This window comes from Triturus cristatus, chromosome 10 (assembly GCF_964204655.1).
Source record: "Triturus cristatus chromosome 10, aTriCri1.1, whole genome shotgun sequence".
Classification (NCBI taxonomy): Eukaryota; Metazoa; Chordata; class Amphibia; order Caudata; family Salamandridae; genus Triturus; species Triturus cristatus.
The window spans coordinates 257,438,022-258,591,454 of NC_140593.1; the positions used below are offsets into that span (position 1 = coordinate 257,438,022).

General features: G+C 43.6%; 1 protein-coding gene across 1 annotated transcript; it reads left to right on the top strand.

Moving 5' to 3' along the window:
* The first annotated feature begins 52,540 nt into the window (after nucleotides 1–52,540).
* ABCB5 (ATP binding cassette subfamily B member 5) lies at nucleotides 52,541–890,217 on the top strand. The gene is made up of 29 exons (XM_085630938.1): nucleotides 52,541–52,658; nucleotides 231,260–231,336; nucleotides 278,227–278,317; nucleotides 278,399–278,456; nucleotides 279,530–279,680; nucleotides 342,581–342,647; nucleotides 411,737–411,928; nucleotides 425,749–425,920; nucleotides 434,104–434,228; nucleotides 445,259–445,436; nucleotides 448,994–449,107; nucleotides 453,806–453,916; nucleotides 510,566–510,691; nucleotides 519,008–519,211; nucleotides 585,698–585,868; nucleotides 604,780–604,941; nucleotides 653,170–653,385; nucleotides 666,414–666,557; nucleotides 668,010–668,114; nucleotides 702,431–702,508; nucleotides 727,232–727,315; nucleotides 727,401–727,604; nucleotides 742,495–742,595; nucleotides 790,380–790,520; nucleotides 816,708–816,864; nucleotides 842,587–842,784; nucleotides 855,516–855,722; nucleotides 881,573–881,719; nucleotides 887,494–890,217. Exons 1-29 carry the CDS (start codon nucleotides 52,642–52,644, stop codon nucleotides 887,689–887,691), a joined length of 3,996 nt encoding a protein of 1,331 aa, XP_085487064.1. The 5' UTR covers nucleotides 52,541–52,641; the 3' UTR covers nucleotides 887,692–890,217.
* Nucleotides 890,218–1,153,433: the final 263,216 nt, after the last annotated feature.

The window sequence follows — 1,153,433 nt, forward strand, 5'->3', positions numbered from 1 at the left end:
ATACAGTCATAGCATTTTGATCCGGTCTCAACCTCTGTCCCATTCTGAAGGGACAACAGTATGTCTCTATCGAGTACATGAAACTTAATTACTTTGTGTGCCAGATAACTCAGAGGCCACTAGAAACTCCTTGAATAAACAAGAAGGGAGTAGTTTCTGGCAACCGCATAAACATGACAACTTTGTTTCCCTTAGAATCGGAACATGTGTCAGAATCGTGGAAACAACAGATATCAGTTTCACTCAGTCAATCATGCATGCTTAGTTTCTTCAGAGATTACACAGAAATAGATAGACGGGTGTTTCAATAAAAGGATTTATTGAACAGTCTTGTTTCTCGTGTAAGAGATATGAGCTGTTACAATAGCATGACAGTATGCGAGATATAATACGTACAGCGTAAGCTGTAAGAAGAAACAGCATTGTCCTCTAACTATGACATATATTCATATACACATACATAAATAACATAGGCTAAAAAGTGGATACTCATTTGATGCTTCCAAATAGTTCTACCCCAGTGTACCTAACCTAAGTGTAGTACAAGGTAAGAAGTAGGTGCCGTATTCTATAGTATGGTAAGCTATAGTTTTGCATATGCCAAGAGTCCCTCTAGGTTCTAGTCAGCTCCATACCTTAGAATGAGAGAAGTGGGAATCTCTTTCCGGGTCTCAAACTCTAACACCCTGCGAAGGGAGTCAGAACACTGGAGGCTGGATTCTCTGCGAGCAGGGATGACACCGTCTGGTCAGTGCGTCAGGCGGGGACTCGAATACTTCCGAACTTGCCGTGACGAGCCGTATCGAGCTGTGCAGCCGAGCCATGGTTTGCCATGGTAAGGGAAGGTATATTTATACCTGGAAGGTGCTTAGGAATGTTAGCATTGACCTAAAGTCGGGCAGAGGAAGACGTCATGAATGAGCCCCTAAGGAATAGTAGTTCATGCATAATAGATGAGTTCTTGGAGAAATCAATAATTCTAGCTAAGGAAAGCCCCAATGGCTTAAGGGTCTGGTTTCTAAGAACTCGTTGTGACGTGGGGATGGACGGATGTAGGTGACCATGCCTGTATTTGGATAGCATGGCTAATGCCTAAATAAGGACTGGGATTCTATGCCTAAATAAGGGCAATGCGAATTGTGCCTATATAAGGACATTATTTAGGAACACCTATGTACGGACATCTAAATCGAAACACAACACCAGGTAATGAACTACTTGTTCAACGCAAAGAGCTGATAAACCTCTACAGAAACATGACACATTTCGTCTTGAGGACACTCGCAGTCCAACCTATAGTAATTACACCAACTGCAGCTCCTACACAGAGCTCACGGACTAAAATTGCTCCACAAACATAACACCCAGTGATGGGCAAAGTGCCCACAAAACTTGAACAAATTCCTTTCTGGGTAGCTCAAAAAGTAACCCAGTTAGAAGCAGTTCTTCCAAATACAACACCATTTGAAAAACACAGAATGTTAACACTCTGTTTCCCCATGGGGATTACCCCACAGTTAGAGGATTGCACCTCTTGGAGTACAGTCTTTGCTGACATATATACCAGACCTTATGGTATTCCTTCATTAGCAGTAGCACCAGATGTATTGGGACAAATACAAAATAACTATGGAGCAGATCCTGCCCTGAACTTAGGGATGAATTTATTAAACAACTATGATCAGGTATCAGCCATAATACTAGCTAACATTAAAGGGGAAGCATCATCGGTGTAAATCCGCCAATGCCTAAGGGAGTTCTCTCCATTAGAACAGGAAAATGAACTACCCAAAATAATTGAAACTGCATACGCAGAATATTGCCAATTGGGGGGCCGTAGGAATTGAACCCCCAATTGGAGTTCCTTGGACAGATCACTTTGTGGTTCCCTTTAGCGCTCTGGTACCCCTTACCTCCACTCCTAAGACGTCAGGCACTGGGAAAGTGGGCTAGGTTTTCAGCAGCAAGCTTTAATCTCTCCCTCCTGCAGGGCGGACCACCTGGTGGTAATGATATCGACTCAGCCTGCAGCGCACCAGAGAAGCGGATTAAGGAGACATTAGATAGAATTGCTCCATGGTCCTCGAGTGTGCCTGGGAGACACCTTGGTTTAATAACGAACTCAGGATAGCTAAGTCCGCCTGCAAGCGTTTAGAAAAGACATGGAAGAAAGACCTGAAGACTGAATACAAAACCAGCTTTAAACAATATCACTCCCTTATAAGAAAAACCCGGGCCGCCTTCTATAGATATTTTCAAAGAGATCTCGTCACTAGCAAGAACTACAGCTTCTAATATCAGTTCTGTGGACTCCTGCAACTTGGTGGCAGACTTCTTTGCGAAGAGGGTAGAAAGGATCTATTCTACCTTCCCAGGTGAAGCACGTAATGGGTGCTCTGATAGAGATGGGACGTCCAACATAGCGGAGGCAGACTGCCTTTGTGGTTTTGTTCTCCCCTCCTGTGACAACCTCAAAGGCATAGCCTCAAGCATCAAATCCGGCTCACCTAGGGACCCCACTCCTCTTAAAGTGTTAAGAGAGAGCCTAGAGGTTCTAGCACCCTACATCAGCCACCTCCTTGGACTCTCTTTCACTTCGGGAACGGTCCCAAAAAGGTGGAAAGAGGCGATTGTCCTCCCCATAAAAAAGAAGCTGAACATAAGCATGAGTCAATTGGAGAACCTGCGTCCGATCTCACTTCTGCCATATTTTGCAAAAATTGCAGAAAAAGTCATCAACACTCAACTGATAGCCCATAGTAATCAACATAACCTATTTCACCCTACACAATCGGGCTTTCGAGTGACCTACTCTACTGAATCAGCAGTGCTCCTATCCACTGAAACCAACCACAAACATGTAGATGAGGGCCAGATGGTCGCCCTAGTCCTCTTAAGCCTCAGTGCCGCATTCAACATTGTAGCCCACCCAATACATCTACAGCGTCTCAGGAAAGGAGGACTGGCGGAACAAGCCCTAGACTGGCTGAGGTCCTTCTTACATGACCGCAGCTTCCAGGTGTCTCAGCAACCTTACTATTCTAAGAGCATTGCGCTGGCCGAAGGGGTCCCTCAGGGCTCCATACTCAGCTACACTCTCTTTAATCTCAATATCACCCCATTGGCAGAGATTATTGGGAAGTATGGCATCAGTTTTGTGTCATATGCGGATGACACACAACTGGTGGTGTCATTAGCACAAACCCATGATGAGGCAGCCATCAACTTCTCTACTTGCCTTCAAGACCTGCCATCTTGGATGTCGAACAACTGTTTAAAACGTAATGGCAATAAGACAGAGGTTCTAGTGGTAGGCAAAGCCCCCTCGATTTGGTCCTCATCATGGTGGCCTGAGACTTTGGACCCTACTCCATCCCCCAGCGAACACGTTAAGAACCTATGGATGTGGCTGGACACCAAGCTCTCCTTTGAGAGCCACACCAGACTGGTGACAGGGAAATGTTTTGGGGTAATGAGAGGACTTCGGAAGACCCTTGATGTACTTCCCATGAAAGCTAGAAAAACCATGGTCAATGCTTTGGTAACCTCCCACTTGGACTATGGTAATGCCCTTTATTTGGGGGCAAGTAGCAAATGCATGAAAAGACTTCAATGCATTCAGAACGCGGCAGCCTGCCTCGTTCTGATGCTGCCCAGGAGAGCTTCCTCTAACCAGGCCCTGGCATCCCTACACTGGCTTCCGGTGAGGGAGAGCATTCTCTTCAAAGCCCTGTGTGTTAGTCACCACATCTTACAGAGAAAAGGTCCAACCTATCTACATGATCACTTACCACCTACACTCTGACCCACCTTCTTATGTGGGACGGGAAAGGTCAGAGCTCCGACCATCAAAAGAGTGAGAATGGGGGGTCAATCCTTCTGCTTCCTGGCGGCCAAGCATTGGAATAACCTCCCCCTTGGTCTCCGAATGGACCCATCGGAGACACTCTTTCGGAAAAGACTCAAAACTTGGCTTTTTCCGTCCTTAGGCCTTCCCTTCTATCTGTTTCACAGTACTGCTACTGACGAGTTTTTTGATGCCGCAGCGCGGGGACACACTAGTGAGTGTAGCCATATGCTTTATAAATTTGTTTATTATTATTGTTATAGTTTGGGGGGAAAAGCTTTAAAACCTCAACTACAGGGTAGTCCTGAAAAGGACACTTTTAAACAGACACCTACTTCTTCTAAAAAGAAGTGGGATAACAAAAAAGACAACTCTAAAAAGAAAAGATCTCAGTCCCGAGGTAGGTCTCCTCGACAGGAGCTCTCTGAAAAGAGGTACAACCTTAGGAACAGAGATAATGTTAGAAAACCTGACAGGTATCAGGATACTGATACACGTTCCTCTCGTTCCTTTCAGGGCTCGAAAAAAGGCTCCGAAAGAGAAGGACAGTCAGAACACAGAGAGGAGTGCACACAGTCCAGAGACAAGCAGCGCGCTCAAGACTTTAATTCTAAAAAAGAAGAGAAGCAAAATCCAAAACCTCAATTCAGGAAAAAGAAAGTTGCTGGTCAGAAAATCAGACATGCCCAGAATTCTGAGGACACAACTTACTGAATTAGGAATGCGCTCTGACGATGCTAGACAACGCAGCATAAGTAACAATAGGTCGCCTGAATCTGAAGAAATTTCTGGTGACAGCGGAGTTGTATGATTACATCACAGTGGTAACACCAGACACCAGGGTGAGCATCCCACATAGGTTCTATGAAGTAACACTCCGGCTGGAGGGGGACAAGCCCAGGAAAGTAAAAGCTCTTTTTTGGAAAAACTTATTATCTGATTATGACATCCTGTTATCAGAACAAGATTGGCTGTCTGCATTCGTTACGGAGTGCCCCAGGGGAGAAAGTGTAATTTTTCCTGAATTTTCCAACTATTTTCCCGTTCACTTAAAACATGCTTATGCACAGGAGTGGGCAGTATCCCAAGCTCCAGTACTATACAAAAATCACGCAGGTTGGGATGAGAACTCAACCTACCATGTGATCCCGTTAAAAGTTTTATCTACCAGACAATACCCAATAAAGCAAGAAGCTAAAAAAACAGGTCAGGGAAATCTTAGATCAACTTGAATACCAGGGGGTAATTGAAAAATGTACCTCTCCAATGAACAATCCTTTGTTTCCCGTCTCTAAATCCGACAATACATATAGTCTACTTTTAGATTACAGACATCTAAACTCATGCACAAAGACATTTGCTGTCCAAAATGCACACAGTGCCACATTAATGAATAACATTGTGCGCAAAAAATACAAAACCACACATATCTCAAATGGATTTTTCTGCCAAAATATAACACCTGAAAGCAGGTATCTGACCGCCTTCAGTGCGTTAGGGTCCCAGCAACAATTTTGTCATATGCCACAAGGGTATAAAAACAGCCCAGGTGTAGTTTCAGCAAGTTTCACAAATTTGATGAAGAAGCGTTGTCCTATGTGGATGATATTTATCTGACCGACGATGATTTGATGAGGCACTTGACCAGGGATTTTTATGGGATTTGCCACAGAAGGCTATAAGTTCAACTTTAAAAAGTCGAAAATAGCCCACTTCAATGTCCTATTTTTGGGATATGAGCTGTCAAGTGAAAGCAAAAGTCTGGCAGCTAACTTTTTGTCCACATTGGGCGCCATGTAGTGTAGTCCCAATAGTACCCTGTCATGCAGGACCTACGATGTTTACGGATAACATATACTGTGGGTCTGGTGGCAGACTGACTCTGTACACCCCCGTAGCACATATAACCAGTACTAGAAGAGCGGTGTCATCTGCCACCATGTAGTGTAGTCCCAATAGTAACCTGTCATGCAGGACCTACGACATTTACGGATAACATATACTGTGGACTGTGGGTCTGGAGACTCTGTACACCCCGCCGCATATATTAGCCTATGGTTCGCATTAGCTAGCTTGCAGTGCCAATAGAATCTCCTGCTATCAGAGAGACTAGTTTTTGTCAACCTTAGAACACAATAACCTCAGACTGGTGCAAACAATATATTACTTTTCACCTAGTCACTCGTGCTTGCTTGTTTTTGCTCTCAGAGAGATACAGAGAAGAAACAGTTGAACGTGTTTACAATAGAATTTATTGTACAGTAGTTCTTCTAATGTAGAATATGTTCGCTATTACAACTGTAACACAGTAGCAGTGATATAGAACCAGCAGTAGAGTGAATACAATGAAATAGTATTGATCTACCATTTTTCAATAGTCATGAACATATACATGAATAAGAAAATGCATTTATAAAATGAAGTGAGTACTCCTGAGTAGGGGTGGGCGGAATTTGCGAAATCCACTTTCGCAATTTATCGCGAAAATGTTTAAAATTATCGCAAACAAGCGGAAATATCGCGAAGATGCGGAATTTTTTTTCCCGCATGTCTGCGAGATTTTCTGCATGGTTGCGGGTCGCCAACTTACCCATGTGGTTGCTCGCGGGCGCGGCCATCTTGTTTTGAGTTGTCTCGCGGTGCATGACCGCGAGAAGAAAGACGTGATCGCGCGACGCATGACGTCACTGCGGGCGCGAGCTGTCGCGAGACAGCGCAAATGGCTAAAAACAATCCAACATCTCATGGAGAACGCGACCGGATCAAGAAAACTTGTCGGCGAACGCAGGGATTCAGGTAAGGCGATCGCGCGCGCGCGAGAATGTATTATTTTACAGCGCGAGCAAGAAACAAATTATCGCCAAGCTGCGGAAAGCGGAAATTTTGACATTTTCGCGCTCTCCGCGGAACGCGAAAATGTCAAATTATCGCAATTTCCGCAAACGGAACGAAATTTTTGCCCAGGCCTACTCCTGAGATGCCTGACTAGATGTACCTAAGTGTACCTAGCATGTGAGTAGGTGCTATATAGCCTATGCCTAAGAGCCCAAGAGCCAAGAATCCCACTAGGCTTTAGTCAAACCCCCGTACCTGAATAGTGAGAGTGTGGGACTTTGTCCAGGACTTGAGCTGGACACCCCACAAGGGATCTTCAGACCACTGTCAGCTGGAGTGATGGCATGCCGGAGCTGCCGTCTCTGGTCAGTGTGTCGGCCATGAAGTCTTGGGTCCCTCCTGCTTTCTGATAGCAAGAGGTGCTGTATTTATACAGTCTATGTACGTGTGTTACCCATTGTTCAGTATGAGAATGACGTTGGGGATTAAACCTTGTGCGTCGATGGGAGAGGTGAAGTATACCTCCTGGAGAGTGTACTCATCAATTATTCATATACGCTAAGGATGACGTCTTAGCAATATCGATTGGGAAAAACCCACCCTCGGCATGGAACTACGTGAAATGTTTAGTCCATAAAACGCTGCAGTCCTTATAAGGCGTGATGTCCCTATAAGGCGTTCTGTCCTTATTTGGAGTTATGTCCTTATAAGGATCGTTCATATGAAATAATGGGAGCTGATGGAGGGAAAGTGTACAATGTTCCCTGGACCTATATTAGGGTACACCCACTCCTCCTTATACTTAACAATAATAACACACATTTATGAGATACACATTTATAACAGTGTCAGTGCATAAAATTATCAAGCAGACATTTTAAAAAGTTTCTAAAAACGTTTAACATTTTTAAAAACTGTTTAAAGTTTGTAGCCAAGAAACCCCTAGGGATGAACCAGCCTCCCCCACCTGATGGTTTAGAATGAAGGACCCAGTCTTTGCGTTGAGGATGACAACCCACAAGGGATTTCAAACCAATGTGTGTCAAAGATTCGGCATGCAGGACCCCTGTCTCAGCCTGAAGGAAATACTCCACTAATTTGACTCCACTAATTTTTAGGGGGGAGTGAGAGTCTTTTATAATAAAGTGGTCACTCCAGGGTTTTTACTAGAATCAATATGTTTTTAAAACAACCATGGATGTTTTGAAAACAACCATAAATGTTTTGAAAACACTCGCCAATGCTTTTCTAAACAAGTGTGATGATGCACAGCTGGCTGTTGGCCAAGGATGAAAAATGTGGCGACCCTTATACAGAATAAATCTGGGGACATGTGTGTGTACGTCAGGCACAGGGATTATGATAGAATACTTAGAGCCAGGTGTCAACGAGACAGGAGCAAGCTACTAGGTAAAAGGTCACCTGTTTAGAATCTTTATTGTCGTGTGGATGGGACAAAGTATGTAAAAATGGGGTATACATCAATGGGACTATCCTAAAAGACTTGACATGGTGCTCCACTCCACACCATTCTATGCTATTCTACTCTACATGACTGGACTCTATGCCATTTTATAGCGTTCCACTCTACACCACTCTACTGTACAGCACTCTATTCTGTCACTCCATTGTATGCCACACCACTGCATTCCATTCTGAGCCACTCCATGTTACACTGTTACACTCTATGCCACTCCTCTCTACACCACTCATCTCTATGCTATTCCTCTCTACACCACTCCACTCTGGGCTACGTCACACCACTCTACGTTATTCCAGTGTAGGCCATACACTCTATAATACTCCACTCTATGCCACTCCACTTGACATTTGACTGTACGCTACTCCACTCCACTCTATGCTACTTTGTTGTACAAATACTCCACTCCACTAAACGCAATTCTACTGTATGCAACTCCACTCTGCACCACTCCATCCTAACCCATTCTTCTCTTCTCTACCCCACTCCATTCTTCTCTGTTTGACTCCATGCCACTTCACTCTATGCTACTCCACTCTACGCTACTCCACTTTACATTATTCAATGCTATGCTACCCCACTCTAAGCAACTCCACTGTTCTATACCCCACTCTACGCCACTTCACTGTTCTCCACTCGATTCTATTCCACTCAACTTTATGCCACTACGCTCTACGCCACTGCACTCAATGACACTCCAGTCCACACCACTTCACCTTATGCCACTGCACTCAGTACACCAGTTCCCTACCACACTCTACTCTACCGCACTCTACTGTATGCCATTTTACACCACGCCACATCAAACCACTATATAAGAAGAAAAACAATAATGGATTTACTTTGCGATGTTTAACAAAAATGGTGGAAAAAAGTTCAAATCTTAATTATAGTTGGGAAAAGATGTTTTATTCTTTGTATAGAAAAAAAATTAAACTACAAAAATATTAGACATTCAAAAGTTAGTTACACCTTCAATTTCTGATTTATGCACCATCTTTAAATTACTATAAATCACACACCTCTGCACACAGTTTTGTGAACTCACTAATAACACAGTACATGAACTATGACATGCCCTGCTGCCATGCACAGTGCTCTCATAATAGGATGGAATTGGAAAAGTGATGAGTGTTATAAATGATATAATTCAACAAAGTATAAGTGATGTAATATGAAAGTGTATAAGGTGTGCATAGAGAAGGTGCAAGTTATAGTCTATGTACTGTGCAATTTTTGAGTTCACAACTCTGTGTACAGAGGTGCGTGCATTATAGTAATTAGAAGGTGGTGCGTAAAAAGATTGAGGGTACTCAATGCAACATACACTTTGAACGGGGTTAGAACACTGGCACTGAGCACAGGTTGGCAGGCCTCCGTGCACTCTCAGGGGCTTATTTACAAGCCCATTGTGCCACTGGTGTGTCACTTTTATTGGCGCACCCGCAGCGCAATGGGCTTCTCCGTATTTGCAAGGCCATATAAAGTCACAATGTGTGACTTTTCTTGCCCGTGAAAATATGTTTCCCTTTCACGAATAACTCTGGATGAAAGGGGCGTTCCAAGGGTGTTCCTGTGGGTGTTCCCAACCAACATCCATGGAACTTGACACATTCCCAAATTAACGTTTTGTAAACCCAATGTGTCAGAATCCTGCGCCTCCTCAGGGGAGTCGTAAGTAGGGGCAATGAGGAGAAATACTTTTATTTCTCCTTGTTTTTTCCTCTCTCTATGTGTGCTGCACTCAATGAGGAAAATGCCTTTAACGATTTTGTGTAAGAAGGTGTCCCTTCTTGTGCAAAAACAATCATCCCCTCAGTGCAGGCACCGTTGCAAAATGAAGCAAACATGGCGCACTGCTGCTGTTTGTGCATGTGCGCAGAGAGGGACAACAATGCACCATATCTTCTAGATACGGTGCAATCCTGGCCTTTTATTTTGACACGCAGCAGGAAGGCTTGCTGTGCTGCCATGTATCAAAATATTGTAAATGGACCCTCAGAGGTGAAGACCAGCATCATCAGTTCCGTGCTTTGAGGGTGATTATGCAAAAATCAGCTTTTTCTTCCTTTTAGAAATTGTGCTGTATTGTATTACATCTGTCGCGTGAGGTCATACCTTGCATAATTAAAAGTCACAAGAGACCGCAGAAAGAGATTGGTTTGAGAAGACAATGTTTTCTTGTAAGACAGTTAATGTGCAAATCTTTCTCCCACAAAAAACCCATATCTGAAATTGTGTAATTTTAAAATTTTATAAATTTCGCATTATTTAAATATCAGGAATTTCTCAAACATATCCTCAATTTTACCTAGGTCAAGTAAGTTAGTTAATGTTGCAAAACCGGGGTGAACCCGCTCTTTTAGCTGATAGGCCAATTTGTACCTATAAGCAAAAGGCGATTCAAGTAAAAGAGTGATGAAATGTAGCCTACACATTTGCATTTAGAACTCATCTAAAATGATATAAATGATTTTGAAATGTTCAGTGAAAAATAAATTCTAGATTCCCAAAAATGTAATTTATAGTTTTTTTTTAATTATGAAAATATAGCAAATGTTGCTTTAAACTGTCTGCACTTGTGCAGGAGAACCGGATGTTCTGTTACGACAGATAAATATGATTTGAATGAGTGCGGCGCCCACATTCACCTCTGAGGATGACTTGACCTTTGTCACTCTTTTCTTCGCAATATTTATCAGTGGTAGAAATGAAAAATGCTGCCCTGCATATGCTTCGCTTTGCATCGCGTTTTTGTTATTTGGAGCGCAATAGGCAGTCTTAAGTTGTCAACCACATTGTAATATCGTGGGTCGCGAGGCCCACGAGATCAATAAACACGCAGTACACAGGTGTAGTGGTAACATTTAGTCAGGAACTAACTCCCGCCCAGAGCCCTGGGCTTTGTATTGCTTTTAATCACGTGGTCTCGACCTTCGTTGAGCCCACTTACACTAAACTATATGGGGGGGGGGGGGTTCTCCCAAACCTTCCCCCTATTGTAGCGTGAGGCGTGGGCTGCCCCATCGTCTCTCGCGATATTACACACATTACCACTGAAGTTTCAGGCCGGGCAAACCTACTGCTGTTTGCTGGCGCTCTGTCTGCTCCCTTCACAAGGTGTGTGCATTCTGCTGCATGTCGCCCATCCCCCAGTCTGTGACAGTCGCTGACTGAAGGTGGTTTCCCAGAGCTGGTTAACCGGATCATTGCTATGCAAGAATGTGCCGACCTTGGACAGTGCCTTGAATACCCTTCATTCTCCCTTCAGGAACAGGGGGCAGAGTCTTTGAGCTCCTTCTAAGAATAAGCCTAAGAAAAAGTTAATGTTAAAACGTAGTGACATCTTAGAAGTTACATTGTAAATTAATAAAAGAGAAAGTACACAGAGCAATAAACCGACTTCACACAAGAAAATTCACATGGAGGTCAGTTGTGGGTCAGACATACAGGTGTAATTGCATGTTGAAAGTTGAAATGAAGCAAGCTTCCATTTAATTGTATTCCTTCCATTTGAGGAGGTATTTGTGGCCTTTATTTTTTAAATATAAAGTTGAATAGTCAGCTCAAGTTTTAGCTTTGCTAAGTCAGATGCAAAGCTTTGATGTTAGGATTGGACTTTGCTGAAATGAAGGAATGAAATGAACCATTTACAATAGATATGTAATGCTAGCTACGAATACTTGGCAGTTGAGGTAATTATCTTGTGGCACAAGTATCAGTGATTCACTTTTTACTTCTCTAGAATGGGAGGAAATCATTATTCTGTGTTGAAGTTTGTATTTTTTAAAAAGGCTTTTAACTAATGCAAGTAAAAGTTTTCTATTATGCTCAATTGTAATTCTTACATATTTTGGTCATTGTTTTATGAAACCTTTATTACATTTTGTATGTGGTTTTATACAAGTGTGCCTACAAGACCCATAGTTTCATTGCCACACGCGAAATTTAAAAGTGGTCATTTTTCTTTAAGCTTATTTGTTAAATGCTGAACGATGCCCTCTATCACTGCAACTGTATGTTTTTCAGTGCTTTATCAAGGGGTTTGTGTATCATTTTGTGCTGGCTCTTCTTTTAAACGGGAACAAAAATACATTAGGAGAGGGAGAAAATTAGCCAAGGGGTGAAATTATTTATGTGTGACATGGGCACTCTGGCTACATACCCTTTTCCCCCTTTTCCAAATGTACAATTATAAGCATTTAAGGCCTGAAATGATATTGACCACAAGAGAAAAACCCACCAATTAATTAATAAAGTGGTAAAGAGGCCAGGATGAAATGCAATTAAGTTGGTGATTTTCAATTAATTTCAACATTTCTGCTTTCTTCTCCTTAATGCGAAATTCATGAAATGAAATCATTATGTCTTAAAATTTTACCTGAAAGACCCAGGAACAACCTAATGTGAATTGCTGCTGCAATGTGTTGTTTTTTGCACTTTTTGTTTAGATTGAAATGAGTCATTGAGTCACAAAATGACACAAATATGCAGTTTGCGGTAACATTTAGTGCTAAATGATGAATTTCCCTTGATGATGCAGAATTTTCCCAAAATTTCCTATAATTAAGGAAAAGCAAGTGACACAAATTTCACACACCCTTAGTGGCAATTTCTTTGTTAGATATAGGTGTATCAGTAAAAATAACCAGCCTGTGAGATTACCTTCGGTTTAGGATACTATTGTAAAGTAATTTCACTATGGGACTTGCCACCAAATGAGACTTCTCCAATGGTTCATTTATAAATTCCTGCATGTCCACTCCTCTACATGTGCCCTTCAGTCTTCCAACACTGCGGATGTTAATAGCTGCATGCAAACGGAGTGTGAATTGCCTAGTTTGCTTAAATGCCTCTGGTTGCTGAAAACCCCATTATTTGTGGAGGAGGTGATAAAACTGGTGGAAAAACCACCAACAGAATATTCTCCAAGGTATAGATAATATGGAGGAGCTAATGAAAATTCTGATAATTACACATTAGCCCTATGGTAGAATTTCCATACTCTGCTAAGGAGGTGAAAACTCCACCTGTAGGTTATCCTCTTTGTTAGCCCTTACACCACAAACTGAAGAATTTCTACTATCACTGAAGGTTCCAGTCGGCTGATTTTGAGTGAATTTGTAACATTACATTTGTCTATGTAAGGAGAAGGTGGCAATTCCTTCCATAGAAGAGTCTCTACCAGTGGAGAGTATGTCAGCAGATTACATGTTTTATGCTAGACCTATGATCAGGGCAACAGGAATTGGGTGACCGAATTATGCAGCAGGTTTTGCTAAATTATGAGGCAAAAGCCAAGTTAGGTGGTGTTTTGCGACATATTTGGTTACAGTTTTACTCCCATTATGTGTCTGTTTCATATGTCAACACTGTTGGGCACAGGTTCCACCCATTTAGGAACATTTTAAGACTCTCATATAGCGAAAGGAAATCTAAAGGTGACCAGTCAGCTTTTGAGAAGGGCCTTACACTGCCTGGCAACACATTTCCCTGCATTTGTAGTAACTTTTGATCTATTTGAGCTATTTGACAATTAAAAAAAAATAATAATCTGCAAATTATGTCGCAGATGACAGATTAAACTGCAAATGTGTCAAGTCCCTAACTAGGCAGAAAACACTATGGCTGCAGGATTGTAAAACTCCAGGCGTCCAGCCTATGATGGTTACTATCTGCAGCCAGAGAACTGGAGGATTCTGTTACAACCCAACTCTAATTAAAGCAGTTTATCTACATGTGTCTCAGCTCCATTACCTGCCAATAGTGAGGATATTAACATTTGCCTACAAATATCTGCAATTTGCCTAAAAAAAAAGTCTGGAATGTCTGAATAAGGCCTGATTTAGAGTTGGGTGGGAATAGAAGAGTCTGTGATTCTGTGAATTGTGGAGCCCGAGCCACATTTGTAAAATAATACACCACTGGAATTTTCTCCAATATATGCATAATAGAAGGGAGGAAATTGCAATTCAGGATGCTTTATTAAACGTGTGGGGGATTATCCATTCAATGGCTATGCAGATGGAATATTCATATGTGGATTTTTTCTCTTTTTTTAGCATTTGATCCTCAAATTGAAGGATTTTCCTTTATCAACTACTTCTATATGAGGCTCTATAAACTGATTTAGACAGCAGTAGCATCAATACTAGTAGGTCAGTCTATATTATAGAGGGTGTCACATTGAATATTAGGCACTAAGAGGAGTTACTAAGAGGAGTTACAGCTGACTTTAGAGAAAACAGAAATAACATGACGTTGGTAAGAAGGCGACAAATATAAGCAGGAAATAGGGTTTGTGGTGAGGGATGAGGTTAAGGGAGCATTGTTGGTGGGAAGAGGAGGGCTATGAGGAGGATATATATAGGGAGCTTTGCTACAGAACAGAGAGGATAAGTGAGAAGCAGAAAGTTAAGAGCGGTGAGGAGGCAAAGGGGAGGTAGGTGAGGAGAGAAAAATTAGGCAGTATCTGCATTATGAGGAAGTAGTGAGTAGTGGAGAGAGCTGGGGAAGAAAGGGGGGAGAACGTATAGAAAGAGGGGCGAGTAGCCAGAAGGGAAATATATGTCTGGGATGTGAACCTGAAGGTGGGAACTTTGTGACTGTAGGAGAGCAGGATCTGCTTCACATGTTTACCCCCTCTTTTTGCTGGTGTTTCGCTGTTTTTTGACTTTACTCTAGCTGGGACCCTGCTAACGAGGGCCCCAGCCTAGCTGCTTCCTCTGTAAAATGATTCCATGTACTTTAGATACATTTCAGATTGGAACTGAGGTACCCTTGTAAGCCCCTAGTATGTGGTATACTATGTAGCCAGTACATAGGTACCCCAAAGGCCTACCAGGGGTTGAAGCTTGTATTATGCCACCCCTAGACAGCCACCCAAAATGACACCACAGGTCTGCTACTGCAGCCTAGGTAAGGTGGTGCATGCAACCAATTACTGTGATATAGGTTACCTATATCACTATATATATATATAAACACATATAAACCTATAAGTCACTCCTATGACAGGCCTTATGAATCCTGAAGGCAGAGTGCTTGGTTCTTATGTGAGAGGGTGCATGAGCAGAGCCCCTCTGCAGCATTCGGGGACCCTTCTCTGATGCTGTTTGTAGTGCAGCCTGACCATATACTCTAAAGTGCATTATAACCAAACGGTAAATGCTAACTTTGGACTGACTGCACAGAAACATGTCTTGTTTGGTGTTAAACACCTTGGAATCATACCCCCACACCAGTAACTGGTGTGGGAGTATGATCCCACACTTCTAGAAGGAGAGATATGACAGCATTGGTATACCCGGTAGAAACTTAATGGAGCCCTGGCATCACAAAATGGATGCTGCAGACACAGACACGGGTCTGGCCTCCTGCTGCTGACCGAAACTCCGGCAGGGGAGGCCTGGACAATAGAATTCCTGTCACAGGTATGTGTAAGCACCTCCCAGACAGGCTGATGTGTATTGGGGCTGGGTGGGAGCGCTCTCTGAGTGCTTTGAAGTCCTGCACTGGGGGCAAATGTGGTGTCCCTGTGCATAGTCCAGCTCAAACTGGTTCAGGGACTTCCAGGCCCTGCTCTGGAGTGAAACTGGACAAAGGAAATGGGTGCAGCCACCCCTCTTTCCAAACCCTCCTATAGGTGGGTCCCCAGAGTATGTCCAACCCCCTACCTTAGTATAAGTATGGGACCCCTGTCCTTAGGACTTTAGATTACCCTGGATGAAACTCTGATGCCTAATCCTGGACCTTCGACGCTCTGCTCAAGACCAGAGGACTGAAGAAATCTCCCTTGGGGTCAAGGAGTGACTCCCCTGCTTGGCAGGCACCAATGAAGCAATTTACTGGTCTGCATCATCAAAGCTCCCGCCGGGCTTTGAAGTATTTGCAGCCCAGGAAGAGGAATTCCAGACAACTCAGAGCCCAACCCGAGTCCTGAGCATAGCTGAGACCCCCAGCCCTGTGAGTAGCATGGAACCGGAACTCCTGGTCACTGTGCATTTCTGCAAGTGTATTGACTTCTCGACGGTTCTTGAAGTTGTGCTTGGGCTAACTTGTAGCCCCCACCTCGAGCACAGAATCCACTGAAGATTGTTGGCCTGGTCATTCCGAGTGACCCGTGGGCCGCCATTTTGTGTTTCATCACAAGGTCCCTTTCGCGATCCCTGGTCCGTTGACTGGTGGGTCCCTGAGGGGGTAACACTGCCTTTCCCTGGGCTTTCCTGGTTTCTGCAGATGTGCCCTGACTCCCATCTAAGTGGTGATGAGTCCCACAGACCTTGCTGGTCTGCACCGAAGCATCTTTCTCGTTTCTGCGTGGATTGCTGTTGCCAAGGCTTGTAGTGTCTAATCCGTGCACCAACGCTGCAGCACCCGACATCCTTCGTGGGACAGCTCAAATCCAGCTCCTGGTTGTCCTCGACACCTCCTGGACCTCGTGGCTGAAGAGTCAATCTTCACCTCTTTCACCTGAAATCATCCGACATCGGTGGGCATCTGCTCATCGCCTTCCAGGTCACTGGCAAGTGACCCAGACTCTGTCCCCTCTGCTTTCAGGTTCTTCTCATCTTCAATCCAGGATTGGATTTCTTCGGACACTTCGCATCTTCACGGCCGCACTTCGCCTGCTCCAAATGAAATCGATGACACGACCCAACACCAAAAGACACCTATGCACCCGGCTTCCCTGGGTGAGGTAACACGAGTACTCCGGTGCTCCCATGGGTGCTAGCCCTAGAACTTACTAAGTCAAAAAGGGTTTGGTCCTGACTCATTTCTAAGTGTCCCTAATCTTTAAAAATCTAACTGTGACTTTCCCCATAGAAGCTAGCGGGAGCTCGCGGCTGTGTTCACACACTGCACACGGCCCTCGTGGTCCCCTGTGATACTACCTTGGGTGTTTCCCTGGGGTCCCAGCGATTCTACAGGCTCTAGGCCTTGTGTCTAGTTAAGTCGTGGTTCTTATACCAGTATTTTAGTATATGGTTTGGCTCGCCCCTAGGGCCTGACGTGTATTTGTGCTATTTTACTGTGATTATTGAAGTGTAACTTATGTGTTTTGACCTCTAGTCTCATAAAGAGACTAGGAGGGTGTGTTTAGTAATAAATACATATATTTTATATATATACCTGGTGTGGATATCTTTCATTTAGTGACTCAAGAGATTATAGACTGGTAAAACAAGCTACTTTACATTCCTTCAAGACTTAGCCTGAAGGCTGCTCTCCAGAGCTAGCACTAGGAAAGCTTTCAATAAAGGTTGTCTTTAACCTATAACCAATAAGGGGTTGTTTGGACTGATACAAGGTGCCCACTATAACTAGTGGACAGCATATATCAGGCCAACTTCTCACAGTGACCACATGGAAAACTCTCAACTGGTGCTAGACATCAGTGGGCTGTATCCAGCTGCAGCAGTATAGATCGTTAACAAGTCAATGATCAATAGTTCTCTGGGTACTTTTGAAATCTAAGTAGCATCAGATTACCAGATACAACCGATAATTAATCTATAGGGCCCACCTGGGAGTGATGCAGGTGTGACCCACTGAAAAATAAATCTTCCTAAAGCCAGCTGACATGTTAAGAACCTATCCAAGATGCAGCTTGCCAAACCAATAAATAAGTAAAAAATCTACTGGATATGCCGAGGACCTCCTGATTAGTTATAGGTCACTGGTGCCCACCTATTAGCATCATAGGCATGATCCCATAAGACACATCTTTTCAAAATGACCAGTTAATTTAGAATATTTGGTGTCCTACTAGAAGCAGCATAGATGTTGGCCTAGTCAAAAGACAGATTATCGGGGTGCAGGGCATTATCCTGATCTGTGTTAATAACAAGCATTGGCAATCCCACATTTGTGAGAGTTAGAGCTATTGCTGTTGTAAATGTCAATGTCTTTTACCGATGTTTTATGGAGTGGAGTGGATGTGTGTGGAGTGGAATTATGAGGGTTAGAATAGAATTGTTAGTTGTGGAATTGTGTGGTGTGGAACAGATGTATGGAGTGAAAATATGTGGCACGACTTGCAGTGGAATAATGTGGATAGTAATTATGAGGGTTTGAGTGTACTGGAATTATGTGGAGTGGGATTGTGTCATGTAGTGTAATTATGTAGAATGCTATTTTGTGTTGTGTAGTGGTATGTTGTGGAGTTTAACTATGTGGTGTGCTGTTGAATTATGTGGCATGATGTGGTATTCTGTGGTGTTGATTGGATGTATGTGGAGTGTTGTGCAAATGTGTTGAGTTGAATTATGGTTTTTTTTGCTCAATTATGTGGTGTGGATTGGAAATGTGTGGAGTGGAATTGTGCTCCTTGGAACTGTGTGGCGTTGAGTGAAATTATGCTGATTAGAATCATGTGATATGATGTGGAGTGTATTTATGTGGATTGTTACTCTGTGAGTTTAGATAGAGAGCAGCTCCTGTAGGAGGACCTGGCTTGGCAGTTCGGGCTGGACTGTTCCCATGAGGCACAGGGTCAAGACTGATTTGCATATGGCTGGGTTCAAACTGGAATGGCATGGTGAGCAAAAAAACTATGGATTTAGGCCCAGATCTCTGTAATGGGGTGAATGTATGACATTGTTCTGCATTCTGTCCATCAACTGTTGTTTTTGCTTTTATCACTTCAGGCACAATATTATAGCTTTGGATTGGTAAAATAGAATGCTTGCCAACCCGAGATGAATACAACAACCCCTAACACAAGTTTTGTTATCATTATAGCTCTTCAGGGCGGTTTATCTTTGTGCAGACACAAGGGAGCACTGCTTTGATGTTCCCCCAAACTTTGCCAATAACAGAAGTGGGAGTAATTAACTCAATTTTGTCCGCAGCTAGAGTAAACCAGGAAACATATCAATAAGGCAGCAGGCACAGGAAACCAGGTGTTTTTCAACAGCTTAGAATACTGCATCCTATTCTGTGTGTAAGTATCAGCTACACACCATGAACACTTTTGCTTTTTTCAGAGATACCCTTTTCCAAAACACAGGCTCATTTTGTTTTGAAATCCTTCTTTTCTAATTTTCCACTTGGATCTGTGGATCCTCAGCCAAATAAGGGATCTGCTGGCTATGTTGCAGGAGGATCTGTGATGGATTTTCAGATTCATCCTCAACCAAATGCACCCCATAGATACAAAACAACACATTTAATACAAACATATCCAATTACAATTTATATAACTGTATTACTGCCTGTGTGGGCGTGTGTGAGTACCTGTGTAAGTAACTGTGTGGTGTGTGAGGGGATAAATGTGTGTGTGTGTTAGTGGCTGTGTGGGTGTGTAACTGGATGTGAGAGTGACTTTGTGGGTGTGTGAGAAGCTGTCTAGTGCCTGAGTGGGAGTGGGAGTGGTTTTCTGGATCTGAGAATGGGTGTGTAAGTGGCTGTATGGGTGTGTGAGTGGTTGTGTGGATTTGTAAGCGGTTTTGTGAGTCTGGAGTGGGTTTGTGATTGGCTATACGTCTGGCTGTGTAGGTATTGTAAGTGGCTGTATGGATGAGAGTGGTTGTGTAAGTGGGCAAGTGAATGTGTAGTAGGTTGCTGTATGAGTGGGTATATAGGTGGCTGTGTAGGTCTCTGGGTGGTGTGTGAATGATGTTGTGAGTGTGTTAGTGTGTGTGTCAGTGGTTTTACTAGATGCGTGGGTGGATTACTGAGTGGATGTATGAATGGCTATATGTGTGTGTATGTGGGTGTTTGAGTGCCTGTGTGGGTCTGTGATAGTTTGTGTGCGTGTGGGGGGTGCTTGAGTTGGTGTATGGATATGTTAGTGGGTGTGTGAGTGGTTGTGAGGGTTTGAAACAGTTTGTGAGTAGGCCTGTGAGTGGTTGTATGTCTTTTTGAAGTGAGGTCTGGATCTGCAGATCTGATGCAGATTCACACGGGGCCGCTTTGAGCACTGGGGTAGATCCTCACCTGTGCAAAAAAAGCCTTTTTCCCACAATTTCTTCACCATGAGGTGTCCCTCACAGATCCCTTCATCAGCCTCATGAGGTATGAATACCTCTTTCCGGACCCCTTATATCCTATTTATACTTTATTGCCACACCCAGGGACCAATGTCCTGATTCACAAAATGGAAGCCACAAATTTTCCCTCAGATTGTGTCCAACCACTCACAGCATTATCCACGGTGGTGTAGTGAATCAGCCACTTTTGTGGTCTGACACCCTATGATGACCCTCAACCACCACCATTCTGTACTGACTTAAGTGTGTTATGTTACCTTAGCCTTAATGTAGGATGGGTTTGCATATGTCTGCTTTTCTTCTGTCTTTTAGTGGAATAGTCTTTCCAAGAATAGAAGGTATGGGATGTTGAGGTGCAGTCTTGTGGGTGGTGGTGCACACATGTGCTCAATGTTGTATACTGAGGGATTAAGTGTATAATGTTATTTGGGTTAGGTGAATTATGACTTTGACCTATTGGCTTTGACGTAGTCTAATGTCATTCTGCCTTCTGACTTTACCTTGCTTCAAACTTTTCTGTGTGCACAGTGGTGCTTGTAAGTTGTGTGGATGAGAATTATAGGTGCGGACTATTGCCTTTGACAGGGCCTCATGTCTGACTCTGCCTTGCTGCTGCGTGCACAGCCGTACTTGCAAGTTGTTTGGGTTATTCACATTCAAGGTCTTGGTGTTTTCCTGAGCGATTGTTTTTGTTTAGTGTACTGTGGAAGGCCTTGTGAGAGCTTCGTCAAGACAAAGGCTGGAAGAAATGCGAATGGAGGAAGAGACTTGAGAGCTCCTTACTGCCATGGAGATGCTTGCTTGGAACTTGGCCAGTTCTGGTAAAATTCCTCTGGCGGTTGGAGGAGGTCTTTCACGAATCTTCTAGTGTGTTTATAGCTGAGGGTTGCAGGCTGAGAAACTGGGAGTTTGGATTCCGAGCGAGGGCAGACGTGTCTATCTCGGATTGAACCCTGGCTTGCTGAGCTCTGATCCCCGGCTGTAATTCCCCCAGTCAGAAGTGGGCAGTGTATGCACCAGGTGATGTATTGAGTTGTGTGGTTCTTTGATCATTGGAGGTGTTTTCTTTGTGGTGTGGGAGGTGCACATACAGAGTACTCCTCTGCTCTCTATATATGTATATCTTTCTGATCTCTTGCAGGACGTCCAGTGTACCTTATCTTATATCAGTTATTGCTTGTTTATTAATCAGTATTATAGTTTGCTCAGTTATTGATTCGTGCCTTTAGATTATAAGTTTGCTACATATATTTGAATATGTTCAATCATATTATTGATATGTTAGAGTCTGCTATGTTAGGTGCATTTGGCTTACTGTGTGATGCTATTTACTAATAAATACATCCCAGATATACCAATTCGTCTTTTCCTTGTAGCAGGAGGTGTGGACTCTTCTTGGCCAAGTATTCTGTTGTAGAAGGATGGGTGAATTCCCTTCTAGCAGGTAATTGTGTTATAGGAAGTTGGCGCTACTCCTCAAAAGTGATGCGCAAATTATTGTTTTCTTGCCTTGCCTTTGGGGGAGTGTTGAAAGTTTGCCCACCTTAGGAAGTGCAAAGGTGTAGTATATTTGCCTCCCAGGTGGGAGTGCAGGGATTGGGTGTGGCTTATTGGTGAGAAGCCACATTCAAAACATTTTGGCGTAGTCGGTTGCAGGATCTGAACATTGATTTAAAAGGGGAAGAAATATGTTTTTTAGAAATTGAAAGCAGACTCTTAGATATCAATTGATTTATTTGCATGGGGGTAGCCCATATGATGTGCTGGCTCGTGAAGTGAGCTAATTGTGCTGAGTTAGAATTGGTGTGTGTGTGTTTAAGTGTGTTTTGTAAAAAGTGCTTATAAATAGCTTGCTACGTGAAGCAGAAAGGGCTGGATCCCTTTCAAGTGTTTGTTAAGGAATGCATATCAAATGTTTTCAGTTGCAAAGTGAATGTAAGATATCAGAGCATAACTCTGAAACGTGGGACTCCGAGATTACAGACTCCAGAGTTGCGATGAAGGGTGTTAATCAGCAGAAGTTTAATGACATTTTAGACAGAGACAGCGGTGTTATTTTAAATGTGTTGGTTAATATGCATCAAACATGTGAGCATTTGCTAAAAGAACGTAGTGAGTTGAAAACAGAGCTAGTTGATGCCCAGTTTGAAAATATATCTTTGAAGACAGAATTAAACGTGTACCAGGCTGTGAAGCTGTTTACTTTGACCTGCCAGAATGATTCAGATGTGCAGCCAGTAAGGAATGTGCAGGAAAGTAACCAGACTAATGTTTTAGGCTTAACGATCACCGGTTGCGGACATAATTTAGACATTACAGTGAATGATACATTTTGCTTCGAAAGAGAAATGCAACAATATGATTTTGAATGTGAACAGCAGATTGTGTACAATGATTACAGGAAAGTGCAGGGACATGAAAGGTTACTTTTAAATTCAGATGCTGGACAAATGCAGATGATTTTGTGCGTTTGCGCACCACAAGATACTGGTAGAGAAAATGTGGTTTGCCTATGGGAGATTGCAATGGTTATTAAGTGGCATGTACAGACAGAAAAACAGTTTGCACAGGATATGATAGAAAGTCCTGAAGTGGAGTTTGAAACACAAGATTTCCCAGTGAAGGTGCCCTATGTTACAAAGGAAATTAATTTGAAACAGTACAGAATGCCAGATGGGCGTGAAGGGATCAGTGAGATCATTCAGGGCTTGACAGATTGAGGTGGTGACAATTCTTGGCGCATGACAGTTGATTATTGCGAATTGGACAAATATATACCTTCTCTGACTGATGCTGTCCCAGATATTGTTACAGAAGTAGCATGGGACTTGATAAGTGACTTTTGATATTGCCAATGCTTTTTTCTTTTTGATATGTCAAGAGCAGTTTAGTTATTTTTTCATGAGGCGATAGACTAATGTCAGTTAAGAATTTGCTAGAATTAGTTGGACAGAATGGAGGAGCATTTTCAGAGTAAAGAATGTGAAGTCTTGCTGGAGGTAAGGAGAGGTTAAAGCTGTTTTTCCTCTCAGACATGTAAAGAGTTGTTCTGGGAGTGGGTCATTTGAAAGCGTCTTTGAGACTGATGTTTGCGAGGCTTGCAGTGAGATCATCCAGCAACGCTGAGAAGAGCTCAGGCTTTCTGTGATGACTTAGGAGGCCTAAGGGAGGGGTCATCCCAGCTCCTCTCCCCAGTAGAGAGAGTCATAGAGCAGATAGGTTCAGAGGAAAGTTGGCAGCAGGAGTTCAGAGCACGTTGACCTTGAAGAGATAAGGTGCGAGCTAGAGACAGCCGGAGAAGTCTCTGCTTGTTATGTTTGGCAAGGGGCCATTTAGTGTCCGCAGAGATTTGTGAAGGGGGGCAGCACCTGTGAGGGGTGCAGTGAGAGAAGTAAGAGAAGGAGACTGCCCCAGCCCTTCTTGCTGTGTAAAGAAGAAGAGAGATTTTACCAAGAATTCAGAGGCTAAAGCATTGGTAGTATTCTTAGACAATTCCCCAGAGTTGGAGGAGACCTATGTAGACAGAAATTAAAATATTGGATTTTTAGAAATGCAAGACGGAAGAAGTGTACTTTTGAAAAAATGTTTTTTGCAAGAAGAGTGATGCTTGTTTCTTTTTTCAGATTCGCCCAGTTCTCCGCGTGTGAGTGGGACTCCCTTCTCCCGTGTGAGTGGGGCCCTCCCTCTCCCCCCCTCCCCCTTCCCTTCCCTCCCCTTCCCCCCCCCCCCAAGCCTGGAGTGATCGCCAGACCAGACGGTGGCGGCTGATGCCTGTGGCTATCCAGACTGGATGGGTCCTCCCTTGTCAAGGAGATACGGATGCAGATATATACCGGAGAACATGATGGACCGCTTCTTTTCAAGCAAAGAGGGATCAGCGGAGTGTGGAACTGTTTCTTTCACGTGAGGCCAACTTTATATGCATGAAGGCTGTGTGTCTTTCACACAGGGTGACTGCTTGTGTGACGGTGAAGACAAAACAAAAGAAGGAACTACAGGATGTGCTTTGCCAGAACTGTTTTATCAACGTGAAGGTGATTGCTGTGTGTTTTTTCGCACAGAAGGACTGTTTTTGTTTTTAGGGATGGAGACCAATAGAGACGCTTTGCAGCGATCAGAGTAGATATTTTCTAAGTTAGTGAACAGTAATAACCTGTAGCTATTGCTACAATATATGAGTTGGGCAGTAGAGTTTCCAGTTTCACCATTAGAGGCATTAGGAGCATTCAAAAGCTTGATTCATTTATTTTGTGTATTCATTTAAACATGTATCCAGATATCTATTTCTAGATGCACCTGAGTTATTGCTTCTACATGTATTTAGAGAATGCAGACTATGTGCTCTAAAGTGATTCTCATACTTTTGATGAGTTTTTCAGTTTTGCAATGGAGCATTTCGATCATAGTGGCTTTTTAGTCATGATTTGTTTTGAATTATGTATTTTTGTGTGCCACTTCAACACATGAGTTGCTGTTTTAACATGTGCTTTTTAGTAGTTGTGCCTTTCAATTTGGACATGTGGTTTTAAATGGTTTTGCTTTCAATTGAGATATGCAGTGATTTAATGATAGTTTTGTTTTTCAGTTATGTATTTGCTAGATTTTGTTTTTGACATATGTGAATGGTGATGATCAAGGGTCATGGGGTGCAATGTAGTGAATCAGCCACTTTTGTGGTCTGACACCCTATGATGACCCTCAACCACCACCATTCTGTACTGACTTAAGTGTGTTATGTTACCTTAGCCTTAATGTAGGATGGGTTTGCATATGTCTGCTTTTCTTTAGGCCTGGGCAAAAATTTCGTTCCGTTCGCGGAAATTGCGATAATTTGACATTTTTGCGTTCCGCGGAGAGCGCGAAAATGTCAAAAATTCCGGTTTCCGCAGCTTGGCGATAATTTGTTTCTTGCTCGCGCTGTAAAATGATACATTCTCGCGCGCGCGCGATCGCCTTACCTGAATCCCTGCGTTCGCCGACAAGTTTTCTTGATCCGGTCGCGTTCTCCATGAGATGTTGTATTGTTTTTAGCCATTTGCGCTGTCTCGCGACAGTTCGCGCCCGCAGTGACGTCATGCGTCGCGCGATCACGTCTTTCTTCTCGCGATCATGCACCGCGAGAACAACTCAAAACAAGATGGCCGCGCCCGCAAGCAACCACATGGGTAAGTTGGCGACCCGCAACCATGCAGAAAATCTCGCGAACATGCCGGAAAAAAACTTCCGCATCTTCGCGATATTTCTGCTTGTTTGCGATAATTTTAAACATTCTCGCGATAATTTGCGAAGGTTAATTCCGCAAATTCCGCCCACCCCTACTTTTCTTCTGCCTTTTGGTGGAATAGTCTTTCCAAGAATAGAAGGTATGGGATGTTGAGGCGCAGTCTTGTGGGTGGTGGTGCACACATGTGCTCAATGTTGTATACTGAGGGATTAAGTGTATAATGTTATTTGGGTTAGGTGAATTCTGACTTTGACCTATTGGCTTTGACGTAGTCTAATGTCATTCTGCCTTCTGACTTTACCTTGCTTCAAACTTTTCTGTGTGCACAGTGGTGCTTGTAAGTTGTGTGGATGAGAATTATAGGTGCGGACTATTGCCTTTGACAGGGCCTCATGTCTGACTCTGCCTTGCTGCTGCGTGCACATCCGTGCTTGCAAGTTGTTTGGGTTATTCACATTCAAGGTCTTGGTGTTTTCCTGAGCGATTGTTTTTGTTTAGTGTACTGTGGAAGGCCTTGTGAGAGCTTCGTCAAGACAGAGGCTGGAAGAAATGCGAATGGAGGAAGAGACTTGAGAGCTCCTTACTGCCATGGAGATGCTTGCTTGGAACTTGGCCAGTTCTGGTAAAATTCCTCTGGCGGTGGGAGGAGGTCTTTCACGAATCTTCTAGTGTGTTTATAGCTGAGGGTTGCAGGCTGAGAAACTGGGAGTTTGGATTCCGAGCGAGGGCAGACGTGTCTATCTCGGATTGAACCCTGGCTTGCTGAGCTCTGATCCCCGGCTGTAATTCCCCCAGTCAGAAGTGGGCAGTGTATGCACCAGGTGATGTATTGAGTTGTGTGGTTCTTTGATCATTGGAGGTGTTTTCTTTGTGGTGTGGGAGGTGCACATCCAGAGTACTCCTCTGCTCTCTATATATGTATATCTTTCTGATCTCTTGAAGGACGTCCAGTGTACCTTATCTTATATCAGTTATTGCTTGTTTATTAATCAGTATTATAGTTTGCTCAGTTATTGATTCGTGCCTTTAGATTATAAGTTTGCTACATATATTTGAATATGTTCAATCATATTATTGATACGTTAGAGTCTGCTATGTTAGGTGCATTTGGCTTACTGTGTGATGCTATTTACTAATAAATACATCCCAGATATACCAATTCGTCTTTTCCTTGTAGCAGGAGGTGTGGACTCTTCTTGGCCAAGTATTCTGTTGTAGAAGGATGGGTGAATTCCCTTCTAGCAGGTAATTGTGTTATAGGAAGTTGGTGCTACTCCTCAAAAGTGATGCGCAAATTATTGTTTTCTTGCCTTGCCTTTGGGGGAGTGTTGAAAGTTTGCCCACCTTAGGAAGTGCAAAGGTGTAGTATATTTGCCTCCCAGGTGGGAGTGCAGGGATTGGGTTTGGCTTATTGGTGAGAAGCCACATTCAAAACAGGTGGGTCCACATCTGAGATACATTTAGCTTTTTTTTTAATTACTCAGAACCTGTCAAACAGATTTTTATCAAATTCCAAAAAGCCCTCTTTCTGCACCAAGATCATGCCGTTCAGGTTCGGGCTGCAATTGTGCCATTTTGGGATCCCCATTTTCTCAAGTCCCCTTGATGAAGCATCCCAAAGCGTTCAAGAAGGCAGCTGAAGTGATTAGCAAAACTTGTTTTGAAAATTTTGTGAACGTTCATTAAAGGGCAGCAAATTTATTCACAAAACCAAAAATGCTTTTCCTATAGAAACTAGGCCCTAACCATTCTACCTACTGGCGGCCACCATACTTACATTCTGAGGTCTGGATTTCCACCATGTCAGATTTCGCAGCCATTTTTCAAATGCATTTTTTCAGATAGCAGTGCCATCTGTTTCCAGATACCTCAGACACTGCAACCCCATCACGTCGCTTTAGACCTGAAGGGCATTGTGCTAAATGTGCACCTTTTTAAGGCAGCACAGACCTCTTTTCTGTCTTCATTAGGCCTTATTTCTATAAAGCCATCACTTACCTGATCTCAAGACAGTGACTGGTAATCAGATGTTGGCAGAGCCACCCATTTACAACCCTTATCTTAAAATGTCTAGTGCTCTGACCAACATTTCTAGTAAGCAATCATTAGTAAGTATTTACAACTAGATGTTCTTTACTCACATTTTCCTATATTTTTCCTGAGCAGTGTTTTTTATTTTTTTATTTATAACAGTATCATGGCTAGTAGTTACACAGCAGCTGCCTTCTCTATTGACAAGGGTTTTTGTGAGTTTGGCTCTCCTTGTTGATACAGCACTGCTTGCACTTTTGAATTTAGTCAATTCTGCATACATAATAGAGCCATTTTGATTTTTTAATTTATACTGGGTGTAGCCAGACAACTTCCTTATTTTTCTGAGGAGACTCACTGACATAAGTATATAGGGTCAAACATTGACATGGGTAAATTTAAACTTGATATTAGCACATATTCAGCACAGAGGAATAATTGCCTCTCACATTCATTTAAATTATTTTCAACTTGGTCATTTTTGCATCCGTTTTTACTAAGGACAGTGCCCTCCACAGCTCTACATTTATTACGTTTGCAATTGATTTTATGATGTGAATGTAATGAATTGCATACATTTGCACATAGTTTGGCCCTTACCATTTGTTTTTCAATTTACTGCCCGAACATATTTAGTAGAATCAAATACTACATATATTAAGATATTGAGGAAACCTTGCAAGCCATTGTTTCCTTCTTTCACAACATGCCTAGGTTTCTTGTAGTTATGGGCCTGTCCTGTTGTTCATATTAAGGACCTCTAGCCCAATATGATTATGGCACCCCCAAATTAGTGGGGGTGCAAATGCTATATGCCTCCTACCCATGCATGGGCTGTCTGCTGGGAAGCAATGCCCGGCAGGCGATATGTAGACCAATCGCAGGCTAAGACCACACATATGACATGCATGGTACCGCCCACTTGAGTGTGTGAGCTGTTGCAGTGTAACCCCACTGCTTCAGAATATGTCTGCTTGGACCACACACTAATAGGTTTTAGTACCCACAGGGGGTAAGAAAATGCATCCTATTTGTCTCTGCCCCTGCAGTATCCACCTTTCTGTGTCCTATAGCCAGCAGAATTTGAAATCCCAAATGGGTGGTGGGCTATTGCCATATTCCCTTCAATCCCTGCATTGTCTGCTTGCAAGGAAATCGAGTATGGCAGGCAATAGAGCCTAGTAATATTTATCTGCTTGGACCCCTTGCCCAACAGGCAGTATGTCCAAAAAGGGGTTTGGGGAGTACATTCTGGATTGTCCCCACCCTTGTAATGCTTGCCTGAAGAGGCTCCCAAAACCAGTTGGTAGTATAATCCCCCTTCATGGACTTATATCCTCTGGATCACAAGCTGAGCAGGCATAATGCTATACCCAACTCATTATGCAATACCTGTCTGATGGAACCATAAGCCCAGAGGCATCATTGCTCCAAAGAAGCTGGAAAAATTGCATGCTGAATAACCTTTCCACCCCCTCAATGTCTGCCTGCCAATAACTTCAAACGAGGCAGGAGAATCACTGCTTTTACGAGCACCTGCCAATCCCTAAACAAATTCTGGCATATCCTGCCAGAGCAACCTGATGTACAAAACCTTGGCACCACAGCATTGACTGGCCGCAAGTTATATCCATCCTCTCCTTCTAACTATCTTCTTCCGATATCAGCCGGCTGCTACAGTGCTGGCAAACTTGAAAAAATATCCTTCACTAACTGCTAAGTTAATTAATTTACTAAGAGGCCCATTAGGATGGCGGGCGGGCGGACGCCCTTGCGGTGCTGAGACTGGCCGCCAGTGGTGCAGTGGTCCCACACCGACGATTAGGATGCCACCGTCACTGTGACGGTGGCATCCTCCATTCCCAGCATTGTGGCGGCGGGGTTCACAGCACCGCCCGCCACAATGCTGGGAATGCACTGGGTGCATTGTCATGCACAAGGTGACAGACACCGTGAGGTGCTTGCAACCATGTCCATGACAATACAGGGGGTGCCATAGGTACCCCCCATGAGCACCTCCCAACCCCCAATACCCTGGGGGCCCGCAACGGGCCCCTGGAAGAGAATTCCGCATTCCTTTCTGTGGCGGCAACGCCACCACGGAAAGGCATGTTTCCGCCCCCTTGCTAATATGGATGCCTGTGTCTAGCAGACACCGCCACCATATTAAACCCTTTTCCTCCCAGTCGACTTGTCGACCGGGCGGGAAAGCGGCGGACGGTCTTCCCATCCACCGCGGTACCCCCGCCATACTAATATGGCAGGGGGTAAATGGGTGGCAGGCCATGCGGGCGGTGGCGATCCACCCTACATCCTAATGGGCCTCTTAGTATCATAAAGATTAGAAAAAAACAGTTTGCACCTACCCTAGAGGAAACTTGCTACTGCTTTGCATTCTCATTCACTCATAAGGGCAAAGATTTTTTAAGTCATGAGTAAAGTACATCTTGCAAGGGGCCCCCTTGGAAAGTGTACCTTCTCTCCATTAGACATCTGTCTAGTCAAATTGTCTATCTAACCTCTATCCTTCTCTACCTGCATTTGTCTGACTGCCTGTCTACCCAGTGCCATCGTAAGAATATATGGGGTCCGGCAATACATATTTAAACAGTTTTTTTCTGACACGTTGAAGTTTAACACATAATTTTGTATTTTTTGGCATTATGCAAGATTAAATTATATGAATAAACGAGAAATAAAATGTACATTTGTTCCCCATTAAAAAGCCCCCAAAATATATCTTGTCTGGGCCCCAAAACCATTCAGATGACACTGCATAAAGGAACAGTTCTTGCATTTCTTAGGGTATGAACACAGAGAATAAGTAACTTTAGATCAGCCACAACACAAGCTGATGGAACTACTTCTTGATGATATTGCGTAATCATTCGTGTCCCTCCTAAAGGGAGATTTAGACCAACAAATCACAAGTCAAAAACATTAACATGTATTCAAATGCAATACTTGAGCAAAACTGAGGGTGAATGATCTTAATACTGGCAATAAAGCGTGCAAACATTGATAATGAATGGCTGTCAGCCTCATTATCTCAGACAAGCATTTCATCTTAGAAGTTAGGGAATTGGGTAAACACAACCATGACTGAGAGCACTTAATACTGGCAATGAAGCATGCAAACTTTGATCAGGAATAATTATCAACATCATTATTTCACAAACTGGAGCAAGTAAAATGTATAGGTATGTCTGGATGATTTGTACTATTAACATAACTTCTAGCATAAATACACAATTTAAACATAGCTCCTAAAAGCAATTATGTTGAGCATTACACAAATGTACAACTAGAGAGTATCTGCCAACATGAAAACTCAGACCACTTGAGGCCACAAGGATTGCAGCCATAGTCCTTGCCTCTAGAGGGTGCAGCACTCCCAGCTGTAGAATGAAAGCTCCAGCCTGAGGAGTGCTTACGGACACCTTGGAACCCTTGAGGGGTCTTTGCAGAGTCCCAGCCATCTTAGAGTGGGAACATTTTAGACCCTGTTGCGGAGAGTCTGCACTGCTTCTGCAGCTCCCACACACTTATGCTAAATTTTGGTTGTGACCCGAACTTCCTGGGGCCACAATGAGGTGAAAATGAGAGTTTCAAATTATCAATTGCAGCCAGGTCCTGCAGGGAATTATGGGAAGCTCCTCGAGCTGTTGGTGAATTTGTGAACCGCGGTTTTCCCAACTTGTCGGGGAAAGCTGCATCACTTTCCATCAGTTTTCCTTTCATTCTTAGCAGCCTCGCGCTACATCATTTTCATTTAGGTCACTCGGTTCCACTCGGGTGCCCTAAGTGCAGCCTTCCAGGATGTTGGACAGCTCGGGGAACCCACCCCCGGCTGCCCATGCTGGCTTCCCATGCCAGCAGCATTCCATTGTGCTGCCATAGGCACTGTCAGCACTTCTCTAGGCTGTGGGTAGACTTGTCAATTGTGGTTGGCCTTCCCACTAACCCAGTCATATGCCAGGGAGCAGGAAAGGCAAGCCATGCGGAGGGAGTGCGGAAGCACTCCCCACACCCCTCCTCCTTAGTCCATGGGGCCCAAGGATGAGGTCCTGGCTACCCTTCCTGCAATTGAGCTTTGGCACTCTTGCAATTTTCACTTCGGTGAGACCAGGGATGGGGTCCTGGGCCTCTTCTCTCCTTGGTGGGGAGTGCAGCAGTGCTCCCTTATACCAGACATCTTTGCGGGGCCCAGGGGGCCCTTCTTCTTATTGCATGGGAGTGGGGTAGCATCCCCTTGCCTTGTATGCTTGATGGGGTCCTTGGCCCCTTCTCCTTCTTTGGGGAAAGCACAACCGCACTTCCCAGTAGTGTCTCCATTCACGGGGCCGCCTCTTGGCCCTGGCCCACCCCAGGGGCCCAAACCAGCCACGCAGTAGAGCTCCATGCATTCTTGGCCGGTAAAAGGTCAATGGTCACCCCAAACTCAGAATTGTCATGTCTCAGGCCCAATGGGCCTTTTTTGATGATGTTGGTCTTGATTTTCTCAGGGTGGCGATCCCTAGACACATGGACCACTTTCTTTAGGCCTCCTGGCCTCCAAGGTGACCACATTTGCAGAGAGCTGGTTTCGCTGGCTACCTGCGCCAGCCTTTCACTTTACTTTTCATCTGGGCTTCTCTCCTTCATGGAGCGGGTGCCTAATGTTTTCTCAAACTGGTCCTCAGGGGGCATAAGGGGACCAGCATCCCTTGTTCTGAGTGCCCACTAATCCTAGGGTAAATCAGATGTCAGCAAGGGGGTTCTTCCTTCCAATTGACCATCGCATCAGCCTCCAGTAGCAGTGTCCACCCGAAAATCACAACCAAAATACCACTTCCCTTTGAGCAGCACCTTTTAAGTGGGGTTGGGGGGTTCCAGCAGGGATACACTGCTAGCCTATCCTGATGTGCTAACACACCTCTCCACCTCTGTCACAACCTCCCTGCGTGGTCAGCCTTGGATATTACCCAGCAGTAAATTGCCTCATTTGCTCCACCTCTCGTTAACATCACTCCCAGGCCCTGCGACAGTAAAACTTTGAAGGAGCCTTCCTCCTGGTTTGCCTCCGGGGTCCCTCCAATTGTTTGGTGGGCGTGTGCCAGTCCTCTTCCTGGCACAGGATGACAGCTGGCTGTTTGATGCAGAACAGGTCACCCCACACCTTCCTCCTGAGGAGCTGACCTACAAAGGGACTTTAATTGGTCCCTTTGTGGGAGGAGGCCTTTGTTCCTGCTGCTGGATAGAAAGGTAGATAACCCAGCCGAGGAGGGTGACAAAAGTCCTGGACTCTGATCTAAGCAGAGCCAGAGAAAGATGACATTCCTGGATGACCCATAAGCTTTGAAAATATGATTTTGGAATTTACTGCATTGTTCTTTTCTGACAGGCTACACTGTCCATTAGCCTGACCCTGGATCTTTAGACCAAGGGAAAGCGGAGCTTCACTCTATGGTGGTCTTCTTTGTAGTATTTAATGGAGGGTCACTGCAGACCAGACAGTTAACCACACTGACTTTCAATATCTGTGTACACCAACATTATAAGGCTTATCCAAATTCAATACTCGACCCTGCAGATGCCCTTCTGCACCAGGCTACCTGTACAGTTCCTCTGCTTCACACAACAGGAGTCTCCCATGCACTGCTCTCACACATGTAACCAGCCATGTGCCTTTTATTCTTACTGCGTCTCGGCAGCCTCATCTTAAAAGGCAGACACTGGCAGTAAACACGCACAGTCCACTTTACCATGAGTTTACTGTGCTTGAGTCACAGGTTATGAGGCTCCCTCAGAGTCAAATGTAAAAAACTAGGGGGCAGATTATCAAGGACGGCATTAGAATTATCGCTGCTTTAGCGGCAGGAAACTGCTGCAAAGAATTCCAATAGAAGCCCATGTTCTGGTGTGAACCTGGGCTTCTATTGGAATTCTCTGCGGCATATTATCAAGCCCATTATCGCCGCTTTAGCGGCAGTTTCCTGCTGCTAAAGCGGCGATAATTCTAACGCCGTCCTTGATAATATGCCCCTAGGTGATTAAAAAGCAAAAAATCTGGGTGGATTACATGGTCAGAACCACCTTTTTATAGTGCTGTTTTCACTACAAAATTCAATATCTCCTGTTCTACTAATTAGATTTTTGTCATTTTGGTTTTGTTTTATTAAAAATGACACTCTTTTTAAAAATCTATTGTGGGATCCGTTGGTGGTGTGTTTTCATTGATTTACTGTTTGAATTGTGGCATAAGTGCTTCACACATTTTCTCTAAATTAAGCCTAACTGCTCTATGCCAAGCTACCAAGAACTGAGTGCAGGTTAATTTGGGGTTTGCTTGTGCCTTACCCTGATAAGAATTGAGGTCGCTGCAGGACCATTGCTTACATCCCATGCAACCAACTGTTTCTTTCTCCAACTAGGTCGCAATCATGTTGATCATTAAACAAAATTATACAGAGGAATGCCCCTTTAATTGCATTCAGCAATCGCGTGACCGACGAAATAGGTCTGTGAGAAAGAGCACTGTAAATACGGGCTGTCAAGATGCACTGCAAGGTAAGCGCTATTATTAGAAACCGGTAAAATATGTGAACCTGACACTCCAAGAGCTCTTGGGTCAGCCACGCCCAGACGCCACAGGGCTATGTTGAAATCGTTGTTGCCCAAAACCTAATGATTCCGCCTGCTTTACAGCAATGTTCCCACCTAGGATTTATTCTGCATTAATTAAACTGAATCGACAAATTCGTTATGCAATGTCATGCAACCGTGAGTAATAAAAGCTTCCCAAGCATAACGATGACGTACCTGTTCCGCCATGCGTTCGATGTCCACAGGGAGGCGCAATGAAAAACTTGGGTTGAAATGCATGTCGCGGCACTTTAAACTGTCCCTTGGGCGGGCAAGACGGGCCTGCTGGAGCAAACTCTCTGCAGACGAGGAGGGACTCGGACGGTCCAGCCTGCGGGTAAGAGAGCATGATTTTCAGCAACTGCGTCTCCCTGTTTATTTATTTGCTGCCGAATGGTGATGACCTGGCATTGTTATTTGGCGATTCTCTGGGGGATGATCATAGTTTAAAGGACATTATCTGCAAATCTACATTTTTTTATCAGGCTACAAGCTACATTACTGAAAATCCACATTGCTCACTGTCAGCGTGCAAATTCAGAAGGCAAACGAAGAATTCAATCACTTTGGAAAATAGTTACACGGTGCCTCCGGCAGACCCATTGAGGACAGTTGTGCTATTTTAAAGAATCCAGATAAAACAGATTGAAAAAGGGAAGAAAATATTCAACCCACATTTGGTGGATTCATGCATTTAAAATGCTGATATTGCTTATGGTTCGATTCCAAGAACTGTCCTTATTATAAAGCATTTAAGATGTTTCTTAAAGCTACAAGATATTAACAAAACGTATGAGTGCATCACTTACAGGACATGGATTAAACACCGACCAACACTCTTTTCTATGTAATAATTTCAAAGTCTACCCTAGCCTTAAAAAAACCCTTCATATTTATACAATTTATTGTGCATGGATTAAAATATCGCATAATTTTAGCAACTAGAAAGTGGCATGCACACTTCGAATATAGTACCTACATTTTTTTTGGGCTTGCATCATTAGGCCAATGTATAAAGTAGTGTGGGTTGTGTCACTTATATAATGCATTGTATATAATAATTTACTGTAGCCTATGTCATTTTCTAAGTAAATTTGAAAGGGATAGTTTATCAAGGACGTTATTAAATGTAAAAAGTTATTTAAGGAAGTTGACACCAGAATGTTTAGGGTAATGTCAGAAATAAAATCACATTGATGAAACAGCTGAACTCTGTGCTAATATTGGGTTATGACTCTGATGGGTAGAATATACCATGATCTGATTGTTCTGCTGATGAAGATTAGTTCTAAGGCACTGGAGAACTATCAGTCCTCTTCCCTCCCTAGTTAGTCCCTGGTGAGGGCGGAAATTGGGATATTTAATAGCAAAATTAGCAGAGAAAGCAAGGCTGTCACAAAAAAGAATGAACCACATCCCCAGGTCAATTAAATACGTTGTGCCTGAATCACAAAGGCAATATGGATGTGCAAATTTACTCACATGTAGATCTGCTCCTAAACTTAAGTGTAACTCTCCACTTTTTTGCTGTTTAGCATTTCTGAGTGGAGATTCATACATAGTTGTAAACATGCATGTCTGTACCCCCTTTTATATAGAGGGGAGGCTACTACAAAAGAATTTACAAGGATTCAGTTGCTACAAGTAACTTTTCCCTTTGGTGGATATCCCCACAACTGGTGTGGAGATCTAACTATGGCAAAGTATAGGGGAATTTAATACATTTTATTTAAAAGATTATTTCTATAGTTTAAAGAAAAATGTAAATACATTTAAAACCATTTATATTACGTTGAAACAAAAACGAAAATCATTACAGCAAATTAAGTAGCAAAATCACATTTGTATTCAATTATAAATTAATATTAATATAAATTTTGGAGCATATCAACAAAGAATAGCGATAAACATCGCTGAGCGGGTTTAGCATAACGCCGGCTATCGCCGGATTTAATCGCCGAGATATCGCGTTATTTACAACGCATATCTCCACGGCGATATCAAATCCGGCGATAGCGGTGAAATCCGCGCACATCGCTGGAAATCCAGCGATACAACGGAAGCGATAAGGCAAGCCTTGCTAATAGGGAGATGTGGATTCAGCCATAGAATCCACCTCCCATAATATGTATAGCTAAGTCTGCTTTTTAGCAGACGTTAGCTATCGGCGTTATCCGCGGTTAGCGCTGATTCTAACATAGGTATTGCCAGCTTGTTGATAGGGAGTAGTGCTGTAACTCCTTGATTCCCGTGTTGTGTTAGTAGGAAACGCCCACTTTGCATCTCATTAGAGATGCAAAGTGAGGCGTGGGTAAAAAGGTTGCTAACATGCGCTAATGCATGTTAGCACTGCCTTGTAAATAGGGCGAATACATTATCTCCGCTTCTTTGGCTTTTTAAGCCAAAAAAGCGGAGATAAGGCCCTTGATAATATGCCCCTTCATTTGTAAATGGTTAGATTTAAGCAATAAAGTCAAAATAAATTGACCTACCCTCATTTACTGTTGGACCTGTCATCTTTTGGCGTCATTCCCTGTTTTGCTTCTGACCTCCTGGTTTTTGTGGTACTCTGGATCTTGTTTTTCTTTGTGTTTCTCACCTTAATTCTGTTGAACTTAACTAAAGTGCAAGTGCTCCTACTGTACATTATGTTTATTAAATGGGGTTTCCATGATTGGCCTATTCGATTTTCTCCTAACTCCCAAGTACAGTGCACTGTCTGTGCCCAGGGCCTGTAAACCGAATGCTGCTAGTGCGACTGCAGCACTGAGTGTGTCACCCACACCAGCAGTCTTTCAAAGGGTACTCAGACCTGCCACTACAGTGTCTGCGCGCAGTTTCTACTGGATAGTCCACCTGACAAGTGCACCCAATTCCCAGTCCCTGACCATCCCTTTTCTCACATATGAAACCCATAGGTAGGCCCGAGGCACCCCTGTGGACAAGTTGCAGTGTGAGGGAATGGTAGGACATGTACTGATGTTTTTACATGTCCTAATGGTTAAATACTGGGCATTTTGTTTTCACTGCGGAAAGGCAATCTTTCCAGTGGATTAAAATTGGAGCTGTTTTGTAACACATTTACACATGCAGCTTGCCAGTGGAAGCAGATAGAAAAGTGGTGCGTAGTATGCCTGAACTTTTAGTAAAGAGGATTTCTATATTGTGTGTTTGGAAATACCACTTTTTAGAAAGTGGATATTTCCTGTAAAACCATCCACATGCCTCTGCCTGTTTATGTATTAGCTGTCTGGGTTTCAGACTGACAGAGGCTGGTTTGTGCATTCATACTAGATAGAGAAACAAAGGGGGCTGAGGGGTGTCCTGCCTTTCCTGGATGACTCATAGCCAGACTGATGGGTCTGTCTTGCATCTAGGGCGGGTCGGAGGAGGTGCAACATGCACCTGAATGGACTGTGTCTGCCTTCCACAATGCTGTCTCTACCTCCTGTATTGTCCCTGGCCTGAGCAGGACAGAACTGGATTGTGTGCCTGGAGAATTTTTTTTATGCCAACACCACAGAACTCCAAAGGGAAATGTGGTATAAATATTGGAGCTCAGATCCCAGGATTTTAGAACTCTTTTGGACAAACAAACCAACCGAGAAGAAGAGCTGGAGAAGCTGTCAGGAGAGACTACCACTTTGCTGTGTTTTTTGCTGTTTTGGCTAGCAGTGGCTGCTTCTATCCTGCAAACACCATGACTAGCACTATCCCACTTCCCAGAGCAGCCCTGGTCTCACCGACGCCGCTGGACAACTGTCACTGAGCTGCTGTCTTGCCACTGCACTTCGTGTCGCAGCCACATCGCCCACCGGCGTTCCTGACTTTAACCGCATGGAGTTTGATCTGAAACTCTTGGGACTTCAAGGGCCCAGCGACTCCTGCACTGACGTCCGGAACAGACGCCTGCCAACACCGGCGCTTCGGAGCTCATTGTGTGGCCCCCCACGCCCTGCATTTCTAAAGGTACTGTTTGCAGGTCGTCCCTATGCCGTAGTTGGCCCACGACGCCAGAACTGTTGGACTTGTTTGTAAACAATGCTGTGATAGCCCTGGAAAGAACTATTGACTTCAAGGAACTGTTTTTCAAAGTCTATCTTTGCTTTGAGTATTTTGAATAGCTGTATGTTGAATTCTTGTCGTTTGGGTCTTGTTCACAGGTAGATATTGGCTATTTTTCTAAAGCTGGTGTGGTGTCCTTTTGTAGTGTTTTTCACTGTGTTACCATTTGTTTTGTGTAAATGCTTTACACACTGCCTCAGATGATCCTGACTGCTCATGCCAAGCTACCAAGGGGGTGAGCAGGGCTAGTTTCAAAAGTGTAACTCCCTTATCCTGACTAGGAAGAAAGGTCTCTACTTCGACAGGGTACCAACTTAACAACTTGCCATCTAGAGAACACCATTTCTAACATTAACACTTAATTAAGATTAAATGTCTTCTTTTTAAAACTATAAAAGATTATAACTATAGATTATAAATGTTTAGATCCCAAAACAATGTTTCTCGTCGAAGAACAACGTTGGCACTCCACAGTGAAACTTCAAGAATTTTATTTTCAAGCTCAGGAAATTACACGTCTATGCATTTCAGTTGCATCCCGCAACCTTGTTCAAGATGGCGATATTATACTACGACTATATTAATTAAATACCTTAGTAGAAAACATAGCAGAAGGACTACAGAGTGAAAGATGCAACTAGCTGGTCAGTGCCATCTTTCAGCATGCAAAGTTTGTATTATAAAGTGAGTTTATTAGTGCTCACTTGATATGCACAGTTGACTCATTAAACTCCCTCAAATATCTAATCCATAATATTGAGAAAAACTCAGAAGTTCCATCATTTGTAACTCTATCATATTTCGCCATAAACTGTAAATTACTAACATAGTTACCTTTGCCCTCACCAACTCAAAATGTTTAAAGACAAAGTGAGCACATAAACAATTGTAATACAATCGCAGTCATTTGTAATGACCTAATGTTTTATTCTTAAATTAATATTCCATTGCTATTCTATAAGTCTTAATGGCAAGTGTCGTTGCTAACACCCCATAATGCATCTTCAAACAAACCCTTATAGTGCTTTGTGCAAATTCTAACATTAAAATATAAGGTTCCCTAAATATCATGTTTTATGCAAAATACTGTCTGCTTCTATAGAACAATATCATCAAAAATACCTACATATCTAACATTTCACAAGTATGATTCAATGATCAAAAAATTATAAAGAAGAAACAGAACAAACACGTTTCTCTTATTGTGGATGCATTACTCATAAAGATATAACCTGATAATCAAACTATTGTACACAAGTGTGTTACTTATACAGTATAATTAAACCTCAACAGATATATCAAAGCAAAATACATCCTACACGAATATTTGCATTAGAATTAAACACTACTGATGAAACAAAAAGAATAATGTTAAAATCTAGAGAACTTATAAAACCTATGTGATTGAGTGAATTATTCCTATTTTCTTCCCCCTAAAATGTGTAATCTTAACTCCAGTTAACTGCTGAAAGTGGCCTATAGGAAGTGCTGCCTGGAGGATTACTGGGTAATAGAGGCAAGTATACAGATCTTCATCAATGTATAAGTCGTAGGGTTCCTATGCTATCCAATTCCAAAATGAAGAATGTTTCTAATTTGCATAGCTCTTTTCCTATCTCCACCCTGTTCCTCTTAAGGACTTGTAAAATACAACTATATCTAAGCTGTGTGGGATCACTCTGATACTTTCTAAAATGTCAAGCTACAAGATAGCTGCGACCCCATGTACAATTTTTGACACAAGCAGTTAAGAGTGTATACCACAAAGCTTGATTTGCATGTCAGAATGCCGCTTACCTTGATATTAATTTTAAAGCAGTTTGTAGTGTAGTCGGGTTATCACGATTCTTGCACGCTTTGCACTTCTAAAGTCATTCCTGGGACTGAGCCACATTCTATTGGTGGCATCAGTAGTGAATTTGCTCGAACCAGGTAATCTCTCAGGGATTTAGATTTCCTATAGGTAATCTGAAGATCTTAAGTAACTAAGGTGCCTATAATAGGATCATCCCTAACCAAATGCCAGTTCCTATGTAAAATCTGACCAACCTTGACATGACTGGTATTATAAGTTGATATAAATGTGCGTGATGCATCTTTGTTTACATTTTTCTTCAACAAAGATTGGGAAGCATTAAATAGGGCCTTTTCTCTGTTCAGTGCCCTGGCTTTCCTTGAGACTGCTTCTGGTATTGGTTGTGAGTAACCTCTCTGTAAGAAATGATTCCTCATCTCGGTTTCAACCTTATCATCCTCATCCGTACTGAAAGCCCGCCTAGTTCAAAAACATCACCAAAAGGTATGCTCTTTATCGAAGGGGTGGGGCTGGAGATTCAAGCGTGGAGAATAATGTTCCCCTCTTTAGGATTTCCACCTACTCCACCCCCACACTAATCAGAACCATTAGAATGTCAATGGATGTCTTACTTATTCTTCCTGTCAATCTTAGGTTGAGAGCATTATTGTTTAATTCTGACATGAATAGATCCACCTCTTTTTCAGTACTCTGCCACAGTACAAACAGGTTGTCGAAGAAACTCTACCACATTATGGTGTTCCTCAGACTAGTGCTCCATTTTCAGCCCTCTGATCACATCCTCTTCCCACCAGCACATAGCTGGGGGAGAAGTAGGTGCCCATAGCTCTAACTTGTTGTTATAGAAATAGCTCCTTGTCGAAAAGATAATCTTGTATAAATGCCATTCCATCATTTTTAAAAAGCATAGCATTATGCGCAGCATAGCCTATTTGCCTCATTCGCAGAAAATGCTTGGCTGCCCTTAGACCGTCCTGATGTCTAATGCTGGTGTATAGTTGACTCACTGGGTGTCTTTAAAAGCATATCTTGTTCCCACTTAACATCATAAATGTGTCTTAAAAAATAAGCCTAATCTTGTATGTGGGATGGAAGGGTAGCCACAATCTGGTTTTAAAAATAATCATTGGATTTCAACATCTTCTTAAATATACTGTTTTGTGCGACAATCTTAGGTCTTCCTGTTGGCCTATTAAGATGTTTGTGTATTTTGGGTATCATATAAATTACAGGTATCATAGGATGATCTTGTTTAAGAAAACAATATTCATCCCAACTCAAGAGTTCCTGATCTCTCCATGATTCCAGCTTATAGATAAACTACTCCTTTACACTTATGTATCCATCCATCTTATTAGTTTGTAACATTCCGGATCATTCAGGTGAATCAATGCCTCTGTCTGATACAACAGTTTGCCCCACAAGACAATGTTCCCCCTTTATCTGAGGGCTTCACTATCACATCATCTGAATTTTTAATTTTCTAATCAAGAAATGTGTCCTGTCCCTTTTATCGTGTTGTTTTTCCTTACTCATGATCATACAATAAACATGACGCAGATCTTCAATAAAAGTTTCCGACAAGATATCCAGATTATCCCTTTTTGTCTGAGGGATATATCTGGACTTTGGACGAAAGGGGGTAAATCCTTTGATGGCATTCTTAGACTAGCCAGTTCTTGGGTCATATTATCAGTGGATTTTTGTGGACTCTGTTTCGAATCACTTTCTTCTTGTAATGCCCATTGATCATCCATAACATCCAAATCTGATACCAATAGATTGGGACACGTACTTCTTTTAAACGTTTCTACAATGGGAGTCACTTGTGAGGTCATCCCCCTGATTTTATGAACTTTAGTCAACTTCAGTTCTCGTGTGTATTTATATTAGTCAATTCTACTCTGAGCATAATCAAATTTGTCTTTATGACAATATTAAAGACCCAGTTATAGAGTAGAGCTCTCTTCAGATAACTGTACTTGGCTCGAATTCAAAATAGTTTTTGTTGGAATCGTTACTTGGTTAATTGTTTCAGATTAAGCCGGGTTGTGCTCCCTGTTGTTTCTCCTTGAGCTCCTCCTTCATTCTTGTCACCCCCTCCTTTGTTTCCTCTTCCTTGTGGCCTTCCTTGCCCTCTTACCACTCTGTAGTCTGTTCTCTGATCCTGCTGTAAAAAACATTGTTCATCTGAGACTGTGAAGTACGTCACTCTTCCTTCACCCCATCAGGGTCTTCCTGTTTCTCCTCATACCCCATGTTGGGGCTAACAATACTACAAAAATATTCTTGCTGTTTTTTGTTAGTGTCTTGAATTCTCTGTCTCCTTATGATATCAAGGTGCTTTGCAAATGTATAGATCTTGCCCTTTTGACAATCTAGGCGATCACACAAGAATTTGTTAGATTTTCTCTCCTTGATTCTTTGCTTGTATTTCAGCAAACAACCTTTCTATTTGTACTTGAATTTCAAAATTCTCCCTTGGTTTGAATCATTGTCCAGGTTATTCTTAAATATGTAATTTTTTTATCACTTTCTATATCTCTGCATATTTAATCAAAATGTGGATAAATCTAATAGAGCTTATGTTCGGCCCACTCCTTCAAGAGCTCTGGGTGGTGCTTCTCCTAAATCGGAATGATCGTAATCAGTAATTCTCTCGGAATATGGCTCATTGGTACCTATTGTTTTAAAGATGCATCCTCCTATCAATGAGAGTTCTATCTCTTTTTTAATCTTTCAAACAGTTAAATTTTTCTAAATATCATTGCTGTTTCCAGCTACCACAGGCCTCTCTCCTGTTACTTCATTCACAGAGCTTGTTTCCGGAAACAGTTTCAATGCCTCTTGGTCCCTTGCAGCACCTTCCTCATCACTCATTTCTTTTATGATATGAGCTCAATAGTATGTTCCACTTTGCTCTGTGCAATTTCCTTTACATTTTCGCTGCACCAGTGAGAAGTGAATGTGCCGATCCCAGCTTCCGCCCTCACTCAATTTGCCACTTATCCGGTTGTTGCAATGAAATAAAAAATGTAGGATTTTCCAACAGGTCACTATTACCATAACAATTATAGTTCAAAATGTAACATTTTTAAAATATAACAGAGACTCCATTGCCTAAGCCCAAGGGGGATTCATCAAATCTAAAGAGTTGTACAATTACGAGCGAAATCCGGGCAAAATAGCGCCTGGATTTGCCAGCATAATGCACTGCATTAAATGTATTGAGTTCTCATTCACTGTTTAATGTTTGTGTACAAGTGGAATAAATGATGCCTGCGATGTCTGCTTCCTGACCTATGAGCAGTGAGATGGCTGTCTCTGAAACATGTAAGTAGCCTTAACTTGTTGCAAAAATTCCAGTAAACTGTTGAAATTTGACGAACCTGCGGATTGTTTGTGTGTTGTGCTGCACTGATTGTTTTGATGAATGTTATCGGACCCACACTCCGAACCACGAGGCACCTTTGCATGTGGCAGAGGCATCTAGTGTGACTTGGCAAGGTCAAGTGGACATATATATATATATATTCACTGAAAAAACCATAGGTTTCACACATGTTATAGTTAGCGGAAATTTTACTGATAAAAAACCAATGAAATTCCCCCGTTATAGTTAGTGCAGGCAACTATAACTCACGCGACATCAATCCTCTGCTGATGCTAATACTGTATTTAGACACTTATTTGCCCATGTCTTCTTCCATAAATTTTTAGCTATACATATATTACAAATATTTTTTTTTCATAAAGACACATATGTCATCAGCAGAAGATCGCGGTCGCGTGAGTTATAGTTGCCTGCACTAACTATAACGGGGGAATTTCATTGGTTTTTTATCAGTAAAATTTCCGCTAACTATAACATGTGTGAAACCTATGGTTTTTTCAGTGAATTTGCAAGGTTTTTTAAATGCTAATTCCTAACTATAACGTGTGTGAAACCTATGGTTTTTTCAGTGAATTTGTACGGTTTTTTAAATGCTAAGTTACTTTACGCCATTCGTGGCGTGCGCGCCCACTTAACGCAGTTCGTTCCGTGCGCGCACGGTGCGCTTCGCGCACTGTGCGCACACAGTGAGCACACGGTGCGCTTCGCGCACCGCGCGCCCACTTTACGCAGTTAGTGCCGTGCACGCACGGTGGGCACGCGGTGCGCTACGCGCACCGCGTGCCCACGTTACGCTAGATGGGCCATGTACACACGATGCGCTTTGCGGCGTGCGCGCCCATTCGTGGCGTGCGCGCCCACTTAACGCAGTTCGTTCCGTGTGCGCACGGTGCGCTTTGCGCACCGCGCGCCCACTTTACGCAGTTAGTGCCGTGCACGCACGGTGGGCACGCGGTGCGCTATGCGCACCGCGTGCCCACGTTACGCTAGATGGGCCATGTACGCACGATGCGCTTCGCGCACCGTGCGCACATGGAGGACATATGATGCGCTTCGTTGTAAAAGGTAATATTTTAATTTTTCACATAGGTGATATGCCATGCACATGGGGTGGGGAGAGTATGGATAATTTTTTTTTTTTTAATTTTTTTTACCGTACACGTACGGTAAACGTAATCGGCGAAATTATCGAAAATATTAAAATTCCGTTTTTTGGCCTTGGGGGATCTTTGGGGACTCCACCAACATGGCTAGGTGCTTAGGAGCTGTCTAAACAGCCCCTTTACATGTTTTGGTCCTTTGTTTTTTAATCCCCACTCAGAGTACGAGAGAGAAAATGGCGGCCGCCGCTTCCTGGTTTCGACCGATTCGAATGTTTACTAAGATCTAACAGCCAATCAGAATCGCGCTCGCGCACGTCACCGTACGCGTACGGTAAGCACACCGTAAGCGCACCGTAAGCTGGCTCAGATATATATCTTGATTTAAAGGCTATTTTCTCAGAATCTACTGAACAGATTTACACCAAACCTACAAAAGGCACTTCCTTGACCTGTAGACTACCTCTCTGCCAAATTTCAAGGAACTCTGTTCAGCCGTTCGGGCTGTAGCTGTGTCTAAAGGTCCTATGGAAAAATGCATGGGAAAAACGCGTTTTGGGACCCCCCTTTTATCTCAGCCCCCGCTTGACGAATCCCCCCGAGACTTTCAGGGTAGGAGCGGAGCACAGCGCCCCACCTATTTTGAAAATTTCGCGAGGATTCGTCGACCAGCGCCAAAGTTATTCAAAATAGAATGTTGCGGTTTTCCTATGGAAACAGGGTCCTAACTATAACTACCTACTGGCGACCGCCAGTAGGTAATATATATATATGTGTGTGTGTGTGTGTTTGTGTACACATACATATATATGTGTGTATATATGTATATATATGCACTGAAAAAAATGAAGATTACAAGGGACGTTACAATTTGGGCCAGATTTTACTCATACAAAGCCAGAGAAATTCAGCAGTTATATTTACCTGAGTTAACTATAACTTGTGCCCCCACTGCACTGCTTGTGACCTTACATATTACATCACTCATGACATTGTTAGTGATATCTGATGACATTTCAGACATCTTAAATTACATTACTGATGACATCATCCAGTGGGTGTTTTTAACATTTTTGAGTGTTAAGTGTTTATACTAAGGTGTATTGGTAAATCAGTGGGTGTATGGGTGTCTGTATGGATGACTCAGTGGGCATATGACTGACTGCAAGTGAGTGATTGGGTTTCTCAGTTAATGTATGGGTGTGTGACTGGTTGTGTAAATGAGTGTATCTGTCAGTAGAAGTCTAAGTGGGTGTATGAGTGTGTTAGTCAATACATGAATGGCTATGTGGGTGATTGATTGTCTGAATACCTTTATTGTTGTCTGGGTGTCTGTCTGTGTGGTGGGTGAGTAGGTTTGTGACTGCCTGTATAGATGAGTGAGTGGGTGAGACAGTGGCTGTATGGGGTTCGGTGTTTGAGAAGCTGTATGGGTGAGAGAATGTCTGTGTGTCTGTGTCGGTGATTGAGTGCATGTGTAAGTATGGGTGAGTAACTGTGTATGTGAAAAACAGTATAGGTGAGTGATGGGGTATATGAGTCACTTTATGAGTGAGTGAATATAAGAGTAGCTAAATGGATGACTGTGTGCTTCTGTCACTAACTGTATAGGTGAGTGAATATGTGTTACTATTTGTATGAGTGTGTGTAACTATTTGGGTAAGTAAGTGGCTGTGTGAATGTATGGGTGAGTGTCTAGGTATGTGAGTAGGCCACTGAGTGTGTGAGTGCCTGCATGGGTGTATGAGTGGATATGTCAATGGCTGTATTAGTGTGTGAGGGGGTGTATAAGTGGCACTATGGGTGTGCGAGTAGATATGTGTTTAGATCTATGAATCAGTGAGTGGGTGTGTAAGTACTGATATGGCTCTGTGGATGGGTTTGTGATGGTTGTGTGGGAGTGGCAGTGGGTGTATAAAAGATTCTATAGGGGTGTGAGTGCATCAGAGATGCTGTGGGTGATGTCATCACTGATGTCATCAGTGATGTTATTTGAGATGTCATCAGTGATATCACTGGCCATGTCATGAGTGATGTAATATGTGAGGTCATAAGCAGTGCATTGCGGGGCACGAGTTATAGTTAACTAAAGTAACTATAATGGCGGAATTTCTCTGCTTTTGTATGAGTAAAATCTGACCCTAACTATAACGTCCCTGTAACCATTTTTAACCAGCAGTCATGTTTGCATAGTGGTGGAGAAAGGGGTCTGTGCCTTCGACCAGCTCTCGGGAATTCAGCCGTGTAGGACTTACAGGAGGTACCAGGAGAACTGCTTGGCCCCCAAAGTCCCTCTGGAGCCAAGGGAACTTTCTCCCAACCAGTAGTGCACCGGGAGGCCCTTTTGCAGAGTGGTGGAGAAAGAGGGTGTGGCCTATGACAACTTATGCACAATCCTGATGTGTAGGACTTACTGGAGGAAACATGATTCGTAGTTGCCCCCAGGAAGTCCTTGGGTGCCAACTACCCCTCCTATTACCTCCAGTAAGTCCGAAACAGGAGGATGTCTGAGATCTCATAGCAGGTCACGTACCCTTTTTCCGCCACTCTGCAATTGCACCAACTGCCACACTACTTGTAGGTTGATGATCTCCCCTTAGCTATTGAGGGTTCTTGGGGGCCAACTACCCCTCATCTTACCTCTAGCCAGTCCATCACAGTGGGCTTGCTAAGAGATTTTCTGTGGCCACATTATTTCTCCTCCATTCTGGAAACACACCCCTCCCTTCTTCTGCAGAGTACCAGGGAGGGGGCATCCCTGGGGCCACATGAGGGTGCTGGAGCCACCCAACATATTATAATTTGATATAGTCCCAGAGAGGTGGCGGTCCCTGGGGCAGCAGTGGGGCGCATGCCTCCCTTATTGTAATATATTATCCCTGGGGAGGTGGTAGTCCCCAGGGCTGAGTGCCCCCCAATGCACTATAATTCTATTTAGCCTTGGGAGGTGGTGGTCTACATTTCAGTAAATCAGCCCCAGGGAGGTGGCAATCCCCGGGGTTGTGGGCCCCCATAATTAATTTTGTATTGCTCTCAGGACCTGACACACCGGGCAGCCTAAATTCATTGAAGCACAGGAGCCAGGGCTTCGTTTTTTTGAAAAAGACTTCAGCCGGATTTGCCGTAAATCTGGCCCAAACCTTTTTCTTTTTTTTTTTGTAATGCCTTTTATTGGCCTTGTGGGACCCCCTGAACAGGCCTAGTGGGTTAGGATGCTTCTACTCTGCCCCCTTTTCTTTTTCTAAACTTTTTTCTTGTGACTCAGTTCAACCGAGTCACATGGCAGCAAACACTTCCTAATTTGAAGTATTAGCAGCCAATTAGATCTCTGGTATGAGATCGGGATGGTTCGCAGATCCACCGCGGCCACAGTTGTATATCTGAGAAATCTTAAAATTTCTAAGGAACTACTGAAGGGATTTACACCATATAACAAAGAGTGCTTTCTGAACCACTAGCTACCTTCCTGCCAGATTTGGTGTAATTCAATTAAGTAGTTCAGGCTGCAGCCCCATCCAGCCGCGGTCGGTAGTAGGAGTAACTGCAGGGCGGTGACGTGGGGAGGGGGAGGGGCAGGGTGGGGGGTAGTAAACTATGGATTCCGGAGGTTTACAGGTAAGTTAACATATAAATTAATAACACGAATTTCGTTGCGTGCACTGCATCACCAAATGCGATGCTGTGCACGCAACAAAATTTGTTTTATTAATTTATATGTTAACTTACCTGTAAACCTCCGGAATTCATAGTTTACTACCCCCCACCCTGCCCCTCCCCCTCCCCACGTCACCGCCCTGCAGTTACTCCTACTACCGACCGCGGCTGGCCCCATCAAATGTTTGCTATGGAAATTAAGTTGGAGAAAATGTTTTGGGACCCCCCTTTTTCTCAGCCCCAGCTTGACAGATCACTTCAAAGTTTTAAATACAGTAGCTGACGTGACAGCCCCATTAGTATTGAAAATTTCGCGAAGATTCGTCAAACTGCACCAAAGGTATTAGCAAATCAAAAAATGCTTTTTCTATGGAAACCAGGTCCTAACTATAACTACGGTAATATATATGTATGTGTATATGTGTGTGTATATATTTGTATATATATGAGTTACATGCACTTAGCCCCTATAACGCATTTCAGCCAATGGCCTTGGTCACACTTGAAGGGTCATAGTTATACTGACTCCATATATACCAAACCCAAACATCAGGTTATACAAATGCATAAATATAAACAGACCATATTGGAGGGCAAATGTCTTAACATAGAGCCCAGTGGTTTTCCATTGATGTGTAGTATATATACATTGTGACTCTCATGCCTGAAGTTGCAAAATAAAATATACACCTAAGTAAAATACAAAATGAAAAAACGGTGTCACCATACTTATCTGTAACAATGTGCACCAACATGTTATACAACCACATTCGTCTGCATGACAATTGTGGCAGCTGACATTATTATGTCATAAAATCTTCATGGCGGTTCAAAAACACATGTCAAATTAAAGTAAATGCAAGGTGTTACCGTCAAATCAACTGGTACTGTTTTGTCTGCTGCCTATTAGAGCCATCATGCAACTATTGAACATAAGTAAATTTAAAATAGTTTTACATTTAAATTGGTGCATTGGCAAAGACCACAGTATGGCCCAAAATATAAGGCAAGTACATTTTGAATGTTGGAAAATTCTACAATTGGGGCTGCCTGTGCAAACGGCATTGTGCAACCATAATGTGCAGTGTCAACCAAGGACAGATGAAATCCTTGTCACATTGGCACTGGATCTCCTGTAAGGGCCCTGTGGATACTGCACGTTCCACTTAACTGTCATATCTTGGTAATAGTTGAAAATAATGAAGATTATAGGGAAATGGGCTAGATAAAGAACATAAAACTATACAGCTCATGTGGTCAGCGAGTAAGGTTGAAACCAATCTCTAAGCCCTGAATGATCCAAATGCCAAGAGGTGTTGGGTGATGGCAACGACTTTGGAGTTTTCACCCCATAATGATAAAGTCTCTCATGTGCTGTGGCCTATAAAGGAGACTTAAAGTGTTGGAGAGGGTAATGTGGGGAAACAGTTGTGGTGTGTGCAAGCAATGGACATCCAGGCTGGTAAGGATGGACAACCTGCCCGGTATGACTAAAGGAGTAGGGCCCAAGTGGGCCCATAACTGGTTGCCACCATAAGCATAACAGTCATCGAAATACCACCTTAAGGCCATAGCTTAGATGCAATATCAATCTAGATGACTATGAAGGGGAGGCCCCCAACATCTAAAGCCATCTCCAATCTTTCCGCCATTCAATTAAATGACAAAAGTGAAACTTGGATGGTGCAAAATGAAACCATAACACCCAGTGACTCTGCAGTGTCCTGGAAGAGTAGTGTACAGCGCTCCAGCTGGGGGTCCTCTATCAGAACCTAGCACCTTAGGTCCGAGTCCCTTCCTGCAAATGAAACAGAAAAAATAGGGTATTGCATGTTGCTGAAGATAGTAAAACATCACAGCACAAATAGAACACAAGAATATACAGAAATGCATTATTCCAGATTCACATATAACTAATCACCAGAGTTCAAACCAAAATGACATGCCACTGGGTAACACTGGTCATAGTTTGTAATGGCTCAAGTGTGTTCCAGGAATTTTAAGTACCGGATGTATCATGCTGCCAACATATCTGAGGTCACATAGACACTGTAGTACATTGAGAACGTGTGTAATGCTTCAAGTGATAAAATGTCTGATGCGTTTGTGTTCAATTGTATCTGTGATACAAAGATTTTATAGATTGTTCACAAGCAGTACACTTGCCGTGTGTATGAACCCAGGTGAGCTGGTATAAGAGTGTGGTATTTGTTTTCACTGGTGATTGTATATCTGCCTTAACCAGCATGTCTCTCAGGGATCTGTTTTTGTGATAAGTAATGCTCAGTGGTTTACCCATGGACATACCTAAATTAGAGTAATGTTTGAGCAGGTCCCAATTGTTAGCTATGATCCAATGTACAGCACTCGATTCACTGTTAAATTTGTTGATACATCTGGTGGATTTGCCATTGCAGACTTTGTTCATACCTCTGTGTCCAAACATGATCTCATTCCTGGACTGTGTGCAGGCCTGCTTAATGGCTATGTCAAGGACCCACTTGAGGTAACCTCTTTAGGAAAATCGTTCTGACATGGTACCCTGTTCCCTAAGAAATGAGGTTTCATTACAACAGTTTTGCTTGGCACATAACTTCCCATAGGGGATGATCCACTTTAACTAGCTTGGTTGACTGCTAAGTGTGTGGAGAATGCTATTCCCTGCTGTGGGTTCACAATGTAATGTGGTAGTTGACCTTGTTGTGTAGTATGTAGACCTCTGTCTAAGAATATTATCTGATCCCTGCTCATATTCCCGATTAGGAGTATGGTCATTCAGATGTTTCACAAAATCCTTGGCATCTGTTTCACTGCCCTGTCAAATCAAAAACAGGTCCTCTATGAACCTCACCCAAAGTATGACCTTGTCCAATTCAGTGTGGTGGATACTTGTTCCTCCCACCAGCCTATGATGAGATCCACATAGCTGGGCGTGAAGCAAGTGCTCATCACAATCCCTTGTAAATGTCTGTAAAGAGTGCTGTTGAATGTGATAATGTTATTAGTGAGTCAAAACTCCATGTCTAGGAGCATCAGTATGTGAACAAAGTTGCTGACACGTCTGGTCCTTAGAAAAGTATTTGCATTACCTTAATCAGTCCTTATGTAAGATACTCGTATTGAGTGATTACACATCAAGAGTGAGAAGGAGAAAATTGGGTTTCCAGGCAATGCATTCAATCCTTTTAAGAAAGTCTTTAGTGATCTCTTTGTGGAAGGCAACATCTGCCACCAGAGGTAGCAGAAAGTGGTCTATGTACCACACAGTGTTTTCCAAGGAACTATTTCTGGGTGAAACCATTGATTTGCCAGAGGGTTGGTAGGGCATGTATGTACATTTTGGGAGTGGGTACAAGGTCAGTAACCTAGATTGTAGGTTCTTGAGTAATTGATATTCCCCCATTCCTCTGAGGCCTTTGCTTTTCCACATGTTGAGTTTATTCCAGAATTGGGTGATGTTGCTTTTGTAGTTAGCCTGACTAATAGTGGTGTAACAGTTGCTGTCACTGATTTGTCTTTTAGCTTCAGCGGGGTACATGTCAGTAGGTATGACAACAATGTTTCCCCCTTTTATCAGCAGAACATATTACAATGTCACTGTCATTGGCTAGTGACTCAATAGTCTTCCTTTCACACCATGTGTTGTTTCTCCTGGTTCTTTTACACTTAGACATCAGTCTTTTGAGGTCTTTGACTACCTTCTTGTGGAAGGCATTGATCAGATAAATTTGGACTTGGATTTACATTTTGTCTGTACATTGTGGTCAAAACTTATGCTCTGATCATGCAACAACTGTTCCGCATCACCAGTATCAACATCCTCATCTTGTATCTGGCACGGCTATGTTTTACAGAGCTGGAAGCCTGCCATGGTTCTTCCATTCCTAACAAAGCCTAATCGTGATCCTGTTGCCCAGGTTCTCGAAAATCTTGGCAAAACGTGACAGACTGCTTCTAACTTATGTGGAGGCCCAAAAATGTTTACATCCTTCTCATTAGGGCTTTAGGGCTAGACATAGTACTGAATTCCCCCTCTTTGGAGTCACTGATAACCTTAGACAACTTCTGGATGGGTGGGGGACCAGCCGCGCTTATTATATTAAACCTTAGCACAGCCTTTGACATGGTGTCCCATTCCACCTTGATCGATAGATTGGCAGCATTTGGTCTGGAAGGAACAGCATCAGCCTGGTTAACCTCATTCCTAAAGGATCGGACATTTGAAGTCTTTTTGGCAAATGTTAGGTTAAAGACACAAGCTCTAACTTCTGGATTCCCTCCGGGTTCAGTGCTAAGCCCAATGTTTGAGATCTAAGTCCACCCACTGCCCACTGGCAGATGTAGTGGATAGTTGTGGTCTGACCTTATTCTCTTATGTAGATGACACACAAATCATCTTTTCTTTGTCATCTGCACAGGATCATGGACCGTCCGATCTTAATATGGGCTTGAGCCAAATCGTCTCTTTGAAGAATAACTCCCTCAAGCTCAATGGTGAGAAGACGGAGGTTATGATCCTGGGTAAGAAACCTCAACTCTGTGGTACACATCATTGACCGGAATCCCTAGGAACTCTTCATGACCTGTCCCCAAAGGTACAAATTTGAGTTTTATATTGGATGAGAATCTCTCCATGAAACCTCAGGTGTACAAAGTTTATCGCCATCTGTTTCGCTATACTCAAGTGGTTGAAAAAGATCATCTGGATGATTCTCCAATCTGCCCAAAGGATAGTAAGCAAAGCTCTAATCTTATCTAGATTGGACTATGGCAGCATTCTGTACTTTGGATCAGATCAAGCATCTATCCGACATTTACAGATAGTTCAGAACTGAGAGGCTAGATTTTTATATTGGCTCCTGAAGCATGCTTCGAACTCACCTTTTCCAAGAGCTTCATTGGCTTTGGTTACAAGCTGTATTCAGTTTGAAGCTCTGTTCTATATGTTCAAACCGATAGCTGGAGTAGGTCCATGCTACATTCAGGATCTGATGGTTCCTCATCAGCCAACACGTATGCTGAGATCATTGAACCTCTACAATATATAAAGGCAAACAGTATGGAGGGATCAATCACTAATTTAGTTTTGCACAAGGGACCACATATTACCTTGGCATTTTAGTGTTTTTGTTGAAACAATTATTCATAGTTTTTGTAAGGCACATATATCAATCGGCGAGACTCAAAGACATACATATTCACATTAATTAAACACAAGACATAATATAAATGAACTGATCAAACATAAATTACGACAAACATACATATATACAATATATATAAAATATACATAACATATACATTCCCCTAACTATTTCGTATCCATGTACACTTCTAAATCTGAGTGTTACATTCAGAGGTAGTCCTCTTAGCGCCAGAGGTATCACACCTCTCTCTCATTGACTTGTGTGCGCATATTAACTAACATCTGATTTAAACAAATAGTTGGGCTCCTCCTTTATCTGTCAACGCGGTCGTGTTTCAGCCCCCAATTTCTTATCAGCTTCCTCAGGACAAGGGTACACACTATCTGTAGTCTTATCCAGACTATCAGAGACAAACAACTCCTTTTTCAACGTGGGTTTATACTCTTCCCCTATTCAATGGTCGGTGTTTCCCCTAGGAACCTTCACTACTGTCAGTCTTATTCACTGTGGGGGACCCCGGCTCTCTTCTAATCACTCGCCGTGCCAACAACTGTCATATGGAAACGCCACGAGTTAATCCAGTCCTTCCTGCTTCCGCCTCATTACGAGATCATTGAACCTTGCTTTGTGCACTGTGCAGTCATCTGGCCCACATGGGAGGGTGGTGCTCCTCAGTTCTGGGCCTGAAACTGTGAACTCCCTCCCAGAGCCTCTACTAAATTGCACCTCTCTACTTGATTTCCATGAAGGCATTAAGAACAGGCTGCTTTAAGCTGTTATCTGACATCTTTCCCTTTCATCAGGACCGGCAGACACTTTTTGGTAGCTGCACACTTTAAATAAAATCAATAAATATATATAGTGGGTGGGTGCATGAGCAGTTGTATTGGTGAGTAACTGCTTCTGAGGATGATGTCATCAGTGATGTCACTGCCTATGTCATAAGTGATGCAATATGTGCGGTCAAAAGCAGCGCATTGTGGGGCATAACTTGTAGTTAGCTCAGCTAACTATAACTGCTGAATTTCATTGATTTTGTAGGAGTAAAATATGAGCCTAACTATAAAGTTCTTGTAACCGTTGTTTTTTCAGCGAACATCTAAGATTTTTTATAATTTATTTCCTAAATGTAACTACTAACCTTTGACAGTGAGTGTGTGAGTGAGTGCATGAGTGTCTCAGTAAGTCTGAGTTGGTGTGTGAGTGCGTTTTTGAATGAGTACACGAGCCTCTGAGTTTGTCTGTGAGTAAGTGCATGAGTCTCTGAGTGGGTCTGTGTCTGGATGAGTGAGTGTCTGAGTGGGTCCGTGAGTGGGTACATACATGTCTGAGTAGGCCTGTGGGTTGGTGTGTGTCTCTGATGGTCTGTGCATGGTTCTGCGGGTCTTTGATTGGGTCTGTGAATGGGAACACAAGTGTCTGAGTGAGTCTGTGAGTAGATGCATGAGTGTGTGTGAGTGTGTGTGATTCTCTCAGTGGGTCTGAGAGTGGGTGAATGAGTGCTTGAATGGGTCTGCGAGTGGGCGGATAAGTTTTTGAGTGGGCCTGTGAGAGCACGTGAGATTCTCTGAGTCAGTGAGTGGCTACATTAGTGTGAGTGGGTCTGTGAGTCGGTGCATGAGTATCTCAGTGGGTCTGTGAGTGGGTACATGAGTACTTGAATGGATCTTTGAGTGGGTGCATGAGTGTGTGATTGGGTGCATGAATGTATGAGTAGATCTGTCAGTGGGTACATGGTAAACAAGCATTTGCAATGGAATAGATCTCACATTAGTGAAATGTTGAGCCATTGGCGTTGCAAATGCTAATGTTTGTTTTATTTTGTTAAACAATATCCCATGTAGGAGCATGAGTAATAGTAAATGAAATTCTACGAAGGAAGGAAATGGTGCTATCAGACCATGCTATCAGGTGTCCCTGTGGAGTTGTAAAGGGACTTTTATTAGCCAATTAAAGGACTGCACCCTTAAGTGAATTATAAAGAGAAAGATTGCTGCTGAGCATACATTTTTATTTGTTTTTATTGGAAATGCGATTTCTTCTAGCTTGCGTTTTAAAAGTGCACCATTGTTGTTTATTCATTTTTGTTTGTGAAATAAACCTTAATAAACAACAATGATGCATTTTTAAACATAAGCTATCAAAAATTTCACTTCCAATAAAAACAAATGGAAATGTATTCTTTGTTAGGCGAGGCCTAAAAAGAATATGAATCCAGGCAGCTCCTCTGGGTTTGGAAGAGCATGGGCAGACCTGTGTGAGGTGAGTTAGTCTAGGGGATGGAAGTGCATGGACTCATTACCGACTTAAAGGCTAACGTGTATGCTAACCCTGACTCTAGATTAGGCAGGATGAAGCGGCCGAAAGGGTGAAGGCTGATTTATTTTCCTTACTGAAGTCTCAGCTTTTTTTTAAAACTTGGATTGGACGTTTGCATTATTTATATGAACAATCTACACATCGTTTACTACCCTAGAAATAAATAACCTATTACTGATTGGTAGGCCTAGGTTAACCTTGGCCATACAACAATGCATAAAGGCAAAGCAGCCTAATTGAAAAAGCACAATAACATTTGAAAATAAAGTTAAATATTTAGCAAGGTTGGTAGTAGCAGAGTTCCAAATCCCGACAAGCAGCCAGAAGAACTTCTTTTCTGGCTAACCTGACCACATTCTGAACATCGATCAACATTTGGAGCAAGTGTCTGGTTTACTGGGCTAAGCATTAAGTGATGATATATGTGGAGACATAGTACAGGCTATGACTTAAAATTCCAGCAGGAACAGTATTTGCATTCTGGAGACGGGACATTCTATAAATAAGTGGTTAATAATGGTAATAACTATTTGCAGGGTTAAAGTGGCAGAGGTACAGGATAAAACAATAAAACAAAGGGGCATATCAGCAACACCCGGCGATAATTATCGCTAAGCGCAATTAGCGCTAGGATAATTATCGCCGGCTAGCATGGATTTTTATCACTGAGATAGTGTGCTATTAGCAACGCCTATCTCAAAAGCGATAAAAATCCTAGCGCTAACTGCCTAACGTGAGATTATCGCTGGAAACCCAGCGATAATCTCACGCAATGTGGCATTAGCTTGATGATAGGGACTCACAAACTTAGCCTTGATATCCACCTTCCATAGGATATCATGGCTAAGTCAATCCTGAAGCAGGCGTAAGGAAAGTAGCGATAACAGGGGTTATTGCTACTTTTCTTGCCACTATGCTTCATAGCGTGGGGCTTGATGATAGGAGAAATGTCGCTTAGCAACATTTCTCCTATCATGTCAGGTCAGGAACGCCCACTTTGCATCTCATTAGAGATGCAAAGCTGGGCGTTAGGAATTCCTACGCTAACGCAAGTTTCACGCGTTAGCGTGAGCTTGCTAATTAGGCGGTAAAATTATCGCCGCTTTTCGGCCCAAAATGGCCGCAAAAGCGGCGATAACTTTTTATCGCCATCTTGTAAATATGCCACAAAGTTACTTATATTATGAGGAGTGTTGAGAAGGCAAAACCACGACCATTACGCTGTGCATCCTGAAATAGCTGAAATAAATAATGAAGTGTCCGGGGTCCGATTCCAGTCGGGTTGAGTCAGCCGTTTTTCCTTTTGTAACCAACAAAGTCAGTTTCAAATGAACAGATCTTGTCATAGTTCAGTTCCGTCGTGACTTTACTCCTAACACCGGAAGAATTGAAACCTCACAATAAGGAGACTCCAAAGGACTACTTTGAAGAATTAGCTTGCAGGCCACATGCGAGCAGACTATAGAGGACCTTGCTCAAGCCCGATGCAGTTATGATTTAAGACAACAGCAATCAGCTGCATAAACTGCTTCAGATGAGGGCCCTGGAAATGAGATCTGAAGTGATACTACATTCAAAATAATTTACCAGCACGAAACAACCTCCTTCAGTCTCTGCTCCTAATCCCGCAGGGATGCAACCACACCACTGTAGCCCAACATCAGCCATAAATCACACAGACGGGCAAAGCAGGGCGTGATAAAGTATTTCTGCTTGTCTGCTTAACAGCATAGATAGTATATGTGAATGGCTCAAATGCCGTGCGGCCACCATTAGAAATGTTCACGCATCAACCGGACTAGTGCATAGGTAAGGGCACGTCATGTTTACTCGAAAGTTAAAAAAAAATAAGAAAAAGCCCACATCAAAGAAAACAAGGCGCTATCACTGGGGGAGCTGGACACGTTGCTGCTAGATGACAGTCTGGCGGCGGTGGCAGTGGAAGGGGGATAGCAACGCTACGGCAGCCCGAGTCTGCACGGCACGCCCAGCAGCTGCAGTGCTGGTGGTGGTCTGACAATTAAAAGTAAACCGTGCATTGCACACAGGAAATAAACACAGTAAAAGTAAAAGCGCGCATTGCGCACAGGAAATAAACACAAAAAGCGCCCGCCATTGCCGTAGGTCACAATTCATAAAAAAAAAGAGTTCTTAAAGACAACAGCTAAACAAGGGAAGTCCACAAAAGCGGACAAAAACTGTAGTTAGGCAGTGCCGCTTCCGGAATAAACGGAAGTGATGCATCGCATCTACAGCCAATAAAAATCCTAATAAGAAAAGCTATGTCAACGTTTAACAAATGGCAAGCGGCAGGAGAATTTAACCGGCAATAGGCGGAGTTTCTCTCAATATACAGATTACTTGATTCCTCGGAGTGCGAAACCTAACAAGCCGATCCTGAAGCAGAGATAGCTTATCGGTAACAGCTTATCAACACAGCTGCCCCGGTTTTTCGCATCCTGTTTCAGAGTGTCACATTGCATGTGAAACCGAACAAACAAAAACCAGAGTCAGTCAGGGGCAGCTGCGAGGAGCTAGAAAGTCACAGACAGCAGTGCCCCCTCTCCATCCACCTGAGCAGAGAAAGTAGACCGAGGAGCCAGGAAATACACAACACAAAAGAAACTAGTGCAGCGCTTGTGAAATGGTAGCAGCACTGATGCGACAATTATTAACAAGAAACCCAGGAGGAGGCAGGGCAGGGGAGGCAGCTGTAACACAACTGTGGTGTTAACAGGGGTAGGAGAAGGAATGCTATATATATATATTTAAATGTAGGAAGCTAGGGTGCTAAAGTTGAGCACAGACAAACAGTAAAAGAGCAGGAAACCAAGAAAGAAAAGAGTCCTCCAAACAAGAGATAAAGAACCATAGAGGAATAAGACATTACTAAGCCCCTGCTCTGTGGGAGGAACAGAAGAGAGAAATGAGGGACAAAGAGGCTGGACTGACCACTAGTAAGCAAGGATTTTTAAAGGACACTGAAATAGACAAATGAAAAGGAATGGCTAAAAAGGGGATTAACTTGATTCACAAAGACTGATTACAGCAGGTCTCGAAGAGACAGCTGCATTGTTTTGTTCGACCTAAAAAGTAGAGGGCACAGGTCCTCTCGCCAGCTCCCCCTGTGTCTAACTTTCCTGCAGTCTGCTATCCTCTGATGCCTTGTATTTTGTTACTCCTTGTTTCTGCCTCTTCTCTCCTGCCGTATATTTTGCCTCTTTTTACCCCTTATTTTGGCAATTTCTGCTCACTCCTGACCTTTATTCTGCTACTAGCTTTTGCCCTCTATTTTGCCTCTTGCTCGTCTATGACTGCTATTTTGTTTCTTGCTGCTCATTTATGACTTTTATTCTACCTCGTTGTTCTCTTTTCTGAACCTTATTCTGCCTCTTTCTTCTAATTGCTGGCCTATATGCCTCTTGCTGTTAGTTTTTGACCTTTATTCTGCCTCTTTCTGCTCCCTTCCAACCTTTATTCTGTCTCCTTCTGCTCCCTTTTGACCTTTATTTTGCCTCTTTCTTCTTGTTGCTGCTCTTTATTCTGCCTCTTTCTGCTGTTTTCCCCTCAAGACCCCTATGGTCCCAAACAACTGCTCATCTCCTGCAGGAGCGAGAATTGCTGCTGCACTGAGGATGCTGCTGTGAAGGCAGCTCCCTCTGTGAATGATCAATTATTTCATCTAGCTAAAACCTCTGCTTTCAGTGGGTGGGAGAACTTAGACCTCTCCCTCTGGCTGGAGCTGTAATGTTTGCTTTTGCATGGTGGGAGATGTCAAAGCTTACACCATGCAAAAGCAAACAACTATGTCTGGAGAAGAGTTTCCCAGGACATTACAGGAGCCAGTCCTTGGGGGTGTCAGTACCCAGGGCCATGTATGACTCCAGGAGGCGGGCAGTGCAGCCCCCCTCCTTCTGGTTGCTTGGGGCGACCCTGGTGAGCTGGTGGTACCATGGGCCGAGTACAGCCCGGGGGTGCGTGCCCTCCTCCATTTTTTTCAAATAAAGACAGCCCCTGGGAGTTGGTGGTCCCCAGGGCTCAGGGGGGTCCGTGCAGGCCCCCACCAGTCCATTTATTTATAACCTCATGGTCTACAGGCTGTGGCGGTCCAAGAGCCCCCTTCCACATTATTAAAACTAAGCCCCAGGGAGGTGGTGGTCCCTGTGGCATGATTAAGATTAAGAAGAGGAGCTCATGGCCCCTAGACCTGACTCACTCAGGGGCTATAATGTAAACAAGTACAAGAGACTGCACTTGTTATTTTTTTTCTTCAATTTTGCAACAGATGTGTGACTGTCAGATTCCTGTGGATTTTTTTTTTAAAGTGTTTTTGTCCCAGTCAGGGTCCCAGAACCACTGTTAGAGGGGTCTTCCTACCCTGCCCCCTTTTTCTTTTTATCCTTTGTGACAACCTAGTGATCCAACAACTTTCCCACACAGAAATGTGGGAAAAATTTGAATATTTTTTTCCAGCTACATTTGAAGTTTCAGGGGAGTCTGGGTGGCAAAACATAGGGGGATCAATGCTAGCCACAACTCCCTGGACTCAGACATGTGTCTAGTTTTCAGAAATGTGTGGGTTTGGTAGGTTTCCCCATGGCTGTTGAGCACGATCCAAAAAAGCAAGCACCCCCCTTGCAAAACCAGGTTGAGAGCACAAAAAATAGCAAAAATAGGCCCAGTAAAATGCCAAAACTGTGTACAAAATGTTGTTTTCTTGCAAAAGTCTGTCAGTCCCTGAAAGCTGGGAAGATGGTGACTGCAGCACCACAAACCCTTTGATGATACCATTTGTAGGGGAAAAAAAGATGCTTTCATGTGCAGCACTTTTTTCCCATTTTTCTACAAAAAACAAAATGTTGCTAAATTTTGGCTAATTTCTGGGTCCCCTCCAGGGAAATCAACAAACCCTGGGTACTTTTAAAATCCCTATGATGTTGGAAGAAAAGGCCGCACATTTGACGAGGATACCTTATGTGGTCAAAAAGTTACAGGGGCCTAAGCTTGAACTAACCTACATATTTAAAAAAAAATGCTTAGTACGGGGGGTGAAGCCCTAGCAACGAAGGGGTTAAACATTTTTTTTTCTAGGAGTCAGCGGAAGCCAAGTCTCAAGATGGCTGTCAACAATTCATGGTGAATTCTTGGCAGCCCATCAGATTTCAGCACAGGGACTGTCGAAACCTCTGAGAATCCCCTTCCCTATATATACAAATTTGTTTTTTTCATTATCTCCAAAATTACTGAACGTATTTATACCAAATAACAAAGGGTTCTTTCTGGACCAAGAGCTACCTTTCTGCAAAATTTGGTGTAATGCCATCCAGCGGTTTGGGCTGTAGTAGTTTTATAGAAATGAAAATTGGAAAGACAATTTTTTTACCCCCTCTTTTCCTTGGCCTCCACATTGATGAACTGCCCCGATACTTTGCATACACAACAAGAATCACTGGCACACTTTGTTTGGAAGATTTTGTGAAGATTTGTCAAATGGCGCCAAAAATATAGAAAAGTCGTGAAACGTTTTTCCTCTGGAAACACAGCCCTAACTATATACATTTTAAGGTAGGTGCTCCGATCATGAAGTTGGACTCGTGTATAGATTCATTTTACTCCTCCAAAGATAGCAGGAAGTGCACTCTTGTGGTCTGAACTACAATTTATTTTATAAATAAGCAGACACGTTTTCAGCTACCAAGCCTTTCTCAATTCTCAAAACAGAAATGCACCATTATCACAGATCCATGTAAATGTATCAAACTGCGCTCCCATTGGAGAACGTAATGTCGGCAAGGGGGAAGAGCTTGCCATCTAAGTAAATACTTGTTAGCATGGCCGCCATATTTTTATGCTGAATATTAATTGAAACCAAATGGCAAAAGTCTTCTCTCCTGGATAATGTCCGGAAATCTAGAAATGCCCAGGCTTGCCAAAAGTCAGTGTTTAATATCAGAAAACACCAGTTGCATTTAAGTACATAGCATGTCAATATTTTGCGGCACTTCTGGCAGTTCTCATGTACTACACTGATCTATGATCAAGAATTATTTATTATGAGGAAGATTGATCATTGGACTGTATTTATGTGTGTGCATGCGTGACTAAGGGACAGCAATATTTGCAGCAGGCAAGGGGCAACTTTTCTATTTTAAAAAAAATATTTTTATTATTGAGAGTTCATTACACAATTACATAAACGTATATTGCACAACTTCCCCTTAAAAACTTGTCTAATCTACTGACTAGTTTCCTATGGACTTCCAGCATTTCTCAAACTTTGTGTACAAGCCCGACCTTAGAGCATATCGTCTCTCCAGCTCTCTAAATTTATACAATTTAGACTGCCAAATTTGAAAAGTTGGTATGATCTCACTTCGCCAATTATGGAGAGTAAGTGATCTCACCACTGAGGCCAGCATATGTAGCCCTTCCTCTTGTGAGTTGTTTAACATTATACTTGGGGAACATCCAAGGGTTGCAATATATCTATTGATCACCATTGCATTGCCTAGCTTCATTCTGCAGTATTTCTCAATTTCTTCCCAAAATTGCTTAATCTTTGGGCAATCCCAAACAAAATGAGTCCATGTGCCTCCCTCTTCTGCTAAACACTGGAAACATCTGTCCTCTATCTGAGGATATACTCTATGCAGAAAAGGAGTCCTATATATCTGTCATTTAGTGTAGAATTGCATTCTCCTGAAATTGGCGCCTCTCAATGTAGTGTAGAATTTATTTGTTAATTTTATTCCAGACCATCCTTGAAATCTGTAGACCTTCTTTCTCATACCATTTATCTCGAGCTTTTTCGTACAGCTTTATAGTCTTCTGTTTTTTTTTAACTTGAAACAACTAGACAGAGACCAATGAGTAGTTGGGTAAAGTAAAGTCTCACTAAGTTCTAGTCTTGCACTTAGTGCGGACAGGTCACATTTTTCTAAAAGATACCTTATTTGAATAAAATACCATTTTAGGATATCTTTAGAATGACTAGGGCCACATTTTATCTCTGCCCACCTTTTCCAAATATCAGACCTAAGGAAATCTTCCACATAAATATATCAGTTCTCCTCCTATTTCTTTAGTATATTAGATTGGATCAATTCTCCCCAGCCTGCAGGTCGGTCAAACATGTTGAGCCATTTCTCTTAGGTATTCAAAATATTTGAACAGTTAGGTTTTTTGCTTTAAAAACCACTGGAAGACCTTGTAACATACTTTTTTGGGGTTCATCTCCAGCCTCATAGGATCTAGAATTTTATATTCTTACAGTATTCTTATTAAAATTTTTTTATCCATGCTTGGAGAATTAAGATAGTTAGAAAGTCCATGTGCGTTATGTGCATGATAGTATTCCCTCAGGTTGGGAAGGTCTAACCCTCTCTCCTCATTTGGGTTACTTAATGTGACTGGTGCTAACCTCAGTACCTTGTTAGCCCATAAAAAGGAAGAGAATAACCCATCTATTTCTTTATATAATGACATTTGTAGTGCACAGGGATTGCAGTGAATAGAATATTAATGGTAAAATGGACATTCATATTAGTGCTACCCGTCCAACTATTGAGATTGGGAGTTGATTCCATTTTGCATATAGCCACTTGACTTTCTGCACTAGTGGGACATAATTCAGTGTATATATTTCAATCACATTTTCTGACACTAGTATACCTAGATATATCTTAGGCCTCAAATTATGTAATGGCTGGAGATCAGGTTTTGTTTGTTTGATATCTTGAGAGGAAATATATCAATTATTAAATGGCATGCAGGATGGTAGCCGTGCCTAGAATACCAGGGTGAACTGCTCCTGTGAGAGGGTGCGGCAGCCCATACAGGGAAAATTCAATCGCATAACTGACAATCCAAAAGCCATGCTTCTAACACAAGGATTGATGCAAACTCAAGCTTTTGCTCAATAGTGATTTTTATTGCCATGCACAACCTCGCCTTAACACATTCCAGCTGGCACATAAGGCCTTGATCACACACTTACTGCGCCACCATTTTGGTACATTTGTATATGCCCATGCGTCATCATGGACATTGACAACAGAACCCAGACATTTTTCCACCCCAATGTGCTTTCACCAAGGAATGTGAAAAGAAATAAAATCACCATTCAAAGAAAAAATGAATGAAACTCGAAACTCTTTCATCACTTAATAATATTCTACAAAAGGACAATCATTAAGCGATACCTTTATCTTTACACCGTTATTCAGGTTCACATGTGAATGAAATTCAGTGCATCAGTATAATCCACCAGAGTTCATATCTTTACAAGTTCATCATAGTGACAGCATTAATTTCTTAACATAATTGATCACAGTTTAGTCCCAAGTTGGCAAACATTGTAAACCTCAAATGTGCCCAACTGTGTATTGTACTTTAACCCAAGTGGTTGGCAGACTTTAAACACTATTTTTCCCACGATTTTATATTGATCAATTCATTATGCTCTGTGAGGAAAGCTTTGATACTTATATGTGCACTTTCCATTGGATGAAATGACATTTTGAAATTTTGAATTAGACAAACATGACAAGACCTTCACACATTATGTGCCTATAATTCATTATCATACTACAGCCATGTTTGCAGCTCTTCATCTGCATTAGGCCCACTGGGAAACTTGAATCCAGGTCAAGGATATATCGAGTCTCTAACCACCTTAGAACTGTATCTCGATCCCACCCATCTGTTTGGTGGCACAGAGTCAATGATAAAATATTTTGTGTGTTGTAAATCACGTTTGAGGTATTCTGAGTTGTATCTCGCCACTGGATATGTCTGGTCCTCATTGAAATTTTCCCACAAGTGTTGGAATATGCAGTTGTGGAGTTGTAGGACATTGTGCCCTAAAGTGTACGGATTGCAGTGGCATGTGACTATATACATCACAAAATCAGGTTTCCAATTAAAAGTACCAATGAGGTTTCACATGGAAGGGGATTTGATATTCTGTGCAGTTCATCCCAATTGTGATTGCTCTGCAGGTAGCACATTTAAAGAATTTGTTCTTGGGCATCAGCCACCTCTGTGGTCTAAATGCTACAGGGCTGTTTCTCACCCCAGCATCTCTTATTGAGTAGGATCTGCAGTATGTCATGCAAGGATTTTTTAATACCAGTGGACCAATAACTGGATCAGATCAAATGATATGCCTGATTTTCCATACTAATGAATGCAGTGTCTCATCCTGCAAACTGTAAGGCACAATCATTCTAGCTTGTGTTTCTTGCTTGTTTGTTTTTCTAGTAAATAAAATGGTATCCCTGATCATTTTGTTTACTACCTCCTGTGTTCTTGTTAACAATTTTCAGCTGTATCCCCTCTGCCAGAATCTGCTAAACATCTCCTTCTGACATCAGGGCTCACACTACAATTGTGCTTAGCAAGTAACATTTCACGATATAGGATACTAGCTATGAGGTGTGAGGAATTAAATTTTGAGGCATGCAAAGCAGTATTTCCAGCAGTTTGTTTTCAGTATAACTTAGCTTCCAATTTGTTGTTTTCAAAGAAAACCTCCAAATCCATAAAATATTAAACCTTGGATTTGCTAACGTCACTTGTAAAATACAGGTTCAGATCATTCTTATTGATATCATCCACAAAGTTAGTTGCAGTCTGGACAGACACTCTCCGCACCACATATAAATCATTGATAAAGTGAAGGCAGACGACTACATGGTCATCCATGCTGTTTTGTGACAGATGTGGAGAACCTGTTCCTCCCACCAGCCCGTGTAAATGTTTGCGTACCAGGGGGAGAAACAGTAGCCCATCGCTAAGCAGTGCAATTGGTGGATCAATTGACTGCCAAAAAGAAAATAATTATGCTCCAAGCACCACCTTATCCCTAACAGCATCTGATTTTGCCTGTACGGCTTTAGTGGCTCGCTTCACAAAAAATGTTCTACCGCCCTTAACCCATCATAATGACTAATACTAGTATAAAGAGCTATAGTATCAAGAGACATAAGTACATAGTTCTCATCCCATGGCATGTTATATATCCTTTTTTAGAAAATCCCCAGTGTCCTTAAAAAATTTACAATAATGAATTCTTATCTCAGACCTGGTAGAATAGAATATAGTAGTCAGGCTTTACTAGAGGATCATGGGTTAAGCAATTGACATGACTAAAAAGAAATCCAACACCAATTTATAACAAGCATTAGCATAGCCAATAGGTCTCGCCTTTGGGACCTTATAAGTGTTTAGCCATGCAACAGTTGATGTTGTTGCACCAAGCATATGGTGCTGGATAACTAAACACTTATAAGGTCCCAAAAGTGAGACCTATTGACTATGCCAATGCTTGTTATTTCTGTGCCTTATACGTAAAATAGAAATGAAAAAATGATTCATTACCCCAGTCTGCTAAGGCCAGACCTAATGACTTTGACAATGTATGTTATTTATTCTATTTGTTAAGTTGTTTCTAAAATAAAACATAGTATTTTTCAAATGTTAAAGAGAAAATATTCCTCCTCGGGGATTGCCCAAATATATGCTCTGTTGTCATGTTGATTAATTGTTGCTGTGCTGTTTGTCTTGTTAGGTACACACCCATTCCATTGTTTTCATCACCCCATAGCTGTCAGTGGCTTCTTCCCCCAGTGGCTTTAATCTGTTTAATTTATAGACGTTTTTGGCCCATGTGTATATTGTTGAATTGCAAGCAAAAATCCATGGAAATGTGCTACTTCGGCTTGTGTTTTTGTTCTGTCTTGTGGATGGTCAGTCTCTTTTAGTTGCATAGAAATCATTAGTTTATTGGGCGTAGTGGCTCCAGTGCACAATGCTTTAAGGGGCCCACTGCATCCCAATTATGATTGTCTTTTATTTCCACGGGTGGTGAGGACCCATTTCTTGCATTTGGACCCGTGGCTCCATAGCCACACTACGGGCCTCTTTTAAAAAAATGTTTTTTTAAACAACAAAATCGCACCTACATACCGAATCACAAAATATTTTATATACCCATGGTACATTTAGGTGTGCTAACGGCTGATCCTGAACCACAGAATCAGGTTTTGTGGATATTTATTGGGGCAGATGCAAGTAGAATTGCAGAAAAGATGGTCAGATTCTACACATTAGTAAGTGTGAGGTGAGGAAATAGATGTTCTTCTGGGAGATCGCATTGTAACTATCGCAAACGCCCACAAAATCAGAAGGCTGTGAATGTTTAAAACATTTGCAAAATTAATCACAAATGAACTGCGCACGTAAATGTGCATCTTCAAAAAGTTGGCATAAGTGGTGCAATTATGAGGAGAGGGCATGAAATACCACCATATTCTGAAGGGCAATAGGGAGAGTGATTGCTACATAAACAAGCGCACGCGCCTCGCGTGGCAGCAGAGGGTGGGGGCCTGAGCGATTCACTTGCAGGAGCGAGCGGCTGGCGCTGCGATAATTGATAACATATGGCACCAGCCGCTTGCTCCCGCAAGTGAATCTCCAGACGTGCACACGTTGCCTTTGAAGGCAATGGAACGCATGCACGTTTTTGGCTGAAAAGCCAAAGCGATCGCTAAAGGTCTTTTTGCCTACGCAGCGCATGTGCGCTGCGTAGGCAAGATCTAAAAATAAAGCAGAATTTCATATAACTTTAGACCCCAAAATGAAGTAAATCAGAAAAGTATAACCAGAGGTATGAATTTTAGAAGCAATACTAATTGAGTGCAAAACAGTACTGCAAATCATTGCAGTCAATGGGAAAAAGCACTAGTGACAATTGGTCCCTTGCATTCCGAGTTGAGTTTATCCCAAGGAAGGTAAAGGTTATGCGGGTCTCAGGACCAAGTCGCCACAGTAAGTTCAAACTTACCTGGCTCGAGAGGGCTAGGTGCAGAGTTGTGCTGGGTGTCCTTGGTGCCGAAGAGGGAGCTGTTGGAAAGCTGGTTTTACCACTTACACAGTGTTGATGTGGAACATGGTGCAAAACATGGACAACAAGGTCAAAGCTGATGTTGGATGAAGGTTTTGCGGAGTTCCCTTGAGGTGCAACCTGGAGTAAAGGGGTTGGTTGCCAAATTGGCAACCAGGAAGCCTTTGCAGTGGTAAGCACAGCAGAAAGGTAATTCAACATCCGGGGTAACATTGTAACTCCCTGAAACTTTGTAAAGGTCAGGAAGGTGTTTCCCACAATGCACTGGATCATCTACTTCAGCGGTTTCTCAGAGTGCTTGATGGTTCCACGATTATTTAGTTCTGGTGTGTTGATTTACATGAGGTTGCAGGGGACTAGTGCCTTTAGTCGAGGGAAGTCTGATGATGCCCCTGGCTCACAAAGGGGTGCCTCTGTCCGGGTGAACCGAGCTTTGCTCCAAGACTAATCATATTCTTGCCATTCCAGGCAGATTGCCACTGGAGCAAAGTATCACGCCTTTGGTTAGGACTCAGTCACCTTTTCTACCCAGAAATCACCATTCTACCACTTGTAAAAACGACAGATGTATTCCTTAGCTAAAGACTTGGTAGCCCACCCTAGAGGTGTGTCTTGCCTTCTGGGCATACACACCTGTGCCTGGGGGTGGGCTGTTTCCTCTAATGGGGGGCAGCCTGGTTGCATATCACAGGCACTGAAGCCTTTTACCTCGTCACCTTGATATGCTACTTCACTAACCATCCTGTCAAGGAAGGAGGTGTGACCTCCTTCCTGTCCAGGCCTTTGTTTCTGTCTCCTGGTTGAGTTCACACTTCCTGGCAGGGTTCAATTCCTGTGTTGGCAGCAGCAGTCGCAGGCTGCCAGTCCGAGCACAGGAAAGGCTGGGGAAAACAGGTGGGACATCTCTAAGGTAGCCACCTGGGTGCCTGCCACATTGCCCTCTACACAAGATTCATCTAATTGGTGATGAGGCATGTTGTTTGATATCAAATGCAACATATTTAGGTGGTATCATATTGGAGCTGGCAACCGCAGGTTTGCCCGGGTGCTAGCCAATGTTATCCTGTGGACTGTCCTTTAACGGTAAAGACCACTATAGGTACAGATAGACCTTAACTTATATGTACACACCTTTTATATAATGCACCCTGCCACCTGGGCTCAGGAGGCCTTCCGGTGACTGGCATACATTAAAAATAGTGCATTGACTTTGCAACGCATGGTGAGAGTAAAGTTGTGTTAGAGCAGTTTGAACTCCTCCTGCAGTCTGCAATGGCAGGACTGATGTCAGTATTTTACTTGGGTCATTCAGAGTAGCACAAACAGTGCCTCTCTGAATGACCCTTTAACACCCATGCCCTGTTTCCCACTGGTACCATATATTAGGGTCTTATAAGAAGGTTAAAGTCCTTGCCAATTAGGGTTACCATGTTTAGGGAGAGAGCACTGGCAGTTTAACCTGGGCAGCAGACTCCAGGTCACCTTCAAAGTCCTCACCATCAGCATTCGAGCAAAAAGCGGGAGGGAGACCACACAAAAAGGGCTCTTTTCTATACTGGTCCTGCAGCCTGACATACATGGCTGAAGGAATTGTATGGCAGGGGGCTCACTGTATAGATTTAGGGCTGGGCCTGGTGATAAGCCAGGCCCTTTAGCCAACCCTATGCTACGCATTGTCTAAAGTTATGCTCAATGAGGGGCTTGGGTAAATAAGTTTAAAACATCGGAAATGTACTGAAACAAAATGGTTAAAGTAACTGTATAATTAGGTAGAGTATTACGATTTTACTTAGTGGTAAAAAAACTCACAAATTTACTGGAAAAAAACTAAACTAAAATTAAAATGAAGTTTTACTTTGCTAAAGTAATACGATTTTAGCTTATATTTAAAAAAAAATCATAAATAAGTGACAACCATAAATGTTAATGTGACTTTAGAGTTAAGTCTTGTAATAAAATGAAAACTCAGAGGTCAATAACTGAAATGTACTAGTTACTTTACTCGTCTAAGCCTAACTTACATCCTTACCATGAATTGCTTATGATCTTGCATTATAATTCACTCGTAACATGTTAAATAACATCAGTGAAGACATCACTAATGAAATCTCAAATGACCTCATTGATGACATCACTGATCACATCACTGATGCCTAGGTGCTTGCTGGTATATTAATGTGTCATGCAGGTTTTGGGAGGGTTGCTCAAAGGTGGTCAGTATTGTACTCCAAGGGCCAGATGTACAAAGGCCTTTTGCCTTTCTAAATGGCCCGAATCGCTATTTCAGCCCATTAAGAAATGCAAAACTGCCTTTTCCTATGTTCAAAGGCCTTTAGAGAATCGCAAAATGGGATTTCTACCCAGTTGAAATCGCATCTAGCAATTCTCTAATAGGAAATTGCAAATAGGGAATTCCTATTTGTGATTTCTTAGCACATGTACAAAGCATCCTGAATGCAAAATGAGCATTATGAAATGCATTTACATTAAACTCTGTCGATGGTAACCATGTGCAATTTCTTTTTTTTAAAAGCACCCCAAGATGCTTTTAGTACAGTGCAATACAGCACACACATGCACATAGGACATATGCGTGCTCTAAATATGAACTACAATTTTTGTGGGGTGCATTATGCACATAGCCATCCTTGGTTTAGCATTTCCAAAATAGCAATTTCCTTATAGAAAATCGCTAATTTGGAAATGCAAAAGTAGCCCATTGTAGAGCGATTCCAACTCAGTAGGACTTCCTATTAGGAAATCGGTAATTTCACACATATCATTTTGCATTTCTTAAATAGGGATTCCTATGGAGTCGCTATTTCGGAAAGCAAAATTGCATTTTCGTACATCCCGCCCCAAGTCTCTGCTATGGGGTATTGTCTAAAACCATCCAGACTTCATGTAGTATTAACCTATATTCACTCTTGGCCCATTTATGGACATCATGCTTCCACCGTGCCAATGATGGCAGTTTATCTAATTTCCAGTTCTTGGTGATTCATCTTTTGGCCAATATAAATGCCAAGTTAATGAACCTATCACCAATTCTGCTTGCTTTAGGCCTAGGAAATATCCCCAAGAGGCTCTCCTCTGGGGTGCAGCTGTGTTCCCTTTGGACCACTGTGTTAAATGTTTGGACCCTTTGTTCCTAGCTATATCCATACCATGTGTCAAAAGTATGCATCTATGCTGCCACATCTCAGTTACTTTTAGTTTCAGACCCAGATGTAGGGTTGATCCACGTAGGTGTCCAGTATGTGGCATGTAGGTAGTCAAACTGGATATTTTTGAGTCTAGCATTGATAGACACTCTTTGAATGCAGCCTTTTGTCCCTTCTCATTCGTTAACCGAGAGGACCATCTCCATGCAAGTCTCACATCTGGTTTTGAAGACTACCATGTTGATTTTGCTCATGTCTATAAAGGATTTATTAAACCAGGTAATCAGTTTGTTGCCATTACCCATTTTGAATAAGATCACTAGTGCTTCATGTGTTGGGGGCTCTGTGTCTCTACAACCTCAATGCTCCTTCTTTCACTAAGCTTCTAAGACTATCCAGGAATCCTACTGGAGAGAACCACAAGTCTTCCACAATTGCCTTCATAGTTAACAGGTTTGATTCCTTAAAACAGTCACCTATCTACCTATCGGGGTCACCATTCTGAAGTTTGTATATAGTCCACCTGTCCATTTGTCTAGGCCTGTAACAAGTCATCCAGTAGGATAATGGATGTAGATAAGGATTTTTATTTAGTTTTAGAAAGTCTGAGAAGCCAGGGCTTTTTGCAGTGTCCCCGTACTTTTTGTATACTAGATGTTAGTTTTCTGACTGAATGTGCCCTTGGCTCTGCTAACCAGACCCAGTGCCAGTGCTCTGTGCAAAAAGGTACATGGTAATTGGGTATAATTAAAATTGGTACTGACAACCTTCCTGTAAGTCCCTTGTATATGGGAAGGCATCTAGGTTTAGAGGTCCATTAGATTTAATGCATTTAAATGTGTACTGCTGGGTTGCCTGCTGTCATTTTAAATGTCAACCCTGCTTTGAAGGCTGCTTTTAAAATAAAACTTTGGAAAAGTACTTTCAATGTCCTAATCTACCTTATTTTTACATACGTCACCCCTAAGGTCTGCCCTCGGTGCCCCAAAGGGCTATGTTAAAATAAGCAGGGATATTATAAAAGATGTTTCGTATTCTTTGGTGATGGGAAAAACTGCCAATTTCATTTTTGCCCATTGTAGTATATTGGCTTCACCGGCTAACATGGGACTGCTTTGTTAAACTTTTTTAAAGTCCAACCATTGATAGAAGTGAGCTATAATAATAATTAAAAGTGTCAAAATTATAGTTTGAATAACATCAACAACTTGCAAAGGTGGGATTTATAATAACTATGACAGACAAGAAGTTGTAGTACTTGTTTTTCTGATCTGCCTGAATCCAGCTCTAGAGCAGCCTCCCCTTATTGGTCAGCCTATGCTCTGAGGTGTGAAGTGGCCTGAAAAGAAACAAAGACAGTTGCTGGGAGGAGATCTGCAGTGGCAGAGCAAAAGGCAGGAAGAGGACCGGGTAGCCAAACTGGTGTTCAAAGAGGGCTAAACACTTAGGGGCAGATTTATAACGGACTTGCGCCACTTTTACGCCGCCGTTGCGTCACTTTTGTGACCCTGCGCCATGTTGCGCCCCATTTACAACGTGACGCATCTAGGGAGATGCGTCACGTTGTAAAGCCTGCGACACATGTGGGCGTACCTGCACAGGGGGGGGCGTTCCGGCGCAGGAACGCCTCCGAAAAGTGGCTGAGTGAAATCTACAAGATTTCACTCAGTCACTTTTCCGGCCATGCCGCGTCAAAACCCTGCACCTGCTTGAAGCAGGCGTAAGGATTGACGCAGCATTGTAACAATAGGGCACCCCTGACCCTTGCTGGAGCTGCGTCACGCTTGCGACGCAACTCCAACAATGCGTCAACCTTCCGCCATCAGATGCGTCATGCATCTGTTAATCCTTGCGCCACGATGCGCTGCATTGTAAATGCGGCGCATCTATTGTGGCGCAAGGGTAAACTTTCGTGATGCATCTTCCCTGGAGCATCCATGCTGATTTGCAGGGATGTGCCAGGGAACATAAATCTGCCCCTTAGAATGTAGGACCTAGGCCTACCCCAACTTCCTGCACCCCCAGCCAGATGTGAGCTCTTATATTTTAAATATCAGAGGGACTGGAAGGGGAGTGTTAGGGAAAGTTAGCCACACCTGATGGTTGGGTTATCCATATTTTAACTCCAGGAGAGATGTCATTTCAGATTTTATGGAACAGTGCTTTCTTGGAAAAGAATATGCCACTCTTCAGAGGAAATGTCCATCACTGAGGGTGGCACTATACATCCCATTGGCCAGTGGTGCCCCCTCGCCAGCCCAGAAGCCTGTAAAAATATGGCAGACCTGTCCAGAAACTTGGATCCCTACCTGGAAGAAACAAGAAGAACGACCACCCTGCTGAACCCCTGGCCTGCACCAAGAGGACTGAAATCATAAAGACTGCACCTGCTGCACACTTTGGGCTTTAGCAAAAGAAGGACGTTGCCTGACTCGAAGTTGACAGACCCATTTTCTAGAGTCAAACCGGCGATGTCAAACCTGAGCTTTTTCTTCATCGACCAGACTTCAAGGAGTTGACTGAGGCATATGCGCCAGTCTTAACATTCTGGACCACAGCTGTTTTTTTGTGGTATGTAATGGTAATAGTAGTGGGTGGTAAGCTCCACTCCCCTAATAATATTATTATTATTATTATTATTATTATTATTATTATTAATAATAATAATTAAATTTATAGGGTGCATCAGCTACCCAAAAAGGGTTTCCCGGCACCAGGCAGTCCACGGAATGTAAAACTGCTTAAATAATTATTGGTTAAAAAGTCACGTTTTCAATGATTTGCAGAATTGGACATATACTGTTTCATTCTGAATAGATGTGGGAAGGGAATTCCAGAGTGAAGGACAGAGGTATGCACACTATCTGACACCCATCTGAGATACTCTGACTCTGGGCACAGAGAATTTCCCTTGAGTAGATGAACGTAGGCATCTAAGAGGCACATAGGGGCAAACCAGAGACTGTAGGTACTGAGGGGCTACACCTGTTTTGATTTTGAACATGTAGCTCAGGGCTTTGAACTTAATTCGGTTCTCAACCCTGAGCCAGTGCAGCTCCTGCAGGTGACTGGAAACAGAAGAGGCTCTGAGAATCCGGCAGAGTAGCCTTGCTACGGAGTTCTGAACCATTTGCAGCCTGCGAGTGACCTCCTTATTGGACCCTAGGTAAAGAACGTTACCGTAGTCCAGTCTTGAGGTGATTAGCGCCTGGACTACTGTTCTCTTGGTGGACTCTAGCAGCATCCAAATGATCTTTTTTAGCCACTTCAGAATGATGAAGCATGTGGCGCCCACCTTGGTAGCATGATGTTGCATAGTTAGTGAGTCATCAATGGTGACCCCCAAATTACGGACTTGACGGGAAGGTTGGGGAAGTGCACCCATCCCGCTAGGCCAATGTTGTGGGCCCTAGAGATCTTTGTTTTTTCCCAATATCAAGATCTCAGTCTTCTCTTCGTTGAGCTTAAGGTAATTTACCTGCATCCAAGATGCTATTATTCCCAAGCCTAACTGAAGGGGGAAGATTCAGCCGTATTCTCTATAGAAATAGAAAAGATAATTCTCAGAGTCATCCGCGTATGAGAACAGGGACAGCCTGGCATTTTCAGAGACATCAGCCGGAGATCTAACATAAAGATTGAATAGTAAAGGGCTAAGGATGGAGCCCTGAGGTACCCCATAAGGGGAAGAATGGGTATCGGAGAAGGCTGTTGGGGAGAAGACTAGAAACGTGCGGTTGGCAAGGATTGAAATGAGCCATCAAGGCTGGGCCACAGATGCCTAATAATCTTAATGTTTTTTTTAACACGGTGTGAGACACCGTGTCGAATGCTGCGCTTACGTCCAACAGAATAAGGGCCACCGTGTCTCCAGCATCCAGGTGAAGCCGCAGTCTTTCCGTTACCCCAAGTAGAGTTGTTTCCGTGAAGAAACCGGCTCTGAAGCCTGATTGGGATGGGTGAAGGAACTTTTGTGATTCCACAAAGTTGGAAATCTGACCATGAATGTATTTCTCTAAAGTTTTTGAGAAAGCCAGCAGCAAAGAGATGGGCCGATAGTTGGGGGGCATGTCGGGATCCGCATTGGCCTTCTTCAAAAGGGGGAGCACCATAGCATGCTTCCACTCTGATGGAACTGTGGCTTCTTGTAATGGGGCATTTAAAAGATCCATAATTACAAGCAGAGATAGCGGCTCAAGCTGCTTAAGCACAGAAATAGGGAGAGGGTCCCTAGGCGATCCTGATTTGATGCTTTCAAGAAGACCTTTAAAGGAAGCTGTGATAAGTAGGGGCCATGTATCCAGTTTATTAGAAGGTGCATGACACACCCTGTCCTGGTCGGGGTGAGTATTTTCAGCTGAAGGCAATGTCATTTCAGGTTGGGGTGAGTTAGTGGGCTGCTGTGGAGAGGGGCTATCACACTGCAAGCCAGCTATTTCTGAATATATTTTTTCTTCTTTCTGGACAAAGAAAGCAGCCAGTCCCTCACATTGCCGATTGTTAAGTGAGGGGGGCCTAGATTGGGTTTCGGAGCCAGCGAGTTCCTTGACCATGTTAAATAATGTTTTGGAGCAGTTTTGGGCATTTTTGTAAGCAGTTTTAGAGTTGGAGGCATAATTTTTTTTCCACCATCTTTCTAGCACCTTACATTTGCCTTACTCTATTTTCAGTTTTTCAGTGAACCAGGGTGCTGAAGGGCGATGATTATTTAGCCTTTTTTGGGAAAGAGGGAGACAGGTGTCAATGGCATTGAGAAGCCAGTTTTGTACAGTGTCCGATAAATTATCCAACATTTGTTTGGAAATGGACATGTTGGAGGACAGGATATTATTTAAAGCATGCATATCTAATGTTTTCCTATTTCTTGTTAATTTTTTGAGAGAGAGGATCGCAGACGCAGAGTTTTCTGGAGATACCAGACGGATATCAGTGATAAAGTGATCGGACCAGCATAGAGGGAGTGCTGGCGAGCAATGATTACTAGTTAAATTTGAAAAAATAGGAACCAGTAGATGGCCCGCCACATGTGTGACACCTGAATTGCGTAAATTAATATTTGTGGCTGCTAAATCAGATATAAGGGAAGTGCTGATATTGAATGTTGTGTCCTCCAAATGCAGGTTAAGATCCCCCAGAATAGAGAAATTGGCAGTATCCATAAGCAGAGGGGTAAGCAGACCAGAAAAAGATGAGGCCCAAGGACCAGACGGTTCGGGAGAGGGGTACACCAGTATGCCTGAAAAGTTACATTTCGGAGTCAGGGCCAGCTTGAATAATGCTGCCTCACAACTCTTGAATGGTAAATCTTCAAATTTACATTGGTAGACTTTTTAAAAAATAATAGCAATACCCCCACCTAATTTGAAGACCCTATCTTTCCTCACTATAGCATAATTAGGCGGTAAGGCAGCCGCAACGTCAGGGCCAAAACTTTCATGCAGCCATGTCTCCGTAAAAAATACGGCATCTGGCTGTTCGTTGACCAAAAGTTCAAAAATGTCCGCTTTATGCTTCTGGAGAGAGTGGCAGTTTGTGCTAAGGAAGGTAAATTCCTTGCCTGTTAAAGTGGCGTGGATTCGGGAAGGAGTTTTGTGTTTGTTGCCATTAAAAATAGGGTTACGGCCCAAGGTTGTATCAAAGGAGAAGCCACAGCATGCACATTTATCCCCCCGTTCTCAAGATGTAACAGGGTACAATCGGCGAGTGGTGGATTTTGGTAAGCCATTGGTTGGCTAGTGGAATAGACAAGCCTAAGAGCCCTATTTGGGCCAGGGGTCATGGCCCCTGGTCCCGGACGGGCGCAGACGGGCTTGCCTTTGGTGGGGTTCGCAGAGTTTTGCTATTGCGTTCTCCGCTTGGAGAGCGCAGTTTGTCAAAAAGTCTACCAACTGGCAGCATAGCAGGGTTTTGGCAGCCACCTCAAAATTCAACTGAGAGAAACATCGTGGAGCTTTTTTACGCTCAACTATACATTGTTGTACGGCCATGGGCTCAATTTAGTGGCAGCAGATCAGAGACTCACATTCTTGCATCAAGTGATTGTTGTTCTGACTTATTATTCTATGCAAAGTCAGCAATCGATACAGTGGATCTCCATCAGAATGGAAGTGGCATCTTTTGACTGGTAGTGACTTCCCCGGTCAACAGTCAACACAGAATTTTGGCAGCTCCATGCATCTGGGCAGGCTGTGGGATGCCGGCAGATCCCCCATGCACCAATCTCGTTTCTACATTCTCCCACTTGCACACAACATGTGTACATCACTAGACAGTTACTGATAAAAAGTTCCCTGTCTACCCAAGCCACTGTTTATTTGGATGGTTCCCTCACACCTCTAAAAATAAGGTCACTAGTGAATTTCAAGGCTTAGCATTCATAGTGGCTAAAGAGGAAGTTGCAAGGAACTGGAATTTCTGGGAGGCCCCCGTAGGGAGATGGAGAAATTGGCAAGCTTCAAGGGAAGGTTGTGACAGGCAAGAGTCAAACAAGGTATGGGCAAAATAGATACAGTCCATGGCTTGGACACCCTGGTGGATAGCTTTCCATCCCCTGACTCCAAAACCACTATGCCCTCACCAGTGGGAATGCAAGCATAACCCTTCCACCATGGATCTCCATATAGCACTGCTGACTGTAACCAAGCCTGATTGACGGAGAGGAGATATGAGTGCAGCCGGCTGTATGCCCTCCACTAGTAACTGTTTCAAAATAGCACACTTAGGTAACGCATATACCACACATACTTTCACTCCTAAGGACTGTCTCATGGGGGGAGGATTTTTTGGGTAAATGAAGATATTACTACCAGCTTATGATATTGAAAGTACCCCATCTACTAATTATATAACCCAAGAAGTTTGTTGTCTCTGGAGCATCTTGGAAAAAGAGTCCAGTGACTGAACCAGAGAAAAAAGGCATGCCTGACATGTTCCTCTGAATATCTTGTAGGCTTGAGTTTATCTATTTTCACACGTGTTGTTGCATAAACAGACTCAGGCTCACCTCTACAAGATGTGTTTTCACACCAACGGTTGAAACAAGTGAACTTAGTTGAATGTCAAAGGCGGGTTTTTGTAGCACTGCAGAACCTCACCCAATACACAGTTGAAGTGGCATCAGTGCTTTGATTTACTAACAGTCTCTAAGCAGGGATCCAGGGACACCATAGTGGTCGAAAAATGTTCATTCTTTTCAATATGACACACATAAACTGCCCTAATAAAAATCCACTTGAACTATAAAATGTGTTTATTGCAATAGGTGCACCCTGTTGCTTAGCACATTGACACAACCACTCAAATTATAATTAAAACAGCACAAAAAATAAAGGGAATATTTCAAGAATGGTTAAAAGATTTCATCAAAAAATCTAACACCCTAAAAACCTACTTCTATACATAACGCTAGGAGAGCATGGAGTACTATGACTTGCATTTAGAGCAAACACATTGTATAAGCATTTACTTCTCCTGGACTTAAGCTTGATATCAGCTTTGAGTAGAAAGTGCAATACAGCAGTACTGCTGTCCATCATAATCTTCTCTGGAAGTTTCCTGCATGACAATCTGGGGCAAAGGACCTCTCCTGACTAGTGTTCAAGTGGCCGAACCTTTATATTATATGTTATATGAGATGTAACTTGTTGGTATAACCAATGAGCATCAAGATGCTAGTTCAAGATGCATTCTTGTAAACAAATATGGTAAAAATAATATGTCAATTCAGACTACACTTTTGGCTATTCTTGTTTGACCTGCAAATAGAGCTAACAAGGTGCTTGTTTCACCCTGATGTCATATCAGGTGTCTTGTTGATGTTATATCTCAGTGACTTGACACTTTAACAGGTTCTTGCTAAAATACGGACAGGCAGCATCTGTGTCAAAGGAAGACATGTTGTTAATTCTGCAGAAATACAGAAATTGGAGCCTATGCCTACAAAAAAATAAGTCGGGCCCTAAAGACTTTGTCAGTGTATCATTTTAAAAATCAAGCTAATCCAATTGATCCAACTACTCAAGGATCTGAGTGTGATTTGCAGTAATTGCCAGCTGAGGTGTTCTAGTTCAATAGACTGAATAAAGGATGTTGCCCTGTCTTCCCACCTTGTCTCTTCTTAGGCACAAAATAACTGTCTAATGTTAGCAGTGGTGCTCCTGCCAGATATAAATCCATGCTGATCTGGGTCTATCAAACGGATCATTAGGAGCAGCAGCTGGTTAGCTAGCACTTTATTCAGGATTTTGTAATCATAGTTAAGTGATAATGGTCTAAATGCTGATCCAACTAACAAGTCCCTGTGTGGTTAGGGAAGCGACACAATAAGGACCTCACTCATCAACATAAGTAGCATGTCCTAATTGTTTGCAGCTGTATACTCCCTCGCCAGGTGCTTAGTCAAGACATACAAATAAGTAAGAAAAAACTCTATCAGGAAGCAGTTTGTCCCTGCTTTTTTGCCCAATGTCCTTTCCTTGAAGACTATTCTTATTTTGGTTTGAGTGATGGGAGCACCCAACTGTGTACTGGCACATACAGTGTGCTATATTGACAAGGAACATCATATTTATTTCAGTTTGAGAGCATTATATAAATCCCTTGCTGTCTTTATACTGGGTAATAGTGGTGTCTGCATAGTGTAGTGTCGCAGGCCATGCCATCCTGCTTTGTTCCTCTCCCCTTGCTGCCTGGTAAGCTATTCTGTATAGTTCATACATCTGTCTGTCCACTAGGGTCATGCAACGTTCCCTTTCAGGATGCCATGTTGAGCGGGATCAGCTACTATTGTGTATGGGCACCGCTTGACAACATCAAAAACAGACCCAAAAAACTATTTGAAATCATCAAACATCAAACTAACGACTCTTCCAATTAACTCTCTGCACCCATGATCTCTTGCCCCGTGAGGAGGACTTCTGAACACACTTCACTGAAAAGGCAAGAAAAATTTTACTTGAACTGCAACGCTCCTCACCTAATTTTCTGCATCTGACCTCCCTCTCACACTCATTTGAGCCAATGGAAGCAAGAGTACCTACTTCCTACCCCAGAGTTTACCCTTCTAAAAACAATGCATTCAGATGATGCGGAGCTGCTCCAATCTATGGCTTCTTTAAAACCTTCCAATCACTTCAACGATCCTCAAGCCGCCAAGTTTTTCAAAGAACTCAAATTAGACATTCTTCCACTTTGGTCCCTGATTATTCATGAATCTCTTGTGCAGAGTAGGGTTACTGATTGCCTCAAGATGTGTCAATTCGCCATCCCAAAAACGCCAAATGCAGACTTAGCTGATCCTAACATTTTCCGTCCAATTACTAATATCATGATTTTAGCCAAATTGCTTTGAGAAATGCGTTCACACACAGCTCTGCAACCACATTGAGACGTTTTAGCTCCTTGACCTTTACCAGTGAGGTTTCAGAGGGGGTCACAGTACTGAAACAGCCCTAATTCACATAGTTGATGACTCCTTGAGATCGCTTGACCAGAATGTAACTTGTCTACTGATCCTTCTTGATTTCTCCTCAGCATTTGACACGGTCAAACGTGAAAACCTGATTGTTCTTCTTCACAAAAGGATGGGGCTATCAGGCCCTGTCTTAAGTTGGTTTGCCACGTTCCTACAAAACATCACGCAAAGAATCAAAGTTAAACACTCCCTTGCAACCAGTACCCAGGTCACAATTGGAGTGCCTCAATGTTCCACTCTCTCGCCCACGCTTTTCAACCTTTTCATGGAACCACTGTCTGAAATTCTGCACCGCTCTAACATTCAAAACAATATGTATGCTGATGACACTCAATTGTATTTGAAAATCTCTTTTCCAGATTACATAAAAAAACTAAACTGTGCGCTGCTGAAAACTCAACAATGGTTAATTCATAATCAGCTTTTGCTAAATACCCTCAAAACAGAATTCCTCCTGATTGCCCCCTACCATCCCTTTGCACCCACTCAAGACTGACTCAAACAACTTACAGCGCTCAACTGCACCCCTCATGTTGTTGACTCTGTGAGATCTTTAGGTATAACTATGGACACATACCTGAATATGCAAGATCACATCATTGCAACAATAAGGGGAGCCAATCATCAGCTCAACACATTATGGAAATCAAGCCATTCTTGCCTTCTGAGGACATTCAGTCTGCAGTCCAATCCCTTGTTATCTCATGCTTGGAATATGGATTGACGACCCTAGCTGGGTTACCTAAAGCTAGATTGGCACTTCTTAGAGCCACTCTGAATTCTTCGGTGGATTCATCACTGGCTCCAGAAAATATGACATCACACTAGACTTAATTCAACTAAATTGGCTGTCTATCAAAGCAAGGATCCATTTCAGCATAGGTTACCTGATGCACAAAGCTATTCACTACCACATCCCCTTTTACCTGGCAAAAAAACTTGTACTATCAAGTTCGAGTTGGAACCTAAGAATCTCTAAAACCCTACTGTTGAAACCTTACAAATTCAATAAGAAAAGAACATACAATCATGCTTTCTCGGGTCTTGCACTAAGAATATGGAACGCGTTTCCTCCCGAGATCAGATCAAACCCCTCTACCTCCTCATTCAAGAAACATGTCAAATGGTTACTCCTGAATGACCATCTACAGCAATAGACACATAGCCATCTTAACTTACTTCTTTCTATCTCCGGTTAACAATCTTTGATACTTTTGTTCAAAAGTTCTAATTCTGTCTCTTCATGTGCCCTATGAGGTTTATTGCTCTTCTGGAACTTTACATATCCCACAAGATGGTATGTTACCTCTGTTCAGCATTTTATTTTTGTTTTTTAAATGCTCTTTATGACTTAGTGGCTTTCCTTGTACCTCACATGTCCCTTTATGGTGTTGTATTCATTCTTTCACCTCCTTCCACTTCTGCTCCTTTGTACAGCGGTCTGATACCCATTTAGATCCTGTTCGCGCTACACCAAATTTTTCAAATAAATAACTTGTTTTTTCTAGCTCCCGCATTGACTTGCCCAGTCCATTCAATTCTCTCTCTAATGACCTGTGGCTCACTATTTTTTCCCCCTAATTAGTGTCCCCTCACAACTGCCTTAAATGCCTTTGATTCAGTTGAAGGTGATGATGCAGTGCCCTAATTGTCACTAAAGTAACTGCTGATGACTTCCCTTAGCTAATTGCTAAATACGATATCTTGCAACATCAAGCCCTGCAGACTCCAAGTAAGTATTGGTATGAATGGGTGGCCCCTTTTACCAGCATTAATAAAGGATTATTGTTGGATATAGTGAGTCCCAGCTACTTTGAACTCAGAAAAATGTGAGTGATATCCTGGGAGGCAAAAAATCTGTCAAGCCTGAGATATAAATTGCATGGTTTTAAATGAAAGGAATACTCCCTCTCCCTGGGATACCCACTGCACCACACATCTATGAGGAACTAGTTCTGCATCCACCTTGTCAGCACCAGAGCTGTTTTGTCATCATACACATGTGGCAAAGGTGGATAGGAGTGGTGAAGTGCTTTTTATTGTACAGTTAGTGTCACCTCCCAAGATGAGTAGCATATACATAGTGGTCGCTAATTTGGATGAAAGTGAATAAAAAAAAAATTGGTCTGTACTCGGAGCATACACCCTTCTGATGGTGATATCTTTGCAATCTAGTATACCTGCACCAATCACAAATCTCCTTTTGCTATTTATATCTATAGTATTAGGTATGAATGGTATCCCTGCTAGTATCCAAAGAAATACGCCCTTCTCAGTGAGTTATGTGTATCTGTTGTTAGTGACCATATTCTGGTAAAACAATAATTTCCCCCCAGGTGGCCTCCCCAGGTCTGAAGGCAAACAGCCACCATCCCAAAATTACAAAAACAAAAGCTGCATGCATATCACACCCCCACAGTTTTTCCATATGAAAAGTTTGGGTTAGTGATCAGGCCTCTGGTGCTTACCCTGGTGCCTGCCCAGTCAGCACTATATGATAATGACCATTAGTCAAGCAGTGCCATATGTTTAGGTTGGTTTTACATGCTTACTGCCAGAATGCAGCAGCCTTTGTCATTAGTTACCTTGTACTATGTTCGGCAATGCCATTCCCCACCTACTTACAAGCCAATTTGGCTGGAGGTTAATCACCACCTGGCATGTACGACCCTGCCACTTTATGGCCTGATTCACAAGGGTAAACTTAAGCTTTTGGTCTGACTTTACTAGTAGTAAAGGTAGGCTTTTGGTATAATAGTGGACCAAAAGTCTAACTTTACTACTATTAAAACTAGGTCTGAATCGGGCCCTTAGTTTGATAGTCATCTGCTGTACGTGGGATCATGTTCAGGAGGGCTTCTCCCTTAGGTAACTCTATCTGCATTAGAATTTTTGCCCAAATCTTCAGGTGTTTTACTCCAAATCTCATTGTTTTTCACGTAATCCACTAATCCCGCTGCAGCCTCAAGTACTGTCACTTTACTCTGTTTCCTAAGCCTTTGTTGGCTTCTTTGTGTTCCTCCGTTGAGACCTAATGACGTGCTTCTGATGGGGCAAAGGCCCTTAAATGCTTTGTTCTCCGTCTCATTCTGAATTTCACTACTTCACCTAGTTCTAGGCTTCACAAGAATCAGTGAAAAGGGTGGTCATATCCTCTATAATCACTCTCAGTTTTGCTGGGTATAAAAGTATGTATGTGAATACCTTCCTCTTTGAATGATTTTTTAACTTCAATGACAGATGTTCACATCCTCGGCACTGCTAACCTTTTAGTCTAGGAAGATAGTCACCTTATGATTCCCAACCATGAAGCTGCCAGCTTGCCTGACTTTCTGTAAGAGAATGTCACAATCTTTATAATGCAGCAGCCATGCTATGACTGGTCTAGGAGGTGCTCCTGGTTGGGGTTTCCTAGCGGGCACTCTTCCCAGTGCAAAGGATTTGGTCAGCACCTGTGGTGCCACAGCTGTAGTCACCCATTGTTTTAAGTACGCTACCATTGTCATAAGGTTCCTACTTTGACAGTAAGACTGTGTTTGGCCAACAAAAGTGTCATTCCACACATACCATGAGAATATGTTGACCTGATTCCTGGCTAGCTCACAGGGCACCATCCGGACTCATAAGCCTACACGGGTACCTGATGGTGTCTGCAACCTCAAAACAGGACCACCCTAATTCCCCCTTAGAAATCGTGGAAACAAATCTTACCCTTTTGTTTGAAACTCAGCAATGCTCAAAGAGGTACACAAGAAATGCTCAAGTGGCATTTAAAGTCAATTGAGGCAACTGTAATCTTGTATAAAATATATGCACTACAATGATCAATAGAAAGAAGAAAACCAATGTCACAAGCATGCCGTGAATGGTTGCCTCACCCACGCACACAAAGCCCTACACGACCAAGGCCCGAGCTACCTCAACAACCGAATCAACTTCTACGCTCCCAAACGCCACCTCCGCTCAGCCAACCACGCCCTCGCCGCCGTCCCCCGCATCCGAAGAGCGACAACAGGAGGAAGGTCCTTCTCCTACCTGGCCGCCAAGACCTGGAACTCCCGACCGACCGACCTGCGCCTTACCCAAGACCACCTCTCCTTCAGGAAGAAGCTGAAGACCTGGCTGTTCGAGCAGTAACGGCACCCCCCTCCCCCCAGCGCCTTGAGACCCTATGGGTAGGTAGTGCGCTCTATAAATGTCCTTGATTGATTGATTGATTGAACAGGATAAATAATTTAACCATTGTAAAATTGCATTAGATTATATGAACACATGTATTTATACTCCTGCCTAGCTTTACATATCCTAATAAACATAGGTGTGATAATCTGCCAGTCCCCCCAGAGCAGTCTAACTTTGTGTGTATATATATATCTATATATATCGATCTATATATCTATCTATCTATCTATATATATTATCTACTGGCAGTCGCCAGTAGATAGTTATAGTTAGGACCGTGTTTCCATAGGAAATCTGAAAATTCAATTTTGAATAACTTTGGCGCCGGTTGACGAATCCTCGCGAATTTTTCAAACTAGGTGGGGCGCTCCGCTCAGCTCCTACCCTGAAAGTCTCGGGGGGATTCGTCAAGCGGGGGCCGAGAAAAAAAGGGGGTCCCAAAACACGTTTTCCCCATGCATTTTCCCATAGGACCTTTAGTTGAAGGTACAGCCCGAACGGCTGAACAGAATTACTTGAAATTTGGCAAAGAGGTAGTCCTCAGGTCAGGCATGTGCCTTTTGCATATATGGTTTACAACAAACAAATGATGGACGGAATGCTGACAATGCAGACATTCTCCCCCAGTCAAGAGATCTGGGTTAAATCCATCGTTCTTTTGCCCACTACGCCACCCCAGTTTAGACATGGCCATATGCAAATCAGTCTTGACCCTGTGCCTCATGGGAACAGTCCAGCCCGAACTGCCAAGCCATGTCTTCCCTGGACAGGAATCTAGCATCCTAGGACCGGTTTCTGGCTATCAGCCGTCATCAGCCAGGATAGCTTGACTCCAGTGGCGAAGTGAGCACGGGTCCCACGTCTGGGAATACCCATCCCACTTAGGGCGATAAGCGTTACAACAAACAAATGATGGACGGAATGCTGACAATGCAGACATTCTCCCCCAGTCAAGAGATCTGGGTTAAATCCATCGTTCTTTTGCCCACTACGCCACCCCAGTTTAGACATGGCCATATGCAAATCAGTCTTGACCCTGTGCCTCATGGGAACAGTCCAGCCCGAACTGCCAAGCCATGTCTTCCCTGGACAGGAATCTAGCATCCTAGGACCGGTTTCTGGCTATCAGCCGTCATCAGCCAGGATAGCTTGACTCCAGTGGCGAAGTGAGCACGGGTCCCACGTCTGGGAATACCCATCCCACTTAGGGCGATAAGCGTTACAACAAACAAATGATGGACGGAATGCTGACAATGCAGACATTCTCCCCCAGTCAAGAGATCTGGGTTAAATCCATCGTTCTTTTGCCCACTACGCCACCCCAGTTTAGACATGGCCATATGCAAATCAGTCTTGACCCTGTGCCTCATGGGAACAGTCCAGCCCGAACTGCCAAGCCATGTCTTCCCTGGACAGGAATCTAGCATCCTAGGACCGGTTTCTGGCTATCAGCCGTCATCAGCCAGGATAGCTTGACTCCAGTGGCGAAGTGAGCACGGGTCCCACGTCTGGGAATACCCATCCCACTTAGGGCGATAAGCGTTACAACAAACAAATGATGGACGGAATGCTGACAATGCAGACATTCTCCCCCAGTCAAGAGATCTGGGTTAAATCCATCGTTCTTTTGCCCACTACGCCACCCCAGTTTAGACATGGCCATATGCAAATCAGTCTTGACCCTGTGCCTCATGGGAACAGTCCAGCCCGAACTGCCAAGCCATGTCTTCCCTGGACAGGAATCTAGCATCCTAGGACCGGTTTCTGGCTATCAGCCGTCATCAGCCAGGATAGCTTGACTCCAGTGGCGAAGTGAGCACGGGTCCCACGTCTGGGAATACCCATCCCACTTAGGGCGATAAGCGTTACAACAAACAAATGATGGACGGAATGCTGACAATGCAGACATTCTCCCCCAGTCAAGAGATCTGGGTTAAATCCATCGTTCTTTTGCCCACTACGCCACCCCAGTTTAGACATGGCCATATGCAAATCAGTCTTGACCCTGTGCCTCATGGGAACAGTCCAGCCCGAACTGCCAAGCCATGTCTTCCCTGGACAGGAATCTAGCATCCTAGGACCGGTTTCTGGCTATCAGCCGTCATCAGCCAGGATAGCTTGACTCCAGTGGCGAAGTGAGCACGGGTCCCACGTCTGGGAATACCCATCCCACTTAGGGCGATAAGCGTTACAACAAACAAATGATGGACGGAATGCTGACAATGCAGACATTCTCCCCCAGTCAAGAGATCTGGGTTAAATCCATCGTTCTTTTGCCCACTACGCCACCCCAGTTTAGACATGGCCATATGCAAATCAGTCTTGACCCTGTGCCTCATGGGAACAGTCCAGCCCGAACTGCCAAGCCATGTCTTCCCTGGACAGGAATCTAGCATCCTAGGACCGGTTTCTGGCTATCAGCCGTCATCAGCCAGGATAGCTTGACTCCAGTGGCGAAGTGAGCACGGGTCCCACGTCTGGGAATACCCATCCCACTTAGGGCGATAAGCGTTACAACAAACAAATGATGGACGGAATGCTGACAATGCAGACATTCTCCCCCAGTCAAGAGATCTGGGTTAAATCCATCGTTCTTTTGCCCACTACGCCACCCCAGTTTAGACATGGCCATATGCAAATCAGTCTTGACCCTGTGCCTCATGGGAACAGTCCAGCCCGAACTGCCAAGCCATGTCTTCCCTGGACAGGAATCTAGCATCCTAGGACCGGTTTCTGGCTATCAGCCGTCATCAGCCAGGATAGCTTGACTCCAGTGGCGAAGTGAGCACGGGTCCCACGTCTGGGAATACCCATCCCACTTAGGGCGATAAGCGTTACAACAAACAAATGATGGACGGAATGCTGACAATGCAGACATTCTCCCCCAGTCAAGAGATCTGGGTTAAATCCATCGTTCTTTTGCCCACTACGCCACCCCAGTTTAGACATGGCCATATGCAAATCAGTCTTGACCCTGTGCCTCATGGGAACAGTCCAGCCCGAACTGCCAAGCCATGTCTTCCCTGGACAGGAATCTAGCATCCTAGGACCGGTTTCTGGCTATCAGCCGTCATCAGCCAGGATAGCTTGACTCCAGTGGCGAAGTGAGCACGGGTCCCACGTCTGGGAATACCCATCCCACTTAGGGCGATAAGCGTTACAACAAACAAATGATGGACGGAATGCTGACAATGCAGACATTCTCCCCCAGTTTGTTGTAACGCGTTTTGCATATATGGTGTCAATCTGTTCAGTAGTTCCTGAGAAAATTGCATTTAAAAGCACATACATATCTATAGCCGCGCACCGTGCGCGCACCGTGCGCGGACGGTGTGCGCACCCTAACGTGTGCGAGCGTAATTCTGATTGGTGGTTACATGTCAGTCAACGTTCGAATCGGTCGAAATCAGGAAGTGTCTGCCGCCATTTTGTTTGTTGTGGGTGCAAGAGTGAAAAAGAGAGGTGGCGAACGTGAAAAGGGGGCAGGGTAGAGAGTTCCTGCCCCCCTAGCCTTTGTCAGGGGGTCCCTAAAGGACCCGAAGGGTGAAAACCTTTTTTTTTTTAATCGCATGGTGAAAAACCATAAAAAATAAATAAAAATGTTTAAAAAAAATTAGCATTTAAAAAACCGTACAAATTCACTTAAAAAAACATAGGTTTCACACACGTTATAGTTAGGAATTAGCATTTAAAAAACCTTGCAAATTCACTTAAAAAACCATAGGTTTCACACATGTTATAGTTAGGTGGACATTTTACTCGTAAAAAACCAATGAAGTTCCACCGTTATAGTTAGTTAAGATAACTATAACTCGCGCGACTGCCACTCTATCACAAGGATGATGTCATCAGTGATGTCATGAGTGATGCCACTGACCATGTCATGAGAGATGAAATATGTGACGTCATGAGCACTGGATTGCGGGCGCGCGAGTTATAGTTATCTCAACTAACTATAACGGTGGAATTTCATTGGTTTTTTACGAGTGAAATGTCCACCTAACTATAACATGTGTGAAACCCATGTTTTTTTCTGTGAATTTTATATATATATTCACTGAAAAAACCATAGGTTTCATGCACGCTATAGTTAGGAATTGGCATTTAAAAAACCTTTGAAATTCACTGAAAAAACCAAAGGTTTCAGGGGCGTTATAGTTAGGAATTGGCATTTAAAAAACCTTAGAAATTCACTGAAAAAACCATAGGTTTCAGGGGCGTTATAGTTAGCTGAACATTTCCCTCATACAAAGCCCTAGAAATTCCCCTGTTATAGTTAGTTCAGCTAACTATAACTCGCGCCCCCGCAATGCACTGCTGATGACGTCACATATTACATCACTCATGACATGGTCAGTGACATCACTGATGACATCCCTGATGACATCTCAAATGACATCACTGATGACATCACTGATGACGTCATCCATGTGATAAATTACTGCATCTTCTCACACCCTAATTTAACCGTTGATACATGAAGTCAAAATTTCAGACGTCCATTCTCAAAACCATAGATACTCCAATACCAATAACTACATACCCACTTATTAACCCCTTCCCTGCTCATGACGGAACCGTTCCGTCATGAGCCACGGTTGCGCTGTGCTCATGACGGAACGGTTCCGTCATGACAATCCTGTCGGCGGCCGCTCCGCCTGCGCGGCGCTGTTTCCCCGCCTGTGCGGGGCGACAACGCAAATGGGCGGAGTCATGACGGAACCGTTCCGTCATGAGCACAGCTCAACTGTGGCTCATGACGGAGCGGCTCCGTCATGAGCACAGGCCCACCGCGCTGCCCCCCTGCCCCCCCCAGCGCTGCAGCGGAATGTCCGCAGCAGCGAAGGGGTTAACTCTTAGGTCTACATACACCTCCACTCATTCACATGTACAGTCACTCATACTTACAGTCACTCCGTACAAGACTATCATATGCATTTATACACCTACATAGACACTCACACACCACCAATCATCCATGCAAATAATTAATCACACTCCCATTTACTCACCTATGCAGTTATACACACTCAAGTTCACTTACTCATAAAAATAGTACCACATTCTTACGCTCTTATGCAATCATTGATACAAGCACACACTCATCCATACAGCCACTCTCACAATCACACACTCTCACATATACCCACTTATATACTCTTACACGCATATATACTGCCTTTTACATATGTAGTTAGTCACAAATGTACCACTGAGATATACATTCAATCCCTAACACACCCATACATACACTCAACCATACAGTTCATCACAGATGCATTCTTAAAACCATGAACCCCTAGAATCACCCACTCACACATCTATGCACAGAGTCACACACAGCCTACCCACACAAACACCCAGGCACCCATACAGATACTCAGACAACCAATCGATAACCCATATAGACACTCATATAGCTATTCACAAAACCATGCAGCCACTTATACACCAACAGACAGAAACATACAGACATTCACACAGTTTAGTCAATAGTCTGCAGTACGATACATTTAATGACTCACTTATAGAGTCAGTTACGCACCTAGAAAATCATCCATTTACACACTTGTACAGCCACTCATTCTTCCACAGGCCTTTCACTATAAATATATAAAACATATTTAAAATTTACAGAAACACACAGTCACTGGATGATGTCATCAGTGATGTCATCAGTGATGTCATTTGAGATGTCATCAGTGATGTCATCAGTGATGTCACTGACCATGTCATGAGTGATGTAATATGTGACGTCATCAGCAGTGTATTGTGGGGGCGCGAGTTATAGTTAGCTGAACTAACTATAACAGGGGAATTTCTAGGGTTTTGTACGACGGAAATGTCCAGCTAACTATAACGCCCCTGAAACCTATGTTTTTTTCAGTGAATTTCTAAGGTTTTTTAAATGCCATTTCCTAACTATAACGCCCCTGAAACCTTTGGTTTTTTCAGTGAATTTCAAAGCTTTTTTAAATGCCAATTCCTAACTATAGCGTGCAGGAAACCTATGGTTTTTTCAGTGAATTTCAAAGGTTTTTTAAATGCTAATTCCTATCTATAACTTATCTCTGAAGATATCATGAAAAGCATTCTTTTTTAAAAATAGGGTGCACATTAGTTTTGTGGAAAAGCATCTTTGTGATTGGTTAAGAAAAAGCAGTTTCAACGTGGAGTACATATCATAGGTTAAAATTTGCTCAGCTCAACCACACCTGCTACTTGCATTTAGAAGGCACTGTTCGAACTTAAACCAATCGTCAAATTTTAACCTGCACATGTCATTAAATGTTCAAGAAAATGTTACAAAAAAATATCATAAAGTTTTAAAAAATTGATGAACTTTTAAAATGCACGTGTTGTAGAATGTTCTAGAAAGTGTGTTGATAGAATATGTTGCACTTCTGACTTCTATGTGTTGTTGAATATTTAAAAAACGGTTCATATGGAAAATTAAAAAGAAACCAATAGGGAAGTTTTGAAACCTAAAAGAATCAAGGAACTATTCTAATGTATTCTTTACATGTATTTATGTGTGCAGCAACAAAATTATAGACACACCAGCACCAGGAAGAGGAAGAAGCAGGGAGTGGGGGGATGAGGGGAGATGGGCAGAATGGCACATATGCACAATTAAGTACAGCACAAGTATAGACAAACAATGGCCAAAATGAAACACACCAACAAGGAGCACAAGTCACACAACCCGCCAAAATCACACCACTGAACGAGCATAGAAGTGAAAACCACGCTGCATTCATACAGGATGTGTACAAAGGCCAGTCGTTGGTGTTATGGGATGTCTGCGACTGTGGTCATCATGGATGAGATGCCCAGCATGTGGCACATGGTCGAGTTTACTGTGTGTTATGTTGCCAAACGGCTGCTCTTCCCTCCCACGAGCCCCCACACTTTTGTATGGTGAGCTGTTGTATCTAGTGCACTCGTACGGCATGCCATTGTAATGCCTATTTGTGCATGTCCAGCTACATTCCAACAACAACATCACAGTGCCGTTTGGAGGTGGTACATGCCACTTTACAACATCGACTGCTGCGGCTCTTGTAACAGGCCACACCAGAACACAGAGACACACTTACCGCACTGCCTGTACACGGACATGCCCGTGACACCCCGTTCCCCTTGCCGGATAGGCACACCACTCCACTGACCTCTACACCCCAGACCAGCACACACCAGTTGTGCATGCAGGAGGATGCGTATGTAGCTACACATCCAGGCTCACTGCCAACGCTGAGGTGACAGCACACTGTGATGTTGCAGGGCTCGTGCCTATCATGCTAAGACCATGACCACAGGGACACACTTACTAAGATATGGGTTTGGGGGCATTGGCGGTCCTGGAGTTGTTGAGATGAGTCTTCTGGCCCTCATGGGTATCCCTGTATCATGCTCATTGACTTTATGGCACCTGTGGGTGTTCTGGTGTGGCTCTTGGCTGTGTTCCCTTTCATGGTGCAGGTAGTTGTCCTGCTTAACACCAGCAGAAAGCAGGTGTAAAATCCCTGGTGCTAACGTGTCTTATCGCCAGAATTTGTTTCGCATTGCAATTGGTGTGAAAGTTGTGATGTGATTTTTTTCGTATGCAGAACAATATACGAACTGAGCAGTGTATCTCATCAAGATCCAGCACCTGACGCACTATTCCCAATCAATATAAATACAATGAGATTTCTTAATAGATTTCGTGTGTACACTGTAAGTGCAGCCAATACCTCAGTGCAATACAATACAGGATTTTAGTATTTAGAATAAATCGCAAAGGTGCACCTCATGTCTTTTTGCACGGGAACGGCTACTCTCCATTTCATTATCAGCATTTAACGGAAGTAAAGTTGCGATAAATCTAACACACTATTCAGAAGTTGGTGCAAACTACAGATATCACTAGTATTCCAGCGATAAGTGCCCCAAAATTTAACACCATGGTGGACTCCATCAAATAACAGTAATAAGAACAAGAAAGAGTCACACAGCAGTTAAGAGAACAACCAAAAACATTATAAAAAATGTTTTCAAAATTTATTTTTTATAATAATAAATATATAAACGATAAACTATTTTCAAACTTTATATTTTTATTAACATAAATATAAACAATAAACTAATAAACAAAATGTAACAACAATAATACAAAACAACAAAGCAGAACACTCCTGTGGGAACCACGGATGTCGACGACAGACCTGGAAAATCAAAAAGACTGTTAAAAAAAAAACAACATGGTATTCTTAACAAAATACCACAAGATACAAATCACAGATATATAAAATGTATACAGCTAATAACATTTTATAAGTTTAACTTACAAAAACTGTAAATGTTGCTGCTTTAAAATATTTACCGAATCTGAGGAATTTTTTTTGCAGAAGGCACCACGCCCACAATGTTTTTTATCAGTGGTGAAGAAATTTTTAATTTTTAAAATTTTTTAATTTTTAATTTTTAACAAAGACCAATGCCACCTTCTTCATTCGCAAGATTTGCCAAAGAAAACTGTTACGAGGGGATCCTAACAAAAAATACTCGTGCGGCACAGCAAGTATGATGAAACACCTAAGGACCCTTCATCCAAACAATCTTGCACGAGAAGAGTGCAAACAGATGAGAATCACTCCTGTTCTGTATCTGTAAAAAAGAATTACAAATAAATGTATATTAATAACTTTCAAATTTATACTATTCCATTTATGTACAAACACATTTTATATAAAAACTGACTAAGAAACTGTAGCCCTGAACCACAAGTGTGACGATCGTTAAAACACTACATGCATAGTGCATACTACTTTGAAGCAGTTCATGCCCTAAAGCCTACCTCACTAAAAGACTACATGCTAACTGACTAAATGATCACAGTACTATAAGGAGACACACTGGGTGAGTGACAGGGTGTTTGCTAGAAGAGTATGAATACTAACTAGAGAACTGAAGGTGTGAAAGACAACTGTGTAGGTGATTAGAGGACTGCATCCATACTGCATAGGCATTTAACGCAGTCAATGTGCTAAGGCCTGGCTCACCGGATGAGTACTTGTGTACTGACTGAAAGATTAGAGTACTGCAAGGAGAGTGCCTGGGTGAATTTATTAGGGTTTGGCGCAGTGAATGGATTAGTACATGATGCTGAATGGGTCACTATAGGAGAGCAAATGGAGTGACAGGGTGTTTGCTGGAAGTGAACGGATACTGACTGGGGAATTGAAGGTGTGAAAGACAAGTCTGTAGGTGCTTAGAGGACTGCATGCATAGTGGATAGGGGTTTGAAGAAGTCCATATGCTAAGACCTGGCTCTGTGCATGAATACTTAGGCAGTGACTGAATCATTAGAGTACTGGAAAGAGAGTGTCTTGGTGAATTTATAAGTGTTTGGGTTTTGGCACAGTGAATGGATTAGTACATGCTGTTGAATGGGTCTCTAGAGGAATGCAAAGTAAGTGACAGGATATTTCCTGGAAGTGTATGGATACTAACTAGGGAATTGAAGGTGTAAAAGACAAGTGTATAGTATGTTAGAACACTACATGCACAATGCATAGACATTTGAAGCAGTCTATTTGGTACTTAGAAACTGACTAAATAATCAGACTACTTCTAGGACAGTGCTTAGATAAAACTTTAACATTTTCAGTTCTGCCACAGTGAACAGAATAGTACATGGTATTGCACCTTAGTGTCAAACCCTGACTCATTTTATCAATGCATAAGCAAAGACTAGCTTCTAATGCTACTAAAACTTGACAACATGAGAGGTTTTAAAACAGTTTTCGGTCAGCAAATACACGATGTTACCAAACGCTTCTTTCACAGTGGTTCTCAAATGCACACAGACTCACAGTGTGATTCTAGACAAGCACCACTATCCCTAGGAGTTTACCAAAACTCATTCACTACAGTGGAAGTGGTAAGCGAACTGCACACAATCTTCATATTTCAGGACTGCACTTTTATGTCAAAGCCTGACTCATATAATCAAAGCATAAGCAAAGACTGGCTTCTAATGCTACTAAAACTTCACAACATGACCGGTTTTAAAACAGGTATATGTCAGCAAATACACGATGTTACCAAATGCTTCTCTCACAATCCTTACCCACATGCACACAGACTCACAGTGTGATTTTAGACAAGCAACACTATCCTAGGAGTTTACCAAAACTCATTCACTACTCTGGAAGAGTTAATGGTACTGCACACAGTCTACATATTTCAGTACACCACATCAGTGTCAAAGCATGACTCATTTAATCAACGCAAAAGCAAAGACTGGATTATAATCCTACTAAAACTTCACAACATGACAGGTTTTAAAACAGTTATCTGTCAGCAAATACATGGTGTTACCAAATGCTTCTCTCACAGTGATCTCAAATACACACTAACTCACAGTGTGATTCTAGACAAGCACCACTATCCCTATGAGTTTACCAAAACTCATTCACTACAGTGCAAGTGGTAAGGGAACTGCACACTATCTACATATTTCACAACTGCAATTTACTGTCAATGCCGGACTCATATAATGAAAGCATAAGCCATAACTGTCTTCTAATGCTACTAAAACTTGACAACGTGACAGGTTTTAAAACAGTTATCTGTCAGTAAATACACGATGTTACCAAATGCTTCTCTCACAATCCTTACCCAAATGCACACAGACTCACAGTGTGATTTTAGACAAACAACACTATCCTAGGACTTTACCAAAACGCATTCACTACTGTGGAAGGGGTAAGGGGACTGCACACAATCTACATATTTAAGTACAGCACATCAGTGTCAAGGCATGACTCATTTAATCAACATATAAGCAAAGACTGGATTCTAATACTACTAAAACTTCACAACATGACAGATTTTAAAACAGTTATCTGTCAACAAATACATGATGTTACCAAATGATTCTCTCACACTGATCCCAAATAGACACTAACTCACAGTGTGATTCTAGACAAGCACCACTATCCCTATGAGTTTACCAAAACTAATTCACTACTCTGGAAGAGTTAATGGTACTGCACACAATCTACATATTTAAGTACACCACATCAGTGTCAAAGCATGACTCATTTAATCAACGCATAAGCAAAGACTGGATACTAATGCTACTAAAACTTGACAACATGACAAGTTTTAAAACAGTTTTCTGTCAGCAAATACACAATGTTACCAAACGCTTCTTTCACAGTGGTTCCCAAATGCACAAAGACTCACAGTGTGATTCTAGACAAGCACCACTATCCCTAGGAGTTTACCAAAACTCATTCACTACAGTGGAAGAGGTAAGGGAACTGCACACAATCTACATATTTCACGACTGCACTTTAATGTCAACGCCTGACTAATTTAATCAACACATAAGCAAACACTGGATTCTAATGGTACTAAAACTTGACAACATGACAGGTTTCAAAACAGTTTTCTCTCAGCAAATACACAATGTTACCAAACACTTCTCTCACAGTGGTTCCCAAATGCACACAGACTCACAGTGTGATTCTAGACAAGCACCACTATCCCTAGGAGTTTACCAAAACTCATTCACTACACTGGAAGTGATAAGGGAACTGCACACAATCTACATATTTCACGACTGCACTTTAGTGTCAATGCCTGACTCATTTAATCAACACATAAGCAAAGACTGGCTTCTAATGCTACTAAAACTTGACAACATGACCGGTTTTAAAAGAGCTCTCTGTCAGAAAATACACGATGTTACCAAACACTTCTCTCACAGTGGTTCCCAAATACACACAGACTCACAGTGTGATTCTAGACAAACAACACTATCCCTAGGAGTTTACCAAAACTCATTCACTACAGTGGAAGTGGTAAAGGAACTGCATACAATCTACATATTTCACAACTACACTTTAATGTCAATGCCTGACTAATTTAATCAACGCATAAGCAAAGACTGGCTTCTAATGCTACTAAAACTTGACAACATGACAGGTTTTAAAACAGTTATCTGTCAGTAAATACACAATGTTACCAAATGCTTCTCTCACAATCCTTACCCAAATGCACACAGACTCACAGTGTGATTTTAGACAATCAACACTATCCTCGGACTTTACCAAAACTCATTCACTACTGTGGAAGGGGTAAGGGGACTGCACACAATCTACATATTTAAGTACAGCACATCAGTGTCAAGGCATGACTCATTTAATCAACATATAAGCAAAGACTAGATTTTAATGCTACTAAAACTTCACAACATGACAGATTTTAAAACAGTTATCTGTCAACAAATACATGATGTTACCAAATGATTCTCTCACACTGATCCCAAATACACACTAACTCACAGTGTGATTCTAGACAAGCACCAGTATCCCTATGAGTTTACTAAAACTCATTCACTACTCTGGAAGAGTTAATGGTACTGCACACAATCTACATATTTAAGTACACCACATCAGTGTCAAAGCATGACTCATTTAATCAACGCATGAGCAAAGACTGGATTCTAATGCTACTAAAACTTGACAACATGACAACAGTTTTAAAACAGTTTTCTGTCAGCAAATACACGATGTTACCAAACGCTTCTTTCACAGTGGTTCCAAATGCACAAAGACTGACAGTGTGATTCTAGACAAGCACCACTATCCCTAGGAGTTTACCAAAACTCATTCACTACAGTGGAAGAGGTAAGGGAACTGCACACAATCTACATATTTCACGACTGCACTTTAATGTCAACGCCTGACTAATTTAATCAACACATAAGCAAACACTGGATTCTAATGGTACTAAAACTTGACAACATGACAGGTTTCAAAACAGTTTTCTCTCAGCAAATACATGATGTTACCAAACACTTCTCTCACAGTGGTTCACAAATGCACACAGACTGACAGTGTGATTCTAGACAAGCACCACTATCCCTAGGAGTTTACCAAAACTCATTCACTACACTGAAGTGATAAGGGAACTGCACACAAGCTACATATTTCACGACTGCACTTTAGTGTCAATGCCTGACTCATTTAATCAACACATAAGCAAAGACTGGATTCTAATGCTACTAAACCTTGACAACATGACCGGTTTTAAAAGAGCTCTCTGTCAGAAAATACACGATGTTACCCAATCCTTCTCTCACAGTGGTTCCCAAATGCACACACACTCACAGTGTGATTCTAGACAACAACCACTATACCTAAGAGTTTACCAAAAACCATTCCCTACTGTGGAAGAGGTAAGGGAACTGCACACAATCTACATATTTAGGGACTGCACTTTTGTGTCAAAGCCTCACTCATTTAATCAACGCATAAGCAAAGACTGGATTCTAATGTTACTAAAACTTGACAACATGACAGGGTTCAGAACAGTCAGAAAATACACGATGTTACCAAACACTTCTCTCACAGTGGTTCCCAAATGCACACAGACTCCCAGTGTGATTCTAGACAAGCACCACTATCCCTAGGAGTTTACCAAAACTCATTCACTACACTGAAAGTGATTAGGGAACTGCACACAATCTACAAATTTCACGACTGCACTTTAGTGTCAATGCATGACTCATTTAATCAACACATAAGCAAAGACTAGCTTCTAATGCAACTAAAAGTTGACAACATGACCGGTTTTAAAAGAGCTCTCTGTCAGAAAATACACGATGTTACCCAATCCTTCTCTCACAGTGGTTCCCAAATGCACACACACTCACAGTGTGATTCAAGACAAGCACCACTATCCCTTGCAATATACCAAAACACATTTCTTCATCTACAAGGAGTACTACATTTTACTGCAGAAGCATAACTCATTTCACAAATTCATAAACAGTGACTGGTTTCTAATTCTACCAAAATATAAAAACTGCATAGTTATCTGTCTACAAACACATGAAAAAAACAAATCCTTATCACAAAATGGTTTCCACATGCACACACACTGTCAATAAGATTGTAGAGAAAAAAAAGTACTCCCTACACTTTAGCAGGAAAAATACGTTAGTCTGATTAAAATCAAAATAGTCTACATACATCCCCTCACAATTAAATAACTCATCTTTCAGTTCAGTTCAGTTCAAAAATGCTTTATTCGGCATGTATATACAGCCATATAGCAGACATAAAATAAAACATACAACATTCATACGATAAAACTGTAAAAGGGCAGAGTATAGACCAGTAGCAAGGGTATAAACAGGGCAAATTAATTGTGATACTATCCCCACAAAATAATTATGATACCATCCCCATAAAAGAACCAATGCATGATGAGATGAACAATATAAAAATAGATAAAATAATTCTGATAAGCTTTAAAATTTGTATATCCTAAAAACCAACGTACCGGTTAATGTGCAAAATATGCAAAGTAAAGTGCCATACACAGTTCTGAACATGTTTTTGTAGTAGTGAGTCAGATACCCTCTCTCTTGTAATAGACCATATTCAGGCTTTTGGTAGAAACAGAGAGTTCTTTTTATTCGTGATTTGAATGAACAAAAAAAAAAAATCAAGTGAACATGGACAGCCAACACGTGTTTCGCCCCCTAGGCTCAGTTGAGGCCGGGGCTTTCTCAAGGCTGTACGAGGATAAGGGAAGAAAGTACAAAAAGGAATTAATCCTAGAAAAAGTCAATGAGTGAGCTAAGAGAAGTTAGTGTGACCACTCCCTGTGAGTAGAGGTTGTATTTAGAGAAGAGGAGAGTGAAGGCGTGATGTTGAGCAAAGCCCGTGTCTATGGGTGAGTCTGAATGTGACAAGTTGCTTCGAAGATATAGTGAGCAGGTTAGTTTTATTAACTATTATTCATCGAGTTAATCAAATAGGACTTGATAGTGCTTAACCTGTGTCAGGGTTAGTTCAATTCTTATCCGAGGTCGCGTTTAAATTGACTCAGTAACCTATGTAAGGAGAGAAACGCTGTGCTAGAAAAAGTTAGTTGAAGTTGGTGAGGTATAGGGTCCAATACCCAAGGACTGTGAATAGGGCAGAAGAGTGCGAGCATATTTTTACCTGGGGATGTGCTTTCAAATTATTTTCGATTTAAAACATCTCAAAAAGGTCATGATATCTTCATTATCTTGTCATTCTTTTCACAGGTTACGTGTAAAATACAGGTATACCAGCCTCTGCATAAAACAATATATATGTATACAGAAACGAAAATTGCAACAGGCGAATCATTCATTGATATTCGGAGGTAGTCAGGACAAGTAGTTATTTGTACAATTTGCATTAATTTATACAGAGGACCATCCGGTAATGCGAATTCTAGTTTTTTAGCCAAGCCTTAACATTATTATAAACATTGTAGTCTTATTATCCTTGTTTGTCCCCTCTGTTATGTATTCTATGAGAATAAGAAAGTTCTGGGGGCCCAATGGTTGATTTTATGCAGGAAGAGGTTAGTTGGTCGGTTAGAACGGTTATAAGGAGTAAAATAACCCGTTACAAGAACAGCGTAATGGCCGATGATGGGGGGAAAAAAGGATTGATATTAATAAAGGACTAAAACGCCAGCTGGGTTCTGTTACCGAAACATTGCCTACAAAGAGTCTACTTACTTTCAGGCATGAGAACAGAATCACGGCGAGAATGCCGTCTCTGGTGTTCTTCCGTGCGGTGTGTTCGCGTTCTGGTCCACGGCCATCTTAAAGAGGGTTAATGCGACCTGTCGCGTGTTATTCACGTCAGATGGGCTCGTTTTGTCGCGCCATCTTGGAGTGTGGTTATGTTAGTTTTACGGGATGGTTAGTGTCTCTGATCGTATTTATTTATTGTCGATTGTTGGAGAGTCGACTTTCTTCCTTGTTCGTTATGTTTAAATTCACTCTGTTACCTAATTGGTATAATTTGGAGGAGTATTTAATTTTAATTTTATTTGGTATTATTTTGCGCGATCGACTATACGCAGTTATTTGAATAGTCCGCGCCACCTTGAGGTATAATCTTAGGGACTGCATGATCTCCATTCAATTCAATTGAATTAATCAATGTGGGCTCGGGATTTGTTAGGACCGCCGTCGCCAACTTCGAAGTTGCCTGGGGGCAATGTAAAGTTTAGGTTAGTTCACTGCTTTAATCTGTATTTATTATAAACAGTGATCACGGGTACGTAGGGTTTGTTTTACTCCTTTAGTTTTATTTTGCGAATCTTTTCTTGGAATTATGTTTACAATGTTATTTTGGATGTTAATTTCCGCGATGTTTAGGTGAGAAGGAAAACTCAAGAAGGGGAATATTTTGTTATAATATTTTCCATTTATGGCGCTAAATGCTCTTTGTATTCAATGGAATGTAGTAGGGCCAGTAAGGGGAAACGCGGGAGATGATTATGACTTACAGATCAGGGAACAGTTTGGTAGACAGAAAGCAGGAAAGCAACAGTTCATTGAAAAACCGAATATACATGTATACACATAAATGTCCTCATCAATGTGTCTAAGAATATTTCGACATCCATTTCAGTCTTTTCATTGGCTTTCGGATGTGGCCAGTGTCTTTTTACAGCCAGTGATGCCACTCATGATCTTTGTTGAGACCAAATTCTACAGTTCCACAACGGATTATGTAAGAGCTTTCTTTCTGTCTCATGCGTTGTTCCAGGTTTCCTCCTCTGTCAGTTTGTCGCAACCTTTCTAAGCCACAGAAAACAAAGTTCCGATTGTGATCATGGTACAGATTGTAGTGCTCAACTAAAGGTTGTCTATCATCTGTTTTGTGGATATTGCGATAGTGTTCCTGTATCCGCTTTTTGAGTGGGCGTGTTGTGCTCCCAATGTAATGTTGACCACATGGACATGTGATGAGGTAGATCACATTAGTACTCTCACAGTTGATGAAATCTTGGATGGTAATTGTGTGTCCATTTATTGTTGTTTGTTGTAGTTTTGATTGGCCTAGTTTACATATTGAGCAGTTGGAGCATGTGTAGAATCCATGTGGTTTCTGTAGAAATGTTGTCGTTTTTTGTTTGGCTTCGAAAAATGATGGACATAGTGAGTCTCTCAGATTTTTACTTCTCTTAAAGCTGAGTTGTGGTTGGTCTTTTATTGCAGATCTGATGGTTGGGTTTAATGTTAATAGATTCCAGTGTTTTTTGAGCACTTTTCGTATGTGGTGGTGACCGTTGTGAAACGGGGTAAGGAAACGTATGGTAGATTCCGTCTCCTTCTTTTTCCTGTTTTGTAGAAGAATGTTTCTGTCCAGAGTGGAGACTTGTTGTTGAGTGTTTGTAAGGGAACTGGTGTTATATCCTCGTTGGGCGAGTCGTGATGTAATGTCCCTAGAATGTATTTCAAATCCTTGGTCTGAGCTGCAATTGATTCTGGCCCTGCGAAATTCTCCTGATGGTATGTTTTTGATGGTATGCTGTGGATGGCTGCTGGTCGCGTGTAGGATGGAGTTAGCGGCTGTGGTTTTGCGATGAAACTGTGTTAGTAGGGAGTTGTCTTCGACAGATATTTTTACGTCCAGGAATTCTATTTCGTTTTTAGATATGGTATAGGTGATATTGATATCCCATTTGTTTGGTGTCAGGGTTCTGAGGAAGTTGAGTAGATGTTCTTCAGATCCTTGCCATATTAGCAGCACGTCATCGATGTATCTTCCCCACATAACTATGTTCTCGGAGTAGTTTGGGTCGTGATCCTTCCAAATCCAGTGCGCTCTACCTCCCCCATAAAGATGCAGGCGTATGGAGGAGCAAATTTTGCCCCCATCGCCGTACCTTGGGTCTGTAGGTAATAGGTGCCATTGAATAGAAAAAAGTTGTTATATAGGCAAAATTCCAGGAATTCTAGAATCATATTGTTTCTCGCTGTAAAGTGTACTGATCTTCCTAGTAGACATTTCCTTACTGCCGCTATACCATCAGGGTGTCGAATTGATGTATATAGACTGACGACATCAATGCTTGAGAGGAGGTAGTCCGGTTGCCATGTGATGTTATTCAGCTTCTGTAGTATATCCTTAGTGTCCCGGATGAAAGAGGGAAGGTCTCTCATGAACGGCTGTAGTTCTTCATCAATGTATGCCCCAATCCTGGAGCATATGGAGTCGATACCTGCAATGATAGGTCTTCCTTTGGGAGGTGTACCTGGTTTATGGACTTTTGGCAGAAGGTATAGAGTCGGAGTTACTGGCGTATCTATGAAGAGGAGTTGTTTTTCTGCCAATGTGAGAAGGCCTTTTTCATACCATTTATTCAGTAAGCACTGCAGTTTGTTTTGTATGTCTTTAGTTGGATTGTTAGTCAGTTTGCTGTAGCAGATGGGGTCTTGCAATTGGCGTTCGGCTTCTTGAAGATAATCCGATGTGTTAAGGATGACAATATTGCCCCCTTTGTCTGCTTCCTTAATTGTTAATGAGGAGTCATTTTTAAGTTCCAATAGTGCATGTTCTTCTTCTCGTGTTATGTTATGTGTAAAGTATTTTCGTTTGGACAGATATTTGCGATGTTCAGATATCAGATCATTACTCACTGCCGAGAAGAAGGTGTCTATTGGGTTACCAGTTGGTAAAATTGGCGTAAACTTAGATTTGCCCCTAAGTGTTGTGTTTTTACAGTAAAAGATGTCGATATCCAATTCTTCTGCCGTGCTTGTAAGGGATTCCAGGTCATCTGTTGGAACATCCGTAGACAGGTGGGTTAATAGGTTAATGTCTTCTAGGTCTTTGGCTGAAAGATGGCTAGTGATGTTGGGGTGACCTGGTTGTCTCTGTTGTTGGGTTCCGTCAAAGAAGAAGGAGTGTAGTTTCAATTTCCGAGTGAATTTGTATAGATCCACTTGGGTCTGTACCAAGTTCCAACTAGATGTGGGGCAGAACGATAGGCCCTTATTTAGTATTTGGTGGTGAACAGGGGTCAGGGTCTTATCCGAGAGATTGACCACAAGGTTGCATGGTGTTACTTCTGTACTGGTGGTCCCGACTTTGTCAGCTCTTTGCTTCGTGCCCGTGTTTGCACTCCCAATGTACTTGGTTTTGTTGTTTGTATATTTGGAGGTCGGCTTCGGTTGTCTTGTATATTTCCTAGACGATGTCGGCGTACTTCCTCCTGAAAATTTACATGTGGTCTTGTGTTTCTCACTTCCTCTGGTTGTTCTATAGATTCTACATCGGATGATGGTATCATTTCAGAAGAGCTGCTTGCATGATTTGTGGTGGTGGTGGGAGTGATGTTATCATACTTTTTTGCAAAAGTGTAGACCCTGCCTTGTTGGTAATCAGTCATGTCACGTCGAAATTTTCGATTCTTCCTTTGGATGATATCTTCCTCAAAGTCATCTAGGACTTTGTTCAGAATAGCATAGTTTTTGATTGTAATGTCACCCCAGTTGGCTTCCTCAATAGTTTTGGACAATGTGTCCACTTCCAGTTTGTATTTATCATATTCTTCCTGGGCAATATCTATTAGTTGTCTCAACATGTTGTTGGATGCCGTTCTGAGATTGTCTTCCCAAAGTTGTAGTTTTTCAGGTAATGTGGTTTCAATTGGTGGAAATATCAGGATTCTCAGGCCTCTCGGTATCAAGTTGTGTTCTAAGTATTTCTTGAGTGAAGCTCCTTCCCACCATTTTGAAGTTTCTTTTTTAACTGATTTTTCCAAAGCCTGGAAGGTACTTTTTGCAGATTGTGTGTTGAGTGCATTCGTTGATCTTGATATATTAGTTCCTAATGGGTCAAAGATTTCCTCAAGTCTGATGTTCCTTCTTTCTCTCCTATTGTCATAGGTTGCCATTTTTCCTTCAAATTTTCCTTGTTTTGGTGCAAAGTAGTGAGTATTTTTGATTTGTAACAAGGTCTCTGTTTATTGGAAGATTTGGTTATCCAGATATTTATAGCGCTCCAGGGATGAGGAATCCTTATTGAGTAGAATTTAAAGTTCTGAGGCCCTAGGATCCCGGGTCCTGGAGAGTATTGCTCAATTCCATTAAAATGAATTCTCGAGGGAGTAGACTCAAGGCACTGGACCTCTATGGCCTTAAAAATTCATAAGTTTTTGTAGTAGTGAGTCAGATACCCTCTCTCTTGTAATAGACCATATTCAGGCTTTTGGTAGAAACAGAGAGTTCTTTTTATTCGTGATTTGAATGAACAAAAAAAAAATCAAGTGAACATGGACAGCCAACACGTGTTTCGCCCCCTAGGCTCAGTTGAGGCCGGGGCTTTCTCAAGGCTGTACGAGGATAAGGGAAGAAAGTACAAAAAGGAATTAATCCTAGAAAAAGTCAATGAGTGAGCTAAGAGAAGTTAGTGTGACCACTCCCTGTGAGTAGAGGTTGTATTTAGAGAAGAGGAGAGTGAAGGCGTGATGTTGAGCAAAGCCCGTGTCTATGGGTGAGTCTGAATGTGACAAGTTGCTTCGAAGATATAGTGAGCAGGTTAGTTTTATTAACTATTATTCATCGAGTTAATCAAATAGGACTTGATAGTGCTTAACCTGTGTCAGGGTTAGTTCAATTCTTATCCGAGGTCGCGTTTAAATTGACTCAGTAACCTATGTAAGGAGAGAAACGCTGTGCTAGAAAAAGTTAGTTGAAGTTGGTGAGGTATAGGGTCCAATACCCAAGGACTGTGAATAGGGCAGAAGAGTGCGAGCATATTTTTACCTGGGGATGTGCTTTCAAATTATTTTCGATTTAAAACATCTCAAAAAGGTCATGATATCTTCCTTATCTTGTCATTCTTTTCACAGGTTACGTGTAAAATACAGGTATACCAGCCTCTGCATAAAACAATATATATATATACAGAAACGAAAATTGCAACAGGCGAATCATTCATTGATATTCGGAGGTAGTCAGGACAAGTAGTTATTTGTACAATTTGCATTAATTTATACAGAGGACCATCCGGTAATGCGAATTCTAGTTTTTTAGCCAAGCCTTAACATTATTATAAACATTGTAGTCTTATTATCCTTGTTTGTCCCCTCTGTTATGTATTCTATGAGAATAAGAAAGTTCTGGGGGCCCAATGGTTGATTTTATGCAGGAAGAGGTTAGTTGGTCGGTTAGAACGGTTATAAGGAGTAAAATAACCCGTTACAAGAACAGCGTAATGGCCCATGATGGGGGGAAAAAAGGATTGATATTAATAAAGGACTAAAACGCCAGCTGGGTTCTGTTACCGAAACATTGCCTACAAAGAGTCTACTACTTACTTTCAGGCATGAGAACAGAATCACGGCGAGAATGCCGTCTCTGGTGTTCTTCCGAGTGGTGTGTTCGCGTTCTGGTCCGCGGCCATCTTAAAGAGGGATAATGCGACCTGTCGCGTGTTATTCACGTCAGATGGGCTCGTTTTGTCGCGCCATCTTGGAGTGTGGTTATGTTAGTTTTACGGGATGGTTAGTGTCTCTGATCGTATTTATTTATTGTCGATTGTTGGAGAGTCGACTTTCTTCCTTGTTCGTTATGTTTAAATTCACTCTGTTACCTAATTGGTATAATTTGGAGGAGTATTTAATTTTAATTTTATTTGTTATTATTTTGCGCGATCGACTATACGCAGTTATTTGAATAGTCCGCGCCACCTTGAGGTATAATCTTAGGGACTGCATGATCTCCATTCAATTCAATTGAATTAATCAATGTGGGCTCGGGATTTGTTAGGACCGCCGTCGCCAACTTCGAAGTTGCCTGGGGGCAATGTAAAGTTTAGGTTAGTTCACTGCTTTAATCTGTATTTATTATAAACAGTGATCACGGGTACGTAGGGTTTGTTTTACTCCTTTAGTTTTATTTTGCGAATCTTTTCTTGGAATTATGTTTACAATGTTATTTTGGATGTTAATTTCCGCGATGTTTAGGTGAGAAGGAAAACTCAAGAAGGGGAATATTTTGTTATTATATTTTCCATTTATGGCGCTAAATGCTCTTTGTATTCAATGGAATGTAGTAGGGCCAGTAAGGGGAAACGCGGGAGATGATTATGACTTACAGATCAGGGAACAGTTTGGTAGACAGAAAGCAGGAAAGCAACAGTTCATTGAAAAACCGAATATACATGTATACACATAAATGTCCTCATCAATGTGTCTAAGAATATTTCGACATCCATTTCAGTCTTTTCATTGGCTTTCGGATGTGGCCAGTGTCTTTTTACAGCCAGTGATGCCACTCATGATCTTTGTTGAGACCAAATTCTACAGTTCCACAACGGATTATGTAAGAGCTTTCTTTCTGTCTCAGGCGTTGTTCCAGGTTTCCTCCTCTGTCAGTTTGTCGCAACCTTTCTAAGCCACAGAAAACAAAGTTCCGATTGTGATCATGGTACAGATTGTAGTGCTCAACTAAAGGTTGTCTATCATCTGTTTTGTGGATATTGCGATAGTGTTCCTGTATCCGCTTTTTGAGTGGGCGGGTTGTGCTCCCAATGTAATGTTGACCACATGGACATGTGATGAGGTAGATCACATTAGTACTCTCACAGTTGATGAAATCTTGGATGGTAATTGTGTGTCCATTTATTGTTGTTTGTTGTAGTTTTGATTGGCCTAGTTTACATATTGAGCAGTTGGAGCATGTGTAGAATCCATGTGGTTTCTGTAGAAATGTTGTCGTTTTTTGTTTGGCTTCGAAAAATGATGGACATGGTGAGTCTCTCAGATTTTTACTTCTCTTAAAGCTGAGTTGTGGTTGGTCTTTTATTGCAGATCTGATGGTTGGGTTTAATGTTAATAGATTCCAGTGTTTTTTGAGCACTTTTCGTATGTGGTGGTGACCGTTGTGAAACGGGGTAAGGAAACGTATGGTAGATTCCGTCTCCTTCTTTTTCCTGTTTTGTAGAAGAATGTTTCTGTCCAGAGTGGAGACTTGTTGTTGAGTGTTTGTAAGGGAACTGGTGTTATATCCTCGTTGGGCGAGTCGTGATGTAATGTCCCTAGAATGTATTTCAAATCCTTTGTCTGAGCTGCAATTGATTCTGGCCCTGCGAAATTCTCCTGATGGTATGTTTTTGATGGTATGCTGTGGATGGCTGCTGGTCGCGTGTAGGATGGAGTTAGCGGCTGTGGTTTTGCGATGAAACTGTGTTAGTAGGGAGTTGTCTTCGACAGATATTTTTACGTCCAGGAATTCTATTTCGTTTTTAGATATGGTATAGGTGATATTGATATCCCATTGGTTTGGTGTCAGGGTTCTGAGGAAGTTGAGTAGATGTTCTTCAGATCCTTGCCATATTAGCAGCACGTCATCGATGTATCTTCCCCACATAACTATGTTCTCGGAGTAGTTTGGGTCGTGATCCTTCCAAATCCAGTGACGCTCTACTTCCCCCATAAAGATGCAGGCGTATGGAGGAGCAAATTTTGCCCCCATCGCCGTACCTTGGGTCTGTAGGTAATAGGTGCCATTGAATAGAAAAAAGTTGTTATATAGGCAAAATTCCAGGAATTCTAGAATCATATTGTTTCTCGCTGTAAAGTGTACTGATCTTCCTAGTAGACATTTCCTTACTGCCGCTATACCATCAGGGTGTCGAATTGATGTATATAGACTGACGACATCAATGCTTGAGAGGAGGTAGTCCGGTTGCCATGTGATGTTATTCAGCTTCTGTAGTATATCCTTAGTGTCCCGGATGAAAGAGGGAAGGTCTCTCATGAACGGCTGTAGTTCTTCATCAATGTATGCCCCAATCCTGGAGCATATGGAGTCGATACCTGCAATGATAGGTCTTCCTTTGGGAGGTGTACCTGGTTTATGGACTTTTGGCAGAAGGTATAGAGTCGGAGTTACTGGCGTATCTATGAAGAGGAGTTGTTTTTCTGCCAATGTGAGAAGGCCTTTTTCATACCATTTATTCAGTAAGCACTGCAGTTTGTTTTGTATGTCTTTAGTTGGATTGTTAGTCAGTTTGCTGTAGCAGATGGGGTCTTGCAATTGGCGTTCGGCTTCTTGAAGATAATCAGATGTGTTAAGGATGACAATATTGCCCCCTTTGTCTGCTTCCTTAATTGTTAATGAGGAGTCATTTTTAAGTTCCAATAGTGCATGTTCTTCTTCTCGTGTTATGTTATGTGTAAAGTATTTTCGTTTGGACAGATATTTGCGATGTTCAGATATCAGATCATTACTCACTGCCGAGAAGAAGGTGTCTATTGGGTTACCAGTTGGTAAAATTGGCGTAAACTTAGATTTGCCCCTAAGTGTTGTGTTTTTACAGTAAAAGATGTCGATATCCAATTCTTCTGCCGTGCTTGTAAGGGATTCCAGGTCATCTGTTGGAACATCCGTAGACAGGTGGGTTAATAGGTTAATGTCTTCTAGGTCTTTGGCTGAAAGATGGCTAGTGATGTTGGGGTGACCTGGTTGTCTCTGTTGTTGGGTTCCGTCAAAGAAGAAGGAGTGTAGTTTCAATTTCCGAGTGAATTTGTATAGATCCACTTGGGTCTGTACCAAGTTCCAACTAGATGTGGGGCAGAACGATAGGCCCTTATTTAGTATTTGGTGGTGAACAGGGGTCAGGGTCTTATCCGAGAGATTGACCACAAGGTTGCATGGTGTTACTTCTGTACTGGTGGTCCCGACTTTGTCAGCTCTTTGCTTCGTGCCCGTGTTTGCACTCCCAATGTACTTGGTTTTGTTGTTTGTATATTTGGAGGTCGGCTTCGGTTGTCTTGTATATTTCCTAGACGATGTCGGCGTACTTCCTCCTGAAAATTTACATGTGGTCTTGTGTTTCTCACTTCCTCTGGTTGTTCTATAGATTCTACATCGGATGATGGTATCATTTCAGAAGAGCTGCTTGCATGATTTGTGGTGGTGGTGGGAGTGATGTTATCATACTTTTTTGCAAAAGTGTAGACCCTGCCTTGTTGGTAATCAGTCATGTCACGTCGAAATTTTCGATTCTTCCTTTGGATGATATCTTCCTCAAAGTCATCTAGGACTTTGTTCAGAATAGCATAGTTTTTGATTGTAATGTCACCCCAGTTGGCTTCCTCAATAGTTTTGGACAATGTGTCCACTTCCAGTTTGTATTTATCATATTCTTCCTGGGCAATATCTATTAGTTGTCTCAACATGTTGTTGGATGCCGTTCTGAGATTGTCTTCCCAAAGTTGTAGTTTTTCAGGTAATGTGGTTTCAATTGGTGGAAATATCAGGATTCTCAGGCCTCTCGGTATCAAGTTGTGTTCTAAGTATTTCTTGAGTGAAGCTCCTTCCCACCATTTTGAAGTTTCTTTTTTAACTGATTTTTCCAAAGCCTGGAAGGTACTTTTTGCAGATTGTGTGTTGAGTGCATTCGTTGATCTTGATATATTAGTTCCTAATGGGTCAAAGATTTCCTCAAGTCTGATGTTCCTTCTTTCTCTCCTATTGTCATAGGTTGCCATTTTTCCTTCAAATTTTCCTTGTTTTGGTGCAAAGTAGTGAGTATTTTTGATTTGTAACAAGGTCTCTGTTTATTGGAAGATTTGGTTATCCAGATATTTATAGCGCTCCAGGGATGAGGAATCCTTATTGAGTAGAATTTAAAGTTCTGAGGCCCTAGGATCCCGGGTCCTGGAGAGTATTGCTCAATTCCATTAAAATGAATTCTCGAGGGAGTAGACTCAAGGCACTGGACCTCTATGGCCTTAAAAATTCATAAGTTTTTGTAGTAGTGAGTCAGATACCCTCTCTCTTGTAATAGACCATATTCAGGCTTTTGGTAGAAACAGAGAGTTCTTTTTATTCGTGATTTGAATGAACAAAAAAAAAATCAAGTGAACATGGACAGCCAACACGTGTTTCGCCCCCTAGGCTCAGTTGAGGCCGGGGCTTTCTCAAGGCTGTACGAGGATAAGGGAAGAAAGTACAAAAAGGAATTAATCCTAGAAAAAGTCAATGAGTGAGCTAAGAGAAGTTAGTGTGACCACTCCCTGTGAGTAGAGGTTGTATTTAGAGAAGAGGAGAGTGAAGGCGTGATGTTGAGCAAAGCCCGTGTCTATGGGTGAGTCTGAATGTGACAAGTTGCTTCGAAGATAGAGTGAGCAGGTTAGTTTTATTAACTATTATTCATCGAGTTAATCAAATAGGACTTGATAGTGCTTAACCTGTGTCAGGGTTAGTTCAATTCTTATCCGAGGTCGCGTTTAAATTGACTCAGTAACCTATGTAAGGAGAGAAACGCTGTGCTAGAAAAAGTTAGTTGAAGTTGGTGAGGTATAGGGTCCAATACCCAAGGACTGTGAATAGGGCAGAAGAGTGCGAGCATATTTTTACCTGGGGATGTGCTTTCAAATTATTTTCGATTTAAAACATCTCAAAAAGGTCATGATATCTTCCTTATCTTGTCATTCTTTTCACAGGTTACGTGTAAAATACAGGTATACCAGCCTCTGCATAAAACAATATATATGTATACAGAAACGAAAATTGCAACAGGCGAATCATTCATTGATATTCGGAGGTAGTCAGGACAAGTAGTTATTTGTACAATTTGCATTAATTTATACAGAGGACCATCCGGTAATGCGAATTCTAGTTTTTTAGCCAAGCCTTAACATTATTATAAACATTGTAGTCTTATTATCCTTGTTTGTCCCCTCTGTTATGTATTCTATGAGAATAAGAAAGTTCTGGGGGCCCAATGGTTGATTTTATGCAGGAAGAGGTTAGTTGGTCGGTTAGAACGGTTATAAGGAGTAAAATAACCCGTTACAAGAACAGCGTAATGGCCCATGATGGGGGGAAAAAAGGATTGATATTAATAAAGGACTAAAACGCCAGCTGGGTTCTGTTACCGAAACATTGCCTACAAAGAGTCTACTACTTACTTTCAGGCATGAGAACAGAATCACGGCGAGAATGCCGTCTCTGGTGTTCTTCCGAGTGGTGTGTTCGCGTTCTGGTCCGCGGCCATCTTAAAGAGGGTTAATGCGACCTGTCGCGTGTTATTCACGTCAGATGGGCTCGTTTTGTCGCGCCATCTTGGAGTGTGGTTATGTTAGTTTTACGGGATGGTTAGTGTCTCTGATCGTATTTATTTATTGTCGATTGTTGGAGAGTCGACTTTCTTCCTTGTTCGTTATGTTTAAATTCACTCTGTTACCTAATTGGTATAATTTGGAGGAGTATTTAATTTTAATTTTATTTGTTATTATTTTGCGCGATCGACTATACGCAGTTATTTGAATAGTCCGCGCCACCTTGAGGTATAATCTTAGGGACTGCATGATCTCCATTCAATTCAATTGAATTAATCAATGTGGGCTCGGGATTTGTTAGGACCGCCGTCGCCAACTTCGAAGTTGCCTGGGGGCAATGTAAAGTTTAGGTTAGTTCACTGCTTTAATCTGTATTTATTATAAACAGTGATCACGGGTACGTAGGGTTTGTTTTACTCCTTTAGTTTTATTTTGCGAATCTTTTCTTGGAATTATGTTTACAATGTTATTTTGGATGTTAATTTCCGCGATGTTTAGGTGAGAAGGAAAACTCAAGAAGGGGAATATTTTGTTATTATATTTTCCATTTATGGCGCTAAATGCTCTTTGTATTCAATGGAATGTAGTAGGGCCAGTAAGGGGAAACGCGGGAGATGATTATGACTTACAGATCAGGGAACAGTTTGGTAGACAGAAAGCAGGAAAGCAACAGTTCATTGAAAAACCGAATATACATGTATACACATAAATGTCCTCATCAATGTGTCTAAGAATATTTCGACATCCATTTCAGTCTTTTCATTGGCTTTCGGATGTGGCCAGTGTCTTTTTACAGCCAGTGATGCCACTCATGATCTTTGTTGAGACCAAATTCTACAGTTCCACAACGGATTATGTAAGAGCTTTCTTTCTGTCTCAGGCGTTGTTCCAGGTTTCCTCCTCTGTCAGTTTGTCGCAACCTTTCTAAGCCACAGAAAACAAAGTTCCGATTGTGATCATGGTACAGATTGTAGTGCTCAACTAAAGGTTGTCTATCATCTGTTTTGTGGATATTGCGATAGTGTTCCTGTATCCGCTTTTTGAGTGGGCGGGTTGTGCTCCCAATGTAATGTTGACCACATGGACATGTGATGAGGTAGATCACATTAGTACTCTCACAGTTGATGAAATCTTGGATGGTAATTGTGTGTCCATTTATTGTTGTTTGTTGTAGTTTTGATTGGCCTAGTTTACATATTGAGCAGTTGGAGCATGTGTAGAATCCATGTGGTTTCTGTAGAAATGTTGTCGTTTTTTGTTTGGCTTCGAAAAATGATGGACATGGTGAGTCTCTCAGATTTTTACTTCTCTTAAAGCTGAGTTGTGGTTGGTCTTTTATTGCAGATCTGATGGTTGGGTTTAATGTTAATAGATTCCAGTGTTTTTGAGCACTTTTCGTATGTGGTGGTGACCGTTGTGAAACGGGGTAAGGAAACGTATGGTAGATTCCGTCTCCTTCTTTTTCCTGTTTTGTAGAAGAATGTTTCTGTCCAGAGTGGAGACTTGTTGTTGAGTGTTTGTAAGGGAACTGGTGTTATATCCTCGTTGGGCGAGTCGTGATGTAATGTCCCTAGAATGTATTTCAAATCCTTTGTCTGAGCTGCAATTGATTCTGGCCCTGCGAAATTCTCCTGATGGTATGTTTTTGATGGTATGCTGTGGATGGCTGCTGGTCGCGTGTAGGATGGAGTTAGCGGCTGTGGTTTTGCGATGAAACTGTGTTAGTAGGGAGTTGTCTTCGACAGATATTTTTACGTCCAGGAATTCTATTTCGTTTTTAGATATGGTATAGGTGATATTGATATCCCATTGGTTTGGTGTCAGGGTTCTGAGGAAGTTGAGTAGATGTTCTTCAGATCCTTGCCATATTAGCAGCACGTCATCGATGTATCTTCCCCACATAACTATGTTCTCGGAGTAGTTTGGGTCGTGATCCTTCCAAATCCAGTGACGCTCTACTTCCCCCATAAAGATGCAGGCGTATGGAGGAGCAAATTTTGCCCCCATCGCCGTACCTTGGGTCTGTAGGTAATAGGTGCCATTGAATAGAAAAAAGTTGTTATATAGGCAAAATTCCAGGAATTCTAGAATCATATTGTTTCTCGCTGTAAAGTGTACTGATCTTCCTAGTAGACATTTCCTTACTGCCGCTATACCATCAGGGTGTCGAATTGATGTATATAGACTGACGACATCAATGCTTGAGAGGAGGTAGTCCGGTTGCCATGTGATGTTATTCAGCTTCTGTAGTATATCCTTAGTGTCCCGGATGAAAGAGGGAAGGTCTCTCATGAACGGCTGTAGTTCTTCATCAATGTATGCCCCAATCCTGGAGCATATGGAGTCGATACCTGCAATGATAGGTCTTCCTTTGGGAGGTGTACCTGGTTTATGGACTTTTGGCAGAAGGTATAGAGTCGGAGTTACTGGCGTATCTATGAAGAGGAGTTGTTTTTCTGCCAATGTGAGAAGGCCTTTTTCATACCATTTATTCAGTAAGCACTGCAGTTTGTTTTGTATGTCTTTAGTTGGATTGTTAGTCAGTTTGCTGTAGCAGATGGGGTCTTGCAATTGGCGTTCGGCTTCTTGAAGATAATCAGATGTGTTAAGGATGACAATATTGCCCCCTTTGTCTGCTTCCTTAATTGTTAATGAGGAGTCATTTTTAAGTTCCAATAGTGCATGTTCTTCTTCTCGTGTTATGTTATGTGTAAAGTATTTTCGTTTGGACAGATATTTGCGATGTTCAGATATCAGATCATTACTCACTGCCGAGAAGAAGGTGTCTATTGGGTTACCAGTTGGTAAAATTGGCGTAAACTTAGATTTGCCCCTAAGTGTTGTGTTTTTACAGTAAAAGATGTCGATATCCAATTCTTCTGCCGTGCTTGTAAGGGATTCCAGGTCATCTGTTGGAACATCCGTAGACAGGTGGGTTAATAGGTTAATGTCTTCTAGGTCTTTGGCTGAAAGATGGCTAGTGATGTTGGGGTGACCTGGTTGTCTCTGTTGTTGGGTTCCGTCAAAGAAGAAGGAGTGTAGTTTCAATTTCCGAGTGAATTTGTATAGATCCACTTGGGTCTGTACCAAGTTCCAACTAGATGTGGGGCAGAACGATAGGCCCTTATTTAGTATTTGGTGGTGAACAGGGGTCAGGGTCTTATCCGAGAGATTGACCACAAGGTTGCATGGTGTTACTTCTGTACTGGTGGTCCCGACTTTGTCAGCTCTTTGCTTCGTGCCCGTGTTTGCACTCCCAATGTACTTGGTTTTGTTGTTTGTATATTTGGAGGTCGGCTTCGGTTGTCTTGTATATTTCCTAGACGATGTCGGCGTACTTCCTCCTGAAAATTTACATGTGGTCTTGTGTTTCTCACTTCCTCTGGTTGTTCTATAGATTCTACATCGGATGATGGTATCATTTCAGAAGAGCTGCTTGCATGATTTGTGGTGGTGGTGGGAGTGATGTTATCATACTTTTTTGCAAAAGTGTAGACCCTGCCTTGTTGGTAATCAGTCATGTCACGTCGAAATTTTCGATTCTTCCTTTGGATGATATCTTCCTCAAAGTCATCTAGGACTTTGTTCAGAATAGCATAGTTTTTGATTGTAATGTCACCCCAGTTGGCTTCCTCAATAGTTTTGGACAATGTGTCCACTTCCAGTTTGTATTTATCATATTCTTCCTGGGCAATATCTATTAGTTGTCTCAACATGTTGTTGGATGCCGTTCTGAGATTGTCTTCCCAAAGTTGTAGTTTTTCAGGTAATGTGGTTTCAATTGGTGGAAATATCAGGATTCTCAGGCCTCTCGGTATCAAGTTGTGTTCTAAGTATTTCTTGAGTGAAGCTCCTTCCCACCATTTTGAAGTTTCTTTTTTAACTGATTTTTCCAAAGCCTGGAAGGTACTTTTTGCAGATTGTGTGTTGAGTGCATTCGTTGATCTTGATATATTAGTTCCTAATGGGTCAAAGATTTCCTCAAGTCTGATGTTCCTTCTTTCTCTCCTATTGTCATAGGTTGCCATTTTTCCTTCAAATTTTCCTTGTTTTGGTGCAAAGTAGTGAGTATTTTTGATTTGTAACAAGGTCTCTGTTTATTGGAAGATTTGGTTATCCAGATATTTATAGCGCTCCAGGGATGAGGAATCCTTATTGAGTAGAATTTAAAGTTCTGAGGCCCTAGGATCCCGGGTCCTGGAGAGTATTGCTCAATTCCATTAAAATGAATTCTCGAGGGAGTAGACTCAAGGCACTGGACCTCTATGGCCTTAAAAATTCATAAGTTTTTGTAGTAGTGAGTCAGATACCCTCTCTCTTGTAATAGACCATATTCAGGCTTTTGGTAGAAACAGAGAGTTCTTTTTATTCGTGATTTGAATGAACAAAAAAAAAATCAAGTGAACATGGACAGCCAACACGTGTTTAGCCCCCTAGGCTCAGTTGAGGCCGGGGCTTTCTCAAGGCTGTACGAGGATAAGGGAAGAAAGTACAAAAAGGAATTAATCCTAGAAAAAGTCAATGAGTGAGCTAAGAGAAGTTAGTGTGACCACTCCCTGTGAGTAGAGGTTGTATTTAGAGAAGAGGAGAGTGAAGGCGTGATGTTGAGCAAAGCCCGTGTCTATGGGTGAGTCTGAATGTGACAAGTTGCTTCGAAGATATAGTGAGCAGGTTAGTTTTATTAACTATTATTCATCGAGTTAATCAAATAGGACTTGATAGTGCTTAACCTGTGTCAGGGTTAGTTCAATTCTTATCCGAGGTCGCGTTTAAATTGACTCAGTAACCTATGTAAGGAGAGAAACGCTGTGCTAGAAAAAGTTAGTTGAAGTTGGTGAGGTATAGGGTCCAATACCCAAGGACTGTGAATAGGGCAGAAGAGTGCGAGCATATTTTTACCTGGGGATGTGCTTTCAAATTATTTTCGATTTAAAACATCTCAAAAAGGTCATGATATCTTCCTTATCTTGTCATTCTTTTCACAGGTTACGTGTAAAATACAGGTATACCAGCCTCTGCATAAAACAATATATATGTATACAGAAACGAAAATTGCAACAGGCGAATCATTCATTGATATTCGGAGGTAGTCAGGACAAGTAGTTATTTGTACAATTTGCATTAATTTATACAGAGGACCATCCGGTAATGCGAATTCTAGTTTTTTAGCCAAGCCTTAACATTATTATAAACATTGTAGTCTTATTATCCTTGTTTGTCCCCTCTGTTATGTATTCTATGAGAATAAGAAAGTTCTGGGGGCCCAATGGTTGATTTTATGCAGGAAGAGGTTAGTTGGTCGGTTAGAACGGTTATAAGGAGTAAAATAACCCGTTACAAGAACAGCGTAATGGCCCATGATGGGGGGAAAAAAGGATTGATATTAATAAAGGACTAAAACGCCAGCTGGGTTCTGTTACCGAAACATTGCCTACAAAGAGTCTACTACTTACTTTCAGGCATGAGAACAGAATCACGGCGAGAATGCCGTCTCTGGTGTTCTTCCGTGTGGTGTGTTCGCGTTCTGGTCCGCGGCCATCTTAAAGAGGGTTAATGCGACCTGTCGCGTGTTATTCACGTCAGATGGGCTCGTTTTGTCGCGCCATCTTGGAGTGTGGTTATGTTAGTTTTACGGGATGGTTAGTGTCTCTGATCGTATTTATTTATTGTCGATTGTTGGAGAGTCGACTTTCTTCCTTGTTCGTTATGTTTAAATTCACTCTGTTACCTAATTGGTATAATTTGGAGGAGTATTTAATTTTAATTTTATTTGTTATTATTTTGCGCGATCGACTATACGCAGTTATTTGAATAGTCCGCGCCACCTTGAGGTATAATCTTAGGGACTGCATGATCTCCATTCAATTCAATTGAATTAATCAATGTGGGCTCGGGATTTGTTAGGACCGCCGTCGCCAACTTCGAAGTTGCCTGGGGGCAATGTAAAGTTTAGGTTAGTTCACTGCTTTAATCTGTATTTATTATAAACAGTGATCACGGGTACGTAGGGTTTGTTTTACTCCTTTAGTTTTATTTTGCGAATCTTTTCTTGGAATTATGTTTACAATGTTATTTTGGATGTTAATTTCCGCGATGTTTAGGTGAGAAGGAAAACTCAAGAAGGGGAATATTTTGTTATTATATTTTCCATTTATGGCGCTAAATGCTCTTTGTATTCAATGGAATGTAGTAGGGCCAGTAAGGGGAAACGCGGGAGATGATTATGACTTACAGATCAGGGAACAGTTTGGTAGACAGAAAGCAGGAAAGCAACAGTTCATTGAAAAACCGAATATACATGTATACACATAAATGTCCTCATCAATGTGTCTAAGAATATTTCGACATCCATTTCAGTCTTTTCATTGGCTTTCGGATGTGGCCAGTGTCTTTTTACAGCCAGTGATGCCACTCATGATCTTTGTTGAGACCAAATTCTACAGTTCCACAACGGATTATGTAAGAGCTTTCTTTCTGTCTCAGGCGTTGTTCCAGGTTTCCTCCTCTGTCAGTTTGTCGCAACCTTTCTAAGCCACAGAAAACAAAGTTCCGATTGTGATCATGGTACAGATTGTAGTGCTCAACTAAAGGTTGTCTATCATCTGTTTTGTGGATATTGCGATAGTGTTCCTGTATCCGCTTTTTGAGTGGGCGGGTTGTGCTCCCAATGTAATGTTGACCACATGGACATGTGATGAGGTAGATCACATTAGTACTCTCACAGTTGATGAAATCTTGGATGGTAATTGTGTGTCCATTTATTGTTGTTTGTTGTAGTTTTGATTGGCCTAGTTTACATATTGAGCAGTTGGAGCATGTGTAGAATCCATGTGGTTTCTGTAGAAATGTTGTCGTTTTTTGTTTGGCTTCGAAAAATGATGGACATGGTGAGTCTCTCAGATTTTTACTTCTCTTAAAGCTGAGTTGTGGTTGGTCTTTTATTGCAGATCTGATGGTTGGGTTTAATGTTAATAGATTCCAGTGTTTTTTGAGCACTTTTCGTATGTGGTGGTGACCGTTGTGAAACGGGGTAAGGAAACGTATGGTAGATTCCGTCTCCTTCTTTTTCCTGTTTTGTAGAAGAATGTTTCTGTCCAGAGTGGAGACTTGTTGTTGAGTGTTTGTAAGGGAACTGGTGTTATATCCTCGTTGGGCGAGTCGTGATGTAATGTCCCTAGAATGTATTTCAAATCCTTGGTCTGAGCTGCAATTGATTCTGGCCCTGCGAAATTCTCCTGATGGTATGTTTTTGATGGTATGCTGTGGATGGCTGCTGGTCGCGTGTAGGATGGAGTTAGCGGCTGTGGTTTTGCGATGAAACTGTGTTAGTAGGGAGTTGTCTTCGACAGATATTTTTACGTCCAGGAATTCTATTTCGTTTTTAGATATGGTATAGGTGATATTGATATCCCATTGGTTTGGTGTCAGGGTTCTGAGGAAGTTGAGTAGATGTTCTTCAGATCCTTGCCATATTAGCAGCACGTCATCGATGTATCTTCCCCACATAACTATGTTCTCGGAGTAGTTTGGGTCGTGATCCTTCCAAATCCAGTGACGCTCTACTTCCCCCATAAAGATGCAGGCGTATGGAGGAGCAAATTTTGCCCCCATCGCCGTACCTTGGGTCTGTAGGTAATAGGTGCCATTGAATAGAAAAAAGTTGTTATATAGGCAAAATTCCAGGAATTCTAGAATCATATTGTTTCTCGCTGTAAAGTGTACTGATCTTCCTAGTAGACATTTCCTTACTGCCGCTATACCATCAGGGTGTCGAATTGATGTATATAGACTGACGACATCAATGCTTGAGAGGAGGTAGTCCGGTTGCCATGTGATGTTATTCAGCTTCTGTAGTATATCCTTAGTGTCCCGGATGAAAGAGGGAAGGTCTCTCATGAACGGCTGTAGTTCTTCATCAATGTATGCCCCAATCCTGGAGCATATGGAGTCGATACCTGCAATGATAGGTCTTCCTTTGGGAGGTGTACCTGGTTTATGGACTTTTGGCAGAAGGTATAGAGTCGGAGTTACTGGCGTATCTATGAAGAGGAGTTGTTTTTCTGCCAATGTGAGAAGGCCTTTTTCATACCATTTATTCAGTAAGCACTGCAGTTTGTTTTGTATGTCTTTAGTTGGATTGTTAGTCAGTTTGCTGTAGCAGATGGGGTCTTGCAATTGGCGTTCGGCTTCTTGAAGATAATCCGATGTGTTAAGGATGACAATATTGCCCCCTTTGTCTGCTTCCTTAATTGTTAATGAGGAGTCATTTTTAAGTTCCAATAGTGCATGTTCTTCTTCTCGTGTTATGTTATGTGTAAAGTATTTTCGTTTGGACAGATATTTGCGATGTTCAGATATCAGATCATTACTCACTGCAGAGAAGAAGGTGTCTATTGGGTTACCAGTTGGTAAAATTGGCGTAAACTTAGATTTGCCCCTAAGTGTTGTGTTTTTACAGTAAAAGATGTCGATATCCAATTCTTCTGCCGTGCTTGTAAGGGATTCCAGGTCATCTGTTGGAACATCCGTAGACAGGTGGGTTAATAGGTTAATGTCTTCTAGGTCTTTGGCTGAAAGATGGCTAGTGATGTTGGGGTGACCTGGTTGTCTCTGTTGTTGGGTTCCGTCAAAGAAGAAGGAGTGTAGTTTCAATTTCCGAGTGAATTTGTATAGATCCACTTGGGTCTGTACCAAGTTCCAACTAGATGTGGGGCAGAACGATAGGCCCTTATTTAGTATTTGGTGGTGAACAGGGGTCAGGGTCTTATCCGAGAGATTGACCACAAGGTTGCATGGTGTTACTTCTGTACTGGTGGTCCCGACTTTGTCAGCTCTTTGCTTCGTGCCCGTGTTTGCACTCCCAATGTACTTGGTTTTGTTGTTTGTATATTTGGAGGTCGGCTTCGGTTGTCTTGTATATTTCCTAGACGATGTCGGCGTACTTCCTCGTGAAAATTTACATGTGGTCCTGTGTTTCTCACTTCCTCTGGTTGTTCTATAGATTCTACATCGGATGATGGTATCATTTCAGAAGAGCTGCTTGCATGATTTGTGGTGGTGGTGGGAGTGATGTTATCATACTTTTTTGCAAAAGAGTAGACCCTGCCTTGTTGGTAATCAGTCATGTCACGTCGAAATTTTCGATTCTTCCTTTGGATGATATCTTCCTCAAAGTCATCTAGGACTTTGTTCAGAATAGCATAGTTTTTGATTGTAATGTCACCCCAGTTGGCTTCCTCAATAGTTTTGGACAATGTGTCCACTTCCAGTTTGTATTTATCATATTCTTCCTGGGCAATATCTATTAGTTGTCTCAACATGTTGTTGGATGCCGTTCTGAGATTGTCTTCCCAAAGTTGTAGTTTTTCAGGTAATGTGGTTTCAGTTGGTGGAAATATCAGGATTCTCAGGCCTCTCGGTATCAAGTTGTGTTCTAAGTATTTCTTGAGTGAAGCTCCTTCCCACCATTTTGAAGTTTCTTTTTTAACTGATTTTTCCAAAGCCTGGAAGGTACTTTTTGCAGATTGTGTGTTGAGTGCATTCGTTGATCTTGATATATTAGTTCCTAATGGGTCAAAGATTTCCTCAAGTCTGATGTTCCTTCTTTCTCTCCTATTGTCATAGGTTGCCATTTTTCCTTCAAATTTTCCTTGTTTTGGTGCAAAGTAGTGAGTATTTTTGATTTGTAACAAGGTCTCTGTTTATTGGAAGATTTGGTTATCCAGATATTTATAGCGCTCCAGGGATGAGGAATCCTTATTGAGTAGAATTTAAAGTTCTGAGGCCCTAGGATCCCGGGTCCTGGAGAGTATTGCTCAATTCCATTAAAATGAATTCTCGAGGGAGTAGACTCAAGGCACTGGACCTCTATGGCCTTAAAAATTCATAAGTTTTTGTAGTAGTGAGTCAGATACCCTCTCTCTTGTAATAGACCATATTCAGGCTTTTGGTAGAAACAGAGAGTTCTTTTTATTCGTGATTTGAATGAACAAAAAAAAATCAAGTGAACATGGACAGCCAACACGTGTTTCGCCCCCTAGGCTCAGTTGAGGCCGGGGCTTTCTCAAGGCTGTACGAGGATAAGGGAAGAAAGTACAAAAAGGAATTAATCCTAGAAAAAGTCAATGAGTGAGCTAAGAGAAGTTAGTGTGACCACTCCCTGTGAGTAGAGGTTGTATTTAGAGCAGAGGAGAGTGAAGGCGTGATGTTGAGCAAAGCCCGTGTCTATGGGTGAGTCTGAATGTGACAAGTTGCTTCGAAGATATAGTGAGCAGGTTAGTTTTATTAACTATTATTCATCGAGTTAATCAGTTCTGAACATGTACAGAGCATCACGGGAAAAAACCATTACGGTGCTTGACAAAGTGACAGTGCAACTTGCTGAGATCCTAATCAATTACATAACAATGGATTTTCTGGCGCTCATACATTTTAAGATATAAGTAGCTATATAAAAACATATATCTGCACTTTCCAGGTTAAACATTAGCTGCATTGCACTCCTATTAGACTGTACATTGTATTTTAAAAAGATGGGTTTTAAAAAATATCGTCTTAAAAACATATAAAATTTACAAAACAGCATAAAATGACAACAACTCTGTTTGGATAAATCATCACAGGGGCATAAAGTGTTACTGTGCTGCCTGGTGATGGGGAAGGACACAAGATGGTGTACTGTACCAAGCCTTAGGCGAGTGAGAACAAAACGGTGAGATCTTCTTGTAACTTCTGTCAGATATAGCTGGAAACCTTCACTTAAGTTAATTTCGCAGTACAAAACAGAGTTACATTGTTTGACACAGACAAGATCTCTGGATTGTCTTAAATGGCGTAAAAGAGACACCTTGAGATCTAGTTTGGATATACTGGAAGCTTCCTCCGGGATTAAAAAAGGATCCAAATTAAATAGGAGCTTATACCAGTAATGAATATGTCTGAGCCAAGGAATATGCAAACAATGGTCCAGCCTTAGACAATCTCTAATTACTTTTTGGGTAAATATGGTTTCGGTTTTAGACCAGATGGATCGCCATAAAGCCAGAGGACGAAGGACTACAAGATCTTTAATGTAATCTAAGCCCACCTCTCTGTGAATTAGCTCTATGGAAGCTGATGCAGGAGCACTCAATAGACGCCTCAAAAATGAGTTTTCGTCAAGTTGGATGCGGTTACCACAAGGGGTATGGTGCCCCCACACACCAGCGCCATATAAAGCAGATGATATACATCTAGCTTTATAAATCGAAATCATATCCTTAATTCTACTATTCCCAAGCTTAGAGGCAAATCTAAATACACCATTAGTATTCTTTACCATTTTAAGGCGCACATTTTCACATTCATTGTCCCATCTCCCGTCACCAGAGAATGTGACACCAAGATAACAAAAACTAGTCACGGATAGGATTTTGGTCTCATCCAGGAAGAAGGTCCTTTTAACCCCTTTCTTCTTCCCGCAAGTCATTACATATGTTTTTTCTTTGTTAATTAGCAGTTTCCTATTATCAATAAACCTGCAGAAACTGCTAATTAGGCGTTGGAGGCCGATTTGGGTACGTGACAGGAGGACGGCGTCATCCGCATATAGCAGTATTGGGATGGGGTCGCCATCTACTCGGGGGGGCATCAGCAGGAACTTGCCTAAGGGTTGTATCAATTTGATTGACAAATAAAGAAAAAAGCAGGGGGGCTAAGACACAACCCTGCCTGATGCCTCTAGTAACTCTAAAAAAGGGGGTGGATTCCCCATTGGGCCCAAAACGCACTTTACAGGAGAGCCTTTCATATAGTCTGGCCAAGAAATGTACAATATCTTTTGGTGCGCCCTTTTCCAAAAGTATTGGCCATAAAGTAGAATGTTCGACCAGATCGAAGGCACTACTGAGGTCGGCGAAACATAAAAACAAGTTCCCTTTTTTGACCGTAACATATTTATTTATAATGAGGTCGAGGTTCAGGCACTGCTCCATCGTACCCATTCCCCTCCTGAACCCATACTGGACTGGTGATAAAATAGTATTTTCTTCTGCCCATATCTCCAGTCTGTTAAGGAGTATTCTACTCAGAATTTTAATTGATGAGTCCAGGAGGGAGATGGGGCGATAGTTCCGTGCCTCGGACCTGGACCCCTTCTTGAATAGGGGGAAAATAATAGATTGTCCCCAGGTCAAAGGAAGATTGCCTTCAATAGCGGCATTGAAAATACGGGTTAAGATAGGTGCCCATAAATTCATCTCCTGTTTATACAGATCCACGGGAACACCATCCGGGCCCAGGGCTTTACCCCCGCTACTTTTTGTCAGCCCCAAATAAACCTCGTCCAGACTAACGGATAAAGGTGACGATAACCATACAGAGTTGTGATTTGCTAAAAAGTCTAAAACCAACCTATCAGGATTAAAAATATTAGTAAAATGATCAATCCAATCATTGCAATTTACATAAGACGTTAGTTCGGGAATGGTATCATTCTTAAGAAAAGGGCAGTTAATTGTCTCCCAAAATAAACCATTATTGTTTGTGTTAGCAGCTAAATTGAGTTTATGCCATAACTCCTCCTGTATTTCTTTTTTCCGGGCTTCCAAAGAAATCTTATAATTATGACGTTCGGCTTTAATAAGAGTATTATCCCTGGGTTTAGTAACCAGGGCAGTTTTTAATCTCGACAAGGCCTGTATACAATTTTTGTCAAACCAGCCGACTGACCTGGTTTTTGATGGCCTACTCCTACCTGTCAATAAGCCTTCAATAACAGTATTAATTTTATAAAATTTAGAAAGCAGTATGGCAGGTACTATCTCATTGCTTAGGCAGTAGTCAATTTCAGTTATACATTTAGTTATAACTTCTCCCAGGAGTTTAGCAGAATTGACATTGGCCCACTTAATTCTTTTTTCTTTTTTTTTTTGTTCCTCATTTACTGCCATGGTTCCAGACTACTGAGAGCCAACTGTATGGGTAGTGAGAGTTGCGAGAGTACCGTTGCGCTGTCACAGCCAATGCTGGAAGGGCAGTAGATGACAAATCAAATACAGGAGCCCTACAGCTGCCGTGGCCACCTCAGCAGCTCAACCCTTACTAGTCAACCGACAGAAGTTAACCAACTTTAAGGTTATGTATGCCGTTGCCGTTAAAACCAGCGAACCTGGACGATAGAGAAATGAACCATCGGAAAAGTAAAAAACAGCAAGATAGTACTATGGCAGAATAATCATCGGAGCTGGGAAAAAAACAAACCCCAGCTAGCTCAACAAGTTCAAACCGGGCCATCCAGCAATTTCCAAAAGTTTCTCCTGTCACGATTACCAGCCCTGGCTATATCTAATATAGAGAACTGGAGCAGAGATCTACGCCACTCATGGAGAGATGGTACAGTGGGTTCTTTCCAGCGTTTGCAGATTTCTCTGCGAGCCACCAACATTGCGTAGAATAGAAGATTACCAGCCATTGATCGTGTGCAGTCTGCTGTTCCAAAAATTACTAGCTTCAGATCTGTTAATATCGGACGCCCCAGCCAGGCCGAGAGTTTGTTACTAATTGCGTCCCAAAATGGAGTTAAGTGAGGACATTCGAAAAACATGTGTGCATCAGTAGCCTCCATAAGTCCACATCTCGGACAAGCCACAGGACCACCAGCCGCAAATTTCGAAAGTCTTTGTGGGGAATAGTAAGCCCTGTGTAGTGTAAACAAGTGATTCCTGCCTAACCTAGCTGGTTTCACTAATTCCCACAGCAGTTTACAGGAAAACAACCAAAGATCTACGATATTAGGGGTCGGTACCAAGGAACTCCACAGCTGTTCCGGGAGAAGAAAATCGCCATCCATTTCATCCATTATTAGGGAATACCATAGCGAGACCTCCTTTTTTACAACAGGCTGATCAACTAAGAGGGTTTCCAAGTGACTTCCTCCCCCTAGAATGAACTTATTAGGTCGTGTGGGTCGCAATGTTACTGCTTGGGCCCAACTTACTATTTGTACATATTTAAATCTTGATAGATTGGGCACTACTTTACGAACTAAGTCCTCCCAGGGGAGCAAAGTCCCTTCCACAAAAAGATCCCCCCAAACAGCCAACCCAGATTCCCTGAGTGGTGAAGCCAGTGCGTCATTTAGCCAGGTTGGCGCCTCTGGAAGATCCCATAAAGGAGCTCTGCTAAAGTAATACCCCAATTTAGTGCAGGATTTTATTTTTGCCCATGTTCTTGCCAGGCCCTGTAGGATCTTCAACTTGACCTTTTTGAAGAATTTGGGGTCTCCAAATTTAAACAGAAAACCAGACTGCCCAGCTCCTTCGCACTTCAACAGAGTGGCAAACAAATTGCCAATCCCCACGCCAGAAGGTGTTTTTAAAAGCATACGTGAGTGAGAAAGCTGGAATGCCCAGAGATAAGCCTGTAGGTTGGGCCCTGCCAAGCCCCCCTTCTCTCTCTGATGCCTTATCTTTTTCCAGGCTATCCTTGGGTTTTTGTTACACCAAATAAAAGAGCTTATCTCGCTCTGGAGTTTAGCCAATAAAACGGGTTCAAAGTAAAGAGGAATTGTATTAAACAAGAAAGAAACCCTAGGGAGAATAGACATTTTCACCAGGTTAACTCTACCAATTACAGTAAGGGGAAGGTGTAGCCAAGCTCTCATCAATTTGCGGCATTCTTTTGCAATTCTAGCAAAATTAGTAGGGCCGATCAGAGAGATATCTTTAGTAATGTTTAAGCCCAAATAACGAAGACTCTTATTTGAGCCATTACTAAAGCTGCTGCCGACATCGTTCCACACCAATGTTTCTGTTTTGGCTGCGTTTACCTCATATCCAGAAACATTTCCAAATTCCACAGCCAGCCCAATGACAGCCGGGAAGGCAGAGTCGATGTCAGAGGTCATAACCATGAGATCATCCGCATATAACGCAACCTTCTTCTCCCATCCCCTACATACGAAGGGTATAATGGAGTGTTCTTCGCGTATTTTTTGAGCCAAAGGCTCAATGTAGAGATCAAATAGGAGGGGGGAAAGAGGACAACCCTGACGGGTCCCTCTGGAGATAACAAATGCATCAGAAAGACCACCGTTAACAAGTATCCGAGCTGTGGGGTGATTATATAGCAGCCGTACAGCCCCTCGAAAATTTCCTCCCACACCAAACTTAGTCAAGGCCCCCGACAAGTACGACCAATTGACCCTGTCGAAGGCCTTGGTTGCATCCAGTGTTAAAATAGCCAACGGAGCTGCGTTCAAAGTAGCCATATCGATGGCCCCTATTAGATCGTATGTTGGCTCGAAGAGCTGGCGGCCTCCAATAAAACACTTTTGGTTAGGATGTACTAATGTTGGGATGACTCGACCCAGCCTTCTTGCCAGCAGAGAGGCAAAGATTTTATAATCTGCATTTAATATAGATATAGGGCGGTAGGAGCCACAATCGGTAGGGGGTTTGCCAGGTTTTAATATAAGAGTAATGGAAGCGTCATTCCAAGTTGCTGGTGGTGTGACACCTCCTACTAAGATTTGATTGAACAACGATGTAAGAAAAGGAGAAATTTCTTCAACTAGGATCTTGTATAGCTCTGCCGGTAAACCATCCGGACCAGCAGCTTTCCCTGCCTTAGAGGCTCGCACAGCCCCCTCTACCTCTTCCCTAGTTACCTCCCTTTCCAAAATTTCAGATTGCAGATCCGACAGTCTTGGAAGAGAAATACCCGATAACCAACTCTCAATAGCTGATGAGTCAATGTTGTTGTCCTCCTGATAGATGTTCTGGAAGAAGTTTTTAAAAGTGGTTCTAATCTCCAAATCCGAGAAGACAGTGCCCTGGGAAGATGTTACAGCAGTAATTATATTACGCGCCCTATCAGATTTAGCCTTCCAGGCCAACAGCTTGCCTGCCCCTTCTCCATATTCAAAGTGCGATAATTTACTCGCTTCCCATTTTTGCAAAATTCGTTGATTTAATACGGAGGCCAGGTTCGCTTTGAGGGAAGCAAGTTTCTCTTGGAGAGCAAGATATCTATCTGTAGGGTCTTGACTACTAAGATTAAGATTAATTTCAACTTGCACTTGAAGAAGCGCAACTTCAATGGATGATATCTCCTGCGCGTATTGCCTCCTTCGAAATACTACCTTATTTTTTATTAATCCACGAAGACAACACTTGAATGCGTCCCAAACGACCCGAGGGTCTGAGGAACCAATATTGATATGCATAAACTCAAGAGTGTCAGCTCTGATAGACAGGACATCTTGGGGACAAGAGAGTAAAGATCTATCAAATGACCAGGGGGTAGTAAGAGGATTAGTAACCCCAGCTATCTCGAGAAGAACAGCAGAGTGGTCTGAAAGGTGTGGAGGATAGTAAGAAATATATTTAACAGAATCGACCAAAGCGTGACTTATCAAGAAATAATCAATTCTGGATTGATGGTGATACTTGTGATTGTGAAATGAAAAACCTGGTTTTGTACCTGCTCTTGCCCGCCAAATGTCAATAAACCCATATTGCTTCATGGAACTCAATAAAAAGGCTCTAGCTTTAGACGGGGTCAACTGTCTACTGCGGGGGGTCTTATCTAATATTGGATCCAGCACTATATTAAAGTCCCCTGTAAGAATTATAGGATCTGGAAAGTGCAACAGACTTGAGAAGAGAGACTCTAAGGGAGATGAGTCGTCCAGGTTAGGACCATAAAAACCTGCCAATGTTAGTTTTACCCCACCAATAACCACCAAGGTGATCGCCCACCTACCTCCCTGGTCGACCTGCTGAGTTATAATTCTTGTATTGATGGATTTTTTAAACAAGATAGACACACCCCTCGTGTTGAGTGGCTGGGAGGTGGATACCGAGAGATCGATCCACCTATTCCTTTTCACCAAATCGAGCATCTCCTCCTCAATGAGATGTGTCTCCTGGAGTACAATGATCTGCGCATCAATATCACGAAGATACTGTATAATTCTATTAGCCCTTGGTTTGGTGCGCAGACCATTGACATTCCAAGAGAGAATCCTAAGATTACTCATAGGTCAAATACACACTCGAGAGAGTAAAGTGAAATTTAAACTCAAAAACAAGGAACCTAAACATGCTCCTAAAGTAACCATGCTGCCAGACATAAAAAGAAAAAACGTGACTACATGTAAATTTACGCCACTGAATCTGAGACCAGACTGAAAATGAGGAAATTTTTCCAATAACACCAACCCGCACCCCTAACCTTGCGCCTACACCCCTGTGACCTAACCTCACCCCCCCACCCCCTGAGGAACCCTTGTAAGGACCAACCGGAGACCGGTTTGAGGTAAAAATTACCCAACCCCACCCCCGGAGTGAGTGCACAATCGTGGTTCCGTACGTGTGACTTGTGATATAACTTTTATAAAGGAAAAACTTTTTTTATTTTAATTTAAACCCTTTATTTTCCCGCTTTTTTTTTTTTTTCCTTCCTTTTTTCCTTTTTTCTCTCACCTCCCTTCCGTTTTTTTTTGCTCCCCTTTTTTACCTTCCATCTCTTTTAATCTCTTTCTTCTTTTTTTTAAAAAAATGTTTTCCTTTTTTTTTTCTTTCCTTCCTTTTCCCTTTTTCCCCCTCCACCTTCTATCTTATTTCTCCTAACTTTTCCATTCTAATGCTAGGTTATATTGTATTACGAATTACTTTTTTACATTCACCACCTTACCTGTAGCTCCCTTTTACTCATGTACTCGTGTACCTAGCCTATACATATGCAAAGATATATATAAATAAAAAATTAGCAAAAGGTGGAGAGTAATTTGAGAAGGAGATCAGCTATAGGTAAGTGCTGAGGGAGGGCCACCCGTTGCGCCCCTGTCACTTTGGAGGGTAGATAAATCATCAGCAGCCTGCACAGTACGGATATTGTACATTTTGTTATTCGGCATGATCTTCAGTAATGCAGGAAAACTTAACTGGACGGTGGCACCAATTTTCCGAAATGCATCCATCCTTTTACCCAACTCCCACTGCTTTTCAAGTGTTGCTCTAGATAAGTCAGACCGTACCTGAAATGTGAAGCCTTTATAGACCAGGGACTTCAGCTTTAAAGCTGCATTAAGAATCTTCTCCTTTATGGTGTAAGTGTGAAAATTCACAAGGATCCTCCTCGGTTTTGATCTTTGGGAATTTCGTCTAAAAGGGTCCCTGTGTACCCGTTGAATATCGTTAGCTATTTCTTCTTCAGACAGCCCCAACGATAAAGAAGAAGCTAGCAAGGGAACGATGAATCCTTTGACATCAGAACCCTCAATTCCCTCAGGAATATTCAAAACCCGGATGTTGTTACGCCTGGCATGGTTTTCCAAAGTCTCCATCCTCTCAGCGATTGAAACGTCTTCCTTCTTGAGATTCACTATCTCATCCGTCACATTATCTAGATGCAAAGATAACCCGCCAACCGCTTCTTCTAACGCATTGGTTCTCGTGACGAGCCCATCAACTTTGCTAGCCAATGCCTCACAATAGTTTTTGATCTCTCTCTGAATTGCAGCTGATTCTTCAAAGCCACGTTTAATGTCGGCTGAGAGAGACCGAAACATTTGCTCCAGAGAGGGAGCAGGTGGAAGAGGTAGAGATGCTGCAAGGACAACTGGGGTCTCTTGCGGTAGCCCGGCTCCCAAAACATGCGAAGTCTGTTGGTGGCTGCCATTCAGTATCACTTCTAGCCCCCCCCCGAGGCGGGCTCTGCACCTGAGCCTGTTGAACTGTATGTACTGTATGTACTTGACGCAGGGGCTGACCATCGCCCACTACCCCAGGAGGTACTTGAAGCTCGCCGTCTGGTCTTCCGTACTCTGACAGTGAGGGGGGGATGGGAACTAAGACGGATCCAATATTATCAGATGAGGTGACAGACAGTGATGAGGGAGCTCCCAAGCTGATTAAATCAACAGACGGAGTCTGCAATTCAGAGGCAAAGGTCCTCATAAGCTTAGGGGAAAGCGCAGGGGCGAGAACAGGGACAGAAGGCAAAGGACCAGGGCAAGAAGTATAGACCAAATCGCCCATTATAGCCTGGGGGGAGGAAGATTGCAAGAGATTTGAAGGAGAGACGGGAGTAGAATTGGTCTGGTGATTGGAGGGCGGAGGAGAGAGGTCGGAGACAGAAACGGAAATGGGCTCTGGTGACGGTGCTGAAGTGTGATCTCGGCTACCCTCATGGATGTCCTCACCATCAGATAGGAGGGTAGTGGCTAATAGTGCATTAGGGCTTTTCCCAATGTTAAGCAGTTGGGGGACAGCTTTGAAGTACGAGCGCAAAGAGGGTGATATCTTAGAATTCGAGTCTAAGACAGACTTTCCTGACCTTACAGCCCTATCAGCCTTGTAAGCTCTCTTACCCTTCACCCCGTTAGCTAAAAAAGATGAAGCTTTTATTGTGGATTGTGACCTTAGTGGCAAACTTTTTGTAGACTGATAAGACTTTGGGGTCTTTTGTATCTTCGCACCCCTGTTAACCGCTTTACTAACATGGAGCGGGTGGCCCTTTACACACTTGTCCTCCCTGCCCTCCTTTTCTCGATACTTGAAGGTGCACGGTCTAAGATGAGACTGCAGGGCACTATTTCCAGCTATGCAACTACTCTCCGAAAACAAAACCTCCGAGGCTCCAGGCTGACTCCCCGGCACTCCACCCAGCTCCTCTCGGTCAGGCAAATTGTTTGAGCTTCCCCCCGACTCGCTCCCCTTCACCTTGGGTCTCTGCTTCTCTAACGCGGATTTTGATCTCGTTGCAACTCCCGAAGCAGCCGTTGAGCTGACTTCACCGTCAGCCGCCGCCCCCACTGATGCTGTAAGGGCTACGGGAGCCGCCACCTCCGCGCCGGAGAAGATTAATCCAACACTGGAGCCAGCTGGAAAGGCTGGCGGCCACTGACTTCGCCTTCCCCGCCACTGACTTCGCTTTCCAAGCCGCAGCTCCAGAGCCGCTTCACTCCAGCGCCGCACTCCAAGCGCGATGCTCCGCTTCTGCCAACTTGAGAACGCCGGCTCAGATTCCTCGGCGCCCACAAGCGGAACACACATGGAGGGAGAGGAAAGAGCAAGACCAGGAAAGAAAGATCAGGGAAGACTATACTTTCCACGAAATGGTCTCTACACTATTACCACGGAGGAACCATAAGGAAACGCCGCTACTGCACTCCTCACTCCGGAGGTTAGGGGCGGAGTACCGCGGCAGCTAGTCTACTGCCGCCATGTTCCTGGCCCACTTAATTCTTACCCCATTTGGTCTCTCTGCAACTATATCTCTAACAGAACTGGTGGGGTCTGAATGTACATTTCCCCACGTCAGTAGTGTTACAGAGATGCTATTATGGTCGCTTACTGCTTGCTCTGTTTTCCATAGGTCGGTATAAGCAGTGTTGCAGGAGACAAGAATGTGGTCAATGTTGGAGTGGGCACCCCTACCTTTAAAGGTTGGACATATAATATTGCCCTTTTTCAGGGAGCAGTTGAGTAACTCTAAGTCCAATTTAGCTATCAAGTTGTTAAGAGAGGTTCCGTAATCGTCGTGGGGGAAATGGATATGTGGAGGACTAACATTATCGTCTATTTCCCCCAGGAAACCGCATGTCCTTTGGTTTGCATATGGACAGGCTTGTATATTAAAATCTCCTGCCCAAAATAAAATCGATGGGTTCCTAGAACCAGCCAGCAACTTATCTATTTCTTTACCTATTTCATGCACAATGGGACCCCTGCGTGCGTCAAAGGTATTGTTGTAATAATTAATAATAATTAAGTCCTTGCCTGTGGCATGCTCCAATCGTAATAACTGAGCGTAAGGGGCCACCTCATAATAAGTATTAGGCTTAAACTGAATTAATTTAGTTGATACTAAAATTAGAAGACCAGCTTTTGCCCTTCCTACTGCCGAATTCACAGCCAATACCCAGTGTGACGTATAACCTTCCACATAAATGGCTTCTTTATACCAAGTCTCTTGGAGACATATAATGTCAAACCCTTGTGCAATGAAATCGTTCCAGAAAGGGGTATTTAACTTTGTACTTCGGCCAGCTATATTCCAGGTCATGAAGTTAAGTCCTGCCTCTGGTAATATAGCGTTTTTAGATGTTATTTGACTAGTTGTTAATTTAACAGCACCTTCCTCAGAAATACTTCTTACTTCTACTAAAGTTCTCGGGAGTACTACAGTTGACTTCTCCACATATGGCTTACCAAATATGACACTTGATCTAGCCCCCGATGGTGCTTCCTTATTAGTATTACAACCGTTATGGGCATCTATTACCTTCAAAGGGGTGGATGTATTGTCGGATAAACAGCAACCTGGGGAGAGCAGGGAATTACCTAATGTAATTCCACCGCCCCTCAGTCAGTCAACAGTCTCCAGGCTGCTGAACCGGTTTTGCAAGGAAATAGGATCTGGGGAAAAGGGGGGTCTATGCCAGTGCCCTTGATGTGGGCCCCTCCCATTTCTATTCACAGTTTTCAATCCATCGAATTTAGTGGCAAAATGGCCAGGGGGGTAGAAATAAGTCAAAGGAAAGGCCTTAATTGATACACCTATTTTGGATTCATTCCATTTACAGATATAATCGACTATAGTGGGGTCATCAAAGTTGATTAGGATACAATCCCCCCCTATATTTTTTGCCAAGTGGCCAACCCATGGCACCCTCCTGACCATGATTATCTTACAGGCTTTGTGCAATGGGAGTGGTCTATTTTTATTTAGCCAGTGCACAACCCTGTTTCTCAAGGTTGTGGGGGATTCGACCTCATATTTGCCCAGTACGGGAACCCCTGTTAAAATAACAACAAATGGGGCGGCTTCTGGAGGTGAATTTGGAATATTTTCTCCCCTTGGTATCTCGAGAGTAGAAGGCCTAGCATCATGTTTATGTTGGGGTACTTTGCATTGAGCGGATTGCTCATTGTCGAGCACAACTATGGACTTGTTAATTGCGGTTAGGTCTTGGCGAATAGGGGGTAATCCTGGCAGGTTTTGGGAAGCAGCCAATGCAATTTCTACTTGGGTACTATCCAACGATTTGCAAACCCCAGGTTGGTCAATTATAATTCTGGAATCAATAAAACCCCGGAGCCCTTGTTCAATCCTGGATAGATGATCCTCAATCTTATTTAATCTATCCTCTATGGAGCAGAGGAGAAATCTAATTGTGTCATAAATGTTAGACAAATCGGGGCACATTCCCTCGTCCCTGGGTATGATGTTTGTACCCCCGCTTGCATCCTGCATAACAGATGATGGAAGAACTAAAGGTGCATTTTTGTTTATGGGTGCAGCCAATATATGCTGCTCCAGATGGGCATTAGGCGTTCTGGAACTTCTCGAATGGTTCACAGGCTTTATTTTTTTACTTCCTTTCTTGGCCTTTCCACCATTTGTGAGAGTATACCCTTGTTTAGTTTTAGGGACAGCCCCAAGGTGCCTATCTCGTAGTTGTCTAGTACATGGCTCTGGGATTGCAACATGTGTGGATGGTAATGGGCGAGGTGAGCTCAACAATGATTCAGAGACCATGGACTGTTCACCCATTGATACTGCAACTGTTCCACTGGGTAACAAGTCCAAAGTCGAAACATCAGTGTCAAGCATGGGGTTACAAGGCTTGTAGTGGTATGTTGAACAGGGGTACAAACAGTGGCTATATGGCCCATCGAAGACCTCCTGGCCGCCGCGAGATCCTGCGATACGCGGCGTTCCAGCAGCGTAATTTCCTGATCAATGACGCAATTGACCTTAGTGATGAATTGGTCCATAGTTCCAGAAAATTGGACGTTGGACACTTTCCCTTTCGTATCTTTGGCTGGCATGGTAATTGCAAAAAGACACGATAACAAATTAGACATTATGGGCTTCACTGGTCAAGCGAGATTATACAGGAAGTATGAGGTCAATATATTGTTTAATTATCACTCTGTATCCCTATCACTACACTCTCCAACAAGCAGGAAAAATAGGCAATTTCAATAGTACCTGAAGGCATCTACTAGGGATACGTCCTTAGGGGGGTTGCCCAGTCCAGTCTGTTCCTGTCAGTGACGGGCAAGGACGGGCCCGCCCCTGGCCCGGGCTTCGCCCGCGCGCGTCCCGCGCCGCGTTGAGCCTGTGTGGGTTTTAAACAGGCTGGGCGCAGGCTGATCTCGTCACAGCCGGGCGCACAGCAGCAGGGCCTCTGGGTAATGTAGTTCGCTTGGCCCCCCTCACGGCGTTTCCTCGGCAATAGCAAGCACAGATTTCCTCCGCACTAGCCGTTCCCCTCACGGCAATAGCGACAGCAAGTTGGCCAGGTCACAAGTAAGTTCCTCAAAGAGCGCGTCATCTTTCAAGTTCTTTTGTAGATTAAGGAGTATATCAGTCACTCACCATATTTTCTTTTACAGAATCTCTGCACTGTGCACCTCTCAGCAAAAGCAAAGAATGAAAAAGTTTCCCTTTCATTTTCCACACATATACATGTAAACATCAAATCACAATCCTTCGCACATAAACTCAAAAGCAAACACACATTTCTATTGGTTAAACATTTCAACCCTTTCCAACTGAAATACATTTCAATCCTTCCCCCAATCTGCCTTCTGCCTGTTACCATAGAAACAGGTCATGGAACACTGCACTGAGCTCACAGGTCACAAGTTCAGCACACGATGTTCCTACACAAGGCAGGAAGTGTGCTTGACTTTTCAACATATCAGCTTATCATATATAATGTTCCTTACAATATGTTTTTGTTAACCAATAACAATCATACCTTTAAAAAACAAAAATATACACCCTACCTTTCAGTGTAGAAAGTTGTTATACAACCAATGATTTCTTGTCGTTTTTCAAAAAACGTACCCACCGCGAGAGAATCCGTGCATCCAACGCGATAGGATGCGCGCATTTCGCCGCTTTTTTTTTTTTAAAAGGGGGACCACAGGGGGTCCTTCTGGGACCCCCTAAGCAGATCTAGAGGGTCAGAGTATTTCCACTCTGCCCCCTTTTCTTTTACACACTTATTCCCCTTCCATCTTCAGCCTCGCTTCTACCGAGGCAGAAAATGGCCGCCAACAGTTCCTGGTTTAGAATGTGAAGAGACGCTCGACAGCCAATTAGCATTCAGCGCGCGATCGGGAGGGTGCGCGCTCGGTTCGGGGAGGGTGCGCTTACGGTGCGGGTAGGGTCCGCGGATCCTCCACGGCCATAAATATCACTAACTTTTTTACCCTAATTTTCTCAGGAACTACTGAACAGATTCACACCAAATATGCAAAAGGCACGAGTCCGAACTGAGGACTACCTCTTTGCCAAATTTGGTGTCATTCCGTTCAGCGGTTCGGGCTGTAGTTGCGACAACAGATCCTATGGAAAATTGCATGGGGAAAATGTGTTTTGGGACCCCCTTTTTTCTCGGCCCCCGCTTCACGGATCACTGCAAAACTTTCAGGGTAGGAGCGGAGCGGAGCTGGCCAAAAGTTTGGAGAATTTTGCGAAGATTCGTCAATCGGCGCCAAAGATATTCCCAATAGAATGTTGCAGATTTCCTATGGAAAATAGGTCCTAACTATAACTATCTACTGGCGACCGCCAGTAGATAATGTATAGATATGTATATATAATATACCAGCCAGGTCTGATGTTAAGCAGGCTGTAGTCCTACTCAGGGTAGGGATGAAATCTAGCTGGGCAGGAATTCAGGCACAGAGTGGCCACGGCAACCCTGCGGAAATGCTTCTCCACCTGAGCAAGGGCTCATGCAGTTTATATTTTAAACTAAACCCATGCATTCAGTGCTTGACCTCTGGTCCAGACATATCTTATTTATTTTACTCGCCCAGGGCTGTTACCTAACAGTCACCTAACAGACAACAATCCATAACACAGTTTGCGCAGAGTATGGGTGACCTTGTACAGAGTGTTCTATGTGACAATAATGTGCCTACGAAGAAAAGTACATGTAAGCAACTATTTTCTGAGAATGCTGATGTGCAAAGAAAATGCATTACAAAGGTCACTGTTTAAACATTTTTAACTTTAAATGTGAACATGTAAAATGGAAGTACTTGTGACCAGTGCCTACACAGCTACATGACACCATGTCTGTTCCTTCTTTGCCTTCTAGTTGTCCAATGATGTGCACATTATTCCTCCTATTGCAGACTTCAGCACCGTCAGCCCTGCTTTTCAACAATCACAATTTGCCACTGAAGTCATTAACATTTTTGTTAAGGCCATCAACTTTTAGGGTTATTTAATCCAACAAAAATTCAGTCATTCACACTTTTTCTGCCAGTTTTTTGTGATCACTGCATAAGACAATGGCGTCAGTTTCAACTAGATTCAAACATAGAGTAAATGGGTATACACCAGGGAGGACCCAGGGCATCACTGCCAGCATGGTCCAATGTCTTGTTTTCTGTCCCAAGCAACCCATTCACCCAATGAGGTGGATGCAGTATGCCAGCGCCGGCGTAGTAGTTGGAGCTATTGATTTTCCTTATGCTAAATTTCGGGGGTTATGCATTTCCGGGGCATGTTACAATCTGTGAGGTACTCTCAAGTCTCCTTGTGTTATCAACTTACATTTTAAGGTCCCCCCCTCTGCACTGAAGTTCCAACAAAGTTATGGTGTTCCCCAGTGTTCAGTATTCACTTCAGTTCTCACATTTATCGATCCCAGAGTGCCCTACTCTACAGCAGGTGCCCTATAGTCCCTCCCCCGGCCACCGGCTATTGATCCGCCAACAGCGTCTGCATATACGGTCTTCAGTAGGTCTCTCTACCCACCTGTTTGCTGCTCTGTGGGCTAAGGCTTCTCTCAACCCACTCTCCACACTCAATCAGGCAGGGTGCAACACTGCCACACCTGCAATGTACATTGAGGTATCTCGGTGCGTCACTTGTCACTCCTCCCTATGTACTGGATGAAGCGATCTCTATGGGTGGCACCATCTTGTTAAGGTGCCGTCACTCCAGTTACCCGGCAATCACGCTGGCTACCTGTCCTTGTGGGAGCTCCTGATACCCCAGCACTTCACTGTGTGCAACAGAACTTCTTACACTTGGCTCCAGCAGTGCTAACTGTGCAGAGCCGCTACAATCATAGAATCATGCAGCCTCTTCATGCATGTCTAGGCACACACCCTCAAAATACTATGATATTTCTAAAATTATTTCCTATATTTTATATCCCTGCTTCTATTGCTTTCTATGGGAGTGAGTTGCAATATCAGTGGTTGGCCATGTGTGGTGCTTGGTTTACTCTAAGGCTGGTCGGCAGCACATTCATTCCTGTTTTGACACCTTTAAACTTTAGTAAATTTCAATCAATCAGTTTTGTGTAAAGTGCTGCTCTTCACCACTGAGGGTATCCAGGCACTGAGGTTGTGCTGGTCTCATTTGAAAAGCCAGGTCCTAAGTCCCCTACTGAAGTCCACTAGGGAAGATAATGCTTGTAGATGGAGTGGCAGGCTGTTCCAGGACTTGGCGGCAAGGTAAGGAGAAGAAATTACCTCCACTGTGGCAGTGATGGGTGTGCTGAGGGCCAGAGAGGTGGAGTGCAGATGTTTGGCTTATTGGTGGAAGTGCACATGGTGATTGATGTATGATGTTCCTTGGTCATGTAGGGCTCTGTAGGCATGTGTCAGGGGCTTGAACTGGCATCTCTTTTGGATGGGGAGCTAGTGGAGGTTCTGGAGGAGGGGGTGATGTGGGTTTGTTTGGGGAGGTTGAGGATGAGCCTGGCTGCTGTGTTCTGTATGATTTGGAGTCTCTTGAGGAGTTGAGTGGTGATACTGGATTAGAGCGCATTTCCATCGTCAAGCCAGCTGGTGATGAGGACCTGGGTGACAGTTTTTTCTGGTGTTGAAGGGGATCCATCTGAATATTTTTCGTTGCATGCAGAGGGTTTGGCAGCAGGAGGAGGCAACTGCATTGATTTGGCACCTCATGGCAGGTTTACTGTCTAGGATGATATTGAGGCTGTGGGCATGCACTGTTGGTGTGGGTCTGAGCTGAGAGGGCCACCAGCTGTTGTTCCATGGGGTGGCGTACTTCCTGAAGATCAGCACTTCTGTTTTGTCCTTCTTAAGCTTCAGGCTCACAGGGCTTTAGAATTTTAGTTTGTGACTAGTAATGGTTTTACATATTTGTTGGTTTGTATTTGTATTTGCATGTCCAACCCTAGATCCTCCTTAAATTTCCATGACACACTTCAATTTTTAGTAAGTATTCCCCATTTTTCAGCCACTTTCCCTTGCCCCTCTGACACTTTTACTACTGAGCCATATACCTACATGTGCAGAAATGTTGGCCACAATAGCGGAGACCAGTGCAAAAGAAAGACTGGAGAGTTCTCCTCCTGTATGCTTGTGGAGAGCATTTTGTAGCTCAAATAGTACTTCTTTAGTACTGCTTTGCCTACTGCAACATGCAGTTTGTGTTTAGGTCCAATAATGTTTGTTCCATTCTCATGCAAACCATTCTAATAACAGCCTTTGGCAGGTGCTTACCAGAAAAGAGTTGAAAGTGGGGTAAGAGTGTTCTGTGCATCTTTACTCTCAAGCTGTATAGGATTGATAATCAAATATTACATTGTTTTTAAAGCAGAAGTCTAAGATTTATGATTTATTTTGGGGCTCTGGGATAGAGGCTTAGATCCAAGAAACGTTTAACCATATTATGGAGTAAGAAGATGCAACCATCACTGTTCTTATACTTACCAGGTTGTTTATCGCAGACCGTTTCATTATCTGATTGACTGTGAAGGATTCTCTATGAAGAAGTTCTTCTTTCCTAAATTTCCCAGTGCTACATTATTGAATATTTATGGACCGTTGGTTTTCCTTATACTTGTGGTCGTTAAGCTTGGGATATTTTTGCTGAAATACTTCTTGTTATAGGAGTTATAGAATAACAATCTGAGGGTTAAAAAAGAACTTTGAGGACTTTGGAGGATGAAAGCTCTTTCACATAGGATCTGATGTATTTAGAGAGAATGTCCCCGAGTCTTACAGCTTGTACAGAGAATGGTTTGCTTCCTTTTCTGTCTTGTTAAGTGGTGATGATAATAAATGGTACTTTGTTTGATATATTTATATTTGATCAAAGGAACAGCAGACTGTTTCTTATGAATTGTCTTGTGAGCTGCATACACTCTACGGAAATAATTTAACTGAGGGACTGGAAAAGGTTGTTCAGAGCTGGACTGATGTATTCATAGGACTTCATGTTACGAATCACCCTGTCTGTGTCGCTTTCAACAGATTGGATTATGTATGCGAGTTGTACAATGAACAAGTCTCTTGCATAATCTATTGATGATGGTACCATTGATAATGTAGACAGGACCCTTGGACTGCAAGGTTAGGAATTGTATAAGTCTTCTTAGTCTTACTGATGCTCATTTTGGTTTGCAGATGCTTTTTAACCCATGCTGATGCTCAATGTATGCTGCTTACATTAGTGATGTTCCTTGTCCCTTTCATGTTCTCTGTCTGCCCACTAATATCTGTTATTAGGCCTATTGATGCATGCAATTTTTCAGACAAATATCGATAGACAGAAATTTGTACCAAAAATCACACATGTCCTCATGGCAGCCGTAATGAGGAGAAACGTTTGCATTTTTCTACGTTTTTCAAACTGTGCATGTGTGCTGCATTGTACAGCACACACTCGAACCGGAAGAACCTTAGAGCATAGTTTTGTACTGGAATGGAACCCCCCCCCTTTTAGTACAAAACCTATGCTTCAGAGATGCACACACCATTACACTATGGCGCAAAAGTGTGTGCTTTGGCACATTTTTTGCTCTTTGACTCAGAGCAGGGCAGGAACTTTGGTGAAGTGTTGCCTTGCATCACAGACTTCTAAATCTGGGCCTCAATCTCACACAATCTCACTCCCTACTTGTCACTGACTCTTGCTTACTTTCACTCACGCACACATTCTTGCACATATACACATGCTCACCAGGGCACTGGGCAATCCCCCGGTGCGCCGCAAGGGTGGGGGCCGGTTTTGGTCCCTGGGGGCTGTTTTTCTTACAGGGCCGTTTTTGCAGCATAGCTGCAAAATCGGCCCTGTAACAAAATCGTCCGAAAACCGGCCCTGGCAAAGAACTCGGCTACACCCCCAAGCCCGGGCGGGGGGGGGAGCACTTTCCCAGGGCCGGTTTTGGTTCACAGTCCGGCCCTGATACTCACACATACAGTATCTCACATAAACACCACTTTCACTCACAAGTATGCATACAACATACAATTAAAACCATTTTTACTTACCACAGCTGCCCCCAAAGAACCCATTCCTACTAAGTGTGCTCTATCTTTTATTATGCTGATATTTCATTTCGTTAGTCTTTATTATCAATAGATTTCATCAAAAAAGACAATTACAGAGTAAAAAATACAAACAGAATACATGTTAAGAACAAGTCCAAAGTAACACAATTAGAATAAAATCATGAGTAAACACAGCTCAAAAATCTAGTGCCTCCTATTTCTGATAATCCAGACCCAACCCAAAAATTTGGCCACTGCGACTACGACACATTCACCAGTATCAAATCTCAGAATTCTTAGGGCTTCAAACCCCTGTCTAGTTCCCAATGTGCTACATATAGGTTTAAGCCATTTGGCCCGGGGGGCAGCATAGGCCGGGCAGACAAAGAATATGTGACCTACTGAATCAGCACAGTCAGTACACCAGCTACAGGAATCACAGGTCACATCCTTCCATTTTTTTGTAAATGATTTAGTTGGTAAGGTGCCAACCCTAAATTGATGGTAAAGTTTCCTGTCGCTGGGCCTGGTAATAATGTCCCAGTAGGCTTCTAAAAGAGGGACTTTTTTATGCTCGAGAAACCTGCCTGACAAGGACTCAGCTGAAACTAAGGATAGATGTTTTCGTAGCACCATTGACCAATAAAGGCTTTTAAAATGTTTTTGGGGGGGAAAAGGGTTGGTAGCCGGGTCGGTCCAAAGAATTCCCAGTCCCATAGATTCCAAAAGTTGACTAACTTGCCTGAACCAGATGATGTTACCAGCTCCCAAGATGGAACGGACGTCCAGAAATGCCTTTGCATAGGGGCCTAATTCCGGGACCGTCCATAATTTCCTCCAGAAGGCCAATGGTTTAAACCTAGCAATGTCATCAAAAGAATGACAGCCAAGATCCAGCAGGAGCGGTTTCACTGGGGTGGAACAGGGGAGACCCGTAAGCTTCCTGAGAAATTTGTGTTGCGCCTTAACCAGGGGGGAAAGATCGGCAAAACCCCAGAGTTCAGCGCCGTAAAGGATCGCTGAGTTAATCCTTGCATTGTAAATTTTAATGGGAGGGCCTATCAATTTCGACTGGGATTGCTTTTGTTCTTTAACCAAGCACCCGAAGAGCTGGGCAAATTTAAGAGATAGGACATCTATTTGTGGCCTCCAATTCAGCTTATTTTCGAAGACTACCCCCAGGTAAGTCATAACATTGGTTCGTTCAAGTAAATCATTAGTCATAGACACATGGCCTTTCACACATCTCCCTTTGTTAAAGACCATGTATTTGGTTTTGGAAACATTAACTAACAGGTCAAAGTCAGAGCAAAAGTTGGCAAATACATTCAAAGCCACCTGTAGCCCAGACAAAGTCTGGGATAGGAGTAGGGTGTCATCGGCAAACATGAGGAGTGGGATTTTGGTACCACCCAGCATAGGGGCGTGGATGTAGAAGAAAAATACTGCACAACTCTATTTATGAATAACAGAAATAGAGTGGGCGCAAGGACGCACCCTTGCCTGACGCCCCTACTAACTTTGAATCTATCAGTGACCTGCCCTTGATTCCCCCATCAAACTTGTGCAAAGTTATTTTCATGCAACCTGATGACGATGTTCAAAAGATCAGCAGGCATCCCCAGCTCCGCTAATGCCCCCCACAGTTTAGTCCTATTGACTAGGTCAAATGCTGACCGAAGATCGACAAAAGCAGCATATAGAGTACCACCACAAAGATAAACCGTTTTCCAGACGATCAGTTGAAACTTGAACACCTGGTCGATGGTACTAGTGCAGGGTCTGAAACCGGCCTGCAGGGGCGAGATGATATCCTCCTGCTCGATCCAAGACTGGATTCTTGCAAGGATCATTCTTGCAATAATGTTTTGAACAGAATCAATTAAACTAATCGGGCGATAGTTCCCCGGGCAGGAGCGATCACCTTTCTTAAAGATGGGCAGAATCTCAGCGCCCTTCCAAGATTCAGGAATGGCAGCCCCTTTGGCTATAGCAGTTGCCATGAGTGCAATGTAAGGCACCCAATTGCCAAGATCGAATTTGAAGAGATCCGCGGGAACACAGTCTATACCCGGTGCCTTGCCACTAGGCACCTTGGTTAGAGCCATCTCAACCTCTTCACAATCGAATTTTAAATTCAGAGAAGTGGAAAAATCCCGAATAGAGGAAGAGGCGATCGCTTTGACCAGATTGGTATCCGAGAACTGAGACTCAAAGTGCGACACACAGATATCTGGGAGTACATGATTAGAAGGGACCTGCGTACTCGGGGAGTTGCCCCACTTCACGATATGCCAGAACAAAGTTAAATTCCTTTGTTTACTAGCAGCCAAAAGGTCATTCCAGTGATCATTATCCCAATCTTGTTTGGCCAGAACTTTAGCCTTGCTATAGTCTTTCCTGGCTAGTCTAATAATAGCCTGGTTTTTAGTTTTAATAGCAGATTTCAGTTTGCTATAAGACTCACGGCAAGCTTTATTATACCAAGAATTTGGCTTTGGAGTGAATGATTTCTTGACCTTGCAAGGTTTGGAAAAAAGAGACTTAAGGCCAAAAAATAGATTTTCATGTATGTGAGTAGACTCACCAACGACATCCTCAGGGCTCCGAAGAGACTGTAAGTCTTCCAATGCACAAGAGACTTTGGAGCTGATCTCAGAGAGTACTACACTATCAATGGCAACCTTTTCCCAGCGCACTCTCCGTTGGTTGTTAGTTAGGAGGGCATCGGCAGTCGCTATCTCTGACGGTTTGTTTCTATGGGCTGGACAAAACAAGAAACTCAGAACTAAGGGATTATGATCGCTCTTGGGGCGGTCTAGAACCACCATCTCGCATAATGTGGACCAAAACTCCACTTTGATTAGGGCATAATTGATTCTACTACTACGACGACGACCATCAGAAAAGGTCTCCTTGCCATTTTTATCGGATGGGGTCCCTCCGTTGGCAGCCCTGAAACCACGCTCCATACATAAGCTCATCCACTGGATAGCAGATTCGGTCCACCTCTTGATAGGGGGGAGATCAAGAGGTGGGATGTTCAAAATTGCATCCACTTCCAATGTGAGTGAATCCCAAGCAATATGCAGAGGCTCAAAACAACAATTTAAATCACCCACTATTACCACATTAGTACATGTATTGACGGTGTCCAAAAACCCATCCAGTTGTAAAAAGGTGTTTGTGCCACGCCCACCTGGAAGGCCCCTGTTATATACATTTATAATCAGGATGTCAGGGTCGTCATTGAGTTGCAATGTGCTGATCAATATGTCGGGGCTATCAATGGCCAATTCAGTGAGTCTGTACTTGAGAGTTTGCCTTACCCATATGCAGAGACCGCCCGAAGGACGGCCCCTTGTTCCACTGGAAGCCCCCTTATGAAAGTTTACATACCCAGAAAAATAAATAGGGTCCACAGCCCACGTTTCCTGAAATACAAGGATATCGTGGATAGTTGCCCAAGCAGACCAATCTTCCGTTATTATTTTACTACGGAGACCAGCAATATTCCATGAGGCCAAAGTGAGAGGGGGGAGCTACTAGAGTCAACCAGCAGGGGGGCAGGTAGGGAACCCAGAATGGCTGGGTGGGTTACGGTAATACCAGGTCCCATACACTCAATCTCAAGGACACAAGGATCAGTGTGTATAGTTGATGGTCTGTCGATATGCGACAAACGGGTACGGGGTACCGTCTCGATTCTCGATGGATTGGAGTTAACAGGGCTAGTGCCCTGAGGATTATCTAGACACTCCAAAACTGGTAATAAGGAATCAGAATTTCTAAGGGGGATATTTTGTAAAACACGAGCATAGTTGGGATACAAGACACCCGAACCCAAGTAAACCCCCCTTGACCCACCCCAACTTACAAACCCGGAACATTCAGGCCCAGCAGGGGCCTTACTCGCACAACCCAAATTGAGTAGGTTTGATGACGGTCAATCAACCCCTTCTAAAGTATTCAAGGGGGCAAAGAAATTAGACAGTGGGAGATGGAAATCAAATCCGGGCTGACGACGAAAGCCCCTGTTAACCCTTTCCCAACCAGTAGACATGTCACAGGGAATAACACATGGGACAAGAGGGTAGAAGTATGACAAATCCAGAGTACTTATTCCAGTGACACTCGCGGTGTTGGGATGGGAACATATATGACTCACCACCCTTGGGTCCCGAAAGTTAATAATCACACAATCTCCCTCCACTTTCTTAACCCCATTGCCCAACCAGCTCACCCTACGTACAGTCAGGATCTCGGCACATAATCTAGCCGGCAGTGGCCTATTTCCATTTAGCCAGTGAATTACTTTGTTCTTCAGCTCGCTATGGGACTCAATCTTTGCCTGGGGGAGCCTTGGATCACCTACCATGATGACAGTATATGGCAGCGACTCTGGAGGAAGATTAATACATGGGAGTTTTAAGAAAGGACCATCACCCTCAGTAATGGGCTGTCTGGTTGTGATTATACTCTTATTAATAACGGCATTTCTAGCTGGTTCATTGGGCGTAACAGTACTAACAGGTGTGTGGGATACGTCCACGACATGATCTTTATGAGCATGGGAATGGGAAGGTACACTAACCAAAGGAGTAATACCATTAGGAACAATCCCCGTTTTATCAGCTATATCAGAGGTTGGGAAAATCTTAGAGCCAGATGGAGTCACTATAATCTTCTCCAGTAAGGACGTGTTAGTGAGCACCATACTCTCTATTTTCCCAATGGAAGTAGAGAGTCGATTGACTCTCTTGTATAACGGTAGAAAGAAAGATTTAAGTAGTTGCTCCACAAGCTCGGAAAAGCCAGAGGGCAGGGAGTTGACATTAGGCAGAGTAGTGGGAGAATGAGATGACATAAGACTCCCAACAACAGGAGGAGTGCTACAAAGCAAATGGGAATGGGGAGCATTACGTGGGTTGGCAGGTTTGGACAATTTAGACACTTTTGACACTTTTGCACGTCTACCCTTGAAGGGCACTCCCACACGTTTTCTTTTCCCAAGGATAGACTGGGACTTTCTACCCAAGGTCGGGGTGTCTATGCATGACTGCTCAATAGTGGGCTGTGAGAGAATAACACTAGTATTTGTGGGTAAGCCACTGGGTTCAGAAATATTTATGATATCGGGGATGTTTTCCAGAGAACTCAGTGCTGATATATCCAGCGACCCTTGCACGTTACTAGGTAGCAAGTCGGAAACGGGTTGGGGCTGCCTACATTCGGGGGAAATGGCTGCCATGATGTTACCAAGGGACGATCTCTTAGCTGAGATTTGTAAAGACAGTCTTTTTTCTGTTAAAATAATTTCTTGTTCAAGGACCCGAGCTGCTCTTGTAATAAAGTTATCAAGAGTCCCTGTTACACGACCCCCAATACTACCCTGCACAATCTTCCTACCAGACCTTAAGGAAGTCATCCTCAAGGATAAAGAGCAAGAAATAGGGAGGGTAGCCAGAGGAAGTGACAATGGACCTAGGAATACAAGATGATGCAGGTACCAGAAATCACGTTAGGGTAAAACACTAGAATAACATAGCAGCTACTGCGAACGGCTATCAACCGGATAATGATAAAACATAAACTCACAGTTGCACAAGTATTTGTATCACATAAATAAATAAAAGTCAAACTTGGAGGGGTGGCCCGTCTCGTCCATGGCCGTCCACGAACGGCCTCAAACGGCCCGCTCTTTGCCCGGTCTTCGCCCCGAGCTACGTCCCGCGCGCGTTCCGCTAGCGCGTTTGGGAGGGGCCTTGTTAATGAGTGGGAGGGCAAGATGGGGCGGGATCGGGAAGAGGAGCCAGGTGTGGGGAATGAATTAGGCGCTAAGCACCGTGGTCCTCGCTGTCCCAAAGGTGAGGGATTCAACAGCCTTCCCCTTGGTACAGCGTAGCGTCCTTGCAGGTCCTCTCAAATCGTAGGTCACAAGCAGAATGAAAACCCAGCCGGTAATGTGCACTGTCGAAGCCTGCGAGCGGCCCCCGCGCAGCGGGGGCCGCGAGGCGTTGTATGGGTGATGGAGGCGGGATCGGGAAGAGGAGCCAGGTGTGGCGAATGAATTAGGCGCTGAGCACCGTGGTCCTCGCAGTCCCGAAAGTGAGGGATTCAACAGCCTTCCCCCTTGGTACAGCGTAGCATGCTTGCAGGTCCTCTCAAATCGTAGGTCACAAGCAGAATGAAAACCCAGCCGGTAATGTGCACTGTCGAAGCCTGCGAGCGACACCCACGAAGCGGGGGCCGCGAGGCGTTGTATGGGTGATGGAGGCGGGATCGGGAAGAGGAGCCAGGTGTGGCGAATGAATTAGGCGCTGAGCACCGTGGTCCTCACAGTCCCGAAGATGAGGGATTTAACAGCCTTCCCCCTTGGTACAGCGTAGCGTCCTTGCAGGTCCTCTCAAATCGTAGGTCACAAGCAGAATGAAAACCCAGCCGGTAATGTGCACTGTCGAAGCCTGCGAGCGGCTCCCGCGAAGCAGGGGCCGCGAGGCGTTGTATGGGTGATGGAGGCGGGATCGGGAAGAGGAGCCAGGTGTGGCGAATGAATTAGGCGCTGAGCACCGTGGTCCTCACAGTCCCGAAGGTGAGGGATTCAACAGCCTTCCCCCTTGGTACAGCGTAGCGTCCTTGCAGGTCCTCTCAAATCGTAGGTCACAAGCAGAATGAAAACCCAGCCGGTAATGTGCACTGTCGAAGCCTGCGAGCGGCACCAGAATATTTTTTATTATGACATAATTAAAAACATGCAGCAAATCAGGAATGCAGAGCTACCCTTGTGTTCCTGTCACTGATTTTGAAACCTCTGAGGGCAGGGTTCATTTGAAGGAAGTCAGGGGTCACAGATGTCACCCCCAGGTGACCCCAAAATGATGTACATGGTTAGGTTTAAATAATTTGTTATAAATACTAGACATGAAATGGCAGCATGACATAAACAATAAATGCAGATTCACTGCACATATGTTATTTATTACCTAATTGGAAGAAGGGGAGGGACATAATCCAGTTGAAGCTTGACATATACTGAATAACGGGTCCTTACCATGCTGAACAATAGTAATAAATAGCATATCATACTTTGCATATACTAATACACTATATATATATATATATATATATATATATATATATATATATATATATATATATATATATATATATATATATATATATATATATATATATATTATCTACTGGCGGTCGCCAGTAGATAGTTATAGTTAGGACCCTGTTTCCATAGGAAATCCGCAACATTCTATTTGGAATAACTTTGGCGCCGGTCGATGAATCCTCGCAAAATTTTCAAAATAGGTGGGGCGCTACGCTCCGCTCCTACCCTGAAAGTCTCGGGGGGATTCGTCAAGCGGGGGCTGAGAAAAAAGGGGGGTCCCAAAACGCGTTTTTCCCATGCATTTTTCCATAGGACCTTTAGACACAGCTACAGCCCGAACGGCTGAACAGAGTTACTTGAAATTTGGCAGAGAGGTAGTCCTCAGGTCAAGGAAGTGCCTTTTGTAGGTCTGGTGTAAATCTGTTCAGTAGTTCCTGAGAAAATAGCATTTAAATCAATATATATATGTGGGCGGAGCCTAACCACACATCTCATCCTGAGATCTGATTGGCTGTCAGCACTTCATCCAAGAAGTGTTGGCAGCCATCTTGGGACCAATATACATGATAGCACCTCATTAAAAAGCATTGCAGTTAATAGAAGATTTTAAGACTTTAGTTACATTATAAATCATTTGTTGATGGTACCATACTCATTTTAGGAATTGTGGTATGTTCTAAGGTGATTTCACCATGTGAAAAAGCCTTCTGCTGGGATATCATGATTGAGAGAAAAATATTTTCTCATGCTTTTACCACAGAGGTTTGGAAGGTGATCTATAAGCTAAACTGAGAGCTTATTTTCTGTAAATTCACATTATCTTTCTCAGTCATGTGAGAATGAAGTCTGACATTCTCAGTAAAACATGTACATCCAACAAGGGCAGAGACTGTCAGTTGATTCCTTTGTGTTCTACTGCAGCTTTCCAGAGTGTTCCAAAGAACTACTAGAGCGCTAACCGTCCTACTTATGATAAATGTATGGCACACCTGAAGCCATCTTGCTTGGATTAAAGTGGTAACTCTTAAAACATTTAATTTAAAAAGGAACAAAATGAGGTGGTTCATTTTTCCATAAAAAGTATGATTAGTGCTGCATAAAGAAAAATTAGGGCCCATTTTGAGTGACTTCTCAAATCCTGGCATGCAGACTGAAACATGCACTTTCAATACCAGCAGCAGTTTTCCCTGGTGAGCAGTAGCTTTACTACAATGATCTAATGAGCAAAAAGAGTGCTAACATTCTGATTTTATGGCAAATGTGTGACACATTTGAATGCCTTCTTGATGGAATCAAAGTAAAAAACTGAAAGTATTTCCTACTGAGGAGACTGCAGTAAATGAGGAAATTAGGAAACTTCATAACAAATAAGTCTCCCAAGATGGCCACCAGAGACAAAAGAGCCCAAATGTAGCCCAAATATCACCCAGATGTAGCCCAAGTATAGCCCAATGACAGAATGTCCAAGAATGTTCTTAAAAACAACTAGAGCACTTACTGTCTTCATTATGACAAAAGTATGGCACACCTGAAGCCATCTTGATTGGAATAAACTGGTAACACTTAAAACATTTAATTTAAAAAGGAACACAATGAGGGGGTTCATTTTGCCATAGAAATTATGATTAATGCTGAAGAAAGAAAATGAGGGCACATTTTGAGTGACTTCTCAAATCCTCTTCTATTTCATTAAAAAATTCTGACATGCAGACTGAAACATGCACTTTTAATACCAGGAGCAGACTTCCATGGTGAGCAGTAGTTTTACTACAGTGATCTAATGAGCAACTAGAGTGCTAACATTCAGAATTCATGGCAAATGTGTGACATATCTGAATACCTTCATGATGGAATCAAAGTAAAAAACTGAAAGCATTTCTGACTGAGGAGACTGCAGTACATGAGGAAATTAGGAAACTTCATAACAAATAAATCTCCCAAGATGGCCACCGGAGACAAAAGAGCCCAAATGTAGCCCAAAATCACCCAGATATAGCCCAAATATAGCCCAATGACAGAAGTGTGCAAAACACTTATTATTTTGTGTTTTTGCAGTGTTATATAGTGCAGACTTGTCAGGTATTGGAGTGCTTTACATGAGCATTGGTTACATCACACAAGAACAAATTCATTTTGGTTGTAGACATGGGGAGACTAAGTGATTTGACCAGAATCACAGAATGTCGAGCTGAAGCAGAAACTTCAACCTGGTTCCCCAGTTGCAAAGTCTGCAGTTCTGGAAGTAACACCACATCCTCTCCCCTAAGTGCAACATTTAATCAAGTTGTCAACTAGATAAAAAAACATAAAGATAACAAATAATTTAAAAGTGCTTTGTCGCTATTTGAAAACTCAGAAAATATGTCCTTATTTTAGTCTTTTAGAGCACTAACCATAATTTTGATGCCAATAAGACCCTCTCATATATGTAATTTCTAAAGGAATGCTCTAGGTATTACAGTTTTGATTACATCAAGATGATGTCAGGCGCTCCACACTTTTGTAATAAATATAGAATGTTAGCAATCTAGTTGTTCATTAGGATACTGTTGAGAGGCAGAGGCCAGGGGCACGGACTCTGAAAATTGAAGGCAGGTAGGAGGGTGCAAAGGCAACAATTTAACCACACTGAGCAGGCAGGAAGGGCCGTGGAAGCACAACAGACTATGGAGGGCAGTGGAAAGGGGGGCAGGGGCAACAAACCAACAATACAGGACTTGCAAGAGAGGCTGTTGGAGGGAAGATCTATTACGGGTCAAGGAAGCTAGGGGCGGTCCCCAGAGCCCCGGGAGCCACCACAGAACTGAGCAGGAGAGTGAGTCAGGGACAAAAGGGGCACCTTAATTTGAGCCGGGGTGCCTAGGAACGCTTGCTCCAAAAATGAAGAAAACAGACATATGAGACATGGAATTGGAGGCAGAATACAATGGCAGTTTAATGAGAAGATGCAACTTCAAAGAAACCGCAGAATAGAGACCTAAAGTACAAAATACAGAATCCAGATAATCATACAGCTGTCATGATATTCTCTGTATCTCAATTAATGGACTGACAGAGAGAGAGAGAAAACACATCTATAAATGCATCATGAGAAACAAGTTACACCAAGGAAAATGTTACCTAGGGACACTCACATTTACTCTTAGAGCAAGCATTCCTGCAATTACAATACAACATCTTTTAAATGCAAAAGTAAAGAGAACAATGGTTAAACATAACATGACATTTCATATAGGTAAAATAGAATAAGATACTTCAAGCAAAGCCGAGCAAGACATTTTAAGCAAAGGAAGACAAGAGCTCCCAGTTCTTGGGGAAAACCTGCACAGCCTGTTAACCTACATACAGACGACGAGGTTGTCCGTCGATATCTGTGGGTGCTCCCTTTTTATATCATTTTGTGGGCTCCTTTGCACGCTACATCTACCTACGTATGCTACCCAAAAGCTTCGTCTGCAGATTTTACCAGACATTTCGTCATTTACCCACTTAATGCTGACAATGGACTGGGTGAAAAGGTCAGTCTCTCAGGCCAATCGCTTATCGTAAGTTCCATAGAGCAAGCAGAAAATAATGGGTATTGTACAGGAATTCAATATATTCATGTATAAAATCTCCTCAGTTCTCCTAACTTGACGCTCTGCGGTTGCCACTTCCTTAAAACCTGCCCAGGAAGCAAGTACCAGTCCAGGATGCAGCCTACTGTATGTCGACAGCTTCAGGGGGATGTTGAACTTTGATACCGAGCACGGAGCACTCGGGTAGGGTGGGGGCTACTAGTTTGGAGCAGAAGGCCTCGCAGACCTGCCTTCAGACTGCTATACACTAAAATTGCAGAGCTATGGTCAATTTAACAAAGAGGCCTACATATTGAACAGAAGGGCCTACACAGGGGTTTTATGCTGGCTGAGTGGTAAGGATGTCTCAGGATAATTATATAGCAACACAGGACCCGCTGGTCAATTTAATACGGCCTACAAATGCGGCTGGCAGGGCAAGGACAAGGGTCTCATACTTCAGGTGTGGACAGAACGGGCCAGGGGCCCCCTGTGATACAAAATCTACCCTCCTTCAAGGCTGTGGCAATGTAATAGACCATTGTGGGCAGAAGGAAGAGGCAATGGTAGTACAACCATACATGCCAACAGACCCGATTCAGCCAGGAAACGTCCAATGTTTTTAAGCTCAAATGGGCTTTATTTGATCTGTCTCCTGTCTACAATATCCTCTTTTTCAATGTAACTCAAAGGGGAAAATCAATACCCCAGTTTTTTTTCAAAATCTCCCTCTTACCAAGTTCAAAATGTTCGCAAGTATGGTACATTGGATCATGGAAGGAAATGGGATAGGGACATGGACTTGGATAACAGAGGACAGGAGAGACATGGAGAGGTGCACCAAACTGACCCTGCAGGGCAGGCATCAGGGTTTGCAGCAGCACAATACACCACACAGGGCATGCAGGACGGGAGTGCAGCACAACAATCCATAGAAAGCAAGAGGGAGGGGACAGGACCATGCACATGGACAACAGAGAACAGAGGGGCAAGAGGCAATGGTAGCTAGCTGACCATAATGGACAGACAGGAGAGAAAGCTGCAGCATAACAGACCATAAAGGGCAGGAGGGACGGATCAGGGGCATTACAATGGAACAGACAAGCCAGGAGGGAGGGAGTAGGGGTCTGCACATGTAAACAGAGGGCTGGGGGCAAGGGGGCAGGGCAGGAGCAGCAAGATGGCCATGGAGGTCAGGCAGGATGGGCACTAGAAGCAAGACACAACATGAAGAGCAACAGTGAGACTGTGATGGCATACACACAGACCATGGAGGGAAGGTGGGAGGGGGTCAGGGGCAGCTAACTGACCACACAGGGAAGGTGGGAGGGGCCATGGCAGCACAGAAGACCATGCATGGCAAGTGGGAGGGTTAGTGGCAGCACAATGGCTATGATGGGCAAGAAGGAGGGTGCAGGGGCATGCACAAAGGACGATGGAGGATAGAAGGGAGGGTCAGGACCTGTGCACAGACAAGAAAGTTCAGGGGAAGGGGCCTCACAACAGACCACACGGGGCAGGCAGGAGGAGCAGTTGCAGCACAACAGACCAGGGAGGGCAGAAGGGTGTGGCAGTACAATGGACCATGTAGGACAGGAGGAAGAGGATAGAGGCATGGCATGTGGACAGGCAGGGTGGAGGTGGCAGGGACAGGTTACAGTCATCTGACAATGCTAGGCAGGTGGGAGGGGAGTGGCAGCTCAACAGAACACTCAGAGTAGATAGGAGTGGCAGGTCCATGGGACATGGTGGGCAAAAAGGATGGAGCAGGGGCATGCACAAAGACATCGGAGGGCAGGGGGAAGGAGAATAGGGGCAGCAAGCTAAGCACAGAGTTTAAGCAGGAGGTCAATGATGGGGCATAGAATTGGGCAATGGAGGGCAGGAGGAGTGGACTGGTACATCATACTAAATTGAGGGCAGTGGCAGCACATCAGACCATGCATGGCAGGAGGGAGGAGGCTAGTCCATGGATTCACACAACAGAGGATAGGGTGGAGGGGGATGGGGCAGCAAGCTAACTGTTCAGAGAAGGCGGGTATTAGAAACTTTATTGTTTTTAAAACATTTTGTCTGTGCAAACTACTTAAAATATGAACAAGTATGCAGCATAATCTCACTTTTATTCAGGAAGAAGAAGACGTTAGTGACTGTGACTCCGGGCTCACTTGGCAAAAACACCCCCTGACCCTCCACCCCCTATCGCAAAATGTAATGCCTGTGAAAAGGGTAGGTGAACACAGTGTTATATAGAACATAGTCCTGAGAGCACGATTGAAAATGAAAACTAGATATAGTGTATGGTATAAACTATGCACCAAAAAGTGTGATATAAGATGAACCAGGCGTGAAATATAATATGCAATACATTGTGCGCAATGACAGATTCATTGGAGAGCGCGAGATAGCACAGGCACTAGCGTGTGCTATGCGATATGCGCCTTGGAGTGTAATATGCACAGGGCAGTGTTGTGTAACCTAACTAGTCTCTAAAGTTGTAATATAAAATATGTGCTGGGGAGTGTAACGTTGCATATGCACTGTGACAAAGATATGGATCCCAAATTGTAATATGTATGGCATAGCACTGTGCGTTATAACATAGGCATCGAGGAAGGCACGTTAGATGGGGCAATATAACCCGTGCGAAGACAAGTGTGGCATGACATTTTCACGGGGTGGTGTTACAGTGCACATTGGCTAGAGAGTGTCATAGCATATGCACTAGCTAGTGGAATACAATACAGAGGTGTGTGGCACTCGGCAGGCAATGGTGGGTGTAACACAGCATTGGGCTCTGTCAGGAGCGGGCTGTGACTCGCAAGTGATGTTCGTCCCCTTTCCAGAGAGTAAAATAAAAAGTATTACACATCCGGCAGTGGATGTGTGTTTTATTAACTGTGAGGGGGGTTTCTTGCATAGTTTTGGTCGAATTTTTGTCGAATCCCCTTTGAATGGCTTGGTGTGCATGTGTATTAAATGTGCCCGTCAATAGCTACCCATGTTTGTATAAATAAATGACAAGGGTGTCTACCGGGATTAGGCACGGTAGAGCATCAGACATGTCAGAGCTTCACTAGTGGTGTAAATACATTCCACGTGGATTAATTGCATGCATAGTCGCCTTTTAATGAATATCACGCAAATCGTCATGGTGATAGGTACGTACGGTTTGTCCAGCATGTCCTAGGTGTGTCTATAAATATATATTTTTTAAAAATAATAAAAAACAGTGGCCGGCCCTGGGGATTGGGGTCAAAAAAATATAATTAGGAGACAGGCCCTGGGGGATGGGGTCATCAGGGACAATAAATTAGAATAAGAAGGGGAACCACACAGCCCCCCTTCTTAAAAAAATAAAATAAATAAAAGACTGGCATCGTGCCGGAGGCCATGCCCCCTCCAAGCAGCACTCTGCAAACGCGCCCCCAACAGGCATCTCCAGTATGCGCCAGGGAGCTGCGCTGCAGACAGGTGTTCTGAGGCCAAGCCCCTTTTTACACCTCTCTGCAACGCAGCTCTGTGGCGCTTACTGGAGGTACCTAGTGGTCTAGTGTGACCCTAGGGACCCTTAGGATTCAAGGGGACTTAATCTCTCAACTTAGAACAGCCACAGGGCGCGTTTACACAGTGGTGAAGGGAGGGGACGGGGCCTGAGGTGACGTGTGCAAACACGCACCATGGCACGTTTTAAATTGGGGATATAATTTCCCTTCAATACTGAGGGCCCCTGGGGGCTAACTAGCCCACCAAGTGCTTCCAGTAAGCGCCACTGAGCTGCATTGCAGAGAGGTGGTCCAGGCCGTGCCACTTTTTACACCTCTCTGCAACGCAGCTCTGTGGCACTTACTGGAGGTACCTAGTGGGCTAGTTGGACCCTAGGGACCCTCAGGACTCAAATGAACTTAATCTCCCAACTAAAAACAGACACAGGGCGTGTTTACACAATGGTGAAAGGAGGGGACGGGGCCTGAGTTAACGTGTGCAAAAACGCCCTGTGGCCTGTTTTAAGAGGTAGTTTTAATCCCCATGCCCTATTATATACTAGGGGCTTATAGAGGAGGTAAGGCTAATCACAGGGGGACCCCAACGCATAATGTTCCCTAGTGTATGTAGGTGTTTTCACTGTATTCTAAGTGTCTTTTAACATAGCACTGGCTCTAGGACTGGTTAGTCAGACTCAGTTACCACCAGTATCCGTCTGAAAAAGTTGAGGGTACAGGATGATTTTGCAACAAGGCTTCTTTCTGCTCTTCTTTTTGTTCTTTCTGCACGTTATCCTTCTTCCTGCACTTATCTTCGTATTTGAGGACTTCTGTTGCTTCTTTCTGCACTTCTTTTGTTTCTTTCTGTGCATTTTTTCTTCTTTCTTCACATGTCCTATCTCTGTAGGCATAGTTAGAAATTAGCATTTAAAAAACCTTTGAAATTAACAGAAAAAACCATAGGTTTCAGGCACGTTATAGTTAGGAATTAGCATTTAAAAAACCTCAGAAATTCACTGAAAAAACCATAGGTTTCAGGGGTGTTATAGTTAGCTGGACTTTTCACTTGTACAAAACCATTGAAATTCCCCCGTTATAGTTAGTTCAGCTAACTATAACTCGCGCGCCCGCAATGCACTGCTGATGACGTCACATATTACATCACTCATGACATGGTCAGTGACATCACTCATGATATCACTGATGACATCTCAAATGACATCACTGATGACATCACTGATGACATCATCCTTGTGACAGAGTGGTAGACCTCCTCTCACCCTAATATAACCTTTGATACACACATTCAAAAATAGAGACTAAAATTTTCAAAACAATGGACATACCAATACCAGTTACAACAACCTCTTCAGTAATTCTAAGATCCACATACACATCCACTCATTCACCAACAGTCCAATACAGTCACTCATACATGTACTCACTCATCATATGTACTCATACACCTATACATCCTGTTACACAATGCCACTCATCCATAGTTACTCACACACATAGTCACTCATGCTAATAAAGAATCAAACATACATTTACTTGCATATACAGTTATACACACACCACCACACTTACTTCTACGGAAACTTACACATACTTAGTCTTTTAAACAATCACTTATAGAAACACATACTTATTCATACAGGAACTCTTTCAATCTCTCACTCTCACATATACTCACATATATACACCAATAGTCACATATACTAGTTTAAAACATATGTAGTTACTCATAAAGACACTATTGAGACAGTCATTCACTCACTAACACACCCATACACACACTCATCCACCCATACAGTCCTGCACACATACTGTGTTCAACACATACAAACAGTGAGTCACTCATTCATGCACCTATGCACTACGTAATACCCCCCACCGAACCATGCAGACACTCAGACTGATACTCAAAAAACCAACTAATAACCTATATAGACACCCATGTAGCTACTCACCAACCCATGCAGCCACTTATACACAAAGTGAGAGACTGATACAGATATTTACATATTTAAACATTACTCACTAAGCCATGTATTCACTATGATACACTTAATCAGTCAGTTACACAATCAATTTTTCAAAAACAAATCATCCATTGAGACACTTATATACCCATTTATTCTTCCATCGACCTTGAGATATACATATATAAAACATATTTAATTTTCAGAATAACACACATTCACTGGATGATGTCATCAGTGATGTCATCAGTGATGTCATTTGAGATGTCATCAGTGATGTCATGAGTGATGTCACTGACCATGTCATGAGTGATGTAATATGTGACGTCATCAGCAGTGCATTGCGGGCGCGCGAGTTATAGTTAGCTGAACTAACTATAACGGGGGAATTTCAATGGTTCTGTACAAGTGAAAAGTCCAGCTAACTATAACACCCCTGAAACCTATGGTTTTTTCAGTGAATATATATATATGTATGTATGTATATATATATATATATAATATATATATATATATATATATATATATATATATATATATATATAATATACCAAGGTGCATCTAAGAATGATGGGGTGCATGAGTGTCTGAATAGAAGATTTATTGGGTGCATGACTGACTGTATAAGTGAGTGATTAAACGTGTCTTAGTGAATGCATGGGTGAATGATTCATCTGTGTAAATGTCTGTATCAGTCAATCAGTTGGTGTGTAAGTGGTTGCATGGGTTAGTGAGTAGGTACATCAGTATCTATATGGGTTAATGATTGGTTGTCTGGGTACCTCTATGGGTGCCTAAGTGTCTGTGTGGGTGGGTGGGGGGATGTGTGACTCCCTACACAGATGTGTGAGTGGGTGATTCACTGGGTGTATGGGTTTATGAGTATGTGGGTTAGGGACTGTATGGGTGAGTGAGTGTACGTATAACTCGGTTGGTGAGTGAATGGATGTCTTAGTGGTATATGTGTCGGTAGCGACATATGTGAAAGGCAGTAGATGTGAGTGTTAGAGTATATAAGCGAGTATATGTTACAGTGAGTGATTGTGACAGTGGCTGCATGGATAAGTGTGTTAAGAGTATGATTATGTTTGTAATTGTTGAAGACAGTACCAACATAGTACTATCTGTATGAATAAGTGAGGTGGTGTGTATATAGCTGTATAGGTGAGTAAATAGCAGTGTAATTAATTATTTGGGGGACTGACTAGGTGTTTGAGTAACTCTTTGGGTGAGTGGCAGTGTGTTAGTGTCTATATGGGTGTATGAGTGGATATATCAGTGGCTGTATTGATGAATGACTGTGTATGACTGACTGTAGGGGTTAGTGAGTAGATGTGTGTGTAGACGTATGAATCACTGAGCGGGAATGTACTAACTGCTATTGGTCTGTCTATGGTTTCGATATTGGTAGTCTATACTTTAGAGTGGATGTACCAAAGGTTTTATTGGGGTGTGAGGCGGTGCATTAGATGATCATGTGGATGATGTCATCAGTGATGTCATCAGTGATATAACTTGAGATGTCATCAGTGATGTCAGTGACCATGTCATCAGTGATGTAATATGTGATGTCATAAGCAGTGCAATGCGGGGGCGCTATAATGGCCGAATTTCTCTGGTTTTATATGAGTGAAATGTCCAAATAACTATAACGTCCCTGAAACCAGTGTTTTTTCTAGTGAATATATATATATATATATATTATCTACTGGCGGTCGCCAGTTATAGTTATAGTTACAACCTAGTTTCCATAGGAAATCTAAAAATTCTATTTTGAATAACTTTGGCGCCGGTTGACGAATCCTCACGAAATTTTAAAAACTAATGAGGCGCTCCGTTCAGCTCCTACCCTGAAAGTCTTGGGGTGATTCGTCAAGCGGGGGCCAAGAAAAAGGGGGGGACCCCAAAACGTGTTTTCCCCATGCATTTTTCCATAGGACCTTTAGTCGCAGCTACAGCCCGAACGGCTGAATAGAATTACGTGAAATTTGGCAGAGAGGTAGCCATAAGGTTCAAGTAAATCATTATTCATAGACACATGGCCTTTCACACATCTCCCTTTGTTAAAGACCATGTATTTGGTTTTGGAAACATTAACTAACAGGTCAAAGTCAGAGCAAAAGTTGGCAAATACATTCAAAGCCACCTGTAGCCCAGACAAAGTCTGGGATAGGAGTAGGGTGTCATCGGCAAACATGAGGAGTGGAATTTTGGTACCACCCAGCATAGGGGCGTGGATGTAGAAGAAAAATACTGCACAACTCTATTTATGAATAACAGAAATAGAGTGGGCGCAAGGACGCACCCTTGCCTGACGCCCCTACTAACTTTGAATCTATCAGTGACCTGCCCTTGATTCCCCCATCAAACTTGTGCAAAGTTATTTTCATGCAACCTGATGACGATGTTCAAAAGATCAGCAGGCATCCCCAGCTCCGCTAATGCCCCCCACAGTTTAGTCCTATTGACTAGGTCAAATGCTGACCGAAGATCGACAAAAGCAGCATATAGAGTACCACCACAAAGATAAACCGTTTTCCAGACGATCAGTTGAAACTTGAACGCCTGGTCGATGGTACTAGTGCAGGGTCTGAAACCGGCCTGCAGGGGCGAGATGATATCCTCCTGCTCGATCCAAGACTGGATTCTTGCTAGGATCATTCTTGCAATAATTTTTTGAACAGAATCAATTAAACTAATCGGGCGATAGTTCCCCGGGCAGGAGCGATCACCTTTCTTAAAGATGGGCAGAATCTCAGCGCCCTTCCAAGATTCAGGAATGGCAGCCCCCTTGGCTATAGCAGTTGCCATGAGTGCAATGTAAGGCACCCAATTGCCACGATCGAATTTGAAGAGATCCGCGGGAACACAGTCTATACCCGGTGCCTTGCCACTAGGCACCTTGGTTAGAGCCATCTCAACCTCTTCACAATCGAATTTAAAATTCAGGGAAGTGGAAAAATCCCGAATAGAGGAAGAGGCGATCGCTTCGACCAGATTGGTATCCGAGAACTGAGACTCAAAGTGCGACACACAGATATCTGGGAATACATGATTAGAAGGGACCTGCGTACTCGGGGAGTTGCCCCACTTCACGATATGCCAGAACAAAGTTAAATTCCTTTGTTTACTAGCAGCCAAAAGGTCATTCCAGTGATCATTATCCCAATCTTGTTTGGCCAGAACTTTAGCCTTGCTATAGTCTTTCCTGGCTAGTCTAATAATAGCCTGGTTTTTAGTTTTAATAGCAGATTTCAGTTTGCTATAAGACTCACGGCAAGCTTTATTATACCAAGAATTTGGCTTTGGAGTGAATGATTTGTTGACCTTGCAAGGTTTGGAAAAAAGAGACTTAAGGCCAAAAAATAGATTTTCATGTATGTGAGTAGACTCACCAATGACATCCTCAGGGCTCCGAAGAGACTGTAAGTCTTCCAATGCACAAGAGACTTTTGAGCTGATCTCAGAGAGTACTACACTATCAATGGCAACCTTTTCCCAGCGCACTCTCCGTTGGTTGTTAGTTAGGAGGGCATCGGCAGTCGCTATCTCTGACGGTTTGTTTCTATGGGCTGGACAAAACAAGAAACTCAGAACTAAGTGATTATGGTCGCTCTCGGGGGCGGTCTAGAACCACCATATCGCATAATGTGGACCAAAACTCCACTTTGATTAGGGCATAATCGATTCTACTACTACGACGACGACCATCAGAAAAGGTCTCCTTGCGATTTTTATCGGATGGGGTCCCTCCGTTGGCAGCCCTGAAACCACGCTCCATACATAAACTCATCCACTGGATAGCAGATTCGGTCCACCTCTTGATAGGGGGGAGATCAAGAGGTGGGATGTTCAAAATTGCATCCACTTCCAATGTGAGTGAATCCCAAGCAATATGCAGAGGCTCAAAACAACAATTTAAATCACCCACTATTACCACATTAGTACATGTATTGACGGTGTCCAAAAACCCATCCAGTTGTAAAAAGGTGTTTGTGCCACGCCCACCTGGAAGGCCCCTGTTATATACATTTATAATCAGGATGTCAGGGTCGTCATTGAGTTGCAATGTGCTGATCAATATGTCGGGGCTATCAATGGCCAATTCAGTGAGTCTGTACTTGAGAGTTTGCCTTACCCATATGCAGAGACCGCCCGAAGGACGGCCCCTTGTTCCACTGGAAGCCCCCTTATGAAAGTTTACATACCCAGAAAAATAAATAGGGTCCACAGCCCACGTTTCCTGAAATACAAGGATATCGTGGATAGTTGCCCAAGCAGACCAATCTTCCGTTATTATTTTACTACGGAGACCAGCAATATTCCATGAGGCCAAAGTGAGAGGGGGGAGCTAGTAGAGTCAACCAGCAGGGGGGCAGGTAGGGAACCCAGAATGGCTGGGTGGGTTACGGTAATACCAGGTCCCATACACTCAATCTCAAGGACACAAGGATCAGTGTGTATAGTTGATGGTCTGTCGATATGCGACAAACGGGTACGGGTACCGTCTCGATGGATTGGAGTTAACAGGGCTAGTGCCCTGAGGATTATCTAGACACTCCAAAACTGGTAATAAGGAATCAGAATTTCTAAGGGGGACATTTTGTAAAACACAAGCATAGTTGGGATACAAGATACCCGAACCCAAGTGTACCCCCTTGGCCCACCCCAACTTACAATCCCGGAACATTCAGGGCCAGCAGGGGCCTTACTCGCACAACCCAAATTGAGTAGGTTTGATGACGGTCAATCAACCCTTTCTAAAGTATTCAAGGGGGCAAAGAAATTAGACAGTGGGAGATGGAAATAAAATCCGGGCTGAAGACGAAAGCCCCTGTTAACCCTTTCCCAACCAGTAGACATGTCACAGGGAATAACACATGGGACAAGAGGGTAGAAGTATGACAAATCCAGAGTACTTATTCCAGTGACACTCGCGGTTTTGGGATGGGAACATATATGACTCACCACCCTTGGGTCCCGAAAGTTAATAATCACACAATCTCCCTCCACTTTCTTAACCCCATTGCCCAACCAGCTCACCCTACGTACAGTCAGGATCTCGGCACATAATCTAGCCGGCAGTGGCCTATTTCCATTTAGCCAGTGAATTACTTTGTTCTTCAGCTCGCTATGGGACTCAATCTTTGCCTGGGGGAGCCTTGGAACACCTACCATGATGACAGTATATGGCAGCGACTCTGGAGGAAGATTAATACATGGGAGTTTTAAGAAAGGACCATCACCCTCAGTAATGGGCTGTCTGGTTGTGATATTACTCTTATTAATAACGGCATTTCTAGCTGGTTCATTGGGCGTAACAGTACTAACAGGTGTGTGGGATACTTCCACGACATGATCTTTATGAGCATGGGAATGGGAAGGTACACTAACCAAAGGAGTAATACCATTAGGAACAATCCCCGTTTTATCAGCTATATCAGAGGTTGGGAAAATCTTAGAGCCAGATGGAGTCACTATAATCTTCTCCAGTAAGGACGTGTTAGTGAGCACCATACTCTCTATTTTCCCAATGGAAGTAGAGAGTCGATTGACTCTCTCGTATAACGGTAGAAAGAAAGATTTAAGTAGTTGCTCCACAAGCTCGGAAAAGCCAGAGGGCAGGGAGTTGACATTAGGCAGAGTAGTGGGAGAATGAGATGACATAAGACTCCCAACAACAGGAGGAGTGCTACAAAGCAAATGGGAATGGGGAGCATGACGTGGGTTGGCAGGTTTGGACAATTTAGACACTTTTGACACTTTTGCACGTCTACCCTTGAAGGGCACTCCCACACGTTTTCTTTTCCCAAGGATAGACTGGGACTTTCTACCCAAGGTCGGGGTGTCTATGCATGACTGCTCAATAGTGGGCTGTGAGAGAATAACACTAGTATTTGTGGGTAAGCCACTAGGTTCAGAAATATTTATGATATCGGGGATGTTTTCCAGAGAACTCAGTGCTGATATATCCAGCGACCCTTGCACGTTACTAGGTAGCAAGTCGGAAACAGGTTGGGGCTGCCTACATTCGGGGGAAGTGGCTGCCATGATGTTACCAAGGGACGATCTCTTAGCTGAGATTTGTAAAGACAGTCTTTTTTCTGTTAAAATAATTTCTTGTTCAAGGACCCGAGCTGCTCTTGTAATAAAGTTATCAAGAGTCCCTGTTACACGACCCCCAATACTACCCTGCACAATCTTCTTACCAGACCTTAAGGAAGTCATCCTCAAGGATAAAGAGCAAGCAATAGGGAGGGTAGCCAGAGGAAGTGACAATGGACCTAGGAATACAAGATGATGCAGGTACCAGAAATCACGTTAGGGTAAAACACTAGAATAACATAGCAGCTACTGCGAACGGCTATCAACCGGATAATGATAAAACATAAACTCACAGTTGCACAAGTATTTGTATCACATAAATAAATAAAAGTCAAACTTGGAGGGGTGGCCCGTCTCGTCCACGGCTGTCTACGAATGGCCTCAAACGGCCCGCTCTTTGCCCGATCTTCGCCCCGAGCTACGTCCCGCGCGCGTTCCGCTAGCGCGTTTGGGAGGGGCCTTGTTAATGAGTGGGAGGGCAAGATGGGGCGGGATCGGGAAGAGGAGCCAGGTGTGGCGAATGAATTAGGCGCTAAGCACCGTGGTCCTCCCAGTCCCAAAGGTGAGGGATTCAACAGCCTTCCCCCTTGGTACAGCGTAGCGTCCTTGCAGGTCCTCTCAAATCGTAGGTCACAAGCAGAATGAAAACCCAGCCGGTAATGTGCACTGTCGAAGCCTGCGAGCGGCCCCCGCACAGCGGGGGCCGCGAGGCGTTGTATGGGTGATGGAGGCGGGATCGGGAACAGGAGCCAGGTGTGGCGAATGAATTAGGCGCTGAGCACCGTGGTCCTCGCAGTCCCGAAAGTGAGGGATTCAACAGCCTTCCCCCTTGGTACAGCGTAGCATCCTTGCAGGTCCTCTCAAATCGTAGGTCACAAGCAGAATGAAAACCCAGACGGTAATGTGCACTGTCGAAGCCTGCGAGCGGCTCCCGCGAAGCGGGGGCCGCCAGGCGTTGTATGGGTGATGGAGGCGGAATCGGGAAGAGGAGCCAGGTGTGGCGAATGGATTAGGCGCTGAGCACCGTGGTCCTCGCAGTCCCGAAGGTGAGGGATTCAACAGCCTTCCCCCTTGGTACAGCGTAGCGTCCTTGCAGGTCCCCTCAAATCGTAGGTCACAAGCAGAATGAAAACCCAGCCGGTAATGTGCACTGTCGAAGCCTGCGAGCGACACCCACGAAGCGGGGGCCGCGAGGCGTTGTATGGGTGATGGAGGCGGGATCGGGAAGAGGAGCCAGGTGTGGCGAATGAATTAGGCGCTGAGCACCGTGGTCCTCGCAGTCCCGAAGGTGAGGGATTTAACAGCCTTCCCCCTTGGTACAGCGTAGCGTCCTTGCAGGTCCTCTCAAATCGTAGGTCACAAGCAGAATGAAAACCCAGCCGGTAATGTGCTCTGTCGAAGCCTGCGAGCTGCTCCCGCGAAGCAGGGGCCGCGAGGCGTTGTATGGGTGATGGAGGCGGGATCGGGAAGAGGAGCCAGGTGTGGCGAATGAATTAGGCGCTGAGCACCGCGGTCCTCGCAGTCCCGAAGGTGAGGGATTCAACAGCCTTCCCCCTTGGTACAGCGTAGCATCCTTGCAGGTCCTCTCAAATCGTAGGTCACAAGCAGAATGAAAACCCAGCCGGTAATGTGCACTGTCGAAGCCTGCGAGCGGCACCAGAATATTTTTTATTATGACATAATTAAAAACATGCAGCAAATCAGGAATGCAGAGCTACCCTTGTGTTCCTGTCACTGATTTTGAAACCTCTGAGGGCAGGGTTCATTTGAAGGAAGTCAGGGGTCACAGCTGTCACCCCCAGGTGACCCCAAAATGATGTACATGGTTAGGTTTAAATAATTTGTTATAATTACTAGACATGAAATGGCAGCATGACATAAAGAATAAATGCAGATTCACTGCACATATGTTATTTATTAACTAATTGGAAGAAGGGGAGGGACATAATCCAGTTGAAGCTTGACATATACTGAATAACGGGTCCTTACCATGCTGAACAATAATAATAAATAGCATATTATACTTTGCATATCCTAATACACTATATATATATATATATATATATATATGTTCCACGTTTTCCGTCGATTATCCTGCTCTCAGCACAGCGGGTGCTCCAGCCGCGAGGGCGGAACTCGCGAATCCATTTCAGCCACAGTTTCAAAGATTGCTGCGCACTCTGGTCAATATGCAATTCAGTTATTTATTGAAATTCGTTGCAAACACGATCTGTACACGATCTGCTGACAAACGCGTTTCAGCCTCCTGGCCTTCGTCAATGTCAATAATACTAAGTTCCCATTTTCTATTTAAGCATTCAATTGGTTATTGAAATCACACAAAAAAAATGGAAATGAAAAGCGGACTTCATGTATACAGATATTCAATGTGGGAAGAAGTTTGTCGGCCATATTGACACTGTGTCATACCGCAATACTCAATACTCGATTAGTGCATCAAGCCTATGGGTTCCACGTTATAATTCACTAATATGTAAACAAAATACTTTGCGTGTTGCTTGCAAATTGTAAAAACATAATGTTTGTTAATCAAAAATGTATTCGTGCATTGCAATTCACAATTGTATAAACAAAATTCTTTACATCTTGCTTTCAAATTTATAAAAACATAATGTTTGTTAAACATAAACGTATTCATTTATGCCCCCGGCTAATTATAACCCAATTGGGGTATCTATACCTCATTGCTTCTTACTCGAGTTTTAACACAAATAACGCCCTGAATGGGCTTCCTTCAGTTATTTAATCATGGTTATCTGAGCGGTTAAATACCATCCTTCCCCATTGTGTTGGTGTTTCTAAGGGACAGCGTTTAAATTTTCATTGTTTCATCCAATAAAGGACCAGAGTTCCTCCTCCTGGTTAAGCCCTCCTGGGCTCTTGGTGCGTAGCTCCACTATGAGTATTGCCTCAAGCTGTCTCAGTGACCTGACTCTGTCCCCTCCTCTTTCTCCTGCTGGGACTTGATCTATGCAATAATATGTCAGCTTGTCACTTTTAGCACCATGCAACCCAGCAAAGTGCCTCGCCACTGGGTACGTTTTATCCCTGTTGGTTATGGCTCTTTTATGTTCCAGGATACGCTTCTTTGCTGGGTGTATGGTGCTTCCAATGTATTGCAGTCCACAAGGACAAACCAGGCAGTATATTACAAAACTGGAATTACAGTTGAGAAGTTTGTCAATAGGTCTTTTAAACTTTTTGCCTGGTACTGCATAGTCTTTGACCTTCTTGCAGTTTTTACACGCCTTGCAACTCATGCAAGGAAAGAAACCGGTTATAGTCGGTTTGGTCCTTGTTTTTTCCTCAAAGTGACTACGCACCAGAATGTCTTTTAATGAGGAACTTTTCCTGAAAGTAATGTCTGGATTGGGAGAGATCAATTTCCCCAGGACCCCATCAGTTTGGAGAATTCCCCAATTTTTCTGAATGAGGCCCCTAATTTTGTGAGCCTCTGCCGATAAGGTCATAATTAATCTGACCTTTGATTGGTCTTCCTCCATTTCGCTATCATTGACCTGTTTCTTGGTGAGTAGCTCTTGTCTACTTCTACCACCTGCCTTTTCAACTGCTTCCTGCAGCACTTTGCTCTTATAGCCTCTATCTTTGAATCTCAATAGGGACTCATCGGCTGCTTCTTGAAAATCCTCAGAACGGGAGCAGTTCCTCTTGAGCCTTAAAAGCTCCCCGTACGGAATGCTATTGATCAAATTCCGGGGATGCTGGCTCCAAGAGTGCAGGACAGTGTTGCCTGCTGTCGGCTTTCGGTACAATTTTGTGCACAGCTTATTATCTGCCACAAAGACCAGGAGATCCAAAAAGGCTACCTCCTTTCCACTGATGTTACTCGTGAACTTGAGGTTATAGTCATTTTCATTTAAAGCCCTCACATATTCCTCTGCCTCTGTGTGTGTACCTCTCCAAACTATGAAGAGGTCGTCAATGTACCTAGTCCATAAGGCTATTTTGTCAAGCCAGATCTCATTGTCACCCGCCCAGGCCACGTGCTTCTCCCACCAGCCCACGAAAAGATTCGCGTAGCTGGGGGCAAAGCACGTGCCCATCGCGGTACCTTGTGTCTGTAAGTAGAGTTCTCCTGCAAATAGAAAAATATTGTTATGCAGACAAAATGAGACTATTTGTGATAGCATTTTGTTATGTTCCTGGAACTTCAGGGCTCGGGTTTTCAGGAAAAATTCAAGGGCTTCTAGTCCCTGTGAATGTCTGATACTTGTATATAAACTAGTTATATCAAGAGATATTAACAGTAATTCATCATCCCAGGAGATCCCTTGAATCTGGCGGATGAAGTCTGTTGTGTCCAGGATAAACGAACTCAGGTCCTTGACCATGGGGAACAAAAAGGAGTCTACATAGATAGAAGCCTTTTCCAATAGACTACCCAGTGAGGAAACTATCGGACGTCCTGGAGGCTCCTTCGGGATCCTATCCACATCCAAGTAGCGTTGTAGGGAAGTGGCCTCCCACCACTTCCTTATTTCTTTCTCATAGGTTCTTTCCAATCTAGTGAACCACCCTCGTAGGTTACTAGGTGTTGTGTTGGGTTGCTGTTCCCCTTCTCTTCTCTGCCCATGCGCTGTCCCTTTAAAAACAGTCTCTGCCGCTTCTAGCCGTTCAGCGTCGCTGAACATGATCGTGTTTGCATGGAATATTAAAAGTCAATGTCTGTTCCTGTTTTATGACCAAAAACGCCGTTGCTGCCGCAATTACAAGAATATAAACGCCAAGGGCAGAGGGAACTCACCAGGGCGATCTCCGCACAGCCGCTCGCGCTCGTCTGCGCGTCTCTCGCGTCTCGGCGCGTCTCTCTATCTACACCCTCCTCGTGTAAGGACGGTACCTCCAGAGGTGCTGCCACCAGTCTCCGGCTCTCTCGTCCTTTGAAGGGGTTCCTCGGTATCCGTTGGGCGCTTCCAAACGAGGCTGTTTTCACGAAGCCTCGGAAATGTTGGTCGCGTATTCCGTTGCGGTAGCGGAGCGGGAAATTCAATTGCTATGTTCCACGTTTTCCGTCGATTATCCTGCTGTCAGCACAGCGGGTGCTCCAGCCGCGAGGGCGGAACTCGCGAATCCATTTCAGCCACAGTTTCAAAGATTGCTGCGCACTCTGGTCAATATGCAATTCAGTTATTTATTGAAATTCGTTGCAAACACGATCTGTACACGATCTGCTGACAAACGCGTTTCAGCCTCCTGGCCTTCGTCAATGTCAATAATACTAAGTTCCCATTTTCTATTTAAGCATTCAATTGGTTATTGAAATCACAAAAAAAAAATGGAAATGAAAAGCGGACTTCATGTATACAGATATTCAATGTGGGAAGAAGTTTGTCGGCCATATTGACACTGTGTCATACCGCAATACTCAATACTCGATTAGTGCATCAAGCCTATGGGTTCCACGTTATAATTCACTAATATGTAAACAAAATACTTTGCGTGTTGCTTGCAAATTGTAAAAACATAATGTTTGTTAATCAAAAATGTATTTGTGCATTGCAATTCACAATTGTATAAACAAAATTCTTTACATCTTGCTTTCAAATTTATAAAAACATAATGTTTGTTAAACATAAACGTATTCATTTATGCCCCCGGCTAATTATAACCCAATTGGGGTATCTATACCTCATTGCTTCTTACTCGAGTTTTAACACAAATAACGCCCTGAATGGGCTTCCTTCAGTTATTTAATCATGGTTATCTGAGCGGTTAAATACCATCCTTCCCCATTGTGTTGGTGTTTCTAAGGGACAGCGTTTAAATTTTCATTGTTTCATCCAATAAAGGACCAGAGTTCCTCCTCCTGGTTAAGCCCTCCTGGGGTCTTGGTGCGTAGCTCCACTATGAGTTTTGCCTCAAGCTGTCTCAGTGACCTGACTCTGTCCCCTCCTCTTTCTCCTGCTGGGACTTGATCTATGCAATAATATGTCAGCTTGTCACTTTTAGCACCATGCAACCCAGCAAAGTGCCTCGCCACTGGGTACGTTTTATCCCTGTTGGTTATGGCTCTTTTATGTTCCAGGATACGCTTCTTTGCTGGGTGTATGGTGCTTCCAATGTATTGCAGTCCACAAGGACAAACCAGGCAGTATATTACAAAACTGGAATTACAGTTGAGAAGTTTGTCAATAGGTCTTTTAAACTTTTTGCCTGGTACTGCATAGTCTTTGACCTTCTTGCAGTTTTTACACGCCTTGCAACTCATGCAAGGAAAGAAACCGGTTATAGTCGGTTTGGTCCTTGTTTTTTCCTCAAAGTGACTACGCACCAGAATGTCTTTTAATGAGGAACTTTTCCTGAAAGTAATGTCTGGATTGGGAGAGATCAATTTCCCCAGGACCCCATCAGTTTGGAGAATTCCCCAATTTTTATGAATGAGGCCCCTAATTTTGTGAGCCTCTGCCGAGAAGGTCATAATTAATCTGACCTTTGATTGTTCTTCCTCCATTTCGCTATCATTGACCTGTTTCTTGGTGAGTAGCTGTTGTCTACTTCTACCACCTGCCTTTTCAACTGCTTCCTGCAGCACTTTGCTCTTATAGCCTCTATCTTTGAATCTCAATAGGGACTCATCGGCTGCTTCTTGAAAATCCTCAGAACGGGAGCAGTTCCTCTTGAGCCTACGCGCACGGTGAAAAACCTGAAAAAAAACAAAATTAATAAATACATAACTTAGCATTTAAAAAACCGTACAAATTCACTGAAAAACCCATAGGTTTCACACACGTTATAGTTAGAAATTAGCATTTAAAACACCTTGCAAATTCACTTAAAAAACCCATAGGTTTCACACATGTTATAGTTAGCTGGACATTTCACTCATAAAAAACCAATGAAATTCCCCCGTTATAGTTACTGCAGGCAACTATAACTCACGCGACCGCAATCATCTGCAGATGACGTCAGATATTACATCATTGATGACATATGTGTCTTTATGAAAAATAAATATTTGTAATAAGTGGGGAGGTGTGGCTCACTGGTTAGAGGTGGCAGACCCGTAAGCAGAGAATCGGCCAGGGACCAGGGTTCAATTCCCGACGCAGCAGGGTCGTGGACCAGTGTCAAAACGGACTCGATAATTCTCGCCTCGGTATCTACTCTAACCAGTAACACACTCGGCAACTCTGGGCATTAAGCTTGCCTCATCTCTACAACGGCCCCCCACAGACACCGGGGATGCCTGGTTTCACCTTGGAGATACCCAGAAAGGGACCATCTCACAGGGATAGCCAGGACGGGTTCCCCAGCGGTCTACAGTGCTGGGACGCCCCGTTGCTGGGGCAGCTGTACGCTTTACAAGTCTACAACATGTATAGCTAAAGATTAATGGAAGAAGACATGGGTAAATAAGTGTCTAAATACAGTGATGTAATATCTGACGTCATCAGCAGAGGATTGTGGTCGCGTGAGTTATGGTTGCCTGCACTAACTATAACGGGGGAATTTCATTGGTTTTTTACGAGTGAAATGTCCAGCTAACTATAACATGTGTGAAACCTATGGTTTTTTAAGTGAATTATATATATATATATATATGTATGTATACAAATATGTCAAACTTGCAATGTCTCACATTGCAACATAAAATAACAACTATGCTTAGAAGACAGCCATGGTTTCTCTGCCCTTAGGATTTTGAGGGCAATAAGACTATTTGGTGTTTTAGTGTAAGCTCATATGATGCTACTGGCCCTTCCAACAGTAGGTGTTTTATTTCTCATCCAGCCCATGTCCTACATAGACAGTTAAATTGTATTTGTTGTTCTTTTTCATTTTTTTGGTTTTTATATGTATGTATATCCTTCTAAACTGAAGCATACACCCATATACATACACATAAATGATCTCTAGGAGGGAGAAATATGGAAATACCCAGGAGCAGAACAGTTAGATGGGGAGATCAGATCTTCTCAGTGGCAGCAACAAGGCTCTGGGATTCTCTCCCTGAAAAACATAAGGAGCACAATGTCCTATTTAGTGTTCAGGAGACAGGTCAAATTAGTATTAGGATAGCAGCTTTATTTGCGGTAGGTACTCTTCTCACATCTGTCTTTTCCGGCTCAGCGTTTCGATGCCTGTGGGTTTTATGTGCATTACAAACACCTCAAATTCAAGTATATAGACCACCTCATATACAGATCCATCCATCCATATGTTGTGTACTTTTGAATTTGAATTTACAAATTTATATGGTATATTTAAATATATTGTTATGCCCTTATGGAAAGCATACATAACTATACACAAAGGTAGAGGTACCTAAAAGACAATCCTATTTACACACATAGATACACACAAATATGTACATATATTTTTCATATATACGTAGACATACACAGGTATGCAGATGCATCCCTGCACTAAACCCACATTGATATACAAATATGCACACATATTTATTTGATTGGTAAATATTCATAAATGTACATTTACATATGAGAAAAAAGTTAAAAGTCCTTGAAGAAAAAGTAATTGTGCATTTCTTAGGCTATTCAATATATTACTGTTTAACCTCACTAGTCTGCACACATTGTGACGAAAGATAATGAATATTTGGTTGCATCACAATTTCCCTCAACATCACCTTCCCCAACCTACAAAGGCTGACACCGCCTACTTTATAGCACACTAACATGTGCCTAAGGTCCTCATCCTTTGCGCTGAATTTTACAAAATAGCAAGGCAAGAGGCAATGAGTAGTGTTTGAACACTGGCAGTAACAAGGTAGGTACTTCAGCCTTAATGACATCTGTATTATTGCCAAGACAGTAGCTCAGTCTAAGAGTATGACACTTTAATCTGCACCAATATATATATTTTTTTTATAATTTTTATTTTTTAGGGTTTGCAAAGATTTATAAAAATGCAATAAACATGGCAGGCAGAGCAAAGCAACCTAACCACAGCCCCCATAGCCGAATGTCATCACAAGGATCATCAGAACAGTCCCTGGAGTCCAAAATAGTCTACCAAATGCCCTATTTCTAGTGGTGTTTGTAGTCAGCCTCACACTTCATACACTGGTTCTTCCATTTTAGCATACCAGACCATAGCCCGTTGCCATGATTCCAATCCCGGGCTGAATGAGAGGTCTAGTTCTGGGTTCATTTAGCAAGTAGAGTACCTAGACCCAGAAGATACTTCTCAAATCAACTCCCACCAATATCATCCGGTAGTCCCAAAAGGGCAATACGGGGTGAACAGTCCACTGATATCCCCAAAACCTTGGACAGAACTCCAATGACTTGCGACCAGTCCAACTCCCATAACTCCGGAACCAGTACCCGTATACAAAAGGGCATATAGACTGCATGGTCTTCACAGTCGACTTTGCAGCAATGTAAGTGTACCTGTCTTCTAAAGCCCCAGTGGTGTTATGAATATAGCATGTAAGAAATTAATTTGGTTTAGCCGGAGTCTAGTGAATATGGACATATCTCACAGGGCCATGAGTGCCTCCCTCCATTCTCTGTTCTCTAGAATGCCCACACAGGATTCCCAACAGGTACGAATTGTGGTAAGCGAATCCATGGAATTGAGGACCAATTGAGACCCCTCCCTGGCCCAGGGGATCCAGGAGAACCTTACCTCCATGAGACTGAATTCAAGAACTTCCCCGAGAGAAGGCCGGGGGGACAGCAGGGCATGTTGGAGCTGTAAGAATTTGAAAGTTTTAGAGCAGTGTAACTGGAATTCAGCCTGTAACTCTGAAAAGCACTGCATGGTTGATTCCTGACACCCAACCTTAGAATGCCAATCAGGTCCCACTTACAAACCCCCACCAAGCTGGCCACCTGGTGTAGCCATGTACCTCTCCAAAGGGGAGTTTGGAGAGTAACCCTGCCCCCATCCAGTCCACCTCATGGCTGCCTGCCATTTCCTGAATAATCAGGGTAGGAAGAGAGTAAGTAGTAGACAACCTATACCTGTGGCCTAAGCTGTCTCTCATGACATAGGCAACAGTCCCACACAGTACGCTGCGTCATCTCTGTCACCATGGAGAAATCATTCAAAACCACAAGTTGTTATGCCTGGTAGTAAAGCTGCAAGTCTCCTGTCGCCATCGAAGGTGGACTTTGCACACTTGCAGAAGGTGATGCATGGAACCCAATGAGCCCACAAAAAGGGGCACACTAGCGTCTGTATGGCACTCAACCACAATTGGGAGAGGGTTTAAGGGAAGTTTTGCAGAACATATAAAACACACAGTAGCTCCATAATTTTAAACGGGGTGATAATGTTGAGTGGTAGTAGGGACCACAGCTTTAGGTCTCTTTATGCAAGCAGCCAGGGACATCAGGTTAAAATATTTTGTTTGTTGTAAAGCAATCCCAGACATGGTCGTCTGCTGACCCCAGCAGGCAACCATACGTGTGATTTTAGCGATTCCCAATGGGTAGCAAACCGAGACCTACTTCATTGTTATTATGTGCGACCCACTGGGAATCGCAGACTGTGTCAAAGACCCATTAGTGTTTGCCAATACCAATTAGCGAATTACAAACATTTTCTATTCGGTAATTGCAAAGCCAAACGTATGTACAGCTGGCCCTTAGAGTGATTAACCAGCAAGCCGGAGGCCTGACCATATAGCTCTTGCATGGGGAGTACTCTGGGGCCCACCACTTTTGGGTCGCACAGAAAGAGCAACACATCAGCGTACAGAGTGATGCAGTCTTCCCCAATGCCCTAACCAGAACCCCTGTAATTGTGCATTGCGACAAAGCCACACAAATAGAGTTTTGATCGCAAGAGAGAAAAGTAGAGGAGATGAGAGGCACCTTGCCCGGTTCCCGACTGAATCTTAAATGCCTGCAAAAGCAACCCTTTCATTCGAATTTGACCATGGGGCAGTAAAATTGTCTGCACTTAAATTGGGGACTGAAGCACAGGTGATCAAGTGTGTCCCACTGGAAATCCAAATCGAGGGAGTCAAAAGTCTTTTCAAAGTCTATGAGGACAAAGCTGTTAGACCCCAGCAGCAGGTGAAGTTATACCACCGTCGCCTGTACTCTACGTGTCCCAACACCTGAATGACCCTGAGGAGTTGATTGGATAACACCATGGCATATATCTTAGGCTCAGAATTAAAAAGGAAGATCAAGCAATAAGACACGTAGTTCACTGGAGAACGCACGCCTTGTGGAGGACCACTGTAGTCACCTCATTCAACTCCGCCGGAAAGTGGACTTTGTCAATTGCCTCATTGTAAAGGGGAAGTAAATGGGGCAGTAACGATCTCTGGAAATTCCGGTAATACTCTACTGGGAAGCCGTCAGGTCCTGGTGTCTAGCCGGGATTTGTATCTGAAAGGGCTGTGTCGATTTCTTCAAGGGTGAGTGGTTCATCAAGATCTTCACATTTACATACTTGCACCTGCATACCCTCATGGTGGCAATCAATGGGGAGGAGTACTCGCGTAGTGGTCACGGGCAATGCACATATAAAGTGCACTTTGTTCGCCCAAGCAGCTTGTTGCCAGCCATTACAGAACTGTAACTCTACTGTGAGAGGGCACCCATTATAAACTTGCTTAGTCGAGGCGGAGCTGTTAGTGAGAGCCCATCCAGTGCCAGTTAAGGCGGTTCAGCTACATATGAAGCTGAACGTTCTTCCGCCAGCGATATGTAGGCTGCCAGCTCCTCAATCTGCAATAACTTCTGCTGATCTCAAGTGCAAATATTTGTGCAATGAATCGTTTGCATGTATGCTTTGTCTGCAGCCCAAAGTAATACTAGGGAGCCCACTGAATCTACATTCAGTGCCAGCAAGGCGTCTAACTCCTGCAGCAGCAAGAACCCTGCGTCATTGTCCTCAGGGTGTATGGAGTTAAGGCGCCAGACCAGACACTCTCCTCATGCACCCCGCCCAGTTAAATAGTGATCAGGGCATGATCCAAGATATCCTTGGGGAGGATGTATGACCCCATGGTGTGTAGTAAGTCTGTGGCAAGCAGAACTGCATACTCAATATGTGATCTGGTCTTTTGTGCAGCTGATCTGTCAGTATAAGCCTGCACGTGGCCGTTACAGGTACACCAGACATCACACATGTCAAGGCCAGATGCCCAATCCAAAGCCTTTGAGCCATCTTTGTCTGATGACATAGTCGTATTGAAATCCCAATCCACCACAGTGACACCCCTAGGAAAGCGGTTAAATACCTCTTGTAGCGAGTCCAACATCTCGGGAGGAACCTAAACACTCAGCATATTGTTAGCCTGCCCAGCGTTCTCCCCCTCCACTGTGATATAACTGTCTTGTGCAGGGCCGGACTGGGAACCAAAACCGGCCCTGGCAAAGTGCTCGGCCGGCCCCCCCAGGACTTGGGGGTGCCGCCGAGCTCTTTGTCAGGGCCGGTTTTCGGCTGATTTTGTTACAGGGCCGATTTTGCAGCCATGCTGCAAAAACGGCCCTGTAACAAAAACGGCCCCCATGGGCCCAAAACCGGCCCAAAACCGGCCCCCACCCGTGCGGCGCACCGGGGGATTGCCCGGTGCCCGCTACGGCCAGTCCGGCCATGGTCTTGTGGGTCTGCCACACTAAGGGTAATCACCATTGGTAAGCATTTGTGGATCAGGATAGCTACTCCATGGCAGCAGCGGCTGCTGCATGAGTGTTGAAGCCACACCCACCCACTTTGAGGCCCCTTTACATAATGTATTCTATTATAAATAAAGTTAAACATCCTCATGTCTGATTGCTTCACTCTGAGACAGTGAGACACAGTCAAGCACTTTTTGATAGCTGCACTGCCCATCTCATGAAGTTCCAGATGATGTGTGGTAGCGTAAGTAAGGCTTATGTACATACAGCCCTTGTGTTGACTCCTGTGGAAAGGAAAGAGTTAAGAAAAGTGTGAACTACTGCTACTCCTTGTTCTCTGGTGCCAGATCATGGCCACTTTCAGTTTTTCAATTAAGAATACCTTTTTTCTCCCAGTTATGTTGTTTCTTGTTCTGCTACATCAATTTGGTAAGCCAATCTGCTTTTTTCTCCTACTTGAGTGGATGTTTGGAAAGACAGCCAGCAGGCATTGCATTCAAAATGTGGATGCTATTTGTGTTTACAATAAGAAATGCTTGGCTATGGATGTATTGTACACTGAGTTGTCACACTGCTTTATATGTTGGGACACCATTTCCAGCCCTTGAGTTTCCTAAAACAATATTTATCATTAGTGTAAGTAGAAGAATGTGTAGACTACAAGTCCCAGCATGCAGTATTTCATTAACTCAAAGCCTACGTTGTGTCCTGTTTTCACGTGGGTGCTGATAAGCCTGAAATTGTGCAGCACTCATGTTTTTCAGGCTCATGTATGGGAGTTCATCCAGTGCATGTTATTTTGTGTTTGTATTCTGCCACTTATAATTATGTTTTTATAAGGAGACAGCATGGACTGCAAGTCACAGAGTGCAAAGTAGGTAAAACAAGTGCTTTGCTGGCCTGTTAATGAATGAAAATTGAAATTGTACATTGTGTGTCCTGTGGAAACCCTATTTTGCGGAACACCTGCTCAGAGATTTGAATGGTGCAGTCATAGGATTGTTTGTTTTGTAGTCTACTGTGCAGGGTCATGCAGAGTGTCTGCAATGATAACTTGTTGTTTACATGGTTTAATTCCATGTATGGACTTAGGCCCAATAACTTTTTCACTGCTCCGCGGGAGCCCCTAGTGCAACCAGCGTGGTAGACCAGATCATATTTATAAAGGGACAAGAAGGGGCATCGGGTACCATGGAGGTCCATCTCCTGCAGTATGAGCACATTGGGGTGTGTCATTTCGCATAAACCAACACTGCTCTCCACTTATTACAATCGTTCAGACCACTGACATTCCATGTCATTATTTTCAGGGCCATTGGGTCGCTGGTGGCATCACAAGTGGAATGCTGCCATAATAACATGGTACAATCGTTTGTCAACCACATCAAAAACCTATTGAATGAGGGGGGTGGGTGGACCATAGCTGAAGTATCAGCATTGTTAAAGGCGTGCTGCTCAGACCTGAACACACTTACTACTGGTGCAGCAACACTAATATCATGGCAGCGGTGTTGCCAGTCACCTGCATGGTTCAAATTAGGCTCAATGATTCTTCAGTCTGATCTTCCCTGTTACTTCAGACAGAAGGTCCTAAAGTGAAAGGGACTGCAAAAACCTCATAGTAAGCAGCACAGAGCATTGTCCTGTGTGATTCTTAAAATGTTTTCTGCTGCAGTCTCTTAAACTATCACCCTCAACTGTGCTTAAAGAACATGTCTAGGAAACTCCAAGCTGACATCGGAGAAAATGGAGGAAGCATATCACTGATGGAGAAATAAAAAGCTTTGCTTCAAACATAATTTCTGGTAAGACCGCCACTGCAGTTAAACTGTTACAGATTTATCCTGAAGAAAGCCCCAAAATGTCCCTGTCTTGAGACTGTTGACTTGCTCAGCAGACATGCTGCACATATTTGCCGCACTGCTTGGTTAGGCTACATGCTACAATTTTTCCACTGGTGACACTGGAATGTAAATGAATGGGGTGAGAATGAGATGCACACATACCTGCCGTAACATGCCCAGTGTAATTGTATGTGGTTCCTGAATTATTGGAAAGAGATCGAACAAAAAATGACTTGATTATCAATGGTGTTCACTTATTTGTATAGAAACCTGCACAATGGACGTTTTTCCTCATCACCGGTTTTCCCAATTCACGAGCATACGATGTAAAGCAGACTGGCTCACTGCAAGTAGAATGAAACGTATATTTGATTTTTCTAACAAGTATATGCAAGATTGGAAAGCAGCACATGTGTAAGGGCAATAGGAAAGTAACACCATCACTGGGTGACAGGGGAAGGTGATGTGCATGTTTAAGACAATTGGCTTTGCAGAGAGGGAGGAGGTAAACTCCGAATTTCGCAGGAGTCTTGCCCACAAGAAGCATGATCTCCAAGAACAAATGTAATTTTATACGACAACAACACATGCATATTTTTAGATTGCCCACAATTGTGCATCATCAAACCTGAACATTCTCCACAGAGGGAGGTCCTGATGAATATCCTAATGTATTTATTGTGTTTAGCACATGAGTAAGAATCACATGACTTAAACAAGAATCAGGATACAGGGTAAAGGTGAAACAATTGAATTATTTGGGTGATGTGTGGCATCCAGATAGTTGAAAACTGTGAGATCAACCACTAAATTGTGTATACCTATTCATTCTTTTATACCCCACAATGGCAGCAGTACTTACTGTTAATAAGAACGTTAGCACTTAAGGGCCATATCACCTTTCTAGGATTATCACTCCATGCCTCTTCACATGCTCATAAATAGCCTCCTTCTCCTTGTATGCAAGAAGCTTGTGACTAGACAGAGACAAGAAAAACAAGTTACTTATATTCTGTTGGAAGTTAGTTAATTGGTAGGGGTAGGTAGGTACATACCACTAGTAATAAGGCCATAATCACAATATAAGGTCAAGTCAAGTTTTCAATAAATGTTTACCTTGCTCAACCTTTGGTAGAGGGCAGATTAAAACGACACCAGAACAACAAGAAAAGAATATAGGGAACCAGAGATAAGAATGTGTAAAGATTAGAAGTAAAACTAATGCTTAGAAGCAAACAGTGCTCAAAAGGTTAAGAAAGGTTGCGCTGGACGACTACAAAGTCCACAGTTCAAGCCTCCCATGATGTAATACTTTTACACTTACTTCAAGCAGTGTTTTTTGATGCAGGAAAGGGGTTCACAGCATCAGCCAAGGGTTCAGATGCTCTGGTTGGTCTCCTGGGGTCTGGGACTAAAACTCCCACATTGTACCGGTTCAATCCCAGTAAAACCCAGGTGCAGCTTAACAGCTAGATTTGTCCTCATTGCTGATATTGCAGGGAAGCTCTTCCAGCAATTTTCTACTTGTTTCTGATCAGGGAGTCCACTCCTTGCCCTTTTGGACAGGCAAAACCCTTTTGTTGTGCCTTGTGAGTGCAGCAGGTGCAGTCCTTATGAGTGCAGACCTCTCATGTGCAGTCTAAGGGTCCAGCAAAAGGGCTTTGCCTGCCTTAAAGAACAAGGAGGGGACTCACTTCTAAGCACCAGGTAGAAAAGTGCTGAAAGGGCTACATCTAACATCAACAATGAAGACAACTCCAGTTGAGAAGCGTCACCATTGTGGCTGTTGTGCTGTTTGCTGCAGGCCCCTACATACTGTGTACCTATGGACCGCTGCCATTTTGGGAAATGGTAAGCCTGTCTGCGCCCATCCCTACCTGGACAACGCCAGATGCTTGGACCCCTGCCTCTTTTTTTTCTCTAACCCAGAATGTTATAGGTAACTTAGCCACACCAGCGGAATGGCTTATCCAGATTTTAACCTTCAGGAGAAAGTTTCTTTTGTGTTGTATTTTGGAAGAATGGGGCTTTCTACGTCAAGAATATGCCACACTTTGGAGGAAGTGGTCAGACCTGAGGGTTGCACCCTGCACCCTATTTGTCAGGGGTGCCCTCCTGCTTGTCACCCAAGAACACTGGATAAAATTGTAAGAGCTCCCTAGCCAAATCAGATCCCTGCCTGGAAAAATCAAGAGAATGATTGCCTTGCTGGAACCCCTGGTCTGCACCACAAGAGGACTGCACTCATAAGGACTGCACCTGCTGACCACTTTGAAACGACAGCCCTAAGAACTTTGCCTTGTTTGAAAAGAATTAACAGGTACCAAAAAGCTACAAAAGATCCCTGCCTGTAACTGAAAGGAGAAGGACTGACCTGATGGAACCCTGGTCTGCAACCCAAAGGATTGCACTCTGGACGGCGGCACCTGCTGCACACTTGGAGCTACAGCCCTAAAAGACTTTGCCTTGCTTAATAAGTGGAAGGAGTGGACTTCCTGGAAGCAACAGGTTAATAGAGCTCCACATGCATCATCTCCACCTAGAAGAACCCATCCTAACCTTTAAGGATTTTGTCACGTGCATTCTGGGATGCATAGTCCCAAATTCCGAAGGACCATCTCAGAACTTCTAGGCCCTTGAAGTGGTGTTGTGGACACTTCAAAGACCCAAAATAAACAAGAAGAAGGACTGCCGTGCTGAACCCCTGGTCTGCACTAGAGAAGACTACACTCATAAGGACTGCACCTACTGCACACTCTGGGCTTCAGAAAAGAGGACTTTGTCTTGCTTTAAAGTTTAAGGAGTGGACTCCTAGAAAGCAACAGATGCAAAAAAGCTTCAAGAAGTCACCTACATCAACTCCACTAAGAATAACCCAGCTGAATAACATCCAGTGGACTTTTAAATAATTTGAGCAGTTGCATTGTGTTAATTGTAGTCTCAAAACACCAAGCAGCAAATCAACAGTTCTGGATCCTTGGTTGGAGTTGTGGACCCTTTTCTGCATCAAGAACAACATTTGGAAGTACGTGTAAAAGGGTTACATTGTGGTGACATTGTCCCAGTCCAGCTTAACCTTTTTCAAATGCTTGTGCACTATTTGCTTCTTAGCACTAGTTTTCTTTAAATGTTTCCAAATGTAGATCTCTGGCTCCCTACATTGAATATTTGTTGTTGTGCTGTCATTTTAATCATACAAATATTTCTAATTTTTATAAATTGGTGTTGGATTTTTATTGTGTTTTGTGTCTTGTTTATTGTAATTGTTTTTAAATGCTTTACACACCTGTCTCCTAAGTTACGCCTGCCTGCTCGCAGTCAGCTACCAAGGGTTAAGCAAGGGACTAATTTATTGAGACCTTGACTGAACCTTTTATTGTGTTTGTGGCCTTATAACTAGTGGTAGGTCCCTACTTATCACTACAAATAAACCATTTTCCAATACAATCAGTAACACTCTTTCTGGTAGATACTCAATGTAGCCGCAGATCTCCCCCAGATTCCAGTATGGACCCGAAAACGCTCAGCAGCTGCTCCCATGTGTCAATAGAAGGAGCCATCAGACTTCAAATATTGGAGCTCAAAAAGTTATCCCCAGCAAAAATAATTGCATTTGTAATAGAAAATGCAAAAGCCAGTCAATCCTTTGGCACCACTTCATAAGCAAAGATTTTCTCCTCACAAAATATGTCCCACCTCTGAACTCACAATTGTAAATTAGAAGGTTCTACAAATCTCAACAACATAAGTTGCTTCTTACATGATAGCTGCCACATAAAATGTAATGATATTTGCTTGTTCAAGTTACCAGGGAGTTTGTTGACATCACAGAGGACAATACCAAGACTTTGGGACTATACAAAACTATTTAAACAATAAATGTTTTAGTGCTGACAAGATTGTGCTGTGAAACTGTGAATTAATTGTTGTTACTGACCCTCGTCTCCTTTATTTTTTGCCTAAGATGATATCAATCCATTCCTTGTTACTGTATATTGATGAACTCAAAATTGTTTCTTGGGATGAAATATTTCCCTAGTCGAAAGTGATCATGCTTGGGAATATTGAATAAGCCTGGGCAAAGCACTACGCTACGTTTGCGTAGTTTGCGAAGTTTGCGCTACTTCTCTCTATGCGAATTGCACGTAGCACAGTGCAAACACAGTGCAAACACGCGTAGCGTAGTGTAGTGCAGCGGTCATTTTTGCAGCAAGCAAAATGACATCCCGGCAAGACTTTTCCTCGTTCGCGATCAGCAAGATCAAGTTACCGATCACGAGCGTGGAAAATAAACCTCCCGGCGAGCTTCCCAACGCGAGGAGGTCAGGTTTCTCATTGCAAGTGGTCGAGTATGCTCATGACTGCTCACGATGAGAAACTACCAGTCCGCGTTGAGAAAGCTGCCGTTCAATTAGAAATCTACTCGAGCAGCAGAAAACGACCGCTTGCACTGTGCAAGATGCAGTTTGCACTGATTGCACAGTGCGAACAGCATCTTGCACAGTGCACTATGCACTTTGCGAAGCTACGCGTAGCTCGCGTAGTGCGAAGTGCACTTTGCGTAGCTACGCGTAGCGCTACTTCGCAAACTACACCATTGGTTAATATTGAAGGCCTGCCCATTAACCTTCCTGGGATGTTTTTGTAATAGTCATAAGAAACCATGTGAACTCTTAAATGCCATGTACAGCAAGATCTATCACCATTTTGTCAGTGATGGAACAGATTTCAAATTTTCTCTATGGTAGTTGCAATTTCGGATAGTGGCTCAAAGAGGCATAGGAAGAGCAAGATATGAAGGTCAGTTTGCAAATGGACATCCTGTCAGAAAGACCCACATCTCTCCACACTCAAGAGCCCCACTGCTTACTGTCAATACACATCACACCGCAGGAAAGCCATTAACAGTCAGGTGACCTTTGACACTGGCAAGAAGGCATTTTTGCCTTTGCCAGGAAAATGCCAACTTTGTAAAAGTATTTTGCCAAGTAAGTAGACAAGATTTGATTTTACCAATAAATTGGATTTTAAATGTGGATCAAAATGAGTCCTTGAAATATTTCTCTACCTGCTACCAATCTGAAATTTGCATTTAATAAATGTAACAATGTATCCAAATGATTCCCTATGGCAGCAGCCAGCCTTGCTACATTGAAAATCTTTTGGGGGGACATTTCACTTTAAGGACACATTTAGTATTAATCTGTACATGTTCTACTTTTAAACACTGTAAACCCATCCTTTATGAGCATTAAAGCTTATATATGGGTGTCTTAATAATATTCATAAGGAATGTTTAGGCCTATCAAAATGGGTATTTTGACAGGTCGAAATTGCAGTTTGAAATTGCCACAGGCAAGATGCCACAGCCAAGTAACCTGTGTGAAGCTATGAGACTGCACACAACTGCAGTCATTGTTGTGCAGTACACACATTTATGCACACATGTGCATACTGGTTTGTGTAACCATTCCAATACCTCTTACCCTAACTGTGCTACAGCATGCTTATCTTAAAAGGAGGACACTGGCGATAAACGTGCAGAGTCCAATTACTGCCCACAATGCAGGTCCAAAAAACAGGTGGTCAAAAAGCAAAAAATCCTGGCGTACTAAATGTGTGGCACCCATTTGGTTCAGCGCCCTGGTCACGTTACATTTTTACATGTGCAATTTTTAATTACTATACATCCTGCCTTTTGGTCTACAAGACCTACATTGGGAGGCTTATTAGTATTTCAAAGGGAGGTTTGGACCTGTCAAGCAGATGATTTTAGTAGGTCGAACTGCAGGTCTAAACTGCAGCAGCCAGCTATGTTGGCAGGCCTGAAGTCATGTTCTCCTTGTCACACTAGTGGAAGGCACAAGAAGTGCTGCAGTACACAGGCAATATTTAACTTTCCATATCATGGGAATAGTTTCTACACTATATACTGTGCCATGACTTGGAAACTGAATTTGGACATAATGTACATTTCCAAAGATTGATAAGATGATGCTTGTAGAGAAAATGTGTGCAGTTTTAGAATACTTTAATGACCATGTTTAATGATAATATCTGCACAGTTGGTGGCGCGTATTGCTGAAGTTATTTACTTGAGGTTAGAAGGTACATACACGTTGTAATGGTTGTCATTTTCTGACTAAAGAGTCATTTCATACTACCAACAATGCTTGCTTTACTTTACCTATTACAGCTGCGGTAAGAGGTCTTAGTTCACACTGAGCATTACTAAATTCAATTAAAAAAAGGCATAGCCTTTACAAATTCTAAGTGGTTTAACCAAATGAATACCACCACTGCTAGACTCTGTAGGCTTTCTGACACCAGAGCAAACATTTTACTGGCTGAATATGTTAAATACATGCAACCTGAAGTCAGTTTTATTAATTTAAAAAAATAAAAAATATTGATCCGAAGGAGCAGTATTCTTCCATTGCAAATCTCTATAAGAGTAATAAAAACCTGTCAATTAAACAAACAACAAGAAAAAATAAAGTATCATAGATCTTTCATTGTTGAACCAGGGGTGGGGATACTTCTGCCACCTTTAGATTTTGGTCCACTATTCAATTTGGTGAATTGTCAGTTTGCAGGGAATTAAAGCAGGCTAGAACTGGTTGGGTGCATGAGCAAATGCTCCTGATGTTACATGGCATTCTTAGGAGAACCCTCTTTTCAGTTAAAAGTGTGGGGCAAAACATAAAATGTGGTTGAATTGTTTGATGCCTATCCTGCATAGTCAACAGGAGTTTGTTGCCTGTTGCCAAAACCAAGCTAAAGTGTGCAACACTGCAGGTAGATGGCCAAAGCCCCTCAGATACAAACCCACCCTCAGATGCAAGACTACAAAGTCAGCCTACAAGCGCGTCCACCCAGCCTTCTGTGACAGTGTGGACCTCATCCATTAGTGTTTTGTTTCTTTCCTTACAGGCACTAGAGTGCCGGGGAATTGCCTGGCTCCTGACTGTAACTGCCATCTTGGAAATGCGGATTTTGATCTTTTCATGCTTTTATTTACCCACCTTTCTTTTAACTTGTTTATAATTCACAGTAGCTACGTCTCACAAGGGAGCTTGTGAGTGTAGCCGGAGTAGCTGGACCCCAGTTGGACATTTTCTTTGCCCTCATGGTTTGTTTTGCCCTGGTGCTTCTGGCCACACCCCATTATGACCTTCTAACCCAACCTCAGATGCCAGGCTACAAAGCCGCCCAACAAGTGCATCCGTGCAGCCTTCTGTGACAGCGTGGGCCCACCTTCAGAATTCAGGCAACAAAGCCAGCCCACAAGCGCATCCACGCAGCTTCTGTGACAGCGTGGACCTCATCCATTAGTGTTTTGTTTCTTTCCTTGCAGGCACTAGAGTGCCAGGGAGTTGCCTGGCTCCCGTCTGTGACCACCATTTTAGAAATGCAGATTTTGATTGTTTTATGAACTCACAATTGTAAATTAGAAGGTTCTACAAATCTCAACAACATAAGTTGCTTCTTACATGATAGCTACCACATAAAATGTAATGATATTTGCTTGTTCAAGTTACCAGGGAGTTTGTTGACATCACAGAGGACAATACCAATACTTTGGGACTATACAACACTATTTAAACAATAAATGTTTTAGTGCAGACAAGATTGTGCTGTGAAACTGTGAATTAATTGTTGTTACTGACCCTCGTCTCCATTATTCTTTGCCTAAGATGATATCAATCCATTCCTTGTTACTGTATATTGATGAACTCAAAATTGTTTCTTGGGATGAAATATTTCCCTAGTCGAAAGTGATCATGCTTGGGAATATTGAATAAGCCTGGGCAAAGCACTACGCTACGTTTGTGTAGTTTGCTAAGTTTGCGCTACTTCTCTCTACGCGAATTGCACGTAGCACAGTGCAAACACAGTGCAAACACGCGTAGCGTAGTGTAGTGCAGCGGTCATTTTTGCAGCAAGCAAAATGACATCCCGGCAAGACTTTTTCCTTGTTCGCAATCAGCAAGATCAAGTTGCCGATCACGAGCATGGAAAATAAACCTCCCGGCGAGCTTCCCAACGCGAGGAGGTCAGGTTTCTCATTGCGAGTGGTCGAGTATGCTCATGACTGCTCACGATGAGAAACTACCAGTCCGCGTTAAGAAAGCTGCCGCTCGATTAGAAATCTACTCGAGCAGCAGAAAACGACCGCTTGCACTGTGCAAGATGCAGTTTGCACTGATTGCACAGTGGGAACAGCATCTTGCACAGTGCACTATGCACTTTGCGAAGCTACGCGTAGCTCGCGTAGTGCGAAGTGCACTTCGCGTAGCTACGCGTAGCGCTACTTCGCAAACTACGCCATTGGTTAATATTGAAGGCCTGCCCATTAACCTTCCTGGGATGTTTTTGTAATAGTCATAAGAAACCATGTGAACTCTTAAATGCCATATACAGCAAGATCTATCACCATTTTGTCAGTGATGGAACAGATTTCAAATTTTCTCTATGGTAGTTGCAATTTCGGATAGTGGCTCAAAGAGGCATAGGAAGAGCAAGATATGAAGGTCAGTTTGCAAATGGACATCCTGTCAGAAAGACCCACATCTCCCCACACTCAAGAGCCCCACTGCTTACTGTCAATACACATCACACCGCAGGAAAGCCATTAACAGTCAGGTGACCTTTGACACTGGCAAGAAGGCATTTTTGTCTTTGGCAGGAAAATGCCAACTTTGTAAAAGTATTTTGCCAAGTAAGTAGACAAGATTTGATTTAACCAATAAATTGGATTTTAAATGTGGATCAAAATGAGTCCTTGAAATATTTCTCTACCTGCTACCAATCTGAAGTTTGCATTTAATAAATGTAACAATGTATCCAAATGATTCCCTATAGCAGCAGCCAGCCTAGCTACATTGAAAATCATTTTGGGGGGACATTTCACTTTAAGGACACATTTAGTATTAATCTGTACATGTTCTACTTTTAAACACTGTAAACCCATCCTTTATGAGCATTAAAGCTTATATATGGGTGTCTTAATACTATTCATAAGGAATGTTTAGGCCTACCAAATGGGTATTTTGACAGGTCGAAATTGCAGTTTGAAATTGCCACAGGCAAGATACCACAGCCAAGTAACCTGTGTGAAGCTATGAGACTGCACACAACTGCAGTCATTGTTGTGCAGTACACACATTTATGCATACATGTGCATACTGGTTTGTGTAACCATTCCAATACCTCTTACCCTAACTGTGCTACAGCATGCTTATCTTTAAAGGAGGACACTGGCGATAAACGTGCAGAGTCCAATTACTGCCCACAATGCAGGTCCAAAAAACAGGTGGTCAAAAAGCAAAACAATCCTGGCGTACTAAATGTGTGGCACCCATTTGGTTCAGCGCCCTGGTCACGTTACATTTTTACATGTGCAATTTTTAATTACTATACATCCTGCCTTTTGGTCTACAAGACCTACATTGGGAAGGCTTATTAGTATTTCAAAGGGAGGTTTGGACCTGTCAAGCAGAGGATTTTAGTAGGTCGAACTGCAGGTCTAAACTGCAGCAGCCAGCTATGTTGGCAGGCCTGAAGTCATGTTCTCCTTGTCACACTAGTGGAAGGCACAAGAAGTGCTGCAGTACACAGGCAATATTTAACTTTCCATATCATGGGAATAGTTTCTACACTATATACTGTGCCATGACTTGGAAACTGAATTTGGACATAATGTACATTTCTAAAGATTGATAAGATGATGCTTGTAGAGAAAATGTGTGCAGTTTTAGAATATTTTAATGACCATGTTTAATGATAATATCTGCACAGTTGGTGGCGCGTATTGCTGAAGGTTTTTACTTGAGGTTAGAAGGTACATACACGTTGTAATGGTTGTCATTTTCTGACTAAAGAGTCATTTCATACTACCAACAATGCTTGCTTTACTTGACCTATTACAGCTGCGGTAAGAGGTCTTGGTTCACACTGAGCATTAATAAATTCAACTAAAAAAAGGCATAGCCTTTACAAATTCTAAGTGGTTTAACCAAATGAATACCACCACTGCTAGACTCTGTAGGCTTTCTGACACCAGAGCAAACATTTTACTGGCTGAATATGTTAAATACATGCAACCTGAAATCAGTTTCATTAATTTAAAAAAATAAAAAATATTGATCCGAAGGAGCAGTATTCTTCCATTGCAAATCTCTATAAGAGTAATAAAAACCTGTCAATTAAACAAACCACAAGAAAAAATAAAGTATCATAGATCTTTCATTGTTGAACCAGGGGTGGGGATACTTCTGCCACCTTTAGATTTTGGTCCACTATTCAATTTGGTGAATTGTCAGTTTGCAGGGAATTAAAGCAGGCTAGAACTGGTTGGGTGCATGAGCAAATGCTCCTGATGTTACATGGCATTCTTAGGAGAACCCTCTTTTCAGTTAAAAGTGTGGGGCAAAACATAAAATGTGGTTGAATTGTTTGATGCCTATCCTGCAAAGTCAACAGGAGTTTGTTGCCTGTTGCCAAATCCAAGCTAAAGTGTGCAACACTGCAGGTCGATGGCCAAAGCCCCTCAGATACAAACCCACCCTCAGATACAAGACTACAAAGTCAGCCTACAAGCGCGTCCACCCAGCCTTCTGTGACAGTGTGGACCTCATCCATTAGTGTTTTGTTTCTTTCCTTACAGGCACTAGAGTGCCGGAGAATTGCCTGGCTCCTGACTGTAACTGCCATCTTGGAAATGCGGATTTTGATCTTTTCATGCTTTTATTTACCCACCTTTCTTTTAACTTGTTTATAATTCACAGTAGCTACGTCTCACAAGGGAGCTTGTGAGTGTAGCCGGAGTAGCTGGACCCCAGTTGGACATTTTCTTTGCCCTCATGGTTTGTTTTGCCCTGGTGCTTCTGGCCACACCCCATTATGACCTTCTAACCCAACCTCAGATGCCAGGCTACAAAGCCGCCCAACAAGTGCATCCATGCAGCCTTCTGTGACAGCGTGGGCCCACCCTCAGAATTCAGGCAACAAAGCCAGCCCACAAGAGCATCCACGCAGCTTCTGTGACAGCGTGGACCTCATCCATTAGTGTTTTGTTTCTTTCCTTGCAGGCACTAGAGTGCCAGGGAGTTGCCTGGCTCCCGTCTGTGACCACCATTTTAGAAATGCAGATTTTGATTGTTTTACGCTTTTACTTTCCCACCGTTCTTTTAACTTGTTTTATTTCATAGTAGCTATGACTCCTAAGGATGCTTGTGAGTGTAGCCGGTGTAGCTGGACCCCAGTTTGACATTTTCTTTGCCCTCATTGTTTGTTTTGCCCTCCCACTTAGTAGTGCCTGTGGCCACGCCCCCTCACACACCTAACCCACCCTCAGATGCCATTCTATAAAGCCGGCCCACAAGCACATCTGTGCCGCTGGCACACCGAAAGGTGCACCGAAGGCAAGCCCATCTGCGACTGTCCGCGGTGGGACCGCTCTCAGCACTAGCCAACCTGCCGGTTTGTATTCAGATCCACTACAACCGTCGCCCAATGGCAAATACTCAAGGAACTCTTTTATGAGGCTCCTTCAATGGAATATTGCTCTATCGCCCGCCGAGAACCAAAGCCACTTCCATTGATAATATTTGCCACCTTCTGGAACACAGAGCCCAGTCCCCCAATTTTTCGATTCTAGGAGACTTAAATTTTCATTTGGACAACACTAGGGACTCTGATACAGAAATTCTCCTAGATCAGATGACCAGTGTTGGAGGACTCCAGATAGTAAAGGGCACCACACACAAAGCAGGACACTGTTTGGATTCGATTTTGTCTGATAATCCCAATTTAAATTGGATCAGTTCTCTCTCTTTAACGTGGTGTGACCATAATGCAATTATGTTTAAAATCTCAGGACTACTTAAATCTTCTCTGAAGCACCCCGAGAACACAGCCTCCAGCCGTCCTTTGAATGAGATAAAAGCTAACAAACTCAATGCTTTACTCAAGCAACTAGTGCATGATACCCCTCTTAATCTCGACCAAGTGGTCACAAATTACCACTCTTGGCTAGGATCAGCAACAGTTCAATGAACTCCCCAGAACAATCATCGGCCATCCAAGACTTCCCCACCGGAACCCTGGCTCAACAATGTACTAAGATCAACAATCGTGCTGGAGACTCAAAAGAAAATGGAGATCAGACTACAATACACATGATAAAATTAAATATAAAACTTCTATTGAAACCTACAAGAGATTAATAATGAAAGAAAAAGCCTCCTATAATACAGAGAGAATCAGAGCTGCTAAAAGTTGCTCTAAGGTATTATTCGCCACTGTGAAAAAACTTTCTAAATTTGCTGAACCAAAAATTCCTCTAAAAGGTCAGCAATTCTGCAACTCCCTGACCACCTCCTTTCAGGATAAGGTAAAGCCTGAATGTGACACCTTTTTGCTTTATGATAAGCATTCTGCCCAGATACCCATCCATCTACAGAAAAACAACAACATTGTCTGCCTCTACACTCAGGCCCTTTAATGCCTACCACAAACACCATCTCGACTTTTACTATACTCAGACTCTCAATATACTAACTTCCATCAAGTCAGGATCCTCTAGGAACCCGTGTCTGCAGAGAATTCTACATCTGTCCCCTAAGACTATAGCCACCTACATTGCCACCAGGTTGTTCACTCTGGTACTCTTTCTCAATGAGTGAAAGAAGGCCTCAATACTCCCACTCCTGAAAAAGCCGAATTTGGATATTAGTGATTCCCTTAGTTACAGACCAATCTCAAGACTCCCTTTCCCTTCAAAGGTAGAAGAGAAAGCTATTAATATGGAACAAACGACTTTTATCATGAACAACTCTACCCTTGATTCACCCCAATTTGGCTTTCAAGGTCAACATAGTACAGAGCTAGCCCTAATCACCACCACTGAAGAGCTCAGACAATACCTGGACAATGGCTGCAGCACAGCCTTGATGTTATTAGATCTATCAGCCACCTTTGATACGGTCAACCATAAACTCCTGGTTGACCATTTAGCCTCACTTGGGATCAAGGAAAAAGAGTATCCCTTCTAGATTCCTTCCTTTTGGAGCAAACTCAATCTATTGCCTTTGGGGACTATGTCTCACCCTCTTTCTCTCTTCCCTGCAGAGTCCCCCAAGGATCATCGTTGAGTCTTAGTTTATTCAATGTTTATTTAGGTCTAAACCATATTCAATTGTTAGATAATTAGTATCAATTACATGAATCAAACAAAAATGTGCTCTATAGGCAATGGGTGAAAAATGTGTTTATGCATTGCATGAAGAAAAAATAATCAATCACCCACACACAACACAAATCCTCAATTACATTCAGTGGGAGCAGTTCATTCTGAAAAGCTATATGATTTGGGATGCAAGGTAACTATTCAGCACACTATCCTTTATGCACCTTGGGTTTAAGAGGATATGCCAAAGGAGCATTTTATGCCTTCTTTTTGAAAACAGTGAGGAACTGTCTACCTGAATACACGAGGGAACATATTTCAAGGGAGGTAAGGTCACACACAGTCATTATAGGATCCCAGGTTGTACCATCCATATTCAGTGTTGATGAAGACCTGCAAGGATTTAAAGAAAGCACATGCTTCCTCGGAGGGTCAAAATGTTGCCTGCCTTACTTCCAGTCTATACTAATTAATTGCAGGTTGACGGCAAACTATGGACTGATGTACTTAGCCCACTAACGTGTGAAAGCAGATTTGTACATAGTGGACAAGCCTCCTGAATATTTGAATTGCTATGTATGCCCGATAACTTTCTTTCTTTTTTTAAAAATGTCTTCATTAATTTTCAATAGCTATAACTTCCTCCCAACATAGCCCCACAAAGCAACTGCACAGTCTCCCAGTACATGTTGCATACAATATAAGGCAGCACTTTCATGTCCATTCATTTTGCATATTACAGTGACATTTAACCTTTCTGTCATCTTCACTACTTTATATCCATGATATCTAATCTGACAATCAGCAGTTCAGACTCTATTGGTTGGCATAGCCTGGCTCCAGCAGACTTTTATGTGATGGGTGTGCCTGGGCCCAGTGTGGTCATCCCGTCAGTGTCAGCCCTCCTGAGAAAAGCCACAGACAGTTCCCAGATATCTTTAGGTCATGTTGCCAGGGGCATCATGTCCCAATATGCTTTTGGCAGCTCCTGGCAATGTGAAATGTCTGCAATCCAAGCCTGCGTTGCCGGGGCTGGCTGTCTCCCCGTGTATCGCCTTCTATGCTTAGCTAGCAGCAGCAGCATCGCAGTGAGCTGTCGACATCCCATGGGACCTCCCCCACAAAGCGTTAGTGTACTGTAAGTTCTGTGCAAGTAGTTAAAGTGTATCAGTCGCAATCTGGAATTGGGAGACAATTTCTCAATTTGGGCACAGCAATACTGCCATTGTGTCTCTGATATTACAGAATGCAGGTCCCTTTCCCAGGCCATCCAAGCCTCCAAGGTGTTAATAGCAGATGCTATCGTTGTGACAATATGTATAGCCGGGTTATAAGTGTGCTCAGTGAAGCAGCTGCAAACACAGGAGGGGGCGGGGAATGAGTTGTATACCTCACTACAGTGTGCTCTGATTTAATAGTATAACAGTGTGTCCTGGAATGTCAGCAGTCCTATGGCCATGCTGGCAAAGCTGGGTGAAAACTCGTCCTCTGGGTATGAGTCTGCAAAATTGTTACTGCTGTGTGCCTCCATGCATCTGGCTGTTCCTTTGTCCTGCAATGGTGGGAGTAAAGGGTTGTCTATTACAAAGGCAGTAGGTGTGTATAGCACTGGTAGGGTGGCCCGTTTGGACAGACTGTCCCATGCCCAACGCGCACACTCCACAGTGCTAATCTCATTTTTGGGGGCGTTATAACATTGGAACACTGCAGTTTTCAGTGGCGGAGGCATTGTTTGATTGTGCTTGACCACTGGGTGTGGCTGGAATGAGGTAGGATGGAGCCAGCAATGACAAAATTGCACTTGAACGCATAGTGCTCCCACACCACCAGGCCTGAGTGGCAGTGTCAGCCTTTCATGGGATACTCATGCTGCTTGCCCGCCTATGTGAGCTTAATCAGGTTAGATTGCAATTGTTTTAAAAATTGGCCCATAAGGGGGATCAGTATGTTTACAAAGAGGTACAAAAACTTTGTCAGTAGCACTATCCTAGCAATGGATATGTGGCCCACCAGCGAAAGTGGAAGCTTGATCCACAGTTGAATTTGGGTTTCCAACCAGTCCATAGCACAGCCGTAGTTTGCTTCCCAGACTTCTTCAGAGTCTCTTAGCCATATGCCCAGACACTTGACAGGTTCCATTGCCCATTTCAGGGGATGATCAGTTGCATAGGTTTTTGCGGCATCCGTCAATGGAAATAGGATCGACTTGGAAAGATTGATTTGGATACCCGAGTATCCGCCATAGCGGGTCTCCTCAAGTATCATTGGTTCCTAGTTCGTTTTTGGGTCATGCACCTATAGCGCCACATCATCGGTGTACACGGATACAATGAGACCAAGGGTGGTGAAGCCAATGCCCCGATCTGCGTAATGCTGCCTCAGTCTGGCTGCCAGTGGCTCCCTAGCTCTGGCAAATAGGAGCGGGGACAAAGGGCACCGCTGTCTGGTGCCACAAGTAATGTTTATCGATTCAGAGACACCATAATTTGTGCAGTTGGGAGGGTCAAATTTTTCAGATAAATTCATAGGTTAGCCCTAACCTGCCAAGCAGCGAAAAGAGAAAGGACCACTCCGGAGTGTCAAAAACGTTGGTGGCATCCAATAATGCAGCCACTGCCGGTATATCGGGGTGTATATGATGCATACTCGCAAAAATAGTATGGAGGTTGTGCGATGTGGCACGCCCAGGGATGAAGCCCGACCTGTCCTGGCAGACAATCAGTGGCAAAAGGAGCAACTGGCATTTCGTCAGCACTTTTGCATAAATCTTATTGTCGATATTGATGACTGACAGGGGGCAGTATGCATCTCATAGTTCAGCAAGTTTGTCTGGCTTTATGATGGTCACTATCATCACCTCCCTTCGCGAGGGTGGAAGTTGCCTCACTGTCAGTGACTCATTGTCCATTTCTATAAGGTGGGGTATGAGTAAGGAAGCATTTTCCTTATAGAAAGCTGGTGTTAATCCATTTAGTCCTAGAAACTTGTCCGCCAGCAGTCCTGCGATCACCTGGGCAATCTCTTCTTGTGTGATCGGAGCATCTAGGTAACCTCTCTGCCAAAACTCCCGCAGTGACTTTGGTTCATCTTTTATTAGTTTGGCAACCCATGTTGAAGCATGGGGTTTGCACAGCATTCCCACTAGCGTCCTCCCCGGGTGGTCCCCCTCCCCATATCGTCATGCTCAAGCCTCTCTGTCAAGGTAGTGCATTTCCCAATCTGCCTCCTATCCATTGATTTTGAGTTTCTCTCTAATGTCAGCTAATATGGTGGGATCAGGGTTTCTGAAATAGTTCCTTTCTAAATTCTGGATTTCATCTTCCAGCCTGCACAGAGTGCCTTGCAGTGACCGTAGCACTCCAGATTGCTGTGCGATGCAGACGGCATGAGTGAGCTCCTTGAATGCCTCCCACACATAGAGGGGGACTCAACTGACCCAGTGTTCCGCGTGATATAGTCAATGATTACTGTTGAAAACTGAGATCAATGCATTGGCCCAAAAAATAGAGTTAACTTTGTATGATGGACCCATCACGTCAACCATCCTATATCTCTTTAGGGCTCGCTTTTCAGTGAAAGACAGCCTGTTGTCCAAAATGGCACGTTGCGAAGCTTAAGAATCCAGAAGAAACCCCTGCAATCACTTGCCTTTCTGTTGCCAGCAGTGGGTTATCTGTTGTAGGACAAAAATGGTCTGTAAGTAATGTGCCCGGCTGCTTTCTGAAATAGTTGAGTTGTTTGTGATATTTGGTGATCTGTTAAGCACATTTATCATTCTCCAGAAGTGCCTAGAATTTGTTTTCCTGCTGGGGAAAAGGGCTTTTTCTTGCCCGTTCTGAAGAGCATCTTTCCTCCTACAAAAATGTTTTTATACATCATTTTTAAGCATCACATGTTTTCCAGGCTAGCTTGATCATTTGGAGCTTGTCTCAATATGTGCAGGGCTCTGTTCAGCTTCTTTTAAATATCCCTGGCAGTCAGGGAGAGGCAATACATGTTTTTGTAGGCTATAGATAAGACTACAGTCCAATATTGTTTGCAGTATCTGCGCGACTAATACAATTGTTGAATAGTGGTCAGAAAAGGTTCCGAGATAGTAATTGGAGATCAAATCTGTTTGACCATTGAAAGATTTGTACCGGAGTTCTATCAATTGTACTCTCGGACATTCGGGTCCTCTTGCGATTGATTGACTCCAAATTGCCAGGCAGATTATTTATGAACTTGTGCATGGAGCAACTAATTGTGAGCTCAATAACCTGTGGACGATGGTGGCCTTCCAATTTATCTTCAATTCAAAATGTGTTTATTAAGGCAAAGAGGGACATGGATTCCATTGTAAAGTCAATAATGGAACATGTAGTTAATGAGTTGAAGGTCCATGTCAAGGGTTGGTCAGAAAGGAATTACTTGTTTAAAATTCTCAGGCCAACTGGTTCAAATCCTTTCGTTAATAATTCCCCCATCATGTCTCTGCACCTTGTGTTGTATTTTGCCTGGGTTGGAATACATCAGGGAACATCCTGTTGAATTAAGATGACTTCACGTTCCATGCTCGGCACCAGAGTCTTATTGAAGTCCACAGATACGATGAAGTTGAACTGTGCGTAATCCTATAGCATTTTTGTGAGAGAGTTGATTAGATTTGCTGAGAACACGTCCCTTGACTTAGTTTGGGGGAATGCATCCATTGATAAGTGAAATGGATTGTGAACTTCTAGATGCCAGTATTTCAGTAAAACCACCAGCATTTCTCTGTCTTTGTTATCAACTTGTTCAATTTCTTTACATCATGAAGTTGCTTCTTTCCGTATGATGATGTACTCTTATGTTCAAGAAAGCAACCAATAAAAACTTTTGAACTCAAAAAACATATAGGCCCTACTGTGAAAGTAAGTATTTCAAGCAAACCTAAAAATATTTATCTTTTTCCTTGTATAACAATATGCGACAACTAATGATGTTAAGACTGGACTTTTTAACACTAAATGATTTTGTGAAACATTGGTATGGTTTAGAATATTTGTCTGGAATTTGTGATCTTTACAATAGAGGGTGCTAGACCTAAAGTATGCACTTCGTCTGTGTCTGCATGCAACGGTGGTGGATACCAGAAATCGTTTTTTGAAACCCCAGTATTTTAAGTATAAAATCTTTCCATTTAATGAATTGATATCCATGTTTTGTGGCTCAGTGGACTAATGTGTCCACTGTAGGTGCCTGTGTTTGACCTTATGGTCACAGGTTCAAATCCAGATGGGTTCACTCAGTCTTTCATCCTTCTAAGGTCGTTATGATTATCATTGAGTTGGGTAACAATAAACATCTGATTTTCCTCTCCAGGATACCGGTCAGAGTGAGCACACATTTTACAAATTCACGTTATTTTTTTATGTTATTGGTAAAGACTCTTCCTTACGAAGTCGTATACTATAACCGTTTTCATTTCTTTCAAACTCTTTTTAAATCTAACAATTGTTTATGACGTAACTTGTAAATTGTAGATGTCTAATTACTTCGTAAATATTGTTGATCTCAGTTAAGATCTAAATCAATAAATATGTTTTTTGCTTACTAAGCTTTCCTTTATCTAGATAACTGAGAATAGCTTTACTGTCCCCAAATTGGCTTCCTCATATTTGTCCTGTCGTGAAGTTGCTTTGCGCTTCACTGAAGACACAAAGTCTGTTGTTGTTATCGCATAGTGTTTGGAACTGGGATGAAGTGACGTTAAACAGATATATTTTTATATTGCCTCTCACTTGATAACACCTCTAACATTGCATGGTTGAGGCATGTACAATTGATTTGTGAATAGACTGGAAGACCTGATTTATTCAAGGACTACAGAAATTCCATGAAAGTAGAGGAGAGACAATCCGAAAAATGTAGATGAACCACTTTTGAGGATGTCAGGTTAAAGGATTAACTTAAGAATTCGCTAGAGAATGGGTGATTTTATTAATGTATGAAGGAATAGGATGGTTGGCTATACCCATTCCTTGGAAGGTCTCAATAATTAAAATCATTTATGATATAATTACAAATTTCTCATTCCTTTTATTTTCTCTTATTTAATTTTATATGTATATTTTTATGGTATCTTCTATGATTACTCAATGAATTTAATTGAATTGAAACTGGGGACATTCTTTACAGACCAAGGGACTCATTTAAAAGAGGCCTGCACCGCAGGAGCATCACTTTTTATGACCGCCGGTGGCACAGGCCTATCAATCATATCTATGAGGTGATGCAGAGCCACCCTGTCTGGCTTTGCATGGCCTCATAGATCTTGAGTAAGGCAAGGCAGCACAAAGCACTGCCTTGCCTTACTCTGCATCAAGGAGGTGTTCCATGGGCGTTGTGGTGGGTTTAACTATGCAACACCCATGGGTTTTGACACATTCCCAGATTTACGAAGATCTGTAAACAAGGGAATGTGTCAAAACTGTCCACCTCCAAGGGGAGGCGTAATGAGGATAAACAACATAATTTCTTCTTGCATTCTGCAGAACACATTGAAAGAGGAAAATGCTTCATTTATTGTTTTTTGTGCAGGAAGGTGTCTCTTCCTGCACAAAACCTATTGTGCCAATAACCCAGAAGCCCTCCTATTAAATGTTGACATGAGGGAGGGGGAGCAGATAAAAGTTTATTTTGCAGGCATCTATATTTTCGGTACTGTTTCTTCTTGGTTGGATCATTCTAGAGCCGCCATTTTGGTTTGTGCGCACACTAGCATTTTTGTCCACATGCACTTAAATAGAGGCACTGCACGGAGGCTTCGGTAACTCTGTGTTGACCAGTGTAAAGACTGAACACTATTGATAATTTGCTTTTGTGAGGGGAACTTTTTAACTGTTGAAAGAAGGGAGGGAAAGCAGCAAAAATGTTCTTTTGCGGACATCTGAATGATCTGTATTGTTACTTCCGGGTTGGGATATTTTAGAGGTGTGTGTGTGTGTTCTTATATGTGTGTGTGTTCTTATATAGCGCTCGACTTACCCTTGGGCATCTCGGCGCTTGCATTGGGAACCCGTCCTGGCTTTTTCCCTGTGAGATAACCCGTACTGGGCATCCCCAAGGTGAAAGCCAGGCATCCCGCCGCGGGGGGGGCGTAGTGGAAATTAAGCAAGCTATTGCCCAGAGTTGCAAAGTGTGAACCCATGATTTGAGTAGGCACCGAAGTGAGAATTATCGAGTCCGTGGACACTTGGGCTCAGACCCTGCCGCGTCGGGAATTGAACCCTGGTCCCGGGTCTGACCTCTGCTTCAGGGTATGCCTCCTCTAACCAGTGAGCCACACTTCTCCACTGCCAGGTGCCATTTTGGTACATGCACACTCTAGCCATTTTGCCCACATGCTGTTAAAAGGAGGCGCGAATGCGCAGCAGACTGTGCTGATGCACCTTCAGCACACCTAAGGCAAGCCTATCTGTCCCCAAAGCATCCAGCACCATCCTCAATGTCCATTTCTCATTAGAAGGTAAGCCCCCCTATTTCCTATGAAAGCTCGGTTCTGCACAGTTTAGCCCCTAAATCTCATTGGGTACCTCATTGTTCACCCAGTATCGTACTGGAAGATTTTGTTTGTCGACACTCTGCAATGTCCCACAATGTGTTAATTAAAGGCGCAGCTTCTACTAATACTCAAAGTTCTAATCTATTATTAGCACAGTATTCTGTTGTACTATTGAATGTGCACTCATTACAAAAACATGAATTGTAGGTTTTTGATTTTTAGAATCAATCATTTTTATTACGTGGCCGCAAGGGAGCAAATACACAGCTTAGCTGCCTACATCATAGCGCCGGCAGAGCCAAAACTACTGAGAATGACACAGCGTGTAGGTCTACATCCCTGAGGATGACCTCACGTTGAGTTCAAGCCACAGTCAGTAAGGCACCAAGCGATAGTACCACTTTTATAAGAAACATTAACATAAAGAAACAACCCCCCTCCCTCAACCCAACCCCCTCCCTCCCTCCGCATCAGTTTGAATCTGGTGAAGCCAGCTCACTCTTGTATCTAATCAATGGTCAGTCATCTAGTAAGTCAATCTGTGGATGCACCAGGCAGTTCTAAAGGTATGAGACAAAGAATTTGCAGATATTTCGGGCACGTGGCTTCTCTCATATCTTTGGTAAGAATCTGCAAGAAAGGAGCCCACAGTTCTGCAAAGTCCTTGCCTTTCCCATCTACACTCAGCGATAACCGCTCCATTGCTAAGAGTTGCCAAAGTTTCTGAGTCCAATCTCGAGAGTCTGGAATCATCAGAGACCCCCAATGTGCTAGAAACACCTGCCACGCTGCCAGCGTCAGTGAATGAAATGAATGAATGAATGAAAAGAATATTTATAGAGCGCGATGGCTACCCTGAGGCATCCCAGCGCTAGAGGCCTAAGTATGCATGAGTGGATGAGGGGACCTATTCTGTGGTGGTAAATAGCAACGTTTTTAGCCCCTTTCGGAAAGAAAGATGATTGGGTTCAGAGCGTAAATGAAAGGGGAGAGAGTTCCAGAGTTTTGAGGAGTTATAGGAGAACAATCGTCCGCCCGCTCTAGTTTTCTTAATTTTAGGGACTGTGGTCAAGAACAAGGATGCTGACCTGAGATGTCTGGTAGGAATGTAGGGGGAAATCAGTGAGTGGTTTATGGTGGCGCCAGTCTTCCAGAAAGCACGATGGGCAATGCATAGGCTCTTAAAGATGATTCTTTCTCTAATTGGGAGCCAGTGCAGTTTCTTTAAACCAGATTTTATTGAGACGAAGCGAGGGGCTTGCAAGAGCATTCGTGCTGCACAATTTTGGATGACCTGAAGTTTATTGGTGGTAGACTGAGGGGCCCCCAGATAGAGGGCGTTTCCATAGTCCAGGCGAGAGAGAACCAAGCCTTGTGTCATAATCTGTCTGGCTTTAAAGGGAAGTCTAGAAAGGATTTTTTTGATAAGCCTAAGTATGCCTACACAGGCGGCTGATAACTTCGCCACCTGGTATGAGAAGTTAAGGGACTTATCCAGCCAGATTCCCAGACTCTTAATAGAGTACTTGGGAGTAGGAGTAGGGCCAAGGCAGGATGGCCAGAAGGAGTTATTAATGGTGTATGATGCATTGCCCAAGAGCATCATCTCTGTCTTATCTCCATTTAATTTAAGACAGGAGGAGGTCATCCAAGAAGCAACTGCTTCTAAGCAGTCCCTCAGATTGTTGTTAGTCTGTGTCTGGGTTTGATTTTGATTTAGCGCGACTACTGCGTATCGTCTGCATAGGTTAGAATTTTGATCCCGAAGGGGCGGACGATCGCAGCCAGCAGGGTCATGTAAATATTGAAAAGCGTCGGACTCAATGAAGAGCCCTGTGGTACTCCGCATCCTAAAGGTTTACGAGAGGAGATGGCATCATTCTCGAAAACCTGGAAGGAGCGACTGGACAGGAAAGATTTAAACCAGTTGAGAACATGGGTGGAGACTCCCAGATTGGAGAGTCTCTGGAGAAGGATGCCGTGGTTCACAGTGTCAAAGGCAGCGCTAAGATCAAGGAGGAAGATGGCATCAGTACCTCCTTGATCAATAATCCTCCTAGCCTCTTCCGTCACTGCGACCAGAGCAGTCTCAGTCCCATGCAGGGGCCGGAACCCAGTCTGGGAAGGATCTAGCAGATGATGGGTTTCGAGAAACTCTGTCAAAGACTTATTGACATGTTTCTCCAAAATCTTACTGATCCAAGGCAGAAGAGAAACAGGACGATAGTTAGCTGGATTGTTACTATCTAAGTTGTTTTTTTTTAGCAGGGCTTTTACCATGGCCTGTTTCCAAGGAAGCGGAACTATACCAGTGGTTAAGGAGGCATTAAGCAGATACATGATAGTCGGCAGAATGAGAGGGCTAACCGAGATCAGAGATCGCGGGGGCGCGGGGTCATTGGGCGAGCCCGACTTGATCTGGAGCATCAGAGATTGTAGGATGAACAGATTTAGAGAAGGGAGCTTTTCCAGAGTAGCACAAGGCGGCACCTCTGGCCGAGTATCTTCAATAAGTGTTGAAACAATCTGGGTGGTAGAGAAAGTGGTATAAATCGCTTGGATTTTTTCATGGAAAACTCCGCCAGATCGTTGCAATGAAGTTGTGCGTTGGCAGGGTTGGACATTTTTTCTGGTAGTTTAAGGAGAGATTTTGCAATGTTATAAATTTCTTTGGGCTTGGAGGCAGCTGCATTAATTTTAGTTTCATAGAAGGCAGCTTGCCCTGCTATAATTTTTTCCTTATAGGATTTTATGGCAGCTCTATAAGCCTTTTTCCTAGAGGGTGAGAAATCTAGACGCCATTTCCTCTCCAGTTTTTTGCAGTAGCGCTTATTTTCTCGCAAGTCTTGGGAATACCAAGGGGCAGTTTTTGTGCCACGTTTAGGCTTGCTGCTTTCTAAAGGAAGTATAGCGTCTAGGGAGTTCCGAATCCAGTTGTTAAAATTAAGATTGGCCAGGGTGGGGTTAGAGGTAAAGGGGGGCCTAGAAGACTCAAGGGCCAGGGTCCAGTCTGCTCGGGATAGTTTAGACCAATTCCGTTCTATCCGAATTGCGGTAGGCGGGGGAGGGGGACTGTGTACGATAGATAGCTTAAAAGGGACCAGGAGGTGATCTGTCCAGGGTAGTGGCACGGGGTTTTCCACCAGAAGATCAGAGCAATTACTGAAAATAGGATCCAACAAATGACCCTTACAGTGAGTAGGTTTTGTTACTAACTGTAAAAGTTGTAATGCAGCAAGGTTCTCGGACAGATCTAGGGCATTATGGTCATTAGGATTATCAAAATGAATATTGAAATCTCCTAGAAGAGTATAATTTGCCGAATTACATACTGAGTCGGCTAACAAGGGGGGGGAGGGCGTGGAGAAATTGTCCTATGGGTCCCGGTGGGCGGTAAATGAGTGTCCCTGAGAAGGTGTTAGTGGCAGAAAGATCTAGAGCGAAGGTTAAGCTTTCACAATTAGGTAGAGAGTTGGGCAGGCTCCGACAGTTATAGCAATCCTTGAAGATAATAGCCAGTCCGCCTCCTCTCCTGGTGGGACGATCTACCCGCAAGATCGAATAGCCCTCGGGAAGGGCATTAATAACATCAGGGTCGGACTCAGAGTGGAGCCAAGTTTCTGTCAAAAATAAAACATCAGGTTTACTTGCCTCTAGGAATATTGAAATCTCAGTGCAGTGTTTAGAGAGTGATCTGCAGATCTCCGATCCAATCAGTGATTTCAGCGGAAAGAACTTAGGATGGGGGAGACCCAACAAGGTATACTCGGGAGTACGTGGCAAAGTAATCTGAAATGCTGCATCAATGTCATCAATTATTGCTGTCCAATAGTGCACGACTTTGGGGCAGTGCCAAAGTAAATGCACCAGAGTGCCAACAAGACCACACCCCTGCCAGTAGAGGTCTGACTTGGACCTTTCCCAACTCTTAATGCGCACTGGAGTATATTACCAGTGAGTAACCACTTTATATGCAGATTCCGCCCCCGCCGTATTGGAGGCAGTATGGTGCGCTCTGTAAAAAATGTGTTCCCACTCTGTGCGACAAGGGCCTCCCCAGGTCAGTTTCCCATCTGATTTGCGCTTTTGCGCAGTGTCTCTTCGCTTGTGTAGTGATCATGGCATAAAGTTCAGAGATGATTTACGGTCGTCCTTTTTACACCCCAGCCATTTTCCGAAGGATGTCAGGGGGCGAGACATTAGAGTGAAGTTCTATGGCCGCGTAACCCAGTGTACAACCTGCGAATAGTGGAAGGCATCTGACTCAGGCAAATCATAATCCCTACGTAGCTGATGAAAGGGAATCACACCCTCGAGATCGAACAGGGCACCCACCCTTTTGCAACCCTCCTCCCTCCAGCGTTGGAAGATCTGGGATGCACATCCTGGCTGAAAGTCAGGATTGTCTACTATGAGGGACAGAGGGGAAGGAAAAGTGGTCCACCCTTTCGGGCCTGCTAATCGATCCCAAACTTTGAGAGTCGGGGAGGTAACCGGAGAGGAGTATAGCCCCCATGCTCTATGCCAGCGCGGAAGCCACAGTTCCCGCCATATGTTCCGACCGGCTACCGTTTGGTCCATAAAATTCCAGTGCTTGCTGGATAGAGGCCTGGTCCATTCCGTTATGAAACGGAGACATTTTGCCTAGTAATAGACACTCACCATCGGGAAGCCGAGCCCTCCCTGTGCCTTCGAGGAGGTCACATGCGCAAATGCGAGACGTGGTTTCTTATTGTCCCATAAGAACTTCTTAAAAAGTCTCTGTAGTTTGCGAAGCGCACCTGGCGGCGGGCTCAAAGAAAGCACTTGGAAGATGTAGAGGATGCGCAGTAACACTGTCATCTTCACCGCCGCCAACCTGTCGTACCACGCCAGTTTGAGACGCGACCAGGCAGCCAGTGCCTCGGTCGTCTGCTCAAGCAACAGGGAGTAATTAAGAGCGACTGACCGAGCAATGGAGGAGGTGAGATGAATGCCCAGGTATGTGATATCCATGAACACCCACTGGAATTCAAAATCTCGTTGGAGATCCTGTACCTCAGTCTCCGGGATAGAGATATTGAGGATTTGCCATTTTGTAAAGTTAAACCCTGCTACATTTCAAAGGTAGTAAGCTCCTTAGTCAAATACTGCAGAGTCGTTCGGCGTTGTGTGAGTGAAAGGATGGCATCATCAGCATACATAATGATTTTATGAATATCAGCTCCAAACTTCAGGCCCGCAATGTCAGGGTTGGAACAGACGCGTTGAGCGAAATAATAACTATAATAATCCACATTTGTAAAGCGCGAACAATCACCCGTAAGGGTCTCTAGGCGCTGGGGGCCATCGGGAAGATTAAGCAAGCTATTGCCAAGAGTCACATGGTGCTGGGCTAATCTGCCGCTGGCGCCGGGGCTTGAACCATGATCCCCAGATTCCGGCGTCAGTCGCCCTGGCCACGGCGCCACACCAGGCTCCATGTAGAGCGCAAATAAGAGGGGGGACAAGGGGCAGCCCTGACGTGTGCCCCGGGCAAAGGTTTTTGATTTTTAAAATGATGAAAAGCCGGACTTTTTGCTACTCACTGAAAAATGAGCTTCACAGTGGGCCAATCCAACTTTAGAAATTGCTATTCCACCTAGTTATAAAATGTTAGCAAAATACAGTGAAAAGGGTAAAGGTGGTGAGGTAGCAATAGCTAGTAAAAGTGGGTATGAATGTATACCATTCCCTCTCGAGGGACTTGAAAATGCTGAAACACAGGGCTTCTGCCTAACCAATGTAGCCATGTCCACACAGCAGTTTATGGTAAGTGCTCTTATTTATAAATCTCCTGGTCATGCTGGTCAATTTATAAAGTTATTAGGAAGCACGCTAGACTCTTGGGCTCTTAGGTGTGCCAAAATTCAACTCCTGGGGACTTTAACGCCCATGTGGATGAACCTTCAGACTGTGAAGTCTCCCTACTTTCAGATACTATGTCATCTCTTGTCCATGAGCAACAGCTACATGGCCCAACTTACCAACCTGATCACACATTAAATGAGGTTTTTTCCAACTTGAGTCTGGACGTGCCCGAGCCTGTTCCTCTTGTGTGGTCTTATCACTTAATTCAATTTAATTGTCCAAGAACGTTGAAAGTGCATTCCACCATGTAGAAAACCTGTGCTCACTCTCATGCTCTCCATAAAGTCCATTCAACTAATCCGATCTACGCGCTAGAAGCAAATATTCCACTCCTATTTTGTTCCTTTGAATCGGATGCCGTGTGTTTTGATGATTGGATTTGAGGTACTATTAATGGGTTAGCTCAAATTTCCACACATCATTTGCACAGGACTAAACCAACAGCTCCTTTGTATAATGAGGACCCTAGATTAAGTAAAAAAAAAACAATGTAAACACCTTGAAACTAAATGGAGGCACATCTTCAGTTTAAATGGCAAAATTGCTTACAAGCTAGCACTGAATAACTATTACACAGAGGTGCATCTTGCCCCCCCAAAATTCTTTGAAAATAAGATTGCTGAAGCCAGTAATAAATCCAAAGCGATCTTTAAAATTGTGAAAACCTTTTTGAGCCCCAAGGCCATCTCTAGTGATTGCCAATCTTCGATAGAATGGAGTGATGCGCTGGAATTACTTTCAGGGAAAAATCATCATGGTTCAGGCAAATTTACTCGTGGATGCAGGAATCCATCTTGACACATCAAAGGTTTCCACACCTATCAAGTGGTGTCCAACCCCTGCTAATTGTAGCCATTGCCTCTAGAGGACTCCTCGCTTGCAATCAAGAGTCTGAAGTCGGGATCCCTTCTCCGATCCATGCCCTCCCTCAATGTTGGCTAAAGTAACCCAGGTTATTAATCTGATTGTAAAAGGAGTTTTGAAAGCCTCTTTGAAATCTGGCAAGATTCAAGCCCATTGGAAAAGCGCAAAAATCATACCATTACTTAACCCACAGCAGACCCCAAAGTACCAGCTAATTATAGACCTTTCTCCCTGCTTTCCCTAAAATATTTGAAAAATCTGTCAACTCGCAACTCTCACAATTTTTGTTGGAGAATAGTCTACTACAGCATAGAAAGTCTGGCTTTATGCCCCACTTCAGCACTGTAAAACTGCTGTACTAGAAGTTGTGGAATACGTAAGAGGTGCCCCGGACATAGGAGGCAAGGCCATCTTGAGCATGCCGGACTTATCGGCAGCCTTTGATACTGTTATTCATCCAAGGCTCCTCGATCAATTCCGTGCAATCAGGATTAAAAATATTGCTCTGAATTGGATGGAAGAAGCCAATAGGTTTGGATGCCTCTTTCTCTTCCAAAGCATGCAAATTTACAGTTAGTGAACCTCAAGGCACTGCTCTAAGCTCTAGTTTGTTCAATGTTTATCTTACACTATTAGCGGCATTGATGGAGTATGTAGGGGCTAAAGTTATCTTTTATACAGGTGACATCCAGCTTCTCTTCTCCTGCGGAAAAAGAGAGGAGGTCGCTGGGGAGGCTATTAAAAACTGCCTTTCTGCAGTGGCTGGCAATTAATCAGTTACAATGCAACCCGACTAAGACTGCTGTTATGATCTTTGGTTCATCTTCACCAGACTTTTAAAGAGATTTATTTTACTTATTTATTTATAAATTTTTATATAGGGCGAACAAGATCCCGAAGGAAATCAGCCGCTTCACAATATGATGGGATGAAGAACATAAATTCAATATCAACATCCGGTAGATAGAGAGAGAAAAAAAAAAGACTGGAATGGTAGCAAAGTGCGGGACAATTGCACCCAGGAGGGTAATACAATAAGCAGGTGTACACGGGCAATGAACGGGGGGGGGCACAGTGTTAATTAAAGAAGAGCCATTTCAAACGGAGGTACCATGATAGTGGGAACAATGTCAATGAGCAAGTGAGCCTATCCCTCTTAGGGTAAGAATTTGTTCATAAGGAATCGCTTAGCTTCCAATTTGAAAGCCTTCGTTGAAGAGATTTTGCGTACCTCCGGTGGAAGAGAGTTCCATATCTTTGGGACAGCGCCGGAGAAAGCTCAGTGACAAGTTCTTTTTTTGTTAAGAATGAGTGGTTTCAAGAGGAAGGTAGTGGTGCTTCTTGAGGCTCTTAAACCACAGGATATTTCAAGTTTTTGCGCAAGGTACCTGGGAGTATTGAAGGAAAGGGCTTTGTGCGCCAGAATGGCAATCTTTAACTAAATTCATGCTTCGTAGGGCAGCCATTTGAGAGATTTTAGGACTGGGGATATATGTTTGTATCGTTTGGTGCCTGTGACCAGTCTAGCCGCCACTTTCAGTGATGAACTTAGTGGAGCCAGGGCATATTTGGGAAGGCCACAGAGGGTAGCACTGCCGTAGTCTAGCCTCGGCAAGACAAGCGCTTGGACCACCTGCTTGAAATCATTTAGTGGAAGGAAAAGTTTTATATTTCTGAGTGACCTCAACAAGTGGTTTGCTCCCTTACATACTTTGCTGATATGATTTTTCATATTCAGGTGCTGTCCATGGTGACTCCGAGAGATTTGGCTGAGTCTATGATGAGCGGAGTGCAATTGAAAGCAGTGAGGTGACCGAGCCATAGGTCTAGTTTGGGAATGTGGTTCGGAGGGGAGATGAGCAGGAATTCCATTTTGGAAGTGTTAAGCAGGAGATGGTTCTCTGTTAACTAGTTTTGAGTAGACGTCAGGGCAGTGTTGAGAGAGATGATGTTTTCCAGGGATGAGATTTTCAAATAGAGTTGCGTGTCGTCCGCTTACATGTTCATGGAGTTTAATGAGTTAGCAAGAGGTTCCAGGAAATGTTTGAAGAGGATAGGAGATAGAGAGGACCATTGGGGGACCCCCATGAGTACAGGAGAGGGCTGGGGGTGAGTGGTTTGCCATGACTCTTTGTGATCTGTGATGTAGGAAAGACGAGAACCATTGTAGCAGCTGATCAGCAAAACCCATTCTGTTTAGCAGGATTGATAGGAGGTTGTCATGATTAACCGTGTTGAATGTGGAGGAAAGGTCAAGGAGAATCAGGAGGCAAGATTCGTTTTTGTCAAGCATTTTTAAAATGTCATCTATAACATGAGTGAGATACGATTCGGTGCTGTGTCCCTTCTTAAAACCAGATTGATGCTGGTCTAGGAGTTGCTAATTCTCTATATGAGCACAAAGTTGAGATTGTACACATTTTTCTAGAGGTTTCGCTAAGGTGGGGATGTTGGAAATGGGGCGGATATTATTGAGATCAGATTTGTCAGTGTTAGTTTTTTTAGAATAGGTGATACCTGAGCTGCTTTTAGGCAATTGGGCATCGTGCCTTGTGAAAGAGAGGTGTTTACAATCCTTGTCCAGGTGGGGATGAGTGCATTCTTGATTTCTTTGAAGATGGCCAGGGGGCAACGGGTCACTGAAGGGGTTGGAAGGGTTGATATTCTGAAGAACCTTGTGGATGTAATTTTCACCAAATGGGGTAAAGGTGTCCCATGACGCATTGTTCTTGGTGTTCTGGTTGGTCGATTTGCCCTTTTCAAAGGGGTCAAGGGGAGGCCGCACTTGAGGAAGGCAATAGAGCCTTCTTAGAGGCGAGGTCAGCAGAGATGAGGCTTGATTTCTCCAAGAAAGCGGCAAGTTCGTCGCAAGAGGGTGGACTGCCACCAGGTTCAGTGTGGTTTGGACCAACAACTGATTTTTTTTGAGGCATCTTTATGTTGGAGTGGAGCAATGTCATCCATGATGTCGGTGATTGTCGAATTTTAGGTGTTGGTGAGTGATTGCACCTCGACCAAGTCAGCTTGGGAGGAGAGGACAGATTTACATTGGACAGCTAGTTCGTCAGAGGTAATTCATCTGAGGTCTCTTTTCCATATCTTTGATTTCAGTGGTTGAGCCTTCCTCATCAGCACCTCCCTGTTAATGTAAAAGAGTGTGCTATGGTGGTTGGGCCAATCACAAGGGGTAGTGGAATCTAGGGTGATGGTCTGCCCTTTAGAGATGATGAGGTCTAGATCTTCTCCTTTAATATGAGTTGGTTGTTCACAGTGCTGAGTCAGATCTTGATCTTTTAAGAATGATTTAAGGCAAGATACAGCGGATTCATTGGGGTTAGACTAGTGAAGGTTGAACTCACCAAGGAAGATTTGAGCCACCGCTGAGTCGACATTGCTAGTGAGGATTTCCATTAGTTGCTCAATGAAGGGGAGAATGTCACCTGGGGGTGGCAAAAGGTGTGAAGTTTGCAAACCTGTATGTTCTTACTTGAGATGCTGAGACACAGGTATTCAATGTAGGAAGGCGCAGAGGACTCCAACTGAGGAATCGAGAGTATGTTTCTGTGAAAACAGGCTAGGCCACCACCCAACCTTTATTGCTTTTACCTTATCCTATTCTCTCTCTGGTGCACCCTATTCCATTTTTTAGACTGCTGCGCTTCCTATCTTATGAAACATGAATCGGGTACCCTCCTTGGGCTGACCTTTGCTATACTAATTTTCTAATGAACCTCTCTGCATTGGATAATGCCCATGTTGTCTGTGAGTGTTAAATCTTGGAAATGTACATGCTGATGATATATTCTCCTGTAATTTTAGGTTTGATTGTGTGTCCCACACCTCTTATCTATCTCCGCCCTGATGAAGGTGTTGCCCTGTCCTGGGCTGTACACCGAAACGCACGTTGGCGTTTAATTTTTCTCGTGTTATTGGACCTTGCCTCCATTCACCATTGGGAGGACACACGAAAACTTTCCACTCTGACATCATGTGGCTGTTTTACCACCTAGATTGATTTTTGATGTTCTAGGAATGTTACTGTTGAATGAATGTGTATGCTACTATGAGTGAATGTGAGCATGACTGATGGTTATGAATGTTATGTGTGGGACCTGTACATATTATTGACTATACTTTATGTATTTATGTATTTACTGTGTGAAGTCTGGTAACAATGCTTGAAATAATGATAATAAAAGAAAAATAAATGTGCCAATTAATTTAAACCCTGAATTCTTTGAATAGATGCGTTTATCAGCCCTAGCTGTTGTTGTATAATATTGTGACCCTTTTTTTGGGCCTATTGAAAGCCTTTTATATAGGTAGGTGTTTTTTGTTAGTGTTGGTAGGCCACCGCACAACTTCAGAGCTCTGTCTATCCTAATAAAGTCATGAGTGGGAGGTACTAGGAGGTCTAAGATAGGAGTGGAAGTGGGATTTAGCCAAGTTTCAGTGAGGATGATGTCTATATCATTGTATTGGATGAGGTTGAAGATATCGGAGGCGTGTTTACTGGCTGATCTGCAATTAAGTAGTATACATTTAAGTCGTAGTGGATTAGGAGGGAGGAGTCTGGGTGATGTTCACAGGGGCGAGGTTGTCGGAATTGCTGCATCTAGGATTGCGAAGAGGTTCTTTGTTCAGGTTAGAAAGGATGGACTGTATTTGTCTCAGCTGGACCAAGAAGAGCAAGAGTTTTGACTGTCCAGGAGATCAATGGACACCGGGTGTGACTCACATCCTCTGGGGTTGGTGGAGGCATTGGGTAGGGGAATGGATTTTGAGATGGAGGGGGCTGGAGGCTGATCCATGTGGTCGCTATCCCTAGTGGACCCTCTGTGCCAATTTGCAGAGATGAGGAGAGAGAGCTGAACATGGGGAAAAAAACATTTGAGAGGGCTTTCAGGTCATGTAGATCAGAAGTGAGAAGGTGAAACTGTCGAGATATCTCGTCAAGGTGCGTAGCCAAGTCTGAGTGTTGGTATAGGGGTGGAGGGCGTGAGGGAAAAACGAGCGGTGACGGGGGGCATCAGTGTAAGCCAAATGAGGCCTGTGTGGAGGATAGTTGTCCAGATTCTGGCATAGCACGTGGCAAAGTTATAGGGATGGGGGAAGGGGCATCGTCTAATCATTGAGAAGACTGTAGATTTTGAGGGAACCTCTCAGCTCGAGAGCAACCCTGTGACGGACTGACAGATGGTGAAGAACTTGAGCCCATAGATCAGCCAACCACCTGAGAGGGTGTTCTAGCGGGTTGACATAATTCAACCGGAGACAAGGTGGTATCAGCTAAAGGAGATGTGGGGTTAAGGCAGAGTGGGGTACTCACAACTGTTAAGGGGGGAGTACTGATTAGGCCCAGTGGAGAAGTAGTGGTTGAGTAGCGGTCAGTGGAGTTGCCATATACCGCTTTTCTGAAAGTGGAGTCAAAATTGGCCATCTTTACTAAATTGATATTAGAGGCGTGGATTAGGATGATACCATTATTATAGAGGGTGATAGTCGTGGAGGCTTTGAGGGTGGATGAGGGAGACATTAGTTTGAGGCCATGTGGGGTTTTCTTAGATCCTGTTATTCGAAGCAAGAATTAGAGCACAGCACGCCAGCAAGCCAGTTTTCTGATATAGAAGATGAGGTCATTAACCAGAGTACCTTTGTTGGTGCAGAAGTAGGGTTCTGAGAATAGAATTTCAGGTCTAGCTTTGAGTGTGCGATTTTTGTATTTTTTTGCTGCATTTTTTGAGAGGTCAGTTGGGTAATTGATGATGAAGGCATTGGAACCATTGTGGTCGGGGCTTTTCTCCATTGTTAAGTAGAATCCTAGCAAGGATGGGAGCCAAGAGAAGAGAATAAGGAGGTGAGAGAACACGACAACAATCCTGGGTCTCTGAGGAAAGGTGAGGGGTGGAATGGCAGCATGTTGGGAGGTGCAGAGATCTTGCTGTGCAGAGTTAGTGACGATGGCCCCCTAAGTCGCTGCAGTTGTGGGATCCCGTAATTCGTCTCGGGTCCATAGATTGGCACTAGACCGTACACAGGGCGATAGAAGGCCCATTTAGGAAGAAATAAGCGGGGAGCAGAAGGATGTCTGCTCTACAGCCTGGGCACAAGACTGTGAACTAAGTGAGTAAAGTGCCTGACAGACGCCGTTTTAAGACATGCCGTAGGGTGCAAGGGCTTCTGTAGTCGTTGTAGGCCATTGTTTATACCTAAGCATATTCCTGAAGGCGCCCGACCAAAGCCATTATCAAGTCCGGCAGTCGGTTCCTAGGGCTTCAGCAACCAATGAGGGCTTGACACAGGCAGCCCATAGCAAAGAAATCAGATGTGTAGTGGGGCGATTCCACCTGAAATGTAGGAGATGCAACAATACAATTAATTACAAGCCTGGATCTCCACTCTCAATATAACTAGAGAGGGTACATTATTCACAATGTCTTTGTAGTGCAGCCATTTTAAAGTCAGGCAGTGTTCAGCATGTGACAACTATGGGAGCTGTAAATGCCCCGGTTAAATGAGCTCAGTCACCAAGGCTGAAAAGAAATGCCTAACAGGATCGCCTGCATATCGCCTTGTGGGAAGTACAGAACAACACAAGACCAGTGCAGTGAGCCCCGCATTGCCTATGGCGCCGTAATCATAAGTGCAAGCAATCCTAAGACCACGATTGTCTGTAGACAATTACCGGACCAAGGCGGTGAAATACCTGGCAATCGTCATGCGTGAATCAAACGAAGGCGAAGGGGAGGGACTCCGAGGACGGAGATCGCTGCCGGGATCCGGGCAGGTCAGAGGGGCAGCAGCATCGGAGGCAAGAAAATGGCGTCAGAGCCACAAGGAGCCGATGCCCCCTACCCCCGCGTTGTCATCAGGTGAGCTGTCGGTCCTCCAGAAGCGGAGGAGAAGGACCCAACGACCAGTCAGATTCCCATGGGCGGAGATAGCCGGCCGCAAGCAGGAACACTTGCCCGATCATTCAGTCATCGGGAGATGAACTGCGAATGGCGCCTGCCTGGAAAGTCACCCACAGGCACCAGGAGATCTCGGGTCTCTGGAAGCAGGCGGTGCGGGAACTGAGGAGCCAGCAGCCGCAAAAACCAAGGACTCGCTGCCATGAAAGTCTGTCCCATAGCAACAGACTCGTCCTGGAGCCAGAGCTACCTCGAGCTGGAGTGCTGGAGTCCAGGCAGTATCACACAGACCTGGGCAGCTGCGGCAGTCGACCCAACGAGTAAGTCAGATTCTGCTTCCACAAAGTGCTTCAGTAGGGGAGTTCAGTCCGGTCCAGGGGCAGGCGGGATGGAAGGCCGGTGGGACGGTTTATACGGGGGTAACTACCTAATAGGTAACCCCCAAACAGGGAGATCCTCATGGCCAAAGGACTCTCCTCTCCAAAACCCTCAACAGGGTTCAACAAATAACTTGGACATCAAATTCAATAAGGCTCTCTCATTTCAACCACAGATCCAGGCTCTGACAGCTCCTTGCTTTGAAATGCTTTGGATGTTGAAAAACTTCCTGCCTCTTTTGTCAGTGCTCCAAGAGAATGGTAATCCAAGCAGTAATAACTTTTAAATTATGAAAAAGCTCTTCACCTAAGGCTTGCAGAGTACCTCCTGGGCAGACTTCAGGTGGTACAGAACTCAGCCGCAGGGTTGCGTCTTAATTTTCCTCTGAGAACACATATGTCCTCCCATCTGGAGGCCCTCCACTGGCTTCCCAAGAAAAAGAATTCTGTTCAAATCCATGGTCCTGGTTCATAAAGCTCTGCATGGCTCAGGTGCCGGCTATCTGGGGGAGATCATCCATGACTACATTCATTCCAGGACTTTATGTTCTTCTTCTGAACACTGGGCTAGCTTTCCAAAAATCTGCTGGCTCAGAGCATGCAGTAAATCCTTCTCCTATCTGGAGCTGATTGCCCAGAACAAACTCCCTCAGGAGCTACAAACTATGCCTGATTTCTCCACCTTCAAGAAAAAACTAAAGACTTTGGGCCCGATTATTAGTTTGGCGGGCCTGGAGTGGGCTGTCAAACCACCACCTCACCCCAGGACCGCCAAACAGGACCGCCACCAGATGAAGAGTTTTTTGTGGTCTGGCGGGCGGTGAGGCAGTCCTGCAGTAGTGCCTTTCAAAGGCACCTATGTATGCCTTAGAAAGGCATTGCTGCAGGATCGCCACATCCCGTTCCAGCACGGCATTGATGTGAAGCATGTGCACAGGGTGAGCACAACATGTGCTGCCCTGTATGCAGCCTCATGCATGTGGCATGACGCAGCCAATTTCATGACTGCCAGCAGTTTCATGGAGGAAGAACCTCCATGACACCGCTGGCGGTCCTAATATGCATGGTGGTGCTGCAACAGCACCGCCAGCATATTGTGAGCCCCTTGCCTTCATGGGCAGTGCAACTACGGTCCAACCACCAAAGTTGTAATACAGTGGTCAGACCCCTGGTGCAGCGGTGGCTGGACAGCCACTGCGGCGTCTCTGCGAGTCTGGCGATCCTCATACCACCAGAATCATAATCAGGTCCATGGCTCTTTCAAAAATCTGCATAGATCATCGCTGCAGGTGCCGTTATGTCTGTTTAGCACTGGTCCCTCTTTTAGTAGATGTGGGCTGTATGAATCTCAATACCATTACCCCTGCATCATGGTGCAAGGGTGCCAGTGTTGGCCCTGGGAAAAAGTTTTTTCCCCGGTGAAGGCAGAAAGGACCGAAATGAGGCATATTTCAGTAATGTCTAATTCCTGCCCTTTCCTATTGACACAGGCAAGCACTGCAAGAAGCCCTGTGCCAAAAAGTTGTAAATGAGGCCCTTATATTCTGGGGAGTAAACACCTTTTGACCATCTTCCAGGAGAACATTCTTTTTGTTACGATGATTCACCTAACAGACAAAATTTGTCTTGGGTGGCTGCCTCTTTAGGAATTCAAAGATAGAAACTGTACCTTTGAAGCACACACAACAACACCTGTTCTATTTTATCTTGGACCAGGGCTGGGTTTTTATGTTTTTTAGATGACCATATATAGGTCTTTCTCTAAGATATAGATATAGTCTGTTTAATAGAGACCAAGTTATGTAATGACAACAGTTTTTCAGAAAATTATGTATTTTCTAACCCTGCAATGAAGTCAACCTATGGCTCTGTTATATTGTTTTTTTTTTGGTCACACTGTTGAGTTCACTCACAATAGACTTCATATTTATTTCTTATATAGCTCTTAAAATATATTTAAGTTTAGAATGCTTTATTAAGATAATAAACAAAGTAAAACATCATTACAAAGTCATGTAGAAAGAGGATAAATATAAAACATATGTATGAAATGGAGATGAAAAAACAGGACTATATCCTCAATGGATAAAATCTGTACCAAGAGTAAATGCATTTTTAAAAATTTTGAATGAAAGAAAAGAGAAGGAAAATGAAAATGAAGAGAGAGAGAGAGAAGAAGGGAGGAAGAAGAAAAGAAGAGTCCAATGAGTGAGGCAAACAGAATCAATTAGCAAAAGATAAAATCAAAGGCAAAAACTCCGTAACAAATGCCTAAGCAGAATCAAAAATGCAATCTGGAAAGAAAAGATGTTAGTGGCAACCATAACAAATCTTTTTTAATCAACAAAGCGGTAGAGGTAGCATACGCACGGTCTAATCTATGATGATGACACAATAAATTCCACCAGGCTTGGAACGAAATTTTTGAGGTATCCTTCCAATTTGTCGTAATAATCTGAAATGAAATGGCTAAAAATAAATCAATAAAGTTACCTACATTACTGTAAGCATGCCAAACAAAAGAAGAACTGCCTAAAAAAACATGTGTAGTGTCAAAGGGGACATTAGTCGATAGAATGTCATTCAGTTTCAACCAAATACGAGACCAAAAAGATTTAACTAAAGGACAATGGAAAAACATATGAAGGAAATCACCCTTCTCATTGTGACATGACCAACACTTTGGGGAATCTATTAATTTAAATCTATGCAGGTCATTAGGAGTAAAAAAAAGTCTGTTGTAAAAATAGTATAAATTCTGTGTTGTGCTAGCAGAGCGTGAAGAAGTATGGATTTTTGACCAGAGGGAGTCCCACGTTTGAAATGAAAGATCAAGGGCCAGGTCCTTTTCCCATAGGAGCTCCAAACTGGATTTGTTTCTATCCTTAGTGGGATGGGACAATATCTTATAGATAGTGGCAGCTTTAAATTGAGTGGAGAAGTCAATAGAGGGAGGGATTGTTTGATCAATTGTAACCATAGGGCTTCCTTGGAGGGAGAGACGAGTAAGAGAGTCCTTAAGTAGAGGATAGTGAAAGGCGTGTGAAGAAGAGAGACCATAGGAGGATTGGAGTTCCGAAAAATCCATAAAGGACCCATCCTTCATCAAATGTTGAGGTGTGGTAATGCCTTTGTCGATCCATTCTTTCCAAAATAAAGCACGATTATTGAACTTTATATGTTTGTTGTACCAGATTGGAATGCGTAGGGACAGATCTGCAGGAGGAAAGAGAGAGCTAAGCAAGAAAGTGGTTAGTGCTTTGAAATGCATAAGAATAGGAGAAGGGAAACGTTTCGGGGGTTGGGAAATGCGAGTGGCTGAGATAAATGAAAAAGGAGAATATTGGGCCTGTTCCAAAGGGCTCCATGCTGTTGTCAGTGAAACTGTGGATTCAGAGAAGGAGGTCCATATCTGTTTCACGGTAAATGCTGAATGATAACGTCTAAGATTAGGAAAGTTAACACCACCCAGTCCCTTAGAGAGTTGGAGACGGGCCAGTGTTATCCTAGGCTTGCGACCGTTCCATAGAAATTTGGATAAAGAACTATTAATGGTTAAAAAAAAGTGTTAGGAAGAGAAACAGGAAGCATAGAGAGATAAAAAATTATAATTGGGAGAAGCATCATTTTAATTGTGGCTAATCGCCCCAACCAAGAAAGGAAAATTGGAGACCAGCTTTCAGTGAGAGTGGAGAGTTTTTTATGTATATCAGCATGATTAATTTTAACAGTCTCCCTAATGCTGTTGGAGTAAAGGATACCAAGACATTTGATATGTTTGGAGTTCCATTCAAAGCCTCTATCCGGAAACATAGAAGGGAGGCAGCACTTATTTAGAGGCAGAATTTCAGATTTATCTATATTCAATTTATAACCGGAAACAGTAGAGTAATCTTGTAAAACAGAAAAGAAGGCCAGTAAGGAGGTAGATGGGTTGGAAATATATAACAAAATATCATCAGCGTATGCAGTAAATTTGATATCAAGATTATGGAATTGGAAACCTGTATAATGTGTTGAACATCTGAGTGTTTCTAGGAAGGGCTCTAAGGCGAGGATAAATAGAAGGGGGGAAAGGGGGCATCCCTGTCTAGTCCCCCTACGGAGGGGGAAAAATCGAGATTGACAGCCATTTACCCAGACAGAAGTAGTGGTAGTGGAAAATAAGAGTTGGATATATTTAAAAATAGGAGGACTAAAACCATGCCATCGTAAGGCACCAAAAATAAATTCCCAATTAACCCTGTCACAAACGCTTTTTCAGCATCTAAGGTAATAGCGGCTACAGGCGAATCAAGTTTGGAGGCCAGATGAATGATATTAAGAAAGGTGCATGAATTATCTGTAATACAGCGTCCCTTGACGAAGCCGGATTGGTAAATATTAACTAGATCAGGAATAACTTTATTGATACGGAGGGCAAGTAATTTAGCGTACATTTTGCAGTCCGTGTTTATCAAGGAGATGGGCCTATAATTCTTACAGAGAGAGGAATCCTCATCTTTTTGGGTATTAAACAGAGCATTGCCTGAGTAAAAGCACCTTGCAATGCACCCGTGGCGAGAAAATGATTGATCAATGAAAGAAGGTGAGGGATCAAAAGTGATTTGAAGTGAAGGAAAAAACGAACAGTAAAGCCATCAGGGCCTGGTGTTTTATCCTTAGGCAAAAGGGTAGTGGCCTCAATGATTTCCTGCTCAGAAATAGGAACATTCAAGGATGTGAGATCCACATGGCTCTCAGGGGATTTGGGAATATTTTGAAAAAAGGAGTCAATAAGATCGGTAGAAGAGGGGTTTCCGGGGTGTAAAGGGAAGTGTAATAGTCAGTGAAACAATCAAGGATCTTGGCATCTGAAAGATGTAGTACTCCAGAATTAGCCCTAATGGCTGCAATTTTAGACCTTTGCTTTTTGATTTTAAGATAAGTTGCTAAGGGTCTTCCTGCCTTGTTTTAACCACCAGACATTTTCGCATTGAAATTGAGAAGATTATTACAAGCCGAATCCCTAGATATTTTGTTATATTGCATTTTTGCTTTAATGAGAAATTATAATGTATCTGGACAATTGGTAGTGAAGTATTTATGTTCTAAAGTTTTAATTTGCTTTAAAAGCGATATTGAGCTCGAGAGAGCTTTCTTTTTTTCTGGGACACAAAATCTATTATAAAGCCTCTGGCAGACGCTTTGAAGGCGCCCCAAATAAAATGATACTGAGAGACAGAAGAAAGATTATGATGAAAAAATTCTTGAGCAAAAAGGATGAATTGTTCAACAAAGTGAGAGTCCAATAGAAGAGAATTATTGAAGCGCCAACGTCGGGATGTAGGTGTAGAAGAAGGATACTCCATATGTAAAATGACAGGGGCGTGATCGGGGATAAGAATGGAGCCAATCTCAACATTGTTCATGAGTTGCAGGGTAGGTTGTGTGAGAAAGATATAGTCAATACGAGAGTGAGATCTGTGGACAGGTGACAAGAAAGAGCATTCTAAAACATCTTGATGGGATGTTCTCCATGCGTCAACCAGTCCTCTTGCATTAATGGCCTTATGAAATATTTTTTGCATCTTATTGGGGACATATTTGATTTGAGATTTCCAATCAAGGAAGGGGTCCATAAGTTTGTTACAGTCTCCTCCCACAACCAGATTTTCAGCGGCATGGGAGGAAAAAAGTGCAGAAAAATCACTCCAAAAAGATAAATCAATGCCATTTGGGACATAAACATTGCAAAAAGAGAGTTGAGTATTGTTAACTTTGACATCTAAATATAACCATCTACCATTTGCATCTGTAAATTCATTTTTTAGACCTCACAGCTCTGAGAACGGTAAACATGTAAGAGTAATCTTAACATTACGAGTCCAATTAGCTGAAATGTTAATCTACCTCAGGGGAACTATAACTATTATAGGAAAAAAGAAATAAAATGGAATAGAACATTGAAATTCAACAATAGGGAAAGAAAGTAGTACATGACTTACAGAGTGTGGCCATTTCAGTCTTGATCCAACTTCCTTTTGAACAAAGAATTGAATCAATTTCCCTTTTGTACAAATCTCGAGCCTAGTCCTTAATTAATAAATAAACAAAAATCTTTTCTTCATGTTAACAGGGGCATAGCTGCGGGGGGTGGGGAGTGTTTGCTAGATTACACCCCCCTAATAAATGTATTTTCCGATTAATAGTTGGGTACAGGGGGTTTCAGTCGGATATAGTGAGGTGCCTGTTGGATTTCACCTGGAATTTTTGCATAAACGCAGACAAAAATGCGCACACACTCTCTATCATCTGTGTTTTGAAAGACCCAAAAAATGTTATTTTACAAAATATTGTGTTTCTCTTATTTAGTGCTTCTATTAATCAGTATTCCTCTCCCTTTCCACTGCCTCGTACACCCCTCTCATGTGTCCTTCTTGTCATATAATGTATTTTAACATGTAATGCCTACTTGATGGTCGGGAAATCTCATTCTTCCCCCACCACCACCCACTCTTACTGACCAAGCTACACCCCTGTAGATTAAAAACAATTTTCGAAGTTCATACCCGTAGGGAATGGGGGGGTTTGAAGCTCACTAGTGGTGCAATAATTGTACACATTTGTCAAAAGGCAATTTGTGGCAATTCTGGGTGTCAGTTGCTACAATATTGGGCTCAACAACTTCTAAGAAATCACTATCTATGGGTGAGGCTGTTTAGGATGATTATTTTTCATCTTTCAATGTCACTAGTTCTTACCCTGTAGTCAGTGGACCCCAGGGCCGGACTGACTACCGGGCGTTTTGGAATTCTGCCGAGCAGGGCAGATTTCACTGCGGTGGGGGCTGATTTCGTTCATGGAGACCTGCGTGTACTTCGAAATAATTAAAGCAAAACTAATTTTGTTCAGTACACACAGGTCCCCATCAACGAAATCAGTCCCCAGCTCAGCAGCATTCCAAAACGCCCGGTAGCCAGTCCGGCCCTGGTGGACCCTTGGGGTCCTCAGGGCCTGCTCAGGTGGTCTGCAACTGTTTGCAAAATTAAATATTATTAGGAAGTTAGGGAAGTGTATATATACACATAAGAAAGAAATATTTAAAAGTAAAATGTTAAAACAGTCTGTGAATGTGAAAGAGGCTGAATCAGATGGTAAAAGTTCATTATCTGGCATCCTTAGTTTGATTTGTGGTAGCAGCGCAGGTACAGCAAATAGGATGGGGTGTGGCCATTTGGTGGTCTCAACTGAAGTACTTGGAGCTAGTTGACAAAAAAGTGGAGCATACATTTAGAGCAAAAACAATTTTACATTCTAGAATCAAGCATGTCTCTTCATCTTTTAGAAATAGAATACATTTTTAATAGCTACAAATTTACCAGTGAAATTAAATGTTCAATTTTGTATATTTTGTGAATATTAATAAATAAATCGTGTATTCGTATGATCCTATTTGTCTATTTCTGTGTAGTAATGTGTGGTTCAAAATGGCGACATTTCTGAGGCTGTAGTCCTCGGCTTCCAGTAGAAATTCAGTGGTATTCTCAGAAGTCAAAAGTTTATGATCCTCTGACAAGTTAGATAATAATGACAGAAGAAAAGGCAGGGATTCCAATAAAATGTTATCAATCCTCCCACACCCAGAGCTCGGAGGATATCCACATAAATAGACATTTTCTAATATTCTGTAACAGTATGGACAAAATATTTGACATTTTTAACATTTGTTTAAAGAGCAAACATTTCTGCCTCCTCGTGTGACAGTTCTATTAGCCATCTAGGTAAGAAAGGCCCAAGATCCAGATCATTGTCAGATGAAAGTACTTGAACTTAAAACTATAGTGCAGCAAATAATTCTGTCATTTTCAGATAGTCGATTGTGTTGACGACTTCATCTTAAGACAAAAAGGGGGAGCCCGGAGGCACCTACTCATTTGTTAAATATGATTAATGAACTGCATAAATACAGATAACTGGGTGAAAGGTATGATAGGATTTGCAAATAAAGTAACCAAGGCAATATCACATACTCAGGCTTAAAGCAAGGTAGTGTTTTTCCATCCATACTATTTTTGCTGAACACATCTGATTTGCCAGCCATATTGAGGAGAACTAGGTCATTCCCACCATCTTTGGGCGGTGCCCTGAATCCGCTGATAACCTGTCCTGAGAACATAATACTTCAAATATGCTGTCAATCACATTGTAATTACTCACCTTAAAATGTTAGAAGTAATTATTCTGGAACAAAAGAAACAATTTCCACACCCAGGGATTGCTTATTGAAAGTTTAGAAACCTGAATCAGATTCTGAGTATCAATGCCATCAATTCACTTTTAGCAATATCTATTAACGCCTTTCACACTTAATTACAACCTGTACTCATGCTAATTCTTCCTGGCTTGTTTTTTTGTTTTATAATCCCTTTTATTACATGGGAAGCACATTTTTAAAGATTTAGAGCAGGTTTATAGATCTAATTAACACAATAGTCAACTAGAGGTTGAACGGGATCTATTGAGAACAACATTCCTAAGCTTTTTTACTTTTATCAAAACAGTTCCCATACTTTTTGGAAAAGAATAGCCATTCATGCACTGTATTATATAAAAGTTTTGAAGCTGATCAATTACATGTATATGGTTTTGTTCCGTGAAAGTTTGCCCAAATGAAATAAATACATCTGTTTTCCAATTTGTGTCTTAGGCAAATGCGGAGTACAAAAACGGACAAATAGTGGGACCGGCTTGTATTTTGAGTTGCATGCTAGACCTATTGGCCTTAGAGCTTGCGCCAAATATTTCTGATTTCCATAGAATAGTGTTAAACGTTTGCGTTCCTGACTAACATCACATCTGAAATTTTTCATTTTTCTGACATTTTTGCAATTAAATGCATACAGTTTTCATTTCAATGTTTGCTCTATATTTGATTAACTGTATTGTTGTTTTGAGGTTTGCCACACTCAGCACTTCTAGTATTTCCTCTATGTTTTCCGAGCTGTTTAGAACTCACTGCGTAACGTCAAACCCGGTTTCCCTTAGTAAAACCTGCTTGCTTCCTGGTTCCTTACGCTAAAGCAGTGTGGGAGGTAGAGCTCACAGGATGATGGTGCCCTTACTGCCACATAGGCTGTCAGTCAGATTAGCCACAGTTGTGTTTTTGCATAGTCCTTTTTTAAGAAATGAAACACCTGTTTGGAATATTAGAAAACCTACATACAGCTTTAATTTGAGATGCTAAATATATAGGAAACTAAAAAAAAAAGGCAGGCTTATAAATCTGGCCCAGTTACTATTTTCTATTTTTTACGTCTCTCCTCGGAACTCATATGTTTTTGGCGCATCCCCAGGTTTAAAGCTTCTTGTAAATCTGGTAATGCGTCAAAAAGGTGTATGGGAACACCCACGCAACACCCATGAAAACGCCTCCCTGGTGCAGAGTAATGCAACACATTGATTTGCGCTGCGTTACATTACCCGAGATGTATGAAGCCACACAGGGCCATGCAAGGTGTCTTTGCGTGACTTCATAAATCTCAAATTACATTTACGTTGCTCTTGCACCCTGTTGTGTGGTGCAGGAATGGCACGAAGAGGCTCATAAATATGCCCCTTAATGTGCAGATTACATAAAAACATAGGAGCATATTTTGAACCCCTTGTGTCACCAAAGTGTCATTTTTTCTGATGATCCAGTGGCGCAAATCACAAAATTATATCTATGAGGCCACGCAAAGCCACTATGCGTGGATTTGAATGGCCTCATAGGTATAATGGAGTAAGGCAAGATAGCGCAAATCACTGCATTGCCTTACTCTGCATTTGGGCGCCATGAGGGGTTTTCCCATGCAACACCCATTGATTTTGACACCTCTGCAGATTAACAAGAGCATGTAAACCTGGGAATCGCCAAAACGTACTCCTTCCAAGCTGGGGCGCAATGAAAAGTGACTTTTATTCTCCTCGTCTTACCTCTTTCAAAGTGTACTGCATTCTGCAGCACACATAGGAAGAGGAAAATACCTTAGGATGGTTTCTGTGCAGGAAGGTACCCCTTTCTGTACAAAACCAATCCTGCTGACAACACAGTCACCCTTGCACCATTGCGTGCATTGGCGCTACACTGCCGAAACAGCGCCAGTGCAGGGGGGAAGGGCAGGAATGCACTGTACTGCAGAAATATGGTGAATTCCTGCCCTTTCACTTTGGCGTAGGGCAGCACAGCAAGCATACTGCGCTGCCCTGCCCTATGCCAAATCCCCATAAATGAGGGCCATATTTTGCAGATTATAACATCACTTTATGAAGATGCAACTGTTCTATGGGTTCTGCATGTATTCAAATAACAACTGTGCCAATTCACAAAGGATAGGAGCAATATATGTGTAAGGAGCAGGAGTTGATGTGGGGCTGGTATAGAACCTTTTGCATCCCCCATTCACAATGAGATGCACCAGGCTCTCATATGTCTCTGGCAGTATGTAAATAGTGCACAGGGGGAGGATTAATGTACCCTGAAGAGAAATATTTTCATTGTGTTTACTGTACCACTGTTTTACAGATTGCCATTCTTATCCCTCAAAAATACTTCAACACTAAGTTAATTAGGATATTTTAGGGATTCTAGGATATATACACCCTAATTCACATGTGTCGAGTATCCAGTTCATTGAGTGATGGGCTACACTACTCTTTGCAGAAGTTGAATTTAAAGCCCATCTGTCATGACCGTAGGTCCCGTTTGTGAATTGGGCCTTTATTTAGGCAAACTGCAAATACTTTACAGTGGAACAACTATTCCTCTCAAATGTACATGATCGTTATGGTGAAACTGGCCCATCAAGGAGATTTGGGGATCTGCAAGACAGCTTTACAATAAAGAAACACAATTCTCTCAAATTATATTGATATTCTTTATATGTAGGCTGAGCCATTTAATTAGTTTCAAGTAGAGGGTTCATTGAAAAAGACTTAGGATTGCAACTTTAGTGCAGTTACGCTGGCTTTCCTCTAGTGCGGCTTAGCCAAAGATGTGCAAAGACCGCCTGCCTGATTATGAGTTGAACTTGTGCAGGCGGATGGTCTTTTCCATTCCCACAGCGGTGCCAGAAAAAAGTCCCCGCAAAAGGGAACGGCAAAAATGTTCCCGAATGGCATGAACTGTCAAGGCTATGCTGTGCTGGAACATGGGGTACAAGCAGACAGTGGGGCACATGTTGTGCCCTCCAAAATGTATCCCCATGGATACATGTATCTCCTTTGTTACCCTACCACCATCCTTTTCATGCCATGAAAAGGCTGGGAGTGGAGGCAGTCTCACTCTGCATATTATATTGGCCCTCTTCTGCACTAGCGCAAGTGAACAAAGTTTCCCTTACACAGACGGTGGTCCACCGCCGGTATGACTGAGAAAGTCGTGATCCAGCAGACAGTGAACCGCCGCCATGAGTGCGACAGTCAGAACACCGCCACACTCTTAATCAGGCCCTTAGTTAGGCGTGTGGGTGTTGATAAATGGGATAAAGAACCCCACAGTACCTTTTAAGAATATTGAAAGTTACCAAGGAGTTCTTTACCCATATAGTGCAATGAGGTGGAAGGCTGAGTTTCTACAATCAACTTAAGTCATTAGTGTGGTGCTCTTTCCTATGTATAAGATAGGAAGTTTTTAAATATGAAGAAGAAATCATTAGAATCTCTAGTGCAAAATTAAACACACTAAAAGCAATTAGATATTTCCTGCCAAAACAAATTAGTTTCAGTTTAATTCAAGTCAGATAAAAAAACACACTGTCGCTCAGAATGTGTATGAACATATCTTTGTTTTTTTTTTTTTAAACTTATTTTTATTGCCATTTTCACATTTCATACATTGTACATCATTCATATTCTTCAAGTGGTCGTGTTCGATCATACATCCTGTAAGGATACTTAACAATTGTATTGATTGATGATTCGTTACCAAGAGGCATAAACAGTGTATACAGTTATCGTGACGTTCACATCCTACGATCTCGGGTTCCATATATGGCAAAGGAACTGGGGTTTAACAGAGGTATAAACTAGGGAATGAATATGGAAGAATATATCCAATTGCACTAGGGGGGGAATGCAGCGTCGTGATGGTGAGGCACCTCTGATACTCATGTTTGCCTATCCTAGTCGTTACGACCGAAAATCGTAATAGTGTGCCTGGAGCTAGGGTTTGTCAAGACCTCGCGCGGCTGGGAGCCTACATATCTTTGTTATACTTATTTAAAGCCTGATAAAGCATAAATATGTTCATATATGTATCTCCTTTCTGCTTGTCACTTTTCAGCTAGAAAAACAGAGCAGGAGGTGGAAAAGCCATGTTTCCTTTTTGTTTCTTTAAAATGCAGCTTTAATTATGCTCCATGACTTGCCTTTATCCTCGGCTACCAGCTCAGAAAGTAGGCATTGGGGCGTCAAAACTCAAATGTAATATGTTATTACAGTTTAGCAGCAATGCCACTTATTTAGTACAGGTGATTAGGGACATCACAATTCACCTATAATAACAAAATTAGGTTTTTATACATGGATTGTGTGACACCATATATTATTAATAAGTGTTAACAATTTTTGCTTTAATTGCAGAATTTTGCATGCATGTCCAAAATGTCTGTAGTGACTTCAAAATTGAAATTGCACTCAGCAATGCAAAATAACATGGTGTATCACTCAGTTGCCACCAATTCAGTCTCAAAGGGACAGGGTTAAACTTGCCTGTAACTAGGTAAGTCAGATGTTTGTGTAGCCCTTTCTGATATATAGATTGCACTGGTGCACAATTCACACATATAATAATCCACATTTGTAAAGCGCGAACAATCACCCATAAGGGTCTCTAGGTGCTGGGGGCTGTCTGGAAGATTAAGCAAGCAATTGCCCAGAGTCACATGGTGCTGGACTAATCTGCCGCCGGCGATCGAACCGTGATCCCCAGATTCCAGAGTCAGTCACCCTGGCCGCGGCGCCACACCTCTGCCCTGCACTGTAGCCATCATGTGGAAGAGTGTCCTCATTTCCATGGGGTGTGGCTCGCTTGCAAAAAAGGAAACACTCTGGGCCTAATTCACAAACGTGAAATTACACTTTTGTGCAAGCCTATTTCTTCTCAGTATTCACAAAGTTAAACTTAGACCAAAACTCAATCTTTGCTACCTTTCGGTATTCACAAAGGTAAGCTACTACTAGTAAAGTCAGATGTTTGGTCTAAGTTTACCTTTGTGAATACTGAAAAGTAATAAAATTAGACTTTTGGTCTAAGTTTACCTTTGTGAATACCGAAAAGTAGTACAGTTAGATATTTGGCAGGTGAAGTGAAGGCAGGGTAGGAAATGTAAAGTCCTCTGCCATCCTCACTTCATTTACTCTATCCGTCAACCTCCAAATCAGGCCCAAAAACGCCATGTTATCTCTCTTGTGCCTTAACAAGTGAAACCGGTGGAAAAACACAGATATTCCTTCAATCTCCAAGAGGTAAACACTTGGCTAACCTCAGCATAATATTAATTGAAAAGTGAAGACGAAGGCAGAGAGAAATGTCCTAATTTCCTAGATTCCAATTTATTATGTTTGCTTGTCCTACCTATCAAAAGCGTTTATTAATTTGGGATTGTGTGTGGCTATGAACATGCCTGAACATGCAATTGATAAAAATTAATAAAATTACACTTGCAGTACTGGGAAAGTAGAGCTGCTGGCTGTCACTATACCTTTTACTCTTTGTCTGCTAATTTACTAATGACATGCTAAATAAAAAGCATCTCCTTTGGAGGACTGCTTCAAAAGCTCAGTATGTTTGAAAATGAAATTATGTTAGTGATAATGGCACACTCCAATCAATTTTATAATTTCCTAATCTTAAAATTTCCTAAGGTTATTGAATTTCTTCTATATGCTGGATTCAATTTTGTGTGTTTGTAATGTTAATAAACACATAAATTCAAAGAAGTTTGTGAGATCCTCTATTGTTTCTACTGGATGCGATATTGGATTTCCCTTGTTGTCTGGAATTACTGAGATTGCTGAGAGCTTCTCATTTTCATAGATGAACAACTACTATGTGCACAACTTTACTTCAAGTGTTCTTTCTTCTTAATCTATGCAGAACAAATTCTGCTTTTTGTAAATAAGGTATCAAGATTGAATTTTCCTCATTGTAGGTCTTCCAAAAGAATGGAGGGAGGGGTTTGTTATATTTAATTCTGAGGTCTCTAATATCTTTTGCTAATTGTTATTGTGCCATTTTAGTTTTCAGTAGGTATATTGATAATTCTGTCTTCATTCGACCCCTAATGTATGCCTTCTCTGCCACTCAAAGTGTTTCATTAGATGTTACTCAGCACTCATTATGTTAAAATAAAAAACACAAAAAGCATTGCCTGTGAATGCTTTTTCTCTTTAGGAATTTTTAAGATAAAGATGGTCATATGCAATTGGGTGTTTGAAGAGCAGTTTACACATCTTGATGCTTAAAAGGATAGTGGCCAGTTATTCATTCTCAAGAATGAATTTTTGTGACCCACAGAAAAGCATTTGCTGATATTCCAAAATGTGTGTCTATGCACTGTGCATGCAATATGTCAAAGTAATCTTTCTTTCTCCTGGATTCTATCATTTCCATATGTCAAGTACTTGACTGTCTTTAAGTAAATCTTGTAGGTATCCCTGGTTTCTACTGTTGCCTGCATCTGGTGTACCTGATCTATCAATGAATGAGTCTGCTATAATATTCCAGTAGTCCGATTTGTGCATACATTGATCCTTTTACCAGAACTTAGCTCTGTATGGACACATTTGCCAACACATAGGTGCCACCTGTGTCTGTTCAAAGCTTTACAATTGATACCAGTAAAACATTTATGACTTGAATTGCCACCGTTGCCTTTTCAAACTGTGGTGACATGGGAATTTGATTCAAGTATGTTGCATGCTAACAGTACTTTACCTACCTACTCTTGTTTCAGTTTTGTACCTCTGAGGGTGACAATCTCTTGGGTCAGTGATATACTATGTGATTTGATGCCTTGGTAAGAGAGATTGTTTTCTTCTTCTGATGTAGTGGAATCATTTGGTCTCATTTAGTTATAAAATATTGGGATTAGATTATTAGTGCTATTTATGTTACTGACCAATCTGACTGGGCTTTGTTATATTGTAAATGCAGAACATTTTGCCTTAGTAGTAATAAGGTTATTGTGTTTTTAATATTTGAAATGTATGAGTTTGTGTCTGTTTCTGTTGTGTTGGAAATATAACCCAATATTCTCTTTCCTTTCCTCAACATTTTTATTGCTATCAATATGCATGAAAATGTGTGTCTAGCAGTATAGTTTGCTGTTTGTGTCTTGGTAATCATTTTTTAATGTTCTTAAAACTACTGTACAGAATTTGTTTAGAAGAATCAATTATTTTAACTTTGAACTTTGGGGTCTCGATACATGGGTCCCATGCAAGTAATATTAAACAGGTGAGCTAAACACTTATTTCATGCCACCCTGCCCCTTTTATATTAGAAGTTATGTTATGTTATGTTATGTTAATAGTATTTATAAGGCGCACAGCTGCCCCAGCCAAGGGGCGTCCCGGAAGTATTTCTGCCAAGGGGGATGGGGCCCTTGGGGCCTGTTATGGCTCGGGAGGGGGGGTGCATACTCCCTCTCCTTTAAACATATGTCCGCCCTGGTGGAGAGAGTCTGCAGGCCAGTGTTAGCATGCCCCATTCCCTTAAAAGAAAAACAATTTGCTAATGGGGATGGGATCCGAGGTCACAACCGTCCACAATATTGAATACAAAGTGGAAAGTAGTATCAAATGACTGGCAAGAGCTGCTCATTTATTTTTCACTGTCCCTAGCAAGAAACACCCCATAATGCCCTGGGGAATTGTCATCCAACATATTATATAGCTGGTGGTGCCCCTAGAAGAAGTAGTGGTACCACCAAACATTCTTTTTTAATGTGGTTGGGCTGCAGGGAGTGCAGCAGTTCCCCAGCATCATTAAAAAAAAAGTAGTATCCTGTATCATTAAATCCATGACCCCAGGAGAAATTTCCATATTTTTTCAAAGCTATCCAAGCTGGAGCTGTATGCTCTTCATTTGGAGTGAGGAGACCTCTGGTTCTTGGTTCAATGGCTGCTCTTTCACAACACTGTTCGAATACAATTTTAACCTCTGCTCCTTCATGGAAAGTTTCATGCTGATCCCAACAGTGAGACTCAGAAGAAAGAGGCAAGGAGTGCCAAAAAGTTGTTTCCCCATGTCAATTTTCATAGGAAACTTTGCTCTGCAACACAGAAAAAACAGATAAACTGAATTTCCCAAATTTGACACAAAGTTACAACTTTTTCAGAAAGCTTGTTTTTTGTGATTTGGCTTATTCTAGACAGCATTTTTAAATAAATTTAGATGGTATGCATTTGCCACTGAAAAGCCATATATTTCCAGGCCCTTCGGTCAACCAGCTGCAGTTTGGTAGAATACACTAAACACATTCTTGAGGTGGGCACAATTGCCTGTAGAACTGGATTCACATGTTATGTTATGTGAAATAAAACATCTCTATGTGGTCACCCCTATTTATACATTATTCAATGATCGGACAACGTTCTGAAAGTAAACATTCACACCTTATAAACATCCCCATTATATCGTGTGTCTCTATACTACTGTCTTACAACTGTTTAATAAAGACATGGGCCGAGAAATGCCCTGGTCAATAATCTAGTCTAAACTGAAGCTTTGGGCGCACACATTTTTTTTGCAATAAGCTTTGATGTTCAGGAATAATCTACTTTTAAACACTATTCTGAAACCTACATCATGTGCGGCCAGTTTTTACCAGAGCACTAATTGCACTGCAAACTTTAGTGATTTACAAACTATTTATCATATAGCTTTGAACATGTGCAACCACACATGCCTCAAGGATTTATGCTGCATCATTGCTATGCAACCACACATGTTCTCACAATAACTCTGTGCTGTATCAGACTATAGAGTTAGGAGTGTCATAAATGATGCTATTTGAGATGTCATCAGACACGTCATCAATTTTGTGATTCACCATTTCATATAATGTAATATGGGTGGTCATAAACAGTGCATAGGGGAGACACAAGTTATAATTAGCTTAGTAAACTGTAAATAGTGACTGGCAGTGTTTTGTTTTTTAAACATTAACTTGTATCTTATTTCAACACCTACTTATGACACCACTTTTATCTTTGTTTTTTTCAGTTTTTTCATACTAAGCTGTTTTTTAAAACGCACTAAGATCGTATTATCATACCTAACTATGTTATTCTCAGTATGTCTAACAACTGAATGTAATGTAAACTTGTAAGTCTTGTTCAGTGCTAGAATTGTAAATGTCTCACTCAGTGCAACTAAATGTGAAGTTCAGATTATTTATTAGGATAAAAAGTGCAGAGATTATTTGAGAGTGGCTTGAATATACCCATAAACAGAGTAGCTGTGTCAGGCTGTGCATTCCAACAAAACACGATGTAGATAACTGCAAAGAAATTGACATTTCAAATTTAACATAATAAAGAATTCACATGGTATTGCTAACATAACACTTATTGACAATGCTGGTTTCACCTACATCAAGGCTAACTTAAGTATCAAAATTAACCTCTTTGTGATGGGAGAACTTTGGAAATCATGTCCACATGGTATTCAGAAGGGCACATTTAGAGGAGCGTTGTTACCAAAGTAATGCATTATGATTTACAACTAATGCATTAAATGCATTTTACAAATCTAGACCAATGGCATTTTTTAAATTCTTGCATTAGTGATATAATTCATTTAAATTTACTGTGATTTTGTGTGTTCCCTGTTCACTTCACCTACATGCAACTATTAATTTGTGGCATATCTGAGAAAAATTGTTATTCTGCACATTGTTGTGCTTTCAATTAAAACCTTGCATGGATTCAGGTGACTGCAGTTAGTATCCTCTGTGAATTTTCACAACCAGCTTTAAAAGGAGAGGGAGCAGTACCTTAGACAAATGATGCTTACTAATAACATACTTGTCTGTGTATAATGTCTGCCTGATTTTCCTAATTAAACATATTGAATTATCAGGACACACCTAGTATTATGTGTTCGGTATTTTGCTTTAAAATAGAATGTCAAATGTGATATCTAGCAGGAAGGTTTGATCCCATGCCCAGACCCAATAGTAATAAATGAAACCCATTGTTCTGACTCTTGGTGCCAATATCTCTGACTCCCCAAATAAAGTTTGTGTAACAATCGTTTTAAAGTCTAAAACCATTGTACGTATTTTGCTTTGTCCATCAAACAGAAATAGTAAACAGGATCCACTAGACTGTTGCGTAAAAGGCTCCTCCTAAACCAGTTGAGCATTATTCTACTTATAGACTAAGGAATCCGTAGCCACAGAAGTTAACTAATTTTTTTTAAACTTATTTTTATTGCCATTTTCACATTTCTTATAATTTATTGGTGGATATGTACAATAACAAAATTACATTGCTTACTGTACAGAGGGCCAATAGCTGAAGTGGCCTAATTAACTGTCCAATTCTGTTGGCTGCAGTAGAAAAGAAAGCTGGGAATGAGACTTGAATAAAAAAACATAGGAAGAGAGCTGTCCAAAATATCCTCAGTGTTAATATATAACCTTCCAAACACTTTTATGTGTTTAATTAAAGAAAACCGCAATCCCTTACATACACCTTCTTTCCTAGAGGCCATCTCATTGGTATACATGGTGGTCAATTCACTTTTACAAAAAGTTAGATATTAGAGGGGACCAAATAGTTTGTTTACAGTCAACTGCCATGATTATTGGCATCTGATTCTATTGATGAAAATTCATTGACCACAACTAAGAGTAGCACAGTGTTAGAGTTTCTAACACAGTCTTTTACCTTATGAGGATCATTTACTGATTGACAGAATGTTTATGGCCATCATGCATTCTGGAAATGTGCAAACAAAAAAACACACAAACATTTCTGAGCAATTAGATGATTGTCAGGTGAAAATACACATTTGTACATTAACAACCCCTTCATTTCTTATAGACAAACATTATTACAATGCTTGGTTTTACACAAAACAGTGTGTTTTTAAGTGTATCAAATAATTGTACCTATTTTAAAAAAAAATAATAATAAATTGGCTGTCCGTCTTCAATGGTTGTTGATGTAGTAGGATTGAATGGAGTTAATCTACTAAACTGTCTCTAATATGATGCATTTGCGGAACTAAAGAAAACATATAGAAACAATAAGTCAATGCCTGGAGAAAAATATGGCTGATGAATACATACACTCAAATATTTTAACACTATTTCAAATTATTTCTGTTTGCAGCAAACACCATTTCACTGGCTGTGCATTCCTCAATTATAAGAAAATGGAAGAGGCATCTGTGAATATAAAGGAACTAGGTATGAATTTCCTTAAAATTATTAATTTTCTGTGTTTTTGCAGATTTGGCATTGTTGCTTGAATTCAGTATGTTATCTATCAATGCCCCTCTTTTAGGTCTTGAGCTCAGTGGATTTTTTGGTGGAGATACTTTGGGCCAGAACTCTAAATTTCCACCCATATTACTTCACAAAAATCCATCCTTCCTTGTCTTCTGGAGTTTCCAGTGCTTACGGAGTTCATCCCTTGTTCAGGTGTTTAAACTTGGGTGTGCAGGTGTAACAATGTGCTTATTGCTATGTATGTATCTGCCTTTATGTAGTTCTCAGCTTCATTTAGGTGTCTCTGCTTATTTCCATTTGAGTAGCACCATGGTGATAGAATGTGTGTTAGGATGGAGAGTCAGTTGCATCTGGCTCAAGCTGTTGGATGGATGAGACCTTTTACTTTCTACAATAAACTTTCTTCAAGCTTGTCCAGAGTCCTCCAGTGCCTCATTTTCTAAATTTTACTCTGGGGACGAGTGAAGGAAACCTTCTCTGCGTACTTAGAAGCGGGAAGTATGGTCTCAACATCTTTAGGAAATAAGAAGAAGTGATTCATCTTCAGAATTCCTTTTAAAGCACAGCTATTCCTGCTTCTTGGCTCTACATACCACGTAAGTTACTACTTGAACTATTTTTGAGAGATTTAGAGCATTCGCCACATGCCTCACCTTATTTATTGAAAAATTTTTTGGTTGGGAGGCCTCGATGTGGGCTCTTTCAAGTTACTCCTTTCCTTCTTGTTGGAAGCATTTGCCACTTTCCTCACCTTTTTGTGTAAGACGAGAGGTTGGGAGGTACGGCGCAGGCTCACAAGCTAGGAGTTAACTATCTCTCTGACTTCATTTGTGTCTCACGAGCCATAAGCCTCTTACATTTAAGGGCTAAGCTTTTTCCAGTTATTGACCAGCTGAGTGTAACTGTGCAGTGTTCTCAGCGTTTGGTTTAAGAAGCTTGCATGTTGGGTCTATACACCTCTGTACTACAGTGGACTTGATTTCGTACTTTTGAACTGTCAGTGATTTAAATGGTTCGAAGTGTGGAGGAAAATTCGTCCTGTTTCTGTTTTTAATTTTCGGCACTCTTTCTGATGACCTTTAGGAGTACCAGGAATAATATGGATAAGCTTGACAGGTTTTATTTTGTCACGTTATTGAAGTTTTGGTCTCAAGCGCTGTGGAAACTTTTTAACTATCTCCAGTTTTAAACGTCTCTTTTGAAATCTCACTAAGATGTTCCAGCGTTTACATGTATACATGTTTTGTTTTAAAACATTCAAACACACTTGCCTGGAACTTTGATCTGCCTTTGTTCTTGACTTGTGGGATCCTATTTTCTCAAACGCTGCTGTTTGAACACTCTAATCTCTGTGTTTGACATCATGACGTCACATTATGTCTCTACTTGACGTACGTGACGTGGCGGCCATCTTTAATACATTTCATGTCTGGAGTTCGAGACTTTCACACCGGAACGTCGTTATTAGAGTAGCATTTGTGAGTTACGAACTGCTTTATCAGCCTTTTTTATTTTTTATTCTATCTCTCGTTGACTGCATTTACACATATAGCACGAATATATGCTTTTATATGTTTGATTGTGTACCTCTAACCAATTTTGTGGTGGTTTCTTTCATTGATGGTATTTGCACACCGTACTACACTATGTTCTGAACAGTCCTTTCAAGTAATTATTTGCTGTGGTGTTGTGGTGATGCTTCTTGTTTAACCACCATCCCATTTTCCTTTCAAGGTATTTCCTTACCAGGAAATAGTTTTTTTTTTAGATTGTTGTTTATTATTATTGCCATACATTTATCAACGGTGGGCATCAGGGCACTAAGAATCTCCTTTAGAATGTGTTGTTTATATGAATCTTGCCTACTTTAAATCACTCTTTTACACTTTTAACATTATTTTGTTCCTATTTGGTGCATACAACAATGCAGAATGTAACTACTCCATCGTTTTTCCTATTGTCGCAGAAATGGAAAAAAGTATTTGAAAGATACTCCAAGGTGTGTGGAACTAATCTTAGTGCAGAAAGGAGAACGGCACTTCTTTTGCATTGTCTCGGTTCAGAGGGACAAGAAGTATTTGATAATTTACCGGAAATTGTTGATGAGTATGAAATGTGTATTTTGAAACTTGAAAGGCATTACTTGCCTAAGGTAAGCACAATCCTGGAGCGGTACCATTTTGGTCGCAGAAGCCAAAATGTTGGTGACTCTGTTGAGAATTATATTACTGCCCTAAGAAAATTAGGCTCCTCATGCAAGTTTGGTGCTTTGTTAGAAGAGAGTATAAGAGACCAATTTATGTTAGGTTGTAATGTACAAAAAAGTTAGGGATGATATTTGGCAAAAAGATGATCCTTCGTTAGAAGAAATGATAACCATTGCCAAACAAATTGAACATTTACAAAATTGTGTTGAAATCATCAGCAAACATGAAACAAAGAGTGATGTTGTGCATGAGGTAAAGACATCCTCAAAAGAAAAGCATGTAAAGTAAAATCAGAAATTAATGCGTCTCAAAGTTTTTAAAAATCACATTTTCAACCTAAGTGTTACAGATGTGGTAATCCAGGTCATCTCACTAAAGATATTAAATGTCCTGCATTGAAAGCTACATGTGCAAATTGTAAAAAAATCGAGCATTTCACTGCAGTTTGCAAAGCCAAGAAAAGTAAGACAAAAGTACATCAAATCTTTCTCCACATGTAGAATGATAGTGACTCTGATTCTGATTTAGACTGTGGACAAATAGTATCACAGGTTTCTGATAACAATAAGAAGGGTCCGTTTGATGAAGTGTTAGTTGAAGGTAGTGGAACTCGTGTGTTGTTTGATTCGGGGGCGAAAATTACCATTGTCTCTAGACATTTCTACATGCACTTCTTGAAAGAAAAGGAAAAATGTCAAGTGCTGACATCAAACCTTTTGCTTACGGTGGAAAACCCATAAAGCTTTTGGGATATTTTCATGGTTTGATTGAGTACAAAGGGAGGTACATCTCTGGGAAGGTCTACATTTCTCGTAAAGGTGATAGCATTCTAAACTGGTTTCACCAGAGGGATTTAGGTGTTATGTTAGATCCCAACAGTGATCCTCCCATATTATTGATTTTTTTTTTCGAGTAAATGAAATTGACACTCAAGACAGTGATGATCCTTATACTACAAATCTGGGAAGGACATTTCCCAATGTGTTCAGGAGTGAACTAGGATGCTTTCGTGACTATGTGCATAAAATTAAGCTAGTGTCTGGGGCTGTACCGGTAGCTAGTAAAATTTGTGGTGTTCCTTTATCTGTGAGAGATGAAATCTCAACTTGAAAAACTTAAGCCTGAAGGCATAATTGAGGAGGTAGAAGGGACACAATGGTTGGCGCCAATCGTCGCTGCACGGAAATCTGATGGTAGTCTTCGTTTATGCATAGATTTGAGGGAGCTCAATAAACAGGTTGTTGTGGATAGGTATCCACTTTTCAAAATATCTGATATGCTCATGCTTTTACAAGGAGCTGAGGTATTTTCAACAGTAGACCTAAAGTCTGTATATCATCAAATAAAATTAGATGAAGATTCTAAAGATTATAGGGGCATATTATCAAGGACAGCGTTAAAATTATCACCGGTTTAGCGGCAGAAAACTGCAGCTAAAGCGGCGAACATGGGCTTGATAATATGCCCTTGTGAATTCCAATAGAAGTCCATGTTAACACCAGAACATGGATTTCTATTGGAATTCTCAAGGGCATATTATCAAGCCCATTATCGCCGCTTTAGCTGCAGTTTTCTAACGCTGAACCGGCGAAAATTTTTAACGCCGTCCTTTATAATATGCCCCATAGTGCTCTTGTCACTCCATTCAGAACCTTCAGATTCATAAGGTTACCGTTTGGGTTGGTATCGGCAGCCTCAGTATTCCAAAGGGCTATAGAAAAGGTTTTAAAAGGACAACTTGGTGTCAAAATTTACCAAGATGACATTCTGATTTATGGGAAAGATGAGGAAGAACGTGGGGGCATATTATCAAGACAGGCGTTAAAATTATCGCCGCCTTAGCGGCAGTTTTCCAATTGAAGCCCATGTTAGATGTGAAGGACATCTAACCTGTGCTTCAATTGGAATTCCATGGAGCATATTATCAAGCCGATTATTGCCGTTTTAGCGGCAGTTTTCTGCCGCTAAAGCAGTGATAATTTTATCGCCTGTCTTGATAATATGCCCCATGATCTTAGACTTAAACAGGTGTTAGAAAAGTTTAATCAACACAATCTCACAGTCAGGATAGACAAGTGTAAATTTAGGAAATCCTATGTTGACTATCTTGATCACACCATGGGCCTCATGTAGGTAGCGAAATACCGGTCGGTAACGGCCGATTTTCGGTAAATATGCCGTTACCGACCGGTATTCAGACAAGTGAGATGTAGGAGTCCAAAAACCACTTTTCGGTAAATATGAGGCGGTAAATACCGATTCATAGTTACCGAATTCCAAAATACCGAATCAGAGTTACCGAATACATAATTAACGAATCGGTAAATATGAAGTGGTAAATATGAAGTGGTAAAAATTTAAAATGACATGTAGGAGCAGGCGGTAATTAAGAAATCCAGGAAAATCGGTAAATAAGAGTCGGTAATTAACACGGATTGAAAGCAGGTGGTAACCATCAACAATGCACATAAGCAATCCCAAAATGCAACAGCGTGGACAACATGGCCGCCATGTACGTCATTGCAAGGCGCCTACGTCTACAGGCAGCAGGACTGAGGGTGTGGCGACGGGAGGAACAAATCTACAGACAGCGCATCACACTATTACAGCTGACTGATGCAGAGATACATGAGAGGTACAGGCTACACCCCGAAACCATCATGGACCTGATAAGGGACCTGCACCCACTCCTGGACCAGCCAACAAGAAGGGCGCACGCCATACCACCACATGTGCAGGTGCTCTGCAGCCTACATCTACTGGCATCCGGCAGTTATCAGGTGGTGATAGCTGCGGTGGGTGGTGTATCCCAGAGTTGCCTGTCCCGTTTCTTCAGGAAGTTCCTGGATGCCATGATGCAGAGAATGCACCACTACATAAGCTTCCCAAACACACAGGCTGCACTGCAGAAAACAAAAACAGACTTTTATCACATGGCACAGTTCCCCCATGTCATCGGCTGTATTGATGGTACACACATCCCAATCTGTCCACCAGCTGATACAGAGCACATCTACAGGAACAGGAAGTCCACCCACTCCATCAATGTGCAGGTGATCTGTGATGCAGGGAACATCATCACAGATATTGTTGCAAAGTTTCCTGGGAGCACCCACGACTCTTACATCTTCCAGAATAGTGGGATCTACACACGACTGAGTGCCGGCGAATTCGGAGAGGGATACCTGCTGGGTAAGTAACAGTGACGCCCCTTGAAACCTGCAAATCAGAGTGTATAGAGGCATGTAACTGATGGTTCCCTCTTACTCATCCAGGCGACAGTGCATATGCATGCCGTTCATTCATCCTCACTCCCTACCTACACCCAGCAACCCAGAGTGAGAGACGATACAACGTGGCCCACAAAACAACACGCAATGTGGTGGAGCGCACGTTTGGACTACTGAAGAGCAGGTTCCGCTGCCTCCACAAGAGCGGAGGCGCACGCCAGTACAAACCCATCACCTGCTGCAAGATTATTGCCACTTGTGCAATGCTGCACAACCTTGCCACGAAAAAAGGTACAGATGTGGAACTAACATATTTTGAGGACAACGAGGATGAGTCAGGCCAGCCAGAGGGCAGCGCAGCTAGAGTGCCAACTGCAATCGATGGGAGAGAGAGACGGGCAGAGATCACATGCAACTATTTCTGAGTAAGTGAGGGGACACAGCGAGTTGTGAGAAGTCATGACGTAGTTTAATGTGGCACCACGCCATGAACACATGAACAGGCCAATCTGGCAATATACCATCTATACAAGGAGTATGTCCAGGGTTACGTCACCCAATGGGAAGTGGCTAAGCAGGGCCACATCAATGTTTGCGCATACACGCTGCAGTGGTGGATTGCACGGCCTGTGCATCCTCACTAGAGCCAACCCCAAGCCGCCTGCTGCTCCTGCGTGCTTCTGGGACGGGGGGTGTGATGCTGCTGCTGGTGTCGATGCGCTCCGCAGCATCCCCTGCAGCAGTTGTCGACGCCTGACTAGTCAATAGCACCCCTAGTGCACTTGTCACCTGCACCATCCCCCGAGACAGGTCGCTGCAGCACTGTGTTAGGCCCTCCTGCATCGTCACAGAGCGCCGGCAAAGTAGGGAAGTCGCAGTTGCCAGACGGTTGAGTGCCCTGCTGGTAGTGTCCCTTTTTTGGCGTTCCCGGCGCCGTGCTTCGATGTCAGCATCTAATTTGCTGCACAACTGCTGGATTGACTGGGACATGTCCCGAATGCCCGCAGCCATGCCGCCAATGTTTGTGTCCATGTTGACTAAGCTTGTCTTCATCACCCGCATGTGCCTCTGGACTGACATAACTGCCTTTGATTGCAGGCGCTGTTGCTTCAACATTTGGCCCTCGAGCCCCAAGAAGACACCATGGCCGTCAGTGGGTGCTGGTGGACTCTGGACACGCGACCTGCGGCGCCCTCTTGCTCCCGTCTGTGCTGCCTGTGAGGTGTGGGGCACAGTGGGATGGCTCCCTTCCTGGTGCCCGGTGCGGTCTTCTGGGCCCATGCTGTCGTCTGACGAGGTGTCGAAGGCTCGTAGCCTGGCTGCTGGACGCCTCCTCATTCTCACACCTGCAAGCGGAGATGTGGCCGGTGATTCGAACATGAGTGGCGATGCTGGCTGTGGTTGTGGTGATGCTGGCTCTCGGTGAGGTGATGCTGGCTCTGTGTGCGGCGAGGCTGGCTGTGTTGGTGGTGCGGCTGCCAGTGGGCCTGCTCCCTGGTCTGAACTCGTGCTGGCTAGAGGTGATTTTTGTGGCAGGTGTGCCGTCTCCCCTGCAGCATGCCCTGTACTGCATGATGTCACATCTGTGGACAGAAAAACAACATTGGCTCAGTGTCCCCGAAGGGCTGCATTGCAAGCGTCACAATAAATCATTTCACATTCCAATCTGTCCTCTGTCTCCTTGTGCCTCGAGTGCGTGACATGCCCTGTTGCCCTGTGACATTTACGTCATGGTTAGTGTTGCCCTGACTGCATCTCCCGGAATGCATTGCCTGTCTGCACTGACACGTGTGGACTGCAGTGTGATTCTCGTTTCACAATGGGGGATGTGGGATAGGGGTAGGGGGGGCTACATTGCTGTGCTTTCGTCTTACCTTGGTGTGTTGCGGCTCTGGCAGAGCTGTCGGCGTCCCCAAGACCCACGACGCTCTCTTGCTCGATTGTGGCCGCCACCAGCTCCTCCAGTTCGGTGAGGGCAGGTGCCCTGTTGGTTCCACCTCCGGTCTGGCTGGCCTCCTTCTGGATGTCGCCCATCTTCCTCTTGGTCACAATCCTCAGGTCATACCAGCGCTTTTTGAGGACCTCAATGTCCCTGTGGGTCACTCCCACAGCATTGACCTGCGCCTGGATGGCCAGCCATATGTTGCGCTTTTCGGCCTCAGGCACTTGCAGGGATTGCCTCCCAAACAGCTTCTGGTGCTGCTTCACCACCTCCTCCACCAGCACCTGGAGTTCCTTGGGGCTGAATTTGAGCTTCCTCCTCCTTTCCCCTCCGTCTTTCTGTGTTCTCTGGCTGGACATGCTGTTCGTTTCCCGCTCGCACATGCAACTGCTCCCTGCCTCTCCTCTGCACTCCAAGCCTCTCCAGGGTCGGCTAATTATGTACACCTGCCTGGGTGTGGCCACGTCGGCTAATTATGTACACCTGCCTGGGTGTGGGCAGTTCCTGGTTGGGTGGGCTGTCGTTGCACAGGATTAGCTGTTTCGTCAAGTCATGTGATGTTATTTACCGAATCCGTACATACCGATTCGGTATTTTCCGATTCGGTGGATACCACCTCGGTCTTTTCCGAATCGGTAGATACCACCTCGGTATTTTCCGATTCGGTAATTATCACCTCGGTATTTTCCGATTCGGTGAATTCCGATTCGTATTTACCGAATGTTACCGAATCGGTAACTGTTACCGAATTTTTACCTACATATAACTTACCGATTCTAATTTACCGATTCGGTACGGCTCGGTATTTAAGAACCGGTAAAATTTATTTACCTACATGAGGCCCCATATCTGGTAAGGGTGTAGAACCTAAGTGTGATTTGATTGAGACCATACAAAAATTAGTCTCACCAACAGATAAAGAGGAGCTTATGAAATTTCTTGGTATGGCTGAGTATTACAGCAAACTTGTCAAGGGTTTTGCGGGAAAGAGCGTTAGTATGCGGACCTTGCTGTGAAAAGGTGTAGAGTTCATCTGGTCAGAAGAATGTGAAGCTGAATTTAATGAAGTGAAACAATTACTTAAGAAATCCCCCATGTTGAGGAGTTTTGATCCCTCTTTGAAGTCTGTACTTATCACTGATGCCAGCATGAAGGGGCTTGGGGCCGTTTTGCAGCAAGAGAATGGTAACACCGTTAATGTTATTCTGTTCCTCTCTAGGAGTCTCAGAGGGGCAGAATTACAGTATTCAGAAACTCAAAAATCTCCTTTGTTGTACCAAGTTTATTGTGCATACAGACCACAAACCTCTGTGAGAAGTATTTAATAAAAAAGGAATCAATGCAATATCGAGCAGAATTTCCAGATGGGTCGTGGCTCTTCATGTTATAATTTTAATGTTGAGTGTTTGCCTGGAGCATGCAACTGCATTGCTGACGCACTTTCTAGACTTGTACCTTCCATTGAGGACAATTTGGGGTATGAGGAACAAGAACTGAGTAAATGGGTGTGTAACATTGAAAATGATGGCATGAAAGAAAGCAGGTGTCGTGAGGAGTGTGGATCTCATGAAGAATTATTAGAACTTTCTTCTGTGATCGAGGAAGGGTGAAATAAGAAAATCCAAGGCAACTCCGAAAAGTATTGGAATGTAAGACATGAGTTGTCGGAGTCTCGTGGTTTGATGTTTCGAGGAACTAGACTGATTCCCTCATCCTACTTCGCAGTGAGTTGCTTGAGTTAGCCCATCAAGGGCATCAAGGGGTGTCAAAAACTAAAGAAAGGTTAAGACTCAATTACTGGTGGGCAGGGATGGATTTACAAGTTGAACGTTTAGTTAGAGAATGCATACCATGTACGTTGAGTGAAAAATGTCTTTAATCCAGGGTACAACCCATGGTCATCAGAGAATGCCCCAAAGGACCTCGGGAGGAGTTAGCATTAGAAATGTTGGGTCCCATACAAAGTAAGGATTGTGAGTGTTATGTACTTGTCCTCATAGACATGTACTCCAGGTGGTCAGAAATAAAGATCACAAGGAGCATTGACACTAAACATGTCATTACTTTTCTTAAAGAGGTTTTTTACATGAGAAGGTCTACCTGGTTTCCTATTAACGGATAATGGGGTTCAATTTGTTTCTAATGACATAGAAGCATTCTTTCAAGGGTATTCCATCAATCGGAAATGCTGTTCACTTTATCATCCCGAGACGAATGGTATGGTGGAACACTTTAACCGCGTCCTTAAAGAGACTATTGCCATGGCCAAACAAAACAATTTAGACTGGAAAGAAGAGATTAATAAAAAGGTGGAGATGGAGAATTTCTCCTCATGCAACTACTGGTTGTACACCCTTTGAATTGTTCAAAGAAAGACATCCCAACACTCTCATAGCACCTTATTGGGTACATTATGTTGAATCAAAGAAAGGAGGATGTCATCACCTGGTGAATGGAAGGAGAAAGAGGCAGAAAAAAGTGGTGCACGGAAACAAAGTTATGATGCAAGGAAAGCAGTCAAGACCACTCTTGTGAATGTAGAGGATTTCGTCATGATCAGGGCACCCTTTGGGCGTAAAGCTTCAGGTTTGTTCCAAAGACCACACAGAGCTGTCAAGCTTTTAACTAATGCAATAAAAACTGAAGATTCTAGTGTTTGGAATTTCAATAGAGTGGTAGTTGTCAAGAACAGTTCCTTTTTCAGCAATGGGCATACCAGGCAATCAACTGATTCAACCTCTTGTCCCACTACATGTCCAACTGCTCTACAAGGTGGAAGAAGAGCAAGAAAACAACCTTCAAGGTTCAAATGCTTTGTCATGAAATGATAATGGTATGTTCTACTCTTGTATACCTGTATTGGTTTTCATTGTTTCTTTTAGGTACTCAGTTTTGTTTAGTTATCTCACTGTTTTCCTCTGTGTTATATAGAGGGAAGGTGTATAACAATGTGCTTATTGCTATGTATGTATCTCCCTTTATGTAGCTCTCAGCATCATTTAGGTGTGTCTGCTTATTTCCATTTGAGTAGCACCATGGTGATAGAATGTAGTGTTAGGTATGAGAGTCAGTTGCATCTGGCTCAAGCTGTTGGTTGGATGAGACCTTTACTCTCTATAATAAACTTTGTTCAAGCTTATCCAGAGTCCTCCAGTGCCTCATTTACTTAATTTTACTGAAAGTTTTAGGAGATGGACATCTGTGCCAACTCCATCACCCCTGATCCACCATGTAGTAGCATACTTAGCCATTCGCTGCTTATGGAAACCTGGCATTGTGCTGTGAGGGTTCCACATGCAGGGCTGTGTGGAACAGCAGTTGGAGATGGATGGCACTGCTACCTGCAGCTCACTGTGATAAGCTATTAAACAGCTTAATTGTCCTTACCTTCAGTCTCCATCATTGAAGCACCACAGGTTTTGTTGCCGACGAGTTGTGGGTGAGCTGCTGACACATACCCACTGCTCATTGAAGAAGTGTTTCCTGTACATGTAATATGCCTTGGGGGTGGCTAAACCTAAGGTACTGTACATGGATATGTGTGTAGTTGTGCATGGGGGATGGATGAGTTGTTAATAACAGCACTCTCCCTGCTTTTTAAGTCATGTGTGGGCACTTATGCGTGGTGCAGACTTGGAACGCAACCATCAATCTCTGAAATGCAGAGCAGGTCAAGCAGATGAGACTCATGCATAAGCTTGAAATGTAGCGTCAAGAAGCATAGACGTGGAGTGGCCATTTTGTAAAAACAATCAGAGAGAACGGAGGAACACAACGATGCTGAGTGCAAGAGGCATGCACTTAGTTGAGACACAGCATCACTTAGTCGCAGAGTATCCTACATTTTGTAAGGTATATCACAGCCTGTGTTAGATGTTTTGAATGTCAGTGTGTCCTGGGAGGCGGAGGGGAGAGCCCCCAAGATGAGAGTGGTATCACTGATGCACACAGCTTAGTCTTGTACTGGGGTGTTGGCTGATTTTCCACTTGCTGACATGAATACCATGCAGGAACTCCAGTATTCTAGCAGCTAATATTAAAAAGGGGAATGGCATCGTTGACAAGCACAGTGCATCTCACTTAATTTCAGGCACAGGTTTACTGCATGCTCAGCATATTTCAAGAAATTGTTTTGTTGCAGATAGGCTCAGCACAATTCATGTTACCATTGGAGATGGTGTGCTTTGCCATCTGGAATTAACAAAATATAGCCCTGTAACTTTCTTTCATAACACGTTGGAACACTTTTCCTGTTGTGTTTAATACGTCCAAATGCTGACGTGCAGTCCAATCCCCACATTTGTTTTCCATTTTATTACTACCATTGGGAACATCCTTATATTTTTCACCGATTCCATTAGCAGTGCAAATGTTAGCTTATGTCTGCACTACACCACTGAGTCAATATGTGTGTTTGACCAGCAGATATTTAATTACTTACAATACAGTGCGTAACTTGTCTCTAAGAGAAGGGTTTGGGGTGATCTAGTGCATATTTATTTGATTGAGAATTGCACAATATTTTTTGCTGTTGGTAATTAACTCAGTTTGAAAATCCAGTGCTTAGGAAAATGCTAGCTCTATGCCCTACCCCATTTCCTAAAACATCAGGTGATCCACATTAGGCATATATTGGTGCAATTGATACTCTACACTTTTGGCCAGAAAGAAAAAAAAACCTTTTGCTCCACACAGTAGGCTTTGAGGGCATGGCTATTTTGAAACTTTTACCCAATGTTGAAGTACTGGAAGGGGAAGAAGAATTGGATGAATACCGGGAGATGGGGAAGAAATTACAGGATAGCTTTAAAGTCCGATCAACCTTAGTGGTTGTTAAGCATAAATTCTTGAAAAGAGTCCAGCAGGCAGGAGAAGATTCAGATACGTACATAACAGCACTCAGTAGGCTGGTGGCTGAATGCCAATTTGAAAATGTTGCTGATCAGCTGGTGCAGGATCAATTTATTGGTCACTGCAGTGATGAAACCATAAAATAAAAATTCTTGTTCATGGGAAATTCGTCTTGAGAAGCAACAATCAAAATGGCTAAAAGTATATACACCTGGGGGCGTGGCTGAGAGCGCGAACATAGCAGATGCTTGAAGTGGGAGCTCCGTACCGGCCTAAAAGATATCCTGCCTTTCTCTGGGAGTTGGCTGACCTCGCAGCTCCGAGGGAGAGTATTACGGCTGGCACAACCACAGTGAAAAGAATGGGGTAAAGCTTGACCCCTTCCGAGATAGGTGAGATAGGAAGAATCAGCGTGGACGCCCTAGGCTGGGTGCTCAAGGAAGGACCTGTGCATCCTGCTGAGGGTAGTCCGTGGCTGCGGTGACAGCTGTGGGCCCTGTAAAATTGGAACTTGACCCACGAGGCCCCGTTGTTAAAGGGACCGAGGCAGACGCAGTTGCGGGCCCAAACAGAGATGAACGGCTTCTGAGGTTGGGCAGCATTGGTGCCAGAGTGGTGCATCGGCAGTGAGTGCACCAAGCCCGGAGCCAGGGAGGAGTGCTCAGAGGAGCCATTATCCTGAATTGCCGGACTGCCGACCTGGTGCTCAAATCAGCCTGGGAGGTGAGAAGAGATTCAAAGCCTGGGGCACAGAGGAAATAGAAAAAGGAACACCTCTGGGCCAGGGAGAATTGGGCTGGAGACGAGATCTGCACAGGGAGTTGCGTTCATTGTCGGGCACAGGACTAACTGAGAAACACACCTTAGCCCGGAGGAAATTAAAACGTGGGACTGTAGTGCCTAGCTGTGGGCAAGAATCCGGTGGGACCAATTGCACGGGTGATGGCAGAGCTGGCGTAGAAGCACTGTGGAGGCCATTTGAACCTCCTTGACTGCACTAGGGTCCGAAGGGCAGGAGATCTGCTCCACAGGAGAATTCGCTGGGCCTCAGTTGGCAGCAAGCAAAAAGGGCCCAGAATTAAGGGTGCAACCAAGAGACAGCTGCAGCCTGGCGAGGAGGTGGGGTCTAATTCCACCTGTGGTGGTGGATGCGGACTCAGTTGAATTAAAGTACATGCCAAACCAGCCCTATTGAAACCGGTAGCCCGGACAGAGCTAGGAGTAAATCGAACACGGAGACCTGCTTGCAGGCTCCCCTAGAGACTATTGGCGCGAAAGGCACTAATGGAGCTGTTGATCAGTTACCCGGGGCCAAGTCCACTTTGCAGCACGGCCCTGTCCTCCAGAATGCCAAGACGCACAGACAGAAAGCTAAATCAGGGGGTATGCAGCCCAACATGAGAGAGTCCTCCCCACTGCCCACAGAGAAAGACAGGGGTGAGCCTACCAATACAGAGGCCTCGCTCCATTTACACCTGGACAAAGTATTGGTGGCAATAGCTGACACTAAAGCAGCCCTGCAGCAGGATATCAGAACAGTTTCAGTGGGCTTGGGGCTCCTACAGGCTGAACACCATAAACTTTCAGACAGAGTGAAAGAGGTGGAGGAAGTAGTGGCAGAGCTCCACCCGGAGCACAAGCAAGTAGCTGCACGACTGGAAGAACTCTCATCTAGGGTAACAGTACAAGAGCAATGAGTGCAGGAAGCTGAAGGGCATAATAGACTCAGCAATATAAGAGTGATAGGGATCTCGGAGCGCACGGGAGGGTTGGACATGCTGGCATTCCTGGAAGACTGGCTAAGAACCAAAACGGGCCCAGAATGCCTCTCCAAATTCTTCACGCTGGAATGGGCACATCCAGTCCCTGCACGCCTCCCAGCACCGGGGAGGCCTCTCTGACCAGTGGTGGCCAGACTTCTCCACTACCGGGATCAGGATACCATCCTACAGCAGGCCAGGGCGCACGGCCCCCTATGCCTTGAACAATAGCAAAATGTTGGTGTTACTTGATTTTGCAGCTAAGGTGCAGGCACAGTGTGAATCTTTCATAGAGGCCAAGAGTGCCCTCCGGGAGGCAGGGCTGCAATACTTGTATCTTTCCAGTGGAACTCTGAATCATCCTGGATGGAGCCACCCATTTCTACAACTCCCAAGAAGACACTTGGACCTGGCTAGAGGCATAGAACAAATCCTTAATCTGGTCCCCGCAGGATGAAATGAGCCGCCAGGAAAAGACAGCATCGAGCGAAGAAAACCACCCATCTGCAGAGACCTACAATATCTCAAACACAGCAGGACAGGAAAGCAGCCCTGCAAGCCATAAAACAGATCATGTCACCACAAAAATCTGACAGACTGGAAGATACGTCTTCTGAGCCAAGGGACCTAACGGACTCAATCACAACACAGGAAATGAAGCTGGGATGCTGAAAGTAACCCCCCTCACAGTGGATGACATTATATGAAGGCTCAGAATTTGGGTGGACACACAGAAGGGTGGGCCAAATGGAGGGGAGCACAGGATCTCATCTTCCAGAGTTCATTGGTCAACCCTTCAATTCACATCCTAGGCTGGGATGAATCCAATGTCCTAGAGCTAACTTGACTCACCCCCCACCAGAGTGGTGCTGGAGAAGCTGAGGGTGATGTTCTCACTGTAATGAGGTTGTTTTATCACAGGTTTCGATGGCCGGCCGTTGCCAGGCTGCTCTTGGGATGTGGAGTTAATTTTGATGATAACGACCATGGGGTCCTCTACATATAATCTTGAAGCGTGGTCGGGTCACGTCAGAAGATGGAGAGGGGTGGGTGAAGTAGCAATGTAGGTCTCTTACAGCTACGATTACCAAGAAGGCCACAATAGAAGAGGTCCAACTATTATCTTGGAATATTCAGGGTATGGGCTCCCCCGCCAAACGCTATAATATTTTTAATTGTATATGGCAAAGAGGACCTTAGATAGTAATGCTGTAGGAAACACATCTAACGGCTGAGGAAGCCTCCAGATTCTGCCACAGATGGCGGGATCTATTGTTTGCTATCACATACTCAGGATTTTCACGTGGGGCCCTAGTGTGGATAACGCAAAGTACTCCCTTTCCTACAACCCATACAATTATTGACTCTGAAGGGCGATATGTTATGGTGAAGGGATTGATGGGCAGGGAGGTGACACTAGGAAGCATCTCTATGCCCCGAACCAGGACCAGATGCAATTCCTACAATAACTCTCCAAGCCCATATCAGAAGTGGTGGCAGGTGATTTAGTCCTGGGGTTGATTACAACTGCCTTGCAGATATAGACCTGGATAGAGCTAGCTCCCTATTATCTGGTACTGCAGCAGCCATGACATCTAAAGTTTTCTGAGATGGGATGAATGGGTGGGAATTATTAGACATTTGGCGACTACATAATGAACACAACGGGAATGCTTATTTTTCTTCCCGCTATATGGTCTACATACTAGACTTGACAACACAACACAACACAAATTCACTAGATAGCTGGCTAGGAACGGACGATGAGGCCTAGAGACAATTATCAAACACCAAGAACAAACATAATGAAGCCTTGGAACACTTGCGGCTATTAGATCTCGGAACTTATCAGGAGAGACAACACGTGGAATGGGGAAGCAGTGGGAGATTACAAGCATGGTTGATCAAGCCGGAAGAAAGAGGCACCCCCATCTCCAGCATTCGGGCAAATGATGGTCAAACGGTCTTCTCATGAACAACACGTTTAGGGAATACTATGCAACCCTGTATGGGAAGCCTGAGGAAGTACCCAAACAATTGCTGAGCGAGTACTTATAGGACTTACAGCTTAATGGGGTAGACCAGTTTGTATGGAAATGCTTGCGGGAGGCAATCTTTACTCAGGAAAAAGCCTGGTGATTAAAGAGATGACCAGAAGGAAGACTTCAGAACCAGATGGTCTCCCGGCAGTGTTTCACTCCACAATCGCAATGTTGTTAATTTCACATCTAGGGAAAATGTATGCCAACTCACTATGACTGGGCCATCTTCGGACCGCCAAGAGGTTCCCCTACCAAAAACTAAGTATAGCCCAGCTGGCACAGCAGATTTCTGTCCACTATCCATGTTGAATTTAGACTTCAAATTGCTAAGCAAAGGGTTAGCTGCGAGGCTACTCCCACAAATGTCAATATTGGTCCATACAGACCAGAATGGGTTTGTTCCAACTAGGTTGACCTCTGGGAACCTGAGGAGACTGTATCATGTCTTGTTCCACTGGGGCCTTTCTGCATACCCTGAAGCAGTGGTGAAGGCAGTCGACCTCGAAAAGGCATTTGATTCCCTAAGATGGGACTTTGTTCTGCAAGTCATGATGTGCATGGGTCTGGGGGAAGGATGGCTGAGGTGGGTACGCCAACTTTACAAGGACCCCACTGCTACAGTGCATGTAGGTGGAGAGGGTTCCAGTCCCTATACACAGAGTAACGAGACAGGGCTGTCCACTGTCGCCCCTGCTTTTTGCTCTGCCGATTGAACCACTTACAACGCTCAGACAGGAGGGGGTCAGACATTGGCTGCTCTTGGATGGAAGGACGCATGTGATTTCCTTATTTGTGGATGACCTATTGTTATATATCAGGGATTGCTCCAGTGGTATATCGCACACCATGAACATTTTTTAGGAATTTGCTTGACTGTCCAAACTTCGAGTCAACGCTCTAAAAAACCCCATATTTCCACTAGTACCCTGCATATCCAGACCAAGAGACCCTTAGTTGGGCCTTAACTTGGCCCCAAGCTCCTTTTGGTATCTGGCCGTATGGATATTTCACAAACAAGCAGACCTTATGGAAGGAAACCTTAATCAAGCGTGCACTCCCTGAAGTCAAATGTGACATTCTGGGGCTCCCTTAAACTATTGGTTATGGCTAGGGTAGCGCTCTCCAAAATGGTTATCCTCCCGAGGTTACTATACAACTTTGTCAATCTCCCAGTGGTGATTCCCTTGAGGTGGTTTAAGGACTTGGATGGATTGTTAAGGGAACTAATCTAGGACAGAGATCAGAATAGGGTATCCCTGGAGGTTCTGCGGCGATCTCTGTTGATGGGAGGCCTGGGGGCACCAGACTTTCAGGCCTAATATTTGGCAACACAGCTTCAATGGCTGGCCCAATGGTTGGATGGGAGAGGAATGGAGACACTGGGGGTATCAGGACCACACACTCTTAAGAGACTCCTCACCAAGCTCCTGCATTCCAAGCACCAAGTACAAGACATGGGGCTTTGCTATAAGTGGCTTTGAAATGTTGAAACAGATGTATTCATTGAGCAGCCAGGACTGCCCTTTACGTACCTGACCTACCCCTGATCGGATAGCCACAGGGTGGATATTGCTTCCCCTTCACACAGGGTAAACTGAGGGAATGGACAGGAGCTGGAGTGACCATAGATCGTGACTGCTACCAAGACGGAGAGAGGTTCCCCCCTTGTCAATTTCCTTTAGCACTATGACTTATCCCCTAGGCAGTTCCTAAATAACTACACCATGATGAGTACCTTTACCACACTATGGGGAGTGGACTCCTCCGAACCTAACATGCACGTAGTCCTACAAGCAGTAGTGACACTTGTGTCGGCTTGACATCCGGTAAAATGGTTAGATACCGCACCAATGAGCTTGACGGAGCAACCCTTGGCCCACCTACATGTGAAATGGGTGGAGAGGAGTCTGTCGGATGAGGAATGAAAGAGTGCCTTGGAAAAGACCAAAGAAAATCTCCAGGAACTCCAACTTCAAATTTACACAGTTTAACATACAACATATGTCCTACCTTACACCACATAGACTTAATATTATGTATGGGGAAGATAACTGACAATGCCAGAGATGTGGGGCACTGGATGCAAGATTCGCACACATGGCGTGGGAGTGCCCAATTATACAAAAGTACTGGCTTACGTTTGTTGAGTCTCAATAAGTCTTGGCGTAAACTTTTCCATGCAGTGCGGAGATTTGCTTGTTAGGCCTATTCCCGAGGCCCAAACCGAAAAAAGTGTGACATAAATTTATAGATCTCGCACCAATTTTGGCCAAAAGGTGTATTGCCCCCAGATGGTAGGTAACAATAGGCCCTAGGGTCCCTGATTGGGAGAGGGCAGTGTCACTCTGGGCCACAGCTGAGGAAAGAGCCTTGCCACAGAAGACCAAACCATTAAAAGACGTAGACCACTGGCAGAGCCCTGGGCTGAAATTGTGCGAGCTTGGGAGGCCAGAGGAGAGAAGGATAGAGAGAGTGTTAGGGGGGACCCTGCCCCTGAGAAATAATAGAGAGGGTGAAGCCCACCTCCTAACACCACCCCTGAGATCCAATAATAAAGGAGCACACAAAATGAGACACATTATAAGACCGGGTGCCCTGAGCAATCCTTATCTTTATGACTTCACAGCGCACTATAGATCACTATCTGATAGGTAACAAAGATAATGGAAGACCGACACAGAACATTACCCCAGGAGGAATTAGTTGTTTTGGGTTTAATATGTTAAAAGAATACATTTTGCTTATTAGAAAATAAGGAATCATTTGTCATTAGCAAGCCTGGAGGACTCCCCAATAAGAGGTATTTCTAAATGAAGCAAAGCATTGGTAAATAACAGCTGTCAAGTTTACTGTTGTGCAAATAAGAGTTATAACTGTACTGTAAAGTGCTTGCAACTTTGTTTCTTCTTGACTGTATTGGTTAAAATGTATTCACTAGGCTTTGCCTTGTAACACATTTTTGGACATATTATCGGAAAAATTCTAATAAAAAGATTTTTTTTAAAGTATAGAGAGCTCCCAAGTGTCTGCAAAGGAACTGGACTGCATGAGTACTGAACAGGTGAGGGCTGTGAATACTAGAGTGAACAAACTCCGAAAAGATGCTAAGCAACCAGACAAATCTAAATCATTTTTCACCCAGCAAGTTGTGTTTCAGCTGTGGTAATCGAATGCATGCCAAAGAAGCAAGACAATTTCTTGTGAAAAACATTGCATGTAAGATATGCAACAAAAGTGGGCATTTTGCCAAGGTGTGCTAGATGCAAAGACCAATGATTGCGTCTTAAGTCAAATGTATTACTGATCAGGGCATAGTCGATGAAGCAGACCATATCGAAAGAGATTTGAGGGACATGGTCCTAGTGGTTATGTCAGAGGACATAAAGACTATGCCTGGGTGGAAAATTCTGTTTTGCTCATGGAATTCTCAGAATTTGGGTAATTTCGCGTTCTGCAGAGAACGCAGAATTTCCAAAATTGATGTGATCCGTGGCTTTGTGAAATTTATTGCTTCTTCGTGCTTTCAAAATGCGTGTTCGCAAGATATTTCTCCCCGAGCACCCAAACAGTGTTTGCGAACAAGAAAAAAGCATTGCGAACGGGTGAAACAAGCAATTCTGCATGTTCGCAGAACTTTTGCATGCTCGCAGAGATTTTTTGCCATTTCTTGGAGCTTTGCGTAGCGCGACTGCGCAAATTCCGCGCAACCCTAATAAAGAATGGGGATGCCAATTCATGCATTGACCCTTATGTTGACATTGTAGTAGGAAGTAAAACAATAAAATTGCTGCTGGATTCTGGAGCACATAACTTTGGTTACCAGAGAGCTTTTTGATAGGGTCTGGCCAGACAAGACATTAGTACCTCCTGATTGGAAGGCTGTGTCCTATGAAGGGTGCAGCATTGACCTGGATGGATACATTGATGACATACTAGAATTTAAAGGGTGTAGAATAGCAGGAAGAATATATGTAGCCAACAAGGGTCTTACTATTCTAGGGTGGTTTCACCATTGACTCTTTGGCATGATTGTCAAACCTGGAAATGAGGAGCAGGTATTAGCCATTAAAGATGATCCAGAATTAAAAAACATCATGAATCGGGTGAGTTACGCAGCATTTTGTTGTTCAAACACAAAATCATTGTAAAGGAGGAAGCCAGGCCAGTGAAGCATAAGCTCAAAAGTGTACATTTTAGCATTTCCAAAGATTTAGAGCAGGAGCTAGACATGCTATGCAAAAGAGGTATAATTGACCCAGTAGAGTTCTCTCTGAGGTTGTCACCCTTGGTAGTGACTCGCAAGCAGAGTGGGGAGTTGAGCATGTGTGTTGACCTTTGCTGTTTAAATAGAGAGATATTGGTGGACTCTCATCCATTGCCCAACATCTTATTGCACGTCTCTCAATTAGGTTGTTGCAATTTGACTTTGAACCAGAATACATTCCTGGTGTGAAGGATGGGTGTGCAGATTTCCTATCACAAACATCAGATTGGGTAGAAGAAAAGGGATTGAGTGGTGAAGACAACAAAAAGAATTCCGCTTTAGGCTTCGTCATTAAATATATTGAGACTGGTTAGACAAATGAGAAAAGTCTTGATTATGACCTTAAGTCTTTTGTCAAGGAAGCAGAAGAGCTATCTGTGGATGATTGTCCACTATTGAGGACTAACAAGTTTGTACCTCCCACTGCTTTGAGAAATACCATCATTGTAGGTGGCCATGAAGGTCACCTAGGAGCCACTATGAGAAAGACATGTAAGGTTGTCTCTCTGGTGGCCTGCTATTGATCACAAAATAGATTGTGATGAAGTAATGTGTGCTCTGTTCCAGCTGTGACAAGTCAATGAAATTAGGAACTCCTCCCATATGTCTCATTTAATTACCAGTTTATTTCCAAAGAATTTAAAACGTTCCTAGATGTGAGTGGTATAAAGCATCTTAGGAGTTCTTTATAATATCCCCAAATTAATGCTCTAGTTGAAAGAATGAACAAGGTGCTGGGGGAATACATTCAATGGCAATTGCTAACAAGTGTGTAGTTGCTAATGCTATGAAAAGTATGCTTTGGTTATCGTGCCACCCACATGTTGCAACATGAGTGTTTCCATTTGAATTGTTATGAGGGAGAAGTGCTACTGCCTGTTTTTGCTCTGCATAGATGAATAATTGGGTGAGGTCTGGACAAGGTAAAAAGTCAGATGAAAACATCAGGGAAAGAGTTTCCAGAATGCAACAAAAACAAAAAGTATTTTGATTATAGAAACAGAGTAATGATGCCAAATTTAATGGCTGGTGATATGGTTTGTGTGTGTAAACCTGTTCATGTCTCCAAGGTGGGGTACCAGGTTTAATGCTCCTGCTAAAGTCATGAAAGTAAATGGGAGTAGTGTGAAGGTGGAAGATGGCCAGTGGGGGAACAGTAAAAGTGTGGGGAGAGTGATTAATGGTAAAAACAAAATTGTACGAGAAAGGAGAGATCCCATGGTTATTGAATCTAAGTTAGTGAAGTCTACAGGTGATGCTGGTTCTCCTAGCCTAAATCTGCTCTTGCCGGAGCCAGACCAAGATTGTGGTCTGCGATGCAGCGTTAGATAAAGAGAAGTACCTGTGAGGTTCACAGAATGTGTCTAGTTCAGAACACTCTTTTAGGTTGTCCTCAGATTTTATTATTTATTTAAATAGTGTGAATCAGCAATACAATAGTTAATATTTTTCCTTTTAGAAGTGTGCATAGATATATGGTATAAGTAAAGGTTGAATTTATTTGTATTACTTTACCTACTTAGGATATATTTATTTATATTTCTTTCTGTATATGAATTGTTGTTGAAAGTATATCAAATGAAAACTTTGTTGCAAAAAGAAAGAGCCATGTAGTTGCCTATGTACTGGTAGTCAGCTACACGCTTCTTGTGCAACCCTTGCATTGTGATGTGAGGGTTCTAAGCGCAGGTCTGTGTAGAACGGGAGATGGATGGCGCAGCTACCAGCAGCTTGCTGTGATAAGCTGTTGAACATCTTAATTCTCCTTACCTTCAATTTCCTTTGTCATTGAAGCACCACACTCCTGCACAGGCTTTTGGGATTTTTATTATGAATAATTTAGACTGTGGTCAATAACGGCTCTTCTTGTATTGGAATGCCATGTTTTGTTTCAGAATGTATTTCTTATTCTATATTGCCCCGTCCTTGGAGTGTTCACGATTGGTGGGTTCGATCTGCAGTGACAGTTGCTGATTGACCTCTCGGCCTGTGACATGCTCCTTGTAGTGGATGAAGATTACTCTAAAACTTACTTCAAAAAGATCTTCAGAACTTCAAGTAGATCGACTTCCGAGTGATACATTTCCAATTACCACATTTGGCGACAATTAGGTATGGCTTCATCTACTGAAGAACTCCATGCTGCGGGGTCAGCTCTTCGGTACTGTTTGATGAAGATAAGGATCTGCGGTCAGGTGTTCAATGTTGGAAGCAGAGCTCTGCAGGGACGTCGGAGCCTTTCACTTCGATGTTCGCTGGTCAAGGTGCCTGGTAGGACCTCTTTCTTTTGTTTTTGCCAGATTGGCCCTGATTTTGCGCATTCCCCATGCGCTGGTGACTGTTGGAGGCTCGCTCTGTTCTCACACAGCCTCTGAGGCATCACTCACTTTGTGCACGCTAGGAACTGTGGAACTCACTTGGTTGCCATCAATGCGTTAGGGTATTCACATGCTCCCAAATTTGCTTTGCTTTTTGGAAGCTTGGGACAGGCAGCACAGCCTATTTTCGAAGGCTTTCCCCCAATTCCTCCGCTGCCGGGTCAGTCTGGAGGCAGACAGTGGAATGTTTATTTAGAGGCAATAGCTAGATTAAAGAAGCAATTTCCAGACCCTCCAAATATAATGTTGGAAAGGCATCATTTTTATAAGCGCAAACAAAGGGAAGAAGAAAAAGTAGAGGAGTACATTTCAGCGCTAAGGTTTCTGCCAACTTCCTGTGGATTCAGACCATTGTTAAATGATTACATCAGGGATCAATTTGTGTTTAATTGAGCCTCACATAAAATCAAAAAGATGCGTCAGAATTTCTGACGCATCTGTCAATCCTTGCGCCATGGTGCACCGTATTGTAAATACGGCGCATCCATGGTGACGCAAGGATTTGGCATGTTGGCGCAAGGAAAGTGACGCATCTCTACAGATGCGTTTCTTGTAAATCTGCCCCTTTGTGTCTACTGTGTAAATCTTGCACTTTCAAATGAAATCGATCTGGTATGGACGCTGTTTGGTCAAGGTTTGTTTCCTCAGCCTTTCACTTTATCTCAAAGTCTACAGACCGCAAAATGCAAATGCAGACTCCTGCAAGCTATTTTATCTTAAAGTATACAGTTTGCTTTCAAGATGAAGGTGCACATTTTCAGGGGTGGGTCTATTTTTGTTTTTATTTGTGTCCCTGCTGCCTTTTGGACATATGACAGTTCAACTGCCATTTTAAAGTTGCCACGGGCTATGCACACAGAGCGCGCCAGCTTACCTTGCTTCAGCTGTCCAGTGATGTCTCCTCACACTCCTCTGTGACGTTGTCAGTCCACGAGGATTACTGCGGTTAGGCGTTGTGGAGCACGATGATGCAGAGAGTCATCCGGCGTGGTGTCACCAGTGCGTACCACCATCTTATGTTTGTCATGCCTCATCAGGTCTTCTGCAGCTTCCTGCGTACTTCATTGCTCTTCCTACCACGTTGTTTGTTTTTATGAAGTTTTATTTCAACGTCCTTGGGTTGCTTCTCTTCTCAAGCTGTCCACTGCTTTAAAAGTCACCATTGCAGCTTTTGCTGTTCCTTCACTACAGGTACTGTTTTTACTTAATCATTCTGTGACTGCTACGTCCCACCATCTATCGGTTGCTGCACGTTTACTCTCATCTCTGCAAACCACGTACTCCTGAAATTAGCAAAACTCGATTGAGACACTTATCAGAGCGGCGGTGACTTCACTACATGAACAAGTGACTCAGTGTTTTCTCTAATGCGGCATGGTAATGTTCAGCTGTGAGATGAGATTTTGTTTTTATGCAGCTACTATTTTCAATATTCTCTGCCCAGAGTTATGCTGCCATCTAGTGTTAAATTGTATGTTGACTGGTTGTTCTTTTCTAAGTTTTCTTTCTCACAAAATATTGTGTTGTCAATCTGGGTGTCACATATTGCACATCGAGCCTATCAGTTTATCAACATTCAAATGTTTTACGAATGCATTGTTCATTGGTACCATTTCACGTGCTTTTTCTTTATTACCAGTCACGATAATTGACGTTTGATTCTTCACAATTAGCTAAGCATTCATTTGTGGAATGCCTTGCTCATCTACAGAGCTCATTAACTGCACTTTTCCTTTTACACATTGCCCCACACAGGGTGCACAGTCTGGGTTATAGTCCCGTCAGTGAAGTGCTAAACATTTCTTTATGCTAGGTTCACTCTTAGATTCTAATTTGTACTCTTTTGGGTATCTAATTTGGGTTCTAGTCCAATTTCTACAGTGCATGGGTTACGCCACACTTGGTGCATACGTTACATGTGCACAACTTTACTCTGTCTTCCTTCTGGAAGCTATGCGAGGGTTTTAGTCCCTTTCGCATTATCATATATGTCCCTACCCGTATCTGTTTTAATCATATGGGTTCTCACCCATATCTGTTTTTTAACATCTCTCAACCTCTTTCTTTGTTTTCACAATGTCAACTTTACAAGGACTATGGTTCCTATGGGTCTTAGTCCCATCTGTTACTGCTATATTGCCTTATCTTTCAAGGGTTTGTTTTTGAGTTATAGTCTTCCAGAACCTCACATATAGTTATGAATTATTAATATGCACTTTTGTCTTTTCTTTATATTTTAATGTTGTATTGATGGTGTTTCTTATGGGTGAGGATTATCCTTATGCTTTTCCTCCTTGTTTTCTTTCTTCATTTCTGTTCTCTTGGTGATGTCTTCGTCTGGTGTCTTGTGTGGATTCTGAGCTTTCCTCTGCTTTTCTGTCGTGTTTTCTTGCTCTGTTGGTTTTTCATTTTTCAGCCTCCTTACATTCCTGTTATGGTCAGTGGGAATGTTCTAGGGCAGTCATTTGTGCTGTTTCTTCTCTTCTCTGACTATGTTAATTTCTTGCCTTTTCTTTTGTGTATAGAAGGGAGGATGCTTCTTATGTTCTTGTTTTCCTCTCTTCTTTGCTTTTCTTATCCTTTTTAGTTGCTCTCTTCTTTCTTTGGTTCGTGGTTCTTATGTCCTTGCTGTTTGTCCTCTTAATCTTTCTTTTTCTCTCTTCATTGGTCTTTTGTATATTTGGGAAAAAGGAGGATATGTTATATCCTTAGTTGTTGTTCTTTTGTATATTTGGGAGAAAGGGGGATATTTTATATCCTGAGTTGTTGTTCTTTTGTATATTTGGGAGAAAGAGGGATATGTTATATCCTGAGTTCAATGCTATTCATGCCCTGCCTGTAGAATCTTACTGTGATGACATGTTATGGAATGTTGTGGATCAAATAGTCACAGTTGGCTGGGCTGAGCAGCATGCTGGCTGCTCCTGGTGGGGTCTTGAGTCTTTTGTATCATCTTGAATAAAACTACCTGAAACTCATCACTTGTACCTGATTCAATCACTACAAAATAATATTCACATGTTGGGGTTTTTCACGGGTAAAGTGAAAGTTATGGACAGGGGAATTTGCACAAAAATGTTTGTGGCCATCAAAGGAAAAAACATGGTGGGATGGAAGGTCCTTGCAGGAACTGGGCTGTACTTAGTGACGGGGATGACAACCCTGTTAGGGTGAGGGACGTTTTGGTGTGTAATGTGATGGAGCCGGAATTGATACTAAGAGATTATTGACTGAATTTCAATCTGTGTTTAGTGATCAGGTGGGTTGTGTGAAAGGTGTGGAACACAAAGTTAGGCTAATTCCTGGAACTCAGCCTGTAGTACATTATGTTCAGCCAGTGTCGTTGAGCGTGAGAGAGGAATTAAGGGTGATGCAATATAGATTATGCACTCAAGGTATAATACATCCGACTGAGTCTTCTCAATGGGTCGCCCCTATTGTGGTAGCTGGCAAGAAGACCAGCGAGATTAGATTGTGTGCAGATCTCAGAGATCAAACAAAAAAAAATTATGGTGGACTGCCATCCCCTTCCTAAGATACATGAACTTTTGTAGAATTTGGGAGGCTCCAAGTTGTTCTCCCTAATTGACCTGAAGTCAGCCTATCACCAACTGCTGTTGGCTAGGGAGTCTCAGGATTTGACTACGTTTGTAACACCTTTTGGAGCATACAAGTTCCTGAGACTTGCCTTTGGTCTGGCCGCAGCAGCCAGCTTATTTCAGAGGCTGATGGATACTCTGTTCTGAAACAAGAAATTGGTGCAGGCTTATTTGGATGATATCTTGATTTTTTCAAAAAGCTTGGAGGAACATTTTAAACTACTGATGTTGTCTATTTTGGGGGAGCATGGTATGACTGTAAGAATGGATAAATGCAAGTTTGGTGTGAGAGAGTTGGAATACCTGGGCCACAGTGTCTGTGGAAGGTATCAAACCTAAGTTCTCAGTGATTGGAGCACTGAAAGAGGCAAGGGCTCCCAATGATAAGGAAACACTCTGCTCTTTCTTAGGTCTGGTGGAGTATTATACCAGATTTGTGGGTAACTATGCTCAGATAGTGGAGCCTCTACGCACATTGCTTAAAAAGGGCCAGAAGTTTGTGTGGTCGAAAGAACTGGATGGAGTATTTACAAAGGTGAAAGAGCTAATTGTTTTAGCTCAAGCTATTCACACTATTCGGGATGATGGTACTTCAGTCATAACCGTGGATACTAGGATGAGAGGTTTGGGGCAGTGCTCAGTCAGAAGGTAAATGGCAGGGAGCAAACAGTGGCATTTGTCTCTAGATCAATTAAGCAGTTTGAGAGACAATACAGTACTATTGAGCGTGAGGCTTTGTCTTTTGTCTGGGCGGCACAAAAATTTCAAATGTATATTTGTGGCCGCAAAATTGAAATTTATACAGATCACAAGCCTCTTTCATTCTTAGCAAGATTAAAGGTAACAACATGTCTGCCAGGTTGACCAGACTGGTATCTAAGCTACAAGAGTATAATTCTGAAATGAAGCACATCCCAGGAGGTAAAAGTCATCAGGCTGATTGTTTATCTAGAATGTTGATGGAGAAGGATGATGAGGAAGATTTGGTGGAGGGAGAGGTGGAGTGTGTCACTGTGGTGGGTGCTATTGACGAACGGGGTTTGGTCATGTCAGAGAATGATTTGAAGGAGGCTAATGGAAAGGATGCTCTGTTAGCTAAGGGGATGGAGTATTCTTCTCATAAATGGCCAGAGGTGAGGAGTTTGATGGGTGATTTAAATAGTTTTGCTTAAGTGGCAGATGAGCTTTCTGTGAAAGATGACTTTGTGAGGGGTGACAAGTTGATTCCTCCTGCAGAATTACAAGATTCCATAATTAGGGTAGCTCACAAAGGTCACTTGGGAGTTACTAAAATTAGCACGAAGATAAAACAGCACTATTGGTGGCCCGCCTTGGATGCTCAAGTCAGGAGATTAGTGGAAGGTTGTGGGGAATGTCTGTTATCAGGCAAGCACTGGAAGTTGGTTCCCATTCATTTGCATCCAACAAAATCTCCTAGGACAGCTTGGGAAAAGGTTGGTTTGGATTTCTCGGGCATATAATGTGTTGCCGTAGAAATGAGGTATCTGATTTTGGCTCTAGAATATCATTCAAAGTGGATGTATTATAAATTCATGTAATCTCCGGATATGGATCATGCAATTGGATTTTTGAAAAAGTGTTTTTGTTGGAAGGGGCTCCTAGAGCATTGGTTAAAGATAACGGGATGCATTTTGTGTCTGAAAATATTTGCACATTTTTGGAAATTCAGGATATAAAGCACTTGTGGAACCTGCTATTCACGGGTGAGTAGCGCACTTACAATTCCCCGGTTTAATTGATAAGGTCCTAAATGAAGGAACTCAAACGGCTTTTTCTTGTGGGTTAGATGTAGGAAATTATTAAGAGGAGAAGGTGTGGAATTATAACACCTCACCGCACTGTACCACTGAAACTACTCCGTTTGAGTTACTTAAAGGTCGAAAGGCAAACACAACTTTCTTTCCTTCCTGGCTGGAGGGCAAAAAGAAAGTGGCTGGGGAGAAAGGGGTGGGTGCAGGTTGTGTTGCTGACAGAGAAGCAGTGATGAATGAAAGACAATTTTGACAAAAAAGGACATCTGGGAGACATAGAAATATCTGTTGGTTATTGGATTATGTTATAAAAACTTATTGAGGTAAAGAAATGGGACTCTGTTTTCTGATCCTGTGCAGGTTGGCAAGGTGAGCAAGGGAGCAGCATTCTTGGATAGAAAAGGATGGTGGAACAAAAGGTGGTTGATGAAGGGGACACAGGATCAGGCTACATTAATTAGCCATCAAAGGAAGGGTTCTATGAAGGAACAGGATATTGGCTGCAGGTTGGAGAGGGGGCTGAATCAGCTGGTGAGAGTGTGGACCAGAGAAATTGTGAGTCTAGAGGGCGTACTTTGGCCTTTACCTTGCCTGGCTCTGAATCTGGGGGTTGGTTTAGGAGGGATGTATGACGTTACAACGCATGCTTTTACACCGCATGCCGTTACAACGCATTTTTTACACCGCAAGATCTGTTACAACGCCAGCCTTTACAACGCATGCTTTTACAACGACGTACACTAGATGGAGTGCTGACATTAGAAAAGTATAATTTACTATTCTAACTCCAGTCCACGTTGCAGTAGGGAAGGTGTTTGGATAGTAAAACTACACTATTTCTAATGTTAGCACGCCATCTAGTGCATTTCGTTGTAATAGCATGCGTTGTAATGGCATGCGTTGTAACAGATTTCGCGTTGTAATAGTTTCGTTGTAATGGTAGTGCGGTGTAAAAGTTGCGTTGTAAAGGTTGTTCACCGTTTAGGAGACCTCCGATTAGGTTCAAAGATTGTTAGATATTAATTTTAGGTCAGTTATTGTGAGTTGGATTTTGTGAATTTGGGTTTTGTTAAAAGAGGGAGGTGATGTAGTGGGTTTGTGTTGGAATGCCATATTTTGTTTCAGGATGTATTTGTGATTCTATGTTTATCCATGCTTGGAGTGTTCACGGTCGGTGGGTTCGATCTGCAGTGACAGTTGCTGGTCGACCTCTTGGCCTGTGCCACGCTCCTTTACATGGATGAAGCTTACTCTAAATAAACTTACTTACTTCAAGAAGATCAAGTTCTGAGTGGTACAGTTCTAATTACCACACTTTAGCTCCTCTCCCAAATAATACAGCAAACTGATATTTTGCTTCCAAAGCAGTAAAGGGAACCTTTCTTGTAAATACTGCCATTTGTCTGTTTGCCTCCCTTTCTTTCTGTGAAAAAGGGCATGGCCAGACTTGCCAAAAGGTGTGAGATAATGAGACCATGCAGATTGGCTCCCCACCTTCTTCCTCTCCCAGGATCCGGCTAGTTCTCAGGAAATGGGCAAATTTCACAGGGAAAATTTATTTGATGGCGAGCACAGTAATTATCTTGTCCATTTAGGATAGTTCAAAGCTCAAATTCCATTAGGCTTTGACTCAGGAAACCATTCCAACACCCCATATGTAAGAAGTGAATATGGCCAGATTAATAATGTATTTGCGCTCAGAATTTTTTTATACTAGTAGGTGAGACTTTCATCTTCTCTCTAAGTTGAGAAATTGAAAAGGTGATTTTGTAGTTTAGCTTTCACCTATGGTATGAATATAGTAAATTATTACAGAATTGCACTATAGAAAAAAAATTAAGACTTTTTTTTATGTTTCACTAAATTATATAGCCTGTACAGTCATCATCAATTAAATACAAGTCTTCTTTGCATCAGGCTACCTGTGCATAGAGAGTGGGCTAAGTTACACAAACTGCACACCTGTAACCAGCACAATGCCTCTTACCACAACTGTACCGAAGTGGGCCTTATTTAAAAAGGTAGGCAGTGCCGGTAAGCACTGAAAATCCATTATAGCAGAGTATTAAGTGAGAGACTGCATTGGTGAGACTGGCGTACAACAGAGTTTCAAACACTAGGAAATACACAATCAAAAATTCTAAAGTGATTCAGAATCTACATTCTCACAATTATAAAACATATTGCTTGTTTTATTCAAAATAACTCTGGCTGTGCATTCCATTTTTAATTGGGGAAATATTGTTATACTGTATTTCGTTTCAACTGTCACACTACACCATTTGAGCTAGTTCCTGACTCCCTGACCAAGTTACCACATAGTTTCTTTTATTTTTTTTGAGCTCTAAATGCCCAATGTCCTGTTTTGTAAAAATGCTTGATATTTCCTCTTTGATGTTGGCAATAAAAAATTAATCAAACATGCAAACTTTAACAATTCATTATCACCCTTATGCATCAAGCCAAAATCCAGTCGGTAAAATACCGATTCGGTAATAGCTCCCGGTATTGTGTTAAAAATACCCAATCCCAATGCATCAACCCAAAACCCGAGCAAATAACGAATCGCTAAATAAATAACCTCGAACATACCGAATCGCTAATACCAAAAATGCTAATTTACCGAATCGCTAAATACCGAATCCGCAATTACCGAAATCACTATTAGCTCCCGGAAATTGCCAATAGCAAATAAAGAATCGCACCCCAATGCAAGAAAACTCGCTAATTCCGAAAATCCCAAAAATCGCTATTTTGCCAGAGCTAAATAAGGGGAATCAAAACCTGGAGGTAAAGTAAAAAAAAAAAAAAAAAAAAAAAAAACCTACATGTGCAAATGATTGAGGCAATCACTAAACCCTTAAATTTGGCCCAGGAGACCCTGTTGGCTCCCCCAAAATGGCTGCCCTCTACGTGCTTGCAAGGAGGATGCGGATCAATGCAGCAGGACAGCGCAGGAGAAGGGTACAGGAGAGAGTGTTCAGACTGCGCATAACCCTGCTCGGCCAGAATGAGGACGAGGTGTACCAGAAATATCGCCTCAATCGCGCTATGATCATGTGCCTGATTGCAGACCTGGAACCATTACTGCAGCACCAGACCCACCGGACAAATGCTATCCCTGCGCACGTTCAGGTACTATGCAGCCTGCACCTACTGGCCTCTGGGAGTTTCCAGGGGGTAATTGCGGTTGCTGGAGGTGTTTCGCAAAGCGCACTGTCACGCTTCTTCCAAAAATTCCAAGATGCCATGCTGACAATGCTCCACAGACACATCAGCTTCCCCACAACCCCACAGCAGTTGGACCGCACTAAACAGGCATTCTACCAGGTGGCACAATTTCCACATGTGATTGGATGCATCGACTGCACGCATATCCCCATATGCCCTCCGTCAGCAAATGAGTACCTTTTCAGGAACCGCAAGTCATACCACTCGATCAACGTGCAGGTTGTGTGCGATGCCAACAACATCATAACGGACCTAGTGGCACAATTCCCAGGGAGCACACACGACTCATACATCTTCCGCAACAGTGGAATGCACAGGCGACTACTCAATGGCGAATTTGGAGAGGGACTCCTGTTAGGTAAGTAGAACTACGCTTCCCCACACCAACACCACACATGTATGTACATCACCAATGCTAAGTCTATGCTTCTATCTTCTAGGTGACAGTGCTTACGCCCTGCGGGAATACATACTAACCCCATACCGAAATCCAGCAACCCCGCAGGAACATCGCTACAACGCTGCACACATCAGCACGAGGAATGTGATAGAGCGGACTTTTGGGATTCTCAAGAGCCGCTTCCGTATCCTCCACAAGACTGGCGGCGCAATGCTATACCAACCAGACACATGCTGTCGAATAATTGCTGTATGTGCAATGCTGCACAACATTGCCACCAGAAGGGGGATACCCATGGAGGTGGACAGGGATGACGACCCCCAGGCTGACCAACCACCCGCCCAACGACGACCGGCACACATCCCAAACACAGCAGAGGGCCATAGGAGGCGGACAGACATAACGCAAAATCATTTTTGACCCTGGGTAAAATGAGACATTACAAGTTGGTGTTGGGTGCAACTGTTTAATGCACAGTAGCACTGAGGATTGTGCAACAGAACTAGCATTGTGAATCATGCTCCGATTGCATAAATGTAAATAAAAGGTTCCTTAAAGTCAGGCCTGTGCAAACAGAATAATTGGATGGCCATGGTTGCTCCACCATGGACCTGCAGCATGTACAACTTTCTAGTGCCGCTTGCCACGTACACCAAGCCTCCGCTCAGGTGCATCCATACCCTCACCACGGCCTGTCCCCGTGGAGGCACGCGAACTTCGGCGCCTGGTGCTGGCCTCTGCCAGTGACACGCTGCTGACACTGGAGGCAGCCTCACTGGTGTCATCCCCTCCCAATGCTGCAGCACTGCATGTGCTGCTCTGAAGTTGTTCCACAGCAGTGGTGATGTGTCTCAGTGACTTGGCAACATCACCGCAGAAGTGCCCAAGGTCCACCTGCAGGGAGACTGTGCGGCGTGCCAACACAGCGGTGCAGTTGCTGTGCCGTTGTATGGCCTTGGTAGCGGCGGCAGAACGCAACATTAGCTGCCGGTTACTCCTCCTCTGGGACTCATGGCCCTCCCTGATGGCACGGGTGAGCTCACGTACCTCCTCCCTGAGCTGAGCATTGCCATCAGCAACCGCAGTGGTCTGGTCCCTGACCGCCGTGCCCATGTCCCTGACCGCGGAGCCCATGTCGGTGACTGCTGCAGTCATGGCGCGCATCTCCCTCGCTAGGCGCACGATGTTGCAGCTGATGCTAGCCACATGTCTTCCCTGCAGGTTCTGTGTGCGCAGCATCCTCTCCTCAATTGCAGAGGTTGTTGGGACATCCTGGTCAGCTGAGGAGACGGAACTGCGACGGGCCCTGTGACGCCGTGCGTATCTTGAGCCTCCATGTGGTGCAGCAGGTGGTGTGGATGTGCGCTGCGTGGGTGCCAATTGAGGGGGGGGGGTTGCCATCTCCTGCAAGGGCGCAACTTGGTGCCTGTGCCTCTGCGGTATTGTGGCTGCACTGGCTGCAGGCTGGCTTGCTGGTGCCGTTGCTTGTGGCGCAGGTGGTGGTGCCTTGGCTTGTGGCGCAGGTGCCTTGGCTTGTGGCACTGGTGCTGGTGCCGATGATTGTGGCGCTGGTGGAGGTGGTGCTGGTGGGGTGGCAGGTGTTGGCGGTGCGTGCGCATCCTGCACAGTCTCCTGGTCTGACTCCACGGGTGTCTCAGAGATGATCAGCTGGTCGCTGTCGTCAGAGTCCCCAGGTGATGCATCTGTGTGTGAAACAGTGCATGATTAGTGGGATGATTACACCTACATAGTGTTGTACCCATCAATGTCCCTCTGTGGTCCAACAAATGAACAGTCTACAGCCATGTACAACATATGTGTTGTGTGAGGATTTACGCCTGTGCCTGCACTCTGGGCTGACTAGACTACAACTCCCAAGATGCAGTAGTGTCATGTGTGGAACTGTCTGTGCCAGAGCTGCAGACACAGTGAGATTGGGCTGGGGGCATGGGTATGGATTTACGCTATGCTGGGTGTGGCACAGGCATGCATCTTACCTTGGGCACTTGTGGCTGAGCCGGACGTGTCCATCTGGATCACCCCCACGACGGCTTCCCGCTCTATCGTCCCTTCCACAAGGTCCTCCAGGGCTGTGTTGGATGGTGCAGTGCTTGTTCCGCCTCCAGTCCTTCTTGCCTCCCGGAGCCTCTCAGCAATCCTCTCTTTTGCGCGCTTCCGGAGGTCATACCACCGTTTTTTGAGATCGTCGATGCTGCGGCTAGTGACGCCAACCGCATTGATCCTCTCACGGATGCGCTGCCAGATGCGCCGCTTCTCAGTCTCAGGCACCTTGAGGGACAGCTTGCCAAAGAGGCGGTCGTGTTTGCTGGCCACTCCCTCGATGAGGTACTCCAGCTCCCTGTCTGAAAACTTCTTCTTGCGCTTGCGTGCAGATTCAGCGCTGGATGGCACTTCCTGCGACATGATGGATGTGTGCTGTGACTGGCAGAATCTGTGTGGCCTCACTCTGCACAGCCTGTCCTTCTTTCCAGCTCCTGTCTGCTCCTCTGTCGAGGCTATGTGGGTGGGGCAGCAGTATTTCCTGGTTGGTGATGTCATCAGCCTGTTCCCGGTGCGACGCGGCAATTTGCGATTTCGCTATTACCGATTCGGTAATTGCTAATTCGGTATTACCGAACTCGCTATTAGCCAAATCGGTATTACCGAACTCGCTATTTGCTAGTGGGGCCGTTTGCGTGCCCCGCTATTAAGGAATCGGTAAATTTAGCGATTTTTAAGGAATCGCTAAATTTTACCGAATCTGTTGATGCATGCCAATTACCGATTCCTTAATGGCGATTCCTTATTTTTCGCTATTAAGGAATCGGTATTAGTTTGGTTGATGCATATGCCCCTTTATTCCTAATAGTTGTGGATAATAGAAGAACACAGGTGTCTTTTTTTGTCAAAATAGTGTGTTGTCATGGGTTACCTAGAAATAATTACTTATTTCTCTGTCTATTCCTCTGATACATTGATCTTGACAGAATTAATGAAATCAGTGAAATAGCATTTCTTGTTCTTGCCTCAACACCTACTGATGCCCGTCCCTTGCTGGCTCCAAGGTCCTAATTCTCATGTTTGTGGACGATACCATTATTTCTAAGACCCCGAGTGGACTACAGCATTCGTTGTCCCTGTTTGAAAATTTCTGCAAACTTAGAGGGCTTAAGATCAATGCAGACAAAAGAAAACTTAGGATTTTTAATAAACATCGACCATACAGGGGGAAAATTACCATGGAGGGTGTGGCACTAGAGGAAGTAGATGTATTTACGTACCTAGGTGTCACCATGGAGAAAAGGATGAAATGGAGATCCCATATCGAAAAAATGGCATTAAAACACAGACAGCTAGCGGGTGCCTCCAGCAGAGAATTCAGCTCATCCCTGACTAAACCAGTTAGTCCTGTAATACAGATATATAATGCCTTGGTAATCAGCTCAGTTCTTTATGGCTCGGAACTATGGGGTATGGAAATCTTACACAGCTGACCATTGCTGAAAATAAGATTTTTGTGCAATTTCTAGTCTCCCCAAGAGTACTCCCTCACTCCCATTGCTTACTGACATGGAAAGGCATCTTCTAGCAGATATAGCAAGGCTCCACCCCTGCTATATTGGCACCAAATTTGGGTCCCACCCGAGTTAACCACCTTTGCAAGTGGACTCAGGGATGTCCTTGCTGCTGATCGCTAACATAAAATAGGGTGGCTGAGTGATATCAAGGGAACACTGGCTTCAATGGGTTTGAAAAATTTATGGGAGAACCAGAGTAACTAATTGCCTGTGCCTAAAGCCGTACTGAGGAGAAAATACTGGGACATGGTGGGTCAAAATACCAGCAGGCTGAGTGATAGTACAACGCTGATTGGTAGGTTCGTGTTAGCTAAACCTCGTACCGACCTTGAACCATATTGGGATACTATCTCCAAACCCCTTGTCTGAAAACTGTATTTCCAATTTAGAGTCGGCTCCTTACCGTTAAAATCCTTTACTTAAAATTGGTCAGATTTGGGAGATAACAAGTGCCCATATTGTGCTGAACATATATAGAAACCTATCAAAATGTTCTTTTTTTATGTCGTGCTTATGCCATCCCACGGAAGACCTGGCTAGTGCCTTTATGTAAGAACTTGGGCACTAGGCAAAGCAGCAAAGTTTTAAGAATTTTGAGGACTGATCCCTCGCTTCGCTATGCTATTCCCCTAGTGAGCTTGGTGCATCAGATCAAAAACTGCATCAATATAGAATGATCATGGTTCTTTGCTACCAGATTTCCACTCTGTTGCAGAATTAATTTGATTTTTATAGGCTATTAACTGAATTCCACTGTGTGAAAAGTTTACTATTTGCATTTTATATCGTGTTAATAACTTTTTAACCTTTTTTCCTATTCATTTATGACTGAGTTTTACTACATGCCTGATTTTATTGGTCTGATATTTATAATGGCTACCCACCATTTGATTAATCCTTTGTTGTATGGTTTGTTATGCGGTTTGTGACATTTTGTGCGGTGCTAATTATCATATTATATACCACGTTACCACTGTACATAGTGTATGTTATATGATTCCATGGAGGTACCAACGACGAGACCGCTTTTAGGATGAAACGATTAACAGCTGTTTTTTTATTTGTACACACTGAAACAGTTTGACTTGTAAGATCTATTCAGTAGTTAAATTATGAATGCTTTGTTGTACCTGCTTTTATTACTCTACTGTCAAAATAAAGCTTTTTTTTTCAGTTTAAAGAAGATTTTATTGAAGAACAAAAAAGTTCCAGTACAGTAGTAATATACATTTTGTAGGTAAGAATAAATTGCAAGACATTTCAGAAAAGTAAAAAAGGAGTAGAGAGAAAAAGAGAGAGAAGAAAAGAAGAAAAGAAAAAGAGATATCATCAAAAACATATTACAACAATATATAATAAATAAACGGCAGAATAAAAAAAAAATGCAACTTCATAATACAAGAATTAATAATTCAACAAGAGTTAGAACAAAATTGGCAAACTTCATACATTAATAATATCAGAATCATTAATAATAACAAGAAGATCAAGGAGGTTTAGATACTTCTTCCCTGCAAGGATTATGTAAAGGAAGGGGTTGGGCAGACAAGTTCAAAAAGGAGGTAATGGGTAACCATAGTAAGTCCCTTTTAATTGCAAGGGAAATAGGGTGAACATAAGCTCTATCTAGTCTATGATTATAGCAAACCCCATACCACCAGGCTTGATAAGAAATAAGGGAGGTATCCTTCCAAGCTTTCGTGATATGTTGAAACGCCACAGCAAGAAGGAGATCAACAATGGAGGTGTTAGCACTGGAGGAGGACCATATTTGTGAAAGACTACCAAGAAAAATATGAGAAAGAGAAAAGGGGAAATTGGTGGAGAAAATGGAATTAATTTGTTGCCATACTTTGCTCCAGAAAAGGTGAACAGCAGGACAAGTAAACAACATATGTTTAAGATCAGCCACCAAAGCCGAACAGGACCAACAGATAGACGGGATAGAAGAGTCAATGTGATGTAGTTTGCTTGGGGTAATTAAAAGTCTATTGTATATAAAAAATAGAGTTTGGGTTGTATTTGCCGCTCTAGATGATTTCCTTATTTTGATCCAAATGTTATCCCAGGTAGAAAGAAGAAAACAGTCATCTAAATCTGATTCCCAAGCACACTCCACAGCAGACTTCACTCGATGAGCAGACGAATCTCGCAGTTTTTTGTAAATTTGAGAAGCAGATGGGGAAGAGTGTAAAAATGGTAAGGAAATGCGAGAAGAATTATATTGAATGGAAGTACCCGTAGGAGCATCAAAAGTAGCTTGAGCCGCCGTTCTTAATAGAGTATATTTGGGATAAGAAGAGAGGGGGAGAGAGAAACGTTCTTGAAGAACAGAAAAGGGGATAAAAGAACCATCATGAAAAAGCTGATGAGTCCATTTAAGACCAAGAGATAACCAGTCACTCCAAAAAATAGATCTATTTTTAATTTTGATAAGAGAGTTATACCAAATAGGAGATTGTAAAAAACGAGCACGATCATCCAAGTTATGCAAAATAATAGGTTGAAAGGTCTTGCGAACATGTTGAAGGATGGGAAGAGAAAATTTCTTTGGAGCTTGCGACAATGAAACAGACTCTTCAAACGCAAAGGGATGAAAAAAGGAAGTTTCAACCTCTACCCACAAAGGACGGGAAGAAGAATCAGGAATATGATCAGAAAGGAAAGAGGTAGAGTGAGTGAGAAAAAAGGAAGTATGATATGAGGAAAAGTCAGGAAAATTAACACCACCTAAATGTTTAGGAGATTTAAGTTTAGAAAAAGACATTCTGGCAGTTTTGTTTTGCCATAAAAATTTAGATAATATGGAATAAATATTCTTGTAATAAAATTTGGGGATGTTAACTGGAAGATTCGATAAGAGAAATAAGACTACCGGAACCAACATCATTTTGATAGAATCTAATCTACCCCACCAAGATAAGAACAAGGGATGCCATTGTTTCGTAGAGGCAGTAAGAGCTGTTAGTAAATTTTTAAGGTTCAAAGCCACAGTATCCTTAATAGAAGGTGTAAACCAAAGACCAAGATATTTGATTTTATTTGGGCTCCAGTGGAAGGAAGAAGCTAAGAAATCAGCATGAAAACCGAATTTATTGAGAGGAAGGATTTCGCATTTGTCTACATTAAGCTTATAGCCAGACACTGATGCATAGTTTGAAACCTCTAATAAAAATGATGGCAGAGACGTATGAGGGTTCGAAAGAAATAACAGAATATCATCTGCGTACGCAGAGATCTTTAACTGTGTAGAACCATAAGGGAAGCCAGAAATATCAACGTTCATACGAATCTTAGTTAAGAAAGGTTCTAATGCTAAAATAAATAGGAGCGGAGAAAGCGGACAACCCTGCCGGACACCACGAAGAAGAGGAAAGGAGGAAGAGACAAGGCCATTGGCCAAAATAAAGGACCTAGGAGAAGAGTAGAGCATAGAGACATATAAAAGAAACTTAGGGCCAAAACCGAACCAAGAAAGGGAAGAAAAAATAAATTGCCAGTTGACTCTGTCAAAAGCTTTCTCAGCGTCCAGTGCAATAGCTGCCAATGACGTCTTATGAGAATGAGACTTGCTTAAGACATTAAAGAAAAGACGGGTATTATCAGATAGATGACGCCCTTTGATAAAACCACATTGTTCTTTGGCGATTAATTGTGGAAGAATTTTTTCTAAACGAAGTGCAAGGATCTTGGCAAAAATTTTGTAATCTAGATTAATTAAGGAAATGGGCCTATAATTCTTACAAAAAGTGTGATCTTTACCATCCTTAGGGAGAAGACAAATAAGGGCTTCCTGAAAGGTGCCCTCAGTTTGTTGAGACGCAATAAAGGATGAAAATAATTGATGAATTCTTGGAAGAAGTAGGGAGGAAAAATGGGAATAAAATTCTATAGTAAACCCATCGGGGCCAGGGGCCTTACCCCTCTTTAGAACTTGAATAGCCTCCAAAATATCTTTACGCGTGATATCAGCTTCTAAAGAGGAGAAGTCAACCTCTGAAGAGGAAGGTGGAGAAATGGAGGATAAATATCGAGTAATTTCAGACAAGACAGGAGAGGATTCAGGAGTATATAAACGTTGATAAAAATCCGTGAATTCAGCTAAAATATCCTCGTCTTTATGAACCACAACATTAGAGGAAGTAACAATGGATTCAATTTTAGTACGCTCTTTCTTAACTTTGAGGTATCTAGCTAAAAGATTACCGGCTTTATTTTGTGCGGTGTAGTATTTAGCACTAGACTTAAGTAAAAACAAATTGGCAGAGTCAGTAGAAATTTTATTAAAGGAAAGTTTAGCCTTAATAAGATCATCTAGGTCAGATTGTTTCTTAGAGAGATAAAAGGAGTTTCTAATTGTTTCATTTGTGCGTTAAGCAAATGAATAGATTGAGAGGCTTTACGATGCTTACGGGCAACAAATGTAATAATGAAATCTCTAGAAGCGGCTTTAAATGTATCCCATATAAGGGAAGGGGTTAACTGAGACGAGTCATTGTCCTCAAAAAATGAAGAAGCAAAATCCATAAAAGCTGGTGTAAACTGTGGGTCCAATAAAAGAGAGTTATTAACCCTCCATCTCCTAGTGCCTCTCATGGGGGGGAGTAAATCTAGACTTAAAGAGACTGGGGCGTGATCAGAAAGTAAAATAGAACCTATGTCAGAGTGAGTAATGAGTTGAGTGAGGGCTTTGGAAATGAAAATATAATCTAATCGAGATTGGGAAGAGTGAGGAGGTGAATAAAAAGTGTATTCTCGAAGAGTAGGGTGACAAAGCCTCCAAGAATCAACAAGAGCTCTTTGGGAAATAGTGGAGGTAAACAAAGAATGCATGTGGGAGGGGGACAACCTAGAATCAGATCTTCTGTCCAAAAAGGGGTCTATAACCATATTACAGTCACCACCCAAAATCAGATAATCATCAGTGTGTTGCATGAGCAGGGAAAGAATATGGGGCCAAAAGACTTTATCCGGAACAGTGGGAGCATAAATATTAATAATAGTCAGAGGGATTTTATTAATCAACAAAGAGACTGCTACCCACCTACCATCTGAATCATTATCTTGTTTGACAAGATGAACATCTAACCTCTTATGACATAAAATAGCGACTCCATTACGCTTCCCAGACCCAGGAGAGGCAAAAACATGACCAACCCAATGACGACGTAATTTAGGGATTTCAGTATCTTTAACATGAATTTCTTGTAATAACACAATATCCCCTTTTAAATTTGCTACATGAGACAAAACTCTTTGACGTTTAATAGATGAACCAAGACCTTTAACATTCCAAGATAAAATATTCAAAGACATCTACAGATAAGGGAGAAAATGCAAATAGAAAGAAAACAGAAAAGCATGAATAATTAAAAACTGGGTAATAATCATTACATTTGTAGGAGAAGAAAAAACAGAACATTGCAGGAAGAAGAAATAGTACCAAATACAAAAAAGAAAGAAGATACATAACCAAGTAAATACAACTGAAGAACCGCCATAAACACATTGTATTGAAAAGGCAAGGAAATCAGAGAATAAAGAAAGATTCGAAATTGAAGCAGGTGAAGAGAATGGGAATAAACGGATGAAAAGAAGAAGCAAAACATAGATTGAAGTACATGGTTAAAAAGAAAGAGATAAAGAAAAAGAAAAGAACAAGAAGTAAGAATAAAGAGAAAAGAAGTGAAACAACGGTAACAAAAGAAGGTATGATAAGCAAAAGAAGACAATAGAATAAAGAGAAGAGAACAACAAAGCAAAATAAACCAACTCCATAAACATAAGAACACATTAGCAAAAGACATACCACACGAGAACAAGAAAGAATGAGGGTGTTGGAACCACATCAGGGAAATGGGACGCCGAACGGGAAACCGCAGGACAACAACGACAGGGAGGACGTCATCCAGGAAGACTGAAGAAGATAACATACAGAGGCCCAAATATCCAAAACTAAAGAGAAAAAGACAAAATACATATATTAACAGTGTAGAACATTAGATCCAAAACCAGCAAAACAGCAAGCAATCTACATGAGGAAAACAACACAATTACAATCTGGATACATCCATAGAATCATGACGACATGTGTTCAAAAATTGTTGGAGAACAGCCGGGTCTTCATAAGATGTAGTCTTGTTGTTATACGTCACTTTAAAAAGGCAAGGATGAAAAAGGCCATATCTAGCATTGAGACTTCGAAGAGCAGGCCTCATTTCCAGGAACCTTTTCCGACGATCTGCAGTCACTTTGGCATAATCCTGAGTAAAAAATAGATTGGAGCCATGCCAAGAAATCTTTCCTTTTTGTTTGGCAGCTTGGAGTACCTTGAGCAAGTCAGTATATTCCAGAAAATATAAGATGCCACCTCTAGGTCTCGTTGAAGAGGAGGAAGAGACAGACATCCGGCCCAAACGATGAGCGCGTTGAATGTTCAAAGGAGGAGATTCAGGAAGACCAAGAAGAGAAGGTAAAAATGACTGGAAAAATGAGAGTGGATTAGAACCTTCAAGACCTTCAACCAAACCATAAATACGCAGGTTATTGCGCCTGTTGCGGTTTTCCAATTGTTCAACTTGTTGTTTAAGATGATCAATCTCTGTATGTAAAATGGGGACTTGATGCATGGTCTCCTCTGACGCATCAACCCTTTGTTCAAGGACCACAACTCTCTGGATGGTGTGAGACCAATTGTCTTCAAGGCTTTGTAAGCGCAAATTAGTTTCCTCCATATAGGGCTTCAGAGCACGAATTTCATCAAGGAGAAGCTCCATAGAGATTGAAGAGGGTGGATTAGTAGGAGAAGGAGGATTAGTTTTTACCCTTTTGCCGGAAGTAGAAGCCGCTGGTAACTTGGAAAGTTGTTTGGGGCGAGTGCCCGCCGAAGAGGGGGCTTTAGAGTCAGAGGACTCCGGGGGAGCTTCATCCATATTATCACGTAGGACATTAAAAGGATTATTATCAGCCAATGGAGGGGAGATAGTTTGGTGAGCCCCACTACGAGCACCACGCGGCATTGCCATGAAGAGAAGGAAAACAAAGTCCCTTTTGGTAATGGTATAGAGGGTCACAAGGAAAGAAGGTTCGGATAGCAATAATTGTCAAAGTTAGAGGAATTCCACAAAGAAGCGTTGAAGGAAGGATAAAATAAAAATGAGGAAAAAGGAGGCTGCAGAAGGTACTCCAATAACCATTACAAAGAAGTCCAGAGAATTTGTAACCCAATTGAGGAAAAAACCTTTGTGCATATGTTAATAGCAGAAATCCTGAAGAGAATGGCACTGATAATAAGGCAACGAGTGCGTCAGGAAAATAACATAACAGAAAACAAAATGGCGGCCGCTGCTCTGACTGACTGCATTTGACGATATAAAATCACCTTAACGGCATGGAAATTCTCCGCGACTCATCCCAGCGGTGGCTGAGGTATTCCGACGCTTGAAATGCCGTTTTCCGCGGTCCGATACCGAGAAAAAGAAGCCTGGAGACTCCCTGCTGCCTACGTTGCTGCGGAGCTCCCGAAAACGGCGGCCATCTCCAACGGCTCCGAAGCCACGCCCCCCAAAATAAAGCTTTTTGAAGTTAAGCTTTTCTTGTTCTGTAGCAGTGCTATTTCTGAATCAATTAAATCGAAACCTATTATGTGTTATAAATGTGCCTTCCTCATTGTTGGATCAGACTGAATTGACATAGAGAAAAAACACTGTCCTGCTATACTGACCCTTATTTTCGGTGATAGTTGGAATGATAGCTCAGCTGGGACATAGAATTTAGATTTTAGGTAACAGTTCTTCTTTAAAACAGAGGGTTTTGCTGCTAATAATTGAACATCTCCCCTTCAAGTATGGCCTTAACATAGTCCACATGTTTTTGCATGTTAAACATTCTAAGAACTGCAGGAGTTACCTGCCCGTGAGAGGTACGCTTTTATGTGCAAGGCTACTGGTGGATGTTGGACTTAGCCCTCTCTGCAGAGTCAGTTTTACCTTCACACCTCCTATGTTTGCTGAATTCATTTTGTGTTGGCTTTAGAACTCTGTGCACTTCACCACTGCTAACCAGTGCTGAAGTGCTTGTACTCACTTCCTAAAGCATGGTAGCATTGGCTTACACTTGATTGGCGTATTTAATTTACTCAAGTCCACGCTAAAATGGTTCACCTCATACACAGGGCATGTAAATTAAATGCTACTAATCGGCCTGCAGCACGAAATGTGCCAATCAATTAAGTAGCCCTTAAAACATGCCCCAGACCTGCCATTGTAGCCTGAATGCAGTTTTAAACTAATAATGCAACTTCACCATATACCCCCTTGCCAAGCCTTAAACTCCCCTTTTATTGCATATACGTAACCACTTAGATAGGCCCAAGTCAGCCCATAGGTCACAGTGCATTGTAATTGAAAGGTCAGACATTTACTTTTAAGTTTTACATATTCTGGTAGTGAAAAACGCCTACATTCGTTTTTCACTAATGTGAGGCCTACCCCTTCCAGAGGAACATTACATTTAATAAGTGTTAACGTTATATTGGGAACAGGTAAACCTTTCATGTTTGGTGTCTGCAAAATTATAATTTAAAACATTCTTTAATGAAAATGCCAGTATTTGACAGTTGCCTGGTCACATGACTGGTTGTAGGTGGCAGTTGGACTTAGTTTATTCCTTCCAGACAGTCACATAATAGAGGGATTAGGAGTGCCTGGATGAGCCATCAATTGGCAGGATGGGGGTTGGAGCTGTGCACAGCCCCACTGACTAGGCTGTGCCCTGCCTCAAAGAAAAGGACCTGTTCCCACTGCATAATTATGCAAACAGTCAGGGCAAGGGAGACAGGAAACTTCATGAACCTCAAAGGGAATTATCTAGAAAGTTCACCGACTTTAGAGAACAAACTGGGTAAATAAATAGGACCCTCAGACTCACTCTTCTGTTTACTTTCTGGACCTTCAGTAGGACTCTGAGGATGGCCTGCTGCTATGGCCTGGTTTGTACTTCAGAGGACTGCTTTTCTGCTTCTGACACAACTGCTTTGCTGCCTAAAGCCTGCCTTGAACCCTCAGGAGACTGTCCTGCTGTTTTAAGCCCTATTCTACTGCTGAACCCAGGTCTATCAGAGTGACCCCAAGGTGTAGTTGTCTGGTCTCTTAATCAGAGTCTCAGGGACAGAATGGGCTCCAACCATGTTGAGCCCACATCTAAACCCAGTCTCCTAAACTTCCAAGTGGTGCCCCTTCAGTTCTGGACTCTCGGTGGCAGTTATCCAAAATCCAAAATGTGGGAATTTTTGGCTAAAATCAGTTCTGAGAACCAAGAGGAGACCATAAACAACCTGCTTGTCTATCCACCCAATGTGCATCTCCAGTCAGCCTGACTTTGTGGCAGCGCTCGCCACTTTCTTCTACAGCCTAATGGAACACTTGTCAGCTACAGCTTCAAGCTTCATCCTGCTGGAGAATTTCAACTTCAAAAAAGAGACGGAGTCTGAATGTAGAAATCATTGCTGTGACTTCATCCCGCAGCTCCCTGACAATGGTGCCTCCACTTCGGACACAGTCTGCATCGTTGCCTCACTGAACATTACCTTCTCAGAACAGTCTGAAAGTAAGCGACGGATCGGCCCAATCCACTTTTTGGATCCGACCCGTGCCCTAACACAGTCTGCCACATCTTGTTTACTTTGACCCGGTCTTCCACAACTAGATATCTGTGGTTGGTGCCGTGATATTTTAGGCACTCGTTCTTCCATTATATTTCAAAAATTGATAACTCCAATTCTACTGATTAGATTTTTGTCATATTGGTGTCAAATGTATTACAACTTACTCTATTTTACCAAATTGGAGTGGGATTTTTTTTGAGTTGTGTTTTCACTTTATTGCTGTTTTCTTTCTGCATGAATACTTTAAATGTTACTTTTAAGTTAAGCCTGACTGCTTTGTGTCCAAACACTAAATGGTTAAGTAAAGGTTAATTTTGTGACTTTTGTGGTTCAACCTGATGAGGATTGTTGCTGTTGCTTGAGCATGGGTAATACCTCACTCAACCACCAACCCAATTTATCATTGTGGATATTTGCATATTTAGGGGCATGTTCATCAATCAGTGGCATCACTCTTGCGCCACTCAAGGGCGGTGCAATAACTAAGACAGAATATCAAGCAATGCAAGGCTACCTTGCCTGGCCTTGTGTGGCTTGATAAATCGAATTACTCTGCCCCAGGGAGGAATTCCATGGGTGGAGCATGGGTGTTCCCATGCAGCCACCCAATTATTTTGGTGCAATCCCATACTTACCATTGCTGACAGACCTGGGAATGTGTCAATTGCTATGCCTCCCCAGGTGGGACTTACAGAGTATATATACTTTTATATCTCCTTGTCTGTTTACATTTCCTTGTGTGCTGATAGAGGAAAATGCCCCAGAGGATTGTTTGTGTAGGAAACTGCCCCTTTTTGCCCAAAAACAAACCTGTCTGCAGAGCAAGCCTTCTTGCACCATGGTGCAAGGGAGCTTGTGTTGGCACAAGGCAGCACATTGTATACCAATGCAAGGAAAGGACCGGAATGTGCTGTATAATGTTAAATACAGCGCATTCCTGCCCTTTCCCTTTTATGCAGCATGGTGCAGCAAGTAGTCTTGCTGTGTTGTGTGAAATGATGGTAAAAATGCCCAGTAGGTTGCTGATTTAATGGTGGATGTGTGAGGAGTGCACACATATCAATGATGATGAAAAGGACTAGCACAAGTTCTCTGTTGACCTAATCTACTGTTTTTTCAATCAAGGATTTATTGTAGCTACTACTAACGGTCTCTGAATGGTTTAGATCAAGCATTAGATTTTATCTGAGCATTTTCATTCGATGATCGAGTAGTTATGATCTGTTAGTTAGTGAAATGGGAGTTGTTTCAAGGCTTCTGAAGATTTGCATATTTTATATTGCATTAGCCTCAAGCAGAGGTTTGAATTTCATGGAAAATATACTCTCAATGGATTGGCATCCTGTCCACATGCTCTCAGTAAACCATTTTCCATGACTCAGTTCAATCTTTGCAAATTCTCAGGCAATTTCTAAACTATTTAGGCTATTATTAAGAGCAATGCAATCATGATGAACTAAATTAAAATAATAACTACATTTAAATTTGCATCCATGCTATAATATAAAACCATTACAATAAACAGAGATATGACATATTGCTAAGTGATTAAAGTATATTAAAAAACCTTTGCTAATAAAGTATGGTATGAATTAAAAGCAAAGTTTGTTCTGACTATATTGATAAATCACGTATGTTAACATCTTCATGCTGCTATATGGATGGCAATATAGGTTGTTCAAAAAAAGCAAATCAATCAATCAAGTAATCAATCAGATTTGTAGAGCTTGGCTGATCACCCGTGAAGGTATCCAGTTATCCATTTAAATCCATCAAAATAGTGGCAAATTGTTCAAAGCATCTTTTCCATTCTTTGGGTCTCAGGATATTTTACAAACTTTGGTTAGACTTGTATAATTGAATGTGTTTATTTCAAATGTGTGTGAAGATTTTAAAAAACATCAATCTCTTATGTATTTTGTTTCCACAGACACATTTCCAAGAAAAGGTTATGAGAACCCAGACTTCAACAATGATGAAAATTGTATGGAAAATGTAAAAGTGACGAGAAGCAAGAACAGGTTTAAGTATTTTAATTCTGCATGCTGATCAGAATGTGGAATCAAAAGCAAGGGTTTCAGTTTATGTATTTTTTATTCTAGTGATGAAAATGGCAATACCATAGAGTCAAAGAAAAACATGGTTGGATTTCTGGAGCTAGTAAGTTTAATGCTTGAGGAATTTTTAAATAATAATTTACTTATGTGAGGAAATTAATTAAATACATATATTTAAGTAACACAAAATCTAGGAAGAAGTTCAGACTAATCACATTAATATATCCTCAATAAATGTAACAATGGCAGAAACTCCATTTCACAGGACCGTTTAGTTTAATCTTTTTAAATAATTAATCTTTATCTATGTCAACAATAATATACGCATAAATTATATATTGCACTCCACACAGCACTACAACAAAAAACAGATATTTACAAAGGGGAAGAAAGAAATAGAAAGAAAACCAGGTTGTCTTGTATCTCAAATCTAAATGTATGTGTAAGGTTCTTTTAGAGGTGGGAGCCAGGGCGTGCAGGTCCCACTGTGGCATAAGAAACACCTCCAGCACAACAATAGAAGGTGGTCCTGTCACATTTAAATTTCCCTGCCATTGCTTTATCCTCTGTACTTGTTCTTGATTTTATGGTAGGCCATTCTTTTTGAAAAAAACTCTTCCATTATTGCAGTTCTACCATTCTGGTCCTGCAGGGTGTAAAATCCATCACCAGTATGGTGACTAGAAATGCACTCCAGCATGGGTCTCTATTCCCACTACTCATATTATATGTGTCCCTGACATGATCGGAGTTTACTCACAGTAAGAATTGAAAAAGTAGCATTGCTTACTTGTAGGCCTAAAAAGAATAGGAACTACCACAATGCATGGCAATCCACCAACCCTAAACAGGATGGCTGGATCAACACCAAATTCAGAGTTCCCTTTATTGTGGATATAAAAAAGAAGCCTGGGGTGGCTCTGCCAAAGAGAAGGCAGCCTTTTGCCATACTCCATGTTGGACAGGGGAATGCAGAGGTGGTGGGATGTTTGCTGTTTTAGTTTAGTCCATTGCTGCCCTCTCCACAATCAATGTTGAAGATTGAAGAAGTGTCTGTGTAGAAACGTCAACATTAGAATAAAAGCAGAAATGTTCAAGTATATGTATGATGTTGTATCATTTATTACCATGAAAATAGACATCAATAACTACTTAAATTTGTATTTATTTTTTTAGTTTAGGTTCGCCGATGCCTTTGATATTGTCCTAATGATTGTGGGCTTAATTTGTGCACTCATCAATGGCCTTGGACTGCCCATTAGATTTATCATCTTTGGCCAGATGATGGATATTTTTATCAAGAACAGTATTACAAATTCATCTGAAGGTAAATATCTATCTGAGGACACTGAACTATTCATTATACATATTTACTGCTATTGAGTTATTTCAATGTAATCAACAAGCTGATAAAGTGGTCAAATGTAGCCCATCAACGTAGTACACAGTCATTCTTTGTAATGTACTTTGAATTATTTCAAGGTTTAAAGTTAATTTAAATGCAAACCACAATTCTATTATGTAAAACTACTAAGAAGCACCCACAAATATATAGGAAAAAGTATGTCATGTATGCTTTGCAGATATTAAATTCATGAAGTAAAGCAAAAAAGTGCCTCTTCTTGTGTTTTCACCTTAATTGTTTTTTTTACTCTGCACTAGGATAATCTACTAACCAGGCCTCAATGCATGTGCATTGTATATAGTTTCCCAAAAATATATTAAATATTAATTCTTCTATCTCATGCTAGGGACCAGCTAGAAAAATTACTAAACAAATATTGTTGATAATTATTAGAAGCCTGAAATGAAAGTAAAGTTTGATATTTCAGAAATTTGAAAAGTGACTTTTAAAAAGTTACATTTCCCCTGCCTGAATATCCTGGAAGCTAATATGCATTAACCCTCAACTGTCACTCAGCTGATGAATAGCGTTAATGAGGTTTGTTTCCCAGGCAGGAAGAGCAGTTGGGCTGTGCCACGAAATGCAATGTACTTCAAAGGGGCCTCCCTTGTTACAATCAGATATCAAATGACACCTGAACAAGCCCTTCCTTTGTCTTGTTAATCAAACGGACACCACACCACCCAGTGGGGAGGGTGGAGATGCCCCAGAACTTATCTGGAGTGACCACAGAGGAAGGGCTGCCCACTACCCTGATAACATTTCTGGGTGGGTACACAGGCTTTATACAATAAAAGTTTCTCCATATTGTATTTTGTGAATGAGGGGCACTGTGGGATTGTTTGCAGTTGTGCATACAAGAACTGTTGCAAAAGTGGAGAGTGTTACCCTAGGATCTTTTACCCTGTTTGGTAGGCCAGTAGACACCCACTCACAAAAATGTGGCACACCAAGATGCCTTCTTCAGAACACTCTGGACCTGTGGAGGAACTGAAAAAAGATTGTACCTGCTGTTTGAGACCTGTGAGGAGACATGAAGTACTGGACCTGTTCCCAATTGTACCTAGAATAAAGAAATAGACTTCAAGGGTCAATTGTCTGACCTCCAGTCTGGCTACAGGGACATAACAATCTGCATGAGTCCTTTTTCCCTGAAGTGCCCCGATGACAAGTACCAACTAAGCTTGACATAGATCCTGCTAGTGGCAGGACATCAAGATCTCTGAAGGACTGAGACAAACCTGCTACGCTGATGCATCCAAACTGTGACCTCCCAGGGTTGAAGAAACAGGTTTCCCCCACTATGAGCTGCTCAGCAGCAGCTGGTCAGTTTCAGCGGTACCTCAGTGAAAAGGTATCCAGCCTCATGGAGACTTCATCAGACACATCCTGCATGTTTGCCCCACTGGAGGTTTCAGAGCTCAAAAAGGAGACTATGGACTCAGCACAGCAAGCAAAGTTGCTTCACTGTGTAAAGAGAGCAGAATTGTGCCATATCTAGTAAGATGTAATGCTGTTCTGCCCTTTTCCAGCCCTGGTGTACTTTATGCTGCCACTTGCAGCATTTAGTGCAAGAGGTTTGTGTTGTTCCAATTGTACTCTTTGTACAGGATGAGGTCACTCCCTGTTCAAAAACTATGCTTTAATGTGTTTGCCTCTTTGGATGAGTGCTGGAGAATGCAGGACACAAGAAAAAAGAGAAAAATGAGGAGAAATCAAAATATTTCTCCTTGTTATGCATGCCTTTAAGGTGGTGCAGGATTTTGTCACAAATACCTGTCCATATTTCTTTGTGGATTTGGATATGCATTAAAACCCATGGGTGATTACATAGGAATGCCCATATACTAATCATGAATGCCTCCTCAACCTGAAGTAATGCAAGGCAGCACATTGTAAAGCTTTGGGTTACTTTTGGTTACAATCCTATACAAATCAAGATTTGCTTTGGTTTGGTAATATCAACAGAACTCTGTGTGGGGGGGTTTGCTTTAAAATTCCAAAGTAAAATCTGGCCGAAGGTAAACATTTTGAATCGGCAAAGGAATAAAAAGTATCTGGCTGGTGAAAGGAATCGCTAGGGCGTGGAAATTAAAATTTTCACACTCTGAGCTTTTCCAGCCAAAACCAACGGTATCACTGGGACCTCATCCAACACCTATCCAACATTGTAGATCCCTCCTCAGATATATAGCCTGCTATCTTGTCCACCTGAAGGATTTCAAATTCCATTTCCAAGACCAAGTCACTTACTGCTTGTTATGCTGATTGGCATGAAGGACAGCGACAAAGGACCTCCCCTTCTCTTTTCCTTGGGCAAGTTTCTGAATGGTGTCCCACCTGCAGTTCAGGATCTTCATTTTTCTTTCCACAGTTGCCTTCATGCGTTCTTTGGCCTGCCTCTCTCCTGTTTGATCTATCGGGTCCAATGGAGAGCTGTTCTAGTAATGCAGTCCTGTTTTTTTCAGATGGCATGTCCTATCTATCTCCATCTATTTCTCATAATGATGGTGTCCATGCTCTCTTGTTTGCATCTAGTGAGCAGTTTCTGATTGGAAATGGTTTGTGGCCAGAAAATACACAATATTCTTCCCAGGTTACTGGTGTGGAAGCCTGACAGTTTGGTGAGGTGGCTTTCATCATCAACCAGCATTCTGATCTATAAAAGAGTGTGGACAGAATGCAGCTCTGGTAAAGCTTCAGCTTGGTGTTGGTGCTGTACTGAGTTGACCTCCACACATTGCTCAGCATCCTAAAGGCATTCCTGCCCTTGTTCAGTCTGCACTTGATGTCACTGTCTGCCCCTCCATAATTTCTGATAGTACTGTCTAGGTAGGTGAACTATTCAGTCATCGCTAGGTCTTTCTTGATTGGTGAAGGTTTGGCAACATTGAATGACATGACTTCAGATTTCTTCATGTTGAACTTCAGGCCCAATTGCTGTGCATTGATGTTGAGGTTAGATGTGTTTTCCTACATATCCTGGTGTATGTGAGAGAGTAACCCCATTTCTCTGCATAGTTAAATACCTCTTCTGTAGATAAATAAGGTGCATCTGATGCCTCTGGCTTGGTATTCAATTGTGTGTTAGATCAACTAGCTGCTGACTGATTTGAAGAGCAGCGCTGACATCAAGCATCCTTGCCCCCTCAAGTCTTTACTTTTAAGCTAAACTCTTTATCTTCCACCTTGCAGGCAACATTTTCAAAGAAGCTCTTGATGGGGAGAACAATTTGCTGTGATATGCCATAAGCTCTGTGTTTGCCAGAGGATGTCACAATGGATACTCTCAAATTCTTCTCAAAAGAAAAAAGAAAACAATGCACAGTTATATGATGTTGTGTAGAGTAAGAATCTGATTAATGCACTATCTGCCCTTTTTTATTTTTTTTTATAATTTTTTATTGAGCAGAGGAGAGCAGGATAAAAAACAATCTTTAAACACTATTACGATTTCTTTCTGATACATGCATGAGTCTGAAACAACAAATCCTAGCATACCAAACTAAAATCAAAGATATAGACTTGTAAAACAACCCCACATAAAAATAGCATAATGCTTTCTTATAATACAAGCCATAAAAATAACCTAAAACAAAGTGTAGGGCTACTAAAGTGCAGTGTGCAGCACTATAGGACTTTCTACAGAACTTCAATTTTATATTGATAACAATTTATCTAATGGCCTCCAATCCCCAGTAAGAAAAGCATCTGCTTTCCCCAACCTTCTATCCCGCCACATTTTAATCTGTTTCATCGGATCAACAATAAATTGCGCAAAAATACAAATTTTCTTAAAGTGCCGTATATTAAAGTGCTAAGTGCTAAAGTGCTAAACCACTATCTGCCCTTGTGGAGCCCATCCTGTTATTTTCCTAAATTCAAGTCCACGAGCTCAGAATTGTGCTGTATAATGATTTTTACCAGGATTTTATTCAGGATTGACAGAAAGGTGATTCCTCATTAGTTGTTACAGTTGGGTAATGCACCTTTCTTTAAAATCTTGATGATAATGCCTTTATTCCAGCCATCTGTTACTTTTTTCCCTCCCATATCTATATAAACAGTGGTTGGAGGATCTTGGATGATGTTTCAGGGTCTGCCTTGAACATTTATGCATTGCAATTGTCTTAGCCAGGAGTTTTGACATTCTTGAGAGATTGGAGGGCAGGGACAATTTAGTCTTTCTGTGATGAGGTGTTTTGCATATCCAAGTATTTCTCTGCTTCTTGGATAACCACTTCACTTGTTGGCACTAATCTGTTCAAGACGTCTTTGAAGTGCTCAACCCAGCTTCCTTCCTGCTCTCTCTGCATTGTGATTAGTTTGCTTTGCTTGTCAAGGAGAGGGGTGTTGCATTTTGCACAAGGTTTTTCACTGCCTGTCTTTGATATCTTGAAGACCTTCCCCGTTCTCTACTGGGTGCCTCCTCTGCATGGCTGGGAAGGTTATCAGTGTATGCCCGTTTGTCTGTTCTTGTGATTCTTATTACTGCTCTGTTTGCTTCTAAGTATGGTTGCTTGTACTTCTCCCGCAACTTCTCAGATGTCATGTCCATGAGATTCTTTTTCCTGCCCTCCTGTGTTCAATATCTTGCCATGTGTCTTGTCTTATCCATTCTTTTCTCTTCCTTGTCTTGGTCCTCAGGTATGTTTCATTGCTCTTCACATATATTGTAGAGACCTGTTCCCATTTCTAGTTGACTGCATCTGCTATGGCTTGCCTGATCTTCCGTGTGTTCCAGGAGTTGAAACCTGCTTTTGATTTATAAGATTAATGCCTTCTTGGTCTTGGGAAAATCCGAAAGATCAATGTCACCTGACAAAAGGGAAAGATGGTGTTTCACAGAAGCTAATGTGGAATGTTCCAACCACTATTGACATAATTTTCCAACAGAATAAGTGATAACTGTATCTAAATGTGGGTCACGAGGATCAGGTCTAATTTGGGTAAAACCCTTAGTAAGATTCAAAAAACATAAATGACCAGCATCACTGTTTGTAGGCCACAATACTCAGCCCACCCGATTTATCATAGATGAGTTAAAAGAGCCATTCTGTATTAGCCAAGTCAGGTCATCAATAGTATAATTTGTGTGTGTATGCTTCACAACTCATATTGAGCTAACAATGGAAAAGAAGGAACATTCAAATTGTTTGCAGTGGCCAAACCGAAGCAGGTAATTTGTTGCACTGTCTGATTTAATAATGTTTGAGATGGTATTAAACATGCACGTTGCACAGATTCACTCCCCTGCACTTGGTAAACTTTGGTTCCCCAAATAGACTTTAAATCAACAGTGTCTTTCCACAAATTGGAAACCTTCAGTGACAGATCATCTATAACAAATTAGGAATAAATTAGTTTAGTGTGTGTAAGCATATATTTCTTCAATTTAAAATAATATGATGCTTGTTCAAATGGATTGTAACCCGTAAAATAAGAACATTTCTTTTTCTGTGCATAATTGAATGTGGGTCTTTGAGTATTTGATTTGTGAATAAAGTGATGGCCATAATGTTGGTAACAAAATAGATCTGCATAATCTGCTGAACTCAAATATAGGCAAAAAGAAACATTGATGGACAGAATGCAGAACAATGTCATACATTCACCCCAGTACAGACATCTGAGCCTAAATCCGTCATTTTTTTGCTCACCATGGGAACAGTCCAGCCCGAACTGCCAAGCCAGGTCCTCCCTGGACTGGAAACAAGCATCCCAGGACCGGTTTCCGGCTTTCAGCCCTCATCAGCCAGGATAGCTTGACTCCAGTGGCATGGAGAGCACGGGACCCACGTTAGGGCATGCCCATCCCACTCTGAGTGACAAGTGGAAAAAGAACAATTGATGGACAGAATGCAAAACAATGTCATACATTCACCCCAGTACAAAGATCTGGGCCTAAAACCATCGTTTTTTGCTCACCATGCCATTCCAGTTCAGACCCAGACATATGCAAATCAGTCTTGACCCTGCACTCAATGGGAACAGTCCAGCCCAAACTGCCAGGCCAGGCCCTCCCTGGACTGGAAACAAGCATCCTAAGACTGGTTTCAGGTTTTCAGCCCTCATCAGCCAGGATAACTTGACTCTAGTGGCATGGAGAGTACAAGACCCATGTCTGGGCATGCCCGTCCTACTCGGGGTGACAAAAGCAAAAAGAACAATTGATGGAAAGAATGCAGAACAATGTCATACATTCACCGCAGTACAGAGATCTGGGCCTAAATCCATTGTTTTTTGCTTGCCATGCCATTCTAGTTCAGACCCAGCCATATGCAAATCAGTCTTGACCCTGTGCCCAATCGGAACAGTCTAGCCTGAACTGCCAGGCCAGGTCCTCCCTGGAATGGAAACAAGAATCCTAGTACTGGTTTGGGGATTTCAGCCCTCATCAACCAGGATAGCTTGACTCCAGTGGCAATGAGAGCACAGGACCCACGTCTGGGCATGCCTGTCCTACTCGAGGTGAGAAATACAAAAAGAACAATTGATGGACACAATGCAGTTCAGGCTGACCTGTTCCCATGAGGCACAGGGTCAAGACTGATGTGCATATGGCCAGGTCTAAACTAGGGGTGGGTGGAATTTGCGAAATCCACTTTCGCAAATTATCGCGAAAATGTTAAAAATTATCGCAAACATGCGGAAATATCGCGAAGATGCGGAAGTTTTTTTCCTGCATGTTCGCGAGATTTTCTGCGTGGTTGCGGCTCGCCAACTTACCCATGTGGTTGCTCGCGGGCGCGGCCATCTTGCTTTCAGTTGTCTCGCGGTGCATGATCGCGAGAAGAAAGACGTGAACGCGCGACGCATGACGTCACTGCGTCGCGAGACAGCGCAAATGGCTAAAAACAATACAACATCTCATGGAGAACATGACCGGATCAAGAAAACTTGTCGGCGAACGCAGGGATTCAGGTGAGGCGATCGCGCGCACGCGAGAATGTATTATTTTACAGCGCGAGCAAGAAACAAATTATCGCCAAGCTGCGGAATGCGGAAATTTTGACATTTTCGCGCTTTCCGCGGAACGCGAAAATGTCAAATTATCGCAATTTCCGAGAACGGAACGAAATTTTAGCCCAGGCCTAGTCTAAATTGGGGTGGCATGGTGAGCAAAAGAATGATGGATTTAACCCAGATCTTTTGACTGGGGTGAATGTTTTGATTTGTTCTACATTCCATCCATCAATTGTATGTCTTTTGCTTTCTCGCCCTTAGTGCACCAGGTATGCCCAGACGTGGGTCCCGGGCTCACTGTGCCTCTGGAATTAAGCTATCCAAGCTGATGACGGGTGAAACCCTGAAACAGGTCCTAGGATGCTTGTTTCCGGTCCAGGGAGGACCTGGCTTGGCAGTTCAGGCTGAACTGTTCCCATGAGGCAGATTTGTTCTGCATTCCGTCCATCAATTGCGTGTCTTTTGAATTCAAATATAGATCTTTCCACATCAAAAACAGTATAATATAATAAATTAGAAAACAAAGAATTAACAGGACTGACATCCCAATCATCTGAATGCATTCCAGGCAAAACAACATCTCCCAAAGAAACATGGAAGACGTATGTAATTTGGAGGGTCTCCGTCGGACCATATACATCAAAAGCCACTTTGTCTCAAACAATGCCATCAGCGATCAGGTCTGCTGAAAAATTAGCTGTTTGGTTTCTTTTCAATTTATGTGAAGAAGAATGTGGGACCAGTACCCCATCACCCAGTTCCACAGCAGAGCGTTCAGGCAAGTAGTGGCCATTGATCAAAAGGAAAAAGACAACCACGAATCTAATCCACATAAAGAGAAACACCATCGACAACATGATCCATATGTAAGTCCATGGTGGGACTAGGTATGTGCTCTTTAACCACGAGATGAGATGAAGACACAATTCCGATTCGGAGGCACAGCAATAGACAAAGACAATGAAGAGGTATCTAAAAAAAAGTTATCCTGGTCAAGATAGAAACCGCTGGAGCCGAGCTGAAACAGTGGTGTTTCGTCTCCATTAGAAGCTGAATGTATTACAGGTTTAGGGATATCAACCATAAGATCAACTGGCGAGGGAGATTACTCATTTTCCACAATTGCAAGCGTTGAAGGCAAAACAGGCAATAAATCAATTGAAGACTCCATCGGCCCTATGATGTAGTTTGACTTGTTCAACGTAAATTAATTGGTTATCTTTGCATCCAGGCAGCAGAGGTAAAATGACAGTTCGGGTGCCCTTTATACTAAGTACTGGGACCGGAGCATGGTAGAAGGGTCCACATTTTGTGTTCGCCACTTTTTCCCAGATCAGATCTCCAACTTTCGGAAGCAGGTCAATAACAGGACTAAGATTGCTGTATCCATCGGCGAGGGTAAATGCGATTTTGCTAGAGCATCTCTTTTGTAGATTCTGTAACATAGCACAATAGTTATCTATGTCAAATGTCGCGGCAGCCACCACAACGTCTAGACCATCAAGGTCAGGCACAAACATCTTAATGCCAAAGAGCATTTTGTACGGGGTCCGCCCACCCAGAGATCCTCTAGGGAGATTGAGTGCATGTTGAACCCCATATAGTTGAGTTCACCAGCCCCTGCCTGTACCCTTGCTGTTAAAGATTGCTTTAGGTCATGGTTCATCTGCTCCACAACTGAATTGCCCTCAGGCTGATATGGAGATGAAAAATGCACCTGCACCCCCATCGACTTCATCAAATCCTGGTAATCCTTAGAGGCAAAAGCCGGACCTTGGTCTGAATGGAAGGTGCCACAGTCATATGTCCTTATAAAGACATGCAAATCTTTTATAACAGTACGAGCGCCAGTACAGTGCTGCGCCCAAACCCAGAAGAATCTAGTGCATGAATCTGCTGCAACTGAAATGTATTTGAAAGCATTGTTAGAGTTCAAGGGACGACATAACTCTCTAGTTATGTCGAATTATCAGGTAATTTAGATCCCTCTCAGTCAGGTTTTTTGCCTAAATATAGCACCAAATCAGCCTTACTAGCGGTAACTGATAACATCAAAATGACCCTGGATAAAGGCCATTCTATGATTCTGGTGCTATTAGACCTATCAGCTGCTTTCGACACTGTTTCCCATCAAATACTACTCAGAAGGCTGAAGGAGATAGGACTAAGAGACTCTGCCTTTCGCTGGATGGCTAGTTTTCTCTCTGGTCAGACTCAGATGGTTAACCTAGGCCCATATCGTTCAGCACCCATAGAACTTACCAAGGGAGTTCCACAGGGCTCCTGTTTGAGCCCTTCTCTATTTAATATCTATGTAGCTCCATTGGCTAATGTTCTGAGGAAGCATGGTTTTGTTCCGATATCTTACTCTGACGATACGCAGCTACTATTTCCCTTCAGTGAAATAGCCCTGTCTATTCAGGAAACCTTCTCTTTGGGCATGAATGCTATTTCACAATGGATGAGGAACAACTTTCTTCAGTGAAATGTTGGGAAGACCGAGCTCTTACTTTTTGGTGAAGCCCCATTATTATGGTCTCCCAACTGGTGGCCCTCTAATCTTGGAAAGTCTCCTATTCCCAAAACTTCTGTTAAGAACTTGGGGGTTTGGCTAGATCAGGCTCTCACTTTTAAAAGACATGTTGGCCAGACAGTTGGTGCATGCTTCTACACCTTGGGCCTTCTCCGACGAGTCTTCCCATTACTTCCAGATTCAGGCTCTTATACTAAGTCGTTCAGACTACTGTAATGGTCTGCTGCTGTCTGCAACTGAAGTGTCAATCAATAAATTACAGGTGGTGAAAACCCTACAGAAGAGGGAGAAACGAGTGGGTTCCGCCCCCTGGTTCACGGATGAGCTCCGCCTGCTTAAGAAAGGATGTAAGAAACTGGAAAGGGCCTGGAGGAAGAAATTTGATGCGGCCAGGCGTAAGGATTACTGGACAGCTATGAGAGCCTATAAAGCGGCCCTCCGCCTGGCAAAAACACAATTTTTTGAAGAGCGAATACAACTTGCCTCAAACTCCTCCAGGGAGACCTTTAAAGTGGTGCAAGAACTGCTAAAAGTTCCTGAGCCAGCAGTCTCCCATGACCCCGAGAGGTGTAAGGAGTTGGCTAATTTTTTCCACACTAAAATAGCAAAAATATTAGACTCGTTACCCCAGGTGGCTACATTCCATGGGATTCAAGAAGACCCCCTCCCTGCGGGGATAAAAGAGTGTCCCTTCTCCCTTGACATGTTCGGCCCAGTTTCAGAAAGTGAAACATTAAAAGCCATAGTGTCTATAAAAAGCGGTTCCCCCATGGACCCTGTCCCCTTTAAAATTCTAAAACAAGCGGCAATTGCTGTGGTCGGGCCCATTACGAACTTGATCAATGCCTCCTTCTCTCGTGGTTTGGTGCCACCCACCTGGAAAAAAGCCGTGGTCAAGGCTCTTCTAAAAAAATCTAACCTCGACGCGACTGAGCTGGCCAATTTCAGGCCCATTTCTCTGTTGCCAGGTCTCAGCAAAATTGCTGAGAAACTTGCTAATCATCGACTGTCCAACTTTCTTGAGTCAAATGGTCTGCTCCGAGACTCGCAGACCGGCTTCCGTCCCGGCCATGGTACCGACACGGCCCTCTTGGCGGTCGTTGAGGAATCAAGGCGCATCTTAGATTCGGGAGGATCAGTGGCAGTGATCCTCCTGGATCTGAGTGCGGCATTCGACACCGTTGACCATCAGGTGTTGACCCAACGGCTGTCAAAGGTGGGTGTGGCAGGTATCGCCCTGAAATGGCTCTGCTCATTTCTGGAAGACCGTTCCTATCAGGTCTGGGAAGGAAGCAACAAGTCTCCATCTATTTCTCTCCAGTGGGGGGTGCCGCAGGGCTCGTCCCTGAGCCCGACATTATTTAATGTCTACATGGCCCCCCTGGAGGATGTGGTGACCCCTTATAACATCAAAATCATCAGCTATGCTGATGATACCCAGCTGGTGGTCGCCCTTCCTCAACTGGTGGAGAACCCTGACTTGTTGCACTCATGTCTGGCGGACGTCCACACCTGGATGAGCAGTTCAGCCCTGAAGCTGAACGGCTCTAAAACAGAGATCATGCTGCTTGGAAACAAAGCGCCATCATTGCCACCTTCATGTTGGCCAAGCTGTATGGGTGACTTTCCAACCATGAAAGAGGAGATCAAGAGCTTAGGAGTCTGGCTAGAGCAAGATCTTTCCCTTAGAACTCACGCCAAAAGAACTGCGGGAGTCTGCTTTGCCCTGCTGCGGGCTGCGCGGAAAATTCTTCCGCTTCTTCCTTTTCCATCAAGGAAGTTGTTGATTCAGGGTTTGATAACATCTCGCCTTGATTACAGCAATAGTCTGTTTCTGGGCGCCCCTGAATCGACTTTTAACAAGCTCCAGCAGGTGCAAAACGCGGCAGCTAGACTCCTTATGGGTATCCCCCGAACAGAATCCGCCAGACCCGCTCTCAAGGCACTGCACTGGTTACCGGTGCGGGAGAGAGTACAGTTCAAGGCACTGTCCATCGCCCATAAAACATTCCAGGGCGGTGGGCCCCCTCTTTTAGGGAGCCTGGTAGTGCCTTACAAAGCTAATAGAGCACTGAGGTCTGACCAGAGGTATCTGCTCCAGGTCCCGAGAGTAAAAAGATCACGCACGGGAGGGAGGAGATTCTCTGTGCATACAGCAATGCTCTGGAACTCCCTCCCACTAAAACTCCGCGCCGAGACCTGTACCCTGCGTTTTCGCAGAGACTTGAAAACACATTTGTTTCCCCGGTGAGTCGCCATCCTTACTCCATGGTCCCACGGTTGATGCACTGTTCATAGCGCCGGGATGCCCGAGGGTAGCTGCGCGCTATATAAGTTTTAATAATAATAATAATAATAATACGGCGGCGCAACTGGTTTTGAATATGCCACCCAGATCTGCTTCCCGCCCTCTTTTATTAAAACTTCATTGGCTCCCAATACGACATCGGATTAAATTTATGGTTTGTTGTACCATTCACAAAGCATTATTTAATCTTGGTCCTAGCTAACTGGCAGAAAAATTCAGCCCCTATCTTCCCCCGAGATCTCTGCGTTCCAGCACCAAACATCTACTGATAGTTCCTAGAATCAGGAGAGCGAGACCAGTAGGTAAATCTTTATCATACCTTGGACCGAAATATTGGAATGAACTTCCTTCTTCTTTGAAAGAATGCTCAAATCACTTAGCTTTCAGGAAATCACTTAAAACTAGTTTGTTTTGCTTCTAATAAAAATAAATAGAATCAACCTTATAGCCTTCTTTATACAACTGATACGCCTCCACAAAAGCACAGAGATACTCCTTGGAGTCGATTCTGGCGCTATAGAAACGCCCAAATAAATAAATAAAGTGATCAAGATGAATACAACGGTTGATTAGAAATGAAAAGTTGAGTGTGTGGTGGACGCAAGACAGTAGAAGGTTTAATCTGTTGACAAATGTCACAGGAAAGTACATATTTGCTTGCTTGTTGATCTAATCCGCACTACCAATAATGTTGCTGTAAAAGAGTAATGGTGGCTGTCACTCCTGCATGTGCAGAAGCCATTCCTTCATGCGCTGGCATAATAAGCGAAAGTCTGCGGTGGTCGTTGGCACTCAAGCGATCACCAATAGAGGGAATATTCACAAACAGAACTTGGTCAGTGGTCAAGTGATAAGTATAACGAGCGGTCAGGTGCAGTAAAGGTAGCAATTCCTTTTTGTTAAATAACCCTTACACACTCTTGTAGTGTCATGCTTCATCATTAGGTTCACCCTGACTCATCAAGGTCAGGGTGGGCTCGACCATGTTCCAGGGAGCACTTAAGAGATCGTGGCCAGAGGGTTTAAAGATTAAAACTCCTCCTACGGTTTCCAGGTATTCCTTTATTAGCAGAACCATAGGGGATATGAACGTTTGAAAAATGGGGGGTCGCAAGGAGGTAATGGTCCTATGACCCTAGTGCCAACATGTTTCATTCCTCAAAAAATGGTCCATAGGGGTGATGTAGACAGTAGAAAGCTGCATTCATACGAAAAAGGAAAACAGATCACTTATCTCTCATCCTTTTCCGCAATGTTTCAAATCCATCTGTAAAAGAAACATATACAAATTGTTAGGCGCATACTTTTCCCATCCGCGCTACACCTCCGTCACTCATAATTGCCATTTGTGATGGGTGCTACAGTGCAAGTGAATTCTAAGGATATCGCATCTTAACCGTGCTTTAAAGGTATCACACTCACTTAAAGCATTAATCCGTATGGGGTGGCAATGTCAGTTACATCCAACCACCCGACCCATGACTCCAGTGTAATTACACACACCTTTGCATCATATTTACCACACACCTCACCACTCACCAAATTTCTGCTCTCATACGCGCCTGAGTGGTTGGCACCCTGGGAGTTTTCTGACTTTTTTCCAACTGTCTCTAATATAAGTGAGGTACTTATGTTGGTATTGTACTAAACTTTGGAGGACGTACCCCACTAGGAGCCCATCTCCCCCTTCCAGTCCTGGAGAAGTTTCTTCTCCTAGTGGCCATAGTTCGTGAGGGATAAGGTGTACCCTCCTTCGTTGCAGCAATTGCAGCCAAAATATCATAATCAATTTTAGTCATGGATCTTGTAACAGCTGCTACCGTGCATGTAGCTACTGCAGATTTGGCGGCTTCATCATCCATAGCATTACCAACAGTTTGTACTCCCACATGATGATTACCCAATGAATGGATTGCATGTGTGAGTGGCAAAAGTTCCTTAAGAGCAGCCACCCGGACCCAAAGCATTTTATGTTTTATTGTGCTACCTTTAGAATCACAGAAATCATTCTGTTTTCAAAAGATTAAGTGTCATTAAAGGATTGTACACAGTAAAAGGAATTTCACACTACAAGTGTAGACACTTCAGGATCAGCAAACTCAAGGGCTAATAGTAAAGAGCATAACTCGGCCTATTGCGACTTACAATCCCCAAGGGATTGTGTGCGAACCGGGGAGGATTTAAAATCACCGCCCACTATTGTCCCTGCCAAATAAGCGCAGGCTGCAGAATAAGCATGTTGAGAACCAAAAGCTGGCTGTGCAGACCCATCAGTGTAAATGATACATTTATAGTGAATAAGAGGGAGTAGGGATAAAGGAAGAGGTTGAACATGTTCATATTGTAAAAACTCTTGAGTCTGCAAAGAAGGATCAAAATTGAAATTGACATAAGCAATGTCAACAAACTAGCCCATTGTATCCAATGAAGATGCAGAGCTTTAGAATTGGGCACACTTGCCTTGGTGACAGCTTCCAAAGCCGGCACAGGCGAGACCATGAAAATGCATTTGCCCTGAGCCAGAGAGCGTTCTTTTAGAAGCGCCATCTGTTCTGGCATTGAAGAAATAGCGGTAGAAGAAAAACGCATTTCAGCAGGAGTATATAAATGCAATTTGTATGCTATCTGTTGCCGAGGGCGATGAATGCATTCAAGTCACGGTTCTCAGAAGCCAAAGCGTGACTGAAAAATCCTTTGGAAATATTTAGCGTAGTTTTGAACTTTTTATGAACTTTACTAACGCAGAACTGTATGTGTTCTGTACTGCAAAGTACGAACAGGACTGTTCAAATGTCAGTAGTCTAAAGCTATACGATATGAACCATCCAGCTTCAATATAGGAAAAAGAGGATTATTCATTGATGAAGCACAGGGCTCAATAACGCCCAGATATTCCATTTCAACAAACAAATGATGGACGGAATGCTGACAATGCAGACATTCTCCCCCAGTCAAGAGATCTGGGTTAAATCCATCGTTCTTTTGCCCACTACGCCACCCCAGTTCAGACATGGCCATATGCAAATCAGTCTTGACCCTGTGCCTCATGGGAACAGTCCAGCCCGAACTGCCAAGCCATGTCTTCCCTGGACCGGAATCAAGCATCCTAGGACCGGTTTCTGGCTATCAGCCGTCATCAGCCAGGATAGCTTGACTCCAGTGGCGTAGTGAGCACGGGTCCCACGTCTGGGAATACCCATCCCACTTAGGGCGAAAAGCGTTACAACAAACAAATGATGGACGGAATGCTGACAATGCAGACATTCTCCCCCAGTCAAGAGATCTGGGTTAAATCCATCGTTCTTTTGCCCACTACGCCACCCCAGTTCAGACATGGCCATATGCAAATCAGTCTTGACCCTGTGCCTCATGGGAACAGTCCAGCCCGAACTGCCAAGCCATGTCTTCCCTGGACCGGAATCAAGCATCCTAGGACCGGTTTCTGGCTATCAGCCGTCATCAGCCAGGATAGCTTGACTCCAGTGGCGTAGTGAGCACGGGTCCCACGTCTGGGAATACCCATCCCACTTAGGGCGAAAAGCGTTACAACAAACAAATGATGGACGGAATGCTGACAATGCAGACATTCTCCCCCAGTCAAGAGATCTGGGTTAAATCCATCGTTCTTTTGCCCACTACGCCACCCCAGTTCAGACATGGCCATATGCAAATCAGTCTTGACCCTGTGCCTCATGGGAACAGTCCAGCCCGAACTGCCAAGCCATGTCTTCCCTGGACCGGAATCAAGCATCCTAGGACCGGTTTCTGGCTATCAGCCGTCATCAGCCAGGATAGCTTGACTCCAGTGGCGTAGTGAGCACGGGTCCCACGTCTGGGAATACCCATCCCACTTAGGGCGAAAAGCGTTACAACAAACAAATGATGGACGGAATGCTGACAATGCAGACATTCTCCCCCAGTCAAGAGATCTGGGTTAAATCCATCGTTCTTTTGCCCACTACGCCACCCCAGTTCAGACATGGCCATATGCAAATCAGTCTTGACCCTGTGCCTCATGGGAACAGTCCAGCCCGAACTGCCAAGCCATGTCTTCCCTGGACCGGAATCAAGCATCCTAGGACCGGTTTCTGGCTATCAGCCGTCATCAGCCAGGATAGCTTGACTCCAGTGGCGTAGTGAGCACGGGTCCCACGTCTGGGAATACCCATCCCACTTAGGGCGAAAAGCGTTACAACAAACAAATGATGGACGGAATGCTGACAATGCAGACATTCTCCCCCAGTCAAGAGATCTGGGTTAAATCCATCGTTCTTTTGCCCACTACGCCACCCCAGTTCAGACATGGCCATATGCAAATCAGTCTTGACCCTGTGCCTCATGGGAACAGTCCAGCCCGAACTGCCAAGCCATGTCTTCCCTGGACCGGAATCAAGCATCCTAGGACCGGTTTCTGGCTATCAGCCGTCATCAGCCAGGATAGCTTGACTCCAGTGGCGTAGTGAGCACGGGTCCCACGTCTGGGAATACCCATCCCACTTAGGGCGAAAAGCGTTACAACAAACAAATGATGGACGGAATGCTGACAATGCAGACATTCTCCCCCAGTCAAGAGATCTGGGTTAAATCCATCGTTCTTTTGCCCACTACGCCACCCCAGTTCAGACATGGCCATATGCAAATCAGTCTTGACCCTGTGCCTCATGGGAACAGTCCAGCCCGAACTGCCAAGCCATGTCTTCCCTGGACCGGAATCAAGCATCCTAGGACCGGTTTCTGGCTATCAGCCGTCATCAGCCAGGATAGCTTGACTCCAGTGGCGTAGTGAGCACGGGTCCCACGTCTGGGAATACCCATCCCACTTAGGGCGAAAAGCGTTACAACAAACAAATGATGGACGGAATGCTGACAATGCAGACATTCTCCCCCAGTCAAGAGATCTGGGTTAAATCCATCGTTCTTTTGCCCACTACGCCACCCCAGTTCAGACATGGCCATATGCAAATCAGTCTTGACCCTGTGCCTCATGGGAACAGTCCAGCCCGAACTGCCAAGCCATGTCTTCCCTGGACCGGAATCAAGCATCCTAGGACCGGTTTCTGGCTATCAGCCGTCATCAGCCAGGATAGCTTGACTCCAGTGGCGTAGTGAGCACGGGTCCCACGTCTGGGAATACCCATCCCACTTAGGGCGAAAAGCGTTACAACAAACAAATGATGGACGGAATGCTGACAATGCAGACATTCTCCCCCAGTCAAGAGATCTGGGTTAAATCCATCGTCCATTTGTCAGAATGTCCCTAACGGAGGCTTTAGTATCACGTTTAATGGGATATTGCGGTTGAGGCTGAGATGTAGATCACAAAGGAATTACATGCGAAGGTAAATCCCTATCCCAACTGCCTAAGTGTGATACAAAGCAGGAGCGAAGGCCAAAACCCACTCCGAAGCATAAGCTTGTTTAGTCTCCTCTGAGACATACTGAGGAAAATATATCCTTGCCGATAGAGGAAGCGAGTACAAAAGGGGGAGGCCAATCAACCTCTGCGAGCAAAATGTCATAAGAAGAAGTGAAATTGTCCCAAAAGACAGCATTTATGGTGCATCTAATATCTCCTCAAATTTGAAGTTCAATATGGTGAAGTTTATCGGGGGGCTACACGGTTGTCCACGGTTTCAACAGTAATAAAATTGACGGTTGCTTTTGCCTCCAGGTGCTGGTGGAGTGTCTGCCGAACTATGGTAACTTCTGCTGCGCTGTCGAGGGGAGTTACCTCTCAACTCCTGTCCAGGAGGAGGGTTCTCACCATCTGGGGTATTGTTTGCAGTCAAAGTGGCAACTTTTTTCTTCTGAAACTGAGCACGATACCGAGGTGGTTCCTCCTATTTGACTTTTACGTCAAACTGGTGCTGCGGGTCTCACCTTTGTTGCGTGGACTCGCCCTGTCTCTGATCCTGTCATCCCCGTCCACCAAATTGTTGATCCGATGATTCCTGAGAACAGAGATCAGGAACCTGTAACCTCTCAGGTGTCTTAATTTTACAGCGGTCACATAAATCATATCTACGCTCAGAAGCGTCCGATGGAGGCAAATCAGCACGAGACTTAGGCTTCTGTTGCTGCCAATTTTTGTTCCAGCCCTTCTTAGGAAAGACTGGACGACCCTCCTTGTCTGGAGGGAGTTTACTTTGTACTTGTGCAAATGGCCTGACTCCCAAAATTATTGCGACCAAGGAATGTTTAGACATCCAGAGTAAAAATCAGCAACTGTTGCTCCCAATCAGCATCCGGCACTGCTGCGAGGCATTGGTGCACCTGCAAGAAGACCGCTTCACCTTTAATGTTAGCCAGAATCATATCGGAGAAAATAGGGAACATTCCCACTAATCTCATCCCCAGATCCAGGGCTGGGCCCGCCCAGTATTCATCCTGTACTCTTTTTAGAACAATCGGGAGAATGCTCATGGAGGGGGTGCCAAAGCAGTGTATACACTGAGGCAATCACCATCCCCCAGGTATTGCAATCCGCTAGAGGGAGAATCAGACCACTCGGCAAACACATGGTACGGATCCTGTGTTTCTCCACAGGACTCGTGTGTGGGAAAACAGCTTCAATCTGTTTAATATTTTGTGCTTTCCAAAGGGAAGATACTCACAATTTTGAGGATGTTAACCTATCACCGAATTAATCATGATGGGACGCATCACAAGACCCCTACCCTGTGCAGGTGCCAAAGGCCCAGCTCCAGGTGGAGCTAATTGAATGGTATGAGAAATGTATTGTATGACCTGTCTATACAGTTGGGTCACCTGTGCATAGAGTTGATGAAGCTCCACTATAGTAACATATACATAATTTGGATTTGGTGTAAAACCAGCCAAAACCGGCCAAGCAGACCCATCTATACTTAAGGAGCCCATACGAACAAAAGAGATAGGGTGAAGAAGGGCGTCATTAAACCAAATCGTATGCTCCAGGAAGTCAACGGAACTTCAATCATCGTGTAAGGACGATACGCAGCCAGAAGAGCAGCAACTGTGTATGCATGAAAAAAATCATCATTTTCATCAACTGCAGGAAATGTAACCCAGGAATAAAAAACCTCGAAGCGGTATGCTGAATCCGCCTCGACCACCATGATAACGTTATCGCCCATATTGGAGACTCCATGCAGTGTCAAATGTTGTGTAACCCCTGCCCGGCTATTTGCCGGAATCGCGACCAGTTGTGCCATATATTATGGAAAGTCAAAGAAAACGGTAGCGCAAACTGGGTTAAAGAAACCTTTTAGAATTCAAGCTTAAAAAACCTACAGAAATAGTTGTATCCAACAACTGCAGGAGTCTAATCCCTCCCACCTCGGGCGTCCCTGGGAAACAGCCAGTGGTTATTGTGGACGAGCACAAACGCTACTCAGGGGTCCCGCGAATAGGTGCCAGATCAAATGTTGGCAGCGCCATGTTGCATGGATTCTTTGCAAACACTGAACTATGCGTAAGATTATGGGACCTTAGTATATAGGGACTGAGTCATCCTACCAACTTAGTACCCATGAGCCCAGGACCGACTAGCTATAGTGTCTCATTTGCCCTCCTACTCACTCAGAGGAACAAGTAATTAGACACTGCAGAACATAACACTCCCGACTCTCCCAGGAATTGCGGTTACAAGACACACCCTTTCACTCAAACTCTGTACTTGTCCACAATAAGATCTGACAGAGACACAAAAAAGTTTAAAATATTTATTTTAACTAATGTGCTCTAATATGCAGTATACGTGCCACAATATGCAGAGAAATGCATAACACAAATACAGTCAGCAGAGCAAGTCGTCTGGAAATCATAAAAGGAGATGTCACAATGAGACAGCATAGCCTAACCTCCCTCCCCTTGTATAGAAGCAAGATGATTATATAACGGAAGATCTCTGGGTGTTTTCTGCAGACCCGTACCTCAGTCTATAGATGGTAGTTCTATATCATAGGTGCTGTCATGCTCTTTTCCCTGGAAAGGTCCCTCTCCAGGCGTGTGCTACCTATCCGTGTATTCCCATAGGAACAAAATGTACATATTCCCAAACAGCTGCAGCTGTATATTTTGTCTAGGTGTTTAGGCCTAACCATAACAGAATAACAAGGGGCTTTGTTGTTCGACCTTGCTCACAATGTTCAGACTAAATCCCAGGAACCTGAAAAGCCTGCACACAACAGTAGGTTCTCAAGAAAATATCAAAAGGGCATTTGCAAAATAAACTCATGTAGTAACGTGTGCAAAGCAGCTGTCAGTCTGCAGCGTGCTCGTGCAACTTAGGGAAGATGACAATGTCCCTATGGACCATGTGATAGTATGTTCCAGGAGTGGAAACCTGCTTTTGATTTTGATTTTGCTTTTGATTTGTAAGATTAATGCCTTCTTGGTCTTGGGTCCTGTAATTTTGCCAAATCAAAGTGCTGTCTTCCTGATATTTGCGTTCTATTTTTAAAGTGGTAGGCAGCACAGGTAAGAGCGGTAGGGCGGGTGGGGTCGGGTCAGGGGGGGGAGTCAACAGCCGACAGCATAGGTAAAATTAAATAAAACCACTTAACTTGCGCTTGCCCCTTCGCCGAGTTGGTGATGAGGCGAGCACTATGTAAGTATTTTTCTTTATTTTACAGTTGTCTTTGTACTTCAATACCATGCCCCGCCCGCCCTGCCACTCTTATCTGTGCCGGCTGCCACTGTGTTTTTTTGAGCTTCACAAAAGCAGTCACCAGACCGTGATTGCTAATGTCTGCTCACATTGAAATTTTGCTGGGAGTGTCCCCAGGTGCTGCTTATTATCAGGTGACATACGTGGTCTCTATCTCTCATGTTTTATGTTGTCATTCCCCATGTTAGTATTCAGATCTCCCATCTCAATCTTATTTTCGGGTTTTTTCATTGTATTAAGCTCAGCTTGCATCTATTGGTAGAATATGTCCTTGAATGTTTCCTCTGCATCATTTGTTGGAGCATAGCACTCAATAAAGGTGGTGTTGCTTTGTCTGTCGTTTAACCTGGCTGACATGTATCTGCTGTTGACTGGCTTCCACTGAGTTAGTCATTTCTCTGTGCTCTTGTTCAAGATGATAGCTACTCGTTCGTTATGTTGGTCATTGTCCGTTTCTGAGTATAGTACCCACTCCCAAGTGATGTTTTGTTTCCTGCCAGATTGGGTGCACCAACATTTGCTGATCATCTTGGATGTGTAGGTTGTAATGTCTCATCTCAGATGTTATTTAGGACAGCTTTACTGTGTCATACGTAGTCCCTGCATTCCCAAATCCATTAATGGTCTTGCACTTGTCACTCCAACATCCGTCATCCTGTCAGTAGCTACCTTGTGGCTTTGACTACTGTCTATCTTGCATGGCTCATATGGAGACTCTGAAAGTCCCTTGTGCCAAGAGGCTTTTGTGGTTTTTCAGCTTTTTTGTAAAAAATGCTTTTTATGGGAAATGTTGTTAGCCTTATGCTTAACCCCCAAACTGGAGGATCATTGGATGGTGCTTTGTCTGGTCTCTAACCCTTTGACTTGTCCAGCTTAGGCGACCCTGCCAAGAAACAAAGCACCTGTCGGCAGAGCTCTCCAGGTCACTGAGACATACAAGCTACTTGACCACTTCATGGTGCTGTTCAACCGAGGAGACTAGATCCCTCAATAAAATGTCTGACTGAGTTGAACCTGGTTGATGAATCTAACCCTTGTGCCATTGCGCTCAGACTGACATTGTGCCTAGTCCTGGTCCACCACAAGCAGTTGACCTGCACTGGTGACTAGTGCTTTTTGACCCTTGTAAGGAAACAGACTTTTTGCAGGTTTCTCCTTCTCTTTTTGTCCCCATGTGGACTACTAGCTGCTGGTTTTTCAACTCTGATAGTGCACTGAGGCCTGCTAACCAGACCTGAGTGCCAGTGTTCTGGCCCATTACAAAAGTATATGTGAATTGGATTTACCCAATTGGCAAGTACTGACTTACTTATAATTCCCTAGTATATGATACCCAGGGCATGTAGGGTAAAGTTTCCAACCAGGGCTGCTGCACTGTTCATGGCTGTGACCAAGGACAAAATTGCTCAGGACCTGCCACTTCCGACTGGAAGGGCAGTGTTTGCATTGCTAGTTCGACTTTGCCAGTTAGCTAAAGGCAAGACCACCACTCCCTTAATTAGCATATGTGAGTCTGCCCTAAGGAAGAACTATGGAGCCCTATGGCAGGGAGCTATATATTATAAGTAAGACATATATTTCTTCTCACATGCCTTGACAGCAACACATCCAAATTGTTTGCTGTGGAAAGGTTAATAGTCCCCCATGGCTAACACAGGGTTACCGTCTGGCACCCCAGTCTGGCTAACGTTTGAATGAGACTACCTAACTGGTTACTGTAAGGTATCAAATTAATTGTAACATTAATTTTGACTTAATTCCCAAGTCAAGATTAATGCCACTATTAAAGTTAAGAAACATTTAACAAGTTGCCACTCTGTGCTCAAGCTGGTCCAGTGGCCTCACACAGGCCCTGGCACTCAGACAGCTATCTGCCCACCTGGTGAGATGTCTGAATGACTTCCAGGCTTAAGAACAAAGGTAGTTGCCACAGAGGGAGGTGGGACCATCTCTCCCAGGAAGGCCACTCAGGTGTTAGCCCACATGGCAAGCTTCAAAAGGCAAGCTGCTTTTTAAGGGCCGCCAAAAATAACTCTCCAGAGCAGGCTGCCTTTTGTTCACATGGACAAGTTGGAGACAGAGAAGGAAAAGCTATGCCCAAATGTTTTTTTTCATGTGGGCGTGAAGCCCTTAGGTTGCCATGCTTCTGGTGGGCGCTTCTAAGCTCCTCACAGCTGAGGTAAGGTCCCAACATTTTGAGAGTGGCAAGAATATTGCACTCTGAGAATGTCGCCAAATAGGTGGGGACTTACAAGTCCACTGGCTTATAAGCATGTGGTTCCCTTGGGCCACTTTTAAGGGATACATTTGGAACCCCTTGCACCCTAAACCACAGACCACACTGGAATCAAAGAAAGGACCAACAAAGGATTGATCTGATGCCCCTAACCTGCACAAAGAAAGGCTGCACATCTGAGAGGACTGCACTTGATGCACTTTTGGACTAGTGAGATTTGGACTGTGCCTGTGGCTCCTGGCTCAGGTAAAAGTAGATTCCCAGCATTCACCTACAGCAGAGTCCAGCTCCAGGGACACAAGAGTTGAAGGAGCCAAAACCGACAAGTAGGTAGCCACCCCAGAGTTTTTACCACTACCATTCGCCGGTCATCCAAGACAACCAATCGGAGATAGCCAAAAGATGCATCTGTTTCTACAAGGCTTGGGAGTGTTATCAGAATTAGGTCTCATTACACCCAAGGGACAACAGCCCCCACCAAGGATCTTTGCCTTAACTGCTATGCTGTGATAATGGTAGGCCAGCCACAGCTGGCCTTTTACCATCCCAAAGTTGATGTTGTGGAACCCCGAGTTCTTTGGACGAAGTAGCCCCACCTCACCGTGTGCCAAGTACTTGACTACAACTTACCCCCATCGACCGGACAGCACCAGGAGCATCCTTTGAGCATCTAATGCCTATATCTTCATCATCAGGACCACTCCATTGATGTCTATGGTGGGTGTTTTGTAAAGTTTGGAACTTGTCTTAAAAACTCTCTCTGGTGGCCAGGTAACTGTCAAAAGTTTCCTTTCTGGACCCCAAGACCTTTTTCCTGCCAGATTTGGTCGCCTAACCCGGGCCAGAATATTCACATTAACGCTTTCAAACTTTTTAAATGTTTGCAAACTTTCTATTGAGCAATACTTATTTGCTGTTACATCTAAAAATGATAAACAGTTCTAAAACCTGTATCTCTGGAACCCTTCAGTGGATTTTGTTGATCACAAAAATACACACTCTACACACACAATGCTTTACCTGAATTCCTTTGCCAAACATTTACTGCCAACAGCCACAGCTACCCAGGGGTGAGTTAAGGTTAAGTAAACAAGACTAACTGAAGAGTTAAGGTTAAGTAAACAGGAATAACTGGACCCAGGATGGTATTTGCGAGTGTACTCCATGATAAGTCCCCATAGCCATATCATATAGCACACCCAAATTCTTACAGTGCTATTTTCACTGAAATCCTCTGAAATTCTCATCTCCAGTTCGCGTGTGTTTTTTGTAATTTTGTCAATTGTAGTGGTATTTTTATTGCATTGTGTTTTTTGGCTTTCTAATTGTTCTTGTAATTCTCTTATCTTTTCTCTGAGTAAAGCCTGTTTGTTTTGTGCCATAGCTACTCGGGGTCGAGTTCACATTTAAATTACTTAAGCCTTAAACTGGACCTAACAAGATAGTTAATTTTTTACTTGTGTTGGACCTCAACCCATCTCAACTAATAAACCACATTCACACATACACAAACAATATATGTTTGCTCACATTGTTCCTGTGCTTTTATACTCCTGTGATAGTATTTTTTACCCAAATAGAAGCAACATTATGCAATATGGTGTAATGGCATACTTTGGTGCATTCTGTGTAACTAGCATAATAGAGATTGCTGGAAATTATGTAAGATTATGAAAGCGTTAACGAAATTTCACGGCCGACTTTAGCTACTTTTACTTCTACTTCACAAAGAGAAAGTTAATGGCAAATAGTTAATAATTCAGCATTGTGAGATGTGACAGGTCACATTGTGCCTATATGTATACCTACTTTAATTAGCATAACAGTAAAGGTCCGTGCTTAATATATTTTTGAATGGACTGTGAGGCAGAAAAATGCTGTAGGTGTATTTCACCATGTAACCACAAACCTCATCGTATGTATAACTTCATTATCCAGTCTGTAATAATCATCCTTTGATAATGATTTCTTCTTTGAATTGAAAAGAGCGGCATTGATAAAAAAAGAATTGAAAATGTGAATGAGTATGTCATCTTGTGCCTTTGCATATATCATTAAAACTTAAATACCAACTTTTAATCTCAAGTTTGAGACAGCGGATGTTCTCTGCTGAGCTCGAGTCGAGTCAGGGCATTGCCTCTGCAATGGAACATGTGGCCTGTGTGTGTACCAACTCTACTAACTGACACCAGCATAGAAAGTTATCAATATGCTGCCAACTCACAGCTCTAAATTAAAGTCCCCTTCAGTCAACCCATCCAATGCCTCAAACATTGCCTGCACATTATTCAAACCTGGATGTCCAGCATCAAAATGAAGTTCAAGCCCACCAAGACAGAACTATTTACCACAAAAAAGAAGCAACAACTAGCCCATAGCGATAACTGAGAAAAAGAACAGCCAAAAAGGCAATATGGGATTTCGCAACATTGAATTTGTAACCTAAAGCTGAAAAATGTGTAATTATGCGGTCGCATGAGAAGCTGATTTAATTCATCATCCAACAAGTAAATATCATAGACTTAAGAAAATGCATCTGGGTCAATTTCATGTAAAAGTGACACTATGTGTGCAGCAAAAACCCTGGGGCTATTCTTAAACCCCATAAGCAATCTCGCATAGCATCTCTGATTGCCAAAAGCGCTGAATGCAGTCAAGTCACAGCTCTCAGTAACTAAAGCGTGACTGAAAAATCCATTGGAAATATCTAGCAAAATTTTGAACTTTTTACAAACTATTATTTACTAACGCAGAGCTGTGTGTGTTCTGTACTGCAAAGATACGAACATGACTGTTCAAATGTCTGTAGTCTAAAAGTATACAATATGAACCATCCGGCTTCAATATAGGAAAAAGATGATTATTCATTGATGAAACACAGGGCTCAATAACATACTCATATTCCAATTGTGTCAGAATGTCACTAATGGAGTCTTTAGCATCATGTTTAATTGGATATTGCAGTTGAGGCTGAGGTGTAGACCACAAAGGAATTACATGCGAAGGTGAATCCCTATCCCAACCCGCCTGAGGGTGATACAAAGCAGGAACGAAGGACAGAACTCACTCCGAAGAATAAGCTTGTTTAGACTGTAAAATTATATCCTTGCCCCTAGAGGAAGCGAGGACAAAAGGGGTAGGACAATCAACCTCCGCCAACAAAATGTCATAAGAAGAATTCAAATTGTCCCAAAAGATGACATTTATGGTGCGTTTAATATCTCCTTCAATTTGAAAAGTTTAACATGATAAAGTCTATCAGGTGGGGCTATACGGGGGTCCGCGGTTTCAACAGTAATAAAAGTGTCAGTTGCTTTTGCCTCCAGATGCTGGTGTAGTGTCTGCTGAACTATGGTAACTTCTGCCGCGCTGTTGAGGAGAGTTACCACCCAACTTCTTTCCAGGAGGAGAGTTCTCACTGTCTGGGGCATACTTTGCAGTCAAAGCAGCAACTTTTTTCTTCTGAAACGGAGCACAATACTGAGGTCGTTCCTCGCGTTTGTCTTTTGTGTCAAACTGTTACTGCTGGTCTCACCTTTGTTGCGTGGACTCGCCCTGTCTCCGATCCTGTCATCCCCCTCCACCAAATTGTTGATCCATCGATTCCTGAAAGGAACAAGGAGAATGGGAATCAGGAACCTGGAACTTGTAGGTGTCTTAATTTTATAGCTGTCACGTAACTCATATATTTTCACCAATTGTGAAGTTATTCTGATTTACCTTTGACAATGACTGCAAGCCCTATCCCTCCCAGATCTTGCTGACCTACCTAACTCCCTCATAGCTACTTTTTATGAAGATGTCTTACCACCATTGTTCATCAAAGCTCTCCTTGAGCATGCTCTCTTACCCCTACTTACCATTGTCAATACCTCCCTCACTCAAGACACTCCAGAAGCTCTCAGGAGAGGCCAGATACTCCTTCTACTAAGATAAACCTTTACTACGTCCTCACTAACTCCCGGGGCCTCCTAGCTACCATTCGTAGACAAGATCATTGAAAAAGCAGTCTAGTCAACTTCAAGATCACATCAGTGCTAATATTCTCCTGCTCCGTCACACATCATACACAATGTCTTCTTGACTGCAGAGGAAAGTGACCCCTGCCGCATGACATTTCTGGACCTTTCAGCTGCCTTCTACACAGTTGACCATCCCACTGTCAAATACAAACTGGAGTCCCTAATGGGATTCTCCCTGGACAACAATCTCACCCTCAGGGAACACAAAAAGGGCATGGTATCAGCAACTTTAGAACTGCTTTCCAAGTCCTCATGCTATTGTATCTGGATAGTGGCAATAGCCTACCCCATGGCCTAGCAGACTGCACACAGGCACCCATAAGGGACATCATAGACACCACAACATGTCTCATCCAGTATCTAAAGAAATATAATCAAATCAACCCCATTTGCTTCATTTGTCAGTCTACACCATCTTCAAGATCAGCTACATCAAGTGCGAAGCTATCATGGCCACCACCTCTGCTTATCTTGCCATCTCTGATGGTTCTCAACAAGCCTGAATTCATGACAACATCAGACTACAGACTAAGAAGTGTAAAAAAGCACAAAAAAAGACAGCAGTCCTTTTCTATCTAGGCACCTAGGATCTGGAATAACATCTATGTTCCCATCAGCATTGCTCCAATGCTACTCCACTTTAGGAAAGAGTTGAAGGCTCACCTCTTTAAAGAACATTACATCATAATGAATAATGAATAACCATCCATAAACCAAGCTTCCTCTAGTATTACTTTTTGACTTTGCTTGTCTTTTTCCTATGTACAATGATATTCTGCCTTTGGCTAGGTTTGCGCTATATAAAAATATTGTATACATACATACATGCACACTAGAGAATAAGAAATGCAAAAAACAGAAACAAGTAGGCACCAGTTCTTCTGTACTTATTCACTGACGATCTGGATCAATATCCGTGTATCCATCATGAAAATCCAACAGTGCTGTATTTTTAAGAGTTGATGACACCTCTTCAAATAATGTGTCCAACTCTATGCTCACAACTCAGCTTCCCCTTCAGTTACCCATTAACTGCATCCTTACCTCTTACTGCGTGGCTAAGTTAGTGGTATATAAATACCACACATATACTATATATGTACGTATCTACATACAACATAAACATTTAAAAATACATACATACACATACTCTAGACAGACACATATACATGCACTTTCCACTTTTTTTAGTACATAGTTCATTTCTTACACCCTTTATTACCATGCAATCATCGTCCCATGGTCCTTCTGGCAGTGCCTACATTCTGCTGTTATCAACAATGAAGACGTGGATATTTTGTAATGACCTGTACTATAACAAAGGGACCTAGCTGATATCTGAGATATGGGTTTGGGCCTTTTTAGAAAACCAGAACTATTGCCTGCAGAGTTTATGAATTATTAAAATGTATTTTAGTCTATTCGCATCAGTTGTTTAACTCTTTAGTTGGTAGGTGTAATGAGGTAGTTCTTCTTGAGCCTAGAACATTAATATAGATATTTTAAAAGTAAAATAAATTGCATATTATGCAAGAGTTTGTGTTTTGCTTAGTCATCTTATTGAAAATGTAAACACACTTGAATTATGCATAGTAATGTTCTTTGAGCCCAACAAAAGCTTTATGCTCATAAGGATTTTGTTTTTATTTGTAATAGTGAATATGTGTAAATGTGTTATATGCTCAAGAAGACACTGGTGGTATCCGTTTATCATATGCGCCTGCGTGCATGCATAAACAGAAGACTTGGGCATCTCTTGCAGGTAGACTACAATTGGAGGTAATTCGTAACTATCGGGTGCTATGCATTATTGAGCAACAAGATGGCTTTAGCTAACGCCCTGTTAGAAAATGTCTCACTTTTACAAACTACTTAGAGGGCATATTATCATGAAACAGCATTAAAATTATCGCCGCTTTAGCGGCAGAAAACTGCAACTAAAGAGGCGATAATGGGCTTGATAATATGCCGCAGAGAATTCCTATAGAAGACCATGTTCTGGTGTTTACACCAGAACATGGGCTTCTATGGGAATTCTCTGCGGCATATTATCAAGCCCATTATCACTGCTTTAGCAACAGTTTACTGTCGCTAAAGTGGCGATAATTTTAACGCCGTTTCTTGATAATATGCCCCTATATTAGGTAACGTAGGAAAGCATTCAAAGAGAAGAGCACACAGTTGCTCACAGCAGCTCACCGGTTTGCGTAAGACGTTGTCAAAATAGGATTAGCTATGCTGACAGTGCAGCTATGCATAGTTTTACTAAAATACATATGGGCACTGAGGGCAGTAGGGTTTTCGCGGGGTGACTTGTCATTTGTCAACCACCTAGCCCTTCTCCAGCTGGAAGGCCCTGGCAAATTAACAGAATCGGTCCCTGCCCAAAACCTGCAGAACCTGCTCAATAATTCAAGAAATTACCTGCAGGCCACTGTACCGAGAGCCATGCTGCAACCTCCTAGCCCATCCCTAAGATCTTCAAATCTCTTATCAACCACGTTAACCCCATGACACTTACCTTCTAGGGCTATCTTTTTTGCTCTACCTGACACTTGCCAGGGAATGTTGGAAGATACGACATTCACCTTTCCACTTCCTGCCCCAGGGTGTCCCTCCATAGAAAATACTGTAGCAGAAAATCAAAAGGATTTTGCCTTCAAATAAATAAGAATTGTAATTGGGACAAAGTTTTATCTACTTCGTTTTCTGATAATTGTCTAATTTATGGCAGGTGACTGATTATGTGAAGGTGGAGACTAAATGCAATACAACACTGACATTAAAGATAATAAAAAGAGAGACTATGCAACCAGGCTTATCATTTTGATAATGGAATATTGCAAAGAATCAGAAGGAGGAAAATGAATGAAACAAGAAAAATTACAAAATTACAGACGATGAAATTGGGGTAATCTCCTTAATTCTTAATTTAGGCCCACATGCATCAAAGCAAAAGCCAGTCGCAAATGGGCAGATTCTCAGAATCTGCCCCTTTGCGACTGGGATTTTTGCATTTGGGATGCATCATCCCAAATGCAAAAATCGCAATTTAAGGAATCTCTAAATTGCAATTCCTTAAACTGCTATTGCATTTAAGGAATCCCAAATTGAGATTCCTGAAATGCAATGCATGAAAGTTTAAAAATTAGCGATTTCGCTAATAGGGGGAGCAAATTACCATGAAGTTGAACTTCATGGTAATTTGCAAAAACTTTGAAAAATGCACTAAAGTGCATTTTTCAAAGTTCCATTTTACACACACACATGCCCTTGGGGCATGTGTGTGTGCAAGATGTATTCATATGCAGATTTCAGGGGTGCAACAGGGTGTCTTTTTGACGCCCTGGCACCCTTGAAATAGCATGAGCAATTTGCGATACTCTAATTGAGATTAGCAAATTGAGAAAGTCTTCCCATTCATTCCTATGGGCCTCTAGGCCCATAGGAATCAATGGGGAGGTATTCCTTAATTGCGACTCGCAATTTGCGAGTAGCAATTAAGGAATGTTTAGAAATCGCTATTTTTTAAGCGATTTCTACATGCATAGCCTTTTGCTATTCCTTATTAGCGACTCCTTATTTTTCGCTATTAAGGAATCGCAAATGGCATTGTTTATGCATGTGCCAGATAGTGTTTGCAAATGCTCTGTGGTTCGTGATCACTTTACTACTCACAAACACTTGTCACGGCATATAGTTACTACAAATCTCTCGCTTGGCAAAGAATGCAACAAGCTTAGCCTATGTAATTTCTGCCGAATGTATCGATGTTCAGCTGGCCTGAGTGCTTATACATTTCACTGTGTGGGTCAATGGACTTGCCAAGAAGATACATTGCTGTTATATTAACTTTGTAGGGGAACCTTCAACTCAACCTCCCATGAAAATTGATGATTCTCTGTGATAACGTCTGTGACCAGAGGAAAAATTCAAAACAAAGGCACACTGAATTGTAACTTAATGATACTATACTATGAACCTTTATATGTTCACAATATCTCCAGTCAGTTTTGTATGGGTATTATTGGGGTAACAGAGCTTCTGATGTTTCTATCTGATAACATCTGGTGTCCACAGAGATTCTCCTGTTATTCACCTGACCATATTTAATAGTAAAAATGTTTAAATATCTACATCTCCTTAACCATTTGTCACTGTCAACTATTCAATGGTTATGTCTTTAAGGATAATTGGTTTTATCTGCTGGTGCAATGACAGGGTATTTTTAGGGTTAAAATCTGAATACGTGTCTGTAAGGACTGGAAGCAGCAGTTCACAGTTGTGTGTCCAGGAGAAATAGACCATTGTACCAGATAGGAGGAGCTATAGTGAGCTCTTAACCCTGAATCTAAATTCCTAAGGTAGACCACGAGGACAAAGGGCATTCAAAGGACTTCACAGGACAAATGTTGCTGAAAAAGCAATCACATTTTCTGGAGCCTGATGGCCCGGCCAAGTGTGCTGCCACACCTGAAGGGACCAGTGTGGCAGCGAGGAGCGCCGTGGTGGCTACTGTTGCTGTCGGGGGAGTGGAGAGATAACCTGCCCTCCCCCTTCCCTGCATTCATATCATTCTCTGGCATTTCGCACCCCCCTGGACACTCGAGGCTTAGAGCCCAACAGGGCCTTCCACGGAGGCATATGCCATGCAATGCTCACATTTGCCAAATACAGACTGCAGCACAATGCAGTCCCTGGCCCATTTCACTTTGCCTAGGGGGCTGCCCATTGGGACCGGATGGTCTACTTCACAAATTGGTCATCAAATGTGGCCGTTTTGTACCCACACAGATGTGGATCATGAGGAATGGCAGATCCAAGGACTTCTATGACCCAGGAGAACTGTGCACCATTCTGGAAAATATTCATGACCAGCACCTTCAGGACCTGCTTCCAATCTGGACTCCCCACCCCCTTGGGCACTGAGGACCTCAACCCTTGAGGGGACCGTCCTTTGGACAGACTTCATGATCACTTGCGCAGATCCGAGAGTGGCAGGGACAATGCTCACCAGGCAATGGCAGAGCTCACTCCGGACCGAGATTGGGGCAAGTCCTGCTCCCCACTGAAGCCTTGGACATCTATGGACTGAGAGTCCCCCTTTTCCTGCCATCCATTTATTGTTTGGCCCACTGTTGGAGCCTCCCCAGACTGATTGTAGAATTAGTATCTGCTTCTGTATTTGGTGGGAGGGGGCTTTGCTTGCTCTTGTTTTCCTCATAATCTTTCGTGAATGGCTGCTGTTTTTAATGTTTCTCAGTCTGTGGGCTGCTTGTTTGATAGTCACTGTTTGTGTTTAGTTGCACCCCCAATTTCTCAGGGGGTTGCCCCCCAATCCCTTCTTCCCAACCCCCCTGCCCCACTCATTACATCTGGGTCAAGCCTGTTCACTTGCATCCTGGTTATTCTTCACCTAGCTCCATCTCCTTGATTTGCAGCCTGCATGTCTGTTTCCCCAGCTGCCGTACATATGCCTCCCTGCAGCCTTTTTTTCTGCCCCTCAGAGTCTCAGCCTTAGAGGCCTACCTTTTCCCCTCATTTTCCCCCTCCCCTCCCCCATGACGCTCTTGATCTATGGACACTCCGGTGATCCCTGTCCACTCCTATTTGTTTTCTTATTTTTTTAGGGCCTCACTCTGCATTATCTATGGTTTTGAAGTGCCACTTGGTGTAGTAACTCCTGGAATGCGCATGGCCTGACACACCTAATTAAAGTAAGAAAATCCTGACATATCTTCAGTCCAAGCTTGTGGATGTGGCCTTCTTCCAAGTGACCCACATTTCATCAGCGGAGGTGGATCTGCTTGTTGAGACTGGGTAGGGAGGGTAATCCATAGTAGCCACCAACTTTTATTGCCCGAGAGCACCGCTCTTGGCAATCCTCATGGGGGAATCTCTGCACTTACGATGCTCAAGATGTGGACCAGCGATGAGCGCCGATATGTCTTCGTGAAACTTCACCTTAAAAACACTCTGTGTGTGCCCTGTCTATCCTCCAATGGGGCCCAAACTACAATTCTTCCTTCAGTTGAAGTCTGTCCTCACAGACATTGACAATAACCACTGGATCATGGGACGGGGAACAGAATCTGGCCCGGGTTTTGGATCTCACTGGCCTGCTTGATGTAGGCAGTAATGCTGCCCGGGCCCTCCTGGAGGACATCATGGCTGATCATGGCCTTGTGGACATCTGGAGTCTCCCTCATCCACCTTTCGCTAGTACACAGCTCACTGTCTCAGTTAGACTACTTCCTGGTTTTGCACCCTGTGGTTGCCTTATCCCGAGAAGCTCTGATTCTTTAGAGCCCGCTCTCTGGCAATTCCTCGGCACTGCTCTCCCTGGAAATGGGGCTGACCAGCCCAGGTCATAAGCCTTGCTACCTTAACATCTCTCAGTATTGCCCCCATTCGGGCAAGGCGCAGCTTTAGTCTCCCATCAAGGGATACCTGGAGCACAACCAGGGTACGGTGGCCTCCCTATACCCTGTATGGGTGGCTGCTAAAGCGACCATTTGAGTTCATTTGATGAGGGATATGACCCTCCTGAACAAACAGCAAGCAGACCATCAAAAAGCCCTGGAGGCTGACATCAAATCCCTCACCCACCTCTACATGGAGTCCCCATCGGAGAAGCCTCGCATGGACCTTAATGTGCAGTTTAATTATAAGGCGTGATATGCATATCAACACCTGTGGGGTCACCACTATGAGCAAGGGGAGAAGGCTGGGTTAATTAAATTAACAAGAGGTGGTGTTGGCCATTCCGGCCTTTTGGTCCACCACAGGAGAGATCCTCACCTGGCCACATGACATTATAAATGAATTTGCAGCTTACTACTGGGACCTATGTACCCCGTAGGCCGTGGCAGATCCAGCAGGGTTGATACCTTCTTCGACAAGGTGCGCCTCTCCTACCTCAATGACTCAGGTAAAGAGCTCCTCAAGGGTGAGATCACTAAGGCTGAGATCCTGCTATCCATCTCCAATCTCCCATACCACAAGGCTCCCTGGGAGGATAGCTTCCTGACAGAGTTCTACAAGTGGACAAGGGAGAAGGTGATGAACTCCCTCTACAAGGCCTTCCAGAAGACTGGACAGACGGGCTTCGTTGGCCTTCTCTCCAACAGGGCCCTGATTGCAGTTCTCCCCTAGCCAGGGAAGGACCTCCTTCTCTGTAGCAGTTATAGGACTATCTCCCTCCTCAATGGGGACGTGAAGATCTTGGCTGTGGTTCTGGCGGTGCCCCTCCAGATGGTGATCCTAACCCTTATCCATCATTCACAGGTGTTTGTCACCGGGTGCTCCTCATACAACCAACTTAACATGCTGTCCCATGCCTTCTGTTCAGCAAAGGACCTCCCTGAAGTGGTCTTTGCCCTCTCCCTGGATACTGAGAAGGTATTCGACAGGATCAAGTGGATTTTCTTCTTTGTGACGCTCCAACGGTACAGCCTTACAGGTCCGTGAAGGGCTACGACAAGGCTGTCCGTTATAGTCCCTTATCTTCCTGCTGGCCATGGAGCTCTGTACATGGATTTAGGCCCAGATCTCTGTACTGGGGTGAATGTATGACATTGTTCTGCATTCTGTCCATCAATTGTTGTTTTTGCATTTGTCACCCCGAGTGGGAAGGGTATGCTCAGACGTGAGTCCCTTGCTCTCCATGCCACTGGAATCAAGCTATCCTGGCTGACGAGGGCTGAAAGCCCGAAACCGGTCCTAGGATGCTTGTTTCCAGTCCAGGGAGGACCTGGCTTGGCAGTTCGGGCTGGACTGTTCCCATGGGGCACAGGGTCAAGACTGATTTGCATATGGCTGGGTTCAAACTGGAATGGCATGGTGAGCAAAAAAACTATGGATTTAGGCCCAGATCTCTGTACTGGGGTGAATGTATGACATTGTTCTGCATTCTGTCCATCAATTGTTGTTTTTGCACTTGTCACCCCGAGTGGGAAGGGTATGCTCAGACGTGAGTCCCTTGCTCTCCATGCCTCTGGAATCAAGCTATCCTGGCTGACGAGGGCTGAAAGCCCGAAACCGGTCCTAGGATGCTTGTTTCCAGTCCAGGGAGGACCTGGCTTGGCAGTTCGGGCTGGACTGTTCCCATGGGGCACAGGGTCAAGACTGATTTGCATATGGCTGGGTTCAAACTGGAATGGCATGGTGAGCAAAAAAACGATGGATTTAGGCCCAGATCTCTGTACTGGGGTGAATGTATGACATTCTTCTGCATTCTGTCCATCTATTGTTGTTTTTGCATTTGTCACCCCGAGTGGGAAGGGTATGCTCAGACGTGAGTCCCTTGCTCTCCATGCCACTGGAATCAAGCTACCCTGGCTGACGAGGGCTGAAAGCCTGAAACCGGTCCTAGGATGCTTGTTTCCAGTCCACGGAGTACCTGGCTTGGCAGTTTGAGCTGGACTGTTCCCATGGGGCACAGGGTCAAGACTGATTTGCATATGGCTGGGTTCAAACTGGAATGGCATGGTGAGCAAAAAAACGATGGATTTAGGCCCAGATCTCTGTACTGGGGTGAATGTATGACATTGTTCTGCATTCTGTCCATCAATTGTTGTTTTTGCATTTGTCACCCCGAGTGGGAAAGGTATGCTCAGACGTGAGTCCCTTGCTCTCCATGCCACTGGAATCAAGCTATCCTGGCTGACGAGGGCTGAAAGCCCGAAACCGGTCCTAGGATAATTGTTTCCAGTCCAGGGAGGACCTGGCTTGGCAGTTCGGGCTGGACTGTTCCCATGGGGCACAGGGTCAAGACTGATTTGCATATGGCTGGGTTCAAACTGGAATGGCATGTGAGCAAAAAAACGATGGATTTAGGCCCAGATCTCTGTACTGGGGTGAATGTATGACATTGTTCTGCATTCTGTCCATCAATTGTTGTTTTTGCATTTGTCACCCCGAGTGGGAAGGGTATGCTCAGACGTGAGTCCCTTGCTCACCATGCCACTGGAATCAAGCTATCCTGGCTGACGAGGGCTGAAAGCCTGAAACCGGTCCTAGGATGCTTGTTTCCAGTCCAGGGAGTACCTGGCTTGGCAGTTCGAGCTGGACTGTTCCCATGGGGCACAGGGTCAAGACTGATTTGCATATGGCTGGGTTCAAACTGGAATGGCATGGTGAGCAAAAAAACGATGGATTTAGGCCCAGATCTCTGTACTGGGGTGAATGTATGACATTGTTCTGCATTCTGTCCATCAATTGTTGTTTTTGCATTTGTCACCCCGAGTGGGAAAGGTATGCTCAGACGTGAGTCCCTTGCTCTCCATGCCACTGGAATCAAGCTATCCTGGCTGACGAGGGCTGAAAGCCCGAAACCGGTCCTAAGATGCTTGTTTCCAGTCCAGGGAGGACCTGGCTTGGCAGTTCGGGCTGGACTGTTCCCATGGGGCACAGGGTCAAGACTGATTTGCATATGGCTGGGTTCAAACTGGAATGGCATGGTGAGCAAAAAAACGATGGATTTAGGCCCAGATCTCTGTACTGGGGTGAATGTATGACATTGTTCTGCATTCTGTCCATCAATTGTTGTTTTTGCATTTGTCACCCCGAGTGGGAAGGGTATGCTCAGACGTGAGTCCCTTGCTCTCCATGCCACTGGAATCAAGCTATCCTGGCTGACGAGGGCTGAAAGCCCGAAACCGGTCCTAGGATGCTTGTTTCCAATCCAGGGAGGACCTGGCTTGGCAGTTCGGGCTGGACTGTTCCCATGGGGCACAGGGTCAAGACTGATTTGCATATGGCTGGGTTCAAACTGGAATGGCATGGTGAGCAAAAAAACGATGGATTTAGGCCCAGATCTCTGTACTGGGGTGAATGTATGACATTGTTCTGCGTTCTGTCCATCAATTGTTGTTTTTGCATTTGTCACCCCGAGTGGGAAGGGTATGCTCAGACGTGAGTCCCTTGCTCTCCATGCCACTGGAATCAAGCTATCCTGGCTGACGAGGGCTGAAAGCCCGAAACCGGTCCTAGGATGCTTGTTTCCAGTCCAGGGAGGACCTGGCTTGGCAGTTCGGGCTGGACTGTTCCCATGGGGCACAGGGTCAAGACTGATTTGCATATGGCTGGGTTCAAACTGGAATGGCATGGTGAGCAAAAAAACGATGGATTTAGGCCCAGATCTCTGTACTGGGGTGAATGTATGACATTGTTATGCATTCTGTCCATCAATTGTTGTTTTTGCATTTGTCACCCCGAGTGGGAAGGGTATGCTCAGACGTGAGTCCCTTGCTCTCCATGCCACTGGAATCAAGCTATCCTGGCTGACGAGGGCTGAAAGCCCGAAACCGGTCCTAGGATGCATGTTTCCAGTCCAGGGAGGACCTGGCTTGGCAGTTCGGGCTGGACTGTTCCCATGGGGCACAGGGTCAAGACTGATTTGCATATGGCTGGGTTCAAACTGGAATGGCATGGTGAGCAAAAAAACGATGGATTTAGGCCCAGATCTCTGTACTGGGGTGAATGTATGACATTGTTCTGCATTCTGTCCATCAATTGTTGTTTTTGCATTTGTCACCCCGAGTGGGAAGGGTATGCTCAGACTTGAGTCCCTTGCTCTCCATGCCACTGGAATCAAGCTATCCTGGCTGACGAGGGCTGAAAGCCCGAAACCGGTCCTAGGATGCTTGTTTCCAGTCCAGGGAGGACCTGGCTTGGCAGTTCGGGCTGGACTGTTCCCATGGGGCACAGGGTCAAGACTGATTTGCATATGGCTGGGTTCAAACTGGAATGGCATGGTGAGCAAAAAAACGATGGATTTAGGCCCAGATCTCTGTACTGGGGTGAATGTATAAAAGTTGTTCTGCGTTCTGTCCATCAATTGTTGTTTTTGCATTTGTCACCCCGAGTGGGAAGGGTATGCTCAGACGTGAGTCCCTTGCTCTCCATGCCACTGGAATCAAGCTATCCTGGCTGACGAGGGCTGAAAGCCCGAAACCGGTCCTAGGATGCTTGTTTCCAGTCCAGGGAGGACCTGGCTTGGCAGTTCGGGCTGGACTGTTCCCATGGGGCACAGGGTCAAGACTGATTTGCATATGGCTGGGTTCAAACTGGAATGGCATGGTGAGCAAATAAACGATGGATTTAGGCCCAGATCTCTGTACTGGGGTGAATGTATGACATTGTTATGCATTCTGTCCATCAATTGTTGTTTTTGCATTTGTCACCCCGAGTGGGAAGGGTATGCTGAGACGTGAGTCCCTTGCTCTCCATGCCACTGGAATCAAGCTATCCTGGCTGACGAGGGCTGAAAGCCCGAAACCGGTCCTAAGATGCTTGTTCCCAGTCCAGGGAGGACCTGGCTTGGCAGTTCGGGCTGGACTGTTCTCATGGGGCACAGGGTCAAGACTGATTTGCATATGGCTGGGTTCAAACTGGAATGGCATGGTGAGCAAAAAAACGATGGATTTAGGCCCAGATCTCTGTACTGGGGTGAATGTATGACATTGTTCTGCATTCTGTCCATCAATTGTTGTTTTTGCATTTGTCACCCCGAGTGGGATGGGTATGCTGAGACGTGAGTCCCTTGCTCTCCATGCCACTGGAATCATGCTATCCTGGCTGACGAGGGCTGAAAGCCCGAAACCGGTCCTAGGATGCTTGTTTCCAGTCCAGGGAGGACCTGGCTTGGCAGTTCGGGCTGGACTGTTCCCATGGGGCACAGGGTCAAGACTGATTTGCATATGGCTGGGTTCAAACTGGAATGGCATGGTGAGCAAAAAAACGATGGATTTAGGCCCAGATCTCTGTACTGGGGTGAATATATGACATTGTTCTGCATTCTGTCCATCAATTGTTGTTTTTGCATTTGTCACCCCGAGTGGGAAGGGTATGCTCAGACGTGAGTCCCTTGCTCTCCATGCCACTGGAATCAAGCTATCCTGGCTGACGAGGGCTGAAAGCCCGAAACCGGTCCTAGGATGCTTGTTTCCAGTCCAGGAAGGACCTGGCTTGGCAGTTCGGGCTGGACTGTTCCCATGGGGCACAGGGTCAAGACTGATTTGCATATGGCTGGGTTCAAACTGGAATGGCATGGTGAGCAAAAAAACGATGGATTTAGGCCCAGATCTCTGTACTGGGGTGAATGTATGACATTGTTCTGCATTCTGTCCATCAATTGTTGTTTTTGCATTTGTCACCCCGAGTGGGAAGGGTATGCTCAGACGTGAGTCCCTTGCTCTCCATGCCACTGGAATCAAGCTATCCTGGCTGACGAGGGCTGAAAGCCCGAAACCGGTCCTAGGATGCTTGTTTCCAGTCCAGGGAGGACCTGGCTTGGCAGTTCGGGCTGGACTGTTCCCATGGGGCACAGGGTCAAGACTGATTTGCATATGGCTGGGTTCAAACTGGAATGGCATGGTGAGTAAAAAAACGATGGATTTAGGCCCAGATCTCTGTACTGGGGTGAATGTATAAAAGTTGTTCTGCGTTCTGTCCATCAATTGTTGTTTTTGCATTTGTCACCCCGAGTGGGAAGGGTATGCTCAGACGTGAGTCCCTTGCTCTCCATGCCACTGGAATCAAGCTATCCTGGCTGACGAGGGCTGAAAGCCCGAAACCGGTCCTAGGATGCTTGTTTCCAGTCCAGGGAGGACCTGGCTTGGCAGTTTGGGCTGGACTGTTCCCATGGGGCACAGGGTCAAGACTGATTTGCATATGGCTGGGTTCAAACTGGAATGGCATGGTGAGCAAATAAACGATGGATTTAGGCCCAGATCTCTGTACTGGGGTGAATGTATGACATTGTTCTGCATTCTGTCCATCAATTGTTGTTTTTGAATTTGTCACCCCGAGTGGGAAGGGTATGCTCAGACGTGAGTCCCTTGCTCTCCATGCCACTGGAATCAAGCTATCCTGGCTGACGAGGGCTGAAAGCCCGAAACCGGTCCTAGGATGCTTGTTTCCAGTCCAGGGAGGACCTGGCTTGGCAGTTCGGGCTGGACTGTTCCCATGGGGCACAGGGTCAAGACTGATTTGCATATGGCTGGGTTCAAACTGGAATGGCATGGTGAGCAAAAAAACGATGGATTTAGGCCCAGATCTCTGTACTGGGGTGAATGTATTACATTGTTCTGCGTTCTGTCCATCAATTGTTGTTTTTGCATTTGTCACCCCGAGTGGGAAGGGTATGCTCAGACGTGAGTCCCTTGCTCTCCATGCCACTGGAATCAAGCTATCCTGGCTGACGAGGGCTGAAAGCCCGAAACCGGTCCTAGGATGCTTGTTTCCAGTCCAGGGAGGACCTGGCTTGGCAGTTCGGGCTGGACTGTTCCCATGGGGCACAGGGTCAAGACTGATTTGCATATGGCTGGGTTCAAACTGGAATGGCATGGTGAGCAAAAAAACGATGGATTTAGGCCCAGATCTCTGTACTGGGGTGAATGTATGACATTGTTCTGCGTTCTGTCCATCAATTGTTGTTTTTGCATTTGTCACCCCGAGTGGGAAGGGTATGCTCAGACGTGAGTCCCTTGCTCTCCATGCCACTGGAATCAAGCTATCCTGGCTGACGAGGGCTGAAAGCCCGAAACCGGTCCTAGGATGCTTGTTTCCAGTCCAGGGAGGACCTGGCTTGGCAGTTCGGGCTGGACTGTTCCCATGGGGCACAGGGTCAAGACTGATTTGCATATGGCTGGGTTCAAACTGGAATGGCATGGTGAGCAAAAAAACGATGGATTTAGGCCCAGATCTCTGTACTGGGGTGAATGTATGACATTGTTCTGCATTCTGTCCATCAATTGTTGTTTTTGCATTTGTCACCCCGAGTGGGAAGGGTATGCTCAGACGTGAGTCCCTTGCTCTCCATGCGACTGGAATCAAGCTATCCTGGCTGACGAGGGCTGAAAGCCCGAAACCGGTCCTAGGATTCTTGTTTCCAGTCCAGGGAGGACCTGGCTTGGCAGTTCGGGCTGGACTGTTCCCATGGGGCACAGGGTCAAGACTGATTTGCATATGGCTGGGTTCAAACTGGAATGGCATGGTGAGCAAAAAAACGATGGATTTAGGCCCAGATCTCTGTACTGGGGTGAATGTATGACATTGTTCTGCGTTCTGTCCATCAATTGTTGTTTTTGCATTTGTCACCCCGAGTGGGAAGGGTATGCTCAGACGTGAGTCCCTTGCTCTCCATGCCACTGGAATCAAGCTATCCTGGCTGACGAGGGCTGAAAGCCCGAAACCGGTCCTAGGATGCTTGTTTCCAGTCCAGGGAGGACCTGGCTTGGCAGTTCGGGCTGGACTGTTCCCATGGGGCACAGGGTCAAGACTGATTTGCATATGGCTGGGTTCAAACTGGAATGGCATGGTGAGCAAATAAACGATGGATTTAGGCCCAGATCTCTGTACTGGGGTGAATGTATGACATTGTTATGCATTCTGTCCATCAATTGTTGTTTTTGCATTTGTCACCCCGAGTGGGAAGGGTATGCTCAGACGTGAGTCCCTTGCTCTCCATGCCACTGGAATCAAGATATCCTGGCTGACGAGGGCTGAAAGCCCGAAACCGGTCCTAGGATGCTTGTTTCCAGTCCAGGGAGGACCTGGCTTGGCAGTTCGGGCTGGACTGTTCCCATGGGGCACAGGGTCAAGACTGATTTGCATATGGCTGGGTTCAAACTGGAATGGAATGGTGAGCAAAAAAACGATGGATTTAGGCCCAGATCTCTGTACTGGGGTGAATGTATGACATTGTTCTGCATTCTGTCCATCAATTGTTGTTTTTGCATTTGTCACCCCGAGTGGGAAGGGTATGCTCAGACGTGAGTCCCTTGCTCTCCATGCCACTGGAATCAAGCTATCCTGGCTGACGAGGGCTGAAAGCCCGAAACCGGTCCTAGGATGCTAGTTTCCAGTCCAGGGAGGACCTGGCTTGGCAGTTCGGGCTGGACTGTTCCCATGGGGCACAGGGTCAAGACTGATTTGCATATGGCTGGGTTCAAACTGGAATGGCATGGTGAGCAAAAAAACGATGGATTTAGGCCCAGATCTCTGTACTGGGGTGAATGTATGACATTGTTCTGCATTCTGTCCTTCAATTGTTGTTTTTGCATTTGTCACCCCGAGTGGGAAGGGTATGCTCAGACGTGAGTCCCTTGCTCTCCATGCCACTGGAATCAAGCTATCCTGGCTGACGAGGGCTGAAAGCCCGAAACCGGTCCTAGGATGCTTGTTTCCAGTCCAGGGAGGACCTGGCTTGGCAGTTCGGGCTGGACTGTTCCCATGGGGCACAGGGTCAAGACTGATTTGCATATGGCTGGGTTCAAACTGGAATGGCATGGTGAGCAAAAAAACAATGGATTTAGGCCCAGATCTCTGTACTGGGGTGAATGTATGACATTGTTCTGCATTCTGTCCATCAATTGTTGTTTTTGCATTTGTCACCCCGAGTGGGAAGGGTATGCTCAGACGTGAGTCCCTTGCTCTCCATGCCACTGGAATCAAGCTATCCTGGCTGACGAGGGCTGAAAGCCCGAAACCGGTCCTAGGATGCTTGTTTCCAGTCCAGGGAGGACCTGGCTTGGCAGTTCGGGCTGGACTGTTCCCATGGGGCACAGGGTCAAGACTGATTTGCATATGGCTGGGTTCAAACTGGAATGGCATGGTGAGCAAAAAAACGATGGATTTAGGCCCAGATCTCTGTACTGGGGTGAATGTATGACATTGTTCTGCATTCTGTCCATCAATTGTTGTTTTTGCATTTGTCACCCCGAGTGGGAAGGGTATGCTCAGACGTGAGTCCCTTGCTCTCCATGCCACTGGAATCAAGCTATCCTGGCTGACGAGGGCTGAAAGCCCGAAACCGGTCCTAGGATGCTTGTTTCCAGTCCAGGGAGGACCTGGCTTGGCAGTTCGGGCTGGACTGTTCCCATGGGGCACAGGGTCAAGACTGATTTGCATATGGCTGGGTTCAAACTGGAATGGCATGGTGAGCAAAAAAACGATGGATTTAGGCCCAGATCTCTGTACTGGGGTGAATGTATGACATTGTTCTGCATTCTGTCCATCAATTGTTGTTTTTGCATTTGTCACCCCGAGTGGGAAGGGTATGCTCAGACGTGAGTCCCTTGCTCTCCATGCCACTGGAATCAAGCTATCCTGGCTGACGAGGGCTGAAAGCCCGAAACCGGTCCTAGGATGCTTGCTTCCAGTCCAGGGAGGACCTGGCTTGGCAGTTCGGGCTGGACTGTTCCCATGGGGCACAGGGTCAAGACTGATTTGCATATGGCTGGGTTCAAACTGGAATGGCATGGTGAGCAAAAAAACGATGGATTTAGGCCCAGATCTCTGTACTGGGGTGAATGTATGACATTGTTCTGCATTCTGTCCATCAATTGTTGTTTTTGCATGGAGCCTCTGGCAGAGACTCTTTCCCTGTCCCCATCATTGGTGGGCATCCCCACTTCTGTAGGAATGTCGGCCCTTTATCTTTAAGCCGACAATCTTCAGCTCATGCGCTCACACCTCCCCAGTCCCTTCCAGCACACATATCCATCATCTCTGTCTTTACTGTGATTTCAGGCTACAGAGATAATTATGGTAAGCGTGAGATATTCCACCCTCATGAGTGACTATCCACACAGACATCCAACCAGGGCCTGGAAGCATGGTGGCGGATAACCTTGAACCACTCCTAGACTGCATGTGGTTAAATTTTTCAATGTCGTCCCACTTCAGTCTCTCGCTATTGGGCAGAGTGTAGGTGGTCAAGATGGTGGCTCTACTGTGCTTTACCTATGTCCTGGGCATGCTACTCCTCCTAGGCACCCTTTTGCTGTTACGCTCCTTGACCAAGACCATTAGAGCCTTGTGGGGTTACTTCCAACCCAGGCTGGCCAGTAGGCATCTGGTTGCCCACCATTTGTATGGCGCCTGGGTTTTTAGTTTACGCCATGACTTGGCCCTAAACCTAGCGCAGCTTGTTTACATACTACCACAGACCCCGACCTCCTGATATGGGTCTTGATAGACTGTAATATCCTAGCTGGCCCCAGGGATTGCATCGTCTCTACCATTACAGGACTTCTGCACCCAGCTCCGGGAACCCAATGATCCAACACGTGCCCATGGCTTGGTTGCGCACCCACTGCCTTTTCCCCATGAACATCCTCCTCCATGGCCAGGCTTAAGTTTTTACCTTTTCTAAAAGCGAGGAACGGTTGGTGTGTGTGACCACCTTTAACACCAAAAGCAACGCAATTAAGAAGCTCATCGACCAACACTGGCATCTAGTGGCGGATGAACTGGGCAATATGCCTCCACCTTTACATGCTTTTAGAAAAGGTAAAAACGTAAGAGACCATGTGGTTAAATCCCTGTTACCCACACCACGGATTTCTGGCCAAACAACTCTGTGGGGGATCCCACCAGTTAGAGGTCACCACAAATGTGGCTCATGTAAAGCGTGCCCTATGACGGAAGAAATCACTGAGTTTACACATAATGATCAGACGCATACACTACAGGAACACACTAATTGTAACACCACCGGAGTAATTTACGTGATCACATGTCTGTGCGGCTTCATGTATGTAGGACAGACCATCCAGAGAGTAAAATGCCAGATCCTACAGCACTGCAGCTGCATAAGATGTAAGGTACAAGGCGCACCTTTAGTCGAACATTTCAGCACATTTGAACACACAGCTGAAAGTCTAAAATGGTGGGTCATTGAAAAGGTCAAACCCAATCCCTGGGGTGGTGATTTTGCCAACATTCTTAATATACGTGAGTGCAGATGGATACATTCTTTAGACACGATTAAACAAGGCCTGAACAAATTTGAGGAAATCAATAGACAGGTCTCTGTATTAAGTAATGGATGAATTTGCTGATGTACACAATGTGCGTTACAACCTGTTTGGGTAGCAAAATGTGTACCACTAGGTAGCTAGTACTTCCACATTTTGCAATAGGTATTGGCCTCATGTGGCACATATGTAATTGTCTTATTGCATTGCTAATTCTGCCTACACCATCACTGCCTTTATAAATATGCATACAGCCATGGTTGCTTTTAACATCTTATCTGCCCAATCACTATTGTGTAACTATGTTGACATGCTCTCCACGCTTGCCTGAATGCATTTGAGGAAATCATTCGACAGGTCTCTATATTTGGCGATGTATACACTATGGCATTAATGTGCATTACAAACTGATTGGATAGTTAAATGCTTATGATTAAGAAACTAGTACCTCTACTATGTACATAAGGCGGGTTTGCAATATGCTCATCCCATATTCCTCCAAATATGTATACTGCCTTGTTTGTTTTTAACATTTTATCTGCCTAAATTACTTTTTTGTAACTATGTTGAGATGCTACCCGCACTTGCCTCCCTCGAACACCTGCCGTTAACGGGACCCGTATTTTGAGTCAATATTAATATCTCTGTATTTTCCAACATGACGCGCACAATGATAGTTTAGCTGTTCATCATGCATCCCAATCAAATTACCATTTTGCATTAATTTCCTAAATTGTACAATGCTCCTAAAAATATGACTCATGTGCACAGGGGAACAGGTTAGTCTTTCATCCCTCTCTGAACATACTGGCGGCGTCACCAGACGCGCGCGCGGTACTTTCCGTTAAATACGTCCTCGAGGTGGCCGCTCTTTCAGAACCAAGCAGACTGAGGCCTAGATGAGAGACGGAATACTGCGCACAAGGTAAACGATACCCATCGGGGCTGTAGATACCGCAAATGACATTAGGATCACCCGTTATCCTTCATTAAAATGCCCTTTTGATTTCTATTTCACTCCTTTCAGTTCTACAATTGACCGAGCATTCATTGCTGCAAATAATTAAAATTGCACGGACCGTTTCCCCTTGAATTTTGGAGCTATTCTGGCACAGCTAAATTAAGGTAATTTGAGCGCCCATGCGCGATTTTATACAATAGATACCTCAGGAATCAGTGGGGATGCTTACTCGCCCTTTCTCTTGTTTCAGCTTCTGTCGCTTTTAATATTACAACAAGCGATCCTAATCCACGCGGCCACAGTAATTACGTGGCCCACCACCGCCGACATCCTGCAAATGATGGCGGGTAGGCCTTATCCTCAGTGATTGACGCACATAGTTAAACTGTTACCCTCCAGTGCAACATCCTAAACCCTACCTTTCTATTCACCCTTAGCGATGTCACTTAGCCCATACCTACCCAGGTTGCCCCACCTAGTCCTGAAGAAGACCCGCATGGCCGAGGTCCGAAATTGCCCTATGGCCCTAAGACGTGTCGAAACGCCGACACCCCCATGATTATCCTGGATCCCGCACTCATCCTTTAACGTGCCACTCAAGAAATATATTTCTATGTAAATTACAATTGTAACCAACCTCTTGGTCTTGGTTAGCGGGCCCTGGTCTTCTCCTTCTCCTTCTTCTCCTTCATATTCTCCTGCTCTATTTCTCCCTTTTCTTTTGCCTCGAGCCTCATTTGGGACTCCTCCTCCTCCACGACCTCATCCATGATTGTGTCTCCATCTACATTCACCCACGATTCTTCTACACTCTTGCTGTTACTCCTTTCCTGCTCCACTCCCATGGTCTGGTCCCACCACAATTTCTCAGCATTCTCTTTCTTCTCTGTCCTTTCCTTTTATTTTAATTTCTTCTCTATTTCTCTTTTTACCTCCTCTATCGTCTTCCCCTACTATTTCCTAATCTTTTCTTTTCCTCTTTCCCTTCCCCTCTCTTCCTTTCCTTTCATTTCCATTCCTTTCCCTTCCTTTCCTTACCTCTTTCTTTTCTCTTTTCTTTTTTCTCTCCTCTTTTCTCTTCTCTCCTATCTTCCCTCTTTCCTCTTTTCTTCTCTTTTCTCTCCTCTTTCTTTCCCCTTTTCCTTTTTTTCTTCACCCTTTCTTTCCCCATTTCTTTTCTCTTCTCTCATCACTTCTCTCCTCTTTTCTCCTCTCTTCTTCTCTCTTCTCTCCTCTCTTCTCTCCTCTGCACTCTCCTCTCCCCTCCGCTTTTGTTTTCACTTCTCTCTTCTATCTTCTCCCCTCCCTCTTTCATTCCCATTTGCCTTTATTTTCTCTTCTCTCTTCTCTCCTGCCTCGCTCCCCTTTTATTTTCTCTTCTCTCTTCTCCCCTTCCTCTTTCTTTCCCCTTTTCCCATGTTTCTTCTACCCTCTCTCTTTCTTCTTCGTTTCCTTTCTTTTCTCTTGTTTCTTCTACCCTCCCTCTTTCTTTTCCCTTTTCTTTTCTCTTTTCTCTTTTCTCTTCTCCCCTCCATGTCGCCTCCTGCCCCCTCTTCTCTTCCATCCTCTGCCCCTTCTCTTCCCACAGTACCCCTCCTCCCGGCTTGCCCGCCCTTCCTCAACTATCCCAAGTCCGCCCCACCTATTTGATTTATTTATTATTTATTTGAAGGTTTTATATAGTGCAAACCAGACGCTTACAGGTATAAGAGTGCTTACACATATTAAACAGAGACATAATATAAATATTATAACAGTAGAGAAACAGTAAAAGATAAAGCAGATCTCCAATGAGGGTGGGATCTGTTGTATTTGACACTGTCTATTTACAACTTGAGGCCTTGCATTCTCTGACTGCCTTGGTCTGCCAGTTTGTAGCATTGTACTGCTTGTTGTATCAAGTTGCTGCCCCCCCTTCACCTTGTATCTTGGAATAAGTCAACTGACTCTTGGAGTCTCTTCTTATACCTGGCACACGAGGATGACTTCCTCGAGCAGGGTGCCGCAGTCACAGTCCTCTCTTTGCTAGTCCAGGGAGCAGCAGGGACAGTCCAACGTCGATGTGGCCTCTTTTTGCCAGGTCCAAGGTCAGCAGGGCAGACCTTCTTCAGTCCTCTCCTTCAGTGCAGATCTGTAGTCTGGGTGTGAAGTTGGAATCTTGCTATCCTAGAATGCTGTGTTCTGCCTACTCTTAATGTAGCAGAACCCCTCTCTTGGCTTGTGGAGCTTGGTAGCCCACCCCAGGATGTGACTATCCAAGGGTTTTACACCTGTCGAAAATCATTTTAACTACTGTTTCTCCCCTCTGTCCCCGATGCCATCTTGTTTACATGGACAAAAGAGCAACACCTTTGGTGTGTGCTTGTCATTTACCCACCAATGGCAATTACCCTTTGAAGCTCTCTTTTTAGTCTCCCAGCCCATGTGGCTATTCCTGCCAGGGGGACATAAGACCTTCTCCTATGGCAGACCCTACGTGTCCCTTCCTGGGGGTCATTAACACACTTCCCCACTGAGCCAGAAGGCTATCTATATAGACATGGTTTGTGTGCAACTGTAAATGGGCACTGGAAACCCTTGGCAATAAAGTGGCAACGTACTAAATTTGCACTTTCCCTACTAGTGAGTTCGTGATTGAACCACAAAATTTTATTCAATGCACTGATCAGTTTGACACCTTGAGGTATCAACCTTGCTGAAGTGTAAGCATGTAGCCTCACTTGTCAATGGGGCTATTAGCCTTTCAACAATAAAAAGTAAAAGTGACAATGTGAGATTTTTACTAGTAGGACCTTTAAACATGAAACTTGAGGTCCAACCTTTTAATATAATGCACCCTGGCTTTTGGGCCGAGTAGGCCATTTTGAGAGGCAACCTCCAAACATTTAAAAGGACTTTGCCATGGCTTGAAATACCAATGTTGAGTTAGCAGTTTAAAACTGTTCTACCAGCCAGCAATGACAGGATAAGAGTCATGCTTTTGCTTTATCACACCCATGCTGTCACAACTAGTGCTACAGTCCATGAGTGACACTAACTTACAGGCCCCAGGTACCACAATACCAAATACTATGGATTAACAAGTGAGCTAAGCTACGAAAATTGGGGATATTACACTTTTAAACGGGTCTGAGCACATACCCGGAGTCCTGATTAGCATGGATCAGGGAATTTCAGAGTTATTAGAATAGTGCCTAGTAGGCCACATGGGGCAAAAATTGTGAGTGAACCTGCAAAAAGCCTTTTTCCTCACAAGCATCCATCCACCTGAGCTCTACCCCTCTGGGAGTTATGACACAGAGCAGCCAGGTTTAATGTAAAGGCAAAGGCTGAAGTATTTATGCAGTACCAAAACAGTAATAAGGTCAAAACACAACAAAAGAATAATCCCAAACCAATTTAGCAAATAGAGCACACTTTGATCAAATTCATAACAACAAAATAATAAATTCCAAAAAGGGATACTGGAGATATGAATTTTTAAAGTTGAAATCATAAATAGTACCAAAAAAACGGTATGAAGATTTACTTTTGGATTTAGGGCCAGGTTTAGATCTTAGCGAACGGGTTACTCTCCCACAATGGTGATGGATATCCTGGCCACAGAAATATAAGTCCCATTAGCTATAATGGATTTATATTTCGGCGGATGGCATATCCATCACCGTTGTGATGAAGTAGCTCGTCCGACGAGCTCTCAATCAGGTCCTTAGTCTCTGAAATGTCAAAAATCTTCAGCAGTGAAAGGCAGCAGGCTCTGGCTGAAGAGTGTTTCATGACGTCAGAAGCATTTGACATTGGCTTGAAAGTTCAGAGTAGGAGAAATTTGAAATTCGTGCCCAGAGAGGGACCCTCACCAGTCTTTACTTTTGGCCCCTGGGCCCAGTGAAGATGTCTATGCTCAGGCTTAGTCACTTTTTTATGTTTGTCTTTTTCCAGCTAAGCAAGGCTGCAGGTAGTAGCCCAAGAGGGCTCCACGTGACCAGATACCTTTTCCATGAGGACACACTCAATAAGATTTGCTGCTTTTGAAAAGCTCCAAATCATTGAAAACTGAATCTTCACCCCAGCCACAACTCACTTTCGTCCAGTCTGATGGGAGATGTCTGGGCTGTACTCCTGAATGAGTGCTTTGCTGACCTGGAGAGTTTTTTGGACTTAATGAAAGAGTTGTGATGTCTTATTCTTAACACTCAACACACAGCCAACAAATTGTCTATGGGTGTCTTTGAGAACACAGATAACTATCTTGGTATTCAATTCAAAGAGTGGAGCAGAATGTGAGCAATCATCTCTGATTCATCACCTCATCCTTATCAGCACCATAAAATAAGGAAAATTAAAATTAGGGATCTCAGATAGGATTCTACTGCCCCTTCAAAAGTGTGAAAGCTGCTTTCTCTTTCATTGTTGCAGTAATCAAACTATAGCAGGCATCTTAGATTAACCTTGTCCACACCTCTGCTTATAGAACTGAATAAAAGTTAGCCACTATTTTAGTCTACTCGAGGCCTTTCTTTTCTTCAACTCATCCCCAACAATACATTATTTTGAGCACGTGAATATGTGAGCAGTCCTGGTCTCCATCGCTTTGGTTACTGCCCTTCAAAAGTGCAAATCTGCTTACTCTTTCCTTGTTTCTGAAATCAAACTGTAGTAGATATCCATGATTAGAATTGTCCACATCTCTGCCCATGGAACTGAATGAAAATTAGCCAATATTTTAGTCTATTTTTAGGGTCTTTCTTTTATTCCTGTCCCCAACAATACATTACTTTAGGCATGTGAATATTTGAGCAGCCTTGGTCTTTATCAGTTTATCTAGGGCTGGAGAAGACAGCTTCCTTGAACTATTGCCTCCTCCTTACCTGTACCTCAGGCTGGACATTCAAAATAGGCTATTGCCTCCCTTCATGAAGCTCCAAACCCTCTTATACTCATTTTATTGCTGCACCCAAATTATAGCATTAATCTTAGATTCATTTTAGATTTGATCTTAGACACATCTCCTTAATAAACCTGAAGAGGGGATATCCTGTTTGGTAAGGCCTTTCTTCTTCAAACTCAACTGTTTTAGAGCTCACCTCAGAAGATTTTCATTTAAGTCAACCGAATTAAAGGTAGTCTTGATCTTTAGTAATTTGTTGAGGGTGAGACCGATGAGCTCCTATGGTCCATAACTTACTTTTGGCCAGCGGCACTTAAGAAGGAGAAATTAAAATGGATTATTTGAGTTAGGCTTCTTCTGCATTTCTGTCACCACAATGGACATTTACTGTTCATTTTACTGCTCTAGACCTTTGTATTTGTATTTGTAAGTTGATTTATATAGCGCGTGTATACCAGCAGGTCTCTTAGCCCTGCTTTGACAGCTAACCTACAGAACCAGCTCCTATATAACTGAATGAACAGTGACCACTATTGAGGGCAGAGTGGCTTTCTTTCAGTCGCTCTTTTTTAAACCTACCCTCTTTAAAACAGCTCTTTTTATGACATTATTGACAGGATGGAAATTTAAGGGCGGTTCAAAGCACAAGAGCACTAAAGAGCTAGTCTCCATTTCCATGCTTAAATCACCGCCTCAGTACCCAATTCTCTGTAGTATGCTCTTTATGACTTTTTGTATGGAATTGGTACATTTCTATTTATCTTGATTTTCCTTAGTCATGCTTTTTCCACCTGCAGTGTACCTATCCCACACACATCATCTTAGTATTATTTTCTTCTGTGCTTCATAAAAAAGTTACAGAAATGTGGCTATGTAGTGGAAATATCAGCGTTGTGATGACTATTTAGTGATGAATTTAAATGTAACGGGCTTGCTAATATTAGTATTACAGGTTGTAGACATTATTTTTACAGAAACCTTTGTCCCAAATCCCCAGGTATACGAGTGAAGATGTCCTAAAAACCTAAATTATATATTTATAAGAGTATGATTATGTTCAAACCAAATTACAATTTAAATAATTTTTGATAGGGAATCAATATACAGCTCCACCTAAAATACTTTCTAAATCTCCTACAGGTTTAAGTGGATCATGCATGCTTCGGCCACTTTGGTTCATCAGTATGTGCTGTACTGATTACACTTTGACTGAAAATATTCATTAATGGGTCCTATTTCAGTTTTTTAACGTTAAGCCATGAAACCTTATTCACCTCCTTAAGCTACACAACAACCACCTTCTCTCTTGTGTGCTATCCCTCTACTCTTCAGTTGGTACTGTGGAATTGACTCTTTCCTTTCAAATGGAACTAGACTTCCACCGATCACCTGAATCTTTTCAAAAACATTCCAAGCTGTTAGGAGAACGCAAGAAGGAAGAGGCAGATCCTCATTTTGGTAGATAAACAAAATAGACACCCGCACTTATCTGCTTAAAGTTGTTGTAGAAAGTATGTGACTGCTATCTGATGGGACAGAAGCAAAACAAAGCAAATTAAACTAACAAAGCTCTGCAGTTCAAACTAAATAAATAGAGCTCTATGCAGATCAGATGTATGTTGAATATGCTCCTGCGTACAATAGAAAGAAGGAAAAAGATTGTAGGATAAGAAATTCAGATTTGGTTTCAACACTCCTTTCTCAATAAAAGTACAAGTTTTTCAAAACTTTTAACCAGAACAAATAGCAACAAGAAAATCTTTAAGTGTCAAAATTCTTAATGAAATACATACATATTAAATGTTTCCAAAGAATCTTTCTGCAGAACATGTAAAAGTAAATCCCAAGATGAAATAGGAATCTGCGCCACTAATCACATCAGAAAACAGCTCTTTAGGGGATATAATGCAAGGGTGTCAAAAGAAGGACCCATTATTGTTCTAATTGGCTGCCCAATGGCTATTCAATGTGGGGAATGGAAATCATAAGGAGAAAATCAACCAGCAAAAACACATAAGAATTGTTCCTCCTCCACAAGAAAGAACCTAAAAGCTCTTACTGAGCCACTAAGAATCACAATGTTCACACTGTCTTACATAATTCTTTAGTGCACTTGGTCATCTGATATATTTGGGCCAAGTACCCCATTGTTGCCACAAGTAAGTCCACCACAGTGGGATTTCTGAGACTTCGTCGGAGGCCCGCCTCCTCTCTTAACCACTCTGTAAACTGGGCCTCCTGGCAAACTACTGGTTGGGGGATGAAGTTCCCTTGGCTGCTGATGGTAATTGCTCCTAAGAACCCTTTTTGTTGCCACAAGTAAGTCCCCCCATAGCAGCATTGCTGAGACCTCATCGGAGGCCGCGCCGCGATTCTCAACAACTCTGCAAACTCACCTCCTGGCCCACTACTGGTTGGGGGATGAAGTCTAGGGGTGAGTGTGTTGGTAAACTCCACTCCACCAACATTGGGGGAGTTTTTGCCAAATTCTGCATTCCGAGCAGAGTGGAAAAACTCTGAAAACACTGCGATCAGAGCAGAGCTAATAGCCCACCCCAAGTTTTCTGCCTTTTTTCTGTCAACTTCTGACCTTTATTTTGCTTCTTTTTGCTTGTTGCTGACATTTATTGTTCCTGTTTCTGTTCATTGTTGACCTGTACTTGGCCTCTTTCTGCTCGGTTCTGATCTCTATTTTGCTTCTTTCTGCTTGTTTCTGACATTTAGCTTGCCTCTTTCTGCCTGTTGCTGACCTTTATTCTGCCTCTTTCTGCTTGTTTCTGTCCTTTATTTTGTCTTTTTCTCATTTTTTCCATCTGGGTCCACAAGGGGAGCCTCAAGGCCACGCGATCCCAGCCAACTCCCTGCCTCCAGTAGGAGCAGGCATTGCTTTCACAAAGTGGAAGCTGCTAAACATTTAGTTCCCTTTCTGTCAGAGCAACCTTTTATCTGTTTCGTTGCCTGCTTGACAGTGGGCAGAGAAACATATGAAAACTCGTCTCTCAGCACATGGAAGCTGTTTCACAGCTATAGCTTGCTGAGATCGGAGTTCGTGTTTGCTCTGACTTGGCGAGAGTAAGAGCAAACAGCTATGTCTCAGGGGTGGGAACCTCGGGTGGTGGTGTCCAGGGCCATTATTGGCTCCTTTGATATGCATGGGCCAGACACAGTGAGGTGGTGGTCCCCTAGGCTGTATATGGCCCTAGAAGGGGGCCATATAGCCCCCTCAGTTTTTCAAACATTTGGCCTCATAGAGGTGGTGGGCCCTGGGATCAGGGGGTGCACATGCCCCCAATCTATCTTTCTTTAATTTCAGGGAGGTTGTTGTCCCCAGGACTTATAAATCCCATGGAAGGGTGTTCAGTGTGCCCCCTCCTTTTTATCAATAAAGCCCCAGTAAGGGGTAGGTCCCCAGGTCTCAAAGAGCCTTAGGAGGGGGGCCCTGTGTGCTCCCTCCTTTATTTAAAAAAATGGCCTGTGCATTTTTTTTATTGCAGCAGATTCGCAACTCTTGTTTTTGCAGCAAACATTTCTGAAAAAAGAGATTCTTTTGCTCTGTCGGGGTTCACAGGAGGACCCCACCACCTAGGGGTCAGAATATTCCTAATTGGCTCAAGACGAGTACCAAGATGGCTGCCGACATTTCCTTGTTTAAGTGGCCACAGACAATCCGAACTCACAATGAGAGCTGTGCTTAGGCTCTGCCCAGGTATCCTTTTTTGCTTTTGCTGAACAGGTTAGCACCGGATAACAAAGTGTGATCTGTGAACCAAAATTTGCCTTACTGCCAAATTTTGTATAATTATATCCAGCGGTTCGGACTGTATTTGTGTTCAAAGTTCCTATGGGAAATCGTATTTTTTGTTGGCCCTCATCCCATGCTTGACGGTTCACCCCCAAACTTTTCATGCACAACAAGACTCACGATGACATTTTTTAGGGAAATTTTGTGAAGATTTTGCCAAATAATAAACACCACTTTATGTGTGTCTAAATATGCATGTGTATATATATATATATATATATATATATATATATATATATATATATCACCTCCAACTCGTGACACTTTCCCTCTGCTTTATGCAGAAATGACGAGCGCAGACCATCAATGGTGCAATGTTCTTTATTTCAGCAGTTTGTCTTGACGCGTTTCGCCGGTTCAGGCGGCCTTGATCACAACGATATATATATGTGTGTGTTAAACATAAGTAGAACATCAATAATTTATACATTATTTAAAAATATTTATGAAAATATTTAACATTTACTACTTTGATCTCTATTTATATTAACAAATCATTATTTTGTCTATTTATGGATGATATTAGTGTCAAACATTTTTTTGCTGATATTTTTGTACGTACCACTGAATGTATAAGATCACGATTTTATGGTGAACAATAGTTTTTTTCTCACATTTTTGACAACGATCGGCCATATTATCAAGGAACGGCGATAACATTATCGCCGCTTTAGTGGCAGAAAACTGCCGCTAAAGCGGCAATAATGGGCTTGATAATATGCCCTTGTGAATTCCCATAGAAGTCCAGGTTCTGGTATGAACCTGGGCTTCAATGGGAATTCACAAGGTCATATTATCAAGCCCATTTTCGCCGCTTTAGCTGCAGTTTCCTGCCGCAAAAGCGGCGATAATATTATCGCCCTTCCTTGATAATATGGCATGATGTTCTATAGTTTCAGAGATCTGTTAGTGGTGAATATCTGCATTGACCCTCCCCTGGAATCTGGAATTCCTCAATCTGGATTTTCAGGTGGAATGCCAGTCAGCAATGATGGATCCAAACAGTTTTTTCTGTTTCCAAGGGCTCTGTCCTATAATTGCAGAAATTCTAGGTGGAGATGCTGACCAATATCAGAATCTTTCAATAGAATTCCTCCCAACTCATAATTTTGCAGATGGGGCATCCATCACTTTTTGCTGGATGTCCTACATCCACCAAATTCTCAGTCATCACCTTAGTTTACTAGACAAAAGTCTGAGTTTCATCTGAGACATCCGATAACCAACATCTGAAAGAAAGAAAGCAAGGGGCATATTATCAAGGATGGCGTTAAAATTATCGCTGCTTTAGCGGCAGAAAACTGCCACTAAAGCGGCGATAATGGGCTTGATAATATGCCACAGAGAATTCCAATAGAAGCCCATGTTGACACCAGAACATGGGCTTCTATGGGAATTCTCAAGGGCATATTATCAATTTTAACGCCGTTTCTTGATAATAAGCCCCCAAGTTGTAGTGTTTGGCCAAGTGCACCCGACCACTGCCACGGGGGTCCCTGGCCATAGTGAAAGTAATTCCCCCCTGAGCGTGCCTACCGTGGACGTGCCTGACGTCCACACGGGAGGCACGTGATGTGTAAGAATAAATAGCCCGGAGTGCTGGGCATGGGAAGCAGTGTTCTAGCCACCACTCAGGAACACGTGTGGCGTAATAACTTATTCCTAGGCCCCAGGCTACAACGCTACACTGGCGACGAGGTGGTCTAGCCACCCCATCGCGTGCATTGCCGCCTCTCGCTCTTGCCCAAGGAGCGGATCGATTCCCCTCCTCGTGAGGCCGTGCACCGCCCCCTGTGTGGCCCCAGCCGGCTCCAGGCAGCCTACCCCGTGCCCAGTCATGCTGTGTGCATTTCCCCGCCTGGCCAGGCCCACCGCTGCCCCCTTGGCCTCCAGCGACCGCCTCCTGCCTGTCCGGGAAGCTTCTGTGCCTGCGGAGCCTGCACCCCCGGAACAACGCGACCCGCCTGCCATTTCTCACGCATCTCGCGTGCAACGCGTCGTCCGGACTTGCCGTTTCTCACGCATCTCGCGTGAGATGCGAATCTAGCCATTCTGAGGCCCTGGGTCACCCCTCCTGCTTCCCTGGATGCCCCTGGACACCGAGGCGGCCCCTCAGGACCAGCGCACGACGCCTGGAAGAATAGTGCACCGCCCCCAGGAGAGTGAAGGTGAGCCCGCCCCTGCTGCTGCGCCCATCCCCAATGCCCATGGCCAACGTACCCCCTTTGGAGCCATTTGCTGTCACCGGCACCCCCCCATCGCAGGCGGCACGGTGGAAGAAGTGGGTGGAACGGCTCGAGAACTACTTTGTGGTGGCAGAGATCGCGGCTGAGCGGCGGCGCGCCATGCTTCTACACTTAGGCGGAGAAGCCATCCATGACATATCGAAGGACGTAACGGAGGCTGGCCCGCCCAGGACATATGACACGCTGCGCGATGCCATCACAGCGTGCTCCAGGCAGCCTACCCCGTGCCCAGCCGTGCTGTGTGCATTTCCCCGCCTGGCCAGGCCCACCGCTGCCCCCTTGGCCTCCAGCGACCGCCTCCTGCCTGTCCGGGAAGCTTCTGTGCCTGCGGAGCCTGCACCCCCGGAACAACGCGACCCGCCTGCCATTTCTCACGCATCTCGCGTGCAACGCGTCGTCCGGACTTGCCGTTTCTCACGCATCTCGCGTGAGATGCGAATCTAGCCATTCTGAGGCCCTGGGTCACCCCTCCTGCTTCCCTGGATGCCCCTGGACACCGAGGCGGCCCCTCAGGACCAGCGCACGACGCCTGGAAGAATAGTGCACCGCCCCCAGGAGAGTGAAGGTGAGCCCGCCCCTGCTGCTGCGCCCATCCCCAATGCCCATGGCCAACGTACCCCCTTTGGAGCCATTTGCTGTCACCGGCACCCCCCCATCGCAGGCGGCACGGTGGAAGAAGTGGGTGTAACGGCTCGAGAACTACTTTGTGGTGGCAGAGATCGCGGCTGAGCGGCGGCGCGCCATGCTTCTACACTTAGGCGGAGAAGCCATCCATGACATATCGAAGGACGTAACGGAGGCTGGCCCGCCCAGGACATATGACACGCTGCGCGATGCCATCACAGCGTACTTTGAACCTTTCGCTAGCACCGACGATGAGAGATTCCTACTCTGCCAAGCCCGCCAACTCCCGGAGGAGTCAGTAGACGTCTTTTACGCAAGACTAAAGAAGCTAGCCAGCACGTGCACCCTGCCCGACGTGGACGACGAAATCCGCGCCCAATTCATCCAGGGCTGTACGTCGTCGAAGTTGCCCGAGAGGGTGTTGGAAGCGGACAACATGCCCATGCGCGACATCCTCGTACTCGGGCGGTCAAAGGAGTTGTCTAAAGCCAGCACATGAAGCCAAAGCCGGTGGTCGCAATCAAGACAGAGCCAGTGTGCGCCCTCAGGACCGACGCCGCCGAGAATCACACGAAACAATCCCGGTGGAGAAACCCAAGACCGGCGCAAGCCCCTCCCGGCCGCGCCTGCGCGTGGTTTGGCGGCGCGACACCCCACAGAGGAGCGTGCCCGGCACAAGGCAAAGTATGTAGCGCGTGTGGAAAGGCCAACCATTTCGCGAGTGTATGTCTGTCGGCACCCAAGTAGAAACAGAGTGGCCCACCCAGGAGGGTAAGACAGGTAGAGCCGCTACCCTGTACATCCACCAGCAGCGACACGGATGACGATGAAGCGGACGTGGCCTCCGTACATGTCGTGAGAGTGCTCCACACGTTGGTGGCTACACCATCCGCAGAACCCATGTGCACAGTCAACGTGCGAGACCAAGCAGTGGCGGCCTTGATCGACACAGGCGCATCAATGAACCTGATGGCTGCCAGCGTACACCGGACGCTAGAAAATGCCCCGGCACTACATCCCACGAGGGTACAAGTATACGCCTACGGCACCAGTCGCCCACTCCGCCTGTGAGGGATGTTCCGAACAGATCTGTCCCACGACACCACTCGCCTGCAAACCAAGATCTATGTGTCGCAAGAGGTATCGGGATTCTTGCTTGGTTACCGAACAGCCCAAGATCTCGGGCTGATCCATTTCGCGCTCACAGTCTAAGCCCACAGCCACGACCATCTGGTTCAAAAACACACATCTCTGTTCGAAGGGATCGGCTGTTTGAAGGGACCCGCCATCCACCTCCACATAGACAAGTCGGTCTCCCCGGTAGCCCTCCGTCACCGACGCATTGCGTTACACCTACGACCCAAAGTTGAAGCAGAGCTGAGGGTACTCGAGCGGGCTGGAATCATTGAGAGGGTAAGCGGGCCCACCCCGTGGGTGTCACCCATCGTAGTGGCCAAGAAGCCGAAACAGCCGGACGCCGTGCGAATCTGCGTGGATATGCGCATTCCCAACCTCGCTATCAAGCGCGAGCGCCACCTGACGCCAACCATAGACGAAATAGTCGGAGAGCTGTCTGGCTCGAGGTGGTTCTCCAAGATGGACCTGAGGTCGGGATACCACCAAATTCCCCTGCACCCGGATTTGCGCCCAATTACCACTTTCTCCACGCATGTGAGCCTCTGGCGCTACACCCGGCTCAACTTTGGAATATCGAGTGCGGCGGAGGTGTTTCAAAACATCATTCAGAACGTACTACAAGGGCTCGAGGGAGTTTTAAATGTCAGTGATGACATTCTGGTTCACGCACCAACCTTGGACGAGCACATCCAACGCCTCCAGGCAGTGTTCACCCGGCTTCAAGAGCAAGGGCTGACCCTCCACCGAGAAAAATGCGATTTCCTACGCAAGGACATCAGTTTTTTCGGCTACCGGTTTTCAGACCAAGGAATTGGCCCGGACCCAGAAAAGGTCAAGGATATTCACGCGGCCCCCGCCCCCACGTCGGTGACAGCAGTCCGCAGCTTCCTCGGGATGGTCACCTACTGCGGGAGGTTCATCAAGAATCTGTCTGACCTCACCGGCCCCCTCCGGGACCTCACAAAGGCGGCTGCCACCTGGGAGTGGGGTCCGGCACAGCAAGAGGCATTCCAGAGGACAAAAGCGGCACTATCGGCCGACACAACCTTTGCCTATTTCGATCCCCGCAACGAATCACAACGTGTGGTGGACGCCAGCCCGACAGGCCTGGGGGCCGTGCTAACCCAACAACAAGCATGCGGAGAATGGGCCCCCATCACATACGCGAGCAGAACCCTCACACCGACAGAACAGCGGTACTCGCAGATAGAACGAGAGGCCATCGCCATCCTGTGGAGGTGCTGGCATTTCCACATTTACCTGTATGGGCACCCTTTTGTAGTCATCACAGACCACAAACCTCTAGTCCCGCTGTTCCAAGGTTCCTCCACGCGCCCCCCTCCTCGGATCGAAAAATGGGTGCTCCAACACCAGCAATTCCAGCTCACGGTGGAGTATCGGCCGGGCACCCGGAACCCTGCCGACTTTTTGTCGAAGCACGCACGCCCTGCCACTGACTCGGAAGCCGCAGAAGCCACGGAGGAATACGTCAGGATGATCGTGGAGAGGTCACGGCCGCTACCGATCTCTTTGGAGGAAGTGGCGCGAGCCACCAAAGATGACGACTGCCTACAGATTGCCATCCAAGCCGTCACGTCGGGCAACTGGAAGGCCCTCCAAAGCCCATCGTCGTTCCGCACACCGGATGCCCAAGCGACGCTTAAGGCCCTCCATCAAGTCCGGAACGAACTGTCCGTGTCTCCGGAAGGATGCCTCCTGAGAGGGCCCCGTCTGGTGCTACCTCACTGCCTCACCCAACAGGCGGCCCTCCTGGCGTATGGCACGCACCAAGGCATTGTGAAGTCGAAGAACCGCCTTGGGAGCAAGCTCTGGTTCCCTGGCCTCGACAAGATGGTGGAGACAATCGTCCAGCGATGTCCAGTGTGCTTAGCGACCAGCCTACCCAACCCTCCAGCGCCAATAATCACCGAAGAAGGACCAACGTCTCCATGGGTGCGAGCCAGCGCAGACTTCGGCAGTCTCCCCGGGGGAAAGTACATGCTGGTGGTGGTGGACGATTTCTCGCGATACCCCAAAGTGGAGTTCCTGTCCTCGACAGCCGCATCTGAAGTAATTCCCAAGTTGGAAAAGATAATCGCCACCCACGGCCTCCTTGGGGAGCTGCGCACGGACAATGTTCCCTCGTTCAATGGCACCGAGCTAGCAGAATACCTGCAGTCCCACAGTATTAAGCACAAACTCAGAACCCCGAGGTGGCCTCAAGCTAACGGTGAAGTCGCGAGACTAATGAGAACTCTAAACAAAACCATTCAGATCGCACTGGCAGACGGCCAGGGCATAGAGTTAGCCCTCTATCAGTTTCTACGGGAGTACAGGTTGACACCCCACTGCACCACGGGGGTTTCTCCAAGCCGCCTCTGCTTTGGCAGGACAGTCACCGATACTATCCCACACCATCCCAGGTGGGCGTCAGCGCCGACCCCGCCTAACCGGTCCATGGAACACAGGACAAAAACCAATCGCAAAGCATCCCAGAAGAGGAGAGCTGCCGACAGCCCCATCCAAGTGGGTGACCGAGTGCTTGTGAAAGACCGCCACCCAGGGGGAAAGTTCCGCCTGCCCTTCGAGCTAGACCCCTGGACGGTCACGAGAGTCAGCGGAACACTGATCACGGCGGTCAGGAATGGAGAAGAGGTCACAAGGAATGTGTCATTCTTTAAGAGAGTCTCAGGTGAAGGAGAGGAAGGGTTTCCCGAGCGAGAAGACTACCGGCCAGTGGCACCCTCGGGTCCCAGAGAGGACACGGAAGAGGAGACAGCCGCGGCAGGAGAGACTCCCCGCAGAACCAAAGACGCGGAGAGTGCCTCGACCACACCAACCCAAGGAGATCGGGAATTGCAAGGGACACCGAGCCGCCCCAGCGTGGCGGGTACAGACTGTTCTGAGGACATGTTTCCAACCCCTCCAGAAGGGCGCAGCCAGAGCAGGTACCACCTACGCCCATGCCCGCAGCCATCCCAGAGGTACCGAGACTTTGTGGCCCGCTGTCAACTCCCGAAGTGGGAGTGAGCTGCACCAAGACCAAGTAAGACTGTTCTTTTTTGCTTGGTCAGGAAATCTGCAGAGACTGAGTTTGAGACTGTAAGAACGTTTGTCGCTAAGCCTAATGTTTGTTTAGTTTTTGCATTTGTGGGTAAAGGAGGAATGTAGTGTTTGGCCAAGTGGACCCTACCACTGCCACAGGGGTCCCTGGCCATAGTGAAAGTTATTCCCCCCCCTGAGCGTGCCCACCGTGGACGTGCCTGACGTCCACACGGGAGGCACGTGATGTGTAAGAATAAATAGCCTGGAGAGCTGGGCATGGGAAGCAGTGTTCTAGCCACCACTCAACAACACATGTGGCGTAATAACTTATTCCTAGGCCCCAGGCTACAACGCTACACAAGTGAGTCTAAGCTCAGAATACTATCAATCCTTAAATACAGATCTGTATTTTATGTATGTTGATGATGCGCTATATGTGATTTTGTGAATGGCTCAGCAAAAAGATTGAAATGTAAGTTAAATAGAACTGAAGCTGAAACAGGCAGATCATTTCAAACTTGTGTCCTCACTCTGCAATAAGTCATCGTTTTCCATGTATGCCCTTTCATCCAAAAGCGTTTTGAATGCTGTGAAATTTAAGCATTTGCTTGCAACACACAAATACAAAATGTATATGTCCAGGAATGCATAGTGCTATAAACTTTAAGCAAGGAATGGGTGAAAATGTTGCAAAAGCTATGAGGTTACATATAACTGCTGTATTTCTTTCTGAGCCGAATGGCCCCTCTGCCCGTCCCCGCTTTCCACTGCTTATCCTTCCCAAATCCCTTTTGTTTGTACCACGAGGGAGCAGCGGGGTGTGGTGTAAGGTGAGCTGAAGCGGACTTCAGGAAGAGCTGCAGCCTTCTCTTGGAGTGCGTCAGGATTTCTTTGGGTTCAGGAAAACTATCCCTGTTGTCCAGAATAAGGAGAAGAATATTTCTATCACATAATACTGCTTGTGGCATTCAAAAAACGTTTATGGTGACTGCATACTTGAATCCGCCGAAGCTTCTAAGGGGTGAACATCCCTGCAAGAAGAACCATTCTTCTCTCTAGCGAGTAGTGACATGGCGTTCTTATTACAGGGGCACTCTGACGTCAAATCTCGCCTACAGTGACCAAATAGTTTACAGCAGTTGATAATATTATTGGGTGAGAGTGGCTAGGAGGTTCTAGCCTGGCTCATTGAGTCAGTTATGCCTGCTTGCTGCTTGGCTGGGACATGCGAGGCAGAAGTAAGATGCGAGTTGGAGCTACAGCACAGAATAGCATGCCGGCATCTACTTCCTGTCTTATTACAACATGGTAAGGACACTCAGAAGGTAATGCAATTGTAATGGCTTGTGTCACCTATGGGAACAGATCAACCATGTGCAAATTGCATAAAATACACTCCCTTTATAAACGACCTCCCTATTAGCGTCTGATATTTTCAACACTTATCCATGAAGCTCCATTTTCTTAGTCACCTCCTGATCTCATCATCACTCAAGGAGACTCGTTCAAATCTCTAGTGTGACATGATAGAGTCATAGAAGACCTTGAGACTACAAAGAAAACATGTATCTAAGCTTTTAATTTCTTTGCTACATAAATGGCGTATGTTACTGCTATTAAACTTTTCGTTTCTTTCCAGCCCTAGCTACAAGCAGTAATGAATGCGATGGTTCTTCAGGAGTAGACATTGAAGCTGAGATGTCGAAGTAAGTAAAATTTCTGTTCACAGAAGTTGCAACACTCTATGTGTGCGTTTCAAACTAAGGCCTACTTTTTTTATTGAGATTTCATTCACATAGGTAGATAACCAAGGTGAGAAATTTGGCACTTATTTAAAAGTCATGTTGAAATGTTGCGCCTATAATTAATCTGTACTAATGAGCTTTCATTTGCTTTTTTCTTACTCTTCCAGTAAGCAATTTGCGAGGTGCTATTTTGCATGTACAACAGTGTGTTTAACACTGTTTGCAATTCCCAATGGGGTCGCAAATTGCGGGGCTCATGAATATTAATGAGCCTCTCGCAATTTACGAGCCCATTGGGAATGACAGGCCCTCCCAGGGATGGTGGCCAGCTGGGCTCAGCAGACCACCATGTCTAGGACTGCTTTTTTAATAAAATTTAATAGATCTCATAATTCTAAGTATTTCAATGGGGCCAGTAACTGCTGTTATCGGACCCAACAGGATTAAATGAGCACTCAGAATGAGGGCTTAATGCCACTTATTTTATTAGTCTCAGAAGTATGATGAAAAATTTCGGCTCTTGATAATATCACACCTACCCTAAAATATCAGATGGACATTTGTTTTAGGAGAGAACCTGTGGAAATGATCAGCAGAAACAATGGGGCACATATGCATTTTGGAGTACAGGCAGTAGTACTCATAAAGTACTCGTTTATGTACACTTACATGCCTTTCTGAATTGACCCCAAAACATTGAAATAGCAATACAATGGGAATACCCTGAATATATTATATGAATAAGTATAACTAGGAAGGACCATGCAATTTTTTCTAATACTTTCCCCAATTTGTGCTCAACTAAACTTCAAATAGCAAATATGATCCCTTCTATTCATGGGATTTATCAACTATAATTATATTTGTTTGTTTGTTTGTAGGATTGCAATTAATAAATTGTATTGTTTAATAGTTTTACTCTCTTTTGTTTGGAGTTTGGAATTTAAAATTGTTATAAATATTAACTAAAAATCAAAATCCAATCAATGTTTATTGTCTCAGTTAATTAAAACTGTAACAATTGTCCCCTATGTAAAAAGGTTCGACAATAAAATATTTGCTATTTTCCTTAAAACCACAAAAACCTTTTGTTATCAATTAATAATATTCAAGTATGTACAAGAATATGTAGTAAACAATTAATGGGTCCTAAGCATTAGTTAGTCCATGTTCCACCGTAAAATTAAAAAGGATACATTACGGACATAATTCTAAATTGACCGACAATCTCTCTCAAGTTCCTGCCAACCTTTTTTCTGGATTACTGCGCAATGGCTAGATGTTCTGTTTTTAATGCCTGCTCATGTGAGGTAAGGAACTTTATTAGTTTACAGTTCATTAAGGTGTCAGTCGGATCCAACCCAGCTATAATAGCAGATTTGCAGGTCCTCATTCTTCCGGTGTTCATTGCATTCCTTAATCAAGTGACTCGTGCTTTTAAAAGTTTGGGAAATACACAGACTAAGTGGATGAAATCTAATTTGTCGCTGCCGCATAGTCTGCATTCTTTCGGCCCTTTGTGGACCCATGTTGGCTGGTCCGCGATGGAAGGTAGTTTGCCGAAGTGCAGGGCCATCAGTTGTTGCTTTCAATAGACCAAGCTAGTGATGTTTAGGTATGGAGCTGGGACGAGGATCTTATAATTGTTGATTACCATCCAAGCATGCTTCCTCTTGCTGAAGATGTTTTTGTCCATTAGCAAAGAGTGGAATTTAGCAGTTTTGTTTATGGCTTGTTTGGAGGATGGGTAGGACAGGTTGGTGTTCCAGAGCTCACCTGCACAAGTTGCCAATAAAGCTTTTTGTAGATATTGGTTGTAGGGAGATTGTTTTTCCTTTTCTTGTTCCGCCCACAGAGCTTTGTTCAATTCTGAATCTGCTATGTTTTGTTTCAGTCTGTACCATTGCTTAATGGTTGCATACATCCTCCCTAGTGTTTCGTTAGCTACCCCAAATTCTAGTCTCACCTGGGCTGGAGATGCAGATTGGTGAATCTGAAAGACCCTTTTATATGTTGAAACTTGCAATTTGTTTAGAAGGTCGAATTCTTTCCCATGAAGCGCAATACTGCCATATGTTAACGTTGGTAGCATTTTGGCCATTACTACTGCTAACAAGGATTTGTACGATGGCCCCTTCAGTTTTTTTTGCTAGGGTCCTGAAGGCAAACAATATGGCATTTGTTCACTGCTGCATATATGCTTTTTGCTCTTGATGGTTCAGCCTGTTGTCTATATAAAAACCCAGGTACTTATAGTTAGAGACTTCCTCTAGCTGGTTGCCCTCTAGTTGTAAATTCTGTTTGGCCGTTGGGTAGCTGCAAATTAGCATTGTCTTGCTTTTCAATGTAGGCTCATCAGGACTATGTCGTCTGCATATGATAGGTGCAATAATGTAAAGTGTCCAGTTGTGGTGGATGGGAATTGATCTTGTTGAGCTTGTTTGCCAGGTCCGCTATAAAGAGACTAAAATTGTGCAGTGCCTGCACGCACCCTTGTTTCATCCCTTTTGTGGTGGTCACCTTCCTTGGTAATCTTGAACCATCTCCCAACTTTACTTTCATCCATGTGTTGGAGTAAAGGAGCAATATTCCTCTCAGTATTTTCTCAGGAATGTTCCAAGCTTGCAGCTTTACCCACAGGATGTGATGATCCACGCTGTTGAATGCCGCCTTAAGGTCGATAAAACAGAGGTGCAGCTTTTTCCTCCATTTGTATTTGTCGGCAATCAACAAAAGTGATTAGATATTTGTAATTTTCCAGATTCCTTTTCTGAAACCTGTCTGGTTGACCGGTATCAGTTTGAACTTGTTTGACCAGGTAATCAGGTCTTCCAGTATCAGTGAAGCATAGTACTTTGTGTCTACATCCAGTAGTGCGATTAACCTGTAATTTGACGGGCATGTTCTATCGTCCCCTTTATAGATCGATGTAATTATTGATCCTTGCCAGCTCAATGGAATTTGCTTTATATTCTCAAAGTCTTCGAACAGATTCTTTAATCTGCTACACCACACATCTGGTGCAAGTTTGAAGATTACTTGGGGGATGACATTTAGTCCTGGTGCCCGGTTTCCTCGTTGATTTAGGATTGTTCTCTTTACATCAACCAATTGATAGGCAAGGCTTTCAGATCTAGCCAATAAGATACAGGCACTGGTCCCAGCTCCATTCCTTTGTACTTCGTCCACTAGCAGCACAGTAGTTGGGTATCGAGGCGTGGTGCTGTTAGTTTTCTGTCTGGGAGCAATGTCCTTGTTCTTTAGTTCAACTTGGTCCTCATTGTTTACATACTCCTTCTCCTTGTCTGATGGGAGATCTAGAAGCTTTGTGTTTGTAAATCATTTTGTAAGAAAGGTTGCCAATTCTTGTTCTTGTACACTTGCTGCTAAAGAATTGATGGGCCGATTCAGGTTGTTTGTTTGCCAACATGTACTTGAATTGTTTTTCTTCTTCTTTTGTGTGCCCATATCTTCTTTTTATATTCCTTCCTAAGGTTGCATATGGCTTTCCAATCTGTGGGGCTCAGCTCCGTTCTTTTTAGTCTCCTAAGAGTTTTTTTCAGTTCTCGTTTAAGTTTGAGGACGTCAATCGGTAATGGCATGTTGTTTTTGTGTCTAGGCGCCTGTTTTGATTTGCCAGTCATGAGTGTTGTTACTTTATCTATAAAGTTTACCCAATCTTGTATCTTGTTTAGACTTCTATTTTCACTTTCCATTTTGAGCCTCAGTAGTTTGGCTTGGAGTTTTCGATGTTCTCTTTTGTCCATTTCAACCGTTTCAAGTCGACTGAGAATATGCATTCCGCAGTTGCCTGGCTGAACTGGTGCTTTGACAGGTTTAAACTAAAGTAAATATTAACTAAGTAAGCATTTTACAAAGACATCATTTTTATTAGAAATGTTGAGAACTTCATTGAAGATAAGGGACAAGATCAAAGCTAATAATGACTATGATAGGCTTTCTCCTCCACCATTCCAATGCTTGTCTTTGTGTTTTTCCCTTTTCAATTTATAAGATTCTATCCTCTGTGGGTGGAATGGTCTAATAGCCTTATAGCCCTTCAGCCTTGTGCTGTAACAGCTATTAAAGTCCCCCTTCCTCGTTACAGGTTTACTTGGATTCGGGAAAAATAAGCAGCGATCCATCAAACATGGGAAAGAAAAAGGGGAGGACCCAAAAAAGTTTACCAATGTTAATTCCTATTAGAAACTTCTTTTCTTTCAGCTGCAGAAAAAAAACTACGTGTATGGATTTACACAATAGTTAGCTAAAGTTAGAATTTTACTCAGAAAGCTTGCTTTTTGTTATTTTTTATGCTGTATAGGGTTTTGGGTTAAGAATGACATGATTAAGATTGTATGTGTATCTGGACTGCTGATTTCCAGATATGATTTGTTTATCCACTTTAAAGGGGACTAACCAATTCTGATTGTTTGGCCATAACCTGAGCAATATGTTGCGGCAGCCATTACAGGACTCCTGGTCTGCGTGTCATGAAAAGTAATTGAAAACAAAATAATGGGTGGGGGTGCACAGTTAGCACACCCTAACTATAAGAGGCATACAAGAGGATTCCTAAGCTTCACTACCCTTGATTTTCTAGCCACAATATGGACAACATGTTGCGGTAGCCATTACAGGGTTTTGGGACACTCCCACAGTGGATTTAAAGAACAACATCACTTCACCAAAACAGCAATCTATGATTAGAACTCCCATAAATAATCCCTACACAGAATGTTCATCCTCTTTTAATCAATAGGTTTGATTTAATTATGAGGATAATATCTGTTGTGTGAGAGTTTAAACTTTGAGTAGCAACTGAAAGCACAGCCATTAAGACACAATTTGTTGTATGGTCATGAAATAATTTTGGACCAGGAGGCAAAGGAAGAGTTATTATGGTGGTTGGAGAATCTGGAGGCATGGAGTGGGTAAGCCATTTTTAGTTCCATGTTGGGCTTTGTATCAGAGACAGACCCCAGTCTGGAAAAATGGAGCACATGATTAGGATACCAGGAGACTGGTGGCTTATGGACTGGAATGGAAAGAAAACAGCATATAAATTGTTTGCAGTTGACATCAAGATTGAAGTTTCAAGAATGTTTTCAATGGGAAATGTGGTGCTGATGAGAACGGACAATGGATCTGCAGTAACACATATAAATCAACTGGGGGAAGCAGGTCCCAATGTTTATCATATTTGGTGAAGGAACTGTGGATTTTTTGTTTGGAGCACAAGATTAATCTGAGGTTGGTGTATTTTTCTGGATAACCAAATGTTACCACGCGTTGGAATTCAAGAAGATTGAGAGATTTCAATGATTAGATGATAAAGCAGAATTGCTTCAAGAGGATAGCCATGGGATGGGGTACACTGGAAGTTGATCATTTTGCAGGGTAACTTTTCAAATAGAGAGATTACAGCTGGATTTCAGATCCGGATGCCACATCAGTGGATTACTTTCAACAGAGTTTGTTGGGAAATCTAACCTTTTCATTTCCCCCATTTGCAATTATTCAGAGGTTTCTGTTGAAGGTGGGGAGATAGAAGTGTCAATTGGTGTTGGGGACTCCTTTGGGGTGTCCCGACGATTCATTTTCTAATTCCAGCAAGAGAAGGTTCATTAAGGAATGGGAATGGAGATGGTCATTCTTTGGTACTCTTGAAGGTATTGAACCACCTTGTTTGGCGAGTATCAGGAGGTCTGCTTGCTTTACAGAACCTTAGAACAGAGTCATAAGTACCAGGCTCAAAATGTAGATGTAGGGGAATTCAGAAAGTGTGGTTGTGTGTGCTTGAAGAAGGGTCTGGATGCTGTGGGTGCTCTGGAAGTAGAGACAGTAAGTTTTGTAGTGGAACAGTGCGAAACAGGCCTTACAGGATGCTAAAGTGAGAAAATGTAATGGTAAGATTTCATACTATGTGCAAAACGTATGGATCATGATGACATCACATTAGTTGGGAGTACATTGATAAGCAAAATCATTGGTGGTGCAATATCAATATGAGGGTGGGGTGAAAAAGTTTTAGGAACTCAAATCACATTTTTGAGGTATGGTAATATTATGTGCAAAATAATCCTTGTTAGAAACATCACATTTTGTTACAAAATCAAATGCAACTTAAAAAATGACACCTTCTTCAATATTAGAAGGAGTGTGAAAACATAATTAGGAACACAAAAAGCATTTAGAAGAAAGAAAATTGCTGATGGAGTTCCAATAGTAGCCAACAGAATTATGGAAACACTTTACAGAACATCTATTGCAATGCATATATGCTTCACTTCGTCATCCATGTACAGCACTGGGAGGCATTCTCGAGGCAGGTCAATAACCCACCTAATAGCCAAAGTCTAATGGGAATTACACTTTTTTCTAACAATGACTTAAATGGATTGATTCGAACTTACCAATGACTGAATGAGGATGGCCCAAATCCAACAGGGTTTCCAAGTCGGGAAAAAGCCAGCATGGAAACTCTGCCAGAAACCGAGCATCGTAATCCGGACGGCATAAACCGCCATCCATTTGGATTACGGGCCTGTTCCGACTGACCAATGGGCTCCTTGGGTCCGTAGAAAGCCAGCCGGAATGACCAGCCTATTTCAGTTAAGACTGGCTGAATCAGAATCAGACAGTTTGAAATGAAACAGACTATGTTGGTCGTAAGGCCTCCGACCTGAGGCTGGAGGATATACGACCAACATCGTAATAGGCCCCTCAATGTTTTACTGTTTTTTTGCATGATCCTCCTATCCATTCTTTCTTCAGACTTGGAGCAGGGAAGTGCATAGGAACATGCAATGCATAACCCTTTCCTATGGAAGCCAATGGTCCACTTATTTATTTCTTGCAAAAAATTGATTTTGCAGTAGACAAATTATTCTTTTCATTATGGAAAAGCACTAGACAGAAAACGAATTCTTATAAATACCACAGGTGCCTTTCCTTGTCATTGCTCAACTTATGAATACCCCAGACAGCAGACTAGATTCAGAAGTATTTCTCAACATTGATTCAACATGCCAGTATGTGGTGTTGTGTGACTCTACCTTGACTCCGTCCTACCCTGGACGATATGCTGGAGCCACATATATGCACCATTCCTGCATGCTGATGTTAGATTGTTTCATTCCATGCATTCGGACGAGAATCTGAAACTTGCTGACAAAAACAAAAATGTATTTGTCTTTTGACAAATTTTCGTCAAAGATTTTTCTTAAATGGTGTTCAAGGAAACATTCGCTTCCTGAAGACTACAGGCTTTGAACCTTGTGAAGACTGTCACAAGCAGAAGTCTGTGACTGATGCCCACACTATATATCTCTGGTGTCTGCGATCCTCATACGAGTCCAAGGCTTGCTGGGGCAGCACCAGGGTAAAGCCCAAGATGATCTGAAAGAATGAAGCCATGCTATACACTGCCAACCACCATCAAAAGACATGTTATTGCTGTTCTCAGCTAAAGTCGAGGACGCAGACCCATTCCCGTTCTCTGTGCCATTTTGGCAAAAGATCGTCATCTCATTTCAAGTAGTCAGATAAATCCAAGTGTAAAAAGAAACACAAGCAGTCAAAGCAGGGTTCTCCCTCTTCTGGTCACTTTCAACCGGAGAAGGTGCAGGGACATCAAGGTGCCTCAACCCCCAGCCGTGGTCTCTCACTGAGGAACTGATCCCACAGCTTATCACAAAGCACCCTGAATTTCCAGGTTTAAAGGCAACATAATGAGGATACTACTGGGTGCCTCCCATTACTATGACAATGACAAATTTTATATTGAATTTCAGGAGGACAGCGTGCTAGACACCTCACTGGGTTGAATTCCCCCTAGTCCTCCTACAGAGGAATCATCCTGTGTTGCAGAGATTATCCCAAGTGGTATTCCTGCAGCTTCCACCATTGAGGTAAAGAATGATCAATGCCATTGCGGGGAGAATCTTGACTCATCTCGCCCACTGGTTAGCTTGACACAGACGCATCACTTTGGCTGCACCTCCCATGTTCTTCGACATTGATGCAAGCCCAGATCGCGGTACTGTTGTTCAGCGGGTCTAAGAGGATCTGTGTATCTGGCGCACGCTACATCACAGTCAGCCTGAACATTTGACTTTCCCCCAGTCCAGCACAACCAGATATACCATTTAAGTGCTTGTTGCCTGTAAACGCTATTTTACATTTGTTAATTGAAAATTCATATCTGGACTTATAATTGGATTTTTCTCATTTTGGTCTTTTATTAATAAGGTTAAGCTCTATATTTCTAACCAGGTATGGAGTCTTTTTGTGCTGTTTTCACTGTGTTGTTATTAGAAGTGTTGCACAAATACTTTAAACATGACCTATTAGGTTAATCCCAACTGCTCTGTGCCAAGAGTGTGACTACAGGATAATTTTGTGTGTTGTGACTTACCCCAACTAGGATTGTGGTTCCTGCTAGGACAGGGAGCATACCTCTGCCAAATAGAAACTAAATTTCTGCCACTGCCTCCTCCCTCTCCCTTAACATTGTCCAGGGTTTCTTCTCTTATGGGACATGCACAGGCTGCGCTAACAGCAATAAAGTGCTGACATATGCCATACCAGGTCTGGATGCACCAAAAACGATTACCGAATTTAGAAAACTGTAATACGAGCTATACAGTATACTGCCTGGTATGTCCCTGTGTGTTGAGATACATTGGGAGCACAATATACCCCACTCAAATATGGATCCTTGAGCATCTCAGAGCTATTACCAACAGGGAAGTCACATATCCGGTGGAAAGGCACTTTGAATCCTTTCACGGGAGCAACAGGAATCTATTAATTTTCTTTTGTTTGGACCATGTACCAAGAGATATTCAAGGACGAGATGGAGTTAAGACTTCACAGGCTTGAGTTGAGGTACATTATTGATGTACAAACCAAAGTATCGGCAGGGTTAAACAGTGGAGAAGAATTGGCAGTGCACCTATAAAGTAGTCGTGAATCATAGTTCTACCAAGTTTAGGTGGGTTGGACTTTATAGAGAGCATGTGAGATCAGAATATGCTGGATAAGCTGGCTATAAATTATTTAGAGACTAAGACACATTTTCTTATTTTCCTGTTTCTTATTTTTTTTGTTTTGATGGATTGAGGGGGTTCATGGTTGGTGAAATGATTGATAATGTTGGAAATATTTGGATTGGCAAGGTGAAGGGAGATCCGATGTATGACCATTTTCATCATGATAATTATAAGAAGGGTTGTGTTTGCTGAGGATAGCTACATGACCTGATATGAAAACAATGAATTAATGAATTGCTGAACTGTAATTTTATTTTATTTCCAGCCTGCATTGCTGCTCGATGTATTTTTTGCGATACACAGTATGTCACATGGAAAATGTAGGATTCCTGGCCCATACAGGGCAGTATAGCATTGATCCATTGAATCAATGCATTAGGCGAGAAGTGCCCAGACAGGGCATAATAGTGATTTTTTCACTGTAATTTAATGTTGTTCTCTTCTTGTTTTTCTATGTTGACAAGTACTGAATTGTCGGCAGGAATTGATTTGATGCAGTGTTGGTAATTGTTATTGTACTGCAATCTTATAAGATGGCAGTGCTAAAAATACATGTGAACGATGTTACTCGCGTGTCCTCTGTATATGTAAATGCGCCGTGAGAGCAAACAATGAAGTGTATGTTATTTAATGATGCCGTGTAACGCCGCCCACCATCATTGAGATCGGCGGTTGGTGAAACAAGTCTAAGTGTAATTTTTAGCCCAATAAATTTAGGATTATTCTCTCCTGTGAGTGCTGTCTGTTATAGAAAAGAGCGTCCAAATAGATTGCGATTCACCCTTGCGAGCACCCACCTGTTTTGGAGTGTTTTATATATATATATTATATATATATATATATATATATATATATATATATATATATATATATATACATGTAGTGAAATGGATAACGTATATTGATGACTTATTTGTAATATGGCGGAGCACGAAAGAAAGCGCCATGAGTTTTATAGTACAAATCAATGTCAATAATATTAACTTACATTTTACAGCCAACCTCAGCCAAGAATCAGTCTGCTTTTTAGATGTAGAGTGATATAAATTGAACAAGAAAATTGAAACCAAACTACATCAAAAACCTACTGCGGGCAACTCAGTCTTACATGCCAGGAGTTTCCATCCCAAAAATCTCATACACAGTGTGAGAAGGTGGACTGATATATGCTGTCTAGTAGTTCTAGTGGGCACCTTGTATCAGCCCAAACAGCCCCTTATGGTGGAAGGTTAAATGCAACGTTTATTGAAAGCTATCCTAGTGGTAGCTATGAAGAGCAGCCTTCAGGCTAAGTCTTGAAGGAATGTAAAGCAGCTTGTTTTACCAGTCTATAATCTCTTGAATGATCAAATGAAAGGACAACCACACCAGGTATATATTTCAAATATATGTATTTAGGTTAACACACGCCCCTCTAGTCTCTTTATGAGACTGGAGTTCGAAGTACTTAAGTTACAAGTGAGCAATCATCAGTAATAGCACAAATATACGTTTGGGCCCTAGGGGTGTACCAAACCATATACCAAAAAAGTGGTATAAGAACCACAACTGAAGTAGACACAAGGCCTAGAGCCTGTAGAATCGCTGGGACCCCAAGGAACCACCCAAGGTAGTGACACAGGGGACCCACGAGGACTGTATGCAGTGTGTGAACACAACCGAGGGTTCCCGTTATCTTCTATGGGCAATGTCGCGGTTCGAAATGTAAAGATTAGGTACACTTAGAATTGAGTCAGGACCAAACCCTTTTGGACTTAAGAAGTGCTAGGGCTAGCACCCACGGGAGCACCAGAGTACTCGAGTTACCTCACCCAGGGAAGCTGGGTGCATAGGTGTCTTTTGGTGTTGGGTCGCGGCGTCGATTGCAATGGAAGCCTGCAAAGAACTGCTGCTGAGGAGAAGTGTCCGAAGAGATCCAAGCCTGGATCTAGGATGGAAGGAACCTGAAAGCAGAGGGGACAGAGTCTGGGTCAGTAGCCAGTGACCGAGGGCAGGATGGACCAATGCCCACAGATGTCGGGTGCTTCAGGTGAGTTGATGGGTGTCTTGACTCTTCAGCCACGAGGTCCAGGAGGCGTCGACGAAGTCCACGAGCTGGATTCGAGCTGTCGCACAAAGTCTGTCGAGTGCTGCGGTGTTGGCGACCAGAATGGACCCAACAAGCCTTATTTATTTATTTTATTTATTTAACAGATTTATAGAGCGCATGGCTGCCCATGGGCGTCCCAGCGCTGATAGACAAGAACCTGGTGGGAGATGTTTTTATGGGAACAGCCATGTTGTAAGTGCTCTACGGAATGAAAGAAGGTTAGGTTGGGCTCTGAGATAAGGGGGGAGCGAGTTCCACAGTTTGGCAGCGTTGAGTGAGAACAGTCGGCCGCCTGAGCGGGCTTTTCTGATCCTTGGAACGGAGGCTAAATTGCAGTTGGAAGAGCGGAGAGTTCTAGAAGTGGTGTGGGGTGAGATAAGGTTTTGAAGTATTGGAGGGGCTTTGCCATGCATAATCTTGTGGGTCGTGCAGAGAGCCTTGAATTGGATTCTCTCTTGTATAGGGAGCCAGTGCATGGTCTTCAAGGACGGTTTGGCTGAGCAGCGACGATGGGTACCTGTGAGGATGCGGGCTGCCGCGTTTTGGGCCGTTTGGAGTTTTGCTAAAACTTTTTTGGGAGCCCCTAGGTATAGGGCGTTGCCATAGTCTAAACGAGATAGTACAAGGCCGTGAATGAGGAGTTTGCGGGATTGAGTCGGAAGTAAGGGTAGAATTTTTCTTGCCGATCTTAGCAGACCGTGACAGGTTCCAGCGGTTTTCCGTGCTTGGGCTGAGAAGTTGAGTTTTTCGTCTAACCAGATGCCCAGGCTCTTAATTTCTGGTTTGGGTACAGGGGGGGGGGGGGCCCATGGATGACGGCCATATGGAGATGGAACTGTATAAAGATTTGTTGCCTAGAAACATGATCTCAGTTTTTTCGTTGTTCAGCTTGAGATGGGAGCTACTCATCCATTTTGTTATCTCGATCAAGCAGGTATGCAGGTTGGGAATGGAGTGGTCTTGCTGGTTAAGGGAGACCACAAGTTGGGTGTCGTCGGCGTAAGTCAGGAGTTTGATGCCATAGGGGGCGACGACCTTCTCAAGGGGGGACATATAGACATTAAAAAGGGTTGGGCTCAGGGACGAGCCCTGTGGTACCCCGCAGTTGATGGCTGTGGGTCTGGACGTGAAGGTGCCGTCTCTCACCTGAAAGAGTCGGTTGTTGAGGAAGGATTCTAACCAGGCCAGAGCCGTTCCTGTGACTCCAAGGTGTTTGAGTCTTTGGATCAGGATCAAGTGGTTGACGGTGCGGCGCTAAGATCCAGGAGGATCACTGCCACTGATCCCCCTGAGTCTATGATCTTCCTTGCCTCTTCGACTACCGCCAGTATTGCGGTCTCGGTGCTCTGGCCTGGCCTGAATCCCGTTTGGGAGGGTTTCAGTAGTTTGTTGGACTCGAGGAATTGGGAGAGATTTTGGTTGACATGTTTCTCAGCTATTTTACTGGTACCAGGGAGTAAGGAAATTGGCCTGTAATTGCCGAGTTCTAGCGGATCGAGGTGGGGTTTTTTGAGCAATGTTTCTACCATGGCCTTGGCAATGGAAAGTCACTGGAATTCAGAGAAAGGACTGCGGTGCAGACTAGAAAGGTCTGAGGGACTCACCCAGTGACGGTAAGTCAGGGCACGTCTGGAGCAACCAGGAAAGCCCAAGTAGAAGAGGAGTTGCCTTCGTGGGGACCTGCTGGCCAATGGGCTAGTGATCATGAAGGAGCCTCGTGCGTTCTCTCTTGAAACTGGCCCACGGGTCACTCGTGGAGTGGAGGCCAGCAATCTTCGTTGCAGAAGGTGATCAAGGTTGGGGCTACTCGGAGCCCAAAGCACAACTTCGAGGAGGACCAGGAAGATAGTATTGCTGCAAACGTTCACAGTGTCCAGGGGTCGCATTTCCACGTCACCCACGATAGCCACGGGTCTCAGCTTTGCTGTGGACTCAGGGTAGCCTCGGGGAAGTCTGGAAATCCACCTCTGGTGATGCAAAGACTTTGGCGTCTGGCGGGAGCTTCAGCGATGCAGACCGGTCAGTTGCTTCTTTGGTGCCTGCCAAGCAGGGGAGTCACTCCTTGACCCCAAGGGAGATTTCTTCCGTTATCTAGTCAAAATAGAAAGTCGAAGGTCCAGGATATATGTTGCAGAGTTTCGTCCAGGGTAATCTAAAGTTCTAGGGACTGTATTCCTATACTTATACTAAGTTTAGGGGATGGACTAACTCTAAGGTCCCACCTATGGGTGGGTTTGGAAAGAGGGGTGTTTACACCCATTTCCTTTGTCCAGTTCCGCGCCAGAGCAGGGGCAGGTAGCCCCTGCAACCGGTTTGAACTGGACTATGCACAGGGACAGCAAACGTGCCCCCAGTGCAGGACTTCAAAGCACCAGAGAGTGCTCCCGCCCCGCCCCAATACATATCTGCCTGTCTGGGGAGGTGGTTACACCTCCCTTCGACAGGAAACCTATTGTCCAGGCCTCCCCTGCTGGAGTTTCGGTCAACAGCAGGAGGCCAGACCCGTGTCTGTGGCAGAGGCATCCATTTTGTGATGCCAGGGCTCAGGAAAGTCCTACCGGGTTTGACCAGTGTGAACATGTCTTTCCCTCTAGAAAGGTGGAATGCTACCCCCGCTGCCAGAACTGGCGGGGGGAGTAGTATTCCAAAGTGTTTGACACCAAACACAACATGTTTTGATGCAGCCATTCCAAAGTTAGCATTTACCGCGAGCTTATAATGCATTTAAGAGTATATGGTATGACTGTATCACAGAACAGCCATAAGGAAGTATTTCCGAAAGCTGAAGAGGGGCTCAGCTCATGCTTGGTCACACTCTCACACAAAACCAAGCACTCTGCCTTTAGGATTGTCAAGGCCTGCCATAGGAGTGACTTATATGTTTCTATGTGTCTGTATATATATGTGGATATAGGTAGCCTATACCACTGTAAGGGGTGCAAACACACAATTACCCAGGCTGCCATAGCAGACCTGTGGTGTAATTTTGGAGTGCTTCCCAGGGGTGGCATAATACATGCTTCAGCCCCTGGTAGGCCTCTGAGGTACCTATGCCCTAGGTACATAGTATACCATATACTAGGGGCTTATAAGGCACTCCAGAATCCAATTAGATATGTACCTAATGTACATGCAAACCATTTTAGAGAGGAAGCAGCTAGGCTGTGGTCCTGATTAGCAGGGCTACAGCCAGACTAAGGTTGAAAAACAGTGAAACACCAGCAAAAAGTGGGGGAACCCATGTGAAGCAGATCCTACTCTCCTACACAATCCCCCCCCCAAACGTAGGGACATTAAACTGACCTTGACCAGTTGAGTCTTCATGTTCTAAGTGGAAATACCTAGAGAGTCCATCTTTATTGGCATGGTTACTCCCAGGTCTATGTTCCACTGTAAAGTCCATCCCCTGTAAGGAATTGGACCACCTAAGCAGTTTGAGGTTTTCACCCTTCATTTGCTTTAGGCATAAGAGGGGCTTATGGTCTGTATGAACAAGGAAGTGAGTACCAAACAAGAATGGCCTCAACTTCTTCAGAGCCCAAACCACAGCAAAGGCCTCCCTCTCAAAGGCTGACCAACGTTTCTCTCTAGGGGTCAGCCTTCTGCTTATGAAAGCTACTGGCTGATCCTGACCTTTATCATTCAATTGTGACAGTAAAGCCCCTACCCCCAATTCAGATGCATCTGCTTGGACAATGAACTTCTTGGAGTAGTCAGGACTCTGCAGAATGGGAGCAGTGCACATGGCCTGCTTCAGGTCATCAAATGCTTTTTGACAACTAGCTGTCCACATAACTGTTTTGGGCATCTTTTTAGAAGTTAAGTCATTCAAGGGTGTCACTATTGATCCATACCCTTTGACAAATCTCCTATAGTACCCAGTCAGGCCTAAGAAGGCTCTCACCTGAGTCTGGGTAGTTGGAGCAACCCAGTCAATTATGGTCTGGATTTTGCTCTGTAATGGTTGAACCTGGCCTCCACCTACAAGGTGGCCCAGGTACACAACCTGACTCTGCCCTATCTGGCACTTAGTAGCCTTGATAGTGAGGCCTGCCCTTTGCAGGGTCTCCAAAACATTCCTCAGGTGGACCAGGTGATCCTCCCAGGGGGAGCTAAAGACACCAATATCATCTAGATATGCTGCACTAAAGTCTTCCAGGCCTATAAGGACTTGATTCACCAACCTTTGGAAAGTGGCAGGTGCATTCTTCAAACCAAAAGGCATTACCACAAATTGATAGTGCCCCCTAGGTGTAGAAAATGCTGTCTTTGGCTTTGCATCATCAGCTAGTCTGATCTGCCAGTAGCCAGCTATCAGGTCAAATGTGCTTAGAAACTTGGCTGAGGCCAAAGTGTCTATTAGATCAGCTGCCAAGGGGATGGGATGGGCATCAGTCCTAGTGACTGCATTGAGACCCCTGTAGTCTACACAAAACCTAATCTTTCTTTTCCCACCACTGGTGTGATGTTTAGGTACCAGGACTACTGGGCTAGCCCAAGGGCTAACTGAGGGTGCAATCACACCCAGATCCAACATCTTTTGGACTTCTGTCCTTATACAGTCCCTGACATGGTCAGGTTGCCTGTAGATCTTATTCTTCACAAGTAGACTGTCCCCAGTGTCCACCTCATGAGTGCACCAGGTGGTCTGACTTGGAGTCAGAGAAAACATATGTCTAAACTGGCTGAGAAAGTTTCTGCAGTCAGTTTGTTGCTGGGCGGTGAGGCTGCCTGCCAAGGCTAATCCATCAACTGACCCATCATCAGGGTTCTGAGAAAGCAGGTCAGGGAGTGGGTCACTCTCTTCTCCCTGTCCTTCATCAGTAGCCATGAGCAAGCCCATGTCTGCCCTGTCAACATATGGTTTAAGTCTGTTGACATGAAGTACCCTATGGGGACTCCTAGGGGTTCCAAGGTCTACCAAGTGGGTAACCTCCCCTTTCTGCTAAACAGTTGTATGGAGGGCACTCCATTTGTCCCGGAGGGCTGCTGGGGTCACGTGCTCCAACACCCATACCTTCTGTCCTGGCTGGTAAACAGTCAGTACAGCCTTTTGGTCATGCCAGGCTTTTTGCAGTTCCTGGCTAGCCTCAAGGTTTTTGTTTGCCTTTTTCATGTACTCAGCCATCCTGGAGCGGAGACCAAGTACATACTCCACTATGTCTTGCTTTGGGGGCTTAAGAGGTAACTCCCATCCTTCCTTCACCAAACACAATGGACCCCTGACAGGGTGTCCAAACAAAAGTTCAAATGGGCTGTAGCCAACCCGCCTTTGAGGCACCTCCCTGTATGCACATAAAAGGCAGGGCAAGAGCTGGTCTCATTTTCGCCTAAACTTCTCTGGGGGTCCTTTGATCATGCCCTTTAATGTTTTGTTGAATCTCTCAACTAAACCATTGCATTGTGGTTGATAGGGTGTGGTGAACTTGAAGTTCACTCCACACTCCTTCCACATAGCAGTCAAGTAACTATACATGAAGTTTGTATCCCTGTTAGATACTACCTCCTTCGGAAAGCCTACTCTTGAGAACACAATCAAGAGAGCTCTTGCCACTACAGGTTCTGTAGTGGTCCTTAGGGGAATTGCCTCTGGGTACCTGGTGGCATGATCCACCACCACCAGTTTAAATCTGTGCCCAGATGCTGTTTGAGGATCCATGGAACCAACAATGTAAATCCCAACCATCTCAAAGGGAACCCCCACCACAGGTAGTGGTATCAGGGGGGCCTTTGTAGTGCACCTGCTTTGCCACTGGCTTGGCAGGTTACACAGGAGCGACAAAACTCCTTTGTATCTTCAGACATGTGGGGGCAGTGAAAGTGAGGGACAATTCTGTCCCAAGTCTTGTTCTGGCCCAGGTGCCCTGCTAGGGGAATATCATGGGCTAGTGTCTGTCGCCTGCTATAGCCCCAATCCACAGGAACGACGATAATACCCCCACTCTCTTGAGGCCTGTCCACGAAGGCGTGAACCTATATACACACTGACCGAAAACAGGCCCCGAGAGATGTGGGGACAAGGTATGGAAGCGCTCCCTTTATTCCCCCAGTGGGTGTTTTCTTGATGGGCACCGCAGAGAACAACCTGGAGCAAAAGACAACACAAAAATATGATAGTGATTAATCCTTCTATACAGCAGTAACCTACAATCAGGTGCTACTGCTCAGAGCGCCCCCGCTTTCCTTTTCCCTCTTACCCACTGGACATCTCGGTAGCCTTTAAGAAGTGACACAGCAGGATCTCAATGGGATTCGTTGAGCAGGAAAATACTCGTAGACAACAGGAGCAGGGAAGGAGAAACAGGAAACACTACTTGACTAATGAGTGGGTACAGAAGAGGGCTAAAAGTAGTAGTTCTAGAAATATCCTAGGAGATTATATTCAGAAGGGATATCCAAGTGCTTAGAATAGGAAAATCACCCCTACGCACTCCTAGGGGTCTAGAAATTAAATTGAGGATCCTCAAAAGATTTTCAACAGCGCACACGGCGCATGAACAAAAATATATGTGATCGCCCTATAAGCGCGGCATGCGCGAATAATTGTAATAAGGAATTCGCCCGCACTCTTGCTCACGCTATGACTCTAGGGCTGGGATCGCTCTACCAGAGCATCGAAGACAAAGCAACAAAGTTGCACCCAGACGACGTGGTCGTGTACTTAAGCTTACACGCGACCGCGAGAAAATAGAGCTGAAGGTGCACAGCAACTATGTTGCAATCAGTCGCGTTCTACAGGAAACTAACACGCGACCGCGATTCGTTAAACAACAAAAGAAGAGAGCGGGAGCTAAATCAACAAATGGCAAACAAACGCGGTAGCGTTACAATTACACGAGACCGCGCTACAACTCCCAAAACAAAGAATAAATAGGTGTAAACAGATACTGCCTAGATTCGGGCTGTACTAGAAACAGGGCAGAGAGTGGTTCAGGATCAAGCAACTCAACAGGGCGCAGCTCAGGGACCAACGAAGAAACCAGTATCTCGAACAGGAAGGGCGTGGACTTTTGGACTCAAAGACTCAGAAAGCCAAGCACCGGTTTCCTGTCAATGGGAACTATTTAAGGAAGGGATACACTCCTCCTACTTAAGCACACTAAGGGAGCGTCTAAAAAGTGCAGATCCTGGCTATCTGTGGTTCCCGAATCCCAGCCAGTACACAAGAGGCATGTCTAGTAACAGTTCTCCCACCCAAAGGCCGCTGTACCGGGCGAGGTTTGTCAGGATGCAGGGCGTGAAATCTGCGAATCAGAACAGGGGCATGCACATTTTCGGCAGGTTCCCAAGACCGATCCTCGGGAGCAAAACCAACCCAATCAATTAAGTATTGCAATTTCCCTCGATATCTACGGGAATCTAGAATTCTCTTGACTTCATATTCTAAATCTTTCTCAACCAGGATAGGAGGTGGGGGAATATCAGAATTCAGGGAAGTCTGACACTCTGTTAAGAGAGACACATGGAAAACTGAATGGACCTGCATTTCGTCAGGTAACTCTAGTTTCATGGATACAGGAGTGATTATCTTGATTATTTTATAAGGTCCTATGTAACGGGGTTGTAATTTACGTGGACCTGGCAGTTTTAGATTTCTAGTGGATAACCAAACTTGATCACCAACTTTATAATCTGGAGCGGGTCTTCGATGTTTATCTGCTTGTCTCTTCATATCTTCTTGTGTCTTTCTTAACTCCTTCGAGGCAGCTTTCCAAGTGTCTAAAATGGTCGCATGATGCTGGTGTACTGCAGGTATATGATCTAGATGCAGAGTTACTGGTAAAGGCAGGAACCTAGGATGATGAGCTTGAGCAAAAAAGAATGGGGAAACCCCAGTGGATGAATGCATGGAATTGTTATAAGCGAATTCCGCTAAAGATAATGCATGCACCCAGTTAGATGTAACGGTTGACAATAAACATCTTAGATACTGTTCTAAGGTCTGATTGGTTCTCTCAGTCTGACCATCAGTTTGAGGATGATAAGCTGTGGATAATCTATGATCCATTCCCAATGCTGTGCATAAACCCTGCCAAAACCGAGAAATGAAGTGGGCACCTCTGTCAGTGATGATTACTGAGGGCACGCCATGCAATCTAATAATTTGATCTATGAACACTTGTGCCAAGGCTCTAGCAGTGGGCAGATTTTTTAGAGGAATGAAATGAGCCATCTTTGTGAACAGATCTACCACCACTAAAATAGTGTTGTACCCTTGAACCAGTGGCAAATCAGTGATAAAATCCATACTGATTGTATGCCAAGGAATAGTTGGTGTTGATAAAGGGCGCAGCAACCCTGCCGGGGCAGTATGTGAAGATTTCTGTCTTGCGCATACCTGACATTTCGAAACATAAGACAAGATGTCCTTACTCATACCTTTCCACCAAAACCATCTTTGACATAACTGAATGGTCTTTTCCCCACCCGGATGAGCTGTTAAGGACGAGTCATGACACCATTTAATGATCTGTTGTTGGAGAATTGGGAGTGGAATGTAGATTTTATCATTGTGAAGGTATAACCCTTCCTTGAGGGTTTGTTGTGGATCTGTGGTCCACTCTAATGGAGATATCTCTTCATATGCTTTCTTAAGCTGATCCACAAAGGGTGCAGATTGATCCGAAGTAGTAACCCCAATTATTTTATGGCAAGGAATGAGAGGAGTGGGTTCGTTTATGTGTATTCTATGATCTGCACCTAATCGTGATAATGCATCCGCTTTTCCTTGTTGAGCCCCAGGCCGATAGGTAATGATAAAATCGTATTCACTATAGAATAACACCCATCTTAATTGTCTAGGGGTTAAGGCCTTAGCTGATTTAAAAAATTGCAGATTACGATGATCGGTGTAAATCGTGATGGTATGTGGTGATCCCAATAAATAATGCCTCCACTCCTGAAAGGCAAGTTTGATGGCCAGAAGTTCTCTTTCCCCTATGGTATAGTTCTGTTCAGCAGGTAGGAGCTTTTTTGAGAAATATGCTACCGGATGTAAGCACCCCGTAATGGAATTACGTTGTGATAACACACCACCTACCGCATATTGTGAGGCGTCTGCTTCCACATAATATGGTTGTGAATTGTCTGCATGACACATGATAGGGGCTGTCGTGAATCTTTTCTTTAGTTGTACAAACGCCCTTTCTGCCTCTTCTGACCAGACAAATTGACTACCTTTACGCAACAACTTCGTAATGGGGGCGATGAGATCAGAAAAATGATCGATGAAGCGCCTATAAAAATTTGCAAAGCCGATGAATGATTGCACCTCTTTCACTGAGGAGGGACTAGGCCATTTGACTAGGGCGTCTATCTTCTTTGGATCCATAAGAATACCTTCAGGGGAGATGATGAACCCTAAGAAATCCACTTTATCGGTGTGTAACAAACTTTTGTCTAATTTAGCAAAAAGATGATTGGCCATTAGTTTTTTCAGAATCTTTTTTACATGATCTACATGTTCTTCTTCAGATTTGGAAAAAATCAGAATATCGTCAATGTATACAATGACGAAGAGGTCAAGATATTCACGTAAGATGTCATTAATGAAATACTGAAAGGCAGCAGGAGCATTGCAAAGACCGAATGGCATGACACAGTATTCGAATAAGCCAAATTTGGTACGAAAGGCCGTCTTCCACTCGTCTCCTTGTTTAACCCTGATCAAATGATATGCTCCTCGAAGATCTAACTTGGTGAATATCTTGGCGCCTCGCACTTGATCCAGAAGTACCGATATGAGAGGCAATGGGTACTTGTTCTTGATGGTTGCCTTATTTAAAGCACGGTAATCCAAACAGGCTCGTAGACCCCCTTCAAGTTTGGGAATGAAGAAGAGAGGAGAGGACACTGGGGATGTAGAATGCCGTATGAATCCCTTGTCTAACATTTCCTCAAGGTAGTGTTGAAGGTACTCAGTTTCCGGTTCTGTTAAGGCATAGACACGACTCACAGGCAGTTCAACTCCTGGTATAAGATCTATTCTACAGTCATAACTCCTATGTGGAGGTAAGGCCGATGCCTTTTCTTCATCGAAGACTGCTGCATATTCGCTGTACATGGGCGGGAGAGATGTTTCCAACTTCTCCACCGCTCCACATAAAGGTGTTTCCCACTCATGAGCCTCATTATAACAATGGAGCACACAATACGCAGATTTAAGAGTGATCTTGCGCGATATCCAGTCAATATGAGGATTGTGTATCTGTAACCAGGGTATCCCGAGAATGGCCCCGAAATTAGGTGTGTCTATAAGATCAAACACGACTTGTTCTGAATGCCCGTTACTACACACCATCGTCAATTCAGGTGTATGATATGTGACCAACCCGGAGGATAAATCCTTTCCGTCCACTGCTCTAATGGGTTCGGGTTTGGCCTTGGGCAAAAAGGGTATTTTCAAGGTCTGAGCCAAGTGTATATCTAGGAACTTACCCGTCGCCCCTGAATCTAACAGGATGGTTAGGTTTTTCCGGCTTTGCACTGACACAATGAGAGTAACTGATAAGGTGAAATGACGAGCCAACGGTGTGTGTATACTAGCTACCTCTACAGAGACCATCTTAACTATTTCACTTGAAGAACCGGTCTCCTCTTTCTTCAAGTTCTGTAGTTTTCCGCCATGGCCCCATATTCTTGACAAATTGCTGCTGTTGTTTTAGGGATAGTTCCCTTTTTACTCGGACAACCTCTTGCATAGTGTCCCCCTTTTCGGCAATAAAGACAGAGATTTTGTTTCCTTCGTCTGTCCTTTTCTTCAGTGGTCAAAGGACTTCTTATGCTTCCAATTTGCATTGGTTCACTGGTATCTTTAAGTTCCTTGTTTTCTCTTTTATCCCCTCTAACTATGACTAAACGAGCTAGATTGCCACGGGATTTTTCACCTTTTCTTTCTGTTAAGCGGTGGTTGAGTTTCACCACTAAGTCAATAAAAGAGGAACAATCCTCTGGAGGGTCCACAATATGAGACAAAAGATCTTTCAAATCGTCGTTTAAACCTCTATAGAAGAGAGAGGTTCTTTTTTCTTCCGGCCATTGCGTTTCTATGATTAACCTATTGTATTCCGTTACATAAGACAATAGATCTTTACTACCTTGTTTCAATCTCAATAATTCAGTATCACTAGCTTGTACATAGGTATGCTTTGCGGACAGACTCTTCAGTTTCTCTTTAAAAAGTGTAAAATTATAGAGGAGAGGATCATTACTTTCTACTAAAGGGACAGCCCAATTTGCTGCATTACCCCCTAAGTATGAAATAACAAAAGCCACTTTAGCCGCGTCATCAGGAAAGGCCGCAGCCATACAAAGAAAATGTAACTGACATTGATTGAGGAACACATTAAATTTGGCACTATCTCCATAAAAGCGTTCTGGGACCGCTAAAGGGACGGGGTTATGAGTATGCACCTCTACCTGGACTGCTTGTGAAGTAGATGGACTAATAGGCTCACCCCTAGAAGAAGGAACTTGAAAACGGGCAGGTTGTATGTATGTCCTCTTAGTAGTCTGTGAAGGTTCCGCCCCAGTAACTATGTCTAGTTGATGTTGTCTTTCTACTTCTAAGTGTAATTGTTGATTTTCTGTCCTCAATCTCCCTACTTCTCTTTGTAGATCTAACAGAGCTGCTGCTAGCTCTTCTACCGTAGGACGGGGACGGGGGTTCTCGGTTACCAAACTATATCCTTCCATATTCATCGTCGCTCGGGTGGACTTAAATTCGTGGGCTTGGCTTTCTGTCGCCTGCTATAGCCCCAATCCACAGGAACGACGATAATACCCCCACTCTCTTGAGGCCTGTCCACGAAGGCGTGAACCTTTATACACACTGACCGAAAACAGGCCCCGAGAGATGTGGGAACAAGGTATGGAAGCGCTCCCTTGATTCCCCCAGTGGGTGTTTTCTTGATGGGCACCGCAGAGAACAACCTGGAGCAAAAGACAACACAAAAATATGATAGTGATTAATCCTTCTATACAGCAGTAACCTACAATCAGGTGCTAGTGCTCAGAGCGCCCCCGCTTTCCTTTTCCCTCTTACCCACTGGACATCTCGGTAGCCTTTAAGAAGTGACACAGCAGGATCTCAATGGGATTCGTTGAGCAGGTAAATACTCGTAGACAACAGGAGCAGGGAAGGAGAAACAGGAAACACTACTTGACTAATGAGTGGGTACAGGAGAGGGCTACAAGTAGTAGTTCTAGAAATATCCTAGGAGATTATATACAGAAGGGATATCCCAGTGCTTAGAATAGGAAAATCACCCCTACGCACTCCTAAGGGTCTAGAAATTAAATTGAGGATCCTCAAAAGAATTTCAACAGCGCACACGGCGCATGAACAAAAATATATGTGATCGCCCTATAAGCGCGGCATGCGCGAATAATTGTAATAAGGAATTCGCCCGCACTCTTGCTCACGCTATGACTCTAGGGCTGGGATCGCTCTACCAGAGCATCGAAGACAAAGCAACAAAGTTGCACCCAGACGACGTGGTCGCGTACTTAAGCTTACACGCGACCGCGAGAAAATAGAGCTGAAGGTGCACAGCAACTATGTTGCAATCAGACGCGGTCGCGTTCTACAGGAAACTAACACGCGACCGCGATTCGTTAAACAACAAAAGAAGAGAGCGGGAGCTAAATCAACAAATGGCAAACAAACGCGGTCGCGTTACAATTACACGAGACCGCGATACAACTCCCAAAACAAAGAATAAATAGGTGTAAACAGATACTGCCTAGATTCGGGCTGTACTAGAAACAGGGCAGAGAGTGGTTCAGGATCAAGCAACTCAACAGGGCGCAGCTCAGGGACCAACGAAGAAACCAGTATCTCGAACAGGAAGGGCGTGGACTTTTGGACTCAAAGACTCAGAAAGCCAAGGACCGGTTTCCTGTCAATGGGAACTATTTAAGGAAGGGATACACTCCTCCTACTTAAGCACACTAAGGGAGCGTCTAAAAAGTGCAGATCCTGGCTATCTGTGGTTCCTAAGCACACTAAGGGAGCGTCTAAAAAGTGCAGATCCTGGCTATCTGTGGTTCCCGAATCCCAGCCAGTACACAAGAGGCATGTCTAGTAACAGTGTCAATAGGAAACCCTAAACTTCAGAGGTATAACCAACCTCCTGGATGCACCAGGCTTGGGGTCTCTACTCTCTGAGTAAAGGAGTCCATCATCCCAATAAACTTTATGGGTGCCACTAGCATTCCCAGCAGCCTCATCAGCAGCTTGCTGTCTGATGGGTTCAAGAGAGGGGCAGGTTTTCTGCTCCTGGCTCAGATCAGACCTGGAAGGGCCCCCTGTCCCCAAGAAATCAACCTGGTCAGGTTCAAGCTCCTCTGGGACAGTTCCTTCTTCAGGCTCAAGATCATCTCCCTGAGGAGACTGATCAGCATTCTGAGTCAGGTGGGAAGGCTCTGCCTTAACCCTACTGCTCCTCCTCTTGTGAGGCACCTGGTCCATTATTCCAGAATACAGGGCCTGTCCAGTTTTAGACATTTTAGCCTGTGGCCTGGTCACAGTAAAGACATGTGCAGGGATCCCTAACATTTCTGCATGTGTCCTGAGCTCCACTTCAGCCCAAGCTGAAGTCTCTAGATCATTGCCAAGCAAGCACTGTACTGGTAGGTCTGCACTTACCACAACCTTCTTAAGGCCAGTTACCCCTCCCCAGGAGAAGCTAACAACTGCCAGAGAATGGTCTGTTCTGACATTGCTAGCATTGGTCACTTGGTACATTTCACCAATTATAATCTGCCCAGGATCCACAAGATCTTTTGTCACCATTGTTACACTTGCTCCTGTGTCCCTGAATGCCCAAGCTTCAACTCCATTTATCAAAGGCTGCTGTCTGCATTTGCCCAAGTTACTGGGACTCACAAAGGGGGACATATCCATTCCCCCCTCACTGACAAGCACATCCTGAGTTGGTACTCTGACGAGGCCAGAGTCCATCTCAGAACCCAGGGTCAACCCTACTACACCCTTATTCTGTGTATTCCCACCACCAATTGTAACTGCACTAGGGGGAGCAGGTGCCTTAAGGGTATTGGTGGTAGTTGGAGTATTTTCTTTGGCTTTGTTGCAGTCACTGGTCCAGTGAGTATTCTGCTTACATATTTTGCACCAATGTTTCTTTTGGCCTTTCCCTTTGTTAGCCTGTGAATCCCCACCTGAAGAAGATTTTTGGGGCCCTTGAGAAGACTTCTGGTCTTTACCCTTGTCCCCACCCTTGTCAGAGTTCTTGGAATCTTGCTTCTTTGGGTCACCACCTTGGTTCTGTACCTTCTGCCTCACCCTGGTTCTGAACCATTTGTCTCCCTTCTTTCCCAATTCTTGGGGAGAGGTCAGATCAGAGTCTACCAGGTACTGGTGCAACAGCTGATTTTGACAGTTATTAAGAATCTGCTCCCTCATTATCAGATTGTACAATCCTTTGAAGTCACACACTTTACTGCCCAATAACCAACCTTCCAGAGCCTTAGCAGCACAGTCAACAAAGTCAACCCAGTTTTGATTTTGTGCTTTTTGGGTGTCCCTGAACGTTTACCTGTATTGTACAGTGGTTAGGCCAAACCCATCTATTAGTGCACTTTTCAAGACTTTGTAATCATCAGCATCCTCTTCTCTTACAGTGAGGAGCTTATCTCTACCTTTGTCTGAAAAGGAGAGCCATAAGATTGCTGCCCACTGACCTTGAGGGACCTTCTGTACTTTACAGGCCCTCTCCAAGGCAGTTATCCATTTGTGGATGTCATCCCCACTCTGGTAGGGAGGGACAATCTTACTTAGGTTTATATGGTCATTAGACCTCTCCCTATCTCTAGGGAAATTGCTGCCGCCAAGGGACTCTAGTCCCTCCTTTTTATTATCTCTGTAGAGCTCTAGGGCTTCCATATCTAAGGCCATCTGCTGCTTTCTGAGGTTGAACTTGTCTTGCTCATACTTCAGCAGTGTCTCTCTCCTCTCCTGGGAGGTTTCCCTCCCTCTGTGAGGAGAGACAGAGGTCCCTATCGAGGAGTTAGACTGTATAGATCCCCTTGACAGAGATCTATCCCTTCTAGCCCTGTTGTCAGGTCTACCTGGAGGAATAAAGGAAGGAGCATTATTGTCATCCTCCTCATCCTCATCCAGGAGATCTGGGTTCACCAGAATCTGGTCATTGTCACCAGTCTGGTCAGCATTAGAGGTAGGGTCAGGGGAATTGTTACCCCTAGGCCCACCCTCACCTGCTGTCCCACCCACACTGTCTACCTCATCAGGCCCACTAGGCACTGTGATATCATCCAGCTTAAGTATCTTTATGAGATGCCAGGTGGATGGCAAACATCCATTACAACAACGGTCTTTTCACACGGTGCCATCGCAACGCGACTTTCACATCGCAAAAGGCTTTACATTGCATGTTTTTAGAACGCATGCTACAGCTGCGCATTGACATTTAAATTGCTAGCAATGTCATCGTGTGCTGCAATGACATGACAGACACTGGCACTATAGATCACACGGGTGTTAACATTGATTTTGTGCTGCTATGACATGACAGATGCGGTGCAAGATGACGGTACGTTTTAAAACACATATGCGGTGCAAGATGACGGTACGTTTTAAAACACAAATGAGGTGCAAGATGACGTTAAGTTTGAAAACACAAATGCGGTGCAAGATGACGCTACGTTAGAAAACACAAATGCGGTGCAAGATGACGGTACGTTTTAAAACACAAGATGACTGATTATGACAGATGCAAAAAGATAATAGCATGACAGGTGCGCACACACGATGACAGATGCATGCACAGATGACAGGTGCAATATGACGGATTATGCTAAACCTGCTGACTACTGTACCGGTTTCATAGCAGATGGAAATCAGCTGCTGTAGCCTATACCAGTGTCACAACCTAACCTGCACAAGATGAAACTTACACCGATGATAGCATGTCAGGTGCGTGCACAGGATGACACATGCGTGCACAGATGACAGGTGCAAGATGACGGATTATGCTAAACCTGCTGACTACGGGGTGTGAACATTGAATTTGTGCTGCAATGACATGACAGATGCGGTACAAGATGACGGTACATTTTAAAACACATAAGTGGTGCAAGATAACGGTACGTTTGAAAACCCAAAATGACGGATTATGACAGATGCAAAAAGATGATAGTATGACAGGTGCGTGCACAAGATGACAGATGCCTGCACAGATGATCGGTGCAAGATGACGGATTATGCTAAACCTGCTGACCACTGTACCGGTTTCATAGCAGATGGAAATCAGGTGCTGTAGCCTATACCAGTGTCATAACCTAACCTGCACAAGATGAAACTTACATCGATGATAGCATGACAGGTGCGTACACAAGATGACAGATGCGTGCACAGATGACAGGTGCAAGATGACGGATTATGCTAAACCTGCTGACTACTGTACCGGTTTCATAGCAGATGGAAATCAGGTGCTGTAGCCTATACCAGTGTCATAACCTAACCTGCACAAGATGAAACTTACATCGATGATAGCATGACAGGTGCGTGCACAAGATGACAGATGCGTGCACAGATGACAGGTGCAAGATGACGGATTATGCTAAACCTGCTGACTACTGTACCGGTTTCATAGCAGATGGAAATCAGGTGCTGTAGCCTATACCAGTGTCATAACCTAACCTGCACAAGATGAAACTTACATCGATGATAGCATGACAGGTGCGTGCACAAGATGACAGATGCGTGCACAGATGACAGGTGCAAGATGACGGATTATGCTAAACCTGCTGACTACTGTACCGGTTTCATAGCAGATGGAAATCAGGTGCTGTAGCCTATACCAGTGTAAATCAGGTGCTGTAGCCTATACCAGTGTCACAACCTAAGCTGCATAAGAGGAAACTTACATCGATGATGAAAGTGTGGTAGGACTTTTGTTGTAGCGCTTGTATAAAAAGTGTCTCAGTAAACCAATTTTTATTCATACTTTGCAAATGTACAGAATTCTGTGTTAATAATCAATAAAAAGGACTTCAGCTTCATATAACAATTGACAGGCTTTAATTGTAATAATGGAGAACAATTTTGAAGTGAACGCTTGTTGAGGGTATGTTGACATTTATTATTACACTAAAGAAACATAAAACACCAGAATGAAAAACAACACGGCACAGAAACTGAATTAACTCAGTGAAAAAAACGATGTAACAGCAGGTGATTAAGTGAACTGCGTTGTAATGACCCAAAGCAGCAGAGACACTACGGGGCATATTATCAAGGACAGCCTTAAAAATTATCGCCGGTTTAGCGGCAGAAAAATGCCGCTAAAGCGGCGATAATGGACTTGATAATATGCCCTTGAGAATTCCAATAGAAGTCCATGTTCTGGTGTGAACATGGGCTTCTATTGGAATTCTCCAGGGTATATTATCAAGCCCATTATTGCCACTTTAGCGGCAGTTTTCTGCCGCTAAACCGGCGATAATTTTAACGCCGTCCTTGATAATATGCCCCAATAATCGTGTGGCAACAGCATGTGCAGTAAATGCGTGCGATGTAATGCCTTTAACGATTTTAAAACAGCGTGATAATTGCTTGCGATGTGACGGTTGGCGATGTATCATCATACATCCGGGTGGATGGACTTTTGCCTGTCTTCAGCTTCCTAATGGAACATAAGGCCCTAAGCTGAGCAAAGGAGAGATCCTCATATTTATAGGGAAGGAACTCACTGGTTCCTGGTAGGGACCCACTAGTTCCTGGCTGGTTAAACATTACTAATGTGGTGTGGTGTATTACACTACCTACCCTAGTGTGGCCTACTAAACTCTCTTGAGTTGTAGAAAGGGTATGCTATCCCTTGACACACAACCTTAAGTTCAGTAGAACTTACTGTAGCTAAACTTGATATTATATGTACCTCAATTAAATTGAGATTATCTGGTAAAAAAATAGCACGCTGGAATCCCACACGCTGCACACCAATATGAGAAGGTGGCCTGATATATGCTTTCCACTAGTTCTAGTGGGCACCTTGTATCAGTCCAAACAACCCCTTATGGTGGTAGGTTAAAGACAACCTTTATTGAAAGCTATCCTAGTGGTAGCTATGGAGAGCAGCCTTCAGGCTAAGTCTTGAAGGAATGTAAAGCAGCTTGTTTTACCATTCTTTAATCTCTTGACTGATCAAATGAAAGGACAACCACACCAGGTATATATTTAAAATATATGTATTTAGGTTAACACACACCCCTCTAGTCTCTTTATGAGACTGGAGTTCGAAGTACTTAAGTTACAAGTGAGCAATCATCAGTAATAGCACAAATATACGTTTGGGCCATAGGGGCGTACCAAACCATATACCAAAAAAGTGGTATAAGAACCACGAGTGAACTAGACACAAGGCCTAGAGCCTGTAGAATCGCTGGGACCCCAAGGAACCACCCAAGGTAGTGAGACAGGGGACCCACGGGGACTGTATGCAGTGTGTGAACACAACCGAGGGTTCCCGTTATCTTATATGGGCAATGTCGCGGTTCGAAATGTAAAGATTAGGGACTCTTAGAATCAGTGAGGGCCAAACCCTTTTGGACTTAAGCAGTTCTAGGGCTAGCACCCATGGGAGCACCGGAGTACTCGAGTTACCTCACCCAGGGAAGCTGGGTGCATAGGTGTCCTTTGGTGTCGGGTCGGGTCGTCGATTGCAATAAAAGCCTGCAAAGAACTGCTGCTGCCGTGAAGAGGAGAAGTGTCCGAAGAGATCCAAGCCTTGATCTAGGATGGAAGGAACCTGAAAGCAGAGGGGACAGAGTCTGGGTCACTAGCCAGTGACCGATGGCAGGATGGACCAATGCCCACAGATGTTGGGTGCTTCAGGTGAGTTGATGGGTGTCTTGACTCTTCAGCCATGAGGTCCAGGAGGTGTCGATGAAGTCCACGAGCTGGATTTGAGCTGTCTCACAAAGTCTGTCGAGTACTGCGGTGTCGGTGACCAGAATGGACCCAACAAGCCTTGGCAACGGCAAGTCACTGGAATTCAGAGAAAGGACTGTGGTGCAGACCGGCAAGGTCTGAGGGACTCACCCAGCAAGGATATGTTAGGGCACGTCTAGAGCAACCAGGAAAGCCCAAGTAGAAGAGGATTTGCTTTCGTGGGGACCTGCTAGCCAACGGGATAGTGATCGCAAAGGAGCCTCAAGTGGTCACACTTGAAACTGGCCCATGGGTCACTCGTGGAGTGGAGGCCAGCAATCTTTGGTGCAGAAGGTGCTAAAGGCTGGGGCTACTCGGAGCCCAAAGCACAACTTTGAGAAGGCCCAGGAAGATAGTGTTGCAGCAAAAGTTCATGGTGTCCAGGGGTCATGGTTCCACGTTACCCACGGTAGCCACGGGCCTCAGATTTGCTGTGGACTCAGGGTAGCCTCGGGGAAGTCTGGAAATTCACCTCTGGTGATGCAAAGACTTCAGCGTCCGGCGGGAGCTTCAGCGATGCAGACTGGTCAGTTGCTTCTTTGGTGCCTGCCAAGCATGGGAGTCACCCCTTGACCCCAAGGGAGATTTCTTCTGTCTTCTAGTCGAAATAGAAAGTCGAAGGTTCAGGATATATGTTGCAGAGTTTCGTCCAGGGTAATCCAAAGTCCTAGGGACTGGATTCCTATACTTATACTAAGTTTAGGGGATGGACTAACTCTAAGCCCCACCTATGGGTGAGTTTGGAAAGAGGGGTGGTTACACCCATTTCCTTTGTCCAGTTTCAAGCCAGAGCAGGGGCAGGTAGCCCCTGCAACCAGTTTGAACTGGACTATGCACAGAGACAGCAAACGTGCCCCCAGTGCAGGTCTTCAAAGCACCAGAGAGTGCTCCTGCCCAGCCCCAATACACATCTGCATGTCTGGGGAGGTGGTTACACCTCCCTTCGACAGGAAGTCTATTGTCCAGGCCTCCCCTGCCGGAGTTTTGGTCAGCAGCAGGAGGCCAGACCCGTGTCTGTGGCAGAGGCATCCATTTTGTGATGCCAGGGCTCAGGAAAGTCCTACCGAGTTTGACCAGTGTGAACATGTCTTTCCCTCTAGAAGGGTGGAATGCTACCCCCATCACCAGAAGTGGCGGAGTGGTAGTATTCCAAAGCGTTTGACACCATACACGACATGTTTTGATGCAGCCATTCCAAAGTTAGCATTTTACCGCAAGGTTATATTGCACTTAAGAGTATATGGTATGGCTGTATCACAGAACAGCCATAAGGAAGTATTTCCGAAAGCTGAAGAGGGGCTCAGCTCATGCTTGGGCACCCTGTCACACAAAACGAAGCACTCTGCCTTCAGAATTGTCAAGGCCTGCCATAGGAGTGACTTATAGCTTTCTATGTGTCTGTATATATATATGTGGATATAGGTAGCCTATACCACTGTAAGGGTTGCAAGCACACCCTTACCCAGGCTGCCATAGCAAACCAGTGGTGCCATTTTGGAGTGCTTGCCAGGGGTGGCATAATACATGCTTCAGCCCCTGGTAGGCCTCTGATTACCTATGCCCTAGGTACATAGTATACCATATACTTTGGGCTTATAAGACACTCCAGAATCCAATTAGATATGTACCTAATGTACATTCAAACCATTTTAGAGAGGAAGCAGCTAGGCTGTGGTCCTGATTAGTAGGGCCACAGCCAGACTAAGGTCGAAAAACAGTGAAACACCAGCAAAAAGTGGGGGTACCCATGTGAAGCAGATCCTACTCTCCTACACACAGCATTCCTTTTGGTGAGATGCTTAGAATTAGAAGTATATGCAGTAGTGTCATAGACCTAGAAATAGCGCAAAGGGAAAGTAAACTCAGATTTCTGGCATGAGCTTACTCAGAAAATGCGATCAATCCTGCCATAACCAAAACCCAATCTCTAAGCAGATCTGAATTGCTGTTTAAAACTGTAGGCAATGAGATAACACCTCTACACAACAAACACAAAGTGTAGACGAATTAGAGAAGACGATTAATTTTGACTTTCAATAAACCGAAGAATAGATTATGCAATATAATCATGAAGAACTGGCCAATTGTCCTGAGTGATACAGTAATAGGCGACATACTACCTAAAAGGCCAGCCATCACTTTTAGGAAAGCCAAATCTATGAGCAACATTCTAGTTAGCAGCAGTCTATGTTATGTAGTTAGCACAAAGCTACAGGTCCACAAGAGGATTCTCCAACACATCAGAGCTATCACATACTCTGATCCCACGTACCCAGTGGCACGTCATTTCAGAGGAGTCCACGAGCTAGACCACCTCAAGTACTATGTATTAGACTCAGTTTTGCACTCAAGACGTGGAGGTAATTGGGAGGCAACTTTAAGAAAACTAGAAACACGCCACATCATAGAGCTCGACACCAAAAGCCCACATGGGCTAAATGCCAGTGAATATCTTTTCACCTGTTTATAACATCATTAAGCGGTGGTAAACAATGATAAACCATCCTTCATGTCCATTTGTAAATATTCATATGTGCTAACACACACAATCCCTGCTTCTTCTCTGCATACAACTTTTTAATCTTCTATTTTATATTTTTACTCTTTTTGGGGCACAAGGAGAAATGTTATCAGCACCAGCACTTTATCAATACACTTTCTGATGAAAACATACAGCAATTCAGGCCCACTGGGGCTACACTATGTCAGCCTAACAATGAGCATAGAGGATGTTTAAATGATAGATGGTTGAAGGGTGCAAATTGGCTACATACACACAGACATGACAAAAAAACATGGTCATAGAAAATGTGTTACAGTTAGTGCCAAAGGTATTTTTAGACATTTTAATGTTTTAAATGGTTTTAAACAAGCCATTTATTCATCTATTAACTTACCTGCCTATTTATCTTTGAATTTGTATATTCATATTCAATGTATCTAATATAAAAAAATGAATATTTATTTATTTATTCATTTATCATATTGCTCAATTGACTTGCAATGCATCTGTCATTTGCTAAGACCATGTGAAGTTGAACGTGAGTCTGTTTTCTATATTTATTCTGCACTTGTCACTTTATATATGAGCACTGTAATGTAGCCGTGTCATGTGATCAAGCCTGCATAGGCCGAAGCGCGTCATGGTGGAGCACTAAGCAAATAAAATAATATTGCACCAGGACAAGTGGAGTCAATTGCTGTTCTTTTCCAGCAGTGTGAAGGGAAAGCAAGCGAACAAGAGATTGATGTTGTATATATATATATCTATATCTATCTATATATATATATATATATATTACCTACTGGCGGTTGCCAGTAGGTAGTTATAGTTAGGACCCTGTTTCCATAGGAAAACCGCAACATTCTATTTTGAATAACTTTGGCGCCGGTCGACGAATCCTCGCGAAATTTTCAAAACTAATGGGGCGCTACGCTCCGCTCCTACCCTGAAAGTCTCGGGGGGATTCGTCAAGCAGGGGCTGAGAAAAAAGGGGGGTCCCAAAACGCGTTTTCCCCATGCATTTTTCCATAGGACCTTTAGACACAGCTACAGCCCGAACGGCTGAACAGAGTTACTTGAAATTTGGCAGAGAGGTAGTCTACAGGTCAAGGAAGTGCCTTTTGTAGGTCTGGTGTAAATCTGTTCAGTAGTTCCTGAGAAAATAGCATTTAAATCAATATATATATCTGTGGCAGCTTACCGTGCGCTTACCGTGCGCTTACGGTAAGCTTACCGTACGCGTACGTTGCCGTGCGCGAGCTCAAATCTGATTGGTTGTCACATGACTGTAAACATTCGAATCGGACGAAATCAGGAAGTGTCGGCCGCCATTTTGTGTGTTTCACACAGAAAAAAAAAGGGAGATAACTTGAAAAGGGGGCAAGGAAGAGAGTTACAGACCCCCTAACATTTGAAAGGGGGTCAAAGAAGGACAGAAAAGTACAAAAAAAACATTTATTAATTTAAAAAAAAAATCGCGGGTACGCGTACGGTAATCTTACCGTACGCGTACGGTAGAAAAAAAATAAAAAAAGAAATAAAATTCAGATTTAAGTGTTTAGACATTAGGGGGCTCTAAAAAGAGCCGTTGTGTTTATGAAGTGATTTTTTAGTGGTACCTACAAGTAAGTACCGATGCAGAGTCTAAGGTTCAAGAGGAAGACTCTGTTCCCTTCATCAGTGAAGTGTACACCATCTCCTCTATAAATGTCTTGCATGTCGTAACGCAAGTTGTTGTGGTAAATGGAACCCATACCATAGTCTCGGAGGAAAGCAGAAACAGATTTGTTGACGTGCTTTCTTGCTTTGTCAATCTGCGGACAAAAATGATTGGACCAGTTCCATTTTTGCTTTTGGCATAAAAGGCAGTTTTAGGGACAAGTGAAAACAGTTGTGCAAAGGTCTCCTTCATAAGCATTTCCAGACCTACCCCAGTCAAAGTGCCTAGGTCATTGCCACCACAGTGCACTATTATGAGGTCAGGGTGTTGGATTTGCATGAAGGATTTCACCAATGACATCAATTGGTGCCACTTTAACCCTCTCTGACCAATCCATTTAATGTCTACATTTGGCAAAGCAAGGTCTCTCACCATACCTGTTTTCTCTGCATACTTTTCACTCCAGAAGACAAAGCTGTGCCCTACAATCCACACTGTGAACATCTTCAAAGGAGATCTGGATGCACTCAGGAGGTGTATTTCAGTAGAATGGGAAAAAGAAATGAAACACAGTTTGGAAATGGAGGCATACATATTTTTTTAAAATAAAAATAACTCATTGGCTGTTTCATACCATTCTACACTAAAAACTAGGCTGTATGTGTCAATTTATAGAAGCATGTTTTGTATTGGTACAGAAAAATGTGTTACCAAAGAACAGTACTATGGATTTGCTGTTAGGTTTGAAAAGTCAAGCACTCTTGCTCTTTGGAAATGAAACATTGTGTGGTGAACTTCTGACCTAACTCCACACAGCAGTGTTCCGTGAGCTGTTGCTATGGTAGCAGGCAGAAGTCAAGTTGGGGGAAGGGTACTAGGCAGAAGTCAAGTTGGGGGAAGGGTACTTTTGGAAAAGGGTTGGTTTTCAACCAATAGAAATGTGTGATTACATTTGAAAAAAAGGGGGAAGCACTGAGATTTGAAATTAACATGTATATGTGTGGAAAAAGAGAGGGAAACATTGCCATTATCTGGTTCTGCTGAGAGGAGAGAGGTGTACAGAACAGAGATACTGGCTCTGATAATCTGCTGTTTGAGTGCCACATTTCTTTCACAACTAACTAATTTTAAAGGTGAGTTATGAGTTTGAGAGGGGATGTATATGGTAAATTAAGAAATGAATAATAGAATTGGAATTCCTTTTGTTGAAGTTGTGTTTATCATTTTGTGTTTTGGGAGAAATTTAAATGTAAGGAACATGTAAAATAATATGGACTATGTTTTCACCATAAATTAAGGTGTACTGGTATAAATGAGGAATACTTTTAGGGTTTGAGGTTGCAGTCAGTAATGCAAATACATTCAGCATCACTAAGGCTGGGTGCCCTTGCTGGAGTGTAGTCAGTCACCCACGTTACACATGTTGCTGGTCTCAAAAAGCTGTTTGGACATGTGCTGTTTTCAGAATCTGAAAAGTGGATTCAAAATGTGTCAGACTGTAAAAGTACTTATCACTTGCCAAAAAAAGAGTAGTAAGTGTGCTTTCAAATTGGCAAACAAATTTCGTTTTCTGACTAATTTCAAACCATGACTCTGTGTGCAAAGAGGAATTATAGACAGAGATTTATTGCGTATTACTCTGGTAATTTTACATTTGCATTAGTAGGAAAGGGGGAGCTATTTTTTCTGCAGAAGCTGACTCTTAGCACACACCCAGCTGCTTATCCTGTAGAATCATGCATAGTATTCACAACCGAGTGGGGTTTGAGGTTGCAGTCAGTAATGCAAATACATTCAGCATCACTAAGGCTGGTTGCCATTGCTGGAGTGTAGTCAGTCACCCAGGTTACACATGTTGCTGGTCTCAAAAACCTCTTTGGACATGTGCTGTTTTCAGAATCTGAAAAGTGGATTCAAAATGTGTCAGACTGTAAAAGTACTTATCACTTGCCAAAAAAAGAGTAGTAAGTGTGCTTTCCAATTGGCAAACAAATTTCGTTTTCTGACTAATATCAAACCATGACTCTGTGTGCACACAGGAATTGTTTTTAGATATTTAATTTGTGATGGTGTTATTGTGATTTTCACTTGTAGGAAAGGGGTACATAGTATTTTAAGATTTGAAAAGATCATAAAAAATGTAGTAATATATTTAAATAAAATAAAGGAATTTTTTTTTAGTTTTTTTCAGATATTGCTGAAGAGCAGTGAACAAAATTTAAGATGCCTACAAAATCCAGACTAAGGAAAAACCACAAAAAAAATCTATATTTGAAGACAACTGGAGGACCTAAGTTAGTTGGAGATGCTCATGTTGGGAAAAAGAGAAAGTCTTCTGGTAAGCAGACAAAAGATTTTTTAAACAATATCTTCAAAAAACGGAAAAATGTACAAAATGTCTGTACTGGAAAGAATGTTTTAAATAGAAAACAACAGGAAAAAATTGAGCATTTAGTTAATGCAAATATACCTTCAGAAACAATAAAGATTAACTTAAAAAGAAAAACAGCGTTTAAAGAGATTCGTAGAAAAATGTTTCAGAGAAGAGTTATGTCCAATTTGATAAAGGATGTGAAGAAATATAAGAAAAAAGCTAAATTTTATAAGAGAAAAAAAGAAATTGAGGCCATTGCAGCAAAGGCTTTAGAATTACAAAGGAAACTATTCATTTTAATTTTGAACAGGATGCGTACATTAGATAAAATGGTCAATGTACTGAAATCACAAAGCAAAAGGAAAAGACTAGTGAAAAGAACAAACTTTTGTAAAGTGTTTTTAGGAGAATGGATGCATAGTTCAAGTAGTGAACCTTTTTTTAATGAAGAGAGTTATTTTCAAAGTAACAGTTTGCTGCATGCAGTTGACACCAGAGGTCGTGCTTATGAAGTGAAAAATGGTTGTATAATGGAGAAGGAGAAAATGGTTCCAAGAGATGAGGAACAAGTGATGGCCGATGAGGCTATGGGGAGACGTCCTAAAGCCCCAGTGTACACTTGGAATTGTAGTAGTATTTGCACTGTGCGTCAGGAATCTATTGATACATTTCGTGAGTTTCTAAGAGAATATAGTAAAAAAAAGTGTTAAACAGAAGATTAAGGTGCTTCAAAGTCTAGATCCATGCAGAGTGAGAGAGAATACTGGTTTGCAGGGACATTCTCTGGCTTGTCTATCTAGAAAAGTGTGTAAAAGTGTTTTTCATCATTTTAGGATGCTGGCTGTTCATCATACTGAAATGAGAAAGTTTGTGGGACGATTGTATTTTGCTAAAAGTCCAGCAATAAAGTTAGATGAATTGAATAGGGCTCTGTTCCGTGGATCGGTATCAGATGTAGAGAAGGTTACTGATGAAATTCAGTTTTGTTACTTTGGTCCAGAACAAGAAAGTGCAGAAAAGGACACAGTAAATGAGGAAGAAGTGGAAGAGAATGTAGAACCCTCTGTAAGTAAGAAATTTAATGATCACATAACAAAATTTGCAATAATCTCTAATGAAAGACCAAATATTACTTGTATTTGTTGCCGCAGAATTCATTATAGAAAACAAACCAGGAATGTTGATCTCTACAGAAAAAGTGAAAATGAAGATAATTATAAGTGGAAGGATTTTGCCACATATATATTTCTTGAAAATTGTTTTGAATTGGGTGAAGATCAGCGTATTTGTAAATACTGTTACAACAAGTTAGAAGAAAATAGAATGCCGACCAGAGCTGTACATAATAATTTAGAATTGGATGCTATTCCTGCCGAACTTTCTGAATTAAATACATATGAGTCTATACTTATTCAATGTGTTCATCCGTTCCAGACCATAGTACGTATGGAGCCCAAAACTGGTAAATTACCTCCTTCAGATTTACTGAGAGGTTTAAAAGGTAGAGTGGTGTATTTGCCCTTGGATTTGAAAAAAAATATGGAAACTATTGATGCAGATACTTTGGAAACTGAACCATTAGTTATTCTGGTTAATGGTGTACCTACAAAGAATAAGAAGATTTGGCAGGAGCTGGTAGATGTACGGAAAGTACAAAGAGCAAATTTGTATTTGAAAAGGAATAACAAATGGTATGAATCAATTTATATAGAAGAAGAAGAAGAAGAGAAGAAGAAGAAGAAGATTTACAAGAAGACACAGAAACACCAACTGGACAAATTGAAAAAGTGGACAAGTCAAAGGAAGAAGAAATTTATGAACATTTTAGCATACATCCTCTTCATTCAAAAGAAGTTATGGGAGACAATATTGATCTGTTTCAGATGAAGAAAGCAAAAGGAACTCCTGTGAGTGTATGGGAGGAGAGCTTGGAAGCTCGATGTTTTCCCCAGCTGTTTCCTACAGGAAAAGGAGGACGATACGATGAACGTCCAGAACAGATTCCAGCTTCTGAGTATCGAACTACAAGACTATATGCAGAAGATCCAAGATTTCGACAAAGTATTCCTTATTTGTTCCATCTTTTATTTGAAAGCGACTTGTCTGCATTATCATATGCAGTAAATCACATTTTAAAAAGTGGAGTACATTTACAAAATGCGTCTGCTAAGGATTTTATGGAGAAAGTGCAGCACCGAGATGATCATTTGGAAACACAACTGATCAATCTGATGGCTTGTCAGCGTGGGACAAATGAATATTGGTACCGACGCCATGGTGAATTAAAATGCATGTTACGGAATTTAGGAACACCAACATGGTTCCTTACCCTAAGCTGTGCTGAGTACGCTTGGGATGATTTACTGGATTTTCTACGAGAGGCAAATTCAAACATTAAAAACATCGAATACAAGACAGCAGGAGAACTGTGCTCATTGGATCCGGTTAATGTTTGCAGATATTTCAATCATAGATTTGAGGCTATGATGTCCTTCATCTGCAATAAAAAAAATCCACCTCTTGGAGAAGTAGTGGATTTCTTTTGGAGAAAAGAGTACCAGGCAAGAGGTGCTCCTCATATTCATATACTGTTGTGGATCAAGGATGCCCCAAAGTTTGGAACAGACACTGATGAAGCAGTGTTATCTTTCATTGAAGAATATGCAACATGTGCTATACCAAAAAGCACAGAAGAGAAAAAGTTAAAGGAGCAAGTTTTACGTTTCCAAAGTCATCGGTGTGGAAAATACTGTCGACGGAAATACAAGAGCAAAGATAAATACTACACTAAATGTCGATTTGGATTTCCTAGACCTGTTCTTTCAAATGGAAGAGTAAACAGTTTTATGTCATCTGTGAGACATACTATTACAAGAAAATCACCTAAGAATACCTACAACCTTAAAAGAAAAGAAGAATCAAAAAATATAAATGACTACAACCCAGTCATTTTATCCATGTGGAATGCTAACATGGATATACAGTATGTAGCTGACAATTCCATTGCTGTTGCTCGATATGTAACGTCTTACATTACTAAATCAGAAAAAACTGAATTGAAAGAAATGTGGGAAGAGATTTCTCACGAGAAGACTGTCAGTAAGAAGCTGTACAGTTTCAGTTTAAAGATGTTATCGCATCGAGAAATTGGATCCTACGAATGTTCAGATAGGTTATCTTCTGCAAGTCTCTACTCGAAATCAAGAAGAATAATTTGGGCAAGTTTAGGCCTTGCAGCAATGAGAAATCGGGTACTGAAATCTGTTGGAGAAATTGAATATTTGGCCGAGAATGACCCAGAAAGTACAGATATTTTGAAATCAAACATGTTGGACACATATTATCCCAAGAGAAGTCTTCATCTAGAGAACATGTGTCTCTATGAAGTGCTGCAGAACTACATTTATTCACGGAAAGCCACAGAAGACATCAACAATGGAAAATATAAAGTCATTGGTGAGGAAGGATGTTTGGTGAAGCAAACAAAAGGAAGTTTGATAAATCACAGGAAGCTGAGTTGCGACTAGGGGTGGGCGGAATTCGCGTAATCGCGTTACGCAAATCTCCGCGAAATGGTAAAAAATCTCCGCGAACACGCAGAAATTCCGCGAACACGCGGAATTGCTTGTTCGCGATACTTTTTTCCTGTTCGCGATCTCTGTTTGCGTGCTCGGGGTGAAATATCTCGCGATATTGAGAACGCGAACAAGCAAAAAATTTCGCAAAGTCGCGGAACGCAGATTTTTGGGCAATTTCACGTTCTCCGCGGAACGCGAAATTACGCAAATTACGCAAATTACGCAAATTCCGCGAACGGAACGGAATTTACCGCCCAGGCCTAGTTGCGACACTACTGACAAAAAGGAATTTTACTACTTGGCTCTTTTACAGCTGTTTAAACCATGGCGTACAGAGGACGAATTACTGGGAGAATTTCAAAGCTATGAAGATTCCTTTAATGCTTGCAAAGACAGCATAGAATGCAGTACTTTCACAAATTATGTGCAAATGTTAAATGAAGAAATTGAACAGGAAACTACAATTGCAGCTGAAGTAGCTAGAGACAGTTCTCAAGACAGCCAAAGTTCAGGAACACTCAGTCAAAATCCTCTAGGACAACCAATCGTTGAAAATGAAGCTGCAATAGCTATGACTGAAGTGGAAACGGCTATGAATCAAGCTCAAGAAGAATTTATAGACTTACCAAATTTGGAAAGACAACTGAATGAAGAGCAGCAACAAATTTATGAAGAGATCAGAAACAAAATTGATCACGGATTACTACATGAAAAAAAGAGTGCTCATGCACATCATTTCAAACAATCAGGATGTATGTAAGCGGACAAGCTGGAACTGGAAAAAGTTTCTTAATAAAAGTCATCAGAAGCTACCTACATCAAAAAATGGATTCAACTTTGTCTTGTGTGGTTACTGCTCCAACTGGGTTAGCAGCATATAACATAAAAGGAATCACCTTACATCGTTTGCTAATGTTACCAGTGGAGCATGAGAACAAAATACAATACCACAAGCTAACTGGAGAACCATGCTTGGAAGTTTCAAGAGTATTGAAGAAGATGCAAGTTCTCATTATTGATGAGGTGAGCATGGTATCAAACTTAATGCTTGCCTTTGTGCATTTAAGAATGCAGCAAATTCTAAGGACAGACTATGACGTGTTATTTGGTGGAAAACATGTCATAGTTTTTGGGGATCTTCTACAGCTTACTCCAGTTAAAGGACAACCAGTGTTTAATACTGTGACACATGAAGACACAAAGAAGTCATTGGGAAGCATTGGTAATGCAAATATTTGGTCCTTCTTTGAGTACAAGGAACTTACTACTAATATGAGGCAAGGAAACGATGAAGAATATGGAAGTATTCTGAAAGATATCAGAATTGGACTACTCACTGAAGCTGGCACGAAAGCATTACAGAGTCGGTTGCTACATAATTTATTTCCAAAGGAAGAAATAGTTGCATAGAAGATATACAAGAACATTGCAGAAAAGAAAAGTGTCATCTGCTTAATGCCAACTCTACGTGAATGCTCAATATTCAATGAGGAGCTTTTGAAATTGGAAAAGGAAGAGATTAGGAAATTGGAAGCAGTGGACAAAATTCAGCATGAAAGAATTACTATTACATTAACAGGCAAACTGAAAAATAAATTGGATTCACTAGAGAAGAACATTTCAAAAACTGCTGGATTAGAAAAAAATCCATATGTTTGCATGAACTGTAGAGTATTTTTAAGGAGAAATTTGGATGTTGAAAAAGGTTTGGTAAATGGAGCTATGGGAAGAGTTGTGGGTTTTATTAATTATCAGAAAAAAGATGGAATTGAATGTTTAAAAATAAAATTTGATCAGATAGAAGAAGTTATAGACATTTGTCGTTGTACAGTTCGTTTCATGCTTGTGAAAGACTTATATGTACGTAGGAAACAGTTTCCGTTTTCTCTAGCATATGCTGTAACTATTCACAAGTCTCAAGGATTGACTGTAGATTGTGCATTTGTAAACATTGGTTCAACTGTGTTTAAAGAAGGTATGGCTTATGTAGCTTTGTCACAAGTGAAAACATTATCTGGTTTATTCATGATAGACTTTGATGATTCAAAAGTTAGTGCTGATACAAACTGTGTAAAGGAGTATAATAGATTAAGAAGAACCTATGCTCCTCATTTAGGTCAGTATCCTGTGTTGGAGAAACGTGTAGTTTCTCGAAAAAGGAGAATTGAGAATATCTGTAATGAGGATGTAGAGAGGAGAAACAAAAAGAGGAGTGATGTAATTGCAAGCAAAAAGAAAAAGGAAAATGTTGAAGAGGTTGTAGGTTGTCATTTTGAAAATAGCTCTGGTGTCAACTGCTACGCTAATGTAGTGCTGAATGTTGCATTTTATCTGGAAAGTTTGCAAGAGCAGATAATAGTAAATCAGAGAAAAAGATTCTGTTCTGAGTTGAGTCTCCTTTTTCAAAAGCTGAGTAATGATAAAACTCAAATAGAAAGTGCTACTGAAATTAGAAAACTTTTAGATGTATGTTCAGGACGAACACAGTTTTCTCAAAATGTACAGCAAGACGCACAGGAATTCTTGATGTATTTTCTTCAGGTACTGGAAGAAGAAGGGGTACAAATTGAAAATATGTTTGGTGTCTCTTATAAATGGGAACATAGTTGTGAAAACTGTTTCAATACATGTGGCTCTAATGTTGATTCTGAAAGGTTTATTTATTTAACATTGCCAGACAGTAAAACAGTCACTTTTGCTAAATTAGTTAAAGATGCTAATCATAGCATGGAATGCGGTGAGTGTAAATCTGACATGTTTTCAACGTTAATTTTAAAGGAATACGGACAGTATGTAATTTTAATGATGCAACGATGTAGAGCTGATGGTTCAAAATTGGATACTTTAATAAAGAAGTTTATAGGACAGCAATTATCAATTTCAGGAAAAACTTTTGTAACAGTTGCAATAATTTTCCATGAAGGACCTACTGTAACTTCTGGACATTACACAGTTTATCTTAAATGTGAAAAAGGCTGGACACTGTGTAATGATTCCCAATTGATTTTCAAGCAACGTTTGCCTTTTGATTTAGGATATTCCTATCTAATCTTCCTGAAACCTAAATTTTAGAGAGAATTGGCAAGATCTGTACAAAACAATTTTACCATTTTATTGGATTACCATTGGAATTTTCAAATAAAAAGATTTTTCAAATTACCATTTGGCCTAAAGGAAAGGTAACCAATTGTATTGTGGACTTATTTAATTCCTAATGAATCTTTCAGAAACCAAAAATTTGGAGAGAATCGGTAACATCTGTACAATTTAAATTTTGGAATTTTATTGGATTACCATTGGAAATTTAATCAAAAAAGATTTTTAAAATTACCATTTGGCCATAAGGAAAGGTAACCAATTGTATTGTGGACTTATTTAATTACTAATTAATCTTTTGGAAACCAAAATTTTAGAGAGAATCGGTAACATCTGTACAATTTAAATTTTGGAATTTTATTAGATTACCATTGGAAATTTAATCAAAAAAGAATTTTAAAATTACCATTTGGCCTAAAGGAAATGTAACCAGATGTATTGTGGAGTTATTTGAGATATATTATTTTTGTGATTATGCTTCTGTAACAAAATTGTCAGACGGTATTTTAAAGAAATAGTTATTGTTATTAGATGATTTTTTTTTAATATTTTGCATTTCTATAATGTTATGTTTAAGTAAAAAGAGATTCTGGGCTTTTTTAAAACAATCTTTGAGATTGTTATTTTTTTTTTGCCCGCTGTTAAGTGATGAATGCAATTGCTTTCACGATTTATAGTGAGATGCAATATATTCTGAAAACAGCAAAAAAATGGCAAAAAATAGTTTTTGGAAAATATGTAAATACGTGTACTGTATTATATAATGATTTATTAAATATTAATACTTTTTTCTTTTTTTTCAGATTGTGAAAGAAAATTTTCGAAAAAAAACCCCATTTTTACAAGTAATTTCAATTAAATTTTAATTAAAAATTAAATTGTTGGGTGGGTCAGGTAAGTCAGAAATTAGATGGTCCCTTTCTTCCACTTCTCCTCAAACAGATTTTCAGTATTTAGTTATTAATCCCTCAAGGACCTTGTAATGTGGTAATTATTTTTTAGTGTTTTAAAAAAAAAAAAAAAAAAATACGCTTACGGCGTACGGTAAAAAAAAAAAAAAAGTTAAGGTTGGCTCTTAAAAGAGCCGTTGTGTTCATGCAGGGACAGAGGAAAGGAAGAATGGGAACATTAGCTGGTAGGACAAATGTGCTGGTCTATTTTGTTGTTAATGAGGGGAAGACTGGTCTTCCTATGAACAATTAGACCATGGCAAAATGAGCACCGCATTGTAACCCTCGCAAACTGATGGTTAGTTTCCACAGGACCAGAAAAAGGTGAATCTGCCCCCACAGATGAAGGGCTCAGCTGAGCTTCCGAAGATGGACTCGGCTGAGCTGCTGTGGATGTGCTTGCTCGACTTACTGAAGGGTTTCCTCTAGTATGTCGTGCATGTGTCCTAGGGTGTACATCCTCAAGGTGTCGTAACATAGTGTGATTCCCGAAGGAATACTTCTTGTTATGATTACCTCTAGAAAGTACACGCTGGCACAGCTTACAAGTCACCAAAGCAGCATTGACTTTTTTCTCGCCCTCAGGAAAAGTAAAATACTCCCATATAAAAGAGCTCTTCTGTTTCCTCTTTCTCTGCCTGATGGTGGTGCTGCTAGCCTCACTCTCAGCAGAGGAGTGCTGGTCTGCCATCGTATCCCAAAGACAACTCAGCTCCTTCTCCTAAGGGATCACAAGCAGAAATGAGGGGAATGGGTGTGATGTAGGAGAGTTCTAGAACTGAAACTACTTTGAACCAATCAAAAGTTTTGTTTCTTGATCACATGACCCACCGTGCACGTACGTTACGCTTACGGTGCGCTTACGGAGCGCTTACGGTAAAAGTACGCATGTGCGTAAAAAAGACACGCGCTCGCGCGCATGCGCATAACAGGCACGCCCCAACACTTCCCCGTAACGTGCGCGTGTAGCGTACACGCTTACGCGCCGCGTACGCAGTACGCACGGCTACGTAAATTGCGTAACCATACGCAAAAAGAGTAGAAATATTACGAACATTACGCAAACCGTACGCTTACCGTAAGCTTACCGTACGCGCACTTAAAAAAAAAAAAAAAAAAGGAAAAAAAAAATCACTATGTTATACTAATATATCTTACCTGTTTGGTAAAAAAAAAATGAGAAAAAATAATATATTGCAGAATTTTTAAAAATTAAGCATAGTGTTTTAAGAGAATATAAAGTAAAAAAAAAAAGCTTGCAAATAAAAAAATAAAAAAAACACGTTCAATATAAGAATTTGTATTAAAAAAACCATACAAAATCAATGAAAAAAAACATGGGAATCACACATGTTATAGGTAAGAATTAGCATTTAAAAAACCATACAAATTCACTGAAAAAACCATGGGTTTCACACACGTTATAGTTAGGAATTAGCATTTAAAAAACCTTGCAAATTCAGTGAAAAAACCATAGGTTTCACACACGTTATAGTTAGCGGACATTTCACTCATAAAAAACCAATGAAATTCCCCCGTTATAGTTAGTTAAGCTAACTATAACTTGCGCACCCGCAATCCACTGCTGATGACGTAACATATTACATCACTCATGACATGGTCAGTGACATCACTCATGACATCACTGATGACATCTCAAATGACATCACTGATGACATCATCCTTGTGACAGAGTGGTAGACCTCCTCTCATCCTAATATAACCTTTGATGCAAACATTCAAAAATAGAGACTGAAATTTTCAAAAAAATGGACATACCAATACCAGTTACAACAACCTCTTCAGTAATTCTAAGATCCACATACACATCCACTCATTCACCAACAGTCCTGTACAGTCACTCATACATGTACTCACTCATCATATGTACTCATACACCTATACATCCTGTTACACAATGCCACTCATCCATAGAGTTACTCACACACATAGTCACTCATGCTAATAAAGAATCAAACATACATTTACTTGCATATACAGTTATACACACACCACCACACTTACTTCTACGGAAACTTACACATACTTACTCTTTTAAATAATCACTTATAAAAACACATACTTATTCATCCAGGAACTGTTTCAATCTCTCACTCTCACATATACTCACTTATATACACCAATAGTCAAATATTCTTCTTTAAAACATATTTAGTAACTCATAAAGACACTATTGAGACAGTCATTCACTCACTAACACACCCATACACACACTCATCCAACCATACAGTCATGCACACATGCTGTCTTCAACACATACAACCAGAGAGTCAATCATTCATGCACCTATGCACTACGTAAAACCCCCACCGAACCATGCAGACACTCAGACTGATACTAAAAAAAACAACTAATAACCTTTATAGACACCCATGTAGCTACTCACCAACCCATGCAGCCACTTATACACAAAGTGAGAGACTAATACAGATATTTACATATTTAAACATTACTCACTAAGCCATGTATTCACTAAGATACACTTAATCAGTCAGTTACACAATCAATTTTTCAAAAACAAATCATCCTTTTAGACACTTATATACCCATTTATTCTTCCATCGACCTTGAGATATACATATATAAAACATATTTAATTTTCAGAAAAACACACATTCACTGGATGATGTCATCAGTGATGTCATTTGAGATGTCATCAGTGATGTCATGAGTGATGTCACTGACCATGTCATGAGTGATGTAATATGTTACGTCATCAGCAGTGGATTGCGGGTGCGCGAGTTATAGTTAGCTTAACTAACTATAACGGGGGAATTTCATTGGTTTTTTATGAGTGAAATGTCCGCTAACTATAACGTGTGTGAAACGTATGGTTTTTTCACTGAATATATATATAGATAGATATAGATATATCAAGCTCAATCCCCGCCTTGACTCCCTTGCACTCTCGATCGGGTGCTTTAATAGTGCGGTGACGGAAACTGCACGGATCAGCAATCCACAGCTCACGGCACAGAAAAATGGACCAAGCACTCTCAGGAATGGATAACCCAGGTTTATTAATGGGTTCTTCACACGACCAGACGCGTTTCAGCTATCGCCTTTGTCAATGGTAGCCGGCGCCGGTCTGAGACACACTTAAATCAATATCCACTGTTAAACATAAACAAAGGACACCAACCATACTTTGGTCATTGGTGTCGGCCATTACTGAACATGTTGTATGTTACAACAAAACAAAATAGATGAATCAAAACGTAAATTTGTTTCAACATACTTATAGCCCTGGATGGGCTTGATTGTGCAAACCACTATTTGTTTAAATAGACACAAGTTTCTACATGCATAACAATCTTAATTTCCGCCCTGGATGGGCTTGGATTCATTATGCTTTTCAGTATATTAATTAACAGTGATAATCAATGGTCACATGTATCTATGTTGAAAGATTGATTCTACCCTAGTAAGATACTAGTGACATTGATACAATGAAGACATATTTACATAAAGAACAAGCAGCATAGGTAAGTATAAACATATTTAACATTACAGATGCACTGCCATTTCCTCACCACTGTTGAGACCTCCCGGTTTTTTAGTCTGATTGTCAATAATATGTCTTGACTCTAACCTACGTAATGACAGCTTCCTGTTTCCCCCTCTAACATTCAGAGGTACTTGATCAATACAGAAGAAACTTAACTGGTCCCTGTTGCTATTGTGGCACTCCTCAAAGTGTCTGGCCACAGGATAGGTGGGATCCCTGTTCTGTATTGCCCTAAGGTGTTCCAGAATTCTTATCTTAGTGGGATGGATCGTACTGCCGATGTAACGTAGGCCGCACGGACATACCAAACAGTACACCGTGTGGCTAGTGTTACAGTTCATCAGGCTCTTGATTTTAATGGGTTCTTTCACTCCTGGTATTGAGTATTCTAGCATCTTTTTGCTGTTTTTGCATGCCCTACATTTAAGGCATGGAAAGAAACCCACCACACCCCCAAAATGTGGAATTCTACTCTCATTCCCACAGTGACTCTGGACTAGGGTATTTCTTAGGGATCTTGCTCTCCTGAATGTAATTAAGGGTACTCTTGAAAGATCCTTCCCTATTGTAGGATCTGACCTCAAGACATGCCAATTTGTTGCAAAGATTTTTCTTATAGCAGAGGCATCTTCTGAGTAGTCAGTGATCATCCTAAGATTGTTAGTTGCAACAGCCTTAGGTATATTGCGATCACCACTCGCTATGAGATCTTTTCTAGATTTTTTGTCTGCTTTGGATTTAGCTTCCACCAGTATATCTTTGCAATAGCCTTGGGCCTTTAGTCTATTCATGCTTTCTACTGCAGCCTTTTCAAAATCGCATTCGTGTGTGCAGTTCCTTTTTATCCTGAGCAGTTCGCCATACGGGATACTGCTGATAGTTTTCCCTGAATGGCAACTGCTAGCTTGTAGAATAGAATTTCCTGCAGCTGGTTTCCTGTGCAGAGATGTGCACAGTCTTCCATCTGCAGCAAAGACTTTGAGGTCTAAGAAATTGACAGTTTCCTTGCTGACTTCGCCTGTAAATCTGAGATATAGATATATATCTAGATATATTACCTACTGGCGGTCACCAGTAGGTAGTTATAGTTAGGACCTATTATCCATAGGAGAAGCGTTTATTGATTTGCCAATATCTTTGGCGCCGTTTGATGAATTCTCACGAAATGTTTTAAAAAAAGGTTCATTCAGGTCAGCTCCTGTCTTTAACCCCTTGTGTGCCACGCCCTTTCCCCGCCCTGTGCCGGGCGTTCCATTAGCAGGCGGGGTTCATGACGAGCTGGACTCGTCATGGGCACAGCGCAACCGCGGCCCATGACGAGTCCAGCTCGTCATGGGCACAAAAGGGGTTAAAGTTTTTGTGTGATTTGTCAAGCGGGGGCTGAGAAAAAAGGGGGGTCCCAAAATGTGTTATCTCCATGTTAATTTCCATAGGAAAATTTAGCCAAGACTACAGCCCGAACTGCTGAACGGAATTACACCAAATTTGGCAAAAAGGTAGCGCTTGGTTCAGAAAGCTACCTTTTTTTAAATGGTGTGAATCCGTTCAGTAGTTCCCGAGAAATTAAAAAAAGAAAAGTTTGGATATTTGAGCACAGAGTAGTCATGAACCCTCCCGAGCATGAGTTCAATTCGAATTGGCTGGCAACATTCCAAACTAAAATGTGTTGGCAGCCATCTTGTGACTCTGTAACCCTGGAGCCCTCGATGGCCCTGGGGACCGCCACACCCCAGGGCTGACTCCTACAATGTCCTTGGGTGCCCACCCCCGGGACATTGCCATTTGCTATGACAGGGCGGGAGCACAGCTCCCGCCCCATCAGAGCAAACTTGCTTTGACTGTGTGGGTCTAGCAGTGGGTTTGGTAGTTGCTGTCTGGGTCAGTAAAAAGTTGTTTGAGTCACTGTATTGTCAGTGACTCGGTGTGTGAGTGCCTGTGTGGGTCTGTGAGTAGATGTTTGAGTGGCTATGTGGGTGTGTGAGTTGGTGTGTGAGTGGATTTGTGGATGTGTGAGTGCCTGTGTGGGTCAGTAAATCGGTATGTGAGTCATTGTATAGGTTGGTGACTGGGTCTGTGAGTGGGTGTGTGAATGGCTGTGAGGTTCTGTGAGTGGGTGTGACAGTGTCTGAGTTATTGTCTGAGTGGGTCTGTGAGTGGATGTGAGAATATCTGAGTGGGTCTCTGAGTGGGTGTATAGGTGTGTGAGTGGGTCTGTAAGTGGGTCTAAGAGTGTCTCAGTGGGTCTTTGAGTGGCCGTGAGAAGGTCTAAGTGAATCTACCAGTGGGTCTGTGTGTGTCTCACTGGGTCAGTGAGTAGGTTTAAGGGTTTCTCAGTTGGTCTGAGAATGAGTGTGACAGTAACTGAGTGGGTCTGTGAGTGGCTGCATGACTGAGTGGGTCAGGGAATGGGTGTGAGAATGTATGAGTGTGTTTGTTAGTGGGTGTGTGTATGTGAGTGAGTATGAGATTGTCTCCAGGGCTGTGAGTGGGTGTTAGAGGGTCTAATTGAGTCTACCAGTGCGAGTGCTGAGTGGGTTAGTGAGTGGGTGTGAGTGTGTCTCAGTGGGTCTGTGTGCAGGAGTAAGTGTCTCAGTGGGTAAATATATATATATATACACACACTCCTTTCTCAGCGCTCGAAAGAAAACATGCACACTCTAGGTTTGCTTGCTGTTGGCACAATCCAAAATATGTTATTCGTGCCAGTGGATGAACAAACAAACCAATGTTTTTCGGCGAACACAGAACACATCGACTTGATCACAGGTGGAAGCTTTCCCTTACACTATAGGTTAAATTCAATTTCAAATCATATGTCATCTTAGTGGTAACAAGAAGGACATCCATCATCTTGGAAATCACCATTGAAATGAACAAAGGACATGCATTTTTGACAAGTCCTGAATAGACCAGCCATCTTGAAATGTGTGCTTCATATAATCCTACCAATGTTTTTATAAAATATATCTTATCCAAATATTTTGTACAATGTTACTTTGCATGTTCTCATATATGCCTGTGATTTACTATCCTAGAGACAATTGTTTCCCATTATAGCCCGTGGGCAAATAAATTATTCAATGCAGGTATTTTATAATATCTAGTTCAAATACTTTGTACTGTATATAAAATTATAATCCAAGGAAAATACCAGACAAAATTACATACTGTTTTCAGCTAATGCAGTAAATCCATGCTCACAATTCTGCACGAGTGGCCTAAATTATATTCTGGACTCAGCTGATACAGTAAATCCAAACTAACAATTCTGTGGGCCTACTCAAATAGTAGTATCTCACCAACCTGATGTACAGTTCATCTACATTTGTTTTTTAAATAAATTCAAAATTAATATGGTTTGTCGTAGAGGGACACCCTGTCGGTTTTCAGACGATTATTACTACGCCCATTCTGCAACTGTCACAGAAGCTTACTGACTCATTTGTAGTTTCTCACTAGCAAGATAAATAATTTACTGTTTAGACCAAGAATAATACAGAAATTAATGAAACATATACGTATGAAAGAAAATTACATACTAAAATAAAAAAGAGAAACATAAGTGCATGAAAGAAAATGCATCAAGAGCAAACCCTACATTTAAAAGCATCCATGTGAAAGTTCGAAGTGCAAGAACAAAAGAAAAGAAAAAAGAAAAGAAAGAAAAGAAAAAAACAAGGAGAAAAAAAGAAAAGAAAAAAATTGAAAAAGAAAGAAAAAGCACAACATGAATGAATTAAAAACATTAAAACCATCAAATAGTGGATAATTTACATTTTCTTTATCATTCTGTACAACAAGAAAGTCCTAAACGATTTAAATATTTTAAATATTCTGAATCTGCATGAGACACAGGTAGTCTAGATGTACATTTAATTCCTCATCTGTGTTGAGACCTAGCAGTAACTTGATGTTTAAACCAATAATGTGTCTAGACTCCAATCTAATAAGTGCAGTTTCTCTATTACCACCTCTTATCTGCAGTTCGATTATGTCTATTGCAAAGAATATCAGATGATTACAAGATTTCTCATGAACTGCTGCAAAGTGTCTTGCAACAGCATAGATGTTATCCTCATGTTTAACAGCCCTCATATGTTCCAATATACTCAATTTTTACAGGATTGATCGTACTTCCTATGTACCACCGGTTACATGAACACACTAGTACATAAATAGTGTAATCCGAATTGCATGATAATGCCTTATCAAAGTTTTTCTCTTGTCCCGTACGCTGTGATATGTATTTGTTAATGGGCTCACTGTTCCTACATGCTTTGCATTTTCTGCAGGATGTAAAGCCTTTTCAAGGATTTGTGAGCCAATTTCTATGGTTCTCCACAACATTGTTGGACAGTTTATCTCTCAAATTGGTATCTTGTCTATATGTATTCTGGGGACACAGTATGAAATGTGTTTTGACCAATATACTACGTATCCAAATATATGGGTAGTCTGTTCTCAGTGTTTACGTGAATATTGTAGCACTTGTCGCTTTAAATAGTCAAGTCCCACATTGCACTGCCATCATGTGATCAAGACCTATTGAGGCCGAAACGCGCCATGGCAGATTGTTTGCAATAAACACTTTTTCCCCAGCTGATCCAGGTCCGTGCCCATCTGGTACATGACAGGGAAAAGAAGTAAGTGGAGAACCTTGATATATGAGGCTGAGACGACTTTCTCTGCCATACATGGACCCCCTCTCACTTAAGGGCTGAGAGGAGAAGAAGTCATATCCGACAAACTGCCTCTACGGAGAGTCAGAAGTGAAGCACTTTCCATAAGGATTGATGCCTTAGCCCCCTGACAGCACCAGCTTTCTCCTTTTTGTGTATCGGTGTGGCTTGAGTCGGAGGACTAAGGGACGCGGGCAACACAGAAAACAGGTAGGATTGTACACACAATCAGGTTGAGAGGTGTGTGTAGGGTTGGGAGTCCTTATCAACTGCCCCCCCCAAATATGCATCAATAACAAGAATGTCCGCCGACTTGCTGCAAGACCGGGAGGCAGCAACTGATGAAATGTTCAGTAATTCCCCCACAGAGGACCTTTTTGCATAAGCAGAGCCACACAAGGGGACTCCACCATCATTAGGGACTTGCTAAGGGAATTCGAATCATTTATGAAACAGGAACAAATGAAATGGTGGAAGCACAAATCCCTACAACGTTATTTGGATGTGGACAGAATACCTAGGGGTAGAAGGATAATGATAGCCCCAAGCTACGAGAACCCCAATCCCAATATATTAAAAGATGGGCAGAATGCAACCTGGAATCTTCTAGAAGATTGGTTAAAATCCTGGTAAAATATGCCGAATCTGATCGAACAGAGCTTCAGCGACAAATAGATTAACTGAATGAGGAAATAAATAAAATGGGTTCAACGGATATGCTAACTAAAATGAGAGAAGAAATTATGGCAAGATTACACAAAGAAGAGGATAAAATTAAAAACAGAATAGCTTTTAAATTCTAGCGGAATAAAGCGGACTGCGAAAAAAGCAATTTCACACTTTCCAAAAGATACGATTCACTTAAATCCCTAAAATCGAGTAGGATGAATGACAAAATACAGGTTTCTTTTGCCAATACAGAATTACAAGGCACTATATCAGCCTCTGATATGAGGTCTGCCCTAGAGAGCGAGTCAGAATCAGAAACAAATAGATCAAAGATTGACCAAACGGTGCAAAAACTCTCCCTGGCAGAAGACCTGGATTTTTTACGCCAGGACAGACTGCAAACACTGCGTCCGAGAATACCAAATACCAGAACAGGAAAAGGAGAAACAAAAAGCAGTGTGAAAGGAAAAAATCATGCCGACAAAGAAAAAAACAAGACGCAAACAACAGGCAGATGGAGACGCAAATGAACCAAGCTCCTTATGATGCCAAAACAATAATCATCTTGAGACAAATCGATCTGAATCAGGCAGAAACACAACTACTATCTCTTGGCTTATCTTACTGTCCAGAAAGAAGTTTCAAATATGCACAGATGAGGATGGATATTTTCAAGTTTGTACGTAAACTTAAACTTAAAAAGTATCATCTTGTACGAAAAGCCAGTAACAACACAAAAACTCTCCACTCTGAAATCTCTTCCCCAAATGCAACCAATTTGACGGTTTCATACATGCACTTCTTAAGGGAGCTACAAGAACTACAGGATGAGAATGAAAGTGCAGTCTCTTCATGTGAAGTCTCTATGCAATCTGCAAAGGCTAAACACCTTTGCAAAAGTGTCCACACCTTTTAAACCAAAACCACATTTCATCCAATTATGCCCCAGGATGCTATTGACATATTCAATGAACCAGTGACATTACAAATCAAATACTTGAATCATTAAATAGAAAGAACACAATCAAAACTCGACAATCAGGACTTTCAAGATCGTCAATTGATTGACAAATTACAGAAAAACAACCAAATTGTCATTCTAAATGCAGACAAAAGGCGGAAATATTGTCATATGGCCCAAAATAGATTATTTGGAGGAAGCATTAATACAGTTAAATAATAGGGACTGGTATAAAGAAGCAATGTCCAGGCAGCCCGTGCTACAAACAATGAATTTTACTCAAGGCTACTAGCATAGAATAGTGCAGGTTTCTTGAGCTTGGATAAATATAAAAATACCTCGCAAATGATAGTCTGGTCATACCAGTAATCTACTTTATACCAAACATTCATAAAAATCCCGCCAAGTCTCCTGGTAGGCCTGGTAGGTTGGATCACTATCTCCTGAGCTTTAAATTTCCGAAGTTTGCAGCTCAATCTCAACACAGGGAGATGCTCCATCCTGCTATTTTTAGACCTTTTAATCAGGTTACGTCTGACAGCCTAGAGTGTGCCCTGGGGAAGCACCCTATTCCCGTCAGTGGAAATCAAGAAATTGATGCTCCTGGTCTAGAGCAATAGCTTGAAGATCAGGTGAGGGTATTGGCCCCTCATAAAACGCGGAAAGTCACAAGCAACCGTGCTTCCGCACCGTGGTTTACAGTGACACTTAGGGAAAGGAGAAGTGCCTGCAAACGCCTAGAGACAGTCTGGCATACCAAGTATAATTCCACGGACTGAGTTATTTACAAGCAAGCTTTGAAAGCCTATTATAACGATGTCCGAGTTGAAAAGAAAATATTATTTACCTTAAATATAAAAGGGGCGGCGAATAAAAGTGAAGAAATATTTAAAATTGTTAAAGATTTTACATCTCCCAGTGCTGTAAGCAAGGTCTTTACTCCTACCATTAGTTGGGTCCATCAGATGGCATGATTTTTCCATGACAAGATCCATCTCATCCAACAATCGTTTGCCCCTACGGGTACACTTGAAGTGGATACGTCACTGGGTATCCGGCCACCGAGGTCGAGCTGTGCACTCTCCCTATTTCCTCCCATCTCCCTAGAAAAATCTTTGGATATTATGACCACCCTGAAGTCGGGCTCTCCGTCCGACCCTCCGACCCTTGCCCAGCAAAGATTCTGAAGAAGATTGCGGAACCTCTAAACCCGGCAATCAATTCAGTGCTTAATTCTTCCCTTGGACATGGAACAGTACACTGTTGTTGGAAAAGGGCCAACATTATTCCTCTGTTGAAAAAACCCTCAGCCGATCCTGCGGTTGCATCCAACTACAGGCCCATTTCCTTGCTGCCTTTCTATTCGAAGGTCTTGGAGAAGTACGTCAACTCCGCGCTAACAGAATTTATATAAGGTAACCATGTGCTTCATGACAGCCAGTCAGGCTTCAGAGCCACTCTTAGTACAGAAATAGCCCTATTGGAGGTCTCTGAAATTATTAAAGCTCAAATGGACAAAGGGGGTAGCGCTGTCTTAATATTGCTGGATCTGTCCGCGGCCTTTGACACCGTGCCCCATGACCGGCTTCTGCATAGGTTGGCAGAGTGTGGTGTTGGGGGCACGGTGTACAATTGGTTTGCTTCCTTCCTTTCGGAGTGGCAACAGGAAATCTGGTCATTTTCAGCTACTATCACCTCAATGCAAGTAGGGGTCCCGCAGGGCTCCGTCTTGAGCCCCACCCGTTTTAATATATATATGGCCCCTCTTGCTCATTTGGCAGAGCAGCATGGAGCAAAGATTATTTCCTATGCCGACGATACGCAGCTCCTGTTCACCTGCGATAAAGGAGTGAGCTTTCGCGGGTGGGAGATAAAAGAATGTCTAACTGAGATCTTCGTTTGGCTGCGACGGAACCAGCTCAAATGTAATTCAGAAAAATCCGAAATCATTTTTTTCGGCTGCTCCCCTAATGAGGATTGGAATGAATGGTGGCCCAACGATATGTCCCCTCCTTCGGCTCCAGTCAGTATGGTTAGAAGTCTAGGAGTCAAGCTGGACTCGAGTCTTGCGATGAAGTCCCAAATTCAAGCGGTCGCCGGCACCTGCTTCGGCTTGATAAGAATGGTAAAGAATTTTCTTCCTCTCCTCCCGATGGAATCCCGTAAGATCGTTGTGCAAGCCTTGATCACATCTAGGCTGGTCTACGTGAACACCTTGGATCTGGAGCTGCCTGAGTATTTGCTCAATCGGCTGCAGGTTGTGCAGAACGCTGCGGCCAGAGCTATTCTTATGGTAAACACCAGAACACGTATGTCACCTAACCTGAAGGCTCTACATTGGCTCCCGGTGAGAAAGAGGGGTTCAGTTTAAGGCCTTAGTTCTTGCTTATCGGGCTTTCCATGATACGGGTGCAGTATACCTGAGGAACAGGATCCAATGTTACCAGCCTCAACGGGTCCTTAGATCCTCTAAGCAATCTCTCATGGTGAATCGTAAGATCAGAAAATCCCGGATTGGAGGAAGGTCATTCCAGGTGCATGCGGCGCGTTTGTGGAATATATTACCTCTATATCTGAGGCAAGCTCAGAACGTGGCTGTTCCAACACGAACTACTGGTGGAGTGAGTCTACATGAGGTTTCTGTTGTGAGATCAGCGTCGGGACACTCCTTCTGAGTGTCTGTGCACTTTATAAATATTTAATTTCATTTCATTTCATAATCTCTGAGCGACAAAGTCTATCGGAGAACACCTCCTGATACATAGACTATTTTCTGCAAGAACATGTCCAGGGATTACCGTATTATATAAAGGACACCAGTTATTCAGCAGTTGGTAAAACACAACTGCTGAACCGATCTGAGCTGCTATTTGGCAAGAACAGTGAGGATACACTCTCCAAAGCTATATTAAAACAGGTTGACATTCAACAAACCAGGCTAATTATTACGTACAATAAACAAGAAAGACAATTGAGGAACATCATTAGGAGAAATAGGCCAGTAGTACTAGACGATCCGATCATAGGTCACCTTCTACCTAAGTCACCTGCTATCACATGTAGAAAAACCTTCAGCCAAAAGCAGTCCTCAGATAACAAAGGGGGGAATCTGGTTGTCACAGAGAAAATGTTTTGTTAAATGCACCGCCTGCCGAACCTGCACATTTGGGGTGAACAAAACATCATATTCAACTCCATTTAGTGATAATTCTGTCATAATCCAGAAGTTCCTTACATGTAAAACGGACTATGTGGTTTATGTGTTACAGTGTCCCTGTGGACTGCGCTATGTTGGCAATACTAAGTTATAAGCACACAAGCGGATACTCCAACACATCCGGGCAATTACCAATTCTGGCCCAACTTACCCTGTAGCCCACCATTTTAAAGGAGTTCATGGCAACAACCTGGAACAATTTAGATACTATCTACTGGACACAGTTCTAAACTCAAGACGGTGAGGCAACAGGGAAGTTACACTAAGAAGGTTGGAGACCCTATATATCTTGGAATTAGAAACCACTATACCTGGGGACCTTAATGCCAGTGAAGAACTTTTTACTTGTCTATAGTACCAACAGGGGCATGTGTATTGTACAATTTGCACTGAACACTGTATTAGCCCTACCTGTTTTCCACCAACCACCCTGACGTCCACATCCCCAAAAAAACAGTGCGAAGACCAGGCTAGGCTAGGGAACTATCAGATAAGATACAGCCAATCAATTGAAAGTACATACCACACACTTTTTTGGGGTTCTTAATAAATTATTGTATGCATGAACAATAATTTATAACGGTCCATAGAATCAACATGGGAGAAATGAACTGACATTTAAGACATTAAGGTCAAAATTTATCATATAATGTTGGTGCTAACCTGTTATCGTATTGCACTGTTGCACTTTAATGAAACCAAAGAGAGGGCAACTATGTACATAAAGCACTTTATATTCAGCACTTTTTGAACTTAAAACAAACCACTTACGGTAATGACAGAGTAGTATTCGATCTAAGATGGTTATATTATTCAACGGTAAAAGAATACATTGAGAAATTACTGTCGGTATGTACCCACCAATAATCAAAAGAAGCATATACAAGTAAGGCAAGAAGATCAAACATAAGGGGTTTTTAATGACACAGCAGCTGATAGGGTCAGTGAATATGAAGAATGTTTACAGACACAATGCATTGATGCATGTATTCTAATTGCACTATGTGTCATTTACAATACTCACACTAATTAATGCCTTTATAATCATGTTTACAACCATGTTTATAATCATGTTGATATTAGCGGTTGCACAATATGAAATTTGGTATTTTACCAAAATTTGTAAACAACACAGTATGAAATGTGTTTTAACTAATGTACTACGTATCCAAATATATGGGTAGTCTGTTCTCAGTGATTACGGTAATATCTGAAGGACTTGTAAGTTTAAAGTCTGTTCTCAGTGTTTAACAGGAATATTGTAGCACTTGTCACTTTAAATAGCCAAGTCCCACATTGCAGTGATGTCATGTGATCAAGGCCTGTCGAGGCCAAAACTCGTCATGGTGGATTGTTTGCAATAAACACTTTTGCACCAGCTGATCGAGGTCCGTGCCTGTCTGTTTCCAGGACATTTAAAATAAATAAATGGAGAAACTTTATAATATATTTTACCTACTGGCGGTTGCCAGTAGATAGTTGTAGTTATGTCTATAGGAAGAGCATTTTTTGATTTTGGCGCGTTTGATGAATCTTCACAAAATGTGTAGAACTGATATGACACTCATGTTAGCTGCTATCTTGAAAGTTTTGGGGTGATCCTTCAAGTGGAGTTGAGAACCAGGGGGTGCTTAAGTGAGTTCTCCCCATGTTAATTCCCATAGGACCTTTAGACACAGCTTCAGCACGAACTACTGAACGTAATTACACCACATTTGGGAGGAGGGTAGATGTTGGTCCAAGGAAGTGTCTTTTGTTATTTTATGTAAATTTGTTAAGTAGTTTCAGAAATATTTTTTAAAAAAACAAATATGGATAAATAGGGATGTAGATCCTCCAAAGATCCAGCAGTCCATCTCCTGCAAAGTGGTTGGCTGCTAACACCAAGAAGTGTTGACAGCCATTCTTGGGACTCGGCTTGAAGCCGAGTCCCAGAAAAAACATCAAAATAAAGAAAGGGAGCTGGGTAGAATTACCCTTACCCTGTAGGAATGCTGTTGGGGACCCTGCTGGGCATTGAAACATTTTGTTTCATTATTTTTGGTGGGAGTCGCACAGGATCTGTGCCTCTGTGAATTGTTTTTTAAAAAGCAGCTGGGGCTCCCGCACTTCTTCCTTAATTAGCCCCCATGGTGTGCCAGGTCCCAGGGGCATTGTGTAAACATAGGAGGGGGACACATGGGCCCCCCTCCTAAGGCTATTCTAAACCCAGGGGACAGCCACCTCCCTAGGGCAAATTACTGGCAGGGGAGCCGCATGACTCCCCCACTGCCCTGGGAACTCCACCTTCCTGTGGCACCCAGATTTCTTTTTACAGGGCTGTTGCGCAGTCCTAGGGACTGCCACCTCCCCGGGGCAGTAATAATATTTGGGGGAGCCACATGGCTCCCCATATGCCCTGGGAACCGCTAGCTCCCTGAGGCATGTACATGATTTTAATGCATGGGAGGACCTATGACTTCCACTGCAGCCTCAGGTACCACCACCTCCCCGGGGCAGAAATAATATATTTGCGGGGGAGCCACTTGGCTCCCCCACTGCCACTGGGACTGCCATCTCCCCAGGGCACAAACAGAATAATTAAGGGGGTCTGTTGCAGACTCCAGACCCTTGGGACCTCCACCTCTCCAGGGCTAAATACTTGAAAGAGGGGGGCCGTGCAGACCCCCTCATGGAGCCGTAGATATCCCTGGATGACTGCCACCCCCTAGTGCAAGCTCCAGCAATTTCCCAGGGTGCCCAGCACTGGGTACATATGGAAGATCCCTATATGAAACTACAAAAAGCAATTTCCCAGGGTGCCCAGCACTGGGTACATATGGAAGATCCCTATATGAAACTACAAAAAGTACTGCCCTGCTAGACCCCTGGCCTGCACCAAGCGGACTGCACTCTTAAAGACTGGATATGCTGCACATTTTGATCTTCAGCCCACTGAGGTGAAGGAGTGAACTTCCTGACAGAAACAGGTTGAAAGATCTCCAGCTGCATCATGTGCAGCAAGAAGAAACCAGCTGGCTACTTTTAGCCGGACTTTAAAGGATTTGGCCAGGTGTATTGTGGGAGTTGTAGTCCCAACATCCCAAGACGCAACTCTGAGCATCTGGAACCTTGTATTGGTGTTGTGACACTTTGGAACCTCAAAAGGACCTTCCGGAATTAGTTCCAGAAATTTGGAGAGCTGTGGAGAAGTTTTTATAAAAAGCTCCATAAGTGGACCTACCCGTCGTCGAGTGAAGACGTCGAACCATGACCCAGCCTGGATTTCAGGTTATTTCCACTGCAAGCTCCAGAGCTCAAGACTTCCAGGATTTCACCGAGGCTTCACACTGAACCAAGCTTCTGTCGTTGACTCCAAACCTGGCCTAACGAGGTGCCTCGCTTGGTGACAAAAAAAAAACTACAGAAAAGTGACTACGTTCGAAGGGAAAAACTTGGCCGGATGCTGCCGCTCAGTGTATCCCACCGCGCTCCATTGCCATCGACCTCAAACTTTGACTTTGTTCCAGTCAAACGCATCCAGATGTCTCAAGTTGGTGCCATTTGTTTTTAGGCACTATAAAGTATGACATCTTTAAAAATTCATCTCTCCAGTTCCCTATATGGGATTTTTGCTGTTTTGGTGTAATTTTATTCATACAAATGTATCCAATTTTTATAAATTCGAGTTGGATTGTTATTGTGTTGTGTCTTACTTATTTAATGTATTGGTGTTTTTAAATACTTTACAAACCTTTCTCCCAAGCTACCAAGTGTGAACAAAGGGAATAATGTATTGAGACCTTGACTGGGCCATATTTTGTGATTGCTGCCCTATTTCTAGCGGTAGCCTACACTTACTAATAAACCACATTACAATAGGGAAAGTAGGGGGCACATCTTGAGTTGTCTTAGCAGATAAGTGACCAACAGTCCTACCGCCTAATAACCTCAAACATTCATAAGCACCTGCATGTCATGACTAATGGTTATTAAGATGGAGTCCCTTGAATGTACACATTGCAAAGCTGTCAGTAGTTAGATAAATGTGTTGTAAAGATAGCATTTAGCGCAGCTGCCCAGCAGGAGCCCATCTCATTGAGGGAAAGAAGCATGCATTGTTTAAGCTACAGGAGACATGAAGACAACTGGCTGTAAAAGAGGTGGCTGGAAGAAAAATAGTAGGAAGTGAGACAGCAAAAGGAATGGAACATGGAAGCAGCTGGATCAGGGAAACAGTGGGGCACATGAATGGTGTGGGTAGAGGATGGTTAAACACTTGGAGAGTAGTGGGGAGAAGGAGATGGGATAGGGATAAGTGACATGGAGCCTGATAATCCTTGCAAGGGGCAGGCAAAGGAGAAAAGCGGTAACAGAAAGAAATGTTAATTGGTGTTCCAACTGCCTCTCTCAATACCACACTGTTTACCAAGACGGCCTTCCTAAAACCTTTCAAATTGGATTTTCCTAAGAATTCATGTTTTGGGGGAAAAGATGCTGCAAACAGAATGTTAGCAGAATGTTGTCTCCATTGCCTCCGTGTTTCCCTGCTCAAGAGCAGCATTGCAGCTGCTGTCTTCGAAGCACACCTGCCCCCCTCTGCACAGTGGGCGCTTCTGGAGCTGAATGGAGTCGAGCAACTCATAAACTACTGAGACTAGCTGCTGCATCCCCAATGGAAATGGCTCGGGCTGACGTGCAGGCTTATTAACACTAAAACCTGCCGTCCAATCCTCCAGCTCCTTGTGGGTTTGCCTTCCCCTCTTATAAATGTCCAGTAGCAGCAGTCAGGGTGATTGTACTGTGGTACATGGATGATTCACTTTACTGCAATGCGCAGCAGGGCGAAGCATAGCATGTCAACAGGGATAACACATTATTGTGAACATTCTCATTTTAAAAGCTAAGCCTGTGCCTTTATTCATCATATCCCAGTTTGGCTGCTATATGTGACAAGAATAGTCTGCCTTTTGACACTGGAGCGCTCCACAGAACCTGCTCTTATTTACCACCATGTGTGATGTGGTGGTGAGTGAAAACCCTGTCCACTAGACCGCCCTTATACAGAAGCCTGGCAGCTTCACTGTGGGCTACTGTAAGGGGTACCTGTGCACAGCAAATCCATGCAGTAACATCAACAGTCAGGTAGTACCGCCCATTAGGGTATTCTGGAAACATTGAAGAAGTAACACAATGCAAACATAATCACATGCATCATGACATACAGACCGGGCAAGTGGCACGTGGAGCCAGGGGAGGGGGTGTACAACTGACATTGCTCCGGTCTCTGTGCAGGGTCAGTGCTATGCCTCCCATCATCTTCTGTGTGCTGGGGCCATGGCATGCCTCCTGTGTTAGTATCACATAGTACTCACATATTGTCCTTATAGCTGCACGGTGAACTGATGTGCAGAGTTTATGCCAGAGTCTGGAGGAGGACTCCTGTTGTGGGTTACTATTTCACCTTCTCTTTTTCCTTTTGGTCCTACTTTGCTTTTCCCTCTTGGGTCTGGAATGTGTGTGTACATTCTGGGCGTCATGGAGTGGAATTGTGTGTGGGGGTTCTGGAAGGGTGAGAGCTTGGGGCAGTTGGAAGCTGAGTCTGTTGGATGCTGTGCCACTTTTGTATCAGTGGTCCTATTTTGTTGAACCTGAATTAAATCTACAAGAAGACTATCACGCCTCCTTCGTCTTCTTTACACTGGCGACGAGTTGAACCTGTGTGGGGAACAGGTGTCAGGACCACTGGTTTCCCCATCAAACCCAGACGCGTGAGATGAAAATTGCTTCTTCTAAGGGAATTGACGATTCGCAGTAGGAAACCTGCTATTTCTACTAAATTCCGGAAGGATTAATATGGTCTATGCCTCGGTAAACGAACGATTGACAACGGATGTACTCTGCCTACCTTGGTTGCCTTGACGACGTGAGCTGCCGTTGGTCACCGGATCCCTTGTGTGAAGATTTCCTGTTCTTCTGTTGCGAGTGGAGGTGACGCTGTCGGCAAGGAGGTGACGCTGTCGGCAAGCCTTGGACCGAGAGGCTGGGCTCCGGTGGGACTGGGAGTGCTTTTAGTGTTGCGGCAAGATTTGGAGTTTGCGCATGCGCGTTGGACGCAGTAGGGAAACAGCGATCTTGGAGCTGACCTTTCCGACATGCGCGTTGATGTGCGAAGCTTCTGTTCATGCGCGGTAAAGCGCACACCACTCTTTCATTAGCGTGAAGCTTTCTGTGCGTCATATGCACGTTGGGGAGTGAACTTTTCATGCGCTGAGGGTTGAGTCTTTCCCTGTGTATGCGCGGTGACGCGCACACCTTTATTTTGTTGAAGGAGCTTTGTTGTTGCCCTGCACATGCGCGGTGATGCGCACACCTCCGTTTCTTAAAGGATCTTTGTTTCTGTCCAGCACGTGCGCACACTGATGCGTACATTTCTTCATATCTGTTCATGATCAACGTTGCTGGTGGAAGTACTGTTCTTTATTTATTCTGGAAGTGAACAATTCTTCGTGTGGAGTTATGGGACATTTCTTCATGATCTCTTCGTGATCAACACCGACATTCCTACCGAAGTACTGTTTCTTGTGGCTGTGGGTGATATTCTCTTTATCAATTGTGGGACATCATTGTGCATTTGTTATCCTAACTTTAAGTTTTCTTGTGCTTTTACACCATGGCTACTGGTATGTCACAACCCCCACAGTTTCTTTCAGAATCAGGTGACCCAATCTTACCGTGGAAGAGATGGAAGCCTTCGTTTGATTCGTATTTATTAGCTATTGGGGGAGAAAAGTTCTCAGCAGTGCGCAAGCAAGCCACTTTGTTACATAATTTAGGGGTTGAAGGTAGACATGTGTATGATGGATTGGATGAGATTGTTCTTGGGCGTGGGGAAGGTGAGCCTGAGAACATTTACGATATGTCTATCATGATGCTTGAGAGGCATTTTGGATCTAAAATTAATGTGGTTTTGGAACGCCATAAGTTTTTTAGTAGGGTCCAGGGTAAGCATGAGAGAATCACTAGTTATGTGGCTGCTTTGAAGACGTTAGCTCGCACCTGTGAGTTTGAGCAACTGGCTGACTCTTTGATCAGAGATCAAGTTGTGAGATGCACAAATGATGTGAAAGTGCAGCAAAAGCTTCTTGCCAAGAATCCTGATCTTAAAGAAACTCTAGCCATTGTTGAGGGCATGGAAAATACTAATATGTGGGTGCGAGAAATGAGACCTGAGAAAGTTATTGATGCTTCTGTTGATGAAAAAGCTGTTCATGAGGTAAAAAAATGTGATGTGAAGAAAGATGATTCTAGGGAAGGTAAGGTGGGGTTCAAGGGAAGTGTTGGTGACAAGGATAAAAAGATTCAAGACTCTGAACAACCCACTTTTAATTACAAGATTCCAAATTCTGAACAGAGTGGGTTCAAGAATACCAGACCTGGTTTTAAGTGTTTTAGGTGTGGTAGTGACAGGCATCTTTCTAATAGTTCTAACTGCTTTGCAAGGTCTGTAATTTGTAATAAGTGTGGCAAAAAGGGCCATTATGCCAGAGTTTGCCAGTACAAAGGTAATCAGGTTGTGCGTTATGTTGAAGAGGAGAAGAAATTTGTATGTAGTGTCAAGGAGAATGGACTGGTGGATGGTGATGATTTGGATATGCCCGTGTGCGATGTGTTGATTGGTGGTCAACAATTTCCCGTTTTGGCTGACTCTGGTTCACCCTACACGATGGTGGGTGATGCCAATTGGGATGCGGTTTTTGGTCTAGATGAGATTGAGTTATTTCCTCCTGACATCAACCCTGTGGGCTATGGGGGTGTCAGAATAGATGTCTTGGGATATGTGGTCAGGAAAATTCAATATAAGGACAGGGAACTGTGGGGAAGGTGTATGTAGCTAAGAGAGGTGATAATCTTTTAGGCTGGAGGCACCAACGGGACATGGGGATCACTTTGAATCCCAATTCTCCTGAAAAAGTTTTACTTTTGTCTCAAGAGATGTTAACTGGCAAGGATGTCAGTTTGTGTTTTCCTAAAGTTTTCAGCGATGAGTTAGGGTTATTAAAGAACTTTGAACATAGAATCGTGTTGAAAGAAAATGCTCAACCTTTTGTTTCCAAAGTGAGGAAAGTTCCTCACTTGATGATGGAACCTTTAAAGCAAGAACTTGATAGGTTGTTGGTCATGGGGGTCATTGAAGAAATTGAGTGTTCTGAGTGGTTGGCCCCCATTGTTTTGGCTCCTAAGGATGGTGGGAAAGGGATCCGCATGTGTGTGGACTTGCGCGGTCTGAATAAGCACATTTGGGTTGACAGACAGCCTTTGCCTAACATCTCTGAAACTCTTGCTCTTATCAAGGATGCTAGATGTTTTAGTGTCATGGATCTGTCATCCGCATACCATCAGGTACTACTTCATCCAGACTCGAGACATTTGACGTCTTTTGTGACACCTCTGGGGGCTTTCAGGTTTGTTCGCATGCCCTTTGGTTTGGCTTCTGCCGCGGCATGTTTCCAGAGGGTCTGGTAGGGTTGTCTAAGGTTCTTATCTTCCAGGACGACATTCTTGTGTCTGGGAAAGATCAAGATGAACATGATGAGCATTTATGGATGGTTTTGCTGAGGCTACAAGAAGCTGGCTTAGTTATTAAGAAGGAAAAATGTAAATTTGGGGTGTCCTCTGTAAGTTATTTGGGGCATACCATCTCTGCTGAAGGGATTAGTCCGAAATTGGATCTGGCAGAGAGCATTGTGAAGGCTCCAGTACCTATCAACAAGGATCAGGTACGATCATTTTTAGGACTTGCGGAATTTTGTTCCAAATTTGTACCAAATTTTGCTGTGATTGCTGCTCCTCTTAGGTTGCTGCTCAAGAAGGGGGTGCAATTTTCATGGTCTGATGATTGTTCTTCTGCCTTTGACTCCATTAAGGGCAAAATTGGTTGTATGCCGACTTTAGGGCATTTTGATGCTCGCAGGAAAACTGTTTTGTGCACTGATGCTAGTTTATTAGGATTGGGTGCAGTTCTTTCACAAGTTGTGGATGGTGAATCCAGAGTAATTGCCTTTGCTTCTCGTTCACTCAAGGGTGCAGAAGAGCGCTACTCTGTGATCGAGCGGGAAGCATTGGCGATTTTCTGGGCAATACATCACTTTAAGTTTTACCTTTGGGGGATACCTATTGTTATTAGATCTGATCATCGCCCTTTGTGTCAAATTTTCACCTGCAGGGAGGCTGACAATATTTCACCTAGGATCAAGCGCTGGATGGAAGGGTTGATTGAATTCAATTTTGTGGTCGAATACGTGCAAGGTTCTAAGAATGCAATTGCTGACTGCCTTTCAAGGCTACCTTTGCAGCAATCAGGTGTAGAAGTGGAGAATTCCTTGGTGGCATGGGTGCATGAATCTGCTGTTGGTTCTGATGAATGGTCTTCCATTTCTCGTGAGGATAAAGATTTGGAAATGCTCAAAGAGTATTCTGTCAAGGGTTGGCCTGTGGACAGTAAGGTACCTGAGTCCTTGAAGCCTTTTCTTAATGTTAAGGAGGAATTGAGTGTTTTTGATGAAAAACTGTTGAGGGGTAATCGGGTGATACCCCCTCAAGGGCTTAGGGGGAAGATTATCAATTTGGCACATGAAGGACATTTGGGGAGGAATCTGACCAAGGCCAGGGTACGTGAATGGTACTGGTGGCCTACAATGGATCGTCAGGTCGAAGATGCTGTAAAAGACTGCTGGGAATGTGCCAACAGTGACAAAAGCAAAAAGACTAGGGTGGCACCTCTTTCTCCGGTAGATGTTCCTTCTGACCCATGGTCCAAGTTGGGTTTGGATATTGCTGGGCCTTTTGAGTTATTTCCTCCTGATGAGCGTTATGTGTTGTTATTGGTGGACTACACCTCCAAATGGGTGGTCACTAAATGTGTGTCTGTTGTCAATACTAGAACTGTTATTGAATTCCTTTCGGAAGAATTTTCAAGAGAAGGCATTCCCAAATGGCTTATTACAGATAACGGGGTGCAATTTGTCTCGCATGAGATGAGCAGATTTTTAAAAGAGTTTTCCATCATTCATTTCAAGACAGCGTTGTACTCACCGCAAGCCAATGGTCTTGCGGAAAGCATGAATAAATTGGTTAAGAGTTGTGCTCAGAGAGCTTTGCAAACTAGGTCTTCTCTTAAGAAGATGCTCAGGGAGACGTGGTGGGCTCATCGCACCACTCCAAATTGGCTGACTTCTGTTTCTCCTTTCTCTATTCTAAGAGGAAGGAAGGCTCATGACAAGCTGAGTCCTGCCTGGTTAAAGTTGGATGTGAATGATTTCAAAATGAATGAGCAGGTGGACTTGAGAAGAAGTGTCTATCAGGGAGAGTACAAGCGCAGATTTGATCAGAGAAACTCCACATCTTTTAGACACTGGTGTGTGGGGGATGAAGTATTGATCAGAAATCCTGGTCTGTTGAAAAAGGGGCGGCCACGGTTTATGGGGCCCTTTGTCATTAAGGAAGTCAGGAGGAATGTGGTTGTTTTGGACTCGGGTGAAGTGTGGAGCATGTCCAGGTTGGTCAAGTGGGAACCTGGTGTTGATGCTCGTGAATCTGATCCGACATGTGAATCTGTTTCCAAATCAGTCCACAGTAATGCCACTTCCGGTGTTCCTGGTTTTGGCACTTGTAGAAGGTTGAGATGTAAGCCGAATTGGCATAAAGATTATCAGATGTCTTGAGATGTCTATCTTGTTCTTATCACTTTTCCCCTTATTGTCGTGAAGTGTTTTTTTTATTTGATGTATTCTGTTCCTTGCATCTCTGTCCTTTATTGTAAGGGTAGGGGATGTGTTGTGGGTTACTATTTCACCTTCTCTTTTTCCTTTTGGTCCTACTTTGCTTTTCCCTCTTGGGTCTGGAATGTGTGTGTACATTCTGGGCGTCATGGAGTGGAATTGTGTGTGGGGGTTCTGGAAGGGTGAGAGCTTGGGGCAGTTGGAAGCTGAGTCTGTTGGATGCTGTGCCACTTTTGTATCAGTGGTCCTATTTTGTTGAACCTGAATTAAATCTACAAGAAGACTATCACGCCTCCTTCGTCTTCTTTACAACTCCTTTGTCAGGGCAGGTTGATATATTTACTCTACCAATGGAATGCTCAGATTATGTAGAGTGGCAAAACCCCATATATCGTGACTGTTAGGTACACATCCCAATTGCTGTAGTATGGGCTCACCCAAAATGCAACTTGATGATGTAAGCCCTCGCAAGAAGTTTAAGTTGTCTATAGCCAGACATAAAATTTAAAAAATTGAATGCTAAAATGATGAAGTAAAAATATTAAGTCAATTATGACAAAACGCTAAAATAAAAAGGCATCAGAAGGAAAATATATACTCTGTAAAATCAAGAGTGAGCTGCAAAAATAAAGGAGCTGTCATATGTTAGGTTGAGAAAACTGTAAGGAGAATATTCCAAGGAATTTCAACAAGTTATAAACCATAGTGGGAGTCAGCAAAGTAAAAAAAAATCCTCGAAACAGGGTTGCCTACATTTTCGCCCAGCTTGCCGAAACGCACCAGCGCAGGCAGAAAGGACAGGAATGCGCCATTGCTTAAATACGGCGTATCCTGCCCTTTCATTTTGTCGTAGGGCAGAGTAGCAAGGTTTCTTGCTACCCGGCCGTGTGCCAAAATGCCATAAATGAGGCTCATAGTTTCCAAAATGTGGCTTAACCCTTTTTTTCTTCCAACAGGTATGCTTGGTATTTTGCTGCAATTGGATTTACTGTATTCCTTGTGAGTTTCTTTCAAGTCTGGACATTTTTCCTTGCTGCAACACGGCAGACAGCCAGGATCCGGCGAAAATTCTTCTATGCCATCCTTCATCAGGAAATGTCCTGGTTTGACACAGCTAAGACTGGAACCTTAAACAGCAGATTAACAGAGTAAGAACATCTTTCTTATATTTTAGATGTTTTAGTAGGAACTGGTTGAACATTTTTTTTTTTCAAAACGACTTGTGATGCTGTTTTGGGTGCTAAAATGTCTCTTTCTGAGATTAGGAAGACTCATAATATAACCCCTTCTGTCATTTAGAAGGATGTATAATTAATCAATCCCATGTGCTTACTATCTCTTCAAAAGCAACAAATTACAATATTCACCTCTCTTTGTGGCATTTGCAGCATATGCACAAAAACTCTTCAAATTGGTTCTCTGCGACTTAGGCTAATGATAGCGCAATTTTGCATTGACAACTGCCCTTATTGCACCATCATTGCCATCGGCTGTCCAGTAGAAAATGAACTGAAAGTTTCACTTACGAATCAGTGCAAGAATGACTTTGAACTGACTGAAAAGAACATTATGAACTGGTCAGTGGGTCCAAATGCTTTCTCAAAATTGTGAGTTCACAAGTGCATTATTTTTATTTAAATTTGTTTATGTGTTACATATTGTTGATTTATTGACTTCCGCCATATATGTGGCATTCAGATGCAAAGGTAAATTTACAACTGCGGCCTTCTAGTGATTTAGGGCCCAGCAGTGTCTTTACTTCTGCACTTGGGACGGAGTTTCCGCACTTGGGGTGAAATCTTCACCAGAGTGCAGTGATTCCACTCTGCACCCAGAGTGGGGAGTGGAATGACCGCACTTTGGCGGAAATTCCGCCCTGAGTGTGGAGAATCCACCCCGAGTGCAGATGTGAAGATACTTCTCGTAAACTTACCATAGTGAATTCTGAAACTTATACTTTTGATATAAGTTTAACTTTGTGAATTTCAAAAGTTGTAAATTTAGACTTTTGTTCTAAGTTTACCTTTGTGAATTGGGCCTTATGTATTTATGTAAAAATAATGAAAGTCATGTATTTTATGTTTTACCTTTACTCTTTTTATTTTGAGTTAAACGTCCAACCTTCATAATAAATGTTGATAAGGCAAAATTGTGCGGTATGAAATAGGGTACATGCCCACAACCTCAAAAACAGATTAATTTCAGTGAGCTCTTCCCCTTGAAAAAAGTGAATCAGTGAGCAAAATAGCAGCTTCTCATACACCTTTCAATCAGTTTTATTCAGCCTACTGTTGAAAATGTGGTTACTGGTTGGGGGGTGAAACCCTACTCAAGCAGCAACTACAATTCCTGTAAGGCTGAAGTCACAAGCACACCATTCATTTACCAATGCTCAACCCTTAGGCTGCTTGGCACAAAAGCAGTCAAGCTTAACTTAGAGTCAAAGTGTAAAGTATTTATGCAGCACTCCAAAAAGTGATAAAGTGAAAACACAACACAAGAAAAGTCCGACATCAATTAAGAAAAAATAATCACATTTTGTAAATTATTTGAGACCAAAATGACCAAAATACAGCCAATAGAACCGGAGATATGCAGTTTTAAATATTTAAGTAAACATAGTGCCTAGAAGCTCAAAGTGCCAACTGTGTTTATCAAGTTGTGTGGGACAGGGACAACATCACAAGTTCAGGCTGACGATGATGGAGCATGGGCCCGATCCAGGCACCAAGTTAGGCATGCTGAACAAAGTATCCTAGATCCTGGTTTCATAGCATTGCGAGATCCTGCATCAAGGAGGCATTGTGCAGCCTTGGTTCAGAGGAAGGTGCAGGGCTGTCATGTGGAGTTCTGCATCATTGTCAAGGATGCAGTTGATGAGAGGCTTGCAGTATAAATGTCTGCATCAAGGCTGTGTCATGCAGCAGCAGTTCTGAAGAAGCTGCGGGCTGAGTTGCGAAGTTCTGAGTCAGGAATGCGACATGCTGCAGTAGCACTGAAGTGGCTGTGAGCAGGTGCATCACACTACATTAGTTGTGCTTGCAGGACCATAGCAGGGATGGCAGAGGGAAATGCCCACATGTTTTACAAAAAGTACAAATGATGGACCGAATGTTGAACAATGCAAACATTCACACCCAGTCACAAAGATCTGGGTTTAATCCATTGTTCTATTGCTCACCACGCAACCCCAGTTTGGACCCAGCTATATGCACATCAGTCTTGACCCTGTGCCTCATGGGAACAGTTCAAGTCTGAACTGTCAAGCCAGGTTCTACCTTGACCGGCAACAAGCATCCTGGGACCGGTTTCAGGGCATCACCCCTCATCAGCCAGGCTAGCTTGAAACTTCACAGAGATTGAATCACGTAGGTGGAAAGCACTTACAAATAGCAATTCATTTGTCCAAGATAATTGCCATAAAAAATACAGATTGACAGAAATATATCCCTTTTTGCCCACAGGAACTAGACTGAGGAAATGCCGCAGAAAGTTGAGTAAGTGAGTGCAGCATATACATTAAGGATGAGTGTATGAATGTAAAACTAAAATAAGAGCAAAACAAGGCAATTAAGAGTTTAACACAACTACAAGTAGGGATCTGATTTTTCCTTGGTCCTGCAGAAAGCCAGGGTATGTTAAGAATGAAACATGCAGACTTAAGCTGCTGATTACATAATATAAGCTCCAAAAGGCATCAACATATGTTTTTAATCTTGTCTAGGGGGCCAGAGTAATAAGGAATTCTATAGGTAGATCCTGTGCTCAGAAAAAGGTACCACTCAAAGAGCTACCTTGAACTTTCAAGGATGACCCTTCCCAGATATAAGTCTAAAATCTGTGGCTAGGGCTTGATGATGAAGTATGCATTTGGAGTGAAAACACAGTAGGTGAGAATCCTAATAATAAACCAATAGGGTTACCAGGGTAGACCATACTAGGTTGATTGGTTCCACCAATTTGTGGGCACTCCTTTTTTGTTTAAATTGGCAGAACACCTTGAGAGCCACTTCCAAGGGCCTAGGACAGGGTTGCAGTATTTGAGGAGAGCAAGACCCACAGTAAACAGAGTTCAGGAGCTGGAATCAAGGTGTTTGTAGCCTTTTCTGTCATTGAGGCTAAGATCAGGAGGCCAGCCAATTAGCCCTTGGAGTCACTTTGATGGTCCTGGGATCAAGATACAGACCCAGTCCTTCTTACTCAGACAGCAGGGCAACAGAGTAGCAGCCCTTCTAGCACAGCAGTACAGTAGTCCTCTACAGATCCTGTGGAGTACTGATGAGTTGGGTCTGAAAATCCACTATTTATACCGGATGCCCGCTTTGAAGTAGGAGAAGGTTCTGGAAGTTTCCACCCCAAGAGGTGCTTGGAATTTCCTGCCTCCCTGCTCTGGCCTCAGCTTGTGTGGGGAAACAATATTCTAGTGTAAAATCCCATTGTGAGTATGTTGGGCAGAACCTTTCTGATGTGCAAGTGTGGTAGGGGAATGCTCCCCCACTTCGAGCCAGAGAGGGCCCATCTTGCCAACACCAATTCCCCCTTTGTCTCATGGGCTGGGAGAAATACACAAAGATCAACTGCCAGCTTCATCTATTCATGTGACTCAGGATACAGTCTGCAGGCACCAAATGGTTAAGAATGCAATTTTCTTAAAAGGGGCGTCTTCAAAATTGTGACTTAAAATCTAGCTTTACCATCAAATATGGTTTTAAATTACTATTCTTTAGACACCAAACTTGATATTGTTACCTACTCTCAATTAAAAGTTAGCACTTATTAAATATGTAATAAGGTAACTCAATGCTATCCTAAGGGCTAGGCCGTTCTGGCAGTAGTAAAGTAATTAAAACATTTTTCTCTACATGACATATGAAAGTTGAAAGTACATGTCCAACTTTTTACATGCACTTCCTCTGCCCTATGGACTATACCCTAGGGGTATACATGTGCTAAAAAGAATGTTTAGGCCTGGCAAGAAGTTTATTTTGACAGGTTAAAATGGCAGTTTAACCCCTTGAGTGCCCCGCCCTTTCCCCGCCCTGTGCCGGCCCTTTCATTAGCGGGCGGGGTTCATGACGAGATAGTCTCGTCATGGGCACAGCGCAACCGCGGCCCATGACGAGACCATCTCGTCATGGGCACTCAAGAGGTTAAAACTGCACACACAATTTGCACTGGCAGGATTGAGACATGTTTCAAAGGCTACTTAAGTGAGTGGTGCAATTAGTGCTACAGGCCCACTAGCAGCATCTAATTTCCAGGCCCTGCGTACATGTAGCACCACTTTACTATAAGCTTAAAGTAAATTAAATGTGGCAAATGGGTTTAAGCCAATTTTACCTTGTTTGAAGGAGAGAGCACACGCATTTTAGAATTGGTTAGAAGTGGTAAAGCATGCAGGGTTCTAAAGCCAACAGAAATAGGTTCAGAAAACAGGAGGGTGAAAGCCGACATTTTGGGGTAGCCCTGCAGACAAGGCAAAGTCCAACGCTTACTTCATATTCAGACCATAGTGTCACAAGGTCCACTTGATATTCAAGGAACAGCATGGAAATCATATTCTCTGCGTGGCACAAAACTAGATAATGTACATGGTTTAAGTTTTGATAAAAAAAACATAGTCCAAACCACATTCATTGCAGCAGACCTTTTATACAAATGCTATCAGGTCTGCAAATGCATTCTTCAATCATTTCCCCCTGTTAGAAGTGGGGGTCTCTAGTTGGCAAGGGTTTGCACCTTTGTCCAAGTAGGGACCCTTCCTTCTACTCAGGATAAGGGGGTTACACTCCTAAAATAACCCCAGCTCTCCCCCTTGGTAGCTTGGCACGATCAGTCAGGCTTATATTAGAGGCAGTGTGTAAAGCATTTGCACACAACCAACAGTAATACAGTGAAAACACTACAAAAGGACACCACACCGGTTTTGGAAACATATCCAATATTTTATATACTTAAAACAAGACCAAAACGGTAAAAATCCACAATGCAGTACTTAAAAAGGTATATTTTGCAAGAATACTTGAAAAACATAGTTTATATGAGTCAGTAGCTCCGTCCGGGACTACCCCGATGCTGAAAACAACTAACAGTTCCAGCCGACCACATCGGTACGGGCCAGTGAAAAGCGTGAACAGACTCGGTAACAGTGCCGTTCTCATTGCGTCTGACACGTTGGTGCGAGCCAGTCGTGGCAACCATTGCAGTGGAGTTGCAAAATGGAAGTGGTGCAGGGTCCGGTGTCCTCTCGATGTGGTGCAGGGAGCGGCTTGCTGACGATCGTCCAGACAGCGTCGGTGAGACCAAGGCTTATTGTGCACAGCGAGACAATGCTCAAGGCGGTGCTGGCAGGTTGCGGTGCTGGCAGGTTGCGGTGCAGGCGACAGAGCATGTAAGCGGGAGCTGGTGTCAGTTGGCCCAGACGGCTGTGTGGGACGAGGCGGTGCGTCGTGAAACTTACGAGTGGGGCCCCCAGCCACAATGGGGTCACGAGTGTCGAAGTCAGCCGCAGCGATGGCATCGATGAGACCAGGATGGCAAAGTGAAGCGAGGCGGTGCAGAGTGCGGTGCCCATAGGTCATGTGCAAGCAGAGGCTTGGTGGTAGCAGAATCAGTCATCGTCGTCAGTGAGAACAGGGTTGCAGTGCAAGAATGGGATGGTGTGGTCTGCGGTGCCGTCAGGACACCGGGCCAATGACGGAGTCAGTGACGGAGTTGGTTGCATTTCCCTTCTCTGTGGTAGCTGAAACAGCGGTTCCAGAAGCGGTACCCAGAGTCTTTTCAGTCCCTGAGACTTCAGAACAGGAGGCAAGCCTATTTCAGGCGCCTGGAGATACTCAATAAAGAAGTTGCAGAAAGTTCAGTCCTTTCATTGCCCAAGATAGAAGCAGCCACTGCAGGCCAACACAGCAAAGCACTCAGCAAAGTGGTAGTTCCTCCTCACATCCCCAGGCCCTGTCACTCCACTGCCAGACAGTCATACACATCCTAGCAGAGGCACACTGGATGGCTAAGCAAGAATATACCTACGTTCTAAAAGTGGTATTTTCAAACACAGATTGTAAAAATCACTCTCACTAAAAGATGCATTTTAACATTCTGAGTTCAGGCATACTAAACTTTATTTTCCTATCTGGTACCAATGGAAATTTATCTTTATAAGATGTTATAAATTAACTCCCATGCTTTCCTATCGGCCAGATAGCCTTTCAATAGTGAAAGACAAAATGCACTGTAATTCGCTACCAGGACATGTCACACACATCAGTACATGTCCTACCATTCATTTACACTGCACCCGGCTCACAGGGGTACTTGGGGCCTATCTTAGGGGTGACTCACATATAAGAAAAGGGAAGGTTAGGGCCTGGCAAGTAAGTGCACTTGCCAAGTCAATATGACAGTTACAAACTGCACGCAGACTTTGCAGTGGCTGGTCTGAGTTACCTTTGCAGGGCTACTCATGTGGGTGGCACAATCAGTGATGTAGTCCCACTAGTAGTATTTGATTTACAGGCCCTGGCACACGCAGTGCACTTTACTAGGGACTGACAAGTAAATCAAATATGTCAATCAGGGAAACACCAATCCATAACACAATTTACCCAGAGAGCATATGCACGTTAGCACTGATCAGCAATGACAAAGTGCCCAAACGAAGACCGGTCAGGAAAATAATAGGAGGAAGAAGCAAAATGTTTGGGGATAACCCTGCAAAAAAAAAACTTTCCAACACCACCACAATCTTGTCAGATTAAACTCATCCTCAAGCATCATAATTGTGGAACCACACTTTGCAATTGTAGGTTTTTAATAAGGACATGATTCAAGTCCTCCTTAGGTTGTCAAGCAGAGCTTGTCTTTCTTCTGTGAATCATATTCTGGGTATTTTGTGTATTTACTACTAAAGTATTTGCTGCGAAATGTATAGTCAAAGCACCCATAATTAATTAATCCCTTCTACTGGGTCATAGATCCTACGTCTCTAAAGGTGATAAACAACTTCTATGGGATCAGTGTTTTCCGGGGCTTCTATGTATGCTGTGTAGCCAAAATGTCTGAGTCCACTGACCCTTAAAGAACTCTTTGTAGCTGTCAGAGTTGCTAAATGAGTGTCATGTCGCACAATTCAGAGTTGCATGTAGCAAAACTCAGAAACACTATGGGGTAGACATACTAAAAACTCACTGCTTTGCAATACTTTTAGGAACCTTTCACCACTTTTGAAAGTAAATTTCAAAACAACATTTTGCACCACTTTGGGTCACTTTTGTGATGCAAACCCTCTGCAATATATTCATAAATGTACCCCAAAGTAGCTCCACTGTATAGAGGTGTGATGTCTGCAACTCGATCACTAGCTTGTACATTCACCTAGATATAACATGCACAAAATGACAGCCCAATTTAATTCAAATCAGACACACAACTCCATTCATTGAATGTAAGCCTCGTTTGTGATATGGCAGTAGTATTTCACTGTTAGCAGAGTTGCTGTTGACAGCATATTTGCTTTAAAAACAAGCTCACAGAACCGTTATGTGCCTGTGTGTTGTGACAGTGTGTCACATCAAACACACAAAAGGTAATGGAAGGAATGTTAGTAATTTGTCCAACCATTGGCAATCTTTTGGGGTAGCATTCCAACTCATCACGCTTTTGCCCACCAAGCTACCTCAGTTTGGACCCAGACATATGCAAATCGTTCTTGACCCTGCTCCATTAGGAACTGTACAGCCCGAACTGGCAACCTACATCATCACTAAACTGGAACACAAGCAACCCAATATCAGTTTTGCCCTGGTTGGGGCTTGTCATCAAGTGTAGCTTGGTTCTAGTGGCACATTAAGCACAGGGCACACCATAGCACACTTAGGGCATCAAATCAAAAGCACAAAAGGTGGCAGAAGGACTGCTTGCAGTTTATCTAAACCCTTGAAATCACTCGGAGTAGCATTCCAACCCATTGTTCTTTTGTCCACCAATCCACCTCAGTTTGGACCCAGTCATATGTAAATTGGTCTTGAGCCTACTCTGGTAGAAACAGTCTAGCATGAACTTCCAGACTACAGGGTTGATTGCGCTGCCGTCTGGAAAGGCTCCAAAGAGGATTCGGCAAATCTGATTCAGAAACTATGTTTCCGACCGAATCAGACACCTTTAAGGATGACAATGCAATGAAACCATTTGGGCTGTCCAAATCGGTTCTGAACGGCATTCGGACAGACCGAGTCTTTCAGAGCTGATTCGTACAGCTCAATGGACACGGTTTACGAACGAGCGATTACGATGACCGATTCAGACAGCAGTTCCGATTCGGTCTTCCCTACACAAAATGGCTGTCAGAATGTGACTTTGGGGGCCCGTAGCCGGCCCCCATTCACCCTGAGGTCTCCGGTCAGGGCCTGCAGGAGTGCCTGTGGGACCCCCTTATTAAACCATTCACAGTGTGGGGTGCCCGTCACAGGATGCATGGTTTCCCAAACCACCCCTTTTTGCAATGGGAGCCTGTGTTCTCATTTGGAATACAGGCTCCCATTGAAGTCAATGCGAGTCTGACCGGAAAATGTATGAAAGCATCGTAATCGGTCGGTCAGACTCATAGAACCAGATTCATTTGGAAACTATTCCGAAACCGATTCGGTCGAAAGAGTTTCCTAATGAGATCAGAATCGGCCTCTACTTCTCCAAGCAGCCCAAAACCGCAAATAACCCAAAACTTTTTTTGCCCCATTGAGGATCTTTAGTTAAGTATTGATTGGTTCCAGTAGCACATTCAACACTAGACCCATGTCTGGACATACCCATGGCCACTTAGGGCATCATATCAAACACACAAAAGGTGATGGGAGACATGCTTGCAATTTTTCTAACCACTGGAAATCTCTTGGTGTAGCAGGATGATCAGCACACACTATATTTTCAAACACAAATTAAATCACAGGAATCAATATTCTCATTTCAGTCAAGTACAAACAATTTCATAGAGACATGTGATACATTTTTTCATTAATCCTTTATTCTTTATAAGTTCTTCATTGTGTAGCCAACGCGTTTCGTCCCTTCAAGTGACTTCTTCAGGGCTCAGTCACGTGACAATTTCTTATAATGATGTATTGTCTCTGATGTATTAGGAGATACAATTCTTGTTCTGCTCAGTTAATTGATGACTGACCAGTCCAGAGAATCCCAAATATAACGTTTCTTTCTTGTCACAATATTTCAGGCCAATGTTGGCCGCTGCATCTGTCGTCCGTGGTATTGGAGACAGAACGTCCCCCTCGCCTGGTCTCCTGGTGTTAAACAACCCAAAACTGTTTTTGCCCTGTTGGGGATCTTAAGTTAAGTATTGATTGGTTCCAGTGTCACATTCAACACTAGACCCATGCTGGACATACCCATGGCCACTCAGGGCATTAAATCAAACACACAAAAGGTGTCGGGAGACATGTTTGCAATTTGTTTAACCACTTGGGGTAGCATGCCAACCCACCACTCTTTTACCCACCAAGCCACCTCAGTTTGGACCATGCCATATGCAAATCAGCCTTGACCCTGCTCCAATGGGAAAAGACAAGCCCCAACTGACAGGGGCTTCAGCCTCCCTGAACAGAAAACAATCAACCCAAGACCAGGAGATACTGCAAGAGCAATTACTTTGAAGCAAATTACTTCAGTGATTCAATAGTTAAATGTTTGTGCTTATCAAACACAGCTGGAGTATATACTAATTGGCAATGGTTTGGAAGATTCTTTTACTGTGTTAATATGTGCAGCCATTTTACAGGTAGTTTATAACTGTATTCCAAAACAGTTATTCTTTAAAAGTGAAAACGTAATAAATGTGTTGTTTATACACTCATACACACACACAACAAAACCACATGGAATAACCTAAGGCCATTATCGATAACAAAAATCAATAAATACTGCTAAGGGAAATTAGAACTGCTTAATGAATACTAGCTAGTGTGTTTCTATCAATAGTGCAGCAGGTGCATTGACACCTGTGCCCAGGGTTGTGAGAAGTCTGTAGTACTCTGTTTTGTGGCTGTGTAGTGCGACCACCCAGTCCCTCCCAGTGCCCTACTAAAATCAATCAATCAGGATTTTTGTAAAGCATGACTGCTAGCCAGTTGAGATCTCAAGGCACTGAGTTGGGGTGGGTGGGTCTGCTGTTCAGTTGGAGAGCCAGGTCTTGAGGTCCATCCTGAATTAAGGTAGTGACGGTGATTGTCTGAAATGAAGAGGCACAGATTTCCAAGTAATCGGAGTGAGGTATGAGAAGGATCTTCCTCCAGCTGTGGTCTTGCGGATCCATGGGATTGCGTCCAGGGCCAGGTGGGTGGAGCGGAGTTGTCTGGTGGGAGTGTAGAAGGAGAGGTTGTGGCTGAGGTATATAGGTTCTGCATTGTGGCAGGCTATGTATGCATATGTGGGGAGCTTGAAGGAGATTCTTTTGTTGGTAGGTAGCCAGTGAAAGTCACTCAGGTGGCTGGTGATGTGGTTGTGGTGGGGGATGTTCAGGAAGAGTCTGGTGGAGGCGATCAAGATGTTCTGCAGTTAATAAGCTGTTTTTGGGTAGTGCTGGCGTAGAGTGCGTTGCCGTAGTCAAGTCTGCTGCTGACCAGTTCTCGGGTAACTGTTTTCCTGGACTCGGTGGGGATCCACTTGAAGATCTTCTGAAGCAGGCAGAGCATGTGGAAGCAGGAAGATGAGACTGCATTGATTTGGGGGTTCATTGAGAGCGAGGAGTCCAGGATGATTCAGAGGTTTCTTGCATGGTCCATCTGTGGAGGGGGTTCTGAGCACTGTGGGCCACCAGGAGTTGTGCCAGGCAAAGACGGTGTAGCCCAGGATGAAGACTTCAGTCTTGTCTGAGTTGAGCCTGGGGTAGCTGTCCTTCTTCCTGGTGGTCACCAATTTCATTCCGTTGTGTTAGCTGCTCCTGGAGGTTGTGGGTTTGTCTGTGAGTGGGAGAATCAGCTGGGTGTCATCAGTGTAGGAGACAATGTTGAGTCTGTGACTTCTGACGATGGCTGCAAGCAGGGCCAAGTTGATGTTAAGTGGGTGGGGCTCATGGAGGATACCTGAGGCACTCTAACAGCTGATCTCTGTGGGTTCTGAGCAGTACGGTGGAAGTCTTACTCTGTGTTTGGCCGGTGAGGAAGGAGCGATCCATTCTAAGGCTTTGTCGCAGATGCCGGCATCATGGAGACTTGTGCAGAGGGTGTGATGGGAGACTGTGTTGAAGGCAGCCGAGAGGTCCAGGAGGATGAGGGCTGCAGTCTTGCATCAGTCGTGGAGGAAGCAGATGTCATCTGTGTCTAGGTGCTGTGGTTGTTTCTGAAGCCTGATTGGGAAAGGTCTAGGATGTGGTTAGATTTGATGAACTTGGCGATAGTTGGGCCTTGATGGCTTTCTCAATAACTTTGGCAGGGAAGGGGAGCAGAGAGACGGGTCTATAGTTTTTGAGGTCTGTCAGGTTGGCAGAGGATTTCTTCAGCAGGGTGTTGATCTCTGCGTGATTCCAGTCACCTAGGAAGGTGGTGGACTCGATGGGGCAGTTGATGGTTTGGCAAAGTGTGGGTGCAATGGAGGTGCTGGCTCTGTTGGAGATATGGTGTGGATAGGGATATGAGGAGGTTCCAGAGTGGATGCTTTTCATGATCTTGAGGGCGTTGTCAGAGGTGCTGGCAGTCCAGTTTGGCAGGGTCTGCTGGGGTCTGGAGCCATTTGGTGCAGTGGTTCCTGATGGGGTGGGTGGGTCTTGGTTTGCGAAGCTGTCCTAGATCTCCTTGATCTTGCTGTGGAAGAAGGTGGCGAGATTGTCACAGAGGTCTTGAGAGGGGGGAATGTCTGCTGTCTCTGTGCTGGTTTTGGCGAATTCTTTGACCATGGGAAGAATTCTTTGCTGTTGTGTGCATTGGCTTTGTTGCATTCATATATAGATGTTCTCTTTGTTGTTCTGATGAGGTGGTGGTGTGCGGTGAAGACTGTTTTAAAGGCTGCCATGATCTTGCTGCTCCTCCATCTTTTCTCTAGTCATCTGAGGGTGCGCCTGGACTCTTGGAGGGTGGGAGAGAACCAGCTGGCTTTCTTGGAGGGCTGCTTGCCTGAGAGCAACCTGAGGGGTGCCAGAGTGTTGAGCTGGTCTTCGGGGCCCTTGTTCCAGCTTCTGTGGGGATAGCGGTCGGTGTGGTGGTGCACAGGGGGTTTGGTAAAGGCAAAGTGGACGCAGTGGTGGTCTGTCCAATGTGGTTCGGAGGTGTGGCTGACGGGAATATTGTTGTTTGTGGAGAAGATTAGGTTGAGCGTGTGTCCTGCTGAGTGGGTCAGAGAGGAGATCAGTTGTTTTACTTCAAAAGTGGCGAGCTTCTAGTAGGGATGAGGTGTTGTGGTCATCGAGGTTGTCCAGGTGGAAATTGAGATCACAGAGGAGGTTGTAGTCCATTAAGGCGAGAGCGTGGTGGGCAATGAAGTTGGCTATGGCTTAGCTGAAGAGTAGGCGAGGTCAAGGAGGTCCGTAGATGAGGGCGCCATGGAGGGTGATTTTCAGGTTGGTCTGGATCTGGAAATAGATGTGTTCCTTGTCAGGCGAGTGGTCATCAGAGCTGGTTGTGAGATGGGGGTACTTTTGTGTATTATGGCGATGCCTCCTCCCAGCCAATTTACATGGTCCTTGTGGATGATTTTGTAGCCATTGAGATTGGCGGTTGCGATGTATGATGCTGAGGTGGGGTTCAACCAGGTTTCAGTGAAGAAGGCCACATCGGGAAAGATGGAGTCAAGCAGGTCCAGGATCTCCACGATATGTCTTTTGAGGGAGCGGGCGCTGAGTAGGATGCAGCTGAGGGGGTCGGGGTCAGTTCTTAAGAGCCATGCAATGGGTGAGTCTGGTGTGCGGAGGCAGGAGAAGGCACAGTTGTGGCAGGTGAATGGGCTTTGTGTGTTCTTCGGTGATGCCAGGTGGCAGATGGTGGAATGTCCGGGGTTGAATGTGAGTAGGGTGCTGGCATCATAACGGTGAAGGGTGCGGGAACCAGGGTCCATGGCATTGTCCAGGCACAGGCAGGCACAGACTGGCTTGCCTTTGGCATGCCTATCGGTACCACCATTAAGTAGAGTTGGGGAGGCGGAAGGGCTGGTAAGCTGGGAGGCGAGACAACGGTGCTTGGAAGCTGGCGGGGTCGTGGGGAGCGAGCCGGGCATGAATGGGGGAACGGGAGTGCGAGTAAAGAACAGAAATGAACAATGAAAATAAGAGGCAGCACAAAAAATACAGAAAAAGGCAATAAAGTAAAAGAAAAGAAACAAAAGCAATAGAATAAAAAGATTAGAAAAGAAATAACAGCAGACAGAACAAAAGCTCACCACTGGGCCCACAGGGATAAGGCGCAGACGGGGGCCTGCAGATCGAGGAGGGCCTCTGACTACGAGCCTGGGGCTCAGGAGGGCAGACCACCTTCAGATGGAGCTGCGAGGTGGGGGAAGCAAACACATGCTGACAAGGTCAATGATATCCTGCACACAAGAATTGTGGGCTGGACTCCACCCCGAGAGGGAAGACACCCCTTTATTTATACCTGCGGCTATGCCCCGCCTTCGCCTGCATGCTGTGGTAGGACACACCTGTCACCCATGGCAAGTGGCTTTCTGAATACTTAAATTACAGCCGTCTTTTACTACCAAAGCAGGGGACAAGCTCCATTTTCCTTGATTGCGCTCACATATCAATTTGAATGTAGACAGTGAGACAGCCAATCAGAAACTTTGTAATGCAATCTTTAACAAGTTTTATTGATTGAGTAGTCAGCAATGTAAAGTGAATCCCAGCATTCCCCCTTTATAATGTTTTAGCATGTTTTAACCTTCTGTATGGAAAAAAGTTAACTTGAATTCTCATTCATTCTCTTCATCTCCCTGTTTTTCTGCTCTCGCTCCCTCTTAACCAATGTTTCTCTCGCAGCGACATCAATACCATTCGTGATGGCCTTGGAGACAAAGTATCCATGTTTGCGCAGTATCTTTCAAATTTTGTGGCAGGGATCGTCATTGGATTTGCATACGGCTGGAAATTAACATTGGTAATTTTATCTATCTGCCCATTACTCGCAGCAACAGCAGCAATTTCGTCTAAAGTAAGTAAAGGCCGATAATGATGAATTTACTTATATTTTTTTTTAAGTTACATTTAAAACGATTTCGATACGGTATTGGGGGCCTGTAGTCTTTAGGACAGGTTAAATGCTGCATTTAAAGCTTGGTTATAAAACACAAGTAAGGAGACTCCTAAAATGTCATGGAAAATTGAATTCCTAAGATTCTTAAGAGTGGGAGAGGGCAATTATGATTTTTAATCCAATCCCACTTTCCAATTACTTTAATGTCTAGATTTGGAATAAAATCTTGCATTGATTTAATGTGCATATTTGTAGTAGACCGATGGAATTGAAAATTATGCAGTGGTTTTTAAAGTTTAGAAACCACTGCATAACACTCGCCCCACATACTCTGCAGTGATTAAAACTTTCAAGCACTGCAGAGTATGTAAGGGTGAAATGAAGTAGGATACAACAGATAGGATAGATCAGAATCTAGGCATATACAATGAAAACAGGATGTACAAGCCTAAGTGGCCCTAAGAAAAATGTAGAGTCTAGAGGATGAACAAACACATCTGGATGCTTGCCAAAATGAGGTCTGCGGGTCTGTTGTTTCCTTTTCAGAAATCTTGTGATTTTCAAATGTAACTTTGTGTCGCCCTGCATTGCACTAGAAATGTCTCTAATTTTGGACAATAGTCCACTGGTCAGTCTTTGGCTGAGCAGTGACTAACTCGGAATAAAAACAACCCCGGACTTCCCCCAATTCACCTAAAGCACCGATAGCTTAGCTACCTCATGCAGATGATGGTTTTGTTGGTGTGTGCCAGGAGAGGTCAGAGGGTGAAGGGAGGGCAAGGAAGGAGGTTAAAGGGGGGTTAAAGGAAGAGGTCAGGAGACTTACTTCAGCAACGTACGCCTCACGGATAATCACCTAATGGCACCCTGGGAGACCGCATCCACGTAATATGGCCCGCAGCACAGCCAACCTCGCTGGCCATCTTTGAAAGTGCACGGTCTAGTCATCACTGCATCATGACTAGGCGGATACAGAGTGCCAGTAGGTGATTATCTGTGAGGTGTGCTTTGATGAAGTAAGTCTCCTGACCTCTTCCTTTACAGCCTTCCTTCCAGAGCATGAATTGAGGCTTTTCAGATGATTTGGAGGTATCGGGCAATCCCCATTTACTTCCCCCACTTTTTTTTACCTGACAGGCAATGTTAACCAGAAACCCTTGTCATTATTAGGCCTGGACGGAAAACTACGCTACGCTCACGGAGTATGTGTAGTTTGCGCAACTAGGCGCTACGCGAATCACACGTAGCACAGTGCAAAAACGCGTAGCGGGCATTTTTTTCTCGCTCGCGGTCCTCAACGTCAAGTTGGCGACCGCGAGCGAGCAAAATCAACTTCCCGGCGAGACTTTTTCCTTGTTCGTGATCGGCAACATCAAGTTTCCGATCGCGAGCGTGGAAAATAAACCTCCCGGCAAGATTCTCAATGCGGGGAGGTTAGGTTTCTCATTGCGAGTGGTCGCGTATACTCGCGACCGCTCGCGATGAGAAACTACCAGTCTACGTTGAGAAAGCTGCCGCTCGAGGACAAATCTACCCGAGCGTCAGAAAATGACCGCTTGCACTGTGTATGATGCCGTTCGCAATGATTGTAAGTGCGGACAAGCATCCGGCACTGTGCAATCATTGCAAACAGCATTTCCCTACCGCACTACGCAGTTCGCGTAGCTACGCGTAGCTACGCGTAGCGTGCGTAGTGCATAGTGCACTTCGCGTAGCTATGCATAGCACAGCTACGCGAACTACGCCCAGGGTTAGTCATTTTTACTATTTTATGTTGAGACTACAAGCCCCTCAACCCCTCCAGACCATGGGGCACATTTCAGCCTTAACAAAAGTATGTGGCATTAACATGTAAATATGTACATGTATTATGTGTTGTAAGTCACATGGTGTCTTTTTCACGTTTTTTCTTATTTTACACTTAATCACGTTTTTCACCAGATATGTGTGCTAAGTGTTTTCCCAAAACGGACGACGACACGAGGTAGCTGATAACTACACCCACTATAGAGGTGAACTTTTAACAGGATATGACGCCGTTTGCATGTAGTGCCTGCCAGCTTGGCTGGTAGGCTAGCGTTTTCTAATTGTCCTTTTTTTATTTCCTACAGATACTATGCATCAATATATAACCGTATGTATTGAAACACTAGTGCACACACATTAGGTGGGCATTTTTCGTTTACCATTTTCAGTTTCCTTATTCACAGGATACTATAGGATTGGTGCTCACAGGGCTGGTCCCTGTACAGTCCTGAAGAAGAGCATTAGGTGACAGCTCGAAACATGTCGACCCAATACTAGAGACACTATACTCGTTATAGTCTGGTTTTCCCCAGTATTAACCCTGTTTTTAAACATGCCAACTAGGAGCAAGAATTAAGTATTAGCCCACTAGTTAGGTATTCTTAACCCACTTTCCTTTTGACTCCACATCACTGCACTACACATTTTTCAAATGAAGTGCTCCTACGTAATTTCGCAGCACGCCTCAATCCGCAACGGATTGAGAGGACCCCTATGATGAAACATGCCACCTACACTAATACAGTGAAAACCCTGTTCTTTTCCATGCTTAGGTTCTTAATTCTGGCACTCAATAAACTAGTCAGCAGAATGCTTCAATGAGATCAACCAATGCGGTAAGGGTTCCTAGCTCTCCCATCACGCCTACGGAAACAGAATGGAAAATATGGTTTACTTGAACCTACCATTATATTTGTGGTGCCACAAGGCACCACCAAAAGGTTTTATGAATCGTAGGTCTTGGGGAACTATATGGACTTTCTGGAACTGTCGAACATGGAAACTAAACCTTTTCATACTGATACTAAGTAGGCCTGGGCAGTGAACTTCGCTCTGTTCGCGGAGTTTGCTGAGTTTTCTGCACTCCACGGAGCTCGCAGAGTGCAGAAAACTCTGCTTTGCAATGTGCAGCAGAGTATTTTCCTGCTCGCGATCGCGAGCGGTAAGTTCACGAGCTGCCGCTCTCGTAGAATTTCTACCCGAGCAGCAGAAATACCAGCACAAACTGCAGTTCGCACTGCACTCCGCCAATCGCGGAAGTTTGCGGAGTTCTTTTGCAACTTTGCGGAGCTCCGCGTAGCAAAACTCCGCCAACTACGCCCAGGCCTAAATTACTAAGAATTTGTACTTCTAACCACCCTCTACTAATAAACACTGGTTTGATCACCTTGGATCATTAGGCTAAGGAAGAACACAACACAGACACTTGAATTGGGAAAGCCAGAATAAAATTCTGGAGAAGCTACACAATGATCAGGATAATTCACAATCACCACGCACGTCCCGGTCAATGGCACGCTATGAGCAAGCATGCTCACTGGACTCATGCAGACTGTTGCTAACATATTCACTTATAGAAGTATACTGCCTGGGATTCTCTGACTAACTCATTGAGGGTCTCTTCCCATGCTGTTACACCACTTTGCAGCCCTCCTTTTGCATGATGCTTCCTCATACAGTCGCTCTTCATTTAGTGTATGCTTTGTTGTCTTCTGATTTGCAATGTAATTATGATTTCTGCTTAGAATGGTTGTCAGTTATTGTTAGACCTTGCTATATACTGTGTTGAGTGACTACAGACCCCTCTTTTCAAATCTATTGCAGCTACACATGCATAGAAATGCATTATGCCTAGCCACCCAATAGTGGCCCTTAATATGCACCGTGTACTGGGAACCAGGTACCAGTTTGCTGTTCAGTCTTGTCTAAGAGTGTCCTGCCAAGTGATACAGGTGGATAGCTCAAAGACCACAGAGTAGTAGCAACTAGATCCTTTCCTTCTTACTTGCTAGTGGAGCCCACTCACCTTTCCTCCCTTTCCTCCTTGTTCCTTCCTCAATTCTTGCACCCTTGTTCTTACTTTCCAGAGCTGGAGAGTGGTATAAAAACTCCACTGCATAGAGGACCCTGCCTGCAAGCACTCACTGAGATTTCTAAGGCTTCCATAATTTTCTAACATTTATATTACAATGCCCAATTTTCTGTCCTGAGGAAGGCCCTCCTTTTTCTATACTCAGGTGTGCACTGGTGTTGAATGGATACCAACTAGCTGAATGCCTGTTCCTGTCACGGACCAGGTAGAGTCCTCCTTTAGTCCGAATATCTGCCCACTGAACATTCTACCAATCAATGTTAGTGGGTTGTCACATCTTATCAAACATAAAATGGCCTCTATGCTCAGAATGCTGATGTCGATTTACTTCAAGAAACCTGTTCATCTGGCCTCAAGTCGGCCAAATTGCAAAGAGATTGGGTGGTTAATACTGCCAGTAGTTGTTGTACAGTTGATTAAAATGGTGCTCCCACCAACTCATTCCTTTACTCTAAATTATGCAGAATAGTTCTCTTTGTTAGTCACTCGCTTCCCCACAAAGTATTCCATACTTAGACTGATGACAAGGGTCACTATGTGTCGATAAACATACATGTCAACAAACACACACTCATTATGGGTTGTATCTATGCACCTATCTAAGAGGCTGTTTCTGGACAAATTGTCTAGGCTGTTACATGGGCTGAATGCATCTGATGCTGCTTGACAACAACCAGAACATTGCTTGCTTTAGACCAATTATTTGACAAAACCAGCCTCGCAGATAGAATAAATGATGACAGGATTTTATTGCAAGACTTAACGATTGGCATTAATTTGATTGATGTCAGGTGCTTAATTCTCCTCCGAGCTAGTCTGCACATTTTGGTCAGGTGAGCATGGCTCTTCATCTATACTAGACTACTTCCTATTACAGGGATCCCTCTTTCCTGAAATTTTTTACTGTAAAATCCTGGGAAGCCAGGTCGCTAGTTATTCTCTAGTATGATTGTAATTGGATGGGCTATGGTGTGTGAATTAAAGTCATGGTGTATACAATGCTGAAAAGAAAACCTAGTAAAATCTCAAGTCCAGGACTATTTATCTAACAGCTTGGGATTAGTGGCCTCTGGAAAAACTACTGTGAGCCTCCGGGAAAGCCACTTGGAGAGGTACTTTGGTGAGGGATGTTGCTCTTGCCAAAAGAGGCCACTAACCTAAGATATTGCATCTGGAACCGAACATAAGGAATTTGACCACAGCACACATGATCCCGCCCACTGAACTGGAGAGAAAATTGTAGACTGCCGAAATTGTCTGGGATAGCCCCACACAACTGAACATACCATCAAAAAGCTCAAATTATAAGCTTTATGAGGAAAAAGAAGAGAAGTCAGGTCGCCTCTTAGCTGCACATTTTAAAACAGAGAAAACCACAAATGGCAATTCCCACTATCAGATCCCCTGGTGGTTCTCTGTTAATATAGACTTTAGTTATTGTGGACAGATTTGCCTCTTCTTAAATGCTCCAACTACAGGCGTATATTCTTCATTAATGTTGGCCTTACTATATTGCCCAATATATTACCCAGCAGGTTCAGTAAAGTTCTCTATTCCCTGGTTCATGCCTCAGGCTTGTTTTAAAAACAGTAGAACATCTATGAACCATATGGCTACCCTGTCACATGTCCTATGGAATATTAAAGATCATCCACCTGAGGTTCTGTCTCTCTCCCTGGATGCAGAGAAGGCATTCTATAGAGTCAAATAATGATACCTTTCCACACATCCAAACCCTAGAGAGAGACGGGTTTGGTCAAGACTGTGGGCTTTATTTAGATTTTAACTGATGGGTTAATCCGTTACAAATGTAACGGATATCCCACCCGCTGTAATATGATCTTCATGGGATATAATGGGATTTTAATATGTCGGACGGGATATCCGTCATGTTTGTGATGGAGTATTCCCCTTTGCCAAGATCTAAATCAGGACCTGTATCTCTAAAATATAGTGACTTTGAGACACTCTTGACCTGCGTCAATGGGAGGGATATTTGGCTGTCCTATTCAGATTAGGTGGGATACTAATTGCTTTTTCTACTGACATTAGAATCACTGTCCTCTACTCTGTGATTAGCATTGACCAGCAAGGGAATTGGCAGTCCGGCAAGCTCTGTTAAGACTTCCTTCTGCAAATGACATCATTCTAGCATTGGGAGACCCCACCAATTCCATTCCCAAAGTCATATCCATTATTCAAATTTTCTCACCATTTTCCAGCTACAGAATTAATTGGGTGAAGTTGGATGCCCTCTCAACATACATACCTACCTGGGATCTAGATGACATGGATACAGAGCTGACTGATTTATTTAGGGATACAGCTCAATAGAGGCTTAGAACTCATGACTAATAACAACTCAAATCCCCTGATAGCCGCTACATCTTCTGTAGTCACAAGGTGGTCAGAATTAAACGCAGCGCTCTGTAGCAGAGTACAATTAGATAAATGTCAATTGCACCCTGGTACAACTATGTTTTTACCATGCTTTTATTAGCGTGAGATACACTACATAGAATTGAGGCAGAAATACAAAGATTAATATAGGGGCCAACGAAATCCAGACTTAAATCTGGAATAGTTTGGGTACGTACCATTCCTGGAGGCTTACGACTACCATGCATGCAACTGTTCTATTAAACACATCACCTGTCTCAGTTGATCCTCTGTTTACCCAAATCAATGCTCGAACCTGCATGAGGTCACACTTTACCGCCACCTTCTCAGCTGACTTAAACAGACCATGCCCAAACACGGTGAAACACTGTGATCGCCTTTGAACATTAGCCCAATAACATACTGCATGCAGTTGACCAAGACACAATGTCATAGACTCCTCCGCATAGACCCTAACATATATACCTTCTATCACCTCTGGGGAAATAAAACTTTCTCTTAGAGCGCGAGTTATAGTTACTTGAGGTAACTGTAACTGGTGAATTTATGTGCTTTTTAGTGTTTAAAATGTTACATTGTTATGGAATATTTCACCTAAATATAACGTTACTTTAGCCTTTTATTTTTTTTGGACAATTTCTAGTGTTTTTGCCACCAATCCCCTGCATGTAGCCAAAGCCAAGCTGCACACGGCATTCAGCCATGTGAAGTGGCGTGATTGGACACAAAGCTTGGCCTGTGTCCGGGCTCTGCGTGCAACCCCTGTATGCAGTCAACTCCATGCTGTGCATGGCCTTTGGCCGTGTGCAGCAGGGGGTTAGCCACACAAGGTACTGTGACTAGCCCCCCCAAAGACAGCCAATTCAGTGCCTCACACAGCTCTCCTCACCCAAGCCTTATTAAGCCCCTCGGACCCCATCTCTCGGGGCTGAGAAATAAAGGGAGAGGAGCGAGTTGCACCCCCTGAGCCTAAATGCACCTGAGGACTCCAACACCCAGGACTGAAATATACTTAACAGGAACGGGGGCTGTGCGTCCCCCTCTCTCATGCTTTATATGCTCCCGAGACCTCATCCCGAGGGTCCGTCGTTTTTTTTTTTTTTTTTTACAGCCCCTCCCCTCCCTTAGCCTACTTTGATCTTGGGGACCACAATCCCCTGGGCCGTATCTATTTCAAAGGGGATTTTGACTACTAAGTCTCTCTCTGGGCCTATTATGGGCCCGGCAACCCCATCACCCAGGGCCCTCATTATTTTTAGGTGAGTGCCCCGGTGCACACCCAGGGCATCCGCCATGCACAATGATGGGGGACCCAGGGTCCTACTGCCCAATCCGGCTTCCGCATGCAGTGGGAGCTATAATTACTTCTGCCCGTAGGGAGCAGCTATTTATGTTGCTCCCTCCGACTGGAGCAATACCTTGATCTTTTTCCCTGTCTGCATCAATGTTATATATTATTTATGTATTTGTTTGTTTGTGGTTGAACTCTTTTTATTGATGTTTCAAAGGATAGTAAAGACATTTGTGCACAAATTACCAAGGTTTTGGTATGACACAGGCATTATGTAGGTGACGGTTTCAGAGAGCACCTAAATACAATGTTAATGTGAGCCTCTCTGTGTACATCAAAGTGTGGTCCGTGTAGTCGCCAATGTACCGCCCCTACTTTCTTCTTCTCCCAAGTGCAAAAGGCAAAACCCTCCCTCAACCGTGTTCACCATTCAGAGGAGCTCTAAAGGACTGAAAATAAGAGAAGGGAAGGAAAGACTTCCCAGAAGACATCCTGAGATGAGGAGTGAGAGAGTTTATTTTAACCTAATTTCATACATGCCTTCTTTTACAGCTCCTAGGATCAATATCCGCTAAGGAAATATCTGCGTCTGCAAAATCAGGAGCTGTGGCAGAAGAAGTTCTGTCTTCAGTGAGGACTGTTGTTGCCTTTAATGGCCAGAAAAAAGCATTGGCAAGGTAAGCTTTATATTTCAAATCATATCTACAGTATTTGAGAAAATGTGGAATGTACTCCTGTACTCTACACTTTCAAATCAATTGTTTCAAGGCGCTTGTAAGTGATAGTGTTTGAACAGACTTTTCAAGCAGTATAAATCAGAATGGTAACACTCTACATACCTTTGTAAAACAAAAAATAAAATGATAACAAATCAAATATGCTGTATTTATAGTTAAACTATTTTATATTTTGCCACTTTCTATATCAACAGGGTCCAATCTCTCCAGGGATTTATCTTATAATGTGCTATGAAATGCTGTTCGGAGGTAGGCAGCTGGGAGCTGTTCTCCAGCTCGCACATGACCCAGTGGCTTAAAGAATACAAAATCAAACCATACAGTATACAAAACCGGCACCTTTAAACACAATTAATTGACGGTCTCCTGCCAATAGAGGAATTACCAACGTAACCAATAACCAGGTGTGAACCTCGATAACTATACAAAAGCCATGAGTGCTACATGGGCCAGAACATATTTAAGTTTATTTATACATTAAGAAATACTTTAAATTACACGAAACAAATACGCTCATGTCATTATACGCTATTAGCCTTGAATACATTGGCAAACATTAATAACTAAGCATTGACAAACTACGCGAGTTTGACTTGCATTTTCAGTTCATATACCAGATTTAGTGACTTTGAAAATGTTTGTAAGAAAGCATTTGTCCGATTACCAAAGCATGCATATGCTAATGCTACAATGATGATGCATTCTGTAGCCCGGTATGTTATCCCTTGTAGCCTTAGCTTGTCTTTATGCACTTCTTTTTCTGGCACTTTAAAATTCAGATTAAAGTGTGTTCTGGTTCTTACTGTATATCTAATCCTATTATAAATGCAACCCTAAGAGTAAACTTACAATTTGCAAAGCACTCAGCAAGAAAGTGAAATGAGATAATAACCCAAGGGGCAGATTTAGGAGTTTTGTGAGGCAGGGCAGTGCAGCAAAGTCACCTTGCTATGCTGCCCTGCATCACAGGAAAAGGGCACAAATGTGCCGTATTTATCCAATATGGCGCATTCCTGTCCTTTTCCCTTGCCCCGTTTTGGCAGCAGCACAGGTTGGTGCAAGGGTGCTTGTGTTGTAGTCAGGATTGTTTTTGTGCAGAAAAGGAAGGGTGGGGCCAGTTTTTCAGCAGTGGCGACTGGTTTTGTTACAGGGGACTGGTGCTGCAATATCGACCCCAGTATCAAAGGCAGCAGTGCACACAAGCGCAACCCCCCCTCCCCAGGGGGGGCTGGTCTGACTAAATTGCCAGGGCTGCTTTGGGTTCCCAATCCGTCCATGCTTTCTGCACAAAATAAATCCTGAGAAACTTTTTCAGAATGCAGCACACTTTAGAAATAGAAAAAAAATGAGGAGAAATAAAGATTTTTCTTTGCTATGCCTCTCGTGGGGAGGCATATCTTTTTAGCACATTCCCCGTTTTATCAGGTTTGGTAAATCTGAAAATGTGCCAAAATCGAAGGGATGTACCTGGGAACACCCATGGAACTCCTGCCATGTGCAGAATAATGCAACACATCGATTTGCACTGCTTTGCGTTTCTCACATTTTTGAAGTCATTCAAAGCCACGCAAAGTGGCTTTGCATGGCTTCAGAAAAATTACTTTTGGTTTGCGTCACATTTGCGCCACATTGCACGGCACAAGAGTGATGCAAACCAGATAATAAATATGGCCCCGAGAGCCTCTGAACATCTCATATACAATAAGGGGTAGTGTTAAGGTGAGAGAACAGCATCTTACCATGAGCAAACGTTCCTCTACCATGGCTGGGGTTATTTATGCCCAAAATAGGCCACAATCTCCATGATATTTTGTCTCAATTATGTGGCATGAAATTTTGCCTCAATTATATAGCGGTGTTGCTGCTATGCACTGCCATCTCTGCAAGGAGCTGGACTACTTTAAAAACCTTTGTTCTCTCAGTTGCACCACCTTACCAAATGTTCACAAACTGCAGAATTTAACCAGCACTGATGGGGAGACTGCAACCCCTTGCAGTGCATCTCAAAAGGTGTGAGGCTTTAAATGCACTGCACAGCACCGCTGCATTACCCATTGTCCCAATCCTTCACTCCTTCAACTCCTTTTTATGTGTACTGAGTATGGACTAACTCATATGGTGAATTATATATAGTCAAAAATAGATATCAAGGTAACCTACGCATTTCTGAAATGGGCACAAGATACGCAGTATAGAACCAGTGATTATTTGTACATATCTGAATTTGTGGGTACCCATAAGAGCATATGATTTAGAGGGTATCTTTCAAAATGTTTTCTTTCTTACACACTGGCTTACATATGGAAGGCAAAAATGCAGCAATATTCAATTGGTAATACCACATATCCTACTTTTCTTTGCTTCCACATGTCTTCTAATAAAATTGGTACCTCACTTGTGCAGGTCGGCCAGTGCCTGCAACAGGAAACGGCCCAAAATGCAACATGGATACATCGTATTTTTCCAATCCAAACTGACCCGTTTTTTGCAGCTGTGGATGTTTGGACCTAGCTCAGCCTGCATCTAAAGAAGCATAGCAAACCTGTACATTTTTGTAAAGTAGACACCCAGGGGATTCCAGGACGGGGTGACTTGTATGGCTCTCACCAGGGTGTTTTATCCAGAATCCCTTGCAAACCACAAACATTGACAACAACAAAAATCTTCACATTTCTGTGATGGAAAGTCCTGGAATCTGTGGAGAGCCACAAACTTTCATCCACCTAGCATTCCCTTATGTCTTCCAATAAAATTGGTACCTCACTTATATGGGTAGGCCTCGTGCCCGAGACAGGAACTGGCCCAAAACGCAACATGGACAAATCAAATTTTTCCCCTCAAACTGACCCGTTTTTGGGGAAGTGAATAGCTGTAGATTTTGAGCACTAACTCAGGCAGCACCTAGAGAAACCTTCATATATATTCACTGAAAAAAGCATAGGTTACAATGACATTATAGTTAGGCAATATAATTTAAAGAGCCCTTAGAAATTCACTGAAAAAAAACAAAGGTTACAGAGACATTATAGTCAGGCTCATATTTCACTTGTACAAAACCATTGAAATTCAGCAGTTATAGTTACCTGAGCTAACTACACTCCTTAAATGCACTGCTTATGACCTAACATATTACATCACTCATGACATGGTAAGTGACATCACTGATAACATCTCAAATTACACCTCTCATTACTGATATCCAGTGATTGTGTTTTCTAAAACTTACTGAGTGTTAAATATATGTAGTAAGGTAAATAGCTGAAGGAGTGTCTGTATGGGAGAGTCAGTGGGTGTGTATGTGGTGTATAGAAGAGTGAGTTGGTATGTGAGAGACTGTATACATGAGTGAGTTTGTGTATGAGTAAGTGAGAGGCTGTATGAGTATTTATATGGGTGAGAAAGTAGGTGAAAAGTGGCTGTAAAAGTGAATAAGAGGATGAATGAGTAGCTGTATGTTTGTGTGCGGGTATGTCAGCTGTTGAAAATGTTGAATGTGAGACTGAATGAGTGGGTGAATGGTGGCTATGGGGGTACCTAAGTGTCTATATTGGTGAGTAACAGGATACATGAGTTGTCCAGGTACATGAATGGAGATGAAACTGGGTGTATTGGTGATAAACAGGGTGCTTGAATAAATTTATGGGTGAGTGAATGGGTGTGTGAGTGCTGTTTTGGTGAGTTACTGTGAATGAGAATGTATGACTGCTTGTCTTAGAAACTATATACGTGAGTGAATACACATGTTAGTATATGTATGGAAAAGTGTGTTTGCGTTTACATGTGAGAGCAAATTTATGAATGAGTGAGTGGCTATATGAGTGACTGTATAGGTGAGAGAGTTAGTGTGTGAGTAGGTGTATGGCTGACTCAGTGTGTCAGTTGTTGTATAGGTGGATGTGTGAGTATGTAAGTGTTTGCATCTCTATATGTCTTGATGTGTGAGTACCTTTATTGTTCAGTGGGTCAGTGCATTAGTGTCTGTTTATGTGAGTTACTGGTTTGGTTACTGTGTGCATGGGTGTGTTTATGTGTGAGTGCCTTGATTCAATCAATCAATCATGCGTTTGTTAAGTGCTACTACTCACCCGTAAGGGTCTCAAGGCACTGGGGGAGGGGGTTACACAGGTTCCAGTCCATCAAGGATGGGGTCTGTAGAAGAACCAGGTTTTGAGGTTTCTTGTGAAGATGGGGAGAGATGTCTGTCTGAAGTGGAGTGGGAGGGCGTTCCAGGCTCTGGCCGTGAGGAAGGAGAAGGAGCGGCCGCCTGATCTGGTCTTTCTGGTGCGGGGGACAACAGTGTAGGAGAGCTGGACTGATCGTAGGCTCCTTTGGGGTGCGTGGAATTTGAGTCTGCTGTTCAGGTATGCTGGTCCGGAATCGTGGAGGGCCTTGTGAGCGTGGGTGAGCATCTTGAAGTTGACTCTAGCTTCGATGGGGAGCCAGTGGAGTGTGCGCAGGTGCTGGGAGATGTGGCAGTGTCTTGGCAGGTTGAGGACCAGTCTTTTGGCGGCGTTCTGGATGTTCTGTAGCTTGAGTGTGAGGTTTTTGTTTATTCGGGCGTAGAGTGCGTTGCCGTAGTCGAGTCTGCTGGTGACCAGGGAGTGAGTGACGGTCTTTCTATGTTCAAGGGGGATCCATTTGAAGGTCTTACGTAGGAGGCGGAGGGTGTGGAAGCAGGAGGATGAGACGGCATTGATCTGGTGGTCCATTTTGAGTTCGGACTCCAGGATGATTCCCAGGTTGTGTGCGTGGTCCGTGGAGGTGGGCGGACTTTCGAGAGCGTGGGGCCACCAGGTGTCATTCCAGGCATCGGAGTGTGGGCCCATGATGAGTACTTCTGTTTTGTTGGTGTTTAGTTAAAAGGCAGCTGTTTTTCATCCATTTGGAGACGGCTTCCCTGCCTTCTCGAAAGTTGTGTCTGGCGGTGTTGGGTTCGTTGGATAGGGAGAGGATGAGTTGGGTGTCATCTGTGTATGACACTATATTGAGTCCATAGGTTCTGACAATGGGGGAGAGCGGAGCCATGTAGACGTTGAAGAGCGTAGGGCTGGAAGATGACCCCTGGGGGACTCCACAGGTCGTTGGTGTAGGGTCGGAGAGGAAAGGGGGGAGTCTGACCCGCTGCATTCTGCCTGTGAGGAAGGAGCAGATCCAGTCTAGGGCCTTGTCTTGAATTCCTGCATGGTGGAGTCTGCGTACTAGGGTATGGTGAGAGACTGTGTCGGATGCCGCTGAGAGGTCCAGGAGGTTGAGGGCTGCTGTTTCTCCTTTGTCCATTAAGGTGCAGATGCCGTCTGTTGAGGCAAGGAGGGCGGTTTCCGTGCTGTGGCTTTTTCTGAAGCCGGATTGGGATTGATCAATCAGTAGGTGTGTGAGTGTTTCTATGGGCCTGTGAATGGTTAAGTCAGTGGTTGTGTGATACTGTATGGGATGTTGTATATGGATGTAAGTGGATGTGTAAGTGGTTCACTTGATGATGTCATTAGTGATGTAATTTGAGATGCTATCAGTGGTATTATCAGGGATGTCGTTTGAGATGTCATGAGTGATGTCTCTGACCATGTCATGAGTGATGTAATATGTGCGGTCATAAGCAGTGCATTGCAGGCATGATTTAAAGTTAGCTCAGGTAACTATAACTGCTGAATTTCTCTGGTTTTGTAGAAGTCAAATGTGAGCCTGACTGTAATGATGTCCCTGTAACCTTAGTCTTTATCAGTGAATTTCTAAGGGTTGTTTAAATTATATTTCCGAACTATAATGTCCCTGTAACCTTTGGGTTTTTTTTCACTGTATATGTGTATATATATATATATTTGATTTTGTTGAATTATGATGTACTAATGATTTACTGAAGTGCAGCATATATGTTGATTTAGCCTATATGTAATTAGGGTACTGTACCCTGGATTGACTCCGAATGCATGTCCAATGGCCACCTCAGAAAAAAAGGATGGTATTATACATATGAGCTTGCTAGTAATTGCGTGATGTAGAAATGGAATTAATAGTGTTAATCTTTGGAAAGTGTGATTATTCATATTCTGGAAGCTAAACTAGGTGATCCTCCATTACAAGGAAAAAACAACCATGGTTATACATACACGCACAATGATTGATTATATATACTGTTGATTCCTGTATTTACATTTTTGATTTATGTCAATTTCTGTGAAGTAGAAACTAAAATTTATAGACTGGTAGTTTGTACATGTTAAAAGTTTTAAAGTCTTTTCACCTTTTTCATTGTGATCGTGCCCTGTGTGACATGTTTTAAAACACACAGATACAGGCCCACAGTCTGAAAGGCACTGAAAAAAATAAAGGTGAAAGTGATACTATGATTAGGTGTGGTAATACTATGTTGGCTTACATTAACAAATAACTAGGAATTCACAGAAAGAATAGTTAAAGTGACATTTTTGAAAGGCCTTGTGATACTATAAACAGTATTTTTTTTAAACAAAAAAAACACTGTCATACTACAGTTTTGTTTATTGAACTAACTATAACTTGCACATTCGCCATGCACTGCTTATAACCTCACATATTCCATCACTCATTTCATATTGAATGACATCATTGAAAAAAGCAGATGGAAGAGCTTTGAGGTCAAAAAGAGGAAATTGCTACTGTATGTATGGCACTTTATTTCTATTTAAAGAGAAAAAAGAAAAAAGAAAAATACTTTTCACGCTCAAATTCAGAAAATTCTCCTTTAGATAAGAATTAAATCCCAAAATGTAATTTCAATTTAATTTTCTGGTCTCTTGCATTAGAAGAACTGTTGTTTGTGTTCAGATTTGTTATTTAGCATTAAACAATTAACAGCTCATTCCATTATAGTAAAAATTCAACGTGGAATGTTTGACTGCCCTCTTGAAGGAACTGACTCTCTCGTTGGGAAGATGCTAGTTGCATTGTGAAGATGCCTCTCATACTCATGCCAATTCGTTGCTTAAGTGCACCTTTGGTTACAAACTCTTCCCAAACTGGAGTATCGCTAAGTAGAATGGTTTACTGGTGTAATCTTGGTACCTGCACATACATTTTGTACAGGGCCGGACTGGCTAACGGGCGTTTTGGTGTGCTGCCAAGCTGGGGGCTGATTCCGTTGACGGGGACCTGTGTGTGCTTAAAACCATTCGTTTTGCTTTGTTTATTCAGGAGCAAACGCAGGTCCCCATCAACGAAATCAGCTCCCACCGCAGTGAAATCAGCCCCAGCTCGGCAGCACACCAAAACGCCCGGTAGTCAGTCTGGCCCTGATTTTGTACCACAAAATCACAAAAATAATGCATATCACGCCATGCTTTTAAAATTACGCCCATGCATACTCACAAGCTGAAGACCAGCTTGCCTGGTGGCAGCTGGATTTTGCCATCTTGAAACAGGTGTACCAGGCTAATTTTACAGAAAAGCAAAGGTTCTGTGCTGCAAAATTAGATGCGGGCTGTGAGAAAGTAATTAAAGATTGCTGGTAGAGTTTCACTAATCACTGGCTAGTTCACAGGCTAAATCTGGCACCTCCACTGCCACATCCTCAGACCATTTGTGGACCTTGGAAGAATACTTCTAAAGAACAAGGACCTGATGAAAAAAGACTCTTGACTCCTGATGGAAGAAGAGGACTCACACAAGAACTCAAAGACTCAATTGCTCCTAACTACTGTTGACACCCATGGACTGAAATGTATCTCCAAGGGCCAAGTGGATGGCCTTCTATTTTTCTAATTGAAGGACATAAAAAGTTGATCATAGAGGGGCCCAGCTAACTGCTGAATACCGGACCCTGCATGTGACCTAGCTGCAGAGAAACCTGGTGCCTAGCATGACTGACAAAAACAAACTTTCTCATACCTTTGAAAAAGCCGAGACTTGGGGCCTGATTCCAAGTTTGGTGGAAAGACACCACTGTCGCTTTTCGGTGGTCTTCCCGCCCGCTGCCTTGGTGGTTCGACCCAATGATTATGATCCCTGTGGGAACTTGGCTACAAGACCAACGCTGGACGGTCACCACCTCTGAGATGCCTGCCACTGCATCTATGGTGGGAAAGCCAGAGACAGGACTTGAAGGCAGTCCAACCAAGGTTCATGTCATCTGGATTATGATCTGACCTTCCACCAAGCTGTTCATGGCAGCATTCCGCCATTCAAAAGTCATCTGAAAAGCACAGAAAAGAGGTGAAAGCTCTCATTTTTAGGGGGGTTCCACTTCAGAATCTGTGTCGGATGCCATTGTCCAGATCCATCCTGTTCTGCTGATACTAGATTGCGATGCTCTGCAGCCCCGTTGTCACAGATGCAAAGATAGGTTTCACTGTCCCTTCTCCTTTACAGTTCATTGTAACAGTTTGTTATATTTAAGATGCAACAAAACATACATTACACATGACCTACATGTACATTATGACACATACACAATATATTTATGTGTGTTTCAGCTATACACGTTTACTTATCTATCTCTGCAGCAGTGAAACATCACTCTTTCGGGACACCACCTCCAAGAGACTGTCAGCCAATCTGAAACATCATAATATGGCTGGTGGGAGACCGGAAAGCCAATAGTCTTCTTGGAACCACTGCCACGGTGGTACAGTGGTGAGACAGACAAACTTGTGATTAGGCCCTTAGAAATGTTTTTGATCTTTGGAGAATAGGGGGAAAGTAAGTGAGGCTGCATTTTTAAAAGGTAAGAAAATCAGGTTCATCCCACTCAGTGCTTATTATGTTGTGCTGTAAACTGGTTCAGTGGGACCACACTTTGCTGGCACCTGGCGTTGTGGAGCCTTGCCTTCCTATACCTTCTAGCCTGGTCCCACTGGAGGATTTCAACTTTAAAAAAATGACTATGTTTGAATGCTAAACTTTGAATTGGGACGAGGTGGCAAATATATCTGACCCGCAGAGCAGCTTTACTGGCTATGCAATCCACGTTTATTCTACTCTGAGCTTTTGACTTTTTTATTAGCTCAACAATGATGTATCTGACTTTAAAGCTTCCTCACTAGCACAGGCTTGGATTTTGAAAACAGGAAGATTTTGTCTTCCATAAAAAAACTGCTACCGAAGGTAAACTCATTGATTGGTATGACCCGCTTGGGGTATCTGAGCTCTATTGCTGTCAGTCTGAAATTGTACCTGTGAGATTACAAGGCATCCTTTAGGGGATACTTGGAAATCCATATGAATAGGTTTTTTCTTCATTGCAAAGGCATTTTTCCATGTTGTGCCATTGTGCTGCATTTAAACTGCATCCCAACCAGAGCACAGCGATGTTCCCAGTAGAACAACATGTTTTTCATATTTGTTGGTGGTGTGAATTAGGGGTGGGTGATACATTCTGCTCCGCCGGTGGAGTTCACAGAGTCTTGCCCACTATGTGTGATGATGAGACAAATGCAGAGTTCTAGCAAAACTCCTCCAACCGCCGTGGGGTGGAGTTTTATCTCTCACGCAGCTCGCCAACTGTAAGTTATTTATGCAAGTGCGAAAAGGCATCTCGTAGTTTGATTTTTGGGTGCTAAGAGGGCACCAGGTGAGATTTTGCCAACGTAGGCAGTCTCAGGCAGTCCCGACCATTCGCAGTGAAAAAGCTGACGCTCGAGTATAAAATCTGCTCGAACTGCAGCATAACCAAATCGAGAAGCAGCGCTCTTTGGCACGCCGTGTGGTGCCATTTGCGCTGATTTTTCAGCATGGAACAAACTCCCAGAGCGAAAAATCAGCATGAGCAGCGCAACGTGCTGATTTCTGCTCATGTGTGGAACTCTGCAGAATCTCGCATTGTTTTCATGTAACTGTGGAATTCTACGAAGGGAAACTCCATGAAATTCCATGGAGTGAAACTCAATGAGTTCTGCCCACCCCTGGTGTAAATACACACTGCATCCCACACATGCCATTTAACTTTCCTGCCATAGGTGCACTTCAAAGACTATTTCTCGTGAACTAATGAGGAAGTTAAATAGTGCAAGTAGGGAGTTTCAAAGTACAACACATGTTTTAGAGGTGAAGCTATGATTTAGTAATGATAAAGTGCACAAAGTCCTAAAACCAACAAAAAAGAGTCAAAAAAATGGCATACATTCTGGAGGAATATTGCAGAAAAGGTTATTTGCTAAAACTAACAATATACACATTTTAAAAACTGTTTTCATTAGAAAGCGTGTGTAATAAGGATATTTTGTTAAATGCAATTTTGTTTTTGCCTACATTTAATTTACTTTGATGATGATATCTTGAGACATGCCAGAAGTATCCATTACCACTTCTAGAATACAGATAACATCCACACATTGAGCACAGGTGATATCCTAAAGGACTGGTCCCTCAATTGCATGGAGGCAACACCAAATGAGGGCAAAAAATTGGCTCTGCAGCCACACCATATTATGGACTCAGGGCCCAATGAGGGCAACCCCTTCAAGAGAGGCAAATGGTGTCCTATTAATGCAGAAGGGTGTAGTTACTCACTGAACTCGCCTACAGCAGGATCTCTGTTCTCCTTTAAAATGTAGGCTGGGTACTGCCTACAATGTGAAAGACAGAGCAACTGCTTCAAAGAGCCAATTCACTTTCCACTAATGTGCTGCCAGCAGGACTATTGTGAGTTTGTGCCTGCCCTGGGGCATACGTTATTTCTAATGAAGCCATTACTGATCAGTGTGTTCCAGCAAAAATGTTCACGAAGAAGTTTGAAATACCTTTTTGACATACTTTTGAGTCTAGATTTCCTAAGGGTTGCATTACTTTGCCTTTTAAGTGGTAATAAACAACACTTTCTTTGTATCACTTTTAACCATGCAAGAACTCTTGCAAAATATTAGCAAATAACTCCGTTGGATTCTAAAGGAAGCATCTTTTATACTTATCATGAACAAAGGAAGGCATGCACTTTTGTATAATAATCTATTAATTTGAGCATGTGATGTTCTAACTCAATCATCATCATTTTCCTTTCACAGTTATGAAGTCAATTTATGTGCTGCAAAAAAATTTGCCATGAGGAAAGCACTTGCTACTTATTTGTCAATGGGAATCTCTCAGTTGCTTACATTGGCAACCTATGGACTTGGAATATGGTATGGAACAAAATTAACCGTCGATGAAAAAGATATCTATACAATTGGCAGAGTGGACATGGTATGTACCACAACATATTATGGTGTTTTGCTGTATAATAGAGAAATTAAAATATTTAAAATTGCACTAGGAGCAAGATTATATTACTTGATAAAATGTGTTTAAATCATAACATAAATATAAATGTGGGTATGGAGAAAGGCCTGTGTATTCTCTTGTTAAATAACAGAATCAGAATATGTTAGACCTTTCAGACTTATGATGGTCTTACCCCAATTTTTTGCCTACTTATCTCCACATTTTGCTGTATCTTTTTGTTCACCTTAGGACTCTGATCACTTCACCACTGCTAACCAGTGATAAAGTGCACATGCTTCTCCCATAAAAACGCTGACTTTGGTGGATAGCTGATTGGCATAATTAGGTTAAATGTAAGTCCCTTGCAAAGTGGCATATCATAGTCTCAGACTTATTATCTAAATGCTACTAGTTAGCCTACAGCACTGATTGTCCCTCCCACACAAGTAGCTTTTCAAACCTATCTCAAACCTGCAATTTCAGGGCCTGTGTGTGCAGTTTAAACTCACCTTTTATTACACATAAGCTACCCCTAAGGTAGGCCATAGGTCTCCCTAAGGGCAGGGTGCTGTGTAGCTAAAAGGTAGGACATGTACTCTTACATTTTACACGTACCGATAGTGACAAACAGCTAAATTAGTTTCTCACTACTGTGAGGCCTACTCCTCTCATAGGCTAGTATTGGGAATTCCTTAAAACACTGTTAAGTTATAATTCCTGATAAGAAAGGAGTCACATCATGTCTCATATCTTTAGAATGGTAAATATAAATCCTCTGTAATGGTAAAGTTGAGTCAACCGTTCAGTCAACATGAACGTTGGATTTACCTTGGTCTTGCGTGACCTCAAGTAACCTTTTAGTGCTATTGACTTCTAAGCACTATTTTTGGTTTATTCTTTAAACATTCATAACTCCGGTTCTACTTATTGCTTTTTTGTAATTTTGGTCTTAATTTTCTCATAAAAATATTCTCTATTTTGTCTAAATCTGTATGGACTCTTTTTGTGATGTTTTCATTGTGTTACAGTGTGTGTGTGTGTGTGTGTTGCACAAATACTTTACACTTTGTTTCATTAGATAAACCTGATTGCTCTGTGCCAAGGAACCAGAGAAAGGGTGCAAGTTATCTTTTAGTGTGTATCTAGCATACACAGACTAGGATTGTGGTACCTAATTGGACAGGGTGTATACCCATGTCAACTAGAGACCCAAATTCTAACAGCATATATCTAAATATATTTAAGCATATACATTTGTTTGATTTTAATGTCTACTTTCCATTACAATTAGGGTGGGTGATATATTATGTTCCCCTGATTAAGTTTTCTGAGTTTTGCCCACTCCACATTATGCTTGTAATGCAGAGTTCTGGCAAAACCTTGTCAACTGCCGAGTGGAGGAGTTTTTTCTTGCGAACGGCTCACCAGCGTTAAGTTGGAGCATGAGCGAAAGTATGCTTCCTGTAGTGCAATTTTCAAGCACAAGGACGCCACCCGGTGAGATTTTCGCAAGAGCGGCTGGTCGCAGGCAGGTGTGACTGTTCATGGTGAGAAAGCTGCAGCTCGAGTCAAAAATCGACTCGAGCGACACCAAGAAAGCAATGCCCTCTGGTGCACCACGCCGTGCCATTCGTGCTGATTTTGCAGTGCAGAACAAGCTCCTGGTGCTAAAAATCAGCACAAAGTGCCAATTCTCCCTGCTCATGTAACTCTACGGAATCACACAGAGTTTTTATGTAACTCAGCAGAATTCCATGGACTTCCTTTTTAATGAGCGCACACAACCTTTAGCCTAATCCTTGATGGCTTAAATTACTTTAATTCACAGAAATGTATATTGTTTAAAGAAATGCCTTGTAATTGATATGAAGCATCGAAGTATCACTGTATGAATAAATCCTCGCCACAAGTTTCAAGACATCGTTCTTGGACTTTTTCTACGTACCAAGGTATGTTTCATTGGATACTGGCATAATTTATCATATCACCACCAGTGCGTGTTCTAGGCACTCACGTACTTCATTGTTTAACTCTAGGTGATTACCGACACAGCACTTTCACCCCACACAATCAGTTAGAATCCTAATTTTCAGGTATGATTCTTTGGCATTCGTGTTTCCTTGATCATGGTTCAGCCTGGTTGAGCTCAGACTAACTAGCCCCCCCTTTCCTTTATTAATTAAGAGTCCCATCTCTCCCGCCTACCTCATGAACAGCATGGTGCCTTGAATTCCTGTTATCAGAATCCATTAATACATATGGTTTGGGTGAGTTTATCTGCACATCTGACCAGTTTTCTTTTACCAGTAATCTGTGTAACACATTCTCATTTGAATTATTTTCCCTCTAGGCTGTCTGACCTCCTGTTCCCCTGTCCTGAAGAAGACCCGCCATGACATTATCTTACCTTTGCGTTTGGTTTGTTAGGGTCGAAACGTCAACGAATACATCTGTCCAATCATCTTTAGATCTTGTTGGCCTTGAATCATTAAGCAATTCTTTTGCTTGGACTTGAGATACTGGAAACATATATTGTTTGGACTTGTAAAATGTCTTCCTTTTTCATGAAAAATCTCTTCACGTCCATGTACATACACAGTCAACATTCTTCACCTGGGCTCTTTATTCACTGTAAATGTATGTCATTTGAGTCGTTCCTCCTTTTGAATAATTAGTCAGCCCTTATTTGTAGTTTACATTGATATCACAAATATTTTGAATTGTAAAGAAATGTTCTTACCCAACAGAACCAATTGTTGCTATACTAAAGAGGGCTAGATGTTGTGGGGTATTTTTGTATTAGTGCTTATTATTAAATTGACTATTTTCCAAATGTATTGTGGCTACCTAATTTTTTTAAGTCACATTCAATTATTGGATTTATTGATGAACTTGGCTTCTGACACCAACTAACTTTTTTGTTTCTTTAATGATTGATTTGGCATTCAACTAAATCTATAAAATAACAATTGGAAGAAGCCTATTTGTGCACATATTTCCTTAATGGTCTTGATTGATAATTTGAGCCAGGATAAATGCAGCACACATAGAAAGAGGAAAAAACAAGGTGAAATAAAGATATTTCTTCTTGTTACATCACTCCGGGGGAGGTGTATCTTTTTGGTGCATCCCCAGGTTGCTAGGTATGGTAAATCTGGAAATGCATCAACTGCCATGGGAGTTGCTTGGGAACACCCATGCAATGCCCATAGAACACCACCTTTGCGGAGAGTAATGCAGTGCAGCGATTTGCGCTGAGTTGCCTTACTCCAGATATTTTAAGCTATTCAAGTCAAAGCAAAGTGGATTTGCGTTGCTTCAAAAATATGGTTATCGTTTATATCGCTCCTGGACCACATTGTGTGGTGCAAGAGCCACCCAGACTGGGTCATAATAAGGTCCTTAATGTGCAACTGCATTCACCCTAGAGCTCATTGTTTATCTAGGAGTTAATTGAAGTATTGTTATTTTGATGCATACATTGTTTTGCCAAAATGTAAATTTTTTGTTTACTAACTGATTTTGCTTTTCTTTTACAGATTTTCCTCGCAGTGACAATGGGTTCATTCACGTTTGGGCAAAGTGCCCCAAATGTTCAAAGTGTTGCCAGTGCTCGTGTGGCCGCATATGAAATTTATAGGATTATCCAAAAGGTGGGAAGTCAAATATGTTACTCATTGTTTTCACAATACTGTTTGTGATGGTATCACAATTTGTATTGTATGTGCCCACATAAGAAATCACACAAGCTTAACAAATGCTATTTTCTATCTAAAGGAGTAAACAATAGATAAGAAAAACAAATACATTATCTGTTGCCATATTCCCCATACCAGCCGCGGTCGGTAGTAGGAGTAACTGCAGGGCGGTGACGTGGGGAGGGGGAGGGGCAGGGTGGGGGGTAGTAAACTATGGATTACGGAGGTTTACAGGTAAGTTAACATATAAATAATAAAACAAATTTTGTTGCGTGCACTGCATCCCCAAATGCGATGCAGTGCACGCAACGAAATTTGTTTTATTAATTTATATGTTAACTTACCTGTAAACCTCCGTAATCCATAGTTTACTACCCCCCACCCTGCCCCTCCCCCTCCCCACGTCACTGCCCTGCAGTTACTTCTACTACCAACCGCGGCTGCCCCATACGCTGTTTCTCTCACGGCAGCTACCCCTTAGTTAATTTGTTTATTAAATTTGAAAGTCATGTAAATGGCCTTTCTTTTTGGCCATTGCAAAAAGTTTTTTTTAAACTTTGGGGCATATCAGCAAGGGCCTGTGAAAATGATCACTTTGCGCTTTTAGTGCGAGGATAATTATCGCAGGCTAATGCTCGAAGGAGATAGCATGCTGTCAGCAACGCTTATCTCCCAAGCGACAGGAATCCATGCGTTAGCTGGAAAACAGTGTGAATATCGCTGGAAATCCAGCGATAATCGCACTGCGACCAGCGATACCTTGCTGATAAGGCAGGGTGGTTGTAGTCATGTAATCCACCTCCCATTGGATTACATGGCTAAATAAGATTACAAGCAGGCATAAGGAAAGTAGCGATAACTGTGGTTAGCTGTACTTTTCTAATCGCTCTGCTTGTTTGCGTGCAGCTTGATAATTGGAGAAATGTCGCTTAGCGACGTTTCGTCAGTCATTTTGGCACGGAACGCTCACTTTGCATCTTATTAGAGATGCAAAGCTGGGCGTTGTTGTAAGGGGCGCTAAATCAGCAAAACACAAAATAGCGTGTCTTTGCTGATAAGGCGATGAAATTATCGCCGCTTTTCACCCGAAAACGGACGCAAAAGCGGCGATAATTTCATATCGCCGCCTTGTTAATATGCCCCCCGAGGCGGCAGCGATAATATATTAAATTTCCACAACACTACTCATTTATTACTCTCTGGGGATCTCAGGTGCAAACAATGTCATAGTCTATGTAGTGATTTTAAAAACAGCTCAACACACACGGAGTCTGTGTTTATTTAGAAACCACGAACACAACACAACAATCCAACAGAGTCTGTGTTAATTTAAAAACTACATCAACGCACATTCAAATCGTGAACCATTCTAGCAAAAGACCTCCAGTAAGTACTTTAACTACCTCTCCTAGTCGACTACTGAAGGTTATGGAGGACATGAGCATACCTCAACACTCAGTCATCCTTAATATTTACAAGCAAAACTGGAAGCTAGCACAGACTGCTGTGGGCTGCAGTGCAAATCTAATTGTTGATAGTCAATCACTTTCAGAATTTAGAGTTACCTTCATCGCTGAAAATCGTTGCAAAAATCCCAGAGTGGAGTTTTTAGTTTTTTGCCTTCTTATTTGATATACATTTGTAAGGTGAGGCTATATGCACATAAAATTGTATTTTCAACAGTCACTTATTAGGGATTGTAATTAGTCTTACTTCCGCTAGTCGGTACTGTTGAGCCTTCACCTCGAAGCTGTTTATTTTATTTCGCCTGATAGATATGTTGTTTCACAAGAAGCTTTGCACAGAGTAGCTCAGTGACTGTGAATGTTCCTTCTCACCTTCAGAGACACGCAGAGAACAATTGTCTGCTATTTTTTTGCACCAGAAAGCTAATTTAGGGGCATATTATCAAGCACGGCGTTAACATAATCGTCGCTTTAGCTGCAGAAAACTGCCGCTAAAGCTGCGATAATGGGCTTGATAATATGCCGCAGAGAATTCCAATAGAAGCCCGTGTTCACACCAGATCATGGGCTTCTATGGGAATTCTCCAGGGCATATTATCAAGCCCATTATCGATAATTTTAACGCCGTTTCTTGATAATATGCCCCTGAATACCGTAGTGCTATATTACTATAGAATGTGCATTATAAATGATAATGCCATTGTAATACAAAAACCCTCAAATCAGTTCAATTTGAAAGTTTCATTTATCTTTGCCAATACGTGTTTTTTAATAACACCGCACTCCCTATCTTTCCTGCAATACATTATTCAATTGACATATGCATTCACTTTCGTTTATCTAAAGTACATTTGCTGACCATTAAAACCTCCTATTACTTGCTGTGTTGGCATGTAGCACTGAACGTTCCTTCTGAACACTTTTTAATTCCATTCAAGGTGATTTACAGAATTGAAAGCAAACAGTGATTCACATCTTTGTACATTTGTTTAGGTCAATGAGTACCTATCACATCTTTTGCAACCGAAAAATATGTTTACATTAAAATATTCCACAATTTACAATGCTGTTGTTGCTCGGGATATATTTTATTTCTTTATTATCTAATCATTTAAGCCAACAATTTGTTTTTACAATTAAGATAACATATTTTCTATTTTTAGAAACAGTGCCTAGTTTTACCGGCAATTTATGCAAAGAACCTGATAAATGGCATTAGAGTGCATTAAAGTAAAATATTTCAGAGACATTTGCACCATTTTGAATCGACAGTAGCACATCCCCCAGCTGAAAATAGACTGCTGCAGATACCTTGTTTCTTGAAAGAGTTGATAAAATCAGCTCTGGATATAAAACACAACAATACTGTCATGTTATGCCATACAGTAATGGACGCCCCTCGCAGCCCCCCCCCCCGGTGCGGGGTGGAGGGGGGCATGGTTTCATGATTTAGAGGGGCCCCCCTCACCCTCTAAGCCATGCCACTGCATGCCTGGCAGAATTCTTGCAATGTCATAGAATAAGAAATAGTTAAACGCTCGGGAAAGCGCCCCTGCTTTCTCAAGCACACCCCCTAAGTGTGTGGGGGGAGCAAACTTTCAAGGGGCCTCCATTGAGCCCAAGACTAATGATTATCTGTGCGAGCTGAGAGGCACCAGGGTCCCCCCTCACATTCTTCAGGGGGGCTCCATCATTTTGCGTCCCGTCACCGATGCTATATAGGAGGTGGTTTATAATATGTGTATTTCATTTGCCACATTGAAGCATGTGCATTACTTTACTGTAAGGATGCCCGTGCAGGATGAAACACCTGTACAGAGGGCATGGATACATTTGCAGTCAGTACGTGTATATCTGGCATAATACATTTCTACCTTTCTGTGATTCACCTATCGTAATCTGATCAAACTACACACCACCCTTGAGTGAGCAAAGAACAAAACAGTGTGATTGTGACATTAACTGCGCTAATTGGACCACCATGACCACAGTGGTGCAACAGAGAGGATCAAAGCATCTTCAATCTTCTTTAGCAAGGCCTGGGATTTTGAAATGCAGGGGTGCGTGACTCATTTTCCTCTAAAGAGACCCACAAGCCCCACCAGAATGTCCTTGTAGGACCATCATCTGGCATTTTTTCATTTCTCAAATATCGTTTACAAAGATGACCCCACTGGAAAAAATAATACAAAACGTCCACTCAATGGAATGATTTTTTTTTTTAATTTAGGGGATAAAATAAAAGCCAGATGTTATTTTTGTACAAACTATTCTCATAAAAAAGCATCCCTAAATAGCACTTTTTGTTAAACTGTTATAGATTAAAATGTATGTAATCATTAACAGAACAGTAATAAGCGTTTCCGAGGCATATCATTACCTTCATGGATCAATACTATCCCAGCGAGTTTTCCCGGCTATTTATTTTATAATTTACTTCCGTGCTCAATGGCATGAGTTCCTAATGAAAAGAAGTGCCGGTGAGTGACCAGTAGGAATGCGTGCAAAGCCATCTCTGCCTTTGAACCGAACATTGATAAAGTAAGTACAGGTGAGAAATGTAAAACTTGGTAAAAGACGAATTATATTATAAGTGTATACATAGGCAATTTTTAAACCCAAAATGTGAATGTCAGCGGTAAAGTCCTCTTTGTGCAATTCTCTCTGCTAGATGCTAAAACCCTTTTAAACATACAATGATATATATATGTATTCCAAAAGGCTGTGATTGAAGAGAATTCGTAGCCATATTATGCAAAAATTGTGTTTACTCTGAGTTTTACCAAAAATGAGTGGCTCAAGGTGGATGGTGATGCTTTCCGCATCCGAATGTGCATTGTTCCCGTAGTTCCCACCCCTTCACCCGTCAGTGAAATGCAGCAGGTTTTACGCTATGAAAGTTATCCCAGGGCGCCGTAAACTATGCATGGCGTTGTAACCGGTATCCCTGCGCAAATTTGTGTTTTAAAAACAATTGGCTTCTAATTAGGGTCTAGGTATGAGACATCCTCAGTCTGCAGGCTCTTTCTTGAGTTTCCTATTTGCCATTAGGAACAGGTAAACGGGTTAAAAAAGCGCACTTGCCAACACATTCGATTGTTAAACATTGTAATCTACTCCCAGATGAATCCATGCCTGTCGAGTGTCTTATTGATGCCATGTGAACCTAACTTTTTTTTTCTTTTAGAAACGTAATATTGATAGCAGCTCTAAAGATGGACACAAACCAGACAAGTTCACAGGAAAGATTGAATTTAAAAACATTCATTTCTCGTACCCAACAAGACCTGATGTTCCTGTAAGTTATACCACATTACAATTTTGCATGCTTCAAAATTAAACAGATGTTTTTCTGATACAATAGGTGCTTTTAATAGGCACTACAAAAAAATCCTTAATTACCCTCAAACGACCATACTAAAAAAGTCAAATAGATCTATATCACAACACAATCGATAATGTTGAAAGAAAGGTTATGGCACGTTCTGTCTGTGTTTTCAATCCTCAACAAAAGGTCTAAGATCATCATGCAATAATATTATGAATATATTTCCACAGATCTACGCCACCATGTATTGAATTATGTTTTTCTGTGAAGGAGGAGATTGTATGATGAAGAAATCTATAAGCTGTCCTGTAATATTGAGTGATTACTTACAGTGATTGTTGTGACTTCTTGGGAACGGTATGGGTGAGTACTCCAGACAGTACTCCTCAACGCCTTGAACAATTGAAGATGCAGTAACACACTGTGACCTACATCCATATGTGGTGTATAGTTTACAACTGGTTACAAAAAACAGGAGGCATGATGTTTAAAGCAGAGCTCCAAATGTTGTCTTGTACTTGGCTTGTTTTCTGAAAGAAACGGAGGAAGCAGCATCAAACATATAATGCAACCATAGACATCACTGGCTGAATTAATGAAAACTATTTTCAGTCTGCCTGTGTAAGTGGCGAGAGCTAATAAAAAAAAAACTTAGCAATGCAATAGGTCTTGCATTTGCTGGAGTTGGCAGATCAACTGCAGAGTCATCTATGGGACGCTGTTTTAAACGCATGTTGAGGACGCACTCACCATGCACATGGAGCCGAGGCAGGAAACAATGAACGCAGGCGCCATGCTAACATGTAACTATACTAAAGATGGGGGGTGATTCAATTCAGGAATCAGAGGCTGGAATCATTTACATAATAACAATAAAATCAATGCCTCTGTAACCATAAATACATAATTACTCATACCTCAGTAGTCCTTTTTATTGACTCTGGGCTTAATACTTTTACATTCCCTTTTGTTTTTTGCAATGTTTTTTTTCTATTTTAAATTCAAACATACACCTCAGATTCTTTTGCAATATTTACAATGACATTGTCTGAAAGCAACAACTAACTTTACTCGACGTACATAAACTGCCAACACTTATCACAAACAAATACAAAAACGAATATTACTGTACATTTTGTTCTCTTTTTACATGCAAAAACATTTCCACAAAAACTTAATGTCCTACAGACTTGTGTCTGGTATCGGGACCTGTTATAATTATGTCCTCAATATTTCCTATTTTCGAGGTCCTAGGGAGGTCAGAGTTCTATTCTAAGGACTCTATTGCTGAGCTTGAATGATCAAGCTCCGAAAGTCTGTTAGTCCATGTGTTATTTTTCTTTTTGGTTACTCTTGGCCTCGGAAATAGAGCAGCCAACACGTTTTGACCTTCAAGTTGGGACCGTGCTGATAGATTGAGAGGTCTTCATCAGGGCAGGGCCATTGTCAGGTTGGACACTTATTTCCAATAAACCTTTTCTTAGTGTCCCAGCAATAGCATGGGTAGTGTTTTTAAACTTCCCTCGGGCTTGTCAGTTCAGTGGACTTCTTAGGGTATAACTTCCTTCAGGATTTTTCGATTTCTTCAGCTTGAAGCCGATGTCGGTCCTTTTGGGAGCCCGGGTAGACCTGTCCGGTTCCAGCTGCTTCCTACTGACTCCAGGATAGGAAGAAGCTGGAACCAGACGAGTCCTAAGATATCATTGATCCACTTGTTGATTTGCCACTGGTTGAAGCCAGTTGATATAAGATGCCATTTTCCACCAATGTGGTTCTGAGATGATAAAGAGGCTGAACTTTGGGGTATATTCAGCTGTGAAGTCGTGAGGACCCCTGAAGAAAATTACAGCAGTATTCAACTTCCTTAGAATAATCAATCCTGCACGAGTTTAGCAATAGTCATTAAGTGGCAGGGTCAGCATTGTGGAAAGCACTTCAGAGGGGTGACAGAAACCATTGATACCCCTGATTCAAAGAATTGGACAGCATCTGCCAACAAGAATACAAAATGGGTCACTGCTACTGCAAGTTTACAATTTTAAAATTCAACACATCTGGGAATAACACAAGTCTACCTATCACCAGTCAAGACACTCCCGCACACCAACTGTGTCATAACCCAAGTTGATCAAATGGGAAAGCTAGCTCATCATGACCCATGATGTGTGGGTCCTAAAGTCACGAAACTAGCCTATCTGATGAATGCAAATGCACAAGATTAAAGTCCATAGCTGGTGAAGAACTTTCTAGAAGGGCACACATATAAACACTGTACTATAAAACAAAATGTTTGTGCTTTTTAAAGTGTAACATGAAATTAACTTATCTCAATGAATCAATTAGTATTTTTAATGTGCAGTTAATCACATAAGAGGGTATCCAGGCAGTACGGACCTGCTGCAATCATTCAAAGAGCTAAGTCTTGCGTACCTTCCTGAAGAACATGAGAGAGGGGGGTATTTGGAGATGGAGAGGAGGGTAATTCCTGGACTTGGCAGAGAAGTAGGAGAAGGAGCGTCATCAACTGTGGCATTGACGGATGCAGGGGTTGTGGGTGAGGAAGTTAGAGTGCAGGTGTCTGGAAGGTTGGTGGCAGTTCAGGCGGTGGTTTATGCTTTCTGGTCCTTGGTCACGGAGGGCCTTATAGGCATGTAGCAGTAACTTGAACTGGCGTCTTTTCTGAATGGGGAGCCAGTTGAGGTTCCTGAGGTGGAGGGTTATGTGGATCAGTTTTGGGCGGCTGAGGACTAGTTTGGGAGCAGAGGATTGCATCGTCTGGAGTCTCCTCAGTAGTTGGGGGCTGAGTTCTATGTAGAGCTTGTTGCCGTGGTCAAATTGGCTGGTGACTTGGGCATGGGTGATAGTTTTCCTGTTGTCAAAGGGGAACTGCCTGAAGACCTTTTAGAGTATGCGAAGGGTGTGGAAGTAAGCGGAGGCAACTGTGTTGATCTGGCGTTTCATGGTGAGTTTGCTGTCTAGGATGATTTTAAGGTTGCTGGTGTGGTCTTTTGGTGGGGGTCCGAGTTTGGAAGGCCACCAAGTGTCATTCCACATGGATGTGTTCTTTCCAAAGTTCAGCACTTCAGTCTTGTCAGTGCTGAGTTTCAGGCAGTTGGTCTTAATCCATTCAGCGACACTCTTCATGCAGTTGTGGAAGTTGGTCCTGGCCGTGGTGGGGTCTTCTGAGAGTGATAGGATAAGTTGGGTGTCACCTAAGTAGGAAATGTTGTTGATGCCCTGGGTTTTGATGATGTGATGTTGGCCAGGGGCATCATGTAGATGTTGAAAGGGTGGGGCTGAGGGAGGAACCTTGTGGGAAACCCCAGATGATGCTCTTGGGTTCCGACGTGTAGGGTGGTATGCAGATAGTCTGGGTTTAACCTGTGAGGAGGGGTGGGATCCATTTGAAGGCATCACCCTGGATGCCAATGTGGCAGTCTCTTGATGAGGGTGTGGTGAACTATGGTATTGAATGCTGCTGATAGTTAGAGGAGGATCAGGGCTGCTCTGTTTCCCCGGTTGATGAGGGTTCTCCTTTACTGGGGAGACAAAGAAGTCTTAATATCACTCAAGGTGGATTATATCATCCTCTCTTTTTCCCTCATGGAAAGAATACTTCAACTGGCATATCAAAGGCACCAAAGAACGGCCTAGACTAGGAAAGACTAATGAAAAATGTGTGGTTCACTGGCTTAAATTCGCTGATTGAGTGTCTGGTTGTGAGGCTCTATTAAGGCCTTCAGGAGGTCCTTGTATTTGCACTTAACTCTCTCTTGTTTGCTTCCAGTTGAGGGTCAATAATTGTTTTATATTGGGGGGTGGAGTTTGTCTGGCCTGAAGATGGCAGTCATTTAGGCAAGCTCCTTTGGCCACATGACAATCTGACATAATCCTGTGCCATTTTACTATCCTTCGCCACCTTGTTTGCATGTTGAACTCTTGCAGTGACTAAGGGAAGGTAATCGCGCTTCTCTTTGAGCTGCACCGACGGGGCCTGGAGCATCCCGCAGATCCGGTTGCCAGCTTTATGTGACCCAGATGGGGCCACTGCTATACCTTCCCTGAGCCCCAGTCCCCACATGGAAACCCAGTTGTGGTGTCTGGTGGAGCCTGATCACAGACCTCACAATTGGTGCCGGAGCACGATAGACCAATGCTGGTGCTCTACGCCCATGGGGTAGATTTCTCTCGGCATCGGGCTGGGAGACGCAGTGTTTGGCAAGTGCGAAATTGCTTGCTGTATTGTGGGGGTTGATGCAGGCCTTTCTTTGTGGAATCTCTGTCTAACTGCACTGCTCCTTCTGAGGGGCAGTGACTGACTACCAGCTGCCACCCTTTACTGTCGGCCCTACAGCCAGACCCGGGAGTAGGCCACTGGGCCTGCCGTGCGTGTTGCAGGAGCCAAATAGGGCCTGCAATACACTTCTCAGGAGCCAAAGACCCTCGTGCGGAGGCATCACTAGACTGTCAGGCTGTGCTAGGGTGTGGACCACACTTTTGCTGTCGGGCCTACTGAGCCGCCCTTTGTGATTAACTTTTGCAGTTGAACCTACTATCAGCATTGGGGCAGTGGAATGCTGTGTCCTGCCTGTGTACACCTCTGGGCGCTGTGGTCTCCCTGTTGTGTTCCTGCCGCCGCCTTATGCCCCTGCAGGCTCATTGACCTCACTGTGAGTGCACCTGGAAATTCAGGGGTCTCTGTACACCCCTGACAGGAGTCGCTCCAGTATTGGACATAGCTGTGTAAATGCAAAGTCCTGCTCTACTAGGGACTATTTGAACTTTTTGCCTACAAAAGCTGTCTTCTGTATGTGTGTGTGTGGTCTCGGGGGAATTGGAGAAGGCACTTTCCTCCCTGGAGGCCAAGACAGACGATCTGGAAGTCCACTCACGCGGTAACAATCTGCATATTGTAGGCCTTGCAGAATCTACGAACATAGGAAACATGGAGAGATATGTGGAACAACTACTCATTGATCACATGATACAGGAGACATTCTCAGAAATCTTTGTCACCCATCATTCCCTCGCACCTTGTCCGATGCCAGGGGCAAGACCCCACCCGATTAATGCACTATTGCTGATCTATGGAGACAGGGATGTGGTACTCCACTGGTCCCAGGAGCTATGGGCACTCTGTCATGAAAGAACTTCACTTCACATTTTCTTGGACTTCACTCAACAAATATAGGAGGGTCAGAGGCAGTTTGCCCCAGGTGAGTGCAAGCTGCAGGATCTGAATATGGAATATGATATGCATTACCCTACTCATCGGCATGTGTTGGTTGATGGGAAGGCTCTAAACTTTTGTAGCAGTTCCTTAAGCAGCGAGCATTGGCAGGGACTCGAAAGCGTTCGCCATGATTGGATGACCGCAAGTCAGACCCTCACAGGAGAACTGGGATTTGTGTCTTTATTGCCTAACATTCTTATTCTGATTCTTTTTCCTCTGTTGCAAGGCTTTTTATTTGTGCCCCTGTTCCTTCTCGGTTCTGGTATTATGTGGCTGCATATGTTTATTGCTTTGTAAATGGGGCGGTGAAACTGGAATCTGGCTGCCGATGTGCTGTGCTTGTTGCCCCAGTGTTTATGTGTATGTTGATAGTTTTGGCCCAGTTCCAGCTGTTCTTATGACGTGATATGGAGCACTGTATATCTGCTGTGCCTTGTGCGGGTTTCTGAGTGATGGTACTCATGATTCCAAAAGGCAGTATCATTTTTGGTGTTCTGGCACTTGCTATCACTACAAAGTTGCCCCCTGTGCTTTTGTGTTGCAGAGGCAGTAGGCTTAACACCATCTGCCTCCATATGTGTGCCACACAGTTTTCCTTGTGGTGCTATTTTTTGGGTGAGTGGAGGGTCTGGAGTGGGTACGACTTCGCTGTGTTATTTGCTGGGGAAGGGTGGGTTGGTTGTTACACCACCATTAATTGTGCGCTGGCGAGGACAGACTGCACTGTGCGGTCTGCAATGTGCCTGCCATGTAACGTTTGCTCGGTGCCGTAATGGCTGTTATTGTGACATATGAGGGCTTTGCTGTTAAGTGCATGTTGCTGTTGTCATTTCTTCTGTGGAACGTTCAGGGGATTACATTACTGCAGGAAAGTACCCAAGTTGATGATATATTTATAACAACATAATATTGATGTTGCTTTTCTTCAGGAAACGCACCTTGTCCCTGGGAGCTGGCTGATCACACAGAGGTGCATGAGGGGCACATGTTATGCAGTGGGCTTCACTGTGCATGCCCGCGGTGTGTTGATTAGGGTCAGGCGTGATTCTGGTATTAAGTTACAGAAAGTCTGAGAAGATCCCGGTAGTCGCTTTGTAGTTGTGCGTTGCTATAATGATCATTTTGCAGCTTTGCTAGTGGGGGTGTATGACCCCAATTATGATGACCTTCAGTTTTACTATGTGCTGAATGCCAGACTTGCCCAAGGCGGCAATCTATACCAGATATGGGGTGGCAATTTTAAATGTGTTCTGTGACCTGATAGGGACTTCTTCTGGGGCCCACCTCTGCTGCGGCCCGTGCTCTTACTGAACTGCTGTACAGAGTGGGCTGTTAGATGTATGGCAGCATAGGTTTCTCACAAGACTGGGTAATACCCACTATTCCATGGTGCACAAGATTCATAAATGCATTCACTATTGGCTATTGACACTGAGCCTAGTGCCCCATGTCTGCTGTTGCAAACACTTGCTGCACACTTATGCAGATCATTCTCTGGTGTTACTGGTTCTTGAATTGGACAGCCTGTGCCCCAGGCGTTCTCACAGCAGTTCCCGCAGTACTCTCTGATGGACGCTGCATTCCGTGGAGAACTGGTGCAGGCAATAAACGACTACTTCAATACCAATTTAGGATCTGTAGAAAAGGTTGCACCTATCTGGACAGCTTCCAAGGCTTAAATCCGGGTGGTGAATATACCCAAGCATGGTGGTTTATTGAGTTAGATTTGGGGCCGCCAGTCACGATTGGAGGCAGAATTGGCAGATTTAGAGTGATCTCACAGAGAGACGGTTGAGCGTAGTCTGCTGGGTGACAGTAAGATCCGCTTGGTAGAATAAAATGAAGTGAGTCAGAGCAAGGTCATGCATCTGGGTAGATATACAATAGCAGGGGTAAATGGCAAGGGTAAGTGACCTAGTGCAATGTTTGAAAGCCCTTTTTCGGCCTTCCCGCGAGGGAAGTGTGGTGCTCACTGTTAATAAGGAGCAGGGTGCCATCCTTCATGTTGCCACCCAGGTGGCATATCGGTTCCACCATTACTATTTGGACCTATACACCTCGTGACTTATGTATGATGAGTAGGCTTCGGCATACTACTTGGCCCACATTACTACAAAGTGGTTGACTGTGGCACCTACAGAAAATATTATGGTCCCACTGTGCCCCTTGGAGATCATGGCAGTGTTGAAGGACATGCCGGGCGGAAGGCGCTGGGTATAGATGGGTTGACGGCCTTATATAAAGCCTATCAGAACAAACTTGTTCTGCACTTTCTTACCCCTTTTGAAAAATGGTGTAGGAAGGGCATTTGATCCTTAAAATGCATGAGGCTTTGCTGGTTACCTGTTAAAACCGGGCAAACCAGCAGTCAAATTCCGATTGTACCACCCACTATCACTGATAAACACTGACAGGGGAGCCAGCAGCTTGGCACCCCAACTCTCAGGAATTATGGGCCCGGAGCAAGCTGGTTTCATACTGGGTCGGTCTTTGATATATAATCTCAGGAGCCTCTTTGGAGCGATCTTCCACATCGATCCCAACGTACACGCTACCGCAGTTTTATTAGATGCTGAAAAGTATTTGATTTGATTGAGTGCTTGTTTTCCATGTTGTGGCGCGTGGGCGATGTATTTATGGAAATGGCCCAACAGGGATTCCCCCTGTCGCCATTGTTGTAAGTTCTGGAGGTAGAGCCCTTAGCATGTGCGCTACGTGAATATCACTCACACCGAAGAGTGTGCTTCCCCTATTACAATTTAATTGTCTTCCGATGCAGACACAATGCTTCACTATATTCGAGAAAGGAGCGTAATCTATCACCATTTCCCAGGGAGGATGTACTATTCAGTGGTCACTGCTTTGCAAATCATATGGGGTAAATCACTTCTCTTTGCCCTACTACTGCCACGGCACTACACTTTGAATATTCGCTACAGTGGATAACGGACTCATTGGCCTCACTGAGTGGTCAAGTGCTGAATTTGGTTACCTCTGTCCTTATAAGTCTGTATCGCCATCATGACGATGGTGGTGTTGCCCCAACTTCTATTTTTATTTGTCAATATCCCCATTCTTCTGCCTGGTTCGGGTTTCCAGACCTTGCAAGGTCTGGTGGTGCACTCGGCATTAACTGGAAAGCAGCTGCATGTGCATTGAAACATGCTTAGTCTTTCCTATCCGATGGGTAGTCTGAAGGACCCAGACCTGGAGGGCTATTATAGAGCTGCTCAATTCATGTTTGAACACTACTGGTTGCATGGACAGGGGATTAACCCCACTTTTGGCTGGAAATTGATGTCGCTCTGCCCTTATCTTTATCCAAGACACTATTTAATAATTTGACTTATCGTTATTCCACTGTGGACCTTATAGGTACCTTGAAACAATAAAGGAAAAAACGGTCATGCCTACAGGCATTATTCGCCTCACATCCCACTGAAGTAGTTCATGTGGTTCCCCATGGGCAAGAAAAGGCAGAGGTGAATGCACTACAGGGTTTGGGAATACAGCGCATGGGTGATTTTTATAGTTGAGAACAGGTGTCTGCTCAGAGTGACACCTCTACTATCTCTCCTCAATTACATTGCTTTAGGGCAGAGGTCTTAAATCTGTAGGGCGTGATCCAGAGGGGGGCCGTGGACTCTTGGGAAGGGGGGTCACAGATTCCCCAGTTTCACTTGTCCCTGCAGAAAGACAGTCATCCTGGGATGGCTAATTTAGATCGTTATCAGCTGCTTGAATGATTGAAATGCAAATGTGCCTTATCAGTTCATCTGCAAGTGTAAAGGATGCTTGGGAGCAGTTCTGGCTCTTTGTGATGACAAAGGTTTGTTTTTTTGTATGGAAGTGCATACATTTAACAACTTGGGTGGGAGGATCATTCTTTTAATTGGAACTATATTTACACAGACCTTAGGGCCCCTAAAGAGGTGTTGAAGGGACAGTTATGTAAAAGGAAATTGCATTATATATGCTCTGGTGTTACTAAAATCTACATTTTGAAAGCACCATTTTATCGTAAAACTATATACCCATTTTTCAGTATTCTATCTTACCCTCTATGTAATGCAGGTATAATAAATTGATTTACATATTCACAGTGCTTTCTGTTACAGGCTGTGACCTTGGAGCACTAAAAATACACAATAAAGATTTAATTCTGTGGTTTTCTGGTTACACAAAGACCTCTGCAGTGCATTAACTAATAGAGGTTGGTTTCATAATGTACTACAGTTCATTTCCCACTGAGCATTAACTTTTTCCATTAATTTTTCATTTGCGCTGCCCATTATTCTATATGTAGATACCTCATGGTGAAAGACCTAATAAACATACAGAATATTTTGGGCTTATTTATGAGAGGCTTGCATCGCCAGAGCATCACTTTTTTTGATGCTCCGGTGTGGAAATTTAGCCTGCAAACTGAACATTATCTGCGCCATCTTGCCCCTCCCCAGCACTACGCACAGCGAACGCACGGCTGCCATTTTAGGCACCCCACTCATTGTCAATCGCCAGCGCGGTCCCCTTGGCGCTGCAAGCATCCCCCGCGCGCTGGCCACCCCCCCCCCGCTCTCTCATACAGGCCATAAACCCTCTCCTTCTGCGCGACCCTGCTACGGAACCACTTCCGACCGACAACCCATACATGGTCATGCCTCTCCTTTGATAACCCCCTTCCTCTGCGCCCCATTGTCTGAACTAGTCCCAGGCCATCACCTAGCCCTGCGGATGCAGTTTATTGCCCCTACTGTAAGGGAAACACCCCACATCAAAGGGATTACAGTAGAATCAAAGCCCCTACCCCCTGAGACCCGGCCGGTTGCACACACCCCCGGGAATTAGCGGAATTCCCTGCTGCGCGATAGCCATCTCCCACTGCGGGTAGGGTGGGAACCTCTACTGTAACCATGTGTGGGATCGGATCTGAGCCGGGGCTTCAGGGGATATTTCCCCGCACATCAAGGGAATCTCAAGAATGTACAATGTATAATAAAGCAATAAACCAGTGTATAAGAGACCAGGTCTCAGAGATGCAGTTAGAGCACCTCGTGACGATACCTTGCTGTCTGATCTGATGTGTTCTGCTCCGACGGAATAAAACTTTGTTTCCTGCCTTCCAGTCTCCGGCGCCTGCCTCTTTTATTGGTAAATTATCGAGTGGTATGAGAGGCGATTACCGCCGGGCAAATACTTGAAAGGTTATCGACTGAAACTGCCGCTACCATTTAACAATTGGCGTCCCAAACGTGGGGCCCATCAGCGACACGTGGATCCAGTGGGAGAGGTCCCGACGACAGAGTGAACGACTGCAACGATCGGGAGAGCTCCTGCCCAATAGACCCTCGTCTGGCAGCCGATCATCCGAACTTCACTGGTTCCGAGCAGACCTCTCTCGAGTGATCTACGGTCCTGACTGGGAACCATCAGGAGTGCCGCGGCAAATACGGAGAGTAGAGGACGATCGGGCGCTGGAGGCGGAAGACGAGAAACTGTCCACGCGGTCCGGGTAAGGTCGTGAAATACGACAAAAGTGCGAAATAATTGATTGATTGTTTGAATACTAGTATTGCTCATTGATTGTTCTCTTTGAGATATTCGCTGTCTACAAACGGGGAGGAGTAGAAATACTCTCTCTCTCTCCCTTTGCAGATAGTGAAGGGTAGGTAACGCAGACTTTTGTCCCCGTTGAAACCCGTCGTGCCTATCTTTATCTCCCCATTGATTGATTGTCCGAACATTGATTGTTTTGAAGAATAGTGCTTTTTGAGATATTCTCTGTTTGCAAATAACGTAGAATAGGAATATTCTGTCTAGTCTTTGCAAATAGTGAAGGGTAGGTAACGCAGACTTTTGTCCCCGTTGAAACCCGTCGTGCCTATCTTTATCTCCCCATTGATTGATTGATTGATTGTCCGAACACTAGTTGTTCGATATTGGTTCTTTGGAGGTATTCTCTGCTTACAAATAACGAAGAATAGAGACATTCTGTCTAGTCTTTGCAAGCAGTGAAAAGATAGGTAGTGCTGACTTTTGTCCCCGTTGAAACCCGTCATGCCTATCTTCTCCCCACTGATTGGTAGTTGGTTCTGCCCGGACCGCTTATTAGAGGTGAACCACCCGGCTCCACTGGAAGGCACCCCTAATAAGGACATGTTCACTAAATATGGACTAGTCGCCGTAGCTTATAGCAAGCTGTGGCATAAATATACCAAGAAGGACCCCGAAAGTCAGTGGCCACTGATGGGATCCTTCGACGACCGCAAGATAGAAGCGCTAGAAGTAGCTCTGCGTAGCAATAAGACGACGCCTACTATGCTTGACAGTATTGGCATGTGGCGCAAAGAAGCGACGCAACGGAAAAAGAGGGAAGAAGTAAAAGCAGAAAAGGAATTACGAAAGGCAGCTCACCTTGCCGCTAGAAAGTTAGAAGAAGACATAAAGGAGAGAAGGGAAACTAAACTAAGACAGGAGCCCGAAACCTCAGGCCAGTACGCTGTTAGGACCCCTTCTTTGCTCTACCCTGAGTTGTCCTCCAAGCAGCGAACGAATGACGAGTTACTGTTAGGTCCCCCGATCATTTACATGCCCCCTCCGTATGCACCCTCCCAATCAATAGTGCAGCTCCCACAACCCCCGAACACGAGCGAAAGCAGTACAGGGGCCTCGGCCCTCACGGCCTCCGCGCCGGCTGAGCCTCTTGTGCCGAACCCAACGTCGACTACAACGCTAGACGACCATGAGATAGGAAAGAAAGAGTCCACCAGAATGAATCGATTCACTAAGGATGAACAAACAGGAATCGACAAGATAGTAAAGGCACTGGTAGGATCCTTTTTGACCTTACAAAAACTAAAATAACGCTAGGAGTTAGCCCTTTGTGGGACATATGAAACCAAGGGAAGGAGTCAAGCTCACGGTCGAGACGACCGCGAGGTAGCCCGACTCCATTACTCTCGCTACCTAAACATGTCTGCCCTACTGCCCACCCCGCCCAATAAGCATGACAAAATCCCGCACAAACGGAAGCCTGCTGACACCCACCATCGACGTCACCAAACTAGGGCTAGATCGCGCACAATTGGGCTATGTTATTTTTCCGATTGCACAGTAACCTTCTTGTGCTCGTCATCAGACTACAAAATATGTACAAACACTCCAACGAAGCAATGTAGTTATAACATTTTAATAACTTATAGGATACAACAAACACACCAACAGGGTAAACAGGTTAAAACACGTTTTAAAACGACTATTTACATGACAGTCTGCTGCAACCTCCATCCCAAAGCCTTAACGTCCACGTGACACCGTCCACGCCTCTCCTTCCTCGAAATTGCAACATTGGCCTGTTTTGGGCGGTCCCTCTTAGTTGACTTTGGGCTATAAAAGCCATGCAAAAATCCATTGACATCAGTGGCGAGCGATTGTGCGAATAGGCCGGAGGCTATACGAAGCGCCGAAGTTCTGGCAACACCAAGGCGGAGCCCGCCACGCTGTGCGGGCCTTTCCGCTTTCTCTTCTTCTTTCTTTAATGAGGGCTGGTGCCCTGGCGGGGGGAAGCGACGCGGACGGGCCTCCCCCACCTCCCCAGGTGGAGGCTCGCCGGGCACCCCAACCGTCTTTCACTCACCGGCCAGCTAAGCTGCACCCAGCCATCTTTTTCATCGGCCTGCTGAATTTCACCCTGGCACGCTGTGCGGGTCTTCCCAGTCACTTCTTCCTTCAATAACGGAGGGTGCCCTGGCGGGGGGAGGCGACGCGGACGAGCCTCCCCCACCTCCCCAGGTGGGAGCTCGCCAGCAGATGAGGGCACCCCAAACCGCATCTTTCACACGTCAGCCAGCTGAGTTGCGCCTTGCCACTTCATTCGCCGTTCGGCTGAGCCGGCACCCCTGCACGCGGCCGCCAGGCAACCACCCAAGCACCGGGTTCACCAGGACTGCCGCTAGCACCCGACGTGAGGAGTGGGCCCCCGCAGCAAGGTAATCGGGGACCCACCCCGGTGGTGATACCATCCAAACTGCTGTCGTCACTGCTACTGGAATCTCCCCGGTGGCAGTACCATCCGAACTGCCGCTGTTACTGCTGCTGGCTCCTCTCCGGTGACTGTACCGAAGAGCTGCTGCTACTGCTGCCCTTGAACTCCGGCGGTTGACCCCTCCGGTTCCAGGCCTGGCCCACCGTGAGACAATTCTGGACTCGAAAGCTTGTTTGCTAGGGCATGGGCCCCACCCTTGACAGAACGCTCCCCTCAGCCTTGCAGAATTGGTTGGAGTCATTTGACGTTCGACTCCTGCGGACTTCCGGTAAGGACAAAACCACCACCATTGCTCTTTATGCCCCCGGGCGGCAGCCACCTTGCCTCCGCTTGATACAGTGAGACAGTAAAGCGTCGGCGGAAGAACCCGCCTGCTGCCCCGCCCTAAGAACAAACCGTGGCATTGCTACAAGGTTGCAGTGACGCCATGCTGACGCAAAGTTGACGCTAACGAAAGTTCTCGAACTACCGAAAGGAATCCTGGTTCAACAGCTAATTCATGGAAAGACTTAGACTGTGCACTGACCCGACCCCGCCCCAAGATGGCGCTGATGTAGGAGTGGCCTACAACTCCTTGTGGCGTTCCAGTCACGTGACATTTGTGTTAAAAAAGAGAGATATATATATATATATGCGATGCTTACACACATGATGGTGGGGAAAAGGGGGGGGGGGGACCGATTTTTATGTTAATCCAGTGTTGCTCATGTTGCTCGACGCCTCTCACACCGTGGCCGGTCTATGGCGGCTGTAGGCCCGTACTTCCATACTGACATTGTTTTAAATAAAGGGCTTCTTAAAAAGGAATTACGAAATCAGTGTCATGACTAATCATCTGGGTTGTTGAAAGTTTTTTTCTTTTAAATAAATGATTGTTACTCCTAAGCGAAAGCATACAGATAACACAGACACAATTTGCCTAAAAATCATTTTGTTTAACGGAATTTGTACCCATCACGCCTGCCCTTTTTCCAAGAATTGTCAAATCAATAATGAACTATAACTTAAGGTATATGTCGCATGCAAGGTATGGTATCCTGCACCATGATACACGACCAATTGAGAAATACATGCACGACCAGGGAACGCGAATTTAGGAGATGAATGAACTAGAGCATCTTTGCCTCAAACTAAAGAATAATGGGTCCGTGGTATTACCCACCCCTGCGGCTAGCCTGGTACATGGTAGGTAGAACCTTTCGTGTCTGCGCGCGCTGGGGTATTTTGAATACTGCAGCTCCCCTCCCCTCTTATTTCCCCTCTATAGGTCACGACGAAGTTCCGACTGAAGAGTGGAGTGGACATGGACCGCACCAAGTTCAATATCAGGGAAAACATAGACAAACGTTGTGAGATAGTGCGTAAAATTACAGACCACCATTGGGAACATGAAAAACTGTATGATATGATTGTGCGTGTGTACTACGATTATACGATATGAATGTGTATGCATTTCATGTTCGGATCACTTGAAGAGAGCGTCATTGTATGATTGAAGTGCGCGTCCACCGATCAAAGGGAGGAGAATAAAGGGTCAGACAACCCATAAGATGAACTACAAAATACTGAAGGTACGCAGCATGCATAGGAATAGAGGACAGGAAAGGAGAGGTCCCCGTGCTCGACGCAGCCCTGAGTCTCCGTCTTGATGCATGTACTGTCACACCCTATCCGGCATTTGTGTGTACGTGATCACCGAATTTATGTCTTTTCCCCGCTTGTGTTTTCTTACATGGAACAGACCCATGCTACTCCATGTTGTGTGTGCACCAAGTGGCCTATTATCTTACCCATCTCTCTCTCTCTCTCGTTTTGTGTCGTATGTATGCCAAAATAGCCTACTTGATGCACACGTCTCTCTCTCTCTCTCTCTCTCTCTCTCTCTCTCTCTCTCTCTCTCTCTCTCTCTCTCTCTCTCTCTCTCTCTCTCCCCCTCCCTCGCAAAAGGCTCTCTCTCTTGCCCTCTTTTCTTCTTGAATAAATTAACGACATACACCCCTTTGGTAAGTGTATAATTGGCCTGAACACAGTGGTGTTCGAACAAATTGACAGAAACGAAAACGACCATACTTTACCACGTTACTACCTCTCCTTTTTACAAACATTAAGCCTAATCGGCTGAGAAGGAAAGGACAGGTAAGACGACTGATGTCTCCCAATCTGACCCTCAACACGGGGACTATATGTCAGTGGTTTTTGTTCTTAAAGGACACCATCTCCACCACCCAGAATTACCCCTGACCAATTAGCCCGAAATAGAATGTCTAAAGCACCCTTTTCTCCCCGAGATAACTCCAGCCCTATACTAAGCCGTCTCAGAGTATCCCGAACGAAACAACTGATGGCCCTGTTTTAAACTGATAAAGGGTCACCTACTGTATGAAAAGGATACTCGTGAACGCATGACCATAGCACCTCGCACTTACGGGTATTACCAAACCTTGTATTATAAGGCGCAGAAACCGACACCTAGAAGGCCAGACGATGGACAGGGACACCCACAGAACCCTGCACCACAGCAGTAATTAATAGATTAGTAACACGCACATTAACATCAGAGTTAATAGGCACCAATCATGTAGTAACAGATAAGAGCATTTCCGCAACTACTCAGTGGTTGGGAGAGAGAATGAAGTATGTAAATGTCTTCCCTGCCAAGATCTCTAAGACTTTCGTTTCTTATAACCTATTCAAGGATAACCTGCAGCCATCGGAAGAGAGGGGTCGGACGTGACGCACAGTCTGGCTGCGGATCATAAAGCATCTATGACATCGACCAAGGGGGAAGCGACGAAGCAACAAGGGTGTGAGACGAGACACCATTATCAGAACGATGAGCACGAAGGGCTACATCGAGGCCCCTGCTCACTGACCAGCGTGCCTGAAGTCTCAACCCGTCGGGCCCGATTGATGGGCCCAGTGCTGAAAAGATTCTGCCCCCCCCCTTTGGTCCGCATTTTTGATCCGATCCCATGCCACCCCATTCTCTCTTCCTCTTTCATTTGGACTATGACTTTGACCTACTACCGAGGAACAAAAGGCCGGCACCCTGTCTCAAAAGTACCTGTGGTGAACTGTGTTAAGGAACAGGACTGTGATCAAAGAACAGTGAGTGGTCACACCCTGCCACATGAAGAAATCGGATTTGAGCTGGACCTTAGTTCCACCGCCGGTGCTCAACAGTGCCAACGAAAGAAGAACAACAATGAGAGCTTACCAGTGATAGCTCTTTATAAAACAAGGACACTGGAAAGAAGAACCCATGTCAAAGTTGAAAATCCTCTCCCAACCACCTTATTATATTAACTATCTTCTTATCAAGTTTTCATGATGTTGCATCAACCACTTCCGACTATACACTGAGAAGTTAAGAAAATGTAACTTTGTATAGTAACATTCATACAACACCAGCCATGTACACGACTATACTGCAACTTTGAATGTACTTCCTCCTCGCCTACTTTATCAAACTGTATGAGACAATGTACAAATGTGTCAGATTACTCCAGCCTACCCTAACGACTCTGTATCTTTAAAATGTGTGACGAACATTGACGATACTGTAACTGAAAGGCTAACAAAGGTGAATATTGGCCGGACAAGCTGGCGAGATATGTTAAAAGGGAGGACTGTGGAAATTTAGCCTGCAAACGGAACATTATCTGCGCCATCTTGCCCCTCCCCAGCACCACGCACAGCGAACGCACGGCTGCCATTTTAGGCACCCCACTCATTGTCAATCGCCAGCGCGGTCCCCTTGGCGCTGCAAGCATCCCCCGCGCGCTGGCCACCCCCCCCGCTCTCTCATACAGGCCATAAGCCCTCTCCTTCTGCGCGACCCTGCTACGGAACCACTTCCGACCGACAACCCATACATGGTCATGCCTCTCCTTTGATAACCCCCTTCCTCTGCGCCCCATTGTCTGAACTAGTCCCAGGCCATCACCTAGCCCTGCGGATGCAGTTTATTGCCCCTACTGTAAGGGAAACACCCCACATCAAAGGGATTACAGTAGAATCAAAGCCCCTACCCCCTGAGACCCGGCCGGTTGCACACACCCCCGGGAATTAGCGGAATTCCCTGCTGCGCGATAGCCATCTCCCACTGCGGGTAGGGTGGGAACCTCTACTGTAACCATGTGTGGGATCGGATCTGAGCCGGGGCTTCAGGGGATATTTCCCCGCACATCAAGGGAATCTCAAGAATGTACTATGTATAATAAAGCAATAAACCAGTGTATAAGAGACCAGGTCTCAGAGATGCAGTTAGAGCACCTCGTGACGATACCTTGCTGTCTGATCTGATGTGTTCTGCTCCGACGGAATAAAACTTTGTTTCCTGCCTTCCAGTCTCCGGCGCCTGCCTCTTTTATTGGTAAATTATCGAGTGGTATGAGAGGCGATTACCGCCGGGCAAATACTTGAAAGGTTATCGACTGAAACTGCCGCTACCATTTAACACCGGTAGTGCAAGCGTCTCAACCATATCTATGAGGCCATGAAAAGACCCCCTCTGGGGCTTTGCATGGCCTCATAGATATGGAGTAAGACAAAGCAGCGCAAGTCACTGGGTTGCCTTACTCTGCTTCTAGGAAGGTGTTCCATGGGCTGTGTGTGGGGTCCCACGCAACACCCATGGATTTTGATGCTGCCCCAGATTTACAAAATAACGTAAACCTGGGACAGCGTCAAAACCCTACCCCTCTCCAGCGGAGGTGTAACAAGGAGAAATGTTTTCATTTCTACTCGTTTTTTCCTCTTTCCATATGTGCTGCATTCCGCAGCTCACATAGAGAGAGGAAAACGCCTCTCTGGATTGTTTTGGTGAAGGAAGGTGCCCCTTCCCATACAAAAACAATCCTAGTTATGTTGGTGCTAGGCAGAAATTTGTCCACCAAATGGAGCAGTCCGGCATGCGGTGCCCTCAGGTTGCGGTGCAGGCAGCGGCTCGATGACGGTCGTCCAGCGGCATCGGTGAGACTAGGGCTGCGGTATGGAGTGAAGGCAGTGCTTATTGCGCTGCCGACAGATCACTTTGAAGGTGACGGTGCCGGTTGCAGGGAGCTGGCGTCGATCGGTGTGGGACGGGGTGGTGTATCGCAATACTTACGAGCGGTGCAGTCACGGGTGTCGAAGTCAGCGGGCAGCCAGTACATCAGTGAGACCAGGGTGGTGAAGTGAAGCGAGGCGGTGCAGAGTTTGGTGCCCACAGGTCACGGTGCAAGCAGCGGCACTGCGGCGGTCGTCATCGGTGAGACCAGGGTTGCGGTGCGAGATGTGACGATTCAGCCCTCTGCGGTGCCTTCAGGACCCGGAGCCAGCGAAAGAGTCAGTGACGTAGTCAGTTGCTTTCCTTCCTCTGTGGCAACTGAAACCACAATTCCAGAGGTGATACCAAGAAGTCGGTGAAGTCTTTGTGGTCCCTAAGACATCAGAACAGGTGGCAAGCTCTACTTCAAGCCCTTGGAGATACTCAGCAACAAGTATAGAAAGTTCAGTCCAGTCCTTTCACTGCCCAAGGCAAAAACAGCAACTGCAGGCCAATCCAACAAAGCAACAACACAGCAAAGGGGCAGTACTCCTCCTGGCAGTTCTTCCAGCTCTTCTTGGCAGATATCTAGATTCCAGCGCGTTCTAAAGTTCTGGGGTATGGGCCCCAAAATTTATACTCAGTTTCTCTTTGTTCTTTTGGCTGAGTGTCTGTGCCCCGCACAAACAAGTTCCATTCTCTCTGGTCCAGCTTCCTGGCAGGAGGTGGAGACAGCATAATCCAAGGCAGACCAGGCCCATTCAGGTGCAAGGAAATCTGCTCCCACTACTCTAAATACGGCTCAGGTCTATTCAGCCCATTCCTGACTCCTCCAGGAAAGGCAGGACACACATTGACCGCCCGTGGCTGTCTGATAAGAATGCACATCCCCAGGCACTTACACTCCAAAGCCAGACAGTCAATCCACAAACCCAGCAGAGACACACAGGATGGCTAAGCAAGAAAATACCTACTTTCTAAAAATTGTATTTTCAAACACAGAATATAAATATCATCTTTCCTAAAAGATGCATTATATATATTCTGAGTTCAGGCATACTAAACCCCATTTCTCAATGTTGTCCCAATGGGAAGATATGCATATAAGATGTTATAAGCAAACTCCCATTCTATCCTATGGGACAGATAGCCATTCCATAGTGAAAAACGAAACACACTTTAATTCACTACCAGGACATGTCACACACACCAGTACATGTCCTACCTTTAATATACACGGCATCCTGCCCACAGGGGTACCTTGGGCCTACCTTAGGGGTGACTCACATGTAAGAAACGGTAAGATTAGGGCCGGGCAAGTGGGTGCACTTGCCAGGTCGACAAGGCTGTTACAAACTGTAGTGGCAGGTCTAATGCTCCTTTTCAGGGCTGCAGTTTGAGTGGCACAATCAGTACTGCAGGCCCACCAGCAGCATTTGATTTACAGGCCCTGGCACTCTCCAATCACTTTACTAAGGAATTACTAGTAAGTCAAACATGCCAATCATGGAAACACCTTCCAGAATACAATTTGCAATAGGAGTACTTGAACTTTAACACTGAACAGCAGTGAGAAGGTGCGCAGAGGCACCAAACCAGTAAAAACTAGAAGGCCAGAAATCAAAAAGACAGGGCAAATACGCCAAAAGATGCAATTCTAAAAGGGGTATTTATGGTTGTCGATATTCGTCATCGATGCGTAGTACCAGGTTCTGGACATTTTTGTCAAAAGGGGGCCCTTACGCCTAAAAAGGTTTGAGAAGGGGGCTTGGCATCAAAAGGTTTGAAGACCTCTGCTTTAGGGCATGCCACACAATGTGTGAACTGCTTGGAGAGACTCCGGGGGAACCTCTGGAGTTACCCACTTAGACTTACTGCAGGGCAGAGAACATCACTATAGCGCAAGATCACCAAACTTCATACATGCGCACAAGCAGTGCGGCTGCCTGGTGTCATTAGGGCCCGTCTGGACTGGAAAGAGGAATTAGAACTAAAAATTGGTGACAAACAATGGCATTGCTGTTCTGTAGTCCGAAGTGACTCTGAACAGCAAACACCAGCTAATCCACTTTAAGTATCTTAATCGAGTATATTACACTCTGGCATGACTGTTCTGTTACAGTCTGTGTGATCATTTATACTGCTCGCACTTTGGGGTGTGCGGTGCAGGATTTTCTCATGTATACTGGTTATGTCCAGGTGTGCAGTGCTTTTGAGCTGCTGTTCTGGGGGCACTGCGTGAGATCATGGGCAAAAGTGTAGAGTCTACCCCCTTACTCGTGCTGCTTGGTTATGACAGGGATGTCCCGAATACCTTCCGGCTCCTTGTGTCCTTGGGATTGCTGCTGGCAAAGCATAGGATAGCGATGCACTGGGTAAAGGGTCTTCTTCCAGTGCTGCAGGAATGGCAAGTGGCTATGGCTTATTGTAATACTAAATCTGATGCGTACCATGTCCTCATACCAATCCGTACCCGCCCGTAGGATATTTGGGGACCTTACTAAGTGTATCTCCTGCAACCAGGAGATGATACCCCTGTTGATGTGGGAACAGGCGTGGGAATGTTTTTGACTCTGTGACGGGTGTATAGCCTGCTGCTTACTGGATTACTGCATTTATGGCTCACTTGCTGTGGGATACTGCATCGAGAAACATTGGTAATTACATTTATGCGCAACCCTTTCTGGCAATGGCTGCAGTGGGTTGGCTACTGGATCCACGAAATTGGGTAGTGTGGAAGTATTGCTGCCTGTGATGGTAGTATGATTTGAATCATGCTGTATACCCCTTACTGTATTTGTGTAGCCTTCCATGACTCTTGGTATGCTATCAAGGCATCAGTCTCAACTGCACTTGTGAACCCTGTAATTTGCCAGTGAAGATCATGTCAATTATACGTAGTATGCTTGTTGAAAATGAAGTTAAAAAAAGCATTTATTTTAAATGCATAAACGATTTAACTGAATAGAGCGTTTTAAATTTAGCACCATATATGATGTAATGGAAAACATAGTGATTTGCACACTTATTAGCATATAGTGCATGGTGCTCATGAAGACAACAGACTCTCTGGAGTCTTTAAACTTTCATTAGAATGGCAACCATCTTGGACGTGGCTAGGTATTTAAGCTGCACCCATTTCTGGAAGCTTTGCTTGGTGTCCTGGACTTCAGGGAATGTAGAACACCGTTGTTCTCCTTTGAAAACTTAACCTCTTACGCCATTTCCTGTCACTGGTGTAGGGGTGGGCAGAATTTGCGTCGCTGCGTTCCGCAAAGTTCCGCGAAAGTGTAAAACATCTCCGCGAGCTATGCAGAATTCCACAAGCATGCGGAATTGCTTGTTCTGCCCGTTTGCGATGCGTTTTTCCTGTTCAGGGAAGCTGTTTGCGTGCTCGGGGGAAGTATCTCACAAACTTGTCCATGCGGTTGCCAATTGGCGCAGCCATCTTGTTTTACTTGCCCCGCCCACTTGCAATGAGTGTTTCCTGTTCGCGAACGCTGATGTCCGATGGCTCGTCCGAATGACTTGTTCATGATCGCCCACTCTCGTGGCTACCAACGGATAGGAAAACTAATCGGCGAACTTAGGGATCCCGGTAAGACGCTCCGGCATGCGCGCACACACATTTTGAAAGCGCAAACAAGGAAAGAATTCCGCTACGCCGCGGATCATGGAATTTTTTGCAATTCTGTGTTATCCGCGGAACACGGAATTGCCAAAATTACGGAAATTTCGCAAGCGTGGCAGAATTTACTGCCCAGGCCTAGCCACCAGCATAATTTTGGGGCAATTTCGGAAAAACATAATTATCCTACGGAGAAAATAAAGGGTAAAAAATGAAAAAGCTGTTACTGTTCTTTACAGTAGTCCACAGAACAAATTAAAACACACGGTAAGACGCAATTAATGTGCCTAAGAGCAACTTACCAAGGCTGTATAACATGAAGTGATCTCTAAAAGGTTAAGACATTCTTCTGCCACAAGGTTTCTGCAGGCCAGTTTCTTAAACAGTTGAATAGTTTGAGCAGCACAAAACACTGAAAACAGAATGCAACACAACAACCACAGTACAATATGCCATTACATTGCTATAATGCATTGTGAAACACAGCAGCAGAAAAAGCAACAGAACACATGACTAGCAAAACAAAATGGAATACACAAACGTGTGAAAAAGTGGTCTTCTACATTACCAACTCCCGAATCCTGGTTTCATAATGAAGTGGTGAAAGGCGTTCCCACCAAACACTGCCTTACTTGCCACTCAGTTCAATAAATAATGCCAATAAAAACAGATTTGTGATCGTCCCAGAGTTCAACAGTGGCCACTGTGATAAACAAACGGTGGGGGGCGGGTAGGGTCGCACAGAAGGGGTCGCACGGGGCATGTTACAAATACATTATTTAAAAACAAATGTACCTTTTGCCGTCAGCTGCCTCCAGCATCGCATCACCTTCCTGGGTCCCAGCAGCCCCTGGGACCCAGATTCCCATTCAATCCCCATGCTGCAAAGTGGGGATTGGTCTGAGCAGGCAGGAAAGATCCCTTGCTCAGGGAGTCTATAGGTTTCTCCAGCCTGGCCGATCAATTCAGCTGGGCTGGAGAAAACCTAAGTGCGCATTTGTGTTTTGGCCGGCCTGAGACGGCCAGCCAGAACACACATGTGCACATTGGGAGTGGAGTGCACGTAGGTCTCCTGCACCCCCCCCCGTCCCATGCCTAGGCTGACCCCTCGCTTCACCTCTTGTTGAGAGCCGGCAAATGCAAAATAAAATGATGCAAGAACATCGATTTATTTTACATTTGCTGGCTCTGAGCCGGTCAGTAGGGCGACGCTCCTCTGCCATTGAGAAGGAGCCACAACTGGAGTACAAAGAACGTCTTCATAGACTGAACAAAAAATAATTAAAGTTTAATGCTTGTTTTAGTTTTTGATGTCCCCAAAACTTTATTGGAAAATAAATATTGCCAAGCTTTGCATCTGGAAAAGCTAATAAAACAAGGCAACATTGATTATCATATTTGTGTTAAATCTAAGAAATTGTTCTTTTATTTTTAGAAAACAGTTATTTGTGTGATACAGAGAAGGCTATGTGCCCTGCGGTGTGGGTAAGAATTAGGCAAATATAACATTTTAAAGCACAAATTAGAGAGTGTTGCAAAACTGAGACTGTATTCCCTTTTTGACGCAAAAAGTTGAAATATAGGGAGTTCAGTTCAAAATCCAGGCTGTGCATGGGGAAAAGGAGAGACACAGATTTTGAAGGAGTAAAAAGTGTGAGCCAGTATAAAGAATCTCTCAGGGTTTTAAGTAATCACTGAAAGTTAAATAATGGGGAGCCAGGACAGGACCCCACAATTGATTGGTGTGAATGACTAAAGGACTACAGAGGACTACTGATTCCCATAGGTGGTCTCACATCTCAAGCCCAGACTACACCCTTTCTGTTTTATCCCACTCCCATTTATCCTACAGATGATTGCTTACCCTATCAGATTGCCCTCAGTTGCTGAGCATCCAAATGTATATTGGAGTCCATAGGATAGGCAGTAGCAGGTTAGTGCCTTGGTTTTCTGACCCTAGTAAACAGAGCCACGTGGTCCAAGTATCAGCAAATTCAGAACTTCCAGCACCCATAATCACTGAGGATGACTGCCTGGAACCATGGAATAATCTGAGTGCTGATGTTTGAACCGGTCAGTATGTTCTGATCTTAGCTGATGTGTGCACATCATAGTGCAAACTGTTTAAAATATAATAACTACACATGTCTTTCAAAGATATTCCATTGCAGAATATGGGTGCTCATTCCACGGCTCTGATTTCCAAAAGTTTTCTCTCAGTGAACACAGTCTTTTGCAAATTGGAGTTTTTTGTTAAGATGCTCAAGACGACACTCAAAATATATGGCCACATAGTAGACAGTCATTGAGATGTACCATTGTCTACAAACATTTTACACCACATAAATTGCTCTACCAAATATGCTCCGGCCTTCATGCTGTTTGGCAACATATTGTGAGCATAATCTCATAAATCCCAGAGTGGATCCCTATGACCAACAACACAGACATTAGTAAACACCAGAGAAGCAGCAACAGACATACCAGTTCTGTTGAATCCCCTATTAAAGTTTCACCAGAATATGGCCATGGAGCCCCTGGAGGTAAAGATCTGGAGTGAAATGAGAGAATATGGCATGCAGGTGGTCTAGGAAGCTGGTTTTCTATAGATCTGAGATTGACATACAGAGGCAAAAGTTAATAATAACACTCTTTGTTGTACTGTGGGCAAGCAGTTAGGCTTATCAGTTGGTAGCAGGTGTGCTATGGAGAAGGGGGCCTCCAAAAAATACACTGCACAAGGAAACTTAAAGGTCTTCTTTGTTTCTGTCGAGTCTAGGTTCAGGGTCCAGGGTTGCCATCTAAATACTACATTTAGGGATTTCAACACACAGGTAGTCAGGTAGTCATGTGGCAGGGAGTCACAGGTGGGGCCAATGGGCTAATTACCTTTAAGGGTGTCAATACTCGCTAAGTGCCTAGCAGTGACAGGTTAATTCCGGCCATCTCAAGATGGAGGAATTGGAAAAGTAATGCCCATATCACCTGCCCCCACCTCAGGGTGGTGCTGGCTGAAAGTGGTCAACACCTCCTAATCTAACAAATGTTCCCACCTGACCTACAACCAAATGTGGAGCAACAGGGGGGTTTGGCTTCCTCCACTATCTGAAAGTGCCTTGGTTGCATTTCAAAGGAATGATTGCCTTTGAAGCTTCTCACCCTTTAATGCCATTCCGGCTTGAGGGTGGTGTGAAACACTTCTGCCCGGAGCAGGCTTTTTTCCTGACCTCAAAGTGCTGGCTCTCACCCGATGATGGCAGAAATAAGTCTGGTCGGAGTTGTGAAGTGCAAATAAAACTCCCTGCGCTGCACGGAGCACCACAAGTGGAGGAGTGCGTTAGATATATGCTGTTCGCGATGATTTTCAGTGCCAGATGCTTGTCCGCACTGTGTAATCATTGCAAAAGGCACCATGCACTGCACAAGCGGGCGCTGCTTCCTTTCTGCTGCTCGAGTAGATTTTTACTGGAGCGGCATCTTTCTCAATGCGAGTGGACAGTTTCTCAACGTGAGCATTCGCAACCACTCGCAATGAGAAATCTGACTGCCCGCGTTGAGAAATCTCGCCGGGAGGTTGATTTTGTATGCTCGCGATCGCGAATTGATGTTGACGATCGCCAATGAGGAAAAATTTCACTGGGAGGTGGATTTTCCTTGTTCACACTCACCAACTTGACGTTGACGAATGCGAGTGAGGAAAAAAACTCCACGAGCTCCGCGTAATGCGGAGTGCGGAAAACTCGGCGAGCGGAGCTCACCGCCCAGACTTAGAAACAGGTCTGGTGGTGGCTGGCTGGCTGACAGTAATCAGATGCGACATCAGTGTTTGGTGGTTTTCAGGGTAATCTCTAAGGTGTCTTCTGTGTGCATTTATTAATCAATCCAACACTGGCATCGGTGAAGATTTATTAAGACAAGATGTTTGGTACCAAACATATTAGGGTGCAATGAAGCCATCATGGAGCTAGGAAACTCGTGTTGACAAGTATCCAGCACATGTACTCCCTATGGCTTCCCTGGGCACTGACAATATTCAAGAATGAACTTGTAGGGTCATATCTTCTCATGCAGTTATGACCACACATGGGATATAGTGCACCCTGCCTTAGGGCTGTAAGGCCTGCAGTAGGGGTGACATAACTATATCTCATGAAGTGTCAGCAGGAATGGCACAGGGCTGTGTGCCATGTCAACTCTTCAGTTTTCTTTGCAGCAAAGACATGCAGCCTGCAATGGCAATTTACATAGTCTTGGCAAGGGGTCCCTAGGATAGCACAATATGTTCTGCGGCCCTAGTGGACCCTCTTCAATGCCAATGCCCTAGGTACCAGGGGTATCATTTATTAGGGACTTGTAGGGGTTACTGAAGTTGTGCCAGTTGTGGTTCAGTTTTAGGGAAAGAACACTGATACTGCGAACCTGGTTAGCAAGGACCCTGTATACCTCAGTCAAAGTTGAATCAGAAACTATGGAAAAAGTGGTGGGGTACTGCAACAAGAACCCAGTTTCCCACAGGTGAGGTAAAGAATACATTAGGTATCATTATTAACCCTGGGCGTAGTTCGCGTAGTAGCGCTACGCGTAGCTATGCAAAGTTCACTTCGCACTACGCGAGATACGCATAGCACTACGCGAGCTGCGTAGTGCGCTGTTCGCGATGATTCCACAGTGCCGGATGCTTGTCCGGACTGTGCAATCATTGATAACAGCATCTTGCACAGTGCGAGCTGCTGTTTTCTGCCTCTCGAGTAGATTTTCACTCGAGCGGCAGCTTTCTCAACGCAGACTGGTAGTTTCTCATCGCGAGTGGTCGCCAGCATACGCCGGGAGGTTTATTTTCCACGATCGGCAACTTGATGTTGCTGATCGCGAACGAGGAAAAAGTCTCCCCGGGATGTTGTTTTGCTCGCTCGCGGACGCCAACTTGATGTTGTGGACCGCAAGCGAGCAAAAAATGCCAACTACGCTATGCTACGTGATTTTGCACTGTGCTATGTGCAATTCACGTAGCGCAAAGTAGCACAAACTACGCAAACTTCGCGAGCGTAGCGTAGTTGTCCACCCAGGGTTAATCATTATATGCTGATGATGTGCTGTTCTACCTGATGACTAATAGATACTCTGTGCTGTTGGTGTTGAATGGATTGTGCTAGTTTGGAGGTGTGGCTGGGCTATCGAATAAAGAATAATAGACTCAAAACACTACTGTTCCTGTTGGGGGCGCTGAGCATGGTGCCGGATCGGAGCTGCCTCAGCTGGGACTCACATGGGAGAAGAAGGCCTTTCAGTATTTGCTGATTATGGTGGCAAGAGAGGTGGAGGGCCAACAACGCTGTAGGGAAGATGCTGGAAGGGCAGTCGTAAACCTGTTGAATTTTTGAATACCTTGCCACCATTGTTGGCAGGTAGGATAGCAGGTGCAAAAATTATTTTCCTTCAAAGATGGCTTTTCATTACACAGAAGTCATTGCACACAAATGCAGGTAGTACATTTAAGCACTGGATAGACTGTTGGTCTCCCTGGCCTGGGTGGGAAAGAGGAGTATAGTTGCTTTGTTGATGCTGAAGTTAGATCTCAAAAGGGGGCATGGGATTGCCTGATCTGGAGCAGTACATTATGCGACTAAGCTGCAATATACGACACGATGGGTCACAATTGAGGATAACTGGGAAAGGGACTACTGAGATGCACTTGCGGAACTACACCTTTGTTGGAATTGCTAAAAAAAGGGGCCAGGATACCTGGACACTACTCTTATCTGCTGTAGCAGACAGTGGAGAAATGGGAGAGAGTGATTACCAGGGTGCTAAAACGTCCATCGTTTGCAAGAGAGCTGAGCATTTGGTTGTTGATGCCATTTAAGTGCATTAGTGAAGCAATGTCAACTGCCCACTGGAGAGAAGGGGACTGTGAAACTCTGGGCGATTTTTCCCCGATTGAGAGGTTCATTACATTTGAGAATGCATGTACTGAGTTCATGGTGGGGCCTGGCCAGTTTCCACAGTATGCTAAGCTTGCCGGTACAGCTCAATAGATCTGGTCAGGGTTTCCCATGGCCCATAGCAGGTCGGAAATGCTGCAGTTGTTGTTTATCAGTTGGACGTGCACAGCGATTGGAGTCATTTGTGGGGTGCTCAAAGAGGACCTAATGAAGTGAAGTTTTCCTGCTAAACGAACCTGGTGGAGCGATGTGGAGAACAATAGGACAGAGAGAGACTGGAAAGGGGCTTGTGCACTTACCCGCTGGGTGTCCTGCAATGCCAGGTTCAAATTGATGCATTACAAATATCTATACCACATTTACCTGACACCAATTACACTGAGCAGAATTTATGTGGGTAGGGTGCAAACTGCCTAAGGTTTGGTGTAGAGGGGCCTCCTTCCTCCATATGGCATGAATGGGCCAGACGGTGTATGCATTCTGGACAACTGTACTGGAGAGAGTGAAAAGGATGACTGGTTTTGTGATGGAACAGACCCAAAAGGCTGCCTTTTGGGTATTGTAAAAAAGTTACGGCGGTGGCATTGTGGAGTAGAGATGTGCTATTCCTCAGCTAGGGCCAATTCAAGCATATCAGGTTGTAAGGATGGATGATAAGGTAATGGAGAACCTAGATATCTGGTCGAGATTGTTGGAGGAATTTCAGGTGAATGATGGCGTAGCAGGGGAATTGAAGGCAGCAGTGCATGATGGGGAGGACTATGTGGCAGGTGTGTGAGTGGAAGGAAAAAAGAGGAAGATTCAGAAGTGAGGGTGCTGGGTACTGCTGAGCTGAAAGCTTGATGTAACAGCTGATATGATAAATATAGAAAGGAGAGTGGGGGAGTCTGTTCATTCCAAGATGTATGGAACTGGGTTCTAATTGTATGTGCTTTGACTTTGGGACAGGAATGGACCTACCTGCAGCAAAGAGAATGGAGATGACTTTTCTAGTTGATTTGCTGTTAACAATGTTCTTGATGACCAGTTGTGCATCAGGGAAATCAAGAACAATATGTTGTTTCTAAAAAGAATATTCACCAGAATAAAAAGTAAGAAGATGATGGAGTAGGTGTTGTCAATGCAGATATCCAAGTATATTTGACCAATAATTTACCAGAGGTTGCCCCAGTGCATAGCTGAAGAAGTAATTATCTCCATCTTCATAAATGTTCATCACAACAACTAAGAGATTATGAATTATACTGACTAATTCCAGGCACTGAGCTTGTCACCATTTATTTGTTTTGCATGGCTTTTGGAAGGATGTTGTTTAGTAACCTTGGTGCTCATAATAGACTTAATATGTTGGGGCACTCTTACACCCATAATCCTGCAGCCTGGGTCACGCTGTCAGGACAATAAATCATTAATCTGGACTGCCACACACCAGTTACAGATACTGTTGGTGTGCATTTAATCAATTTTATGGTACTTACTGTGGTCACATTAGATAGGCCTGCTCTTATCAGCAGTGAGCCGCAGGGCTTAAGCAGAAAACAGTCTTCTTTCTACTGTGCCGCAGTTCACATAGAAGTGCCATGCTGTGCCCCTACAGTAATACTTTTTCAAGGTATGAATGTACATCAATTCATTTTGCCCTTTAATCAGGAATTGCTTGTTCTGCCCGTTCGCGATGCGTTTTTCCTGTTCAGGGATGCTGTTTGCGTGCTCGGGAGAAATATCTCACAAACTGGCCCATGCGGTCGCTAATTGGCGCAGCCATCTTGTTTTACTTGCCCCGCCCGCTTGCGATGGGTGTTTCCTGTTCACGAACGTGGATGTCCGATGGGGTGTCCGAATGAGTTGTTCGCGATCGCACACTCTCGTGGCTATCAACGGATAGGAAAACTCATCGGCGAACTCAGGGATCCCGGTAAGACGCTCTGGCATGCACGCACACACATTTTGAAAGCGTAAACAAGGAAAAAATTCCGCTACACCGCGGATCGTGGAATTTTTTGCAATTCTGCGTTATCCGCGGAACACAGAATTGCCAAAATTCCGGAAAATTCGCAAGCGTGGCAGAATTTACTTCCCAGGCCTAGCCACCAGCATAATTTTGGGGAAATTTCGGAAAACATAATTATCCTACGAAGAAAATAAAGGGTGAAAAATGAAAAAGCTGTTACTGTTCTTTACAGTAGTCCACAGAACAAATTAAAACACACGGTAAGGCGCAATTAATGTGCCTAAGAGCAACTTACCAAAGCTGTATAACATGAAGTGATCTCTAAAAGGTTAAGACATATTTCTGCCACAAAGTTTCTGCAGGCCAGTTTCTTAAACAGTTGAAGAGTTTGAGCAGCACAAAACACTGAAAACAGAATGCAACACAACAACCACAGTACAATATGCCATTACATTGCTATAATGCATTGTGAAACACAGCAGCAGAAAAAGCAACAGAACACATGACTAGCAAAACAAAATGGAATACACAAATATGTGAAAAAGTGGTCTTCTACATTACCACCTCCAGAATCCTGGTTTCATAATGAAGTGGTGAAAGGCGTTCCCACCAAACACTGCCTTACTTGCCACTCAGTTCAATAAACAGTGCCAATAAAAACAGTTTTGTGATCGTCCCAGAGTTCAACAGTGGCCACTGTGATAAGCAAAGGGTGGTGGGCGGGTAGGGTCACACAGAAGGGGTCGCATGGGGGGGATGTTACAAATACATTATTTAAAAACAAATGTACCTTTTGCCGGCAGCTGCCTCCAGCATCGCGTCACCTTCGCCGCCTCTCATCTTCCTGGGTCCCAGCAGCCCCTGGGACCCAGATTCCCATCCAATCCCCATGCTGCTAAGTGGGGATCCGTCTGAGCAGGCAGGAAAGATCCCTTGCTCAGACCAGGGAGTCTATAGGGTTTCTCCAGCCTGGCTGATCAATTCAGCTGGGCTGGAGAAAACCTAAATGCGCATGTGTGTTTTGGCCGGCCTGAGACAGCCAGCCAAAACACACATGTGCACATTGGGAGTGGAGTGCATGTAGCACTCCTGCCCCCCCCCGTCCCATGCCTAGGCTGACCCCTCGCATCACCTCTTGTTGAGAGCCGGCAAATGCAAAATAAAATGATGCAAGAACATCGATTTATTTTACATTTGCTGGCTCTGAGCCGGTCAGTAGGGCGACGCTCCTCCGCCATTGAGGAGGACCAACAACTGGAGTGCAAAGAACTTCTTCATAGACTGAACAGAAAATAATTAAAATGTAATGCTTGTTTTAGTTTTTGATGTCCCCAAAACTTTATTGGAAAATAAATATTGCCAAGCTTTGCATCTGGAAAAGCTAATAAAACAAGGCAACATTGATTATCATATTTATGTTAAATCTAAGGAATTGGTCTTTTATTTTTAGAAAACAGTTATTTGTGTCATACAGAGAAGGCTATGTGCCCCGTAGTGTGGGTAAGAATTAGGCAAATATAAAATTTTAAAGCACAAATTAGAGAGTGTTGCAAAACTGAGACTGTATTCCCTTTTTAACGCAAAAAGTTGAAATATAGGGAGGTCAGTTCAAAATCCAGGATGTGCATGGGGCAAAGGAGAGACACAGAGTTTGAAGGAGTAAAAAGTGTGAGCCAGTATAAAGAATCTCTCAGAATTTTAAGAAATCACTGAAAGTTAAACAAAGGGGACATGACCCCACAATTGATTAGTGTGAATGACTGAAGGACTACAGAGGACTACTGATTCCCATAGGTAGTCTCACATCTCGAGCCCAGAATGCACCCTTTCTGTTTTACCCACTCCCATTTATCCTACAGATGATTGCTTACCCTATCAGATTGCCCTCAGTTGCTGAGCATCCAAATGTATATTGGAGCCCATAGGATAGGCAGTACCAGGTTAGTGCCTTGGTTTTCTGACCCTAGTAAACAGAGCCACGTGGTCCAAGTATCAGCAAATTCAGAACTTCTAGCACCAATAATCACTGAGGATGACTGCCTGGAACCATGAACTAAGCTGAGTGCTGATGTTTGAACCACTCAGTATGTTATGGTCTTAGCTGATGTGTGCACATCATAGTGCAAACTGTTTAAAATATAATAACTACACATGTCTTTCAAAGATATTCCATTGCAGATTATGGATGCTCATTCCACGGCTCTGATTTCCAAAAGTTTTCTCTCAGTGAACACAGTCTTTTGTAAATTGGAGTTTTTTGTGAGGATGCTCAAGACGACACTCAAAATATATGGCCACATAGTAGACAGTCATTGAGATGTACCATCGTCTACAAACATTTTACACCACATTCATTGCTCTACCAAATATGCCCCGGCCTTCATGCTGTTTGGCAACATATTGTGAGCATAATCTCATAAATACCTGAGTGGATCCCTATGACCAACAACACAGACATTAGTAAACACCAGAGAAGCAGCAACAGTTGCTGCGACAGTTGAAGGACAGGAGCTTAGCCATCACTGACATACCAGTTCTGTTGGATCCCCTATTGAAGTTTCACCAGAATATGGCCATGGAGCCCATGGAGGTAAAGATCTGGAGTGAAATGAGAGAATATGGCATGCAGGTCATCTAGGAAGCTGGTTTTCTATATAGTGCACTAAATTGAAGTATGTTGTGCCGAGTCTAGTGGATCTTAGATTGACATACAGAGGCAAAAGTTAATAATAACACTCTTTGTTGTACTGTGGGCAAGCAGTTAGGCTTATCAGTTGGTAGCAGGTGTGCTATGGAGAAGGGGGCCTCCAAAAAATACACTGCACAAGGAAACTTAAAGGACTTCTTTGTTTCCGTCGAGTCTAGGTTCAGGATGCAGGGTTGCCACTTAAATACTACATTTAAGGATTTCAACACACAGGTAGTTATGTGACAGGGAGTCACAGGTAGGGGCCAATGGGCTACTTACCTTTAAGGGTGTCAATACTCGCTAAGTGACCACTTCCTGTGGGAAGGGGCACTACCCTAGCAGTGATAGGTTAATTCTGGCCATCTTAAGATGGAGGAATTGGAAAAGTAATGCCCACATCACCTGCCCCCTCCTTAGGATGGTGCTGGCTGAATGTGATCAACACCTCCTAATCTAACAAATGTTCCCACCTGTCCTACCACCAAATGTGAAGCAGGACAGGGGGGTTTGGCATCCTCCACTATCTGAAAATGCCTTGGTTGCATTTCAAAGGAATCATTGCCTTTGAAGCTTCTCACCCTTTAATGCCATTCTGGCTTGAGCGTGGTGTGAAACACTTCTGCCCGGAGCACGCTTTTTTCCTGACCTCAAAGTGACCCCATGATGGCAGAAATAAGTCTGGTCGGAGTTGTGAAGTGCAAATAAAACTCCACCGCGCTGCACGCAGCTCCACAAGTGGAGGAGTTCGTTAGATATTTGCTGTTCACGATGATTTTCAGTGCCAGATGCTTGTCCGCACTGTGTAATCATTGCAAAAGGCACCATGCACAGCACAAGCGGGCGCTGCTTCCTTTCTGCTGCTCAAGTAGATTTTTACTGGAGCTGCAGCTTTCTCAATGCGAGCGGACAGTTTCTCAGCGTGAGCATTCGCTACCACTCGCAATGAAAATCTGACCGCCCGCGTTGAGAAATCTCTCCGGGAGGATGATTTTCTATGCTCGTGATCGCGAATTGATGTTGACGATCGCAAATGAGGAAAATTTTCACTGGGAGGTGGATTTTCCTCGTTCACACTCACCAACTTGACGTTGACGAATGTGAGTGAGGAAAACAACTCCACAAGCTCTGCTTAATGCCGAGTGCGGAAAACTCTGCGAGCGGAGCTCACCGCCCAGACTTAGAAACAGGTCTGGTGGTGGCTGGCTGGCTGACAGTAATCAGATACGACACCAGTGTTAGGTGGTTTTCAGGGTAATCTCTAAGGTATCTTCTGTGTGCATTTATTAGTCAAACCAACACTGGCATTGGTGAAGATTTATTAAGACAAGATGTTTCGTACCAAACATATTAGTGTACAATGAAGCCATCATGGAGCTAGGAAACTCGTGTTGACAAGTATCCAGCACATGTACTCCCTATGGCTTCCCTGGGCACTGACAATATCCAAGAATGAACTTGTAGGGTCAAATCTTCTCATGCAGTTATGTCCACACATGGGATATAGTGCACCCTGCCTTAGGGCTGTAAGGCCTGCAGTAGGGGTGACAAACCTATACCTCATGAAGTGTCAGCAGGAATGGCACAGGGCTGTGTGCCATGTCAACTCTTCAGTTTTCTTTGCAGCAAGACATGCAGCCTGCAATGGCAGTTTGCATAGTCTTGGCAAGGGATCCCTAGGATAGCACAATATGTTCTGTGGCCCTAGTGGACCCTCTTCAATGCCAATGCCCTAGGTACCAGGGGTACCAATTATTAGGGACTTGTAGGGGTTACTGAAGTTGTGCCAGTTGTGGTTCAATTTTAGGGAAAGAACACTGATACGGCGAACCTGGTTAGCAAAGAACCTGTACACTTCAGTCAAAGTTGAATCAGAAACTATGGAAAAAGTGGTGGGGTACTGCAACAAGAACCCAGTTTCCCACAGTTGAGGTAAAACATACATTTGGTATCATTATTAACCCTGGGCGTAGTTTGCATAGTAGTGCTACGCGTAGCTACGCGAAGTGCACTTCGCGAGATACGCATAGCACTACGCGAGCTGCGTCGTGTGCTGTTCGTGATGATTCCACAGTGCCGGATGCTTGTCTGGACTGTGCAGTCATTGAAAACGGCATCTTGCACAGTGCGAGCTGTCGTTTTCTGCCGCTCGAGTAGAGTTTCACTCGAGCGGCAGCTTTCTCAACGCGGACTGGTAGTTTCTCATCGCGAGCATACGCGACCACTCGCAATAAGAAACCTGTCCTCCCCGCGTTGAGAATCTCGCCGGGAGGTTTATTTTCCACGCCCACGATCGGCAACTTGATGTTGCTGATCTCGTTTAGTAGCCTTGGTGCTCATAATAGACTTAATATGTTGGGGCACTCTTACACCCATAATCCTGCAGCCTGGGTCACGCTGTCAGGACAATAAATCATTAATCTGGACTGCCACACACCAGTTACAGATACTGTTGGTGTGCATTTCATCAATCTTATGGTACTTACTGTGGTCTCAGTAGATATGCCTGCTCTTATCAGCAGTGAGCTGCAGGGCTTCAGCAGAAATCAGTCTTCTTTCTACTGTGCCGCAGTTCAAATAGAAGTTCCATGCTGTGCCCCTACAGTAATACTTTTTCAAGGTATGAATGTACATCAATTCATTTTGCCCTTTAATCAGTGACAGAATTCAAATCAATCATGTTTGCCTGAATGGGAGCTATAGGGTTTTGCTAGGACAGTGTTTTCTTCACCCACAAGTGGCAGTCTGGGATAATAGAAACATTTAAAGGCACCTTCTTCCCCATTTAGATGCTTGTTACACACTTGAAAGCAGAGAGTTGGACATCAGGCTAATGCCTCAGGCAACAGAGAGGTGCACATTGATTGTACATTGCAGGTCATTCTGAGAAATTGTTTTGAAAAAGGTGCCTTTGTGGACACTGACTAACAATTGAAAATTAAATATCAGATAAATTCAAAAGTTACTCCATGCTAAAAAAAAAATACTGCTCCATCAGGGACAGTTGGCCTATCGTCAGGAGAGGGAACACCCAACAAAAGGACCATGGAAAGCACAAGAAAAAAAGGAGGAATTAGGTTAATTTTTGGGTTGTGCATAGCTGTAGTTTCTTATCCCTAGATCTGCAAGCATCTAGGGAATCATACCAACCCCACACACTTTAGAAAACTATGCACCTGGGAAATCCTGTGTAATGTGTCTTGCATGGATGCAACACTTTCTTGCCCGGAATACTTTGCTAACATCAAACTTTGTTTTAAAACAAACTGAATTCCCCCACATTTCTGTTAGAGAAAGTTCTTGAATGTGTGGAAAAATCTCACCTCTATTTGTTTTTACCTTTCTATTGATTTAAACAATAACTCATATTTGAGTGACTCATATATGCAAATTCTTAGCCTGGTCAACGAAAACGCAGCAGAGTAGGCAACTAATTCCTCAAATAAGGGACCACAAAACCACCAATCTCATTGCCAACAAAGATAGCATTGCCAAGATCTTTGTGTCACATTTTGAGAAAATATATGCGGAAACCCAACTGGTAAACACCTAGGCCCTTGGGGACTAATTTAGCTCAGTCCAACTACCTTTGGTTACTGAGGGCGAGTGCAAGGTTCTGGGTGAACCAATTACAGCTACAGAACTCTGGGATACTATAAAAGAAATGGCCAGTGTGAAGGCAAGTGGTAATGATGGGTTACTGATTGAGGTTTACAAAATGTTTATAGATGAACTTTCCCCCATGCTAGTGTCTTTGTATAACCAGATTATGGATGGCCTCCCTGTGTCTGATAAATTTAAGGAAGCAGTCGTGATTACTATCCTGAAGAAGGAGAAGGATCCAGCCGATCCAAGTTCCTATCCTCCAATTAGTCTAGTAAACATGGACTGCAAGCTTTTTATGAAAATTTGGGTGAAGAGGATCTCAGGATGTACCCTTCATTTGATACATGTGGACCAAACAGGGTTTTTGCCTGGCAGGTCAATGGCGGCAAATACCTTTTATTTGACTCAAGCTAGTGATTATTTCTCTGTCAGGAAGAATAGCGTGGTGATTTAAATGATGGACGCTGGAAAGGCATTCGATCTGGTTGACTGACAGGACTATTTTTTTTATCCTTCAGCAGTTTGGATTTCCGCCCGCCTGATAGAGATACTAAGGAGAATCCATATGGGGGCATCTGCAAAAATAATTATAAACGCAGAGCAGGTGGGAGGAGTATTGATAAGACAGGGGACTGGGCAGGGTTGTCCTCTTTCTCCCCTTTTATTCTTGCTTTTTATTGAGCCACTGGCAACAGAGATCTGAACCAATACGTCAATCTTGGCTCCTCTACCAGGAATGTCCAAAATCAGGCTCTTTGCAGATGAACTGATTTTATATCTGAACCCAGAGAGGGCAAATATCCAGCTGGCGCTAGGGGAAATTCAAGCTATTACAGAATTAGGAGGATACAAGGTCAATCAGACCAAAACGGAGCTTCTCTTATTCAATTCACAAGAGGTCGATCTTCCTAAAGGGCTAAAATATCAGCCATTAAGACCTATTAGATATCTAGGCCTTTTTGTCACAGCAGTTTTTTCTCAACTGTTCCATTTAAACTATATAAAAACGCTCAATAAAATAAAACATCTTTTACAAAAATGGTCGCATTAACCTTTGACAATAGTAGGCTGAGTCTCTCTAGTGAAAAAATGTCACTCCTTCCCATGCTGATATTCCTGTTTTTAAAACATCCTTTAAAAATAATGATTTCTTATTTTAATGAAGTAGACAAAATTTTACGGCATTTTATATGGGCAAAAAAAAAAAAAGCAAGGACCAAGCTAGCTATTCTCCAACTAGACGTGGAGCAGGGCAGACTTGCATTACCTCAACTATCTACCTATTACCAAGCTGCTCTGGTTAGTTTACCCATGCAGCTGGCGGCTTCGGCCTCAAAATTCAATAACTTCTTACTGAATTTGATGCTAATAGAAAGTGCAGTTAAGCTACCAGCATTTCTACATACTGCAAAGCTACCCCAAAGAACAAGGTATAAGGTGGTGAATATGATTGCTAACCCTATACAATGGTTTCATAAAGCTTATAACATTCCACTGTGCCACACATTTCCTCCCCTTATAGACTGCAAGTTGTGAGGTATCCAGGTCACACAAAATTTACTGGAGTTCTATAATAGGCTTGGATTCTGTAGACTGGGAGATTTCCACAATGGCGCCAATTTTATATCATGGGAGGCATTCGTATTGCATTGTGTACCTCAGAGGGGTAATCTCTAGTTACGTTTTAGACAGGTAATTTGTTTCCTCATGAACAAGTAAAATAATCAACGAGAAGGAATGAATAATTCTGAAAGCAGCCCTAGAGTTGAATTTAAGCGGTATCGGTAATTGGTACTGTTTACTACGTCAAGGCTCGAGCCAGAATCTCATCGAGAAAATGCTTTTAAAAACTGCCCTGAGAACTAACTGCCGGTTCAATATAAAGGAATGGCAACAAGGATGCGAATTTCAGAATAAGGCATTGAGGGCAGCGAGTTTTAAGAGGATATCCTTTCTTTCGAGGTAGTTTGTCTATCATACCCCTCTCAGACTACACAAATATTTTCCAACATTTCCAAACGAATGTTTTAGATGTAACCGTGCGAGGGTAGGCGATTGGATGCACATATTTTTTACATGTCTCAAACTATGTAATTATTGGGAAGAGGTGTTCAGTTGTATTAGTGATTGTATGTTTAGGATCATCTTACCTTCATCACTGCTTGCCCTTTTTGTCTTTTCCCACGCAACTAGACAGCTGCCAAAATATCGGCAATATTTCATCTTTGCTGCTATTGCAGTAGCTAGATATCTGGTGCTGAAAAACTGGAGACCCCAGAAGGTGTCTACTGTGGGACAATGGCTCTCCAAGTTGGCCCGGACCTACCAATTTGAAGAAGCATATGCAAAAAGGGTAGGGGTGCTTCATAGATTTAAGACAACCTGGGAGGGCTATGCTCGGATTGTATGTGAAGTGGAGAATGGGTAAGACAGGGGTCTTTGGGGTCGAGAAATGACATGAGACTTTCTCTTTTTGCAAAACATTTTCTCCCGGTGTTGGGCTTTTTAGAATGCTAGCTATATTGTATGTGAATCTATTTATTGTCCACCGAAATATGAATTTTGTTTATTAGGGAAGTTTTGTCGGGATTTTAGAATGCTGGGTATATTATATGTAAATCTATTTATTGTCTACTGAAATATGAACTTGGGTATTATGAATGTGTGTTATACCATGTTTAACGTGTCTATTTTGTCTGCTATCTATGTTCAATAAAAATAAAATAAAGAGTAGTCCAAAACTGTTACAGTGTGATTCTGTGAATTGCCAATGTGGTCTTTCTACAGTCAGTTTTTTAGGTAGAGCCTAGTGGCAGCGTGCATGCACTGCTCGCTCTGCGAGACTACTATAGTAGAGAATGGGAGAGAAGCTGTGCCCACTCTCCTCCCATATTTTCTTTATTGGCTTGTGTCATTGTCTTTCGTAACTTAGTATGACCTTGTCTTCATTTGTAACCTCCCATAGTTACTGGCCCCTTTACTTCGGTTGTTATCTGGACCTGTTATTTAGTCTGTTAGCACCATTTACTTTATTGAGTTTCTCTTACTGCAAGCCGGACATGCGCTTCTTCCGCTAAAACCGCTTGTGTTTTTTATAAGCAGCACAGCCACCCCCGTAACGCAGGCGCCCGCTTACAATCTCTTTAGCCCAGCACTATCTCATGTCTGTTTCAATCCCCCCTCCCCCAAGTAAAATTGATTTAGAAATGATTAGCAAATTAAGTCATGTGAATTCCAGGTAGCACATAATTGTGTGCTAATGAGGTGAAGCAGACAACAGCACATCTGTGTTACATGTCATCTGCACTAAGCCACCTGATGGGTTGTTTTCAAAAGCCTGTTTTATTAACAACCACACCACCACAATACACCACCACCACCACCACTAATACCACCATCAATACTATCACCAATATCACCACCACAAATACGACCACCACCAATACCACCACCACTACCCATACCATTTCCAATACCACCACCACCAATACCAGCACCGCCACAACCTCAAATACTGCCTCCAGTACCACCACCACCACCAATACCACCACCAATACCACCACCACCAATACCCCCACCAATACCACCACAACCAATACCATCAATGCCACCACCACCAACAATGCCACCACCACCAATACCACAACCACCAATACCACTACCAATACCACCACCAATGCCACCACCACCAATACCACCACCATTACCAGTACCACCACCACCAATACCAGTACCACCCCCACCGTCAATACCACCACCACCAATACCTCTACCACCACCACCATCAATATCAATACCACCACCAACAATACCACACCACCAATACCACCACCACCACCAATACCACTACTACTACCAACACCATCACAATACCAATACCACCACCACCACCACCAATACCAGTACCACCACCACCAATACCAGTACCACCACCACCACAAATACTGCCTCCAATACCACCACCACCACCAATACCACCACCAATACCATCAATGCCACCACCAACAACAATGCGACCACCACCAATACCACAAAAGACCTATACCACCACCACCAATACCAACACCAATACCACCACCTCAGTGCCTCTCGCTCACTAGTGATAGCATGGGCACTGTACGAGGCTGGAGCTGCAGCCTAGACCGCTGGAGTGTTTTTTATTAGGCCAAAGATAGCAATGAAATTACGTAATGCCACACTTCACACTCAAATCACAGAGAGGGTAGGAAATAGCCCCCCAGCTCTTTCTCCTGAGCCGCAACAGTGCAGAAATATAAAATATAGATGTTTAGTACCTTCCATGCAGTTTTGGTTTGATCAGTCGTTAAATTAATAGTGCATCATAAACAGTGATTCTGTTTCAATTTTGTGATCTGCACTAATATTTTGCAGAATACATTACCTTGGTAATACCACAGCCCAGCCATTCAAGGCAACACTTACTATTCTGGGATTTATATTTGTCCATATGAGAAATGCAACGTAATATTGCTAACAATAAAAATAACTTTAATCTAATTTTAAAGCCACAATAAGATATTGATGCAGGGTTTGAACCAGTACTTATCCCTGAATGTGCCAATGAAGGGCATAGTACATAGAGAACTAATAGATACATATATATATAGATATATTTGAACAGACTAATGACTTTTTTATTAAAGCTCTGGCACATAGGTGCGCAAACACCCTGATACAAAAGGGATAAGCAGTTTGGAGACCAAGGTGAAAAACCTAGTTGCATGTCAGTCATAACTACATAACACAGTATCTCAAGAATGAAACTAATTTGTAAGTTCATGAGGTGACGTTTTAAATAGTTTGTTTCAATCGTTACATAGGAAGAAAATGCTTTAAAACCCTTTGGAAGGAACTTTCATATCCTGGGGACACCCTCAAAAAAGGATTGCTTTACTGTCTTTGACATGTTTACATAAGCGATTACGAGATGGCGAGATGATTAGATTTGAAGTTGTCCATAAGTGCTTGAGATTACTAATTTCTGTTGTAGGTTGGATGGGGAGTCAAATTGATGAATACTGTGGGTACTGGTAGCTAGCTTAGAAGAACTTCTAAAGTCATTGGTTAACTGGCTGTGCGTTGTTGGGGCTGCAGATACGTTTTGACTGTGGCCTGGCATTTTTCTACTTGAAGAGTCTATTTGAGAGCAAGAAAGGAATTCCTACAATCAGTGAATTTCAATGGTGCAACCTCAATGGCACTGGAGTTTGAACCACTCGTTTAACATCATTATAAGAGATGAAGAATGTAATAACTTAAAGGAGCATCAGCTGGACTTCACCTCTTTTGCCAAAAAGTGATTGTGCATTTGCAGGTTCAAATTCCTGTCCAAGAAGATACCTAGATATTTGGAGTACTCAACAATGACATGGTGTGACACCAGCGTCAAAGTGACATTTGATGTATGAGTGTTTGAAAGAAGAGGGAACTGGTTACATGTAAATGATGAGAAGGCTGGTGGAGAGAATGAGGTTTTCTGCACCACACTGTCAAGTCGCTGAGGCCCTGAGCAGAGAGTTTATTTTACATGCTGGCACCAGTTATCGAAGGAGAGATGTGACTCAAATGAGAATTGGTGCCTTTAGAAATTTTGAGTTCAATGAAGAGGTTATTTGTGTGAAAAGCAGCTGGCAGGTCCAGCAGGGAACCGTAATACAGATGTTTTATTTGGATGGCATTACATAATCTTTTGCAGTGTTATATAAAAACTAAAATGTTTACTACTGCAGTAAATTACATTTGGGAAAGAGATATAACTATATGCAAAAACAGTTTAATCTTCAAATAGCTTGTTTTGCGCTGGAATGTTGAGGAATATTTCCATTTTGCAGTCATTCTGACTTCTTTGTCAGATTAGTACCAAAGGCAGTTGTCTTGTTTTGACACATATTTATGATAATAATTTCACCTCGTGCAAAGCAGAAAAAGTATGCTACATCACAGTTTTTTTATAATGCTGGGAGGCCCAAGTAATGCTGCTTTATGACAGTGCGTTGTCGCAGGGCTTTACTGGATAAGTACATATTGACTCTGTGCAGTAATAAACTGTCCAATTGGCGATGTGCTGCAGGACCTGCAAACCTGCTGAAAACATGTAATGCTGCTATTTCTTGCTCAGTTACAGAGGCCCAGACTCGTACCAACCAGCTTAGTGGCACTTTTAACAAAAGTGATAGAAAAGAGGAGATACTGTGAGATATGTTACTTTACTTACTCTGCCTTACAGTTTTTCTACATAGGTCAAAGGTGAGATCCACAAAAAGTGACCAACGTAACTGCTTAGATGCTAGGGTCTTGTCTGACATGGTAATTACAGGTTCCTAAAGTCCTAGAATTTTAATTATCTGATGCCTCACATCCCTATGGTAATGTGCCATTTTGAAAGGCCACCTTGACTTTCAGTTATTTCATCTTAAATACTTTATAGTTTTTCTCGGATTGTTCAGGTTATCATGGTGTAGCAAGTTCGGAGCAGAAGTGAAGCATTCCTCAAGAAGCTGAAATACAGGGGGAGGAGCCTAGCGCGCAACCAAGATGGCCACGTAGGTGCGAGGCTCCCGAGGACCTCCGCGACCTCCTGCATAAATCCTGACAGAATCCTGTCCCAGATGAGGGGACTGTATTTGTGAGCCCGAGCAGAGGTGACGCCCGTTTTCCATTTTTAAATCGGACCTCGGACACCGGCAGGAGCATCGATTGAGGTTTGCGGCCTTCTCCACGCCGGCCCCCCGTACTGGAGTTGTGGGGCGATCCGGACACAAAGTGAACAACAGCGGCGGGCAAGGCTGGGTGGCTCGCGTACCCCGCACTTTCACTTTCGCTTTTGCGCCCTCCTTGCTGCCAGGCGAGGTTGGGTTGCGGGGCGGTGTGCGGTGCTGTGGCCTCGTTGGGCTGCCCTGCCGGCCCGCCGGCTGCGATCCGTCCTGAGGAGCGGTGGTCGCCCCCCCCGGAGCCCTTGAACGGGATTGTCTGCCCCCTTTCTGAGGAGATTGGCTCGATTTGGGGATTGCGACCATGGCCACAAAACAAGATGGCGACCGGGCCAAGGTGAAGTCGACCCGTCGTGGCACGGCCCAACAATCCAATAACATGGACCGCTACACCCTCCAGAAGGGATCTCCAGAGGCGCTGCGTAGGTCCCCCACGGGCCCGACTGATGCTCCTGCTCTGCCCACGGACCTGACCCTCCGGGACGTCATGGGCGCCATCGCCGAGATGAAGGCCTCGGTGGACCAGCGCTTTGACACTCTGGCGCAGAAGATCGACTCGGTCCTCGTGGACGTGGGCCTCGTGAGAGCCGATCTGTCTAAAACGAATGACCGGGTCGATTCTTTGGCCCACTCTACCTCGGGCCTCACAACTGACGTGGCGGCCCTCCAACAGGAGGTGCGCAGGCTTGGCCAGGCGAGTGCCCTGATGAATCGTCGACTGAAGGATTCCGAGGGTCGGGCCCGGAGAAACAACGTCCGCATTATCGGGGTGCCGGAGGGACGAGAGGCGGAGGCAGCGGATCTGTTCGTGGAGGACCTGGTCCTCACCCACCTACAGCCTCGGGGGCTGAGCAAATTCTTTGCAGTGGAACGGGCCCATATGGTCCCCGGGGGTAGGCCTAAGATCGGCGCCCCTCCGAGGCCTCTCATCGCCCGGATCTTCAATTTTAGGGACAGAGACGCTATCCTGCAGACTTCTAGGCTCCAAGGGCCAGTCAGACTTGACAACATGGATATTAATTTCTATCCTGACTTTACCCCGGCGGTCCAAAAGCAGAGACTGAGCTTTCTGGGTGTCAAACGTCGCCTACGAGACATGAATCTCAAATATTCGATGCTTTTTCCAGCTAAGCTGAGGGTGGAGGTAGATGGCCGCACGCACTTCTTTGATCGTCCCGAGGCGGCCGGGGACTGGCTGGACACTTTGCCCGGAGATCGGGGCCGGGGGGGCGGGGGGGAGCGGTTGGTGGGGAGGGCCCGCCGGATCAGGACTAAGGGACTAATGGTAGGCCTTGCTCCGGACTGTGTTATTGTCACCATTGACTGTTAGGGTAAGTTCCCCTCCTGTGGAGGTCGTGCGGGGTCTCTTGGGGGATCTCCCTCCTCCTCTGGGGGACTAGTTAGTTTTCTTTCTATGGGGCGACAGGCACACTGCACTTTGGGGGGGCTGTTTGGGCTCATGCAGGGGTGCAGGGTGGGGGGAGTTCTGTTGGGATGGGTGGGTTGGGGTGGGGTGTGGTTCGTTTCTACCGCAAGGCAAACCCTTTATTGTACTGGTGTTTTTGAGCTGCTCTCGGGGGGACAAATGATGGCTTCTGTATGTGATGGGGGGTAGGGACCTGACTTTGTTGTCCTGGAACGTTAACGGGCTGGGGGATAGGATTAAGCGGGGTGTGGTCCTGCAGTATCTGAAACGGATTTCGCCTGATGTGGTCTTTCTGCAGGAGACACACCTTATTGGTAACTCCTTTTGTGCCATGAATCGACGTGGTTATCGTTTGGTGGCCCACTCGGGCTATACGTCAGGCTCACGAGGGGTGGGCATTATGGTCAAGACCTCGCTACCGCTAGAAATAGACGAGGTGCGCCATGATGAGAGGGGACGCTACACTGTTTTGGTGGGGAGAATGGAGGGCAAAGTAGTCGTCTTTGTCTCAGTGTACGTCCCACCGGGGTTACAGTCCACCACCTTTGCGGACCTGGGACGCCTCCTTCTTGACCTTCCGGGGGGGCTTCTGGTGGTTGGGGGAGACTTCAACGCGGTGGTTTCTGGGACTATGGATCGTTATCCCCCTAGGGACCTCCCCCGGGCACAGGCGTGGCTGTCGGGCCTTTTGGACACACTGGGATTGGTGGACTGCTGGCGTTTAAAGCATCCCACTCAGCTGCAGTACACCTTCCATTCGGGTGCCCATGGTAGCCTTTCGCGGCTTGATCATATCCTTGTCCCTGCGGCCTATGCCGGGAGGGTGGGGGAGGTGCGCCATTTGGCGAGGGGCATTTCAGATCACTCCCCGCTCCTGTTGCACTTTGATGTCTTCCCGAGGGGGGAGGGCAGGGTAGCTCCAATCAACGCTTGGTACCTGCGCGACCCCACTATTCGCGCTGACTTGATTAAATCCTTGCAACGGTATTTCGAGGAGAATGTGGGGTCAGTCCTGTCGGCTATCTCCCTGTGGGAGGCTTTCAAGACAGTGCTGAGAGGGGAGGCCCTCTCCTTTATTTCCCATGCCCGGAGGCGCGCACAGGAGGAGGTGACCCGGGTGGAGGCCGAAATTACTGAATTGGAGGGTGATTTGGGGAGTGGGGTGACTGACGCTGCGCTACACGTTCTGCACCTTAAGCAGGCGGCCTATAGGGCCCTCGTCACGGAGGCGGCCAGGGGCCTCAGCAGAGAGCAACAGGGGCGATTGTATGATGTGGGTGATAAGGCGGGCAAGTTGATTGCGTGATTGGATAAGAAGGAGAGAGCGAGTCGTGTGGTCCCGCTGATTGAGAGGACGGATGGCGTGCGTGTCATTGAGCCGGAAGGCATTGTTTCTTGCTTCGCGGATTATTTCCGCGAGGTATATTCCCCGGTTTCTCCCTGCTCGGAGGAGGATTCCCATGCCCTGCTGCGTGACATCGCGCTCCCCTCCCTTTCTGTGGAGGACAGGGAGTTGCTGGATGCCGCCCCCACCTCGGACGAAATCGCCCTCGCCATCCGCTCGGTCGCTTCTGGCAAGGCCATGGGCCCCAACGGCATTCCTATCGAGTTATACAAGCTGCGACCGGATGTACTGGCACCCCACCTCCGCGCAATGTTCCTTGCGGCCCACTCGCGGGGCTCCCTCCCGCCGGACCAGCGTCTGGCTACCATCGTGGTCATCCACAAGGAGGGGAGACCTCGAGACCGGGTCACATCCTATCGGCCTATCTCGCTCTTGAATGCGGAGCCTAAAATCCTCGCCAAGGTGCTCGCCAACCGGCTGGTCGGCGTGGTGGGCGACCTGGTCCACCAAGACCAGTCCGGCTTTATTCCCCATCGCAATACGGCTCTTAATCTGCGACGCCTGCACGGCGTGTTAGCGCGTGCTCCGTTCGTGCGGGAGCCGGCCATCTTGGCGTCTTTGGATGCCACTATGGCGTTCGACACACTCGAGTGGCCGTACATCTGGGAGATGCTGGCGAAATTTGGCTTTGGGCCGGGTTTCATCAGCTGGGTCAAATTGTTGTACTCGGACCCACTTGCGCAGGTGGTGGTGAATGGTCGAGTCTCGGCCCCATTCGTGCTGGGACGGGGCACGCGACAGGGTTGCCCCCTGTCGCCGCTCCTGTTCGCACTGGCCTTGGAACCCCTGGCGGAGTGGCTGCGGTGGCACCCTTCTATCCGAGGTCTCCGTTGGACCCCCGAGTATGAGGACCGCGTGTCTCTCTATGCAGACGATATCCTTTTGTACTTAGCCTCCCCGCGCAAATCACTGATTGTCCTGGTCGATGTTCTGCACTCTTTTGGCCGCAATTCAGGCCTTGTCATCAACTGGGCCAAATCCTGTGTCTATGTGCTTTCCGGGGAGGCTCCTGTCCTCCCGCGGGGCTGTCCGATCCAGATTGCCTCGGAGGGATTTCGATACTTGGGTGTCTACATTACGCTGGACCCGGTGGCCCGCTACGAGCGAAATTTGCTTCCCCCCCTCCAGCGCTTGAAGGAGGATGTCGCGCGCTGGAGGCGCTTGCCACTTTCGCCGCTCGGCCGGGCGGCGTTGTTCAAGATGATGTCACTGCCGCGCTTCCTGTACGCTCTCCAGAACACTATGGACTTGGTCCCTGCGCGCTACTTCCGTGAAGTGGAAGGTTTACAGCGCCGCCTGTTCTGGGACGGGAGGCCGCGTATAGCCTTGGCAAAGTTGACGCTCCCGTGGTACGATGGAGGGATTGCCCTCCCGGATATTAAACGGTATTACTGGGCCTCCCAGTTAGCTGCAATTAATCATGGCCTCTATGGGCCCGCCCTAAACCCGGCATTTGAAATGGACAAGATGCTCCTGCCCGGTGGCGACTACAATCGAGCGCTCTACGCTAGTGTGCCCGATTCCCGCTTGACGGGACCCACGCGTGTCATGGTGCGAGTATGGCACGCGGCTAATGCAGCTATGGGCTGGAAGGACCGTTTGACCCGGGCGTCACCGCTGTATGTGTCTGAGAGGTTGGGCTCTCTGTGGACCTCGAATGGCTTTGCGCAGTGGGACACGATAGGCATCAGTACAGTGGGGGATCTCTGGACGAGGGGAGGATTTAAAACATTCGAGACGTTGCAGGCGGAGTTTCAGCTGCGGGGCAGTGAATACTTTCGGTACCTGCAGGTCCGTCACGCACTGGGCTCCGTCTTCCCAGACGTGGCCTCCATCCCGGAGTCCTCCCCCCTGGAGGATCGAGTGCTAGATGGCCATGTTCCGGACAGCACGATCTCCCTCATTTACAAGAAATTGATAAATGATCGCTCGGGCTTACTGACTGGCCTCCGCGAGGCCTGGGTTGCCGATGGGCTGGAGTTGGACGACGAGGACTGGATTTCCGCGGTGGCCTCTCCGAAGGAGGTGGCCATCCCGGCTCGCCTTCGTTTCGTCCAGCTTAAGATACTCCACCGGGTGTACATGACGGGGCCAAGGCTTCTGCGTATGGGCTATGCCGAGGACGGATTGTGTAAGCGTGGGTGTGGTGCTTCAGCGACCTTTTTGCACATTTTGTGGGAATGCCCGAGGGTGGAGCGATTCTGGCGTGGTGTGCATGAGGTCCTGCGAGCGGTTACGCATGTCGCGCTGTTGCCTGAAGCGAGGAGATGTTTGCTGAATGTGTGGGAACCGACCGATTACTCGGTTCCGCAGACGCGATGGGTGACTCTGGGCTATATGGTGGCTAAACGGGACGTTGCACAGCTGTGGGGATCCCAGAGGTCCCCGGCGGTGTCGGACTGGAAAGAACACATGGATTGGTGCATGTTCCGAGAAAAGGTGGTGTATGTGGCGCGGGGTAAGCCTGGCGCATGGGTGAAGATATGGGGCCCCTGGAACGCCTACCGTGGGGATATCTGCGAGCCGCCGTTGTTGCCTCCCGCTTCACCAGCTCCATCCCCCTAGTTTACTCCCTCCCTCAGTTCCGAGCACAGTGTTCTCCCAGTCCCGGACCTGTTTCCCTTCCCCTCTCGGGGGTTTTCAGTGGATGGTTTGGGGTCCCCCATTTGAGGAGCACGTGCTGCCACTTTCGATCGTGGGTTGCCTTGCGGGTGTGTGTTTATTTATGTTGTTGTGTTGTATAAAATGAAACCGTATTGTGGGCTCAGAGCCATATGGCCCGCGTTGTTGATACCTCCTGCCTTAGTGTCTATGCAAAGCCAAGTGCCTCAATGTATGTATGTCATTTGTTATCGTCACTTTAGCGGCCGGCCGGAAGGTTGTAGGCCCATACCTGTATATATTTGAGATTGCAATAAACGGTTTCAAAAAAAAAAAAAAAAAAAGAAAAAAGAAGCTGAAATACGCTCCATCCTTAAAAGGAGTCATGGGGACCGACACTTGAGAAAATGGGGGACAACCTGCCTTCAGAAATTGACAAATTCCATAAAAGGCTTTACCTTCTTCATGGAGGTTGGAGTTGGCCACTTTAAAACCACCACTATCTTGAGGAATCGAAGACAAAGAAACCTAAGAATAGGATGATGGTTTCATGAGAGTTGCATGCCAAAATATTGGAAACAAAATATTACTGTACACAAAAATTGCAAAAGTATTGAGAACCTAAATATCGTGTTAACATTCTTTGTGTATGTCAGCAACAAATATATATATGTTGTACGCAAACTATAAAAATATGGAGAAAAAATATTGTGGACGAGAATTTTATCAAGAAGGCAGCTATGTATATACATTTTACCATATATAGTATTACATTTAGATATTAAAGTTAAAAATAATACAATTAAAAGTAAATAAATGTATTATTTTTAAAAAGTGAACAGCAAATAAAATTAAAATATAAAAATATATATGTGTCAAGAAATACTCAAACCGCTAGTAACAATAATTCCATTACAATTATGAATAACCACAATTAAGTTACAGGTTATTTAATTTTATACATTAAAAAATAAACAAAAACATTTTAAATAAATATTTGTGACTAAGCATTAGTAGTGAAAGTGGTGGACCTTGCAGGTTCAAATTTCCTAGTCCCACTCCAACATAAGTAACAGTAGTGAAATAATTGGGCTTTGAACAGGTCAGATTTACTATTCCCACTTTCCCACACTTCCCACACCAAAGTAAGCCAAATATGGAAAGCGTTGGACTTTGGATGGTTACATTTACTAGATTTACTATTCCCACTCCAATGCTAGCAACAATAGGGGAAGTATTGGACTTTGAAGGAGTCAGGTTTATTATTTCCACTCCAACTAAAGCAACAGCAGGGAAATCATTAGACTTTGGAGGGATCAGATTTACTATTCCCACTCTAATGAAATCAAAAGTGTTTGAATTGTGAGTGGTTAGATTTACTATTCTCACTCCAACATAAGCAGCAGTAGGAAAAGTGCTGGAGTTTGGGGGGGGGGGGTAAGATGCACTATTTATACACCAACATTAGAAAAAGTAGGGAAAGTTTTGGATTTTGAAGGGTCAGATTTACTATATCCACTCCAATATTAGGAAGAGTAGGGAAGGTGGTGAGCTTCACAGGGGTTAGATTCACTATTCCAATTTAAGCAAATGTAGGGGAAGTGTTGGACTTTGGAGGGATTAGTATTACTATTCCCACTCAAACTAAGTAAAATGTAGGGAAAGTGTTAGACACTGGAGGACTTAAGTTCCTTATTTACATTCGAGTGTATGCACAACTAGGGAAAGTGGTTAACTTTGGAGGAGTCACACTTACTATCTCAAATCCTATAGACCAAACCATAATTAAAATATATTTAACATGATAGATTTATTCATTAAATATAACAGAAATCACATTAAATGTAAAAAATACAAATTGTTAATTATAAATAATACATTAAAACTACAAAGTCTATAAACTTGAATGCAAATGTGGCTAATATTATATCAGCCTTAAAACAAGGAAAATTAAGTTACACTTTCGGGGGGAACAAGAGCACCATAGAAAATGTAAATTAACAACTACACTTCTATCATACTTCAAAGAAAAGCACATAACCCTCCTGATTTTGAATAGAATATCCTGGAGCATATCAACCCTAAACAGTATTGCATGGACAACATCCTTTGTCGCAAGGAAGCCAAATGGATCTATACTGAAGAGACATGCAAGACTGCCTTGAATGATCTGACTGAATGGAATACATTGACCTCATGACTCTTCCAAGGGTAGTCCATGGGGTATTCATCCAATCCACAGTGGAGACTAATTTACTAGAACACAAAGGAAATGTCAAAGGTTTCAAATCCCTTCCTTCTTATATTCATAGTAGTTAGGGTCTTCCACTATTCTGACGATAATTCACAACGAAATACCCCATTGTAAACCAACCAAGCATTATTAGTCTTTTGTCCCCTCTATTATTTATTTATATGTAAAATAGGGCTTTGAATCCAAATTAACAAATCTTTATTTTTATAGTGCATATATAAATAACCCACTTCATTTCCTGGGCCTGCCGTTAGGTATTAGCATTGTCCTGGCAGTAATTATGCCACAATGGATTGGAAAACACCTACGGCAGTATTATACCGTAATATACATTGTGGTTGAGGGGTGCCCCCACTTTCTGTGCCCCGAGTCAGAATTTTATTACAGAAGGAGCCGCACCCCACTTTCTGTGCCCTGAGTCAACATTATATTACAGAAGGGGCCGCAGCCACTTGTGCGTCCTCTTCTGTAATACTGATAGCACCGAGACCTCACATGAGAGGATGTTCTCTCATTTGCATGGGAGCATGGTCCCATGCAAAAGAAGCAATCTCTGCCTATGCACCCACACAATATTATAGATGGAGCACAGGGGCAAACAAGCCCTTAGGAGGTGCACTTGCAGTGTTCCACAAAAAGGTGGCACAATGTCCGTGTCTCCTGTAAAGAAGGAAAGCCGGTACAGTCTCTAACCACACCTGCCAGCAAGGGATAGCTCTGCCTTCTTCACAATGCATGCAGCATGCTGCCTCCACTAAAAAACAAAGAGAGACTTTGAAGCAGCCGCTCTGAATGTGCTGCCCAAAGGCAGTACATTCTTGTTAATAGGGTGCACTGTCCCTGTTAGCTACCAGCAATCCTGTTTAGAGGTGCACTATAGAGCAAACCGTGAAAGTGCACCCTTTTCATAATACTGCCCATAATGTACAACTAATGTAGGTCACCAAGTCTTCATTCCATCTTTCAGACACAGTAAGTGAGCGGACACAGTGAATGCCATAAACCATTTATTGGGTATACGCTCACCTTATTGGGCAAGAAATGACAGAGACCACCTCTTACTGAGACACACTACTGATACATATGACAAGTCAGTTTTGTGACACTTAGTAGCACGCAGTTCTGATTTCTCTGGGGCTCTGTTAAGCCGGTCATCTTTAGGGTTGTCCACCCCAAACCTTTTTCCTGCTTACCTCCACTTTTTGCTGTATCCGTTTGTTGGCCTCAGGACTCTGGGCATTTTACCACTGCTAAATAGTGCCTAAAGGCATGTGCATCTCTCCTAAACATGTTAACATTGGTTTATAACTAATTGGCATATTTAGGTTATCTGGAAGTCCCTTAGGAAGTGGTATACCATATACCTAGGGCCTGTAATGTAAATGCTACTAGTGGGCCTGCAGTACTGATTGTGCCACCCATACAAGTAGCATTTCAAAACTGTCTCAGGCCTGCCATTGCTAGACCTGTTTGTGCAGTTTACTGGCACTTTGACCTGACTTTTAAAGCCACTTGCCAAGCCTTATACTTCCCTTGTATTACTCATAAGTCACCCCTAAGGAAGTCCCTGAGTGCCCTATTATCAATATGCTGTATCACATATACTTTTATGTTTTACATGTTCTGTTCATTTTTCGCTACTGTGAGGTCTACTATTCTCATAGGCTAGTATTGGGAATTACTTAAAGCACCTTTTAAGCTGTAATTCCCGGCCAAAAAGGAGTAGCTACATCATGTTTCATATCTTTGGACTGGTAATGAAAAATGATTTTTAGTGGAAAAGTTGGATTTGACATTACCATTTTAGAAATGCCACTTTTACAAAGTAGACATTTCGCTGCTCTTAACTCTTCACTGTGTGCCTGCAGCCCCTCTCCAAAATAGGTATGGGCTGGGTGACATCTACACTCTGTACTCTCCCCTTAGAAAGAAAGTCACAAAAACAGGAAGGGCTTGGTGTGGCAGAATACTCCTCTGCATTCATCTGCATTCTCAGGGCAGCAAAAGAGGAGAGGGGGCTCACACTTACTTCTGAATAGCCACCTCTCCCCCTTCCTGCCCAGGAATGCTATAAGAATGCAGACGAATGCAGATGAGTTTCTGTCACACCCAGCCCTTCCTGTGTTTGTGACTAAGTAAGGATTATTAATATATTATTATTATAAAGGCTCATTTGGGTATATTTTTGGGGCTCTGAGCATTCCAACAAAGTACACTACTGGACCGTGTGATGAACTCTGCCAGAAGTAAAGGCTGTTGTGCTACGATGATTGCCACTCTGCTGGACTGACTGTTCTAAGGAACTGCTTCACTGTGTGCTGAACTGCCCTTTTGCCTGTTGATCTTTGCCCTGCTGAGGACAAGAACTGGACCCATCTCACTATCCCACTCAAACCCAGAGAGACTCCAAGGGCTTGCTGGCTTGCGTCCTGTTTTCTGGAGTGTCAGGGTCCTAAAAGACGTATTGCACTTCTGCTGGTATTGCTGGACTCTGCCATTTGAGATTTCCCTTACCTGATCTGCCCCCTCCACTCCTGGGCGACAGAAGTGGGTTCTGCAGCTGTTTTGCTACAAAACCGGCACATCGCGCCCACTGCACCTGTTGGAGTTGACACAGTGCCATTCAACACCAACACAGTGCCGATCTAAAGACATCCATGTGCAGCTAACTGATAATGCAGCCACAATCTGAGGTCCTGACTTCAAGGCTCAACTTCGATGAATCGACCTGATGGTGTGAATCAGAACCTATGCATTTTACTCTTGATGGCGACACTTGACTCCATCTAAGGTACTTTTTCAGTGCGACCTGTTTGAGTTCAGTAGCCGGCCTGCATCCCATCACAGTCAACTTGAACTTTGGATTCACCCCGGTCAACTGCGACCTCAAGTAACCTTGTAGGGCAATTGACTTCTAAGCTCTTTTTTTGGTTTATTCATTAAAAAATCAAAACTCCGGTTCTACTAATTGGGTTTTGTTGTTTCGGTCTTGAATGCTTACTAAAATTAATCTTTTTTTTTCTTGAATTTTGTGAAGTCTTTTTGTGGTATTTTCATTGTATTACTGTGCCTGTATGTATGTGTGTGTTGCTCATATACTTTACACATTGTCTCTTTAGATAAGCCTGACTGCTCTGTTGCAAGCTGCCAGAGGTTTTCTTTTAGTGTGTATCTAGTTTACCCTGAATAGAATTGCTGTCCCTACTTAGACAGGGTGCATACCCCTGCCAACTAGAGACCCAAATCTAACAGGCACTTGGTAGCACTCCTTACTGACTTATCCTAGACATGTATATCTGAAATGTTCCATCAGCCATCCTTTTTTGGTAAACTGTTGCTCATGGGAAACAGCGGTTACAACGCTGTTTGTTACCACGCATGTAGGTAACAACGCGGTCATTACATCGACCGCGTTGTTACCACGCGTGACTTTACATCGCAAGTCGTTTCCATGACTTGCGCTAGGTGGCGTGCAACACCAGGGAATGTGTTGGATTATAAATCCAACACATTCCCTGCTGTTGCGCTAACTGGAGTAGGAATAGTAATTTGTAGTATTCCTTAGTCCAGAGCGCCATCTAGCACAAGTCGTAGAAACGACTTGCGATGTAAAGCCATGCGTGGTAACAACGCGGTCATTGTAATGACCGCGTTGTTACCTACCGCGTGGTAATAACACGCGTTGTATCATCATACATTTGTTGCTCATTTCCAGGGAGGGCCGGCAGCAAACAAAAGTGCAACTAATGACTGAAACTGAAATTCCTGTTCTTTACTTTCTACACTGGCTGCTCATGTCTGCATTCCTGAATGACTGAAGGATATCACACACACACACACTCACACACACCCTGATTTGAGACAGACAGATACGCTAATATTCACAAACATATACATTTTTAAACAGAGGATGTTAGTCAATGCAATGTATCTTTTTCCCTTTGCTGTGGACTTTACAAAACAAATACACTGTAGGTATGGTTATTATGTATATTGTTCACATTTAGGCAGCAGCCCACTAAAGAACACTAAAAAACTACAGGTAAAACCCTTTGGTATGCTGCCTGTAAAGTGGGTCCTGGTAATTATGGAAGCAAAATTTGCATTGTTTGAATTTATGTAGTAGGCAGGGAAGGGTCCTGAATTCGCCTTGTCTATCTCTTTTATACGTACCCGGTGACATCAAATGCAAGCTGGTGTGTGGACCCTAATGAATGCACTAAACATAGCGTCAACAACACAAGTTTGTCAGCCATAACTACCAGGCCGAAATATGAAATTCAGGTTTTAGCAATGTGCTACGAAATAGCGAAAAAATATATAAGGGTCATCTTCAGTACATTGTAACACATGCATAAGCAATGTGGATTGTGCTTTTGAAGCCACAGTGATAATGAGGGGAATTGCCGTGGTGCTGGAGACCTGAACATGGCATGACTGTCTAGCACACAACATACCAAGGTTTCAGCCTGCAAAGCAAACCTGTGCATCACTCAGCTCCCCTCTCACAAGCACTCAGAGAAGCTTGACAATGATGATGAGCCTGAAGCACTGCAAGAATTCAGTCAGTGTGGCCCCAATTCTTATCCACGAAGAGTATTTTTCTACGACATGGTGAAGGTCTTTCTCATTCTTTAAGCTTGAAACAACACCTACCTCTGCCAGGGCACCTTAGATTAAAATTCAACAGGTCACCAGTACAAAATTGAGGAAGTAACCTCTACAGACAATATATTTTTCGTAGATATTTGTGGCATTTCTTGAGATATCAAATAGTATTGCTCAATAACATGTCGAACTGCTCATAAGCATGAAACCTTTCATCCCAGCTAATGAATGTAAATCAACACTCCAGTCTCAGAAAACTGGAATTCCCCAAAATCCATTTGGCATCTCTGAAGGTCGCCTAACATGCTGTGTCGAGACTGGTCTCATGATTTACACGGTTTAAACACATCCTTGTAGACCTGATCAGCCTCAAACAGCTACCTTTTCAAGACAGGAGTATCGAAGCCAGGAATACCATTGAATACAGGTGTATAGTTAAAAAAAAAACACTGCATTCAAGAATATCAAAATACCTGTTCAATTAAGTGTTCGAGAGATTGACCCTTTTCTCATAGAAGCACTTATAAACTCCGTTTAGAAACTCCAACCATGAGAAGAAAAACAATGAATTCTGAAATCTTTCTCGAGTTTACACAAGATGTAGGACTCTTTTTGGAAAATCCCTCTTCTGTGGCTCTCTGAAATGCTCACTATTTCAGTGATATTTTCATTAATGACAAACGATCAGCATTCACAAATTGGAATAATGAACTTGTTCCCTATCTTGGATAAATTACTGAAACTATGCATATTTTAAATATTTGATTTTCATTTCCATTTCTGTTATCCTACTTGAGCTATTTAAGATGCAACATTGTTTGTTTACGAACATTTTTCACATGCTGACACTCGAAAACCTTCACGCTTGTGCTTTGTTCTTTCTGTGTCATGTAACTTGTTGCCCCTTGCCCTGTGTAAACGTATCTGTCACCCCTGTGAGCTGGTGATGTCAAATAAAGCTTCAAAGAAAGAGTAAAGGAGGCTGAATCTTTTGCATACACTCTGTGATATGAAGTCCTTCAATGCAGGAAGAGACGTATGTACAGTAACACTACCCTTCCTACTGTAACAGTGCTTCATCAGAAAAGGAACTGCAAAGGAGAAAGGAGTCCAGAAAGTCTGAGGGGGAGGGGAGGGGGAGGAATCCTGGCTTTGTGGTAGCAACGCCTGTCCACCCAAGACGCACATTTCTGATGTTCTTGCCAGGGAACACTCAATTACTTTTTGCACAGCTACCTTCCACCAGGCAATGTTTTTTAATCTGCCCGTGACTGGTCTGTGAACAAGGCAATAAACAAATAACTAATGACTAAAAATATTTAAGTAAATCCAAATTCCTGCACTGAGATCACCATATATATTTCTTTACTGTTAGGCCCTGTGCTGGTGAGGTTTGAATTTTTCTTTTGCCTTTCTACTAATGACTGTTTTTTGTCATATTTCGGTATGGGCTAATATGTACATGTACCTTTCAGATTCTTAAAGGTTTAAACCTAATTGTAGAACCTGGGAAGACCATCGCTCTGGTTGGTTCCAGCGGCAGTGGAAAGAGTACCACCATTCAGCTTTTACAGAGATTTTATGATCCACTCCAAGGGGAGGTAGGCTTTTTGTATTTCAAGATCATATAGTAAATCTGTTCAAGAAAATGTCACTCATCATTCGGTAGACTGAATGCACGAGGCTTTCGTGAGAACAAATCAGATAACATTTTGCAGCACTGATGGTAAACTAGAACAATATGGACAATGCATGTTTGTTGTATAATGGCCGGATTGCATAAAGGTAATCTTCATTACTCCCATTCTTCTCACCCGTCCAGGTACTTACTTCAATGAGTAATGTAATCGCATTACTCTGTCTATTACCTTCTTATCATCTCACTCGTCCCATTCCTTGCTTCAATAAGTCCTACCAAGCTGCTAAACCTCATCAGCAAAAATGAGACCAGCATACACAAGAATGCTTGTTAAACAGAATTAAATCTTTAATCATCCAGCAGCCTCAGATGAAACAAAACAAAAAAAGCCCACAGAGAATATAAGGGATAATCATTCATACATTGTGGCACCCCTTAAAACTGAAGTACCACAAACTAATTTAGACTGTTCTACTTCATTAAATTTGTAATGAGTAATACACGTGGATAGAAAAGCCCATGTGGCTGCATCACATATCTCAAATATTGAGACCACTGGACATTCAGCCCAAGAAGCATCCGTTCCTCTAGTGGAATGGGGTTTAATAGTAGAGGGCATCTGCTTGTTAATGCCCTCATTAGCAATGACAGTTTTGAATCATCTTGACAAGGTTGATGAAGGTACCTTCTCTTCCTTCCTCACAGAACAAAAAATAATGAGCAAACTTTCCACATTTTTGTACTCTGAAAACCTTTTAAAACAAACTATTGCCACCCTCAATACATAGCAGGAGTTAGAAAGCCGTGCTTCAGTATTCATAGAAAGCTGCTAGGATGATAGAACTATTTACTGTTCCCTATGAAAATTAGAGTTGAAGTTTGGTAGGAATTTAGGGCCCATAGACAAAACTATCCTGTCTTGATATAAACTGCCCTCAAGCCTAGAATACTTTGCTCACCCTACATACAATTCTGCTGAGTCAGATGATTCAGAGAGGGGGAACCTGTCACTTCTGATTGCTTAGATAGGATAAGACTACCTGTATGAGAACCACCTTGACCAGAAGGAGATAGAAGAGTGCCTGAGTTGTCTTCCAGATCATCATAAGCTCACTCCAGTTGGACAACCTCTTTCTCTCCAATGCACCCCATAACCCCTGAGTGCAAAGTTCGTCTAGCACTGCACTCCACCCTATGACACTGGCATTGGTTTTTAATAACAATGGGTTTGGGATAGGCAAACATGGCTCCTTGATTTAAAGTATGCTGGATCCATCCACAAGGCCATCAAATTCCGAATCTTGTCTGTTACACAAATTCAGCACTCCAACAGTCCTAATGTGGCACCTAAAAAGATAGGAGATGATGAACAATGTACCCTAGGTGTAGATGAGACCATGAAACTATACTCAAAATCACCACCAATAGAAAGCAAAACAGAAAGGAAAAAAAAACTGAACTCAGTTAGGTGAAAGAAAAACTGACTAAGTGAACACCATGGTTTTCCAAGACAACAGATAATTTATCATGTTCCCCGGACCTATATAACAGTCTTGCTGGAGCATCTGATCTCAATGTAAAATCTAGCAGGTGATTCTGGATTTTTTTTCTTCCTGGCCCTGATAGAAAAACAGAACCCTTGGCATGGCATTACACCAGATGTAACCATTTATGAGAAAATGTATCCGCATTTTAGTATCTTTTAGAACCTGGTCTTTGGTCAAGGCCCAGATAAACAGATCATTCATTCAGTAAAGGTATATCATAATTCCTTGAGAGTGTAGTAAACTCAAAACTGGAGCCACAACTTTACTTCTGTGAATTCCGTAGGGTAGGTCCTGAGGCCAACAGTAGGACCTGGAATTGACATTGTTGACTGCCCATAGCCAACCTTAGATATTATTGGTGAGATGGACCTATAGCAACATGCAGGTATCCATTCTTGAGAACTATTTTTATTAGACAATCCCCCAACTTAATTAACAGAATCACCTGCTGCAAAGATTTCATCTTGAAACATAATCTCTGAATAAATGTGTTAAGAAACCAGAAGACAATGATCATCCGTTATTTCATCAAGTGTTTCTTCACTGGAAATGCACATGAATAACATCTCTTCCGCTTCTACAGAGTGTGAACTGGAATGATGCATCTCTTCCTGACATCAATCATGTCACAAAGAGACTACATCGCTGTCAGGGAGACAGCAATCATGTCACAAAGAGACTACATCATCTGCAAATCCAGTTGCAAAAGTGTGCTTACAAACTGGGGATTTTAGAAACTGAGGAGAAAACTCAATGGAATAGCCTTCTGAAATTAACTGAAGAACCCAGTTGTTCGAGAGGGAGTCTCTCTACTTTTGCTAAAAATGACAAAGCCATCAACTGGTATCTCAAAACTCTCAGACTGGTCAGGAGCTCTATTTCTGGACACCTTTTCCTACCAATTGATGTGAAGAAGAGTTAGAATGAGCTCCTCCAGGCTAAAACCATGATCTGTTATGGAAGAAGTTGTATTTCTTTTTCTTACAGTAACCGTACCTCTTTCTTCCAGTCTAGGAGGATTTTCCCTTTGAGTGGAAAGGCTAAGTGTGCTTTTGAGTCTTAAACAATTTTCTAAGCACTTCCTCTAATCCTTCCCAAACAAGATTTTACCTGAATAGGGCATTCTTAATAGGCAAGCCTTCTGAACAGTATTAGCCTTCCAACTCCAGAGAGAATGGTGACGTCCTGCTGCTACCCCCACTGAAGCCATGGCTGAAGCTTTTGAGCTATTAAACATCAAGTGTGATAAATACTTGGTCTGTATTTGAGAAATGGTCAAATGTCAAAAACTATTTATTTCGACCACAAGGGCCATTAAAGAAGAATTCATCACACAACGTGCACGTTTAAACAGATAAAAGAATGCATCCATTTTTCTCCAATATTATAATATGTTTATGTATATACAGTTATGAACGAAATGTATAAATATGACATAGCATTAAAAAGGGGGTTCAAAAGCAATAACCCAGATAGAGCACATATAAAACAAACTGAGAGTTAAATTGTTAGAAAGGTGATCAACGTAGGGCTTTCTTGCGTAGCCCCCACGTTGCAGCCAAATTGTATGCAACAGAGATAACCAGTGGTATAGAAGAGTCTGATCTGAGAATACAGAGGGTGTCCTGGAGATATGGTATTCCGAGTGACCTATATATAGGTGCCAGCCATTTATGCCATGTGGATGAATAGCCTGGGCAAGAAAACAATATGTGTGAAACACTTTCCTTCGGATGGTCACACAAAAAGCAAGTGCTACGTCCTTCACCCTTCCAACCTGCTGTGAAATACCTAAGGGGTAGAGTACCTATACGAAACTGGAAATAAAGTTTCCTATGCAATGGGACTGTTACTACATATCAGAATAGTTCCCGTCCACACCGTATCTTGATCTCCGTGTCGTCGCTTGTCCGCTTAACCGTGGCTGACTTCCAAAAAACCTTGTCATCCACAAGCGACCACTGTTTAATTTTGAACTCCTCTTTGGATGGGAAAATAGATTTATTATGTTGGTTCCACAAATCATAAAAGCCTAATAAATACAAGGCTGACTTCATGTTTGAAAGCCTTAGGATTGAGTTAAATAGGTTAACCATCATGACATCCCTTCGGTTATCAGTATATTGTGCAAGGTCGGGTGTGGTCCTCAAACTCCTCCAGTACAACAATGGCGATAGACACATTTTATTCGTGGCCCTTGTAACACCTAGGTCACTAAATAATGGCTATAACGGGGTACTAGGTGGGAGGGAAGTCAAATTCCTGAGAAAAGTGTTCTCAGAATTAGTGAAGTCATCATGTTTGGCAAATTGCCTCTGCTCAGCCCCAGACAGGCTTGAGCCCAGACCCGTGGCATCATACATTTTAAGTGCAGGAGTAATGGGGTTAGAATAAGATTTTGAAAACTCCTTAAGTACTGTGCCAGAGATCTGCTTTAGCCTGGTTATGGCCTCACTAATGTGCGGTTGCCAAGACATACCCTCTGCAAAAGTAACCCCTAGATATGTGAAGGGGTCAACTTGTTCAAGAGAGGTTCCTCCCAGGATTAGTTTGCCATTACAACATTTATGCTGCCTAAAGGATATCACCTTAGTCTTTGAAGTGTTAATTTCCAAGCTCGATCCTCATGAATTTAGTCAAAATGATCCAAAAGTTTTTGGAGGTTTGACGGAGTCTTGGAAATCAACAGGGTGTCATCAGCAAATAAAATAATTGGAGTTTTAAAACCTGCAAATGATGGACCGTCTGCCTTGAGTTGAGCCAAGGTGGAAGTGATGTCAATAATAAAAAGTTAAAACAGGGTGGGTGCCAGCACATATCCCTGTCGAACACCTTTGCCGACCGGTACTCTTTCTGTCAACTGTGTCTGGTCTCCTCCTCATTTTATAGGTGCATCATTGCCTTCATGTAGATGGATTAAGATAGCGATCATCGTAGGGGAAATGTGCAAGTCGGCCAAAATACTCCATAGTTTTGGTCTAGAAATCATATTAACAGACGATTTTAGGTCAATAAACGCAACAGTCAAGCTGCCACCACGGATCATTACAGTTCTCCAGTGTATCAACAGGCTTGGGATATTGTTCTCATCTATCCAATATTGTATCTTATTAAGTAGCCACCGATCAAAGATTTTCTGAATACAATCCATAAGGCTTATTGGCCTATAGATAGATGGTAGGGAACGGTTACCTTTTTAAATATGGGTAGGACTATAGCACTTTTCCATGAATCAGGAATGGTGGCCCCAGCTACAACTGCTTTTGCCAAGGATAGAATATGCTGGGACCAAAGCTGTTATTTAAAAAAAGTATTGCCAGGTATGCCAGCCAGGCCAGCTGCATGCCAGAGTGAAAAAGAATTCAGGGTCTAAATGATATCAGCAGGTTCAAACATCGGCGTGTTGCTAGATGTTATCTGGATTGGAATAGAATCTGCCAAAATATTGTACCCAATCAGAGGTGGCCACATTATTATTCAAGTTCTGTGTGGCTCTTCAATGATCCTGAGCCACTAGGACTTATTTACATGCAAGATAGCCTTTTTGTAGGTTTTCCTTAAGACGGGTATCTGAGGCAAATCTTTTATTCTTACTGCCTTGACTAATAAACGACTTATGGCATGACATTCATTGTTGTACCATGAGTACTGCCTTTTCATTTTCAGCTTCCTAAGTGATGTATTAGGGATAAAAAAATACCGATAAAGCTTGTTAAAAAAAAAAGGCTTGTGGATCGTGGCCAAAAGTACATGAGCGCTATCATGAGCTCATGAGCTTTTTAAATCTGCTCGAGAGCTGCATAAAGGTAATTTTCTATTGTGGCCAGAATTTGAGTGGAAGTAAAAATCTGGGTCCATTACGGATGGCGTTTGCCACCCTTGCGGATGGCCTCTCGAGTATGGGTAGTTGCAATGTGAACTAGGTTAATAGTTTCACAGAAAGACATGAAAATTGCAGCTAGAGAATTGTGATCACTATCTATTCTTTCTGTGACGACCATGTTGATGACTATTGGTGACAACCTCAGATCAACCAAAATATTATCTATTCGACTAGTATGCAATGGCTGATTATATTTGAGGGCACCTTGAATATCAGATTTAGCACAACCATTGAGTGCTCTCAAGCCATGCTCAATGGTTAGTGCTTTTAAGTAAACGGCAGAGCGAGGCTAGATGCAAGTGGGGGAATACGAGGAGTGGAACAGCCCAGGAATGTAAACAGCATAATTCTCTGACCACATAGCTAAACTGAGGCACACACACGGCTTCTATAGTGCATCTTCAGCCTTCTTCTCAATGTTATTTGATATAGAAATGGCCTCGGAAAGAAGGTAAGGCTTCTCAGTGAGACTTGCTGAAAAAGAATCAATGTTTTAAGACTTCTGAACTTTCAGTGTCTCCCTTCATCATAGGAGTCTTCCCATGGACCTTGGCACAAGCACCCTATCAGGGCCTCTCCAGTCTATTTTTGAGACATTATTGACTGCAGGAAAAATTATGATTCTGGGAAGGAGTCACCTGTTATATTGAAAAATGCAGTTAGAACTAGTACTAGGCAGCTCCTCTTCCATGGTTAAATGGGGATTGGAGGATAGATAAGAAAATATTGGTTTAAGATCTTTCTTTCTATTTATTTTTCTCTAGTCATAAGAGACACAGAAGAGAACCCAGATTTCTCCTCATCATAATTGTGAGATGTCCATTAAGAGACTAAAGGAGAGGATACGGACAACTGAGATGTCATAGAAGATGCTGGAGAAATAAGAGGAGTGGAAATTCTGCCTCTTTGCTTGTTGTTTCAGACAACAACTTCACCATTTTATGCCAGTCCAAATCAGGAAGAGCATGGGATTTGGCTGTATTATCTCTAGAGGCAAGAGAATGAAGATATCTATGTTTAGGACTTGTGGGAGAGACATAGAGACTCTTATGTGAATCCTTGCCTATAGCTGAATCAGGAGCATAGTGCTCCATACAGGTCCTGGAACTCTACTTTATATAGCCCCTGGGACCTTTAAAAAGATTATTTAAAACTGCATGCTTTAAACTTCTCTAAACTATTTTAACCCACAAGGAAGATCAAAAGAAGCATTTTCCAGGACAAAAAATGACCTACTCTAAGGACCCTCAAATGTCCCTTCACACAAAATATATTACTATTTCTTTTCTAACAGACAAATTAGCATCCTTATCTGTTGCCTGAAACCTAGGGATACACCTCTGGTTCTGTAATGCGAGGACCCATGACAGTAATTCTCCGACTGCCAAGCACGCCATAGAGCAAGTAAGTAACGCACTTACAGAGCTATTTGCCCAGTATGTAAGGAATCAAGGTGGGCAAAAGTGCTGCTTGAGGCTACTCCCATAGTATGAATAAATAGATGCAGGTGAACCACCCCCGTTTCTAGACAGAATAAGAAAGAATAATGGGCCCAGGCACCACTAAGTGCTGAGACCCTCAATAAAACAAGGAGATCCCGGGACCATGCCCAAAGACTTGCCACTGCAATTAAACAAATAAAGGAGCAGCAGGAGTGTGGGTCAAAGCACCGCACAAGATAGAGCATACAGAAAGTTGTCTTGCACACCACTAGATGAAAGGAAAAACAGGTCAAAGAACCACAGTTACAAGCCAAAAAGGCTAGGCACCACAGCATAAAATAATTAATGAATGTGTCTTCTTATCTTAAGAAGCTGTAGCTGAAAAAGAAATCAGGGGGCCCCAGCACGTCTGAGAAAGAAATGCCCCCACAGTTTTCCCGAAAGTCCTGAAAGGAAGGCCTAAAATATGAAACAGGAAATAGGAATGGGGGGAGAAGGGTTTTATTGGATATTTCCAAGGACCTATGCAAGAAGTTGAACGCTTTCGAAGGGTTGAGCAGTGGTAGCAATGTTGCCACACTACTCATTGAAGTAAGAAATAGGGCGAGTGAGATGATGATGAGGAGGTGATGCATGTGTGATAAATGGTGGGTGCTTACTGGCAATTCACCGCAGATCTTTTGACCTGTGCTAATCGAAAACTGGCACTGGTGTAGTCTCACATCACCCAAGACAACTTATTTCTGTATGTCCAGATGTACAAGTCATGTTATAATGCTAATTCTGATGTTCTGATGCTCCCCTCTGGTCAGAGGGCTTGTTATAATCACAACAATACTTTGACTTCATATATGCAAAGGAAAACGAACTATGCAAAGATAATTTTATTGACTATTTGTAGAAAAGCATTGTCACAAGCATAGACGCTATTGAGTTTACTCCCCATGTGCAAATAGTTTTCGAAGGCCCTAGGAAAGACTGCAAGTTACCTTTCGTTTTGACAACCACAACATTCAGGAGAATATCACAAATGCAATAAAAAAACTGATAACTTCAAAAAAATAAAACAATCAGATATTTTTCTCAAACAATGTATGCTGAATATACAATGGATCTTAGAACATTAATTCAAGTAATGAAGCAGGCATTACTTTTTTTTAATTTTTACAACTTTGCTGTACTGGGTACTAACTCTGTACTTGATTGAGACTTTTTTGTTATAATTGCAGTTTTTCAGTGACATTACTTCTACAGGTAATTACTTAAGCTATGGGAATAAAATTACACATTTGAAATGGAGTAGCAACACTAGCATAATTCTTCATAAAGTTGTTAATATGTGTTCATTTCTATTGTTGATTGAAGAAGAGCTAACAGATTTTATAGTTGGTTCTCATATTTTGTAGGTTACTCTAGATGGACATGACTTAAGAACACTCAATGTGAAATGGCTTAGAGAAAAGATTGGAATTGTGAGCCAGGAACCTAGCCTGTTTGCTACAACAATTGCTGAGAACATTCGCTATGGCAGAGATGATGTAACCGAATCAGAAATTCAGCAGGCTGCCATAGAAGCCAATGCTTACGACTTCATATCAAAGCTCCCAGAAGTAAGATTTTGCATTGTTAAACATAAAAAGTCCAATTCAAAAAAAGGAATTTTGAAGTATATAAAATATCACTCCAGTAGTGCTACTACAGAAATTCAATTTACAAACCTAAGGTCCAAGAGCTCCACCTCTGTTTGTCCTATATTTTCTGTAACACAGCATGGATATCTCTGCACATGTATGTATAGGATTTAGTTGTAAATGTGGAAGGTGAAAGGGAGATTGGAGAAAAAAGGGAAACTAAATATTATAAAATGAGTAGGGTTAAGGGAAATGTATTCTAGCCCAGCCTTAGAGAAGGTCAAGTACCACACATGGTCAACCACTGGTAATGCATCAAAGATTTGGGTCGCCTGTAGGTAGTTACAGTAAGGACAATGTTTCCATAGGAAAAGTGCTTTTTGTTTTGCCAATAACTTTGTGGCCTCTTGCTGAATCTTCACGCAATTTAAAACAATCTTTCCCTTTTTGGTTCAGCTGCTGTGTTGAACGTTTCGGGGTGATCCATCAAGAGGGGCCTGAGAAGGTGGTCCCAAAACATATTTTCCCCATGCATTTTCCCATAAGGATTTAAAACCTGACTACAACCGGAACCGCTGAACAGATCTACACCAAATTTAGCAGGTAGTTAGATGCTGGTCCAGAAACTGTGCCTTTTGACATTTGGTGTAAATTTGTTCAGTAGTTAAAAAGATAATTAAGTTGAAAAAATATAGATATCTTTGCACTGGACTCGCTGATACTACTGAAATTTTATTGGCTGCTAACACTTCATTCAGGAAGTGTTAACAGCTGAGTACCAAACAAATGTAACAAATAAAAAAAAAGGGGGCAGGGAAGGAATACCCTGACCCTCCCCATTGAGGGTTGAAAGCATTTGTTTTTTAAGTCAAATTTTCCACAAATTTGCTTGAGGACCCACGGATCTGGCCCAAAATAGAAAAAAACACATGCAGTCTCCTGCAAGTCTTTTTCAGGAAACCCCGGGTAAGTCAAATCCCGGGGGCTTGCGGGCTTATTATAGCATTAGCCTAGAAGGCTATTGATAAGCCCTGGGAACCAAAACCTCCCCAGGACAAACAATGCTAAGAATGTGGGGGCATGCCCAGCCCTCGTGCAGCCACTGGGACCACCACCTTCCTGGGGCAATGAATTATAGAAGTGTGGGGGGCCCATGTGGTCCCCCTACGGACCCAGGGACTGCCACATACCCAGGGAAATTAACATACAAATGCAGGGTGTATTGCTTAGTGAGTAGGTGCATGAGTGGCTGTATATGGGAGTTAGTGATTGCATTAGTAGCTGTATGGGTAAGTTGATGTGAGTGGCTCTATGAATCAGTGATTAGGTTTGTGTGTGGAGATAATGTCATGAGTGATGTCATGAGTGATGTTTTTTTTAAATGTCATCAGTGATGTCATGAGTGATGTAAAATGTGTGGTCATAAGCAGTGCTTTGCAGGAACGTAAGTAATAGTTAGCTCAGCCTATTATAACTGCTGAACTTCTCTAGTTTTGCACAGGTCAAATGTCAGCCTAGCTATAAAGTCCCCAAAACCTTTGGTTTTTCAATAAACGTTCTAAGGTTTTTTCAATTCTTTTTTGTAACTATAACATCCCTGTAAGCTTTGGGTTTTTTCAGTGAAAGAAAAACCAAATATGTGTATATATGTATATATATATGTGTGTATATACAAGTATATATATGTGTTTATGTATATGTGTGTATATATGTGTATATACATGTATATATGTGTGTATATATATGTGTGTATATATGTGTACATGTATATATATGTGTGTATATATATGTGTGTGTGTGTATATATATATATATTCACTTAAAAAACCATAGGTTTCACACATGTTATAGTTAGCTGGACATTTCACTCGTGAAAAACCATTGAAATTCCCCCGTTATAGTTAGTGCAGGCAACTATAACTCACGCGACCGCAATCCTTTGCTGATGACGTCAGATATTACATCACTGTATTTAGACACTTATTTACCCATGTCTTCTTCCATTAATTTTTAGCTATACATATATTACAAATATTTTTTTTCAGAAAGACACATATGTCATCAGTGATGTAATATCTGACGTCATCAGCAGAGGATTGCGGTCGCGTGAGTTATAGTTCCCTGCACTAACTATAACAGGGGAATTTCAATGGTTTTTCACGAGTGAAATGTCCAGCTAACTATAACATGTGTGAAACCTATGGTTTTTTAAGTGAATTTGCAAGGTTTTTTAAATGCCAATTCCTAACTATAACGTGTGTGAAACCTATGGTTTTTTCAGTGAATTTGTACGTTTTTTTAAATGCTAAGTTATGTATTTATTTATTTATTTTTTTTAAGGTTTTTCACCGTGCGCGTACCGTACGCGCACGGTGCACTTCGCGCACCGTGCGCGCACTGTGGGCGCGTGGTGCGCGACTTCGCGCACCGTGCGCCCACGTTACGTAGTTCGCGGAATTTTTCCGTGTCTACCGTACGCGCACGCTACGCGTACTCCGCGATTTTTCGCAAAAAAATTAAAGGAAATTTTGGCCCTTGGGGTTCCTTCTGGGACCCCCTGACAAAGGCTAGGGGGTCAGGAACTGTCCACCCTGCCCCCTTTTCACGTTCTCCACCTTTGTTTTTCACCCCCTCAGACTGCGAGAGACGAAATGGCGGCCGACACTTCCTGGTTTCGACCGATTCGAATGTTTACTAAGATCTAACAACAAATCAGAATCACGCTCGCGCACGGCAGCGTGCACGTACGGTAAGTTTTACCGTACGCGCACGGTGCGCGCCTATAGATATATATATGCTTTTAAATGCTATTTTCTCAGGAAATACTGAACAGATTTACACCAGACCTGCAAAAGGCACATCCCTGACCTGAGGACTACCTCTCTGCCAAATTTCAAGTAATTCTGTTCAGCCGTTTGGGCTGTAGCTTGGACTAAAGGTCCTATGGAAAAATGCATGGGGAAAACGCGTTTTGGGACCCCCCCTTTTTCTCAGCCCCCGCTTGACGAATCCCCTTTTAGGGAAGGAGCGGAGCGCCCCACCTATTTTGAAATTTTCGCGAGGATTCATCAATCGGCGCCAAAGTTATTCCAAATAGAATGTTGCGGATTTCCTATGGAAACACGATCCTAACTATAACTATCTACTGGCGACCGCCAGTAGATAATATATATATATATTGGTGTGTATATGTATCCTCCACTCCACCAAGTCCGGTTACAGGATTATGCCCGACTGACTCATGGGTGGTCCGAGTTAGGGCTACCAGAAGCCCCAAATTTTTATCCAACAGTTCTCCGCTCCTCCGCAGAAAGCACTCGGACAACCAAGTATGCTGAAAAAGTTTTAATAGCAGAAAAACGACGTGTTTCGGCTTGCGCCTTGCTCATGCTTCTACTTGCAATTGAATTTTTCGTGTGATTTTATCTACATCCATTACCCAACATTAAAAGAGGACTGAACACCCATATTGTGTATAAGCCCGAATTACAACATTTGGCGGCCATTTTGAAATGTTCTTTGGGCAATGTGTTTCTATAATAAATACATGGATAGATATTAGATGCCTGGCAGCAGTACATAAATATGATACAATATTGTTAATTCATGCTTTTGCCCAACTTATAAGGAAAAATTCATTATTCCTAATTACAGAAAAATGAATGCTTCAACAATCCCATAATTCTCGTACTGTGGTAAGAAGACCTACGCAGTCCCATAAGGTCCAAAAACGACAATAACAATTATCTGAATGCCCGTCTGGGTACCACACATTGCTTCTCTATTGCTATCCCGCCCAAGTGGGCATGTATATGAATGCTATTACAAAAGACCGTATCGCATAAACGTGCAAAGATTAGCATCAGGATTGCTCTATTCCATCCATGTACTAGTTGTCTAGCCCAAGTGGGCACATGAACAACAGTGTATATATATATATATATATATATATGCTGTAACTTCAAAAATTTTCACTTCACATCAATGCATAATTGATATGGTTGCAGCCACTCAAGAATTTTTGTTCCAACAAATAAACTTGTGTGTATATATATATATATATATATATATATATTCACTGAAAAAACCATAGGTTTTACAGATGTTATAGTTAATAATTAGCATTTAAAAAACCTTTGAAATTCACTAAAAACGTTTCAGGGACATTATAGTTAGTTGGAGACTTGAATCATATAAAACCAGAGAAATTCACCCGTTATAGTTAGTTGAGCTAACTATAACTCGCGCGCCCGCAATGCACTGGTGATGGCGTCACATATTACATCACTCATGACATGGTCAGTGACATCACTGATGACATCACTGATTAAATCTCAAATGACATCACTGATGACATCATCCAGTGAATGTGTGTTTCTGTAAAGTTTCAATATTTTTCATATATATCTATGCCAAGGTGTATTGAAGAATGAGCGGATTTACAAGTGCCTGAATGGATTATTTAGTAGGTGCATGACTGACTGTATAAGTGAGTGACTGAACGTGTCTTACTGAATGCATGGGTTAGTGACTAAACTGTGTGAAAGTCTGTATTAGTCTCTCAGTTAGTGTGTAAGCGGCTGCATGGGTTGGTGAGTAGCTACATGAGTGTCTATATGGTTTATTGATTTGTTGTCTGAGTATCTGTATGGGTGCCTGGGTGTCTGTGGGGGTGGGTGGGGAAGTGTGTGACTGTGCATAGATGTCAGAGTGGGTGATGCACTGGTTGTATGGATTCAAAAGTGCATCTGGGAAGGGCTGTATGGGTGAGTTAATGTGTGTATCGGTGTGTTGGTGAGTGAATGAATGTCTCAGTGGTATATGTGTGAGTAACTACATATGTTTTAAGGTAGTATATGTGAGTGTTGGAGTATATGAATGACTATACGTGAGAGTAAGTTATTTGAAGAGTGGGTGTATAAATGAGTGTCTGCTTGTATCAGTGATTGTATAACAAAGTAAGTATGTGTTAGTATCTGCATAAATAAGTTATGTGGTGTGTGTATAAATAACGGAGTTGGTGTGTATAACGATATTCATGAGTAAATGGGTATGTGATTGATTCTTTGCATGACTGACTACGTGTGTGAGTACTCTATGGATGAGTGGCGGAGTGTGACTGTATGTATAGGTGTATGAGTGCATATTATAGTACTGTATTGATGAGTATCTGCATGTATAAGTGACTGGATGTGTGTGTAGACCTAGAAAATAGTGGGTGGTATGTAGTATCTGGCATGTAGTATCTGGCGTTGTTGTATGTATGGTTTCAAAAATAGTAGTCTGTATTTTAGAATGCGTGTATCAAAATGTATATTTGGGCATCAGTATGGGCATTAGATTATCACATGGATGATGTCATCAGTGATGTCATTTGAGATGTCATCTGTGATGTCACTGACCATGTCATGAGTGATGTAATATGTGACATCATCACCAGTGCATTGCGGGCGCGCGAGTTATAGTTAGCTCAACTAACTATAACGGGAGAATTTCTCTGGTTTTATTTGAGTCAAATGTCCAACTAACTTTAACGTCCCTGAAACCTATAGTTATTTAGTGAATTTCAAAGGTTTTTTAAATGCTAATTCCTAAGTATAACGTCTGTAAAACCTGTGGTTCTTTCAGTGAATTTCGAAGGTTTTCTAAATGTTAATTTCATATTTTAATATTTATAAAACCTATATTTTTTCTATTTTTTTTGTAATATTTTGGAACTCTATTATCCTTTTTTTAAAATTTTAAAAATTATGTAATGTTTTAAATCTTCAAAAAAAAGTATGCATATCTTTTTTTTTTTTTTTAGAATACTGGAGTCCCGTACCGGTAGTGTACCAAGCTCCATCAGCACGCGATCCCTATCCGCCATATTGCTAAACTCGTAAAGGATGCGCATTTTGTATCCGATGGATTCGTGGCACCGCGTCCCGCCTAACATCATATACGTATGAGGTCGCGACCGGCTGCTAGTTTGGTATGCGATGGTTGCGCGGTACCAAACCGTGTGTTACGTCATATACATACGGGGTCGCGCCGGCTGCGCGTTAGGTATGCGACGAGTGCACGCTGCCAGGCCCTGTGTTACGTCATAGACATTTGGTGTCGCGCCGGGTACGCCATTCCCTCATTTTTAGGTTTCGCCTGGGCAGCGCATGCGCTGTCTCGGCAAGAGATGCTGTATAAAGTATTGTGGTGGAAGCCCCGCCCACTTTCTGCCCGTGCTTTTGATTGGCTCAAATCTGAAATGCTGCATTCTCAATGGTTGCCGGCGTATTAGTCCCGCCTCCTTACTGCCATGACGTCATTTTTATCCTTTCATGGCTATCAGCCCCTTTACTTCAGCAACTCTTTTGTTCCCCTGCCTCCCCCTGTGCCCGTCCAAAGTCCGTGACTTCTCTGACCACCACCACCCCCCCACCCACTCCCGTTCCTGCCTTCTTAGGCGCCTGTATTTTTGTTTACAATGCAATAGGACTCGCGTAAATAAGAGTCCTATTGCATTTGTAAATGCTTTTTTTCAATTGATTGGCTGCCTGCATTCGCACTTTCTTTTGCCTGACCTGTCCAGACTCTCACATGCGTGTGATGCTTTACATTGTGCGCATGCACACTAAAAGTGTTACTCTGTAGTGCAGCGGCTGCCTCAAGCTCGGCACGCAGTGACTCGAACCACGCTCGGCTGGCTAGCTCCAGGATGCAGGCGTGTTTGCCTCACTTCTCTTCAAAGCGGGTGCCGAGGTCCTGTGAACGAACCCCTGTATAACCAGCCGTCCTTTGACACCAGACACTCGGCCCGACTGTGCAAACAGAGGTTTAATGTCTCTCGCATGGGCGGAGGCTGCGGGTGATGGATAAGAGATCTAAAAAGGTGGCTGGAGGGGTTAGTTTGGAGACAGCAGGGCCCCGCTCTTGTGATAAGAGATGTAAATAGGTACAGTGAAATGGGTCGCCTAATCAAACAAGTGTTAGCTGCCATCTCTTATTGGGTCTTCAGTTAAAGGACAGACCCCCACCTCTGACCAGAATAAAAAAGTTAACAGCCCCCTTATATTTATTTGTGTAATATCTTATGTAGCATCGACTGCACCCAGCGGGGCTTCAAAGCACAGTATGACGCACTCTTAAACACGGGCAGTCAACCATTTATTGATTGCTGTAAACACGCTTCTAATGCAGTTGAAAGCAGTTTTTCTTTTCTTTTAAGAAATACGTCCTAAACGCTGACAGTGTGCTCATTTCTTTATGTCTCAAAACTATATCTAAATAACTTTAAAGTGTATATGAGAGCAAGCGATAATCTAAAATATTTTAAACATTTATATATTTCTAACTGTAATAAACGTATATTAAGGTGCTGTCTCCTTCCGCGCTGGGTGCCCGATTGCCATGTGACCTTAAAAAAAGCATTTGATTAGTTCATACCATTTCCCATTGCAGCAGTTGGAGAACGCCACCCATTTTAGTCATTCTCTCTACAGCATTTGATGAGACACACCTCTTCTGCTTAAAGAGATTTTTTGAAAAGTTTTTGCTATGTACACATATCTTACACTACACACAACATGCAACCATCATCTTCATCAATATTCATGGTCTGTAAAGTAGCCTTGCACCTGTGATAGCCATGCACCTAAAAGTTTTACCCACTGCCAGAGGTAACATGGTTGCATACGCTGTCCACAATGTAATGTGGTACGGCCCAGGGGCAGTATCATGCATAGATAATGAACACATGGACACAGATAGATAGTGGAAGTGAGTATGGGCACGTGCGCTCGACTCCTTTTTATTACCAGGGTCACATATCCAGTGACGTCTGTGCTGAATGTGTGTGTAAACCACCCCTCAGGGAATGGTTGCTGCTAGCATCAACTACAACAGTAATCATTGGATCACACACAGGGATTCAAAATGGTTAATAGTTTGTGCTGCAGTAAGGTACGGATAGTAGATGTGAAATAATACACAAAAGATTCTATCGTAAAAGAACCATAACTTGTGGTATACTGAGATACAGGCAGTAGATCTGAAATAATACACAAAAAGATTGTATCATAAAGGGCCCATCAGTTCTAGTGCACTCAGATAGCCACATCAAAAGCATTCAGCATATGCACAGCCAGCGATGATCCGTGCTGCGGTCGAGCCGTACTAGGAGCAATGTCTGTTGCCTACAGGACTGCATCATCTGCAATAGCAACTTGATCGGAATTGTGAACACTGCCGTCTACAGTGTAGGCCAGAGAGAGGGATCAGCAAGGGCCCACAGCCATGTGGCGTTGACTTGAACTGTCCTGTTTGCAATACACGAAGCAACAAAAAGCGTATGCGGAGCCTTCGATGATGTGTATGCGTAGTGCGGACAGAGCGCACTGGAGCAATGTCTTTTGCCTGCAGGACTGCGTCATCCAAAAAAGCGACTCGATCTGAATTGTGAACACTGCTGTCTGCAATGTAAATTGAAGGCAGTAGTCAGCACAGACATCCATGAATACTTTTTCTCACTTCCTCTTCACAAAATACAACAACATAACTTACAAAAAACTCTGCAATAAATGAATCAAAACAATTCGAATTTCGATCTCTGCTATCCACAGTATAGACTGTTATTCAGTGTTCTTTTCCACTACCAAAAAGATTTTGGTCATTGTACTAAGCCTATAAATAATCTAAAAAAAGTTCTTCAAGCAAGTATACTAAAAGGACATTGTGTATATTTCAATAGATGTTGTAGTTAGTTGCCTACCGGATTCCGTAATTTAACAATCACCACTCCATCTGAATTGTAAGCCCGGCTGACCGCAGTGTAGGCCACAGGCAGTGGTCATTAATGCCTCACAGCCACCTGCCGTTGGATTCAGAAGCACGGAGTTGGTTGCACCTGATCGGAGGGGGTACACAGAAATAATCGCAGACTTTAACTTCTGACATCCTCAATCATAGAATCAAGACCCCGTATCACTGTTCGGACCTGCTGTACCGCGGTGTAGTACAGTGACTGCCGTCACCCAAGCCGAATAATCATGTGCAGCAGTTAGCTACGGAAGCACAGAGTGTGGTGCACCTCAACGAAGGGAGTTCTGTGAAAACCAAGCAGCAGGTAATATCGGACATCGTCCATTGTGGGATTAAGACACCGTTCCACTGTTGGGACCTAGAGTTGGTTGCACCTGGTCAAAGGGAGTACCTTCATCTCCACTCTCAGATGCAGTTCTAACATGGTCCATTGTGGGATCAAGACACCATTCCACTGTTGGGACCTAGAGTTGATATCACCTGGTCGAATGCAGTACCTTCATCTCCACTCTCAGATGCAGTTCTAACATCGTCCATTGTGGGATCAAGACACCGTTCCACTGTTGGTACCTGTTGGACTACTGTGTTAGTAGTATACAGAGCACTCCACAGTGCTGGGTCTCAGGCTGGGCGCTGTATGCCTGTGTCGCGGTAGCCAGCGTTGATCTCAAAAGCCTTCCCAGATCGCAGACCTTGGCCAAGGAGCTTCCGCTGGCACGTGGTGGGCCCTCTTTCACATACGACGGTGTTGAAAGGTGAACTGTGGGGCATATGTGCATCGCAGCGACCATGGTGGTTTCTGGGTACCAGCAGGCTGAGAGCATCATTTAAGCACCCACCTTCGCTCACGGTGTCAGCTTCGTGGCGGTGTAAGCTGCGCATACCTGGCAGACACGTTCGCCATTCCGGAAGAGAACCACACCCAGAGAAGCATGCCTTTTATTCATACCTCTACGCTAGCCTTGCGTACGCTGAGCCAGCCCACTACTCTAAAGATTTGGGGGGGAGGGGGCATGTAGGCACAATGTTTTCGTAATCTTCCTTACTGGCTGGTGTATGTTGACATGTACATGTCTGCGCTCTGCATACTCAAGACTCTCCGGCACATCTCCTCAACACTTTGCATTGTATACTTTTATAATCGAAAATCACTTGCCAACTTCGCACATACGTTGTTCCCATCTCTCCCCGCATTCTGCATTCTGTGGCAGAGGTGCCATGCCATGTTTGGTTTGTGTACATGGCTAGCCACGGTTCCCACAGTACGTAGTGTCGTTGTGTCTGCTAGGTGTACATGTTGTTTGTCATGTTGTATGTGATTATACAAGGTAGCGCATTTATTCATGATCAGTGGTTTCTCCCATTTACATATCGCTGTCTTAAAGAGGATACAGAAGTTTTTCTCACAGGTGAAAAGTGCGACCACAATGGCAGTCATTCACTACTATACAAGAATGTCCAACTGCACAATGCTTCTAAGCTTACAGCCCCCAATCTTGTGTGCTTTCTTAAAAGCACGCCAACTCCCACAATCAGACCAACATTCACACAGCTTTCTAACAGCAGTTATCTGGTGCTTAATAACATGAACTGCTACGGAATGTGAGCTGGCATACCGTATGTCCTTACTGTTTCAAACCGAGTAACTTCCTGTGGCAATGTCTATTCCCACCCACACAAAGTAACTCCCACAGTTCAACTTGGCCTTCAATACCTACTTTGAAAACCGATTTATTAAACTGAGCAAATTGAAAGCCCTTTTGTTTCAAACAGAAGTGTCCCTCACTTCTGCAAAAGAAATTTATCGACTGCAGATAGCACGAACTTCAAATAAAATACAGTCCCTTTTAAATACAAACCTCCCATTACACTTTGTGAATTGTTACACAATTTTCAACACATCTGACACTCAAGGTCTGACACATTTTTTTAACACTGTCTCCTCCGGCCTTGTCACAGGCTTTCAAACTGTTTTTGGTATAATGCCAGACTTCATTTATTCGATCATCTCTGGAATAACAGGAACAGTGCCCTTAATTCTCGCTCTGTTTGCGGCCATCCTACTACTATTTTTGCTTGTAAAAAATGGCTGCGCTCCCTGTGGTAACAATCATGTCCAACAGAATACGCCTCTACGCGAAGCTACATCAATACCATGAAAAAATGGAACAACTTTTCGGCTGCCTGCCTCTATCTATTATCGGAGCCAGCTACAACATGACATTTATTTACACATATGCAATCTGCGTACAACCATCTTTTTATTTCAAAACTTGCCCATTCGACTGGTGAAAGGATCTATGCCTTGCCAACATCCCAACAATCGCTCCCAATATCCAGCAGGTAATGGAGTATCTTGAAAACTATGAACTTGATTGTTCGGGCAGTGGAGCATTCGCGGATGCAACGCAAAAAGGTATCCTGGCGCAATGGGATTTCTGCGCAGCCGCGAAAGATCTCCTGCAACGTGCTACCTTTGACAACATTGCAGATTGCCTCCCAATTCAAAATTGCCATTCCAACATTCGAGGAACATTACTGTCCCTTCGAGGATATGAATTGGATCGCTTCGCTTTTCACACACGATGACAACAATCGCCTCTTGGGACATTACACATCTCAAGCCGCTGAAGAACTTCCAGACTGCAATCTCCAGGACTTGTAAGAAATTCACGTTATCCTTGGATTGATTTATTCCAACTTTTTTGACTTTTCCCTATAATTTCTTTTAACACACTTCAATTGAACTATTTTCATATAATAACTTTCTAAGTATACTCAGGCATTTGAACTCTGTTTTCATTATTGCCCCTTACGTCTCCAGCCTAAACAGGGATGGGTGATGTATGGCCTATGCAAATATGCTATTTACTTGCTAAATTAGCCTAAACCCGACATCCATTTTGAAACCATGTCTATTCTTTGTGCACACGTCTGTTATCCACGAAGCCCTTTCACACAAATTAGCTTATCCTCACCCTCTGCACACAAGCTGGCGATCAAGATAAAAAAACGCGACATTGTTTAGGAACTAGTTGGCACAGTCTGGTAATTGTATCCTACCTTTATTTTTATTATAGAATTTACTCATTCATGTCTAATAGCTATTGTTTATTTCACATGGAAATGTAACATGTAATGTGCAATTCACTGATGCAGCAGCTTAGGCATGAATACAGCAGAAGCGGTTGGAGTTTGCCTCAGCTCGAAGCCTTAGCTCTTGCACAAGAATGTTTTTTTGGAAGGGCTGATGACAATAATGTATGGTTTGACGAGAATGGTACCAAATGTACTTCTGAGAAGCGCAATATTTGTGTTCCTCCTCAAAATTCCGATGTGAGTAGAACTATTACCAATTCTGACATGCACCAGATTGAATCTACTGTAGAAGAGATTGCTGACTGTTCTGCTGTTGATAATCCTGTGTTACAAAAAAGGATTACCAGGGTACCTAAGTAGTTTGATGATTACATTTTGGAATATGTATATTTCTTAAAGGATACATGTGGTAATCTTGATTACATTTTGGAATATGTATATTTCTTAAAGGATACATGTGGTAATCGTATCCTACCTTTATTTTCATTATAGAATTTAGAGTCATTCATGTCTAATAGGTATTGTTTATGTCACATGGAACTGTAACATGCAATGTGGAATTCACTGATGCAGGAGCTTAGGTTTGAATACAGCAGAAGCGGTTGGAGTGTGCCTCAGCTGGATGCCTTAGCTCTTGCACCAGTGGGTCCATTTATGGCACTTAAATAAAGACACTTTTTACATAACTTGCAGACTCCATTGCTTTATTACACACAGCCACTCTCTTACACACACCTGATGTCACTATTTGTCTTCTGTGGAATTGCAACATTCTGCATTATATTCTTCACGATTATTTCTTTTTTCCTGCTTGCTAAAACACTGCATCAGAGTCTTCACACCGGTAGGGGTGAGTAGTTCGCTTCCCACTCCTGTATAGTATAAACGCATACTAACACTACTTACACAGGTATGCTACAGCGGCCAGTATCCTACAGCACCCACAGCACATCACTTTACAGCAATCAGCTTACGGCTTAGGCTCACGGTTTGATCCCCGAGTCCTCAGACCTGTAGGAGTGAGTAGTTTGCTTCCCACTCCCTCGATAGTCTAAACACATACTAACACCACTTGCACAGCTATGCTACAGCGCCCAGAGCACATCAGTTTACAGCAATCAGCTCAAAGTTTAGGCACACTGTTTCATCCCCGAGTGTACTGGCATCTCACCTCAGCACCATCTCACTCTGGGCAAAACAGCACTTTCACAACGGTAGGGGTGAATACTTTGCTTCACACTCCCTGTATAGCACACCCTAACCATCCCACAGAGCTCACAGCGCTCCTACCCTCCTCTTTCCTACTTTTTTTGCCCTTTTTTCCCCTTACTCGCTTCAACGGAATCACAAAATGGCTGCCAACACTTCCTAGTTCCAACCGTTTGCAGCCAATAACCAGCAAGCTCGTGCTCGTAACGCCTCAGCCAATCAGATGTCATTTGAGATGTCATCAGTGATGTCATGAGTGATGTCACTGATCATGTCATGAGTGATGTAATATGTGACGTCATCAGCAGTGCATTGCGGGGGCGCAAGTTATAGTTAGCTGAACTAACTATAACAGGGGAATTTCTAGGGTTTTGTGCGAGGGAAATGTCCAGCTAACTATAACGCCCCTGAAACCTATGGTTTTTTCAGTGAATTTCTAAGGTTTTTTAAATGCCAATTCCTAACTATAATGCCCCTGAAACATATGGTTTTTTCAGTGAATTTCAAAGGTTTTTTAAATGCCAATTCCTAACTATAACGCCCCTGAAACCTTTGGTTTTTTCAGTGAATTTCAAAGGTTTTTTAAATGCCAATTCCTAACTATAACATGCATGAAACCTACGGTTTTTTCAGTGAATTTCAAAGGTTTTTTAAATGCTAATTCCCATCTATAACTTATCTCTAAAGATATCATGTTTAATGATTTTGATTGCATTTCTATATTTTTCAAATTCAGTGTGTCATTTTCTTTCTTTTTTTTTTTTAAATACTTTTTTATCATCACTTTTTAAACATATTTCTTCAATTAATTCTTTTAAAAATTAAAAAATATTATTTGAACTTAATGTGTTTTTCAAACATATTTTTTTATATTTTTCAAAATATTTTTTCAACTATAAGTGCAAAACTTTATTTTAGATATATTTTTTTTCAAATGTTTTTGGATCCGTGCACCCTATGCGCACCGTTCACGATCCGTACGCGATAGCATCCGTGCATGGTATGCATTGGGTACGTGTTTATTGCGCGATCGCTATGCGACCGGTACACGACTCCCAGCCTATACGCAACATGTTCGATGTACATAACGCGACGTTTACGCGCTTCCGCGATGCGTCATATGCGTCCGTGACACGATGGGTGCGCGGATCCCGCAAAGTATTTAACATTTAAAAACACATATTTATGTATTGCATGTGAATATTAATTGAAGACAAACTCTAAACTAGTCTTAAAACTAATATATTTTGACATCTAATGCTATATTTGTTTTTAATTCAATTTCACGGATGCGCGCTGGGTGCGTGTTGCGTAAGCGCACGGTGCGCGGATCCCATGTGACCTGCAAAAAAAAGAGATTTGATTGGTTCATTACACTTCCTGTTCTAACTACTGAAAGACCCCACCCATTTCAATCATTCTTCTTTGAGCTTCTTTGGAGAACCATCTCTTTGGAAAGAAGAAGATTTTTTTAGACTAAGTATACACTTAGTTCTAACTTTTTGCAACCAAAAATGGCTTCAGGGCAGCAGGCATCACCTGCATCACCTCAAACCTCTGAGGATGAATTTTTGCCGGAGGAACCACAGAAAAAACGTTTTGCTTCAGTGGTGTGGACATTTTTTACTTTTCCCGAAGGACAGAATAAGAACAATGCCACCTTGGTCACATGTAAGATTTGCAAAAGAGTCTTATCGAGAGGGGATCCCACCAAGAAATACTCTTGCGGCACGGCATGTATGATGAAGCACATGAGGAGCCTTCATCCAAACAATCTTGCACGTGAAGAGTGCCGACGCATGAGAGACACTCCTGCTCCTGCGCCATCCACCTCATCGCAGCCGAGCACGTCAAGAGTGCATCCCTCAGACTCAACCTTGGACATCTGTCCTCAATTTCAATTTTTAAAAGTGCAATAAGACTTTGTGCTATGGCGAGCAGTCAATCGACCTCATTTGCCGCCGGCAGGAAAGTCATATATGCTAGGTTTTTTTTTTTGTTTTTTTTACTGTTCCCTGAAGTTGATTGTTTGGTTTCTCCTGGTTTTTTTTTTTTCAGAAAAACCAAAAAAAACACAAAATTGTTCAAAACACCCACAAAAAACATAAAAGAAGAAAGAAAGAAAAAAGTTCTTTAAAGAACTAACTTTCCTGGTTTAAAAAAAGAGCTACATTTCTTTGTTAGTGTGTGAAAGTTTAGATGAATGTATGTGTAGTACGTAATTGACTGAATGAATGCATTAGTAGCGTATGGTGAATGTATAAGTGCAGAACTATAAGGAAGTGCTGCAGCATCACACAGTAACCTCTTTAACTGCTGTGTGCTGTAGTACTTCCGAAGCACAGGGATGCAACATATGTACATAAATATGTTGCAAATCTATGCTTCTCTCTGCACGGCACGGCTGCTTAAACTGAAGCCATGTGGTGACACAGGCACCCTTGCACAATAGTGCAAGGATATTTGTGTCATGTGCTGTTTGTTTTTCTACAGGAAGACACACCTTCCTGTACAAAAACAATGAGAAAATTAATTTTCTCCTTCAATGTATGCTGAACATTTCAGCATGCATTGAAGAAATAAAAATGTGGAGAAATTAAAACAATTCTCTTTGTTGTGCTTTCCTACACCAATTGAAGAATGGTGCACCATTCACACACATATCGAGATTTACGATTTCTAATAAATCTAGACATGTGTCTTGTTCTATGAGTATTAAGTGCAACCATGCACAACAACACTTATAGAACACCCTACATCCGAAAGTGGTCTGCATGATGAAGTTTTATTTTCATGGAGTATAAAAAGTGCACAGAGTGCCTCTTCCTCTCTTTGAAAATATGAAAGAATATCTTACACAATAACTATGTTACAAAAAGTGACATATTTCCAATTTTAAATTTCCTTGCAAATGATAGAAGGTAAGCACAGAATTTTGACTGCAAATATGTTCAAAGAACAATGATTGAAATAATTGCGGCCCTTCAACAGCTAAAAAGATGAAATATTCTGAACCCCTCAAATCTCTTTTTTTGCAGGTGACTTGATATCTGATTATGGTCAAATTTCAAAACTACATAAACAAAGTGTTTTAAGAAACGTGTTTCAACTTTGTAGATTCTTGCAGGCCTCTTCATTCTCCATATTGAGACTTAGCTAAACTTACCTTCACAGTAATAGGAATAAAAAATGTTATTCATTTTTGCCTATTTTTCTTTCAAATATAAATTCTTAAAAATTGTTCATTTTAAAATTTGGATCTGTGAAAGAAAAGAAAATAGAAATTATAACATATAATAATACATTTTTTACAACACAACATAATTTCCACAAAGTAATTTGTTTGCCTTTTTTGCTGTTCTCAGAATATATTGAATTTCACTCGAAATAGTGATTTCAATGGTACTCATCACTTAACAGCGGGCAAAAAAAAAAAACAATCAGAAAGATTGTTAAAAAAAAAAACAACATACTGTTCTCAGTAAAATACCAGAAAATACAAATCATTCACATATGAAATGCTTACAGATTACAAAATTTTATAACTTTAACTTATAAAAACTGTAAATGTTGCCACATTAAAATAATCACCGAATAAATGACCACCAAAAAGTCCAAAATTCAAAAATATACCTTTCCTTGAGGCCAAATGTTATTTTTGCACTTCTTCTTTATGTAAACTGTCCAATGGTAGTTCTATTAAATTATAATAATAAATTCCTCAGAGAGTAAATTAGCTTCCTAAAACTTTGGCTTCAAAAATATTAGGTAGGAATTTTGTAATTCCCTAGGCAAACGTTGTTTGAAAACCAACTGGGCATCATTATAAAGTGCCCAGCCTTTGTCACATTTTAGAAAGGCAGTGTAATGTCCAGATGTGGTGGAAGGACCATCATGGAAAATTATTGCAATTGTTACAAAAGTCCTTCCTGATATTGATATTTGTGCTGCTACAAATTGTTTTATTAAAGTATCCAATTTTCTTCCATCAGCTGTATACCGTTGTATCATTAAAATTATGTATTTTCCATATTTTGTTAACAATAATGTGGATAACATTTCTGATTTACATTGGCTACACTCCATGTTTTGATTTGCACCTTTCACTAATTTATCGAAAGCCTCTGATTTAAAGTCTGGTAATGTTAAATACAGAAATCTCTCAGTGTCTACATTGGTGCTACATGTATACGTGCAATTTTCACAATGATGTTCCCATTTGTAAAAAAGGCCAAAAATATTTTCTATTTCTACACCTTCATTTTCAAAAATGGTAAGCATCTACATTAAAAATTCCTGAGCATCTTGTTGGATATTTTGTGTAAATTGTGTAGAACCAGAATACACATCCAAGCAAAAAACGAACTGAACAACGACCAATTTCTTTAACTTCATCAATCTGATCAAATTTAATTTTTAAAAATTCAATTCGTTCTTTTTTCTGATAATTCACAAAATCCACCACTTTACCCATTGCACCATTAACTAAACCTTTCTCTACATCCAAATTATGCCTTAAAATTACCCGACAGTTTACACACACATACAGTATCTTTTCCAAACCAGCAGTTTTAGATATTTTTTTTTCTGAACAATCTAGTTTTGATCTCAACTTACCCGTTAAAATAATAGTGATTCCTTCATGTAGTATTTTATCGATGGCTTCTATTTTGACAATTTCTTCATTTTCCAATTTTAATAATTCTTCGTTGAATATTGAACATTCACGCAGTGTTGGCATTAAGCAAATCACTGACTTATTTTTAGGAATTTCCACGTACACTTTTTCAGCAACTGCATTTTCATTTGGAAAGACATTGCAAAGTAATCGACTCTCCAAAGCTTCTTTCCCTTTTTTTGAAAGAATTCCAATTCTTATATCTTGAAGAATACTTCCATATTCAGCATCATTTGCCTGTCGCATATTTGTTGTCAGTTCTTTGTATTCAAAATTACTCCAAATATTCACATTACCAACACTGCCAAGAGACTTTCTGGTATCTTCATGGGCAAGTGTTTTAAATACCGGTTGGCCTTTTACCGGTGTCAGTTGCAGTAGATCTCCAAAAACTATGACGTGTTTTCCTCCAAATAACACATCATAGTCTGTTTTAAGAATTTGCTGCATTCTTAAATGCACAAAGGCAAGCATCAAGTTTGAGACCATGCTCACCTCATCAATAATGAGAAGTTTCATTTTCTTCAGGACTCTTGAAACTTCACAACAAGCTTCTCCAGATAGCTTGTGGTATTCCAATTTGTTCTCATTCTCTACTGGCAGCATTAGTAAACGATGTAAAGTAATTCCTTTAATGTTATGTGCTGCCAACCTAGTTGGAGCAGTGACAACACAAAACAAATGCGACTCAGTTTTTTTTTGCAGATAACTTGTAATTACTTTAATTAAGAAACTCTTTCCTGTTCCAGCTTGACCACTCACATACATTCGGATAGGTTGAAATGATGTACATGAGCAGTCTTTCTTTTCATGAAGTAATCCATGGTCAATCTGCCCTTTCACTTGTTGAAATATTTGTTTCTGTTCAACATTTAGTTGCTCTTCCAAGTCTCCTAACTGTATTGCATCTTTTTGTGCTTGATACATTGCTGTTTCCACCTCATTCATGGCAATCGCTGCTTCATTTTCAACAATTGGTTGTCCAAGTGGATCTTGATTCAGTGCAGCAGAACTTTGACTATCTTGAGAACTGTCTCTAGCAATCTCAGCTGCAATTGTAGCTTCTTGATCAATTTCATCATTCAACATTTTCACATAATTTGCGAAAGCACTGCATTGTATGCTATCTTTACAAGCATTAAATGAATCTTCATAGCTGGGAAAATCTCCAAGTAATTCCAGTTCAGAACGCCATGGCTTGAACATTTGCAAAAGGGCTAAATAGTAAAATTCCCTTTTGTCAACAGTGTCGCAACTCAGTTTTCTGTGATTAATTAAATTTCCTTTCCTTTGTTTCACCAGACATCCTTCAGAACCAATCCCTCCATATTTTCCATCGTCGATGTTCTCTGTAATATTCTGTTTAAAAGTGTAGTTTTGCAACACTTCATAGAGACACATGTTCTCAAGATGATGACTTCTCTTTGGATAGTATGTGTCCAACATATTGCTTTTCAAAATATCTGTACTTTCAGGGTCATTTTCTGCTAAATATTCAATTTCTTGAACAGATTTCAGTACCCGATTTCGCATTCCTGCAAGACCTAGACTCACCCAAATGATTCTTCTACTTTTGGAATATAGACTTGCAGATGATCACCGATCTGAGCATTCATATGCTCCAATTTCACGATGCGATAACATTTTCAAACTGAAACTGTATAATTTCTTACTTAGACTCTTCTCGTGAGAAATCTCTTCCCACATTTCTTTCAATTCAGTCTTTTCTGATTTAGTAATGTAAAACGTTACATATCGAGCAACAGCAATAGAATTGTCCACAACATACTGAATATCCATGTTAGCGTTCCACATGGATAAAATAACTGGGTTGTAGTCATTTATGTATTTCGATTCTTCGCTTCTTCTTAAGTTGTAGGTGTTTTTCGGAGACTTTCTTGTGATGGTATGACATGAAACTGTTCACTCTTCCTTTGGCTAATACAGGACGTGGAAATCCAAAATGATATTTTATATAGAACTTATCCTTTGACTTGTACTTTCGTTGACAGTATTTTCCACACCTATGGCTTTGAAATCTTAAGACTTGTTCTTTTAAGTTTTTGTCTTCTCTGCTATTTGGTACAGCACATGTAGCATAATCTTCAATGAAAGACAAAACACTTTCATCTGAATCTGTTCCAAATTTGGGGGCATCCTTGACCCATAGCAACATATGTATGTGAGGAGCACCTCTTGCTTGATACTCCTTTCTCCAAAAGAAATCCACAACTTCTCCCAGAGGAGGATTCTTTTTATTGCAGATGAAAGACATCATAGCTTCAAATCTATGATTGAAATATCTGCATACATTGATAGGATCCAAAGAGCACAATTCTCCAGGTGTCTTGTATTCAATATTATTTATATTGGAATTTGCCTCTCGAAGAAATTCAAGTAAATCATCCCAACCATACTCAGCACAGATTAGTGTAACAAACCATGTAGGAGTTCCCAAGTTCCGTAGCATGCATTTCAGTTCTCCATGTCAACTGTACCAATATTCATTAGTCCCACACTGACATGCCATCAGATTAATCAACTGAGATTCTAAATGATCATCTCTCTGATGCACTTTATCCATAAAATCCTTTGCAGTTACATTTTGCAGATGCATTCCAGTTTTTAAAATGTGATTTACTGCATATGAAAGTCCATACAAGTCACTTTCAAACACAAGATGAAACATATATGGGATACATTGTCGAAATCTTGGATCTTCTGCATATAATCTTGTTGTCCGATATTCAGATGCAGGAATCTGCACAGGACGTTCATCATATCGTCCACCTTTTCCTGTTGGAAACAACTGCGGGAAACAACGAGCTTCCAAACTCTCTTCCCATACACTCATTGGACTTCCTGTTGCTTTTTTCATTTGAAACAACTCATTTGTATTCCCCATCACCTCTTTGGAATGAAGTGGATGTACACTGTAATGTTCATAGATCTCTTCACATCTGGACATGTCCACTTTTTCCATTTGTCCACTTAATGTTTCACTATCTTCTGCTAAATATATTTCTTCTTCTCCAACAAACACATTTCTATAGTACTCATTATTTTTTATCAGATACAATGATGCCTTTTGCACTTTTCTAACATCCACTAACTCTTGCCATATTTTCTTATTCTTAGTAGGAACACCATTAACTAGAATGACTAGTGGCTCATTTTCTGCATGATCTACACCAAAAGTTTCAACATTTTTCCTTAAATCTAATGGTAAATGCACAACTCTTCCTTTCAATCCTCTTTGCAACTCTAATAGAGGTAATTTACTTGTTTTGGGCTCCATACGAACAATAGCCTGAAAAGGGTGAACACATTGTATCAGAATAGACTCGTACATATTTAAATCTATCAGCTCTGGAGGAATAGCAACCAACTCTAGATTATTATGAACAGCTCTAGCAGGCATTTTATTCTCATCTAATTTATTATAACAATATTTGCAAATACGCTGCTCACATCCCGAATCAAAACAATCCTCTACCAACAAATAAGTTGCAAATTCCATCCACTTATCATTATCTTCTATTTCACTTTTTAAATATAGATTGACACCCCTATTCTGATTTTTATAGTGACTTTGCCGACAACAAATACAAGAAACATTTGGTCTTTCACCTGAAATTACCTTAAACTTTGTCATTACATCCTCAAATTTTTCTGTAATTACAGGTTCTACATTGTCTTCAACATTTTGTTCTACTAATGTGTCAGTTTCTTCACTCTCTTGCTGAGGCCCAAAGTAACAAAACTCAATATCCTCACAGACCTGCTTCACATCTGAAACTATTTTTTTTTTAGTAATAACTCTTTCCCTCCTACTTTTGGCCTTCATTACATATATTGATTTATCTAGTGATCGAATTCTGTTCAACACTAAAATAAACAGTTTCCTTTTTACTTCAAAAGCCTTTTCCACAATGCTTTCAATATGCTTCTTCTTTTTATAAAATAAAGCTCTCTTTTTATATTTCTTTACATCTTTCAGCAAATTATGCACTACTCTCTTGTAAAATATTTTTTTGCATAATTCCTTATACTGATTTTGTCTTCTTTTACCATACTTTATCTCCTTTGACTGAACATTTGCTTTTTTACTTTTCCTCTTATTTTGATTTTTTTCTTACTCAAAAAATTATTTGAAGTTGCAGCATTCTCTACATTCTGTTGGCTCCTACAAACATTTTTAATAAATTGCTTCGTGATCTTACCAGAAGATTTTTTCCTTTTAGCCACATTATCTTTTACATTCAATACTTGTGGTTGATGTTTCTTCAAATAATCCTCCTGTCTCTGTTCTTTTCTTTTTCTGGCATGCTTTCTTGATTTTAATGTTGAAAAACAGTATCTGCAAAAAAGAGTCACAAATAAATTTATATTAATAACTTTCAAATTTACAATATTCCATTACTGTACAAACACATTTTATATAAAAACAGACTAAAAAAAACGATAGCCCTGAACCACAAGTGTGACGATGATTAAAACACTACATACTTAATGCATACTACTTTGAAGCAGTTCATGCCCTAAAGCCTACCTCACAAAAAGACTACATGCTAACTAACTGAATGATTACAGTACTAAAAAGAGACACACTGGGTGAGTAACAGGGTGTTTGCTAGAAGTATATGAATACTAACTGGGGAATTGAAGCTGCGAAAGACAACTGTGTGGCTCATTAGAGAACTGAATGCATACTGGATAGGCATTTAAAGCAGTCCATGTGCTAAGGCCTGGCTCACTGCATGAGTACTTGGGTACTGACTGAATGATTAGACTACAGCAAGGAGACTGCCTGGATGAATTTATAACTGGTAGACTTTTCGCACAGGGAATGAATTAGTACTTGGTACTAAAAAGGTCACTAAAAGACTGCAAAGGGAGTGACAAGATGTTTGCTGGACTATATGGATATTGACTAGGGAATTGAAAGTATAAAAGAGAAATCTCTAGGTGGTTAAAAGACTGCATGCATAGTGCATAGGGGTTTGAAGCAGTCCATGTGCTAAGTCCTGGCTCAGTGCATGAATACTTAGACAGTAACTGAATCATCAGAGTACTGGAAAGAGAGTGTCTTGGTGAATTTATAAATGTTTGGGTTGTGGCACAGTAAATGAATTACTACATGGTGCTGAATGGGTCACTAGAAGACTACAAAGAGAGTTAGCTGAACTAACTATAACGGGGGAATTTCAATGGTTTTTTACGAGTGAAATGTCCAGCTAACTATAACATGTGTGAAACCTATGGTTTTTTCAGTGAATTTGCAAGGTTTTTTAAATGCTAATTCATAACTATAACGTGTGTGAAACCTATGGTTTTTTAAGTGAATTTGCAAGGTTTTTTAAATGCTAATTTCTAACTATAACGTGTGTGAAACCTATGTTTTTTTAGTGAATTTGTAAGGTTTTTTAAATGCTAATTTATGTATGTATTATTATATTTTTTATATATTTATTTTACAATAAACTACCTATGTATATAGTTATAGATTGACTGTATCCTGTAATATGGAATGGATGACGTTGAACAGCATAGTTAATATCTTCTATAAACTTATAAATAGTTTAAAATGTTTTGTTTTTAAGGGTTTTTCACCGAGCGCGCACCGTGCGCGCGCGCGCTGTGGGCGCGTGGTGCGCGGCTTCGCGCACCATGCGCCCACGTTACGCAGTTCGCGCAATTTTTCCGTTTCTACCGTACGCGCATGCTACGCGCACCCCGCGATTTTTTTAAAAAAAATGAAAGTTTTTTTTCACCCTTCAGGGTCCTTCAGGGACCCCCTGACAAAGGCTAGGGGGTCAGGAACTCTCTACCCTGCCCCCTTTTCACGTTCTCCACCTTTCTTTTTCACTGCGACACACAAAATGTTGTCCGACACTTCCTGATTTCGACCGATTCGAATGTTGACTGACATCTAACCACCAATCAGAATTACGCTTGCGCACATTTGGTGCGCGCACCGTGCGAGCACCGTGCGCGCACGGTGCACGCATATAGATATTTGTGTACTTTTAACTGCAATTTTCTCAGGAACTACTGAACAGATTGACACCATATATGCAAAAGGCACATGCCTGACCTGAGGACTACCTCTTTGCCAAATTTCAAGTAATTCTGTTCAGCCGTTCGGGCTGTACCTTCGACTAAAGGTCCTATGGGAAAGTGCATGAGGAAAACGTGTTTTGGGACCCCCCTTTTTTCTCAGCCCCCGCTTAACGAATCACCCCGAGACTTTCAGGGTAGGAGCTGAGCAGAGCGCCCCATTAGTTTTGAAAATTTCGCGAGGGTTCGTCAACCGGCGCCAAAGTTATTCAAAATAGAATTTTCAGATTTCCTATGGGAACTCGGTCCTAACTATAACTATCTACTGGCGACCGCCAGTAGATAACATGTGTGTCTGTATATATATATGTAAATATATGTGTATATTCACTCCGTTCTGCTCTTCTCACAAACATACTCGGACACTCCACGTGTGCTAATGAACCATTTAATAGCAGTTTCCTGCTATTAAATGGTTCATTAGCACACGTGGAGTGTCCGAGTACGTTTGTGGGAGGAGCAGAACGGAGTGAATATATCTATTGGGCTTCCGGTAGCCCCAACTCCGACCGCCCGCGAATCAGCCGAACATGTCCCGTAACCGGAGCTAGGTGCAAGTAATGTATATATGTGTATGTATATATGTATATATATGTGTGTGTGTATATATGCATATTTATGTGTGTGTATATATATGTGTGTGTGTATATATATGTATATATGTTAACATTTGTGAGTATAATGTATTGATTTAATTATTCGCTTTTAATTTATTACTACTCTTCGATTTAAAATTAAGTAATTTACATGTTTACCAGCTCATAAAGTATATCAGTTCTACTCCTAACCATGTTTGATGCATTGTTTTCTGATCATCATTGAAAATTCGCAGCAGTCCACCTATCTGTCTGCGGATATTTGTCAGATATTCTTCTGAGGCAGAACCACAGAAAAGCATCTTTCTGAAAGGAAGAAATACAAGCGCTGCAATTGACAACTTAAGTCAAATCTTCGTGGAAGACAATGTGAACACCCAACCGGATGAAGTCGCCAAGGAAACATAAGCAGCCAGCTCCTAAAACCAATATTAAGAGTGTCTTGAGGCTGCCTGGCTAGATTGAAACTCCTGCTCTTAAGAACATTGATGCTAAGAAGTTGTTTGAAACTCTCCTGTGGCAATAAACAGAGTCAGAAGGCCAGGAGAAGTCAGTTGATGTATCAGGTGCTATTGTTTTCTGAATGATGCCTCAGCTAGTAATACACTTTAAAATTGCTGTAACTTACAATCTCACAAGGGCAGACTTCTTTGAGTAGGGGCCCGTAAACTGAAGCTGGGCCCTCAAGACAATAAGGAAGCAACATCAGAAAAGAATCAACCATATGATCTTTTTGAGAAGCCCTAGTGCACAGAGTTCCAGGATGAAAGTTCTGGGGAAGTGCACAAATCCTTTGCTACAGTCTTACAGCAACTACTGCAATGACGAATATAATTAATATGGTGTTGCCCCACAGTACAACCTTTCATCCTCTCAGTTTCCCTCGTCTACTTCTCTTATTGCAGGGCTTCAGAGGGATAATGCTGCACTCCAGGAGCCTCCAGCTTTATTTAGCTCCTCAATAATTCCCCTTATGCTTCACTGACACACCAACAGCTGTTTGAGGCTATCTTGCCAGAGATTAAGGAATTTAAGTTTGTGCAGAATCAGTCAATCGCATTGAGGTTCAATAGGACATGAACATTTCGAGAAATAAACCAGCCTCCTAAGGAAGAAACAAGAGGGAATGGAAAATCACAGAAGTGTCTCTAATCTGAGGTTTGAGATTACAGAGTGTGGAAAGGGTGAATGGAATGATCCCATTAATTGAAAGAATCATACAAAATTACATTATCCCCAATTTAACCTCTGGTCTCACAATTATGAGAGCCCATCAGATTCCTGGGCAAACTTGCAACCATACTCGAAGCACTCACTGACAATGCTGGTGACAATTATTGTCCAAGGCATTCCAACAAAAGTCATTTGGTTCCTAAGAGTAATTATTTTTTTAGGGTTTCTTAGATATGGAGGTGGTAGTGGCCAGAAGAACAAAAGACCTTAGAAACATATTTGACCTTTTTAGAGCTGGTGGTGCATAGGCTTTGCTTGTTCCGCAGTCCAAGCATAAATCCTTACATGAGGGCTGCTTTCTGGTCTTTACTTCAGTTCTGCAGGAGCAGTCTTTCCTTGAATCACAAAGCAATTTGTCAACAGGTTTGCATGATTAAATACACCTTGGATGGTTTGTGTAATTTCTGTAGGGTCATTGGTCATGTTTTGGAGTAACAGAGGATGATTTTCTTTTTCATCCTCTACACTTTCCTATATCCCCTTTCTGCCTGTTATCCATTTTGTTTGTCTAAGAGGTGATGAGGCTTGCCACCCCAGGTGAAAGCTTGGTACCAAAATCCAGGCGGGCCAGTCCCCTGATACCTAGGGGAAAGAGCGAGCATTGCAAAAGACACAAAATTGATGGACGGAATGCAGAACAAATCAAAACATTCACCCCCAGTCAAGAGATCTGGGTTAAATCCATCATTCTTTTGCTCACCATGCCACCCCAGTTTAGACCTGGCTATATGCAAATCAGTCTTGACCCTGTGCCTCATGGGAACAGTCCAGCCCGAACTGCCAAGCCAGGTCCTCCTTGGACCGGAAACAAGCATCCTAGGACCGGTTCCGGGGTTTCACCCCTCTTCAGCCAGGATAGCTTGATTCCAGTGGCACAGTGAGCCCAGGACTCCCGTCTGAGCATACCTGGCACACTTAGGGCGAGAAAGCAAAAGACACACAATTGATGGACGGAATGCAGAACAAGAAAGAGCGAGCATTACCTCATTGGAGAATGACAATTCTTCAGTTAACGAGAAAATGTTAGTTTCATTAAAGACATTGAAGTCTAACATTATACACTAACCTTTTGTTGCTCCCCTCATCATGCAGCCCTTTAAAGAATGTGTTACATCATGAATAAAACATTCTGTTAAGAACTTTAAAACAACATATAACATCATGGTAATTAGGCATCATCCTCTTAGAGCTGTGACAAAAACAATGAAATCCACTTATTTGATGTCTTCAACCTTAAGGGCACATGACAAGGAGAAGAGTTTTACAGTGAAAAATTATCTGCAAAAAAAAATTAAAGAAGCAGGTGATACCAACTGGTAAAGACTTTAGCATGTCATCATAGATTTGTTACAATAAAATATATAATAAATAATGTTAAGATTTTTATATGTAAGGAAATATATTCAAACACAATAAGTTTTCCCTTTAACCACCTGGGTGTGGAGGGTGGGATAATGTTAGCCTCCATTGTCTTTAATAAAATTAAGATTCTCTCTGTATGTTAATTGGAGAAACGCCATTTCATTACAAGAACAGATGCCACCATTATTCATGTTTAAAGCTTTTTAATGCCACACAGATCACATGCTCCGCAGGCTTAAGGTAAAAACTTGCAAAGGTGGAGGCATTGGACTAGTCTTCTGCTTTCAATATATTGGAAAGTGAAATACCATCCCAGAACACTTTGCTGGCCAACGCACCACGGGAAGAGTGCGCTCCAAAATTAGACACATCTACTCCCGCTTCCACCATGACTATCCTCGCCCATCTTGAAATGGTAGCTGTAGAAACTGCCTTATATGGTTTCATAAGAGATATTAGTAATTGATCCTGACCATCTGGTCTAAGATCCATCATGCTATTTTCTTAAGCTTTCAAACAAATTTACAACACACAGTTTCTGACAGTCAGCAAAATAGGGGTAAAATATATTTTCAGACACTGTTTTGGGTCTTTTCCATATCTCGAAATGCACTCCCTCTGGCAAGTAGTATCTATTACATATTTATAATGCCTTAACATCTGATACTTTCCTAAAAGATACAAGACAGAGTAAAGTTACTAATTTACAGCTGTTTTCTGGAAAGATACTAATTATCAGGCCATCGAACAAATAGGTCAAATATAAGGTTAACGTTCCATAAAGACTCATGTCTAGCTCTGGAAGGACGTCTAAGTCTTATTCCCTTCATTACCCTGTGGATTAACGGGTCGCTACACTCAGAGTATTCATCTTTTAGTACGTGGTTTGGCGAGTTACCTGCTCTGTAACAATTAACTGTTCTAAAACATAAACCTGCGACATAGTTTGCTATATCAGGAGCATCCACGGAATCCAAATCCCATTCCAGGCACCAACTACACCACTTTCTCCATACACCTGTGCATCTCTTCATTGTTCCAGGTGCCCATGATTCTTCCAGAAGGCTTTTAGGCTCTCTCGAAAGGCCTGAGTATCTGGCAAATCACCTAAAATCCACACAAAAACAAGAAGGTTCATTTCTCCTTCTATGAGAAGAGGATGCTCTTCCCCTTTTTGTCTTAGGAGAAGACTTAAGCTCCCTGGGATCAAACGTGGAAAGCCTACTGCTAATTCTTTAACTTCCGGAAGCCATACTTGGGAATTCCAAAATGGAGTAAATAAGACGATGTTGCATCACTCCATCCATACTTTCAGTAATACCCTCCCAATTAGTGCAAACAGAGGGAACGCATGGCAACTCTCTTTGAGCCAGATTTGGAGCCGAGCATCCACTACCACAGCATTGGGGTCTGGCCTCCAACTGTAATACCGCTCTATCAGAAAAGTCAGTCTGCTGGCAAACAGATCCACCTGAAACGAGCCCCACAGGGTCTGAATCTTTTCAAAGAACATTGGGTTCAGCTTCCATTTGCTTAAAACCCCTAAAGACCTTGCATTCTAGTCTGCTCTTTTGTTCTGATGCCCCAGAATGAACTCTGACTTCAACAGGATTTTTTGATTCCAACAGAAATACCAATTCTTCTTGGCCAGGTCCGCAAGTGTTTTTGACCTTGCACCTCCCTTAACATTTAAATTGTCAAGTCTGATCAGGAAAACACTGTTTTTTTAAAGTGGATTTGAAGCTCATCAAAGCATTCAAACCCGCCATCATTTCTAAACACATTATGTGAAGTGAGAGTTCCTCCTATGACCACTTCCCCCCTGTTTCCATTTGTCCTAGTTTGAACTCCAGCCCAGGTTTCTTGCATCTGATTTCACTATATGATCCCAGGGTATTCCCAAATATTGCTTTGCCACCGTTCCAACTGTCTAGGTTGTTCCACCACAACAGGAGGTCTTCTTGAACCTCTGGCGACAAGGGAATTATGTCTGAGTACCACAGGCCTATCCGCAACCCCAAAGATTTCAATCTCTGTAAGGCCTTATAATGTAGTGGGCCCGGTGAAACTGTTTGAATGGAAAAGAACAAAAGACCAACCACTCTTGCTAGGTTTTGTAAAGTCACCACGTGCTTTGATAAAACATTAGCTACCGGTTTCTTTATTTTGGACAGTTTCTTTATTGGTAATTGTAGTTCAGCCTTGAAGGTATCTACCTGAAACCTTAGGAATTCCAGATTTTGTGGAGGTCTCATTATGACATTTTTGACATTGATAATCAATCCTAACCCCTGCAAGAGATCCAATGACAATTCCATGTGTTTCATTAATTCTTCTAATTTTGTGACATCAGTTATATATCATCTGGACAAATTACTAGTCGTACACCCCTTGTCAAGAGTACTGGTCTTAGAACCTTGGTGAAGCACCAAGGTGCTGAAGAGACGCCAAAGGGGAGGCAACGATCCTTAGGTATTTTTGTTAGTGCTGGTGCATAGGAATTTTAAAATAGGCATCTTTGAGATCTACTTTAGTTTCATAAGCTAGTCCTTCCTTTGTAGGATGTCGCTTAGGAGGTGGATACCTTCCATTTTGAAATATCTGTAGACTAAAAACCTATATAGTTCTCTCAAATTTAAAACAGGACACCAGCCTTTCTCTTTTTTCTTTCCCAAAAAGATTGTGCTCACAAAGCCCTGTTTTGGGTTGAAACTATGCAGATAACCCCCTTGAGTAACATCTTACTCACTTCTTAGTCTACCAAAACTTTGTGATCCTGATCTAAGGTTAACTCTCTGGGTTGATGCACTTGATATGGCTCTTGGTAGAAATCTATATTGAAGCCCTTTATAGTATCCAGCGCCCAACAATTGTTTGTTACTAATCACCAATTTTTGCTGAATGGGCAGTCTTCCCCCTGCCTTTGACTGGGAAGAACCAACAGAGAGGGTAAGTCTCTTACCTTGCTCTCCAGGTCCCTGGAATATGCCTCTGCCATGATCTAATGTGTGGGTGTTTCAACCTCTTTGGTGGAAGAAGGAATTATTGTTTCCCTGGAAGTATCTTCTGTAACCTAGTTGAAATTGTTGGTAAAATAGGGGCCTATGTTGCCCGTGGATAACAGCCAGTCCCATCCTGTCAGCCCTTTCAAAATCTCTACTTGCAAACATGTGTCTCATGTTTGTCTGGGTGTTACTAAAGGCTGTGAAGGTCGAAAATACTTCCCTAATATGTTTAAAAGCTTTTCTCCAAAGAGTAGACATTTGTATAACTTTGAATATCCTTGTTTGCAAGGTCTCCAAGTTTGGGGGCTATTCTCATTAAAATTGCTCTCCAACGATAGGTGGTTAGCCCTGCATTGGAATTTCCATGGAGGCAGAGGGTTTGTTGACTCCACCCCGGAGGAGTTCAATGTCCACAGGGCTGTCCTTGAGAGAGGCTTCCTCTGCCAAGTCTAAAATTCTAGCAAGTGGTCTTAAAGTGCCTAGTACTTTGTCTTGGCACTGTTTAAGGCAGTGATCAAGCCCTTTCCTAGGATCCCTTCCTGTTTTGAAAATAAATGTCAGCAATTCAGGTTCTAAGTTAGGTGTCATCCTTGATTTATTGTGTAGGAAGGGACTGGGACATTCTGCCCTCATAAGATTTCGGGTATTCTTTGTCAAGAAACTTAGGGATCCAGAACTTTATAAAGTTTGCCATGTGGTCCATGGGCCAACAGTCTGATCTTCTTGGGTGTGTGATACGAGTAGAATTAAACATCTCCACACCAGCAAGGTCTTTAATAGCCTCAGAATTACCAGGCTGGTCCAAGTCCTCATGAAAGAGTTTGTTATCTAGGTTTCTAAGGGATTGAATTCATATTTGTCCGCTTCACTATACAGATTCATTGGGAAGGAACACTCATCATTATCTGCTTGAAAACTGCAGTCTTTTGTGCCATGAAGGTCACTTAATCTTCTTGTACTGCGAGGAACACCTTATCTATTTGGGCAAATCTGGCTGCTCTTGCCAATTGTGCTCTTATAGACACCCAGGTCATCCGTAGCACACAGGGTACCCAGGGATTGATCCCATTCTTTTGTAGCAAACAGGCTACCATGAGGCTCACTATAAGTGTTTTGTCTTTTTTAAAGTGTTACCGCCTTTCTTTAGTAAAGGGTGTTCCTCCTCTGCGGGGATAACTGAGCCCTTCTCAGTGGGGTAATCCCTTTTTCTTTTGTTAATGACTGCTTCTACTAGCTCCTTAAAGAAGGACTTAAACTGTTTCTCAAAAAGCTCATTAGCAAATTTTCATTAAGGGGTGTATCCTAACCCTCTTGCATCCCATTCCTATTCTCTGACATGGTTAGCTTATCTAATCCCTTTTTTAAGATTAAAGTATTAAAAATATTCTGTTTATACTCCGCATCGAGTAGTGGCTTTCTGTTTGCCATTATTCCCTTGCACTGTAGGGTTTATATCATCCCTTCTTTTTTGTTATGTTTTTCCTCTTAGCTTTCGTTGTGTCATTGCACATGGGAGGGGTAGGCCCAGTCTACCTTTAACTCGAGAGATTCTTTAATATTGGAAATGGGGCAGAGTCATGTAATTATTGTTTACAACTCTGTCCCATCTTGTTGCCCTCTATGTTCACGGCTAGCAAGCAATATGAAGGAGGAGCTGGGTAGAGTACAGGCTGTGGCGGGATTTGGTGTCTCTGCGGCCTGACTTTGGAAACCCCGTCGAGGGCAGCGCTGCGTCGCTGATGTTCAATACAGCGTGACTGCTCTTCCGCGTTCCTACACAGCAGGATCACCTTTAAGTGAAGAGCTCATATGAAACTGTTCATTAGAACCATATAAAAAAATTCTTTAGATACCTATGAATATTCTTGTTACTAACTGGCCTTAAATTAAAAACCCAACCAGAAAGATGGGCACACCATAAACAGCTTCACTTACCTGCAAGTTTTTAGTGGGAGGCTGTGTAAGTTTAATCGTTTAAGGAAGTTAAACTATGCGAATAAACCTAAAGCTTGTAGGAGCACCCCCTTCCTGTTGGCTGTAAGCAAAATCTGTTAGGTAAAAGGTAACCCCGGGCGTAGTGGGCATAGAAGGGCTACGTGGAGGTCCACATAGTAGCAAACAAACTCCGCGGAGCTCCGCAACGCTGCCTGCCTCCACCCCCCTATTAAGAAGTAAGATAACATTAATTAAAAACAAGCTTAAAACTACTTACCTGTGTACTGTGGCATCCCCGGGCTGCCCTCTTCCTCTCCGCACCGATAATGTTTGAGAAAACTGTGCATGGCGCCCGCGCACTTCTTGCGAGACCAAGAGGATAGGAGTAGATGTCCTGTACTTACAGGAGACCCAACTCATGGGGAACAAGGTCCCATACCTAGCCCAATGGAGATATACACAAATGTATCATTCCGGATCTACTTGGGGTTACAGGAGTACAGGTATCGTGCCATCCCTTTTCAGCATCTGAAGACATCAGTAGATAAATATGACAGATATACAGTGGTCACCTGGATGCTATATGGAGAATATATCAGGTTGTTCAATGTATATGCCCCACCTCCACCTCAATAAAGGATATTCCTTTATTGAGTCTCTGATGGGATTCTGGGGTGAGCTGCTGGATGGGCTTGTCATGAAAAGGGGAGATTGGAATGGAGTTATTAGTTCATCAGTTGACAGATCGCGCCCACAGTGATAATTCAAGGCATCAGGCCTGACTCCTCCCTCTGCCATCGTTTCAGCCCTGGGTCTCATTGATGTGTGGTGCGTCCACAACCCCTTTCTGGGTGTCTACAGCTTCTACTCTTCCACACGTGGCTCATACTTATGGCTAGATTTTTTCCTGATCCCCAGCAATGACTTACACAGGTTGTGGGGTGTAACGGTACTCCCCAGGGACGTTTCAATTCACTCTCCGGTGGCCCTGGGCCTACAGGTGGGACACAGAGGCCCTCCATTTCACTAGCACCTCTTGCCATGGCATCTGCAGAACCCAGAATTACACAAACACAGCATAGAGGAATACTTTGCGCATATTATAGGTACAGTGCAGTCCCCTCAGACTTTAAGTGAGGCCCAAAAACCAACTCTTTGGGGGCAGGCATTGTTTATTGATCAGGGTAGCGCTGGTGCAGACTGCAGGACTTAGTTGCCCTAGAGACAGAGATCCTAGAGTTGGACGTACAAGGCCGCCAGCCAGGGGCCCAACAAGCATGCAGACAACTCGACCTGGTAGCAGCAGTACCACCAAGCCCTGATAGGTGAGGTGCACCTCTCCTGGCAGGCTTCTCAGTCGTAATTATCAGAGGGGGGGTAAATTGAGTAAATTGCTCCATAGATTATGCCGTGGTGCCCCAAAGCATCCCTTCTTCCCTAATTGGGAGTGAAGAAGATATCCCACTTATGGATCCTAGAGTCATATCGATTGTCTTTGCATCCTATCAGGAGGGGGTCTACGCCAGGAGAGAGGTACGTAAGGAGATTCAAATAAGGGAGTTTGTACAGGCACTTCGGCTCTGATGCTTGTCCCCTGTGGCCCGTGAATTACTGTACTCTACGTTTACCAGGGAAGAACACCTGGTGGTCACGGCCAATATGAACTTGGACAAAGTGACTTTCCCATTGAATTTTTCAAAATATATATGTCAAAGTTTTAATCTCACTGAAAGCAAGCGTCATGGCACCAGATTGGTGCCTGCAGAGATCGCAGTCTTCCCCAAGCCGGGGCACCTGGCAGATGATCCCACATTGTATCATCGTATCTCCCTTCTACACCAAGAAGTTAAGATTATAGCCAAGGCTTTAGGAAATAGCCTGATCACTCACATCTCAGATTTGGTCCACCCTGACTAATCCGGCTTCATGCCCTGTAGTGCCACTCGCCACAATATATGGCGAGCATACAATACGTCGACAATGGTAGATGGGCTGAGGTAGCCAGCATTGCTTCTCCTAGCTGACATAGATAAGGCATTTGAATTCATGCACTGGACATATTTGTTTCTTCTCCTTCAGCGCTTTAACTTTGTTCCAAGGTTCATCTCCTATATCCGACTATTTTATACGGATTTGACAGTGTCATTACAGGTAGCCAAGGCTTGGTTAGGTACCATCCCCATAAAGCGAGGCACAAGAAAGGACTGTCCCCTGTCCCCCCTACTGTTTGCTATTACCATGGAGCCACTGGCGTTGTCTTTGAGGATGGACGTGCAGGTCTGGGCTTCGAATGGGGTGGTGGGCAGTTGGACAGGTTTGCTTTAGATGCTAACAATGTCTTATTCTTTATCACAATGCCGGACAGGACAGGACAAGACCTCGACTGTTGCAGATAATGCATGTATTTGGGAAAACCCAAACACCTCTAAATCCACGATATACACGGTGAGGCCATGCCCGCATAAACTTGGCTCGGCGGAAGCCATATGAGTGGCCACAGACTGATTCCAATACCTAGGTGTTTATATTTCCTTGGTGGCTACTGTCGCATGCAGCACTAATTCAGAATAGTTACACATTCAAAAGAAGACATAAAGATTTGGTCTGGATACCTGCTGTCTCTAACAGGCAGTGGCGGCTGGCCCAGGTAAGCACGGTGAGCAAGTGGGGTGGGGCACTGCAGGGGGAAGTAGACCGACAACGTTGTAGGTATAGTTTGTTTATTTATTTATACCTATTCTGTCACCTGTCAACTTCCCCACTCCCATCCAGTCTGGTCCTTGCCCTGCCCCACCACCCCACCACCCCACCACGCTCACCTGTGCCAGCTGCTGCTGCTAACGGGATGGTCAGCAATCTTCAAAATAGTATCCACTCGGTATCCCACTACAGTGGTTTCAAAAACTGAACTCCATTCTTAATGCCTTTCCATGGGATGGGGGTCCCCCGCTCTACAGTCAGTAAATGCTTCCAGTGAACATATTGTGGCAGTGGATGTCGAGCTTATTACTGCGTGGCCAACCTTAAAATAATAAATGAGTGGTGGTATGCTAAACAGGGAGAGCACTTGTATGCTCTTGATAAGATGGCACTGAGTGTGACTCTTCTTCAAGCATACCTATATGGGAGTGGGAAAGATGTCACTCTTCCCCTAGCGATGAAAGTGGATCTGGACCCTTCAACAAACAGAATGGTGGGCAGACTACGGAACAAACACCACTCTGGTGTAAAGCTATGCTCCCACAGGTGGAAGCATTAGAGGGATTCTGGAGAGGTGACCTCATCGGGATCTCCACATTGGGGGATGTAATGCAGGGTATGGCCCTGAAGTCCTACCAGATACTCCAAACCGAGTTTCAGCTGCATCGTAGCCAATTTCATAAGTTCCTCCAGTTCTGTCATGCACTGTATCCACCTATAAGGACACTGATCCATTAAAATCACCAAGCTCTACCAGACAGTGATCGCTAACCAACCAGATAGTTTTGGAGCCTGCGCGTAGCAAGGGAGGCTCATGTAAGTACAATAGAAAATGCAAACTGGACCGAGATACTGGGTTCCCCCCGAAGAGCAGCAATTGTGACAAGGTTCTGTCACATTCAATTTAAGTACCTCCACAAGGTCTATCTGCCACGAAATTAGCTATGGCATATGGAGGTGATCGCTAACCCTGCATGTCTCCATTGTGGTGCAGAGGAAGGCACATTCTTTCACACAGTGTGGAGCTGCCCACCATTGGAGAGAGTTCAGAGGTGCTGGTCACATGCTTGGACTGGGTCCTGTCCTGTCTAATCCCATGTAACCTGCGGTTGGCCCGCCATCTTATGGATGCTGTTGGTGGGAATAGATAGAAGAAGATCTCCCTCCTTGGCCTGGGACTGAGGCACAGTAAATGCGACTTAGCTAAAGAATGTAAAGCAGTAGCCCCTCCATCATTATCAGTCTAGAAAAAGGGTATGTACCACTATATGGGTATGGAGATTGCAGTGTATAAAGCAAGGGGATGCCCCAAAAAACAACCAAAGATAAGGAAGAGATGGGCAGAATATAGGGCAATTGAACTAGCACCAGTCCATCAAAATCACCAGCTTCTAGAGGATGAAATGTGGATGTTTTAGGGCCCAAAAGAGACTGTACCACGCTGATGTATTGATGAATATGGGTTATGGAACTCAGATATATTACATTTATTTTCCTGAACTCCTTTTGCAGCTAGATGGGGGGCATAGGGTGAGGGCAAGCTGGCAGAACTGTTATGTCTTATACTTATCATTGCACCTGACTATTTGTTTTATGGGCCACACTGACCGTGTTGGATTCTATGCATATACCTCAATAAAATGTGTTCCCACAATAAAAATCTGTCACACTGGGCAAAGTGGATAATGTGTTTCAAGCTCTATCAAATGGAAAGACAGGTGAAGAGGAAGGCTTTACCGCCTAGTTCATTAAAAGGTTTGAAAAATATTAAATCTGTACATTTAAAAACTGGTCAATCATATTTTGCAGGGGCAAACATCCCCCCACCTTCAAATAACTTGATTTTCTTAAGTTTTCTAAAAAGATAAAAGACCATACAAAATTAAACTCCTATAGACCAGTTGGTTTGCTTAATTCAGATTACAAGATAATAACTAAAGTGTTGACTGATAGATTAAATCAAGTAGCAACGTTGTTGATAAATAAAGATGACAATAGCTTTATTGCAGGAAGGCAGGTGTCAACAAATGCACATGATTTAATTGCACTTGATTATTTTTAAATAGTAAGGGGTTTCCAACTTATATGTTTTTTTAGATGCTGAGAAGACCTTTAATTTGTTCAACTGGGAAAGTCTTTTTTCAATTTCTAGAGCATTCATTGATCATAAATTCCAACGAAGCAGATGTATGAAAACTTAATATAGGTACCAGGCAGAAATTCTCATGGTTTCCCATTGCATTCTCTTTCTTTAGTCAGCTGTTAGGGATTGTTATCAAATAGGATGAACATATCAAAGCCCCAAAGAAGAAATGACCAAAATTGAGCTGTATGTGGACAACATAATGCTCATTTTAACTTTAAGACCCGGGATAGAGGTCCAGCAAATTTTAACAGAATACAGTTTTCTACGAAATGGCTTTGTTAGACCTGGCCTTTTTTGCAGGTTTATCCCCAAACGTTTTGCCCTTTGCCACCTATTTTTCTGACCCTGTTTTTGTTGACTATAGGATTCTGGGCACTTTACCTCTCCTGATCAGTGCTAAAGTGCATCCATGATTGGCATATTTGATTTACTGGTAAGCCCCTAGTAAAGTGCACGTTGTGTGCAAGGGCCTGTAAATCAAATTCTACCAGTGGGATTGCAGCATTGATTGTGCCGCCCTCATGAGTAGCCCTGTAAATGTATCTCAGATCTGTCACTGCACTGTAAACTGCCATGTTGACCTGGCAAGTGGACACACTTGCCAAGCCCAAACCTTCCCTTTTCTTACATGTAAGTCACCCCTCAAGTTAGCCCAAGGTACCCCCATGGGCAGGGTGCATTGTATGTGAAAGATAGGACATTTTACTGGTGTGTGTGACATGTCCTGATAGTGAAATAATATGTATTTCGTTTTTTTCTATTGAAAGGCTATCTTTCCAATAGGCTATCATTGGGGCTGTGCTGTAACATGTTACATGTGTAGCTTTCAATAGGGAAAAGATGGAAAAATGGAGTTAAGGCTCTCTGAACTCAAGAATTTATTAATGCACATTTTGGTAAAGGTGTTTTTTAAATGGTTTGTTTGAAAATGCCACTTTTAGAAAGCTTTACCATGCTGTGTCCCTCTCACTATTTGTGTATTCAGCGTCTGGTGTTAGAGTGACAGGAGCTGGGGGGTGTATTCACTCTAGGCAGTCACAATCGGGGTATAGGTGTGCCTTGCCTGGGTGAGTTATCACTAGGCTGAATAGACCTGGTCTGCATTTAGAGTGGTGGGAGGAGTTTTGCTTGCACCTGAACAGGCTGTGTCTCCTTTGTACAGTTCTGTCTTCACCCCTTGTGGTCCTGCTGCACCAGGAAGGACTGGACTGTTTTGGACTGGGTTCAGAGACTCTTGCCACAAAGAGAACAATGACAACATGTGGTATAAGCATTGGACCTTAAACTCCAGGACTTTAGATTACTTCAAGAAACAAGAGGACCCTGCCAAGAAGAAGAGCCGAACGACTGTGTAAGGAGTGCTTCCTTTTCTGTGTGAGGGGTCAGTTGGCCTGCAGTTGCTGCTTCTATCAGTGGTGGAGGAAAAGGACTGACTCTTTTTGCCCTGCTGTGGTATGCTACTTGTGAAGAAATCTCCAAGGGTTTGGGTGTGCTTACATCCTGTTGGAAGTCTCAGGAGGATAAAATACTTCAAGAAACGTAAATCTGCTACATCTAAAAGGAGGGCTGAAGAGCTGTGTGAGGATTACTGACCCTACTGTGTGAGGGGTGCATTGACCTGGAGTTGCTGCTCCTGCAGGGGGAAGGACTGGGCTCTTCGTGACATTTTGTAAAGGGAAAGTGCATGAGGAGCACTTTTTGTTGCAAGTCCAGCGCGTGGTGAGCGCTTTTATTCCTGCTGAAATTCAGATTGGTACACTGTACTTGAGGGCAGTGCAAGCGTTCTGGGCAAAGGAAACAAGGGTGTTGGGAGTGCTATCATTGGCAGTTACCTTTTGCCAACAATCGGCGCATAGGGAATGTGGCTTCATCTCCCCTTAGCAGCATTGATGTACGTGCTACTGATTTGCAAAGAAGGAGACTGGTGTTTGTCCTGGTTCGGCCGCCATTGCTGTGTGTCGATTTAGATACCGTATATAGGTTTCCCGATTTATGTCCTTATATAGGCACAATTCGCATTGCCCATATTTAGGCATAGAAATCCTACCCTTATTTAGGCATTATCCATGCTAACCAAATACAGGCATGGCCACCTACATCCGTTCATCTACGTCACAACGAGTTCTTGGAAAACCAGATTCTTAAGCCTTTAGGATTTCCCCTTGCTTGGATATTGATTTCTCCAAGAACTCATTTACTATGCATGAACATCTATTCCTTAGGGGTTCATTCCTGACATTCTTCTGCCGACTTTTACGTCAATTCTGGCATTCCTAAACACCTTTAAGATATAACTATACCCTCACTTACCATGGCAAACTACGGTTCGGCTGCCTACTTGCACGATACGGCTCGCCACGGCAAGTTGGGAAGGAAGTCAAGTCCCAGCCTGCCGCACTGACCAGACGCTGTCATCCTCCTCGCAGAGAATCCAGCTCCAGTGTTTCTGAATCCCCTTGCGGGGTGTTAGAGATCAAAACTCGGAAAGAGATTCCAACCTCACTCATTCTAAGGTATGGAGCGGACTAGAACCTAGAGGGACTTTTGGCAAATCTTGGCAACTATAGCTAAACTAGACTATAGACAAACAGCACCTACTTCTTACCTCGTACTACACTTAGGTTAGGTACACTGGGGTAGAACTAGCTAGAAGCATCAGATTAGTATTAACATTTTAGCCTGTGTTATTTATGTATGTATTTTTATGAATATCTGTCATAGCTACAAACCATGCTATTGCAGTATTATTTTATCTTACTGCTAACACTGTACATATTATACTTCACATTCTGTCTTACGATTGTAGCAGTTCATATCTCATGCACGAAAAATAGAACTGTTCAATAAACCCTTTTTATTGAAATGCCTGTCTATCTATTTCTGTGTAACTCTATAGAAATTAAGCATGCACGATTGACTGAGTGAAACTATTATCTATTGTTTCCACGATTCTGAGATTGTTCTGTTTCTAAGGGAAACAAAGTTGTCATGTTTATGTGGTTGTCAGAAACTAATCCCTTCTTGTTTATTCAAGAGGTTTTATTGTGACCTCTGAGTTAGCTGGCACACACAAGTAATTCAATCAATCAATCAAGACATTTGTAAAGCACACTACTCACCCGTAAGGGTCTCAAGGCGCTGTGGGGGGTGGTGCTGCTACTACTCGAACAGCCAGGTCTTGAGTAGCCTCCTGAAGGTTAGTAGTTCTTCGGTCTGCCATAGGAGGATGGGGAGGGTGTTCCAGGACTTGGTGGAGAAGTAGGAGAATGATCTGCCACCGGTGGTTGCTCTCCTGATGTGGGGGACGGTGGTGAGGGCGAGGTCAGCGGAGTGGAGCTGGCGGTTCGGGGTGTAGAAGGTAAGCCGTTTGTTGAGGTCTGCTGGACCGGTGTTGTGGAGGTCTTTGTGTGTGTGGGTGAGAAGCTTGAAGGTGATCCTCTTGTTGATGGTAAGCCAGTGCAGGTCTCTAAGGTGGGGTGTGATGTGGCTGCGGCGAGGGATGTCGAGGATCAGGCGGGCACAGGCGTTCTGTATGCGTTGCAGTCATTTCAGCAGTATGGCCGGGGCTTCCGCGTAGAGGGCGTTTCCGTAGTCCAGTCTGCTGAGGGCCTGGGTGACCTTTCTTCTAGTGTCTGTGGGGATCCACTTGTAGATCTTTCAGAGCATGCTGTGTTGAAACAGGAGGATGAGATGGAGTTGACTTGCTTGGTCATGGAGAGTGTAGAGTTGAGGATGAATTCCAGGTTGCGTGCGTGGTTGGTGGGTGTAGAAGCTGCTCCCAGGGCAGTCGACGACTAGGTGTCATCCCAGGCTGAAGGCATGGGGCCAAGGATGAGGACCTCCATCTTGTCCGAGTTCAGCTTCAGACGGCTGATCTTCATCCATTTGGCGACGGCTTTCATACCTTCGTGTAGGTTGGTTTTGGCGGTGGTGGGGTCCTTGGTGAGTGAGAGGATCAGTTGTGTGTCATCTGTGTAGGAGATGATGTTGAGGTCGTGCAGTCTGGCGACGTGGGCGAGTGGGGCCATGTATATGTTGAACAGCGTCGGGCTGAGGGAGGATCCTTGGGGTACACCGCAGACGATCTTGGTGGCTTCGGATCGGAAGGAAGGGAGGCGGATGCTCTGTGTTCTGCCGGAGAGGAAGGAGGTGGTCCAGTCCAGTGCTTTGCCTCGGATTCCTGCGTCGTGGAGGCGGGTGCGTAGGGTGCGGTGGCAGACGGTGTCGAAGGCAGCTGACAGGTCCAGGAGGATGAGGGCCACGGTCTCGCCGGTGTCCAGCAGGGCCCTAATGTCATCGGTGGCGGCGTTGAGGGCAGCTTCGGTAATGTAGTTGCTGCGGAACCCAGAATGGGACGGGTCCAGGATGTTGTTCTTCTCGAGGTAGCGGGTCAGCTGTTTGTTGACAGCTTTCTCGGTGACCTTCGACCAGAAACAGGAGCAGGGAGATGGGCTGGAGGGTCTTGAGGTCCTTGGGGTCTGCTTTGGGTTTCTTGAGCAGGGCGTTGATCTCGGCATGCTTCCAGTTCTCCGGGAAGGTCGCGGTCTCGAAGGAGATGTTGATGGCTTTGCGGCGGTGAGGTGTAATGGTGGTGCTGGCTTTGTTGAAGATGTGGTGGGGGCATGGGCCTGACGGGGAGCCGGAGTGGATGGTACTCATGATTTTGATGGTGTCATTGTCGTTGATGTTGGTCCCGGTGAGGAGGGGGTCGCCGTGGGTGGTGACCATGGGGTCTGAGGTGCCGCGGGCTGTTGTGGCGGCCTGGTTGTCGAAGCTGTCGTGGATGTCTGTGATTTTGCAGTGGAAGAAGGAGGCCAGGGAGTCGCACAGGTCTTGCGAAGGTGGATGTCGTTGGTGCTGGCGCTGGGGTTGGAGAGTTCCTTCACAATGCTGAAGAGCTCTTTGCTGTTGTGTGCGTTGTTGTCGAGGCGGTCCTTGAATGAGGTCTTTTTGGCGGATCTGATAAGTTGATGATGTTGGCGTTCTTGTGGGCTGCTTGGTTCTCTGGTGTTTGTTTGTGGCGCCATTTCTTCTCCAGCTTTCGGCAGTTTTGCTTGGAGGTATGGAGGTCCGCGGTGAACCAGCCGGCAGTCTTGTTGGTGCGGCTGTTGGAAGGATTCTTGATCAGGGCAAGGGTGTTGGCGCAGTCTTTGATCCAGCGTCTGAGGTTGCTGGTGGCAGCGTCGGGGTCGGTGGGGTCTGTGGGTGGGCTACGGGTGAGGGCGGTGTGTAGCTGGTCTTCTGTGATTTTGCTCCAGCAGCGGCGGGGGGTTTGTTGGCTGCGGTGGTGCGTGGTGGGCTTCTTGAAGGTGAAGTGGACGCAGCGATGATCGGTCCAGTGGAGTTTGGTGGTGTGGCTGAAGGAGACATGGGGGCTTGCGGAGAAGATGGGATCAAGAGTGTGCCCGGCGGAGTGGGTGGGAGTCGTGATGAGCTGTTTGAGTCTGAGGTTGTCGAGGTTGTCGAGAAGGGTGATGGAGTTGGTGTTGTTGTTTTTCTCGAGGTGGAAGTTCAAGTCCCCGAGGAGGATGTAGTCCATGGGCGCAAGAGCGTCCGTGCTGACGAAGTCGGCGATGGAGTCGCTGAACTGTGGCCAGGGTCCGGGGGCCTGTAGATCAGAGTTCCTCTGAGGGTGGTGTTGGGATCAGTGTGGATCTGGAAGTGCAGGTATTTGGCGATGTTGATGGTGTCATCGAAGTTGGTTGAGACCTTGAGGGTGGACTTGTGGATGATGGCGATTCCACCTCCTACTCCGTTGGTGTGGTCTCTGCAGGTGATCTTGTAGCTGTCCGGGATGGCTATGGCAATGCCGGGTGCCGAGGAGTCGTTCATCCAGGTCTCAGTCAGGATAGTGATGTCAGGGGAGGATGTGTCGAGCAGGTCCCAGAGTTCGATGGCATGTTTGTGTGCGGAGCAGGTGTTCAGGAGTATGCATCTGAGGTGGTTGAGTCCTGTCCTGGTGGGTGGATTTCAGGTCTGTTGTTGGTGAAGCTGCAGTTCTGGCAGGAGAAGGGTCCTTGGGTGCACTTCGGGGCGGCCTGGAAGCAGGAGTGAGTTTGACCGGTGTTGAATGCGTGGAGGGTGCTGGCATTGTAGCAGAGTCGGGCATCGTGGCGTTCGCGGGGGCCAGGGGTTCTGGCGCTGGGCACGGTCCAGGCGCGGAAGGCGCAGATGGGCTTGCCTTAGACACGGCCGCACAGTGGCCGCCATCAGAACGGGAGGTGGGAGGGAGGAGCAGCTGGGAGGAGGGAGTGGGTGAATGGGTGTGTGGGGGGCGGGGCCGCAGGGGATGCAGCGGCAGGAAAGACGGGGGCAGGAGTAGCGAAGGACCAGAAGGCAAAAAGGGCACAGAGCACAGGAAGATTGAGGAAGAAAATGAGCAGTAAAACAAATGGGCAATACAGGTCCAAAAAACAAAGGGACCAGAATACAAAGGGGAAGGAGGAAAGAAAACGGGCAAATAAACAAATGGGCAATACAGGTACAAAAACAAAGGGCATAGAATGCAAAGGAGAAGGAGGAAAGAAAACGGGCAGATAAACAAAAGGGCAATACAGGTACAAAAACAAAGGGCACAGAATGCAAAAGGGAAAAGGAAAAAAAACGGCCAGATAAACTAATGGGCAATACAGGTACAAAAACAAAGGGCACAGAATGCAAAGGGGGAGGAGGAAAGAAAACGGGCAGATAAACAAATGGGCAATACAGGTACAAAAACAAAGGGCACAGAATGCAAAGGGGAAGGAGGAAAGAAAACGGGCAGATAAACAAATGGGCAATACAGGTACAAAAACAAAGGGCACAGAATGCAAAGGGGAAGGAGGAAAGAAAGTGGGCAGATAAACAAATGGGCAATACAGGTACAAAATCAAAGGGCACAGAATGCAAAGGGGAAGGAGGAAAGTAAATGGACAGATAAACAAATGGGCAATACAGGTACAAAACAACCTAATAAGCAGAAGCAATACAATTACAAGAAATTAACAGTTAACCAAATAAGACAAACCTACCGCCTACCACTGGCCACCAGGGATGAGGCGCAGGTGGTAGTCTGTGGGTGGAGGTGGGCCTCGAACGTGGCTCAGCAGCGGGAGCTGGGCTCAGGGCACGGTCGCACAGGTCGTGCTGTGCGGCGTGGAGAGCGACCTGCCTAAGGAAGGGTCACGGGTCGCTCTCCCTACCGCGCAGTGGCTGCCATAAGAAGGGGAGGTGGGAGGGAGGAGCAGCTGGGAGGAGGGAGTGGACGAATGGGCGTGCGTGGTGCGGGCCGCAGGGGATGCAGCGGCGGGAAAGACGGGGCAGGAGCGGTGAAGGACCAGGAGTCAAAAAGGGCACAGAGTACAGGGGGAATGAGGAAGAAAATGAGCAGTTAAACAAATGGATAATACAGGTCCAAAAAACAAAGGGCACAGAATACAAAGGGGAAGGAGGAAAGAAAACGGGCAGATAAACAAATGAGCAATACAGGTACAAAAACAAAGGGCAAAGAATGCAAAGGGGAAGGAGGAAAGAAAACAGGCAGATAAACAAATCGGCATTACAAGTACAAAAACAAAGGGCACAGAATGCAAAGGGGAAGGAGGAAAGAAAACGGGCAGATAAACAAATGGGCAATACAGGTACGAAACAACCTAATAAGCAGAAGCAATACAATTACAAGAAATGAACAGTTAACCAAATAAGACATACCTATGGCCTACCACTGGCCACCAGGGATGAGGCACAGGCGGTAACCTGCGGGTGGCGGTGGGCCTTGAACTTGGTACAGCAGCGGTGGCTGGGCTCAGGGCACGGTCGCACAGGTGGTGCTGTGCCGAGTGGAGAGCGACCTGCCTAAGGAAGGGTCAAGGGTCCATTAAGTACATTAAGTTTAATGTACTCCATAGAGACATACTGACCTCAGTCCTATGTCAAACTATAGTGTATATTATTCCAATGCGCAGAGCCTATCAGGGATATAAGAACTACACTACATGGTGCCCAAAGGTTCGGTAAGGCACTAATTTAACGCTAGATACTGAAGTAACTCAGTGGTGCTTTTCTCAGAGACCCCTACTCATAATACTCCATCTGGAGTGGGTAGGGATAATATCCGCCATAGTAAGACAAAATCCTATGTATTAGCTTTTTGGTTTGTTCAACATTGAAGGATACAGTGTTCCAAAATATTGTGCGCCTTATCTTTGTTCCCTTGAAACTTGCTCTGCAATTTTCATTAAACAAATGTCCCTAATTGGGGATAATAACTGTGGAACCGGTGGAGCTATACCCGATGATGTCACAGCAGCTTTTGATTATACAGGGTTTAATGAAACACTGGTGTGTTTGTGTGTATTGTACAAATGCTTTACACATTGCCTATGGGATAAGCCTGCCTGTTCTGCCAAGCTACTAAGGGGGTAAGCAGGGGTTATCTTGGATGTGTAACTCCCTTACCCTGACTAGAGTGGTGGGTTCTGCCTGGCTTATGTGCATACCCTAGCCAACCAGAAACTTCATTTCTAACTGGCTTTTATACAGAACACAATCATCTACGAATCAGACTGCAAATTCCATCCAGCTCTTTAGATGTTCTTTTCAGTGGGAGGGACTCACATCCATATGTTATGCCTGACAATAGAGGGATGTTTGGGTTAAATATCTCAATATTGCCAGATAGTATTGGGTTTTATATTTCCTGAAGCTTCCCAATTATTATTACTGGGATACTCTTCTAGTGTAGGGCTGAACTCAAAACTATATGAGAAAATACACATAATAATACTTACAGGTTAAACCGGTGAACATCTAATGTGCCCACAGTTGAGCAATGGGAAGTTAAGATGGTGAAAGTAAAATAATGTGAAAGGTTGTATGCTTTAAGGTCTGGTTCAACTATGAAGTAGTAGAACTCTGGGGCAGGATCATATGAAGATAGGAACTGATTGGAAATATGGGGGGATATTTCTAGATTACATTAGCAGGGTCAGATGTAGTCTGATGGTACATAAAGACTTTATGCATTCATAATATAGATGTTGAATTGATGTATGAATAATTGCACTTCTAAATGTTATGGCTTTTATTTCTCCTATTAAAAAATAAGAAAATAAATAAAACATATTTGTGAAGGTAGGTATTTTTAATTTTCAGTATTGTATAAAAAATAACATTTAAATATGAAGTGTTAAAAATAATAATTTACAATTTAATACAAAGTTCATTTTAGTAGGTTGTGTGTTGTCTTTTTTGTAAGAAGTCCTATGGTAATGTTATTTTTTTAATTACCTTACATGTAGAAAGATCCAGATAATAACTTTACCTTAAAAAATTCAGCGCTAGAACTCTCTACCCCCTCAGTTAAGGGGAGGGAGTTCTTAAGTCTACATCTTGATGCAAATCTCCATTCAAAAAATAGTGAAAAGGAAAAAAGAGGAGATTTACATTTAGCTGTGGGAGAAGAAGTACGCATAAGTACACATAAGTAGATTTACTTATGCACACATACCTTTGTCAATTGGGTCTAAGGAGTGTTGTTCAAAATATAAGGGATAAATCAGAACCTGAAGGTTTACACACTGGAATAGATGAAGATTTATGACTCAAGGTAAACCACAAAGGTTTCTAGAAAAATGCCTGCAAACGATGATTATTGCAAGTTTCTAGGTGTAAAAGATATAATAATTTATTTTTCTCACATGAAGCACCAATACAAATGCAACTACTAAAATGTTTTCATGGATGTATGACGATACATCGCAAACTAAAACAACACGTGCTTTTACAACGTGGTTTTTAGTTTGCATGTACCGTCACAACGCATGTTTTTTCAACGGATGGCATTAGTTCGCATTTCCTTTGAAATGCATACTATATGCCTTTACAACCCAAGTTTCCCGCATGTATTTAAATCGCAAAATATTCCCCAAACACTAACACACTACCCTACAAACACAAAGTCCACAGTAATACCCTACAGTACAAAATTGAAAACTACCCTAAACAGTACTCAAACCACGACCCTACCCCTACGCACAGTCTGTCCCCTTTACATGAAACACTACCATACCGGACCTGCTTACACAACCCTAAAGCCCAAACCAATACCATAAATACAACCCCCTGATACTATCCTAAGCCCTAAAGTCTAAAACACTAGCATACACTACAACCCCCTTAAAATACCCTAAGCCCTAAAGCATAAAATACTTGCATACACTACAACTTCCTGACACTACCCTAAGCTCTAAAGCCTAAAACACTATATTACACTACAACCCCCTGAGACTATCCTAAGCCCTAAATCCTAAACCACTAGCATACACTACAACCCCCTGACACTACACTAAGCCCTAAGCCCTTAAGCCTAAAATACTTGCATACACTACAACCCCCTGAGACTACCCTAAGCCCTAATCCTAAAACACTAGCACACACAACAACCCCCTTTTGACTGCCCTAAGCCCTAAAGCATACACTACTACCACCTGAGACTACCCTAAACCCTATTCCCCCTTACTTTTCTCCTTCCTCATGGTCGTCTCTGCTCCGGCTTCCTGTGTTCTGATCCCGTTTCCTGTGTCGCCGTCTCTGCTCCCGGTTCCTGCGTTGCTATCTGTGCTCCGACGCCATTACATCACATGCGTTATAAAAGCGCATGCGATGTAATGGCCCGCATCGTAATGTGTACGTGTGGTTACGTCGCATGCGTTGTAACGCATGCAGCGTAACGGCATGCGTAGTAACAGCCGCGTTGTAATGGCTTTTTCCCGTTTTCATTCATGTGACAAAAATGTTTCCCTTGTAGAATTTCCTCCTTGAATAACCCCACTAAATTTGGGGGTATACGCTTAACCTTTCCACGGCCCTTCTCTTTCCCATGCTGAAAAAAACCCTTCCCTCAACAAGAGAAAGGTTCTATCATTTTCCATGAAAGAGTAGTAGAAAGTTTTGTGAATACTGATTGGCATGTAAAACTTTACTTGTTCATGAACCGAGTAGAAAGAGAGTTTAGCACCCTCCCTGCCATCTCAACAATTAAGTCTAGCAATGCACGCTGACACTGTAGAATAGATTTTCACTCTTCCTGTTGATGTGTGTAAGTCATACTTACAGACACAAATAGCTTTGAGCATAAAGCTCATTGTGATGGCAGCCGTATTAGGAAAAGATACAGAGGCGCCCCTCCTTTTCAATCTTTTTCTCTCCGATCTATCGCAGTTACTTGAATATGTCAACTCCCATTCCCCAAAACTTGCCAGGACCAGAGAAAGCAGTTTACTGTACGCAGATGACCTTGTCTCGCTCAGCCACACCAGGGTCGGCTTGCAGAGATTTCTCGATCAGCTGTCCCCCTATACCACCGAAAATGAGCTGGAACTTAACCTATCAAAGACTATGGCAATCACCTAGGGAGTAAGGAAATACCAAGGTGGCTGATGGCAGTACAACAGTAAAAGTATCGACAGGGCTGCCTCATATAAATATTTAGGGGTCCACATGGACAGAAGGGGCTTGTTCTTAAAACACAGAGACAAGCTAGAAGCTAAATCTATGATAGTCCAGGTGGCATTCATGAATCTCGCAAGGCAGCTATCCAGCCCAAGCTTGACCCCTCTTACAAGCGTCATGAAGGCAAAAATCCTCAATTATCTCTTTTATGGTCAGGAGATCATACAGGGGAAAGATAACAGCCTTGTACACAAAATAACAACAAGGATATTCAAACAAGTGTTGACTTGCTGTCGCTCACAGTTTTTAGGACTTTTTACTGCTCTTGTAACAAACTCCTTAATGATAAAGTAACCTGCTACGGGGCGAATGGAAAAAGCTTGGTGTTCGCTCCTGTCGACAAGCCGTCCTTGTATCCATGAATCCGGATAATCAAGTGCATAACATCTGGTTTGTTACAAGAGCAGTAAAAAGTCCTAAAAACTGTGAGCGACAGCAAGTCAATTTACACTGGGCAGCACTAAGCATGTTGTAGCGGCCGAACCTGGTATATTGCACATCATTCTTTTAATGTCCCCTGTCTTGTGCGATTTTGAAGTTTCTACCATCTTATGTGGGGCTCTTAATTAGTCATAAATAGAATTTCATCATCAGTGGATTAGTTAGCAGCCTTTCAGTAACGACTAGTGTCTTGCCCCTTTGTTTTAGTACGAAGTTAAAACTAAAATGAACTATCATGGCTTTAATTGTGTCTTAACCAAAAGGTCTCCTCGTTCAAATGCAGCCCGCCAAACAGTATGGATATAGAGAGACTGCGTATCTTCCAACGGGTGTTGATAACTATTTATTGTTAAAAAACATATCCTTTTATTATCTGCTCTTTATACTTGATGCTATTAATGGATTAAGAGGCCGCATCTAGGCTCGTTTTTGAAAGAGCATAAGGAAATAATGTACGTAAAGTTACAGAAACTCAGTTAAGGCTCTTTTCTATTGCCCCACATGTGTAAATATGTTAGCAACTGTCTGACATAGGTTTTTATTGTTGCATGTCCATCATTGTAATGAGTTTTAATAATCAAATTATTCCCAGTAGTGCATACAGAGACTTTATATCTGGTGTCTGTCACAATGATGAATAGATTAAAAGAACTGGGTAGTGGTAAAAAATCAAACTTGGTAAGGTTATGATGGGGAGTATGATCTACAAAATCGCATTTCTGTGGTTGTTCGCAGATCTTTAATATATTTCATAGTATGCTATTACAAATTAAGAAACAACATTTATCTAAAATACCAATACTTATGCTGCAGCTGAATTATTATTTACAGTTTTAAGAGTGTGTTGTTTTCTTTCGACTTTCAATGGATATAGTTGCACACAGACAATGGAAGCAGTGGCTCACATTGAATCACAACATGAACAGGAATATCAAATATTGGGATACATTGTGGAGACCCTCCCTACGAAACCCATCCTGTGAAACGAGAGAGCTGTATATAACCAGCAATGCCAAACACAGCACAGTAAATAATAGCTGTGGTAGCTGCATGTAGACATTTTCTTTGATTGTTGGTAGGGGTAATAGGGCCATCATTTGGAGGCATTAGAGAGAACAAAATATAATACCTGAATCGAACCAGAAGCTGCATATTACTTTTCTGTGTTCCGAACCAATGTGGTACAACTTTTTCTATAAGCATATACCCTGAATTGGAACTGAGACATATAGATGGAAACTTTAATGGAGAAATAGTCAGTGCTTTAGTTTGATGTGCTTAGGCATCATTGACAATTACACACAGTTTTAATTCACTGGTTCACTCACTGCCAACAGAAAGCAGACTGGAAGAAAAAGATAAGGAATATGTTCTTTTATGTTAGCGGAATTTGTAAAGCCCAGCTTATCACCTCGTAGGGTATCCAGGCCCTGGAGTAGGTGTATAGGTGTGGGCCTATGGAAGTGGTGAGTGAGTCAGTCACAAGTAGTCAGTTGAAGGGCCAGGTCTTCAACTTCTTCCAAAATTCAAGAAGCGAAGAGGAGGTTCTAATGTGTAGAGGGAGGCCAGTCCAGGTTTTAGTTGCAATGTGGGTGAAAGCATTACCTCCTGTTCTGCTTTTACAGATACAGGGATGCGCACGAGGTAGAATGAGACTGAGTGCAGGTGTCTGGTGGGTTGGTGAAAGTGAAGGTGGCTGTAAAGGTATGCTGGTTCTATGTTGTGAAGTGCTCTGTATGTGTGTGTGTGAAGAGTTTAAATTTGCATTGTTTGTGTATAGGCTGCCAGTTGGACTCTGAGCTGTGAAGTGATGTATGGGTGATGTGGGACTTCTGGGATGAGTCTTGCTGTAGCATTTTAGATGGTCTGAAGTTGGTGGAGGGGGTGGTTAGAGATTCCACCATAGAGTGCATTGCCATAGTCTAGTCTGCTTGTGGTGAGGGCTTAAGTGATGGTATGCCTTGAGTTTATGGGAATCCATTTTTAGATTTTTTGAAGAATGCTGAGTTTATGAAAGCAGGCAGAGTTGACTGTGTTTACCCATGCTGCTATGTTGAGTTTGTTATCTAAGATCATTCTCAAGTTTTTGTTTGGTTTCTTGGTGCGAGTCCAAGCTCTGAAGTCCACCAGGTGGAGTACCAGGGGAAGTTCCTGTTCCTACAGGGCAGCAATTCTGTCTTGTTGGATTTGAGTTTCAGGCAATTATTATTGATCCACTCTGATACATTGATCATGTATTCGGTGAAGTTGGTTCTAGTGACGGTGGACTTTTCGGTCATTGATAACATGAGTTGTGTGACTTCGGCTTAGTGTGCCCTGATGACGTTGGCGAATGGTGTCATGTAAGTGTTGAACAGGGTGGGCTGAAGAATGAACCCTGGGGAACTCCGCAGATTAAGTTATTGAGCTCTGATGTGTAGGGTGGTGTAAGAAATTAGGTTGTTGGTTGAATTGGGTATTAGCCATGGTCAGGCAACAGCCAAAATCATTGCCATGGTGAACCACAAAAAATCACTATATTAGCCTGTGCTTGACCCTGGGTAGCTCAGCGCAAAAAGCAGTCACGTTTAATTTAGAGACAATGTGTAAGGTGTTTATGCAGCATATAAACAGTAATAAAGTAAAAACACAACACCCGATAAACCAATACCAACTTAAAACAATAGAGAAAATTGGAATACATTTTGACACCAATATAACAAAAATCCAATCAGTAGAACGAGAGTTATGATTTTTAAACTTTATTAGTAAAAACTAGCACATAAAAGATCTGTTGGACTTGGCCCTTCTGGCCGGTTCACCCCGAAACTTTTTGCGTAATATGGTGACTTGGTTTAGTGATTTTAGTGACTTCTGCGCACTTTACCGCTGTGTCCCAGGGTAAAGTGCGTGCGTGTTGTGAGGTTGGCCTGCCCTCCCATAGGAATGCATGGGGGAATGTATGTGTCCCGGTGGTTCCTGATGCGTGGGGTGTGCAGGCCCGTGTTTGGTATGTGCGGACTCGTGGGAGTGAATGCTGCGCGTTGATGTGTGTGGCGTGCATGTACTTGGTGTGGAAGTGCCACTTCTAGAAGTGGGCACTTCAGTGTGCAGTCTGAAATGTGTGGCTTGTCTGGCGATTGGCTGGTGAGGTCAGGTGACGGACTAGGGAATTCCCCAGAGTCAGGAGGAGTCACCCAGTGGTGAATGGGGAGTTAGCATGTTGATGGCTGGGGAGGAGTGTACCTGGGTCCTGAATAGGACAGGGATTCCCCCACACAATGCTGGCGCCGGCCCCTGTGGTGCGTCTAATGACCCTAGCCCTGCCAGTGAATAGGGAGAGGGGCTGAGCAAAACAAAGTGCTCAGGAACCTGTTGGAACTGGTTCGCCCCTTCCCTGCACCTTAGACAAAGGATTTGACTGTATAAAAATGGGGCTGTGTCCCCACAGAGGTTGTTCTCTTGCAGGATCCACTTGAGGGGGGGCCTGCTGCTGCTGGGCGCCAGGAGAGACCGCCACTGGGGACTGCCTCCCTGCTGGAGGGCCCTGTGAGCTGGCTCTGGGCCCAGCCTTTGCCCCCTGCTCTCTGGAGGACCTTTTTGTTGCTGAACCCTGCTTGTAGCGCCTGGGAGCGCTTTTTGGACTTCCTAGCGCTGGGCGCGCTGTTTTGCTGGACCTTCCTTTGTTTATAGCGCTGGGAGCGCTGTTTTGCTCTATGGCGCTGTGAGCGCTTGGGATCTGATAGCGGGTGCCCACCCCGCGATCCTGACGGTGTCTGCCAAGTTCGGCGGGTGCCCACCCCGCCTTTGTGCTCGCTGGCGAGGGAGCCTACCCCTCTCATTTGCCAAGGAATTCACCGCCGCGGCCGGGCTTCAGCCGGAAGTCAGGCAGGCCTGGGGGCGGGCCCCGAGACGGAAGCAGGAAGCGGACGGGAGCCTACCCCGCGCTCCTGTGCAGTGAAGATCCAGGCAGGAGCCTACCCCGCGCTGGACCCGAGAGAGGAGAAGTGCGGCCGGAGCTGGTGCGGAGGGGGCGCGAGGCACATTGTCGGTGCCTGCCCCTCCGCGTTGCAAAGAAGCCTCGGCGTCCATCGAGAGAGGAGACGACGCGGGAGTCCCCGAGCAGCCCGGTGAGTGTTTAGCAGGGCTGGGGGACTCCGCGCCTGTGCAGAGGGGGTGCGGGGGCAGTGTGACGAGCCCCGTGAGGCTCCATCCGAGGGGTCCCGAGTAGCTAGAGCGCTAGACGCTCCCACGTGCGCAGTATTGCTCCTCGAGCCTAGAAGGCTCCCACGTACCCGGGGGCATTGTGGTAGTTTCTGAGCGCGTGGCGCTCCAACAACGGTGCCACTCTTGATTTAGAGCCCCGTGAGGCTCTAGGGGGCATTTCAGGTGGCGCAGAGTCCAGAGGGACTCCAACGTGTGGGGCATTGTTGCTTCTCGAGCCCAGTGAGGCTCCAACGATGTGCTGAGCCACGAAGGCTCTAGAGGGCACATCTTTGATGGTCAGAGCCCAGAGAGGGCTCCAGAGGCACGCAGAGTGCCTGAAGTCCGTTTTCCAGCTGCCCAGCACTTAGTGGGCAGCTGCCACGTTTAGGTGGGGGACCATTCTTGTTCTAGTCTGCGCAGCTGGCGCAGCTTAACTTTGTTGAACACAGGGCGCCCTAGCCCCTTCCAGGCCAGTTGGCCCAGGGACTGCCACAGGTGGTGGCATAGGAGTTTTGCGCAATTGTGTTCCTACCTGCACCTCTGAATGTGTGTTGATGCATCATGTGCCATTGCTTTTACACCTCTGAATGTTTTATGCATCATGTGTGTTCCTTCCTTGCACCTCTGAATGTGTTTTGATGCGTCATGTGCCATTGCTTTTACACCTCTGAATGTTTTTAGGCATCATGTGTTTTTCCTTCCATACACCTCTGAATGTGATGCATCATGTGTAACGTTCTATTACCCCTACAGGTATTGTGATACGTAGGTGGTTGTTGCTTTCTCCTAGTACAGGTGGTGCTAGTGAGGTTCTAGTTCCCTGCGTGACAGTCTCCTAAAGTAGTTAGGGTTACGTAGGTGGTACTTCCCCGATACCAGTAAGTACTGGTTGTGTGCTATACATATTATTTTTGTGCTACAGTGATTTTATATATTTTGTGTGCTAAATATCTAAAAAGTGCTAATTCCTGACAGTGGTCCAGGTGGCCCTGTCTTGTACATAATCCCTTGTAAATTCTGCCCGTGCCTGTTGGCACATTGTAAAGTGTGTGTTTTTATCTAATGTGTTGTGTATAATACAAAGGTTATTTTTATAGAATACCTTGTGTGGAGTTTCCTTTGTGGTGGGCCTTGGGTGTTGTTGCTGGGTGCGCGCGCAAACGCTTTACACATTGCCTCAGAGATAAGCCTGACTGCTCGTGCCAAGCTACCAAGGGGGTGAGCAGGGGTTATCTTTGGCGTGTAACTTCCTTGCCCTGACTAGAGTGGTGGTTTCTGCCTGACTTTGGCGCAAGCCTTAGCCAACCAGAAATCGCCAGGTCTAACATTGGTGATCAGCGGTGGGATTTGGACTTGCGTTTGCGCTGTACCGCAGCAGCGACTGGCTACACCACAAAACTCTGCATTAGATAAATCACATTTTAGGGATTATTGTTTTTGAAGTTCCTTTATTTCTTCTCCTGAAGGTATCATTGTGTAATTGTGTCCAGTACATTTGTCCCCCGCCCTGCGCCCAGAGTTTGGTACCTGTGTCACGTGGTGGTCAGGTTGAGGGATCAGGGGTGGTAGAAACTGCCTTACCAGTCCGAGGGGAGGGTTGGGTGTGGATGGTGTGTGGGGCACTAGACAGTGAGTGTGAGTTCTCCAGGATAGAGAGCTCACTGAAACCTTTTGTGAATTGTGTACTCCTGTGTAGCTCCAACCCCCAGGTTCCTTGTGTGGAACTCTTCTCAGGAACGTCCGCCAAAATGGAGCCTGCTTTTAACTTCTGTGGTCTGTTTAGGTACAGTAGGTTGGAGCTGGTAAGGTTCTGTGAGGAGAGGGACATAGAGGTGGGTGAGTTAGATACCCAGTCCAAACTGAGGGACAACCTGATCACTTGGCAAAAGGTTGAGTGGGAGCGAGAGCGCAGCGAGGAAGATAGGGCCCGGGCCGCACGCCGAGAGGGTGGTGGGTCTGAGGGGAGCCCTGAGGAATCTGAGGAGGAGGAAGGTTACCTGACAGGGACGTCAGTAGAGAGTGGAGACCCCATAGATAGGGAGTCCCTTGCTGGGTCCAGTGTCAGGAGCAGCACCCCATCCCTTTCCCTGTCCCCAGAGGAGTGGGTAGATAGGAGGGAAGAGAGGGAGCATCAGCTGGCCATGGAGAAGCTCAGGTTAGAGCATGCCTGGGGGATGGCGCAGCTGACTATGGCAGAGAAAAAGCTGGAGACCGAGAGGGTCTTAGCGCAGGAGAGGATGGCGGAGGCTGAGAGGGCCTTCGCCAGGGAGAAATCAGTGCTGGAGAGTAGATTATCGCCTGCGCGCAGTCGTAGTTTTCTGGGCTCCCCAGGGAGGGTTGAGTCCAGTGGTGGCAGCGAAATAGAGTCCCGTGCGACAAGTCCCACTCCCAGTTTCCCCAGTCTGGTACCTGTTTCCCAAGAGGAGGAGTATAGGTTGAAGTTCAGGGGCAGTAGAAAACCGTCTCACCAGTCGTGGGGGTTGTTTGTGGATGACTGTCATGATGCACTGTGGGACTGGCTGGAGGTCAACACGGAAGAGGATTTGGATATAGTGCTCAAAATGATTGTCAAAGAGCAGATGCTCAGTAGTTGTTCTCCAGGGTTGCGCCAGCACCTGGTGAGGTATGACTACTTTTGTCCTTGGGCGCTGGCAGAGGAAGCGGAACGCTGGGAAAGCGCTAGAGGTTCTCTGGAGTCATTAGGGAGTGACTCAAGTAGTGGTTCAGGTATCTTCCAGCCCAGCGGGGTGGAAGAGGCTCCATGTAGCCCAGCTAGGTCCCAGGATAGCGAGGAGGGTGTAGGACCTTACGGCCTGGCTCAGTGGAGCGGGAGTAAGTGGGTGACCGAGGGTCCCCAGACGTACGAAACCCTGCCTCAGGACTTGGGTGGTTTCAGGAGGGAACACCAAGTTGGGGACCTAGGCTGTCCTGTTAGCCCATTTGAGGAGGATCACCTAGTGAGTAGAGGACCTGGAGCGCCTGTAAGCAGGGCTCCTGTGGTTCTAGAGTCTGGCAGTACCGCTCCAGTAGGGAGGGTACAGAAGTCCAGCGAGAGGAGTGGCATGGGGCTGTGTTCCCCGGTGGAGGAGCCAGTGGGTCAGAGACCAGCCGGGAGGGCTGAGTCTCCTAGAAGTGACCATGGCGACTACACGTCTGGCCTGGGGGATCTTCGCGCACTGTCAGGTGGACAGGGGACGGGAGATCTGCGCCAGGCAGACGGTCATGCAACATATGGGGCATATGTTACTCTCGGGGGGATGGTGTGCAAATCCCCAGAAGTCCTGGAGTGCCAGGCAATTATTCCACCGAAGGTTTTAGACCGGAGGTTGGAAGGCCAGGTTCAGGAGCAGCCTGACCTGAAGGGTCTGACTACTGTAACCAGTGTCCTGACCGGTTCTTCTTCCAGAGGGACCGCCCCAGTTGGTAGGGAGCAGGACTCTGGGAGGGGGTGCAGAGGGTGGGAGAGCCCACCTCTGACCCCGGTGCAACCTGAGGGGTTAAACCCTAGGTTGGTAGACCAGCTCTCAGGGAGGGGTCCTGAGCTGGTTGGTGAGGTATGTTACGAGGGTGCCTCTCAAAGGAGGAGAGGGCGGAACCCTAGGAGAAGAGGTAGGGGGAGGAGAGCCTCACCCGTGACTTCTGGTCAGCCTGAGGGTACAGACCCTAGGCTGGAAGATCGGTGGCAGTTCAGAACTGCCCTGATGAGGGGTAGAGTGGAGAATGGCTGCTATGTGCCAGGGGTTACTACCCCCCACTCTGTGGTTAGGCAAGGACCAGTGGCACCTGGGTGGCCTAGGGCCTGGTCTTGGCCGCGGACAGCTTGGGAGTACCAGTGGGGTAGCCCAGTTGGTCCGGAGAGTGGTTTGAGAAGAAACCCCAGGGGTTCACCGTGGCGTAGAACAGGAGGGTGTCCCGGCAGTGGCGGGCCCGCGTCCGTGTTCTATCGCCCCAAGCAGGGAAGTCCATCACGGTGGTGATTGGTCTACCCTGCGTTTTGGCTGGAAGGGGGTTGTGTTGGACTTGGCCCTTCTGGCCGGTTCACCCCGAAACTTTTTGCGTAATATGGTGACTTGGTTTAGTGATTTTAGTGACTTCTGCGCACTTTACCGCTGTGTCCCAGGGTAAAGTGCGTGCGTGTTGTGAGGTTGGCCTGCCCTCCCATAGGAATGCATGGGGGAATGTATGTGTCCCGGTGGTTCCTGATGCGTGGGGTGTGCAGGCCCGTGTTTGGTATGTGCGGACTCGTGGGAGTGAATGCTGCGCGTTGATGTGTGCGGCGTGCATGTACTTGGTGTGGAAGTGCCACTTCTAGAAGTGGGCACTTCAGTGTGCAGTCTGAAATGTGTGGCTTGTCTGGCGATTGGCTGGTGAGGTCAGGTGACGGACTAGGGAATTCCCCAGAGTCAGGAGGAGTCACCCAGTGGTGAATGGGGAGTTAGCATGTTGATGGCTGGGGAGGAGTGTACCTGGGTCCTGAATAGGACAGGGATTCCCCCACACAATGCTGGCGCCGGCCCCTGTGGTGCGTCTAATGACCCTAGCCCTGCCAGTTAATAGGGAGAGGGGCTGAGCAAAACAAAGTGCTCAGGAACCTGTTGGAACTGGTTCGCCCCTTCCCTGCACCTTAGACAAAGGATTTGACTGTATAAAAATGGGGCTGTGTCCCCACAGAGGTTGTTCTCTTGCAGGATCCACTTGAGGGGGGGCCTGCTGCTGCTGGGCGCCAGGAGAGACTGCCACTGGGGACTGCCTCCCTGCTGGAGGGCCCTGTGAGCTGGCTCTGGGCCCAGCCTTTTCCCCCTGCTCTCTGGAGGACCTTTTTGTTGCTGAACCCTGCTTGTAGCGCCTGGGAGCGCTTTTTGGACTTCCTAGCGCTGGGCGCGCTGTTTTGCTGGACCTTCCTTTGTTTATAGCGCTGGGAGCGCTGTTTTGCTCTATGGCGCTGTGAGCGCTTGGGATCTGATAGCGGGTGCCCACCCCGCGATCCTGACGGTGTCTGCCAAGTTCGGCGGGTGCCCACCCCGCCGTTGTGCTCGCTGGCGAGGGAGCCTACCCCTCTCATTTGCCAAGGAATTCACCGCCGCGGCCGGGCTTCAGCCGGAAGTCAGGCAGGCCTGGGGGCGGGCCCCGAGACGGAAGCAGGAAGCGGACGGGAGCCTACCCCGCGCTCCTGTGCAGTGAAGATCCAGGCGGGAGCCTACCCCGCGCTGGACCCGAGAGAGGAGAAGTGCGGCCGGAGCTGGTGCGGAGGGGGCGCGAGGCACATTGTCGGTGCCTGCCCCTCCGCGTTGCAAAGAAGCCTCGGCGTCCATCGAGAGAGGAGACGACGCGGGAGTCCCCGAGCAGCCCGGTGAGTGTTTAGCAGGGCTGGGGGACTCCGCGCCTGTGCAGAGGGGGTGCGGGGGCAGTGTGACGAGCCCCGTGAGGCTCCATCCGAGGGGTCCCGAGTAGCTAGAGCGCTAGACGCTCCCACGTGCGCAGTATTGCTCCTCGAGCCTAGAAGGCTCCCACGTACCCGGGGGCATTGTGGTAGTTTCTGAGCGCGTGGCGCTCCAACAACGGTGCCACTCTTGATTTAGAGCCCCGTGAGGCTCTAGGGGGCATTTCAGGTGGCGCAGAGTCCAGAGGGACTCCAACGTGTGGGGCATTGTTGCTTCTCGAGCCCAGTGAGGCTCCAACGATGTGCTGAGCCACGAAGGCTCTAGAGGGCACATCTTTGATGGTCAGAGCCCAGAGAGGGCTCCAGAGGCACGCAGAGTGCCTGAAGTCCGTTTTCCAGCTGCCCAGCACTTAGTGGGCAGCTGCCACGTTTAGGTGGGGGACCATTCTTGTTCTAGTCTGCGCAGCTGGCGCAGCTTAACTTTGTTGAACACAGGGCGCCCTAGCCCCTTCCAGGCCAGTTGGCCCAGGGACTGCCACAGGTGGTGGCATAGGAGTTTTGCGCAATTGTGTTCCTACCTGCACCTCTGAATGTGTGTTGATGCATCATGTGCCATTGCTTTTACACCTCTGAATGTTTTATGCATCATGTGTGTTCCTTCCTTGCACCTCTGAATGTGTTTTGATGCGTCATGTGCCATTGCTTTTACACCTCTGAATGTTTTTAGGCATCATGTGTTTTTCCTTCCATACACCTCTGAATGTGATGCATCATGTGTAACGTTCTATTACCCCTACAGGTATTGTGATACGTAGGTGGTTGTTGCTTTCTCCTAGTACAGGTGGTGCTAGTGAGGTTCTAGTTCCCTGCGTGACAGTCTCCTAAAGTAGTTAGGGTTACGTAGGTGGTACTTCCCCGATACCAGTAAGTACTGGTTGTGTGCTATACATATTATTTTTGTGCTACAGTGATTTTATATATTTTGTGTGCTAAATATCTAAAAAGTGCTAATTCCTGACAGTGGTCCAGGTGGCCCTGTCTTGTACATAATCCCTTGTAAATTCTGCCCGTGCCTGTTGGCACATTGTAAAGTGTGTGTTTTTATCTAATGTGTTGTGTATAATACAAAGGTTATTTTTATAGAATACCTTGTGTGGAGTTTCCTTTGTGGTGGGCCTTGGGTGTTGTTGCTGGGTGCGCGCGCAAACGCTTTACACATTGCCTCAGAGATAAGCCTGACTGCTCGTGCCAAGCTACCAAGGGGGTGAGCAGGGGTTATCTTTGGCGTGTAACTTCCTTGCCCTGACTAGAGTGGTGGTTTCTGCCTGACTTTGGCGCAAGCCTTAGCCAACCAGAAATCGCCAGGTCTAACAAGATCAAAGCGCCAACTGCGGACATCTTTTCACGGTAAACCAGGTCAAACTCGAAAAACATTGCCAACTGTGATGAAGTGTTGGTCAGATAGAAGAAATGGATTGGGCCAGGTTAGCACTTACCTTCGGACTTAGAAGAAATTTTGAAAAAGTGTTCTGAGAAGGTAACGTTCAGAGGGGCTAGGCTGCAAGCGGTGTTAGAGGAAGAAGTGTCATTATTGAGAAGCTGCTGGATAAAGTTGTGGCAAAGATATTTTCTTCAGACTTAGTGACTTTTTTAAAAGTTGAGAATCTCCAGTGGGATTAGGCAGGAGGCTGTAGCAGAAGACAGTTCCAGGAGGTTAAATAAACCTTTGGCGAAGGACTGCTAAACAGGATTTGTTGCTGCTGAGAAGAGAGTACTAGTGCATCCATGAAGTCAGGCCGGCCAGCAAAGCAACTTGGCCGGATCGAAGAGCAGGTTGGTCCCAGTCTTCCTTCAGTTCTCAGAGCAGTTTTTAGCCAAAAGGTTTCTAAATCTCAAGTTGTAGAATTTGGCCATCTGGGTACCTTTAGCACCATAACCAAGAGTCAAGGAATAGTGGGACACCACTTGGGGGTTCCAGACACACTCTGGCTCCAGATGTGGTTTCAAGATGGTGGGAGCCTTTTATGTCCCTGTGGCTCTGAACAGGAAGCCAGTAAACTACCCTGTAGTCACTCTGGTAGTCCTGGGTTAAGGTGAAGTTGCAGGGCTCGAAGAAAAAGGCTGACCTCTGGGAGTTCAAGGCAGGCTTCAAACAGCAAAGCTGTCCTTCCAGGTGCAGCAGAGCATTCTTTGAGAGTGTACAGTGGTCCAAAGTAGTAGGCAGTCATCTGAGAGTCCTTCCAGCAGTTCAGAAAGTGAACTTAAGAGGGGGTCTGAGGGCATTATTTTTATACCTGGAGTCTCCGTTGAAGTTAGGAGAAGGTTCTAGAGCTTTCTCTTTTATAGGCCCAAAGAGAGGCACAAGGAAAGAGAAAAGTATGGAAAAATGAGCAAATAGAGCAGAAGTGTGGAGAAACAATAAAAATAGAGCACAATTGTGGAAAAAGGAGATGATAGAGAACGAGGGTGGAAAAATGAGAGACGAGGGCACCAATGAGAAAAAGCATGGGGTAGAAAAAAGTGCACAAGTGTGGAAAGTGATATAAGAGAGCATAATCATTGAAACAATAGAGAGAGGAGCAATCATGAAAAGAGCATGAGAAATATCGCTAGGGGTTCAGAAAGAGGCAAACAAAGGAAAGAGAAGAGAGGAGACTGCAGGAAGAGAAAGGAGGAGTCTTCGAGTCACACATGTGGGATCCAGAAGGATCTAGTTTGGTCGGAGGACTAGTCCCAGGTAAATGGAGGAGGGTGCTGGGCCTAGGCACCTTTCTGGTTCCTCCATTTCATATTTCCTGTCTGCAGTGTATGGGGGTGCAGAGAGATTTTTATCTTCAGATCTATATCAATCAATCAGGGGGTTTAAAGTGTGCGACCCACCCGTGTTGGTCTCAAGGCACTGGGGGGTGCAGCTCCGGATCAGCTGGACAGCCAGGTCTTGAGGATCATCCTGAAGGTGTGCAGAGTAGGGGAGCAGCTGCTGCTGACTGGGAGTTTGTTCCAGGCTTTGGCTGCGATGTAGAAGGCCCTTACACCCGCTCTGATTCTGCTGATTCGCAGGGTTTCTGCCAGGGCAAGGTTGGTGGAGTGAAGGTTCCTTAGGGGCACCTGGAAGGAGACTCTTTCGTTAAGGTATTTGGGTCTGCAGTTGTGGAGGGATTGTAGGTGTGGGTGAGTAGCTTGAAGGTTACTCTCTTCTCAATAGGGAGCCAGTGGAGGTCTCGCAGGTGTTGGGTGATGTGCTCATGTCGTGGGATGCCAAGGGAGAGTCTGGCCGCGGTGTTCTGGATGGTCTGGAGTTTGTGTAGCAGGGATTTGTTGATTCCAGCATAGAGGGCGTTTCCATAGTCCAGTCTTCTTGTTATGAGTGCATGGGTGATGGTCTTTCTGGCTTCGGGGGGATACACTTGAAGGTCTTGCGGAATATGCCGCGGGTGTTGAAGCAGGTGGAGGTGATGGCATTGATCTGTCTGGTCATGGTGGGAGGAGTCGAGTATGATGTTGAGGTTTTGGGCATGGTCTGTGGGGGTAGGAGTGTGCCCAGTTCAGGGGGCCCCCAGGAGTTGCCCCTTGGATCCTCCCCAGAGGGGGGGGGTCCAAGGGATAAGACTTCTGTCTTCTCCGAGTTGAGTTTCAGACAGCTGCTGCTCATCCAAGCTTATAAGAATATAGTGCCCTGTCATGTCAGTGAACCCTGCTGCCTGTGCAACTTTCCTCCTGTATACGTAGAGTGCAGAAGCTCATTAAATGTGAGGACACTTACTCCACCTGGAAGTGGGTCGGAGGACGAGTTGTAACTAGATACTTGTATTTCTTGTCAGTGAAACGTCCCTACTGTTTATGGATATTGTGGATGCTGCTGCAGAGAATTCCCAGAAACCAAATGGAAATGGATATTTTTATATAGATTTGAACTAGTTTTATGTGGAGTTGTTCTGCAATATGAACCCATTGATTTGTCTAATTTGCGTCTCTTGAAAAATATTGACACGTTAAAAAAAATGTGCAGAACATTTTCGGCAGGTTTTAGCTTTATGGGATTTAAGAAAAATATAGAAAAAGGTCCAAGCCTAGCAAGAAATTCAACTATGTCTGATTAATGCCAAGAGCCTTTTACCATAAAGTGCCCTAGTAGCGTGTCAGCACACAACAGATATCTATGCTCACTCTTTTGTTACAGTTAATTAGTTGTAAAGCTTAAAGCTTTGCTCTGCTGAAGATTTTCAGGCTCCAAAAATGTTAGTTTTATTTCTCTCCGCACTCAATCATAGGTTGTATATTGAATAGTTAAAGACACAGATGGGTAGAGGTTTTTGGGGGGAAACGTGTATGTGCAATATACACTACTTGAATTTTCGAAGATGTGAGCATCAAGCTGATTCATTGGAATGCATTGAAACAACAGCCAATTATGAATTCTGTTTATGGCCAGGCCCGGTTGTATATTTAGACCATAAATAAAGGTTCAAAAATCCTGGAAAAAGCACCAGAAATGCTGTAACAAGAAGCCTAAGGCAATATCAAATAGAAGGTATCATTCCCTTACAAAGCTGCACCCTCTGTGTTACATTCACAGTGCCATCACACTCAACGTTCTCTTGAAAACATGATATGAGAGTCTAGTTTACTCTTCTTAAATATTGATAAACAATTATAATCAATACATTTTCATTAAGCATAACAGTAATTCCCCAAGTTTCAAATCCGGGGAGGAGTTGGCCTAACCGCTACGGATGTCGTCCTCGAAGCTGGGGAACCGGGTTTGAGTCTCAGCAAGGGCGCTCAACATCTTGTGATTGTGGGCAAATCACTTAGGGGCATATTTACAACAAGGTGATAAAAAATTATCGCCGCTTTAGCGGCCGTTTTTGGCCGAAAAAAGCGGCGATAATTTTATCGCTATATTAGGAAACGCGTGAAACCTTGCTTTAGCGTGGGGATTTCTAACACCCAGCTTTGCATCTCTAATGAGATGCAAAGTGGGCGTTCCTGACCTGACATGATAGGAGAAATGTCGATAAGCGACATTTCTCCTATCATCAAGTCCCACGCTATGAAGCATAGCGTCAGGAAAAGTAGCGATAACACCTGTTATCGCTACTTTCCTAACACCTGCTTCAGGACTGACTTAGCCATGATATCCTATGGAAGGAGGATATCATGGCTAAGTTTGTGAGTCCCTATCAACAAGCTACCGTGACATTATCGCTGGGTTTCCAGCGATAATCTCACGTTAGCCAGTTAGCGTGAGGATTTTTATCGCTATTGAGATAAGCGTTGCTAATAGCATGCTATCTCAGCGATAAAAATCCACGCTAGCCGGCGATAATTATCCTAGCGCTAAGTGCGCTTTGCGATAATTATCGCCGGTTGTTGTTGATATGCCCCTTAATCTCTCTGTGCCTAACAAAAATGAATGTGTCCTCATGTATCGCAACTGGTGCTCGTGTAAGGCGCTCTGAAATCCGATACCCTCGGGTCAAGTTTGCGCTATAGAAAACTTAGGCTCTCTATAATCAGTATCCAGAACATGTTATGTCATAAAAATTTCTTTAACCATGAATCTATTTTCTCTCAAACCCACAAAGCTATTTGTGGCAGATATTTTTGCTACTTCTTTCTAGTTTCTTTCATTTTTTTTGTCCTTGGGTTCCCTCCTTGTAAAAATCCCACAGTTCCCCTGACTTATTTAGAGGTGGTAGAGCTAATACGTTTCCAGTGGTTGCCCATCTGCCACAGAGCCTTTAGCTACTGAAAATCAGGAGGACCATCCTATTAATGGCATGCATTCAGACATTCATGTGAGGCATTGCGGTCCCAGACAAGCATAACAAATGCCTGAAACACAGAGAAGAAAGTAATTCTGCTCTAGGGACACAACTTGTTCTTTTTGTCATTATTAGCCCCCTGTTTGGGGAGTTTGTTTTGAGAAAATACAGTGCCTAGCAGGCCACCATGACATTTTTTTCACCGAAGTCCTCCCACATTGTTGGTAGAATTTCTTTCATAGAAAACTATTCTGGAGTGCATCCATAAAAAGGCACAGTGGTTTAGCAGGTTTCATTTAAAGGATGTATTCAGAGAATTGTCCATAGCAATGTGGACAAGTTTGGACTTACTATCCTGCTCTCTGTTTTTTCTACTAAGATTCACATTATTTTACAAATTTAAGGGCCTCATTTATGGGGAATAATCATAGGGCAGCACCGCAAGTTTTCTTGCTGAGCAGCCCTACCCCAATGTGAAAGGGCAGAAATGCACTTTATGAAATACTGTGCACTCCTGTCCTTTCCCCGCTGCTGGCACACAATTTGCTGCCTAGTGCAGAAGCAGGTATCCTTGGGTGTCTGTATTGCAGGTAGGTTTGTTTTGTGCAGAATGCAGCGCACATGGAAAGAAGAAAAAGTGAGAAAAAATGAAAAGATTTCTCCTCACTACGCCTGCTCTGGGGAGGTGGCAGTATTTGGCGCTGGCCAAAGTGTACGTGATTAATTAAATCTAGGGCTGCGTCAAAATCCATGGGTCCTGCATGAGAAAAGCTATCGCAACACTCATGGAATGACTCCATGGTGCAGAGGAAGGCAGCACATTGACATGCGCTGCCTTGCCTTACTCCATATATTTGATGCCCTGCAAAGCCATACATTCTATAGCATTCATAGAAATAGGAAAATGCATTTTGGGGTTGTTTTTGTACAAAAAGGTGCCCCTTACTACACAAAAACAACCCTGCCTGCAACAGAATCGCCCTTGCACTATGGTGCAATGGTGCCTAGGTTGGCGTGTGGGAGCAAATTGTGCACCATTGCAGGGGGAAAGAACAGGAATGCACTGTATTCTATAAATACTGTGCATTCCTGCCTTCCACATGGGCGTAGGACGGTGCAGCAAGAAGACTTGGGGCGTTGCCCTACGCCAATTCATCATTAATGAGGCCCTATGTTTGTAGTCATTAGTTATGGGACCATTATGTAGAGCAATGCATGCACCTTCGACTTCCAATTATCGAAAGGTTGCTTCTAATTATTTATAGACAGATGGCTTTAGTATTCATATGAAACAAACAGATTCAAGCTCCTATGGCCGATAATACAACTTTATTGCCTTTTAATCATATAAGCATCATAATTTTGAAAGGACTCTTACCTTGAATTGCCGTGCCCTACAACCAGGGCCGGACTGGCCGTAGCGGGCACCGGGCAATCCCCCGGTGCCCCGCACGGGTAGGGGCCGGTTTTGGGCCCTTGGGGCCATAGCTGCAAAATCGGCCCTGTAACAAAATCGGCCGAAAACCGGCCCTGGTAAAGAGCTGTGGGCGGCCGAGCACTTTGCCTGGGCTGGTTGTGGCTCCCAGTCCGGCCCTGCCTACAACCCATCTTTCATCTTTTAAATCTCGCTCCATTTAATATATTTCTGCATTATAACAGTGCTGCCTTGTTTGCACTATTCCCTATATGATATTTTTGTATAGTTTTTTTAATAGTAAATACAATTTGAGTTACTACAGAAGTGTATCCCTTATTTTGTATTCTTAAGAAATGGTTCTTCGAATTGGGTTTGGCGATGCAAGTGTAATTGTTTGATACACTTTCTTTAAGTCAAACCTGTGGAGTCGCTGTGATTTTGTTCCTCTCTCAAAACCTGGTTCTATTTAAACATAACAGAGCGTCCGAGTTTAATGCACACACAAGCTCGCCTCCCCAGGTGAGTGCATGTGCTCCAGGTCACAGCACAGGATGCATTTTGTTGGCCAGTGCAAAGGATCAGCAGGCCTGTTTTGCTCTGGTAAATTGTGCATTCTTTAGAATCCTCAATTACATTGCCCATATTGCTTTTCACTGTGACCCCACACATTCTGAAGCGCGTGCCTGTGCATTTTCAATATTAATGCCCGTGCATGCACAGCGTATCTTTTACTTTCTACTATGAGTAATGGCGCCAAGGCTTGATTAGTTTATAATTGATTACTTTCTCACAATAATGTATGTATACCATTGTGTTTTGAGTTACTTTACAGCGTTTATTGACATAATGATCAGCCAAAGAGAAACAAATTAAACTCAGAGAAACATTTTTTACATTTGTTTAAGAAATTTAATACAGTAGTGGGTGCAAGAGGAGCCCAGCTGAGTGGAGGGCAGAAGCAGAGGATTGCCATTGCTCGAGCCCTAGCAAGGAACCCGAAAATTCTGTTGTTGGACGAAGCAACATCTGCGTTGGACACTCAGAGCGAAGCTGTGGTGCAAGAAGCTCTGGATAAGGTAAGGACCCACCAATCACTGACTGTACTTCATGTGCCTTGCCTGTTGTCCTCAGATATCACCATAAGGTGCATTCCCACCAGAGACTGCAATGGTAATTGAGAGGTCAGAATTGAATGCAACGTATAATTTGCATACATTGTATACCTCACGCAGGGGATAGAAAACAGCCATCTCCTTATTAATAAACCACAAAACATGAATTGGTTAAGTGTGCCTAATTCTAAAAAAAAATATGAAAAGGCAATCCAATAACAAGATGCATTATTGGTAAGGTTTTATTTCCATTACTTAATGATATACCATCGCCGTTACCTTCAAGATGCAGTAAAACGCTTTTCCAGGTGGTGTAAACGCATCTGTTACATTCGCTAAAAGGGAGAAGAGTTGACATGAGAACAGCATCAGGGCATTGGGAAGGATCATAGTGTACTATGAGCACAACTAGTGCAGTCAGTAGGGAGGAAGCAGGAATTTACTGAAGGGATCAAACACCTGGAACGAAACATTGATTCATACATTGAAGCAATGCCATTCATGGAAGGCAGAATTAGATGAGTGAGACATAATGACAATCGTGTTAATACAATAAGTGACAACATGATAGAATGTGTTGGACCTGTCAGCCTTAGGGCGGTCTCCGCTACCTTTTTGCTCTTTTTGCCTCCCACTTAACTGTACATTTTTGTTGGACTTAGGACTCTGGGAATCTTACTAATGCTAAACAGTGCTAAAGTGCAGGTGCTCTTCCATAAAAAACATGGTGACACTGGCATACCTGCCACAGGCCCCTGCTACCGCGGTGAGGCCTACCCCTCCTTAGGTTAACATTGGGAACCTCCCCCTTATGGGATAACTTCTGACTGGGACCTAATAAGTATGTCATGTTTGGTATAATTGGAATCATAGTGGGGAACCCTCTCTAGTGATGTATCAGGTTTGGGCACTACTGCTTTAGAAATCCCACTTTTAGAAAGTGGACATTTTCCTGCCTGCACTTAGGTTGTGCGCTGCAGACTCCCCCCTCACATCTGATTGCTGATAGCCTTCCTGGGCTGTGAGGAGGGAGTGGTGAGTTACACCTTTGCACTTGAATAGGCTGGGCCCGGCTCCCCACAATAGACTTAACGACCCTGCCTTTGTCACTCTAGACAGCCAAGAGCCAGGTCAGGGAAGGCAGGGAACACCCCAGAAACCCCTAGGCCCTTCCAGAAGGTTCTACCCCCTTCTAGTACCTGGGCACCAGGGTATAAAAGGGAGGGTGCTGGCCACACATCTTGGTTACACTGCTCAGTCAAGAAGAAACTCTGCTGGAGTACAGACTGCTGCGCTAGGAGGATTGCCACTCTGCTGGATTTGACTGTTTCCAGGAACAGCTGTCCTGCTCTGTTGAGCTGCCCTACTGCCCCCTGATCTTGCCCTGCCAAGAAGAGAGTGAAGAAACACCTCCACAGTGTCTTCGCGATTTGCGACTGATTGGTTCCCTGGTTACTGCGGGATCACAAGAACACTACAAACTGCAAGGACTGTGCCTGCATGCTGTGCACGCAAAACTGCGCTTAACTTCACTCCTGCCCTTGCTGTGTGGATAAAATTAGCCCAAAGGATCAGCTGCTTGTCGCTAAGTGAGCATGTTCTGCACCCAACGTGTGTTGTAAGGAGCACTGTGCCTGCTCACACCACCGCTGGCCCGGGGTCTCCGAGAACGCCCTGCCTGCATCAACGCGCTCCGTGGAGCCAACGCACCACAACACCATGTACCTGTTTTGGCACATAGCTCGGCTGGCACCGTGACATTCGTGGGGGGGGCCGACAGTGGAAACACCAGTGCGGCATGGGACTTAATGGCAGAGCCACTGCGCAAGAAGAGGCAAGCCGTGCTGTACTCCCCGGCCGCGAGGTGTTGCCTAGCAACCGGGGCCTCCCCAGAGACACATCGCCGAGGGAAAAGGAAGTTTCCTGGTAGGACGTCAACACCGCGTCAAGAGGGAACCCGCGATCAAGTTGGACGAAGATCGCCCGACCTCCGTGTGCAGCGTTGGCCAAGAGAGAGCTCGTCCACCCCGAGTCCAGGTGCCGGCAGCGACTGAGAACCCCCCACCGCAGGTAAGGCTCGCGTCAGCAGTCTGAGGCTGCGAGCCGGACTGTCCCCCTTTTGAACTTGGTCCAGTTTGCGGCCCGGAGTAACGAGGTGGAGGTTTGCGGTACCAAGACCTGACCCGGTCTCCCGGCTGATTGAGTTCATACTGGGGGCAGCATTTTTGCTGTGAATACAGTGGGGGCATATTAACATTGAAAGCCCAACTTTTGCGGCAGCATTCTTGCTGTAAGTACAGCGAGGGCATATTAACATTGAAATCCCAACCTTTGCGGCAGGATTTTGGCTGGAAAACGCCTTACATGGCCTAAATCCGATCAAAAGAGTGAGAGGGGTCCCGCGCCCCAGGGACACGTGCCCAACATTGACAAGAACTCATTCTTCTTCTTAAGTAACTTCCTATACGTCCAAAACAGAGGTTGCAGCCATACTGGCTCTACAAGTTTATTTTCCTTTTTCTTATCAAAGACACCCCTAAAGAAATCTCATCATGGTATATGTGGAATTTTTATTGATTTGGTCTTGCCTAAAACTTTAGATAAAGATGCTTCTATTTTTCTATAAAAAACACTGTGGTGTCCTTTTGTGGTATTTTCACTGTGTTATGGTGGGTGTGTGTTGCACAAGTACTTTACACGTTGCCTCCAGAGTGTAGCCTCCCTGCTCTTCGCCAAGCTACCAGAGGGTGGTCTAGGTCAGTGGTTCCCAAACTTTTGACACCTGAGGACCCCATTGACTCACCACTGGAAGCCGGGGACCCCAGCAATTTGTATGATTTAATTTTCAAACATTAAAAGAGTAATTTGAAAAAAAAAAAACATACGTGCGCACAAAACAAATACTCGAATTACTAAGGATTTTAGTATTTTATATTGAAAAAATTTGCAAAAAAAAGAACATTTTAATGGGAAGGTTGGTGCTGCATCTCCGTGATTAAATTTGAAATGGTTAGTTTTATTTTGCAGTCCAAGGCTCCTGCCAGGGCCAGAGTGGCAACCCAAAGCAGCCATGGGAAATGTTTTCAGACCAGTCCCCATACAGTGCACACTAAGTGCAGTGAGTGAGCCTGACCACTGTATAGGGGGCTTCGGGGGGCTCTCCCCCCCAAGAAAATTTAGAATACAATGGTGCGTTCTACAACACATTTATCATTATAGATTGAATTGTATTAGCTTTTAAAGAATAGTAAATGATTACCTTACTATGCACCAGGATACAACAATCTTTGTTCAGGTTCTTCAATGATTCCCTTATTATCAGCCTTCAACAGCGACTCTCATTTCTCTATAGCATACCTGTTACATGTATTTCATTTGCTTTATAGCGCCTCTCATACCATTGTATGATGTCAGAGCACTTTACATCACACACATATAGAGACAATGAATCATACTTGTAAATCAGTGTAGAGAAAATGTTACATAAGGCAAAGGGGACTACAAGGTGTAGGATTCACGTGTCATTCATAATTGTAGGCATTTTTAAAGAGTGCTTGGTCTGGAAAAGCACAAACTCAGTATTCAGAACATAACACAGTGGTTAGCATTGACTAACAATAAAAATGTATTTCCACCCAAATAAACTCCTTTAACAGCATCAGGATAATGAAAGACTGGGAAAATACATAACTTACTAACTTGTACCATGCAGTGTGTAAGCAGCTCTTTGATGACCGTTTATAGGTCACTGTGCTAGATTATGATGGTCTGTTATGCATAGTAACAAAAGAATCTCTGTGACAAAAACAGTAACCCACTGACCTATGCACATAAAATACTGTTTTTTAAAATGCATGGTACGCGTTCTTTGCAGCAGGCATATTAATCCTCTGTGCTAGATTAGATACGTCAAACCTGCCACTGGACAAAACTCTCATCTCTTTCCAGCAGGTAATCACTGGTGTTATCATGACACTTTTATTGTTGCTCGAAAACTGCTAATTCTACAAGGAACTTTGCAGTGCTTTTAAATCTGCTGCATGCGGACCCCCTGGGAATGTGTCACGGACCCCTGGGGGTCCACGGACCCCAGTTTGGTAAACACTGGTCTAGGTCATTTTGAGACCCACCCTGTCGGGGGCGGTGGTCCCTACTTGGACAATGGTACAACCCCTGCCCACTAGAGACCCCGTTTCTAACAGAATGCATGTAGAGTAAGTTGAAAAAACATTTATACTAAACAATGCAGATAGATCAGGGTGAGTATACATGTTTATAGGAAGTAGCTTAACTCGGGGTAAAGGCACCAACACCATGTTAGGTTGAAACATGCTGATGGAAAATGGTAGATTGAAGTACACTAAAATGTTGCAGTCCAGAAAAATAGAAGAGAGTGTTGGTAGAAAATGTTTAAAAAACGTGAGCGTTGGAACGTAAGAAAAAAAGGACATAAACAGCGAACTGAGGATGTTGTCGCTTATCAAAGTTGAAGACCTCTCGGTTAGAGGTTCTAGAGTTGGGAGATAGGTACTTCGTGACAGGTCTGAGGATATACCCAGCCGGTCTGTAGGCTTCTTGTTAAGATGGTGTGTGAAAGAAGGACATTCCATATTTTAGGTGCATTATTGTTTAAAATGTGGTGTCTTGATGTTCAAAAGCTTGTGCTTCACTAAGCTACTGTTCTTACCTGTGATATCTAGTTTTAAAGAGAGATAACTGAGTGTGCAGTGACATATGGCCATGTAGGTGATTCGTGTATTTTTATTGCATTCGTGGGTGTGATGACCCTAGCAGCAAAGTGTTGCTTTATTCTACTCGGTGTTACAAACAGCTAGTTGAAGCAAGTGCATAGTACTTTAATTCAGAATATCCCAGACATGAATATTGTGATTGAGTAGTTTGTCAAGTGTTAAGCACAGGGTCTTGGCTGAGTTGAAGATTTTATTGGATATATTTTGCTTCATTCACAGAGAAACGTCTGTGATTTCTTAAGAGAAAGGAGAAACAATGCAATCATCCACAGTGTTATCTTGAGTTTCATTAGTGATTCTTAACCATATTTCATTGAAGGAAGAACCTAGTGTCATTTGGTCTCTTGGTCATAAATTATCAGGGACATCTGAAGATCATCAGTGTACTTGTGAAATGAGATACCAATTTCGAAATATCTGCACAGCGATTAAGCATACAGTTTGGAGAGTAAGGGGGCATGTATAGAACCATGAGGCATTCCAAAAAGAACAGAGCTGGTGAAAGAGAAAGTGAAAGTATTGTTGATGCTTTGGGGGTCTATGTATTAGAAAATAAATAAAAAGTACTGAAGAATGGCACCTCCGGTACCCATCAAACACCTTCACGTTTTTGAAGGATGGGATGTGCTATGGTGTCAAATGTTGCCGGCACATCTAAGAGTTAGTAGACATTAGCATCCTTCATTAGAAATATGAAGTGCATCATCTACAATCTTACAAATGTTGTTTTCATGTTTCCAGATCAGAAGGTGGATTAGAATTCTCCATGAAACAGGACCTGATGTTCAGGCTTAGTGTCAAGGTTTTGTAGAGAAGGGCATACATGGCCATCTTTTAAGGAGACAGAAAGAGTAATTGTTGGACTTGGCCCTTTTTGTAGGGTCATCCCTAAACTGTTTGCCTTTCTCTTAGCCTTTTCTTTTCTGACATGGTGTTGGTGGTTTTAGGACTCACTGCTGTTCAGTGTAAAGTGCGTGTGCGTGTGCTCTCTGTGTTAAATATGGTAATATGGTAAGATTGGTCTACACCTGTTTGGCCCATTTAATTTACCTGTCAGTCCTCTGTAAAGTGGTATCTCATATACCCAGGGCTGGTAAATTAAATTCTACTGGCGGGCTTGCAGCGCTGATTGCGCCACCCACCAAAGTAGCCTTGCAAACCTATCTCAGGCCCCTGCCATTGCAGGGCCTGTGAGCGCAGTGTCACTGCCGCTGTAACTTGGCACCTAAAGTGTGTGCCATGTCTGTGACCCCCCTTTTCCTGCATGTCAGTCACCCCTTAGGTAGGCCCTAACTAGCCCTATGGGCAGGGTGCATTGTAGGTAAAAGCTAGGACATGTACCTTAAGTGTGTGACATGTCCTGGTAGTGACAAACAGCCATTTTGGTTTCTCACTACTATGGGGCTGCTTTCCCATAGGAATGCATTGGGTATTCCCTGATAAGTGTTTCAGTGGTAATCCCTGATATGAGAGGCACAGCGTGGTCAAGTTTGGTATGTTTGGAATAGTGATAATAAATGCTAGGCAATGGTGTGCGCAGATTTATTATAACTATTTTAGAAATGCCACTTTTAGAAGTTGGCATTTATGTGTGCTATGTGTCTGCCTACCTGATGTGAATTGTATGTCTGGGTTTTAAGTGACAGGGGCTGGTGAGGTGTGTGTGGCTCCAGGAGGGGCAGGGTGAGTCAGCACTAGGCTGAATGGGACATCTGCATTTGAAGTGGTGGGGGGAGAAGTCCCTGGTCCCTGAATAGGATGGTGCCTGCCCTAGTGAATGCTGGCTCTGCCCCCCTGTGGTGTGTCTGATGTTGAGCCCCCACTTAACAGTGGAGAAGAGCAGCCCTGTCAACAGAGTGCTCCAAATCCCCCCTGAACCAGTTGCAACTGGTTTCCCCAAGCCCTGTGCATTGCAGACGAAGGGGGAAAGTGGTATAAAGGTAGGGGATGTGACCCCATGAAAAATGTTGTTCCTGTGCTTGTTCTGACACTGGGAGCTGCTGCTGCTGAGCTCCAGGAGGAACCGCTACGAGGGACTGCCTCCCTGCTTGGAGGGCCCTGTGTGCTGACCTACCTGAGCCCAGCCTTGTGCTCCCCTGACCTTGACCCTGAACCTTGCATTGGACTTAGCGCCTTGTGAGCGCTTGATTATTCTATTGCTGGATTCCTTGTCCAGCCTTTGCCCTGGAGCTTGGGGGAATTCAAGTGCCATGTGAGTGCTGCACCATTTAGCACTGCTGCTCCAGGGAAGAGGAGCGTGTGGGCCTTGCAGCAGTGAGCAGGATTCCCCCGCATCGCAGAAGGACAGCGGGAGCCTACCCCGCTTTATGCATCTGTAGAGGGGGTGCCCACCCTGCATTTCTGCACCTGGGAGAAGTCGGTGCCCACCCCGCTGGTGTGTGTATCTAGAGGGTGCCCACCCCGCTGTGCTATCATATACAGGCGGGAGCCCACCTCGCACTGCACTGTAAGGAGAAATCACCGCCACGACCCGGGACAGGCGACCCGGAAGCCAGCCGCCTGCTGCCTGACAGTAGGCGGGGCCATTCACGGAAGCTGCAGCCGGTGAACCAGCAGAGCTCCCCTACGCAAAAACAAAGCGCTGAGGGATCCTGGCGGCAGGGCTACCGCAGCCGTGGTGGGAGCCCTGCATGTCCTGCCTGCTGAGACGGGGCCTCCGTGAGTAGGGGAGAGCCTTGCGACGTGCCTGAAAGAAGGAGGTGTCCCGAGAGAGAGAGAGAGAGAGAGCCCAGTGAGTGAGGGCTTCGCTCAGCATATTGTTGGTGCCAGTGTCTGTTATGCCACAGATGCCCCGCCTGACAGTGGGCAGCTGTGACGTTGGAGCACATTGGGCTCAGAAGGCCCCGTGGTGCCCGTACTATTTTTTTTCTTTTCTTTGGCCACAATTGTCTTGTAGGGCCCAGAGGGCATGGAAGTGCCAGTGCCCCCTCTTGGTTTCTCAGTTACGCTGCCATAGCGGGTAACTGCAACATTGGGGCATGTGTTGGTTGAGAGAGTTCCGGTGAGGGCCCCAGAGCGGGGCCCCAGGGTGCCACTGCCTACAGCTTTCTCCACAGCTGCACCGCAATTAGCGGGCAGCTACCATGTTTAGGCCAAAGCCTTGATTAGGAGTCCCAGTGGGGATCCAGGAGGCACAGTAGTGCCAGCGCAATTGCGCCCTTGGGTTCTGCTACATCGGCAGCCAAGCCCTGACATTGTGGACAGAGGTTGTTTTGTGCCCTAGAGAAGGCTAGTTGGCCAAGGGGGTCAGTTTATGGTTGGTAGGGTGCAAGGCCCTCATGTGATTCATGTCCCATGATTATTGCGTAATGTGATTTATGCTAATGAGGTTTGGGCCATAATAAGTTTTATGCCTAATGTGGTTTATGCGTAATCTTATGTCTAACGTCATGTTATGATAGTTTAGGATGGTGTCTAATGCTAATGTGATAATGCTTAGGTCATTATGGCACCAGTAGTTACTGGTTGTGTTTTACATTTACTTACCTGTTCTGATGGTTCCAACCATGGCGGATTGGCCTGGTCCTATATATAATCCCCTGTGAATATTGCCGGGGCCAGTTGGCACAGTGTAAATGTGTGATTATGTTTCTAATGTGTTTATGATAATACAAAGGCTATTTTTTATATAACCTTGTGAGGAGTTCCTTTTGTGGTGTGCCTAGTGTGTTGCTGCTGTGTGTGTGTGTTGCGCAAACGCTTTACACATTGCCTCTGAGATAAGCCTTTCTGCTCGTGCCAATCTACCAAGGGGGTGAGCAGGGGTTATGTTCAGTGAGTGACTCCCTTGCCACTTGAGTGGTGTTTTCAGCCTGGCTTAGGTGCAAGCCCACGCCAACCAGAAATCCCATTTCTAACAGTAATGAATGAAGAAGACATTAATGGTTTCAAGCCAGAGAGGTTGGGATACGGCTTAATGAATAAACAAAAGAATTGAAAGAATATTGTGGAATTATGGTGTTTGTAATGATGTGTTTGATTATCATGCCTACAGCATAACTAAAGTCAATCTAAGCTGATGAAGGTTATTTTTATAGTTGGTTAGAAGTAGAAGGATTATTAATGTTATTCACAACGTACTAATTCATTTTAGCAAAGTGCTTCTTGAAGTTGTATCTTCTGGGTTTGTGGAGAGAGGACACAGGAGTCTCAGAATTGTATAAATATAAAACATGATTTGGTGGGTCTGTTTATACCCTTTTGCAGGCGTACTTTCATGAAAGATAATTGTGCTTTCTACAGGTTTTGATTGTATCCATTCCTGTCAGATCGCATTTGTAGACGTTTGACTGTAGAGTGGGTGTATCTCTATCAATGCCGGCAGTGGAAAGCTTGTTTAAAATATCCAATTTGTTTTTTTTACTGTTAATTCATTTTGATGTAAATGTCTTAGATGGCTGTGTCGTTCACATGGACTTAGAGCAATGCATGGAGTTGAGTATTTTATTTTCAATGCTTTTATGTATTTGTTTTTTATCATAATATTTTCAGGTTTGTTATGGATAGAGAAGTATGTTGAGAGAATAGTAAAAAAGGTCTTTGAGAGAGAACAAACTGCATTAGCTGCATTGCAATGGATCTCAAAGGTAGAGCAGATTGTATATTTGCTGAACATAAATCTCCACAAATTATAGATGCAATCTGACAATTTTGGTGCTACGATACTGATTTGCTGGTGAGATATTGGTGCGTACCTGCACGCTAAATTACACACAACATTAAATGAAGACAACATGTATCAATTACATGGTACTTTGTAATATAATATTTTGAAATAGGTGCACAAAGAAAAAAATCCCTGTGGTATGATCTTGAAGAGTCTAAACAAATCAGTGTGACTTGAGATGAGTTTAACTGCAGCTTAGATTATGCATGCAGCAGCACTAAGGGGCATATTAGCAAGGGCTGGAGATATAATTATCGCCGCTTTAGCGTCCGTTTTTGGGCAAAAAGCAGCAATAATTATATCGCAATATCATCAAGGACACCCTAGCGCGTGTTTCCTTATGTAGAGCTCGTTTTTTCACAGCCTCGCATCGCTAATGAGATGCAAACGAGGCATGGCTGTGAAAACAACACATGTTAATATCGTGAAGGCAGCTTCGCGATATTAACAAAGAGGTCTAGTGATAAAAAAAATCGCGCTACCTCAGCCTTAACTCAGGAATTTAACACCTGTTAAATTCCTGACTAAGGCATACTTTTAATGGGATATGGATTATGCTGATAGGACCACAGGGTCCTATCAGCAATGTTATCGCTGTTTTCAATGGAACATCGCTGGAAAACCTGCGATGTTCCATTGAAAACACCGCTATCGCTGAAATGTTATCGTCATAGTGCTATGCGTAGTAAATATAGCGTTATCATGGCGATAATATTCAGCGATAGCTGGCGATAATTTTTCTATCGCTATGAACGGCCAGCGATAATTATTGCTGGCCGTTGATAATATGCCCCTTATAGCGGTTGTATGTTTCTAAAATACTTGCCGGCTGGCGCAAAAGTATGATCCGCTGCAGTAGTAATTTAGAAAATTGAGAGACCAATAAAAGCCCATGTTTCCAACTCCTAGCCCCGGTTAGCTTTTTTTGTTCCTAGAACCATTTTTTTTTTTAACTGCAAGAGAATATTCTCTATAATAATTTTCATAAAAAAGGCAAGAGCCCTATGTTTTACCAGAGTAAAGAAAGAGATTTACTTACCCATATCTAAGGTACAATATTGCAGTCACATCAGTCTTAATAAAGCGCTTGTCTTCGCACAAAAAGTGGCAAGAGAAGTGGTATGGTTTGGTGGACCGTAATGGTGGTGCTGGGAGTGACTTTTTTTAGCCGCATTACTCATTTCCCATGATTCTGTTACAGAGGAGAGCCACGTAACAAAGTGTCCACGCAAGTCTCCCCGATCTCAGGAGACACAAAACACTCGGAAATGTGGCCCTGCATACAATATCTACATGTAAAAATGAGCGGAATGGATTCATGAGGTGGCACTTGTCATTAAAGTCTTTCATCACATCATAGTGAAAATGGTGGCTAACTGTGCTCCCTAGTGAGTTTTACAGTGTGATGGTTATTATATCTGGACCAGCAGTAGGTTTAGTGCTGTGAAGTAAAATGTGAAACATTTATGTAACTCTTATAAGGGAGGGCTGACACCTCATAAAAAGGTGTGTCATCTACAAATTTGCAACATAAAGAACAGGACTTGTCATAGGACGGGGACAGACTTTATTTTTCCATCTACGTTTATTTTGCAATTTATTGATTCCTTCACACGAGTAGACTACGTTTTTTTCCAATCTGACAACAATTACGAGCATTCTGAGTAATGTTGCATAATGTCCACCAAATTGCATAGGTCTTAGCCATCCTTTTCTTAAATTTTCTTGTGAATGGGAATTATTCATGCTAATGCAAACCTATCCTATATAAAAAATATAACTGCAGAACGTAATTACTGCATTTAAATAATGCACAAAGAAACTCATCACAATGGAATCTGGATTAAAAAACAAATAGAACTGAAGCACGATGCTGCTCTGTAGAGATCCCATTTTGGCAGGCTCTGAGAGCCTCATTTGTGAGAAGTGACGCATCGCTGCGTGAAAGCAGCGATGCGTCACTTCTCAGTGCGCCCTCCTTGCGACATGATGGATGCGTCATATTTACAGTATGACGCATCATGTCGCAAGGAGTTACCGTTAAAAAAGTTATGCAACTCCAGCAATGTGCCCTTTCACATGGGGCAAGCCCCATGTGAAAGTGCCTGCGTCAGTCTTACGCCTGCTGTGAGGCAGGCGTAACATATTGACACATTTGCACCCAAGAAGTGGCGCAGTGAAATCTTGTAGATTTCACTACATCACTTCTACGAAGCTTACTTACGTGGGAACGCTCATCCTACATACATTATACCTGACACAGGTATAATGCAGTGCAGGGGTTTACAAAGTGGCGTGTGTTTCTTTCTAAATATGGTGCAACAAGGTCCAATTTTTACGCCGCTGGTGCCGGCGGCGCAAAAGTGACGCAAGGACTCATAAAAGAGCCCTTGAGTCTTTATGTAAACTGTGGCTAAAGCCCTATATATCCTGTCCGGGGGACTACCAGGGATGCATTAATGTTGCTTATGGTTATCATTGTTCCACGCGTGGTAGGCTGGCCTGTGCAGCAGCAAGGCAGGATTTCAGAAATATACAGTAGCGGTCCGTGGAGGGAGTTCGGTGGGGCAGTGAGGCGTGGAGGGGGAGGGGCAGAGTGGGGAAATGTAAACACCGGAATATGGATGAATGGAGGTAAGTACACATTTAAATAAATAAAACAAATTTGCAGCGCGCGCAAAGGAATTTGTTTACATTTCCCCACTCTGCCCCTCCCCCGCCCCGCCTCACTGCCCCACCGAACTCCCTCCACGGACCGCTACTGCTCTTTAAACAGATAAAGATAGATATGCTGCTTCATTCGTGCAACACCCACCCAGTACCCTTCTCCTTTTATCATAAAATGTATTTCTTGTCTTCTGTAACTATGAAAAAATTTTACAAATATTACCTGAATAGGTTCAGTCTGGAGCATCTCTTAGGGCGACCTTCACCAACTCGGTTTGACCTCTAGAACACTGTACAACGACAACTAACATTAATAAAAATCCCAAAGCATGCTACCACGGAAAGACCACAAACGTTTGTTCATAAAGTATGAGTCTTGCTGCCAACCAAACGCTTTCCGTTACATGGGTCCATATAACCCTATTACTTATGGGATACTGGTGATACCTGTCGGAACAGAGAGGGAGGGGATCTGAATCATGCTACCGAGTAAATTCCATTTAATCCTCTATTCTGTAACTCCTGCCTCTTGTGAAATCTAAGTTTATTTCTTTAATTTATTCATCTGAGTCTCCCTTATGGGTGGTGCTCACAATTATCTTCCCAGTGACTAGCAATCAGGGCTATATTCATCTTCCACCTGCCCTCAACCTTATAAATGTTCAACTATTTTTCGATATTCAAACAGTAATAATTGGAGAACATCAGTTGACACTAGTTTGGCCAGTACAAAGCTTTCTGCGCGGTGGCCCATTATTGTAAGAACAACAAAGTGATGGAAGAAATGCATGCATTTTTCTCAGCCGCTGGCAATTGCTCAGGGCTGTAATCCAGACCATTTCTCAAAAACTGTGGGGCATATTTACCAGAATGGTGATGCAGGGCAGTGCAGCAAGTTACCTTGCTGTGCTGCAACACAGGAAAAGGGCATGAATGCATTGCATGTATCCATTATAGTGCATTCCTCTCCTTTCCCCTGCACTGGTGCCGATTAGGCCACCTAGCGCCAACGCAGGTACCCTTGCACCATCAAGGAGTGCTTACATTATAGGTAGAATTGTTTTTGTTCAGGATGGGGCACCTTCCTGCAAAAAACAATCCATAGGGGCATTTTCCTCTTCCTATGTGCGCTGCAGAATGCTCTTCTGCAGCACACATAGAAATAGAAAACAAGGAAGAGAAATAAAAATATTTCTCCTCGTTGCGCCTCACTTCGGGAGGCATAAGATGTTGAAGCATACCCAGATTTACAAGTCGTTGTAAATCTGGGAAAGGATCACAACCATGCAGCGGAACAGCCATCATTTGCACTGCATTGCATTACTACATATTTGTGATGCCATTAAAAGCCATGCACAGTGGGTTTTTGTAGCTTCATAAATATGACTTGGGGCTTTGTGTCATGAATGTACCACATTGCATGGTGAAAGCATGATGCAAGGCCCTCGTAAATATACCCCTGTGTCTTCCTAGACAGAGACCCTACTTATTCAAATCAGTCATGGCCCTGCTGCAATAGGAACAGTCCCATTCAATCTCCCAGGCAAGGATCCCTTCAGATGGGAAAACAGGCAACAAGGTATAGCTTGACTTCTATGGCTCAGTGAGCACAGACTCACATCTGGGCATATCTGTCACACTTAGGTCATCCACTGCAAAAAGAACAAGGTGATGGAAGCAATGCTTGAATTAATCTCAGCCACTGACAATTAATAGGGCAGCATTACAGACCATGAGTTTTCACCCACTGTGCCTTTTTAGAGAGAGATCTGCCTTATGCAAATCTGTATTGGGTTGCTTGTGTTCCAGTGCAGAGAGGACATGACTTGGGAGTTTAGACTGGACTGTTCTGATTTGAGCAGGACGAAAGCTGATTTGCATACCGCTCGGCCTAATCTGAGGTAGCATGGCAGGTAAAATACACAATGGACTGTGATGCAGCTTCAGTGATTCTGAGTGGTTGAGATTGGTTTGAGCATTTCACTAACCAACCTTTTGTTTCTTTTGTAAGAAAGCCTTTGTGTAAAACACATGCTTAGTTGATACTAGTTAGAAATTGGGTTACAGATTTACTGGGGTATGAGCCCTCATCAAGCATCAACCACAACTCTAGTCAGGTTAAGTGTCAGCCATACCCTAAATTAACATTTGCTCATCCCCTGCTTGCTTGGTACAGAGAAGAGTGGCTTAACTTAGAGTCTATGTGTAAAATACTTTAAACAGTAAAACCGTGAAGACACCACACAAATAGATTCCACACCAGGCTAGAGAAACAGAGCAACATTTCATAAATAAAACAAGACTAAAATGACAAATATCCAATTAGTAGAACCAGAGTTATGATTTTTCAAAGAATAAACTGCAATATAGCACCTAAAATCAAAAAGCGCCAATCACTGACAGCTGGTTGCGCAAGACTAGGTCTAAGTCAAAAGTTCAATCCGACCTTGGGTCAGACATAGTCCCAGGTTAGTCCTGCTGCAGTTTTACCTTCTCAGGAATTGTGACAAGAGTCCCGTTCACAGGGAAGAAGTTCGCCGGGCGCAAAGAGAGCTTTGCTGGCTATGATCATCATGGTACGATGAACAGGCTGGGCATCATTAACGGATGGCCTCAGACCTTGTGGTCGTGATCCACATGGGCGTACGATGCTGACTGTGTGAATACCTAAACTTGCGGCTGCTTGAGCTAGATTTGCTGCCAAGCAACAAGGTTCTAGAGCGAATGGGTTTGATCATGAAGAGCCCAAAAGCTTGTCTTCAAGAGCTTAAAACCTACTTTCAATGGTCAAGGCACCACTTTGGGGTCAGAAGCTTGTTGAAGACCGGTACAGGAGCTATGGAGACCCTGTTATGTCCCTGAGGCTCAGTTCAGGAGGCCAACAGACAAGCCCTTTGAGTCACTCTGGGGTCCTGGTTTCAAAATGGGTTTCAGGTCCAGTTCTTCCTCTCCATGCAAGAGGGCATCAAGTAGCAGGTCAGCAGAGCAAGGCAGCAACTTCTTTCGAGTGGTAGTCCTTTAAGAAGCAGAGCAGTCCTTCTTCCTGGCAGGATATCCACAGGTCCAGAGGTGAACGGAAGAGATGGTGTCTGAGGTCCAGTACTTATGCCCAGTGGTGTCTTTGAAGAGAGGTAGACTTCAGAAAAAGGCCTTGGAGTGCACAGAGGCCCTGCCCTTTCTGCCCTGGCTCCAGACTCACTACAAGGGGAATGTAGCCCTTTGCCTGGGTACAGGACCCATCCTATTAAGGTGTAAATGAGGCTGGATCCAACTCCACCCTCCCATCCTACCAGGATTGCCCATCAAGTCACACCGAAGCTCCAATTGTGTGTGGCTGTCTAGGGCAAATACATAAATCCCTGCTGTCACTCGCTCAGGACATGTGATCAGAGACAGGAAGAAGGTACTAACAGACTGGAGTAAGAAAATGCAACTTTCTAAAAGTGGCGTTTTTAGACTTGCAATTTAAAATTTGACTGCACCATAAGGTTGGGTTCTAAATTGTGATTCCAGAGACACCAAACTTGAAAAGTCTACTCTCAATTGGATATTACCCTTATACAATATAATAAAGTAATCGCAATGCTATCCTATGATATAGATGGGCCCTGTAGTAGTGAAAAACGACTTGAGGAGTTTCTCGCTGCCAGGACATGTAGAAACTTAAAAGGACGCATCTTGCATTTTAAATACAGTGCACCCTGCCCTCTGGGCTCTCCAGGGCCTACCCAAGGGTGACATGTATATTAAAAAGGAAAGTTTGGGCCTGACAAAAGGGTTATTTTGGTAGGCCGAAATGGCATTTAAAAACAGCACACACAGGCTCTGCAATGACAGGACTGAAACATGGTTACAGTCCTACTTGGGTGGGTGCCACAACCAGTGCTGCAGTATTTATTATACAGACCCTAGGCCCAAATAGTGCACTTTACTAGGGTCTTATAAGTAAATTAAATATGCCAGTTTGGGATAAGCCAATACTACCATGTTTAGAGGCGAGAGCACAAGCATTTTAGAACTTGGTTAGCAGTGGTAAAGTGCCAGCAAAAATGAATTTAGAAATAATAGGAGGAGGAAGGTAAAATGTTTGGGGATGAACCTATGAAAAGGGCCAGGTCCAACAATACTGCAGTGCCATAACGGATACTACACACAAGACAAAACAATGCAACCTAGATTTGCATTAAGCAACCAGGTTGCAGCATCAGTGCAGGTAATATGCTGTCACTGAATCCTGTTTGGCTCCTGTCATAAAACCTGCTTTGCTGTAAATAGAAAGTATTCTTTACATATGACTATAAATATAAACTTTTCTCTATTAATCATAAGCTCAGTTTATGTGGGCAAGTCACAAAGACATTTGCCGGTGTTTAGAGTAATACATTTGTAATGCTGGTTTTACTCAAATACAATTCACATAATTAAGGGATCAGGTGTACACATGTTCTATCTATCATGTGAGAAGTGCTCTACTGACAGAGCCTGATTCACAAAGGTAAACTTACACTTTTGTGTAAGTTTGTTTGCTATTCACAAAGGGATCAACGAGTAATATCTTTACTAGTGTGGAGTCTCTGCACATATAAAAATACTTTTTTGTATGTGGAAGTATCTGCACTACTAAATATATCACTAGTAAATCTTTTTGAAGAGCAAACAATCATAAACTTTCACAAAATTGTAAATTTACCTTTGTAAGTCAGCCCACAGTTTGTAGAACTAAGCACACAGTCATACATTTTAGATGTAAGTGGGACAGTGTCAAGAGGGAATGCCTGGAAAATAGGAAATATCAATTGGAAGGTGGAAGAGAAAATGAAAAAATAGGAGAAACAAAGGGGTGGATATGCAAATGTACACCTATAAAAGATTTCAGTTGTAATTCACAAAAAGTGCACCACGTTGCTCCAGCAGTACATCCATCTAAAATGTATTCCTGTCAATTGTCAGAGTAAATCAGACACCCCATATGGCCACTCACAGGTACTTTAATAGAATCTCACAGTATTCAGTGGTGGTACGGAATAGTACTGCCATCATAAAGACCTATACTTAAAAAATAAATGGTCATATAACTTTAATAACCGCAGACACGTATGAAAACACATAGTAAAATACTCAAAAGAAAATTAAAAAATGCAAGTAATCAAAGAAGTTAAAATGGCTCCAGTCTGCCATATATATTACATTGTAAAGATGAAAATCTAACAGATGCAAACACAGAAAAGTAAACATGTTTTAAATGTTATTTCATGTAAAAAAATGCTTGGCTCATCTCACATATAACTCTGATGCACCCACCTTCAAAAACACATCATAAAAAAATGGATCTTACAAAAATATAGACACACACACATCTGTAGCTGAGTTTGGCTACAAGAGGTCTTGCAGCACAAGTCAAGGATGAATATCAGGTGTCTTATCTTGCTCAGATGCCTATTTCTATGTTAAGCTCATTGTCCTACATAGTGTAGGCAGCAATCTCTGCTCATGATATGTAGAACTACATTTAGCATAATTAAGTCTAAAATACTACAGTATGATACTGGCAGTAAATTTACAATCATATTTGAGCTGTGGGTTTCCCCGTCCACTCATGTCAAAGGGAAAGAGATACATATGCCTTCTCCTCCCACTACTCATCTAAATCTCCTGCCGGCATTGCTGAATTGCATCTGGTAGAGATTTATGCTCATGTGTAGGTAAAAAACTATGTGTTTAGGGGTTTCCTGACGTATATTTAACCTTGTGAATCAGGTCCTATATTATTTGTAAATGACCTAACTAAACACAACATCAATCGTATCTCATCTGGTGTTGGGAAATAATGCTTTTTTTGGTGCTTTTATGAAATCTTCCTGAGTATATGTTTTTATGAACTGTGCAAGAGAATGTTTACATTCTTCAAAGTTCATTATTTCTTGAACAGTTGTTTTAATGTACAAACATTTCCATTTATGCATTATTTCCATTTATGAATTATTTCTTAGACCCCTCTTAAATAATGTTGTATATATGAACTATGAATTGTAATGTTGCAAAATATTGAAATCCAATATATTAATTTAGTAAAATATATATTGATTGATAGCTCATTGATTAGGAATATATGTGTGAATAATTAAACCATAGAACATGAATATTTAAAGGCTCATTAGACCTTAGAAGGATTGGAGGTCCATGAAAAGTAAGTGGTTCCCTATTCTGCTAAGTTTTATGCTATCTCATTTAAAGATGGGAACTTCCAGTTTACCACCTGTGAGCCCCCCATTAGTTAAAGACAGGGTCCTATAGGATTTCCACCTTTAACGCATTGTGAGGTCCATCAAATGCAGAAGTGTCCTCTCATAACTTATTGTGTTTGTCCAAGTGTGTCTTGTGAGGCAGGCAGAAAAAGAAGATAGAGTGACCCAAGCGCAGGCAGAACACCCCTTGCATATCAGGGTCATTACTTTGTTTTTTTTCACAAACAAGCTTCCGCTTTTGGAGTTCGTTTAACTAAAAGCTAGCTGGAAAAAACACAGCGTCTCCTCACCATTAATTTCTGATGAAAGTGCTCCCTCTGGATCAGCAGAAGCATTTTCATGAGATAGTGACTGCTACTACAACAGGCTACAGTGTGGGGTGCGGGGGACAGGCCTCCTCCCCAACTATGGCCTTGATGTACTGTCCACCAGTGCATAAATAACTCCCTCGGAGTTAATACACTCTGATTATGCCATGTGCAACTTTAATTTAATTGCAGAATGTTTGTTCCTTTTCTTTTCAAGGCTAGGGCTGGTCGCACCACAATTTTGATTGCTCATCGCCTTTCCACAGTGAAGACAGCTGACGTCATTGCAGGATTTGAAAATGGGATTATTGTCGAGCAAGGTTCACACAGTGAACTCATGGAGAAAAAAGGAGTCTATTACTCTCTTGTGATGCAACAGGTAATTATAAACAAATGTTGATATAACACGGTGAAGAAAGTAATACCATCACGAAATATTGTCAATTGTTTCCTATTACTGGTGTGTGTTGTAATCATATTGTACCAATAATAAGAAAATGGCTACACTTACATATTACAATCCAGTTGTGAGGTCAGAGTACCAGCAGGGCAGTCTCCTGTTGCTGTTAGTCCACAATGGCAGGACAAATTTATGACAGCCTTACCAAACGTCAGCATCCTAAGTCAGTGTGAAGAATGTCTATACGTAGTTATAGTTATGTTAGTGAAATGTTCAAATAACACCATTGGCATTAATGATGAGAGTACACAAGTTCCGTCCATATTGTCCCTTCATGCATCTCAAAGGTCACCTTTCAAAAAGAGTTAAAGGCTTCTTAAAATCCAAACGTTGTACATATAACTTAATCTGCAGCTGTCATTTTGGAGTGGGAAATTTAGGAAAAGCTGTGAACATTACCAACATGTTACATCGAGTCTCCAGCATGATGGTTCATTTTTAGACAACAATTAGCAGTCTAACTTGTAACACAATCAAAATCTAAAGAAAGGAAAACAATACCACTGTGCAACAATAATTGCTTGAGACGGCAACAAGAGCGAGCCTACAGGTAGTTCTCTGGTATAAATATTGCCTCCATTTTTGACACGCACGTATACCAATACGAACCAATCAGCTCACATGTATCCAAGCTATACTGCGTGACTGCTGGCACAACAATAGGACCATACAAACATGAGAGTATTACCTTACAGGCCATAGAATATGTAAATATAAACAGCTAAATGACCAAAAAGGAATGAGATGGTTATGGTATATACAAAATTATAGTTTTCAGAAAAAACTCAAACACAATATGTCTGCAAATAAATATAATTAGACCAAAAACGTAACTGAAATCACAATTCAGCATGCCATATTTGACTGTAAATTCGCCAACAATGACTATAGATTGTCTATTAACCAGGAAACTTGTAAGAATAAAGTGAGAAGGCTTAGTCTGTTCGACTTTGGGCACCCATAATCAAAATTTGGACAAAAAAGTGATCATTTGCACCATTTTGTTATAGTGAAATGCTGGCTAGGTGGAGTACTACAAACAACAACATGCTGTCAATTGTCAGCCAAATAACTTACATTTAAATAAATAACATTAATTGTGAGAACAAAATTATCAGGATAGGTACATCACAAGGGATGTACCAAAGATGACAAAATGCCTTACCAGGGTAAGCAGAATACTGGGTATCAAGGAGGTCAAAGATTCCATACAGTACTAGAGATGTAAAGGAAACACATACAACAGAACTATATGTACAGTAACAGAGATTAATACAGTCTGAACCTACTTATTCCTAAAAATATTTAAATAGACCTTAATAGAATTACCCTAGTGCGAATTGTGAATCAGTATTATAGTGAACAATGACCAAAGACTCACTTAAATACAGAGAGTAAGATTTTACTGAACTGATAATAAGTGGTGCAATAATTTGTCAGATTTGAGACCAACTTTTCTGATCACAAGCAATAAATATTTAGGATTTAATTTTTATTAAGTCTATGCTATGAAAACTACATTTAAAATTAGTATCTGTGAAGGTACAAGTATGTGTTTTCAAAGGATTTAGAGCATCTTTATTTCTATTTTTACATGCCCTTCTCATATTCTTGTATTCTTATTCGTAACTGTTGTGTAGTACTACCTATGTGTACTCTGTTGCAACCACAACAAATGATGTACAATACGTAGGAACTTGAACAATTCTTAACATTTTGTTGGACTATTTCCACAAGGAGCAGGGTCAAGACTGATTTGCATATGACTGGTTCTGAACTGGGGTGGCATGGTGAGCAAAAGAACGATGGATTGAACCCAGATCTCTCTACTGGGGGTGAATAGTTGATTTATTCCACATTGAGCCTATCATTTGTGTGTCGTTTGCTTTCTCGCCATAAGTGCACTGGGAATCCATCCGTGGGTCCCAGGCTCACTGGCTCACTGTGCTAATGGATTCAAGCTAGCCTGGCTGATGAGTGGTGATACCCTGAAACCAGTCCCAGGATGCTTGTTTCTGGTCCAGGGAGGACCTGGTTTGGTAGTTCGAGGAGCAGGTTCAAGACTGATTTGCATATGTATGGGTCTGAACTAGGGTTGCATGGTGAGCAAAAGAACAATGGATTTAACCCAGATCTCTTGACTGGGGTGAATGTTTGATTTGTTCCACATTCAGCCTATCATTTGTGTGTCTTTTGCTATCTCACCATAAGTGCACTGGGAATCCATCCGTGGGTCCCAGGCTCACTGTGCTACTGGATTCAAGCTAGCCTGGCTGATGAGGGGTGATACCCTGAAACCAGTCCCAGGATGATTGTTTCTGGCCCAGGGAGGACCTGGCTTGGCAGCTCGAGGAGCAGGTTCAAGACTGATTTGCATATGTCTGGGTCTAAACTGGGGTGGCATAATGAGCAAAAGAACAATGTATGTAGCCCAGATCTCTTGACTGGGGATGAATGTTTGATTTGTTCTGCATTCCGTCCACCATTTGTGTCTTTGGCTTTCTTACACCTAGAAGCAGGACCTCTGTTTTTTTGGTTTTGCATCAAAAATGTGCACCCGAACTTAGGAAGCAGTTGGTCCTGCTAAATTGCATGGTTTAATTAAAGTTGCAGCCTGTCATATCTATTCAAGGAATGCATTTCCTTTTCTCATGAAACTTTTCGAACTGCTGCCTTCTTGGGACTGCTTAGAATGCTGTCAAAGATGTACATCATAAATGCATCTCCCTGAAATGTTAACAATTTTATGAAGTTTCTCCATTCTATACTCCCACAGCTGCTGCATATATTACTTATCTATCTTATGTTTTTCTCTCAACAGTAGCAATTTCTTAGAAGAAGAGAGATATTGCACAATGGTTGTGTCATGATCACCCAACCCATTCAGGAATTCCAGATGTTTCACTGCCAAGTCTAAGAGTGTGATTGCTCTGGCTAGTAAAATCTCTGTTGGGAAAGGGCTGCATTACAGCTCATTCCATTTGCCAGCTCCCATCTGACCCTCTAAAATGGATTAGGGAAGATTTCATACTGCTCTGCTAGTCGACAATCCAATGCCCCCCACCCAAGCCAACCTCCTCCCATTACCTCTGTCCCACACCATGCTCCCAAGCTCACACTTAGCATATGCTCAGAATAGTTATTAAATGTGAGAGTTATTTCCTATTGAGCATGGAATTTGTGTTGAGTATAGCTTTGTAAAACTGTGTTTGCACTGTTATTCCCCATTCCATTGGGACTAACTCATTATCACAGTAAATTCACAGAGAAACGTGGGCCAGTATCAATAATTCTGTACACCCAGCGTTCAGTCATAGAATTTTGTATTCATCCTAATCTGAGCATCATCCTATGTTCTACCCAAGCACTATCCACTAAAAAGCACTGGTTATTCACATTCCTCTATTAAAAACAGTGCATTTTTGTATCTTGTTTAACAAAGTTTCCTTTTCAATATTTCAGAACAGTGGCAATGTGAGCAAAACATTCTTAAACAGGAGAGTCATGCTGAATGTTTCTTCTAGGTCAATTAACTTACTAGCTACGTCATCATTTTTGCATCATACTCAAATGCCCCACTTGTTTTTTTTCTTGAAAGAGTGTTTATTTGTTGTGAAATAGTATAAAAATGTTGCTTCATGAAATTCGATCTTGCAAATTTAGTTGTATTTATTTTGTAGATGTTTTCCCAATCTGTCTGTAATTGTCAAGTAACTATTTACAAAGCTTAATGTCCACCATAAAATGTTTTTCATTTTCTGTAAGGTTCTGTCTGTGGGAAAGTGCCTCTTTTTGTGTGGTCACCTCCAATGTTTGTGACTGATGTTGCAAATGTTTGGACTCTTCACTGGGCACTGTTAATCAGGTAACAGTGCTTGTGCTCTGACCCTCAAACATGTTGAAATTGTCTAACCCCTAATTGGCATATTTAACTTTGCCATAAGGCCATAGTATATGTACAGCCATGTCATGGAAAGTTAAGTGTGCCCTATGTATTACAGCTCTACTGTGCCCTCCGCTAGAGTGGCCATGCAAATATGTCTCCAGGCCTGCCATTATAGCCTGGTAGCTGTAGTTTAAACCTGCATCCCATATTGTCAAAATCAGAGTTTTTGAAATCAGAAAACCTTCTTATAAATACGAATAAGTCTCCACTATGTATGCCTAACAGCCCACAATGCCGTGAGGACATGGAGAAATGAAATTACCATTTCTTCTCAGGACTAGGACCCATAAGCTATTTTCACTACAGGAAGACTGGCTGCTCTATAGAGAAACACTTGGAAGCAGTATTAAATATTGAAACCTCTATCTCTGAATTGAGACTAGAAATATGGTGAAACCGTTCTTTTCAATGGTGAAGTTGTATTTGCAGTAAATATTAAGGAAAATTAACTTATCTCCGCCAGAAGCTCGTTGAGGGTAATTTGCTTTAGCTCTCTAGCAGTGGCCCAGTGAGTGCTAAGCCCCGATGAGATTTTGAGGTGTGACAACTGCTCCCAGCCCAGAGATAAATGCCTAGGCATGGGAGAGGGGAGGTTTTTGTTCCTCAAGTACGAAGACCAGTTGGTTTTTACTTAGGAAAATTTGCTATAAAGGGGCTTTCTCGGTCACAAATATATATCAGATGCCTCCTGGAAAGGCCCCTTCTTTTGCATTCCCATTTACAAAGATACTAAGCACAGTGGCAAGAGCTGCCATCAGAATTGGTTTGGAGTGACCTCTTATTAAACTGGCCACTCCTCAAGGTGGGCACACACCTTTCTCTGTCTTAGATTTAGTGAATGAGGGGCACCATGAGATTGTTTGCAGTAGGGAACATGGGAATTGCTCTAAAAGTTGGAAGAGTGGTCCTAGTGAAGGTTTTCTCTATTGGATAGGGATAGGCCTGAGGTCCCCACACAATTAAGCAATGGCACTCAAACACCTTATTCAGAACACTACTGGACCCAGGGAAAAGCAGAAGTCTGGAGCAGCAGTCTGTGACCTAAGAAGAGCCATGAAGGACACCATTCCTTTGTTTTTCCACTCAAGCACCAAACTCAGTGGGGAAGAGCTGCCCTAAGAACTTGTTTGGAGTGACCATAGAGGAGGAGTTGCTCATTACCCTGGGAAAACATCTTAAGGCACATAGGCTGTGCAAAAGGGGAGAAGGGTATCTCCAGCTTGGATTTAGAAAGATAGGGGCACTGTGTGATTCTTTGCAGTAGGGCACACAAGAACTGCTGCAAAGGTGTGTAGGGCCATAGGGCCACCCCAGGGAACCTTTGACCTTTTGGTTAGGTAGGGTCTAGGAGTCATCCTCACCCACAAGTTAAATCTAGGCACGCGAACAACATCTTTCGAACACATCTAGAACTGAAGGGCGCTGGATCTGCTTTCTAAGTCCTAAAAGGAACCCTGAACTACTGGCCTGCTCCAGTGGGTCTGGTGGGGCTACAGGGCTAGGAGTGCCTTTCTTCTGTCATTGGTTTCCTGTGAAAATTCCACAGCTATGCAGATCTTTTGCCCCTAGTGGTCATAGGGGCCTTGTGAACGGGCCACAGTTAGCAGCTGCCGCACTTGCTCATGCAGGAGGAAGCAGACTATAATGGGGCGATGTTACCCCATTTAGTCCTGTTGCACAAAGCCCATAAGGTGCGCCCACTGGAGTTCCAGTGGTGGGGTGAAGGTCAGGCCAGTGAAGGGAGGTGGAGACCCTTGAAGAACCACCTAAGGTCCCCGCCCTAAGCACGTTTTGTAAAACCAAAGAAGCAGACATTGTCTCTGTGGCTTCTGTCCTCTAAGTCAGTGATCTTGGTCCTGCGATATAAGAGCTCCTGGTCCCTCTTCGGAACAGTGTTGAGGTGGTCTTCTGCAGCCATGAGCCAGTGCTCCATCCGATCTACCCAGTCCTGGAAGCCTGATATGTCCAAGCAGATGGTTTTGGCCACAAGGTCTGATACTTTAGAGTTCACTCCTTCCAGACGTCGACGTACACACGTAATGTGCTCCATGACGGTTTCCTGCTGTGAGCTTGTGGAGTTATTGCAGGTGCTCACCGTCTTGTTGTCATGGTATGATGTTGAGTGACTGTCTCTGAGATGAGCAGCTGTTGAGTGGTTTTGCTGGTGGATTTGCCAGATGGCATCTCCAGTTCTGGGGCAGGCCTGTGAGGAGTAGAGTGGGGGGTGCTGGAGCTTCTTTCCCCTCGATTCCCCACCACCGGTCGGGACCCAGGTCAGGCAAGGCCTCCTCTCTTCAGTCCTAGCTGATGCCATGCCAGTTCTTGTCCGGTAGCCAGCCACTCTCTCATCAGCGAGGCACAAAGTTCTGTGGATATTTTCATCTGCCCATCCCTGGCCTCCTTTGTCAGCCCACTGCTAGGGGTGGGTATGCATATTGCAGGCCACTTACTCAGGTGTGGCCCCATTCATCGCGTTACTATGCTGCTTCTGGGCGGGCCTCCGGTAATCGCTGTTCGGTGGCCAGCGGCCTAGTAGAAGGTGCTGTGGCCCCTGGCTCTAGGGGTGATAGGGTAGTGTGGGGTGCCCCAAAGACCTCGCTCCTGGGGATGATTTTTGGAGTTAAGTCTCAGGTGTGGTGTAGGGGGGATGAAGGGGTAGGGCACCCACCTGGTTCCCTTATGGCCATGCAGTGACCCCCAGGTACTACACTGACCGTTGCCTGTGCTGGTTGCGATGCTGCACCCTGCATTCATCACTGGCTCCTCTGTCCCATTTCAAGGTGGCTGCTGGCTTTTTCCCGTCCTCACCCATAGCCTCAGCAGGCTCATTTGTGCACTGTAGTAGCAGGCCTCGCCAATCCCAGGGAGTGCTTCACAGTGGTGTACTTTAAAATGTTGCTTTTCAAAGTGTTGGTCAGCTTCTGTTGTCTGATTCTTTCCGTGGTGAGCTCCCATCATTGTTGCTCCTGCACCCCAGGAGTGTAAGGGTGTGCCTATAGTCTGGGGCCCTTGTCTGGGTAGATTCCCTGTACATCTTCTCTTTTTGGGTGGGTAAGGGACCTCGCCGGGCTCCAAAGCACTCGGGTAAAGGGTCCTCCATGTCTCTCACTGGTAGAGGGGGATAGTTGGTGAGCCCCCCTCTGGTAGCTGAATTTAGGAGTGAGAGGGTTTAACCCCAGTTCGCTGCAGGTCCTAGGCATGGCCCTCCTCTCTATTGAGAAGATGGAGGCCTGTTCACCTTCCCCCACTTGACCAGCCTCTGTGCCTTTGTCAAGGGGGTGCGGATCTTGTGGTGGGCTGCCCTCCGATTGCTGTGACTGTAATGGGTTGCCTCATTTGTTTTTGACAATCCGGTTTGAACCTCTCCAACCTGTTATCAAGATGACAGCCAGGACCCTTTCTCCACCTCAGCCTACCTCTGTCTAGTGGTTGCCGGGGGTGGGGGGTAATGCCGCTCCTCTCTGCCGCTGGGGGAGATATGGGCATGTGAACCATGTAGGCCAGAAGGTAACTGTACCCGGGCCCTGCTATGAGTGCCCCACGTAACTGCAGTGGGGTGGGTGCAGAGGTGTCTGTGGCTGGCAGGGTACCAAGGATGATGAGAGGAGAGGTGCTCAGGACATCTCTCTTTGCCGGCGCTTCACCGCGCTCTGTAGGCGTACATGACACCCAATCCAGACTGGACTACTTATTGGTCTCTCACTGGGAGATATCTCCCAGGAATCTCAGATCCTGGAAGCCACGCTCTCAGACCATGTAGACGTCTTGCTATCCACGGATCTCGCCTCTCCAGGTCGAAAGCGACGATGCCTGATTGCTCCAAGGGGTTTGCACCAGGCAAGGAAGTCCTATAGACTCAGTGTAGTATCAAAAAATCATTTTTTTCAAATTGCTTTTTCAAAAGTTCAGTAGTAAAACAACGCTCAGCCAACGCGTTTCCTTCCCGCTAGGAAAACTTCATCGGGACTGAAAATGACATACAAAAAGACCAAAATAAGGACACAAAAGTATTCCAACTTAAATACGTTACAAAATGGCACAGGACTCAAACAAAGAAACACAAGTATATCCTTGGACATGTTACACACTAGACAAGTATGCACACTTATATGTTACAGTGATTGACATAATATATTGAGCATAAAAACACATTGAATATGTACAAGTTAAAAACAAACCATAAAACATGTACCATTCAGAATTAACACCACAACACTAGCCCATTAAATAAGTGAAGTGGTTTGATAGACAGTGAACCCTACAGAGCAAAGATTCAAACACTTGTACGGATACAAGTGCATAAATAGACCATGGCAGAGGCAGGAGAGACCATATTTCAAAGAAATAAAAGAGGATAGAATTGTACAGGTGGGTTTGACAGCCCTAACCGGCATTGGCATGAGGGATATATAGCTAGGCACCTATAGATCATCCTATAATTAGATTAGTAAATATTGACATGGGTGTACCTTATAGAATCATGAAAGTATATCCAGAAGAGTAGAGGCTTATCGACAAATCTCTCCAATGTATTGTGCTAGAAACCGTTGGAGTACTCACAGGCATAATAAGGCCTGCATGTTGAAGACCTATTGCATATAAAGAGCCTGTGTCAGAATGCACAACGAGAGGGTAAAACAACTGTTTTTACCCCATAAACGTGTAATTCCTGTGTGATTAGGTAATAGTTGTGATAGGCATACGTGTTAGAATCATAACTTATGCACATACATTGGTAATGCCCCCATTGGTCACAAAAGTCCAAAAACTATTTTTAAAAGGTCCATAATCATACTCACCAAACTGTGGAAGGACTCCAGTCTGTGTAGCAGCTATTGGCCCATCCCCTTACTCAATGGAGATATTAAAATCCTTGCTGGAGTACTAGAGTCTCGCTTTGGAAAGGTGATTCCCATCCCTGATAAACAACGCAAGTAGGCTTCGTACCCGATTGCTCCTCCAGGAGCCACCTTCACACCCTTGCACATGCCCTATGGGAGGCCGAATACCTATTGGATGAGACTCTTGCCCTCTCACTTGATGTTCAATAGGATCGAGTGGGGGTACTGCTTCACCGCCTTGAAGAGGTTCAGGCTCAAAGATCAGTTTATAGCCAAGGTCAGAAGGCTGTATGATAACACCCCAGCACAGGTCAATTATGTTGGCTTCCTGTCGAGCGGAAAACATCAGGGCTGCCCATTATCACCACTACTGTTACTTCTGGAAATGGAGCCGCTGTTGGTCACCAGCCACCAATTGCCACTCCTCACAGTTGTACCCATGCTGGAAGGGTCATCCAGGATCTACCTGTATGCAGATGATGTACTCGTCACCCTAACGGACCTCCGCCATTCTCTACCAGCCCTGCTGGACATTATAGCGGACCTCATGGCCCTGTCAAGGTACCAGGTGAACTGGGATAAGAGGGGGCTATCAATGGCTATTCCTTTCGATGGATGCCTTTGTGCCTCAAGTATCAAGGCATCTTGGTCAACTGTGTCATGGACCATATGGTGGCGGACAACCTGCACCCTCCCCAGCCTGCATGAAACTGGATTTCAAAAAGTGGTCTCATTTGGGGGAAGCTACAGGCAGTGCATATGGTAAAGCTCCCGAGGTTTACATATGCCCTTGGCATGCTACCTCTCTTGGTCCCCCTGGCTATGGTCAGTGGATGTGGGGATCCAGTCTTTTTGTCTGGGGGTCCTCCCAAACCCACTTGGCCTACATCAAACTCCTGGCGCACACCTCATGTGGAGGCCTGGCTATCCACTTATCGCAGATGACTTACATGCTCCCTGGGATGCTGAACCCACTGCACTGGGTCTCGGAACACTTGCTGTTGTCAAGCCGGCATTGACTTGACCCCTTGTACAAGGGAGGCAAACCTTCAAGATATCCTGAAAACCCGATGCTGTAGGCCATGCAGTTATCGTGGCACTATGCGCATAACCTCTTTTGAGTGGATCCCGTTCTTCATGTGCACGCACCCCTATGGGGCAATGACTGCCTATGCCTTGGAGGGCTGGCCCTCAATTGGGAACAGTGACAAGCGACGGGCATCCGTAGCCTGGACCAGGTCATCGCAGACTGGACCCTCAATATCTTTGAAAGGATACGCAAGGAGTTTGGCCTATCTCCCCAACAAGTGTGGCTGCAACTTAAGCTGCGGCTTTGCAGGCATCATCTGTAGTATCCTACCTTAGGACGTGGGGCCATTACCGAGGGTTTATGGTGGGGTTCTATGACCTCTTGAACCGCTACTTATTCTCACTCCCTCTCCTCTTCAACCTCCGACTCGAAATGGGGAAACCATCTGCAGGCGGGATACGAGGTGGATGGCTGGGCAGAAATAATGGAGGCACTTGACATGGGGACACGGGAAGCCCACTTGAAATGTTATCTCTTCAAAACACTTCATGATTGGCACTGGACCCTGGCAAAGCTGCATAAGGCAGGAATGTTGCCACTCACAAACTGTTGATGGTACCCCACCAGCCGCTGTGACCTAGTGAATGTATTGTGTGATTACCCCTTTAATCAAACTTTCTGGGATGTGGTGAGGACGGTGTTAGAGGAGAACATGATGCTAAGGATCACTTTCCCCCACTCGATGATTCTACTGCATGACATTGGGGCCTCCTCAGACCTCTCCTGCACTCAGTGCCACCTTCTGCACACAGCCCTGGTAACAGCCCAAATCTCCATCCTCTGCCACTGGCACTCACCCACACACTGTCACAATCGGAGTGGCTGGTAGCAATGTTTCAGGTGGCCTCCCACCAGCGTGGGATATATATCCTACAGGGTAGAGCAGAGACATTCCTACAGACATGGATGCCATTCCTCCATGACACAGCGAAGTGAAAGTTGTAAAAAAACTGACCACGACCAGCTTATTGCACTGGGATAGAGCCCTTTTGTTATATCCTGAGTTTTACTTAATTGTAATTAGCCTAGGTCTTCCTAGCTGCTCAGCCAGAGTGAGAGATGGTAACGGAATGTTGGTGTGACTGTGATGAATGGAATGCCTGGGTGCCTGTGTGGGTGAGTGATGACAGTTGGTGATGGGCTGAGCAGCTAGGCAGGCTACTCCTGGTGGGGCTGTTACATGGGCTGACATAGAGGCTGTAACAAGGGCCTAAGATAGGCTAATGATGAAGCTGGTACGTGGCTGAACCTTGTCTGAAGTGATCTGGAACTGGAACTAATAAAGAAGGCTTTGAAACCTACAACATGGCTACAAGTGTCATCCTGTACAGATTACAACATATTAATTTTGGCGACGAGCGGGCCTGGACCCAAGCGTACTTAAGGACTGAACAGAAACCAAGGAACCACAAAGAAACTGTGAGAACCAGCGCAACTACGAAGAAACTGTGAGAACCAGCGCAACTACAAAGTAAAAAAGAAGAAATGTACATGTAACAGTATGGAGTAAAAGGCAAGCTGGCCCCACCAGTGTCCAGTCATCGGACGGCCCCAATCTGTGACCTGCCTGATCTTACTCCATGGACGTGACCAAAGGTATGGTCTGTATGTTAGGGTGTGAAATGACTGCTTGTCACCCTACCACTTCCTTTTAAATCTGCCGTATGGATGTATCCGGTGGCCGTTCAAGATGTGAGTTGTGGTCCAACTCAGTGAAGTAAAGCAGAGTGGCTGTTCAAGATGTGAGTTGTGGACCAACTCAGTGAAACCAATTCACAGGTACCACACAGGAGCAGTGTGGTTTTGCAAAGATTGGTGTTTTGTTGGCACAAAGAATGTATAAATATGCAAACTGAATGCTGCTGAAGTTATGTGCCTGGAGATCATTTTGTTTTGATCTGTTTTGTTCTGAAGATAATCCGGAAAAGGCAAGGGAGTTAAAGGAAATGTGACGTCTGACTTTGGTGTTAGATTCTGGTGTATCTCTGCCTTCATGAATCTACACAGTGCCTTGTTCTATCGTAATAGATGTTGTGCTGGGTGTACAAGCCGTCTGTGAGGTGTGGCATATGTGTGATGGACATCGGTCGAAATACGTTGTTTATGTGCTCTCACTGCCGACTGCAGTAGACAACAGAAGGGGGCAGATGGGGCTTAATGTCATGAGGTCTGTCGAGAGAATGGCAAGTTTTAGTGAACATTTTATTTCGTCAATGAACTGCCCTCATCTTTTTGGATTTAACAACGGTTGTTTGCAAGTTAAAATTTAAATATGCACGTGCCACTCACATTATTCTTGGAGTTGCGCGAGTACTTTCTTCGATCCTCTGTGACGTTGACTACTGTGCAGAGCTCTGACATTAGACGCTTTGGGAGCTACAGCGTGCCGTGAGCCACCCGGCGGTCGTAATAAAAATGTGCCGCCATCTTGAGTTTGGAAGCTATCTGCGGTGTTTGACTTCGTCATTGCCATGCATGATATTTGCTGCCAACCACGCTGTTCGTTTATCTTTAAATAAAGTTTTAGTATATCGTCGTGGTCTCAGGGTACAACACAAGAAATTTTTGTGGTATGCATCGATGTTGGGAGGAGGACCGAAGTTGCAGCACAGGATCTTCATCTCTGCCAGCAGTATAGCAGAGATTTGTTTTTTTATAAAAAAACAGAGGCGCAGAGGAGTTGTTCAACGAAGTAAGGGTACTCTCAAAGTTCCCGCGCTGTAGTGCCAGAATCCGCGTATCGTTTACAAGCACTGTGAGTATATTGTTGAGGGGTCACGATGTCATACTGACTGCCGCAAGCGTTGAGTGACAATTTTGGCATTTTCGTCGTGGGATCACTCTAATGCTCTGGTTGTCTTCAGGTTTTGTTTGCCCCAGCACCAGGAAACCACAGGTACTTTGTTATCCGCACTATACTTTTGGTTAATTCTTGCACACAGACGTGGGGCCAAGGATAAAGGGAATTTGATCAGTGAAACCGATAGTGCTGGAGTGATACACAGATATGAGGTCCTAAAATTCTGTTGATTTAAAAAGGTGATGTTATTGCACATTGTATTACTCAGGTGAGAGGTCGCTCACCGGCGTAGGGCTCAGTGTTCTGCAGTGTTCTATTTATCTCGTGATGCCACAGTTGCTTTATGCTGTTGTTAGATGGGACGTCTTAGTCTCATGGTGGGTTGTCATCACAGTTTATCCCTTAGAAGAAGGGGTGTGGTTGGGTTCTAGTCCCAGTTAGTGACCTCTACATGGGGTTAGGTATATGGATTATCATCTTTATACCAGTGGGTGTTATTCCTGATGTATGTACAAGGGTACATTGTTTGTGTATGCCACAGTTTCTCTTATGTGAGGGTGGTTATGGTCTTGGTGGGTGGTTTCCCACTTCTTTGTGTTGTGTGTAAGTCGTCCTGCGCTTCACGTGTTGTTCTGTGTAAGTCGCCCTGCGCTTCAGATGTTGTATGTGTGTAAGTCGCCCTGCGCGTCACATGTTGTCCTGTGTAAGTCGCCCTGCGCTTCAGATGTTGTTGTGTGTGTAAGTCGCCTTGTGCATCACGTGTTGTCCTGTGTAAGTCGCCTTGCGCTTCAGTTGTGGTCATGTGTAAGTCGCCCTGCGCCTCACTGTGTGTACCCTCTATGTGGTCCATATTGTGGTACACGTGTATTTGTAGTGTCGGTTCACCATTGATGTCTGTTTATGGCCTCGGGTGTTTGTCGTGGTGTGTTCATCTTTCACTACGTGTATTTAGTATGTGTTCATCTTTCACTACGTGTATTTAGTATGTTCAGGGGAAAGAAGGAGGGGGTCACTGCTAGTTAGACAGTGTTAAGTCTTCCCCAAAGTACGCAGTGTTAGGTGCGTTGTAAATTGGTATAATACTCTTCATGAGGGAGGATGGATAATGTTGATGCATGTTATATTATGATATGTCGTTTTTTCCTATCTTCTCTTTAATTTGCTTTGTTCTTGCTTTAGTGATGTTTTACTTTGTTTTCATTTTAAAAGGAAAGGGATAATGTTATATCCTGAGTTTTACTTAATTGTAATTAGCCTAGGTCTTCCTAGCTGCTCAGCCAGAGTGAGAGATGGTAACGGAATGTTGGTGTGACTGTGATGCGTGGAATGCCTGGGTGCCTTTGTGGGTGAGTGATGACAGTTGGTGATGGGCTGAGCAGCTAGGAAGGCTGCTCCTGGTGGGGCTGTTACATGGGCTGACATAGAGGCTGTAACAAGGGCCTAAGATAGGCTAATGATGAAGCTGGTACGTGGCTGAACCTTGTCTGAAGTGATCTGGAACTGGAACTAATAAAGAAGGCTTTGAAACCTACAACATGGCTACAAGTGTCATCCTGTACAGATTACAACACCTTTCCCCTGGGCATCAGACACTCACCCTAATCCCATGGGCACCCCACCCCATGAGCACCCTATCCCCACTCCCCCTTTCTTCCACCTTACCCCCTCACTGCTATCCCCTTCCTCCTCTCACGCCCCTGACCCCTCGGACAAAACATACCCTGTTCCATTGAGCTGCAGCCACACCACCCTCCCCTGAAGCACCAGCCCCTGCCAATAACATAGGACATCCTTCTTCCTCCTTCATCCCACCTCAATTAGGCCCGGGGGAAGGTGAGTGTCCGATTGGATACTAACTAGGTAACCCACTCCCCATCCAGTCCAGCTGGATACATGTGATCCTGTTACCAAGGTATTACACTCTTGAGCACAACATATGTAATATGTGCTCTGCTTGATTCGCCCTTTCCGTAAAACCTCCCCTCTCCTCCTTCTGGTATTATGTCCTGCTTCAATGTAATGCTTCTTTGGATTTTTTGAATAAAGAGTTAAAACACAAAAGAAAGATGTATTAAACATGTAACTGCCCCACTAATGCACTTTGCTTAAACAATACACACACAGCTCCACCATGAGATGGATTCTTATTAATAGGTGACGGCGTTTGGAAATAAGTGCTGGTGTTGAGCATCAGAAAACACCAGCACAAATTAAGCTCTGAATACTACCAATTATTTTTAGTTAAGCATTACATAGTCACATTCTAGTCTAAAAGAAAGGGTGATTATTTTTTGGCTGCTCAATTAAATTTTAAAAACAACAGTTGATGGACCGAATGCAGAACAATGTCATACATTCACCCCAGTACAGAGATCTGGGCCTAAATCCATTGTTTTTTTGCTCGCCATGCCATTCCAGTGTGAACCCAGCCATATGCAAATCAGTCTTGACCCTGTGCCTCATGGGAACAGTCCAGCCCGAATTGCCAAGCCAGGTGCTCCCTGGACTAGAAACAAGCGTCCTAGGACCGGTTTCAGGGTTTCACTCCTCTTCAGCCAGGATAGCTTGATTCTATTGGCATAGAGAGCACGGGACCCACGTCTGGGCACACCCGTCCCACTCGGGTTGACAAATGCAATAACCACAGTTGATGGACAGAATGCAGAACCATGTCACACATTCACCCCAGTACAGAGATCTGGGTATAAATCCATTGTTTTTTTGCTCACCATGCCATTCCAGTTTGAACCCAGCCATATGCAAATCAGTCTTGACCCTATGCCTCATGGGAACAGGCCAGCCCAAACTGCCAACCCAGGTCCTCCCTGGACTAAAAGCAAGCATCCTAGGACCGGTTTTGGGGTTTCACCACTCTTCAGCCAGGAGAGCTAGATTCCAGTGGCATGGAGAGCACGGGACCCACGTTTGGGCATACCCGTCCCACTCGGGGTGACAAATGCAAATCAACAGTTGATGGACAGAATGCAGAACAATGTCATACATTCACCCCAGTACAGAGATCTGGGCCTAAATCCATCATTTTTTTGCTCACCATGACATTCCAGTTTGAACCCAGCCATGTGCAAATCAGTCTTGACCCTATGCCTCATGGGAACAGTCAAGCCCGAACTGCCAAGCCAGGTCCTCCCTAGACTGGAGACAAGCATCCTAGGACTGGATTCGGGGATTCACCCCTCTTCAGCCAGGATAGCTTGATTCCGGTGGAATGGAGAGCACGAGACTCACGTCTGGGCATACCCGTCCCACTCGGGGTGAAAAGTGCAAAATCAACAGTTTTGGGGGTTTTTTATGCAGAGTTTTATATAGCGTGAACTTGACCCGAATCCAATCAGGTATCAGAGCGCTTTACATAGCACCAGTTACATTACATGAGGACACACATTCATTTTTTGTCAGGCACGGGGAGATTAAGTGATTTACCCAGAATCACAGGATGTTCAGCGTCATTACCAAGACTCAAACCCAGTTCCCCAGGTCCGAGGTTGAGCACCCTAACCGTTAGGCCAACTCCTCTCCCAGTGGCATGGAGAACACGGGACCCACGTCTGGGCATTCCCGTCCCACTCGGGGTGACAAATGCAAAAACAACTGTGGATTCTTATTAATAGGTGCCGGCGTTTGGAAATAAGTGCTGGTGCTGAGCAACAGAAAACACCAGCACAAATTAAGCACTGAATACCACCACTTATTCTTAGTAAAGCACTACATAGTCACATTCCAGTCAAACAGAAAGGGTGATTATTTTTTGGCTGCTCAATTAAATTAGATTGCAACCACAGGCCAAAATCAACTTTTTATAGGTCCTACCTGTGGTACCTGTGTGCAGATAGGGTAAGTTAGAAACAATTTCTACGCACTGTTGTACATATGATAGCATACTGGCTCACTTTAAGCAACTATGTAGCAGCTGACCTTATTATATTAGGTGGGACATGGCAGCACACAGCTGATTGCCATGTGGAAGGTATTATATCTTCCTATGTGCTTGGTCAGTAACTTTTTCTTGATTTGTCTCATCAAATTTTCACCTATTTTTTGGCTCCCTCCGGCGGGCGATTCTAAAATCAAATTCCACTCTATATAAATATTATTATTTCACATTTTTTATTTTATAACAATCCATGTAGTTAAAATTGTTAGAATGTCTCCCTAGCTTGATATTTTTTCGGTTTTACATTAAACCTTTCAATACTTTGTGATGTTAAATTAAAGCCCCTCAATATGCTGTCAGCCATTTTTATCTCGGCATTGCAGTCAGTTGTTCATTTCTATTTCAGATTTACACATATTTCTCCATCAATATTGTGGCTGTCCTGTAATATGTCTAATTTAGGGATGCAGTTCCCACAAATTAATTGAAAATCTCTGTATGACTTTGTGTATGCAGTCTGGGAACCTGTTGAAGTTAATATTGTGGGTGCTTTCCCTGTTGAGAAACAAAGCCTGTTTTTAGGTCGAGCATTCGAGACCTCTTGTATATACTTTAGTATATACTTATATGTGTATGTACTTTGTGGGCTCTGGAGATCAGCCCTAGGACTTGTCTGCTTCCGCTTAAGGCCTTTTTTTTCTGTTCACCTGCCTCTATTTAACCGTCTTGAAAGAAAATGACCAGCAGAGGTCAGTAAAATGCCAGAATCACTTTAGCATTCTCTAGATTCCAGTCCATAGAAATTGTCTTCCATGAGCACCCGTAGACAATAATATTTTTTTCAAATCTTGAATTTTCAGTGATATGATCACCGAAGGCCCTGATTTTAAATTAAACACAGAGCTTTGGACTATACAATTTCTCACTGAAAGGCAATATTTCTCTCCATGTTTTCCCATACCTGGCATGTCACGCAGTTTGGTGCTTACTTTCCCTCCATGTTAAAGAGAAGTAGATGTTTCAGCACCCGGGCTAATGTGTTGCATAGCTAAATACATATAGGGTCCCAAAGGCGAGACCGATTGCATTGCAAATGCTTGTTTTTTACCTCACTTGAGCAGTCAGTCATGTTGAAAGAAGTACTTCACCCATCAATTCATTCCATACAGCGTGCAGAAATAAAATATTGATAAAGCTACTAGGTCTGGTTCGGCAAATATGTGCTGCACAAATGAGTCAATAGGTGGCTGAAAGTCTGCTGTCATCCTTGCACTGAGTCACTGAATATGTAGGCAGTATGTCGCTCAAATTTGGTTTTTGCAGCCATTTAGCCACCCAGTGACTCATTCTTGCATTTACCTCCTTGCCCATCCAAAATAAAACACAGACATAAATTCACCAACCAAAGAAAAGGCATTTTAAAATACTCTGCTGAGAAACAGAATCCTGTGAAAGTAAGTGCTATGGAGAAAAGAATTTATATGTGCAGTAAGGAATTTTCGGGGGTCTCACTACCAACTAGTCTAATCACTATGTATGAAGCCGATTTGAGTAGGGATATTCATTCCTTAACTTGAGATGTCACGCTCATGGGAGACATAAACAAAATATTAGACAAAAGATTACGTTCAGAGTGAACGAAAAAGTGTACTTTTGACATTTGCATGTAAACACAAAGATGGGTTTTATAACAAGACATATTACCTACATAGGGGCATATCTATAAGGCGGCGATACAAAATTATCGCCGCTTCTGCAGCCGTTTTTGGCCCAAAAGTGGCGATAATTTTATCGCTATATCAGCAAGGTCAAGCTATCGCGTGAAACCTTGCCTTAGCGCCTGAATTCCGAACGCCCATCTTTGCATCTCTAATGAGATGCAAAGTGGGCATTCCTCCCAGGATAACGGGAGAAATATCGCTAAGAGACATTTCTCCTATTATCAAGCCTCATGCAAAGCAACATAGCGACAAGAAAAGTAGCGATAACCTCTGTTATCGCTACTTTCCTTACGCCTGCTTTGAAACTGACTTAGCCATGATATCCTATGTAAGGTGTCTATCATGGCTAAGTATGTGAGGCCCTATCAGCAAGCTAACGCCAAACTTCGTGAGATTATCGCTGGATTTCCAGAGATAATCTCACGTTTGGCAGTTAGCGCTAGGATTTGTATCGCTTTTGAAATAAGCGTTGCTAATAGAACGCTATCTCAGCGATAAAAAACCACGCTAGCCGGCGATAATTATCCTAGCGCTAAGTGCGCTTAGGGATAATTATCGCCGGTTGTTGCTGATATGCCCCATAGTTTTAAATTAAAGAGAAACATTCAGTTTCATCCCCTACAGTTTTCAACAAAAAATTTACATGGTTTGCAAACACTTGCTTTCTTGCGAGTTATCCATCAACATGCCTATATAGAAACAAGGATAATGTGTCGTTGTGATGTGGAAGAAAATCAACGCTTTAATACTATGAGAAAAAGAGAATGAGCCATTTCAGAAGAGTGACCTTAAGAACACGCATCAACATTTATCCTTTCTGTGCAAACCCAGCCAAGTCCCTCCTGAGCCAGCGTGCACAATTCGGTAGATGCTGCGAGAAGGAATGTGGGCTTTAACAGTAAATTACAATTTGTGAATTCCCTATTATTTGAGTTGAAAGAATTAAACCCTCTTTATAAGTAGCCCAATAAATTCCACTGCGCGGAGTAACTCTTGTTACCACACATATCGAATTGTAAATTACGCAGATTTTATTGGATCCTGTAATTATAAAGTGTGATAAAAACCACAATCCCTGACAAATTTCAGGCGGTCAGACTTGATGGACTTTTATACGGGGGAAAATGAACGGTAATCAACAGAAGGTGCAAACTTTGGTGCTGTAAGCACCAACATCTGCATATCAGTCCCCTGCAAGTCGGAGTATCAACTTTTTCAAATTCAATACGTTATTGTTTAAGTTAATAAAGACTATAAGAATACTACAGTGCAACAGAGAGAGCTGTATTTGTGAAGTAAGACTTCTAGGCTATCATTGCCATTGGAGCACGATGTAATCGCGCCTGAATCAGTTATTAATATGACATTGCAAAAACATCTTTTAATCCAAGGTAAAACTGCCATAATGTCTAGTTACCATTAGAATCTAATCAATAGTAATTCAATTAACAATAGAAGTAGTCCTATTTGTTTTATCTAGTTGAGAACCACCATAATACCATAAATAAATGCCTTCAGAGAAACATCATAATGCCATAAAATAAGTGACATAGTACTATTAATTCAAAAAATAATAGTTAAATTTAGAAATCATAAAATCATCATGATCGGGCCTTTCGTACTGAGAGTTCAAACTGCCAGGGTGTCATATAGTTCTATAGTGTTTTTAAGCTATGCAATTGTCATATGTTGTTGAATGATGGTCATCAGAGGATGCTGAATGCCACAATCTTTTTGGATGATCTCTGGTATTTGCTTTGTGTGGAATGGGGGGGATCTGCTTCCTGAGCCTGCCATAACGCATTATTTAGTAAACTGGCTCGATGTGAACTGATTTTGCACCTTGTATTTATTGTTGAGTATCTCCGCCCTAGAATTTGTTGCGTAGGACTAAATTCCAAGCAAACCTTGGCAGGAGAAGCCTTCTGTGGAAAGCCAAATACTCTGTTGATTGTGTTGCTTTTTAGTCTATCCAAAAGTGATGCTTCTTTACCATGCAACACCACACTTGCATATGCCACTGTTGGCAGCAGTTTTGCCGCTATGCCCGCCAATAGTGACTGGAAGGAAGGCCCGTGCCTGGGAACAGAACATGTAAATCGGGCCGTTACCTTTTTTTAACAACGTACTGTTTGTGCCTTTGGAAGTTCAATCTGTTGTCTATGTACAGACCCGAGTATTTGTAACTGCTGATCTCCTCTAGGATTTCTTCACCGAGCTTAATTATAAGATGTGGACCAGGTCAATTCCTGATTGACATTGTTTACGGTGTGTTAATTTTAAGTTGGTTAATCTTGGCATAGTTTGCTAGCTGATTCAGTGCTCTTTGAATTCCCACTCTTGTTTGGTTGAGTAAGACTATGTCATCTGTATAGGAAAGATGTGTCACACACACAGGGGCATATCAGCAACAACCGGTGATAATTATCGCTAAGCGCACTTAACGCTAGGATAATTATCGCCAGCTAGCGTGGCTTTTTATCGCTGAGATAGCGTGCTATTAGCAACGCTTATATCAAAAGGGATAAAAATCCTCACGCTAACTGCCTAACGTGAGATTATCACTGGAATCCCAGCGATAATCTCACGCAATGTGGCGTTAGCTTGATGATAGGTACTCACAAACTTAGCCATGATATCCACCTTCCATAGGATATCATGGCTAAGTCAGTCCTGAAGCAGGCGTAAGGAAAGTAGCGATAAAAGGGATTATCGCTACTTTTCCTGCCACTATGCTTCATAGCGTGGGGCTTGATGATAGGAGGAATGTCGCTTAGCGGCATTTCTCCTGTCATGTTAGGTCAGAAACGCCCACTTTGCATCTCATTAGAGATGCAAAGCTGGGCGTTAGGAATCCCCACGCTAAAGCAAGGTTTCACATGTTAGCGTGGCCTTGCTAATTAGGCGATGAAATTATCGCCGCTTTTCGGCCGAAAACGGCCGCAAAATCGGCGATAATTTTTTATCGCCAGCTTGTAAATATGCCCCACAGTGTCCAGATGAGGAGGTTGGGAATTTTTACCTGATCAAGTCATGAGGAGAAATCTGCCAAGAACAGATTGAACAGGTGTGAGGCTAAAACACAGCCTTATTTAAGGCCGATTGTGATTCTCCTTGATAGTCTTGAGCCATCAGCTAGTTTGACTTGAATCCAATTTTTCATGTATAGCTTCACTATGGCTTAAAGTATTCTAACTGGGAGACCCCACATGCTTAATTTTGTCCACAACAAGCTCCAATCTTATTGCTCAAAGGTTGCTTTAAAGTCCATGAAGCATCGATGTAAGTTTTTCCGCAAGTGCTTTCACTTGTCTGCTAATCATGTAATTGCTAAGGTATTTGTGATTGTTCCAAATCCTCTGCAAACCCTGTCTGGTTTAGTGGAATTAGATTATTGTTCTTCGACCATTCAAATAGCTGACCTGGGATCAGCCATGCGTAACATTTAGCTTTAAAGTCTATTGATGCTATTTGCCTATAGTTAGCAGGGTCAGACCACCCTTAAAGACCGGATTTTTTAATTGATTTTTTTCCAGCTTCTGGGAATTGTGTTCATAGTGCAGACAGAGGGATTGCACAGTATTCAGGGTTAAGATTGAAAATAGACTGTGGAGTGCCCTTTGGCCCTGGAGCTCCATCCCTTCGCCATGTCTTTTTTTTTACATTTGCAACCTTCTTGGTTGGATAATACACAGTAGCTTGCCCAAGTGGACAATCCAGAGCAATGCATGATTTACTCATATTGTACTTGTAGCTATTTTCCTGCTCTGGATAACCTGGGGGTGTTCCTTTGGTGAATGATTTGGTTAAATGAACAATTCCGGCATCCTCTGAACACTAGAATTGTTTATTACTCATGAAACTATTGTGATGCTGTTCACTGTATCCTAGAAGTCTCTCGTATTTGATTATTTGGCATTAAAAAGACGTTTTGTCCAAAATCCATCTTTATACATTTGCCGGTCCTCCCAGATTTGTATTTTATATTTCTTCTTGAAATTGTTTATTTTCTTCCATGTATGTTCTGGAGCGTTGGTGTTTCTTATGCTCTTAACTATCCTTCTTGGTTCCCTTTTTAAAACAAAAGCAGTGTTTGTGAGGTCATCGGACCACTTATCTAGTTGCCTTCTTTCGCATTTTATTGTGGGTGCTTGTGCTAGTTAGAAAACCCCCCAGGTCTCTGGTTGGCTGCAGCTAGGAGTGTTATTAAACTCCAATATCTCTTTAGCCAGACTCGCTAGTTTGGAAAGAGTATTGGATATCCATTTTAAGCATTTCAGGTTAGTTTTTTTTTAAACCTCCCTACTTCAACTGTTGCAGGGATTCTGCACATACACAAAACTATGCGCAGGAAAACAGGACCTCAGTGTATAGGGGTGTACGAACCTACCACATTAGTTCCCAAAACCGACTAGCTATAGTGTCTCATTCGTTCTCCTCCAAATATCACAAAGCTACAAGTGATTAGACAACCCAGAATACAACACTCCCTACTCTCTCAAGAATCGTGGCAGCAAGACATACTCTTTTGCTCACTCACTCGTATTTGTCCACAATAAGAATATGCAGAGTCACCAAAAGTTCAGAATGTTTATTTTAATGATTGTGCTCTACAATACAGTATACGAGCCCCTACCAGCAGCAAAATGCATAAACTAAGCATAGTTAGCATTGTTACAATGCCATAAAGTACAAAGGGGGAAGTCATTATATAAAGACTGTGGATAAAGGACAATGAGGCCTAACCACCCTCCCCTTTTTGACTAGAAGAAGTTTATTTTATATAAAGGAAGATCTCATGTCTTTGGTAGCAGACCCCATACCTTAAACCCTGGATGTAAGGTTTACATCATAGGAAAAGCGGAGCTCTTCTCCATGGAACAGCTTTTTCCAAGTGCGTTAAAACAACATGCAACTCCATAATATCAAAGCACGAGTCTTCAGTATTGCAGCAGTGTGTAGCATGTTATGTTTAGGTGCTAGGGACTGACCAGAATAACAAGGGGCATTGTTTATCGACCTTGCACATCGTGTTCAGACTAAACTCCAGGAAAGGCAGAGAACGCGAAAAGCAGCCCATTCTCATGTGAAAGGCCCAAACAGAGTCTTGCAAAAACAAAGTCATGTAGTAACATGCTCAAAGCAGCATCATGGCAGCAAAGTTCATGTTAACTTAGCAATGTCAAAAAATGTCCCTAAGGGCCATATAACACCCTCCCCTTGGTAAGGTCATAGGACATAGAAAAAGGACCAAAACAGAGTTCAAAAAGCAAGCAGAGTTCAAAGTGTTTTTCGCAACAAAATAAACAAATTCATAAAAAAATAAAAATCCCCCCCCCCAAAAAAAAGTTCACCGTTGTCTTTTGGGCCTATTTAACCCCTTCAGTGCCCGCCCCTTTCCCCGCCCTGTGCCGGCCGTTGTATTAGCGGGCGGGGTTTATGACGAGCTGGTCTCGTCATGGGCACAGCGCCACCGCGGCCCATGACGAGACCAGCTCGTCATGGGCATTGAAGAGGTTAAAGAGTGCCATTTGAGGTATAACAAAGTTATTATGAAGGAGGTGGTGAATCCATCAGGGTGTGTGAACCGAGGAATGCAATTCTCTTCAACAGATCATCTTTATTGTTGGTAGAAAAAAGGGATGCCATCCAATTAAGTAAGTCGAAGGAACTAACTTGATCAGACGCCTCTAACAGCATAAGTGGGCAACGTGCGTTATATTTGTTGAAACTCTGATGCAGGCCGTTCTGCACAGCCACACAGACATCCCGTTCAGCCAATACTCCAAGTGCAGCCGCACGGGCCATACGGCCATGCCCAGATCAAGCCTGGTCATGAGTCTCTAAGGACCCATCAACTGGTTAAAATCCAGGACTGGATATGATGTGTTGGAGAGGCATATATCCATTGCCCAATAGAAGGGGCATCGCCATCAGTAAAATACTGGTTGCACGCAAGTAAAGTAGGCAAAGCGAAAAGTTAATCCATAACGGGCACCAGGCGTTGCTAGTGGCAAGCATCCAAAAACCTGTTGAATGCAATCATGGTACAGCTGCAATTGGCCTGGTCTGTGCATTACCACAAGATGAGCAGCCATTGCGCAGCAGGAACAGGAGAAGCAGGATTCCAGCACCTAACGCCAATACTAAGGGGAACCCTCCGAAGACGCTGGAAAAATAGAATGAATAAAAGCTGGCATTATTCCAAATATCATCTGAAAAGAAGTCACAAGGTCAGATCCCAACTATTTAAAAAATTTGCAAGGCCTTTAGTGTCAGACGCATTAAATATTTGATGTATACGCTCTCCAAAGTGAAGTGGGAGGTTAGTATTCAGAAGGGACTGTATCTCGTTAGAAGTCCTAGCCACCTGTAACTCAAAGGTCTCTAGGGCCAAAGTGGGAGCCACCTCTTGTTGGAATAATAGTGCTTTGAGCCTGCACGACATGTTAAAATCTATTTTCAAAGTCGGAATGGAAGGCCAAATGGAGCAATCTAGACTCACATGCGGGGGTGAAAAAAGTACATTGCTACAACAAGTTACGCGCCCGTAAACCACAGCAGTCTTGATTGTTCAAAATAGGATAACTGCCATTCGTAAGAAACGTAAAAGTGGGAATTATTGATGGTACTGGGGTTCCTTTTAAAAAACAAGCAAGATTGGGCGCTGACACATTACAAGCACCTTGCAACTTAACACGTTTATAAACCAGGGAATGTCCTACTGTGGAATCACAGTCCTCCCCTGTAAGAAAGACTTCCTTACCCAACCTCTGACATCTGTAAGTGAAAGGTAGGGGCCACAATTCATGTAGAAATACACTACCCAGTGGTCCAAAATGGCCAAGTGGAAAATGTTGCATGCGTGATTTAAATTGAAACAGCGAAAAAGGGAGAGATAACCCCATGAATTAACGAAACAGCAGAGCCATTTTCCACTACCAAGAACGGCAAGGGCTCTAATTGTTCAATATGCAAGAGTGTATATGTAGCATCCTTCATGGACATACATTTTTGTTTATCATTTAAATTAAATGGTAAAAGCAGAGCAGTGGCATTCAAATAATCCAAAGGTACTTATCCCATTTTAAGAGTTTACAATGTCCATGCAAATTGCATAACAGACCTTAACTGATTTTGACCATGATATAACACAGAAACATCACTTTGAACAATATCAATAACAGACGAAACAATATTATCCAACACTTAAATGCGTGAGGAAAGTGTGTTGATGCTATTGTCTACTACGGCAAGGACTTTTTCTAAATCCGCCTGATCAATTTGGTGCAGACGAAGAGCTGCCTCAATCTGCAAAAGTTTCCGAATTTCATTGTAAGCAGGCATAAATAAACCTCTTAAACCTAGGATTCCTAGGTCCTAAGATGAAATCAGCCAGGTTGATGTCATTCGACAAGAGTGAAAGATGTTGTTTCACTGATGCCAACGTGGAATGTTCCAACCAATTGTTCACATAATTTACCCACCGAGTATGTGGTGACCGAATGTGTGAGGGGATAACGAGGATCAAGTCTAGTCTGAACGAAACCAGGCGTAACATTATAAAAACGCAATTGGCATGCATATGTATTTGTTTGCCACACCAACCACCCAGAAGAAATAATTTCAGAGACATTGAAAGTGTCATTTCGAAGCAAAGATTGCAATGCCTTTATAGTATAATTTGTTTGAGTGCGCCAATCGTCATATTCCGCTAAGGACAGAATGGATGGGGTGTTTACATTTTTGATAGTAGCCAGGCCAAAAAAAAGTGGTCTGGTACACTGTATCATTTAAAAATAAAATTTGAGCTGGGATTAGGTGGGCACGATGTAAAGCCTCAGTTCCCTGAACCTGCCGAGGCTACGTGCCCTAGATTTTAAATCAATGGTCTCTTTCCAGCGATCTTAAACCTCTGTAGCTAATTTAGTCCTAAATGACTTGGAGTAAATCACTTTAGTATAGGTCAATATACATTTGGATTGTGAAGACAATTGAAGTTTAAAGAAATAAGATTCTGGATTAGACGTGTCATAATCTGTAAAATAAGTGAATTTATCTCTAAGAGTCTTAGAACTCCCCTCTACGGGATTAGGACAGCGTTCCCATTGCGTGTAATAAAAGACAGGCCTTAACATGTTGGTTTTGTGCAAATAATGATGCCTATAATGTTGATAGCAAAAGACATCACCATAATTGGCAGAATTTGAATACAAATCTTCAGCATCAAAAGCAGCATATTATTTCAAATCAGAAAACAATGCATGTACAGAATGTATGTCCCGTGTTACCACATCTCCTACGGAGGCACGAAACACGTATGGCACACTGAGTACCTCGGTCGGACAGTGGATTTCAAAGGCTACTTTGTCCCAAACAATGCCATCCACAACCGTGTATGATGAAATGTTCACAAGTGTCTGATCACATTTCATGATATGGGATGATGTGTGAGGGGCCAGAATTCCATCGACCAAGTTTATAGCAGAGTGTTTTGGCAAATAATGACCATTGATGAGGAAGAAGAACATGGTCACAAATCCAATTGACAGGAAGTGGAAAATCGGGATAAGCACCAACCAAAGGTAGGTCCATGGAGGGACCAGGTAAGTCTTTTTGAACCAAGAGAAGAAACTACTCAATTTAGTTAGTGAATCTACCGAACTGGATGTCGAGGAGGACGTGTCAGAGGAGAGGCTGGCATGATTTCCAAAGTAGCCACTCGTGGGTCGATTGATCAGAGGTGGAAGTGCTGGGTCCGTCTGATGTTGTCAAGGACTGTTCGGCACTTCACTCATCAGCATGATATGTATACTCAACGTCAGTAGTGGAAGATAGAGAGTGGATGGGCGAAAGGTCAATTACAGTGTCCATGACTTCATTAGCCACACAAGGACCAGTGGAAGATGATGAAGTCAGAGGATCCAATGAAATTGAGCTGCACACAACAGCAGGTGTGACACTATTCAGAATCGGCCACACAGTGTAACTTGACATTGTCCACAGAAATGTATCTGTTGTCTTTGCGACAAGGTAAAGATGGTAAAATGACTGTACGAGTACCCTTCAGTCCAAGCACTGGAACCGGTGCACGATTAGAGGGACCAAATTCTTTTTAGTTCTCCAGCTTTTCTCTTACCAGATCTCTGACTTTAGGAAGCCAACTGGCAGCTGGAATCAGTAGTGCTGCATCAGTGGAAGAGGGTAAATGTTCAGTTGCATAGCTGTCATGTGTCTTTTGTAGATCCTGTCTGATTGACTGACTGAGATATTTATTAAGCGCACTTATGCCGAGGCGTCTTGGCGCTGTGATAGAAGGAGGTGTGCGGAGAAAGTCTAAGATTTGGTAAAGAGCCAGGTTTTCAAGGCCTTTCTGAACAGGATCTTGTTTGTTCTTAATCGTAGTTCTGTTGGTAGGGTGTTCCATAATCTTGCTGCCTGAAATGAAAAGGCCTTACCACCCCACCGGGCCCTCTTGAATTTTGATAGGCAAACTAGTCCCATACTAGTGGATCTCAGTGTACGAGTCGGAATATAATGAAGAAAAAGAGACTTCATGTCATCTGCACCTCCTCCATGTACAGCTTTATGTACAAGGCATAAGGTCTTAAATTGTATCCTCCTTCGCACAGGAAGCCAGTGAAGTCTCCTCATGTTTGATGAAGTAGGATGATGTTTCGGGAGATCTAGCCGTACTCTTACTGCCTCGTTTTGTAAGGACTGGAGCTTCGAAAGCTGTCATTCGCCAATCCCAGAATATAGCACATTGCAATAGTCTATGCGGGATGGACTAAGGCCCCCACTACCGTTTTTCTTAAGGAAAAAGGAATAAAAGGGAGTATCTTCCGGAGAACCTTGATCATCAAGAAGCAGGCCGAGGTAACCTGGTTGACTTGACAAGTTAGTGATAGATCATTGTCAACCAGGAAGCCTAAGTTCTTCACTTTGTGTTTGGGTACTGGGCAGACACCTGCTTCTGGTGGCCACCAGAGGTGGTTCCAGATAGATGGTTTGTGACCAAATTCAATCACCTCCGTCTTCTCTGTGTTGAGTTTGAGAAAATTCATACTCATCCAACTCATCACACTGGAGAGGCAGTTTCTGAATCTCTCCGCAGTGAGTTCGACACTTTGCGTCAGGGACACCACCAGCTGGGTATCGTCGGCATACAATACTAATTTTATCCCATGATCTTTTATTAGGTTTGCCAGTGGTGTTACATAAAGATTAAACAGTGTGGGGGATAGCGCCGATCCCTGAGGAACGCCACAAGGAAGAGAGAACTCTTCAGACTGAAGTCCATCCCAGTGGATTTGCTGTGATCTGGAGTCCAGAAAGGAGTGAAGTAGCGCTAAAGCAGAGTCTTTAATTCCTAATAATTTAGTCTTTCTAGTAATACTCTATGATTAACGGTGTCAAATGCCGCCGTTAGATCAAGAAGGACAAGAATGGCTCTGACTCCGTTGTCCATAACTTTACGGATTTCCTCTGTTGCCATTATTAAGGCCGATTCTGTTGAATGACGTGGTCTGAATCCATGTTGTGTTGTGTCCAAGGAACTGTTTGTGTCAATATATTCCATCAGCTCCTGGTTGATAGCTTTTTCCAAAATTTTGGATGGCAATGGGAGACAGGATATAGGGCGGTAATGTTTAATATCCAGTGGGTCTAGTGAGGATTTTATAAGAATGGGCCTTATGCAGGCCTTTTTCCATCTCGAAGGGAAGACTCCAGATCTGATAATCTCATTTAACAGGGAAGCCAAGGATACACTTATTTCTGTAGGGGGCAGATGGAATATACGGGGAGGGCAAGGATCAAGAGAGGAGCCTGATTTTATTTGAATTAATAGATCGCTAACCTGTTTTACACTAAGAAGAGAGAATTGGGACAGACAGTTGAGCGATATAGGATCCTCCAAAGGTTTGCCTATATCATTCCTAGGTTCAGGCTGAAACATCTGAAGTTCATTATAAACGTCTTGAATCTTACGGTGAAAAAAAGAGCAAGGGTTATCAACGATGTTTTGATCAGAACGAAATGTTCTATCATTAGGACTCTTAGATAGGGAGGTCACTATTTTAAACAGTTCCTTAGAGGAACTTTTTGCCTCTTGAATTCTGTTAGTAAAGTATGTCGTTTTGGCCTGTTTGATTAAAGATTTATATTGTTCCAGAGTTTGATTATATTCCTTCTTGTGCGCAGGACTGTAATCAGATCTCCAGAGACGTTCCTGCCGCCTACATTTGATTTTGGCAAGCTTCAGCTCTGCCGTATACCACGGTGAGGTCAGTAATCGTCTTTTAGGTAGGATGGTTTTCTCTGGGGCTAGTTTATCTATTGCCTTACTGATCCAAAAATCAAAGTTAGTGGCCCGTCCATTACTATCCTCCAAATGGGGACAGCTATTTGTCAGAGTTGTAGCTAATTCCACACTTTGTATGTCCTTCCAAGGGCGGGTTTTTACTAGATGAGGGCGGTCTTTCCGGCCAATAGTAGAGAGGTAAAGGTTAACTTTAAAATGGATTACCGCGTGGTCCGACCAAGGGACACGTTGTATTTCTTTCACTTCGATCTTGTCATTATTGGTGAAGATTCCATCTAATATGTGCCCCGCTAAGTGTGTGGGTTGTGATATAATTTGCCTCAACCCATAGCCTGCCATGGTATCAATTAGATTAGATGAATCTGAATTATTAAGGTCGTCTAAATGGAAATTAAAATCACCTAAGACCGTAAGCGTTGAAGTATCGAAACACGATTCTAAAAAAGTCTGTAGGGATTTGGTAAAGGGCGCTCTTGCTCCTGGTGGTCTATAAATCAGTAGACCAGAGAGAAGTTGACAGTTATTAAATTTTACAGTGAATGACATGGCTTCAGCCTCTAATGTGGATTCTTGTTTAAAAGTAATTTTGAGGTGGGAGCGGTAAATAAGCGCAATACCCCCTCCGACTGTTCCTGTCCTATCTACTTGCACCAGCGAATAGCCCGGAGGGATAGCAATATTCCAATCTGGAGCCAAGGAGACAAAAGCCCAGGTTTCCGTGAGAAAAACCAGGTCCGGACTAGTGGTTCGTATTTATGTTTTGACATTGACCTTGTATTAAATAAGACATAGTTCAGATCATTTGCGCTATTAGAAGTGTTTCCAGGATTTGGGTTAGCAGATGGTGAGTCCATATGGTCAGCAGGTTGCACCAATGGCCAGATGCAAGAATTGTTCATAGGGTCATTGGTGATTGTCACCGGTATAAACACTGACTTCAACCCGCACGTTAGGCAACAATTAGGGCCCACTGTGTCATAATCGAGCAGTAGAGCCGGCATCTGGCACTTACCAATGTTTAATGTCATGAGTTCGTCCCGCTGATAGCTAATTATTTCATCACGCACAGAGCCCCCGGTGCAGGCCGCGGTCTTGGCGTGGACGGGCGCAGACGGGCTTGCCTTTGGCTCGCCGCGCGGTCGCGCCATTGCGTGTTTTATAGTGGCCGATGTAAGAACTAGAGCGCTGACCCAGACAGAGCGATCCCGCTCTAAGGTGGGCTCCGCACTAGGAAAGATCACAGTAGAATGATTATCTATGTCAAAGGTTGCAGCAGCCGTAACAATGTCTAGACCATCGAGGTCTGGCACAAACATTTTAATGCCAAAGAGCATTTCGTATGGGGTCCGCCCACCCAGAGATCTTCTAGGGAGATTATTAAGTGCACGTTGAACCCCATAAAAGTGGGCCAGCCAGTTCCTGCCAGTATCTAAGACTCTAGCTGTCAAGGATTTCTTTAAGTAACGGTTCATTCACTCCACAATTGAATTGCCCTCAGGCCTGTATGGAGACAAAAACTGCACCAGCACCCCCATCGAATTCATTGCATCCTTGTATGCCTTAGAGGCGAACGCTGGACCTTGGTCAAAATGGAAGGTACCACAGGCAAACATCCTGACAAAGACACGTAAATCCCTGATGACATTTCAAGCATCAGCACTGCATTGTTGCCAAACCTAAAGGAATCTAGTGCACAAATCAACTACAACAAATATATATTTGTACGCAGTATCAGAAGAGAGAGGACTGCAGTGATCAAGATAGACACAGCCAAATGGTTGATTAGAAATACACAGCTGTGTTTGTGGTGGACGTGAGACCGTGGACGGCTTGATTTGCTGACAAATGTCACAAAAATGTACATAATTATGGGTCTGTTTATATAAACCACGCCACCAGTAACGTTGCTGTAAAATAGAGACTGTCGTATACACACTGGCATGTGTTGATGCAATGGCTTTGTGTGCAGCTTTGATCAGAGCTTGTTTGCCGTCCAAGTTGGGAATCAGCAGATCCCCCAACTGAAGGAATCATAGCATAAGGAACCTGTTTGGGAGTTATATGATAATAGTATTTCAAAGGGAAACCCTGAGGATAAGCAGGTCCCTCCCTCGTGGCAGACACCAGCCAGAATATCATTATCTATTTTAGTCATTGATCTTGTAACTGCTGCTACAGAACACGTGGCTACTGCAGATATGGCTGCATCATCAGTCAAAGAATTATCAAGAGCATGTGTTCCCACACACTGATGGCCAAGAGTATGCATAATGGGTGTGAGGCAGACGTTGTTTAAGGTCTGCCAATCGAACCCAAAGCGTTTTATGCTTAATTGTGCTGCCCTTAGAGTCTCGATAGTCATTCAGAGACCAAAAGAATAAGTTGTCATTGAAAGACTGGACACAGTAATAGGAATCGCACTCAATAAGAGCATTCACATTTGGATCAGCAAACTGGAGAGCAAGAGCACGCAGCTCCGCCAATTGTGCTGTACAGTAACCAAGTGCCTGAGTGTATACAATGGAAGACTTATACTCTCCAACAATTGAGCCAGTAAAAATTGCGCAAGCGCATAAGCGTGTTTTGAAACCGTGGCTGGTTAAGCCGAGCCATCAGTATAAATGATGCAGTCGTACTCATGTAGAGGAAGCAGAGACAAGGGAGGAGGATGAACGTGTTCATACTGTAAAAACTCCTGTGTCTGGAGAGCAGGATCAAAGAAGTAGCCCATTGTATCCAAAGTCACGGCTTCCAAAGCAGGGAACGGCATGACCATAAGAATGTGTTTACCTTGTGCCAGTGACCGTTCTTTCAGAATCGCCATCTGCACCGCTGTCAAAATCTTTTCAACAGTGGAGAAACGCATTTCCTCCGCAGTGTATAAATGTGATTTGTATGCGATAGGTATTGTGTCGCCCTCATTTAATGTCAAGTAAGTGAAACCCACTGTCCCTGAAACTATACATATTACCAGGTTTGTGGTGTTATCACGGGTCAATACTTAGTTAGTTGCAAGCAAGTCTGTTTGCAAAGAATGTAGGATAGAGGCATGTTCCGGAAGCCAGCTGGCAGAAGAATATGTGGGTTGTTTCAATGCATAAAGCAGTTTGATACGCTGGGCATAATCGTTAATGTATGTCCTCCCGAAGTTCAAAAATCCCAGCAAGGACTGAAGTTTCTTCAGTGTAGAAGGGGGTTGCAATTGTTCACATTCCACCAAGAAGTGGGGGCTAAGTCCTATCTTTCATTATCTAGCTCGTAGCCCAAAAAGAGTACAGTCAAATGGCCGATGTGCGATTTTGAAATTTTTTATTTATATTCATAGTCGGCAAAGGACAAGATAATTCTGTCAACTCGGACAAGATGCAGCATCAGTTCACCGTCTGTCAGATAAATGTCATACAAGTATGAGAACACATCTGGGTCTATGTCGTTTAATTAAGACACAATACATGCCACAAATGCCCCGGGGCTATTCTTATACCCCATAGGCAAACGCATACATTTTTTCTGATTCCCGACGACAGTAAATGCTGTCAAGTCACGGCTCTCAGGAGCAAGATTGTGACTGTAGAAACCATTGGAAATGTCAAGTGTAGTTTTGTATTTTTTACGAACAAGTTTGTTCACCAGCGGAGAGCTGTGTGTGTTTTGCACTGCAAAAGTGTGACAATGACTATTCAATTTTCTGTAATCCAATACAATCCGATATGAACTGTCAGATATTGATACAGTAAAGAGAGGATTATTAATCTGTGATGTACTTGATTCAATCGCTCCTTGATACTCGAACTGTGTTAGAATGTTACAAACGTGAGCTTTTGCTTCACGTCTGATTGGATATTATGGTTGTGGCTTTGGCATAGAGCGTAAAGGTATTTCATGAGCCGGTGAATAAACATTCCAACCCACCTGATTACGATATACCGCTGGGGCAAGGACCAAAGCCCAGTAAGCTGCGAAAGCCATTGCATGTTCCATCCGGGACGTAACGCGAAAATCTCGGAAGTATCACGTCTTCCCCACTAGAAGCGGCTAGCACAAAGGGTGGAGGTCAATCTGCCTCTGCTAACAAAAAGTCATACAAGGTGGTTAGATTCTCCCAGAAAACCACCTTGATTGGACGAGGTATATCACCTTCAATATGGAAAATAATCTCATAGAGCCTATCCAGTGGGGCAACCCGGGTGTCTGCAGTCTCTACTGTAATGAATGTATTAGTTGCTGTGGCTTCCAGACAGGAACGCAGAGCCTCCAGCACTATGGTAACCTCCGCTGCGCTGTCGAGCAGAGTCACTGCCCATGTCCAATCCAGGAGTCACGTTCTCACTGTCTGAGGCATATCTCACTGTTAAAGCAGCAACTTTTTCCTTTTGAAACGGGGGTCGAAAAAGAGGTAGATCCTCTTGTTTTCCTTTAACGTCAAACTGTCAAGGCTGATTTCGTCCCTGTGGCGCAGGTTGACTTTTGCCATGTTCCTTGCATTCCCCTCCGCTGACTTGAGAGCCTGATGTGTCCAGTAAATAACGAGGAGAGCGCTGATCAGGGACTTGAAATCTATCAGAAGACTTCCTTTTTGCGCGGTCGCCCAAGTCGAAGGTAAGCTCAAAAGTCTCAGGTGTCGGTGAACCAGCACTTGAACCTTGCTTCTGCTGTTGCTGCCCCTGTTTTTTGTTCTTCCAGTTCTTTTTAGGAAAGAATGGATGCCCATCTTTATCAGTCCGGGTTTTTTGTTGAGATTGAGTTTGTGTTTGCGTTTCAGTAAAAGGCTTAACTCCCAGACTATTGCGGCCTATGGTCTTATAAGCCTTTGCAATAATCTTTGGTAATTCTCGTGGCTTGTCTGCATCTGGGACAGCCTCTAAGCAGTTTTCAACTTGAAAGCTTACCGCATCGCCCTTGACATTTGCAAGGATCATATCAGCAACCACGTCGAACACCCCCATCAGTCTCATCCCCAACTCAACAGCCGCTTCGGCTCTGTGATAATCTTGAACACGCTTATTCACGGAGGGGAGCACTGTCATGGAGGGAGTGCTGAAACACTTCAAATATACCACTGCAAACACCTTACCCCAGGTGTTACATCAGCCAACTCGGGAAGTAAGTCTTTAGGCAAACTAATAGTCAATATCTTGTATTTCTCCACAGGAGAGGTATTGGGAAAAACAGCCTCTAGTTGTCCAAATTTTTCAGCAACCCAATAAGGGAACTCATCCTTATTCTGTGGACGCTTGCCCATCACTGAATTAACCATAAGGAGACTGTTAGTTACACCACCAGGTCCAGCAGGTAGTGCAGCAATGCCAGGCACCTCGAAGTTGTGCGAGATGAACTGTATAACAGCTCTGTGCACGCATATCAAAGACGCATGTAGCAAGCGGAGTTCTGCAATCGTTGCTGTCGTCAGTCGAAGGGGATGTGGGGTATAACCAGCCAAAACAGGGCATGTAGCCCCATCTATCGATAAAGGGCCTAAAAGAACCGGTGTTATTGGGTGAGGAAGGGTGCCATTAAACAAAATTTGGTGTTGCCAAGCTGTGAGCAGAACCTCAAGAGCTCTATAAGGCTGATAAGCATGAGAAAGGGCCGTGGCAGTGTATTTATGAAACAAATCACCTGTTTCATCCACTGCCAGAAAGGTGACCCAAGAGTAAAACACCTCGAAGCGGAACGCTGGATCTGCCTCAACAACAAATATAAGCGTGGCTCCTGCATCAGGCACTCCATATTGAGTCAAATATGCCTTGAGCAAGACACGGCTAGAAGGCGGGATATTAATCGCCATTACGAAAAACTGAGAACAACCTAAAGCGCAGCAGCGCAATAACGGATCAAGAATAAAGAGAAACCTTACCCTGGTTTCAGTCTACGTCCCCCCGGGCCTCCAGAACTCCACCTTCACTGACTTGGGTCGAATGCTGCTTGACCTTCCGGACGGCCTCCTGCTCATGGGCGGGGACTTTAATTCTGTGGTTTCGGGTGAACTGGATCGTCACCCACCAAGGACCCTCCCCGCTGCCCAGGCATGGCTGGGTGGGATGTTGGAGACCTTCGGCCTGGTGGATAGCTGGAGATTAATGCATCCGACCCAATGTCAGTTCACCTTTCACTCGGGGGCGCATGGGAGTCTCTCTAGGTTAGACTACTTCCTTATGCCCGCGGCGCAGACTGGTCGGATTAGAGAGGTCAGGCACCTGGCGCGGGGTATCTCCGACCATTCTCCGCTGTGGCTTCTTTTTGACACCGGGTCGCGGTCTGCAGGGCGGATCGCTCCCATTAACCCATGGTACCTGCGAGACCCTACGACTCGCGACAGCCTGGTTAAGGCTATGGACCAATACTTCCTTGATAACGAGGGGTCGGTGTCGTCTGCAATGTCCCTGTGGGAAGCCTTTAAAACCGTGATCCGCGGACACGCCCTCTCCCAGATAGTGGTGGCTAAGAAGGTCAAGAGTGAGGCAGTGGTGAGGCTGGAGACTGACATCTCGGGGCTGGAGTCGGCCTTGGAGGCGAATGTCACTCCGGACGGGCTCCATGCCCTTAGCCTGAAACAGTTTGAATATAGGTCCCTGGTCACTGACGCGGCCAAAACTATGTATAGGGAGCAGCAGGGTCGACTGTACGACGCCGGGGACAAGGCGGGAAAGTTGATTGCGTGGCTGGACAAAAAGGAGAGAGTGAATCGTGTGGTCCCGGAGTTGCGTGCTGCGGATGGTGTGTGTGTGACTGAGCCGGATGAGATTGTGGAATGTTTCGCCGACCACCTCCGGGCTGTGTACTCCCCAGTGACTGACAGAGATGAGGACGACTCTCGCCTTCTACTGAGGGATATTGCCTTGCCCGGCCTGTCCGTTGAGGACCGTGAGCGGCTGGACGCCCCCTTGTCGGCGGATGAAATAGCGAACGCGATCCGCTCCCTTCGCTCGGGCAAGGCTATGGGTCCCAACGGTCTGCCCATTGAGCTATATAAATTGCGCCCTGATAAGCTTGCGCCCTTCCTCAGTCGCATGTTCCGTGAGTCTCTTGCGGCGGGTTCCCTTCCGGCTGACCAGCGTTTGGCCACGATAGTCGTGATCCCCAAGGAGGGCAAGCCGCGAGACCGCTGTACTTCTTACCGGCCTATTTCACTGCTAAATGCAGAGCCTAAAATCCTGGCGAAAGTCCTTGCCAATCGTTTGTTGAGCGTCGTGTGCGATCTTATTCATCCGGACCAATGCGGCTTCATCCCGCATCGCAACACCGCTCTTAACTTGCGGCGTCTTCACGGCGCCCTGGCCAGGGCGGAGCTCCTCTCCGAACCGGCCGTGCTGGTTTCTTTGGATGCCACGATGGCTTTTGACACCATCGAGTGGCCATTCCTCTGGGCTGTCTTGGCTAAATTTGGCTTTGGGGAAGGATTTATTGGCTGGGTGAAGCTTCTTTACACGGGGCCCATGGCTCAGGTGGTGGTGAATGGGCGGGTCTCTCGGCCCTTTGCCCTCGGCAGGGGCACGAGGCAGGGGTGCCCGTTGTCCCCTTTGCTCTTTGCTCTCGCCCTGGAGCCACTCGCTGCTTGGCTCCGCTGGGAGCCCTCGCTTAGAGGGATCCGGTGGGCCCCGGGCTTCGAAGATCGGGTCTCGCTGTATGCGGACGATATTCTCCTGTATCTCACCTCACCGCGGCAGTCGCTTAACGTCCTCTTTGACGTTTTGACTTCCTTTGGGAACAATTCGGGTCTCACGATCAATTGGTCTAAATCCTGCGTCTATCCTATCTCTGGTGGTCCTCCTCTCCTGCCGCCTCGGCTTCCGATCCAAATATCTCTGAGCGGCTTTAAGTACCTGGGGATATACGTTTCGCTGGACCCGGTGGCTCGCTATGAGCAGAATCTCCTGCGTCCACTCCGGCGATTGCGAGAGGACACGGCCCGGTGGTGCAGGCTGCCCCTGTCCCCGCTGGGTCGGGCCGCGCTGTTCAAAATGATGTCCCTTCCCAGGTTCCTCTATGCACTCCAGAACTCCTTCGACGTTATCCCAGTGGCCTACTTTCGGGAGGTGGAGAGCCTGCAGAGGAGACTGGTGTGGGACGGGCGGGCGCGTATTGCTCTTGCTAAGCTTACTCTCCCCTGGTACGACGGGGGCATCGCGCTTCCTGACATTCGCAGGTACTATTGGGCCTCGCAGCTAGCGGCCATTAACCATGCCACGTATGCGCCTGGCTTGAATCCGGCGTATGAGATGGACAAGTTCCTGCTTCCCGGCGGGAACTATAACAGGGCACTTTACTCCCGCTCGGCTGGCCGGACCCTTACGGGTCCTACTAAGATTGCGGTGCGGACCTGGAGGGCTGCCACTGCGGCCACGGGCTGGAGTGAGCGACTAACATGTGCTACTCCTTTGTTTGCCTCCGACCGCCTGGGCAGCCTCTGGACTACGAAGGGGTTTGACCAGTGGGATACGATTGGTATTAGCAAAGTGGGAGACCTGTGGCATAAGGGCACTGTTAAGACTTTCGCGGTGCTCCAGGCCGAATACGAGCTTACGGACAGGGAGTTCTTCCGCTATGCCCAGGTTCGACACGCCCTGCTCTCGGTCTTTGGGGAGGGGACCAAGATCCCGGTTTCCTCGCCCCTCGAGGACCGCATACTTGACGGACATGTCCCTGACAGTACTATTTCTTTAACTTATAAAAAACTGATTAATCATCGGGCTGACCTCTTTGTGCGCCTCCGGGAGGCTTGGACGGGGGACGGGGTGGAATTGGACGACGAGGACTGGCAGTCTGCACTGTCGTCCCCCAAGGAGGTCGCCATTCCAGCCCGTCTCCGGTTGGTACAGCTCAAGATTCTTCACCGGGTGTATGTGACGGGTCCTCGCTTGGTCTCGATGGGATTTTCCGACGACGGGCTCTGTAAGCGGGGTTGTGGGCTCAGCGCCACCTTTCTCCATATCCTGTGGGAGTGCCGCGAGGTGGCGGACTACTGGCGCCGGGTCCATATGGTTATGGGACAGGTCACTGGGGTTGTGCTGCTGCCGGAGGTGCGTCGCTGTGTCCTGAATGTGTGGGAGCCCAATGATTACAGCGCGGCTCAGACTCGGTGGGCGGCCCTGGGGAACATGATTGCCAAGAGAGATATAGCGCAGCTTTGGGGCGCCCAACGGCCGCCCACCGTGTCAGTATGGAAGGAGAATATGGACTGGTGTATGTTCAGGGAGAAGACTGTGTATGTGGCCCGTGGTAAGCCGGGGGCATGGGGTAGAATCTGGGGGCAATGGAATGCGTATCGCGGGGGTATCTGTACGCCCCCCCTGGTGGACACCGATATCGCCATGTCCCCCTGACCCTTGATGGTTCCTGGCACCTTTTGGAATAACTACATATGGACGTGCATCTCCCTTGACCCCCCCCCCCCGTCCCCAGCCTCCCGGTACTCCTTCCTTTTGCCGGCTGCTTAATGGTCTGCACTGGAGTTCCCCGGAGGAAGCCTGACCCGCACTGTTTGCCCTTATGCCTCGCCTTTTGTTTTTCTTTTAGTTTTTGTGTCTGTTGGACTTAAGTCTCCTGTTCCTTTAGAACTATCCGGAGCCACTACGGGGCTGCGCCCCGGGACTTGACTGCAGCCATGATAAATGTATATTTCATTCTGTACCTAGCGGCCGGCCCTGGTGGTTGTAGGCCCGTGCTTGTAACCGAATTATTGTTCAATAAAAAATTTAAAAAAAAAAAAAAAAAAGAATAAAGAGAAACAACCTTTTAAAACATCAATATAGGAGGTTACACCGTTACAGCTCTCTCCAGAAACAGAAGTGTGGGTTTTGTGGACAAGCACATGCATTACTCATGCGTCTCGCAGATAAGAGCAAGACCAAACGTTGGCGGTGCCATGTTGCAGGGATTCTGGACATACACAGAACTATGCGAAGGAAAACCGGACCTCAGTGTATAGGGGTGTACCAACCTACCACATTAGTACCTAGAATCCCAAAACCGAATAGCTACAGTGTCTCATTTGTTCTCCAAATATCACGAAGCTACAAATGATTAGACAACCCAGAACACAACACTCTTGACTCTCTGAGGAATCGCGGGACCAAGACATACTCTTTCCCTCACTCACTCGTACTTGTCCACAATAAGAATATGCAGAGTCACCAAAATAGTTCAAAATGTTTATTTTAAATATTGTGCTCTACAATACAGTATACGAGCCACTACCAGCAGCAAAATGCATAAACTCAGCACAGTTAGCATTGTTGCAATACCATAGAGTATAAAGGGGGAAGTCATTATATAAAGACTGTGGATAAAGGACAATGAGGCCTAACTACCCTCCCTTTGACTAGAAGAAGTTTATTTTATATAAAGGAAGATCTCTGCACTTTGACAGCAGACCCCATACCTTAAAGCCTGGATGTAAGGTTTACATCATAGGAACAGCGGAGCTCTTCTCCATGGAACGGCTTTCTCCAAGTGTGTTAAAACAACATGGCAACTCCGTAATATCAAAGCACGAGTCTTCAGTATTGCAACTGTGTGTAGCATGTTATGTCTCAGTGCTAGGGACTGACCAGAACAGATTAACAAGGGGCATTGTTTATCGACCTTGCACATCGTGTTCAAACTAAACTCCAGGAAAGGCAGAAAACCCGAAGAAGCAGCCCATTCTCATGTGAAAGGCACAGACAGAGTCTTGCAAAAACAAAGTCATGAGGTAACGTGCACCAATAGCAGCATAATGACAGCAAAGCTCATGCTAACTTAGCAATGTCGACAATGTCCCTAAGGGCCATATAACACAACAGGAGCACTCATGTGCCTTCGAGGGTTTATGCTCAGCTTCAGGTGCTGGTAAGAATTGTCACTTTGGTGTATTTGACTACATATTAAGTCATGTGTACGAAGAGGTAAAAATTGTGTGGTCTAATATTGACCATGAATTTGTGTCATGCAATGTGTATCTCGGAGGCCTATCATCCTGAGTTCAACCATTTATTACTCTTAAGCCTAGATGTTCCAAGGCTGTGACTAATTTTTGCCTGTTGAGATCAGAACGCTTCGCTGAGGAAGCAGATTGTGGATGTACAGACCAGATTGCATTTTCTGCTGCTAAATGCTCAGCTTCATCCAGAGTGTAAATTAGATTGGAGTAGCATAAATCCTGAGAGAGTGCTGTTGGATTGTATTGGGTGCAGTAATCTTCTCACCCAATACTGAGGAAAAACAGTTGTCAGAATTACCATAGTGCTGTTTATTTTCTGTTATGTATGTCACATGGAAATGCTCCCACTGTCTGTTAAATGAGAAATCACAAAACACATTTGCAACCTATTTAAAGAACAGGCATTTCCAACCTTTTCTGAATAGATCCAAGATCTTGGGCTCTACAAGGTACAGCACAGCAAAGAGAGAAATACTCGAAACAGCACTCTTCCCATTAGATAGTGCCTCATGGAATTGGAGAATTCAGAATTTGCATTTGGGTAATTTAGCAAAATTATGCATAGTTATGTGAAATGCAAATCTGTCATTTTGCACTATATTGTAGCGCAAAGTGTGTTATGCATTTTATGGCAAAAGAGAATGCACAAATAAAACCAGCACAAACAGAAGCTGCTTGCATTCTGTTGTACGCATGACTGTGGCAAAAACTCATAAGACCCCAGAAACATGGCATTAGAGCTGAAATTAAGTAAAGAACATAAGGCCTCATTTATGAGTTTTTGATGCAGGACAGCGCATCAAGTCACTTTATTGTGCAGCCCTGAGTCACTGCCTTGCCCTACTCCATATCTATGAGGCCATGCAAAGCCATGCAGGGTGACTTTTCATGGCCTCATAGATATGATTGAGGCCTGTGCCACTGGAGCTTTGAAAAAAGTGACTCTCCGATGGTGTAGGCCTCTTGTAAATGAGGCACCTAGTTCAAAGAAACGGGGAAGAAAATGTCCAAAACATCTGTAAAATGCTGCAGAAAGTGGATTGCTCATCTAGCTATTGACTGAAGGCAATGGCTGAAAAGTGCTGACACAGAACCCATTTCTATCTATTGTATACGATGGTGACATAAGATCTGGTGCTATGTTAAGGCTGTCTGTAGCTAGACCCAGTGCTTAGCTTGTAGAAGAAAGAGTGCTAGTCAGACAGTCTGCATTTTCTACAATGGTGGCGGTGCCTGCTCAGGCACCCCCGCAGGGATTACAATGTCCTTTTCCACTGGCCATTTCATGGCAGTTAACCTGCCATTAAAAGGCTGCTAGAAAGTGACTTTAGTGGCCACTAGCAAGCCCCTCTTTCCCCCTGGCCCTCTGCCATGAGCCCTGGGGGGCACCTTTGGTGCTCCCCTAAACATCCCTGCACTATGTGGCAGGCACTGCTTACAAATATGCCTTGTAGCTTTGAGGCTTGTGCTGCAGCCCTTTTTCGGGATGCAGCACAAGCCTCAATGCTGCAAAACATGATTCCAACCGCCTCCACAGTGGTCGGACTGTAATCTGTCTGGCGGGACCGGTGACTCCCTGTTGGCAGGATGGTGGTCGGACGCTCATCCGACGACCATCATTATGGGGCCCAATGTTCTTATATGGCAGATTTGAGGGGATTGGCTGTGATGTGTCAATTTCATGATTTAACAGAAAGTTTGATCAGAGATAAAATTGTTTGCTGTACAAATAACAAGCGTGTTAAGGAAAAATGTTAGCAAAACATTCTACTTTGCAGGACACTATTCAAATTGCATTATTACCGCCATGGAAACGAACCGGACATAACAGTGAATGTAGATTATGTGGACTAGGTGAAGAGAACATTACCCACATCATCTGTATATGTGAAAAACTGAAAGACATAAGGGTATCCTTATTAAAACCGTTTTTTAATCAGCATGGTGTGAGGACTTGCAGACAAGCAATACTTCTATGTTTTAATCCAACTGTAACTCAATTAAACTGCCGCCTTACAAAATTTTTAGATATTACAGAGAAAAGATTAAATATCCAATTAGATTTGCTATCAGTTTAATGAAACATTGATTAGTCTTCGGATGATTTGCAAATTTCTCTTACTTGCACGTTTTAAGAATTAACTTTTCCTTTTTTTATAATTGTATAACACTCTCTGATCTTAAGAAAAATATTTTTTTTAATTTAAATGTACAGAAATGTTATTACTAAGAAATTGCGCTTTTTTTTTGTATGATTACCATATGCAATGATTTTAATTAATTATGCATAATAAAATTACTTACTTACTTACTTGCTAGAAGCATGGAAAATGCAACCTTGTGGCTCAAGGGCATGGAATCGAGGAATGAAAAAGTGAAAGAAGTCAATGAGGAAAATGTGGTTAAAGTGAAAGGAATAGAAAAAAAAAGAAATTTAAACTGGTTGTGTGAATGGAAGGACAGACATTGGAGTTAGTACTGAAACGAGTACCAGTGTTAAAACAGGAGCAAATGGAGGAAGGATGTTGGTGAATGATTCTAGAGATGTGAGGAAGATAGTTTGTTATAGATGTGGAAGTACAGGACATATGGTTCAAGTACTAGGTGTGCAGCTATGAATATGAGTTGCTGGAGTTGTGGATTGGAGAGATCGCCTGGCTAAAGTTTGTAGAACAAAAAGCGGACCACAGGTGCAAGGACTTAACATGATAGAGGATGTGTGTGAAGATATTAAGGAGGTGATGTTGTATATTGATCAAATTGTTGAGCCTGTAAGTGAAGTGGAGATGTGTGTGCATGAAGAAGGTGATACTAAAGTGAAGATGGAGAGCACTTGTAAATTAGATAAACCTCATTGTGAAGTGAGTCTTGATGGAGTGAATGTTCGGATCTTGGTTGACTTAGGAAGTTTATTTACTCTTGTAGGCAAACACACTTACTTGGAATGTTTCAAAGGAAGGATGGAAGACTTACAAACGTCTGACATGAAAGCTGTAGGATATGGTGGCAAGAGGATAGAAATCCTGGGTATGAGATGGATGAATATTGGATTCAAGAATAACATGGTTAGAGGAAGAGTATATATTACAGGAAATGGTTCAAATTTTCTTGGATGGAGACATCAAAAAGAGTTGAACATTATTCTGAATCCGAATGCTCATGAACCTGTCATGGTGTTTGAAACTAGTGTACAAGAAATTGCAGAAGGGAAAATATTTTACAGAAATTTCCTCGTGTTTTTCCTGACAAATTGGGATTGTTAAAAGGATTCACTCATTAAATTATTTTGAAAGAAAAAACTATACCAGTTATACACAAGGTAAGATCTATACCACACTTGATGAGAGAACCATTACAAAAAGAACTGGATAAGCTACTTGCAGAAGGAATTATAGTGCCAATCGATTCTTCAGATTGGTTATCTCCGGTGGTTGTAGCTCCCAAGGATGGTGGAAAAATCAGTTTATGCATAGACTTGAGGGAGCTCCTTCGCAATATATGGGTCGATAGACAACAGTTTAGATGCTAACTATGATGGGTGGTGGTAAATGGTTCAGTGTTCTCGATATGTCATCGGCCTATCATCAAGTGAACCTGCACGAACAGTCTAGGCCATTAACTTCTTTTATCACTCCACTTGGGGCTATTCGTTATCGGAGGATGCCATTTGGACTTGCCTCAGGTTCGGCTGTTTTACGAAGGATGATGCAAGGAATCTTTAAAGGGATGCAGAAGGTTCTTTGCTTTCAAGATGACATATTGGTGGTTGGAGGATCTGAAGTTGAACATGATGAGAGGTTGGATGAGGTATTATCAAGGATTGAGAATCATGGTCTGACCATAAAAAAAGAAAAATGTCAAATAAAAAAAATGTGGTTGACTATTTGGGACATGAAATTTCCGCTACAGGTATTAAGCCTAAGAAAAGCATTGTAAAAGCTATATCTTAAGTACCTAGGCCTCAGAATAAGGAACAGTTAAAATCCTTTTCAGGACTTGTGGAGTATTGCTCTAAATTTATAAGTAATTTTACTGAAGAAGTTGAACCGTTGAGATTATTACTGAAAATGAAGCCACATACGATTGGGGGGAGCAGTGTGAACTTGCTTTTACTGCTATTAAGGAGTCAATCAGCATGTCACCTGCATTGCATCATTTCAATGTGAATAACAAAACTATTGTGACAACTGATGCAAGCAATGTGGGATTGGGGGCGGTGTTGTCCCAGAGAGTGGATGGTGAAGAAAGGATTGTAGGATTTGCTTCAAGGAGATTGCAAGGGACTGAGCGGTCCTATTCTACTATAGAAAAGGAAGCTTTAGCTTGCTGTTGGGGAATAAATCATTTCAAATATTATCTGTGGGGTTTGCCCTTTACAGTTCAAACTGATCATAAACTTTTGTTGTTTATATTCAAATGTGATATAGGACTTGAAGGTGGAGTGAAACCAAGAACAACAAGGTGGATGTTGTCAGAATTGGATTTTAACTTTGTGGTGGAATATGTCAAAAGAAAGAGAAATGTGGTTGCGGACTGTTTATCTTGTATGCCTGTGGAAGATGAGTTGGAGGACAAGGAAAAAATATATATTGTTTAGTTGGACATATGTGAACTTACTGGATTTGCTTTAACTGAGGATGACTGGCGTAGAACTACCGCGGGAGATGATGAATATGGTAAGAAGAAAGATTTGATTGTTGGTGGTTGGCATCAAGAAGTGGAAGATAGTCAAATAGTGAAACTATATGGTATGGTTAAGGATGAATAAAGTGTTTGTGGATTCAAGGTGTTACGTGCTGGACGTGCAGTTCCTCCAAGCAGTCTAAGAGCTACATTAATTGATATGGGGTACGAAGGACACGTGGGCAGGAGTCTGAGCAAAAGAAGGTTGAGACAGTTTTTTTGGTGGCCAGGAATGGATAGAGAAGTGGAGGAAAAGGTGCGAGATTGTGTAGCATGTTTTAACAGTGATAAGAGCAAAGTAGTGAGAGAATCTCCTCTGTGTCCTATGATGATTCCTGAGAAACCATGGGAACATATGGCAATGGACCTTATTGGACCAGTGGAGAAGTTGGGATGACAATCTTGATTCTTATTGGTCATTGTTGATTACCATAGTAAGTGGCTTATTGTTAGAACTATGGAATACATAACAACGGAGAATGTGATGAGAGTTTTACAAGATGTTTTTATGATAGAAGGTATTCCAAGAGTCATTACAACTGATAATGGAGTGCAGTTTGTGTCATCTGGTATGGTAAGGTTCTTGGATTGTCTGGGGATTAAACATGAGAGAGTGGCATTCTTTAGGCCTCAGGCGAATGGTTTAGTTTAAAGAATGAATCCTATTATTAAGGAAAACCTTCACCTTCTCTGGCCAATGGATTGTCTTGGAGAGATGAATTAAACAAGATGATATGGGCTCACAGTGTGACTCCACGCTCTACTACAGGTGTTTCACCCTTCATTGCTTTAAAGGGTAGACAACCTTCTACTAAGGAATCACCTATGTGGTTTCAAGATAAGAAGAGAGTTTGGGTGGATCGGGAAGCTATGAACTCTAGCGTGAGGGAAAGACAGCGAGTGAACAAACAGATGAATGATCTCAAAAAGGGAGTGAAATCCACCAGTTTGAGGTGAGGCTGGGTAGTAACAAGGAGAGGAGGCATTGTAAAGAAAGGTGAGAGTTTTCTCAACCTAGTAGAGTAGTTGATGTAAAAATAATGTGGTTGTGTAGGAGGGTGGAAGAGAATGGAGTTTTGGCAACTTGAGCAAAGTTAATGTTCTTAATTATTCTTAATATTTACTGTACAATAAGGCAAAGTTTATAGTCCTATTGTTTTCATAGTTCATTGTGTATTTATTATGTTTTAAATATATATTGTTTTTTTGTTGTGTTTCTTTAAAAGGGGAAAGATATGTAAGAAACATTCCAATTACTGATGTCATACTCGTATGTAATTTAGAATGTGATGCTCTGACAGTTGAAGAAGCCTAGAGCTGCTGGAGGTTGCTGTTCTTTGAAACTGGAATAAAGAACCTTAATTTACACATGTGTAGTGTAAATTAGTACAATATCATCAATGGGCAAGGGAAAATGTGCTTATGACATGTTGCTTAGTTTCAGTGCAAATCAGCACATATAAACATGTGTTGAAGCAGGTTCTGATTATCAAAAAGGAGACCAGCAAGGCTTGGCAATCAGGAACAGTTTAAGTTTAATTAAACAGTAATGGCCGGAATAGCAGCCACATATCTTACAGTTGCGTGCTGGCATTCAAGTTGCATTAGGTACATGGCATGCCTTATACTGTTTTGTGGGTGCAATAAAGTTAAGTACACCCCCCTTTGGGCTGAAAATACTGGTACAGTGGGTCATAAATTGCATGTTGAGATGCTCGAACCCACTCTGATAGAAGAGGCCATAAAACCAAGTGGATGTCACATTCTGAAGTGGTCCAGGTACCCAGATGTCTCATGGGTGTTTCTAGGGTGACGCTTACCTCTAGACGTTGTTTGGGCTTTATCTGATAAATGCAACTGACCGGCTGCTCTGGCATCATGTCCTTGGACCGAAAGAAGGCCCTCTGCTGTACGTTTATTTGTTTTTGAGTGTGTGCATCTGACTTGTTTCTTTAGGTATTACATCCAAAGGCCAGATGTGATTTACACCTGGTGTGTTTGAGGCTTGTTCCATATCTGGTGTCTCCATCACGGGTAGTGCTAGGGGTGAACTGAGGGAAGCTGTGTAATGTTATGTTGATCCGATGAAGGGTTACACTGAAACCATGACAAAGGTTTTATGGTGAATTTGGGTAGTGTAGGGAACAGTTGCTCTGTTGTGTGCTGGACTCTTTAGAGCGGGACCTTTCTAAAAACTGATCTAATGCTAACACATGTTAGAAGCTGGTAATGAAAAATGTCACATAGTCTAGAAAATAAGTATCCAACCACACTATATGTTGTGGTATACTGCTTAATATCAGCATTGGATCTTGTATATTCCAAAACTATGTATAAGGGACCTGAATCACAAAGCCATTTTCAACCACAATCCAACATTTGCAACTAAAATTGCCTTAATCTATGCATGCCAGGTTTTCACAAAAGGATGCCTAGCAAGCCTAAATGCACTTATTACTGTGTAAAACAACTCCATAAATGCATGCAATTCTTCATTGCTAAATCTCAAACAAAGGGTGGGTAGATGAAGTAGTGGATCATCATGCATTTTTTTTAAGCCTCTCAAAATTGTGTGCTTGTGGACAATCACAAACTACTTTAGCACCTTTTCAACCCTGGACATGGTTGGAAATTTCCTCCAGCAAAATCCTGAGGTAATTTCCGAAGTTTTATTGAAAAGAGTAAGTAACTCACTAACATTTTCTGGGTGCAAGGAAAGACATTTCCCTGTGAGCAAAAATCTTTCCCATTGTAGAAAAAAAAGAAAGAAAAAAGTATACAATTGCACAGTGGGTGCCGATCAGCAATGTGTAGTTGTACTAACTTGACAAATGTACTACTGTGGGAATAACAATCCACAAAAAGTATAAATGACATTGCCAGTAAAATACATGAACACTTGCAATTGGATTTTGTGTTTATTATAGAGTCAAAAAAAGGAGAGTGATGAAGAGAAAGAGGAGAGTACAGAAGTTGAAACAGATGATGAACTAGGTACCTTTGATGAAGATAACCAATCCATCATTCCTATTGAAAATACTGGTAGAAGGAAGAGTGTAGCAAGTACACTGAGTAGAAATTCAAGAAGGAAGTCATCTATAAAGAAAAGGAAACCTAAGAAAAATAGAAACCCTGATCCAGAGGTAAGCTTTTAAAAGTAAAGTACCTGTTTTCTCATCCTCTCCCCCTCTATCCCTCCCGCCCTCTCTCGCTACTCCTCCACTATCCTTTACCACATTCTCTCCACCATCATCGCTTTCATCTTCTCACCCTCTCCTCCTCTTCCTTGACCCTGCTGGCTCTACTTTGGCATGACTCAGTTGCTACTTCACCTGCAACCCTTCTCTCGACATGCCTTATCAACCTCAATCCATCATTTCCCCATCTCTTTGTTACTATCCTGCTCCCTGTCTTTTTTCCTTCATTTTTCTTCCTCTTTATCCCTCTCTTGCCCACCTATCCCACATGCCTTCATCCCCCAATTTCCTCCTGCCTTCCACACCACTGAACTTTCCTTTCTCTCACTTCTCATAATGACACTCACTACTGTTCTCCTTCTTGTTTCTCTTCTTGTCACATTACATCCCATCATAGTACAACCTCTTCCTCTCACTTGTTGTTCATTCTCCTATTCCTCCCCTTATTGAATCTGTTTCTTGTTCATTGAATGATCAAGAAGTTGATGTTGTTGTTACTATGTAGAATACATGTATGGGCCTGATTTAGAGTTTGGCAGATTGGATATTCTGTCACAAATGTGACGGATATCCCGTCCTCCATATTGCAAGTGCATTATATTCAATGGCGTTTGTAATACAGCAGAAGGGATATCGGTCACATATCTGATGATTTCCAATTCAAGCTGATCAGGTTAAAGGCAATTGTGAATAGAATGTCTAATTAGGGATTGATGGAGCAGTTAAATTGGACAGGTGAGCAAAAAAGAGATGAAGAATATTAAAAGGGCAATCAATATTAAAAATCCTTTTAATCTGAACTTAACTTTTGTACCAAAAACGTACGGATATTGGGACAATTTAATAAAATATGCACCAAATCTGCATCAGAAAAGTCACAGGACCAGCACTTTGCAGAACTATCCGATAAGAATTTAGAACATTGCAAAGGAGTAAAATATAGGCGATGATATACAAAAAATAGAGATTGTGTAATACCAGCAGACCATGAGATTTTATATATGCGTACCCATACCTTATCCCAAAAGGAGCTAGTCCAAGAAACTCCCAAATCTCTCTCCCATAATAATTCAGACTTAGAATTGGTTCTAGAGGGATCCGGGAGGGAGAAATATTCATAGATTGCAGAAGCCTTAGGGCCAGTTTTTAAAAATTCTGTGATATGAGAAGAGACAAGAATCTTCTTTGAGGAATTCTATTAAGAGGTATATACGTCAAGAATTACATTCATTATTAATAGAAAGCGGGTATAAAAGGATTTGGGGCAATGGTGAATAAGGCGAAATTGGGGAAAAGAAAATTAAATATTATACCTGTATCTTCTGAGAATTTAATTTTCATCCTCCATGAAGTTTATCCCAGTCTTTCTTTTATACTATAATTACATCTTCGGATATGTTAAGATGTATAATGTTTACTATATGAAATTATCCTTGAGGCAACTTGATGTCATTGTTGTTATTACTGATGACTCATAATATGACCTTTCCTTTGTACTCCCTTCCTCCCTTCCTCCCCTCTCCCTTCTCTCCTTTTCCTCTCCTCATCTCATAAAATGAATAAAGACTTTTATGGATCTTCTTATGGATATCTAATACTACACATTCACTTTGGTTTATCAATATTGTTCCTGTATTTGGTTGATATGTAGTATTTACTGAATTAAATAAAGTCTCCTAAACATTAGAAGGGATATCGGTCATATTTGTGACAGAGTATCCCGTCCTCCAAATTCTAAATATACCCCCTACCTCATATTGTAACTCATAATGGAAAATATATATTTAAAAACATTAGAAGGGATATCGGTCATATTTGTGACAGAGTATCCCGTCCTCCAAATTCTAAATATACCCCCTACCTCATATTGTAACTCATAATGGAAAATATATATTTATCGCCAGTAGCTAGTTATAGTTAGGACCTTAACAAATGACACTCCTTAGCACACGTAACAGTTTTGAAATAACATAAGTATGTAGCGTGTTTCCACAAATAATGGACAAATGAATGCGCAAAAGAATAGTCTTCCTTCTTCTTTGTTGTTCTCTTTATTTCGTACAGATCTTACCAGTAATTCTCTACAGCCAACAGGTGTTTCGTCGCAAAGTGGGGATGTAGTCCCGCGACTTTCTCAAGGCTATATTCCGTATGTAAATTGATCTTATTAAGCGGTGATAATTCCAAACCGCAAATGGTTTCTGATGTGGCAGCGTCTGTATTTCGGAATGTGTTTATCTGGTTCCTATTTCATCCAGATTTAATCCTCTCTGTGCTTATCTAGCTTCGTAGATATCTTCCTGTGACGCCACCATGTATCTCGATGCTGAGTGGGCACAGGAACCAAATAAACACATTCCGAAATACAGACGCTGCCACATCAGAAACCATTTGCGGTTTGGAATTATCACCACTTAATAAAATCAATTTACGTACGCGCTAACGTGAGATTATCGCTGGAAATCCAGCGATATTCTCACACAATGTGGCGTTAGCTTGATTTTAGGGACTCACAACCTTAGGGGCATATCAGCAAGGTGAGGCGATAGAATTATCGCCGCTTTTGCGGCCGTTTTCGGCCAAAAAGCAGCGATAATTTTATCGCCTAATTAGCAAGCTCAAGCTGACGCATGAAAACTTGTGTTAGCGTAGGAATTCCTAACGCCCAGCTTTGCATCTCTAATGAGATGCAAAGTGGGCGCTCCTGACCTGACATGAAAGGAGAAATGTCGCTAAGCGACATTTCTCCTATCATCAAGCCCAACGCTATGAAGCATAGCGTCATGAAAAGTAGAGATAGCCCCTGTTATCACTACTTTCCTTACGCCTGCTTCAGGACTGACTTAGCCATGATATCCTATGGAAGGTGGATATCATGGCTAAGTTTGTGAGTCCCTATCATCAAGGTAATGCCACATTGCGTGAGAATATCGCTGGGTTTCCAGCGATAATCTCACGTTAGGCAGTTAGCGTGAGGATTTTTATCGCTTTTGAGATAAGCGTTGCTAATAGCACGCTATCTCAGCGATAAAAATCCACGCTAGCCGGCGATAATTATCCTAGCGCTAAGTGCGCTTAGCGATAATTACCGTCGGTTGTCGCTGATATGCCCCTTAGCCATGATGTCCACCTTCCATAGGATATCATGGCTAAGTCAGTCCTGAAGCAGGCGTAAGGAAAGTAGCGATAACAGGGGTGGGGCTTGATGATAGGAGAATTGTCGCTTAACGAAATTTCTCCTGTCATGTCAGGTCAGGAACGCCCACTTTGCATCTCATTAGAGATGCAAAGCTGGGCATTAGGAATTCTTACGCTAACACAAGCTTTCACGCGTTAGCATGAGCTTGCTAATTAGGCGATTAAATTGTCGCTGCTTTTCAGCCGGCGATAATTCTATCGCCTCGCCTTGCTGATATGCCCCACAATTCCTATAGCTACAAGACAGCTGAAAAATTGCACACTCTGTAAAGGGTTAAACATCTCCAATGCTGCAATCCATACACAGCTTCAGGAGGTCACGCAAGTGAGAGTTACTGCGCTATCCAAGACCTGCCCAATTTAACAAAGATACATAGCGATACGTTGGAGATAAAAAACTACGGGGTATATTATCAAGGATGGCGTTAAAATTATCGCCACTTTAGCGGCAGGAAACTGCCGCTAAAGCATCGATAATGAACTTGATTATATGCCGCAGAGGGAGGCATATTATGAAAACAGGCGATAAAATTATTGCCACTTTAGCGGCAGAAAATTGCAGCTAAAACGGCGATAATGGGCTTGATAATATGCTCTTCGGAATTCCAATGTGGAGGACATCTAACCTGAGCTTCAATTGGAGCATATTGTCAAGCCCATTATCGCCGCTTTAGCAGCAGTTTTCTGCCGCTAAAGCGGCGATAATTTCATCACCTGTCTTGATAATATGCCCCAGAATTCCAATAGAAGCCCATGTTGACACCAGAACATGGGCTTCTATTGAAATTCTCTGCTCATATTATCAAGCCCATTATCGCCGCTTTTAGCGGCAGTTTCCTGCCGCTAAAGCAGCGATAATTTTAACGCCGTCCTTGATAATATGCCCCTACATGCGTGACATCTTCAACCCAGAAGGAATGGCACAAGTAAGCGCTTTCTGGTTTTGACAGAGATGCTTCAGCACAAGCTCGGTGAAGGGGTGATTTTGAAATGCAAGACTGTGGAAAATAACCGGTGCACCGCTTTCTGTTCCCCTTCTGTATGTCCAAGCATGCAGGTAAACCTTATAAAGGCGGACTGCTCACTGGTGGACAGAGCAGTAATGGAGCAGGTCTGATCAATGCTTCCCTTCTCAGTGTAGTACCACTTCTGCTCAAGTTCTCTCACCCTGCTGTTTCTGGAGGCACATAGGCATTCAAAGTGGTATAAAACATATTGTCAATTAAGGAAAGTGAGTTAGCCTTCTGTTGCTGGCTGAAAGTGTCTTGCTCTCACACTTTTAAATAGAGCTTTCTGCGCTAACTTCCCTTCATTACGGCCCCCTGAAGATGGCGGATTGCTGGCTGACTGGATTTGAATTTGTTTTATGAACAGTAGTGTTTTTGTGTTCTTGTTTAGAAGTCCTTTGAGCACTATAGCACCGCCCCCTCACATGTGCATGCATTTGCCGTGGGTTCTTTAAATTGGGAAGTGGAGATATGCGAGCGAGTGGTTGTTGTTACGCTGTGGAAAAATACACGACTCATAAAAGAGTAACAAACATGGCAATGGGAACAGCTATTACTGTAGGCGCACAGTGACCTTGTCTTGATGACTAACTCTTATTATGGTTGAAGTAAACATTAACCTGCCGGACCAATAAAACATCCACGGCGTGGAATGCAAAAAGCAGCAAAGGCCTGATTGTAAAAGTCGAGAGACAACTTGGAAGCAGTGCGAACCGACTGGGGTCCACGCTTTCCTCTACCAGTGATTGCATTTTTTTGTATTAGCTCGATCTCTATTGCTGTTAATATGCTAGCAGATAATTCATCCCGTGGCGGTCCCTGGGGCAGTGGTTGTTTGCTGCCTTTTATTCATCCGAGAAATTGATATGCCTTGTAATGAGCATATTCTTTTTATGGCACTGGTAACCGTTCCTGGCTTTTAGAAATCAACTTACACAAGGGGCATATATGCAAGCAGGCGTTAAAATATTATCGCCGCTTTTGAGTCCGTTTTCAGACGAAAAGCGGCGATAATTTTATCGCCTTATCTGCAAGGTCACACTATCGCGTGAAACCTTGCCTTTTCTCCATTTCCCTTAATGCCCATCTTTGCATCTCTAATGAGATGCAAAGTGGGCGTTCCTCTGCAGAAAAACAGGAGAAATGTCGCTAAGCGACATTTCTCCTATTACCAAGCCTCACGCAAAGCAGCATAGTGACAACAAAAGTAGCGATAACCTCTGTTATTGCTACTTTCCTTACGCCTGCTTTGAAACTGACTTAGCCATGATATCCTATGGAAGGTGGATATCATGGCTAAGTTTGTGAGGCCCTATCAGCAAGCTATCGCCAAACTTTGTGGGATTATCGCTGGGTTTCCAGCGATAATCAATAATCACAACTTTGGCAGTTAGTGCTAGGATTTTTATCGCTTTTGAGATAAGTGTTGCTAATAGCACGCTATGTCAGCGATAAAAATCCACACTAGCCGGCGATAATTATCCTAGCGCTAAGTGCTCTTAGCGATAATTATCACCGGTTGTTGCTGATATGCCCCACCTCAGCGTAGTTTGGGGCATATTATCAAGCACGGCGTTAAAATCATCGCTGCTTTAGCGGCAGAAAACTGCCGCTAAAGCAGCGATAATGGGCTTGATAATATGCCGCAGAGAATTCCAATAGCAGTCCATGTTGACACCAGAACATGGACTTCTATGGGAATTCTCAAGGGCATATTATCAAGCCCATTATCACCGCTTTAGCGGCAGTTTTCTGCCGCTAAAGCAGCGATAATTTTAAACGCCGTCCTTGATAATATGCCTCTCAGTGCTTGAGAAAAACACACCTAGCAATTGAATTCTAGAACTTGGAATACATTTCATTTTGCCAAATACCATCGCAATGTGAGTGATTTAAAGTAAATTACAATAAAATGATGCAAATCAGTTTCTCGGTTCCTTGAAAGATATTAAATGCAGGAGCATCTCATTTTCCAAAGCACTGGAAACAATGCCATAGCATTTATACACCGAAAAACACAGCAATGCACATCGAACTTTTATATGGAAATGTAAGAAATACAAAATGATGAGAGCAAAGCGAGGATTTAAATATGGGAGATACGGCTCATTTGGGGAATTGCCCGGAAGTGTACAGTGACGCAGAAACCCATTCGAAAGTTCTTATGTCTTGTATTCTCGGAAAAGACTCAAAGAGCTCAATTGATATAGAAGATTTGAACATTGTATGGGGTTCATTACAGGTAGGGCGGAAAGCATACCACCCCTACCAATTACAAGTTTTACCAGGTCCAGGAAAGCCCCTAGTAAAACCCCATGTGTTTCCACCTACAGAGAGGGCCCGGAATCGTGAACTGCATGTCAATCGCCATTTAACATTTGAAAACCTCTGATGTCTTAAATAAGAGATACTATCTGGAATAGTTATCTTACAAAGGCCAGGTTACAGATGCCACTTTGGGAGTGGCCAGAGCTCAAGGCCTTGACTGTCTCGCATGATACGAGGCATGAATGCAAGCTGTGATACTCTTGTTGGGAAATGTGTATGAGGGTGCATTGAATACCTTTTAAGGAATAGTGGAAAAATACGGGGTGAACCAGGGCCAATTCTTGACACACAGGGCACTAATTCACGTGGTTCGTACTGTATCCGGGCAGGAGGAACACGTTAACGGGGAGATACTACAATGCTTGCTAACTCATAGGAGCATAAGCCGGGCTGTAACAACTGTTTTATACTGCCCTGTGGAGGCAGCTTTCGCACCAGTGCCTGAAAATTCATAACAGATGGTCTACTTGTGTGACCCAAAAGTTATCCAACAAGCAATGAGCAGCAGCCAAGGAGTTCATTAAAATGTGTCCTGTAATTCCATGCTGAAAATCACATGGTTCCATTATCTGCACCAGGCCTACCAAACCAGTCATGCGCACTTTCACCGTACTCCATGCAGGCTGCATTACAGCCTGCATGGAGAACACGCCCACCCCTCCAGCCCCTGGCTGAGCACTGAGTCACAGCACTCAAACCAATCACAACGCTGCATTGCAGCATTGTGATTGGCTTAGGGGAGGGAGCCTGGCTGTCTGCTTCCTGTTCCTGAAGTCGGAGGCAGGAGAGCAGGAGCAGAGATGTGGGACCCGGTGGCAAGGTAAGTTATTTGTTTTTGCTCACTCCCTCCCATAATCGCAACCCCCGCCGTGTGACCCTCGTGCCCGCCTCCCCACCCGCGAGCCATGCCAGCTTCCAATGCAGACACTCTAGTAACCGAGTCCACAAAGTGCATGAGGAGGCAAATGAAGCTTTTTTCATTTTGAATCCCAACTGGGCCTCTATAGATTTCAAAGTCTTTTATCCAGAGGCACCATCTTGGGCAAAGATTGTGTGGTGCACTTACTGAAGCAAGATACCGAAGTAAAGGTTCTTTACGACAGCCTGTTAATTATTGAAAGCCTAGTCCTTTAAAAGTATTTCTAAGCAGAAGCAGATGCCAAGTGGACTTCTTAATGAGTGACTGCTCGTGCTTCGGTGGCCCCACCCTGCCTTTCCATTCCTGTACGTCTGTGAGACGTGTGGGCAGATTCCACATGACAGGAACTTTGGAAGAAATGCGTACATCATGTGCCACCCTACAATGAGTATTGGGAGCTCTTCCACTATTGCAGAGGAGGGTTACCCCACTGCTTTTGAGCAGTGTAAGGGAAAGGAAATATAAAATGATAACTTTTAGTTATTATCATTTTATGTTTCCTGTGTGGGTGGGTGGGGCTGCTCTGCTCACAGAGCAAGGCAGGGGAGGAGTGGTTTGCCCACTCCTAAGTGCGCAATGACTGTTTGATTGGCCCTCTCGGGCCGCCAAAACCAGTCATGCGCACTTTCCCCGTTCTCCATGCAGGCTGCATTACAACCTGCGTGGAAAACAAGCCCAGGCCTCCATTCCCTGGTTGAGCACCGAACTAGGACACTCAAAACCAATCACAATCCTGCCATGAGTTTTATACTAATGTTTCTGGGAGTGAAGTGGATGTACATTGTGTGTAGTGGAATTATGTGGTATGTTGTGCAGTGCAATTATGTGGATAGAAAGTATGTGGTATTTAGTGTATAGGAATTATGTAGAGTGGGATTATGGGTTATGGAGAGTAATTTGTGGTATGGTAGTCTGTGTTGTGGAGTGGTAACCTCAGGTTTAGTCTTCCTCGTTTCCATAGTAGCTAAACTATAAACTCAATGAGACACAAAAAATGAAGGAACCACTGAGAAGCACTTCTGAACATATTCAGAGTTTGAGCAGGGCCACTAGAATTATGTGACTGTTCAGCCGCACCGATTTTCGCATAATTATACATTTTCCGCAGTTGCCACATAATCCATCATCTGCTGCATAATCTGCAGATTTGAACAAAACTTGTTTCTACCTTAAACGGTTCATACGTTACTAAAAATGCAGTGACAAGTGTTACAGCGTGGTACTAATGGTATGCAAACCACTCTTGCTTCTTTCTGCGTCTCTCTTGCCTCTTTCTGCATTTGTCTTGCTTTTTTCTGCCTCTCTTCTTTCTGCACATCTCTTCCACTTTCTGCACCTCCCTTATTTCTGCACCTCTCTTGCTTCCTTCTGAATCCCTCTCTTCCCTCTTTCTGTACCTCTCTTCCCTCTTTTTGCACCTCTCTTCCCTCTTTCAGCACCTCTCTTCCTTCTTTCTGCACCTCTTTTGACTCTTTCTACACCTCTCTTGCCTCTTTCTGCACCTCTCTTGCCTCATTCTGCACCTCTGTTGCTTCTTTCTGTACTTTTCTTGATCTTTTTGTACCCCTCTTCCCTCTTTCTGCACTTCTCTTGCCTCTTTCTGCACTTCTCTTACCTCTTTCTGCATTTCTGTTGCTTCTTTCTGTCCCCCTCTTGCCTCTTTCTGCACCTCTGTTGCTTCTTTATGCACTTCTCTTTCTTCTGTATGCACCTCTCTTGCTGCTTTCTGCACCCCTCTTGCCTCTTTCTGCACTCCTCTACCCTCTTTCTGCTCCTTTCTTTTTCTTTCTGCAGTTCTCTGCTTCTTTCTGCACCTCTATTGCCTCTTTCTGCACCTCTCTTGCTTATGTCTGCACTTCTCTTCCCTCTTTCTTCACCAGTCTTGATTCATTCTGAACCCTTCTTGCTTCTTTCTGCACCCCTCTTATATCTTGCTGCACCCCTCTTACATCTTTCTGCACCGTTTTGCCATCTTGCTGTACCTCTCTTGCATCTTTCTGCACCTCTCGCCTCTTTCTGCACCTCTCTTGCTTCATTCTGCACCTCTCTTGCTACTTTCTGCAATTCTTTTGCCTTTTTCTGCACTTCTTTTGCTTCTTTCTGCATTTCTCTTGCCTTTTTCTGCACTTCTCTTGCCTTTCTGCATTTCTGCTGCTTCCATCTGCATATCTTGTCTCTTTGTGTACCTCTTTTGCCTCTTTCTGCACTTCTATTGCCTCTTTCTGCACTTCTGTTGCCTTTTGATGCACTTTGCTTGCTTCTTTCTGTACCCCCGGCTTCTTTCCGCACACCTCTTGCCTCTTTCTGCACCCCTCTTGCCTATTTATGTACCTCTCTTGCCTTTTTCTGCACCTCACTGGCCTCTATCATCACTTCTTGCACAAAAATATATAGAGTATGCTGTTTGAAACACAGATATTCAATTATTTGTGTGTTTATTTTTTTTTAACATGTCACTAGATAAAAGCAAAGACACTCGCATGCATACCTTCACAAACTTGTTGAGACTTACAACAATGATATAGTTAGGATTGCTTTTTTACATTTAGTAGGCCTAACATTCTGAGCAGTCAATGAATAGTGAACCTTCAAGAGAATAGTGAAGTTTAAGAAAAATTGGGAGAAGGATTAGTGATTAGGCTTATTTATGTGAGTCTGTGGAAAGGTACAGTCAAAGTGGGCCTTTTTCTGCACCTCTGTTGCTTCTTTCAGCTCTCTTTGTGCACATGTCTTACCTATGTAGGCTTAGTTAGAAATTAGCATTTAAAAAACCTTAGAAATTCACGGAAAAAACACATGTTCCAGGAACGTTATAGATTGAAATTAGCATTTTAAAAAACCTTAGAAATTCACTGAAAAAAACACAGGTTTCAGGGACGCTATAGTTAGTAATTAACATTTAAAAAACCTTAGAAATTCACTGAAAAAAACAGAGGTTTCAGGGATGTTTAGAGAGGAATTTGCATTTAAAAAATCTTACAGGGATGTTATAGTTAGGGTGTCATTTGACTCACACAAAACCAGAGAAATTCAGCGGTTATACTTAGCTGAGCTAACTATAACTTGTGCCCCCGTAATGCACTGCTAATGACGTCACAGATTGCGTTACCCATGACATGGTCAATGACATCACTGATGACATCTCAAAAGACATCACTGATGACATCATCCACATAATCTCTGATGCACCTACTCATACCCCAATATAACCTATCATACACCCACACCAAATTTCAGACTACCATTCTTGAAACCATTGACACACCAATACCAGTACATATATACCCACTCACTGATTGATAGGTCTACATACACATCCACTCTCTCACCCATACAGGCACTCATACAGACAGTCACTCACCAATACAGCCGCTGAGATATCCACTCATACAACCATACAGCTACTCATACACCTACTCAATCACCCAAACACTCAATCACACAGCCACTTACTCACTCATACAAAAACACACACACACTCACTACTCATACAGATACTAACAAATACTTACTCTGCATACAGTCGCTCACACAAGCACACACTCACCCATACAGCCACTCTCACAATCACTCACTCACACATACAGTAACTTATATGCTTCAACACTCACATAGACTGCCTTTCACATATGCAGTTACCAACACATATAACATTTAGACATCCATTCAGTCACCGACACAGCCATACGTACACTCACTCGCCCATACAGTCTCTCACAGATGCACTCATGAGCCCATACACCCAGGGATTTACCCACTCATACATCCATGCAGGGGGTCACACACAACCTCAACCAACCACACAGACACTCAGGCACCCATACAGGTACTCAGACAACCAATCAGTAACCCATATTGTCACTTATGTATCTACTCACCAACCCAAGCATCCACTTAACACAGCAACTGACTGACTGATACACACGTTTAATCACTCACTTACACAATCAATCACGTACGCACTAAATCATCCATACAGACACTCATACACCCACTCATTCTTCAGTACACTCTGACGTGTATACATATATAACATTCTTAAACTTTTAAGAAACACTCATTCATTGGATGATGTAATCAGTGATGTCATTTGAGATGTCATCAGTGATGTCACGGACCATGTCACGAGTGATGTAATTTGTGACATCATCAGCAGTGCATTGCGGGGGTGCGAGTTATAATTATCTCAGCTAACTATAACAGCTGAATTTCTCTGGTTTTGTGCGAGTGAAATGACACCCTAACTATAACTTCCCTGTAACCTTTGGTTTTGTCTATGAATTTCTAAGGTTTTATATACACACACACACACACACACTCTCTGCTTACAGCCTCACAAATACATTACTTATGAAACATTCTATAAAATCAGTGATAACATCACTAATGGCATCTGAAAGTACATCATTGATGACAACACTGTGCATAGAGGGGACATGAGTTATACTTTACGTAAGTTAACTATAACTGGTGAATTTCAGTTGTTTTTAAGGTTTAAAATGTTACACTCCATCTAAGTATAACACCACTTTAAGTTTTGTTTTTTCAGTGAGAAGAAGAGAAGCAGCTTCAGTGTTGAATGATGCTCATCTGCTTTGTCATCAATGGAAATAAGTACCACATAACATAACATGTGTATTCGTAAAGCTCACTTATCACCCATGGGTCTCAAGGCGCTGAATAACAGATGTTTATTGTTACTCAACTCAATGTAGATGGTATTCTGCGCATCTGCTTATCTGTTTTTTCAAGGGTTTTTGCCATGACAATATTTTATTTGCATGTGATTCTGTATGTCTGACTTTCTTACATTATTATTCCAAGGAAAGCTTGCAAAGGAGGTCCCTACAGTGTATGAGGTGGTAATGGCTGGTTTGGTGAGATAAATGTTGATTGAGAGTAAGTTCATAACCTATATTGGTCCCAAACCTATACATCATTCTAGGGGCAGTGCATTTGTCCTGGGCTTTCATTTAACAGAATAATGCATACAGAGTTTTGAAGTCCTGTGTCACTATCAGTTAACTTACTTTAAGTAAGTCAGTTGAACATTACAGGTGCTCACAGATGTGCTGATGTCAAGCCTCAAGTTTCGCAATTACACATAACGCAGTTAAGCAAAGTGCAGAGGTATCTGTCCATGATAGTCTTGCTTAAGACAATAGGGTGTGTGATGTGATACCACTTTGTAGCAATATACCTTGTTCAGTATTACCCACTATAATTTAACATAGAATCATTAATTTGGTACTGAACGGCAACAAGGCATTAGTACAGTGTCATCGCCTCTGCAGGCTTTAGGGCAGAGTTGCTCAGGGGAAGTCTGGTGCAGTCTGTCCCATGCGTGCATTTAAAGTTCAGTTGATAAACAGTTAAAGTCGTAAACGGAGGGGGGGGAGGGGGGTTTGCTGTGCTGCTTTGCTCTAGTGAAAGTTCATCCTGTCATGAATTAAACATCGTAATTATTGCTGGTTTATCGTTAGTGGCGCAATTTAAACACTTTGTATCTTTTCTCTTTACAGGAAGACCTTCCTGAGGTGCCTTTTCCAAAGGTTCTTGGTTGGAACAAACCAGAGTGGCTTTACCTCATTATGTGCTTGATTGCCTCTGCCATCGCTGGGGGTGTTTGGCCTACGTTTTCTCTATTGTATGGAAAGATAGTTGGGGTACGTGCAAAACCTTGTCAGCTTTCTAGCAAATCGTGCTAATGCAAATAGCTTATCGTTTGGTTCTCTCATGGTTAGCTTGGGCTGCCTGTGGAAATTGGTGGTGTTTGTGACTGTTAGGACCCATAGAGATTAGCGCGGCCCTGGGGTGAAATTTGATTAAGTTAATAAAGGAGATGGGAGGTGAGGTGGCGGTAGTGAGCAAGACTAAATGAGGAACACTCTTGTGGTTAAATAAGAAATTGGTAGTGAGATTAGATAGAGAGATGGAATGATGGATGGATGGATGGATGGATGGATGGATGGATGGATGGATGGATGGATGGATGGATGGATGGATGGATGGATGGATGGATGGATGGGTAGATGGATAGGTAGATGGATGGATGGGTACATGGATGGGTAGATAGGTTGGATGGATGGATGGATGGATGGATGGATGGATGGATGGATGGATGGATGGATGGATGGATGGATGGATGGATGGATGGATATTGCTGTAACAGAAGACTTCCATCTTGTGTTTTTTTTATTTCAAGCTTACAATATGGCAATAGGAGTAATAATGTTATAGCTTTATAATAAATAACGGTCCCTCTGTAATTGGAACCCCGATTAGTAGTCTTTGTAATTTGAACATTTAAGTTTTCGTATATTATTTCCTATCGAATACCTCGGGCTCATTTGCCTCTGAAAAGTTGTAAATGTACACCTAGACATGTTCTTCTACACACCGATGTAAATGTTTCGCTTTTAGAAACTCACCGGAAGGGGGGCCATTCCAGTCCTTTGCTTGGATAGACCTTTAAGCATTTCTACAGTGAGAAAGGGGTGGAGAGCTGCCCTTTTTATAGAAGTTTTCTAACTCTACACTTTAAGCGTCGTACTCCCCACTTACACCCTCACTTTATGCACGTGTGGATTCATATTAGTATTAATAGAATATTCGTGCCTGTTACCCTTTCGTGGATTCGAGAGGTGGGTAAATGGATTTACGAATCATGCTCCTTCTGTTTATAAAATGGGATCTGCTGTTCTGCTTTACTTCCGGCACAGTGACGTAACAAAGGACATCATATATTCTTCAGGGACTCCATTTATGGAACGGGATAGTGATGTCATTCCACTGTCTCTATCATCAATATGATCATTGACAGTGACTAGGGGTTCTGCATCATCCTTTCCCATTCCCGTTTGTTAATTATTAAATTCCTAAATTGTGGATACGAAACTGAGCATTATCTCGTAACTAACCGAGGCCATCCGGTTCAGATGAAGTTCGATACGGAGATAAACCTCCATTACTTTACAGATATCAAATAATCTCTCTTCGTATGATGCTGTGGCATATACCTGTCTATTGCTGAACCATCGCCAAGGTTTGTGTATGTAAGTGGAAAGGAATTACCAACATTTCACACCAATAATTATATTTTGTGTTTTAATTAATAGGCTTTTCGTGAAACAGATGGTGGAAAAAGGAGCATGGTGACAAGTATAATTTCGTTAATGTTCTTTGTCATGGGGATAATTAGTCTATTTGCCTACACTATTATCGTAAGTAAATCAAATTGACTATGTAACAAAATTCTTTGTTGTCAAATTAAAACCGAAAACTGCCAATTTGAAGGAAATTGTCCTTGAAATCAAACTGGTACTAATTTAGATGCGTTCTTCAGTAAAGCAATTGTGTAGGTGTGTGTTTGTGATATGTTAAAATTATGATGTTTCCAGACATTAGCTATGAAGCTTGCATGTTCTTTTTATAGATGTACATGATCAGTCTAAGTCCCCTTTATGCTCTGTTGATAACATATTGCACAGCACGAAGCTGGTTGGATAAGGAGTTGTGAACTGTAACATCAAAATCAAACAACTTACAGTTCTGAAATATAGAACCTAATGTTCCAAGTCGAATGTTTGGTAATTATTTACAGTTTGGTCTATGGGGAAAACCAGTATAAGCTGTAAGGTCCCTCCGCCCCCAAAATGCTGTTCTTCTGTTTCATTTAAAGGTCGAGAGTGACCAGCTTACTCATAGTAGCAACTCGGAAGACTATGCCTGCAGAAGCCTTTGACTAGCAACCCATCCACCGGATGTATGACGTTACAACGCATACATTTACATCGCGGCACATTACATCGCGGTTTTTACAACGCAAGTCGTTACAACGACTTGCGTTGGAGGGCGCGGAACTTAGGAGTAGTATAATTTACTATTCCAACTCCAGTCTACGTACAGTAGGGAAGGTGTTGGATAGTAAATTATACTATTCCTTGTCCTAGAGCGCCATCTAGCGCAAGTCGTTGTAACGACTTGCGTTGTAAAAACCGCTTTGTAATGGTATCGCGATGTAATCCCCGCGTTGTAAACGATGTTTCCCCATCCACCATAGTACCACAAATGTAGGCGTGCAGGAAGAGCCTCCCTATCAGAAGAACGAGCCGCCTTGTTTTCATTATTCTTTCCCAGGTCAGTGATGGGACACATGGTATAATGGGCAAGAAAGTAGAGAAATATTTCCAACTCGGAGTGAAAACTCCCTTAGGAAAATATCAGGGATATTTCTACCCAGCATTTCATTCTTTTTCAAACGTGGTGCTGATTTCTTGCGTGAAACATGTTTAGCAAAATCTTCCCACCAGAGTGATGGGCAAGTGTTAATACTCTGAGAGGTCTTCCCCCTGGCAGTCATATATGGGACCTGTGCTGCTCCATGAAGGTTGAATCACCCACCAAGATCTAATGATCGCTTAGGGCCTGATGTAGAATTTAGTGAATGGGATATTCCATTAAAATGTAATGGATCTTCCGCCCAACATGACGGGGCCTATTCACAAAGGCAACCTTAAACTTGAGTAAGTCTACACTGTTGAATAACTTTACTAATTTTAGCTATTCACCATCTACTAGTGTACAGTTACTTAAAAGTTTAGAATTATATGTCTATACCCCCTGAAACTTAAATAGGAGCCTAATTTACAAGGGTAAAGTTACTACAGCCAAAAAGGAGCAGTAGCACATCCAGTATCAGGCATGGCCAAACACTGATACTGTAATACCACCATAGAAAATAATGGAGATGGGTACTTAAATATAAATTAAACTGCATATAAACAAATCTATATGCTTAAAAATACATATGTTAATGATAAAACGTATTAACGCTTTTCATTTGAAAAATAAATCCAACAAAAATGTTTTAATTAAAAAATGTAAGCCAATTTCAATTATTTATATGCATAATGTTTTACATTTTTAATATGTAATAAACAAATACAAACATTTTACATAAGGTGCATTTTCTATATATCTATAAAACAATTTTTTTCTAATTTCATATATTTAAATTAATTTAATATATATTTAAATAAGTTAATGGTTTGAAGTTGCTGATAGTAACGTTTCCCATGCAGGTCAAAAGGGTGGAGATCTCTATATGTAAAATATAGGGAAGATTGTAAAACTTAATGAAACTTAGTAAAGAGAAAAACTATAAAAATGTGTTTATGTTAAATAATGTTGTATATTTAATTTAATTTTAGAACAATATGAAAACATATTTGTACCATTATTAACATAATTTATATGTAAAACGTAACAATTGTGAGTAAATTACATTAGAAATATTTTTGTCTGAACTTTTAAATTATACAATGTCTAAAGTAAAAAATAAATATATTTTCGATTATGTATGAACCATTCTGACCAGTAGTGTATATAATCATTTAAAAGTAATTTATTGCACTTTACTAAACAATAATTATTTTATTATGTAATAACTAATATTAAAATGGATGTATAGAATAGTTAAAAGTAATTTAATTATAGTTTAGGAACAATTGTTCTACAGACGTTTTTATAAGCATGTATGGTAAATTGAAATAAACTGTTTTAATTAGTTTAAATAAATTCATTTCATGTATCATTATTTCATAGGGCATATTATTGTAAGTCTCTACCTACAGTATTTTCCATGGGAGGGTGTTGCAGTATCAGTGGTTGGCCAGTGTGGTATGTGACTTACTCCTGCTCTGAGATGGAGTACATTTTTTACTGGTTTGGGTCATTTTTGCCTACAGTTATTTTTAGAAGTGTAGTGTGTGAATAGGAATGGACTAAGGGCCTTATTAGGAGTATGGCGGTCCTCAGGACTGCCGCACTCATGGTGGGGTTTCAACAGCCACTTCTATGGGTCCACCGGCAGTATTCTGAGTGTGACAGTCAGACCCCCATGAGACCGACGGCTCCACCAGGCTCAAGAATCCTGCTGCACTGGCGGTCTGCATCCGGACTCAATTTGCTGGCAGTGCTATTGCCGGTACCACCGAGCATATTATGGGTTGGCTTTCCACCTCCCATTTCATGGCGGGGAGCCTGCCATGAAAAGAGTGGGAGAGAGGCAACTAAGGGGACTGAGGGTGCATGCGGGGGACACAACATTGCACCCCCTTTACTGCACAGTGGAGGAGTGTGGCTCAATGGTTAGAGCGGCAGACCCTGATGCAGAGTTCGGGCCAGGGACCAGGGTTTGATTCTCGCCTCGGCGGGGCTCGGGCTCAATTTCCTCGGACCTGTCCATTCTCGCCTCGGTGCCTATTCTAATCACGGGCCCCACGCTGCAACTCTGGGCAATAGCTTGCTTAGCCTCCACACCGGCCCCAACAGCGCTAAGGATGCCTGGCTTCACCCTGGGGGTGCCCAGGAGTGGACACTTCACAGGGAAAGCCAGGAGGGGTTCCACAGCGGTATGAGTATCAGCGCCAGGAAACCGTTAAGGCAACACTGCAAGGTGGCCGTCTGGTGACAGTGCGCTCTATAAGTACCTTGACATTTACATTTATTTTTACATTTACAGTCTGGCATGCATTGCAGATTGTGCAGGAACATATTGCAGGCACAGTCACAGCTGCGGTCTGCTATTAAGGCTCCCTATGAGCCTTACACAGCCGCTGTAGTGAAACCGCCACTGCAATGGATCACCCTCATAATTCGTCGGGCAGTCGCACGATGGGCCTGGGGGTCCTCCTGTCTGCTCGGCGGTGGAGGGCCAGCAGGAGGACATTCAAACTTGAAATAAGGCCCTTACGCATTTGTGGTTAGTTGAGTTTTCCTCAGGAAACCCCTCCCTAGCCATTGATTTCACCTTTTTGCACCTCCCTTCACTCCTTCAGCTGTTTTTATCAAGTATTCCCTATTTCTCAGCTACTCCCTGTTGGCTCTCCAACATTTACTACTAAAATATATATATATATATATCACACCAACCTCCTCCTCATGAAAGAGCAGAGGCCACAGCGGGGGACGTTCATGGAAGCACTTTAATATTACAATGATGGTGAATGCATTTCGGCATGGTATTGCCTTCTTCAGCGCCCAAGTCTTCAGGTGGCTTCCATTGTAACAAGGTGAAAGTCCTGCAGCCTTTTTATTTATGCGAAAAGGCTCCGCCTTCCCAGATGTAACCCCACCTGTTTCAGTTCACGAAGTGGTCGCGGACTGCAACTCCCAGAATGCAGCACTCTGCTTCCAGGTAGGTGATGCGTGGAATGTTTACTGGACCTAGTGGTCGGGCGGGATGCAGGGTTCCGCTGTAATGATAAGCCCAATTATCCTGCTTGTAGTAAAAGCAAAGTGTCTCCTTGGGTCCCCACACCGCTTCAGCCCCGAGTCTCAGGAAAATAATCAGCGGGGGCAGCAATGGCAATGCATGCCGCCTGACATGAGGCTGAGTAACCTCACAACCGCCTTATCAGTCCCGATCATTGTGGCGGGCCCAGACCATTCCAAACCCGTGGAATGCGAAGAGACAGCCGAAGAAGAGCCAGTGGGGTCCGGGCCGGCTTGCGAAGCAGGGGCCTCTGAACTGCGTATATATATATATATATATGTGGAGATTCTACAATTGGGGCGGAGACAGGCGAGGTGAAGGCTGAACAGCCTTACGTTATTTGTAAAAAGCATGTTGTAGTGCTGCAGATCAGCGCATATAAATTCTCCCTACTTCCACGGACAGAGTAAATCCACAGTCGCACGCACATACACTCATCATACGCTAGGGCCCATCATACTGAAATTCACACTATTACTCTATCCACACTGAATATAGGAGAGAAACCTAAACCAATCTGCATCTAAACGAGGTCAATGCGACCATAAAGATATTGTCCTGAGTCATGATTTTAAACATACATTTGAAACTCAATAAATGACAAAGAAATAACCACCCGACACTGGAATTCAAACAAATGGTTGTTTATCTAAATTACTTCAAATGAAAGTCAATCAAATAGCAAAATCATTATTCTCATAGTTACCTATTCTAGCTAAATGGGTCAGGACAGGTCTCTCAGTAAAGTCTCTCGAGCTGCCGTCCTCAGCATAGGTTCGGGAAGAAGTGGCCTCAAAAATCCAAAATGCAATGACACAGACCCTCTCTAGTCTAGTATATTTATAACAAAACTAGCGAAAATAAAGTTACAAACAAATTCTGAATGTCCGTTGAGCAGCTGAGCAGAGCGAGCAGGAAAGGATGTCACTTGGTAACATTTAGAAAACCTCCGCTCAGGAAAAATCACAAAAATAAAAACACGGAAGAAGGAAACTCGAGTTTGCAAGCGATACATTTATGAATGCTCTTCCTTGGTACCATAGCAGAGCCACCGCAGATTTATCATCGTTCATTGTGGCTTTATTCTTTTCCAAGGGCAATTGGAAACATGCCCGGAGCTGCTGTCCTCACGGAAACTTTTAATTCAGACAGAGGCTGTGGTCAGGTGATTTTCAACCATGTTCAGCAAGGCCTCTCGTCACATCTCAATCACTCGAGCGCAGGCTGTAAATAGCAGCCATCTTTGTTTAGGCCAAAACGGACCATCTTAATTAAAAGAAACACAAAACAACATTACCACATCATAATGATTATACAGTGTTAATCCCCACTAATACCCTTATGTGTATGTAATTACCTAGCCGTCTGCAACACAAAGAAGCATTAGCACACGTTATTTTTAAAAGCGTTTGCGCTTTAAACAAATAGCACTTTTGCGACACTCTTTTAATTAAATTGCACATATTAATAAACAACATATATGCATCCCCACGTGTAGCTTCTCTCATTAGTAATGTTGGTTAATTAAGACTTTTAACGAAACTAATAATTAGTGATTACAAATTAGTAATTTTAATCATAACATATAAACAAAACTGGAGCTTAAAACTTGATACATTTTCAACAGAAAACTCTGCTCCAGCAATCCCCCCTTTGGTGATATATTATCACCACAAAAACCAACCCCCCAAAAAAAATGTAGTCCCAATTTTTAGGAGAAATTGAAAATGTCTTTTATGACACAACATTAAACACCAGACTCTCTCACATCATCCCTCTTCGACTCCAAGTACACACTCTCCCTCAATTCTTCTAATTCTATTTCTTGTGGGTCTCTCCTTGACCTCTTTTGTTTCTTCTCAGCATTTCCTCTAATTATTCTCTTTTTCCCTCCCCTGTTTTTACAACACAAACACCCCAATCTTAGTATCAATAAAGCAACAATTACACATGTCAATGGAAATAATACTTTACCAATAATGGTACTACCTATCTTAGCAATAAAATTCTTAACAGCAACTATCTTATTAGCTATTTTAGTCCAGATACTTTCAGCTTCCAGTGGTACTAATTTCTCATGCAAATCAGTAATATTTTTGATATAGATCTTTAGATCTCTGCTCTCGTCAGGAATGTAAGTGCCACAATGTTGAACTTTCAGCATTCCGCAAACTCCACCCTCCTTGGCCAATAGAATATCAAGGGCAAGTCGATTTTGCATGGACATGGCACGTACGGCAATCATCTCCGTATTTACCAAAAGAAACCCTCCAGTGGTACTTGTCGATAAGCGATCCACCACTGTTGACAGTTTCCGAATTCCATATGCATTTAAAGAAATTCCCACTGCTGGAATTAAAGCTCCAAAGATATCACCCACAATTTCTGACCAAGTTTCTCTCTTAAAACGTGTTAGTAAGTTAATGTGTTCTACATCTTCTATCCTATCTATATGAAAAATCTTTGGAAAGACCAGGCCCACATAACACGTGCCATACCAATGGTCAGGCAACCTGTAATAAGCCTTGTTCCCACAAATATAATACACTCCCGGGAAAACTGGATCTTCAGCACCTTTAAAACCCCATCCTGTTGCAATGAAGTATGTATCATGACACTCACTAGTCCCAACAAAATACTATCATATTGGGATTTCTTTCTGGTAATGCATAGTTTACCCTTCTGTGGTGCATCTAGAGCTAAAGTTGGACTAACCCCATTCTTCAACTCCTTTCCCATCTCAATATCCCATATTGTCTCACTCACTTTATATTTCTCTGCCTTCTCATGCATGTTCATTCTCCTTTCCTCTACCAAGTCTAGGAAAGCCTTCTCCTCTTCTTTCAAACTGCAAGTTAAATTGTTTCTAAAAATGTAATCTAATGTTAATTCTTCTTTCTCAATAAAAATCTCACCAAAAATGTTAGCTTCTTTAGCTGGATTCAGCTTTTTGTTTATAGGCAATTGCCCAAAAATGTTATCTTTGTTAGACATCCCATAATCTATTTTCCCTAACAAATAAAAAACACTACTTAGCACACTACATGAAATCCCATACGTAGCTGGCAAATGGTGATAAGTAACACCTTCTGAAACGGATGCAGGTAATTGCATACAAACGTAGCAATCCCTAACTTCCATTGTCTTTACGTATTCGTACAACAACTTTGAAAAAACATTGCTAGAAAAATCATTAATTGACCTATCTTTATGTATGTAAATGTTACTACTCCTAGTTGGAACTACTTTCCGTGAACTCTTCTCTATGTTAGTTATATTCTCAGTATGCATCCCAAAAGTGTCAATTGTAACCCTAAAGGTAACTAATAAAGCTAGTACACCCCATAATAGCATTAATAATCCAGTACAGCAGCAGCACATTCTACACCATCTTTTCAAGAAGGCACATCTACTTTGATTATTTTCTGTGTTAGCCATTTTACTACTTTGGCAGTGTCTTTTGACTTAGCCTCTTCTACTCCACTACCGAAATTTAGAACTCTAGATTATTTCAAACAGCTAATTTCAGACTTTTTCTTTTCACTTTTCTCCAAGTGACTCCTTCAGTTCACTCAGTTTGGATTTTCATCACTCTTCACTTCCTCTTCAGCAACATCAAATTGTATCAGATCTTCAACAACATCCTGTGCATCCGACTCTTCTCCAATGTCAGTCAAGATAACTTTCAGGATTCCAACAGTTTTCTCTTCAACCACTTCACGTATGGTCCCCTCTGGATTTCCTTGACTTTCTGCCTCTTCACCTTCAGACAGTGCCACATACGTCCATTCCGGTGACCTATACTTCTGGTTAGGTTTTCTGATTCTCTTGATCTCCTCTGGTTCTTTTGTGACCTTTTGTTTTTCACCTTTTGCTTGATTCTGACTAGACACCTCGTTCACCTGTTCAGCTTTCGATGAATTTGCTCGTGTCAGTCTGTACCTCAGTCTCTTTATCCTGTTGGGCCAAAGATCTCCCCTTACAACCCTCTTTGGTCTCACTTCTTTATTATTTCTTTCTCCGATCCAAGTTCTCTTTCTCAGAACTCGACCCTCTGATTTCTCATTCTCACTCTCATCCGATTCTGTCTCATTTGCCTCTTGTTCTTCAACAATTTTCTTTCGCTCCACAGTCTTTTCCACCACCGATTGAGATTTCCCTATTTCTGTCCCTCCTCGGGTCTCCGACACGCAATCTTCTTGCTGTCTACTTGTCCCTTCACCTAGCTTATCAGGAGTGTTCCCTACACCTCCTCGGGGGTCTTCCGCAATCTGTCCCTCTCTATCTTCTTCTGACCCTGCTTCTTCAGGTGTAATCTCAAGTGGATTTTCAACCTCTTCATCTGATTCAGGTGTAGTCACTGTGGAATTGCTCTTTCCTCTTCTTTCTTCTCCACTGCTTGTTGGAACTTCAGGCACTTTCACAGAATCCGATCTCTCCTCTGAGACTCTCAATGTTTCTCTTGAAGCCTCTCTTGGAAAGAAAAAATAATCACCTGACTCTCTTTCTCCTTCACCCCTTTCAGGATTCTTTTTTCTTCTCACTGGTTCAGTTTCTGCATCATCACTGGAATCTGACTCTTCAAAATACTCCTTACCAGTCCCATCTTTTGGATTTGGAACTCTTAGAGTATGACTCGCATGCACCCAGTTTTTCACACCAGCACACTTTACTGCAGTTGTCGTAGTCAGAATAACTTGTCTTGGCCTTCCCCACCTTGGAACCAAGCAATTTCTTCTTCTGTGCACCTTAATCCTCACCCAGTCCCCTGGACTCAGATCATGGGCTTGCTTCTTCTCAAGTGTGGTAGCGTCTTCTCCAACCTGGTGAAACACAGAATGAACTGCGTCAGCCAGGCCTTTACAGTAATCCAAAATCATGTCATCAGTTATTGTCATCAACTTGTTGACAGGCACTAATGCATGTCTCATTGCACGTCCCATTAATATTTCGTGCGGACTCAAACCTGTGGTTCTATCTATCTATCCAATTCGGTTTTTTATTGTGCCATTCATCTGTTCAACGACGCCAGAAGCCTCTGGTCTGTATGCACAATGTAGCTTCTGCTGTATGCTCAATGCTTCACAAATTAAACCCATGAGCTCATTGTAGAAGTGTCCACCTCTGTCTGACTCAATTGTCACTGGGAACCCGTACCTAGGAATCAACTCTCTTAACAGTAACTTTGCAACTGTTATTCAATCATTTCTCCTAGTCGGATAGGCCTCCACCCATCTTGAGAACAAACAGACTACCACTAGAACATACCTCAATCTGTTCACTTGGGGCATTTCAATGAAATCTATTTGCATCCTGGTAAAAGGACCTCCTTCTCTGCCTATTGTGCCTAGACTCACCACTGTCTTTTTCCCAGTATTGAACTGCTGACAAATCAAACATCTCTGACAGATGCTCTCTGCAATCAACCTGAACTTTGCATTGTACCAGGTCTTCTTGAATGACCTAATCATTGCGTCCCTCCCCAGATGTCCCTGGCCATGATACATTCTTGCCATTGTCGACAACATTGAATTGGGCATGACTGGTCTACCATCTCTATAGATCCAAACATGATCTGTCTCTCTTGGGGCACAACCTGCGTTGATCCAATCTCTCATTTCCTCATCTCCTGCTTCATCCTGCAACTGTTTCACTTCATCCCACGTTTCTAGGACATTAGTAAACATCACAGAACAAAAAGACATCTCCCTTTCTCGTGCCCTATTAATCGAATGATTGTTCTTTGCACAATACTGTGCTATGTCATTGGCAAAACGATTACCAAGAGTAACAAAATCATCTCCTTGTCCATGAGCAGCACACTTCACAACTGCTAATTCTTTAGGCAGCTGTATCGCCTCAAGCAACTTTCCAATCACTTCAGCATTCTTTATTGGAGTCCCACTGGACGTCAAGAAACCTCTCTGTAGCCAAAGCTGGCCAAAATCATGAACTACTCCAAATCCGTACTGACAATCAGTCATCACAGTCACTCTCAGATTTTTCCCAATTTTGCAAGCTTTTGTCAATGCCACCAATTCAGCCTCTTGAGCAGATCTCACTCCTTTCAAAGGCGAAGCTTCCATAACTTCTGAAACCTTGCACACTGCATATGCTGCACTCAGCACACCATCATCAGTTCTTAGACATGATCCATCCACAAACAGCACATGATCACTCTCTGGCAATGGCAAATCTCTTATGTCTGGTCTTGGTTTTGTGCAGTAGTCAAGCACATCCAAACAATCATGATCAACATCATCTCCCACATTCACATTGTCAGCATCTGGTAACAACGTTGCTGGATTCACATTCACACATCTCTCAAGAGTCACATTTGATGCTCCCAGAATGATTTTCTCATATTTAGTCAACCGACTATGTGACATGTACTGAGTCCTGCTTCTTGTCAAAAGAATTGCCACATCATGAGGTACAAATACCCGTACAGGATATCCCATTATTATACCCTCACTCTGTTCCAAGCTTCTGCATGTAGCAGCTACTGCTTTCAGGCAACCTGGCAAACCCACAGCTACGGGGTCAAGTGTCGATGAGAAGTACGCAATCGGACTTCTCAGTTGTCCATGCTTCTGAATTAACACTGAAAGTGCACAACCATTTCTCTCACTGCAATACAACTCAAACTCTTTCTCATAGTCTGGCATTCCCAAAGCAGGGGCTTCACACATTCTGCTCTTTAACTCTTCAAATGCTGCCATTTGTTCTCCATCCAGTTCCAATGGGTCTCTCACCTCACTTTTGGTCAACTTAATCAGTGGCTTTGCTATCAGGGAGAAATTACTTATCCACTGACGACAATAACCCACCATCCCCAGAAACATCCTCACTTCTCTTTGGGTCATCGGGGCTCTCATTCCTCTGATAATTTTGATCCTGTCATCAGTCACCTTTCTCAGACCCTTTTCAATATTGTGTCCAAGATAATGCACCTCTTTCTTGCAAAATTGCAATTTGGCTGGAGATACCTTTAACCCTCCATCTGCCAGATGATTCAGTAAAGCTATAGTATCTACTTCCCAAGCTTCACGTGTCTTCGATGCCACAAGTAAGTCATCGATGTACTGCACTAGTACTGAGCTCTCAGGCATGATCAAACTCTCCAATGATTTTTTCAACAACTGATTGAATATCGAAGGACTCTCTGTATACCCCTGTGGGATACGACACCATGCTAAAATACGCTGTCCAAACCGAAATGCAAAAATCGGCTGGCTGTCATGATGCAATGGAATTGAAAAGAAAGCATGACACAAATCAATCACTGTGTACCACTCAGCATCATGAGGAATCTGATACAAAATCACTGAAGGATTTGGCACAATGGGACAACATGCCACCACAATTTTGTTAACTTTTCTCAAATCTTGTACAATCCTGAACTTTCCATTAGGTTTCTTTAGCCCCATTATCGGTGAATTACACGGGCTACTCAGTAACTCTCTCAAAACACCCTGTTGAATCATCTTGTCAATTATAGGAGTAATTCCCTCAATTATCTCTGGTGTCAATCTGTACTGAGGAATATTAGGATAAACAATCCCCTCTTTCACTGAAATCTTCACTGGCTCTACATTATTCATCAATCCCTCATCTTCTCCAGGAAAATCCCAAACCGCTGTTTTCACTTTGTGTCTCAACTCCTGAGGCAAATCATCTGGATTAAACACAGCATATGTACCAACAATCTCACTCTCCCTATTATCTAGAGTCATCCAGTACAAAACATCCTCATCTGGTGTCTCAAAAGCTATTCATCTTGCACAATAGGTCCCTTCCTAACAAGTTCACTGGACTAGTGTCACAGACTACAAACCTGTGCATGTCTGAGAATTTCCCTATTCTTACCCTTACTGGTTCGGTAAGACGAGTCTTAATCTGTGTATTGGCTACACCAACCACTTGGATTGCTTCGTCCGAGAGAGGAAGATTTCTAATATCTGCTGACCTGACAGTTGATCTCGTCGCTCCTGTGTCTACCAAAAAAGTAACACTCTCCCCATTAATTTTCCCATCTGCAAATGGTCCTGCCTGGTCTATTTCTAGAGTTGCACCAAGTATGCACTCTTCCTCTCTCTTCGGCACCGTCAATAGTCCCCTTCAGACTCACTCCCCTCATTCTTTAACCAGTACTGCTGTACCAGGTTAGAACGTCTCGATTTGTTTACCTGCTCATCATTGTAGAATCCTGAGTCCTGGTTATACTTTTGGGACCCCCTATTCTGCGGCAAGGGCGGTTTTGGCTCTTGGCTCTGCTGTCTGACAACCTTCTGCTGTTGCTGCTGTTGATTACACCCCTCGTTCTGCACCTGCTGATTTAAGGGTTTATTCTCATTACTCACTAATGGTGGATTGGTACACTCGGATCTCCAATGCCCCAATTATCCACAGTTGTGACAAGGGAACTTTTTCTTGGCCTCCTCTAGATTCCCCTTTCCTTTTCCGGCATATCTGGGCCTATTTCCTGGATTATTTGCCTGTTCCACCAACTGTGCTTCTTGTCTCTCAGCAACTTTCACCTGTGCCCACATTGCTTTCTCTTTCAGCTTTCTCTGTTTTGCCTCAATCTCATCACTGAAATACTTTGCATGTCTCAAGATTTCATCAATCTTCTTACTCTGCCAATCAACTGTATGCTCACGTATTCTCTCACTGATTTCAGGTCTCAAGCCATATACAAATCTGTATACAAAATGACTCAAATCCTTATCACCCAGGTGTTCATCTCCACTGAACTGTTTGAATGCCAGTATCAGCCTTTCGTAAAAAGCATGAACTGATTCTTTTGCTTCCTGATGTGTTCGATCTATCTTAACCCAGTCTGTCTCTTTCGGGGGTACCTTATTTTTCAGGAACACTATAACCTGCTCGTACTTCTTCATAACCTCTGGGTCTGGTGCTCCCATTTTCGGATCTCTTGGATACTCCTTTGCAGGCCAATCTACAACTATTTTACACTCTGCCCACAAGTCTGCTGGAACAATTATATCAAACAGACTATTCAGGTCAATCCACAGCACTTTTGACAATTTCACAAACCTGTCTACCTGCCTATACCACTCGACGGGCTTTTCTCTCAGTCGAGGGAAATCATTCGTAAATGACAAAATATCCTGTCTAGTCCATGGGACATGTACATATCCTCCTCCAGGAATCTCTCTCATAGGATAAGCATCCACTGTTTTCTCTTTTTCTCTCATGGGAAAAGCTGAATAAGTCCTGTCCACCGAATCTTCCCTTTTCTTGTACCACCTATCCTTCCATTTTTCCACATCACCCCATTTTCGCAATAAGGCAATCATTTCCTTAATCTGTCCTGTTCTGCCAGCACCATTTAGATTTTCAATATCTTTGTCAGTGAAATCCACCCTGTAAGGCTTCTGCAAAGCTTTTACCTTATCCATGTCAACTCCTTGTTCACTCGCTATTGCTCTTAACCTGTCATGTGTACTCTTAGCCCTCCAGGTGATACTCTTACACATAAATAACAACTCTCCATCATGATGGTTTTTCAATATTTCTGTAGGAATTGTTCCTGCAATAAGCTCCTCCAATTCTATGCGCAACCTGGCTACATCAATTGCCTGTGAATCTTTATCCTTCTTTTGAAGAACTTTCAACCAATCATTCAAATCTTCAGCTGTTATTTCAGTAGACTTTTTCACTGCACCCACTTGTTCTGTCATCCTCTGTGGTTCCAAAATCGTTCCTCCCAAACCACCAGTATTCAATCCTGAATTAGGCTGTACATCTAATCCTCCACTACATGTGTCATGTCTCGACTGCCTCAAATTATTTTCACCCGTCTTCATTCTTGATTCCTCCAAAGTACAAGTACCAACCAAACCATTTCCAACATAAGGAACTGTCAAACCATTCTCACCCATTCTTTGCTTATCAAAAATAGGCACAACCGGACCTATCGTTACAGGCACTGTAACAGCTTCTAGATTTTTCGTCAGCTCTCTAATTTTCTCAGTCAGCTCAGATGTGGTTCTGGCTAATTCCCTTGTTTTCTCATCACCGATTCGATTCTCTCTCTCTCGCTCTCACTCTCTCTCCCTTTCCATGAAAGAGCTACCACTTTTCAGATCAGGTGTCACAACCTCAGTTTTAACAATTCGCAAAGTATGTCTTATCGGAGTAGCAACTGGCGTGCTCTCTTCTGGTTCTGGTCTATATGGAGGTGGTCTCTTGTAAATCATGTCATCCAAGACCTCATCTTCGTAATCATTAGGCCCATACCTTCTCACTTCTGTATCAGGCACCTTTCCTGCACCTTTCCTCCCTTCCGCTTCTTCAACAGCTCTCATAGGATATAATTCGCTCTCATAGGATATAATTCATCTGACATACTAGCATCTCGCCATCTCCTCATTCGATCATGATGAGTCTCACGATCATATTTCCTCCCGAAAATATACCTATAATTGCCTCCACTCCTCTGCTTTTCTCGCTCATGCACCTCATCTTCCCATTCCACCAACGCCTCGAACTGTGTCGGCCTTGGTCTAGGCTCTAGACACATCATTTTTCCCATAAATTTCTCAACACGGCCAGATTAAATGAACCATGTTCCGGGAACGCTAAGACACCATCCTCTTTAGTATACTTAGCCCAGTTATCCAACCATATACAGGTATGATACCCATATTTCGCAACCATGAAGGATGCAGGAGTTCTCGTTGGAGGTAGCAATTCACCCTCTCTAGTTATTATGTTTTTATCCTTGTCGAACCACCTTTTAATTTTACCGAACAAGGATTTCTTCTTCTTTTCCTCAGGTTGGTAATACATTTTAACCTTTACCAATATTCTCTAGTCCCTTCCGCAACTGTTCGATCTTCTGTCCAATAACAGCGCGACTCACACTAACGCACCAATCCTGGAGCGTCTACGTCACCCTGTACTCCTTCCAATCCCTGCACGGCTCACACTAACACACCAATCCCAGCGCGAGCACTGTTCTGATCCACTACCCAATCACAGCGCGGTCTGTATGACGTCAGTAGTCGCTGCAGTCGCTTCTGCTCCTGTCTCCTGTCACTCGTCTACCCCTCCTTTACAAAGCTTTCCCAGTAGACTTAATTTCAGATTCTACAAAATCTATTAGTTACAACATATAAACATCTCCATTGTCTGCTTCGCTAACCACAGAATAGTAAAGAAAATTCTTTCTCACAAGAATCCCGCTTTTCTCTAGAACAGCGCTTACCTCTGCTCCACTACGGAATAATTACTTTCGTTGACACAGTAGCACATCCCTCTACTCTGCCCTTCTAACATGCATTCATTAACTGTTTCCTCTAGGACTGCTCCAAAGAGTCTTACAATCAACTAAATGCTCATACATTCACGCACTTTCACACCAGAAAATGTAGCACAGGCACACAGAATCCTGCTTTTCCCGAGAACAGCGAACAGTCTATCCCACTACAGAATTATAACACGCGTTAACCAAGCAGCGCTTACCTCTGCCCAGTCCTTCAAACAAGCTCAGAGAATACCTATTACTCCTCCCGCAATAAGCTTTAACGGCGAACCTTACGGATCCCTGGGACTTAAGACCAGAGTTTCACAGATAGCCTTCGCTACCATACACACTCCTTTTACACCGGAAATATATCTCTAATAGTAACACACGACGATGTCACTGATCCCGAACCCAGACAATGTGACGCGCAACTTCAATTGTCACACGTTTTTCCCCGCATACGTACAGGGCCAACAATCCCGTTTTTCCCGAGAGCAGCACTCACTTCCCTCTGCCCTACTACGGAACCGTCACCAGCTCCCAAGTTCCAGAAGCCGTACACACTACATAGAACTCAATACGACGACCTCAACATATAGTATTAGTACATATACCAACATCAACCAATAAATCAATAAATCAAAAGCCTATGTACAAGCAATCTATCAGATCAAGACAATAATCTAACCATCCTCTGCTACCAGGAAACTGCTGCAGATCAGCGCATATAAATTCTCCCTACTTCCACGGACAGAGTAAATCCACAGTCGCACGCACATACACTCATCATACGCTAGGGCCCATCATACTGAAATTCACACTATTACTCTATCCACACTGAATATAGGAGAGAAACCTAAACCAATCTGCATCTAAACGAGGTCAATGCGACCATAAAGATATTGTCCTGAGTCATGATTTTAAACATACATTTGAAACTCAATAAATGACAAAGAAATAACCACCCGACACTGGAATTCAAACAAATGGTTGTTTATCTAAATTACTTCAAATGAAAGTCAATCAAATAGCAAAATCATTATTCTCATAGTTACCTATTCTAGCTAAATGGGTCAGGACAGGTCTCTCAGTAAAGTCTCTCGAGCTGCCGTCCTCAGCATAGGTTCGGGAAGAAGTGGCCTCAAAAATCCAAAATGCAATGACACAGACCCTCTCTAGTCTAGTATATTTATAACAAAACTAGCGAAAATAAAGTTACAAACAAATTCTGAATGTCCGTTGAGCCGCTGAGCAGAGCGAGCAGGAAAGGATGTCACTTGGTAACATTTAGAAAACCTCCGCTCAGGAAAAATCACAAAAATAAAAACACGGAAGAAGGAAACTCGAGTTTGCAAGCGATACATTTATGAATGCTCTTCTTTGGTACCATAGCAGAGCCACCGCAGATTTATCATCGTTCATTGTGGCTTTATTCTTTTCCAAGGGCAATTGGAAACATGCCCGGAGCTGCTGTCCTCACGGAAACTTTTAATTCAGACAGAGGCTGTGGTCAGGTGATTTTCAACCATGTTCAGCAAGGCCTCTCGTCACATCTCAATCACTCGAGCGCAGGCTGTAAATAGCAGCCATCTTTGTTTAGGCCAAAACGGACCATCTTAATTAAAAGAAACACAAAACAACATTACCACATCATAATGATTATACAGTGTTAATCCCCACTAATACCCTTATGTGTATGTAATTACCTAGCCGTCTGCAACACAAAGAAGCATTAGCACACGTTATTTTTAAAAGCGTTTGTGCTTTAAACAAATAGCACTTTTGCGACACTCTTTTAATTAAATTGCACATATTATTAAACAACATATATGCATCCCCACATGTAGCTTCTCTCATTAGTAATGTTGGTTAATTAAGACTTTTAACGAAACTAATAATTAGTGATTACAAATTAGTAATTTTAATCATAACATATAAACAAAACTGGAGCTTAAAACTCGATACATTTTCAACAGAAAACTCTGCTCCAGCAGTAGTACATTAGGAGTACTATTGTAGCATTATCAAATACACGGCAAAATGCAGTTTGCTAATAATTGCCAGCATATACATTGCATCCTAAGGCACTTTAAATACAATGATTGCAATATCAGACAAATTGGGAGGAAGAAGCCATCAACCATATTGTAAGTAAAGTCCTCTAATACAAACATAAAACTTGATTTTAAAAAAACGGGATAATAACTAAGCTCCAAGAATCCAACAGTGCATTGAGATGTTTCCTTGAAGTATAATCTTGACCAGCAGGGATACCTAAAAGTAAAGGACTGGACTATAGTCAGAAACCGTGATTGGATACACACAGTCCTTCTGATTTAAGCATTGTAGAAATGTGACATAGAGGTTGGGAAGATTTAAAAGGTAACACATGCTCCACTGTTTTCATTTTTCTTAGGTAAATAGTTGGAGCCCCCCACAACCTATTGAGAGTACACTCTGTCTTTTAAATAGCGCAAAGATCATCAGTGAACTCCGCAGCACGGCTCCTTTTAGCGCTGCAAGACTTTATTAGTATAACTGCTTAGGTTTTCAGAAAGTTGACATATCACCACCTAGTGGATTTGGTGCAGATCTTTTTGTCCACACCGCCCGTTGATTCAGGGCATTTGCAGATTTGCAGTGCATATCTCTTGAACACAGCCTCCTTTCAGGAGGTCTGGTTTACAAGGGAAGACTAGCCTAAGGGTCCTTGATGACCAATCAGAGACATCACAGGAACAATTCTTGCGTAGATTGCTCATTTTGTATCAGGATATGGATAAAAGAAATATTGCTTAATATAAAGATTATGGCTCAAACATTGTTTACTGAAATATTCTATTTTTTAGAATATATGGTATTAACTCTATTAAGCCAACACTTTTGTAAATGAAATATAGGAGACATTTTTTTGTCAAATGATATTAGGCCACAACATTCTGATACCTTGTCACAGAGCTAAGTCCATGGTATAGGACAAAAACCATATAAAGTTCTATTGGCATTTAGTAAAATGTGTCATTATGTGTAGAAAGCAATGAACTGTTTTATTCTTCTATTTTCCTGGCGAATTGGTGGTCAATATTTCCAATTTTCGCAGTTTTAAGTCACTGTAAGGATCAAAACGCCGTCGACTTGTTGTACGCCATATACACCTCTTTATTTAATTCTTATTATGTGTAATGGTGTCTCCACTATCATTTGTTTGTCCTACCAAAATGTGTCTCATGCACACAATATACTCTGCCTGAGCCTTTTTGTTTCATGTTGTACGTCCTTCCCACTAAGTTGGATACAGGCTTGTGTCCTACTTTATTTGTTTCTTGTTGAATTTTGTGTATATTTAAGCAACTATATATTAAAAACACCTGTCCCGCTGGACAGCTGTAAAATATAGTACTGATTGGGTCTATATTTATTGTATGCTCTCATTAATCCTTGTCGAGGACCACTGTTTTTAGAAATAATTGATTACCCAAGGTCCCTGACCAACCTTATTTGGGTTCCCTTGTTCTCCATAACTAACCAATGAAACATGCAGACATTTTCTAATCCCTGGTTGGCATACTTAGCATTTGTGTATGCTCATAGTTTTTGGTGTAGAAACTGCACATATGGCATGGAAAGTTAAATATTGTATGTGGACTGCAGCATTTAATATTCCATCCACTAAAGTGACCAGGGAATCATGGATTCTGGCCAACCATAGTAGCCATACTGCCGCTGTTTGAACTTGTTAACATAAACGTATTTGACGGGCAAAAATATCCCTTTTAAATGTTAGTAATTCACCGCAATGCAGGCCCTATAACTCACAAGGTAGGGTGCATGGTCTTTAAAAGAGAGATATGTAGAAAACAAATGTTAACTATTTTCAGCGTGGCATGACGTGCTATTGAAATATTAATACTGTATACTGGGAATAGGAATAACTAAAAAACAAGTAAACAGCAATTTTTAATTGTTATTAAATTCCAATAAAATGGTGAAGTTAAATTTTTGATGAAGATTAAGGAAAAGTAACTTTTAAAAGGTTACGTGTGCCCTGCTTGAAGTTTTTGAAGCAAAACTTATATTAAGTCTCCAGCTTCTCCCAGCTTGTACATCCTCTGAATAAAGTTTGAATAAGATGTGAAATTCCCCTAGGAGCTACATAATAGATCACTGTTATTAACAGGTTGACCTAAATGGGGATGGTGATTCTTCTGAGCTCAGCAGAAGGGTGGGAGCTGTGCCCCTTCCTTACATCACAGTGTCACTTCCCACATGAGATGTCTAAGACACATGTACAGCTTCTATGCCCTGTAAAGGGAGCAAGCAGTAAGCCTGATTAATTCTTGTGTATCCCCTGTCTGTTTGCTGAAGGAAAATCTTCCCTCCGTAGTGTCTATCTCCTAGTTCATTCAGCAGACAGGCCAACTTCAAACTGAATTTTAGTCACAGTTGTGGGTGGACATTGGTGATTTCCATAGTCAACTCCCATAGACACCTCCATCCTGCAGAATCCAAGTTTAGTGTGGCTGAAGACTTTCACCATTTTAAATTTCCAAGACCCATTTCATTTTTGGCCAGTTTCAGTAAAGAAAAAAGCCTCAGGGCACATTTAGTGCATTTGTTATGCTATGACTCAGCTTCCCGCCTCCTACTCAACCCCGAAAGAGACAACAGCTGCCAGAGATCGACGCCAAACACCACTCACAGCCAGTTCTGCTGCCGACACTGCTGACAATCCTTCACCATCAACAGCCTCCCCACGACCACTGAACCCATGTCGAACGCCCGCACCACCAAAGCCCGGACTTGCATACTCCTCAACCTGTGCTCCCTCCACAGACATGCCACGGAGATCTGGGACCTACTCGACACCCTCTCGCCAGACGTCTCCTTCTTCATGGAAACATGGACCAATGCCACCTCCGCCCCCGACATCGCCATTGCCATCCCCGATGGATACAAGATCCAAAGAAAGGACTGCCCCCACCGCCCAGGAGGAGGACTCGCCATCACACACAAGAGCTCCCTCCGACTCTCCACCTCCAGCATGAGCGACCCCCTCTCCAACACAGAGCACCTCCACTTCCAGATCCAAACCAGCCCCAGAACCACACTGCACGGGACCCTCATCTACAGACCCCCCAGGGCCTCGCGCCTCTTCCGCCACCAGCATTGCCAACCTCGTCGCACCCCACGCAATCGCCTCCACAGACTACATCCTCATCAGAGACCTGAACATCCACCTCGACAACTGCAGCGAACCCGACTCCATCACCCTCCTTGACAACCTCACCAACCTTGGACTAAAGCAGCTTGTCACCAACCCCACCCACTGAGCCGGACACACCCTCGACCCCATCTTCGCAGGAGGGACAAACATCTACTTCAGCCACGCCACGAGGCCCCTCTGGACAGACCACCACTGGGTACACTTCACCTTCAACACCACCACCGCACCCAAACATGCCTGTGCCCACCACAAAGGAACTGGAGCAAGATCACACAGGAAACCTCAACACCACCCTCCTCAATGACCCCCCCTCAGCCACGACCAACGCCAACTCTGCAGCCAAAGAACTACACCGCTGGATCTCTGGCAGCGCTGGGAATCTCGCACCCCTCCACCACCCCATCAAAGAACACCCCTTGAAGGCCATCTGGTTCACTACCGACCTCCAAGAAGCCAGGCACTCCTGCAGATGCCTTGAGAAACTGGCAGAACAGGAAAATCATGGAAGACCAGAACAACTACAGGAACAACATGAATGAATACCACCAGCGCATAAGAATCACCATGCAGACCTTTATCAAGAACAAAATCCACACCAACGCTAGTAACGCAAAAGAAGTCTTTAACATCATACAGCAATTCACAAAACCCCCCAGTGAAGCCATGGACGTCACACCATCTCAGGACCTCTGCAACAAGCTCAGCTCCTACTTCCACCTGAAAATCAAGGCACTCTACGACAACTTCAGCGAACAGACTCCGGACACCACCCCCCTCTCCACCTCCGACAACCAGCCGACCATCACCACCCGGAAACCTGAAACCACTGAAGACACCACCACGACCATGAAGAACACCCACTCAGGAGTCCCCCACAGACCCCTGCCCTCCGCACATCTACCACAGAGCCGCCGCTGCCATAGCACCAAAACTAGGCCGGACCATCAACGCCTCCCTTGAATCCGGCATCTTCCCCAATGACTGGAAGTGGGCAGAGGATAAGCCCCTCCTCAAGAAACCCTCGGCCGACCCGACCCAACGGACCTGAAAAACTAACGGCCCATCTCTCTCCTTCTCTTCACAGCCAAAGTCACCGAGAGATTCATCAACACCCAGCTGATCACCTTCTTTGAAGAGAACACCATCCTCCACTCCTCCCAGTCTGGATTTCGCAGCAACCACAGCACCAAGGCCGCCCTCCTCGCTGCCACCAGTGACATCCGCATGCTACTTGACCAGGGCCACACAGCGGCCCTCATCCTACTAGACCTCTCTGCAGCCTTCAACACCATCTCACACTGCACTCTCACAGCCAGACTCCACAACGCCGGTATACGAGGAACCGCCCTCGACTGGATCTGCTCCTTTCTCTTTGGCAGAACCCAAAGGATCAGACTTCCTCTCCGAACCTACAGAGATCAACTTTGGAGTACCACAAGGATCCTCGCTCAGTCCCACGCTCTTCAACATCTGAATGGCCCCCCTCGCCACCATCGTCAAACAGCATGGGCTCAGCATGGTATCTTACGCCGATGACACCCAGCTCATCCTCTCTCTCATGAAAAACCCCGAAGACACTAGACTCCGCTTCAAAGAAGGAATGAAAGACGTTGCAGCCTGGACGAGCGACAGCTGCCTAAAACTGAACTCAGAGAAGACAGAGGTCCTTGTCCTTGGACCCTACCGTGGGAAAGCTGCTGGTGGCCCCCTGCCCTCTGGAGCCCACCCACCCCAATGGACCACACCCGGAACCTCAGCATCATTCTAGACTCCTCCCTTACCTTGACCCACCAGATCAATGCCGTTGCCTCCACCTGCTTCAACTCCCTCAGCATCCTCTGCAAGACCTTCAAGTGGATCCTCCCGAATGCAGAAAGACCATCACCCACGCACTCATAACCAGCAGAATGGACTACGGCAACGCCCTCTATGCCGGAATCAACAAAACCCTGCTACACAAGCTCCAAACCATCCAGAACACCACAGCCAGACTCGTCCTCGGAACCCCACGACACAAGCACGTGACCCAGCACCTACGAGACCTCCACTGCCCCCCCATCAAGAAGAGAGTAACCTTCAAGCAACTCACCCACGCCTACAAATCCCTCCACAACATCGGACCAAAATACCTCATCAAAAGAGTCTCCTTCCACAAACCCAAAAGGAACCTCCGCTCTGCCGACCTTGCCCTGGCAGAGACCCCACATATCCGCAGAGCCAGAGCAGGCAAAAGAGCCTTCTCCTACGTCGCAGCAAAGACCTGGAACAAGCTCCCACTCAACATCAGATGCTCCCCCACTCCGCAGACCTTCAGGAAGAGCCTCAAGACCTAACACTTCCACTGATCCAGAGCTGCACGCCCCCGCCCCCGCCGTGTGACCCTCCCGGGTGAGTAGCACACGCTTTATAAATGCCTGATTGATTGATTGATTTTTTAGAAAGGGTCTAAGAGTGTCTTAGGGCCCCTCCACATGCTGGTGACCCTCACAAATCTGGACCCTCACACAGCCTTCCTCAGAACCCTTTCTGGATATATGGAAGAACATAAGAGGATTGTGGAGTTGCTTTCGCTCACCTAGGAGAAGCTCTGCAACTGCTCCCTCCTGTATCCTTGACAAAGAAGTGGACTTGAAGAGTGAGTTGTGTGACCTCCTATGTGGTGAAACTTATGCAACAATCTGCAAGAGGAGTTTGCTTGTAATATTTACTCAGCACTTTGAGAGTCTCTAATTGCCTCTTGAGGTCCTGCGGGGTTTTGGAAGTGTATACCTGTTTCTTTGGGGAAGTAAAAGAAGTATGGAAACTTTTGAAAAACATTTGATCCAGAGCTCTTGGATTTCAGAGGAACTGCCTACTAAAAATAGATGTCTGCCAGTCCCACTGCATCAGATTATAGTGCAGGTTTTTCCCACATAGAGACCTCCACACCTTTGAGAAAGAATCATTTCCTTGTTTGGACTGAGAAGGTTTTTAAACCAAAAACCTCAAAAGCTCCACTGCTTCAGCAGGACCATCCGGGATTTGCAAATTTAACCTTCAGTTATATGGTGGTGGCTGCAATTTAATTTTTGTCCTGCTCGTAGAAAGATTTTTCCTCATCAAAAGAACATAGTCCTTTTTTTTGGGATTGGTGATTTGAAACTTTTTCAAGCTTTTTGGTTTTCAGACTTTCAGCTTGAAAAATCTACTTGGCGAATCAGATCAGGTTCCATCATCACCAGCTCTAAATAACGCCTACTTACACGTCTACTGTGATGATTTAACACCATTCTTAGTAATTTCACTACCATTTTTAAAATTACATATCTCTGGTTCCCATCATAGAGTTTTTTTTGTCTCATTTTGCTTATTAAAACTTTCTCTCTTTTTATAAATTGGAGTAGGTTCTTTTTTTACTGTGTTATGTCTTTTAAGTGTTTTCTTACTTCTAAATAGTTTACACATTTTGTATATGTTAAGTATCTCTGCTCTCTGCCACGGGGACAAGGGGCTGAGCCCAGCCTTACATTACTGAATCCTTTGACTGGAATTATTAGAACTGTCAGTCTTAGGGTTGTCTTCCCCCAAACGTTTTTGCCTTCACCATACTACCTTGCTGAATTTGTTTTTGCTGACTTTGGCACTCTGTGCTCTTTATCACTGCTAACCAATGCTAAAGTGCTTGTGCTCACTCCTTAAAATATGGTAAAATTGTCCTAAAACTTTTGTCATATTTGATTTGCTTATAGGCCTCTAGTAAAGTGCTATCCAATATACACCAGGCCTGTAAATTAAATGCTACTAGTGGACCTGTAGCACTTATTGTGCCACCCACAGAAGTAGCCCCTTAAAATATGTCCCAGGCCTGCTATGGCAGCCTGCATGCAGCTTTAATTAGCCAACTTGACTTGGCAATATAACCCACTTTCTAATTCTTAACGTCCCCTTTTATTGCATATACGTCACCCCTAAGGTAGGCACTAGGTATCCCATAGGACAGGGTACATTGTAATTAAAATGTTATACATGTACTTTTAAGTTATACATGTCTTGGTACTGAAAAACTCCTACATTTGTTCATTACTACTGTGAGGTCTACCTCTCGCACAGGATAACATTGAGTTGCCTTATTACATTTAATAAGGGTTAACTTTTATTGGGGACAGGAAAACATTTAATGTTTGGTGTCTTAGAGATGGTAATTAAAAATCCTCTTTAATGGTAAAGTCACATATTCCTGCCCTAACTATTTGGTGACTGCATCCTGTTCCTGGGTCACATGACTGGGTGGATTTGGACTTTGTTTATTCATCCTAGACAGCCACACACTAAAGGGATCAAGTGTGCCTGGATGGAACATCCCAGTTAGGATGGGGGAGTGAAACTCGGCTAGGCCTCACTTGTAACTGAACAGGGGGTGCTCTGCTTTCACTCAAAGCCTTTCACAACAGTGAATAGATCAGGTATGCAACCAGGTGTCAGGGCAGGGTAAGCAGGAAGTTTCAAGCACAGCAAAATTAATTCTATAGAAATTTCTACTTCAAATAGGGCACCAGGTATAACAATAGGACCCTCAGACCTTCTGTATAGTTCACTTTTGGAACCTGCAGAAGGACTCTGAGGACTGTCTGTTGCTGCGGCCTGTTATGTACTTAACATATTGCCTCTAAATTAAGCCTGACTGCTTTTGTGCCAAGTTACCAGAGGTTTAAGCACAGGGTAATTTAGTGACATTTCTGGTTCACCTTGACAGGTATTGAGTGTTGCTTCAGCAGGTTTAAAAACCCACTCACCCAACAACCCAATTTTTCAGAGGAAAGAACAAGTTAATGACTTTATTGCTTGTGCTGGACTACTGTCATGGGGACATATATCACCATAAATGAATCTTGTTCTGATGTGCATCCCTGGACAGGCGCTGTGAGATATTGGAGGATGGGCTCTGTATAAACCCATATTTATAGCACATGTGTATCTGTGTGCTTTCCACATGTGCATCTGATTGTGTGTGTGCTCTCACCTGATATAGTTTGTGTGTAGTTGCTGTGTTGACACCTTTACGTTATGGTATGAGCCTGGTGATTATACAATCAGGAAATGAGCCATCCACTCAGCAGCCATCTTAATTGAACTAACACTATAAAGGCACTCAGGAATGGGTGCTGACTCGGCTGCATATTCAGAGCAGCTCTGGTCACTGTTGGACTTAATGATTACGGCATCTAGTAGATCCTGAGTCATGAGCCTGCAGAGGACATCAGCGCATGATTCTGTGTCACGAGTCTGCAATGGACATCAGCAAGTCATCCTCTGACAAGGATCTGCAGTGGACATCGGTGCATCTGAAACTGTACAGTAAGTTGTGCCATCAGTCATGCACCCCAAAGGGGCCATCTTTAATGCCTTACAATAAACTCTCACCACAGCATCTCTCGGCAAAGGCAACAAGTAAGTACATACAGAACTACAACTGCTAGTACCAATGATATTGTCCTCAGCATCTCATGTTCAACTAGTTGTAATGTTTTGCTTACAGCCGCTAGGCATAGCTGGAGGGTCAAGTAACCCAAAGGTTTACCTGGTTCAGGTCTGGACAGTTCATTATTGTGGAGCACATGTGTAAGGTGCCTTACAGCACTTTTGGATTGGAGAAGAGTTCCATTCCTTCAGATGATTATTCTGTGACTTAACTGAAGGCATCAGCCTGCCATCCTCCTGAGCCAAGATCCTATGCTACCTGCTGATCATGTTGGGGGAAAAATTAAAACAGATACTGAAGTGAGTGTGATGGGATGCACAGGGGAGTGTCTGCATTAGGTGTGATGATCTGTGAGTAATTCAGTTTATGTTTATATCATAGTGTGCACCACATCCTGGTAATACATCAAGTGCAAACGCCTACCTGGCAATCACAGACAAGGTTGTCCTGTGAGTAACAGACCAGATCTTGCTTCTTTATTATTTTGTCCCATTCCCTACATTGAGACATTGGCTGGCAGAAATGAGGTCCACATTAAAGTGAAGCGTGTGGTAAAAGAAGCACAAACATTGCTCCTATTGTGTTCATACACCCCAATTAATATTTCAGTTTATGACTCCGACCAACCACTGACATAGCTAAAAAAAATATACTCCCAAAGGAATACAGGATGATAAGGCTTACATATATCCCACCAATTTATGATCCCCAGAATGCCTTAGAAACATCTCACTTTGGCAAAACGTTAACATGTTTCTTGCATTTTTAAGAAAGAAAGTTCAGGAATCTGTGGGGATCAGCAAAAAGTACCTCCGCCCAGCATTCTTCCACTTCTCTCCACAGCAGCCCACCCTGTATTATGGTTTTAAAAAATGCTCAGGTTTGGTAGGGTTACCTAAGTGATAGAAGACACCAGAATCAGTATGCTGTAGCCATTCTTTACAGTAAGAGAGAGGTAATAGGCTGTGTTTAGGCTCAGTGTAGACATCCAATTTGCATTCAGCGTAGGGAAACATTCTGAGACCCACAAAGGCAATGCTTCACTAGATTCCTCTGGGTCTTGAGGCAAAATTGGATTGGTAAGTATCCCTGGCTTCTGGTTAACCCTGAACATAAATAATACTGCCATTCATTATGGCAAATGAGAGTGAACTGGGATTATTTGGCCAAGAACAAGCAGTTAACTCTCCATCCTGTTTTCCAGGGGAGCACAAATACTGTTTGGGCCACAGGGTATGGCCCGAGGCAAAGGCAGGCTAGCGTTTCATCCCATCACTGTTGTAATATTTTACCTGTGTGGTAATGTCAGATAAAATCTGTCCTCAGGAAAGCGATTACTGGTGTATGCCCTAATCCGCTCTCTGAGACCTGCATGGGCCCCAAGGAATCTGCATTTAGGGGCATCCTATGCCAAAACAAGACTCCCCACATTTCTTATCGTTTTTCAATTTGGTTTTACCCTACTGGTCACATTGGCTTTTTGATCCGCTAGGTAGACAGGTTGGGGCTTTTGTTCCTTTTTGAATGCTCCTGATAGTGTTTTGCCCACTAAGGCATTCTTAACAATGCAAAGATGCCTTACCATACATTCTTTGCCTTGGCCTTGCTTTTGGAAGAGGTGTATGGAAGAGACTCCTATTTGGAGGCATAGAGACAAAGTCTAGCGCACAGCCTTCATAATGCATTGATTTGAAATGTCCTCTTTCTAATGTGCTTGAAATTATTGGTTACAATCTCCATGTGAACCACAATCTTTTTCTCTGATATCCAAGGTCACTGTTTTTGTCCTTATTACTCAGATGCTACTTCAGATGTCTTCAAAAGACACACAATTGATGGATGGAATGCAGAACAAATCAAAACATTCACCCCCAATCAAGAGATCTGGGTTAAATTCATCATTCTTTTGCTCACCATGCCACCCCAGTTTAGACCTGGCCATATGCAAATCAGTCTTGACCCTGTGCCTCATGGGAACAGTCTAGCCTGAACTGCTAAGCCAGGTCCTTCCTGGACCGGAAACAAGCATCCTAGGACCGGTTTCAGGGTTTCACCACTGTTCTGCCAGGATAGCTTGAATCCAGTGGCACAGTGAGCCCGGGACCCACTTAGGGCGAGGAAGCAAAAGACACACAATTGATGGACGGAATGCAGAACAAATCAAAACATTCACCCCCAGTCAAGAGATCTGGGTTAAATCCATCATTCTTTTGCTCACATTGCCACCCCAGTTTAGACCTGGCGATATGCAAATCAGTCTTTTTTTTTATTTATTTATTTTTTTATCCTCATTCTGCCAACATTCTTGTTTGGGTTTACTCTGATCCCTCTAGGTCTTATATAGGGATACTTGACCGGTAGACCATGAGACAATCACGAGTAGTAGCCCACAAGCTTACTGCTGCATCAACTTCCCTCTCCTGTACCCAGTGATACCGCCAATAAGAGAGAATGGTAGCCGACAGCAGATTTGGCTTAATCATAGGATTCACATTTCCTTATTTCTCCATCTTACCAACGGTGCCCAGATTCTCCTCTCACTCGTAGGATCGCATGCCATATCGGACTCACTGGTATATATTATATTTCTGAGGCATTCGCTAAACAAAGGTGGATTTCCTGATTTCCATAACCTACATATCTCCCGTCTGGCCAAAAGAATCACATAAAACAAGAATTTCGCATTACACACAGAAAGCTGCACATTTTCCTCCACACTTAAACCAAAAAAATTTAACCGAGTGCAGACTGTAATCTGCATCCCAGTCGTTTCCCTGATAAAGTCACACACTGAATATATTTGGACATGTCATAAATAGGTGGATGTCATCTGCCCCTAATAACATACATCTAGGACAGTTGTATAAATTACTGGTGATCTTAGTTAACTTTGCAGGTGACCAGTACACTCTATATATAGTAAATAAATGATTTCTTTTGACTGATGCTGGTTTAACTACTGTTCGTAGATAGTCATGCGCCACAATTGCGTTAAATCCTCTTCACCAAACTCCTGACCCCAAAGCTTCACAATTTCGATCTCTAGTTCCTTGTCTGTTTCCAAAATGGCCCAGTACCAAAATGACACCTCTTTTTTCCACTGGTCAGTTCTCATCTCCTGACTAAATTTTGTTTCATCATTCTCCACCCAAACCTGTGTGGCCCATCAGGAACTTAGTTGGCAATACTTAAATCTTGTTAACTGCCCCTTACACAGATAATTCATATCTCCCCAGCTCATTAGGTCTAGACCCTGCTTAAGATCAGCCCAATAGTGAATACCCCCTAATTTCAAAGGCTGACTGAGCTGATCTCTCAAACATTCAGGTGTACCGGGAGAATCCCATATTGGGGCCTAACTCGAAAAATATGGGACTTTAAAAACTTTCCTCACATACAATATGCAAATCAGTCTTAACCCTGTGCCTCATGGGAACAGTCCAGCCCGAACTGCTAAGCCAGGTCCTCCTTGGACCGGAAACAAGCATCCTAGGACCGTTTCAGGGTTTCATCCCTCTTCAGCCAGGATAGCTTGAATCCAGTGGCACAGTGAGCCCGGGACCCACGTCTAGGCATACCCGGCGCACTTAGGGCGAGGAAGCAAAAGACACACAATTGATGGACGGAATGCAGAACAAATCAAAACATTCACCCCCAGTCAACAGATATGGGTAAAATCCATAATTCTTTTGCTCACCATGCCACCCCAGTTTAGACCTGGCCATATGCAATTCAGTCTTGACCCCGTGCCTCATGGGAATAGTCCAGCCCGAACTGCTAAGCCAGGTCCTCCCTGGACCGCAAACAAGCATCCTAGGACCGGTTTCAGGGTTTCACCCCTCTTCAGCCAGGATAGCTTGAATCCAGTGGCACAGTGAGCCTGGGACCCACGTCTTGGCATACCCGGCGCACTTAGGGCGAGGAAGCAAAAGACACACAATTGATGTCTTAGCAGATTTCCTAGGCTGAAAAAACCTCTATTGCTATGATCTCAAAGAATGTGAATCACATTCTCCAGAGAACCAATAATAAATAAATGACCCTCTCAGGAATAATATTTGCTTTTCCAGGGTAAATCAGATTTCCTATATCTGAATGCTTTGGTGACCATTTCATCCAGCTGTCTGCCACAAAATTGCTTGCTCACAAACAGAATCCTCAATACAGCTGACTTCTCTGTATTCTTTTCTTTTCAATTCTTTAACCACGTGTGTGCTCTGGCCCAACACCAAGTCACCTTTGTATTACACTGTGAGGTCTCACAATCACACCATATAATAGACCACATTTTCACACAATATTTATTTTAAAAGGTAAAATAATTTCAATATTTTAACTTTATTTCAAATGTGAGGATATTTTAAATCCCTGCCCACATCTTTTTCTATGGGCGTCTGTTGCAGTACCTGTGAGTGGCCATGTGATGTTCATATATTTAATCCAAGGCTGGGCTGGAGTACATTTAAAACTGTTTTTTGACCATTTACACTGTAGTAGTTTGGGAATTGCAATGAATTTTCTTTTTTATGAGTGGGAATTTGTACTAGCATGTCTCTCCATAAACCTCTCCTCATGCCTCTCTATATTAATAATAATACCAACATTTGTAAAGTACGCAGCTACCTCAGGTGAGATGTCTGGCGCTGGGGGCTGTTGGGAAGATTAAGTGAGTTTTTTCCCAGAGTCACAAGGTGCTGGGCTAACCTGCTGCCAGCACCAGGGATCAAACCGTGAGCCCCCGTGGTCCGGAGTAAGCCGCCCTGGCCGCTGCACCACACCTGTTCCCTCCTACTGTTTTGTTGCAAGTATTCCAAATTATCCAGTCACTCTTCCTGGTGCGTCCCTCTAAGAGCCCATTTCTGATGTTGGAAGGACCGGAGTCCTTCAGACATCGGTTTCGAACTGGAACTGAACAACCTCCTGTCGTCGGGTCCAGTCCAAGAAGTAGGATGCAACCGAACCCTGTTTGGTCGCAATCCTATTCTTTACTGACGCTCGGACCCATTTCCTACCCCATTGGATTTAGGCCCTAAGTAGAAAACTTACACATGCAGCATTCACCTCATAGAAAAGATAAGCGAAGTGTACATTTTTACTCCTAGATTTGTGAATTGCATTCTGTAGTAAGTAATACCACTGCAATACTACTATGCATACAACAAAATGCACGTCCTAAAAAGGGCCACAAGCTTTGAGCTTCTGGCCCTTGAATCATTCGGAGACAAACACCTTGATTTTGCCAACAATTTCCCTGTCATAATGAAAGACCAATAGATATCTCTTGTGAAAAACGTAAATACAAAAGCGAAAAAACTTGGAGGAAAATGGTCCTACTTTGTGCATGTCAAAATAAGCTGGCCTAATTTTTGTCATTTTAGATTGTTGTATAGAAGTGGGAAGGCTTGTCTGTTGGAAATCAAATAAGGAAGAATGGGTTTTGAGTAGCGGAATATATAGTACATAATTTACCAAATGTTTAATTGTACATAGTGCACCATTATACACTGATGAATTGAAGAAGAGTGTGCAAAGTCATGTTTTTCATTTTTTGCCATCGAGAAACCCTTTTTCTTTTGGCTTCCCCAAGTTTGGAATGGGCCTTTCCCTTTCTAACCTTGTGCGTTATGCTATTTTATACGGATGTGTAACTCCATTTGGATTAATGCACATCAACTTTATAAGTATGTCTGAAACTGTGTACCCAATATTTCCGGGCCTACAGACTTTGGAACTGAAATAGAAGCTGCAGGGGCTGAGGCAGCAGCATCGCCTGGTTCTGCTCACCCCCTGGAGCAGTCCGGGTCCTCCCGTCCGACAGGCACAAGCATGCATTGAAGCACCTCATCCACAATCGACCCAACCCCCACACTTGAAGTCCTGCATACACCTTACACCTGCTCAGAGAACGTGGGAATGTATAGATTTTTTTCCCATTACAATGGTGACAAATTGCACAGTAAAACGTTTTCTAAATCCATGTTCAAGCAAACCTTAGCCAGATCGGGTAAAACAAGCATTTGAAATGCAATCGGTCTCGCCTTTGGGACCTTATATGTATTTACCTGTGCACCACATTAGCCTGGGTGCTGAAACATCTACTGTTCTTTAACATGGAGGGAAAGTAAGCACCATACTGTGTGTCACACCAGGTGTGGAAACACATGGAGAGAAACATTTCAGCAGGAAATGTTATAGTCCAAAGCTCTGTTTTTAATATAAAATCAGGGCGTTCGGTGGTCATATCACTGAAAAAACAGGATTAAAAAAAAATATTATTGTCTACGGGTGCTCTAGAGATTGCTAAAGTGATTCTGGTATTTTACTGACCTCTGCTGGACGTTTTCTATCAAGAAAGTCAAATAGAGGCAGTTGTCAGAAAATAAAAAAAAGAAAGTCCTTCAGCAGAAAGCAATTCTGTTTTTTTACTGACCTCTACTGGTCGTTTTCTATTAAGAGAGTTAAACAGAGGCAGTTGAACAAGCAGAAAGCAATTCTGTTATTTTACTGACCTCTACTGGCCGTTTTCTATCAAGACAGTTAAATAGAGGCAGTTGAACCGAAAAAAAGTCCCTGAGCTGAAGCAGACTAGTCCTAGGGCTGATCACCAGAGCCCACAAAGTACATACACATATAAGTATGTATAAGTATATACTAAAGTATATACAAGAGGTCTGGAATGTTCGACCTAAAAACAAGCAATTTCCAGACTTTGCAGAGGTGATAGCAGCCAGTAAAACTAGTTCTGGTATTTCTATTGCAAGTCCAGCCAACACATACTAAAGTCCCTGGAAGGAGAACTGGGGTAATTATGGCATACCTTCCCAGAGTGGAAAAAGTTTCAATGAAAGATTGTGAATGGCCACAAGCATACAAGTTGTGAGTGCTAACAAACTGCTAACCGCACCTGACTCCTCGCAAGTTTACTAATGTGTAATTGTGTGCTTCTGTGCTGTAGAATCACGCGGTATGGAAACGATTTACACACTTTCTGGAATCAATTTGTGGAATACTTCCTGGATGAAAGAAATGAATTAATTTCGAGCATAAACACGTTTTTAGCCCTAATGCCTTGGTGAATTTTACCCTTAATGACTTGACAGATTACCTTCCAGAATGTGTTCCACAAAAGAGTTGTTAAAATATTTTATAATTGCTTATTGAATTTTACAAATCATCATGCGATTGTTTTTTTTGCTTTTTGGTCTGATTATATTAAAGAAGTACTTACTTTATTAAAAACTTAGGGGCAAATTTACAAGCCCCTTACGGCAGATTTGCGCCGCCGTTGCGTCACTTTTGTGACGCAGCAGCGGCGCAAAGCCAGTGCCATGCTGTGGGCTATTTACAACGTGACGCATCTAGGGAGATGCGTCACGTATTAAAGCCCTGCGCCACATGTGGGCGTTCCTGCACAGGGGGGGCATTCCGGTGCTGGAACGCTTCCGAAAAGTGGCTGAGTGAAATCTACAAGATTTCACTCAGTCACTTTTACGGCCATGCTGCGTCAAAACCCTGCACCTGCTTGAAGCAGGTGTAAGGATTGACGCAGCATGTTAGGGATAGGGGCACCCCGAGCCTTGCTGGAGCTGCGTTGCGCTTGCGACGCAACTCCAGCAATGCGCCACCTTTCCACGAGGGGAATGCGACACGCATCTGCCCATCTGTGCGCCAAATTGTAAATGCGGCGCATCAGTGGTGATGCACGGGTGGGCAGATGCGTGTCGCATCCCCCCCTCAGAAAGGCGTTGCATTGCTGGAGTTGCGTCGCAAGCGCGACACAGCTCCAGCAAGGCTCGGGGTGCCCCTATCCCTAACATGCTGCGTCAATCCTTACGCCTGCTTCAAGTAGGCGCAGGGTTTTGACGCAGCATGGCCGTAATAGTTTTTGGAGGCATTCCTGCGCTGGAACGCCCCCCCCCCCCGGTGCAGGAACGCCCACATGTGGCACAGGGCTTTACATCTCTCTAGATGCGTCACGTTGTAAATAGCTTGCAGCATGGCGCTGGCTTTGCGCCGCCGTTGCGTCACAAAAGTGACGCAACGGCTGCGCAAATCTGCCGTAAGGGGTTTCTAAATTTGCCCCAATGTTTGCAAAATATTAGTTTACCTTGTTTTTGTAATAGCAAATATGTACCGGAAACTACTTATTTCAGAATATATGAATTTGTTTGTCTTACAAGCCGCCAAACTGTTTTTTTTTTTGTTTTTTTGTTATTGACAGTATGGATATGCTAATTTTTCAGTTTTGGACAACAATCTCACCGTATTGCTCACCCTGAAAAATTCTTTGTTTTTCATTTTTAGGGCTACACTCTTGGAAAGGCTGGTGGAAATCTTACTATGAGACTACGATCATTATCATTTAAAGCACTACTAAGACAGGTGTGTATGTTCCACAGAACATTTCACATTTTGATCAGAAAGTGTCCGAAACTTAATAATGTGTGTATTTTGATCCAAAACACGTATATTTTCAGGCTTTAGCAAATTGCAGCATAGATTAAAAGAAAGCTCTTTATTTAACTACACATATACTAGCAGTATGTGGCTATGAAAGATGAATTAAAAGAATCTCGAAATAATATTCGACTAGAGCATAATTTTGTGTCTACATCTGCCTTGGCGTTCACACTAACGAGCGGCGTTTCAGTTTGCATACCTCTTTGTAAAAACAGTTTGCAAAAATGCTTACTTATTTGTGTCACAGTCAAAGCTTTCAGAGGCACAGTAATCATAAAATATATTAACATATGATATAACACTTACTATTATAGTAGCGGTTATTGACTCCAGTCATCTTTGTCCATTAGGACTCTAATCTTCAACATGACTCAGTGAATAAATGATTGAAATATACTTGTACAGCGTAATTGAAACTGGCACTGTGAGGGTAAGGCTGGAAAAGCCTTTTTGTTTCTCCAGACACAAGGTTATGAGTGGTATTCCAGACAGAGAAAGGGAGAGAACCGAAATGACTAGCAGTCACGTATGATAAAGAGCTTCCACCAGTGAGGCTATCTCGAGTGTGTGCACCGCCTTAATGGCTGTGAGCCAGCGACGAGTGCCCAAAGGACAAGAACAAAGAAACTGGAGCCTGAAGTAGATGGACCTAGCACAATTCAGCATTATTGATGAACTAGGCAGGAAGATTTGAAAATGGAACATTTGTGTATTGGAAGCCAATATAGTTTTTGAGATGAATGGATACCGGCATACGATGGGAAGATTTAGAAAACCAGAGACCCCATTTTAGATAACATGTAGACGGTGGAGAAGGTAAGCAGGGATGGCGAGGTAGAATTAATTTCCAGTAGTCTGGATGCAAAATAATTAGGACCTGGACCTCCGTGTTTGTGCCTAAAAAGGTAAGAGCCGAATGAGTTTATCAGCATTTTCAGTGGAATAAAGCAACTGGCAACAGATTATTTTCAAACAGAATTTCAGCAGTGGGAAAAGGGGTAAGTTTAGGGCCAACTTTTGAAGATCACCTAATTGGGGGCCAAGTGGTAGAATGAATAACAAAAGTTCAGTTTTTCTACCTATTGAGCTTGTTTTATTTGTTATAGTGTTGTCTGCATAAGGCATTAACTTAAAGACAAATGACCCAATGAGGGACCCTAGAGAGGAAATGTAAACGTTGGACAGAGCAGGTGAACTGTGATGTACCCTGCGGGTGCTAGGGACTGATGAAAAGCAGAAAGCTCGGAGCACAGTGAATTTGCTCCTGCTAGAGAGAAAAGAGTACAACCTAATAAGAGCTTGGTTACAGACGCCATTGTCAAAAAGTAAAAACAAAAAAAGTAGGTATATGAGACCCTGTCAAAAGCTGAGAGATCAGGTGGAATCAGTAAAGCCAAACCTCCCTGGTCCAAAATAGATCTATGGTAGTGAGACATGGTCACAAGGGTCGTTTCAGTGCTGTGGTGAGGACAGAAATGGAATTCAGTTAAATCAAAACAGGCATTTTCTTCTGGATAGTTGGTTAATGGATTTTTGATCCCCTTTTCCAAAACTGTCAGAGGTAAAGGTTGCAAAGATATAGGGCGATATTTGTTAACGATCAATGGAAACACAGAAGACTTTTCATGTAACAACATATCTAGTCCCTGTTTCCAGATATCAGGAACCATTCATGACTTCATCTTGGAACTTTTCAATCCAGACTTGATACCGCAGGCTGGAAAGTGGGAGCAGTTGAGGAACAGATGGAGGCTATTACCAGGGGGTCTGTCCTCAGTTAGGAATTCAGGATGATGCAGAAGAAACTGGTGGAGATGGAAGAAAGAAGCAAGAAAAACAATGTTTGTTTCGTGGGCTTTTCAGAACAGGCAGAGGCTATATTTGGCTTCTTACCCTCCTTCATTACAGAGATAACAGGCCTCGTCTTTAACCCCCGAATGACTTCTAGAGAGTACAGAGCATTTGCTCTAGGATGGTTGAAAGTGAATGGCACCCAGGCCTATTAAAGTTTGCTTCTTGAATCACCAACGGACCAGATTGATGGCCCTAGCGGTGAAACGTCACATTGGACCATTCATTTATAGAGGCAAAAATATTAATTGCCACAGACTTCTCACAGGATACTATGATAAGGAAGAAAAAATATTCCTGCCACTCAGACCCCTTCTCCAAAAAATGAACACTCCTTATGGTCTAATTAAAAATGCTACAGTGCTGATTACAGTGAATGATAAGCACAGAAAGTTAATTGAACCCAAAAAATTGGAACAATATCTGACAAGTTGGGATAGTCGGAATACGGACTGCACCACACTAATGGAGGATCAATCACCATTGTTGTTACAAGCCTTCCTAAGATTTGAAGAGGGCTTAAAATCTCAAATCAAAGCCAGAAAATGAAAGACTTAAAGCAATGACCAAAAGGTGGGAAGAAGAAGAGGCTTGAGAGCCCCTAAGGTCAGCACAAAGAGGCAGAGAGAGATCCTACTTCCCTCTGAAAGACTGAGCTGATGTAGAAGCGGCTACTAAGAAGGTGGGAAGGGTATAACGATGCTCCAGCTAAGGGTTAAGATCGGTCAAGTTATTACCCCCTGTGTGGCAACTCTCTTCAATGTAGTAAAATTGAGACATTATTGCAGACATTCTAGACATCTTAGCCCTGGGATGAAATCTTTACAGCATTGAGGGCCTTTCAATAATTATGCAGTGTTAGCAATGGCATGTGTTATAACCACAAGTACAACCCTGGAGCAGGAGTATGTCCAAGTTTATGAATGTAATTCTACGTGGGGCAGCCGAGAGCTTTGGGCAGAGCATACCAGTAAAAAGTAGCTGGTTGTTCAACTCTATGGAGCTGCTCTTTGGGCAGCTGGTAAGACCAGGTTACAGGGCTAACTTATGAGGGACTCTTAGATGGAACAGAAAATCACAAGAAGATCAAAAATGAGTAGAAACGGAAGTACGCTACTTGATCAGACAATATGAATATAGCTCTATGCCACAACTCTTGCAGTCCCTAGAGATGGCTAAGTTTGACCTAAAAACCTGTCTTACGATACAGGTAGAATGTGCACTATTGTGTTGAAGTGGAAACATCATGAACTGCGAGAGAAGGTAGGTAGGCTGCTGGTGGCGCAGTTACGGCAGGAAGAACCCCGCCAACCTATACTGGCCACAAGGAACAGGCAACATTTGCTAGTGACCCACACAGTGGAGATACCTGAAACATGTGCTCAGTTTCTCAGAGACCTGTACAGCCCAGAGGAGCCAGAGTGCACCAAGGTGAACGGGAATTCTTGGACAATGTCCGCCTGCCCATTCTTTCCAATGAAGGCCATACACTGTTGGAGGGAGAAATATCAGAAGAGGAGATTGCTGAGGCAATTGCTGACCTGCCACTTAATAAATCCCCATGGGATGACAGGTATCCCAATGAATTCTATAAGCAAAATAAAGCACTAATATAAAAAGTTTAATGAAGCAGAGAAGACTGTTGCACTGAAGGCTGAATACAATAAGGCAATATTCAGCCAGATTTTGAAGGAAGGTAAAGATCCCACTAGCCATGCCATTTGAAGTCTCATTACACTCATAAATATCGATCTAAAAATGTGGCCAAAGAATTAGCAATTAGACTGAAAAAGGTGTTGCTGAGCTTATTCTTGAATCCCAAGTAGCATTTGTGCTAGGTCGCTCCTCCAGAAATCACATAAGGACTCTAACAAATATATTATGGCAAATGAAGAAAGAAGCAGATGATAAAATGCTACTCTCATTAGATGCTAAAAAAGTGTTTGATAGAGTGGAATGGGGATACATATTACACACTGTGGGAAGAGCAGGCCTGGGTCTAGACTTCATTGCAAAAATACGGTGGCTCTGTACTAATCCCACCACACAGACTGTGGGGACCACATGTCACATATATTTACGATACACAGGGGGATGAGACAAGGATACCCTCTCTCTGTGCTGCTCTTTTTACTGGCTTTAGAGCCCCTGACAGCTGCCATCCAACAGAGGAAGCAGATACAGGGTAAAGAAACTGAGGCAGGACAAAGTAAAAGGATGCTGTATGGTAATGATATTCTCCTAACAGTTTGTGACCTTGATGTCTCGGTCACATGTCTTATGTCCTTGATTGATTACTTCTCTGTCTTCTCAGACTCAATTAATTAATCAGCCTTTGCAGAGCATGGCACTGTAATCCCTGGTTTTTATCTGGGAACTTGGGTGCGAGGTCTCTGTCGAAGAGTCAGGTCTTGAGTTTCTTTCTGACTTCTGCCAGGGATGCTGTTTGGAGGTGAAGGGGCAGGGCTTGGTGGTGATGTAGGAGGAGAGACCCCCACTGCGGCAGATGTGGAGGGTGTGCCCAAGGGTTACTGATGAAGAGCGCAGGTGTTTTGCGGGTACATGGAAGTTAGGTTGGTGGTTGATGTATGTAGCTACTTGATTGTGTAGGGCTTTGTAGGTGGGCGTGAGGATCTTGAACTGGCATCTGTTCTGGTTGGGGGGCCAGTTGAGGTTACTGAGGTGGGGGTTGATGTGGTTCCATTTGGGGAGGTCCAGGATGAGTCTGGCTGCATCCTTCTGTACGGTCTGGAGTCTCTTTAGGAGCCAGGTGGAGATGCTGGTATAGAATGCATTGCTGTGTCAAGGCGACTGGTGAGGAGGGCCTCAAGGATTAACTTGAGCAAAAGTGAAACACTGCCAATGATGAGCTGGTGAGAAGATGAGTCAATGAGCATGGCTTCACTTAGAAAACATTTTTATTAAAATATCTTAGTATATTGGTGAATAAGGGACTAGAAGATATGGTTGTCGATAATATATTGCTATGGTTGGATAAGATCGATTCAGACTTTTCGTGAAGGTTTGACCTACAACTTTCATTCTGGGGTAAAATACAAATGAAAAAGATGGATACTGCTCCCAGATTTAATTTTGTATTTAGAATGCTCTAAAATAGAGAATGAGCATCCCTGCACACTCTGGGGCACTCCTTTACCATGTGCCTATTCGATTGCTGCGGTCATGTCATGGACATCTATTCCTTTGCTTTTTATCTTTTCTATATGTACCTGCTGATGCTGGTTACATTTTATTCTTCAACTGGGAGATTGTGCCCCTGTGTCTCATGTGTGAGACACATGTGGATGTAGTGAGATGACCTGGCCAGCCCGCTATCTGTCCAGCAGTCCAAGAGCTGGGGTGAGACCTTACTCTTGCACTACCCACTCTCACATGTGGCCCACTTGTCTTGCCAGCAGGAGAATTGGGTACCCAGTCTTCTTTTCTCCCAAAAATATCAGCACAAACCCAGTGTTAATCCTGCAAGCATTCCTTGAAGGATTCAATCCATCACTTGTTTGTATGCTTCAGTGTGTAGCCCTAATGGGACTGGTATGCCGAGATGTGGGTCAAGTGTACACTGTGTCATTGGAACCAAGCTATACTTGGCTGATGAGCCCTAACTAGGGTGAAACCATCCTGGATTGCTTGTGTTCCAGTTTAGGAACGTCCTGGTCTGGCAGTTCAGGCTGGACTGTTCCTATTGGAAGAGGGTCATGACTGATTTGCATATGACTGGGTCCAAACTCAGATGGCATGGTGTGCAAAATAATGATGGCCTGGGATGCGCCCAAATAATTAACAATGGCTGAGTTTAATTCAGGTATTCCATCCATCACTTTTTTTTTAACACCTGTTCCCTGAGGCACAGGCATGGGGAGGGACATAGTTGAGCCTCCTGAAGCACTCAGCAATGCTTGGTCCTCCACTCCTCCACCAGGGACCTCTCTGGAGACAATGAAATGTATAAGAGCATGACAGTGCTGTGCTTCTAGTCCACCCCGCCCCCAGAGATACCCCCAGGTATATGGATTCTCCAGATGCCTCCAAAAGTTCCAAGGACCAGGATCGGCTGGTAGACTCTCACAACCTAAGGGGGCCCTCTGAGCAAATGCAAGGGGCAGTACAACACTGGCAGACAAAGGGGCATATATTTCTCTCCTTATGGGGCCTTTCTGGATTGGGTTTTCAGTGTTTTGCTCCTCGTGGTATGATTGAGCAAGAGTGTAAAATTAGTGCCCCATGGCCTTTATCATTTCAGCAGCACTTTCTGATGGAGTCAAAAGTGGGTTTACAGAGATCCTGGACTCTTCAGGAGCATTGCCTCAGACTGTTCTCCCTCTGAGAGGGAGCCACAGTGAACTACCATCCTGCCCCTAACGACTGATAGCTCCTTGGCCTGCGGTGTGACAACAGCAACCCCTTGTCAAGATAGCCTTCACTGCCTTCCTGCACCCCAGTGAAAAAATGAACCGTTGGCCACTTGCACAGCAAGTATGTGTCTTACAGCAGTCATGTCCATGTCACCTCAACCCAGAACTGGTCCAAGGAAACTCAGGACATTCCTCTTCTTGAGAGTCTGCAGACAGTCTATCCTCTAATGTTCTCTAGATGGTCAGTGCCACTAGCCCTGGAGAAAGGGTCCAAAAGAGTTCTAGAAGATACAAATCCATAGTTTCCTTTACCTCCAGACAGATGATCATCTATACTGTCTGTGTTTCCTTTCCCTTCCTTAGATCCCTCTTCTCTTAGAATTCCTTTCATGTGCAGGCGTTGAAAGGTAGAGCTGGAATATTCTCAAAGGGTGATATATTTGCCCAATTCTTAGATGCCACATGACTCCTCCAACCATGATACCTCCAACTTTCTAGGGTTTCCCAAGATAGCAAACTCAAGTTCGTATTTGCAAAACATCTCCCTGGGTCTTAACTTTAACAACTCAGAACAGGTTCCTTCTCTCCAAAAGATGAAAGGTTGCCTGCTAGTGTGAGTGGTTTCAATGGTCTGCCTATTTCCCCTTTGTCTCTGTGGGAAGGGCATCTCAGTAATTCAGGCAATGTAGATTTCCCCTCCACCCTCTTCTCCACTAGATTTGAGCTTTTTCCTGGGAAAGGTTTGATTAAACTTACTGGCCAGTAGAGTAATTAACTTTGCCCAGCAGTGTGGTCAAACATTGAATCTCCTTAATGGGTAACAATGAAATAAGGCAAAAAACTAATTATTTGAAAGAATGCAAAAATGCTAAATAGTTATTATATCTGCAGTATGGACCTTAATATACATATAATATGGCATTAATTATTAGTATTCAGGAAATACAACATTAATATTTTCAGCTACATTGCAGTTTTCACCAACATTGTAAATACAGTAAAGCAACAAAGACTTACAGTCAAGCACTGTACACTCTCACTGTAGTCAAAAAGAAAGGGGACCTTTCTTTATGGATGTTCAGTTAAATTGTAAGGCCTGCGTAGGCCACAAACAGTGTTTTCAATCTGTGACAGGCTACCTGTGCACACATATCTGGCTGAGTTAGACTGCAGTCCTACTCTCTCAAATCCACATACGTGTAATGAATGTACAAATGTGTTCATGTGTAATCAGGGTCGAGCCTTCTACTCCAACAGCACAGAAACAGGCCATATTTTAAAAGGCAGTGTTAGGAATTGGGTTCCTGGTTGGCAGAGGTATGCATTCAAAACAGAGAAGGGGCGTGATGCCCTCTTAGCATGCCTAGAGAATTATCTCCCTAGCCCTAGTTGTGTTTTTCTACCTAACTACTGTTAGTATCTCTGTCTGCAAGAAAGAAGGGGCAATTCCAAGAATTGGACAATGTGGGATCACTCACGTAATGTGACATTCCACAAAGTATCCTTTATTCAGGAGGTACCCTAGGCTTGAATAGAAATACCATAAACGTAGTCTGACAGGATGTACTTGGTTACTATGAACCTTATGTACCAATGAGTTGTTATACAGAGGTATGCACCCTGTTCAAGCAGGAATCACAAACCTAGTCAGTGTAAGTCAGGCACACACCATAAATTAACCTGTGCTCACCTTCTGGTAGCTTGACACAAAGCAGGCAGGCAGGCTGAACTTAAGCAATGTGTTAAGTATTTGTGCAAAAGAACAAACATTAAAACAGTGAGAACACCATAAAAAACTCTACACCAGTTTAGACAAATAGATGATTTTATAAATAATTTAAGGCCAAAACGACAAACATCCAATAATTAGAAGTCGAGATATGAATAACGATTAAAAGGAAAATAGCACTTAGAAGCAATAAGCAATGATGGAGGTTCTCTGGTCATGCAGCACAGGGACAAAGTCAAGTTTGGGCCAACGGTGATGAATTGTGGGCCAGGAAAGGAGCCATGAAAGGCCTGTCGCAATCAAGAGACGCGGGGGCAGAAGAGAGATGCGTCCTTATTGATCCTGCAGTCAAGGTGATGTTTTGATTTTATTCATTCAGTGGTGGTGATGCGCAGGCTCTGAAGACAATGCACTGAGTCAAGAGGCGTTGGTTGGATAGACGATGTGCTGAGTTTCTCCATGCAGTCGAGGTGATGCATCGATCTTCCCACACTGCAGGGGAGGTGATGCGGCAGTTCCGATGCTTTGCTTTTTCAAGGTGATGCACTGGTTCCGAATTCAAGTCATCGATTCTGCTCTTGCAACAATGATGCATCAGTTCTGCTTCATGCAGACAGGAGATGCATCGGTTCAACTGAAACAAGTACATGGGCCCACTTCCAGTAGACCAGGCACAGGAGCAGGTGTTGAGACTTGAGTCTGAAAAATGGGAGGTAAGCCAACAAGCACTTGGAGATCACTCTGGATTTAAGAAGAGTCCAGTTCTTCCTCAGCAGGGTCAGAGGGTACCAGGCAGCAGGCAGCACACAAAAAAGCAGTCCTTCCAGTGTAGCAATCCAGAAGAGTGACCATCCATGTAGCAGCACAGCTGTCCTTCTTCCTGATAGTTTTTTTACAGGTCCAAAAGTGTCTGATTTGGTGTGGCTGGGAAATAAAAAGCAACAGGCTGAAAGGCACTTTTTTTTGCTGTCCTTGATTTCGTCTCTGACTTTGGCTAGTATATGCTGCAAACCGGTATGACCTCTGGTGTGATGGTCCTAGTGTGAAGTCCCTCTTCAACTATGGTTTGATAACTGGATTTTTATAGTATCCGATTACCAATTTTATTTTATACTACGACAACACATGTAGAACCTGCAGATAGTAAAGTATCAAATAATTTAAACGATCATTGGACAAATGTGTCATCTAGATTATGATATTGATAATGGGTAACCCGCATTATAAACAACACAAAAAGACTATAAGCAGGCACAATGCAAACAATTTTACACAGGTCTTTAAAACTTCACACTTTCTATGAAAGATATAGAAGAGTCTTAATATATTATAGTTTGAGAGGGCTAGATAATGGACATAGAAAAGCAAAAATGGTAACCATCACGGCGTTCAGGACAGACTACGTTTCTTCCACATAATGGTTCAGTGCCTCAGGATTGATGCCACCTGTTTTGACATCTGTCAAACTTGTCACATGAGTCACAGCCTGTTGTCTCTATCCGGAAAATGTCTGGCAACAGCACACTTATCTGGGCATACTGGCCTCTGGTGGGAAAGCAGAATGACACCAACAGATTCCTCAGGGCTTCCCAGTCTTTCCTCCGGACACAAGGAAGTAGACATGTGGCTGAAGATTTCTGCATACTTACTATGTACTGACACCAAAAGGAAGTCATGCAGAAAAACTTCTTGCAACCCCTCATATCCCTCAGATGAGAGGGACAACCCGCTCTCAATCTCACTCTACAGGTCATGTAGATGTGCAGTGCTAGACCCAATGCAGGACCTCAGAACATCTCCCTTAATACCCAGTGTGTAGAATCGTTTTATCTGTTTCATACACCACATTTGTGGAATCATTGGGCTTCCTTTTGTGAAGAACCCACACAGAATTCATATACCCTCATGACGGTCCCGACTGGGCCTGTGACTTGGTTTCCCACCTGTACTATTGATTCCAGCACCACAATCCTGGTTTTAAGGCTGATGTCTATTTTCAGAAGATCATTCAGCACGTTCCCATGGGCAGACCCACCCAATGATCTATCCCAGGAATCCTGGCCCACCTGTTCTTCAGATAAACAGGGTCTATGTCCACTCTTTAGTCCACTTTAGACAACTGAAGTGCTTCTAGGAGCTATGCAGACCTGAAGAATTATTAGGTACCCTACAGATCTTTTGGTGACATTTAGCAGGTCATACTGTGGGAACTATGCCTCTATTAATGAGGGTGCCAAGATATTTACATTTGTGAGCCATCCAAATAAAGTCCTGGCATCAGTGAGTGTGAGAAAAATGTTATCAAGGTAGTATAGAGTGCTTTGGATGCCCTGCTAGGGTCAGCATTCCTTTGATTCCTGTGGCTTGGTGAATGGCTGCAAAGAGTTGTTCTAGCTTTAATAAAAAATAAGAAAGAGTATAAGGGGCCATCCTGACTAGCACCCTTCTCTGCAGAGAACAAGCCAGACATAAAGCCCCTTCAGTTTATTCAGCCCTTGGGTTTGTATAAAGACAGTGTTGTATCTAGTTCTTGTTGGTTTCTTCCACTCACCCCCACCATTGGAATACTCGTGGAACGTGGCGAACGTTCTACCCTGCACTCCCTGAACCGTTACTGATACGTTGCTCTGTAACTGCTCGGTGATGGATGTATTGCCTTGGATCTGGAATAAATACTCTCTTTCAACTCATGAAGAGCGGACCTTCTTTATTTAAACAGATCATTTCATTGGTGACGAGAAATCGTGTGGAGGACGAAGCTTTACATCCCCTTCGTGTGTGGCCGAGGCAGAAAAATATTATTATTGAGAACTGAAGTGAAAATTGAACGGAGAAAAAAATAAAAGACTTACTGTGCACTACCAGTTACACATGGTGAAGAATTCTTTCCGGAGTGAGAAGTGGAGATACGGAGAGATTGAGGAAAATTGAAGAGAAGAGGAGCTACGGAGGTCTCCTTTGGTGTGAAGCGCGTTGCTGAAGTAAAACTTCATGGAAGACACGGATATTGCGTAGAAGTTAGTGTACTGATCAAGCACATGCGCGGTGCGGTGAGGAGAGGAACAAGGGCGGACCTGCGCAGAGTAACGACGGAGCTGACGGGGTTTATGTACGTCAGTGAAACCTGAGGAGAAGTGTATTTTAGACAGACATGCGCAATGATTTGAGTAGCTGATACCAAGGAAGACTGCAAGTGGAGTAAGGGAAGGAAGGCTGACTGAGTGAGCTGCTCGATGGAAACAATACAAGGACGTCTGTAATTTTGGAGAACTATATCGCAAGAGGCAGTAGGTTAACTGACTTGGAAGAAGTACGGTGAGACATTATTGTCGTAGCAAAGGAATATTTGAGGAATAGTCAGGAAGATTCCTATCTATTGGGACTCAGACTGTAAGGATACCTTCATAAAGTGGTGAAGGAATAGGGGAACTTGAGACTATTGTAAAATACATTTAAAGAAGTAAAGTGAAGTAAATTTGTGTGTGAGGGGTGGAGGATTATACGTGAGGTATATTGGGATAGGTGTGTGTGTGAGGTGATCATTATGGCGGCAGCAAGTATGTTACAACCTACACCATTTTTGTCTGAAGCAGGAGAACCATTAGTAACATGGAAGGAATGGAAGAAAAGCTTTGAATCTTACCTCATAGCTATAGGGGCAAGTGGGTTTTCAGCAATAAGAAGACAACATATTCTGCTTCATAATTTAGGGGCAGAGGGAAGGAAGATCTTTGATAGCTTGCCAGAGGTGGAGGATGAGGAAGAAGATAAAGAAAGGGGAGATGTATATGATTGTAGCATGAGAAAACTAGAGCTTCAATTTGCAGACAAAATTAATGTGGTTCTTGAAAGACATAAATTCTATGGAAGGGTTCACGGAAAGAACAAGAAGGTAGGGAACTACATTGCTAGTTTAAGAGGGCTTGCGAATACCTGTGAATTCAATGATCTTACAGAATCTTTGATACGTGACCAACTTGTACGCTGTACTAATAACAAGAAGATTCAAGGAAAATTACTTGTGGGTAATCCAGATTTCAAAATGGCAATAGATATTGCTAAGAGTGTTGAGCATACAGTGGAATGCATGAAGGAGATGAACACCACGGGTGATAACAGTGTGAATGAGGTAAGTGAGGAACTTAGAGAGGTGTGTGCTATAAGGAATATGAAGAAGAAAGAAGGAAAGGAGGTGATTAACAAAGAGAAAATGTACAGTGAGAATAGGATGAAATGCTTCAGATGTGGGAGTAGTGGGCATTTGGCTAATAGTATGAATTGTATGGCAAGAACAGCTACGTGCAGAAATTGCAATCGTAAGGGCCATTTTGCTAGAGCGTGCAAAGATATGTCAGGTAGAACGGTGAACAGTGTGGAGTATGGAGAAGGATACAGAAGGAACTTTGTATTACAAGTGAGGGTTTTGGAAGGAAGCAGTGTGAACCACATTGAACTACCAAAATGCGAAATAGGGCTAGATGGAGAAAAGGTGGAGATGTTTGCAGATTCTTGTTCACCATTCACGTTCATGAACAGTGAGACATTCTGGAAGAAATTTAAGGAGGAAGAGATTAAGGTGCACACTCCTGATGTAATACCAGTGGGGTATAATAAGGATCCTATTCCCTTAGATGGAGTAGCCATTATGAAAATAACTTTTAAGAACAGGAGTACAGTGGGAAAAGTGTATATCGCAAGGAAAGGGGCAAACTTGCTTGGGTGGGGTCACCAGAGAGATCTTGGAATGAAGTTGGATCCCAGTGCTGATACACCAGTTATGCTGGTGGAAAGAGGTGTGTGTGGAGTAGAGATTTGTGAGGAGTTCCCAGAAATTTTCAATGATCAACTAGGGTGCATGAAGGATTACCAACATAAAATAAAATTGAAGGCAGAAGCTAAGCCAGTAGCCCATAAATGTAGCAATATTCCAATCATGATGAAAGAACCATTGAGAGTAGAACTTGACAAACTTCTTAGTCAAGGGGTCATAGAGCCAGTGGAATGTGCTGAGTGGGTTGCACCCATAGTTATCACAGCTAAAGGGAATACTAACAGCATCAGGTTATGCATTGATTTAAGAGAGTTAAACAAGAACATATGGATTGATAGGCACCCATTGCCTAATATCAATGATATGTTAAACCAGATATGTGGAGCTGAAATCTTTTCAGTAATTGATCTGTCATCAGCTTACCATCAAATAAGACTTCACCCTGAGAGTAAGGCACTTACAACGTTCATAACGCCGTTTGGGGCATTCCAATTTTGTAGAATGCCATTTGGCTTAGCCTCAGCGGCGGCAGTTTTCCAAAGGGCAATGCAGAATATCTTGGAAGGGTTGGAGCAAGTTTTGTGTTTCCAAGATGACCTGTTGGTGTATGGGAAAAATAAGATTGAACACAATGGGAAGCTGCGGTTAGTACTAAGTAGAATGAAGGAAGCAGGCCTTACCTTGAAGAAGGAAAAATGCCAGATTGGTGTCCGGTCAGTCACCTACTTAGGACATGTCATTTCACAAGAAGGAATCAAGCCAAAAACAAATCTAGTAGATGCCATTAAATTAGCACCATGTCCTACTAACAAGGAAGAGATCAAGTCCTTCTTAGGGCTCTCAGAATATTACTCAAAGTTTATAAAGAACTTTGCTGACACGACTTACCCTTTGAGATGCTTACTCAAGAAAGGTACAACATTTGAGTGGGATGGTAAATGTAATGAGGCTTTCAAAATGATTAAAAATAGAATATCAGAGGCACCATTCCTTGGATGTTTTGACCCTAGTAAACGCACCATCATTACTACTGATGCGAGTTTAAAAGGGGTCGGAGCTACTCTCAGTCAAGTAACTGAAAGTGGAGAAAAGATAGTGGCATTTGCATCAAGAGCCTTGACTGCAGCTGAATCACGCTACTCCGTAATCGAAAGGGAGGCATTGGCATGTTATTGGGCCATATTGCATTTTAGAACATTTGTGTGGGGCATACCATTTATGGTAAGGACGGATCACAAGCCCCTAGTAAGTATTTTTACATCAAAAAATCTAGGAAGGTCAACACCTAGGATATCAAGATGGTTTCTAGGCCTCCAAGGTTACAATTCTGAAGTGGTGTACATACCGGGGGAGAAGAATCAGGCAGCTGATTGCTTGTCTAGGTTACCGCTAGAGAATCAGGAAAGTGAGGAGGAACCTGGAGAAGAAATTGTAGTTTCTGCAGTCTCAGATGGCTTGGAAGAAATTGAATGGGAGGAAGCAGTATCAAAGGATGAGTTGTTCCCAAGGGTAAAAAAACTTATCCAAAAAGGATGGCCATGCAGTCAAAAAATTTTGGAAAAAGGTGAGGAGGTGTTCTGGGAAGTAAGAAATGAGTTACACATACAAGGTATTAACATATATCAAGGAAACAAACTGGTACCTCCAGAGGGCATGAGAGAGAAGGTATTACATTTGGCACATGAGGGACATTTAGGGTGCAGCAAAACCAAAAGTAAAATTCGACTACATTATTGGTGGCCGAAAATGGACAGCATGGTGGAGAGGGAAATAAGAGAGGGCATACCTTGCGCAATGAGTGACAAGAGTAAAGTGGTGAGCAAAGGAAAAATCATTGCTGTGGAAGTTCCTACTGCTCCTTGGGTAAAATTAGCCATGGACATTGTTGGCCCACTAAATGTAAAAGGTCTAGGAGGTAGATTTATCATCACGTTAGTGGACTACCATTCTAAGTGGATAATTGTCAAGGTAGTTGAAAACATCACTGCTGAATGTGTAAAAAGTTTCCTCCAAGGAGTATTTCGTACCGAAGGGGTACCACAGATTTTGGTCACAGATAATGGGGTCCAGTTTACCTCTGCATGTATGAAAGAGTTTCTGCACAAGTTTTCAGTTGTTCATCAACTTACACCGTTGTACTGCCCTAGGGCAAATGGGCGGGTAGAGCACATAAATCGCATGATTACGGACTGCATTCAACTCAATGTTCAAAACAGCAGCAATGTAAGGAAAGCACTGGAGGACATGGTTTGGTCCTATCTTATCACTCCTCACTCAGTCACTGGTGTGTCACCATTCAAGTCTCTTAAAGGTAGAGAGCCAGGTACCAAGTTAAGCCCATTGTGGCTTGTTGGGGGAAGAGAAGAGAAAGTGAGTAGAGGTATGATCATGGAAAAGATACATATCAATCAAAAGAAATATGTAGATAGATACAACGAAAGAATACAGAGGCCTACTAGAGTCTTCGAAGTAGGTGATGTGGTAAGTGTGAAACTACCAAATTTTGTAATGTCTGGTTGTTCTAAATTCTCTGGGAAGAAGGTGGTAAGCAAAGTTTTTAAGAATGTAGTGAAGTTGGATGATGGCCAGTATTGGAGTGTTGACAGAATAGTTCATGATAAGAGCGATGATTTAACTCTAAATGAAGGTAATGTAAGACCTAACAGTAACCCCCAGGATACTAATCGTGATCTAAGGATGTGCACGAGAAGGGTGCACTCCAAACCAAGTTGGCAAAAAGACTTTGTTACGTATTGATCTTATTGTGGTTTCAAAACTGTATTGGGGGAAGATGTGTTGTATCTAGTTCTTGTTGGTTTCTTCCACTCACCCCCACCATTGGAATACTCGTGGAACGTGGCGAACGTTCTACCCTGCACTCCCTGAACCGTTACTGATCCATTGCTCTGTAACTGCTCGGTGATGGATGTATTGCCTTGGATCTTGAATAAATACTCTCTTTCAACTCATGAAGAGCGGACCTTCTTTATTTAAACAGATCATTTCATTAGCGACGAGAAATCGTGTGGAGGACGAAGCTTTACATCCCCTCCGTGTGTGGCCGAGGCAGAAAAATATTATTAAGGAGAACTGAAGTGAAATTGAACGGAGAAAAAAAGAAAAGACTTACTGTGCACTACCAGTTACGCATGGTGAAGAATTCTTTCCGGAGTGAGAAGTGGAGATACGGAGAGATTGAGGAAAATTGAAGAGAAGCGGGCTATGGAGGTCTCCTTTGGTGTGAAGCGTGTTGCTGAAGTAAAACTTCATGGAAGACACGGATATTGCGTAGAAGTTAGTGTACTGATCAAGCACATGCGCGGTGCGGTGAGGAGAGGAACAAGGGCGGACCTGCGCAGAGTAACGACGGAGCTGACGGGGTTTATGCGCGTCAGTGAAACCTGAGGAGAAGTGAATTTTAGACAGACATGCGCAATGATTTGAGTAGCTGATACCAAGGAAGACTGCAAGTGGAATATGGGAAGGAAGGCTGACTGAGTGAGCTGCTCGACGGAAACAATACAAGGACGTCTGTAATTTTGGAGAACTATATCGCAAGAGGCAGAAGGTTAACTGACTTGGAAGAAGTACGGTGAGACATTATTGTCGTAGCGAAGGAATATTTGAGGAATAGTCAGGAAGATTCCTATCTATTGGGACTCAGACTGTAAGGACACCTTCATAAAGTGGTGAAGGAATAGGGAAACTTGAGACTATTGTAAAATACATTTAAAGAAGTAAAGTGAAGTAAATTTGTGTGTGAGGGGTGGAGGATTATACGTGAGGTATATTGGGATAGTGTGTGTGTGTGAGGTGATCATTATGGCGGCAGCAAGTATGTTACAACCTACACCATTTTTGTCTGAAGCAGGAGAACCGTTAGTAACATGGAAGGAATGGAAGAAAAGCTTTAAATCTTACCTCATAGCTATAGGGGCAAGTGGGTTTTCAGCAATAAGAAGACAACATATTCTGCTTCATAATTTAGGGGCAGAGGGAAGGAAGATCTTTGATAGCTTGCCAGAGGTGGAGGATGAGGAAGAAGATGAAGAAAGGGGAGATGTATATGATTGTAGCATGAGAAAACTAGAGTTTCAATTTGCAGACAAAATTAATGTGGTTCTTGAAAGACATAAATTCTATGGAAGGGTTCACGGAAAGAACGAGAAGGTAGGGACCTACATTGCTAGTTTAAGAGGGCTTGCGAATACCTGTGAATTCAATGATCTTACAGAATCTTTGATACGTGACCAACTTGTACGCTGTACTAATAACAAGAAGATTCAAGGAAAATTACTTGTGGGTAATCCAGATTTGAAAATGGCAATAGATATTGCTAAGAGTGTTGAGCATACAGTGGAATGCATGAAGGAGATGAACACCACGGGTGATAACAGTGTGAATGAGGTAAGTGAGGAACTTAGAGAGGTGTGTGCTATAAGGAATATGAAGAAGAAAGAAGGAAAGGAGGTGATTAACAAAGAGAAAATGTACAGTGAGAATAGGATGAAATGCTTCAGATGTGGGAGTAGTGGGCATTTGGCTAATAGTATGAATTGTATGGCAAGAACAGCTACGTGCAGAAATTGCAATCGTAAGGGCCATTTTGCTAGAGCGTGCAAAGATATGTCAGGTAGAACGGTGAACAGTGTGGAGTATGGAGAAGGATACAGAAGGAACTTTGTATTACAAGTGAGGGTTTTGGAAGAAAGCAGTGTGAACCACATTGAACTACCAAAATGCGAAATAGGGCTAGATGGAGAAAAGGTGGAGATGTTTGCAGATTCTTGTTCACCATTCACAATCATGAACAGTGAGACAGTTTGGAAGAAATTTAAGGTGGAAGAGATTAAAGTGCACACTCCTGATGTAATACCAGTGGGGTATAATAAGGATCCTATTCCCTTAGATGGAGTAGCCATTATGAAAATAACTTTTAAGAACAGGAGTACAGTGGGAAAAGTGTATATCGCAAGTAAAGGGGCAAACTTGCTTGGGTGGGGTCACCAGAGAGATCTTGGAATGAAGTTGGATCCCAGTGCTGATACACCAGTTATGCTGGTGGAAAGAGGTGTGTGTGGAGTAGAGATTTTTGAGGAGTTCCCAGAAATTTTCAATGATCAACTAGGGTGCATGAAGGATTACCAACATAAAATAAAATTGAAGGCAGAAGCTAAGCCAGTAGCCCATAAATGTAGGAATATTCCAATCATGATGAAAGAACCATTGAGAGTAGAACTTGACAGACTTCTTAGTCAAGGGGTCATAGAGCCAGTGGAATGTGCTGAGTGGGTTCCACCCATAGTTATCACAGCTAAAGGGAATACTAACAGCATCAGGTTATGCATTGATTTAAGAGAGTTAAACAAGAACATATGGATTGATAGGCACCCATTGCCTAATATCAATGATATGTTAAACCAGATATGTGGAGCTGAAATCTTTTCAGTAACTGATCTGTCATCAGCTTACCATCAAATAAGACTTCACCCTGATAGTAAGGCACTTACAACGTTCATAACGCCGTTTGGGGCTTTCCAATTTTGTAGGATGCCATTTGGCTTAGCCTCAGCGGCGGCAGTTTTCCAAAGGGCAATGCAGAATATCTTGGAAGGGTTGGAGCAAGTTTTGTGTTTCCAAGATGACCTGTTGGTGTATGGGAAAAATGAGATTGAACACAATGGAAAGCTGCGGTTGGTACTAAGTAGATTGAAGGAAGCAGGCCTTACCTTGAAGAAGGAAAAATGCCAGATTGGTGTCCGGTCAGTCACCTACTTAGGACATGTCATTTCACAAGAAGGAATCAAGCCAAAAACAAATCTAGTAGATGCCATTAAATTAGCACCATGTCCTACTAACAAGGAAGAGATCAAGTCCTTCTTGGGGCTCTCAGAATATTACTCAAAGTTTATAAAGAACTTTGCTGACACGACTTACCCTTTGAGATGCTTACTCAAGAAAGGTACAAAATTTGTGTGGGATGGTAAATGTAATGAGGCTTTCAAAATGATTAAAAATAGAATATCAGAGGCACCATGTTTTGACACTAGTAAACGCACCATCATTACTACTGATGTGAGTTTAAAAGGGGTCGGAGCTACTCTCAGTCAAGTAACTGAAAGTGGAGAAAAGATAGTGGCATTTGCATCAAGAGCTTTGACTGCAGCTGAATCACGCTACTCAGTAATCGAAAGGGAGGCATTAGCATGTTATTGGGCCATATTGCATTTTAGAACATTTGTGTGGGGCATACCATTTATGGTAAGGACGGATCACAAGCCCCTAGTAAGTATTTTTACATCAAAAAATCTAGGAAGGTCAACACCTAGGATATCAAGATGGTTTCTAGGCCTCCAAGGTTACAATTTTGAAGTGGTGTACATACCGGGGGAGAAGAATCAGGCAGCTGATTGCTTGTCTAGGTTATCGCTAGAGAATCAGGAAAGTGAGGAGGAACCTGGAGAAGAAATTGTAGTTTCTGCAGTCTCAGATGGCCTGGAAGAAATTGAATGGGGGGAAGCCGTATCAAAGGATGAGTTGTTCCCAAGGGTAAAACAACTTATCCAAGAAGGATGGCCATGCAGTCAAAAAATGTTGGAAAAAGGTGAGGAGGTGTTTTGGGAAGTAAGAAATGAGTTACACATACAAGGTATTAACATATATCGAGGAAACAAACTGGTACCTCCAGAGGGCATGAGAGAGAAGGTATTACATTTGGCACATGAGGGACATTTAGGTTGCAGCAAAACCAAAAGTAAAATTTGACTATATTATTGGTGGCCGAAAATGGACAGCATGGTGGAGAGGGAAATAAGAGAGTGCATACCTTGCGCAATGAGTGACAAGAGTAAAGTGGTGAGCAAAGGAAAAATCATTGCTGTGGAAGTTCCTACTGCTCCTTGGGTAAAATTAGCCATGGACATTGTTGGCCCACTAAATGTAAAAGGACTAGGAGGTAGATTTATCATCACGTTAGTGGACTACCATTCTAAGTGGATAATTGTCAAGGTAGTTGAAAACATCACTACTGAATGTGTAAAAAGTTTCCTCCAAGGAGTATTTCGTACCGAAGGGGTACCACAGCTTTTGGTCACAGATAATGGGGTCCAGTTTACCTCTGCATGTATGAAAGAGTTTCTGCACAAGTTTTCAGTTGTTTATCAACTTACACCGTTGTACTGCCCTAGGGCAAATGGGCTGGTAGAGCGCATACATCGCATGATTAAGGACTGCATTCAACTCAATGTTCAAAACAGCAGCAATGTAAGGAAAGCACTGGAGGACATGGTTTGGTCCTATCTTATCACTCCTCACTCATTCACTGGTGTGTCACCATTCAAGTCTCTTAAAGGTAGAGAGCCAGGTACCAAGTTAAGCCCATTGTGGCTTGTTGGGGGAACAGAAGAGGAAGTGAGTAGAGGTATGATCATGGAAAAGATACATATCAATCAAAAGAAAAATGTAGATAGATACAACGAAAGAATACAGAGGCCTACTAGAGTCTTCGAAGTAGGTGATGTGGTAAGTGTGAAACTACCAAATTTTGTAATGTCTGGTTGTTCTAAATTCTCTGGGAAGAAGGTGGTAAGCAAAGTTTTTAAGAATGTGGTGAAGTTGGACGATGGCCAGTATTGGAGTGTTGACAGAATAGTTCATGATAAGAGCGATGACTTAACTCTAAATGAAGGTAATGTAAGACCTAACAGTAACCCCCAGGATACTAATCTTGATCTAAGGATGTGCACGAGAAGGGTGCACTCCAAACCAAGTTGGCAAAAAGACTTTGTTACGTATTGATCTTATTGTGGTTTCAAAACTGTATTGGGGGGAAGATGTGTTGTATCTAGTTCTTGTTGGTTTCTTCCACTCACCCCCACCATTGGAATACTCGTGGAACGTGGCGAACGTTCTACCCTGCACTCCCTGAACCGTTACTGATCCGTTGCTCTGTAACTGCTCGGTGATGGATGTATTGCTTTGGATCTGGAATAAATACTCTCTTTCAACTCATGAAGAGCGGAACTTCTTTATTTAAACAGATCATTTCAGAGTTGTTCTAGCTTTAATAAAAAATAAGAAAGAGTATAAGGGGCCATCCTCACTAGCACCCTTCTCTGCAGAGAACAAGCCAGACATAAAGCCCCTTCAGTTTATTCAGCTCTTGGGTTTGTATAAAGACAGTGTTGCTTCCTTCTGTCTGTTGCTTCTGTACCAGTCTTGCCTTTGCTAGAGCTCTGAACATGCACCCCCACTCTACATTCCTGTGCATCTAAAGTGAGGGGGAGAGTTTCTCATAAGAGGCTTTTTCAATCAATCCACAAGAGGTGTGATAATCTATGTAGATGAATTCCTGATGACCTGGGGGGCTCAAAGCTTACCTGTATCTCTTTGACCAGACTGGTGATCACTCACCACAATCTCTTCACCAGGAAGTTTGTTAGGATTTTGATATCACATTTAATCAGAGAGTACATTTGATAGATGGCACAATGCAATGGGTCATTTTGGCTTTAGGAATTAGTGTGATCAATGCATTATTGGAGACAGATGTCAAAGATCCAAAGGTTTTACTACCCATATTTTTAGTCTCTACAACATTAAGGGTGAAGCCCCCTTTACCTAATTTGTAAAATTTAGCATAGATGCCACCCTTGCCCTGGAAATATCTTGTAAGATATCAGACATTAATTTCGAAATATTGTTGACAGTGGTTTTATTGCACAGCAGCTGCTTGCCTTCATCAGAAAGTCACGGGGGATTGTGGGGCAGGAAAATCCCTTCTGTTGCCTTTGTGTCTGATTTGCATGGATTTTCAAATAAAAAATCAAATACCTGCACAATATGTAGCAGAATATTGCAGATTTCTCTAAACTCATTATAGATGGCTAGGTTTGCAGTTCGTGATTCTCTTTGTTGTGAAAGTGTAGCCAAGAAACATCCAGCTTTTTCCCCTTGTTCATAGTGTCATCATTTCCTAGAGAGAATGATTCAAACTTGGATGTAAGACGCCTCATTTGTGTGAGTGACATCACTAATAATATCACACTCATATAATAACAAACAGAGAAGAACTTTGTTCCACAGCAAGGAGCTAGCAGCTGTTTATATTCTATCAAGGCAAAAAAAAACATCCAAAGAGTCTCTGACTCTTTGTTGGGGACCATCTGAGCCCCAGCTCAAGCCAGATGCCATTTGGTTTATTTTTGCGGCATAGAGCCACACAAAACACAAGTCTGGAACCTAATGCTTTACAAACTGGTCACTGTCTGATCACCTATTGCAACCAGTATTTGTACGACTAGTAAAACATGCATATAAGTGATGCAGTTCATAGATTTTAACTATGTCCAATTGATGGCCATCAAAGGGATGGCAGCCTGCTTGGGTAAAAGAAAACATTTTTGAAAAATGTAGGCCATTTTCCTTAAAGAAAATGTTTCTGCATTTAGAACAAACTTCACATTCCATAAAAATAAATGTGTTTATTGGTTGACTGCATTACATATGCAACTTAGTATTACAAATGTACTATTTAATATGATAACATAACAGAAAGATCCTAACCATCTACTATTCAGTACTGTTGGACTTGGCCCTTTTTGCAGGGTCATCCCTGAACTTTTTGCCTTCCTCCTGTATTTTCTCTGACCTGTTGTTGGTGGTTTCATGACTCTGGGCACTTTACCACTGCTGATCAGTGCTAAAGTGCATATGCTCTCTATTGTAAATTGTTGTAATGGATAAGTGACTCCATGATTGGCTCATTTGATTTACTTGTCAGACCCTAGTACAGTGCACCATGTGTGCCCAGGGCCTGTAAATCAAATGCTGCTGGTGGGTTTGCAGCATTGGTTGTGCCACTCACAGAAGCAGCTTGTAAAATGTGGCTCAGTCCTGCCATTGCATTGCCTGTGTGCAGTCTGGGACTGCCATGTTGACTTGGCAAGTGCACACACTTGCCAGTCCCTAAACCTTCTCTTTTCTACATGTTAGTCACCCCTATGGTAGGCCCAAGGTACCCCCATGGGCAGGGTGCATTGTATGTGAAAGGTAGGACATGCCCTGATGTGTGTGGCATGTCCTGATAGTTAATTACAGCCAATTTCGTTGTTCATTATTGCAAGGCTGCCTGTCCCCATAGGCCAGCATGGGCAGTTTGATTATAATATCTTATAGTCCTAACTGACCCAGGGAACATGGCAGAAAACCAAATTTAGTATGCCTGAACTTAGAATGATAAAATACATATTTTAGTGAAGTTGGTTTTAACATTCTGTGTTTGAAAATACCACTTTTAGAAGGTAGGTATTTTCTTGCCTAACCATCCAGCCTGCCTCTGCTAGATTTGTGTATTTCATGTCTGGTTTGTGAGTGACAGGTGTTGGGGTGGCTCCAGGAGGCAGGGTGAGTCAGTACTAGGCTGAATAGACCTATGTGCATTGGGAGTGGTGGGAGGAGTAGCACCTGGGCCTGAATAGGGCTGTGCTTGCCTTTCACAATGATGGCTACACCTCCTGTGGTGCATCTGATGACCCTGGCCCACACTGACAAAGGAAGAATTTGTGCACTGGCAGAATGCACCCAGAACTGGGTTGGACTAGGTGCAGACACTCTCTGCCTTCAGAGACAAAGGATTTGGGTGTATAAAAAGGGGGACCCAGACCCCAAAACTTTAGATCACTTCTGGGAATCAAGACAAACCTTTGCCAAGGAGAAGAACCAAGGAAGCTGAAGGAGGAGACTGCCCCTGTGCTGTGCTGTTGGGGTTGGCCTGAAGTGGTTACTTTATTGCCAAGGAAAAGAGAAAAGGAACTTTGTGTGTACTTTTACTATCTTGAGGAAGATCTCCAAGAGTTTGAAGCTGAGCTTGCCTCCTGTTGGGAAGCCTCAGGGACACAAAAACTTCACCACCAGCCCCCTGAAATCCTTGCTGGGAATTCTACTTGCAGAGATGTGCCTACGGTTCGTTGGGCCCTCTGAGAAGACTGCGTGTCACTGGGAGCTGGAAGCGCGACGCAGCGAGGAGAAGCGTGTGTCCGCAGCTGTTTGCCGTCCCATTATCGACGAAGAGTGTCGCATCACCGGGGAAGCATGTCGCCACTGCAGAGGTCGCCGTCGCATCACCGGAGAACCATGTCGCAGGGCCTGTCGCGGCTCAAAAGTTACCGAGTTCACCGCACGGCCATTGGGCGTGCACGCATCGCATCCAATGTTGTCGCATCGCATTGAGGAGCCGCCTTGTCGCAACATCACCGGGCCGCAGTAAGAAATGACGCATCAACTGCCCACATAGTAGGGAAGCAAGCCTCAACTCTCCTGCACAGCAATAAGGAACTGACGCATCCACTCCCCTGAGTGTAAGGAACGGTGCATCAACTTCCCTGCGACCCTTTTGCTTGTTTTGGGTGACGCATCTAAGGTACTTTGAGAATAAAGTGTCACATTTACCATCTACATTGAACTAAGCTATTTCTACCATTTTAATGTCTATTTTTGATTATGGTATTGTGGATATATGTTGTTTGATCTTGTGTTGAGTCTAGTAAAGATTACTTATTTTTGTAAACTGATGTGGTGTCCATTTGTAGTGTTTTCTCTGTATTACTGTATGTGTTCACAAATGCTTTACACACTGCCTCTGAGATAAGCCTGTCTGCTCGTGCCAAGCTATCATGAGGGTGAGCAGGGGTTATTTTAGAAGTCTAGCCCTTTACCCTGACTAGAAGCAAGGATCCCTATTAGGTCAAAGGTACCTACCTCTGCCAACTAGAGACCCCCATTTCTAACAAGTACTAACCAGAACATTCAATCGTACACATTTATGTAAACCTAGACCATGTGATGGATTTTTGTAAGGCTGAAGCTAATCACTGTGTCTATGAATACTATGCTATGATAGGTTATATTTTTTGCTTTTCTAGGAAATTGGATGGTTTGATGATCGAAGGAATGATGTAGGAATTTGGATCACACGTCTTGCCACTGATGCATCTCAGGCCAAAGGGGTATGCCTAAACAATCAATAAGGAATGAGTCAAAAATCACATACGGTACATATACCCAGTTCACTAAAGTATTCTATCTTTCCAGGCAATTGGAGACCGCCTATTTATATTCAGCCTGACTACCTCCACCTTGATGACAGCATTTATAATTTCCTTTGTTTGCGGATGGCAACTAACTCTCCTTATTCTTGCCTGTACACCATTCATGGTTGGTGCATTTGTTATTAAATCAAAATCACTCTCCGGCCATGCCTCAGAGAACCAAGCTGCCCTGGAAGAAGCTGGAATGGTAGGTTTGTTGCTTTTTGTTATGTTACGTTTTGTGATATATACACTGATGCCCATCTGAATGTTGTTCTAATTAGTATAATATAGCATAAAGAAACTGAAAAGTAAAAATCCACCCATCTTCCATTCTATCTACATATGACCCAAAGTTGTGGTGGTGAAAGTTGAGATTTTAAAACGGTGAGCAATGTTCTGTGCTTTTGCTGCCGTTTTCGGCCGAAAAGCGGCGATAATTTAATCGCTATATTAGCAAGGTCACGCAATCGCGTGAAACCTTGCCTTAGCGCCTGAATTCCTAACGCCCACTTTGCATCTCTAATGAGATGCAAAGTGGGCGTTCCTCCCCAGGATAACGGGAGAAATGTCACTAAGCTACATTTCTCCTCTTATCAAGCCTCACGCAAAGCAGCATAGCGACAAAAAAAGTAGCGATAACCTCTGTTATCGCTACTTTCCTTACGCCTGCTTTGAAGGTGACTTAGCCATGATATCCTATGTAAGGTGGATATCATGGCTAAGTATGTGAGGCCCTATCAGCAAGCTATCGTCAAACTTTGTGGTATTATCGCTGGAGCGATAATCTCACGTATGGCAGTTAGCGCTAGGATTTTTATCGCTTTTGAGATAAGCGTTGCTAATAGCACGCTATCTCAGAGATAAAAATCCACACTAGCCGCCAATAATTATCCTAGCGCTGAGTGCGCTTAGTGATAATTATCGCCAGTTGTTGCTTATATGCCCCTAACGTCTGCTAAAATGCAGACTTAGCTATACTTACCATTGGGGGTTGATTATGCTGATACAAACACAGGGTCGTATCAGCAAGGTTATTGCCGTTTTCCATGGAACATCGCTGGAAAACCAGCGATGTTCCATGGAAAACATCACTATCACTGGGAAATTATCGCCATTGCGCTGTGCGTTGTTAATACAATGGCAGCATGGCGATAATTTCCTGCGATAGCCAGCGATAAAATTTTTCTCACTAAGAGCGGCCAGCGATAATTATCGCTGCCGCTTGTAAATATGCCCCGTGGTGTGTAGCGGAGCTAAAAACTAAAACGATCCAGGAGTAGCTGCTTACAGCTGCACACAAAAAAGAACCACCGCTCTGTTCCCTGTCTGAGAGGCTGCTCATAAAACACAAAAGATGCCAAAAGGAATAAAATGAAAAAAAACAGAAATCAGAACAGCACCAGATAGTTCCTGGCAAAAGATTTGTGGGAGAGCACATTTCTTCCACTCAAACGGTTTTCAGATTCACTTACACAACACGGACAAGGACGAGTGGAAAGGGATGTTTATAAAACATGGAGGGAGTGGGTGAGGGCGGAGAAGACATAGACTCGGGCAGAGATGTGTGAGGAAAAAAACAACAAGGAGAGGTGGCAGGTGAGAGTTAAAAGAAGCAACATGGATAGGGATGTGGGAGATGGCCTGAAAACGCAAGCGCTCGTGAAGGGCTGGAACGGAAAAAAACAGTTGCTCCATAAATGGGAGCAGTGGTTAGGCACAAGTACTTGTCCATTACCTTGAAAGGGCCAATCACAAGAAGATGTCATGAAACAGGCATGCCTCTGCAAACCGTAATGAAGGAAATGAGAACTACGCTACAGCATACCAAGGATAAAGCAGTTGGATGGTGTAAACCCACTGCGCATAAAACAAAATGTCTCGAAGTGACAGCACATGCGCTGTCTAGCTGAGACCTAAATAGACGATTAGGATGGGTTTCCCCAAAGAGGTGTAAAAGACAGTAGAGATGACATTTGAAAAGCAGAGGTGATGTCTCCTCATCTCTTGCGTACATCAGCAATTACCTTAAATCTTACTGACTCAAAGTAGTTAGGGTCTGAATGCCTGCACAGTAAGAACTTCCAGTCAGACCCAGCCCCTATTTGATACACAAAGATGCGGTTGACAATCAGTAAGAAGGCAGCTTCTCATGATTTAAATTAGATATCTAACTAACAGAAGCAGTGATCTTAACTCCTAGATAAGTTGCAACAGGTACAACACTTGGTTCCTTTAGAATAGAAGCAAAATTAAGACTAGTTGTGGTCTTTTAAAGAATAAGATGGTAAGCAGAAACTGCCCTGATTCTCCCAGCCTTCCCAGCAATACATTGGATGGCCTGAGTTGGTTCTGATGATCTCAGTTCCATTCAAGGCTACTGAAGCTATCCACGGATTAAAATAAGATGCTGTAAAAAAAGGTTCCAGATAAATGTTTCAGATAAAGAGCAAATAGGAACGGAGATAATAGACATCCCTGCCGTGCACTATGGGAGATTTTAAAGACAGAGGAGCAGTGTCCAGCCAGAACCACACAGGCCATTGGGTGCCTATATAAGCTCTGAACACAATCAACGTATCTATCACCTAAGCCCATAGTTTTCATGGTAGCCACTAGAAAAGCAAAACACACAAGATGATGGACTCACAGATCTGGGTTTAATCCATCGTTATTTTGCTCACCACGCCACCCCAGTTCAGACATGGCCATATGAAAATCAGTCTTGACCCTGTGCCTCATGGGAACAGTCCAGCCTGAACTGCCAAGAGATGTCTTCCCTGGACCGGAATCAAGCATCCTAGGACCGGTTTCGGGGTTTCACCCCTCTTCAGCCAGGACAGCTTGACTCCAGTGGCGTAGTGAGCACGGGACCCACGTCTGGGCATACCCTTCCCACATAGGGCAAACAGCAAAACACACAAGATGATGGACGGAATGTTGCACATTGGCAAAACATTCACCCACAGTCACACATCTGGGTTTAATCCATTGTTATTTTGCTCACCACGCCACCCCAGTTCAGACATGGTCATATGCAAATCAGTCTTGACCATGTGCCTCATGAGAACAGTCCAGCCTGAACTGCCAAGCCATGTCTTCCCTGGACCGGAATCAATTGGATTGGCCTTGAAATTAATAACCTGTCACAAAATAAGGTTTCCCACAAATATCAGTATGGAGTGTAGTCAGTTGCCGAAGCCGTAGCCAAAGGGTTTAGATATTGGAAGCCTGTGTACATGTTTTGCCAGATTAGGAAAGGCCTGTTGAAATAGCAAAACTATGTATGAGCGGGCATCATTGTCCTTTTTGCCTTCCTGTATTCCTAAGACCCTTAGCTTATTCTGGTGTTGATGATTCTCGAGACCTTGTTTGACTGAGCAGCCAACATCAAGGTATCATGTTCTGTAACTGTCTGTGCTGCAGATGCCGTAACCTCCTTGCCCCCAGTGACTCCCTACTGGAGATCCTGGTTCTGAGAGGATAGGGTGGTCAGTTTCTCATCAATCTCTTTCATGGCTTGCCGAAGATGGACCGATACTCCCTAGCCTCAATATAATGTTTAGTAGTCTCAGGGCAATGGATTTGGATCAGTTGAAAAAGGGCAAAATAGACTGCTCTGAGGCATCTGTCATGGTGAACACCCTAAATATCGATTCAGAAATATCGACTGCCCAGAATATCGATTCTGAAATATAGATAGGACAGAATATCTAAATATCAAAATATAGATAGGTCAGAATATCGAAATTGGGGTATGAAATATCGATTCCCATAATATCGAATGTTAAAATATAGATTACCATAATATCGAATTTTAAAATACAGATATCTATAATATCAAAAAAAAAATTCGTGTTATGTATGGTAGTATATGTGTTAAAATTATGTATTATTTTTGTAATGTATGTTTGATTTTTTTAAACTAATGAATGTTATGTAATTTAATTTTTGCGTAATTTCATTCCGTAGCGGGTTGTGGGTTTATAGGGGAATAGGGTGGGAAGTAATTTAATTATGGTTAATTAAATATTAATTATATATATGTTTTGATAATTAATTGACTGATAATTAATTATTAATTGCTGGTTAATTTTTATTAATTGGTAATTAATTTATATTAATTGATTAATTGATAATTATGTTCATTGTATTTTATTAGGAGCGGGTTGTGGGTTTATCGGGGAATTGGGTGGGAAGTAATTTAATTGTAATAAAGTAAATATCAACTTTTTTTATTTATGTGTATTGGTAATTAATTGATGATTAATTATTAATTGGTGATTCATTTGTATTAATGGGTAATTAATTTGTATGAATTGATAATTCATTTTTATTAATTGCTAAATCATTTTTATTAATTGATTAATTGATAATGTTAATTGTATTTTTTATTATTGGGAGTGGGTTGTGGGTTCATAGGGGAATTGGGTGAGAAGTAAATTAATTGTAATAAAGTAAATATTAATTTTTGTATCTATGTGTATTGATAATTGATAATTATTAATTGGTAATTAATTTGTATGAATTGGTAATTAATTTGTTTTAATTGCTAAATAATTTGTATTAATTGATTAATTGATAATAATAATTGTATTTTGTATTATTGGGAGTGGGTTGTGGGTTTCAAGGGGAATTGGGTGAGAAGTAAATTAATTGTAATAAAGTAAATATAAATTTTTATTTATATGTAGTGATAATTAATTGATGATTAATTAATTGGTAATTAATGTATATTAATTGGTAATTCATTTCTTTCAATGGCAATTCATTTTTATTAATTGGTAATTATTTTTAATTAACTTTTTATTGGTATTGATAAATAAAGTAATCTTGTTTTAAAATTAAATCATTACTTTCCCTACATTTGCACTCTCAGGAGTGGGAATAGTATTTTTTACCCTCCCGCTATCCATCTCTTTCCCTACTGTTGCACTCACTGTAGTGGGAATAGTAATTTTTACCCTCCTGCTATCCAACGCTTTCCCTACTGTTACACTCTTTGGAGTGGGAATAGTTATTTTTACCCCTACACTATCCAGCGTTTTCCCTACTGTTGCATTCACTGGAGTGGGAATAGTAATTTTTCCCTTCCCGCTATCCAACGCTTTCCCTACTGTTGCACTCTCTGGAGTGGGAATAGTAAATTTTATCCTCCCGCTTTCCAACGCTTTCCCTACTGTTGCACTCTTTGGAGTGGGAATAGTAATTTTTACCCCTACGCTATCCAACGTTTTCCCTACTGTTGCACTCACTGGAGTGGGAATAGTAATTTTTACCCCTACGCTATCCAACGCTTTCCCTACTGTTGCACTCTTTGGAGTGGGAATAGTAATTTTTACCCCTACGCTATCCAACGCTTTCCCTACTGTTGCACTCTTTGGAGTGGGAATAGTAATTTTTACCCCTACGCTATCCAACGCTTTCCCTACTGTTGCACTCATTGGAGTGGGAATAGTAATTTTTCTCTTCCTGCTATCCAATGCTTTCTGTACTGTTGCACTCTCTGGAGTGGGAATAGTAATTTTTACCCCTACACTATCCAATGCTTTCCCTACTGTTGGAGTCACTGAAGTGGGAATAGTAATTTTTCCCTTCCCGCTATCCAACCATTTCCCTACTGTTGCACTCTCTGGAGTGGGAATAGTAATTTTTACCCCTACGCTATCCAACGCTTTCCCTACTGTTGCACTCACTGGAGTGGGAATAGTAATTTTTCCCTTCCCGCTATCCAACGCTTTCCCTACTGTTGGAGTCACTGGAGTGGGAATAGTAATTTTTCCCTTTCCGCTTTCCAACCATTTCCCTACTGTTGCACTCTCTGGAGTGGGAATAGTAATTTTTACCCCTACGCTATCCAACGTTTTTCCTACTGTTGCACTCACTGGAGTGGGAATAGTAATTTTTACCCCTACGCTATCCAACGCTTTCCCTACTGTTGCACTCACTGGAGTGGGAATAGTAATTTTTCCCTTCCCGCTATCCAATGCTTTCCCTACTGTTACAGTCTCTGGAGTGGGAATAGTATTTTTTCCCTTCCCGCAATCCAACGCTTTCCCTACTGTTGCACTCTTTGGAGTGGGAATAGTAATTTTTACACCTACGCTATCCAACGTTTTCCCTACTGTTGCACTCACTGGAGTGGGAATAGTAATTTTTACGCTCTCACTATCCAACAAAATCTCTACTTTTTTTACATTACTTTTATTATGTTTACATTTAAGCTTTTTTATATTTTATTATGTATGTTTTATTTAATTATTTTTAATATTTAATTACTTTTATATTATTTTTAATACATTTAAAAAATTCGATATTTTAGCTAACTATATTTTAACATTCTATATTTTGGAATTGATATTTTAGTACTTACCTGTTTGTAGATAGGGAGTCGATATTCTGTCCTTCTATATTTTGGCGTCGATATTTTGGGCATTCTATATTATGTCCCTCGATATTTAGTCACTGAACCTCTGTCATGAGGTATGCCAAGCGAAATGCTGATCCCCATCAAAGAGTGATCCTGTTCTAATTGAGTAGGAATCAAGTATGTAAGTAGGCCATGTACTGCAGTATCATCAGATCCTCCCTGCACCAAGGCCGAGTGGCCTGAAAGGGGACTTCTTTTATCAGCAGCCTAATCTGAGGAGGAGCAGAAATATTTATTTTCACCTTTGTGCCATTAGTCGTAATCACCCCTGTTTTATGCATGGCCTGGGCTTTGGGTGGCCTGCTCATCTCATCTCCCACTTTTGTTTTTCTGGGTTTGAATCATCCACCATTTGAGTGTAGCTTCCTTTCCTTGATACTTCACCTTTGCTGTGTTTCCATATATCAGGGTATTTTGGGGCCTTAAGGTAGCACTTTGATTGGAGACCTCATATCTTGCTTCAGGGGTTCTTACCCTCATTTCATCTAGAGATGCATCAGGTGAAAATATAGCTGTCTTTGTCTAATTCTTTGCGACCACCCTAGTAGCTGCAGAGATGAAGATTCTATTAATATCTATTTCATTTATGAATGGAGATGACGATGCCTGCTCAAAGCTCATTTGCGATGCATCAGCCAAGCCATTGAGTGTGGAAGAAGCAAGTTTATCACACAGAGGCACTCTCTTGCTTGCAACAGAGTTATCTTGAGTATCCAGGGGTTGCAACAGTTGCAAGGCATCTCCAAGTAGAGGGTTTTCCGAGTCCGGAGAGGCAGATCAGAGCCACCAGGAAGACTGGGAGAGCTGCTGATGGTTACCATCCCATGCATGGCAACTGGCAAGAGTGCAGGAAGAACTTGATCCATAGAGAATGCCTCGGACTGTGAAGTCACAGATCCAGGCAGCACTGGCATAGATGATCGAGAATCTGCTTGGCTTGTGAGAAACTTTAGCGCTGGGCAGCCAATCTGAGAAGAAAAGCTGACCATGTGCAAACCTGAGGTAATGCCGCCCATGCAGCAGAAAGCAACAGACAGTGCTCATGTTCCTCAGGCACCACAACCCAGAGTAGTCCAAGAGGGAGCCATCAGAGCCACTTGTGAAGCCAACATAAATGCAGCCCTCACTAGCAACAGCATGTTCGTACACACTAGCTTGTAGGACAATGGCACCATGCACCTATTTCCATCTGCCGTGGATTCTAAGACAGTCATTAAGACCTCAGTGAGTACAAAAGAGGCAGGCCACAGAGGATGAGTTTGTCTAAACAAACAGAGATTTGCGTAAGACCAGTTACAATACATAAGTAGTTTTGTTCCATCAGACTATATTTTGTTGAGGACAGGATTCAGATTACAAGTTGCAAGCAGGAAAAGACTTGTTTGTTAAGGCGGTCTCTGTCTTCCCTTTTATTATATGGCTATTGTTAGACCTGGCATCTTAGGTGTGATTTCCTGTCTTTTGGCTTCTAACCTCATATTTTTTTGACCATGTGCTGCATTTTCATTTTTGGTGGTTTTAAGACTCTGGGTACTTTACCACTACTGACCAGTGTTAAAGTGAAAGTGCTTCCTGTGTAAATTATATTGGTGCTTGGTTCATCCATGATGGCATATTTAATTTACTAGTAAGTCCCTGGTAAAGTGCACAAGGTGTGTCCAGGGCCTATAAATCAAATGCTACTAGTAGGCCTGCAGCTCTAATTGTTCCACCCACATGAGTAGCCCTGCAAACATGTCTCAACATGCCACACAGTGTCTGTGTGCGCAGTTTTAAACTGCCATTTCTACCTGGCAAGTGCATCCACTTGCCAGCCCCAAATCTTCCAGTTTACTTCCTGCAAGTCATCCCTAAGGTAGGCCCAGGGTAGCCCCATGGGCAAGATGCAGTGTATTTAAAAGGTAGGACATGTGCAGTTGTGATTTACATGTCCTAATCGTGAAATACTGCTAATTTCATGTTTTACTATTGCAAAGACTATCTCTCTCACAGGGTAACATGGGAATTGCCTTGAAATATCTTTTAGGTGTCATTTCCCATTGGGAGCAGTTAGAGATTTGGAGTTTGGGGTCTCTGAACTCAACATTTTAAAATGCATCATTTGGCAAAGTAAGTTTCTAAATTGTGTATTTGAAAATGTCACTTTTAGAAAGTGGGCATTTGATTTTCTGGCATAGCTATTCTGTGCCTCTACCTCCCTGCAGAAGAGAAGTCTGGGTTGGCTGACAGTTGGTCTCTTATGCATTCACTCTAGGCAGTCACACAAAGGAAACTGAGGTGTGCCTTGTATATCGTGACGGGCCATCACCAGGCTGTGGGCCTTCCTTAGCTAGAGTGATGGGAGGAGTTGTCAGTGACACCAGAATAGGGCTGTTTCTGTCCTCACACAAAGCTGTCTCCACCCACACCGTAGTGTATCCAGAGCCAGGTCAGGGAAAGGCAGGGTCTTGTGCACTACAAAGACTTTCCTTTGAAGTTTGCCTACTTCAAAGGCAGAAAGATTTTGACACCCCAAAATCAGAACACTTCTGGACTATGGACATTCTACCAGGAAGAAGAACTGTGGGAGGGACTGTCACTCTGCCTGCTGCTTTGTTATGCTGACCTGCTGCTTTCTCCTTCTCTCCTGGGAGTGAAAGGATTGGACTTTGCTTTCTGTATCCTGCTTTCAAGGTTCTCCAAGGGCTTGTGCATGCTTGTCTCCTGTTCAGAAGTCTTAGGGTCATCAAAGACTTCAGCCACCAGTTCTTGGGCTTTTCTGCTGAGAACCCTGACTTACCAAGTGGTGCTAAATCCAGTTCGGGGGCTCTTCTGTAACCTGGTGAGAAAATCCAGGCATCGACTATCAGAACCCGTTTTCTTGATGCATCACCGTAGTGCAGCTGAAGAATGGACTCATCACCTACTTTGCCACTAAAATTCACTGCAGCCCAAGTCCTGAATACGGTGTCACCGATGTCCGTGGCACCCGCTCTGTCTTAGATGCACCCCTGTTTCGCTGCTGAAGAATATACACAGTGCCTACCTCGCAGTTGTGAAATCGATGAAGCACCTGCTTCGCAGCTGCTGCATCTACGCAGTGCATCTGAATTTTCTATTCATCATAGCTCGATGCCGTCTCTTTAACAATATCACCTAGCAGTAAGGACCCAAGGCCGTGTGCCCAGAGAATGTAGCTTCACTTCCCCTTCCGGTAAGGAACGGACACATCACCTCAAGGGAATGATATAACAGATAAGAAACGTTTGATGCAAGAATGGCCATCACCATGGAGCCACCACCAATCTGTCTATGATCAAGGCAGGGTTCCAGATGATTCACACATCACATCTTTGCAGCTCCTCAGGTTTGTTCTCCTCCTTTTAAATATATGACGATTATTTAGTAGATTTGAAGGTTTGCATTGTTTTTCAACAAGATTTTGTTAACAGTTTAATTTTTGAAGTATGGTCTGATTGTTAAACAATTACAAAAACTATAATTATTTTTACCGAAATAAGCCTGTTTGCTAAAAAAATCAACTGTAACTAATGGCCACATCTTTTGAATGTTATAAACCCTATATGATATTTATGAAGATATTGATATTGTATGCTAAATGATAACTAGGTTTACTTTTTTAACTGTGAATCTGTTTATTCCACTTGCAATGTGCTTTTTTGCTGTAAAGTTTTAGAAAACCATGGCCTTATCCCCAAAACCTTAAGGTGTGCTTTACATTGTTAACCAGCCAGCTACACTTTAAAAATGCATACATTTTGAGGGGAGTTTGCAAATGTTGTTTGTTATAAAAATTTGCAAATCACATATTAGTATCCAAATTTGACTGTGTGTTGAAAAGCTGTAAAATAACTTCCCACAACATTTCCTTCTATTTAAACTTCTGATAAACTGTATTTAACACTTGTAAAATACTGTGTTACTGGTTGAGTGGGGTACAACCCTTCTCAATCAGCAACCACATTCTTCTTAGTGTAAAGTAACAAGCAAACCTTAAGTTGACCTGTGCTCAACTTTCAGGTAACTTGACACAGAGCAGTCAGGCTTTGCGTAATGTATTTATGCAACACTTCAAACAGTAACACAGTTAAAACACACCACAAAAAGAGCCCACAACAGTGTTAGAAGACAAGAATAGTTTTTAATAAAGAAAACAAGACCAAAATGACAAAAATTCAATCAGTAGAACTAGAGATATTCCATTTTAAAGATTTTAGAAAAAATAGCTCCAAATGGCATACGGCGCCAACTGTGAATATTTTATCACACCGGACTGAGACAAAGACACAAGTTCGACCCGAACGCAATGGAGCACGGGCCGGCTACAGGACCCATTTAGTAGGCCTGCTGAACAAAGTTTCTTTAATCCTGCTTTTTAGATTGTGTTGTAATGATCTGCATCGAGGATGCACTGCACAGCTGGGGCGATGCAGCAGCTCCAAGATGCATTAAGGCTGTGGTGTGAGGCCCAGTTGCATCGTCCTCAAAAATCCAGCCAACGAGGGCTTGCAGTGCAAAGTTCGGAGTCAGGGATGTGTTGCACAGTCCGGGTGATGCATCAGTTCCCAAGGAGCTGCAAGGCTGCGGTGCGGATTCAGATGTCTTCATTGAGGCTGCTGTCAATGAGGGATGCAAGGGCCTGCGCTGAGGTTGAATCAGGTAGCAGCGGTTCCGATGCTGTGATGGACTACAAAGCGATGCAGGTCTTTATTCTCTTGCTCTCATCCACACAGCAATGCATCAGTTCTAGTCGGGGTTGCTCCATGTAACAGGAAATGTCAGTCCTGCTGGGTCCACAGAGGCTGGCAGAGCACTGTAGACCCACTTCTAAGGGTCCAGGAATAGGGGGCACTACTTGTCAGGTTCAACTCACCAGTGGAAGTGTACAGGTGCAGGTGCAAGTTGTTGGAGCCTTCTGTCTCTGAAGCTCAAGTCAGGAGGCCAGCCTACCAACCCTTGGAGTCACCCTGGGGTTCTGGGTTCAAGAGATGTAGTTCCAGTCCTTATCACCCAGGCAGGAGGTCAGCAGTCAGCAGTTTTCCACACCAAAGCAATAGAACAGCAAGGAAGTAGTCTAGCAGAGTGCAGTCCAGCAGAGTGGCACTCCTTCTACAGCACTGCTGACCTTCCTGATAGAGTATCTTCAAGTCCAGAAGAGTACTGAAGTAGTGGTGTCTGAGGTCCAGTAGACCCACTAGATCAGCCAGCACACAGTGGCACACACATACTATTAAAAGCAACTTTCTTAGCTGCAGATAACCAATGGTGAGTGACAACATTCTTGAAAAACTGATTCCTTACAGGGAGAACTAAGATTATACAGGCTACACTATTTGTGATGTTTTTTAGCTGAGATATCATGTACATTAACAGGCTGAGTAAAATGGAATCACTGTAAGGGGATGCAAGCAGTCTGGACTACCAGCTCACAGCACTGAAGTGGAAGCACATTTTTAATTGGCTTGAGACACAAAATGCAAAACACTGTCCGTTTGTTAATTTTGTTGTCTAGGAAATATATGTGGCCTTCAAAGCACTACTGACTAACTCTGGTATGATGGATACATGACATAAGTCTTTCTTATTTTTTAGGCTGTGATTTCATTCTTTACTCTGAGCTCATATTTCGTCTGTGAATTCAAGTACGAGGGGATTTCCTCAGTGCGAAAAAAACTGCAGGCATCTTCTTAGACCTTAGATCAATGATGACCTTAATAACACTGATTCTGGGGCAGTCGAGAATGAGACGTCTTCTACAGATGTTGCTCAGTGTTCAATATTTTTTGAATCATGAACTTGATCTCTTTGATTTATTAACTATCACGTTTATTGATGATTTATTGATTGTAGAGCATATGTCACGTATGGAAGAAAGTAAACTTCATGACCAATCAGCCCCGTATATCCTCTAACTCCAGGTGAGGCCTCATTTCATAAAGGCCTACTTGTAAAGCATGTTCACCTTCCTACCCGTATGACCTGTCTAACACAAAATGAAAGTATTCCTCCTTAATAACTTTGTCAAAACTAGCTAAGAATGGGGCACTGTGTAATGCTACGTTAGGCAATACTGGTCTTGTTTTGGAGAACATATTATACCAAATACCATTCTACTTTAGCCAGCACCAATTTGTGATGAAAGACAAACAATAACTTGTAACTTAGTACTCTGTTTAAGATCCACTCCCTACATTTCCCAGGAAATGTAATCAAAATCTCTTGAAGGAGGATCCTTGCTAGCCATGTGTCTTTCTTGAAAACACAATGCCAATAATGTTCCTATTCAAGAAGCAAAACCGAGACCTCCTTTTACTGGAGTGTTCAGTCCTTGACTTCTAAGAAAGGTTTAGCTCCATATCAAGCACAATTATATCACCTTATTGTCTCCTATATAGCAAGAGCCTCAAAATAAGTAAAGAATGACAAATCAAAATACAGCCATATGAAAGAAACCAGAGTGTGAAAAACATTGACAAACACAAAAAAATATTGACATCACATGGGAGCACAGCAGAGAAAATAGATAAAGGCTTCTTATTTCACACATTCATCCTGCTCTACTATCATTAGGTCGAGCCTATAGCTGCAGCGCGCATGCACTGCTCGCTTTGCGAAGCATGCAGTAATGGAGTATGGAGTGAAAGCTCTGTGGAAGCTCCACCCACTCTCTGCCCATGGTTTAAATTGGCTTCTGTCATTGTTTTTCCTAAATGCTGCCATCTGATTGATTATGAGGCTTGTTAGTCCCTCCTTATTATGGCCATGTCGTCATTTGTACCCTCCCATGGCTACTGGCCCCTTTACTTCAGTTCTTATGGGGTACTGTTAATTTCTTTTGGTGTAGTAAGCACTATTTTCTTTATTGAGTTTGTCCTACTTCGGGCAGGACAATGTGCTTTGTTTATATGCAGGGTGTTGTGCGTGCTTTCACTTTCAAAGCTGCCGGGGCAATCACGACCTCTTGTTGTTTTTATTGCTTGTTTTACCTTGGTGCCACCAATTACAGCATGTGTTGTAATGTAATGGCATAAATGTGCCAGTGGGTCATAAATGCTCATCCAATCCTTGAACTCTCTGCAGAGTGAGTAGATTGATGGTCACTTGCGTGTCAATTTCAAGTGCCATTTTATGTGAAAGTGTGAAGTTAGTATGCACAGTTATTGAAATGATGGCAGCATCAAAGGAAACAAAAATGCTGTGTTTACCAGAGAGAGTCCTTGTGTGAGAGGGAGGGCATGATGACAGGGAGGTGACGCAAGTAAAAAGCAGTACAAAGTGGAACTACTGTGATGACTTGGAAGGAGATGATGTGTGAGTGCTGCACATAGAAGATTTCAGAAAGATGTGTTGGGGGAAGGGTGCGTGTGTATAAGAGTGAGATACCACAGAGAACAGTCTTGTAAAGAACAGCACCAGAACGGTTGTGTGATTAACAGAAAACCCACCTAAGGTGGCACGCTTTGTGAAGAATAAAGCTCACAGAAGGCGGCACACTTTGAGAAGCACTGCATTTTAGTTCACGTTTGAAGCTGCACCCCCACTCACAATAGAATAATACGTGTGCACAGGCCCTGCACTATACCGTGGTTAGAGCACGCCACTCGGGAATGGTGACCCTTGGAAGGGCAGATTGAGGAGCATCGGGCTGAAAACTGCCCGCAGAACATGGTTCTTTACAAAAACACTGCAAGAGGACTAAACATCCTCTTTAACCAAAAAAAACCCACTATTCGCGAGTAGCTGGTTTCTTTTGTCTTTGTAAGCACTTTCGGAACGGTGCTCCATTCCCCCCTCGGGTTTCCAGCCGCGGTCTGGAGGTGGTGATGACCTAACCACTCCGGCCACTGGAGGTTTCAGCGCCTCTCAGATGTGGTCTAGATGTTAGACGGGGATGCTGCTTGGCAGGTTTATGTGCATGCTGCCCACACGTCTGCAGATGAAAAACAAATCGGACACAAGCTGGGACTACCCTATCATACTCAATGAGTAGCACCGATTAGGATTATAGTAACGTCTGTTACAAGTAAGTCAAGGGTTCGGAGCACAAGCACTTTATGAAATATTACTATTAAGGGGTGAGAATTATAGTTTGATCATGGGTTACCCATTTGATCGCATTGTATGATCTTGGACAAATGACTCCACGTCTGTGTGGTGAAGTTTCCTCTTTTACACATTGACGTGAGTTTGAGCTATTGCCATTGTAAATGACAATGCCTTTTATTTATGTTTTGGGTTTTAAAACGTAAATATAAGGCATTGCCATTTACAATAGTGATAGCTTAAACTTCCACAAATGAAAGACCTATGCATTGCAAATGCTTGTTTTTAAATGCCACTCGTCTCGTGACCACTTTAATTTTCCAGCACATGCCAGCAAGCCAGCCTGCACTCAAGGCCTCACCTCCAAACTTCCCAGGATAAACACAATGAGTGCACTGTGCATGTCCCTCAGAGGAAAGATAACTATTTGTTGGTAGAACTGTAGGTAAAAGTGTATTTCAGATGCTCTACTATTTTTTCCCTACAGAACAAAGAAAGATTTTCAAATGTCGATTTATAATTATCCACTGGAACTACAGCAACAAACACATATAGCTGTAATTTGTTTGTACAAAACTATTAATGTTTCATTAATGACATGTTGCTTGTTTCAATGCCATTTTAGATATCCACAGAGGCTGTGGAAAACATAAGAACCGTGGCTTCACTAACCAGAGAAGATAAATTCTATGAAAGATATGCAGCAAGTCTGAATAAGCCTTACAGGTTAGTTGCTATGAATGCTGCTGATACCCTCTTAATTCCTTAATATAACTGCGATACCATGAACAATTTTGTTGCTCATAAAGTTTGGAAGATAAAATTAATGTTCAAACAAACTAAATTTATCAGAATTAAAGTTGCTTATGTTGGGCGTAAGATAGTGGCCAATTATGAAACAAGGTGGGTTACAATTAAGGGCAATTTTACAGGCCATCGCCTGATTTATTGTGGGATGTGATAAGCGATCGAGAGAGGTGCTTGTGGAATTGCCTGGATTTAATCATGTTTTACAAATTGGATGTTGGTTTGCTAGTGCCCACTTAAGTAAGCAGATCAGTAAAAAAATGGCCTACCATCTGATTTTTGACTCATTGATTTGTTCATGTTCACTTTATTTACCAAATACATACATTCAGTGTAACTGTGCCTGTCTTACCACCCCCATAGTTTCTTTCTCTCCATGAATCTTTGATTCACACCCCTTTCTTGTCCACCCTGCCCTCTCTAGAAACAAGGTCTGCCATCCATTTGAGTCTTCCTACTCACCCCTCAAATTTTTCAATTCTAAACTTTCCCTGATACCCAACTCTAGTTCTCTGAGCTCTCAGATTTGTTACAGGGCCCTCTGGGTTGGTCACGGGCCCTCGTACTTCCTCCCGCTCTTGCATCCCAGAGGACTGACACACACACTCAAGGGATAAGGTGCCACAGTATGACCACATCGGTCTACACTAGTTTATTTTATCCCCTCTGGCCACGCCTGACCAGAGGATGCTGTGTGATGTATTTCTGGATGATGCAGAAAGGCAGGACAGCTAACATAATACATCCCTTCCCAGCTCAGTCTGAAACCTAATGTGTATTTGAGATGGCACACAATGTCTCTAAGCTGCTTGCTTGGCTGGGGAAAAGGCAGTAAGTTATATCGCTGGTGTTGAATTCGGCCTGTCAAGACCTCTGTGACTGGGATGTCCCTTGAGTGATTAGGTGGTGCACTTCCTGTGGCTGCTTGGCTCTGGTCCCCGATACTCGTGAAGGTCTCATCACATTCCTCGGCCTCTGGCCAGTCAGCCTCTCCATCGTTGTCTGCATGATCCACCTGTTGGGGGGCGACAACAATTTCTTTTGAACCAAGAAATGTTCCGAGCCACTGTTTATTGACCGTTTTTTGCTGTTTCATGGTCCCCTCAACCTTTACAACTGTCCAGACACCTGGTTCATACGGTGTCCTGAACTTCTCCTGGGTCTGCGATCTCTTATGACCAACTTATGTCCTGGTGAGATTAACCATGTCCGCACCCTTCGTCTTTGGCTCATGTGTGTGTTATGCTGTGAGCACCGAGCCTGTGTTCCCTAGATGGGGTGATGGTACCCCCCTCGGTATGTTGGAATCGTATCCAGGTCCATTGACCATCAGAGTCCATGGGGCTTGTTGGGTGGTGCAGTGAGGTGTACTTCTGTACTCACGGAGGAACAACTGGTGGTGACGTTCAGGATTGGTTTGTTCGGCTACCTCAATTCGGAGAGTCTTGTTCAATTTGCACATAAATCGTTCGGCCTTGCCTTTGGTCTGAGGCTACTGAGGGGTGATGTGCCGGTGGTGTATCCCCTGTTGTTTGAGGAGATCCATGAACTCCGCACTCTGGAAGGTCAATGCATTGTCAGTTTTTTTTTTTTTTTTTTTTTTTTTTGAAAAACCTTTATTGACATTTCAACCAATAACAAGTATGGGCTTACAACCCCCGGGGCCGGCCGCTAAGCAGTCAGAGTAGCAAAAATCAATATTTATCACAGGCGGCACCTCGGGGAGCAGAATCTCCATGCTGGTATACTCTCGGCCACTAAACAGCCCAAGTAGGAGACCATGATACAAAAGGTTTTCATTTTATAATAAGGGAGAATGGAAGGATCAGGTGCCAAACAGTTTCCCAGCAGCAAGAAATGGCAGGCAGGATAATAAACGTCCACAATAAACAGCAATTTATCTAGTCAATGGCGCTGAAACAAGAAGTTCAGGATGTGGAGGAATATCACGGCCATTTGCACCTGCAGTCCCCTGCCCTAAAACCCAGAAAACACCACGGAAATTGTGGCACACATGAAAACGCAGCGATTAACGACGAAGGAGTTCTACCATGCTGATCCCAGAAAAGAAAGACAAAGAAGAATAAAAGAAGAAAAAGGAGGCCATGGAAAAAAGGAGGTTAAAGACTAAAGGATCCCCTCCCCCAACCCCCCACCCTGCACCTCTGCAGATGAGTACGGCCCCCCCCCCCCAGCAGCGTGCCTGTCGCCCCGGAACCAGACCCGAAATATAGAAGAAACAGAGAAAGAGGAGTAGGAAAAGAAACCCCACCAGACGGGGGGGTAGAGAGAATATTAATAAACTGGAGGAGGGCCTTCAAAACATGCCCCCGGCTTCTCCCTCCCGCACAATTTGTTTTCCCCTAAAGCAAACATTAAGCAACACAGAATCGACCAAGTCAAAGAAGAATGGGGAGCATTATGCGCCTAGTACACTGACAGTTATGCCGTGAGAGCACGCAACCCCTGAGCCCGCCCGCCTATTAGATGACTACCTCTGAAGGATCAGCCTTATCCTTGGCCACTCTTTGCGAATCTACCCATGCATACCCATCGACCCAGTGCCATGTCCAATGCTACAAAGAAGAGGAGCGTCCAAAAGAGAACAGGAAGCGACACACACAGGTAGGGTGGAAGTCTCTGATCACCGACACAGTCAGCAGTATGGAGAGTCATCTTTCCCAGTGCTGCCCCAGGATCTGCACCGCACACAAGGTCCAAGAAAGCAAAATCAGCCAGAGCAGGCGGCCGTTGCTTGAATGTTGCCTGGGTTGCCGGAGGCCGCGCACGGGACAAGGCCACCACCCCCCTCTCAGGTCCAATACCTCCGGAACAGACCAGACCCACAGCCAGCCGATCACACGTTAAGATACTGTCCGGAGTTTCCAGCTGGTCACTATCCACAGGGGCGGCCACGACACTGTCCTCTTGTGTGCGGTGTAGGAAGTCCCCGTGTACCTGGGGACAGGCAGGGAGCAACTGTTCCAACGCTGATGTCACCCCATCAAGCTTACTCCCCAATACCCAGGCGCCGTGAACCAAGGTGGAATGGAGGGCACCGAGAACCTCGAGAAGATCACCATACCACAGCACAGCTCTCGGCGCTCGCACCGCGATGCTCCTCATAGGCGCACACTTCCAATCGTGCTGCGACCCAGTGTACAGGATAGTAGACTTCGTCCTGTCAAGATGGCCGCCGGGTAGGTCCAACCCAGATTGGGACCAGGACTCAGGGACAAGCGCCTCAGGTTCCATGTCACTGGAATCAGGGTTTCGGGGGCAGGCAAAAAATATATCCGGCGTGTGGTCACGGGCAACAGTCACCCCCTCCACGGACCTGCGCCCGCGAAAATCCGAGAGCAGTCCGCTAAAATCCGGGCGATTTACGGGCGGCGGGTGGGCGGCTCACCGGCGAAGGCAGAGACAATCACCGGGGAATCTTGGATTAGTCACCTCGGGCATGCACTCGTTCCGCTACGCTTAGTGGTAGGAACGACCACGGCGAAATGTAGGCCGATATTCACACCGCTCCGGCTAGGCCGACTCCACCCAGTCATCAAAGGCCGCTGTTGTTGAACTGCCGCCCGGCCATGTTGTCCACTCGAGGTCCCGGTTCCAGGGTTGCACAGGCCGCAAACTTCAACTGGACATTTCTCCGGCGATACCGCCGCCAGAAACTTCGGAGTCACACGATCGGTTGCCGCTATCATTCACCAACACGGGCATATAGCGCAGGCTAAGGATCTCATGCAGGATATCTGTGCGGGATGCGGAGGTTCACAGAGCCGGGAGCCTACGCTGCCGTCCCGGTCGCCATCTTGGCTCCTCCCTGCATTGTCAGTTTTGATTTCAGTCGGTAACACAACAGTGACAAAGGTCTTTTCAAGGACCGGAGACACATGTAAAAATGCAGTCGACTCAACCATTTCCACAATGGGATATTTGGAGAAGCTGTCTATCAAGACCATCATGGCCTTCCCGTCCGGGAAACTTTAGGAGTCAAGACTCAGCTTGGACCATGATGCATGGATCTTCCATTATTATAGGTGCTGACCTCTCCGAACCCGTCAGTTTGCATACCGGGCACTGTTGGAGAATCTCTATGACCATGGCTTCAATTCCAGGAGATCACACCTTCTCCCTCATGCAGGCCTTCATTTTCATGGTACCTTGGTGTTCTCCAAACAGCAGTAGTGTCACATGGCATTGAAAGGCTGCCAGAATTACAATGCAGGGTCCTCGTAGAAGGAATCCGTCTTGTCTGGTGCTAATTCATCACGGACCCTATACATTTTTGTCAGCCTCATCCCATAGGAAATTCTGCCACCTTCGGTTCTGGACAGCAGCCTTTACTTGCACTAGTACTGGGTCTGACTTCTCAGCTTCTTCAATGTCATCCAGGCTCAGAGCTTTGGGCCATGCAGCTTGCGAGATGAGAGTGAGGTATTCTTCCACTAAATCGATGTTGTCAGCGGTGTGGTCATCCAGTGATATTGGGTGGCGAGAGAGAAATTTGTGGGGGTACTTGACCCCTGGCCGATATAGAACCTTCATCTGGTATTGCTGCAATTGGATGGAAAACCTCTCAATTCTTGGTGGCGGATGCAGGGCTGATCCACAAAATAGTGGGATGAGAGGCTGGTGTTCTGTAATAACCTTGAAGGGCTGGACATTCAGGTATAAGTGGAAATGTCTGCATGCCCACTCATTTGCCAAGGCCTCGCTTTTGATTTGGGCGTAACACGATTCAGTCTTCGACCATGCTTTGTAGGCGGACACCAGCTTTGCCCATCATCCAAGTTCACGTTCTTGAGTCAGTACAGCTCCAATACCCACTGGACTGGCATCCACTAGTAGCTCCATGGGCCTGTCCGGATCGAATTACACCATGGTGACATTGTCAAGGAGCGCGTCTTTAATCTTCTGGAATACGTCACCTTTTCAACCCCGCACCCACTTGGCATCTGCTTTTGTCAATGGTCGTAGGGGTTCCATTAGGGTGGTAAGGCCTGGAATGAATCTACCACAGTGCGTGGACATGCCGATGGAACTGTGCACTTCCAAAACGGAGGTTGATGCAGGCTCTTGTTTAATGGCTTGTAATTTTTGGTGGTCGACTTGTATCCCATCTTGATTGAACGTGTAAACAAAGAATTTAATGGATGTCTGAAAGAACGAGCATTTTTCTTTGTGCAGCTAAACTGTATGTTTCCAGAGTCGTTTTAATGTGGCTCAGAGATGCTGATGGTGTTCGGCCGCTGTCGCTAAGTGGAAGACACTGTCGTCACTGACATTCATGACGCCAGGTAGTCCAGATAATGTCTCCCGTATTGCATTCTGAAATACTTCAGCAGCTGATGATATGGCAAAGTTCAGCCACTTGTACCTCCGTAGTCCTAGGTGAGTGCTGAAGGTGGTGATGCATCTTCCTCAGCTGGTGGTATCCGGCATTTAAATCAAGTTTGGAGAACCATCTCAAGCTGTTCACATCCACTATGATGTCATCCATTGTTGGTGTTAGGTGGCGCTCCCGCTTGATGGTAAGGTTCGGTGCACAAGCGTATCCTACCTGGCTGCTTTGCTTTTCTGCTATTACTATTGGGGAGACCAATGGCGTTGGTCCAGACAGCTTCTCGATTACACTTTGCTTCTTGAGCTTCTCTGCTCTTGTTCTACCAGAGGTCGTAGGTGAAATTGGATACAGTGGTGATGCAGTGCTACTGGTGTGACTGTGGGGTCAATATGCAGTTTGACAGGTGGAGGCTTGAGGCACCCTAGCCCAATGAATGGCTCAGGAAATTGGTCTATCAGGTCATCAGTCTGATGTGACTTTACACTTCTGGTGAGTTACACTAGACCCAAATCTTCGGTGGTGTGGCTCCCCAACATAGTGTCGGCTTCCTTGTTTATAACGTGGAATGTAGCTGCGGTCTTTAGATTGAACTTGCACTGTCATGCGTCCTCGGAGAGGCTGGAGCAACTGGCTCTCATACACAAAGATCTTTGTATGTGAGGGCGCTAGTGGTGGCTTTGGTTAAAGGCAGTTATACTGCTAAATTCCAATTCCGTAGACTGAGACCCCCATGTCAGATAGCATTGACCATGGATTCAGCAAAGCGAATAACGAAGGTGGGCTGCAGCCTCCGGCACCATTTGAGCTCCCTCTTGAATGAAATGAGGAATGTCTCCTCTTCATTTGGGGGGGTGAGTCTTCTATTCTGCAGTTTTGTCTAGGTGGAGATTTGATGGTATCTGGTAGCACTAGGATTGTCAGGGACAGGTGACGCACTGCTCTTGTTGGTGGTTTACCTCCTATGGCACTTCTGTTCTTGGCCTTCTTCTGGCAGACAGATGTAAGTTGTTGCTGATGCCCCAATTGGAGCATGTGCGGCCTTGGGTTGAGCATTCACCCACAGGGTGTACTTCATGACTGCAGTATTTTCACAGAGGCCCCGAGAGCTAATGTTGGTTGTCTTAGAATGAGGCTGCACAGAGTCTTCTAGCGACATCACTGGATTATTTGGGCGTGGATTTCTTTTAGCTAGTAGTCTGCTTTATGGGTGCTTGCAAATTCCCGCAGCCTCATGCTGGCATGCATGGCGGACTTTAAACCGTTCACAGTCAGCGTTCAATTGCAGGTTGAAATGAGCGTTGAGCGCTCTCACAGCTGCAACATAATCTGGGGCAGGGCCAGTGTTTGCCAGGTGTTCAAATAATTTCTATATTTCTTCCCTTGCATAATGAAGTAGTAGGGATCTTTTAATTGCACAGTCTGTTTCCCATGTGGCAACAAAGTAATTGTGTAGTCGCCCTATCCAGGCTTTCCAGCGGGGTTTGCTGTTGCTGGGGCTGCAAGTTCACTGAATGGAGAAGGCACTCTTGTGAGAACTTTTTGTGAGGTGGGCTGTTTTTGGGGCTGAGCAGCATTGGCATCATCGGCCATAGTGGGCAGTATGGGTATTGCTTGCAGATGGAATCCTCCTTGAGTGGTGGTGATGAGTGTGCCAAAGCTTGATTGCTTGCACGTTTGTGAGACGTGCTCCTCCCCCTTTGATGCCTCTCTTATTATTGTTTGTTGTGCTGTCTGCCTTTCTATTTATACATTCCAATTCATGTGCTGGTGTAATGTTCTTATATCTCTTTGTCTGGGGCCACATGTAAAATGGAAGATTCCTTCCCTGGCACTTGCGCTGGGTAGCGGCAGCAGGGACACATGTGCTGAGGATCGGTCGGTAGCTCACAGCATGGGCTGGTACTTACAGCGGGCAGCAGGTAGGCGGGTGGGGTGTAGGTGACCTGCTGGTCGGGGCAATCCTCGGGCTCTTGAGGCATGCCGGTGGTGTTGCTAGGCAGCTGTCCCTCCCTGAGGAGAAGGGATAAACACTGATCACGGAGGTGAGATGGCAGCTACGGAGGTGGCAGCCAGGTTTTGTCTGTTCAATCACAGTGCTTCATGGGTCGAGGCAGGGCCCACAGAAAGGCAGGGGCTGGCCTCACACAGCCGCAGGTGTGTGCAGCGTTACCATAATCAGGCAGCAGTAGCTTCAGGATTAACGGGGGCGCATCCCACCCTTGTCACCAGTGTTACAAGGCCCTCTGGGTTAGTCACAGGCTCTCTTAATTCCTTTCCACTCCTACAGCCCAAAGGACTGACACACAAGCACAGGGGATACAGTGCGGCAGTATAACCACATGCTGTCTATGCCTATTTATTTTATCCCCTCTGGCCACACTTGGCCAGAGGATGCGTGTGATGTAATTTGGGATAATGCAGAAGGCAGGACCGCTAACCTGCTACAACATTGCCAACTGATCAACCGTAGCTATTGAAAAATTCTACCCAGCACCATAATCATAACTGTCTGTCTCCCAAACCCATTGTGTGCCCCTTTCTCTCTACTACCCCTTTAAAATCTTCCCGTGAAACCCCACTCCATTATCCCTGCCAGGATACCCATTGTCATGACTTTTCAATTGAATCCATCAAAAGCGGATCACATTATTCCTCCTGTCCAATGTGCCACTCCACTTCCTGTTCCTTTTTAATGATTCTGTCTGCCAGACTATTACGAGGTTCCCTTGTATAATGCTCTTGTTGGTGCTTCCAAAGACCTTTCTTCCAACAATAGGTCTCCAATAATCCAAGGTCCATGAGTAAACATTGACGATGTTCAAGAGCTGACTCAAACTAATAACAATGAGACCATTCATCACCCTTTTTCTTTTCTTTTCTTTTTTTCTTTCTTTTTTAAATAAAGACCTGGTATATGTCTAGTGGAAATCATTATATTCCATTGCAAGCAAAGCAAATCCAGTTCCCTCAGAAAGCATAATACATATTGAACATGGAATGACAATCTACTTTATATTAGTGCATCCTCCTGAGGTCTGACCCGGGAGAGACGCGGTATTTGGGAATTGCCGAATTTGCACACTAGTTCTATTCTGTTTTTAATTTGTTTTAGGGGGCTGCTTAAAAACTTGCACTTCTTGTGGAGAACGTTTTTATACTTACTTTTTGCTGCTAGGTGATTGCGCTCCTGCACATGCGCTTTATGATTATAGCCTGATACACCCGGTTGCCATCTTAGGAAGGCAGGTGGCGGGCTAGTTGATAGAACATCGACACTATATTCAGGGAGACTGACTCAAGCACGCACAACTGCATCCTCCTGAGGTCTGAGCCGGGAGAGACGCAGTATTTGGGAATTGCCGAATTTGCACACTAGTTCTATTCTGTTTTTAATTTGTTTTAGGGGGCTGCTTAAAAACTTGCACTTCTTGTGGGGAACGTTTTTATACTTACTTTTTGCTGCTAGGTGATTGCGCTCTTGCACTTGCGCTTTATGATTATAGCCTGATACACTGGTTGCCATCTTAGGAAGGCGGGTAGCGAGCTAGTTGATAGGACATCGACACTATATAAAGGGAGACTGTACGAGCGCGCCGCTGGCACACCTCCGCATCCGGATCGCGTCCAGCGCCAGCCACACTGCCTGTAGCTCCCCTCAGGTTAGAATTGTTTGGACTAGAGAACAGTTATTTGCGTTTTCAAAGTCAGACTTTATAAGGCCTACATGTTTTGAACCTGGTCTAGAGGAGGATGACGAATGCGGCCACAATGAGTTTCACTGTAGGTCCTGTACTTTTAATTTGGACGTGATATTTCGGAAAGGGGGGGGAGATATCCATAATCCAGCGGATGCATTAACCTTAGGATCATTTTGTAGACCCAGTCCCAGGATGCCTATCAGGGCATGCCTGATTAACTGTAGGTCTCTCCCTAAACATGCATCTGATATCTGGCTCTCGTTAAAGACCTATTATTGGGATGTCTTGAATATTACGGAAACCTGGCTGAGAGAGAGCTCGAATCCAAACATCTCCCTGGCCATCCCTACAGGCTATAGAATAGCTAAGGTTGATAGGACAGGTAATAGACTTGGCAGCAACCTGGCCGTAATCATGAGGGAAGGTTGTGAAATTTCAAACAAGAAAATTGAAGACATTGGGCCAATAGAGGCCATGTCTTTTTGTATAAAATTTTCCACAACCTCCTCTATGGCAGGGCTTTTGGTCAATAAACCTCCAAATGCTGTGTCCGTTCACTGGCAGAAACTGTATGATTGTATTGCCAATCTTTCCCTGAGGCATACTAATTTCACCGGTTTTGGTGATTTCAATGTCCACATGGATAATGCAAAATGCCCTTTAGTGGTTCAATTAGGAGATACCCTTAAAGGGTTAAACCTGATTCAAAAGGTAATACTTCCCACTCATACAGCTGGCCATACTCTAGATTTACTTTTTACTAATGATCTCACCATTCAGGTAGAGGATCCCTCACCGGTGACCTGGTCGGACCATTGGTTGGTCCCTTTCAAGTTTACTTGGGAGGTTTGTGACAACTATACGAGGTCTACTACGGAGGATAGGAGAAACTGGAGGAAGATCACACCTGAATCAATGGGCGGTGAGCTAAATTACACCTCCCCTGAACTCACTGGTGACCCCAACCTCGATGCCTCTCTTTTTAATGAATGGGTCAACTCAGTCCTTGATAAAGTAGCTTCCACTAAAACTATTAAATTGGCCAGGAATAAACCTTCAGCTTCCTGGTTCACCACAGAGCTTCGTACGGAGAAAAGCCTTGGCCAAGAGGCTGGAGCGTGTCTGGAGAAAAAACTATGAACTTTCAGCCAAATGTGAATATAAGGCAGCACGGAGGAAATTTCATAGTCTGAAGCGTAAGCTCATTAGGGATTACGTTGCAAAGCAGATTAAGGCCTCGGAGAATTCCCCGAAATAAATCTTTAAGATAGTCCAAGGCTTCATGAAACCACAAGCCTTGAAGAGCACTAGCTCCCCATCTTTGGCTCTCTGTGAAGAACTAGCTACTTTCTTCCAGAATAAAATTTTAACTATTTATTCCTCTTTTCCTTTATCGGGATCATCCGATATAGCAATTGATTCCACATTAGATAAATGGTCTGCCTTTTGCCCGTTTGAGATGGAGGTGTCACTGGGGGAACTAATGAAAATAAAAGCAGGCTCCCCACTGGACCCCTGTCCGGCCAGATTTTTTAAGCTATTAGCCCCTTGGCTTAATGATATTTTGAATCTGGTTTGGAACTCCTCACTGGAGACTGGGGTTTATCCAACTAGCTGGAAAAAAGCCTATGTCCAGCCTATCCACAAGAAAGAGGATGCTGATCCAGCAGAGCTAAATAATTTTAGGTCTATTTCTCTTCTCCCGGCCCGGCCAAAATTCTGGAAAAAGAAGTCCAGAGACAACTCTCAGACTTCCTAGAATCAAATACCCATCTTCATGATTCTCAGTCTGGATTTAGGTCAGGTTACAGTACGGAGACAGCCTTACTTGAGGTGGCCGAATCGATTCTGTGAAACCTTAGACCAGGGAAGCTGTGCAATGTTGGTGCTGCTGGATTTGTCCGCAGCCTTTGACACGGTTTCCCACAGGATCCTTCCGAATACACTCCACTATTTAGGAGTAACAGGAACTGTCTTGGCATGGTTTTGTTCATTTCTTGAGGGTCGTTTGCAACAAGTGATTCTTCATCCCCATGTCTCCAGCTCTTGCCCCATGTTATGTGGTGTTCCGCGGGGCTCTGCTTTAAGCCCCACACTTGTTAATGTTTACCTGACTCCCCATGCAGCAATTGCTGAAAAATGTGGGGTGAAGTTTGTCTCGTATGCAGATGATACACAACTGGTGTTCTCTTTTAGAGAACACAACGAGACAGCCTTCGTCAATTTTAGACAGTGTCTCTTAAATATCTCATCATGGATGATGGACAGCTGCCTAAAATTGAATACTGATAAGACGGAGGTCTTATTTTTTAACCAACCTATTCCACCCTGCTCTTCGCTGTGGTGGCCAACTGAGTTAAATCCGCTTCCGCTACCAGTTTCTTCTGCCAGGAATTTGGGTTTCAAGTTTGACTCCCAACTCACTGGCAAGGCACAAATTGCTCATGTCTCTTCTCAGTGCTTCTGGAAACTTAAGGCCTTGCGCAGATTTCTCCACTTCCTGCCTATGGATTGCAGGAAGTCAATAGTGCATGCTTTAGTCACTTCACAACTTGACTATGCCAATAGCCTTTATATTGGTCTTCCTGAGTACTTGATGAGGAGACTACAGCTTATACAAAATCTAGCAGCCAGGCTGATCAGGAATGTGCCACTGCGACATCATATTGACCCCCACTTACGCAGTCTACATTGGCTCCCAGTTAGGAGAAGAGTGCAGTTTAAAGCTCTGGTACTCGCACATAGAGCAATCAGAGGGACCAGACTTCAATATCTGAAGCGGAGACTTCAGAAATATAACCAAACTAGGGCACTCAGACCTAATAGTCGGAATTTTTTGGTCATTCCTCGTTTTGTGAAGGCAATGACCGGTGGCCGTGCTTTCTCTGTAAAAGCTGCTACCCTGTGGAATGCTATGCCTAACCATCTGAGAAAAATTGACAGGGAAATCTTGTTCAGGAGAGCATTAAAGACATGGCTTTTCGGCTTGCCCTAGAGGCTATGGTCTATTCTGGTCGCTTCGCCCCTCAGGTAGGATGCTAGCGCCGGGACACTTCCGTCAGAGGTAGCCGTGCGCTCTATAAGCTTCAATAATAATAATAGTGGAACCAGTTAAATCATCACCAATAACGTCAGATGAAATTAAATTAGCGCTTCGAAATAGTGCTGATGGTAAAGCTGCTGGCTCGGATGGAGTGCCCATCGATGTTTTTAAGTATAATATGGATTTCTGGATACCTATTTTATTGAATGTTTTTAATGCCACCTTGGGGGGCGTATTACCTGCTACATGGGTTGAAAGTATTATCATACCCATTTTTAGAAAAGGGGATAGAGGGAAGGCAAATTGCTACCACCCAATATCCTTTCTCGATTCCACTTCTAAGCTGATGGGCCGAATTATGCTGGAACGGTTTGAAGACTGGGCCAGTGATAACAAAATTCTAACAGTCACAGTATGGTTTCAGAGGGGGTAGTGGACCTAGTTAACCACCAAAAACTATGGCAAACATTGAAAGGGCTAGGGGCCCCTATCGAAATAATTTCATTTTTATCCCAAATTTATGCTTTTTTAACCTCTAGGGGACGGTATGGTAAAATGGGGAAATGTACTCCCGATTATAGGGTTACGTGTGGTATTAGACAGGAAGTGTATTAGCGCCCCTTTTATTTTCCCTATACATTAATAACGTAGACCTGTTTTTACAAAAAGTTACTGCAGATGCCCCGAAAGTTGGAATACGCCCCACGCCTGTATTATTATATGCAGACGAAGCTGTCCCAACATCAAGGTCAGCAAACGGTCTTCAATGTCTAATAGAAAACTTTGCCCTGTATATATATGACTGATAAAGATTTACAGCTAAATTTAAAGAAAACCTTTGTCATGACATGCGGGAGCAAAAGGCCTAAGAGCAGACAGCACCATGTGGGCGGGGTTGCTATTAATACAGTGTCTTTGTTTTCAGATCTGAAGGATGCTTTTTAACAAGAACGGTACATGGAACATGCATATGAATCATGTAATATGAAATTTTTAAGAATCACGGAGAGTATTTTTAGAGTCTCCGCGAAATTGGGTAACAAACCCATACGAGAAATGTTAACTCTGTACCAGAGTAAGTGTGTTTCAGGGGTCTGTTATGTGGCCACGGTTTGAGGGAGAGTTAATACGGCCTCCATACAAACCAATGAAAATACGTTTTTAAAACGATTTTTGGCAGTCCCAAGAGCAACAGCAAACATTATAGTACATAAAGAACTGTCGGTACCATACTTAATCGACACAATAAATATGGCTGGTCTGACCTTTTGGCAAGGGCTGTGGGCAAAAGAAGAAACTAAATTTACAAAAAATGTAATAATGGATTGCCTTGCCCTTGCCCTTCGCATGAAAATACCATGCCTGTAGCATATTTGTAATCTCCTAACACGATGTAAAGTTAATATTGAGAAAAAATAACCCCTTACTTATTCAGGAATTTAGTAAAAGTGACCTGAAATTGTGATATATAAATACTTGGAAAAAGAAAGAGAAAGGGCGTCCACCCAAAAACAGAGCGTGGTTTCTTATTGTGAACGCCCGCTCATGAGGGGCAGACAGTTATATTCAACACTGGTAAGGAATATTCAGCACAGATTTTATTTAACTAGATTAAGGATGGCTACACTGCATTTAGTAGCATTCCCCAGAACGGAAAATTGGTGTTATAAATTACCAAACTGTCCGTGTGATTGTAAAGCCCCACAATATACATTGCGTTTTATTATTTTTTGTAGTTTTTATAGGGCTTTCCGGAAATCAGTTTTAAAACCCCTCTTTTTATCAAACATGCTTTTTAACTATAAATATGCGTTTCATTTTGTCTGTAGTCTGGAAAATGTGAAAATCATAAATACAGTTTTTTCGATTTGTACAGCTTTCAATCAGGAAAAGAAATGACTACGCACACTTTGATGTATTGTTATATGAAAATCAGGATGATTATCTCTAGTTTGTTTTTAAACTTTTATCTTGATAAGATGTGGCATTGTGCACTTTATGTACCTTTATGCACTTATAAGCACCAGCACTTTATTGTATAATCCGTTGGAGCGTGGACCTTACGTATTTTTGGGCACTTATATGCATTAGCACTTTATTTTTGGATACTATGGGCATCATTAGGATGGCGGGCGGACTTTGTCCGCCTGTCATCCTTTCGTAGAATGAGACCCCCCGCCATAGGTGCGGGGGTCCTGTGGGTGACATTAGGATGCGCCCGCCACACTGGCGGGTGCATCCTGCATTCTTGACATCACGGCGGGCGGTGCTCTCAGCACCGCCCGCCGCAATGCCAAAAAGGCATGTCGTGCAGTTCCATGCACATCGTGGCAGGCACCGTGCGGTGCCTGCCATGTTGTGCATGGAACTGCAGGTGCACCCCCCACCTCCCAGAATCCCTGGGGGCCCGCTACGGGCCCCCAATGGCGAGAACTGCCTGCCTTTCTGTGGAGGCATTGCCGCCACGGAAGGGCAACACCCTGCATGCATCATAATATGGATGGCGGTGTCTACCAGACACTGCCACCATATTAACTGCTTTTCCGCCCGGTAGGCAATCGGGCGGATTGCCTACCAGCAGAAAACCGGCAGACGGGCTTTCCGTCCGCCGGGGTCCCCCACGCCATGGTAATGTGGCAGGGGAAATTTCAATTCGGGCGGTGTTTTTTGACGGGCAGATATGTCTCTGAACAGCTCAATGCGTAAAATTCGATCCATCTCCGTTCTTCTAGGTTAACTTTTAACGGTACTTTGTATATCATGCATCTTATATGTATTAGCATTTACATGTACTAGCATTTTGCTTAACCCCCCTATCGTTTGGCCTGAAGATTCATAAATTGTTATTCCTTATAATCTAATTATTATGTAATGTAGGAATGTTTTATTATATGTGTATAAGAATGCTTTTATAGTGTTTTTTTTTCTTTTGAACCGAATAAAGTTGATTTTGACTTTGACAATCTGCTTTAAAATCTTTTTTATTTTTATTTTGTAAAGAAAACAAGAACAAAACAGTATTAACGCACAGCAGTTTGTTCACCACTAATTAGTCATTGTCCTATATCCTACCATCTGTTGTTCACACATAAACACAGACAATATAAAAGTAAGCACAACATTATAAGACTGAACAGTGGCAAGAGTTCGTAGATGGATTCCAGAGAGTTATTTGGCCCCACACTCACTTTCCTTAGGGCCTTATTTACAGTTTGGCAGATGGGATACCTGCCACATTTGTGACATTATATTCCATCTGCTGAATTACAAGTGGTTTATTACCTGTGGCATTTGTAATATGCTGAGGGTATATCTGCCATGTTTGTAACGGAGTATCACATCCACAAAACTCTTAAATAAGGCCTTTGTTACTGAAAGAGTGACACACTCATGTACCATTTTTGTTTGCGCACAATATATTAAATCTGTAAAATCGTAACCTTACATGAAAACCAACAAAGAATAGAAAAAGAAAAGAAGAGCAAGTAGTGGTAGAAAAAATACAAGGACTGTGGCCTGTGAGACCTAACTATGTGATTCAACCAAAACCACGGAGAGACAGTATTTGAAGAAAATAACTCTCCCAATGAGGAGTCCATTACGAGATACTTCTAAGCAGAGCCGGGCTGGGACAGAAAATAGGTACAGACACCAAAATAAAGGTGGCTCCTATTAGTGAATTTGAATGCTAAGAAAGGGGTCCATGTTGGCATTTGGGGTAGATTTGAATGTATAAATACACTCTGTATGTGAAAGTGTTTTTCAAGGTGTGGGAGATTTGAGCTTGCTGCATTCAATATTTGTTTTCATATTGGAGGACTTGAGAGTAAAAACCATCCCAGCTGACCATGAAACAGGCCCACAAAGAGCCAAAGAAAAGGCCCAAATGGGGTAACATGGCCAAGGGAAAGTGGTGGATGCTGTTGGGTGATCTCCACACCACACCTTCATACAATCAACTGGATCCGAACCTGGAGACATCTGAGGGGGTCAAGATGGATGTCTTGATGCCCTGTCTCCCCTAGCGAACAAGTGGGTGAGTTGAGACCATTGTGTTGAGTTGTGGTGGGCTGGTGCGGCCTGTTGGAGATGGTGGAGTCGGTAGAGGACAGCCTGTAGCGAGGCTTAGATTTGGCTCTCCCCCTTGCACAGAGGCCAACGGGGCAGTATAGAGAGGCCTTTTGTTCTTCTGTGAGCTGCTGCACTGGATGGTTGGCCAAGGGGCCCATCAGGGCCAGTGAAATGAAACGGTTGGCAGCAGCGGTGTCACTGGACTGACTGTTTGGTCGCGACCTAGCAGGGCAGTGCGCCCTGATAAAAGCAGGCAGCGGTGGAGCCCTGAGTCGGGTGCTGTCCAGCTGGGGCAGTCCAGGGGGAGTAGCTCTACTCATCGGAAGAGACCACTACCTGCATGATGGGAGGGCCTTTCTGGAAGCTGGAGCTAATTATAGCTGCCGAGGGGTGGCAGTGAGAGAACAAGAGCCTGCCCTGAATCTGACACTGGAGGCAGGGGTGCAGAGTCCTGCAAGGGATGTCCCTACTACATGCTCTTGCAAGTAGATTCATCTGGGGGTGAGACTGTTGCCCTTCTCGGGTGTTGTGGATGGAGGGTTCCTTGTGTGATGTGAGAGCTACTTGGGGAGGACTGGGAAATGTTGGAAATGTTGGAAATGGCCCCATCGTATGAAATAGGAGTACAGTCCCTGCCCTGTAGACTTTGAATGGAGGTGTCCACCATAACCGCCTCATTGGCAGTTTCTGGGACTGAGAGTCGTCAGGGCACTTCCTGCAGTAGGTGCCAGGAGAAGCCTGCCTAAACATCTGGGTGGTGATTACTGGCAGCTGGATGAATTGAGTGACTGTTTGCCCTTCTCTCCCTTCCGCCCCTGCAGTCTGTCATTTATCCAGTTTGGAGGTCGGTCCCATCGCTCCAATATTCTGTCTAGATCAAGGTTCCTGGAAGCCTCTGTGCCCCAATAAGGCAACCTGGGTAAGGAAAAACCTGTTAATTCACCTGCTTAGAGCAAAAAAACGGACCCGGCGGGTAGAAAGTGTGAGGGTGCAAAGCCGGTACCGATGAAACTGGTGTCCCCGACCAACTCTACACCATCCAACCGTAGGGCAATCAGAGATTCCAGAACTTTCCTTGAGGGAAAAATTGGACCTCAGCCTGGATCTTTTGCTACTTTGTCAAGATCTTCAAAATGTGGCCGATCGAGTTACTGAAGAGGAGGCCCACCTGTCCAGAGTGGAAGACAATACCCATACTTTTCAGTCTATCATAGCATCGTGCCTGGGTAGCATGTGCCAGCTAGAGCTGAGGATGCAGAGGGAAGGAGCAGACACAATAATATCCGCATTGTGGGGATCCCAGAAGGGAGGAAGGGAGGGTGAATGGTGCAATTTGTTGCTAAATGGATGGCCTTTTGGGTCCCTGCTCTCTACATGCTTTGTTATGGAGAGGGTGCATAGGTCCTTCTTGGCTCAGCTATTTCCTAGGGCCCCTCCATGCCCATTGATAACCCGGCTCTTGAACTATGTGAACTGGATATTATCCTTCATGAGGCCAGCCGACTTGGGAAAGAACATTATGAGTGGATCCCAGTGATGCTATTCCCGGATTACAAGCTCAGAGTACAACAAAAGCGTCCTTCTTTCTTGGCTGTGAAAGAAAAACTGAGAGCCTTCCAAATTCAATATATGCTAGTTATCAGTCTGGCTGAAATAGCTTTATAAGGACAAAACTCTATTTTTTGAAACACCCAATAGTGCCTACGTCTGTATTTAGTAGGGCCAAATTTTGGGTGTCGCCTCTGGGCCTCCACCCCACTGGGTACAACCTGGGGGGTTGGGCCAGATTCTTGGAGGCAGTTACCCCATCAAACAGGAAGGATTGAGTGAAGGTGCCACTTAGAGCCAGAGACTGTCAGGGTGTTGAATCATGTGTGCTCTGGGTCAGTGAAGGACCTCTCTGGGACTGGGGCTGCGGCACCTGGTGATGATCAGGAGTTTACTACTGATTCTGTTACCTGACTGTAATAATGACAGGCTGGGCGCCCCTGCAAGGTTCCAGTATCTGTTGTACATCTCAGGGCCATCTTCTCCTGCGGTGTTCCCTTTCTGTTTTGTTGTCTCTTTTATTTGTTGGGCAATTCCTGGAGCTCCTTGTTCATGCAACAGATGCTTCATGGGGTGTAGTGTAGAGTGGGTGGGTGGGGAGGGCGAATGTTACCCTCATGTTGTTTTTTGTTCACTGGTTGTTTAGTTTTGCACATTTGTATTCCCTTAATGTGTCATGATCCTTGACTATCGTTTAACTCATTCTATCTCACCACACCCACCCTTGATGACAATTGACCACTGACCATACAACCACAGTCTCCAGGAGACATACCATACTATAATGGACTGCCAAAGAACTGATTGATAAAAGCGGGTGTGATTAATCTATAGGGTAAGTGGCTCCAACCAACAATTGTATTGCTCCAAGAAAAACACAACCTGATAGGAACTGTGCCTTTTTAGGCAGAGATACCTACAGTAGGGTGTATCACTTGGAGTTCACACGGTACTCCCAGGAGGGTGGCTATATTACTACAGAAAATCTTTCCAATGGTGATACCCCAAGTCTCTACTGACCCTCTTAGCTGCTATCTCTTGCTCACAGGATTGCTGGATGACAGCCTGTGGACACTTGTTAGTGTGCATGGTTGGCCAAGGTTGCTGGGCTCAACTCTGGAGGAGGGATTGTGATTTTTGGTGACTGCCCCCCCCCCAGGTTTACTCTTATGGAGGATAATTTAATGCCCTCATGCACCCCAGGTTAGACGAAGACTTGTACGGTAGGTCACAGCTCCTGTTGCACTGGACAGAGGCCATCGGCCTAGTTGGGGAGAGGAGTTGGCCGAACGGCTAGTGCGGTCGACCTCGAATCTGGGGAACTGGGTTCGAGTCTTGGCAACGACGCTGAACATCCTGTGATTCTGGGCAAATCACTTAATCTCCCCATGCCTAAAAAACAAAAATAAAAAAATGAATGTGTCCTCATGTAATGCAATTGGTGCTATGAAAAGCGCTCATACACTCGATACCTTTGGGTCAAGTTCACACTATGTAAAACTCTGTAAAATAAATAAAAAAATAAAGAAGTTAAAAAAAATATATGATGACACCATCAGGATGCCTGTTATAACACATTCTACTTCCACACTCACTGTACCTCTTCCTACAGTGACAATTTTTTTGCCTCAGCTGTTATCACCAGGGCCTTTTCCTAAATACAGATCCTTGCCAGGGTTTTTTTTATACCACTCCCCTACGGTGACGACTGTCAGGTGAACTGCTGGTGGCAAGCGAGGTTTGCCCAGGTTAAATTTGTGGTGGTTTCTCGACTACCCCTTCAGAGATCATGTCCATGGCACCCTTACTGATTACTTTGACCGGAATGGCTATACTGTCTCTTTTCCAGCTATGCTATGGGAGGCCTGTAAGGCCAATATCCGAATGGAGGCCATGGCATGCCGGATCCACAAAGAGGCTTTGCTGACTTCTGAACAAGACAAACTCTGCCTTGTGTGGGCAGTGGCCACCCACTCTTGCCCCTCGAATAGCAGTGAGTTAAACCAGTCCAGTTTAACCAGCAGGTACTGATGGATTCTGCACTCTTGGGCTGGCTTCATGCTCAGAGAAGAGTATATAAACTAGGTGAAGCTACTTCACTGACTGGCGTGCTCAATGTTGGGGCTGCGATATTGTCCAGAGATTTGTATGCCTGTGGGATAGGAGAACAGGGTGGCGATACCAATCTCCATAGAATTCACCTCCCGTTATGGTGCTCTTTATGCTTCTTATGAGCCTCTCCCTACAGAGAGCCATCAAACCACTGCTTTGGACCTCCCTGTGAGGACCCTCTCTAGGAAGGAAAGGACAGACCTGGGCTTACCTATCATGTTGGAGGGGGCAGCAGGTTAATACATCCATGCCATTGGGCAAAATATCTGGCCCAATGGCTTCCCTCCAGAATTCTTTCAGAGGTTCTCATTTGTGCTTGCTCCACATCTCTTGATTTTATTTGATGATGCCCTGGTGGCTCACAAACTTCCTCCTGACCTAAAGGGGACACCATCACAGACATCCTCAAGCCTAGAAAACCCCCAGAGGAATGTGCTTTGTACAGTTCCATAGCATTGATAAGTGTTGAATTTTAAATACTTGCCAAAATGGTTGCAACAAGACTGGCGATTGCGATGCACTCGCTGGTCCGTTACAGACCAGAAGTGCTTCATGCCTGGGAGGAGCACCGGACACTACCTTCGCCGCCTTCATCTGCTACTGGTGAGAAGAGACAAACTGCAGAAGACAGCACTTGGCTGTTAATTGATGCATAGGAAGCTTTCAACTCTGTCTATTGACCCTGCCTTTTAGCAGTCTTTCATAAAATGCAGTTGGGCCTTTGGTTCATTGGCTGGGTAGAAACCATTTACAGGGACTTATGGACCCAGGTTAGAGTCTACAACATTCTCTCCGTTCCTCAATAGAGTGGGACACTCAATAGGGATGCCTGATATCCCCATTACTCTTTGCTCTTGCGGTGGAGCCTCTGGTTAAGCTGCTCAGGGTAGAGGCTAGAGTGCAGCATTTCCAGAGGCATAATGGACTGGAAGACATGGTGCTCCTATATGCATATGAACTGTTGCTACTTTTTCAATGCCCTGAGACTGCTCTGCCCCTTCTTATGGAAATTCTTTAGATTTACGGTGATGCATACCAAATGTCCCCACATGAGGTGGGAATGGGATAGGCAGATGTTAAACTCTACTACTGAGCGTCCCTTGTGGTGCCTGTAGATGACTAGGGATAGAAACAACATTGCCAATCGCCTGGAGTCTAAACTCCCCTACTCCTATGGAATCCTAAATTTAATTTATGGTAAGTCACCACCGTAGGCACGCCCTCCTGTTACTCTCCTTTCATCTCTTTTCTGGCATGCTGCGATAAGCACACGCATTGGCATGGGAGGTTAACAGCAGTGACCCCGCTTTGGCATGATACTTGGTTATCCACAACCAACCGACTTCGCCAAATGGGACTTAATGGGACTCTACCCATTGGGAGATGTATTTAGGGGTGGTGTTTTTAGGTCCTTCCAGGACCTGGTGGCAGCCTTTCACCTCTATCGGTCACATTGTTATTGTTACTTACAACTACGACATGCTTTGGACGTATATCAAGACAGATTCACCTCCTTTACATAGAACAGCCACTTGGAACACCAACTCTTTCTTGGTACACTTAGGAAAAGGGGTATCTCTGCACTATATAAATCACTTATTAATAAATCCCCAGACCCCTTGTCTAAGCTAAGGGCACAATAGGAGGCAGATCTGGGGGTCGGTGAGGATTGGATTGAAGTCAAGATGGCGTCCCGTCAGTTGGCGATATCAATGAGATTTTTATATAATACAGTTTAAGTACCTACATAGATTCTAATATTCCAGACGCTTGCAAATGGGAGGAGCAGTGAGGCTGGTGTGCCACGGGTGCTGGTATTCAATTGGGACCTTCTTTCACACAGTTTGCAAGTGCCCAGTGATTGCAAGACATTAGAGAGCCATTAATGATGTACCGTTAGATGTGATAAATAGACCGGTAGATCTGGACCCAAGGGTGACCCTGCTCAGTCTGCTTGAATCCTTTGGAGATCTCTGGGGGACTCGCACACCAAAAGAGATGTAACCTGTGATTGGCGGGAGGATCTTGCCCCCTCCATCTCAGAATGGACAAATGGAATGAGCCTGTTGACACCCCTTGATGAATTGGTATATAAAGCCAGGGTGTACATAAGAAATATTTCAAAATATGGTTTCCCTGGATTCAGGTGACAACAGATGGGGACAAGAAATATGGCCACAGTGCAGCTGGGTGGTTTCTGAGGATGGTTGTGATCAGTGTTTTACTGGATGGATGAAAATCATACACATTTTGGCACTAGTTTTTTTGTATATGTGCATGTTTATAATATGAAGACAACCAAGGAAAAGATTAAAAGAAGCAATCCAAACACTGACTCTGCTTCCCAACTCATATTTTCAGAGACAACAATGAGCAGCAGGGGCTTCAATAAAAGAGGAAAGAGGGGAAAACCTAGAAATCCCATACTCCTAAATATCCAGAGGAAGCCTATCCATCTCAATGTGTGTGGCAGATTGCTTCCCAGTCTGTAAATGGATGTTTAACCGCCATCTGGATGTTGAATTCAGAAGCTTAATAAAGAGGAGGAGTTGTGGCATCAGGGCAGCTTAAGGCACAAGTCCCACAAACGTACTGAATCATATGTATGGTACTGCCTCTTTGACAACATCCATTTCTCCCAGCATATGTTCCAGAAAGAATGAATAGGCAAAATCCCAAAAGCAAGATATGGAATACTGGAACCATCCCTCAAGGATAAATGGATAATTAATTGCCTAAGACAAGCAGCATTTATTTATTTTTGAGTAGGTATTCAGGTTTTAAGGTGAATCATCTTGCATGATGCACGGTGTCTCAAAAGCTGAGATACAATACACAGGAAGCCACTCTTGTAAAGTAAGTACTGATGAAATGTATTGAGATTTATTGTATTGAAGACCACATTTACTGTAGGTCACTTGGAGAGGAGCAACGTGACACTCAGCTCTGTCAACAGCACTTCTGTGGTCTATATGTGGAATGCATATGACTTGGACTACCCATTTTCATCTTGTTTTAGAGGGAAAGCTTGAGGCTTCAGCAACACTTTATTTAGAATCAGGCTGTCTTAGCCATCTACACATTAGTGACCTAATACAGCAAAAAATACATCAAATTAACTCTGGCCTCAATTTGACTTCTTTAACAGTGGATGAATGTGTCTTGTTTTAAGCATGTCTCTGGTGTGTGCACTTGGCGCATCCTGAGGCTGTGCATTCTCTCCTCCATATGCTAAGGGCACAGGAAGATGTATCTCCCTGCAATGCCCAGGATCTGTGTTTCCGCAGCCACAGTCACAACGTGGTGTGTAATGCACCTTGCTTGGTGCAACAACCTAGGAGAGCAGCGATTTGAGAATGGAAGTTTACAGTAGATGAAAGATGTCAAGCGTTGGCAACTTCTCATACCTAAAGGATTTCAAATGGACTAAATGATGTATATAAAGTGCTAAGTGTTGCAGCTCTCACTGCATACTGCAATTAAACAAGGCCCCAATGCAGATTGATGTTGGAACTTATTACAAGCTATCTAAACAACCATATCTATGATTGTATAATGTTTTTTGACTGGGTCGCAAGATGTATTATGCTGAGATATTATAGTGCAGCGTAGTTGTGTCTATTTAATGTAATTGAACTTTGCCACCTTATAGAATGGGGTGAGGTGTACATAATTATTATGCAGTGTTGTACTTTGTACAATGTATTTTGACTGGGTGGCATTGGCAAGGTTTATTATGCTAAGCTATACATCTGTTGCAATCACCTTGAGGGTGGTGCTACAACATAATTTAAAATATTGACTTACAACTCTTGATATTATCTGAGCTACAGTGTTTATATACATTCCTAGTTGACATATCATAGGAAGATATACCCTATACATAAATCCATATCGGGCACTGACATGATACAGAGTAGATCTCACCATGGCACCCAATACATTTAACAGCATTGTAATGATTATGACTAAGGCTAACCTTTAACTGTATCAGGTTAGATGTATATTTAAAAATGCATGAACTTAATTGGCTAAACACAAACCCTGCCATGTAGTCAAAGCTGTAACGTTGACATGAATCCTTATAGCAGGTGCCCTGTGGGAGAGGCCTGAGTCTTTCATTGAACCCAACACAGACAGATGCACTGTAATGAATGCAACGTGGGCTACACTCTATGACTGAACTGACTAAGATCAGAGGTGCCGTCACAGATATGTTTTCTACTAACATAGCTTTGCATAATGATTGGAGAGTGCTCCAGTGTGCCGTCACTACTAAGCTCCCACTGTGTATGGCTGTCTAGAAGGAATACACAAAGCCCACCTGCCAACTAAACACAGTCATGTGACCAGAGACATATTGAAGGTACCAAACGGCTAGGCCAAGAAAATGCCAACTTTCTAACATTTATCTTTTTGCATTTGTCACCTGAGTGGGATGGCCAGACATGGGTCCCGTGCTCTCCATGCTACTGGAGTCAAGTCCTGGCTGATGAGAGGTGAAACCCCAAAACCGGTCCCTGGATAGCTTGTTTCCAGTCCAGGGAGAACCTGGCCTGGCCGTTCTGGCCGGACTGTTCCCATGGGGCACAGGGTCAAGACTGATTTGCATATGGCTGGGTTCAAGCTGGAATGTCATGGGCAGCACAAAAATGATGGATTAAGGCCCAGAGCCCTGTACTGGGATGAATGTATGACATTGTTCTGAATTCTGTACATCAATTGTTCTTTTTGCAACTTTCTAAAAGTTGCATTTTCAGAATTGCAATTTAAAATCTGACTTCACCATAAGTCAGGATTTTTATTTGTGATTCCAACAACACGATTGTTTAACTGGTTATCCATTCCAATTTTGAAATTACACATATCAAAGATAAAAAGACAACTCTAATGTCATCCTATTCGAGAAATGGACCTTGCAGTAGTAAAAAACACATTTTAGAGTTTTTTACTAGCAGGACAAGTAAAAAGGTCCGACTGCCATGTAAAGGCAAATGGAATGGGACTTTGGGGGTCCCTGTCCCCCGGTGGGCCTCCGCTATGGGTTGACTGGGGGTGAGTGCTTGCAATGTTCAACACTCCGTCCATCATTTCCTTTGGTTTTTACTTTGCAACAAACCCACCTTGAAGGTAGCCCAGCTAGGTACAGTGGGGGGTAACCATTGGCAAACAACCTCCCATGAAGCTGACCATCTTCTGCATACACCTTTAGTAATTTAAGCCATAGCTAGTATCTCTGCTTAAAAACTTGACATACCAACATGAACATACAAAACCAGAGTGTTTACAGTATATATATATATATATATATATGGATTCCTCAAAGGGCATGAAACGTATTAGCAAATGAAGAATTTGTGACCACTTTTTACTTACTGCTTAAGTATCTGCACTAGACTAAACACATGAAGTTTAACTTGCATATTTCAAGTGTCTGTTGTATTTTTTCAAACCTTCCGAAAGTGTTAAAGTTGTTAGCAATTCAAAGATTTGTATCCCTCCTTTAACTTTTCACCGTGCCTGTTTCCCCTGATGGATCTGCTTGATACCTTTCATACCCCTTACATAGGTATTAGTGAATGAAAAGAAAATGTTTGCTCCCTTTAACATTGTTCCTACCTCAATTTTTATGGGGAGGCAAGATGGCAGCCGAACCTTTGGCCGAGTGAGCTCTCGTAAGCCTGTCCGTCTGGTACCTTCCAAAAGAAGAGCGCGACTAACATGGGAAAATGGTGAAATATAGAGAAACAGAAATCAGGAAATGTTGTGGGACTTACTTACAATTCAGTGCTCTGTGGCGTGCGGTTCCCGATTTATATATTTGTGCTCACGGCTGGTCTGGCGCCCTATTCGAGGAACTTTTCGGCGAGCAGTTGAGGGTTGGGATCAATTAGCAGCCCTGGAAAGTATGCCCCGAAGAACACCAGGAGCGGAAAGACGCGTGGCACAGGAAGCAATACTACCCCGATCAAGCCCCCGGAAACCGCCCAGGAAAAACAGCGATGCGGAGCGGCGGGAATCAGTTGCAGTTGGGCAAGTGTTGGTGGCACAGGGAAAAAAGTTACTCCCACAATCTTTTTTGCGGCCAAGAAGGGCAGGAATTTGGACCAGGAAAGAGAACACACAGAGAAGGTAGCTCCAGAAGAGGTGAGCCAGGGGAATACAGGGTGTCTCGGACTGAATATGGAGAATGTGGAGAATTTGTAGAATGTGAAGCAAGAGGGGCAAGATGACGCCCTGGGCAATTTCTCACCATATACTGTTGGGGTTGATGGGATTCTGCACATGGTACAATGAGTGGGACTATGGCACAGGATGGGTCATTAGCCTCAGTGCGCAAAAGACAAAAATCAGTGGCTATTGGTAATCTAGGGGATAAGCTGCCCATATGTGAGGGCACTGCCGGTTTAAACCCATTGGAGACGGACACTGATGACATCGGTGACCCCTTCTTTTCACTCTCACATCATACTAATTCTTCAGGGGATGAGTCAGTGCAGGTATCCGATGACCCTCCTGGCTCTACAAATAGGCGATGGAGTGAAACCAGCAGCATAGGTCAGGAAGAGGAGACCCTGGGAAGGCATATAAGGGTATCTGGCTCCAGGACAGTTCGTTAAAAAGTAGCACTTTCTACTTCATCCTTACCACTTGCACCTGGAAGGCCCTCTGACTCTGTACAATTCCCGGGGACATAGCAGGTTAACACTGCTTACTCAGGGAATGTATTAGGAGGGGGGAGATCTGAGACAAGACCAAAGCATGTTAATAGAACGCCCAGGAGATATTTCGCTATCAGTCATATACGAGACAATGATGTCACACAGGGAAGAAAGTCGGGCTGAAAGTCAAAAAACCCAAGGCGCCTGGCGAAAATTGCAAACTTTAATTCGGCGGGTGGCCAAATCATGCTCCGAGATCACTGAGAGGATTTCCGAAGCTGAAAATAGAATATCCACACTTGAAAGTGAGATGACAGTGCAGACAGCAACTACGGAAGCATTGATGACACAAAAGAGCGATATCTCTTGGAAGCTCGAGGATATGGAAACTCGCCTACACCGCAATAATTTGAGAATTGTTGGCATGCCTGAGGGGGCTGAAGGCTCAGACCCCCAGAAGTTTGTTGTAAAACTTTTTACCGAAGCCTTTCCAGAACAGTCTCAATGGATTTGGGACACGGAGATACAACGTGCCCATCGGTTCCCTTTCCGGCTAAAGAATCAGGCAGGATCAAATCAATCCACTATCAGACCTAGAGCAATATTGATTTGTCTATCTAATTTTATATCTAGAGAGGCTCTATATGACTTTGCAAGGCCAGATAGGCAGAGAAGGGAGGCTGGGTGTGAGTTTTTTGTTCGCCCTGACTATTGTCACGCTACTGTGGAAAAAAGGTGGCAGCTCAGGCAGCTAATCAATCCTTTTCAAGGCAAGGGTGCACAAGCATATCTACTAAATCCAGCTAAACTAAAAATAATATATAAGGACAAAACAAGATTTTTTACCTCTGAATTAAAGGCAAAAGAGTATCTACAAGAAATTAAACCCTAGGGGAAGCTTAATTTAAATGGCTGCTTATCTTGCTAATGTCTGCAGAAAGTCTATGTTTTTCTTTAGATAAGGTTATAATATTCTTAGATTTAAAACTAAGTCGCACTTTAGATTGATGCTCTTTGTTTATTCTCCCATGGTTAATGGTTTTCTTTTTATCTTCTTTATTAAATATGTTATGATTTGGGGGATTGATGAAATGGGAGGAGAGAGGGGGATGGGCGACATTACGAGGCTCTCCATCACTGCAGACCGTTGGGTCTATCAGCCTCCATATGCAGGAAGACAGGGGGGCTAACTCTGGTAGAGGAGGCAATCGAGGGGAGGTGGGGTGGGTTCTGGGCTTGGGGAAGGGGGTGGCTACCATGGGGGGGTGGGGCAGGGAGGGTGAAAATTGTAAATAAGCCAGTGTAGAATTAACAAAAGGAAAGGTGACAATGTTATGGGAGAGAGGGTGCGTCTGCAGCAGGGTTGAACCAGGTTAAAAAATGACAGCTACATCTGCTTTATCTGTATGCACGTTCAATGTGCGGGGACTTAATGAAAGGGGTAAAAGGCAAAGAGTGGCACGAGAAATTAAAAATATCCCCCTGATGTGGTTTGTCTCCAAGAGACACATGTCCAATGGAATAATCATAATAAATTAAAGGAGATGGGATATAAGCTTTTGGTCTGTAAGTCACAAGGTACTCCTACTAGAGGTGTGGCTATTTTCTATAAGAATTATATATTAACAGTAATAAAAAGTCAAGCTGATAAGTATGGCCGCTGGGCAATGATCGAGTGTGTTGCTGCCAACGTGAAATGTACAATATGCTCTGTATATGTATCTAATAATGATGAAATCCAGATTATTGAATATCTGAATACAAAACTGGCTACTTGGGCGTCACCCTTGATATTGGCGGGGATTTCAACATCCAATTGGGAGAAGTGAGCCAGGGGTTGGAGGGAGAGAAATATTATGGCAGGACACCTAAGGTCTATAAGGCTTTAAAACAGCTTATATATGAACATGGTTTAGTTGATGTATGGCCTAGGTTGAGACATCTAGATCCAGGATATACACATTATTCTTGCCCCATCAAAAGTTACCCAGACTGGACTACTTTTTTGTTACCAAATCGTATTTAGTAGATGCACATATGCAGCTTTTTCCCCGAATCACCTCAGATCATAACCCTGTTCTTTTAAAACTTACTATGCATGGCCCGGTACGTTCTCAAGGGACATATTCCTTTGATAGGAAATTATTATTAAATGAGGAATTTATCAGTCATATATGAGAAAGGTTATTCTAATTCATGGCCATAAATCCGAATTCTACAAAATGTGGTATAGTTTGGGATGCTATGAAAGCAGGACTTAGGGGGGAGATATTGAGCTTTGGGCTACATGTTCAAAAACAACTCAGACAGCATCTCATGGGTTTATATGATAATTTGCAACATGCAGAATATGCCCTGATAGAGGTGGTCCAGGGGAAGTTAGATACCGCACAGGCACAGACGGAAGTGGATTGCTGTAAAGCCAGGATAAATGAGGAGTGGGTTAAAGACATAGAAAAGAAATATCATCTCTTCTGGAAAGAGTGCTATGAGTTTGGGGAGGCAACAGGTAGATGTTTGGCCAAGAAAATTAGATGTAAGAAGGTGAAAAACACTATTATGGCAATTAAAGACCCCACTGGTCAAATAGTAGAAACACCAGAGGAGATTATGGAGGTATTTCGGACCTGTTATCGGAGGCTATATTCTGAGAATATTAATAATCATGAAAGACTGGAAGAACTCTATATGGATCTGCACAGGAAAATGTTAAATGAAGAAGACCAGAGAGCTCTAGAGGAACCGATTACTTTAGAAGAGTTTGTTGAAGCTGTGGGTTCATTAGCAACAGGGAAGGCTGCTGGTCCCCACAAGCTCCCATTGGAAATATATGCAATCTTGCTAGCAGATATGCTGACAGTATTCCAGGAAGCACAGAAGGGGGATACCCATCATGGGATGCATCCAGTATTATTATCTTTCTTAAAAAAGATAAGCTGCCCACTTTACAAGGGTCGTTTAGACCAATTTCACTTCTGAACTGCGATGGGAAGATCTATGCAAAGATACTGGCCACACAACTCTCTCGAGTGATTACACCCTTAGTGTCAGTACGCCAGCATGGATTTATACCAGGGAGAGGCACGATCAACCATATAGGCAGAGTTATTGCATTATTAGACTCTGCCAAAGTACGGAAAGTGCCATGTGGAGTGATTTTATTGGATGCTGAGAAAGCATTTGACCGTATCTCCTGGGTATTTCTATGGGCAACAATGCGGTGGCAAGGCTTCGGACCTGGTTTTATCTAGGTAGTTAGAACGATGTATAGATCTCCAGTGGCTCGTGTCTGGGCACTGGGATGGGAATTGAACCCTGTATCTATATCAAGGGGTACCCAACAGGGTTGTCCCTGTTCTCCTCTGTTATTTGCTTTATATATCAACCCATTCCTGAACCTGTGGGAATACAGTCTAAACACATTTTCACCAAATCCGGGGCAGGAACGGGTTGATATATTTGCATTTGCAGATGATATAGCGACAGTCTCGCCGGATCCAGCCATGACTCTGGTCGAGACAGAACAACTAGCATCAATATATGGGAGGAGCTCTGGCTATAAGCTAAACCTGGCTAAGACACAGGTTATATGTACAGATCAAGTATCCTTTAACGACCCTAGATTCACAAAGGAGGCAACGTATCTGGGGGTGAGTCTTAATGAATGCCTGGATACTATGGTCCTGGCCAATTGGGACCCCATGCTACGCAAGATCAAAAAGGAATTAGACAGAATGGAAGGCCTACATTTATTACTGTGAAGATGTAATGTTTTTTAAATGAATGTTTTGCCAAAGGTTTAATATTTTTTTAGGGCGGTCCCATTAGAACTTATAGGGAAACAAATCCAGAAACTGCAAGCTATTTGTAGCAGTTTTCTGTGAGCCCAGGGCAAACCCAGTCGAGCCATAAAATTCAGGACTCTCCCACGATCAAGAGGGGGCTGGGCAGTTCCCAACTTCCAGTTCTATTACTGGGCATGGGAATCTTATTAGTTGGGAAAGGAGAGGACTGTGCTGATGAAATACCGCATATTTATCATATACTATTGGGCCCAAAAACAGAGAGGTGTTTTTTTAAGATACTGGTGCCCAGTTATTACAAAAAGACCTGTTCCAAGATGGTCCAGGCTGCCCATAAGGCTTGGCATCAGATCAGGAGATATCTACAGATTTGTAGGGTCAATTTCTATACCCCCACTGATGCTTCAGCTTTACTCCACACAATCTTCTCTGATGCTATTATGCACAGATGGAGAAGCAAGGGTATTCAGACTATAGGTGACTTAGTAGATAATAGTGTTGTTAGGGCATACTCATCGTTAATGGCTAAATATGATCTTCCTAAAGCCGATTTAAAAACATTTTTTTTATTGAAAGTACAAAAGACCGATACAAAGATGACAAAAAAACCTTTTTGATCACGATACGCCCCCCTGCCCACCCTCTGCCCCCCCGTCTCTAAAAACATCAGAGTAGGCATTGGTTGATGAGTAACTTATTACAGTTATTCAGTGTCTAATATTTCGAGGATCGAGAAGACAGTGGACCAATAGTAAAAAGACAGAGGAAGAAAGAAGAGAAGAGGAAGAAAGAGGAAAGAGAACATATTTAAAAGAAGTAGAAACAATTGTGCAATATAGCCTATAACATTAATGGCATCAGTAGTATGAGTACAAGAATGTCTCCGCTAACATCAGACAAAATCAGATATTATTGTGATCAGACCAAATATACCTCAGGATATCCCTCAGAGGAATAAGAGCTATCCCAAAACCCCTGTTAAGTCTGTCTATCTAAGCCAAGCGGATAGCGGTTGCCAGATAGCAAGGCCCTTTTTCCCCCCTATTGCCCATTTTGGAGAATATAGCCTTTTCCATGTTATCAGTGGAAATCAGTCGAGCTAGCCAGTGAGAGAATAGTGGAGGGTTAGGGTACTTCCATGATGACGTTATACAGAGACGCAGAATGGTCATAGCTACAAAGATAAGGGCGCCTCCATTCTTTCTGCAAACCTTGTCTTGCGTGCCTAATAGAACGGTCGGAGGCGTTAGTTGAATGTCCTGTGATAGAACTTTACTGAAAAAGTCCTCTATCTGGCCCAATAAAGGTGTAAGTTGGGGACAAGTAGCGAACATATGAATCGAGTCCGTGCTAAACTCTGCACACCTGGGACAGAATGTTCCCGCCCCATCCCCCATTTTGCCACTCTACCCGGTGTAATATATAAGAAGAAGGCGGTTTTAAAAAATTGTGCCTGTAGTTTAGCTGATAGCAAATCGCTCCTGGCTGATTGTACGGCTTGATTAAATGTGTTATAAGAAATATTTAGATTCTTTTGCCATTTATTGGCAGTGGCGAGCATGTCGTCAGGCATCAAGCTAACTAGTTTAGTGTATATGTATCCAATCCTGGGCAGGGTAGAGTTTTGTAGTTTGTCAATAAGATCTACTCTAGAGAAGCCAGCTGTCCCCCCAGTCTTACGGGATAGAAAGTCTCTTATAGTCATGTATTTAAAAGACTGATGTTCCCCCAATTGAAATTTCGTTTTCAGAACACAAAAGGATTTATACCATCGATAGCTATCAGGTATCCCATTTTCAGTATGCCTGCACGATGCCATTCAGGTATATAGGAAGTGTTGAATAGCGTTGGTAGTTTAGGGTTGTTGTTAAGAGGGGTGTAATAATTTAAACTACTCAGCCCAAAAGTTTTCTGTATATTGGAGAAGACTTTGTAGGCATTAATTAAAGTCTTAAATTTCACCTGCTTGTAATAGCCATAGGAGAGCTGCCTCCAAAGGTCTCTTCCACCAGAAGCAATTGGTAGGGTGATGGTAGACCTAAATCTGGGGCATAGGAATGTTCTTGTAGCAGTTCTGCGCTGTATTGCATGGCCGCAGCCCAATAGTAGAATCTCAGATTGGGTAATGCCCAGCCGCCCCTCTCTCGGGGAAGAGATAGCAGTTTAAATGCTCGCCTTAGCCGGGAGTATGCCCAGACAAATTGAGAAAAAATATGATCACATTTCTGTAGCATTACTTTGCACATCTCCAAAGGAATGGCTCTAAAAAAATAGAGCAATTTTGTAAACTACGATGCAAGTTGTTTAGTCGTTTAAGTGACCGTTTGGTTTCAGTAGCTAGCGGGGTCAGATTTTTTTCTATAATTAAATCGGTATCAGCTGTTAAAGTGACCCACAGATATTTTGCAGACTGTACCAACCGGGTATCTGCCCAGTCAATTTGATTATTGTTGATCTGGGTTTTACCTTGGTTAAGGGTGTATCCTGATACTTTCCCACATTTCTAGAGCGCTACTGGCGGACACAGGATCAGGGGTGACCACTGCCAGATCATTGGCATAAGCCATGATTTTAGTATCTAGCCCAAATCTGCTCACCGCTCGAATAGTTTAACTGTTTTCTATAGCCTTTATAAAAGGATCTATATAAAGAGCGAAGAGCAGAGGTGAGCATGGACACCCTTGACGGGTCCCTCGTGATCTTTTGATCTGCTCCGTCGGGGTCCCATTAACTAATACGTTAGCAGTGGGATTGCCATAAAAAGTTTGTATGGCTTGTACTGCTTTTGGTCCAAAGCCCATTTTCTTCATAACAGCCCAAAGGAATGCCCAGGAGACCCGATCAAATGCTTTCTCAGTGTCGAGTAGAATAAATGAGATCGGGTCTCCCGTTACTTGAGCTGCATCCAATAGTGTTAAACCCATGTTGCCGTCGCAAAACCAGAGACTCTATTCTCAATGATAATCTTACAGCAAATACCTTGGCATATATCTTAGAGTCACAGTTAATTAGGGTAATTGGTCGATACGATCCCATTTCTAGAGGAGATTTGTCTTTTTTTTGGAAATATCACTATCTTGGCATCAGACCAAGATTCCGGAGGAGGTGCTCCACTAAAGATAGATTCTACCAGTATAATAAGGATGTTTTTAATCTGGGGGGCAAATATTTTATAAAACTCCACCGGTATGTGGTCTGCACCTGTCGCTTTCCCATCCGGAAGGCTTCCTAAGTCTTTGGCTATCTCTTCCCATCCGGGTTGGTCATAATCCTAGGGGTTAAGTGCCACCAGGGTAATCTGGTCTAAATAGGCCAGACTTTCCTCTTCTCTCAGTTTTGATGTCCCTATGTCCCTATGTTATCTTCTGAATAGAAATTATGGTAAAAATCACAAAATGCATTACTGATCTTACTTGCATCTTTTGTGATCTCTCCAGTACTAAGCTGAATAGACTGAATTTCACTAGCAGACACCTGTTGTCTAATTCTGAGAGCAAGTTGGTGGCCGATGTTATCGCCACATTTGTATATTTTTTCCCTGGCATAGACCCATTTCTTAGCAATTTTTTCAGCAAATACGGACCCTATTTCTGCTTTACTAGCTATTACTACCAACTGAGCATTTTCAATTTCAGCCCCTAGATTAACAGCTAAAATTAGTTTTTCCTCTGATTTTCTCATTTTGTCATGAGCCCTTGCTAGCTGTGCTTTATCTTTTTTGTTCTGTCTGATGGAATACCACAGGGTCTCGCCTCGAATGCCCGCCTTCATTGCGTCCCATACAGTTCTTACTGCTGCTGACCCTATATTAATTTCCAAAAACTCTTTAGTCCACCTCTGCATGTGTGAGCGGTAACCCTCATCATACAATAGAGCTTTTTCAAAACTCCAATTCGAGATTTCTCTCCTCAGCCCTAGCCCACTAATGTTCAAAATAAGGGGATTGTGGTCCGACATAAATTGTGGGGCCATCTCGATAGAGCAGTTTTGGAGTATTGATGTAGACACAAGAAAATAATCTAATCTAGCAAGTGAGAGGTGTGGGGCTGAGAATTATGTGTACCCTGGAAGAGTGGGTTTTAGATTAGCCCAAACGTCACTAAGCCCGTGTGTTTGTATTAAATTAAGGTGGGCCTGATATACTTTGGGCTTCCTGCCTGTGTAAGAAAAAATGATTGGTTGCCTTCCAGGTGCTGGGTAAATTAATATTCAGATCCCCAGAGCTTACCAGTGGTAATGGCCAGTGGGTAAGTTCGCCCGTAATCCAGTTAATGACCCCAGGGTCATCAGTGTTACTCCCATATATGGAGCATAGTGTAAAAGCCGAGTTAGGGGGGAGATGACGCCCTGTGATAACCCACCTACCCAGAGGATCAGATTTTACCCTGTTGGAAGTCAATGGATGTCTATATTGACCCAGCACTCCAACTCCTCTTGTCTTTGCCCCCTGGGAGGTTCCCCCTATAACCCTATACCCCAATGAGTTTAATAAGTGCTTCTGGGATCCCTCCACATGTGTTTCTTGCAGGGTGATAAGTTCAGCTCCCAAAAAACGTAGACCCTGAGCTACTTTCCGCCGTTTCAAGGCATCATTTAGGCCATGTTGGAAATACCCCACTCCCACACCGGAAAGGGTGGTGGTAACGGGGTCTCTCCAGACACACACAGTGGTAGCTTGGCTCGAGTGGTCAGGAATCAGGCACCGTGCTAAGCATACGTCATATCCATACAATAACCATGCGTGCATCCGTTCCAAAAACGACTACACCGTAAAAATTATGTAAATATCTCTGTTTATCTTCTTTTTCTCTTAGTTACTGATTAAATAAATAATAACACAATCACCATATACAAGGCTTTTTTCTGTGGAAGGGTACGTCACATATATACTGTCTTAATGATTCAATAAATAGGGGAGATCATAAATAATTAAGGCATAAATATAAGTGCATTACATACAGGCAATTCAATATTATGAGGCAATAAATACTGCAAGCCAATAAATATTGTGCGACAATAAATACTGTGGAACAATAAATACAGTGAAGCAATAAATAGGTTAAATACAATAAATACAGTGCTCTCAATAAATAATTAAAAGCTGACAGTGACACTTATAGAATCAGATCACATTTAGATTTCTATGGGCTGATTTGGCCCAGTCACAGCTTGTGGTTGGGTGGATGGCTTGAGGGTGTCTATTCCCTGGCTTGGACAAGGCTGAGGCCCAAACTGAGGTAGATAAAGGGGGGGAATTCTAGAGACCTGGCTCTCTCACTCTACACAACCCCTCTGAATTAGTCTCAGCTCACCCCTGGCGCAATCCAGCTGGTTCCAGCACCTCTCTAGCCCCTAGGGTAGTCTCTCAGGATTCCACAGGGCCTTAGGCGCCCTCTATTCCACTTACTGCCCTTTTTCTGAAGCTCCGACGCCGCTGGAGTCGTGTCAACGCCGTGAGGCGGTTCCGGTTCGTTGTCGGCGGCCTCGGCGCAATGTCAGTTCTTGACGACGCCGGTAGGCGGTTCCGGTTCGATGTCGGCGGCCTTGGCTCGATCTCGACCTCCGGTTCGATGACGTCGGGCATTCTTGGCTCGATGTCGACTTAGGGCGGCTCCGGTCCATTGGCGATCTCAGGTTCGATGACGTCGGCCGGCCTTGGCTCGATGTCGTCTTCCGGCGGCTCCGGAGTGCGGTCCCCACTCCCGACCTCCGGTGCTCCTCTCCTCAGGTTCCGGCGACTCCGGAGTGCGACCTCCACTCCCGACCTCCGGTGCTCCTCTCCTCAAGTTCCGGCGACTCCGGAGTGCGATCTCCACTCCCGACGTCCGGCACGCTTCACCTCGGTCTCCGGCGACTCCGGAGGGCGGACTTCACTCCCCCGTCGACGCCGCTCACTCGACCTCGGGTGACTTCCTCCTCGACCTCTGGTACTCTCTACGACCTCCGTCGGCACCCTCTCTCGACCTCTGGCGGCTCCGGGTACAACGTCTGCTTTTCCAGTCAGCGCCGCTTCTCCACCTCAGGCTCCAGGTCTCTAGGCTTCTCGACGTCGGTCTCCAGGAAAACCAATAATCAGGTCAGGACTTTGCTGTTCTTTGCTTCTAAGGCCTGTTCCTGCTGTCCAGGTCCTTAAGATGGTTTTTTTTGCTTCTTCCCACACAGGGCTCCAGGCTGGGCTCAGTCAGTAGGGACTAGTATCAAGGGTGGGTTTATGGACCCCACTCCAGGCACAAGTTTCCACCCCTGCTGCCTCACTCCTTCCTCCTTCGGGTTTCTGCTGCTCTCTCTTCACCAGTCAGGTGCCAACTGCCAGCTCCAACTGTCAACTCTCTGTCTTAGCTTCCCAACATTCTAAACCGCCTCCAACTGTCACAGGGTTCTGGAATGTTCTGGAAGGTGCTGGTAGGTTCCAGTGGGTCTGATGATGTCACAGGTGGCCACCATTTTGTGCTCCAGGCCCTCAGACAGAAGTTCCAGGGGTAGATAAAATGGCTCCCTGAATCTGCATCAACACTAAAAAGTCTGGTGGTTCCCAAAAAGGAAAAATTCTAACAGGGTTTGAGGCAAAAGTGGGACAAAATAAATAATGATGAGGAGGGACCACCCAAAGGGCTGACAGGTCTAACACGCCACATATATTAACGGACACAATTTTTAAGGAACATGGATTATTCATATTATCTGACATTTTTTGCTACTTTTTCCCTAGCTGCATATCCTGTGCTATCAAACTTTTGGTGAATCCCACAATATGCTAATATTTTAACTTTTTTGCACATTTCTTCCCTTTTGCTGTTTTCTTTTCATTTCTTTTATCTTGTGATTTACCCTTTTTTTTTGCATTTTATTTTCATTATCTGACATCAAATTTACCAGTATCGTAAGCTCCTTCGCCAACAGTTCATGACCCCTCCCTATCCCCTCCCCTCCCCCCCCCCACAATAAGAGCAATCAGGGGAACCCTGAATGATGGTTGTCAATTGGGATACATTGCCGCTAGGCTACGCCCTTAAGTTAAACAAGAGGCATTATCGGCCTTATATCTCAAATTTCTAAGCCCCAAAGGGCAAGTCGCCCAAATTTACAAAATAAAAGTCAGATTACACCACCAGGTTGTTAGGTTTGTTTTCCTGATTTATCGCTTTACACTTTTTCCCTGACATTTCTCCCCCTCTAGACTTTTATTTATTATCTTTTTTTTTCACCTTAATCTCCCCTAGGTACTCCCCTGCCTTGACCTCAGACATGAAGATTTGTGTGGTCCCATTCAGAATCACCTTCAGTCTGGCAGGATTCATTAAAAACACTTGGGCACCTAGCTGTTGAAATGGGGTGATTAATTGGTGCAGATGCCACCTGCGCTCAACCGTTGTATGGCAAAAGTTAGGTTTGGCGAAAAACATCGTCCCATTAGCCACTTTCGGAGAGTTCGGAAAGGCCTGATCGTATACAAATTGTCTAAGGAGGGAGTTTCCAAAGAACACTAAAAATGCTCTAGGCTTTCCATCAGAAGGGTTCCTACCACTTCGATTCGGTTTAATGTTGAAGAGAAATCGGTGCGCTTACTGGATTTCGTAATCCCAGTTTCAGTTTGTTTGATTCAGGAAAGCTTCCCGTAGTAATTGAACAATGTAGCGTCTTGGATCATCACCTTCAGCTCCTTCCGGAATGCCTATTAGTCGGAGGTTGTTCCTGCGTTGATGGTTTTCCTGTTTCTCCATTTTTATCCTAACATCTGCCAGACATGCCTCATGAGCCGACCCTAGATTCTTCAAAGTGGTTACCTCTGTTTCTAGGCTCTCTGTGCGACCCACGACCATACTAACCCCGTCGATTATGTCAGTACATAGTTTGTTCAGTTTTCGCAGGCCCCCCTGTAGCTTTTTGGCTGCCCCCTTAGCGGCTCGATTGTCGGAGCGGACCTCTTCTTGAAAGTTCTTGATAGAAGCCAAAATTGAAGATAGGGAGGGTTTTGTCATAGGTTCTGCTACAGATTTAGCAATTTCCCAGACCTGTTCCCCTCCTTCACATGCGGGATAAGAAATTTGCGAATCTGAATAGTTCCACTTAAGCTGGCTCCATCTTTTGGGGAGGTTTCTATTCTTTGCCTAACGTTGTACCGTCCCTGTGTCTTTAGAAGGGTCAATACTAATATCTTTGCTAGAGCTGGAGCTGATTTCTTCTCCATCAGAGGTGGATAGAGAGCCGTCTGAGACCGAGTAGAAGTGTTCACCACTAACTTCTGGAGTCCAAAGACCTCTGAAGCCTTTTGTTAGATGGTTTACCCCATTGCCACTTGCAATTATCGACTTAATGGAGTCTGAATCTGGGGTGCTAGCAGTATCTTCAGAGGGTGGTGCAAAAGTAAGTAAATCGGCGGGTAGTTTTTCCAAAGCCACTGAGACCTCTGTATTATTTTGGTCCATAATCTGCTCGCCAAACGATGTCTCTCTTTGAAAAAGAGTGCCACTTTCTTGAGGCTCCCCCGGGTTATCTCCAGGGTTCAGGTGCTCCCATACATCTACAAGCAAGTGATCTGGTTCAGGCCCTGTGTGGGGTGTGGGGGTTGGGGCATCACTCAAAGTAGCGTCAGAATTCGTAGATAGTGTCTTAGGTCCCACAAGCATTTCTACTATTTTGTTGGTTGAGTACCCTCCTTTGCCCCTGAATACCCCCACTGCTCCTGGTTTTTCCAGTAGCCCATTTTAAATAGTTAGTTTCCCTTTTACCTTTTGTTGAGTTGTTAGGTGCAGCAACCTCCCCTAAAGTGTTGCTGTTTGGCATGGGCTGGGGCACCTTTGCTTTTCCCAACTCCGGGGGCCCTGGGTGACATCTGTTGCTTCTGATGTGGCTTTCTAATTAAGGAAATATACCTTGAGGTACATACCAAGGGACCCGAGTAGCACAGTAACAAAAATAGTAGAAAAGATTAAGTTTGCTTCCTAGTGCAGTGTGTCTTCCACCTCTTGCGATTCCCCGGTTTAAAAAGCAGATCTGTAGTGCTCGTGTCCTGCTCTCTCTCAGAATCGGAGACAGGAATCCCAGAAGGAGCGTGAATAACGGCAAGACAATGTAGCGGAGCATCAGAAGAGAGCTGAAATATTGTATCGTTTCTCTGAGCGTTTCACCCAGTGCAGCGTTACAAAGCTGATTTTTTTAAATACCTGCAAATTCGTGTTTATTTGTTGAAAAGAGGGGATATTTCACGTTTGGCACAGAAAAATAACCTGTTAGAAGTAGTGTGGAGCCTGGGAGGGATTGGTAACCTATATCAAACACTTATCGCTACACAAAATGATGATCTAGAGGTACAGAATGCTAAATGGAACACCAGGCTTTCACTTGGAGGAAACATCTTACAAGAATCTATCATATTAGTTGATACGATTTTAATCTCATTCATTCTTAAAACACAACAATACAAGACCATATTCAATTTATACTATACTCCGGCAAAAACTGCTAGATGGGGTGGCTTAAATGAAGATAAATGCACTCGGTGTGGGATGGATCAGGCAAATATAGTCCATATGTTTTCAACATGTTCAGATTTGAAACAGTTAATTAATAAGATGCAGATCTTCTTTGATGGAAGTCACAGGGGCACAGATTGTGATAACCCCTACAGTTATGTTGCTGTGGGTTTTAGAAGATGGTATGCTAGCACAGGAAATGTATGCCTTTAGATATTAAATTTACGTTGCAGTGGCTAGATTATGTATAGCATCATTATGGCAGCAGAAAGAACCCCCTACCTCCGAAATGTGGAAAGGAATGTTATATGCTACATGTAAACTCGAAACCAGTCTATATGCTATTAAAGGGCTACAGAAACGGAGACTGGGTATCAAGATTTGGGGGGCTCTTATAGAACATTTATCATCATGAACAGGTTAAAGATAATCTTCGGGATGTTGCTATGTGATAGTACTACCATTTATTTACCCTCTGAAATAATTTTTATGTATTTAATTTCAAAAGTGATTGGAGGAAGCATCCAAACCTTATGTTTCAATTGTTGTGTTCTCTCCTGTTCTTTCTATTTTTGTCAATGTAGTTTGTTTTATGCAAATGGCTATTGGCTAATGAATATAATAAAAAATAAAATAAAAAATAACATTGTTCCTACTTACGGATCAGCTTGAAGCTTAGAATAGTAACAGAAAACGGTTGGTTGGTCAAACAGTGCCAAATTAACACTGGTCTGACTCCTCCTAAACAGATCTCCCTTCATGGAATGCAATTAATAAAAGATTCTGAAACTTTGAAAAAAGCTGTGCATATTTAACAAATGGATATAAAGGTGTAGGGAAATCAAAAGTTGCCCTTTTGCCTTTCAAACATACATACAAATCAATTTTTAATTTTTTTTTTTAATTTTGCATTTCCAGAAAATACAAATACAGCAAATACCACTCAATGATCAGAAAAAAATAGTTAGTACAGTACAAAAGAGTAGTCATAAAAAACAAATAATACAGTATAGGCAGATTCGAAAAGCACTACATTCGTATAAAAAACAGCTTAGTCCATCATAAAATAGGTAATCCAAAACTATACATTTGGGAATATCTAAAAGGCAAAGCAATTCATTACTGCTTAACCCTAATTTGCTTTCTCCTAGGCCACCCTTGCATCTCTACTCCATTCGGCGATATGCGCCCAAACCTTCTTCCCCCGGATTCTGGCCTGTCAGCCCCTACAGGCATGGATGGCCATCTCTTGATTGTAAATTCCGAGAAGCCTAGCAAGCCACATATGAAAAGTTGGTGGTTCTGCATCTTTCCATCTAGCGACTAGCAATATCCTAAATAAAGCTGTCCCCAGAAAGAGACAATATTCCTGTTCGGTATTAAGACCCATGGAGCTATCATACCCCAGAATCAACAAAGTAGGGGTTAGTTCTAGTCTATGACCGAATAGTTCCTCCCAGAAGCCTAGCAACCCTTCTTTTAATAAATCCAATCTATCGCAATCATACAGCATATGAATCAGGGTGGCGTGGTCCTAACCCACATCTGGGGCATTTATCATCTTTCCTTTTCCCCCATCTATACAGTTTGGAAGGTGTAAAATAAAGGTTAAATATAGTTTTGTACAATTGAGCTTTTAAGCTTAAAGATAAAAGTATCTTGTCAGTTAAAGAAAGGCTCATATAGATATCGACATCCGGGTTTCCCAATTTCACTGCCCAGGTTGTTTCAGTTTTTTCCAGGTCGTCTGGGACTTTGTCAAGAAGTAGACTGTAAAAATTCCTAATTCTGCTAAATTTCCTAGTTATAGTTTCCAAGAGTGGTATCTTGTCAAGCTTAATTTTAGGACTACATAGGGTGAGGATGCTCCTAATCTGAACACATGTAAAGTATTGGTTATCCGATATACCAAAGACCCGCTGTAGCCTAGTAAATTGAAAATCTTGCTCTCCCCCCGGAGAAGTCCCCAATTGTTCCTACCCCATACCTTTCTCACTTCTTCCTCATAGCGTCATTAACCTGGGATGGAAATAATGATGAGCCCCACAGGGGGGCATATCTACAAATTTTTGTAATTGCCATAAATTTAGAGATCTGCTTCCAAATTTTCCATGAGCTAGATATTACTTTAAACCGTACCTTCTTGTAATAGCTCGGTTCCAGTTATCTCAGTAGCAACCCTGAAGCTTCATTCCCAATAGAGAGTTTGTAAATTGCGGGTATTCTAGGGCCTCGCATTATTATTATCCACTGCAAACAGGGTGACCATTTTATGGCGAAGAGCCGCCCAGTAATATAAAGGGATATTGGGGGTAGCAAGACCACCCCTGTCTTGCGGTAGAGCCAGATATTTCAGAGCCCTCCTTACCTTCCCGTATTGGCATATAAAGTTAGAAAAGGCTGACTCCAGTGCCCTCCATATACTATCTTCCAGAGCCAGCGGTATTGCGCGAAACAAATACAGTATTTTTGGCAGCATGGTCATTTAAAAAAAATTCCCCCTCCCTATAATAGACAGATGTAGCCTGTTAACTCTCCTTAAGCCATTACCTATAGATTTGATCAGAGGCTTGAAGTTGCATTTAATAATTTCGTCCACCTTAGAACTTATTCGGACCCCAAGATACACCGCTGTATTTGCTTTCCTAGGGTCATTGAAATCTATATTATCTGTGCATAACACAATCATTTTCCCCTTGTTCAATGTGTATCCAGAGAGGAGCCCATAACTCTCAGCAATCTTATTTATTTCTCCGACTGCCTCAGCTGGATTCGTAGTTAACACCGCAACATCATCGGCGAACGCCAATATTTAGTCTCGTACCCACCAGTTATTATTGGTTTTTATCTTCCGAGCCTGTAGGAGCTTAACCACTAGGGGATTAATATTTAAAGCAAAGAAAATTGCAGAGCAAGGGCATCCCTGCCTGGTCCCCCTTCTTATATTAATTTTGTTAGATTCCCTCCCCATAATTTGCAGTCGGGCTCTTGGTTGATAGTACATTGCCTTGATTGCCTTTATAAACTGCGATCCATAACCGTTTAGCTCCAGTATCCCCCCATAAAAACTCCCAAGACACCCGTTCAAAGGCCTTTTCGGCATCGAGGAGGATCATAGTCATCAGGCCCCCCAGTCCCGATTATGGTGACAAAAAGAGAAATAACTCTACGGGTGTGATCAGTTGTTCCTTTACCAGGGATAAAACCGTGTTGCCAGGGGGAGACCAGATGTTCTATAACCCGCCGATTGGCCAGGATTTTAGAATACATTTTTGTGTCTGAGTTGATCAGGGAGATTGGCTGATAAGAAGATGGATTATCTACCCGTTTTCCTTTTTTAGGAAAGATTATGATATCTGTCTCCTTCCAGGACTCAGGGGGGGTTCCATTATACTGTATGCCCCTAAACAAATCAAGAAGAAGAGGCGCTATAACTGTTCCTAGGATCTTATAGACCTCCAGTGGAATCCTGTCAGGACCAGCAGCCTTCCCTGATGCCATTTCTAACAGCGCTAGCTTAACTTCCTCTAGAGTGATTTGTCCTTCTAGCTCTTCTCTGGTTGGCCTATCCATACCCCCACCCCCCCCAGTGTTAGGTGCCAACTACCAGCCCTGCTATGCCCTGTACAACTTCTGCTCGGCCTTTTTTAATATCATCCTGGTACAGAATTTGATAATAGTTTTGAAACCCTTTGGTTTCAAAATATACGTGTCCATCTATTTTAATAGAAGATATTGAATTTAAAGATATCCACTGCCTGGTACGAAGAGCTAGCCTCCTACAACTTGCTCACCATTTTCATAGGTGCTATTCCGGTGCGATTGATATTCCTCTGCTGATATCTGTGTTAACCAATTATTTAATTCAGCTTTTAAAGCAATTATTCAATACAGGATTTGATACCCCTCTTGTCCCAGTATTATTGTCGAAACATGCTCCTCCTCAGCTCTGGCCAAAACCCACGATAGTTGTTGTTTCTTAATCTCCCGCTGCGTTTTAGCGCTGGCAACAAAGCTAATATTTTCACCTAAAAGAGGGGCCTTAAAAGAGTCCCACACAACCCCCCTGCTAGCGCTAGATATGTTAATATAAAAAAATTCTTGCACCCACTTTTTAATAAACTCAATATATTCACTGTTCACTAGTAATTTCCTATCGAACGTCCATTTACTCCGTGGTCTCTTAAAGCTAGCTATTTCAAATTCTAAAATCAGAGGGTTATGATCTGATATTATTTTAGGAAGTTTCTTAATCCCAGCTCTTTCTAATAAATCCCTAGTACCATAGAAGTAATCAATCCTGACATATTTTTTGTGCCGACATGAGAAATACGTGTAACCGGGGTTAGTTGGTTTTGTTTTAGCCCAGATGTCCACCAGACCATGGCAATTCTTAAGGGAGTTTAATGCCACATAAAATCTAGGCTTTCCATCAGAATACCCCCCTTGTCTCTGCTGCCCGGATCCAGTATCCAGTGAGATGTTAAAATCTCCGCAAAAAATTACAGGGTTCGGCCATGTAGCAAGTTCTACTTCCAAATCTTCAAATATCTGGGGATCATCTTGGTTTGATCCATAGATCGAGCATACCGTACCTCGCACCGCAAGTTCTACTATAGCCTACCTCCCCAGAGCATCAACGACCTTGCGTTTGGCCAAACCTAAAGATGTCTTTGCTAAGATGACCACCCCTCGGATATTCAAGGTCTGAGTTGTACATGCCAGGATATTATACCCACCAAACCTCACTACTTCTCTTTTTCCCCAGGGAATGTGTGTCTCCTGTAAACATACTACATCCATGTAATTCAACCTCATGAGTCCAGCACATCTTATCCTCTTTGCCCTATCATTCAATCCTGCTACATTCCATGAGCAGATTGTTATCCTCCCCATCCTATTTTAGTTTCTGATTCCCAAATTCCTCCTAATGATGATCTCTTGCTATTTTCCTCCTCCACCTTTTGTCTCTTATTCTGTCTCCTATGTTTCTCTTTTGGCTGTTTCTTTGTTTCGTTATTATTTCTGAATATGCTTTCTTTTACCCCACATTTTACCCCCACCCTTCCTTTTCCCCCCTTCTCCCTTCCGTCTCCACCCCATCTCCCCCCACCCACCTCCCTAGCACCCCCACCTCCCCACATGAGGCACTCGGACTCAATCTTGAGTCTGTTTGTGAAGAGTGTGCTACACAGATCGAGAGCCCTAATACTAAGACCTTCCTATGCTATTTAGCTACATGCTGCATTCCAAAATCCCAAGCTCCTAGGTTCACCTGTTCCATAAACAAATATTTTATTCATTTTTATTCAATTTCTTATATACATTCTTTTTTTTCTCCCCCCCCCCCCACTAATTTCCCCCTTCTGAGTAATCATGGTCAATTTAGTACATTGAGTACTGATCCACACCTAGCCAGACAAACCATCAAGGTATTCTTTAGCTTTTATTTCCGACCGAAAGAGTTTTGTTTGCCCCCCAGATCACCTTTAGTCGGGCTGGATTGTTTAAGAAGGCTTGCGCCTTTTTGTCCTGGAATGGCTTAATGAGCTGTCGCAGCAATCAGGACGGACAAAATAAGAGATCTCATTCCTGGTTCTTTTTGCTTCTGGCCTTGCTTTCTCAAAAACAGCTTGGCATAACAAGAAATTGCCAAAATACACTAGGATGGCATGGGGGAGAGCCCCTACCCTAGCTGGCTGTTTCTGAACAAAGGGGACACGATGGGCACATTGCACCTCTAGAGCCCAGTTCCAATCAGTAAGTTCTGGAAGTGAATCTCGTAGCAAGTCCACTACATATGAGCGAAGATCAGCCCCCTCAACCCCCTCAGGAATCCCAAGCACCCGCAGGTTGTTCCTCCGCCTGCGCTTCTCAAACTCCTCCAGCTTCCACTTGACGTCAGCTAGCTGTGCCTCATGAGAATCTACTAACGTTTGATTTGTGGCAAGGTCTGATTCGGTAGTGACTATCCTAGACTCGAGGTCAGTCAGCCGTTCCCCGAATACACTGCAAGTCTTGGTCAGTTTACGCACCACCCTTGCATCTTACGCATGGCAACCTCAACCTTGGCCTTTTCCATCTTGGCGCGTTTCTTCACGGTGCATTGAAATAGCCTGGAAGATAGCCTCTAATGATGGAGGAATTGACCCGAATGGATCGGAATCGGGTTGGGCGATAGGCACAGGACTGGTAAGTTGATTTGTGGGGGTATAGTCCCAGGTGAGATCCTTCCCTCCCTGTCTACTTTTTGTTCTTCTCAGAGCAGTTTTAGATTTACAACCATCAGCCTCCTCCAAATCACTATTGCTCAAATCTGTAGTGTCTACTTACGAGTCCTCTGACCATTCGCCACCATTCGATATGGAAAAGAAAAAGTCGCTAGACTCCTTATCCAGTTCCACATGGTCAATATTGTCTTTACTAGCCTTAGGTGCTTCTTGAGGCTGATTTATAAAAACAGTGTTGAAGTCAGTGCTAGTTGGTTGCTCTTGGGGTAGTGTGGTTGAAGTGTCTTGCATGCAAGCTTGCTCCCCCTCAGCCCCACCAACCACATCAGCCTTTCCTGAGTCGTCTATGTTAGGGACTTTCACAGCCTTCTCAGTCATTGGCATATTGGTCGGTATATTCAGCATAGTAGAGTCTATACCCCCGGTATTAATCAGAGTCAGAGGCTGGAGGGGGTGCCCCCGGGCCTACTTCGGTGCTAGCCGGCCCCCAGTCCTGACCATCTGTCTCCATAGTGAGGGGATTCTGCTCCTCACTCTGCTCATCATGCTCGTCTCGCTCCGCGCTCGGCACCTCCCCAGCGTTCACTGCATTCACAGTTGCTTCGAGGCAGACCTTGCCCTGGATCCTTTCTTCGTGACCCGGAGCTGTTTTCCCGGCTGGCCCCCTCAGCAGATCAACCACAGTAGGGCCGGCTGGGCATCCTTTCAGAGTCGCCCCGCCTCTTCCTCTTTTCTCTGGGTTTGGGTCAGCTACCGTCCCCCAAAGCCCCTGTCTCGGAGTCTGTGCAGGCGACCCCCCTGCTACCGAAACTGCGGTCTCCATGCTTGCGTCGCCAGTTTCCGACGTTCCCCTCAGAGCGAGCCGGGCTGTTCTTGCCTTAGCAGCCCCAGCTGTCATCTTGGGACCCATCTTGGCAGTTCCAGCAGTCTCCGCAAACCCAGCTTCAGCTCCGGACGCCGCTGTCAGGTAGGATCCTTTATGGTGGATTGTGGCAACCTCAGAGGTTATTCTGCAGAAGTGCCGTAGCACCGCAAGCAACTTGCTCTACCCAGTAGATGTAGGTTGCTCCTGTTGGACCTTCGGGAATATTGCAGCTCCGTGCTATAGATTGCTGGATTCATCCCTCTGAGTTTTTTAATGCAGCATTATAGATTTCTCCAACTCTCTGTGCTCTGTGCACCTACGGTCTCAAGCGACCGCCATCTTGCCTCTCCCCACTTCCGGGTCTACAATTCAAATTTCAAAGTCCATCTGACTCCTTTTGCAAATATAAATTGACTGTTCTCTCCATCGAATGACCTCTTTAAGAACAGCATCTTCAGGAAACCTAATGAAATCCACCCTCTTCAGTCATAAATCTGTTTTATGCATGCTTAAATACTTTACAAAAGTGCATTTCTACATGTGTTCCAATGCGTCTTTGCCCTGAAATATCTACTTTTGTATTCAGCATCTCAATGTTATTTTAGATTTGAGTAAAAGTGAACACGAACTATTTGAATTATTAGGTTCAGCTTTGGTCTCCAATAACTTTGGAATTCGTGGCCACGAATTCTGAACACTTTTTAAAATACGTAAAATTACAATTGTCATAATAATTTCTGCAGTCGAATCACGATAGCTTTATCTACATACTGTAATACACTTTGTTAGCCATGCTGTTTAATCTCACTAGTAAATGTTATCCTTCTCCCTTTCTTCCTGCACAGGGATGCGCGTAAAGGAGGCCCCGTTAATGGATTAGTTTATGGAATGTCCCAATCAATTCAGTTCTTTGTTACCGCAATTGTTTTCAGATTAGGAGCCTGGCTGATTGTGCATTGCTACACAAATTTTGAGAAAATCTTTATGTAAGTATCTTTTTACTGGTCTTTCTGGGAGTCAATACACATGCATTTAGCCTGGTTGTTTCTATCCATGTTTAGATGCTATGACTCTTCTGGGAAATTAACCTTTAAAATTAATTTAGAGCATAACAGATTTTAGATAATTGATTTTAATTTATTTTTCTAGGATTGATCTAAAATAAACGACAAACATGGAATACATTTTATCACAGAAAGAAGTACAGTAATGTAGTGTAATGCAGCTTGAGCAAACTGAACTATAGAATACTATGCTAAAAGAATTTTAAGTTAGCCATTAAGAATATTTACTTTAGGCGAAGCCTTGTTCAACCACCATTGGAAAACTGAATATGCTCCTGTTTTAACAGTAACTTCAAATGTACTTAGGACAGTATACTTGATAAATGGAATGACAACAACGGCGCTCTCAGTCATCACTTCTTTAATTGTTTAAATATAGTGTGATTTGATTAATACTTATGGTAAAATTGTAGTTTACGAAATACATTTACCTTCCCTGACATAATTTTCACCATTACTTTCAAATTTTCAGCATCCCAACAAGTCCGTTTAGAAATGATCCCCATGCTCATATCCCCAGATTACTTATTTTCATCACTGCACCACCATACCTTTCATGCTACCTGTTCCTTTTTTAAGTTAACGTAACTGTCCTCCCTAAATTACCCCAAAACCTTAATCATTCCACCATCTTTAAAATGATTGCACCTAATTGTGACGTATAGGTGTAGAAAGAAATCAGTAAAATTGTTAATTGACCTTAACCTGGGTGCTGTCAAGTAGTAAATGTGGAATTTACATCCTCGGGTATCTTAACATAGCCTTTCCATGTTATCGTGATCAATGTGCCAAGAGATTTTAGCAAGCATTTCAAGGTACTGCCAGAATTATTTCTCAAAGCAAATTTAGTCAGTGGGTACAACTGTAGGTTCACAGACTACTCCCTAAATGAATCATTTACACTGGAGGTTGTTCATAAATCTTTCAATTGAGTACTTGGCCTCTCCCTGCCCCCTTACATTCCTCCCAGCCTCAGATTGGGTATCCATGGTATGCCCTCAATGTTCTCTCAGACCTTTACTATTAATGCCATGTGTCTACTTTAGTTTATAACCAACTGCTATCACCATCTTATCTCCTACATTATTTTTAATCCATCACATCCCCAACTTTCCATCGCAAAACAAAACCTTGCACCTCAGTAGGTAAATCCATTTGGTATGTGGGTCGGCCATTTTCTTTATTTTTTTGAGTGAATTGCTGTCATATGTTGACATTTGGGAACTGGTAGGCTGCTACTCACTTCCAAGTTCAGACTCTCAGTGATTAGGCATGGCAAAGAATTGTCAAATGTAAATTGGCATACTTGATTTTTATGTTTATTCAAAGTAATAATCCACGAATCATGCGGCTTTGCACCACTCACATAAGAGATTTTAATGGCATAGAAGTAGAGCTGAACAGCAGCTCCGTACCACTACAGATCAGGCAGCTAAATTAGCATAACATGTAAAAGCTGTTTGGCTAAGCCTATCTCTCACTTCAAAGTAATGAAACACCCTCATTATGAGTTATCGCTTGTGGGCCTGGTTACAATCTGGCTTACAAGAAGTTGGAATCAACACAGGCCTATACAATCTACTTTGTGGACTCTAGCTGCTCAGTGCAGCTGAACTCTCCAGGTAAACCTTCAGTCAGGAAGGAGGAATCGTGGGTGTTACATCTGATTTCCACAGGTATTTTACATTTGATAGCAAGGAATACCATTGGAGAAACCATTTGGGTTGGTAACAATATGTTCAGGGTTTAGGATTACTAAATTCATTCATAGGTCAAACTTAATGAGTCTTGTGCAGTCTGCAAGGCTATGTATGAGCATAATTTGCAAAGTATCTTAAGGCCATATGTCACAAGTAACAAGGACGTGAAGGTCTATTTTTAGTGCAGACTACAATAGCATTCCAATCGTCAAAGCCTACTTTAATATATCATTGTAAAACTTTTTGGAGAATGAAAATAGAAATACCATTCAGGAATCTATTTACTAAACTGAGAACATCTAATTTATTGATGAACTTAGATTTCTAGTACAAATGTACCAAAAATAATTTCTAGATAGTTTGTTGACTTTTGCCTCCAACCATAAAGTCTTTACATCAGTTCTACTAGGCACCCACCTCCCTCATCATCTGTAATTAGATCTCCTCCAGCTAAGAACTATGACAAGAAAGGTATGACGTATGCCTGTTGAGGTGTCTGCCTGGAGAAGAATGGTCATTTTTTGCAGTAGCTGAGCATAAAGCTCTTTATCAAAAAAGTACAGGAGAATTTTAGTTCAAAGACATTACTTCAGACAAAATTTACAGCAGTGCTCTCACTCTGTCAAACTGTAAATAAAGCCAAGTATCTTTACGAATGCTGATCCAAGTTAGAATTTTTCCATGAGAAGTGTTGCTGTATCTTGCAGACCATCAAATACTAATGGGTTTCTGCAAAGTTGGGGATTGCCAACAGTTCAAGGAAAACAGTGAGGAACAAAATACAAGTTCATGTGGTTGAGGGTTTAACTGCTAGTATCTCCACAATCACTAAATTGATATAGCAGCAGGCAAGAGTGCTGAGGTATAATGATAACAAATATGGGCACAATCTTATGGCCAACAAAAAAGAAGTTCACAAAAAGACATTGTAGGGAATAGGCTTATCTCTGCTCCTTACGCATGACAGTTAGAGGTAGATGGTTGGTACCTATCGCTTCTGTGTCTTAGAGGATGTATGCAGGCTAGTGCCACTGACCTTTGGGAGGTGAATGCTCAGAGTCACATCACATCTTAGTCCAGGATGCTCCAGTACCCCACAAAGGGTCCTGTAATATCAAAATTCTCCCTCCTATGTAGAGTAAGTAGGATGGAAAGCTCCCTAAGTTAGACACCTCTGTCCAAATATAAAAATTGATAAAATTGATGCCAATGTGTATAATGATACACTCGCATATACAAGCGAAATCGCATCTCTATGAACAAACTTGCCTGTCACAAACTCTCCATCAACCCTGACTCAGAAATATGGGGTCGGGTAGGCTCTGCAAAATAGGCCCGAGTTTGCTGATTGACACATTGCAGGTGAAGTGGCACCTAGCTGCCAGACAAAAGCGAGAACAGGAAACCCAGGTCTATTATCCAGATAAGTACAGCGACACCACAATGGTGCAGGGAGATTGGCCCCAATAAAGCAAACATGGAAAGAGGGATACTCGTATTCCCAAAACATCATAAATGTAGATTCCACATGAAGTTAGGAACACACAGGCAATTAAGACAGAGCACACACAGTACATGCAGTGATCATGCACACCTCATGCCTGACATCTGGACATGTTGCTCACTGGCCCCAATTTTGTCCAAGCAAGGTCGAGGCTCCCAGCCGAAGTGTTTAATTAAACCAACTGTTCCTGTTTTTCTAAACTCCTTTTTTCTTTTTTATTATGGTAAATTCATTTTTGAGCAACACAATCCTGGAAGGACCCATGATATTTCCACCCCTGTCCCAATAATCCTGAGAAGTAGTTGGGGATATTTCAAGTTGGTGACTTAAAGTTACGAGAAACCATGCCACCAGAAACCCCAGCTACCTGGTCTCTTCCTCACAGCACTTCAAAGGAGAGCCTCTCTGTGAATAATTCCAGAGGGCCTAGCTTGACAGTTCCCATGAGGTACAGGGTCAAGACTTATTTGCAAATTGCTGGGTCCAAATTGGGGTGGGATAGTGAGCAAAAGAACGTTGGATTACACCCTGATTTTTGTGACTAGGGTGAATGTTTATGTTGTTTAGCATTTCGTCTATCATTTGTCCCTTTTGCCACCCTAAGTGGGAAGGGTATGCCCAGACTTTAGTCCTGGGCTCACTGTGCTACTCGATTCAAACTAGCCTGGCTGATGAGCAGTGGCGGCTGGTGACATTTGAAAGTGGTAAGGCATAAAATAATTGTCGTATTGCACTGCGGCGAACGTAGGTAGCGAGCGATCCCGGTACAACCTACGGGGGATGGGGGGGGTTCTCCCACTGAGAAAAAGGTGGATTCTGGTGGCATGCCAAGCATGGCGCCTGCAAGCTGCACACATGTCTGAAGCAAGCACGGTGTCTGCATGTGTGGTTAGATAACGTAAACCTAGCTGCAATGAAACGTGGTGCTGTACAAGGATGGAGGTGGGAGGGTACACAGCAGCAAAGGTTGCGGAGCTAGCTAGGAACATAGGAAAAGGGCTCCTCCTCCTTGGCCAGGAGATAGGGAATACAGCACTTTATCTATTGTATGTAGTTCAACAAGTGCAGCTACACCAGGACTAACGGGTAAAAGCTGTCCATTGCACCAGCTGCTAGAGTCATATCTGTCAACTCACCCTGATTAGGTTGTCATTTTTTTTTCTAGCTTTTGACTGTTCGCTGGTAATCGATTTCAGTCTTTGCATTAAATCCTAGCTACACCACCAATCTAGCAATTGTTGAATGAAAAAGGACTAAACATACCTGCTGGGATCCTTCTAATTTTTTAAGAATTCAGAGAGAGTCGAGTACCTACAGTTGACTGTACAGTGCTAGAGCCCAGCTCTTACTTTGCCGACACTCATCTGACATCTCATCCGATTCCACTGCTTCAAACCCTGCCCACTATCTAAATCGGCTCGCGCACGACCCTTCGGCTGACCTCAGACTCGCTAATCTGGGCCGAGTCACTTTCTTTCCTCTTTAAGGAGGCGGCCTCGTGCCGGGCCTGGGAAATATCCCGATAAACAGCTCAGTGCGGATAGAGGTCCTACTTAAGAATGGTCTGTGCAACCTGTCGACCAGCGGCCCCCCATTTTATAGATGTCAGAAGTTTTGAAGGTTGGGTTTCCACCGCATAACCTGCGGGTTTTGCACATATCTCATTATTAGGAATACAAATCAGCAGAGAAAGTGGTCCGCATTCAATCCCATGGTTTTTGGTTACAGACAAATCTGTGTAGCATGCACAATAACCCACAAAGCTATCTCATAAGCAGTTGAAATTACACTGCCAGATTATGGGATTTTGAATTAAAACAAAATAAAACTTACCTTCCCCTGAGTCCCGTGCTTCCTCAGCTCTTGGCCAGGTCTCGACTCCCACGTTTTCCTGCTGCTCTCCTGAACAGGAAGCAGCCACCCACAGGCAGCCTCCCTCCTCTTCCCTAAGCCAATCACAACGCAGCAATAGCAACGTTGTGATTTGTGCGGACGGTGCCCAGCCGTGCGCCTCTGGGGAGGCCATTTTCTCTATGTAGGCTGCATGCAGTTGCCTACATAGAGAAAAGGGAGAGCGAGCATGACTGGGCCCACAGCATTGGGCTAGCCACTCCACCCCTGCTTTCCAGCAGACCTGCCCGTCCACAACCAGGCACTTGTGCTTTCTCGCAGTGCGAGAAGCAGAAACATAAAATGGTTCTTTTACCATTTTATGTTTCTACTTCTCGCACTGCGAGAAAGCATTAGGACAACGCTCCTCTGCCCTAATGGAGGAGCTGCCCCTACTGATGAGGGGTGATGCCTCGAAACTGGTCCCAGGATTCTTGTTTTTGGTCCAGGAAGTTCCTGGCCAGGCAGTACATGATGGAATGTTGCCATGAGGAGCAGGGTCGAGACTGATATACTTATGGCTGGGTCCAAACTACGGGTGCATGGTGAGCAAAGGAACAATGGATTAAACCCAGATCTTTGTGACTGGGGGTGAATGTTTGCATTCTTCAGCATTCCATCCATAATTTGTTCCTTTTGATTTGTCACCCTAAATGGGTAGGTTATGCCCAGACGTGGGTCCCGTGCTCACTGTGCTACTGGATTCAAAATAGCCTTACTGATGAGGGGTCATGCAAGAAACCATTACCAGTATGATTGTACCAGTCCATGCAGGACCTGGCTTGGCAGTTCGGGCTGGACTGTTTCCATGAGGAGCAGGGTCAGGACTGATTTGCATATGGCTGGGTCCAAAATGGGGCGTTGTGGTGAGCAAAAGAACGATGGATTAAACCTAGATCTTTGTGACTGGGGGTGAATGTTTGAATTGTTCAGCATTCCACTCATCATTTGTTTGTTTCGCTTATGTCGGCCTGAGGGAAGGGTATGCCCATACTTGATCCCTGTGCTCATTGTGCCACTGGATTCAAGCTAACCTGGCTGATGAGGGCCATGCCCCGAAACCAGTCCCAGTAGGCTTGTTTCTAGTCCAGGGAGGACCTGTCTTGGCAGTTCAGGCTGGACTGTTTCCATGAGTAGCAGGATCAAGACTGATTTGCTTATGGCTGTCTCCAAACTGGGGTGGTTGGTGACTAAAAGAAAAATGGGTTAAACCCAATCTTTGTGACTGGGGTGAATATTTGCATTGTTCAGCATTCCATTCATAATTTGTTCCTTTAAATTCAAGGTTTTTCTCCTTGAAATGAGCTTTCCCAGTCCTGGCACAATATAAAACTTTAATTAGCACATGTAGATTCCATTCCCACCGCATGTTTTAGCTAGTTGGGTCCCTGTAGTTTAAACAGGAGGTCAGCCTTATGCCCATTGAAGTCAACTTTTTAGTCCTGGATACAAAAGGGATTCTGGTACAACCTTTCAGGGTTCCTCTCAGGTCACAGATAGCAAGTCCAGTCTTCTTCTGATCTTCAGGTTAAGATAGTGTACTGAGAATGGTACTGGGAATGCCACAATTGCCCCTAGTACCAACTTGTGGGTGGGGTGACTCCTGGATCCTCCCAAACCAATGGGGAAAAAGTTCCCACTACCAACGTCTGTAGCATGTCCTGTGTGCCTTACTGTGAAAAATCACATGAGCCCCTCTATACCTAGCTTCAAGAGGGTGCAGCCTTTCTCCCTTGTCCTCGTCAGCGCGCTCTCAACCAATTAAGTCACACATAAATACCGGAGGCATACGTTCAATCGTAAACAGAACCCGGATTGACAGAGGGAGAGGCGGGAGTTTTGCCACACACGGAAGTAAGTAACCTAAAGGTTTTGTTAAGTATTGCCACGCTATTTCACTTTCTTCGCTTTATAGATTGAATATTTGGTCACCAACAGTATATAATAGCAAGCCGTTACTAAAATGGAACAAACACGAGCACAACACGTTTAACTTGATCTAGACCATTTTTTCACATTCACGTTTACAAGTTATAGGGTAGCGCAGCAACCAGTTCTTTTCTTTTCGTCATGATACAGATAGGAGTCAACTTTAAAACCTCACCAGTTTAAACATCAAAGAATAATGAAAATTATAATATATGAGACTTGGGGAACAAATTGCATTAAGGTTCATTGAATACATTAATTTATCAATACATTGGACAGAGTTGAATATGTAAATAATAAGAGTATATTACTGAATAGCTCATTATATTTTCTTTATTTTTCCGTTTCAGTCCCCTGAAGAAGGGTCTTTTTTGTTGACCCGAAATGCATTGGGTTGTGTGAATATGCAAAACGAATATGTTTCTTCACTAAAGAGATGTGAAAATATCACAATATGAAAAACAGAAATGAAATAAAAGATATGAATGCAAAGTTGGATTGAATTGGATGGAATTCTTTATTGAACAGATCAAATGTAAATAAGACCTCAATAGGTCCAAGTATAATTGTGCGCACCTCCAACTTGGAAGTGAGAGGCATCACTTTCTCCCGAACTCATTACTCCAAGTATGTGGCCATGGAATTGAGCATCTTTCCCACCCTGTGGTCTCACTAATGAAACACAAAGAGGTGCCAGTCCAGGTTTTATCTGTCTTTGACAGGGGAGGTCTCTCTGAAGTAAATGATGTTTCTGGGCACAGCCTACCAGGTCATTCTGCCAGAGAAAAAAAATTCCTCCCTACACCCAGGCCATTTTCTGTGCTTTTGGAGAAGTTTTCTCACCTCATTCAGGGCTTGAGCACATAGAGGGCAGCAGCTGGAGGCTAATGCAAATTAGCCTTCAGAAGCCTCGAGCATGGAAAGGATAACATTATATACTGAATTTTCCTTAATATTTATTATAAAATCGAACTTCACCATTGACATGGGACATTATTAAATATTACAAAGAGTTATGGAATGGTGGTTATATGGGTTTACTTGTCAAATATAACGTTAATACATTTAATAGTGCATTCCATTGATTCTCTATGTAACATCCAGACATGCTGCAGTAAAAATGCCTTTTAGATACTAGTCACTGTGAGGACAGCTTTAACATGAAATATCTACATGTCCAACTTTTGAATACTTGGCACCCTGCTTTGTCGGCTACTTAGGGGTGACATAATAATGTTTAAAAGAAAGTGTTTACCTGGCAAATAGGTTTATTTTAACAAGCTAAATTGCAGCACTTACACTGCTACTGTCAGGCTACATTGAAATGTCTGTAGCCATGTTTCTGTGGTCACTGTAGTTGATGACACAATAGGTGCTGCAGTCCACTAGTGGCATTTACCTTACAGGCCCTGGGTACACCCTGTACCATACACTAGGGTCTCCTAGGTAAGTTTAATATTCGTTTAGGCGTATACCACGCAAAAGATTATTTCCTACAGCATCTCCCACTTGAAGTGGCAACTTTATCAACTAGTGATGAAGCATCCTTTTAAGGGCCTGATATTGTGCATGTCGTTTACACATTATTGCTGGAATGGAGTGGGTTTTATTTGCAAATTCTGTGCATTCTTTACATTGATTTTATTACGAAGATGCCAAACTACTAATATCTTCAACAATTATCCTAGTCATATGACACTGGTCCTACTATTCTGAAAGGCTAATGCCACATGGACTGCACTAGTCAAACATTTTAAAACACTTTGCTCTTTGCATTCCAATTATTCACTGTTCTTTTCATTAACCTAACCGGTTCTAATACTCAATTTCAACTTTCAGAATTTCGCCTATAAAAAAATTGTGGGAAGAATATTGAGGGACAAAATATTGAAAAGTAAGTACATATAAGGAAGCATAGATTTACTCTTCAAAACTCCACATCTACATACTTTAAAGATCTATATATCACCAAGGTGCATATGTGTGGAGTTAGATATAGAAAATCTATACCTACCTCTTGAGTGTCAGACATTCTTTATTGTTCAATTAGTTAAAATCATTCCACTATGCTTCATTTTCATGTATAAGGTAAGAAAACTGAAAGAAGGAAAAAGAGGCCAGCGTGAATGTTCTACCTGGGATATCTGGATTCACTAAAATCTATAAAATCATAAAAGCAGTAGCCCAGGCTAAATCTAAAGTGCTAGTGCATAAGGATAACAACTGCGTCTATGGACCCAATTCTTTCATCCTTAGAGTGGGCCCTTTAACCCAGTGGATTAATGAGCATTTGCAGCGCTAGAGCGAAACCTTTGTGTTAACTGTCCCAGCATTGGTTGTGAATAAAAACAATTAGAACAGCATTAGCAGGTATTTTCCCCGATTTAATACCGGATGCGTGAGTTGACTTGTCTGATGTGGTTGATCTTCTGGTCTTGGTCGATTGCGTTTCCTTGTATGACAGGAAGTCGTGCTAGGTAAAGACTGATGCAGAACTCTAAAGAATTTTGTGTGCACAGGACTATATCTTTGCTGTGCATGCCATTTAATTGTTGTGTCTCTGGCTCGATGGCCAGCTAATTACTGCTGGCGGCTTTAGTGGTATTTGTAAGAGCGATCCAAATTGAGTCAGTGAATTTCACTAGTCTGGCAGCGGTTTGTGCTGTGTTGGCAGAGAAGCATTGGTCTGAGACTTCTCTGCAGTGTCTAAGGCCATGAGTCCTGCAGATTGGGATTACCAAGCGATGTCGCTCGCTAGCCATCTTTGGACAGCAGCACAGTAGGTGAAGCCAGGATTTGCATTGGTAGCTACATAAACGACAAGCGATTGTCCCACTGAACCCAAGATGGTAGTACAAGAAGTCTCATATATGAGATTCTCTTCTGAGCTTGAACTTTCAAGGCTTGCTCAAAATAGGGCTGGGGTTTTACCGGGATATAGGAGGCATCCAGTTCAGGGAAACTGGGTTGGTGGCGTAAACTTTCTAATGCTGATATTTCCATTTCCATATTTTGTGCAGGATATTCTGTGCTGTCGACTAATGGTGGATGATCAGTTCTGCTCTGCTGTTACAAGCGTAACGTGGAATTCCTTCAAAATTCCACCAATCGCAGCATGGCAGAGGTTTTTCTCACACGCAGCTAGTGAATATTAATTTGGCGAGTGCAATCAAGTATCGTCATTCCCTAGCACGATTTCTGCGTGCTATAATCCACTCAGTGACATTTTCTCAACACAGGCTGCCACTTCGATTCGCATTGAGAAAGTTGCTGCTCAAGGAGAAAATCTACTCGAGCAGCAGCAAAGAAGCAATGCCCTCTGGCGTGCCGCGTGGTGCAGTTTGTGTTGATTTTCAGCGCGGAACAAGCACCTGCTGCTAAAAATCAACACAAGCAGCGTCGTGCTGATTCACCCACTCCACGGAATCTCAGAGAATTTTCGTGTAACTCCAGGGAGTGAAACTCCATGAGTTCCACCCACCCATCCTATCTAAATTCTGGTTTTAGTATTCTGGATGCATACCTCTTCTACCATGCACTTTCATACATCATATGTGTGATATGTTTTATTTTCAATTGTTCATGGGTGTATATATTTCAGATCACCGAAAAGCAATAAACTTGAAGAATTGTATAACCCATATCCTTACACAGTTACCGCATGTGAGCGTTCTACGTGACAGAGTAAAATTTTTTGACACTGCATGACACGCTAACATTTCATGGCATGCTTTAAAATATCCATTTCTGATGCACATGTTGCCACAGAGATCAGTTGCTTTGTTACACATCACATTTTTAAAAATATATTGTTCTACCACATGCTTTTATGGAGAACCTGTACTGCACTCATTTTAGATCAGTTTAGAGTCGGCTTTATTTGTCTCCCAAGAATATATCTGATCTATGGAAATGGGCAGGTGTTCATCCCACTTCATCATCACATTAAACCATTTGATATTGCTGACACAATTTACATAATTACAGACACACATACAAGGTCAAATGTGCCTGTCATGCATCGTAGAGCAAATTAATTGTCATGTGGTATGAAATTCTCTTTCGTCGTTGTGGTGTTCTGCTAGGGTAGCCTACTCTGCAGAATCTACGTAAATGATCCTTATTGAAGAGGAAGCCTCTTTGTACATTATATTTAATTAACTGTCCTATATCCACAGAAAACAAGGGCAGAGCTTAGTAACCTAAAGGTTTCCAACAATTAACATGCCAGCCCCACAACAACCAGTGAAGAGGAAATATATTCTAAAAGTAGAGGTGGGTGAGCCTCTAAAAGCTTGAGCCAGACTCGAGCCTGAAGCTTGGCTCTGGCATGGCTCGAGGTCCTGTTGGAACTTTGAGCCCATAACGAGTTGTGCTTTCATGTTGCTTCTGCTTGCCTTTCTCCCTCTACTAGGGATGCAGTATTAGGCCAGATCTGCTGACTGTGCAACTGGGGAACCAGGTTAAAATCTCAGCGTAGGCTCAATATCCCGTGATTCTGGGCAACTCACATAAACTCCCCTCATGCCTATAAACAATGCGTGTGACCTTGTGTAATGTAATTGGTGCTTGTGTAAAGCACTCCAATACCTTTGGGTTGAGTTCTCGCTGTATTTTAAAAACTGCAGGAGAAATCACAAAGCGGTAACATCAAAGCTTTTACATAAGAAAAGACAAATAGATACCCTGGCTGAGTTGTACAGATTGAAACCAGAAAACCTGAACAAATCGCAGCTTCCCCACTTAAATTATGTGAACTTAAGCAAACATCTTATTTCACCAAATGTATTTTTGATTCATTATCATATACAAAAACACTTCTAAATATGTGAGTTCAGTTGTAGAAAACTATCACTTTTAATAAGTACTTCTCAGTGCAGTGCTTTAATGTGCCCTCTTAAAAAGTTAATGATTTTTTTCAACTTTCAACTTTGAAGACACGTTAGCATATTTTACGTTGTTTGTTATACGATTTACATAACCCATATTTTCAGTGCTTGGATCTTGCACAGCGTCTAAGATCCAAGTCAGGCCCTTGGCTCAGTTCTGCCTCGGCTCTCCCTGTTAATTTGTTGGCTTGCCCACCTCTAGCTAATGTTGGTGGTAAAATGCAAACACTTTTCAATAGTTCTGCAATAGTTCACTTGGTGGCACCATTTTTACCGGGAGACCTGGGGGAACGCTGGGTGGTGGGAAATTTGTGTGAGCCCAGTGATGCCACAACTTTCCCACACAAAAATGTGTGAAAAAAGGGATTTTTTCCGCTAAAATTGAGGTTTGCATGGAATTCTGGATAAGGAATCTTTGGGGGATCCACGCAAACCTCACCTCCCTGGAAGCCCCCGGGTGTCTAGTTTTCAGAAATGTGTGGGTTTGGTAGGTTTCCCTAGATGGCCACCGAGCACCGGGCCAAAAACCCAAGTGACCCCCCTTGCAAAACCAGGTGGTTTTGAGATAGGCAATTTTGATGTCGCCTCACTACGTTTTGGGCCCTTGCCTGTCGCGGGTACTTGGGCCTCCCACACAAGTGAGGCACCATTTTTACCGGGAGACCTGGGGGAATGCTGGGTGGTGGGAAATTTGAGTGAGCCCTGTGATGCCACAACTTTCCCACACAAAAATGTGTGAAAAAAGTGATTTTTTCAGCTAAAATTGAGGTTTGCATGGAATTCTGGGTAAGGAAACGTTGGGGATCCACGCAAACCTCACCTCCCTGGAAGTCCCCGGGTGTCTAGTTTTCAGAAATGTGTGGGTTTGGTAGGTTTCCCTAGATGGCCGCCGAGCACCGGGCCAAAAACCCAAGTGACCCCCCTTACAAAACCAGGTGGTTTTGAGATAGGCAATTTTGATGTTGTCTCACTACGTTTTGGGCGCTTGCCTGTTGCGGGAACTTGGGCCTCCCACACAAGTGAAGCACCAATTTTACCGGGAGACCCGGTGGAACGCTGGGTGGTAGGAAATTTTAATGAGCCCGGTGATGCCACAACTTTCCGACACAAAAATGTGTGAAAAAAGTGATTTTTTTCAGCTAAAATTGAGGTTTGCAGGAGATTCTGGGTACGGAATCGTTGGGGGGTCCACGCAAAACTTACCTCCCTGGAAGCCCCCGGGTGTCCAGTTTTTAGAAATGTGTGGGTTTGGTAGGTTTCCCTAGATGGCCGCCAAGCATGGGCCAAAAAGACAGTTGACCCCCTTGCAAAACCAGATCGTTTTGACATAATTAGTTGTTTGTTTCTACAGCGTGAGAATTTCGGCACAATATTGCAAGGAAAATGTGACAGACATTTTGAGGTTTGCAGGACATTGTGGATAAAATAACTTTTTGGAATTCACAAGAGAGATATCACCATGAACTCCCATGGGTTTACAACAATATCTACAGTTGGTGGGTTATTCCTACATGGAACATACACCTTGGCAGAGAAACTAAAAAGACAAAGATTTCTGCACAGCCATCTATTCCTCAAACACACACACATACTGGTTGGATTTGGCATGAGGGCGATTGATGGTTCAGTATATTAAATTTTATTAACAAGAGATTTCACAAAAATGAAATGCACTGTCAATAATTAAATGGACAAAAAACGGAACCAATGACTCGCAACTCGTAAGCTGTAAAGCCACGGCAAGGCACCAACCGCTTTACAGGCCATTCACGCACCTTTCATACGTGATACACACAAGACCATTCACACCACCAGGCACAAAACCAACACATCACAACATTCTCAAAAAGGGACAAGGTACACCCTGCTTCAGGAAGACAAAAAAGACAAATATTACTGCACAGCCATACTGGTTGGATTTGGCACGAGGGTGAGTAATGGTTCAGTATATACAATTGTATTAGCAAGTGATTTCACAAAAATCAAATGCACTATTAATAATTGAAAGGACGAGAAACTGAACCATTGACTCACAGCTCGTGAGCTGTAAAGACACGACAAGGCACCAACCTCTTTACAGGCCATTCATACACCTTTCATATGTGTGACATATACAAAACATTCACGCCGCCAGCCGCGAGCCCATCACATTACAACACTCACACCAGCAGACAGCGCCATTCAAGGGCCCATCACTTCCACACGCCCACATTCCTGACACAGCAACTACACAAACTGATGGATTGCTTGGAGTGGCGCTCAGCTAGCAGTGTGTGGAGTGACCAGCAGCAAGTCACTACTCACACACCGCCAGCCGAGCGCCAGTCCACACACACCGCCAGCCAAGCGCCAGTGCACACACACCGCCAGCCAAGCGCCAGTCCACGCACACCTCCAGCCAAGCGCCAGTCCACGCACACCTCCAGCCAAGCGCCAGTCCACGCACACCGCCAGCCAAGCGCCAGTCCACGCACACCTCCAGCCAAGCACCAGTCCACGCACACCGCCAGCCAAGTGCCAGAACACACACACTGCCAGCCAAGCACCAGTCCACACACACCTCCAGCCAAGTGCCAATCTACACACACCACCATCACATTTAGGATTTTATATACAAAAAAACACAAACAAATTGCAAATAAATACAAAATCTGAAACTAAATACATTGCACTAATGCCAACCTTGAATCAGAATATTTTTTTGTAAACAATACAGACCAGGCAGTTCACTTTACCACTCATGGAAGCTCCCAAAATTTCTTTTGCGTGTGGTACGCTCTAAAACAAGCAGGCATAGACAGCCCAGGATTAGAAGGACACCCGGGACAGAAATAACGAGACTCCTTCCGCGTACCTCTTCACCAACAGACTCTACATCTCCTAGTGGGAAAATCTTTTGAAGATGTGGGAGGAATGTAATCAGGAAAGTGGCGATCTTTCAATCGAGCCACATCCTCCACCACTCCAACTCTAGGAACACTTGCCTGTTCCACAACAACAAGGCTAGCTATCACAGAGTGCTGAAACTGAAGAAATGTCAACTTTGACGCAGGAGAACACTCCTTGAACACAATAAAAGCATTGAAACTTGCTAATTCGAAGAAATAGATGGCCAACTTCTTTAACCAAACATAAGCCTTCCGAATAGCAGAGTAAGGTTCCAGCCTCTGATCTACTCTGTCAACACCACCCATGTGCTTATTGTAGTCTAGAATGAACACATGTTTGCGCACTTCAGCAACCTGACCCCAAACACCCACAGGTGAAGTACTGTCATCATGGATGGTAGTCAGCATGTACACATCCCTCCTGTCCACAAATTTTACAGCTAGTAGTTCATCACTACGCAAGGAACTGCACTGCCCCCTCTGAAGTTTTTTGCAAACAAGCTCTTTCGGATAACCTTTACGGTTAGAGCGGATTGTGCCACATGCAAAAGTGTCCACTTTATAAAATTCCTTAAAGAATTGCACAGCAGTATAGAAGTTATCAAGGTACAAATGGTGGCCTCTGTTAAACAGTCTTCTAGCAAGATCCCACACAATTTTCTCTGAAACTCCAAAAGTGGACGGACAACCTGGGGGTAGAATCTCTACCAGTGTACACACGAAAATTAAAAACATATCCTGTCCTACTCTCAGACAACATATACAGCTTAATTCCATAGCGTGCCCTTTTGCTAGGGATGTACTGCCTAAAAACCAAACGGCCCTTGAACAAAACCAGAGACTCATCAATAGATATTTCTTTCCCTGGAGTATAGATCTCAGAAAATCGATCTACAAAGTGATCAAGAACGGGCAGAATCTTAAAAAGACGGTCACAGCCAGGGTGATCTCGTGGCAACGCCATAGAATTATCAACAAAATGCAGCATATGAAGAAAAAGTAAATACAGATTACAAGTCATAACTGCAGGAAATATGGCAGTTGCCAACAAGGGGCTAGTAGACCAATATGAAGCCAAGTTTGGCTTCCTTACCACACCCATCAATAAAGTCAAACCCAAAAACTTCTTAATCTCTTCCAGATTTGTGGGAGTCACCGAGTAGCTCTAGACTGGGGCCTAAGTTTGTCACTGTTGTCCACTCTACACCCTGCATCACAGCTAAAGGCAGGCAACACCGGCTGCACCATGTTTGGATCAACCCAAAGTCCATCACTTCCAGTAGGAAGCCTAGCAGCCTCAGACTGCAATCCAGATGCCTCTTGCACCATCGGCACAGCAGTTTCCTCCTCTAAAACAGGCACTTCATCCGCACTGAGAGTTGCTTCATCCACACCAAGAGTACCTTCATCTGCACTGAGAGTACCTTCATCATCCGATGATTCCATGTGGAGAGAAAACTCACTGCCAGAATCTTCCCCTCCCTCCTCTCCCTCAGACGCACTGTCAGTCTCATAATCATGCTCAGAGGAAGATTCAAGAAGCATACCAACCACCTGTTGAGCAGTCATTCTACGGCTAGCCATAATGCTTACTAATAGAGGTAACTTGTCAAACAAGTCAACAACAGCAAACACTTTGTAAAATAAGTAATAAACAAAAAGCACCTTTATCAAAAACACATGTATACTCCAAAACAATACCACTCACTTGCCAGAGGCAGCTAAACTACTCACCACCACCTACTCTGCACAGACACAGAATGGATCAACAATATCCCACTAAAAAAGAAAGAGAAAAGAAATTACACATAAGACCATGCAAAACACATCGCAAAGAATTTTATGCTCAAACCACTAACTAAATATGCTGCCATTATGACATCACTTACAAAAAAAATTCATTCAAACATTACAATATTACTCATTTGGAGTAAATACAAAAAAAAAAAATTCTTACCAAAAAAATGCAACTACACAAAACTGCAGAACAACCACTGTCGAAACCGGAAACAGGAATCAAAAGCTTTAGACTAGAATAAAAAGGAGAAAAAAACATTAATGTCACATATGCATATAATGCTCTAGACCATCACGTACTGCGCAAAAAGTATTGCTTGAACCTCCCACTTTCAAGAAGGAAAGATCGATGGCCCAATCCTTTACAGGCAGCGCGGCGAGAATCTGGAACTCAGCCTCAGCTCCGGACCACCCCCTCTTCCCAGTCCTTCAAAACTGACCTCAAAGTTCTCCTCCTGCAAAGAGACTGCCAAACTTAATTCACGCCCGCTCTATTGTCTGAAGGAAGTCTTTACATTATAGGAAATTCTGTTCTCCATGCCGATAGAAGTGCCTTCCAAGTGTGTTCCTGTGTTTTGAGTGTCTGCCATTTATTGCACTTTTAAACCTCTACTTGTACTTTGTACTCTTTTGAAACTTGCACACATGTCACTTTTCCTCTTGTAACGTATTGTTTGCTACCTCTTGTATTTTGTTTGCTTTTGATACATGCACAATTACCACCATTGCCTCATGTAACGTAAGGTTTGCTCTTGTTTTCTGAGTGTCTGCCATTTATTGCAGTATTTTACCTCTACTTGTATTTTGTACTCTTTTGTAACATGCACACATCACTTTTTCCTCTTGTAACGTATCGTCTGCTACCTCTTTGATTTTGTTTGCACTTTAAAATATTAAAAAAATAATGTGGCCATAAGGGGAGCCACCCTTGCCTAAGGGACGGCTCCCACAAACAACCCCAAACCTAAAAAATGAAAAAAAAACTTCCGCTAGTGGCCATTCCTGCTGCACGATTGCACGATCGTGCAGCAGGAATGCATAAAAGAGACATCGGGGGCAGAGGCGTAGCTAGAGCTTGTGGCGCCCGGGGCTATCTCTCAGATTGCCACCCCTGGGGAGGGGGGGTTGATGGGGAAAAAGGACGGCGACCAATTGAAAGAGGTCCAAGAGACACGTAGTGTAGCCGCTAATAGTTACCTCGATCATGCAAGTTACATGCACATACATGACACGGTCCAAGGCTACACAGTTGAATACACCAGTGACTGGCAGTACAAAATAGAACACACAGACTGCATGATCTATCTGGGGACTCCGAAAAACCGCATGTGACATCCATCAGAGAGCTGCATGAATAATTACCTGGTAATCCCCTCAGCACAATGCAAACATGCACATACATGACACTGTTCAGGGATCCATCATCTACAGCTGACATTAAATGACCATTCATCATGGTCCCCCCATTAAAGCAGTGCACTTTGTGATCTGCATGGTACATGTTCTTTGCAACAGGCACATTAACCCTCTGTGCCACCTTTCCAGGAGTCAACCCTTCCATTAGACAAAACTCCATCTCTCTCTAGGAAGAACATTAATCAACAAAGTTATCATGGCATTTTTATTGTTTCCGAAAATTGCTGGAGGCCAGGAAGGAGGCAGCAAACCATAATATACTTGCAAACACTACGCACCCACCCGAAATAGGTACCCAGTGAGGTCACACCGTTCACATCGCCCTAACCTGCTCAAGAATTATGTGACCTCAGTGACAGAGTCACAGCGACTGGATCACTGTTGCTCTAGGGTGTGCTGCTTCGTAGGCCTGCCCGCAAGACTGGAGATGAACTTCAGTATGGATTGTGGTGGACAGGCCTTCAAGGTTAATCCACAATATACACCACTAGGGTACACCTGCTTGTGCTAAGACATTAAGCCTTCTAAGGTCTAGTGGGGCCTTCTAAGGTCTAGCATGGGAATGTGCTCCCTCAGTACAGTGGTCTGGTGGACTGGTCATGAAGGCTGAACCCGGTTCCCCAGTTCCAAATTCGACAGCTCTGGCCATAGTGCCACATCCTCTCCCCCACTGAACACCATACTTCCCCACTGAGAGAAACTCGCACTGCCTTCAGCTATAATCTAATTGTGCCCGCTATAAACACTTGGATGTGGCTCAATTCAATTTATGCACTTGATAAGAGTAATATGCTGCCTAAAAAAAAAAAAGCAACCACTCATACGGAATGCAAGATTAAGTAAAGCATGTGAAATGTAAGCAGAAACAACATGGTTACCTTAACGATCTCTCACTCACTATTCAGAAATCAGCGAGTGGTTTTACCTGAAAAGTTATGGAAATGACTAGAGGGCCCTGAAGGGAACTGTTTCAATGTCCATTGCTTATATCCTTACAAAACGTAAGCAGTATGGTATAAAAAGACCACATCCATAAACACAGAGCCATGATACACATTGTGTTTTCCAATCCACCCATCGACCAGGTATTGCAGTACCTCTAGGAATGGTACACTTTCCCACCTGGGAACAACAATGCTGTTCAAAGAAAGACGAGAATACGAAAGTAGCGCTTCACTGGCAAACTCTGTAAAGTGATGCTGATTTATTTGGATGTAAATAAAACCAATCTGGCCACTTTGCAACCCCTCTGTCTTGCTTTATTTAGTTATGTTTTAATTTTCATATTTAAAACCTTCTATTTCTCTCCATCCTGCTGCACTTTGGAATAGAAAAATGTCAGAAAAAGGGCATTTCTCGGAAGAGTGTCTTTCTTTTTTGGATCCATTTCACAGGGAAGCAACTAAATGAAAGAAGGAAATAGAGGTTGTGAACCGTTTCTTCAAGTCATGGTTTTCAGTAAGTGAGGAGCAAGACAGAAAGAGAGGGAATAATAGGAAGAGAGGGGGGACAGATGCCAGCACAAAAAGAAGAGGACATTACCCGAGTCCAAATCCTTCTCTGCCCGTCTCCGAACGTCCACGAAAGCAAGCAGGCCTCATCTGAATGCCTTTGTCCTCCCCCAAATTAGTGCCCCCACTGCCCCACCCTAGCTACGCCACTGATCAGACAATTAAAACTCAAATCCTCCCTCCCCAGCCCCAAAACTCACCTATTTCTTCTCCGTTGCGCAGGAAGCAAATGGCTTCCTGCGCGACGGAGAACAAAGGGGAAACCTCCAATGACGTCAGCGCGGCTCGCGCGCTGACGTCATTGATGACGTGGGGGTGGGGGGCGGGGGGAGGCAGGGGAAGGTCTTCCCCTGCCTTCTCAGTAAAACAAAAAGGATCGACCACTCACGGGGGGAGCGCCAGCGCTTCCCCCGTGGGTGGGTGTCATGACGAGCTGGACTCGTCATGGGCACATCGCGACTGTGCTCCATGACGAGTCCAGCTCGTCATGGGCACAGAAAGGGTTAAGATGCATAACGCAAGACAATGAAAGTGTTGCAAGGACGGTGATGCGTTGAAGATCTGGTGCAAAGAAACAAAGATGGCGCTTTCTTCTTGATGCGACACGCTTCCCGGTGATGCGGCGGCATCTGCTGTGACGTCGATCCTCTTCTCCGGTGATGGGAGATGTTTCCTCACGATACGAGCTGCGACAGGCCCTGCGACACACTTCCCAGTGATGTGGCGGCGTCTGCTGCGAGGTCGGTCCTCTTCTCTGGCGATGAGCCTCGACAGGCCCTGCGACACGCTTCCCAGAGATGCGGTGGCATCTGCTGCGACGTCGATCCTCTCCCCTGGCGATGCGAGGCGCTTCGGTGGACCTGCGATGGCTCAACGATTTTTCTGCGACATGCTTCCCGGTGATGCGGCGGCATCTGCTGTGATGTCAATCCTCTTCTCTGGCGATGCGAGGCACTTCGTGTTGTGAAGCAGCAGCAGCAGTTCGGCGACACGCTTCTTGTTCGTGAGTCGCGCTCCCAGCTCCCTGTGACACGCAGTCCCTCAGAAAGCCTCGCAAAACAGTAGGCCCTTCCAAAGAACTCTTGGGGAGCTGGTGGGTGAAGTCTGTTGTCCCTGAGACTTCAGCAGGAGGCAAGCTCTTTTCCAAGCCCTTGGAGATCCTTCACAAGTTGAATAAAGTGCACACAAAGTCCTTTCTTTGGCAGTCAGGAAATCACTGCAGGCCAATCCCCCAAGCAGCACTTCAGCTTAGGGATAGTCTTTCCTCAGTCTCTTCTGGTTCTACTCCTCAGCAAAGGTTTCTTCTTGTTTCCCAAAGTAATCTAAAGTTCCTGGGTCTGGGTCCCCTTTTTATACACAGTTTCTCTTTGTTCTCTGAAGGAAGAGAGGCCTTTGCCTAGTCCAAACCAGTTCTGGTCAGTCCTGGAGCACTTTGTTGACATGACTCCTTCTTTCCTTTCACAATACAGGGCAGAGACATCAGACGCACCACAGAAGGTGGAGCCAGCATTGTGGAGGGAAAGCACAGCCCTATTCAGGTCCCAGGTGCAACTCCTTCCACCCATCTACATGGAGATCTCTCTATTCAGCCCTGTGCTGACGCACCCAGTCTCCGGGAATTCCCCAGCCCCCTGGAATTCCCTAGCCCCTGTCACTCAAACTCCAGACAAGGAATACACAGTCTAGCAGAGGCAGGTTTGGCTGGTTAGACAAGAAAATACCTCCTTTCTAAAAGTGGCATTTTCAAACACAGAATGTTAAAACCAATTCCACTAAAAGATGTATTTTATCATTCTGAGTTCAGGCATACTAAACTCGAATTTCTACTATGTTCCCTGAGTCAGTTAGGATTATAAGATGTAATAATCAAACTGCCCATTCTGGCCTATGGGGAACAGGTAGCCTTGCAATAGTGAAACACGAACATGGTTGTAATTCACTATTAGGACATGCCAAACACACCAGGGCATGTCCTACCTTATACTTACAATGCACCCTGCCCTGCCCCTTGTCTTATATGAAAAAAAAGGGAAGGTTTAGGGACTGGCGAGTGGGTGCATTTGCCCAGTCAGCATGGCAGTACCAGACTGCACACAGGCTCTGAAATGGCAAGCCTTAGACACACTTTAACAGGCTGCTTCTGTGCGTGGCACAACCAGTGCTGCAAGCCCACTAGCAGCATTTGGTTTAAAAGACCTGGGCACACTCAGTGCACTGTATTAGGGTCTGACTGGTAAACCAAAGCAGCCAATCATGGAATCACTAATCCATACATCAATTTACATAGGGAGAGCATATGCACTTTAGTACTGATCAGCAGTGGTAAAGTGCCCAGAGTCATAAAACAGCCAACAACAGGTCAGAAAAAATACAGGAAAAAGGCAAAAAGTTCAGGGATGACCCTGCAAAAAGAGCCAAGTCCAACAGCCATCAATATGCTGATTCACTCATCCCTTCATACATTAGTGTACCAGCTCATTTAATAATAATACCTTTATTCAAGTGTTTAGATACATTCATTGAATTTTGTTTTTTAGACAAAAAGAATTATTTTACATATAAAACCTGGTCCTGGGCAGTTGTATCAGATTGTTTTCATATAAAAAGAAGCCTACCAGTAAAACCTTAAATGAATTATTTATAAAAGTGTTATAAACTTTAAGTGCAATAGAGACCATATTAATTTTGAGTGATAGTTGTCTCCCATGTAGGTAGAGATTCTATAGTTGTTGTTTAATATAATTGATCTTTGAACTTCTTTGAAGAAATAATGATAAGTAAATAGCTGATGTTATCCCGGGATTTGAAGTGCAGCAAGTTAAGATCTTGAGGCAGAAATTGCTATGGTCTTGAATGTTCTCTAATTATTGTATCCCAGTGCAGGGGTGGCTCCTCCGCTATGGCAGAGGAGTGTTGTCCCACTGCTTTTAAGCAGTGGGAAGCAGAAACCTAAAATGATAATATCTATGCATTATTATCATTTTAGTTCTGCTTCCTGCTGCTTTACGGTCGGGTTAGTGGGTGGGGCTGATCTGCTGTTTGAGCGGGGCGGGCCGGAGTGGTTTACCCACTCAAGTGCGCAATGACTGTTTGGTCGGCCCTCTCGGGTTGTTCAAACCCAGCATGCTCATGTTTTCTTCTCCCTGCAGGCGGCATTGCAGCCTGCATGGAGAACAAGCCTAGGCCCCCATTCCCAGGTTGAGCGTCAAACCAGGACGCACAAAACCAATCACAAAGTTGCTGCAGCATTGTGATTGGTCAGGGAAGCCTAGGTGCCTACCAATCACACCGCTGCACTGCAGCGTTGTGATTAGTTATTAGGGCCTGCTTCCTGTTCCTCAATGTGCTAGAGGAAAGCAGGAGCAGAGAAGCGGGACTTGACCGGTGGCAAGGTAAATTTATATGATTTTTTTTATATTTATAATGTATCGCCACCGCATGAACCCCCCATGATCCGCCCATGATCCTGTCCCAGTATTACTTGTTTGTAAAAGTGCAAGTCCCTCATGCAAGTTTGAATCTTGAGATTAGAGTCTCCAATGGTGATGTTGACAGGTTTTCCTTTAAAGCATATGTTATCTTTGGATTTCTTCAGGATTGCAAGTGCCTAGATCTTGTCAAATTATTGATATTGACAACTGCTTTGGTCTTCAAAGTTTTCCGAATATCAAATCCCAGCGTTCTTCATTATGAAAGTGCAAATGCTTTGTGCAAGTTGTAGTCTTGAGATAGACATTATTGTGATGGGTCTCTATTTACTAAAATACAAGCAATCTTTGGTATTCTCCAGTAATCCAGATTGTTCTATTGCTTTAAAATTTGCTTTAGTAATATTTACCCCCTGCAGACCAGGGAGATAGAAGAGCCACCTAACCAAGTGATTGCCGCTTGCCTACCGGATCCGATTTTCAGATCTATAAAAATTGCTTTCAACAGTTTTTTTTATTTCTGTCATGAACTTCAGGCATATGCAGAAGATGTGCACCAAAGTTTCTTGCTTATATTTACACAGTGGACATTCTTGGTTATGCGACTGGGCCTTCCAAGAGGGGATAAGATCTTTTGTTTCCCAAATGCCAAAACGACATTGCATACATTGCTGTTTTGTTGACTATGACAAGTGAGCTGTGAGATAGTGTGCCAAATCATCCTTCCATACATGGAATATTTTATACCTTCACTGATTCACCCACCCATACATAGATGCAAAACATATTCACTTCAAATCAGACCTGTTGGCTTTGCTAATGCCTATTCTTTCTGGATTGCTCTGTGTACTGGGGAAATACTTCTTGCATAGTGGGTTGGTAATTTAGCTGTCAATGTATTGGCAAATTACCAAAGTGTGAATGAATACGGTGACATAAACAGTAAATGCAGCAGTGTGAGTTAAATTAATTCTTATCATTAGTCAAATTATAGCAAATTTAACACACTATCAAATTGCTTTTAAGTAGCTTCGGGTAACAGATCATTAGTTAATAGCATTATTTTATAACGGAATTTAGGAGATTATGTGCAGAATGCCATGACTGTAACATGAACTATATTCCCTTTATGTGAAAAAAGCAATGTGCTTAGGATAGGAAAGAAATATAACTTTATAATACATGAGAGCCTGTGATTCCTGTATAAATAAATGTCTTTTTTGTGGGTATCAATTATTTTATTGATAACATTTTAAATTGAGAATTAACAGCAAATACAGTGACAGGCAAGTCCAGCTTATACCCATATAGAGATACAAATGCTGACCGTGATACATGCACCAATAGCAAACAGTACTTGTATATATTATTTAAGACTGCCACAAAAAAGGAAGAGATTGATGAGAGAATAAGCGATAGAAGGAAGAAAGTAAAGAGAGGAAAGGAAGAAGTGCAGAGAAAAAAGAAGGGGAGAAAGATAGAAACTGCAAAGAAGGGGAGAAATAAAGGGGCGGGGAGGGGTGGTGAGTACAATGATGGTAATGATGAAGTCTAATCGAACTATGGGGCAAAGGAGGGCACCTTGCAAAAAGGGTGATCATATAAAAAGAAAAATATCTGCTTTGCCGATTAAATTGTAAATTATCTTTTCATATGGTGTGATCTTGTACATCTCTGCAAGCCATTCCACATGTGACGGAAATTGTGGAGAGTGCCAGTGTCACAAAATACAGATTTTGGCAGGTGTATGGTCAGTGCAAGCAATCGACGAGCATGGTGGGTCAAATGGGGAATGTCCTAATAGTCATGGAGGAGAATTAGGGTGTCTGGAAGTAGTGACGGCAAATCTATAGATTCCCAGAAGGGGTTTATGATGGGGCAGTCCAGCAATTTTATGAACAAGATCACAGGGTGCATGATCACATCACCAACAGGTGAAGTGAGGGAGCAACCTTGCATCCTGGAGTCACACCAGGGTCCAATGCCAGCCCTGAAGGATCTTTAAAAGACTGAGTTTCACCCTGCCTCATGGACTCCTCATTCTAGGTCCTCGAGCACCAGGGAACAGGGAATGGTCCAGGTTTGCGGACCCAATTTGATCAGCAGACGATGTACTAAAATATATCACCATTCCTTCTTAGTTCTTTTATTACAGGTGACTTGTTACATCTGTAGTCACCTATAATAAGGAAATAACAGAGCTCTTCAACTGCATTAACTTATGGCTGTTGATGTCTGGCGTCATAATGCCTGTTGCCAGAGTCAGCAGCTAGACTGCTAGGGTAAACAACATTTCACAGAGCATAATTAAACCTACAGTTTAAACAGCAAAAGACAGTGTCATTGTCTTCTTCTGCTCTTTTTTCTGGATGAACAGTGATCAGCATAAAGTAGAGAATTAAGCAAACATGTTTTTGCACATTTTGCCTCACAGCATTATTTTATCTGACTTGTATTAAACTGATTTGAATTTTTAATACGTTTTTGCAACAAATGTTTAACTGCTTAGTGCGTCTAATTCTGCACTTTTTTAATTCATTGACAGCAAACATCCTCTCACTTTCATATGAAATAGCAACACACCAAGGATCTAAGCAATGTGTGAGAAGGATGATGGAGGGACCATGTTTTATAAGGAATACATTTCCCCCTGACACACATTGTAAGGATATTACAAGTCACATTGGAGTCCAATGACCTTATGAAGGAACGCGTTCTTTAGCCTCGTTCCTCTATATGCTCATGGAACTCCTCAGTGACAAGCAACATCCTTAAAATGTATGACAGAGGGACTTTATCCCATAAATCCAAATTAGACAACAATTATTGCATCCAATAAAAATTGCTCTCTTTGATTTGAAGAGTTTAACATCCATTTTCTGTGTTAATAGCAGACGTGTGTAATCTTGAACAGCATTTTCATCCATTTAGCCAAAGCTTCTGTACCATAGCAGGCATATCATTCATGATTTTCTATTTCATGCTGCAATGGTCTTTATTGTTGTGCAAAAACACCTATTTTATCTTCTGCTAATATGCGTTGCATATTGATTTAGCACTGTTAAATCTATTTCAATCCATTAAGAGAACGATTGTCTTTAGAAATATATGCGTGTGATATTTAATAAAACTGATTAATTTGTGCAAATTTTTCCAGTGTGTATAATACTGCCTTGTTTCCTGCCATAAGTATCGGACAGTATAGTGTTCTTGCACCAGACTTTGGTAAAGCAAAGGTTGCCGTTCAGCGAATTGCTAAACTTTTTGAAAGGAAACCACTAATAGACAGCTACAGTGAAGAAGGAACAATATTGGTAAGCACTTTGTTTTTAGCTTGTTTTGCTGCTTTTCTAATTTAGCAATCCTTGTTGTTTTTTCATATTCATCAGGTTGTTTGCACTTCCATCTTTTTTACACTGTTTATTGAAGTTGTTAACAACAACCTTGCAGAAAATTGTGTAATAGCACAGAATATAGCAATCAAGGCAGTACATAACGTCAAAGTCACAGAAACATTGGTCAATTACATTCCACATACGATGAGTATCAGTTTAACAACAGATATCAACACTTGGATCCACATTGACAGTCCATGGTGGGGTGCTCAGCTACTGTATATATATGAAAATAGCTTGACAGCAATCTTCCACAAGCAGGTCTGCAAGAGATTCATAAGACGGCTGAGGGAGGTACATGCATTTTTAACACAGACCCTCTTGACCCCACCATATATATTCAGCTGCATTGTATTTTACAATCAGCAGAGATTTCCTCCATTTTCCCATTTTACCTGCATGGATCAAATTCTCTCTAAATGGCCCTCAGATATATTACAGTCTAGCCTTGATGGGTTGCGTCACTGCATATGCCTCCTAGAGTTAATTGTGCAATGTTGTATCTCTACGTGACTCTTTTATTCCGGGCATCAGCACACTCAACTAAACTTTGTCTGTTCAGTATTTTCCCAGGATGAGCATGAGGGCAGTCAGTCTTCTCACAGCACTGGACACATCTGCTATATACCCCAGCACAATGGTTAACATACTGCCTAATGTGGTCCATTCTACTTATCCTGGCAGGGGTCTAATAGAGTCCCTATAAGAAGATGAAGGGTATAAGCTGATGTCAGTAGTTTACAGACTCCAAATTCACTTGGCTACAGCGTAAGTTCAAAAAGCAAGGAAAATTCCTATACCCCGATCATCTCCCACCGTGACCGGACCGCACCCTCCGGGGAGGGTATCAGCCTGATGAATTCATTATAAAGTATAGCAATCTGACGTCGGCAGTCATGACACAATACATTTGGGACAGCAGGGTGAATTCTTCTGACAATAGGAAGAATGACTCCTAATGGGACATGACAGCCTCTCTAAGTCTCATGAATGAATATATGTCTGGGGAGGTTAGCCAGGCCCATGGACCAGAATTGCTCATTCAATAGGAATCTGCCATCAGGATGTAACTGTCCTAGGTTTTGCAGTTCATTTGAGAGGTGTAGCCTTTACCATCATGTTGGTGGATAGTGTAGCAGAGGGATATCAACTATTGGCGTCTCTGGGGGGTCAGTTCTGTCACTTTCCACTTGCACCTTTAGATTGATGACAGATGTGCAGCAGATGCCCAACAGGTGTTGACACTTCTGTTCTATCATGACGGATCAATCCGCAGGATGAGTGAGAGGCAAAGTGGATTCAGAAATTCTGCCACGAAGAATTCCACCAAAGGTACTCACTTGGTCTTTGCACAGTATTGAATTTATTCAGTAAAAATAATAAAGATTACAGTAGTAAGATGACATACAATAGTAATACCATAATGATAAACCAACATATAACGACTTATGATATAAAACAACATATTATAATACGTAACGTAACCCTGATGGGCCTCTTTGCGCTGAATAACAGATGTTTATTATTACCTAACTCAATGGTACACAGACCCGTATGAGATTATTTCTGGGCCTCATTGGGGAATACAGAATATTTGACAAGGGATGGAGAACCATCATTGCCACCCTCACTGAGATGACTTTCAGAATCAAACAAAGAGGGTGAGCTGGAAGGAGTTGTGCAGAAAGGCATAAGACACCCTGAAGAGAGCCAAGTGTTCAGCACCAGTAAGCTGGATATCTGACTTCAGTAAAGAATTCCTTGTGCAGAGAGATGCTTCAAAGCATGGTAATGGGGCGATCCTTCCATAGCTGAATGATGGGGGCCTGGAACAACCTGTAACCTTCATCAGCAGAAGGCTACTACCCTGAGAGTAAAGGTGTTTTGCAATTAAAAGCAAAACATTTTCAGTGGTCTTTGCATTGAAGAAACTGAGACCATACCTGTTTGGGACTCATCCCAGATTTAGAAATACCACAGAACTGACAGATTGCCGATGAAAATTTGAGGTGAGAATCCTAAACTGTTGAGGTAGTCCAGCTCCGTACAGGGCTTAGATATTAGAGTGGAACATCGCCCTCAGACTGACCACACCAAAGTACATGGTCTTTCAGTTTTTTTCACATTAGTGATGAGAACTTTCATGGCATGGGGGTGGTTAGTTTTCCGAGATTTTTTCCTTCACTGTTTTTTCTGGCTATAGAACTTTATTCCCCTGTTAACCAGTAGTTAATTAACTGTGGTTCCCCTTTCAACATGTTGAAATTGGCCTACTCCTAACTGACTATCGTAACTTACCTAAATGTTGTAAATTCTACCCAGGGCCTGCAAGTTAAATGTCAGTACTGCAGTAACTATTGTGCCACCCACTACAATGCATAGTATTTAAAAATAGGACATGTAATGTTAAACATGTGCATTCAGTGAAAAAAGCTTCAAAACTATTTTCACTGTAGCAAGGCTGACTGTTCCATAGTAAAACACTGGGTTACATATTACACTTAATAATGCTAATTATAGTTAGGAAACATCTAGAAATATCATTCAAAGTCTCTATTTAATAGCTATTTGCGAAGAAAGTGGTTTATTATATGGTGTGGTTGTGAAAACATTATGTGCAATAAAGGCCTAATTCCAAATCAGGTCCAGTCAGGGTTGTTTGTAAAACCTTAGCTCAGTTGTGGGAAGCTGTGACTCAGAGCACCCAGGCTTTATCAAAGTAACAAATGTAAAGTATTAAGAGATACCAAACCAGTCAAATAAAAAGAAAGCACAGAACGATAAAAATCTGGCACCAATTTACAAAAATAGGTTGCATTTTTACCTTTAAAGAAACACCCAATGACAGAAAATTAATTTTTAAATAAACAATAAATCACATCTTTTCATTTAGCACAATAAATCATTGTAATAAACCCAAGCTCGTGGTTTAGGGTTAGCCATGACAAGTGACTAAAACGGCTATAAGGATACTCTTGCAGAGACCCACTCCAACAGGGAGCCAGTCAAAGGGATCAGTAAGGGCCAGTTGAACAGTTACCTCACAGTTGAAGCAGGCTTCAGTTAATTTCCAGGGTCAATGGGCGGACCGCCCTAGGACTCAATAGTGTGATCCTGATGCTGAGGAGGCTGAGCTGTTGTTGGAGATCTTCCTGTGGCCTTCCTTTGGTCCACAAACATGGAGGGGCGACTTTGGTGAAACTAGTGATTCCCTTTTACTTGCAATAACTTCCTTGCAGGGCAACAAAACTGAATTTCGATAACACTCCAGAGTCAAGCTGACTTGGGTGCAATTTTTGAGGGTCAGAACTGATGTCTCAATGATCAGGCTTCCCAGCCACTGACTCTTGGAGTCTCCTACACTGTCTGGGCCTCAGATATGACTTCCTCATACTGAACTACACAAGTACAGTACTTTCTTTGCTAGCCCAAGATGCAGCAGGTGCAGTCCTATCTTTGGTGAAGAATCACTCTTTTTCTGGGTCTAGGAAACAGCAGTGCAGTCCTCCTTCGGTCCTTCCTCCAGTAAAAGTATGATCTGAAGACTAGGGTGCCAAGAGTGCCTCTTTTATGCCCTGTTTTTAAACTCAGGGATGTGGTGACTATTCAACAATGGGCTACCAGGTCCCTTCACGCCTAGTGGCGACTTGTGGCAAAGTGTGACATCTGGCTTGGCCAGAATGTACCATTCTGCCTACTCCCAACATGACAGAACCCTTCATTTTGTGTGTGGAGGTCCCTAGCCCATCCCAGAGGTGTGGCTACCTGGGGGCTATCCACCCTCGGAAAAAAACATTTGGCAACAACTTCTCCCTTGCAGTCCAAATTGCCAGTCAGTCTGCTAGAACAAAAGGGCTGCCCCTTGCAAGTGTACGTACCATGTGCTTTCAAAGGTAGCTTCCCCTTTAAAGCTCACCATTTGGGCTCCCGCAGCAAAGCAGGAGTCCAGCAAAGTAGCAGTCCAGCAGAGTGGCAGTTGATTCAGCAGCACAGCAGCCCTTCTTCCTGGCAGAGTATCTACAGGTCCAGAAGTATACTGAAGTGGTGTTTGAGGTCAGGTACGTATCCCCATTGGTGGCTGGTGCAGTTAAATTATGGCGGGGCGTAAAAGTTGTGGATGAGAATTGTGTCGCAAGCGAGCAAAGAAAATGGACAAAAGAGGGGTTTGAAAAGCTTCTCCACAAAGAAAAGATCATACGAAGGAGTAGCAAATGGTGCATTTTAAAGGACATTTGAGAAAGCAGGTGGTTTATAAAGCAATTGTGAATGTATAGCCTTTAAATATTCAAACACAATAAAAACTGTCCATATCTTAACCATTAAAAATGTTCAACAATTAGTGAGGTGGGGAAAAAACTGGATTTAATTTTAACTGCTCTTCCGCTGTATTATGCCTCTAATGTATGCAAACATAAAACACCGTGTACTAGTATGCAAGATGCTTCTTTCATCCATGGCATTCATTTAGCCTGTCTGTGCTAGGACTGGAACAAAACCACCAGTCGGAATTTCGCAGCTAAAATCTTCTTAGGACCTTCTCTGCCTCTCAGTGACTCCGGCTTTGGCAGGGAAGCCTTCTGATTATCATGTCTTTGTGTTAAATAAGGCACGGCACACCACACACAGAACACACATCTGTTGGTATCCAGATAACGGGAGATTTCATTTATATGTATCTTTAGAAAGCCAAATATTGAGGTGTCTGTATATCATCATTACTGCTCTTCCCCTCTGTTTGGGGGAATTTATTTTTAAAAACATCCAGAGATAATGGGACAGCCTGCAATGATTTTACAAAACACCACTTTATCAATACTGTATGTGTTAAGGCTAATAAGTGAAAAGACTATCTGGAAAGATAATATGGATCAGATCAGCGCAACACTGTGCCACATTTGTGTGCAAAAGGGAACCTTTATTATATTTGCGCACTTAATGTACATGATTATGGCAAAGAAATTCTAGGAAGTGTTGGAATGGAACCAACGGCAAAGGGATTCTAAGATTGAGACATCCGTGCAACTAAACATAGGCCTACTTTGATGTGTACTCACATGGTCTTCACTAATAGAAAGCAGGCTTTAATATACATTTCTGTCCATGCCTGCAGACTCAAAGAGAGCTCAAAAATCATATATGAGATGCAGTGACAGTCAGAACGGGTTGGCTTGAAAAGTGCCCAGTGCATGTCAAGCTTCGTAGACAGCCCAGTGAAAGCCAGTGATTGTAGAGTGCCTCTTGCATGCAAGGGTTTATATTGTGCCACGTGTGTTCAGGATTTTAGACTTAGCATGGAATGTCTGTGTTCGTAGACAGCTCATTGTTTGTCAAGGTCTGTGGCATGCCCACTGCGTGACCAGGTGCAAAGTGTATCTTTTCACAGGAAAGAGCGATTGGTGGAGAAATCTAATTGAGGGATGTGGGGCATAACAGGAGTTTCTGTGTTCACCTTGAGGGCAACATATTTTTTCATAGAGCAAGTTCCATTACCATCAATCGTCAGGCTATTACACAGTGCGGTACAAATCAGTGTTCATGTAATGGTAACTCCAGCACAGTGAATGCTTACGAAAAAAAGTAAGACTCTCACAAAGTCATTATGTGGTCTCTTGGGACCAGGACCGGACGACAGAGCTAGGGAGTTATGATAATAAATTACTCTCACGTGGCAGCCTCATCCTAGTCTTTTCCGCCCCCTGGCCATGATGATGGGAGAACAGCAGAGACTAAAAAGAAAGGCTGCAAGAGAAAGAAAATGACCAATCAATGCATGGCCCCCTTTTTGTATGGCTTCATATTAAAGCCATACAGTGATTGGCCATGTTCTTTTGTAAAGCCAAACCTCCCACACCCAATGCTGCCTCCTAAGCTTGGCCTACTCAGCCGATCCTGGCACTACAAATAGCATACCAGCAGCATCAGGATTGGTAGGAGCAGGCAAAATCAGTGCTGCGTAGGAGACCGGGGAGGCTGCGACTATGATCCCTGTCCCACTAACATTGTGCTGATAGAAGAGGCCTCAAATGTACATGTCAGGTTGGTCCTAGGAACATCACCGTCCAACCCAACATTTACACTGACACTTCACTGACTACAGGCCCAGACAGTCTGCCAGAACCTGCCATTAGAAATAAAGCTCCACCCCCACTCACCCATGATTGTAAGCCTAGGCATCCAATCCACCTGAAGTATGTGCCTTCCCCCATCTGAAATAAAAGCAATGCGGCCGGGAAAGAAACCATTTAAATTTAACATTGGCCTTTAACATTTCTATTACAGGGGCCAGAGGGGCAACAAATCCAGAGCGGGGATGCCCCCATAGAGAAATTACTGCTGCTTATACCCAGTGGTGCATTTGAAGTGGGGGAGACTTCAAAGAAATGCCATTTGAAATGCACAGATGTACTTACTTCTTACCCTGCCCCAGACTCACTACAGGAGGATATGCAGCCCTTTGTGTGTGGATAGGACACAGCCTATTCAGATGTAAGTGATGCTGTGCCAAGCTTCTTCCTCTGATCCTGCCAGAGATAGCCCATTGAGACACAACTAAGCTCCCATTGTGTGTGGCTGTATGGGAGGAATACACAAAGCCCAACTGCCAACTGCATCCAGTCATGTGATCATAGACAGGCTGCAGGCACCAAATGGCCAAGGCAAGAAAATGCAAACTTTCAAAAAGTTGCATTTTCAAAATGGTAATTTAAAATCCAACTTCACCGTAAATTAGGATTTTTAAATTAGGGTTACAAAGACAGATTATATCTTCCCATTTAGAAATGACACATATAAAAAGTAATAATGTAATGTAATCCTATGGGAGATACAGGCCTGGTGTGCTAGCTTGATGTGTGCTGAATGCTGATTGCACATGAAATGGAGCCATGTCGGGTCCACAAACAAGCTGCACAGCCATATATGTATGTGAATGAGATGAATCAAGAGTCTCTTACCAAATTGTCAAAATTTCAACTTCTTTTTGTCCTCTTTTTAATCCGTTTTTATTCTCCACATTTTTTTCATTCTTCACTTTATTTTACATATGATTTCCAAAATAGCCCTGATGGGCTTTTCACAGTATCACAAGACAGTTGGAGCTTCCACGTGTTAACAATGTCTTTAAAAGTACCCAATGCATTTTGGGATGAATCTCTTCTTCAGGAGTATCTAAAATACAAAATTCCATACCAGAACACATCAGCGTAATAAAATTAGTCTTGACTGTACAAACAAACCTAGCACACCTACACACTATGTGAACATTCTGCTTAATTTATTTTTCCAGGTCGAAATGACAGTTTAAACTGCACACACAGGCTCTGCAATTGCAGGCCAGAGCCATGGTTAGAGGCTACTTTAGTGGGTGACACAATCAGTGCTGCAGGCCCACTCATAGCATTTAACTGACAGGCTCCCCATTACTAGGGATATATAAGTAAATTAAATATATAAATTGGGTATTAGCCAATGTTTCCATGTTTCAGGGAGGGATCAAAAGCACGTTAGCACCGGTTAGCAGTGGTAACGTGCGCACAGTCCTAAAGCCAAAAAAAATGAATTCAGCATAAAGGAGCGGAGAAAGGCAACATGTTTGGGGGTGACCCTGCAGGAAAGACTATTTCAAAAAAGCACCAATGCCACCAGGCAGCTGAGTAGCCCCCTTTCTTGAGATGTGAACACTGCCCTCACAGTAGGACAAAGGCATTAGGTCTAAGGAGTTGTTTCTATTCCTCTCTCTCCCTGTAAAGGAACATGGCTAACTTCAAAGAAAGTCAATGCTGTCACAGGCAAATGTTAGATAACTTCTGGTCATGGCCCTCCTTTGTTCCCCCAGTCAGACAGGCATCAAACCCAGCGGGAGAGGAATGGTTTAGAGTGACATTAGGGGAGGTGGGTTTGCTCATTTTCTTTGCCACATTCCTTTGGTTAGCACAACAGCTCTGCATGGAGCAAAAAGGGTTCTGACATCTTGGTTTTTTGGTAGAGTGGGCCACTGTGGGATTGTGTGCATTAGGGCACAAAGGAAATGCTGCAAAAGTGAGTGCAGTTTGCAGTGGGAACTATTACCCTGTATGTTAGGGAGGGGCCAAAAGACACTCCCACCCACAGGCTTGCACCAACATAAATGTGGTCTGTGACCTAAGAAGAAGCAGGAAGACTGAACCTGGTCTCAAAGAAGTAGACTCAAAGGGTCATAAGGCTGACCTCCTGTTCAAGGTAATGGGACACAACACGCTGCAGGAGGCTTTTACTGCAAGTCCCCAGCTGACCAGTTCCGAATGGTTTTGCACTGGACCCTGCTTCTGCTGCTCCTGCTAGTATGAGTGTAACTTTCACACTTTGTCCCCAAGGTCCGTTGGCTGTGTCAAAGTGTACTTTTCCTGACTTTTTCTGACTGCTTGGACATAGATACTTTTTTTCTACAAAGTCTCCTGGAGAACAGGATCCAACCTTCTAAGCCAATTAAATGAAGGTAAGATGCCACTGGGCTGAAGATTCAAGTTAGTCTTTCTTGGAGCTTTTCTGAAACAGCAAATTAGATTCAGCCAGAGTTTGCAGAGAAGGAAAACAGCCTAGTTGAGCTCTATTTTGCTACAGATCGGAGCCTTTCACAGCAGAAAGAATCTGACATCCAAAGAAGTGACTAGGTCTGAACATAAACATCTTCACCAAGCGAAGGAGTCAAAAGAAACTTGCCCAAGTGGGACTTTCTCTCTGCTCAAATTCAAATTTCCCTTGCTCTGTCCTTTTTTGCCATAAATTGTCTCACCAAGACCTCACCCAATGGCTATCCGATGGCATTGAGCCCTCCCTAGCCACAGCCAGGTGCTCTTCCCCACTGATGATATTTTTCATCCATTTCAGTGACAAAGGGGCATATTTATAATAAAAACATTCAGCGCAGTGCAGCAAGTTACCTTGCTCCGCTGCATAATAGGGCAAGGGCAGGAACGCAATCTAACAATAAATGGTGTATTCCTATCTTTTCTCTACACTGGTGCACAATGCGCCAATGCAGGCACCAATGCACTATGGTGCAAGGGTACCTGCATTGTACGTAGGATTGTTTTTGTGCAGGGATGGATTCCTGAGGAGCATATTTCTCTTTCTATGTGTGCTGCAGAATTCAGCACACATAGATGGAGGAAGTAACAAAGAGAAATAAATATATTTATCCTTGTTACTCCTCCTCTGGGCGTAACATTTTGATGCAATCCCAGGTCTACCGGTAATGTTAAATCTGAGAATGTGCTAAAATCCATGGGTGGTAAAATCTATGCTCCACCAAGGGAACTTGGCCTTGTTTGACTTGATAAATCTAACTGAAGAGTTGCGTCGCTCTTGCGCCCCATTGTGGGACCAAGGGCGATGCAAGTCTTTGATGAATTTGGCCCAAAGTGAGATAGCACATCTTCTGACCTGATTTCTGCATCTGACCTGTGTTCCATCACGGTTGGCTTTAATTTACATCTATATTCCTGTCAAGTACAAGCAGATGATTGTGGTTTACACTTACTGCTTTTTACTACCATTTTAAACCTTGAACGTTAACAATTTACATCTCCACTTCCCCTTTTTTGCCATTTTGTTGTTATTTTTTAAATTGGTTTGGAACTTTTATTGTGTTGTGTTTTGACTTGAATTGCTGTTTTGGTACTGTATAAATACTTCTTAAATGTTCTTGAGCTTGTCTGCTCTGCCCCAAAGATAGCGGGGGTTGAGCTCATGTTTGTTTAGTGACCTCACTGATTCACCCTAATGGGGATTGCTGTTTTAACTAAAGGTGGGTCACCACCCCTCCTTACTAATAACTCAATTTCATATAGTACTCACTCAACAAAATTCACAGACTTCATTGTAACCTCTGTTCCAGTGGTTGCAAGGAAGGCTTTAGAACTAATTTCCTACATTTCAGTTGATCTTGCACCGGGAGGCTATATTTATCATCTGCTTATGTGGTGGAGTACCTGGCTCTAAATAAGCCTGCTAATCTTTATTTCCTCTTAACTTGGTTTGATTTGATTTAGACATTTCTAAATCCCCTAAGGCGTTTTGGCTCTTGCAAAAATGCTTTGCCCAACCTCAGATCTATAGATAATCAGGCATTAAGAACAGCCCTACTGTAGGGAGAGAGGAAATAACCATGTTTTTAAGAATTTCCAAAAAGCATAGAAAAATAGTCTGACTTTTGAGATCCTGGGGCAATCTATTCCAGAGATTACAAGTAGAATGGATAATTCTGCAGCCACGCCATACCACTTTCTTAATCCTGGAGACACCCTGATCTTGACATGGCTGAGCATAAGTATCTCTTGGGAGAATACCATCTAAAATTGTTCTTGAGATATTCTGGCCCTGAGCCATGTAATGCCTTGTGTGCCAAACACAGAGTCATAAAGGTGTTTCTCTTAATTACTTGGAGCCAATAAAGCTCCACCAACGCGTGGGCTACAGACTTAAACTTGGGAAATGTTTTCAGTAGTTGTCAGGCTGTGTTTTGCAGCAAGTGTACTTTATTAAATGATCTCTGTTTATTGCCAATATACAAGGTGTTACAGTAAAACACCCTTGATAAAACTAAGGAGGTAACTAAAGATTTGTTTAGTTCATGGGGAATAAAGGGTAGCACTTTCTTGGGCATTTTTATTAAAAAGAAACACGATGAAGACTGTTTATATATCTGAGCCTCAAATGGCAGATCAGAATCAAAAATGACCACCAAGTTCCTAATTTGGAAATTGCTTAAGAAAGAGACCCGAAGGACTGAGGCCACCATGAATGGTTCCAAAATCAGCATCCCTCCCAAAAAGCAACACCCCAGTTTTGTAGGAATTACATTTTAAACAGTTTTAACTCATCCAATTGGTTATAGAGAACATGCATCTGCTGAAAAAATATGCCACTTCCTTTATATTACTTGAGATTAACACCACAATCTGGGTGTCATCAGCATATGCTACTGCGGCAAGGCTAAAGGAATGAATATGTGTGCTCAAACGAGCCACATATATATGAAATATTATATATTAAAAAGAGGAGGGTTGAGAGATGACTCCTTAGGAACACCGCAAGGCAGGGTAAACGATTCAGAGTTAAACTCCCTAAGGGCCGTCCTTTGCCCGCGACCTCTTAAAATTGAGGCAAGGAGACCCATTGCTCATCCTGTGATTCCAATTTTTGCCAATCACCTTTAGAGGAACACATGGCTCACCGTCTCAAAGACCATAGAATCTGAGCTTCTAAACTCTTTGCCTCACCATACTTTAGTGAAACCACCTCCTTCTTAATAATTGTCACTTATTTATGCCATACCCTCTCTGCTCTTCATGAGGTCTTTTTCTAATTCTGCCTTCTCTCATTTCCTTCTAGCCCACTGGTCTCCCTCCTCATTTCTACTACCTTTTTTCTATCTTTGTTTTCTCCCTTATCCCAGTTCCTTCTCAAAACCTCTTCATGTAATCACTTATCATACTTCCTAATGTTCTTTATTCTCTTTCATAACAAATAAAAATTATCTCTTTCCTCTACTTCCCTTTCCAATGTTATCACCTTCTTTTTGTAGACTCTGCTTGCTAACATCTACACTCCCCCTTGATCTCTATGTTCACCGTTCACACTCACTTTTCTCCCGCATTCCCACTATCCAATCATAACTACATTTTTACTATCTGCACCAACCAGGTACTTTTCTTTTCACACTTTATTCTCTTTGGCTTCCATGGCTTAACTTGAAGCCCTAATTCCTCAACTATTATTTATGTTCAAAGAACATTCCTTGACCAGAGCTTCTTTAGACAGATTTTTGTACGGTCCTCGAAGACATGAAAATACTTTATTTTTTCCTTGCTCAAGCTGCTTCTCCCTCCCATCCTTTCCTGGAAACAATAGAGAGCCCTATGATAATAGACCTTCCTCCTCTCTCTCTCTCTGTTGTTCTTAGACATCTCCTCAATGAATCAAATGGCTCTTTTGTCAATACCGCCCTATTTGTTCTTCTTATACTTGTTGTTTGACTTTCCAATTCCGTTGAATTATTTTCATGATTATTACAAACAATCTCAACACTTTCTCAATCTTTGACTCCATCTTCTGTTTCTGGATTCTCTGTTTACAGACTGCTTTTCTCTCCTATTGTAACAAGATTGAGGACAGTTCAATGACACTAAATCTAAAGAGACTTACTTCACTTTTTGTTTCTAACTCTATAATAGTAGATCAGCAGTCAAACACTGAATAAACATTGTTGACAATATCACATAGCTATTTTATTATCTTTGATTGCAAATTTGACTAGCACTGTCAGACCCAACAGGTCTTGTCCATAAAGGACCAGGTAGTGTCCTTGCCAATGCTTTATATTTATTAAGTTCTGGAGACCCTGCCATGTGGTGCAGGGATATTTAGGAGGGCACTGTAGCACATTTGCAGCACACATAGAAAGAGGAAAATGCCTCACTTGATTGTTTTTGCACAGGAATGTATCCCTTCCTGTGCAAAAATCCTGCTTCTAATGCAGCCACCCTTGGTACAAGAGTGCCTGCATTGGCACTAGGCAGCAAATTGTGCTCCAGCACTGGAAAAAAGCAGGAATGCGCTGTATAGTCATAAACTTTAAGCTTGCCTCATCTCTACAACGGCCCCCCACAGACGCCGGGGATGCCTGGTTTCACCTTGGAGATACCCAGAAAGGGACCATCTCACAGGGATAGCCAGGACGGGTTCCCCAGCGGTCTACAGCGCCGGGACGCCCCGTTGCTGGGGCAGCTGTGCGCTTTACAAGTCTACAACATTTACAACATTTACATTTACACGGTGCATTCCTGTGCTACCCTTTTAATGCAGAGCAGCAGGTGACTTGCTGTGCTGCGTTATATTTGTGTAAATATGGCCCTCAGAGTCTTTGCTGGTCCACAAGTGCAAACCTTTGTCCTGTTGGCCCATCTGTCAAAGGGCCGCCAAATCCGAGTGATGTCGACCCATCATACTGTGGCAATGGGCAAGGAAAATGTTAAATGCCCCTAGAGTAGAATAATGTTGGCCCATCCTTTTACTTTTGACTATGCCATACATATATTTACCTTTGGCCTTAGGTGCTCTTGTGATGCAATAATGCCAAATAGCTATAGTGCGCTAAAGGTATAGAAGGTGCATTTATTGTCTGTTGAGACATATAAATGTATACATATTAAACTTTTTCCTTTACAGAAACACCTGGATTGCTGTAAACTTCCATAGGTGTAGATTGTAGGTGGTGTGCTAAAATGCATTTAATGCAGTGTATTCACCAGGGATTGGTGAGAATGAATCATGTGTGCGTTCAATGCTTTCTTTGTACATTATGACCAGTTGTTGTTTTTGTTTGAATAATACGTAGTAGTTTGTTGTACCACATATAGGAGTACAGTACAATATAGTTTGATTCCTTCGTTAGAGACGTAATTCATGGCATTATATGTAGGTTGTAGAACTAATATGCATTTAAAGAAACTGTTAAGTTAGCATGACTGTGAGTCTTAAGCTTACAGTCCAGACATATAATGCTAATGTTAAAGTAGTTTTTCTGCATGTTTTATCTCTATAGTTACTGAAAAGCACATTGCATTTCTGAGGTATTAAGGCAAGGAAGAACTGTAAATGTCAAATACTTTTAATAAAAAACAAAGGGAGTGTTACCAGATGGTACTATCAGATGAAGGGAGGAATCCAAGGACTCTTTGGAAGCCGAGACTGGAATATGGGAATAGTGTTAAAGGTGCAAAGAGATAGATGTCTGACCAATCCATTTTGCAAGTTGCAAACTGCAAACTGCAATTTTTTGCTACTCCTAATTTGTGACTCTCAAAGTGGAATTTACAACAGTGTCTGAGACACGGTTTGCGATTCCCAAATGGGTTGCAAGGACCTGCCTCATTAATATTCATCAGGCAGGTCGCAATTAGCAACACATTAGGAATGCCCGGCATTCAAGGGGATGTTGGCATGATGGGATCAGCAGACCACCATGTCTGTGACTGCTTTTTTAATAAAGCAGTTATGAAAAAAATAATGCAGCCCATTTTTCTTGAAGGAAAATGGGATGCAATTCAAAAAGTAAAATGATACGTTTAATTTTGTAAGACTAGACAGTGGTCCAGTCGTCCATTGGACGACTGCCTGCTTTGAAAAATTATTTGTGCCCACATTCGCAAAGATTTGCGACGGGTCTTCCACCAACTTTCCATTAGCAGTAATTTGCAAATGTTTTGTGACCGCATTTTGGTTGCAAAACAATCAAACATGGCACTGCGAGTCGCTATTAGGAAGGGACGCCGTTGGCATGCTCCTTCCTAATAGTGAGTCCCAAACCCTATTTTGTGAGTCAGTAATAGGTTAACGACTGGCAAAATAAGTTTAGTACATGCTACATACCTGTTTAGCAGTTGCAAAAGACCCAATTAAGTGTTTGTGACTGCTAAACACTGTCATTCATTTGGCCCAACATTCTTTCTTGGGAACTGGAAAAGTACTATGATGCGTATGAGGTCATATTTCTCAAATGTATTTTATGTATTTTTATCGGTCAGTTTCCCTTTAGACCTAGAGAGGTACAGACCTCTCTTGTCATCTCTGATTGTGTGGTTTGAAGCTATACATGACTCATTACCTAGAGAACATATACATGACTCCTTACTTGTAGAACTTCTACAGAGGTTCTGATGCTGACACCTTTCTTGCTTGTTTGATTCAATAGGATTTCCCCTAGCCTTAGTTTAGTATAGGGTTTAGCAGATGTTTTTAATCTTCTCCATATATGGGGAGAAGGATTGAAACCATTTGTCTAGTCATCAAATTATATTCCTTTTTATCTGTATAGTTGCCAGAGACATTTTTATATGCTCCTTGCTGTTGAGGACCAATATTGTACTCCGCCTTGGTATTCCTTTGAGAAACTTTGTATTTTTATAGTATGTTCTTGAGATGGATTTATATTAGTCTGGCTTTGAGGTTGCAATAAACCTCTTATCTTCAAGTTACTGACACAGACTTTTCATGTGTGGTCTTAGTGGTCACACTGTACCTTAAGATTTAAATTGCTGCTAACCCCTTTGCCTCTCAGGCTACTAAAAAGGTTTTTTGACCATAGTCACAGTGGAATGAATGGTCCAGGGCATTCTCACGCCTCACACCAAGAAGAGAATGCCCTGCACATTGAGACATTCTTGTTTTGTACAGAGAAAACATATCCCTGCTTTAGGGTTTTGTTATCTGTAAAGTAATACATTTGTTGAGTTAACATTTTAAACAATACTGCTTGATTGCAAACTCTTCAGTGCTATAAAGGGGAGCTGCCATTGCGGCACATCCTTTGTAGCCCAGAAATCTCTATCAGGCAAGTAGGCATCTCTAAATAGAGCAGACAGTCCATGGCCCCCGGTTGGCTGATAGCCATGGACTAAATGACTCCAACTGTTGCAGTTGTGACTAGGATGTCATCTCACTGAAAAAACGTTACCAATTGTAAAATTTACAAAGCATTGTTCAGCAGTATGGTAGGGAAAATAAATAAAATGTTTCTCATATTCAAAGTTTAGGTAGGCATGTATACTGGTCAAAATCCTTATGTTTTAAGAAAACATCTTACAGAACGCTTCATATACTCTACACAAAAAGCTGAGGGAACCCATTTTTCTAAAGGGATTCTTCTACAGGTCAAATTCAATACTATATAAAAAATCTAAGAGTGCAAGGAAGGCCATGTACCAAGAATGTATTTAAAAAAGAAATGCTTTACCAAGTATAATTTGCCAAAAACATTGTTCTCGCCATGAAAGGTTTCAGAAGAAAATTAAGTACTGTGGATGGGTGCCTTTACTGTTTCAGTATTATTACTGCCATCAGTCATAAAGTCTTTATTCGGTTTAAGTGCAAACCATAAAAGCATACTACAATAAATACATTTTAAAAATACAAAGTTCATTATAGTGGATTACTATGCCTAAAAAACACATTGACACAAATAAATTTGACAGGGCAACGTGTCCAATTAAAAAACATTAAAAGGGTACAGTTCATTTCTTCAAGGAGCGAATTACCACAGTTAAAAAGTTCGCAATATTAAAAGTTTCCCATACATTGTTTAACAACTGAAGATATAAGAAAGCAGGTCTCACTTGAACAAAGGCTTTGTTTCTTAATATACGGATTAAAAAACGTTTCCTAATATCAATAAAGTGCTCACAAAAGAAGAAAAAGTGTATCATATCCTGAGGGGAAAAATTATCACAAGAACAAGGGCCAAGATCCAACGCCCTTTTCCAACCTTTCTTATCTCCAATCAGGAGATGTAATTGATTCAATCTAAATCTAGTTAGAAGGAAACGGTGATTTGCATTTGTGACAAAACCTAGATAAGGTTCCATGGAGAGTGTTGTTTTACAGAGCTGGTGGGCCCTAACGGTGCCCTTAACCAGCTCCTTCTCTTCCCTATCCGTGGTAGATATGTACATAAATGTTTCTTTACACCATTTAATGTCACCTTTTACCAGGGTCTCAGGAGAATGAAACAATTCAGGTCTACCAAGCTTAATAGTCAGGTTCCGAATATATTTCAGCCAGGGTATATATAACCCATAGTCTAGCAACATACAGTCTCTCAGAATTGTATGATTAAGGTGTAAATCCGGGTTAAGCCAAATGCTGATCCATTTCAGTATCGGGGCCAGGGCAATACTGTCTTCTAGAAAACCGATTCCAAGTTCCTGATGAACATTATAGTTAGCAGTTGAGATCGGGACTGAAAGGAGGTTTTTTAAGAATCTATCCTCAACAATCTGAATGCTTTTGGCATTTTTAATGCCCCATATCTCAGCTCCGTATAAAGCTATGGAGAGACACTTAGCTTTATAAACCTGGATAAGGGCCCTCATTGGTCTGGCACCTAGCTTTCTGGCGAAACCCAGAACACCCACAGTTGCCCTTGAAAAAACAATCTTTTTTGCCGTTATTTGGGTTGCCCAAGAGTCTCGGTCGTCAAAAAGAACGCCCAAATAAGGAAAAGAAGATACACTGGATAATTGGTGACCCCCACATAAAAAGGTTTTAGATTTTGCGGATTTAGGGCCAATAACCATGACATGTGATTTAACAAAGTTAACAGATAAGTCCAAAGCCTTCATAAAATCAGCAAATGAATTAAGCAGTAGCTGAAGGCCCACTCCCGTTCTAGCAATTAGGGCGGCGTCGTCAGCATATAAAAGAGCAGGGATTAAACATTTCCCTGCACGAGGGATATCATTACATGAGGCGATTAGGGTATTGTCTAATTCATTTATATACAGTGTAAAAAGGTGAGGTGCCAAAATGCACCCCTGCCTAACCCCATTTGATATGGGTATATCTTTTGTGCAATTACCCCTTTGATCGTAATGAACTGTTGCTGATAACTCCCTATGTAGATCCGCTAAGAAGTAGACGATGTCTTTGTCTACTCCGAGTGATAGGAGCAGGGACCACAGTTTTGACCTATTTACACGGTCAAAGGCCGATGACAAATCCATGAAGGCAACCAACAAGGTTCCCTTCTTGGCCACCGTGTATTTGCCAATTAATAGTTGTAGATTTAGACATTGGTCTATGGTACCCATCCCTTTTCTAAATCCGTACTGGACCTTAGAGAGTTTTCCCGATTCCTCTAACCAACCATTCAGTTGGGCAAGGACCACCCTCCCCAATACTTTCACGGAAGAATCTATAAGGGAGATTGGACGGTAGCAGCTCGGGTCGCCTCTATACCCCTTTTTAAAAATAGGAATGATGACAGATTTCGCCCACGTCGACGGTAGGCCCAGTTGACATGCGTTTGTGAAAACATTAAATAAGATTTTGGACCAGAGTTTTATATCTGATTTGAAAAGATCAGCCGGGACTCCGTCAGGTCCCAGCGCCTTATTGCTTGTCATTTGCATTATTGCATTTGTGACCTCTAGTTCTGTGAAAGACAGGGTATAACTCTCCAGGTTAAGTGAGGACCCCACCCTCGGACCATCTCCATCATACACCTGTTTAAAATGGGTATACCATTTATCTTCTTGGATACCGCATTCAAGCTCATTATTACTTTTACCATTAAAAAAAGGCTTGTTTACGATAAACCAAAATTTAGCACTATTTTTGATAACATCAATGGACAGGAGTTCATTCCATGCCTCATCCCTGATTTCATTTTTGCGCTTATTCTGAGCCATTTTATAGGCCTTCCTACATATGGCAATTTCTGCTCTATCTAGTGGGACCGCTTTCAGAGCTGTCATTAACTTCCGTTGGGCGGATGAGCAGCTGTGATCAAACCATTTCTCCCCAATTATGGGTTTAACCTTACATACTTTTTTAAGATCACTATTTACCTGACAGCAGATTTTATCATAGGCTGTCAGGACTGCATCACTAAGGATCCCATCTTGCAGACACAAGTGTATTTCATCCCCAACCGTTCCCCACAAGTTCTCAATAAAATCCTTTGGGACCACCTGACACCATTTCAGGCGACGTGTTTGGTCAGTTGGCCTTATGTCCAGAGTTCTGACAGTAGGATTATCAGATTCTCTTTTCTTAAGATCATCAGTCAGAGTTAACTGGACAGGATTATGATCACTATAAATAGACCATTTTACCTTGTATTGACTTACATTATCTACTAAATTAGAGCTGACAAAAATGTAGTCAATGGTGGAACCTAAGCCACTTCCTTTATAGGTCGGGATGTCATTAATGTAATTGACGGGATGAACCAAGGAATTCCCAACAAGAAGCTCATCTAGAAACATCCCCTGTGGTGTGTGATCGAAATGTATGTTTCCTTGATTTGGAGGACCTAAACTGTCCCATATAAAACAATTGTTAAAACAACAATGTACATTAAAATCACCAAGCACAATAACCGAATAAGGATTTTTGCTAGTTTCATTATACATTTGCAAAAAATCATATAGACTGACTAAATGTTCATTTGGCGTACTCTTGGTAAATGAATTATAAAAATTTACAATAAGCCAAATCCCATTAGAGATGGATTGAATTTCTACTGCTAGACAATATGGCGAACCTGACTCCACTTTACTGTATTTACCCTCAATAGTCAATGAGATGAGAGTTAGAAGTCCGCCTTTAGCCCTCCCCCTGCAAGAGGCCGCCGCAGGTGCCCAAAAAGCAGAAAACCCATCCAACAAAAAGGTATTTTCAGTGTCCCAAGTTTCTTGTAAACCAATGATTTCGTGGCCTGATAAACAGTCCCTCCATGTGGGATCATGTGCTTTACTGTTGAGGCCAGCTATATTCCAACTAAGGACACTTGTACCTGAGGGCAACCGAGGAGCAACGACAATATTATCCACTCTTTCAACAATGACATTCCTCACTGCAATCATAGCATTTGGGGTGCCCTCTACGCTTGTGCCTAGCACAGTTCCACTAGAAACCAGGTCCTCTTCCCATGTAGAGATTAAACTTTCCCTAGTAAGTCTGGAAGTAGCCCCATCATGGTGCAGTCAGTCATTAGAATCTAGGTTACTCAAAGCCTGAAAACGATTGGAAATAACAAGACCTTGAGGAAACTGACCTTCAGGATGACGTACTCTGCCCTCCAACAGAACACTATAGGGTAAATTTGTCTGTTGTTTGTAGAAGTAACCCAGTGAGCGAAGGGTAATACCCTCATCAATGTGAGGGAGCAAAGTAGCTTTTGATAAGATGTTATTCACTATAAAGGGATTTCTAAAATTTATTACAACACAGTCCCCCTTTATGGTCTTACGAGAGCGCCCTACCCAGGAGACTCTTCTCGTTGTTATTATCTGGTGGGCTAAATGCACTGGAAAACCATAGTGCTTATTTAACCACGAGACTGTTTTATTTTTAAGAGATTCGTGGGTTTCTGGGTTAATTTTCTGGGCACCATCCTTCAAGGGGGGTACGTTTGTTAACACTACAACAAATGGGGCGCAATCAGGGGGTAAATCTGGTTTCGCTCCTCCTGTATGCGTGCTTGCCATTGCGTTATTACTATTTGGACAACTTTCGGGGGGTAAAATGTTGTTCACATTTGTCGTGGGATCAACAACCAGTGGATCTACACAGTTTGGGGTTACCTTTGAGGACTTAGGGGTATCAGCAGATGCAGACAGACCCTCAGCTACTCTACTCATTTTCCCAGAGGAATTATTGTTAAGTGCCAAAAGATTGCGTAAGCCTTCAATCTCAGTGGATAGTTCGTCGATCTTAGTTACTAGGGGTTCAACAATTTTCAAAATTTTTGCCTCCAAAAGACCTACCAAGGAATCAAATTGATGAGAATCTATCTTGGCTGTGGGGTTATTAGGAGTGGCTAAATCCTTAGTAACCCGGTTTGATGAAGCAGAACCCGTCTTTTTGTGAGTGCTTCGTGCACAACCCTGTTTCAATTGAGTGCGTTTACGAGATCTTAGCACTCTCTGGGTAGACAGGTCCGGGGAGTCTTCTGAGGCCTCATTGACGTCAATTACTAAATCCCTATTTACTTCAGGTGATTCTTGTTCAATAGGGAGTTGATCACCCAAGGTTACCAAATCATTATTCTCATTTGAACAGTTCATGGCATGAGATGGGGGAGAGGATATGGTGACTGTGTTATTTAAGAGAGGGCTAGTAGTCGTTGAATTTGAACCCTGGCCTAAGGATTTGCGCCTATCGCTATTAATTTTGGTGACTACTTTAACTAAGTAGTTATCTAATGTTGACGTAGTCAAGGATTTACTGCTTGCTAAAGCTTTGGCCATAATAGGCATACCTCTGGGAATTCCTAAAACTTAAATTAAACTATCGTACAATATGGTAGCACCAACAAAAGTGATGATACCTAATAGCCAAAAATGAACAGGTTAAAACCAATACAACACAAACGATAGACCAAGGGATAGGCAGGTCGCCCACACTCTGTGATTACTTAAATAGTCTTACACGTTAGTGACGTGGCCCGTCCCGGCCTCAATCGGTCCTCTGAGGGCCACAGAGGGCCGTCCTTTGACCGGGCTTAGCCCGGCGCCGCCCGCGCGCGTCCCGCGACGCGGAGGAAGTCGTTTGTTTTTAGCGCCTCCGGGCGCGGAAGTGCAGGCTGGAGGGGGCGGTGCCAGTTAGGTTGCTGGGAGCCGTAGTCCTTCGCTCCCTCCGTGTGTCCGCTCGCCTACCGAGCCACTGTGACCCCCGCTCCACCGAGGGAGCCGTTTGTTTTTAGCGCCTCCGGGCGCGGAAGTGCAGGCTGGAGGGGGCGGTGCCAGTTAGGTTGCTGGGAGCCGTAGTCCTTCGCTCCCTCCGTGTGTCCGCTCGCCTACCGAGCCGCTGTGACCCCCGCTCCACCGAGGGAGCCGTTTGTTTTTAGCGCCTCCGGGCGCGGAAGTGCAGGCTGGAGGGGGCGGTGCCAGTTAGGTTGCTGGGAGCCGTAGTCCTTCGCTCCCTCCGTGTGTCCGCTCGCCTACCGAGCCGCTGTGACCCCCGCTCCCCCGAGGGAGCCGTTTGTTTTTAGCGCCTCCGGGTGCGGAAGTGCAGGCTGGAGGGGGCGGTGCCAGTTAGGTTGCTGGGAGCCGTAGTCCTTCGCTCCCTCCGTGTGTCCGCTCGCCTACCGTGCCGCTGTGACCCCCGCTCCACCGAGGGAGCCGTTTGTTTTTAGCGCCTCCGGGCGCGGAAGTGCAGGCTGGAGGGGGCGGTGCCAGTTAGGTTGCTGGGAGCCGTAGTCCTTCGCTCCCTCCGTGTGTCCGCTCGCCTACCGAGCCGCTGTGACCCCCGCTCCACCGAGGGAGCCGTTTGTTTTTAGCGCCTCCGGGCGCGGAAGTGCAGGCTGGTGGGGGCGGTGCCAGTTAGGTTGCTGGGAGCCGTAGTCCTTCGCTCCCTCCGTGTGTCCGCTCGCCTACCTAGCCGCTGTGACCCCCGCTCCACCGAGGGAGCCGTTTGTTTTTAGCGCCTCCGGGCGCGGAAGTGCAGGCTGGAGGGGGCGGTGCCAGTTAGGTTGCTGGGAGCCGTAGTCCTTCGCTCCCTCCGTGTGTCCGCTCGCCTACCGAGCCGCTGTGACTCCCGCTCCACCGAGGGAGCCGTTTGTTTTTAGCGCCTCCGGGCGCGGAAGTGCAGGCTGGAGGGGGCGGTGCCAGTTAGGTTGCTGGGAGCCGTAGTCCTTCGCTCCCTCTGTGTGTCCGCTCGCCTACCGAGCCGCTGTGACCCCCGCTCCACCGAGGGAGCCGTTTGTTTTTAGCGCCTCCGGGCGCGGAAGTGCAGGCTGGAGGGGGCGGTGCCAGTTAGGTTGCTGGGAGCCGTAGTCCTTCGCTCCCTCCGTGTGTCCGCTCGCCTACCGAGCCGCTGTGACCCCCGCTCCACCGAGGGAGCCGTTTGTTTTTAGCGCCTCTGGGCGCGGAAGTGCAGGCTGGAGGGGGCGGTGCCAGTTAGGTTGCTGGGAGCCGTAGTCCTTCGCTCCCTCCGTGTGTCCGCTCGCCTACCGAGCCGCTGTGACCCCCGCTCCACCGAGGGAGCCGTTTGTTTTTAGCGCCTCCGGGCGCGGAAGTGCAGGCTGGAGGGGGCGGTGCCAGTTAGGTTGCTGGGAGCCGTAGTCCTTCGCTCCCTCCGTGTGTCCGCTCGCCTACCGAGCTGCTGTGACCCCCGCTCCACCGAGGGAGCCGTTTGTTTTTAGCGCCTCCGGGCGCGGAAGTGCAGGCTGGAGGGGGCGGTGCCAGTTAGGTTGCTGGGAGCCGTAGTCCTTCGCTCCCTCCGTGTGTCCGCTCGCCTACCGAGCCGCTGTGACCCCCGCTCCACCGAGGAAGCCGTTTGTTTTTAGCGCCTCCGGGCGCGGAAGTGCAGGCTGGAGGGGGCGGTGCCGGTTAGGTTGCTGGGAGCTGTAGTCCTTCGCTCCCTCCGTGTGTCCGCTCGCCTACCGTGCCGCTGTGACCCCCGCTCCACCGAGGGAGCCATTTGTTTTTAGCGCCTCCGGGCGCGGAAGTGCAGGCTGGAGGGGGCGGTGCCAGTTAGGTTGCTGGGAGCCGTAGTCCTTCGCTCCCTCCGTGTGTCCGCTCGCCTACCGAGCCGCTGTGACCCCCGCTCCACCGAGGGAGCCGTTTGTTTTTAGCGCCTCCGGGCGCGGAAGTGCAGGCTGGAGGGGGCGGTGCCAGTTAGGTTGCTGGGAGCCGTAGTCCTTCGCTCCCTCCGTGTGTCCGCTCGCCTACCGAGCCGCTGTGACCCCCGCTCCACCGAGGGAGCCGTTTGTTTTTAGCGCCTCCGGGCGCGGAAGTGCAGACTGGAGGGGGCGGTGCCAGTTAGGTTGCTGGGAGCCGTAGTCCTTCGCTCCCTCCGTGTGTCCGCTCGCCTACCGAGCCGCTGTGACCCCCGCTCCACCGAGGGAGCCGTTTGTTTTTAGCGCCTCCGGGCGCGGAAGTGCAGGCTGGAGGGGGCGGTGCCAGTTAGGTTGCTGGGAGCCGTAGTCCTTCGCTCCCTCCGTGTGTCCGCTCGCCTACCGAGCCGCTGTGACCCCCGCTCCACCGAGGGAGCCGTTTGTTTTTAGCGCCTCCGGGCGTGGAAGTGCAGGCTGGAGGGGGCGGTGCCAGTTAGGTTGCCGGGAGCCGTAGTCCTTCGCTCCCTCCGTGTGTCCGCTCGCCTACCGTGCCGCTGTGACCCCCGCTCCACCGAGGGAGCCGTTTGTTTTTAGCGCCTCCGGGCGCGGAAGTGCAGGCTGGAGGGGGCGGTGCCAGTTAGGTTGCTGGGAGCCGTAGTCCTTCGCTCCCTCCGTGTGTCCGCTCGCCTACCGAGCCGCTGTGACTCCCGCTCCACCGAGGGAGCCGTTTGTTTTTAGCGCCTCCGGGCACGGAAGTGCAGGCTGGAGGGGGCGGTGCCAGTTAGGTTGCTGGGAGCCGTAGTCCTTCGCTCCCTCCGTGTGTCCGCTCGCCTACCGAGCCGCTGTGACCCCCGCTCCACCGAGGGAGCCGTTTGTTTTTAGCGCCTCCGGGCGCAGAAGTGCAGGCTGGAGGGGGCGATGCCAGTTAGGTTGCTGGGAGCCGTAGTCCTTCGCTCCCTCCGTGTGTCCGCTCGCCTACCGTGCCGCTGTGACCCCCGCTCCACCGAGGGAGCCGTTTGTTTTTAGCGCCTCCGGGCGCGGAAGTGCAGGCTGGAGGGGGCGGTGCCAGTTAGGTTGCTGGGAGCCGTAGTCCTTTGCTCCCTCCGTGTGTCCGCTCGCCTACCGAGCCGCTGTGACCCCCGCTCCACCGAGGGAGCCGTTTGTTTTTAGCGCCTCCGGGCGCGGAAGTGCAGGCTGGAGGGGGCGGTGCCAGTTAGGTTGCTGGGAGCCGTAGTCCTTCGCTCCCTCCGTGTGTCCGCTCGCCTACCGTGCCGCTGTGACCCCCGCTCCACCGAGGGAGCCGTTTGTTTTTAGCGCCTCCGGGCGCGGAAGTGCAGGCTGGAGGGGGCGGTGCCAGTTAGGTTGCTGGGAGCCGTAGTCCTTTGCTCCTTCCGTGTGTCCGCTCGCCTACCGTGCCGCTGTGACCTCCCTCAAGAACAGGACAGTGTTCCCTATGATTTCATATATTAGGTGTCTCCCACTGCAGCAGTGGCATAGTGGGAGCATTGTTTAATTTTCACTTAGAAGTCCAATTGTCTTCCTATCCAGTGCTTTACAGTATCAGTGACATTAAGTGTGTCTCACTACCACTAGCATCCAGTAACTCTTGTGGCAGCACCCTGTACACTATTGATTATCAGTATTATCAAGAGACCAGAGAATACTTAATATTTGTCACAGTATTAGCACAGTTCAATACCCCATATCAATATCATCATGTGACTCCAGTATCATTGCTATACATAGACTCTGGTGCAGCTACACAGAAATGTACCAAACACATCAACAGGAGGAGCTAGGGTGGAGTATTCTATTTGCTGGTAAAACCCCCTCGGCATCTGAGGTGTGATCAAGTGATGCTGAGGGTTTTCGTAGCAAGCATTTCCAGGAGGCACTTGGTGCACCTGACTATGACACAGGTACACTGGCAGCTCCTCTGCTAAGGCAGGGGAGCGTCACCCCACCGCTCTAACTGAAATTATTATGATTTTATTTTTTGTTTCATTTGGTTAGGGTGGGTCGGGCTTGGCTTCCGTGATGTTGAGAAGGATAAGTGGTTGCTGCATTCTAAAATGCGCATGATGCTTTGGCTCGGCCAAACAGTCATGGTAACTTTGCATGCTCTCCACACAGGCTGCATTACAGCCTGGGTGGAGAACATGCCCAGGCTCCCAGTTACCATCTGATCGTGAAACTACTGCGATCAGACCAATTACAATGCTGCATTGCAGCGCTGTGATTAGCTCAGGGGAGTTGGAAGCTTACCAATCACAGTACTGCATTGCAGCGTTGTGATAGGCACAGGGGAGCCTGGGTATTTCCTGGAAGACGCGTGAAGGAGATGCTGCCCCCACCCTTGCCCTGCCACCCCCATACCGTACTGGCTGCCACTGCACAGGTAATCAGTCAGGGTATGGCAAAAGTGAATTAGTGAATCACAATGTTATTCTAATTGTATTTACAACAGGAAGAAGAATATCCATTAAAATTGTGCTATTCCCCTTATATGCAATTATTTACTGTGTGTTTTCTGCTCCTTTTAGGATAATTTTTCTGGGGATATTGAATTTAGAGACACCAGATTTGTGTATCCAACAAGACCAAAGGTCCAGGTTTTGCAGGGACTTAACATACGGGTTAAACAAGGCCAAACTCTTGCCCTGGTTGGATGCAGTGGCTGTGGAAAGAGTACCACAATTCAGCTCCTTGAAAGGTTTTATGATCCCATAGATGGACATGTGGTAAGTCAAAACATTACTTCATCTGAATTGTAAACATACGTTTTTAATTTCTCTCTAAATTAATTGATTATATAATGGGATCTTACCCAGTTGCATGTACCTATGATTTCATTTGCTAAGCAATGTAAATCTAAAGAGCCAATAATCACCAATATTTTTAGGGTGTTTCAAAAAGATCTATGCACTCTGATGACTTTGTTCTTATTTTCAGGTGGAATTGATCAATTGAAGCAAGCAAATTACCATTATAAATTAACATTTATTTTGGGGCTTTCCCAACTCTCTGCCATCATTGTAGGAAAGAGAATTTCTTGACCTGTTGGAAAAAGATTTGTTTTGCATAAAAGCCTTATTTCAATTCTGTGAAATGTAGTCATGTCAGCATCTATTGTGTATGGTGTGTTCTCTTTTGAACAGCATTTGTTTCAGCCGACGAATTGCAGAGCCTCTACTGGAGAACCCCATGTTTACCACAGATGATTATATTTGTATGCTGCTCCCTCTCACTGATTTGCAGTCCTTCATTAAACATCTATTTGACTGACCTCACTCTTTCCTTTTCAATCTTGAAACAGTGCATTCCGTGACAACTACTACTACTGACTTTATGCGGGGACTGATCAAGAAACCGTCCTTCCCTTGAGTGGGTGTAGCAGTAGACCCTTTGAGATAGCACTATTCAGGTCGAAGTTTAATATCATAAATGGATAATGGACTAGGCTCAAAACACTAGAGGCTATTTCTGAGAGCCTGAACTATCATAAGAATGAGATAAACAGCAGCAAAACTGTTCAGCAGTCTATCCATATCTCCAAGATAACTTTAGCACCATCAATTTCCTGCAGGACTGCCAGTTGAGTTTCAGATCACACTGCAGCACACGGAAAGCTAAGTTCCAAATTGCAAACTATTTCTTGTTGACCACAGATAAAGATGATTTGCATGATATTTCTGGAAATTTCAGTCATCCTCAATGTTTTCGTATATTCCAACCTCAAACGTTCCATGAAGTTTTAGAGTATTCAATGGGATTTACTGACAAAGTTCTTTCACTAAGTTTCCTCCTACCTATCCAAAACAACACAAACAGCATTTCACAAGGGTACTTCCAGATACCTTTGTACCTCAGGAGCTCACCATAAGCTATGGGGTTATCCCCGGATTCCATCATGTTGCTGTCTTATTTAACTTTCACATTGAATGCCTTGGGACTCTACGTATTGATGAAACAAAATTGATCAATATGCATTTTATACACAACTAGAAAGTCTCAATTCTCCAGAGTTCAAATGTATCAAGCTTTGCCTGCCCCTTTCTAGACCTGCCTAGCACCTATGTGAAACTCAACTGCACCAGCATCGAATAGCTTGCTATTCGGTGTGATTAACAAGCATCAAATAGTCCAAAGCTGATTCAACAATATAAAACTGGATAGATCAGAACTCTTACTTTCACCCGATAACAATTCATTCAGATTCTTCCTGAACTTCAACCTCTCTCAAACGGAACACATCAACAGGAGAACATGGGCCTCGTAGCAGTTTGCTCTAGTGAGGACCATAAGTCTGTTGCTCTCTGAATAGTGACTTTTGAACTGTTTTCATCCCCTCCCACTCATGTAATGAAATGGTGACAAGTTCGTCCTCCCTGACATTTCAAGCTCCACACTACTTCTCTTAAAGGCAACCTAGTTAAGAGCCAAATCAAGGGGTAGAAGAATGATGATCACAAACCGTCCAACCTATTTGAACTTCTCTGGCTACCCTTGAAACCATCTTTAAAACAAGCATCTTTTACAAAGCTATGATAACCTCCCTAGCTGACTGACAAGGTCATTGCCCCGGTGTCTTGCAGCATACCTGCAGGCAGTACACCATCACAATGAAGATAAAGAAGTACAAAAGAGAAAAATAAAAAGAAACAGACCTTTCTATGAACCCAGGATCTGGAAAACTTCCAAGCTTTGAGACTAACCGAATCCTGTTCCATTTTTTAAAAAAAGTGCTGAAGGCACAATTTTTTAAAGAATCCACTGTACTCAAAGTGACAAATCACTCATTGTCTTTAACTGTACTTTTGACCTCTCCTCTACCTTTCAGGAAGGTTTGCCTGTACTCTATGTAAAAATCCTATACATTCATATGCCTCTTGAACAACCATGTCTGCTGGTCTTTATTAAAGGGATAACGTTCTGAATTCAGTAAATCCTGCACACTATGGCAGATATGCTGTGAGTAATTCAAGGGAAAGTGCAGAAGAAACTCTCCTTTTCATTGGTAAACCCATTTAAAAATGTGAAATGCAATCCCACGCTTTTCCCTCTATTACCACCAACCTTTTAACTTTAATATGTTGATTTGGTTTCTTCTTCCGGCTTTCCTCTCCTTTGCTTCTCACCAGGTCAATACTCCTAAACTCCCCTAAATAAATGTTTAATCATTTCTATCACAGGTGTCTTTCCTCCACTCTATTGTGTGTCTTCAGCCAACATCTCCCTCCTTTGCATTTCTGACATTCAACTCCATTGCATGTTGAATGAAGAGAGATGCGGATGAGGAGGGTGTCTAGTTTTCACGGAGGTGGAAAGCCCAGAAATGTATATATAAAAGGTTGAAAAATGTTAATTTTCCAAGCTATTGTAATAGGAGAATCGGAACTTTATCAAACACAAGGGGGCTATCATTATGCATTCCTCTTTTAATCACTACCTCTGAAGACTTTATGGAACACTCTGACTAGAACATATCACTGTCAACAAAAAGAGTAGACCTCTGCAATCATATAACAGATTTCTTACTCTTTTGGTTGATGTAATCCCTTTTCTATATAAAGCACGGCTGAAATATTTTTCCTTCATTAAAAACTTACACTTCTCATCCACTTCTTAGTCCCTCTTTGTCAATTTTCTACACTAGAACAACGTTTTTTCTAAATGAATTTGAAGATTTATACTACAATTAAATACCTTATACTTCTATTATCAGAAAAAAAAAATGGTTAGACGTTAGTTCAAATACACTACATTTACTAAATATCCTTAATACAGAAGAGGGAAAATAAAATATTAATACCGTGAAAATAAATACTAAGATATTTTTATATGAAATATAAATGGGAATACATTTTACATATTTATTTTAAAAATAATAAAAAACAAAAAAAACAGTTGTGAAATTAATCTTGATTGGAATCATATTAAATACAATTATGTTTCTATAGGTAAAATTTCAAAATAAATTCCCACCAAAAGGAAAATAAATTTTATGCATTATTATCACAAAGTAATGTATAGAAATATTGAAAAAGTCTATTTTTTAATACAAATATTGTTCTATACATTTTGTCAGACTAAAAAGTGCTAATTAACAGCCTTAATAAAATTCACTGCAGAAGAGAATATGCAGACATAAAAATAGTTGCATCCGTAGAACATATTCTAGTAAAATGCTCCGTTATGTATAAGAGAAAATACTTAAAATCAAAACAGTCCAACAATTTGGCAGACAACCATAAGGCCCATACCATGTAGTCAAAACTCAACTGTAGGATGTACTATGCTCCTTATACTATTCCAAATTAGTGTGCGTTCAATAAATAACAATGCACAACATTCTACTCTTTAAAAGTGAAAAAATATTTTCCCTAATTTGAATGTATGGTTTTTTAAATGTAATGACAAACTTCTGAAGACTCCTTATTTTTTACCTGCATTGAAATTAATGCTAGGATTCTGCTAACAACATCATGAGTGTGCCCGTTATGATCAGTGCCACTCTGAAAACATTACAGATAACAGTTTAACCATTTGGTTCTTTTCTATGCAATTCTCTACACAGTTAGCATAGAAACAGGACTCTTTTAAGCGTCCATCAAACAGACCTAGGTCAAACCCATGTTAAAGATACCTTGCAAGAATTAATAGCCCAAAAAACATGTTGACACATGCAAAGAGTTGGCAGGCTGATATATAACCTGAGACCATCCACCTTGTTATTTTTTTAAAATACTTTTAAGGGTCCCAAAAATACCTTGAATATTAGTGTGTATCCTATTTAGAAGTTTTAATTTTCTTTATCCAGATTCCAAAGTATATTGTAAAACTAATAACAAATGACTGAGCTTCACCTTTGTACATACAAATATATAATATGTGTGAACCATGCTCTATGATGAAGAATGCCAAAACACGTGGGTGAGAGCATTTCTTTAAAAGCAGTGGGAAAATGTTATAAAGGGTCAGTGTATCAGTGTTTTTCATCAATCATGAGTGTGGTTTGTTATAAGTTGAGAGGTTGATTGATTTCTTTTGCCTTTGTCCTCTCCTCTGTCTTAGATTATACTTCATAAGTATGCTCAATTCCCTCTTCTATACTAGACAATTGCACCACTGTTGTTTGAGTGTTAATAACTTACCACTATAGAAAATACAGTTTTTCCCAGAATGTGACTGTCAGGCTAATCCCTGTCAATCTCATATACAAAATGATGCCAATATTGACGTCTGACAACTATCTCGCTCATAAGGAATGTTGCTAATTCAAACTTTTGATTATGATATATACATCCTTTGTACTTTTTCTGCACATTTCCATTCTGAACTCACATTTCACATTCTGACATGTTCACATCACTGTTCCAGAAAGTTGCTCAATGCCTCTGCTCCTTGCAAGCTTTCTTTTTGTCAATGTTAATGGTCAGTAAGTTAGTAAGCCTGGAACTTGGGTCATTTGCTCTGTCAATATTGTGTAATATGCACACCTTTTCTGTATAATTCTGCAAAATGCTGTTCCGGCATTTTGTGCTTTTTTAACTCTAAATGAATCCTGCATGTGATACAAACAAAAGCTGCTTGTTCTGTGCTCTAACAATGGGATACTTACCAGATTGAAACCTTCATTATTTAACTTGGTACAATGATGTCATCTGATGTATTGCACATAATCGTAATGCAAATTATGAGAAACTCTGCAAGATTCAATCAAACAAACAATTAGGTACTGGCAGGGTCCAGTTGATTAGCCGAATAGCCAGGTCTACAGGGACTTTAATAACTCTGGAAGTTATGGGAAGGTCTGTAGATGAAACAGTAGCTCGTTCCATGCCTTTGCTGCTAGGTAGGATAAGGAGCAACCTCTGAATCTGCTATGTTGGATGCAGGAGGTCAGTTAGAGAAAGAGAAGCAGGACTGAGGTGTTGGGTGGGCTGATGGACGTTCAGGTGGTGGTTTAAGTAGGCATGTTGCAGTTGTGTAGGGCCATGTATAAGTTGGCCAGGAGCTTGAACTGCCATCTTTTCTGTACTGGGAGCCAGTGGTGTACCCAGAGGTAGGGGGTGATGTGGATTCATCTAGGGAAATCCAGGATGAGTATGGTTGTAGCGTTCTGTATGGTCTGTAGTCATCAGGGTAGGTAAGCTGCTATTCCTATGCAGAGAGCATTGCCGTAGTCCAGTTGGCTGGAGATGAGGTCCTGGGTGATGGTGTGCCTGACATTTGGGGTAGCCATTAGAAAATCTTGCAAAGCATGCAGAGGATGGCGAAGCAGGAGGAAGAGATGGAGTTAACCTGGGTCGTCATGGTTGGCTTGTCATCCTAGCATGGTTAGTGGGAGTAAGAGTAGGTCTGAGTTCTGAGGGCCACCAAGATGCATCCCATGAGAAGCTTTTGTTTCCGAAAATCAGTACCTCTGTCTTGTGTGTGTTAAGCTTCAGGCAGTTGTTCTTCATCCAGCTGGCAATGTCTGTCATGCAGTGGTGGAATTTGGTCTTCAGAGAGGGAGAGGAGGAAGATGAGTTGCATGTCATTGGTGTAGGATATGATGTTGAGTCAGAGAATGTTACCTATGCTAGCCAGAGGGGTCATTTGAGTGTTGGAGAGGGTGGGACTGAGCGAAGATCCTTGGGGTACTTCACAGATGATTTCCTTGGGTTCGCAGGTGAAGGGGGAAGGCAGACTTTTTGCTTTGTTTTGATGAGGAAGGAGGTGATTCATCTGAGAGTTGATCCTTGGATGCCTATGTTGTGCAGTCTTTTGATGAGTGTGTGCTGGGAGACCATATCGAAGGCTGCTGACAAGTCTAGGAGGATCAGAGATGCATTCTCTCCTCAGTCAAGTAGTGCTCAAATGTCAATGGTCGCTCCTTTGAGGGCTGTCTCGGTGCTTTCCTTGCTGCATAAATGAATTGAGAGGAGTTGAGTAGGCGGTTCCATTCCAGATTTGAGAAAAGTTGCTGGTTCATTGATTTACCTCATACGTTGGCCGGGAATGGGAGCAGGGAGGTCGGTTGATGAGTCTGCTGCGGTCCGCTGATGGTTTCTTTAGGAGGGAATTGACTTCTGCATGATTCCAGTCCTCAGGGAATGTGGCTATGGCTATACAGGTGTTGAATAAGGTGATGATTATGTGGCTGATTCTGGCTTTATGTTGGTTGAAGATATTGGTGAGGGCAGTTGGGGCCCCTGAGTAGACAGAGTTCATGATGGCGGTAGTGTCTTGTGGGTCTAGCTGGCTCCATTCAGTCAGTTGGATGTCTGTGGTGTTTGCTTGAAGAAGTTGCTGGCCTTGGGCTGGGGTTTGTAGTTTCGGTAGATGTGGGCATTCTTGTCATGGAAGATGTATGCAGGGTTGTCACAGAGTTCCTGTCAGGGAGAAATATTGTTTGTTACAGCTGAGGGGTTGGAGAATTATTTGATGATGTTGAAGTATTATTTGCTGTTATTGGAGCTTGATTCAATATGTGAAGCTATTCTATCAACTGTCTGCGGTAGAGGTTGAGGACTGTCTTGAAAGAGGTCTTGTCAGCCATGTCCCTGCTCGTAAACCATGTCTTTTTCAGTTGATTACAGTGTAATTTGGTGGTTCTGGGGTGTTCAGTGTACCAGCTAGCCTGCTTGGTGGATCTTCTGTTGGTGTTGTCACTGATGGGAGCGACCCTATTGGTGCATTTGGTAATCTAAAAGTTTCTGATCTTGTTTAGGTTATTGGAAGAGATGGGACTGGAGGTGTTGAGGGTATTGATGCATGCAAACATTGAGACTTTACTCCAGCTGTGGTAGTGGGCATTGGGCAGACTTGAGATGGAGGTCCATGAGATGGTGATCTGGAAGTGGAAGATGGCGTGGTCGGTCAAGGTGAGGTTGGTGTGGCTGATCTGGTTGCTGGAGATGAAGATGGGGTCTAGCATGATGCCTGATGTGTGCGTTGGGTCATGGTCGAGTTGGGTGAGCCTGATGTTGCTCATGCTGTTTAAGGGGTTGGTAGTGTTGATGTCATTCAGGTCATCGAGATGGAAGTTGAGGTTGTCAGGAAAATGTATTTGTTGAAGTCTATGGTGAGGGGTGCAATGAAGTCACATATGAAGTTGCCAAAAGCTGTTTGTGATCCTGGAGGACTGTCGGCAAGGGTGCTTCTGATGGAGGTTTTGCTATCTGTTTTTAGTTGGAAATTGAGGTGTTCCATTGCTGGGGTGATGTCATCATTTGTGGTGGTACATTGGATGGATTCCTTGTGTCTGATAGAGATCCCTCTATTTGGTGATGTGATCACAGTGGGTGATCTTGTATCCTTTAGGTTTTGCAGTGGTGAAGTCGGGCACAGAAGTGTGGTTGAGCCAGCCTCAGTGACAGAAGATTGCAACAGCATAAATAAAATTTTGCTTGTGTTTATGGAAGATACCTTAAGAAGACACTGACCTCCATTCTGAGGGCTTGATTTTGCATAGACCTTTCTGGGAGTAAGTGTATCTTGAAGCAATTCCTGAGAGATGTTGAATATCTGTAAATCCTTTTTTACATTACAAATCAGCAAGAAACGTATTAATACACAGATGTTACTGTGCTGTCTACTATGAGCAACCATCATGGAAATGTGATGGGATGTTAAGTTATCACATCTCCAAAGGAAATTGAGAGTAAATGTGCTCAACATTTGTTTTTTCTCACACAAAAATGTCAAGAAATAAGCTCTCATATTCATCTATTTGTTATGACCATCATAAAAAGCAAACCTTAACCATGATGTATTATGTAATTGTTAAAGGGATTACTGCCTTTAATGGAAGGAGAATGTAGGAAATGTATTCAGCCCATTTAATTGCCCTTTGATTTTTTTACTTTCTGACTAACTGTTTTCAGATTGAAACTGAGGGAATCTCACCAACTGAGTCTCACTCTTTGTAAGTTCTCTGAAAATGAGAATGCCAACCACTAGTGTCTGTGTTTTAGAATGTGTCTGATGCTGCACAGCTAGGGTAAGACACTCTGGGCTGCTTACGCACAAACATATGAGCACAAGTGTGTGTGTGTGTTATTGCGCGGGATGAGCGTGTAAGAATATCATCTAGCTCAGTCCGATATTTGTCTGAAAGTAGCCTGTTAATGGAGGGGCCCTTTAGGGATTGGTGGTGACCTTGTCTATGCTTTATAGTGTGAGTAGGCATTTATAGTGTAAGTCTGTAGTGCTTACTGAAAGGATTTTGGGCTCACTGTATTTTACCTTAGAGTAAAATATGCACACTTCAATGGTTCGCCATACTAACGCCTAGAAAGCAGGTATACTGAGTGAATATCCACTGTCACTTTTGATGATACCTGTACTCTACCCCCTTTTAGAGTTGTCTTATTTCCAGGGCTCAGTAAAGATTGGATTCCAAGACTTTGTGCCCCCTACTAGGCCAAGTTAAGTACCCTTCTGGACAGCAGGAGGATTAAAGGCCTCTCCATATAATAGAGCCATTAACAGTACATGGTCCAGTTCCTGGGAAAGGAATGGGTGGAGAAGAAATCTGCTTGTGGGAACTTTTCACATTGCACCTGGCTGGTACAAACCAAGGTCCATAAAAACAAAGGATCAAAGACAGACCTCATGAGCCAAACACAGGAGGGGCTTCCTTTTGAACATTTGGTGGGAAATGATCAGGCAGCTGTGTCTTTTCATAGACCACTTGAAGTCACCATTGTTAAATGTATTAGAATGCTGTGCAGGAGGGTTGGGGCATGTTTGGGTATAACATCCCTGATTAGGTAGAGATGCCTACCTTCCAAAACAATCTACCCCCACTTCTCAAGGGAGAGTCACTTCAGAGGACACTGGACAGCAGGTGAGATGACAGCAAAAGAATGCCCATCTGGAAGGAGAAGCCATCTTATCCCACTGAGAAGATGGATTGAAGGGCTTTGATTGCACCCAGGCTCTCCAGGGCCAGTGGCAATGGCTTCTAAATGCCCTCTAAGAAACAGTAGGAGAAATAGACTATCTGGGGGACCCTAAAGGGGTCCCTGGGACTTCTTTGGACTGGCCCCTGACCCTGTTGCTGTCACACAGGTGCCCTGCAAATCATGCAAAGCTCTGGGGCCTAGGGAATGCAGCAGGGAGGTTGAAGACTGAGGAGATGCTGCTGAAGATGCTCACCAAGCTACAGAGAACATCAGGAGCCCAGGCAGAGTACAGGTCAGGTGAAGAGAGCAACAACAGTCAAGCAAACACAAATACCTTTGGAGCACAGGGGACTGAAGAAAATGTTCTTCTGGCTCTGAACTGGTTCCCAAGAGCAAACAATAGATCAAAATCAGTGGAATTGGCCATATTGGTCTGGTGAAATAGGCCTCTGAAATATTGTTCTCAGGTGGGACTGAGCGGAAAATGAGTACAAAAATCTTAAAACTCTCCCTGAGAGAACCAATACCCCACAAGCTGGAGCAATCTGCTTCATTTACAGGTTTGGTGGTAGGGGGAATGTGGTGGGCCCTCTCCCTCGACTACTCCTGGCCCTTAAAGTCTGATGTCCTTTAACACCATCCAGTGCAGGATGCATTATACGCCCTGTGCCTGTGTCGGGGGTAGGGCATACAAGCAAATTGCCTCATGTGCACTGGCAGAACTGGCAAAACTTACTCCCAATTCTGGGCAACAGTCTAAGTGAGATAGCTTACTCCCTCCCAAAGCAGGGGTAGGGAGAGGCAGGGAGTGTTACTGGAACCTGCAATGGGTGAGTGAAGGTGTGCAGGGGAACCGCAGTGTCTGTGAAGGCCTTGGGTCTCTCCCTGCAGCCACAAATGGGATATACACCTAGGTGTCTGAGTAGGCACGGGTACCTGGTAATGAAAAAAAAATGCAGTATGAGGCCACAATATTATAAAAAAAGAAACTCATTGCAAGGGAGCTGATTTATTCACGCCTTAAACTGTGGAGCATAACATGAGGGCTAAAATATTTGCATAATAGCTTTTGTGGTGATCCACTAAGGAGCCACCCAAAGTTATTAAATAAGTATGGTAGAGGGCTGCAGAGTTTGCTGCAGTCTCCCGAGAAGATGCCCCACCATAATTTGCCCTAAATCCGAGGGGGTTACATGAATGGTCCAAGAGAAATTCGCTTGCTAATTAAATCTGGAGCTGAGTCATTGACAGCAAGGTTGTTGATGGTGGTTGATCCTAAAACTGCAATGGCAGCAGCATACAAATAGAAATAAGACTCTGTGACATATAATCTTTTATTAACAATGTTGATGATTGACCATGCAAGTTTTATAATAAAAGGAACAGTATCCCCATTGATTTCAATTTGTGCAAATTTCCAGAAATTATGCAATTACTTCACTTCGTGTAATTACACACCAGTGAATGGAGCAATGAATTGTAAAATTCACATGAGAATAACAGAACGTGTGCAACTGTTGTTGACAGTTAATTTGTGTACATTCATCCTAAACTGATGTGAGGTCACATTTTGTGCTAAAATAGATTGCAAATTTTACACACTTCTTATTATAACATGTTCTGCTTTTACTAATGTGGTGACACCCTGCCAGAGGCCTACCTTATTTTTAATGACAATCCTTTATATTGTGACATTGGATCTAGTACAGGTAGGGGGTATAATTATGGGTGGAGGGTTTGATGAAGGATGTGAACTTCCCTGAAGGTGTCACCAAAGGTATTTCGATCTACCTGATTGTATATGTTTTTAAATAAAGCATAGTATGTGTAATAAAGTACTTTTCCTTTTCATAAGACTCAGCAATGATTTATTGAGTGTTGTTTTTGTGTAGCAGCGAGCTGGGGTATTAGCCCAGACCACCTCACCTTAGTAGACCTTGGACTGCTCTACTACAAGTGCTACAATGGGGTCCTTGGTTCCCAATAAAGAGAAAGCGCCAACTCATTACTTGTAAAGGACACACATCCTTTGCAAGTAATAACTTAATTTCTTACCGACAACATATTACAACTAAATAAATCAAAGCAAAGGTTTCCACTGCAATACCACAATTAGTACACTATGTTGAAAATTAAAGCTATTACTATCAATATCAATCCTCAGTATATGAAAAATTAAACACAAACATAAACACATAATGATAGCATGTCAACAACCAAAATAAAAGTGAACTTTGAGCTGGTGCTAAATTGGATACAATCCATAATATATACATGATCAATAAAACCAAGGTAGCGAAGGTCTAATGATTTATGCGTCGGAGCCCTTTTTTTCTGTAGCAGGAATCAAAGTATATTTTTGATCAGCAGTATTATGTACTGCTCGAGTGAAATCTGTTTTTCAGAGAGTATTTATTTAGGTTCTTAATGCATTACTACCCCTAGGGTTATCACCTGACAAAGTGATTAATCAAATAAAGCCATTATCTACCCCATTTGGCATTCCTAGTATAATAATGCAAACTGATTTCTGCGGAGGGAATCCACCACTATTGCTGTCCTCGATGGAAGGAGGATGGCAAGGGCACACTTGAAAGCTATTTGTGGGCCTAAGTCTGACCTAGTAAATATCTTAACTTATGAGTGAACATTCAGCTTAGTAATTTGGAAAACATGAATTTTCCCTCATAAACTAACACTGGTATGCTGCAATCAAGCTTCTGTGTGAGTAAATAGCATCATATACTAATATCATATTAAGTACACTGTGGTCATTCCAGCATTAGAGAAAATGCAAAATATGGTAAAAAATGCTCATCAAACCAGATGCATTGGGTGTTTGCAAACCTTTAGTCAGTGATGTACTATTGGTTTGCAGAAGGATGAAATCTATTTTTAAGGGTGAAAATATCCATGAAGCAGCGAAAAAGGCATGGGTGTGAAGAGACACTGGAACATTATTTTGATATGGAGAGAATCTCAAGTTGGAATATGCACTGATGCGTCACATTTACACACTAGGGGGCAGATTTACAAGCCCCTTGCGCCACTTTTGCGTCACTTTTAACATGGAAAAAGTGATGCAAAAGTGGCGCAAGGGGCTTGTAAATCTGCCCCTAGGAGATGTGCATTTGCTACATTTCCTAATGCATACATGTTTTAGTGTGCGAGCTCTCGATGAAAGTGTCAACAGTCCCGGCTTTCCAGGAATACAGATAGAATATTTTGTGAATTCCAAAAAGCCAAAAATATGCTTCAAACAAAAGAGTTAATATATATATCCAAATATCTGACTTCTTTGTGAATCAAATCCCTTTTCTTAAATAAGGGGAAAAGTGCACATTAATTGACTAATTTAAGTACACTAATCAAAATGTACTTTTGCTTTTTCTTCTATTGTTCATGAATGTTTTCTTTCTCAAAGTAGTAAAGTAAATATGAAGATGTACTCTGGGATGAATCTGAATGCAATATTTCTCCTTTCGTGTTTAATCACCATTCATTTATTTTATTACACTACTTGTGTTTCTTTCAAAATACGGTTTGCATAAAACACACTTGTGCTTTTATCCATGCAGCTTGCAGATGGAATTGATACAAAATCCTTGAATGTGCAGTGGTTCAGGTCCCAGTTGGGTATTGTATCTCAAGAGCCTGTCCTATTTGACTGCAGCATTGCTGAAAATATTCAGTACGGTGACAACAGCAGAATTGTTAGTGAGGAGGAGATTGAAGAGGCAGCCAAAGCCGCGAATATTCATGATTTTATTGAAACCCTTCCTGAGGTAAAAATATCCTTTTTATTAAACATTCTGTTTGTAGCAATAAATGAATAGTATGTTTAATATGTTTGATATATACATATATATATTTCGCTCAAAAACTGAGTTATGGTTCTGTCCCAAATGCATGAACACACTGGAATTTATTGGTTACGTTTTGCTCCACAAACCATATCTGGTACCCCCCCCCCCCCCAGTATTGATGACATCACAAACAACATCAATGATGATATTACTCATAACATCACCACTTACAACACTGATGACATCATCCAGTGATTGTGAGTTAAAAAAAAAAAGTTTGAGTGTTAAATAGATATACCAATTAATATGAATGCGTGTATGAATAATTCAGTGGGTGCATGAGTGTAAGGGTAAGTAAGTGGCTGTGTGATTGACTGTATGGGTGAGTGAGTAGGTGTGTGAGTATCTCTATGGGTGACTGACAGTGTGTGAGTGCTGTATGGGTGTATGAGTGGATATGCCAGTGGCTGTATTAGTGAATGAGTGGGTGTATGAGTGGCTGCATGGGCAAGGGAGTGGATGTGTGTGTAGATCTATAAATCAGAGAGTGGTTGTGTAAGTTCTTGTAAGGATCTGTGAATGGGTTTATGAATGGTTACGTGGGAGTAGCTCATGAAAGGTTCTATGGGGTGTGAGTGGGGGTGTTAGTGATTTTGTGGATGATGTCATCAGTGATGTAATCCGTGATGTCATTTGAGATGCCATCAGTGATGTTATCAGTGATGTCACTGACTATGTCATGATAGATGTACCATGTGAAGTCATAAGCAGTGCATTGCAGCGGCATAAGTTAAAACTAGCTCAGGTAACTGGAACTGCTAAATTTCTCTGTTTTTTTCCACGTGAAACCTGAGCCGAACAATAATGTCCTTTTAAACTTTATTCCCCAACTGGTAGTTTTCCAGGAGATGGGTTTGCAGAGTGCTGCAGAAAGGGGGCATGGTCTCCAAAAACCTCTTAGCAAACTGACTGTGTGGGACTTCCTGGAGGTAACAAAGGGGGTATTTGGCCCCAGCGACTCTCAATAGCCAAGGGGGCTTCATTCACCAACTTGTACTATGCCAGGAGGTGTGTTTGCAGAGTAGTGGAGAAAGGACCTCCTTAATGAATACACAGGTAGTGACTGTATGATTCTTTGAGTGTCATTGCCAAGAACACACTTCGGATACTGGGTGTTTTTGACAAATTGTAAAACACATATATAGCCATATTTTGCATAAAGTTTCAGTGTAGATATTTAGCAAGATACTAATTTAACTTTCCCCTTTGTATACATATGTCGCAATAACTACATCAAAAATGCATTTTTCTTCTTCACAGCATCACCGAAGGTTACAGTGACATCAGTAGTCAAAAATACAAATGACAAAATATAAACAAGATATTTAAACATATTTTACACAAAGTTTGAGTATATCTGTTTAGTAACATAATTGTTTAACTTTATTTTAACAACACATTGAACAAAACCAATAAAAAAAATAACTTGCGAATAGAACATAACCATCAAACACCCATAAAATTTCCCATTTGTACCTAAACCCAACAGGAATCAAAGACCGCTCCAAAACTAATACAATGCACACTCTGTGAAAAGATCCACTCTTGAGAGATGAATACAACATTTTCATGTGGGATAACGTCCATGGTTGATCATCTTAAATCCTAACATAGAAAACATCTCTAACTGGCAATCAAGTAGAGGGAGGGCTGGAGGTCCATTTACATAAATGGCACCAGCAATAACAATTCCCTGCCAAAAAGTATCTTCAAAGGTGCAGACTACTGCAGCAGAAATGGCTCCAGAGTTTTCAAGAATGGCCACGTATTGCATGGACTGTAGTGTTGTTATAACTACCAGTGAGGAGCATATTACAGCTATTCACAATGCAATTTTTTTCCCCTTTTGTATTTTTGCACATTTCTCAGTGTTTTTAGAGTAGCTCAAGTCACTGTTCAAAAGAGGATGAACAAGCGGAGTCTCTATGTGTCTCCACATGTGACAACGTTCTCGAGCTACTTCTTTTTGAAGTCTTGGAAAGTTTGTTTCAACAGCCTCTGCTTTACAGTATTTACACATCTTGGAAGACCTCCCTTGCCCTCTTTCTTCTTCCACTGGGGCCTAGGTTATCTTCTTCAGGCCAATTATTTACAATCAAAGTTCAATTTACATCTCTTACTAGGTCAGTGACAATCTCCTCAATAACACTTTGTAACAGTTCAGCTCTCAGTGCTGCCATCTCTTGAGGAGACTGTGGTGCTCCGAAGCTTGGAAATTCAATGTCTTCCAAAATCAGAGGGAGCCACTTAGCCTTGGTGGAAAAGGAACAGTTAACAACAGAAGAGCATTTGCTTCAGTCCCAGGAACTCTCAGCAAGATCTTGACAATCAGCACCTAATCCTCAGACCTTGCTCCCCTGGCATTTGCAACGAGATAGGTCCACTCAGGAGAGGAATATCTCTGACACAGCACTGGAGCTCTCCTGGATCTTCTTTCCCTTTCTGTGTTTTGTTGGGTCTCACTTAGATCGGACTCGGCAGACTCACTTATTGGTGCAAGTTCTATTTCAGCTGCAAGTCCCAGGTTCCTTCTTCACTGCCTCACAGGCCAGGTCTCACCTGCAGCATGTTTGATCCTCAACTGCACACAACCACGTGTCACACCTGTCTCTTCCACTGAGTCAGACTCTGTCATTCGCAATGTTACCGTCTCACTCAGAGTCTATATCAAAGTCTTGTGTAGCTTGACCCCCCTCAGATAGACTTAGTGTGCATCCAGCCTCTTCATGTACATATGCAGCTTGGTTTGTCCCTTCCCGTGATCCCTCGGTCATGGCTGGGTGTTCTTCTGGGAGAGGAGCTGTTTCTTCAGCGGGACCAAAAACTTGTTGGGTGTGAGAGGCATTAACCCAATTCGGTACTCCGTCACACTTCACAGCAGTTGTAGTCACCAGTATCACTTGATGTGGCCCACGCCAACAAGAATCAAGACAGTTTTTTCATGTGCTTTCTGATGAGAACCCAATTTCCAAGGTATAGGTTGTGCCAGAGATCCTTTGAGATCTTTGCAGTCGCTGCTTCAACCTGATGGGACACAGAACAGACACCGCAGCCAATCCTTTACAGTACTCAAGTACCAAATCATCAGCGATGTTCACTAATGTTGTAGCAGGCACAGCAGGCAAACACATTGCTCTTCCCAAAAGTATCTCATGGGGTGACAACGCAGTCCTCCGGTCAGGAATGATGTGCAGACTCATTAGCACTAAAGGTAAAGCATCAGGCCATTTCATAGATATCAAAGCACACAATTTGGCAAGCCTCGATTTCAAGGTACTGTTGACCTGCTCCACTATTCCTGACGCCTATGGCCTGTAGCTACAACGCAGTCTTTGAGCTGCATTCAAGGTGATGCACAGCAACTTCATAACTTCATTGTGGAATTGTGTTCCTCTATCCAACTCTAATGTAGTTGGAAATCTGAATCAAGGGTTGAGTTCCCTCACCAACAACTTAGCTACTGTGAGGCTGTCACATCTCCTACTTGGGTAGGCTTTGACCCATTGAGAAAATATGCACACAATAACCAGAATATATCTCAATTCATTACACAGAGGCATCTCAACAAAATCCATTTGGATTTGATTAAAGGTAACCCCTGATCTGCCAATGTGGCTCAAGGCATCAACAGTCTTCTTCGCAGCACACACCAATGACACACAGCTTCCGCAAACACCCGAAACCCTGGATTGAACCAAGTCTGTCTGAACAAGTTCACCATTGCATCCCTTCCTATATGAGTTGCTCCTTGAATCTGCCTCACCATTGGATGTAACAAACAATCCAGTAATACCGCCCTGCCATCAGCTGACTCCCTTTTGTCACCCTTCCCCTTCTCACAACCTGTTCTGATTCAAACTGCTTTTTCCTCCTCTGTGGCCTCCATTTGCAAATACCTCAATTCATCCAATGTGCCGGCGGCTGTGGCATCATGTTGAGTTCAGTGTTCTCTGTACTCTCACCAGTATATTCCTCATTGAAAACACATGCATGAAAACCACAGTAGCGTGCAACTTCATCAGTGTACCTATTTCCAACAGTAACAAAATCATTTCCCCTTCCATGGGCTGTGCATTTAAGGACAGCCACCTCTCTTTGCAATTGCAAAGCTTCCAACAGTTGTCTCACATACTCCCCATTTCATATCGGGGACCCAGATGATGTTAGGAACCCTCTCTGAGACCATAGCTGTCCAAAATCATGAACCACCCCTAAACCATACTGGCTATCTGTATAGACTGTGACTAGAATTCTTTCCAAAACGAGGCATGCACGGATCAAGGCAATGACTTTGGCCACTTGTGCGGAGTGTACTCCCTGTAACCAAGCAGCTTTCCCCATCCAGAGATGGTACAGACAGCAAACGCTTCTCCCAAATTTCCTTCATTGTCTCTTATGCATGAACCATAAACAATAATGACTTGATCAGGATCAGACAATGGCTCATCAACAATGTCAGGTCTTAGTTTCATGCAAAACTCAGTGACATCCAGACAGTCATAGTCTTCACATTCTTCCCCATAAGCTATTGGAATAGGTAATAAGGTAGCAGGATTTAACTTAGGACACTGCTTCAGAGTAGCATTTTCAGCAGCAAGAAGCACCAGTTCATACCTTGTCAGCCTGTTATTTGTCAAATGCTGTGTTTTGGTTCTCGTCATCAAAAGGGCAAATGAGTGTGGTACATATAGGGTAAAAGGATGACCCATCACAATGTTTTCACATCGTTCAATGCTGACACCTGCTACAGCAACGAATTTGAGACATCCGGGTAATGCTGAAGCTACAGGATCTAGAGTAGCTGAGAAATAGGCCACTGGTCTACAGGCATCTCCATGTGTCTGGGTGAGTACAGATTGAGCACAACCTTCCAGCTCATGGCAGAACAGAGAAAACGCTTTGTTGTAATCAGGCATTCCTAAAGCTGGAGCGCAACACAGGCACTCTCTCAACTCCAGGAAGGGAAGTAGACAATCGTTATCCCAAGGTATCTGATCACACACATCCTTGTGAGTCAGCATTTGGAAAGGTTTTGCCATCAGGGAAGAATTTGTTATAGCCAACCATTCCCAAGAATATTGTGACCTGTTTCTGGGTACTTGGCAGATTTGTTTTCATGATCACTTCTGTGACACCTTTCTTTTGCACTTTTCAATTCAATGGCCCAAGTACTGTACTTCATTCAGACAGTACGGAAGCTTACTAGGAGACACCTTATGCCCATTGTCAGCCAGATGATTCAGTAAGGCAATGGTATCCTCCATGCAAGCATCTCTCGTCTTGGACGTGATGAGAAGTACATCGATATATCGGACCAACACTAAGTTTCAGGGCAGAAGCAGACTCTCAACATTCTTTTTCAAGACCTGATGGAATATGGATGGAGTTTCAATGTACCCTTGAGGGATATGACACCACATTAAGCCATGATTCTCCAGACAGAAAGAATATAAAAATTGGCTTTTGTCGTACAATGGAATGGATAAAAATGCCTGGCAGAGGTCAATTACGTGAACCATTCAGCTTTGCAAGCAATCTGAAATAGGATGACAGATAGATTCGGTACCACTGGACAACATGGAATCACTATGCCGTTGATCTTCCTACGGTCCTGGACAATGCAATATTTCCCACTCAGCTTCAGCAATTTCATAATAGGAGAATTCCACAGACTTCCCCATGATTTCATTTAGGATGCCCTGTGCAATCATGGATCCAATTACATGTGCAATCCCTGCCACTGTTCTGGGGTCAGGTTGACCTGTATGCGAACTGGCTCGACTCCTCAAACCAGTCCAATCTCTTCCCATGAGAAGCCCTACTCCACTGAAGAAACAATGTCTCTAAGATCCAGAGGCATGTCCTCCACTGTCAGCAAAGGAAGCATGGCAGTACAAAGATTCTGGTTAGCCAATGTGAAAGCAATGTTGTTGTATCTTACCAGATATAGCCGAGTTGTATTATAAGTGTTTCTTTATTAATATTAAATTGCACAATAGCATTCTAGTACAATAAGTTGGTTTCCATTTACATCTGCTCTTCAGCCCCACCAGGAGCAGCCTGCCTGCTGCTCAGCCCATCTTCCAACTGTCATACCTCACCCACACAGGCACCCAAACAGTCCAAGCATCACTGTCACTCCAACATTCCACTCAACACTCACAATGGCAGAGCAGCAGGGAGATAGAAAAACTGGGATACACATAAGTAAATCACTAGGATATAACATATCCCCCTCCTTATAACTGAAAAATGAAAATAACAATACTACATGGGGGAACTATACACTAGAAAGAACATATACAGACAATAGTTCAAAACTCAGGGATGCAAAGTGAAATACAACATCTTGAGAGAGTCTAAACAATTAAGTAACGAGAGAGGATGATTAATTAATTGAGAATCAATATCAAATAAATTGACAATATCACCCATAATCCTCCATAAAAACTATTTAAAAACAGTTTGTAACGTGTAGCAATGGGTGCTACACACCCCGAGACAAAAAGTGTAAAATGGATTCCTCACATAAGGAAAATAACGTACGTTGTGAAGATGGGACTAAAAACCCATCTTGACAACCCTCATGTAAGGGTCAAACACCTGGGACTGTAACCCATAAAATCATCTCTCCTGTAACGGTTTTTAACTTTAACCATGTATATGGGACCATGACCCATAAAGACATACCCTGAGTAAGGATCTTAATGTAACACGTGTAAATGGGACTGACACCCATTGAACCAGTGAACAAGACGTGCAGCACAGGGCAACTTATGCACAAAGTAAAACAAACGTGCAGCATCAGGTGACTTACACACCGTTTAACAAGTGAAAGTATACGTGCAGCGTAAGGTGACTTACACACCGTATAGACAAGACATGTAGCGCATGGCGACTTCCACCGTTAACAGATTCTACATGTAAAGTAATGTAACTACGAAACAGAAAGGTGGGAAACTGACCACCAAGAGACTAGAACCTCCCTCATTTAAGGGTACCTGAGCTTCCAAAGTAAATGAGCAACTTAAACCCATAATGCAATCCCACATGTAAGGGAAATAACATTCAATGTAGTAGTGTAACCTAAATCTATTGCCAATTGTACAACTGGGGCCAGAACAACCCCTAAACTAAACCCACTTGTACGGGATATGTATACTACAACATAAAGATATAGAGTGTATACTGTGTAAGGTGTCATATTCGCATCGTAGTTTAACCAATATTAGACAAATAGGAGCACTAGAACTGTGCGCACAAGAAAGAAATGGGTAACGTTAACAGGCCCCACAAACAAAGTACTGCTAAACAGGAAACACACTAGTTACATTAACGCTAGAAAAATCTTTGTGACAAACAGAATAAAACATTTTCAAAGCGTGTTCTCTGCCCTGACTTCCAGGCATCGCATTTCATGTCCAGATGAGTGGTGAACCCTAAATGAATGCCCCAGAGCAATGTCAACCTTCATTACTTCGAGCTTGCATGAAGATGTCTGAGGACCCCACAGGAATTACATGCAGCATACTAATACATTTGCCTGAGATGGGTGTCATTGCGTTGTTTATTCCCGTATGCAAATCAACTGTCAAGCTTTGTTAAAAACAAACTGACCACCAGACAACGGAGCTTTGCCAAATAGTTCCCTATTTTCAGAGTGAAGTGGAGTGGAGCAACACACCGGGATCGTGGAACGAGCTCGGTCTCGTTCACATTTCTGTAACTCTTATATGGTACATATTGCAGTTGGCCGAAAGAAATCCGATGCAAGCTAGACTCCACAGGACATTTCGTAGCCTCTGTGATTGCATGCAGCCTCGATGGCGCTGCGCCAGATGGCTCAACACACGTCCGTGCAGCAAACCATCCCAAAGCAGCTAGGGGAGCTGCATAGAAACCACGACGTCGATCAAGAGACTCGTGGCAACACAAGGTGAAGGTGAGTGCGTGTGCATTACTAGACTCATGCCACCATTTGAAAATGCACCGCAGTGGTGAACTGCCATTGTTACCTCACTAAAAAAAAGTTCCCACACACGCCGCCTGTAGCATGGCTGTTTTACCACAGTTTCTCTATGCCTTAGAAGTAGACCCCAGTAAAATGTTCTCAGCGCAAGAGTACCACCCTTGTCGCCGGCACCACAACCAGGCTCCACATGAAACACTGCGCATTCCCCAGAAGTGGAAACACACAATGCGAAGACATCATAGCGCAGCATGCCACAATACCTTTCAGCAAAATCACATCCGAAAGCAACACTTTCCTCAGATCCAACGCTGCAAGGCTGATTCCAAAAGGACGAAGATGCAGTGTGCAGCAATCTCCCTTCCAGCGCACACATTAAGATGACTGAGCAGCTTATTGATGCCATAGTTTTAAACCATGTAAACTTATAAACTCCACCAAAACCATTTGAGTCAAAACTTGTTGTCAAATATCCAAATAAAGTCAAATGTACCAAAGTTAAGATGTGGCAGGGCTCAGGCTCATATCGGTTATCCACCTGTACTTGATTAAAAAGTAGAAGACCAATGAAGCATATCCAGGCTGGGACTGTCCACTGACAAGGACACTTTGGTGCTGGCATGCCTGGTGCTTCATAGTAGATGCTTTATTCTTCATTTATGTAGGTTTCCTTAGTTTCTCTATATCCATACCATAGACAGTTTCTTTAAATCCAGTAATAAGCATGGGTCTGGGTCCAGATCGCCGCAAATTTATGTATCTTACCAGACATAGCTGAGTTGTATTATAAGTATGTCTTTATTAAGATCAAGTTGCAGGATGGCATTCTAGTACAATAAGTTGGTTTCCATGTACATCTGCTCTTCAGCTCCACCAGGAGTAGCCTGCCTTCTGCTCTGCCCATCTTTCAACTGTCACACCTCACGCACACAAGCACCCAAATATTCCAAGCAACACTGTTACTCCAACGTTCCGCTCTCATCACTTACACTGGCTGAGCAGCAGGGAGAAAGGTAAACTGGGATACACTTAAGTAAATAACCAGGAGATAACAAATGTCCTCCTCATTAGTCTGCAATTCAATTCCCTTTGGTGTGCAATAGATAGTACAGTTCAATTTTCACAACAAGTTACACCCTAGCTAACACACTAGACTCCAATCACACACCACAACCTGATGGTGATCCTGAAAGGTTCCAATTTTTACCTGGACCTTTTCCGTCAAAGGGTTTGTCATTCTTTTGTTAGAAACTCCTATAACTTGTATCGGTTTTAAAGAGGTTACTGCAGATCTTACAGTAGAACAGGTAGCACCAGTATCAATCAAGAATGTAATTAGATGACCATCTACGTCTGCTTCTACGTATGATCCTCTCTGGACTACCTCTATGACTGCTCCAAGAGCGGTCTTCCTCCCTCCTCAGGCACCATCAGCACCATCATAAGGATAGGTCCAGATCAAATCTAGGGCTTCCATTAAGGGAATCTGATGGAACGTTCTATTACCCAGTGAAATTCTTGGAGCTTGAGGCACCTGTAGTATCTGGTTTGGATTCCCTCCCATATTAAATGATCTCGTAATGGTCACTATTGGTAAATGATTTACCCCATCTGCCACCTGTATGTGTTCTTCTCCTTGCTTCTGATTCGCAGGATTAAGGTAACACTCGCACTTCCAATGTCCGATTTTGTGACAAAAATTACAGGCAGTAGTCTTTTTCAGGGTCGCAACATCTATCTCTGCCTTCGGATCTATAGGTATACCTATCCCTCTTCCCTGGCCCATCAACCCCACAATTGATTGCACTTGTACACCTCCAGGTGTTTTTCCCTGACCATGAGTTACAGTTCCCATCATTCCCTGTGCCTACTCTCCATTTTGAGCATTACGCATTTAGACTAACATCCATGCCTCCTATATCCTCCTGTGTTTCGATTCCACCTCATCACAGCAATACCTGGCATCCAGTAAGATTTGTCTAAGTATTTGTTTTGCCAACAGATTAGGTGCTGTTTGATCACGTGGCTGATCTCTGGCCTTAGTCCAGTCACAAATTTGGACACAAAATGTCCCATGTCTTTGGGGTCGAGTATATATGTACTGCTGTACTGCTTGAAAGCTTGTAACAGCCTTTCATAAAAAAGCTAATACTGACTCTTTAAGCTCCTGGGTAGGTCGATCTATCTTAACACAATCAATGTCCTAATGGGCTATTTTGGACTGCAACCATGTGATCACCTGAGCGTACTTCTTCATGACCCTCGGCGAAAGACCATGAGTTAATAAATACCTCTCTGGTTCAGCTGTAGGCCACTCAACAGCTATCTTACTGGCGGAACATAGATCACTAGGAACCACAATTTCAAGCAAGGTGCTTAAATCAATCCACAACACTTTGGAGAACTTCACAAAGTGATCGACATTTTTATGCCACTAAGCAGGTTTGTCTCTTAATCTGTAAAAATCACTTCTGAATGCAGCAATGTCACATTGGCTCCAGGTAAATGCACATACCCTCCACTAGGCACTTCCTGTAATGGGAATACCTGTACTCCTTGCATTCCCACTCCAGGGGGTGGTGTATCTCCTGTCACCTTTCTTATGCTCTTCTTCTTTGACCACCTCTCTTCCCATTTTCCAGCATTCTACAAGCCCTTATTCCCATTACTTGTTCCCGAATGTGTGTCCTCAATCCAGTCGCTCTTTTTTCCTCTAACTCTGTGTCACTGTAAGTAAGCCTGTGATTTCCCTGCAATGACTTTGTCTGGGATAAATATACTCCATACCTATGAGCCAACTCTTACAACTTATCATGACATCCTTAGCCATAAACAGCAAGTCATCTGGTTCATGCATTTCTATTTGGTCTTAAGGTAGACTCCCACTGAGGATTTCCTCTAATTCATCCTGACCACATGCACTAGCTTATTGCAGCCTTGATGGTGCACTGTCTCGACTTACTATTCTGGCACCCCTTGCTGTTATTATGATCCCTTAACCAAGACTCTAAATCACCCATTTATGGACTGTAAGGTCGAGGACGCTCAGCGACTAACCCATCCAACAAGCTGTCTTCATTATCACTACTGTCACTCCCATTTGCCCTTCTGATCCTATCCTATGGTCCTCCATCTCCTATCAGCTCTAGGTACAACCTCTATCCCTCAATGGTATCCACTCCTGACCTCTTAAGCTTTGAGTCCCACTGTGCATCCTGATATGCCTTCATAGTTTTCTTCATCCTCCCTTGATATATCTGTCTTTGCTTAGCATGAGCTGCATGCATTCATGCATTTAAAGCCTCAAATTGAGTGGGTAAAGGCAAGGGTCGCATCGCAATAATCATTCCCCTGAGCTGATACAAAACCACTATCCTGAATGTGCCAAAGTGTGGAAATGACAATTCACCCTACTTTTCAGTGATCTTGTGCCAATTTTGGAGCCAAAATATAATGTGAAGCCCAACTTTAGTTCCATGTAGTGTGCTGGTGTATAATCGGGTGCCGCATCTTCTCCCACTCGAGTAACAACTCCATCACCCCAGAAAACATTCATAAGATCCTAAAGCAATGCCTGGTCTCAGAAATTGCAAATTTTGTTCAATTGATTACGGCGGCACAATCCTTTTCAACCACAGACTTCCCAATGAGTACCAACCAATCCCAGCACGGTGTTACACCAACCGGCCTATCGCATCACGGCACAACCCAGTGTCACTCTCACTCATCGCAGTGGCTCACCCTCCTTCACATTTCTCCATACACATTTACTCACACAATCATCTTAAATCCGTAATTATCAGTCACTCTAAAAGATCAATAAAATTCAGCCTCTCAAGAACCTTCACACACAGTAACGCTCAACCAGCGTGGATGAACCAAATCAGTATAATTAACCCCTGTATACAGGGTTCACTAGACTATTCCCATATGTCTCATTCACACACAGTTCCCTATCCTCGGTGTAACTGACGATGATGTATCAAGACAACTTCTCAATTCATGGGTCAGATAATCACAGTCTTGGTGTCTTCTACAGCATTTGATATCTAGGGATCTTTGGTTACTTTGGGACCTGCAACTCAAATCTCTATTTTTGGTCCATGTCAGACCCGAAACCACATTCACTGGACTCTTAGTTCAACTCCTCAAGACATCACACAATCAAATCATTCCCGCAATCATACATACTATTTATTCTCAATCCTCCATCCGCTGCTGATTTCGATGCACTATCAAACTCAGTCAGTCTCTTCCAGTTTCCATCCCCTTCTGTTCTCTGTCATTGGGCTCTAGTTCGGGGCATTGGGGTTCTAGGTTCCACCTACTCTAGATTACTTTTAGATTCTCCCCTTACTACATCTGTGAACTATTCTACTTTGCTACCAACTGCATGGGCCGGAACCATTAGATCTAAACCTTTTCTATGGACACAATCCGTTGGTTATTTTGCACAGCATGAAATCGTAAAGGAGAGAAAACTTCACTGGATGCATAATTTGCGGACAACTATATAGGGTTAGTTTAAATTTAAGTTTAAGGGATTTATAAAGCGCAAGGCTACCCGCAGGCATCCCAGCGCTAATTAGTTTGTTACAAAGCCAAGAATAACTGGATATAGAGACACCACAACACAAGAGTATAAAAATTCAAAGAATTTAGCATGAAGCCAAATCTAAACATCCAATTTAAATGGTGCAACATGAACAAGACTATTAATTCAAGAAGTGGATGCAGAGAATCAAGAAGCATGAGTCCAAATTCCCCAGCATCAAGGGTTGAGGGGTAAAAATAATTTGTTCTATCCCTAATCTAGCACTTAGGTGACATCCCTACTTAAGCTTTTTCAATGGAAAGGAAAGGTGTCAGTGAGTGGAGTCTTCCTAAGAAGCCTCTCCACCAACAATGGGTCAAGTAGCATAAAGCCACTATCACAAAAGAAAGAGCTCATTCTGAGATGCTCTCTCTCCAAAGACAAGAACGAAGTGGGCACTTCCCCTAATACCAACAATCAATTACCACAGGTAGAATTCAAATAATGCACAGAGTGCACAAAGTTCACAATGGGCACAGTCATGCGTGTACTTTTCCACAATGTTTTCCATCTACATCTCTTGTGACAATTAGCCCTTGGTTCCCATGCCTTCTCTCATGTGAATCAGTCTCCATCTTTATCATCTCCAAACCATGTAACTGCAACTTCTTCTCTCCTAATTAATGCTTCTCCACCTGCAATACAAACTTGTGAATGAACAGTTTCTACAGTGCACATGAAATTCAACTATTAATTCTAAAGTGAGAGTTGTCAGGAACTTGCATTTCAGGCCTATGTTAACATAGGAACATGTTGCTGTAAGCATTACAGATTTGCATAACCCTATGGCGTTTAACAAACACATCTAGCACATTATAAAAATATTATTGTTAAACACATTTAGTATATGAATGTTGTCAGTTTCACATTACAAGTTTTTCACGTTAACATTTTCTGCTACTTACATTAATTTTGTAAGTCAATTCTCCATGCTACTTGTCAATAACCTAAACATGTCACGTAACTGCGTTTCTCAATTCTAACACCTCATGTTAATATAATTGCAAGATTATATGCAGATGCGCTCTACATATAATTATGACGCACCCCTACAATTGAAATGAGATTTCCGCTCCATCAGTTGCATTGAAAACTTTTCCTAAAAGGATCCCCATTCCTATGGATACATTGGGGTACATATTCATGGGGATAGCGCCACCAGAACATCACTTTTAGTGGCAATCTGGTGGCCCTATGTCTTTTACTGTATTTAGAAAGCAGCATTAAGCTATGTTTTGTGGCTTGATGCCGCCTTGTAAATACAGCCCTTATACGCTCATCACTTTGTGTGAAAGGGGCGTGCAATGGGTGTCGCTGTGGCACTCCACCACCAGAGTTAAATCAACAGAAGAGTGTTCCTTTTCTCAAACGAAGAACAGGCATGTAGAAAAACCCATTAGGTTTTTTAGAAAGCCCTCACTCACCAACCTGGTTGTTGACATGGTTCATCATCGGGCCCCACCAGGAGAGGCCGAATGCCACCCTGGTGTGCTGCAACACCAGAATTACAGAAGAGCTGGTAACAGGTGAATTGTGAAAGGTGAAGAGTGAATTTAAAAATGTCTAGACTGGGTCAAAAAAATATTTTATTAGTTGTGCCAATCAGACATGAATAAAAATATAGTGTGGGATAAGAAACTAAATTAATTGTTCAGTTTCATCCCTAGAAGTGTGGTCAACATGTTTCTGCCTATGTGTGATTGTTTATCAGGCTTTCATCAGGACCAAAGTGTAATGAACCTCGGCGGTATGGGCATGCTAAGGCCCACCCTAACCAGAGGATACTAGTGCAAAAAATTATTAAAAATACTAGATTTCAAAAAGATCCTCCTAGTTAGAGAGGAACCAAGTTTATTCTGTTAAAAAATTAGTGACAAACAGTAACAATCAAATAAAGAAGACGAAAGATATCATAAATATAATCTTTTGTAGCTTGTCATGGCGGAGAAAACATGCATCAGTGCTCTTCGTAGTGCACGTTTTAGCAGTAGCACTGATCTCACGTGCTGCTATTGGTGAACTTGTGTACTTATAGGATCTACAGAAGAAAATGATGTGGCTAAGGGCTATAATTCCCTATATACCCAAAACAGCATATAGTCTATGCGCATAAAGTAAAGGTATAAAAATGCTGAGGGCAATGGTGCTCGATATGCCCAAATTAGCGTTTAACAGTAGCAAGTGATCTACAAGGAAAAAAACGCTAAGAACAGATAGACACACACATAGTGCTGCTGGGGATGTCTACGGTAATAGAAATAAAAATAGCATATATCTTACAGAGAGTGTAACCACTAGTTACACCATGGGTCACGGGAGGGGGGTGGTGGCAAAATGGCACACCCTAGAGAAAGAAAAATTGAAAATTAAAACTAAGGTTGAGAATTCTCAGACAGTCTTGGCTCGTGGAGAAGTCACTGGACTCACGCCTTCAGCGCCAGGGACCCACTTGGTACCTGTGTGGTCCCTCTTGAAACCGAACCCTGTCGATGTTGAAACGAGGGTCCTGGGGTGAATTTAAACACAGCCCAGTCGGTGAGGGACTCGGTTTAACTGGGCGCGTCATCACGCAAGCGTAGATGACGTGCCGGTATCCAGCCAATCAACATAGCAGTAACTCGGGATCCGAGCAAGCGTCCAATCCCGGTGCGAGCGAGAGGGTCGCCCTGTGGTCTCCATGGCGACCGTTAAGTTTTAGCAAAAAAAGCGAATTTAGTTTGATTGTTCCGTTTCAAACTCACATTCTGGATAAAGAAAAGAGAAAAAACATGCACATTTACGGGATTAATCGATTACATAAACAATAGTTGTGGACTATTGTATTTAGATTAATGTCAAATCCACACATACAGAGGTGATTACTCAGGTAGAGCAAGTGCAAACTCAATTTTACATTAATGTGCAAAGAGCTTGGGGCAGAAAAACCAGAGCGCTCGCTGATCAAAAAAGGGAAGCAAGGAAAGCCACCAAAGGCAATATGGGTCATTGAATGGCATTGGCTATTTTCATAAGGAATGCAGATATTTAGAGCTGGAATATTATCAGAGCAGGAAAGTCTCATGGTCAAAATAGTGGATCTCATAGTCAGACCATGGTTAGGGTGGTGTCGAGTAAGGGATATGCCAAATATTAAATTATCTCGTAGTCAGACCATGGTTAGGGTGGTGTCGAGTAAGGGGTATGCCCAACACTAAATGATGGTTGGATGACCCTCAGGCAATCCATAATGGAGATGGTATTTGAAAAAAATATATATAATAACAGAATAAATACAAAGTGCAGGGGGGTTAGATTAATTGTGTAACACTGTCCCCCACGGGATATTGTCATTCAGTCCCTGGTGGTGTGTACCCAAACGGTATACCCACCTCTGTTCTTTCTCGTATAAGATTTTCTGTATGTTTCGTTGTGTTTTGACTTGTTCAATAACTTTCCATCTTGGATCATTCGTTGTATGGTTATGTTGTAACAAATGCTCACTGAGTTTCGTGGTGATACATCCACATCTGATGTTGCTGCGATGTTCGCATACACGCAATTTCACTTTGCGTGTGGTCATGCCCACATACCATGACCCACAGGGGCAACTTATCAAGTAAACCACATTCGTGGAGTTACAGTTAGGGTGGGCCTTCTGTGTCCATATTTTTCCAGGTTCAAGGTCCAAGGTTTTTGTGTGTGATGTGAGATGGCAGATGCTACAATTTGAGCAGGGATAATGTCCCAACACTCGTGGTAAGCCCCATGCATCAGTAACGGATGGAAAATCCATTATGGGTCTATCTCTGGGGCGGGTGTTGACCAAGGTGTCTCTTTGACTACGTCCTTTCTTAAAGTAAAAAAGGGGTTTCTCCCATTGTCTGTTATTACTTGTAAGGATTCTCCAATGCTTGTTGATGGCTTTTTTAAATGCATCTGATGCAAGTCAGAGGGATTCCGTTTATCTCCTTCGGGTTTTCTTCTAGAATGTTTTCTCTAGGTTGATTCCGAGCTGTTTTTTAGCCTTTATTAAGAACCGTGTCTGAATATCCACGTTGTTTTAGTTTGACAGTCAGGTCAGATGACTGTGTGCGGAAATCGTCCAAGTGGCTGCAATTTCTTCTTGGACATAGATATTGCCCGTAAGGAAGATTCTCCCTTTGGGGTCTCGGATGAAAGCTGGAGAAGTCCAAAATGTTATATCTTGCTGTTGTTTTGTAATGGGTTTTGGTTGAAAAATGCCCATTATGTTTCGAGATTACCATGTGTAGGAACACAACTTTCTGTTTGTCTGCCGTATGTGTAAATTTTAAGTTTTGATCCAGTGTATTGATCCACAGTAAGAAATCTTGTAGGGATTCTTCCGCTCCTTGCCATATCATAAGAATATCGTCTATGTACCTCTTCCAAAAAGAGGCAAAAGGATTGTTGGTACTTTGAATAAATTTACGTTCAAAATCATGAACATAAAGGCCCGCTACACTGGGGGCAAAGGTACTGCCCATTGAAGTCCCAGTTGACTGGAGGAACAGAGTACCTTTATATTAAAAAAATTCCTGTTTCACTGCTAGCGTTGCGCATTCCAAGATGAATTATTTTGGTGTTAGGTATTCCCATGGAATTGCGTCTAAAGCCTCACCCAGGACTCTGATGGTATCGTCCTGGGGAATACTTGTATAAAGACTCTCAATGTCTAAAGTTACAAGTATGGTTGAGTCAGTGTCAAAAGCAGTGACGGTGCGTCCATTGGGGGTGTTTGGGCGATGCCCCCCGCCCACAGCTCCCTCGGCGTCTTTGAACTTAAGTAAACTCTTAGTTTATTTAAGTTCAGCGGCTCCGAGGGAGAACTGACAATTATGTCAGTCAGCATAACGTCGGACCGCCCAACCCTTCAGAATCTGAAGGGGGTGGGCAGTCTGGCGTCATGTTGACTGACAGGCATTGTCAGGGGCAGGCACCAGCAGCAGCACAAGTGCGCATGAATGGGGAAGGTAGGCCAATTTTTGCGCCGTGCCCAGTCATGCGCACTGGTGCCTGCTCAGGCTGGCGCATGCACATTAGGAGAGCAAACCTCGTTCTCCTAATGGGCAGGCGGGCGTAGCGTAACACTGCCCTGACCTGCTCTAAGTCAATCCTGGCCCTGCTCCAGCGCCAGGATTGACTGAGAGGGGCTTGCTACTTCCCAGCAGTGATGCGGCTGTTCCACTGTTGGCGCCAGAACGGACCCGAGGCGGCGCGTACCTAGTCAGGTAGGATTGATTTTATTTTAAAACTCCCCCCCCCGGCCCCCACCCCTGCCCGACACCCCCTCTTCTCCCCACGAGCCGCGACTGCATTGTAATCCTGCATGTTGGCACATGTTAAAGAGTTGCAAAATTCAGAATGCACTGTATTTTTAGGGCACTGAGGGGCATATTAGCAAGAACCTCGTTAAAATTATTTTCCATGGTGCTCACGAGAAATTTGAGAAAAGGAACACTCTTCTGTTGATTTAGCTATATTTTTGAGGGGAGTAAGAGTGCTCCTTAGTTTGTTTCCTTTCCTCTCGAGTCGTTTCCTACATATTTATCAGCGCACAGCTGTGAGAGTTTTTCCTCCTATAGGGATAGGTCTGATTTGATACAGACCTACTCCTTATTTTCCCAACCCAATTTTTTTTTTCTGCGGTATATCTTACTTCTCGCGATCACCATAAAAAATCTGGGTCTCACTTACCCAGAGTCAGAGGCGGATGCAATCCTGGCACACCCATCACTCTTTGCAGATCCTTCCATTTCACAAGCTATAACTCACACTAGTGAATGGGAGAAACTGTCAGAACTAAAAAAGAACAGAATCCGCACAATCCTACACTGGACAATTCTTACGGAGTATCTCCGCACAAACATTGCACCAAAAGGCCTCCTTGTGACCAACGCACCACGTATCTTTTTAGAAGATACTATCTTCAGAAAAGAGTGGGCAATGATCGCGTGGCATTGCACACGCGATTGGCTGGTGCTAATAATAAAAACAGCGGTAAGACTCTCTGAAGCACTCATGGTGGAAATACAACAGACAGAAAACCATTTTAAAACAACATTGACTGGATATAAAAAGTGACTGGATGAGATAAATAAAGATATTACAGAATACAAAGACAGCCTGACCCAGACGAAAGTGACGCAATTTCAGAAAGCTCTAAAGAAATTCACTTTCAACAAAGTCTACCCCATGCTGACCCGTCCTACACTCCACCGAGTAGGTATAATTTTAACACAGATACTTCAGATGATAATTCTTCCAATTCCAGTGGGTCAAGTAATGGTAGCTTTAGGCAGAGACAAAGGGGAGGGATACGAGGTGCAACCAGGCCCAACGTCAAACAACCAATGTGGCCACCCTACCCTATTCCAGGAGGACGGATGCACCCTATGCATTTTCAGCATCCTCAAATTCCAATGATGGGCTGGAATCCTGACTTCATACAAACTCCCCATTTTCAAACAAATTCTTACTGTTCTCCTTTTTTAGAGAGAGGCCGCAGAGGAAGAGGAAAGAGGAGAGGGCAGAATCAAGTCCGATGGGAGCAAGACGACCCAGTGGGCAACAACACTCAGAGCAAATTCCAAGGCGAGCACGAGTGCCCTGGGAGTCTGATTGTTAACCTCTCTGATCTGGCTTTATCCGCAGTAGAAACCAAAGTCCTCGAAAGGGGGTTAGGCTTCGTACCTACTGCCCGTCTGGATAAGTTCCGACTTCATTGAGAGCTTTCCAATTTCTTTCGAAAACTAAAATTTAAAGCTTTTTTCGAAGGAAAAGACATGACAGCACCAGAACACAGTTCAGAAGACACTGGTTTTAGGGCTAAATCTACTTTCAACCCACCTCCGCACACTGTGCCAGCAGAAATCACTGATTTTGAGCAGGCGGTTTTAATGAAATTGAGACTCTGTAGAAACCTGAAACATTCAAGAACCTGAGTGCCTCTGAATTTAAGGCCCATAGAAAATCTGCAATTGAACACCGCCATCACGATAAAACCAGCAGATAAAGGCAGTGGAGTGGTGATCCAAAACACTACTGATTACAAACAAGAATGCCAATGTCTCTTGGTTGATACTAAGAATTATCAACCACTGATCAGGGATCCTTCCCTCGAATTGAAGACTCGCCTAAAGAGCCTGGTAAGAGAGGCAGAAGAGAAGGGTCACATTACTAAACATGAAGCTGAATTTCTGACAGAGGGGGCCAACGTAATACCCTATTTTTATACGTTGCCCAAAATACATAAAAACAGAACACCCTCACCTGGACATCCAATCGTCTCAGGAATAGGATCTCAACTTGAGCCTTTATCACGCTTCTGTGATAATTTCCTAAAACCCCTAGTCCAACAGACTCTGACCTATCTTAAGGATACAAAAAATCTCCTTAATCTACTAAAGAACTTGCCTTTTGACACTGACTCAACCATACTAGTAACTTTAGACATTGAGAGTCTTTATACAAGTATTCCCCAGGATACCATCAGAGTCCTGGGTGAGGCTTTAGACGCAATTCCCTGGGAATACCTAACACAAAAATAATTCATCTTGGAATGCGCAACGCTAGCAGTGAAACAGGAATTTTTTTAATATAAAGGTACTCTGTTCCTCCAGTCAACTGGGACTTCAATGGGCAGTACCTTTGCCCCCAGTGTAGCAGGCCTTTATGTTCATGATTTTGAACGTAAATTTATTCAAGGTACCAAAAATCCTTTTACCTCTTCCATAAGTTTTTGGAAGAGGTACATAGATGATATTCTTATGATATGGCAAGGACCGGAGGAATCCCTACAAGATTTCTTACTGTGGATCAATACACTGGATCAGAACTTAAAATTGACACATACGGGAGACAAACTGAAAGTTGTGTTCCTAGACGTGGTAATCTCTAAACATAATGGGCATTTTTCAACCAAAACCCATTACAAAACAACAGCAAAAAACCACCTTTTGGACTTCTCCAGCTTTTCATCCGAGACCCCTAAGGGAGAACATTCCTTACGTGCAATATCTACGTCTAAGAAGAAATTGCAGCCACTTAGACAATTTCCGCACTCAGTCATCTGACCTGACTGTCAAACTAAAACAACGTGGATATCCAGACACGGTCCTTAATAAAGGCTACAAAAGAGCTCGGAATCAGCCTAGAGAAGCCATTCTAGAAGAGAACCCGAAGGAGATAAACGGAATCCCTCTGACTTGCGTCATTTCAGTAGGGCATCAAATATTAAAAAAGCCATCAACAAGCATTGGAGAATCCTTACAAGTAATAACAGGCAATGGGGGAAAACTCTTTTTTTCCTTTAACCCCTTCGGTGCTCATGACGGAATGGTTCCGTCATGACCCACGGTTGAGCTGTGCTCATGACGGAACCATTCCGTCATGACCACACCCGCGCAAGATTCCGTCAGCACAGCGGCGGAATCTGCGCAGCATCGAAGGGGTTAAGAAAGGACGTAGTCAAAGAGGCACTTTGGTCAACACCCGCCCCAGAGATAGACCCATAACGGATTTTCCATCCGTCACTGATGGATGGGGCTTACCACGAATGTTGGGACATTATCCCTGCTCAAATTGCAGTATCTGCCATCTCACATCACACACAAAATCCTTGGACCTTGAACCTGGAAAAATATGGACACGGAAGGCCCACACTAACTGTAACTCCACGAATGTGGTTTACTTGATAAGCTGCCCCTGTGGGCATGACCACACACAAAGTGAAATTGCATGTATGTGAACATCGCAGCAACATCAGATGTGGACGCATCACCACGAAACTCAGTGAGCACTTTTTACAACATAACCATACAACGAACGATCTAAGATGGACAGTTATTGAACAGGTCAAAACACAAAGAAACATACAGATAATCTTATATGAGAAAGAACAGAAGTGGGTATACCGTTTGGGTACACAGCACCAGGGACTGAATGACAATATCCCGTGGGGGACAGTGTTACACAATTAATCTAACCCCCCTGCTCTTTGTATTTATTCTGTTATTAGATATATTTTTTTCAAATACCATCTCCATTATGGATTGCCTGAGGGCTATCCAACCATCATTTAGTGTTGGGCATACCCCTTACTCGACACCACCCTAACCATGGTCTGACTACGAGATATTTGGCATATCCCTTACTTGACATGACCCCAACCATGGTCTGACTATGAGATCCACTATTTTCACCATGAGACTAACTTTCCTGCTCTGATAATATTCCATCTCTAAATATCTGCATTCCTCATGACAATAGCCAATGCCATTCAATGACCCATATTTCCTTTGGTGGCCTCCCTTGCTTCACTCTTTTGATCAGCGAGGTTTGTCTGCCCCAAGCTCATTGCACATTAATGTAAAATTGAGTTGGCACTTGCTCTACCTGAATAGTCAGCTCTTTATGTGTGGATTTGATATTAATCTAAATACAATAGTCCACAACTATTGTTTATGTAATCGATTAATCCCGTAAATGTGCACGTTTTTTCTCTTTTCTTTATCCAGAATGAGAGTTTGAAACGGAACAATCGAACTAAACTCGCTCTTTTTGCTAAAACTTAACGGTCGCCATGGATACCACAGGGCGACCGTCTCTCACGCACCGGGATTGGATGCGTGCTCGGATCCCGAGTTACAGCTATTTTGATTGGTTGGATACCGGCGTGTCGTCGACGCTTGCGTGATGATGCGCCCGGTCAAACAGAGTCTCTCACCGACCGGGCTGTGTTTAAATTCACCCCGGGACCCTCGTTTCAACCTCAACAGGGTCCATTTTCAATAGGGAGCACACAGGTACCAAGTGGGTGCCTGGCGCTGAAGGCGTGAGTCCAGTGACTTCTCCACGAGCTAAGTACTGTCTTAGAATTCTCAACCTGAGTTTTAATTTTCAATTTTTCTTTCTCTAGGGTGTGCCATTTTGCCCTCTTCCATGACCCATGGTGTAACTCGTGGTTACACTCTCTGTAAGATATATGTTATTTTTATTTCTATTACCTTGGACATGCCCAGCAGCACTATGTGTGTGTCTATCTGTTCTTAGTGTTTTTTTCCTCATAGATCACTTACTACTGTTAAACGCTAATTTGGGCATATCGTGCACCATTTCCCTCAGCATTTTTATACCTTTACTTTCTGCGCAGAGACTATATGCTGTTTTGGGCATATAGGGAATTATAGCCCTTAGCCACACCTTTTTCTTCTGTAGATCCTATAAGTGCACAAGTTCACCATTAGCAAAACACACAAGATGATGGACAGAATGTTGCACATTGGCAAAACAGTCACTCCCAGTCACAGATCTGGGTTTAATCCATCGTTATTTTGCTCACCACGCCACCCCAGTTCAGACATGGCCATATGCAAATCAGTCTTGAACCTGTGCCTCATGGGAACTGTCCAGCCCGAACTGCCAAGCCATGTCTTCCCTGGACCGGAATCAAGCATCCTAGGACAGGTTTCGGGGTTTCACCCCTCTTCAGCCAGGATAGCTTGACTCCAGTGGCATAGTGAGCACGGTACCCACGTCTGGGCATACCCTTCCCACATAGGGCGAACAGCAAAACACACAAGATGATGGACGGAATGTTGCACATTGGCAAAACATTCACCCTCAGTCACAGATCTGGGTTTAATCCATCATTATCTTGCTCACCACACCACCCCAGTTCAGACATGGCCATTCTCTAAACTGGAATGTCATGGTGAGCAAAAAACGATGGATTCAGTCCCAGATCTCTGTACTGGGGTCCTAGATGCTTGTTTCTAGTCCAAAGAGGACCTGGCCTGGCAGTTTGGGCTGGACTGTTTCCATTGGGCACAGGGTCTAGACTGATTTGCATATGGCTGGGTCCAAACTGGAATGACATGGTGAGCACAAAAATGATGGATTTAGGCCCAGATCTCTGTACTGGGGTGAATGTATGACATTGTTCTGCATTCTGTCCTTCAACAGTTCTTTTTGCATTTGTCACCCCGAGTGGGACAGGTATGCTCAGACATGAGTCCCGTGCTCTCTATGTCACTGGAATCAAGCTATCCTGGCTGAAGAGGGGTGAAACACCGAAACCGGTCCTAGGATGCTTGTATCTAGTCCAGGGAGGACCTGGCCTGGCATTTCGGGCTGGACTGTTCCCATTGGGCACAGGGTCAAGACTGATTTGCATTTGGCTGGGTCCAAACTGGAATGGCATGGTGAGCAAAAAAACGATGGATTTTGGCCCAGATCTGTGTACTGGGGTGAATGTATGACATTGTTCTGCATTCTGTCCATCAACAGTTCTTTTTGCAAGTTTACCGATAGCAGCACGTGAGATGAGTGTTGCTGTTAAAAAGTGCACTACGAAGAGCCCTGATGCATGTTTTCTTCGCCGTGACAAGCTACCAAAGATTATGTTTATGATATCTTTCTTTTTTCTTCTTTATTTGTTTGTCTGTTACTGTTTGTCACTAATTTATTAACAGAATAAACTCGGTTCCTCTCTAACTAGGAGGATCTTTTTGAAATCTAGTATTTTTAATAATTTTTTACACTAGTATCTTCTGGTTAGGGTGGGCCTTAGCATGCCCATACCGCCGAGGTTTATTACAGTTTGGTCCTGATTAAAGCCTGATTAACAATCACACATAGGCAGAAACACGTTGACCACACTTCTAGGGATAAAACTGTTTTTTATCCCACAGTATATTTTATTCATTTCTGATTGGCAAAACGAATAAAAGATTTTTTTGACACAGTCTAGACATTTTTAAATTCACTCTTCACCTTTCACAATTCACCTGTTACCAGCTCCGCAGTAATTCTGGCGTTGCAGCACACCAGGGTGGCATTCGGCCTCTCCTGGTGGGGCCCGATGATGAAGCATGTCACCAACCAGGTTGGTGAGTGAGGGCTTTCTAAAAAACCTAATGGGTTTTTCTACATGCTTGTTATTCGTTTGAGAAAAGGAACACTCTTCTGTTTATTTAACTATATTTTTGAGGGGAGTAAGAGTGCTCCTTAGTTGGTTTCCCTTCCTCTCCCGTTGTTTCCTACACTCCACCACAATACCCATTGCTTTTTGACGCTGACCCAGATTTACAAGGATGTGTAAATCTGAGGCAGCACCATAAAATAATCCCATGCAAGAGCAGGCGTATGGTAAAATGGGGAGAAATACTTTTATTTCTCTTCATTTTTTCTTTTTCTATGTGTGCTGCGTTCTGCAGCACAAACAGAAAGAGCAAAACGCCCTTAGTGAGGTGTCACTTCCTGCACATAAACAATCACTTAATAATGATGATTTGCTACTTCTATGTGTGCTGCATTTAGCAGCACACGTGGAAGTAACACATCGCCATTAAGGATTGTTTATGTGCAGGAAGGGACACCTTCCTCCACATAAAAAATCATTCCCTGAAATGCAGACACTCTTGCACTATGGAGAAAAGGTTCCTGCTCTGGCACTAGGCAGCTAACTTCAGTTCCAACAGTAGAAAAGGGTATTTTGCCTTCATTTTAGAAATGTCAGAGCGTGGTGTTGCCAATTTTGTTGCAGCTCCATGGTCCACCATTTCATGGTAAATATGCCCCATTCTCTCTTAGTGTGGCAATGAGGTGGGTTTTACCAGAAGAGAGCCCAGAGCCAAACCTTTTTATTTGGAGCTATGTCTGATCGAAAGAGGAACGATAAATTGGGGACAGATTATGATAGCATCTTTTACTTTGATGTTTAAAAAAATTGTGCTGATTCCTTCCAGCTTGAACATACCAACAGAGAACATTAGACTGTCTGTTCATCTCTGTGACTATATAAGCATGTACAGGATGTAACAATTTGTGTGAAATTAGTCAAGTGTGGTAATATGTCATATTTCCCCAAACTAATAATTAAGGAGGCTTTAAGGTCATAATTCTTCGCACCAAGAAGGGTCATTCAATGACAACTCTATAAGGAGACTGAATATTGTTGAGCATGAATATGTGACAGACCCAACTTTTGACAGAAAAATTTATAGATTAACATGGAAGGATTGTGCTTACTGGAAACATTATATTAAAGGTCATTAGCCTATTAAACATCCTACTAAGCGTGAGTAGCTGTGATCCAGCTGTAGTTTCCTTATTGTGCAAAAAATAATATTCACTATACAGTCCATGTACAGCTGCTGTTACTTTGGATAAATTATACTTTTGATCCTTTCTCTTCAAAAAATGTAGAAATACAAAACACGAGTTGGAGATAAAGGAGCCCAACTCTCTGGAGGACAGAAACAAAGGATTGCAATTGCTCGAGCTCTTGTCCGAAAGCCCAAAGTGCTTCTTCTTGATGAAGCTACCTCTGCCCTCGACACTGAGAGTGAACAGGTTTGTAAAATTAAAATACTGGCTCATATTTTGCTTATTCATGTAGAAGGTGTAAAGGTTTGAAGCTTTGACACTGCTGAACTTTGTTATAGAATTCAACTCAATGACCACAATTCACATTTATGATTTCTCTTACCAATGTAAATTATGATGACTGAGAAATAAGGTAGTGTAGATATTTATTTTTGCGAGTGAAGATTTGCGATGGTGACAAACTGTCCCTTTCCGAAATTTGCAAAGGTTGGAACTTATTCAAAACTTTGCCTGTAAGTCTAAAATCTTGCATAAATGTGTTGTGATAAATGCATTGAAAATTATTTTTGCAAGCACATCCTCTTGATTACATGATTTTTTATTGAAACATATTTTATATGTTTTACCATTTTTTCTAAAATTCTTTGATACCGTCTTCAATTAATTTCGCGATTACAGAGTTAGAGAGAATTTTTTCTCACAATTATGCACTTTGAAGCCTAGTAGTATGTTTCACACTATCCAAAAACTTAGACTAAAGCGAACATTTTATATCCACGTGGAATGAGAAGTTGTATCAATGTTCCAAACAAGTTAGTAGCCAAATGTCCCTGAATGCAAACCCCTCAATATGCAATTTCTAGAAAAGTAAATTGAAGATACCATGGTGTTCTCTCACTAAGGAGCTGAACTGGTTTTGCATCTATTTTAGAGTTTGCTGTAGACCCGGGTGCAATGATAAAGCCACTTTGTGAATAAAATACATGATAGAGCAGAAAAGCAAGCTACAGAAAGAGACTGCAAAGCTAGAAACTATACTAAAATGCAATCTGAATAAAGTGAGTCTGTGCTTGTTTTAACCTTCAATAAGTGAGCAGCATGGTTATCATATGCATAGGAATTTATCATAAAGTTCATTTGAGCATATGTTATTTCCTCAATTCCCATGTTTTTGCATACCCCATTATAACAGTCCACCCATCCATTCATCCATCCATCCACCCTTTCACTCCATCCAGCCTTTCACTCATCCAGCCATCCTCCCTTTCATGCATTCATCCACCCTTTCACTCAGCCTTTCCTCCTTTCACACATCCATCTGTCTTTCCACCCTCTCATCCATCCATTCTTTCACGTATCCATCCATCCTTGCAACCATCCATCCACCATCCCTCTCACTCATCCATCAACCCTTTCATCCATCCACCCGTCCACCCATCCTTCCTTTCTCTCATTCATCCATCCTTTTGCTCATTTACCATCCATGCACCCATCCATCTTTTCATCCAGTCATCTGTCCACTCTCCCTTTCACTAGTCCCTCCTTCAACTCATCCATCCTTTGCCTCATCTTTCCATCCACTCTTTCACTCATCCATCCATCCATCCACCCATCCATCCATCCATACATTCATACATACATACATCCACCCTCTCATTCACTCATCCATCCTTGCTTACACTCATTCATCCATCTATCCACCCTTTCACTCCACCCATTCATCCACCCTTCCTTTCACTCATCAACCTTTCACTCATTCAGTGATTCATCTATCCATCCTTTCACTCAGTCATCAATACACCCTTCCACTCACCCACCCACCCATTTATCCATCCATTCATCCATCCATCCATCCATCCTTTCGTTCTCTCACTCACTGACCTCTGTCTGGCAAACTGCAGACAGAAGAGGCCATCAGGAACTCCACCCGGGCTGTAGTTGCTAATGTTGGGGGTTCGCAATGCTCCAGCATCCATCCTTTCACTAATCCACCCTTTCACTCCACCCATTCATCCATCCCCCTTTTCACTCACTCATGCATAGTTTCACTGACTCATCCATCAATCCTGTCTTTCATAATCCAGCCACCCTTTTTATAATCATTACTTTCCGTACACCCTAAACACCCTTCAATACAAAATCGATGAAAACAACACTTACAAGCAAACAATATACCAATTATTGAAGAAGAAACAAATATAAATTGAACAACATTATAATCTGTTTTCAATGGAAGACACGAGGAAACATAGCAAAGGAAAATGCTCATGGAATTCCGAACTATCTGACAGTGAGATATAGCAAGGCAATATTTATCTCAGACTGAAAAAGAAAGTTTAACACCTGAATTTAACTTTCAGGGACCACCGTAAACCTCACAAATCAACCTGACCACATAAATGTATCATGCTATTCTAACCCAAGCAAGGTAGGTAGATAACAAGTTTAATTAGACAAATGTCCATAAAACGTTCTAAAAGCACATAAAACAGTTAATATAGATGATTTAACCCCACCTATCTGGGTGAATCCCCCCTTCCTTCTACAGTTCATCACTAAAACTGTGTTTGACAGACCATAAGAACCAAGCCATTCTTACTGCCACATCTAAATAACACATTTTTGATAACAACTCAAAAGCTTTCCTCCTTTGAAAAGTTTCATATTTAAGAAACAAGGGTCTTAAAATCTAAATACAGTTGTAAAGATGAAAAACACAGTCCATAAATATGTTCAATAGAGAGCATTTTACATTCAGGTTGCAGAGGTAGAGACCGCTGTTATCGTGGACGAAGGCCCAACGTGGGCTGGATGATTGGATTGCAATAGCAATAGATGAGTCTCTGAAATGTTTAATATTGCAAGCCATATTGGTGTTTTTAATTGGTAAATTCTTCCTGCTGTTGCATAGGCAAGGATCAATCAATCAATCAATCATGGAACTTATATCGCGCACTACTCACCCGTAAGGGTCTCAAGGCGCTTGGGGAAGGGGGTCTGCTACTGCTCGAACAGCCAGGTCTTGAGCTGTTTCCTGAAGGCCAGGTGGTCCTGGGTCATCCGCAGGTGGACGGGTAGGGAGTTCCAAGTCTTAGCTGCCAGGTAGGAGAATGACCTTCCTCCAGCGGTGGCTCTCTGGATGCGAGGGACGACGGCGAGGGCGAGGTTAGCGGAACGTAGCCGGCGGGTGGGCGTGTAGAAGGTGAGGCTGCTGTTGAGGTACCCTGGGCCTAGGTCGTGGAGGGACTTGTGTGCGTGGGTGAGGAGTCTGAACGTGATCCTCTTGTTGACCGGGAGCCAGTGCAGGTCTCTCAGGTGGCACGAGATGTGGCTGCGTCGGGGGACGTCCAGGATGAGTCGGGCGGAGGCGTTCTGGATACGCTGAAGTCTTTTCTGAAGCTTGGCCGTAGTACCGGCGTAGAGGGTGTTTCCGTAGTCTAGTCTGCTGGTGACGAGAGCGTGGGTGACCGTCTTCCTGGTCTCGGTTGGGATCCATCGGAAGATCTTTCGGAGCATGCGGAGGTTGTGGAAGCAAGCTGAGGAGACGGCGTTGACTTGTCTGGTCATTGATAGGGAGGAGTCCAGTATGACGCCCAAGTTGCGTGCGTGGTCCGTCGGTTCAGGTGCGGTGCCTAGTGCCGGGGGCCACCAGGAGTCGTCCCATGCGGAGGGTGATGGTCCCAGGATGAGGACTTCTGTCTTGTCCGTGTTCAGTTTCAGGCGGCTGATGTTCATCCATTCAGCGACGTCTGTCATCCCTTCGTGCAGGCTGGCTTTGGCGGTGTCGGGGTCTCTGGTGAGGGAGAGAATTAGCTGGGTGTCATCGGCGTAGGAAATGATGTTGAGGTTGTGTTGGCGTGCGATGGCAGCGAGGGGTTTCATGTAGATGTTGAAGAGAGTGGGGCTGAGCGACGATCCTTGCGGGACGCCGCAGATGACTTCGGTGGCCTCGGAGCGGAACGGAGGGAGGCGTACTCTCTGTGTTCTGCCGGAGAGGTATGAGATGATCCATTCCAGAGCCTTCCCTTGGATGCCGGTGTCGTTGAGGCGTTGGACTAGTGTGCGGTGGCAGACAGTGTCAAATGCTGCGGAGAGGTCTAGGAGGATGAGTGCCGCTGTTTCGCCGTTGTCGAGCAGGGCTCGGATGTCGTCGGTGGCTGCGATGAGGGCGGTCTCGGTGCTGTGGTTGGCTCTGAATCCGGACTGTGATGGGTCGAGGGATCCGTTCGTCTCGAGGAAGGCTGCCAGTTGCTTGTTGACGACCTTCTCGATGACTTTGGCGGGGAAAGGAAGGAGCGAGATGGGGCGGAAGTTCTTGAGGTCGGTCGGGTCCGCTGTTGGTTTCTTCAGCAGAGCGCTGAGTTCGGCGTGCTTCCAGCTCTCCGGGAAAGTTGCTGTGTTGAAGGAGGTGTTGATGATGTCTCGGAGGTGGGGTGCGATGGTAGAGGCTGCCTTGTTGAAAACATGATGGGGGCACGGGTCGGTCGGAGATCCGGAGTGGATGGTGTTCATCATGCGTGACGTGTCTTCGGGGGTCACCTCGGTCCATGTCTGGAGGGTGGCGGCGGGGTGCGAAGGTACGACCGATGGGTGCGGGGGTGAAATGTCGAAGCTGTTGTGGATGTTGGCGATCTTGCGGTGGAAGTACGAGGCGAGGGAGTCGCAGAGGTCCTGTGAGGGAGTGATGTCGTTGTTGCCGGTGCTGGGGTTGGAGAACTCCTTGACGATGTTGAAGGGCTCCTTGCTGTCATGGGCGTTCTTGTCCAGTCGTTCCCGCAGAGATTTCTTCTTGGTGGTGCGGATGAGCTGGTGATGTCTGCGAGTGGCGAGTTTCAGTGCTGTTCTGTTGTCGGCGGTCTTGTTGAGGAGCCAGGCCTTCTCGAGGGTGCGGCAGGCCTTCTTGGAGTCCTTAAGTTCGTCGGTGAACCAGGGGGCCTTCTTGCTTCTGGGCCTGGTGAGGGGGTTCTTCAGTGGTGCGAGGTCGTCGGCACAGGAGGTCAGCCACTGCGTGAGGTCGAGGGCAGCTGTGTTAGGGTCCGTGGTCCTGACAGGTGGGCTCTGGCTGAGGGAGGTGGCGAGCTGGTCGGCGGTGATCTTGCTCCAGTTTCTGTGGGGAGCCTGCTTCGGGTGATGGTGGACCGTGTTCTTTCTGAAGCTGAAATGGACGCAGCTGTGGTCGGTCCAGTGAAGTCCGGTGGAGTGGCTGAAGGTGACGTGCTTGCTGGACGAGAAGAGTGGGTCGAGCGTGTGGCCGGCGAAGTGGGTGGGGGTGTTGACCAGTTGCTGAAGTCCAAGGTTGGCGAGGTTATCCAGCAGGGCGGTGGTGTTGCGGTCATTGTTGCTCTCCAGGTGGAAGTTGAGGTCCCCGAGGAGGATGTAGTCGGCGGAGGGGAGGGCGTGAGGGCTGATGAAGTCGGCGATGTCTTCGCAGAACTGTGCGCGTGGTCCCGGGGGTCTGTAGATGAGGGTGCCTCTGAGGGTAGTCTTGGGGTCGGTGTGGATCTGGAAGTGCAGGTATTCGGCGGCGTTGAATACGTCGATGGAGTCAGTCGAGATGCGAATGGTGCTCTTGTGTACGATGGCGATGCCTCCTCCGGTCTGGTTGACGCGATCCTTCCTGATGATCTTGTAGCCGTCCGGGATGGCTATGGCGATGTCGGGGGCTGAAGAGTCGTTCATCCAGGTTTCCGTGAGGAAGGCGACGTCTGGAGATGCAGTGTCGAGGAGGTTCCAGAGTTCCACGGCGTGTCTGTGGACGGAGCGGGTGTTGAGCAGGATGCACTTGAGGTGGTTGCTGTTGTCCGTCTTGGTGGGCGTGGATGCCTAAATGAATAAGTGCTGAAACACAACTACAAACTTGGCATGGAGCAATAGGTTCTAATCACAATGTATGTAGGCATGGGCATTATAATGCATCTTCAATGGGATAATGAACTATATACCTAGCCAGCTATTGAATGTGGTGCAAATTGTGCATGACTTTTAGATCCATAATAACATGTACCTCATTCTTTTTGCAGATAGTCCAGAAAGCGTTGGATGATGCCAGACAGGGACGCACCTGCATCATTATTGCTCACCGCTTGTCAACTGTGAAGAATGCTGATGTGATAGCGGTCATTCACCTTGGAAAAGTAGTGGAGCAAGGGACACATAGTGAATTAGTAGCAAAGCAAGGGATATACTATGATTTGATAAATGCGCAGGTTTCCCATTAAATGTTTAACATTGTCACCATGGGATACACTGATAAGAAATTCTATGTACTAATGTTTCTAATACAGTACATTTTAAAGAAGTAACAGTGACATGAATGCTCAAGAAAAATACATTCATTCTATGTAAGTTCCTGTGATTTATAAATGCACACACACACACACCACTGTGTAGTTATAGTTAGATCAGAGTTTCCATCGGAAAGACATTTTTTTTTTTTTTTTTTTTTTTATTGTTTTCACAACGAATACAACTAACAGATATAGAATCAGACCGTATATATAGTACATTAGAAAAATCACCATGCACAGTCATAATTATTTCAGATAGGCCCAGGTCGGATACCTGGAAATCACCAGCGTCGCCTACCCTCCCCTCCACCCCCCCAGCCTATCGGAAAGACATTTTAATGTTTCTTTAATACTTTTGGCACCATTCTGCATGGAACTTTCGAAAAAATGAAAGGTCATCTACTTTGGCCTCTTCATGGAATGTTTCTCACCAATCATCAAGCAGGTGATAACAAAAAGAGTGGGTCTCAATAGTGCAACTTCCCATGTTAATTATTTTGGAAAGGTTTGCTCTCCGATAGAGAAAAAATGTCTCAACAAATTACACTGAACTTTCCAGATTATTAGAACTTCACTCACAAGACATTTTCCAGACATTAGAGTTTAAAAGAGGGGCTCAGTTGGACAAGAAGAATTAGAGCTACTGGGATGGTTGGTCTAGTGGGATCCCACAGAACTACCATAGTACCAAAAGTTAAAAATAGGCCCCGTCTGACTGGATAAGTACACTCTTACTCTGGTCTGTCATTTTGGTTTTGCCATGCCAGTACAAGTACCTTAGTACTGAAATGATCTGATTGGCCAATTGCAACATAAAGACAATGTTGAGGCCATCATCACAGGATGCTAAGTGGGCCAATCCCCTCAAAAGACTATCCCTTACAGCAAAATTAAAAAAATGTTAGTTTGAGTTGCTGGTACAAGAGCCTGGTACCATAGTCTCCAACTAGGCCTAACCTTTGGTACTAGGATACAAAGAAATATATATTTTTTAAAGTTAATAGGAAGGTACTGGACACAAACCAAACCCTGAGGCCAACCACCATTGTAGAGGCCATAGGCCATGCTTGGTGGGGTTGTCCACCTATAGTGGGTTGGGTGCAGGGTCAACCTCCCACTGTAAATGGCCGAAGGCAGTGTGCAGTGGGACAGCTAGCAGCCATGGGGAGGGGGTTGGATGCAAGGACATGCCAGAGGCCACTCAAGGAGGCCAATACCCTGCTGCACATGGTTGAAAGCCCTTCACAGCGAGTCATTGGCCACATGCTGCCTGTGGGAGTTGGGCAGATGCATAACATATAATATGATGAAATATATACAGAAATTCACTGAAAAAACAAAGGTTTAGGTAGACTTATCGTTGGGTAGAGTAATAAGTGAAAATCAGATAGGAATTATCTTTTAAAAACCAAATAACATCTAAAATTTGCAAGTTATAATTTAGTAAACTAACTATAACGCCGCCCCTACCATGCACATCTTATGACCTCAACATTTACATCTCTCATGATGTTAAATTAGATCACTGATGACAACCCTGAAAACATCATCTAATGATTGTGACAATGTGTGATAGTCCTTGTGAACATGAACAAAATTCAACAAGTCAAACTTGTGTCCACTTTTCTACTACCAACCATTGACCACATGCAAGATGTATAGCATATCTGCCAATTCACCCACATTTGGTGAATTTTACCCTTTTTTTTTACTATCCTTCAGTGGTTTGGGTCCCCATATGTATGCATGTGTGTGTGTGTGTGTGTGTTGTGAGTACCCATGTGCCCCAATATAGGCCTAGGTAGTTGCATGACCTTTTACCTACATTTGTCCTACCTTGCTCTACATAATGGCTCTGGTGCTGACCTTTTACCTTTTTATTTGCCGAATAAATGTTGTGTTTTTTTTTTAAACTAGCCTAATTTATTATGCATTAGGGTTCTTAGTATCACAACAGGATTACCATCTTCTGCATAATAACTCTGTTCAAAAGTCACCGCTATCGTCATCCTTGGACGACTGGCCATAGTACCATGACACATCTAGGTAGATCCGCTGAGGGTACCTTTTCCGGTATATAAGTAACACATCTTCGCTGGGAAAACCAGAGGAGAAGCTTCCATGCTGACACAAGACTCTGAAGTCCCTGCCCACATACACTCCAACACGCAGTGGTCTGACATCCCTTGCGGGGTGTCCAACTCAAGGCCAAGATGAGGTCCTTCGTTCTCTCCCATCAGGTAATGGGGTTGGCAATTCCTAGAGGATTCTTGGCTCTACACCTACATACATGCTAGGTACACTTATGTTAAAGTTTGCATCTCAGGAAGACTCATGATTACTGCCATGTATATATGCCTGCATATATCCACCGCTTTAGCACCATGGTAAAATTCTACCTTTTATTTACTCTGTTGCTACCTCTAGTCGCATATATCTGTTTCTGTCTAATGGTTGTTACAGCACACATATTTTATACTAGAATGACGCTTGTTCAATAAATACTTATTGAAAACGTCCCTACTGTTTATTCTGTTTATCTCTCAGAGACCGAGTGAGCACGGGTGACTGAGCAAAAAGTACTGTACTGTTTCCATGAGGGGTCAGGGTTGTCATGTTCGATAGTTGCCAGAAACTATTCGCTCCTTGGTAAGGTTGTAGGGCTTATAGTGGCACTGTGAGCTAGCTAGTCTATAGACTAACGTATACTTTAGAGGTGTCTGGAATCAGTCTGGACACCAATCCCTCAGTTTATGTTGTCTAAACGCGCAGATCATATATAGATTTTTTACGAATTACGCAAGCTGGCGCCACCAACATTGGTTTGGTTATTATTTAACGGTCAAATCTGAGTAGTGCAGTCATGCTTTCTCATAGATCTCTACTCACATTTACCCAGAGACTTCTAGAGTGGGGAGGGAAAAATCCACTATAGCTGAGTAGGTATACCCTATGTATTGGCTGTAGGTATATTCAAGCTTGAAGGATTATAGTTCCCCACATTGTGCAAAACTTTCTCTTTTTTCATAGAGCTTCCACCCATAATGTCTCAAAGGGCAGACACAAGTGATAGTGGTACTAGTGGTACTATAAGAGAGTAAGCTGAGAAGGAGGTTGCTTGCTACAAAATTATTAAATTTGGTCTCTGAGCATTGGGCGGCACCCCTACCTTCGTGATTAAGGGAAACTAGGCATTCAGAATGGAGATGTTCTATTTTTGGGTCAAATTCCCACCTGCAGATGCACATACAAATACATTTCATTCTTATACTCCGGATGAAATACCAGATGAATACTGTCCATAGGAGGGCAAAGAACTCACGTTAAAACTACCAAGAACATGTAAATTGGTTTAAGGGCACCATCCTCCATACCACAGATAAAGTGAGATTCAGTAGAGATGGAGCGGCTTGGCCTGTTCTAGCTGCTGACCTACTGCATCCAGAGATTGACACATTGCCAGCAGCAGACGTATGTCCACTTCACAAAAATAAAATTGAAATTATCCAGAAATCTTACACAGTTGGTCATGCAAACACTCACACTTCAACCTATAAGGGTCACTCAAGCCGGTCAATTACAAAGAACCGCACCTAAAATCGCCACACAAACGCTGAACACCGTTCAGTTTTCGCTGCTTTTTATACTAGATGCATGATACCCCCTCAATTGCAGTCATACCAGAGGCATTGAAACAAATATAGAATGAGTATGGGCAGAACCTGCCCTAGGACTTGGCGATGAAATTGATAGGCAATTTTGCCCAGGTATCAACGATTATGTTCGCCAACATAAACAAGCGAGGCAGCAGAGGTGGCTATAGGCGCACGCCTGAGGAAATGCACTCCTGCACAACAGGAGTAGAATTTACTTAAATTATCGAAGAGACCTATGCTTTGATGGGTGGAGATAATTTGGGAGCTTGACTTGTGAAACCACAATTATTGGGAAATCCTGAAACGGATAACTCAAATCAAGCCCCCGATTCCTCTAAAATTAAAGGGGATAATAAACAATCAAAAAACAAGCAGAATGCATTACAATCATGAGGTGGGTCTCCTCAACATGAGCCCTCTAACAGGACATAACCTTAGAAATCGTGACAATATTGAAAAACCTGACCGGTATCAGGATACTGATACACGTTCCTCTTGTTCCTTTCAGGGTTCATCAAAAAACTCAGAGAGGGAAGGACGGTCAGAACGCAGATAGAAGAGCGAGTCAAGCTAAGAGAGACACATCACACTTCAGATACATTAGCAAACAAAAAGATAAACACAAAAAGTACCCCTCAATTTAAAAGGAAGAAGTTAGCTGGCCTTAAAATAAGAAATGCCCAGGCTACTAAGGACTCAACTGCTGAACGGGGAATGGGCTCTGACGATACTACGCAGCACCGCAGAAGTAACAATAGCTCACCAGAACCTGATGGAATTTTCTGGTGACAGCAGTGTTGTATGAGCATATCACGATGGAAACACCTGATACAAGGGTACGCGTCCCACATCACTTACATGAAATAACACTCCAGATGGAGGGGGACATATAAAGAAAAGTGAAAGATCTCTTTTGGGAGAACCTGACATATGGATACGAAATCCTTTTGGCCGAAAAAGATTCACCACCTGAGTTTGTTATGGACTGCCTAAATGAAGATGTAATATCACCAGCCTTCTCCGACCTCGTTCCAGAGTCACTAAAACATACATACGCGCAGGAGTGGGCAGTAGCGCTAGCTTCTGCATTATAGAGCAATCATGTAGGGTGGGATGCTGAGTCACCTCTTCATGGAATCCCAGTAAGAAGTACTCCAACTCCACAAAGCCAGTACCTAAATAAACAATGACGCAAAGAAACAAGTCAGGCAGATTTTAGATCAACTTGAATACCAGGGTGTAATCAAGAATTGCACTTCCTCCATGAATAATCCTTTATTTCTCAAAATGAAACCCGGTTATTCATACCATCTAGTTTTAGACTACAGGCATTTGAAAACATGCACAAAGATATTTGCAGTACAGCCCTCGGTTCTCAGTGCCAATTCTGTAGACTAGCCCAAGAGTATAAGAATAGCCCCGGGTTGTTCTCATCAAGAGTATCAGAGTTACTTCAGAACTTTGATGAGGACGCATTGTCCTATGTAGATGATATTTATTTGTTGGAGGATGAACTATTGGATCATTTGAACAGGGTGAACAACATAATTCTGGGCTTTGCCTTTGACAGCTACAAATTTAATTTTTAAAAATCAAAAATTGCCCACCTCAATGTTCCATTATTAGGATATGAGCTCTCAGGTGAAGAAAAAAGCCCAGCAGGTAATTTTGCAGAAAAATGTGCGCTGTTCCAACCTCTGAAGACTCTAAAAAACATACAATCCATTTTGGAATTCCTAAATTTTGGCAGAACATACATTTTGGATTACGCAGTGAAACCTTTCTACAACATAATTAGACTGATTTTTCAGATCAAAATTGGACACAGAAACACACAGAAATTCTCTGTTCAATACAAATTGACATGATATCTTCCAAACACATACAACTTGTGTAAACTCCACAAATGTGTTGATCCGCGTATCAGCCTCTTCTTCAATGAAGGTGAAACTGTACCCATTGCATCCAAATCCCATTTGTACACAGACGCTGAAATGAGTTTTGCATCAACAGAAAAAATACTGACAGCAGTACAGACTGCTGTAGTGAGAGAATGAGCACTTGCTGAGGGGGAAAGCATAATTGTCTTAACTCCAGTACCAACCTTAGAGGCTGTTACAAATGCAAGCGTTCCAAACACAAAAGCACTGCATCCATGTTGGAAACAATGTGCTAATTCTCTCACAGCAACATATGTAGACCACAAATTTGGTTCTACATTAAAAACAAAAGGATTCTTGGAGTACAAACAAGAATAGCCTCTCCCGGATGAAATAAGGCCTCTAGATTAGTAATAATATATAATTTACACTGACTGTTCTGCTCAGCCTGCCGTAGAAAGTAAACTGCAATATGTGCGATTGTAAAGGGATGTATGTGGGATGGTAAGTTCCGTTCTAGCAATACGCAGACGTAGTAACTAGGAGATTGCATGGAACAGCTGGCAGAACTAGGCTAATATGCCTTGGAGTTGCTACAAGGCTATTAAGTATCCCACAGCTTTTTGATGATCTGGGCAATTGTGTGTTGTTAAACTCACACATTCATTTGCCATTCAGATTCTCTTTATACCATAATCTTGGGGATGTGTTATCATTATGGTTTAATCTTGGGGCACTAGGACTCCAATAATTACGACATAGTATTAGATGAAATGCGTGAAAGAATATACGAATATTTGTCTTTTAATACTCTGCATGCTGAGCTATCAAAAGAAACAACAACCGACCCAACATTGGATTTTACTTTCTGATACTCCCTCAAATGCACACTGTTAGCCTGTTGTTGGGTTTCAGTAATGAATTTTCTTTCCAATTTGTTTGCTAAACTGGAATGCATTGAGGTGCGGCCCTGTGCATGGATTTATTTATGCAGTGGCCTAGTCCATAGAGTACTTTCTTTAACCCGTTATTTTCATATTTGGAGCCTGGTTGATCGCGCACTGCTACACAAATTTTGAAAACATGTTTATGTACGTATTCTTTTGTTTAGCCTCACAAGTAATTAATAGAAATATATTTACCAATAGTCTATCTATGCATCTTGAATACTTGTTTAATTGGTCAATGGCACATGCTGAGAAACTGCTTATGCACTTCTGGGTTTATGATAAGACAAAGAGGACTTCATAGTGTCCTTGAACTGTTCAAAGTTTTAAAAGACTTCTAGTACCTAGTAAATGCTGAAGAATGTACTGACAATGCATATACTTTGGCGATATAAGGTTCAATAAATGGCAACGTTTTGTAGAAGCTGCATCATATAAAAACAACAATTGATATTATGAAGTAGAAAACCTTCAAGTTCATTTTATATACAATGTAAGGACAGATGAAGTTAGAAGATAGGAATATCAAGAACATATATGAAAAGATTAGGCAAGGTAAGGGAGAAAATTGAAATCAACAGGTGAGATGACAGGAAATTACCCCAGAAGAGAAGGTGTTCCATTGAAGGCAAGGCATATAAAAAGATAGATGCAAAGAAAGGCAGATTAAGAAGAAAGGATAGAAAGAGAATATAGAAAAAATAAAGCTTTTTACAGAGATAGACAGACAGAAAAAAACTATTTGGAACATCTCCTGTTTTAAAAATCCACATCGACTCTGCCAGCTATGGTTACTGGCAGAATAAACAGGAATTTGTTTGGGGGTTTTGGATTTTACATGGTTTAAGATATGCTTACATGAGATTACACCTGCCATGGTGGTTCAATAGACCAAATAGCTAAATGAGGCCTCAGCACCAGATATTGCAGCTGCTCTGCTCTCGGGTTACATAATTATTTGGGCAGATCACCTCAACAAGAAAGGGGGGCATTGCTCTGATTTTTAAAGCACAATATATCTGTAAAATGAACAATCTTGCTATTTCATGGTGTGAAGTGCTTTTTTCCTCCCTTACTCTTTTGAACACTTTTACCATTTCAGGAGCCTTAATTTATCGACCCCCTGTTCCAGTCGGTAATTGGAGTTCCACCTTAATCGCGGTCTTATCCCCTTATACTGTAAAATACGCCCGATATACAACCATCGGAGATCTCAATTTACATCTGGACAACAAGGCATGTAAGATAGCTTCCTCACTGATTGAGGATCTCAGGGCCTTGGATATTCAGCTTATCAACAATTGCCCTACCCATATGGCCGGCCATCTGCTTGACCCCATTTTTCTCAATGAGAAGAACTTGTGAGCTGCCCAGGCTCTAACCCTTGCCTGGTCCAAGAATTATGCAGTCCCTTTTAACTCTTATGAAGCCAGGCATGCTTAGGTCTGGCGCAGGTCAGCTCTCATCTAAGGGTAGGAACTGGTCAAAGCTTAACATGTCCATTTTGAACCCCACCGTCTGAAGCTGCATAATGCAGTTTGTCAGGACATGACTATAACTGAAACATTGATGGAATCTGTACTTAATGCCCTTTTTCCAATAATGACGACAAACCATCAGAGAACCCTCTTAGCGGCCCATTGGTTTAACAATACACTACACAATAGCAAAAAGATCTGTGAATCTCTTCAGAGAATCTCTTACTGCAGAAATCATATAGTGCAGTTGACAAAGCTAAGTATAAGATGACCCTAAAAGAATACCATAAATGTTGCTATGCTGTTAGAGCCACCTAATTTTCTGATAAAATTAATACAGCGCAAAAATGTCCCAAAACTTTATTTCAAGTCATCAAAACACTTTCTGATCCTGCAAATACATCCCCGCTGTCTCCTTCTCACAATCCCAGTGTGGTGAGTTGGCTTCCTTCTTTGTTTTTTAAAAAGTTGCAGACACAAGAACCTTTCTTTCTCCTACATTTGACCATAATTTGATAGATAGTGCTGTTGCCACTGCTTGCACAAAAGGAACTAATTTGTTATAGAGCCCCCATGATAGAACCTACTTATTCGGACGATAATCTTTCACTGATCCAACTAATCATCAAAGTGTCTGACACTTGCTTCGGCATCTGGAGATGGCTTATAAAGATTCTACAGTGTCTCTTGTAATCGGCCCAGAGAACAGTCATCCAGGCATTAGTCATCTCTATGCTTGACTACGGAAACGTTCTCTACTAAGGGGTCTCAAAGTGTCTTCTTAGGAGAATCCAGGTATTGCAGAATGCTGCCACTATACGGTTACCTCACCCACCCAAGTTCAATCCCACCGCTTTCCTTCTTCATGAATTGCACTGGCTCCAAATTGAGCGGGGTGTTCAATTCAAAATGTTATGTTATGTACATTAATGTCTTTAAAACTCAGGTCCTTTAGATTTGAGATCTCTGATGTCACCTTACTCAGCAAACCGATCTCTACGTTCAAGAAACCTGGACCTAGCTGCAGTTCCCAGAGTAAGGAGATCCAGGCAAGGAGGCCGGGCCTTCTACTTCTTAAACCCAAAGCTGTGGAATATCTTTCCCCTGATCTTAGAGCATATAGATTGCTCTCAACTTTCCATAAGAGGCTTAGAACGTGGTTGTTTTAGCTATGCACTTCAGGATCATCAATCAGGATATTTTGTAGTATCTATGTCATGATGTAGGGCTGGTAAACCCTTGGTTGGGTAGCCATGCACTCTTTAAATCTAGTTAATGAATATATAGGGTTCAAAACATAAGCAGCATGGAAGGGACACAACATCAATCGTTAATTATTTAGAACGTATTATTGACCTTTTGGAGGCCATTTATCAATTCACAATCTGAACAACATTTCAATAATTGATTGTTCTAAATGTATATATGCGCACTCACATGACAATATTAATTAATTCATTTTTAGTCAACATTATCAATGATTTAAATTAAATCTTAGTTAATAAGTGTTAGAAATGGGGGTCTCTAGTTGGCAGAGGTATGCACAGTTGTACAAGTAGGGACCCTTGCTTCTAGTCAGGTTAAGGGAAATACCCACTTTAGATAACCCCTGCTCACCCCCTTAGTAGCTTGGCACGAGAAGATAGGTTTATCCCACAAACAATGTTTAAAGTATTTATACCCAAACACACAGTAACACAGTGAAAACACCACAAATGGACACCACACCAGTTTAGAAAAATAAAGTATCTTTATCTAAACCAAAAAAGAAAAAAATGAAAATATCCAACATACACAATTCAAAATATGACTTTAAAAGGTTTCAAGCAACTTGGTCCATAGAAAACTATGGATGCTTGATTTTACAGCAAAGTACCTGTAGATGTGCCAAAATTCACAAGGCCAAACAGCGGCAGACAAGGGAAGTGATGCATCAGTTCATGAGTCCTTGGGGAGGCAAAACAACAGTTCTGAGCCGCGCAGTAGAAGTGATGTGTTGAATTTAGACTGTAGGGGAAGTGAGGTGTTGAAATCCAAGACGGTTCTGGTCTGCAGGTGATACATGGGGAAAAAACGGCACACAGGTATGATGCATGACACACCGAAGGTGATGTGTTGCTTTGCAAGACTTTGTGCCATTGGGTGTTGGTGCAGGGGGCTGCACTGCGAGGCTTTGCATCGTCCTGCATTGGTTTCAAGAGGCTTTTGTCTGTTTGGTAGTTTAGTTTTAGTTTAGTTTTATACATTTATAGAGCGCTTGGTTACACCACAACGGTGTGTCCCCGCGCTATGACACAAGAGAGAGAGCTGTTTCAAGAGAAGAGAGGCGCTAGCTATATATCTATGAGACTTCGGTCCTGCTGTACAGCCAGGTTTTTAGTTGTTTGCGGAATTTTTTTCCGGAAGTCTCTGTTCTTAGGGCTATCGGAAGAGTATTCCAGGTTTTTGCCGCCAGATACCTGAATAAGCGGGCTCCTAGTCTGGCTCTGTATATCCTCGGTACTTTAACCAAGGCCTTACCTAAGGATCGCAGATTCCGACCTGGTGTGTACTCCATTAGGAGAGAATGAAGGTATTTGGGGACGGACTTCATGAGGATGCGATGGCCGTAGCAAAATACCTTAAAAATGACCCTCTTTTCCACTGGCAACCAGTGCAGTTCTTTCAGGGCATTCTCTGAGTTTGCTCTTCTAGGTAGGCCGAGTACCAGTCGAGCTGTGGCATTTTGTACCCTCTGTAGTTTGGCTAGTCCCCCTTTGGTGGTTCTAAGATATAAAACATTGCCATAATCCAATTGCGAGGTTATTGTCGCGTGGACAATGGTTTTCCTGGCATTAGAAGGCAGAAGGTCAATGATCTTTCTCAGAATTTTTATAGCTCCATAGCATTTGCCCGCAACCCTATGAATCTTGTTGATGAAGTTCAGCTCGGAGTCAAAGTAGATTCCTAAATTTTTAACTTCAGTTTTAGGGGTGGGCAATTGTCCTAAAGATTCTGGCCACCAAGCAGATGACCAGATCGTTGGCGATCTACCCACAACCATTACCTCTGTTTTGTTTCCATTTAGTTTGAGGCAGTGGTTGGACATCCAGTTCGCGACTTCTGATAGGGATTTCGAGAAACGAATGGCTGCTTGCTCCTCATTAGCTGTGTATCGTCAGCATATGAAACAATCGATACGTTATGTTGTTCCACATGCTCAGCTAAGGGACTTACATATAGGTTAAAAAGGGTAGGACTCAATATAGAGCCCTGATGAACCCCCTGAGTAAGAGACATACTCTTAGATAGGTAAGGTTTCTGAGCCACTCTAAAACTTCGGCCAGAGAGGAAGGACACCAACCAGCTCAAGGCCTTATTCCTAATGCCACATGCTTCCAGTCTTTGTAGGAGCAGCTGATGTGATACGGTGTCAAAAGCCGCACTGAGATCAAGAAGGATCAGTGTGGCAGTATCACCTTCATCGGCATGTTTCCTCAGTGCTTCCGTGGCATGGAGTAATGCCGACTCGGTTGAGTGAGCACTTCTGAAACCTGACTGTGAAGGGTGTAGTAGATCTTATTTATTTATGTGATCCTGTTAATTGTTTGTTGGTTATTTTCTCCGCAATCTTTGCTACGAAAGGCAGTAGAGAGATGGGCGAAGGTTTTCAAGTACAGTATGTTTAATTTGAGGATTCTTTTTCAAAGGTTTAACAATAGCCTGTTTTCATTTTGCGGGGACCAAACCTTCTTGGAAGGAGCGAGAGATAATATCTAAAATATGTGGCATAATAGGGTTGGCTCCTTCCATAATTATATCAGGTCTTGCAGCATCTAGGGGGGAGCCAGATTTTATTCCTCTAGCTATGTCCGTGAGTACAGCTAGACTGTGTATAGTAAATTCGTCCAGCGTCCCTTCTACGTAAGGTTTCTTGTCAGAGTTAATTGTGCTGGTACCTAATCTGGCCTCTATAGGGAAGGTTTCGTAGATGTTCTTGACCTTCGTGGCAAAGAACTCAGCAATCTTATCACAGCTCTCCCTAGAGGTAGGTTGTTCATTAAACTCTTTCTGTGTTTTCAGTGACTTCAATATGGTAAATTGTTCCTTAGGGGCATTCCTGGCTCTTTGAATTTTATCTGTATAGAATGTGCCTCTGATTTTCTTAATTTGTGAGTGATATCGTTTAAGCTCATACTTGTACTCTTCTCTGGCCTTGTTGCAGTAGTCCTTTCTCCATGTTCGCTCAAGCTTTTTACATTTTTTTTTAGCCTCTGCCAATTCTTTATTAAACCATGGTGCGGTAGCACCCAGCCTTTTCGGGATCCTAGTGCTCCAAGGTGCTATTTGGTTAAGTGTCTCGGAGCCTTAGCGAGGCGTTGAGTTGTCTGGCATCTGTTCTGAGAGGCTTTCAGCTGTTCGTGGGACTTGGCGAGGCTCTGTGTTGTCCGGCGTTGGTTCCGAGAGGCTTGCAGCCATGCGGCGGGACTTGGCAAGGCTTTGCGTTGTTCTGCGTTGGTTCCGAAAGGCTATGTAAGGTTTTGCGATGCTTTGCGCCAATTCTTGCAGAGATCATTTGCAAAACACACTTATGAGTCCCTTTAACTGGAGGGAGGCACCGCAGGCAAGGGTAGGATTCACAGCTAGTACAGTCCAGCAGCACCAGCAGAGTTACAGGAAGTCTTTGTGTCCCTGAGACTTCTTACCAAGAGGCGAGCAGACACAAGCCCTTGGAAAAACTTCACAAGCAGGATACACAGGAAAGTCCAGTCCTTTGTTCTCTCCTTGGCAGAAGCAGCAACTGCAAGCTAACCCAGTACAGCACACACAGCAAAGGGGTAGTACTCCTCCTCACAGCTTTCCAGCTCTTCTCCTTGACAGAGGTTCCTCTTGATTCTGGAAGTAATCTAAAGTTCTGGGGTTTAAGGTCTCATACTTATACCCCATTTTCTCTTTGCTCTGTTTTTGGCAAGGGTCTCTGAGCCCAGTCAAAATCAGTTCTGTCCTCTCTGGCCCAGCTTCACTACAAGAGATGGAGACAGCATTGTGCAAGGGAGACACAGCCTATTCAGGTGCAAGTGAAACTCCCCCGACCACTGTAATTGCAGACCAGGCCTATTCAGCCCAGCTATAAATCACCCAGGAAAGGCAGGACATACCGTAAAACCCCTTGGGACAGTCTACAGTGAAAGCACATCTCCAGGTCTGTCACTCCAAAGCCAGACAGTGAATACACAAACAGGCAGAGGCGCACATAATCGTTAAACAAGAAAATGGCTACTTTCTAAAATTGGCATTTTCAAATACACAATTTAAAAATCATCTTTACTAAAAGATATGTTATTCAACTCAGAGTCAAGGGAGCCTAAACTCCATTTTCTCTATCTTGTCCTAATGTAAAGTTACACTTGTAAAATGTTGCAGTGCAGCTCCAATGCTAGCCTATGGGACAAACAGCCCTTCAATAGTGAAAAACAAAATTCACATTATGTCACTATCAGGACATGTAAAACACATCAGTACACGTGCTACCTTTTAAATATACTGCAGCGTGCCCATGGGGGTACCTGCCTTCGGCCTACCTTAATGGTGCCTTAAATGTAATAAAAGGGAAGGTTTGGGCCTGGAAAGTGGATGCACTTGCTAGGTTGACATGGCAGTTCACAACTGCGTGCGCAGACACTGCAGTGGCAGGTTTGAGACACATTTACAGGGCTACTCCTGTGGGTGGCACAACCAGTGCTTCAAGTCTACTAGTAGCATATGATTTAAAGGCTCTGGCACATTCAGTGCACTTTACTAAGAACTTACCAGTAAATCAAATATGCCAGTCATGGATAACCAATTATAATCATTATTTTGTATGCGTATTCGTATATGCTGTACGACAGCTAGTGTCATAAAAGCTATAAAAAAACATTAATAAAGAAATGTAAAGGAAAATACAAGGTAACATAAGGTACAACAACACAAAGTGATAAGTGCAAGCGATCCATAAAGGTACACTGTTGGTCCCTTAATATACAATATAGTTGTTGAAAGCTACGTAATAAAAACGTATACAATTTGTTGAACTTGGCCCTTTTTGCAGGGTCATCCCTGAACTTTTTGCCTTCCTCCTGTATTTTCTCTGACCTGTTTTTGTTGATTTTATGACTCTGGGCACTTTACCACTGCTGATCAGTGCTAAAGTGCATATGCGCTCTATGTTAAATTGATGTATTGATTAGTGACTCCATGATTGGGTTATTTGATTTACTTGTCAGACCCTAGTACAGTGCATCATGTGTGCCCAGGGCTTGTAAATCAAATGCTGCTGGTGGGCTTGCAGCACGTGTTGTGCCACCCATAGAAGCAGCTTGCAAAGTTTGACTTAGGCCTGCCATTGCAGAGTCTGTGTGCAGTCTGTGACTGCCATGTTGACTTGGCAAGTGCACCCACTTGCCAGTCCCTTAACCTTACCTTATCTTCATATCAGACACCCCTAAGGTAGGCCCAAGGGCAGGGTGCATTGTAAGTATAAGGTAGGACATGCTCTGGTGTGTGTAGCATGTCCTAATAGTGAATTACAGACATTTTCGTTTTTCACTATTGCAAGGCTACCTGTTCCCCATAGACCACAATGGGCAGTTTGATTATTACATCTTATAATCCTAACTGACTCAGGGAACTAGGTAGAAATTCAAGTTTAGTATGCCTGAACTCGGAATGATAAAATACATCTTTTAGTGAAGTTGGTTTTAACATTCTGTGTTTGAAAATACCACTTTTAGAAAGTAGGTATTTTCTTGCTTAACTGTCCAAGCCAGCTTCTGCTAGGCTGTGTATTGTGTGTCTGGTTCTGTGAGTGACAGGGGCTGGGGAATTATAGGAGAGAGGGTGAGTCAGCACATGGCTGAATAGAGAGATCTGCATGTAGATGGGTGGGAGGGGCTGCACCTGGGACCTCAATAGGGCTGTGCCTTCCCTCCACAATGCTGGCTCCACCTCCTGTGATGCGTCTGATGTCCATGGCCTGCAATGTGAAACAAAAGAAGGAGTCTTGTCAACAAAGTGCTCCAGGACTAACCAGAACTGGTGTGGACTAGGCAAAGACCTATCTGCCTTCAGAGAACAAAGAGAATACCAGTATAAATATGGGAACCCAGGCCCCAAGACTTTACATCACTTCTGGAACAACAACAAGAAACCTTTGCCAAGGAGAAGAACCAAAGGAAACTGTAGGAGTGGGCTGCCCTTCTGCCAGTGTGCCGTGTTGCTGGGTTGGCCTACAGTGGTGTCTTCAGTGCCAAGGAGAGGAGAAGGAACTTTTGTGTGTACTTCATCATCTTGCACAATATTTCTCCAAGGGCTTGAACTTGTGCTTGCCTCCTGCTGAGGTCTCAGGAACAACAGACTTCAACACCAGCTCCCCTCTGAATTTCCTTGCTGGGAATTCTATCTGCAGAAGCCTGCGTGTCGCTGGGAGCTGGAAGAGCGATGCAACGAGAAGAAGCGTGTCGTCGCCGCAGCTGTAGTCATCGCATCACCGGAGAAGCGTGCCGCCGCCGCATCTCCCAGAAGCGTGCCTTCGTCACATCTGTCTGCTGTCGCATTACTGTAGAAGCGTGTCGCAACCGTGTTGGTGGCCGTCGCATCATCGGAGAAGCATGTCGCAGGGCCAGTCACGGCTCCAAAGTAGAGAGTTGCCGCAAGGCTGCCAGGGCGTGTCGCATCGTCTCAACGTCGTTGCATCAAGGGTGCCATCTAATCGCATCGCACCGGATTGCTGCATCGCATCGAGGCGCCATCTTGCCGCATCGCTACCGGGCTGCAGCACGAGAATCTACGCATCACCTCCTCTCCAGTAAGGATCAAGACGCATCCCCTACTCTGCGCAAGCATTGAGGCGCGACGCATCATCTCCCCCTGAAGCAAGGAACCGATGCATCTCCAATGCTGCGAGCCTTTTGTTTATTTTGCGTTACGCATCCAGGTACTTTTGTGAGAACTGTGTCGCATTCACCATCAACTTGAACTAAGTTAACTCTACCATCTTTTAGTCAATTTTGAGTACAGTATTGTGTATTATTGTCGTGTGTGGTCTTGTGTTAAGTCCATATAGAGAATACTTATTTTTATAAAACCTATGTGGTGTCCATCTGTAGTGTTTTCACTGTATCACTGTATGTGTTCACAAATGCCTAACACACTGCCTCTGAGATAAGCTTTTCTGCTTGTGCCAAGCTACCAAGGGGGCATGGGTTATCCAGTAGTGTAATCCCCTTTCCCTGACTTAGAAGAAAGGGTCCCTATTTGGTCAAAGGTACCTACCTCTGCCAACTAGAGACCCACAGTTCTAACACAATTCATTGATAAAAGCATACAAAAGTTTATACTACAAATAGTTACAAGAAAATAGTAGCATAACAATCCTTCATGTTGTGGGCCTCATGACAGGTGCAATATAACACCTCCAATGCACGCCTGGGAAAAACGAGTAAAGCCCTCTTAGTGTGACAACATGGGGAGTCAGATAAAATTGTGAGTGCATAAGGTGTAGTTTCAATGGAAGGCTAAAAAGCCATCAGGCATTACCACAATTTCATCTCTTCTTTATGCAGTCGAGTGTAGGGCTACTCCTGACAAGGTTTTCTGCCATGCATGGATGAGAAATGTGGCCACACCACACACAAAAAAAGGTCTAGAATCAGACCTAAGAATGCTCAGGGCAACCCGATGGTCATGTGTGCCCAGTTGTCGGCAAATTGGTTTTAACCATATGGATATTGGAGCGTTATAAGCCGCACAAGCAAACATAACGTGTGCAACACTTTCCATCGGGGCTCTGCAGCAAAGACTGTCCTCTGATGTCTGGTTGGGTGGATGCCATTTTACAGCTGTCGCGCAGACAGGGAGCATTCCGAACCTAACATGATTTTACAATGTCCTGCCCCTCAGAACCTGGATTATGTCTAGATAGGGCTCACGGCATATAGTCTGTTTATGTAGATAAAATTCTGCCGTCAGTCTGCCCACATTAGGTCTGCAGGTTTTCTGACGATCCACCCATTCCCAGTATGACCGTTTGAGCTCCTCTTTGCTTGGTGGTTCCTGCCTGTTCCAATGTCCTTGAAAACCCAGGGCTGACAGTGCTTTCTTAATGTTAGAGATCCATCCAATTCTATGGCCAACATCTATTTGTATGACCTCAGTAAGGGCTTCAGCATACTTAGAGAGTTCAGGGGTCCACCTGATGCGAGCCCAAAAGAGCAGTGGGGGCAATCTTGCTGTGTCTCCAATCAATATTTACACATGGAGCATATGCACTTTAGCACTGATTTGGAGTGGTAAAGTACCCAGAGTACCAAAGCCAACAAAAACAGGTCAGGAAGAATTGGAGCATGAAACAAAAAGTTTGGGAATAACACTGTAAAACAAAATAAAAATTCCAACACTAAGGTACTCTCAGTTTAGCTCAATCTTTCAAACTAAATGAAATCATAACACATATAATTCCGTTTAGTTCTCCCCTTACAAAATCCGGTGGCCAATCTGGATCATATATGTCCATTTGAAACATTAAACCCTAAACAATTTGGACATCTTGTAAACATATCAATTTTCAATACATATGTTTTAAAAACATCAACACATAGAAAAGTAAATCTGCCTGTTTTTCAGCTTTTTAGCACCATGCCTCTATGAGATACCTATTAGACGCAAGTTACCATTAAACTGTAGATCCAAATGTTTGTGCAGAAATGACATGGAACCCACTAATTTCATTCCCATTGACACGGCTGTACACATCCAAGACTGTGGTCAATGGTGATAGTGAGGAGGGGGGACCAGGAATAGGGAATTAGGAGAAAGTACTCAGACATTATCTGATTACAGCCACATAGCTTGTCTCATCAAATGGGTGTTTTGCAGTCTCTCATGAGTGACAACCGTTTTATATTAAAGCAGTTTTTTTTACATGGACTTCACATGAATGGTAACATGACAGAAATTCTAAAACTACCCAAGACTCAATCGAGCAATAGGTGCATTATAGTTAACACTTAACGGATCAACGGCACAGTACCTTTATCTTTCAGGAGCCAAGGGAATTGTTGTGAGACGTCTGTTCCAATGATGTATGCACAGTTGTTAAAGCTCCACACCTTAACTTTAGCAAAGGTTCACCCCGGATTTGTAAATAACATGGCAGAGGCCCAAGAGACTGTTGCTACAGCACAACATAGAGGGAGAGGCAGAGTTGCAAGAACCAGTTCAAGAATCCAACAATAGTTTCCCCCCTCAAACAAATTAATATAACTCTTTCCAGCTAATCACTACCCTGATACAGTTCTGAGGACATGCTGGAAGTGGATTCATGGAAATTCTTTGAAGTGACACAGCAGCAAAGTCTTAAGTAGCGTCACAAGTCGAAAACATTTGAGAAGATGACCTCAGTATCTAGCTTGTAGAATCTCTCAGCCTGAGAGCCAGGAACACAGGTGATGAGTAGAACTCAAGCAGAAACATCCTCTTGTCAACAGGGACAAACGTCAATCAGCTGGCTATTCCCTCGGTCTGACATCTATAGACTGTGGGTACACAAATCCTGCAGTAGATCTTTGAATCCCAGAATTCTCTAATCCTATGGTTGATCCTCAAAATCTGGGATCCTCAAATCCTGCAGTGGATCCTAGGATCCAGTTGTAGCCTGCTCTTTAGCTGGGGCATAACGTTATGGTTTTTGGGATGCCTACATGTGGACAAAACTGGCTGTACTGGTAGTGGGGAGGAGTTAGAACTGGGCAGCACACATGTGAAAGCTACAATCCTGTGTAGCATGACTACTGGCACACCAGCGAAGGTTACATCCTGAGTGGCAATGCCCTCAATAAGGGTTGGAAGGGAAAAGTTGCTGGGATAATGGCTAACAATTGGGTGGAACCCATCTGCTGCTGTTTTACTATTCAGAATCCCAGGAACCTTCACTCTTCTCCCGTGATCTGTAACTGAATGGGGCTATTTGAAGCGCATTAGCTGGATGGGGATTGATGATCTAGATTCTAGAGGGACAAATGGGTAAAACACTTCACAGCATTATTTCACTATCAGCCACTGATCCTGCTATCCGGTTTGTCATACCATACTAGAAGATTGTGGTGAGGCAAAGAACATAGATTATGAAGAGTCCTAGGAATCCCTAAGTGGGTGTCTCTAAGTACACCCCTATGCCAGGCAATAAGATAACTTACCGGCAAAACTGCAGGTATGTATGTGGGCCTGCATCATGACCTTGTAAGACGAGATGACTAGAGGACTATGCGCAAGTTGGTTTATTTCTGTTCCCCTCCCTAATTCAAAATCTATAGGGCACTACTGCGAAGTCATGTAAAAACTTGGTAACGCATTTACCTTCCAGCACAAAATATTTTATTTCAGGAAAGGTTCTCTTAAATTAGCTTAAATATCTCTTTGTTTTACTTTGCAACAAGAAGAGGTCCATGTCTGGCACTTGGGCATTCCAACACTACCACCCATGGTTTGGACTAAAAGCAACATGCACAAAGATTATCAATCATGTCCTTGTGTCAAATGATAACACTTTATTGTGGCAAATGTGTCAAATATAAATAAAGATGTTTAAGAAAAGGATTTTTTTTTTATATTTATATTTCGGAGAGTTCAACAAACACGATATCATGGAGATTAACAATATAAATGCTACCTGTACATATACTGATTATACAATTAATTACAGTTTAAATATAGTTAAAAAATGAACGAGTTAAGGTAATACATCGCTTTTTGAGTTCACAGTAAACATGTTCATATTCTTTTCAGAATTTACTATTGCTCGTTTCTCTATGACTTCCCAAGAATAATACTTTTATATTTTATGACTCCTCTCCCCCCAGTGAACATCAAAATAATTCCCATTAATCTATACTTGGACTTGGGGTAGGAGCCTGACCTTAGAGCACATCCTTTTTTCAAATCTCGAACTCTACACATTTTATTCAAACATTGCTGAAAAGTTGGAAATCTTTCATATCACAAATTCTACAATATCAGAGACCTAATGATACTAAGGCAATAATAAATAAACGTTTCTCCTGTAAAAGGCTGGATATAATGTTCGGGGAGTATCCTATAATGGCAATGTTGATGTCAATATCTCCCTCTATATCTAAATTAAGCTTACAGTATTTCTCAATGTCATCCCAAAATTGTTTTATTTTTGGGCAGTACCAGATAATATTGGTCCAATTACTCCCACCTTTCACTGTGCATCGAAAGCACTTAACTGGTATCTGAGGGCATAATTTATGCAAAAATGCAGGAGTTCTATATAATAGCAATTTGGCATAGAATTTCATCTCCTAAAGTTAGCTCCTCCCATTAATATGGCATTTAACTTGTTGATCTTATTCCAAACATCCGTCGAAAGCTGAAAGTTCCCTTTAGTTTGTCATTTAGCCCGAGCCTTTTCAAATGTTCTATTAATATTTTCACTGAGAGTGGATATCCAACCACTAACTCATCTCTGCATATTTGATTCAAATAATTTCAATCAATTTGATTCCAAATACTGTGTTCAATGTCCTTCCAATTTTCCAGACATCTGATTTAATAAAATCAGCAATCGTGGAATATCCATTCCTTCCCCAAGCATTGGCCTGCTTCATATGTATATATCCATCAATCAATAGCGTGGAGCCATTAATCAGAGGTATTTTGAAGTGCTTAAACATTTGTGCATTTTGTTTTAATAACCATTGCACACTCATACTTTATTATGGTTTTTTTACCAATCTTATTAGATCTAGAATTTAATATTCTCATAAAAATCTTATCATAAAAGGTTATCTGTACTAGAAAGACTGGAACAGCTAGTAAATCTATAAGTATTATATGCAAAGTTTGCACAGTAATATTCCTTTAAGTTAGGAAGCACCATAACTCCTTAAAAAATAGGTCCACACGATACATGATAAATGCACTCAATAGACTATGGCAGTTGAAATGGTGCTGCCACATACATTCACACACATCTCACCTCACAATTCATTATACTTGCTTATTTATGAACGGCAACTGCAAAAGATACTCTTGGAAAGTAATAAATACTCTAAATGTTCCTTGAATGAGGCAGCCATTTTACCTGTCATTGTGTCAGTTCAAAAGATAAAAAAAAAGGAACTGCATGTGCTGTGAGAGCTGTGCCCAGAGGAACACAAATCATCATGTCTCCATATGTTAGACCTACTACTAATGAATTCACACATCTCCCAAGGTCGCAATGGAACGAAAGACATGGCTCACATCCTCCTAACCCAAGAGGGCAATCAGGACCAGAGAACATAAAACATATTCAGTGCAGTGTATGCTCGAAGTAGCTCAGTGAGCATTGGCCATATTCACTTTGCCCTGGTATGTGGTGTACTGTCATTGATCTCTCTCTTGGGTGTGCAAGGTGGATCTCACTGCATGCAGTTTCGGCACTCTGCACTGTAGAGCTGAATTGAGGCAAAGTCAGCAGCTGATTTCTACTTCAACAGATGCAAACAACATGAGGCAAAGTGCTCCATTTTTCCCTTTATTTTCTTCTCCATCTCACCTCAATGCTTCTCATCGCACAGTACACATTGCCTCTGTAGGGAGATGCATTGTGAAGGAGGTATACTGCCATTACAAATTAAGTCCTTCACCATAAATGTGTATGTATAATATCCCAATTAAACATGGCATATCTTTCTCAATCAATTAATCAATCAATCAATCAGTGTTTTTGTAGAGCATGACTAATCAATTGTTAGGGTCTCAAGGCACTGGTAACAACACTAAGGTACTCTCAGTTTAGCTCAATCTTTCAAACTAAATTAATTCATAACACATATAATTCTGTTTAGTTCTCCCCTTACAAAATCCGGTGGCCAATCTGGATCATATATGTCCATTTGAAACATTAAACCCTAAACAATTTGGACATCTTGTAAACATATCAATTTTCAATACATATGTTTTAAAAACCTCAACACATAGAAAAGTAAATCTGCCTGTTTTTCAGCTTTTTAGCACCATGCCTCTATGAAATACCTGTTAGACGCAAGTTACCATTAAACTGTAGATCCAAATGTTTGTGCAGAAATGACATGGAACCCACTAATTTCATTCCCATTGACACGGCTGTACACATCCAAGACTGTGGTCAATGGTGATAGTGAGGAGGGGGGACCAGGAATAGGGAATTAGGAGAAAGTACTCAGACATTATCTGATTGCAGCCACACAGCTTGTCTCATCAAATGGGTGTTTTGCAGTCTCTCATGAGTGACAACCGTTTTATATTAAAGCAGTTTTTTTTACATGGACTTCACATGAATGGTAACATGACAGAAATTCTAAAACTACCCAAGACTCAATCGAGCAATAGGTGCATTATAGTTAACACTTAACGGATCAACGGCACAGTACCTTTATCTTTCAGGAGCCAAGGGAATTGTTGTGAGACTTCTGTTCCAATGATGTATGCACAGTTGTTAAAGCTCCACACCTTAACTTTAGCAAAGGTTCACCCCGGATTTGTAAATAACATGGCAGAGGCCCAAGAGACTGTTGCTACAGCACAACATAGAGGGAGAGGCAGAGTTGCAAGAACCAGTTCAAGAATCCAACAATAGTTTCACCCTTCAAACAAATTAATATAACTCTTTCCAGCTAATCACTACCCTGATACAGTTCTGAGGACATGCTGGAAGTGGATTCATGGAAATTCTTTGAAGTGACACAGCAGCAAAGTCTTAAGTAGCGTCACAAGTCGAAAACATTTGAGAAGATGACCTCAGTATCTAGCTTGTAGAATCTCTCAGCCTGAGAGCCAGGAACACAGGTGATGAGTAGAACTCAAGCAGAAACATCCTCTTATCAACAGGGACAAACGTCAATCAGCTGGCTATTCCCTCGGTCTGACATCTATAGACTGTGGGATACACAAATCCTGCAGGAGATCTTTGAATCCCAGAATTCTCTAATCCTACGGTTGATCCTCAAAATCTGGGATTCTCAAATCCTGCAGTGGATCCTAGGATCCAGCTGTAGCCTGCCCTTTAGCTGGGGCATAACGTTATGGTTTTTGGGATGCCTGCATGTGGACAAAACTGGCTGTACTGGTAGTGGGGAGGAGTTAGAACTGGGCAGCACACATGTGAAAGCTACAATCCTGTGTAGCATGACTACTGGCACACCAGCGAAGGTTACATCCTGAGTGGCAATGCCCTCAATAAGGGTTGGAAGGGAAAAGTTGCTGGGATAATAGCTAACAATTGGGTGGAACCCATCTGCTGCTGTTTTACTATTCAGAATGCCAGGAACCTTCACTCTTCTCCCGTGATCTGTAACTGAATGGGGCTATTTGAAGCGCATTAGCTGGTTGGGGATTGATGATCTAGATTCTAGAGGGACAAATGGGTAAAACACTTCACAGCATTATTTCACTATCAGCCACTGCTCCTGCTGTCCGGTTTGTCATACCATACTAGAAGATTGTGGTGAGGCAAAGAACATAGATTATGAAGAGTCCTAGGAATCCCTAAGTGGGTGTCTCTAAGTACACCCCTATGCCAGGCAATAAGATAACTTACCGGCAAAACTGCAGGTATGTATGTGGGCCTGCATCATGACCTTGTAAGACGAGATGACTAGAGGACTATGCGCAAGTTGGTTTATTTCTGTTCCCCTCCCTAATTCAAAATCTATAGGGCACTACTGCGAAGTCATGTAAAAACTTGGTAACGCATTTACCTTCCAGCACAAAATATTTTATTTCAGGATAGGTTCTCTTAAATTAGCTTAAATATCTCTTTGTTTTACTTTGCAACAAGAAGCGGTCCATGTCTGGCACTTGGGCATTCCAACACTACCACCCATGGTTTGGACTAAAAGCAACATGCACAAAGATTATCAATCCTGTCCTTGTGTCAAATGATAACACTTTATTGTGGCAAATGTGTCAAATATAAATAAAGATGTTTAAGAAAAGGATTTTTTTTTATATTTATATTTCGGAGAGTTCAACAAACACGATATCATGGAGATTAACAATATAAATGCTACCTGTACATATACTGATTATACAATTAATTACAGTTTAAATATAGTTAAAAAATGAACGAGTTAAGGTAATACATCGCTTTTTGAGTTCACAGTAAACATGTTCATATTCTTTTCAGAATTTACTATTGCTCGTTTCTCTATGACTTTCCAAGAATAATAATTTTATATTTTATGACTCCTCTCCCCCCAGTGAACATCAAAATAATTCCCATTAATCTATACTTGGACTTGGGGTAGGAGCCTGACCTTAGAGCACATCCTTTTTTCAAATCTCGAACTCTACACATTTTATTCAAACATTGCTGAAAAGTTGGAAATCTTTCATATCACCAATTCTACAATATCAGAGACCTAATGATACTAAGGCAATAATAAATAAACGTTTCTCCTGTAAAAGGCTGGATATAATGTTCGGGGAGTATCTTATAATGGCAATGTTGATGTCAATATCTCCCTCTGTATCTAAATTAAGCTTACAGTATTTCTCAATGTCATCCCAAAATTGTTTTATTTTTGGGCAGTACCAGATAATATTGTTCCAATTACTCCCACCTTTCACTGTGCATCGAAAGCATTTAACTGGTATCTGAGGGCATAATTTATGCAAAAATGCAGGAGTTCTATATAATAGCAATTTGGCATAGAATTGCATCTCCTAAAGTTAGCTCCTCCCATTAATATTTCATTTAACTTGTTGATCTTATTCCAAACATCCGTCGAAAGCTGAAAGTTCCCTTTAGTTTGTCATTTATCCCGAGCCTTTTCAAATGTTCTATTAATATTTTCACTGAGAGTGGATATCCAACCACTAACTCATCTCTGCATATTTGATTCAAATAATTTCAATCAATTTGATTCCAAATACTGTGTTCAATGTCCTTCCAATTTTCCAGACATCTGATTTAATAAAATCAGCAATCGTGGAATATCCATTCCTTCCCCAAGTATTGGCCTGCTTCATATGTATATATCCATCAATCAATAGCGTGGAGCCATTAATCAGAGGTATTTTGAAGTGCTTAAACATTTGTGCATTTTGTTTTAATAACCATTGCACACTCATACTTTATTATGGTTTTTTTACCAATCTTATTAGATCTAGAATTTAATATTCTCATAAAAATCTTATCATAAAAGGTTATCTGTACTAGAAAGACTGGAACAGCTAGTAAATCTATAAGTATTATATGCAAAGTTTGCACAGTAATATTCCTTTAAGTTAGGAAGCACCATAACTCCTTAAAAAAAATAGGTCCACACGATACATGATAAATGCACTCAATAGACTATGGCAGTTGAAATGGTGCTGCCACATACATTCACACACATCTCACCTCACAATTCATTATACTTGCTTATTTATGAACGGCAACTGCAAAAGATACTCTTGGAAAGTAATAAATACTCTAAATGTTCCTTGAATGAGGCAGCCATTTTACCTGTCATTGTGTCAGTTCAAAAGATAAAAAAAAAGGAACTGCATGTGCTGTGAGAGCTGTGCCCAGAGGAACACAAATCATCATGTCTCCATATGTTAGACCTACTACTAATGAATTCACACATCTCCCAAGGTCGCAATGGAACGAAAGACATGGCTCACATCCTCCTAACCCAAGAGGGCAATCAGGACCAGAGAACATAAAACATATTCAGTGCAGTGTATGCTCGAAGTAGCTCAGTGAGCATTGGCCATATTCACTTTGCCCTGGTATGTGGTGTACTGTCATTGATCTCTCTCTTGGGTGTGCAAGGTGGATCTCACTGCATGCAGTTTCGGCACTCTGCACTGTAGAGCTGAATTGAGGCAAAGTCAGCAGCTGATTTCTACTTCAACAGATGCAAACAACATGAGGCAAAGTGCTCCATTTTTCCCTTTATTTTCTTCTCCATCTCACCTCAATGCTTCTCATCGCACAGTACACATGGCCTCTGTAGGGAGATGCATTGTGAAGGAGGTATACTGCCATTACAAATTAAGTCCTTCTCCATAAATGTGTATGTATAATATCCCAATTAAACATGGCATATCTTTCTCAATCAATTAATCAATCAATCAGTGTTTTTGTAGAGCATGACTGATCAATTGTTAGGGTCTCAAGGCACTGGGGGTGTAGAGTTCTGCAGTTCATTTGAAGAGCCAGGTCTTGAGGTCCTTCCTGAATTGAGGCAGTGACAGTGATTGCCTGAGATGCAGAGGCAGGGAGTTCCATGTCTTTGCTGTGAGGTAGGAGAAGGATCTTCCTCCATTCGAGGTCTTCTTGCAGATTCATGTGACAGTAGCCAGTGCCAGTTGGGCAGAGCAGAGATGTCTGCTGGGTGTGTAGGAGAGGCGGTGGCTGAGGTATGCAGGTCCGGTCTTGTGGAGGGATTTGTAGGCATGCGCGAGGTGCTTGGAGGTGATTCTTTTGTTGATCGGGAGCCAGTGAAGGTCTCTCAGTTGACTGGAGATGTGGCTGTGGCAGGGGATGTCGTAGATATGTCTGGTGAAGGGGTTTTGGATGTGCTGCAGTTTCTTTTGGAGTTTTTGGGTGGTGCCGGTGTAGAATGCATCACCATAGTCAAGCATGTTGCTGAAAAGCGCATGGGTGACAGGTCTCCTGGATTCAGTGGGGATCCACTTGAAGATCTTCCTAAGCATGTGAAGCATACAGAAAGAGGAGGAAGAGATGGTGTTGATTTGGCAGTTCATTGAGAGCGAGGAGTTAAGGATGATGCAAAGGTTACTTGAGTGGTCGGTGGGTATGGCTGGTTCTGAGCACTGTGGGCCACCTGGACTCATCCCAGGTGGAGGGGTTGGGTCACAGGATGAGAGGTTTGGTTTTGTTGGAGTTGAGTTTGAGGCAGCTCTCCGTCATCGAGGCAGCTACTGCCTTCATCCTGTTATGAAAGTTGCTCTTAGCGGCTTTTGGTTCTTCAGTGAGTTTCTGACAATGGCTGCAAGTGGGGCCATGTAGATGTAGAAAAGGGTGGGGCTCCGTGAGCCCTGGGGGACTCCGCAGCTGATCTCTATAGGTTCAGAGGAGAAGGGTGGGAGCATGACTCTTGAGGTTCAGCTGGAGAGGAAGGAGTGGATCCACTGTAAAGCTTTGCCATGAATGCCGGTGTCTTGAAGTTTTGTGCAAAAGGTGTCGTGGGAGACGCTGTTGAAGGCAGCAGAGAAGTCCAGGAGGATGAGTGCTGCCGTTTCACCTCAGTTGAGGAGAGAGCAGAAGTCATCAGTTGTGGCAAGGAGTGCAGTCTTGGTGCTGTGGTCGCTTCTGAAGCCTGATTGGGAGGGTTTCCATTGTGTGGTTTGTTTTTAAAGGTTCAACAGTTTTCTCAGATTGTTTTAGGCATTTAAGGCTCAGCTAGCACCAGAAGACTTGATTCACAATGATTCTGGTTTCTTTTTTCCAGCTGGTACAACACTCTGTTTACTGCGATATTTTTATTTCCTATGTTTCTTCTTTCGGTCTCTATTTCAGTTTAATTCTACAGCTCTTCACTGCATATGTTGGCCCTGTGCAACTTGATTCCTTTCAACACTTTCCAGTGTTTCTGGTCCAGATGACTGTGAGCTTTTTTGCATTTCATTCGCTCTTAACTATGTGAATGGGGTGTTTTATGTGCTCTTTGGCTTTTCATCTTCTTTAAGTGCACTACTATGGAATAACTTACTAGTCTTGCATACTTTTAGCAAGTGTAGTGCCCTTTCTTCAACCACCACAAGTGTATATGAAGAAATAAAAAATATGCCCATACCTTCTTTGCCCTCTCTATCTGCTGGGCAGCCAAATACCTAAATTAATAAAAGGAAGAAAGGAAGATCAAAGGGGCCTACCAATTTTCAGCAGAATAAATAAGTCAATTGAAGAAGCTATAAACGTTGATGAAAATGTAACAGTCTTTGGGCCATCAAATATGTCCAACAGTACCAAACTAGCATACCTCCAGGGTATGCCAAAACATGAACTGCGACAAATGGGATGGGATTCTAGGTTTTGGGCAGCACAAAATACTATTTGAAAGGTGCTAAATCATTCAGACATTTCTGTAAACTACATTAATCATGGTCCTATTCTTGACCGCCAGACAGTGAACATATTTGGCTTTCCATAATCTCACATGGATTCCTTTTGGGGGCTGTGATGTTCAAACCAGGGTTTCAAACATATACTTTTTTTATGGATATGCATGTCTGTATCCCCAAGAATTGTTAGAATATTCCTCAACTATATTGAAGCAAGTATGAAAAAGATTCTAAGGTCACATGTCAGATGAAGAATGACTTTCTATAACTGTAAAGATGGAAATTAGCCATTCCTGGTCATGTTCCTGTAATGCAAACAACACATGAGTTTCAACTCCCGTGCAATTGTAATACGATGACTGAAAAATCGAATTAAGAAGCTGATCCAGAATTCTTCTGGTGAAATTCAGAATTGAACAATATAGTCTTGTTCTTATCACCTTTCAGTTTCAACTGAGTATTGAACTTCTGGTCTTGGATATCCCAAAACAGCCACTCAGACTCCGATACTGGACAAGTTTTGGAAGTACATCATAATTGGAAGTCAATTTCTGACTTGGTTGAATCACTCAGCAACCTCCTTTCAAGTCAAAATTACCTCACTATTTATTCCTCAAGCAAGCGCATATCTGAAAAGGAAATTGAGCAACCAAGATTTAGATGTTATAGCTATCTACCTACATCATTACGCCCCAATATGCAAGTCTTTGACTTCAATTGACCTGCTGTCTAATTGGTAATTGTATGTAAAACAAATCCGATAAAGTCCATAACAAATCACTTCCAAGCAACCCGATGAACAAAGGTTTTTAAAGTTTGTGGCTAAACGTAAACAACTTTTACGAGTTGTATAGAACAAATTAGAAATTTTTTAAGACCCACATGAAAGAAAAATTACACGACACAGCTATTAAAAAAAAGTTGCAGTGTTGAAAGCTCATTGTATAGTAGTATTATAACCCCCTCAGAGAGCTCCTTGGATGGTTATCCATGAACTTCTATATTCAGAGCACATTCAGTCCATAATTATTAGGTGTATCTGCCAGTTTGATATCCCAATCAAAGTAGCCTGTCTCCTTAAGTTTCCAGGATTGTTTTAGGCACTTATGGCTCAGCGGTCTCTGAAGGCACTGAATCACAATTATTCAGATTTCCTTTTTTCCAGTTGGTTCATAACCCTTTCTAGTGGAATATTTTTATTTCATATTCCATATTCTCCCCCACTTAGTCACTTTTTCCGTTTCAGTCTGCAGCTCCTACTTCATAGGTTGACCATGTGCAACTGGATTCCTTTCAGCCCTATCCAATGTTCCAAGTCCAGATGAGTTTCAGCACTTAGACATTTTTACTCTTAACTATTTCAAGGGGATGTTTTTATGCCCTGTGGTTTTAATTCCTCTTTAAGAACATCATTTTGGAAGAACTAATTAGTCTTGCTTACTTTTGAAGAGTGGAGTGCCCTTTCCTCAACTATCAAAAGTGTATAACAAAGCAGTAACCAGCATTCAGCAATCATACCGATGCACAGTTCAGTTGTTGGGCTTTTTGCTTCTCATTTTATCCATTAAAAGTAGGTCTAAATAAAAGGATAGCTTCACCTACGAAAGTAACACCACGACCATTTTTGCAAAATCCATATCACTGTCAGTTTATTTCCATCATTTTAACCCGTTCGCTGATAGGCCTTACCCCACCCCCTCTGCTAAACCTTTTTTTGCTATTTGGGGTAATTCACTCTTGGGCCCTGTAACTTTTTGACCACATGAGGTATCCATGCCAAATTTGCGTCCTTTTCTTCAAACATCATGTGGATTTTGTCCAGTGTTTGTTGATTTCAGGTTTTGATGATTCCCCTAGATTGGACCCAGAAATTGGCCAAAATTCAGCTAAATTTGGTTTTTTGTTTTGGAAAAATTGGGAAAAAGTGTCTGTTTTTCCCTGTAAATAGTATCAACGAAGGGTTTGTGGTGCTGAAATCACTATCTTCCCGGGTTTCAGGGACTGACAGACTTTTGTCAGGAAACCTACATTTTGCACACAGAATGGCATTTTATGGGACATAGCCTATTTTTTATGCTTTTAATCTCCTTCCAGTTAGTGGTAGAAATGGGTATGAAAGTAATAATGGATCCTGGCAAACTACACGTTTCAGAAACGAAGACAAGATTCTGAATCCAGCAAGGCGTCATTCGTGTAGATCATTTAAGGTTATTTCATAGAAACTAAGAAAAATAGAAAATTAGTTGAAAAAAACAGCTATTTGTGCCAACGTTTTCATCTGTAACTTCTGCTAAGTATGACAGATTTTTGAAAGCAATATACTGCTACATCCGCTAGACCCGTCTGGTTGTGGGTATATACAGGATTTGTAGGTTCACCAAGAAGCTGAGAAACCCAGAGCCAATAACTGAGCAGCATCTTGCCATGTTTTTTTTTTCATTTTGCACCGGTGAGTGAAAAATAGATATGAAAGTTACCTATTTATTTACGAAATGGGATCAAAATATAGAGCTTAGAAACAGTAGCTATTTGGACATCCCCGAAATTGTGTGTATCCATACTAGCATGTGAATTATAGGACATTTTTCAAAGAGACTTCTTTTTTACACATTGTCTTACATTTGGAAGGCAGAAATGCATCAAAAGTCAATAGGTAATAACAGTTGCTCTACAATTCTGCGTTCCCCTAAGTCTCCCAATAACAATGGTACCTCACTTGTGTGGATAGGCCCAGTGCCCGTGACAGGAAAAGGCCCAAAACGCAATGTGGACACTCCACATTTTTACAGTCAAAACAGACCCTTCTTTTGCAAAGAGCCTGGCTGGGGTTTTTGAACCCTAGCTCAGCCGGCACCTAGGGAGATGTAACAAACCTATTCATTTTTTAAAACTAGACACCCATGGGAATCCAGGATGGGGGTGACTTTTGTGGCTCTCACCAGGTTCTGTTACCCAGAATCCCTTGCAAACTTCACACTTTGTTAAAATAAAACACATTTTCCTCAGATTTCTGTGATGAAAAGTTCTGGAATCTGCGTGGATCCACATAATTCCACACACCCTGCATTCCCAAAAATCCACAGCTAGGCACATTGTGAAAAAAAGGCCAGTGCCTAGTGGGCTTTTTGCCGGCCTCGGGAGAGCAGATCCGGGGCTATTTCCCTGATATGCCCCCAAGGGGGGTAAAAAGACTGTGGTTATTTTTTGGTTATGTATAAAAAAATCCAGCGTAAGACCCGGTGCCTAGTGGGCTCTGTGGGGGGGTAAGAAAGGGTGCGGCAATTTTTTATGGGGGGTTGGGGTAATTGGCCTGCCCATTCTGGGCAGCACCCACCCCTGACCTTTGTAAAAAAAATCAACCCCTGGTGCCTTTTGGCTTTTCTCCCTCCCCGGGGGTGCAGATAAGAGGCTATTGCCCCCTATGCCTCCCGGGGGGCAAAAAGGCGTGGTAATTTTTTAGAGGGTGGGGCATTGGCATGCCCATTCTGGGCAGGCCCCACCCCTACATATTAAAAAAATAGTAATCATGTGTGCCTAGTGGGCTTTCTGGCCCCCTGGGGGTCAGATCAGGGGCTACTGCCTCCTGGGGGGAGCAGAAAGACTGCAGCATTTCTTGGGGTGGGTGGGGGCATTGGCATGCCCATTCTGGGCAGCCCCCACCCATAACTTTGAAAAAAGAATTCCCAGGTGCCTAGTAGGCTTTCTGCCCCCGGGGCCTGGAGATAAGGGGCTATTCCCCCCTCTGCCTCCCAGGAGGTAGAAAGACAGCAGCATTTTTTTTTGGGGTGGGGGCATTGGCATGCCCATTCTGGGCAGCCCCCACGCCTGACCTATAAAAAATAATCCCTGGCATCTTGGGTGCTTTCTGCCCCCCTGGCGGGGAGATTGAGGGCTACTGCCCCTGGCAGAAAGACTGGCTGTGGCAAAATTAAGAGGGAGAGCAAAGGCCCTTGCCCAAGGGGCTGTTACCCCCTCCATGGGGGCTAGTGAGAGGATCCCTGCAGGGATCCACTAGGGATTCTCTCTTTTCCAACGATACCTCTCCCAAGTGTTTCGGTGCTCGGGGGCTGAGATAGCCTCACGAGCACTAAAACTGAAATACATTTTCAATGCAATGACAACAGCGCACAATGCGCGTGACCGTCACTGCATTGAAAATAAAAAAACGGCCTCGGGAGGTTGGAGAAACTCTTCCAAACGTCCCGAGGCCAGCATAAAAAGGAAATCCCTCTGCTCTATGCAGCAGAGGGATTTTGTGCACCTGTACTCATGATGGAATGGTTCCGTCATGAGCACTGGAGCACTGGTGTTCATGATGGAACCATTCCGTCATGAGCACCCAAAGGGTTATTCAGGGGCCTAACACTCTTGTTATCAAGGACAACATTTAGCTTATGCTTCACAGCTGAAAATACACAATCAGGCCCTCATTATGGGGATTTGGTGTAGGACAGCGCAGCAAGTCAGCTTGCTGCACTGCCCCACTCCAAAGTGAAAGGGCAGGAATACATTGTATTTATGTAATACGGTGCTTTCCTGTGGTTTCCCTCTGCAATGTTGCTGATGCTGCAGCTTAGCACCAAAGCAGGCACCCTTGTACCATGGAAAAGATCTCTCTACTGGGGTGAATGTATGACATTGTTCTGCATTCTGTCCATCAACTGTTGTTTTTGCATTTGTCACCCTGAGTGGGAAGGGTATGCCCATGCGTGGGTCCCGTGCCCTCCATGCCACTGGAATCAAGCTATCCTGGCTGAAGAGGGGTAAAACGCAGAAACCAGTCCTAGGATGCTTGTTTCCACTCCAGGGAGGACCTGGCTTGGCAGTTCGGGCTGGACTGTACCCATGAGGCACACTGGTCAAGACTGATTTGCATATGACTGGGTTCAAACTGGAATGGCATGGTGAGCAAAAAAACGATGGATTTAGGCCCAGATCTCTGTACTGGGGTGAATGTATGACATTGATATGCATTCTGACCATCAACTGTTTTTTTTTGCATTTGAGTAATGGTTGATCATTTTTTTTCCCTGGAGGTGATTGGCCCTTTCACACTTAGCCAGATTTAAGTGCAGGGTCCTCTCCTTTTTCTGGTTCTTCAGAGACCAGAACAGTCACTTTAGTTAACAAATAAAATCATATGCAAAATACTGCAAATCTGTTTCTCTATTCCTTTTTCAACAGCAATGTTCCACACATCTATCTTGCTTGGGTGATGATGGCTGTTCTGGGATGGAGTTACTGAGTGCCAGGAGGAGGATGGAAGAACTCAGGGTGTGAGCTGCTGGACTATCTCTTCAACAGATAGAAGAAAGAAGTTATCAACTACAGTTTAAAGGTAAAGCAAGAGTCTGAGGCCTAGTACTCAGCTATGTGGAATGGAGAGAGGTGCGTTTATTTGTGACATGCTGCTGCTGTGTGTGTGTGTGTACGTGTGCGTGTGTGTGTGTTGGACTTGCGGCAAAAGTGAAACTCTGAGCCCCTCTCTTGTTTTTTATGTTTTGCCTCTGAGTCTTCTGGATACACGCCTCAAGAACCTTACTGTCCTTCTCCTTGACTCTAAAATACAGTTTATGTTTAAATCTACAGGTCTTCTAGTCTCCTGCATGAACAAAAGATGAAAGCTGAGTTCAACACTCCTGCTTATCTATCGGGCCAGTCCAGAAAGGCAACCAAGAGTGGACATTAAAGATGCACCACCTAATTTTGCAATACATTATGCATTTATCTGTACTCTGTCGTACTCATTCCTTTGTTTCCTTCCACAATGGATGGATGACAAATGATGTGCTGCTCATTGTCCAAATAAATGTTGTCCTTGTGTAGTGGTTGGCTTTGTCAAACCTTTCTCCAAATCCCCTTTCCCATCCATTCAGCAAACCACAACCCTCTTCCTCTGGGCTGTGTTATTTATTGAGGTATGGCTTAATTTAAACCATCAATGGATCACACACTTGTTGGGGTGGATGTGGTAAAAGCAACACCAACTTACTGCAAGATCTTCTAAGCAAATGTTCACACTGGCCCAATTTACCCACCCACACATAAAAAGTGATCCATAATTTAGATTTAGAATGAAGCATAATAGTCATCATCATCATCATTCAGGCCTTGTGTTGTGTAACTGTAAAAGCTTTTCCACTTTTGACTTTAAGTCTATTTTTTATGACTCGAGGATTTTGTAAACACTAATACCTCCTTATTAGGCAAAATTCACTACTATTGCTATATTTTGTATTTTATTATTATCAGGAATTCTTTTTGTGGCTTCATGTAGTACTCTGGAGTCATTTCTTTGTAAAGCTTTGATTTAATATTAATATAGTCCACTAACTCAGTCTTTTTATTTCTATTTAGTTGACTACGATGAATAATCAATCATTCAGATTAATCCTATATTTGGAGCTCACCTGGGTGGGACTGGAAGTGGGATGTCGCTTGTGAAGCTGTGATGCCTTCCCTGTTATGGCTTCAACTATATTCAGGTAAGACAACTATAGAGTGAAGTAAACTAGTTAACCTAGTATGTAACTAAATAATTGCACTGAAATGCATTATCACACATTTTCGCCACTGACTGCACTCTGCTCTGATAGCGCTGAAACTGGCTGCCCGCTACGCTAGGTGCTAGCGTGCGCCGGCGCTCAGACACCTGTGTGCCCCCGGGATGCAGCAGACTTCACTTGCGGCCAGCAGCAGAACAGTTAGTAAACAGTTAAAGATCTGCTCTCAGACAGTATTCTACAAATGTTACAATTTGCCCTGCAGCCTGCATTGAAATTCCCGCTGGCTGCGCGGCTACAGTGAGTCACTGACTCTGACTGCCCAATTACCGAGACCCGGGCGTGGCCTGCCCTCAGCAGTACTTGCGTTACAGGCTGTGGCGCCACATGGGGGGACGATCGGATGTGACCTCATGAGTCCTGCAACAGACAAGTGAGGTCGGTCAGACGCAGCGTGGGGCCTGGGACTCATCTGAAGTCGCCTCCATGATCAAATTTAAAATTAATCAACATCATGAACCCGTGACGACTGGACTGAGGGCTGAAGAATCATGCCTGGCTGCCGGATGAGTCATTGCGGTTTGGACTGGAGTCGGCCCGCAAATATAAGTAAGTGCCTGGCTGACAGAGACGTAATCATTCTCACTGACTCTCTCGAAATTCTACAATTAATTAGCAGCGACAGACTGAGCGAAAGCTGGTAGCATGCGCATTCACGCTGCTGCAGTAGACTTGGGGCCGGGGCTGGGTCAACTTGCTCTGTCTACAATGTACAACATACTCTTGTCCGTGTGGCATTCTTAGATGAGACGTCAGTTACCAGAGTGTGTAATGATTTGCACAAGCATTGCTGCTGCTGAGACTGCCTGAAACTTTTGCAGGCCACCAGCGTGCGAGCGGACCGCAGATGAGACGTGCGGTGCGTGTATTGTATTTGGCATCGGGCCTTTGACCTGGCTGACCCCGGGACCCAAGCCAACGCACTGGACAGACTATGGGCTGACACTGTACTACTCTGCTGCAGAGTGCTGTCCTCCAGTTGAATTTAGCCTGGGGGGAGGGGGGAGGCTCGGGCTGCTGACCGTTATACTGCTGTTGCATTCACTGATTCTGGGTTCACGTGACATGGCGTCACAACTGCAACAGTATGTCCTTTTCCTGACAGGGGAGACAGCCTGGAAGTTAAGTTACTCCTGAGGCAGGCGGGGCCAGAGTACGAGCTGGTGGCAGTTATGAATTTGTTACTTTCGTTTGACCAGCAGCTACTACTCGCAGCGCTGCCTGTGCCCAATTGGTCACAGTGCCTCATCATGTCACTGCTCTGCGACTGGACCTGGTCGGAAAGGAGAGGTTGCATTAAGACTGAAAGTGTCATCACGGAGACTGCTGCGTGTCTCAATGAGGTATTATTAGTTTTAAAACTTTACAGTCTGACAGACACTGAGCCTGTAGCTCTGGTCTCTGCTCTCCAGGTTCAGGGTGGTGCTGCAGAGGCAGGGCTAGGTAGGCTCCATTCAGCTGACTCTTGAAGGACCACAACCCCTGCATTGTATTGGTTTCAATCACCAGGGTTCAAGTCTACTTCAAAGGCAATGGTAAAACAGGTTGAGCAAGTGGTAGCACCAATGCCCATCCACAGGATGTTCCAGGAGTATCTGGATGATCCAAAAGAGGTCTAAGTGGATCAGAATCCATCAATGTATTGGTATGAGAAGATGCACCAGTGACCAGACATCAGCTGGCTGGCAATAAAGTACCTGCCTTGTCCAATAGCCACTGTGTCCGCTGAGCGTGTGTTTAGTGCAGCTGGTGCAGTTGTTACAGTGAGAAGGACTCGCTTCTCACCTCAAAGCATGGAGAGATTGACTACGATCAAAATAAACCAACATTTATACTGCACAACTACATTGTTCCTGAAACAGACAAGGAGGAGGAGAATGATTAGCCAGAAATTCAATCAAGAGTGTTAGCTGACCAACTTCTGGATGACCCACCTGAATATGACGATGAACTCTACTTTCTGGGCTAAATATGCCAGTGCCCCTATAAAACATTTTAATTATTTCTCATATATTTAAAAAAAAGTAAAAAAGGAGCTAGTGGAACAGTATTATTTCTGTGCTGCCTAAGCACTTTTTTGTCACATATATTGCCAGATTGCATTTGGAGGAGTGTGCATTGAAGGCCCCTCCACAATTTCTCCATGACATTGGAGACAATGCCTACCCCCTCACATGGCTATTGCCTATCCCTTTTTGCATCACTAAGCATTGTCAGGTCTGTCGCAGAAAGATTGTTGATGCAAAATTAAAATGTGTTGCCTGCATCAAAGATGAATGCCTAATACCTAAACTACCTGTGCTTGGATTGGAAGAGGCAACTACAACTATTGCAGCGGTGAGTGAGTGATTGTGTCAGTAATGATGGTTGATATGGTAGTGGACAGTTTGATTGATTTGCAATGTTTGGGGCCTGAGTAATGGTCATTCATTTTTTCCCCTGGAGGTGATTGGCCCTTTCACACTGAGCCAGATTTAATTGCAGGGTCCTCTCCTTTTTCAGGTTCTTCAGAGACCAGAACAGTCACTCTAGTTAACAAACAAAATCATATGCAAAATACTGCAAATCTGTTTCTCTACTTCTTTTTCAACAGCCATGTTCCACACATCTATCTTGCTTGGGTCATGATGGCTGGTCTGGGATGGAGTTACTCAGAGCCAGGAGGAGGATGGAAGAACTCCGGGTATGAGCTGCTGGACTATCTCATCAACAGATAGAAGAAAGAAGTTATCAACTACAGTTTAAAGGTAAAGCAAGGGTCTGAGGCATAGTACTCAGCTATGTGGAATGGAGAGAGGTGCGTTTATTTGTGACATGCTGCTGATGTGTGTGTGTGTGTGTGTGTGTGTGTGTGTGTGTGTGTGTGTATGCGTGTGTGTGTGTGTGTGTATGTTCACGTGTGTGACTTGTGGCAAAAGTGAAACTCTGAACCCATGTCCTGTTTTTTTTGTTTTGCCTCTGAGTCTTCTGGATACACTCCTCAAGAACGCCTCAAGATCCTTACCTTCCGTCTGTTCTTCTTCTTGACTCTAAAATACAGTTTATGTATCTCGTCCTTGTTGCCAAGTGGAAGGAAGACGGCAGGTAAGCATGTCAGAGAAACTTTATTTCTCCCCAAAAACTCTATCCTGGAACCCAGCAACAACATTCCAATACCCCAAGATTCTACCCTAAGCCCACAACAAGCATAAAACCCAATATTAGGGAAATAATAATAAACAATAGGACCTACTCGGGTCAGCAGAATCATCTGCAGTGGCACTGGTGGTCAGTGCCAGCTGACCAGCTACACTCAGACCTGTCTCCTCAAAGTCCCTCTTCTTGCCCTTGGGTGCTGATGTAGGAAATGAAGAATATAAAGAAAAGATTAGTGTTTCACTTAATATCCACAAACTTTTATGACAGGCAAAAGCAGTCATTGTACTTCTCTAAAACAGATCACCTCTAGTACTAGTTTTGAGTCCATTTACTATCGTTGAGTTGGCCATACTAATCCTGAAATCCCTATTCCAAATTTCCTTAACAGAATCTACATTTGAAACTAATGGATTGCAAAGAATGATCGTTCTTTTTATTCCTATTTCTTAACCTCCTAGATGGACCAACTCAGTCTCCCTTTTTTGCAATGCATAGATGCATACTGCACATCGCTGTGAAATAACTTGGGACTGTATGAGCTACATAAACAAAGTCACAGAGAGAATGCGTTACTGATCATTGATTCACTATAGTGACAGGAGGACAATTTACAATGGCTTCTTAATTAATCAGCCAAAGTGAACGCCTATTATGAGAACGATTAGGTAGCGCTGAGCACCTGCCTAGATGAAACTAGAAACTGGATTGCACAATAATATTCCAACATAAACTAAACGTAAATTACCTCTGAGTGTGAGCAGCATGCTATTAAAAAAATAATAATCTGCATTGTAGAATACAAACACAACAAAAAATAATGCTCACTAAGGCCTGGAATGTCCATGCCTAGCAGGTCGAGCAGGTCCTGTTTGCGGTCCACGATATCTGCCCAGTGGTGCATCAGCTGCTGGACGATACCCCGAACCTGGCTGGTGTACCATATGCACCGAAACACCCTCCCCAGTGGAGACGAAGCTCCTGCAGAGGGTATCGGCTATCGGGCCTGCTTCTGGCTATCAGCAAAGATGGGGATATTGCGCTGCACATAGAAAAACAGTGCTGCCACCTCCTCTTCACCAAAGATTCCCTGCGGTTGTATACCTAGGCAGCGGCGCCACCCACAATGTAGTCACTCTTATTCTGCCATGGCAATGGGTGGGTTAGAGAAAAAAGGAAAAGGAAGGGAAAGGAAAGGACAGAAGAAAGAAATGAAAAAGTAAGGGGAAATAAACAAAAACTCATGAAAAAACACAAAAAATCCCCAAAAATGTATAATACACAAACACAAAGACACAAACTAATATAAAAAATAAAAATGAGGGATAGATACATTTTAAATGGGGAGGATTACAGAGATTAAAGGAAATTAAGATCTAGGCCCAGCACCCTAACAGAGAGCAGAAAAACAAGTTGGCCACCCCCCTTGCTCACTTTGCCACTGGATTCACGCTAGCCTGGCTTATGAGGGAGTGATACCCCAAAACCAGGCCCAGAGAGGACCTGGCTTGGCAGTTTGAGCTGGACTGATCCCATGAGGAGCAGGGTGAAGACTGATTTGCATATGGCTGAGTACAAACTGGGGTCGCACAGTGAGCAAAAGAACGATGGATTCAACCCAGATCTCTTGACTGGGTGTGAGTGGTTGAAAAGTTTCAGCACTCCGTCCATCATCTTGTTGTGTTTGCTATGTTCGCCCTGTTAATGGCAGCTGATTTCTTTGAACACTCTCCTGGGCAACAAGTGCATCCATATTGGCGCATTGGGCAACATGACAACTCACTGACATGGACACTTGAGATATTTTCTGGTGTATCCGATACGAATAGGTTCAGACTGTACTATGCAGATCAAGGAATTTACACCTAACCAAATCATTTTCCCCTAAGTGTAACACCAATGCATCTGGGCAAGGCCATCTCTCATGCAGCACAATGACAGGATCAACTGCCTACCAGCACACAACATCTAGCTCTTGTCACCCCTGCATTATTCATGCAGTTATCTTGAAGCCAGGTAAAGGGAAACCAGAAACATCAAACACCTCAAAGAAAATTTTCTAGAAACTACTTCATACCCGGAATAAAACAAGAATTTGCAATGCATCAGTCTCACCTTCAGGACCTTATACGTATTTAGGAATGCAGCATTTTAGCCTGGGTGCTGAAACATATTCTGTTCTTTAATATGGAGGGAAAGTAAGCACCAAACTGCGTGACACGCCAGGTATGGGAACACATGGAGAGACATATTGCCTATCTGCGGGAAATGGTATAGTCCAAAGCTGTGTTTTTAATATAGAATCAGGGCCTTCTGTGGTCATATTACTTAAAATACAAGATTTGAAGACAATTTCTATGGACCAATGTCTGTGTACATGTAGAGGAGAGTAGGATCTGCACTTATGTTGCCCCTACTTTTTTTCTGATGTTTACACTGGTTTCTGACTATAGTCTGGCTGGGTCCCTGCTAATCAGGGCCCCAGCCTCTCTGTTCTCTCTAAACAACTTGGAGTGCATATTAGGTGCACTAGGTATTGGATACTGTGGTACCTTATGAGCCCCTAGTATGTGGTACCTTAGGTACCAAGGGCATAGGTACTTCACAGGCCTACCAGGGACTGAAGCATGTATTATGCCACCCCTGGGAAGCAGATTAAATCTGACACCACAGGCGTGATACGGCAGCCTGGGGGATGAAGTGTTAGCACTCCTCACTGAGGTATAGGTTCCCTATATCTCACCTTACACACACATATAAACCTATCAGTCACCCCTAAGGCAGGCCCTAACAATCCTGAGGGCAGGGTGCTTGGTTTCCATGTGAGGGGGTGCCTCTGCCTGAGCAGGGCCCCCCTGCAGCTCTCAGAGTCCATTCTCTGTAGCTGTTTGTGGATGCGGTTAAACCATATACTCTTAAGTGCAGTATAACCTAGTGGTAAATGCTAACTTTGGGATGGCTGCATCAAAACATGTCGTGTTTGGTGTCAAACGCTTTGGAATCATACCCCCACACCAGTAACTGGTGTGGGAGTATGATCCCACCCTTCTAGAGGGATAGACATGTACCCACTGTGGAAACACAGTAGAATCCTGAAGAGCCCTGGCATCACAAAATGGATGCCACCAGCACAGACACTGGGCTGCCCTCCTGCTGCTGACCAAAACTCGCGTGGAGGAGGCCCAACAATAGGCATCCTGTCACAGGGAGGTGTAACCACCTTCCAGACAGGATTTAGTGTATTGGGGCTGGGTGGGTGCACTCCTAGAGTGCTTTGAAGTCCTGCACTGGGGGAGCAGTAGGCTCCTCTGTGCATATGCCAGCTCAAACTGGTTCACGGGCTACCAGCCCCTGCTCTGGTGCGAAACTGGACAAAGGGAAGTGGGTGTAGGCACCCACTCCCCTGACCCTCCCATAGGAGTGGTCATAGAGCTAGTCCCTCCCTTTCTTTTAGTTTAAGATAGGGAACCCTTGTCATTGCAAACTAGATATCCCTTGATGACGCTCTGAAGAAGAATCCTGGACCTTCAATGTTCCACTACCTTTGGAAGACTGAAGAATCTCCCTTGGAGTCAAGGAGTGACGCCCCTGCTTGGCAGGCACCAAAACTTTGCATCAACAGTTGCAAACTTTCCAGCTCCTGCCAGAGTCCGAAGTCCCTGCAGCCCCAGAAGTAGATTTCCTGACTTCACGATGGCCATTCTGAGTCCCCAGTGAAGCTGACGCGAGTGGACTCCACGAGTAACGAGGAACAGCAATACCCGGGTACCGTGCACTATTGTCAAGTGCAACCCCTTCACGGCATTCTATGAATGTGTGCTTTAGACCACATGTGGTTCAAGCCTCCAGCAGTATTTCCCTTGAAAATCAGAGTCCTACCTTGTCCCAAGTGGCCGTGGGCTCCTGTGAAGTGAATCCTCCTGAGGTGTCTTTGTGATCCATTGCTGGTTGGCTTGTGGGTCCTCTGAAGACTTTTCTACCAAACCAAAGGACTCCCCTGGTTGCTCCAGGCCTGCCATGACTTAACCTTGCTGGGTGAGTCCCTTAGACCTTCCTGGTCTGCACCACTGACTTTCTTCACTTTCCACGAGACTTGCTGTTGCCAAGGCTTGTTGGCTCCAATCCGGTTGCCGATACCTCAGTAAGCTGCAGACTTTGTGGGACACTCTGAATCCAGCTCCTGGTTGTCGTCAACACCTCCTGGACATCGTGGCTGAAGAGTCAAGACACCCGTGATCACCTGAAATCACACGACAGCTGTGGGCATCCATCTTCCTGGCCCCGGGTCACTGGCAAGTGACTTTGAACACTGTCTACTCTGCTTTCAGGTCTTCTTTCTTCAGAATCCAGCCTTGAATTCCACCGGACACTTCTCGTGTCTTCACAAGCAGAAAATCTTCTTTGGCTCCCATAGAAAACAACGCCGCGACCCGACACCTAAAGACACCTATGCACCCGGCTTCCCTGGGTGAGGTAACTCGAGTACTCCGGTGCTCCTGTGTGTTGGCTCTAGAACTACTTACCCTGTAAGTGACTTGCTTGTAGACTCTCCCGAAGTATCCTAAAACTTTAAAATTCCAACCGCGACTTGCTCCATTGAAGTCTATTGGGATCCGCCGCTGTGTTCTCACACTGCATGCATCTCCCGGGGGTCCTTTACTTACCTGCCTTGGGTGGATTAGTGAGGCCCCAGTGCTTCTGAAGACCTTAGGCCTTCTCCCTTCTCAAGTCGTTCTTCTTATACCTCTTTTTTAGTATATGGTCTGGTCCGCCCCTAGGGCCCCAGCCATATAAGTGCTTAACTTGTTGTGAAATGTTGATTTGTGCATATGTCCTTGACTTCTAATCTCATAAAGAGATTAGTAGAGTGTGTCTAGTAATACATTCATATATATTTTATATATATATCTGTGTGGTGTCCTATCATTTAGTGATTCAAGAGATTATAAGGTAAAACAAACTGCTTTATATTCCTCTGAGACTTAGCCTGAAGGTTGCTCTCCACAGCTACCACTAGGATAGCTTTCTTTAAAAGGTTGTCTTAAACCTATCTACCATAAGAGTCAAATTGTACTGGTGCAAGGTGGCCACTTTAACTAGTGACCAGCATATACCAGGCCAACTTCTCACATTGGTGGGCAGCGTGTGGGATTACAGCTTGCCATTGTTTTACCAGAAAATCTCTATTTGAATTACTAACTGAAAACCACTAAAGGTACTCAAGGTACATATAAAGTCAAGCTTAGTATCAATAAGTTCTACTGAACGTAGAGCTGTGAGTGAAGGGATAGCACACCCTTGCTACAGCTCAAGCTAGGATCAGTAGGCCACAAACTAGGGTAGGTAGTACAACAATGGACAACACTAGAATGTCCTTAAGGGTTGGAGCCAGTGGGTCCACCCAGCCTCAGTATAAGGACATGACTTTCTTTGACTTGAAAGCCATGTGTGCTGCAACACCTGAGGATAGGACAGAGTCCATCCACACTACACCTGATAGATCTGCTGACAGCAGATAATCTTAAATTAGCTCTAGGAGCTAAGGGGTCTGAATCAGGAGGTGGGTCAGCTATAGTCTCTGGGTCAGATGATGAAAATCAAGATGACCTGGACTCTGTGGTTGAAGGGCCAGACCCACATGGGTCTGACAAGGACAGAGGAATTCTCCCTAAGAGAACTGACAGGGTGGAAGAGAGGCATAGGTCCCCTTCAAGGGAATCTGACCGCTCATATCACTCTGGCAAGGAATCTGTCCAGCAGAGGAACTTATACCTTCCTAGAAGAGAGACCTCCTCTGAAAGAATGTACAAACTGCTGCAGTATGAGGAAGCAAGAGTTGCTCTCAAGGCCAAGCAGTTGGCATTAGATAGAAAAGCCTTTGAGCTTCAGAGAGCTTCTAGAAAAGAGGGGTTAGAACCCCCTGGTGGCAGCAACAGTGTCCCTAGAGTCAGAGATTGCATTCCAGACCATAGGAACCTGTCCAAGTGTGTTCCTCACTACCAGAGTGGGGATGATTTCCACAAATGGATAACTGCTATGGAGAGGACCTGTAGAGTACAACAGGTCCCCCAGAAACAGTGGGCAGCAATCTTGTGGCTCTCCTTTTCTGATAAAGGTAGAGACAAGCTCCTCACTGTTAGAGAAGAGGATGCTGTTTATTATGAAGTCCTGAAGAGTGCATTAATAGATGGGTTTGGCTTACCCACTGAACAGTACAGGTTGAAGTTCAGAGACACCCAGAAAGCACAGACTCAGGACTGAACTGACTTTGTAGATTGTGCAACCAAGCCTCTGGAGGTTTGGCTGGTTGGTGGTAGAGTTACTGATTTTAAGGGATTGTATAATCTTATGATGAGAGAACAGATCCTTAATAATTGCCAAAAACAGTTGCTGCATCAATACTTGGTGGACTCTGATCTGATCTGACCTCTCCCCAAGAATTGGGAAAGAAGGCAGACACATGGGTCAGAACCAGGGTGAGGCAGAAAACCCAGAACCAAGGGGGTGACACTAAGAAGCAAGATCCTAAAGGCTCTGAGAAAGGTGGGGATAAGTCAAAAGACCAGAAGTATTCACATGGGCCCCAAAAATCTGCATCTGGTGGGGATTCACAGTCTAACAAAGGGAAAGGCCAAAAGAAGCCCTGGTGCATATTCTGTAAACAGAAAGGGCACTGGATTTCTGACTGTAACAAGTCCAAAGACCAAACCACCACCACTCCTGCCCTTAAGGCAACTGTTCCCTCTAGTACAGCTACTGGTGGAGGTGGTAATCAGAATAAGGGTGTAGTAGGGTTGACACTGGGTTCTGAAGTGGACTCTGGCCTAGTCAGAGTACCCACTCAGGCATTGCTGATTTGTGATGGAGACATGGATATGTCATTCCTAGTGAGCCCCAGTAATCTGGTCAAATACAAACAGCAGCCTGTAATAAATGGCAAACAGGCTTTGGCATTCAGGAACACAGGTGCTAGTGTCACCATGGTGGCAGAGGATCTTGTGGACCCTGGGCAGATCATCCTGGGTGAAATGTACCAGGTTACCAATGCAAGCAATGTTAGGACCAACCATAGTCTGGCAGTTGTGAATTTCTCCTGGGGAGGGGTAACTGGCCTTAAGAAGGTTGTAGTCAGTGCAGACCTCCCTGTCGAATGTCCATTGGGCAATGATCTAGAGACTTCAGCCTGGTCTGAAGTAGAGTTATGGACTCATGCTGAGATGTTGGGCATACCTGCAGAGGTATTTGCTGTGACCAGATCACAGGCAAAAATGCATAAAGCTGAACCAGCTCTGGATCCTGAAACTATGGACCAGATGCTACCCAAGAGGAGGAGCAGTAGGGTTAAGGCAGTGCCTTCCCCTCTGTCTCAGATCACAGATTCCCCTCCTGAGGGAGGAGAAGCAGATCCTGATGAAGGACCTGCCCCAGAGAGACTTGAGCCTGATCAGGTTGAGTTCTTGGGGGCAGGGGGCCCTTCTACGGAAGATCTGAGCAAAGAGCAACAGTGCTGCCCCTCTCTTGAACCCCTCAGACAGCAGGCTGCTGCTGAGGCTGTTGGAAGTGCTAGTGGGTCCCATAAAGTTTATTGGGATGAGGGACTCCTATATTCTGGGGCTAGAGATCCTACCCCTGGAGCCACCAGGAGGTTGGTAATACCTCAGACGTTTAGGGGGTTCCTCTTGACCCTAGCACATGACATCCCTTTAGCAGGTCACTTGGGCCAAAACAAGACCTGGGATAGGCTTGTTCCACATTTTCATTGGCCACATATGTCAGAGGACACCAAGGAGTTGTGTCACTCCTATGTCACTTGCCAAGCCAGTGGCAAGTCAGGTGGCACAACAAAGGCCCCCCTGATACCACTACCTGTGGTGGGGGTACCCTTTGAAAGGGTAGGGATTGACATTGTTGGTCCCCTTGACCCTCCAACAGCATCTGGGCACAGGTTTATTCTGGTGGTAGTGGATCATGCCACCAGGTAGCCAGAAGCAATTCCCCTGAGGACCACCACAGCCCCTGTGGTGGCAAGAGCCCTCATTGGAGTTTTCCCCAGAGTGGGTTTGCCGAAGGAGGTCGTATCTGACAGATATACCAACTTCATGTCAGGATATCTAAAAGCAATGTGGAAGGAGTGTTGTGTAAATTATAAATTCACTACTCCCTATCACCCACAATGCAATGGGTTAGTTGAGCGCTTCAACAAAACCCTAAAGGGAATGATTAAAGGCCTTCCAGAAAAGCTTAGGCGAAAATGGGACCTTTTACTTCCCTGCCTTCTCTTTCCATACAGAGAGGTGCCACAGAAGGGGGTTGGCTACAGCCCTTTTGAACTTTTGTTTGGGCATCCTGTAAGAGGTCCATTATGTTTGGTGAAGTGTGGAAATGTGGATTTTCCTGATCAGTTATGTCCCCTATCTTGGACCCCAACGGTTCTATGTGCATGTCACAAGTACATGTATGTTCCCTCCAGTTCCAGTTTCCAAGACGCAAACATATGTGCGTCCACCGTCAACATGTTCTCTGTCAGATCCGCCATCAATGGGCTGGATATTCGATTCCTAAGTATAAAAGGCCACCGACTTTATATGGCTAAGTTACTCCATTTTTACAGTTCAGGCAAGTAGGCCCGATTCTGTCCTCAAAGCCTTTTCCCTGCTCTCTGCCTCTGACAGCTTCAGCTTGAGCTCGCATCTGTATCCATGAACTTTGTCCTACTCCCTGTGCAGCTAACGGTGCCTGCCTCGGCCAGTTTCGCCTGCCTGCCAAGAAGCTGTATTTCACCTTCGAATTATCTACTTTGCTCTTCAGCCGATGCATTCCTGTCTAGTGATTTAGGTAAACATTTCCTTTAGCTCCCAAGCAAAGGACTCGGCCTTTCCGTCCTCCTGCAAGTAATTCATAGCCCTGTTGCCATGGAAAGTTTTCTGCCCCTCGCATCTCATATAGGCACTTAGACGCTTGTACACGCACACACAGTCAGTATAGAATAGATTCTGCCCGAGAGTCCTTCCTTGTGGATAACATAGTTCTCTAAACATAGGATGTTAGATATGATTTGGGATTAGGTTGACTTGACCCCCCAGACTTCTCGTCTCCACATGTAGAGCTAAATGTCAAGTCCCCTTCACCCCCTAGTTGCACGTCAATTACACGTCATGCTGCTGCGCGCGCATCTATGTTAAGTATTATCTTATAGATCCACCTATGTATGATAATCAGAGCCAATCATGTTTCTTTTTTGCTCCTTATTACGCCTAGTTTCGATTACATACTTACTATGTCATTTCTCTTATCAATTGTTACGCCTTCTACATTCGTTTCATTGTAATGTATGACCTATAAAAGTTACTTCTTGTCAATAAAGTATTGTACTTCACTTCCTGAACCCTCGTGGTGACGGAACCTGAAGGCCGCCACTCGAGTCGGCCATTTTGGAATAAAGCCCATTCAGAAAATCTCTTATACCACGGATTCTGCCTCTTATTATTCTGAGCTATTTTACTTTATTTTAGATTCCGTATGAAATTCAGTCTAGGTAAAAGAATATTTACCACATAATGGCGCCCGAATAGGGACACTTTCTCATCTCACGCGCCGGCGGTGCGTTGCAGGCCCGGTCTCCTGCCACAGCTGGACGGACCATAACGCGTACCAGCAGGATTTCCTGTAGCTCCCTCCGGTCAAGCGGGGGCGACTGAGGCTGCGATCAACCCAGACGAGGCGGTGAGAAGTGCGAAGTATCCCGACCAGAGCCTAGCTGAGAGAGCAAGATCCGAGGTATACAGAGGCCCACCAGGTTTTCGGAGTCCCGATGTCCAGAGGGTCCGCTGTCCGCAGTCATCAAGTCCCGTCCATTCTCTGAGGCCTTCCGTTTCAAGGAGCTACTCGGTGAGTACCATCGCCGGGGAGGCGTGTTGACGCGCACATAGGTTGTGCCGGTCAAGACGGATTTGGGTACACAAATCCGGTCTGCACTGTTTAGCAGTGTATATGTACTGTTTAGCAGTATATCAAGTATTCCGAAGTATTCAGTTATTGTCAAGAATTCAGCTTGGTGATTAGTTATACAGACTGTCATCATTGTCGGTCATTTTTTTAAATGGTTAATGTTTAAATGTTTAAAGTGTTCAAATGTCTTGCATATTGTGGTATGAATGATTGTTCATTGTTCACTGTTCATTATTGTGTTTTTTTCGTATTAAGTGAGTTCAAGAGTAAGTATCAGATCAGTTGTCAATATGCCGCTCTTCTCGAAGTTAAGACAGATTACTACCAGAAAAGGGGTGCTTGAAGAAGCAGTTCCTATTCCTCCTAGGGACACTCCAGGGCATTTTATGTATCACAAGCATGGCTTAGATGCCATATTATTTCTTGATTTATGGGTAGATTATACCAAGGGATTGCCGGAAAGTCAAAGATGGCCCGCAGCGGGAACCTGGGATGCAGAGTGCATCATGAAAGTGGAGGAAGAGTTATGGAAAAGAAAAGTCAGACAGTCACAGAAAGACGCTGTTGAGTTATGGCGTAAAGAATCTCATAGACGTACAGAAAAAGCACGTAGACAAGAAGAGAGGAGTAAAGAAAGTTCAAAGGAAGTTCAAGAAAATCTATTAATTGAGGAAGGTATCCGAGTGAAATAGGAACAAATAGATAGACAAAGAAATGCTCTTATGAATGGTATGTATCCTCTTCTAGCCGAAGGATTACCTAAGGCTACTCTAGAGATACCAAAAGACTTGCCACCCCCATTATTTCCAATTAAGGTACATCCTAAAGGGCATCCCAGAACCGCAGAAGATGTTTTTCTTTCCTCATATCTAGATGATGCAGCTCCCGAGTATGCTAACCCCGCACCACATAGACCGTCTGGCGGAGGGGTTCAACGTCAGGATCAGGTATCTGTCCCCGTGCAACAGCAAGTCCCGACACAAGCTCCGGCAAGCACATCTGTTTCATCTGTCCCCGCAATCGATTCTACAGTGGTATCGACACCTATAGTTGCTGTGTCACGTTCGACGAATCCATTCACACCCGACACCCCAGATGGGGCCACGGGAGGTGCTAGCAATACCTTTACGCCACCTAGAATAAATAAACTTGTTTTTCAAGAATCAGCGCATTCACGTACACCCAAATTCGTAAGTGAACGTGCGCTTAAGGAACTCCTTATAGATTGTAGATATGACCCGGTGGTCGGTAAAGAGGACGAAATGGTCCTGGCATCATTACGTATTAGACGAGCCGCAGAGTATTTAGCGAGGTTACCAGGAATGACTACGCATCTAGATAAAATATATCATTTTGTCCAAACAGGGCGAGACCCAGAATGTATTAACAGAGCTATGGAATTCCAGAAAGTAGAGATACAGGGGGAACTGTTACGTTTCCTCATAAACTGTGTGATCAGAAATCAAGACCGTCCGGGGGTAGACCCGAATGCAATGCTTATTCTTACAAGATGGAGCCAGAATATATCAGAAGGGAGACACGATAAGAAAAACTGTATAATAGCCATGTGCCGAAAAATCCGTAAAGAAATAGAACGTATTCATGAAGAAAGATTGGAAACAGACGAGTTCGAGCGAGATGAAGTGTCCGAATCAGGGAATTCCGCAAGACAGTCAGAGACCATAGCCTACGTAGGCAGAGGAAGATCCTGTGATAATACTAGATGTTTTTCTGATCCCATACACTCTGTATGTCCAAATAATAGCAGAACGTATCCGACGCCTGTAATAAATCTGAAATCTCCTGAACATTTGTTTCAAGCCGCAGATAAAATACTACGAGAACGAAGGGGTTACCACCTCCTCGACTCCATGGATGAGCAAGAATTAGCCAGATCAGCCGTTCACTGGATTGACAGTCCTGAAAAATACGGTGATGAGACCGTAGCACACACGTTTTTTAACCTCAGTGCAGATGAACAACGTTTAGCTGGAATCTATATGGTTCAGCAACTCCTTATATTATATAAGAGCCAACATGCTGACCCTGGTCCTTTACCTGATATATTAACGGAACTACTCGCGAACAGATGGAGAGGTTCTAGTAACAAGTTAATTAAAGAAATATTAGTGTCACGTAAACAGTATGTCCTTTTTGTAAGTCCGGATTCTTTCTCGCTGCCCCGCAAAGAAAGAACGCCGTATTATATGGATAGACAAAACCCCTTACGAGAAGTACACCCAATAAAAGGCGAAGACAATCAGTTTCACCGTGTATTTGTATACACACCCATATCAAAAATTGAATTGTTAGAAATGAAGAAAGTAGTACCCAGTCATGACAAAGACCCAGCGGGTTTCCACCGAGAAATTAAGGACATGTTACTGATGGGAGAATATACCTATCCTGATATTATGACGATATTAAAGGTGCTCTTACCTGCTGGCATTTATGAAAAACTGAAAGAAAAAGAGTGGGAAGTGGGAGACCAAAAGATAGATTGGACAGCATTAGAAACGGAAGAAAAGGCCCGAACTGCAGGTTCAGGGCTCGGGGATAAAGTCAAAGCATTACCAGGTTTACTAGTACAAGTACTGCCACGTTTATTAACTACGAAAAAGGAAGATTGGGGTGCAATCACAGCCTGTAAACAAAAGCATGATGAAGACACAAGTGATTATTATGCCCGATTTGAAAAATGTTTTGGAATAAATAGTGGTATAAAAACAAGTAGTGAGTCGTATCCACATTTATTTGTGACAAAATTAGTAGAAAATGCATTACCTCCAGTAAAGAATAGAATATTGAAATTCGAGAGTACCTGGCAAAGTAACACTCCGTCACAAATGCTACAAATGTTACAGTATCATCACAATAGAATTAGAGATGAACAAGAGCACGAACAAAGACGCATGAAAGATACAAAAATGAAAATGCTAGTGTCTCAGACAGTACCAGCTGAAGGACATAAAAAGGGTATGACACATTCCGATTCAGTAGGACCGGTAAAAGGGACATGCAATTATTGCAAAAAGCCAGGTCATTACGTACACGATTGTCCAGTTTTAAAACATAATATCGCCATAGGTAAAACACAAGAAAGATCACGGCCACTCAGACAAGATCAGAATGAACAAGGAGCTATGCCACATTCCCAGGCCATGCCAGCCGCACAACAGCCAATACAGTTTGTGCCAGCTGCACCACCGTTGCCTGCTGCTGCCACACAGACCACAACACGACAAATGTATCAGACTGCACAGTATGAATATCCTGAGTATCAGCGTTACGCATGAACCAGCCTAGAGAGGGAAGTTGACTTACCCCTTATCGAGATTCCTGTAGATCAAGAAGGACCTTATGTACATAGTGAATTATTAGGTCAAGATAGAAAATTCTTACTCGATACAGGGGCAAGTCGAACAACTATAAAACGTAGTGAAGTTCCAGGGGCACCCCTCTCAGGCTCTCAGAATATCTCCCTTGGTTTTTCGGGAAAACCTATTGTTAATGAAGTATCACAGCCTCTTCCACTTACGATAGGACCTTTGACACGAACTACAGATTTATTGCTTACTAAATCATGCCCAGAAAATCTGTTAGGAATTAAAACTCTGAAAGCCCTAGGAGCCATAATATGTTGTTCTCCGGAAGGAGTAAGGTTGTTTTTACGTGATTTTAAAGGCCACTATGTGTCTAGAGACATGGATACCCGACTACAGACTTTACCAGCGCATCTATGGGCACAAGGCCCTACTGATGTTGGTTGCATGAACATTACACCATACCGAGTCACATTAAAAGCTGGAGTGGTACTACCACGAATGCGACAATACAAGTTACCGCAAGATGCTGTAGTGGCTTTGCTGAAAATCATTGATGAGCTAATTGTCCAAGGAGTAGTTGTAGAAACAGACTCCAATGTATGTAATTCACCGATAATTCCGATTCTTAAACGAACTGATCCTACTGCTCCGCCAGTATACCGATTGGTTATTGATTTGCGTGAACTAAACAAGTGCATTGTACCACAATTTCCTGTGGTCCCCGATATATCATCATTATTGACAACAATTGATTCCGAAGCAACATTCTTTACTGTAATTGATCTCAAGAATGCCTTTTTCAGCGTCCCAATAGATCCGGAAAGCCAATATTTGTTCGGATTCAGTTTAAATGGGCGCAGCTTTAAATTCTCACGCGCTCCCCAAAGGTTCACAGAAAGCCCCAGCATCTACAGCCAAGCACTGAAACGAGAACTTGACAGTATCCACATGCCAGTCAATACTGCACTGCTTCAATATGTCGATGATCTGCTGATCACCGCGAGAAGCGAACGCGAATGTGAAAAGGCTTCTCTGACAGTTTTACATTTTCTAGCCGACAAGGGGCACAAGGTGTCTCCTTCTAAGCTGCAATTCTGTGTCCAGCGAGTTATTTATCTTGGTCACTCGCTGTCCAAGGAGGGAAGGCAGCTTACACCAGATCGCATCCAGTTAATTGCTAACATGTCAATACCCCAGACACAAAAGGAGGTGCGGGCTTTCATAGGCCTCACTTCATATTGTAGGCAGTGGATCCCTCAGTACGCATTTCTAGCAAAACCACTCATTCAGTTAACCACACAGGAGGCAGCCACATCGACTGTCCTCCCTTGGACTCAGGAACATACACAAGCTTTTGAAAGCTTAAAGAAAGCTTTATGTCAAGCACCTGTTTTAGCAACACCATGTTATAGCAAACATTTTACACTCTTTGTTACAGAACGCGAAGGTACTGCCTTGTCAGTACTCACTCAGGAACAAGCAGGATCACGCAAGCCATGTGCTTATTTTTCCAGTACATTAGATCCCGTAGCTCAGGCTTTGCCTGCGTGCCTAAAATCAGTGGCAGCAACAGCTTTAGCAATCAGACAAAGCGATGCCATAGTGTTAGGACATCCATTGACAGTACAAGTACCACATGCAGTAGAAGTTCTTGTGAACCGAACGCAAACACAACACTTGACCATAGCAAGACTTACTGGTTATGAACTGACATTGTTTCAGCCACACATAGAGATCCGACGTTGTAATACATTGAATCCTGCTACATTGTTACCTGTAATTGGAACAGACCCACTAGCTCATGATTGTGTTGAAATTATTGAAATAAAGACGAAACCTAGACAAGACTTGACAGACGTTCCATTGTTAGATCCAGACCTGACGTTGTATGTAGATGGATCGTGCATGAGAACAAGTACAGGAGATTTAGTGGCCGCGTATGCAGTCACAACAGACACTGAAGTTATTGAGACAAACTGTATAGATACTTTGTCAGCCCAAGCAGCAGAACTTATTGCTCTAACACAAGCCTGTATTCAAGCCACAAATAAGAAAGTTAATGTATACACTGACTCACGTTATGCATTCGGAGTTGTACACGACTTCGGCGTGCTGTGGCGAGAGAGAGGTTATTTAACTTCCCATGGTGCCCACATTCAGCACGGATCCCTCATTCATGCCTTATTAGATGCAATACATCTACCCACTGCTATATCGATTATGAAATGTAAAGCACACACGAAGGTTACTGATATCATTTCTCAAGGCAATGATTTAGCTGACAGAACAGCTAAACAGACTGCTCAGACTCGCACATCCGACATGACAAAGCCAATAGTTCAGACACCAACACAGTGTATGACAATTAAGGATCCCGCACTTGACGTAATTGACATACAGACACATGCTACTGCAGAAGAATTAAAGAAATGGACTGAACTAGGAGGGATCCAGACAGATCAGGGATGGATGACGAAGGAGAAATCTGTATGGTTTCTTCCTGACTCTATGGTCCAAGCCATTATAGCTACAATTCACAGTCCGGCGCATTTAGGGGAGAAAGCTATGCTAGATAGCATTCAACACATTTGGTTCAATAAACATTTACGAGCAGCAGCTAAACAAAAAGTCCGTACCTGTATGATATGTTGTCAGTTCAACCCAGGAAAAAGTGTTCCCGTAGAACAGGGTGGATTTCAGACTCCTGATCATCCTTTTGAAGTGCTCCAAATGGATTATATCCAGATGGAACGATGTCGAGGATTCAAATATGTTCTTGTAGTTGTCTGCGCCCTCTCCCGATGGACTGAGGCGTACCCAGTATCAGATTACACGGCCCCGACTACTGCCAAACAGTTAGTTCGAGAATTCTTCCCACGGTACGGTTTACCACGTGTTGTATATTCAGATAACGGCCAGCCTTTCTCATCCGAATTAATGAAACATGTCTCACTTTTGTTGGGATATCAGTGGAAATTCCACTGTGTCCGACACCCCGAGGCAGCAGGTCTCGTGGAACGACATAATCAAATTTTGAAAATCAGATTGTCTAAAATATGTAAGGAGAAAGGTGTTGACTGGATAGTAGCCTTACCAGTTGCACTATTTTACATAAGAATGGTAGCACACTCTCGAACAGGGCTATCCCCGTATGAGGTGATCTTCGGAAGACCACCAAATATGTGGGGGACGCCTATACCACGTAAAATAACTGATGTTAATTGTAATATGCTGACAGATTACTTGGCTTCCTTGATGTCTGCACTACAATCTTGTCGTTCACAGGTAGCTGCAGCCTTTCCTGACAACACTGAGGTGAAACCCCATGACGTTGTTCCGGGTGATCTGGTGTTTGTGAGGAATTTCGATCGAAAGACCCAGTTGGAGCCCAGGTGGAAAGCACCGAAGCTAGTCCTGCTGACCACAAGAACAGCCGTGAAAGTTGAGGGCCGCAAGGGCTGGATACATTCCAGCCACATCAAGAAATTTCATGGACTATCCTCGGATATAGACACTGTGCCCTGCACTCCCTCACAGACTGATTCAAAACTTCCCTTTGTTGAGCAGAATGACTCTCAGAACTATAAATTAAAGCTTAGGCCCAAACAGTCGAGCAATTTGATTGTTTAAGTCCTCTCCAAGGTGAAGCGGTTGAATTGTCTCTGACATGTATCCCTTGGACCTGAGTAGAGAAAATACCCGAGAAATGTTGAAACGACAGGCGTATTGTAAATCACTGCGTAGCTACTGTATGAGGACATTATTAATTCTGTTTTTATTGAGTCTTTTAATAATTATTACGAGTGTGATTTTGCACATATATCATCCTATTTCTAGACATGTTTATAATGTTGCTGCTGAACATTCTTTTAGTGACCTACCACCACATGAATTATCTTATAGACTTGCGCTGCGCAATAACACTTTCATTAGTATGTTACATCATTCCCATCAGACTAGTAATGCCACCAATTGTTGGGTGTGTGGCCGACTCCCTCCCTATCAGAATAACAAAGGAGTTCTGCCTTTCTTTCCACATCCGTTCACACACAATGGCTCCTGTGGAGCATGGTTTAGTTTACTAAATTCCATAGACCCAGACACAGCAGTTTATCAACAACATTGGATATGGGGAAATCTGAATCTAGTTTTATTCAAAGTCTGTCACCCTAATAAGGAGGGTCACCCCAGTAGAACAGGAACTGATCTAGAAAATGAAGTGTATAAATTAGGTAATTTTACACCTAATCTTATGATTCTGAATGTCAAATCCGAAGTTGAACTAATTCTGCCCACTATGTCAGTATTTCCAGTTAAGGGTGACTTATGTGTAAGAAAAGTTGGTTCCATACATATGGGCCATAGCCAATGCGTTACTACAGTAGAATATAGTGATCAAGGTAAATCCTCATTTAGAGCTTCCCGCCATTCTTACTTTATATGTGGTCAGACGGCATATATGCGTCTGCCTCTAGATTGGGATGGTACCTGTTACATAGCATTCCTTTTGCCACCTGTTTTCCTAGCTCCTCCTGATTATTATCGAAATGTTCATTTAGTACACAATAGAGAGCGAAGAGATCTCCCAGTTGTCGATTATACTGAGACGGCATGGGACAAGTATGTAGATTTCAATAAAGGTATCTTTCCCTATATAGGTACAATATCAAATAGTAAGCTGATACGTAGATTAACCAAGACTCTTGAAGCTGTAGTAAACGAGACTATAGCCGCCCTAGGCAATCTGACAGAGGAACAATCAGTGATGAGAATTATTGTTCTCCAGAATCGTCTTGTCCTTGACGTCATCCTGGCCGATAGGGGCGGAGCTTGCAGGGTAATCGGATCCAGCTGCTGCATATTCATACCAGAAAATTCGCCATCTGTATATAAAGCTATAACACGCCTTCATAAGATTGTGAGCCAGATACACGAGAATCCAGGCACTTGGACGTGGTCCGGGTGGTTTTGGAGTGTGATATCAGCCTGGGGATGGAGAGTTCTATCCTTCCTAGGTATTGGCCTTCTTATGCTCTTCAGTTGTTGTTTATGCCTGCAATGTGGACCAGCGATTTGTGGTCTGTGTGCCACATCGTGCATTCCATATCAAGGTTTTCGTTCAAAATGCCGGAAGAAGAAGGAAGAAGAAATGATGCTCCATGAGCAAATCGATGGAATAATGAAGATTGATATCTCTTGAAGGGCAAGTAGGGGACAAGGAGGGAATGTGGAAATGTGGATTTTCCTGATCAGTTATGTCCCCTATCTTGGACCCCAACGGTTCTATGTGCATGTCACAAGTACATGTATGTTCCCTCCAGTTCCAGTTTCCAAGACGCAAACATATGTGCGTCCACCGTCAACATGTTCTCTGTCAGATCCGCCATCAATGGGCTGGATATTCGATTCCTAAGTATAAAAGGCCACCGACTTTATATGGCTAAGTTACTCCATTTTTACAGTTCAGGCAAGTAGGCCCGATTCTGTCCTCAAAGCCTTTTCCCTGCTCTCTGCCTCTGACAGCTTCAGCTTGAGCTCGCATCTGTATCCATGAACTTTGTCCTACTCCCTGTGCAGCTAACGGTGCCTGCCTCGGCCAGTTTCGCCTGCCTGCCAAGAAGCTGTATTTCACCTTCGAATTATCTACTTTGCTCTTCAGCCGATGCATTCCTGTCTAGTGATTTAGGTAAACATTTCCTTTAGCTCCCAAGCAAAGGACTCGGCCTTTCCGTCCTCCTGCAAGTAATTCATAGCCCTGTTGCCATGGAAAGTTTTCTGCCCCTCGCATCTCATATAGGCACTTAGACGCTTGTACACGCACACACAGTCAGTATAGAATAGATTCTGCCCGAGAGTCCTTCCTTGTGGATAACATAGTTCTCTAAACATAGGATGTTAGATATGATTTGGGATTAGGTTGACTTGACCCCCCAGACTTCTCGTCTCCACATGTAGAGCTAAATGTCAAGTCCCCTTCACCCCCTAGTTGCACGTCAATTACAAGTCATGCTGCTGCGCGCGCATCTATGTTAAGTATTATCTTATAGATCCACCTATGTATGATAATCAGAGCCAATCATGTTTCTTTTTTGCTCCTTATTACGCCTAGTTTCGATTACATACTTACTATGTCATTTCTCTTATCAATTGTTACGCCTTCTACATTCGTTTCATTGTAATGTATGACCTATAAAAGTTACTTCTTGTCAATAAAGTATTGTACTTCACTTCCTGAACCCTCGTGGTGACGGAACCTGAAGGCCGCCACTCGAGTCGGCCATTTTGGAATAAAGCCCATTCAGAAAACCTCTTATACCACGGATTCTGCCTCTTATTATTCTGAGCTATTTTACTTTATTTTAGATTCCGTATGAAATTCAGTCTAGGTAAAAGAATATTTACCACAGAAGGAGGGCTGGGAGTTACCTCTCAAACCTCCCAAACAGGATATAATGGACTATGTACTTGGCCTCCACTCCAGGATGGCCGAATACATGAAGAAGGCAACTAAAAACCTGGAGGCCAGCCAAGAACTACAAAAAACTTGGCAGGACCAAAAGGCTGTACTGACTGTATACCTGCCAGGACAGAAAGTGTGGGTGTTGGAGCCTGTGGCCCCAGCAGCTCTCCAAGACAAGTGGAGTGCCCCCCATACAATTGTTGAGCAAAAGGGAGAAGTCGTCTATCTGGTGAATCTTGGTACTCCCAGGAGCCCCCTTAGGGTGCTCCATGTCAACAGATTGAAACCATATGTTGACAGGGCTGATATGGGCTTGCTCATGGCAACTGATGAGGAAAAGGAGGAGGAGAGTGACCCTCTCCCTGACCAGCTCTCACAGAACCCTGATGATGGTTCAGTAGATGGTGCTGCTTTGGCAAGCAGCCTCACTGATCATCAGCAGACTGAGTGCAGACAAGTTTTGCAACAGTTTAGACATATGGTTAGCCTGACCCCTGGTCAGACTTCCTGGTGCACCCATGAGGCGGACACTGGAGACAGTCTGCCTGTCAAGAGTAACATCTACAGGCAACCTGACCATGTCAGGGACTGTATCAGGACTGAAGTCCAGAAAATATTCGAACTAGGTGTAATTGAGCCTTCAGATAGCCCTTGGGCTAGTCCAGTAGTCCTTGTGCCTAAACCTCATACCCAGGGCAGTAAGAAAGAAATGAGGTTTTATGTAGACTACAGAGGCCTCAATGCAGTCACCAGGACTGATGCCTATCCAATTCCTAGGGCAGATGAACTGATTGATACTTTGGCCTCAGTCAAGTATCTAAGTACATTTAACCTAACAGCTGGCTACTGGCAGATCAGGTTAGCTGAGGATGCCAAGGCCAAAACTGCATTTTCAACCCCTGGTGGGCACTACCATTTTGTGGTGATGCCCTTTGGTTTGAAAAATGCACCTGCCACTTTTCAGAGGTTGGTGAACAAAGTTCTGACAGGTATGGAAACTTATTGCTCAGCTTATCTAGATGACATTGCTGTCTTGAGTTCCATCTGGCAGGATCACCTGGTCCACCTCAGAAATGTTTTGGAGGCTCTGCAAAAAGCAGGCCTCACTATCAAGGCCACTAAGTGCCAGATAGGGCAGAGCCAGGTTGTGTACCTGGGCCACCTTGTAGGTGGAGGCCGGGTTCAGCCTTTACAGAGCAAAATCCAAACCATCATGGAATGGGTTGCTCTAACCACCCAGACACAGGTGAGAGCCTTTTAGGCCTGACTGGGTACTATAGGAGGGTTGTTAAGGGTTATGGATCTATAGTGACCCCCTTAAATGATCTTACCTCAAAGAAAATGCCAAAAAAGGTTCAGTGGACAGCCAGCTGTCAGAAGGCATTTGAAGACCTAAAGTAGGCCATGTGCACTGCCCCCATCTTACAGAGTCCAGACTACACCAACAAGTTCATTGCCCAAACAGATGCTTCTGAGCTGGGTGTGGGAGCTGTACTATCTCAACTGAATGATTAAGGCTGAGATAGCCCCACAAGCACTGAAACTGAGAAACTGAATCTAAGTTTCAGTTTAGATTTCATTGTAATGACGATAGCGTACCATGCGCGCTATCGTCTTTTCAATTAAATACAAAAATCGGCCTGGGGAAGTTGGGGTTGGGTCTGCAGCAGAGGGGTTTCCTGAGCATGTGCTCATGAAAGAATGGTTCCGTCATGAGCACACTAGAACTTGTGCTCATGACGGAACCATTCCGTCATGAGCACTGAAGGGGTTAACAAGTCGAATTTCATGTGTGTAGTGGAATTTTCTCTTTCTCACGTTTTGTGTTGCAGGTGAGAAAAGATGTTTTGTTACCTAGAATAATGTATTTGTTTTCTAGTCAGGCAAGAAGAGAAGAAGTTACAATTGTGTGGCTTAAGTCGATAAAAGAAGGTTGTTGAGCTTCACACAGGAGAAGGCCTAGAAATGATCATTCATCAACATTCTATGCAGGGAAACTTGGACTCATGCTTTCTGATCCTCTGCATTCTGCTTCTTGAAATATTTGGATATGCAGATTTGGCTTTATGCTGATTCTGATGTATTACAATACTGTTACATTGAGGTGTCTCTAGGTTTCATTTTTTTTGGATTTGTAATAAATCAAACTAATCCTGTGTAGTTGTCTGTGGTTATTATGTGTCCACGGGGACTATTGTTCATTCGAATGTTTGTAATAATGAGTTTTCTCCCCTCTATTCTTCCACGCTTCCATGCTGCTAAAAAGAGCTATCGATTGTGTTTCTAGCACAGGTCCAGAACCTATTGACCCAGCCCTTTCAGTTGGTTGCAGTGTAGGATGATTAGCGCATGAAGCAAGGGAGAATCCAAAATTAGTTTAGAAAAGTGGAACCTAGAACCCCAGTCCCAACATAGAGCCCAATGACTGAGAATGAAAGGGAAAGGAATCCGGTGGAGACTGACAGAGTTTGATGGTGCGGCAAGATCACCGGTGAACGCAGGAGCGAGTTTTAACATGGCCTATGTTTTGTGTTAGATTGCAGGAATGATTTGATTGTGTGATGCCCTGCAGAGATAGTGTGCGAGTCGAGTGAATGTGGTTCCAGGCTGGACGTGTTCAAAGGATTGAGTTTGGAGTTTCCGGTCCCGAATTGACATAAGATTCCAGGATATATTGAATGGTGTAGAAGACACCCATATATTGATTGCCTGACCGAAGAATTGAGGAGTTGTCGTAAGACGTCATTGGCAGTTCCACCTACGACAGGGAACTCTGTGTGAAAGGGATGTATGGGAGTTGTATAGTGGACCTTGTGATCAGAGGTGAGCTGTACTGATTTGGGTGTCCAGTGCAGGTCAAGGGTCATTGTGCGTGAATTTTCCTGAGTGAGTGAATTCTACTGATCTTTTAGATGGCAGACAACTACGAATTTTAAGACGATTGCATGAGTGAGTGAGTGCAAAGAAATTGGGAAGGAGGATGAGCTGCTGCGAGGATTAAACGTGATGCCAGAGCATGCCACGCTGCGATAGGTCAGTTGGTTTAATGCTGCACTGGGATTGGTTGGTAGTCATCGGAAAGTTGTGTTTAAAGAGAACTGTTCCGTTGTAAATTTTTGTAGAACAAATTGCTTTTGGAATCATGCGATGATTTAGGGTATTGCGAGCCCTGTTCTGGGATGATGAAGGAGTTGTGTCTCGAGTGGGTTAAGAGGAGCTACCAGAGGATACTTCAGCACACTATTTAGTGACAAAAGTTGGGCTCCATGCTGTAATATGGCTTCAAATTTGGCATAGGATCACTGAAAAGGAGGGTGAATTGTCATTTCCACGCTTTGCTTCATTTTGGCTAGATGTATTGCATCAGTTAAGAGGAGCAATGTTTGCGCTGTGACCTTTGCCTAAACCAACACATTTTGAAACATTACATGCTAAACAGAGGGAGAAATACGAAGGGAGGATAAGGAAAAATGTGAGGTCATACCAGAACGCACAGTGGGATGCACCACTTAAGAAAAGGAGAGTGCATACTATAGAAGGAAAAAGGCCATACCCAGTGCTGGTAGAAGACGGAGGTCCTTAGGAAAGGTGATCACATGGTTGCAGTCCAAGATAGCCCCTCAAGACATGGATTGGGTTATTAAAGATCGAACGACACAGGAACCTAAAGAGTCAGTGCATCCTTATTGCAAAAGGCTGTTGCAAGCATTTAAGCAGTACAGCGCTGGACACATTTGACCCCAAAGACATGGGCCAATTTGTATCAAAATTTGTGACAGGACTTAGACTGGAGATTAGCCTCATGATCCAGCAACATTTAATCTGCTAGCAAAAATAGTCAGTAGACAAGATCATACGGTATTACAGGTATTACAGTAATGAGGTGGATTCCAAGCATAGGAGGATAAAGGAGAAGTTGATGGTGGTTCAAATGCGAAATACAGAGAAGGGAGAGCAAGTACGGGCAACAGGAGGAACAGTGGTTTGCAGTCAAGGGAACGTGCCAGGATGTGTCCAAGTTACATCAGTTGCAGGACCGACGGGACAGTGAAAAGGAAGAGGTGCTTCCACAGATCCTAAAACTGGGATTGATGTTGCGACCCTGAAAAAAGCTACTGCTTGTCATTTTTGTAACAAGTTCACGCATTGGAAGCACGAGTGTCATCTAAATCTGCGAATCATTTGCAGGAAGGAGAGCTCATGCAATTGATATTTGTGGCAAATTAGTTACCTACAGTGACTAGGCCGAGATCTCTTAAAGCATGAGCTAATCAGAACCAGTTAGTGCAAGTGCCCCAACCTCTGAGAATCTCGCAGGGCAAAAGAACCTATCATCAGATGCCCCTAATGGAACCTCTGGATGGATGGAAGACTGTACACTTGGCAAAGTCATGGAGGTAGATCAGAGAAGACCATACTTAGAAGCAGACATAGATGGTCATCCTACTACATTCTTGATTGATACTGGTGATCCACATTCTACGGTGAGATCTGCATAGTGCCATATCTGTCCCTCTCGATAAAACTGATCCCAGTTGTGGGAGTCGCAAAAAAAAAGAATGAAAAACCCTTTGACGGAAGAGGTACCGGTGAAAATAGGAACCTTTCAGGATCACCATCAGTTTGTAGTGTGTGATTCAAGTCCAGTCTGTGTGCTAGAGGAAGACCTCTTGTGCATATTGAATTGTATCACCTATTTTACGCCGAAGTGGATTGAATTGCAGACAAATGATGAGGATATTGCTTTCAAAGTGGCAAAACAGAACCATTACACAGCCATGTTTCCTTTACTGACAGTGGAAGACATGCTGCTGGACTTGAGAGAAACCGTCTCTCCAGTGCTATGGGATTTCCCAGGAGAGTTATACATCTTTTCACAGCTGTGGTTCCTTGTCTCATATTATGGTCTCACTAGTTGAAATAATGTTATTGTTCTTTTAAAATTACCGACACTGGTGATGCCCGTTATATCTACGAAGCATTTACGGGACTTTTTACCGTATACCGGAAGTTCTTTCCTTAACTTCCGGGTCACGTTAGGTATAGAGGGAATTCATTGGGTATTTAAAGGAACGCCCCATTGACTAGCGTCCGATCCATTCGGGAGAGACGGACGGCGTGAGTAGGTAAGCTAGTTTCTCGCTTTTGCTCTGGGTGCTTCGTTTTTTTTTTTGCAACCCTCTGTGAGACCCGCTTTTTCTTTTAGACCTGCCTCCGTTTCACGGAGATTGTTCCATTTTCTCTGAGACCCGCTTTGTTTTCACGTCATTTGGAATAATACTCGCATGTCTGACAGTGAGTCTCAATGATATAAAAGCACGCTTTTGTAGCGAACACTCGTTTGGAGTGTCTCTGCTGTCTATAGATAATGTTGGTTTCTAATTGCTTTGAGAGGCAGCGCTCATGCGGGCTAAGATAGCCCTAAACAGTTATACTGACGAGTGGGTTGAACCATAGATTGGTTCCATTTGGCATAACATCTACATGAGAGATGATACATTGTAAATTTACATGAGGAATGCCTTAACAGGAGATTTGACCATATCGCTGAACATGATGTGTGTCTGCTTATAATTCCTAAGATGTGTTAAACTGTGTGTTCTTGCCTATTTTTATATATTTTAGACACCCGTTCACAAAGACCATTGAAGGGTATTGGCAGGTAAATTACTGCTTAATGGTGAGGATAACACTCTTCATTTTTACATTCACTTGTGTGCCACCTGGGTGTTTTTTGGCACTATAAGTATATACACTTGGTGATTGATGTTGGGAAAGACATTGTGAGACATTAAAGATTGTTATATTCATATATTACAGAAAGAAGACCCAATGACGCTGGTCTTTTAAGAGACCTACACATTCTGAGTATGGTTTTTTGTTATACATTTTAAGCAGAGCGACAAGACAATGGTCCTGAAGAATGCTATGAATTCGTTTCAACAGGCAGAAACATGTTGACCTAGTCAGATAAGAAATTTTGTATTCTTATCGTCACACTACTTATTTTAAACCATCTATTAGGGAGAGCCAATAAATAATTTTTCTCCCATCTGAGATGATTTTAAATTCACATTAGGTATTATTATTTTTGCACTCTGCCCCTTATTCACACACTCACATTGGAGTATAGAACACCTCGTGCTCCTCTCCTGCGGGAGAGTTGTAGCCCACACAGAGTACCTTGCGGACACTGTGTACAAGAGGGGACCCAGTGATGAAGCATGTCACCATTTCGGTGAGTGAGGTTTCTCGTCTTTAAACCTTACACTGTCCACAGGTTTTCTCTGATAGTTTTTGGATAAAAAATGTTAAGTCTCCTTTCCCGACACTTTTTTGTAATGTTTTTCCAATGCGGTATTTTTTGTGAAATTCATTTCCCAGGAGAGGAAATCAGACTGATTCTAGGAGTCGAGCCAGTCCGCATACAGGTCAAGCCTCATGCAGAATTCCCAAGAACACCTCAATACAACCTGACCCCAGAAATGGGGGCAGTGATTATACCTGTAATTGAGTCCATGATGGCGCAGGGCATTCTATGAAGATCATGGGAAGCCTGTGCAGTTCTCTCATCATTCGATTGCAGAAACCAAGCAAGAAATATTGCATTGTTCAAGATGTTAGAAAGGTAAATAATATTTTGATTCCATGTTGTCCAGTGGTACCAAATCCAACTGTGATCCTGGTTCATATTTCTTGTGAGGCTGCATGGTTAACATTGATTGACCTCTGTCAGGCATTTTTCTCCATCCCATTGCATGAGGAAAGCCAATTTTTATTTGCTTTCTGTCTGTAGAATCGTGTCTTAACATGGTGGTGTATTCCTCAAGGGTATACTGAAAGTCTGTCTATATTCAATCAGGTACTGAAAATGAACTTTGAGAACTTGATGTTGCCCCAATATTCGGTGCTAGTTCAGTACAATGATGACCTCCTCATTGCGTCTGAAACATGGGAGTCTTGTAAGGATGATGCTATTGCCTTACTGAACCGTCTGCCTGACAATGGGCATAAGATGTCTCCTGGAAAACTTCAGTACTGACTGAACAAAGTGCAGTATCCGGGCCACCGAATTGAAAAAGGCAAGAGGAAGGTGTCACCAGAACGAGTGGAGGCGATCATGAAAATTAATCCTCCTACTATCCAGGAAACTGCCGCTAAAGCGGCGATAATGGGCTTTGTTGGACTTGGCCCTTCTTGGCAGGTTCACCCCTGAACTTTTTGCCTTTAGCTCTGACATGATGGTAGTGATTTTAGGCCTCTGGGCACTTTAGCACTGTGGCCCAGTGCAAAGTGTGTGTGCGCTCTGAGTGCGTGTGGTGAGATTGCCCTGCCCTCCCATAGAAATGCATGGGGATATGTGTGTCCATGGTAATTCCTGGCGTGACAGGAGTGCAGGGTCGAGTTTAGTATGTGCGGACTTGTGAGAATAAAGGCAGCGCAATGGTGTGCGCAGATTTATGGTGAGTGGTGGAGAAGTGCCAATTTTAGAAGTCGACATTTCTGTGTGCTACGTGTCTGCTTGCCTGATGTGGAGTGCATGTCTGGCTTGTGATTGACAGGAGCTGAGAGGGCTGGGGAATTCCAGTAACCAGGGTGAATAGAGAGATCTACATCTAGATGGGAGGGAGGACTTGCACCTGGGACCTGAATAGGGCTGTGCCTTCCCTCCACAATGCTGGCTCCGCCCCCTGTGGTGCGTCTGAGCACCTAGCCCCCACCTGACAAAGGAGAGAGGAGCTGAGCAAAACAAAGTGCTCCAAAGCTCCCCTAAACCAGTTCTGACTGGTATCCCCAAGCCCTGTGCTGTGACACAAAGGAAAAGGGCATATAAATATAGGGGCTGTGACCCCATGAAATTGTTCAGTGTTCCTGTTCTGTTCCTGACGGAGGGGGCTTGCTGCTGCTGGGGCCCAGGAGCGACCGCCATGGGGGCTGCCTCCCTGCTGGAGGGCCCTGTGTGATGGCCCCTGGGCCCAGCTCTGCCCCTGAATCCCCTCCTTGGACTTTGGTTGTTCACTTGACTGAAGGGGGGGCCTGCTGCTGCAGGGGCCCAGTAGGGACCGCCATAGGGACTGACTCCCTGCTGGAGGGCCCTGTGTGCTGGCCCTTGGGCCCCGCTATGCCCCTGAACCTCTCCTGGACTTTGCTGTGGAGATGTGGCTCCTGAATCTGCAGAGCGTGTTATTTTGTCCTGAAGAGGAGTGCTTCTTTGCCCACTCGCAGCACTGGGCTGCAATCGTGTTGGGAGGGAATCCTCAGTGTAGGGATTCCCCCGGTATGCCTTAAGGGCGGGTGCCAACCCTGCGTTTTGCTAATCTCGCGGGTGCCCATCCCGCATTTGCGTGCACCGAGCGGGTGCCCATCCCGCTTTATATATGGCGGAATAGCGGGTGCCCACCCCGCTTCATATCCTTAATTTAGAGGGAGCCTACCCCTCATTGAGGAGATCTCTGCCGCCGTGAACAGCGGCCCGCCTGGTTGTGGGTGGGGCCTGTGGACGGAAGCGGAATAGGCCAGGAGCACGAGGGGCCGTCAAAAAGCCGGGCGGGAGCCTACCCCGTGCCGGGACATGCTGAGGAGGACAGGAGCCTACCCCACCTCCCCGAGTGCCCAAAGAGGAGTCCTGGGTCCCAGGAGGGGGCCCGAGTGAAGAGAAAAGGTGGCTGAGGCCCCCGACGGCAGCGTGGGGCTCCCAGGAGTGAAGGGAAGCCCCGCGCTGCGAGAAAAGTGGTGCCGGACCAGAGTCCAGCAAGTGAGGAGAGGAGCGCCATCCATGAGTCCCGGTGAGTGGGGCTCGATTTGGGTGAAGTGCGGGGGCCAGAGCGGTACTGCAGTTGCGGGCCGCTCCACCGCTGTGCCTGATCACGTTAAGAGCCCCGTGTGGCTCCAGCATGGGGGCAAGTTTGTTTAAAAGCTCCATGGGGGTCCTGAGTGCACCGTAGTGCCGGGCCCCCCTTTCCAGTGTTGTTCACAGTTGCCCCACTTGCCAGCGGGCAACTCCATTGTGGGCATATTTGTTTACAGAGCCTGTGTGGCTCCAACCGGGGGCAAGTCATTTTAATGGTCCCGTTAGGGGCCAGTGGGCACAGTTGTGCCAGGGCCTATCATTGATCTCAGCTGCGCCGCCCCGGCACGGGCAGCTGCAACATTTTGCTAAATGTCCCAAGGGCCCAGTGAGAGCCCATGCCCTTATTTGATCAGCACAGCTGCCCAGCAAGTAGTGGGCAGCTGCAACGTTTAGGCCGCAGTTCTTTGGGGGCAAGTTTTCTGAAGTTAGGAGTGAAATGCACTCCTTTGCCCCATGTCTTCACAGCTGCCCAGCATGTAGTGGGCAGCTGCACCGTTTAGGTTTTCGCAATGGCGCAATTGGATTCAGCTGCTAGGCAGCAGCCCTGACATTCTGGACACAGGGCGTTTGAGCCCCTTTGGGATGGCCAGTTTTCCAGGGGGACTGGGAGGTTTGTAGGGCGCCAGGCCCTAATGTGATTCATACCTCTAAATATGTTTTTTATGATTAGGAGGTTGTTTTGCATATTATGGTTTATGCTAGTGAGATTATGTTTCACTGTGTGATTTATGCCCCTAATGTGAGTTATGTTTAGGAGGTTATTGTCTAAAGGATTTTAGACTGAGGAGAGAATTGCATAATGTGTTTATGCTGGTGAGGTTGGCACAGAATGCCATTCGCGCCTGATGTGATACTGTGCATAATGTAGTTTATGTTACAGGCTGATGCTAAGTACAGTGATTACCAGTGGTTACTGGTTGTATTCTATGTTTATGATAATTTCTACATCTACTAAGTTCACTTTGTGATGGTTCTGACAGTGGTCCAGTTGGCCCTGTCAGGTGTAAATAATCCCTTGTAAATATGACCTAGTGCCAGGTGGCACAATGTATAATATGTGTTTACTATTCTAATGTGTTATGAGAATACAAAGGCTATTTTTGATATAATCTTGTGTGGAGTTCCTTTTGTACTGTGCCTGGGATGTTGTTGCTGTGTGCATGCGCAAATGCTTTACACATGGCCTCCGGGATAAGCCTGACTGCTCGTGCCAAGCTACCATGGGTGAGCAGGGGTTATCTTTGGCGTGTAACTCCCTTGCCCTGACTAACAGGCTTGATAATATGCCCTTGTGAATTCCCATAGAAGGCCAGGTTCACACCAGAACCTGGGCTTCTATGGGAATTCACAAGGGCATATTACCAAGCCCATTATCGCCGCTCTAGCGGCAGTTTCCTGCCACTACAGCAGCAATAATTTTATCGCCATTCCTTGATAATATGGCCCTGTGTTTGTTGTTGTGAAATGACAATCACATTTAGTTTCAGGAGCTCAAAAGTAAACACTGGTGAGTACTAATTATGTTGATAATAAACAAGGCATTAGATTTGAGATAAATTATTCAACGGATTAGTAAATAGTCTACTTAGGGCTAAGGACTGAAAGTTCTGCAAAGACCTTTTTGAGGTAACACCTAACGAGATTCCTGATTTGTTGAACAGGAGCTATCTTCAGGCAAGTGTGCAGCAGCGGTCCGTGGAGGGTGTTCCGTGGGGCGGAAAGGCGGGGTGGGGGAGGGGCAGGGTGGGGGGTACTGAACACCGGAATATGGATAATTGGAGGTAAGTAAACAATTAAATTAATAAAACGAATTTCGTAGCGCGCGCTGCACCGCATTTTGTGATGCAGGGCGCGCTACGAAATTCGTTTAACAAATAATCTTCTGATGTTTATGGTTGTGCATAAAATATTCATCTGTGTCTGAAAAATGCAGAGGATCGGATTGAATATTTTGAATAGAGAGAGTAACTTAAAGATTCTGCATTCAATGGTAAAACCATGTTGCTGGTGGAGCTTATGTGAATAACTTTACATACATTTGTTCTACTTTGTGTTTCAGATCTCCCTTCCCTCAGTATCCTCCCTAAATACCCTCTTCCTCAGCTGGTCAAACTGATCCTCTGTTGAAAAATATTGCAAAGCTAGTGTTGCCAGAAGGTAGACCTTGGAGTTAATGCTTCCAAGGACAAAGGCTTTGTCATTTGAAGTCAACTTCTCTGAGAAATGCTGTCCTTCTACAAGATTATTGAGCTAGTTTTGTATTAGCTGTGCTTCCTCGCTGGTGCTGCATTACAGTTTACATTGCAATGTCTCCATGTTTGCTTCTCTATTTTGCTCTACTTCTTCAATACTGAACACTTATTTCTTCCAGTTATTGGGAGCACTCACACGCCCCCCATGCAGCATACTGATGTACAAGTTCAAGTAAATGTTATCACAGTTAACCCACTTTTGACATTATCTCGGGAATTTTAGCCCTGTACGGCATCTCTGATCCATTCCTTCTGTTGTACCTTATGCCATTTTAAAATATGTTTGGCAAATGGTGCTATTAATGACATTGAAATTTCATATATTTGACCCATTGTCCTATCTACTCATTTCTCGAATAATCTGGCCGCTTCTGTCGAGAGCAGATAAAAACGCATGCCCTCAACTACTGACCCTCGACCTAGAATTTTAGGACAATAGTGCTCAACAAATTTAACATTGACATGCATTTCCGAAATATTGATCGAATGCAGTACAAAACCCAAAACCGGCACACAAACCACCCAGATAATCCTTTCAAAATGTAATATTTTTTATTAAACATTCACCTATGTTTGTCTGTAATCTCATATCTAATACAATCTTAAACAGTGAAAGCTATCTTTTATCATATTTAAATTACTCACAAATTTTATTTAATGTGGAAATTTAAATGAGTAAAGGACCAGTTCACACATTTGAAAGAGCATAAACATTTCCTATAAAATTAAGCATCACTAATGACAAAGCTGCCTTGAGCTTCAGAAATGAAACTGCATTAAAAAAAGTGACATGCAAACATTTGGTGCTGCAAAATGAAAACATGAGGCCGTGATATTCACAGGCTTTAGTCAGACACTTTCCACTTAGCAACCCATGTAAAACATTGCACAATTAATTCATAGCTTGATTTTAATATGGCTAGTTTGAATTTTGATCCTACTATAAAATGCCATTTTGATTTGTAAAAATATTCAATGTGTGCATTAGTAGAATATAAATTGCATTAGAATTAACACAACAATTTAAAATGTAGAAAGACAGAAACAGCACCTGATTTAGCTCTTGCTCTGAAAGATCGAATTTACCTTCCAGATAAGCAAAGGAATCTCTCTGTGTGAAAGAGAGAACACTTGGCATAATTTACAGCATGTAACCTCAGAGTCTTATCTATTTAGTAGCTGGAAATGTTCAAACAAAGCCTCATTTAATTCTTTGCTTTAGAGAGAATAGGAAACACACGTACTTTAAAAGTGTATTACTATGTTATGCTTTAATGATTCTTGCTTAAATAACAAGTTCTTTTGCAGCTAATGTTATGAGTTTAGTTAAAAATAAAATGTTTCTTTAAAGGAAGGTTTGGAGATGAAGTTATATTAAATAAGATGCAGAATATGTCGTGAAAAGGATTTACGCCTGTCTGCTGGATGCAGAACGAAAATCATGCCACATGATTTGTAACATTATTTTTTATATAAATGCGTTCCTATTTTAGGAGTTTCAGAACCCTTACAGAGACCTTTGAGAGAGACAGACTCAGACTGATTTAGAGACGGGAGGCTGCAGAGGAGTTTCAGACTTTGATGCAGAACTGAAGGGAGCAGAGCAGATGTGATTTACAGATGCAGGGAAGGAGAGGGCAGACTTTGATGGATAGCAAAACAGAGGCAGTCGAAGGCAGATTATATGCAGACTTTGTTTCATTCTGACTTTTATTGAAATCCCCAAGCTTTAGGCTTTCACTAACTGGCCTTGCCAAAGCTTATTTACTCTATGCTTTATTTCTCTTTATGGGAGATTCTGCACTTATTATTTATTGATTTAGCTTCATGCTAATCTCAGTCTTGCTTCGAGTCATCATTTGTGCATCTTTTTCTTAGAACAGGGATTCTTTCTTTCTTGGAACGTGCTGTATGCAATTCATGATATGATCTGTACTAACTTTATTTTTCTAAGATCAATTCTGTAACCTTATTGATACCTGACTAATGAATGAAGAGTCAGAGAACCTTAAACTTTAATTAGAAAATAAATCCCTTTAAAACTGCTCACAACTCTCATTATTGGCTAAAATGTTTATTTGCATTTGGTTACTAGCCCATGTGTATGAAGGAGCTCTTTTGGTTCAAATACGGTGGCAAAGATTGATCACTTTGAGCGGAAACAAGGGTAATGGTAGTTAAAGGTAATCCTGCCACATTTACTAAGTATTCCAAAGAGAGATTACGGTGAGATTTCTGTGTTATCACATTCATAATACATTAAAACATAAATGTGCCCCTTCATTTACATTTTGAAAACCAAAACATTTTACTCACAAATATTTGATTTATTCAACTTTGTTCAACTGGCACTTATAAAGATTAACAGCCAACATGAAATTCCATTTCTTCTGGCCAAGAGCACTTTCCACTGGGGAGAGAATGTGGCATAGGAGCCAGAGCAGCCCATTTTGGAACTAGAGAACCAGGGTCAGGTCTTGGCATTTGCTCAGCATCCTGTGATTGTGGGAAAATAACACAACATTCCTGTGACTCCCAAAAATCAATGAGTTCTTGTGTATTGTAACTGGTGCTCATGTAAAGCAATTCAATTGAGTTTATCCTATATAAAACTGCAAAATACATAAAAACAACCACCCTTAATTCTATGCAGTCGAAACAAAAACTAGCTTAACGTGATATGTGCCTTGGAAAACACAGAAATGTATTTTTTTATTTCACACCATTTAAACACAATTCTAATTACAAGCAGAACTACATAATTCCAATTACAAAGACCCTTTGTCCTGTTTTTCTGGACCCGGGTCCCAACACATACTTCATTTGAAGAGTCCTGTGTGTATTCAGGAATTGAATTATATGTGGGATAAAGTACTCTCTACTGTGAATTATGAGGATATTGCAAGTCACTGAGGAGTTTTAGCATTCTTTAAGGAGTTAGGCTCTTTAAAGAACACGGCTACTTTACCCGCCTCCCTCCCGTATCCTATGGGGCTCTAAAATGCACCCTTGGAGGGAATAACAATGCACTTCCCAGAACAGTATGTCATTGAGCTTAATGGATGTACCATAGTGCAGGGGCGGCCACCACCAATCTAAAGTGGATGGGTGGCCGAGGGGTTGGGGTTCAGGGAATTCAATTAAATACATTTTAAAAAGACTTACCTAGGCTAATGCTGCCTTGCTGCTCCTCTCCAGCTCTCCTATGATCTCCTGGCAGTACATGGACCTCAGCACAGGCTCCCCACCCAATCCAGACACTGCTTTCATGCTAGCATGAGAGAAGCACCTGGATTGGCCTGATCAGGCTGGCCTGACTCTCGCTCAGACACAGGGAGCTGTAGCTTTTCTCCAATCCGGCTGTGCAACACAGCTGTGTTGGAGAAATAAAAGTGTGCATGTCTGTTTGGTCGGCCTAGGACCGCCAGCCAAACTGACATGCGCACTTTGGAGTGCCCAGTCAGTCACTGCTCCAGTTCTCTGCTGCAAGTCCGCAGCAGAGGACCCGCCCCCTTTTTCTCTGGGTCAGGTGGCTGTGGTGCTCCATAGTGAAAAATAAAATGTGAATAAATAATGTCATTGCCATTTGTTTAGCACAGCACAGTGGGTGAGGGACAACACCTCCCCCCACTGAAGAAACAGCTGCTGCCCTAGTTGAGTCATCAAGGATCTGACATGCAGTGGTCCTAAAGAAAGTGAATGACCTCCCAGAGGCACAAGTAGTCTGAAACATATCCATAGAAGTGAAGGATAGATAGCTCATCCCTACCACATCTTAACACTTTTTTAATCTTACCCCTGCCCAGGTTTTAATAAATCACACTTTCCACTGTGTCTCAACATCTAGAGACTCTTCCTGCTGGTGGAGGCAACACCCTGTGAGGACACTATCAACCACTAGTACACCAGTGGAGATAATATGCCGCTGACAGAAACTGGCTGTTGAGGGTCTCCATATAATTTTAAAGGGACTCTAGTTTTGAGAAACGGCGTGGTTCCACTCCTATTGATATTTCTAGCAGATTCAGTTATTACAATAGTACAGGGTTACAAAGTAACATTGCTTACTGACTTAATTTGCATATGGTAATACATTTACGGATGAACATTTCTCCTCTTGAATTTAGCCTATTGTTTCCTGATTAAATATGAATGTTTTACATTTTTAAACGGTTACAAATTACAAGGCATAACCCATAGATGCAGTGGAATGCTGTTTTTTCACCGTTGTTAACTAAGGGCCATCATGACACACGCGATGCCCTGAAAACCACCATCGTTCTCCAAAGCTGTCATACTCTTCATTGATTTAATTGAGCACACTCTTCAAAATAAATCTCTCCCTTATTGGCTACTTCAAATTCAGAGATCTGACTGCACTTCACCACTTTAATTGTAAATTTATTTATTTCTACTCTGATCCTGTGTCCCAGTTCTGGTAGTTAACTTTTTGCATTTTTTGTTCATTTTGCAATTATCTTTGGAACTGGATAAACATTTCACTTGATGACTTGGAACTTATATGAACTATAATAATATACTTTTTCACTCTCAGGCATCCTTTTTAAGTCCAGACAGGTTCAGGGCCGGACTGGGAACAGCAACTAGCCGTGGCAGGTTGCTGCTCGACCGGCATTGGGAGGGGTGAGGTGCTAGCAAAAAGCACCACTCCCACTTTTCATACAGGGGCCAATATTGCAGCACCGCTGTAAAACCGGCCACTCTGTAAGAAAAGCGCCCCCCTCAGGCACAAAACCAGCCCCCTCCCCTTCAGCATACCTGGAAAATGCCCGGTGCCTGCTACGGCAGGCTGGACAGGTTTTATAAAGGGAAAAGTCACTTCTGCACCATACCAAAAACTTACTTACACTCTTAAATTGTGTCCTCTTGGCTAAATGACAGTAACATTAAAAAAGCCAATATCTCGCATCGCTGAGCCCTATTGGCTTTTTAAATGCTTGCTTCTTTACGCAACAGCGCTTTAATTTTATGGCAAGGCACGGAGGCCAATATTATGCATATCTCTTTAATTGCAACCCACAGCAGCAACACAAAAAACAATGTAAAGAATTAAGAACATTCGTTCAACATTCTAAAAGTTCATAAAATCCTGTGAAAGGCAGCCATCTTCCTTCTTTTGTTGCTGCTCACAGCCCAGATAAGTTCTCTCTTTGATCTAACTTGTATGTTAGCTGGATTAGGCAAAAGTGATTTATGAAGATAGAATGTATGAATAAGGAATTTATAATGATCTGTGAAGTGAGAAAAAATTATATGTGTGTAAGGGTAATTTAATAATAAAATCTCAAAGAAAGGTTAGATGTAATTGTTAACGAAAGAGGGATTAATTTGTAATTTAGTCGATGTTTATACAAGAGATGTTTGTCCATGGAAGAATGGGAAAAAGAATTTAACACTATTTCATCAGTTTCAGAAGCGTGAAATGAGAAGGTTAAGAAACGATGTGACAGGAATCGGTTTAGAGGGAAAAACGGAGGAGAGATGACAGTTTTAATAATGACAAGCATGATTTTAACGTTTAAACTGGAGAATTTAATATTGCAGAGTTCGGTATGTGTTTGAGGGGGCGCGCGAGTGTAACCGTCGCGTACCGGTGTTTGTTAGCTTAAACAACGCGTCTCTGTATTTGATGCGCGAGGGCATGCAGCGTCTCTGTATTTGACGCACGAGGGCAAGCAGCGTCTTTGAAATTGATGCACGAGGTAAAGCAGCGTGTGTAGCGAGCGAGCGTATAAAGATTATGCGCGTGTTCTTTTAATGATTGCGCAAACATAGGAAGTTAATGAGGCGTATATAACGTATGTTTAAATTGAATATAAATAAAGAGGGAGTTTACTTACATGGCGATCGGCAGGCAAGTGTGGTGTGTCTTATGATTTTCTGACCCTTTGTGTCCTCCGTAGTCTCATGAATTAGCGGCCATTTTGAAGTGGGATAAAAATGTGAGAAAGGAATGTTTCTCTGGCAGCCATCTTTTGAACAAGCAAAAGAGCCAGTAATCGGTTGCTTCAGTAATCGGTTGGTTTCAGTCAGTCAGAATTGTGAGAGCAGTCAGTTGTGTTTTAAAGGTGATTTATTAATTTTAGAAAATATATGCTAATTTGTAGAGTGTATTTACAAAGTGGAATAGTTGAGAACTGTTTTTAATTTGAGATTAGAGTTTAGATTGGTTTGTTGAAAGAGGAGAAATACAAAATGGATTATAATATTGAGAGTGGAGATGTTTTGGAAGAAAAGGTTAAGGAGTGTGTTGATAAGGCCGTGTCTGTATTGGCTACGCAATTTGGAAAAAAGTTGGAAGATTGTATGAGTAAGATGGAGAAAAAATTCACAAAGGTAATGGCATCAGATGAACAGTACTGGTCAGTTGAGGAAGATCCAATTCCAAGTGGGAGTAAAGTTACAAGGAAAAGAAAACATTTGAATACAGAAATGGAAGGAAAAAAGAAAGAGTGCTTTATAAAGAAAGGCAATAAGGGTAAGACTCTCTTGGAGTCAGATAAAGAGGCTATAAAGGCCAAAGAGGGATGTCGTAGGACGATTGTCTGCGATGAATCCTCAAGTAGTGGGGATGTAGTTATTTCATGCTCTTCTGAGTTTGGTTCTTCAGATGAGGAAGAAGTTCCAATTAAAAAGAGTAAAAAAGTAACGGAAGTTGTTGGTTTGGATCAGTTGAAAGACCCCTTTGGGGAGGAGATGTTTGATCCAAATACAATCCAACATCCACTTTCACCTCAATGGGTGCCAGTTAAACATGTGGCTCAATATGTTGAGTTTTGGATAAGGAGAGAAATGCCTAAGGAAGTGAGGACACGTCTGAGATCTGAGTGTCCAAGGCCCTCTCTTGCAAATAAAGTGGCGTATACTCCAGAGTTGGATGCAAAAATGATTACCTTCCTAAATAAAATGGGCAGAGACCCTAGGAAAGGACTTGAGAAGGGCCTTAAGGGGTGTCAGGACCGTCTTTTGGATGTTTTTGGTCCTTTAACAAAAAATTTTGATATTTGTGAAGAGGCATACGCAAAGGAAGGTGTTGTTGACACTATTGAGTTGCGCCAATGGGTGCAAAGGGCGGTATGTTTATTGGGAAATGCCAACGCTTCCCTCTGTGTTGAGAGGAGAAAGAGCCTTTTGTTTAAAATAGATCCTAAATTGGCGGATCTGGCAGGTAGAGAATCAGGGCATACAGCAAATGGTTTGCTTTTTGGTGAGGAGTTTGTTAAGGAAATGGCAAAGTACGCAGGGACTTTTAATTCTATTCAGAAGGCACAGAAAGATATTAGGAGAGTTTTTGGCACGGCCGGGAGATTACGAGGTCGTTTTCCCGGCCGAGGATTTGGAACCAATAGAGGCTTCTTTAATAGAGGAGGTTTCCGGACAGGAAATTATCAATCAGGCTCCTATTCTCCTGGATTCTATCCACAGAGACAAAGAGCAGGAAGAAGCCGTTTTAGAGGGGAAAGGAGATCAAGATTTCAAGGTATGTTTGCAAAAAGACCTTTTTTCTACTCAAGCAAAGGTGGGTGGAAGACTGGCTCTATTCATAGACAGATGGAAGGATATCACGTCAGATCCTTGGGTGCTTCAGACAGTGGTAGGTTATCGTATAGATTTGGTAGGAAATCCAGTTCAAGGAAGGAGACAAACGCAGTTAAGGTTTGCAAGAGATCAGGAGAGCTTAGTAAGTCAAGAGGTTTGGGAACTGGAAAACAAGGGTGCAATAGAGTTGGCGACATGGTCAGGAGGGTTTATAAGCAATCTTTTCTTGGTGGAGAAAAAAGACAAATCAATGAGACCTGTAATAAATCTAAGGGACTTGAACGAGTGGGTGGAGTACAACCATTTCAAAATGGAGGGTATTCACATGTTGAGAGATGTTTTGAGGAAAGGAGATTGGTTGACTCGCCTAGACCTAAAAGACGCCTATTTAACGGTCCCGGTTTGCGTATATCAGAGAGATCTGTTGAAGTTCGAATGGAAAGGAAGGATGTGGAGGTTCAAAAGTCTCCCCTTTGGTTTGACGTCTGCCCCTTGGTGCTTCACAAAAGTGATGCGCCCGATAGCAGCATGGCTTCGATCAAGGGGAATAAGGTTAATCATTTATTTGGACGACATTCTTATCATGTTAGAGAGCAAATCACAAGCTCAGGAGAACACTTCATTGGCGGTAAAGGTTATAGAGGATCTAGGATTTGTAGTAAACAGGAAGAAGTCTTGTCTGATTCCAAGTCTAGAAAGTGTGTTTCTTGGTTTTCAGATCTCGACCTTGGATTGTGTGTTGAGTTTGCCGATGGACAAGGTCAGGAAAATCCGAAGGGAAGTGAGGAAGATTTTAGTGAGTGTTTGGGTTCCTTTGCGACAGGTTGCGAGAGTAATTGGGCTTCTATCAGCCTCAATTCAGGCAGTCTTCCCAGCCCCCCTTCACTATCGTGCTTTGCAGAGGATGAGAACTTTGTATTTAAGGAAAGGGGTGAGTTATTCACAGATGGTTCATGTAGAAAGGGAGGTGAAAGAGGAACTATTTTGGTTGTTGGAGAATCTTGTAGCTTGGAACGGGAAAGCAATCTTCGGACCTTCCCCAGATATGGTTATAGAGTCAGATGCAAGTCTTCTAGGCTGGGGTGCAAGATGTGGTGCAATGACTACAGGGGGAAAATGGTCAGGAGAGGAGAGGAATATGCATATCAACTATTTGGAGTTGTTGGCGGGGTCTTTTGCTGTGAAAAGTTTCACGAGGGATCAAGTGAAATGTTGTGTCCTTTTAAAGATGGACAACATTTCTGCAGTAAGGTATGTCAACAAGCTGGGGGGTCCTCGCTCGAAGGTGTTGGCAGATTTGGCGAAAGAGTTTTGGCATTTTTGTCTGAGCAGGAACATCATGATTATTGCTCAGTATTTGCCAGGAAAGAGCAATTCGGTTGCGGATTGGAACTCCCGGCAACTGAAGGATTTCAGCGATTGGAAGTTGAAGAGGTCTGTGTTTTTGGCTCTGGACAGGTTATGGGGACCTCTTCCAATAGATCTCTTTGCAAATCGCTTGAATGCTCAAGTTCACAGGTTTTACAGTTGGAGGCCGGATCCGAGTGCAGAGGCTGTAGATGCATTAATGCAAATGTGGAAAGAACCTCGAAGCTATGCTTTTCCCCCTTTTGCTCTCATCCAAAGGGTCCTGTTGAAGGTGAGGGAAGACAGGGCAGAGTTAGTTCTCATAACACCTTTCTGGATGACACAAGTATGGTATCCAGATGTATTGGGGATGTTAATAGCAGACCCGGTACTTCTTCCAGCTGTACCGGATCTGCTATCCAACGTTTCAGGAGATTATCACGAGTTGGTAATTCACGGTCAGTTAAAGCTCATAGCTTGGTTGATTTCGGGAGAGCCTGGCAAATGCAGGGCTTATTTTCGGAAGCTTCAAAGCTCATTAAGGAGTCATGGGCACCAGGGACAGCAAAGGCTTACAGACTGGCATGGGGGAGATGGGTTCGTTGGAGTACTGAGAGGAATCTGGATCCAGTATCAGCTCCTTTAGTCGAGATAGTCAATTATTTGTCAGAAGTTTTCCATAATGGGAAGTCTTATAGTACAGTAAATATAGCAAGGTCAGCTATCTCTTCTGGACATGATTTGGTGGATAGCATCACGGTCGGACAACATGATGTAGTCAGGAGACTTTTGAGAAGTGTAAGGATTAAGGCTCCTCCTGGGCCAAAGTATTCTTCACTGTGGGATGTGGATATTGTCTTGAAGGTTTTGATGAGTTGGAGTGAGAATGAGTTTCTTAATCTTAAGGATCTTTCACTCAAATTGGTTATGTTGTTATGTCTTATTTCATTCAGAAGGGTTTCAGATGTCAGAGCATTAGAGGTTACAAGGCGACGTTTTGTTCCGGAGGGTGTTTGTTTTTCTATTTCTAGGAGAACAAAAACCTTATCAAGTACGATTTTTTATCCAAGTTTGAATGTTTGTAGGAAGCTTTGTGTAGTAAGCTGTATACGTGAGTATGAATGGAGGACTGAATTGGTAAGGGAGAGTCAAACCCAATTGATTATTTCCTTCAGGCCTCCGCATAAGGCTGTTTCTACACCTACCTTAGCTCCGTGGGTTCGGGAGGTGATGTTTAGAGCAGGTATTGACGTAAAGAAATTTGGAGCACATTCTGCAAGAGGAGCTATGGCCTCTAAGGCATTTATTTTGGGAGGTGGTTTAACAGCTATTTTAACTGCGGCAGATTGGTCTTCGGACTCTGTTTTTAAAAAGTTTTATTTTAAACCTGTGGATTGTGCGGTAGAGAATATTATGGCAAGGCTTTGAACATGCATAATATTGGCCTCCGTGCCTTGCCATAAAATTCAGATTTTCCACAGCTAGGGTGGGTAGAAAATCATCATTTTATTAAAGACACGGAGGCAGATATTATCCCTCCCTGTTTTCCCACCCTCTTTAATGTATTTTGGTTTGTTTCTTTTAGGAGACGTTAGGAAATGAGCCACCATGGAGAAGCGTTGGAGATAATTGGAGTTTATCCTTCGCAGTGAAGTTGCATATTTTGGATCGTTTATATGGACTAGTTCGCAGCGTAAATGAAGGAAGATGGCTGCCTTTCACAGGATTTTATGAACTTTTAGAATGTTGAACGAATGTTCTTAATTCTTTACATTGTTTTTTGTGTTGCTGCTGTGGGTTGCAATTAAAGAGATATGCATAATATCTGCCTCCGTGTCTTTAATAAAATCATGATTTTCTACCCACCCTAGCTGTGGAAAATCTGAATTATGCTGCGTGACATGACCTGCCTGTCCCGTCGGCTGCTGGCTGTAGCAGCAGGCATTGTGACGTCAGAACTCAGCTGTAATAAGTTATTACATTTGTGTTCTGACGTTATTACTTTATAATGGGTGACCGGATGCATCACAGGTCGCCCATTATAAAAATAAAATCTATACAGGCTTCAAAACAACTTCACCCATTTTAGGTCTAGTTGTTAAAAAATACCTTTAGCAATACTTTTCATTCTCCCGATATTTTGTTTCTAATTTGTCTCTCCTTAGGCAGATGGTTTTTACCCCCAGATCACCAGACTCACTCAGCCCAGTGTATAGTGATACCAGGACAGTCAGAGTTCTCTCTCTCTCGCTCTCCCCGTCTCTCTGGCTAGCTCCAACCTCCACCTGCGTTGCGTTTTCCAGCCGAGAGCTCCAGGCACTCCAACTGACTGACTAAATTGTGTGTCTCTTCAGCCACATGTGGTGCTCTCACTTTGCAAATAATTCTACTCAGTGGGACTTTATTCGTTCCAAACTCATAACTTGTAAATCTCAAGAATGTGCCATCATTCAGTGTCCTTGATAGAGACTGAGCTCATTTGAAACACCCCATGTGGACTCATCACGGTCTCTCGGCCACGTGCTAGCTATCAACACGCTGTGCTCAAAGTGTCATTTTTTAACTTTAATTTTAAAAATACGAGGGGCTCATATTGCACTGGGTCCAGCTGTGGACAAAAATTCCCTATTCAGAACAACATGTTGCTGGATACAAAGAACTGTCATTTAGATTGCTGACTCTGCCTGTGGAAACTTCCATCCTTCTGCACCATGTGGGAGTAGGCCTGAGGCATAATCCCTTTTGTCTTGATGCATCAGGAAAATATGCTCTAACAAGTGAACATTGGAATGGTTTTACATTTCTCTGCAAATCAAATCTGTGTTTTCTTTCTGAATTGAGTAAACTATGTTCTCTTGGCTATAAATCACTTCTTTTTATACACAGACATTGGCAGCTACAACTTTTTGGATTTAAGAGAAATACAGATCAGTTTCACTTCTCCTGGACCTCATTTGGACATCCATTAGGCTCTTGAATGTTAAATATGTTGCTCATTTCTACATATTACGACACAATTGCTCTCAGAAGTAAACTCATTTTGGCTTTTGAATGCTAACGCTGTCTCTGTTTAAGTAATTTGTCGCTTCGCCTTTTGAATGCAAGGCCCCACTGCAGCGTGTTCACATAAAAAAACAATATGAGCTGAAACCACTTGCATGCACAAAAGGGCAACATGGAAATAAATGTCTTATTGTACGCTTATTATTATTCCTTCTCCTTGTAATTATTTCTTCCGATTCTTTTTCCAATTCTTTTTCTCTTTTCCTTTCCTTATATGATCGAGGTATATTTCTGTATGTTGTTTGCTTCATTGTATCTATGTGTCAATTATGATGATGAAAATAAAAAATCTTTAAAAAAAAAAAAAAGGAAATAAATGTCATGATGTAACCAAAGAGACAGTGACCGTTAACGTGTTGGTAAATTGGTTCAATACTTAAAAGCATTCTTCGTTTTAACATTGCCATATAAGAAACAGGCAACCTTATTCTTGCAACAATTGGCTAATTCAGAAAAATAACAATCATTGGCTCATATAGATGTTTATTTTACATGTCACACTAATTACTTTTAGAAACCAGTTCAACTATGTTTGCAAAGTCTTGCTGCCTGTCCCTCTGCAACTAACCCTTAATGGCGTTCCTTCAGCCTTCTCTCCAGACCATGGAAAGCTGAAGAGGTGTGGCTATATATTGGGGCTTCTCTTAGGACAATACACTTCATGGTCTTCGTCCCCCACCTGCGTGACAACTATCCTTCAAGACAGAATGTCACTGTTGTGATGTGTGAGCTCTAACAAACTGATGGGACAATATCTGCCTTCAGTTATGGGATCCCAATCAGGAATGATGGCGCTTATCAAAAACCAAATACTTCAAAACAATGGCAATCAAAGATGGCTCTCTTCTACTCATTACTTTTTCTAAAGTGACTCCCACGTACCATTCTGCCCTCAACAGTCCGACAAGATTATTAAGATGAAAGCCCCTCAAGTAACACAATTGAGCATTGTGCACCACTGGAGCAGTTATTGGAACCAGATACAGATAGGGCCCAAAAAACAACATTACCAAGGAAGGCAACATACTGCAATAAATGGTTCAAAACTCTTCAACCTTGGTTGTTAGATTATCAGATTAGTTTAAAGTGATATCTGTAGAAGTATAACATAAATAAAAAGCTACTGCTAATGCAACTAATAACACATACTCGAGGTGTTAATTGGTAGAGTTGCAGGACAAATGAGCGGCGAAGGAGACAAGTGCTCATAAATTGAAAAATGGGAGTCGCATATGGACGCAGGGCCTTTCTCCCCTCTGCCGGCATGGCACCCCAGTAAATTGAACCTTTCTATTTCAACTTAAACTCAGATTTTCATTGAAGTAGGAGTGTAGATTGCACTCCAGCCTTCATACTTTAAGCATCTCCCATCGAGGAATTACATTGCGACAGAAAGAAACCAAACTATTCTGCACCCTTAAATGTCAATTCGGTGAAAAACCACAATTCTATTATGTGAATACTTCTAATACGTTGGAGTCCATCCTCTCAACATTATAATTAGCAATAATAAGCCTCCCATCTGTTCCTAGACCAGTTACTTCCTTCCAACCAACTCATTCTGCAATTCCTCCAAAGCCCACACATTTACTGGGAGCTCTGTTGGTCTCCCATATCCATAAATAACCCATCCAACAACTTTCTCATCAACTGAAATTTGGTGGACCAACCTATAGGATTTTTGAAACACAGGAACTGCCTAGCATCCCAGATTAAATTATCACGGCAGCTTGTCAAGTTCTTAAATCTAAACATCTCAGCCCATCGTGGGAAAATAACCCCGTGTCAACGTGGAATTCACAACAAGGCGGTACCATGCGATAGTCTGCCTAAACCGTGGACAAAGTCCGCGATACAACCACCTCGATGGAGATAAAACACAAACCACAACAATGGGACAAAGCGCGATGAGGAAATCAGCGATAAGCAGTGCCAGGCCTGCAATACACACCTGGCAGGCAAACATCACTATAAAAGTACAAAAAAAACACCCAATCACAAACTGACCAACACCCAAGCACCATGGAGGCAGCAGGAGCAGGAGCAGGCGCAGATGACAAGCGCAACCCCACAAGCACCCCGGATGACCAGCCTGCGACCTCAGGCACCGGGAAGGGCAATGACAAGAAGAAGAGGAAGACGAAGTTCAGTCCGCAGGCGAATAGGATCATAGTCACAGAGGTGATGGAACACCATCAACAACTGTTCATCACTTCCAACGTGTCATTGGGCACCAAAACTGGAATATGGCGGGACATTGTGGACAAGGTGAATGCCATCGGAGAGCACAAGAGGACAATGGATGAGGTTAAGAGGCGATGGGATGAAATCAAGCAGAAGACCAAGGAGAATCTTGCAGCCAACCAGAAGGCAGAAATGCAGACTGGAGGTGGGGGCCCAGCACCATAGCTTGTGCTGGATGACATGGAGGAGCTGGTGTCGACAGTCAGCAGTGTGGATACTGGGGCCGGAGTCGGGAGACCGGACACTGCTCGACAGGACATAACACAACCGCAACAGGGTGAGTGAGCACAAGGTACTGGGGGGATGGGTGGAGATGGACACGATGGCACACATGCACAATCAAGCAGAGCACAGTGCACACCCTCAATGACTCTGGGTCATCGCCCAGATCTATAGACAGTCACATTGTACAATGCCATGCTGTCTGAATGTCAACATGTACCATGCGGCTACATACATGTGGACACATTGCAATACACCATCTCCCCTTCACATTGCAGGGCCACCGTCAACTCCCCCTGCAGAGCAGTCCCAGCCACTCTTCACTGATGATGAAGAGGACAACCCCAGCATCAAAGTACAAGCCCTCCTAGACATCATCCGCGACTCACCTCCAGGATCAGGGCTGACCAGCTGCATCGAGGAGACCCCACTCACCACCCAAACCACCCAGCAGGAGGCACCCACGGCCCCGGCAGTCTCCGACGACCCCCAGAAACAGCACACGATCTTCCAACGCTGTGTGCTGGAGGCCCAGAGGGAGACGGCTGAGCAGGTGAGGGTGGGCATCGACCTCATGGCCACCAAACTGGACGCCATTCATGGGTGTCTAGGCCCGCTCCATGGTCTCCAACAAGCCCTGACTGACATCGCTGAAGTCCTGACGCGAAGAGAAGAACACCTGTCCGCTCAGAGGGGCACCAGCGATACCAGCCATGAGCTGGCACACATGCGGAGGCTCATGGAGGACCTGGTGCGGATGGAGGCGGAAAATATGGCAGCCACCGCTGCACATCAGCGAAATGTAGCTTGGATCTACCATGCCCTGCAGATCACCGTCATGGCATTGCTGCCACAAGGTGTGGCGCAGATGAATGCTGCTGCCCCCACACCATCCACATCTCCACCCCCTGTTGTGCCATTGCCTCACGGTGCAGCAGACGTATCCATTCCGGCTTATGATGTGTCAGTGGCACACAGTGCCTCAGTCGGTACTGCAACACCCACAGGTGCATACATCCAGGGACGAGGAGGTGGATGGGTTTGTGATCAGGAGGCACTAGCATTCATTTCGGCCACCTGGCCTGTTTCTGCTTGGTGCCGCACACGGCCTCATGACCTTCCACTGACCCCCAATACACTCCAATGCATTCACCTTGGACAGCGACATGGACTGCCATATCCTGTTTGATGACCAATGACACGGCGACCAGACTGCGGACTGTACCCTTCCTCTTCTGCAGTACTTGTCATCCCCGGATGGACTCTGGCTGGCCCTCCACGGGCCCATGTTGTGTAGTGTGCTCGGCATTGCCCTGTACAGCTCCAGCTGCAGAACTGCACTGGATGTGCAATAAACATCCTGTGACGCACTGCTGTGTCATGTCTTTCATCATTCATGTATGAATGTGTGGATGAATGTAGGGACAGTGACTTCCCTTGCGTGAATGATGCTCATCCTGTGGGATGCCAGTCAGAGGGTGCCACATTGCATATTGTGTACCGGGTCCCGTGAACACTACAACAGGGACTCATACATCAGTCACTTCTATGTCTGGACATGAACTGAACCACGCCCAGAGCCCATGAGCCATTGTTGCAAGCCCTGCGCTGGTCTGGCGTACGACAGGCCAGACTACTCCGCTTATGCTCCGATGGGGGCCCTCATTGCTACCCGTCGCAGGCGTACTCGCTGGTGGTGTGCAGGTCACTGGTCTAGTTGTAAGCATGTCACAGCCTCTCCCAGAGGCCAGGTTTGCACGCACACCATACCCATCCGCACAGGCATCACAGGCCATGTGACTCTGCCAACATAAGGGGCCGACGATGTCACATTCCCTTCTGCCGGTGGTGACTGGATGACGGACGCTCCATGGTTCTCAATCATAAAGGGCCCATGAGTTGTTGCGCACAGGGTTAGTGGCACCTGAGGCCTTGCGGCCGTCACGGGCCTACCACCACGTGGTGCTGACTAGGGTGCACAGGGTTAGTGGCAACCGGAGCATTGCGGCTGGCACAGGCGTGAGACCTGGTGGCCTGCGGAGCGGGGCTGCATGGTGTGGAGGGTGCCATGTCTTCAGGCCCCGGGCTTGTGGCTTGCAGCGGTGTGTGGTGGGACCTCCTGTCTGCACGCCGGTGGCGGAAGGTGAGCAGTGAGGCCTGGGTGTGCATGGGCAGGCATGCTCCAATGGGTGGCGGGAGGGGATGGGGTACCTCTGCCTGGATGTGCATGGGCGGGCAGGCGATGTTGTCTTGTGCATTTGTGTGCATTGTGCCAATCATATATCTGGACTCTGTTTCAGATGACGGCTCTGTCTCATATTTGTGACCTGGTGTACTGCTATACATACCAGCAAGTGGTTGGAGACACACCGGTGGCAGCAGGTGAGCAGTGTGGCCTGGGTGTGCAGGGACAGCACTCTATCTCTCTCCCCTTCGCTTCTTCTCTCTCTCCCCCTCTCTTCCTCTCTCTCTCTCCCCCTTGCTTCTTCTCTCTCTCTCTCCCCTCTCTTTTTCTCTCTCTCTCTCTCCCCCTCTCTTCTCTCTCTCTCTCTCTCTTCCCCTCTCTTCTTCTCTCTCTCTCTCGCCCTCTAATCCTCTCTCTCTCCTTCGCTCTCTCTCTCTCTGTCCTTTGATGTGAGCAGGACACACCTTCTCATCATGATTTTTGTCTTGCAGGCTGTGACCTATGGATTGTCCCGAGGGGAGCCGCCATGTGTCTTCATTTCATTTCAGTGTTCACTTTAATAAAGTTTCATTTGTTGCTTCAAAAGTGAATGTGTGATGCTCATTTTTGTGATGACACATGCGTATCACCAGTTGTGATTGTGCGACATCAAGCGGATTATTTTGTACATTTTTAGGTGTAGCTGATGTGGCATGTCTTTGGTCGGGGGTGCAAGGGAGCGGGGGTCCTGGGGGTGGTGGCGGCAGGTGTTGTTGACCTTTTGGCCCTCTGGGCTGCATGTTTAGTTGCCCGTGTGCTTCAGTTGTTCTTCAGGTGTGGCTCTGAGCTGTGCTCCCTTTTGTGGGGCAGGCTGTGGTCCGACTTTGCACCAGGTCAGAGCAGGTGTTATTTTGTGCTGCTTACGCTCCTTATAGCCTGTTTTGTGTTCTTATCGCAGTTCTGGCTGGTCGTTGGGAATGTTGTGGAGTGATGGTGTTGTGGCTTTTGGCACGGGAACGCCTACTCTGCATCTCATTAGCGATAATTGCGGGGGTCATCTGTGGCGATGTTTTTTGCAGCTGCTATTATGGTTAACTGGTGTTATGGGTTGTTAACACCAGCTTGTGATTGAGCCGATAAGTTTATCGCAACTTTGACTGCGATAAAGTGCCGTTGACTCGGCAATAGATCCTTGTGAATATCCCCCATAGTTCCATGTGATGCCAGCCCAGTCAGAATTCCAAGGTTAACGGGACACCACATACCCATAAATATTTCTGTGATGACTCTGGTGGCAGAAAACAGCTAAAGGAAGAATAGAACAAATAATGATTGATTTCCCCAGTAGATTCTAACGTTCAACTTTGAATTATGCACATATTGAGTTACCTAGATTCTTAACTCCATGGGGGAGAAATTAACATCCCTGTAACTTGGGCAGTGGTAATAGGGCACTAAATCGTGTCACTTTTGTGATAGTCTGAACAGTTTCCATTACAGAAATGGTTGCTGCAACCTAAACATTAATCCCTGAACTAGGCTGCATAACTTAGTTTATCAAAGAACTAACGTCCAGATGCTCGTCTAAATTCTAGGGAGCCTATTTATGAACTTGTCACGTGTGACAGGGAAAGGGCAGAAATGCAGTCGCAGCTGCTCCCGTGAATCAGTAGTGGGGAGGGGACAGGAGGAAGGAGGGGTGAAACAAAAATCAATTACCTCCTGGCCGCCTGGCCAGCCACCGCCTATCTTCCATCCTCTTACTGGCCTCTGTTGGAACAGGAAGCAGGAAGCAGAATAGGCTCCACAATGGCAAACACAATGCTGCAATAGAACGTTGTGTTCGGTGATCAGAAGGGGAATGGGAGCCTGGGCATGGTCTCCACCCACTCTGTAATGCAGCCTGAGTGGAAAGCATGCAAAGTTAACATTCATGCACACTTAGGAGGGTGCCACCAGTCCTCCCCCTGCGCGGCCTAGCCCCGCCCCACAAAACTGCTTCAGCACAGAAAAATAAAATGATAAAAACATTAGGTTATTATCATTTCATTTTAATTTTTTTGCCGTGCTGAAAGGCAGTGGGGCGACACTCCTCTGCCTTAGCGGAAGAGCCACCCCTGCTGGAATTCACCATATTTAAGGCAATATGGCACATTCCTGCCTTTTCCCCTGCGCTGATACCAGTTTTGCAGCCTAGCACCAGTGCAGGCACCCTTGCACCACGGTGGCAGGGTGCATGCGTTGTGTGCAGGATTGTTTTTGTGCAGGAAAGGGCTCCTCCCTGACCAAAAACAATCATGATAGGCATATTCCTCTTTCTATGTGTGCTGCAGAATGTGCACACATAGAAAGAGGAAGTAACTAGGAGAAATTATGATATTTCTCCATGCTACGCCTCTCCTGGCCAGAGTAGGGCAATGCAGCGATTTGCGCTGCGTATCCTTACCTCAGATTTATGGAGCCACTCAGGGCCCTGCAAAGCGACCTTGTGTGGCTTCATAAATCACATGTAAGCTTTGCATTTGCGATACAACATGGGTCATAAATAGGCCCCCAGATGTGTGACTATTACACAAAGTCATTGTCCTTGGAACAGCTAAACCCAAACAAGAGGCCATCCCACTGGTTTCCCTATTCCTAATCACCATGGAAGTCTACTATATGATAGCTCAGTTTCATTGGTCTGCCAATGCTTAGTGTAGGAACAGTCTCAATCATATCTCTCTTTTGGCTCTCTCAGATTCTATGCATTATCCAGCCATATGGAATTGACAGAGAGCAATCACCATGTTTGTGATCTTTCCTTCTGTGGTCCAATTAGTGTCTCTTAGTAAGGGTGTCAATCCAACATCCTCAGGGACTTACATCTTCTTATAATTGAGACCAAACAAACGTTGTCCACTTTTGTGAGGCTAGAGGGTATATTTACTAAGTTTTAGTGCCGCGTTTGCTTCACAAAAGTGAAGCACATCTACGTAAAATCTTTTAAAACTATTTTACTTTCTAGTGCTAAATTTGTTTAGCGCTGGAAAACACACAAAAGTAGCACAAAGCAGTGCATTGTTACGCTTTGCATTACTGAGCGCCAAGGGGGCTTATCATGGGTGGTGCATGGACATTCCATTACAACCACCCAGCTGTAACTAAGCCCAATTTATTTTAAAAAGTAGACAGGGCACAGAATGAGAAAATTATGCCAGTTTCAAATGGGCCCTATAAAGTACAAATGCTTTCATTTCTCCTTTCTTCTCCGACAATGTATGTGTGCTGCACTGTACAGCACACAAACAAAATGGAAAAAGGTTTCAAGATAGTATAAGCATGGTATTTTGTACTGAAAGGGTTCCCTTCCAGTTCAAAACCTAGACTCACAGAGGCATATTGCACTGTGGTGCAAAGGTATGTCCATGGCGCACTGCAGCATATTTATGTGCCTGCGCTAGAGAGAGGGGAGGAGAAAGCCCTATTTCTGTAAATATGGTGCTCTCCTGCTCTCTTGAGATGGCACCCACAAAGTCATGGAAACGTGCCTCTGTTTCCTTTTCCACCCCCTCAGTCAGCATAGGAAGTGAGTTGGAAGCCAAAGGATCTAATGACTCCTGTCAGGGGTGCCACATAAATATAATTATTAAAGTGGCATAGTAAGTAGCCGGTTTGACAGGTAGCGACCACTATCCCCTTTTAATAGTTATTAATACTGTCAACCTTAATTGTAGCTCTGACATTTTTTTCAGTAATACCAAAATAAGCTGTATTTTATAGTCCTCTATTGGTTCTGGTTTTAACGTCAGAAACCTACACCAGTCTGAGGTGACTAATGAAACCAGTTGATGACTATCCCCAAATTATTTGTTAATCAATCAGGTATTAAAAGATAAGATGTTCTCAAAATGGAAAACTACGAACAATAGATTTAGATTATAGGAAAACATCACACGTAGTCAAAAAAGGGAACGTGCTAAGCCTCCCACTGGCTAGAAATGTAGGTCAGAGCTCCAGAACTGAGGCTTGGAATGGAACAACACATTGCATTACCTACCTTACCTGTGCTTACAAAATGAGCTACTCTGTGGCTCATGCACAGTATTCATCCATCTAAATAAAAAAGAGCACACAAATATTCCTCCAAAAATGGCCGCAGAGGAGAATATGTATGTCACCATATAGTCTCAACCTCTGCAAGAATACAGAAGGATGCCCCGCTGCACTGATTCTTGAGGCCTGTCCTGTTTGCTGAGAAGGAAGACTAGACCTGCTGCCTTCATTCCAGACCAAGTGACTCTCCAAGGGTCAGCTGACTGAATTCCTCTGGGAGCTACAGCGACATAACAAGGTCCAGAGGCTTCCCTGCAACTGCCCAGCTGACCTGCTGCACTGAACCTGATTGGACCTGCAATTGCACCTTCCTGTGCCCTGCTGGCCTCTGCTGGAGTGATTTCCTGATTCCCAAGTGGTACCTCCCCAGGCCATGTCAATTTAGTGACTTTAGTGATTCACCCTGATGACGATTGTGGCTGTTGCTGAGAAGGACTCACACCCTCCTCAACCAACATTCCAATTTCTCTCATCCTCCCTCTACCCCAGATAATACTATAGCATGACTATTCGGAGGCAGTACAGTGTTGGATGTCTCCCTTTCTTCCACCTTGGGATGCAGAGGTTATAGAATGGGAGATATATTTTCTTCATCTTTCTGGGCTTCTGTTCTCTCTTCAGTACAGTAATGTATATGCTGGAGGTTTTTCTTTGAAATTTTGTTTTGGATTAAATTCACCGGGCGTTTCTTCAATTTTTGAGAGCTATTCGATTATCTTTCTTAATCAGATTTTGTATACAATCATTTTGTAAAGACTGTGGTGAGGAATACCAATGAGGTATCTAGTAACTTGGAGACTTCCTCGCAACAGTCCTGCATTGCATCCCATCCTTCCCTATATCAAGGAAACAAAGGGGGATATTAAGTGATAGGTTGTGTGTTCTTTAATTTGTAATCGGGTAAGAATTTCTGTAGAGGTTCCACCTATATGGTGACATACAATTCTACTAACTTATTTTGTAAGGACTGTGGTGAGGAAGAGTACGACTAGGAGTAATTAAGATTACCAGAAAGTATCCCAGTCATTATACAGCAGCGAAGATCTGACTCTTAAGCCACAAGAGAATTTAAATCACTTGGTAAGTCGATGTCTGACAGCAGATGGTAACACTTCTCACTCCTGCTTGACAAGCCTCAACTGATGTGAAATTTGTGCCCCACAGCAGGTGATGGCAATGCTCACTGTGTAAACCTCTTGCACAAGTATCCTGCTGGAAAGAAGGTGGCAGAGTCATTGTTCTGCTTCTTTAATAGCCCCACAAAGTTGACCACAGATTATTCTGTGTGGATGGCAGGTGCTCGCAGACAGCTCATGGCGTATGTATGTGATGTTGCCCAATAAAGTTGCACTACAGGGGTAGGCCATATATTAATTAAAGAAGAGTGAACTACCTTCAGACCTGGAGATCTGCTTCAAGTTCCAATGTCAGTTACAGTTTGAATCCCACAAGCATTCCGCATTCCAATAGAACACAGCACCCCAACATTCCCAAAATCAGCTACAGGCTGACACAGAACATGAACATAAGATCAGAACAATGTGCCTTTTTCATTATCACTTGTGTGTTATCTTAGACATAAGATTCCATGTCATTGACCAATGGCATAGTAAAAACTTCACAATAAACATTATGATTTTGAGCACCGGGATCTGAAATTATTATGAAGCTGTTCTACATGATTTATGCCTTTGTGCTTACTTTGTTGTCTGTGACATTTGAGGAAAACAGGTACTTTGAACTGTTTTGGTGTTGCACATTATTGTCATCATTATAAAGGGAAAAAATGATCCTCGTGGTGTCAGAAAAGGAAAACAAAACCTGTTTCATAGCTATGGATTATAGGATTATCTGCCTAGGGTACAAAAATGCAGACAGGTTTGCTGGGTTCAAACTTGTAAATGTAGGTGAAAAAGACAGCAGAACCCTCAAGTAGGCCAAGGACCATGGCTGCAATTCAGTGCAAATAAAAATTAAAGAACAAAAATAAAAGCATGAAGCCTTCAGCACATGAACAGTAAAAGAGCCCAGCTGGAACAAGTGTCGTCACCCAACCACAGATATCAAAAGTATAAAGGAAAAGCACAAGTGTGGGGCATACGATTTTTGTGCAAACTCTGCTCACCTCTGAGCATCTCAGAGCTGATGACAGCCATGACAGTAAAGTTGAATGCCCTTTGGCCCATTCAGTTTGACATACCAAGGCTCAGATAGGCCTAATCCACCTACTGAATAACCAGATGTTGGCACATTAGCCAAACAAAAATTAAGTAACAATATGACAGCAAGAAATGCTAGGTTAAATTCAGGTAACTAAGACAATACCAGCAAACATTAATGGAAATGACATCCCATCATCCTTGTCAGAAAGGCTCAGAACAGAAGATCTGCAAAATTATTTCTTGTGGCATGTAGAACCATTTTAGGACAAATCTCTGCTAGGTTGCAGGACAATACTGACAGGCAACAAACACTAAAAAGAGGCAGTGACCCCCAACAAACACATTCACCCAAACATCAGTTTGCAGAAAAAGCTGTTTTAATCTAAACTGAAAGAAGAAAGCAAAATCCAGAAGCTTAAAAGGATGATCTTGACTACCATACAGAAATAATGGATGATCCAAGGAAGGGGGAAGGAAATGACGAAAATACATAATTATAGAAATTATAAAGAAGCCTAGCTGTCAAGAGAACAATTCTTGTAACTGAAACCCAAGTATCCAGAATCCCTGAAAGGCTGTCTATTGGTCCCTCAAAAAGACTAGTGTAATCCCACAATAGAACTATCATGTATAATGTAAAACATGTGAAACAGATCCGAGGATCCAGGGAGCGACCTCAAACATTTGCAACAGATATCAAAGTGTAACCAATGTTTCAAATAAGAAGTGGGTGCCCTTGAATAGAGCTACATCCCAGATTTTCTTTTGTACAAAACCTCCTCAAATTTTAAGCTGTGATGTGAAGACAGAAGTGAGACAGTGGAGGAAAGACTGCAGACAGTGGGGGTGAAGGATGACTGATAGAAGGAAAGGAACCTCTAATATATGTCTTACAGGGTTCATAAGGCCCGGAAGCCAAAAAGGGGCTTTTGAAAATCATCATAAATGCTTCCCTCTGATTCCCCTTCAGCACCCTGAAATGAGGAGAATGGAGGGAAGACATAGAGCAACCAGGAGGCCAGGCAAAAGTCAAACTCTTGCATATGACAGTGTTGTGAAAAACTGGAGAAGAAGGGTCTCGTCAGGAGGTGTATAATGATCCAGCTAGTGAAGGGACAACCGGGAAACGGCTCTTGAAAAAAATGGCAAACTGGTGCAGGAAGAGTGCAAGAAAAGAAAATCCCTACTGAGACAATTCACCCAAGAGAAGCCCCCAGGTGAAACAAGATCTTCAGGGAATGCAGCTGCCTCTTTGCCCAAGAACAGTTATGCTTTCCAACCTGTACCATCCTTGACAACTGTGATTCAAAAAGGCTGTTACCAACTGGTTTTCTGAAGGGACTAAAACAGCCAATTCCTCTAAGTGAGATACAAACCTCTGAGCAGCATGGAGAACAGCCATTAATTATTCCTAGTCAAGGACTGGTATTCCTTGACCCATGATCAATGATCCTGCAAACTCAGGGGCTCTAAATGACAGCCTCACCAGTGGGTGGTGTGTGTGGTTAAACTTAGGAGGTGACAATGGCAGCTTAAGCTGCAAATGCATCTGAATCGACTGTCAATCCACAGCCTTTACTATCTTTGGCTTCACTGTACACAGGGGCTGGCAACCAATCTCTCTGTGTTCCAGGGTAATAGAAAGAGTTGCACCAAAGTACTGAGGTAAGGATAAACCCACTTGCTCACAGCTGTGGTAGCTGCCATGTAGTCCTGAGGCCTGAGAAATGACCATACAACACAACCTTCAAGTTGTCCAAGAGGGTTCAGTGACTAAATATCGAGGGACATAATATAGAATGCCCAAAATATCGACTCCAAAATATAGAAGGACAGAATATAGACTCCCTATCTACAAACAGGTAAGTACTAAAATATCGATTCCAAAATATAGAATGTTAAAATATAGTTAGCTAAAATATCGAATTTTTCAAATGTATTAAAAATAATATAAATGTAATTAAATATTAAAAACAATTAAATAAAACATACCTAATATAATATAAAAAAGCATAAAATGTAAAAATAATCAAAGTAATGTAAAAAAGTAGAGATTTTGTTAGATAGTGAGAGCGTAAAAATTACTATTCCCACTCCAGTGAGTGCAACCGTAGGGAAAACATTGGATAGCGTAGGGGTAAAAATTACTATTTCCACTCCAAAGAGTGCAAAAGTAGGGAAAGCGTTGGATAGCGGGAGGGTAAAAATTACTATTCCCACTCCAGAGAGTGCAACAGTAGGGAAAGCGTTGGATAGCGGGAAGGGAAAAATTACTATTCCCACTCCAGTGAGTGCAACAGTAGGGAAAACGTTGGATAGTGTAGGGGTAAAAATTACTATTCCCACTCCAAAGAGTGTAACAGTAGGGAAAGCGTTGGATAGCGGGAGGGAAAAAATTACTATTCCCACTCCAGTGAGTGCAACAGTAGGGAAAGCGTTGGATAGTGGGAGGGTAAAAATTACTATTCCCACTCCAGTGAGTGCAACAGTAGGGAAAGCGTTGGATAGTGCGAGGGTAAAAGTTACTATTCCCACTCTAGAGAGTACAACAGTAGGGAAAGCATTGGATAGCGGGAAGGTAAAAATTACTATTCTCACTCCAGTGAGTGCAACAGTAGGGAAAGAGTTGGATAGCGGGAGGGTAAAAATTACTATGTCCACTCCAGTGAGTGCAACAGTAGGGAAAACGTTGGATAGTGTAGGGGTAAAAATTACTATTCCCACTCCAAAGAGTGTAACAGTACGGAAAGCGTTGGATAGCGGGAGGGTAAAAATTACTATTCCCACTCCAGTGAGTGCAACAGTAGGGAAAGCGTTGGATATCGGGAGGGTAAAAATTATTATTCCCACTCCAGTGAGTGCAACAGTAGGGAAAGCGTTGGATAGTGGGAGGGTAAAAGTTACTATTTCCACTCCAGAGAGTGCAACAGTAGGGAAAGCATTGGATAGCGGGAAGGTAAAAATTACTATTCTCACTCCAGTGAGTGCAACAGTAGGGAAAGAGTTGGATAGCGGGAGGGTAAAAATTACTATTCCCACTCCAGTGAGTGCAACAGTAGGGAAAGAGTTGGATAGCGGGAGGGTAAAAGTTACTATTCCCGCTCCAGAGAGTGCAACAGTAGGGAAAGCATTGGATAGCGGGAGGGTAAAAATTACTATTCCCACTCCAGTGAGTGCAACAGTAGGGAAAGCATTGGATAGCGGGAGGGTAAAAATTATTATTCCCACTCCAGTGAGTGCAACAGTAGGGAAAGCATTGGATAGCGGGAGGGTAAAAGTTACTATTCCCACTCCAGAGAGTGCAACAGTAGGGAAAGCATTGGATAGCGGGAAGGTAAAAATTACTATTCTCACTCCAGTGAGTGCAACAGTAGGGAAAGAGTTGGATAGCGGGAGGGTAAAAATTACTATTCCCACTCCAGTGAGTGCAACAGTAGGGAAAGAGTTGGATAGCGGGAGGGTAAAAATTACTATTCCCACTCCAGTGAGTGCATCAGTAGGGAAAGAGTTGGATAGCGGGAGGGTAATAAATACTATTCCCACTCCTGAGAGTGCAACAGTAGGGAAAGTAATGATTTAATATTAAAATAAGATTACATTAATTATCAATACCAATAAAAAGTTAATTAAAAATAATTACCAATTAATAAAAATGAATTGCCATTGAAAAACAGTATTATTTACCAATTAATAAAAATGTATTACCAATTAATAATTAATTATCAATTAATTATCAATACATATAAATAAAAATTTATATTTACTTTATTACAATTAATTTACTTCCCACCCAATTCCCATATAAACACACAACCTACTCCCAATTATAAAAAATACAATTAACATTATTATCAATTAATCAATTAATAAAAATGAATTAGCAATTCATACAATTTAATTACCAATTATTACAAATTAATTACCAATTAATAATTAATTATCAATTAATTATCAATACACATAAATAAAACAATGTATATTTACTTTATTACAATTAAATTACTTCCCACCCAATTCCCCTATAAACCCACAACCCGCTCCTAATAATAAAAAATGCAACTAACATAATTATCAATTAATCAATTATTATAAATGAATTACCAATTAATAAAAATTAATTACCAATTAATAATTAATTATCAATCAATTAATTATCAAAACACATCAAATACAATTAATATTTAATTTACCATCATTAAATTACTTCCCACCCTATTCCCCTATAAACCCAAAACCCGCTACGGAATTAAATTACGCAAAAATTAAATTACATAACATTCATTAGTTTAAAAAAATTAAACATACATTACAAAAATAAGACATAATTTTAACACATATACTACGATACATAAGACTAAAACAATTTCGATATTATGGAATTCTATATTTTTGAATTCGATATCATGGAAATCTATATTTTTAAATTCTATATTATGGAAATAGATATTTCATACCCCAATTTCGATATTCTGTCCTATCTATATTTTTATAATTCGATATTCTGTCCTATCTATATTTTAGAATCGATATTCTGTCCTGTCTATATTTTGGATTCTATATTTTGGTCGTTCACCGTCCAAGAGATATATCCCCCCATCTTCTGGCAGAGGGAAAGTCCTCAAGCCGGCCTGCAACAATGCTCCTGTTTGGTATCCAGGCTTTAGTCTCCTTTAAGCAGGCACTGAGTCAGGCTTCTCCAGGTTAGCAAGTAGTCCATTATCCAAGCAGTTGCAGCTATCCTAAGTGTCAGACCTTCCCTTAGAAAAAGATGAAAAAAAGATTAGCCAGACATTCAGGTAAGGGAACAACTGAATCTTTTTATTTGAGAAGCCACCATAGTGGCCTATACCGTAGTGAATTAGTGAGCAGCATCAGACAGGTTAGAAGACAGGACCCTGAACTGATCATACCACAAAAAAGTACTTCCCTTGAGATGGAATAGGACATTAAAGTAGGTGTACTCAATGTCAAGAATCACCAAAAAGTCTCCCTTGAAGGAAAGATGATCGTGAACTTGTTGATTCCCTTCTGATTCAGAAACAATGAATGTCCCAGGAAGGCTTCAGCATGAAATAAACTCCCACACTTTGATAAAATATAGGGACCGAATTGGTGCCTCTGGCCTGGAGTGGCTTTATGTCTCCGGGAAGAGACAGAGAAAGCATAACCTCTGCATATGAAGAACTGAAGGTGCCTAAATGGTCCAGGTGCATTTCAGGGTCCACGCAGAGGCTTGTATGATGGAACAACAAATTAATGAATAACGCTTGCCTGAACCATGCATGCGAAACAACGACAATACAAGAACAGCATAGATTTCTACCACAAAACCATGCATTTCTATAACATGCATTAAAAATGTCTTAACCATGAAAATGTATACCCCGCATGCCTTAACCACGTATTTTCACACACAAACACATAATTAAACTTACAATGGACTCTTTGATGTTTAGTAATTTCCCCAACTATATTTTAATGTAATTAAGCTACAAAAAAAGCGTACTAACGACGGTCTGAGGTGGAGCCTCGAAAATGTAGTAGCATGTGCTGCCAATGACTTGGGGGTCCAAATTAATGCTCCAACTCTGCCAGATACTTATGTCAGAGCAGGTGCTGGTTAGTGACTTAGGGTCCAATTTAATATTCCAACTCCACTAGGTACTTACCTCAGGAGAGGTACTGCTCAGTGACTTGGGGATTTAAATTAATAATCATACTCCGCCGGCTACTTACCTCAGCACAGGTTCTGGTCTGTGACTTGGAGGCCAATTTAATATTCCAACTCTGCCAAGTACTTACCTCAGGGCAGGTACTGGTCAGTGGTTCAGGAGTCCAAAATAATATTCCAATCTGCCAGGTACTAACCTCAGTGGGTGGGTGGGAGTTCCATCAATTGTTCTTTTTGCACAGTGATTTGGGGCTCTAATTACTATTCCAACTCCAAAACAAATATCATAAAAAAGATTTCTAATTTAATTAATTATTCAAATACCCCAAAATAAATTAATATCTTTTACAGCATGAAAAAGATTTTCTTACAGCAAAAGCTCTACATTAAAAACAATAAATTATACCTACTAAATGCTTGCATATTAGGGGGTCGATTCCGATCCTGGATTTTTTTTTCCCGTACGACTCGCATCCGTATTTTTTTACGTACGAATCGTACAAGTCCTGTACAAATGGCGAAGTACGATTCGTATGTGGAAAATACATACGAATCGCCTCGGGAAAAGTCTACGAGATGTCCCCGGACAGGTTTACTTACAACTCGTAAAACTGAAGTCCGAGCGCTCATGTACGATCCGTACCGCCCGTCCGAAAACACAAATGCATGGAAAAGGCCCCGTACGAAGCAAACTTTGTATGACCCCTACCCCGAGTACACGTGTGCCCGGGGTACGAGTCGTATGGCCACCCCAGCCTCCCACCCCTCCCGCATATGTCCGCACCGTTCCCCCACCCCCGTATGTACGGACCGTACCCTTCCCCCCGTATGTATGGACTGTACCCCCCACCCCCGTATGTACAGACCGTACCCCAGGCGTACCCCCCACCCGCATATGTCCGCACCGTACCCCAGGCATACCCAATCCTCGCATATGTACAGACCGTACATACGTGAGGATTGGGGTATGCCTGGGGTACGGTGCAGACATAGGCGGGTGGGGGGTATGCCTGGGGTATGGTGCGGACATACACGGGTGGGGGTACGCCTGGGGTATGGTGCAGACATATGCGGGTGGAGGGTACGCCTGGGGTATGGTGCGGACATACGCAGGTGGGGGGTACGCCTGGGGTACGGTGCGGACATACGCGGGTGGTGGGTACGCCTGGGGTATGGTGCGGACATACGTTGGTGGGGGTACGCCTGGGGTACGGTCCGTACATACGGGGGTGGGGGGTATGGTCCGTACATATGCAATGTTGGGGTATGCACCATACATGATGACACGTACGATGTGGGTGATGGCATGTACGTCGCTGAGCGGGCCCCCTTTTCCTCGTGCATCGCAGCGTACTTAGCTTTTCCGGCACTTTTTGGCTCCCGTAAAAATATAGCCGTGCGGAGTGCTGTAGGTACGAATCGTACTTGCTGGTACGTAAAACGCTGCCTGACTCCGTGCGGACGTCGCGTAAGCGCTGTCCAGGATCGGAATTGTAGGTATTTTTTAGCCGTACGGTGTTTTTTACGATTCGTACGGAAATGGTATTTCTGTACGAATCGTACTTGCTGGTTTGTACGGTGGAATTCCCAGGTACGAGTTGTACGGAGAAAACGCCCCGTACGACCATTTGTACCCGGGTTTTACAGGATCGGAATCGGCACCTAGATGTGTGTGTGATTGAAAAAAAAGACCAACATATTACCCTACATTCACAAGACTTAAGAAACCACTCCAGACCAAAAGTATAAAACCAGAAATTATCAAGCAGCAAACAACTGTTCTGGGACTGACATGCAACTCAAGCTTTATCCACCAAACCAAAAGAAATGTAATACCTTTATATTCTACTTTGGAAAACCCCACACACACTGTAACAATAACAAGAAAAGCAAACATCTGTACATTTACATTTTTTTCCACAGCAAATTTGTAAAAATTCCACCCTCCAGAGAATATGCCAAATAACATCTGTTTTTCTTCAACAGAATAATAACATAAATAAAACCAAGAATAAAAATGCCGACATAAACACTGCAACTTAACTTTTCTTCTTTCTAAACAGATTGAACAACAATGGCATCCTCTATACAAGCCAATTATGTCAAATCCAGAACTGGCAACAAACTTTTAAAATATGGTGGCTATCTCTATTGCAAAGACAGATTTACAGAACCCAGGAGTCATTGGAGGTGTGTGCAATATTTCTCTTCCATTGCACAGGCAGAGTGATTACTCTGGAAGATACCATTGTTAGGACAGCAGAACATAACCACTCTGCCTCTGCAATGGAAATAGAAGTAAAAGAAAATGTTGAACAAATACAACTTCTCGCACACAGTGCCGTGAATCCTGTGGTGCCATTTTACCGGAAGTTGCCCAAAGCAATCCAGTGCACATTGTCAGTAGCATGCCCTCCATCACCAAACTTAGGAGGGTGGTTCAGAGGCAAAAACTGGCAAGTGATCCCCACCATGTAACACCCCGAACCTTCGACGGCATTAACATCCCTCCCCAACTAACTGTAACTTTCTCCAATGAACCTTTCCTCCTTCATGACAATGCAAACCCTCAAAAAAGATGTTTAATTCTTAGAACTAACCATAACCTTGTAATCTTGGAGAATAGTCGGATTTGGATGACGGATGAGACATTTAAATCAACACCCCATCCATGTTCACAAATGTATACTATTCATGCTAACAGGAATAACACAACTTTTCCTTTGGAGTATGCTTTACTCTGTGACAAACGTTCCCTAACATACACTGAATTTTTAAAAGTGATCAAAACTAAAACTTTGAATAAAAGTACTGGAAAAGTAATAATTCATGTTGAATTATCAATGATTAACACATTAACCAAATTATACCCTGACACCCAAATTCAAGGATGTTTTTTCCACTTTTCTCAGGGATTTTGGCAAAAGATTAAAAAATCATCCTTAGTTGAGGACTATTTGTCAAGCAGCAAATTACAATTTGATGTGCATAAACTAAGAGCATTATGTTTTGTACCACCAGACACTGTGGAGGAATTCTACACATCCATTACTGTATCAGAATATTTTACCCAAAATGAAGAAAAATTGGCCCCTCTACTAAATTACTTTGAGGATACATGGATTGGCCATCTAAGCAGGTCAGGTCATAGGAGGAAACCAAGGTATCCCATAGAATGGTGGAACTACTATTAAACCTGCTTAGAGGGTGGTGCAAAAGCTAACAATGCCATTGAGGGATGGCACAATTCCTTCAACAGATCAATAGCCAAACATCATTCCTAATCTTTATTACTTTCTGGAAATTTTGAAGAAGGAGAACATTTCCAGGATATTAGACTTGCAAAATCACTGTCAGGTAGCCTGAATCCACAAATGTCTAAAAAAATAAAAGTAAAGAAATATCTGAAAGACTATTGGAAAAACTTCAACACATTTTGTTGATGGTGGCTTCCGACTACTTTGACAGTATTGTATACATACTACATTTGTAACACTATCTAACAACTTCTCCACATTACTTGCAAGTTTTTAAATTTGGAATTTTTGAAAAAAGTGTTTTCTAATATTTATGGAAAGTTGGGGTTCCCACCTGTTGAAGTCTAGCTTTTTTCAACTTATGGTAAAAAAAATTCAAGCCACTTGTCATACCGAGTCACCAAAACTAGCGCGAACAATTGTTTCTCCACTCATCCATCCAGTTTTTTTTTTTTTTAAATGAATCCAAAATGAAAGTTTCCAAAGACTCTCTTCACAAAGAAGCATTTCAAAAAGGCAACTAATTTAGCCTTAATCCACCACAAGAATGTTGCTTTCTATGACTGAATCAAAACACCAGTTTTTTTTTAAATAGTGAAACATTTTTTATGGCAACTACTTTAGCCATAATCCACCAAACTACTTTTTTCTTGAAATGTAAGTCACCACGTTTTTCAAAAAATACATCAAAACATTTCTTCAGGCAACTACATTAACTTTAATTCCAAGAACTTCAAAAAATCATTTCCCATAAAAAATGTGTCTTTTCCACAAAAGTAATTTTTTACACAAAGGCAACTACATTAGCCTTGCTCCTTCAAAATGACATCTTCCTTTCCTATGAAACACTGTTCAATTTGCGATGCATAAAACCATTCTTGAAAGGCAACCGCATTAGCCTTAATGCACATGTGCTGCACATTCTTTTTAAAATCCTTCAATTCCTCCTCAATACAAAAATCCAGTATTCTAATGCCCCTTCGTTAAAATAAATTCCATGCTGTCTTTCACTTTAAAATCCACTCGAATTACAATGTGAAAAATATATATATTTGTTTTAAAGCGCAAGTCCTTTGTAGCCAACCTCCTTTTACACGAAAAACTGAGATGCAAAACATTTTTTTTAAATAACCTTTTCTAAACAGATTGATATAAGTAGTGTTTCCAATCTGTCTCCTTGTATTTAAATGCCTATCTTTTTACTAAAAGAAAAAAAACTTCCTCATGGAGAAACGTAAAACAAACCTGCACTGCACTGGGTTAACACAACAACATTATGGTACCTACAATACACGATAACATGGACAAAACTCTCCGTTCTGTCTTTACTCTAGACATAGCCACGATAATACTTAAACAAATAAGTTAAGACAGATTTACCTGAAGGCAGGTCTTCCTCCTTCTGAGCTTGAATGCAACGGTCCACTGACTGGCAATAGAGACGTACATCCACATGTATCACCTTCATCTGCGAAAATAAAAAAAGGACTATTTCACCTATTGCCCTGAATAGGACAGTGTGAGAAACAGTTGTATACATTTTTTGAAACTGCCATAATGTTTTTAGTAAAACCAAAATATTCCCAATAAATATAAAATATTTAATGTTTTATAAAAAAAACTTCTTAAAGGAAAAATAAATCAATAAAAATGATTTTATTAATATGTTCATTATTTCAAAATAAAAATATGTCTCAGTATCAAACGTCACTGTATTTAAAAAAAATAACTTAATAATAAAGTTAATGACTACTCTTTGAAAGCACGCTGCTCTAAAAACTCATAACCTTTTTATATACCACTTACTGTATATTGTTTTACTTTTATTTTCATATTAATTGATACACTGGTATTTAATTATTTAAACAGGTATTAAAAACAATTACCACACCTTGCCCCTATATCCCTAACATCCCTTAACCCCTTCAGCGCTGCGCGGATTCCCCCGCGGTGCTGAAGGGTTCGAGCGCGGGCGGGGCCATGACGGAACGGTTCCGTCATGAGCACAGCTCCACCGATGCTCATGACGGAATCGTTCCGTCATGAGCATGGAAGGGGTTAAGTAATATCCTGTTAATCAAAATTTTCCTTTTTAATCAATAATAATTATATATAATTACTAAACATTAAACATAATTATGCAATTAATGTTTACCACTCAGGTAGGAAAATTAATGCCCGGGTATTAAAACACGTCCCTACATTAATTATAAAAGCTCCCGTAATAATTCATACTCAAGTATTTCTAATAAATACCCAAGTATTAATACATTTCCCAACAATAATCTTTATATCCCCACCATCCCTTTCCTAAGTGAGTCTGCTTAAAATGTCTTAAGTAAAATGATTCAATATATATTTTAGCATTACATTATATATAATTGCACAATCAGTTTTTCATACTGAGGTATGAAAATTAATATTATACACTTCCCCACCCATAACCTCTATATCCTCTGCATTCCATCCCAAAAGGTAGGTATTCCAAATCTATATTTTAATGTATTTAATAATTAAATAACATTCATTTTAAAAGCTCAAATAATAATTAATACTCAGGTATTTCTAGAAAAACTTCAGAATTAATACAATTGCCAACAATAACCTTTACATAGTTTCAAGAGGTTGTTAGGACAAGTCTTGATTATTTGTTAATATTTTGCGGAGAAAATTCTGGAGAGAGCAGTCTTGGTTCTGTATAAATGTGTTTAATTGTGGTTGCATGAGATACTGTGACTTTCTCATTGGTGAGCAACAACAGAAAACAGCCAACACGTGTTTCACCCCATTACATGGCCATCCGGCCTGGGGTTTCCTCAGGGCGTAGGGAATTGTAAGGACTCCGATTGTCCTGTCGATATAGTAGAAAGAAATCATCCTGGAATCTAATAGTCATATATTAGAAGGCGGGTCACCTTGTGCAGTTTGTCCCGGCAGTCTGCTGAAGGAAAAGGTTTGTTAGATATTAGTAGATAAAGAATACTTCAAGGTATCTAGTGATAGTTTTTGATTTTGCTTTTATTCATGGTTTTGGAGTTTTCATCATTTGTTCAAGGTGTTACAGGATTCAATTTGAAACATTCAGCAACCTTTGCTGTAAATGGATGCGTGGATCAGGCATGGAGTGGTTCAGGTAACCTCATTGTTGTGACTTCGTGGTTCAATAATGCATGTAAAGGATGCTTGCTTCAGGTCATTTCCCCAAGCAGAGGCTTGAACAGAGGATTGTGAAACTCTATACTATAGCCACTTGTCACAATGCAAAGAGCAAAGCAGTTGGGAATGAGGTCCATCCACACATCATAAAAGCATTGGGTCAAACTGCACTGTCATGAACAGTAGTAGATGGCATAGTCATGTTTTGGGGGTCTGTTGTGGGGCTGATGCTGGCACTTTTCCTTGTCTGCAAATGCACCCCCACATGGACAAGCCATCTAGCGAGGCCACGAAAAAGACATGTTTTCTCAGGAAACCCAACAAGGCACAATAAATCTGTATCAGGTATAAGTTGCACACAAAGGCCAGGAGATTTATTTGCCATCTACCATCTTCTGAATCAGGTTCTTTAACTGTGACCCAAAAGGTTGAGGACTCAGGGATAGCAGGTGATTGACAAAAACCATCTAACCACCATTCACTTCCACATTTTCATCCACATATGATGCTTATCGACCTGTGAATACTGATCAAGAATGACAGTGGAAAAAGACCTGGCCAGAAGCTCGATGATAACAATCAATTCAGTAGCAAAGTCACACTTTCGGAGGAAATCAAAGAGAAACTGGATATATTTTTCAGGGCAGCATATGTCCCAGACCCTGGAACAATTAGACACTGCATAAGAACTTCACACTATTTTATTCCCCCTTGTCGATGACAGTGGGAAAATGTAATACATGAATCTATACTACAGTGTACATTTTTATACTGATGCGAGAAGTCCCACACTGAATGAGGCAACAGACTACTAGTATTGGGTGAACCTTCATCTATGCCACCTTGAGTAACTGGTATGTGAAGTGCATGTGAAGTACACAGTTCTCTTAACTTGCCAAAACATGTTTGTACGGCCTAATTTGTACCCAAACATAAGAGTGAAATTAGGCACAAATAATTTTTAAAAAAACTGTTTGTATTCCTATTGCAAGTTGAGTACATCAGTACTTGCTTGGGTTTTGCACTGTCTGTTACATGCATCTATGAGCTGGTGGTGAAGCAGAGCCTATGGCCACAATATAATTTGTGCCTATTCATCTCCCACCTTTTCCCCAGAAAGCTCAGAACCAACAGATTGTGAATGCTTATATTGACCATGTAACCCCAGAGTGATAATCCATAAGGGGAATGAAAACATCTGTTGAAAATAACCTCTTGGTTTTCTACGTTAGGGGGATCAGAATTCAATCTTGATACCCAGCCATTTTCAGTTACTCCATCGCCATGCAGCAGGTACAGCAGACATTTCTAGCCAGGGCCGGCTCTAGGGTGTTGGCTTCCTGGGGGCGCCATGTTAGCAAGTTTATAATGTTTTTAAAGAGCCTGCTACAGCATTCCTTTCCTCGGCAATTACCAGGCCTCACAAAAATGTCAAGATAACTCCTGTGATTAATTATCTTCCTGGAGCGAGATAAGCGTTTTGTATAGTTGAGGTTTTCACTTATGTGAAGTTAGTGCAGAGGGTTAATATGCCTGCTACAAAGAACGTGTACCAAGTAGATTACAGAGTGCATATAATGTAGACAGATCAGCAGGTTACTGCTTTTAAAAGAGAAATCCTTTTGTTACTTGCAATTTATAACTTAAAGTCCTAATATTCAACAGTGAGCTATTAACTTTCATCATAAAACTGCATACTCACTGCAAAGTATAGATTAGAACATTGATTAATGTTTCATCAAGGATTAATTTGGCTAGAAATTGATTCTTATTATTAAAGAAAACTCCCAACTATGCTGTTTCTTTTTCGACTCTGAGTTTCTGCTTCTCCTTACCAAGCACTCTTAAACTATACTGCCTACCAGTATGGATGACATGTGACTCCGACACTTTTAGTCCTATGGCTTATGTAACATTTCCTATACACTGATTTACAAAGGTATGAATGATTGTCTTTGTCTAATGTGTGTGCGGTGCAAGGTGCTCTGACACCCTACACTGGTATGAGTGGCGCTATATAACTAATTAAATGCATCTGAGAGAGAGTGGTTATGAAGACTTGGTCACTGTTAAAGGGTGCTAGTGAGAGAATTGCGATTCTCCTATTAACATGACTAGAGAATCTTGATTTCATTAAAGACACGGAGGCTAACATTATGCATGCATAAATCTTTGAATGCAGTCACAGCCGCACTACATCACAAAGTAAAACAGTTCTAGAATAGAAAAATCAGACAGTTTAAAAGGCATTTGCACAATACAGACTGCCTCTTTTAAATGTGGAGTAATAAGGAAAAGTTCCAAAGGGCTATGAACTTCTTCTTCATCTTGAAAAACCGGAAGAGGAGAACGAAGAGAAGCGATAAGAAGTCATGGATGAGATGAAGAATCCATTAAGAAGGATTGTCTGAAAAAGAAGGAGGAACATGAAAGTATTGTTGAAATAAACAACACATCAAATAGGAATAATACAGAAATTAAATAAATAAATACAGGTAGTAGTATAAAGCAAACAATCAGAATAAACCATTCAATAATACATTTTATTAAAAGATTAACCCGTTCAAGGGAAGGGACGGGTGGGATAATGTTAGCCTCCGTGTCTTTAATGAAATCCAGATTCTCTAGTCATGTTAATAGAAGAATCACAATTTCATTACAAGATCAGAGGCTACATTATGCATGTTGGTAGCTGTGTAGGACAACATCAGACATGTGCTTAATTGGTTTACAATAATGTCGAGCAAATGTGGATGCATTAGACCAGTCTGCTGCTTTGAGAATATCATCCAACTTACCACCAGACCAGAAGGACTTACTGGCCATAGCACCTCTAAGAGAATGAGCTTGGAATTTTGATAAGTCAACGTCTGCTAGATTCATAGTGGATTTGACCCATCTGGCTATGGAGGTAGAGCTTATGGGTTTGAACGGTTTGACAAAGGGAACAAGCAGTTGATTTGCATCATGAGAACTAATGTTACCCATTCTATTATCATATTCTTTCATACAATCTACAACACAGAGTTTCTTACACAGGTCAAAACGAGGATAAAAAATAGAATCTGACATAGTTTTTGTTCTTCTAACAATTTCAAATTTAACACCAAACATATCATAAGAGCTATTAGAAATATCAAGACATTTGATATCAGAAACTCTACGGCATGAAATTAAACACAACAGAGTTGCAAGCTGAATCGAAAGACATTTTCTATTAAGTAAAGAGTTATCAGGCCAACTTGAAAAAAGGTCTAAAATAGCCTTAACGTCCCACATGGATTGGTATTTAGGTCTAGGGGGTCTCCTCAACCTGATACTTTTCATTACTCTACAAACAATAACATTTTTACCTACCGTCTTACCATTGATAAGAGAGTGACCAGCAGAAATGGCTGATCTATAACAATTAATAGATCTATAAGAAAGGCCTTTATCGAATTGTTCAACAAGAAAAATAACTATGTGAACGATAGGAGCCTCCACAGAATCCAAGTCCCTCTCCAGGCACCAACGAAACCATTTCCTCCAAATGTTGTTGTACCTATAGTGTGATCCTAGGGCCCAAGACTCTCCGAGGAGAGTTGAAGCTGGTGACGAAAGGCTAGACAATTTATTGGATTTCCTGACACTTTCCAGGCAAGAACGTTCAAAATCCCTGTATGAATTAGATGGTGAACTTCTCCGTCTGTGTTTGAAACCAGACCCTTCACCGCTGGAATTAAGAAAGGGATGCTGCAAGCTAACTATGGGGTGGTCGGGAACCAGGCCTGAGATGGCTAAAAGGGGGTTATCAGGATTATTGAACATTGGTCTTGTCTCACCTTCTGCAGAACCCTTTGAATTATAGCAAAGGGAGGGAATGCGTAACCCCAAAGGCCTGACCAACATTGAAGAAATGCGTTCACTGCAAGTGTGCCCAGATCTGGCATCCCGCTGAAGTATTTCTCTAACTGGCAAGTCAGTCTGCTGGCAAATAAATCCACATCCAGGGGACCCCAGATTCGATTCAGAACGATGAAGACATTCACGTCGAGTTTCCAATCGCTGAAGTCTAAGAGGAATCTCGAGTTCCAATCTGTGAAAACGTTTGACTTCCCCATGAGATATTACACTTTTAGAGCAATCTTGTGCTCTAGGCAAAACATCCAGAGCCTCTTGGCTAAATTCGAGAGGTCTGCTGATTTAGTCACACCTAGAAGGTAGATATAGGCTACTGCAGAGATGTTGTCCATCTTGAGGATAACTGATCTCACTTGAAGAGAGTGTCTGAAGCTCATAAGAGCGTATAAACCTGCCGTAGTTCTAAATAGTTTATGTGGTGAGAGGTCTCCACTAGAGACCATACACCACCAGTGTTCTGATTGAGAAGGCAAGCACTCCAACCATGAAGGCTCGCATCTGATTCCAAAACGAACTCCGGAATTGTCTCAAAGATTGCTTTGCCATTCCAGGCATCCAAATTCTCCAGCCACCAACACAGTTCCGATCTGGCGTCCTGATCTAGGGTTACATGATCCCCGTACCACAGGCCAGATCTCAGAGCTTTCGCTTTTATCCTCTGAAGAGCTCTGTAATTCAGAGGCCCTGGGAAGATGGCTTGAATAGAAGACAAAAGGAGGCCCAAAAGTCTGGCTAACTCCCTTAGAGTTAATGAATCTTGTTTCAGAACAAACCTGATCTCTTTGCGAATTTTGGATATTTTCTTTGGGGGTAGTAAGAGAAGACATTTTGGGGTGTATATGGTAGAACCGAGAAACTCCAGGGATCTGGAGGGGGTAAGGATTGATTTTTCTCACTTTATAATAAAGCCTAGGCTCTCTATGAGATCCATTGCAACCTTCAGGTCTTTCAGGATCTGTGAATGATGCTGGGACATGATGAGAATGTCGTCCAAATATATTATTACGAGAATTCCTCTTTCTCTCAGGAGCGAGGCGATAGTTCTCATAATTTTGGTGAAACACCAAGGGGCAGAAGAAAGACCGAAATATGGAGCCTGAAATTGAAAGAGATGGTTGTTCCAAACGAATTGAAGGAAGGGTTGGTGTTCTTTGGCCATTGGAATAGTAAAGTAAGCATTTTTAAATCTAGTTTGACTAACCAGTCTGCTTCTAGAAGTAGGTCTTTCAGGAGGTGAATACCCTCCATTTTGAAATGTCTGTTGACCAAATATTTGTTTAATTCCTGTATGACGGGTCTCCAACCTTTCTCTTTTTTTTTAACAAGAACAAGTGTGCTTACAAACCTCTTTAAACTCCAAGGAACTTCTATGACTGCCCCTTTTTGAAGCATGGAGGCGATTTCCTCTTCTACAATTTCTTGTTGATCCTTTGATAGGGTTAGCACTCTCGGGAGAGACGTTTGTGTAGGGGGATGGACAAAATCTATCTTGAAACCTCAGACAGTTTCCAAAACCCAGGGATCCTGAGTTAACGTTTCCCAAATGTGATAAAAGAATTGCAGCCTGCCCCCTACCTTTGGAGGGGAAGAAGAAGGAGGAAGTAGAGTACTTACTTTGAAGACTGGTGTTGCTGGGTAGACCGCGGGATCTGAATCCTCTGTTCTGAGAGCCTCTCCCTCTCTGTGGGTAGAATTGAGGGTTGTATGGGAAGAAGCCTCTGCCAGAACCTCTGAATCTTGTGTAGGGACTTTGGCTGGCTCGGCCGTAAGAAAGGCCCCTTCTTCCAGCCCTTCCAAAAAGGTTAGAATTAAAAACGCGCCTCATGTTAGATTGTGCTTTGTCGAGGGCAGTAAAGGTAGATACGTATTTGCCAATAGACTTAATCATATCCTCACCAAAGAGGAGGCCCTTGGGATTTTGGGAGGGTTCCTTTTCAGCTATGTCGCCCAGTTTGGGGTTAATCTTAGTAAGAATGACTCTCCTTCTCTCAAAGTTAAGGCTTGCATTTGCATTGCCAAGGAGTACCATGGTCCTCTGGCTCCAACCTCTGACGAGTTCAGTGTCAAGAGGAGTGCCATTAATATGGCACTCTTCAGCTATATCTAAAATTCTGGCGAGGGGCCCCAGGACGTCAAGAAGATGATCTTGACAGCCCTTAAGAGACCTCTCCATACCTTTCCTGGAGTCTCTTCTGAGTTTGAACAAAAACGTAATCAAGTTGGGGTCAAAGTTGGGAGTCTGACAGACCTTATCTTGTATTGCGGGTCAAGAACACTCGGCCCTGAGGATACTACGAGTATCTCTCTCCTGGGCGTTTCTGAGCCATCTTCTAATAAATTTCGCAACATGGTCTTGGGGAAACCATTCAGAGCTTCTGGGGTAAGAGATGTTAAGGAGTGAGAACATTTCTTCACCCAAAGGGTTGTGGATAACATTCTTAGAGGAGGAATGGATTTCTTCCCCTGTAGGTTGACTGTTAAATTCAAAGTCCTCATCGTCTAAGTCGAGGACAAACTCATCACAAAAATTAGGGGACCTATCCTCGTCCTCCGTATCAATGTCAGTATTGTTATGAGCACTTCGATAGTTTGTGCCGCTATGGACACCCATATGAGTTGTGCCGCTAGGGACACCTGAATAGTTTGTGCCGCTATGGACACCCGATGTATTCGAGGTGCGTGGACCTCCCATAAGGTTTGAGGTGCCAAGACCTCCCAAATTAATTGAGGTGCTAGGACTTCCCATAGTGCTCAGGGGATTAGGCTCAATGTTCTTAGATTTCTTAACTTTTTTCCCCTTACTAATAGGCGTATCGTTATGGGTATTAGAGCCTTCAGTAGAGTCATCCTGTTCAGAAGGAAGGGGTTTTTAGCGGACATGACCTCCTTAATTTATGCCCAAATCGATCCAAAATTAAGTAATTATTAATCTCCTCTTCTTTTTTATGTTTTAAAATATGAGGGGCAAACAAAGCAAGGCTAACGCACAGAAAAGCGCTTGAAACTAGTGTCCGGCAGCATCTGATTAAAGACGAGCAACTGGCAAAAAGTGCTCGAGATCAGCTGCTGGCGGGAGGCATAGAGGAGAGGACCTTGGCAACAGGAGGACGTAGCGCTCCCGTTGCCAAGGTGCATTCATCGAAAGGGGATCGCAACGAACAAGGCGATCTAGGGGAACCAGGAGTAAATATAGGGGGCCAAGAGAGAGACCCAAATAAGCGGCAGAGCATCTTTGAAATAAAGGGGCAAGGAAGCGCGACCTCCGTGCGCCCCGAGGCTGTGAAAGGAAGCGTGAATTAAGGCAATGAAAAATCACATAAACGCGCAAAAAGCTTGCGCGCGCCCGCCAAAAGAAGGGGAAGGAGGTAAAGAACTAAAGAACTCTGGTGAGGAGGAAGGAAGGGAGGGCTGGGGGTGGTTGATAACCAAAAATTGGAAATCAAGGAGGAGATATGGGAGGGTAGGAGGGAGGGGGAAGCCCTATCAAATCGGTGTAAGGGTAACAACACCAACAGGCAAGATACCACAGACAAATATAACAATAAGTTAAGGAATTAAATAAGAGAGATGGAAAATAACTTATCTGCTTGAAAGCCGCATTTAAAAGAGGCAGACTGTTTTCTGCTCATGCCTTATATACTGTCTGATTGTTCTATTCTAGAACTGTTTTACTTTGTGATGTAGTGCGGCTGTGACAGCATTAAAAGATGAATGCATGCATAATATAGCCTCCGGCCTTGTAATGAAATCCGTGGTGGAGGTGGTCATAAGGGGGGGGCGCCAACAAACATTGTCGCACAGGGCACTACCAGCACTAAAGCCGGCCCTGTTTCTAGCATTGGCAGGAACCACCATCATAGTGGTTTCTGGCAATGCATTGTAAGTGTGACAGACAGCTCTGTCAACATGGTGGAGTCATATGGCAAACTTACAATGTTTTTTATTTTTCAAAGAAAATCCCAAAGTAGAATTTTCTTTTTTTAAATAAAAAACAATGCTCACTCACCATTGAAGTTTCCTCCTGAGGATAGGGGGCATTGAGAACTTCAAAATGCCCTTACCGCCAAATTTTCCTGGCAGTGACGAACATTGAAAATCGGCTGTATGTTATCCCATCTAAATTAGGGGGTGGACATACAGGCAAACCTCCAACAGCCCTTACTTCGTCTGGACCTCGGAGGAATTTGACCCCGACCGAGACAGGATAGTCCCTGCCATCTTCAAACCTATGGCTCGCCCAAGTGTAATAAGTTGGCAGGGTATGCTCAGACGTTGAGTCCCTTGCTCACTTTGCCACTGGATTCAAGCAAGCCTGGCTGAAGACGGCTGAAATGCCAGAAACCGGTCCTAGGAAGCCTGTGTCCGGTCCAGGGAAGGCATGGCTTGGCAGTTCGGGCTGGACTGTTCCCATGAGGCACAGGGTCAGACTGATTTGCATATGGCCATGTCTGAATTGGGGAGGCAGAGTGGGCTAAAGAACGGTGATGGATCAAACCCAGATCTGTTGACTGGGTGTGAGTGTTTGATTGGTTCTGATGCTCCGTCCATCACCACCCCCTTTTGTACCGCTTTGTTCGCCATAAGCTGGCAGGGTATGCTCAGACGTTGAGTCCCTTGCTCACTTTGCCACTGGATTCAAGCAAGCCTGGCTGAAGACGGCTGAAATGCCAGAAACCGGTCCTAGGAAGCTTGTTTCCGGTCCAGGGAAGGCATGGCTTGGCAGTTCGGGCTGGACTGTTCCCATGAGGCACAGGGTCAGACTGATTTGCATATGGCCATGTCTGAACTGGGGTGGCAGAGTGGGCTAAAGAACGGTGATGGATCAAACCCAGATCTGTTGACTGGGTGTTAGTGTTTGATTGGTTCTGATGCTCCATCCATCACCACCCCTTTTGTACCGCTTTGTTCGCCATAAGTTGGCAGGGTATGCTCAGACGTTGAGTCCCTTGCTTACTTTGCCACTGGATTCAAGCAAGCCTGGATGAAAACGGCTGAAATGCCAGAAACCGGTCCTAGGAAGCTTGTTTCCGGTCCATGGAAGGCATGGCTTGGCAGTTCGGGCTGGACTGTTCCCATGAGGCACAGGGTCAGACTGATTTGCATATGGCCATGTCTGAACTGGGGTGGCAGAGTGGGCTAAAGAATTGTGATGGATCAAACCCAGATCTGTTGACTGGGTGTGAGTGTTTGATTGGTTCTGATGCTCCGTCCATTACCACCTCCTTTTGTACAGCTTCGCCCGAGTGTAAATCGGGTAGCCAAACCATAATGTTAGCAGAGAGAAAACTCCGTTGCAACGGAGTACCCTTTCCACTAACATTTAAATCAGGCCCTTAATCTGTGATGGCATGGTTTAAATAATGATGAGTACTGAAAACATCTTCGTTTTCAGTCTCTCAGGGCACCATATGTTCTCCTGAGAGCATAGCTTCTTTTGCACTCATGCCCAAATTTAAGAAGCCCTTGCATTGCCATTGCGTCATACAGCCGGCATTCTGTGGCGCACATATAAAGACCAATATGCCTCTGAGACTTGTTTTTGGGAAGGAAGGAATTCCTTTCTTCACTAAAACAATCCTGCCTGTAATGCAGGTGCCCTTGCACCATGGCACAAGGGTGCCTGCCTTGACACTAGGCAGCACACGATGCACCAGTGTAAGGAAAGAGCAGGTAGGCATCATACCTTAGAATGTATTGCACGTTTCTTCTCTCTTACTGTCACGCAGCACAGCAAGTTGTCTTTCTGTGTTGCATGACATTTCGGTAAATCTGGACCCCAGTGTACTTTTGAAACTCAAGTTATTTTGTGAGGGCTCTCTGATAGACCAACAGTATCAATAAGCAAACTAAACAGCCTCATGCAGAGAAATTGACGGACTAGGATGATATATGATGGGAAAACATATTTCTAATCCAAGGACAGTCTCAACATCTTAGAGAGTAAATTTATATTGGCATCATTTTGTATAGCTCAGACAAATAAATACCAACACACATACACACACGTGCACACACACAGTATGAAGTAAATTACATGTTTAAATTGATGAAGCAGGTCAGGCAACCATATGCGGAAGACTTGACACTGGACAAAAAAGGCAAAAAAACTGCCATTTTCATTTGGTAACATAATGTACTAGAATATTTCAGAGGAGTTTATTAGAAGTGAGGGATTGGATTTTCATTACAGGAAGCTCGCATACTCTACAAGGCAGTATGATCCTGGAAAGAAAACAAAAAAATGTTTAATCAATTGAACCCTTTCAGTAAAATATGAAGGACCGTTATGACTTTGAACTAATATTCCAGTAGACTCCATCGAATGCACTGGTCGTGTTCGATTTTTCATTGCTTTTTCAAGTTTTTAGGTCAAGCCTAAAAGACAGCTCCAGCTGTTTTTCATTTGCAATTTTCTTTGTAATAAAAGTACCGAGGGGGAATTTGGGTCAGCGCCGTTCAGTCATTGGTCTACTCGAGTGCCTTTCTCATTTTCGATTAGCCAATAGCTATGTTAAGCATATCATTCACATATTGTCTAAGCCGACGACGGGACAGTAGTTTGCGTTTTTGATTGGCAGGCAGGGTGAGTGACGTAATCTAACCACATCACTGCCAGTCCCCCATATCAGTCAGCACTGAAGAAGTGTGCCTTTATGCTATCTGTCATGATCTGCATGTGGGAGCAATACCATGTAAGCCACTCGTTGCAGGTGGAGCCGACTAATGTCGGCTCCACTAATGTCTACAGCATGCCCCTCCTACGTCTCTTAGGAAGAAGCAGGTTGAAAGTTTGCGCTACTTTTCAAAAGTTGACAATACATATTTGTCGAATTAACAATTTCCTTATTATTCTGTTGTCGTCTTCTTTTAAGTGACTGTTTCTTACTGTAGATCAATACCAAAGCTGACCACTTGGTGGCAATGTTGAATTAAAAAAGAGTTCGTCAAGATGTCACGTTTTTTTAATATAATTTTACCTTTGTGTCGTTCTATCCTCTGGTGACAAAAACATGCCAGATTAAATTGATTTCATTTTATTGTTTTCATGCCACTTTACAGACACATAAAGCAAGTCGACAAGTAGGTAATGCATTAAAATATAAGTATGGAATCTGTAAAGCAGATGGCATGTCGTGATTTATAACAGATTGAACAATTGTATTGTATTACAACTGTTATGTTTTCATTGGGGTGTTTGCATTAGATGCATCTAATTACAATATTGTATTCTGTCTTCGGACCAGATGACAAATCAGTGGCGCTGGAAGTAGAAGTGCGGGCGGTGCTGGAGTACACTTAAATAACCTTGAAGGAGTTCACTTCGAAAAGTAACAAAAAAGATGATAATGTATCCAATACAGTTTTTCCGGAGGCGTGGCCCCAGTCGGTCAGTAAGCCAGCAAGCGGCAGGCCGGGAGCAGTGCGAGTTAGTCAACTGGTCTGCCTGTGAACTAGGAGTGAACCGGGGGTAAACCAGGAGTGAGTCGAACTGTCTCATTGATTTGTCTCATTGATTCATCAACCCCCGCAACCACCGTAACCGCCGCAACCGCCACTTCTGCTTTTACAAGAACACCGTAAAAAAAGAGCGGGGGAGTTGGGAGTGGGGTGCGGTGCGGAGAGCTCTGCTCAGAGGGTGGCTACTAGCAGGCCTACGCAGCTACTGTCACAGCCCCACCCCTGCCGGGCTGTCGACAGTCAGCTCCCGCCAATCAGCCAGTAGCTATCTCGGCAGCTGCCTAAGGCAAGAGCTAGAACAGACAAAACAGGCCAGGTTTCTGGGGGCTTTCCCGCTGCAGGCTCGAGCGTCCAGTATTAGGCCAGCGCGGCTTGTTAGCAGCCGGGTGCCCCCCTCCCGGTGACCGCAAACCTTTTCATCCCCCATGCAACTGCATTACCTGCTTTACCTGCAGAGACATATTGCATTACTCTGCACCGCCCTTAACACGAAGCCAAATGGAGGTGAATTGAGGACGCCAACACGGGGTCATCAGCAAGCGTGTCTGAGCACCATCTCCCACACAGAAGTGGGAAGCGGAAAGAGGTAAACGGTAACACCACAAGCACGCTGAATGTTCCAAGCGGGAGAGAGAAACTTGGAACTTGAAAAAATATTTGCTCCAAGGCCGCTCGTTGACCCAGGAGTGGACAGCAGAGCAGAATAGAGAGGAGTTGAGGAGGGAGCAAGGAGTCATTGTTGTGGGCTCTGACACTACCCCAGTCGACGGGGCGAACACAATAGGAACACGACGCCGCGCTGAGGGTAGGCTTGAATCTACCGTGGAGTGGCGCAACCTAGATCGGTGGGGTGGTTCAAGCAATCACTTCAGAGGCCTCACATCGTTGACAAAATCTCTGAGATCCAGCGCACAATAACAAAGCAAGTAAGGAGCAATCTGAGGCAAGTATAAAAGCAGGCAGTAGCACCTAGAGTACCTAGAGGTGAGGCCTGTCCACGCATTCAGAGGGAAAGACTTTGTCAAGGGCCTGTCAGAGCATTGTAGGCTTATTGGGAATCCCAAGGGAAAATCGAGTGAAAGGAGCCACAATGCGCTCAGGAAAAATAGAGCGGCGCAGGGTCAGCGGAAAAAGAAACAAAGAAATCAAGGCAAGACTCCTCCAACAGGATTCCTCACCCGATTCAGTTATATATCTGGACGATACGAATGAGAAGAAATCCCCCCATCAAGCAGCAGCCGTGAAAAAAGCAAGGGCAGCTGAAAATGAAAGGAACGAGGGATACAAGATAACAGACTGTTTAACATCAAAAGGACCAGTTAACTCTAAAAAATAAAGTTTAATCAATATCAGTCTCTCATTTTAGACAGAAAACACAATCCAAGGAGTCCTTGTACCGCCCTCGCAATCCGATCGGGAAACTGAAGTTGAACTACAACTAGAAAGTGACGGTGCTTTCAGAAAGACAGGTCAAGACCAAGAAGGCCATGTAGATTCAGAAGATGATACAATCCAGAAAAGCACAGCTATAAAAAAATACTTTTACAACAGAAGCTGAAGTCTATAACCAAACTTCAAGCAATTCCCTTTTTCTCATTAAATCTCAGTTGCTGGGAGGAGCTGTTTCAGCAACGGAAACCATTAAGTCCTTTAGAACTGCTGGAAGCACTAGCACAACCATCAATAGAATTATTAGAAACAACACTACCTCCACATAACATGAGTAAACAAATGCTTAATTATCCACGAACTTCAAATTCAACTTTGCACAGAGTGGCCAGGACAAACTTGGACACAAAAACAACAGGGCCAAAGGCATGCGAGGTAGGAGGTATCTTTACATCAGATAAAACAACATCAATCTACAGGAGTATATCCCCATCTGAAACATCAAGGGAAACAGAAAACAATTTGCTCTTGTCTGAGGATCATCACTCAGCTCCAAGAAGTCGACCCTCCCCCAAAATAATCAATGAACTTAAAGATGCAGACGATCGAGTTCCCCCCAGCACATGGGGTGTGCTCTTGACTTATCAACACTGGATTCAATCTCAACAGCAATCTCCCACCAAACTGACAAACACTACCTCCAAGTAGACCTTCTAAACATAATGGCAACCTACATAGTAGGAATAGACAAGAAGGTACAGGCACTCAATGATTTGATTACGAGAGCCCAAAAGCATGAGTATACACAGCAAGTCAACTGCCAATGTTCAATGGCAGGTGAAAATATGCAAATTCTATCATCAATCTTGTCTGCTATATTGATGGAAGTAAGAGCACAAGCAGCAAAGTCACACATAAGACTGGGGGGCAGATTTATGTTCCCTGGCGCATCCCTGCAAATCAGCATGGATGCGCCAGGGAAGATGCGTCATGCAAGTTTACCCCTGCGCCACAATAGATGCGCCGCATTTACAATGCAGCGCATCGTGGCGCAAGGATGAACAGATGCGTGACGCATCTTATGGCGGAAGGGCAGCGCATTGCTGGAGTTGCGTCGCAAGCGCGACGCAGCTCCAGCAAGGCTCGGGGGTGCCCTATCGGTACAATGCTGCGTCAATCCTTACGCCTGCTTCAAGCAGGCGCAGGGATTTGACGCAGCATGGCCGGAAAAGTGACTGAGTGAAATCTTGTAGATTTCACTCAGCCACTTTTCGGAGGTGTTCCTGCACCGGAACGCCCCCCCCTGTGAAGGTACACCCACATGTGGCGCAAGCTTTACAACGTGACGCATCTCCCTAGAACTTCCAATAGGCAAGTCAATCCTCCCACCAGTCACAGAAAAAAGGAAAACAAAAATACAGAGATAGTGGAAGCAAAACAGGCGGTCTCCACAAAGGAGGAAAAGAGGTTAAGAAAAACATGTAACAAAAGGAATTTAGCTCAACAAAACAAAATGTGGCAAATATTTTCTCAACACGATATGAGATCTATACAGAAGAACTCGAATAAGATGGAACAAGAAGCCGCAGTCCAACAGGCTGGAACTCCAGTAATTAAATCCAAAGGGAATGAGAAAACAACAGGCCCATCCTCCTTACCCAATTCTAAAGATCAACAGACTGTGACAACAGCCCCCCATGAGTACGCCTCTAATATGCAACACTCAAAGGTACATACGTTACCGGAATTTCTACATGCAAGTCAGGAAGAAAAAGATCCGCCAGAGGCACAAGAATTCAGTGAATAAGGAAAAAACATATGAGGATCTGAAGCTGAGAAGCACTGTTGAGCAACAAGGAGAGGGTCTACAGCTTGTTCAAGAGCAATGTACTAATTGGTATTTGGAAGATCATAGGCTTCAAAAAGATTCCCACCCTTTTCAGAAGATCGATCTAGAGTTTCAAAACACAACAAATGGAAACCACTCAAATAAACTTGTGTTACTTGAAGACGGAATTTTGATACTTTAAACAGAGGCACAATTATAAAATTGATAAAGGAAATAAGGGATATAGCCTATATCAAAACCTGTAACTTGTCATCAGTCGAATTTAAACCTCATCCATTTTTGAAAAACAGAGTGGCAACTGGACCTCATCAGAGATAGTAGATCATATAATGATACATTAGCAAAAGTTCTGGGGGATTGAATTACAAAGGATTAAGGTACCATGCTATCCAGGCCCTTTCCTTCCCACAAAGAAAAGAGAGGATCAGTCCTAATGGGTGCCATCGGTGCCGGAACCAACCAAAAAGAATTTGAGAACATAAAAATGATCAAGGCCTTAAGCCTGGTCACCCCCGCGGGACCCCTCAGGAATATCACAAGACTAACTGGGTAATAAAAGAAGAAAGGACGGGGTCACAGAAACACCATGGGGCCGATTCCGATCCTGTAAAAAGGCCCTACTAATCGTCGTATGGAGCGTTTTCTCCGTACGACTCGCACCAGGTAAACTGTCCCTACAACCTAGGAAGCATATTTCCGTACGAATCATACAAAAGAACGTACGTTGAAAAAATACCTAGGATTCTGATCCGGAACAGCTTGTACGCGATGTCCGTACGTATACAGGCAGCGGTTTCCGGCCCAGCAAGTACGATTCGTCCCTACGTCACTCCGTACGGTCCTTTTTTTACGTGAGTCAAACACAGCCGGAAAAGCAGAGTTCGACGCGAACCGCTACGCAACGGAGCCCCGGTACGCGACGTCCACGCCATGAACCCCATCGTATGTGTCATCCCGGTCCTCTTGGCCTACGACCTGGTGCACCGCACCCGACGCACACGCCGCAGAAGGTGAGAACAACACCCAGGGGCCGGGGGGGTGAGGGGCACGAAACATACCCCATACTCAAACCCAAACCTATAATATGTAGGCCATACATTACCACCAGGGTCTGGTCACTTGGGGGGGCATGTCCAGCAACCCCTGCCTACCGCAACACCGGAAGTGGACGTGTACAGTGCGTTCCACACATACCCCTACGGCACCATTACAACAGTGGTACGGACCGTACCCACGCATGAATGTGTGGGTACGGTGCATACCACACGTACCCCAACAGCACCATGCCAACTCAGGTACGGACCGTACCCTGGGTACGGTGCGTACCACACGTACCCCTGCGGCACCATTACAACTCAGGTACAGACTGTACCCACGCATGAATGCGTGGGTACGGTGCATACCACACGTACCCCAACGGCACCATGCCAACTCAGGTACGGACCTTACCCACGCATGAATGCGTGGGTACGGTGCGTACCACACATACCCCTACGGCACCATTACAACAGTGGTACGGACCGCTCTCCTGTGACCTTGCACCTCTGATGAACTGAAAAGCCATAAACATGACGACAAGTCCAGGAACGCAGCCAAGGGCCCCTGGAAGATGGAAATGTTGCATATGAACTTATAATGAACTCACTATTGAAACAAATTTACCTAGTAGAGACATCTGTAGATGTAACGAATTAGTCATGGACGTTCAATTCTGCTATTCATTATTTGGGACAATCTATGCGTGAGAAAATCTCGCATAATATCGAAAAAGTACCAAGATGACATTATTTCCGCCATTCATCCGTTCTGAACAAAGAATTGTAACTTTATAGAATGTAAATTTTAGTATAAATAATAGTAGGCTAGAGAGGTTTAGCACCACTTCTTCCCGAGCTGATGATCCGAGGTCCCTATGCTGACGGAGAGGACGACGACTCTACATGACGGCAGGAAACTCTAATTCTCCTACAGAGGACCGGTTCTGACTTAGGATCTGACATTTAGACAGAATAGGTAAATATGAGAAAAATTAATTCGCATTTAATTGGCTTTTCCTGAAATTTTAGATAAATGAACAAACTGTTTGAATTTCTGTCTCGGGTGGTTATTTCTTGTCATGTTTATTGAATTTATTTGTGTAATCTATGAAATGTTCTTCGCTAGATTTACAAGCAACTAAGCTGGTCGTATTGACCTCAAAGTATAGGCAGATCGGATAGGTATCAAAAGGTGTGTTTCCCTTATACATGGCACGGATAAGAGTGGTAGGATGAATGTTGGTGTAATGGGCTCCACCAGCGTGTGATGTGTGTGTGCGTGTGTGACTGTGAGATCACTCCATCCGTGGAAGTAGAGGGGATTCGGAAGCTCTGATCTGCACCAGTTTCTTGGTAGCAGAATGATGGTTAGCTATGTCTTGATCTAGCGAAATTGCGTGTATATAGGCTTGTTGATTATTGATTGATATTTGTACTAACACTATATGTTAAAGTTGTGTTGAGTTTTTATGTATTGTGAACGGCTTCTGGGATGTAGGGAGTCGGTGACAGTTCCGTAGTAGAGCAGAGGGAGTGTTGCTCTCGGAAAAGGCGGGATTGTTGGCCCTGTATGCAGGCAGGGGAAAACGTGTGACAATAGAAGTTGCGCGTCGCATTGTCTGGGTTCGATTCGGTAGCATCGCCGTGTGTTGCCATTAGAAACGTATTTTCTGTGTAAAAGAAGTGTATATGGTAGCGAAGGTTGCCTGTGAAGTTCTGGTCTTGAGTCCCAGGGATCCGTATGGTATTCCGTTAAAGCTTATCACTAGGAAGGTAATAGGTATTCTCTGAGCTTGTTAGAAGGACAGAGCAGAGGTAAGCGCTGCTTTGTTAACGTGTGATATAATTCTGTAGTAGAGCAGACTGTTCGCTGTTCTCGGGAAAGACAGAATTCTGTGTGAATGTACTACATTTTCTGGTGTGAAAGTACATGAATGAGAAGGCATTCTGGTTAATTGTAAAACTCTTAGGAGCATTCTGGAGGAAACAGTTAATTGGTGCTTGTTAGAAGGGTAAAGTAGAGGGATGTGCTACTTTATCAACGGAAGTAACGATTCTGTAGTTGGTCAGAGGTAAGCGCTGTTCTCGGGAAAGGCATAATTCTCGTGGGAAAGGTCTTTTGCTGTTCTGTGGCTAGCGAAGCAGACAATGGAGATGTTTGTATGTTGTAACTAACAGACTCGTAGAAGTTGAAACAAAGTCTACCAAGTAGTCTTGTAAAGGAGGGGTAGACGAGAGAGACAGGAGACAGGAGCAGAAGCGACTGCAGCGACTGCTGACGTCAGAAAGACCGCGCTGTGATTGGACAGTGGGTTAGAACGGTGGAAGCGCAGAGATTGGTGTGCTAGTGTACGCCGCGCTAGGATTGGGAGACATATAGGGTGACGTAGACGCTCCAGGATTGGTGCGTTGGTGTGAGTCGCGCTGGGATTTGTGAATTGAGTTAGTGACGTAGACGCTCCAGGATTGGTGCGTTAGTGTAAGTCGCGCTGCAATTGGACAAGAGATCGTATAGTTGTAGAAAGAGTAAAGAGCTAGTGGAAAATAAGAAAAATGTATTACCATGCTGAGGAAAAGAAGAAAAAGTCCTTGTTTAATAAAGTAAAGAACTGGTTCGACAAGGATAAAGATATAGTGACTAGAGAAGGACAGTTACTGCCCCCGATAAGAACCCCGGCATCCTTCATGGTTGAAAAATATGGGTATAATACCTGTATTTGGTTAGATAACTGGGTGAAGTACACTAAAGACGATGGAGTGTTAGCGTTCCCAGAACATGATTCATTTAATCTGGCCATATTGAGGAATCTACGGGAACAGATGATGAATCTAGAGCCTCGGCCTAGGCCGACGCAATTTGAGGCATTGACTGAATGGGAAGACGAAATGCATGAACGAGAAAAGCAGAGGAGTGGAGGTAGCTATAGGTACATGTTTGGGCGAAAGTATGATCGCGAAACCCATCATGACTGGATGAGAAGGTGGCGAGATGCTAGTATGACTGAGGGATTATATCCTGTGAGAACGGCAGAAGAATCAGGAGGGAGAAAGTGTACAGAGAAAGAACATAATGTAGAACCTAGGAGATATGGGGCGAATGAGTCTGATGATGATGTCTTAGAGGACATGCTCTATAAAAGACCACCCCCGTATAGACGAGAACCAGAGGTAGGGACAGCAGTGACCCCGATGAGAGACACCCTGCGGTATTATTAAGACAGAGGGTACCACCCCTGGGTTGAAAAGCAGTTGTTCTCTGGCGGAGAGAGAAAGAGAGAGAGAGACAGAGAGAGAGAGAGAGAGAGAGAGAGAGAGAAAGAGAGAAAGATAGAGAGAGAGAAAGAGAAAGAGAGAGAGAGAGAAAGAGAGAGAGAGAGAGAGAGAGAGAAAGAGAGATAGAAAGAGAGAATGAACTTGAGGATGAAAAGACCAGAGAACTAGCAAGGACTACTTTTGAACTGACAGAGAAAATCAGAGAACTGACTAAAAATCTTGAGGCTGTTACAGTGCCTGTGACAATAGGCCCGGTTATGCAGATTTTTGACAAGCAGAGGACGGGTGAGAGTGGTTTGACGGTACCGTATGTGGACAATAGATTGATTGTTCCTCCGGAGCCGGCAGAAATGAGAGTAGGAGAAACCCAGTGGAGAACAGGGGAAAATCAGTGGAGACATACCATATGTGGAGGAGAATTGAGTGTGCAGACTAACTCAAGTTTGAATTCCGGATGTGTGGAAGGGAACAGAGGATCAATTTTAGAACCACAAAGAGTGACAGAACCAGGGGGTGCAGAAAAATCTGTGATAACTGCTGAAGATTTGAATGATTGGCTGAAGACTTTGCAGAAGAAAGAAAGAGAATCACAGGGAATTGATGTAGCTAGGCTACGTATGGAAATGGAGGAGATGATTGTAGGTACACTCCCTACAGAAACGCTGAAGAATTATCAGGAAGGGGAGATCCTCTTCCTTTGCAAGAGTGTCACATGGAGAGCAAAGAACATACATGACAGGTTGAAAGGAATAGCCAGTGAATTGGGAATTGACATGGACAAGGTAAAAGCTTTACAAAAGCCTTACCGAGTGGATTTTACAGATAAGGATATTGAGAATCTAAACAATGCAGGCCGAACAGGACAGATTAAGGAAATGATTGCTTTGCTGAAGAAATGGGGAGATGTAGAGAAATGGAAAGACAGATGGTATCGGAAGCGAGAGGATGGGGCAGATAGAACTTACTCAGCATTTCCCCTGAAAGAAAAAGAGAAAGCAGTAACAGCTTACCCCATGAGAGAGATTCCAGGAGGTGGGTACGTACATGTCCCATGGACCAGACAGGATATTTTATCATTTACGAATGATTTCCCTCGATTAAGGGAAAAGCCCGTTGAGTGGTACAGACAGGTTGACAGATTTGTAAAGCTGTCAAAAGTACTGTGGATTGACCTGAATAGTCTGTTTGATATAACTGTACCAGCAGACCTGTGGGCAGAATGTAAAATAGTCATAGACTGGCCCACTAAGGAATACCCAAGAGATCCAAAGACAGGAGCTCCAGACCTGGAGGTAATGAAGAAGTATGAACAGGTTATGGCCTTTTTGAAAAATAAGGTACCTCCCAAGGAGACAGACTGGGTTAAAATAGATCGAACACATCAGGAATTGAAAGAATCAGTACATGCTTACTATGAAAGACTGATACTAGCTTTTAAGCAGTTCAGTGGAGATGAACACCTGGGTGACAAGGATCTGAGTCATTTTGTATATAGATTTGTGTACGGTTTGCGGCCGGAAATCAGTGACATGATAAGGCAGCACACTGTAGACTGGCAGAGTAAGAAAATTTATGAGATTCTGAGACACGCAAAATACTTCAGTGATGAGATTGAGGCAAACCAGAGGAAGTTGAAAGAAAAGGCAATGTGGGCACAAGTGAAAGTCGCAGAAAGACAGGAAGCTCAATTGATTGAACAAGCAAATAACCCAGGAAATAAACCCAAGTTTGGTCCAGGAAAAGGGAAAGGGATTATAGAAGAGGCCAAAAAGAAGTGGAAAATTAGGGCATTGGAAATCCGAGTGTAAGAATCCACCGTCTACTAATGATGATAATCCATCATTGAATTCACAGGTGCAGAGTGAGGGGTGTGGTCAGCATCGGCAACAGCAGAAGGCTGATAAGCAGCAGAATCAGGTGCCAAAACCACCCTTGCCGCAGAGAAAAGGATCCCAGAAGTACAGCCAAGAATCATGGTTCTACGATGAAGAGCAGGTAATCAAACCAAAACGCGCAAGCGCAGTTTCTCAGTACTGGCTGAAAAATGAGGGAAGTGACTCTGAGGGAGACTTCTGACGGTGCCGAAGAGAGGAGGAGGAGTGCGTACTTGGCGCAACTCTAGAAATAGACCAGGCAGGGCCTTTTGTAGATGGCAAAATTAATGGTGAAAGTATCACTTTCCTAGTTGACACTGGGGCCACGAGATCAACTGTCAGGTCAGCTGATATAAAGAATCTTCCTCTCTCGGACGAAGCAATCCAAGTGGTTGGTGTGTCCAACACACAGATTAAGACTCTACTTACTGAACCAGTAAGGGTTAGAATAGGGAAATTTTCAGATCTGCACCGATTCGTGGTGTGTGACACAAGTCCTGTGAACTTGCTAGGCAGGGATCTGCTGTGCAAGATGAATTGCACTATTTTCTGTACTCCAGATGGAATAACCTTTGAGACACCTGATGAAGATGTTCTATACAGAATGACCATGGATAACAGGGAATGTGAGGCTTTGGGAACATATGCAATATTTAATCCAGATGCATTGCCCCCAGAATTGAAACAGACAGTGAAAGCAACAGTTTGGGATTTTACTGGAGAAGATGTGGGTCTGATGAGAAATGTAGATCCAGTAAAAATTACCGTAAAAGAGGGAGTGGTTTACCCAAACATACCGCAATACAGATTGACACCTGAAATAATTGAAGGATTAACACCCTTAATTGTCAGCTTGATGCAGCGTATCTTGGGAGCCACTACCTGACCAGCCCAGCTCCAGAGCAGAACCAGGGGAACGCGACTCCTCCCTGCCGCCGCCACAACGGTCAATCCTTCGTGCGGCCGCAGTGTGCAGGGGGGACAATAACTACAGTCCCCAAGCTCCCCCGCGGTGGAAGCCCGCCAACGCCATCACCGCGCCTGGAGGCGCATATATTCACGGACTTCCCCAGCAGAGCGGGTGTTCGTGTCAGCTTGATGCAGCGTATCTTGGGAGCCACTACCTGACCAGCCCAGCTCCAGAGCAGAACCAGGGGAACGCGACTCCTCCCTGCCGCCGCCGCAATGGTCAATCCTTCGTGCGGCCGCAGTGCGCAGGGGGGGCAATAACTACAGTCCCCAAGCTCCCCCATGGCGGAAGCCCGCCAACGCCATCACCGTGCCTGGAGGCGCATATATTCACGGACTTCCCCCGCGATGCGGGACGCGCGTGGGCGACGCCGGGCTAAGCCCGGGCCAAGGGCGGGCCCGTTTGAGCCCATTCGAGGCCGGATGAGGCTGGGATGGGACACCCCCCTGTCAACACACAATAAGGTCAGTGCCTTTACAAACTTCATGTGCGAATACATGCTGTATTGGTCTGATCGTGATTACTAAAAAGTGTGCTGGTTTGTAATAGCACCGTGTACGATAATGGCGGGCACAAAATCTATCGTGGGAACGCTTGACCAATTTTTGGTGAGAGTATCCTCGATCCTCGACAAAGAAATAGTCCAAACTGAGAAAAGACTATCCCTGGGTTCTGTGATAGAAAAGCGCTCTTCCCTGGGCCGTATATCTAACGCGAAATCTCCGGTACCAGATGTAAGCGCGAGACCTGGCCACGAGGCTTCCTCGGCGTCTTGCGAGATTATAAATAACGTTGTCTCTGATGAAGAGCATCCTCGTTGCCAACCCCATTCAGAAGGACTAGACTTGAACTCAAGACCAAGAGAAAGCCAAGCTAACGGCCATGTAAGGGATAGTGTCCCTGCTTGCGTTAGAACTCGATCCGCCAAGAACTTAAAAGATAAAACTATAACGCCGACTAATAGGGGAACCAGCAAGACCCAGAGATCCAAAAGGAAATGCGGCGACCCACTAAACGGCGGACAAAAAGCAAAGACCAGACGAACTATCCCAGATGAGAGCTGTACGGAGAGCCAAGCTCCCATTGGGAAATCCATCCCCGCTTTTCAAGATGTTGCATCAGTGCACCCCCCTCGAGCCCCATCTCCACCTTTGCTGCAAGTTCACGACTGTGATTTTGAAGAAAAATTTGAATCGATTTTCTATAAAACGTGTCTCCCAATATATCATAGACTAGATGCTATAGAGAATAGATTGACTTGTTTAGAGCTTTCTTATGCTTCTGTATTGTCAAAGTACAAAAATGCAAGTAGTGGTCTAGAGCCCACGATTGCCAACTAGAAGTTCTCCTACAGTGAGTACTATCCCTATACCCACCTCTACTCCAACTATTTCCAACTCATTAACATTAGGTCACATAGCACGAGGAGCAACAAAGGATATAACTTGTAACACGACGGATACAAGGGGGCCAATATTACAAAAAGTACTTGTAGAGAAAGCAATGAGGAGGGATCTTCCTAATAAGACAGTTAGAAAATTCCCTAGATTACATCTTCCCCCAGAATCTACCCCTTATGTGGTGATTCTGGCAGGGGTTAAGCCTTTAAGTGATGATAAGCGAGAAAACTATGGGGAACTGAAAAATAAGTGCATCTACTGACTAAATCAAAATCGCCCCTTACCTTTGAATGTCTCAACTGAGATACTTTTTGCCAGAAGAGTGGACTGGGTAGGTCCCATGAATAAATCAATAAAGGGAGATTGTGTCGTAATAAATTTTAGAGATAAGAATGCAGTTGAACATATTTGTAATTGGCAGAGATCTAATTCTAATTCGCCTATCCTCTCATTACCTCTGTCTTTCTTTTATTACGGCCATCCACAACCTATCCTGTATGCTCCCGGTTTATTAGATCCAGCTAATGAAGTTAGGACCCATTGCCATCTAAAAGTACAGGATGGGCTCGATAAGCCCTCTGGTTTAGAGGACTGCGACTGACGTCAGCCCCTGGCTAGGAAAGTACCACATAACACAGACCAAGACTCCCCTACGAATGCCCATAGCCGTAAATTCATTAACTCGATTGTTAATATCAGTGATTGCCGCCCTGGTAGCGAAATTAATTCACAGACTGCCGCACTACTACCGTACGCGAACCAGATAGGGGCAGTACATGGGAAAGCACCAGGGGGAAAAATGGGACGCCTAATACACCCCACAAGCAGTCTAAGTGGTCTGCCCAATATGGGTACATGCTTGGAAGATAGCTTAGACTACCCTGAGAGAGGCAGCCAAAATACCCCACTAGAGAATACTGCACCCAATAAGGGGGGAAGGAAAGGAAAGAGTATTTTGTCAATTTTGTCGTGGAACATTGCAGGCCTGGGTTCCAAAATTGAAAGCCCAGATTGGATGGCCTTCACGACGGGATATGACATCTGCCTCTTTCAAGAGACTTGGGCAATTGACCCTATATACTGCAATGGTTATCTTAATTTTCACGTACCAGCCAAAAAAATCAAAAGAGGCCGCCCCTCTGGTGGCCTAACTATATGGGTAAAGCAGGATATGGGGAACTACATAAAAGTAGGCCTTAAGTCTAGCAATGATATAATTTCAATAAGATTGACCCTTCAGTCTGGTCATAAAGTGGAACTCTTCAACGTATATGCACGTGGTCTTCCGGGGGGGAAAAAATCTCCTGTTGTACAAAAACTTGAGGCTATTCTAGACCTCCTGCCATCCAACACGCTGCCCCTAGTAGCAGGTGATTTTAACACCTCTTTTGAGCCTCTTGGCCATGATATATTACAACTTACTGAAGAGGAAGACTCTAGATGGGGAATCCCGTCCTTAGAAATTGCTCCCATAAAAAAATGGACAGAGGCTGCAATCCAGCTAAAAGGTTTGTGCCTAGGAAACCATCTGAGGGCCGCCAATGGCAGAAGTAAATCTGATACATGTGCTAAGAATACCTTTGTCAGCGGCCGCAGGGAGAGCCGTATAGACTACTTTCTTATTCATGTAAAGTTTTGGGCAAATCTTATTGATATGATTGTTACTGACCGTATTGAGAGTGACCATCAACCACTTGCAGTGCTGTTTGATCAACCTCTTAAAGGTGGACCTTCAGCACGGCAGATGAATCCTGTGCAGAATCAATTCTTGGCCAACAATCTGCGTCATCTAAAATGGGATAGGATTATAGAAGATCCAAATTCATTGGTTGGAATAAAGAAAGAAGTAACTAATGTTTTACAATCCCCCGAAACTCTGTCAGAAGACATGTGTCCCCATCAGTCTGTCGTAGTAGCACATAACAAACTCTTTGAGGGTTTGAAGAAATACTTCATCAAACCCATTTCCAAAAGACATCCCAAACATCATAATACTGTGGGTTGGTACAATGCTGATTGCAAGGAAGCACGAGCCAAACTTGGTAGAGCACTCAGGGCGAAAGATGCTTCTTTAGTAAAATTGGCAAGGATGAAATACAGGAGAACAATATACAAAGCGAAAAGAATGTGGGATAATGGAAAGTGGAAAGATCTTCTAGAAGCTTGTAGATCTAGGAACAGTAAGCAATTCTGGGATATCTATAGGTGGGACAGGGGGGGTCTCCCTGAAAGGCCCCAGAATAATGTGGACAAGAACTCCTGGATTGGTTATTTTAAACCACAGTATGCAGCTCCTATAGAAGAAGTTCTCTGTGGTGATACCCATTGCCATGTGTATTATACAGAAGAAATATTTCTTTTAAGTGACGTGGAACAGGCCTTAGACAAAGCTATTAAGGGTAAAGCCCCCGGGATGGATGGAATTCCTGCTGACGTGTTCATCAGTGACAGGTACCTATGGTGCAGATACATTCTGCGCCTTGCTAATGCAATTGCTCAGGGTGCCGACATCCCCGCCTCTTGGAAGGGAGCTGAAATAGTCCCTGTATTTAAAAAGGGGGACAAGTCTATTGCGGCTAATTATAGGCCAATTAGCCTTATAGACTCAATCCAGAAGATAGTGGCCCGCCTATTTTTACACAAGATCCTATTATGGGTCGAAGAACAGGACATTTTAAGTCCTGCACAAGCGGGTTTTCGCAAGCGGACAAGCACAATTGATCAAATCTTCCGTTTTGTCATCATATATTGGAAGATAGTGATCTTAGCCAAGGGTGCATTATATGCTGTTTTTGTGGACCTAAAAGCAGCATTTGATTTGGTTCCACGAACCAAACTCTGGGCTGTTATGAGGGAGATGGGTTTTGCACCTGAACTCCTTTCTGTAGTCATCCGCCTGCATGAGGATAACGTGGCACGGGTCCGCTGGGGGGAAGTGGGAGAGGTGACGGAAGACTTCCCGGTTGACAGGGGTGTGAGACAGGGGTGCGTTTTGGCGCCTACCCTGTTCTCGCTCTTTGTCAACGGTGTGGTCGACTTTCTCTCACGGACCCCCACCGATGCACCTGTTTTGGCCGGTTCACGAGTTCCCATCCTCATGTTTGCGGATGACACGCTGATTATCTCCAAGACCCCAAGTGGCCTGCAGAAGGCACTTGGACGCTTTGAAGAGTTCTGCAAACAGAGGGGTTTGTTAGTAAACACCGAAAAGACCAAATTCATGTCCTTCAACGCACATAAATCATTTGGGGGGAAAATATTTATGAATGATTTACCCCTGGAGGAGGTAACCTCCTTCACTTATCTTGGTATCACACTACAGAAGGATATGCGTTGGGACTCCCAAATGGACCGAGTGATACTAACACACAAACAAAAATCAGGTGCCCTTTTAACTAGATTTAATAGATCATATACAAAACCAATTTCCCCAGCTTTGGAAGCATACGGTGCAATGGTACTGAGTTCATGTTTATATGGGTCTGAACTCTGGGGCTTTAGCAACTTGAACAAACTGGCAGTGCTTGAAAATGCATTCTTGCGTAAAATTACAAGCCTACCTGCTAGTACACCACTGCGCCCTCTATTGTTAGACTTAGGGAAAAAACCACTGGCACACCTTGTCAAGCTTCGCCCACTGCTATATTGGCGTCGCCTTTGGTGCACAGATGAACTTGAGCATTATAAGTGCGGCTTCATGGATATAATTAAATCTAACTCATCACATAATATTCCTTGGTTGTGCAGCATCAAATCCCTCCTGAGCAGCATAGGTCTGTCTGAACTATGGAACGATCCAGAAAATGCTACCTTCCCTCCTAAGAACAAACTGAAAGCTATCTATTGGGAATGGGTTTATATGATAGAAACTACGCAAGGCCTCTCCTCCCATTTAACAGGCCACTTTCTTGATCTTAAAAACAGCCCATTACTCGAAAGCTACTGGGATATAATAGAGAGGCCCTTTGACCGCAAGCTATACTTCCAGTTACGGGTGGGTGCCCTACCGGTTGCAGAATTTACCGCTAATTGGCAAAACACCCAAAACAAAAGCAATAAATGCTATAACTGCACTGAGGAATGCGAATCTGTAGAACATTTGCTATTTTTTTGCCCAATGTACATACAACCCCGTAAAACTTGGATAAAACCTGTATGTAAATCGTTGGGCATTAGGAACTATCGAATAGCTCTTCGCATTTTGAGCACTGACCCTGCTCCTCTTATCTGTATAGCAGTGGCCAAATTTCTAGGGTGGGCTTGGGGCCTACGATCTAAAACATTGAGACACGATGGCAATTTGTAGAAATTGATCGTACTAGTGTAAATTTAATGAAATATTCACTTTTATGATGGAAACACATACATAGGTTGTATATACGTGTTATTTTACTCTGTGAATATTTGTATAAGGTTTTAAATAGATTTTAGCTTATTGATGGTTGAAATATCGAATTTAATGCTTGTCTTAAATATTTTTAGGTAATTTATGTGTGTGATGTTTGTTTGTGCTTTTATGACTCAACTGTCGAATAAAGCTTAATTGATTGATTGAAAAAATGATCCAGCAAGGGGTGTTGAGAGAAATATTGAGCAGCCCATGTAATTCACCAATAATGGGACTGAAGAAACCTAATGGAAAGTTCAGAATAGTACAGGATTTGAGAAAAATTAACAAGATTGTTGTGTCATGTTGTCCCATTGTGCCAAATCCATCAGTGATCTTGTATCAGATTCCCCATGATGCAGAATGGTATACGGTAATTGATTTGTGTCATGCTTTCTTTTCAATTCCTTTGCATCATGACAGCCAGCCAATATTTTCTTTTAGATTTGGAGAGCGGATTTTGGCATGGTGCCGAATCCCACAGGGGTATACAGAGAGCCCGTCAATATTTAATCAATTGCTAAAGAAATCTCTGGAAAGTCTGACAATGCCTGAAAATTCAGTCTTGGTCCAGTATATTGATGACCTACAGATGGCATCAAAAACACGTGAAGCCTGTGAAGTAGACACCATTGCTTTACTGAATCACTTGGCAGATGGAGGATTAAAAGTATCTCCAGCCAAATTGAAATTCTGCAAGAAAGAAGTCCAGTATTTGGGACATAACATTGAGAAAGGCCTGAGAAAAGTGACCATTGACAGGATTAAAATCATTAGAGGAATGAGAGCCCCAATGACACAAAGAGAAGTGAGAATGTTCCTGGGAATGGTGGGTTACTGTCGTCAGTGGATAAGTAACTTTTCCCTGATTGCCAAACCATTGATTAAATTGGCCAAAAGTGAGGTGAAAGACCCATTAGAGCTAAACCCAGAAGAAATGGCTGCATTCAGAGAGTTAAAAGACAGACTTTGTGATGCTCCTGCCCTAGGAATGCCTGATTATGAAAAGGAATTTGAGCTGTACTGTAGTGAGAGAAATGGATGTGCACTTTCAGTGTTAATCCAGAAACATGGACGTCTGAGGAGGCCAATTGCCTATTTCTCAGCAACTCTTGACCCAGTAGCTGTGGGTTTACCAGGTTGCCTGAAAGCAGTAGCTGCTACCTGCAAAAGTCTGGAACAAAGTGAGGGAATCATAATGGGATACCCTGTACGGGTATTTGTACCTCATGATGTGGCAATCCTTTTGACAAGAAGCCGGACACAGTTCATGTCTCATAGTCGGCTGACTAAATATGAGAAAGTCATTCTTGGTGCAACTAATGTAAGCCTGGAGAGATGTGTGAATGTGAATCCAGCGACACTATTGCCTGATGCTGAATGTGTGGGTGTGAGAAATGATGTTGATCATGATTGCCTGGATGTACTTGATTACTGTACAAAGCCAAGGCCAGACATAAGAGATCTGCCACTGCCTGAAAGTGATCATGTGTTGTTTGTGGATGGATCTTGTCTGAGAACAGAGGAAGGAGTGTTGAGTGCTGCATATGCTGTGTGTAAAGTCTCGGAAGTTGTGGAAGCATCACCCTTGAAAGGAGTTAAATCTGCTCAGGTGGCAGAATTGGTGGCACTGACAAAAGCATGAAAGATTGGGAGAAGTGTGAGAGTGACTGTGATGACTGACAGCCAGTATGGCTTCGGAGTTGTCCATGATTTTGGCCAGCTATGGCTACAAAGAGGTTTCATGACCTCAAGTGGAACTCCTATAAAGAATGCTGAAGTGGTTGGAAAACTGCTAGAGGCGATACAGCTGCCTAAAGAACTAGCAGTTGTAAAATGTGCTGCTCATGGTCATGGTGATGATTTCGTAACAGTGGGTAACAAGTTCGCCAATGACATAGCACAATATTGTGCAAGAAACAATCATTCAATTAACAGGAGTAAAGAGCGAGAAATGTCTTCTTGTTCCTTAATGTTTACTAATGAGGTGGGAACATGGGAGGAAGTGAAACAATTGCAGGATGAGGCAGGAGATGAGGAAATGAGAGACTGGGTGAAAGCAGGTTGTGCACCTAGAGAAAAGGATCATGTGTGGGTCTATAGGGATGGAAGACCAGTCATGCCAAATAGCATGTTATCAACAATGGCAAGGATGTATCATGGCCAAGGACACCTGGGGAGGGATGCTATGATAAGAGCCTTTAAGCAAACCTGGTACAGTCCAAAGTTCAGACTGATAGCAGAAAGTCTTTGCCAGAGATATCTGATATGTCAGCAATTCAATCCTGGAAAGAAAACAGTGGTGAGCCTAGGAACAATAGGCAGGGAGGGAGGACCCTTCACAAGAATGCAGATAGACTTCATTGAAATGCCCCCAGTAAACAGATTGAGATATGTCCTGGTGGTGGTCTGTTTGTTCTCCAGGTGGGTGGAGGCCTACCCAACCAGAAGAAATGATGGAATAACAGTGGCCAAATTACTGTTAAGAGAGTTCATCCCAAGGTACGGGTTCCCAGTAACCATTGAATCAGACAGAGGAGGACATTTTTATAATGAAATCATGGGTCTAATTTGTGAAGCATTGAGTGTACAGCAGAAGCTGCATTGTGCTTACCGACCAGAGGCTTCTGGTGTAGTTGAGCAGATGAATGGTACCATCAAAAACAGAATTGGCAAAATGTGCTTAGCCACAGGAATGAAATGGCCCGATGTCTTGCCTCTAGTCCTGATGACCATTAGGTCTACTCCAGACAGAACAACAGGTTTGAGTCCACATGAAATTATCATGGGACGTGCTATGAGGCATGCATATGTACCAGTGAATAAGCTGATGACTATAACTGATGACATGATTTTGGATTACTGCAAAGGCCTGGCTGACGCAGTTCATTCTGTGTTCCACCAGGTTGGAGAAGACGCCACCACACTTGAAAAGAAACCAGCCCATGATCTGAGCCCAGGGGACTGGGTAAGGATAAAAGTCCACAGAAGAAGGAATTGCCTGGTTCCAAGGTGGGGAAGGCCGAGACAAGTCATCTTGATCACAACGACTGCTGTGAAGTGCGCTGGTGTGAAAAATTGGATACATGCAAGCCACACACTGAGAGTTCCAAATCCAAGAAACGGCACTGGAAAAGAATACTTTGAAGAATCAGATTCCAGTGATGATGCAGACAGTGAAGCAGTAAGAAGAAAAAAGAATCCTGAGAGTGGGGAAAGTGAGTCGAGGGAAATTTTCATCCCACCAGAAGAGGTTCTGAAGAGAACAGTGCAAACTGCAGAAGCAAGTTCAGACTCAGAAGAATTGCCTGAGGTTCCGATTGACAGTGACCAACACAAAAAGAAAGAAAGAAAAGAAAAGAACATTCCAACAGAAGAGACACCTGAATCACATGAGGAAATTGGACAAGTTCCACCTGAGATAAATATTGAAGAAGAAGGGACAGACGAAGACAGAGAGGGACAGATTGCGGAAAAACCCAGAGGAGGTGTAGGGAACATCAACAAAAAGCTAGGTGAAGGGACAAGTAGACAGCAAGAAGATTGCGTGTCGGAGACCCGAGGAGGGACAGAAGTAGGGAAACCTCAATTGGTGGAAAAAGAGACTGTTGGAGTAAAGGAAGTGGTTGGAGAAAAGAAAGCTGTTGATGTACAAGAGGCAATTGAAACAGAGTCTGATGAAAGTGACAATGAAATACATGGAGGACGAGTTCTGAGAAAGAGAACTTGGCTTGGAGAAAGAAACAATAAAGAAGGAAAACAAAAGAGAAATGCTAAAGGAGATCTTTGGCCAAATAAGATAAAGAGACTGAGGTATAGACTGACACGAGTTAACTCTTCGAAAGCTGAACAAGTGAACGAAGTGTCAAGTCAAAATCCAACTGAAGAAGAAGAAACAAAGATACCTGAGAGAACTAAAAGAGTAAGAAAACCAAACCAGACGTACAAGTCACCGGAATGGACATATGTGGCACTGCCTGAAGAAGGAGAAGAGGCGGACAGCCAAGGAAGTCCAGAGGAGGCTTTACTAAAGGAGGTTGCTGAAGAAGAAACTGTAGGAATCCTGAGAGTTATCTTGTCCGACATTGGAGAAGAGACGGATGTTCAGGACCTGATACAGTTTGATGATGATGAAGAGACAGTGAAAAGTGATGAAAATCCAAATTGAGTAAATCCAAGGAAAATCTTGGAGAAGAGAAGAAAAAGTAATACTAAAATTAGTAGATTGTAATAATCTGGAGGGTACTTGTTGCCCTTAAAGTTCAGTAGAGGAGTAGAAGAGGCTAAGTCAAAAGACACGGTCAAATAAATAAAATGGCTAACACTGAGAATAATAAAAGTAGATGTACCTTTTTGAAAAGATGGTGCAAAATGTGCTGCTGCTGTACAGGTTTATTAATGCTGCTTTGGAGAGTGCTTGCTCTATTGATTTCATTTAGAGTCACTATAGACACTTTAGAAGGTCATACTGAGAACAAAACTAATGTAGGGAAAAGTTCACAGAAAATAATACCGACTAGAACTAGCAATATACATATACATAAGGATAGGTCAATTAATGATTTTTCTAGCAATGTTTTTTCTAAATTGTTGTATGAGTACGTAAAGACAATGGAAGTAAGGGATTGCTACGTCTGCATGCAATTACCTGCCTCTGTTTCGGAAGGAGTGACTTATAATCATCTTCCGGCTACGTATGGAATTTCCTGTAGTGTGTTGATTAGTATATTTTATCAGTTAGGGAAATTAGATTACAATATGTCTAATATAGATAATATTCTTGGGCAATTGCCTATGAATAAAGCACTGAATCCTGCAAGGGATGCTAACACTTTAGGTGAGATTTTTTTAGAAACCAAAGAATTAACCTTAGAATATGTTTTTAGAAATAATTTAACTTGCAGTTTGAAAGGAGAGGAGAAGAATTTTCTAGACATGGTTGAGAGAAGAAGATTGAATATGCACAAGAAAGCGGAAGGGCATAAAATGAGTGACCCAATGTGGGATATTGAAAAAGAAAAGGAGTTGAAAAATGGAGCCAGTCCAACTATGGCTATAGATGCCCCACAGAAAGGCAAACTGTGCATTACAAGGAAGAGATCCCAATATGATTATTATTTCATAGGGACTAGTGAATGCCATGATACATACTTTATTGCAACCGGATGGGGATTTAGAGGAGGAGAAGATCCAGTTTTTCCGGGAGTATATTATATTTGTGGGAACAAGGCTTATTACCGTTTGCCTGACCATTGGTTTGGTACATGTTATGTTGGCCTGGTCTTTCCAAAGATTTTTCACATGGATAGAGTAGATGATGCTGAACATTCTAACACATTAACACGCTATAGAAGAGAAACATGGACAGAAATTGTAGGAGATATTTTTGGAGCTTTAATTCCAGCAGTGGGAATTTCTTTGAATGCATTTGGCATTCGGAAGCTGTCAACAGTGGTGGATCGTTTGTCAACAAGCACCGCTGGAGGCTATCTTTTGGTTAATACAGAAATGGTTGCTTTGCGTGCTATGGCGATGCAAAATCGACTTGCCCTTGATATTCTTTTGGCAAAAGAGGGTGGAGTCTGTGGAATGCTGAAAGTTCAACATTGTTGCACTTACATTCCTGATGAAAGTAAAGATCTAAAAGTCTATATCAAAAATATCACTGATTTGCATGAAGAATTAGTACCACTGGAAGCTGAAAGTATCTGGACTAAAATGGCTAATAAGATGATTGCTATTAAGAATTTTGTAGCTAAGATAGGTAGTACCATATTTGGTAAGATATTATTTCCATTAACATGTGTAATTGTTGCATTATTGATTCTTAGATTAGGATGTATGTGTTGTAGATATAGAAGAAATAAAAAGAAAAATACAAAAGAAATTGTTAAAAGAAGACAAAAGAAACCAGAAAGAGATCCACAAGAAATAGAATTAGAAGAGCTAAGAGAAAGCATGTATATAGAAACTAAAAAGGAAGATGAGATGGAAACTAGGGATTAAAAAAAAAAAAAAAAACAAGAACAAGAAGATATTTTGAATCTTTCCAAAAGGGGAAACTAAATTGATTTTTGGGGTTTTGATTTTTGTGGTGATTATATATCACCAAAGGGGGGATTGATGGAGCAGGGTTTTTACTTTAAAACCGAATACCTGTTTCATTTTCGCATGTTATAACTAAAAGTACTACTGATTAATTATTAAGTATTAAAAGTTTGTCAAATGTTGTCTAATCAACCTTATTTACAAGAGAATTACACGTGGGAATGTTATTGCATGGCTACAATAATAAGTGAACTAAGTTGGTGAGCAAACTGACAGAAATCAATGTTGCTTATGTGATGTTATTGTGTTTGCGCTTTTAATTAATATGCAATAATGGCTTTTGAAGTCGCAAATGGCTAGATAAATACACACACATAAGGGTATTAGCAGGGGAATAACACTGTATAATCATTTCTATGCAGTAATTCTGTTTTATGTTTATTTTTACTTAAGTTGACTAATGTAGCCTACTACAAGATGGCCTCCACCCGCAGCCTGCATTCGAGTAGATGGAAATTTTACAAAAAGGCTTTGCGCTGCCTGTGACCTTGCACCTCTGATGAACTGAAAAGCCATAAACATGACGACAAGTCCAGGAACGCAGCCAAGTGCCCCTGGAAGATGGAAATGTTGCATATGAACTTATAATGAACTCACTATTGAAACAAATTTACCTAGTAGAGACATCCGTAGATGTAACGAATTAGTCATGGACGTTCAATTCTGCTATTCATTATTTGGGACAATCTATGCGTGAGAAAATCTCGCATAATATCGAAAAAGTACCAAGATGACATTATTTCCGCCATTCATCCGTTCTGAACAAAGAATTGTAACTTTATAGAATGTAAATTTTAGTCTAAATAATAGTAGGCTAGAGAGGTTTAGCGCCACTTCTTCCCGAGCTGATGATCCGAGGTCCCTATGCTGACGGAGAGGACGGCGACTCTACATGACGGCAGGAAACTCTAATTCTCCTAAAGAGGACCGGTTCTGACTTAGGATCTGACATTTAGACAGAATAGGTAAATATGAGAAAAATGATTTCGCATTTAATTGGCTTTTCCTGAAATTTTAGATAAATGAACAAACTGTTTGAATTTCTGTCTCGGGTGGTTATTTCTTGTCATGTTTATTGAATTTATTTGTGAAATCTATGAAATGTTCTTCGCTAGATTTACAAGCAACTAAGCTGGTCGCATTGACCTCAAAGTATAGGCAGATCGGATAGATATCAAAAGGTGTGTTTCCCTTATACATGGCACGGATAAGAGTGGTAGGATGAATGTTGGTGTAATGGGCCCCACCAGCGTGTGATGTGTGTGTGCGTGTGTGACTGTGAGATCACTCCATCCGTGGAAGTAGAGGGGATTCGGAAGCTCTGATCTGCACCACATACCACACGTACCTCTACAGCACCATGCCAACTCAGGTACAGACCGTACCCACGCATGAATGCGTGGGTACAGTGCATACCACACGTACCCCTACGGCACCATTACAACTCAGATACGGACCGTACCCACGCATGAATGCATGGGTACGGTGCGTACCATACATACCTCGTTACGGCAGCAGTAAATTTGGGATACGATGCGTACACACGCCAGGAATGTGGGCCTAGAGGACTGGCCCAGCATGTTACCTTCATATTGGTGTGTGTGTAGGTCCAGGCCAGCAGTGTACAGCCCGAAGGGGGTGTGTGGGTGGGTGCATATGACTCCCAGCAGCGTCCAGACATATGAGGGGTGGGTGCATATCACTACCAGCAGTGTCCAGACATATGAGGGGTGGGTGCATATCACTATCAGCAGTGTCCAGACATATGAGGGGTGAGTGCATATCACTACCAGCAGTGGACAGACATCTGAGGGGTGGGTGCAGAGGACTCCCAGCAGTGGACAGACATCTGAGGGGTGGGTGCATATCACTCCCAGCAGTGGACAGACATCTGAGGGGTGGGTGCAGAGGGCTCCCAGCAGTGGACAGACATAAGAGGGGTGGGTGGTGAGGACTCCCATCAGTGGACAGACATCTGAGGGGTGGGTGCAGAGGACTCCCAGTAGTAGACAGACATATGAGGGGTGGGTGCAGAGGACTCCCAGCAGTGCACAGACATCTGAGGGGTGGGTGCAGAGGACTCCCAGCAGTGGACAGACATCTGAGGGGTGGGTGCAGAGGACTCCCAGCAGTGGACACACATATGAGGGGTGGGTGCATATTACTACCAGCAGTGGACAGACATCTGAGGGGTGGGTGCAGAGGACTCCCAGCAGTGGACAGACATATGAGGGGTGGGTGCATATGACTCCCAGCAGCGTCCAGAAATATGAGGGGTGGGTGCAGAGGACTCCCAGCAGTGGACAGACATATGAGGGGTGGGTGCATATCACTACCAGCAGTGAACAGACATCTGAGGGGTGGGTGCAGAGGACTCCCAGCAGTGGACAGACATATGAGGGGTGGGTGCATATGACTCCCAGCAGCATCCAGACATATGAGGGGTGGGTGCATATGTCTCCCAGCAGCGTCCAGACATATGAGGGGTGGGTGCATATCACTACCAGCAGTGGACAGACATATGAGGGGTGCGTGCAGAGGACTCCCAGCAGTGGACAGACATATGAGGGGTGGGTGCATATCACTACCAGCAGTGGACAGACATATGAGGGGGGGTGCATATCACTACCAGCAGTGGACAGACATATGAGGGGTGGGTGCATATGACTCCCAGCAGCGTCCAGACATATGAGAGGTGAGTGCATATCACTACCAGCAGTGGACAGACATATGAGGGGTGGGTGCAGAGGACTAACAGCAGTGGACAGACATATGAGGGGTGGGTGCATATCACTACCAGCAGTGGACAGACATATGAGGGGTGGGTGCAGAGGACTCCCAGCAGTGGACAGACATGTGAGGGGTGGGTGCAGAGGACTCCCAGTAGTGGACAGACATATGAGGGGTGGGTGCATATCACTACCAGCAGTGGACAGACATATGAGGGGTGGGTGCTGAGGACTCCCAGCTGTGGATAGACATATGAGGGGTGGTTGCAGGGGACTCCCAGCAGTGGACAGACATCTGAGGGATGGGTGCAGAGGACTCCCAGCAGTGGACAGACATATGAGGGGTTGGTGCAGAGGACTCCCAGCAGTGGACAGACATATGAGGGGTAGGTGCAGAGGACTCCCAGCAGTGGACAGACATCTGAGGGGTGGGTGCAGAGGACTCCCAGCAGTGGACAGACATCTGAGGGGTGGGTGCAGAGGACTCCCAGCAGCGTCCAGACATATGAGGGGTGGGTGCATATCACTACCAGCAGTGGACAGACATATGAGGGGTGGGTGCAGAGGACTCCCAGCAGTGGACAGACATATGAGGGGTGGGTGCATATCACTACCAGCAGCGTCCAGACATATGAGGGGTGGGTGCATATCATTACCAGCAGCGTCCAGACATATGAGGGGTGGGTGCATATCACTACCAGCAGTGGACAGACATATGAGGGGTGGGTGCAGAGGACTCCCAGCAGTGGACAGACATATGAGGGGTGGGTGCATATCACTACCAGCAGCGTCCAGACATATGAGGGGTGGGTGCATATCATTACCAGCAGCGTCCAGACATATGAGGGGTGGGTGCATATCACTACCAGCAGTGGACAGACATATGAGGGGTGGGTGCAGAGGACTCCCAGCAGTGGACAGACATATGAGGGGTGGGTGCAGAGGACTCCCAGCAGTGGACAGACATATGCGGGGTGGGTGCAGAGGACTCCCAGCAGTGGACAGACATCTGAGGGGTGGGTGCAGAGGACTCCCAGCAGTGGACAGACATATGAGGGGTGGGTGCAGAGGACTCCCAGCAGTGGACAGACATCTGAGGGGTGGGTGCAGAGGACTCCCAGCAGTTGACACACATCTGAGGGGTGGGTGCAGAGGACTCCCAGCAGTGGACAGACATATGAGGGGTGGGTGCAGAGGACTCCCAGCAGTGTCCCACTCCCAGGAGGATGGATGTATTTTACACACTGCATGACACACCACATGTTGGTGTGAGGACATATAACACATGCATACCCACCCATGGCGGATGCAGCACAATATACACCCTGATTTCATGCCAACAGACTGTATAGTCATGTAACTGCATACAAAACTAAGATAGCCAAAGGGAACACACACTGTCACGCACATCCCAGGACTGATAGGAATGTCCAGGTGCAGGTCCAGCCACCAAAATGTTGTCTCTCATGGAAGGAATAGGGCTCAATGCCAATAGATACAATGCCCACAATTGTGAGTCAGGTGCCCAAATACCCTGCATGACACGTACCATTTGTGTGGTTGTCCGTGATTACACACATGCATAGTGCTGAAAAGGGGCAATTGGACTCTGATGCCATTCCTACACACCCAAAACTCAAGTACAGTGACTGGCAAGGATGGCACAGACGATTCAGCAGGAGACATCGGTGAGCAGGCATGGCCATTGTTGAAGGGATCCATCACCAACAAACTAAATGTTGACACAGGTCAGCAGAACAATTGTGCAACTGTTTGCAGGGAACATGTCAGGTGCCACAGAGGTAGGAACACTCCTTGGGACAATGTCTCCCACCAAAATGAACAGACACCACCAATGATTATTTGCACAGACATTGTGATGGCACACAGATACCATGGTCCACCTCATGACCATCATACCAAATCATTTCTCAGAACCCTAACACATTACCAGAACACCAACTTCATGATCCTCATCACCAACATCAAGTACCTGAAATGCAATAGTTTTGAAAGTAAAAGAAAAGGCTTTATTCAGCACATAAAAATAATAAATTAAGAAGACACTATGTCCAAAGGCCAATGGCCAGTCCTTTTTTAGGGTGGACGTAGGGGACCGTGTCCACTCCTACCTTGCCTGCACAAAGTAACCTCAAGGTTTGTCGACCGGGGGGGGGCATCATCTGTGGCAGGACCAGGCACCGCAGGGACAGGAATGGGTTGGGTAGGTGTGGTGGGTGCAGGGCTGGACGTCTCCACCACAGGGGGTGGGGCAGCGCCAAAGGTGGAGGTGAGCTCGGCGCAGAGTAACCCCTGCACCTGAAGATACCCCAGGGCCAACGGAGGGGGGGGGTGGCCGAGGGATGGGGTGCAGCGCTCATGGGGGAGGGGATGGACACGGGGGTGGACTCAACTCCCCTGCCTGGGGACTTCCTCGGCCGCTTGCGGGGTGGTGTCACAGTGGGGGTGAGGGCCAGCTCACCCATGTAGAGCTCCTTCGGTGACAGTTTGGCAGGGGAGCTAAGGGGAGTGGTTTTGGAGGAACTGGGTTGTGAGGACTGCGGACTCTGACTGTGGCTGCGTGTCTTTCGTTTGCCCCCAGACCCTGTGGGTGTGCCTACATCCCCCTGAGTGTGCATGCCAGGAGGTGTGCACTGTGCCTTACTTGGGGGTGTGCTGGATGTGTCTGTTGGGGTGCGTGCCCGTGACTGTCTGTGTGTGCGTTGGGCAGGCATGGGAGAGGGCAGTGTGGATGGGTCCGGGGTAGGGGGACGGAGCGCCGCAGGAGAGAAACTGCTTCCGTCAGTGAAGAGTCCATGGACCGCAGAATCCTGCATTGCTCAGACATCATTGATGACATGCCCTCCACGAACGACACCAACTGTGTGAGCAGTTTAGTGTGTCCATGGAGGACATGCAGCACTGATGCCTGACCAACCTGCAACTGCTGCAGTGTGTCCACAGACTCTTCACTGAGGGCAGCAGGGGTGACAGGGGCAGGGGGTGCGGTGTCTGGTCCGAAGGAGACACGGTGGGACCCTGCATGGACAGAAGGGACGGGAGCAACTGGGAGGGCGGAGATGTCAATGAAGGAGGCGGGTACAGATGGTGGGATGCTGCCAGTTGTTGTAGCATCCTCCGCCTCCTCAAGGAGGTCAGCCTCGGACCCGTCGGCCTCGTACATGCTCTCACCTCCAGACAGATCCTCCGACTGACTCCCCTCGCCCTCCGTGCCACTGGCTCCTTCTGCCTCCACAGCACTGGTGGCACTGTTGCTGGGTCCCTCCTCAAGGTCCATGCAGGTGTCTCCCTCGCTTTCGGATGATGATGCTGTGGGCAAGGAGAAGAAACCAAAATGCATCAGTCACCTGTATACATCTGACACAAGAGCACAAGAAAAATTGGTCCCAGTGCATATCAGGCAATGCATCATGAGTAACAGCTAGATTACTACGCACATATGTAAGCCCTGTACTGCCCAGTTGGTAGACCCACAATGCCACTTTGACACCAGGAAAATACATACACAAAAGGCCACAACTTGAATGAGAAATACACTGAGAAGCTAGCGTCTGTGAACCGGTGAGCACAGCAATACAATGAAGTCATGACACCTCTTGTTTAGCCTGAAAGACACAGTAGTGATGCACTCAAGGTAAACTAACACACCTCAATACTCAAGGTGTCACCACACTCAGAGACCTGTAAGTCCTTAGGAACACAAAACGAACAAATGTTGTTACCTTGGGACTCACAAGAATTTACCCAATCTACATGTTTTGAATGTGCCAATTGGCCATTTCGTGAAAAGAACACTCATGTGCCTGCATGCAATATGTCGCACAAGGCAGTGCACACAAAAGTACATGTACACTGTGATTGAAGAAGCTAGCACCTTTTCTGAGAAGCCACTGTTAGAAATAAATGGTGTTGCAGAAAGTACATATACATGGGCCCACGGAGGTCTTGATGTCTTAAGACTCGTTAGTTTGTATCACCAACTACAAAGGAGTCTCACAAAATCAAGACCACTGTGGGAACATATATATGGAGAATCTGCAACACCATTTAATTAGAACAGTGGCTTCTTTGAAAAGGTGCCAGTGTGTTCCATGAAAGTTGAAATGTCGTTTGGTGTGCGCTTCCTTGGTAGACTTTTTTCATGCAGGCACATCAGTGTTCTTAACACAAATCATCAAATTTCCAACAACTGTTGACAAGTGCTGTGAGTGCCAAGGTACAATTTTTTAAGAGTAACAACTTTAATTATGTCAGTTGTCACCAGGACATCTGTCACCTCATTAAACAGTTGGCTACACATATGACCTAATGCCTGTCATCTGGAGTGGCACACATGTCAACACCCAGGACAATGCATAAGCTAATGGGCCTGCAATTGGGTGGTAAAAAAGCCCAGCTGTACTGTGGTGACACCCTCATGGCAAGCCAGAATGTACACACAGATGTCAGCACACAAAGTCCAAACTGCGTTCCATCAGAACCACACACAGTTGCAAAAAATGTATGAGCAGGATTCATGTTGGTCAAAAAATGACACAGGCTGCAAAGAACGAACATTAAGCAATGACCAGCATCACAGGGGCACTGCACAGTGTATTTTTGTACAGGCAATTCTCACACACAAGTCAGACCAGGCAAAGAAAAATCAGGGTTGCACATGTATGCCTCTCCTGCACCCCCCCCCCAATACCTGAGTCAATGTGATTGATACAGATCAAGAACTGACACCTCTTATTCTGGGTTACAACAACTGTGCTTGAAAACTTGCTTCATTTACACAACATCACCTCCTGGGGCTGCAAACACATATTTGTGACAAACAACCATCAACAGATTGTTGTGAATAGCCACACAGGCACTGGCCAGTGTGAGTATGCACAAGCAAAATGGTGTATCCCTGTCCAGTGGACACAGGTAGCACACATTAGCAAAATACAAACTAGGCCAGGGAACAATGCCACAGAGGCAGACCTATGCAGAACACACAGAGAATGTGCACTGTGTTGGATGACACACATGATTAGGAGGCCAGGGTGTCTCAGGGGACTGTATTGGGCACACTGCTCCGTGGTCCTGGAATGAGCTGACTGTACCATGTTCAACCGTCATGGCACTATGCATATCTCACACTCATGCACATCATGTCTGAGGCCACAACATTGGTCATGCATACTGCAAGGGTGTCCAGTTGAAAGCTCACACTCCTATGTGGAGAATCAGCATCAGTGACAACAACTATGGACCCCCAACATCGTGGACAGGTCATGGCACAGGGAAGGTACCAACACAAGTCACAGACCACCCTCCCACATGATGCAGAAAGCAATGTGCACTTAGATTTACTGGCACCCTAGATGACCATGGGCAAATGTGATTACACACAGACCAGGGGACACATGTCAAGGAGGGGAAGGGATGAAAAAGAGCAACAGGTGACATTGGGGAACAGAAAATGCACTGCACATATCAACTCTGGGAGTGTATCCAGGCTACAGAGCACTTACAAAAGCTTGCGACACATAACACGACAAACAGCCATGTACCTACCCCCTCCTTGCTGCAGTCTCTCCTGTAACTGCCTATCGAGGTCTGGGAAGACCACCGCCAGGACACGTTTCATTTGGGGGGTCAGCCGTCGGCGTCCGCCGTGGGGGCGAGGACTGTCGAGCCCCAGCTGGACCAGGGCGATCCGCCGGATCCAGCACCGGATGTCCTGCCACCTCTTGCGGACCTGTGGCAGCTGGCGACTAAGCTCCCCCTCACATCTCACGGCCCTGACAATGTGGTTCCAGATCACCCCCTTCTTGTAGGCAGTTACCTGTCAGGATGACAAAGTGACACAACATCAATACACCTGCTCCATGTCCCCGAGACACACATTTGAACCTCTTAGAAATGTTGAACAGGGCATAGGATGCAGACAGGAATTACATCATACACAATAAGAAATTGGCCTGTGTGCAAGCCCCAATGCACTACATGGCATTGAAAGTCAACCGGTTGGTATGAGGGTTGTGACACACTCACTGATCATGCCACACACTGTGCAGCACATGCAACAGCAGGCTGATGGCCAGCACGTGCCAATCAGTCACATGTCCCACTCCACTGACGCACCCTCAGCATACTAGACAGAGACACACCCAAGCACAGATCACTCGCCTGTCATTGACAACAGCAGATACAACCCTCACTCTGCACATGTGCCACTTGCCAGTGGGGTGTCACAGGTGTCATGCTAGCTATGCAAGTCAGACACACAGCACGGCTTACTTGTCACATCAGATGGGTAGATATGTTGCCACCTCCATGCAGGTGTTGCGCAACACTTCACATAGACACTCACCCACATGTAAAGGAATATTGACACACATCAATGTCCATGAGGTCGTACACATCATTTGGACACTCTCACCACAGGTCCACTCAACTCATACACATCTGTGGGTACAGTCACCTGGCACACCGGGGGGACCACTGAATCAACTCAGGACAATAGGAAAAAAATCCACCAAGGATTTCACAGGCTGAATGTGTCATGCACTAGGCAGTGAAAGTCACAGTAAGCACAATGCAAGTGAGGAGTGCACACAGGAACTACATCAGGCTCTGCATGACAGACATCAGCATGTCACCCACCCTGGGACCCACTCTAAACAACATAGCCTGGACACAATATTGACAGTCACACAACAGGTGCATAGGCAAAGCTAGTGGACTCAGCACTCACCTGCTCCCCTGGTCTGCCATACAGGCTGGGGTACTGTGGGAGGAGGGTGTCCAGCAATGCCTGATTCTCCTCATGGGTGAATGGCTGGGCCCTCTCCACAGTACGTGACATGGTCCAGAGGAAGCAGAGACAGCAGCAATGTTGTCGACTGGAAAGTTGTGCAGGCAAGTGCCCTCTCATGGGTTCTGGCTGCCTTATATCTGTTTGGCTGAGGGGCATTCATTCAGAGGAGTACATAGTGATTGATCAGACTCATTAGCATCGTACGTTTACTCCAATCCCTTTAAACATACACCAATGACAGCATTCGCATCGTTCAAATTTTGAGCATCATGTCAAGTCAACAACCACTTTGCAACATTGTATTTTGTGGCCAAATGACTGTTCCAGGACACCTGATCGACACTTTTCAACTGAAAACTCTGTCTCCATGACAACCAGCATGCATTTAGGGCCTAATACTTGTCCCTTATGTGTCCCCTATGTAATTTTAAAATCCACACACAGGTACGGTGCGTTTCACACGTACCCCTACGGCACCAGTACAATGGTGAAACGAAGCGTACACACGCAATGATTTTGGGTGTACGGTGCGTTTCACACGTACGCCTATGGCACCAGTTGGACAGTGCGTTTGACAGGCACGTGTACTACTAGTGCGTACACGTACGTGGACTACTATTGCGTACACGTACATGCACTAAGGTAGTACACGCACGGGTACGCACTGTACTACTAGTGCATGCACAGTACGTGTACTACTAGTGCGTACACATACGTGTACTAAGGTAGTACACATACGGGTACGCACTGTACTACTAGTGCATGCAGAGTACATGTACTACTAGTGCGTACCCGTACGTGTACTACCTTAGTGCACGTACGTGTACGCAATAGTAGTACACGTACCCATACGTGTAGTACTAGTGCGTACATGTACGTGTACTACCTTAGTACACATACGTGCACGCAATAGTAGTCCACGTATGGGTACGCACTAGTAGTACACGTACTGTGCATGCACTAGTAGTACAGTGCGTACCCGTACATGTACTACCTTAGTACACGTACGTGTACGCTCTAGTAGTACACGCACTGTGCATGCACTAGTAGTACAGTGCATACCCGTACGTGTACTACCTTAGTACACGTACGTGTACGCTCTAGTAGTACACGCACTGTGCATGCACTAGTAGTACAGTGCATACCCGTACGTGTACTACCTTAGTACACGTACGTGTACATATTGCGTAGACGTACATGTACTAAGGTAGTACACATACGGGTACGAGCTGTACTACTAGTGCATGCACAGTACGTGTACTACTAGACACCTGAGGCTTGAGCCGGGTGTATAGTGAACGCGCGGCTAGCGTACGTGGTACTAAATTGCTTTTAACTGTTTTTTAACTGAACATTGCTGCTACTGCCCTTCTCTTTGCTTATTTTGCACAATTTCGCTCTGTTGAGCCTTATTTGCACTGTTCTTATTTACCGCCGTTGCAAGGCGGAGCCGCCATCTTGGGAGCTTTGAGGTTAGCGTTCTAGGCTTCCTCATTGGCCCCTACTTAAGGTTGCTGCCTACCCGTGCGCGCCCAAGACACCTGAGGCTTGAGCCGGGTGTATAGTGAACGCGCGGCTAGCGTACGTGGTACTAAATTGCTTTTAACTGTTTTTTAACTGAACATTGCTACTACTTCCCTTCTCTTTGCTTATTTTGCACAATTTCGCTCTGTTGAGCCTTATTTGCACTGTTCTTATTTACCGCCGTTGCAAGGCGGAGCCGCCATCTTGGGAGCTTTGAGGTTAGCGTTCTAGGCTTCCTCATTGGCCCCTACTTAAGGACGATGCCTACGCGAGCGCGCAGCGGACGCGCGCAGCGGGCGCGCGCAGCGGGTGCACCGCCGGCGCGCCCAAGGCAAGCCTGTCTGCGCCCGTCCGCGGCCGACCGGGGACAGGGGCCATAACCCTTGCCCGAAAAAGGACAGTAATTTGCTGGAGCGCGCAACAACTTCGAGCCTTCTGTCCGGCTTTTTCTAAAGCCTGCTTCCATAGTCTTGAGGCGGAAGACACTAATAACTGTAAAGAATGTCAGTATAATTGGCGTATTAGATCTGCACTTAAGGCTGAGAATAGCAGGCTTACATGTGGACTACTTAATACTAGATCTATGCGGAAGCACAGTCTTGATATATTCGAGTTGCTCACAGATATGAAACTCGACCTCCTATTTCTTACTGAGACTTGGCTTGACCCCAATTCTGAACCGGACATAGTCGCTTCTCTCCCCACTGGCTATGCCATAGTACGACTGGACAGAACCGTGGGTAGAGGTGGTGGAATAGCTATAATCTTTAAGCAGCCACTATGCTGCCAATTTGAACCTCTCGCTATCGCTGATAGTGAGACAGGAGCCTTTTCCATCAAGGTTAACGATGGTAACACGATGAAGGGCTTCTTGGTTTATCGTGCTCCGGGTCCTTTTACCCACTTTACTACCAGCCTAGTTGAAGGCATAACAGAAGCCGCTCTGCGTAGGGACAAGCTTATGCTCTTAGGCGACCTTAACATCCATCTGGATGACCAACAGGACAAAGGAGCCACTGACTTCTGTCAGCAACTACACTCCCTCCAATTGCTCATCAGATCCAAGACCCCGACCCATCAAAAGGGCCACTTATTGGACCCTATCTTTGCCAACTGGGAAGACATTAAAGTTAAGGCCCCCTTTCCTGTCTCCTGGTCCGACCATTTCTTAGTGCCTTTTATAATAAATATCCCTATCAGCAATATCCATAAGCCTACCAACTCTAAATATATGAGCCGTAAATGGACTGCCTTTTCTAAAGCTAAGCTCGATATTGCTCTGACTAAAGGTGGCAGACCAGGAGGCGAGGATGTTGTTACTGCATCGGATAGACTAGAAGGCCGCATTAAGAATGCTTTAGATGACATAGCCCCTCTCTGTCACAAAAATCCTTGTAGTAGACTCCAGAGATCCGCCCCCTGGTACAACGATGAACTTCGCTTAGCGAAAGCAGAGTGTAAACAACTAGAAAGACAGTGGAGGGTGGCTTACCTCGATCTAGCAAAACAAAGGTACATAGATAAACGTAGAGAATATCATAGTTTGATCAGGCGTGCCAAATCAATCTATTTTTCAGGAAGGATAGGAGAAGCTAATAACTCTACCAAGGAGCTATTTAAAATCTACAAGGAAATTGCTCTCTGTGGCTCATCGGTTGATCCGTCCTCGGTCTCAGAGGAATCCTGTAACCGCATTACTGCCTTCTTTTCTGATAAGGTGGCTACTATTTATTCCACTTTTTCGGGGGGGAAGGAAAAGGGAACAGAATTCAGTGAGAGCATATTGGTCGATGTGGGTGCCTGTTCAACTTTTTCACCCCTTCTCCTGACGAGCTCCAGCAGATATGTTGCTCCATTAAGTCAGGATCCCCTCGCGATCCTGCATCACCGAAACTTCTTGGAGAGAGTATTGAGACCCTTGAACCATATATTAGAGATGTTTTGGATCTCTCCTTCAGATCCGGCACTGTACCCAAAAGTTGGAAGCAGGCTGTAGTACTCCCGCTCCAAAAAAAACCTAATCTTAGTTGGGACAGGCTGGACAATCTCTGTCCTATTGCTCTCCTCCCCTACCTGGCCAAAGTGGCAGAAAAGGTGGCTAATCTCAACTGATGGCTTTTGTGGAGAAAGCCAACCTGCTCCATACAACTCAGTTTGGCTTTCATGCACGCCACTCTACTGAGTCTGCACTACTCAGGGCCACTGAGACCATCAGGCAAAGGGTCGATGAGGGGCACACTATGGCCCTCATTTTACTTGACCTAAGTGCAGCCTTTGACACTGTAGCACATTTCACCTTGCTACAGTGTCTTAATAAAGGAGGAATCACTGGGTCAGCGCTGAGGTGGATCCAATCTTTCCTTACTGATAGGGGCATTCAGGTTAGACAGGGAGAACACTACTCTCGTGTGTTCAATCTTGATCAAGGAGTCCCCCAGGGCTCCGCCCTGAGCCCTACCCTGTTTAACCTTTATGTCTCCCCTGTCGCCACCATTGTGGAAAGTCATGACATCCAATTAGTGTCATATGCAGATGATACACAGTTGGTCATCTCGCAATCACGAGCACCTGATGTTGCGCCATCCAGCTTCAGTGCTTGCATGCAGGAGCTTGCATCCTGGATGTCTGACAAATGCCTGAAGCTAAATGGGTCCAAAACTGAAGTGCTCGTGGTAGGGGGTGGACCGACTGTGTGGTCATCGGCTTGGTGGCCAGCATGCCTGGGCTCCACTCCAGTGCCTTGTCAACAGGCCAAAAATCTGGGAGTGATGTTTGACTCCGACCTATCATTTACTCCCCAGATTAATCGGGTGGTCGGATCATGCTTCGGTATGCTCAAGAGTCTAAGGAAAATCCTCGATTTACTCCCAGTTAGTGCAAGGCAGACCCTTGTACATGCCTTGGTCACATCTAGACTCGATTATTCTAACGTCCTTTATCTGGGAATAACAGCGAGAAGCCTTAATCGTCTCCAAGTACTTCAAAATGCCACAGCCCAGCTGGTGCTGAGGCTTCCTAGAAGATCGGCCTCTAAAGCTGCTCTGAAGTCCCTTCACTGGCTTCCGGTCAGAGAAAGTATTACCTTCAAAGCACTCTGCATGTGTCACCGCATTATCATGGGCAGGGCGCCCGCACTCCTTCACAATCTCATTACCCCCTATAGACCGGAGCGGGTGCTCAGATCCTCTGGCACCGGACTAGTAGTCATCCCCAAAATCCACAAAGCACGAATGGGGGGGAGATCTTTCAGGTTTCTTGCTGCCAAGAATTCGAATATGCTCCCGATGGAGCTGCGCCTCGAGCCTTCAGAGGCTAAATTCCGCAGAGCGTTAAAAACTCATCTCTTTCGCTCAGCGCTGATGTAACCTCCCTACTTTAGCCGCCGTTCACTTCTTACTCAGCGCGGGGACACGCCGGGGTTCGTAACCATGCGCTTTACAAAATTCCTTAATAATAATAATAATAGTGCGTACACGTACGTGTACTAAGGTAGTACACGTACGGGTATGCACTGTACTACTAGTGCATGCACAGTATGTGTACTACTAGTGCATACCCGTACGTGTACTACCTTAGTACACATACGTGTACGCAATAGTAGTACACGTACGGGTACGTGTACTACTAGTGCATACATGTACGTGTACTAAGGTAGTACACGTACGGGTACGCACTGTACTACTAGTGCATGCACAGTACGTTTACTACTAGTGCGTACACGTACGTGTACTAAGGTAGTACACGTACAGGTAAGGTAGTACACGTACGGGTACGCACTGTACTACTAGTGCATGCACAGTACGTGGTACTACTAGTGCGTACACGTACGTGTACTAAGGTAGTACACGTACAGGTACGCACTGTACTACTAGTGCATGCACAGTACGTCTACTACTAGTGCGTACCCGTACGTGTACTACCTTAGTACATGTACGTGTACACAATAGTAGTACACGTACGGGTACGTGTACTACTATTGCGTACACGTACGTGTACTAAGGTAGTACACGTACGGGTACGCACTAGTACTACACGTACGGTGCATGAACTAGTATTACAGTGCGTACACATACGTGTACTCATTTCACACGCTTACAATGGTAATACAGGCGTACACATGACAGGAATGGAGGACTACGAGTCGCACATGGATGTCCATCAAGTACTTGTCATTGCATACGTTCATGTGCAGGCCCTAGGTGTGTTAGCCAGTGATATTGCATAGGTCATCTCATCTAGTTGCACAATTGATGTGTGATGACCTGTGGACACATGTCATGTGTGATGGGGCACTATGTGGCACACATCACCTTGCCACTTGCCACATGTGTGTCTGTAGTCCAACTGTGTCATGCACAGCAGCAGTGGGATGGCACAGTCATCAACACCCGCACCTGTCTCCTGATGCCAGGTCTCGATCACCATGCCCCTTTGGGACTATGTCAGGTGTGTGTCATGTGTTCCCATGAGCTTGATGTCAGTGTCCCGTCAACTGCATCTGCTGTTGGTGCATCCAACAGGGGTCTGTGTGGAGATGGGCATTGAACACATCAACGCACACCATGCCACATGTGGATTCCCACGGCTGTAGGGTCTGTGTGCATCGTGCATCATATTTTCCCAGTCATACATGTGTGCGTTGTCTCAATGGCTGTGTTTTATTGTTGCACGTGTACCCCTTCATCGCAATGTGTTTGATATGTACATTTGACAATCCATGTGACCTGTGCGTGTGCCTTGCAGTCAGCTGTCTGGATGAAATGACATCCTTCCAATGCAGCTATGTGGATGTGTGTAACGCCGGTGATATCTCTGGCTGTTCACTCAGACAGGCACCCAGCTCATTTCAGGGCATGTTATGTAGACTTGACAATCAACAGGTGTATCTGGCTTTTTGTAGAAGCGCCAGCAAGCTTGAATATGTGTCCTGGATGTATTGCACACACCCAAATCCATAGTTACCTGATGTGTATTAGCAGTGTAGCATGTGCTATGTTCATTGACATTGATGTTGGCCGACTCTCAATCTTCATTCATCCAAACAATGTCTTGCAGGGCATCACCTGTTCCAAGACTAATGCCAGACTTGGGTGCCATGAGGGAACGTGCCTGCATCCAACGTTACGGATTCACTCAACAGTTGATTGAGGACTTGACCAACAGGCTGGCACCACACCTCCAACCGTGACACAGGTATCCTACTGCACTGACCCCAAAGATGAAGGTGATGGCAGCCTACATTTTTTTGCCACAGGTACGTTTTAATTCACCATAGCTGATGTTGGTGGCATGTCACAAACAATGTTCAGCTGTGTCCTGCATGATGTTTTAGCAGCCATCTTGGAGCACCTTGATGAATTCATCACATTTCCTACTCCTGAGGAGTTGACAGATGTCAAGGGTGATTTCTATGTCCTGGGAGGGATGCCCCATGTAATTGGGTCCATTGATGGTACACATGTGGCTTTGGTACCACCACAGGAACAAGCCTATCGCAATAGAAAACATTACCACTCGATAAATGCCCTTGTGGTGTGTCTTGCTAACATGCTGATTTCCCATGTCTGTGCACGTTTTCCAGGATCAGCACACGATGCCTACATCATGAGGCATAGCAGGGTGCCACAAATGATGCTGCGGCTGCACAACGAACGAGCATGTCTTGTTGGTGGGTATACTCTGTTTGTCCTGTGTGTTGCGGTATCTTTGGCTCTTACGGCATCTCCTGACCCACTTTTTTACATGATGTTATCATGTAGGGGACTCTGGATATCCCAACATGCCATGGCTAATGACACCTCTCCTCAACCCAAGAACAGCTGCAGATCACAGGTACAACAATGCACACGGGCAGACCAGGCGAGTGATTGAGAGTACGTTTGGCCTCCTGAAGAGCCGATTCCGGTGCCTGGACAAGACAGGCGGGTCCCTCCCTTATGCCCCGGAGAAGGTCTGCCGAATCTTCCTCGTGTGCTGCATGCTGCACAACATGGCCGTTGAGAAGGCAGTGCCACTCATCCTGGATCCGGATGAGCAGGAACATCCACCCGTGGAGGATCAAGGGCTTGCTCACGAGGCTAGTGATGAGGAGGAGGAGGAGGAGGATATCCGGAGTCAGCTCATACGCAACTTCTTCTCATAATGGGGAGTCACTGGGTATGAGTGTGCAAGCTTGTAGCATTGAGTGGCATGTGTTGCAATGTGTGTGTCCAGCTGACTGAATGTGAAGTGACTTTGATGTGTGTTCTGATATGTCACTAGAGTGAGGATTTCATGCCACACAGTTTTGCGGAGAGACTTTCTTTGCAATTTACATGTGTCAAACATTGTTCATGGTTGGTAAATGTCCATGTGTGCGGTGAGAATTGTTTTAGGTGACCTCTTGTGTGTCTGTCATTCCCAGGTATTTAGCGCCTGTTTTCTGCTCGTGTTATCATTGTCCTCCTGCTATTCCTCATGAAGATTGCAACTTGTGCTGAATCAGCGTTCCATGCAAGGACATGTGGAAAGGTCAGTCTTGGTAAGGTTGGCACGAAGGATTTTTTGTGGTGGTACGGGTTTGGAATGTGTGGGGACTGCTTCTGTGCATGTTGTGGTACCATGCATACATGTCTTCTCACCATGGAGCATATAACATGTAGCATCACTCCCATGACATGATAGTCAGCCTTCTTGACAGTCATCTGTAGTGGAATATGGCGTATGATGAAGGCATCAATGTGTGTAAACCTTGCCTCAGAAACATTGCAGATGCTACGGGTGGACATAGTGGGGGACATCACAACAACAGACTCCATGGGAAATTGCAGCCTCTCCGTGTGCAGCAGGATGTGTTTGGCTCATCCCCTTAACTTGTGTGCCAGTTCATTGTGATTTACATTATCCGTGTTGTGAAGGGTGTGTCCAGCGTATGTCCCACATGTTCTGTCAACTGACCTGTGAGTCTGTTAATATGGATGCATATCCCTTTGTGTGTGTATGTGGAATAAAGTTGTTCAGCACAATCCAAAGTGCCTCATCTCTGTCACAGCGGTACAAAAGGGGGTGGTGATGGACGGAGCATCAGAACCAATCAACTACTCGCACCCAGTCAACAGATCTGGGTTTGATCCATCACCGTTCTTTAGCCCACTCTGCCACCCCAGTTCAGAAATGGCCATATGCAAATCAGTCTGACCCTGTGCCTCATGGGAACAGTCCAGCCCGAACTGCCAAGCCATGCCTTCCCTGGACCGGAAACAAGATTCCTAGGACCGGTTTCTGGCATTTCAGCCGTCTTCAGCCAGGCTTGCTTGAATGTGTTGACTGGGTGTGAGTGTTTGATTGGTTCTGATGCTCCGTCCATCACCACCCCCTTTTGTACCGCTTTGTTTGCCATAAGTTGGCAGGGTATGCTCAGACGTGAGTCCCTTGCTCACTTTGCCACTGGATTCAAGCAAGCCTGGCTGAAGACGGCTGAAATGCCAGAAACCGGTCCTAGGAAGCTTGTTTCCGGTCCAGGGAAGGCATGGCTTGGCAGTTCGGGCTGGACTGTTCCCATGAGGCACAGGGTCAGACTGATTTGCATATGGCCATGTCTGAACTGGGGTGGCAGAGTGGGCTAAAGAACGGTGATGGATCAAACCCAGATCTGTTGACTGGGTGTGAGTGTTTGATTGGTTCTGATGCTCCGTCCATCACCACCTCCTTTTGTACCGCTTTGTTCGCCATAAGTTGGCAGGGTATGCTCAGACGTGAGTCCCTTGCTCACTTTGCCACTGGATTCAAGCAAGCCTGGCTGAAGACGGCTGAAATGCCAGAAACCAGTCCTAGGAAGCTTGTTTCCGGTCCAGGGAAGGCATGGCTTGGCAGTTCGGGCTGGACTGTTCCCATGAGGCACAGGGTCAGACTGATTTGCATATGGCCATGTCTGAACTAGGGTGGCAGAGTGGGCTAAAGAACGGTGATGGATCAAACCCAGATCTGTTGACTGGGTGTGAGTGTTTGATTGGTTCTGATGCTCCGTCCATCACCACCCCATTTTGTACCGCTTTGTTCGCCATAAGTTGGCAGGGTATGCTCAGACATTGAGTTCCTTGCTCACTTTGCCACTGGATTCAAGCAAGCCTGGCTGAAGACGGCTGAAATGCCAGAAACCGGTCCTAGGAAGCTTGTTTCCGGTCCGGGGAAGACATGGCTTGGCAGTTCGGGCTGGACTGTTCCCATGAGGCACAGGGTCAGACTGATTTGCATATGGCCATGTCTGAACTGGGGTGGCAGAGTGGGCTAAAGAACGGTGATGGATTAAAACCAGATCTGTTCACTGGGTGTGAGTGTTTGATTGGTTCTGATGCTCCATCCATCACCACCCCCTTTTGTACCGCTTCATCTCTGTCACTGCAGCTCTCTTGACAGTTTGCATGTGTCATCTATGGCCTAATTGTCAAAGATTGAGCATCTGTGTATGTGTACTTTGGCAACATGCATGCAGCGCTTTATGGCTAATGATCTCTATTGTGCATGAAGTACCTTGTTGGGTATGTATTTGTGCAGCTTGCTCCCCACAACAGGACGTGAACGCCTGCTGATGGTGTGTCTCCTTTGCGCATCTCCGCATTTTGTTGCCTGATCCAGTGGCTGTAATTTATGGTGATTGTTCATACATTTTCTCGTAGTGACCCATGAGTAACCTGACACTCCTTCCTTTACATACACCTTTTGCACTGTGCCTTTCAGACCTTGTCTTTGTGTGCAACTTTTTGCCTAATTTTTAACCCCTTCCGCCTGCTGCTGCCTCACCTGCGGCTCCTTCCCACCGAGTGCCCTGATTCTGCAACCCCCACGCCTCCAAAATGCTCTGCCCTTCCCCCTCCACCCATTCAAAATGCAGGCAGCAGCTTTTCGGTGCCACTGTAGCCCCAGCGCCGTGCCAAAGGCAGGTACGTCTGCGCCTGCAACATGCACAGTGCACGACCCTCTAGTCTTTGCATGACCCACATCACACAACAGGCTCATACTGCAGCCACTCTCCAAGCAATGTCATAGTGACAATCATCCTCCTGCTATCAGGCAACCCCTAAGCACACACACAACACCTTCGCATGCTGAGTGTGCTACACCAACTGCCTACACAGCGCTGCCCAGCCTACAAGACCCTGTCAGAACAACCAGGTAATGTGGCTCCTACTCCACACTCGCTCTGTCCACCAGCACGCCATTGGACTCTGTTACGTCCTCAACCCAACAGCCCCACACATCACTTTCATGACAGTAACCTGGACAAAAGCATCCTCACCACATGACGTCTTCATTGCCATCTCAGACGGATACAAGAACACCCGCATGGACGGCAACACCAATCCCAGGGGATGAATTGCTATTTATTCACAAGTACACCCTCAGAGTCACAAATCCGGGTTTGCAGCAACTCCATGGCAACCCTCAGTGTAACACTCCTCTACAGCTCTGCAGACCTACATCCACTATTCCGCTAAGCCATCAAGATGTACATCTGCACGCACGCCCTCACCTCCACTGGCTACATGTGGCTGTGTGCCAGTAACTTCTTGCTGGAGGGGAACAACACCACCATCCATCATTGGTCCATCAACATTTGACTACCCGTCTCCGACAAGCAACACACTGCCCCACACCCTGCTACCGATCCCCCAAAGATGCTTGATGTAAGTCACCACAGACAAGCTGTGTGGGACACTCAAAACAACACCCCCGCCACACCCTGCAACCTCACGCACTGGATCAGCAACTGATCCAACAATCTTGCCACATTGACGGACTTTCCTGTGAAGCACAACAACAGTTAAGGCACCTGGGACAAGGCAGACCTACTGGACACCTACAGACTTAGCCGGACTCTTGTGCAAACCTTGCAACACAAAGAGCCATCATTTGCCTTACAGCCCTGGAAAACACCACACACAGCCATCACCATATCAACTAGTGGAGATCCTTCAGATAGTGCCGAGACACCCAAACACACGGCATCAAGGAGCTCATCAGCATTGTGAGTGAACTGACAGAAGATCTCCATCCAAGACACCCCTTCCTTGCAAGGCAGATCACATCCCTTGCAACTTTGGACCACTGCAAGCTCATGGGCATACACAACAGCCTTGGCACACAGACGCAGACAGCACTATTATCCGCAGGACAAACCCCCATAAGGTTATGGACTCCCATCAGCAGCAATGACACAACCTGGCTCATTGAAACAGACACTCTGGCTCTCCATCAGGCCCCTTCCCACACAACATCTAAACCACATCATTCCACATCCTTGAAGCCCACGTCCAGTGTGTCCTGAATGTCTCCTTTGAGTTTGCCACATTCCATGGGTGCAGGAGGCATGCAGAGACCCAGGCCCTTCTTAAACAATGGACGGCAGCACCGCATGATCTCCTGGTACATCACCCTGCTTCCCTACCCAGCAAATGTCATCAGGAAGACACTCAACCAGCAAATGACAATTTTCCACCATGCAACCTTCTCCAGGCAACCGGCACCTGACCATCTTCCACAGTAATCACACCACTGCAACCGTCAGCATTGCCACCACCAACGACAACTTTGCCATGCTCAACAATGGTGAGGCCACCGCCCTTGACCTCTCAATGGCATTCGACACCATGTGCTACCACACTGTCAGCTCACACATCTCCAACACTGGTATCCAGAGGAGGGCCCAGGGTTAAATCAGAAAGTCGCTCACCAGCAAGGCCCAGGGAGTCTACCTCCACCCTGCAACATATAGTACACTGGGGTCATCTGGCCCAGGCCACAGGGCTCTTCTCTCAGCGTGACGATCTTCAATGTCTCCATGACCCCCCTCTCCACCATCACATGCGCACATGACCTCATCATCATCTCGTATGCAATTGACACCCAGATGCTCCTCAAACTCACCAAAGACCCAGCCATTGCCAGATCAAAACTTCAAGAAGGCATGAGATCCATTGAGGAATGGCTGAACATCAGCCACCTGTGGCTGAACTTGGACAGGACAGAGGTCATCATCTGAGGATTGTCCCCTTACAGCTGGCTCAACTCCTTGTGTCCCACTGGTCTGTGCACCGCACCAGCACCCAGTTGCCACGCACGCAAGCTGGTGTTCATCATGGACCCATGGCTGACAATTACCATGCAACTCACCACCATCTGTACCTCATGCTGCAACACCCTCCAAATGCTAAAAATGACCCACAGATGGATCCACTCCAAGGCAAGACAGACCACCCCCTTGGTTCACGACACCAGCCGGCGCAACTACAGCACTGGCCTCTACGGAGAAGAACAGCAAAACTGCAGAGAAGTTGTCCACATCCTGGGTGCATCTGCACACCTCATCTGCAACATCCCCCGCCCCAGCCACATCATCGTCCACCTGAGATAGGTACAATGGCTCACTGTGTGCTGCAGGATCACCTTCAGACTCCTCAACCACACTCAGGAGGCAGGCCACAACCCCAGACCCAACACCGACCTTGGATGTCTGTCATCCCACACCCCGTTGGCCCAACTCCATGCAGCCCACCTTGCCCTGGACAACATTCATCACATCCACATAAAAACTGCATGCAGGAGATAGTTCGCCCACCTCGCCAAACAGACCTGGGACTCCCTCCCCGGGCACATCAACATGACCCATGACCTCTACACCTTCATGATACTCTTCCAAATTGATCTGTCTGAGCAGTATTGCAAGCACCCCCTCAGCAGCTTGAGGCCATCACATGTGAGTATTGGCCTCCATGTCTGTATTTTGTGATACATTGTGACCCATGTGTGTCCTCGACCGGACTCAGCTCCAAGTATATGGATGGCTGGAGTTTGTTCCACACTCAGGCATACTTCGACATATCCCCACACGTATGACTGCAACATAAAATTTCATGTATTCATTTTTTATTTATAGCTCTGGGGCGTGATTTGTGCACAGAAAAAGGTGCTATGCAGGGACCATAGAATCCAAAGTTCACAGGGGGAGATGGGATCCTTGGCATTTGAAGTCATCAGAGCCCAGTCCACAGTGTTTGGCATCATTGGTCAGACTGTGACCAGCAAGTCCATGTGGCAGATGATGTCAGTCAATGAGGTGATGCTGTCGCACATGAAGGCCAGGTGCCAGGCCAGGTGACCTGGGAGATGTGGCTGGGCTGCTGCCTCTCATGGTCTTTTCCGTGGACGACCCACCTTCCTCGCGGGACCCTCAGATGCAGGCCTTGTCGATGCTTGGGACGCTCCGTCAGACGAATCCTCCTCCTCCTTCCTCCCTGTGGCCAGTGGTGGTCTTTGCCTGGTGGCACAGGGAGGGTTGCTGGTTCTTGACCTCTGTGAGGGTCACCACTACCTGGCTGAACTCCTTGGTGTCACGCCGGTATGCCACCATGATGTTGTGGATGTGTGACATACTGGCCCCTTCAGCTGGCTGGTCAGGTTCTCGCCTCCGCTGTCCTCCACTCCCACCACCCCTGCCCACACGAGCCTGGCCTGCCGTTGTGGGCACATCGGGTCTACGGGACCCCTGAGGGATGGCAGTGGCGGTGTTGTCTGCCTCCTCCTGGGTGCCCGCCGCACCTTGTCCCTCCTGGTCAGACTGGCTCAGTTGTTCACTGCGGGCAGGGCTCCTCGGTGTCTCCTGGGATGTGGCAGGAATGGGGGTGGTGGTTGGCACAGATGTTCCTGAACCAGGTTCTGCAGGGGCTTGGACACCAGAGGGTCCAGGTCGGTCGGGGGTCATCCGCGGAGTGTTGAGAGGTGTCACTACCGGTGGGATCAGGTTCCTCCCGAGCCTGTGATTCTTCCCCCCCATTGTTGGGGGGATATTCATCACGTTGCCCTGTGTGTGAGAGACAGACAATGTTAATGTTGTTTCATGCAACATGCATGTTTCATACACATTCAATTTGGCACTGTTCCTCCAGGTAGTTTTATGTGCCTAGCATTCTCCTCAATGTTCACTTGTGGATGGGTATGTTGCGGGGGACAGATTGATATGTTCTCCTGAGTCTTTGACATGTCGATTTGTGGCTTGGATGCTTCTTCGGCTATGTATTGGTCTTGTTGTGTTGCATGTCCATTGTGACAGTGGGTAAATCCATTGCCTGTCCTGGTGGTGTCTGCTTGTGTAAGGGGTGTGTGTGACAGGACCTGCTGGTGGGTGTAGTGTGATTTGGCCCTGTGTCTCCCAGGTGATGTAGCTGTCCCCCCATGGAGCATGCTGCCATGACAGTGAGTGTGAGTTCCTGTCCTAGATATCTGACCTTGTTGTCTTGGTGTTTGTGTTTGCACTGGTCACAGGAGGGCCTTGTGCTGCCTACACCAGGGCCAAGTGTGAGCTATCTTGTCAGTACTTTCACATTCCCTGTGCATTGCGCATGGTGCATGGGTATGTAGCTGGGCCATATGGGATGAGGGCAATTGTGTCTGATTTATGATGCAAACATGCGTTTTGTGCCACCCACCCTCCCAGCATACCGGACATCCATTCTTGGGTTGGTGCTTCATGTGGCATGGGACGTAGCATGGCCTTGCTTTCTCTTTGGGGCATACACATGTTATTGGCATTAGCGTAGTTTTTGACTGTGGTTCTGGCCGGTGATGGCTTAGGGGTAGTTGCGTGCATTTGGTGTAGTTGGGGTGTGGATGCCATTACCCCCATGTTACGTAACTTGTTTGTGTACTCACCAGGCTCTGCAACTCCTTGGAGTCCATGTACTCCCACCGGCGGAAGCATGGCCATCACCTTCTCCTCCCAGGGATGGTAATGTACTGGTCTGCGGGGCACACCACCTCCAGTGATGTTGCTCTGGGGGTAGTCCTCATTAATTTTGCGCTTGACCGCCCTCCGCAGATCGTACCCCCTGGCTTGGCATTCATTCCTGGTCCTTCTGATGGGTGCAACAGCATTCACCCTATCGACAATCCTCTGCCACAGGCGTGATTTTTTAGCTATGCTGGTCTGTCTGACCAATGTTCCAAACAGCTGTGGCTCGACTCTGATGACTTCATTGACAAGGATCTCCAGCTCCTCCCTTGTGAACATTGGATTCTTGTCTGTGGGCATGGTGTAGGGTGAGGGTGTGGATGGTTGTGGGTGTGTGGGTCTGAATGTGACGCTGTGGGTGTGAATGTGTAGAGGGGGTATGTGTGAAGGAGGTTGTGTGAAGGTGTATATGGTAAGGTGGATGGGTGCAGTTGTTGGTGTGTGCTCTGTAGCTGCAGTGAGTCTGTTGCAAAGGCTCATGGTTTGTGTGTGGACCCTTTTTATTGGTCCATTTGTGGGTGTGGCTCAGTTTGAATTTTTGGTGGGTGTGTCATAAGGAGTGGTTGTGAGTTTGCCCCTCTGTTTGCCTGTTTGGATGCGTCCAGGTCAGTCCTTTCCAGTTTTTGTGCAGTGTAGACGTGTTTTGTGGTGTTGTGCGAGTCGAATAGACCCTCCTTGTGCTGTTTTCCAGTGTCTGTGGTTCAGTACGGTACAGGGGTACGAGTCGTACAGACACACAGCGGTGCGTACATCGCCATTGCTATGTACGCTGCGTACACCGCCATCGCTTATGTACGGTGCGTACACCGCCATTGCTATGTACGGTGCGTACACCGCCATCGCATATGTACGGTGCGTACACCGCCATTGCTATGTACGGTGCGTACACCGTCATCTCTTATGTACGGTGCGGACACCCCCATCGCTATGTACAGTGTGTACACCCCCATTGCTATGTACAGTGCGTACACCGCCATCGCTTATGTACGGTGCGAACACCCCCATCGCAATGTACGGTGCGTACACCCCCATTGCTATGTACGGTGCGTGCACCGCCATCGCTTATGTACGGTGCGAACACCCCCATCGCTATATACTGTGCATACACCCCCCATTGCTATGTACAGAGTGCACATCGCCATTGCTTAGGTACGGTATGTACAACTCCATCGCTATGTACGGTGCGTACACCTCCATCGCTTATGTACGGTGCGTACACCGCCATTGCTATGTATGGTGCGTACACCCCCATTGCTATGTACGGTGCGTACACCGCCATCGCTTATGTATGGTGCGAACACCCCCATCGCTATGTATGGTGCGTACACCCCCCATTGCTATGTACGGTGTGTAAACCGCCATCGCTTAGGTACGGTGCGTACAAACCCATCGCTATGTACGGTGCGTACACCTCCATCGCTTATGTACGGTGCGTACACCGCCATTGCTATGTACGGTGCGTACACCGCCATCGCTTATGTATGGTGCGAACACCCCCATCGCTATGTATGGTGCGTACACCCCCCATTGCTATGTACGGTGTGTAAACCGCCATCGCTTAGGTACGGTGCGTACAAACCCATCGCTATGTACGGTGCGTACACCTCCATCGCTTATGTACGGTGCGTACACCGCCATTGCTATGTACGGTGCGTACACCGCCATTGCTATGTAAGCTGCGTACACCGCCATCGCTTAAGTACGTGCGTACACTGATATTGCTACTGTACGGTGCGTACACAGACATTGCATTTGTACAAGTCATTCCCCGTGAATGAGACGGACGTTTTCCGTACAAATCATAAATCGGTAAGCCGGTCCGGATCGTACTAGTACGCTTGGACTGCATTTTTACGATTCGTACAGAAAAGTGTCAGGGTACGTCTCGTACAACTTTTTCCGATCTGATTCGTAGGGATAGGGCTGATCCGTATGTTTCACAAGAAAATCCAGACAACCTAAATATTTGCTAGTGGAACACACATAGTTTAGAAAATCTCCTACAAAATAATGACATCATGGAATTCCTTTCAAATTACGATATCATTCTGACCCAAGAAACATGGAGTCTAACAACACTTCATAATAGATCACACTGATTATCATGAAACAGCAGTAAAATCGTCAAAATATGGCCACCTCAGGGGGGGTTTGGCCACATACTTCTCAACCAAATTCAACTGGTCGTCAAAATGGGTCCTCGTAACGAAGCTGGCAAATCAAAAGACTAGTATGGCACCGATGATAAATATTTTAATAAACATCTATATTCACCCAAGAAGAGAGACAAAAGATGAGCACATGAAAATTGTGTATTAAATGATAAAACAAAATACAGAGGCAATATTCTCAGGTGCGGTTCATTATCACAGGTGACTTCAATATAAATTTATGTAAAAATCAACAGAATCATCACGAAATTGGCAATAGATTCAGAAGTCAACTAAAAACACTAGGCCGAAAACATCTGAATGGAAACTCAGGAGAGGATTCACCAGCATCAATCACCTTTTTAAGTGGTAAAAATAGCTCAACAATCAATCACACGTTAGTGAGTTATCACATAACGTTCCAGATGCACAAATTTCAAATTACTCCACGGAAGGAGAGTGACCATATTCCTCAAATAATGCAACTTGAACAAAAATGTGCTTGATTGATGGCAACTAATGAACTAATCTCTGTGCCTCTCGCACGTAATCTAAAAAGTTTGAGATGGCGAGGTACAGGTATAGAGAAGGTGATGGCCACGTTATACCTTCAAGAAGGAACGAAAGAAGCAACAACAAAGGATCAGGAAATCAAGAAGCTCCACATTTAGTCAATGGTGAGAGACTAAAGGCCTGGGAAACATTAAAAGTCGTCTTATTAAAAAAATTCCCAACCAAAAAGAAGCAGCCTCACCATAACTTTCACACGAAGCATAACAGGGTTATCGGTGACTAACCCTGGTATAGTACTGAATTATGCAAGCAAAAACGCCTAATACTGTGAGGAGTCAGAATAGTCTGCACTAGGCTGCAGTTAAGAGGAGATACCAAATGATGAAGCATGCCACCTGGGTGGGTGATGGGATCCTGTCCTCTTTAAGAGAACTCCCTTTATAGTTTCACGTTTTGTTGAGCTGTATCAGTCAGTTTTCCCTTTTCTCTGTAAGAGACCTGCGGACTCTTGGATTTTGTGGATATGGTAGTAGGGGGACTTGTCCGAGCTGGTCTGTAAATCTCCCTCAGACCCTTTAACCCACCCGGTTTTTGTGGCTCATTACTTCACACCATTCTTCAATGAGTTGTTCCTGACAAACAGAATTGCAGAATCATGGAAGGGTTGTATTTTTCAACCAATCTTCAAAAGTAGAAATCCGTTGCAGCCAACCAATTACAGACTCATTACATTAATATATGTTGAAGCCAAGCTATATGCAGCTTGCCTACTCTAACACCTTAACAAATGGTCAGATGACTACAAATGGGTCCCTCAGAACCAAACAGGGTTCAGGGTCAGTCCAGGCACACTTACAAATCTCACGACACCAACACTTCAGCCGAAAACGCCAAAATTAAGAACAAGCGGTTGTTTGCCTGTTTCTTGGGCCTTAAGTCCGCCTTCGACCATGTCCCCCGAAGAGGTTTATGGGAAAAACTGGCCAAGTGGGGTATTCAAAGTAATTAACTGAATGTCATTAAAGAACTACATATAGGTACTTGGTCACAGGTAAAAATAGGAGATAGCGGTTCTGTAGCACAGAAAATTGACACCAATGGATTAAAGCAGCGGTGTGTGCTAGCCCCCAGTCTCTGTAACTTGTACTTATCTGATCTTGAAGAAAATCTCCAGGTAGTAAACAGTCATCGACCAATGTTAGGTAATGAGGAAATTGGGTTCCTTCAGTATGCTGATGATATAGTGCTACTAAGCCAAACTCCAATTGGGTTACAATGCAGGATAAGTGTACTAGCCAAGTACATGGAATTGCATGGGCTAGAACTAAATTTGACGAAAACAAAGGTAGTGTGGCTAGGGGATGCCAAATATAAGAAACACTCTTGGTATTTGGATGGAAAAAAAGTTGAGACAGTTACCACATATAAATATCTCAGATTTAAAGTCGAACAAAAACTGAGTTACAAACAGCAGCTGTCAGCAATGTAGGCTAAAGCCCAAACACACATATACGGCTTTAAATTATTAAAAAAGAAATTAAGTTGTCCATCCCATGGCCACCTACTATCCGTTATGCTTGCACAGCTTGTGCCATCCATGACCAACAGAACTGAAACAATGAGGGGTCGTGAAATTCAAACGTTAAACAAAATCCAAACAAAAGTTTATAAAAGCATCTTCTGCATTCAGAAATCAGCATCGCCGGCACAATTTCGACTCGAGTTTGGCTTGTCCAACCAAATATTCCAGAGCAAAGGGGCATTTATTAAACTGTGTGGGAGGCTGTGTGGTTCCATTGAAAACCTGTTGGAAGGAACTTGAGGGGCAAAAAAATGAAAAGAAAATACAAGGTTCCTTGGGTTGCTATCTCATCTAGGTTATAGTGGAACTTTGCGTGCAAGACATTTGGAATTCCTACATCGGTAAAGTGACATTTAGCGAAGCAATTAACTTAACAGCAAAATTGCTGTTTCATTCAACAGACGAGAACACTCTACTAGAAGGACGTCATGCTTGGAGGGTGATTAAATCATAAGGTACAAGGAAGCCACAGGAATATTTTTTAGCCCACTTCTCGGTGGCCTTAAAACACCAATTCATTACATTTTGCTTTGGTATGTGGGGAATGAAGTATCTCATCCCTTCCTGGAAAGACCAGAATCAAAACCAACACTGTTGATTGTGTGACTATAAAAAAGAATCTATCCAACATATTCTCTGTGCATGTCTAAGCTCTTAAAAGAAAGAAAAATATTATTAAAATAAATATTTATAAATATGAACATTCGACATGCAGAGAAGTTCTAACCACTTGGTTAGGTGGGACCTCTATCCCCTTAGTTTGCAGGAGGGAAACATTCTTAAATCTGTATTTAAAAGAAATAGGTCAAATTCCAGTGGAAACCCAAAACTGATTTTTAGAATTTATGGAAAGCTCAAAAACATTTTATAGATAATGAGCAGTATTTTATTACCAATGTTTAAAAAATATAGAGCCATAGTCTTATATATTGTTGTTATTATGGCAATGTTTTTTAAGGTTGGAGCACTTCATGGACAATAGAAATTCAACTCAAGTTCACTAAATGTATGATAAGGATTTAAGGTTTTAACTTTCCATTAAAGATGTTTACTAGGACGTTCTATGTATGTAAAATATGTTGTTTTGGTGTAATGGTTTTAAAAGACCGAAAACTTAAATACTATTTCAGTTTTCAGTAAATTTCAGTAACAAAAAAGATGCCTCAGCATTTTTGTTTTACAATATCTAACGTTTTTCAAAGACAGACTGTCAAACATCAGCAGGCTTCTGACTAGCTCTTGGAAATTCTTTTCACATGGTGTTTACTTTTCAGATTCAAAACTGAAGCCATATTGGAACTTGAACCTCCTGTCACTGGAGAGTGAAAGGACAAGGCTGCAATCAGCTACTGTTACCAAGCATGCATGTAAATAAAACCCTCTGCCTGTTTACAGACTAAACTTTTCAAGTACTTTAAAAAAAATGGCAACTTTAAAACTCAATCGATATTATCAAGAGACTGCAGGTCAGATGTATGAAGCATTTTACAGGACGCATTTCGACTGGTAGCATGCATTTTTCTGTATACAAAAGGCAAAAAGTGAATCGGTAACTTGTTAATGAATCACATTTTGCGATTCGGTATTAGGAAGGGGGGTGTTTTGGGTGTCCCTTCCTAATACCAAACAACACTGGTATGTATGGTTGTTTTGCGGCCTGAATGCAGTCGCAAAGAATTTGTAATTTAACGACCCTGTAGGGGAGGCGGTAACCCCTTCGCAAGCAGGAAGGGGTCCCCAAGGGACCTCTTTGTGAATGTGGGTGAAAACATTTTTTAAGCCCAGGCATTGGTCCCATGGACCACTGTCTACTCTTAACATTTTTTTTAAAAATGGGCTTCATTGCAAAAAAACAAAAACATTGCTTTAGTTAAAAAGCAATCACAGACATTGGGGTCTGCTGGCCTCAGCAGGCCACCTTGCCTGTGAGTGTAGCCAATCCCAATGGGTTACAAATTTTGACCTGCCTCATGAATATTGATGAGGCAGATCCATTTGTGATCCAATGGGAATTGCAAACAGTGTCTGAGACACTATTGTACATAGATTCAACACCACATCAGGGGTAGTAAATGCTATATAAATGTAATCACAAAACAATAGCTGTTTGCTATTTCCTAATTGCGAATCGCAAAAATTCACAATAGGAAACCATAAACTGACTTTTTGTACTTCTGGCACTAGATGTATGAAGCATTTTACTGGTCTCAAACAGCCCATCGGGCCGTTTGTTACTGGTAAAATGCATTATGCTATGTACAAAAGGCAACATGCGACTTGATAACTTGTCACCGAATCGCATTTTGCTTTTGCGATTTGGCAATAGGAAGGGCCGTGTTTAGGGCGTCCCTTCCTAATACCAAATAGCACTGGTATGTCTGAATGTTTTGCGATGGGAATGCGGTCATAAAACATTCATAATTTACCGACTCCGTAGAGGAGGCAAACAGCAAGGGGTCCCCTTTGTGAATGTGGTTGAAAACATTTTTTAAGAGTCGGCAGTGGTCCCACGGACCACTGCCTACTCTTAAAAAAATGTAAAAAAACCTTTTAATTTCTATTTTTGCAATGCAGCCCGTTTTGCTTTAAGGAAAACTGTCTGCATTACAAAAATATATTGCTTTATTTGAAAAACAATCACAGATAAGGTGGTCTGCTGACCCCAGCAGGCCACGATCCCTGTGATTGTAGCCATTCCCAATGGGTCGCAAATTACGACCTGCCTCATGAATATTGATGAGGCAGGCCCATTTGTGATCCATTGGGAATCGTAAACAGTGTTTGAGATACTTTTGTGCATAGCTGATTGTGATTTTCTAATTGGGAATCACAAAAACTTGCAATTAGGAAATCGCAAACATACATTTTTGTAAATCTGGCGCTTAGGGTGTCTGAGGAGTGAATGCCCCACCCAAAAAATACGGCTGAGGTGTGATACTTACCAAGTGTGGCGTCACTTACCTATTTCGACTTCTATACATCAGAATGAGGGATAACATGGTAATAACGCATTTCCCCCGATCCAAGCTTTAAATCTCAGTATAATGCGGTATTTCACCCAACAATTTCGGCCCGATTTTACATAACAAACTGTGAGCTGGGAAGAAGTGCCATTTGATCTCACAATTTGGAATCCCAATTTAAGTGCTAATTTCTGGACAGTAGCAAACACTTCCCATTTTAGCCATGTATTTGTTAATATTTGCTCGAAATCCACAATAGGACGTTACACTGCTTCCCTCGCAATAGATGGAAAACCCTCTCTAGGGTCACTCGCTTGTGGATTTGCACAACCTTGTGCCTTTAGTGAGTTGTTGCCACTCACCAGCAGCCCCACTTTCAAAATTGATCCATCATCATTGCAATCAATTCCAGCTCCAGAATTTGATGATGTATGTTGTGAAGCCACCAATGTACTGAATCGTATTTTGAATTCGTAGAGTGTATTCTGCCTCCAATGTGGTTTATTATCAATTTGTAATGCTTGTCAGTGGGGATCTCAGTTCCCATGTCATGCTATCTAGGGTGAGGTTACAGTGGCATGTTAACTATAGTTGCAAGTAGTAGTGTTCAATTTCTGGTATTTTCTTGTTGTAAACTGAAGAGGCTGCAGTCTCCATCTCTCCAAGACAGATCTGCCAACTCACAGGGTGCCACCATGTGTCACATGAGGTCTCTTTACACAAACACCCAATATGAAAAGCTGATTTCACACATTGTAAAATAAGCTGAGCCTGACACCCTTGCAAAGAGTAGGTTTCCATCTTGTGCATGTCAGCTCGGTGCAGCTGATGTCTATTAAGGGTTTTGCAACCTTCTTCGGGTATCAACAGCAATTTTAGAAGCTTTTGTTTGTATTTTAGGGGGGAATAGGAAGAGCTCTAGCACACTGATTCTCAAAGTACTGCCCGAGGGTCGCATGTGGCCCTCCTGACCTTTACATACTGGGTTGGTGTTTACTCCACTCAGCACTAACAATAAAAAGATGTTAAATGAACAGGTAGGTATTTATTTAATGGTTACTTGGAGTTAAAGAAAAGAAAAATCTCGAGTGTCCTGCACCGCTTAACTTTAGGAAAATTTTCATTTTTTAAGACATCTTGAAAAAAAAGTGTAAAACTATGACAAAGTATCTTCAAAATTCAAAAAGTGTAATCTTCTTAGCATAAGGGAGTCAGACAGCTAAAATAAACACTGCTCACCCACTTGGTAGCTCGGCACGAGCAATCAGGCTTATCTCAGATGCAATGTGTAAAGCATTTGTACATACACACACCGTAACACAGTGAAAACACTACAAATGGACACCACACCAGTTTAGAGAGATATCCAATATATATCTGAATAAAACAAGTCCAAAATGACAAACATCCAACATATAGAAATTGATATATCACTTTTAAAAAGATTACTGTAAAAATATAGCTGCTAGAAAACAATACCTCCAACCGGGGTTATCTCGATGTTGTGACTAGTACTAATCCAACAGTTTAGTATTGACCTGGAGAAGTCTGCGCCAGGTACGGAGTCACACGGACCCCCAGTAACAGTACCTTGAAAAACGATGAAAACAAATACATCGCATGGCGCCAAGGAGGTGACGTGTCACTGGGCTGGTGCAGCTTCGGTTCATTACTGCCACAGGGGAGGTGACATGTCTGTATCTTTCTGCCACATGGGAGAACTGCTAAGCCGGGGTGGTGTGGTGTGGTTTCTTACTGTTGTAGGGAAAATGAGGGGGCCTTGTCAGTGATACGTTGGTTCCTTACAATGGTTCGGTGTGGATGAGTTTGGGAGGACAACCACATCGTGTATCGACTTTGTGATGATGTAGTTAAGGTGCTGGCATCGACAAGCATCAGGGTTGCGATGTAAGTCGGGGTGGTGTGTTGTGCACTTCACAAGGGGAGCCCTCAGCTACATTGCATGCAGCAACATTGCAGACAGGAACCAGGTTGCTTTTTTTGAGTCGCAGCACCAGCCACACAATTTCAAGGTCTAAAGAACTGGAGTTCTCACCACTTGGCAATCAGGACTCCCAACAAAGAAGTCCTTGTACTGTGCGCAAGATGCAGGTGAAGTCTTTGATGGCCCTGAGACTTCTTAACAGGAAGCATGTAAGCACAAACCATTGGAGAACCTAGAAATCAGGAATCAGAAAGCAAAGTCAAGTCCTTTCACTCCCAAGACAGAAGCAGCAGGCCAGCACAGCAAAGCACCCAGCAAAGTGGCAGAATCTCCTGACAGCAATCCAGCTCTTCTTCCAGGCAGAATATCCTTCATCCAGCAGTGTTCTGATTTTGGGGTGTCAGAGGTCTAATGCTTATACCCCTTTCTGCCTTTGAAGTAGGCAAACTTCAAAAGAAAGACTTTGTAGTGCATATGATATTGCCATTCCCTGAGCTGCCTCCAGACACATTCCAAGGTGGGTGGAGACATCTTTATGTGAGGACAGTTAAAGCCCTATTAAGGTGTCAGTGATAACTCCTCCCACCACTCTAGCGCAGGAAGGCCCATCAGCCTGGTGATGGGTCATCAGGGTATGCAAATCACACCTCAACCCCCTTTGTTTGACTGTCTAGAGGGACTATACAATAGCCCAACTGTCAACCAGCTGAGATGTGGATTCTACAGACAGGCAGAGGCACATAATGGTTAAGCAATAAAATGGCCACTTTCTAAAAGTGGCTTTTTCAAACATGCAATTTAAAAACCAACTTCACTAAAATATGTATTTTTAAATTGTGAGATCAGAGACCCTAACTCCAAATCTCTATCTGCTCCCAATTGGAAATGAAATTTAAAAGATATTTCAAGGCAATCCCTATGTTACTCTATGAGAGAGATAATCCTTGCAATAGTGAAAAACAACATCAGCAGTATTTCACTATTAGTACATGTAAAACACACCAGTACATGTCCTACCCTTTAAATACATTGGACCCTGCCCATGGAGCTGCCTTGGGCCTAACGTAGGGATGACTTACATGTAGTAAGAAGGAAGGTTTGGGCATGGCAATGGGTACATTAGTCAGATTAAAATAACAGTTTAAAACTACACACAAACCCTGCAGTGGTAGGTCTGAGACATGTTTGCAGGGCTACTCATGTTTGTGGCACAGTCAGTTCTGCAGGCCCACTAGTAGCATTTTGATTTACAGGCCCTGGCATACTTGGTGCACTTTACTAGGGATTTATTAATATATAAAATAGCCCAACCATGTACAAATCAATCACTAACTACATTTTCTCAGGGAGCACTTGCACTTTAGTGCTGGTCAGCAGTCTTAAAACCAGCAAAAACAAAATGCAGCGCAGAGTCAAAAAACAGGAGGTCCGAAGCAAAAAGGTAGGGGAAATCACGCCAAATATGCAAGTTCGAACAATGTGGTAATGTGGGGAAGCTAGGCTTCACCCTAGGTTATCTGGTTTCGACTTGTTCAGTTCAGCCACTAGATGTATTTGCTTCGCTTCCCCTACTCCCCTCTTACTGTCAACTCCCCCCACTACCCCGTATACCTACCACCCTTTGGCATCAATGTGGGCCTCCGTCACATCGTAGACTAAACCTTTTGGCCCCTGGGAAAATGTTTGTGAGTACCCATGCTCTAGCACAAAGCTTCCCTTTCTCCTCCAAATACATGACCCTCCTCTCTCTCACTATGAATATGTTTTTCAAATTTGTCTCGTCTGCAGCATCCAAATGATGTGCTGATGCCATGGGAAGAGAGAACGGAGAAGAAACAGGGACCGACTGGAGGATTGAAGCATGATGGCATTTGTCAGGACTTATCTAGAGTCCTGAGTAAAATGTAAATGTTAGTAAGGTAATAAAGTTACCAGTGTCACATGAAATTACGCCTTTACAACTACAGTGCAAACAATGAAGACTGATGTGCTGGTAGGAACTAGTAAAATAATAATAATAATAATAATACTGGATTTTATAAAGCGCGAACAGCTACCTCACGAGGAGGTGTCCCGGCGCTAGAGGAACCACAGAAGTCCTGGGGCAGAGATAGAAGACCTAGCGTGGCTGGGAGAAGAGCCAGGTCTTTAGCATCTTCTTAAAGCAGGGTTCAGATGGAGCCTGCTGGATTGCTTGAGGTAGGGAGTTCCACAGAACGGAGACGTTTGCTGAAAAGGTACGACCGCCAAGGCGGGCCTTTTTTGCTCGTGGGACGACCAGTAGGACACGGTCATTTGACCGTAATGCACGGTTTTGGGAATATCTTGGAAGGCGTTTTTTTAGGTAAAGTGGGCAGGAGCCATGCAAAGATCTGAACGCAAGCGTCAGAGCTTTGAATTTTATCCGGTTGACCACAGGGAGCCAGTGCAGGGTTCGAAGATGCGGAGAGACTGACTGCTTGAAAGGAATTCGCAGTAGCAGCCTCGCAGCCGCGTTTTGAACTACCTGCAGTTTATGGGTTAGGAATTTTGGGAGGCCCAGGTATAGACCATTGGCATAGTCAAGCCGTGAGGTGACCGTTGCATGGACTACCATTTTTCTGCAGCTCTCTGGTAGAAGTTTAAGAAATTTTCGGAGGTTTCTTAGTTTACTTAAACAGCAACCAGCCACTTGTTGGATATGGGAAGTGAAAGACATTTTATCATCCCATCTCACTCCAAGGTTTTTTGCCGAGTGACTGGGCAGGGGGGGGGGCCCATCTCCACCGGCCACCATAGCTCTGGGGCGGGGGTGGGACCCTTACCGAAAAAGATAACTTCGGTTTTATTGGCATTTAGTTTTAGTTTGTTAATATTCATCCAGTGAGCAATGTCCTGGAGACAGCCTTTAAAGTTTGCGAAGGATTCCTGTGTCATCTCAGAGTATGGAAATACCAACTGGGTGTCGTCGGCATAAGAAATTGCCTTAACACCCCAGTTGGCAATTAGCGTAAAAAGGGGGGCCAGATAGATATTGAACAAGAGAGGGCTGAGGGCCGAGCCCTGCGGGACTCCACAGTTGAGGGTTTTAGGTGTGGAAGAAATCGTCCCAAGTGCCACCTTCTGCGTTCTCTGAGATAGATAGGAGTTTATCCACCTCAACGCGTTGTCTTGAATGCCTATCTCTGCCAGCCGGCTGAGTAGTCTAGCGTGGTCCACCGTATCGAAGGCGGCCGACAGATCCAGGAGTACCAGCATAGCTGAACTTCCTGCATCCATCGACCACCTCACTGACTCGGCTACCTCTAGGAGCGCTGTTTCTGTGCTGAAACCTGGGTCGAAAGCCAGATTGAGTTTCATGGAAAATGTTGTTGGTTTCCACAAATTTACTCAATTGGCGTTGTATCACTTTTTCCAGCATTTTTCCCGGGGCGGCTAGAAGGGATATTGGGCGGAGATTCGTGAGGTCATCTGGGTCCCCGTTTGGTTTTTTCTTTAGGGGAAGGAGAGTGGCATGCTTCCAAACATCAGGGAAGATTCCTGACGTGATGGAAGAATTCCAGATACTTTGAAGTGTGGGCGCTACAGAGTCCGCTATGGCACTCCATAGTTTAGCAGGACAGGGGTCATCAGGGGAGCCGGATTTACAGCGGCTGAGTTCTTGCCTCACCTCGTTCAGAGGGATATGCGCGAACTGGGTGAGGGTTTCTCCTGTCTCGCCATTGTTCGCTGTGTCCTGTTTCACAGTACTTATTACTGGGCCAAAGGAGTCATATACTTTCTTAATTTTATGATCGAAGTATTCTGAAATTTGCTCGCAAAGTAATGGTGTGGGAACAACCTCTCTTTCAATGCATTGCGGTTTGAGGAAGGACTGTACTACTTTAAAAACTTGTTTGCTGGACTGTTCTGCCTGTATAATCGAGTCCGCGTAGAAGCGCTTTTTATTATTCCTAATGGCTTTTCGGAATTTTTTTGATGCTTCCTTATATCTAGTTTTTTCTTCTAAGCCGTAGTTTTCTCTCCAGAGTCTTTCCAGTTTTTTACAAGCCGCTTTCTCCTCTCTAAGTTCCTGCGTAAACCAGGGAGCTGAGGGGGATTCTCTTTTTGATAAAGCCCGAGAGGCTGGGGCAATAGAAGAAACCATCCCTCCTATCCATTCATTGAGTAGTAAAGCATCCATATTGGGATTATTTGTCAAGGGGGGGGTGGTTTGCGCCAGAACCGGGAACATAGACTCAGGGGTCAGTTTTTTCCATTGTCTTTTCATAAAGAAGCATTTACTTGGCGCCTTGGTATCACTTCGAATGTTCAGAGTGAATGGGACAAGTGATTGATCTGACCATATCAAAGGGAGAGGTTTTTCAGGCCGCAATACATTTCATACTGTGCTGCCTGACATCACACTCCAATTCTCAGACGTATTTTGCAACCAGTGTGGAATAAAAGTGAATTTATATACATTTTCTGCTAATTCAAGCCTGCATGATGAGTACCAATTTCGAAACATATATTTACCTTTCTGAAGCCTGGCACAAAATCACAACTGAAAGTTCCAGCACCCTTTCATCCACCGGCCAAATATAAGCAAAACAAAACTTAAACAAGCATGGATGAAGCCTATTTCTTTTAGTGTTTTGATATAGATTTCTTTCTTCCAAAAACATTTATGCGAAATACAGTGTCTAAACCATTTATTCCATGCATTGTAGAAAAGGCAGGGTAAGGGTGACTTGGTGGATGTTTAGTTGAGTAACCAATAATAGTCAACTAAAATTGAAATAAAACAAATGAAAATCACACTAGAAATTGTAGCTTTAATTGACAGACATTCACCAACAAAAATACATCTTCCATCACAGTTGATTCCCACTATAACCTTGAAAGCCAAAGAGCTGCTGTGAGGATTTTCATCATTAATTGTCTGAAGTTTGATAATTTTCTCCTTAGCTCTCTTGCCCGGTCTTGTTCTTCCTTTGCTCTATTTGTATTTTCCTCTGGCTATACAGTTAACTCTAGCTCTGCTGAGCAAGAGAAACATGATCGGGCATGAGATAGAAGAACACGAGAGAGGTAGTGGCAATGGTATAGCAAGGAAGATAATGAAGAGCAGAAAGGAAGGATGAAGCAGAGCGAAAGTGAAGTGAAGTAGAGATGTTAGGTAAAGAGAGAAAGGTGAAGTAGCCAGAATAAAGATGCAGAAAGGTATGCAGAGGTAGGTAGACAAGTAGAGATACAGTTAAAATTGGGGAGTAAATGAGAGAGGTAAAGAGAGAAAGAGACTATACGAAGGAAATGTAGATGGAATGAGAAAAATGAACTACAGAGAGCAGTGAAGTAGAAAGGAAGGTAGAATGAGGTGTCTTAGAAAGAGCTAGAGACAATTACTGGAATACATTGATCTTTGGAGCACTTCACATCTCTACACTACACTTTTGTTGATTCAAAATTCAAGATATAAGAGGAGTTGGTCTGAATCTAGACCCCTAGATCATATTGTTGGGTGTGGCAGACAAAAACAGCCTCTTTTGCCTTAATTCTATAATTGCCAGCCTTTTTCCCCAGCTACTCCTCACTGCCAGGTTGACAAGTGCTCAAAAGTGGGAAAGGTCCAAATTACCCACTGTGTCTATCTGGTGGAATAATGCATGTCACAATTCAAAAGACTGTGGACTCCTTTTTGTACATACATTAAGTGACAAAGTTCAATGCAGTGAGGTATCCTATTGCCTTCGATTTTCATGTTCATTTACCCAGGACGTACCATGATTTGATTATTGTCAAATGTATTGCTATAGAGAGATGCCGGCCAACCCGGAAACGTGGCTCCCATTTTACAAGATGATAGTTGAATACATAATAGCTGGTTGTATAAAAGCCGAGAATCTTAGGAGCAAAAAAATCAACTATTGTGTGATATTTGAAAAATGTTTAATGACTATACCTTTCTTGGTATTCTGCCAAATATTAGTTTGTTACCTATGGCCTAAGATTTACATTTGAATACACCATCCAATATTACTTACACCTGCATGTATGCCAGTTGTGTACTGATCAACACTGTAATCAAATGGTTAAAACATTAAATCAATTTGTAGAAAAATGAAAGAATTAGAGACAGAAAGCTAGAAGTAGACAGAGATGAGATAGTGAAAGAATTATGGAGAGATGCATAGCAGAGAAAGTGAGGTGAGGTATAGAGAGGAGCAACGTAAGGTATAGAGAAACAGGCCAGGTAATAAAATGGGTGAGGCCAAACATAAGATAGAGTGAGAGGGGTGGAGTGTATAAAGAGAGATTAACAGTAAAGTGAAATGGGGTAAAGTAGAGACACAGAGTTGAGGCAGAGGGAACACATGTAGAAACAGAGGTTTAAAGGAGATGTAGCAAATGCATGGTGAGGTGAACTGAAAGGTTAGGTAGTGGACAATAGTGAGAGAGATAGAGAGGTGATGCAGAAAGAGTTGAGGGAGTGAGTGAGCTATGATTTAGGGTTCAGAAGTAGAGAAGGGTGATGAAGAGTGGTGATGTAGAGATGGGAGTGAGATAAAAGTAGAGAAAGGTGAGGTATATCGAGAACTAGAGATAGAGGTGAGGTGAAGAGAGACACATTTAAGAGAGGTGGAGCAAATGGAGGAAACATATAGAGAGATTGGATGGAAAAGAGAGAGGTGAAGGGCAGAGAAAGGGGTTGTAGTTGAGAAAATGTAAGAAAGAGAACGATAGTGACAGAGATGTGGAAGTAGGCTCAGAGAGCAGTAGAAAAAGGTGAAGTCTGAATTAATATTTCCAAGGGCTCATTCTCTGGTAAGTATATGTTCAGCAATGTTCTGTGAGAGAATGTAGAACGTAGAACATTGAGAGGTGTGTGTTCAATGGGAAGGGAGTTGGCAGCTGGAGTGGCAGGCCAAGCTTCTCTGGGGAATAAACCCATTGAAGAAATCGAATCATCTGAATGGTTAGCACCCATTGTTGTTGTGCAGAAAACAGATCAGTCCAATAGAATGTGTGTTGATTTGCGGGACTTAAACAATGCTATATGGATTGATATATATCCATTGCCTAACATAAATGAAATGATTGCTACCATTGGGAAAAAACAAATGGTTTTCAACAATAGATTTATCATCTGCGTATCACCAGATTCAATCACAAACTGACTCCAAACCTCTATCTTTTATCACTTCTTTTGGTGCATGTCAATGTAGGTGGATGCCATTTGGTCTGCCATCCAAGTACTCTGTATTGTAGGGGCTAATGCAAAACGTTTTTGGTGCCATGAGTGGTTTTATTTATTTTCATGATGATATCTTGGGGCAATGATGAGAAAGATCATGACACAAAGTTAAAAGATGTTTTCGGAAGGTTAGGGAGTAGAGGTCTTACATTGATAGCAGACAAATAAAGGCTGAAAGTTAGTGGTGTGACTTACTTAGGACATACTATTGATGCTAATTGGGTTAGACCCTCAGAAAAGCTATCATTAATATCATGGTACCAAGTAATAAAGATGAGTTGAGATCATTTCTGGGGTGATTAAATTCTATGCTAAAATGGTGGGATTTTTGTCTGATAAAACTGAATGTATGAAGGATCTGCTTAACCACAAACAAGCAACTTTGACTGGGGTAAAATGAGCCAAAAAGAGTTTGACACTATCAAACTGGATATTATTAATGCACCTAATTTGAGAAGTTTTAGCATAGCCTGCAAGGCTCTGATTTCTACTGATGCCAGCTCATAGGGGTTAGGAGGGGTTCTGAAACAAATAAAAAACATGGAGTAGAGGTTTCATTAGCATATGCCTCATGTACATTATCGGAAGTTGCACACAGCTATTCTGTTATTGAAAGGTAGGCCTTAGCATTTATTTACGGTGCCAGACATTACATAACTTATGTGTGGGGCATTCCATTTTTAGTTAGAACTGATCATAAGCCTTTAATCAATTTCCATGAAGGAATCTAGCATAATGTCACTGAGAGTTGCTAGATGGATAACATAGTTGCAGGGGTGTAATTTTGCAATGCAATATGCACTGGCGTCAAGGAATTTGTTTGCAGATGCATTGTCTAGGAGTAAAACATTGCCAGGAGCGTGTAAGCATACAGGAGATGATTTACAGGAATTAGGTTTGATTGCAGCTGTGGAGTGTTTCGATGAAAAATCCACTACGACAAAAGAATGGTTGGATAATGTAAAGGATGATATGGAGTTATTGAATTTGAACAAGTGCATTAAAGTGAAATGGTCAGCTGATATGCAAGGCATCAAGGATAATGTACAGGTCAGGAATGAAGTGAGTGCAGATGAGTGGGGTGTGAGAAAGGGGGGCAAACTTATTCCTCCTGTGGTGTTGAGGAAAATAATTATGGATTGTGATCACCAAGGTCACCTAGGTAGAAATAAAACCAGAAGTAGATTGAGGGAATTTTTTATGGCAAGGCATGGACAAAGATGTTGAATATGTTGTTAAAGAATGCTCACTGTGTGTGAAAAGTGATAAGATTTTGAAAATGAACACATAACCTCACCAACCTTATCTAGTTAGTGCATGGTTGAATGTGGCCATGGATATTATGGGTTCCAGTGATATCATACGACACCGTAAAGAATTTGTTTTAGTCATGGTGAATTATTATTCCGAATGGTTTGAGGTTGTGTGCATGGGGAGTTGACAAGTTAATCAGTTATACACAATGTATGGAGAAAGTGTTTATTAGCACAGGGTATCCAGAAGATGTTTTATCAGACAACGGTCCCCAGTTTTATTTTCAAGAGGTAGAAGCATAGTTCTATCAAAGGAATAGTCGCCATTACAAAACTGCAGAGCAAACTGTCTGGTGAAGATGGTGGATGGGATTGTGAAGGAGAGCATTCAAATGGCTGTGGCCAATGGGAAAATGTTGTGAACATGTGAATCAGATGTTGTGGGCATACAGAAACAGTATATATTGCACCACATGAGTGTCTCTGTTTGAGCTGTTGAGGAAAAGGAAACCAAAATTGACTGTGTCTATCGGTCGGGGTAAAGGAAGTGTTGATATTGATGCAAGGGGATTGCAGAGAAGAGCATGTACAAAACGACTAGTGTATAAACAGAATTTTGATGAAAGATGTTGAGCTAAGGAGTTTGACGTTTCTTGTGGTCAAGAGGTTAAAATCAAATTGCCAGAGTGTGAGAATGGACATAACTTGTATTTTTAGTTGATGAATGTGCAAATATAAGAACGCTAGAATAGGAGAGGAAACAGCTTCTGGAAGCCATGTAGGTAGTCAGCTGTATACCTTAGTTCCTAATATGGTGCTTCTGGCTTCCAGGCTGTTATACCTGAGCTTAAAATGATTGTGTCTGTCAAGGCCTGGATCTACACACTGCAGCTCAATTATGCAACATGCCTTGCATGTTGTCTAGTCCCTCTTCACACCTGAGTCCACTACTGCCTACATTCAGTTGCAAGTGTAAACCCCATAAGGTTACCTATTCTTGTCTTCCATCATGGGAGTTGTTGGCTCCTGTAAAGTTCTCAGAGCTGGAGGTTGTGGTGATCTACTGGAAGGTGAGTGATTGTGTTAACACTCAATATTATTGGAAGTGGAAGAAACAAGTTCCTTGTGATCCTCACTCCTCATTCTACCTCATACTGTTCAGAGGGGCAATTGCAGGTGAGCATCACTCAGTCCTTCTGCTTGGATTCCCATGAGAGGAGGAGCCCAGCTGTTAGAAATGGGATTCCTGGTTGGCTGAGGTATGCACTCGGGCCAGGCAGGAACCACCACTCTAGTTTGTGTAAGCTAGATACACATTAAGATACCCTGTGCGCACCCTCTGGTAGCTTGGCACAGAGCAGTCAGGCTTATCTACAATTCCAATATGTAAGGTATTTCTGCAACACACACATACATTAACACAATGAATACACCACAAAAAGACTGCACACAGGGTTAAAAGATAAAGGATGTTTATCTGTTTAAAGCAAGGCCAAAACTACATCAGGTATAACATTTTAAAAATAGAATAGGAAATAACAGCACTCAAAAAAGCGGGTGTTCTCTTTAAGGGAATTACAATAATGCATTCAGGGGAGTGCTGGAAGAGCACTCGAGATTATGGGCTTCGATAAAGTCTTGTTTGACACGGCTGATTTTAACGGATCCAGGCAAAATTGGTCATGGACCCCTCGGGGCTGAAATAGAGTGCAATCACAATTCTATGGTGGGGACGCCACACGGGCAGAGCAATCAAGGGGCCCTCGTGGGTCCTAACTCAGAGGCATAGTATCTTAGTGATCGGGGTGGTACTCATGGCACCGCGGACCCTCTGTCACCCCCCACAGTGCAGCGCTGGGGCATGCATAATTGCTTGTGGTGATTTGAGATCGGCTGAAGTCACGCTGATATTCCTGGAGCTGGCAGCACGGCCTCCATAATCATGTTGGCAAGGGAAAGCCTGGTTGCTATGGCAACATGGGTGCTGTGTCAGGAAGGCTTTGCTTAGTTCAGCAGTGCTTCTCCACCCTCGATGAGTGCAGATCTGGAGGCAGCATAGAGCGATGGGTCACACGCAGTTCTGGGTGCAAGATGAAGCACTCAACATGCGCTGGGTGCTGAAAAACACAAAGAGCTCAACACTCGCTAGTAAGAAACGACTGCCCCATACATGCTGGTGTTAGGGGAGATAAAAATCTTTAATTATGGCTCCTAGTCATGGCACCTCTGCCAGACTCATGAGTGACAAAGCCCCACGGCAGCGGTGCTTCAGCAAAATATTTGATGACCCTGAAATTTCAAAACAGGGGGCAAGCCGACAAGCACTTGGAAGAAGGCAAAGACAGGGAGCAGCAGGGCAACAAGCAGAATAGCAGTCCTTCCAGAAAAGTAGTCCAATTGAGTCCTTAATGCAGCTCAGCAGTCCATCTAACAGAGGTTCATTCCAAATTTCAGAAGTGTCTGATTGGTGGGGGTTAGAGACCCAAAACGTATACCCAAAAGTACCTTTAAAGTAGGGGGTGACTTCAAAAGAACTCTCTGAAGTACGCAAGGATCCCTTTCAGCCAAGTCCTATCTGCCAGGCTAGCCCCTGGGGTTAAATTAGTGCTTTATGTGAGGATATGACAGCCTATTCAGATGTAAGTATGAGCCACCTCTCTCCCTTCCTGCCCAGGGAGATTCATCAGATGAGTGCTCAGAATGCAGATGAGCTTCACCTTCCTGTGTTTACTGTCTAGAGGAAATTCACAAAGTGTAGCTTTCACCTAACCTAGACGTGTATTGGAGAGAGGCTGTCAGTCACAAAGAGCAGTAAGTACAGAGAAATGTCCACTTTCTAAAAGTGGCATTTCTAAAACAGTAATGTTAAATCCAACTTCACCAGTAAGGAGGATTAATCTTTACCATTCCAAGCATAGCAAACATGAAAAGGCTACTTCTCTCTGATCAGGAATTACAGCTTAAAAGTATATTAAGGAATTTCCAACGCTGGCCTATGAGAAGGGTAGGCTTCACAGTAGTGAAAATAGAAATAGGCGGTTTGTCACTACCAGGACATACAAAACATAAAAGTACATGTCCTACCTTTTACTTACATAGCACCCTGCCCAAAGGCTTTCTTTGGGTATATCTTAGGAGTGACTTATATGTACTAAAAGGTGAGTTTTAAGGCTTGGTAAGTAGCTTTAAATGCGAAGTCAAAGTGGCTGTAAACTGCACACACAGGCACTGTACTGGCAGACTTGAGACGTATTTTAAAGGCTACTTCTGTGGGTGGCACAATCAGTGCTGCAGCCTACTAGTTGCAGTTAATGTACAGGCCCTGGGTATCTGGCATACCACTTACAAGGGATTTATCAGTACAACAAATATGCCAATCAGGTATACATCAGTGTCATTAGGGTTAGGGAGGAAGCACATGCACTTTAGCACTGGTTAGCAGTGATAAAGTGTTCAGAGTACTAAAGCGAAACAAAGAGTTTGCTGTGACTGAGTTTATTTCAATTAATGAGCTTCTCAGAAGTAGAGGATAAACGCACAGGAGCTCCTCTTTTCTCAACACCATTGAACTGTCAAAATAAAATCTTACAAGATTCAAAATGCCACTTACATCATAGTGATCCCAACTAGAATGATTAATGAAGCTTGTTCCAGAAAGCAGGAACAAACTAGCTGTACACAAAGAGTATTCCTTTCTTCTTAAACAACGACAAGGACAACACCAAACTCAAAGACAGACATAAGGGTAGCAACACCACAAACACCTAAGACACCAAAAAACAGATGTCCACAACACAATGAACAGACGCAAGGTCATCTAGGCCATCAAAATGGACAAACACATAACCAAATGTTATTAACAGGTGCAAAATCTAATTTGCTTTATCAATGGAATAACCTACATAATGCAATTAGCAGGTGCGAAACCTACATGGCTTAACAATCCTTTTATGTTATTTAATATCAACTTTGCAGGAGTTATCAGCATTTTAACTACCATTTCTCTTCTTGGAAACCGAATATGGATCAGCAACATTTTCCCCACTGTCAAAAGGTTGACGTGTGATCTTGTGACACATTTAATTAGAATTAGGTCCACTCCAATCACCATTCTCTGGCATCATATTTCCAACCTTAACTACCTTTGCCAGGTTCCGCCAATGTTCACCACTAATTTTAACGGCATTCCTACAAATTGTTTTCATTCTGACCGGTTTTCTGAATCTACTCTTTCCTTTCTGGGCATGAACAGAAGGTTTTACATGGACCAAGTTACCATTCTTGACCTGAACCGTTTTGGCACTCTTCCTATTGTCATACCATATTTTGTACTTCTCTTGAGAAAGTTAAACATTTCTTTTTACCAATTCCATCATCCGTTCCACATTAGACTCCCTTTTATCCACTCCAACATCCACACAGGATGAAAACTGGTATTTTGTTTCCTCCCCCCTCAGAAGCTCAAAGTAAGAGATTCTGGTGATGGAGTGAGGTGTGGTCCTATAAAACCATAACATAGTGCGCACAGCTTTCACCACATCAACATTAGAGCATTTAGTCCACCTGATGCATTCCCCCACCACCTTGTTCATCCTCTCTACAAGTTCATTTGTTTTAAGGAGATACAAATAATCCTTGAGATGTTTTACCCTACACTCCTGAAGAAAACTCTCCATTTCCATACACACGAATTGCGTACCATTATCGTATACAATGTATTCAGGAAATCATTCCCTTACTTGAATTCTCTAAGAAATGTAACAATAGTGCTAGCATTGGTTGAAACTATTTATTTGATGATTTCTTAATAATCATAAAAGTACAGATAAAGATGCCAAGAATACAAAACAAATGAGAACCAGGAAAATGTTACCTAAATCATAAAAATTGGGTGACCAAAATAAATTACTTAGATATATAGAATAATAACAATCCATGAGTTGTAAAACACAGTGCTTGTTGTACTTAATAATATGTTTACACATTTATAGTAGCATCCAAATGTAGAGCATTTTTTTCAAAAAGACACAACTGCAGCTATTACAGCTGGGTCGGCCGACATCTGGAGATGGAGAAAGACAGGTCTATATTGTAGAAACCCCTGGATAGGGAGCAGATAGTTTCTTCAAGGGAAGTTGGAAATCTTACAGAATGACATCAGATGTTCAGGGTTTTTTGGTGAACTGGAATCATAGGGAAAACTTGATGTGGAGTTGGGATAATATTGGCCACCGGGGAAACAGAGCCTGAACCATATTGAACCCATTAATTGCAAAGATATCTGTCCTTTTATTAAAAATACTATTTTTGTTCTCTGGTGAAATCGCATAAAAACAATATCAATAATTCAGAGCTAAAAACAATCATGAAAATATCAAAAGGAGAGAGAGAAAAAGAGGGTTTATCAACCCTTAATGCATATGGCCAAATCACTAATATTTTCTTGATATATTCACTCGATCTTGTCCTTTGTAGAAGATCACTATTTTATACACATGAAATATTGTCCAACAATTTCACTGCATTGTTTAAGTAGAACATCACTATTTTAGACACAGTAAATAATCTAAATCTTCTCTTGAAACTCTACAAAAACATGATATTCTATTCACAAAAATACCAGAAACAGTTTATAAAGATATCAAGTTGTCGACGCGGCGTTTCAGTGGATCACCATTGGTCTACTCCACCTTCTTCAGGACAAAACTTATATAGATCCATAGGGATCCTGTTAGGGCTGGGAGCCTTTTTACCCAAACTAACCCTGACGACTTCACTAACCCCCTACATCTCAAACCTCATATCCAGTGGAAAAGTAGGAATTTCTTCAACACTATCTAGTGGCTTCCTCAGTCCTATGGAATAGATTGCAGAGAAAAGGTTCAGCCCCTGCTGAGAGGATATATGCATGCCTATGTTTTCAGGGGTAGCTAGATGCAGATGTTTGGCCTTAACTGTCTACGAGAATCCCCTAGAATTTCCTGTGGTGCAAGTGTGCATTAAACAATCCTATGCCTATTCCTTCTTGGTTTGTTTAATTTCTTTTGTTGCTGATCTCTAGTTAGCTCTGGCAAGGAAGATCTCTACTTAAATTCTTGTCCGGGCATTAAGGGCCTCTCTTAACCGTCTTTTAGAAACCCTACATTTATGATCGAACCATCTGGATTTACCTGATCTCTAGAGGCAGAGATATTGTGCATTATCTGCTAGGTTGAATAATTAATTGTCTTAAAAGCCTCCAGAGCCGCCTTCGAAGGGGGTTCAGCAATGAGCAGTGGGTCCATGAGCGTGCTCATATTAGCATCAATGAGAGAATTGAACAGCGCAGTGATTGAAATACCACACTATCTGATTCTAAGACTTTTATCCACAGTGCTTAGCCCAGTTAGACCTGGTTTGCTTAAATTAGTGTCACCTCTGTGTGTTAGCATATCAAGCACAATAGGGTTGTGATCCCTAAAGCATGTATCGAGACCATCCCCTGCTTGTACTATTACTCCCAGGGGTCCTAGATGAATCCATAATCTATTACTGACCCCTTGCCCCAGCTCACAAAGATTGTTTTTTGAGTAAGGTATTGCCCTACCTCAAATCAAGTATATTGGACTGCCCAGGAACACTAATCAACCTCCATCCCCTTTCATCAGCCTCTTTCGAGTTTTAGGGTTATCCTCCCTCACAAATAAGTACATATCATTAGGGATCTGGCCTATCTTGGCATTAAAATCACCACCAAGTACCACGTTAAAGCATTTCAGATCAGAGAGAGCTCTGGTCTCTAGTTTGGTCACCTACTAGTCGCTAGTGTGGTCTCTATTACGGTCTTGTGTGGTATCTTAAACAATGACATGATTTGACAGCTGAGGTTGACAGAGAGTTATAAAAATTAACTATAAAAATGTGCTAGCATTAGGAGCTTTGACCATCTTTAAATCTGGCCACTTTGAATAGTATTTGACAAGAACCACTATAAATCTGGGCCCACCTGGTAAAGAATCATTTGGTCCCATAATATCTATGCCCAGTTTAACCCATTGTACATCAGGACATTCAATAAGCATAAGAGGAGCAGTAGACACTTTCAACAGTGAAATTTGAATTTCTTTTACTCTGAGCAATTCCCCTCAAAATCAACAATTTCAGATGCACCTCATTCAGCCGTTATCCAGCTTTGTAGGATTTCAGCAGATACAGCTTGCAACCTTGCCCCAATGGAGGATTTTGACTTCCATTTCAGCGACCAAGGGCCTGGCTTAGAGTTTAGATATGGAATACTCGGTCACAGATGTGATGGAATTTCCCCGTTCGGTATACTACACTTCTAATACAGGTGACAAGATATCCGTCATGTTTTTGACAAACTAACCCATCTACCAAACTCTAAATCAGGCCCAAGTCCAAGTCAAAATATTTGAATGGTACAAACCCCCTGGGTGTAACTGACTCGTGCTCCATCATGGCCAACCTAAAATCATGCCTAAGTCCCAGTCAACAATAAGAAGAGAATAGTAATTCGCTGTTTACTTTTTCTTGCTCCTCTTAGGCTTAAATCTTTTAAAAAAAAATCATTTTTTTCCCTTCTTGAATTATTACCATTTTTGTATAATTTTCTATATAAATTGTTCTCCATTTTTCCACAATAGTTGTGGGAATTTTATTGGGTTGCTTCTTAACTGATCTGTTTCTGCTAAATACTGTAAATATTTTTCTTAGTTAAGCCTGTCTGCTCTGTTGAATAGCTACCAGAAGGTTGAGCCAATGAATAAATTACTACAACTGTGCTTTACCTTAACAGGGTTTCAGCCTTATTCCTTGTGGCGGACTCCCATCTGGCCCAATTAATAATGCACTTTCTTACAAGTACTTATTGCTAGTCAATCACCCTACTCACAATAGGATATGAGGGGTGATTTAAACAAGTCCTGTACTCTAATGCCAAAAGATTTTCTGCCAGGTCAGGGCTGGTCAGGGTAAGTTCGATGCAGTCCATAGGTTTATTATTAGACATGCATCTCCGTGCTCTGATTATATCTTCCCTAATCAGCGAGCGGCAGCCCCTAACATGACGTAACCAATGTATAGATTTATTTTTCAAAGATTCATCATTCTCATAGCTGCTGCTAGAAACAATTTTTGGGACGTTATCCATAAAAACTGTCTGTGCTTGTATAGAAGAGCAAATAAATTGCTTATTCTGTTGAGCATGAGCTTTAGTACCCAAAGATGGGCGTGTTAAGACGTTGGTAAGCCTTCTACAGTTTGCGGTAACTTGAGAATAGAGTTGCTTTTGCTGAGTACTACAGTGATGAGCTTCAGGGAGACCTGTCTGCTTGGGAGTCAGAGCCATAGTGGCGCATCGAGATGGGACTACAGGAGCATGCGACGGGCCACTACTTATAGAATCTCCTATTTTTGGTACCTGTTGTAAATTAGATGCTGGGGAGACTGCTGGTATATGCAATGTGTTATTAAAAACTAGTATTTTCACAGTGCCTACATGCTCCTCAATCATCACCTTCAATGACCCAACCTCCTCCTTAAATGAGATAACAGTCTTGAAAAGAGTCTGGGGTGAGAAAAATGAGTGGGAGCTATTTCAATTGGGCTCTTCTCAAAGGCTGGGATAGACTGTGGGAGTTGCACTTCCTGAAAGGAGTCAGTCTCCTCAGCCAATACTGCAAATCGATTTGTGCAAATAATTAAGGGCTCAAGGTGACCTATGACATCATGAGTGGGAGGAATGGGCAATTGGGGGGAACGTCGGTCAACAAGTGCGGCTCAAGGCCCAATTGTGTAGTCTCATGACCGCTCGCTGCGCCCTTACGTTAAGGTTTTTGAAACATTGGGGGGACAATAGATAGGCGCATGGGGGTAGGATCCTTACCATGAAAGTAAGTAGTACGTAAGTTTATTTTATGCATAAAATTAATTAAAATCATTGCATATGTTGATCATACAAAGAAAGGATAATTACATGATGATTCAGATTATGTTCAGTATAAAAGACAGTGTTCTAAAAGTATACAATACAAAAAGGAAAAGGTTAAAAATCTTAAAATATGCAGGCGAGAGAAGATTGTCCATCGTCAAAGGGAAAAACTCTACTTTCCTGGATCATTAGGGAATCTAATCCTGATGTTCATTTCTGGGACCATGTATTATTTACGATGTCTGAAATTTTATGCAGGTTGCCAGTAAATTATTCTAAGTTATTTAATCTTTTCTCTGTAATGTCCAAGAATTTTGCAAAGCGGCAATTTAGTTGAGTGACGGTCAGATTGAAACATAGAAGTACTGCTTGTCTGCAGGACCTCATGCCGCTCTGTTTAAATAAAGGCTTTAGTAGTGATATCCTTATATCTTTCAGTTTGTCACATATGCAGATGATGTGGATAATGTTCTCTTCGCCCAGACCACATAATCTACACTTGTAATCTAGTCCTCTTCTTTTCCATGGTGGTAATAAAGCTTTTATAGGTCCGACCCCAATCTTAACTTCAGGAATTTTTGTTTTGTATGAATCTTTATTCCTAGATTTAGTTAGGTTTGGGGTTTGCCGTTTTTGTAATTATTAAGAACTGTCCATCCGCGTGCTCGTCTTGATAGTGCTTCCTTGTCTAATGCGAGGGAGATACTTCTTGTCGCTTTTGTTGTTTGCTTTTTAAAGACAGTGTGAGTCGCTGAAGTATCCCATAGGTTCTCTAAACCTAATTTCGCAATGGAGTCTTTGAGGTATTTGTTAGTTGGAGATTTGCTGGTTCGTGTTATCTCTATCCATAGAAGATTATTTAAAGTGCCTTTTTCCGCTAGTCTGATTTTATGCCAGGTTTTTACAAAGGCACCCATTCTCTCCACTATTTGGTTTTGTACACCAAATTCTAGTCGAAGTTGGGCAGGGGAGACATATCTAGGAAGTTGGAATATTGAGCGATATGAAGTTGTTATTATGTTGTTTAATGTTATGGCGTCCCTTCCTCTCATTTGTTCGCTCCCATATGTGATTGTAGGTTGAAGTTTAGCTCTCAATACTTTTAGGAAGGGCTCCAGAGTGAGGTCTGGTAACAGATTCTTTAGAGGTTTGAGTGCCAAACAAGTCGTCATCCCTTTTCTCCTTAAGGTCTCCAGCTGTGGTTTGCATGAGGCGTTGTGGTCCAGGAGGATCCCCAGATACTTATAGGAAGTTACTTGCTGTATTCTTTGCCCGTCAAGGTACCACCTTGGCGTTGACTTTTTTTGGTAGTTAACTGCCATGGTCTTTGTTTTTGTGAAATTTATTTTTAAAATGTTCTTTTTTGAGAAATCATTAGTTGTATCCAAGAGGCGTTGTAGCCCAATAGGGGTGCGACTGAGTAGGACTAAATCGTCGGCATAGAGCAGGTTTGTCAAGGTTTTTCCTCCTAGCGATGGACCATGAGATGAACATCTGTCCAAATCTTCAGGCAGATCACCCATAAACAGATTAAACAACACTGGTGAAAGGACACAACCTTGCTTGAGGCCTTTATTTGTTGGGATTCTTCTGGATAATCGAGAGCCTTCTCCCAGTTTTATCCTGATCCACGTATCTGTGTACAGGTACCTGATTTGATTCAGGAGTGTGGGAGGGATTCCCCATCTTGCCAGTTTGTTCCAGAGCATATTACGGTCCACATGATCGAATGCTGCTGCATAGTCTATAAAACAAAGATACAATGCGTATTTAATATCTCTTGCGGCATCCATAAGTATGGACAGGGCCATGATGTTCGTTGTCAATCCTTGGCCTTTTTGAAATCCAGTCTGTGTTATGGGGATGATGTTGTTTTCTGCTGCCCAGCTTGTTAATTCGTCCAAAAGGATCCCTGCGTAATATTTAGCCTCTACATCTATCAGGGCGATCAACCGATAGTTGTTTGGTTTATCGCGTCCTCCTTGTTTATATATTGGGCTTACAATTGATCCCCTCCAAGAGTCTGGAAGTTTTATAGATGTTAAAGCAAAAGTATACACTGGTTCCAGAACTTTGCTCCAGAAATCGGGGTCTTGTTTAAATAGCATTGGTGGTATTCCGTTGGGACCAGGTGCTCCCGTTCGCCTGCCTTTAACTATTTGTTTCTTGATCAGTTGTAGTTCTTTGTCAGGGTTCCCCACCGTTGATATCAATATGTTTGTTTTAGTCATCTGGTCTTTATTCTGTTCTGACGGAAAGTAATTTCCAAGCTTTACCTCACTTTTCTTATTTTGAGTATTAGCTGCAGCTGTTATATAGGGAGGATTGCTACTTGTTGTGCTTGTTATCTGAGCTCCCACATCTAGTTCTAAATCATTAAAGTGCTTAAATAAAGAATTATTCCATACTGCTTCCGTGACATTGGAGCTGATCCCGTGGTGTCCTGGTCTCTGCAGCTTTCTGACATTCTGCCAGAATTTGGCGCTGTTTTTTTGTTTTGCATCATAAAAAAGTGATGCCCAGGCTTTGTGATCTTTCTCTCGCTTAAGTGCCCATCTCCTTTGTTTTAATGTTTTCCTTGTTTGCCGCAGGGTATTTTGCAATTGCCAATTATTTGGGTGTTTACGTAGTTGTTTCATTGTTTGATTTATAAGTCGTTTCAGTCTCTTGATCTCAGGGCAATGCGCTGTTTTATTGAAAGTATGTGTAGCGGGCTTTTCCTTTTTGTTTGAGTTATTTGCCATTGTTTCGCCAAAAGTTTTAGTAAAGTTGGACCAGCGTTCTAAAGGTTTCCCAGCCTCTTCTTCGATTTGTACATGGAGTTTTTTCACAGTAACCGCTATTACATCTATATTTTCCGAGTTGCACCTTATTCGCTTGCAATTAATGGTGCTAATTTGGGTTATTGCTGTCGTTACTGAAAATTTCTCGGCTGGGTTTGCTCCCAGGGTTAATTCCTGGGGAAAATGATCACTAAGATCGTTACTTCCGATCTCAAATGCAGTTATATTATTGAAGAGACCTAGGCTCACAAAGGTGTAGTCCAAGTATGTTGACGTTTTGGGCGTGTGAAAAGTTGCCGCTGATGGTTGATCCTCGCTAAAGCGACCATTGGCGGCTCTCATATTACGTTGTTCCAATTCCTGTTGTAGGTATTTAGCACCACTAGTCGGTTTGATGTTAGGACCGGCAACTTGCATTGGTATATCCCAAGCATCCGATATCTCTTGTATAAAATCGGAAGCTTGGGTCGTTTCTATGAGGTGCAAATTGAAATCTCCAGCAAGAATTATATGATCCATGATTTCCTCTTCCATCACCCTGTCTAATTCAGCAGGAAGTTCAGAGAATGCTTTTTTCTTTCCTTTTGGGTGCAGATATATATTAATTATTATTACTGTCTGCATTTGGTTATCTATTTTCAGCGATATTTTTATGGCCTGCGCACCATTTGGTGGTGATATTTTAATAGTTATTGGTATTGTATCTCCAATAGTTGTTACGGAGGTCAGTATCGATAATCCTCCTGAGCTATGACCTAGATTTGAGGTCTTGGTAGCTGGAACGGAGTGGGATGCAAATCCCTTCAAACTAAATTGTTTCTCTTTTCAAGTCTCTTCTAAAAGTATTATATCGAATTTTTCTATGTAGCTCAAGAATTCCTGATCTGAGATTTTAGCCGCTAAACCATTGATGTTCCAGGTGCATATTTTTATTCTGCTCTGTTCAGTTTGTAATTGGTGGTTAGTTATCAGGTCAGGTCATCTTTTAGACTCTATTGTAAATGCATGATGTATTCCTAGCTAGTTTTTGTTTATTGAGGGTTGTGGTTGAGTATGTTGGGGCCCTGTAGTTGATACTGTTGTTAAAAAATTCTCAGCCCCAGGACTTCTACTTCTTGCACCTTTCAGTACCGAGTTTATTGTCTGATTTAAATTACTTTTTCTATTTGTTAGGAAGGGAGTTGGATATGGTGGTTTAATGACCAATTCTATGTCGATTCCCCAGTTTTTAAAACATTCCCTTTCCTGATAGATTCTTCTCGTGATCTCAGAGTTTTGCCATTTCGTTCTAGTTGATTCTAGGTTATTGCTATTTGTTGCTAAAAATTCAATTGATAATCAATCAGAGGATGTGACGTTTTCTAATTTTGCATTGGAGTGTAGAAGCTGTAAAATGTTCTGTCTATTTAATATATCCATTGGGCCTCTGGATTTATATTGCGGGTGTAATATAATGATGGTCGATTCTTTTTTGTTTTCGTATTGATGGTTATCGTAAAGTGAACTTTCGATCTTATCACTTATTTTTACCCGGGAATTCTGTGTCGGTGCTATTTCTTCTATATCATTAAACCCTGTTTGTTGGACACTTGCCCGAGGATTTGTTTCGATAATATTTCTGTGCACCACAGTTTTATAGTCTTGGGGGTTAATTTGAATATTTGAGATCTGATTTATTTCCCCCTTTTGTGTGTTTTTTCTTACTTGCAAATTTGATTCTTGGTTATGTTTGATTTCTTCTGTTCTTTCTGTTTGGATGTGGGTAATTGGTCAGGATTTTTGATTTTCTGTGGCCACTGAGAGTATTTCCGTACTGCTAACTTCCCGTGAAACTGTTTGTTGTTTTTTATTCCAAGCTGACTTCACGATTAATGCAGGTGAATTTTGAGGTGTTGGTAATTGTTCTCTTGTGGGGTCTAGTTACTTACCATGAAAGGAATTAACATAATCTGCGGGGGCTGGTAGTTCAACACCTAAAAGCCCTTTGCATTCCGTAATGAGATTATCAATTCTATTCATAACGCAATTGTTGAAAACAGTTGCACTCTTTACTGCTTTTCTTGCCTTTTTCACCAGTTGGGCCAATTGCCCCCCCTGGACCCTAAAAATGCTTTAGGTCAACAAAAAATTCACAAATTGAATATTTGTGCCAACAAGGGAAAGATAAAAAGTAAAAAGAAAACTAATATAAAACGATTTAAAACATCAATCCCCCTAAACTATGTATAGGTGGCTTTAAAACACCCAAAGGTTAATAAATAACAAGCAATGACAAGCAATGACAAAAAACTAAGTAAATTAGAAATGTATAGCACAACCTTGGCTCGAGACAGTACCTTCAAAGAGTCTTTATGAAAAGTGTATCCCAAGGAAAAATAAAAAATGAAAGGGGTCTAGCCCTGCCCTTCCTCTTCCTGTCAATGATGGGCTAGAACAGACAGGCCCTTGGCCCAGGCTTTGCCCGGGCGCAGCCTGTGCGCGTCGCATGCTGCGGGAGGCTGGGGGTGCAGATATGGCGCCTCCTGGCACGCTGCACCGTGTCAGTGCCAGGCGACGAGGCAGGGGATGCTGGGACCTGTAGTTATGGTAAGCCGTTCCCCTCACGGCTGGTGGAACCGGATTCCTGGCCTTTGCCCTCACGGCGGTAGAGCGACGTTGGAAGGAGAGAGCAGCCCCCTATCTGGAATGCTGCCCAAGATAAAAGTAATTGTGGAGTGTGTCCTGGTAGTGACAAACAGCCTATTATATTTTTCACTACTGTGAGTCCTACCTCTCCCATAGGTTAGTATTGGAAATTCCCTCCTACCTTATAAGTGGTAAATACTGATCAGAAAGGAGTGGCTTTTTCATGTGCTATATATTTGAATTGGTAATGATAAATCCTACCTGTTGGTGCAGTTGGATTTAACATTACTATTTGAGAAGTGCCACTTTTAGAAAGTAGAAATTTCTCTGCACTTACTGCTCTGTGTGCCTGACAGCCTGTCTCCAATACATGTCTGGGTTAGGCTGGGTGACAGCTGCATTTGTGTATTCCCCCTAGACAGCCATAACACAGGACACTCAACTGCATCTGCATTCATCTGCATTCGGATGGGACTTACTGGCCTGGGAGGGATGGGGGGCTCACGCAAAGATAGCCTGGCAGGCAGGACTGGGTTGAAAGGGATCCTTGTGCACCTTGGAGAGCTCCTTTGACTTCATCAAAGGTGCTTTTGGGTATAGGTAATGTGGCTATGACCCCCTAAAATCATGCACTATGTGGGACTTGTAACCAGACGCTGCTGGCTTTACATCTGCACATTGCCAGAATGACTGCTGTGCTGCCAGGAGGGAATGCCACTTTGCTAACAGCTTTGCTGTGTTGGCCTACTGCTGTACTGCTGTACTGCAGAAGGAACTGAAAGTCTGTGAGCTGTCTTGTGTACTGACCTGCTGTCGGCTACCTCTTTGCTGTGCTAACTACTCATGTTCTCCAAGCGCTTGTTGACTTGCCCCCTGTTTATGACATCTCAGGGTCATGAAAGACTTCAAATTCCCCTGACCGGCAGACAATGCCCTACAACGGTCTAGCTTTCCGCTCTGACCTGCATCTACCAAGTACAAGGAACTAGTGCCAACCCGTGGATGAACTCTTGCTGATCAGATTCTCCTTCAGGCTCACAGCAGCTGCAGTGCCTTTCAGCACAGCTCCAACGCCATGCTTTGCCCTGGTGATGAGGGGCGTGTCCCACAGTGTGAGGCTCATCAACCATCTGCATGCGGAGTCGCATGTGCTTCCTGCTTCAGCCACCACATGGGGGTGATTGTAAGCAACTGATGATGCGGCCCCACTAACACTGCTCGCCAACAACCCCCAGAGCCCAATTCCTGTGTGGTAAATAATTTAATTACCGGGACTTAATTTGATACAGAAAAATAATAAAAATAGCTCAGTAAAATAAGAGGCAAAATCCGTGATATTAGAGGTTCGGAATGGGCTTTATTCCAATGGACGATTCGAAATCGTGGACTCCAGGTTCCATCACCACGGAGGTTCAGGAAGTGAAGTACATACTTTATTGATAAGTAATCACTTTTATACAATAGGCATTACAGTGAAGCAAATGCAGGAGGCGTAACAATTGATAGTAAAGATAAAACATACATGCGTAGCAAAAGTGGGCGTAACCGGGTGTAACTAAAGAACGTCATCAGGTATGATGTCATAATAGGGTGGTTCCATGAAAGAATTTTGCAATGTCAGCAGAAATACTTGGCAGAAATGCGCGCGCAGCAGCATGACGTATGATTGACGTGCGACTAGGGGGTGAAGGGGATTTGACATTTAACTCTACATGTGGCGACAGATGTCTGGAGGGTCAAGTCAACCTAATCCCAAATCATATCTAACATCCTATGTTTAAAGAACTATGTTATCCAAAAGAGAGGTCTCTTAGAGTAGAATCTTATTCTATACTGACTATACTGACTGTTAGTGCGTGTACAAGCGTCTAAGTGTCTACACTAGATGCGAGGGCAGAAGTCTTCCATAATAATAGGGCTATGAATTACTTGCATAAAGACAGAGAAGCCGGGCCTTTGCTCGGTAGCTGGAAGAATGTTTACTTAAACTACTAGACAGGAATGCATTGGGCAGGGAGCGGAGCAGATAATTTCGAAGGTGAAATACAGTTTTTGGCAGGCGACAAGCTGATGTCAGGCACCGTTAGCTGCGCAGAGAATGAGGACAAAGTTCATGGATACAGATGCAGGCTCAGACTGGAGCTCTCAGAGGCAGAAGGCAGGAAAAGCTTGATGGCAGAATCAGGGCCTACTCGCCTGGACTGTAAAATGGCATAAGTGAACCATATAAAGCCGGTGGCCTTTCATACTTAGGAATGGAATATCCGGCCTATTCATGGCGGATCTGAAAGAGGACGTGTTGACGGTGGACGCACATGTGTTTGCGTCTTCATAACTGGAACTGGAGGGAACATACATGTACTTATGATTCATACATGAAACCGTTGGGGTCCAAGATAGGGGACATAACTGATCAGAAAAATCCATATTTCCACATTCCCTCCTTGTCCCCTACTTGCCCGTTAAGAGATATCAATCTTCATCAATCCATTGATCTGTTCATATAGCATCATTTGTTCTTCTTTTTTCTTCTGGGACGAACGAAATCTTGGTGGTGGAATACACGATGTGGCACACAGACCACAGATCGCTGGTCCACATTGTAGACATAGACAGCAACTGAATAGTATGAGAAAGCCAATACCTAGGAAGGATAGGACCTTCCATCCAAAGGTAGATAATACACTCCAAAACCAACCGGACCAAGTCCAGGTGCCTGGATTCTGGTGTATCTGGCTTACAATCTTATGAAGGCGGGTTATGGCTTTATATACAGATGGCGAATTTTCTGGTATGAAAATGCAACAACTTGATCCGATGACCCTACAAGCTCCGCCCCTATCGGCCAGGATGACGTCAAGGACAAGACGATTTTGAAGCACAACAATCCGCATAGCAGACTGCTCTTCTGTTAAATTGCCTAAGGCTGAAATAGTTTCGTTCACTACTGCTTCAAGGGTTCTAGTTAATCTACGTATCAGCTTACTATTAGTAACGGTACCTATATAGGGAAAGAGACCTTTATTGAAATCTGTGTATTTTTCCCATGCTGTTTCAGTGTAATCGACTATTGGGAGATCTCTCCTTTCTCTATTGTGTACTAAATGAGTATTTCTGTGATAATCAGGAGGAGCTAGGAAAACAGGTGGCAAAAGGAATCCGATGTAGCAGGTACCATCCCAATCTAGAGGCAGACGTATATATGCCGTCTGACCACATATAAAATAGGAATGGCGGGAAGCTCTAAATGTCGACTTGCCTTGATCACTAAATTCTATTACAGTGGTGCATCTACTATGGCCCATATGTATGGAACCATTCTTTCTTACACATAATTCACCTTTTACTGGAAATACTGACATGGCGGGCAAAATTGGAGTAGCTTCGGATTCGACATTCAAGATCAAGAGATTAAGCGTAAAATTACCTAATCCATATACTTCATTTTCTAGATCAGTTCCTGTTCTTTTGGGAAGTCCCTCCTTGTTGGGGTGGCAGACTTTAAGTAAAACTAAGTTCAGATTTCCCCATACCCCGTTGTCTTGATAAACTGCGGAGTTCGAATCTTGGGAATTAATTAAACTAAACCATGCTCCACAGGAGCCGTTGTGTGTGAACGGGTATGGAAAGAGAGGTAGAATTCCTTTATAATTCTGATAGGGAGGGAGTCGGCCACATATCCAACAATTTGTAGCATTGCTAACCTGATGGGAATGATGTAACATACTAATAAAAGTGTTATTGCGCAGCGCAAATCTATATGACAATTCATGCGGAGGTAATTCACTAAAAGAATGTTCAGCAGTAACATTATAAACATGTCTAGAAATAGGATAACATATGTGCAACAATATACTTGCAGTAATTATTAAAAGACTTAGGAAAAACAGAATTAATAACGTCACTGTGCAATGACTACGCAGTGATTTACAGTACGCATGTCGTTTCAGCTTTATCCTTTTGTTTCTTTCTCTGTACAGGTCTAAGGGATACATGTCAGAGACAAATTCGACCGCTTCACCTTGGAGAGGACTTAAACAATCAAATTGCCTGACTGGTTAGACCTGAGTTTTAGTTTATATAGTTCACGACTATTCAATTCAACCAAAGGAAGTTTAGAGTCACTCGGGGAAGACACGCAAGGTGTGTCGTTTACATCTGATGGTAGTCCATGAAATTTCTTGATATGACTTGAATGTATCCAGCCTTTTCGACCTTCGATCTTTACGGCTGTCCTCGTCGTTAGCAATACGAGCTGAGGCGACCTCCACCTAGGATCCAGCTGAGACTTCCGATCAAAGTTCCTCACTAAGACCAAATCTCCTGGAATTACGTCATGGGGTTTCACCTCAGTGTTGTCGGGAAAAGCTGCAGCTACCTGTGAACGACAAGATTGTAGTGCAGACATCAAGGAAGCCAAGTAATCTGTCAGCATATTACAGTCAATATCAGTTATTTTGCGTGGTATAGGCGTCCCCCACATATTTGGTGGTCTACCGAAGATCACCTCATAAGGGGATAGCCCTGTTCGAGAGTGTGCTACCATTCTAATGTAAAAGAGTGCAACGGGTAAAGCTTCTACCCAGTCGACACCTTTCTCTCTACAAATTTTGGACAATCTAATTTTCAGGGTCTGATTATGTCTTTCCACGAGACCTGCTGCCTCGGGGTGTCGGACACAGTGAAACTTCCACTGATAACCTAACAAAAGTGAAACGTGTTTCATTAGTTCGGATGAGAACGGCTGGCCGTTATCTGAGTAGACAACACGTGGTAAACCGTACCGTGGGAAGAATTCTCGAACTAACTGTTTGGCAGTAGTCGGGGCAGTGTAATCTGAAACCGGGTATGCCTCTGTCCAACGGGAAAGAGCACAGACAACTACGAGAACATATTTGAATCCTCGACATCGTTCCATCTGGATATAATCCATCTGGAGGACTTCAAAAGGGTGATCAGGAGGCTGAAATCCACCCTGTTCTACGGGAATGCTTTTTCCTGGGTTAAACTGACAACAGATCATACAGGTACGGACTTTTTGTTTAGCTGCTGCTCGTAAATGTTTGTTGAACCAAATGTGTTGGATGCTGTCTAGCATAGCTTTTTCTCCTAGATGTGCTGGACTATGTACAGTGTTAATAACGACTTGGACCATTGAATCAGGAAGGAACCACACAGATTTTTCCTTTGTCATCCATCCTTGATCCGTTTGGATCCCTCCTAATTCAGTCCATTTCTTTATTTCGTCTGGAGTAGCATGTGTCTGTATGTCAATTACGTCAAGAGCGGGATCCTTAACCATCATGCAATGTGTTGGTGTCGGGACTATTGTCTTTGTCATGTCGGATGTTTGAGTTTGAGCAGTCTGTTTAGCTGTTCTGTCAGCTAGATCATTGCCTTGAGAAATGATATCAGTAACTTTCGTATGAGCTTTACATTTCATAATTGATATTGCAGTGGGTAGATGTATTGCATCTAATAAGGCATGAATGAGGGGTCCGTGCTGAATGTGGGCACCGTGAGAAGTTAAATAACCTCTCTCTCGCCACAGCACGCCGAAGTCATGTACAACTCCGAATGCATAACGTGAATCAGTGTATATGTTGACTTTTTTATTTGTGGCTTGAATACAGGCTTGTGTCAGAGCGATGAGCTCTGCTGCTTGAGCGGACAAGGTATTTATGCAATTTGTTTCAATGATTTCAGCGTCTGTTGTGACTGCATAAGCGGCCACTAACTCTCCTGTACCTGTTCTCATACATGAACCATCTACATACAACGTCAGGTCTGGGTCTGACAATGGAACGTCTGTCAAATCTTGTCTGGGTTTCGTCGTGATAGTGATAACTTCAATACAATCATGTGCAAGTGGGTCTGTTCCATTTACAGGTAACAGTGTGGCAGGATTCAATGTACTACAACGTCTGATTTCTATATGTGGCTGAAACAATGTTAATTCGTAACCAGTGAGTCGTGCTATAGTCAAGTGTTGTGTTTGTGTGCGGTTCAAGAGAACCTCTACTGCGTGTGGTACTTGTACTGTCAATGGATGTCCTAATACTATGGCATCGCTTTGTCTGATTGCTAAAGCTGTTGCTGCCACTGATTTTAGGCATGCAGGCAAAGCCTGAGCTACGGGATCTAATGTACTAGAAAAATAAGCACATGGTTTGTGTGATCCTGCTTGTTCCTGTGTGAGTACAGACAAGGCAGTACCTTCGCGTTCTGTAACAAAGAGTGTAAACTGTTTATTGTAACATGGTGTTGCTAAAACAGGTGCTTGGCATAAGGCTTTCTTTAGGCCTTCAAAAGCTTGTGCATGTTCCTGAGTCCAAGGGAGAACAGTCGATGTGGCTGCCTCCTGTGTTGTCAATTGAATGAGTGGTTTTGCTAGAAATGCATACTGAGGGATCCACTGCCTACAATATGAAGTGAGGCCTATGAAAGCCCGCACCTCCTTTTGTGTCTTGGGTATTGGCATATTTGCAATTAGCTGGATGCGATCTGGTGTAAGCTGCCTCCCCTCCTTGGACAGCGAGTGACCAAGGTAAACAACTCGCTGGACACAGAATTGCAGCTTAGAAGGGGACACCTTGTGCCCCTTTTCGGCCAAAAATTGTAATACCGTCAGTGATGCTTTCTCACATTCAGGTTCGTTTCTAGCGGTGATCAGCAGATCATCGACATATTGGAGCAGGGCAGTGTTGACTGGCATGTGGATACTGTCAAGTTCTCGTTTCAGTGCTTGGCTATAGATGCTGGGGCTTTCTGTAAATCCTTGAGGTGCGCGTGTGAATTTAAAGCTACGTCCATTTAAACTAAATCCGAACAAGTATTGGCTTTCCGGATCTATTGGGACGCTGAAAAAGGCATTCTTGAGATCAATTACAGTAAAGAATGTTGCTTCGGAATCAATAGCTGTCAGTAATGACGAGATATCTGGGACCACAGGGAATTGTGGCACAATGCATTTGTTCAATTCGCGCAGATCAATAACCAATCGATATACTGGCGGGGCCTTTGGATCTGTTCGTTTAAGAATCGGAATTATCGGGGAATTACATACATTGGAGTCTGTTTCCACAACCACTCCTTGGACAATGAGCTCGTCAATAATTTGCAGTAAAGCCACTACAGCATCTGGTGGTAACTTGTATTGTCGCATTCGTGGTAGTACCACTCCTGCCTTTAGTGTAACTCGATATGGTGTAATATTCATGCAACCCACATCTGTAGGGCCTTGTGCCCATAAATGTGTAGGTAAAGTCTGCAGTCGGGGATCCATGTCTCGAGACACATAGTGACCTTTGAAATCACGTAAAAACAATCTTACTCCTTCCGGAGAACAACATATTATAGCTCCTAGAGCTTTCAGTGTTTTTATACCTAACAAGTTTTCTGGACATGATTTAGTAAGCAATAAATCTGTAGTTCGGGTCAAGGGTCCTATCGTAAGTGGAAGAGGCTGTGATACTTCATTAACAATAGGTTTTCCTGAAAAACCAAGGGAAATATTCTGTGAGCCTGAGAGGGGTGCCCCTGGAACTTCACTACGTTTTATAGTTGTTCGACTTGCCCCTGTATCAAGTAAAAATTTTCTATCTTGGCCTAATAGTTCACTATGTACATAAGGTCCTTCTTGGTCTACAGGGACCTCGATAAGGGGTAAGTCAACTTCCCTCTCTAGGCTGGTTCATGCGTATCGTTGATAATCAGGATAGTCATACTGTGCGGTCTGGTACAGCTGTCGTGTCGTGGTTTGTGTGGCAGCAACAGGCAGCGCTGGTGCAGCTGGCACAAACTGTATAGACTGTTGTGGAGCTGGCATGGACTGTGCATGCTGCGGTGCTCCTTGTTCATTCTGATCCTGTCTAGGTGGCCGTGGTCTTTCTTGTGTTTTACCTGTGGCGATATTACGCTTCAAGACTGGGCAATCGTGTATGTAATGACCTGGTTGTTTACAATAGTTGCATGTCCCTTTTACAGGTCCTGCTGAATCACCGGACTGTGTCGTACCCTTTTTATGACCTTCAGCTGGAACTGTCTGGGAGACTAGCATTTTCATTTTTGTGTCTTTCATGCGTCTCTGTTCATGTTCTTGTTCCTCTCTAATTCTATTGTAATGGTACTGTAACATTTGTAACATTTGTGATGGGGTATTACCTTGCCAGGTACTCTCGAATTTTAATACTCTATTCTTCACCTGGGGCAAGGAATTTTCAACTAATTTTGTCACAAACAGATGTGGGTATGACTCGCTACTTGCTTTTATACCACTATTTATACCAAAACATTTTTCGAATCGGGCATAGAAATCACTAGTGTCTTCATCTTGCTTTTGTTTACAGGCTGAGATTGCACCCCAGTCTTCCTTTTTCGTGGTTAATAAACGTGGCAGTACCTGTACTAGTAAACCTGGTAGTGCTTTAGTTTTATCCCCAAGCCCTGCTCCTGCAGTTCGGGCCTTTCCTTCTGCTTCTAATGCTGTCCATTCTATCTTTTGGTCTCCCACCTCCCACTCTTTTTCCTTAAGTTTTTCATAAATGCCAGCAGGCATTAATACCTTTAATATTGTCATAATGTCGGGATAGGTATACTCTCCCATGAGTAACATGTCTTTAATTTCTCGGTGAAAACCCGCTGGGTCTTTGTCATGACTGGGTACCACTTTCTTCATTTCTAACAATTCTATTTTCGATATGGGCGTATATACATATACACGTTTAAACTGATTGTCCTCGCCCTTTATTGGGTGTACTTCTCGTAAGGGATTCTGTCTGTCCATGTAATACGTCGTTCTTTCCTTGATGGGCAGTGAGACATGTTCTGGGCATACAAAAAGAATGTACTGCTTTCTTGATTCTAGTATTTCTCTAATTAACTTAGTACCTGAACCTCTCCATCTATTCGTGAGTAATTCAGTCAATATATCAGGTAAAGGACCAGGATCGGAATGTTGGCTTTTATAAAGTATAAGAAGTTGTTAAATCATATAAATCCCAGCTAAACGCTGTTCATCTGGGGTGAGGTTCAAAAATGTGTGTGCTACTGTATCATCACCATATTTTCCGGGACTGTCAACCCAATGAACGGCTGACCTGGCTAATTCTTGTTCATCCATAGAATCGAGTAAATGATAACCCCTTCGTTCTCGGAGTAATTTGTCAGCGGCTTGGAACGAATGCTCGGGGGACCTTATATTTATTATAGGTGTTTGGAAATTCCTGTTATTATCTGGACATATCGGACGTATCGGGTCAGTGAAACATCTAGTACTATTACAAGATCTTCCTCTACCTACATAGGCTATGGTTTCTGACTGTCCTGTGGGCAGTCCTGATCCTTCCTCCTCCTCATTTTGTTCAAACTGGTCTACCGCTAATCTCTCTTCGTGTAGGCGTTCTATTTCTTTACGGATCTTTCGGCACATGGCTATTATACATTTTTGCCTATCATGTCTCCCTTCTGATATATTCTGGCTCCATCTGGTAAGGGTTTGCATTATTTCCGGATCTACCCCCGGTCGGTCTTCATTTCTGATTACACAATTTATGAGGAAACGTAACAGTTCCCCCTGTATCTCCACTTTCTGGTATTCCATAGCTCTGTTAATACATTCAGAATCTCGCCCTGTTTGGACAAAATGATATATATTGTCTAGATGCATAGTCATTCCTGGTAGCTTTCCTAAATACACCGCAGCTCGTCTGATACGTAATGATGCCAGGATCATTTCGTCCTCTTTTCCGGGCACAGGGTCATATCTACAATCTACAAGAAGTTCCTTAAGCGTGCGGGAATTTATGAGTTTGGGGGTACGTGGATGTGCTGATTCTTGAAAAGTAAGTTTATTTATTCTGGGTGGCGTAGAAAAAATGTTGGTAGCACCTCCGGTAGCCCCGTCTGGGGTATCGGGCGTGAAAGGATTCGTTGAACGCGATACAGCAACTATAGGTGTGGACACAGCTGTAGAAGCAGCTGTAGGAACAGATGTGGAAACAGATGTGCTTGCCGGAACTTGTGTCAGGATTTGATGCTGTAGGGATACAGATACAGGATCTTGGCGTTGAACCTCCCCGGCAGACGGTCTATGTGGGGCGGGGTTAGCATACTCGGGAGCTGCGTCATCTAAATATGAGGAAAGAAAAACATCTTCTGCTGTTCTAGGATGCCCCTTAGGATGCATTTTTGTTGGGAACAATGGGGGTGGCAAGTCTTTTGGTATCTCCGGAGTAGCCTTAGGTAATCCCTCGGCCAGAAGGGGATACATACCATTCATAAGGGCATTTCTTTGTCTGTCTACTTGTTCTGATTTCACTCGTGTACCTTCTTCAATTAATAGATTTTCTCGGACTTTATTTGAATTTTCCTTACTCCTCTCTTCCTGTCTACGTGCTTTTTCTGTACGTCTATACGATTCTTTACGCCATAATTCAATGGCGTCTTTCTGTGACTGTCTGGCTTTCCTTTTCCATAATTCTTCCTCTACTTTCACGATGCAATCTGCATCCCAGGTCCCAGCTGCGGGCCACCTCTGACTTTCTGGTAATTCCTTAGTGTAGTCTACCCATAGATCAAGAAATAATATGGCGTCTAGGCCATGTTTATGATACATGAAGTACCCTGGAGTGTCCCTAGGAGGAATGGGAACAGCTTCTTCGAGTACCCCTTTTCTAGTTGTGATCTGTCTTAGTTTCGAAAAGAGCGGCATATTGAGAACTGATCTGATACTTGGTCTTGAACAAACTTAATACAATAAACACAATAATGAACAGTCATTCACACCACAATATGCAGGACGTATTAACACATTTAACATTTAACGTTTTAAATGAGCAACAATGATGATGACGATCTAAGAAAACTTAATCACAAAACATAATCCTCGGCATTAACTGAATTATTCTGAATTTATATACTTGATATACTAGATATACTGCTAAACAGTACAGATACACTGCTAAAACAGTGCAGACCGGATTTGTGTACCCAAACCCGTCTGGACCGGCACAACTTATGTGCACGCCAGAACGCCTCCCCAGTAATGGTACTCACCGGGTAGCTCGGAACGGAAGGCCTCGGAACGGAACTGAACTGAACTGGACTGGACTCGACTCGAAAACTTCGGAAACTTCGGAACATCGGAAACCTCGGAACTTCGGAACTTCGGAACTTGGTGGGCCTCTGTATACCTCGGATCTTGCTCTCTCATCTAGGCTCTGGTCGGGATACTTCGCACTTCTCACCGCCTCGTCTGGGTGTTGATCGCAGCCTCAGTCGCCCCCGCTTGACCGGAGGGAGATACAGGAAATCCTGCTGGTACGCGTTGTTGTCCGTCCAGCTGTGGCAGGAGACCGGGCCTGCAACGCACCGCCGGCGCGTGAGATGAGAAAGTGTCCCTGTTCGGGCGCCATTCATGTGGTAAATAATTTAATTACCGGGACTTAATTTGATACAGAAAAATAATAAAAATAGCTCAGTAAAATAAGAGGCAAAATCCGTGATATTAGAGGTTCGGAATGGGCTTTATTCCAATGGACGATTCGAAATCGTGGACTCCAGGTTCCATCACCACGGAGGTTCAGGAAGTGAAGTACATACTTTATTGATAAGTAATCACTTTTATACAATAGGCATTACAGTGAAGCAAATGCAGGAGGCGTAACAATTGATAGTAAAGATAAAACATACATGCGTAGCAAAAGTGGGCGTAACCGGGTGTAACTAAAGAACGTCATCAGGTATGATGTCATAATAGGGTGGTTCCATGAAAGAATTTTGCAATGTCAGCAGAAATACTTGGCAGAAATGCGCGCGCAGCAGCATGACGTATGATTGACGTGCGACTAGGGGGTGAAGGGGATTTGACATTTAACTCTACATGTGGCGACAGATGTCTGGAGGGTCAAGTCAACCTAATCCCAAATCATATCTAACATCCTATGTTTAAAGAACTATGTTATCCAAAAGAGAGGTCTCTTAGAGTAGAATCTTATTCTATACTGACTATACTGACTGTTAGTGCGTGTACAAGCGTCTAAGTGTCTACACTAGATGCGAGGGCAGAAGTCTTCCATAATAATAGGGCTATGAATTACTTGCATAAAGACAGAGAAGCCGGGCCTTTGCTCGGTAGCTGGAAGAATGTTTACTTAAACTACTAGACAGGAATGCATTGGGCAGGGAGCGGAGCAGATAATTTTGAAGGTGAAATACAGTTTTTGGCAGGCGACAAGCTGATGTCAGGCACCGTTAGCTGCGCAGAGAATGAGGACAAAGTTCATGGATACAGATGCAAGCTCAGACTGGAGCTCTCAGAGGCAGAAGGCAGGAAAAGCTTGATGGCAGAATCAGGGCCTACTCGCCTGGACTGTAAAATGGCATAAGTGAACCATATAAAGCCGGTGGCCTTTCATACTTAGGAATGGAATATCCGGCCTATTCATGGCGGATCTGAAAGAGGACGTGTTGACGGTGGACGCACATGTGTTTGCGTCTTCATAACTGGAACTGGAGGGAACATACATGTACTTATGATTCATACATGAAACCGTTGGGGTCCAAGATAGGGGACATAACTGATCAGAAAAATCCATATTTCCACACCTGGATTGACCTTGGTCCTGCTTGCTCCAGTACCTCGACACCGCTCCAAGGAACTCTGTTTTGCTGATTCACACACCATGGGGTGTGGCTGCCCTGCATCAGACCCCAGCCTGAGTAGCCCACTGACCCCCTTCCAGTGCATTCGAGCTTTTGGGCCCTTTATTGAGCATGGTACCGGGTAGTAGACTTAGTGGGGGGGCAACCATTTAGATTTCTATAGTTATCTTCGGTTCAGCATGAGCGCATACGAACATTGAACTATGGGGCGAGTCCAGAGCATTTTATTTTAGTCCTATGACTCAGAATGCACATATCCTGAAACAAATACCTTGCATTTGATTTTTTGGGACTTGTTTTACTGATACTACAAAAAGCTATTTTTTATAAACCTGTGTGGAGTGTTTTTGTTGTGTATTAATTGTGTTACTGTGTGTGTGTGTGTGTGTGTGTGTGTGTGTGTGTGTGTGTGTGTGTGTGTGTGTGTGTGTGTGTTGCACAAATATTTTACACGTTGACTCTTTAGATAAGCCTGACTGTTCTGTGCCAAGTTACCAGAGGATGATTACAGGCTATCTTTTAGTAAGTGCTAGCTTGCCCTGACTAGAGTGAGGATTCCTACCTGGCTTGGGTGTATACCTCAGCCAACTGAGAATGTAATTTCTAACTGTTATCACATTCTAGTCTTTGACTATTATAGGCAAAGGTTGTTTCTGGTAAAATAATGTCCTATATCTGTAAAATGTTTTATTAGTCAAGAATATGGGAAGGCAACCATTCAGTAATTGTAATTTACATGTGCCTTTTGTTTTTTATATGTAACTAGTTTTTTACATGAAACCCTGGACTTTCTTATTTGCTCTATTCACAATGTTTTAAGCATATAATTTTTGGTGAGTTTATATCAATTATTTTCCTTTGATATTGGACACTTCAAAATAGAAAGCATATCATTTTGTATAAAGTAAATGCAGGTAATCCTAAAATTATATTTTATTTAAGAATTCTTTTTTCTAACCTTAATATTTTTGTCAGTTTCCATGATTTCCTCGGATTCATAAGTGATATTCTGCTTGTAATTTTAAGAAAGTGATTGACTGTCAATTAAAGTAACCTATATTCTCTCATTGACTTTATTCAATAATTTAATGTCTGTCTTCATAGTCTTATCGAGCCCTTTCTACATCACAATGAAATTGTTGAGAAAAGGTTACAATATGCACAAAGTTGCGATTCTGGTTTCAGTAGAATATTGTGCCTTTCAAAGTTATGGATGAATGTATTTACAGTCATTCAAGCTTCATTCAGACCCTTCTGAATGTATCTGAAATATTTATAGTATAGAATTAAATAAAGTAACTGAAAACTGAGAGACTCGATCACTTCATTTCCATCATCTTCCAATAAAAAGCATTCCACTCATCATGGGAAATCAGCATTTTTTTCATGATGTACATAATACAATTTTGAAATTATGTATTGGAATATTGTGTAACTTCTACAAAAAGCCTAATAAGTGGTTAAATAAAATGATCAACAATGTTGACTAAAAGTTGGAAAATCAAACGCTTACCTGATATGATAGGTCTGAAGTGTCATTTTTGCAGTCAATGACTACAAATCTTTTGACTAATCTAAATTACAGTAATCATTGCATACAAGTGCGTTAGGTTTCCAAAGTATTCTTACTTATCCAAACCTTCAGCAATGCTTCATTAATTCTATGAACGCTTCTATATCTATAATCAATGGTGGGCTTACCCTCCAATGTTAGCTGCAGAATACTACTATTGGCATGTTTTATCAGAATGTCCTCATGATATTCTGTACTATACCCAGAACTTCTACATGATCTGAACTTATGAAGTGGTTTCACGAATACTGAAAAGTTATGTGAGCTGTACATCAATTTTTCTTTCCCTTCTTACATGAAAGGAAATGTAAATCTGACAATATTCCTCTTAAACAAGTGTATTGTAGTTTAGCACCACCTATATGTTTATCCTCAAAGCACTGATCCTATGTATCTAGTGTCTTTCTCTATTTAATTTTCTTCTTCTGAGAAACAATTTCAGACACAATGTACAATTGAATCTGAATGATGCAATCTTCATGTTGAAGAAAGTTGTACTGAATACTGGTATATATGCTGCCCTTTTCCATAGCGATTTTCCTCTTAGTTATTCAGTTCAAATTTTGCAATGTTTCTTCTGTCTGTGTAGAATTCTTTATTTTTATTTTGCTAGCTTCCCCTTTTGCATCTTCTTCTCCCTATCTTGATTGCAAGAGAATTACACTTTTAGTACTTTTATCACTTACGCCCGTTTAGCTATTGTGCTTTGAGACAGAGTTTGTATTTTTCCCAGACATGGATGTGTATTCTAGCACTGAAACTCTTATGAGTGTTATTGGATGAGGGAGGTGGACGCCTCTCTTAGGAAACAACCACAATCATTGTCAGGGTGAACCACAAAAGTCACTAAATTAACCTGTGTTAACTCTCTGGCAGCTTGGCACAAAAGCAGTCAGGCTTAATTTAAAGTGGGGCCTGCTAGGGGTTATATCTCATGTCCTTAATGCAAGGTTTGTGCGGCGTTGCTTTGTGAGTCTTCAAGACGCTTGGCACCCCTTCTGATGAGGCTTCCAGCTTTCCTGGGAGGTTTTGTGGGGCCTTCCATTGCTCAGCTTTGGTTCCAATTAAGCTTTGAGCTGTACGGTGTGGCTTTGCGGGCTATGCATTGCTCAGTATCGGTTCCAATGAAGCTCTCAGCTGTACACCAAGGCTTTGGGGGGCATTGTGTCACTAAGTGTTGCTTCCCATGAAGCCTTCAGCAGTGTGGGGAGGTTTTGCAGGGCTTTGCATCAGTTCTCTTAGATGCCAGTAAAGGGTTCAGGACATGGGGAGGCATTCCTTAGGGATCATGGACTCACTTTAGCAGATGCCAGCAGCAGGGTCAGGCAGGTTTGGTTACAGGGCCAGGCAGGCCCAGTAGCAGCATGCCAGCCTGTCAGTTGCAGCGAGGCCTCTGGAGCTTGCTGTGTCCCTGCAGCTCACACAGGAGATCAACAAACTATTCCTTGGAGTCACTCAGGTTAGCCTGGGATGAAAGTAAGTAGGTTCAGTCTTCCTTCACAGACAGCAAGGCTGTCCCCAAGCAGCAGGGTTGTCCTCTGGCAACAGGGCAGTCCCTCTTCTGTAATGTGTACAGGTCCAGAATTGTTCTGAAGAGTGGCTCTGGAGGTCCAATATTTATACCTGGAGCTAGCCTTTGCATGTGGGGGGGGCTCCCTGTCCTAGACCCACACCTGGTTATGAAATGTCTTTCCCCCTTCCCCTGCCATGTCTCCAAACTGTCTAGGGGTGACAAAAGGCAGGTAGACAGGCCTGCTGTCAGATTCCTTTGTGTGTGTGTGTGTGTGTGTGCATGTGTGTGCATGGGTGTGTGTGTGTGTATGTGAGAGGCATAGCCATTTCAAGTGCAAGTGAAGCTGGGTGAAGACCCTCTCAGTCATACAAACAGGATGGCCCATCCTGTCTGCACCCAAGCCTCCTTTGGGTCACTGTCTGGAAGGAATACACAAACCCCAATAGCAGAGCCATTCACAGTCATGTGTCCTAGGACACTACCAGAAGGCAAAAATGGTTGGGACAAGAAAATGCCAACTTTCTAAAAGTGGCATTTTCCAAATTGTACTGACAATCCGGCTTCACCGTTATAGCGGGTTTTAAATTACATTTTGAGTGTATCTCTACCTGCTCCTAATATAAACTTATCACTTATTCAATGTAACAAGGTAACACAGTGTTCGTCAATGTGTGAGATAGGCCTTTCAACAGTAAAAAATTACTTTAGGAGTTTTTCACTGCTAGGACATGTAAAAATTTAACACACACGTCCTACTTTTAAATTCGATTCACCCTGCCCTTTAGAGCTTTTAGGGGCTTCCTTAGGGGTGGTTTATAAATAATAAAAACTGCACTGCAGGCTGCTGTGGCAGGCCTGAGACATATTTTAAAAGGCTACTTTAGAGGGCAGCACAATTAATGCTATAGGCCCACCAGTACCATTTAATTTACAGGCCCTAGGTACAGTTAGTACATTTCACTAGGGACGTGCAAGTAAATTAGATGTGCTAATTAGGTGCAGTCCAATTTGACCATGTTTGAATCAGAGTGCACACGCACTTTAGCACTGATTAGAAGTGGTAAAGTGACAGAGCAGTGGCGGTTCCTCCGCTGAGGCGGAGGAGCGTAGCCCCACTGCTCTTGGAGTAGTGTAAAATGAAAAATTTAATGAAATTAACAGAAGTTATTTCTTTTATTATCATTTTATTTCCAGTGTCAGCAAGGTTGGGCGGTGTGGGACTGGGCTCCAGTGACATCCGGGAGGAGAGGTTGCTGCACTCCAAAGGGCCGGCAAACAGTCCTGAGTACTTTGCATGTTACCCACCAGTCTGCATTACACAGCCTGGTGGGGAGCATGCCCTGACTCCCTTTCCCTGTCTGAGCACCGAGCCATGGCATTCAGACCAATCATAATGCTGCATTGCAAAGTTGTGATTGGCTTAGGGGAGGGAGCCTGTGTGCTTCCTGGTTCAAGCTGGAGAGACGACGAGGGACAACTGAGGAGGGAAACGTGGTGAGGAGGTAAGTGTTTTTTTTGTTTTGTTTGTATTTTGTACGTCCCCCCCTCAACCCAGCCCCACACCCACCACTCTTGTTCCCTGCAAGCCACTACTGGCACAGAGTTCTAATGGTAATGATAACAAATTCAGCAAAACAGGAGGGGTGAAGGCAAAATATTTGGGGAAACAACACACCTAGCATGTCAGGTCTAACAAGTGGCAAAACTGGTTTTAATCTAGTTCTAGCTCAGATAGCCTAAAGTATGTTTTGCGGTTGCATCCCCACTGATTTGCAAAATCGTAGTGTTTGCTGCTGCAAAAGGAGAATTGACCATGCATAAAATCCTTTCAGAGCTGGAAAAGTCTTTCTGACTCACATACAAGCTTTTGCAACCTTTTTTCTAAATCAAAAATAAGACATGGGATAAAAGGGACATCTAATTATTAGTTGGAACATGGATGTGAATCTGTGATGAGCAAGAGCACACTCTCTTCTAAATGAAAAACATCTGTTTTATATAGAAAATGTCTTGCAGTTGAAGGGGCGCTAGGTGGCGCACGAGCGTAATGGCCGCACTTCTGTGAGGCTCCCACAGGCTGACTCAATAATCCGGCATTTATCCTGCATCACTTGTCGTAAAACTGGTATGGCCGGGTGAGAAATATACCTGACCTCCTGCTGATTCTGGCGATACCAGAAACTGGCGAAAACAGCACCAATTTCCAAGCGACTGGGGGCAGAGTGCGGAGTTCTAGAGCAACCTTCCTGGGTCGTGGAGCTGAGTGACGGCGCAGGGCACTACGGGAGACGCACAGCCTCTGATGCCCGGAAAGGCCGGGCGCTGCGCCTGATGGCGGTAAGGAGAGGCGATTGAGTGTCTCGGCTCCCGGAACTGCCCTTGCCTACTGCATGATTCCTCAAGCTCTCTGGTGAGGGGAGCCGGCAGCCAGGCAGCAACGATGGAAGGGGAAGATGGGCAGAGACTGAGCCGCGACCGAGGGTGACGGCGGAGGCCGCAGGCATCGGCTGGGGCGCAGTGGACCTTAGACCCTCAAGTTGATGCAGCTACCAGCATGAACAGTACTGGAGGTGCGCCCGTGAGTACTGTTGGCATTCTTCGCGGCTTCGGGGGGCTGAGGGGCTGCCCGAGCGACACCCACAATCGGCTGCGAGAACGTAGGCGGGCAGCCCATTCAAGGAACGCGGGAACCGCGCCATTGCCGGAAAACAGACGGCGCCGCAGGGCCTGGCACCATGTGGAGATAGCCGAGCCCATCCCCTACACCATGGCACAATCACCCTGAGCAGGCCGGTTGCTATCACAGGTGAAGTGGGAGCAGAGGGGATCTCCTGGTGATATTGTAGGGATCACGGAGAGCATGATGGAGGGCCCGCCACTGAGTGCTTGGGCGAGGGATGGGAGCCTGCACTCTGCAGGAAGATGAGGCCAGAATCTACACACGACAGTCTTCGAAATTAACTGATCACCATATAGACGCCCTGCCACACGAGGTGGAGAACCTGGGCAGAGAACGCACTAAGGGACTCATTGTTGGTAGTTAGCGCGGTATGCCCACACACTCGGATCTAGTCCTCTTTCTCCTGCAGACTGGACACGAGACGCATTGAGACAGGGCTGCCCATGGTGAGTGGGATGGAGCCATCTTGCTGCAGGAGGTGGGAGCATAGTAGTGGGGCGAGGCACTGGGTCACACTGTGCCCTTACATTGGCAGGCTGGTGGCTGAGACGATCGGTAGCGAGAGTTCTTGGGGAGAATAATCAATCCAGCCAGGAAGATGACGGCTGCGGCTATAACTCGAGGCCAGATGGGGAAGACGGACTCCCGCTAGTCGCGACTCACGTTTGAGGCCAAAAAATCGGCGTGACCACAAAATGTAGAGTCCGATGCCGGAGCGGACTCAGCGCCGGCAACAATGGACCCTGTGGCGGGCGATGGCCTGGGTGCACTACTGCTGGAGATGCGATGGGGGTTCACGGATATTGGAGGAAAAATGGACACAATGGCGACGAGGATGGATACAATCGTTCGTATCTTGGACGGCCATGAGACGCGGCTGAAAGAGGCTGAGCAACGCATATCCAATGTTGAAGACACTGCGGAACAAGTACAAAAGACGACGGTACAACTTGATAAATTGCTCAAAATCATTGCAGCTAAAAATGAGGACTTAGAAGCGCGCAGCCGCAGGAATAATATATGCGTTTTGGGGATACCGGAGAGCACCAACACAGGGAGGATGGAGGAATATATTGAGAAGCTATTAACGGCAGTGGTGGGTGCAGAATTACTCTCTCCTCAGTTTATAGTGGAACGAGCCCACTGCTCTCTTGGACCGCGGCCGCCATTGGGGGTGCGCCCAGACCCATCATCGCTCGACTGCTGAACTACAGGGATAGGGATGTCGCACTACGAATTGCTAGAGAGCGGAGGGACTTGACGTATGAGGGAGTCTCCTTCACAATGTTCCCGGATTTCACGATGCATGTGAAATCCGGGAACATTGTGAAGGACCAACGTCGCAAATTCTTAGCGGTAAAGCAAAAATTGAGACAGGCGGGGATAGACTATGCCCTCTTGTATCCCGCACGTCTCCGCATCACGCATCAGGGAAAGCAGATGGTCTACACCAAGCCGCAACAAGTGGAGGAGTTCCTGAAAAAATTGAAGAAGCAGCCGAAGGCGACATCACGACAGGAGGAACTGCGGCACTCTCCCTCTCCAGAAGTGAATTGACAGCAGAAGCAGGGAGGAAACGGGCGAGTTTGCTGACAAGCAAGCGATAGCGAAGCCTCGCTCGCACTCACTATGGGATCGATCGGCGGAGGATATGACTTGCACTCCAGAGGCGAGATTTACCCTTGGAGTGCGAAATGCCGAGTAGTGACCTAAATGTAAGGACACAGTCAGCCACCCTCGAACACTGTCTGGACGCTTGGGGTTCAGAAGAGCACAACTGGACGGTTTAGAGGCAGTCGTGAGTCACCTGGGGAGTTACCCTGTCGGGGAATACCCTCTTTGCATAGTTTTTTTGTTTGTTTCCCTTTGGTCCTGCCTGTAACTGTCTCTCACGGTTTCATAACGGGGGGGACCCTACTTAGGTCAACACAGGAGGGACTAACGGGAGTTGGGGTGGGGGAGGGATGTATAATTCTGGCATGTTTGGGGTGCTTCAGTGGGTGGGGGAGGGGGAGGGGCGGGTGGTTAAAAAGAGTTCAATAATATGGCAGCGGGTAGTGTCAGGCAGAGTAGGAGGTTTCCAAGGTCACCAAAACTTAAGACGCAAGTCCTTAACACTAAAGATTCGGCTGGAATTGATGGGTAATGGAGATGCAGGGCGAAAACAACATGCTGAGAGTTCTTACTTGGAACATTAGAGGACTGGGAGATGGGTGGAAACGGAGACAGGTGCTAGCATATTTGGACAGGCTACAAATAAATGTAGCGATGCTGCAAGAGACCCACTTAGCTCCAAGGGCAGGTAATAGCTTTGCGAGCAAATGGGCAGCACATCGCTTCTTCTCGTCATACTCGTCATATGCCCGGGGAGTGGCGATACTGTTCAAGAAGCAGGTTAGATTTGAACAGAGAGGAGTGATGGAGGACTCACAAGGCAGATACATCATAGTGTGGGGGAGGCTGGGGAAAGACACTATTACCTTTGTAAACTGTTATGGTCCCAATGTGGATAGCCCGCTGTTTTTTAATGCCCTGTGGAGTGAAGTGCTAACCATTGGTTCTGCTCACATAATATGGGGAGGGGATTTCAATGCGGTACTACAACCCTACCTGGATAGGACGCACGCCGCGCCACATCACTATAATAGAGCGCAGGAGGCTTTACAAGGAAGGAGGTCTTATAGATAGCTGGAGGCACCTACATCCACAGGGGAGGGAAGGCACTCACTTCACCTCATATAGAGGGACTTGGGCTAGGATTGATTACTGCCTGCTGTCGAGGGGGCTGGGATCGGGCCTACACAACGTGGCGCACTTAGCTAGAACCTTCTCTGACCATTGCCCGGTAAAAGCGACGCTGATCATGCCGGGCTATGATACTCCTAGGCCGAGTTGGCTGCAACCCATGGCCCCACTGGATATGGCCTTTCAAGCTGAGCTGTGGGAGGAAATTCAGGATTTCTTTAGGAGAAACAAAGGATCGGTAGATAGTGTAGAAGTGATATAGGAGGCGTTCAATGTGACTATAAGAGGCTTCTGCCTCTCCAAAAGCTTTGGTGTGCTGCGGGATTTGCAACGAACATTACAACGGTTAGAACAGGACTTGAAGGGTTTGGAACGCAGAATGGAGGGAGGGGAGGTTGGGCAAATACAAAAAGCCTTCTGAGAGAAAATAACGGAATACGAGGAAGCGGCGCAACGGGAGGCAAAACATAGAGGGCGCCACTGGGTAGCTCGTAGATACGGTGAAGGGGAGAGGTCAGGGAAGGCATTGGCGGAGATAACTAGATTTCCCCGTTATGCGTCGCATATCTTGGAAATACAGGCTTTCGGGGAAACACCAACACAAGACTCATTGGAAATTCTAGACACGTTTTTTCACCCATTATAAAAGACTATATACATCTCAGAGACAGGGATAGCTTGATTTAGATGACTTTTTGGGAGAGGTAACGCTTAGGTGGCTCAGTGACACACAGAGGGAGTTTCTGTGCCTTCCGTTCGAATTGGATGAAATAAAAGAAGCAATCATGCAGTTGCAAAATGGTAAGGCGCCGGGATCAGATGGGTTACCAGCTGAATTTTATAAAAGCTATATAAACATCATGGTGCCGGTGCTTAAAGAGGTTTATGAAGAATGAATCCCTGGAGGTGGGGAGTTTGCCTCTCTAAATGCGGGAAGCGGTAGTCACTTCTCTGCTGAAACCAGGGAAGCCCCCTGAGTCGTGCGATTCATATCGACAATAGTCGTTGATGAATTGTGATACCAAGATATTGGCGAAGGTGTTGGCGAACCGCCTGACCTTTCTTATGGATAAATTGATACTTCCAGACCAATCCGGGTTTGTGCCAGGAAGGGCGACGTCTCATAATCTCCGGACCTTATTCTCGCTAATTCAGACGGTGGCACCGGAGTTTCCGCTTGTCGCGGTGTTTCTGGATGCCACCGAGGCGTTTGACTCGGTGGAATGAGATTATCTATTCGGGATACTGCAGAGGATGGGTTTTCCCCATCTGTAGCTATCATGGCTACAGCTATTGTACAACCAACCTTCGACCAGAATCTTAATTAACGGGCACTTATCTCAGCGGCTACTGATAACCAGGGGGACCCGTCAGGGCTGTCTGTTATCCCCGCTCTTATTTGCCATTGCAGTGGAACCACTGGCTTCCCGGCTACGGCAGGTCCATCGGGATAAGGCGTTTCGCTGCTGTCTTAGGCAGATAGTGATATCCCTTTATGCGGATGACATCACGCTCTATGTAAGGGATCCCCAGGTCAATATCAATCCCCTGTTAAGGGAGTTCATTCGCTTCGGCAGGCTGTCTGGAGTGGGTATTAATTGGGGGAAATCTCAGGTATTCCCCCTTATGGAAGCGGTCACCCCGTTCCCACTCGATTTCCCACTGGAGTGGTGCCATAATGATCTAAAGTACCTGGGGTGCAGATAACCAGGGATAGGGATGAGACTATAAGAGGGAATTATGGTACAGCCATGGAACGCCTAAGTACGAATGTGACACGCTGGATTTCCTTGCCCCTTTCACTGGCAGGAAGGGCATCCATTATAAAAATGATAATACTCCCGCAATTCCTTTATTTATTCCTAAATATACCCTATCATCCTGGGAAACAGTTTTTCCAACGGTTGCGTTCTGAGCTTACTAGGCTGCTGTGGGGAGGAAAGGAACCGCGATTGAGATGGTCCATATTGATCAGGCCGTATGATCAGAGAGGGTTTAACATTCCTGACTTTGATGTGCACTTCTTGAGCGCCCAGGCACACTATGCCTACTATTGGATCTACCCCCCTCGCTATATGCCGCAAGTGGCGGCGGAGGACTGGCTAGCAGACCCAATATCGCTGAATGGCCTTATACACAGCACGGCGCGTGCTCGAGCAGAGCCGGCCACCACAATAACTTGCACGGTTGATGCATGGTGCCAGATAGCAAAACACCTGAATATACCTTTCATATACTCTCCTAGGTTACCCCTCACGTATCATCCCGACCTTTCTTTGCTGCAGGAGAAGGGATTTCGCGATCTCTGTCAACGAGCCCATATCAGTACGTGGGGAGATCTGTTTCATGAAGGACAATTACGCACACTGGAACATTTCATGCAGGAAATGACATATTCCTCCCTAGATATGTTTTTATATGTGCGACTGCGGCAGGGAATGCGGTCGCTCCACCCTGCCTTCCCACGGGAACTGGAGTGTCTGGGGCCATTACATCAGATGTTAGGGTCCAAGGATGGAAAACACCTTGTGCCTGGATTATATCACACGATACAGGACATTGGACAGAACATCACGGATGAACAGTGGAGATATTGTTGCCTCCAAACAGCGCAGATTTCAGCTAGTTGCAGGCTGAGAATAATACACTATAAATATCTGCACAGATTATATTATACGCCAGTGAAAAAACTCAGATTTAAATTAACGGATAGTGATCGGTGTGAAAGGTGTAGGCAGCCGGGGGCTGGATTTCTACACTTAGCATGGGAATGTGCGAGTATACAGGAATACTGGGACCAGGTGTTTACAGCATTAGAGAAGATGGTTGGTATCAGCATGGTCAGAGACCCGCTTATTGCGTTATTAGGATATACCAAACAGATGCCTCACAAATATAGAAAATATAGAAAATTCACTCATACCTTATTGGTAGCAAAGCAGAGGGTGGCATGTAGGTGGGGGAGAGGCCGCGCACCGAAGTTTAAGGAATGGTTAGCAGATTTATTGTATTGGCAAGAGCAGAACACCACGTATGCTGAACTGTTGCCCCATGCCTCTAAGCCCAAGGACATCTGGGGACCGCTGCAAGGCTATCTCCTAGCCCAAGATTCTGTGAGCACATATACTTAATGGATAGCGCCATAATTGAAGGGGATAAGCAGATGTTTGTGATACAAGTGATTCTGGACTAAGATACATGTAGAACTGTGATTCTACTCATGAAGCTCATGGGTCATCTCCACTTACAGCTGTATGTGTGTTTGGATATGTTATTAGACATAGCGTGGAGCATTGGAAACTGAATGCTCATGTAGGAAGCTGATTATAATGCCTGATATAAGCCTGCATTGTTCTGTATTGTCAAAAATCAAAAACAAAGTTAAAAAAAAAAAATGTTCCATAAATTTTTAAATATACCTGTAAAGGAGGACAACAAATAAAGATATGAATTAATGCAAAAAAAATAAAATGTCTTGCAGTTTTAAATAGAAAGGTTAGATCAGGTAAATGTTCTGCCAGCGCATTGGCAGCTACACTAAAGCAAAGAGAGTACTGTGTTGTTACTGGCTGTGGATAGTCCTTGGGCGCCCAGAATCCAGGCATGGCTGTGTGAACATGAATGTGAAGTAGCTTAAATACACGCAACTCGTCTAGAACATCTTCATTTGACCGTCTCCTCATAGATATTTGATAAGACTGTGGCTTTTTGTTCAATGATGAGAAGAAATACACACTCATATCGGAAACTATGGTGGGATATAAAGCAGTCTACAACATTAGGCTAATTTTGGACACACTGGGTCTGTATCACAAAATTATGAGTAACTTTAGGATTACTAGGGTTATGCCTTTGTATTATAAATTGGGTTGTTGGTTGACTGGGGTGTAAATCCTGATCAAGCAGCAACCACAAACCTAGTCAGGGTAAGAGGCAGGCAAACCATAAATTAACCTGTGCTCACTCTCTTGTAGCTTGGCACAGAGCAGTCAGGTTTAACTTTAGAGGCTGTTTATGCAGTATTTGTGCAACACTTAAAACAGTAAATCAGTGAAAACACCACACAAAAAGATTCTAAACCAACTTAGAAAATGAACTCTGATTTTAATAAATAAAACAAGACGAAAACAACAAAATCCACTTACTAGAACCAAGGATATTATTTTTGAAAGTTTATAGTGAAAAATAGGCCCAAAAAGCACAAAGTACTATTCGGAACATCTGGTCACGCCGTGCCCAGACAAGGTCACAAGTTCATGCTGACCGCGATGGGACGTGGGCTGGCTACAAGGACCCAGTTAGGCCTGCTGGATAAAGTACTTTAAATGCGGGTTGTGGAGCATTGCATGGATCCCTGTCGAAGATACTTCACACAGCTGAGGTGAAGTGTCGTTTATGAGATACGGCGAGACTATGGTCTGAGGTTCTGATGCGTTGGTGTCGTGGATCTTGTTGACCAGGCTTGCAATGTGAAGTCTGGTGTCGAGGTTGCAATGTGCAGCCAAGGCAATATGTCAGCTCCAATGAGTGTTAAAGCTGCAATGGGGAGTTTTGTCGTCATCAAGGCTGCCGTCGATGAGGAATGCAAGGAGCTTGCACAAGGAAAAGTGTGCATAGTGTCGGTTCTGAAGGTGATGCTTTGATCCCAAGATGCGGTAGGTGGCAGCAATGTGAGCCGAATGGCCATAGATTTTTGCACAATCCTGCTTGCCTACACATCTATCACGATTAAGTATAGTGAAATTTTGAATAAGGGTCCCCTGACTAGTAGTTCCGTTTGCAAAGGGGGGGAGACATGGCCAGTGATTTACTTCAGGAAGAGGTTGTGGACAGTTTGGAGAAGAATGTGTTGAATGCTGGGACCGTTTCCTGGGATCTATCATCCAAACCCCCAGCTCCCTCTTCAGTCAAATATCAGGTAGATGAGGCTTTAAATATGAAGCTGCTTACTTCACTAGCCATTCAAGGAAATGGCTGTGGAGGTTTGAGGCCGGAGGTTAGTGCTAGTGGGGCTGACATACAGGAGGTACGTAGGGGTATAGCAATGAACTAGTGCTAGAAATCCAGCTCCATGTTAGTATCCCTAGCACAGCTAAAGGTTTTGGTTTAGAATGTTGCTGGGATTGCCTGGATGCTCCTAGAGCAAGAATGGGGTAATTATATAGATTCCCATGATGTGTGTGTATGAGGCAAGACACATGAGGGCTTAATATAGGAAAAAAAGTCATGTACCAGCATCTCAAGGGGCTTATAGATAAGCCCTATGGAGTCTGACCCCCTTTTATAGGAGTGGGTATACCTCTTACTATAAGCATTTGGTCACGAAAGTGAAAGGGAGACCATCTGGTGGCCTAATGATCTTGGTGAAAGTCACACTCCAATGTAAAATTTAAATCTTTCAGCTGATTCTGCGGATATTTTAGCAGTCAACCTCTCCCTTCCTAGTGGTTTCAAATCCGGGTTTTTAATGTGTTTAATAGAGTAGGGCCTAGTAAGTAAGAAAGTAGCACCATGGTGTGCCTTGGCCATGCTCTCGTGGACTATACAGGCACTAACCCCTTATAGGTAACATGGGACTTTAGCTGTGCTTTTGAGCCCTTTGCATCCACCCCATTAGAATTGACAGCTGAATGGGATAGAAACTGGAAAATTCAACTGTTAAAGCTAACCACTTCAGTTTGACAAATTCTAACTGCAAAGGTGTAATGAAAAAATAACAATTGCAAAAGGTGGAATGGCCTTCAACAGAGCAGGCCACTTAAGTAAAAAGGATTGGCTATTGCCTAGTTGAATATAGACTTTGGCCTGTTGTGCTTGATGTGAGAGTGGTCGAAAGATTTGATAGTGACCACAATGCCATGTGCCTAATCTTCTCCAATTCTAGAGAGAAGGAAGCTGTACATGTGGGCCCCAGAGATCTGGACATGCTCTCCCAGGCCAACAACTTAAAGATGAAAAGATGGGTTTGGGTGGAGAAAATCCATTGGCCCTCGAAATTATCAAGAGTAAAGTATCCAACGAGGTGACCGTGCTGTCTAATGAAGATAGACTATAGAAAAAGAAATCCTTGCATGAGGCACTTTACAGGCAGATTAGAGAATTCCTGGGGCACCCTGAAGAGGTGGGGAAAAATCGGCCCAATCCAGCAGCATGGTATACCTAGGAGCGTAGGAATGCAAAGGGTGAGATTCTTCAAGCAGCAAAATCCAAGTCACGTCACAATTTGGAGAGGTGCATGGCCAAGTAAAGATATTAGATCACTCAAAGGGGCAATGGGAATGCTCGCTATGGTCCTCCTTGTATAGCCAAGGATAGTATGTTTTATTAAGAAAGGTGCATTTTGCTCGAATGGCCCCAGGACTGCCCTGGAATTCTCTATCCAGCCCCACTGAGCAGGTTCAGGTATCTCAGGATACACATTCCACCCCTGAAACCACAAATAACCCACTTGGAAAATAGCTGTCTTGCTATGCTGTAAAAGATCAGCCTCAATTACTGGCACATTTTCTGGAGAGCGATTAAGTTTGGTCACCATCACTCTTTGACACGCATTAACAGAATCTAATTACAAATTGCTGAAGCTGACTGAAACTGTTATTTGAAAAATCTGTTGCACAATGAGAGAGCTCAATAAATGTTTCTGTGACAGCCTGAAAATGTTGCCACATTTCCCAACCTGTTTCCTGCCATGACCTGCAAATGCAGATACAGTGTTGCAACCTGTAAATGCATGAAAAAATAACATACATCACAAACACTTTTGCCAAGTTTATTAGCATACTCATGGATAGGCAGTAGCCTTTGGCGTTTCCCAATACCAAAATCAATCCACAAATTTGAAAGATTTAAGCTGCTAAATGAATAAAGAGCAATAACTGCAACATTAGAATCAACAGTACGTATAGTTATAGACTTCTGGCCACTTTCACTAGTATATTGTGCATGCAATAGTATTATGGTATCAGCTTCTTCTTGATAACATGATCTGAGTTCAGATGCATTCATATTTTTGGGAATATTCACCCTTCATCCTTTGTCAGTACTATACTTTTACCCTCTGGTATCTCAAGACTCAAAAAGTTAGAAGCCAAGAATTGGAACAAATCATTTTTGTTATCTTCATTTTGTGGAAAAGTCACCACGTTTTTGGTATATTTGTTGAACCTTTTTACACAATGGCGTGGACAAAATCTCACCTGTTTCTTTCTTCTTCTTTCAGAGACCCCACTATGTAACAGCAAATACTATGTCTACTCATTTCGATTTGTTAATCATGTTCATTACATAAAGCTGGAATATATAGGTGCTGTAGTCTTGAAAAATGTGTATGTTGTTGAGTTTTAAGAAATGGATTATTGCTGATCAATTCATAATAACACAACTTGCAGTGTCTGGAATGTTATTTATGTTATCTACAGCACCACTAAACATTTCCAAACCTGAGATGATGTCAGAGTTTGTCCCGTCTTTTAGCATTACTCCATCAGAAAGTGATGGGGGATAATCAGGCTTCTCTTTCTCTATCTTGGCAAGCAGTATACAGTCTAGAGAGAAGTGAGTAGTCGCTTTTTAAGATGAATACTTTGTGGTTCACTGTATTTGGGACTACCTTATGAAATAAACATAGCTATTTTCTAGGAATAGGTTAAAAACTAGATTTTTCGCACTGTACCAGGCGTTTTTGAACAATCGTTTCATATTGAGTACTCCCAATGTCATCAGCAATGCACATGGATTTATTTGCATTATCGCTCTAGCTTAAGTTGGATGCAATAGTCATAAGATTTTCACCAACATCACAGGCATAAGGATTTCTGTTATCATGTGAAAACACCTGTGCAATTTCCCTAACATCATATACAAACCGAGTGTTGCAAGAGACATTGTCTTCATGGTGGACACAGTTATTTTTGTTTTCACTGAATCCCATTTCTTCATCGAATTGTCCCAGTAAGTAGTAATTAGATGTCCAGACACCATCCATTTCATCAATGCACTAGGATTATCAAGAATACCAATTATCCCGCCGCCTGAATTTATATCATTGTCAAACTGGTCATGCATCTGATCATGAGATCTATAGAAATAAGGTCTACCACTTTTTCAAGCAACAAAAAATCCTTTTGAAAAGTCTTCATGAACATCTGGAATTCTTGTTTTCAGCTCAACAAGCATTTTAATGAGCATTGGCGTCTACCTGGCATAGTGGGTGTGGTCCAGAGCAAACATCCAAGGACAGATCATTTGCAGAGTTACAATAAACTTCTCAAAAATTGCTGATCGAATGGTATCAAGAAATTGGAAAAACAGTAATTAAAGTTGAAGTGTAATATACCAATATTTGAAATGAACAGATTCTGCATCTCTTTGTGTAATCCATTCTTTTATGAATATTTGTCCATCATAAGCCTTCTTCAAAAGTATATTCCGTGATGCAACACTAACTTCATGCATGTAGCAGAATCGTTTTACATGAGACCCTTTTAGACATTGTCCAACTTAACCCTCACTGGTAACATTGGCTTGAATTAAAATATCAGCCCAGCCACTACCAACAAGCCGATCTCCTGAAACTGCAAAGAATGACATTTCTATGTGCAATACTCCCATCATGACAACCATTTTGTCTTCCCCATACATTTCTGGAGGTAACCACAATAATTGTTTTCTGTTGCATAGACCGGTTGATTACATGTCACCACAGTAGTCTGATTAGGATTAATTGTGGCCAGTGTATGCTTTGGTATATCAAAGCAGTGGTGTACCATAGAAGGATAATTTATTGACCCATTTAATAAAGGTAGCAATACACAATGGCATTTTGTGACAGAACAGCCCAACTAGTGTGGCTTATATTGGTAGATTATGGAGCTCAGGAGTTTAAATCATCTGCAGCTATTCGTCTGACATAGGTACATTATGAATAGAAGAAAGCTGGAAGGTATTGATATTGCTTACAAGTACATTTAGATTTGGTGTTGTTGTACATTGTCACTGCAAATATTGCTCTGATAGGGAGGGAGTACATTTCTCGTTACACTCATTTTCTTCAATTTTTAAGAAGGATGATATACCCTGTACATCTGATTTTCTCTGGATCAGACATATACTGTTCCGTGGAATGACTGAGTGGATGAGGATGACGAGGGATTGTGATCAGTATTGTCTATTGCAGCACAAGTAAAAATGGAGAGTTGAAGGCCTGTTTGACACACATTCCTGTCATTGCAGAATTGCTTACATTGTTTGTTAGTTATTGTTGCTGACACTTCTTGAACTTCCTCATATGACACGCTTATGCCCAATTTGTACAGTTTGTGAACTAATTTCCATTTTCGAGTTTTAGCATGCACCATTAATCCAATATGAAGAGGTAGTGAAGTTTCATTATCTTTTTTCGTGGCAGATGTTTCCTTTAGGTTTTGCCTTCTTACACTTACTGGCATGATACTCTGCAAGCTGTGAGACTGACAAAGCTGCACTCCTCTTATCATTTACTGGGCTGTCATTTGAAATTTTACAACCGTCCATAATCATTCGAATTAGATTTAGCATAGCAGTCCCTACTGACTTTTCTTTGCAATTTTGCTCAATCTTTCCACTAAATCCATCTACTTCAATTTGAAACATTTCTTTTCAAATAATAGCAGCTGCATTGGCCAGGCAGACACCATCATGAAGAGGAGTTTGTTTACAGATACTGCATATATTTTCTCCTATATTGTTTTGGATATTAGAAGAATATCTCTACCCTATGATTCAGCTGAAAATTCTGGTATGAACGCAAGAGTCTTTTCTGTTAAACATGTGCTATGTACATATTTGTCTGCATTTTCTACACCTAATTCTGTCAAATGATGAACTACGAGTGATTTGATGTTAGATAAAATATATACTCGCAATACTTCAGATTTTGTAAGTGTATCTTCGAGATAGTTTACAATTTCACTTAATACCATGCCATACATTAATGTCAATTTGTTGTCTTTGCTTTTTTCTTTGTTCTGTATTTGCCGAAGCTGGTTATAAAAGCTAACAAGGCACTTTTTGTGGCACTTCACTTCAGTCGCAACCATATCACCACCTCTTAAGTTGGCGAATACTTTTTAGTCACTTAATGCAACTGCAGCATCTCAAACTTGATTACTCAATTCTAGTGTATGCACATTTATATAAGCTCTGCCCCTGACTCTTCATCACAGAAGAAATGTGTATCTTTCAACTCACCAACTATAAATGAAGCACGTGTACACCTTGAAGTACTCTCTAGAAAACTGTTTTGAACTAGTTTAGATTTTTTTGATAACCTTGTAAGTTTGTCTACTTTTTTTCTACACATTTTCTGGAATATTCTACAGTTTTCAATTAACAGTAGTACAACTACATCGTGATTTTTTAAACAATTTTGTCTTGATGATTGATGAAAGTCCATTTATTTAGTCAAAAGCTAGCAGATCGTCAATCAAACTTCTGTACCCAATTCCTTCATCAGAACATTTACTATTAGCTGGACACACGAAAACTTCTGGTAAATCTTGTTAACATAACACACACATATCCCAATCAATATGACTTATTCTGTACTAGATATAAACTCTTCATTATTATTTGCAAATTCATATGTTTGGTAGCCATTTTAACTCATTGACAGCGGATAATCTTTTCACAATTTCAGAAACCTGTAACAACAAAAAATAAGTTGTTAGTTTCCAAGGGCAGTACAACATACTTTTTTATTTACATCATAAGGTATTTACTTACTGGATCCATTAAAAATGTCTCATACTTCGTCAGATGTCAACTACAATACAGAATGTGTACCACTTTTGGCATTCTCGACCAGAAAAACATGTGAAATGATGTGATGGGTGCCTAACATTAGATTCATAATCGCATTACAAGTAATATCGCCAGCCATTTTCTTTTTTGATGTTATACGGGCAAAGTAGCCATACGATTTTTGGAGTCTATATCATCACTCATTTTTTACCTTATCATTGTCCAAAGTTTCATGTTGGTGTCATATTTTGCACATTTATAACGCTAAGCTACCTCACTAATATGCATATTTTAGGACATTTATTTTGCACTGATCTGGCTATGTGATGCTCCTACAGTAAAAAACCCTTCATGCAGATTGTCCATCTGGATTCATATCTCATTGAGCTGCAAAATTAAGCCTATCACAAGTAATCATCCCAACATCCAACACCTAATTTTAACTTTCCTCTATGGCTCACAAATCTCAATTGTTAATGTATATTGAAGAAAGGAATCTCTAAGAGAAACTGCAGAGGTGCTCTTGACTCTAAGGCACTAGTTCCTTAGTTTTTGGATCCGAGAACTCTCCACAACCTGGTGGTAATCACTGCAGGAGATTTCAATACTTCATTTGATTTTTATGAAGAGTACAAACAATGCTATAGGATGGAGACAAGGTATGGGTATTTCAGCCTTAAAGGAAAGTAACCTGAGACACCTCAGAGCAAAAGGGTGCCAACTAGCCCTGATGAGTCTATCTAATTCATTATGCACCTATAAACGGAGAACCGAATCAGAAAGTCCAAGGTAACCACTTTTAAGAATGGTTATCTTTAGTTAATAGTAGATTTCATCCTTTAGGACATTTACCACTAGGATAGAATGTGTCACTTGATCATAGAAACACAGTGGGAAAGCGACAACGATGCCTAGTGCTCTCCCTCCTCCTCAACATCCATTCCCATTCCATCCCACGTATCGCTGATCATATCATCCATCAGGCTGCACAGCTCTGCCTGAGGTTGAAATGGCATGAAGTACAATCTACTAATGCCTTACGTCAATATCTACTGCTTTACAAGATGTGCTGGCACAAGGACAAAGCTCCCCCTCTTGTTCACAACAGATCATGAACAAATATATAAGCCTTGCAATATTTATAGTGCCTTTATTATCTAGGGCAATTCTGCTTAGGAAGAAAAGTACATTAAATACAGTTAAGTATATTTCCAATGAATGTAAATATCTTAGTAATGCATTGAAATTGGTTTTATTTATGATTAAAAGATCACAAGGAATCTTCATAGTCTACCAATGAAAGACAACTGCACGTTCATGGTCCATGTTTTTGCTTCGTATGGCCCAATCATTTTCTGACCTCCTCAGCTTCAAAAAGCCTGCAAGAGCCTGTGATTGACAAATATTAATAAATTGCCCCCTCCCATGATGCCTTGGAATCTTTTCTTATCTTGCTGACAATTTGTTTTTAGAAGCACTTGACATGCCACCAGAACATTTTACAAAACCTTCACCCTACCTGTTTAAGACAACGAATCACATCCTGTCTCTTCACCAATGTATTTGCCTAAACATACTCTCATATTGTTAAAACTGTAAATGAGTCTTTGAGCAATATATGACACCTTGATTGGTTCATAAAAGCATCAATTGAACAGCTAAAAGAAAATAGATTGTTCAAAAGAGACATATGCTATCATAGCCTCTGATGTCCCATCCTTTGGATCATTGATTCTGACTCCCCTGAAAATATATACACATACTTTTGCAGGTTAAGGTGTACAGTATCTAGAGAATATTGTCATTCCTATAGGCAAGTCCTGCTCATGTCCACTTGGAAATGCAAGTACAACATTTACATGCCGCAAAGTGATCACTGAATACACATTTCTCGTCAATTTCCATCTGTGCACCCAGGATCTGGAACAACATCCCCATATCCATCAGGACAGGATCTGGAACAACATCCCCGTATCCATCAGGACTGCCTCAACGCAGCTCCAATTTAGGAAAGAGTTGTAGAAACGCCTCTTTAAAGAACACTACATCACAATGCATTAACCCTCCACAGTCCAGCAACCTCACCTATCTCTCCTTGACTTAATGCTTGTCTCTAACCCTGCACAGCAACACATTGCCTTCTTGGCCGGGCTTGAGTTATAGAAATATAATTTACATGCATACATATACATACATGCATACATTTGTTTATACAAGATCATTGATTCAATGCAACGTCTCAACTTGACTGCTTTTGTGTAGCCGCTCTAACTTAATTTTCTCACAGGAAATATTTTCACACAATATGACACTAGCTTTAAGTTCATATGAGATATTTCTAGAACTCATTTAAACAGCAAAGGGCACAGAGTATATTGTCTTGCCAAGCATCTTGCAGATGTCATACATTTTGATTATTGTGCATGCAGGGAATTTGTGATTAATGATGAATTTCAGAATGTACTTCTCCTATCTGTTATGTGTTACTAAGGAAACATAGTTTCATTGAAACATTTTGATTAATTCTTATGCTTATCATCTGCAGTTATTTATATCACTGAGTTGCACAGTATGAGTGGACACCTTTTATAGAAGTGCCACATCATTTTATTAATACTCATAATCAGTTTCACTCCATGAGATCTGTCTGCCACAATGCTGCTCATTCTGTGCACTTATATCTGAACAGTATTAATTAATGAATAAAAAGGTGTTTAATTTGGAAGATTCCGTGATGTAAAGAAGGATTTATCCACTGCCCAATCTTCTGGATTTGCTAAAATTACCCTGCCAAATATTTTAGCTAGAGCATCCAGCAACGAGATCAGCTTAAAATTGGAGGGGGAATCTCTTTCTCCTTTCTTGAACATGGGTACTACTATAGATTCCCTCCCAGTCGCTCTACAAACATTTGTTACCAGAGGGGCCCAGAAGTTAAGATTGGATTTGAAGAGTTCTGCAAGGATTACAATCATAAACATATGCTTAATTTTCAGTTCTAGTGGGATTATAATTTCATCATTTTTACAAATAAATGTGCTGTCTTTTTAGACTCCCTGGCACAAGCTTCTGTCCGTAAAGATTTGCCAATCAAGGGAGAAATGGGAAGCTAATGTCTGGGCAGCACATTTGAATGAATGCTATTGATGTAACATAGAAAGAATGGATGTACTTGGCATATTATTTAGTGTTCTATACTCCGCCGCGGGTGAATTGCATATATATCGTGGACTCTTTTATGAACATTGCTGCTGACAACAGTATGTACATACCACACTGTGCAATTGCCCATGCTCTCTTTTTTGCTTATGATTTTTGTTGTCTGTGTTCCTCGTAATTGTATAAAACCAAATATAGAGATTTCTAAATAAAAACATAGGCAATGACAAATTATAAATGGAATTCAGAGAAAAAAATGGGAATGAAATGCAATTGTACTTAGTGAAAAAAGGGGGATGCCTTTGCAAATGGTGGGTCTGCTACTTCCACTCCACCAACTAACATCCCCCCTCCAGTGGTAGAGGCCAGGTGTAGGAGAGTAGGATCTGCTTCACATGGGTACCCCCACTTTTTGCTGGTGTTTCACTGTTTTTCGACCTTTGTCTGGCGGTGGCCCTGCTAATCAGGACCCCAGCCTAGCTGCTTCCTCTAAAAAATGGCTTCCATGTACATTAGGTACATTTTTGTAATTGGATTCTGGAGTCCCTTATAAGCCCCTAGTATATGGTATACTATGTACCTATGGCATAGGTACCTCAGAGGCCTACCAGGGGCTGAAGCATGTATTATGCCACCCCTGGAAAGCACTCCAAAATGACACCACTACTGCAGCCTGGGTAAGGTGGTGCTTGCACCCCTTACTGTGGTATAGGCTACCTATATCACTACCATTGCACACACATATAAAACATATAAGTCACTCCTATGGCAGGCCTTAACAATCCTGAAGGCAGAGTGCTTGGTTTTATGTGAGAGGGTGCCCCTGCATGAGCAGAGCCCCTCTGCAGCGCTCGGAGTACCTCCTCTGATGCTGTTTGTGGTGCAGCCTGACCATATACTCTTAAGTGCATTATAACCTTGTGGTAAATGCTAACTTTAGACTTTGTTTTTGGTGTCAAACGCTTTGGAATACTACCCCCCCCCCACCAGTTCTGGTGGCGGGGGTAGCATTCCACCCTTCTAGAGGAAAAGACATGTTCACACTGGTCTACCCACTAAAGTCTTTCTAAAGCCCTGGCATCACAAAATGGATGCCACTGCCACAGACACGGGTCTGGCCTACTGCTGCTGACCGAAACTCCGGCAGGGGAGGCCTGGACAATTGGTTTCCTGTCCCAGGGAGGTGTAACCACCTCCCCAGACAGGCAGATGTGTATTGGGGCTGGGCAGGAGCACTCTCTGGTGCTTTGAAGTCCTGCACTGGGGACACACTTGGTGTCCCTGTGCATAGTCCAGTTCAAACCAGTTGCAGGGGCTACCTGCCCCTGCTCTGTTGTGAAACTGGACAAAGGAAATGGGTGTAACCACCCCTCTTTCCAAACCCTCCCATAAGTGGGTCCCTAGAGTATGTCCAACCCCCAAACTTAGTATAAGTATGGGAACCCAGTCCTTGAGACTTTATATTACCCTGGACGAAACTCTGTAACATATATCCTGGACCTTCGACTTTCTATTTCCGCTATAAGATGGAAGAAATCTCCCTTGGGGTCAAGGAGTCACTCCTCTGCTTGGCAGGCCCCAAAGAAGCAACTTTCTGGTCTGCAACTCTGAAGCTTCCGCCGGACGCCAAAGTCTTTGCATCACCAGAGGTAGATTTCCAGAAGTAAAAAGTGACTTAAGTACAGTACGAGGGAACAGCTTCAGGGTAGTGTCATTTTAAAGGCTGATACATATCACCATGGACCTGCCTAAGGGTGCTGTCCCTTTAAAGACATATACATATTACCATGGACCTGCTTAAGGGTACTGTCCCTTTAAACACCTATTCATATTACCATAGGCTTAGGCATATTTTCCTGTGAGAGGGGTAGAAAAGGGCAAACACAGAGAGAAAGACCAGAATATCTCTTTCCACAGGTTTCCCAATAGGGCAATAGATCCAAGCTTGCACTAAGAGGATATACTGTATTAGCATAGGTAATAGATTTTGCTAGTTATCTCATACACATTGATAAATGTGTACCACTTTATATTGCCCTATAGTATATTATGTACAGTGGGGTAAACAACTTTTTCTCAGTATGCAAAATCACTAGCTAGACATTCATGATTTGACTGGTAATGGATGTTTCATTAAGTTCTGAGTCTGAGTCTCTACCCAACACCACCACTCTGAGTTAGCCTTGGACCAATCATGTTTGCTACCCTCAGGATGCTAAACTTGTGTCCTTGGAATTCAGATTTGAGTCCAACACTAAGGTAAAGCCACAGGACATCAGTTGTAAAAAAGGATCTCATTGTATCATGTTGAGCCCAGTAACCCCTATCTGCCCTTGGACTTCAGACAAATCTCCCACATCCCTCATTATGTGAGGAGACTAATTTCCAATGGGGCCTTTAACACTGTCATTGCAGATTCATCATGATTATTCCTGAAATTGTGGCTGCTGGGGTAAACATTAGAGAATAAGTAATTACTGGGGAATCAGACCCAGTATTACTGATTGCCCAAATAAGTTCTCCTTCTATAATCCTCATTAAACATCTGGAGTTAAAGGGACCAATAGTTGTATGCTCAGGTGGGCTCTCTGAGGTGCATCCCTCCCTCCCCCTTCACAACTACTTTCAATCAAATCACAGTCACAAGAGCTCAGGTCTAGTTGCAAATATTGCATTGAAGTCAAATGTGTTCAGTATTTACCTGAGCAAAGATGTGAGACATGGTGGGAGTTCAAAGGGCAGGGTGCAGGTCTGATTAAAAGTTGCACTCTGGTGGACCCCAGACCTTTGATGCTTAATGTAAACCAACAAGGTCAGCAGCAACAGCAGACATCAGAGTTGTAGAGCGTGCCTATTAGCCATCTTTACTGTGACATCAGGGCTTGGGTTAGTTTCCAGGTGGTGCTTCAGAACCTGGAGAACAAAAGGGAACAGCAAAAGGAAGCCTGAAAGGAGCATAAGGACAAACAGGATGCAGACTGCAGTCACTTTCAGACAGTAGGGACTCAGAGACATTCAAGCAGCAAACACCCTGAGCTGTCACAGCCCCTTGGAGTTTGCAAAGTGGACAACTGAACTTGGACTTAAAGGATGGGGCTTAGCTGCCATTGACAAAAACTTTAAGAATGTATGCATCGTCATCCAAACATTATCAATGGACTTGTAACTCTTTACAATCATTTATTCTGTAAGCAGAGAAACAGACGTGTCATCTTGAGGTGGATTTGTGGTCGATCTTGGTATAGCAGATTGTCAAAAACTACTGTTATACAAAGCTACAGATCCAAAGAGGTATGATTACAGAGCACATGTAGCTGGTGGCAAAAACACCCCTGATGACTGTGCATATCTGTGGTCCTTAGGACAGACATACAATTTATTATTCACTATGGATAAAGAGCTAATCATGAAATGAAATAAATGCAAATATTTTTGTCCTTGCTTTATCAAGCTAAGAAGGATATAAGGCAGAACCTAATGTGCCTGAGTATTAACATTTTCATGTGATACACACAGATGAAGCAAGCACAATCACCAATCTGTCTTAGACACTAAAGGCAATACTAATTATGTTTTCAGATTTACAGCTCCAGAGACCTGCTCCTCTGGTCCTTTATTTTGTTGCCACAGAAAAGGTCATGCTGTTCTTCCAATAATCCCAAATACAGAGGTGAGGGGTAATGTTTTTACACATTATCCCTTTATCATGTGCAGAACAGTGTACAAGATGAAAAGCATCCAGCATTAGCCAAAAATATGCATCACTATTGTGAGAATTTGCGTTACTGGTGGAGGGGGGTGGAAACCCTATTTAGGCAACTACCACAATACTGGTCAGGGTGAACCACAAAAGTCACTAAATTAAGCTATGCTTAACCCTCTGGTAGCTTGGAACAAAAGCAGTCAGGCATAATTCAGAGCCAATGTGTAAACTTATATCTTAATAAATAATTATGAACCAAAATGACAAAAATCCAGTCAGTAAAACTGGAGAAATTCAATAAAAAAGTGTAGCTAAATGTAGCACCAAAAAGCATAAAGATTAAACTGAGTATCTGGTCCTGCTGGACTGTGACAAATTCACAAGTTCAGGCTGACCACGATGGAGCGCAAGCCAGGCAGAGGACCAAATTTGGCCTGTTGAGAGTTACACCTTATGTCCTTGTTGCAACGTCTGCTCGACATTGCTTTGCCAGGCTACTCATAGTCATGTGTCAATTCCAATGAAGCTGTTCAGATAGGCTTTGTTGGACATTGCTGAATTCTATGTCAGTTCTGATGAAGCTGTTAGCTGTGTGGCAAGGCACAGGGCTTTGCGTCACTCTGAGTCAGGTTCAGTTAAGCCATCAGCTATGTGGTGAGGCTTTACTTGGCTCTGCGTAACCCAGCATCAGTTCCGATTAAGCTTTCAGCTGTGCAGCGAGGCTTTACTGGGCTTCATGTTTCGTCATGTCATATTTGATGGAACCTTCAGTAGGCCGGGAGGGGTCCTCTCTGATGCCAGCCAAGGGTCAAGGACCTGGAGAGACTCCTATCTTAAGGATCAGGAACTCTCTCCAGCAGAGGCCAGCAGAGCTCTAGTTGCATATCCAGGCAGCTGAAGTGCAGCAGATCAGCTAAGTAGTTGCAGGGAGGCCTCTGGAGCTTGTTGTGTTCTTTTTGTTCAGAACAGGAGATTAGCCAACTGGGCCTTTGGAGTCACTTACCCTAGGATGAAGGAAGCAGGTCCAGTCTTCCTTCTCAGAGAGCAGGGCAGGAATAAAGCAGCAGGCCAGTGCTCTGAAAGCAGAACAGTCCTTCTTCAAAAGTGTCCACATGTCAAGAAGTGTACTGAAAAGATGGTCTGAGGCTCCAATATTTATAACAGGTGACAATTTTGAGGTGGGACAAACATAAAGAAACCCCCTCACTCCCCCATCTGGTCTGGGAAATCCTTCCCACCCATGCCAAGGCGTCAAGGAGTCTGTGTTGACAATAGGTTTGTATCAAGTTATTTGTGAGTATGCTGAAGCTAGCCCCTCTGAGATGTAATCGGAGCAAAGACCAACTATGCCCCTCCCATTCTGGCAGGGTGGCCTGTCCTGCAAACCTTTAGTCCTCCTTTGTCTCACTGTCTGGGAGGAATGCATAAAGGACAACTGCCAATTTCACCCAGGCATGTGACCCATGATACAGGTTTCAAGCACCAAATGGTTAGGACAAGACAATGTGAACTTTCTAAAATAGGCATTTTCAAAGTGGTGACTTAAAGTCTGATTTTACCATTAAAACAGATTTAAAAATACAATTCATTTGAGACCAAGCATGACTTTCCTACCTGTTCCCAATCAAAAGTTGACATTTATTTAATGTAATTTAATGTTAAGTAGTGGAAAATGTTTTAGGAGTTTTCATTTATAGGACATGTAGAACTTAAAAGTACATATCCACATGTTTAAAGTCCCTGCACTTTGCCCTATGGGCTTTTTAGGGCCTATCTAAGAGGTGGCTCGTATGTGTTAAAAATGAAGGTTTAGGCTTAGCAAAATGCTTATTTTGCCAGGTCGAAATGACAGGTTAAAACTACACACAGGCTGCACTAACAAGCATGAGACATGTTTGAAGGGCCATGTAAGTGGGTTGCACAGTAAGTGCAGAAGGCCCACTAGTAAAATTTAATTTACAAGCCAAGTACATGTAGTACCACTTTACTAGGTACTTACCAGTAAGCTAATTTTCCCAATTGGGTGTAAGCCAATGTTACTATGTTATAAGGAGTAAACACAAGTACTTTAGCACTGGTTAGCAGTGGTAAAGTGCCCAGAGTCCTAAGTCCAACAAAAACGAATTTGAGCAAACAGGAGGGGAGAAAGCAAAATGTTTGGGGGAACGCCACACAAAAGGCTGTCATGTCTAACAAATATGTATAGCATACGGAGAAAATTCCTAGAACATGCCTATGGCTATGCAGTTGATGCAATCAAAAATAATTTAAAATATCTGCATATCTGCTAAGTGGCCCCATGACATATAATGCTGTTGGGTACTCTTGGTGGTTAAGCAAACAGTATTTTGCTTCATGGGTGTTTTCTTAGCACTTTAAGAGGCCTTAATAATCACAGGATGGAATGTGCTGCTGGCTTAAGAGCCACTGAAGGTGCCCCTGAAATATCAAACCTGACATGGGGCCGCTTGGCTGCTATGACTTCCCAATGAACAATTCACAATATATGACTTGTTATTTCTATTTTACCTGTTAAAGAAAGGGCATACAAATACTAGAGTACAAAGTGTTGTGGCCCAAAATGTCAGCATTGGCTTAGAGTGTGATGTAGCTATGGTAGCTATGTCTAATTGATTGTATACACGTTACCATGATTAATGAACTGGCAGCTGAGAGGGTAGGTGTTATTGACAAACATTGCCCCTACAGTTGCCAAAAAGCATTATGGGACATTGTTATGCATTAATAGTTCTCTGATCTGATGTGAAGATGAAGTGTTTAAAAAAAAATCACCGTTGCTTGTTGGGAAAAATTAACCTTACATCCTGTGTTAATGACTAAAATACACTCTTGACGGGATTCCTGGTTTCTTCAACTCTTGGGTACAAAATTATCACCCCTGCACTGGGAAAATTATAACAAGTCCAACTTATGTTTTCTCACTTCAAACACAACACATTGATGCTTAGGCTGTATTTGTGTATGATTCCTTTGTTAAATAACTATTTCTAATAAGACGTGCATAATTATGGTTTTGAAAATAAGGTGATTTTACTGTTGCAAAGTTCAAATTTGAGCTTTTGCAATGGCAAAATGGCACTTTTAAAGGTAAAAAACACAAATTGCATTTCGGTAACACATTATTAAATCCCAATTTGGATTTCAAACTCAATAAAGAATTGGTACTCGAAAGGGGCATGTTAGAAATGGAGGTCTCTAGTTGGCAATGCATTGCACCTTTGTCCAAGTAGGGGCCCTTGCTTCTAGTCAGGGTAAGGAAGTTACACCCTTAGACAACCCTTGCTCACCCCCTTGGTAGTTTGGCATGGGTAGGCAGGCTTATCTCATAGGCAATGTGTAAAGCATTTGTGCACACAGACAGTAACTCAGTTAAAACACTACAAATGGACACCACACCAGTTTAGAAAATGGGAAATTTTTATCTAAACCAAACAAGACCAAAATGATAAAAATCCACCATACATATGTCAAGCTATCATCAAAGATAGATTATTCACAATCATAAACTTGTAGCAACAAATAGCTCCACCTGGAGCTATTATGAAATTGTGACGGATGAAAATCCCAAAGTACGGCGCTCACCGCGACATGCTCAGGCCGGGCACAGAGTTGAATGGACCCCAAAAAGGGCTCCTTGGCAAACGAGGAAAACAAAGATGGTGCAGGGTGTCGGGGAGGTGATGTGTCATTGGCAGTGGGTGGTGTCAGTTCCTTAAGACCACAGGTGAGGTGAGGCATTGGTTCCTTACGACCACAGGGTAGGTGAGGCGTTGGTTCCTTACTATGATGCAGGGGAAGAGAGGTGTTGATTCCTACTGTTGCCGGGGAGGTGAGGCCTCGGTTCCTTACTGTTGCGGCAGAGGTGACATCCCGATGGGGTCATGATGGTGGTTCCTTACAACAGTGCGGGGTCAATGGATTTGGGAGGTCACCCATGTCAGTTATGGGCTCTGTGAAAATGAAGCACCGGTGTCGGTGAGGACGGGGATCTGGTGCGAGTCTGGGCAGTGCATCATGAGCGTCACGAGCAGTGCCCTCAGCTCTGGTGCAGGCTGCGGCATTGGTGACGCCATCAGAGTGAATACAGTGCAGCGTCTGCTGGCATTGGGGTTGCGGTGCAAGTTGGGGCAGTGCATTGTGCACTTAATGAGCAGTGCCCATGGATAGGTTGCAGGTCGCGATGACTCTCGCCGGCGTCGGTGTTGCTTTTTACCTCTGTGGCAGCTACCACTGCAGTTCCAAGTGCAGGAGGTGAGAGGAATTGAAGTCTTTGTGCCCCTGAGACCTCAGAACAGGAGGCAAGCTCTACACCAAGCACTTTGAGATCTTCAGCAAGCAGGATACACAGCACAGTTCAGTCTTTGTCCTCTCCTTGGCAGAAGTAGCCACTGCAGGCCAACCCAGCACAGCATCCACACAGCAATGAGACAGTACTCCTCGGCGTGTCTTGGGCTAAAAAAATTCCACGGACTCGATAATTCTCGCCCCGGTGCCTCCTTGACTCACGGGTTCACACTCTGCGACTCTGGGCAATAGCTTGCTTAATCTCCACAACGGCCCCTCGCGGCGGGATGCCTGACTTTCACCTTGTGGATACCCCGTTATCTCACAGGGGAATACCAGGACGGGTTCCCTAAGCAAGCGCCGGGAAACCCACTGCGGGTAGCTGTGCGCTATATAAGCGCAACTACATTTACATTTACATTTACTCCTCCTTACAACTTTTCCATCTCTGCTCCTTGGCAGAGTTTCCTCTTGAGTCCAGAAGTATTCTAAAGTTCTGGGGCCCAATATATATACCACATTTCCTTTGTTATCTTTTGGCAAAGAGTCTCTCAGCTCAGTCCAAACAGTGTCTCTCTTCTCTGGTTCACCTTCTCAGCAGGAGGTGGAGACAGCATTGTACACAGGAGACAGGGCCTAATCAGGTGCAAGGAAAACTTCTCCCACTACTCCAAATGCAACCCAGGTCTTTCTAAAAGTGGCATTTTCAAACCCACAATATAAAAACCATATTTAGAAAAAGAAGTTTTATTAAATTCTGAGTTCAGAGAGCCTACCATCGATTTCTTTATTTTGTCATACTGGAAAGTTATACTTGTAAGAAATAAACTCCCATATTACTCTATGTGACAGATAGCCTTCCAGTAGTGAAAAACAAAATTGGAAAGTATTTCACTATCAGTACATGTCACACACACCAGGAAATGTCCTACCTTTGACACACACTGCACCCTGTGCAGGGGGCTACCTTGGGCCTACCTCAGGGGTGCCTTACATGAAAGAAAAGGGAAGGTTTGGGCCTGGCAAGTGGGTGTACTTGCCTGGTCGACATGGCAGTTTAAAACTACGCGTGCAGACATTACAGTGGTAGGTCTGAGACGCATTTACAGGGCTACTCATGTGGGTGGCACAACCAGTGCTGCAACCCTACTAGTAGCATTTGATTTACAGGCCCTGACAAACTCAGTCGACTTTACTAGGGACTTACCAGTAAATCAAATATGCCAATCATGGATAACCAATCACAATAACTGTTGGAAGTGGCGGTCCTTATGGCTTACCGCTGCCACCAAATGCTGGAGGCAGGAGTCCCCGACCCCTCGCTTCAACGTTAGGCTAAGTAAGGACACCGTCTTAGATAGCCTTGCTCACCTCCTTAGTAGCTTGGCACGAGCAGCCAGGCTTATCTCCAAGGCACGAGTGTTCAGTATGTGCAACCACGCTCACCGTAACCCCATGATGTCACTACAAATAGACTTCACACGAGTGTTGATAAAATGAGTATAATCTTTATGGTGGGTTGCTAGGTTCTAATCCCAACCACCGCTTCTAACCAACAGTTAAGCTGACTTCTAACTGTTTCCAAATGGTTAGGCCTTTTGAATTACTAGAATCACACACGTTGCAAAAGGAAACAAATACTGCAATGCGTAATGATATTCTCTTATACTGTGCCACACAGAAACAATGCCATACGTAGCGCCACAGTCATGTACTTTGCAATTGAAGGGATAATGCAATGTGTATCACCACCAGCATACCCTGTACCAGGAAGAAATAAAGCAATGCGTTGCGCTACAATCCTGTACGGTGCAATGAAGAAATAATACACTGCGCCACGTTATACTCGGATACTGTGCACTGAAGAAATAATGCAATGCGCCGCGTTACAATCAGGTAATATGCAAGGGAAAAATAAAGCAGTGCGTAGCGCACCAAGTATGTAGTTCATCAGACACAAATGAGGTCAGGTGTCATACGACAGTTCGATAGTTCGTTGGCAGAAATAATGCAAAGTGTAATACGAAAGTTTTACGTGCTCCGTTAACAGTGGCCCCGTTATGGATCAAATCATGACACAAAAGTACTGCTTCCCACTCTGGCCCCAGCACTGCCCCTCCTTGGGTCAGCGCGGCTCATGCAGCTGACTGAAACGGGAGGCCGAGAGAGTGTCCCTCCTGGCCCGCACCCCACCCCAGGTGTTGATCCACGTTACCTGGGGGGGCATGACCCCACTCTCCTCCCCGATGTCAGTGACTTGGGCCATGATCCAGAACTCCGTGATGGGTTGCGGTGGACTCGGGCCAGTGGCTCAGCTCTTCTGTGGCTGCCGGTCTGGGCCGCTGCGGTTGACTCCGAGGGTCCAATGACCCGGCCTTCCTTCCGGCGGTCTCAGTCCACCCCGAGATCCGCCCTCAGCACTGTGGAGACTTTACTTCCAATTCGGTGCCCCCCTACTCAGGCACTCCTCACCAGCGCCTCAGGTTGCACTTCAACATGCTCACTGGGCGTCCGAGACTCGCCTCTTCTCTGGTGCTCACGACCATCCAGCCCTCTTCACTAACGCTGCGCTTGCACCTCAACACCCACCCTGCGCGTTCAAGTTTCTCCTCTTCTCCTGGTGCACACGATGCCAGGCGCTCTTCACCAACATCCTGGCTGCACCACGACATGCATTCTGCGTGTCCAACTCTCACCTCTTCTCCCGGTCCACACGATGTCCAGGCGCTCCTCACCAACACCCTGGCTGCACCAAGACACCCACCCTGTGCGTTGGAGACTTACTTCTTCTTTTGGTGCCTACGAGGCCCAGGCGCTCTTCACCAACACCTGGGCTGCACCACAACCCGCACCCTGTGCGCCCGAGACTCACTTCTTCTGTTGGTGCACACAATGCCCAGGCGCTCTTCACCAACACCCTGGCTGCACCACAACACGCACCCAGCGTGTCCGAGTCTCGCTTCTCCATTTGATGCACACAAGGCCCAGGCGCTCTTCACCAACATCCAGGCTGCACCACGACATGCACACGGCTCGTCCGAGCCTCACCTTGTCTCTCGGTGCACACCGCGGCCAGGCGCTCCTCACTAACGCCTTGGCCTGCACTTCGAAACACACCCAGCACGTTCGAGACTTAGCTTACTCCTGCATCCCCACGATCACACGGCTCAACTTTTGAGGGTCTCAAGATGCAAAGGCACGCGCACACCACATTGCTTGGGACTTCTCCGGAAACTTTTATGATCCTGTATTTCCAAACAGGAAGCCAGCTAACCTCGGGCTCTTGGGGGTTACAAGACACAGCACAAAGCACAGTCTTCTTCAATCAGGGGGACCCAGCACCTCCAAGCACAGTCCCAACAGCCTCTCCCTTAGTTAGAACAGCAAACTGCAGACCAGCCCCAGATCACGAAGCAAGGATTGGTCTTTCCACAGCAGTCTCTTCAGTTGCTCCTTCTTTAGTAGAGGTTCCTCATGACCACAGAATGGGTCTAAGCCTTTACAGTCTCTATCCATATCTGTTTCATTCCCACTTTCAGGGGTTTCAACTCTCCTAGTTCTACCCCTTAATGTCTTTGAAGTTCGTATGTGCTCAGGGGTCCCTGACCCCTCCCTAAATCAGTTCTGGGAGTCTCACTCCCAGTGTTACCTCTCTCCCTTTGATACTAGGGGTCTGGATCCTTATTCACTCAGCAGGAGATGGGTCAATTGGTTTATAGCACCAGCCCAGGCCTTTTCATCTCCCGGGCTTCTTCTCCTCCTACTCTCCAGATGCAGGGCAGCCTGATGCCCTCTCAACACCTCCCTGGGTCAAGACCTCTCCCAGCTCCTCTCACCTTTCAGTTCCAGACAGACAATCCACATTTCAGAGATTCACAGGAATGCTCAGAGCACAAAACTCAGCCTTTTTCTAAAACATTGGTTTATGAACACACAGTGACAAAACCACCTTCACAGAAAGATGTGTTATAACACTGCGAGTTCATTCATACTGGACTTCAGCTCTCTATTATAAACTGACAGGAAACTAGGCTAACAGACACAACACCCAGCCTCCCCCATTCTGTCCTATGTGCAGGATGGCCTTTCATCAGTGAAAAACGGAATGGAGAGTTTTTCACTCTCAGAACATAATACACACCTCAGTTTATGTTCTGCCTTTTACCTACACTGCACCCTGCCCAGGGGTTACCTGAGACCTACCACAGGGGTGCCCAATGTGTATGGAAAATGGAAAATCAGGCCTGACAAGTGGTTGCACTTGTCAGGACAACATGCTAACTTAGCATTCTGCAACGCAGGCCCTACACTAAAGGCCTGAAATCCCTTGTCTGCGTGCCCTTGCATTACTAGCCCTTGCACACACAGTGCACATTACTAGGGACTTTTACTAGTAAGGCAAACACACCAATCATGGCCAACCAATCACCATTACATTTGAAACAGGGAACTCTGGTTCTTTGACACTGCTCAGCAGTGGCAAAGTACCCAAAGCATCTAAATTGGCTACTCTATGTCAGGAAAATGGTCTAGGGGGAAAGCAAAAAGTTTAGGGAACTTTAGCCAAAAAGGCCAAGTTCTACAATAACAATTTACACAGAGAGCCTATGCACTTTAGCACTGATCAGCAATGGTAAAGTGTCCAGAGTCCTAAAGTCAACAAAAACTGGTCAGGAAAAATAGGAGGAAGAAGCAAAATGTTTGAGGATAAACCTGCAAAAAGGGCCATTTCCAACAGGTCGTGTAAAGGGTGTCCCTCCCAAATACTGATTCCTTAACCCCTTCCCCGCTCATGACGGAGCCGCTCCGTCATGAGCCACGGTTGCCGTGTGCTCATGACGGAACGGTTCCATCATGTCACGGCCGTTGGCGGCCGCTCCGCCTACGCGGCGCTGTTTCCCCGCCTGTGCGGGGGGACAACGCAAATGGGCGGAGTCATGACGGAACCGTTCCGTCATGAGCACAGCCCAACCGTGGCTCATGACGGAGCGGCTCCGTCATGAGCACAGCGCCACCGCGCTGCCCCCCCGCACCCCCCAGCGCTGCGGCGGAATTCCCACCGCAGCGAAAGGGTTAAGTATTAATATTTTGCCACCGCAATCCAGTCACACACATTCATATTATCTTACCAAAAATAATGGTAACCTTTCAAATATGGTTAGGAGTCATGAAGTGGCCACTTCTCCTTTTGGGAATGTCAACAAAACTATTTTTATGAGCAGACAGTGATTCAAAGGACCACAGCCTGCTTCTAAAAATGTTTGTAAAACTTCATTTTCTTTTTTTATTTTAGGAAAAAGGGCTGCATTTAAAAAATAAAAATGTTATTTAAAAGCAATCACGGACAGCCCAGAAGGCCCCCATGTCTGTGACTAAAAACATTTGTAGCGGGTCTCAGTTTGCAACCTTTCTCATGCATATTAATGAGGGAGATCGAATTGCGACCCAACACGAATTGGTATTTTGTGAACCAACCTATTAATACTTAGGTAAGCTTACAGAACAGCAATGCATTCGGTAGAAGATGGTGTGCAAATTGCACCCACTTCTTCTAAATCCATTTTGATAGATACTCATAAAAAGTTGCAAATTGCAAATCATTACTTGATGTAATATACAATTTCTTATTTCAACTCTTTGTACTCGAGGCACTAAATCCTTAAGAAACAGAAAAAGTGATTCTACACAGGTTTGCATGCAAGCGCATCTACAATGCAGAAGGAGGCATGTGTCTATGAAGCTATTTCGGAAAGATGAAAAGAAACCGATCCACAATTTGTCGAGCAAGATTAATTTTAGCCGAACTCCCCGAAAAACTCTGCCCCGATCTACCTAAGAGCATTGCACTGTGCACCAATAGAATGACCTGCCACACATCAGTGCTTCTGAGTGCTTTCATGTCTATCATTTTAGGTCTATAAACTCTCTCTTATACCAAATCACGACTCTACACATTCCTTTAAAATTCATTTTAGTCGAGTCTTTTTGAAGATGCCCAATGTTCTGTTAGCGTGACTCAGCTGAATTTGTCTCACGAATGTCAAAGAATGTGTCCCTGTTTCTAAATTAGAACTACTTTGGACAGAACGTTTGGCCCAGTGAAGCGCAAATAGCAGCAATCGGTGTTCTGTCGGCTGCTTTCAAAGGAGTGTTTATTCGCAGGGAGGGGCCATTCTTCAGGTGAGTTTCTAATCCAGACCCATCTGAATTACACATTGTCATGTCCTTGCTGAACTGCTATCCCTGCCCAGCTATCACCCATGAGTGCAGAGTGGGTTAGGATAGTTTGAGCTAGTTTTGTGCTCAGCAAATACCACATACACTTATCCCGGATAATCTACATGGTCATTCTATACCCAGACTATAACTTTTCAAACAAGATTGGCGAGGGCAGTGGGTCTGGCGTGTGATACTGGAGTGCAGACCAATAGCCTTTGCATTATTTGTTTTCCCAGATGGCGACCGCGTGGGCGGCTAGCTGGGAGTGATTGGAAAATCCTTCAAAGGTGGCTGTCTGCCCATGACAGCCGGCAGGCAGAGCACAAGGTGTGTGGGCAGGAGAAGTCCTCAGTGGGGGAGCAAATATCTATGTAGAGACTGGGGAAGCGTAGGAGGGGAGGAGGGAGAACAAAGAAAGAGAGAAAAAAGAAGACACAAGAGTCCTTCATGCACTGGAATGCAAGGTCCTAACTTCAGCAATGGAAGAGTAAACCTCATCCGATCAAAACAAGGAAATCCATTGAATCCGAAGCAGAGAACTAATCGGGTTAAAAAAAGACAATGGATAATGAGCCTTGGGTGGACCCAAAGCCCATTCCAAGTCTATATTGGATACAATAGGTCATTGCCAACATCAGCCAAGGGCGTGTCTTTGCAAGACCTGAAAATGGCAAGGATGTGTTTACTGTTTGATTCAGGGTTTGGTTACTGTCAACGCTGCAAATAGCAAAAATACTAATGTGGACTATTGTGTTGCTCATCCACAACCAAAAAACACATTTGCAAACCACAGCTTCTATGTGGACAACTTAATGTTGTTTTATATTTGAAGTAGTTTTTATTTGTGCTGCTCACCAACATCTGTGTGCAGCACAATACAAGGAAAGTTCAAAAGGGTTTTGGAATAGAAAAACAAATACAGCAGTTCTTCATTGCAAAATGACTCCAAACAAATGAATTATTAAGAAGTAGTTCAAAGAGATTTACACATGCGGTCATGTAAAAAAACAAAAATTGTGGCCCCTTCTGGTGCTTCAGATCTAAGAGAAACTTAAGGGCCTAATTTAGGGCCTCATTACGATGGTGGTGGGACCACCAACGTCAGGCCATCGGTGGCGGTCCCACCGCCATCGGACCATGCAAGACCAGTGCTTAATTTGAGCCGGAGCTTTCCAGTGCTGAGCACTGGCACTTAATTGGGGGAATATTATCAAGCCAGGCGATAAAATGTTCGCTTCTTTAGCGGCAGAAAACTGCCGCTAAAACGGCGATAATGGGCTTGATAATATGCTCCATGGAATTCCAATTGAAGCACATGTTAAATGTGAAGGACGTCTAACATGGGCTTCAATTGGAATTCCTTAGAGCATATTATCAAGCCCATTATCGCAGTTTTCTGCCGCTAAAGTGGCGATAATTTTATCGCCTGGCTTGATAATATGCCACTTGGTTTCCGGTGCTCGGCACCGGCACCTAATTGTCAACACCACAGTTAGGTCAGTCTGCCACAAGGTGGCGCTGCTCATGTAATTTAGAGATGAGCAGTATAACTGTTGTTTAGGAACCCAATGTACATAAAAAAAATTACTAATACCTGCCTCCCCAAACATTCCTTTAGCTTTGGGGACATGTATAATCTGAACTGTCGCATTTACATGCGAGAGAGATAGTTAGTAGTTGTTTTGGCAGCGATGACAAGGGCGATGGGTGGTGCAAGTTACAGTGTCCTCCTGGTCAGAGCCCTGGCACTTAACATTTTCCAAATTAAGGACTGTGCAAGACTGCCCCAGCTGCATTAGGAAGCCGTGCGAATGGTCGGCAGGGGGTGGGGGGAGAGACCATCTGACACTAATCCGGAGCTCGGCAGACGGACTGTAATACCAACAGTGGTGGGGGTGCGTAGGGATTACAATGTCAGTTTCCACAGGCCGTTTCATGACGGTTGACCTGCCATGAAAAGGCAGGCGGAAAGTGACTTGGGGGCCCATAGCAGGCCCCCCTGTTCCCCTGGACCTTCATCATGGGCCCTGGGGAAGCACCTATGGTGCCCTCCTACTTATCCCTTCACCATGTGAAGGCACCACATGTTTATTTTGTACTGCGTCATGTGCTGCAGCCCGCAGCACATGTCGCAATACAAAATATGCACATTCCGACCACCTTGAAGGCGGTCACTTTCTATTCCCCTTAACCAAGATCTAAATTAACCTCTAATTAGAGTTTGTGCTGCATCGAATGAACACAGATTTTGTTAATAACAGAGGCAATAGAGGCCAGCATCTGTAAGAAAAAAGACTATTTCGCACACTTCATATTTTTTCTTTTATTTGCATTGTTTACATGATAATTTAAATAATCGTTATTTAACGTAACTTACACATTGTAACACTTGATAATTTTGACCTCCCCCATTTACCAATTATTTCATTGAATTACTGATTAAAATAGCAACAATTAAATGATTTTTTATTATATTTATTGGTCATAAGAGGAAGGAAAACCATCCACTAAGAAGTAAGCAAATGACATTGACACGAAAGCCTACCAATGACATGCAATCGACTGACTCGAAGCCCACAGTAAATATTGGTATTGTACACAACAGGTCTTTCAACAAGAGACAGCTACATGCTCTCCGTAGGCTAGACCCAACAATATTGTGGAAACATGGAAGTGAGTTCAGGAGGTCACAGTCTACCCCACAGCATAAACACCTGCCAGATGTTACAACATCCGGGCTTTTGCCAGGTGAACGTCAACACAGTGCTCATAGCCCAGAGCATTCAATGTCAAATTCGGCGCTTTTGTGGATCTGCCCCAGAATCTGAGACAGAATCAGGTGCAAGGAAACAACACCCAGCAGAGGGGAGGGCCACGCAGATCACTCTTCCTCACAATGATAGTCTACAGCATCTATCCGTCCATATCATGAGAACACAAGCGAACTAACTAGCGAACGAGAGGGCCTCAAATACAGGTGTGGTAAAAAACTTAAGATAAGCTTTTCTTAAAATGAGTATCAGAACTGAGACAATGGATCCATTAAATACGATTACATGGCAAAAATGTAATGGTAAAAATGTAAAATTAAACGGAGTCCATTCATGTTTATTTCAACGTTTGAACCAAAAAACGTACGCCTGTCCGCAGATATGTGAGTGGAACTGACAGGTGATTGCGGGAAACTGCTGTGAGGAGGCAAACAGGCAAAGAGGAAGATTGCTAGCAGTGCTCAATATTTTATCCTTCAGATAACACTGTGGGATGTGACCTGTGACCACCTCCGGCGAAAACGCACATCCCTCTCTGTGCATGTGTTTCCTTCAGACTTCCTGACGTCACAAGAGGATATTGCTTAAGTGATAAAACCGCTGGGCTAGAAATGAAAGTGGAAATTAAATGGAAAGGAAGGAGTTTGAGTTCTGGTGGCCTGTTACTGTTACTCTACATCAAGGACCCCTGACCTCATGTACTGCACCACCCCTAAATGGGAAGAATGGGGCCACTCAGAGAACAACTGCTTCCAAAATAGATTGGCTCCAGTGGCCAGTCCCATGAGGCAAAGCCCATCAAAGGGCATGGCCCAAGTGCCTGGCTCTCCATTGGGCAAGCAGATCCCAAGAATATATAGTTAATGAATAACAAGTTGGCTTTCTATCTATGGCTAATTGGGAATGAGTAGGTGGGTTCTGATTGTAGCCTGCTAACTCACCTCGCAAAAATAGCTCTCCTATTTCTCTGGCTAGTCAGCTGTCTTACGGCACTCAGTCATTTATTTGCTTTAGAGACCAGATACCGTATATCTTTTCTTGCAACTCTTTTAACAACTATCTTAAGCCTGTCATTTTTATCCACGGCTGTGATGCCACTCTAACCCCCGATTAAAAAAAAAATTAAAGCAAATATTTAGATGGTTCATGCTGCAAGCTTTCCCGGGCTTCAGGCGGCTCAGCGGTCAGAGTGTGTGCGCTGTTTGTGCAGTCCGCATGGTAGTGTGTGGGAGTAGGTCTGCACAGTGTGCTGGAGTTGAGTTACATGTTGGTGATGGATGTGACTTGTTTACCACCATGCTGCTGGAACTGTGGCTGCACTGTGCTCTTTGTCCCTCTCTCTGCATCACTTCAATGTCTCCTCGATCACAGACAGGCCTTCTGGCTGCCACGGACAGTGTCATGCTGTTACCTCATGTCATTTGTTCTCTCCAGCTCCACCTGCAGCGAGTCATTTAATATGTGCTGTACAACACTTGCCCTCCTTTTTGTGAAAGACCCCAGGACCTACCTGTGAAGCACAACTAATGTGTTTTCCCCGGAGCGATTCTCTCATTCTTTACAGTTCGAACTGGCCAGAGCGGCTGTTTTCTTATTAATCTGTAGCACTGATGCGCACCCACAGTAGAACTGAGCAGCAACACAGAGGACGTACTAAACGTATAGATCCATGGAAGAAAGAAATGTGCATTGAAAAGTTGTCTTTAGGGACAGAATTGTACAAAAAAAGAACAAGCAACACATGGCAGCCATTTCAGATTGGACAACTCATGTCTTCAGAAACAAGGGAATCCCTCCATAAAAATATTTTAGTGTCAGCCATTTTTGGATAGAAATGCACCTTTCCTTTATTATAAATGTAGGTTACTTTTTTAAAGTACAATTAGTTGTGCACTGATGTAGTTGTACAACTCTATAACATTAAAAAATATTCAAACCGAAATGTGGCAACTTAGGAGAGATTACAAAGCTGTTTAAAGAAGTAGTTCTCTATAGGTGGTGTGCCTAGAATCATTGCTGGAAGTTTTAAAAGCAGAGCTGATTTAAAGTAGAATGCAGTTCCTCCCAGCCCCATATATCACTCGTTAAATTCTCTAACACACGATGTGGCGAGGTGCTTGCCTGAGTTGATTTAGTTACCAAGCACCACAAACTGCTACTGATGATATGTTATGTTGTTATGTCAATTTCTATAGTCTATAATCACCCGATAGGGTATCCAGGCAGTTGATAGAAGAACATGTACTTCAAATGTGAATACAAGGCAGCACACTGAAGAAGCGTCTGGCACTCTGGCTCCTGTACTGGCTGTCGGGCAGAGTCTTCCTTTCCCCAGATTGTGGTTGGCAATATACTGTGTTGAGTCTCTCGTCGTCCTCTCCATATTGCTTCAAATCTTGGATGACTGGACAGTTCCTCATAATACGGCAGAAGTCTGCTGGGGAGCAATGCCATCTACCGCAATCTGACCTGGATCCTGGATATATTTCAAAGGTTTTCATGACGTAAGGCATGGGCACTCGCAAACATTTTCCCATGGGACAACAAATTGGTCTGCGGTGTGATTGAGGGCCATATTGATTCCAGCAGGGTGGCAGTCGGCGAAGATGGGTAAAGGTAGGTCATGGGGTAGCAAAGCATGTAAATCTAGTGCCTCAACTGAAAAATATGAAACCAGAAAAGCCACAATGTATCCTGACTTTCCCACTTGACCTAATTGTGTAATTCTGGGCAATTGTTTTATTTCACTTTCCCTCCTTTTACTTCATTATCACATATAAGAGGACCTTGGAATATATGTGCACTGTATGAAACCTTCTCCTGTGTTTCATTTAATGACCTATAATGTTGTCCTGGTATAATAGCAACCCAGGCCATTCGAAGGGTGGACATAACAACTGACTTGCCTCTTAGTTCACTATTGGCATTGTTGTAAGGGTAGGGGAAAGCATGAATGTTTCTAAATCAATGATTGAAAACGATTATTTGAGAAATAAATACTTCTTAGTGCACTGATATAATGTAATGTGCTAAAGTAAAGCGATTATGTATGTTAATAAAATACACTTTTTGAATTTGAACAGAATTTATCGATACTTTTACACATTTGTTGCAAGATGTGTTCAAACATGACAGTATTCCTAAATTTAAGCGCAGCCGGACACCCTAGTTGCTTTCTTTTTTCATCAACTAAACTGTAAATAAATGCTTGAACGTTTATTTTACATTTTTTTAATGTTGGTGCTGATTTGAATAAACAGGAGCCCTGTGCTGCTGTTGACCTGGATGGGGTTTTTAAAGGTCAGGAGGGCGCATGCGGCCCATGGGACAAGGGGTGGCTCCTCCATGGGAGCATCGCGAGAAGCAGAAACATAAAATGGTATAAAGACCATTTTATGTTTCCGCTTCTCACCCTGTGAGAAAGCAGAAGAAGGGTTTGTTTGTGGGCGGGCGGCTGGAACTGTCTGCTGGAGTCTAGGGGAGGAGTGGCTAATCCAATGTTGTGGGCGCTGACTATTTGGTCGGCCCTGCACACTCTCCCTTTTCTCCATGTAGGCTGCATGCAGCCTACATGGAGAAAACAGCCTCTCCATAGATGCCTCTGCGGTCGGCGTCCCAGCCCATCACAACGCTGCCATTGCAGCGTTGTGATTGGCTTAGGGAAGGGGAGGGAGACCGGACCACCGAAGGTACGTATTTCTTTGTTTTTATTTAAAATTAACCCCCCTCCCCTGCGTCAGCCCCTCCCCGTGCAACCCCTGCCCCCCCCACTCGTGAGTCATGCCGGCCATGACTGCATGGGTCATACTTTGAGTATCACTGTATGTAAGGTATGCCCTATGAAGTATATGTAGCTGGATACATTTGAAACAGACATATCTGGAGACTTTCTTTTTGTATTTAAGAGCTCTTTGCCATTTCTTATCATGTAACTCTTGCACCAATATGTCCTACCATAGTCCCTTTAGGACTGCAAGGTTATGTTTGTCTGTGTATAGATGGCCCTGTAGATATAGGTTATTTGTTGGCCACCTTGCCTAATGGTGTGCAGAGTTTGCAATAGGGAGTGTGTAGGGGAGGCAGATGGGGTTTCCTTCCGCAGCCGTCAGAGTATCCGCTGTATCTTTCCCTATATGAGGAACTGGCCCAGTAGCAAGCTCTATGTGTCAGGTAAAGATGGCAATTCAATCAAGATCCCCTCCCGGCAAAGATCCCCTAGTGTGGGCATGTCAACCTCCTCGCAGTGTTTCAAACCATGAACCAATAAGAAGCCAGAGACTGTTGTTCTTTCCCATATAAGCCAATCCCCTCCTGAGAAGCTCCTGGGGCAGGCATAGGAGTAGCGTTGCATCCTTTTTGACCTTTGTGCTCCGAAACAGGAGGAATCCCAAGGAGCCATCTCGTATCTGGGTGGTTTTAAGTCCCGTTTCATGGGTCTGAAATCCCATCATCCTTTGAACTGGCCATTGGAGTTGAGCTGCTAGGTAGTACCCACAGAAGTCTGGGGTACTCCATAGTCTCTTGTCAGGGGGCAATTGCATCTTTGCTAGGCTGATCTTATTCCTTCCCGATGTTGAACAATGGCATTAAGTAAGGAATCTATCACAACTGGGTCCACTAGCCACTGTGGCAGCATTGTCCAGGTCAGGATCAAAGTGGGAATTCAGCCCCAATAGATGCTAAACTCCAGGGGGTTGTGAGCCAGAGTATTCTCTCCATGTAAACAGCTCAACAGACCTTCACCTGTACTGAGAGGGAGCCCATGATATAGTCCAGTCTCACATGCAGACAATGGAGGGGCAAATGAAAGAAATAGTCAGTCACTCCTGGGTTCTTGCCCTGCCAGTGGCCAGCTAGTTCCTGGTCCTTTAACCACAAATGCAGTGCTTTGGTGCTGCAGGCAGCTGGGGCACTTGCAATTGGAAGGTAGGATCGGTCTAGTGAGATATCTAATTCTGTATTGCAGTCCCGTCCCAGCAGCCAGTGTAATCTGGCCTAATCCACTAGACTTCAGGAGAGCGCCTCCAGTAAAGCAGATTGAGCGACATTTAGGGCATAGATGCTGTCTAGGACATACCAGCCTTGCGTCTCTATACAGGTTTCTTCCACTAGGTAAGGAATGGTTGATTTCAACCACATTTCTTTTCCTCAGGCAAACGTATGTGGTGAAGTATAACTGGCCTTGCCAATGGCACTGGCACACCTTATCAACACACTACATGAGGTGCTTTTCCAGAAAGAGCTGTGTTTGGGTTCCTCTTCATTTCAATTGGGCTATGATCCCTCATCTTTTCCGTAGTGCATCAATGTCCCTGATATTCAATATAGTTACCAGGTATTTCCCTGGGTAAGCCATATTGGGGTGCGTGAGGGAGTGGAAATGGGTCTTGTGATGTGCGCGGGCTCGCATGGTTATTTGCGCATTGTTCCTCATAAGGAGGGGGCTACTATTGGAGCTAACAGGTACGGTTGTAGTTCATTCCAGGTGGTGTTAATTGCTCTCCAAACAATTCACTGTTAGATGCTAGAACTACATCTGACCAAAACTGTATAAACTGCATAGGCATTGTCGCTGTAGTGTATAGCAGTTCAACTGTCTGTAATGGGGTACTTGCAATCTTGCGGGGAGGGGTATATCAAGTGGGGACGTATTTTTTTGGCCTTTTAGCAGCCCTGTTTAGATCTGTGGAGCGATGTTGTGGGAACAAATTTAGGTTTCGACTTGGCTGAGGAGCTGGTAGCCCCGAAAAGGCACCACCCTTAGGATGCTGCCCCAGGGATCCATCAAAGCCTGGGAAGCAGAACAGGAGAGACTGGCTACAGTAGGTCATCCACAGTATGTGGAGTCACCACCGGGGTGTTCATAGATTCTGAGTCCAACAGGCCCATGTTTGACCCCTCAATTTTGGCTCTGATATTGTGACCATCACAACTGATGAACGACTGTCATCGTTAATTTGCTGGTGAGAGGGAGGCCTGGGCACTCCATTTCCTTGATCCACAGCTGGGGCACTGTAGAACCTCTTCAGGTCTGGCCCTCATGTCTTTCCTTCCATTTCCTGAGGCCACAGCTTTATGGTCCACCCAGGAGCTCTCTTCTTTTGCAGTGGCAAAGAAGCCTGTCTTCTGATCCTTTATTACCTTTCATTTAGCCAGGAAGAGAGGTGCATAGGCGATCCCTAAATTTCATAACCGCTTCTTGCTGATAGAAAGGACAGTCAAGGTAAAGTCCAGGAGCATCATTACTTTGGAACTGTTCCATCCTGAGGGGTCCTGGTATTGCACCCCTCGAAGGAAACTGTCCCGATCACTGTAATTCAGTATTTTTGTAATCAGCGGTCTAGGTGCGGCCCCATGTGAACATTGGAGAGATCTGCGGGGTTCACCCATATTTTGAGCCATATTTCAATATACTGGGTGGCATTGGGCCCCATGACCTTTTCGGGCAGACCGATTATATGGAGGTTGGTCACCTGGACCTTCCTTCTGCATCCTCCACCTGATGTTCCAGGTGCTGGATATGCTTAGTAAGATCTCTCATCTCTTTGTTATATCTTTCACCTGAGGGGTTAGTTCTTGGATAGCTGAGTCTGCTTGTTGTAGGCTGCCACTTAGATTTTATTGGTTTTCTCTCATGATATTGAAATCTAGGTCTGATGTATCCACCTTGAACTGCAGTGCAGATCTAAAGTCTTCAGTGGCCATGAGGATTTGTGCTGTGTATTGGTATTTCTTGGACGGAATGGAGGACAGCAGTGCTGGGGTGGGCTCATCTAGATTTGTCAAGGCTGTCGGACGAGGGCTGGCAGCCACATTGATTTCCCAACTCTGGGTTTTCCCATCTCTGGGCAGGTGGGCTCCAGTCCCTCAACCTAGATGGAGCAGTCGGCCATCCTTTCAGATCTGGTGTTTGGCCCGACCCCCCCCCCCCAATATGGAGTAAAGTCTGATCTAACCCCGGGGCAGCACAAGCAGTCTCTCGTAGGGAGACCCAGCCTTTCAGGGGTACTTTCATCTTGCCAAAGAGTACACAGGGATCTTGGTAAGCCTGCCTGACCCCCTATTCAAATCTCATGGGGCGAAATTAGTAGCCTACTTCTATCTCGGCCCCGGGCACCAGAAAATGTCCCCTGTGTCCGGCTAGGCCCTAATTTCTTCAATCAGTCTCTGTGGCCCCCTAGGGTGGCTCAGGCTGCCGTTTTTCTGCTCCCCGGTCAGTCACACAGTGGGGATGTTGATGGCAGAGGGTCTGGGTACCTTCGGTTGGGCCTGAGGTATCTGGAAAGTCAGAAGTATCTGGCTCATGTAAAGGGAGGCCTGAAGATCCCGGCTGCCTCCTCAGAACACTATTATTAAGGGTTCCTGCCTGGAGGTCAACGCCGGGCCATCTCACCTCACCTGCCACTGGTCAGCCTCAGGGCCCTCTTGGCACCATGCCCCTCTTTGGTCAATGAGGCATTCTCCTGGTCCCAGACCAAGAGGGGGAGGAGGACCGGGGGGGGTTCACAATCCTCCATAGCCCTTGTCCAGTCTAGGGGCCAAAAGGAGAAATGCAAGCGGAGAGGTTGTAGCCCAACCACCAACCGTGACCCGAGGGTCCTCTTTACCCTTTATATCAGGGCCTATGCAGCAGCTGTGGGGGCCCAGCAGGGAGACCCTGCTGGCCTCCAAGTCACCTGGAACCCTAGCTAGGGGCTGAGCCTATCCACTGTCCTTCAGGCCACCCGCATGAGCGGAGGTAGGCTCAGCCCCAGAAGGTCCACCACCATTTGACCGCAGGCCCAAGCAAGACCAGGCACATGCTGGCACAGGCACCAGCAGCACCCGATTCTCAGAGCATCACTCCACTCCTACACCGTGAGCCTCCAATACAGGGGCCGCACTCCGATGGGTCCCAGCGTGGGCCCTCCACGCCAGATATGTATGGATCTTGTGGGCAGGAGTGGGAGCTCTCCTAGTTGCCACCTGTCACGTTAGGTAGCTGGCCTCACCCCCCATTACCAAACAGATGAAGCTGAATTTAGCAAAGCCTAAAAGTAAAAAGAGAGCATCCCTATTCTCCTGAACTATTAACTAAGTTAAAAGTAAAACAACTCTACTCTAGTGTCTCCTTCTATGCTATTCTGGGACATTTCTAAAGTGCATGGCTTCCCAGTGAGCCTCCCAGCATCAGTCGCATAGTCCATCGCACATCAAAAGACTATCTATAAAAGTAAGGTCTTCAAGTGTTTCCTAAAGCTCAATTCCACCTTGTTCTTTCTCAGCTCAAGCGAGAGGGCAATTCAAAGTTTGGGAGCCAAGAAGGAAATTAAGCCTGTAGGCACACAAAAGATCCTCCTTTCAACATTCAAAAACATTGTCCACATAGCATTACTGAAACAAGTCAGAAGTAGGAGTGATTAGTAATATTGCTCTATCTTAGATCATGTCATTTATGGCAAAGAGCTTGTTTTATGTAAAGATGTATCTCTAAGGTCTCAGACCGTACTTGTTGGGATGCTCTAAAGTTGGAGTTTTCGCCAACTATCTTCAATATCTTAAGAGGTAATGTTGTCCAATATCATGACAAGTTAGTTTCCACATATATTCTAATGACACCAAGATCACAACTTCAGCATCAAAGAGAGAACTGGGTCGCAACAGTCATGAATAGTAAGGCAGGCATACGGTCATGATTGCACTGAAAGAGGATACGCCTAATGAGTCTAAAAAAGAGATAGTTGATGCAGTTTTAGCACAGTGTTCTTGCTACTGCCTTTCAGTTGACCTGTCTCACTAGGCTCATCCCAACGTCCCACCTGAACAATAGCATTTCCCAGCACATTTGGCTGTGTCATGAGTTTTCCTAGATTCTGCCACATCACACACAATGTCTGAAGTATTTCCAATGATAACAACCATCTTATATTATTTCAGAGACAGATATACAGACCTGACATCCAAGGCAATATGCGTGCTCCAAATGGTCCAGAAACGTGTGACTACCATAAGTGAGAGCATTTCCCTACTCTATCCTCAACCAATATTGGAAAGATCCATTCACCTTCCCACTCTAGAATTGTAATTTTACCAGTACAATGCTGGAGTAAATAATTGACCATTTTAAGGGTGGAAAGGGGTAAGATTTCAGTTTGTGCAAACATACACACATGAGTTTGAGGGAGTTTACAAACTTACAATGGTAAACACGCTGTGTTCCACGAACTTTCCACCCCTTGCATGGGAGTTACCCCTGTGCATTTCTCAACACTTGCAACCAAAACAATCAGCAGTAAAGAACCCATTTATGCCTGCTAGAATTCCTTTTGAGAATTGTAGAGTGAAACGTACTTCTGTGTCCTGAGGAGAACCCCTTAAAAGATGTTGTAGTGAGCTTGAAATGCGTTGACCAGTATTTGGCGCCTACTGTTAAAAAAATGGTTAAAAAAAGAGTGACACTGAAATCCCGTAAATTAACAATTGCTACAGATAAAAATTTCAACCTGGCTCCAGAAGTCACGATTTGTCAGAGGTGCACTGTCCATACAAAAGAGAGCCGATGAATTTATTGAATTGTCATATATATGTTCTCATATTTAGCTCTTGTTCAGGACATTGAAAAATAGGAACTGATTTATTATTGTACTGTACTAGTGTTTTTTTTGTGTATTGTTGTACTGACATTTATTTGTCAAAATATTTATTTTTTTGTATCTGCTGTTGCATAGCAATTTATGTTGGTGGGAGGAAAGAGCATTTATGATTTAATTTAGCATTTTTTCTTCTGTGTGTGACAAAAAAAAACAAAAGCATCTGTATAATGTTTATAAAATAACGGTGATCACTTTTATTGAATATAACGTTCACAGATTAATTGGAGTTGAAAAGGATCAGTCAGTTTTGGCATTGTATGTTTGTGTAATTTTTTGGTTGCTCAGTTTTACTGAGACATTCGACATCTTATAAATATTATTTAACAATGTATATACCACATACAGGAATAATTTGTTTTTGCACAATATATGACAGAGAAAACATATACTGTAGCTTTTACCTCTACCAATTTGGTTTCAAAATGTGTTACCTGAAATCAGTCCTTTCTATCCATACCTCAACATGTGGATCATGCCTTGAGCTACTTAACAACATAATGGGTGAATGAGGTCAGCATACAATGCCCCTTTGATAACTACCCCAAAGGACACTTCTGATATTTGTTCCATCTTAAATTTCACAATCAATTTTTTAACTTAATCTTCAATCTAAAATGTAATTACAGGATCTCAGTGACATTGTGATTTTTGTCTTTTTTGCCACTCCACCACTGATAATTACCTCATGAAAGTTGTTGTGTCTTGCTGGACACAGTCTAGTCTTTCACCAACCTCTCCCAGGAGGGCAGGTCCAAACACATACCCCACACCCATCTAACACAGGCGTCACTGGTCAGGTGACTCTGCCAATAAAAGAGCCTAAGTGCACGTGCTTGTGGCCAGTTCCAGAGACCATATACTGGGTGTGTGCATGGTAATTTATCCAGCATGTGGGCTTAGGGCCCAAGTGGCAACAACAGTGATGAGTGGGTCTTACTCTGCTAGTAAGGCAGCAGCCGCCTGGCAGCTCCTCATGGGGAGCAGAGCAAACAGTGCATAAGGCAAAGCTACTATCACTTGCCCAGGAAGAAGACGGCATGCAGCACTACTGGAGTAGGCCTACGAAGGTGAGGTGAGGCATGCAGCAATGCTCACCTGCCTGACCAGGAGTAATAAAGCCTCTGTAGCCGAGCACATATCCATGGCTCTGCTGCCACTTACCATAGTGATTGGACCAAAGTGCACTTCGTAAAATGCCTGCATGGGTTGCAGACTCTTCAAAAAAGGGGGGGACCCAAATCAATAACCCTCTGGCATCTGGGTACATAAACACAATTATATAGAAATAATGCCTTGGGACCAATAGTATAACAACTATTAGAGGAGATAGCTAAATTATCTCTTCCTTTGAGTTATATTCTTTCTCTGTAAGGAAAATCTTTTTATATTTTGTGTCCACATAGAAATCAAAAACAGTTTCACTAAGAAAATAGTTATACTCTTAGGTTGAATGTAAGTATGTATATTTATTTCATACTTTACATATCTTACATAACTATATCTCGTTTTTTTCTTTTCATATATATACAAACATGTACATTATTTACATACATAAAGAAAACTCAACACATATATATTTGCACCTTTGTCAGAGAAAGAATATAACTCAAAGGAAGAGATAATTTAGCTATCTCCTCTAATAGTTGTTATACTATTGGTCCCGAGGCATTATTTCTATATAATTGTGCATGGGTTACAGACTGCACCGACCCTGGAGCGGCCTCAAGACCGGCAGGTGAGCGGAGAACGGATTCGGCCTGCTGGCTCAACCACCCGCCATCATACCAAGGAGAGCAGGCTAGAGCCTGTTGCTGCGCTGAGGCCCAGGCAGACACTGCAGTGAGTACAGAGCACCCCATGCAACCCTCACACTGCGCCGAGAGAGATCAAGCAGCTGCACTAACCACCATTTATTAACCAGACTCGCAGCGGAGCCCTGACCAGGGTCAACATGAAAAATTAGCTGCAGTGGAGGAAGCCCCTCACCTGTGAGATGAGGAAAGGACTGAGACCATATCTGACCAAAGCTGTGCACCACGATCTCCAGTCCCTGCAGAGGGCCGCAGCCTCATTGACGCAGCGCAGCCCATGTGTGAAATAGTTGTACATGGAAGAAGTCATAAAATCTGACCTGTAAGAGCCTAAAGCTGGTGAAATTAGTGCAGCGCCACCTAGCGGGGTGCTTGCTGTACACCAAGCGGGCCTTATTGCCTGAGCATAGGGCTCACACATGCCTGACTTAAATCAATACATGGGATGAGTGCTCCGGCCACACCCGCCTGGATTGAAGGCCCCGAACCTTACTGCATTGTCCGCAGAAACAAAAAGACTGGTGCGGCTTGAGAAAAGTGCCATAAAGCCCCCTATCATAGAGAAAGTTGAGTGGCACAAAAGGAAAAGTGTAAACACAAGAAGGTCACAGTTCCTAAAGGGGGAAGGATAAATGCTCAACAATCTGGTTATGGTTGTGAGGCATAAGAAATTGTCTCCAACGGGTAGTTGAGTGTGCTAGAGGTGGGAGTGTACCTCCTTTTTGTTATGTGCCCTCACACACTCATACAAGTGTAAAGCATCATCATAGGGCAGTGCTCCTCGGGGGGGTGGCGCTGCAGTCCCTCACGGACCCTACAAGAGGGCTCTTTGTCGGAGATCTTTTAAAGGAGGTGCCGTATTTGTGCATGTGGGTGTGTGGACCAAAGTGATGTCAGTGAGTGATGATAAAATATCCTCTTAGTACCTCAATTTATTTTTTTAATAAAAGGTCCTTAAGGTAAATCAAAAACTTATAGTGTGGTTTGGAGACTGTCCTTTGAATAAAAATATAGAGGAGGGATAGGTATTGTCCCGCCGGTTCTCAAACCTTGTGGGGATATGTGATGTGTAAGGGGTCTATGGTGGTCAACATGTTTCGCGCAACCTGCGGTCCCTAATGGATCCTAGTGCGCTTCTTCAGGACCGTGTGTGGAAGAGTAAGAGGGTAAAAAATGGGAGTCAGGGAAAGCCCTATACTACCAAGTCAGCTAGAGTCTGAATAGAGAGGACGTCACTACGTCCAAGAACCGTATTGTTCGTGTTCACAGTATAGTCGAACCTGTGGGAGACAAAGAGGGAATGAGAGACCACCATGGGACGGTGGAATCAGCAAAAATTGAAAAGGAGAAGAGATAGAATGACAGAGCTGACAGTCCTAGGGAAGCAGGGATCTGTCAGTAGGATGAAGCGATACAAGTGCGCTTGTGCGAGGGGAAGACCCCTAGGAGGTATGCTCGTCGGATGTCCGTCTGTACCAAAATGAGTGGAAAGATAGGCGGTGTTATGAATAAGTAGGTATAGCGGCCATTGTGGAGGGGATGGAAGGAACCGGGGTAGAGGTGTGCCGGTGTAGGTTGTTCAAGCAGTGCAAGTGGAAACGGAACCGGTCAAAGCGGCGCCTGGTGGCTTACACTGCGGCTAGAAGCCCCATGAAATTTTTTTGGTGTAAACATGGCAGTCTTGGTAGTCGCCTGGGAAATAGAGGGGTGGTCTGCACAGATGTGCTCAGTCTGTAGAACGCACAGGTATGGAAATCCCACAATGGGGTGAAGAGGTAATGGGGAACAGAAGATGACCGGAAGGGCGTATCGGTCAATCATGGCAGTTATCTATGGGGTCAGTGCAATGATCAAAGTGAGTTAAAATTGGACTTATGAAGGTGTGCGAGTACAGGACGCCACATTAATAAGAGGTTAGTTGTAGAGAACGGAGACGACAGAAAATAAACACTCACATGCCGCTAAATGAGAGGAGAGATGTCATCCAGCATTAATATGCTGAGGTAGGGCAAGGAGAAGGACTGAGATTAGAGTAAAAGAGAAAAAGGCGCACAAAATAATGGCATGAGATTAACACTGACCCTCTCCTGTTAATGTACCGGCCGCATCAGCATAACGTCTGGAAGCTGGGAGAAAGCTAGATATGAGGAGAGTGGGATATAAGCAGAGACAAAAACAACTATAGATAATCAGTTGCAGGCAAGTTGCGAGACTTACCAAAAGCCGTGGTACCGTTCCTTGTAGTCACTCACCAGTTCTCCATTAAAGAGGTGTCCGTAGACCTAACATCCGGAAGGTAACGCTTGTATCGGGTGTAGTGTGGGGCATAGTATAAGAAGGGAAAAAAGGACAGGACTTCCGGGTTGAAGGGCGGGGAGTGACAGGGTGATGAAACAAACAGGAAGGAAAGAGCATGTAGCTCCGGTAGCGGCTATATTAGAGTGGTGTGAAGAGGCAGGAAAGTAAGCTATGGATTCATTGTATATCCGGGAGGGGGCAAAAAGGTCGGGGAAGTTACTGACAAAAAAGGTTAAAATCAATAATGCAAAGTGGTCGTGGCGCCAGAGGGGCGAGATGGATATATGTAGTGGGGGGGTTCCAATGGAGAATCGGCCATCTTTGAAGAGGTAGTGGCATCCGATTACGAGTGCCACTCAAAGGGAGAGAGGCTGGTTGAGAACCTGCATGGAATAAAGAATTATTTTACAAAATTATTTGTAAGAGTTGTGTGTGGAGGAGGAAAAAAAAAGGTTTATTTATTCAAAATATTTATATATATTTTTTTTTTTAAAAGAGGGGTTCATAATAATGTACCCTGGAAAAAAGATCTGGCGGTAAAGGGTCATGGTACCAGTTCGATCCATGGAATGGCATCGTTAAGGCCTGTTTCATCGCTCTTCAGTCTGAAAACCCACTGTAAAGGGCAGATGTGCTCCACTGTGGGTTAGAGTCAATTATTGTCCACTTCAGACTTTCAGGGGTATGATTTTTCTCAATACAATGAGTTTGTAGTTTAGTATTCATCTTGCGACAGCGAATGGTACTTTTGTGCTCACTGATGCGGATCTTGAGTGGTCTGGTCATACCCACATAGTTGAGTGAGCATGGGCATGTGAGCAGGTAAACGCAATTCTTGGTATTACAGTTCGTATGGCGTTTCTGTTGCCATTGTCTCCTCATGCCCAAGTCTATTTCTTTTGTTGCTGTTGTCTGGAAGCAAGCGGAGCATGATCCGCATGGGTAGTGTCCAACAACTGGGGGTAGGGCCCAGAGTGTGGGTTGTATCTGTACCTGTGTGGTAGGGCGTGTGTGTACAAGAAGATCCTTGAAATTTTGAGTCCGTTTAAAGGCAAACAGAGGTACGGGACCGGGATTGAAGTCACCAGTCTCCAATATCTTCCAGTGTTTTCTTATAATCTTTCCGTTTTTGTCTTTTCTTTTATTTCCAGAAGTGCTTCTCTGTTGTTATTTTTGGCTCTCTTGTGTGCTTGTCTTATAATTTTCTTTGGGTATTGCCTTGTTGTGAGATTTTTTGACAGGATTTTAGCCTGGGCTTCAAATTCGTCCAGGGTATTGCAATTCCTACGGAGGCGTAGGAACTGGCCTACCTGCAGGTTGTCTTTAAGTGCCTTCGGGTGGTGACTTTGGTATAGGAGAAGACTGTTCCTATCGGTGGTCTTTTTGTAATTGGTTGTTAGTAGATTGCCGTTCTGTAATGAAATACGTAAATCCCGGAAAGGGATGGAGCTGCTAGACAAAAGGAAAAGTGCCCATAATCGGCTCCCACCAAGAGTAATGATCCAGCGCGGAGTACAAAATTTACATATTCTCCTTATGTCACAGATCCTGAATCACAACAGCTCATTCATGCACTCATTCATTGGTGGGGTCCAAAACACCAACACACATTACCTTCACACAGACACCCCTGAATCTGTACACAGGAGAAAGGCTGCTGGACCTGTGGGTACCTTATTACCTATCAGGATTAATTTGCTTTACATTAAATACACATTCTATATATAGCTTTAGAATCCTGACTTTAACATCACGGCATTCCACTATTTGGTAGATGGACCAACTAGTTGGACTAGTTGATGGTGAATTAGAACCAGCTAAGACACAATTAAAGCCTAGGAAACATTTGATTGTTTCTGTAATTAATTTAAGAACCACAAACTCATTTCTTATTATTTCAATTTTTGTTTATCTTACCGTTAATTAAACTGTTATATTGTCATTTATTTTCTACAGTTCATTACTTAATCTTTTTGATTTATTAAAAATAAACATATGAACATTCAGAAATTATTCTTAGGCATAGATTTTCAGAAAAGTACATTGAATCATTACCAATTGAAAGATGATGAAAGGTTCAGGTCAAACAGGGAGTTATCTGCATTCTCAAACGAATACTCCCTCGAACAGGCAGTCCAATTCTCACCAAAGGATCAAACCGGCGTGCGAAATACAGGATACAGCGTAGTAAAGTTCAGAATTTCAGCAAAGTCCGAACATCAATCAGGAGCATGGACCAATTTCACACTCATACTGATAGCAAAGAATTTAAGAAACACAATGAAATAATCTTGAACTCAAGGAGAGGGGGCTCTTTGACCCAAAGGGATAGAGCATCCAGTAACTGTCAAGTTAAAAATAATGTTCCCTTTGGATAGGATCTAGATTCAGCAAATCACACTCCAACCAATCTTATCTTGCAACCCAATTTGCACACAATGATTAAGGCACTTATAGATCAACTACATATTTTAGTCAAATTATTAATATATTTGAATCAATAAAATTCCTTTTGTACAAATTCATATGACTGATATCAAAGAATTTAAGAAACACAATGAAATAACCCAAAGATATATGCAGCCACAACTGAGACCCAACTAACGAACGAACCAATCCACGAACGAACGCTGCTGCAACCAACCCTTCCAACTCCAACTCTTCTCTCAATGAATTGATGAGAAGGTTTTATACCATTTTCTGCCTAGCTTCATTTTAGAATAGCAACTTTAGGAGCAGACCAAATGTTCTGATTGGACAGTTCTGGGTTATCTGTAGTATATTGAATTTTTCCCAGTGCAAACTGGTTCTTCACAGTGACTTTTCACAAAGTTTTCAAATCGACATTGTCTGTTCAGTGCCCATGTGGGGAAACAGTAGTTGTATATTTTTCCAAGGTAAAAAGGGTCCCACTGATAGGTCCTCTCTTTGTCGCTTCCTTGATTTTAATTTTGTCATCTTCTGGCTTGAGGTCAAGTTCCTGACTTTCATCCTTGGCAGGGAACACGATGTCAGGAGTTCAAGCTACCTCGTGATTTCAAGAGCCATCTGGGCATGTGCAGAAGTCATCACGTGCACATGGTAGCATCTGCTTCAGAGAACGTCCCTTGGGTACTGCGGCCTAATAGGCCCGAATGCCAACTTAAGCAGAAATAGACATAATAGCAATTAAAATATACAAATGAAAGTTCAGATGTTCAAACCCATACCAATCCCAATATATGTTAGTTTTTTCCTAGCTGTAGCAACATTTAAAGCAATAATACTTATCACTTGATAACTTTTAAGCACAAGCGATCACAAAGCAACATGAATCATGCAATTTGACTATTCCACCACAATCTAAGGTTAGTTTGCGTACCATAGTTAATTAATAATTGTTCTGCCATGCAAGTAGCAATTTACTCCCACGTGTATTTATGTTTATCAAGATGTAAAGGTTGATTAATAACACTTCCACTGCAAACAGGTTATTTCAATTCATTTTAGAATGATTACGTACTTAATTTCATGCAAATTAGAGGAGGTATACAAAATTTTGCTCTACCTGCTCCATCAGTAACTAGTCAAGTGAAAGCAGGTAAATACATTGCAGTACTGCCCCAGCACTGAGAAAGGGTAGGCTCAGGATTCACCAGCCACTTTCTGCACATCACGAGGGAGTATTAAGAAGTCCTTACAGAAGTGCCTGCAGGTGCAGCTGCCATGTGCCCGAACAGCAGCCAGTAGAGGAAGAGAGGCCCCACAGGACTGCACTCTAAGCAGCCACAGCCAAACGACTGGTAGAAGAGAGTGCAGCACGACCCCTGTGGACTGCCTAAGGGGTGTAGAATGGGAGAGACTGTGAACCCCTGCTGAAAGAGTGCCAAGAAGCCCAAAGCTGCCCCAGCACAAAGAAGTGTTAAGTAGCTAAGAAGGCAGCAATCCCCCAGAGAAGAATGTGCACAGAGTCTGCAAACCCTGTGGCTGTCTAACACCACAGCAAACAAGAAGAGGGCACCGCATGCCCGAGTGGTGAATGGCCACCCCCACATGCCAAGCGCCAGAAGTGGGCGCCCATGAAGGACCAGGATCAGGAGTACAAATATAGAGGTATACCAAAATCTGCACCCGGAAACTTGACAGCACGAGCAGAAGCCCAGGAGAGATAGGCCTCTCCGAAGAGAGAAAGCGATGCTGAACGGAAGATGCTGTGATGTTGCCTGCTATCATGATGGCCACTGTTGGCCCAGCATTTGCAGTATGTTAAAGGTAAAATGCCTTTAGGGGTGAATAGTCCAGTACACTGTGTTAAAGCCCATAGACAGATATTTCATTGCATGGGAGCTCACAGATTACCATAGTGGGCAAGGTTTTGCTGACAAACACATGAAGTTGAAGATTTACAATGTGATAATCCTTGTTAGACCCTTTTCAGAGGGGTTGTGTATTTTTAACTAACTGTACTGCCCTGTGAGTACCAGCATTTTCCTTGATCACGAGCACACCCTGCTACAAATGAATGTACTTCAATCGCTATGCTGATCGTCAATCCTTTCATTATCCATTTTTTTCATTTATTCATCTCCTTTTATTTCTTCATTTCTTTATTTGCTTTTTTTATAGAGTGACATACAGTTCCCCAGGAATCGCTAGTGGACTGCTTGCTTCCTGCTCATTTGTGTCTGCAGTGTGCTGCATCCTGTGTGGCCACAATTTCTTAATTGAGACGCCAACCTAGAATGGTATAACCCATAATATAACATTGTTTTAGTATTTGAACATAGCCACCATGTTCACAAGCATTATTGCGGCCACCTTGAACCAGTACAACACTGATATACTACACACTTTACTAATTTAAAATCACCACCCAGTGTGATGTGTACTGAGCTTGGAATGGTTTTGTGAATAAGGCATCAAAATGTTTTTTGCTCCAAGATTTCCATTTCTACATGTGGAATTGATGAATGCCACATATGTAGTGTAGTAATACCTCTTGAAAAGCCAACGTTGTTGACAAAAGATGCTTCGAACTCTGGAGCTTTACATGTTTACCAGTTAATCTGTGTTTAAAGTTAACTTTGCAATTGCACCATGGATACCAAATACGCCATTCCAATAATTGATTTGTGGTATTACCAACATTTTAAGAGGACCTCTGAATAATGGCCAAAGCAAGATAATCTTTACTCAAGGAATATTTACATAAGGTAATTTCTAGCATGTTTGAGAAAAACTCTAAATTGTCCCTAAAAACAGGGGCCATGTCAGAAAACGTTTTTGACATGGTTTTTCATGTGCTTAGCTGTAATTGAGGTAGGGCTTGGTGCAAACACGTTTTAGCAGCATAATACTAAGCCTTGGCAAAGCACTACTCTACGCTTGCGTAGTTTGCGAAGTTTGCGCTACTTCGCACTACGCGAATTGCACGTAGCACAGTGCAAACATGCGTAGCGTAGCTTTGCGTGCAGCGATAATGTTTTGCTTGCTCGCGGTCCTCAACATCAAGTTGGCGACCGCGAGCAAGCAAAATGACATCTCGGCAAGACTTTTTCCTTGTTCGCGATCAGCAACATCAAGTTGCCGATCGCGAACGTGGAAAATAAACGTCCCGCCGAGATTCTCAACGCGAGGAGGTCAGGTTTCTCATTGCGAGTGGTCGCGTATGCTCGCGACCGCTCGCGATGAGAAACTACCAGTCCGCGTTGAGAAAGCTGCCGCTCGAGTAAAAATCTACTCGAGCGGCAGAAAACTACAGCTCGCACTGTGCAAGATGCCGTTTTCAATGATTGCACAGTGCCGGATGCTTGTCCGCACTGTGCAATCATTGAAAACAGCATGTTGCACAGTGCGAACAGGGTATGACGCAGTTCGCGAAGTGCTAC

Excerpts from the sequence above, each read along its gene's own strand:
- ABCB5 (XM_085630938.1), top strand. Across the intron at positions 425,921-434,103 it reads CAGCAGCAATTTCGTCTAAA|CTCCTAGGATCAATATCCGC; the intron begins GTAAGTAAAGGC and ends CTTCTTTTACAG. Across the intron at positions 727,316-727,400 it reads ATGCATCTCAGGCCAAAGGG|GCAATTGGAGACCGCCTATT; the intron begins GTATGCCTAAAC and ends CTATCTTTCCAG.